General features: G+C 46.5%; 3 protein-coding genes across 6 annotated transcripts; 2 read left to right on the forward strand and 1 right to left on the reverse strand.

The window, feature by feature from the left end:
- The first annotated feature begins 23,165 nt into the window (after positions 1 to 23,165).
- Positions 23,166 to 967,891, forward strand: TBC1D14 (TBC1 domain family member 14). 3 transcript variants are annotated; one of them, XM_086964121.1, is made up of 15 exons: positions 23,247 to 23,276; positions 132,499 to 132,649; positions 214,815 to 215,523; positions 395,582 to 395,699; positions 596,677 to 596,795; positions 709,626 to 709,708; positions 750,983 to 751,100; positions 797,424 to 797,530; positions 797,653 to 797,733; positions 839,311 to 839,405; positions 850,209 to 850,280; positions 850,726 to 850,854; positions 886,927 to 887,036; positions 919,389 to 919,647; positions 964,668 to 967,891. In XM_086964121.1, exons 2-15 carry the CDS (start codon positions 132,601 to 132,603, stop codon positions 964,731 to 964,733), a joined length of 2,115 nt encoding a protein of 704 aa, XP_086820247.1. In that variant the 5' UTR covers positions 23,247 to 23,276; positions 132,499 to 132,600; the 3' UTR covers positions 964,734 to 967,891. The 3 variants fall into 3 exon arrangements, with proteins under 3 accessions (XP_086820248.1, XP_086820247.1, XP_086820249.1); XM_086964122.1 differs by lacking the exon at positions 132,499 to 132,649 and having other exon boundaries at positions 23,166 to 23,276; XM_086964123.1 differs by lacking the exon at positions 132,499 to 132,649 and having other exon boundaries at positions 23,275 to 23,459.
- On the forward strand, positions 427,609 to 430,250 carry LOC147725454 (uncharacterized). 2 transcript variants are annotated; one of them, XM_086964535.1, is made up of 2 exons: positions 427,609 to 428,702; positions 428,755 to 430,250. In XM_086964535.1, exon 2 carries the CDS (start codon positions 429,272 to 429,274, stop codon positions 430,238 to 430,240), a length of 969 nt encoding a protein of 322 aa, XP_086820661.1. In that variant the 5' UTR covers positions 427,609 to 428,702; positions 428,755 to 429,271; the 3' UTR covers positions 430,241 to 430,250. The 2 variants fall into 2 exon arrangements, with proteins under 2 accessions (XP_086820661.1, XP_086820660.1); XM_086964534.1 differs by having other exon boundaries at positions 427,609 to 428,679; positions 428,725 to 430,250.
- Positions 967,892 to 1,049,635: 81,744 nt separating the features above from the next.
- CFAP184 (cilia and flagella associated protein 184) lies at positions 1,049,636 to 1,051,993 on the reverse strand. Its single transcript, XM_086964125.1, has one exon. The coding sequence runs from the start codon at positions 1,051,931 to 1,051,933 to the stop codon at positions 1,049,969 to 1,049,971; it is 1,965 nt and encodes a 654-aa protein (XP_086820251.1). The 5' UTR covers positions 1,051,934 to 1,051,993; the 3' UTR covers positions 1,049,636 to 1,049,968.
- Between the last annotated feature and the right edge of the window lie 101,440 nt (positions 1,051,994 to 1,153,433).

Here is a 1,153,433-nt window from a genome sequence, read left to right on the forward strand (position 1 = left end):
GATTAGGGCCGATTTTTGGAGTCTGACCATTCAGAGTGCAGAGTAGAGCTTCAGGGTGGAGCTTCAGAGTGCAGAGTGGAGCTTCAGAGTGGAGCTTCAGAGTGGAGCTTCAGAGTGCAGAGTGGAGCTTCAGAGTGGAGCTTCAGAGTGCAGAGTGGAGCTTCCGAGTGGAGCTTCAGAGTGGAGCTTCAGAGTGCAGAGTGGAGCTTCCGAGTGGAGCTTCAGAGTGGAGCTTCAGAGTGCAGAGTGGAGCTTCAGAGTGGAGCTTCAGAGTGGAGCTTCAGAGTGGAGCTTCAGAGTGGAGCTTCAGAGTGCAGAGTGGAGCTTCAGAGTAGAGCTTCAGAGTGGAGCTTCAGAGTACAGAGTGGAGCTTCAGAGTAGAGCTTCAGAGTGGAGCTTCAGAGTGCAGAGTGGAGCTTCAGAGTAGAGCTTCAGAGTGGAGCTTCAGAGTGCAGAGTGGAGCTTCAGAGTGGAGCTTCAGAGTGCAGAGTGGAGCTTCAGAGTAGAGCTTCAGAGTGGAGCTTCAGAGTGCAGAGTGGAGCTTCAGAGTGGAGCTTCAGAGTGGAGCTTCAGAGTGCAGCTTCAGAGTGCAGCTTCAGAGTGGAGCTTCAGAGTGGAGCTTCAGAGTGCAGCTTCAGAGTGGAGCTTCAGAGTGGAGCTTCAGAGTGGAGCTTCAGAGTGGAGCTTCAGAGTGCAGAGTGCAGCTTCAGAGTGGAGCTTCAGAGTGGAGCTTCAGAGTGCAGCTTCAGAGTGGAGCTTCAGAGTGGAGCTTCAGAGTGGAGCTTCAGAGTGGAGCTTCAGAGTGCAGAGTGGAGCTTCCGAGTGGAGCTTCCGAGTGCAGAGTGGAGCTTCAGAGTGGAGCTTCCGAGTGGAGCTTCAGAGTGGAGCTTCAGAGTGCAGAGGGGAGCTTCCGAGTGGAGCTTCCGAGTGGAGCTTCCGAGTGGAGCTTCAGAGTGCAGAGTGGAGCTTCAGAGTGCAGAGTGGAGCTTCAGAGTAGAGCTTCAGAGTGGAGCTTCAGAGTGCAGAGTGGAGCTTCAGAGTAGAGCTTCAGAGTGGAGCTTCAGAGTGCAGAGTGGAGCTTCAGAGTAGAGCTTCAGAGTGGAGCTTCAGAGTGGAGCTTCAGAGTGGAGCTTCAGAGTGCAGAGTGGAGCTTCAGAGTGCAGAGTGGAGCTTCAGAGTGGAGCTTCAGAGTGGAGCTTCAGAGTGGAGCTTCAGAGTGCAGAGTGGAGCTTCAGAGTGGAGCTTCAGAGTGCAGAGTGGAGCTTCAGAGTGCAGAATGGAGCTTCAGAGTGGAGCTTCCGAGTGGAGCTTCCGAGTGGAGCTTCAGAGTGCAGAGTGGAGCTTCAGAGTGGAGCTTCCGAGTGGAGCTTCAGAGTGCAGAGTGGAGCTTCCGAGTGGAGCTTCTGAGTGGAGCTTCCGAGTGGAGCTTCCGAGTGCAGAGTGGAGCTTCAGAGTGGAGCTTCCGAGTGGAGCTTCAGAGTGCAGAGTGGAGCTTCAGAGTGGAGCTTCAGAGTGCAGAGTGTAGCTTCAAAGTAGAGCTTCAGAGTGGAGCTTCAGAGTGCAGAGTGGAGCTTCAGAGTGGAGCTTCAGAGTGCAGAGTGGAGCTTCAGAGTGGAGCTTCAGAGTGCAGAGTGGAGCTTCAGAGTGGAGCTTCAGAGTGCAGAGTGGAGCTTCAGAGTAGAGCTTCAGAGTGCAGAGTGGAGCTTCAGAGTGGAGCTTCAGAGTGGAGCTTCAGAGTGGAGCTTCAGAGTGGAGCTTCAGAGTGGAGCTTCAGAGTAGAGCTTCAGGGTGGAGCTTCAGAGTGGAGCTTCAGAGTAGAGCTTCAGAGTGGAGCTTCAGAGTGGAGCTTCAGAGTGGAGCTTCAGAGTGCAGAGTGGAGCTTCAGAGTGGAGCTTCAGAGTGCAGAGTGGAGCTTCCGAGTGGAGCTTCCGAGTGGAGCTTCAGAGTGCAGCTTCAGAGTGGAGCTTCAGAGTGCAGAGTGGAGCTTCCGAGTGGAGCTCCCGAGTGGAGCTTCCGAGTGGAGCTTCAGAGTGGAGCTTCCGAGTGGAGCTTCCGAGTGGAGCTTCCGAGTGGAGCTTCAGAGTGGAGCTTCAGAGTGGAGCTTCAGAGTGGAGAGTGGAGATTCAGAGTGGAGATTCAGAGTGGAGAGTGGAGCTTCAGAGTAGAGCTTCAGAGTGGAGCTTCAGAGTGCAGAGTGGAGCTTCAGAGTGCAGCTTCAGAGTGCAGAGTGGAGCTTCAGAGTAGAGCTTCAGAGTGCAGAGTGGAGCTTCAGAGTGCAGAGTGGAGCTTCAGAGTGGAGCTTCAGAGTGCAGAGTGGAGCTTCAGAGTGGAGCTTCAGAGTGGAGCTTCAGAGTGGAGCTTCAGAGTGGAGCTTCAGAGTGGAGCTTCAGAGTGCAGAGTGGAGCTTCAGAGTGGAGCTTCAGAGTGCAGAGTGGAGCTTCAGAGTGGAGCTTCAGAGTGCAGAGTGGAGCTTCAGAGTGGAGCTTCAGAGTGCAGAGTGGAGCTTCAGAGTGGAGCTTCAGAGTGCAGAGTGGAGCTTCCGAGTGGAGCTTCAGAGTGCAGAGTGGAGCTTCAGAGTGGAGCTTCAGAGTGGAGCTTCAGAGTGGAGCTTCAGAGTGCAGAGTGGAGCTTCAGAGTGGAGCTTCAGAGTGCAGAGTGGAGCTTCAGAGTGGAGCTTCAGAGTGCAGAGTGGAGCTTCAGAGTGGAGCTTCCGAGTGGAGCTTCAGAGTGCAGCTTCAGAGTGGAGCTTCAGAGTGCAGAGTGGAGCTTCCGAGTGGAGCTTCCGAGTGGAGCTTCCGAGTGGAGCTTCCGAGTGGAGCTTCCGAGTGGAGCTTCAGAGTGGAGCTTCAGAGTGGAGCTTCAGAGTGGAGAGTGGAGATTCAGAGTGGAGATTCAGAGTGGAGAGTGGAGCTTCAGAGTAGAGCTTCAGAGTGGAGCTTCAGAGTGCAGAGTGGAGCTTCAGAGTGCAGCTTCAGAGTGCAGAGTGGAGCTTCAGAGTAGAGCTTCAGAGTGCAGAGTGGAGCTTCAGAGTGCAGAGTGGAGCTTCAGAGTGGAGCTTCAGAGTGCAGAGTGGAGCTTCAGAGTGGAGCTTCAGAGTGGAGCTTCAGAGTGGAGCTTCAGAGTGCAGAGTGGAGCTTCAGAGTGGAGCTTCAGAGTGCAGAGTGGAGCTTCAGAGTGGAGCTTCAGAGTGCAGAGTGGAGCTTCAGAGTGGAGCTTCAGAGTGCAGAGTGGAGCTTCAGAGTGGAGCTTCAGAGTGCAGAGTGGAGCTTCCGAGTGGAGCTTCAGAGTGCAGAGTGGAGCTTCAGAGTGGAGCTTCAGAGTGGAGCTTCAGAGTGCAGAGTGGAGCTTCAGAGTGGAGCTTCAGAGTGGAGCTTCAGAGTGGAGCTTCAGAGTGGAGCTTCAGAGTGGAGCTTCAGAGTGCAGAGTGGAGCTTCAGAGTGGAGCTTCAGAGTGGAGCTTCAGAGTGGAGCTTCAGAGTGGAGAGTGGAGATTCAGAGTGGAGAGTGGAGCTTCAGAGTGGAGATTCAGAGTGGAGAGTGGAGCTTCAGAGTAGAGCTTCAGAGTGGAGCTTCAGAGTGCAGAGTGCAGCTTCAGAGTGCAGCTTCAGAGTGCAGCTTCAGAGTGCAGCTTCAGAGTGCAGCTTCAGAGTGGAGCTTCAGAGTGGAGCTTCAGAGTGGAGCTTCAGAGTGGAGCTTCAGAGTGCAGAGTGGAGCTTCAGAGTGGAGCTTCAGAGTGGAGCTTCAGAGTGGAGCTTCAGAGTGGAGCTTCAGAGTGGAGCTTCTGAGTGGAGCTTCAGAGTGGAGCTTCAGAGTGGAGCTTCAGAGTGCAGAGTGGAGCTTCAGAGTGGAGCTTCAGAGTGCAGAGTGGAGCTTCAGAGTGGAGCTTCAGAGTGCAGAGTGGAGCTTCCGAGTGGAGCTTCAGAGTGCAGAGTGGAGCTTCAGAGTGGAGCTTCAGAGTGCAGAGTGGAGCTTCAGAGTGGAGCTTCAGAGTGCAGAGTGGAGCTTCCGAGTGGAGCTTCAGAGTGCAGAGTGGAGCTTCAGAGTGGAGCTTCAGAGTGCAGAGTGGAGCTTCAGAGTGGAGCTTCAGAGTGGAGCTTCAGAGTGGAGCTTCAGAGTGGAGCTTCAGAGTGCAGAGTAGAGCTTCAGAGTAGAGCTTCTGAGTGCAGAGTGGAGCTTCAGAGTGGAGCTTCAGAGTGGAGCTTCAGAGTGGAGCTTCAGAGTGGAGCTTCAGAGTGCAGAGTGGAGCTTCAGAGTGCAGAGTGGAGCTTCAGAGTGCAGAGTGGAGCTTCAGAGTGCAGAGTGGAGCTTCAGAGTGCAGAGTGGAGCTTCAGAGTGCAGAGTGCAGATTCAGAGTGGAGCTTCAGAGTTCAGATTCAGAGTGGAGCTTCAGAGTGCAGAGTGGAGCTTCAGAGTGCAGCTTCAGAGTGGAGCTTCAGAGTGCAGCTTCAGAGTGGAGCTTCAGAGTGCAGAGTGGAGCTTCAGAGTGCAGAGTGGAGCTTCAGAGTGGAGCTTCAGAGTGCAGAGTGGAGCTTCAGAGTGCAGAGTGGAGCTTCAGAGTGCAGCTTCAGAGTGCAGCTTCAGAGTGCAGCTTCAGAGTGGAGCTTCAGAGTGGAGCTTCAGAGTGGAGCTTCAGAGTGGAGCTTCAGAGTGCAGAGTGGAGCTTCAGAGTGGAGCTTCAGAGTGCAGAGTGGAGCTTCAGAATGCAGAGTGGAGCTTCAGAGTGTCAAGAGCAATGCCAATAGCTCTAACTTTAACAAAGGCAAAACCATTGCATTGTAAATGCTTGTTATTTTACCGAATCACATGCTCATGCTGCTGCCTGGTTTGTCTACATGCACACAGGCAGAATCACTCGGTACAAAATGGCTCCTGTTCACTCGTCAGTACGGTCTTGCGCCGCCCCACCTTCCCCCTGCCAAATGCATTCATTCCAAATACTGCTTATTTTCATATCAGACTGACTTCTCACATCTGGGATAGCAGGGGCACCTTCCACAGTGATTAGTGCTTCACAAAAAATAATTCTCGGCTAGCGCTCAGAAGCCTTGAAGCTTTGATTGAATGACACTGCAGTTTGATGCCCCGCTCGTTTTTTGATGCTATGCGTTCCAGACACTGATTTTATTAAGACTCACTTGGAGCTCTAAACTGTCACTTGATCTTTCTTTGGGTCATTTCGTTTGCCCGGAAGGACTAACATATCTGTGAAACCCTCTTCTTTTATAGTTTGAGCATCGTCTTCGTTTAGCAGGATAACATTATACATTTGAAAATACAAATATCCGGGAAGAGCAGAGAGCAAATCTCCGCGATGTTGGGCATTCTCCTATCATAAAGGAAGCGTGTTGGTGGGACCTGTGGCATCTAACGCATCATTTAACCCTATATGCGTGGGCACCTACCACAATAATGTATAGGATGAGTTTGTTCCGTTCCCGTTTTTAATTTGATGTAAAACTCAAATCACTGCACACTCTCTACTACACACTCTCTACTACACACTCTCTACTACAGTCACTACTCTCTAATACAGTCACTACTCTCTAATACACACTCCCTACTACAGTCACTACTCTCTACTACACATTCTGCTACACACTCTCTACTACAGTCACTACTCTCTGCTACGCACTCTACTCTCTACTACACTCTACTACACACTCTCTACTACACACTCTCTACTACAGTCACTACTCTCTGCTACGCACTCTACTCTCTACTACACACTCTACTACACACTCTCTACTACACACTCTACTACACACTCTCTACTACAGTCGCTACTCTCTACTACACACTGTACTACACACTCTACTACAGTCACTACTCTCTACTACACACTACTACACACTCTCTACTACAGTCACTACTCTCTACTACACACTCACTACACACTCACTACTACAGCCACTACTCTCTTCGACACACTCTATACTAGACACTCTCTACTACACACTATCTACTACAGTCACTACTCTCTACTACACACTCTACTACAGTCACTACTCTCTACTACACACTACTACACACTCTCTACTACAGTCACTACTCTCTACTACACACTCTACTACACACTCACTACACACTCACTACTACAGCCACTACTCTCTTCGACACACTCTATACTAGACACTCTCTACTACACACTATCTACTACAGTCACTACTTACTACACTCTCTAATACACACTCTACTACACACACTCTACTACACACACTCTACTACACACACTCTACTACACACACTCTACTACACACACTCTACATTACACTCTCTACTACACACTCTCTACATTACACTCTCTACTACACACTCTCTACTACACACTCTCTACTACACACTCTCTACTACACACTCTCTACTACACACTCTACATTACACACTCTACATTACACACTCTACATTACACACTACATTACACACTCTACATTACACACTCTCTACTACACACTCTACACTACACACTCTACACTACACACTCTACACTACACACTCTACACTACACACTCTACTACACTCTACTAACACTCTGCTACACACACGCTCTACTACACACTCTACTACACACCCTCTACTACTCTCTACTACTCTACTACACATTCTCTACTACTCTACTACACACTCACTACTTTCTACTACACTCTACTACAGACTCTCCACTCTCTACTCCACACTCTCTACTTCAATCTCTCTACCTCAATCTCTCTAATTCAATCTCTCTACTTCAATCTCTCTACTTCAATCTCTCTACTTCAATCTCTCTACTTCACATTCTGTATTACACACTCTCTACTACACACTCACTACTCTCTAGTACACACTCTCTACTACACACTCTACTACACTCCCTACTACACATTCTCCTACACACTCTACTACACACTCTACTACACACTCACCACTCTACTACACACTCACCACTCTACTACACACTCACTAGTCTCTACTGCTCACTCTCTACTACACACTCTCTACTACACACTCTCTACTACACACTCTCTACTACACACTCACTACTCTCTACTACACACTCACTACTCTCTACTACACACTCACTACTCTCTACTACACACTCTACTACTCACTTACTACTCTCTACTCACTCTCTACTACTCACTACTACTCTCTCTACTACTCTCTCTACTACTCACTCTCTACTACTCACTCTCTACTACTCACTCTCTACTGCTCATGACAATGCCATTTATTTATCTGTTTCCAAAACCAACACATAAATAAAACATTTGTCATTTACAATGCCAAAAGCGCTAACTTTTGCAAAGGCGAGACCGTTGCATTGTAAATGCTTGTTATACATTGGATGCAGTATTGAGCCCTGCCATGTAGATGGAATGGTGGCAGTGAGAAAGGCATTATTAAAGAGCTGTGTGAGGATCCCTGCCTAGAAGGTTTGGTTTGATTTAAAAACTGCTGCAGGTATTCCGTTGGGTCCTGGTGCCCTGTCTCCCCTCATTTGTTTCATGGTTTTGATTACTTCAGCTACTAGAATTTCTGGGTCCTGAGTATTTAGGGGATTTCATATCTGAGTAAAGTGGGGGGCTTGTGTTGCACCCATCTTGGTTGCTAAGTTGGTTGATGTAGTTCCATAGTGAAGCAGAGTTGTTTCCCTTAAAAAGGGAGAAGATTTTGAGCCAGGCGGCTTCTATTCATTTGCTCGTTGCTCCCATACGCATTTCTTGTAAGCAGCTTGGAGGGAACCAATAATACTTTATATAAATCACATTATTAAACACACAACAAATGAGTTATTGATGCACCATCAATATATAGCACAGCATCTCCCAATGAAATGAATATAAGCAATAAAATAATGACCAAAATCATGCATTGTTAGTTAATATTGTTATTGTGGGCTCAAAAACAGAAAAAAACATAATATAGTAAGACAATACCAGGAACCATAAAAATACTTTATTCCACTACAGCAGTTTTACAAGATATTTCTGAAAGTGACGTGGAATGCCCCAAAATTTCTTGGAGGTTTCAAGATCCTTTCAAAGATGAATCTGGTACGCAGGTAAGTCCAAATTTAGTTCTCAAGATGGAAAATAAAGATATCTAGTCTCCTATTGAGTGATTCCTCCTCTTGGCTTGTTTCCTTGGCGTATTTGTTTTCATTATGTCTATGTGCTTCCATGATATATTTGTTTTGGTTGACAGGGGGGTACAACTTTATATGTGCGATCCCGTATCACTGCCATAATGAAGGAGACCGTTTCCACTGTGTTAGAAATCTACTAGCCATAGTACACATTGTCAGAAATATTATCATTGATTTGAAAGCTTCACTGACAGATGCCTTTGTTGTACTGTCTCTTCTGGACTGCCTGATTGACGGTTTTACATATTTGCTTGAACCAGGGTGTGCTTTTGTGAAGCCAGTTTAGTCGCAGCATAATTAACTGTAATCATACTGTAAATTCCTTTAAAGTGGAGGCGGGTGGGGAGGAGATCAAAAGGGCTGAATGACCAGGCTTTTCAAATTGTGTTGAAATTATATCGTAGAAAATCCTCCAAATGTTGGAGGATTTTTTTGTGAATAGTTTTAAAGGTAGAGCGACCTTTGACCCTGTCACCAGGCAGGTCGCACCCCTCACCGCCACGCAGCCCCCTGTGTGACCCGTGAGCCCTGCCTGTATCGCTGCTAAGTACTGTTCTGTTTCCTTTGTCCATCTTGCTTCTGTGCCCATTTTTTGCCCCTGTTGTTGTTGCTCTGCCCATCTTGCTTTCTGTGCCCTTTTTTGCCCCTGTTGTTGTTGTTCTGCCCATCTTGCTTTCTGTGCCCGTTTTTTGCCCCTGATTGTTGTTGTTCTGCCCATCCTACTTTCTGATCACCTGTGCCTGTATTGCATTTCTCCCTGCTCTCTTGCCCCTCGCCCTCCATACCCCCCAGCTTCCGTTTTCCCGCCGCTGCGTCCCCGCCCCCTTGCCTCCCATTGGCCGCCCCGCTCCCACCTGCTCCTCCCTCCCTCTGCCCCTCTTATGGAGCCGCGCAGCGGTAGAGAGAGCGACCTTTGACCCTGTCACCAGGCAGGTCGCTCCCCTCACTGCCACGCAGCCCCCTGTGTGACCAGTGAGCCCCACCTGTATCGCTGCTAAGTACTGTTCTGTTTCCTCGATCCATCTTGCTTCTGTGGCCGTTTTTTGCCTCTGTTGTTGTTGCTCTGCCCATCTTGCTTTCTGCGCCCTTTTTTGCCCCTGTTGTTGTTCTTCTGCTAATCTTGCTTTCTGTGCCCGTTTTTTGCCCCTGATTGTTGCTGTTCTGCCCATCCTGCTTTCTGATCACCTGTGCCCGTAATGCCTTTCTCCCTGCTCCCTCACCCTCCGTGCCCCCCGCTTCCATTTTCCCGCCGCTGCGTCCCTGCCCCCTTGCCTCCCATTGGCCGCCCCGCTCCCACCTCCCAGCTGCTCCTCCCTCCCTCTGCCCCTCCTATGGAGGCCGCGCAGCGGCCGCACCGCTAGCGTGCCGAAGGCAAGCCTGTCTGCGCCTGGACCGCGCCCAGAGCCAGAACCTCTGGGCCCCGCAACACCAGACTGCACTACGACTCCAGAACCTCCACGCACTCAACCCCGAACGAAACTACACCTGCTACCGGGCCATCCCGAAGCGCACCCAAGGGCCTTTCACCTGCCGGAATTGCAGATTCACCAGCATCCAGCCCACCAAACCATTAACCAGAGAACCCAACTACCTCTGCTGCATCCTCCTCAACACCCGCTCCGCCCACAAACACGACATCGAACTCTGGGACTTCCTAGACTCTACCGCCCCCGATTTCACCTTCTTGACGGAGACCTGGCTGAACGCCACCTCAACACCAGACATCGCCATAGCCATCCCACAGGGCTGCAAGATCTCCCGCAGAGACCGCATGTGAGGAAGTGGCCGTTTTAGAGGACAATCGTACCTTGCCATGGACTAAAAGTGGACTGCAACACCCACGATCCTTTACTGTCTCTCCTCAGGAAGACGGGAACGCTGAGTACCGTAACCCGGAAGAGGAGGAGGAACTACCCGGATGCGGTACGGCAGAACGAATGACAGAACGCCATAAAGAGGCAAGGGCGGAGACAACGGTCGTCCACGCCGAAGACGGAGAAAGGAGTACAGAGAAGGAGACCGAAGACGCGGGACCCGAGGAGACCCAGTTCAGCCCCGAACAGGACGTTGAAGACGACAGCTGGTGCGAGGACTGGTAGTGTCCGGTGGATGCTGGAGAGCGGCCGTGACTCTAGGAAGAGTTGCGGCAGGGTTGGTGAGTAAAACCGACTCGAGGGAATTGTATCGGGAAGCGGGAGGAAAGAGACACTGGGAGGGAGATTGAGCGTTCATGACCGTTGTTTGTTAAGGGCGTTGTGCAATAGTGTAAAAAGCCACACCACGAGTATTCACACGGGGTATTTTAAAGTGCATGGCGTTACGTTTAATCTTGACGGCATTTACTTCTATCGGCACTGTACACTATTGGCGAATCACGCCCTGACTCTATGAAGGATCTTACGTATGAGCACTCACTACCTTCCTAGGCACTATAAAGCTTCCGCAAATATCCTGAACTTCCCCTATCCTGTTTTCTCCCACTTTCCCTTCCCCCACACGTTACCCCGTTCATTTTTCCAGACCCTAGTCACGAAAGGTGTGGTGACGGTATTGCTGATATACCAGGAACTTTATTTAGAGTTCTCACGATACCCTCCTTTATTTCCCTTCTCTTATGAGCCACCGGGGCAAGCCACCACGTCCTGAAGATCTGACGAAAACCACCCGGGCCCTTTCATCGCCTGACACCTCCCCGGAGACCTCAGAGGAAGAAGAAGACGACAAGTTTGAAGATTCCCTACCAACTCCCGTTACCTCATCCGTTGTATTCAATAAACCTGTTACCTTTAAACCACCACTACCGCCTCCACGCCTGTTTATCAGACCCGCCCTCTTACACCGCACCAACGGAGTTGGAGGGGGGATCGCCATGATCCACAAGGACACCATCAGAGTCTCGACCAACACCGACGACACCCTCACCACTGCCGAGCACATGCACTTCCAGATCCACACCGACCCCAACACGACCCTCAGAGGAACCCTCGTCTACAGACCACCTGGACCACGACCACAGTTCAGTGACACCATCGCCGACCTCGTCAGCACCCATGCCCTCGCCTCCACGGACTACATCCTACTTGGGGACATGAACTTCCACCTCGAGAACAACAATGACGCCTACTCCACCACCCTGATGGACAATCTCACCAACCTCGGACTCAAACAGCTCGTGACGACCCACCCTCGCCGCCGGACACACGTTGGACCCCATCTTCTCCGCAAGCCCCCACGTCTCCTTAAACCACACCACCGAACCACACTGGACCGACCACAGATGCGTCCATTTCACTTTCAGGAAACCCACCACACACCACTGCAATCAACAGCTGCCACGCTGCTGCTGGGGCAAGGTCACCAAGGACCAACTGACTACCACCCTCGCCCTGAGACCACCCGCCGACCCCATCGACCCCGACACCGCCGCCACAAACCTCAAACAGTGGATCAACGACTGCGCCAACACCCTCGCCCCTCTCAAGATTTCCACAACCAACCACACCAACAAGAAAGCCGCCTGGTTCACCGAAGATCTCTGGACCTCCAAGCACACCTGTCGGAAGCTGGAGAAGAAATGGCTCCGCGACCGTTCACCAGACAGCCACACAGCCCACAAGAACGCCACCCGCAACACCATCAACTCATCAAGGACCGCCTAGACGACAACGCACACAACACCAAAGAGCTCTTCAGCATCGTGAAAGAACTCTCCAACACCAACGACATCCCACCATCACAAGACCTGTGCGACTCCCTGGCCACCTTCTTTCACTGCAAGTTCACCGACATCCACGACAGCTTCAACACCGACACCCCCGCACCCACCACCAAGACTACCACCCCTGCGACCTCCACCCGCACCAGTCGCCTGACTGCCTGGTCCAACGTCAGCGACGAAGACACCATCAAAACCATGAACTCCATCCACTCCGGATCCACATCCGACCCCTGCCCTCACCACGTTTTCAACAAAGCCACCACAACCATCGCGCCCCACCTCCGGAACACAATCAACATCTCCTTCGAGATAGCAACCTTGACGGAAAGCTGGAAGCACGCCAAGATCAACGCGCTACTGAAGAAACCCAAAGCGGACCCCAAGGACCTCAAGAACTTCCGGCCCATCTCCCTGCTCCCGTTCCCGGCAAATGTAACAGAGAAGATTGTAAACAAACAGCTTACCCGCTACCTGAAGACAACGACATCCTGGACCCTTCCCAATCCAGCTTCCACAGCAACCACAGCTCCGAGACCGCCCTCATCGCCACCACCGACGACATCAGGATACTGATGGACAAAGGAGAAACAGCCCCCCTCATCCTCCTGGACCTATCAGCAGCCTTCGACATGGTCTGCCACCGCACCCTATCAGCACGCCTCCAGGACGCCGGATTCCAAGAGAAGACCCTGGCCTGGATCACATCCTTCCTCTCCGGCAGAACCCAGAGCGTCCGCCTCCCACCCTTTCGTTCAAAAACCACCGAAATTATCTGCGGTGTCCCACAGGGATCCTCCCTCAGTCCGACGCTGTTCAATATCTACATGGCACCGCTCGCCACGCCGCACGACAACACAACCTCAACATCATCTCCTACGCTGACGACACCCAGCTGGGATCATATCCCTCACCGAAGACCCCCACACCGCCAAAGCCAACCTCCACAGAGGAATGAAGGCCGTCGCCGACTGGATGAAACACAGCAGACTGAAGCTGAACTCAGACAAGACGGAGGTCCTCATCCTCGGACCCACCCCATCAGCCTGGGACAACACCTGGTGGCCCACATCGCTAGGCACAGCCCCGGAACCCACCAACCACGCACGCAACCTGGGGTTCTTCCTCGACTCCGCCCTCTCCATGACCTAGCAAGTCAACGCCGTCTCCACTTCCTGCGTAAACACCCTCCGAATGCTCCGTAAGATCTTCAAATGGATCCCTCCCGACACGAAAAACGTCACCCATGCCCTCATCACCAGCAGACTTGACTACGGGAACACCCTCTACTCAGGAAGAACAACCAAGCTCCTGAAACGACTACAACAAATCCAGAAGGCCTTGGCACGACTGATCCTCAACGTCCCCCGACGCAGCCACATCACACCCCACCTGAGAGGACTTCACTTGCTCCCCGTCAACAGGAGAATCACCTTCAAGCTCCTCATCCACGCAAATAAAGCCTACACAACACCGGACCCACATACCTCAACGACCGACTCAGCTTCCACACCCCCACCCGCAGCCTCCGCTCCGCCAACCTCACCCTCGCCACAGTTCCTCGTATCCGGAAAACCACCGCCGGCGGCAGATCATTCTCCTACCTCGCCGCCAAGACCTGCAACGCTCTCCCTACGAGCCTACGACAGACCCAGGACCTGCCAACCTTCAGAAGACTTCTCAAGACCTGGCTCTTCGATCAGTAGCAGCCCCCACCCCTTCAGCGCCTTGAGACCCTCACAGGTATGTAGCGCGCTTTACAAATACAGTGATTGATTGATTGATAATGGAATCTTTCCATCAACCAGTCTAATTGGGTCTGATCGGGATTCACCCTGAGAGCCTTGATAAGAAGCACCTTCTCAATTTTGCTTCATGGTCTTTTATTGAAATGAAAGAGGGTCTTTCATCTATAAGAATCTCTTTTGAAAACTCAGTCTTGGGTAACAGAGCTAACAGTGTGATGAAGTTAGAGGCCATTGTGATGGATTGAAGAAAAATTGCTTAGCAAAATTTGGTGACCTAATCCAAAATTGGTATGATGCCTTCATAACCCTCAATGTGGCAATATAGAAGTCCTAAACAACCTGTGACCAACATTACTCAACAGTTTTAGGTGCACGGCTGCTGAAGGGGGGCCATAGGCCCATGTAACTTGAAGGACGAATAAAGTAATCGTTTTTATCAATTGTGTCAATTCAATATTTTTATTAAAGTTTGGATCTCCAATGAGGTCCGCATAAAATATACGTACGATTATTACATAATAAATATAGAAAAATATAAGCTCAGTTCATTTCACAGTCCATTGTAAAAAATATTGAAACCCTTCATAGCCAGTCTTAAGTTCTCCCTTTCATGGCATAGATGAAAAAATGTCCACAAGCAGATGGATGTAATCGATTACCCCAATAAGCGAGGTGTAAATAAAGGTTATCATCATTAAGACAGATAAGCAGGCTACAATACCCTTAATAAATCCTCTACCAAAACAAATAGCTCAAGGTTAGATCCATACTATACAATAGCAGCTTCATAATAGATTCAATGTTAAATAAAGTGCATCACAACAGCTACAATTTAAAACAGGAAAATATTCTATAACAACCAACATATTTGTATAAACAATACATTTTCCTTTACCAACAAGACGTAAAAGCTAAATATATTCTACTTTTGTGAAAAAATGCTTTGAAATAGCAGCAACTATATGTGCAAAATTCTAAAATATTATTCAGCATTGTACCGTAGTAGCTTCTTAAGAAAATCAAATTTTAAATAGCAGCAAAAGTTTAGGAGCACAATATATTCCAGTTGTGCAAAAAACAGTTGAATGGCAGCTCTCGCATGTGCAAAATACAATCTAAAAATAGTGCTAAAACTCCTTTGACCTTAAAGATACCGAGGCCCAAAACTTAAAAGCATGATTGGAGGAAGAGACATGAATCTAAATAGAGAACCTGCTTAAATAAGATATAATGGAGGTTAAAATATGTTCATAAACTCCTTAAAAAAATTTTTATAACTTTATACACAATGTTTTATTCTTCGGACAAAAGACATTTATGGGCTGATGTTAAATTTTTGATACAGTGTTGTAAAAACATCTGTTGATGCCAACGATGACGACACAAAAGCAATCATGTCTCCTTCAGCCACACTACGGATCTCCTCTGGACTGACCACAGCTGCGTTCACTTCACCTACAACAAACCAAAACCCACCAACCACCTCCAACCAACTCTGCAAAGAAACTGGAACAAAATCACCACGGACCAGATCTCCGCATCGCTCCTTCTAAACACCCCAGCCCACTCTTCTAACGCAAACGAAGCCGCCGCCAACCTCACCCTATGGTTATCCAACACCGCCGACACCTTAGCACCACTGAAGAAACGTCAAAACAAACCTGCCAGCAAAAAGGCCTCATGGTTCAACGATGATCTTAAGAAGTCCAAGAAACTCTGCCGCTCCCTCGAAAAGGCCTGGAAAAAAGACCCAACCACTAGCACCAAGGACGCCTTCAAAAACGCCACCCGCACTCACCATCAACTAATCCGAAAGGCCAAGAAAACAGCATTCAAGGACCGACTTGACAACAACGCCCACAACAGCAAGGAACTCTTCAACATCGTCAAGGAATTTTCCAATCCCTCGGCCAACTCCAACGACATCACCACTTCTCAAGCCCTCTGCGACTCCCTGGCTTTATTCTTCCACAACAAAATTGCAGACATCCACAACAGCTTCGACAACCAACCCGGAAACCAACCCACCCTACCATTTGCTCAACATTCTCCCCCCGTGAACACCCTTAACGACTGGAACCCAATCTCCACTTAGGACACAATCCGCCTGATGAATTCCATCCACTCAGGATCCCCCACAGACCCATGTCCCCACCACATCTTCAACAAAGCAGACTCCGTCATAGCACCGCACCTCCGAGACGTCATCAACAGCTCCCTCAACTCCGCCACCTTCCCGGAAGACTGGAAACACGCTGAACTCACCGCCCTTCTGAAGAAACCCACAGCGGACCCCACCGAACTCAAAAATTACCGCCCCATCTCGCTCCTTCCATTCCCGGCCAAAGTCATCGAGAAAGCTGTCAACAACCAGCTCGCCGCCTTCCTCGAAGCCAACAAATCCCTCGACTCCTCACAATCTGGCTTCCGAGCCAAACACAGCACTGAGACCGCCCTCATCGCAGCAACAGACGACATTCGAACTCTACTGGACAATGGAGACACAGTCGCCCTCATCCTCCTCGACCTCTCTGCAGCATTTGACACAGTCTGCCACAGCACCCTTTTACAACGCCTCAATAACATCGGAATCCAAGGAAAAGCACTTGAATGGATCACCTCGTTCCTCACCGGAAGAACTCAGAAAGTCCGCCTCCCACCATTCAAGTCCGAGGCCACTGAAGTCATCTGTGGCGTACCACAAGGATCCTCACTCAGCCCCACCCTCTTCAACGTATACATGAGCCCCCTCGCGGCCATCGCCCGCCAACACAACCTCAACATCATCTCTTACGCGGATGACACTCAACTAATCCTTTCTCTCACCAATGACCCCAGCACCGCCAAAACTAACCTACACGAAGGAATGAAAGAAGTTGCCGAATGGATGAAACAAAGCCGTCTGAACCTGAACTCAGACAAAACAGAAGTCCTCATCTTAGGTACATCCCCCTCTGCATGGGACGACTCCTGGTGGCCGGAAGCCCTCGGAAAAGCACCCATCCCGACAGACCACGCACGGAACTTAGGCGTCATCCTGGATTCTTCACTCTCAATGAATAGACAAGTCAGCGCCGTATCCTCTTCATGCTTCAACATTCTTCGCATGCTTAGAAAAACATTTCGCTGGATCCCCACCGAAACAAGGAAAACAGTCACCCATGCTCTGGTCACGAGCCGACTGGACTACGGAAACACCCTCTACGCAGGCACTACCGCTAAACTCCAGAAGAAACTACAACGAATCCAAAACGCCTCAGCCAGGATCATATTAGACATCCCACGCAACGAACACATCTCTGGTCACCTTAAAGACCTCCACTGGCTACCCGTCAATAAGAGGATCACTTTCCGACTGCTAACCCACGCACACAAATCACTCTACGACATCGGACCAGAATGCCTCAACTCACGACTGTCCTTCTACACCCCCTCCCGCCAACTACGTTCTTCCAGCCAAGCCCTCGCCACCGTACCTCGCATCAACAAGACCACCATGGGAGGCAGATCCTTCTCATACCTGGCTGCTAAAACATGGAACTCACTCCCCGCCTACCTTCGCCTTACCCAGAACCACCTAGCATTCAGAAAGCAACTTAAAACGTGGATATTTGACAAGTAATCCTCCTCCCCTTTCTAAGCGCCTTGGGACCCTCTGGGTATGTAGTGCGCTATATAAATTCTCTGACTTGACTTGACTTGACTTGTTCTGAACGCCCAAATGACATAAATTGCAATTTTTTCAATTTTTTGTGGAGTGGGACCAATTTGCTGTCATTTAGGGGACTATCATATAAACTGGTCTAAGTCTCAAATCTTCCCCCTTTACAGCATCAATCCCGGAGTTTGCTCTGGACTTTCCCTTTGTATGGTGTGCTGAGGAGGTTAAGTATCTCGGCATATACGTCTCCGCAAACCGCAACGAATTGATGCGGCTCAACTATGGTTGTGCTCTGGATGGGATAAGGGTCAGTGTCACACGATGGATCGCCCTTCCGCTGTCAGTGTCACACGATGGATCGCCCTTCCGCTGTCCATTGCAGGACACATATCCCTGATCAAAATGGTGATCCTTCCTAAACTCCTTTTTTTATTCCTGAACATACCCTATAATCCAGGTAGAGCCTTTTTCACGTTGCTCGGGACAGAGCTGATTCGCCTTACTTGGGGTGGTAAACAGCCCAGAATACAATGGGACATTCCCACTCTGCCATACTCGCAAGGGGGGTTTGACATAACCACTTTCGAACTCTATTACACATGCGCACAGGCACATTATACACACTTCTGGTTCCACTCCCTCCTCCCCCCGATACATGCCTCAGGTGGCTGCCGAACACCGGTTATCCGATCCATTCCATTAGAGGGTGCCATATTCACCGACACTGCACAGCGCGCTACTGACCCCTCTCCAATCATCAGTACTGCGAAGGCATGGCACCACATTGTTGCCAGCACACAGGCCCCCATGCTCTACTCACCTTGACTTCCCCTGGTGTATCACCCGAAAATGCCTGTCCCACAGGAGAGCGTGTTTAGGAAAACTCAAGTCAAATATGGCATTAAAACCTGGGGGGACCTCTACCTTCATGGTAAATTCCGAACCTCGCAACAACTTTTCTCCACACAACTACCTTCCGCCATGGATGTTTTTTTATATATCTGATTGCGCCAGGGACTTAAGGTACATACCCCCACTTTACCTCGGGAACCCCCTGGAAGTTACTCCTTTGCGCCTTATATTAGATAAAGATGCGGTGCCCCACCTGGTTTCTTCCCTTTACCACACTCTGTACACCACTCAGAGCATCACGCAGACTACTGCTAGGGACAAATGGTCAGTAGAATTGGGAATGGTCATTACCGAGGAGCAGTGGACCTATTGTTGCAAGCAGACGGAATACAGCACGTCCAGTTGCTGCCTCCGTATCCTTCATTACAAATTTCTACACCGCACATATTATACACCTGCTAGACTCCATTGCTTTAAATTGCGTGACAATGACAGATATGACCGGTGTGGGATCACAGGGGCGGACTTTCTTCACTTAGCCTGGGATTGCCATGCTGTGCAGGAGTATTGGTCTTGTGTGCTCGAAGCCCTGGAACAAATGACCTCGCTACACATTCCGCACACCCCTCTTTTCGCTCTCCTTGGATACACTGAGGCCCTAGCAGTAAAACACCGGAAATTTGTCTCATTTAGCCTCCTTCTCGCCAAACGGCGCATAGCATGCCGGTGGGGTCGGGGCAGAGCACCTAAATTCTAGGATTGGATCCAGGACATGGTATTCTGGCAGGGCCAAATGTACGCCTTTGCTGAACTGCTCCCTCTTACTTCCCGCCCTCGAGATAATTAGGGACCCCTCACGGCATACCTACTGACACACCCTATTGAGGGATCCGAAAATACACAGACTGATAATGTGGCACCTCCCTGAGCTCTCCATGTGGGTTATATGCCTTTGCCATCTCAAGACTGTACGCTGCCGCTGTGTGTACCAATAGTTATCCTCATTATGCCACCTCTTATGTTTCTTTTGTTAATGGATACATTGCTCAATGTGTTTTTTTAGCCTTAAATGCTGGATTCATTATTTAATTGTATCGGTTTAACCTGTACACATGTCATGATACATTGCCTGTATTTATGTCTGCCTTTTTTTCTGCTCTTGAAACTGCATAAATAAATAAATAACAAAATGTAAAGGTAAAAGATTCATGCGGCATAGAGTAAGCCATCGTCTAATACCATGTTCTAAGTTCCAAGATGAATATTTCTGAGAGATTTTCTGTGTATTCGACATAGCTTTTATCTTTAGCCTTTTTTTAGCTACAAAATGTAACATCCCTATTGTAGCTAATCATACAATTTGTGGTTTTTAAAAAGCATTTAAATTCTAGAAGCGGGAGGGAAATCATTGACTTTTCCTGTCTATTTTCTTCCAGTTCAAACCAGATGAAACATAGACATTCACGTTTTCAAGATTTTATTAAAGTTGTGATGTTTCCAATAAGTGACAATCCAAAAAGATTATTCAATTACTTATGACAGTGTGACTTAACCGCATAGTAAAAGTAAACGTGATGCATTGCACATTTCGAGAACACTCTCTTCTTCAGACGTAACTGTAACATAAGAATTAAAAAAGAAGAATCCCATTATAATAATCACTATAGAATCATGCATTGCCCCTAATAATTAACACCCGATGTGACTTCACCATACAGCGATACACATACGGTTACTAAATCTCTAACTCCCCCACCCCCCAGGAAAAATAATTTGTACCTTCTGTTGCTTCACGCTGAAGCTTATTACACACCATCACTTTTCGCACATTTCACCTCCTTCCATCATCTAGCCACACACTGTTACCCACCACCTTAGTGACTTGTTTGGATTTGGACCATTTAGAAAATCCCACTCCCTGACTTCTCGCCAGATATGTCCTTACCCAATCACCTACCGTGAACTTGTGCTCACAGCTCATTATCTTGTCGTTATGTCTGCATATATACTTTTCTTGATAATCTTGCACCCTGCGTACCAATTCATACCTCCTACACATGAGGAACCCACGCTGCACATCCATGCCGGTGTCTCCTTGGTACCTGCCAAATGGCCCTTAAGAAGACTAAACAGAGTTTTCTTTCTGGCTGTGTGTTGCGATAACTCCAGAACATCTCCTTCACAGCACTTTTACAATCCACACCACGCGAATCGGCCAATTGCACACACTCTATTAACATATGGTTAAATCACTCCACCAGGCCATTTTCCCTGAGATTATAGACTGCAGTGGTAAGGTCTGCCACCCCTGACCTTTCCATGTATTTCTAAAACTCACCAGCAACAAACTGTAGCTCATTGTCTGTTACGATACACTCGGGATATCCCTCCTTGCGAAACACATCCTCACAGAACTCTATCGCATTGGAAGATTTTGTCTCCCTCAAAAACACAACCTCAGGCCACTTGGTAAAATAATCCACCAGAACCATGGCATATTTATTGTCTAAGCACCTAGCATTGAAGTGCCCACAGATGTCCACTGCCACTTTTTGCCAGGGTTTGTCTGGCATAATGGTAGTTGATATAGTAGATTCCTATGACTTGTCACTGCACATGCATGCCACACAAATACGTACACATCTCTCTATCTCTTTGTCCATACCTGGCCACCAGAAATCACACCTAGCTCTCCTCTTCATTTCAGACAGGCCATTGGGTCCCTCATGTAACAACTCTTAACAATCATGCCTGCAGGTACCACTAACCTATCCACCCTCATGATGATGCCATCCGCAAACGATAATTCTGCCCACACCATCCTATAATCTGTGAGTTCCCATTTTATCAACGTATCTTGTCCCGTGTTGTTGGACAAACCGGTTATGATCTGTTGCATCACATCATCCTCCGAAACTGCCCGTTTCCACTCATCCTCACTCACAGCTCCTTTACACAATTCATCAACAGTTGCCACTAACCACTCCTCCTTTTCATCACTTTCCTCTTGACATGATAATGGCAAACAAGATAAACAATCAGCAATAATGTTTTAATGTCCTGGCACATACCTTAGTTGGAAGTCATATTCTTGCAACCGGTATATCCATTTTGCAATTCTATGTGTTGCTTTTTCACCACCCTTTATGGTGAAGATGTCAATTAAAGGTCTGTGATCAGTTCTTAGCTCAACGTTTGTTCCTCATACATATGTTTTGAAATAAGTGACACCCCTCCAGCAAGCTAATGCCTCTTTCTTGATAACAGAGTAAGTTGCTTCTGCCCCTTTGAGTGTCCATGAAGCAAAAGTTACTACCCGCTCCAGTTTTGAGGAAAGTATGAGTATGTATTCCTGTTCTGTAAATGTATTGATTTGAGGCTAAATCCTTTTTCTTGAGTGCAAAAGTGCCATTCAGACGTGAAAAATTGATTCCATTCTCATTAGTTTTTCCAAACAAATCCTTTATTGATTCAAGATTGAGCACAAACAGCCGAAACTTGTTTCGCCCTGTGTGGCGAGTGGCGCCAGGGCTTTCTCAAGGCTGTAAATGAAAATAAAGTGTGTTTTATCAAAAAATGTCTCTGTAGTTTGAGTGACCCCAAGAGAGCAGAAATAGAGAAACCAAAGAGTGCCAAGAAATGAGTGGAACAAGGGGAGTCTTCAAATTGCAGATTTAAAAAAAATATTTTTTCTTTATAATAATTAGATTAAAATACTAAGCAAAGCTTCTAAACTGAGTTCAGAGTTTCCTTGGAGAAGAATATAACTAAATAACATTTGTGTATATGTCAGAAAGGACGGAGGAAGGGGTGATAAGGAAGAAGAGAGTGAAAAGGAGTGAAAATTCCAATATAAAAATTGCTGTTTATTTGTAATACTTAATAATCAGATATTATAGATCATAGAGACAATTACATCATTTTGAGCTATTGTACTGCATTCCAGGTGATGCATGCAATCTGATAAGGGACCCTATTTTGCCTTACAAGAGTGGCTAGAGATGAGATTTTTAAAGAAGGGAATATGAAAACACCCACGATGTCTGTGCAAAGGATACCATTGAGCTTTTACCAAAACAATAACAATACCTATTTCAATTTCATTTGAACATTCTATGTATTTCTTCAGTTTTCGTCGTTGAATATAATCAAAAAAGATGGTTTTCCAAACTTAATTCTGTAGATAAAATAACTAATTTACAATTTGTTTTCTAATGCATGATTCACAAATTTCAACATTGATCCTTTCATACATTTAGTGGTATTTTGTAATTAATCATAGACATTCTCATTACGTTTTTGTTGGATTAGAAAGAAACATTGTTAATGCACAATAAAATGATGGCACGTATGTGTTTCCCCAAATACCTAAGCTCTAAGTCTGGTATTTATGTTTTCCACCCTTTTGTCAGCAGTATTTGTTATGTCTTCGTCATATATGAATCTTACAAGAGAACTTGGGTCGTTTTTTGGCTTTAGGAGAAGAGCTGAAGAGAAATTAAAATGTATAAGCCACGTGGAAATTTAGACTGTTCTTTTCAGTTTTATGGCGAGGTACTGGGAACATCATATTGTAAAAAAAGGACCAAGATATAACCACTTTAAAGAACTTTACACTCTTAAATAGTGAATAGCTCAAAATAGCACGCAAAAAGTGTAAGCGTAAACCATATATCCCAATATACCTGTTCAGGTCGGAGACTCCCGAATTTTGCAGCCAAAAAATAGCTTTATTTTGGCTGTCTGGAGTTTCACGAGAAAATGCCTCTGCTTTAATAGAAGTCAAAGAGGGAAATACATTCCCACTCCCGATTATTATTTTTAAATCTAAGACTTTCCTCTTCTAAGGCGCTGGCATGTGTGTATGCAAAGACGTGTGGATTTACTCTTGTGATTAGACATTAGTATATCCACTGAAGGATGTGGCTGGGTTGCTGACAACTATCACAGCAGGTGTTCCAATAGGTTAGGCAAGAACGGTGGTGTACCAGGCACAAAGTGCTACAGGCTCTCTCCCGCTGCCTCCGCTGCAGCGGCCAATCACCGCCCGGCTCTGGACGTGTAAGGTGAGTCCTGCTGTCAGGCACCTGCCGCTGTTGCCGCTCGATGCTCTCGGCTGCTCGATTACTCTTCCACCTCCCCGGGGACTCTCAAAATGGCTGCAGGTGACTGGGAGCAGGTAGGAGACGGTTTGAAAACTGGTGTGGGGTGGAACTGTAGTGCCGCCTGTGTAGCACACTGGGAAGGACGGCCAGAGGGGCGCGATGAGCGTGCCGCGAGCCCGTGACGACAGGAGCGGCTCTGTACGAAGCCGGTCACATGTTCCCTGGAGCCACTAAGTAGAGCAGGGAGCAACTCGCTGGTGGGTGGGTTGTATCCTTTAACTTCCGGGGGCGGGGGGATGCGGTTGTGCCAAGCAGTAAATAAGACTGCGGGTAGCGCTATTTCTCTTTGCTAATATGGCTGGTCCGCGTTTTGTGGAACCTCATGTTTTTATGTGTATTACGATCTTCCGTATTTTTGTGACACAAACTGTGTGCGCAGTTTTCTGTGCTCGCCTTGCTCCGTTTAGTCGCTGCCTGTCCCCGCTTTAAGTACAATGGTTCATGGCCCTCAGATGATTTATTCAAGTGTGTCGCCCATTTTTGGACTCGGGTGCCTGTTCTTTGTTTCCGGGAACAAACGCAAGCTTCGTGCACCCTTCTGTGAGCTCTGCTACTGTTGTGTTTGCACATCTGATCTTTAAAAAAAGTTTTTCCATTTACTGTAGTTTCTGGTTCGAGGTTGCTCCGACACGCCCCCCTCCTCTATTGTAGTTACGATGCCCCCGCACGCTTATCGCTGGTTTGTGTCCTGCATTTGAAAAAAATGTATTCCCTATCTCTCTAGGCACTTGTGACTATCCAATACTTGTGGAAAGAAGGGAACGGGGGTGCCCAAATAAATATTTCCAAAACGCGTGGCTTATGTAACAAAGAGCTTACCTTGAAACTTGTAAACTTAAAAATTGTCTTTCACGCAGCTAGACAACTGATCAGTGTTTGGGCCCCTCTCTATGTTTGAGCTTGTTGTTATTTCATCCAGACATGTCTCGCATGTACCCGGAAAAAGCCAAAACTATTAGCTCTGTCAGTGCTTTTACAAGATACATGAACAGTAAAGATTTTGTTGTGAATAATCAGAATTCTAAATGTTTAAATTCTGAAAATGAGACAATAAATTAAACATTTCCAAAGTCTGTGGCTGGGGTAGCAGTTTTTGGAGTGTCTGACAATCCTGTTGTCCACTTAATCAGCAGCCAAACAGGATATTGATTTCCTCACCGAATCCTGGGTACACCATCATTAGACATGATAGACCTAAAAGATTTGGTAGTGGTCTAGCCATAATTCACAAAATAGGAATACAACTTTCCACATTAAGTAAAGGCTCATCTCCTATCAAGTTCCACACCATCTACCATCTTCCTGGTGATTGCGCCCTCTATGTCGAAGAGTTATTTGACCTAATTACTCGGTTCTCCTTAACTGACGCAAAGGATGTGTTCCAATTAATGTTGAAATTGCCCAGGAACAGCTCAGAAGACACCTCAGTCCGGCTACTAACGAATTTTCTTGAAATTAACAAACTTAATCAACTCTGCAATGAACCAACACATATCGAAGTCTCCACTCTAGATGCGATTATCACTAAAATGACCTGGTCTCCCTCAGCTCCATCTCACCTATTCACTGGTCAGACCACTAATTAATTCTTTTCAGTATCAATACCCCAGTCAGACCCCTCCTAAATGTTACAAAGAAACCTAATCAAGTTGACCAGAAATATCAAACAAGTCCCAGTTCTTGAACTTGAACCCAAGATTTGTGAACTACAGCGTCACCACCTCGCGTACACTACTGGTGATCTCACTACAACACATCGATTTTGGATGTTATAGATCAAGTGGCACCTCCTAAACTAAAACAACTGAGATCGATCAAATCAAAATTGTGGTTTAATTCAGATCTTAACAGCGAAAGAAGACCACTCCGACAAGCAGGAATGACATGGGGACAAAACCCCTCGACAAAGCATTTAGCACTACTTAGAACTACATGCTTATCATACAAGAAACACATCTTTAGAGGAAAAAGACTCCTTCTTCCGCAACCAATTGGACCGTGCAAAGAATAGCTCTTTAAGATTGTCAAACGACAAACCACGTCTTCACCCCCTCATGATATAATTGCCATTAATAAATGATGTGAAGAAATTGCTAGCTTTTTCTCTGACAATGTTGCCAAAATTAAGTAATCATTCTTACAACTCTCCAGTCTTCCCTCCATCCTTACCACCTTCACCGAACCCCCTCCCCTCCCCCAACCCGGCAGCTCCTCTTCCAGATCCCATTATTGACCAAACGACCCCTGAAGGAACTAACGGCTACCTTAGTCACTCCAGACTGAAAAACAATGCCAACTGGTCTGACTTCAAAGACTTGACGGAAACAGAAGTCTTCAATATAATAACAAAATTAAAGCCATAGGCCCACACTGAGGATCCCCCTCCCATCCACAATGTCAAAAAATCTCAACCATATATTTGTCCCATTCTGGACTCTAATCTTCAATACATCTCTCACCTCGGGCTGTGTACCGGACTCTCTCCAACTAGGACAAATCACATCCATTCCCAAAAACCCCATGGCTGACCCTAATGATCTCAACAACTTCAGACCCATCTCCAACCTCCCGTTCCTAGCAAACTTTGGAAAAATGTGTCATACATCCACTTAATCATCATATACGAAAATTCACCTTCCTGGACATCTTCAATCCGGGTTCAGGAAAGGCTGTGGTACTGAAACTGCCATGCTCCATATCTCAAATGACATCCACAGATTCTTAGACGAGGGAGACACTTGACCCATCTGCAGCTTTTGATGCTGTTAATCACCCAGCCATACTTCAATCACTGAAGTTTCGCTTTGGTATCCATGGCACCATCTTAAAATGGTTCAGATTTAGATACAATACCGATCGCAACAAATCAAAATCAACTCGTGTCTATCAAAATCCATGCAGTTCACTCTTGAAAAGCCACAGGGCTCAATTCTCTCCCCATCCCTTTTCAATCTTCATGGAACCCCTTACGGTCCTCCCTTTTTTTTTTTTTTTTTTACCTTTATTGCAGCATTCATAAGGTACAAGTACGGGCCTACCTTACAGTCCTCTTGAAGCAGGCAGGGAACAAATATCACCTTTATGCTGATGATTCTCAACTCTATCACAAAATCAAATCATCCAGTGACATTCGACATCTCAACAGCACACTGAACAAGATAAAATCTTGATTTAACTCTAACCACTTAAAGCTAAACCCCAACAAAATAGAAATAATTCTATTCTCCCTCAAAAGCAACCACCTACCAGTCCACTATAGGCTCAGCGAGCTGAAAGCTTTAAATCGTTCTCTCATTCTATCCAAGACCGCAAAATCCCATGGCTTCTTCCTGGACAACATGTCAATGAAAGAGCACATAAAAAAATCAGCCAAAGGAGCGATTTACGCACTAAAACACCTCAAGAAAATTGAACCATTCATTCCCTCCAATGATTTCAAGACTGTGGTCCTCTCCAAACTGGACTATAGTAAGGCCATTCTCACAGGGACACCGGAAACTCACCTCTCCCCCTTAGATCTGTTCTGAACATGGCAGCTTGGCTCATTACAGATGTTAAATGGTTTATACACATCACTCCTGTTTTCAAGAGCCTCAACCGTCTTCCCATCGAAGGAAGATGTATTTACAATACTGCCTGCATCACCCACAAAGCCCTTCACACTCATACCCCCAACTACTTAGAAAACAAGCTTATGTAAACTGGGATTACCAGATCTATGAGAAGCTCCAACGCATTTTTGCTCCTGCCTCTCAAACTAAAAAAAATCAACCAAGTCTTGCTCTTTTTCTGGAAATGCACAGAGCATATGGAACTCTCTACCTAGCGATCTACTATGCAACACCTCCTTCCCTTTCTTCAAAAGAGACCCACAATTCCTCCTCCTCCTCAACAAATTCTTTAACTCTTAGCTCACTGAACCTGGTTAATTATCTCTTGTACAGGACTAGACTCTTGTCATAGTAATCTGTTTGTGTATGCTTTCTTTTAGATTCTCTCAAACTTTTTAGTTTTTTTCTTTGTGTACTATAATCTATTGAGTCTCCCTTCATATGTTAGAAAAAATACCCTATGCACACACATTCGAAAGTACAAGCAATTGTGATATCATTGGATAAGAACAAAAATCCAAAGGGTAAGGTAGCAAAGTGATGAAGGAGTCTTGTGTAGACTGAAATCCTCAGTTCTTTATTTTCTTGACATAAAAACAGCAGCCATCCGACACGTGTTTCATCACTCACGCGAATCTTCAGGGCTTGAACCCTACTGTATACACAAAGGAGGTCGCTCTGCAGGTGATACTTCCGACCCGGTAGGGCCCTTGACCAATAAAAGTATGAGTAGAACAGTGAAGAAGGTCACTTCCGACTAAGTTAGGTCGGACAGGACAGGTGAGAGATATTGTATGGAGACGGTAGAGATGCCAGAAAGCTTAAAAAGTGAACCCACTGTCAAGGTTGTGAGTCCGGTCCTTTTCAATTCATGTGCCAAGTTGGAGAATTCCCATAGAGTAGTGTAGTAAACGCGATCAAAAGAGGAAGACGCGAAGTGCGCGCCGGCATCTAGATCTCCCGGGTCACGGTGTTCCTGGTATAGGTCCGATACCAGGAACACCGTGACCCGGAAGCTCACTATCACGACCTTGATAGTGGGTTCACTTACGAAGCTTCCTGGCATCTCTACGGTCTCCGTACAATATCTCTCACCTGTCCTGTCCAACGTAACTTAGTCGGAAGTGACCTTCTTTTATTGGTCAAGGACCCCACCGTGTCTGAAGTATCGCCGGCAGAGCGACCTCCTTTGTGTATACAGTAGCGTTGAAGCCCTGAAGATTCGCGTGAGCGATGAAACACGTGTAGGCTGGCTGCTGTTTTTATGTCACGAAAATAAAGAACTGAGGATTTCAGTCTACACAAGACTCCTTCATCACTTTGCTACCTTACCATTTGGATTTTTGTTCTTATCCAATGATATCACAATTGCTTGTACTTTCGAATGTGTGTGCATAGGGTATTTTTTCTAATTGTTTAGGGTCTAACTGGCCTTCTGGTTAGACTATTGAGTGGTTTTAGAGGTTTTCCATTCACCCAGTTGCACCACCAATCTATGATTGCTTTTTGACTTACTTATGTGCGTTTAATTTCTGGCATTGCGCCCATCTTTTACTGACACTCAAACCTTTTGTTCTGTCGAATTCCCTTCATATGTTATTAAGTTTTTGATTTACTGTTTTCTTCACAATCTTGTAAAGTGCTCTGATACCGTCGGGTCTAGCTAGCGATATATAAAACTAAATAAATAAATTCCACTTTTTCTTGCAGTCTCACTTATGCCCTTTTACTCTCCATCTTTCCGAAATGCTCCATCTGCATATTTCCAACCATTACCATTGGCACTTATGCAACTATAGCTCAGTGTGCTGTACAGAGGTCCACCTCAAATTCAGAGCTTGCAATCCTACACAGTTATTAGCACCTAGCCACAGCCTGAATTCACTAGAACACCTAGAAGTGAATCCGTTCAAAATGTGCACTATGCAAGAGTCAAACAAAATGTGAAAACAGCAGAAATGAAACGCCTTGGAAAGTCAAATACTTTTTGGGATTGCAAGATGAAGTGAAATGTAAAGAGGGATTTCATTGCTGAAGCACAACACCTCAGGGGTTTTTATGGTCTGGTTTAACAGCGCAGCTGTGGCCAGATAATTATGTATAACCAGGGAAGGGACTTAGGCCCCACTCATATGTTGTGAGCCATCAGTGTGTGTTTTGATATTGCTGAAGGTGTGATTCCACAAAAAGTGCCACCCCTCCACACAGCTGTGATCAATTGTATTTATCCAGCTGTCTGAGCTTGAACTTTCAGGGTCACACACATGATTTTGCAATGTTAATACAGTGTCCTAGATAATTAGATATTTTAGGACGTTTCTCTCAGGCAGGAGCACAGATGGGAGGAGAGCAATCAACCACATAGATTTTTAGGTCTGGCTTGACCGTGTGCATTACTTTCCAGGAGAAACAGAACGAGAATTTCAGTATAGATTAACTGAACATAAGTCAGCAATCCGCTACAAGAAAACTTAGGCCCTATGATTCAGCATTGCATCAAATATGATCATCCTGCAAACAGTCTCAATTGGGTTATATTGGAGAAGATTATAACTATTAAGGGATTCTAGATTGTACCTCCTACCAAAGGAAAATAGTTATTTGTTTTTTTTTACAGTGGGCACACATAAACAAGGTCGTAATGACGAAAATACATTGTTAAAATGCCATTTAGAACATTCTTTAGTGACTGAGGTAGTTTCTACCTGTTCATTTTCCCTGGTTGTTTTTTACTTGAGACATAGGGTTGCTTCATGAGCATCTGGATGTAGACAGTTTTATTGTGTTTCCATCTGGATCTTGTATTATGCGTTGCTTTGTTCTGTGTTAGTAGACAATACTCCTATTTCAGTTTGGTATCATTGCGTTTAGATGGCGGCTGCAGTAGCATTGTGAAAAGGGCTAACTCCTATCTTGTAATACCCTGGGTGTGTATTTCATAATATTTATTTGTTCCCAGTGAATAGTATTCACTGTATAGCATAGGTTATGCATAGCAGTTTGGTTCTTAGTTAGATTCTGTACAATGAGGGGCTTCTTGTATTGGAAGTGAAAAAAAACTCTGTTTTTTAAATTTGCCTCTGCCAGTCCAAGATGTCCGGCAAATAACGTAAGTCTCAGGAAAGGCCTTATGGCTCATCCACTATGATGCAAAAGCGGTAACAGATATGCAAGGCACTCCAAAAGGAGAGGTCAAATCTTTTGCTTCTGGCATAGTGAGATTATTGTGAATCCACACCATGTCGTGACTCTGTGGTGGTAAGGCATATAGGGACTGACAAGTTGTTTGGGGTGGCTGCACTTGATCTTTTCATATCTTTTGTGATTATTTGGTAAAAGTTGGTACCAGTATTTCTTAAGGTGGCATGGCGGGTTTGCCCCTAGTCAGTAGTCGAAAAACATTTGTATTTTTCTTTGGTAGGAACATCGGTTTGTTCATAGGTAGTGATATACTATATGGTGAACAACTAGGCTGAAGCAAAGGAACTATATTTAGGACTTTAGATGCTTTTATTAGAGGCATGCATATTGGAGACACACTTTTTGAGGTAACTTGATCACTTTAGATAAAAAAAATCATTCTTTTTGTGTATGTATGATTGGGTGGCTATGAGGTATAATGGACTATGATTATTTAATAGGCAGGAAGCTTATACACGTAGGCCCTAGCGTGATGAGAGTAAAGCAAGGTCTGAATGAAGTGAGATTTCTCTAATGAGTAGGCGAGGTATTTATGTATGTGGTTGTTAATGGGTACAGATAGTTCTTTAAATATTAGTAATGTTTCATAAAATGGTATACACTTTGTTGCATGTATGTATGAGCACGCCATGAGGTGATATGGTGATTTGAAAAAAAACGCAAATTGGTGAAGGGAGTGTTTTAATTTTTTGCTTTGTTGTTAAATTGCAATTGGAGTCTTGTGAGTGAATTTATTTGGACTTATTATCTTTAGATGTAATTGTGAAATCTTACACATCAACCATGGTTTGTTTTTAGGTGGGTAGTTGTTGGTGCCCTGAAGGTTTACAGTGTCAGACGGGTTTCCCCAAAACATGCTTTGGCACGTGACTTGAACTACATCAAAAAGACATGAAGTTTTGATGTAACCTGCACAACACTATGTGGTTTATAGTAAAAAATAATGACAAAAGGATTTATATGTATTAGTGTAGATGTACAGGAAAAATACTTGATCTAAAGAGTCTATACTGATGTACAACCTTGAACAAATAATGAACATTATTGGTATTGGTAACCTGTATGTAAAGAGTTTTTAGATGTATTATGCAAAAGATATGTGAGTGGTGGTTATGTATTTTATGAGGGGACGAATGTATGTGCGGTTGGAGAAGTAGATGTAATCACTGTTCTAAATTGCACTGAATTATGATTACAAAAAATTAAGTATATTTTTTTACTTCAGAAATATGTCCTAATAAAGGAGCCTTTTGATAATAGCAGTTGAATCCAAATGAAATCAAGTTTGGTATAAGGAAATCTTTGGTATGAAGTAACTATATACTCATTTATAAGGATAATTTTTTTTTAAGTTAGGCGTTATGTTTTGTTTGTACTGACTTGACATGGCATTCACAAGGCAGATATATTTGGATTGTCAAAGCTTTTGATAGTCTTTGTTGAGAAATCAATTAGTCTTTTTGCCCATTAACTGAAGGACATGAAACAAATAGCCTAATTGGGACCTGCTTCAAAATTCAGGCCACTTAAAACCCTGTCTTTCTAGTATGGTCCCTTGAAGAGGAGACAATAGATTAGAGGAGTAGCCTGCATCAGGCAGGTGGCTATTGAATAGAGGGCAGAAAATACAGGTTGATGAGGAACAGTTTTAGTTTATTGTTTGAAGCAGGGAAGGAGGAGCTTGTGTGAATGGTAGGAGGATCTGAGTTCTAGACCGTAGGTCCGTTCCTGAGAAAGATTAAAGGTGTGTTTTTTTTGTTGAAAGCCGGCACTTATAGTAGTAAGGATTCAGACCTGTAGTGAGTGCCCCAGAGATCTTCAGTTTGTTGGTCAATTAGTGGAAGTATCGGAATGAATAAGTTTGTGAACTATGCAGGCCAATTTGTAGATTCATCACCTTTTGATGGGAAGCCAGCTAAGAGATTGCGGGACTGGGGGATATGATCTGAGCAACCAACCCCAGAGAAAAGTCTGACAGTAGTGTAAAGGGAGGGTCTGAGAGGAGCAATATGTGTTTCAGGATACCAGATAAGGTTGCATTCTGGTAGTCTAATCTAGATATGACTAGTGCTTTGGTTACTTCCTTGAACTCTTAGCCTAGGAGGAAAAGTTTGATCCCCTTGACTCGATCGTTATAATTTCTAGCTATTGTGTTGAGATTATTGTGACGGTTTAGTTTGTTATCAAGAATGAAGCGGAGCGATTTGGCATTCTTCATGATTGGCGATGTAAAATCTAGAATGTTGGTGGAATCAAGCCATTGCTGCACTGGGATGGAAGATGCTGCTGAGATGAGTAGGAAATCTGTTTTATTAGGGTTCAGTTAAGAGATTAAGGACGAACATTCAGTACTGTATTTTGACTATGGTAGGTGTAAGCTGGGCAAGATCATACAGAGTTGATATCATCCGGTGCAGCTGGGCATCGTCTGGGTATTGATGAAAGGAAATGCCGGATTTTGTAAGGATGTCACTCAGGTGCGCAACTAAGATTGCAGGGCTGATGCAAGTACAGAGCTTACATAAAGAGATTACCAGCATCAAATTAGAAAGTAAGTGGTTGGCTTTGACCATTTGTGACCATTGTCTGGATCGACAGGCAGGAGTTCCCATTATCAAGACCCTACAGAGCAGCATCAGAAATTTGCAGAAATGCTGCCCCTGACTCTGATTCCAGACTGGAAGCCATCAAGAAGATTGTAATTAATGAACTGTTCCATTTGAATATTCACACAGCTTTCCAAGATTTTGGAAAGAAATGATAGCCCCCCAATAGGTTGGAGTAAACTAAACACCTTCCAATCAGCAGAAAATGATTTTTTGGTTTACAAATGGAGACATTACAATAATTTTAAGTCAGTTTGGAAATAGTCTTTGAGTTAGGTAGAGATTGCAGGTAGCTGGGTTTCTGTTGCAGTAACCCCCCACCTTTTGCCTGATTTCGGATGCACTTTGACTTGATGTGCCCTGGGTCCCTGTCAATCAGATTCCCAGGGCGTGTGTTCTTACCCAAGACTGTACATTGGTACTCGCAGTCGGCACCTCTCTAGACACATGTAAGTCCCTTATAAAAGGTACCAGGGATACCAAAGGCACTGTGACCAGGGAAGGCCTCTAAGAGCTGTAGCCCATATTGTGCCACCCTTGTAGGTCCTGTACACACCCACAATGCCATTGGAGGCTGCTTGTTTTTGTGCACAGAAAAATTAAGTCGACATGTCACACATACTCGTGTGCCATGCCTGCAACCCACTGCCTATGGTATTGGTAAGACAACACTCTAGCTGGGTGCTCTCTAACACTGGTGAGGGTACAGTTGCATGAGCACTGTACCCCTATGGCGTCTAAGTCCATTCTTAAACATTGTAAGTGCAGTAAAGCCATAAAAGAGTATATGGTCTAGAAGGTTGTCATTACGAACTCCACAACACCGTACTGACTTTACTGAATTCTGGGATGTTTGGTAGCAAATTTCTCAGCATAATAAACCCACACTGATGCCAGTGTGGGATTTATTATAAAATGCACTCAGGGGGTATCTTAGAGATGCTCCTGAAAAACAACCAAACTCGGTGGGTTCCCTGACTGGAGAAGACTTCGTTCCCTGGGCCTAGAAACTAAGCCATTCCTGAGTGGAGGTGTTCATACCTCCACCACGTCAGGAAGAGCCATCTGTGACAGGGGAGCTTCAAAGGCTTTGCAGCCTTTGTAACATGACCCCCAACCTCTCCTGCTATCAGGAGCGGGCCCTCTTCCTGTCTCACCCCCTTTTTGGCGGGAAGACAGGCCAGAAAAAAAGGAGCAGCCCAGATGGTGTACCCACCTCTACTATCCCACCCCTCAACCCAGAAGGCAGATTCCTGCGACCGACTAAGAAGGATGAAAGAAGACTCCCAGCAGAAGAGATTACAGAGAAGAACTGACTTGGTCCCAGCCCTACCGGCTCTTCTGCAGTTTCCAGAGATCCTGCACCAAAGTCGCCTTTTCCTACAGCCAACGACCTCCAGAACCCTTGGGAGGACTGACTGCCTTCAACAAAGACCGGATCGCCTGTGAACAGCAGCTCTATTCAAAAGAATCACCAAATAAAAACTCAGAGCCTGCTGAGGACAAATAAACCCAACCCTGGAACCACCACTGCAGCCGACGGCTATGACCGAGTTCGAGTTGCCCACCAGTCCCAGGGAGGTCAACCAGCATTTCAGGGTCCGAGCCCACCATGGGTTGACCCCATCCAAGACTCCCCAATGTCACTTGTAGCTTCTGCATGGAGACCCCCCCTCTCTTCCCCCAACCGCGAGTGGCCCAGTAGGGTGAAATTCAACCTCAAAAGGCACCCCTGCAGCCGACCGCCCTGGAGAGGAGGACCTGAGGTGTACCTACGTCCCCCAGCCCTCCATCTTACCTGCCAGCTTTTGGTTTCTCCCGAAAGACTTCCTGGTCTGAGCCTGCAGCCAAATACCCAAACCTGCAACTCCCATTGAAAACATATGGGCCCCTGACGCCAAATCAGCACCCTGCCGCCCCTGTTCCGCTGTGGGTGCATCTTGTATGTTAAATTGGATGCCCCTTTGCCCGGATGCCCCTTTGCCCGGAGCTAAACCCTAGGAGCTTTGCTCCCACATCCAAGTGATGTGCCCGTGACCAGCCATCAACCAAAGGCCCCCCTATCCCCCGTTGGATAACATTAGGCCTCAGCACCCGGCCGTCCTAGTGCCCTTGAGGGTGCGCTTGGAGTGCATCCTTGACTCTGGGGGAACCCTTGTGCTAACCACAGAAACCAACTCCCAAAACCAAGTACTTACCTGCAAACCAATAACTTCATTTCCTTTCATAGGATTGGATTGACTGCTTTTCAGTGAAATTTTTTTTAAGTGTGGGGTTGGAAAACTGTGTGAAAACCTAAGAAACTGATTTACTTACCTTTTTATTTAGGAAATGTCAGTGTTATATCTAGGCATATCTCACTGAGTAAAAAAAGTAATCTGAAAAGTAATTAAACAGTAATTGCAAAGTAACTGAAAAGTAATTTAAACTGTTTCTGAATAATTGACCTACCTGTATCCAAACCAATTGCATACATCTGCCTTCAACGTATTATTACTGCTAAGTATTATTTCACTTACCTGCACCAGGCCTGGCTTGGTTCTAGAAATAAAATACAACTAAATAATATTTTTATACGAAACGAATTGGTCAGAGTTCAGTCTTTGAGTGTGTGACATAATTTCTTGCCTGAGTGTGTACAATAAATGCTTAACACTACTTTGATAAAGGCTTATTGCTCTTCCACACTACCACAAACAGACAGTAAGGTAGTATCTACTTTTACCTCTGTAAGCCTTTGGGAATCTACTAGACACTGTGCAGATTATACCTTACTTTGGTATAGATAATACAGAGCCAGCTTCATACAGAGATTGAGGGTCAGCCTGTAAGGGTAAAGAACAGGCTACATTTCTTTGGCTAGTTCGCAACAATATGGTCTGCAGAGGGGTTCGATTGATTGAGTTTGAAGATGAGGCTCAGAAGTTCAATTGGAGATATTTTTCTGAAGATGGACCAGGATTTTTGCGATTTTCTAGGGGGAAAAAAGCTGGATGAAAAAAATTTGCTAGGCGTGAAAGGGACACTTCAATCATGTTTTCCTTCATTTCATAGGGAAGGGCAAATTCTTGGCAGGATCAGTTATTTTAAGAATTGGTATAGGGTTTGCGATGCATTTGATAACCTCAAAAAAACTTCACGGGTATTCTTTTGGCAAGATGAATTTTAGATTTGAGGGTCTGTAATTTCACTACAAAAGTTTATTTTTTTATGTTGTACAGGCCGTGGAGAGGCTTACCAGATTTTCCCTGGTCGGGTGCTGTGTCCATTCATGTTCTGTTAATGTAAGACCTTTTTTCTGCATTAAGTTTATTAGTATACCCTGGAGTGGATCATTTATTCTTGATTCTTTTCTCCTTTATTCGAGTATAGTCAAACGGGATCTCTGCCATACTGTCATTAAAGTTTATAGCTTTATTTGCAATTTGATCAGCCACGGGAAGGTGTAAACAGGAAGCAAAACAATAGGTAAGAGTTTTGTGGCTGAGATTTGTATTCCTGATTGGACTGATGGCCTCTTCTATTGACCACAAGTCAATGTATTTGGGAAGGACATGAGAGAAGGAATTGCTAATAAAACCAGTCCACTGGGAGCAGGTCTTCTACCTGATATAAGTACTTATTCGGGATAATCAAGTCTAAGTTAGCCCCTTTAAATATGAGTGGCTTTAAGGGAATTTTGTGTCTGATCATTCTTCTACAGGAAAGAGGGGATTAGTTGGCAAAAAGAATCAGTAAGGTTACCCCAGGAGAGGGTGTAGCCTCCAACGATGCTGTTATTCTTGTACGGGCTTAGTGAAGCAGTTATATTTTCCTTACAATGTTCAACAAAGGCATGATTGTCTTCTGGGGAATTGTGGAAGATTTGATTTTAACTAAGACATTGAAGGGTGGGGAATGATTCAGTAGCCTCTTGTCGAGTTACTGTATATAATAGCTACTTTGTTTCTCATTCTAACTTCTCTATCAAGATGGATAATGGCAAAGTCAGGTGAATTAGCAGGATTTTGGGCTATGGGGTCTGATCGCCATATTACAGATTCTGGTGAAACGGACCTGTTATAATTATGGGCGACCCATTGATATAGTGGACGCCTTTCTAAAATTAGGGAAGACGCACCCCCATACTGCAGAGGGTGATGACTTGGTCTTTTAGATTTGTGGGATAGAAATCAGGAAGCAGAACTAATTGTGGGGTGCCTATACTGATGGTTAATTCATCCAGCTGGATAAAATGTCCGAGCATACACCGAGAATTTCCTTTAAGACTTTGTGCCCAGCACATCGTTATATTTATATTTTTGTGGCTGCCCGATCTAGATTTGGGCTGATATATAGAACATAAAGGCCTGGGGGAGACTGGACCCTGACAACGTGCTTTTTTTGAGGGTACACGTTTTCTCAGTACAAGTCACCAGTACTTGTGTGCCTTGTGAGTTAGCCCTGACGAAGTTCCCGTGGCACTAGGGGAACGAAACGCGTTGGCTGTGCCTTTTTTATGAAAAGACGTATATGAATAAAAATAAGAATTTTCAAAAACAGTTTTTACTCAATTGACTCTGCTTGGACTGCACCTTCCTTATCTGTGGTCAGGTGGATGAGTAATTCATGTGGAGTTGGGAATCTCATTAAGCATTGTTTCAGTTGGTATTGTGAGGCAAGTTCTAAGTCGACAATCATGTCTGCAATCTCAATTTGGAGCTTCACAGCCAATCTGTGATTGTGCAATGAACATCTTCGTGTTCACACATGTCACTGTACACTCTCTTTTAGGTACTTTGTTGTCCCTCTGTATCCAAGCTCTCACATGTAGACAGCAGTATCAATACACTTGATCTGTAGAGCTCTGGCCTTCTTTTCTTTGGGTATTCCTAACTTTTTTGTCTCTGTGTGGATACAGGTGTATAATTGGCGTCTGTTTTTGGGTACACATGTCTAGTTTCCTCTCATAAGGTGAACGTTTATTTGGTCCCCTCTCTAGATACCAGTCTCCATTTTCAATTTGCCTGTCTAGGTATAGAATTCTTAGGTAATGGTTGGGCACATTTTAGCCCCCTACCTGTGGATACAGGTCTCCATCTTCTATTGGCTAGTAAAAGTAATTTGTCTCCTATTTTGGGCTCCAATTCATTTCCCAGCTTTAGGCTTGTCTGTGTATCTGGAACGGCACAGCAATCATTTCAATTCTTTCTTTGAGCACAGCTTTGTCAAACTATGTTTGGAAGCAGGATGAGTCTCTTTTGGTATGCTTTGTAAACACATGCTACTAACCGTGATCTCCCTTTAGGCACTTTTCTTTGTCCAAATTGTTGAATTTAAAAAAAAAGTTTTTATTAAAACATGGCCATAGCGTCAAGAAACATGCATATTAACACAGGCATTTCTATTGCATTGTCCAGAAGTAAAAGGTTGACCATGCTTAATTTCCTCATTCGAAACCAGAAACAACTTATTTCCCCTTCCATTCCTTCCATAAACGAATCAATAAGAAATAACTTAAGATCAGAAAGAAAACATATTAGTATTTTAAGTGGGTGTGAAGCCCTGGGCTTATTCAAACGGGCGCAATGTAGCAAGCCTCAGAACACATTGATTCCAGTCTTCATACAATGCAAGACTAGTTCTGTACTGACATCTGACCTCAGACAAAGTTGAAAACCAACTTCTCTAATACTAGCATTGGACTTTTAGTCTGATCTTCACCTTCTGTTATGTCTTCACAACTTGTTTGTTGTCTTCATATTTCTAGGCTGTTTTATTGCTCTTAACCAACCACTTTGTTTTATTAAAAGTTTTTCTGTATCTTGTTTTATACTATTTTTTTAGAGTCTGAATGTGAAAGCTGGTTTCAGCCTTTGACATCTGCTTAGATTTTATACTGGCCCCTTTTTGGGTCTCGGCTAGAAGCACGCGAAGCGCGTTCTCGCCAGAGAACCATAGTAGTCGGCTCAGCCGACAAGACCCAACAAGGAATGGAGACAAGAGCTGTGCACGCACGCAGCATTGTCTATGGCGGAGGCGGATTCCGACGCGCGCCTTGGGATTGGGTCGCGCGTGTGAGCTTGTAATGTAGACGCGCGAGACCCAATCCCAAGGCGTGCATCGGAATGTCAGGCAGGCACGCACGGAGCGCACAGGGCGCAGGGGTTCACGGGGATGACAGAGGGATCCCAGCAGACTCGTTATCTTCCCCCAGCTCTTTTTTTTTTTTACGGCGGTCTGCAACATTAAAAGCAAGGGTCGAGCCTCACGCCCACATCCTGTGATTCTGGGCAAATCACGTAAACTCCCGTAACTGAATGTGTAATGTAAATACGGTGCTCATGTAATGTGCTCCAATACTTGTAAGTAGAGTTCGGGCTATATAAATATAAATATGCTTTTAGCACGGTGCTCAAGAGATGCTCCCATTTCAGGCGGTACGATTAAATAAGGTGGTGGGGGCCGCGGCGGACTGCGGCACAATGGTGAGGCTGCCATGCTGTGCAGGGGCCCGCCCGTTTTAGGTAGGGTCGCGGCTTCAACTACCTTAAGCAGAGAGGATGTGGTCCGTCGGCTAGACTGCCGAGTTTGGTGTTGGAAAAAGCAGGGTTCGAGCCTCACATTCACATCCTGTGATTCTGGGCAAATCACTTAAACTCCCGTAACTGAGTGTGTAATGTAAATACGGTGCTCATGTAAAGCACACTAATACTTGTAAGTCGAGTTTGTGCTATATAAATATGCCAAAAATAAAAACAGTTGTTGGAAATGGAAATCGTTATAATTGCTTTTAGAAGGAGTGGTCAATGTATTACAGCTGTAAACGTTACTGTTGTTGTTTTTGGATGCGCAATGCAGTCTGCTCAATGATAAGTTGGAAGCAATGCCCATAGCGTAGTGGTTCAAGCCAGGATTGCAGGAGTCTACAGTCATCGGTTCAATTCCTGCCATTGCTTAGGCGGGTGTTTTATAAAAACAAAACAATGGTATTTTAAACCCTGAAGTTAGTTTTATATTTATTAAGTAAATAAACAAGCATTTACAATGCAATGGTTTTGCCTTTGTTAAAGTTTGAGCTATTGGCAAAGCTTGTGACCATTTTTTTTTAACATAAATAAATGGCATTGTTATTTGCAATGCCACTAGCTTTATCTTTCGCAAATGTCCCCCAACACATACCCACACAGAGCCCCCCCACACACTGCGAGCCCCACCACACACTGCGAGCCCCCCACACACTGTGAGCTAACGCAAAAAAATGTCACTTAAAATAGCGTGGTCATAAAAAATTCCGAGCAATTCGCTGCATAACAAGTATTCAAACAGCTGATTGGTGTTTAAAATATTCTAGTGTTTTCAGGACAAAAAGTATCAAAACTCCTGAATTAGTCTTCAAAATTCATGGATTTCATGTGGGCAGGCTTCTTTCACGGGTTAAAACATAAATTATAATGCATACACAAATGCAGCCAGACTTAGTAGACCTCAAATCCTTTGCTGTTGTTTAAGGCAGGCTGTTGAGGATTGTTTAAACATCTGTCCTTTATTTCTTCTGTAAGAGGCGATGTATTTAATGTTGAGGACCTCTCGTTACAGTATCGGCTCGAAAATGCTTCCCGCACAGATACTGGAAAAACATACGCCGGTTCTACTTTTAGCTACCACGGGTACTTGTTGCACCGAACCCACACATCACTCCGTCGCTTTTCCAAGCTCCTCTATGCCCCGAGGTATCCCTCCGCCGTGTAATCTGCCTGCGTCTGCCAGCACTAGATCCTGCCACGGTAGCGGCTAGATCCCATCACCAGGAAACAAACACAGTGGCGTCTTGGATCACCTGACTGCAACGTCGCTGCTATGGATTTGCGCGTTCGTGGTGTGGCGTCTCAACTCCGCCCTTTCTGTGACAGATTTACTTTTCCACTGCTCTCAGGAGCTCAAACACGCATGCGCTCGATTGATGTTTAGAATGCGCTGTCATCTGCTCTCACACTTTTACTTCAGCTGACGCTGCCAGGTGGCCCCATCCACCTCTGGAAAATTCAACCAAACGTGGCTTTTCAACAGATGGCACCATGCATTTTGAGGCATGTAGTTCCGCATTTTCATGATTGCTGTGTGTCTCAGCACACAAAGTGCTGATGGCTGGTGCTCGTGTCAAGAGGCCACTTGGCAGAGACACTCTTAAGGGGCTCATTTGGCGCTGCTAAACTGTGTTGGCACTGCCACACTGGCTTTTCTGACACAACGGCTGGGCCTTGGAACTAAACAATGCAAGTGCAGCTCCAGGTGTAAGTACTGGGGACAGGGTTGTACCAATTATCAGTCGATAGTAACTTAAGCCTACGTTATACATAGTGTAATCGCCATGTTTCACGGGAGGTTAACTGTACTCACACCCAGTGGCCCTGCCCCTGTGTCATGGGCCCTGGTGCAAGGGAGGAAATAGGCCCACCGGCCGCTGTTTGAACTGTGAAATACAGCAGTGATCAGGGTTCCGAGGGCCCCGAGGGCCTCTGGGCCCCGTTGGCATTACACCTGCTGCACCTTTGAGGGAGGTGCCCCTGCCCACACCGGCACCTTCTCTCGAAATGAAGCTGCTGCACAGATGCAGGCGGTAATATGTCCCAAGAAATGTATGTAAGCTTTAACATAAAGTATTCGGGGACTGAAGCCTGCACACGCGCCTGAGAGGGCTGGGGGGCTTCCGAACTATACCCAGGAATAGCAATTGCTACACAACAGGTGGAGAATACAAGGAAGAGAATACATAAAGCAATCACTAACAACTGACAATCGTAGTTTTATATTAAATTTTTTTTTTTACTTTACACACTCTACTTCGCACAACGTACGTACCAGCCACATGCACGATCCTCAGAAAGATGAGAGAAAACAAAGATTTGGCAGTCAGGACCATGAAGCGACAGTGAGGAGCTATAAAACCAGCCCCATAAATGAGCAAGGCGCTTTACGCACGGGGTGGAAGCAGAGAAGCTCCCATCCGTCGCTGTGGTGTGGGGCAGATTGTTCGTTCGCCTTCCCCACACCCCCGACACGCCTTTGCGGGGAGCGCGATGGCCCTGCTCAGCTGGAACCCGCTGATGCACCCTCGCACCATTTGTCAGCTATCGAGAGGGAGGGCCGTGCGGGACCACCGGCCCAGCGTATCATCAGCCAGCAGCGACCAGAGCGGATTGCCAAAGCCCACGGGAGCTACGGCCAACCCCAGACTCCATTCACACCCCGCAAATGGGAAAACATGCCAAACCTGCCCCCCAACCCCCCAGAGTGTTGGGGTATTGTGCACAGCTTCACCAGTGCAAGAGCACAAACTGTCACTGTACTAGGGACCACCAGGGAAGGAGGCCAGACACGCAAACCAGCAAACACTGACACAACCAACAGCAGAGCAAGCATGTAATCCACCTGAAGCATGCACACACTGAATAATGATTTATCCGCTTCAGTTTATCAGGACTAGTGCCAAAACACTGCCACGCGGAGACAAGAAGCGCTACGCGCCAGTAAAGAAACTTTAAATAAATGAAACAGCGCGATCCATTTCCAGGTGGTTTAATTTTGAGAATCTATGACCGATGTCAACGTAGCATGGAATGTCTGCAGCGTTCATTTTTACAACGGTGTGCGCAATACACTGCAGGGCTCTCAGCGTGACGTGGCTGCGTCCACTTCGTTACTGGAAACAACTGGGGTTCTTAGGCATTTTATAATTTAGCAATAAGGGGTGCTCTGCTCTTATATACGTCCATTGTCTCTTAAATGCGGTAAATGCGGTTAAACACGTTTAATTTCAAGAGGGGGGGGGGAGGGGCACACGCATCCATTCTTCCCCTTCATGTTCCCAAGCCCTCACAGCTCACGCGGACTTATTGACACTCCACGTGCAGCCACGCGCCCACCGTGCCCTGGCACATGCCAGCGCGCGCAGCTCTGCCTCTTTTTACAGGTGCGTGCCCACGACTGTTGATTACAATTGGAAACTACAATGGGACTGGAAATGACATTTTTTCCGACGCCCCACACGATATACGTGAGAAATCCTTACATAAAGTCCATTATTGACGGACGTTGCTGTGTTCGCTTTAGAATGAATGACACGACGACCGCAGCATTGCAATATCTCATTAAAACCCCCAGGACACGTGTGTGTGTGTGGGGGGGGGGGGGGGGGTCTGCCGGTGCCAGGCCTGTGCCCCCTCCCGGTGTAATCGCCCAGCATGATTAGCTTATTGTTTTTGCATGTGCTACCCGGTACCCCTTATTGAGCTGGACGCGTGGCCGCCCCTCCCCCGAGAGAAGGGGGTGTTGTAGGGAGCGGGGGCGCAGGGAGGCCAGATGGGAATAAAACGGGTCCTCAAAAGCCCGCGCAGGATGTAGGTCAGGTAGTGATGCGATTAGAGGCCTGTGCGGCAGGCGTCGGGCCTGGTGGGGGCTGGGGGCACAATTATGGGGAATTATAGCCACGGCCCCGAGTGGGGCAGCTTTAGCAGCCCTAATTGTCTATTGTCCGGGCACCGCCCTGCCCGTGGCCGCTGCCAGCCCCTAATGCCTGCTAATGGACTCTCCATTGTCAGATTAGTGTCCAGAGAACAATGTCTGTCCAAAGTCGCCATGTTCGGCGGGGAGGGGGCTGTTTAGTGGTCTGGAGCCCTCTCGCCAAGGTGTGCTGCAGGAAGCCGCCCCTCTTCTGGCAGGGGTGAGGGGTACACCTATCACTCTCCTCGCCGCTTCTAGAGAGTGGTACCCCGAGAGCCCTCACTGCCCTAATGTTGTTCAGAGCTCCTCGGAGGCCCTCAGAGTAAACACTGGCCCTGCAAAGGGAGATATGGTGACAGCTCGAGCCTCGACGTGGCCAACCCTCAGTGCCACACCGCTCCCGGCCAGCAGGAGGGGGCAGACCAAGGTTTAAAATGAGGGTAGCAGGGAGCCCTGAGGTGAGCTGTAGGGCAGCTAGTGTTAGCAGCGAGAGTGACATGGGGCCTAATGCAAGCATGGTGAATGGACACCAGACACCACCCCCTTCAAATAGGTAGTGGAACAAAGCTATATTTGGAGCGCAATATGTGTCTTCCACAGCCCTTGTGCCACTGCACCTGCTGCACGAATGACAGCCATCGCCCAAAGGGCCGGAGGGTGGCACTGAAGAGGGGTTTCTAGGAAAGAATTCTCACGGACCCAGGCAGGTTTCATCTTCTTTCTGAGGCGCACGTGTGTGTACCCAGAACTGTGCAAGAGGCGTGTTTACAAATGACCCAGCTGTCACGTGAAGGACATGTGAAGCGTCAGCCACGCCGGGTTATGTCTTCGCATTCTAGAGTGCAGTCAGTCCATATGCCCAAGGAAAACCCGAATATGAAGAACACCATCATGAGGTGTGGGCATCAGGAGCTGGGACTTTGGGTATCCTGCGCTGCTCGGTATTCAGCTGCGCTCTGCCTACCTGAAATTCTAAGAACTGTGCTGGGTTTCCAAGTTCCCTGGTGTTTTATCTCCCCGCCCCCCACCCTCCTCCAAAACCCTTCCACGGTTCCAAACACCTTTGCTTCATGTAGTTGGAAAAGGGCCTGTGTTCTTCAGAGGGTGGGGAAGGGAAGGTGTCTGTGATGATCACGCCCAGGGTCGGACGAGCCTATATGGCAACCAGGCAGCGGCCAGCAGGCCAGTCTGAAAGGTCAACGTGCGAGACAGTTATATGGTCTGTAGAGTCGATGTCTACTGTTGTTTTCCTGACCTTGCAAAATAGGTAAACAGCTATCTTTAGAAGTTCAAAGCGGCCCCATTTTGAACAGGGACCACTTTTTAGCTCACTAGTTCACTGGAGGGGCACGTTTACCTTGCCGCCCGGGCCTATTTTCTCCTGCAGTCCGTCCCTGGCGATGATCCTCTCAGGGGGCCGCCCCCCACACGTAAATCCCAGTAACGGTCGCCTATGTAAAACCTATGCTGCGGCCTCCGTTAAAGCTGCAATCTCTTGTGCCTTGAAAGCAGTGCTTGTGGGCCGAGAGGCCTTCCATGAGGCCGGTGCCTCCTGTCTGGGGCTCCGGTTCTTGGGCTCGCACGGCCGGATCCCCTCCCCCTCTCCCGGTGCCCGCCCGCAGGAAGGGGAAGTCTGGGGCGGCAGTGATGTGGTTGTGGTAGGATCTGCCGTGCCCCGGGACAGGGCAGAGCTGCAGTGCCCGCTTTCAGATGTGCTACGGTGCCGTTTCATGCGGTGTTTACGCCGCACTTTCCTTCCTCCCTCCCCTCCCCCCTCCCCCTCCCCCTCCCTCCTGACTGTACACCCAGCTCTCATCTCACTCCCCCGCAGAGGCAGCAGCAGAGCCATGAAACAACCCACCGTCCTCCCCAAATACAGGACCTTTAACATGGTCCGTCCGCCCACAGCTCCTAAGCCACATTTACCAGAAATACGCTCTAGTTGTACAGGGTTTGCAAGTCAGAGATAGGGAGGGCGAATGCAACAGTGTAACTGAATATATACAAACCTCGGTCTGACCGCATGCCATGCTACCTTCCAAAGAGATCTCAGTCAGAGCTCTTCTCTTCGAAATACAATTCGGCTCAAACAAGTGCTTAATTTAAAAAAAAGTAAGTGCCATGGGGGAGAAGAGACGCTGACGACGGCCGACGACGGCCTTGGAGCAGGAAGGCGGCCATGAGGAAACAAGCGGGAGGGGGCGGGAAAGGCGGAGGAGAGACGCTGACGACGGCCGGAGCAGGAAGGCGGGTGCCGGCAATGCCGGAACAGATTCGGGGGCGTTCCCGGCTTTTGGCTGACGTCGCGTGACGTCGGCAAAAGCCAAAGAATCTCGGGAACGCCCCCGAATCTGGTCCGGCATTGACGGACAGGCCCCTCGTCCAATGGCTAGGCTCCATTTATGGAGCCAGCCAATAAATGACGAGGGCCGACCCAAACCCACACTACAGTTCTCATTAGGTTTTCGCCTGCGCGAAAAAGCTGCGCAGAGCGCAGCTTTCGCCAGGCAAAACCTAAAAAGGGGCGGTGATTAGGCAAAAACATTTCATTTTCGTTTTTAGGTTCATTACTCAATAATTCTCGATTGCAACAGAGAGGAGCTGGATCACCTTCTCCTCCTCACGGTTCCAGATTGATAGGCTGCAGGCCAATAAAACATTTTCTTTCAAATAGGAAGGCCAATAATACATTTTACGTTTCAGTCTCGAGAGTTGGGCTCCAAATGCTGGTGTCTTCTCTACCGCTCGGATTAAAACGTGATTTAAGCTTCGGGGGCCTGCAGGGAGGAATATACCATATGGGCATGCAATAAGGTACACCCTGGACGTTCCGATAGAAGGTATGCACCAGATGTGTCTGGGCCAAACAGGTATCTTGTCCTAGTCCTTTCGCATTAGGTGCCAGCAACTATAGAAGTTTGGGAGTTGTGTTGGTGATTTTATGGATTTTCTGAAGTATTCCCAAGTGACGTTTTACATTTGACAGGATATGATGCCTATTGTGCAGTGGTTAAGACGGGTGGCTGTGTCGGGAAGCTGTGCTGAGTGGTTCGATTCTTGACATATTCAAATGTGATGAGTAATGGTATACCCAGTTATTATTCACACAGCTCTGATGATGCACCTCAGGCACGGGGCTGACGCAGTTATTATTCACACAGCTCTGATGATGCACCTCAGGCACAGGCTCACAGCTGTTATTATTCACACAGCTCTGATGCGCTCTCTAATACTCTTTACTAATAACTCTCTCCTACTCACTATCAACTTCTCACTCTACTACTTACTCAGTGTGTGGGTGCTAATGCTATAGGTCTCGCAAATGCAAGCGATGAAGCTATTGGCAATGTAAATGACAATGCCATTTATTTATGATTTTAAAAAAATCATGAGCAATGCCAATAGCTCTACCTTTAATGCCGCCGAGACCGTTGCATTGTAAATGCTTGTTATTGCATTCAGCTGCTTGCGCAAAGTTGGAACTTCGTCATCTAGTTGTTTGCAGTTAGTCAGAGCATCTTAAGACCCAGGCAGACATAACAGTGCTCCAGTGGTGCATCAAGGGCAAGACAGTCTTTCCCTGTTGCCCAGTTATTCTGTTTCCCAACAGAGTCTACAGGCTATTACTAAAATGTAAATGGCACTCTGTCTGTTGCTTCAAGGATAATAAAACTACTTTGTCACAGTGTTTTGCAATGCGTCTAAAATAGTGATTAACGCACGCTAACTGTCCAAATATGCCACTGAGTTTCTCCGGTGGCATTGAGGGCCACGTATTCCACAAGGGTGGATATGACTACATCCACCACAACTGTGTCGCAGAGAAGAGTCGTTCAGATGCCAGGAGGCCCCCAGAGCACAAGGAGATTGGCTCCAGCGGGGCCGTAGTTGGTGAGTGTCATAGGAATGATGTCCATCTCGAGGAGGTCTCCCCCAACCCGCATGTCGATGAGCTGAAGGTCTATCCTGCCAGGTGGACCGCAAAGTAGTCAACTCGCAGTGGTCTGACATCGGGGTTCCCATCTCGAGACAAAGACGTGATCCCACAGTCTCTCACTTCAGGTAATGGTGTTGACTTTATCCTAGAGGGATTCTTGGCTTTACACCCACATACGTCCAAGGTACACTTAGGTACGTCTAGTTAGGGTCACATCATAGGAGCACACGTTTTATTGTCATGTTTTATATACTAGCCTATAATCATAGTTTTAGCATGATGGTAGAAATCTACCATCCTTTTACTCTGTTAGTGCTCATAATTTATATCTGTTACGGTCTAATGGTTGTTTCAGCACATCTATTTTACACTAGAATGATGCTGGTTCAATAAATGCTCATTGAAAAACGTCCCCACCTTTTATTCTGTGTATCTCTCTGAGACTAAGTGAGCACGAGTGACTGATCGAAAAGTAGTACACTGTTTCCACGATCTTTGATGGGACAGGGTTGTTATGTTGGATAGTTGCCAAGAACTATTCTCTCCTTGGCAAGAGGGTTTTCTAGTGGCACTGTGAGCTAGCTGGTATTTAGGCGAACATACCCAGTAGGGGTGTCTAGAATCAGTCTAACACCAATCCTATAGTGTATGTTGTCTAAACGTGCAGATCCTATATGAGACATTGGTCTATCCCACCCTCCTGAACCCTAACCAATAACTGCAATCTTGTCCACAATTCAGAGAACAAAGAGCAAAATGACAACACTTTCTGGAAGTCTAGTACTGAGAAAGCTCAACAGACCATGTCACTATCAAGAGAGAGACCGAAAAGTGTGTGTGTGTGGGGGGGTGGGGGGGGGAACAATGGCTGTGTCGACCAAGATCCTTGTCCTGGTCTCCCCGCCCGGCACAAGGATAGCAGGTGGATGTGTCTGGAGAGAGCTTACTAACCCCGCCAGACTCAGAGGAGCTAAGTTTCAGTCACCTGACTGGGCCACATCGTCTATGGAGTGGCCGAGCTGTTCCAGGAGCAGGGGTTAGGGCGAAGTCGTCCACCCCGGCTAGAGACCATTTGCCATCCAAAAGTCGACATCCAGAATTGAGACCCGACTGTAGGCGCCTACCCCTCCATCTGCATCCTAAGCACCCAAGTCACCTCTGCCATGGTGGTGCATGCAAGGGTCTGGACCTCCCAGGTGAAAAGGAGACTAAATGGATGGCACCTTCGGTATTTGGTTTGATGGGTCGTGAAAAAGTCCTTTGCAGGGTTGAGGGCATGCTGCCTGGCCAGCGTGGCTGGTGAAAGCTCTTGGAAAAGTAGGAACTGGACGCCATTGAATTAGATGACCTTACTGCGCCTTGGACATGATCGATTCCTTGTTGGTGAAGCAGTGGATACGGGCTAGAATGTCCGGTGTGCGCTTGTCTGTCCATGGGGATGAACTCCGTGCTCTGAAAAAAGCGTGAAAATGGGCAGAATGCAAATGGAGATGCTCCATTGAAACTCTCCTATAATTCTTCTTTGAAAAGAAAATACAGATCTAGACTTCAAAAATATAAAATGGCTATCGAAGATGCCAAGTACTGCTGTTATTCCAAGAGTATAGTCAACAAACAAAATGTTTTTGAGAGTCATCACTTAATAATCTACTATCATTGTTTTTTGTTTTAAAAAAAATATATTTTTATTTGCTTTTTCAACCAAACAACCAACGTGGTACAGATGGCCACTCTCACACCCAAACACCCTGCCTCCCCCCACCCGCCTCCCATAGCATAATTTCCATGACATATTACCCACCAAAGAATCAGGTCTACAACCAGCAATACATTTTAATGTCCCATCCCCTCCCTACCTGTCCTCCTCCAGGGTCTAATACTTATGCCCCCTAGTAATCTCGTGCCCAGCACACAGTAAGGGTCAAAGACGCCCATGTCCGACAATTCAGGGTCCACCCCCATCCAGACCATGATATTTCCTCCACTTCCCCCATACCTTATGGTACTTCCGGGGGCAACCTCTTGCCAGATCTACTGTCGTTGTTGATATAAATGACCACTTTTGCTCCCCACAATTCTGTGACAAATTGCCAACCTTTTTTTGTCCAGGCAATCAAGAAAATCTATAAATGCTATCCTAAAGAATCCTTTGTCAATTGTCCTTCTTGCTCAGATTCCTTATTTGCACAATATTGTCGTCTTTCTACTTTCCGTCTACATTACAGCATTTACTAGCTCATTGCAAGTCAGGCTTCCCTGTGGACCCTATGCCGGTTAAGTTCCTGCCTCTTATAAAAGACTACTTTACACACATTTGGGGAAATTCTTAACTTTTCTTGTTACAAAGGGTCTGTCCCCAGTGCACTGAAAATAGGGATGCTATTCTTCTATCAGCAAAACAAAGCTTGGACCCCCAGCTGCCATCTACTTCACATTCAAATACGCTTCTATAGTGGCTGTCAAACATTTTAAAGCATTTATTGCTAAACCTCTTTGCCCATTTTGTTTTTAATTTATCAAATCCAGGAGGATGTCCAGGCTGGATTTCTTTCCCAATGCAGCTCTGAGTAAACCATGTTTGCAGTTGGGGGATAATATTTGGCAGGTGGTAAACAATGACCGTACCAATGCTCTGATATTCATTCATTCATTCATTCATTCAATAAACTTTATTTCGGTTAGTTTTAACCATAAAAGTACATAAAATATAAATTTTAACTTTTCCACAGTTCATTTGTAAGTATAAGAATTAAAATACATTGTATGCAATCAGAGGGGATAAGACAAATTTATTAAAACGTTAAAAATGTAAATAAGTTAAGATAACATTTGTTGTTCCAAAATAGTTCTCGCGTCTCAGCAAATGAAAACATAAAGTGCCATATTATTTGAGTGATTTCCTTCGAATAGACCACATAGATAATAGAAATTTGGTTATAGCAGACACTATCAAGGGATTCGTGTCAGACTTCAAAATCCTAAAGAAGACTTGGTAGTCCCTTATGCCCAAATTATTACATAATTGTATTATCCACTTTCTTCTTATGAGTGAATAGGCTGGACAGAAAAGAGTAACATGCAGAGAGGTTTCAATTTCGATACTGCAACCGGGGCATACATTTTCTGGAACCCCCGTCCACCTGTCTATCATAGAGTAAAGGGGCAGCGTTCCAAATCTAAACTGTAAGTAGCTTCTTCGCTAAAGTAGGTTGGATTGCATCTATTTCTTGTTCAAAGCTGTATATGGACTGATGGCTCAGGAAGGCACCAGCCAGGCTCATTGATGGTACTGAGCTTCACAGCAACGGACAATGTTTTCTTAGAAATAGTTAAGGATGTGACCTCAGGATTTAGCCACAAATTTTTGTATCCAATTTGGGCAAGAGACTGTCTTACAAAATGTAGCCATGGAATTCTACCTGCTCCTGGGGAGGCTAGGAGCAGCTTTAATTCCCTTTTGTAGCTTTCCAGCTCGGGGGTGCTCCACAGCCTCCTCCAATAAAGAAGGGGGCGTGAGGCAATAGCTTCGGCTATAGGCCTAATATTCAGGTCTAGCCTGAGTGGGACTAGAGGAGTGCTTCTGGGCAGAGTTAGAATTTGCCTAATGTAATTCTGTAATTCTGTAATGGTTAGGTCGGTAGAAGGAACGTGTCCCCAAAGTTCCGCCCCATATAGGGAAGAAGATCTTGCTTGAACTTTGAAGATTTCCAGTGGGGCACTTATAGTTTTATACGCACAGTTTTTTTGAACTTTTAAAATTCCCCCAGTTGTCTGTACTAATTTTAGGTTTGCCTTAGCCATTTGAGCTCCCCATCCCATTTTGTCAGTTGGAGTCAACCCTAGATAGTCAAATGTTGGGACTCTTTCTAACGGTCTACTTTCCATCATGGGGTGAGGGCAGTTGGAAGTATTGGCATTAAATACCATATACTTAGTCTTGTCGATGTTAACTACTAAATTTCTATGTTTGCAGCATTTAATAAACTGGTTTAAAACCCTCTGCATGCCCATAGGGGATTTTGAGAGAAGCAGAGTATCATCTGCAGACATTAATGCAGAAAATCTCAGCGAGGCTAATTTTGGGGAATCGATATCTTAGGTTGATAGTAGGTCTTCAATGAGCCCATTAAGAAGAGGGTGGGGGCAAGGACACAGCCCTGCCTAACCCCTTTCTCAACCGGAAAGGGCCCTGTTAGCTGACCATACTTCCCGAAGCGCACTCTGGCATAGGTGCCATCGTGTAGGTGTTTGAATTGGTGGCACAAGTAGGCTGGCACCCCCATTGATGAGGTACAGAATTTTTTAAACGTACTTTCCAGTTTCTTCCAAAACAATGGGCCCATATCAGGTTGGACTTCTCCCCCCAGAACGTTTTTTGGTCCATTATGCTCTTCTAAGGCAATCGTTGGTAGATGGGGTGGACTAGATGGAAGTCTGACAGCTGGGACTTCATTGGTCACGTCCATTTTACCAGTTTTGCCTTTTTTGCCTCCTAGAGTGGTTTGTACGCCAGTGCGCTTCCTTTTAGCAGCTGCTCCCACATCTCGCTGAGGAAGACATGATTTTGCATTGGAGGCTGAGCGGGTTTTAATATTGGGGGAGAGTATAGCCTTGGTGGCATTATGGACAACCGTCCCTGTAGGGGAGTTTGAACTAATATCATGGATAGCAACCAGCTGCGATGTGTCACTTCGCTCTACAACTCCCGAGGGAGGCAGTGTATCCTGAGAGTTAGTTAGATGGCAAATTGGTGATCTTGCCCTCGCCAGGCTTCCCAATGAAGATCTTTTATCAAATGGGGTTTCCAAGGAAAGTCTCTGTTCGGTGAGTTCGATATCCTTGGCCAGGGCTGACGATACCCTAACTAGAAAGTTATCCAGGGTGCCTAATAATTAACCCCGGTTGATTTCCTAGAATTTGGGGCTTCAGATGGTACAGTTGTCATGATTGCTTTTAAAAGGCCTGTCAGTTAAACTCCTTGATAAGAAGGGCCAGTTACAGTAAAACAGATGGAAAGAAGACTGACCTTTATTCGCTGGGGCAAATGGAAGAGGGGTGGCCCGTCCCGTCCTTGTCCGGTCTTGAACGGGCTTAAATGGGCCCGGGCTCCGGTGTGGTTTTAAGCGCCTTCTGTTGCGGCGTCAGCTGAGCGCGCCGCCGCTGAGGCTGCCGGTATTCGTAGTCCCGGGGCGGCGGCGCAGCTTCGACACCCCCGTGACTCCTGGCGGTGGCGGCGTGGTCCCAAGCACAGTGGAGCAAGGTTGCGGCGTCCAAGGTAGGTCTGTATTAGCAGGTTGCTCTGATATTATAAGATCTGTTGTCCAAATTCAGCACTGTTTGCTGTGGGATCCTGGTAAAAGTGGTAAAGTGCTAGATTGGTCCACGTCCTTGTTTAAGTGAGAGAACCCAAGAGGTGTCATTGGGACAGTATCACTCCCCTCCCACCAAAAGAACATGTTCAGTCTCTTGGGGCTCAGTACCGTCGCCCAGAGGCGTCTATTCTTTATGTGAGACCTTTAGCAGTCAATATTTGATCTTTTGGTCTCTACCTATACACTTATGCCAATAATAATCAGCTTTCATTCAGGTTAAGGAATGCTTGCAAGGGCGTCCTTGCTTTACGTGTTTGCCTTTCAGCAATGCACAATTGGATGAGACTCCTTTGACTCAAAAGTAAACCTGATTAAAAAAAAAAAAACAATCTGATTCCTGGTTGCAACAGCTTGAACAGTTTTTTCTTTGGCAAACAGACTTTGGCTTGTGTCCTAAGCATTCAACACTGTAAAAAGCGGCGTGAGAGACAAAGCTGAGACTTTACTTCTGATCGGATCTTGAGTGCCTACAATCCTTGTTTGTCTTCCGTATGAGCTATCTTCTCTCCTTTCTAAATCTGGTTTCTCTTGAAAGCTGACACACTTGCCTTTAGACTGTTTGTTTTATTGCTTTGTCTCTTCTGTTTCAGTCTGCCTACATTTCTCCTGAGTCTGCCCACTGTCGCTTGTTTTTGTCCACTGCACTCTCACCGTGCCCTGTTCCCTAAACAACCCGTTCTCCCCTCTCAGGTATCCGCAGTTCCCCTCAGTCTGCTCGATTTAACCTAAGACTTCCCCTTCTCTGCAGCCTGCCCCTTTCCCCTTCTAGTCGGTATGTTACCACTTTCTTCTCAGCCTGCCTGCTTTGAACCAGACAGCCAGTCCGCTTACAGTCTGCCCACATTCCAGAGTCTGCCCACTTACCCCTCAGCTTGAATATATCGGTAAAATACTATCCACGGTTCAATTCACACTTTCTTCCATTGTCTGCACTATAACTGATCTCATTTTTAGAAAGTAAACGCCTGAGCAAAATCCTCGGTTGAAATACAGTTCCCAAAGAAAAAACAAAACTAGACCTGTCTTGCAAGCCAGTTACGGTTTATGAACCCTAGTTAAAAAATAAATAAAAAGCTTTGTATACAATTATTCACATAGGTTACATTTGGCACAGGTTGCTTCATCTCCGCTGTCTTGAAACACTGGTGTCTCCTTGTCTCCCTCTACAAATATGTCCGGTCTGAACCATCATTGTTACTTCCTGCAGGCCCCGTTGTGTGGTAAGATTCGCTTTCCTTTTTCAAGCTGCTTTAGTGTCCTGTTCCTTACTTTGGCATAGTTGCCACCTCTGGTGTCAAATGTGTCTCGTCTATTCCCAGCTCTCTCCTCACTATCGTGAGATGGCTCATTCTTCTCTTTATAAAGAGCTCTACTTCTTTTTTTATTAGGTATATGTGCTTCTTCTGTGCTACCCCTTTAAACTCTCCGTAGGCCTGTATTCGTCTTGCTACTCATTGTTCTGGGGTTTCCTTCAGTCTCTTGTCACATGTATTTCCTGCCCATCTTTGTGCATATGTGTGGCTTACCCCATTTGTTTGATAGTACTTGAGTTGTCACATCACAATGTTAGGACAACTTGATTCTGTTGCTTTATTTTAGCATATTTCTACAGTGCTTCTTCGCCCAGTGGTATTAGAGTGCTGTACATTACAATAGTTATATTTAATTTAATATACTATGTATAGAAATAACATCATATTCAACAACAGGATAATGGTGTGATGGGGAAGGGGTTAGGAGATAATGGGGAAGGTAGGAATAAGTATATCTATGAAGATGCAGTATACTGATTTGCTGTTTTACATCTGGGAAGTGTGTTGAACTCACAGTTTGAGGAAGGGGCAGTACATGAAAGTAATGGCATACAAATGTTTTTGAATAGGAAAGTCTCGAAATGTTTTCTGAAGGAGATGTCAGTAACCATTCTTAACTGCTGAGGCAAGGAGTTCCAGATTGTGGGCGCAGAACTGGGGGAAAATTACCTTTGACATAGTGAGGTTTTGAATTTTGGAGGTTTTAGTTGGTGTGAATCTTTGCTGCTGGATTTTCTGGTACCACCTCAAATTTTCAGCAATTCATTGAGGTAGCTGGGTCTTCCTGTGAGGGGCACTTTCAAGGTAATGCATCCGATTTGGAATTTGATTCTATGGCAGGACCGGAGGCTCAGATTATGCTTTTCTTTCTCCGCCATTTATTAAAACACAAAACGCACAGCAGCCAAGAAAAGCTCTTATTGGAACATCATCATCGGTTTCAATAAAAGGAAGAAAAACATCAAATAAAATCAACATAGTGCAAATGTCCCAGACTTTAACTTCAAGTCCCAGCACTCCAACTTGTAAGGATCTGAGGGTAGTCCTTTCACAGTGTCCATCATCCTTATATACGTTCAATTCAATTTATATAGCGCGCTACATACCCAGAGGGTCTCAAGGCGCTTGGAGAAGGGTGGGGAATTACTTGTCGAATATCCAGGTTTTAAGTTGCTTTCTGAATGCTAGATGGTTCTGAGTGAGGCGAAGGTGAATGGGAAGTGAGTTCCAGGTTTTAGCCGCCAGGTAGGAGAAGGATCTTCCTCCCATGGTGGTTTTGTTGATGCGAGGTATAGCAGCAAGGGCTTGGTTGGAGGAGCGTAGCTGGCGGGAGGGGGTGTAGAAGGAGAGTCGTGTTTTGAGGCATTCGGGTCCAAGTTCGTAAAGTGCTTTGTGTGGGTGGGTTAGGAGGCGGAATGTTATCCTCTTATTGACGGGGAGCCAGTGGAGGTTTTTCAGGTGACCGGAAATGTGGTCATTACGTGGGATGTCTAGTATGAGTCTGGCTGAAGCGTTCTGGATGCGTTGGAGTTTTTCTGAAGTTTTGCGGTGGTACCGGCGTATAGGGTGTTTCCGTAGTCCAGGCGGCTTGTAACCAGTGCATGGGTGACCGTTTTTCTGGTTTCGGTGGGGATCCAGCGAAATGTTTTTTTGAGCATGCGAAGAATGTTGAAGCAAGATGATGAAACGGCGTTGACTTGTCTGGTCATCGAGAGTGAGGAGTCAAGAATGACGCCCAGGTTCCGTGCGTGGTCTGTCGGGATGGGTGCTTTTCCAAGGGACTCTGGCCACCAAGAGATGTCCCAGGCAGAGGGGGAGGTACCTAAGATAAGGACTTCTGTTTTGTCGGAATTCAGTTTCAAGCGGCTGTGCTTCATCCACTCGGCTACTTCTTTCATTCCTTCATGTAGGGTGGTTTTGGCGGTGTTAGGGTCTTTGGTGAGTGAGAGGATCAGTTGAGTGTCATCAGCGTAGGAGATGATGTTGCGGTTGTGTTGGGTGCGATGGCCGCGAAGGGGCTCATGTATACGTTGAAGAGGGTGGGACTGAGTGAGGATCCTTGTGGCACGCCGCAAATGACTTCAGTGGCCTCTGACTTGAATGGTGGGAGGCGGACTCTCTGGGTTCTTCCGGCAAGGAACGAGGTGATCCATTCCAGGACTTTTCCTTGGATTCCGATGTTTCTGAGGCGTTGTAACAGGGTGCTATGACAGACTGTGTCGAAGGCTGCGGAGAGGTCGAGGAGGATGAGGGCGACTGTGTCTCCATTGTCCAGTAGAGTTCGAATGTCGTCTGTTGCTGCGATGAGTGCGGTCTCAGTGCTGTGTTTGGCTCGGAAGCCGGACTGTGAGGAGTCGAGGGATTTGTTGGTTTCGAGGAAGGCGGCGAGCTGGTTGTTGACAGCTTTCTCGATGACTTTGGCCCGGAATGGAAGGAGCGAGATGGGGCGGTAGTTTTTGAGTTCGGTGGGGTCCGCTGTGGGTTTTTTCAGAAGGGCGCTGAGTTCAGTGTGTTTCCAGCTTTCCGGGAAGGTGGCGGAGTTGAGGGAGCAGTTGATGACGTCTCGGAGATGTGGTGCTATGATGGAATCTGCTTTGTTGAAGATGTGGTGAGGGCATGGGTCTGTGGGGGATCCTAAGTGGATGGAGTTCATCAGGCGGATGGTGTCCTCAGTGGAGATTGGGTTCCAGTCATTAAGGATGTTCAAGGGGGGTGAAGGTACGGCAGAAGGTTGGGTGGGTTGGTCTCCGGGTTGGTTGTTGAAGCTGTTGTGGATGTCTGCGATTTTGTCGTGGAAGAACAAAGCTAGGGAGTCGCAAAGGGCTTGAGAGGGAGTGATGTCGTTGGAGGTGGCAGTGGGGTTGGTAAATTCTTTGACGATGTTTAATAATTCCTTGCTGTTGTGGGCGTTGTTGTCTAGTCGGTCTTTGAATGCGGCTTTCTTGGCAGTCCGGATCAGTTGGTGGTGTATGCGGGTGGCGTTTTTGAAGGCGTCCCTGGTGCTGGTGTTTGGGTCTTTTTTCCATGCCTTCTCAAGGGAGCGACAGAGTTTCTTGGATTTCTTAAGTTCATCGTTGAACCAGGGGGCGTTTTTGTTGCCTAGTTTTATTTGACGTTTTTTCAGGGGTGCTAGGTTGTCGGCGCTGTTGGTTAGCCATTGAGTGAGGTTAATGGCTGCTTGGTTGGGGTTCGAAGAGTGGGCAGGGGGGTTTTGAAGAAGCGATGAGGAGATCTGGTCGATGGTGATTTTGTTCCAGTATCTTCGCATAGTATTTTGTGGGTGGTTGTGGGTTGTGGTCTTTTTGTAGATAAAGTGAACGCAGCTGTGGTCCGTCCAATGGAGAGCTGTGGTGTGACTGAAGGAGATATGTTTGCTGGAGGTGAAGATAGGGTCGAGTGTGTGACCTGCGTAGTGAGTGGGGGTATTAACAAGTTGTTTGAGTCCGAGGTTGGCGAGATTGTCCAGAAGGGTGGTGGTGTTGCTGTCGTTGCTTTTTTCCAGGTGAAAATTGAGGTCTCCCAATAGAATGTAGTCCTCGGAGGGAAGGGCGTGTGGGGTGATAAAGTCAGTGATGTCTTCACAGAATTGTGCACGGGGTCCTGGTGGCCTGTAGAGGAGGGTGCCTCTGAGTGTGGTCTTGGGGTCGGTGTGGATCTGGAAGTGAAGGTGTCCGGCGCTAGCGAGGTTGACGTCTGAGCTGGTTGAGATGCGGATGGAATTCTTATGGACGATAGCGATGCCTCCTCCTGTTTGCTTGGTGCGGTCTTTTCGGATGATCTTGTAGCCTTCCGGGATGGCAATAGTGATGTCTGGGGCTGAGGAGGCGTTCATCCATGTTTCTGTTAGGAAGGCGACGTCCGGAGAGATGGTGTCTAGTAGATTCCAAAGGTCGATGGCGTGTCTGTGGACCGAGCGGGTGTTGAGCAGGATGCATTTTAGGTGGTTGGTGTCAGGTCTCTGTTTGGTGTTGGTGGATGAGGAGTTGGTGTTGGTGCCGTCAAACTTGCAGGAGTTGTATGTGAAGGGTCCATGGGTGTGTCCAGGGGCGGCTTGGGCGCAGTTGTGGAGTCGACCGGGGTTAAGGGCTAAGAGGGTGGAGGCGGTGTATGTAAAGCGGGAGGGGTGGATGGGACGAGGGACAAGGGGTCTGGCGCTGGGCGCGGGCTTGGCGCGGACGGGCGTAGACGGGCTTACCTTTGGCGCAACTGGGGCGCGACAGCTGCGCGCTAAAGCAGCTGTCATAAATGGATAGTGGAGGGGGCGGGGCGAGGGAGGGTCGGCTGGGAGGCGGGAGCGGGGAGGAGCCACTGGGCAGGGATCACAACAACAAGATGGCTGTAGTAAATAGAAAGCGAAAGAGGGGCACGGGATAGCGCTATACTCAGGTCACAATCAGGCACAAATGCAGGCAGTGCGAGCGCTTTTCAATTCCAAATGCACACGAGGCTAATACTGTAATCCAGCAATGTCAGGCAAATCGGCTGTTCAGCATAAAAATCAGGCGCTACTCTGCTAGGCGCTACAATAAGTAAATTAAGCCACCAAGTCAAACAGGCTCGTCTGGGATCACTGTAATTATGATAAAGCGCTACGCTGCTAGGCGCTACAGTCACTGAATAAATAAATAAATAAATCCACACAAAGCAAACAGGCTCGGCTGGGGTAACTGTGCTATGATCAAGCACTACGATGCTAGGCGCTACAGTGAGTGAATAGGTAAATCCACACAAATCAAACAGGCTCGGGAATTAGAAGTGCCGAGCGCAACGATACCAGGCTGCAGGAAGGCGTCTCGGGGAGCGTGGGGAGCAACCGCTTCAGTGGGGGCTTCGACGGTCACAGCGTTTGTGGAGTAGGGGTCGGCCTTTAGAGTCCGTGGGAGGGAGGGTCGGCTGGGAGCGGGGAGGAGCCACTGGGCAGGGATCACAACAACAAGATGGCTGTAGTAAATAGAAAGCAAAAGAGGGGCACGGGATAGCGCTATACTCAGGTCACAATCAGGCACAAATGCAGGCAGTGCGAGCGCTTTTCAATTCCAAATGCACACAAGGCTAATACTGTAATCCAGCAATGTCAGGCAAATCGGCTGTTCAGCATAAAAATCAGGCGCTAGGCGCTACAATAAGTAAATTAAGCCACCAAGGCAAACAGGCTTGTCTGGGATCACTGTAATTATGATCAAGCGCTACGCTGCTAGGCGCTACAGTCACTGAATAAATAAATCCACACAAAGCAAACGGGCTCGGCTGGGGTAACTGTGCTATGATCAAGCGCTACGATGCTAGGCGCTACAGTGAGTGAATAGGTAAATCCACACAAATCAAACAGGCTCGGGAATTAGAAGTGCTGAGCGCAACGATACCAGGCTGCAGGAAGGCGTCTCGGGGAGCGTGGGGAGCGACCGCTTCAGTGGGGGCTTCGACAGTCCCCTCTCTCTGTTCTTCCTCTTTCTTCGCTGCTCCCGCAGCCAGTTAAGTGTTTTCTCTTTGCTCTTGGGTTATTGTGGTGTTTACCTCACTTTTGGGGTTTTTCTTGATTACTCTTTCGGGGTCTGTGTCAGCGTTGTGGTTGTTTTTTCTTCACAGAGTCCCGAAAACGTCGCGGGGCGGTTTTTCCGCACCTTTCGTGACCTTTTTCCCGTTGTGGTTCCGCGGCGTGTATCAGCCGCTAGAGGGAACTGCGGCGTCTCGTTGGTCTTTCGCGCGGTTTCTCCTCAGAGGAGCCGCACTGAGGAATCCAGCGGACGCGGAGCCTTGCCCTGTTGCCCCCTCAGTGACGTTCGGTGAATCCGGGTCTGTAGTCCCATTTCAGTGCTTTTGTCACTCTAACGCCCTGTTGAGGGTCTGTATTGCGGTTTTACCGCGTTGCTGCCGGTGGTGCCGGTTCGAGCACTCCTTAGCCCCTGGTGTGGTAGCGCGCTGTGGGGGGGCAGACCTTGTCACTTGTGGTGGGTCGGCGCGCTGTGTGGGGTCCGAGTGCGCCCTAATTGCGGTCAGTTCCTGACGCCCAAAAGCTTTACGGGCCCTCCGGGCTGTTGGAATATCTTGTACCCCCTGGTGTCTGGGGCTGTGTTGTGGAGGCCGTTGGGAGTCTCTAAGTCTGGTGGTGGTCGTCTGTCAGAGTAGCTTTCATTATGGAGAATGAATACTACGAGGAGCCCCATTCCTACTTGAACGATGAAGAGTTCTATCAGGCGGTCGATAGTTCTATCTATAGGTGTGTGACTGTGGTAGTTGGCCCTATGGAAGACCGCCTTTCGGCTCGTATTGTTGAGGAATGCGCCAAGTTGGCGCGCGCTGATCTTCCAGGTCCTTCGGGGGAGGGTCCTCCAGCACCGAAGAAGCCTTGCAAGGAAGGGCCGTCGGAGCATGCCCATGGGGTGGACAAGGGCGCCTTCGAGCGTCTCCGGGATGCTTTCTTAGCGAAGGCGACCGCGCCCCCCGCGGAGCAGTCCGCCGCCCCGGTGGCGCCTTCGGAGGTTGCACCTTCTTCCCCTGATAGGGATTCCCCAGATACCGACGAGTCAGAGTGTTCCTGGCGTCCTTCGGGCTCGGTTGCAGAGTTGCCTCGGGATAGCTCTGGCATGCTGGACCCGGATGAAATTATTCATCCGCGGTCAGCGGCTTGGGCCCCGGGCGACAAAGTGGCCAAGTTCGTGGCGAGCAGGCTTTGCAAACCTCTGGAGAAGGAGGCCAGAGGCTGTCTGAGGGGGGAATGCCCTAGACCATCGTTGGAGGGCAAAGTTGCCATGACTCCTTACCTGGATGCCAAGATGGCGAAATTTCTGGCCAAATTCATGAAGGACCCGCGCAAGGGCATAGACCGTTCTTGGCGGTCCTGCCAGGATAAGTTGTTAGACGCGGTGGGTCCGATCACGAAGATCTTAGATATGGCGGAGGAAGCGAAGGTCACGGGTGCGTCCATTGACCCTGAGGTGCTGTCTAACTGGGCACAAAGGGTGATCATTTTCCTGTGCAACGCCAACTGCGCCCTGTCCACAGAGCGCCGTCGGTCCTTTCTAATTAAGTTGGACCCGAAACTTGGAGATCTGGCCTCTTCGGAGGCGGGGGCTGTGGCCCAAGGGGGTCTCTTTGGCGAGCCTTTCATTAAGGAGTTGGGCAAATTCGTATCTACCTTTACCTCACTGGACAAAGCCCAATCCAGCATCAAACGTGTTTTCCATCAGCGTTTTTCCTCCGGGGCTGGTCGCAGCAGGGGCCGTGCGACCGGCCGTACAGGGCAGACTGCCGGCAACAGAGGGCAAGGCTCCGGACGAGGGCAGTATAAAACATCTGCCAACTATACAAACTTCTATCCCACCAGAGGACAGCGTTTTGGAGGTCGCGGCTTCAAGAAAGGAGCAGGAAACAACTCCAATTCCTGTGAGTGTAATTCCTGCAGACCAAGTTTGTGTTGGCGGCCGTTTAGCGGCCTTCTGGGGGGAGTGGGCACTTCTCACCGCGGACGCGTGGGTGTTACAAACCGTCGGCGGTTTCCATATAGAATTCTACGACCAGCCCTTTCAGGTGAGTGCCCCTTCTCCGATGGTGTTCTCAGAGGCCGATGCGTTGTTGATAGACGAAGAGGTCGCAGACTTGCTTCGCAAAGGGGCCGTTCGTCGTTCAACTCGGCATCCCTCGGGGTTCATCAGCAACCTGTTTCTAGTGGACAAGCCGGGCGGCGGACGTCGCCCAGTCATCAATCTCAAGGAGTTCAATGGGTGGCTGGTGTATCGCCACTTCAAGATGGAGGGCATCCATCTGTTACGCGACATTCTTCTGTCACAGGACTGGTTGGTGCGATTGGATTTGAAGGACGCTTATCTGGTGGTTCCCATTCATCCCCCGCACTGTTGTTTCTTGCAGTTTATCTGGAAGGGTCAGGTGTTCGAGTTCATGGCCCTTCCTTTTGGTCTGTCTTCCGCTCCATGGTGCTTCACGAAAGTCCTGCACCCGGTGATAGAATTCTTGCGCGGTCAGGGCGTCCGGCTAATCGTCTACTTGGACAACATTTTGCTTTTGGACCAATGTCCTCGGAAGCTGCGCGAACACCTGCAGATGGCGGTGTCGCTTCTACAACGCTTGGGGTTTGATATAAACGAGACCAAGTCTGTTCTGGTTCCCTCTCAACGGATAGAGTTCCTGGGTTTCATCATAGACTCTGTCGAGTCCATCCTCAGTCTTCCGGCCCGCAAGTTGTCGAAGATCCGTCATGTGTTGCGGCAGACTGTGGGGAGGTCCCACACCTCGTTGAGGCAGATTGCCAGAGTGGTGGGCCTCTTGTCCTCTTCCATCCAGGCGATTTTCCCAGGGCCGCTGCATTACAGAGCCCTTCAACGCCTCAAAGCCTTTCATTTGCGCAGAGGTTTGTCTTACGATCAGATGGTTCCTCTCTCGGAGGAGGTGAAGGAGGAGATGACGTGGTGACTTTCTCACATGGAAGCCTGGAATGGTCGGGCGATCTTTGGGTCGGTCCCGGATTTAGTGATCGAGTCCGATGCCAGCAGGGCCGGTTGGGGCGCTCGCTGCAGAGAATTTTCCACGGGCGGCGTTTGGTCGCCGGAGGAGCAGAAGTTGCACATCAACTGTCTGGAGCTCTTGGCGGGGTCCTTTGCGGTTCGTTGCTGGACCAAGGACACAGTCAGTCGTGTGTACTTTTGAAGATGGACAACGTCTCAGCCGTTCGGTATGTGAACCATCTGGGAGGTTCTCGGTCCCGTGCGCTAGCGAACCTAGCGAAGGAGTTTTGGGCCTATTGCCTGGACAATCACGTGTCTGTGCAGGCGGAGTACCTGCCGGGCCAGTCCAATCAGGTAGCGGACTGGCATTCCAGGTATCTACGAGATTTCAGTCAGTGGAAACTGGATGTATCGGTTTTTCAGTGGTTGAACGACCTCTGGGGTCCTTTTTCGATCGTCCTCTTTGCCTCGCGGTTGGATCATCAACTTCCGAGGTTCTTCAGCTGGAGGCCGGATCCGGTGGCGGAAGCCACGGACGCGTTTCTTCAGGACTGGAGTCGGGAGTCGCCTTATGCGTTCCCTCCCTTCTCCATGATAACGAGATCGGCGGCTCAGCTGCGCCGGCAGAAAGGGGAGCTGGTCCTAGTGACTCCATTCTGGAGGTCGCAAGTGTGGTTTCCGGTTCTACTGGAACTTTCTTGGGATTTTCCAATCCTACTCCCCCAGTTTCCTCACCTGCTTCTCAGTCCAGATCAGGAGCCTCATCACCTCCTCGCGCAGGGTTCTCTCCACCTCATGGTATGGAGGCTTTCAGGGGACGCTGGTCGCTCCCAGGCCTTTCGCGACCGGCTGAATGTCTTTTGTCCAAAGCCTGGGCTCCCAGTACGTCGAAACGCTACAAGTCCGCTTGGGCCAGGTGGGTACGTTGGTGTCTTCGACATGACTTGGATACCTTGGTCGCTGGAGTGGTTACCATCCTGAACTTCCTAACAGAATTGGCTACGGCGGGTTTGGCGTACCGCACAATCAATGCCATGCGTTCAGCGATTTCTGCTGCGCACCTGCCGGTGAACGGTTCCCCAGTGGGGGAACATCCTTTCGTGTGCAGGCTATTGCGAGGTGTCCGGTTGTCCTTGCCGCCGGAACCTCGTTACTCCGTCCTCTGGGACGTGAATGTGGTTTTGAATTTATTTCTCTCCTGGCAGGCCAATAGATATTTGTCTTTGAAGGAGCTTTCGGCCAAATTAGCCATGCTGTTATGCTTGGTGTCGTGTCGCAGAGTGTCAGATGTTCGAGCTCTGGATGTGTCCGCACGGGTGTTTTCGCCTGAGGGCGTCACCTTTACGGTCGGCCGCCGTACAAAGTCTGGCTCCAGAACCATTACGTATCCTGCTTTTGTGGATGTCCCAAAATTATGTGTTGTGAACTGTTTGAAAGCGTATGAGGACATAACTTGGGAACTTCGCCCTCCGGGTGAACGTCAGTTGTTGATTGCCTTGCGAAAGCCACACCATGCAGTCTCTTCCCCCACAATTGCCAGGTGGGTGCGCTGGGTCATGCAGGAAGCAGGCATCGATACTAAACGTTTTGGGGCACATTCTGCCAGAGGGCCATGGCCTCTAAGGCGTTTGCAGTAGGTGCACGTTTGGAGGACTTGATGCGTGCAGCGGATTGGTCTTCAGAGTCCACTTTTAAGAAGTTTTACTTCAAACCAGTGGTGGACATTACCCGGGTGGTGGTGAGTAAGCTTTAAACTAGCATAATCTGAGCCTCCGGTCGTGCCATAGAATCGAAATTTGCCTAGCTAGTGTGACGGTAAGTTTCAATTCTATTAAGGACACGGAGGCGAGGATTATCCCACCCAGATCGTCCGCGTGAGACGTCCCGCCCGTATGCCAGTAAGTACGTAGGTTTCCAGTTGATGCTGTTCATTTCATGCCTGTTGATGTCCGTGTTATATTGCTGACATGCGTCTGGTTGTACAACTCTCACGCAGTTGTGTTTTGTCACTAGGTAATGATGGTGCCAAGCAGGACCAGTAAAGATGTTGCGTAATTCGCGAAGAAAGAGGAAGAACAGAGAGAGGGGACTGCTTATATAAGGATGATGGACACTGTGAAAGGACTACCCTCGGTTCCTTACAAGTTGGAGTGCTGGGACTTGAAGTTAAAGTCTGGGACATTTGCACTATGTTGATTTTATTTGATGTTTTTCTTCCTTTTATTGAAACCGATGATGATGTTCCAATAAGAGCTTTTCTTGGCTGCTGTGCGTTTTGTGTTTTAATAAATGGCGGAGAAAGAAAAGCATAATCCTCGCCTCCGTGTCCTTAATAGAATTGAAACTTACCGTCACACTAGCTAGGCAAATTTCGATTCATGCTTCTAAGGGAAGGCAGTGTAGGTCTTTCAATATGGGCATACTGTGGTCGAACTTATTTTGTCCGAGACTAGATGAGCTGTGGAGTGAAGAATCACTGAGTGGAAGGAGTGCACTCAAATGAATAACAAAATTCCAGTTGGAACATACAGAAACCTCACTAAGGAAAACATAAACTCCCTCCTTTTTCCGTGACTTGAAATACTGAAAGCTCACCTTGATTTAAGACCTTAACTAAAAGCTGTTCAAAGATTATAAAAAACATCATAGACAATGCTGCCCGATTATTTGGAAACAACCCAGAAACCTACAGCACACATCGTGGTTCAACTCCTGTTTCATGAGCGAATCCAACCCTGTCTCCCATATGCCACTGGGTCTAAGCCGAGAGCGGCGCCACCTCCTTTGGTCATCTAGCATAATTTAATTGATTCAGCACACAATGCCACCTGCACTGAAGACCAGTACCTCTGCTGATGCGGACACCGCTGCAGCCACTATATCCACCTCCGATTGCATCACATCTGCAGAAGAGTCTACTACTGATGCCCCACCACACCAGAACAGAGGTTCTGCGTCTCTTAGAAGGCAGGTATTTCTTTGGGGAAACAAAACTCTCAAGAAGACCTCGTGCAGTTGGGGAATGAGACTGCTCATTGGACCTAGACTTTGTGGAATTAACACTCCACCTCCCACACAGCAAAACCATTTGGTCCATTTAATGAGGTGCTAACAGAGCCCATAATAGTCATATGGGATAAACAGACTGTCAGAAGTATCAAAGCACCCTTACCTGTGTGGTCTTGAACCCTTACCTGTAAGGTGCTTGATGGGATTTTGCAGAGACGCTATGAGCCAAACTCCCAAGAACCCTACCCTACAACCTGTGATTTTAGATTTTACACTAAGGTTGATGATAAAAGTTAGGGAGGGAGGCCGGATTCTGAAGCTAATAAGTTATCTTGTAGTCGACCTGCGAAATTCCTTAGGAAATTCTCCTGATTTGTTGTTCTATCCGTTAATCTAAGGTTAAATCAATGTATTATTTTAAATCTAAAGATTCCTACCTGCGATCTACCAAGTTTAGGCTTCTAGTGGAAGTCGTTGTGTGTGAAGACTGGTCAGCAGGATGGTGTTAACTGTAGTGTTGTCCTGAGAGAGGCATGCGTCAAATGGTTGATACTCCCTGGAACATGCTCTTGACTATTCTATAAGAAACAACAATAAAATATTTGTATACATTCTCTAACTCAAGTTGTTCTCAGTTATGTCACCTTTCAAGTTTTACTCCTTTTAAACCTCCTGCTTGATGCTCATCACTACTTCCATTCTAAAAGAAAGTATAATAAAACTGCAAACCAAATGCACTAACATTTCTTTACACTGTGGATTGACACTGTGAATTCACAAAATGAAACTGTACAAGTCCTCTTCTTTAAACTGTTGAATATCGAGTTTGTTCTCTTTTAAAACAAAAGAGTGTCCAAAAATTAGTCTTCCTTTTCTCGGAACTGCAGTTTTGCTAGCGGTGGACGTCTTAAGAGAAAAAATAGTTTTTTGTTTACTTAGCTTTCTTTCCAAGATTCATCGTGCTCTGCAGACCGGATTAGAGACTCTGAAAGCTGATCAGGATTTAAGACTCTGGGGGCTCTGAAGAATCTCCGAAGTCCTGCGGCCAAACACGATGTTTCCTCGAAGCAAGCTGAAAGGCTAAGCGCCTTCTGAAAGTCTGGGTGTGGCTTTTATACTCCAGCCACACCCTTGCAAGTCCGCCTTGTCGTGCGCGTCTTTGCTCTCTCACGCTGTGTTCTGAATTACACAGCGTGAGAGACTCTGCTAATGCTCACATGAAACTTCTGTTAATGCGAGCATGAGTCTGAAACTCCTCAGTTCAGAAGGATAAGGCATTGTTCCAAGCATAGATTTCGAGCGATTTGTACCGCATTTACTGTACAAGCATAAGTCAAAGTCGGCACATCAAAATAAGCAATAAACATTGGCAAAAACAATCATTAGTGTTCTCTTATATTCATAACGTTGAAACACTCACATTAACACATACCAGGAGTGCAGGATGCACAGGATAAGGGTGGGCTTTTATAAGGGGTCAATATAAGGCCATGTAACTCTCCTTAAGTTGTCACTTAGGGGTTTACATAGTCAGACCTTTGTAAAGATTGGTGTAGGAACAGTGGATTCATGACAGTACCCCCTCCGTAGAATCCCCCCTAAGACCAAAGGGACAGGCTTTGGTTTATCAGGATATCTGGTCTGAATTTTTTTTAGAACCTTTGGGGCATTTTGTAAATTACCAAGTGGTTCCCATGAGCGATCTTCTGAGCTGTAACCCTTCCAGTCTACTAAGTAAAACAATTTGCCCCTAATTCTTTTTGAATCTAGGACTGCCTTAACTTCAAATTCTGGAACCCCATCAACTTGGATAGCCGGGGGACGATGTAGTAATCTAGTTTCTGGGTTAAATGGCTTTGTCAAAGAAATCTGAAATACCGGATGCAAACGATATTTTGATGGAAGAAGCAATTTTACACTGACAGGATTGATGAGTTTATCTATGGTAAAGGGACCTATGAATCGAGGACGAAATGTCTTATGGCTGGCTTTTTAGTCTTAAATTTTTAGTAGCTAACCAAACCTTGTCTTCTGCTGAATAAAGTGGTGGTTTAGAGCGATGTGTATCAGCAAAAGATTTCTGTGTTTCTTTTGCTTGAGCTAAATATTTTTGGGCTTTTTGTTGAACAGCTACCAAATGATTCACATAGACAGTAACAGCTGGGATTAAAGTTGACTTTATGTCTACTCCTAACATGTCTTTTGGATGAAAACCGCGTACACAAAGAAAAAGGAGACATACCTATGGAAGAATGATCAGAGTTGTTGTAAGCAAATTCTGTAGCCCATAAAATGTCAGACCATTCCTGATCACAATTGGCTAACATACAACGTAAGAATTGTTCAATAGTTTGATTTGTGCGTTCAGTTAAACCATCTGTTTGTGGATGATAACTGGATGAAGTTCGCACTTCCATGTTCAAAGACTTCCCTAAATTCTGCCAAAAATGCAAAATGAATTGGGGGCCTCTGACTGAAATCACCACTGATGGGATACCATGTAATTTCACAATTTCCTGTACAAAAATATGAGCCATCTCAATTGCTGAGGGAAGTTTTTTTAGGGGAATGAAATGAGCATAACATGAGAAATGATCTACAACTGTTAGAATCGTAGTGAACCCAGTTTTGGTACAAGGCCGCTCTACTATAATAATAGGGGGTCTTGTAAAGCGCTTGGTGACGCACAACGGCGTGTCCCCGTGCTAGGATGCGAGCGCTAGCAGGAGAAGGTACTAAGGTGGGAACCCACTACCGGGCATATAGAAATGTTTTTAGCTTGGCTCTCAAAATGGGCTCTGAGGGTTCCAGGCGCAACGCCACAGGAAGTTTGTTCCAGCTAGATGCAGCCAGATACCTGAAGGATCTGCCGCCCATCCGTGCTTTGGACACCTTAGGGATGGACAGGCGCCCCGAGCCAGAAGATCTGAGAGAACGAGAGAGCTCGTATTGTGTCAGCAGACCCTGCAGGGGAAGAGGTGCCCTGCCGTTGACGATCCGATGACAGGTGCATAATGCTTTAAATTTCACCCTGCTTCTCACTATGAAGTCAAGAGAAACTGTAAGCCATGGCTGTGGTGGTATAGGTAAGGGCAACAGTAATCCACTAGGAGCATGATGAATTGTTTTGTTTTGAATACAAATGCTACAAGTGTCAACATAACTTTGAATGTCTTTGAACATAGATGGCCACCAAAACCGTCTCTTAATTAGTTGATACATTTTAGAGATTCCAGGGTGGGCTGACAGAGGAGAATCAGGATATGTTTGTAATACAAGTTTTTGAATTGATTCATTTGGGACATACACTTGAAGTCCTCTTTCCATTGTAATAATGGATAACTTTTTTTTTTTTGGTCCTCATTAGCCATATAGTCGATCCAAATGTGCTCCTAGCCCAAAAACACGAGGACCGACCTCCCCTGTAGCACCGAGAAGCCTAGTACTAAGCTCCCAGTGCCCAGAGAGTCAGACCCGATGTCTCCAGCAAAGCTTGGACGGACATTCTCCCTTCAGGCCGGTTCGGCCAGTTATCCAATGACTGTACGGCCTGGGGTGCCTCCCTTTGGACAAGGAGATTTTGGGCCTAATCATCGGACCCGGGGAAAAAAAAAACCCGGGTTGGCTAACTGTCCCTTCTCCAATTAATCAAAAGGTCCCAAAATCTTGTTCTAGATATGTCGACCTTCGATGCTGCATATAGTGAAGACAGCCACTCTACATGCGTTGGAGGATTTGTGTTGACCCAGTTTTTGCAGATTTCTCTTCTTGCTAGTAAGATGGCATAGAATAAGAACTCTCTCTCTAATCCCTTGATGTTATTATTTAGGCCGAAGATGATTAAAGACCATGAGCACGGGATAGATAATCTGAGAATAGATTCGAGTGTTGTCCTGACTTCTTGCCAAAAGGTAGCGATGTTCGGGCACTCACAAAACATATGAAGATCTGAGGCTGCTGGAAAGGATAACTCTTACTCCAATCTTCTTTTGATTGTGTTTTAAGAGCAATCACAATAACAGATAGAACATCAGAATCAATAAGGCCTATAAGAAAGCGTCCTGCTGGAATAATTGGATGAATAGTCTCTTGTCTGATATTCATTTCATCACTAATACCAATCTTTGATAAAGCGTCCGCTTTATTGTTTCCTTTCCTGGACAATAAGTGATGATGAAATTGTAGTCATTAAAAAATAAAGTCCAGCGCAATTGACGAGTAGACAATGCTTTGACAGATCTTAAAGATTGTAGATTTCTGGGATCTGTGTAAACAGTTACAGGATGTCAAGCCCCTAGCAAATATTGTCGCCATTCTTTAAACGCAGCTTTTATAGCCAATAATTCCCTATCGCAATGGCATAATTTTGTTCTGTGGGAGACAATTTCTTTTGAAAAATATGCAATCGGATGCATTTGTCCAGTACTTTTAGTTCTTTGGGATAAAATACCTCCAATAGCAAATTGGGAGGCATCCGCTTCCACAATGAAAGGTTGAGTGGGATCTGGATGTTTAAGGATTGGGGCTGTGGAGAACTGATTTCTTAAATCTTGGAAAGCCGATTCTGCTTCTGAATTTCACTCAAATTTTGTATTCTTTCTCAACAGTTTTGTGATTGGAGTGATTATTTTTGAGAAGTTATTAATTAATCTCCTATAGAAATTCGCAAACCCTAAGAAACTTTGGATTTGTTTTACAGAGGTTGGACTAGGCCATTCTATAATTGCTTGGATCTTTTTTGGGTCCATTTCAATGCCAGATGAACTGAGGATATATCCCAAGAAGTCCACTGTGGTGACATGAAACAAACTTTTTTTCCAATTTTATAAACAAACCTGTTTGCGAAAGCTGTTGTAGAATGGCTCGTACTTGCTTTACATGCCCAGACTTAGATTTTCAGTAAATGAGAATATCTGCTGTATGATATCAAGAAAATCTCTTAACACTTCATTTATAAAAAACTGGAACGCAGCTGGAGCGTTGCAGAGTCACATTATTGATTGTGCGGTAGTCTATGCACGTACGCAATTCTCCCCCTTCTTTTCGGAATAAAAAAAAGAGGGGAGAAAACCGGGGACTTAGTCTTATAAAACCATTTGCTAAATATTCATCTAGATAAGTGCGTAAATGTTCATTCTCCTTCTCTGTCGGAGCATATATACGGCTGCAAGGTAACGTTGCCCCAGGAAGTAGATCAATCTGACAGTCATAGTCCCTATGAGGTTGTAAAGTGTTTGCTTTTTTTTTGTCGGATATATCCACTAAGTCATCATATTCCTCCGGAACTCCTTCAATAATCAGGACGCTTTTTGAATCTTTAGGAAAATCCTACCCTTGAATTAAAAGTTCTGACCCAGGATATTGTCGAAAAAATTTGGCATGACAGTAATCTGATTTAAATAGTATAGTCCTATTTGTCCAATATATGTAAGGGTTGTGAAGTACTAACCATGGTATGCCTAAAATTAATCGAAACTGAGGAGCATCAATTATATCAAAAGTTATTTCTTCAACATGTTTTGTAGCACTAGTCCTGGTCAAACATTCTGTATGATATTTTATAGGTCCAGAGGTTAATTCTTTCCCATCAACAGCTCGGAACTATTTCTGGAGAGTCTTTCACTATTTTTTGTAAACCCAACTCAACAAACAAGTGGGTATCTATGAAGTTGCCTGTAGCTCCAGAATAAATAAGAGCGTCAATAGACCAGGATTTAGTTTTATCATTCTGTGACTGAAGCAAGATTTTTATACTAAGATGACAATGAGAGGCAGTCAGAGTTATGGAGGCCAAACTAGTTTGCTCACTCTGTAAACTGACCCCTTTATTCACTGAGTGTTTTAGTTTTCCGACTGTTGTGTTGCAACAACATCAGCGGATTTAGTCTTTGCTTTTGTGGGTCGAGTTGGACAGTCCTTTACAAAATGTCCTGTTTTTCCACAGTACAAACATTGATTGAAGCAAGATTTTTATACTAAGATGACAATGAGAGGCAGCAAGAGTTATGGAGGCCAAACTAGTTTGCTCACTCGGTAAACTGACCTCTTTATTCACCGAGTGTTTTAGTTTTCCGACTGTTGTGTTGCAACAACATCAGCGGATTTAGTCTTTGCTTTTGTGGGTCGAGTTGGACAGTCCTTTACAAAAGGTCCTGTTTTTCCACAGTACAAACATTGATTTAATTTGCTACGCTTTTCTTTTTCATCCTTCGATAAAGGCCCTCTAATGGTCCCTATTTGCATTGGTTCAACAATGTCTAACTTAGCTGATGACGCGTTCCTATCTTTCAAGACTATCATTCTGTAGTCAGACTTCCCTCTCTCGCCCTTTCTGTCAGAAATACGGTGATTGAGTTTTACTACAAGATCAATAAATTCCTCACAGTCAGTCGGAGGATCTAAGATTTGTGTGACCATGTCTTTTAACTCTTCCCTTAGACCTCAATAGATTAAGGACACCCTTTTTTCTTCTGGCCATTCTGCCTCAATAATCAGCCTATTGAAGGTGAATATGTAGTGTAATAGATCAGAAGATCCTTGTTTTAAATTGAGTACTTCATGATCTGCTGATTGTACAAACACATGCTTTGCAAATAACTTTTTCATGGTGTTTTTAAATCGTCTGAGGTCATATAGAATGGGGTCGTCTCTATCTACATACGGTACTGACCACAAAGCCGCATCTCCTCCCAAATATGATAGAATAAAAGCGACTTTGGAAGAATCATCAGGAAACGTGGTGGGTTTTGCCACGAAATGTAAATGACATTGATTCAAGAATATTGTAAATGTATTACAATCTCCATAAAATCTCTCTGGGGTGCCAAGGGTACAGTAATTGGTATTACTACCTGTATCTGAGCATGAGCTTAGGTGGTAGGAGTAGTATTTCCACTATATAAAGTTTGCATGGCTGGTTGAAAGGCTGATGGTTTTAATATAGGTTTCTTTTCTGAAGGGAAACTCCAGTTGTAGGACTAGAAGCTTGCATACTGTTTTGTAATGCTGACACATCTCTCCGTAATTCTGCATTTTCTGATTTGATCTCAGTTAACATTGCAGCTATATCCTGCAAAGATACCTGCGAAGCTTGATTCATAGCGTCTGGGCAAAACAATGTTTGTGGGCTTAGCCTTCTGTCAGAAGTATCAAAGCACTCTTGGTATCGAACCCTTACCTGTAAGGTGCTTGATGGGATTTTGCAGAGACGCTATGAGCCAAACTCCCAGGAAATCTACCCTACAGCCTGTGATTTTAGATTTTACACTAAGGTTGATGATAGAAGTTAGGGAGGGAGGCCGGATTCTGACGCTAATAAGTTTTCTTGTAATCGAAGAAACAAGAAACTTTCTTAGGAAATTCTCCCGATTTGTTGTTCTATCCGTTTACCTAAGGTTAAATCAAGTTATTATAGCAGGATGGTGTTAACTGTAGTGTTGTCCTGAGAGGGGCGTGCGTCAAATGGTTGATACTCTCTGGAGCATGTTCTTGACTTTATTCTATAAGAAACAACAATAAAATATTTGTATACATTCTCTAACTCAAGTTGTTCTCAGTTATTTCACCTTTCAATTTTTGACTCACTTTTAAACCTCCTGCTTGATGCTCATCACGACTTCCATTCTAAAAGAAAGTAAAATAAAACTGCAAAACAAATACACTAACATTTCTTGACACTGTGGATTGACACTGTGAATTCACAAAATAACACAAAATAAAATGCATGTCCTCTTCTTTAAACTGTTGAATATCAAGGTGTTCTCTTTTAAAACAAGAGTGTCCAAAAATTAGTCTTCCTTTTCTCAGAATTGCAGTTTTGCTAGCGGTGGGCGCCTTAAGAGAAAAAAGTTTTTTGTTTAATAGCTTTCTTTCCAAGATTCATTGTGCACTGCAGACCAGCTTTCAGATTCTCTAATCCGATCAGGATTTAAGACTCTGGACTCCTGGGGGCTCTGAAGAATCTCCGCAGTCCTGCAGCCAAACACGATGTTTTCTCGAAGCAAGCTGGAAGGCTAAGCACCTTCTGGAAGCCTGGGTGTGGCTTTTATACTCCAGCCACACCCTTGCACGTCCGCCTTGTTGTGCGTGTCTTTGCGCTCTCACGCTGTGTTCTGAATCACACAGCGTGCAAGACTCTGCTAACGCTCACATGAAACTTCTGCTAATGCGAGCGCGAGTCTGAAACTCCTTCTCAGTTCAGAAAGAAAAGGCAGAAGTCAAAGTCGGCACATCAAAATAAGCAATAAACATTGGCAAAAACAATCATTAGTGTTTTCTTATATTCATAACGTTGAAACACTCACATTAACACATACCAGGAGTCCAAGATGCACGGGATAGGGATGGGCTTTCATAAGGGGCAATATAAGGTCATGTAACTCTCCTTAAGTTGTCACTTAGGGGTTTACATAGTCAGACCTTTGTAAAGATTGGTGTAGGAACAGTGGATTCATGACACTGACAACCTCTTGCGCTGTATCAATAGAAATTGCTGGCAATATAAAGCAGCATGGGAGATCCCACCTTCTTATCAACCAACCCATCTCTGGAGAGCTTGTTGGAGTAGGCCTCTTGTGCCTCTAAAATGGTAGTGAGCTCTTTTCCCTTTACACCAGCTGACAGGAAATCTAAAAAGCTTGAGCAATTGACAAAAAAAAGATTTCTGAAGAGAGTACGACTTTCAAATCAATTAATGCCTGCCACCTGCTGTCTTGGTAGATATGTGCATGCTGTTAGATTCCACAAAGGCGTTCATCCCCATTCTTTCTGATGATCTGCAAACACACTTCACAGAGATGGTCAGGCTGGCGCACAGCAGGTGATGGTGTTTGGCCTGGATATTGTGGATTCAGTGGCAAGAGTAATGGGGACCTCCATCTCCCTATGTCGTCATGCCTATTTAAGAAATTCATGCTTTTCACCAAACACACAGACCACTGTAATGGACCTTCCCTTCAAAGTATCTTGGCTCTTCGGTGCCAAAGCGTACTCTGCACTGGACAGGTTTAAGGGCAGTAAAGCAACGGTCAGATCCCTGGGTCTCCATACGCAAACTAGAGACTACTAGTTTCTGAATGTTTATGGCTTCAACAGGGGCTTTTCATTTTGAGACTAACGTAGGGAGCTATCCTGCACCCTACGACTCCTCTTCCCCAGCCACTGCAGGGAAGGAGACCTAGTTATTCCATACCCGTACACATTCGGGCCGTTGGGGGATGGGTATCCTCCCTTCCACAAACACGGAGTGCCATAACTTCTGACAATTGGGTCTCTCAAATTGTGGAATGGGTGGTATGCCCTACCCTTCCAACATCCACCACCTTGTTTACCCCCCCCCCCCGTCCAGATCCACTCCCACCAGACCATCAGCAGATACTTCAACACGGGTGCAGTAGAGTTGACCTCAGAGCAGGAATGCTACTCAGGGTACTTCCTGGTTTCCAAAAAAGGACAAAGGTCTACGCCTGACCTTAAGCCTCAGGCTTCTGAACTGGTTTCTCAAAAAGGAAAAGTTCACGACGTTGTTTCTAGATCAGGTTCTACTTGTGCTGAAAACTGAAGACAGGATAGTGTTTTTCAACCTGTAGAATGCATATTTCCTCATCCCTAATCTGAAGTAAAGCAGGAAGTTTCTTTGCTTTACGGTCTGGTCTGAGCAGTACCTGTTTGCGGTCCTACCGTTTGGCCTCTCTTCCGCTCCTCACGAAGGTGATGGCAGTCGCCCATCTCAAATGGGTGGAAATCTCTGTGTTCCCTTACCTGAACAACTGTCTCATCAAAGTCAGCTCTTTAGAGATGGTGTGTCACCAATTGCAGCTGACAGCCATGTTTATGTTTCTCCTGGACATTTTGATCAGCAAGCCAAAATCTCTCCTGTTGCCCTCGATGCATACTGTTCATGAGGGCAGCACTGGACACCACATTGAGTCAAGCCCTGTCTATATTATTCAAGATATTAAGGCTATGATTCTGATGTTTCAGAGTGGAGCGATCATTCCACTTATGACGGTCTTGCGCCTGTTTGGTCTGCTAGACTCCTGCATTCTGTTGGTTCCCAATGCATGCTGGCACAAGAGGGCTCTTCAGTGGTGCCTCTTCAATCAGTGGTTCCAACACAGTGGAGATCGGCAAAATCTATATCACAATCTCCAGAGACACTGCGGTCTGAGATCTCTGGTCTCCAGAAGAATAATTATTGCACATCAGTCTGTTGGAATTGTGGTTGATTCTTCTGACTCTCAAGGTCTTGCTCCTTTCCATTCGGTCCTCTGCTGAGAAACTCTGCTGCTGGGCTCAGCTTAGTAGCATATCACCTGACTTGAGTGCTCAAAGTGCCAGCGGATTGTCCCAGCCGGCATAATCTTGCGGCTATAGGAAACTCCTCAGCTAGACCCGTTTGCTGCTCATTTGAACAAAAGATTGCCAAAATCTACAATACATTTGACTGCCGAGATACTGATATTCACTCCGCTGACCAACCGGACATCTCCTTCATTGCCAAACAGCAGCTAAGCAACTGAATGCCCCTCTCGAATGAAGGAGCCCCCTGAGACCCATGCCCCCACTTCACATACATTCTTGGATGAACTATAATCTCCCCTGCACTTACCGCTATCATCAACAAGGCCACATTCCCCTGTTGCTGGAAAAATGCAGAAGTCACCACCCTATTGAAGAAGCCAACGGCTGACTCTGACATTCTCAACAGCTACAGTCCCATCTCGCTCCTGGCTTTTTGCAGCTAAAGTCATTGGGAAAGTCCTCAATATCCAACTCGCAGACCAGCTAGAACTCCATCAACTCCCAGCCTGCTCTTAATCAGGCTTTTGAATCCATCGCAGCACTCATTTCGGCCACTGATGACATCAGAAGCATCCACGACCAAGGAGAAATGGCCGTAATCAATCTTCTCGACCTCTCTACAGCTTTCAATACGGTCTCCTACCAGTCACTCATCACAAAGCTTCAGCACTTGGGATCAGCAGACTTGCCCTCAAGTGCCTATCTCCCTTCATGGACAGAACTCAACAAGTTAGACTCAGAACCACACCTCAGAACCCAACACGTTCATCTGCAGAGTCCATCAAGGATTATAGCTTACCCCAACACTTTTCAACAGCTATACGATGCCCCTTGTGGATATCGTCAGAGCACACTGCATCAACAAAGTATCCATTGCCGATGACACACAGCTCATCCTCTCCCTTACCGACTAAACCAGCACTGCCAGAGCAAACTTCGCCAAATGCATAAGCAATGTTGCTTCCTGGATGATAAACAACTGCCTTCATCTCAACACAGGCCCTCCAAACTTTGCCCCCCAACACCACTGCGGACTATGCCATAAACCTCTGGATCATCCTGGACACCAACCTCTTCATGAGCAGACAGTTCAATGCCGTCTCCTCATCATGCTTCCACATCCTGTGAATGGTACACAAGATTTTCAAGTGGATCCCACTGAACACCAGACGTATGGTCACCCAGGCTCCTATCACAAGTAGACTTGATTACTGAAACTCCTACATCGGAATCCCAGCCCATGTCCTACGCTGACTCCAAACTACCTAGAACGCCGCCGCCTGACTCATCCTGAACATCCCACAAAATAACCACATCTCTCCACAACTCAACAATCTCCACAGGCTACCAGTCTGGGAAAGATGTAAGTTCAAAATAGTCAACCACGCCTACAAAACTCTCCACAACACCGGTCCAGCTTACCTCAACCTCCTCCTCCACTTCTACCAAGCCACTAGACAACTTTGATCTGTGTCCCAGGCAAAAGCACACCTCCCTCGCATCAAGAAGACCAGATGCAGAGGATGTTCCTTCTCATACCTTGCAAGACCTGGAACAAACTTTCAAAACACCTCAGAACCTCTCCTTCTCTCATGGATGTCTGAAGGAACCTCAAAGACGTGGCTCTTCCAGACGAAGCAGTCATGATCTCCTACTCCTACTCCTCAAGGCCGGATTGGCCATACCGGGCATCTGGCATTTTTCCGGCAAGCTTGCAGGTTCGGTGGCTGGTTTTGTTACTGGGGGACCTGTTTTGCAGTGCTGCACAGTAAGCCCCCAGTAACAAAATCAGCAGACCACCATAACCAGCACAGCACTCACTTTCGTGTCCAAGATATCTCTGAATATTAATCTTCCTGCTAAAGTGAGCTGGAGTTTTGTCTTGTGGCAGTTTTAACTCATCAAAAAAGTAGCGCAAGTGGTTAAGATGCCTTCTGCACAGAATGTGTACCACACAGATCACATAAATGTATTTTATGTGCATAGCTCTGTGGGTTACTGCTTTTGTCACAAAAGATCCTTTTGTTACTGTGCAGTTCATATGTTACAATAGTAATGTAGTACAGTGATCTATGAACTGCCATCAAAGAGCTTCATGCAAACTACATGGTACAGGTTAGAAATGTATGTTTTTTCCAGTCTTTCGTTATCTTAATGTTGCAAAAAGGGTTTGTTTGGGTAGAAATAAATTCCTATTAGTAAATGTAACCCTAACCACTGTGTTAAGTTTTGAATCCAGAGTTTGTGCTTCTCCAGCCCAAGCATTATTAAAAAATGCCTACACCTCGTGGTGCCCTTGGCCTTATATAACATTTCCTATACATGGACTTACACCTATATTATTCATTGTCTCGAAGTGTGTTTGATGTAAAGTGCTCCGACACATTTGGTATGAGAAGCACTACAAAACAAATAAAATACATGAGAGAGAGGCTATAGAGAGATGAGGGGCACTGTTGAAGTGTGATAGTGAAGAAACCATTAAAGGGTCCAAATAAAGATTGTTGTATCCTGGTGCACTGTAACCCCTTAAGTGCTGCGCACGTTCACCGGCCGACGGCACCACTACCTCCGTAGTGCTGCGGTCGGCCGTTGAATGTTCGAACTGCACCTGCGCAATGGAACGTCCAGCACTGGAGCTGGACGTTCCATAGCAGTTATGAGGTTAAGCCTTTCATTTCCTATGCTTTAAAAGCTAATTCAATTGAATATATGTTGAAAAATGTGTTTTAGAATGGCAAAAATGGTGCATTTTCCCCAAGTTTCCTTGGGTGGGAGAACCCCCCCCCCCAACCCTACTTGTAGTGGTCGGGCTTGCTAGCTGCGCAACCTATGGGGGATAGTTTGACAAAATCTGCCAGGTCTGCTTTGGGTTTAAAGTCCATACCTGCTCCTCCTCCCTCAGACCTGCTTCTCCTCCCTCAGACCTGCCCTGTGCCTGAATACCCTCAAGGGTGATTAGCTGTGCTCTACAAATTCATATAACATGAGAATACTTAATGCCTGAAATTCTGTGCCCTCCAGTAGCCGACGTAAGGAGCACTGAGTGACACATTTCGCTTGATGTAGAACATTCTGCTTCACTATGCACTTCCTCCCATACCCTTGATTCCTCGTGTTTTGAAGATTATTCTCAACAAGGCACAAGTACTCCTAATTGCCCCAGACTGCCCATCCAAGGTATGGCATTGAGACCTCATTCAATATAAAAAACCTCAGGCAACTCTTAAATACTTTCTAGCAGATTGTACAATCTAAGAATAGAGATGAAAAAGTATATAATAACATATAGACCAGGCACAAGGTGTATGTGAGGAAACATAAAAGGTTTGTTGAACGGTTACGTTTTTTATTTATATATAAATGTATCAATATATTTCTGAGTGTAAAAAAACGTACATACTGTAATCATAATATCATTAGATGTGTCATTAGTAACCTTTCATTCATACTCCATTCATATCAGCCTCAGAAAAAACCCACACATACATGCTGAAACTAACTCGATCAGGTATGATGAAAGACAGTTTATGTAAAACAAATGATATGAGGTGTTCATTAGTCACTATTGATACAATATTATCGGCAACAGTAGATTCTTGTTGTGGCTAGTTGACAAATGTCTTCCAAATTCATCTACGCGCTTTTCAGTACAAGAGTTCCTTCTGCAGGAATACTATATATGATGGAAGTAATTCAATAAACTCCAAAGCTGAGGTATTCTTGGGCTTAATAAACAACCTGAGTAAATGGTACATGAATGTCCATGTATAATATACTGCACTGCAGGGATTACAGTAGGGATGATGGTGAAAAAAGCTGCAAGACTGATTATCTATCCGTTCCAGGATATCTGATATAAATTCCACAGCGCCACATGTATGAGAAAGAGGGAGAGGGACGCCAGATAGAGAAATATATTGATAATATTTTGTCATTATTTATATATACATTTATTATTCATCATATCTTTATCTCTTTCCTCACATACACTGTGTGCCTTGTACATCCGTTGGTATTATATACTTTTTATCTCTAGCCTTAGATTGTATAAACTGCTAGAAAGTATTTAAGAATTGCTCTAGGTTTTTCATATTGATATATTTTCACAGCTCTAGGTATGCATATTCTTTTGCAGGGGGTCCCTCCTCTTTAGCTTGCAGACCTCATCCAACTTTCCCTGAGTCCTCTGCTCCACCTCCCTTACAAGGTAGACATCCTCTTGCGATTGCATGTGCTGGGTCTACACTCTAGCCTTCAGAGCCTACACCTGCATGCTTAGAGATTGAACGTGGCAGCCAGAGTTATTTTTGCCCACCCCCTGAAGTGGTGAATGTTATGCTCACAAACACAATCCACCCAAATGGTCTGTTCAGGCAGCTGGAACAAAAATTTCATATTGTGTTCTGATAACGTCATAGATCTCTTCAGGCCCGCTTATCTGATATTATATGAATCATCCTCTTGCTGGCCCGACAGGACTGTGTGCTGGGCACTGTTAAAGGTTATTTATCTGTTTGATCGGCCTTTCAATGTTTGCCTGATCAGCTGTCCCTTGTTAAGTCACTTTTTGTTCTCAGATTTTTAAAGGGGCTTACTACCCAGTTTCACCATACTCCCTTTCTTTATACCCCGATGGGTCCTCCACCTTGTTCTAACATTTGTGTATCCCCCTTTTGAGCCATTGTACAGTTGTCCTTTAAGACTATTAATTTTTTTAATGTATTAATATTCGGGATCAGGTTGTGAGTGATCCTATGACGAGTAGAGCATTTGTTTTAACTGAATATTGTATTGTAAAAAAATGAAAGTGTTTCTATAAATAAAAGACCACTTTTAAGATGGGCTTTTTGATTACTACTGATCCAGCGCCCCTATAGAAATTCTGTCTCAACTACACTATTCACTACCTAATACTCGCCATACAATAATATCACAAAAGGCCCATGTGACTGAGACAGAAAATTGAGCAACTGAATCATGTGGCCTAATTAATCAAGCTATCTAAACTTTATATGTACATAATATACAACTGCAGTATAACATTCTGACCATTAGTAAATAATGAAAACAATTAATTAAGCCACTTTTGGCCAATGAATCCACTTATGGTAACAACTAAATTAATCAAGACCAGCTTGACGTTTTAAGTCTTTTATTTTTAAAAAGTTAAAGCTTTTTATTTCCAATCACTTTATTAGCTCATTTTATTATTTGCAAACATTTTTACTAAATCAGTATCATTTTATTCAGGTTAATGGCACAAAAGTCTGGCATTTCAAAATTGCTCAAAATCATGAATAAAAGCAAACATAAACCTAATTCCCTAAATTAAGCTTTCTGACCTGAAAAAGTAAAGACATTTAAATGCATTGATCAATCTTACGTGTCCCAAGAAATCGGACAGCACTTCGCCTACAGGAACAGTCAGCCCCGCTCCTCTCAAAGGGCTAAGTCTTTATACCTTTCTAACTCACTAATCTAACTAAAATATTATTATTTAATGTCTTTCAGCAACTTGATTGGTTGCTAGTCGTCAGACAATCGTGAGGCCACTTTTTCAAAACACCAAAACGTCATTGCCATTGTCCTTTCACGTGAAGCGCCACCAGCTCTCGAGGTTTGTAACATTTCACTGAAAACAGTTCACAGTTTCCTCCATAGCTCGACCGATCCGCCACTTGTCACTTCCTTAGCCTTGGAAAAATAACTTTTCAGAGCACATCTCGCACAATAGTTCTTGTTTAGACTTCAGTTTATTCAAAGAAATGTCTTTATGGAAATGCTTTCCATCATGGCTGTGCTTGGCTCATCTTAACCGTCATTCTCCATAAATCACAGGCCTCAAGCCTTTCACTTTGGCTAGTATTCAAACAAACACAAAAGAATAATTCATTTCAGGTTATGAAAGTCATTCTGTTACCCACCCACCATCGCTAATGTTAACCCATTAGTATATGTTACCTAGCAAAAGCACAAAGAAAAGCGGCATTTAATAAAAATCTACCATTCTTCATAATGTCCGGCAGGATTCTTCATATATCTGAAAAAGACAGACACAACATAGACGAAACCACATGCCATTAATTAATCAGCTGCATTAATGTTGACAAAGACAATAGAACAAACAAAACAACGTTAGTTATGTATTATAAAACATACTTGCAAATGCAACATAAAGCACATAACGTTAGTCCCATGTAATGATGTGAAATTTTACTCTAGGTTGATTTAGTAATACAAAACATACAAAAACCTATTAATATATTAATATAATTCATCAAGTTATGGGAGATTAACTTCACGAGCCAGAATAAAATCATTTCTGAAACTCGCTCCATCAACTCCCTCATCTGGTGATTTCAAAATCACCAAACAATACCCAACATTTAGAAAATTTTGAACCAAATTTAGAGACAACACATTTTGACTTCTTTCAGTATTAGTCTCCCTAAACCCCTGTCTCAGCAGTTTGTTCAATACTTTCATATTGAACCCTTCGCATCTCCTCCAATTCAATCTCCTTCTCCTGTTCCTTTCTAAGTTTATAAATCCTCCTCTTTTCTCTCTGATGCTTCTTTCTCTTGTGGATCATGCAACTAATTTTTAACAAAAGTATCACCATAATGATGACAATTACTGGACAGAGCACTTTGCCAATGATTAAACTACCAATCTCTGAAAACCAATCTTTAATTGCCTCAATCCTTTTAGCTAATCGTTCAGTAACATTTTCTTCTTCCAGGGGTTCTATTTCTGCGTGAAATTCAGTGATATTTTTAATAAGCGTCTCAATATTCCGACTCTTGTCAGGAATATATGTACAACAATGCTGGACATGTAAAACCCCACAGACTCCTCCCTCTTTTACGAGCAGAATGTCTAATGCAAGACGATTCTGCATAACCATGCTTCTAGTAGCAACAAGTACTGTGTTGACTAATTGAAAACCACTTGCAGTATCTGTTGACAATCTGTCTGCAATCGTGGAAACCTTTCTAATTTTAATTGAACTCATGGTAATTCCTACCATGGGAATGATTGCACCAAAAATGTCTCCCATGACTTCTGAAAAACTCTCCCTCTTAAACCTGTTCAGGTGTTCACCAAATTCAAAGGTACCCTTCGCATTTCTGTCACCATGAAAAATCTTTGGAAAAACTAATCCAAGATAGCACGTCCCATACCAATGGTCAGGGAGGCTAAAATACGCCTTGTTACCACAAATAGAATAAATTCCAGGAAAAATAGGATCTTTTCAACCTTTAAATCCCTATCCCCCTATGATACGATAAGTATCCTCACATTGACTAGCACCAACGAAAAAGTTATCATAAAGTATGTTATCTCTTCTAATGCAAAATTTACCACTAACTGGTTCATCAATGTGAATAGCTGCATTTGTATTAACACCATTAAGCTTGGCATCCTATATTTGCCAGAATTTGGACTTAGCATGTTTAAGCACCTCATTTCTTTTGTAAATTGCCCTTCTCTCCTCAACCATATTCAGGAAAGTCTTTTATTCTGCTCTAATCTTGCATGTTAACTTATTTCTATAAGCATATTCGTAATTAAGCTCATTAGTTACCAAAAAGAATTCCCTCATCTGCTTCGTAGGCTTAACTTTGTTTAAGCTATTTACAACTTTGAGGTTTGCAAAAACCTCATCAAAGTCTGAGTAATAGTACTCCAATCAACCTGTTTGATAAAACAAGCTAGCAATCACACTGCAAGTGATGCCATGTGTGAGGGTAACATGTTATAGGTAACCCCCTCTGAGACGGAAGCAGGAAGCTTCACACAGACATAGTAGTCCTTTACATTCATCACTTTAACATATTCAGATAAAAGCCTTGAAAATGAATTGCTAGAAAAACCTCCAACAGATCTATCTTGATGGATCTCTGGATTATGCTCAATAACTCTGTTAGACTTGCCAGTATGCTTTTCCTGTTTAGACTCTGCCCTACTTGTCATATTAGCCTTAAATTTCTGCTTATCAATACCAAAAGGGTAAACAACAGCTAAAATTAACCAAACCAGTATTAAAAGAACGACACAAATTGAAGACATTTTGCAACACCTTCTCAAAATAGAACACCTTGAAGTATCAGAACTAGGCATTTTTAAAATGAGTAAACCAAAATCAAAAACAAAAATTTTAAAATTTATGAATAATGTAAGTAATGTAAGTAATTAAACTATATCTCCCCTTTAAATTTTTTTTTAATTAAAGTAACCCTAAAACAGCTTTTCTTCGACCTTGCGTCATATGAACGTGTTTTACCAACTAACACAATTTCTTCGACCTTGTGTCACCTAACACATTTTCTTCAGCCTTATGCCAGGAAATTCAAATCTTAACCTAAAATTAAACAACTTCAATCATTGTCACTAGCTTCTTCTAAATCTTCTTAACTGCTACTCCCAACATCAACAATTGGCGGAATGATAATATATGTCCACCCTGGGGACTTATATTTTTGATTTGGCTTAATCACTCTTTTTGCTTTACCACGAATTACTTCAATTTTTCTTCCTTTCTCGTTTTTCTTTTCAGAGTCACCTCCCTGACTAGAAATCTCGTTTATTTGTTCTTTTGATTTCTTTACCAATTTGAATTTCAGATTTTCTTTCGGCCAAACATCTCCTTTCCTCAAGATTTTCTTCTTTGGCACAGTTTCATTGCATTCAGCTTTCCAAGCTCTCTTTCTGAATTTTCTTATTTCAGACTCTTCGTCACTCCCGTCTGTATCTGTTTCTGAGGCTTCAAATCTGTACCTAGGAACTTCTTTACTCGGCAGCTTCACTCCATTAGGAACATCCTCCTTCTAGCTGGTACTTGATAATTCTTCCTCAGGGATCACCTTAGCTTCCCAGTTTCAGAACTCTTGTTCCCGTATTCAGAGCTACTCTTCTGCTTTTCAATACTCTCCTGGACTAGATTATTGTCTTGCTCAGAATTTTCTGCTTCTGAATCCTCTTTCTCTGCTTGAGATTCTTTTCCTAACAGATTTTCACAATTTTCTTGATCTATAGTCACAATTTCCAGATCTTTTTCATCCAATGCCTGATTCGCATCTAAATTTTCTAGATGTCGATTTTCTTGCTGATCATCAGATTCTGGACCTTCAGGATCTGAATCAGTTGTTGTGTCACTTTTTTCATCAGAATTATCAGGAGGTGGTACACGAATGGTGTGACTTGGATGCACCCACCTTTTCAGACCCCTACACTTTATAGCATTTGTTGTTACAAGAATTACTTGTCTTGCCTTCTGCCATCTAGGTACTAAACAGTTTCTCCTTCGATGCACCTTTGTTCTGACCCAATCTCCAGGTAACAGATCATGTGCTTGTTCTTTCTCTTTTGTAATCGCATCTGTTCCCACCAGGTGAAATACAGAATAAACTACATCAGAGAGATTCTGACAGTACTCAATAATTAAAAGCTTGCCAACTGGAACAAATGCTTGCCTCATAGCTCTGCCCATTAAGATTTCATGGGGACTAAGGCCTGTCTTTTTCTCTGAAGTGCTTCTCAAAGACATCAAAACAAGTGGCAGAGCGTCTGTCCACTTCACTCCTGTAGCTAAACACATTTTTGAAATTCTATTTTTGATTGTTCCATTTATCTGCTCTACAACACCTGATGCTTCTGGTCTGTATGCACAGTGTAGCTTCTGCTCAATGCCTAAAGCTTCACAAATCAATTGTAACAATCTGTTTTCAAAATGCGTTCCACAATCACTTTCAATAGTTACCGGAAAACCATATCTAGGTATGATCTCCCTCAAGAGTAATTTTGCCACAGTAACTGAGTCATTGTGACGAGTTGGGAAAGCTTCCACCCATCTTGAAAACAGACAAACAAACACGAGCACATATTTGAACTTATTGTGCTGCGGCATGTCAATGAAATCCATCTGCAACCTGGTAAAAGGACCACCCTCCCGTCCTATGGTTCCCAAACTCACAACAGTTTTCCTGTTTGGATTCATTTATTGGCATGTCAAGCATCTTTGGCAAAGTGATTCTGCAATAATTCTGAATTTTGGACTAAACCATGTCTCTCTGAATAATCTGATCATGGAATCTCTTCCTACATGCCCTGGACCATGGTACATCCGTGCCATGTCAGCAATCATGCAATTGGGCATTACTGGTCTGTCATCTTTGTAAACCCAAACTCCACCTTCCTCTCGCTGTCTGCACTCTGCTTTTAACCATGTGTTTTTTCCTTCATCATCTGCCTCATCTTGTAATTCCTTTACTTCCTGCCATGTTTCAACTACAGATATTAGCATGAGAGAGTTCAAAATGTGACTTGTCCTTTTCCTGATTGATTGAATAATTATTCTTTGCACAATACCTTGCAATCTCATCTGCATAAGCATTACCATTGGTAATATAGTCCTCACCCTTTTTATGAGCTGCACATTTCACGACAGCAATTTTTTCTGGTAACTGAATGCCATCGATCAATCTTTTGATCAATTTTGCATTTGTTATGTTATGTTATGTTATGTTATACTGATTTATTATGATTTCATTTCTGATTGGCGTTCCCGCAGAAGTCAAATAACCCCTTTGAGACCAGAGCTGACCATAGTCATAAACTACGTCATACCCATATTGACTATCAGTCACTATGGTAACTTTTTTCCCTTTGCTCTTTCGCAAGCTCGAATGGGACCAACCAATTCTGCTATTTGGGATGAACGAATTCCATCAAGAGGTGAACCCTCTTCAACATCTGAGACTGTACATACTGAGTATGCTGCTCTCAGAATGCCCTCGTCTGTTCTTAGACAAGAACCATCAACAAAGTAAACCAAATCAGATTCGGGCAAAGGAACATCTTTTATATCCTGCCGGGGTTTGGTGCAGTAATCTACAACATCCAAGCATTCATGATCAACGTCAATTTCATTATTAACCTCAGTAACAACACCATCCGGCAATAATGTGGAAGGATTTAAATTCAAAATAACAAAGGGAGAGACAGGGAAACTCAGGAAGACTCTCTTGATCCCCGGTTTAATGCAAGTAAACAAGATAAGAGAGGTTGAAGTATCAAAAAAGCCACATAGATGGAGCGAAACAACTGGTGGAACTCACACTTTATTTGGGTGGAGAAGAAAGCCCTCACACACCGACCTAGTCAGTGTCATGCTTCATCATTGGGCCCCATCGAAGAGGCCGAGTGCCTCTTCGATGTGCTGCGATGCCAGAAGACTGCGGAGCTGGTTGTGTGAGATGGGCGTGTTGTGAAGTAAATTAAAGGTAAAAAGTGTCTAAAGGGTATCTACAAAAAAGTTTAATGGATGATCCCTAGGACACAGTTAAAAGGTTTGTGTCTGAATTTAGTGCCACAGGTAATGGATTGTTAATTCAGAACTTAATCAGTCAACATGTTTCAGCCTTAAGGGTGGTTTCAATTTACCTAGGCATTCGTCAGGACGGAAATAAACCCCGGCGGTATGGACTCTCTAATCGTCAACCCTGACCTGGGGACGTGAAAGTGAAAAATTAATAAAAAGTGATAAAGTGCATCAAAAAGGGTGGAAGAGCGGGATGCTCATTCCAAAAATACTCCTAGTTATGGAGTGTATCAGCACCTGCGGAGCGAAAAGACAAAAACAGACACAGAAGACATACAAACAATTAGTTGCAAATATGTGCCATTACGTTTTTGTCCATGGTGCTCCATAGTTGTGGCATCAATGTGTTCCCAAATATGCGCTAGAATTAACACCATCCACAAACCCTATAGGGATGATACCTCTAGCTCTGGGAAGTGAAGTGAAAAGGGTGTTTACATTAAAAAGCTCAAAGTAGCTATATAGGGGGTTAAAACACGATATATGTGCTCCAAGGGATCAATGGACCAAAGGTCTGAGACCCCACTGAAAAATTTCATGAATACAAAACAAATCTCACTTTAAAATATGGCGCTAACTGCACCATGGGTCTCGGGAGGGGGTTGGAGCGTCCCTGGCACATCCTAAAAATAGAAAGATGCTAGAAATGCACAGAAACGGGTTTGACTTAGCTCGATAATGTAGTTCTTGGCCGATCGTCCTAGTGAAGTTACTCACGCCCTCAGCACTCGCAACCCGCTTATACACCTGGTATTTCCTCAAACCGGACCCCGACGATGGAGAGCGGGGCCGGTGAGTGAGTTTAAAAGCTTGTTTCTCAGCCTCGGCACTCTTCCGGGTGGGCGTGGCCTCACGGAAACAAGGCCAGAGAGCGCGCTGCCCTGGTTAGAGGGGCGCGGCGTGTCTCCACAGTGAGGCTTGGATTTGGTAACCAATAGGAGAGCGGACTTCCGAAACATAAACAAAAACAATGCAGCAAACGAAGCCTATTTTGAAACCATTATGGAGGTGACGTTATAACTACAAATGTATTTCATTTGGTTTGAATGCAAATAGTGGAATAAACAGAGTGGGGTGCACTCAGTGCAGCCATGTAGTTCTATTGGAAAAAAGGGGGGATAGATCTGTTAGAAAAACGGATAAGTGTGACCCTGTCCTTACACATAATACTTACCAACCGATGGGTCGTTGGTGTTCAAGGTTGATATGCCAAATGGATGATGCCAAATGGATAGTGCCCTGTGAGCATTGTTAGGCACGATGTCTTCGCCAGTGTGCAGAGCAAGGAGATGGGAACGAGAACTCTGTTTAGCAACCACTGCTATGATGGTCCTGTTCTAAAGTATGCAAACCAGGTTCCCAGAGGGATTATGATGACACACACTTTACAGATCCATCTATGTGGCTTTTTTGATACTTCAACCTCTCATCTTGTTTACTAGGATTTAAATTCACACATCTTGCAATAGAAACATTATCTGATCACAGAATTGTTTTCTCGTATTTAGTCAGTCTGTTACTAGCTAAATGCTGAGTTTTGCTTCTGGTAAGAAGAATTTCAACCGAATGAGGTACATATACTTTTACAGGAAATCCCATAATGATTCCCTCACTCTGCTCAAGGCTTACACTTGTTGCAGCCACTGCTTTTAAGCAACCTGGCAAAGCTTTTGCAACGGGGTCCAAAACTGCTGAGCAATTGGCTTTCTCAGTTTTCCATGTCTCTGTATCAAGACTGACAGTGCACAACCTTCCCTTTCACTGAAGTACAACTCAAATTCCTTTTCATAGTCTGGCATTCCCAAGGCTGGAGCTTCACACAAACTTCTTTTTAATTGTTCAAAAGCCTCTAATTTAGTTTTTGTCAATCTAATTGGATCCTTTATGTCTGCTTTTGTCAGTCTTTGCAGTGGTTTTGCAATCACCAAAAATCCACTGACGACAGTAACCAACCATTCCCAGAAACATTCTGACCTGTCTTTGTGTTGTCGGGGGCTGTATTGCTCGAATCATTTTCTATAGTCACTTGTCTGATTCCTTTTGCAATCCTGTGACCAAGATATTTTACTTCGTGTTTTCAAAACTGCAATTTTGCAGGTGACACTTTATGTCCTTCATCTGCCAATCGATTTTAAAAGGGTAATGGTGTCAGTTACACAATTTTCTCGTGTCTTTGCAGCTACCAGTTGGTCATCAATATACTGGACCAATGTTGAATTTCCAGGTAAAATCAGATCTTCCAGGGATTTCTTTAATAACTGATTAAAAATAGATGGACTCTCAGTATTACCCCTGTGGATACGACACCATGATAAAATGCGGTTCTGGAACCTAAACGCAAAGATTTGTTGGCTTTCTGGATGCAGTGGAACTTGAAAGAAGGCATTACATAGGTCTATGACCGTAGACCATTCTGCATCATGCGGGATCTGATAAATAATTACTGCAGGGTTTGGGACAATTGGGCAACATGGAACAACAATCTGGTTAATTTTCCTTAAATCCTGAACAATTCTGTAAGTTCCGTTTGGCTTTTTGATACCCATAATCGGTGAATTAAATGGGCTGCTCTCAATCTCTTTTAAAACATCTTGACTTATGAATTTCTCAATCACTGGAATGACTCCTTCAATTGTTTCAGCTTTCATTTTATACTGAGGAACATTCGGGAAATCTATTCCTTGCTTTACAGTAGTTTTTACTGGATCCACATTTTTCATGAGACCCATATCATTTCCAGTTAAGTCCCAAATTTCTGGATTGACTGGCTTTTTAAGCTCTTCAGGCAAATTGTTTTTGTCAAAAGCAGGAAATAATTTACTTTCGACCATCAACATTGTCAATTTGTAAAGACCATCTACTTCTGAAGTTTGTAACTCAATACCATCCGGTGAGTAATTCATTCTACAGTTCATTTTGCACAGTATATCACGACCTAATAAATTTACAGGACTACTGTCACAAACTAGAAACCTGTGTTTATCTTTGTAATTCCCAATTTCAACTTTTACAGGCTCCGTTAGACTTGTTTTAATCTGCTGATTTGCTACACCTACAGCTTGGATGCACTCACCAGAGAGAGGAAGGTTTTCAATTTCTGCTGATCTAACAGTAGCACCTGTGTCCACAAGAAAAGTGACATCAACATCATTCACTTTACCATTAACAAATAGACCAGCCTGGTCTACCTCAAGAGTGGGTCCAAGCACACACTCTTCCTCCTCTCTCAGGCACAGTCATGAATAATCTTCTGATGAATCACTCACTTCATTATCTTTCAACCAAAATTGTTGCGAAACATTTGGCACATTTGTTTTTGACAAACTGTTTACCTGATTACCTCCACAGAAACCTGTTTTGGTGTATACCTTTGAGCATTTACACAGTTTGGAAATGGTGCTTGTGGAATCTGGCTCTGCTGATTCGCTACCTGTCGCTGTAGCTGTCGCTGCTGACTTAACTCGTTTAACTGCTGCTGTAGCTGTTGCTGCTGATTTATCTCACTCTGCATCTGTGAATTCAATGAGGTATTTTTAAAATTTCTGGGCAGATTTTTACACTCACGCTTCCAGTGTCCAATTTCGCCGCAATTAAAACATGGGAGCTTCTGTTTTAGCTCTTCAATATTCACATTAAATTTAGGTTTATTATTAAAATTATTTTTAAATTTGCCTTGATTCTGATGCACATTTTTATTTTCAAAAGCCATCTGCTGTTGCTCAGCTACCTTCACTTGTGCTCACATTGCCTTTTCCTTAAGGTTTTTCTGTTTGGCATCTATTTCATCACTGCAATATTTTGCTTTTCTCAGGATATCATCAACTGAAAGTGATTGCCAACCCACAATTCCATGTTTAATCATTTCACTTATTTCAGGTCTCAGACCAAAAACAAATCTGTAAATAAAGTGGCTCATGTCTTTTTCACTTAATTTTTCATAGCCACTGTATTGTTTGAAGACTAACAGTAACCTTTCATAGAATGAATGTACGGACTCTTTTGGCTCTTGGTTTGTTCTGTCAATTTGAACCCAATCTTCTTCTTTCGGGGGGATTTTTTCTTTCAGCCAATAAATTACTTTATTGTATATTTCCATGACATCCTTCGATGGGGCACCTGTAATTGTGTCTCGAGCAGGTTCTTCTTTGGGCCAACTCACAGAAATGTTACATTCTGTCCAAAGATCTGATGGGACAACAATGTCAAAGAATCCATCCAGATCGATCCACAGAACCTTTGACACTTTAATGAATCAGTCTACCTGACGATACCATTCCACAGGTTTCTCTCTCAGCCGAGGAAAATCATTAGTAAATAACAGAATATCCTGCCTTGACCAAGGGACATGCACATATCCTCCACCTGCTATTTCCCTCATTGGAAATTCAGAAACTGTTTCACCTCTGACTCTTTTGTCCTGTTCTTTATTCTTTGACCATTTTATTCTCCATTTACCTAATTCACCTAATCTTTTGAGAAAAGCTATCAATTCTTTAATATGTGTTATTCTTCCAGAAGTGTTGAGGTTATCAATATCTTTCTTAGAAAAATCCACTCTGTAATGTTTCTGCAAATGTTTCTGTTTGCCTAAGTCAATTTCTAATTCAGCAGCCATTTCTTCCAGTTGTTCATACCTGTTTTTCGTTTTCCACTGAATGCTTTTGCAAATAAAAAGTTCATCACCCTGATACAATCTTAAATTGTCAGTTCCAATTGTGCCAATTATTAATTCCTCCAAATCCGCTTCTAATTTTGCAACATCAAGCTTTTTAAATTCAGGAGCTTCTGGAGATAATGCACTTTGCGTTAAATCTATTTTATTTAGGCTTCTTTCTGAAGTAGCTGAATCGGATTCTGCAACAGATGGTGTCTGACAACCTGTCAAGCTTTGATTAAAAGTTAAATTTGGCATCATAGATTTTTCCCTATGAATTTCTGAAAGTTATGAATAAAATTCTTCAGCCACCTTTTGAATTTCTGCATTTAATGGAACCGTCAAAGTGGAGTGTCTATTTTCTCCCTGATCAAAAATTGGTACAACAGGACCAATTGTTACTGGTACTGTCACTGCTTCCATGCCTTTTGTTAATTGTTGAATTAAATCTTCTTTTGCTCTATTATAATTTGAAATTTCTGGCATATCAGCAAGTCTTTCTTGGTTTCTCAGAAAATCATTTCTCTGTTCAGGAATTCTGTTTTCTCTGGGTGTACTAGAATTGTTTATTGACCCTACTCTCTCAGGTAATTTGACAAATCTGGGTGAACCTTCATCAGCTTCCCTAGCAGGTGCACTTGGAGAATTTCCTGTAGAAACTCTATGGGTGGACTGAGAATCTGCTTGATAAGGTAGCGGTTTGCGTTTAGTAGAATAAATGTCTTCTAAAACTGCATCATCTAATTCTTCATCAAGTCTACTTTTCTTTTGGATTTTCTTTTGACCTGGTTCTTCAGTAATCATTATTCTCACTGGGTACAGACCATCATACATGTCTACTTTTCTCCAGCGTCTCACTTTGTCTTCATGTGTTTCTCTATTAACAATATATTTTGAGTTTCTAGGTGCTGAACACTTGCTTTTACGTTCTAGTTCCATCATCTCAACTTCCCATTCAACTAAAGCTTCAAATTGTGTAGGTCTAGGCTTTGGCATAAGAGCCATCATTTTTTCTCTCAGGTTTCTCAAAATTTTCATATTAAATGACCCATCTTACGGCCAGGCTAATACGCCATCATTTTTTGTATAATGCATCCAATTTTCAAACCAAATTACAGTATGATAACCATATTCGCCTTCCATATAGGCTGCGGGTGTTTTGTACTTATGAAGTCATTTTCCACCACGCATTTCAATTTTCTTGTCCGGCGTAAATACATTTTTCATTTTCTGAAACCATGCAGGCTTCGTTTTCTCTTTATCGTACCAATAACTCATGCCTTAAAGCAAAATTGCTTACTCTTAAAAGATCGTAATGTTTTCTTGATGTTCCGCTACTCTAGCCAATCCGTGCGCGAAAGACACCAACAAGCCAATCAGGTTAAGCTACGTCACCACCTTGCTCAACCAATAGAAATACTGTATTCAAAACAGACCAATCAGCTATCGGCTCGTCACTGTCACATGAACCAATCAGTGCGCTCGCTGTGACGTGTTAGCCAATCACAGTGCGAACCGAATGACGTACACTGCCGCTTCGCTGTGTGTTACTCCGTAAACTCACCCCTCCTTCACAAAAGATTTTTCACAGCGCCATTTTAAACAATTCTTTTCAATGAACTTCAGTTAGTAACTACAAATAAACAAACCATTTGTCTGTTTCTCTGAAAAGGATAGTTTTTAACAGTCATTGAGAATTCCTCTCACATGAAATAGACAACGCTATTTTCACAAAATCACGCATTCAAAACGGAAAATCCTGATCACACATACACGAAATCTTGGCAGGACTTTAACCAACCATAGAAATCCACAGACGCTAGTAAGAATAGACGACGCCTCCTTACCCTTCGCTCAAGCTCGAATAGTTCTATTACTCTTCACAGAAAGTTTTAAAACGGGCTCACCAGGTCCCTATACTTAATGCTACAATTTCATAGACCATCCTCACTATACATTTAACCAGTCACATCTAAGGTCCCTAAACTTGTGTTGTACGTCCGCAAAACTTGTGATATATTCTATACCACAATTTTGAAACAGATCAAATGCACTGTGTAACTTCCCCTGTCACACTACTCTTTTGCCGGCAATAACCAGGAATTTTTCACACTGCAGGAAAAATCCTTTTGACTACATACAACAAATGAACAAACTTAACAACATGTTTTAGACATGTATCCTATGTAGTTAACATGTAACATGTCAGTTACCATAGTAACCGAACTCTGCTACCAGAAGAATTGATCCAGCGCCCCTATAGAAATTCTGTCTCAGCTACACTATTCACTACCTAATACTCGCCATACTATAATATCACAAAAGGCCCATGTGACTGAGACAGAAAATTGAGCAACTGAATCATGTGGCCTAATTAATCAAGCTATCTAAACTTTATATATACATAATATACAACTGCAGTATAACATTCTGACCATTAGTAAATAATGAAAACAATTAATTAAGCCACTTTTGGCCAGTGAATCAACTGATGGTAACTACTAAATTAATCAAGACCAGCTTGACGTTTTAAGTCTTTTATTTTTAAAAAGTTAAAGCTTTTTATTTCCAATCACTTTATTAGCTCATTTTATTATTTGCAAACATTTTTATTAAATCAGTATCATTTTATTCAGGTTAATGGCACAAAAGTCTGGCATTTCAAAATTGCTCAAAATCATGAATAAAAGCAAACATAAACCTAATTCCCTAAAGTAAGCTTTCTGACCTGAAAAAGTAAAGACATTTAAATGCATTGATCAATCTTACGTGTCCCAAGAAATCGGACAGCACTTCGCCCTCAGGAACAGTCAGCCCTGCTCCTCTCAAAGGGCAAAGTCTTTATACCTTTCTAACTCACTAATCTAACTAAAATGTTATTATTTAATGTCTTTCAGCAACCTGATTGGTTGCTAGTCGTCAGACCATCGTGAGGCCACTTTTTCAAAACACCAAAACGTCACTGCCATTGTCCTTTCACGTGAAGCGACACCAGCTTCCGAGGTTTGTAACATTTTACTGAAAACAGTTCACAGTTTCCTCCATAGCTCGGCCGATCCGCCACTTGTCACTTCCTTAGCCTTGGAAAAATAACTTTTCAGAGCACATCTCGCACAATAGTTCCTGTTTAGACTTCAGTTTATTCAAAGAAATGTCTTTATGGAATTGCTTTCCATCATGGCTGTGCTTGGCTCATCTCGGTCAGGCTAACCAACATTCTCCATAAATCATAGGCCTCAAGCCTTTCACTCTGGCTAGTATTCAAACAAACACAAAAGAATAATTAATTTCAGGTTATGAAAGTCATTCTGTTACCCACCCACCATTGCTAATGTTACTATATTAGTATATGTTACCTAGCAAAAGCACAAAGAAAAGCGGCATTTAATAAAAATCTACCATTCTTCATAATGTCCAGCAGGATTCTTCATATATCTGAAAAAGATAAACAGACACAACATAGACAAAAGCACATATAAAATAAGCACATGCCATTAATTAATCAGCCGCATTAATGTTGACAAAGACAATAAAACAAACAAAACAACTTTAGTTATGTATTATAAAACATACTTGCAAATGCAACATAAAGCACATAACGTTAGTCCCATGTAATGGTGTGAAATTTTACTCTAGGTTGATGTAGTAATACAAAACATACAAAAACCTATTAAAATAATTAATCAAGTTATGGATGATTAACTTCACGAGCCAGAATAAAATCATTTCTGAAACTCGCTCCATCAACTCCCTCATCTGGTGGTTTCAAAATCACCAAACAATACCCAAAATTTAGAAAATTTTGAACCAAATTTAGAGCCATCACATTTTGACTTCTTTCAGTATTAGTCTCCCTAAACCCCTGTCTCAGCAGTTTGTTCAATACTTTCATAATGAACCCTTCGCATCTCCTCCAATTCAATTTCCTTCTTCTGTTCCTTTCTAAGTTTATAATTCCTCCTCTTTTATCTCTGATGCTTCTTTCTCTTGTGGATCATGCAACTAATTTTTAACTGAAGTATCACCATAATGATGACAATTACTGGACATAGCACTTTGCCAATTATTGAACTACCAATCTCTGAAAACCAATCTTTAATTGCCTCAATCCTTTTAGCTAATCGTTCAGTAAAATTTTCTTCTTCCAGGGGTTCTATTTCTGCGTGAAATTCAGTGATATTTTTAATAAGCGTCTCAATATTCCGACTCTTGTCAGGAATATATGTACAACAATGCTGGACATGTAAAACCCCACAGACTCCTCCCTCTTTTGCAAGCAGAATGTCTAATGCAAGACGATTCTGCATATCCATGCTTCTAGTAGCAACAAGTTCTGTGTTGACTAATTGAAAACCACTTGCAGTATCTGTTGACAATCTGTCTACAATCGTGGAAACCTTTCTAATTTTAATTGAATTCATGGTAATTCCTACCATGGGAATGATTGCACCAAAAATGTCTCCCATGACTTCTGAAAAACTCTCCCTCTTAAACCTGTTCAGGTGTTCACCAAATTCAAAGGTACCCTTCGCATTTCTGTCAACATGAAAAATCTTTGGAAAAACTAATCCAAGATAGCACCTCCCATACCAATGGTCAGGGAGGCTAAAATACGCCTTGTTACCACAAATAAAATAAATTCCAGGAAAAATAGGATCTTTTCCACCTTTAAATCCCCATCCCCCTATGATACGATAAGTATCCTCACATTGACTAGCACCAACAAAAAAGTTATCATAAAGTGTGTTATCTCTTCTAATGCAAAATTTACCACTAACTGGTTCATCAATGTGAATAGCTGCATTTGCATTAACACCATTAAGCTTGGCATCCTCTTTTTGCCAGAATTTGGACTTAGCATGTTTAAGCACCTCATTTCTTTTTTAAATTGCCCTTCTCTCCTCAACCATATTAAGGAAAGTCTTTTCTTCTGCTCTCATCTTGCATGTTAAATTATTTCTATAAGCATATTCGTAATTAAGCTCATTAGTTACCAAAAAGAATTCCCTCATCTGCTTCGTAGGCTTAACTTTGTTTAAGCTATTTACAACTTTGAGGTTTGCAAAAACCTCATCAAAGTCTGAGTAATAGTACTCCAATCGACCTGTTTGATAAAACAAGCTAGCAATCACACTGCAAGTGATGCCATATGTGAGGGGTAACATGTTATAGGTTACCCCCTCTGAGACAGAAGCAGTAAGCTTCACACAGACATAGAAGTCCTTTACATTCATCACTTTAACATATTCAGATAAAAGCCTTGAAAATGAATTGCTAGAAAAATCTCCAACAGATCTATCTTGATGGATCTCTGGATTATGCTCAATAACTCTGTTAGACTTGCCAGCATGCTTTTCCTGTTTAGACTCTGCCCTACTTGTCATATTAGCCTTAAATTTCTGCTTATCAATACCAAAAAGGTAAACAACAGTTAAAATTAACCAAACCAGTATTAAAAGACCCACACATATTGAAGACATTTTGCATCACTTTCTCAAAATAGAACACCTTGAAGTATCAGAACTAGGCATTTTTAAAATGAGTAAACAAAAATCAAAAACAAAAATTTTTAAATTTATGAATAATGTAAGTAATAATGTATGTAATTAAACTATATCTCCCCTTTTAATTTTTTTTTTATTAAAGTAACCCTAAAACAGCTTTTCTTCGACTTTGCGTCATATGAACGTGTTTTTCCAACTAACACAATTTCTTCGACCTTGTGTCACCTAACACATGTTCTTCAGCCTTATGCCAGGAAATTCAAATCTTAACCTAAAATTGAACAACTTCAATCCAATCCAATCCAAAAATTCTTTATTTCGGCCATTTAGGCTATAAAAGATACATGTAAAAACATACATACAAAAATACATATTGAATAAAACATTAAGTTAAAACATACTTTGAAAGGGTAAGTAAAAAGAACAACCACTTCCCAAATGGTAGTCAAGCGATACATTGGCAATAATGTTAATTTGGCAATACTATCCTTTGGTAATCAGACTTTAAGTAATTTCCTCCTAATGTGCCACATGGCCATTAGAAATTTTGCAACTGCAAATACTATATGAGAGAAAGAATCGTTTTTCAATATTCTGTACGAAATCACATAACTCCTTACGCCCAAGTTCCTACACAGAGGCACTAGGCAGTGTTTCCTAGGTCTGTCGTAGGCTGGGCAGAAGAACAGGACATGAATTGCCTCCTCATCACAGTGGCTACAGCCGGGGCATATTTTGTCCCCCCCCCTTGGCCCATTTACACGTGAAGGATTTGATGGGTAAAGTGCCAAGCCTCCATTGGATGAATAGCTTTCTTGCCAGGATCGGGAAAATAATGTCCATAAAACTTTCAAAGTAATAAGAATTTTTGGAGTCCAAGAAACGTTCAGTTAAAATCCCATTGTGGGGTGCAAGCACAAGGGAAGCAAGACTTTTTTCCTTATGAACTTCTACAAGTCTTTTCCGGGAAACCTTCTGATAGCCTAACTCAGGGGCCTCCCACAGCTCGTGGAGACTCAACCGATACAGTTCTTGCTTTACAAAAGATAACCACGGAATTTTGTCGCTATGGTTTAGGTTCATAACATGAATAAGATCTTGCCTATAGTGTTTTGAGCTCATTGGTAGTCCAAAGCCTGTGCCAGAATCTTAACGGTTTTAATTCAAGATCCTCCCCTATAGGAGAGAGGCCCATATCTAATCGTAAGGGAAGCAGAGGTGTGCCACGAGGAAGGGCCAAAAGGCGTCTCAAAAAACTGTTTTCTACACTCGTCAGCACTTTTCCAGCTTTATGCCCCCGCAACTCGCTGCCATATAATGCAGCCGCCTTGGCTTGTGTTTTATACATTTCAACTGCCGGGGCAATGGGTTTGAAAGTAGAAGTGTTCGTAACCTTCAAGATTGCCCCAGACAGTTGAGACAGCCTTAATCGAGAACTTGATATCTGTGGTTCCCAAGCTAAATTCTCTTGCAAAGTTACCCCCAAATACTGGAATGTTTTTACCCTCTCCAGACTTACGGAGCTCAATGAAGGGTTTGGTCTTGTCTTAGGGGAGGGGTTGAATATCATGAATTTGGTCTTCCCTGTATTGATCTCTAGACCATACTGTCTACAGAAAAGACCAAATCCATCCAGGATCCTCTGTATTCCCATCGGAGATTTGAAGAGCAGGAGGGTGTCGTCTGCAAACATAATGGCTGGCACCCTCCTGCCCGCCAAAAATGGGGCATCATTGTCCCTGACATTACTTAGATGGGTTAAAACGTTATTAACATAAAGGCAAAACAGGGTTGGCGCCAGAACGCAACCCTGCCTTACCCCCCTTAGGACTGGGAACCTTTTTGACAAAACTCCACCCCTCCCACACCGAACCGGAGCAAAATTACCTTCATGAAGTCTAATTATGGCCTGTAAGAGATGAGTGGGAACGCCCATCTCATTTAAAACCTCCCAAAGTTTTTTCCGGGGTACCAAATCAAATGCTGAGCTCAGGTCCACGAACACCATATACAACCTCCCCCCCTCAATCCTCACAGATTTCCAATAGAGGAGTACAAGGCAGAAGATCTGGTCCATGGTGGACGTGTTTTTCCTGAAGCCAGCCTGAAGGGGGCTTAGAATGTTTTTGAGGCACGTCTATAAGACTGATCGGCCTATAATTGGCTGGGAGGAGAGGACAGCCCTTCTTGAAGATGGGAACTATCTCCGCCCCCAGCCAAGTACAGGGGATCTCCATGCCTCGTGCAATGGAATTAAAAAGAATATGGAGGTATGGAGCCCAGATCTCAGGATGGGACCTAAAAAGGTCACCAGGCAGGTTGTCTAGTCCCGGTGCTTTACCCAGCGCCAGTCTATCTATTGCACTGACCACCTCCCCGAGACTGAATTCCAATCTGTCGCCAGATTGGGATAGAAAGGTAGCAGCCACATCATTGGTACCATCAAAACTATCTTCATAGAGTTTACCAAAGTGGGCTTCCAACACAGAAGCTGCAATATTGGGCTCTACTGCAGCTTTTGGTTCTCCTGACCCAATATTTACTAATGACCAGAATCTCCTAGAGTCCCTCGTTCCAAGGGCAAAAGAGATCCTGCCATCTGTCCCAGTCCCAATCTGACCTAGCCTGGGCCATTACACCCTTATATTCACGCCTAAGCTCGGCCACCCTAGTCCTATCTATACTTGCTTTTACTGCTGTTATTAATTCAGACTTAGCCTTTTTACAGGCTGAATTGTACCAGGAAGAAGTTCGGGTCTTTTGCTTGCACTGCGCTACCTCCGGGTAGAGGACCTCACCCAGAACACCCACTAGCTCTTCATGAATTAGAGCTAAACTCTTGTTAAAGTCTTGAGGTCTGGGTTGATTAATTAGATTGTCCAGATCCTCAAACTTGGGCAGTACTAGCTCATACAATTTCCTGGTGCTTTCTTTCGAGTTTGCCAGTTTCTCCCATCTTACCCTACGCCTGTTAGAGGTGAGTACCAGATTTCTTGGGCCATCCCTAGTCTCAGCAGGCTGAGGGCCAGGTACTATTGCACAATGCACCAGATGTAGTAGAAGTGCATTATGGTCGCTATCCGTACGTGCGACTACTTTAAAATCCTCGACCTTAGGCCACAAGCTAATATCTACAAAAATGTAGTCCAGCCGCGACTCATGGTCCTTCCTATTGAAGGTGCATTGTGAGGGGGTATCTGAGATTGTTCGTCCGTTGCATGCCCTTAGCGCAAAATTGAGCGTCAGGGACATGATTCTTACCGCGAGTGGGGACCAAGATTTGGGGTGAGGAGATTGGCACACCGAAACACCCCAGAAATCATCTTATGCAGTGAGTGCCCCTTCCCTCAACCCCTCCAATGGTTCAAAATGACAATTAAAGTCTCCACCCATCACTATCTTGCAGTCTTCCGGTAACTGACCCAGAAAGGACGAAAGGTCTTCAAGTGTGGGTGACTCCATAGTTGGGCCAACAGGACGGGAATACACATTTATGATTGCTAGCTTAGGGGCATTAGGCCACTTTAGTGTAACACACTGTAGGTCCTGGGAGGACGTGACTATATTCTCCGCAGTGCATCCAATGTGGCTAGCTACCCACACCGCCAAGCCACCCGAGGGCCTCCCCTTACCACTCCAGCTGGCCTTAATTTCAAAAATTGCATATCCAGTTCTAGACAGGGATTCCCTAGCCCAAGTCTCTTGAAAGAGACAAACATCGCTATTAGTTACTATGGAGTCCCAATGGTCAGTGTATATTTTGTTGGCGATACCTGCAACGTTCCATGACAAAACCTTCAAGGCTTCGGGTGGAGATTTAGATTTAAAGCCCGATGTCCCGGTTTTAACGTGGTCAATGACCGCATGCGAAGCAGGGGACCCAAATGGAGATGATGGATCCTGGTTAAGTGGGACAGGGGATGTTGGAGTCATGTCAGGCTGGTCACGGGAAGTCTGTGCATAGAGATATGCGCTGTCAGGAAGGATATTGTCTTGGGCCCGCACGCTACAGGAAGTTGGATTATCTGTCTGCAGCGTATTGTTTTCCCCGGTGGTACTGACTACATTACCTTCCGCGTTCCCCTGACCTCCCTGCACACTAATGGTTGGACAGGTCTGTTTGCAACGACTTAGCTTCGTATTATTACTGTTACCCCTCGGAAAAAGCGGTGGGTTGTTGAAAATACCCAACCGTCAGTCGTAATTTTCGAGGCCTGAAAAGGCTTCAAATCTATTTTTTACTGCTAGAGGAGTAAAGGGGAGCAGATGTTCCATCCCCCTTGTTTCAAGCGTATGAACCAGCCTCCCGGAATTACTGCCATAGCCTCTGTGGGGAACAGTTTCCCACCCAAATACATTCTTTGGGGCCATGGAACTGGGCATCGAGGGCAAATATTGGTTGTTAAATTTGGAACCTGGATTGCTCAATTGGGCAGGGGGTGGCCAGGGACATGACATGGGAGCCACTAGAGCTCTTGGGTAAAAGTAGGTGAGGTCACAGGGCATGATTGATTTACCTAAGTTCCCAGGCATCCAACTCAGGATGTGCCTAACCGCTTCAGGGTCTCTGAAATTAACCACAATAAGATCACCCTCGATGTCTTTTTCCCGACTCCCCAGCCATGGGAGTCGGCGTACATGTACAATCTCCCCATTGATATTACCAAGGAGCGGTCTATTCCGGGTCAGCCAGTGCATGGTTTTATTTTTAAGCTGTGGGGATCCTTCTCGCTTGTCAGCCTCCAGAGTAGGGACACCCGTAAGCACCACCACATAGGGAACTGCTTCCGGGGGAAGTTCAACCTGGTGGCCCCTGCGATGTTCAGCTCTATTTGGGGACGCCCTCCCTCTTACCGCCCGCGTACTTCTTGCAGCCGGACTATTTCTCCCCTTCGGGATGGCGCCTAAAGTATGCGTGGCTAATCGGGGAGCGGTGGTGGAGGATTTGGCCCCTTATGGGTTTCGGCTCGCTATTTTGCTAAGTGCATTTGACTCTTTAACCTTGTTAGATGTGGTAATGAGGGATGTAACTACACTGGCAGGAGCTGGAGTTGGGTTAGCAGGATCTTTCTGTTGGTCCACTTTATTGGAAATTGCCATTTCCAGTTGCCCCAATCGTTGCTCTATCCCCAGTAATCTTTCTAGGATTGGAAAAGTATACGTCCTAAATAGATGATCAAGAATGTCAGGAGAGGGGATAGACGACTGGGAGTCCGTCAATCTGCCACTCAGAGATTCTGAGCCAGTTGTTGGGGCAGACGACATGGGGGGGGTAATAATATTTCTTGGATTTTTTCAGATCTTGGATCCTCCTTTTGTTGGGGAACAGAAGCTGAATTCGCCCCTTTACCCTTACCAAAATCAGAATGACTAATCCTACCTTTTTGAAGAGAACCCCCCCTCCTCCGTCTTTTGTTTGGGGGTGGACCATGAACTTTTGGGACCTCCGTTTTTCTAGGTTTGTTTCTTGCAGTCATTTTAGCTGCACGCAAGGTAGCTGGTGAAACTTCTGGCCCTGCACCAGGATTACATGATGGTGTTGTAGTGTTTATAGGGGTGCTATTTGAGGCCACTATTGGGGAGGGTGAGGGAGAGGTGTCCCGTAAAAGTACCGGAATACCCTGGGTGGCAAAAGGATCCTCATTTACTGGGGCCACACCTGGACCAGGGGTTAGAGTATGCGGTGCTAATGATGAGGAAAGTCTGGCTTTGAAACCTTCAATGGAGCGACAACGCTCCACCCTTCTTTTGGCCAGTGCATTTTCCCTGTCTATTTCAGAGGTAGACTTTTTAAAGTAGTTGTCTAGGGTGCCCTTACTGCGCTGCTTAACAGAGATGAATCCATGGTAGTGGCTATTGGACAACTCTTCTAGTGCCAAAACAGGTAAAGCCTTAGAAAATATCTAAAAAACTAGAATACATTTACACATTAACCCTAGCAAAGGGAGTATTGAACTAATACAAAATACAAAAAACAAATAAATCCTGATTTAGCAGCACCACATCACAGGGGTATAAGTATTAGGAAGGGTAATATGACCAAACAGTATACCACATACAGGTGAAGGTCCAGCAGCGATGTAACCACAGCAAAGGGATGCAACAAATTGAAGTAGAATAGAAATGAAAGGGAAGGGCCCTAGCCCAGCCTCCCACAGCCACCTAACGGCCACACAACGGCCCGCCCTTTGCCCGGGCTTCGCCCTGTGCTCCGTCCCGCGCGCGGGAAGGGGGGGGGGTTAAGTACAAGAGGTCTATTACGTCAGAGGGAGAAGTGGGGCGGGAATAGTCGCAGGTGCGCTGGTGGCTGACGCGCAATTCCTGCTGGGACTCGCAGTCCCACAGTCCAAGCTGGAAAAAGGCTCTCCCCTAGGTCCTCGATACAGAATTCACTCTCCGTTAAAGGGCAGCAGCAAACAAAAGTCCAGCAGTACTGCTGCTCTCATCTTGCATGTTAAATTATTTCTATAAGCATATTCGTAATTAAGTTAATTAGTTACCAAAAAGAATTCAATCATCTGCTTCGTAGGCTTAACTTTGTTTAAGCTATTTACAACTTTGAGGTTTGCAAAAACCTCATCAAAGTCTGAGTAATAGTACTCCAATCGACCTGTTTGATAAAACAAGCTAGCAATCACACTGCAAGTGATGCCTTATGTGAGGGGTAACATGTTATAGGTTACCCCCTCTGAGACAGAAGCAGTAAGCTTCACACAGACATAGCAGTCCTTTACATTCATCACTTTAACATATTCAGATAAAAGCCTTGAAAATGAATTGCTAGAAAAACCTCCAACAGATCTATCTTGATGGATCTCTGGATTATGCTCAATACCTCTGTTAGACTTGCCAGCATGCTTTTCCTGTTTAGTCTCTGACCTACTTGTCATATTAGCCTTAAATTTCTGCTTATCAATACCAAAAGGATAAACAACAGTGAAAATTAACCAAACCAGTATTAAAAGACCCACACAAATTGAAGACATTTTGCAACACCTTCTCAAAATAGAACACCTTTAAGTATCAGAACTAGGCATTTTTAAAATGAGTAAACAAAAATCAAAAAAAAAATGTAAAAATTTACGAATAATGTAAGTAATTAAACTATATCTCCCCTTTTAATTTTTTTTAATTAAAGTAACCCTAAAACAGCTTTTCTTCGACCTTGCGTCATATGAACCTGTTTTTCCAACTAACACAATTTCTTCGACCTTGTGTCACCTAACACATTTTCTTCAGCCTTATGCCAGGAAATTCAAATCTTAACCTAAAATTAAACAACTTCAATCATTGTCACTAGCTTCTTCTAAATCTTCTTGACTGCTACTCCCAACATCAACAATTGGCAGAATGATAATATATGTCCACTCTGGTTTCTCGTTTTTTTTTTCAGAGTCACCTCCCTGACTAGAAATCTCGTTTATTTGTTCTTTTGATTTCTTTACCAATTTGAATTTCAGATTTTCTTTCGGCCAAACATCTCCTTTCCTCAAGATTTTCTTCTTTGGCACAGTTTTGTTGCATTCAGCTTTCCAAGCTCTTTTCCTGAATTTTCTTATTTTAGACTCTTCGTCACTCCCGTCTGTATCTGTTTCTGAGACTTCAAATCTGTACCTAGGAACTTCTTTACTCGGCAGCTTCACTCCATTAGGAACATCATCCTTATAGCTGGTACTTGGTAATTCTTCCTCTTCTTCAGGGATCACCTTTAGCTTCCCAGTTTCAGAACTCTTGTTCCTGTATTCAGAGCTACTCTTCTGCTTTTCAATACTCTCCTGAACGAGATTATTGTCTTGCTCAGAATTTTCAAACACCAAAACGTCATTGCCATTGTCCTTTCACTTGAAGCGACACCAGCTTACGAGGTTTGTAACATTTTACTGAAAACAGTTCACAGTTTCCTCCATAGCTCGGCCGATCCGCCACTTGTCACTTCCTTAGCCTTGGAAAAATAACTTTTCAGAGCACATCTCACACAATAGTTCTTGTTTAGACTTCAGTTTATTTAAAGAAATGTCTTTATGGAAATGCTTTCCATCATGGCTGTGCTTGGCTCATCTCGGTCAGGCTAACCAACATTCTCCATAAATCACAGGCCTCAAGCCTTTCACTCGGGCTAGTATTCAAACAAACACAAAAGAATAATTAATTTCTGGTTATGAAAGTCATTCTGTTACCCACCCACCATTGCTAATGTTAACCCATTAGTATATGTTACCTAGCAAAAGCACAAAGAAAAGCGGCATTTAATAAAAATCTACCATTCTTCATAATGTCCAGCAGGATTCTTCATATATCTGAAAAAGATAAACAGACACAACATAGACGAAAGCACATATAAAATAAGCACATATAAAATAAGCACATGCCATTAATTAATCAGCCGCATTAATGTTGACAAAGACAATAGAACAAACAAAACAACGTTAGTTATGTATTATAAAACATACTTGCAAATGCAACATAAAGCACATAACATTAGTCCCATGTAATGGTGTGAAATTTTACTCTAGGTTGATTTAGTAATACAAAACATACAAAAACCTATTAATATAATTAATCAAGTTATGGGAGATTAACTTCACGAGCCAGAATAAAATCATTTCTGAAACTCGCTCCATCGCTACTATTTCAGTCAGGCGTGTTAGTGAGTTAGGTCTTATCTCTGAAATCTTGATTTCTTTTTTCTTTCTTTTTTTTGGTGCCAAACAAGCAGGCATTGAGAACCAAGCCTGCCTTTCTGCCAAAGGTGGGTTACCTCATTCCACCTAGTCCAGTCCACTCCCCTTCCAGCGTTCTGTCCCCCTCCAGTGAAGGCGGAAGAAAGACTTCACCATCTTGACCCCAAGAGAGCAGTCGGCTTCTAGATGAACTGGACCTGTGAATTCAGGCTATACAGGCTGTGCATAAAATGGGATTATTTCATTGTCTCAACACCCACTACAATATCCCACAAACCACACACCCTTCTACCCCAGCTACCACACAACGGCACCTTCACTCGCATTCAAAATACCACTCTATCCTATACCATTAACAAATCCACTCATCACCAACACAACCCAAATCCACACCATATCCCATCTATCCCCAACTACATTCCATCCAGACACGCACACACTTGCTCTAATTACTCCTAACTGTCCCTTGTCTGTCACTAACAAACACATTCTCTGCCATTCTTCTTTTCATCCACCAACACCCTCCTCTTTTCAACAAAAAACAACCCTTACACTTTACTGCACCACACATTAACTCTTTTAGCAATCAAATCTCACAAAAACACTCTTAACTTTTGTTCATCCTCAATCACACACCACATACACTCTTTTCCAAAACACCTCACCACCCCCTTTACCTTGCAGCTTCCACTCGCCAACAATACTTAACATACAAATAATTCTCAGGAAAAACATACATCATTAACCCCTCCCATGCTGGTGACGAACCCCAGCCGTCACGCCCCGCGGTGTGCGTGTGCTGATGACGGCTGGGGTTCGTCACGGCCCCGCCCTGTTCTTTTGTTTACCGCACAGCGGTAAAATCGCAGCCGCAGCGAAGGGGTTAAACACTAACACAACAACTCTCATTCAACCGCCTCTCATCCATTGGACAATTTAGAACCTTACAACATGACCCTCATTGTATTCCACCACCCCTAATTCATACACCTTCCACCCTAAATAAACTCAAACAAAACAAGCATCATGCCGCTCCTCACAACTTTGTATCTCCATGTCTACTGCACAACGAGGCTACTCTACAAAAACATCGCTCACCAACTTGCTCTCAACCACCATCTTCACAAGTTAAATGAGCAGACCCATCAAAATGCCTTCTTAGCCTGCTGTATGAGGAATACGATAAAGAACAACTACACTATTGCTATCCTCATACAGCTTATACCAGCACTAAGAACACACCTGCTACAAGTTTACAAAATACTGCTCACTCTTCTACAAAACAATATCACACCATCACCAAAGCACAATCTCTAAACTGCGTACTAATAAATGCTCAATCGCTTTCTAAAAATAAGCATCACATATTCGACCTTCTCAATGACACACAGCCTGACTTACTCTTCATAACTGAATCATGGTTGGGAGAGGACATGGTTTCTTTGCATCGTAAGGTAAGTTCACTGTTACCTGTTTGAGGATCGAGGCCTATATGGTCTATCCCATAGAAGCAGATGCATGTATTTGCGCTTGTGCATTACGTTCTGCTGCATGTACTGCCATGGGTATCTGTGATCTCCTTGGTTGCGTTCTCTAAAGTGTTTACTCATTTTCTCTTTTAGTGCCCTGATTGTGCTTCCCACATAGATGTGTTTGCATTTATATTCAAAAATATAAACCACATATTTAATATTACAGTTAATATTCATACGTATATCAAATATCCTCCGATCTCCTCCATTAAATTTCTTTTTCTTGTCTCGTGCCCATATACACATGCCACAGTATCCACATTTGGGGAACCCCAATGTGTATTGGCTTATCCACTGTTGTTTGGGTCTTGTAAATTGGATCACTGGGGCTTAATAATGACCTCACCGTTCTGCCCCATCATAATGTAATGTCTGGGCTCCCTTATGTGAATTCTTCTAGGGATTTTTCAGCACGTAAAATGTGCCAGTGTTAACGCATACCTCCCAATTGAACCTTGGACAATCCATTGTAGTCTCTTACCAGGTGTACTGTACTTGGTGTACCCTGTTTCTGTGTTCTTTCCCTCAAAGTGCCTTGCCTCTTTATTTTGGAAATCTTATTTTCTGCTAGCCTTATAGTTAGTGTGTCGTATCCTCTAGCAGAGAAGCGTGCATTTAAGTCCTTAATGCTACATGCGCACTAGAGGCATGTAGGATAGAGTTACATGATGATGGTTTGAGGTATAACCCTGTTCTGTATTTGATTATTCTGTTTGAATAATTCCACATCCGAGAACATGATGTTCGTACAGCTAAGTTGATGGGTGAATCTTATATCCAAGTAGTTTGTGTTTAGGTAGTCACAAAATTGTTTACGTTTATCCATTGTCCCTGATCCTAAAGCAGTCATCTATATAGCGACCCGAGTATATGATGGAGTTACACCACTCTATTCCCTTCTGGCCCCTAAACCACTTCTCCAGCCACCCCATAAAGAGGTTAGTTTAATAGGGAGAAAATCTGGAGCCCATGGCGGCACCTTGAATTGGTCTATACCAATCTTTATTAAAGATGAACACATCGTTGTTCAAAATCAATTCCTATTGGGTGGCTGGTTTGGTGTTTGGAGCCCACCTTAGTGCTCTTAACCCTAGTTCAGATCTAATACTTGTATTGAGGGCCATGACACCTAATGTCCCCAATATCATGCTTTGTTCCCATGTCAAATCTGCTAGAATACTCGTAATATGTTTAGTGTCGCTAATAAATGATGGGAGGTTGCAAACTAAGGGTTTAAGGAAAAATGTCCTGATATTGTGATAATCTCTCAGTTTGACCCCTCAGGGCTGGACACAATAGGTCTCCCTGGTGGAAAGGACAAGTCCTTATGTTTTTGGGGAGAGTATATAGACATGGAAATGTATATAGACATGGAAATCTGGGTTGGTCCACCCTTAAGTACATGTATTCCTCATTGTTAATCAAACATTTCTCATGCCATTGTTTTAGGGCCCAATTGAATTTATACGTAAATTCCCATATAGGATTACCTTTTAGTTTTTCATAACACAACCTCAACATCATCTCCTACGCTGACGACACTTAACTGATCCTCTCACTCACCAATGACCCTTACACCACCAAAACCAACCTACATCAAGGAATGAAAGAAGTAGCAGAGTGGATGAAGCTCAGCCGTCTGAAACTGAACTCAGACAAAACAGAAGTCCTTATCTTAGGTACCTCCCCCTCCGCATGGGACGACTCTTGGTGGCCAGCGGCCCTTGGAAAAGCACGCATCCCGACTGACCACGCACGGAACCTGGGCGTCATCCTGGACTCCTCACTCTCGATGTTCAGACAAGTCAACGCCGTTTCATCATCTTGCTTCAACATTCTTCGCATGCTCAAAAAAACATTTCGCTGGATCCCCACCGAAACTAGAAAAACGGTCACCCACGCACTGGTCACAAGCCGCCTGGACTACGGAAACACCCTTTACGCCGGCACCACCGCAAAACTGCAGAAAAAACTCCAACGCATCAGCCAGACTCATACTAGACATCCCGCGTAAAGATCACATTTCTAATCACCTAAAAGACCTCCATTGGCTCCCTGTCAATAAGAGGATAACATTCCGCCTCCTCACCCACGCACACAAAGCACTTTACGAACTTGAACCCGAATGCCTCAACACGCGAGTCTCCTTCTACACCCCCTCACGCCAGCTATGCTCGTCCAACCAAGCCCCTGCTGCTGTTCCACGCATCAACAAAACCACCATGGGAGGAAGATCCTTCTCCTACCTGGCGGCTAAAACCTGGAATTCTCTCCCCACTCACCTCCGCCTCACTCAAAACCACCTAGCATTCAGAAAGCAACTTAAAACCTGGATATTCGCCAAGTAATTCCCCTCCCTCCTCTAGCGCCTTGAGACCCTCCGGGTATGTAGCGCGCTATACAAATTACTTGACTTGACTCGACTTGTGACATAATCTCTTGTTCATAATTATTTCGATTAATTATCACAATATCCCCCCCCTTGTCTACTTCCCTGATCATAATGTCGGTATCTTCTTTCAGCTATCTTAGTGCAAACCCTTCCCCTTTGTTAAGGTTGTCTCTATTCCTGGATTTGTGCGTAATCTGTTTATAGTTGTATTTATCCAGGTCCCCAGTGATCAGGTTATGACAAATATTTCTAGATTCCTGCCGAGCAGTCTAATTCAACTTCTTATATTCAGAAGAACTAACAGTGTGGTATATCAACAAAAATTATTAAATCACAGGTATAAGAGCAAAAGTCCCAATTCTCATCCAGTGAAGATTCAGACACCCGAATCTTGAAATGCGTTTGGTCTGTGTTTAATTTCCAAGTTTCAAAGTTCAATCCAAATCGTCCTTAGTTCAATCAAAAGTCTATTCGATTTCAATGTTCATTCCAAATATTTCACAAGGTTCAAAGAACATCCACTGCAGCCAACACGTGTTTCGTTGGGCATATATCTTATGCCTACCAACTTCCTCAGGGCTAAATCATGAACCAGTTTTCTTCAATCTCAAAAATCCTTTCAGCAAAGGTTTGTCCAAAGACTCTACAATATCTCTGCACTTCTTCACTCCCACGCTGACGTTATGAAATAATAGTATAATTATTCCTCTGTGAATCAATATCTTGATATGTGGGCGTCAGACTCTCTGATCCCGTGATGTTCGTTTTACTTCAATTATTATTTTCGGGTCTATATCCCAGCTCAGGTTACGGCGTGTATCTCCGCCTGTCACCAAGTATCGGCCGGCCGATACTTGGTGACAGGCGGAGATACACGCCGTAACCTGAGCTGGGATATAGACCCGAAAATAATAATTGAAGTAAAACGAACATCACGGGATCAGAGAGTCTGACGCCCACATATCAAGATATTGATTCACAGAGGAATAATTATACTATTATTTCATAACGTCAGCGTGGGAGTGAAGAAGTGCAGAGATATTGTAGAGTCTTTGGACAAACCTTTGCTGAAAGGATTTTTGAGATTGAAGAAAACTGGTTCATGATTTAGCCCTGAGGAAGTTGGTAGGCATAAGATATATGCCCAACGAAACACGTGTTGGCTGCAGTGGATGTTCTTTGAACCTTGTGAAATATTTGGAATGAACATTGAAATCGAATAGACTTTTGATTGAACTAAGGACGATTTGGATTGAACTTTGAAACTTGGAAATTAAACACAGACCAAACGCATTTCAAGATTCGGGTGTCTGAATCTTCACTGGATGAGAATTGGGACTTTTGCTCTTATACCTGTGATTTAATAATTTTTGTTGATATACCACACTGTTAGTTCTTCTGAATATAAGAAGTTGAATTAGACTGCTCGGCAGGAATCTAGAATTAGTTTACATCTTGGACTAGTCCAGGATACTTAAGGAAGTTTGGTAACCTTCCTTTTCTGCCTAGCAGCAGTCGTTAAGAAATACTCTGGAACCCTAACATTGCCATACTCGTAGCTGTGCGCCCCTTATCCATGTTACCAATTCAGTCAGTATATGACAAATATTTATAATGTTCCCACTTTAAAGATTCGTGGTCCATCTAGATTTTTTGGGGAGCCCACTGTAGATCAATAGATCTGTGTGTATATTTAGATCATACAAAACTTGCAAAGTCGTGATGTGATCACTTACCAGTTCAGTAATAGACAATAACATTTCTGTGCCATGTATGTCCCGGTATTAAGGTAGGAATATTATCATTAAGGGACTGCTTTTGCCAGGCATCATAGCCTAATATGGATTTTAAATACCACACATCGTACACCGTATTGAAACTATGCCTAAACGTAACAGCCGCCCAGGATGCGAGTTCCTGATATGAAACCTCTTCCCATATTATAGCCAGGCAGAGAGACAGAGCTTGACCTCAGTTTCTGTTCCAGTAGACTATACGAAATTCAAGGGGTTTCACTATTGCAGTATTCTGTTTGTAGCGCTGCTATGGCTTCTTCCAACCGGTGTACTGAAACAGCACCATGGTGAATGTCTAATAGTACTGTTGGTTTCCTTACAGAAATCTACCTGTGTTTAGGGAGTGAGGCATCATTTGGACTCTGTTGCGGTTCCTGTTGCTGGCTCTCTTAGCCCTCACCTTCACAACTCGCGGAACCCGCTCCGCGGGCCCCGCAGCGCCGTGCCTGCCTTCGTGGAGACCAGGACTGTTTCTGTGGGTGTTTGTGTGCACGCAGGGCTGCGAGTGTCGGGTACCGGACTTCACATCCCAGAACTCCCGGTAACCCGAGCCGCCTGACACCTGGCCGCTCTCCCTGCTGGCCCCGCCCCACCATCAGCCTGACAGCCCACCCATATATACAAGCGTCAATCCCCGCGGCGCGGGAGCGTCCCGGGAGAAGCCCGGGGCAAGGGCGGGGCCGTCTGTGTCCGTCCGTGGTCGGTCGTGGTTGGGTTGGGCCACCCCCTCTGGACCTCGGACATGGGACTTTTCTTCCTTTTTTCATTTGTTACTAGGTACAGTGGGTTGTTGGTTTACTCATCCATTTATTACTTTGCTAAATGTGCTGTGTTATTCACTGTTTGTATAGCCTGACCCGCCCTTAGTATGCCCTTACGCTCGGGTAAGGACCGCTCTGTTACCCTGCAGACTTCTAAGGGGGCGGTTTCTGGTCCTTTGGATGCTTTTATTATTAAGGCCACGGGAATTTTGGAGAAGGAGATAGCCTTTGTAGAGAAAAGGCTATCACTAGACCTTATTAGTGGGAAACGTTCTTCTCTGGGGCCTATTGCTTCTGTAACTAGCCCGTTACCCCCACCATCACTTTCTCCAAGTCCTAATATGGTTCCTGTCTTAGTGGATGTTCACTGCGAAGCTGAAGGTCCTTCCTTGTTGCATTGTAGTATCGACTCTGATAACGTCAATACAATAGGGAGTAGGGTGGAAGGTAGTGTGCTGTCAGACAGCCCTTCTTTGCTAGTCTCGTCCTCTGAAGGGGACTCCCCGAATAGTAATCTCCCTGGTAAAAGGAAGCTAAACAAGGGACGGCAGAGAGGGGGTGTGTCAAAAATACCAAAAACGGCTTGCCAATCTCTGCTCGCTAATAACCACGATACAACTTGTGGCTCTCAGTACCCCCTGCTTCCTAGTGATCATACCACTTCTCCCATTGCTCCATCAGGGGTTCCGAATCTTTGCCCAATAAGCATGAGTAGTAGTGATATTGACATACTTGCAAAAATGGAAGTCCTATTTAAGACACTCATGTTGCCGGTGCTAGAAAGAACCAGATTGATGAATTTAAAATTAGATGGTCTTGAGAATCTTGTAACTGTCAATTCCGGTTTACTTAAAAAATTGGTGAACGACCACGCAGTACCGCTGGCTCCTGCCATCTGTGGTAACACCAAGCCCCAGGGAAAAAGTCTTATTTTCGCTCAGGCCCCCCATCCGTCAGGCAGTCCCATACTAATCCCAATGGGTTGGGACCCAATGGCAGTAATTTAATATCAAATATTGCCCCCAATTCATCCTCGACCACCGTAGCCCATGCTCCATTACATAAGAAGGCTAGCTCCAAATCCAATGGCCTGCCACAGCCAAGCTCCTCTAAACCAGCAACTAATATGCAGGCCCAGATCTCCAAGAAGGGCGAGCCTAAACCTCCCTCCCAGCCCACAGGGAACTTTGGTGCTGCTGCTGGGCGTGTAAAGGCTAATATTACTCAACTTCCAAGGAAAGCTATTAAAAGGGGACCCCCGCCAGCGGACCTACCAATTGATGCTACGCCTATATACTATTGTCCTTACAGGTGTTGCACCCCTAAGGGAGGGTCATTCTGAATCCCATGGCGATCTTATGAATAAGGTCGCTTTTTGGTTAAATAAAAATCGTCCCCTCCCACCCTCCTCTTCAACCAAGATTCTGACTGTTCGCAGAGTTGACTGGGTGGGTTTTTGTATGAAGGATTTAGAAGGCGACTGCATTCTTATAAACTTTTGGGACCCCTGGGTGGTAGAATATATTCACAGGGAGGCCAGGTTTGGGAGGATGGGGGATGTGCAATCCTTGGGCTTGAATTATTTTTATCCCAAAAGACTTGGTGCACCTCGCCTTAATTGTTTTCCAATGCATAGACCTGTAGGGAGGAACATGGTAGAGAGGATACCCCACTCCCCCTTCTATCCCTGTCTGTCAAACCGGTTCGAATCTCTGTCCGGCCCAGAGGGTTTTGACTGACTGGAATCAGACAAAGGGTTAGAAAATATTTGTAGAGAAGCTGAAGGTACCAACTTGGTGGCATACAACCTAGAACAGTGTTTTAATGAGGGTTTCATAGGGAAAGAAAGCAATATCGCAAGCCCAATAGTTTTTAATCAGACATCTAGCTCCCTTTCTAGAATGGTTGTAACAACAGAGGAGGATTTGTGTGTATTAGAGTCTAATACATCTTTTAGTCAGGTTGGGTCGCTCAAGGTCGTTTCCTGGAATATTGCGGGATTAAAGGGTCGAATCGATTCAGAGGATTGGGCAGTTTTTATCGATACCTTTGATATTGTCATCCTTCAGGAGAGCTGGGCCCCTGACCCCATATATCGGGCAGGGTATCTTAATTTTTTCAAGCCAGCGATCCAGGGCCCTAAGGGCAGAGCCTCAGGAGTTCTAGTGGTCTGGGTGAGGCAGTCCACTGGGTATAGACCCACAGAGATTTCAGTGGCCAACCCTGACCTACTACGAATAAAGCTTAGTAGGGCCAATGAACAGGACATTGTAGTCATAAATATTTATGCCCGTGGACGTCCAGGTGGTCGTAGGCCGGCCATCATGGACGATCTAGATTTGCTTCTCGAGGCAATAGGTAGAGACAAATTTATCCTCGTAGCCGGGGATCTAAATTGCTCGTTTGAACCCTTGTTTAGTGTGGGTAAGGATCTGGGGGCAGAGGAAGACGCTGTTTGGGATATCCCGCCTTTATTTTTAAACAAGGGTGTAAAGGCTACTGAAGCAGCAATCCTCTGGCTAGGGCTGTGTTTGGAGTGGGGTCTGCGAGCAGTAAATGGGCGCACGACCTCCGACAAGGCAGGGCATCCCACCTTCAATAATGGGGTCAGCATGAGCCGAATAGACTACATCTTAGTTAAAATAGAATTTTGGTCTCTGGTGATTGACATGGAGGTTGTAGTTCACCCAGAGAGCGATCACAACCCCCTTTCGTTAGGTTTGAAGCTTCAAGGTGATAGTGGCGGGCCTCCTAAAACCCCTTGTCTAACGTCAGAGGCTATTTTGACAAATGACAGAAGAAGGGTTAGATGGTCCAGGATAGTCGAAGATCCTTCCTTAATAAATGACATAGAGAAGGAAGTCTCGGCAACATTGAATGCCATGAAAGCTCTCCCATCCGTCTCGGGGGTTATCCCTCAGATTAGTGACCTGCACGACCAGTACTTCTCGAAACTTAAAACCCTTTTAACGCAACCGTCAAACTCAAGGAAAGAAAAGGCACCAGGCTCCCAAAATAAATGGTATAACAAGAGTTGCAGGGCAGCGCACTGCAGTCTGATCAGGGCGATAAAATCTCGAGTCACTGGTGACATTAAAATGGCGCGGCAAACATATAAAAGAGCCCAATGGGCCGCGAAGAAAGAGTGGGATGAGCACCACTGGTCCGAACTCCTCTCGGCGTGTCAATCATCCAACCAAACCAAGTTTTGGGAAATTGTAAAGTGGGGTATGAACCCAGACTCCCGAATTCCAGTTAATCATGTCTCTCCTGATGACTGGGTGGCCTTTTACTCATCTCAGTTCAGGGCTTTCTTTAAATATAGATCATCATACAGAGCAGATGAAGGGAGTATTCTCGCCCTCCAACTCTAGCCTCACGCTTGTTTTTACTACTTCCGATACAGAGCAGGCCCTCAGTGTAGTACAATCAGGGAAAGCCCCAGGGATGGATGCAATACCGGCAGACCTTTTTAAAATTAACATACACATTTGGGTTCCCTACATAACCATGCTCGTTAATGCCATCGCTAAAGGGGCAAGGTTCCCGGACTCTTGAAAAGGGGCGGAAATTTTACCAATTTTTAAAAAAGGGGACCGATTGGCCCCGGGAAATTACCGCCCGATAAGTTTAATCGACTCAATTCAAAAAATAGCTGCTAGGATGGTCCTCGCAAGAATCCAGGGGTGGATGGAACAGGATAACATTCTCTCCCCAATGCAAGCCGGATTTAGATCAGGCACCAGTACAATAGATCAGGTTTTCAGACTAACCATACTGTACTGGAAGGTTGTTCTGTTGGGAGGAGGAGCAATCTATGCCGTCTTTGTGGATCTCAAGTCGGCTTTCGATCTTGTGCCAAGGGAGAAAATGTGGGATGTTTTTAGATCCATGGGCCTGCCGCCAGAACTCCTGGACATGGTGGTTAGGCTACACGAGGATAACTTTGCCAGGGTGAGATGGGGAAAACAAGGGCAGGTGACGGATAGCTTTCCAGTAACGCGCGGCGTCCGTCAGGGGTGTGTGCTGGCCCCTACCCTTTTCCTTTTGTTTATCAATCAGGTAGTTAAGTTTTTTGCTGACACCCCGACTGATGCCCCATCTCTGGGCGGGACAAAGTACCCGATGTTAATTTTTGCGGACGATACTTTGCTTCTCTCAAAAACTCGGAGGGGGCTACAGATAGCACTCAACAGGTTTGATGAGTTTTGCAGGGTAAACTATCTGCAAATTAATGTTGGTAAGACTAAATTTATGGTCTTTAGTAAAAACCGCCCCATTAAAAGCTCGGTTAGTTTAAATGGTGCCTGTATCGAACAAGTGGAGGTAATGACTTATTTGGGCGTGACATTAGACTCTCGCCTTTGCTGGAAACCCCAGGTTGAGGCATTATATCTTAAATTTGCACGCCTCACGGGTTGTTTAATCCAGGAGCATAAGAAGTCCTTCACCAAACGTATTGCTCCAGTACTTAAGATCTACGAAGCAAAAATAAATGCAGCCACTCTGTATGGTGCCGACCTTTGGGGTTTCAAAGATCTAACCTCTTTGGTCAAAGCCCAAAACAAATTCTTGCGGAATTTGGTAGGTCTCCCTCAATCTACACCTATTAAACCTCTGTTGTTAGATTTGGGCTGTAAGCCCATTAATGAGTTGGCTCGGTATCGTTTGGTGGCATTGTGGCGACGGCTCTGGACTTCTCCAGAGCTCAGCCTCTTTGCCAACGAACTAGCAGAGGTAAAATCATTATGGGGCGCTTCAAATATTGCATGGCTAGGGAAGTGAAACTGGTGCTGGAAGAGATGGGTCTAAACCAGCTTTGGGCCTCCCCGTGGACTTCCACGTTCCCCTCTAAACAGGATTTTAAAGATCTGTATTGGGCTTCTGTCAAGCATTCAGCTGTTGCTCAGTCTGATGCCACTAGCCTAACAGGTCTTTTTCTGGCCCATAAAGTGACCCCTTCCTTCGAGATCTACTGGGATGTGATTACTAAGACTCTCGACCGGAAATTATACCACCAGTTCCGAGTTGGGTCACTACCCATTAACTCTTTTACAAAAAAGTGGTCTGCCAACTCAAATGATACCTGCCCTTTCTGTTTAGACCATCCGGAGAGTGTAGGCCATTTTCTTTTTGCCTGCCCTGCATATCATGCCCCAAGATTGAAATGGATCAGGCCTGTTTGCTGTAGGCTAGAAATCAAAGGGAGCACCGAAGCCATGAAGATATTTCGTACCAACACTTCTGAGCTGGTAGTGGTTGGTGTTGCAAAATTCCTTGGGTGGGCATGGGTTATTCGAACCAGGAACCCAAATGTATTTTAATATGGAAAATGTTTTATGTGGTATTATATTTACAAAGTCCTACATCCTCCTGGGGGACCTCAACTTCCACCTGGAGAACAACAACGACCGCAACACCATCACCCTGCTCGACAACCTCGCCAACCTCTGACTCAAGCAGCGGGTGTCCACCCCCACCCACCTCACCGGACACACACTCTACGCCGTCTTCTCATCCAGCAAAGACATCGCCTTCAGCCACGCCACTGGACTCCACTGGACGGACCACAGCTGCGTCCACTTCACCTTCAGAAAAACGACGATCCACCACCACCAGCAACAAGTTGCTCGGAGAAGCTGGAACAAGATCACAGCCGACCAGCTCGCCGCTTCCCTGAGCCAGCACCCCCCCCCCGCCAGCTCAGCGAACCCCAGCCAGGCCGCCGACAACCTCACGAAGTGGATCAGCAACTGCGCGGACGAACTCGCCCCACTGAGGACCCCGCCCAGCAGACCCGGCAGCAAGAAGGCTCCTTGGTTCACCGACGAACTCAAGAGCTCCAAGAAGAATTGTCGAGCCCTCGAGAGCCTGGAGATGGGAACCAACACCGGACAACATGACCGTCCTCACGCTTGCCACCCGGAAGCACCACCAACTGATCCGCGCCACCAAGAAAACTGCATTCAAGGACCGGCTGGACAACAACGCACACAACTGCAAGGAACTCTTCAACATCGTGAAAGAGCTCTCCAACCCCAACGCTGGAAACAGCGACATCACCCCATCGCAAGACCTCTGCAATTCCCTCGCCTCCTACTTCCACAACAAGATCGCAGACATACACAACAGCTTCAGCACTCAACCGACGCACGCCAAGACCGAACCACCGCCCACCACCACCCTCCGCGCCTGGACTCCGATCAGCACCGAAGACACCGTCCACATGATGAACTCCATCCACTCCGGATCTCCGACCGACCCCTGCCCTCACCACGTCTTCAACAAGGCCGACGCTGTCATCGCACCCCACCTGCGGGACATCATCAACACCTCCTTCGACACCGCCACCTTCCCCGAGAGCTGGAAGCACGCCGAACTCCGCGCCCTACTAAAGAAACCTACAGCGGACCCCACCGAACTCAAGAATTACCGCCCCATCTCGCTCCTCCCGTTCCCAGCCAAAGTCATCGAGAAGACCGTCAACAAACAGCTGGCTGCCTTCCTCGAGACGAATGGATCCCTCGACCCCTCGCAGTCTGGCTTCCGAGCCAACCACAGCACCGAGACCGCCCTCATCGCTGCCACCGATGACATCCGAGCCCTGATGGACAACGGAGAAACAGCGGCCTTCATCCTCCTAGACCTCTCCGCGGCATTCGACACTGTCTGCCACCGCACCCTAGTGCAGCGCCTCAGCAACGTCGGAATCCAGGAGAAGGCACTGGATTGGATCATCTCCTTCCTCGACGGAAGAACACAGAGAGTCCGTCTACCACCGTACAAGTCAGAGGCCACCGAAGTCATCTGCGGCGTCCCTCAAGGATCCTCGCTGAGCCCCACCCTCTTCAACGTCTACATGAGCCCCCTCGCGGCCATCGCACGCCAACACGACCTCAACATCATTTCCTACGCTGACGACACCTAGCTGATCCTCTCCCTGACCAACGACCCCGCCGCCGCCAGAGCCAACCTTCACGAAGGGATGAAAGACATCGCCGACTGGATGACGACCAGCCGCCTGAAACTGAACTCAGACAAGACGGAAGTCCTCATCCTGGGTTCCTCGCCCTCCGCCTGGGACGACTCCTGGTGGCCCCCCGCCCTGGGCACCGCACCCAAACCGACAGACCACGCACGCAACCTGGGCTTCATCCTGGACTCCTCCCTCACCATGACCAGACAAGTCAACGCCGTATCCTCGTCGTGCTTCAACATCCTGCGCATGTTACGGAAGATCTTCCGGTGGATCCCCACCGAGACCAGGAAGACGGTCACCCAGGCCCTCGTCACCAGCCGACTGGACTACGGCAACGCCCTGTACACCGGAACCACCGCCAAGCTCCAGAAGAGACTCCAGCGGATCCAGAACGCCTCAGCCAGACTCATCCTCGACGTCCCACGACACAGCCACATCTCCGGACATCTGAGAGACCTGCATTGGCTCCCCGTCAACAAAAGAATCACCTTCCGTCTCCTCACCCACGCACACAAAGCCCTTCACGACCAAGGCCCGAGCTACCTCAACAACCGCATCAACTTCCACGCTCCCAAACGTCATCTCCGATCAGCCAGCCACGCCCTTGCCGCCGTCCCCCGCATCCGAAGAACGACAACAGGAGGAAGGTCCTTCTCCTACCTGGCCGCCAAGACCTAGAACTCCCTCCCGACCGACCTGCGCCTGACCCAAGACCACCTCTCCTTCAGGAAGAAGCTCAAGACCTGGCTATTCGAGCAGTAGCAGCACACCCCCCCCCCCCCCCCCCCTCCCCCCTAGCGCCTTGAGACCCTCCGGGTAAGTAGTGCGCTCTATAAATGTCTGTGATTGATTGATTGATATTATACTGTTTAGTACATTTTAAATTATGGTTGTAATGATGGTTTTTACCAAATTTTCTTCTTATCCTGTCTTTGATATTTCTGTCTTTTATGATTTGATAATCGAAATAAAGACTTATGAAACAGAAAATACCACACATCTATATTTGATTACAGGACTGAACCTACGAGCTAGTGACAGAAAAGACAGGTATGCAAGGGGTATAAGGGTGATGCCACACTTAATTTTCAAGACACAAGATGGATTTCTGTGCACTTGAGAGTGTACCAAGACGTGACTTTGAATTATTCACAAAAGCATTTTGCATCACTGTTAACTTACACATGTCTAAAATAGGTCTATAAAAATAATACAATAGTAATGGTTGATACAAAAAAGTAAATATGCAACTTAATTGGTGATAGTATGTGGAAACCCATGTTTAAGAAATTTCATAATAGAACTAAAACACAGGTGTGAATTGTGTGCTGGCCACACACTGCAATTAGTATGTTGTCTTCTATTATATTTTTTAGCTCTAAAGAAGTTGTGGGGTACACCCTTCACGACGAAACACGTGTTGGCTAAAAAGAAACTAGAAAATAAAGTAACTAAAAAAACAAACAAATGTTGTGCTTGTAATAGGATTTATAATTAAGCGTCTGCTTAGGGGATTGATACAATTGTCAATATTTTAGCCATGTTGGTCAGCAGTGCTGCTGCTATGCATCATGGATAAAAATGCATTTTTTAAAGAAGCACCATGACTACGTCTAGCACATTTTCTTTTTGTTGCTGGCGAGAGGCAGTTATACCCTCTCTGTACGGCACATCTTCCCTTCCTCTGAGATTCAACCCTTTAAAAAAAAAATGCTATGACCCGACCAGTTTCTAAAAATGTGATATTTTTCAGCAGTACTGGCAAAGTGAATAGCTTAAATAGGTGAGACCTATTGGCTTTGCCAGTGCTTGTTTACAGATGTATCTTTGTCCTCACCACTTCCTCTATTTATTCATCAGTGACTGTCTCAGTTTACAAGCCTTTCCATTTCTGTTTTAAGGATCCTTATTTCCCTCTACCCAGTTCATTGGTGGTGATTATTCCCTCTAGATCTGTTCACAGGTATGATACCCCTTTCTGTTTTTAGGTCTTCTCCTACTCTCATCATGCTTAGAATATGCCATCTTTTGTTTATTTATCTTCCGAATCCGCTCAAAGGCCTTTCTTGTATACTCAACCCGCGGTATCCTGCCAACAGTCTCCGAGATCTGCCTTTTTTCCATGCGTCTCTTATACCTTTTTCTGTTTCCAGTATCCTTCACCCCTACTTAAATCTGCAGATTACTTCTCTTCTTCTTGGCTGCCCTATGTCCCTTTCTCGGCTCAAGGTGTCTCATCTATCAGTACTTGTTATAACTAAAGGTGATTTTCCCCTACACCTTTAACTTGTCTCCTGATGTCCGCAACAGGCCTGGCTCCAGGCCCGTTGACCTTGGTGGGTGACGAAGAAGTATGGGTGGGCCAAGAAGTTGAAGGGGTGAAGCCAAAAAAATCTACAAAGGGTTTTAGGAATCCTTTTGGCATTACTGATAAAACAACCACCTCTCGACCAAACATATAATTTTCTTTCCCTTTTTCCAGTAGCCCAGCCTTGCAGTTAAGGCTTTGGGGAAGAGGAGGTATGCTGCTTGTTGAAACGGGCACAATGACGCAAGAGTGCAGCATGTGTCAGACTATGTGCTGCAGCAGAAAGGTTCCAATTGGCACACACAGACTTTTTTGCTGCTTTATATTTAAAAGAAAAACCTCATAGACCCGCATGTGACAAAGCTGTGGAGTTTAAAAATGTGAAGCACTAAGCTATGCAACTAGTGACGTACCCCAATTTAAAATCATAATATCCAGCTTTCTGTGTGTGTGTGTGTGTGTGTGTGTGTGTGTGGATTTTGTCTTGGCTTGATGTTAAAATACATTTTTCCAAGCTTCTGAAATTGCGTGGCTTCGTGTTTGGAGTGCATGGCGTACTTGGATGTACGGTGGAAATATAATGTTTGCAGGGCGACCTCGACCCCTGTTGAGACAGTACTTCCTATGACTTAATGGGCCATACCCTTCTGCATTGACAGCCTTCTCCTTATTTTATTTTCTCTTCTCTGTATCCACTCCCTGAAGGCATTCACAATTTATGCATGCCTCACAATTGCCCTTTAACCTCGGTAACTGCTGACAACATGTGTCATCCTTGTAACCCTAACCCATTCTGCTTTGACAGTTATCCCTTTATCCATCACCCAGAGGCATTTACAACTGTTGCATGCCTCCCTTCTGTTTTTTACTTAATCTCTAGCTGTTTAGCTAATACTACTGTTTGATGATCTCTTCGAGCAGTTAAAATTACACGTAAAGTGTGCTTGATACTGCGCATCACTAAAGCTGCATTTGAACTAGACCCAGAAAATGTACGGTCAAGTTTTTTCTGGCCGCAGGCTGATCATCGATTGGTGTACCTTTCTCAAAGCTCCAATACACTCCCCATGATTGGTCGCATCTGTTACAGCGTCTTACACGAAGATGCAATGACTCGCATTGACACGTCTATGGCCTCGCCGGGGCTGCCTCGCTTCTTTATTAGGCCGCGAGAGAACCGGACTGGTTATCATCGGGTTCCGGTTCCAAAGGGAAGAAGCAAGTACCGAGTGGGTGCCAGGCAGTGAAGACCTGAGTGAACATTGCGTGTCTACATGAGATAAGTAACCTTTTAGAGGGACACAGCTTTGAGTTTCTTGTTTTCCTTCTGCTTACAGGGTGGACTATTTCTGCCACCACACCCCTTCCAAGACCCATGGTGTGATAAAAGATTACACCGCATGTGAGATATTTTAAACATGGTGTTTTGTGTGTTGTATGTGGGACACTTGCAAAGCTAGTTAGATTAGCATAGTCCACAATTTAAATGATACCGCTAAACGCCCTAGTAGGCGTTCTGGTGAAATAACGCTATATCTGAAGTACCTATACAACTAAAGCTGGCTAGACTACTAACTATAATGCAAGGGCATGTTACCAGTCACCTCAATATACATTTGCACTCTGAGCGACGCAGTAAGTGCACTATGAAGAGCACCTGAACATGATGATCATGTGACAAGAAACGCCCATAATGACTAATAATTTTTCTCTCTGTGTGTTTGTCATGTTTCTTTTTTTCCTATTACATGTGCAATCTGGTTTCTCTAACTAGAGCAACCTTTTCTTTGATTGCAATTTTTTTCACTTTATTTTTCACTTTCACGTCCTATGGTGAGGGTGGGCCTTAGTGCGCTCATACCGCCGTAGTACAGGTCTTTGGTCCTGAAGAATGCCTGGTAAATAGCACCACTTAGGCCGAAACATGTTGACCTTACACAATGGGGCATAACTGAAAAGTCTATCCTGTTTTCGCACCCCACACTTTCTTTTTAGCGTGTCTGATTGTGTCCAGTTAAACCTTTTATTAGTTGGCCAATCTATACATTTTTAACCACCACATTTTAATCACTACACTTACACTGTCACCCAATCAATCAATCCTGCTCTGCAGTAATTCTGGCATTGAAGCAAACCGGGGAGGCACTCGGCCTCTCCTGGTGGGGCCCCATGATGAAGCATATCACCAACTAGGTTGGTGAGTGAGGGATTTGAAAAGAATCTAGTAAGATTATTCATGCTTGCTCTTATCATAGGAAGGCACACTCTTTCGTTGTTTTCATTACCTTGACTGGTGGACCAAGAGTGCTCCTTAAATAAATTTCCCTCTCTCTCCTGTTGATAACAAATGTCTTTGTAAGTAATCACTGTAATAACGACTCAAATAGCACTCAATAATTTGTCTGTTTAATTTCTTTTATAGGGCTACTCAATCCAATGTAGGATGTGTCAGAAAGCTTTATATCACTCATAATATAATGAGACAATGAATCATTCAAATATGTCAATGTACAGGAATTGTTACATAAAACAGTGAGTTGAAAGGTGTAGAAGTCGCATATTATCCGTAACAGTACGTGTTATAAGTGTGGTAGGTCTGGAGAAAAAAAGTCAGAATTTGAAAAGTAACTCAGTGGTTGATGTTGTCGATACAGATAAGATTATTATTACCCAAAGGAACCCGTTTAAACCTAAAAATAATGAAAGATTGAGTAAAAAAAATACTGTTCTAAACTTGTGCCTTGCAGCTTTCATGCCACTCCTTTATGACGGTTGATAGCTCACTGTGTCATATTTGGATTCGAACTTGTGCGTTGCAAGTAAAAAAAGAGGTTCTCAGTAAAAAAAAACAGTAACTCATTAAGCGATATATGTAAAATATACATATCTGCTCTCCATGTTATACTTTGTACTTTACAGCTGGCACATTAACCTTTTTTTTTAAAAAAAAAAGGTTTTTTTTTGGCTTCATACCACCATAGGTTGCAAAGTCTAGCCAGCCGACCTGTACCGCCACAGACTGTTTGGATTCATGGACCCTTCAGGTGGAGCCCTTGGAGGAGTTGGGAGTTGGGGAAGTAATGAATTTTTCCCTGGTCCTCTCTCCTCATCTCACCTTGGGGGGCTCGTTAATCTATAGGCCCCCAGGACATGCAGGAGCATTTCTGGCAGCACTGCTCGAGACTATGGTTCCTCGAGCTTTGAGATTCCCCCATTTCTTATTGCTTGGCGATTTTAATATCCACGCTGAGGTAGTGGCTCTCCCTGAATGCAAAATTCTGTATGATTTCTTGGATCTTGCACATCTCTCTCAGTGGGTTTCTCTTCCTACGCACTCAGGGGGTCACACTCTGGATGTCATTTGTTCCAACTTTCCCCTCCAAGTGAAAGCCCCTCAAGCTCTGACATGGTCGGACCATCAGCTGATCAGATTTGCGTGGTCAGCTCCGAAAACTGCCACTGGGGGGGCTAAAACTACCTGTGCCAAGAAAATTAACATACAGACTTTGGATACCACCCTGACCGAGTGCAGGCCCGTGTTAGGCTCTGATCTTGCTGAAGCGGTGCTGAATTTTAGAGAGTGGGTGGAAGCGGGGGTGACTGCGTCATCTAAAGGGGGGAGTAACGGTAGAACTAGATCCTCCCCTTCTAAGCCTTGGTTCTCCCCCGAACTACGCATTCACAAGTTGGCCTGTAAAAAGCTCGAACGGGCTTGGCATCATTCGTATTGCCCCTTAGCTAAGGCTGCTTTACGGAGGGAGCAGAGAATCTACTATGCCAGCATTAAAACAGCTAAGGGAGAATATTTTACTAGCCGGATTGACAAAGCTAACAACAGCAGTCGCGAGATCTTTGCGATTGTTAACAATTTCCTTTCTCCCTGTGCTGAGCAAAGGGCGGTTCCAGCTTCTGCAGTATGGTGTGAGAGCTTGTCCGGGTTCTTTGAAAAAAAAATAGCGGCTATTCAGGCGAGTTTTAGTTCTATAACCACAGAGATTCTATCAAAAAAGTGAAATGAGTGATACTATTTTTATAAAGTATTTGTCATAGGTGCTAGGCTCTCTCTTACACGTGGAAAGATGGGAGCACAATGTGCTTGTTAAAATACCCCTCACACTCTAAAAAACCAAGTAGAGTCATGCTTCATCATAGGGGTCTTCCCGCCCCTATAACGGGACGGGGCGTGCTGCGACCAAACGGAATACGCGGGAGCACTAAGATGTGACAGTGGCTATGTGTGGGTGTATGGGAATCAGTGAGGTGTAGGGACCTACCACTAGTGAGGGTGCAAAAAGTGCGAAAAATGGAAAAGAATGTTTAAAAATTCCCTGGCTTGGTAGAAAAAAACAATTTTATTAACTTCTCCAGCTGGGAATATTAAGAAGGGGTTGTGTGGTAGGGCATTAGCCACTACCTTGTCGACATGTTTCGTAAGCAGTCCCCCACTGCTTACTCATCAGGACCAAAAAGAGCAGTCCCTACTGTATTTACTCAGTTACTAACAAGTGATGCCTACTGTCCTATAAACAGCCAACAAAAATCAGTTGGCTGTTTAGGCCTCTGGGCATGAGTTGGCCCAAGTGAGGCAGAAAAATCGACCTATTGCGGTCTTTATCTCAGCAGTTATCTATGCCCCATGAGGTTTTGCAGGCGAAGGGTAATCTGCGCAGTTTTGAATTCTGCGGCAAAAGGAAAGCATTGTTCCTACCCCCGTGCACCACCTATGACAAATACTTTATAAAAATAGTATCACTCATTTCACTTTTTTGATAGAATCTCTGTGGTTATATAAGCTTACTTTGGAGGGTGATTCTATCAATACCTCTACGCTTCTCCTTTTGGTTTGAGTTTTAGTTCTAGCCACTTTCCGGATGGCTCTTCCCATCTTTCCCCTCCCTCTGAGGGCTCATCTCCCCGGATAGTGGAGCTCACGCCCCCCACTGCTACTGACACACTAGCCGTGATTAAATCCTTGAAATCTGGATCACCTTCTGACCCGTGTCCAGCGCGGGTGTTGGCAGGGGTTGCGGAAGTGGTGGTGCAGGAAGTGACGCATATCGTCAGCCTTTCATTTAAAACAGCCACAGTTCCTGCTGAGTGGAAACAAGCTAAGCTACTTCCCCTGCTGAAAAAGGCTGGAGCAGACCCTGAAATGCTGGCCAATTATCGCCCAATTTCCCTGCTCCCGGCTATGGCAAAAATAGGAGAAAAACTGGCTTTCCGGCAGCTCAATGAGTTTGTGGAATCATCTGGGGCTCTCCATCCTGCTCAATCTGGTTTCCGTGCTGCGCACAGCACGGACTCTGCTTTGGTGGTGATCTCTGAGGCAGTTAGGGAGTGTCTGGACGGTGGCGGCAGAGCAGCTCTAATTTTATTGGACCTCTCTGCCGCGTTCGACACGGTGCCGCACCAACGCCTCCTCACCAGACTTGCGGACATTGGGGTTGCTGACCTCGCTTTGGACTGGCTGCGCTCCTTTCTCTCATCTCGATCACAACAGGTTTGGCTCCCTCCTTTTTCATCTTCGGCTAAGCCCCTCATGACTGGGGTCCCGCAGGGCTCCACCTTGAGCCCTCTTCTCTTTAATGTATACCTGACCCCCCTGATTGAGCTTGCCGAACATTTGGGGGCTAAAATCATCGCATATGCCGATGATACGCAGCTGTTGTTCACCTGGCCTAGTGATGTCTTAGATACCGAGCGGATTCAGTTTTGTTTATACGCGGTTTTCAACTGGTTAGCCTCCGCGCAACTGAAGTGCAACGAGGATAAGACGGAAATACTGCTCTACGGTCAATTCCCCCCTAATTTTAGAGAAGCACTTTGGCCGGCCGGTTTCCCGATGCCAGTTCAGTCAATGTCCTCGCCAAGAATCTAGGGGTCTGGTTCGGGGAAGACCTCCGGTTTGAGGGGCATATCAAGAAGCTGGCAGGAGGCTGCTTAGGGACCCTTAAGGCGTTGCGGAAGTTTTTTCCCTATTTGCCTGCCTCAGCAAGAGAGTCAGTGGCTAGAGCATTAATTCTCTCGCGACTTGACTATGCCAATGGCCTGCTGAGTGGATCCCCGGCTTATATGGTGAGACATCTCCAGGTGATCCAAAACGCAACCGTCAGACTGTTGGGTAATATCCCCAGTCGGCTCAGCGCTAGAAATCACCTGCAGAGCCTGCACTGGCTGCCAGTCTCCCAGAGGATTACTTTTAAAATCTTGACCCTGGCCCACAAAGCCATTTATGGACAAGGCCCCGCCTACCTGATGAAACGATTTAGGCGCTACTCTCCTAAGCGACCTTTGCGCTCTGCCGCCCAACATCTGCTTCAGGTCCCGCGCTTCCGGCTTTCTCGGCTGGGAGGGCAATCAGTGGCGGTGAAGGCCGCTTTGGCTTGGAATGAGCTCCCTCTATCCTTGCGAGCTACGGTGAACTTTATCTCTTTTAAAAAAGGGTTGAAAACCCATTTGTTTCGACTAGCCTTTTAGTTTTTGTTCTGTGTAGGGTAGGCTGTTTATTCTGTTTTTTTCTTTTTCGCGCCAGGATACTCCGGCAGTAATAGAGCGCGTTATAAAACAGCATAATAATAATAATAATAATAATAATAATAATAGTAGTCCTGCGTACCAGCCCACCCAGTTTCCTGGTTGCTAGTTCCACGCAGGTGTAATCATAGGACTCCAAAACTTTTAAAGTTCTGATGGTACCATTCCAAATAAAAAAATCATCCCATAACTTAGAGTGTGCACTGTTTTGAAGTCCTATGTACATTTTGCAAATACATTTTACCACATGGAGCCATTCCATCCGTAGCGGCAGTACAGCGTCTGTCCATTTCTTACATATTTCTCTCCTGGCGAGAAGAATCAACTAAAATAATAAGGCCTGCCTTTTCATCGATAGGGGTAAAATGTGTTCTCCTCCATCCCCATCATAACCAACATTAAACTAATTTTTATGTTGGAGCAGAGAATTTCATTTATTACTTTCTCCACAAACATCCAATAATCCTGAATTGAGGGGCATTCAAAGAACATATGCTGATCATCCGTACTTAGCATTCCACGTCTATGGCATCTTGGGGCTACTGCTGTTATGAATTTAGCCAGTTTTTTTCAGTGTCCAATACAATCTATTAGCTGTAAAGAAGTGGTTTCTTTTCAGATTTGCTGGCTTAACCACTTTATACAGCAGATTAAAAGAAAGTTGCCACATTCGCTGTGGTTTTGTCAGCTGAATATCACCTGCCCATATCTCATATGGTGCTTTCAGCTTCTTTTCTTCTGATATCACCAAGGTCTGGTACCAGACAGATACTTCTTTTTGTTTTTGTTTTCGGGGCCTCATTCTATATTTCCTTTTCAAACTCCCAGGTGCCTCCTCCAATCTCTCCCCTGTTTGCCTCCCCCCAGGATAACAACTGCAAGTATTTAGCTGGCACATTAACCATCTAGAGGTGGGTGAACTTAAAAATTAACAGAGAGAGCTGAGCCAGAACAGGGGTCTGGCTCGGATCTTGGAGTCCGTTTACGAGCTAAACCCTAGAAATGTTTGCTATATAAATCATAAAATATGTATCACGTAAAAAATATGACCACGCCTTTTCAAGATTCCAAAAGTGTTTTGATGTGGAAACTTCAACATTAATCCATCACATTATAGGACTGCATCGAAAGTTCCAGTTACATTACACCAGATGACAATCATTTTTTTTTATCCCTGGAACATTAAGCGATTTGCCCAGAATCATAGTATGGTGAGCCGACGCCAAGACTCTAATCTGATTTCCCCAGATCCAAAGTCAGTAACTCTGGCTGTAATGTCACATTCTGGGTAGCCGTAGGTTGCAGCCTAAAGCCACTTGCAGGTCAGCTTGTTGTGGGTTTGAGGTTCCTTCAGCCTGAAACCACACTTCAGGCTCGAGCTTTTAGTGGCTCGCCCAACTCGATAATCATCTATAATACTTTATAATAACTCAAAACTGTGACTAGACAAACCTATCTCTCGTCAGCAAGTCCATTAAGTATCAGAGTTATGTTACTGTTATTCGCTGAAATTGCTATACACACGCAGTTCTCTACAGCAGGTGCCATAACCCTGTATGGTATTTTAAAATGCAGACTTTTTGTGACCAATTAAGTAAGCCAGAACATATTACTGTCACATTTTTGCTGCCAATTTCTTGGTGGCAGAGTTGTAAAAACATAAAGGTATAAGTTGACCTTCCCGTTCAGCGTTTCATGACTGGCTGCAACTACATAACCCCTAATATATGTGAACTCAGAGTAAATATTTGCTATTTCCTGCAGTGCCAGTTGTTATGACACAACAGTTCCTTTATTTATTTTATTTTTAGGTCTCGCTTACTAGGCAGCTCAAGCTGTTTTGGTTATGAGAGACCGTTTGTGAGCTTAGCAAAAACTTACAGTGGGCTTAGAGCTTGCCAGTTGCTGAACACTGATTCGCTTAGTCACTCCTATTTGGTTGCTTCTTATTTAACGGCCTGTCTTCCTCATCTTGTGTTATTCCCCCCCCCCCCCGCCCCCATACAACATGGAGTGGATTGGCTGACTTCCATTGCTCAATTTTAGGGAACTATTTTTTTTCTTTTTGGTGAAGAAGTCCGTGAGAGAGCATGTGTGTACCAGCTCTCTCGCTCATGGTCTTCTTCGTTAAGCCCTCCATGAGTGTGTGTTCCGGCTTCAGCCCTTCTGTGCTTTTCCTCCCTCCATACTATGTGCTGCATTCCACCTCGCGTCCTGCTCTCTCTATTTCTCGTGCTTTTCCCTCTCCCATCACCTTGTGCAGTGTTTTCTCTCTTGTGCTGCTTTTCACCTCCTCTCTCCACCTGGCTGTATTTTAAATTCATCCCAGCTCATCAGCTCCTCCTTTACTCCGCTAGCTACTCCAGTTTTGTTCCCCTACCCCTAACAGACATTTACATTCTTTATTTAAACTTGTATTTATTTGTTGTGGGTGTCTGGCAGCTGCCATTTGCTCTGGGCTGTTTGTTACACAAAAAGCGATTTCATGCTCTTAAACAATTTCATTTTTTAATTTTTACTGTAGTGGTGTATGCCATCTTAGATAGGCCAATTTGGAAATAAGAGTGTCTGCTTTACTCCATAGGGCTAGTCCGTGAATCATGCACGTGCATACTTCATAATGCATGTACTTGGCTAGAGAATAGTGCAGGCAGCAGCAGCATCGTCACCAAAATCCTTTTCTTTTTGTTAATGATGCACAGCACTGGCAAAAATTGAGACAGCCAATAGAGTTACAAGGCAAGGCCTATTGGCTTGGTCAATGGCACTTTGTGTAGTGCTGCAAATTATGAATGGCCTCATAGGAGTAATAAAATTAATCAAACCACTACTAACCCTTATATTGTAATTGTTTGTACATCCTTTAATAGGGAAGGCAAATACGCATTTGTTTGATTGTTTTCGAATCCAAAGTAACTTTTGTAGGTCTTGCTTAGGCAGTGCTTGTGCGGTCTCTGTTGTGACATGCTGTATTCAGAATATGGGCTTTAAAAGCTCCGCCCATTTTTAAGGACTGCCTGTTACATGTGAACTCAGAGTTTGTGAGCACTATTTCTTTAAGTTGAAGCACTGGAGATCAGTGCTTGTGGTTTACAGAGCTCTGTTGTAAACAGGGGTGTAAATCTTGCTCTTTTCTTGCCACATTTGCTGTGCATTCAAAGACCAAGGTCTGTTTAAGCTACTGCTGCCTCCTCCTTCCTCCTGCTTTTGAAAGACACGGCCTGGCCTCACGGTCCCTGTCTTCCTATGGCTCAATAAGCCTTTGCAAGGCAGGAAGTGTCGCAGTTGCAAGAGTATGAGCTATTGGCATTGTAAATGACAATGCCTTTTATATAAATGTTTGGAAAACCTGTAAACTGTGTGTAAACTTTGGTCTTCTAGTCCTTGCTTACGAGAAGCAAGGCTGGCAGTTACTGCGCCTTCTTTACTGCCAGCCTTGCTTCTCGTGAGAAAGGACTATGCACTTTCAGGTTTTCAATACGCATAAATAACAGGCGTGGTCATTTACAATGGCAATAGCTAAAACTCCGGCAAATGTGAGACCTATTGCATTGCAAATGCTTGTTATTATAGTGGAAGTTTCGCATGATACCCCTACTGTTCATTTGTGCACGATGGCAGCTTCCTTCCTAGTTGACTTAGTAGCCTAAGTGATTGGCGTTTATTATGAAAATGTAACGATTAGGCAGAGACAGCGGGACTGCAGGCTTTTCTGTGAAGCTTTAACAAAAGCTGGTTTACCTGTTGTTCACCTGCCAAAACTCTCCCCACCCCACACCACCCCACCCCACCCCACACCACACCACCCCACCCCACACCACACCACCCCTCCCTCTCTCACTTCGCAGCTGCTCCCGCTGTATATCGTTCTCTTGCACTTATGTCATAATTAGCAACCCCCCTTTAATTCGGGTCTCTCTGCATATCCCCTCGTTCTATCCCTGTTAAATGTTCAATTTCTCTCACTTCCGCCGGTATCACCTCCTTCATGTCTCTCAGTTCTTATTTCTTTGTTATTTTCGGAGCGGTCTCCTCGTGCCGCCGTGTTCCCCCGTGTCTTTAGTCTGTTAGCCCCTGCAGCCGCTCTCATCACGCCTGTACCCTCCTGTCAGCCGCTTCGCAGGTGTGTTTCGTGTACTCCTTCCTTAGGTGTCCGTTCTTATCGCAGGTATCTCGTCCTTTTTGTCTCTAACTCTCCACTTCTCCTTCACTCCACCCCACCACAGGTGCCCATTTCTCTCCCTGTTCACAGGTGTCGGCCATGGTCCTATCCTCTCACTGGTTTCTCTATAGCCCCTCCCTCTCGTCACAGGTGCTCGCCCTCTTCACGGCCGACCTCCCTCCCCGCCCCGCTGCACGGTGTGCCTCGGTACCCCCGCTGCTTCCTCGCTCATCTGCTTCCTCCTTCTGTCCGCAGGGTGCTCTGTGACCTGGAGGAGGCGGAGCGGGGGATGAGCCGGCAGCAGCCCCCGCCCCCCGGCGGCAGCGCCCGGTAGAAACCACGCTGCGGGGCCGGGCCATGGCGCAGCATGACCGAGAGCCGGAGGGCGGCGACCATCAGGGCCCAGGTGAGACACTCAGAGCGCCACCACCGTCCTTCCCACTGCCCCTTGGGCCAGGGTACCGCCTCACTTCGTGGACCGGAGGTCGAGGCTGTCGCTCTATCAGAGGCTCAAACATATCCTTTGTGGTAACTTCTTTAGGGATGGCCGTGTCACTCTGCTGCCTCGAGCAGGAAACCGGACGCTGCTGCCTACCACTGCACATCCCTGGGCTCGCATTACATCTTCCATTTGAGCGTTTTACTCCCCGTTTTCAGGACTGCTTCAGAAACCACAAAACATCGGATGTGCGTTGTTAATTCTAAACCTAGTAGTGGGGCGCATAGGCCTCAACTGGCATTCTCAAGTGATGTATTGAATCTGATGTGTGGCAATCCATATGTGGTTTGCAAACTCGCCCATGTCTGTCACATGCTCGGAAAAGGGTTTGTTTCTTCCTGTTCCTGAGTGAAGGGGGATAAGCGGCCCTAAGTTTCGCTTTTGCAACTTTATCATTTCCTTCACCATCTTAAAGAAGAAACGTGTCTCGGAGAGTAGGAACATTTTTGCCATTTGCAGCTAGTTGGTATACTAAAATGGGTTACTGTCCGATATCTGCATTGACTAGATGGGAATAAGCGTTGCTTGATGGAGGTTGATATTGTACTGTGAATTGTGAGGTAGGGAATTCACAGAATGGACATGTAACACACAGTAGTACATACCAGCACCGTTGTGCACCGATAACAGTTTTTAAATAAAAAAGTGGCACTGGCCCCCTAACTTCACCTTTAGGCATAACGTAAGTAAATGCATACATTAAGTAGTGAGGATTTCGCTGGTTAGGGCTAAATACATTATTTAAACTAAGATTAGACCTGTCAGTATGGTAATACCTTCATAATTTAGCCTACCTGCGCTTATAGTGGTTCAACTGATAACAGAGAAGGACAGCCTTGTATGTTAAGGTATTGAAAATCTTATCAACATGATGCAGGTTCATGTAGCAGTCTCGGAGAGCAATTACTGTACTTTGTTTTGGATGTCTTTTATATGTGCCTAATGTAAGCGTTGGATTTTACCAATACGTTTAACTTTAACTACATACACTATGAACAATACAACGTTTCTGATTTGTGGTGACCTGGGTTATTTGCATCCACGGAATCAAGCTGTTACTAACATTCAGCTGTTTTAGAGTAGAGAAAACAGGCATTTTGTTTACTGAGTGACTGAATTCTCTTGCGATCCTGTAATTTTGTTTGCCTTCTAAGTTACTTAGGTGGTCCAGCACATCACATTTGTAATGAGCCATCACAAACTTGGAGGTTTCATGCTCAATTCTAAGTTCCTAAATCTGCAGATAGTTGCAGCTTCTTCATGACATCCTTACTTAGTACTAGCATGTAAAGAAACTATACAGAATGTGCTTCTTCTGTTCACCAGTTTAAATCCTCCACCGAAGTATTGATCAGTAATCCTAGCACTGGTTCCCAGAATACCCTGTGAAGTCATTTGAGCTTTTTAAGGTGGTCCCCATGGCAATATGTATGTGTAAACGGCACCTAGAACAACTGGGTGTTGATCAATATCAGGCAAACGTTTTACAGCAAGCTCTTGCTGTACCCATCTTTAGGTGCTTAGTCCAATGTAAAGATATGTCTAGTTCTGACATGCCCCGGCAGTACTTCTCCCACTAGTGGCTATCCAGAACTAATTTATTTTTGCTTCTACTTAAAAATTCTTATACTTTAAGGGACAGTACACATGCAGGCTACACAGTTGCTTTGGCAGTCCGTTATTCCTATCCTTCTAGCAATAGTTAGACTGCACTTGGTTCTAGATGGGTAAAGGACCACCATGTATTCATAAAATGGAATCCTCAATAAATGGATAAGTAACTTAGACCAGAGAGTAGGTTTTTGCAACACTGTCAAATGCAGCAAGAAATTCTCAAAACCTGGTTCACCCTTTTATGGGATTATAGACAAAACCTGGAAATCCTACTTGTGGATTTCCAGGGTGCATTCAAGAGAGCAAAACAGTCACTCAGAGTCCCACCACCTGCCCTCTGCTCTACCTATACCAGGCTATAGAGGACAAAAATATTTGGCAGAGATTGACTATGACATGTCTAATAGCAAAGGCCAGTCCTTTTGGTACCCTTCTTTAATGTGAATACAGCTATTGCCTTATCACAATTATTGTCTTTATCATAGATTAGTTTGGTAAGTTAATTTGTGAATTCTCTGGGTGACCCTATGCTGTCTTCTCTCCAGCTATGTCATCCAGCAAGCAGGATGTGACATTTCTCAGGTGCTGTAGCTAAATATAAGGCGAGAACTTTAGTGAGCGAGAATTAGCCCCACATCTTTTGAAAGACTTGCATTAACTTTTATGGGAACATTGAAATGTTATGAAAGGTCCTTGCAACACTGGAGCAGGCTTTTAATAGCCAGTAAAGCCTGCTACGGCGGGCTCTTAGGCTGTATTAGTACACTGGAATGTTGAAACTCGCTTGAAGACCATGAAGTAGATCAGGGTTCATAATGGCTGGCTTTATAATTGCAGGTATAAACCTTCTGCTCCAACAATTCAATGTTTGTCTTCATGTTTCTTACTTTTTAATTTAGACCATTCTACCCATAGTGGGTGGAAAGTTCTAATAGCCTTATAGCCCTTCTTCAGGCTATACATGTTGTTAAAGGCCTCTACCTCATTATAGGCCCTCTCCTGCAACTTGGGCCTATAGCTCTGGCTAAGGGCCTTTAACAACTGATATAGCTCTCAGCAGTAGCTGTAAGGCTATATTAGAACATTGGAATGTTGAGAGCGCCATTGAAGACCATGGAGTAACAGCTGCCTATATAGAGTGGCATGGGCCCGCTGCTCTACACATTTCAGTGTCCTAATGCACAGCTTCTGCATCTCTTTCCCATGACCATCAAATATATTAACTAGGCAGAGACCATGCAGGAGGACACACAGCCTAAACAATTCTCACCTCCTGTAGCTTAGTTGTACTAGGGCTTCAGAAGGGGGGAGGAGGGGATGCTGGGGGTCACCATGGCTTGGCTGAACTACAAAAAGCAGTTCAGCCAAGTCTGGAAGAACCAGGGGCTAAATTCAGCCCCATTTCACAGCTGTTGCCATTAAAGGGGGGCCCTACCTTGCACGCTGCTCCACCAGGCTGATGCCACAGACCTCTGAGATCTGCTTGGGGGCACGCCTCATCTCTCCTGCTCATTCTTCTCCGTCGAGGACTTCCGCACTTTGCGCCACTGGGGCGCTGGACTACATCACCCAGAAGCGCTTACAGGAAGGGGAGGCACCCGGTAATGCTTTAAAGGCTGCGAGGGCATACGCGACGTGGGACGCGCGCAGGCGGCGCCGGGCAAAATCCGGGCCCGTTTGAGACCGGAAGAGGCCGGGAACCCCCTTTAACTCCAGCGGTCCAGCAGGTCTGTTTGAAATCCATCTTATGCAGTGTTTTTGGGATTCTAACATTTTGGGCTTTCTTGTGTTTACTGCACTTAACTTGAGATGAATTCTCACGAAAGAAAGAGTAGATTTGCACCTTCAGAGGGGAAGCGTCGCAGGGACTCTGGACCAAGTTTTAATTAGGGCCAGTTCTGTTCCTGCACATGAGAGCGCTCTGACCGAGCGTCGTCTATCCTTAGATGTTTTACAAACTAAACGCTCATCATTGGGTGCCCTGACATCTGCGCCTACACCTGAACGCTGCTTGGTCGCAGGCTCTGACTCTTGTGGCTTAGTCGAAGGTGTTAGTCAGTCTTCACATGCCTCGCTGGATTTATCGGCAATAGTGGAGGTCCCAAATACTGCCCCTGATTTGGCCTGTGAAGGTACATCTGCTGGCACCCTAACACGTGCTGCTACAAGGACTGTGCCCAAATCCAAACCTCAAACTAAGGAACCTACGATAACTATGCCGGAGCCATCCATAAAGAGAAGTGGGGAGGGGGGCCATAAAGGCAGAAAAGTGCAAAAGTGCAGAAGACCAACAAGAACGGCGGGACAGTGATTATGACATCTCCTCTGACCGCAGAACCGCAGTCTAAAACATCTATTAATGGTACTGTGAACCTTGACCCGTTGGGTGTTCCTTCTGAAGCTCTTGAGGTTCAATGGGTGAAAATGGGGGCCATAATTGAGTCATCTCTCTCTCCCATTTTTGACAGGTTAACTCGTATTGAAGAAAGATTGACTAATTTTGAATCGCATGTTGTGCCTAATCTTCGTTCTATTGAAGCCTCTTTGATAACAACTGGTCAGGCAATAGAAATTTCATCGAGTGTATTGTGCAATCCTGTAATCCCAAAACCCCCTTCGAAGACTACCTCAATATCCAATCCTAGGTTTCCATCTTCGAGTAGAATTGGCAGAGAAGGTTCAGCTCCTGTTGCGGGGCTGGTTGCTCCAGGCGGTCAGTTGGATGAGGATTGGAACATTTCTCGTGAATTTGCCCAGTTAATATCGAGTACACCAAGGGAGGTGGGTAATAGACCCCGGGGTAGTTCAGAAAGTAACATCGCACACAATCGCTCTAATCGTGGCTTAGGCACTCAATTAATGCTGACCAATGGACAGTCTGGCCGAAATCCCCATCCCATGCATAATGGTTCGGCCCATAGCTCTGTTGAGGATGGTTTTAGGGCACTACACCAGCCTCTGCCCCTCTGGTAGTGGTTTTGAGGAATGTACCGACCTTGCAAGCCGGGCAGCTGGAATCAACTGACCAACTAATGGCCAAAACTATGCACTGGCCTATATCACAACTGAAGCTAGTCGGGGTTTGGGGCTGGGACATCTGCAATCAATTGATAATGGCAAGACGGGCTCTGTGGGTTGGACACTATGAAGGATGGGGTGGCTGATGGTTTAATTGCCAACTTTAATAACAAGCAGGTTGTTAGATTTCTACTGGAGCACCTAGGGAGTAGAAGGCAAGGGTATCATCGTTGGGAAATCTCCCTCCTACCACTAGGGGTTTTCTATAGACCCGGCCATCCTTCTCTGCTGGTGGGGGTGGAGGTCGGGGTGTACCCCATAGACCCATAGGGAGATCTTCTGACCCCGAATTAGCTAAAAGATTTGCTCCTTTGTCAGGTCTAGATGCCTGCGATTGACTGCTACCAGTAGCTGCTTCAGAGATAAAGGAAGCTATCAGTCAACCCACTGTTTTTCCTCTGCCTGAGATAAGTCCACAGTTAGTGGTGAGTACAGGGACAGTAAGTCCCATTATACCTGAAGGTACTAACATTGGCAGTGTGGACTGCACTCCTGTCCCATGTCCTATTGATTTGGGTAGAGTTGAACATGATGGTGATTATACCCATAAATGCAGAATTCTGAGCTGGAATATTGCGGGTTTAAGATCTACAAGAGATGATCCCAACTGGCTATCTTATATAAAAACATTCAATATAATTGCCCTCGAGGAGACCCGGGACAGGGGGGATAATTTCTGGTTAGACGGTTTTAGCTCATACTTCTTACCTGCATGTCCAGCTTTAGCGGGCAGAGCAAAGGGTGGTCTTTTGTTTCTTCTTTCTTTGGACTTAAGGGGCTCTGTAAAAAGGTTAGAGATAGACTCTCCCCATTGTCTGATATTGGAGCTTAGTAAGCAAAACCATCCAAAGCTTCTATTAGTGAATATCTACAACTCGGGGGAATGTGACTATGTAAATCAGCACCGAAGTGCTTTGAATTATTTTCCTAATGAATATAAATTAAAGCAATCCACTTCTTATGTTTTATTAATGGGTGATTTTAATACTCACTTGTGTGACTCACATTTGTTTATTTGACGATCCGCATGGCTTTAATAAAGCCACGGCCCCACATTTTGAGCACACTACACGGGGCGAGGGCCTTGAGTCCCTTTCAACTGATGCCGATCTTTTCGAATTTAGTTTTGCTAACCCTCAAAATCGGTGCCCCAAGTTTAAAGCCAAGGTTAGAAACACCATTATAGATGATATGTTTATGTCCCCTGTGTTATTGAACAATGTCTTTTTTTTTATAATGCTCAGGAATCTCCTTTGAACAATCATAATCCGGTTATTTTAATCTTGGATATTACCTGTGGCATCCTGTGCAAAGGAGGTAAAAATTGGGTTCCAAATAAGGTGCTACCTTGTGATCAGGGGAGGAGGCTTAGATGGGCCAATGTAACCCCGGATACATTCCTCAAGGGCCTGAGGGAGAAATGTACAGATAGCATCACTATTTGCACTGAACCTCTAAGCACTAAGGATGCAGTACTTAGAGCTTGTGAGGGCATTTGTACTCAGATAGGCCGTGACCTGACTATAAAATCCAAACCGAGAACCACATGTGGCTCGAAGTGGTTTGATAAGACATGCTCACCGCTCCTTAATCTTAGCCCTGAAAAAGCAACCTCGGGATAGGGATCTGATAGCCGGGTGGAGGAAGGAGTATAAGCAAGTACTTCACAGTCGGAAAAAAGTGATCAAGGATGAGGCATGGAATTCATTATTGTCCGTGGAGGTGTTTAGGGATAGCTCCAGGTTTTTGGCCATTATAAGCACCCCTTTCTTTTCTGGGGAGGATAATGAAGCTCAGGGTTGTAATATCACAGAAGCCCAGTGGCTCTCATTTTGAGGCGATTTATGAGTCCAGGGGGGCTTTGGACTGCACCCCCTGGCCCTCGCTCCATCAAGCTAGCACCCCGATTAAGTTTAATGAGGAGGAAATAGAGAAAGCCATAAGAGATACTGCCAGTAATAAAGCGCCAGGCCCAGATGGTGTTCCTGCAGATCTCTATAAAAGTAACCCTCAATTCTGGGCTAAAATCTTTGCAAATGTTTTTAGTGCTGTGGGTTCAGCAGGGTTCCCGGCCTCTTGGATAAAATCAATTATTATTCCTATTTTTAAAAAGGGACAGTGAGGGGATCCTCGTTGTTACAGGCCGATATCCCTAATTGATTCCTCTGTGAAAATTTTAGGACAGGTAATCCTAACTAAAATTACAGACTGGGTAAGTGAGATGGGGATTTTGTCTAATATGCAATATGGATTTAGATGTTGGAGGAGCACTATGGACCAGTGTTTAAATCTGCATCTATTAATAGGCAAATACACTATGGCTAAGGAGAGTTGCCTGACAATGGCATTTATGGATTTATCCAGTGCGTTTGACCTGGTTAACAGGTTGAAGCTTTGGAACATTTTATTGGAAGATGGTCTTGACCCTTGTCTAGTTTATTTTTTAGATAATCTTCATCAAGACCTCACAGCTTCGGTTAGGATATCCCAGGCTGGTGACTGCACCAGATCTTTTAAATTCGGGCAGGGGTGTCCGGCAGGGATGCATTTTAGCGCCCCTGCTTTTTACTCTTTAGATTAATGATTTGGACAAATCACTGGTGGAGGCAGCTCTGGATATTCCGCATTGGGAGACTACCCAATCCCTGTTCTCCTATACGCGGACGATGCAGTACTTTTAGCCCGTACTGCGGTGGGCCTTCAGCGGCTCTTGGATGCCTTTGGGGCGTACATGCACTCACTGGACTTTATTGTGAATAATGGAAAGTCACACACTATGACAGTAGGTCACAGAGCTACAAAAACATTTTACTGTAATGGATTGGAAGTTTCCTCCGTGTCCTCCTTCACTTACCTGGGAGTCCTGTTTGATGATGGGTCATCCTGGGTTCTGCAACAAAAAGTTAAAAAGAACGCAGTCATACGAGCTTCCTCATCTCTTCTAGGGTTTGCACAGCGTTTGGGGGCTACACCGATAGAGGCTATCCTAAAGGTTTATAAAGCCAAGTGCCTGGCTATTGCGGCCTATGGATCCTCTATATGGGGCTATAAAGATCAGGCTGGGATACAGATAGCTGAAAATACATTTCTACTGAGTCTTTTGTCTGTACCACAATCCTCCCCATCGTATGCTATACATCAGGAGTTAGGGCTAGACTATGTCACTGACATTTTGAGTACAGCTCCGTTGCTTTGCTGGCTCAAAACTTGGCTGAATCCTGATTTAACCTTGAACCACATGATTTTATGGGACTGTGTTAAGTTAGACAAGTCCTCTAAAATTAAATGGCTGTCGTATGTTAAAAGCATTTTATCCAAAATAGGACGGCCAGAGCTTTATGAGGACCCTGATCAGATTCGGAAGCAGGATGTGATGTGGGTAAAATTGAATTGAATTTTAAGAATTTTTTGATGCTGGGCGAGAAGAACAGGAGCTATGTAAACCTTTAGTTAGGGCCCAATACTTGTTAAAAACATCTATTAACATGGAACCTTACTTGTCAATTGTTAACAAGCCTTATCATTGTTGGCTCCTAACTAGGGTCCGTTTTAATTTGATTCATCTAACATTGGGGGATTATCAGGGATGGTGTAATCCTGATGATGCCGAACCCTGCCAATGCGATAATTTCTCATCCCAGGATACTTTACATTTTATGATGATGTTCTGTGACTTTTATTCCAATATTCGTATGAGATTTCTGGTACCTATCCTGAGAGGAAGGGGTTTTTCTCAGGTTAGACAAGCATTAGTTTTTCTACAGTCTTTGTGTAACTGGTGATATTTTTAATATTGCATCTTTTCTGGTAGTGGCAGTGAGGATTAAGAATAAGAGAAATTTGTTGATGATTTCTTCCTAAATAAGAGTTTAAAGTTAACTATTATTTTTTAAGACAAGGGGTTTGACTCGGTGATAGTGTTTTTATCTAAATGAATTGAAATATTGTCTATGTATTTTAAATCTTATGTTAAATGATTTGTAATATTGTCTGTTTCGTTTTTTGAACTTTTATGATTTTAACTAATCGAATAAAGTGGATTGACTTACTGACATTAAATGCCCGCTCCCTTATTAATGGAGGAATGAAAACAGTGGTCCGTGACCAATAATAGAACCGTTTATGTTGCAAGAAACATTGCAAATGAGTTATTGAATAACCTGAAAGAGATAATGATGCATGTACACAATACTATTTCTGCATCTAAACAAGTATATAGACCACACATGAAACAAGAGCCACACTATGTAATACATTCCACAATATTTATTTTAGAACAAATCAAAATTGCTTATGTAATGACCATAGGTTACGCGCAAAAGGAGAGGTGTAAGGATAGAATAGTGGTGTTGGGTAGTGAGATTGTGAATCAAAGAATAATGTATAGACCATTCAATACATTTTCAAATACTGATAACAAAGATCAGTTACAGCAAGCCTGTCCATAAAGGGTTTAAAAGTAATCTGTAAATTTTCAGTGTGCATTTAATGCAGATTATAATTGTATGGTAAGGTAAGTAGTAGGTACAGGTCTTGATCAATGGAAGAGCGTCGACGTTTCGACTCGACTGTGCAATGCGGGATTTGAACCTTTGCTGCGAGTCATCAGGACTGTGTGTTTGCAACCTAGACCTGCAGCCAAGTCTGGCTAAACAGGTATGATTTATACAACGTGCCGGAAGGCTCAATGTCGCCACGGTACGATTATTCTGGTGTGCTGCAAGCACATCACCAGGTGTGTATTCCTTCAAGGATCAGAGAAAATGCCCCTTTCTTAGTTAGGAGGTCTCTGCTTCGTAGTCTGCCGTTCCCTCTGGAGGCTAGGTCTTATTAATGGACCTAGCCTTCAGCTCTGCCCTTTTTTAAAATTTTAAAACTTTTTTTATGGGTTTTAAACATTTCAAGAGCAATACAGTTTGTTGTTGAGTATGCTAACATATAAATAGAGTTGGAGATCGAATCGCACATGCCGTATCACAGTTACAAAGAGCAGCTTTGGGTACAGACATCGTGCTGGAGATGGGCGATGGCACACAGAAACTGATACTACCCACTGTGTGTCTCGGTCCTCTTGCAGTTATGCCCTCTAGTGGGATATATAAAGGAAGAGGATCGTTGCGGGGAATAACCGTAAGCGGGAGAGTATGACCAGCGAACTCGGGGACTCACTGGGGAGGGTTAACAGATAGAGGTGGTGTAAGCATTTTGCAAGTGTTCTTGTTCATGGGGTTGCGGGCGTAGATGAGGCGCGGTCTTGATAGGCCTCAGGGTGAGCTGGCTGTGGCAACCACTGGTGTTTGCTATATTGGAGACTTTAGGGGTGGGTGGGTCGGCTTGTGACCCTGAGAGGGGGTGTGCAATGTGGTGCTTCTGGCGATTGCAGTGTTGTAGGGTAGGACTTGGTATTTTAGATTGTGTGCCCAAAGCTCTGGAGGAGCGAGGCCCATTCAGTGGAGATGCGTTCTCAGGATGAAAGAAAATAAAACCTGTCTTTAGATTTAGCAGCAAAGCACAGAGTTTAATTATTCGATCGAGATGTAAGAATAGACCACTCTGCATAGCTGTAACCTAAAGCTTCTTGTGGTACATGAGTACTCAGTGAAGTATATACCGTTTCATTTCAAAGGTGAATGTCATGTGCATAATTATTGATAAAAACTTACAGCAGAAGTCTTTGTTAAAGGCAATCCTATTCTACACGAATCACAGAATTATAAAAGTTTGCACTTGGGGGTTGCTACATTTCTAAGCTGACTTTGTGTCATTTGCTTTTCTGGGTCTGAAGTGTTAGGTACTATTCCTACATGTCTGGGATTCTATGAAGCCTAACATCCTGGCTGCCTTGCACATCTATTCTACCCTTATCAACATATTTTATTAATCATGTGTTCCCTGCAAAGCAGGCCTGTGGCCTTCAACGCTACGGTAGCTGCCTAAATATATTTCTGTAGTCTACGAAAACATGGATTTACTTTTCTCCCTTCAAATCTTAACCCTATTGGTGCTGTTTTTCTTTCTTCTATTGTAGCAAGGCTAGCCCTGTACTGGCATTTCACTACATACATTAGTACACATTTTCCAGCTGAGGTTTGTATTGAAACATACACTCTTTCTCAATTATTTACACTTCTCTTGCTTTAGTTGAATTTTCAACTACTTCCTCACCTTCCTTTGGCATAATTAAAGTGTATACATTCTCCTCAACATTCTGCATTTTATTGACCACTCTATTAGTGACCATCCCTCCTATCTTCTGACTAACCCTCTTGTAACATCATATCACAACCTGGAGGACACAGACGATCCACAGCAAGATCACCACAATGGGCAACCAGACCTTAAATAGTCCTGACATCCAGGAAGGCACCCAAATAAACCACTTGGTGTACCATTCGCTGGGGGCACCCCCTCCATCCATCATCTTCTTTTGTAAGGTATGCAGAGCTTGTATGACCTCTGTCATAGTTCCATTCTCATATGTGCAGCAGGGAGTAAGGATTTTGGCACAGACTCTTCATTCCAAGGCCGTCATTAAGTCGAGGACATAGCGGTGCTGGATAAGCATCACTCTCACAGCTCGCAACTCTCCCTTGATAGCGTTAAAACCATTCTCTGTGGCATTAATAGCCTGCATTACTTCAAATCGGGTAATTTGCATCCAACGTGCAGTTGCTTTTGCGTTGTATGAATGAGTGGATGATTCCAAACCGTATTTGTACATCATTAAAGAGCCTGTATTCTTGTGGAACACCTTCCCAGGCTGTTGTGCCGTAATACTCGGCAGTTCTCTTTCTCCGATCGTGTAGCAAAGTCGTTAGACGGCCAAAAGGATGTGCATGCAATTGTGAAATGTCTACCTCTGTAATCACCAAGGAGGGTGTGTGCACAGAGGTAGCAAATACCTTGCCTTTCCGAAGGGAGTCGTGTATACAGCCACTCACCACAAATCCAGTAGTAGTCCTTTAGGCTGAAGGTGCCACACTGTAAGTCCGAATTGAAGGTGGTGACATTACAGTTGGCGCTCCGGCCCACCAGGGCTGTTCCATTTCCTCTGAAACACAAAGAAAAAAGAATGGGGTTTCTACCTGCTCGAATGGTTGTAGGAGTTTCTACCCAGGTTAGCCTAAAGATATTACCATCCCACACTCCCTGACACTTCTGACATGTACTATTATCAGTTTGATTTCCCTTCCATAGAGAGAGTGCCTTACATCCAAATGTAGCACATGGTGCCATTGTCCATGAACATAAACTGATCCATTTACCCTGAAATAAGGTCTTTTTTGACAATCATGGGGTTGGGGTGCAGCGGAATAATTTTTTCAGAAAAGCATTAGGCTAGCTACTCCTAAAAAGCCCTGTCTTAATATTTTTCTCCAATTCTGCTCCCTGTACATCATAATTCCTGTCTTCCTCATCTCATGCAATTAAATATCTTTTTATGATCTGTTATGACATCCATTACATCTGCTACCTCTTCTTCATGAAGTGTAGTGTTTACTAAATATGCTGCCTGTCCAATCCAGTGGTTGCATCTGTGCTCGCATTCTACAACGAAAAAGTTGTGACAGACACAGTAACATTTGGGGCTACCTCTCTAACGGAGTGTAATCTATCTGAATCAGTAGCATGTGGAATCGAAGAACAAGCAAAACAAACATTTGAAGTTTGCATACCTATTTCTGTCATATGCCTGCACCATAAGTTATCAAACAAGCCTACATTAATACAATGGGATACATTGTTTTGCTCATGCATTTCTTGTTGCAAGTGTCTAATACTTTTACACCCCCCCACCCACGGGGTATAATACAATAGTAGTGCTGCTGCAAACAAAATAATGGCATAGGAAGAACAGCAAAATAGCACTACATCACTGACCGTGAGTAGTCTCAACAAAGTAATCAATTTGTGCTTTAAAGGGGTACTTGGTCATCCTTGCACTTCTTTCTGTGCCTCTTGGTCCTCTGGGTTTGCAGGGGTGTCTGTGGTGACTGCAGGTTCAGGCGCACATGGCTTCGATGAATCCATGTTTTCCGACCAGCTAATTTCAGGGCAATGGAAGTTCTCATCATCACTGAGAAGGGCCCGTCGTAACGAGGATCCTTCCATTTCTGGGTGAAGTTACGGATGTACACCTCCTGGCCAACAGGGATTGGGCTAGTCTGCTGGACTGGAGCGGACTTCTCTGTTCCCATTTTGTGTTTAGAGAAGAACTTAGCAGTCTTCAGTAACTCAGACAAATAACAGTTCATCTCTTCCCCTAAAACTTCAGCTGTTTCATGGACATCTGTCTTTTGCCTTGTTAATGACAAAGGGGTAGGTATTGGGCGGCCTGTCATTATTTGGTGTGGTGTTAGATGATCACTTCCTTGCTGATTTCTAAGGGTGTATAAAGCCAGTGGTAAGCAGTACAGCTCCAGAGTGGCACTGTTCTGTATTGGAATTGCATTCTAATAGGAATATCCATTTGAAATACAGTTGTCTGCTGTGATGGACTGTGATCAAACATCTCTTCATCAGATATATCTTTTACCTTGATCCCTGGATAAGGAAACACCACTGATGCCCACTTTACCTGTCTCCTGGCAAATGCTATTAATAATACATATGGTGGTTTTATTTCTAGGGCCGTTATTTCAAACACCTTGTTAGGCTCTTCTATAGGATCTATAGGCCTCTCAGGTCTGAACAATAATTCTTTAGGTATCTGCACTGTTGTTACCAATATTGCTGGTGTATTGGCTATCAAAGCATATATGCCACGCAAAAAAGCCTCTGTCTCTACTGGAATTGCTCTGACTTGCTGTCCTAAATCCTCATAAGCTATGAGTGACAACATCCTACCTAGTGTGATACCTGCTGTGTAACATACCATTGAAAAACATCTGGTGGAGACACCACTAGTATACCAAACGCACAACATGTAATAAAGTATATCAATGATAAAGCATTTAACATTAACTTGGTTTAAATCCCAAATAATCAGTCAAAAATCGCACTTTTTGAAAAAATATTGATTCAATTTATATATTCATTTGCATTTTCTATAATCACACAAAAACATTTATTCTCGCGGTATTTGCTGTATCCGAAACCAAAAGCATTGTCATAAAGCTGTTATGCAGAGCTAAATAAACATAACTGTCAGTGAATTATATACTCTTTATAACTTAGTCACAACTTAAAATAGGCCCAATGCATTTCGGGAAGCTCCCTTCCTCAGGGGCACTGTGAAAGAGTGCCCCTGATATCTTTTTTTCGTTTTCTTTACATTCTTGTTTCACTTGACCTAGAAATAAGTCCATTAGGTCGTCATCTGAATGTAATTAATAACGCTTCCAGCACGTTTGAAGAACTGCTATTGAGTGATTTTATGCATTTACTTATCTCACTGTATTGAATAAGAACCTGGTTACATGACTTGAGCTACTTATATATAGTGTTGATTAAGTGTTTCATGTTTTTTTTCACAGTTTAAATAGTTTTACATCGGAGTACTTGGCACTTAGGAAGGGTGTGCGCAGGCACTTAATTTAATGTAACATACCATTGACCCATCTTCCAAAAAAGAGATTGTCATATTCAACTTACTCATCGGGCCTCTTCCAAGAATATTAACTGGAGCCTCAGGAGAGAATAATAACGGTTCCTTTAACTGTGTCTCCCACTGTCATGCTCACTGACTTGGTGAAAGGTACCCTCCTGACAGCCCCCAAAAAACCTTGTGTGTCCATTGTCTTGTTAGGAAGTGGTAGTGCTTCTTCCTTTACACAAGAGATTGTGTTCCCGGTTTCAATTAGAAAACTGTGGGGGCGACTTTCTATAGCTACCGCCACAGTGGGTTCCTCATCTGATCTGTGGGTCACTGATAGTATCGGACACACAATGGTTGTATGTGGGCTCTCTCATTGTGTATAACTATAGGTTGGCATTTCACAGGACAGTTGGACCGTGAAGAGAATACCATATTGTACTGTCACTCCTCTTCCTATCTGCATCTGTGTGGACCCTCCTGCTGTATTCCTAATAACTTGAGGTGCATTCTGCAACACCTATCCTTGCTGTGCCATCCACTGAACCTGAGGGGCTTGCTGTTGCGGTCCCTGTATCACTTGCTGTTGGGGGCTCCACTGCCCCTGCTGTTGCCCCATCTGCCTTTGAGGAATGAACCATCCTTGTGCTCGCTCATCCTTTTTTCTTGCTGTACACTCTCTTGCAATGTGACCTATATTATAGCAATAAATTGTACTTCTGCTCTGGGTCCTCCTTATTTTCTCCCTCTTGCTGACCTCTGACCTCCTGGAAAACTTCCTTGTTTCTTTCCTATATTGTTTACTGGTTGCCCTCCTGGGCCTGCACCTGCGTCTGCATTGGCACAGTAACTGCCATCTGTGGTGTTGCTAAGAGTGCCCCTTCTGTACTGGACTTTTAAAGCTATTGATGCACCAATTTAGCTGTAGCCCTTTCTACTTATGTCCTCTCCTTCTCCTTTTCTTTCTTTCGCTTGAAAGAATGTATTATGTGAGCCTGTATTTCTGCACAAACACAAAAGTTCCCTTTTACTGATATTAAATTTGTGATTTAAATGTCGCTGGTGCTATGGCCTGACTGATTTACCAGACATTCTCAATCAAACCGTGCTCTAAATGAAATTTCCAGGTCGCTAAATTACAAACTACTATAAACAGAACAATAAACCAACCGTATCAAGAAGTAATATCAAAACAAAATCATAAAATCTAAAAGGAAATATTGTATACATACATTTTTATTAATGTTAATAGAGACAATTCGATAAAAAATATATCATTAGCTCCATGCGTTTAGCCAATTTACATTTTGTATGTGTGTATTAAAAACATTGTCAATTCATGAACATTTTAATAAAATACATTGTTGTTAAAACAGAAGAACAAACTGTCAACAACAATGTGTTTATTAAACCCTTCAGTTCGGCGCAAATTTTCACGCTGTGCTGAAGGTTCTAAGAAACGGGCGTGGCCGTGACGGAACGGTTCCGTCATAAGCACAGCCCAACCGGCGCTCATGACGGAACCGTTCCGTCATGAGCACCGATGTGGTTAAAATGTTCATGAATTGACAATGTTGTATACAATATTTCCTGTTAGATTTTATGATTTTGTTTTGATATTACTTCTTGATATTGTTGGTTTATTGTTCTGTTTATAATAGTTCTTAATTTAGAGACCTGGAAATTTCATTTAGAGCACGGTTTGATTACGAATGTCTGGTAGGTCAGTCAGGCCATAGCACCAATGACATTTTACTCACAAATTTCATTTCAGGAAAAAATAACTTTTGTGTTTGTGTACGTATACCCATCCCTTTTCCATGAAGTAGTGTACCTCCTTTACATTTTGAGCCTGTATTTCTGGCCTTGGTTTAGCTTCTAGTCCCACTACTCCATCTAGCTTGCTTGCACCTCTGTGGGCAGGCCTCACTTTATCAGATTACAAAATAACATGACATTTTCTCCAGTGTTTTCCCAATTGCATCCTACTTCTTGGACCCACCGTTCTTTCATTCTAGTAATGAATACTGCAGTGCCTTCAGTTGGTTTCATACTTTCTGCCATAAGAGCTCCAATATCTGTTCTATCTGGATATGTTTGCCTTCGTGCATTCCACACATATTGTCTGATAATTGTTAAAAGATGATCCATCGTATTGTGTGTCTATCAAGGTTATTTGAGGAAAACTTGCTTTAATAAAAATGGTATTTACCTCATCTCCTCCTAAAGAACTTAACAAGCTTTTAGCATCGCCCAAAGCACGGTTAGCTCCAGCAGTGTTTCTCAAAACATCGTATTCACTTTCCTTCTCCATCACATAATGGAAGCAACGCCCTTTCACATTATCCTTAAATATTTGCGGCCATGGTTCATATGTGGGCACTGGCCCACCCTTAAAAATGAGGGGCAACTGAGTTATTGGTCGGTGACTTGTTGGTCTAGGGCCTAATCTTGAATCTGGCCTATTACTCCTGATCATTTCAATTGGTGGGTCTTTAACATACCTTTCCCATACTGAGATGCATTCTTGCATATAGGGATAATCTTACTGTGAGTTGGTGTCCCTGCCATATACAATCTTCGGCAGTTGCTAATTCAAAGACCCTTGTGGTGGCCATTGCTTCCTGCCATGTCTTTTAGTACATTTTACTAATTTCTTCGGCAGTTGCTAATTCAAAGACCCTTGTGGTGGCCATTGCTTCCTGCCATGTCTTTTAGTACATTTTACTAATTTATCAGAAATGGGCTGACAAAAATAACTATCCTCCTTGTATTCTATGACGTCTGTAGGTGTTCGGTCTGACCTTCTTTGATCCTTGTGATATGTCTCTTACTGTCATAAGTGTCCCTTGCACAGGGCGTGGACGAAAATTTCCTGTTGAGCTGTACCTCAGTTCGATCTGTCATCCCCTTCTCTATCTTCCTCTGCTCCTCCTACATCTTGTAACTCATCTGGAGGTTCATAATACTGTGGTGTCTCTGTGTCCCTCTCCCATCCTTCTTCATCTCGTATTCACTCTTCAGCTGCTGCTCTCAAAGTTTCTGCAGATGTGTTTCCCAGCCTGAGAATAACATGTCCCGTGGTCCACTGCCCTCTAAGGGGTGACAGAACTTTTCGCTCTGCTTGTCTAGCAGTGTAATGTAATTATTTTATAAATCTGTCTCTTCTTTCGGGGTTTTGGTTGGTCAGAGGAGTTGTAGGGTGGGGTAGGACTTTGTATCCCCTCCCTGTGAAGTTTGTCCCTTCTCCTCAGGCTCAACTCTAACAGGGTCTTGGTACCCCACAGCTGGCAGGACAGACCATAAGGTGGGGGCTGCTCGGGGGACTGCACCACTTCTGATGCTGTTGGTTTTGAATCTGTTTTTGCTCAATGGAACACCCTCCATAATGACAGGGTGGTTTCCCTTTTTTGTCTTTTCTTTCTACTATATTTAGAGTGAATGTAAGTCAATGTATGTTCAATTATGTCTTCATCAAATGTCCCATCCTTTGGACATTGTTTAGCCTGGCCCTTAGTAACATTATGCCATTGTTTACACTATTTCTGTATTTTCTTCTGATTTGAACGAACGGTTTTTATCATGTGTTCTAGAGGGGTCTCCATGGTACTCTGTGAAGATATGTCACCTTTTAATTCCTTATCCTATGTTTCTTTTTACCCTGTCTTCTTCTCTAATCTATCTGTGCCCTATAACTATCACTAACTTATAATCGTGAAAAACACGTGCTGATTTTATGGATGGTACCTGATCTCACATATATTACAGTGAGGCCAAAGCGATGAACATCAAGTGCGCTTATTGCTAACCTGTGTAACACTTCTTTCATAGTTATATCTGGAGCTAGGGCATTAAAGGGGGCTCTCAGTAGATTTGTGCCTGAAGCAATACATTTCACTACATTATCCTGAATATAAACCGCTATTTGCGATCCTGGTGAATGTGATGTCCCATTCATTTTCAAACTCCTGACTCATAAATAACAGTATGAAATGCATCAATGAGAGCCTCTAATATGATGGGAGACTCTGTTGCTATATGGATTCTAGGGCTATCACATGGATACATGGGTTGCCCATGGGCCCACTGAAAGGTTAACATTTAATTCAATCGCATCCGCTTGTTGCCACGGTAAATTATCAGCTTCACTCATAAGGAATTGTTTATTATTGTTTATCTGACTCTCTGTGATTTTATCTGAAATAATGTTTCCCCAGTTCCAGGATACCTTTGGGGTCTGAGTTTTGTTTTTGATTTTAGTAACTTTTATTGGTTTTGCAAAAGCAATACAAATAAAGAGACAAGACAAAGGAAACGAAACTGCAGTAGCACTTCAAAGGTCAGAGTGGATAGACGGAAGTAGATCTGGTAGTGCCCTTGGGCATAGGTTTTTACAAATGGTACAATAGTGATGGCTGAAATAGCAAACAAAACAGATAAGGGTACATATGTTTAGCTGTCTGTTGTAGTCGGGTTACAAATAGTGCAGTTGAGATGGCAGCGATTGTTTACCAAAACATATAGGTGTACTCATGCTGGCTTGTCTGTTGCAGTCCAGGGTCCATCAAGCCTTTTGGGTAGGCCAAAGTAGTGACCCTAGAGTCCGATGTACTAATAGTGAAAGCATGTAAGATAGTATTTACCATTCATGGTAGATATCCTCTATCCTCCTTTAACCCCTTGCGTGCGCGCGCCAACCAATGGCCGTCGCGAGCACTTCCTCGGTAGTGCTGCGCAAGTCAGATGCCGTCGCGGCCCCTCCCACTCAATTAAGCTCCCGCACCGCGGCGGAATTCGCGCCAAGGTTTAGGAGTTAAGCATACAAAGAGGATAAAAACAAAACTAAGTAAATAATTAATTAACTGAATAAAAGAACTAGCTCTGGGCCAAGGGGTACTCCTACTAACTGTGTATGGGCTGAACTCCATGTTCTAACAGTGTTTTGATAGGGTACCAATAGCTCAATCCTTGCTGGGAAGGCTTGCGTTTCTTTCTAGGAAATATGTAATTTTGCCAGTTTGCAAGCATATTTGGACCGGTTATTAAGCTGTACATCAGTGAGTTTCAATGGGGTTTAAAGACCATGGAGGCGGAATCCAGAGATTTCCATATTTTCCTATCTTTAGATTTCCATGGGGAGGTATGTAGGGCAATATTGTCCCCTCCTCTTATGAAGGTTAGCTATTCTTGATCCGTTTTGAATGAGATTTTTTCAAAACATGTCCTGTTACACATCACTATTTTACATGTCAAAGTAAGCATTAAATCCATCAGAAAGCGGTAAGCTCCTCCCTTTAGTTCCGGATCTTGGAAGCTGGCTAAGATATATGATAACTCTTTAACTGGGGAGATATTGCATGTCTGAGTGATGTATTTGAAGACTTTGTGCCAAAAGTTTTGTAGCATTGGACAACAGAGAAGCATGTGTGAAAAGTCACCTGGTTGAGAGTTGCAGTTCCAGTATTGTGGGGACCGGACTAGATTAAGCTTATAGAGTCTGACGGGGTCCAGTAATTCGTGTTTATGATCATAAACTTTGTTTGTGATAGAATAGGTGATATAGTGTGTTTGAAAGGCATCATGTGGATTCATACCCAATCTATTTTAATTGCCTTACCGTTCGGTTCAGCTTCCCATTTTGCTTCATTACTCATATGGTTCTTGCGGGGTTCAGGGAGTAATGACTTGTAAATTCTTGAGACCATTTGACGAGTGTTACAGTTTGGTCAATTTGGAAGGGAGCGAAGGGTTGAATGGATTATTATCCAGTTTAGAGATTTGTACTTTTAGTTTCTGGAAGTTATAAAAGTCTAATTCAGTTAAACCTGTCTCTCTTGAGGACAGAGAAGGGGGAGGGCAAAGTCCTATCATAAAGGTCTTTGATAAAATTGATGCCTTTTTGAGACCACTCTCTCCAGGTATTGTTTTCCTGTCTATTTTTATTAGGAGTTGTACCAAATCGTCATTGCATTTGAAGAGCCAATTTTTGTGTTGTATAATGTGTCAAGCCGTGCCAGAGCTTTCTCAATATTTAATATGATGTATTTAGAATGCGCTAACATATAGACCTGCATTGTCATGATTGCCGGGAGGGGGATATCCTTGATCAGATTTAATTCTACGTCTAGCCATTGGGGTCTGTACTCCAGCTTATCCATAAACCATGCTGCACCTTGTTTGCATAGGTACGCAGTTTAGTAAGTCTTGAAATTTGGTAGGCACACTCCTCCTTAGTTCTTGGCTAGTCTAAGTTTACCTAAGGAAATCCTTGCTTTTTGCCCCTTGCCATAAAAACGTACTGATAACTTTATCTCTTTTATTTAGAAAAGTGTCTGAGAGCATAATAGGTAGCATACTGATAAGGTAATTTATGAGGGGCGTTATCGTCCTCTTGACCGTTTCAACTCTACCCCACCATGTTAAGAGTTTAGGTGACCAACCGTCCAGTAGATCCAAGATTTTTTAAATGAATAATAGTTTTGTTTTCCTCAAGGGTAGAAATGAGGTCGCTAGAGAATTCTATACCTAGATATTTATTGTGCCTGTCTGCCACGTCAGTCCTGAGTCCCCCAAAACCTCTCTGGTAACGCATAAGTTAAGTAATTTTACTTCTGTTTTTTCCTTGTTGTGGGTGTAGCCCGATACTTCTGCGTAATCATGAATAGATTTCATAAGGGCTGGAATAGCTAGGGCAGCGTATTTTGATACCACCAATGTATCATCTGCATAGGCAGCAACCTTAAAAATGGTCTTGCCAAAGTCTATGCCGGTAATATCTTGATTCACCCCTAGATATTGGAGGAAGGGTTCAATAGCCAAGAGAAAAAGCAGAGGGGACAGGGCGCAGCCTTGTCTGGTACTGTGCTGTAACGGAAAGGAAGGGGAGAGTGCTCCGCCTGCTCTCACTCTAGCTTTTGGGCTATGGTATAGTGCTATGATCATTTGGATCAAGTTATCTTCTAGATTGAATTTCCTAAGCGTTGCATGTAAGAATTTCCAATCCACTTTATCAAACACTTTTTCTGCATCAAGCGTTATGGCAACAGTTGGGGAGCTAAGTAATTTGGCTTTTTCAATTGCATGGCAAAATTCTGGTTTATCACTGGCACTGGTTTGTTTTAGGAATCCAGTTTGGGAAGTATGAATAAGTTTAGCAATGTGTTTTTTGTATTTGATTGGATAAAATCATGGCATATATTTTACAGTCCAGATTAAGAGAGAAATTGGTCTGTAATTTTTACTCAGTAAACCGTCTTTGCCCTCCTTTGGGATAACAGTAATTATTGCTTTAGCTGGGGTACCAGTAATTTGTCCAGAAGAAGCAAATTGGTGGTAAAGAATTAACAGTTGTTCACACAAGCGTTCCCTGAACGTTTTTCAATACAGACAAAGCGCCGTCTGAGCCTGGCGCTTTGCCTGTTTTGAGCTTCTTAATGGCGGCCTCAAGTTCTACCTGCGAGATCGGGCAGTTAATAGAGTACCTTTCCTGGTCTCTTAGAGGATTATGTGATTCCTCCAAGATATTTCTGAACCTTGTGAAGTTTCACTTCGGGGTGGGGGCTATATAAGTTTTGGTAAAATTCTTTTAATGTGTCAGCGATTTTGTTTGGGTTTGTATGGATATTTCCTTTTTCATCCTTAATAGCATTGATCGTGTATCTCTGGCATTTGTACTTTAAGTAAGAAGCTAGCGCCTTATTGGCTTTATTAGGCCTCCCATAGACAAAGACTTTTTTGCTTTTTTTGCTTATTTATCCAGATACCTGCTCTTGTACTAATTATCGTGTTGTATTCATATTTTTTATTTAAGTTCTTTGTCAGATTTCTTGGGTAATTTTTATGGATATGCATTTTTTTCAGATTGGAGCTATCCTTCTCTAATTTCAGTAACTGTGAGTTTGTCTCTTTATTCACGTTAGCTTTAATTTTTATAACTACTCCTCTAACAGTGGATTTGAACGCCCCCCATCTTGTAAGGTGAGGGGGGTTATTCTCTTCTCAATTAAGTAGTTTTTAATCGTGTCTTCAATTACTTTTTTATTTTTAGGAGAGGCTAGTACCTAATCGTTGAATCTCCAAAGAAGTTCCTTGATCTGTGTGGTTGGGTCTGTGAGTGTTCGTGTGAGACAAGAGTGATCGGATACCACTCTTGGTTCTATTTTTGATTGATCGACCCTGCTTATATCGATCCCTGAAATTCAAAAAGTAATCTATACGGGAGTATGAGGTGTTAGGGAAAGAGTAAAATGTGTAATCCTTTTTCAGTCGGATTCTGCAATCTCCAGACATGTTGAATTTATTCCAGAGATGTTTAAGCTCTTTGTGTGATTTGTTTGGTTTGAATTTGCTGGAAGAGTTCCTATCACTCTGATCTAGTGGGAGGTTAAAGTCACCTGCAATAATCCATATCCATACTAATAATATAAAGAGAGAGCCCAAACCTTTGAGGCGGGTTAGCTCAGGAACCACAGCGCCAATCACAACATCCAATACAGCATTGGAAAGGACCGTATCAGCAGATAGACATAGGCTATACAGTAGCCCACCATATACATTACAAGGGTAAAAGCACGTTGTGTGACAAAGTAGTCAGTTGAAAGTAGCACCGGCTCTGAGGTGGGCGTGTGCGTACGATTGGAGCATGTGAATAGCGTTCTATCCCTGTGTACGCCGTCGGTTGACGTATGGAGCCTGTGAACAGTGTTCTATCGTGGCGGCTCAGTACGCCGTCAGGTGACGTAGACGCGGCGTGTGGCATCTCAGTGCATTACGCCGTGTTGTGGATGCAGAGCCCGGGCACGATGTGCACGGCAGGACGGCAAGAGGCGCATATCGCTGGGGCAGACTGTGAGGCCAGAACTTCAGAGCAGGTACACACGCGTCTGCGCCTGCACATATCGCTGGGGCGCATTCTAATTGCACACATGTCTGTCATACCCGGACAACGTCGGGACAGGCTGCTAGTTGAGAATAAAGAGACACTGAAAGAAAAATACGCCTCAACAAAACAGGACCAAGCAGTCAGACTTGTGACAAACTATAATGGCTTGACCAAAACACTCATGAGAATTATGAACAAACATTGGGGCTTACTGCGGGCAGACAAATCACTAGAGGTATGCACAAGAGCGAGACCAGAGATCACTTTCAGGAGGGACAGGACACTTCAATCCATCTTGAGTAAGAGCGTCCCCCAAGTTAAACATAAGACCAGTTGGCTTAACCAACACTCATTGGGATTCCATAAATGTGGTACATGTGGGGATTGCAGAAGGGCACTGGTTAAAAAGAAAGAAATCAGAGGGCATGATGACAAGGTCTGTACAATCAGACCTTGTCATTTGTATGTAGGGAGCATGATCAGATCCCTGAGGATAGAATCGGCGAACACATAAGAGCGTTAAAACAACAGAACACAAGATATCCCATGGCAATACCTGCCATGGAATGTGGGGCACAGGGACAATACAAACAGTTAACTTTCTACGGGCTAGATATACCAGTGCAAAACCCCGTAAATGTCAATAGAGAACTCCAACAGAGACGCACAGAGGCACCGGATCATGCACTAGAAATCTGTAGAGCTTGGACTGAACACGGACCAAAGAGTGCAATATTTTCTAGGAGAGTAGGGGTAGAGCTGACACAGGAAAAGTGGGGGATGGAATCCGGGGCGACAGTAGGTTTAAGAAAATGTGAATGAATCTGACAATTTATTGTATCCTAATTGTTCTGTACAAAGACTATAATCCAATGTAAACAGCACATAGAATTCTGAAATGTATCATAATGACCACCTTGAACATGTGATCAGTTCTCGTTGGTTGGGAAGGAGGGCTTCTTGCTGGGACTTTTATGATATCTGATATGATTTGATTTACTGTAAATGCATGAGCATGCGGTTGCTCTCACAGGTGTACAAAAGGACCAACACAAATGAGCAGTCTCACGAAGGGAATCACTTCAGTAGGAGTTGATGGAAGCATTTTGAATGGATTACGTGAATGGAGAATATATTAAAAAATCACACAGACCAAGCACACTTTCACATTGCTTTAGATATCACGTGGTGGTGCTGGACCTAGGAAAATTTTATAGTGATGAACATAGAAGAGACACTGTTGGAACATTGACGTCAGAGACCGTGACACACGGTGGTGCAAATTAGCATTCCAGTTGCTTTGGAAATATAGGGACGGTCTCACTAAAGGAATTACTTCAGTGGGAGTTGATGAAGTTCTTCTTAATGGATTAAATGAATGGGGAATGTGTTAAATATATTATATGGACGAGCAAATTTTCGCATCGATTTAGGGAGCACGTGTGGTGCCAGACATAAGTAAACATTATAGTGGTGGACATAGAAGATACATATTGAGAGTGTTCATGTCGAAGACTGTGTACTTGCGGTTGTGCAGGTCAGCGCTATTGCTGCTTTGCAATTATAGGAGCTAAATACTGAGGCTGAAGACGTCTCTTCCGGTCTTTCAGATTACCACACGATCGCGGTAGATATTGAATACAACAGCGTACTCGCTGACAGGTATGTGCAGTAAAGCGTCCTCGGCAGTCGGTTGGAGGCTAGGGGTTTGGTTGGAATACTACGGACATATCAAAATGTTGTTGTGGGTTGTGTTTAAACTTGCAAGAATGGACCCAAAACTTTGGATAACATCAATGACATTAGATCAAACGGAAGTCAGTATTTGCATTATCCTGATTGCGATAAGATAACATCAGCAGCATCGGATATAAATTGGCACGAAAGGGTACATTGTTAATCAGATAAATGATGAGTTTGGATTTTGATTAACAGGGGATAGCAATACTGGAGCGACAGGATAACGTACAAGAGGACTTCTTAATATTTGATCAGCCGGGTCGGAAGTAGAACCGACTGAGAGGTAAGATGAGCGGGATGTGATTGATGGTCTCATGACGGTAGTGTTGGGGGATTCCAACACTAGATGGGATTACAAAGTACATCGCAGATCATTTGGTGATGTCTGTTTGGATGTTGCTTAGCATCTATATTAGGTGAGAAGAAACCAGGCAATTGGCGAGCCAGACATGTAGGATTGAAGTTTGGACAGTGACGGGAGGGATCATCTCCAGGTCACATGGCCTTAGTTGAATACTGTGTTAAGCATGAAAGTTTGTTTGAAAAAAAGAGTCAAATCATGTTGCACCACACATCTGTATAGCTTTTACCTTGGGCATCACGAGCACCAGACAATTGGGAGATCACAGCACATGATACGAGATGTCAAGCACAAATACATATAATGCATGGGTTTCCACCTTACAGAGGAGATAGTATTTTCTCCTCTGTCAATATACATTATCAGAATGGGTGACTACACAGTGGTGAAATGCCAATTCGCCATGTTTTGAAATAATGTGAATTCAATCTTTTGTTGATCTAGGGATTATCATGTTTCTTTAGCGGGGTAATCTGTCGACGAAACACGTGTTGGCTGGACGTAGAAAATCAAGATCAACGCTTCTCTTTGTACAATTACTGTAAATTTTATGTAATGTTGATACATGCTTGTGCATCGGATTGAGAATTAGCTTGAGGGTCGGTACTGAAATACAAAAAATATTACACTGGTATAGCTGCCTTTCATCCTTGCGTATGCTAGACTGTATAGCTGCTGGCGGGGCCCCTTTTCTACAATTTGTCCCTCGTGACTGTGGAGCACTGTACTTTTTTATTCATGGAAAATATCTACTTCCCCTTGTGCTTTTGGATTCACAACTAAGGGTCTGCCTGTGCTCAGGGGAAAGCCAGTTGATAGCAGCAAATTGCTATCCCTTTGCCTAACTGTTAGATTCACCAACTGATGCCACATGTTTGGCTGCTCTTCCCTAGAGACACCTTCCAGAATTCTGGGGTTATAGGAGCTGAGCGTCTGACTCCATCAGAGTAGGGCTCGCCAGCACTGATAAAAAAAATTACTATGTCTTTACCACATCAGAACTCATACACTTGTGACCCAGTCCTGTCACCATTGCTGTACTGATTCTCTAGGGCAGCTAGGATTACCTGGACTAATGCCTGCTAGATCACCCCCCAAAGAGTGTCACTTCCAGAAGCTTCCTTCTGGGTAATGCACTGGAGACTGGTGGAGCACTTCTAACCGGTGAGTCCCTTCCAGGAGCTGTCTACTGCGTAATTCACTACTGCCAATGTTTCAGATCACGCCCCTCCCCAGGAGTGTCTCTTCCTTTCTATCTCTAAGGGAATTTCACACTACCTAGTCTTCCAGCAAATACTAGGAATCACCATACATCTATAATTGTCACTAGAAAGACAAAAGAAACCCATTCACATTAATATTTAGAAAGACAAATGTTGTACATGGAAGATGACTCCACAAGCAGGTAGGTGAAGTAGAAGCTTTATTGCAGCACAGGTATAGGTAGGTCAGCCCCCCGTCCAACAAGAGCTCCAACTGCCAACAGGGCGAAGGAGAGCTCCAGAACCCAGAACCCAGGGAGAGATCTAGAGTGCTGGCCAATGAAAGAAGCAAAGCACTGTACAACATATCTCCCCCCTTTGCAAGTAAAGAAAACACAGGAAAAGGAAAACACACTAATGCACATAGTCATTTAAGTACATGGGAGGGCGACGAGAGCGAGAGCTCCTTAAACCAGCGTCAACCAAGGAAGAGGAGGCAGGGACGGGAACAGAAGCAGAAACAAGCGAAGCAGGAGCGGAATTAACCACAGAGCCACTATATGTACATAAGGATGTAGAAGCATCGCCACCACCCACCTCCCCCCGTTCAGTTGGCAAGGGAATGGGTAGAGAAGGACTACCAGAAGACAGTAAATAACCGTTACAACCATCACTGTGAGCCGGAAGCAGATCATCAGAAGAAGAGTCTTTGTGTTTCTGGTAGAGGGCCACCCTCCGGTAATTCCAACTTTCACCATTGGCCAGGACAATGAAGTGAGGAAAAACCCTCTTGACTCTGTAGGGACCCCTGAACTTGCTGAGACCTTTTGCAAATCTTCCTGGCTTAACTTTAACCAGGTCACCCACAGAAATGGGCATGGGAGTACTGTCATGAATTAAAGGAACATCGCTATTCGAACTCTTCAACCATGCGGGGGTCAATTTGCTTACAGGCATGCGACCACGCATAAGTTCAAAGGGAGACTTTTCACCACTCTTATGGGGTGTGGAGCGGTAAGCCCAGACCAGTTCCTGGACACGCTCTGTTGAGAAACAGCCAGTTTCAACGAACATCTGAATTACACCCTTGACGAGGCGATTCACCCTTTCACATAGGCTGTTACCCTGTGGATTGTAAAGACTGGTCTTCTGATGTCTGATACCACACTCATTAACAAATGCATTCATCTTCAAAGACGTGAGTTGAGTCCCATTGTCTGAAATGAGAACAGAAGGGTACCCCTCGTTGATAAAAGTACCCTTCAAGAACTTAATGGTGGCCTCAGTGGTGATCTCCTTTACGAATTGTACACACAGCCATTTGGAAAAACAATCGATTAAAACAATTGCAAAACGGTAATCAATAGGTAGTTCATTCATAGGTCCTATGAAGTCAATACAGACACTATGCCAGGGAGTATTCTCAAAAACAATTTTTTGTGTAGGCCGAGAGCCCAAGACTTTGAGGCGCTTCTCCCCTTCCCTGCAGAAACTACACTTCGTAACACAATCAACTGCATCATTATCGATAGAGGGCCACCAAAAGTTCAGTTTGACACGGCGTTGAGTAAGACTTTGACCCAAGTGCCCCTCATGGGCCAAGTCTAAAATCCTTTTTCTTAAAGAAGAGGGAGGGACAAAACGGTCACCTCGCATCAAAACATCTTTACCCTCCAAAGAAAGTTCATCTAAGATCTTCAGGAAGGGTCTGACTGAAGGACTAACAGTACTTGCCCTCCTAGTACCATTGGAAACGAGACTGATGACAGCCTTCAAGGTCAAATCTTCAGCCATGCCTTTGGACCATTCATCATGAGAAAATGAACCACCACCCACCGACAAAACATCCTCCATCACAGCAACCGCAAGATCATCAGACGGGATCGGGGAACCAGAACAAGTGGAAGGAATGGGAAGCCTAGACAGGCAATCCGCTTGGACATTCTTCCACCCATGGACAAATTCGATCTCACACTGATAATCTTGCAAGCGAGAAGCCAGTCTCGCCAGCCTTGGAGAACCTTTACCAGCCCCACCAGGAGCTAAAACATTTAAAAGGGGTTTGTGGTCTGTACGTAAAATAAACTTGTAACCCCATAAGTAAGTACGAAAGTAACTCGTTCCCCAGACTGCGGCAAGAGCCTCACGCTCTATAACCGAGTAGTTTGACTCAGAGGTGGACAGAGGCCTAGACGCGAAAGCAATGGTTTTCTCTACACTACCATGTCTTTGTAAGAGAACTGCACCAAGGCCAATGGCACTGGTGTCGACCATGAGGATGGAGGACCGAGCAGTGTCAAAAGGGGTGAGGACATTAGCAGCTTTAGGTTCTCCTTTGATTAGACTAAAACAGGATTCATGTTCAGAGGACCAATTAAATTTGACACCTTTTTTGAGTAAGGATCTCAGAGAAGCAGTCTTGGATGAGAAATCTCTTACAAATTTCGAGTAAAACTCGATCAAACCCATAAAGGACCGAAGCTGATCCTTATCGACTGGGGAGGGCGCTAACTCAATAGCTTCAAGTAAGTTTTTCTTGGGTTTGATGCCTTCTTCTGATAAACAAAATCCTAAATACTCAATTTCTCTCAATAGAAAAGCACACTTCTCTTTTCTTAGTGTCAAACCAGCCTCATCCACTCTGACTAACACATCTTGTAAGATTTTGTTGTGTTCCTGTAGAGAATTGCCATAAATCAAGATATCGTCTTGAAAGTACAGCACCTTATCAAGACCCTTAAAGACTTCAGAGACAAGTCTCTGGAATACGCTAGCAGCTGAGACTAGCCCAAAGGGTAGCCTGGTGAATTGAAATGTACCCTCGCTGGTGATAAAGGCAGTTAAATGCTTTGAGCTTTTGTCCAAGCAAATTTGATGATAGGCGTGTTTGAGGTCTAACTTACTGAAGAACCTTGCTCCTTTAAGGGTTGATACTAATTCCCCTATGTTAGGTAGGGGGTACACATCTGCTACGACACATTCGTTAAGGGAACGAAGATCCACACAGAACCTGATCTTGTTGTCCGGTTTCTGCGAGATCACAACAGGCGAAACCCAAGGAGACGCTTCAATGGGTTCAATGATCCCCCCCCTTGGAGCATCTCTTCAAGGGTAGCTTTGACTTCATCTCGCAAAGCAAAGGGCACTCTCCTTACTTTGTGTTGCACAGGTGAACTGCCTTCCTTAAGGACTATACGATGTGAATGTCAGCGTCCTCTCTCCTCGCTGTCCACACGGGGTTCTTGGGGTTTCCTGAGCTCTACCGCACTGTAGTAGTTTCTGTGGCTGCAGCAACGAGCGGAGAAGAAATGGTTGGACACTCCTCTAGTCCAAGTCGCCAAGTGTTGTACATGGAAGATGACTCCACAAGCAGGTAGGTGAAGTAGAAGCTTTATTGCAGCACAGGTATAGGTAGGTCAGCCCCCCGTCCAACCAGAGCTCCAACTGCCAACAGGGCGAAGGAGAGCTCCAGAACCCAGAACCCAGGGAGAGATCTAGAGTGCTGGCCAATGAAAGAAGCAAAGCACTGTACAACAACAAAACAATCACATTCATATTTTTCATCCAAAAGAGAAAAGAAAACCCCATGCGTGCATTTTACATTTCTGAGATGCAGCTGCCAAAACCTCATGTATAATTTAAACTGCAAGGAACCAAGTTCGACCCCCCCTCCCCTTTGTGACAGCAACGTGGGATCTTACCTGCGCGTTTCTGAACAGACTGACTTAGCGTAATACTCCGTAGTTTCTTACCTGATATTGCGCATCCTCTATTCAATCAAACAGGGCGAGGAGAAAGGTTTGGGTCCTATCTCTGAACTGGCCTGGACCACTCAGACGTGCTAAACAAACAAAATAGCCAGACAGATATGTTTTTTAAGTTTTTTTGATCCCTCCCAGTCAATAAATTCTGGAGGGTCATCTATTTTATTTTAATATTTTTTGTAGTTTTAGAAAAACATTTAGACATTTACTTGAATATGTCATCAAACAGACAGTCAGCAAACAGTGGAAAACATACAAACAAATAAAGTGTGCATCAATGTACAAGTGCTATACAGTGGTAAAAATCAATTCTGTCATTTCATACAAGCAACACCAAAACAATGAATCAAATATCTGACAATGAATTCACATTGGGAACCAGTCCTTTACATTAAGTACAAAGAGACAGGCGGACGCACAGTTCAAAGAGCACTGCCTGCCTGTCTAACTAAACCGGGGATAGAAAAGTAAATTAGAGGGTTACAGAAACTAGGGATAGCACTGTATAGATTTGAACAGCCCTAGTTGCACCCTTTATTCGTTTTCCCAGGCTTAGGGTCAACGCGTTTCGAACCTCAGCGTAAGTAAGGGTTCTCCTCAGGACGTGGACTGGATGAAGCCAAAACTGAAAATAATATTGAGGGAAATGGTGTAAGGATTGTGTACAAGTGTTCCAATTAAAAATCAGACTCGAGACTATAGGGAAAAGTGTCAAAGAGTACCGGGGAATGACAGGTAATTGTCACTCGAAATTCGTTGCAGTGGAATGGAGTGCCTCACACAAACCGGAATTCTGTAACCGGATAGGAATAGTAATGAAAACCTATCCATGCAAGTTGATTTTTAGACAGCATTGTACTCTGTCAACTACACAAAGACGCGGGCATACCTGTGTAGGGATGCGTCATTTCGGCAAATACGGGGGAATCTATCGGAAGATCCGTGGTTTTGAAATCGATTCCTGCAGAGGCCAACCTAAGAGAAAGGTGGAAGGTCTTAATGGATGTCCCCATACGTAGTAAGAAGATATGGCGTATAGTGCCGCTCTTACCAACATTGCACTTACTTAGTTATGAGCGACCGGCGTCGTGGCTTTTGGGTTCTCTTGTGCGCGGTCGTGTACTTCTTTATTCCGCGAAAATAATCCTCACGGCCTCGCCTGAAAAATACGGTGATCTGTATTTTACAAACTTCTCCTCACCAATGTAGGTGAAATGAGGAGACACGTGTTCCCTGCAAAGCAGGCCTGTGGCTTCACGACTACGTTGGCTGCCTAAATATATTTCTCTAGTCTACGAAAATTTGCATTTACCTTTCTCCCTTCAAATCTTGACCCTATTGGTGCTGTTCTTCATTCTGCTATTGTAGCAAGGTTAGGCTTGTATTGGTCTTTTACTATATACATTTGTACTTGTTTTCCAACCGAGGTTTGCATTGAAACATACACACTTTCTCTGTTATTTACAGCATCTTTTGCACATTCTTCTTATCTCTTTTTGCCTGAGCGCAACCTCCTGGGCCGCTCCCCACTATGCCGCCAGAGGGTGCTCACCAATGCATGGCGATTCCTCATTTCACCAACAGGAGGGTCAGGGATGTGAATCATGTCTGGACGTAGCTGTGTTTTCGACATCGGAATACACCTAATGCGCAGGCTTCCCATCTGCGCAAGTCTGTGAGGCCTGTGTGGGCTAATACTTGCTACCCCGATGTAAACCTGCCAGCTGTAGTGGGGGTGTACAACAGAGTTTCTCGAGATAAGTGGTGGATCCGTATCATAAAGGACCGTGCCACTGTCATCTGTATCGGGTAAGTTGAGACAGGTGGAGTCCCTTGTAGGAGCAGATGTCGGGTCGCTGATATCAGTAACGCCCTACCATCCAGCACGAAAGCCACTGGAGCTGAGCCGCCGCAAAGTATGCTTCGAATTCTGGGGCTCCCAGTCTATCAATAATTACAATTTAGCCAGGGCGACCTGTTGGCCCAGATGAGGATGCAAAGCATTGTGTCTAGTTCCTGAAAGAAAAGGCGGAGGAATGGCCAGAAGGTTTGCTAAATGATAGATTAGGCGTGGGACCTAAACCATCTTTGCTAAAGTGAATTCTTTTCACCTAAGGGGGCTAATGGGAGGGTCTTCCAGAAGCTAATTGAGGCTTGAATGCCCGCCAATACCATAAGGTGATTACCTTCATACAGATCTTGTGGAGTATTTTAAAGCCGTACGCCTAGGTAGCGTGGAGCCTGAGCACTCCAGGAGAGACCGACACACACAATGCATACATCTCGTGGGGGGAGGTTGGGGCTAAGTGGGTATGTAGAGAATTTTTTCCAATTGACTCTTAGGCAGACTACTGTAGCGAAGTCTGCAAGAGTGGTCAGGATGGGTTTGAGATTCATTGTGGTTTCGTGCACGTAGAGTAGCAGGTCGTCTGTGTACAAAGATACTGTGGGTGATGGCCGCTATTGGGACATCCCATTCCATACCCTCCTCCCTAAGATGAACCACTAGGGTTTTATCGCCAGGACGAAAAGCAAGGGGGACAGCAGACAGCCCTGATGTGTACCCCTGGACACTGGAAGGGAGGTGAGATGCGGCGACCCAGTCGAACTATAGACGTGGGATTTTTGTATGGTAGTCTTGTGTAGGCTCGGAGTGTAGGGCCCACCCCCATGCGTTGGAGTACAGCAAAGAGATATGGCCAGGATAAGGTATCCAAGGCCTTCTCCAGGTCCATGATCAGGCAAGCGGCCCGGAGAAAGCGGCCCTGTACCTGATCCTGGACATGGAATAATCGGCAGATGTTCTAGGAGGTACACTTGCCTGGGACAAACCCACACTGGGCCTGATATACCAGTGTTGGGAGGACTTGGGCATAGCGGTCTGCCAGTATCTTATCGAAAATGTTACTCTGCCGACAACAGTGCAATTGGTCTGTAGGAGGTCAGCTGTTTCGGATCTCGGTCTGGTTTTAAAAATGACACTAACAGTGATTCGCAAAGTGATCCCAGGCGTTCCCCTTCTTTTTTGCACCGCCCCATACAAAACTGCTAAGCAAGTGAAGAAAGTACAATAGTATTCTAACGGTAGGCCATCTAGACCTGGGGCTTTCTTTCGGGCCAGCGCTTGGATCGCCTGTTTCACATCTGTTGATGTGATCACCGCATCCAGGGAGGTCCTGTTGGGCTTGGCTATTTGGGGCAGAGCAAGGATGGTGAGGAATTTGGTCTGCTTTTCCCAGGGCAGCCTGTCCTGGGGCCCTCTATGCTTCAATGTAATAGTCAAAAAGGCCTGGATGATGTCTGCTTGAAAGCAAACTGTTGCCGCAGTGGGAGTGATTATTTCCATTATGGGGCATGTGTCAGCGTCTTGCTGAATAAGCCAGGCCAACAGTGCTACCCCTCTGTCTCCCTAGCCATACGCCATACACCCTGGTGGCGTGAAGCCTAAAGTTATATTGTCTCAGACCCACTAATACTTCTGCATATGCAGTTTAAAAAAAAAATAAAAAAAAAAATTTAAACCTTTATTCGAAAAAAGTGCACACAGCTATTCAGCCTGACATCCCGGAGGCAAGGCAGCATAACAGATCAGGAGAGCAACAGTGCAAGAATCAATGCAGCAGCACAGTGAAGGTTGATTTTACTTTTTATAAAGGAACACAGAAAATGAAGAAGAAAAGGGAGCGCCAGGAAGGGCGCAAGGAGATAGGCAATGGAGTATAAGGAATCAGTGAGACGTTGTTGGGGGGCAGGGGGGAATATAGGGAACACAAGTATGAAACCAGGATAGAAGGTCAGGAGCAAAGAGGGGAGGGAGGAAAACACAGGATAAGATTCACAGCGTATCACAGTTGGTGTCGCAGGCTATGGCAACAGATGTTCCTCCAGTGAAACAGTTTCCGGGGGTATGCAAATGTCTCCCCTGTACGTATTCCAGGCACCCCACAACTTCTGCCACTTTTTGGGTTTACCCCTGGCAACATAGACCGTCTTCTCCCTAAACATACACCAATCCATGTTGGCTTTCCATTGCACCACCTTGGGAGCTACCGAGGCTCCCCACTTCTGAGCGATATCGCGTTTTGCCACCATGTTGCCAAGGGTCACCCATTGCGTCTGAGCTAGGTTGTGGTCCGTCGGGTCCCAGATGTTGAGGAGGCACCTCCTGGCCTCCGCATTCACCGCCACCCCAGTCACCTCACCCATAATCAGGTGCACACGTCTCCAGTAAGAGGCTATGGCGGGGCATTCCCATAGGATGTGCATAAAAGTGGCAAGGGCACCACAGCCGCGGCGACAAAGCCCATCGACCGAGTAGCCCATATGCACAAGTCGGGGGCCAGTTACATAAACCCTATGCAGGTTCTAAAGCTGCACCACTCTGAGACGGGAAGAGATGGCAACCTCCTTGGGGGAGGACACCGCACTCTGCCAGTCCTCGTCATCGATTTCCAACCCATCACGCACCCATTGATCCCTCACGCCCAGGAGGAGGTCGGTACGAGCATTGATAAGCTTCTTGTAGGACAGTGAAATGGCGCTGTCCGGCATATGGCCGTTCAGCACCCTATCTTCCAACGGGGAGCTTTCTGGAATCGCCCCCTCCTCCGGCCTAGCAGTAAGTAATGCGTGGCGTAGCTGGGCATACCGGAAAAATTCCGAGGCACCCAACTGGTATTCATCCTGTAGCTGGGGAAAGGTCTTAATCTCGCCTCCCGACAACATATCATCCACCCTGGAGATGCCTATGAGGTCCCATTTGTCGAAACCCTTGGTGTGCCACAACTTGCCCAGGATGTCCGAGTCGTATAGTGGGGTCAGCCTGGTCAGTTTACCTTTCCAGCCCTGCGCCTTGGTAATTGCCCTCCAAATATGGACCATCGTTTTCGTTGGACCCGACATCCGCCCATCTAGAGACCTCGAGTAGAGCGCCCTATAGTAATTTCCGCCACCCAGGAGCCACCTATCCATGGCATATCCAGGGTTGTCTTCTGGGCCATAGAGACCATGATTAATGGCCGCTAACTGGGAGGCCCAATAGTATCTACGCACCTCAGGTAGCGCTATTCCCCCATCGTACCACGGAAGCGTGAGCTTCGTGATAGCAATGCGGGGTCGGCCATCCCAAAGCAAAGCACGTTGAAGGCCCTCGATCTCCCGGAAGTACCGGGCGGGGACCGGATCCTGAGTATTCTGCAGGGCATAAAGGAACCTAGGCAAGGACATCATTTTAAATAGTGCCGCGCGCCCAAGCAGAGAGAGCGGAAGTTTGCGCCAACCCTCCACATCTCGCCGGAGGCGGAGAAGAGGGGGAAGCAAATTATGTTCATAGCGCGCCTTCGCATTACTGGAGATATAAATCCCCAAGTACCTGAAGCCCTGGCTGGCCACCTGGATGCCGCAGCCCCTAGGGAGGCGCGGTGTTCCCCCTTTCAGTACATACAGATAGGACTTGGCCCAGTTGATAACTAGGCCAGAGTACCGGCCAAAAAGCCTCAGTAAATCACAGGCCACGATAAGGGACGTGCAGGGGGAAGTGAGGTAAAGCAGAATATCGTCCGCATAGAGGGATACTCTGTCTTCGAAGCCAGGGGCCCACCGGATACCATGCAGGTCCGGATGAGTCCGCAACAAGGCCGCAAGCGGCTCGAGCGCGAGTGCGAACAGAAGAGGCGACAATGGACAACCCTGTCTGGTGCCCCTGTGAAGAGCAAAAGCCGCTGAAACACGGCCATTAACGGCAACATTAGCCAGCGGTTCAGCGTACAGGAGTTTAACCCATCCCACAAACACCGGGCCAAAACCGAGCTTCGCCAACACTGCCCACAGGTAACTCCACTCGAGGGAGTCAAAAGCCATTGTGGCGTCCAAAGACGCCAGGACAGCCGGCTCCTCAAGGGTATGGGCCCTGGCCAGGGCACCGTGTAGCCTACGCAAGTTAAGGGCAGTGTTGCGGTGTGGAATAAAGTCCGACTGGTCCGGGTGCACTAAGTCGCCGAGAACACCAACCAGACGATTGGCGAGCATCTTGGCGAGAATCTTAGGCTCAGCGTTCAGGAGGGAGATGGGACGGTACGACCGGCACAAATCCCTCGGCTTCCCTTCCTTATGGATGACCACAATGGTGGCCAACCTCTGGTCAAGGGGAAGTAGACCATTCTCCCGTGCCTCCAGGAACATTTTGCGCAGGTGTGGGGACACCACATCAGGCCTGATCTTGTACAATTCAACCGGGATACCGTTGGGACCAGGCGCTTTGCCCGATCGCAGTGAGCGGATCGCAAGTGCGACCTCATCTACGGAGACGTCCCTGTCCAGGTCATTACGTTCTTCATCCGACAAGCACGGGAGATCGATGTTGGAAAGAAATGCGGTCGAATCGGTCTCAGACCGGTCCGAGACAGAGGAGTAAACACCTCGAAAGTAATCCGCAAAGGACTCAGCAATGGCACTCGGGTCAGTGACCACCACTCCGTCCTCCCCCAATATCTCAGGTACGACACGGCTGGCCCTCTCCCTCCTGTCCAGCCAGGCCAGCAACTTCCCGGCCTTGTCGCCGATGTCGTAAATCCGACCCTGCTGTTCTTTAGCCAGGACGAGGGCGGCGTTAGTAGCGAGATCGCGGTACTCCAACTGTTTAAGGGAGAGATCATGTAAGAGAACAGGGTCGGGCTCTGCCTCCAACCGGGAGTCTATCTCCATGATCTTCGCCTCGATGCGCACCAAATCGGCATCTCTAACTCTACGGGCTTCCGCTATAAGAGCGAAGGCCTCGCCCCTCAAAACTGTCTTAAATGCCTCCCATAAAGTGGCGGCTGACGTAACCGACCCCTCATTTTCGGTGAAATAGAGATCGATGGCCTTGGCCAGGAGACTACGAGTTTTGGGGTTGCGGAAGTACCACGGGTTGACGACCACCGGTCGTTCCGACATAGCAATATCAAAGTCGAAAGAGACCCACAGCGGGGAATGATCAGAAATACCCCGTGCCAAAAAACGGGCCTCGGAAACCGCAAGCGCGTGAGCCGCCAGGGTCAGAACGTAGTCGATTCTGGAAAGACTACCGTGGGCGCCAGAGTGGAAGGAATAGTGACATTGAGTGGGATGCAGGAGTCGCCAACTGTCGACCAACCCCAGCGTCTCAAGGAAGGTGGGCAGCCACAATTGGGAGCTACGGAGGTCTCTAGGCGGATGTCGGTCCAAGGAACCGGAGCAAACCGAGTTAAAATCACCCCCCACAATCAACAACCCAGCGGGCAAATTCAAAATGGCGCCACCAAGGTCCTGGAAAGTGCTAGTCTGTAGGCCCGGGGGAACGTAAACTGAAAGTAATGTCAGGGCACGCCCTTCCCATCGACCCGCAACGGCGGCATACCGCCCCCTCTCATCAATCACAGTAGTGTCAATCTCAAACGGAAGGGACGTACGCACAAGAACACCCGCCCCCCGAGATCCCGAAGAGAACCCTGAATGTGCCACCATTTTAAACCCTTTACGGTTAAGCGCTTTACATGTATTGCCAACCAAGTGTGTCTCCTGCAAAAGAACAATATCTGGCATATGTCGTTTAAGCAACTGAAGCACAAACCCCTCTCTTAATACGGTCACCCAAGCCGTTGACATTCCAACTGAGAACTTGCAATTTCCTACCCCCCATCATCATGTCCCAGGTCCCACCCAACCCCGAAAAGCCTCAACAACAAGTGAAACAGAACATCACATATGACCCATTGCCTAAGAGTCAGAAAAAGAGAAGAACAAAGGAACAAACAAACATCCCCACCACCACCCCCCACCCTGCACCAGACTAAAAAGCCCCCCCAAAGAGCAGTGTGCCTGTCACCCCATAAACTAATCTACAAGAAAGACCCCGGAGGAGTGAGGAATCCGCGCGATCCCCTCCCGCCACCCTCCATGTAAAAAACCGGAGAAACAAAAATTGGAAAAGCCTTGGCATTAGCAGTCACAGACATCAGGAACACCAACCGCCAAAGTTGGAGCAACAAACTCTAGTCCTGGAGATCGAGGCCCCCAGTTGCGCCTCCGGAGTGTTCATCATGCTCTTCTCGACGTTGCGGCAAGGTATCCAGCCAGTCGCTTGCAGACTCGGGCATGTCGAAGAACAGGGCTCGGCCCTCATACTCGATCCGCAGTTTAGCAGGGAACAGCATAGAGTACTTGAAACCCATGTCTCTAAGGCGCCGTTTCACCCCCGCAAAGCTCTGACGCTGTCTCTGAACGGCCCTGGTGAAGTCCGGGTAGAAGTGCACTTCAGCGTTCTGGAATTTAAGTGGCCCATGTCTCCTGGAAGCCTGAAGGATCACATCCCGGTCTCTAAAATTGAAGAGCCGGGCGATGATGGGTCTAGGTGCGACACCCGACTTCGGAGGGCCGCCAGGTATTCTATGAGCCCGTTCCACCGAGAAAAAGTTACTCAGTCCGACTGGTGCAAGATGTGTCTGTATCAAGTCCTCCACAAAAAGGTCCACAGCCGCCTCTTCCGCTCCCTCCGGTACACCAATAATGCGGACGTTCTGTCGCCTTGCACGCCCTTCAAAATCCTCCAGCCGTCTAGAGAATTGGTCGTTAACCGATCGTAGGGTCCGGACCTCCGTTTGTAGGTTCGAGACATCGGTAGTCAGGCTGGAGGTCTTAATATCAAGGGATTTCACCCGATCATTGGTTTTGCCCAAATCGGCCCTGATCAGGTTGAGATCAATGGCCAGGGTGTCCACCTTCTGTGTCAGGACCTCATGTTGTTTCTGCATTTCAGACCTGACGCCCGCGATGGCCCCCATGATATCACTCAAAGTGGGTTCCGAGCCGTCAGGCGAGCCCGTGCGTAGAGAGTCTTTAGAAGGAGCCACCACAGAGGGCGATGTTCTTTGCTGGGCATAACGGTCGATCTTATTCGACTGTGGCTGAGTCGTCCTCCGAACGCCTCTGTTCGCCGTCCTGTCTGGTCCCCTCTGCCGGCCATGATGGGTTCGAGGAGAACAAAGGGCTACCCAGTCCAGACAATGTGGGCAGATGCGTAGGGCCGAGGCGAAGCCAGCACACAAGCCAGGCCAACAGCAGGCGACTCCGCAGCTATGTGCACTCCGCCAGTAGAGATCGAAGGTTCTCGCTTCGCATTCCAATCATGCGGAGCGTCGTCACGATCCTCAGTCACCTAGGAGACAATGGCGCATCCCTGGCACAAAGGTTAGCACGACGTAGCTTCGTCTAGGAACCACAGATTCGGAGGCGGAAAGCAGTTCCCGCGTCTGCGACCTTTCACCAATCGAAATCCAGTGGAACAGGATAAACTGCAGGATATTTGCGGAGGGTCGGAGGGTCCGCGGAGCTCCGAGCTTACGCGGCCATCTTGCTCGCCCGTGAAGCTCCTCCTCCTGCATATGCAGTTTTTGCATATGCAGTTTTTGCTTCCACTATCTGGGCTGATGTGCCATCAGCTTCCTCTGCCTGGGTCAGGGTTACCAATTTGCATTCCGGTTCTAGTATTAGTCACTCAAGTATAGCGTGGATCTCCGATATCTTCTGAATGCATGCCCCACTTATGACGACTTTGAAGGCTTCCCATTCTAGCATCCTTGTGGATGAAGTGTTGGGGTTTTTCTACAAAGTAGCTCCGAATGTTTTTGTTTTGCTCATGATGGAATACTTGGTATTCAAATCGCGCGTAAGTTGCCAAGTTGGGGAGTGGTGGGGGCAATTAACAGTGATATGGTGTGCATCATGGTCGGAGAGGACCTGTCCCAAATAATCTGCACACTGGATCATGGGAATAACTGCGGGCGAGCACATAAAGCGATCTAGTTGTACCTGGAGCTTGTATAGGATGAAATGGAATGCGTATAGTTTGTCCATGGAGAGATCAAGCACCCAGTTGTTGAGTCCTCCCAATATCCACAGCAATGTGGTGAACTGGGCTAGGATGCCCAAGAGGGAATCCCAGAATTTTCCTTGCTCGGAATTTGGTGCATAGATGCTGCCTATGACTATCTGCTGGCCATCCAAGAGTCCCCCAGGCGAGCAAACTGTCTATCTGTATCAACTACCCTACTAGTTTCCTGGGATGGGACCCCCGGCCGGAGCCATATTAGTGCCCCGCGTGCGTATGCTGAAAATGTTTGCACAGACGGTGCCTCGCCATGGCTATGTGGCTATCTGTGCTTGTTGTTGATTAATGTATGAGTAAACGGCCTAGCGATTGCACGCTGTGAAACTGGTATCCGCTATGGGCGTTATGATGGAGCTTTGGTAGAATTGAACGGAGGAGGCATGGGGGAAAATGCCTTACAAGCCTCACACGCTCCACAACTGTTGTGGATTTCTAAGAACTGTGGCACTTGCCCCCCTTGTGGGTAGGGTCGGTGTGTAGGGGAGGGTGGAGTGATAGGGTGTAAACTGGGTATGGAGGGGAATGCTCTTAATACTGGGGACCTAGTGTAACAGGCAGTACGTCCAAACCAAACATGATGCTAGCACTCTAGTGTAGTGTAAGGTGAACAGAATTTGCGCTCTAGCTAACAATGCAGTGGCCTATGGGGAATCCGGGAGTTTGGTGGGGCTGAAAGCTAGACTAAACTATACTACTTGTGGTGTAATTTTGTCTTGACATTTTCACAGCTAAGGTAGGACACTTGGTGGGGATGTTAGTTACTAAGGCTGACATTTTAAATGAGCATGTCCTCAGTTTGAGGGGTCACCAAAGGTGGAGTCATTGATTTTGCTTGAGAGTTGTTCGTGTCACTAAGGTCTTATCCTGATGTGAAAATGTGTGTGCGCCTCTCGTCGTCTGTGGCCACTGAGGTTGGGCCTATGTCCACCGTCGCCTGCAGGGCCTTTCTGCGTTCTGCGTTCTGTTCCAGATTGGGGAATCCTGTGACTGCGCGCTGGGGCAGGGATCTGGAGCGTTTCTTTATTTTCTTTCTACAACCACGCCTGTTCCTAGGTTCTCTCGCTTGTTCAGTTCGCCCTGGTTCCTGCTGTGGAAATTCCTAGAGCTGCTGCTCTATCAAGTCTAACGTCTCGGCAGGGTCTGTAAAGAAGGTGGCGGTTCCGTCATATATTATCTTGAGATGTGTTGGGAATAGCACTGAGTACTGTGTCCCTCTTCAGCGGAGGCGTCGCTTTACTTCCAAGAAAGATGATCGTTTGCGTTGCACTACTCTGAAGTAGTCTGGGAAGAACATGATATGTTTGTCTTCCACTCTTATGGGCCATTTTGCCTTGCTGCTCCTAGCACTGCATCTCTATCGTGGAAGTGAAGGAGCTTCACCAGTAGTGGTCGAGGTGAGGACCACAGGGGCACGGCAGCGTGGTGGCACATGGTGCGCTGGCACTACTGTAGAGAAAAAAAGTCCACCCAAATGAATTAGACGATGGCTCTAGGAGAGTCCACATACTTTAAAGTACAACCAGGAGCTCACCAGGGGGTGACAGAGGGGTCACAGAGGGCGAAGAATAACACTTATCGATATAAAAAAATCTTTATTTCATTTTTTTCTTTTCCTTATTTAGTTTATGTTTTTTGTTCAAAGCATTACATAGCATCATACAGAATAAATAATTACAAGGACATAACATCAATAAATATACATAAAATCGTATCCCCACACCAACCTCTCAGACACATACTCAAGGCTCGTTCAGTCACACACATACATCCACAGATATACCAAACCTCATACACATTCCTCAATATAATCCTCAGGGTGATATGAGAATGGGACCCTGTAGGATCTCGTGGCACACAGCCAGGAAATTCCAGATTGATAATCGATCTTGCAGGGTCTCCGCGCTCCTCCACTGAGTTGATCCCCGGACGCTGGGCACTTAGTCAGGTGTTGTGAGCTTTTGCCCCCAAAGCAACCTTGCGCAGTCAGGTCTGGCCTCTCCTTAGTCGGTGCTCTGTCGCTCCTCGTGTTGCCATCTGCATCCTTGCTCGGCTCAGGGTGCTTTGGTGAGCCAGGTCTCTGCAGCTTTGGTTTGCCTTAGGGCTGTGTTACTGTTCCTCCATCTTGGTGGAGTGTGGAGATCTGTGGCGGTTTGTCACTACGTGTCAGTATTGCCCCACAGTTAAGACCGTAGCATTCGGTCTGAATCTCTTTCCTCTTTGCCAGCCGGGGCTCACTGTGATGTGAGGGGAGAGAGGGTGGTGGGCTTGGGTGTCATCGTCGGCTGCCTCTTCTCTGGGTTTCTCACCAACCGCTGTCATGATGGTTAGGGCTGCTCTTTGGTAATTCCTTACTGATCACTGTATCAATATCCCCAGATCTCGGCGTGGACGAATATTCTGTGTTACAGTGGCTCTGTTTTGGGGCCCCACCAGTGCGGTTGGTGGATGATGGTCAGGCCGACCGCAGAGCTTCAGCCGTGATTGTCGGCCAGCTTGTCCACACCCCTACCATCAGCTCTGGCCTTTAACACTGGAGCGGGCCTTTCCTAGATAAGACCATTTGAATGTTTAGCACTTCATTGAACCCTCTGCTTCAACATTCTAATGTTTGTCTTTCCATTTCTCCCTTTTTAATTTAGAACATTTTGCCCTCAGTAGGTGGAATGTTCTTATGACCCTTCTTCCCCAGGCTACACTGGTGTTAAAAGCCAATTCCCTTGTTATAGGCCTGTGCCATAGGGTTTAGGGCCTGCAACAACCAATATAGTCCTCGGGAGTGGTCTATTAGGTTATAGTGGTCTGTTCTAACATTCTAATCTTCGAAGACCATTGAAAAGTTAAATGAAAATGCTCTGAAATGAGGATGATCCATTCCTTTTGTATCTCACGTTCTTCCTAATTAGTACTAATGCTAGGTAGTGCAACACACGTTTATCGCAAGACCTTCTTTCCCACTTAGATTGTTAGGCATGAGAGGTTGAATTCAGTGGAAAGTACATCTCCACCCCCATCAACCTTCTGTTGTCTTGGGGAAATCCACCATATTGATTGGAAACCTCCTTATTTTAATATGTATTGGATGGTCCCCTTTCTTGTGTTAAAATGTTTGGCAATAAGTACAGTGGTTAAAGCAACTATTGTAAATGTTTAGTGAAAGTAATAGTACTAATACATATAAGCATCCAGGGATGTGGAATTCCTACAGCCGAACCCCAGGACATATTGTTAAAGGTCAACGGCAACAAGTTTTCATGTGTATTTTGTCCTTGGAACAAGTAGGCCCGACCCTCCTGCAGCACAAACCTTTTGGCTGCCAGTTTGCCAGTTTGCAGATCAGGGAACGGCACTGTCTGCAGTTAAAGTAATATTTTTGTCCATATGTTAATGCTGTTCAAACTTGTATTTATGGTTCATTAATTGAAAGCCTTTATTATTTATTATTAGGGTGAGTGCTCCAAGTAAATATTGAAGCTCTGACTGCACTGCTGACAGTGGTTATAGTATAAAAATGAGTGAACACGTTTTCAAAGTTTAGCAATATGAGGCTATGTATAATGCTCCCAGAATGCTCTCTGATTTAATGCAAATATTTGCAGAAGCTTGAAAGCAAGATTGATGATTCTCTGCTTTCTAAATAAAATGTTCATAAAAAATGAAAGCAGGAAAATAACATTTAGTTAAACTACTGTAAAATATCAGGTACCATTTCTTTGCAGTATCATTTAGTAACATGTGGTGGTGCATGCTAGTATGTCCCAAAAATATTCTTAATGGAAAATCAGTGTAACCAGTTTCAATAAGATTATGGGAAGCAAAAATAAACTAGCATTGGCAAAGCCAGTAAGTCTGTTTTTTGTAAAACCTTATTGGTGTGGGAGCTGCTGGACCCTGAATGAATGAATGAATGAAATGAAATTTATAAATGCGCTACTAAGCCCGAAGGCATCAAGGCGCCTAACCAAAAAAGGAATCATAAAAGGCAAATCCAGAGCTAAGGGTAGGCTTTGGCAAATAGCCACGTCTTGAGGGCCCTCGTAAAAGCTTGCATTGAGGGTAGGGATTTAATTTCAGCCGGCACAGTGTTCCACAACTTTGGAGCCAGACTCGAAAAGGCTCTGCCACCCCACTTGGCTCTACGAACACGAGGGACTGATAACAGGGATTTATTGGCGGAGCGCAAAGTTCTGGAAGGGGTATAAGGAACCAACAGGTCCTTTAGGCCTCCAGATCTGTTTGTAGCCAAAGCCCCATAGATCAGACACAGGGACTTAAAGGAGATCCTGGCCTCAATCGGAAGCCAATGCAATGTCTTTCTTGCAGCAGTGGCTGAAGCCCGCTTAGGTAGATCCAGTACAAGCTTGGCCGCGGCGTTCTACACCATTTGAAGTCGCAGTAACAGACCCTTGTTTATGCATAAATATAAGGCATTACATTAGTCCAGTCTTGAGCCTATTCATGCTATTACAACTTGCTTTCTAGCTTGTGGGGACAGGTAGTGTTTAATCTTCCGCAAGATGTTTATTATGCCCCAGCATGTGGAAATAGTCCTGTTGACTTGCTGACCCATCCCCAGGGTTGGGTCAATCATGACTCCTAAGTTCCTGGCCAGGGCAGTGGGTGTCGGACACACGTCCAAAGATGTAGGCCACCATTCCGCTGACCAAATGTCCTCCTTTCCTCCGAACACCAGAATTTCTGTCTTCTAGCCAGTAAGCTTCAATGAATTGCAAATCATCCATTGAGCGACTGCCTCCATACAGTATCTAAAATTGGAGGCAGCGGAGATGACGGGTTGGGCGAGAGATCTCCGTATCTGAGTGTCGTCGGCATAGGAGACTACCTCCATCCCATATGATCTAATGAGCCTGGCAAGTGGGGTCACATAGATGTTGAAAAGGGTCGGACTTAATGCCGACCCCTGAGGGACCCCTCAATGCATAGGAAGGGATGGAGATAGGAACTCCCCCAGCTTAACTCTCTGTTCCCTCTGGCCCAGGAAAGAGGCCAGCAAACTGAGTGCGGGCCCCTCAACCCCTATCTCCCTCAGTCGAGATGTTAACACCAAGGGAGACAGAGTATCAAACACAGCTGTGAGATCTAACAGGATAAGGAGGGTATTCTGGCCCTTATCAACTCTAGTGCGGATGTTGTCAAGCACAATGGTAAGGGCCGACTCCGTACTATGCCCTCTCCGAAATCCATGCTGCGAGTGATCCAAAAGGCCAGAGGTTTCCAGAAAGGCTGCAAGATGTTGGTTGAGATGGGTTTCCAGCATCTTTGCAGGGGCTGGGAGCAGCGAAATGGGGCGGAAGTTTTTGAGAACCCCCGGGTCTAATGTGGGCTTTTTTAACAGTGGCTTAACCACCGCTCTTTTCCATTGTGAGGGGAAAGTCCCACCCCTCATTGCCCTGTTCATGATCTCTAATAACGGAGGCAGAAGAGTCTCCTTACATTGTTTAAGGAGTTTCAAGGGGCAAGGGTCTAGGGGAGACCCAGACCTAGTCTTGATCAAAAGGACTTCAAGTTCCTGGAGGGAAAGGGGTGGAAAACTGGTCAGACACCCTAAAGACACCTCCTCGGATGATGATAGCGGTGGGATAGGTAAACACGGAGAGGTAAATTGTGATGTCCTCTGTAGCTCTAACGCCGAATATATGTCCACACTTTTAGATTGGAAGAAATGTGCAACATCATTGCAGAGCTGCTGTGAGCTGACAACGGGATCTGGCACCTTCAGTGATGTAAGCGTGTCTACGATCTTAAACCGCTCTTTCCGCGAGGAGAGTGAGGTGGTAAGAGTCGTAAAATACTCTTGCTTAGTCCTTATCACCTCCGCCTTATAATTCCTCAGGAGGGTTTTATGACTATCCCTATCAGGCATATCCCAACTAGTCCTCCAGAGACGTTCCTGTTTCCGTACTCCCTGCCTAAGAAGTCTTAACGGTTCAGAGAACCATGGGGCCGATGGACTTTTCCTGGCAGAGTAGCGCAATGAAGATGGTGCAAGTTCATCAATAGCTGTTTTAATGGCACTATCCATCCTAAGTACTGCAGAACCTACATCCTCCTCTGGGGAGATCGCCAAACTGGGCAATCTGGGGGCGAGCACATCATTAGTTATGCTTTTGAGGTTACGCCTCAATTCCATTTTACTTGGCTCGTTCCCCTTGCTATTAACAGTGGCAATCATTAATTCTATAGGGACCGCATAATGGTCCGACCAAGAGAGAGGGATGGGAGTCTCAATGGTCAACCGGGTATCATTCGAGAAGACCCCATCCAACGTAAGGCCCGCCTGATGGGTGGGACCCTTGACTAGCTGTTGCATCCCGCAGCCAGAAAAAATATCCAATAGGGATAGGGTTTCATTTGACTCCAGATTTTCCAAATGGAAATTCAGGTCCCCCAGAACGGTAAAGTGCTCACAGCCAAAGTGTGGCTCTAGAATGTTGAGCATATGATGGCCAAAATCTGCTCTGGTCCCCGGAGGTCTATAGATGAGAGAGCCCGTAAACAGAACTACATATGATCCGTTAATCGAAAACTGAAGGGCCTGAAAAGCGTCTTGAGGTTCTGATAGTGGGGTAATATGGCAGGAAAAGCATTATACCATTATAACAAACATTGGCAAAAGCAAAAATCGTTTTTGGTCTTAAAAAGCACACACTGCCACAGTAGTTACCGGCACTGAACAAAACTACTTTGTGTGCCAATATGATCCTTGTGAAAGAGCAGAATGCTGTCACTCACAGTGAAGCCAGCCGATGGAGCAAGAGAATTTTAATAAACGTAAAAGGTCATGATCAACGGCAGACCAAATTAGGGGCCAGATTATTAATGAAAGTCTCAAAAGTGCACCCATGGTATATGTCCTTGCATTAAGTGCCGCTATATGGCTTTCGTTAAGTCCCAAGAATTTACAGAAGTAGGGCAAGAAATAGTACTCCCTAGAAAATATTTGTGAATTGCATGAGCAAATATGCATACGTAGATTTGGTCATGCAAAAATCTGAGTTTTCAATTTCCCTCCAGCAACTTATTTCCCAATTTTGGAAGAAGGTTTATGTCTGCCATGGTCAGGAGTAGATTTCCAACATTTCTCAGTGTCTCAGCCTTCATTAATCCCATAGAGGTTATTGAAGGTGCTGTAGAAGCTGAGAACAAGAGCATAGTTTCTGTAAATTCACACTCTTTCATCAGCCATATGAGAATGAAGTCTGACGGTCTCAGTAAAACATGTACTTCCAAAAGGAGCAGCCTGTCAATGTATTCCATTGTGTTCTACTGCAGCCTCCCAGAGTGTTCTAAAGAACAGCTATAGCGTTAACGGTATTACCTATATATACCTATCTGAATGATGCCCTGAAACTGACTGTTCAATGGATCGCCAACAACCAGCTCAAACTGAATGCCCAAAAACTGAGTTCCTTCTCATTCCTCCCCTCCTCCCCCCAAATAAAATCAAATGACATCCAGGAATGGACAACTCAATCACAGCACTCAACTGCACCCCTACCATAGTGGATTCTTCCAAATCTCTTGGGATTGCTTTGGACCGCAACATGAATATGCTTGAACACATCCACTCGATGGCCAAAACTGCCAGATTCTATCTGAGCTACTTGAGAAAACTAAAACCCTTCCTTGGAACTGCCGACCTAAAAACTGCAATGCAGGCTTTAGTTCTCTCCAGAATTGAATAAGGCTGCTCCACACTACCTTGCCTACATAAGACCTCGACGGCCCCCCAAAAGCTTGCCTCAACACAGCAGCTAGACTCTTATCTGGCTCAAGAAAATGTGACTACATCTTACGACATTGGATGGGCTCGAACTGGCTTCCCCTTGAAGGCAGAATCCAACTCAAGCTGGCCTGTATCACTCATAAAGCCTTGTACACGAATTCCCCGTCTTATCTCGCCCAGAAAATTGTGATATCTGGGAGATCCAGAAACTCCTGGTCTGCCAGAGACAGTGTGCTCCGGCCACCCCGCTTCTGCAATGTAAAAACATATAATCGAGCATTCTCTGGGGCTGCAGCAAGAATCTGGAACTCGCTTCCTTCCTCCATCAGAAGAAAACTTTCTCTGGCGCTCTTCAAAAAAGAAGCTAAAACCTTTCTAATGAGCAAATTCTTCCAATAGCGCTTCTTTATTGCGCATACCGCCTTTTTCTTGCTCTGTTTCTGTGCTTAATCTCCTTTATTGCTTGGCCTTCTCTTTGCACCAATTCTCACTCCTTTCAATGTTCTGCCGGTTCTCTCCGCCTTTCGCCATCTTCTGTCCCTTCGTATACATTTGCTGGTATTCTCTTTTGGTGCTGAAATGTCGCTCACTGATTTTGGAACTCTACTGTTTATTGTATATATTGCTTGCTTTTGTCCTATTGTAATCATGTCGCTCGCTGATTTTGGAACGGTATTGATTATTGTATATATATATATCTCTGGCTTTGTCCCAGTATTATCATTTTCCTAACCCCCATCCTTGTATTTTGCCTATGCTATCCTGTACATAACTTATTTTTTCCAGTAAAGCGCTCTGATACCCTAGGTCATGTTCGGGCTACATAAAACATCAAATAAATAAATAAAAATTACGTATGACAAAAGTATGGCACACCTGAAGCCATGTTGATTGAATCAATCAAACTGGTAAAACCTAAATGTTTAATTAAGAAAGAATCAAAATGAGAGGGTTCAGTCTGTCATAGAAAGTATAGTTAGTGCTGTAGAACCAGTGGTGATGCCCATCTGGAGACAAATAGGCTTCAACCACGCGTACCTGTGAAACTTATACTCTGGGCAAATAAACAAAATATGTGCTATACTTTCCTGCTGTGTTGGGCAGAACGGACAACTTGGGTTATTATTATTATGCCATTTAGCAGCAAAGAAATTTACAGGAAGCGTTCCCACCCTAAATTGGTGGTACTGTTTCCTGTCTCCGGGAAGCATAATAAAATCCTAGTATCCTTCATAGGCAGCTTCATGTTTGAGCTCCATAAAGTCTCTTGAGAGCGAAGGGCCTTTGTCCAATACAACTCTCTAAAAACCTTTCTTGGCGGGAAAGAATTAGCAGTAGGATTCTCCCACAAGTGACTCAAGCCCATGGCAGTGTAAACTGCCCTAGCCTCACTCATCCAGGGGATTTTGTGGGCACTATCTGTATCTCTAACGTCGAGGAATGCCCGGGCGTACTGGGAGAGCTCTGGGGTTACCCACAGTCTCCTCCAGTAAGCAACTGGTCTATAGCGAGCTATATCCTCAAGGCGTTGACATCCCAAATCATAGAAGAGGGGCAATAATGGCGTCGAGGATGGAAGACCAGTTATACCCCTCAAGAACTTGTTTTGGGCACTCGTTAGTGGTGCTAGATTACTGAACCCCCACAACTCGGCCCCATAAAGAACTGACACGCTGATCTTAGAACCATAGATTTTCAGCGCTAGGGCAATTGGTTGAGAGAAGTGGAGCACCTTTATTAGGGCTTCTGCGAGTTGTGCATGTTTGGTAACCAGCTGATTGGTGTGGGGTTTCCAATCCAATTTTGAGCCCAGAGTAATACCAAGGTATGAGAAGACTTGTGTCTGCTCTAGCAAAGTACCATTCATGACCACCCTCCCTCTTACAAGCTTGTGCTTATGGAGCACCATCAACTTAGTCTTACTCACATTAATGGAAAGACCATAATCCTTGCAGAATACCTCAAAACGCTCTATGGCCTTCTGAAGGCCTTGCTGAGTTTTTGAGATTAACAAGGTATCATCTGCAAACATTAGCAGAGGGATCAGTTTGCCGTCCAACTTAAGGGCATCAGTGGGATGGTTCTCAAAATACTGGATCACCCTTTTAATGTACAGTGAAAAGAGTTGGTGCTAATACGCATCCTTGGCGTACCCCCCTTGAGATGGGAAACCTGTCTGTTACAATCCCATGCTGTCCCCAACGAACTTGGATGAAGTTGGCTTCATGGAGTTTGATTTAAAAAGGCAAGTGCATCCAACGGCATAGCCTGACCTGCAAACACACCCCACTTTTTGCACGTGGCACTGAATCGAAAGCCGACTTAAGGTCGACAAATGCCGTTAAGAGCGTGCCTCCACTCAATATTACCACCCGCCAATAAATTAAAACAAATCTAAAAACTTGATCTATGGTACTCGTATGAGTACGGAACCCTGCCTGGACAGGTGTCAAAATACCTTCCTCCTCAATCCATGCTTGGATTCTAATCAAAACAAGTCTAGCTATTACCTTCTGGATGCAATCTAATAAACTTATTGGCCTATCATTTCCTGGATCAGAGCGATCCCCCTTCTTAGAGATCGGGATTATCTCCGCCCCCTTCCAGGTATCGGGTACAGGTGAACCATTGGTAGTGGCATTGGCAAGGGACTGTATGTATGGCACCCACACTCCCTTATCATGTAAAAACAAATCCGCTGGTACCTGGTCCAGCCGGGGCGCTCTACCCTTTTTGATGGTGTTCAGTGATCTTTCAACCTCTACTTTGCTGAAGTGTAGCGGTGTAATATCTTTAGGGATGTTCAAAGGGTCTTGGTCCGACTCAATATCGGGAACCGGTAGGGCGAACTGGGTCTTAAAATGCGACACCCAGAGATCAGGGGGAACATAATTGATGGGTTGTCCCCTTGGGAGCCCCTTACCCCATTTGACCAGATCCCAAAAAGTGCTCATATTCCTTTATCTACTAGCATGGTGTATCTCCCTCCAGTGCTCTTCATCCTAGGACTGTTTTGCAACCTCTTGTACTTTTTTGTACACCGTCCGTGCATTTTTAATACTGTCCCTATTTTTATATCTTATGGCCTTTGCCAGAGCTTTATACACATCCCTGCATGTTTTACCATACCAGGTTTCCACCCTAGTTGTAGGCCGCTTTTGCCGATTTGAAACCTTTGTAATAAAAAAAGCCCTAAGTTGATTAAAAAGGTTTGTATGGATAGGAATAACTTTAGCAACCATATCCTCCTGTGTGATAATTTCTGAAGATCCATTGTCGCCTCTACTCCCAGCTCCCTCATCGCTACTAAGTGATCCTCTTTCAGGAGACATCTTCCCCGTTTTACTCTTCTGGTGTAATTGGAAAGTAGAGTTTCAATCCCTTCTAAGCAAACTTCAGGGGGATCACATTTAGACAGCTGGAAGGTTAATACTAACGGATCATGGTCGCTTTCCACTCTTTCTACTACGACCATGTCCCTAATAGAAGACAAATTATCTTTGTTAGAAAGGATATAGTCTATACGACTCCTTCGCAGTCCATTATTAAATGTCGGAGCCCCCTGTTTGTCGGATTCAGTTCGACCATTTGCTGCCCTTAGCCCTTGTTAGAGGCATAGAACTTTAAGCTGGAGTGCAGCCTCTGACCACTTTTTGATTGGGGGCAGTGTGGTAAATTTAAATTACCTATACTTAATTTATGCGGTAAAGTTCAATAAGAATAACTCAGTCAAAATAAGAGGCAGAATCCGTGGTATTTGAGGTTTATAAGGGTTTTATTCCTTAAAAAGGAATTGGTTCGAACCAGGTGTCATCGGGTTCCATCACCACAAGGGCTCAGGAAGGGAATCACAATACTTTATTGACAAGACATCATATATATAGTCAATGCATTACATTAGTAATAGATGCAGAAGGCGTAACAGCTGAGAGAAGAGAGATAAGAATGCATGTACGTAATAGAAAGGGCGTAACAGAAGGTGTGCACAAAGGCGTGTACTTGAAACGTCACATAAAGGTGTTACAAGTGAGTGGATCCATGAGAGAATCCTGCAGAGTCAGCAGAAATACATGGCAGAGATGCGCGCGCAGCAGCATGACGTGTAATTGACGTGGAAACTGGAGGGTGAAGGGGACTTGACATTTAGCCTTACATGGGGAGACAGAAGTCTGGGGTGTCAGAACAACCTAATCCCAAATCATATCTAATATCTGGTGTTTGAGGAACTGTATTATCTGGAAGGAAAGGTCTCTCGGGCAAAAGGCTATTCTATACTGACTGCTAGTGCGTGCATAAGCGTCTACGTGTCTACATGTAGTGAAAGGGGGCATGGGCCTACCATGGTAACGGGAGCTATGAATTACTTGCATGGAGACAGTGAGGCCGGGCCCTTCGCTCTGCAGCTGGGAAGGATGTTTACCTAAACTACTAGACAGGAATGTATTTTCGAGGAGCGGAGCAGATAACTTGAAGGCTGAATACAGTCTTGGCAGGCAAGCAGGCCGGGCCAGGCTCCGCTAGCCGCGCAGGGAGTAAGACAAAGGTCAGGGATACGGATGCAGGTCCAGGCTGTAGCATCCAGAGACAGAAGGTAGAAAAAGGCTCGATGGCAGAAATCAGGGCCTAGCTCGCCCTGGCCAAGGAAAACGTGAAAAGTGCACCATGTAAAGACGTTGGCAAGGCATACTTAGGAACGGAATATTCGACCCATTCATGGTGGATCTGAAAGAGGACATGTTAACGTTGGACGCAAATGTATTTGCGTCATCATAACTGGTTGTGGAGGGAACATGCATGTACTTGAAGCACATACATGGAGCCGTTGGGGTACACGTTGGGGAACATTTCTGACCATAAAATTTTATATTTCCTCATTCCCTCCTTGTTACCTACGGACCCTTCATGATATATCAATCCTCATTATTCTATCAATCTGTTCATGTAACATCATTTGCTCTTCTTTCTTCTTACGGTGTTTTGAACGTGGACTTGAATGAGGAATACATGATGTGGCGCACAAGCCGCAAATTGCTGGCCCACATTGTAAACATAGGCAACAACTGAATACTATGAGAAGGGCAATACCTAGGAAGGATAGGACCTTCCATCCCCAGGCTGACAACACGCTCCAGAACCAACCGGACCAAGTCCAGGTGCCTGGATTCTGGTGTATCTGACTTGCAATTTTGTGAAGACGGGTTATGGCTCTATATACTGATGGCGCGTTTTCTGGAATGAAAACACAGCAACTCGATCCGATGACTCTACAAGCTCCGCCCCTATCGGCCAGGATGACGTCAAGAACAAGACGATTTTGAAGAACAACAATCCGCATCGCAGACTGCTCCTCCGTTAAGTTGCCTAGGGCGGAAGTAGTTTCATTCACTACTGCTTCGAGGGTTCTGGTTAATTTACGTATCAGTTTACTATTAAAGACAGCACCTAAGTAGGGAAAGAAACCTTTATTGAAGTCTGTATATTGCTCCCATGCCGTTTCAGTGTAGTCGACAATCGGGAGATCTCTCTGGGGCCTAGTGTGTACTAGATGGGAGTTCTTATGATAATCAGGAGGTGCTAGGAAAACAGGTGGCAGAAGGAATGCAATGTAACAGGTGCCATCCCAATCTGGAGGTAAGCGTATGTATGCGGTATGACCACAAATGAAGTAGGAATGACGGGAAGCTTTAAATGTAGACTGGCCCTTGTCACTGAATTCGATCACAGTAGTACATTTACTATGACCCAGGTGTACTGAACCATTCTTTCTGACACATAATTCACCTTTTACTGGCAATACTGACATAGCAGGCAAGACTGGTTCGGTTTCAGATTCAACGTTCAGGATCATGAGGTTAAGTGTGAAGTTACCTAATCCATACACTTCATTCTCTAGATCAGTTCCTGTCCTTTTTGGAAGACCCTCCTTGTCAGGGAAACATACTTTATGCAAAACGGTGTTCAGATTTCCCCATATCCAATTGCCCTGGTACACTACGGAATTGGAATCTAAGGAATTAATCAAACTAAACCATGCACCACAGGAACCATTGTGCGTGAACGGGTACGGAAAGAGGGGCAGAACTCCCTTGTATTTCTGATAGGGAGGGAGTCGGCCACATATCCAACAATTTGTAGCGTTGCTGGTCTGATGGGAATGGTGTAACATATTAATGAATGTATTGTTACGCAGCGCAAGTCGGTAAGACAATTCATGCGGAGGTAATTCGCTGAAAGAGTGCTCTGTAGTGACATTGAAGGGAGAATGTGCACGCTTGAAAATAGGGTAATAGATATGCAACAGTACACTTGCAGCAATAATCAAAAGACTCAGAAAAAACATAATCAATAGTGTCACAATGCAGTGACTGCGAAGTGATTTACAATATTCATGTTTCTTGAGCTGTTTCTGTCTATCTCTCTCTCTGTTTGGGTCTAGGGGGTACATGTCAGAAACTCGTCTAACCGATTCACCTAGGGGAGGACTTAAACAATTAAACTGTCTGACTTGCTAGACCTTAGCTTTAATTTATATTCCTGGGAAGACGTTTTCTCTACCAGGGGGAGTTTTGAATCAGTCTGTGGAGGAGGGCAGGGCTGAGAGTTCAAAGCTGGCGGCAGTCCATGAAACTTCTTTATGTGGCTCGAGTGAAGCCAGCCCTTGCGGCCCTCGACTTTTATGGCAGTCCTTGTAGTCAAAAGTACTAATTTCGGCGGTTGCCAACGGGGCTCCAGCGGACTCCTCCTGTCGAAATTTCTTATGTAGACGAAATCGCCTGGAACCACTTCATGGGGCTTCACCTTGGTGTTGTCGGGAAAGGCTGCAGCGACCTGTGAACGACATGATTGTAGTGCAGACATCAAGGAAGCAAGGTAATCTGTCAGCATATTACAGTCAACATCGGTAATTTTTCGAGGCAAAGGCGTCCCCCACATATTTGGTGGCCTACCAAAGACCACCTCGTACGGGGATAGCCCTGTTCTAGAATGTGCGACCATCCTCCTATAAAAGAGTGCAACTGGTAAAGCTACTATCCAGTCGACACCTTTCTCTCTGCAGATCTTGGCAAGACGAATTTTCAGAGTCTGATTATGACGCTCCACGAGACCTGCTGCCTCGGGATGTCGGACACAATGGAATTTCCACTGGTAGCCGAGCAGGAGTGTAACCTGTTTCATAAGCTCGGACGAGAATGGCTGACCGTTATCTGAGTATACGATACGGGGCAAGCCGTACCGTGGGAAGAATTCACGTACCAGCTGTTTGGCAGTGGTCGGAGCAGTGTAATCTGGGACTGGATATGCTTCTGTCCAACGGGAAAGTGCACATACAACTACGAGGACATATTTGAATCCTCGACAACGTTCCATCTGGATATAATCCATCTGGAGGACTTCAAAAGGGTGATCGGGAGGATGAAATCCACCTTGCTCTACGGGAATGCTTTTACCTGGGTTGAACTGACAACAAATCATGCAAGTACGCACTTTCTGTTTGGCTGCTGCTCGTAAATGTTTATTGAACCAGAGGTTTTGAATACTATCTAACATGGCTTTTTCTCCTAAATGTGCAGGACTATGTACTGTGTTAATGATAACTTGAACCATAGAGTCAGGGAGAAACCATATAGATTTTCCCTTCGTCATCCATCCCTGATCTGTTTGGATCCCTCCTAGTTCAGTCCATTTCTTGATTTCATCTGGTGTAGCATGTGTCTGTATGTCAATTACATCTAGGGCGGGATCCTTAACTGTCATGCAGTGTGTCGGAACTATTGTCTTTGTCAAGTCTGTTGCGTGAACCTGATTCTGAGCTGTCTGCTTGGCTGTTCGGTCTGCCAGGTCGTTACCCTGGGAAATGGTATCTGTGACTTTCATATGTGCCTTGCACTTCATGATGGATATGGCTGTAGGCAGATGTATTGCATCTAACAGAGCTTGAATGAGGGAACCGTGCTGAATTTTGGCACCGTGAGAAGTCAAAAAACCTCTCTCGCGCCAGAGCACTCCGAAGTCGTGTACAACTCCGAATGCATAACGTGAATCTGTGTATATGTTAACTCTCTTATTCTTGGCTCGAATACATGCTTGGGTTAGAGCGATGAGCTCTGCTGCTTGAGCTGACAGGGTGTCTATACAATTTGTTTCTATAACGTCAGTTTCTGTCGTGACTGCGTAGGCGGCCACTAACTCTCCTGTACTTGTTCTCATGCATGAACCATCCACATAAAGTGTCAGGTCTGGATCTGGTAATGCGGTGTCTGTCAAGTCTTGTCTGGGTTTCGTCGTAATAGTAATGACTTCAATACAATCATGTGCCAATGGGTCTGTCTCACTTAATGGCAGAAGTGTAGCCGGATTCAGTGTGTTACAGCGTCTGATATCTATGTGTGGCTGAAACAATGTCAATTCATAACCTGTCAGTCGTGCTATAGTCAAGTGCTGGGTCTGTGTTCGGTTTAAAAGAACTTCCACAGAATGTGGAACTTGTACTGTCAATCGATGTCCTAACACTATGGAATCACTTTGTCTGATTGCTAGAGCTGTCGCTTCTACAGATTTCAAGCAAGCAGGCAACGCCTGGGCTACTGGGTCTAATGTGCTAGAAAAGTAAGCACACGGTTTGTGTGAACCTGCTTGTTCCTGAGTGAGTACTGACAATGCAGTACCTTCACGTTCTGTGACAAAGTGTAAAAGGCTTGCTGTAACATGGTGTCGCTAAAACAGGTGCTTGACATAAGGCTTTCTTTAAGTCGTCAAAAGCTTGTGTATGTTCCTGAGTCCAAGGGAGGACAGTCGAAGACGCTGCCTCCTGAGTTGTCAACTGTATTAGTGGTTTCGCTAGAAATGCATACTGAGGGATCCATTGTCTACAGTAAGAAGTGAGGCCTATAAAAGCCCGCACCTCCTTTTGTGTCTTGGGTGGTGACATGTTTACAATTAACTGGATGCGGTCAGGTGTTAGCTGTCTCCCCCCTTTGGACAGCAAGTGCCCAAGGTAAACCACTTGCTGAACACAGAATTGCAGCTTCGAAGGGGACACCTTGTGCCCCTTGTCAGCCAGAAAATGTAAAACCGTCAGTGATGCTTGTTCGCATTCAGATTCGCTTCGGGCAGTGATTAGTAGATCATCAACATACTGAAGCAGGGCAGTGTTTTCGGGCATGTGGATACTGTCAAGTTGTCTTTTTAGTGCTTGGCTATAGATGCTGGGGCTTTCTGTGAATCCTTGAGGTGCGCGTGCAAATTTGAAGCTTCGTCCATTTAAACAGAATCCGAAAAGATATTGGCTTTCCGGATCGATCGGGACACTAAAGAAGGCGTTCTTGAGGTCAATTACAGTAAAGAACGTTGCTTCTGAATCAATAGCAGTCAATAGAGACGAAATATCTGGAACCACAGGGTATTGTGGTACAATGCATTTATTCAATTCGCGCAAATCGATGACTAATCGATACATTGGAGGTGAATTTGGATCAGTACGTTTAAGAATCGGAATGATAGGGGAATTACAGAGATTGGAGTCGGTTTCAACAACCACTCCTTGGGCAATGAGCTCGTCAATGATTTGCAGTAAAGCCACTACAGCATCTGGAGGTAACTTGTATTGTCGGATTCGTGGTAGTACTATTCCTGGCCGGAGTGTGACTCGATATGGTGTAATGTGCATACAACCTACATCAGTGGGGCCTTGTGCCCATAAATGTGCAGGAACATTCTGTAGTCTGGGATCAATATCTCTCAACACATAGTGACCCTTAAAGTCACGCAAAAACAATCTTACTCCTTCCGGAGAACAGCAAATTACAGCTCCTAGAGCTTTCAGTGTCTTTATACCTAACAAGTTTTCTGGACATGATTTTGTAAGTAATAAATCTGTAGTACGTGTCAATGGACCAACTGCAAGAGGAAGTGGTTGCGATACTTCATTAATAATAGGCTTTCCTGAAAATCCAAGGGAGACATTCTGTGAGCCTGAGAGGGGTGCCCCTGGAACCTCGTCGTGACTTATAGTCGTCCTGCTTGCCCCTGTATCAATTAAAAACTTTCTATCTTTCCCTAATACTTGACTATGTACATAAGGACCCTCTTTGATCTACAGGAACCTCAGTAAGAGGCAAGCCAACTTCCCTCTCTAGGCTGTTTCATGTGTATCGCTGATAATCGGGATAATCATTTTGTGCATACTGGTACATCTGTTGTGTCGTGTTTTGTGTTGCGGTAATGGACTGTGGCTGTGGTACTGCTACGGTCTGTACTGACTGTTGTGAAGCCTGCATAGGCTGGATATTCTGTGGTACTTGTTGTTGGGCCTGATCCTGTCTAGGTGGACGCGGTCTCTCTTTAGTTTTACCTGTCGAGATATTATGTTTCAAAACTGCACAATCATTTATATAGTGACCTGGCTGTTTACAATAGTTGCATGTCCCTTTAACGGGAGCTGCCGAATTACTGTGCTGGGTCATACCCTTTTTCTGACCGTCAGCTGGAACTGACTGGGCAACTAGCATTTTCATTTTCGTGTCTTTCATACGTCTTTGTTCGTGTTCATGTTCTTCTCTAATTCTATTCTGGTGGTACTGTAACATTTGTAACATTTGTGAAGGGGTATTAGCTTGCCAGGTGCTCTCGACTTTCAGTACTCTATTCTTAACCTGGGGCAGGGAATTCTCGACTAATTTGGATACAAAAAGATGTGGACATGACTCGCTACTTGCTTTCAGGCCACTGTTAATACCAAAACATTTTTCAAACCGGGAATAAAAATCACTAGTGTCTTCATCAGGTTTCTGTTTGCAGGCTGAGATTGCATCCCAGTCTTCCTTTTTCGTTGCTAGTAAACGTGGCAATACTTGTACTAACAATCCTGGTAATGCTTTAGTTTTGTCCCCAAGCCCTAGGCCTGGAGTTCGAGTATTTTCTTCGTTTTCTAACGCAGCCCACTCTATCTTTTGTTCTCCCACCTCCCACTCTTTTTCCTTGAGTTTCTCGTAAATACCGGCAGGCAATAATACTTTCAATATTTTCATAATGTCGGGATAGGTATAATCACCCATGAGTAACATGTCTTTTATTTCACGGTGGAAACCTGCTGGATCTTTGTCATGGCTGGGCACTAATTTCTTCATTTCCAATAGTTCTATTTTCGTTATAGGCGTGTATACAAACATGCGTCTAAAAGTATTATCTTCATTCCTGACTGGGTGTACTTCTCGTAAAGGATTCTGTCTGTCTATGTAATACGTTTTTCTTTCTATGGGTGGAGCTGGATCAAACTGTGGACACAGGAAGGCACTATATCTGTGCCGATGTTCTAGAATTACTTTAATTAAATCGGTACCTAGGCCTCTCCATTTATTCATGAGTAGTTCTATTAATATATCAGGTAGGGGACCAGGATCAGAGTGTTGACTTTTGTACAATATAAGGAGGTGTTGTATCATGTACATACCAGCTAGACGCTGTTCGTCTGGGGAAAGATTCAAAAACGTTTGTGCTAGCGCATCATCATTATATTTATCAGAACTGTCAGCCCATTGTACTGCTGACCTGGCTAATTCTTGTTCATCCATGGAATCGAGTACATGGTACCCCATTCGTTCTTGAAGTATTCTATCGGTAGCCTGAAACAGATGTTCAGGGGTCTTCGGATTTAACATGGCTGCTTGAAAAAGTCTTTTACTTTCTGGGCGTACCGGACGTATTGAATTATTAAAGGGTCTTCCCTTTCCTACATATGCTATCGTTTCTCTAGTTGGTAACTGCAATGTTCCTGTTGTCGTCTCTGGTTGTTCCTCCTCCTCTGAGGAGTCAATTTTGTCTGAATCTATTTCTCTTTCAGGCTGTCTTCTTTCATGTATTTGTTCTACTGCTTTTCGAATCCTTCGGTACATATTTTCTATACTACTCTGTTTATCATGTTTTCCGTCTGCTATATTCTGACCCCATTTGTTAAGCGCTTTCATTTCTTCCTGGTCTACACCAGGCCTATCTCGGTCTCTTATCAAGCAGTTTATGAAGAACCGTAATATCAATTTTTGGGTGTCAACTTTCTGGTGTGCCATAGCCTCGCCAATACTTTCAGGACCTACCCCTGTTTGAACAAAAAGATATAGTCTGTCAAGATGCTCAACCATTCCTGGTAATATCATTAAATAGTTTGCAACTCGTCGTAGACGTACTGATGATAGCATCATTCTGTCGTCTTTACCAGGTACCGGATCATATCTACAGTCTGTGAGAGGTTCTTTAAGCATGTTGGAACTCGCTGCTTGAGGTGTACGTTGTTGTGCTAGATCCCTATAAGTCAATCTATGTGTTTGTGGCGGGGTCTGGGAACCTCCTTGGGCGCCTCCTGGGGTGCCAGGCCCAAAAGGATTTAGTGGATTAAAGCCAGGAAGAATAGGTGCAGGAAGAGGTGGTGGAATCGGCGGAACGGGAGGAGGTGATTGTTGTTGCTGGAGTAGATGTTGATTATCTCGGGGTGGGGTGCCGTCAGCAGGAGGTGTGCGTGGCGGCGGAACATTGACATATTCGGGGGCTACATCGTCTAAATAAGAGGAAAGGAAAATGTCCTTTGCGGTCTTATGGTGTACCTTGGTCGGGAGTAATGGAGGTGGCAGATCTTTTGGTACTTCCGGGGTGGCCTTAGGTAAACCCTCGGCCAGAAGAGGATACATACCATTGATAAGAGTGTTTCGTTGTCTGTCTACTTGTTCTGCTTTAACTCGTATACCTTCCTCAACTAATACGTTTTCTCGGGCTTTGTCTGAATCCTCTCTACTTTTCTCTGCTTTTCTGAGTGCTATCTCTGTGCGTCTATGCGATTCTTTACGCCATAATTCAATGGCATCTTTCTGTGACTGTCTGGCTTTCTTTTTCCATAACGCTTCTTCTACTCTCATGATGCAGTCGGCATCCCATGTTCCCGTAGCGGGCCATTTCTGATTCTCTTCTAAATCTTTGGTATAGTCCACCCACAAGTCAAGATATAATACAGCATCTAAGCCGTGTTTGTGGTACATAAAGTAACCGGGAGTGTCCCTGGGTGGGATGGGAACAGCTTCCTCGAGTACCCCTTTTCTGGTTTTTATTTGTCTTAGTCTAGAAAACAAAGGCATCTTGAACCTTGCTACTTGATACTCACTTAGACTTGAACACAGTTAATACAATGAACACAGTAATGAAGATCGAACAATCACTCATACCACGACATTTAAAAACACACTAAAACATTTTTAAAAACTAACAATAATGATTAGAATGAAACTAGCTAACTGCATACTGGATATACTGCTAAACAGTACAGATACACCGCTAAAACAGTGCATACCGGGTCTGTGTACCCAAACCCGTCTTGACCAGCACAAATTAATGCGCTCGTCTAGATGCGTCCCCAGCAACGGTACTCACCGGGAAGCACGGAACAGAAGGCCTCGGAAACTCGACACTGGACTGGACCGGACTGGACTCGACTCGTGACGTAGGTACTTCGGAACTTCGGAACTTCGGAACTGGTGGGCCTCTGAATACCTCGGATCTTGCCCTCTCAGCTAGGCTCTGGTCGGGATCCTCCGCACTCCTCACCGCCTCGTCTGGGTGTCGATCGCAGCCTCAGTCACCTCCGTTGGCCTGAGGGAGATACAGGAAATCCTGCGGGTACGCGTAGTTGTCCGTCCGGCTGTGGCAGGGGACCGGGCCTGCAACGCACCGCCGGCGCGTAAGGTGGGGGAGGGGTCCCTATTCGGGCGCCAATTATGTGGTAAATTTAAATTACCTATACTTAATTTATGCTGTAAAGTTCAATAAGAATAACTCAGTCAAAATAGGAGGCAGAATCCGTGGTATTTGAGGTTTATAAGGGTTTTATTCCTTAAAAAGGAATTGGTTCGAACCAGGTGTCATCGGGTTCCATCACCACAAGGGCTCAGGAAGGGAATCACAATACTTTATTGACAAGACATCATATATATAGTCAATGCATTACATTAGTAATAGATGCAGAAGGCGTAACAGCTGAGAGAAGAGAGATAAGAATGCATGTACGTAATAGAAAGGGCGTAACAGAAGGTGTGCACAAAGGCGTGTACTTGAAACGTCACATAAAGGTGTTACAAGTGAGTGGATCCATGCGAGAATCCTGCAGAGTCAGCAGAAATACATGGCAGAGATGCGCGCGCAGCAGCATGACGTGTAATTGACGTGGAAACTGGAGGGTGAAGGGGACTTGACATTTAGCCTTACATGGGGAGACGGAAGTCTCGGGTGTCAGAACAACCTAATCCCAAATCATATCTAATATCTGGTGTTTGAGGAACTGTATTATCTGGAAGGAAAGGTCTCTCGGGCAAAAGGCTATTCTATACTGACTGCTAGTGCGTGCATAAGCGTCTACGTGTCTACATGTAGTGAAAGGGGGCATGGGCCTACCATGGTAACGGGAGCTATGAATTACTTGCATGGAGACAGTGAGGCCGGGCCCTTCGCTCTGCAGCTGGGAAGGATGTTTACCTAAACTACTAGACAGGAATGTATTTTCGAGGAGCGAAGCAGATAACTTGAAGGCTGAATACAGTCTTGGCAGGCAAGCAGGCCGGGCCAGGCTCCGCTAGCCGCGCAGGGAGTAAGACAAAGGTCAGGGATACGGATGCAGGTCCAGGCTGTAGCATCCAGAGACAGAAGGTAGAAAAAGGCTCGATGGCAGAAATCAGGGCCTAGCTCGCCCTGGCCAAGGAAAACGTGAAAAGTGCACCATGTAAAGACGTTGGCAAGGCATACTTAGGAACGGAATATTCGACCCATTCATGGTGGATCTGAAAGAGGACATGTTAACGTTGGACGGAAATGTATTTGCGTCATCATAACTGGTTGTGGAGGGAACATACATGTACTTGAAGCACATACATGGAGCCGTTGGGGTACACGTTAGGGAACATTTCTGACCATAAAATTTTATATTTCCTCAGGGGGTACGGACAATTGTGGAATATTCCAGGAGCGGTCTTCCTCTAGGGTTAAATTTATATCATTGCCATCTAGAAGTTCAAAACAACAATTCTAATTTCCAGCTACTAGAATGTTCCCCTTCCCATTATAAAAATCGAGGTGCAATTCTAACAAAGCAATGGTGTCCGAGGCTTTACCCCCCGGCTTACCTCTTGCATAAATGTTAAAAAATAAAAAGGTCCTTAAACTCTGCGCTCTGGATTCGGATTAATAGTATATCGCAACTCTTGGAATCCAGCTGTTTGACCTTATAGCTATCGTCCTGTCTAATCCAGGTTGTAAGACCCCCCTTTGGTCTACCCCGCAAGCTTGGAGTAGTTGGCCTAAAAAAGTTTAAGTAGCCTTGCCTATACTCTTGTTCGGTTGACCAAGTTTCCCGAAATAATATAAAGTTATTACTGTTGATAAAGGTAAGCCAATCGTAAGACATCAGTTTGTTTCTTAGCCCTGCAATGTTTCAAGAAACAAGGGATGTTATACTACAGCCATGGATAGAGGTAGAGCATACTAAGTGCCCACTAGCCCCTGGAATTGGATTTATTACAGTTTTCCCTATTTCAAGGGATACTAATGGGGGGACTTGAAACTATTTTTAGACTATTTACCGCCCCCAAATTGTCAGTTATCTTGTTACAATTAGTACTGCTTTGTAGATAATACTTTGTATGAGTCAGTCATTCCTGAACTCATAATGGGTTCTATGACTATATTCTCCTGACAGCTTTGGGGTATACTTAACCATGGGCTTTTCAAGTCTATTCTTGGGAGCAGTCAATCATTGACATCCAACCCACTCAGTGCCTCAAATCTATTAATCAGCGGGACTGGACTATTTGCGGAGCCTTGCCGGTTCCAATTTTGCCACCCTTCGTTACCCCTTTGGAGCATATCAGGTCGATAAAAGTAGCCTAGCGGTAAGACATTGATGCCCTCAGTACTGGTCCTGAGCGCACCTGCCTGGTCCAAAATACTACCGACCATGTTCGGGGACCTGAAGCTTAGCACAACACAATCTCCATCCCAGCCTTTACGAGAGTGGCCGACTCATGCAACCCTTCTCACCATTTTGAATTACCTAAATAGATGTTCCCCAAGCCCTGTTTTACCATTCAGGAAGTGCAGCGCCCTATTTTTAAGTGAGGACCAATGCGTCTCTTCTTGGCTTGGGAGTTTCGGTACATTTGCCAAAATAATGGTGTACGGGCTCGCCTCAGGTGGTAAATGAAGGAATACTCCCTTAGACGTATGATTTCCTAATCCCTGAATTTTTCCTGTTGGACCCTGGGGCCCTATTCTTCCACTATGGCCAGGATTTTGGAGGGGATTCGGGTATGCTGCCATTGGTGCTAATGGGGGGTGCGTTATATCTGTGTTGGATGTTCTAGGGACAGTATCCTACTCCTTCTGAACTTGCTCAGCTACAGGTCTGTCCCACATAAGGGTGGATCGTTCTTTACATAGGTGCTGTTCTAATTTATTTAATTTTTGGTCGATTGCTTCAAGTTTCACCAAGACCGGATTAATCGGAGCTAATAGTTTTTCTTCCAACTGTCTTATAAAATCAAATTTATCGCAGGGAATACAAATGTGTTTGTAGAGTGATTATCACTACACTCTGCCCCCTTATTGGTCTCGAGTAATCTGGGTATCCACAGCTGCTCCCGACCCATGTGCAGGGTTCTTATTCTTGGCCTATTTAGAGATTTCATAACTTGTTTTAGGAGCATCCGAGCTTTCCTTTTTGTTGGTTGTTCTCTCCTCTTGGGGGCTTGGGTGCCACTTAACTGCTTAGTGCATCTAATTGGTGGAACAATAGGGGGAACTTGGCAGGGTATATTGGCCATCAGTGAAGATAGTAAGGGGCTCTGTTGTGGAATAGATGTAGATGAAGTCCTATGAGAACTTAAAGGGCTTACTGGCACAATTGTGGTAGGCTCTGGGACAAATGCAGGATTTACAAACTGGTTTAGAGGGTCTAATGAAAGCCTCCGCTCGGTGAGCTCAATCTCGTGTATAAGCACGGATTCAGCCCGAGAGAGGAAGGCATCCAAAGTCCCCACCACCCCTGCCCCGGTTCCCCCGTGTATTCTTACTCATAACAGCAGATATGCGTGGTAATAGAATAAATTTACAGTACCACAGTGGGGTCCCACAAACTAAGACCACTATACTATAAACTGTGGTGCACTTTACCAGCAGGAGTGGTTCAAACAGACAGCAATACCCCCCTTGTATTCCTACACATATAGAAATAATTCCAGCTTACTTTTGAGTCTGCTTTAGTCCCAGTCCAGAGTCCACAATTGGAAAAAGTAAGAGGACTGGCCCAGCCCAGCCTCTACCAGCCGCTGACTGCGCAGACGGGCCCGCCCTTGGCCCGGGCACGCCCGCGCGGGTCCCGCGCTGCTTGGGGCCTAGTGGATTTTTATGCACCTACTGGCACAGGTCCGTGAAGCTTTGCGCCACTGGGGATTCTGGATGATGTAGTTCCCCCGATGCGGCGATATAGGAACTGGCGAAGGCTGGAACGAGCAACGGGCCCCGCAGGAGACAGGCAACAGTCCACGCAACAAAGCACTGGCCAGGTCCATCAGCAAAACCGGGTAGGCAGCAAGGAGCTTACAGGTAGCGCGTCCCCATTAGAACTCATTTTAAGTCTGTTCTCAAATATCTTCCTCTTCTATTTCATTTAAACATTTTGACTAAGCCTGGACGTAGTTTGTGGAGTTTTGTTACGCAGAACTCAGCTAAGTTCCGCAAGTGGCAGAGTGTAGTGCGAACTGCTGTTCGCGCTGGCCTTCTGCCGCTAGGGTAGAAATTCTACCCGAGCAGCAGCTCGCGCTTGCGAACTTACCATTCGCTGAGGCGAGCTGGGAAAAAACTCTGCTACACTATGCAAAGTGGAGTTTTCTGCACTCCGTGAGCTCCGCGGAGTGCAGAAAACTCTGCAAACTATGCGAACGGAGAGGAGTACACCGCCCAAGCCTAATTTTGACATGACTGAAACTTAATATTTGTTTTTTCTGCCGTTTTATATACTGCAGACTTAACACAAAGGTATAGGAGTGCTTTATATGTGCCTCAGTCAACAACCATAATTTCATGGAACAGATCAGGCACAACTACATTCAGATCCCGAATTCGAAAAATATCTGAGGAATTTTGACACTATATGCTTGCAAGAGACGTGGAATGAGGTGGACTAGCCATTAGGAGGTTATTCGGAAACTCTATTTAGCACAAAAAGCAAAGAAAAGTGGTCATCCAAAAGGGGGACTTTCAAGTGTGTCACTTGATAAAAGCTTCTCTTATACTTGCCTCTCAACTAACGTACGATTCATTCAAGGCATTATGATAAACAATTGGAAATTTGGAAGTACTATGGGTCCAATTATAATTTTAAACATACTTGTTCCCCCAGTCCATTTCACAAAAAAAGGAACATAAAATTCGTACAAAATCTTTTTATGGAACTGGGAACTTCGAATGGCGGCAGCTCACGTATAGTCACAGACGATTTTAACTTTAATCAGACTAATCACTTGGAAAGATGTGGGAACCTATGAGCAACAGATATGCATTGAGGAATCCCAATCCGAATCTCCAAATTTGGTTCAGTCAATAAACTAGACCATGAATTATTAAGAACTTGGGTGGCCCTTAGACTCCGGACACTAAATGGTCGCATTCAAGGCCACCCCCCCAATGACCTAGACAAGAAAATTTAGTAAGATGGAAACTGTCCTAGATTATACATTTGTATCTCTTGAGTTTTTTCATGCGATCTCGTCATATAAGATAACAGCAAGGTGTGAGAACGATCACTCCTCACGATCCATCAGGATTACAAATTACAATGTGAAGTGTCTGGTTTACAAACCAATTGGTATTCAAGATCCCGGCACAAACTGGAAAAAAGTTAGCTGGAATAAACTCTTGTCTGCCCGCTGTGATGCCTGGGAATGGTCAAGCCTCAATTACGGCATTGTGCAAGACGCAGGATGAACTCAAAGCTACTCTCACAACAACAAACATTCAACCTCCATTCCTGTCATGACAAAAGAATCAAACCTGCTACTCAAGTGCTCTTAAACAACAATGAAAAGCTCTGGATTAGGAAATGAAATCCATCAATCTCCATCCTGACCCCCATGCACAAATAACATTTCGAGAACTACAAAACTCTTAGGAAAAAAAGCAGTCACAGAAGCGAAAAGGACCCTTACCGATCACGACTGGTTTAACATAGTGCAAGCTTGCAAAAATAATTCTAAATCCCTATGCTCAATAATAAACCATTTAGACAGATACCCTACTGGTCAGTAGGTAATAATGCAATGGAAGAAGTCCTCTCACATACGCTCCCTATATGACATACAAGATGTTCATATACCTAAGATTACTAAAACTTGATGTGATATACCTTTTAACTTTTGCTCAAAGCGAAATCATAAAAAAGTTAGGGAAAACAGAGGCAATGGTGTGCCCGGCCCAAATGACCTCCTTGTTGCCATATTTAAAGAAGGCTGGGAGTTCTGAAGCAGCCGCATCCATACCTTGTTTAATTTTTTTTGGCAGCAGAAGCAATCCCTGAATCATGGTGTGGCTCCATTTTCCAGCCAGTATATAAGAAAGGCTCCTGTAATTCTCCAGATGGCTATTGGATTATCACTCTTATGGATACAGTTCCCAAAATATTTCTAGGCCTGATAGTGGCTGAATTGGAAGAAGGGTCTGACAGTAGTTTTTTTTTCTTCTCGAAACCACTTCTATATACATGCTTTGTGGGTTTCTCCAAAGCCTTCGATCATGTTAACCAAAATCTACTATGGAATTTTTTTTATTATTTGGAATATTCCTACACATCTATTGCATGCAATCCAGCTCTTATATTTTAATCACTGTGCTCAAGTCAAACTCGGTCAAAATAATGGCTGACAGGAAAAAATCCCAGTAAAGAGAGGCTTAAAGCAAGTCTGCATCTTGGAGTCCATTCTTTTTAATCTCTTCTTGGTGGATCTAAGTACACACCTATATGCAGCAAATTCTCATTCTCCAAGCCTGGGTTTTCGAAAAGTGACATCACTACAATATGCTGATGCCTTAGTCCTGATGAATCTGACTGGGATTGGACTCCAAAGTTTACTTAACCATCTTAATTTCTACTGTATTAAAAACAAAATGACGATCAACCTCACAAAAACTCAGGTTGTGTTCTTTTACAGAAAAATCAACAGGAAGGTAAGTTGATCTTTCGATGGGCAATCAATCCTTTGAGGCTTGTCCTATAAATTTCTTGCCATCTAGCTACAACATTGGCTATCGCAACAACGCCACCAAAACTCACTGAAACCATGAATTTCTTCCTTGATTTCAGCGTTTCAATTAATACATCGAAAATTACGAAGTCTGATTTTTTTTTTTTTCCCCCACTACTTACAGTAATAAATGCCCAGTTTGCTATGGTACAGAAGCCTTTCCAGGAAAGTTTGGGGGTTTTCTTAACTGCACACAATAAGGTTTTCTGTTTCTTGTTCCATCTTCCCCGGAATGCGTTGCTTTCTCAGATTTGACTTCAATTTAGCCTGAATAACCAAGATCTAACTCAAAAAGGCTCATTTCACAAATATATGTTTTGTTTAAGGTCTTCTGGCAAAGTCACACTATGCGCACTGTTGTTGAAAGATATCCCAACTGGCTTTCAGTCAAATTCACATAACGGGACACATGCCCTCAACGCTGCACTGAAAGATCTGAAGGCAAAAGAGCTGTGGGATCTGAAATTGCCTCTCAACTCCTCTAAGAACGCAATTAATAAACAAATAAGAAGATTGTCATGCCATAGAGACAGAGGACCATGGCCAATCATTGATTCTTAAGTACCGTCTCATCCACTGACCTCTTTAACAACATTACTTGGATCTTTATTTTTTCTGTTTTGTTTTAGTTGTCCTCATATTTGACAAAGGCTATGAGCAAGATCTTCCTGAAGGTTTGTGAGATCTGAGCGCCAGGTACCTTCTAAGATCTATGCTGAGGCCTTTTCTACAAACAGTTGATAAAGAAACTGGTCGTATCCACCACCGATCTCGTCAACTCATCGAGCTGGTCTTAATCCCTGGACAACAAAACGAGAAGAAAAACCAACAAACAAATAAATGTCATGTATGCTCATAACTACTTGGATCTTTCTACAAAAATAAGCTACTTCATCCGCGCTTTGATTTATGTCAAACACAGGAATACATCCCTAAATAGCAGCTGAATTTACAGAGCACCAAGTGTAGACTGTCATTTATACGAAGAAAGCTTGCCCCACACTTTGATTTGTCCCATTCTTCAAACAAATGCAAGATAATATTGAAAATAATTTTCAATCACAATGAAATTGGAACATGTCGGCATGCCTTACTTTTTTGTATGAAAGGAGAAACTCCACAAATAATAGCTGCCTTTATAAAATTCTTTCTCGAAGCGAATCTGTTATTGTCAGCAAATGGCCTGATGATCGCCACGTAGTTTGTCAGTCTCACTTGATTTGATATGTCTGCATTTTAGATGTACCTTGTGAATTGAATGACACAATGTTATTTCGAACAACTATTTAATCAGTATTGCTTACATCTGGCGGCGGGTTTAGGTAGTTTTAGGGGATTTTGCACGAACATGCTTGCACTTTAACCTGATCTTAACTCAAAACTCTCATATACCTTAGGTGATTTTGCTCGAACACGTCCTCACTTTAACCTGGAAAAGAGGTAGAAAAAGGATGGGCCCAGCGTCACTTTTAAACAAATCGATAATTCTGCTGACTTAAGGTGAATTTGAACAACATGCCAGTGCTATAACTGGAAAAAAAGCGGAAATGGATGGGCTCAGCGTCACTCTAAACATGCCCAGAACTCCGAATGTATCTGCTGTACTGTGTTATTGGCTCACGAGAATTGCTGCGGAGCAGTAAACAAAGCAAATGTAAGTTCGGTGATTCTAGTTTGCACCTGAAGCTTACTGCATTCAGATATGAATTCTGTTATATATTTTTTAATCTAAAGACATGAGGAAAAGTTGGCGCTCATGCTGGCACACTCGTTTATATACAATTTTTAGCCTCTTTATTTTAAATAGAAATGTGTTCAAAATTATACGTTCTAACGTTGAATTATTTTCAGTACCCAGTGATTTTTAGCCTTTCTTTGATAATCTGGTTGTGATTAACTGAAATAAATGTACTTTGACGTGAATGCTGCATTTAGGAAGTTTTATTCAGGATTACATTTGGCTTTTCGTACTGGAGTGTATGGAGCCTTCACAGCACAGTCCATGTTATCTGACACAATATGTATCAATACCTGCTACTGGAAACGTATGCATCGGATTGAAACTTTCGACAAAATTAACGGTTGAGCAGAAGTTCTCACAAGAAAGTGTGAGAAGGCCTTGAAGACTAGATACTAAAATATAAGCAAGCACAGACTCCATTACTTTTTGTAACTCATGTGTCATGATGCCAATCTGCAGGATAAGGCTGTACTAATTACACAGTGCAGAAAATGTGCAGTTGTAAAACTCCGAAAAACATAGCTTCTAGGAGGAATACATGAATCTTTACAGACATATTAGGTTTATTTGCACTTTAGGTTACAATGAGAACAATATTGTAATTAGTCATGAAACATATTGGTACATGTTAAAGAATACATGAGCATTGGTGTGTTCATAAAGTACTGGCTATAAAGCACGAAATGAATTATTCTGTTTTGTTAGGGACTTGACTTGTTTTATGGATCCTTGTTTGTTTTTCGTTTTTTAGGTCGAGCCTAGAGCAGCGCATCCGCTGATTTCTCGACTTTTAGTAAGGGGGTTTTCAAAGTGCTACCCGCAAGCTTTTCCTGGCCTCAAGCTTGCGTGCCCCTGTGCATGCATGCACGCTGCCGCCATGTGGGTTTCTGTCAAGGCTCATTAAGCCTTGCATGCCTCTCTCCACGCTTCAATTCCCTCCTCCAGCACAGATCGCGTCACTCTGCTGGCCTCCACTCATTTCCTGCCACTATTGGTCTGCATTCTGATACTTAATATTCCTGCTTATGAAGCAATATATAAATACTACTGATTATAACGTTTTTTCATTATTCTTCCTTTCTTATTTTTTTCATTCAAACCACGCTATAAATTGAATCTGGTTGAACTGCAGCGTGAAAATAAAAAAATCTGAGCTTAATCACGGCGTCTGTGTGATTTTGGGCAAATTCTTTTTCACTAAGCCGCTTTTGTGTACCACATATGACCGCTTTTGTGTACCACATATGACCGCACCTTCAAAAGCGCTAGTTCAGAAAGTGCGCTGTGAAAAAAAACTCTTGTATTTTATTTAATAGTTCAGTGTTAAATCGTAGAATAAATATTTAGGTCTAGGTAGACCGCAGGGCGAGTGACTGTCCTCTAAGGTCTAATTGCATTGTCATCCGGGCAAGGGCAGGAATGTTTCTCAGTTAATATTTATTTTAAAACTCACTTTTAATAAACCCTTTTCTGTCACAGAGGTAATCTGTAATGCTCTGAAATGCGCCAACATGTTCCAGAAATGCATTCTTTTAACTTTAAAGACATTTGATCATGTATTTGTTTTTTGTGTGATTTACATGCCGGAGACTCGGGCCGGAGCAGGCTCCTGCCTCAAAACTTCGCTTGCCTCGCCTCTTCGTGTTAATTTGTTGGGTCACCACCTCTCACCATCCCTCCTCGCTGTGCCACAGCTCGCCAACCTTCACCCCTTCCCTCGCTGACTCACTCTCTATTCCCCGCCTCCCCTTTGCTTTCTCCCTCCCCTCACTTCCCCTTCCATCGCCTCCTCCACCACCCCTCGCTCGTGCTCACTCTTGCCCTCCCCTCCTGGCAGAGAGGTATTACCACCACCTGCAGAGCCCGCACAGGGTGCAGCTAACGAGGAGAGATTGTTGTCATTGAGCTGTAATTACTTCATTGAGTTCGGTGCCTGCATTGGGGAAACAGGGCGGTGCTGCCCACTTGGGGTCCCTGGCATCTGTGACGCCTGCACGTCACTATTGTGGCATCGTTGGGTGTCTCTGCCGTTAACAACCTTAACGGCCCCTGTGGGGAGCCCACCCCCTTCTTCTGCATGTGGTCGCTGGCTATTATGACACACTGCTGCATCACAGCTCTGACGCCCGCGTGGGGCTACCAGAAACACCACACTGCGAGCCTGTGTGGGAGCTGGGCCTGCAGGCTCCTTGTCATGGCAGCTTGCAAGGGCCTAGCGAAGACGAGGGCTCTGCTGTGACCCTCGGTGAAATCTCTACCATTATCTCCTACGTTGTCCCCACTGTTGCACTGTGTGGCGGTTGCTTTCAGCCACGGCGCTCTACAGCGTCACAGCCTGAGAGCTCGTGAGCTCCCTGCCATGACACCTGGCGAGGTGCTAAGACGGCCATACTGCGAGATCTGCTGTGACACCAGTGCTGAAGCTAGTCCTGGGCCTGGGCGCTACCATCCATGACAGATTGTGAGGTCCCAGCCATAGTTATCATTGGGTCTCTGCAGTGACCCCCAGCAACTCGAGGTCTCTACCATGGTGCCTCACAAGGGTCTTGCTGTAACACAATGGTCGCCCGCAGTCCTAAACAATCATAGCAATGACACCTCGCAAATGCGCTGCTATAGCACCTGGTGGGGCTTTCTGTTAACAGCAGCAACACTGTAGGAGGTCCCTACCATTACAATTTGCAAGGTCGCAGCCATGAAACCCTACAAAAAACCTCTGTGACACCCTAGGAGGTCCCAGCCATAGCACCCAAGTGATCTCTGCCGTGCCGACAACCCTCCACTTCTTACTACGGTACCTTTGAAGTACTTCCCCCTGAGACCCTGCAAGATCCTAGCCATGACATCATAAGAGTTCCCTGCCATGTTGCTGGACTTCACTGGCGCCTTCTGGGGCCTGGGGTTGCACACGCCCTGAGCCTCCTAGTTCAACCTTTGCTAGTGGTGGTTGAAGGGCAAGACCAAGTATACAGATGGTTGTTGGGGTGCAGTAAGAGAGTCATTTGGTTAAAGCCGTTGTCACAATGTTTACACTCACTTAAAAGGCCTCGCAGTCCTAGCTTCTGTTTACTCTTACAATGTATATGTAACAGAGCATGCCGTGGTTGTAATTAAATGTAGCCTCGATGTTTACATAGTGCTGCTTCACCCTCTTCTCCTCTGTATGTATGCATTTATTTTAGCGCAATCTGGGATTACTACGCAAAAGTGTTGGAATTTGGATGTCATGTTGTGTACAGGAGGCTCACATAAAGCTGTTATCACGATGTTTACACACACTTAACCGTCCTCGTTTTCCTGGCTTCCGTTTACTTTTGCAATGTGTATAATACCAGAGCTCTTGACAACTTTGCGAACAGGGACGGCGTTACGATTAAAATTGTTGCAATTAGCTTTAAACTAGGATGTAATGTTATTGTCTACAGGAGGCTTACAAAAAGCCGTTGTCACAGGAACAGGAGGGACGGGGTTACGGCTGCAGTGTGCACTCCTTCGCCGCCATGCTTTTAGGGCAACTTTTATGGGCGCACAAGTCCCATCTGTTGTTAAAAAGTACTTTCAATTCAACAGAAAACTTCTACCAGGGCCTTAATGTAATGGCGTTCAGGGGCCTTACATGTTATTATGTGCTGTGGCATTATATTAAGCTACTGTTGAACACTGCCTACTCCTGCGTATTAACTTTGTGAGGGGGAACAGTGTTATCCAGTATTATGGGTATCTTTCATAGATCCACATGCCTGAATCATTCCCCGTCGTCGGGGTGGGAGTCCCCGGTATATAAAAAGAGTAATGTCATAAAGACAGCTACATAGCAATAGGCCAGAGGCCTCTCATTAGTAACATATCCATGTCCTTTTGTAAAAAGGACCAAACTTTGGCCAAGAGCTAATCCGATATCACCACCCTCTAGAACCTTCCTGGAAGGAGCCCTAGTCCCTCAGATTTTCTACCGCACGTCGTGCCAAGGGAGTCTCCTCTGAGCTCTGCTCAGTTTTCTTTGTATTCTGGATTTATTTCCACATATTTGTCTCAGAATTATCATTCTGTGAGGGATCTTGCGTTTAGCCATGGCTGATGCTCCAAAAAAGGGTCTTTTCAGACCTTGTGCCTCTTGTCACAAAAAGAGGCTTCATGTGGATGACTGGCATGAGGACTGCCTTTACTGTCTATACCCTGACCATTCAGCAAAGGATTGTAAATTCTGCCGTACTTTTTCAGCCAAAACTCTCAAGGATAGAGAGGGACGACTGCTGATATGGCTTCAGAGACTCAAGGACAAGGATCAACCAGTCTCTTCAGGTGAGAGTGAGTGTTCCATTAGGAGTATACATTCTTCTCCCAAAAGGCCTAGAACGTCATCCCCAGGACCATCTGTACAGCCACCTCAAAAGAAGACGCCCAAGTCTTCAGAGGTTCGTTCTAAGGCTATTGCTGTGAAGGTTTCTCCACAAGATCCCGCCTTCAAGAAACCTTTGGTAACATCTTCAGCTCTGCCTGTGACAATGTCGACAGCCACTATCTTCACGTCGGTGGCGTCATCTTTAACATCAACGTCGACGACTACTTCATTCCCATCGTACACTGGTAGGTCTGTTCCATCTCTGATTATTGTTAAAAAGTAGTCGATGGCGCCACCGTCGACGAGTGCCTCATCGTCGACGAAGTCTAAACCCTGGTCGTCGGCAAAATCATAGACGTCGACGAAAGCCTCATCATCGTCGACGAAATAGTCATCGGCGATGAAGGGCCCATAGTCGACGACAAGTTCATCGTCGATGAAGTCATCATCGTCGACACCAGCATTGACGAGACCGTCGACTGGCCCGTCGACGGCGAACCCAACGTCGACTAAGCCGTCGACGACCACACCAGCGTCGACGAAGCCGTCGAGAACGACACCAGCGTCGACAAAGCCGTCCACGAAGCAACCATCGTCGACGACTGAGTCTGAGTTACTTGTCAACGTTCCACCGTCGACGACCACTCCATCGACAGGTTCGACGACTGTAGGATCGCCTCCATTGAAGTGTACCTATACGCACTACAGGGTGACTACGCGTACTCTTACACCGAAGTTGACCTCTCCGAGCAGGGTCCAACCATTGCCCCCTGCTCATCTTCTGAATAATGAGGACTCGGATGAGGGCTCTATGTTCCAACAAGTGACAAGCCCATCTGAACTATGCGTAAAACTTCATGAAAGCTCAGATTATGAGGAACAAGGACCGGATGATTTGGAGTATCAAGAGGAATTCCAACCTCCACCACCTCCTCAACAGCCTATGGTGTGTCTCCCAGCTTCTATAGTGACAGACCTGCAGTTTCTCATTGCGGACTACAAACCGAGGTTCCCGTCCACTGCTCCGCCTCCGCCAGTGGTGACACCGCCAGTTGTGACACCGCCAGTTGTGACACCGCCACCTAGGCCTCGGCCTGCTCCTTTAGTCCTTTGACCAGATCCGGCTCCATCACGTCCTCTCCCATCCTCTGATGAGGAAGACGAAGAAGAGGAGCACCAACGTGAGGAAGGGGAGCTCCAGGACACACAAGACAAATGGGATGAGTATGTGATTCCTGGTCCAGCATCCCCTGTTCAGGCACAAGCGGAATCACCCCCGGAAGACATTGGGGGATTCCACAACATCCTAGAGAGAGCGGCGTTGCGCTTCAAACTCAAAGTAACGGCAACACCACAGGATTGCTTCCTTTATGATTTTTAAAGAGCCATTCCAAAAGGCGGTACGGTCCATTCCCATCATTGATTACATCTGGGAACAAGGGGAGAAAATAATGCAAAACCCTTCATCTCTGGCTCCAGTACTGCCCAGACTGGATAAAAAATATAAAGCTCCTGACACAGCCCCAGCTTGCCTTATTGGCCATCCAAAGCCGGACTCTGTGATCACCCAGGCAGCGCAACGCAGGTCAAAAAATCCTTCGGCTGCATTGGCTGCGCCGCCAGATAAGGAAGGCCGAAAGTTAGACAACATAGGGAAGAGGTTTTCATCCATGTCCATTTTAACGGTGCGTGCAGCAAACTCTTTAGCAATGTACAACCGTCAAATGTGGGCGGATATCGCTCCATACTTGGATTCGCTTCAAGAGGAGCAGAAAGAAGAGGCGAAGGAGATTCTCCTTGAAGGCGAGCGTTCCGCTTCGGAGATGATTGATGTGGCGATGGATATCGCATCCACAGGGTTCCGACAGCTGGCAGGAGCTGCAGTCCTGAGGCGCCAAGGTTGGCTTAAGGCAACCTCTTTCCGGCCTGAAATTCAGACCAAGGTATTGGACATGCCGTATGATGGTCAGCTTCTTTTTGGACAACACATCGATGAGATGCTACAGGGTATCAAGAAAGATGCTGATACGGCAAGAGCTCTAGGTACTCTCCAATACAAGAATCCTTCCTTTCGGGGCTCCAGGGGAAGAGGTCAGTCCTCTAGAGGCACCTATCAGGGGTAAAAATTCACGTACGGTTCAAGCCAACAATACAAACCCCAGTACCAGCAAAAGCAGCAGCAAAACCAGTCGTCCTACAACAAGTCTTCCTTTCGAGGACGAGGAGGAAAGAAGGACGCAGGCAGAAGGCAAGGACTTCTCTCTGCCACAGGTCTCCAGTTTCTCTCCACCTTGCAAAGTTGGCGGGAGAATTTCATCCTTCCTTCACAGTTGGCGACAAATTACAACGGATCGGTGGGTCCTCCAACTTGTTCAATTCGGACACTCTCTAGAGTTTGTGGAAACTCCTCCTCAAAAGCCACCAATCCCAATGCGGCACAAAAATCTGCAACTGCTGCAATTGGAACTCTCCCTAATGCTAAAAAAAGGAGCGATAGAAAGAGGCCCCCGGAATCAGAAAGGCAAGGGATTCTACTCCTGATTCTTCCTAATTCGAAAGGAGAAAAAAGGGAGACCTATATTGGACTTGAGAAACCTCAACCAATACCTCAAAAAAGTCATTCCGTATGGTGTCCATCCAGGAGGTGCTGCAACTCCTCAATGCGAACGACTTTATGGTGTCTTTAGACCTTCAAGACGCATATTTTCATATACCAATCCACAGGAACCACAAACAATTTCTCAGGTTCGAGGTGGCGGGCAAGCACTACCAGTTTCGAGTATTGCCTTTCGGCCTAAAGTCGGCACCACGCATTTTTACCAAATGTCTATCTCCAGTAGCAGCATACCTCCGCCAACATCATCACCAGGTCTTCCCGTACTTAGACAACTGGCTCGTCAAGGCACCTACTCGCGCAGGCGTGACCAAGTCCTCCAACGCCTGTCTTCAGCTCTTCAATGGTCTGGGCCCTACTCTCAACGAGGAAAAATCCGTCCTTCAGCCGTCCCAGTGTCTCACTTTCCTCTGAGCTGTCCTAGATACTGCTCAGAGAAAGGCTTTCCCTTCACAGGAACGTCAAGTGAAACTACGGACCTTGGCCGCCCGGATTCAATCCAAAAAGTCCATCACCATGCGCCTGTACAAGTCCTTCTTAGGGATGATGTCCTCGAACATCCTGTTGGTCCCACACTGCCGCCTTCGTATGCGTCTACTTCAGGAGGCGCTATCAGCTCAGTGGATTCAATGAAGGGGATCCTTTGACGTCATCCGGATAACTCCTACCATTGTCCAGGCTCTGAGCTGGTGGCTTCATCCACAAAATCTACGGCGAGGCCTTTCGTTCATACTTCCAATCTCGCCACAGGTGATAACTACAGATGCGTCCTTGGAAGGTTGGGGGGCGTTCTTTCAGGACCTTCAAATCAACGGGCAGAGAAGCAACTGCACATAAACCTCCTCGAGTTAAGGGCAGTTTACCTGGCATTAAAAGCATTCCTACCCAGGATCAGAGATTCCCCAGTGCTTGTGAGAACAGACAACACCACCACAATGCACTATCTGAACAAACAAGGGGGAACACGCTCTCTGTCGTTGTCTCAAGAATCTCAAAAAATTTGGAAATGGTTTCTTCAGCACAACATTTCCCTTTGGGCGGAGTACGTCCCAGGGACGGACATTGTCCTGGCGGACTCTCTGAGCAGGCAACGTTCCATGTGCCACGAGTGGGAGCTGGATCAACTTCTCAGCTCTGTATTCGCCCGATGGGGCAGGCCTCATCTGGATCTGTTTGTGACACAACACAACGCAAAATGCCAACATTACGCAAGCTGGCATCCCCAGAAGGGATCACTGGTTATTGCATTTTCGATCGGATGGTGCAACATCTTTGCGTACACATTTCCTCCAATTCCTCTGATTCCCAGGGTCCACCAGAAACTGAAGGCAGAGCATTGCACCCTGATTTTAATAGCACCAGTGTGGCCGCGCCAACACTGGTTTACGGAGCTTCATCTCCTGTCACTGGAACCGCCAATTCTATTCAAGCCTTGCCCGACTCTCCTTACAATGAACCAAGGGCAAGTCCAGCATCCGGATCCAGCATCTCTCAGATTGTCGGCTTGGCTCCTGAGTTCAGAGAGTTTCAACACCTAGACATTCCTCAAGAAAGCAGGGCAGTCGTAGCCCGGGCTCGGGCGGACAGTACCAACAAGACGTATTCTCTAAAGTGGAAAAGGTTTTGTGTATGGTGTAAAGCAAATAAGATACACTTTCTACCTTACCTGCTCCATTTGGCGCACTCAGGATTGGCCCGTGCTTCTATTAAGGTCCACCTGGCGGCAAGATCTCGCTTCAGGCGTTCGTCATCTGGTACTTCCCTCTGGTCCAATAGACTGGTTAAGCAATTTTTAAAAGGCCTGTTCAGGACATTCCCTCCGGTGCGAGCTTTACCACCCACCTGGCAATTAAACATTGTTCTTGCTCAACTGATGAAACATCCCTTTGAGCCAATACACAGAGCCGACATCAAATACCTGTCTTGGAAAACCGCTCTCTTGCTAGCGCTCACATCAGCAAGGCGTGTAAGTGAGCTGCAAGCCTTCTCTATTCAGGATCCTTTCTTGCAATTCAAACAGGACAGAGTTATCCTATGGACCAACCCTAAATTCATCCCAAAGGTTCCATCTAATTTTCACCTGAATGAACCTATAGTCTTTCGGACTTTCTTCCCAAATCCACTTTCCGCAGCAGAGAGGTCTCTCCACTCTTTAGACCTCGAGCGTTGTCTGAAGTTCTACTTTCACCGAACAGAACAGTTTCGGAAATCCAACCAACTTTTTGTCGCCTTCAGCAGGCCCAGAAAGGGTCTTCCTTTGACTAAGCAGAGCATTTCTCGTTGGATCTCTGCAGCCATTACTTTCTGCCATCAACAGGCAGGTCATCCTCTGCATTCTAAAGTTCGAGTTCATTCAACCAGAGCTGTCTCCATTTCCATGGTGCTCTTTGCAGGAGTGCCCATTATCGACATATGCAGAGCGGCGACGTGGAAGACACCACATACGTTCACCAGGCACTACTGCTTGGATTCTGAACTTATGAAAGATGCAGCAGTGGGTCAAGGTGTGCTCCATCATCTATTTCACTAGAGGTGAGCCTTCTTTCTTCATCCCACCTTCCTACTGCCTACTTGCACATTTCTCTATTATATTGTTTTTGGTACTTGTTATATTTCACAAATGGTATTCTTATATCGTGTGATTTTACATGTTGTACCATACGAAATGTGCTGGTTATTGCTTGCTACTCTGATTCAGGTATGTGAATCTATGAAAGATACCGATATTACTGGATAAGAAATGCGTTACTTACCTGTAACTGCAGTTATCCAGTATTGGTATCTTACATAGATTCGCATGCAACCCCCCCACCTCCCCTGGAAGGGCTCACCTGGTTCTCTCAGTAGGTACTACTTAGCACTGTGCTTACGAAAATCTGAGGGACTAGGGCTCCTTGTAGGAAGGTTCTAGAGGGTGGTGATATCTGATTGGCTCTTGGACAAAGTTTGGTCCTTTTTACAAAAGGACATGGATATGTTACTAATGAGAGGCCTCTGGCCTATTGCTATGTATATGTCTTTATGACATTACTCTTTTTATATACCGGGGACTCCCACCCCGACGACGGGGAATGATTCAGGCATGTGAATCTATGAAATATTCCAATACTGGATAACCGCAGTTACAGGTAAGTAACGCATTTCTTACAACTACAGTGTGCGCTCCTTTGATGCCATGCTTTTAGGCCAAATTTGTTGTCCTTTAGTTATCACTTGCTCCTGGCTCCCGTTTACTTTTACAAAATATATGTAACAGAGCACTGAATAACTTTGCGAGTAGGGACTGGGTACAACTGCAGTGTGGCTCGTTCGCTGCCATGCTTTTAGGGCAGCTTTGTTGTCCGTTACCTATAATATTTACAGAGCGGCGCTCAAGGCCCATCTGTTTTTAAAAACTTCTTTCAATTAAATAACAAGCATTGCCATAGCCAATAGGTCTCGCTTTTGGGAGCTTATAAGTATTCAGTTATGCAGCACAATATCCTTGGTGCAACAACATCATCTGTTCCATGGCTAAACACTTAAGGTCCCAAAAGCGAGACCTACTGGCTATGCCAATGCTTGTTTCTGTTTGCCACGTGCTAAATTCTTGATCAGCAATGTAGCTAGATGTTTTTTGATGGGGTGTTTTAAATAGGATCAATCCACATGTGACCCCCAAAAGGACTCTTTGTTACGCTTATTACGGTTTTCTTGTTACGTATCTCGGGTACCTGCTCATCCCGTCAAAACAAAGCCCCTCAGTGCAAAGCACGTGAAACTTCCTCATGAGGCTGGTTTGCATGCAAGGTTTTGGAGGTGCTACTAAAGGGACTACACTGAGAAACATAAAGTGGGATTAGACCACATGGCTGAAATAAGCCCCGAGCGCCGCTCTACACAGTACTTTATGTCCAAAATCTATTGCCTAGGTCTTTTGAGCTTTCCTAACTACTATGGAAAACGCATCAAAATGACCACTTCTGTGGTTCTCTCCGGTATCAAAAAAGGTAGTGGATAAATATAACAAAAAAGTCTAACTGATCTTTGAAAAGCACTCCTGAGCTTTACATGAAAAGTATAAAGAGAAAGGGGAGCTTAAGACCATGCAGTGGGATGAAGCAGGAGGGCAGCTACCACATCAGTCAGGGGGTTTAAAGCGCGTTACTCACCCGTGAGGGTCTCAAGGCGCTGGGTTTAATGGATTTAATTTATCACCTCTACCTAGACTATCCTCTCTCCCTCTTGCAACATTGCTTATGCTAATGTAGACAGGGGCATTTCAGTGATGCTTCCAGACGCTATTTAGGTGCTATCTGTGGTTGCTGGAGATGTTGTGGGGTGTATATGGGGATCCACCATTTATCATTTTCTCTCCCCATCTGTTAAAATGATGGCCCACACTGGTTACTGGTGGGGTAATTCAGAGTCCCTTCCCTGAGAGTTCTCTTCTTCTGCTAGAGGTTTGGAAAGGAGTGCAAACCTCTTTCTCCTGACAATATTTCCTTCTATACCTATCTTCCTTTGACCCGGACATTGCAGAATTTACTAGTAACAATAAATCTACGATTGAGTAGCAAAATAAGCATGCACTTTAACTTCATGGCGGTCCAAAACCACAAATCGCACATCACCTGTACCAAATGCCTGTTATAACGTACACATTTGAAAATAGATTACCCGTTTCCAAAATATGCTGATTCTTAGAGTTTGTGACAAAGATACTGGCCCAGTTTATTGTACATTCTACAGGTAGAGAGAGAGCTAATTACAAGCTTTGTAATGTTCTCAAAACGTAGGCATACATGAGCGAATGTCTACCTTTTCAAGATTTTCTTTTGGTGTAATTCAGGTCTGAAATGATTATATTGTTTTTCCAATATTTATTGAAAAATCTGAAAGGTTAGATTTCAAAAGGTCCTCTACACCAAAAACGAATAACAATTTGTATCTCTGAGCCTAGTTAGAACCTTTCATTTACATTTCACCAGTGCAATCTCTGAAATCTGAGCTAGATCAGATACTGAGAACGTATTTTTTCACACTGTATATGTATTTACAAAGTGAAAAGATCATGATTAAAGGGGTGTGAAATGTTTGCACTTAATTGTTACTTATAAACAACTTTGGTCGCTTATGGCATTTGAAATTCTTTATCACTTTTATGAATTTATAAATTAGTGTTTTATTAAATGTGAAAAGTTATACTTTCCAAATACACAGTAAAACGTTCTTATTTGTATTTTTTCTAGTTTCAACATTGTCCAGTATGAATGAAATAAATGCATCTAACCATGTTAAAAGATCAAACTTGAAGGCGATTCAGGCATCCAGTGTGGACAGCAACATTCGTTCTTTGGAGAATCTGAATTCAAAGTGTCCAAGATCACTGTCCTTGCCAGACTACCAACCCAACTATGATCGAACCAGTCTCAAGTCTGCAGATTCTGGCATTCCAACTCTTGAAATAGGCAATCCAGAGCCTGTGCAATGCAGTATTTTACCCAACAGGACCAACAGCCCCGAGATTGGCATGGTTGAGGACAAAACATTCCAGAGTGAAAGCACACTCCCGTCATCTGTTCCAACACTTCCTGTAAGCACAGAGTATGATAATGGTGTGCGCAAATCTTCAACTTTTCCACGAACTGGATATGACACTGTCAAATTGTACAGTCCATCCTCTAGAGTCCAGACCAGAAGTGATGATATTTCAGTCTGTAGTGTCTCCAGCCTTAGTACAGAACTATCAACAACATTGTCAATTAGCAATGAGGATATTGTGGATTTCATGGTTACAAGTAATTCCAGTGCAATCGTGACTCTTGAGAGCGACGAAGCACAATTTTCTGATGTTACATTGAATTCCACTATTGAGAGCAACGATCTGAGTTCCTGTCAGGAAAATTACCTGGATAGCAGAATGAAAATCTTGGGGCCGTTCTCTAGCTTCTTTACCAGGTAATATGATTTTAATTAAATAGCGGTGTACTATTAATGCATGTACATTATTTACTGGCTACTTCAAGCCCTCTGGTATGCCTGTTTCTATAGCCCAATGTCCTGTGCAAACGCAATTATTTCTCATTTTACAGTGTATAGGCAGAAAATCATTTAGGACTTCCTATAGTATAATAAATGGTATATTTACTTCTTTTCAGTTCAACGGCAAACAATCACAATAGATGTTGGAATGATAATGTTTCATATACCATTTCAGCCACCAAAACAATGACAAAAGACACAATTGATGGACGGAACCCACGTCGGGGCATACCCGGCGCACTTAGGGCGGGAAAGCAAAAGACACACAATTGATGGACGGAATGCAGAACAAATCAAAACATTCACCCCCAGTCAAGAGATCTGGATTAAATCCATCATTCTTTTGCTCACCATGCCACCCCAGTTTAGACCTGGCTATATGCAAATCAGTCTTGACCTTGTGTCTCATGGGAGCAGTCCAGTCCATACTGCTAAATGACAATGACGACAGATGTATATTTTGATGATGTTACATAGAATATTTCAGCTGATGCATATACTGGGTTTCCTGTATTCCAGAGTGCCTCTATCCTGTATTTTTTACTGGGTAAAGAAACCTCAAGGTCATAACTGCAGGAGTTTGCCCTTGGTAAACAAGACTGCAATCGCGAGATTACATGCAGCAATCAAAGCAGTAGCGGGGAGCCCACATGGTATTGCCAATTACACACTGAATTGTAGGAGATCAACTTGAGGTCCCTTGATAATATCGAGACACTAGTGTTACAGATACTCCTAGTATTGGTAACATCAGGTGGTGCGTTAACATCACTAATGTTAGGACCATTTGTAATAACTGCTTCCTGTGCAGACATAAACTTGTTGAAGTCATTGGCCATGTGGCAGCGATAAGGATGCAAAATTGGTAATGGTGGAGATTTAAACATGAAAGGAGTGGTACAAAGAGCTTTAGATGGAAAGAGCAATAAGGTGAGCTGGTAAGACTAAGGAAGGAGTAAAGAAAAAGATAAAAAGAGATCGATAATGTGAAAGCAAGTAGTATGGCTTCTCGTCATGGATAGAATAGGAGAAAAAATGGTTAAGAAGGGAGCGAGAATAAGAGGGAGCAAGGAAAGTGTGACGGGGACGAAGAGAGATTTAGTAACTGAGAAAATAGAAAGGGAAGACGACTGTGTAATTAAACTGTGCTAAATCTCATTGGAAAAAACAGGAGTGATGCCAAAGAGAAAGATTATTAAGAGGAAATGAGCAAAATAAAGCTGGTAGAGGAGAAGAGACAGAAAGATAACGTAGATAGATTGATAAATTTCAGTTTTTTATTGTTCAAAACATTAATGTTGTCACTGTCAAATTACCCTAACTATAACGTTCCTTTAACCTTTGTTTTTTTTTCAGTGAATATATAATGTATGTGTGTGTGTGTTTATATATGTGTGTGTGTGTGTATGTATGTATGTATGTATATATATATATATATATATATATATATATATATATGCAATACCAAGAAGTCGCTGCACACACCTTGATGATTTTGCAGTTTCTTTATTTTCAAACGTGACAAACACCCCTACGCGTTTCGAACCGTAGTTCCTGTTCACGGTAGCTTAGGTGATTAGTCCCTTCATTATTTCAATACATTCAGCCTGTAGGCACACCCTCTGTTTAACTAGGGCATGCTGGGACTTGTAGTTTAAATTAATGTTATTGCCAATTCAATTATACCTTTCGAGGTCGTGGGTTTTTGCAGCAGTCCATACAGTTACGCATTGCAATCAACCCTCAGGTAAACAGAGAGTTGATTATACACGCACGTGTAATCACGAGCGTCAGCAAAGCGATATTGTCCTTGTTAACTGCGGACACGCTTTCCACATGCAGTAACACAAATCAGCGCCCCAATGCTGCAAAAACCCACGACCTCGAAAGGTATAATTGAATTGGCAATAACATTAATTTAAACTACAAGTCCCAGCATGCCCTAGTTAAACAGAGGGTGTGCCTACAGGCTGAATGTATTGAAATAATGAAGGGACTAATCACCTAAGCTACCGTGAACAGGAACTACGGTTCGAAACGCGTAGGGGTGTTTGTCACGTTTGAAAATAAAGAAACTGTAAAATCATCAAGGTGTGTGCAGCGACTTCTTGGTATTGCACGTAATTGGGACACTGTCCTGGTCCCATCGCTGGCACCTACTGATCTGTGCTCCCGCTGCGACAGGACAACTCGTGAGATTGTATTCACTTACAGCGGGGAGCCCGTCTTCCTAAACACCGCGGATTGAAACGCCAAGCGGAGCTGTTTTGCAAAACGCCACGGAAATCAGCAGAACAGGAACGGCAGCGTGTGAACACCAGGTCGAGCGCCGAACGCGCAGAGTCGGAGGACCCTGCGCGATCCGGGAGTCTCCCAGGTAAGAGACACGTTTATGGCAAGCAAAAAGTAACGAAGACGCAGTGAAAGAGCTGTGCGCATAGCATCAACGCATTAGGCGGCTGAAATAAATTTATAGACTTACTCGCACAGCAACCTTCCCTTGATAGCAGTACATCGTAACGTGACAAGGGGTATACTACAAATTTACCCACCTTTCAAGAAAAGAACCATTAGCACAAGTGAGACAGATCCCTAAAACGCTTTTCAAAACAAATTACACACCGTTAACTCAGCACACTGTGACTGTGGTAGCAAGCACAGATAATGGAAGAAAGAAGAGTTAAAAGAGCAACTAAAGCAGAAAGCATTTTCCAAACAGACACAGTACGGGAAAACAAAGATGAAACAACCACAACACCACAATCGATCCCAACTACAAGTAAAACGCTATTCATACAACTGGAAAAACTAATGAGGAAAGAAATCTCTAGAGGATGGGAAATTCTGACATTAGAAAAATATGTGGAACTCAAGATGGTACCAAGAGGTCTTCGCATCTTTACCTTGCCGAACCATCCAGACACAAAGCCCGAAATGCTCGAAGAATGGGGCAATAATAACATGGGATGCTCCAACAATATGATGCTAATAATAATTAAATATGCAAGAAGAGGGGTCGAAGAACTACACACAAATTGCGGAATTGGAATCTAAAATAACGGCCTTAAATGAGGAATCTAGCATATTAAAGAAATTAAGAAGTGAAATGGAAAAATCCTAGATAACCATGAAGAGGATGTACAGAACCGCAAACAACGAAAATTTTGTAGGGATCAAGATGACTACAAATATGGCACCATTTTAACCTTTGCCAAAAAATGAAATTTACAAGCAACAATGGGTAACAGGAACATTGACACCTGGTGAACAAACAAGCGGATCTGAATCTGATTTCAGTGAGGGCGAACAGACGCCCTGGTCTTCGTAGAATGTCTTTTTTAGACGAGATGCAGTTGCTATACCATGTGCAACAAACACCACAAAGCAACAGCAGAGGCCGTGGACAGTATCGAAACCGATCGAGAGGAAGAGGAGCCCAAGCCCCAGGAAACCCAAGCGCAAAACAAGACGCAGCAAGCGTACAGGGAAGCAGATACAACCTAAGAGCCCGCACGAACAAGAGGAAATAGGACAACATCCCACAACAACCCCCAATTTAGTAATAAATCTATCCAAATACAGTCTAACACCCATGGAAATGAAATTGCTAAACAAGGGGCTTTCTTTCTGTCCGGAAACACATCATGACACAACTGAAACCAATATAGACCTCTACAAATATACCAGAAAACCTAAATTAAAGAAATTCTTTGCCAAGAAACCTACAAATAAGACCAAAACGCCAGAAGACAACGCATCATCAAATATGAATTCAATATACCGCACCTCGGAAGTTCCGCAAATAAGAGTTGCCTATGAACTGGCGAATGAAATTGAACAAACTGAAATTCCAGACACCCAGGTATTAGATGAAATGAACATTACATCTAATGAACGGCAACGAACAGATTTCAAACCGAAATCCAAATTTTGTCCGATTCTCTACCCAGGCAATAAAATCGACACCTTCTATGAACTCTTAACAAATGAAATTGAAGAAATGCCCAAAAACTACAATAAGAAAAGAAAATCTAACTAAAGGTGAACGCCAGGCGTTACTCCGCCTAAAAAATAACGCCCGAATCGAAATAAAACCCGCGGATAAGGGCGGAAATATTGTAGTTATGGACAAAGAACTTTATGTAGAGGAAGCTATGAGACAATTAAAAAATGTCAAAAACTACATCGTACTGACCAAAAATCCAACGGAAATGATGAAACACGAACTCGAAACCAAACTGAACGGTTGGTACGAAAAAGGCTTAATAACTGATGCAGAAAAGAAATTTTTAATGGTCGAGAATCCAATCACCCCGACCATTTACTTTTTACCTAAAGTACACAAGACTCTCAACAAGCCTCCTGGTCGGCCGATAATCTCCAGTTGTGGTGGCCTTTATGAGAACGTATCCAGTTATGTGGATTATTTCATAGCTCCGCTAGTACCTACATTAAGCTCTTACATAAAAGACACGGGCGATTTCCTACGAACTTTAATGGAAACAGAATGGCAAGCAGATTACTTGTTAGTGACCATCGATGTGATATCGTTGTATACATCGATAAACCATGACATTGGACTAACAGCGATCAAATATTTTCTGGATCAACAACCCATTACCCAGAGAGAGCATTCAAAAATGATCATGGAGATGATCTCACTGTGTTTGTTTAATAACATATTCCTATTCAACAAAACCATCTATAAACAATGCTGTGGCACAGCAATGGGAGTTTCTTTCTCTCCAAGCTACGCCAATCTCACCATGGGATGGTGGGAGAAGGGCGTGGCTTGGAGAGAGGAAAACGACCATCACATGGCCAAAGTGGCCCTTTGGCTACGTTTCATCGACGATCTCTTCCTTTTATGGAAGGGCACTGAAGCAGAATTCCAGATATTCTTCAACATCCTCAATGAGAACTCTTTTGGGTTGAAATTCACATATACTATCAGTGCGAAGGAAATAGTCTTCCTGGACACAAAGGTGTATATAGCAGATGGAAAAATCCAAACCACTGTCCATAGGAAAGAAACAGCGACTAACAGTATTCTCCACGGCCTGAGCTTTCACCCACAAAAATTGAAAAAGAGCATTCCGTACGGCGAGCTCCTGCGAATGAAAAGAAATTGCTCTGAGGAGGTAGAAATGGAAAAGAAATTCAAGGAAACAAAAGAACGCTTCAAACAGAGGGGTTATAAAACCACAGATCTCAACGCATGTGAAACAAAAGCAAGATGCAAATCAAGAGAAGACACCCTCATCAACAAACAAAGCATCGCAACTGTTGCCACAGAAGAAATCACAGAAAATAAGAAAGATGATCAACCCAGGATGATAATGACTTTCAGTAAAGAAAGCTACAAGATACAAAAAGCCATGATGAAATTCTGGCACGTACTACGCAAAGATCCAGATATTGGAACAACCATAGGAGATCATCCTCTAATCTCCTACAGAAGGGCACCGAATCTCGCGGACCAACTAACTAAAAGTCATTTCGAAATGAAAAAAACAGAATCTTGGCTTGATATAAGGAAACAAGGATTTAACAAATGTGCAATCTGCAAAGCATGCAAGATAGGACGGAACATCAAAAACTTAAAAGATGCTGCTGGTAAAAACTTTGTAATCAGAACCAACATTAACTGCGAATCGTCATTTGTTGTATATATGATCCAATGTTATTGTGGAAAATCTTACATTGGAAGTACGACATGCTCGATAAAAACACGAATACTTCAACACATACGAGCCATCCAGAACAGCGATCATTCCTATGCAATTGCAAAACATCTAGCAAATCATGAAAACAAAACTTGGTTAGATGTAAGATATTTTGGACTTGCAAGTGTACCACAGCATGAGAGAGGAGGCAATCGCATACAAAGACTAAGACGACTTGAATCCAAGTTAATCATGAGGTTCAAAACGAAACAGCCTGCTGGCCTCAACGGCGATGAAGAACTTTATGTTCATTTATGAGGACCAAGTAACAGACTATCCTGCATAAGGCATAAACGCTTGATCAATAATCACAGTAATGTGTTTTTAGAACCAATGCTTTAATAATCTTGCTAATAACAGTCACGACAACTGAGTTATCTTTGGTTATATAGGACTGCCAATCATTAATGAAGAAACAATATGTCGTGGGCAGCTGCACACATTGGGGACGTAGGGCACTCAGCCCTCTAATGTCAAAAGGACCTCAGTCCATACAGTTACGCATTGCAATCAACCCTCAGGTAAACAGAGTTGATTATACACGCACGTGTAATCACGAGCGTCAGCAAAGCGATATTGTCCTTGTTAACTGCGGACACGCTTTCCACATGCAGTAACACAAATCAGCGCCCCTATGCTGCAAAAACCCACGACCTCGAAAGGTATAATTGAATTGGCAATAACATTAATTTAAACTACAAGTCCCAGCATGCCCTAGTTAAACAGAGCCTACAGGCTGAATGTATTGAAATAATGAAGGGACTAATCACCTAAGCTACCGTGAACAGGAACTACGGTTCGAAACGCGTAGGGGTGTTTGTCACGTTTGAAAATAAAGAAACTGTAAAATCATCAAGGTGTGTGCAGCGACTTCTTGGTATTGCACGTAATTGGGACACTGTCCTGGTCCCATCGCTGGCACCTACTGATCTGTGCTCCCGCTGCGACAGGACAACTCGTGAGATTATATATATATATATATATCTATATCACTCAAAACCTGAAGGTTACAAGGACGTTTTAGTTCATAGAACCATAACAAATTCAGCAGTTATAGTTCTCAAGAAACTAACTTGTACCCTAAGGTAACTATAACTCACGCCCTCACCATGCACTGGTAATTACCCCACGTATTGCATCAGTCATGACATCTTCTATGACATTGCAGTGATATCACTTAAAACAAGCATTAGAAATGCAATAGGTCTCGCAGCATTAGAGTTAGTGCTTTTAGAATTGTTAATGGGTTTTTTTGTAAATCTTTAGCATGAGGTTGAGGGTGAGTGAGGGTGAGGCTGAGGGTGAGGGTGAGTGAGGGTGGGTGAGGGGTTGAGGGTGAGGGGTTGAGGGTGGGTGAGGGGTTGAGGGTGAGTGAGGGTGAGGGGTTGAGGGTGGGTGAGGGTGAGGGTGAGTGAGGGTGAGTGAGGGTGAGTGAGGGTGAGTGAGGGTGAGTGAGGGTGAGTGAGGGTGAGTGAGGGTGGGTGAGGGTGAGTGAGTGAGGGTGGGTGAGTGTGAGTGAGGGTGAGTGTGGGTGAGGGGTTGAGGGTGAGTGTGGGTGAGGGGTTGAGGGTGAGTGAGGGTGAGGGGTTGAGGGTGAGTGAGGGTGAGGGGTTGAGGGTGAGGGGTTGAGGGTGAATGAGGGTGAGGGAGGGTGAGGGTGAGGGGTTGAGGGTGAGGGGTTGAGGGTGAGTGGGGGTGAGTGAGGGTGAGGGGTTGAGGGTGAGTGAGGGTGAAGGTGAGTGAAGGTGAGTGAGGGTGAGTGAGGGTGAGTGAGGGTGAGTGAGGGTGAGTGAGGGTGAGTGAGGGTGAGTGAGGGTGAGGGGTTGAGGGTGAGGGGTTGAGGGTGAGGGGGGGTGAGTGAGGGTGAGGGGTTGAGGGTGAAGGTGAGTGAGGGTGAGGGTGAGTGAGGGTGGGTGAGTGTGAGTGGGGGTGAGTGTGGGTGAGTGTGGGTGAGGGATTGAGGGTGAGGGGTTGAGGGTGGGTGAGGGGTTGAGGGTGAGTGAGGGTGAGGGTGAGTGAGGGGTTGAGGGTGACCCATTTTCAGAACACACACTAACAACTAAAAATGTATCGCAACTACTTGCCAAGGCACCACAGTACATGCAAAACTCCACCTGCAATGCATTCTTCCAGATGTTTAAATGTACTGAACCCAAGATATTAAAGAAGCTTGTTCTGGGAGAAGTTGAGATACTTGCTCTACAAAATTGATAGTACTCAGGTTTGTAATATTAACTTCAGAACCACGTGAAAAGTGGGTGCTTCAGGGATACATCAAACACCGAAAGGGCACTACACCAATGCAAGCAAAAGGAAATTGCTATTATTTAGGCACACGTGCTATAACACCAAAATGTATCGAAATAAAAACTCACTACGTAATGTGCCAGCACAAACCACTGGTTTATTTACGGATACCTTTGTAACAAATTCTGGGTTGGCCTTAATGAAAACAATGTTGGGGTTGAACAGTAAACATTCACCACCTTACAATTTAGCAGAGGGAAAGGGCAAAATAGATTAATCTCAGTAAGCAGTAAAAAGAAGAATTACGCTGATGTACATCCGAATCGAGTTGGCCATTTCGCCAGAGCACTAAATGCAGTTAGTGGCATTGTAGAATGGAAGGACGGTCAATAAATAAGATGCCGACGCGAAAGATAGGGGCACTAACGGTGATTGGTACACAAAGTTAACACTGAACAAAATAACCTGTGGAGGCGTCAATACTTACGCGACAAGTACTTTGTAAAAACAAAAACAAACAAGTTTGTGGCCAGCGTCAGCGCCCTTTTGGCAGTCTTCCAAGGCAGCAGTAGCTGTGTGTGTTTTTCTCACGTTCAGTACAATTCCCACTTTCGGAGACACACAAAGGCACCGGAAACAGGATCGATAATTGAACCTCCGAGAGCAGGTCTGTGCAGGGGAAGCTGCCTTGGGCTGGGGGTGCTAGGGGGAGGGGGCGCGGGGCAGATGGCTTTCATCTGTAGTCTGCACACGTGTTCCTTCAGAACCGAAAGCAGCGTCAGGAGGAAGAGCCCGCGTGGTTTCAACGGAGGGTGCAACGCCCGGGAGATGCCCCGGGTTCGGTGAGGCGCAACCAGGAAGCCGGGAAAAGGGAGCCAGGAAGTAGGAAACCGTGGATCCGGCGAGGGCAGAGACAAGAGGAAATCAGGGGACGATCGGGGGTGCAAGGGAAATCGGAACCCCGGCAGGAGAAGATCAGGAGCTAGGAAAAGATCGGGAGGCGGAGAGTTGAGGCAGGCAGGCAGGCATGGGAGGAGAGGAGGAGGGGGGAGGAGAGTAGGGGAGGCACGGCCTAGCGGCCGTGCAATCAAGTAGTGAGGGGGCGGAGTTGTGGGAAGGCTGAGAGAGACAGTAGGCGGCTGGGGGCATGTGCACACGCATTTAAGCTCAATGCGCATGCGCATTGAGCTTAAATTTATCGTGCACTGCAAGGAATCGCCACGATTCCTTGCAGTGTGGATAAAGAGCGGATAAGTGCCAATACTCTCGCCTTGCTCGATGCGCATGCGCATCGACAGGCGAGACCTAAAAATGATTGCAGAGAAAACTGTGCATGGCAGAGGCACACATTATAGTTACCTTAGGGTATGAGTCAGGCGGTTTCTTAATAGGGGCGCGTGGCCAGCGCCCCTACCCCTTTTACCTCCATTATTTTTGTAATTAAATAAGTGGCTCCTACCTACTGCAGTAAGTATCATCCTGCATATTTTCTGACCCTCTCTGTGCGCGAGGGTCAGGCAGCTTCAACAGACAGGCACATGCTCTTACTGCTGATCCAGCGCCCCTATAGAAATTCTGTCTCAACTATACTATTCACTACCTAATACTCACCATACTATAAAATCACCAAAGGCCCATGAGACTGAGACAGAAAAATTGAGCAACTGAATCATGTGGCCTAATTGATCAAGCTATCTAAACTTCATATGTACATTATATACAACTGCAGTATAATATTCTGACCATTAGTAAATAATGAAACAATTAATTAAGCCACTTTTGGCCAATGAATCTACTGATGGTAACGACTAAAATAATCAAGACCAGCTTGACGTTTTAAGTCTTTTATTTTTAAAAGATAAAGCTTTTAATTTTCATTCTCTTTATTAGCTCATTTTAATATTTGAAAACACTTTTATTAAATCAGTATCTTTTTATTTCAGATTAATGGCACAAAAGTCTGACATTTCAAAATTGCTCAAAATCATGAATAAAGCAAACAAAACCCTAATTCCCTAGATTAAGCTTTCTGACCTGTAAAGGAAAAGACATTTAAATGTATTAGCAATCTTGCGTGTCTCAAGAAATCGGACAGCACTTCACCCTCAGGAACAGTCAGCCCCGCTCCTCTCAAAGGGCTTAGTCTTTATACCTTTCTAACTCACTAATCTAACTAAAATGTAATTATTTAATGTGTTTCATCAACCTGATTGGTTGCTAGTCGTGAGACCATCTTGAGGCCACTTTTTCAACACACGAGAACGTCATTGCCATTGTCCTTTCACGTGAAGCGACACCGGCTTCCGAAGTTTGAAACATTTTATTTGAAACAGTTCACAGTTTCCTCCATAGCTCGGCCGATCCGTCACTTGTCACTTCCTTAGCCTTGGAAAAATAACTTTTCAGAGCACATTTTGCACAATGGTTCTTGTTTAGACTTCAGTTTATTCAAAGAAATGTCTTTATGGAAGAGCTTTCCATTATGGCTGTGCTTGGCTCATCTCTGTCAGGCTAACCAACATTCTCCATAAATCACAGGCCTCAAGCCTTTCACTCGGGCTAGTATTCAAACAAACACAAAAGAATAATTAATTTCAGGTTATGAAAGTCATTCTGTTACCCACCCTCCATTGCTAATGTTAACCCATTAGTCTATGTCACCTAGCAAAAGCACAAAGAAAAGCGGCATTTTACAAAATATCTACCATTCTTCATAATGTCCAGCAGGATTCTTCATATATCTGAAAAAGATAAACAGACAAAACATAGACGAAAGCACGCATAAAATAAACACATGCCATTAATAAATCAGCCGCATTAATGTTGACAAAGACAAAAGGACAAACAAAACAACGTTAATTATGTATTATAAAACATACTTGCAAATGCAACATAAAGCACATAACGTTAGTCCCGTGTAATTATGTATGGAATTTTACTCTAAGTTGATTTAATAATACGAAACACACAAAAATCTATTAATATAGTTAATCAAGTTATGGGAGATTAACTTCACGAGCTAGAATAAAATCATTTCTGAAACTCGCTCCATCACTGCGCATGTGCCATGTCGCAGGTTTTTCAGGGCTAGGGTGGCTTCAGCCCTAGTTTGAATCGTCGGTCAGAATGTAATGCCACTCCTCCTGCCTCACGTATTCCACCCTCGCGGACTGACTGCATCTTGGGTGTTGCAGGCTGCAGCATGTGAATCCTAAGAGTGTGTGTCAATCAGCCAGGGTTCACCTTTCCCAGCTCGTCACATCATTGGGTGGATCAGCAAGCCTCGCTGACCCACCCTTCTGTGACGAGTTGGGAAAGTGCGGCAGCAGGAGACGCAGAAGTTAGTGATGGTACTGGAAACAATAGGGAGCAAACGATGTTTGCTGAATGAGATACGTTAGAGCGAGCCGAGTAACGCTACTGCATGTTCAGCTCTGGTCCGTGCAGCGAATTTGTCTTCAGTCCTCTGAGACAGGTGAGAAGTCTCCAAAACCTGAGGTTTTTAGTCATCCTTGGTGTCGGGTTGTGTTTATTTCGCCTGCAGCTAGAGGTGGCTTGGGAGGAGGGGCTTGAATGTTGTTGAGAACAGAGTTGGAAGTGGGAAAATTCTTCTGAATTGCCTAGAGTTATTTAGGTTTTTCTTACAGCAGCACAACGTGGAATACAGAATTGCTTCTGTATCATGATCTAATTTTTCATGTGCGTGTCATGAAAAGTGCATTGCCTGTTAGTACGTGACCCTTGCTTCCGACGGTTACGAATCAGACAAGGCGAACAGTATTCTATATTTACTGAGTGTCCCGAACCATTCACATTCCAATTCAACACTCACTTACTGACTTGATTTGTTTACGTTTTCGGCTTGAAAGCTGTAAATGTGAGGCCCATCTGAAGGACCTTTAGTTTTATGAAATGTGCCACCAGTAGCAGTTACCTAGACACAGATTTAGGCCTGGATTAGTAATATAAAACTGTTAAATACTGCCTTTTTGTTTTAGTCCTCACAAACCTTTATTTCCAAACGTTGGGCATGATCTTCCTAAATATTTTATTTAAGAGACATTGTTCCCCACATTTCTATGTTTTAATACTGTAAGTAGTTCAAGATGAATATTGTTTGCTTTATTAAACCTGGTTTCTTTGGTGACCAGAAACATTATACAGATTGTAACAGTGCTTTAACCCCTTGTGCTCTGATGACGGAACCGCTCCGTCATCAGCTGCGGTGGCGCTGTGCTGATGACGGAGCGGTTCCGCCATGGCCCGCTCATGCGCAGCGCGAATTCCGCGCCTGCGCTGAGCGTTCTATTGAGCGGGCGGGGCCATGATGGAACCGCTCCGTCATAAGCACAGCGCAACCGACGCTGGTAACGGAGCGGTTCCGTCACCAGCATGCGCCCGCCGCTCTTCCGCCCCGCCGCCTTAGCACTGCGGCGGAATAGCTGTCGCAGTGAAGGGGTTAATCTAAGAGGGGTGTAGAAATACAACTAGGGTTGTAGAAATACAACTATAAGACAACCTAATGTCCCCAAGAGTGTTGTGTTTGACTACTGACGGAGTTTAACACAGTAATGCTGAGGTGGATGGTTGGGTGTGGGTTGTCTTTGTGCACTTTGATGGATCATCCTGAACTGGATGCCTCGCTCTCACACTTAATCATAGAGATGCAGCGTGCACGTTTAATTTTCACAGAACCATGCCCACTGTATCAGTTTCATCTACATTTAATTACATACTCTTACGGGTGTTTACTTGATAGACTAGCCTGGAATAGCAGGTGGCGGACAGAGGCAACAAGCAAAGTGTTTCATCTCAGAGCAGTGGGATTGTTTTCATCCCCAAATTTAGCCAAAGAATTGGCAGCTCACTATCTGCAGCGGACATGTCCTTGAGGATGAATTAACTACATCTTTTAGGCTCAGATTAGGCAGAGGTATGGGTGTTAGAACATAAAGCAGAACATTGTTACCATTAGCTCAAGTAGAACAGCGCAAGAAACAGTTTATTTGCATGAATTACGATTCTGTTGCCAATCATATCAGGCATAGCCATTTTGGCTTACGTTTTAAATAGAACAATTTCAACATTAAAATGCAAACTGTGTCTGATATGTACAGCTTGCACATGAAATATTCGCATTAATCCATGTTGTAGATGAGGTAACTACATTTAACGTCTGTTCTCTAGAACATTGCTAAACCCAACTCAGCCTGATCCCATTATGCTAGTTTGGCACATGTGTTTTTTTGCTTGTGTAGCCATTTCAGGGTAGTTTTTTTCAGAGGCACTCATTCCCTGGAGCCTAGGTCTGCAAGTTCATCATGGAGAAGGAGCACCATGGTGAGAGAACCGTTGGGATATAGGTAAAGAGTTGGAGAAGTGGAAAGAGAGACTGATGGAGGTGTAAGGCAGATGCCTTGACATAGAAACAAGTGGACAGGAAAATATGGGAAAGGAGAGTAAGAAGTGGAAATAAGGATGAGAAGCGAGCTAGATAGAAAGAACTTTAAGGAAGCTTTGGACATCTGAGGATTACATAGGCGAATTTATAGCCAGTCACTGGTTCAAGTGATTTTTAGGTCTCCGCTGTCAAACAGCGCATGCGCTGATCTCGGCATTCAAGAGCTTCTTGGAAACAATCGAGATTCCAAAGCTCTCGGAGGCAGAGTTGAAGCCCCGCCCATCTACCTCATTGGTTGGCTTCATCCTGCATGCAAAACGCAGGATCAGGATTGAAAAGTCCTACCTCGTCTTCTTTTAGCCCCCGCCCACCGGGATTGGATCTCACTCGCGGCCTCACACACGCTCCTTCATTAGCTGCCACGGACTATGTTTTAATTTGGTGCCACAGCACAATGCAACGCTTTTTCCATTCTCGCTTCGCTCTTCTGCAACAGACTCATGCTGCACAATGCAACGCTTTGTCCACTCTCGCTTCGCTCTGCTGCAACAGACTCATACATATTTAATAACGAGCTGGCAGGTAATGTGACTAATGGAACAACTTCCATCACTCTACCACTCAGTGGATGCTGTAAGCGATGATCAGTGCGGTGGGAGTTGCAGTAGACTATTCACACGCCCAGTAAACAGACACACAGAGCCCCAGTCTTGGTGTATCAGACGTTGGCAGTGCCTGGACAGTGCAGTAGGTGCTGTGCGCTGCCGATGCAACAGGCGCTGTAGGTGCAGCGGAAGTTGCAGCAGTCATTGCTGTATATGGGCCGAGGGGCTGACAGTGGCATCTCTTTTAATGGTGTCTCGGGCCCAGGGCTCCTGGTTACTGGATCTACCAGGACTGGAGGGGAGGGGGGGGAGCTGGGAGCGCAGAGAGCTTAACTCTTTCCACGCTAAGATCATGAGTGGAATATCCAATATGCTGCAGGAAGCGGAGGGTGTGTGGGGGGGAGGGGCATGCCTTCTAGTCTCTGGGAGATGTCTGCCTCTTCCTCCCAAGGTCAAGTGCAGCCGTCAGAGACTGTGACATTATTTGGGGCTTTTTGGCTATTACTGATGGAAAGAGAACAGGCGGTTCTTCATACAATACGGCACTCCCAGCTTCTACATATCATGGTGCGGCGATTAATAACGCGGGGTAGGGGGGTGAGACTTGGGGAGGGGGGTCTCGTTGTGTGGTGGTGGCGGGTCACCACAGCGGACTGCGGTGGCGTATGTGGCTGGTTCACGGGGTTCCCCTATAGCCCACCCCTACGAATAGCTGCCAGGGAAGAGAACGCTGAGGAGGCTGCGTATGGGTTGTGGGGAGGGAGCACTGGACGTCTTGGCGCAATGCCCCAGACGCTGATAGCCGTACAGAGAGGGTGGGAGTCGGGGGCCACCACGTGAAACTCTCCGTGCCAAAGATGGGTTTGGGAAGGGGTTTCTGGAAGTGAGCCGTGCCCATGTATCATATCCCAAAACAAAAGAAGTGGGCAGCACCGCAGCCCTCCAGGCCCCTGCGCCGATCGCTCATCTGTAATGTGCCGTAGAACTGCCAGACAGGAATGATGCAGATGTGGAAAGCTCATAACTTGGGTTGCAGGCAACAGCGCTTTGCGGTGCCCTCCTATTGTCACACTGACAATGAGTGTGATCTTGGCAAAGTCGACGCCTCCCTCAGCGTGCAGGGGTTTAATCCAAATGGAATGTTTAACACCAGAAAGCAGCCTCACCTTCACTGACACTTCATTCATTTTAGGAGTCACAGAATGCTAATCTTATGGACAACACATGGTGGTAGGGCGGCAGCTGCCACATACTTAAGTGTTGGAAAAAAACACAACCAATCAGAAGAACCTGTAGGGTCACAGGTTCAAACCCCTGGTGGACCCACGATGTGTTCATCTTTTCCAGTGCTGTGGGTAGACGACTTGTTGCAACAGAAAGATAAGACCAAGCGTACGCAGTGTCTGCGGGGGGGTCGTGCGTGACGTCATGAATGATGTCATCAGCACAAATATCCGGGTTGAACCAATTTAATTTGTTTTTTGGTGACTTTACTTGTTGTTTAGGTACCATTTTCTCAGGTTGTCTTGGGGCGACAGGAGGGTTGTTACGAAGGCGCACAGCTGTGGATGTTAGCGGCACACCTCTGTAAGGAGATGCTGGTATGTAGAAGAGATTCTATATTATGAAATAACTATTTGCACTCCGTGCATTTCACTGCCTACTCTCTGGTATCCGTTATGATGTCATTAGTAGAGACAAAGGAGACTTTTGAAAGGATCCTAGTGCCCAATTATGTGCTCTCCGCATACTGTTCCACTGGGCAGCAGCGAATAGCGGACCCCGCATTAGTATTGACCGAGGTAGGTGCTATATTAAACCTGCTAATAAGGTAAGACATACCACCTTTGCTATGTGTGATATCACTCCCTGCTCCCCACTGCGAGATGGCCTCTGTTCTGGATCGTGAGTAACCTCATGTGCGGTGTCAGTTGTGATGCCATCAGAAGGCACGAAAGTGGAATGTGACGTTATGTGACTGTCATCTGTGGCATTAACAGTGTAAATAAGCCAAATGTCTAAAAGTCTCACGCTCCTGCCCAGGCTGATTCTATTGCCACGAGTTGCCGTCTCTGTTGTCCCCTTTCAGACCGCGCGTGAGGACAGGTGGTGATGTCACTGGTGATGTGATCAGTAAGATTGAAGGTAAATTCTTAAACTCCCCTGCCACTGCAGTTATGTTATGTGAGATGCCATGACTATAAACAAATATTTTAAAGATGTGTAGTGCTGCTGTTTCAGAATGTGGTGGTGACACAGTGGTCCATATTGTTATCCTATCTCCTCTGTCCACTTCAGTGCATGTGTGATGCCATGTGATTATGTATTTTGTGATGTCACCCTTGATACAATCTCTAAGAATAGAGGTACTTTGTAAAGTTGCCTGCTGCTAAGGCAGATTATGCTGGCATTCGAGTTGCTGCATTTGTGTTGCCTGTACTGTGTACAATAAGGGATGTGTGATGATGATGTCACCAGTACAGTGAACAAGCCTGGCTAGAATTTTTAAATGTCCACAAAAAGCCAACAATTAAAACCACAACAGCCACTTTTCATATATGCAGCGAACATCTTGATTTGACTCTGTTTTATGTGCTGTGGACACTGTGAGGGGTTTTGTCTCTTTCACTAATTGAGATATATGAGCGACGGCGGCAGCCATCTTTTCATGGAGGCAGACAAAAGCTGTTCGACTTTACAACCAGCATAAAAAATGCAATAGGTCATGTCTCTCATTAAGTTTAAGCCATTTGCTTTGCTATGCAATACCAGTAGCAAAGCAAATGGCTTTAACTTAATCAAAGGCGAGACATATTGCATTTTCAATGCTTGTTTGCTTTTACTTTGAGTATTGGTACTCCTGTTTTGCATTTAAATGTCAAATAATTGAATGCAAAGGAAGCCGGTCTGGATGAGCTACTTACTGCTCACATCGAGCAATTTGAGAGTGAAAAGGTTAGAGAGAAAGGGAAGGACTTTGAAGGAAGAGGCAGCATGAAGGAGAGGGAGAGTGATGGAGATCAAGCAGAAGGAGAGTAGAGAAGGAATAAAGAGAGATATAGAAAAAGGAGAAATTAATGCATTGAGGGAAGGGAGACAGAAAAACTAAATGGAACTAGATAGAGGCAATGTACAGCAGAATACAAGTGTTACAGGTGACACGGGATAACAAACTTTTAGGAAAGATGAAGGGAGGAACGAGAGAGGACATGAGGACGGGTTAGGAAATTATACAGATTAGGCAAACAAAGATGAGCAATTTCTTCAAACAGTATTCTGTTACCTATGGGTGTCTGCCTTATGCAACTCTAAGTAAAGTAAAGGAAGGTTGGTGAAGTGAAGGCTAGAGAGACTAAAGGATATGGAGGACGAGGAGATGGAATTAGATTACTATGTGTGGAGGGTTATAGAAAAAGGAAGAGAGTCATGAAGGGAAGAAAGGAAATAACAGCGCATAGAGGGCACGAAAGAAGGGATTTTATTTCTGAATACCATTCACAAAAATATTGCGCTCAAGAAATATCATAGCCGGAGGAGCTTAGCGCACATCCAAGATGGTCGCGTGAGCACAGGGCTCCCCGCACCCTTGCCACTCTTAGCAATCTATCCTGAATTCTTGGACGGATTCTTGAAGATGAACCTCGACTGAGTCCATAACTCTTTTCAGAATTTAAATCGGACTTGGGCAACTGAAACTACATCGCTCTGAACTTTTGGGGCCCACCTGGAGGCGAGCCGGGGATTGGGCGACTTGTGGATCCGGGACGAAGTTGAACAACAAAGGCAGTGGGGTCTCCTTGGTAGCCCTATCACAACTTTCGGTTTCGTTTCTGGATCCCGGCATGGTCTGATTTAGAGACCGTTTCGCTCGGTTGGGGGCCAATCCAGCCTCCATTTAATGCAAGCACTGCTTCATCGTCACAGCCTTTTGGGTCAATTTGTGACTTTGTCTTGGCCGTACGAGCCAGCTTTTGTGGTTTGTTGGTGCCCGGCCTGCCGGCGGCCATTTTCATGGGCCCCTCCGGGGTGCATCTTCCAATATGGCGGGCAGGGGTGAAGCCGAGAAGCGGAAGACTAAGACGCCTCTTCGTGGGGGACCGGTCCAGACAAATGTTATGGACCGGTACACTCTGGCCAAAGGATCCCCCAGGCTCTCCAGTCGTACCCCGAGGAACCCAAAGAGGACACGTCCACTCCTGTTGATCTGTCCCTGCAAGACATTATGGGCGCCATCACCAACATGAAGGAGACCATCGGCCAGCAATATGAGGCTCTGGCTCGTAAAATTGACACGGTCGCCATTGATGTCACGCTGATCAGGGCCGACCTGTCCAAGACCAATGAGAAAGTGAAGTCATTGGATCTGAAGACTTCCAGCCTCACGGCTGATGTGTCGGAACTCCAAACCGAACTTGGCAATTTGAAATCGGCCAATGACTTGATGTCCCATCGGCTGGAGGATTTTGAGAACAGGGCGAGACGCAACAACATTCGCGTCATAGGTGTTCCAGAAAATCCCGAGACTCACTCGGTAGACCTCCTGGTCGAGGATCTTGTCCTGAACCATCTTGCCCCCTCTGGACTCAGCAATTTTTCCGCAGTGCAGCGTGCACATCGTGTTCCGGGTGGTACGCCCAAGCCGGGCGCTCCTCCGAGGCCTAGCATCGCAAAACTTTTCCACTTCAGAGACCGGGATGCGATCCTGCAGGCATCGAGAGTGCACGGCCTGGTAAAATTTGAAAACTCTTCTGTCAATTTTTTCCCGGACTTCACTCAACTTGTCCAGAGACAAAGGATGGGCTTTCAGGGGTTTAAACGGCGTCTTCGGGACCTGGGACTAAAGTACACAATGCTTTTCCCTACTAGGCTTCGAGTGGAGTATGAGGAACGGACCTTCTTTTTCGATCGACCGGACAATGTGAGTGACTGGTTGGATTCCCTGCCTGGCCGAGGCGATCGGACGGAGCACCCTGGCGGTGCCGAGGGTGATGAGCCTACACAGAAGTGACTTTTCGGTCCCTGACCTCTGAACATTGGACATTTCTCAGCTGGGTGCTATTTCTTTTGTATAGTATGTCTTATTGTTGTCCACATCCGGGTGGCGGGTGGTGACGGGCCTCTTTCCTCCTCCGGGGTCTTTTTGGAGAATGGGATTGTTAGGGTGACAGGCTCACTGCATGTTGGGGTGGCTTCTTAGTCTACTGCAGGGGTGAAGGGAGGGGGGAGTTGTAACGGGTGTCGGTTGGGGGGTGGGATGGGGTGTTTGTGTGTGTGTTTTTCTCTCTCAAGGCGGCATATTGGTTCTTTCTTTGCTTCAGGTGTCCTGCTCTTCGTGGGGTGACTTATGCATCACTTGTGGGGATCGGGGGTAGTGGGTTGAGGTTGATATCTTGGAACGTCAATGGATTGGGTGATCATATAAAACGGGGTGTTGTACTGCAATATTTGCGTTGTTTGTCTCCTGATGTGGTACTCTTGCAGGAGACGCATTTGGTGGGAAATATGTGTCATGCTATGAATACGTGGAGTTACCGCTTGGTTGCTCACTCTGGGTTCACCACTGGTTCCAGAGGGGTTGGTATTTTGGTCCGGTCTTCTCTCCCCCTAGAGATTGATAATGTAATCCTTGACGACAGAGGGCGTTACGCCGCCCTCACTGGTAGGTGGGAGGGTAAGACTCTTTCATTGGTTACTGTTTACGTTCCCCTGGGTCTCCAGACCTCTACTTTCTCGGATGTTGGCCGGATGATGCTGGAGCTCCCTGATAGTCTTCTCCTCATGGGTGGGGATTTTAATTCTGTGCTTTCAGGCGGTTTGGATCGCCACCCCCCCCAGGTATCTTCCCACTTCCCAATCGTGGCTCAGTGGGTTCTTAGACACCTTTGGTCTGGTGGACTGCTGGAGGTTAATGCATCCGACGCAATGTCAATACACCTTTCACTCCGGGGCTCATGGGAGTCTCTCCAGGCTTGATTACATCCTTATGCCTGCTGTCCAGTCTTCCTACGTTAGGGAGATCAGACACTTGGCCCGAGGCATTTCAGATCATTCTCCTTTGTGGCTTAGTTTTGATACGGGGATACACGCTGCGGTTCAATCCTTGGTACCTGCGCATTCCCAAGACCCGTAACAGCCTGATAAAGTCCCTAGATCACTACTTCCTGGAAAACGAGGAGTCCGTTTTGTCCTCAGTGTCACTGTGGGAAGCCTTCAAAACTGTTATTCGTGGACAGGCCCTATCTTTAATAGCTGAGACCAAGAAGGCTAGAAATAAGGAGGTTGTGAGTCTGGAGGCTGAAATACTGGAGTTGGAGGCTGATCTAGACTTAGGCGTCATCCAGGATAGACTCCACGCCCTTAGTTTGAAGCAGTTTGACTATAAATCCCTTGTTACAGATGCTGCAAAGACAATGTACAGGGAACAGCAAGGTAGACTGTATGATGTTGAGGATAAGGCGGGTAAATTGATCACCTGGCTTGATAAAAAGGAAAGAGCGAATCGTGTGGTCCCTGTGATTCAGACTTCGGATGGTGTGAATGTGACTGACCCTGGCGAGATTGTGGAGTGTTTTGCCGACTATTTTCGTGTGGTCTACTCCCCGGTGTCCGATAGAGACGAGGATGACTCTCGTTTGCTGCTGAGGGACATCGCACTGCCCTGCCTGTCTGAGGAGGATCGAGAGTGCACGGAGGCCCTGTTGTCGGTCGACGAGATTGCTACCGCAATCCTTTCCCTCCGTTCTGGTAAGGCTATGGGCCCTAATGGCTTGCCTATCGAACTGTACAAACTGCGCCCGGACAAAGTCGCGTCTTATCTTCGCGCTATATTCATGGAGTCACGTGAGCTTGGCACCCTCCCTTGTGACCAGTGTCTGGCTACTATAGTTGTAATTCCTAAGGAGGGCAAGCCTCGTGATCGCTGTGCGTCGTATAGGCCTATCTCTTTATTGAATGCCGAGCCCAAGATTCTCGCCAAGGTCCCCGCTAATCGTCTACTCACTGTAGTTTGTGACCTGATCCACCCGGATCAATCCGGTTTTATTCCGCACCGGAACACTGCTCTTAATTTGCGGCGCTTACACGGCGTTCTCGCTAGGGCGGAGTCTCTTCCGGAGCCGGCCATCTTGGCTTCCTTGGACACCACGATGGCCTTTGACACAATTGAATGGCCATATCTTTGGGCCACTCTGGCGAAGTTTGGTTTCGGTGCGGAATTTATCAGTTGGGTTAGACTTTTATATACGGATCCGCTAGCTCAGGTCGTCATTAATGGTAGAGTGTCCCAGTCCTTTGCTCTCGGGAGGGGTACTAGGCTGGGATGCCCGCTGTCCCCCCTGCTCTTTGCTCTTGCTCTAGAACCGCTCGCAGCCTGGCTCCGATGGGAGCCATCGATAAAGGGCATTCAGTGGGCCCCCGATTTTGAAGATAGTGTCTCGTTGTACACCGACGATATCCTCCTGTACCTCACCTCCCCTCGTAAATCCCTTAATGTCCTATTCGACGTTCTCACTTCTTTCGGTAAGAACTCCGGCTTGATCATTAATTGGTCTAAATCGTGTGTGTATGTCCTCTCGGGCGTCCTTCCCACTTACCGAGTAGGTTTCCCATTCAAATTTCACAATCCGGCTTCAAGTATTTGGGAGTCTATATATCGTTAGACCCAGTTGCCCGCTACGAGCATAATCTCCTTCCTCCTCTCCGACGATTGAAGTTGGACGTGGCTCGGTGGCGTAGATTGCCGCTGTCGCCACTCGGTCGAGCGGCACTCTTTAAAATGATTTCTCTGCCTAGATTTTCTCTACGCACTTCAGAATTCTTTTGACGTTATACCGGCGGCCTACTTTGGGGAGGTGGAAGGTTTGCAGAGGAGGCTTGTTTGGGACGGTCGCGCACGCATCGCTCTTGCAAAACTAACTCTCCCCTGGTATGTAAATGTAAATGTACATGTATTTATATAGCGCAAATCGCCCACATCGCAGGCATCTATGCTCTTGCTTAGGGAACCCGTCCTGGTATTCCCCTGTGAGATAGCCCCGGCAGGGTATCCACAAGGTGAAAGCCAGGCATCCCGCCGCGAGGGGCCGTTGTGGAGATTAAGCAAGCTATTGCCCAGAGTCGCAGAGTGTGAACCCGTGAGTCGAGTAGGCACCGGAGCGAGAATTATCGAGTCCATGGAATTACTGAGCCCAACCCCCGTCGAGGCGGGGAATTGAACCCTGATCCAGGGCCGATCTCAGCTTCCGGGTCTGCCGCCTCTAACCCCTGAGCCACACTTCTCCACTGGTATGACGGGGGCATCGCGCTCCCGGACATCAGGAGGTATTATTGGGCCTCCCAGTTGTACGCCATCAACCATGCTATGTATGCACCCGGTCCGACTCCGGCTTTCGAGATGGATAAATATCAGTTGCCCGGCGGTAACTTCAATAGAGCGCTCTACTCTCGGACGGCGGGGAGGAACCTAATGGGACCCACTAAGATTGCAGTGCGTGTGTGGAAAGATGCCAATGCGGCCATGGGATGGAATGATCGATTGACGCAAGCGACCCCTTTGTATGCTTCTGAAAAATTGGGATGCCTCTGGACAACGAAAGGTTTTGAGAACTGGGATATGATTGGCATTAGCAGAGTGGGTGATCTCTGGGTGAAAGGCGCGGTGAAGACCTTCGCGATGCTTCAAAGTGAGTACGAGTTGGGGGATCGGGAGTTCTTCAGGTATGCGCAGGTTCGCCACGCTTTGCTGACTGTCTTCACAGCCGGTGTTACTGTTCCTGAATCTTCCCCACTCGAGGACCGTATACTTGACGGTCATCTGCCCGATAGTACGATCTCCTTGATCTATAAGAAACTAATTAACAATCGGGCAGATCTCCTTGTGCGTCTCAGGGAGGTCTGGACCGAAGACGGGTTGGAGTTGGATGACGAGGACTGGCAGTCCGCACTATCCTCCCCGAAAGAGGTCGCCATTCCTGCCAGTCTCCGTCTCGTCCAGCTCAAAATTCTTCATCGTGTGTATGTTACGGGTCCTCGTTTGGTTGCTATGGGTTTTTCCTCGGATGGGTTGTGTAAGCGCGGATGTGGAATGAGTGCCACCTTTCTTCATATCCTCTGGGAGTGTCGTGAGGTGGCAGCGTATTGGCAGCATGTGCATGCGGTAATGGAGTGTGTCACCGGGGTCGCTCTGCTGCCTGAGGCTCGTAGATGTTTGTTGAATGTGTGGGAGCCGAATGATTACAACGTTGCCCAGGCCCGGTGGGCGGCACTTGGGAACATGATCGCAAAAAGAGATATTGCGCAGCTGTGGGGTTCCCAACGGCCTCCCACCGTGTCGGTATGGAAGGAGAATATGGGCTGGTGCATGTTTAGAGAGAAGACAGTATATTTGGCTAGGGGCAAGCCTAGGGCATGGAGTAAAATTTGGGGTCAATGGAACGCCTACCGAGGGACCATCTGTACACCCCCCTTTGCAGACACTCCGGACATTTCTCTGTCCCCTTGATCCTGAGGTTCCTGAAACGATTTATTCCTTTTTCCTGATTGTCTAACTTCCCCACTGCCTCCCCCCCTGATTGTTTTTTTTTTTTAAATATATCTTTTATTGTTTTCACAAAAACATGAACTGTGCATCATTCATTAACTCACATTATAACAGTGTGTGGTATCTCCATGGGGTTGTTCATGAAATACAGTGTTACATCACATTTGGTACATCATCAGTTTCATGTCACATGCTGTCTAGCTGTTATGGCACCTGCGTAGTCCCAATAGTCTGGCAACGTGCGATGTACTGTGGTCCCCGCTCCTTCCGGCTGCCACCGGGTCGCGGCTACTGGGGGGACCGATCTTGTACTGCGTGTCTCTATTCTGGTGTCACGGTATTGTGTGTCTTTGCAGCGGCAGGCGCGGGGCCAGGAAATGAGACTGACGCGCCACTCGCATGTTTCGGGGTGGGCAGGAAGGCCTGCCGCCACCGCGTCTTAGTTCTAAACCTGGTTGTCAATTGCGATCAACGCCATGTCAGGTGTGTTAGTGTGTATCTCCCCCACTCAGGCGATCCGGTGCCTATCCATCGCCATGTGGTGGCGGTCGGGTGTGACGGCCACATCATATACACTTGTAGTCCGTTAATGCGGTCAAGAGGTCGGCTGGGAAATGAAGGGGAAATTCGTGACCGTGGTAGGAGAAATGGAGGAGGCGGGAGACTCGAGGAGAAGGGTAAGTTGGGATGCAATTGGGGAAGTGAGAAAAGGATGGGGGGGAAGAAGGAGGGGGGGGTTTAGTTAACTTGGAGTTGTGCCTCCCCCCCCCCCTGATCATCTTTATTGCCCTCCTGATTCGTTATCCGGTACTGCAGGTCCCCCCCAGCGGTGCTCGACATTGTCTAGAACGCTTTTCGCCTTGAGTTTTGTTTCCTTGTTTTTCTTTCTGTTCTTTTTCTAAAAATTAAAAACATCTATATCCTGACTACATCCTGTGTTGCCGAAAATGTATCCTGTACTCTGCTGGACCTCTAGGGATCGGTCGCTGCTTTGTGAGTCTATACAATTGCTTTACATGTCCTAGCGGCCGGCCCCTGTGGTTGTAGGCCCATACTTGTAATGATATTTTTTGCACAATAAAGTAAAAAAAAAAAAAAAGAAATATCATAGCCAGGCTATTACCTGCCAAAATATACTTCGGATAAGTATATATAGATGAGTATAAATTTACTACCCTTAATTCTAAACCTACATGCGTTGAGACACCCACACATAAAGTCCTATGGTGACAATTGCACCTGCATGCTGCATTCGCTCACACAGTCTAATTTTGGACTTGCTCTAAGCCTCACCACTTTCAAAATTCACCAGCCGCCACTGGCACGAGTTCTAGTTTCTTGAGATAACTACAACTGATGAATGTCTGTGGTTTTCTGTGTGTAAAATCTGAACCTAACTATAATGTTCTGAACCTAACTATAATGTCCTGAACCTAACTATAATGTCCCAGTAACCTTTTGGGTTTTTAGTAAAAAATATTTTTTTAGAAAAGGATATATATATATATATATATATATATATATATATATATATATCTCAATAAGTCTTTATCCAGAGCAGTAATGTCCAACATTTAAAAAAAGTATAATGGTCCAAAATCGTCTTCTTTATTTTCAAACGTTCACTCCATGTATCTTGACAGTCAAGTCCGACAGTACAGTTGTTTCACTATTGCTAGTACAATGGTTGTTATTGTCACAACCTAATGATGGACGTAGCTGCTAGACGTAGCTGTATGTAATACTAGGATGTCTAAGTACATGGTGTTCCAATGTTTTACCTGCATCTAGAAGGTGCCTCTCGTGACTTGACTCTTGTGATTAAGCAACACAACTCTCTTAACATGACAAAGTTCCAACTGTCCTCTAATTACCCCTCACTCATTCCACCGTCCCCCATGTACCAACATTTCGGGGTCTATTTATGACAACTATGTCCTGGATAAATCGGAAAGGTCTGTTGCCCTCCCCACCCAAACAAACTAACAAAAGATAACCAAAACTGTATCTGAGGTCAACGATTCTCCCTTAACTTTCACTCTGATTCAGAAGAACTATTCCTCTCACGTCAATCAATTGCTAACTTACTGTGTTCAGACACTCCTAAACACTTCACACTACCCCAATTATTACGGAGTTGGGGGGGGGGGTGGAAGGCCGACGAGCTACTCTCTAAAGCCTCCAAGGGAGTCCATCTCTTGGGAGAGGGGGGCACCCCCTGGACCATTTATCTGTTTGCCATGTTGCCAGAGTCTGTCGTGGATGTCCCCCTGTGCTCTCTCGTGGCCTTGTCTCCTCAGGATGTAGGATTCTCAGTTAAGTCTTGCTTGATCTCCAGTGGATTCGTTTCTCGTGTCACGATCTCAAGTTGTTGGCGTGTCTCTGCAATGTCCTTCTCTCTGGCATATTATCGGTCTTCTCCAGTATCACTTGTTTGCTGATGCCCCTTCGAAGGGTTTCCTTGTCTAAGGTGGAAGTTCTGCCTTCGCCTGGTCCGCCTTTAGGAAGTCTCTCCTGTGTTGACTCTCTCTCTTTCTTCAGTCGGGTTTGTTTTACGTTTAACCAAGGTCCACGTCTTGGGTCTGACATCCAGTCTGCATCTGGTCCAAGGAGAGTTGTCAAGTGTTTGCGGTGGCTTAAGTTGTGGTCTCTCCTCTACTAGCTCAATTACTCTTCAGGTGTACTGAAGAAGTGTGACCTGTCATTGTATAGTACCTTCAATTTCGCTGTAAGCATTTATTCAAGAAGCGTAGCTTGGGATTGACTGAATAAAAGGTTTGTCTCTGGACCTCCCAAGAGTAATGGGGAAATATCATGATAGTGGATGATTCATTAAGAAGTACCCATGTGTCTTGCTTCTCTAAGGAGCATGTCTATTTCTTGAAAGCTCAGCAGGCGGGCTGTGATGGCTCTTGGGGCGCTCCCCGATGGTGATTTTGCTGTCAGTGCTCTGTGTGCTCTCTGTCACAAAGCAACTAGACAATTTCCCTGCCGTGAAGGTGGACCTGTTCAGTGGCTGAGGAAACCCATTCTGTCCCTTATTTCCACCTCTTCTGGGAAGCCCAGCAATCTTATATTGTTGCGTCTTGCCATATTTTCTTCATCATCCACTCTCCAGAGGAGGTCTTTGGCCACTTTCTTCTGTAGCTCTTTGACATCATTGCCCACACTCTGTGCCATGTATTCAAGTTAATATACCCTTTCCTCTGCTTTTGAGATACGATCTGCCACAGTGTGAAGGTTTTGGCACATTAGAGAGACTTCTGATTGTACTGCTCGGATCTTAGTCTCCATTAGTGAGTGCCTTGATGCGGCTCACTGTTCTTCACCCCCCTCCTGCGCCGACACCCCTGTCAGCAACTCCTCTCCTCAACTGGGAATCAGGGGAGAGGGGCATTTACTGGGCACAAGATTCCAATCCCTAGCACACGTTTTGAAGTATAGTCCCGGTTTCCCTCTTAATGGTGTATAAGCACAATAGTACATTTAAAGAAGCAAAGAATTCTTTTCTCTTCTTTAGTTTGTTCACGTTTTATTCTGGTTCTCTCGGCCACAACCAACACGTGTTTCGTCGCTATAGGGTTTGATCCCGCGACTTCCTCAGGGCTAATTCGTACAAGTAAATGCTCTCCTTGTGAGGTGTTAATTCCAACCCACACCGGGGTTCTGATAGTTATCTTGCTTGTTTTCAAAGTGTTGTTTCTTTTGCTTCTATATCCAGGTAAATCAACCCAATTGTGTCCTCGTCTCAAGTGTAATTCATAGAATATTCATATTATCCTCTTTGTATGCGAAATCCATGTACAGTACGCTTGCTCCAGTTCGAACTGAAGTCGCGCGATCAAACCCTACAGCGACGAAACACGTGTTGATTGTGGCCGAGAGAACCAGAATAAAACGTGAACAAAAAAAAGAAAAGAGAAAGGAATTGTTTGCTTCTTTTATTGTACTATTGTGCTTATACACCATTAAGAGGGAAACCGTGACTATACTTCAAAAAGTGTGCTAGGGATTGGAATTTTGGTTAGAGCTTTTAGCTTGCTTTGTGGAGTTTTGTGGATCTCCACACCTTTTAGCACCGACTTTTTACTTCTCTAAAGATTTAATAATACAGTGCAACTCAAATCCTGTGGCGGCATAGACACCTATACAAACAACCACTGCATGAGCATTCCATTTACTGGGCACAGACTGCTCCCAGAGTCTCTGGTACAGCAGAACACCCAGTCCCACAACATCTCCACGTCACCTCGTGGGCCGCTGCCTCAGGCCTGGGTGGGTCCTCACTCTTTCGGATCTTCACTGGTGCAGCCCTTGCTTTCACCCACCGGGGTCACCACCATGGGGCTTCAATGCCTCCACACCGGTCAACAGTGGCCTCTGGTGCCACGTTCTCGGTCCTGACATCTGCCATGTTGGGACTAGGAAACTGCAGGACTCGTTCCGCTGAATTCTGCGGGTTATGTGTGGGTCGTTTCAGGAGTGCAGGACAATACCTTGTGACCTGGACAACTAAATTCGGGGTCAACAAGGCTCAGCAGGTGTATGTAAAAACAGGATAATCATTAGCCCATGGGGAGCTCTGAGACAGCAAGTCTATTCTGCCATGTAGCTGGCTCTGACCCCACTTGCACCTTTTTATATGCTATAGAGATTGATGGCACAGAAAGCCATAGTAAAACTTAGGGTGCACAAATATATGGCGCATATAGTCTCTGTGCTTCTGTGTGTCAGGACTATCCAGAACCTTGTACCATCTCTCTGCACCATAAGTACTAGAAGATCTCTAGCGACCAAAAGATTCAGAAGGACCTTGACTTGGAGAGAGGACTGGAAGATTAAGAATTCCAAGATGGCCAATGCTCCAACAGAAACTACGTTCTAGTCTTTCTGAGCTGACTCTGGAATCCTATGTGAAGCGCCCAACTTAGAACGTTGGCGCACTTCACCTGGATTCGTCCCTGTTCGGTTGTGTTTGCCATTGTCCCTAGCTAGTTTTAGTCAGGAAATTCCATAAGAGTTTGTATCACCAATTCCGTACCTTAACGTTTCTACGAAGTCAGCCGGAGTTCATGATACACTTGCGTTCATTGCGTGTTATGTTCCGATACCTTTTTTCCATGTATGAAAACGTCTTGTTAGAGCACATGCACATTAGGTAAAAGCTCGTAAAGATTCTAGACCGCTACGCGGCATCAGGAAAGGAACACATTTCCCTCCAGGAAAAAAGTCTTCTAGGAGCCCATGCGCAGTTGTGTGAAAGACCGTAAGGGCACGCAAGATTCTCCAGTATTGGGGTTTCTTTCATAGATTCACATGCTTGAATATTCCCCGTCGTCAAAGTGGGAGCCCCACAGTAAATAAAATAGCAATAACAAATATCATATATGTATATGAAAACATAATTACATACATCCCAAAACCATAAATACTCATAAGTATCATAGGTTAGCATAAACACATAGAACTTCATTAAAAGAAAAAGGCACTTCAAAAGTCTCAAACTCCAGCCAATCAGGAATCAGCACCCTCTGAACCTTCTCCCCAGAGGCTCAGGCCCTCAGGTTTTCTACCGCACGTCGTGTGAAGGGAGTATCCCTGAGCTCTGCTAAGTTTTCTCTACTTCTTTGGATTTCTCAGCTTTTAGGATGTCTTCAAGAAAGAAATCTCTTTTTCAACCATGTGCTTCTTGTGGGAAGTTGCGGCTCTTCTCTGAAGACCCTCACAAGAAGTGTATTTACTGCCTCTATCCAGAACAGGAGGTAGGCAAGTGTAAGATTTGCAGGACTTTTTCCACTAAGACTCTTAAGGACAGAGCAGGGCGTCTTCTGTGGCAACAGAGGCTGAAGGATAAGGAGGGCCCTCTTTCGGACGCAGAAAGTCTTGCATGTGGGATGTTTAGAGCCACTTCTAAGCTTAGCAGTGTGCAGGAATTGCCCTCTCCTTTCCTTAAAAAGAGGAAGCTTCAGCTCCAGGAGGCTCCTGCATTGTCTCCACCTCTTCCTGCTACGCCTACGCCCCCGAGATCTGACTCCCTGACTCCCTGACTTCAGAGCATGTTTCTGCCAGAAAACGTGCAAAATCGTCGACTGGATCGTCGACTATCTGTCCGACGACGAGATCTGCTGTTTCTGGCTCTTCGACGACTACAGTGACAACGACTTCTGCCAGCAGGTCGTCGACGTCTTCAGCGTCGACAATGGTATCTGTGAGGATCAAATCAGTCTTGTTGACGATTCCTATTTTCTCGTCATCATCTAAGAAGGGGGTCTCGTCGACGTCCAAGTCTTCGTCGACCTCTTCTGTGAAGAGAACCTCTTAGTTGGCGGGTGCTTCGTCGGCGGCGGCTCCGTCGGCGGGTGCTCCGTCGGCGGGGACTTCGTCGGCGGCAGCTCCGTCGACGTCGGCTCCTTAGACGGCGGCCTAGTCGTCGACTGCTTCGTCGGCAGCTTTGTTGGTTGTTCCGTCGAAGGCGGTGCTATCGTTGACGGCTACTTTTGCATCACTACCTCTGGTGCCAGTTTCCACGTCCGGCTCCGCGACACCTGCCGTTGACCCTCTGCACCAGCGCCGTCATGTGTCTTTGGATCTGCTTCCGCTTCCGCGACACTCTCAGCCTCCATCACCTCTATTTGCCACGGGTTCGGAGCATTACTCAGGTTCTGATGAGGAGGAAGATGCTAGGTTCCGGGCAGCTTGAAGTCCTTCAGAACTGGTCATCAAGTGTCAGGATTATGACGACTATCTGGAAGATCAGCACTTTCATGAGGAGGAACATTCTACACCGTTTCCCACAGCACATATCCCGCTTTCCGTCATTTCTAATCTCCAGTACATGTTGGAGGATTATAACAGACGTTTTTCCACCGTCTCACCACGGCTCTCCTCAGATTATGGTGCCTGCCACTACGGCTTCTCCTTCGTCTCCTGCGCCGCCGGGGCCATCTGCGCCTTCAGTTCAGATACAGGCAGCTGATGATGATGATGATGTTCTCTCGGCTCTGGAAGACGGCGAAGTGGACAATGATGATGGGACCATGGCGGATTGGGACAATTACCAAATCCAAACACCGTCGCCGCCTCCTTCGGCGCCTGTGGATTCCCCTCGCGTTGATATCGCCAGTTTTCACCAACTTATGGAAAGGGTGACACAACAATTCAAACTCCCTATGGTCCTAAAGGATGAGGATTGTTTTCTTTATGACTTCGAGTCAGCCTCTTAAACAAGTTTGTGCGGTGCCCATTATTGACTTCATCTGGAAGGAAGGCGTCAAACTGATTCAGACTCCAAATTCCATTCCGGCACATCTTTCACGAGAACTCTCCAGCTTGCCTTATAGAGCATCCTAAACCAGACTCCGTGATTACACAGGCTGTGCAGCGCCGTTCCAGAAATCCTTCTTCCCCTATTTCCGCACTACCTGACCGTGAGGGTCGTCGTCTTGATGCCATTGGGCGAAAATATGCCACTATGGCTTCTACCACCGTGAGACCTGCAAATTCATTGGCCATTCTGGGTCGTTACGACCCCCAAATGTGGTCGGACATGTCCTCCTTTATCGATCTCATTCCTGAGCCTTCCAGTTCGGATGCTCTCAAGATTCTTCAGGAGGGGGAAAGAGCGTCAGAGATCGACTGCTCTGTGGACATTGCGTGCACTGATTTTCATCAATTAGCTGGGGCAGCTGTTTTGCGTCGTCAGGGCTGGCTTCGTTCCACCTCTTTTCGCCAGGAGGTCCAGGTGAAAATCCTCAAAATGCCCTTTGACGGCAAATCGCTTTTTGGCCAGCATGTGGACGAAGCGCTTAAAACCATTAAGAAGGACCCTGAGACGGCTCGTGCCCTAGGCACTTTGCAGTTTTGCAAGCAGCCTTTTTGTGGTGCGCGCGGACGCGGCACCTCTTATTTTCGCGGCGGATACAGCCAGTACCGCTCCTATAATCAAGGAAACCAAAGATATTCCTCTCAATCTCAACAATCTTATCGACAACCGTCCACAAGGTCTTACAGAGGAAAGTCTTCCTACAGAGGCTCCACTTCTAAGAAGCAATGACTTGCCTTCCCCTCTCAAAGTTGGAGGTCGAATCTCTCTTTTCTTTTCGAATTGGTCTCTAATCACTTCGGACCGTTGGGTGCTAGACATTGTGTCAAAAGGCCATACCTTGAAATTTTGTCAAGTTCCCTCCAAACACTCCTCCAACTCGTCCACCTCCGGCTCACCTCAAGGAGCTCTTTCAACAGATTCGTCTCATGATTCAAAAAGGTGCCATCCAAGTGGTTCCCAAAACTCAGAAGGGGCTCTGATTTTATTCTCGTTTTTTCCTGGTCCTCAAGAAGTCCGGAGGGTAGCGCCCAATCCTCGACTTGCGGGCCTTAAACAAGTACCTGAAATGCCAATCTTTCCGCATGCTCACACTCTCGGAAATCCTCCGCCTTCTCTCGAAGGACGACTTCCTGACCACCATTGATCTCCAGGACGCCTATCTATTTCCACGTGCCGATAATTCCAAGGCACCGGAAGTTCCTGCGCTTCCGGGTGGGGAGCAGAGATTTTCAATTCAAGGTTCTACCTTTTGGCCTTTGTTCCGCCCCTTGCATTTTGACGAAAGTCCTGGCCCCAGTGGTGGCATATCTACCTTTGAGCGGCGTTCAAATCTTGCCCTACCTGGATGACTGTCTCATCTAGTCGCAATCTCGTCATCAAGCGCCTCTGGACACTCAATTCTGTCAGACTCTATTTAAATCCCTTGGTCTGTCCATCAACACCGAGAAGTCTGAGGTCAATCCAGCTCCCTGCAGAACCTTTCTAGGCGCCACTCTGAATACCTCGCTGGCGAAGGCATTCGTGTCTAACGAACGTCAACTGCAAATTCTATGCCTAGTGGCTCTACTCCGTTCAAAAGAGTCCGTTTCAGTTCGTGTGTTTAAATCTTTTCTCGGTATATCGTCCTCCTGCATATCCCTGATCCCAAATTGCAGGCTCAAGAGTCGTCCAATTCAGGAGGAACTAGACAACAGTGGCGTCAGATCGCCGGCTCCTTCAACGATCTGGTCCTGGTATCCGCTCGAATGCAGTCAGCTTTCCGTTGGTGGGCTCACCCTCCCAACCTTGCTGCTGGTGCTTCTTTCCTGACCATCACTCCAGAGCTAGTCCTTACCACGGATGCCTCCTTGGAAGTTTGGGGCGCTCATCTTCAGGGGTTGTCTGTCATAGGCAAGTGGACCCAGTCGCAACACTCCTGGCACATCAACAAACTGGAACTGATGGACATTTTTCTTGCGCTAAAGTCCTTCCACCTTCTGCTTCAGGGAGAATCAGTGCTCATTCAAACCAACAATACCACCAGTATGCACTATCTCAACAGACCAGGCTGCACCAAGTCACCGCTTCTCTCTCAGCTGGCGCAGAGAATCTGGGATTGAGCTCTCCGTCACCGCATTACCCTTATAGAGGTTCACCTCACAGGCATCTCCAACATACTGACTGATTCGCTCAGAAGGTCCGCGTCCTCGACCCACGAGTGGAAGTTGCATCAGCCGACTCTGGACTTCATATTCCGGCTGTGGGGTCGCCCAAACCTGGATCTTTTTGCGAGCCCTGTGAATCGGAAATGCCCGTCTTATGCAAGCTGGCTTACCCACTGCGGTTAGTGCGGAAATGCCCTTTTGATGGACTGGTGCAATCTTTTTACCTACGCCTTCCCGCCGATCCCACTGGTTCCTCGAGTGCTGTGGAAAATGCGGAGACAGCTGTGCCACATTCTCCTGATCGCTCCCAGATGGCCTCGTCAAGCGTGGTTCGCGGAACTGCGGCTCCTCTTACAGTGCGAGCCCATCCTCCTTCGTCCTCGAACGGATCTCCTCACAATGGACAAGGGTCAGATCTACCATCTGGACCCCTCCTCTCTCGAATTATCGGCCTGGAACCTGAGCATCTTGAATTTGCCCACTTGAATATTTCGCCAGCATGTAGAGACGTTCTTGCCAATGCGAGAGCTCCGTCCACAGTAAAGACTTACAAGCTAAAGTGGAAAAGGTTCTGTCACTGGTGCACATCGGCCAACATCCATCCAGTGCATTCTTCTCCTGCTCAGCTTTTGCAATTCTTTCTGCAATTGGCACGATCGGGACTTTCCCACTCCACTTTGAAGGGCTTCCTAGTGGCGATATCTCGTTTTCGACAGGACGGTTCTTCTTCTCTCTACTCTTCCAGGATCATTCTGCAGTTTTTCAAGGAGCTGTTCAGGATGTTTCCGCCCAATCAGCAGCGTCCTCCTACCTGGCATCTCAATATTGTTTTGGCCCAATTGATGAAGGCGCCTTTTTAGCCCATCTACAAAGCGGATTTGAAAATTTTGACCTGGAAGGTTTCCCTCCTTCTCTCCCTGTCCTCCTCGCGTCGCGTGAGTGATATCCACGCTTTCACCATTCAGCCTCCTTTCCTTCAGTTCAAATTCGACTGTGTTGTACTTCGCACCAACCTGGCATTCATGCCTAAGGTGCCAACTGATTTTCACCTCCATGAACCAGTGGTCTTAAAGACTTTCTTTGCTAATCCCCAATCTCCGGCGGAGTGAAGCTTACATTCATTGGATGTGAAAAGATGCCTTAAATTCTACATCAAAAGAACGGCACCCTTTATTAGATCTGATCAACTTTTCGTTGCTTACGGACGCATGCGCAAGGGGAGTTCTGTTACCAAGCCAACTATTGCACGTTGGATTTCCTCAGCAATCTCGTTTTGTCATCAGAAGACCGGCAAGCATTCAATACAATAAAATTTGTAACTCCAGAGTGTAGTAGAAACAAAGAATACATTTCTACAATATACAACTAATGCACCCAAATCACACGACCTTATAGCTGCGCTAATCAGCGTGGAATCTGCAATACTGGTAACTTCGTAGTAAACTAAAGTTGTGCAGATCAATGTGATAAATAGGGCTTATACTTTCAGAAGAAACTTATGTCTCACACAATGAAACCCGCGATCCTGCGGAATCAGTTAGTCTTGTTTTGCTCTATGTGATCACGCGGGATCAGTCAGCCTTGTCACATGCACAAGGGGAGTTCTGTTACCAAGCCAACTATTACACGTTGGATTTCCTCAGCAATCTCGTTTTGTCATCAGAAGGCCGGCAAGCATTCAATACAATAAAATGTGTAACTCCAGAGTGTAGTAGAAACAAAGAATACATTTCTACTATACAACTAATGCACCCAAATCACAGCAACCTTATAGCTGCGCTAATCAGCGTGGAATCTGCAATACATGTAACTTCGTAGTAAACGAAAGTTGTGCAGATCAATGTGATAAATAGGGCTTATACCTTCAGAAGAAACGTATGTCTCACACAATGAAACCTGCGATCCTGCGGGATCAGTTAGTCTAGTTTTCCTCGATGTGATCACGCAGGATCAGTCAGCCTTGTCTTTCGTCGTACTAACGTTGATTAAGACCACTTCAAAAGGGCTGTGCATGTAGACGTTGCGTTTTGACGTAGACGTCCCGCAACAAAGCGTGATGGTTGTCAAGGCTGCACTGCTAAAAGAATGATGAAGCCAAATCAAAATGGCCGCTCAACATCGCGTCCTGACGTAGGCCTGCGTGATGATAGTCAATCAGTGTCATAAGATCCAAATAGTAACGACAGGCATAGTAAGGCAAATCCGGTTGCTAGGCAACAGGAACCGGTAAGCCGATTTGCCTTTGTACCCAATCCACGAAGAGAAATGGAAACAGGAAGAAACTGCTTAGGCCGTGCAGGGAGATCCAATGAGAACTGCTAGACAGCAGAGAACAGCAACACCGACGGCCTCGAGCGGAAACCCATTCGTAGCACAGGAAATCTGCAGAAAACGACGGCCTTGCCGCGCCAAATGACCGGATCCTCTTGAGACCAGCAGGACTCCGCAGCAGTGCGAGGAAGCAGAAAACATGAAGGTTACAGGTAGAGTCTTAATATTCATAGTTAAAGTTGAAGTATAGATGATGCCAAAAGTGTTGAGTTGAGGTCTCCTAGAGCTGGTGGGTGAGTTTCCAATCGTCGCCAAAATGAAGAGGTGGACCCACATGAAGAAAGGCAAGTAGGCGTAATCTTAAGAAATAGGTCTTTAATATAGCTCCTTACAATGAGACCTCATCCTTCAAGCAACAACTCCAACTGACCATCAGTTCAAGTAGCAACATTCTATACAGATGGTATTCTAACTAGGAATGTGAGTCCATGGCAACAAGGGAGAATGGTATTGTAATGGTAAGAACACTGCATCATGCTAATGCACCCAACCCCAAAAATGTTTTTCTGCCTTGTCCAAAAGGCAGATCTGGGGCAATAGCCCCTTATCTGCCCCCCCCCCCTCCATGGAGGGCAGAAAGGCCTCTTGGCACCAGGGATATGGGTATGGCCATGTCGGGGAGAAGCCCCATAGGCAAGGGTCACTACCCTTTTTAGGTCTCGCCTGCGTTGCAGCGCATGCGCTGCTTCGCCTTTGAGAGATATATTGTTACTTTTGTGTCCGGCTTCTCTGGAAGCGGGGTTGGTGTCCTCCTTGTCTCCATTAGGCCCCGCCCACCCTGACTGGATATTTTGCTAGACTTGCTCACGATTTTCAGGAAGCATTCTCGGCGTTCGTTGGTGTCCGCCCTTTCTCCATTAGGCCCCGCCCTCCCTGACTGGATATTTTTTGCCGAGCGCTTGTGTTTAGGAGGGGAAGAAAACTATTTCAACCCGCCCACTATTTACCATTCTAATTCGGCAGCCTTGTAGACTTCACTTTCTTTTTAATCTGACACATGGAGTAAAGTAAGTAAAGAGAAATTTTTTAATGGGTCTCTCCGCTGCTCATTCTTTAATTTGAGATAGTATTTCTTCTTTTTGCGCATTTTTGTATTGCGCGAAGTTGACCCCTTGGTACTTTCCCAGAACCACATGATTTTAATGAGCTTAGGCCAGACTCAAAGCCAGTTCCAAAGTAAGCAGCCCCTGTTAATAGTTTAACCTGTAGGATTATGAAAGTGTAGCCCCTCCTGAGAGGCAGGGGAGGGGGCGTGTCCAGGGAGGGCTGCCACCAGCGCCGCAGCTGAGGCCCAGGCCTGACTGCAGAATTGCTACCTGGCCTGTAATTGCATCGGCGTGCGGGCTCTGCAGTGTGCGTGCGGGCTCTCGAGACACTGTGTCTGCAGCCTACCAGCGCATGCAGGGTGGCGGGCAGGCCAGCCACTGCAGGGCTACAAACATGTTCTACAACTGCGTGAAAAGTAAAATGTGAGTACCGATACCTGCAAGCCGTTCTGGGATTGGATGGGCTCAACCAAGTGGGGTTTGGTTTATTTAGAAGCGTTCTGCTAATGAGCATAAAAGTAAAGAGAGTGAGGCGTATCGGGTCTCCAAAAAGTTCACATAACTTCTTTCATTTGAAGCTGAATTGATAAACAATTGACTCTTGCTTAGCTTTGACTTTTAACCCATGTTTAAGAATGAGTTGCTTGTTTATAAAAATGTATATGGTAATCCGTCAACAGATAATATGCAAATTGTATATACTGATAATCCAGGTTAGTAAAACTATTTTGGGTCTCGAAGATCAGTTCAAAGTTTTGCCAATATGCCCTTGTGCTGTGTGCACAGTGTTTGTTTCTTTCTGTTAGCCTGATGTATCTGCAGCTTTGCCGTTAACTAGTGGATCAGAGTTTCATGTTCAAATGTAATGTTTTTTGTGTAGGCAGGCACAACTGTTAGCATAGAGGCTTTGGTATATATTGCTCATTGAATTTATTATGAAACATACTCGTCCCATATCAGATTCAGGGAGTTCATTCAGTCCCATGTTGATTTGTTCTTTGCATTCTGGAACTTGTAGTTTTCTTATGCAATTACATGCAGAGAATAACATTAACTTGGAAGAGTTACGCTGGCATGGTAGCGCTTGCTATCTGCTACACGCATTCATCTGGCATGTGGGAGCTTTTGGCTGTATAGAAGTGGAATGTACAGATGTATATTACCAGAAAGAGTGGTGTTTTGTCTCATTTGGTGTACAACTGATAAACATGGTTAATGCGAAAGTAGTGATGTCACAGTTGTGTATTTACAAGAGTTTAAGCTATTGGCATTGTAAACAACCATGCCTTTTATTTTTGTCTTAAAAAAAGCATTATTATTTACAATGTCAATAGCTCAAAATAATGTAAATGTGAGACCTATTGCATTACAAATGCTTGTTTTTTTTAGGCACACATATTGGATGTTGTGGTACGACTTTTGTGCAGGCACGGTGATCCCAGACAGCAATCTTAAGAAAATGTGAGTCTTCTTTTTAGCTAAATTTGAGGTTTGCAGGGAATTCTGAGTAGGAAAACGTTTGGGGATCCACACAAGCCACACATCCCTGGGCTCTTCTTGTTTCTTTTTACAAAGTTTAAGGTAACAGAACCTGGTTAGAGACCACACAAGTAACCACATCCTGGATTCCGCTGGGTGTCTAGTTTTAAAAAGAGTACAAGCTTGCTAGATTTCCCTAGGTGCCGGCTGAGCTAGGGTCCAAAATCCATAGCTAGGCACATTGTTAATAAAGGGTCAGTTTTCACTAGAGAAATGTGATTTATCCATGTTGCGTTTCAGGCTGCTTCTTGTCGCAGTCAGTAGGTCTAACCACACGTGAGGTACCATTTTTATCGTGAGACTTAGGAGAACACAGAATTGTAGAACAATGGTTATTAACTAATGACATTCTATGCATTTGTGCCTTCCAAATGTAAGATGTGTAAAAAAGAAATCACTTTGAAAAATTTACTCTAATTCACATGCTAGTATATGGGTACCCACAATTTCGGAGATGTGTAAATAAGTACTGCTTCTAAACTCTATATTTAGTTCCCATTTCGGAAATACATAGGTGTCCTTGATACCTATTTTTCACTCTTTATATTTTACTAAATTAATTGCTATATACATTGGTACAAAATGAAACCCCATTGCAAGGCACAGTTCAGTTATTGGCTCTGGGTACCTCGAGTTCTTGGTGAACCTACAGCATTTTGGTTGTCTGACATGTCTGCCTGACCCTGAAAGCTGGAAAGATGGTGTTTTCAGCACCACAACACCTTTGTTGAAACTATTTGCAGGGGAAAAAACACACTTTTTTCTGCAGCACTTTTCCCCCTTAAAAAAAAAAATTACTGTATTTTGGCTAAATTCTTAGTCCCCTCTAGAGGCATCCGCAAACCCTGGGTACCTCATCTTCAGGATGTTGGAAGAAAAGGAAACTAATTTGGCGTGGATCCCTTATGTGGACAAAAAGATACAGGGGCCTAAGTGCGACCTACCCCAAATAGCCAAAAAAGGCTTAGCAAGGGGCCGAGGCCCAGCAGCACAAGGGTTAAATAGATCCCATTGCATTTCGTTTTTTGCTGCTTGGTGAGCTACTGTGACCACTCTAGGAATCTGTTTGACCTCATGATCACAGGTTGAATCATATAACCTACCTTTCATCTTTCCGAGGAGGATAAAATGAGTACCATTTAGTTAGATAGCTATAAACATCTGTTATGCCCCAAGTGGTGACTGTGATTTACAGATGCACCTTAGTCATTTTATCTGAAAGAAACAGGTTAGTGTTAGATTCCTTACCTTAGAATATCCCCAGGCTTCAGACTGGATCCGGAAAGTTTTGCGTAGCAGTACCCCTGCGCGTCGGTAGGCGTCGTCTGCGGCTCCTCGTCTGCCGTCGGCGTCGGGATGACATCATCGGAGTACTTAGACGCTGCCCTCGTGCGCTGACGTCAGTTCTTCTTTTTTCCGCGCCAGCAAGCGCAGATCCGGAAAAAGCAGTACTCCTTAGTCACTTTTTTACTAACTTTTTCGATCTTTTTGATCCTGTTTCAAGTCGTAAGACTTATCGGTGCCGGTAGGGATGCCCGGGTTCAAGCCCTGTGCCGATTGCAACCGACTGATGTCAGTTACCGACCCTCATCGCCAGTGCCTGTATTGCCTTGGGGCCGACCATGACGACAAGTCGTGCCCCGACTGCCGGGCCTTGAAGTCAAAGACTAGGCGGGAGCGGTCCCGTAAGCGCCTCGAGCTCCGGCAGTCGGCCGCGCGCCGTTCACGGCCCAGGTCGAGGAGGAGGTCGAAGGACCGGTCGCGGGGCCACAGTCAACAAAGCTCGGCGAGTCAACACCATTCGTCGGGGCTCCAAGTCCTCCGGTAAGAGAGAGGCACAAGAAGTCGAAGAGACGACATCGCTCTTCCGACGCTCGTGCGATGCGGCCAGGGGTTTGAGCGACGCCGCTCACGCGCCCTGCCGGAGCCGCAGGGGGCGCCACCACCTCCATACCTTCCAGTCCCTGGGCTAAACGCGACGCCGGAGATTGATGCCTTCTTCATGGCCATGAGGTAGCTCTCTCCTCTGTCTGGTCCCGCTGTGGCGCCTTCGGGACACGCGGCCCCGGCGCCGTCGGGTGCTTAGCCCCGGTGCCGTCGATGACTCTGGTCTCGACGCCGCAGGGCCCCACCGGATCCGGGTTGCCGCTGGTCGACCTTACAACCCCTCCACTGGTGCCGACCCCCGACGCCGTCCCAGGACAACGTCGTCCCAGTCCCTCCCTTGGTCCGTTCCGGCGTCGGACCAGCGTCGCTCGATGCCGATAGAAGAGCAATTCTTCTATGATCCGGCCCCATCCTTTGAACCTGACTATCAGGAGATGGGAGGCGAGGGGAATTGGGGGGGGGGGGGTCTGGGGACCCTCTCGCACGAGAGTGCCAGTCGTTTGTGGACTGGGCAGTGTATCTAGGGGAGGCCAGTGGTTTGGACACTTCGCCCGACACTGGCTTTGCCTCCCCATCTACCGTGGCTACGGAGGAGGGGGCTGCTCACAGCGTGGTTCTGACGAGGGCGGCCAAGGCCTTAGGTCTTGAGCTCTCCGTCGCGGCCATGAGGACTAGCCTCCTCACTGAGGTCCTTAAACCGCAGGCAAGCTCTTAAGAGCCTCTACTGCCGTTTAATGAGGCCCTTACTGACGTTCTGTTGGGCACTTGGTCCAGGTCCGCTACAGGTCCCCCTGTAGATCGGAACGTGGCCAGGCACCACCCCCGGCCCGGGAGACCCTAGCTTCCTGTCCACCCACCTCACCCCGGAGAGCCTGGTTATCCAGGCCTCTAACTCCCAGACCGCATTCCCGACTGCACCACCTGATCTGGAATCCAAAAGGTATGAGCAGTTCTGTAAGAAGCTGTTCTCCTCACTTAGTTTGGGGTTGCGGTCGGTCAACACCGCTTGTCTTTTGGGCTGTTATACCTACTCTCTGTGGGACACGGTCGCGGACGTGCTGCCAGCTGCCCGGAGGACACCTGGGTCAAACTCGCTCAAGCACTTGCAGAAAGGCGGGATTCAGCATGGTATTCTCTCCGATGTGGGCTGGATACCAAGGACTCGCTGGGCAGGGTGATTTCCACAACGGTGGCGGTTCGCCGCCACATCTGGCTGAGGTCCGCCAACTTTTTGGCTGATGTCCAGAATTCCCTCATGGACATGCCGTTTGATGGCAGTCGCCTCTTTGGCGACAAGGCAGACAGTGCGCTTGAGCGTTTCAAGGACTCCAGGGCTACGGCCAAGTCTGTGGGCCTGTCAGGCCAGCGCCAGCAGACTTCTGCCTTTCGCTCCTTTCGTGGTCACGGAAAGGCACCCCCTCACGTCCTCTCAGCCACGGGCCGCAGACTAACATCCAGTGCGGCAGCGGACGTGGTAACCACTGTGGCGGTGCCAGGGGACAGCGGCGAGGCCAGTCCACATCCACCCCTGCAGCTTCCGCCTCAAAGCCTTCCTAGTCAGAGCTTTCAGGCCCATTCGACACCAGTGGCGGGCAGGGTTCGCCATCACCTCCTCCACTGGCGCCCCATCACATCAGACAGGTGGGTGCTGCAAATCGTCCGAAGGGGCTACTCCCTCCCCTTCGAGGCGACCCCTCCAGCCATGCCACCACAGTACCACCGGGTTTCCGGGGATCACTTGCAACTTCTGCAGGAAGAAGTTACTGCCCTCTTGGCCAAGGGGGCCATCGAGCGCGTTCCTGGGCCAGACGTAGGGTGTGGTTGTTACTCCCACTACTTTCTGGTTCCCAAGAAGGGCAAAGGGGGGCTACGCCCTATCTTGGACCTGAGGATCGTCAACGGCTTCCTCTGAAAGAAGAAGTTCAAGATGCTGACTTTGACTCAGGTCTTAGCTGCCCTAGACCCAGAAGACTGGATGGTAGCGTTGGACTTGCAGGACGAATATTTTCACATCCCCGTCCTGCCGGCCCACCGGTGTTACCTACCGCGTGCACTTTCAGTTTACTGTGCTCCCCTTTGGCCTTACCAGCGCCCCTCGGGTGTTCACAAAAGTGATGGCGGTGGTCGCAGCCCATCTGCGCAGATTAGGGGTGCCAGTCTTCCCCCCTATCTCGACGACTGGTTGTTGAAGGCAGGCTCGCCCCATACAGTCGTCGGCCACCTCCAAACTACGGCCGACCTCTTGCACCTGCTGGGGTTCTCCATCAATGTGCCGAAGTCACACCTGTGTCCCTCTCAGAAGCTCCTCTTCATCGGAGCTGTTCTGGATTAGGCGCAGTTTCGGGTTTATCCTCCCGAACAGCTGGTTCAGGATATTCAGGCTCTGATTCTGATCTTTTGGCTTTTATCCTGAGTCTCGGTCAGGTTGACGCTGCGGCTTCAGGGGCTGATGGCCTCCTGAATCCTTCTGGTGCATCACATTAGGTGGCGGATGAGGGCTCTGCAGTGGGACCTGAAGTTTCAGTGGGCCCAGCATCAGGGCAACCTGTCCGACCACGTCCTGATCTCGGAGGGCACTGCGAGACAGTTGCAGTGGTGGCTCACGGACCGCAATTGGGTCACTGGCGGATCCCTCTTCCTACCCCAACCGAAGCACATAGTAGTGACGGATGCGTCCCTGATGGGCTGGGGAGCCACATGTGAGAGGCGGAGATCAGAGCTCTCTGGTCTCCGGCGGAGTCCCGGCTCCATATCAACCTTCTGGAGCTGCGGGCGATCCGACTTGCACTGAAGGCATTCCTTCCCTCTGTCCGGGGAAGTGTAGTGCAGGTGTTCATGGACAACACCAACGCCATGTGGTACTGCAACAAACAGGGCGGGGTGGGGTCGTGGACCCTTTGTCAGGAGGCTCTGCGCCTGTGGCTGGAACACCAGGGCGTCACCCTGGTGGTACAACACCTGTCAGGTTTCCTGAACGCCAGGGCGGACGAACTCAGCCGCATGTGCATGATGGATCACGAATGGCATCTGAACTCGGATGTGGCGCAAGGTCTCTTTCAGCGATGGGGAGAGGCTTGGTTAGATCTATTCGCCACGGAAGAGAAAGCGCAATGTCATCAGTTCTGCGCGTTGGAATTTCCAAGGTGGCACTCGCTCTGAGACGCTTTTCGACGCAAGTGGAGCTGCCGTCTATTGTACGCCTTTCCGCCTATACCACTTCTGCCTAGAGTGCTGAAGATCAGGCGCGACTGGGCCCAAGTCATTCTTGTGGCTCCGGACTGGGCACGAAGATACTGGTATCCCGAGCTGCTCAGCATGTCAGTCGATCCCCCGATTTGTCTGCCTCTTCAGGAGGAGCTTCTGTCGTTGCAGCAGGGGACGGTCCTCCACCCGAACCTGTCCAGTCTCCACCTCCATGCGTGGAGATTCAGTGGCGACAGTTGAGGCCATTTGACTTGGCTCCTGAAGTCTGTGATGTGATTCTGGCAGCCAGGCGTCCCTCCACAAAATCGTTATACGCCTGCAGGTGGAACAAATTTGTGTCATGGTGCACAGCAAAGGCTGTGGATCCCCTTTCTGCCCCCCTTTCAGAGGTTCTCCTCTTTCTCTTGCCCAGCAGGGCTCTGCTCTGGGCACTATCAAAGGCTACCTCTCTGCCATTTCTAATGTACCTCTCGGCCTTTTTAAGACTTCCTGATCAGCCTTATCTTTTCAAGTCCCCTGTTGTAAGTCGCTTTTTGAAGGGCATCACTCACATGTTTCCTCCTGTTCCTTTTGTGATGCCTCAGTGGGACTTGAACCTTGTTCTGACTTATTTGATGTGCGCTCCTTTCGAGCCACTTCACAATTGCCCTCTTCGTCTTTTAACTCTTAAGACTGCATTCCTGGTTGCCATCACCTCTGCCAGGAGAGTGAGTGAGCTCCAGGCTCTATCTTCTCAACCTCCTTTCCTCTCTGTACATCCGGACAAAGTTGTCTTGAGAACGCATCGCTCTTTCCTGCCTCAGGTAGTCACAGCCTTCCACATCGGGCAGTCCATCACCTTGCCCACCTTCTTTCCGCCTCCGCATCCCTCGAAAGAGGAAGAGGGGCTCCACCGTCTGGACCCAAAAGGTGCGCGCTCATTCTATCCTGACCGCACACACCAGTTCCGGGTGGACGACCAGCTCTTTGTTGAGTATGTGGGCGCTAAGAAGGGACGGGCGGTGCATAAACGAACCATTTCTCGATGGGTCGTTTTGTGCATAAAGGCTTGTTATTCACTGGCTAAAAAGGAGACTACTGTGGGGCTGCGTGCCCATTCTACTCGGGCCACGGCGGCTACTACTGCCCTTGGTCTGGGAGTCCCCTTGCAGGACATCTGTCAGGCAGCTACGTGGGCCTCGCTGCGCACGTTCGCTAGACACTATTGCCTGGACAGCCAAGTCTGGAGAGATGGCTTTTTCGGCCGTTCTGTTCTCCAAGACTTTCTGGTGTGATCATTGGTTCGCAGACCCGCCACCAGGGTTGGTATTGCTGGGGTATCTATTCTAAGGTAAGGAATCTAACACTAACCTGTTTCTTTCAGATGCACAAGTTACTTACCTTCGGTAACGATATATCTGTAAGAAACAGAAGTTAGTGTTCGATTCCTTACCGCCCCACCCATCCTCCCCGTTCTGCGAACCGATATTTAGGGTTAAGGTTCTTCCCTTTGAGGGCCCTAGTTTCATGGCACCAGTGTCGGTTTTTATCATGGCTCTGCATTTCTGGCGCAGAAAAGCTGTGTAGAAGAACTGACGTCAGCGCGCGAGGGCGGCGTCTAAGTACTCCGACGTCATCCCGGCGCCGACGACTGACGCGGAGCCGCAGACGACGCCTACCGACGCGCAGGGGTAGTGCTACGCAAAACTTTCCGGATCCAGTCTGACGCCTGGGGATATTCTAAGGTAAGGAATCTAACACAAACTACTGTTTCTTACAGATATATCGTTACCGAAGGTAAGTAACTTGTGCCACTGGTTCATTCAGGGTTGAATGTGCTGTACTGTACTGTGCTGCTATGCTTGAAGCAGAAATATGGGAGATATATTGGAAGAGTAATTTAGATTCTCCTGTACTGGAGAGTCTGGCTGCGTGGTCCTGTTGGTGTGCAGTTGGGATGTTTCCTGCAGGGAGGAGCAGTCTCTAGTATGCTTTAGCTGGAGATACTACAGAGTCTGGTTACAGGTCCCTTATGTGCAGTTGGAATGTAATTCATCACTCATCACACCAGGAACAAGGTTAACAAATTTGCCACACGGGAATGACTTTCCACCTTTGTACTTTGTGTTATACTATTTACATGTAATGGCTGTTCGTTGGTAGTGCTTATATTACATTACGCATGATCTCACAATGGAAGCTTTGATTATTTTTTAAACTATTTGCTATTTCACTATCTCTTGCGGTGGTATCTGAATTTTATTTCTGTTACATCTTAGCTGGTTAATTTTAGCACTAATCGCGTTTGTGTTTTTTCTGTGTATGGCAATGCTAGCAATGATGCTGATAAGGGTTAATGACCACCTGGGAGGTGTTACTGTTATTGAAAACCTACGTATTGGTGTGCCAATTGCTTTACTACATTGTCAAATTATCCAGGGCAATGTGCACAACTCTACATAAGCCTAATGTGTTGGACAAAGTAGCAAGTGGTAGGAGGAATGGAGGTGTTATGTTTGTGAAAGTTTTTTGTTAGGTTTATATTTTTTCTGCATTATATTTAATATGGAGTATTAATGATGTTTGAGGAATCCTATATGTAAACAATGAAATAGTACATATGCACCCATACGTACACTACTTGACTTGTTAGGTGTACTCTAAACGTTACTTCTATTTTCTACAGGAACTGCATACCTTTGAGACTACTACCACACCTGATACCCATAATTGATTGGATGTTTGCACCGAGAACTCATTCAACCTACATATTAGAGAGGACCTGGCTACTGCCAAGCACTATATAGATGAGGGGACCGGTAGGAGCAATTAGCTGCCGGCTACACAGGTGACACTTAAATGCCGATAAGGCCATTGATTCAATGTCTAGGAGTCAATGCTGTGGAAAGGCGACTTGATGAAAGAACTAGGGAAATTACAAGGCTTTGAACCCTGGGATTTAATTGCATTTCTAAGGCAAGAGATGTATTGGAAGGTGGAAGCTTAATACCCTTCCCTTCTCAGCAAAGGGAATATCACCTTCATCAGAACCAATACTTAAAATTTGCACAGCTCCGGCATGCGTGGTTGGCCAAAGGGTTGTGGGTTAGACACTGAAGACATTCTGGAATATCTCTCCTTGACGGTTGGCTGCTCATGGGGCAGTTGGGGAGCAAGGCCATCTCATATACCTACAAAACTATGAATAGCCATATTCCTGACAAGCTTGGTAGGCTCTGACACTGATGGGTGGCGGACATTGGGAAGATTGAAGCTACAGATTGGGTGGTGGCCCTGATGCATCTTTGGGAAGTGGCAGTAAAATCACGGCTCAGCCTCATATACTTCAAGATACTTCACCGGGTCTACTATGGAAGAGCCAGGTTGCATTGGATGGGGAGGGCGGCCTCCCTGGGGTGTCTGCGCTGTGCAGGGACTAGAGGCGATTTCCTCCACACACTTTGGGGCTGCCAACACATACAGACTTACTGAACCAGAGTTATCCAAGAAATCCAGGAAGTCCTAGATGTAGATGTCCCAGTGGACCTGAAATGTATCCTTCTAGGGACAGCATAGGAGATAAATGTCCAGTGGACACCGCTCCTTTTCTAAAATCTGGGGTTGATAGTGGTGAAAAGAGGCATGGCCGAGTATTGGGAAGTAAGTGAGGTTCCCTCCTTGTGTAAATGGAAAGCTGGCATGGACATGCACATGGCTGCGGAACCAGTTACCTATAAGAGCAGGATGTGTCCCTGTAAATTTAGAACAATGTGGGATCTCTTGATGATCTACTATGGCTTGTGCCCTGAGGTAGATGGGGCAAGTGCAACAAAACCAGATGCTATGCGCACTCCTATGGTGATGTCTGGCTAGAATTCTATCTCGAGATGAGTGAATTCTGGTCTTTTTACTTTCTTTGCTGTTGGGGCATTGGTGGGTGTGGCTGCTGACACGGATGTCTTCGGGAGAGATACTGTTGATCCTCTTTCTCCTCCCCTCCCCCTCTAATGTTCTTTATGCCATTGGAGTTTTTGACATTATACGCTTGCTGTCTTGATAAAAATGTATCCTTTGACAGCACCACTTTGGGTCCTAAACGATGCCTCAGTTTGTTGGTTTTCAAAAGCAAATATAAATATTTCAAATCAAAAAAAGAGTGTGTGGGGTAATGACAACTTGACAGTCCGGTGGAATAAGTGTAGTATGGGGAAGAGAGGCCACGAGGGGACTCAGGTGCAGAATCCTCTAGCTGGCGGGCTGCTACCCATCGGGCCACCCATTGAGGTGTGGTGCAGCGGCCTGTGCAGCTGACTAGGGAGCACAGGGCTCACGGTTCGATCCCCAGCTCCGGCGACAGGTCAGCACCATGTGACTCTGGACAATAGCTCAATTAATTTCCACAATGGCCCCAGCGCCTTGAGACCCATAAGGGTGAGTAGTTTGCGCTTTACAAATATTGATTTTAAGCAGGGAGTCTAGATAACATTGTTCCAAATTTGGTACGCCCAGGCCGCCTTGTTCAGTAGGGAGGTAGAGCTAACTAGCGCCACCGTTCTCCGCTTGCTGTGCCATATGATTTTGCCGGTTGAGTATAGAAGGTATAGGGAGGTATAGGTTGGCAAAGTAGGATAGCAGTCACAGCAGCACTACCAATTTGGTGAGAGCTATGTGGCCTGCATATGATCGTGGTAGGGTCTGACAAAATATCATTTGTGAGCCCAGGGAGTTGACTGCCTGGCCAAGGTTACGTTCCAGGAGGTCCGCCGGGTCATGGTAGATGCATATTCCCAAGTATCAGCATGTGGTAGGCTACCATGGTAGTGGAGTCTATTGATCTGGTGACTGGTGTTAGACATGTTGGCAGTGAATGGGCAGAGTCTTGACGTGGTCCAATTGACTGAGACCTAAGCAGAGTAGTGTACTTGTTATTGTGTCCAGTACCTCTCAGATGTCTGCACAGCTTGTTAGTGGTTTTAGGTAAAGGGTTTTACGGTGCCACTTAGAGCTGTCTCACAATATTTTACTTAGCGCTAAATTTATAACGGTGCTATAAGGTAAAGAGAACCACAAATCTTCTTTAAATCAGGCTACTGCTTTCTAGAAAGAAACCGAGTGGGCTTCAAGCAGATTGGGAGACGTCCGACTTTAATATCGGAACACCGACAAAAGCAATTTCGACAATTTGAGAAGCCATATATAGGCCATCATCACTTAATAAGGAACCCAAAGATACAGACGCCTCCCAGTGAACCCCTATGCAGGTTGGAATTATCACTGCATATAATAACAACTGAATACAACTGAAAATAGCCTTGAGAAAGTCGTGGGAAGAATTCCCTTTGCGACGAAACACGTGTTGGCTGTGAAACAATCTCCTGAATAAAAGCACACAGGAATAAAAGTGGACAAGAAAGAAGAAAAGCATTACCCTTGTTTTTTATTACTTTAAAAATGTGTGGAAACACTTAATCACTTGAGTTTCAACATATGTATTACATGTGCTAAGGAGTGGTTTGTTTACCTCTCAGATGTCCTTACGGTAAAGAAGCATGTCGGCTACATAAAGTGACACTGCCTGGATGCTGTCGCTTATCTCCAGCATTGGCCGTGCTTGCATAGAATATGGTCCAGCTGCTCCATGGCGAACAAGGAGAAGTGGAGATAGTGGGTATTCCTGACTGGTGACACGTTGTATCTGTAGTGGGGTGGATGGAGTTGCCCTGTTTTGGTCCTGGTCGAGGTGTTGGTGTAGAGAAGTTTGGCCAGACGATGAAAGCGGGCCATAACCCATAGCAGGTGAGTAGATGAAATAGGTAGGTTCCTTACATGGAATCAAAGGCTTTTTCTAAATCGAATGCAAACCACATTTCATGAGGCCACTGAGTAGGGGTGTATTCAAGTACTCTAAAGAATCAGCTGAGCTTCAGGCAGGTGGTCCTGGCAAGCACAAATCAATTTTGGTCTGGGTGTACTAATTGTTGGACCATGGGGTCTAGACTATCCACCAGTTTTAAGCAATTATTTTGTAATCTGTATTGAGGAGTGCCAGTGGCATATAGGATGCCAACTCCGCCAATGCCTGTCTGGCTTAGGCAACAAAATGAGCAGTGCCTCTCGTCGGCCTGGTCCTATAATGTTGTCAATCTAGGGGCCATTAGTGTTGAGTAGGCCTTATAGAATTCAAGCAGTAGTCAGTCTGGGCTTGGTATCTTACCGGTGGCCATGGCCTTTATGGCTCCTTCCACCTCTGCTAGTGTGATGTCTCCGTTGAGTTCCTCCCTTGCCTCGGGTGGTACGCAACGGAGTTGCACAATTTGCAGAAAAGGCTCCAGATCCGTTGCTGTGGCAGTGGTTTCTGACCTGTCCTGGGAAGCGTAGTGTTCAGTGAATGCATCGCGGATGTCCCTTTATGGGCCATCTCCCTTCTAGTGGAGATTCTCTCACTCTCTACATGGTCCAGTTTTACCTGTTTTTACCGGCGTTGTTGTAGTACTGTCTCATAGCTAGAAAAAAAAACTCTTGCTACTACTCAAAAATAACATCACAAAGTGAGCGAAATGGTTGTTTGATCTTTGCCCTGCTCTCTGTAGGCTACCCCTTCTCTGCTTCACAGAAACGATGTTGCCTACTCGTTCATCCATCCAAACTTCGATTCATGGGCATATACAGCCACACAACCACAAAAAAACTTGCCTTTTAGAGAATAATCACTTTCACCTATAAAATTGCCAGGCACAGTTAACTTTGCATGGAAGAGAGGGTAAGACCCAATAAAAAAAGACTGGCAAAATTCCACTCTTTAAACGCATATCTAAAATAAACCGATTTCTATAATTATGGATTAAGTGCAATTATGGATCTGCGAAAAATCCATTATTGCCTACTTGTGTCAGTTATGGATTATTGGCTGAACCACAATTGCCAAGAAGGCCCATTGATTGGTGGGGTAGTAGCGTACCTATAAGAGCAAGATGTGTCCCTGTAAATTTAGAACAATGTGAGGTTTCTCGATAAACTACTATGGCGTGGGTCCTGAGGTAGTTGGGGCAAGTGCAACAAAACCAGATGCTAGGCTACCGTTTCTTTCTATGGTATTGAATCTGACAGATTATCTGTTTTAAGAGTTTATTTGAATGATTGCTGTGATTTTAATGCAGTTATTTTAGGTTTGCTGTGATTTCTGAGATCTAAAAAAAAAAGTATATTGCACCTGTTTGAAGGGGGGATCACCTTTTTTAATTGCCTGCATTCTGGGTCACAAGCACAAATCCCCGGTCCCTCACGGCTTTGGGTGCGCTGCTTGAACGGAGGTATGTGACTCCGACCCTCGTACTTCCTCACTTCCGGATCCGGCACCTCTATATTACACACATGGGCGCCCGGATGCGCAGTGGGCGCACCATAGGCTAGCCTGTCAGCGGCCAGACCGCTGCCAGCGCCAGCCATAATGCATGGCGGCCCAGTGGCCTGGTGACCTGTTGGTCTAGGGATGCTCTGCTGTCGCTGAGAGGCAGGTCATATACTCGGGCCCATACTATCAACCTTGCCGTAGATAGGCGGCTGTGCTCTTTTATGGACTGCTCATGGGAGCTTGGGGAGTACACAGGACTTGGTGGGAGTATTGATGAGGCAAGAGTTACTCAAGAGCAAGTCGGCAACTCTGCCAGGATCAAGGCATTCTTGATAACTTGTAGATCATTGTCTAAGCATGCCGAGGATATATGGCTTTTGCTAACAAATAATGTATGGGATGCCATGTTTTTAACAGAAACATGGCTGAACACAAGTTCTGTTGCAGCAGTGGCACTGGCCGTCCCTACTGGTTTTAAAATGTGCTAAGCTAATAGGGAGACTCCTGGGTCTTAGCAGCATCAGCACCCCTTAATCTGGCGGCGATAGAGGGGCTTAACTTTTGTTAGCATATTAACCCTTCAACCTCCTTCTCAGTCATCCTTATCTGTAGGCCAACGGACTGTGCTCCTAACATAATCCATGAGCTTTGCAATTATATTGCCCAGAAATCACTAATGTACTCAAATTCCACTGTTGGGTGATTTTAACCTACACGTTAATGACACTTCCTGCACGCAGGCAGCTCATTTAGTGTCGTCACTCGGGGTAACAATTTAACGCAACATGTTATGTCCCCAACGCACAAGACCGGACACACCCTGGACCTCATTTTCTCTAACTTGGCTACTGTGTGCTTAACAGTCCCTATCAAACTGGTCGGATCACTGTTTGATTCCATTTTTCTTTCGGGTGGACAGATCATATCAGTGTAGGGGTAACCAAGCTTATATCAAAAGTAGCTGGAAAAATATGACTGCAGTGTCCTTGGACCCTATCCTACAGGCGAGCCAACCCATACGATCCGAATGCGGACTCCTTGGCTCTAAATCAGTGGATTTTGACAGTGGTTGAATCCGCGGCCCTGGCCAAACCCGCTAGATCTTCTAGGCTCTCCCCCTCTGCCCCTTAGTTTTCAGAATCACTCCGGTCTGCCAAGAGCAGTTGTAAATGACTGGAATGGCAGTGGAGGGTAAATTACTATGAGGGGGCCAAGTCCACCTATATGCCTTGAAGGAGTTGCACGGCCTGATGAGGGTAGCTAGAAGGGATTACCTAGCTAGCCGCATTTACAAGTCTGACAACTCTACCAAGGGGGTGTTCAGGGTGGTCAACTCCTTTCTCAAACCTAGAGCAGCAGAGATCGATGTGCAGCCTTCCCTCTCCCTGTGCGAAAGTATCTGTCTTCTTCGACAATAAAATTAAGGAAGTGTATAAGGAATTCTCTGCTACACTGGAGACAGAGCAATCTGACAGCAGGGAAGGTTGCAGCCGAGAGCCAGCACTTACAGACTTTATCCCTATGTCCCAGCAGGATGCACTGGCAGAAATTTTGAGGTGTAAATCGGGGGCACCCGATGATCCCTGCTCCCCTAAACTTTGGAAAGTGATGTCACACTCTATAAAGCAGATGCTGACGCACATATGGAAATTTTCCCTCAGGTCCAGCATCTTCCCAGATATCTGGAAACATGCCACGCTACTCCCTTTGAGGAAAAAAACAAGTGTGGATCAGGGGATTTAAACAACTACAGACCTATCTCTCTGCTGCTAGCAGTAGCAAAGATGCTGGAAAAACGGGTGCAGTGTCAAGTGACCAACTTTATTGAGAGTAATGGCATTTTACATGATACTCCATCTGGCTTTAGCTCCGGCTTTAGCACCAAGGCGGCCCTTTTGGAGGTGGCTGAGTGGGTAAGACAGGCGGCGGATTCAGGGGCATCCGCAATGTTGGTGCTTCTGGATATATCAGCGGCATTTGACACAGTCGATCACACCTCGCTGTCAAGGAGATTGCAGGAGATGGGCATTGGGGGTATGGCACTGGCCTGGCTGAACTCCTACCTGAAAAATCGCTCCCAGAAGGTTGCACTGCAACCCTTTGTGTCTAAGCCGAAACAGCTCTGGTGTGGAGTCCCCCAGGGTCAGCACTGAGCCCGCTCATGTTCAATCTGTACCTGGTGCCTCTGTTCTCCTTGATAGCCAACTGGTGGGTAAAGGCAATTTCGTACGCAGATGACACCCAGTTGATCTTTGCTTTTAAGGAGCTGTTTGAGGTAGCCGTCGCGCTTTACAAGTATCTATATTATTATTATTATTAATATTATTGATCAGGTGTGGCTAAAAGATGCGTTGAGTAGCCCCGATTTGTGACTAGAATAACATTCCCTCTCCCATAAGTACACCCACTCTTCTCAACCCAGCTGTAGATTGATTGATTGACCAGCACTATAATTGTGAATTCCTGGAAGGACATATGATCAATGGCTATAGAGTTCGGTGCAGCTTTTTTTATTTGGAGAAGTCCCACCTAGTCCACGGAACCATGCTACACTTCACTGGTTTCAAGTAACTGCGGTGATATTTGGTGTGGAGTTGAGCATATATTCACGAGACTGAGAGTGACCTTCAATCCGCGAGGCTCTTACATGAGAAGTTTAGCAAGCAGGAATTTTATCTAGGAAACCTTGGCAGGGCGCTTACTGAATTTATCAAGTATTCTGGTATCGTTGCGGCCAATCCTCTTCGTAAGGCACGCGCAGTGCATGTGCAAAGAATGTAACCCGAGAGGTGTAGTACAAAGTTTTCAGAGGGCGTGTCAGTGTTGGTTCTTTGTAATTTATCCACTCCCTCCGACTAGTACAAAGTGCTGGTATGAGCCATTTCTTCCTTCCTTGTTGACTGAGCAACTGGAGTCGCCCAGAAGCGGCGTCTCTTTGCCTCCTGCACCTAACTTTAGTTGTGTTCTTGGTTGGCCCTGGGATCTCGCAATAGAGCAATAGCCATTTCAGCTAAAACACCTTTTGAAATGTAGTTGCGAACGAGCCCCTGACGACACCCGGCCGTGAAGCTCTTACCGCTCCTCAGTGAAGCCATGGCAGCTCCGTCCTTGCTTCTATTTACCGACAGGTCTGTACACACGACAACCTTGTTCTTTTATAAAAGCCAGCTTCCAATGCAGTATTTCATTTGTGCGTTTGCCTTATTTTTTTAGTAGTTCTCGTCATTCAACACATTTTCGAAAGCGTTTGGCAATCAATCGTATGTATCATATAACTGAATGTGTGAATGCCCTATACAAACTCACTGAGCACGACCTTACGTACAGGCAAAGTCGGGAAGCGATGATTTTTGTTGTTGCTTTTTTTAAATTAAGTTTGATAAAGTCTGTTAATGTTTTACGATGCCTCGACATTTTCACTTAGTACAAGTAATTTTAAAGGAGATTGCTCCAGAGACGTTATATGAACTGTTTGCTGTCAAGTAGTGGACTCACTATTTCTATAGTTTATTTTGCATGTAGCAACCGGTTTTAGATTACGAATACTAGAAATTCCAGCTGTTGACATTTGGTGCATAATACCGATTTCTCTGTTAACACAGTTTTTCTATATTGACATCTGATTGGTTTGTATTGCTGTGCTGTGCTTGCTGTACAAACGAATCCGTCTAGCACAGTACAGTGTTCGGCTGCTATAACACACGGTCCTGTTCAAACTTGTAAAAGGTTTCCTATGGCAGGAACGTCTGCCATGTTCTCTTTTGGTATTTCGATGTCCGTCGCTAACTCTTGGGTAAAGTTATTGCATTACAAATTTCCCCTTATGTTATATATAAAACCATAGTTAAGTATTTTTAGGCTGGTTTGATGCACAGTATACATTTAGTCAGTGCGTCAGCCGGTATCGATTTGCACTTTTAATTCTCCTGAATAATAGTTTAGATGGAGACAAAAAAACAACTAAGTCATATGGTATTATAATGTTTAAAGGGATGGCTCGTAATTGCTTGCCCATAACGTATGTGCAGTTTGTCTGATAGAAGCTTCTTTATGAGTGTCTTTGTTCACTATGTTATGACCTTTATGTGGATGTCATATTTTGCCTATGTTTTATATACCATTAATTAACATCTTCTGTGATGTATTTGTTAAATGTAATGTATTTGTTGTGGTTATTAAGCTGCTGTTATCGAAAACTGTTTATTAGGTCTGCTGTTGGCTAAGGCCTTTTGATTTTACTAACCTTGTGTGTGTATATGTGTTACTTTATTTCTTATTGGGGCTTTCACCCATTCATCTTCATCCATTAGTCTATCATATTCCCAATACCCCTACGACCCACACTACAGCATTGGGCCGAGGATCAGCCACTTGAGCCATTGGTTCCTTTGTGAGTGACCATACAATACTGTTTCACAGGTGCGCATCCAAAATATGGTTCCTTTTAGTGCTAGAGACTACTATGAGTGCTGTTGAAGACCAAAATAAGTTTTGCTTTTAGATTGTTATAAATTTATATATAGCTCCAAAGCGGAACTTCCCTCCCCTGTGATAAGGACGCGTTTCGTCGATCGAGTCGCCTTGTTCACAGGTGACATGAAACACATCGCGTGTTGCTGTTTCCATACCCAACACTTTCCGTGGTGATTGCAGTAAACCTTTTGATGCAAGCAGCTGAGAATGTGCGTATTCCTTTCCTTCAGGAAAAATTGGCCTTTGGATTTGCATTGGTCTCATTACTGTATGCTCACTACTGCTGCCCGGGGATCCTTTTGAGGAGGAGGCTTGAATAATATATATATCAACAATTCCGTTCCTCTCTACACTGTCTCCAGGACAACAAGCATTGGCATAGCCAATAGGTCTCGCCTTTGGGACCTTCTAAGCGTTTAGCAATGCAACTGTTGATGTTGTTGCACCAAGGATATTGTGCTGGATAACTAAACACTTATAAGGTCCCAAAGGCGAGACCTACTGGCTATGCCGATGCTTGTATATAAAGTCTTCTACAGCGCAACCTACATCAATGGCAACAACGGTGCTTTAAAATGAAGAGACCATACATATAAACAATCATTTTAAAACAAAATGTGTTACGGACAACTTGTATTAAAAATAATATGGTAGATATATGTTGCAGAGTGCATGTACAATTTTATGCGGTGTAATGCAGCACATTTCAAGTCTTAAAGAGCGCCATTGTGTTGTCTGTAGATTTTTGGCATTTGTTCAGGGAACTCTGCCTCACTACCACTAATATATGCGCGTTTGAAGGTTACATTTTTTATGTTTTATATATTTCAGCAGTTTTAGAGTAATGTCGTAAATGTTCTATAATTCAGTCTTTCAGTATGTCACAACTGTTCCGTAGTGTTTATTGGAACCAGCTCAGGGTAACTACAGAATGGGAGGGGCTGTATAATTGAGAGCACATTATCCATGAATGTGTTGGGATTTTTTGGTCAGTCTAAATAATTTTATTACACGTTCGTTGGACTGGAATCCCGCCACGCTGATATTTCTGAAGCTTTTTCAGTTAGTCTTGGTAGTTGCATTGTACATGTTTTAAACTACTGCTTATGTTGAAGTTGTCAAGGCCTTTTCCATGCATGCCTCTTAATCATATACAAGTAATAGTCGAAACCTAAATGCATTTACCAATGCTTATTGCATTCCATTCACTTAAAGCCCTGTCCGGGAACTCAGAAGAAATGCCCGACGGACACCTACAGAAGAAAGATAGAACTAAAAGAAACATCATATCCTAGCTGAAAGGAAAAAGAAATACCCATTCAGTGCATGCCGGATTTGGTGAAAAGACTACTCCTAACCCGCCGGGTTTGAGTTTCACAGGAAGCATGCAAACATTTGCTTACACATTTTTTGAAACTGCTGTGTTCGAAATGGGCTCGAAGTAAGGGGAAAAGGCAGACATAAGCAGATTCGGGCACTGTGTGCACAGCGCCGCTGTGCTGCCTTTTCTCTTTGTGCCTTTTCTTGAATGACAAAGGAAGAGTCTTAAAGAAGATCTTTGTATGGGAATGAAAAGGTCAGCCGCTTTGACCTTTACAGAACCCAGGCTTTAAAGCACAAATCTTGAGTTTAGCCCCTCCAGTACATATGTTGTGACTGAGCGGCGCCACCCGCACCCAGGGGCGTGGCGCCCTTAGTGGCATCTCGAGCGGGAGCCACCATGGAATTCTTTGAAGTGGAAAGGGGGCAGGGAGGAGACTGCAAAGTAGAAGGATAGGCGTGTCACATGCGAGCGCAACGTCATCAAAGGGTGCAGGGTCGACCTCCCCTCCTCGGAGGGTTATAAAAGCGATGGGATAGGCAGATTAATCCTCTTTGTTCTCCAAGCAGCTCCGGTGGCAGCAGACCAGCGACTAGTTACCCATCGCCGGAAGGCGGTTCGCGAGGCGTTAGGAGGAGGGGTCTTTTAAACGCTACAGTGGGAAAAAGAAACAGTTAGTAAACGGGCTGGTGTAGTAATGTGAGACACGTTCTAGTGTCTCAGTTCCTGTTTGTAATTTCACACCTAACACCGACCCACAACCAGGCGTCACAGGTGAGATGACCCTGGATAATAAAAGGGGCTGAGCGCACGTGCTCAGGGCCCATTACCCATCCCCAGTCACTGTGTCCGTGTCTGATTGTGTGATTGTTCACTAGAGCATGATGAGGGCCTAGCGCCCCCACCCCATTTACCATAGCTGGGTCGCTGCACACAGAGAAAAGGAGAGGGCCTCACAGCGTAGTCAGATCTTTGCGAGGCGGTAGAATATGTTGGTGCGTTTTCTGTGTAGCATATGTCGGAGTATTTTCCAAAGGAATTCTCGCCACCGCGCACCAGCCTTAAGGCAACGGCACGTAGGTCTCGTAGTTGCAGGGTTTAGGAGCATTAGGTTGAAGTGATCTTGGGTGCGGTAGAAGCGCAGGTGGGGGGAGGGGGGGGAATTCCAAGAGCTTAGCCGTGGATGTTTCTTCATCAATTACTAGAATATTTTTTGGCACTAAACTATTCAGTTATACTTTTTCCATCACTTCGAGGAATATTGCGCTAAAAGGCAGAAATGTGGTCTGACCAGTCATGGAGGAAAGTTCCTGGTTTGCAACTTTGCGCTGGCGGAAGACTCGGGGCTCCGGAGCAGAGCGGTTGCGCAGAGAGCGGCAACGTAGCCCCAATAGTATCGCCGATAGGAAGATTATCACAGCCCCTGCTGGGAGGGCAGAAGACTCATTGTTCCGGCATTGGCTGGGTATGTAGAACGTGAGTGACGGGTCTGCTGGGGGTTTTGAAGCAGCGGTTGCTGCCGTTATAATGCACAAAAATGGGAACAGGCAGGCGTTGGGGAGTTGGATCCCCTTTTTGCTATGGAGCCTACATAGAGTTCACAGGTGCGGGCAAGGCATAAGTGGGCCGGGTCCTGCTGGTGCTCTGCATGTGCAGTTCTTACGTGAACACAGAACATTTGTGTATCCCTTGTAAGATACCCCTCACCTTTTAAACTGTAGCTAAATATGGCTTAAATCGGTAGTCGGTATGAGTCATTTAATGGGTTAACTACTCCGTAACAAATACATTGATTTGCAACCGGTAAAATAACCGTTAGAAGTTATTTGGGCCTTTGTGATAATATCTAGTTGGTTATTGTTTGTGGGTAGTTCTATCACCTTCTTATGTACCTGGCTCGGTGGATTAATGCGTCAGGACATACAATTTTTTAAACGTTTTTAGGATCTCCGAGGCGTAGGGAAAGCGGTATATAATTGCCAATACAATACAATACAATCGAATTCAGAGTGCCTTGTATACTTTGGTGAATATGTGCATGGTTTTAGTTATTTTGTGTCTGTGCCATTTGATTGTTGCAGCCCTTTTCTGATCGCGTCGCCGATGACGTGTAAACACTAAATAAAATAACGAGCGACATAAATGCAGTGGTTGAAGTGGGCGGGATCCGAGGGGCACGGCGGGCCCATACTTTTGTAATTCGAGGAAAACCGTTCCCCTATTTTTCGTGAAAAGACACCCGTCCCGGGGCGGTTAATGCCGAATCGGATTGGGGAAGAGGCCATTCGACCGGTGTAGAGGCTAATTAGTTTAGGATAGCTGTGAGCCGTTTTTTCACACCTACTTTTCAGGATGTTAGAGCCTGTTAGAATGACAATGGACCCCCGGAGCAATGACAACATGCAGGTCGCCATCTCCCGCCCCTTCTGAAGGCACAAGGGGGTGGCTCTCCACGGGAGAGCAGCAGAGCTCTCTCTCTCTGCCTTAGGACGGGAGAGAGTCAAGGCGATACCAGCCTTCAAGAAAGTGACTTCGGTTCAGGATGACACAACACAGCATTTGTCCCCACTCCCTGGTCTCAGATGATGATTTCTTTAAAGTTTTTTTATATTCAGAAGAGATATGCATTACCCGAGCCATATCTCCACCCAGACTGATTATATGACCGAACTTACCTTTTCTTATTATTATTTTAGCCCAGCTTTTGGAATGCTTAACTAATAAATATTAGAGAAACAAGCATTTACAATGCAACGGTTTCGCCTTTGAAAAAGTTAGAGCTATTGGCATTGAATGACAACATTTTTATTTATGTGTTGGTTTTCAAAACAGATAAATAAATGGCACTGTCCTTTACAATGCCAATAGCTTAATCTCTCGCAAATGCCACACACAAACACACAGATCCACAGAGTCCCACACACATACATACCTGCAGAGCCACACACACACACAGCCACAGAGCCACAGACACACACAGCCCCCCCACCCCGTTGGGACGCACCCTCCAGGGCCAGCATGGACGGGAAGTCCGTGCAGTTTGCATAAAATGGAAAAACTGTGATGTTTCAATTTTGCTAAAAGCAGTGCAATTTCCACTCTTTCACTTATACACTGTGTTCCTCTGGCTGGAATTATGCCTGAAAAGCATATTATCGATCAGTTATCTTACAATCACTTTTCATTTGTAGGGATCGTTTTAAGCATGTTCTTATGTGAGGGTGTTGGTTATTGCGAACATCACACTTTGAAGCCTTTAATTTGCATCACAAATATTGCAGAGACCCCAGTTACATTTGTACAAATAAAAGTCCTAGGGCCAGAGGTCTGCCACTGCAGCTGGCATTAACCACAGCAGCTCCAAATGCCAGTGTCTGTATTACTGTGGCAGCATTACTTACAGAAGCTGACATTTTGCACAATTCCAGGTCGCTCCGAGCTTTAGGAAAGGCCCCAAAGTGCTATTTCTATTTATGTTTTTAGTACATAGCATTGGTTTGCTAAAAAATAGAGAGACCGCATCGCCATGTGGCTTACTGTTCTAAATAATTGTCGGTGTTTAGAAACAAGCAACAGTGCTGATCATTGGCAAACACTGGCACTATTTAACTAATGGCAGTGGCTCAAAACACGTCAGAGGATCCTAGAGCAACCTGTTGCATCCACCTCCACCAGTCGCTACTACCTCCAGTCTAAAGGACTGCTGCTGCTGGAGAAATTCCCTGCTGCTGCCATCCCCAGCCAAATGCTACAGGTGGAGCTACCCACAAAGATCAACAGCAGTGTCATAGCGTCATAGGATTCAGACGAAGATGTGAACCAGTTACACACAAATAAATCATGCACATATCATCAACCAATAAACAACAAAAGACACAAATGAATTTGCTATTGGCTTGGAAGGTGTTTTTTAGCCATATGAAGCAGTGTGGGTGCTGTGCAGCATGTGTGAAAATTTGGAGAAAGAAATGTCATGACACAGGCAACACTGGCTGCATCATATCTCCATCTGCGCTCCACGCCGACAGTGGCTGCCTTCAAAAAACATCTGAAAACTCACTTATTCAAGAGTGCAGTCTAGGAGGGTCCCTCGATGTTTTGCTTCCTGCCTTTCTGTTTTCCTCCCCGCGCCAGGATACTCCCCAGTAACAGAGCGCGTTACAAAATGGTTTATACTATACTATACCATATTGTTTTGTTTCTGGTGGGAAGGCAGGGGGCAAATAACAGAGCAGTACAAGCAACAATGCTATAGGGAGCATGAGGGACGAGGGCTAGTAACAAGGTGAGTAATGTAATGAGGGGCGTGGGAACGCAACAGGGTGTCTGTGGGGAAGATGGACAGGTAAGCCACAACAACAGGGGAGGGGTCGAAGTTACAAGGCAAGCAACAATAACGAACAGGGAGGCGGGAGGAGGAGGGAAAAGCAGCAACAATTGCAAAATGGAAAGGAAGAGGGACAGGAGCAATCAATAAAAACGCAGGAGGGACATAATAGGAATGGGGGCAGGAGTCTAAACTTTTAGCATTGAAGACAACTTGGACAGGTCGCAGTGCCGCAATGTCATGAGACAGAAATTGTAATAAAAAGTTGAAATTACGTCAAACAAAGAATAAGCCTAAAGATACCGGAAGAATCCACACTGTCCCTAAATAGAAAGGTAAACCACCAGTAGGAAATCAGATCAGCAAGCAAAAACAATGCAGACGGGCAAAGAAAGCAACAATGTGGGAGGAGTATGGGACGGACTGGGCAAGCAAGCAACAATGCAGGGGGGAGGGATAGTGCAACAATGTGTGGAGGGGGCAAGTACCAGGACTGGATGGGGAAAGCAATTGGATGGGAAAGGCAGGGGCGTGGCTTGGTCAGTAAGATTGCGGGGTGTGTCAGATTTCCCAACAATCACACTGACACTGGCTGTGCTGACCTGCATGAGAACTGGTGTGATGGCGAGAAGCTGCTCCCTTTAGGCTAGCGTGAGAAATGACAAGTTACCAAAGAAGCAGATGACTGGAAGGAAAGCCCATGTTGAGATATCGTAAAGGTGGAAGAGGTAGGAAGGAGGACCCCATACACAATGTAAACATGCAAAGCACTGATAAACTGTGAATTCTCACTACGGGAGCCTCTTCCTGAGGGTGTCCAGAGCTCTTGGCAGTCTGTGGTGGCTCCACACTGGAAAACTTAGTGATTTCACTATCTCAAGCACACATTGTGCCTGCACTTTCCTAGTGAGGCTTTTCTTCCTTTTACGTGCAGACAAATTGATCCCCAGATCTTTTCAGCTTATCCTCCGGTCCCTTGGAGGCTTCGCGCTACGAGCAACACTGGTGAGGGGAGAACTGTGGTGCTTGGCAAGCGGCTTGTCTTCCGGAGGCGGTGTGCTCTGAACTACGCTCAGAAGAAGGATCTATGCTGAGGAGATGGCTTGTCTTCCGGAGGCAGTGTGCGCTGAGCCATGCTGCTGTGTCTCTCCGGACACGGCAGCTTCCAGAGAAGGTGGGGTGGGCTCCCGGCCTCTTCCTGTGGTCCCGCAGTCCCGCCCTCGGCCTGCCTGACTTCCGGTTCGGGCACCGGGGATAATCTCAGTTAAACTAGGGGTAGGCACCCTCTCTAATTTAAATATAAAGCACTCGCTCTGGCAATAAACAATAAAAAAGAAATCGCTGCAAGGTCCCTGGTGGGGTGGTCACTCGCCAGGGATTAAAAACTAGGCAATTAACAATGAAAATGCCTGCGCTAAAGGCACAATAAAGCGCTTCCGCGACCCTCCCGCCCCAGCTCCATGAATAAATGGCAGCCGCAAACATAGTTAAGAAAAAAAAAAGTAAACGCCCACAATGTGCCCACCTCGTCATGACGGCAAAAAAGGGGTGGAGAGCGAAAAAATCGCCGGAACGCCCACAAATCTGCTCAGACAATGACGGACTGATCTCTCTTCCAATCGCTAGCCTCCATTTATGGAGCTAGCCAATGGAAGAGAAGGCGGGACAAAGCCCCGTACTGTAAAAACATAAGATTTCGCCTGCGCGAACACTGCTGTGCAGTGCTACGCGAGGCGAAACCTAAAAAGGATGTTTCTCTCATTTCATACAGAATGTTGGGGTAAACTTGAGGTGAGGAATTGGCTTAATAAATGTAAATGCTATTGTTGTCCTTGCCGATGCTGGGAAGACCTGGGGCAACAATAAATCACCTTGCTGCTACTCTCTTGGTTGGATTGCCAGCAGATATGCTTCTTATTCAGGGGCATAGATACAAATAGTGCAGCAGGTGCAGTAGCACCGATTGCCAGAGGGGTAAGGAGCCATTTGCACCCCAGGTATGTCCCTTTATGGTCAAGGTAAACGTACTGCTGACATAAAGGAGGTATTTTTTTGCAGCAGGTGTACAGTGCACTGGGATCACAGGCAACTTTAGTAAGAACTTTAGTGAGGCTGATTGGAAGTTGGAGAAAGGGCAATTTAACTGGGTGACACATAGTCACACACAGTGCCAATAAAGAGTTTAATGTGGGCGCACATTATTTTCTTCCTCTTTATTACAGGAGCAGAGGCCAAACGGAACACTCCCAATAACCAAATACCATTTCTTTCTGCTTAAAAAACCCATAAAGAACATATGAAAAGCCTGCTGTGTAATGCGTTTTATACAATTTGAAATGTACCTTGCCTTTATCCAGCACAATGGTACTAGTTTCAATAGTCTGGAAAAGATAAAAGGCTGAGTTGGCCCTGCCAGAGTCCACATTGTGCTCGAAGTGTGCACATGAGCTCCTGCAACCGGCATTTAAATAATTAAGTGATTTTACAGGCTTGTAAAATACCGCAATCAACTGGTTCTGGTCACCTGTTTTACTCACAGTTGGGAGTTTCTCAGCCTAGTATGTCTGATTGTGTGTAGTGGGTTTTTGTGCAACTTTCTAACTGCCCTAAGATCTTCACGTGGCAGGATGGCCACTCCCTCTGGCTTCATTGACTTACGTAGGAGTCTTGGGAAGCTTCCAACTGCAGCCGCCAAGTAGAAGAGGTGGACGCCCGAAGCTAGCATTTGGGGATGAGCAGAAATGTCTTTCAGTGGGGTTAATTGGTTGTTGTCTATGCACACCTTAACTTTACAACTAATCTGCACGTAATCGAAAAAAGCTCTCGATCAGTGTGCTGAGCCGGATGATGTGTACCTAATCACACCTGACGTAAACAAGAAAAAGGGGGGGCTAGCCTGAGGGTGTGTACCTAATCACACCTGACGTAAACAGGTGCGAGCTTGAGTCCAGCAGGCAGGCAGGCAAGCAGGCTGCCGCCCCCTCCCCCCCTTTTCTCATTCAGTCGGGGGGCATTTCAGTCAAGGCCTTGAAAATAAGTATAAGTAAACTTGGAGACCACGTAGAGTCTTTCAGCAAACAGGATAAGCAGGAGTTTGGGCATTCATATGCGACTAGGAAAGGCAGTGAGCCACAGGGTGAACAAGAAAATTAGAAACCTAGGAGTGAGAGGTCTTGGGCGAGTGAGGTTAAGAAGGGCGAGCAGGAGTCCCTTGAAAGTGAGGTTAACAGGAGCCTCTGCAAACTAAGATTGAGGCTGGACACTAAGATATCAGAGTGTAAGATCAAGCCTCAAGGAGCTAAATTGAGCAGGGCATTTGCTGGGAACCTAAAATTGAGAGGGAGCATGTTGAGATTAGGCTTTCACAGGAGTTTGAATATGTAGCAGTAAGTGGGGAAACTCAAGGCCATAGTTTGTACAGAGCATCAGTTGAACCTCAGAGAATTTCATAGTGAGCATGGTCTTCACTGACATGGGAGTCCGCAGGAGGTTTTGGTAAGAGTAAGCAAGAGATAGAGAGCCTATGGTTGAAGGGGGATAAAAGTGCACCTGAGGGTGAGCAGCATTGCAAGGGTATGTGGAAGTGTGCAGAAGACTCTTGTTATCTTAGTGTGAGCAGGAGTCGGAGGGATGTGACGCTGAGCAGTAGCAGCTGGGCCCATAGGTTTGAAATGAGCTTAAGGTTCCTGATGGCGAGTGGGTAGTCTTTGGACAATCTGATGATGAATAAGAGCCCCACTGTCTTCAAGTGATCAGGGCATCAGGTCCTCAAAAGTGAACAGACTTAAGGATGAGCATGACCTTCTTGTGACCTGTTGATTAATGGAAAGTGAGGATCCATACAAACAAATAGAAGCTTTAGTACCTAATGGCCTGGAAGAAGTCATGGACCTGAGAGGGGAGATTCATGGACCTGAAGATGAATGCCCAGAGATCAGTGGGTGAGATGCGGTGGAATAATTACGTTTTTAGTCCCGACCAATGTTACTCACCCTAGAAGCTATGGCAACTTTGTCTACCATAAAGTTACTCGAAAGTTAGCCCCATGATACTAAACATGCAAAAATTCATGAAAGGTTGTAATCCGCAAATGTGGGCCACTTTATGTTTTGGTTTAGGTGCCTGGGCCAATTTTTGGCCCCAATCCAACTCTGAAGGCAGGGAATCTCCTGTGCTGAGATACCTAGAGAGGGACAGGCAGCTAAACAAGCCTTCTTGTCAGAGTGGCTGCTGCTTGAAAGAAATGTAAATGTGCACAAATGGTTAACCTGCCCATGTAAAGGATGCTTGAATCCCTCAAAGTCTCCTGATGACACAAATGTATTCTTTTTGAGTGGTATTGCAAGGACAGTTATAAAATAAATGGCACTACGTACAGTCTGGGTATTATTCAAATCTATATTTATCTTAAACTTTTTTGCGCATTTCGTAGCAGCCTATCTTATACTTAGTATAATGCAAGTTAAAAATAAAGACTTTCATATTCAAAGTGCTTTCTGTTACAGACTGGACCTCGTAGCACTAATAATACACAAGTCACTATTCTCAACCAATGTTCAATTCTGTGGCCCTCTGGTTACAGACACAGACCTCTGCCAGTGGTGTAATGAAACATGAGCCCCCCCCCCCCCCCCCCCCAACAAAGTATATGGAGAGGGCCCCCTACACTCCAGGCCCAGTCAGGAGCTCTCAGGCCAGTGCCTGTGCACAGTGCCGGCGGGGGCAGGCTGGATCTCAGGCTCCTCAGCACAGCGGGGGCTCATGTTACATCACTGACCTATGTGGTGCATTAACTAATATGTTTCATAATGTCCAATGGTGCATTTCCCACTAATTAACTTGATTTGCACGTATGTTATTTTTCATTTGAGGTGTGTTTTTTTGTAAGTCGTGAAAGACCGGAAAACGTAACAGAATATTTTGCTTTTTTAGCCTCGCGTTGGACTCCGCCCCACACCCACTCAGCCAGCCCCCACGCAGCATCACAGTTCCCTTACTTTTTTTAATGCACTTCGACTTTTGCATAAATGTGTTTCTTCAGATCTTTCAAGAGACTTGGCCACCCGCGTTGTTTCTGTTACTGCAACTTGGTGATCTGAGGTAATGATGTACCCCGCTGAGGAGTAGACCTTGGCAGTCTAACCACGCATTCATGCATGATTCGCCCGGCGTTTGGCGTGGTTCGATGGTTTGAGCGGCTTGAGATATTACCAAAGGGCGCTCAAGGAGGAAGAAGTCGGACAAGCAAAGGGAGAGGAAACTGCCCAGTTATGCTGTAGAAAGCAAAATGTTATTTGATGCGTTCTGTGGTAGAAAAACACTGTTTGTTTTGAGATAACCTTACTTTGAGCTGAAAAATCCAGACAGCGATTGCCTGAAATTAGAAGAAAAATATGTAGCAGCAAGAGTATTTTGTTTATAAGGCGTGAATATAAAACTGCCTTTTAAGACGCTGAATCCAAAGTGTGTAACTGTTTGAAACGGAATTTAGTGTTACCCAGTTAAAGTTCCTAGTCATATTACTGAGCCAGGAAGGATGAAACGGTTAACTTCACTTTTCTAGGATTTGAATTTCCATGTCACAGCCCTGTCCAACAAATACATAGCTCAGTGTGCTATCTCACTAGCTTTCGGCATTACTCCTCCATGTTAAGTTGCAGAGTCCCCACCCACAGAAATCAAACACAGCAACCTTTGTTTAATACTCATAATGGCACTAACACATCCTCTCTGATATCCCTTAATTGATTGACTGTTTCTATGAGTTAATAGATCCGCTCCTTCGTGCCCCACTTGAAGACGTTGGCCAGGTATAACTCAGTTGGTTCACAAATCACCTGCAGAGATCTGTGCGCTAGCTGTACTGATGACTAGGAAGCTCATTGCACGGCATGGCTGACGACACGATTGCAGGGCATGGTCTTTCGGTTGGGCTGGGTAGGGCAATAGGATTTTAAACTTAGCTAAGAGGTATTTATCAGGCCGCTGCTTATGCTAAGGCTTTCTTGCCAACATTACATAGCAGCATTTGGATTGGGGGAGGGCTATAAAGCTTTATCTCGACACGCTCATACACGCAACTGATGTCACAGTGGGAGCCGGTCGGACGTGTATTACTCACCTGGGAATAGGTTCCCCTGCGTTCGGTACCCGAAAGTATCTAGGCAGGAGCAGTTTGGGTCCAGGGGGTCTAAGCAGAGCTTACCTATTCCTTAGGAATAGGTGATCTATTCTTGAGGTCAGCATCCTTCATATGGGGATGCCATTCCTGGAGTTGTCATAGTTCTATCCCCCCAGGCACGAATTGTGGCCCGCCCTAATACGGAGATGGCTGTTGGCCGCTGGCGAAATCTACTACTAGCACTTGCTTTTCTTTTGGAACCCTGGGCCAAACTAACTCATATTTCCCAGACTTGGAGTATCTTTCTAAAACAAATTATTTCCAAATAAGAAGCGGTGGAAGCGAATTACAATCTTATGTTTAGATGGCATGGGCATGCTATTGCAGAGAAGTTTGTGATGAAGGGCAAGGAAGATCCTTCGAATGGATGAAGAGGGTGATACTGGGAAACAAGTGTCAGCAGCAGCTTCTTCTAGCTTGGCAGATTATGTGCCATAGCAAGCCACCCAAAAAAGAAGCAGAGATAGGGTCTGTGCCAAGCAAAGGCAAAACACAGAAAAGCACTGATTGGAGAACTTGGAAAATGAGCAAGTAAGCTTGTTGAGAATGTGATGACATTGGGGAGCAACTTTTTGATGCCAAAATAAAGGTGTTAGATTCAGGAAGTCTGGGATGAAGATGGAGGAATGGGTGTGATATCATTAGCTGGTACATGACTAGTCTGGTAAGGTTGTGGGGGGCACATCTGTTGTCCTCATTTTAGTGTATTGGGCTGTGGACCTAATTTTTCTGTTCCTGTAATGTTTATCTGTCTACCTTAGAACACTTATTGACACTTGAAGACTGATGACCGTGTATAAGAGAAATGCTTGCCACAGAGTAGGCCAATGAATGTCTGTGACTGGCCGGCGTATACAATCGGTAGAAGTCAGGAGAGTTTTAAAAGACCATTTTATGATCTTTTTTCTTTTGTTCCCCTCTATAAAACTACATAGATATAAACAATACTGAGTCAAACAAGTAAATTCGTAATATATGGAGTAAAACTCCAATTACATTAAATGTTACAAAGCTAAGAAATTTCTGACTTAGCGCTGTTAAGGAAACAGGAAATTCCAGAAGCGATTAATTAGCAAATATTTGCAGATAAATAAAAGCTGGTCTAACTTGTCTAAAATTCAAAACCTATAACCGGTAATAAATAATTATGTAGATGGTTTAAAAAAAACAAAAAATGTAATGCAAGTTGATTGTACTCAAACAAAATCAGAAATGCTGGGGGACAATTCATCTTCTGATGCCCAACCGTTAGGGAAACTCTTCCGCAGAACATATTAATGTATTTTCGATTTCTGAAGGTCAGTTCCCTTCCATAGTTTAAGGTCATGAAAATCCGATTTTGCCCAGAACAGCTCGTATTAAGTCATAGGTCTGGTCAGGTTTTAAGATGCCTGAGTCAGGGAATCCAAAGTTCCCCATTAAGGGATAGACTGTCTGTTATTATTATTCTACTAGCAGCCCGTCCCGACGTCCGGTTATGAAATAGAATGTGTGCAATGTGTGTAATAGGCAAGGGAAATTTATTTTAAAATCTCGCTGTAGACAACATTTTTAGCATGAAGTGTCACAATAGTTAGGCATGTGTGTGCAGATACTGTGTGTACCTCGGAGTAAGAAGTATTAGCAGATTTCTCTAGTGTGTATGTACTCCACTTCCGTAGGTAAGTGTGTGTGAAAGTGCATTCAATTGTAAATTTTGTGTCCCCGCAGGCACGCTGAATCGCGTCATCCCCCGCTTGAGGCCTGGCTCCAGTTTTGTTTGATGTGATGCTTGTGGTGTAAAGTCATTGATGCAGAGAGTTGAGTGGGTGACAGCGCGCGCTGGAGACGCTGCACGTGTGGGAAAGTGCAGTTAGTTCAAAGGTTAGTGTCCCAGCAGGCGCGCTTAGTCGCGTCAACTGCCGCCTGCGCACGGCTCCAGCCCTGGTTGATGTTGTGCTCCTGGTGTCAATTTGTTTATGCAGAGAGTTGAGTGTGTGACAGCGTGCAGGAGACGTGCAGTTAGTGTCCCTGCAGGCAGGGTCCTTTATGCAGAGAGTTGACTGGCTGACAGCGTGCAGGATACTGTGCAGTTATTGTCCCCACAGGCACGATCAGTCGCGTCTGCCCCCGCCTAAGCCCCGGCAATTGCTGCGCCCATTGGCCACTCCCCTTGCTCCTGCGCAATGGCCGCACCCATTGGCCTTGGCCACGCCCCCGAGCAGACGTTTGTTTTCCACACGCCCTCAAGGCACGTTTTTTTTGAGGTACGGGATGAGCAGCGCGATTGTTGCCGTTTGTCGCGCCCATGGGCCATACCCCTTGGTGCCGCGCAATTGCAATTGCAGCGCCCATTGGCCTTGTTCACGCCCCCAGCACAACGCACACGTTTAAGGAACGCTTTTTTTTGTCGTCATGCCGCACCCCGCCCACAAGGGACTACTTTGCCGGGAAGGTTCTTTTACGTTACTAATGTATATGGTGGGCAGCTGTATAGCCTATGTCCATCTGCTGCAACTGTCCTTTCCAATGCTGTATTAGGTGTTGTGATTGGTGCTGTGGTTCCTGAGATTACCCGCCTCAAAGGTTTGGGCTCTCTCTTTATTATATTAGTATAGATTTAGCTCCGTTTTGGGCTTGGTCGTTTTGTACGGTTAAGTCTAGGGCAGTAGTACTCCAATCCCCATAAATGGGAGTATTGACCAACACCAGAAGACACTACTGTTAGTAGGCATGACCTCCAATGGCCTGAAGTGATGCAGTTAGATGGAGCCCTTTTTTGTGGACAGACAGTAAACCGGAATAGTAGGTTCCCTGATATTATAAAGCAAAAGGATAGGGTTATAGACCGCTCTCAACGTGATCACCCATATCAGTCTATTTGGGCTTTAGATGGATGCACCCAATCTGATAGGAAGTACACCTGTGCTCTGTGTGTCTAAAGAGGAGGAATTGTTAAAAAAGAAAAAAAGTACAAAATGAGTCTCACTCGCAGTTAAAGGCTTTACACCTACCATGGATAGAGCCAATAGTGCTCAAAGTTACTACACTTGTTAACTGCATAATCCAGAGGCAATCCTTCCACAAAAGAAAAAAAACTGTCCAACAGGGAATGTAAACCAACCAAAATCTGCCATGCTGAATCAGCTTCTCACTTCATTCCTCTGGTGCCTAAATAGCATGTCTGTTTTACGTATACACACACCACAGTCTGGTGAGCTGAGGCATCTAGTTGTCCATCATACTGTCTCACCTCGTCTTCCTGCCCATCTACTCTCACTACAGAGTGCTGGAGAGTGCACTCTTGTTTACCAGGTAGACATGGCTGACACAATGCTGTGACAGGGTAGTAAAAGATTACTGGTAAGTGCTGGGAGACGCAGTGACAACATTGAGGTCTGGGACTGCCATTGTTGCGATTGTTTCTCTTAGACATTATATTTTGTTATGGATCATAGTTGGCAGTCCTTTGGGGTGGACAGTTTGGAGAGGTGGTGGTAGTTCTCTCACTACCTTGGAGTAGGCTAGGGTTGTGCTTACAACCAGTAAGACATATCAACACATTGAAATACCGAAAACATTGCAATATTCAGTTGTACTTTAGATAGTCTGATATAATGTTTATATTCAGGTTTTGACCAAGAGAGTTTTTGTGGTACCTCTGATGATCCAGTACACATTAGTAATTGTTTGCCATTACTGCAATAGCATGTAATATCTTGTGCCTTAACACCGCCTAGCACATTTTTAAATGGACATGAGGTCTTCTAATAATATTTTATTGCCTACTTCTGCAAGTAACTATATGTAGGTGCTGTGCTGCAATAATGGGGCACATATCCGTTTTCTGCCACTCTGACTTTTTGTGACCATATAGTTATTGCTTTTGTTTAATGAAGTAAATGTTGCACAAACCAGCGTTGAAATGGCACTGAACTTTGGAACATAGTCAATATAGAAAACATTCATACTAAAGTCTGCATCCACTTCTATCTCAGTTTGTTGGATGTTTGCTGATCTTGTACTTTCTGTGCATGACATCTTAATATTCATGGCTGTTCTTCGAGATCCAGTATTGTAAGATAGCTCATCAAGTACTACTTTTCTGCTATTAAAACTCATTCAATGTATTAGTCATCAGATTAATTAAAAGCATAACCGAGCCACACTTGAATTCATGCTTCTAAGTTGCATAACATTTACCTCTCAGAAGCCCTCCTTCTCAAAATTCTATTCCCTATCCGGCAAGCCCAGCAGGGTTTGAAATCCACTATATGACAAAAAAATATATATTGCACCAGGTCAGACCAGTTCTGTGGCACTCTGCAACAACTGGGCAATCCTTGTGACACGTTTTACCGGTTAACCCTGAAGCAATGGGAACCGTATACAATTATGAGCTCAAATATTTGTTGGACTGTCGTAGAACACCAGTAATACATAGTTAACACTCATTATTATCCAGTCAGTGTTATTTTTTGTGTGAAATAGGCTTGTATTTCAGTTAGGTTCAATTGCTTAGAAATAATGGTGTTGTAGCTTATAGTAGGCAGTGTTTGGGGGAGCACTCTTAATACTCTATGCACATTAACAAATACCGTTAGAAGCGGGATTACATGTTTGATGCAGTCGAAGTGCAGTGTCTGTTCTGAGTAAGAAAGGCATAGCGTGAACCTGAGTGTTAGACAGTCTTCTTTAGTTCAGGCGCACATCCTAGTGCAACAAAGTTTCCAGTGGTAACCCCTGCTCAGTGTTGGCTTGTAGTAGATAGAGGATGCGGCTCCTGTCAACTCTCTCTGTGACAGGGGCATCTTCTGTTGCTAAATGGGCTACTTGGCACCTCATCAAGGAGATGCTTTGGCTACAGTGGTCACGTCCCACCAGGCTGGCAAAACTGGTCGTAAGCGGGGAAAGGTCAGCAGAGCATATAATATGCGGGAGCCAGGGACAGAGGAATGAAGAGTTGCCTCCATGTGTCTTTAATCATGGTCCTCCCTACAAGACTTCTTGAACTCCTCCGTCACTCACCAGGCAGGTGGGTATTAGATGTTTATATCTTCTCATGCAGAGAAGGACATTATGTTGAATGCTTTGCTTATGTTGATCAGTCAGCGACATCGGGTCTCTAGCAGCTTTTCAAAGGCAGACGTCAGGCAGCACTTTGAGCTGTCCCTGTAGTTGGGGGCTAAATAAAGAAGGTCCTCAGTCTGTCAGGTGGTCTCCCTTCTCTTTCCCGTCTCTGTAGCAGCCGGTCAAGTCTGCAGTCCTGGAAAAGGATGTTCCCTAGCCCTTGAGGGGACATAGTCAAGACTGCTGTCTCTTCTTAAGCCTTTTTGCCTGTGGTGGTGTGCAGCGCACGTTGAAATTCATAAGTGTTTCTGCACGCTTGGCTCCCAGGACAAGCCCATATGCGGAAACTTAGACAGTTTTGGACAAGACTAATATGTTAGGATAGGATGAGGATTTAAAAAGCACACTAACACCCGGAGGTACCAAGGCGCTGGGTGATAGAGAGGAAGAGAGGAGAAAGACAGGCTGCTGACTAAACTGAAAAAAGCCAAGTCTTCAGCACTTTTTTGAACACCGGAAGCAATTCAACCTGGGAAAATGAGGAAGGTAGGGTATTCCAAAGTTGTGCGGTCGCCCCTGAGAAGGAACGGCCGCACCATGTGGCTTTGCGGACTCTGGGGATGATGAATTTTCTCTAGTCACTCTAATTGACACCTAAACTTTACATTTGTAGGGATCCAATCATTGCCAATACCTCATTAGCCCAATATAGCTGCATTAGATGAACATTATCCCCATTTACAAAAGTCAGAAAACCAAATGGGGAGGCCATGTCTGATTACAGATTTTAGTGTTTAATCCAATCATTGTACAGATAATAGTCTGTAAATCAATGCATTAAGCATACTGTTGGTAAAATTGTATTAACCATTAACACAATACATTCATTAACTTTTATTTAATTGGGTACAAAAACTGTTCTTACCCAAATGCAAGATACAAAAATATATTTGAGCATTATATTTGAGCAAAGAAATGAAAAACTTCAGGATTAAGTGTTCAGTATTTGATTAAAAGAGTGGGGGCACAAATGCAGGTATCCCGGATTGGAGAATAAAGAACAGTACAATAACAAATTACATTGACCAAATGTTGCCCCCACTGTTCAAGACTTGGAGGTTGGATAGGACTAGTGAAATATTATTTATTTTACTTCAAGAGCAGAAGTAACTCTAACTGGGATTTCAACATCTAAGGCAGTTTCTGAGGAGACCAGCCTATGTCGTGGAAGTTTAGCAAACTTTCAAAGGCTGTTAACTTTATAAATCTTACTTTTTCTGTGTCTGTTTGTGTAATTGCCCTTAGTTCTTGGTCAGGGCTGACTTACAAACCAGGTTTAATATTTTTAGTAAAAATATTAAATGTTGTTTGTAAGTCAGCCCTGACCAAGAACTAAGGGCAAGTCCCTGCTCGAATAGCCTTTACCATAGTACTCCAGGGCAGATATCAAATGTAATTTAACACTTGCCCTAAGATAAAGTAGGTTTGTTAGTACATTCAGGCGAAGTGGCTTAGTGTTTTTCTTATCACCAAAAAGCAGAAATGTATTCTTCACTGTATTAACAATTGGATTATTCCCTACCCAATGGTTCTGCAGTAGATTGAATATCCCTTGTATCACCACCCAGATATAATTGTCTACAATCTTTGCTACACACGTCAAACATGCCCGCCAAATGGCGCATAATTATTATTATATTTTTAAAGTGAGTATTGAGTAATCATTGCGGTAAACGGACTAAAATGAAAGGGATGTCTTGTTTTAGATTGTTACACAAAATCTTTGTAACAAGTGACCAAAGGAACTGATCTCAAGTTACTCTCAATTATCACTATGTAAAGTGTGTAAAATAAATAAAGGCCAGGAAAAATCTTGGATGTCTACAACTCATTCCAAAGTGCCACTCGATCAACTGAACATAGGCCACCCAAAAGTTGATGAAACCACTTCATAAGTGATTAGGTGCGTCGTTGAATAAAGCCCACTTGATCCAGCTCGATGAGATGGGGCATGTGCACGCTAAGTCGTTTCGCAAGAATTTTGGTATATAATTTGAGATCTGTATTTAACAGGGCAATAGGGCGGAAGGAAAAGCAGAGTGTGTGGTCCTTCCCAGGCTTTGGGATAAGGGCAATTTCTGCCACTGCCATATCTGGGGATGGCCCGACAGCATTTGTAAAAGAGTTAAAAAGGCGTAGCAGATACATTTGGAGTTGCGGCAGGAAGGTGTGATAGAACAAAACTGGGAGCCCATCCGGGCCAGGCCAAGGCGGTCGATAGGAGTTCAAGGGCGGGCGGATCTCGCGCGTATAAAGATGCATAGTAATCTTGGAACGTTTGGAGTTTGTCGGATTCTGTGATGGCCCATGATCCATCCCCTAACTTTAGATGTGAGCTTTGGCTGCCCGCGTTCTGAGACAACGGGCTAAAACCGTACCCACCCTGTCCCCTCCGTCGTAGTAGCACTGACTCAACGCAAGTAAAGCGCGTTCCGCCTTGTTCGTCCGTGGCTGGCCTCTGAGGACAGCCAAGCTCCGTTTGTGCACCACCACAGGGCGTTCCTGATCCAATTTCTCCAACGTTTTGATTTCATGCGTGAGTTTGGTCTTTATAAGCGAGCTTCCCGCGACTTAGCGATAGCAATAGATGTAAGGGCACCGTGGATCGTAGCTTTAAACGCATCCCACAATACAGGGAGAGAGTTTCCGGAAGATCATTAGTTTCAAAATAGGATGAAATGGCAGTTTGGAGTTCTTCCCTATCCACCGGGACCCTGGGGATGAGGGGCGGTAATCGCCATCTTGTAGGCCGCTTGGGGTTGGCGAAGTACTTGTGAAGGAGACGTTCCACATGCGTATGGTCGGAGAGTGAGATATCAGAGATGTCTGTGGACAGGGTATCTTTAACCAGGTAATGCGACACAAAGAGAAAGTCAATGCGAGAATAAGAGCGGTGCGCGTGGGAGTAGTATGTGTAGTCGCCACTCTCAGGAGAGCGATAACGCCAGGCCTCTATAAGATTTAAGGCAGTAACAGATTTTTTTGATGCTGCCGACATTGCACCCACCCCATGAAACGCGCCCCCCACTGCAATCCAGCTCTGAGTCCCATACCAAGTGGAAGCTAGACATCCATCTGTAAGCCTGCCGAAGTGCTGGCGAGAGGGGTGAGTCGGTTACCCATTGACGGTTCAAAACCTATCCCCAAGCACAGAGTAAGTATCGAACATGGCAATTAGGGTTGGAGTAGTTCAAGTGGTAACAGATTTATGCAGAACTGAAGGCGATGGCCCGATATCGAGGGATCCTGCTAGTTGTAGTACATCCTGCTATTAATGGCGCAAGCTGCCACAGTCACTCGCGGGCGTTGGTCCGGCATGTCATGTTGCATGTCCTGTTAGTTGCAGTGAGGGACTCCGGGGGGTCCCCTGCAGGGCTCACTGAGGGAGCATTGGGGAAGTGTAACATCTGAGCTGACTTTCCGCCAGATCGCAGCACCCACCGAGCAGGAAGGGAAAGAACCTTGTGACTCCAACGTCATGAGTAAGAAACCCCCCAAAGACAAATAACGGGCATTCAGGATATCGTCACAAACTTCAGCTTAGGCACTAGGTGGTAGAATCTTGTGAACCTGCGGGGGACAGCACTCCAGCCAGATGCCATGTATATTGAGGTTTATCCGGCTTACGTTACGCAGCGTTGCTGCAGTAGTTTGCAGGTATATGTCTGGTATGGCGAGTTGCGGTCCGCCCCGGCTGGGCTCGGTCTTATGGGAGTATGTGCACAGGATTTGAGAGTGGGGCAGCCAAATAGTTGTAAAGTCGACGGTGGGGGGAATCTCCCGTATGGCAAGGAGTAGATCTTTTGAGATGAGCATCAATCATAGGGTCTAGTTACTTGATAGCAGCTATTTGCGAGTTTGTGGGTGAGTGGCCTCCTTCCAAGGATTTGATGTGTTATATTATGTCCTACTTCTCTTGGGAAGAGCTGCTGTGATCTTTGGAGGAGGGGTGTCTAGCATGGCGCACCAAGTTCCACTATGGCTTTAGTGTGACTTGGGCATTAGCAGGCATTCGTTGGGATTTGACGGAGGGGAGTCAGGAATCTGTAGCAGTTGAGCTGCCTCCCTGTAGGATCTCACCACTCGCCGCTTGAACTCCCACAGGAATATGAGGTCAAAGGGGTGACCCCATTGGAAGCGGATGTTAAGCTCCCGAAGCTTATCAGTGATGGGTATAAAGTCTCTGTGGCGTTGAAGCGTCGTGGGGGCCAAGTCCTAGTATAGCTGGATGGGCATACCATTAAACCGGATTTCGGATTTGTCCCAAGCTGCCTTGAGGATTGCTTCCTTCTCGGTAAAAAAGTGGACCGAGTCAAGATGTCAGGGACGAGGCCAGGCCTCCCCGAGGGTCCAGCTACTCGGTGTGCACCGTCCAGGGCTGGCGATGAGGCGTCATCCTACCCCCTGATGTAGCGGAGCAGATCTGCCACGAAAGTCATGATATCAGTACCTTCTGCTCCGATCGGAATTCCCTGTATGCGTATGTTTTTCCGGCACCCCCTTTTTTTTACAAATCTTCCTCTTTGATCTGTAATTCATTGTGCTGCTCCTCCAGGGTGGCCAACCGCTGCCATAAGTGCTCTTGATCCTCTGTAGGGTGTCCTGGGTTATTTCAATGTCATCCACCCGGTCGCCCAACTCTCCCACATCCTTCCGGAGGTCTTTGACGCAGGCCTGGACCTCATTTCGCAAGGACCCTATTTCAGATTTGAGTTCCTGCATAAAGAGTGTCATGAAAGCCTGTGTGACTGGCTTAGAGGTGCCCCCAGCCGCTAGCATCTCTTCAGAAGCAGGCGCTGGACCCAGCTTGTCCCACGTGGCCGTGATTGCAGTCTCTTTAGGGGTTGCTGAAGGGTCTTTCCCAGATCTTGACCGAGTCATGGTCGTGTAGGAGTAGTTCCTTGCTGCTGTGGACCCCACGGGGGGCGCCACCTTGTTAGAAGCTGCCACCAATCAACTATGTAAAGCCAATGCCGTAGGCGCCACAACCCTGCACTCAGGCGGCCAGGAGTGCAGTGTGAAGGTACCCAGGAGTGCAGCAGTTCAGCTTAAGCAGCGACGCTGGGAAAACAGAGCAGCAGGGTGGGGGGCTCCACCTCCAGGGAGTGTACTATGTCCCGTGAGGATTATAGGCAAAAGGGGTCACAGAAGGCGTAAGACTCAAAGGGACCCCCGACGGCGGTTTTAATACCCCTCCCGCTCGCATACCTGGCCGTACTGCAGATCTTCTCTGTCCGTGGCTGATCACTGGTCCAGTAAGGCAAACCCTTCACTCCTGCAAGAAGATGGTAGCTTCAGGCCCTCTCCTCAGTATCAGCACTCGCCTTACCCAACACCGGTATGGCGCTTTCACAGGTCCACTGGGCAAGGCTCACTAAGGGTGTCCCTCACTCGACCGCGGTGCTGGGAAGAGGTCTGGCGATGCGCAAGCAGTCCAGGGGGCCCCCGAATCAGGGCCCGCAACAGCCAAGATGGCGGACAAGTAGGGTGTAAGGAGGGATGCAACCGTGTTCAGGCAGTCCCGATTGGAGAAGCAGCGCTCCGTTTAGGACACAGTTCGGCCGGGTCCAATACTCCGATGTGCAGTTCTCCAGTATTAGGGGTGTCTTTCATAGATTCACATGCTTGAATATTCCCCGTCGTCGAAGTGGGAGTCCCACGGTAAATAAAATCGCAATAACGCTAAATATATATAAATATATATAAATATATATGTACACATAATACATGATAAAGAAGTGGAAAACATAATAGAAACCTCAAAAAACAATTCCTACATAGGAATGCATGGTAAAGAGAAAACTATTTGCAACACATCCATGTCATCATGTTAGTCCAAATTACAGCCAATCAGGCGCCAGCACCCTCTAGAACCTTCTCCTCAGAAGCTCAAGCCCTCCAGATGTTCTACTGCATGTCGTGTGAAGGGAGTCTCCCTGAGCTCTGCTCAGTTCTTCACCTCAAAACTTCAAGTTTTCCATTTTTTTTCCTCAAAATGTCAAGTAAGAAGTCTTTATTCAGACCTTGCTCTTCTTGTGGGAAGCTGCGCCTTTTTGAAAAGGATCCCCACCAGAAGTGTATTTATTGTTTATACCCTGAACATGAGGCTGGCAGCTGCAAGTTCTGTAGAACTTTTTCAACTAAGACCCTTCAGGACAAGGAAGGCCGTCTTCTCCTTTGGCTTCAACGTCTAAAGGACAAGGAGTCTGTCCTATCAGATGCAGAAAGTTTTCATTCTGGTCATTCTTCTGCCTCAAAGCGTGGTAGTGAACAGGATTTGCCATCTCCTTTCCTTCAAAAAAAAAAAATTAGCCCTGCCTCTGACTTCTGTGGTGTCTCCTACCACTTCCACTACCACTACACCCACGAGACCTGGCTCTCAGGCGTCTTCTACTTCTTCTCGGGGTGTTTCCACGCCCCTTAAAGTTCTGTCGTCGACGGGACCGTCGACGAGTATTCCGACGACGAGAACAGCATTGACTGCATCTTTTATGACGACGCTGACGACGGCGTCAGCTTTTGCTTTGTCGACGACGGTTTCGTCGACACCGTCCACAAGAGTTTCTCTGTCATCCAAACCAGTCCCGTCGACGATTCCTATCACCTCGTCGACCAAGAAGAAAGAATCCTAGTCGACGAAAGCCTCAAAGAAATCTTAGTCGTCGCCGACGACTCCGTCGACCAGAGTCTCGCCGACAAAGTCTCCGTCGACCAAAGCCCCATCGACGAGGACCCCGTCTACGGAGGTTTGCCTGCGTCAACGACTACAATGTCGACGACGGTACCGTCGACGAGCCCGCCGACGATGGATCGCCCGTCGACGGTGGCCCCGTCGACAACTCCGTCGACGGTGAGTTCTTCGAAGTCCTCCTCGTCGACAGCCAAATCGGTTCCGTCTACGGCGCCGTCGACAGTGGCACCGGCCTCATTTTCTTCATTGCCTTTGGTGCCGTTGAAGACTTCAGGATCCTCTACTGATGCCTACCATCGTCGCAGTAAGGCTCCGTGCCAACAAATCTCTGCTCCAGAGGCGCAACCACCTTCTCCAATGTTTGCCTCTACCTCGGAGCATGAGAGTGAGTCTGAAAATGAAGTTGACACGTTTGAGGCAGCCCATAGCCCCTCTGACTTGATTATCAAATGTCAGGATACGGACAGTGACGAAGATGGTGGAGACTAAGAGTATCAACCTGAAGAACAGTTGGTCCAAATACCTATGGCTACGATACCACTAACTTTGATCTCAAATCTCAAACATATGCTGGATGATTACAACCGTCGCTTTCCAGCAACGCCACAGGGCACTCCTGTACAATCTCCTGCTGCTATTGCACTGCCTCCACCATCTCTTCCGCCTACGTTGCCACCTATAACTACGTCTCAGGTTCAGACGTCAGTCAGAATCCATACTACAGTCTATCCGCACGATGCAGATGATGAGGCGGTCCCAGAACGTGAAGACTGAGAGGTCCCTGACAATTCGGATGATGATGAAGACGACCAAGATATGGCAGAGTGGGACAATTACTGAGGGCAGCCGCTCTCTCCTCAGCCAGGAAACTCTGGTGAATCACCTCCAGTAGATATCGCCAGTTTTCACCTACTAATGGTTAAAGCGGCACAGCGATTCAAATGACCTAAATCGCAACGTGAGGAGGACTGTTTCCTCTATGATTTTAAAGATAAGCCTTATAAGCAGGTCCACACGATTCCAATCATCGACTTTCTTTGGAAAGAAGGGATTAAACTCATGGAAGCTCCAAACTCCTTACCTGCTCAGATACCGCGCCTTGAGAAAAAATACAAAGCCCCAACTGGTTCTCATCCTAAGCCGGACTCAGTAGTCACTCAGGCTGCACAGCGTCAAGCCCGGAACCCAGCGTCTCAAATCACCGCACCTCCGGATAGAGAGGGTCGACGCCTAGACGCCATTGGCCGCAAGTTTTCAACCATGGCTTCTACTTCTGTCCGTGCAGCCAATGTCTTTGCCATTTTGGGAAGCTATGACCAGCAGATATGGTCAGACATATCTGCATTAATAGATCTTATACCTGATGCTTCCAAGGCGGACGCTCAGCAGATTCTTCTTGATGGGCAGAGAGCTTCAGAAGAAATTATCGATTGTGCAGTCGATATTGCGAATACAGGTTTCCGTCTGCTTGCAAGTGCAGCTGCCCTCCGACGCCAGGGTTGGTTGAAATCCACCTCTTTCCGGCAGGAAGTCCAATCAAAGATACTTGATATGCCGTATGATGGTGAATTGCTCTTCGGTTCTCACATCGATGACGCCCTGGAGTCCATTAAGAAGGACACTGATACGGCAAAGTCTTTGGGCACATTGCAATTCCAGAAGCAGTCCTTTCGAGGCGCGCACGGATACGGCACTTCTTCCAATTTTCGTGGAGGGCAACAGTACCGCTCCTACAATCAGGGCAACCAGCGTTACACATCCACTCAGCAGACTCGTCAGCAGCCCTCCAGACCCTACAGGGGAAAGTCCACCTATCGCGGCTTCACTCCTAAGCGTCAATGACTTTCGTCATCCCCAAAGTGTTGGAGGTCGAATCTCTGTTTTCTTTCCAGTGGTCCTCAATCACCTTCGACCGCTGGGTTTTGGACATTGTACGGCGGGGTCATACTTTGGAATTTGTCAAGATTCCACCTCGTACTCCACCTTTTGGCCCATCTCCTCCACACCTCGAGGAGCTTTACCAACAAGTCCGTCTTCTTGTTTTAAAGGGTGCAGTCGAAGTGGTCCTGAAACATCAGAGGGGAGAGGGGTTTTGCTTTCGATTCTTCCTCATACTCAAGAAGACCGGAGATTGGCGTCCCATTCTGGATTTGAGGGCTCTCAACCAGTTCCTAAAGTGCCAATCTTTCTGCATGCTGACATTACTGGAAATCCTGCGTCTTCTATCCAGCGAGGATTTCATGACCACCATAGACCTTCAAGACGCGTTCTTTCATGTCCCAATTATCCATCAACATCGCCAGTACCTGCGTTTCAAAGTGGGACAAATGCACTATCTGTTCAAGGTCCTGCCCTTCGGGCTGCGATCAGCTCCTCGTGTGTTCACGAAAGTACTGGCCCCCGTGGTGGCTCACCTGCGTCTCCAAGGTGTTCAAATCTTCCCATATTTGGACGATTGCCTCCTCAAGTCTCAATCCCACCGTCAGCTATGTCAGGACACTCGTCTTTGCCAACAAGTGTTTCAATCACTGGGGTTGACGATCAACGTTGAAAAGTCACAGTTTGCGCCTCTGCAAAAAAGAAACTTCTTCGGAGCGATCCTAGACACGAAGCTTTCAAAAGCGTTCGTCTCACAGGAGCGTCGACAGAAGATCCTTCGTCTAGTCTCCCTCATTCGAAGAAAACAGTCCGTTTCTGTTCGGACGTTAGTCATTTTTGGGAATGGCATCATCCTGTATCGCACTGATGCCAAATTTCAGATTGCGAACCCGTCCCATTCAGGAGGAACTGGACTTACAGTAGCGTCAGATCTCAGGGTCTTTCAACGACCTGGTCGCGGTCACGGCCGCATGAGAAAAGGCTTGCTTTGGTGGGCGCAGCCAACCAATTTGGAGACGGGAACGTCCTTCCTTGTTCACGCACCAAGTCTCACGCTCACGACGGACGCCTCTCTGGAGGGGTGGGGCGCTCATCTCCAAGGCCTATCCATCAAAGGCAAATGGACTCCGCCCCAATGCAAGTGGCATATCAACAGGCTAGAGTTGATGGCGATCTTCCATGCACTCAAATCATTCCTACCTGTAGTTCATGGGGAGTCAGTGCTTATCCAAACGGACAATACCACCAACATGCACTACATGAACAAACAGGGAGGAACCAAGTCTCCACATCTGTCTCGCTTGGCCCAGTTGATCTGGGATTGGACTCTTCAACATCAGATCACCTTGACAGCTGTCCATCTGCCGGGCGTGTCCAACATCCTAGCGGACTCTCTGAGCAGGTCCACATCCTCAACCCACGAATGGGAACTGCACCAACCGACTCTGGATCTTGTGTTCCACCGCTGGGGTCACCCAGCTCTAGACCTCTTTGCCACACCGGAGAATCGGAAATGCCTGTCTTACGCAAGTTGGCATCCCCACCCCGGGTCGTGCGGGAATGCCCTTTTGATCGATTGGTGCTATCTATTCGCTTACGCTTTTCCGCCGATTCCGCTAGTACTGCGGGTGCTGTGGAAGATGCGGAGGCAGCCTTGCCACATCATATTGATCGCACCTCGTTGGCCCAGACAGGCATGGTTTTCGGAATTGCTTCTGCTGTCCCAGTGCGAGCCCATTCCTCTGCGACCCCGTCCAGACCTTCTAACGATGGACAGGGGCCAAGTGTGCCATCCGGACCCCTCCACGCTATAGTTGTCGGCATGGAACCTGAGCACCTTGAATAACGCAAACATGAACATATCTCAGGAATGCAGAGACATCCTTGCTCAAGCTAGGGCTCTGTCTACCATCAAAACTTACAAACTCAAGTGGAAGAGATTTTGTCATTGGTGTGTGGCAGCGAATGTCCATCCCATCCATTCCACTCCGGAGCAGCTTCTTCCATTCTTCTTAAGTCTCGCTCAGTCAGGACTTTCACACGCTACCCTGAGAGTTTTCCTAGCTGCAATCTCTCGTTTTCGACACGATGGATCTTCTTCCCTCTGTTCATCCAGAATCATAAGGCAATTTTTCAAAGGGCTCTTCCGCAAGCTCCCACCTGTGCGGCGCCCTCCTCCATCTTGGCACCTCAATGTTGTCCTATCTCAACTTATGAAGTCACCATTTGAGCCTATCCATAAGGCGGATATCAAATTCCTTACTTGGAAAGTTGCGCTGCTTTTGGCTCTGACTTCCTCTCGTCGCGTGAGCGACCTTCACGCTTTTACTATCAAGCCGCCTTATCTACAGTTCAAACCTAATGGAGTGGCGCTTCGCACCAACCCCTCTTTCCTACCTAAAGTGGCTACGGATTTTCATCTGAATGAACCGGTGTTCCTACGAACATTCTTTCCGGACCCAAGCTCTCCGGCGGAACAGCGCTTACATTCTTTGTACATCAAACAATGCCTTAAATTCTACATTGCCAGAACTGCCTCCTTCCGCAAGTCTGATAAACTGTTCGTTGCTTACGGACGACTGCGTAAGGGGCATCCAGTTTCCCAACCAACAATTGCCCGTTGGCTTTCTTCAGCTATTACTTTCTGCCATTCACAAGCTGGCAAACGCTTGCAGTCTTCAGTGAGGGCTCATTCTACGAGGGCGATGTCGTCATCCACCGCCTTGTTTGCCGGTGTGCCACTTCATCAGATTTGCCGTGCAGGGACATGGTCCAGCAGGCACACTTTCACCAAACATTACCGTTTGGATGCCATCAATGAAGCGGATACCGCTGTGGGACAGGCAGTGCTTCATCATCTTTTCCATTAAGGTGAGCCTCTGTTTCCCCCCTCCTTGCTCTTTCTGCTTGATTGCTATGATGTTTTACATGACTGTATAATTATTACTGTCTTGCATTTGCCATATGTGTAGGAGGGTGGATACCGGACTATGGTTACCCCCAACTTTTTGCCTGGTGTTTTGCTGGTTTTCCGACTTAGTTGACCTGGGACCCTGCTATTCAGGGCCCCAGGCCTACTGCTCTCTCTGTAAAATTGATTCCATGTACCTTAGGTACATATCTAATTGGATACTGAGTCACCTTATCAGTCCCTGTACAGTGTACCTTAGGTATCCAAGGCATAGGTGTACCCAGGGCCTACCAGGGGCTGCAGCATGTATTATGCCACCCCTGGCTGGCCATCCAAATCTGACACAACTGGCTGCACGACAGCTGGGGCAAGGTGGTGTAATCACCCTTTGCTTTAGATATAGTATCCCTATATCTAACCCTAAAATGGACACATGTATTCCGATCAGTCACTCCTATGGCAGGCCTTATCAATCCTGAAGGCAGAGTGCTTGGAATTATGTGAGATGGTGCTCTGGCATGAGCTGAGCCCGTTTGCAGCTTGCGGAACCAAGTCCTAATAGCTGTTCCATGATAACACGTACCATATACTCTTAAGTGCATTATAATCCTTGCGGTTATTTGCCAACTCTGGTATCGCTTTATCAAAACATGTCGAGTAAGGTGTCATACGAATTGGAATACTAACCCCTCGCCAATTCTGGCGACGGGATTAGCATTCCACCCTTCTAGAGGGACACGACATGTATGTAACTGTGAACCCCGGTTAAAGTTAACTCAAGCCTCAGCATCACAAAATGGATGCTGCCACCACAGACACAAGTCTGACCTCCTGCTGCTGGGAGTCCTTCCAGCGAGGAGAGCTTGGACAAAGGGTTTCCTGTCAGGGGCGGTGCTAGCACCATCCCAGACAGGGTTTTGTGTATCCCAGGTAGGCAGGGCTGAGAGGAAGGTGACTGCAAGTGGCACCCCGGTGCTCACTGTGCATATGCCGGCTTGAACCAGTTCCAGGGGCACACCAGCCCCTGAGCTGGAGAAAGTCCGGACAGGGGAGAGGGGTGTAACCACCCCCCTTCCTGGTCCCACCCATGGGCAGGACCTAGTCGCGTGCCAGCCCCTTTCTTTAGTATAAAGGTAGGAGCGGGCCCCCTTCCCAAATTAGATAATTCTGAATCTTGACTACTTTCCACGAAATAACTCTTGAACATTTCTGAAGACTCTCCCTTGTGGCAAAGGAGTAGCCACCCTGCACCAGTGGGCACCATCTAAGCGCATGCGGTTTGCTGCAAGTCCATCCTCCGGATCAAGATTGCCCAGCTCGACGAGACCCGGATTCCCTGGCACCCCTGACCTCTACCTACATCATCAGCCCAGCTGAGATTTGTGGGAGTGACGAGACCTGAAGGGACCGTCCATCTTCAAAACTGCACGACGCTTATCCAGCACGACCGCCGAGGGATCCTCGAGTGAGTGCTTTGGGGTTTGAGAAGCCCTAACCCTGAGCAGCTCCAGCACCGAAGTCCAGCCCCCCAGCATCCACGAGATCTGCGTGGGGCCCTTCTGCTCTTTGCTGCTCACCGCGTTGTCCGGCTACTTGCCTGCTGGCTTGTGGCCCTCCTGACGATGAACCACGACACTTCCATCGCTGGTCGGGTTGCTCCAGACTGGCCCTTGCTCCCCTCCAACAGAGGAGCACCCCGGACCCTCCTGGTCCACTCCAGACGCCATCTTGAGTCCACCGCGTGGGCTTGCCTTTGCCAAGGGTTGTTGCCCCAATCCTGGGTCCAGCATCGCCGACAGCAGACACCTTCGTGGGACAGCTCGCACCTCCATCCTGGTCGCCGACAACGCCTCCTGGTCCGAGAGACTGCAGAGCCCAGCGTCGCCCACTCACCTGGTCGAGGTGACTTCATCCGGTGCCATCCTGGTGCCCATCTGATCACTGGCTAGTGATCAAGAACTGAGTCCCCTCTGATTTCAGGTCGTCTCCATCTCCGATCCAGGCTTGGATCACATCGAACTTCATCACTGGTCGCCTGCCAGCAACTTCCACTTCAGGCTCCTGGTTCGTCAACGAGGATTCCCGACGACACTTGAACCCTATGTAGCCGCAGCCCCTGGGCTAGGTAAACAGAGTACCACGGTGCTCCAGCGTAGAACCACTCTCTAAGTGTCTAGATCCACTTTCATTTTTGACCTACCTAGTCGGGTTCGCTCGAGAACACTAACTTTGCATTTACTAGCCTCCATAGACTTTGTCCCGCATTGCGCGTGAGAGTTTCCACTCTGCACACGACATCCCTAGACCTCCTGCTTCTAATCTAAGGGTTCAGCATTGTAGGCCTAGCAGTTCTAAAGCCTCTGAGAATAGTTACTTACCTGCTAGTAATTCGCATTCCACTTTTGTAGTATATGGTTTTTCGTGCCCCTCGGGCATTTGTGTAAATTGTTCGACTTTCAGTATTTCTTTAAGAGTTTTGTATTGTGCTTAGCACCCTGTCCTCATAAAGAGTCCAGGGTTGTTGTGTTATAAATAAATATCCTTTTATTTTCATAACAACTTGTGTGGTGTCTTTTCACTTGGTGTTCAAGGGGTATATGTGATGGTATAACAGCTGGCTTAACACGCCCTCTAGAGTTTAGCCTAAAGACTGCTCTTGTCCATGCTACTAGGATAGCTGGTCTATAAGGTTGACTTACAACCAATCATCAATAAGGGTCGTTTGGACTGATACATAGTGATCACTAGAATAGTGGGCATTGAATATCAGCCCAACCTCTCACAATATGTGCCTAGCAATCTCAGCTTTCGGAGATTACTGCTTTCTATTCTATTCAAGCATGTGAATCTATGAAAGACACCCCTAATACTGGAGAAGAACAATTGTTACTTACCTGTAAACAGGTGGTTCTCCAGTATTAGTGTCTTTCATAGATTCACATGCGACCCACCCTCCTCCCCTCAGAGGCTCTCTTCTCCTCATGCACTCTTGGTCACTGTGGTGCTACGAAAATCTGAGGGCTTGAGCTTCTGAGGAGAGGTTTCAAGAGGGTGCTGGCGCCTGGTTGGCTGTAATTTGGACTAACATAATGACACTGATGTGTTGCAAATAGTTTTTCTCTTTACCATGCATTCCTATGTAGGAATTGTTTTTTGAGGTTTCTATTATGTTTTCCTCTTCTTTATCATGTATTATGTGTACACATATATTTATATATATTTATATATATTTAGCATTATTGCTATTTTATTTACCGTGGGACTCCCACTTCGACGACGGGGAATATTCAAGCATGTGAATCTATGAAAGACACCAATACTGGAAAACCACCTTGTAAGAATGCAATTCAAGGATTTTAAGTAGTTTATTGAAGGAATCAGCACAGCATAAATCCAGTCTGGATGGTAGCAGGATACAACTGACCAACCAGTGCAGAATGATACATTAACAAAGCTCTGTTTGGAATGTAGAATGAATTGCAGAAGAAAACCAGTCTCATGCCTTAAAGTGATATAACTGAATACATGTACATAATACATTTAAACTATAATACAGAATGTAACACATCTCTCCTTTTAAATAAAAGACAATTACAAAAGAATAAACATAAAGGCTTATACAAAATCATGTAAAGAAATGGGCCTGTTCCTGACCCTAACATTACTCTTGATTCTAGAAGCCACAGAATCACAAATTGGTACATCAACACTCTTGTTTTCAAGCATGGAATCTTTTTGGTACCGTTTGATATTTTGAACAGGACACTTAGCCACCCTCCTTGAATTCCAAACCTTACCATCTTGGGTGATAACAGTATTACTAAAAACTTTTTTTATTTGAATAGGTCTACCATATTTACTCATTCCCTTACTCACAAGAAAAGGTTTGAGAATCCTCACCCAATCACCTACTGCCAAGTGATGTTCTTTAGTCTTCCATTTGTTATTGTACCATGACTTGGCTTTGTCCTGTTTGCAAACCACTTTATCAGCAACATCCTGAAGATCAACTTTGTTTTCCATTACTTCAGTAAACTTCTCTTTAAACCACCAAGGGCAAATAGCCGAAGCTGGTTCTCAACTCTTAAGTAGTCTAAAAGGACTAACCTCCGTGGTGGTATGTGGAGTGATGCGGTAAGTCCATAATTTTTCTCTAACCACATTCAACCAATCACCCTTTTCCTTAACTGCATCTGCTACAAACCCTTTCAAAACTCGGTTAAAGCGCTCAACCTGTCCATTCTAATGGGGTTCATACAAAGACGTGCGCACATGTTTAATCTGACAACCATTCAGAAAACTTTCCATCTCTGCGGAGACTAATTGCACACCATTATCCGATACCAAGGTAGGACAACCCTCCAGTGCAAAAACTTCTCTAAAAAATGGAAAAATGGTAACACATCTGAACTAATACAATTTTTGCTGGGCCAGCCCTCCATCATATATTTTTTAAGAAGAACAAAAACTTCATCTGTATCTTGTGAATCTTTCCACTTACTCTCAGTAATTTCCTGATAATGGGATGGAATAACATCCGTCACACTCAATGCAAAATCCATATCATTAACAACATTCACTTTGTCTGAACAAACACTACAAGGTAGGCGTGAAAGAAAATCCGCAGTTAAATTTTTCTTCCCAGGAATGTCCTCCACAGTAAAATTATACTCTTGCAACTTAGATGCCAAACGTGCAATCCTTGCCGTAGAATTCCATCCTCCACCAACTGTGTATAAGAGGTTTATGATCTGTCCTAAGTACAAAATTGCTGCCCCAAACATAAATTCTAAAGTGTTCTACTGCCCACACACATGCAAGTAATTCTTTCTCTATGACAGCATATCTTCGTTCAGTTTCGCTCAGAGTTCTGGATGAAAAAGCAACATTCCATTCAGTATTTCCATCGCGTTGAGATAGAAAACAACCAAGCCCATACAAACTAGCGTCAGTAGTTATGATGCATTTATGACCCATCCTAAATGGTTTCAATGTGGGTGCACTAACAATATCATTATTAATATCCTGAAAAGCCTTATCCTGTTCATCTTTCCACTCAAAATTTACCTTCTGCCTCAACAACTTCCTTAGTGGTTCCATTTTGGTTGCAAAGTTTTCTACAAATTTACTGTAGTACTCACACATGCCTGAAAAGGACAGTAATTGTTCTCTATTGATTGGAGCTGGTGCCTTGAGAATAGCTTCAACATTGGATTTATTGGGAACTAACCCTTCTCCTGATAACGTATGTCCTAGATACTCAAATGATTTACAAAACAGCTTACATTTGTGTGCCTTCAAAGTGAGGCCATAATCTTCAAGTCTTTTACAAACTTGATCCAAATGTGACACATGTTCTAGTTCATTTTTTGAAAATACTAAAATGTCATCTTGGAAACATTTTACAAAAGAATCCAAATCTCTGAAAATTTGAAACATTACTCTCTGAAATACAGAGGCCGCTGAGGCTAACCCAAAAGGCATTCTCGTATATATAAATATACCCCATCGGTGTGATAAATACAGTGTACTTTTTGGATTCCTCAGTTAACTCTATTTGATGGTACGCTGATCTGAGATCAAGTGTGGTAAAGATCTGCGCACCATCAAATAGAGAAACAAGCTCGTTGATGTTGGGTAAGGGATGACAATCTATTATGATATTTGAATTTAATGCTCTCAAATCAATGCATACGCGCAATTTTTGATCAGGTTTACACACTAAGACGATGGGAGAAACCCATTCTGAGGATTCGATGGGTTCTATTATACCCTCTTTCAGAAGATCATTTAGCATATCCTTCAACTCCTCTCTTACATTGAGAGGAACACCTCTCAACTTTTGTTTAACAGGAACTGCATCTTTTTTTAACACAATTTTGTGGGTGAAATGTTTTAATTTCCCCAACTCATCAGAAAACACTTTGCTATATTTGAGACTCCAACATTTCATGTCTTCTCTAATATCTTCTTTTCCAACTTTTCCAAAGACATCATGACTAGTAGAGTTTACCATGTCTTTTTCACTACATAGGGATACTGGATCTTTTGAACGAGGGTTAAGAATAATACCTAACTCATATTGGTCATGCCAACCTAAAACATTGACCCCCTTGACCGCAATATACAACTTAATCATAGCAATCCCATTCCTGAATGTAAGTGGTACCTTTAAGAAACCCTCAATGTCAATAATAGATCCATTGAAACTTTCAGCAATGATGTCAGATGGTAGTAAATCCCTAATATCACATACATTTACCAGTCTCTCACTAAAGTGGTCTTTAGTGATGATCGTCCATGGTGATCCTGAATCAACCATGAGGTTTATTTCCTTACTATACACATGAAAAGAACAAATGGGAGACTTCATGCTACCTATAATAACACAGCTCCTTTGTACAATAGAGACAACAAAACCTTTGTCAAGTTCTTGAATTTGATTATTTTCTGTACTTTCACTTATGTAAGACACTTTTGAGGGGTCTAATTTATTGGAAGACATGCGTGTTTGGTTAAAACGTCTGTCTCTACAAACATTGCTAAAATGTCCTAACTTTCCACAAATTTTGCATTCTTTGTTTATGGCTGGACATCCCTGAAAAGAAGCGATGTGTGACCTACTGCCACATCTATAACAAGAAAAGGAAGTATTAGAATTATCTTGTTTTCTATACAAAGGATTGTTAGAAATCCCTTTATTCTTTCCTTGCGCAAAGTAAGAACTTTTGTTATCAGGTTTAGGTTTAACAACACAAACTTCTTCTTCAGAAACGGATTTGTTAGAGTTAGAGTTTTGCTTAACAACATCCATCCATTTCTCAGACATTTCAGTGGATTTAGCTACAGAAATGGTTTCTTCTAGATTTGGATCTCCTATACACCATAGTTTCTCTTGGATCTTTTTGTTTTTAACATGGACAATGATTTGATCCCGTAACATTTCATCACACATTGCCCCAAAATTACAATGTAGGCTAAGTGATCTTAAAGCCGTGAGAAAGTCATCAAAGGATTCATCATTTTTTTGTGCGCTGGTGTAGAATTTAAATCTATTTAAAGCAATGCTAGCAGTTAGCTTAAATCTTTTCTCCAGTCTAGACAATGCTTCAACATATACATTCAAAGCATCACCTTCCCCCATACGTGAAACAGACTGAGGCAAAGTTCTGAAAATTTCTTGGCCTTCTGAACCAAGGCAATGAAGTAAAATGCTTTTCTTTCTTTCAGCACCCATACGTTCCCCATCAATAGCCTTCATATAGTTAAAGAATTCCTCCTTCCATCTGGACCATGGCATAGGAGGGTCACCTTTATTCTGTAAAAAAATTGGCTGGGGGATCAAATTGCATTTTTTTTTAAATAAAAAAAAATAAATAAATAAATAAATCTAAAATAAAATGACAAGGGATAAATAGATAATGAAATAACTAATTCATTAAAGTTAAATGTTACCGTGAGAGAGATTCAGCAGATCACAGCAAAGTCGATAAAGTATTTCAAAATAACCTTGGCTAAGCTTAAAACAATAGTTAACAACCTTTACGTGTTATTAATTTGCTGAAATAAAAATTGTAATAGAAAGAACAGCTTCTGTGTTGTTTGTTTGCCAAGTAAACACACGAAGAAAGGATGAAAAACGGAAGCTTCCGTAGAAATTGCTTCCGTGTTGTTGTTGCCCAGGTAACAGAGAGAAACAATGCGTCACCGCCGCCGCTTCCGTACTGTTTGTGGCGTTGCCAGGAAACGAAGACGTTCAATTGTAACACGCGTGTGTTACGTAGGATGCAGATGAGCGTCTTGTTGCTAAGCAGGACGGCGAAGAACGTTGCTGGAAGAGACGCGCAATCCTGTTTCTAGGCAGCAGCGCGAACAAACACGGAGGCCTCAAAGCTTCACGAGTCAAAGATTTAAATGATGCAGGTTTCGTGGCGCTGGGTTTAAGCGCTTGTTTTTGAAATAAATCTTCCAAGTTGCAGGTACATTTAAAGATTATTCCACAAGTAAAATAGAATGAAAATGAAATGACTGTGGAGAGAAAAAAAAAAATGTAGTCCACACGCTGGCAGCTTGAAAAAACGAAATCCAATGAAATTAGATAAATTGTAAGAAACAGCAGTCTCAGTATCAAGGTAGTACTATCCAGGGAAATAATGTAGAGAAACAGTACCTTGAATAAGGATGTACCTTAGTGAAAATCCATGAAAGTGAAAATTAGTTGAAAAATATCTGTGGGTTCAATTTATACTCCGCTCCTGTGCTGAGAAAGGCAGGAGTAATAGGTCCTCGTCGCCAAAATTTGTAAGAATGCAATTCAAGGATTTTAAGTAGTTTATTGAAGGAATCAGCACAGCATAAATCCAGTCTGGATGGTAGCAGGATACAACTGACCAACCAGTGCAGAATGCTACATTAACAAAGCTCTGTTTGGAATATAGAATGAATTGCAGAAGAAAACAAGTCTCATTCCTTAAAGTGATATAACTGAATACATGTACATAATACATTTATACTATAATACAGAATGTAACACACCTGTTTACAGGTAAGTAACAATTGTTCATCTCCCCACCCCTATCTGCAGCAGCAGGAGTGTCCCTAGGGCCAGCCAGCACCAGTGGGGCCTCGCCAAGGCAGTTCAGCTGAACGCCCGGAGCTACAAAAGCTTATGGCGAGGAGACGGTGAAGGGCACCCAAGGGCAAGCAGGCCCAGTCCAACAGGAGGAGGCCCCCAGCGAATTTCTCACTGCCTGCAATGCAGTTCCACTAGACTGAGGCGCGCAGGGAGCCCGGGCTTCTCACTGAAGGTAAAGCGCCCCAACCGGGGGCCAAACAGCTCAAGTCGGCCCGACAAGGACCCGGTGCACAAGGGCCCAAGATGGCAGCAGGACAGGCGCTCCTCAGATGAGGCTCTCCTCAGCCGGTGCTCCCCAATCCCCAGAATCAGACTGCTTACTTGGTCCTGCCGATTATCTATCAGTGAAGGGTTTAGATTATGAACAGGAAGTAATGGCGCTCAGACATGTGCGTTAAAAGTCCAGAATGAGGTTAAGAGTGCACGGTGCAAACAGGTCAGGGGGAACCAACCCAAACAAACAACCCCTGCAAGAGTGTAGGTCAAGACCCACACAGTAAATATAGAGCAAATTCCTGTGCACACGTATGTGGACAGTAGATTTTAGTGTAAAAACCTAATTACTACATACATTTTCTTGAGGAAATAAAAAAGGTCGACATCAGGAGTTTCATGTAGGAGGATTTATATATCAATCCAGGTCAGTACAGAAAGAAAACAAACCAGCTGACACGTGTTTCGTCACAAAGTGGTACAATTGTGACTCTTCAGGGCTGGGAAGGACACAAAATAAACAAATAAATGAAAGAAAAGAATAAGAAAAATGCTAAGGAGTGCATTGTTTTAAAGAACAAGGGATATGATATGAAGGATGATCACACTGAAAGCACCTGTCAACACGTGGAAACCCTATGGTGTATAAAGTACATTGACAAGGTGACTTCTTATCACATAGATAACCAATTTCGTGGGGTGCAACATAACAGGTTAAAATTAAAAAGTTGATGGTTGCTCACTAGTGTTCATCAATCTAAAAGAAGACAAAATAATTCAAACAGTGGCAAGCCTGAAATAAACAAGCATAAATGTGCAAAATGCATGTAAGCAGTACCTTAAGGTGATCATGGTAAACAATACGGCTTCAGGTAACCTTAATAAATACAAAAAGTGAACGAAAGTTCTGTAGCGATGACCATTTAACAAATATTTGATTATCACAATAACAGTGACAAAAGCAACACGATGATGGCTAAGGATCGAAAACATAACAAAAGATTGAAAAAAATGTCCACGAAGAACACCAAAAACGCAGACATTTTAATAGGCTTAATGTAGGTAATGTAAAGCGAGACTGTAACAGTACTTTTATCAAAAGGCAGAAACATAAAAAGCACTCGTGCAAGAATGTGCCCATTGACAATTGGAACAAATTGATATGCATTTAGGAAAATATATGTGTCTTTTTCGGCAAATGAAGACACTGTAAATGCTCGACATGTCCAAGAAAAATGGCGTGACATAGAGGGTGAGGGATCAAAATAATGGAGAAAGGAAAGCTAGATTTGTGAAAAGGGCAGAACAAAAGAGTACCACTGAGGCGGAAAAGCGGGAGTGTCTTGGAGAAATTGGTCCAATGGAGTAGCAGGGACCTACTGATAATCATGCGTGCAGGATGCTAGCTCACTGATAAAAAACCATAAAGTACTTGTAAGTTTGGAAGATGAGGTCAGGAAATTCTAACGAGAAAAGGCAAAATGGAGCTAGTTTAAGCAAAAGATAAACGGACAATAATGTAGTCACGTAAATACCCTAATATTTAAACTAAACAGTAATGTGTGCACGGGGATAATTCCAACCCGGTTGCGGCATGGGTATTGATTAAATGAAAGGATCGCGAAAGTAGAGGTAAACTTCCCCAGCGTCCCTAAGTTAAAACACGCGAGGGCAAACCAAGGATGGATACGTCTGTGGCGCTCGGAGATCTGTGGAGAAATGGACACGAAAAGTCTGGGAATACTATCCCTAAAATAAACATACAGTGGCAGTATGCGGGGGCCTCTTCTGTCGCTTACCTAGGCTCCGGAGATATGGCGGGTAGGGTTCTCGTTGTGATTTTCCAAGGTAATGGAAACAACACAAACCAAAACGGAAGTAATAAACCGAAAAAATACATCAAGGGATGGAACACTAGAGCGTGAACCGCTCTAATGTGTTGGGATGTGGAAGTGAGTATTGGAAGTCGAGAGAAGGGTCTGGCCACAGCCTCTCGGCAGGGTACAGCTTGTTCGAAGGGAAACAGAGTGAAGGCTAACTAATGCTGTTGGAATACAGCCAAAAGGAGCCTCAATGTGTGAAATGGCATGTAGTTGCCGAAAACATGGGAGTGTACTAGAATAAACTAAACCAAAAGTTTACAGAAAGAAACTAATTCAATCACCAGAGAGGACCTGAATTAAGGGATGCGAGGAAAAAAAGGGGGACAAAGGTATAATGTAAAACCCCGTAAAGCAGTGTGAAGTATAAAGAAAAGATATAAAGGAAAAGTACGTTGAATGTTTGCAAACATGCTTACAAAACCATACATATTGGGTGGACAATGTCACATCCTAAAGCTAGTGCCAAAAGGCATCATTTAAAGCAAAGTTGTACGATCATATATATCAGCTGCAGTTAAACAAAAACAGATTCACTGGGTGTATTTTCCGTGGTACTGTGTGTCAAGGAAAAAGCTCCAAATGACACACCAGTTGGCTTCAAAATAAATAAATGTGACAATGAGTACAATAAAGAAGAAAATAAGCAAAGAAAGCATACATTATTATAACACGTGAATACAAAGAAGGAAATATTAATCAGGACATGGTTAAAAGGTAATGGTAGCTCACGGCTAGATGGGTAGAGGCATGTGACATGAACTTAGTGAGTAAAAGTCGGAACATTGGGTGTTACAGATTTTCGTAGGTCTGTGAATCTGGATTATTCTAAGGTTCTGAATTTTCAAAATAAATGGAAAAGGGGAAACGTTAGGTTCCCAAGAAATATTGCAGTTTTTGGTCAATGTTCAGACCATGTTTCACTGACTGAAAACGCATTATCCGAGTAGCCTCTAGCCTTCTCAGTCTCAATTCACGATTGGCACCCCTAACATTAGGTTCGGTGACATCCATACCAAAAACAGGTCAAAGTTTTGTTTGGTCCTTGTATTACACATGTGGCTATATGAGAGGCCATCGGGTATCTGGCATCATCATTGCGCATGGCCTTGATATGTTCCTTGATGCGTTCTTTCAAATCCCTGATGATGCTGCCCACATAGTATTTCTTGCATGTGCATTCCAGTATGTACACAACATATTTGGGGTTACAGTTGATGTTACAAGTGATGTTGTACTTGTGTCCTTTCCAGTCTTTGAATTCCTTTGTTCCATTTAGAGCCCATTTGCAGACCCCACAGCATCCGCATTTGTGGAAGCCTACAGTGTGAGTGGTAAGCCAGGAGGGGACAGTACTAGAACGTGGAACCGTTGGGCTGAGTCTGTTTCTCAACGTCCTGTCTCTCCTGAAAGTGATCTGAGGTTGGGTAGTTATGCAATCGCAGAGTGTCTTATCTGCTAGTTTCCCTATGTTTGTTGAAACTTTGTCTCATTATGACACTTATCTCGTTGTAATCCGTAATGAGCCTCACAGGTTGTTTAGCTGGTGTGCCGTTGGTCTTGGATTGTTGAGTTGTCTTTTTTGGTTTTGCCTATTCTCTTTGCTGCTTTAGTTATGGGCTGTTTGTAACCACGCTTGGCAAATCTGTACTTCATGTCTAACAGGCACTTTTCAAATTCTGTGTCCTCACTGCAGTTCCTCTTTGCTCTTGTGTGTCTGCTAAGTGCCATCCACTCTCTGCAGTCTGGAAAAGCTGTGGTACCCAATGGAATAACCATCGAGCTTTATAAACGTACATCTGATTTAACTGCCCCACATCTCTTAACAATGTTCACAAATAGCTGGAATCGGGGGAGCTGCCACACGATCAACGAATGGCTACCATAGTTGCGGTGCCAGAACCTGACAGGCCCCCGGATGAATGTTCCTCGTACCGACCAATATCCCTGCTCAATGCTGAAGCTAAGATTCTTGCTAAGCTGATCGCCATCCGGCTGACCCCGCACCTTGAGACCCTGATTCACCCGGACCAGTCCTGTTCCACGCCTAATAGAAATACTGTGCTTAAACTTAGAAGGGTACAGACAGTACTGGTGTGCATGCCATGTCTTCAGGAACCTGCAGTTCTCCTCTCTTGATGCTCGAATGGCATTTGACATGGTGGAATGGCCTTACTTATTTACAGTCCTCGGGCATCTAGGCTTCCGCCCCAAATTCTGTGCTTGGGTGAATTTACTATATTTGCATCCTCTGGCACACGTGGTAGCGAAGGGCCATATGTCTAGAGACTTTCCGTTAGGACGAGGTAGGCGCCAGGGCTGCCCATTGTCTCCATTACTATTCGTATTGGCGCTGGAACCATTAGCAGCCTGGATTCGATGGGACCCCATGATTCGGGGACTTAATTGGACTGCGACATGGGGAGACCGCATCTCCCTATATGCGGATGATGGGCTTTCATACCGGACTTCCCCCAGACGCTCAATTTTAGTACTTTTGAATATTTGCAAAATCTTCGGTCGGGCATCGGGATATACCATCAACTGGTCCAAATCAGTCCTGTTCGTCCTTAAAGGCCCGCCCCCATTGCTCCCGGTGGACTGCCCACTTACGATCACGGACGACTTTTTTAAATATTTGGGGATATGGGTGACGCCCATGTCAGATGACTTCCTCCTTAAAAATTTGGCACCCCCCTTTAAGCGATTTCGGCGTGATGTGGAACACTGGCATGGCCTTCCGCTGACCCTCCTGGGCAAGGCAGCCCTTTTTAAAATGATGACGCTCCCACGACTTTTATATGCATTGAAGAATACCCCGTTCCCCGTCCTGTTAAAATATTTTTAAAATGTAGATGCGGTAGTTTCGGGCCTACTCTGGGGAAGTGGGCCGGCGCGCATATCGTGGGGTAAGTTGATTCGGGGCTAGTATGACGGTGGTATAGCCCTTCTCAGGGCTCAAAAATTCCACTCAACCTCTCGCACAGTCGAGCTAAATTTAACATGGTCGAGCTGTTTTTAGGTCCTACTCGCCCTTTCTGGCGAGTAGGAAAACGAAACAACTTTTGTCCTCTGTCTGTGAAAACAGTGCAAATGTGACAAGATAACAAGATTTAAAGGCATTTTTATTGCTCACAAAGTTAATGAGCAATAAAGATGCCTTTAAATCTGGTTATCTTGTCACATTTGCTCCGCTTTCAGAGACGGAGGTCAAGTAGGTTGCAGCTAGGTCGAGGACATTTTTTAAGGTACTAGTCCTGCAAGACTAGTACAATTTTTGGGATTTTACGAGCCCTGCTTCTGGATATTCAGTTATATTACTGGGCAGCCTAATTGAAAATAATTAACCAATGGTTACATACGCCCCAGACGGAACCAGCGTTCCAGGCAGACAGGTATGAGCTGGGAGAGGCAGGAAATCTCTCTGCACTATTTGATACAGGAAGGTCCTCCTCCCTCGTGGGACCGATGGCGCACACAGTTAGCATCTGGTATGTGGCACAGATCCGTCTTAAATGCAAAGACACCATCACTCAAAGGACTCCACTCTGGTCGGCAAGACAGCTGGGTAGATTTCGCAATGGCAAGGGATTCCGGGCGTGGGACCTGATAGGTATCTCCACGGTGGGAGATTTGTGGAAGAGAGGTGCCATAGTACCATTTGACCAGCTTCAGACCCAATACGAGTTGGCACCCACTGAGAAGTTTAGATATATACACAGATCTGTCATGCATTGGGATCGGTTCTCCCACCAGGCACCGATGTACCGGAGGCCACCCCTTTAGAGGACAGACTCCTTACTGAGCACATGCCCAAAAAGGCAACCTCATTTAAACTAGTTAATAACACTCTGGACCGGACACTGAAACTTAAGCACAGATGGTCCACTGACTTGGGTGAAATAGACGAGGCGGACTGGCAGACAGCGCTGTCATCCCCACGGGAGGTGGCTATACCCTCGAGACTCCGACTGGTGCAGCTAAAGATTCTTCATCACGTATACTACACTAGGGTCACCCTACACAGCATAGGGAGGGCCACACACCACTTTTGCGTTAGAGTTTGCGGAGAGGTGGGAACATTCTTTCACACTATATGGTAATGCCCCCAGATTGCAGCGTATTGGGCCAAAATCATGAGAACACTGTCACAGGTGGTGGAGGTGTTGGTTGTCCCGGAGCCGAAGTGTTGCCTATTGAATGTATGGGAGCCAAATGATCTTTCCCACTTTGCCCAAGACTGGGTGACGCTGGGTGCAATGTATGTCAAGCGTAATATTGCCAAACACTGGGGATCCGGGGAGGTACCAACACTTAAAGACTGGTGCATAGATTTGGATGCGGCTAGGATGGCAGAGAGAGTGGTGTATCTGCACCGTGGGTGCCCCAGAAAATGTGACAAAATATGAGGTGCCTGGATCAAATACAGAGGTTATCGATGTGATCCACCCATGCTAGATGGGGTGAGTGAATCTGACTGAGGGATGCGGGTGAGGGAGGGGCTCCAGAGATGTGCCAACAGGGCTAAATTTGTTACATCCGGCTTTGTTGATGTGCACAATGTCACTAACGTCTACTATAACCTGCAATGCTCAATGTGTGTGTGCCATTTGACTGTAATTTGCCCTGATAATGTTTTCAATAAAAACATTTAAAAAAAAAAAAGATGAACTAGAGGAGACAGAGGCCGTCTCAACTCTAGTCGTGTTGTCGGACTTGGAGGCGTTTTGTACTGGTCCGTCGTATTTTCTGGCAAATGTGAATACTCGTCCCTTTTTAATTCTCATTTTCCTTTCTTTTTTTTTTTATAAACTTTTTTTTCCAATTTTTGCAACATCCAACAGTCAAATACCCCCTCCCCCCACATAGGCATCAATTAACTCAGCATTGCACAGAGCGATGGACTCATTATGGGCACATCCATGCGACAGAGCAGTGTATTCATCAGCACATTACAAAACGTGAGGAATTCAGGCCGGGTCCATTAGCATGCACCCCACAATCAATCACTCATAAGTCTGCTTCACCTTCCCCCTCTAGGTCCGTTTCCGACAAGGAGAATAACTCGCCGCTGTTCCCTCTGAGTCAGAGATGGACTCCATGCCAAAACCTGCCATACACATTGTAGGCCATGCCAACAGGTCCTCATGCAATTTGTCATCTTTTCTGGTGTGTTGCATGTGCGTTTCCTCTGCGAGTACCCACTCGCATACATCTTTGAGCCAAGGGTCCACCTCAGGGGCCCTTTGTCCCATCCACGTAATAGCCACCCTGCGCCTTGCCAATACCAGCATCAACTGCAACAACCTGTACAGAAGTTTCCTTTTTCTGGGCTTGGGTACCAATCCCAGCATGCAGTGCAAGGGGGACAATTCAATTCGGAGACCGGTAGTAGCCGCTATGCGTCGCACGACCCCCACCCAGAAGCTCCCCACCTGCTAACACTCCCAGGCCATATGGAGAAAGCCCGCCCGTGTCACATCTAGGGCAGTTATCCCGCCTGTCTGTGCAATAACGGCTCATCGTTATCGGGGTAAGATAGGTGCGATGAAGGAAATTGTAATGAATGAGCTTGAAGCGGGCATTGCAGGACACTCGCTTTGTCAAGGCCCCTATACGCTTACGCCGTCCCTGGTCCAGGGGCATACCCAGGTCCTCCTCCCAGGCCGCCCATGACGGTGGAACCAGGGGGGGCTGAATCACGTTTCATTGCCGCGTACAATAAAGTAACCAATTTACGTCCCCTGCCACAGGACAATATGATATGAAGCGTGTGGGTCGTTTGGGGTGTCTCCGGACACTGCGGCCACACCGATCGCACAATGGCACGCAGGCCCTGGTATTGAAGAAATTGCCCACCGCTGAGACCAAAAGATTCCTCCGCTTGTTCATAAGTGAGGAAGCTCTCCGAGGGGTATAAGTCCGCAAGCAGCTCACAGCCCCCTGCCCTCCATTCACGGAAGGACATATGGTTCTCCACTTCCACCATAGGGGCCAAAATCCAAATTGGCAGTTCCCTGTGAAACGGCGCCGAACGCAGTACCCATTCCACAAACCGCTGCCACACGCTAGCTACGTGCCGTACCACATATGGAAGGTCCGCCGGAGCCCCCGACCCCCGCATCAATGCCAGCTGGAGCTCCTGCGTTGTGGCGCGTCCTGCTAATAGTAGCGTCTCCCATCCCTCAATGCCTGCAAACCATCTGGCTGCTGAGAGGAGCTGTGCCGCGTAATAGTAGAGGTCGAATCGCGGGGCCTCCAATCACCCCTCCTCAAAGGAGCGCACTGTGAAAGTTGGCCTGATATGATGCTCACTAGTTCTAGTGATCACCTTGTATCAGTCCAAACAACCCTTATGGTGATTGGTTGTAAAGTCAACCTTATAGACCAGTTATCCTAACGGTAGCATGGACAAAGCAGTCTTAGGCTAAACTCTTTTGGCATGTGAAGCCAGCTGTTTTACCACATATAACCCCTTGAATACCAAATGAAAGGACACCACACAGGTAGTTATGAAAATAAACAAGATATTTATTAACAACAAACACCTCTGAACTCTTTATGAGATCAGAGGGCTAAGCACATGACAAGACTCTTAAGAAAAATACAAGTACTTTGCACAAGTTACAATGTTGCCCTAGGGGCGCAACAAACCATATACTAAGTAAATGGTATAAGGAAGTCGATTAAAGGAATGGAGCTGTCCAGAGGCTGTAGGATTGCTGGGACTACACTACCCTGACTTTAGGTAAGTAATAGGAGGCCCACGGAACACGTGTGCAGAGTGTGAACTCACACGCGAGATGCGTAACAACGTCTATGGAGAGTACATTCAAGAAAAAGGTGAGTACAGACAATCCTGACTAGTCAGGACTACAACGACTGTGGAACTGGACACTAGGAGAGTCAATCTACCCTTGAGCACCGAAATGCTCTCGTTACCTCACCCACGGGCTGCGGGTGCATAGGTGCAAAGTCGTTTCGGGTTTCTGCGTTGAAGTCTATGGAGCCTGAAAGAAAAGATGCTGCAGGCGACCAGGAGGAAGATGTCCGGTGTGATCCAAGGGTGGATCTGTCAAGCTGAAGACCTTAAAGCAGAGGGGACAATGTTCAGTCACTAGCCAGTGACTGTAGTGGAACCAGGAAGGAAACAGAGGCTGTCGTCGCGATCAGGTGACGAGTGGACGCTTGACTCTGCAGCCAAGTGGACCAGGTGGTGTCTTCGACGACGAGGATGGAGGCTCTCGCTGTCGGCGGTGTCGGATCCGGATTTGGAGTTAACAGGCCTTGGCAAAGGCAACCCACGCGGTGAGTGGAAAAGACGTCTGGTGCGGACCAGGAGGGTCCGGGATGCCTCTCTTTTGGAAGGAAGCAAGGGCCAGTCTGGAGCAACCAGACCAGCGGTGACCAGCGGTGTTGGTGTCGTGGATCGTCGTCTAGGAGGCCACTAGCCAGCCGGCAAGTGACCAGACAACCCGTCGAGCAGCAAACCGGCAGAAGGGCCCCACGCTGATCTCGTGGATGCTGGAGGGCTGGTCTTCGGTGCAAGAGCTGCTCGGGGCTGGGGCTTCTCAATCCCCACAGCACTTCGTTGAGGTTACCTCAGAAGTCGTGCTGGAAGCGAAGTGCAGTTTCTTTAAGATGGCCGGTCCCACGTGTCTCGTCGCACCCACGGATCTCAGCTGTGCTGCAGAGGTAGGTAGAGGACGGAGAGGTCTGGGAATCCGGGTCTCTTCGGGCTCTGAAGTCTGGATCATCGAGGGAAGACGACAAAGTGAAGCCGCTGGACGCTGATGGTGCCTGCTTGTTCAGGGTGGACACTCCTTGCCCACAAGGGAGATTTATTCAGTCTTCTTAGCAGAATGTCGAAGTCCAGAGTTTCTTCTTGCAGAATTTCAGTTCAGGATTAATCTGATTTGGAATGGGACCAGCTCCTACCTTTATCCTGCTAAAGGGGGTTGTACTATCACTAGGTCCGTCCTATGGGTGGGACCAGGAAAGGGGCTGGTTACACCCCCTATCCTTTGTCCGGTGTCGGGCCAGAGCTGGGGCTGGAGTGCCCCAGCAACTGTATTGAACCGGTGTATGCACAGGGCACCTTGTGTGCCCAAGGCATGTCTCATTCCTTTCAGCCCGGTCCTACCTAATACACAAAATCCTATCTGGGGTGGTGCTAGCACCTCCCAAGGCAGGAAACCCTTTGTCCAAACCTCCCTCGCTGGAAGGACTCCCAGCAGCAGGAGGTCAGACTTGTGTCTGTGGTGGCAGCATCCATTTTCTGATGCTGAGGCTCGAGTTAACTTTAACCGGGGTTCACAGTTAGGTACATGTCATGTCCCTCTAGAAGGGTGGAATGCTACCCCCGTCGCCAGAATTGGCGAGGGGGTAGTATTCCAATTCGGATGACACCTTACTCGACATGTTTTGATAATGCTATGCCAAAGTTAGCAATAACCAAGGGGTTATAATGCACCTAAGAGTATATGGTATAGCGTTGTCATGGAAACAGCTAAAGGACTTGGTTCCGAAAGCTGTAGACAGGCTCAGCTCATGACAGAGCACTATCTCACATAATTCCAAGCACTCTGCCTCCAGGATTGTTAAGGCCTGCCATAGGAGTCACTTATAGGAGTATGTGTCCATTTTAGGTTTAGATATAGGTATACTATATCTAAAGCAAAGGGTAATTACACCACCTTGCCCCAGCTGATTGATCAGCCAGTTGTCAGATTTGGATGGCCAGCCAGGGGTGGTATAATACATGCTGCAGCCCATGGTAGGCCTTGGGTTCACTTATGCCCTGGGTACCTATGGTACACTGTACAAGGACCTACAAGAGTGACCCAATACCAATTGGTAGATGCTCCTAAGGTACGTGGGTGTCAATTTAGAGAGAGAACAGCTAGGCTGTGGGTCTGATTAGCAGGCCCACAGCCAGGGCAATTTGTAAACCAGTGAAGCAAAAAGCAAAAATCTGTGGTGACCATAGGATTGCAGACCCTACTCTCCTACATAACCCCCCCTCCCCCAAACTTAGAGACATTACACTAACTTTGACCAGGTGAGTCTTCTTGTTCTAAGTGGAACTACCTGGAGAGACCATCTGCATTGCCATGGTCAGTCCCTGATCTGTGCTCCACTGTAAAGTCCATCCCCTGTAGGGAAATGGACCACCTAAGAAGTTTGGGGTTTTCACCCTTCATCTGATTTAGCCACAAGAGGGGCTTATGGTCTGTCTGAATCTTGAAGTGAGTACCAAACAAGTATGGCCTCAACTTCTTCAGGGCCCAAACCACAGCAAAGGCCTCCCTTTCAATAGCTGACCAACGTTTCTCTCTAGGGGTCAGCCTTCTACTTATAAAAGCAATGGGCTGGTCATGACCATCAATATTCAGTTGAGATAGAACAGCTCCCACACCCAACTCAGAAGCATCTGTTTGGACAATGAAAGGTTTGGAGTAGTCTGGACTTTTGAGAATAGGTGCAGTGCACATGGCCTGCTTTTGGTCATCGAATGCCTTTTGACAGCTAACTGTCCAGTGAACTTTCTTTGGCATTTTCTTACTTGTCAGGCCATTAAGAGGGGTCACACTTGTCCCATAATTTTTGACAAATTTCCTGTAGTAACCAGACCGGCCCAAGAAAGCTCTGACCTGTGTCTGGGTGGTTGGAGGAGCTCAGTCCTTTATGGCCTGTATCTTGCTCTCCAAAGGTTGAACCTGGCCTCCACCCACAAGGTGGCCCAGGTACACAACCTGACTCTGCCCTATCTGGCAATTAGTAGCCTTGATAGTGAGGCCTGCCTTTTGCAGGGCCTCCAAAAATTTCCTCAGGTGGATCAGGTGATCCTCCCAGGTGGAGCTAAAGACAGCAATATACTCTAGATATGCTGCACAGAAGTCATCCAACCCAGTGAACTTGGTTCACCAACCTTTGAAAAGTCGCAGGTGCATTTTTCAAACCAAAGGGCATCACCACAAACTGGTAATGACCTCCTGGGGTAGAAAATGCTGTTTTGGCCTTGGCATCGTCAGCTAACCTGATTTGCCAATAACCAGCCGTCAGGTCAAATGTACTCAAGAATTTGGCAGAAGCCAATTTATCAATGAGTTCATCTGCTCTTGGTATTAGATGGGCATCGGTCTTAGTGACAGCATTGAGACCCCTGTAGTCTACACAAAACCTCATCTCTCTCTTACCATCCTGGGTGTGAGGTGTAGGCACTAGAACTAGCCCAAGGGCTCTCTGAGGGTTCAATGACTCCCAATTCCAACATCTTTTGTACTTCCTTCTTTATGCAGTCTCTGACGTGGTCAGGTTGCCTGTAGATTTTACTCTTTATAGTCAGACTGTCACCAGTGTCCACCTCATGGGTGCACCAGTTTGTCTGACTGGGTGTCAGAGAGAACATTTGTCTAAAGGACTGAATAACTTGTTTGCAATCCTTTTGCTGATGTTCAGAGAGGCTGTCAGAAAAGACTATACCATCTACTGACCCATCATCAGGATTCTGAGTGAGCAGGTCTGGGAGAGGGCCACTCTCTTCCTCCTGTCCCTCATCTGTGGCCATGAGCAAGCCCATGTCCTCCCTGTCGACAAATGACTTGAGCCTGTTCACATGAAGTACTCTGTGAGGGCTCCTGGGAGTCCCAAGGTCCACCAGGTAGGTGACCTCTCCCTTTTGTTCAATGATGGTATGGGGTCCAGACCATTTGTCTTGGAGAGCTGTTGGGGCCACTGGCTCCAACACCCACACCTTCTGTCCAGGCTGGTAAACAGCAAGGACAGCCTTTTGGTTATGCCAAGCTTTTTGCAGTTCTTGGATGGCCTCAAGGTTTTTAGATGCCTGCTCCATGTACTCTGCCATCCTAGAGCGGAGACCAAGTGCATAGTCCACTATGTCAAGCTTAGGCTTTTTGAGAGGTAACTCCCATCCTTCCTTCACAAGACATAGGGGTCCTCTTACAGGATGCCCAAATAGAAGCTCAAAAGGGCTGTAGCCAACCCCCTTCTGTGGGACCTCTCTGTAAGCAAACAGAAGACAGGGTAAAAGGATGTTCCATCTTCGCCTAAGCTTTTCTGGTAACCCTTTTATCATCCCTTTTAGGGTCTTGTTGAATCTCTCCACAAGCCCATTGCACTGTGGATGATAGGGGGTGGTGAATTTGTAATTGACACCACACTCGTTCCACATTGCAGTCAAGTATCCTGACATAAAGTTTGCACCTCGGTCAGAGACAACCTCCTTAGGAAACCCCACCAGTATAAATCTGTGCCCAGATGCTGTTGGGGGTCCATTGGTCCAACAATGTCAATCCCCACTCTTTCAGAGGGAACCCCCACCACAGGTAGTGGTATAAGGGGGGCCTTTGTGGTGCCACCTGATTTGCCACTGGCTTGGCAGGTGACACATGAGCGACAAAACTCTATTGTGTCATCAGACATATGAGGCCAGTGAAAGTGTGGTACAAGTCTTTCCCAAGTCTTGTTCTGGCCTAAGTGACCTGCAAGGGGAATCTCATGGGCCAAGGTAAGAAGGAAACCTCTCAGAGACAAGGGGATGACCAGCCTCCTGGTAGCACCAGGCTTGGGGTCTCTTGCCTCAGAGTATAGGAGTCCATCATCCCAGTACACCTTGTGGGTACCTGTGGCATTCCCTGCAGCCTCCGCAGCAGCCTGCTGTCTGAGGGGTTCAAGAGAGGAACAGTCTAACTGTGCCTGCCTCAAGTCTGCCCTGGAAGGTCCCCCTGTCACAAGAAACTCAACCTGTTCAGGTTCAAGCTCTTCTAGGACAGTATCTTCTGGGGTCTTTGGGTCAGCCTCCTGAGAGGGCTGATCCTCACCTTGAGGCAGGGGGGAAGGCACTGCCTTAACCCTACTGCTCTTTCTCTTGGGAAGTGTCTGGTCCATTGTTCCAGGATCCAGCACTTGCTCAGCTGGGCATTTCTTGGCCTGTGACCTGGTCACAGCAAGGACATGTGCTGACAAACCTAACATTTCAACATGAGTCCTATACTCCACATCTGACTATAAGGAGGATTCCAAATCTTTGCCCAACAGACAGTCCTCTGGGAGGTCTGAACTAACTACAACCCTTTTGAGGGCAGTTAACCCTCCCCAGGAGAAATTAACAACTGCCATACTGTGATTGGTAGTGACATTTCTAGCATTGGTCACTAGGTCGTCTGAACCTAGTATTACCTGTTCAGGGTCCACAAAGTTAGGTGTCACCATAGTGACACTGACACAAGTGTCCCTGCAGGCCTGAGCCATGTTTCCGTTGATCAAAGGCGTTTGCCTGTACTTGCCCAGAGTTCTGGGACTTATAGTAGGGGTCATATCCATGTCCCCAGTACAAACAAGAACAGCCTGAGTAGGTATTCTAACTAAGTCAGAATCCACCTCAGTACCCAGGGTTAACCCAACTATAGCCTTGGGGGGTGCACTACCACTACAAACTGTACTAGGGGGTGCAGGTGCCTTAGGGGCAGAAGTGGTAGGAGCTGTGCCTTTCTTGGTGCACTCACTAAACCAGTGAGTCTTACTTTTACAGTATTGGCACCATGGTTTTCTTTGACCATCATTCTTCTTTTGGGAATTCTCTTACCCACCCTCCTAAGATTGTTGGGGCCCTGTTGAAGACTTCTGGTCATTTTGCTTATTCTCTTGATTACCCTTTTGGTCTGCTTTCTTCTGGCCACCACCCTGGTTCTGGTTCTGCTGCTTGACCCTTGTCCTGACCCATCTGTCTGCCTTCTTTCCCAATTCTTGGGGAGAGGTCCGATCTGAGTCAATCAAGTGCTGATGCAACAACTGGTTCTGACAATTATTTAAGATTCGCTCTCTCATAATTAGATTATACAATCCTGTGTAATCAGTAACTTTACTTCCCAGTAACCAGCCCTCCAAAGCATTAGTGGCACAATCAACAAAGTCAGTCCAATACGAAGCCTGAGTTTTCTGGGTGTCTCTGAACATTAACCTGTACTGTTCAGTTGTTAAACCCATCAATCAAGGCACTTTTCAGGACTTGGTAATCATTAGCATCCTCATCTCTAACAGTGAGGAGCTTGTCTCTTCCTTTACCTTCAAAGGAGAGCCACAATATAGCTGCCCACTGACTCTGGGGTACCAGCTGTACTTTGCAGGCTCTCTCCAAAGCAGTCATCCATTTGTGGATGTCATCCCCTACCTTAAAGGGGGGCACTATCTTACTCAGGTTTCTGTTATCAAAACTCCTGTCTTTATCTCTAGGGATAATGCTGCCACCAGTGGGTTCTAACCCACTCAATTTCTGCTCTCTGGCAAAGGCAAGTTTCTCCTTGGCAAGGGCAAGTTCTTCCCTCTCAATCCTCAGATTCACTTCCCTCATCTTAGCTTCATGCTCTCTTCTGTGAGGGGATGTCATCCCTCTCTGAGAAGATGCCTGGGAGACATGGGTGTGAATAGATCTGTTAGAGCCTCTGGAGTGAGACCACACTCGTCTCATCCCAAGGTTAGGCCTGCCTGAGGATGGGCCCAGGGCTCCCCCAGTTCCATTCTCATGTAGGCTTAGGTTGGCCCTGGTAAGTCTGCTGGCTCCCTCCTGACCATTGTCTACCTCTCCATCAGATGAGTCTCCATTCTCCTCCTCCACTTCTTCAGTCTCAGGGAGATTAGAGTCACCTTCTACTGGGGGTATGCTTCCATCTGCTGGATTAGAGGGGCCTGTATTAGAAGCCCTTCTGACATCCTATGTCTCTAAGAGACCTAACAGAAAAGGAAGGGTAGGGTTAGAACCCTGTTTCAGTTGCCTGGAGGTACACAATTGTCTCATCTCCTGGAAGCTGAGTGCTGCATATCTGGAAAGGACCTGTGGAGGGTCACTAACCACAAGGGGAGTCACTGTGTTCTCTCCTGTGGTAGACATGCTTTCTAGTGAGGTGTAAGTGGTGCACTTACCTACACTATGGGTTTTCCTACTGATCCCTTGCTAATGGTTGTAGTCAGGGTGTGCTACTCCCTTTCTACTACAACAGCTGGTTCAGTAGAACTCCGAGTATTTCTAAGCTTTGTTATATGTACCTATGGTACCTTATATGATCTTTCAAATGATATCTCAAGATTATATTTGGTAAAAACAACAGCAAGCACAAAACCCAACCGCTGCACACCAATGTGAGAAGTTGGCCTGATATATGATGCTCACTAGTTCTAGTGATCACCTTGTAGCAGTCCAAACAACCCTTACGGTGATTGGTTGTAAAGTCAACCTTAAAGACCAGCTATCCTAATGGTGGCATGGACAAAGCAGTCTTAGGCTAAACTCTTTTGGCATGTGAAGCCAGCTGTTTTACCACATATAACCCCTTGAATACCAAATGAAAGGACACCCCACAGGTAGTTATGAAAATAAACAAGATATTTATTAACAACAAACACCTCTGAACTCTTTGAGATCAGAGGGCTAAGAACAGAAGACTCTTAAGAAAAATACAAGTACGTTGCACAAGTTACAATGTTGCCCTAGGGGCGCAACAAACCATATACTAAGTAAATGGTATAAGGAAGTAGATTAAAGGAATGGAGCTGTCCAGAGGCTGTAGGATCGCTGGGACTACGCTACCCTGACTTTGGGTAAGTAATAGGAGGCCCACGGAACGCGCGTGCAGAGTGTGAACTCACACGCGAGATGCGTAACAACGTCTATGGACAGTACAGTTCAAGAAAAAGGTGAGTACGGACAATCCTGAATAGTTAGGACTACAACAACTGTGGAACTGGACACTAGGAGAGTCAATATACCCTTGAGCACCAAAATGCTCTCGTTACCTCACCCACGGGCTGCGGGTGCATAGGTGCGAAGTCGTGTCGGGTTTCTTCGTTGAAGTCTATGGAGCCTGAAAGAAAAGATGCTGCAGGCGACCAGGAGGAAGATGTCCGGTGTGATCCAAGGGTGGATCAGTGAAGCTGAAGACCTGAAAGCAGAGGGGACAATCAATCAATCAATCAAGAAGTTTATATAGCGCGCTACTCACCCAGCGCTTAGGGGAGGGGGTGGGGCGTCTGCTACTGCTCGAATAGCCAGGTCTTGAGTTGCTTCCTGAAGGAGAGGTGGTCTTGGGTCTGGCGGAGGTGGATGGGGAGAGAGTTCCACGTCTTGGATGCCAGGTAGGAGAAGGATCTTCCTCCCATGGTCTTCCTTAGGATGCGTGGAACGGCTGCGAGGGCGTGGCTGGTGGAACGAAGCTGGCGGGTGGGAGTGTAGAAGGTCAGGCGGTTGTTGAGGTACCTGGGGCCCAGGTCGTGGAGGGCCTTGTGTGCGTGGGTGAGGAGTCGGAACGTGATTCTCTTGTTGACGGGGAGCCAGTTCAGGTGTCGGAGATGTGGCTGTGACGGGGGATGTCCAGGATGAGTCGTGCGGAGGCGTTCTGGATGCGTTGGAGTCTCTTCTGTAGTTTGGCTGTGGTTCCGGTGTAGAGGGTGTTTCCCTAGTCCAGTCGGCTGGTGACGAGTGCCTGGATGAACGTCTTCCTGGTTTCGGTGGGGATCCATCGGAAGATCCTCCGGAGCATGCGTAGGATGTTGAAGCACGAGGACGAGACGGCGTTGACTTGCCTGGTCAATCAATCAATCAATCAATGCATTTATATAGCGCACTACTCACCCGGAGGGTCTCAAGGCGCTAGGGGAGGGGGGGTCCGCTACTGCTCGAACAGCCAGGTCTTGAGCTGTTTCCTGAAGGCAAGATGGTCCTGGGTCAGGCAGAGGTTGGTCAGGAGGGAGTTCCAAGTCTTGGCCGCCAGGTAGGAGAAGGACCTTCCTCCTGTGGTGGCTCTTCGGATCCGGGGGACGGTGGCGAGGGCGTGGCTGGTCGATCGAAGCTGACGTGTGGGAGCGTAGAAGTTGAGGCGGCTGTTGAGGTATGCTGGTCCTTGGTTGTGCAGGGCTTTGTGTGCGTGGGTTAGGGGGCGTGGCTGGTCGATCGAAGCTGACGTGTGGGAGCGTAGAAGTTGAGGCGGCTGTTGAGGTATGCTGGTCCTTGGTTGTGCAGGGCTTTGTGTGCGTGGGTGAGGAGACGGAAGGTGATTCTCTTGTTGACCGGGAGCCAGTGCAGATCTCCCAGGTGTCCGGAGATGTGGCTGTGACTGGGGATGTCCAGGATGAGTCTTGCTGAGGCGTTCTGGATCCGCTGGAGTCTCTTCTGGAGTTTAGCGGTGGTTCCGGCGTAGAGGGAGTTGCCATAGTCCAGACGGCTGGTGACGAGGGCCTAGGTGACCATCTTCCTGGTCTTGGTGGGGACCACCGGAAGATCTTACGTAGCATGCGCAGGATGTTGAAGCACGATGAGGAGACGGCGTTGACTTGTCTGGACATGGAGAGGGAGGAGTCCAGGATGAAGCCCAGGTTGCGTGCGTGGTCTGTTGGTTTGGGTGCGCTGCCCAGGGCGGGGGGCCACCAGGAGTCGTCCCAGGCGGAGGGTGAGGATCCCAGGATGAGGACTTCCGTCTTGTCCGAGTTCAGTTTCAGGCGGCTGTTCATTATCCACTTGGCTACTTCTGTCATCCCTTCGTGCAGGTTGGCTCTGGCGGTTGCGGGGTCGTTGGTGAGGGAGAGGATCAGCTGGGTGTCGTCGGCGTAGGAGATGATGTTAAGGTTGTGTTGGCGTGCGATGGTCGCAAGGGGGCTCATGTAGACATTGAAGAGGGTTGGGCTGAGCGAGGAGCCTTGAGGAACGCCGCAGATGACTTCGGTGGCTTCTGATCTGAACGGGGGGAAGCGGACTCTCTGTGTCCTTCCGGCGAGGAACGAGATGATCTATTCCAGTGCCTTCTCCTGGATTCCGGCGTTACTGAGGCGCTGCACTAGGGTGCGGTGGCAGACAGTGTCGAAGGCCGCAGAGAAGTCTAGGAGGATGAGGGCCGCTGTTTCTCCGTTGTCGAGCAGGGCTCGGATGTCATCGGTGGCTGCGATCAGGGCGGTCTCGGTGCTGTGGTTGGCCCAGAAGCCAGACTGCGAGTGGTCGAGGGATCCGTTCGTCTCGAGGAAGGCGGCCAGCTGCTTGTTGACGGTCTTCTCGATGACTTTTGCAGGAAACGGGAGCAGCGAGATGGGGCGGTAGTTCTTGAGGTCGGTGGGGTCGGCTGATGGCTTCTTTAGTAGAGCGCTGAGTTCGGCATGCTTCCAGCTCTCAGGGAAGGTGGCGGTGTCGAAGGAGGTGTTGATGATGTCCTGCAGGTGGGGTGCGATGACAGCGTCGGCCTTGTTGAAGACGTGGTGAGGGCAGGGGTCGGTCGGAGATCCGGAGTGGATGGAGTTTATTGTGCGGATGGTGTCTTCGGTGCTGATCGGGGTCCAGGCGCGGAGGGTGGTGGTGGTTGGCGCTGGTTCAGTTGTGGCGTGCGACGGTTGGGTGCTGAAGCTGTTGTGTACGTCCGCAATCTTGTTGTGGAAGTAGGAGGCCAGGGAGTTGCACAGGTCTTGTGAAGGGGTGATGTCGTTGTTTCCGGCGTTGGGGTTGGAGAGCTCTTTGACGATGTTGAAGAGTTCCTTGCTGTTGTGTGCGTTGTTTTCCAGTCGTTCCTTGAATGCAGACTTCTTGGTGGCGTGGATCAGTTGGTGTTGTTTTCGGGTCGCGAGCTTGAGGGCAGCCATGTTGTTCGGTGTTGGGTCTCTGCGCCAGGCTTTCTCGAGGTCTCGGCAGTTCTTCTTGGAGCTCTTGAGTTCGTCGGTGAACCATGGAGCTTTCTTGCTGCAGGGTCTGCTAGGCGGGGTCTTCAGAGGGGCGAGGTCGTCTGCGCAGTCGCTGATCCACTTTGCGAGGTTGGTGGCCGCCTGGCTTGGGTTCGTTGTGCTGGTCGGAGGGTTCATGCTCAGGGAAGTCGCGAGCTGGTCGGCTGTGATCTTGTTCCAGCTTCTGCGTGCAACCTGTTGCTGGTGGTGGAGGATCGTGGTCCTTCTGAAGCTGAAGTGGACGCAGCTGTGGTCCGTCCAGTGGAGTCCGGTGGCTGAAGGTGATGTCCTTGCTGGATGAGAAGACAGGGTCGAGTGTGTGTCCGGCGTAGTGGGTGGAGGTGGTCACCAGCTGCTTGAGACTGAGGTTGGCGAGGTTGTCCAGCAGGGTGGTGGTGTTGCGGTCATTGTTGTTCTCCAGGTGGAAGTTGAGATCCCCGAGGAGGATGTAGTCAGCGGAGGGGAGGGCGTGCGGGCTGATGAAGTCGGCGATGTCTTCGCTGAATTGTGTGCGTGGTCCCGGGGGTCTGTAGATAAGGGTGCCTCTGAGGGTGGTCTTGGGGTTGATGTGGATCTGGAAGTGCAGGTGTTCGGTGGGTGCGAGGGTGTCGTCGGAGTTGGTCGTGATGCGGATGGTGCTTCTGTGGATGATGGCGATGCCTCCTCCTGTCTAGTTGACGCGGTCCCTCCGGATGATCTTGTAGCCGTCCGGGATGGCGATGGCGATGTCGGGCGCTGAGGAAGCGTTCATCCAGGTTTCCATGAGGAAGGCGACGTCTGGGGCTGTGGTGTCGAGCAGGTTCCAGAGCTCGACGGCGTGTCTGTGGATGGAGCGGGTGTTGAGCAGGATGCACTTGAGGTGGTTGCTGCTGTGGCTTGGCTTGATCGGTGCAGGGGTAGTGCAGGTCCTGATGCAGGTGAACTTGCAGGAATGGCAGCAGAACGGTCCGTGGGTGCATCTCGGGGTGGCCCGGTAGCAGGCCGGGCTTCGACCGGCGTTGAGTGCGTCGAGGTCGGTGGCGTTGTAGGTCCGGCGGGTGAGTTGGGGTCTGCGGGAACCAGGGGTCCTGGCACTGGGCGCGGTCCAGGCACGGACGGGAGCAGACGGGCTTACCTTTGGCGCACCTTCGGCGCTCAATCGGCGCTCCCGCTGCGTGCGTCCGCTGCGCGGTCGCTCTGGGGGCGTCATAAGTGAGGAGCCGGGAGGGCGGGTCAGCTGGGTGGCTGGAGCGGGGCGGCCAATGGGCAGGAGGGCGGCGGAGATGCCGGAGGCAGTGGCGGGAAAGGAGGGCCGAGGGCGGCTCAGCGGTGGCTGGGTCGTCCGGCGGCTGGGCAGGGAGCGCGCAGGAGAGCGCGCAGGAGGGATGTTGCAGAATGCGAAAGGGGAGGGGGGGAGAGGGGAACACAGGGGAACACTAGTACAGAACACTGGGCAACAGTACAAGGCGCAAAATAACGGCGGAGTGCAGAGGGGTGGTACAGAAGGCAAAAGGGGAGAGGGGAACACAGGGGAACACTAGTACAGAACACTGGGCAACAGTACAAGGCGAAAAATAACGGCGGAGTGCAGAGGGGGGAAAAGTTAAGTCAGCGGGCGAACGGCAACAGGGGACACACAGGAGAACAAACGGCGGGCTGCAGGGCAAGGGAAGGCAGCAGCAGGAAGAGCGCAGTCAGCAGGGCAAGGTGCTGGCAGACAGCGGGCAGGAGCAGCGGTGTGGGGGCGACCTCACCTGGAACAGGCTTAGCGGTCTGGTCATTGAGAGGGAGGAGTCCAAGATGAAGCCCAGGTTGCGAGCGTGGTCCGTTGGTTTGGGTGCGTTGCCCAGGGCCGGGGGCCACCAGGAGTCGTCCCAGGTGGAGGAAAATGTTCCCAGGATGAGGACTTTTGTCTTGTCTGAGTTGAGTTTCAAGCGGCTGTTCTTCATCCACACGGCTACTTCTTTCATCCCTTCGTGTAGGGTGGTTCTGGCGTTAGCTGGGTCGTTGGTGAGGGAGAGGATCAGCTGAGTGTCGTCAGCGTAGGAGATGATGTTGAGGTTGTGTTGGCGTGCGATGGCCGCGAGGGGGCTCATGTAGATGTTGAAGAGGGTGGGGCTGAGTGATGATCCTTGTGGTACGCCGCAGATGACTTCGGAGGCCTCGGATCTGAACGGGGGGAGGCGGACTCTCTGGGTTCTTCCGACGAGGAATGATATGATCCACTCCTGAGCCCTCTCTTGGATTCCGATGTTGCTGAGGCGTTGTACTAGGGTGCGGTGGCAGACGGTGTCGAACGCTGTGGAGAGGTCCAGGAGGATGAGGGCAGCTGTTTCCCCGTTGTCGAGCAGGGCTCGGATGTCGTCAGTGGCTGCGATGAGGGCTGTCTCGGTGCTGTGGTTGGCTCGGAAGCCGGACTGCGACAATGTTCACAGTCACTAGCCAGGGAAATTGTTCAGTCACTAGCCAGTGACTGGAGTGGAACCAGGAAGGAACCAGAGGCTGTCGTTGCGATCAGGTGAAGAGTGGACGCTTGACTCTGCAGCCACGTGGACCAGGTGGTGTCTTCGACGACCAGGATGGAGGCACGAGCTGTCCCAAGCAGGCTATCGCTGTCGGCGGTTTCAGATCCGGATTTGGAGTCAACAGGCCTTGGCAAAGGCAACCCACGCGGTGAGTGGAAAAGACGTCTGGTGCGGACCAGGAGGGTCCGGGATGCCTCTCTTTTGGAAGGAAGCAAGGGCCAGTCTGGAGCAACCAGACCAGCGGTGTTGATGTTGTGGATCGTCGTCTAGGAGGCCACTAGCCAGCCGGCAAGTGACCAGACAACACGTCGAGCAGCAAACAGGCAGAAGGGCCCCAAGCAGATCTCGTGGATGCTGGAGGTCTGGTCTTCGGTGCAGGAGCTTCTCGGGGCGGGGGCTTCTCAATCCCCACAGCACTTCGTCGAGGTTACCTCAGAAGTTGTGCTGGAAGCGAAGTGCAGTTTCTTCAAGATGGCCGGTCCCATGTGTCGCGTCGCACCCACGGATCTCAGCTGTGCTGCAGATGTAGGTAGAGGTCGGAGAGGTCTGGATCCTCGAGGGGAGACGAAAAAGTGAAGCCGCTGGACGCTGATGGTGCCTGCTTGTGCAGGGTGGACACTCCTTGGCCACAAGGGAGATTTCTTCAGTCTTCTTAGCAGAATGTCGAAGTCCAGAGTTTCGTCTTGCAGAATTTCAGTTCAGGATTAATCTGATTTGGAATGGGACCAGCTCCTACCTTTATCCTGCTAAAGGGGGCTGTACTATCACTAAGTCCCTCCTATGGGTGGGACCAGGAAGGGGGGTGGTTACACCCCCTATCCTTTGTCCGGTGTCTCGCCAGAGCTGGGGCTGGAGTGCCCCAGCAACTGGTTTAAACCGGTGTATGCACAGGGCACCTTGTGTGCCCCAGGCATGTCTCGTTCCTTTCAGCCCGGTCCTACCTAATACACAAAATCCTGTCTGGGGTGGTGCTAGCACCTCCCAAGGCAGGAAACCCTTTGTCCAAACCTCCCTCGCTGGAAGGACTCCCAGCAGCAGGAGGTCAGACTTGTGTCTGTGGTGGCAGCATCCATTTTGTGATGCTGAGGCTCGATTTAACTTTAACCGGGGTTCACAGTTAGGTACATGTCGTGTCCCTCTAGAAGGGTGGAGTGCTACCCCCGTCGCCAGAATTGGCGAGGGGGTAGTATTCCAATTCGTATGACACCTTACTCGACATGTTTTGATAATGCTATGCCTAAGTTAGCAATAACCGTGAGGTTATAATGCACTTAAGAGTAATATGGTATAGCGTTATCATGGAAACAGCTAAAGGACTTGGTTCCGAAAAGCTGTAGATAGGCTCCGCTCATGCCAGAGCACTATCTCACATAATTCCAAGCACTCTGCCTCCAGTATTGTTAAGGCCTGCCATAGGAGTGACTTATAGGAGTATATGTGTCCATTTTAGGTTTAGATATAGGTATACTATATCTGAAGCAAAGGGTGATTACACCACCTTGCCCCAGCTGATTGATCAGCCAGTTGTCAGATTTGGATGGCCAGCCAGGGGTGGCATAATACATGCTGCAGCCCCTGGTAGGCCTTATGCCCTGGGTACCTATGGTACACTGTACAAGGACTTACAAGAGTGACCCAATACCAATTGGTAGATGCACCTAAGGTACGTGGATGTCAATTTAGAGAGAGAACAGCTAGGCTGTGGGTCTGATTAGCAGGCCCACAGCCAGGGAAAGTCGTAAACCAGTGAAGCAAAAAGCAAAAATCTGGGGTGACCATAGGATTGCAGACCCTTACTCTCCTACACGCACAACGGTGCTAAGGGCCACTCTGCTGCCCCGTCCCGCCCACAAAATGGAAGTAAGAAGGGTGTTAAGGGTTCTAAAGACCCTCGGAGGGAGGGAGCACAACGAGTTCTGGAGAGTATATAGCATTCGTGGGAGCATCACCATTTTTGCGATGGCCAATCGCCCCATTAACGAGAGTGGCAACGTGTTCCAAAACGTCACCGAGTTGCGCAGCGACGTAAGCACTCTATCCACGTTGCAAACCAGGTATTGCTCCTCCGATGGGGTTACTTGAATGCCCAAGTAACGAAAACTAGTATGTTCCCATCTCAACCCCAAATGTAAATCCGGCAGGTCCTCCGTCTGTACAGAATCAAGGCCAGAGAGCCGGAAAATCAGGGATTTACTGCCATTGATCCGCAGTCCCGACGCCTCTCCAAAAGAATCCAGGAATTGTAGTAGCCGCGGGGGGCCTCACTAGGAGTTGACAGATAAAACAATGCGTCATCTGCGTAGAGCGACAAGACATTACAGGTGTCACCCACCTTGATACCCCACTGCCTCAGCTCCGTTCAGATCCGGACCGCGAACGGCTCTATAGCCAGAGCAAAAAGCAGCGGCGAGAGGGGCCACCCCTGTCGTGTTCCTTGTCCCAGCCGCCATTCTTCTGATCTCGCACCTCCCAGGCGCACTCGGGCACATGGGGATTTATACAAGAGCGCAACCCAACGAACAAAGTTGGGTCCGAAGCCCATCTTCCTGAGTACCTCCTGCAGATAGCCCCAGTCGACCGTGTCGAAGGCCTTGGCCAGGTCTATGGAGACCAACACCGTCTGCTCCTCTCTGTCGTTCACCTCGTGCTGTATGTTGTTGAGCCTTCTCAAGTTCATCGCTGTATTCCGACCCGGAATAAAACCGCACTGATCCTGGTGCACTAAGTGCTCCATGAGAGGCGCCAGGCGGGTAGCCAACAGCTTGGTCAGTATTTTGATGTCTGTGTTGATCATAGTAATGGGGCGGTATGAGGAAGGGTCGTGTTTGTCCCCCCCCCTGGCTTAAGTATCATGCAGATGTCTCCCTGATCCATGCTCCTCGGGAGAGCCCCACTCTCAAAGGCCTCTAGGTAGACCTGGAGCAGGAGAGGAGCCAATCTATCCCGTAACTCGTAATAGAACTCCGGGGGGAAGCCATCGCTCCCTGGCGATTTGTAAGGACAGGGCCTAGTCCAGGACGTCACAGCCCGAGTCCGAAAGGGTCGGAATGGGCAGCTCCTGCAAATAGGGGAGGTAGGAGTTGACAGACGGCTGGGTCCGCCTGGTACACTTGCTGCAAATGTGACTGGAGAACCCCAAGAAGTGCCCGCTCGGAGTAAACCACCGTACCCGTCTGGTCACGAAGGGCGACAATTCGCTTGGGTGTCTGTTCTCGTTACAGGATCAAGGCCAGAAGCCTCCCCAACTTATCGCCTCCTCGATAAATACGCTGCCGATACTGGCCCAGGGTGTACTTATCCAACCTATCAAGAACATCGTTGAACCGGGTCCGAGCCGACAGCTCCTCCCGCCTTTGTGGATCACTGGGATCGACCACGAGTTGGGCCCGCAGGAGAGCGTCATCCTCCCTCTGAAGGTCGTGGAGAAGCTGCTTCCGGACGCCATATGTAAGCCCCATACAGGCGCTGCGTACCACTGCCTTAAGGGCCTCCCACCTGATGGCCAGAGACACAGATCTCCCTCCCCAATTGATATCAATATAGTCAGCAAGTGCCTTATCCACATGCGCCCTGCCCACCTGATCAAGAAGGATATCCGCTGGGAACCTCCAGTTGTGAGGTCTAACCGCCCGTGACCCCCACCAAACCACACAGGACACTGGAGAATGGTCAGACAGGTACCGTGCCTGGTGCGTTATGGCAACCGACAGGCCTGGCCCGGCGTTAGCCACCAAAATCCTGTCCAATCGACTATACGTGTTATGCGTGGGTGAGAAACACGTATACAGCCTCTGATTCGGGTGCGTTAGGCGCCAAATATCTACTGCCCCCATGTTGTCCATTACCTCCCGAAGCCGCGCGGTCATACGGGGCTTAGTTCCCTCCTAGGAGGGGGACCTGTCTAGTACCGGATCAAGGATGCAATTAAAGTCCCCAAACCAAAGCATCGGGGTCTCCAGGTCATGTGTGAAAGTGCCTTGCACATCCCCGAAAAAAGTCGGGTCGTCAGTGTTAGGCGCATAGGAATTCATTATGACTAAATCCCTGCCATCCAACTTGGCCCCGAGAAGCAGGTACCGACCCTGAACGTCCGCCTCAATATATTGCATGACAAAAGGCACTCCGGGTGCCACCCAAATCAGGACCCCTCTGGCGTAGGTAGAGAAGGACGCATGGAACAACTGCCCCCGCCACTTTTTCTCTAAAATCTGTGCCTCGTCATCAAGCAAGTGAGTCTCCTGCAGGCAAGCTATGGAAATGTTATGCCTGCGGAGGATGGAGAGGACTCTATATCGCTTGGTGCATGTCCCCAGCCCCCTCACGTTCCAGATTAAAAACTTGTATTCCATAGGTCCCAATAACTCCTACCCTGCCCCCCCCTCCCCCACAGTGATGGGCCTGTCCGTTGCCCGATCTGCAACACAGCTGATGCCAAAACAACTATCCCACAACATCCCTCGAACTGTCCCCCCACCCACGAGCAAACTGTCTGCAACAATCACACGCGCCAATCTGCCCTTACCCTGCCGGTTCCAGGCCGTGCATAGCCACCCCATACGCCTAACAAAGCAAACCCACTGCAAAACAACAATGGAAAACTGTCCCCCACCCCGACTCCCTACCAGACCCATTGTTCAAGTGAAAAGTCCGGGTTCAACATTTCGACTCAGAACCACATATTTCCCTATCTGCAACCTCAAGCGCATTCACTCCCGCCACATGCATAGCTCCCAGCCATGGGCAAACCCCCACCCCCACTCTCCTCGGAGAGCCCATACCACTCTGTCTGGCCGAGCCAAAACCAAAGATCCCATTTATCCAGTCAAACATGCCGCTCACTGAAATTTGAAGTCTCTCACGAAAGAGTTCCAGTCTCTGGAGGTCCGCTCTCCGCAGTTTCTGGGACCACCAGAGCCGTAAGCAGTACATCCTCCGTCACGCCCAGAAGGGTGTCCGGGACCAGGATGTCAGGGTGTCCAAGAGGGAGCGAGGCCCCCGGGTCGCCAGCCGCCACCACCGGCTCCAAGTGTAAGGCACCATCCTCCCCGACCAGTACCCTACCGCGTTCCTGGCTATCCGCCGCCGCAGAACAACGTCTACGTCTGCTGTTGCGCCTCCTGTATGGTCGTGTTCCCCATTTCCCCCTGGGAACCCCACGCTCTCCCGGGGGAAGATCGTCTCCCCGGATCTCCAGCCATTCCCATACTTCCGCCGGGGACTCGAAGAAGTGAGCCTTTCCCTTTCCCTGTGACTGGACCTTAAGCTTGGCCGGATAGAGGAGCATGTACTGCAAATGCATCTCCCTGAGTTTCTGCTTAACACCCAGAAAGGACTTCCGCTGCTCCTGGACTTGCTGGGTGTAGTCCGGATAAATGGAGATCTTGCTGTTTTCGAATGTGAGGTTCGGCGATTCCCTTGCGGCTCGCAGGATACAATCCCTGTCGCGGTAATTCAGGATCTTCGCGATTAGTGCTCTTGGAGGTGCACCCGGCCACGGCAGTGGGACCAGCGCCCGGTGAGCCCTTTCAATCGTGAAGAACTCCGACAGACCCCTCGGGCAAAGTTGATTACGAATCCAGCCCTCAAGGAAGTGTTCTGCATTTCCCGCCTCCGCCCGTTCAGGCACGCCAATGACTCGAATGTTACTGCGACGCGCCCGTCCCTCCGCTCCCGTCGTGGCCGTAAGTTGGGAGACAGTCTTCCTGAGGGAGGTCACCTCACCTTGCAGCGATTCGATGTTACCCTCTGCCTCGGTCACCTTGTCTGCCACCTTGCGCAGGTCAGTCCGCAGCAGATTGACATCTATGGACACTGTCTCTATTTGGTGCTCCAGTGCAGAGTGGTAACCCTGGATCGCCTTCAGCAGCTCCGCTTGGGAGGGCTCCCCAGGGGCATCAGCCCCCCCCGTCCTGGTCCGACTGACTCGTAAGCCGTTGAGAGGGGAGTCTCTGGGTGGTGTATTGCATAATGGTGTTGGGCTGCGTGGACTTGGACATCCTGTCTTTGCGCATCGTTGGGTCCTGGAGCGGCCCGCACGGAATCGCCGGGGGTAACAGTGATCCTAAGCAGGAGCGTCTGTGGGCAGTAACTCAGACATGGAAGATCCGACTGGAGTGGATCCCAGAGCACAAGCTCAAGCACCTCAAGGATCGCGTTCCGAGGTGCTCAACGCGATGTCCCTCACTTCCGCTAGCAACGGGCAAGCCCTGAGATGTCAGGGCCCTTCCACTTCGTAGATCCACCGCCAGGGCGGAGCAACCCCAGAGCAACTACCCAGTCCACAGACAGGTGCACGATCCAGGCAAGCCCTCCGTCCGATATACAGGTTACAAGAGCCCTCTATTCCACGTGACCAGGCCGGGCGCCAAATGCCACAGACCACTGGCGTAGTGCAGTGCAGGGAGCGCTGATCCTGGTACACCTGGTATGCTGGGCAGCACGTGCTCCTCTCCAGCCGCCCACCCGAGCCGGGGGCGCACGGGGCGCAGAGATCAGGCACCCAAAAGCCGCACAATGGCTATTGCTCCCCCTCCGGTCCGCCGACAACTGCCGCAGGATCACAGAGCCTCACTCACCCGAGGGCGGGGCTCCGTCGCACGAATGGCACAGGCCACAGTCCTCCCGCAGTTTTGGGCCGCCGTTTGGGGGCCGCTCCCAGCCCAATCAGCTCACCTCAACCGCCGAAGCCCACACCAGGTCGGGGGCGTCTCCGGCAACTCAGCTGTGTCCCAGGGGAAGAGGGCCCAGGAGATCAGGCTGGAGGGTGGGGCCGTTGCACCCGCGACAGGAGCAGCGCGGGTTTCCGCCGGCACCAGGGTCGGATTGGGATCACAATTCGGCCCGGGCACTGACGAAAAAAGTGGCCCACATTCAAGAGGCGTGGCACATATTTAAGGGGAGTGGCCCACATTCAAGGGGCGTGCCCTTTCATGAAACACCATTTGCACAGACAAGGAATGAAAGTGGGAGGATACTGTTCTTGCACACGACACAGGGCCAAGGTGACAATGGTCTACATGCTGAGCAACTAAAAAAATAGCAAGGCCCCTTTTTGTCACAAAATTATTCCAGCCCTCCAGCACAGGAGCACCTGAAAAGCAGCAAAGCCCCTGCTATTACTAACCTACTCAGCCCTCCCCAGACCTTCAGCTCAGGAGCACATGAACAGAGGTAAGGCCCCTGCGATTAGTAAATTAATCAACCTTCCAGGCCTTGGGAAAATGTCCTGGCAGGGGAGCACAAAACACAGCTTTCTGGGTCATCCAAGGTAGCCAGGTAGCCAGGTAGCCAGGGGGGAGGCTGAGGTGAAGCTGGTGCATGGGAAGTGCCTTCCCAGTGTGTTCTGGCAGTTTGAGTGTTTACCATTTACTGTAGTATTACCCTTGTACCTGTGTACCAAGTGCAAAAAGTTGGAACGACTCTGGAGACAGCACTATGACCCGGAAGCCAAGGCCCTTTATCGTCAAAGCCTTAAAGAGTTTCGCAAACTCAAACGCCACTCCATGGGTACCTACTTCTCAGATACTATTACCAAGGCAAAAAACTCGACCAAGGCCATCTTAACATAGTAAAAGACTTCACTCATCCTAGTGCACTGTCCACCCCTGTTCCTATGTCCCAAGCCTTGAGTGAAAACCTTGCTAATTACTTTGAAGAAAAAATAGCCAATATTGCGGCAACTATCCTTCAGAATGGCTCCAACATTACTGAAGGCCCCACCATTAACTGCAAGCATGCATTCACAGCATTCCAACCTCTAACTAAGGATCTTGCCCTGAAGTTTTTCATGGAATGTAAATCAGGCTCTCCCCTGGACCCAGCCCCGGTATTAATCATGAATGAAATCGCCCCCCTAATCATCAACCCCCTTCTCGAAATCTAGAACTCCTCTTTAATCACTGGTGTCATGCCTTCCGCCTGGAAACATGCATTACTAATCCCTATCCAAAACAAGCATTAGAAATGCAATAGGTCTCGCAGCATTAGAGTTAGTGCTTTTAGAATTGTTAATGGGTTTTTTTGTAAATCTTTAGCATGAGGTTGAGGGTGAGTGAGGGTGAGTGAGGGTGAGGGGTTGAGGGTGAGTGAGGGTGAGGCTGAGGGGTTGAGGGTGAGGGTGAGTGAGGGTGAGTGAGGGGTTGAGGGTGAGGGGTTGAGGGTGAGTGAGGGTGAGGGGTTGAGGGTGAGTGAGGGTGAGGCTGAGGGGTTGAGGGTGAGGGTGAGTGAGGGTGAGTGAGGGGTTGAGGGTGAGGGGTTGAGGGTGAGTGAGGGTGAGGGGTTGAGGGTGAGTGAGGGTGAGGGTGAGTGAGGGTGAGTGAGGGTGAGGGTGAGTGAGGGTGAGTGAGGGTGAGTGAGGGTGAGTGGGGGTGAGTGTGGGTGAGGGTGGGTGAGGGTGAGGGATTGAGGGTGAGGGGTTGAGGGTGAGTGAGGGTGAGGGGTTGAGGGTGAGTGAGGGTGAGGGGTTGAGGGTGAATGAGGGTGAGGGAGGGTGAGGGGTTGAGGGTGAGGGGTTGAGGGTGAGTGGGGGTGAGTGAGGGTGAGGGGTTGAGGGTGAGTGAGGGTGAAGGTGAGTGAGGGTGAGGGTGAGTGAGGGTGGGTGAGGGTGAGTGTGGGTGAGTGTGGGTGAGTGAGGGTGAGGGATTGAGGGTGAGGGGTTGAGGGTGGGTGAGGGGTTGAGTGAGGGTGAGTGAGGGTGAGGGTGAGGGGTTGAGGGTGAGGGGTTGAGGGTGAGGGGTTGAGGGTGAGGGGTTGAGGGTGAGTGAGGGTGAGGGGTTGAGGGTGAGTGAGGATGAGGGGTTGAGGGTGGGTGAGGGTGAGTGTGAGTGAGGGAGAGTGAGGGTGAGTGAGGGTGAGGGTGAGTGAAGGTGGGTGAGGGTGAGGGGTTGAGGGTGATTGAGGGTGAGGCGTTGAGGGTGAGTGAGGGTGAGGGGTTGAGGGTGAGTGAAGGTGAGGGTGAGGGTGAGTGAGGGTGAGGGGTTGAGGGTGAGTGAGGGTGAGTGAGGGTGAGGGGTTGAGGGTGAGTGAGGATGAGTGAGAGTGAGGGTGAGTGAGGGGTTGAGGGTGAGGGGTTGAGGGTGAGGGGTTGAGGGTGAGTGAGGGTGAGGGGTTGAGGGTGAGTGAGGGTGAGGTGTTGAGGGTGAGTGAGGGTGAGGTGTTGAGGGTGAGTGAGGGTGAGGGTGAGGGGTTGAGGGTGAGTGTGGGTGAGGGTGAGTGTGGGTGAGGGTGAGTGTGGGTGAGGGTGGGTGAGTGTGGGTGAGGGTGAGTGTGGGTGAGGGTGAGTGAGGGTGAGGGGTTGAGGGTGAGTGGGGTGAGTGAGGGTGAGTGTGGGTGAGGGTGAGTGAGGGTGAGGGTGAGTGAGCTACATCTAATGACTTAAGAGGACTGCTTATAGACTGTTTAAATTACAACCACTGTCGATAGTAAGTACTATTGACCCTGATAACACCCTAATAGGATTCCTGCTTCCCTGCACGGGGGTCTCCTCTCTGCCTGCAGCTGAGGTCACATCCTGCCCTGCCCGCCGCTCCAGACATCCATACAACTCTGCCTCCTTTGTTGTGGTGCGAGCAGAGCAGGCGCGAGAGAGGCACGGAGAAACCCTGGCACTGCCAGCTGCAAGGGGCACGGGAGCAAGATCACACGGAGAGACGCAGCGGCGCCCGGGACTGAAGGGAACGGGTCCTTGTTGTTGAGCGGAAACCGAAAGAAGAGGTACCTCTGTCGGCCCCGCGGGCTGCAGAGCACCAAGAAAGGGTGGAGGGGGCAGGGGAGGAGGGGTCCGGGGAGGAGGGAAGGGCCAGAGGGACTTGATGGGAGTGGTGGGGGGGAGGGGGTGTGTTTGATTATCTTTTTATAAAATCTTGTATCGAACTTTGAGAGGAAAAAAATAGACTTGAAACTTGTTTAAATCAATAACCCCCTTTGCACGATTTCTAGTTTTGCACAACATTCTAAACATCTGTAAGGGCCTGGTCGGACCCGCCTGCGCCCCCCCTCCCTGTGCTCGAGACCTCGGCCTGTGCCATGGAAGGAGCAGGCGGGGGGAGGTCGGAATAACAAAAGCTCACACGACAGCGTTTAAAGAGAAAAATTCCACCAAGACCCCAAACCCCCAAGGACGCCACGAGCTGCTTTATGTTTAAAGAGAAAAAAGTGGAAGTATTTCGGGAATCCGAGCTGCTGCTGGCGCATCCTTGGACTGTGTGGTCCGGGGAGGAGGGAAGGGCCAGAGGGACTTGATGGGAGTGGTGGGGGGGAGGGGGAGGGTATAGAGAGGGAGAGGAGGAGAGACAGGACAGGGGCAAGCAGCAGAGACACGGCGGGTAAAATAAACAAACAAGCCTTTCACCGTAACACGGCGGGCAGGGGAGGGGGCGGAGAGGGGAGAGGTGCGACACGGCAGGCAGGCAGGGGAGGAGAGTAGGGGAGGCACGGCCTAGCGGCAGGCAGGCAGGGGAGGAGAGGAGGAGGGGGGAGGAGAGTAAGGGAGGCACGGCCTAGCAGCCGTGCAATCAAGTAGTGAGGGGGCGGAGCTGGGGGAGGCTGTGAGAGAGAGTAGGCAAGGCAGGCGGCTGGGGGCATGTGCACGCGCATTTAAGCTCAATGCGCATGCGCATTGAGCTTAAATGTCTCGTGCACTGCAAGGAATCGCCACGATTCCTTGCAAGTTAGATAAAGAGTCGATAAGCCCCCATAGTCTCGCAAGCTCGATGCGCATGCGCATCGACAGGCGAGACCTAAAAAACCAGGCTTGGATCCTTCCTGCCTAAACAACTACCGGCCGATCTCACTCTTACCCAAACCCGTTAAAGTACTTGAGAAAGCTGTTCAAACACAGCTATCACATTACCTAGAATCAAACGCTTTGTTCCATGATACCCAATCGGGTTTCAGACCGGACTACAGTACGGAGTCGGCACTTCTCGAGGTATCCGAGTCGATCCGAGAATGCACAGATAGGGGAGAGGAGGCCATGCTGGTCCTCCTCGACCTATCCGCGGCATTTGATACCATCTCTCATGACATACTACTGACTCGCCTACATGAGATAGGCATCAGTGGGCCCCCCCTCTCATGGGTAAAATCTTTTCTCACAAACAGAACCCAACAAGTTATGCTGGGACCCTTTCTTTCCTCCAAAAAATCACTGATTTGGGGCGTCCCGTAGGGCTCCGCCCTTAGCCCGCTCCTCTTGAATGTATACCTCATACCTCTAGCAAAAGTGGTGGAAACATGGGGCGTCAAAGTAACTTTCTACGCTGACGACACACAACTGGTGTTCTCTTTCAAAGAGCACTCTGAAAAATCATTCGACAACTTTCGCCACTGCATGCTGAACATCGCCTCCTGGATGTCCGCGAATAATTTAAAACTCAACACAGACAAGACAGAAGTCCTATTCTTCAATCAGAAATCTCCCTTACCCTCCAATTTCTGGTGGCCGTCCCAACTCAACCCTCCTCCTGAACCAGTCCAAGCCGCCCGAAACCTAGGTTTCCAATTCAACACCTCCCTCTCCTGCAAAACCCAAATCAACAAAGTAACATCAGCCTGTTTTGGGAAGCTACGAATGCTAAAAAAAATCATCCCCTTTCTACCTTTGGACTCTCGGAAAACAGTAGTCCATGCCCTTATCATCACCCACCTGGACTACGCTAACAGCTTGTATGCAGGTGCTCCTACCTACATAATCAACCAACTTCAGAGAGTCCAAAACGCAGCTGCCAGGCTGGTATGCAATATCCCTTACCGCCATTCCATCTCACCCCACTTGATCAAACTCCACTGGCTCCCAATCAGACTGCGCATCCAATTTAAAGCCTTAACTCTGGCTTTCAGAGCTCTCAATGATCGAGGCCCCACATACCTACGTCGCAGAATTAGGTTTTCACAAGCCCCACGAAACCTCAGATCCAACCACGTACGCCTCATGGTATGCCCCCGTTATCGTCTTGCACGCACGGGGGGAAGGGCTCTTGCAGTTGCTACATCCAAACTCTGGAACCAGCTGCCTACAGAGTTAAGATTTCTGACATCAGAATACCTATTCCGAAAAAAACTGAAAACCTGGTTTTTCTCCCAAATGTAATCCTAAATGCCCCCTCTCACACTCCACTGACTCTTCAGAGATAAGGTCTTCAGCGCCGGGACACCTCCGTCGGAGGTAGCTGTGCGCTCTACAAAATTCTAAATAAATAAATAAATATGGTACCCTTTTGTAACTTGCACAAGTCACTTTTCTCTTGTAACACACTGTTTGCTACCTCTCACTTTTGTTTGCTTTACATACTTGCGCAAGTGCCACCATTGCCTACGTAACGTTTGTTCTTGTGCTGGAGTGTCTGCCATTAATTGCAGTATTATACCTCTACTTGTATTTTGTATGCTTTTGTAACCTGCACACATATCTCTTTTTCCTCCTGTAATGTATTGTTTGCTCCTCTTGTATTTTGGTTGCTCACTATTTTCACTTTTGATTAATGTAACTTAACGTTTGCTTTTGTAATTTGTCCACTTATAATTTTCTCCTCATGTATTATTGCTGTTCCTAGTGTGAAGCGCTCTGACACCTTTGGGTAAAGTCCGCGCTATATAAAATCGCATAAATAAATAAATAAAACAAAAAAATTCCAAACATCACCAGGCCCCCCACAGCAAGACCCATTCTTCCTCGCCCACTATGCCCTGAATCTGAAGGGCTGTGGGCGAGGTGTTAAGACTAACACCGTTTCTGGGCTGCATGGGCGCCAGGGGCCGAGGTGCAAATGGCTCAAAGGTCTGAGAAACACCTGGCCCCCAGGGAGGCCGATTATTGCAAACAATCACCCCTCCCCAGCCCGGCCTCAGCTTGGTTGCTTGGCAGGGTAGGGGTGAAGGAGAGCCCACAGCTGGCAATCGCTGTCTGGCCGCACAGCGAGGCTGCTTTCATTTTCTCAGTCTCTGACTCCGTGCACTCTGTGGGCCATTTTTTTTTCTCCCCTTTCCTAGTCCACTCTCTGTGGACTGGGACAGGGGAGAAAAAAAACGGCCCACAGAGGGCACTGAGGCACCGGCCCTTCGGCCCATTCCCGAATGCCCGCCTTGCCAATCCGCCCCTGGCCGGCACACCAGTCTCCTCAAAGGCCCGCAGCAAGCAGGGTGCCTTATAGCAGCTGGCTCAGATACCCCACCGGGCCCACCGCAGGAACAGTCCGCGCCGATCTCCGACGGCCGTCCGGCCCAGGCCCCGGCCCCGTCTCCTTCCACCAGTCAGCAGGCCGCAAGCCTCCTGTGATCAGAGGCCCGGAGCACTGCTGGGACAGGATTCAAAGCGGTCATTCACTGGGTGTGCGCCTGCATTCCCCACCGCAAAAGCAGCCCCAGACAGTAAGGGGACTCTTCCGACTCACAAGGCAGGTCGGCTGGAACCCGAACAGGATGGATTAGAGGATATTAGGGGTCCGATGGACAGGAGCCAGTGGAGCTCACGTCCTGTTGGCCATGCTGCGTGGCCATACCCCCTCATTTTCCTTTCTTTAATGTCATTCTGGTGTTTCGCAAGGATCTCATTCAAAATAGTGTAATTTTTCTCTGTGTCTTCTTTTAAATCCAGTTCTTCTACCTCTTTCTATAGGTTTGAGATTTCTAATTGTAGTTTGATAATCCTTTGTTCGGCGTTTTCTATTAATATATGAATTGAAGTGTTGGAATTAAGTCAGTGTTTCCTCCCATTTGCCCACAAGGTAGTCGTCAAGGTCATCAAATGTAGGGAATATTTGCGAGCGGAGTCCCCTAAGGACTCTGTTAAGCCTTAGGTATTGCTTTAAGGTTGCGCTGCCCACCAACAAGAGTTTTCTGTTTTCTTTAAACTTTCTAACTTAATAAACTTCTCTTTGAGTCCTTCCTTACGTTGTATATTGCTACTAGTGGCTGTACTGGCCAATGGGATGCCTTTTCCCTAGATTTTCAAACAGATAGATGCAACCTTGTCCCTATCCATAACAAGGATGAAAATGAATTAAATGTGCGAAGTGATAAACGGTGCGGCTGCCCTTCCTGAGAAACACAAGTTTATGTATTGGTGAAGGGTTTAGATTATGAACAGGAAGGAATGGCGCTCTGACATGTGCGTTAAAAGTCGAGAATGAGCTTAAGAGTGCATGGTGCAAACAGACCAATGAAAATAGGGGCCCCCTGAATGCACAAATCAAGGGCAGACGTGCAGGGGAATCAAGAGCAATTCAATACAAAGAACAATCTGCCCCCACTGATATAAAAAAAAAGGTTTAAATAGAGTCCCAGAATTCTATCATTAGTAGTAAGCTCACTTGAACCAGCAAAAAATCATAACATCCACAATAGCGGAGTCATGAAAAACCATTCAATATTTATTCAATTTTATATATAGATATATATTTTTTTAAATATACCAAAACGTGATTACATAGACATAGTATAAAGTACCATCATACAACCTGAATCCCACACATCCCTTCAATCAATCATATCCACATCACACATACTCAAAAAAACTTCATACATCCAATACATATCACAGTTCAGTTGCCAGTCGTTAATGATGTGTCAAGTCCTACATAGTCTCACGAAGAAACAGAGACTAGATGACAAAATAGTAGGACAGACTTGAGACGCCAACGCGCGTTTCGGTACTCGGCCGGGTCAAGGGCCAGACCTTCATCAGGGCACACAGTAGAAGGGAGGGGGACAACAGCACAAATCTGCATTAATTAAAATATCAATGATTATCTATTTAGTTTTATTTACTTGTATATATCTAAATCCATCTCATCATTAATACACTTCTCATCGAAAAGGGAAGAATCTGGTCCAAAACAGTGAACCTAGTACTAAAGAATCACACAATATATCCAAGATTTCAATTAAAAGAAATGAACTGAACCGGGGCACAAAGGAAACATACTACAAAGAAATTAAATACAAATGGGTGACAATGCCACAAAAATAATATATATATATATAGAGAGACCCTGCACCAATCCCAAATGTGAGACAAGATCTTAAAGTCCACCTCTCGCAGTCATACCGGGGAACAAGGACTTTAATGGGTTCTTTTTGTTGAATCAAGAAAATTAACTCAACTAAATAACATTCATCAATAACAGAACCAATGATCCTAAAAATACCTACCTCACACTTCCAATCAGTCGAGTGTGGAACGTGATAATATAATCAGGATCAACCGTGTAGACTCCTACATGGATGAGGAGAGTACAACAGAACACAAACGTTTAGCGCGGAACACCCCGGAAGTCAATAGGAAGGCCTGAGGAGGGAGAGAGAATCACAAAATCTCCAGATGAGCTAAGGGTTCTCGTCCAAGTGGACCTATGATGGACCCTACAGAATAAGATTAAATTTCCCATACTTAGAAATACTCACCTCAAATATTGGGCACAAAAGATATACAGTATCCGCAGAAATGATGCCACACGCATCGGTAACAACTCAGTGAGTTGTACTCTGAACGGGTCAGAATATCCAAGCCAGAATCGCGGGGGTGGTTGGAGGAGGGATTCTGGTTCTAAAAAATTATATATAGGAACATAAATTAAGGTCAGGTCAGTGAGCTCTACACCGTCTTAGAAAGTCGGTTATAGTCCTTAATTCATAAAATGGTGGGGGTAATAAACAAGATCTGACCCTCAAAACTAGGGGTAGAATCAGAAAAAAGGTGCCTCCACCCACATCGCCCCAGGCCCAAACTAATAGCTCAACTGATTAATTCGCGAACCCCATAGTCCGTATACTCGGTAATGTCCTTTCAACTGCTCCGCTATCTTTTAGCGTTTTTATAAGATAACAACATTGTGCTCTAATTTCCTGGATTGTTTGATAAGAGATATGTATACTGCTCCAAACCTTCGGATCAACAGAAGATGCAACCTCCGTTCGAGGCTGCCGAAAGAAAATGAACAGGACATGAGATGTAAATGAATCAACAATAGGCGGCTCCATTAATTAGTACATATGGGTCTTTCAGAGCTAGCCAAAGAGGGCGAAAGCAACAGAGCAGGTAAGAAGTAGGTCCAATCAAACAAAATAGCAGCAAGATGGAGACATACGAAAGGAAATATCCACTTTTACAGGCGGTAGTTAATCGGCCTGGAGATCAACGCCGATGAAATAGAAAGTCATGGCTCACGCGGCACACACTCAAAACAGGAGGAGAATGTGTGGTCTAGAGCCGTCGTACCTGGAGATGGAACAGATATCATCAGATCAGGGTCCGCGTAGAGGTAACACAGAATGTCAGCAGATAAGCACCGGAAATGGATAATGACATTACCGGTTTATTTAAAGGTCCCGCAAGGCGAAGGCAGCCTATCACAGGACGGTGGAAAGCATCGCGTCACAACACAGATCCGAAAGACCTGGGTAGAAAAAATCATTTCAGCGAGGGAACAACGAAATCCAGGATGGATCCGAGGGACCCGGAATAAATAAAGGAGCAGAGAACACAAGCCCCTTCATCCCAGGGGCATAAATTTTCATCGACTAATGGGCGGCAGGAGATGACCCAGATACATAGATGCAGCACAATCAGCTTAAGAAATCTGCCTGCCAACTAATGCAGAAAACCATCCCAAAGAGGGGGCATAGATGGACAACCCTTCCCATGCAGTAAAAAACAGCAATCTCTAATGGACTCTCAGAGCATAGATCATAATAGTCAGAAAGGCTAGGATCCGAAAAAACGTGTCAGGGGGCCCTTACTAGACTCGAGGACTGAACAGAGCGAATCAAAACGAGGCCTCAGAGTGTATATATTAGCCCGGCAATCAAAGGCTGTGAGAAACACAGATGCGTCTGTGTATAAAAGGTCTCAACCGATAACTAGCCCGCCAGAGGCCATCAGCCAGGTCCACAACTTAAAGCACAGGCAAAAAAAAACTTTTTTAACCGGATTAGAAGCAAGTAAAAAACCTCATCCACTTTCTTCAGATGGGGCCATAAAGGGAGCTCAATGGACAATAATGTAGTAACGTAAATACCCTAATATTTAAACTAAACAGAAATGTGTGCACTTACCGCAAAACAGGTGATCATTCCAACCCGGTTGCGGCTCGGGTAATGATTAAATGAAAGGATCGGGAAAGTATAGGTCAACTTCCCCAGCGTCCCTAAGTTAAGATATGCGAGAGCAAACCAAGGACGGGTACGTCCGTGGCGCTTGGAGATTGTGGAGAAATGGACACAAAGTCCAAAGCCCGGACGTCGGAATCCCTGCGGCAGGAGACGAGACACAACAGCATGGCTAGCTTAGCGGAAAGCTCCTTCAAAGAAAGCTACCTATTCGGTTGCCAAGATAAGAACAGATTTAAGACCAAATTAACGTCCCAAAGGACAGAATATCGAGGTTCTGGGGGCAGCGACAGGCGGATACCCCGCAAAAGGCGGCAGACAAATGGATGCACCCCGATTGGGGCTCCGTCCACCGGACAATGAGCGGCCGAAATTGCTGAACGGATCGCATTAATGGAGCGGTAGGCCCGGCCCTCCGTAGCCAGATCCGCCAGGAAATTTAATTGGGGAACAACGCCTGCGACCACGGGATCCAAGTCCCGTTGAAGACACCAACGAAACCACTTGGTCCAAGCGGACCGATACCGCTTTGACGTACTGTCTGCCCAGGCCTTTGACAAGAGGCACTGAGCCGATCCCGAAAGGCCTGGGAGCGCCCAGCGTCTCCCGAAAGCCTCCATGCCATGAGGCGGAGAGCGCCTTGGCGAATGAGGTGATGATGCTCCCCGTCCTGGTTCAGCAGGAGATGAGGAAGCAGGGGGGGAGTAGGATTGGAAAATCCCAAGAAAGTTCCAGAAGAACCGGAAACCACACTTGAGACCTCCAAACCGGCGTCACCACCTCTGCCCCCAGAAGCCAGACCCGGGCTGCCAATCTCACCACCATCGAGAACGGAGGAAAGGCATAACCCTTCTCCTGACTCCAGTCCTGAAGGAAAGCATCCTTAGCCTCCGCCAGGGGGTCGGGTCTCCAGCTGAAGAAGCGCAGGAGCTGATGATCAAGACGGGACGCAAAGAGGTCCACCGAAAATGGACCCCAGTGACTGTCCAGCCATCTGAAGACCAGAACATCCAGCTTCCACAGACTGGAATCCCTTAGATGCCTCGAGTGCCAATCTGCCACTTGATTGGCTTGGCCCGGGAGGTATTCTGCCGTCACCGAGACCTGGTTTGCCAGACAATATTCCCAGAAGTCCTTGGCGAGGTCCGCCTAAGCCCGAGACCTCGTGCCCCCCAGGCGATTGACATAGCGTACTGCCGATATGTTGTCCATCTTCAGCAGGACGCATGAACTCGCTTACTGTCTGGTCCAGCAGCGTATAGCGAATGAACCCAAAAGGAGCTCTAGGCAATTGATTTGCAGCCCTTGCTCCTCTAATGACCAAACGCCGCCGGTGGAGAATTCCCCGCAACGGGCTCCCCATCCTGACCGTCTGGCATCCGATTCTATGACCAAGTCTGAAGTAGAACCGAAAATTGCACGCTCGTTCCAGGCCTCCATGTGTGACAACCACCAAGCCATCTCCTCCTTCGCCTCCTCCGACAGAGGCACCGTCTGATCGGAAGTCAACCCTTTCCTGAGATGGTGTGCCTTCAACCTCTGCAAGGCCCGATAATGCAACGGGCCTAGGAAGATTGCCTGAATGGAGGACGATAGGAGACCCGCCACCCGGACAATCTGCCGAAGGGAGGTCCGGGCCTGGAGATGGTCTGTCTCAGGATGTGACGGATTTTGGCCATCTTGGGGGATGGAAGACTCAAGGAAGACTTAACGGAGTCGACGACGAAACCGAGAAAAAACAGACTCTGAGTTGGGCATAGTATCAACTTTGACCCGTTGATGACAAATCCCAGGCTTTCTAAGAGGGACATAGTCTGTTGCAACTGAGCCATCCGCCTCTGCGGGCACTGTGCCATGAGAAGAATGTCGTCCAGGTACACAATCATCCTTATCCCCTGACCTCTCAAAAACTCGACCACCGGGTGAAGCACCAAGGTGCTGAAGAGAGATCGAAAGGAAGGGCGACAAAGAAATTGGAGAAAACGTCGATGGGGAGGATGGACCGGAACCACCAAGTACGCATCCTTGAGGTCCAACCGGACCATCCAATCGCGCGGCAGCAGGACATCCCGAAGGAGGTGTATGCCCTTCATTTTGAAGTGTTGGTAAACCAACCAACCAACCAACCAACCAACCATTGAACTCTCTCGGGTTGATTACTGGACGCCGACCCTCGTCTGTCTTTTCCACTAAAAAGACGTTGCTGAGGAAACCATTGGGATGCCGAGCGGATCGACAGATGGCTCCTTTCTCTAGAAGAGCGGACACCTCCTCGCCGATCAGCTGGGCGTCGAGAACTGAAAAAGAGATGGGTCATGGGGGGTTCTGCCTGAAAAGGCTGGTCGTAGAACTCTATGTGTAACCCCCCTCACCCGTTTGCAAGACCCACGCATCTGACGTAAGCTGAGCCCAAACGTCCTGAAAGGCCGCCAAACGACCCCAATAAGAACCTGCTCCGCAGGCATGATACTTACCACCTGTTTGACCGCTGCCGGCGTTGTTCTTGAAGCCGCCGCATCCACGGAACCGCTGCCCTCGGGTAGGGTAGAAGGTGTTGAAATTCGCCGAGGAATTATATTGTCCTCGACCGGAGCCTTGTTCTCTGTTGTCAGATTGCTGGCCTCCAGGAAGGTAGCCATCTTTGAATCTAACTCGGGCGTTGGGGCTACCTTCCCTTCCAGTGTGGGGCGGGGACACTCCGCTCGGAGACATCCCCGTGCCTCCTTTTCAAGGGGCTTCCTTAGGCGTCCCGCCACTAACTTGGCCACCTTGTCCCCAGGTGCCCAGGCAGCGGAGCGCGGATGCATAATTTCATCCGGGTCCAGCATGCCCGACTCATCCTGAGGCAACGTGCCCGCGGAACTGGAAGGACGCCAAGAACGCGAAGACCCCTCATCGTCGCTGTCCATCGGGGAACCCCCATCATGAGACTGGGAAGGAGGAGCCGTGGACCCCACCGGTTCCGGTAGCGCCGGGGGGGGGGGGTTGGGCAGCAGGAAGTGGCCTGGACTTCGCCAAGAAGGCACTTTTCAAGCGCTCAAAGGCGTCCTTATCCACCCCCTGCAACCCCTCCGTGCCACCCTCCCCACACAGTTTCTTAGGAGGGGGAGCACCCTCTTCTGACTGGGGCGTTGGAGCGGGGGGAATCGCACTTGAGCTGGCCTGCGCAATTTTTGAGCACTCTGCCACCATGCGACTTGCCAAACGCTCCTCCATAGGCCTACCACTTAATTTACACACCGGTATATAGAGCTATCTACAGCTTCAAAGAAGTCATCGTCTAAATGTAAATATTGGGTTGATTCCTCCTTCTCATAGTACTCCCCTTGCTCCATCACTACAAGGGCACCTACTCCACCGGGACACACACCAGGAGAAATAACCCCAGAAGAGCCAAGCTCCCCTCAAAACTAACTGCAGGTAGCAGTGCTTATTTATACACCTGACAGCCAAAGACTGTTGTAATGCTGGCTGTCTGCAGACCAACAGGCTGTTAACTTTTAGGGCAGGTCACGTGAGCTGCAAGGGTTAAACCGCGGATGGACCGCTGTGGGTAAATAGATTATACCCCCAAGTGCGCAGGCCTTCACGTTTGACAAGACCAGCCACCACCTGGCGCGCTAAACGTTCTCCTCAAGACTTAACTTTCCCTGCCCGTGGGCGATTCCGAAGCTTCAGTCTCCGTGTATTTACGGCCCCAGCGGGGCGTCAAGCACTAATGTGCGGGCAGATACAGACCCCTCAGGGCGTTCGCAGTGTGGCGGCAGGGGGACAGGCTCCGGCGTACTCGGCTCCCTCAGCGCGGTCTCCTCTGAAGAGACTTTCGCGCTGGGGGAAGCAGCGAGACGCGCTGGCGCCCCCTGGCGGGAAATACACTCTGCCGCAAATGTGGGCCAGCCGCGAAAGGAGCGAAAGCGCTCCCACGGTAAATAAAAGAAAGAAAGGAAATCTGCAGGAAATAAACTGGCAAAGGACAACAACTGAAAGCGATTCCCTTAAGAAAACGGCCCGCATACAAATACCATCATTAACAGGGCATACAAGTGTACTACATCACAGCAAGAAAAACAAGCATTTGCAATGCAATGGTCTCGGCATCATTAAAGGTAGAGCTTTTGGCATTGCTCATGACATTTTTTTTCTTTAAATCAAAAATAAATGGGCATTGTCATTAACATTGCCAATACACAGCACTCTGCACTCAACAGCACACAATGCTCTGCACTCACTGCTCTGCACACTCACTCTGCACACTCACTACTCTGCACACTCACTACTCTGCACACTCACCACTCTGCACACTCACCACTCTGCACACTCACCACTCTGCACACTCACCACTCTGCACACTCACCACTCTGCACACTCACCACTCTGCACACTCGCCACTCTGCCCTCACCACTCTGCCCTCACCACTCTGCCCTCACCACTCTGCCCTCACCACTCTGCACTCACCACCACTCTGCACTCACCACCACTCTGCACTCACCACCACTCTGCCCTCACCACCACTCTGCCCTCACCACCACTCTGCCCTCACCACCACTCTGCACTCACCACCACTCTGCACTCACCACCACTCTGCACTCACCACCACTCTGCACTCACCACCACTCTGCACTCACCACCACTCTGCACTCACCACCACTCTGCACTCACCACCACTCTGCACTCACCACCACTCTGCACTCACCACCACTCTGCACTCACCACCACTCTGCACTCACCACTCTGCACTCACCACCACTCTGCACTCACCACCACTCTGCACTCACCACCACTCTGCACTCACCACCACTCTGCACTCACCACCACTCTGCACTCACCACCACTCTGCACTCACCACCACTCTGCACTCACCACCACTCTGCCCTCACCACTCTGCCCTCACCACTCTGCACTCACCACTCTGCACTCACCACTCTGCACTCACCACCACTCTGCCCTCACCACTCTGCACTCACCACTCTGCACTCTGCACCACTCTGCCCTCACCACTCTGCCCTCACCACTCTGCCCTCACCACTCTGCCCTCACCACTCTGCACTCACCACTCTGCCCTCACCACTCTGCACTCACCACTCTGCACTCACCACTCTGCACTCACCACTCTGCACCACTCACCACTCTGCACCACTCACCACTCTGCACCACTCACCACTCTGCACCACTCACCACTCTGCACCACTCACCACTCTGCACCACTCACCACTCTGCACCACTCACCACTCTGCACTCACCACCACTCTGCACTCACCACCACTCTGCACTCACCACCACTCTGCACTCACCACCACTCTGCACTCACCACCACTCTGCACTCACCACCACTCTGCACTCACCACTCTGCACTCACCACTCTGCACTCACCACTCTGCACTCACCACTCTGCACTCACCACTCTGCCCTCACCACTCTGCCCTCACCACTCTGCCCTCACCACTCTGCCCTCACCACCACTCTGCCCTCACCACTCTGCCCTCACCACTCTGCCCTCACCACTCTGCCCTCACCACTCTGCACTCACCACTCTGCACTCACCACTCTGCACTCACCACTCTGCACTCACCACTCTGCACTCACCACTCTGCACCACTCACCACTCTGCACCACTCACCACTCTGCACCACTCACCACTCTGCACCACTCACCACTCTGCACCACTCACCACTCTGCACCACTCACCACTCTGCACCACTCACCACTCTGCACCACTCACCACTCTGCACCACTCACCACTCTGCACCACTCACCACTCACCACTCTGCACCACTCACCACTCTGCACCACTCACCACTCTGCACCACTCACCACTCTGCACCACTCACTCTGCACCACTCACTCTGCACCCACCACTCTGCACTCACCACTCTGCACTCACCACTCTGCACTCACCACTCTGCACTCACCACTCTGCACTCACCACTCTGCACTCTGCACTCTGCACCACTCTGCACTCTGCACCACTCTGCACTCTGCACCACTCTGCACTCTGCACCACTCTGCACTCTGCACCACTCTGCACTCTGCACCACTCACCACCACTCTGCCCTCACCACTCTGCACTCTGCACCACTCTGCACTCTGCACTCTGCACCACTCACCACCACTCTGCCCTCACCACTCTGCACTCTGCACCAATCACCACCACTCTGCCCTCACCACTCTGCACTCTGCACCACTCACCACCACTCTGCCCTCACCACTCTGCCCTCACCACTCTGCCCTCACCACTCTGCCCTCACCACTCTGCACTCACCACTCTGCACTCACCACTCTGCACTCACCACTCTGCACTCACCACTCTGCACTCACCACTCTGCACTCACCACTCTGCACTCACCACTCTGCACTCACCACTCTGCACCACTCACCACTCTGCACCACTCACCACTCTGCACCACTCACCACCACTCTGCACTCACCACCACTCTGCACTCACCACCACTCTGCACTCACCACCACTCTGCACTCACCACCACTCTGCACTCACCACCACTCTGCACTCACCACCACTCTGCACTCACCACCACTCTGCACTCACCACCACTCTGCACTCACCACCACTCACCACCACTCTGCACTCACCACCACTCTGCACTCACCACCACTCTGCACTCACCACCACTCTGCACTCACCACCACTCTGCACTCACCACCACTCTGCACTCACCACCACTCTGCACTCACCACCACTCTGCACTCACCACCACTCTGCACTCACCACCACTCTTCACCACTCACCACTCTGCACCACTCACCACTCTGCACCACTCACCACTCTGCACCACTCACCACTCTGCCCTCACCACTCTGCCCTCACCACTCTGCACTCACCACTCTGCACTCACCACTCTGCACTCACCACCACTCTGCACTCACCACCACTCTGCACTCACCACCACTCTGCACTCACCACCACTCTGCACTCACCACCACTCTGCACTCACCACCACTCTGCACTCACCACCACTCTGCACTCACCACCACTCTGCACTCACCACTCTGCACTCACCACCACTCTGCACTCACCACTCTGCACTCACCACTCTGCACTCACCACTCTGCACTCACCACTCTGCACTCACCACTCTGCCCTCACCACCACTCTGCCCTCACCACCACTCTGCCCTCACCACCACTCTGCCCTCACCACCACTCTGCCCTCACCACCACTCTGCCCTCACCACCACTCTGCCCTCACCACCACTCTGCCCTCACCACCACTCTGCCCTCACCACTCTGCCCTCACCACTCTGCCCTCGCCACTCTGCCCTCGCCACTCTGCACTCACCACTCTGCACTCACCACTCTGCACTCACCACTCTGCACTCACCACTCTGCACTCACCACTCTGCACTCACCACTCTGCACTCACCACTCTGCACTCACCACTCTGCACCACTCACCACTCTGCACCAGTCACCACTCTGCACCACTCACCACTCTGCACCACTCACCACTCTGCACCACTCACCACTCTGCACCACTCACCACTCTGCACCACTCACCACTCTGCACCACTCACCACTCTGCACCACTCACCACTCTGCACTCACCACTCTGCACTCACCACTCTGCACTCACCACTCTGCACTCACCACTCTGCACTCACCACTCTGCCCTCACCACCACTCTGCCCTCACCACCACTCTGCCCTCACCACCACTCTGCCCTCACCACCACTCTGCCCTCACCACCACTCTGCCCTCACCACCACTCTGCCCTCACCACCACTCTGCCCTCACCACTCTGCCCTCACCACTCTGCACTCACCACTCTGCACTCACCACTCTGCACTCACCACTCTGCACCACTCACCACTCTGCACTCACCACTCTGCACCACTCACCACTCTGCACCACTCACCACTCTGCACCACTCACCACTCTGCACCACTCAGCACTCACCACTCTGCACTCACCACTCTGCACTCACCACTCTGCACTCACCACTCTGCACTCACCACTCTGCACTCACCACTCTGCACTCACCACTCTGCACTCACCACTCTGCACCCACCACTCTGCACCACCCACCACTCTGCCCTCACCACTCTGCCCTCACCACTCTGCCCTCACCACTCTGCCCTCACCACTCTGCACTCACCACTCTGCACCACTCACCACTCTGCACTCACCACTCTGCACCACTCACCACTCTGCACCACTCACCACTCTGCACCACTCACCACTCTGCACCACTCACCACTCTGCACCACTCACCACTCTGCACCACTCACCACTCTGCACCACTCACCACTCTGCACTCACATCTCTGCACCACTCACCACTCTGCACCACTCACCACTCTGCACCACTCACCACTCTGCACCACTCACCACTCTGCACCACTCACCACTCTGCACCCACCACTCTGCACCCACCACTCTGCACCACTCACCACTCTGCACCACTCACCACTCTGCCCTCACCACTCTGCACCACTCACCACTCTGCCCTCACCACTCTGCCCTCACCACTCTGCCCTCACCACTCTGCCCTCACCACTCTGCCCTCACCACTCTGCCCTCACCACTCTGCCCTCACCACTCTGCCCTCACCACTCTGCACTCACCACTCTGCACTCACCACTCTGCACCACTCACCACTCTGCACTCACCACTCTGCCCTCACCACACTGCCCTCACCACTCTGCCCTCACCACTCTGCCCTCACCACTCTGCCCTCACCACTCTGCACCACTCACCACTCTGCACCACTCACCACTCTGCACTCACCACTCTGCACCCACCACTCTGCACTCACCACTCTGCACTCACCACTCTGCACCACTCACCACTCTGCCCTCACCACCACTCTGCCCTCACCACCACTCTGCCCTCACCACCACTCTGCCCTCACCACCACTCTGCCCTCACCACCACTCTGCCCTCACCACCACTCTGCCCTCACCACCACTCTGCCCTCACCACCACTCTGCCCTCACCACCACTCTGCCCTCACCACTCTGCCCTCACCACTCTGCCCTCACCACTCTGCACTCACCACTCTGCACTCACCACTCTGCACTCACCACTCTGCACTCACCACTCACCACCAGGTAGAGATAATACTAGCACCCTAGCCCGCTCACTGCCTTTTGTATCTGAAACCTGCAGGGACTTTTGTACAGGCTGCATGCAAAGCTTGACATACATACATCTTGGAGCACCTTGGAAGTGTTGCAGCAGAAAGAGCAGTCGTTTTAATTTAAGTAGACTTAGGTCATTTAATATTTTGAAAATGGTTGTACGTCCTGAAGTAGAAGCAAAGATGCTTTTCATTTGCATCAGTTAATGTAGTAGATTCTGCCTGTGCAATGTACCAGCGTGTTTGTGATTGGGTTATTTGCTGTTGTGGGTCTCCAATCACGCTCCTACATAGTTTCTGAAAAAGCTTTCTCAGTATCGCGGCCGCCCCGGAAGTCAGGCACGGTCGCCTGTGACGGGGCCACGTTCACACCGGAAGAGGAGGCAGGCGGAGTCGTAGCGTCTCGCGGCCCGGGGCTCCTGTGAGCGGTGTAGAGCCCCGGGGCCGCGCCAGCAGGAGGTTGGGCGCCGCGTGCTGAGGTAAGGTAAGTTCCAAAAGGCTGGAGCGCGATTGGTGCTCGTGTGTGTGTGTGTATGTATGTGTGAGATGGTGATGGCGGGGGAGGGGGAGGGGGAGGGGGAGGGGGGCCTCGGTGCACTTGTGTGTGTGCGCGCGTGTGTGTATGAGTCAGGGGTGGTGTCTCTGTATGTATGTATGTGCGTGCGTGCATGGGCGCTTGTGTGTGTGTGTATGCGCATGCGTGTGTGGTGCTTGCGCTTCCCAGGAGACAGCGCCTGGCCACAGCGCGCGTTCCAGTTACAAATCGCCTGGAAGGATGCGCGTGGCCTGGACTGTCTCCTGGGAAGCATAGTCCCTGACAAAAGATCTCCGGCGGAGACACGCTTCCGCGCGTTGACGCCGAGACCTAAAAACAGCATTTAACTGGCTGCGCAGCAGCGAAGAAAGAGGAAGGCTTCACAAAATGGAGGACCTTTCAGAGGATTGCATGAACAATGTAGAAGGACTATATTATGGTGTTCCCCCATGGATTGATGGGAGTTGATGTTCTTGGGATTATACTGTGTTTGTTTTGTATGACTAAATGATGTTTTTCTTGATTTGTAAGAGAAAAAATGCATCTTTATTGCTTTTCTGGCTGCTGTGGTTTGAGCATAGAGAATAAAGCGAAGGAAGAAAAGCATAATCGGAGCCTCCGGTCCTGACATAGAATTAAAGAGGCATAATGTGGATTCAAGACTCTGTATTTGGTAACCCGACCTTTGACACGGCTGTGGGCTTCTGAACAAAATTGTGGGCCCCTGCACTAATACTTTAGCTAATTAAGTACTGCTAACAAATGCAGTATTGAAGTGAGATCTGCGACATTATTTGTACATAGTATTCCTAAAGTTGGCATTTGACAAAAGCTACATACGCAAGAATAACAAGGTAATGAGTTATTTTCTTGAACTTGCGGGGTGTTAAGCGAAGTTCATAAACGATTTCCACCCTCTCAGGGAACTGATGAAGAAAGGTTGTAAATATTTACGATCCGATGAGCGTCAAGTTACTCTTGACTCAATAAAGACAGGAGTGATGAGGCACCATAACAGCGGTAGGATAGAAGTGGCTATGAAACTTTCAAAAACGTTTCTATGAAGAAAGGGCTAAGATTAGCCTGGTCATGGGTAGTGTATGGAAAAAAAAAACCGGTTGTAGCTTTTTTTCTTCAAGAGTTCTTAAGGGGGCAGAAAGCAGTAATTCTGTTATGGATCTGGAAGCATGATGAAATCCTTGCATTTTTCTGCTTATGTATTTCCTAACAACCTCGGCTGCATTTCTTATATATCGTATATTTATTGTGCATGCTTTTAATTTATGAACATATATCTAATTCAAGGCTGTCTGCACATGTATAACATATAAAATGTCTTCGTTTTAGGTTGATAGTTCCCTGCCCTTTTCAAAATAACTAGAAACGTGTATTTAACCTGGACACAGTCAAGTGCAAGGCAAAGAAGGTCTTCATTCTAGGAGACTGAGATTGAGCAACCAGAAGCAGTAAACACCCTTTGTGAAGGCATCAGGCAGGCAACTGTGAGCTACTCTGGCCTTATCGGGTTGCTAGGACGCCAAAGCTCCAGAGCTAGACAACGACCTTCTTCATACAGAACAACACTTCTGTTCCACTATCACAAATCATTTGATTAACTGCATGAAGCAACAACACCCCTAATTACTAGCGTACAAAATGTAAGCTGAAGTACCAGCACTGCTTCTCCTCAGGGGCGTAGCTAGAGCTTGTGGCGCCCGGGGCTATCCTTCAGATTGCCGCCCCCCTGGGGGATTGCTGGGGAAAAGGACAGTGAACACCTGAAAGAGGTCCAAGAGACACGTAGTATTGCCGCTTATAGTTATCTCGATCAATCAAGTTACATGTACATACATGACACGGCCCAGGGCTAGACAGCCCCGTCCCCAAAATAGTGCTGCCTAGGGCGGACCACCCCCACCTGGCTGCGCCGATTAAGGAAAAGCAGAAGGAAACCCAAAACTTACATCAGTTCTACCTACCCTATTTGTGACATCTCACTCATAACATCACAGCTTGTGCAGGACCCTCCTTTATCAAACATTATTCCAAGATTGCTAGCGTCATTAAAGCTCTCCCATGTGAAACTGGTTACATAGTCTATGGCGCTCAGAGCAACCAGCATGGAGAAGCTCAATATTATAGCTCATTGGATGGGAAATCTGTGCACTTCTGCCAATGTCAAATACTGGCTTAACTTGATTAGGCACTTCTGTGTGTAAATGTATTCTACTTGTATTTATTAGATTTCATCAATTGTGGTTGGCCTGTGCTTATTTACATTCTCCTTAGTCTACGTCTAGTATTTTATCCTAATCTTAAACCCATATAAATCTTGGTGAAAATGGTGGTATCATGTACAAAGTATCCTGTTGAGGAGTTGAAAACATAGCTGGCCTGCTAAATAAGGCCAGAAAATTCCTTCACTTGTGTCCTTCTACAGGACCAGGCAGGTTCAGACGGAAGCTCAGTCAGGACAACCTGACATGAGGATAGAAAACACTTAATGGTGAGGAAAATGAAGTGAGGCAAGTGAAGGCTGGACATTCTGGTACCTAACCCGCGTTACAGTTCAATTCTTACTCTAAATAACTACTTTTAAAGTGTGTTGATGCATGGGCAACCGAAAATTAGCTTGAAGCACTTGTTTTTTTTTACAGTTCTTAATATATAATGTGAACTTGATATTAAGGTATTGGATCGCTTTAAACAACACCAGTTACATTATAGTAGGAACTATCCATTTTTGTTTTGTCTTCCTGTCCACACCAACAGCAAAGGTGTGGTTCATATTGGAATCCAATGTACGTTCACTTAAAGGTAATATCTGATGCTTCTTGCAAGTGTAAAAGAGGACCTAGTATATAGTTTCAAATATCCCCTTTAAAGAGCAAGTATGGAAACAGACAAAAACGATGTTTGCATAGGCCATGATCTACTAAAAGCATCTCATTGCCATCAAAGCTCCTAAGTTTTCCAGGACCTGCCAGGCGTGAGTTTTTCATCTAATCCTTTGCAATCACGTTTTTTTCCTAATGAATTATAAACAGAACTACAAAGCTTAAATGCTAAGAAAAAATCGTTGGAATTTGGAAATTTTAGAGTGAGTGCCGACATCCGCAGTTAATTGTTATCTAAACATTAAATGCAAAGGTGGCATGAGTCATGACACACAGCCCCGGCATCTGTTCACCATTTAACATACCTTTTAAAATCTTCGCTTTGATTACAGCAGACTCCCTTGTCCTGCCACACTGCCGAATGTGACTGGCTGGCCCCATGATCTCCTGAATTCCGGGCTGCACATGTGGGCTGGGTGCTGTGCGCTAAAACGTGCCACTTAGGCAGGCAGCGACGGTATGGGCAAGGAAAATCAAAGCTGCCTGCTAGTTTTCCGTCTGTCTGCATCTGGCCAATAAGGGCACCACACGCGTGGTCACAGTGGGGCAGAGGCCTTTCCGAAAAAATTACAGGTAGGGCGCCAGATCCACGAAGGGGCACGCACTGTCTGCTGGATCGAAATTAATTAGTTTGACAACAACAGAAGAACACTGTGACACATGTCACGTGGAAGGCTCCTTATCTTTGGGGAGATCTCATCTGAATATACCAATCGGGCAGGGAGTTAATTTAGTCTGGCTGCAGCAGGCAGACTCAGGCTGTGAACCGCCGCGGAAATTTTGCCGCCCAGCCCGCCTCTGATGATGTTTGCCGAGGCAGGTGCTGTCTTGACTTCTGTGAGTCCCAGAGAAGGGGGTGGGCTCCGGTGACAGACAATTTTCATTGGCACACCACCTCGATGACGTACGGCTGACAGAGCCGTGCCCCGGGGAATCGGAAAAATATGGATTGTGCTACATTGTAGCAGTTAGAGTGAGTAGGCGCCAGCCAGCAGCCTGCCTTAACTCTGCTGGGAGCGCCATACTGGCTGCAAGAATTAAATATGCCCGGGACGTCGCACTGCCACACTTTTACAGTTTTGTAGTTGTAGCAGAAGCCCTAAATGGGAGCAGCGCTTGCAAAACGGCGGCCGCGGAGCCCTGGTCTATTGCGGCGGCCTTTACAACTTATTTGAGGACACTGACTGAGAGAAGTCAATGTCCCTAAATAAATTATGAAGGCCGCCGCAATGGGCCTGTGCTGCGCGGCCGCCGCCCTCATAATAGTGCCGCCTGGGGCGGACCGCCCCCCCCCCCCCAGCTACGCGGTGCTTCTCCTGATAGCTTCCGCCCGAGTGACCGCTGCAAAGGGCACACTTCAACCAGTACAGCGCTGAGCTGCTTCCACTCTGACAGGTAAAACACAGTGCGGAGAGTTTCTTGCTCTACAAAAACATTTTACAATGATCAATAGGTGCCTACAAACTCCATTGGAAGATGTGAACTTGAACTGACCTACAGGTTCCCGCTTGTTTACCAATAAGTGAACTCATACGTGAGTGGATTGTAGCCCTAACTTTTCCTGCATTACCCTGTCACTGTAGGAAGGTGGTAGCCAGAGTCACTATTTTACTCTACTCTAGATAACAGGAAATCCCACCATTGAACTAGGACACTGTGATGGGTGTGTAAACTTTAGGAATTGGTTTTAAAGGGACCTGTAGCTGAGCCCAGGTACTGTGTGTAATATTTTGTTTTCCTGTTCTCTTAAAGGACTTCTCTTTTTCTAAGATGAGCACTGAGCTGAACAGCTGAACAGCCTATCTGGCCCCTGGACTACATTCTTAAGAAGCCTTTGACTGCTTGTATTCGATAACCTGAGAGTGATGTGCGAAAAGGGTGCACTTAACCCAGTTTGCAGAGCCATAGTAGGATGGACCCCAGGACACCAGAGGCAAACAATCTCAGCCACCTGTTTGTAGCCTAGTAGCCCCTGGCTGCCCAATTCTCCCCCTCCCCACCCGAACAGGATTTGACCCCAATGTTTCTCTTTCTGTTCCTCCTTGTTTATTTTGGACTATTCTGCCATCTTTGTTTGAAATATCTAATAAAATTACAGCTCTTCTGCTTTAAACTATTCATGTTGTTAAATGTCCTCTCTCCCTTTAACTGCCTCACCTCCAACTCGGATCTATATTTCAGAGAGAGGGCCCTCTGCATTTGCATGTAACACCATAATTTGCAATGTCATTCACGTTTTCGAGATAATATGGTTGAATTCGCTTGGTATATACCTGTGCTTACAACTATGAACTGCAGAGGCACTGATCAGTCACTGCATGGGTTCTCGTCAGCTAGTTATTACTAAACCAACACGTTATTAGAGGATGTCAGACCTACTGCTGAATGTGTTATGGAAATGTGTGTACGGTCATCCCTGTGATTCCTGTACTTCAAGAACGTTGGTAGAATCTGTCGTGGAGTTATTAGCTTGTTGTCAGAATGGATTCTTTGCTTAATGTGCATCAACACTGTAACAGAATTCAATAAACCAACATTAAAAGAAAAATTAACAATGTGTGGTAAGAGAATAAAGTGAAAGTGGGACAAATTGCAGGGAAGATAACGTTTTCCCTAGTGGAGAAAACGTTAAGTGTCAAAGCTCGTTTTGTTTACTCTCACGTATATGGATTTTCCACAGGACTAAGTTTATTAGTAGAAATGTAACCATTGAAAAATTAATTCCCTTACATATTCTTGGAGATATGAGAGTCCTAAAAGTTAGAAAGCTCCTTAACTTGTAAACCAAAGTCTTCAAGCATTGTATGTCTTACTTTCTCAAAATTGAAAGTGAATTTTGATCTTTATTGTAGTGGCAGAGCCCTGATGCATATAAACAAAGAGTGACACTGAGGAACTCGTTCTGGGGGAACATCCAAACCAGGGAAAATACAAAGGACATGAGAGGAAGCGTCCACAGGATAAGTAAAAATTGGGCAGTAGCTCCAAAAACGAGTAAAGTTCACCCACAGATCAGTTCAAAAAAGTATTTATTTATAATCATTAGTTATTTTTAGAAAGGAAAATAGAAAAACTTTCTTTATATATAAAAAAGTAAACATACTTCCTACAAACAATATATATAGACTACATCAATACTCATCAGACAAAAAAACAACCCACAGAATCGATGAACAAAGGCAATACACACTACATGGACATCTAACTAATTAGCAAATAGATCAATCACATACATCATGGACATAATCATATACAACTACAAATAAATGACACAATGCAGAACAATATACAATAGAAGTACAATACATCTAAGACATACAAAGCAACAAAGGAGAAAGGCGCCGACGCGCGTTTCGGAAATTAGCTCTGCTTCAGTATTCCTTCATCAGGGCGCAAACTTCATAATTTTTATTTTCAAAGTAGACAAGGGTAGCCATCAGTCAAAGTAATACATAATCTAGTGTGTAAGCAGAGTTGAACGAACTGTCTGTGGAGGAAAAAAAGGTTCATAAGAAAATATTTACAAGGATAAAAATAGCAAAGGCTAAAAACGTCACATTTAGCAAGAAATTCCATGCTGAAAGGGATATGCGTGAAAGTGGAGAAAAATGATTCAGAACAACCTAGTAAAGAATTATTCTGAAGCACCAAAAAGATGATGTGAAAACATAACCTTATAGCCCAAAAGAGGCAAAAACAATCACATAAAAATATAAACTAAATATACTGAGCACAAATCTCAACAGTTGATATGGGATAATAATGAAGAAATAATCATCCAGTCAGCACTAAATGAAGCTTCAGAGGTTTAGGGCTCCACGGAGCCTAAAATATGGGGGCATATGAGGATATGAAACCCAAGGTGGGGTGTGCAGGCAAAGAGTAGTGTCTGTACACAGATGGCTAGAGGAAAAACCAGAGGATTATAAACATAGCTGCACTCTTATATTACTGACCTGCAATGGAGCGAAAAGAGAACAAGAAATGTGGGACACTACTCACAATTTAAGGTAATAAGTCCTGTTGTTTAAACATGTTCCGTAAGACAATAAATTCAGTCGATGAGATGTGGAGGGCAGAGCAGCGCCGCTAGCTTCCAAGGTGTGCCCAAAGGGTAGTGAAAACTAGGTAGGAGAGTAATCTGAGACTCCGAACCTCTGGCGAGTCAGGTAAGAAACCACAAACATAGCACGATAAGTGACTGCATGGCTGACAAGGATGCAGCCAACAGAATGCCGAGAAGCAGGCAGAAATACAACTTACCTCATAGAAAGCTTCCGCAAGGGTGTAACACCGGTAACACCGGTAACACAATGGCTCGAACCGAAACAGTAAATCACCAGGAAAACAAGCATTTGCAATGCAATAGGTCTCGCATTAGGAAAGTTTGAGCTATTGGTCTTGTAAATGACAATTCTTTTATTTATGTGTTGGTTTTGAAAATAGCTACATTAATAGCTTTGTTATTTACAATGCAAATAGTTATAACTTTCGCAAATGTGACACCTATAACCTGGGGTTGCGCTGAGTGATGCTGTGGTGTTGCTGAGTGATGCTGTGGTGTTGCTGAGTGATGCTGTGGTGTTGCTGTGGTGTTGCTGAGTGATGCTGCGGTGTTGCTGAGTGATGCTGTGGTGTTGCTGAGTGATGCTGTGGTGTTGCTGAGTGTTGCTGTGGTGTTGCTGAGTGGTGCTGTGGTGGTGCTGAGTGATGCTGTGGTGGTGCTGAGTGATGCTGTGGTGGTGCTGAGTGGTGCTGTGGTGGTGCTGAGTGGTTCTGTGGTGGTGCTGAGTGATGCTGGGGTAGCGCTGAGTGATGCTGGGGTGGTGCTGAGTGATGTGGTGGTGCTGAGTGATGCTGTGGTGGTGCTGAGGGGTGCTGGGGTGGCGCTGAGTGATGCTGGGGTGGTGCTGAGTGATGCTGTGGTGGTGCTGAGTGGTGCTGAGTGATGCTGTGGTGTTGCTGAGTGATGCTGTGGTGTTGCTGAGTGATGCTGTGGTGTTGCTGTGGTGTTGCTGAGTGATGCTGTGGTGTTGCTGAGTGATGCTGTGGTGTTGCTGAGTGATGCTGTGGTGTTGCTGAGTGATGCTGTGGTGTTGCTGAGTGATGCTGTGGTGTTGCTGAGTGTTGCTGTGGTGTTGCTGAGTGGTGCTGTGGTGGTGCTGAGTGATGATGTGGTGGTGCCGAGTGATGATGTGGTGGTGCCGAGTGATGATGTGGTGGTGCCGAGTGATGATGTGGCGGTGCAGAGTGATGATGTGGTGGTGCGGTGCTGTGGTGGTGCTGTGGTGGTGCTGTGGTGGTGCTGAGTGGTGCAAAGTGGTGCTGTGGTGGTGCTGAGTGATAATGTGGGGGTGCTGAGTGATAATGTGGGGGTGCTGAGTGATAATGTGGGGGTGCTGAGTGATGCTGTGGTGATGCTGAAAAAATGCGTCCAGCACTCGAGCTTAATGTCGTGTCTGCCGTCTTAAGTTATTTCAAAAATATTTGCTATTAAAATGGGATCATAGGCGGTGCAGTTCCAATGTTTATAAACATAAAACAATATCCTGTGTTGGACAACTGTAGGGTTTGCAGCGTCGTGCCAGAGGACAGAAATAATTACCCACAGTCAAAGTATAACAGATGAACAGTTGGCAAAGGTCCATCAGAGCTCACATAACTGTAGAATGACTCGAAGCTCCCAGGGCCGCTAAGGAATGAGTTGTTAGGACCAGCAAGTGAGAAAGGGTTTCGCAGGCTTTACTACACGGGGAGGCTGCACCACACCAGCATGAAATGAACAGGGAAAACATTTTCCAGAACAGCAAAAAACAAGTGTTGGACACATTATTTTACCTCGGTGGAAAAACTGAACTTACATATGATACTGTATGCAGTGGAAGATAATAGGAGCGAGCTTTTGTGCCACACAACATTTTAACTATATAGTCAAAAATAAGTCTAAAAGTGTATAACAATTCCAAATCGGAAACAACCTGGTCAAACTCGCTTCCTACATATGTACAGGTCGGACCATATTTAGCTTACATGGAGTACAGCCAACAGACACCAACCACGTGTGGCAGAGAATGAAGGCGAGAATGTGGTAGCATAACATGCTCTGGCATTGCTGTGGGGAGGGGGAGGGGAAATGCGAGACACGGCCGCCAAGACAGGATGTGGCATAACGGCTAGAGCGGTCGCTTTTGAAGCTGGGGAACAGAGTTTGAGTCTCGGCGGCAGGGTCAAGATCCTGTGAATCTGGGCAAATCACTTAATCTCTCCATGCATAAAAAAAAGAATCTGTGTGTGTGCACTGCAACTGGCTCATCATGTAAAGCGCTCCGATACGATCAAGCCGAGTTTGCGTTATATTAAAGTGAAGAAAAAACACAGGAGACTGAGTTCAAACACATGCACTTGTATTCAGTGTGGGGGCAAAAGGACGGCCGTATGTGCTAGCATAACATGCTCTTGGCATTGCTGTGGGGAGGGGGAGGGGGAAGGGAAATGCGAGATACAGCCGCCAAGACAGGATGCGGCATAACGACTAGAGCGGTCGCTTTTGAAGCTGGAGAACAGAGTTTGAGTCTCGGCGGGAGGGTCAAGATCCTGTGAATCTGGGTAAATCACAGAAAGGGCGCCAATTAGGTGACCATGGAGGAGGGATAATAGGGTCGGATTGCAGGGTAAAGGAGGGATGAGAAGAGTTGGGGGAGGGGTCCGTCCAGGACAATGAATGCAGAGGGATACACATATGGGTGCGGGCAATGGAGGGACTTTTTGTTACCATTCCGAGATTTGTTTATTTATGCGTTTTGATATAGTGCGGACTTTACCAGAAGGTGTCATGCCTCCAAAAGAAAGGGAACGGAAGTGAGATACAAAAGACTTGCCTGGGTGGGAACGGGTAATCAGTGGCAGGATGAAGCCTCGAGCCTGCTTAGAGGAGAAAAACAGATGGCCTGAGAAGCGTCCGTGAAGCAGGGGGCGGGGAGCCGAACCCTTTGATGTAGTGCGGCCGTGAAAACAAGCAATTAGGGGGAGGAGAAGGGAAGCCAGCGCGCAGTGCGCAGGCTGGGGAAGCCTGTGGGAGGGAGGCTGATGGCTTTGCGGAGGGAAATGCACGTGCTTGTGGTCACGTGATTTCACGTGAACTGTTGAAAATCCGCACTCTCAATCTGCCTGGTTTAACTTTCTGGTTTCACCCCAATAGGTCTCTCTACGAGACCTAAAACGGCTCCTATAATTACAAGGATGCCAAGTGCTAAATACCCGCAAATGAACAACACGTGTGTTGGTCCGGAGCTAGAGCGCATAATGCCAGTCAATGACGAGCATCGCTGTCGGCCATCTATTATATATATATATATATATAGCCGCTCTTACATTGTTTGATGGGACTGATAAACCCACAAGTCACGACAAAGTACCATTGCAGGGTGATCATAACATCACGCAAACAAGGGATTTAAAACATTTATTTAAAGAACTAGAGAAATTGCGCAAAGCAGAATGCACAAAATGGTGGGAACATAAATCCCTGAGTAAATATGAAGAAGTTGGTCGGGTCCCTCGGGGATTACGTATTTTATTGGCCCCCAGCTTTGATAAACCTGACCCGGCGATGTTGCAAGAATTGGGGGAAAGTAACCTGGCCGCGTCTATGAATCTTGTCTGCATACTAATCAAATATGCTGTCATCGATCGAGCAAAACTGTTGGATCAGATCAAGGCTGTAGAAATGGAAATAAATGCTTGCCCGGAACCTCTAGAAATCAAAAAATTGACAGACAACATGAACGAGCAATTACGTAAACATGAGGAAAAGATTAAAATCCGAAAGGCTTCTAAGTTTACTCGTGATGCGGATGATTATCGCTATGGCAGGATTTTCACGTTTTCACGAAAATACAATACAGCCAAAAGACAAGCATATGCCAAAAAGAAAAATGCTACGGGAGTCATTACTAACAACGCGACAGCAACCACCAGTGCTAGCACAGTAGTATCTGGTACTACTAACATCGAGGGGGCCGAACAGAACAATGAAGCCTCATCTGTAACAAGCGCATCTAGTGTGGAATCACTATCATCTGGCTCCACTAGCTCAGATTTAAACTTAATGGGACTGGAAACACTCAATCTCCAGCAAGAAATGGATTTTGTGGTAGAAGAGAGGCTCCAAACTCTGAGGTCTTGGCAACCCAACTCACAAGCAGGCAAAGGAGGAACCAACGCCGGTGCTCAGCAATAACAAAAGAAAAAGAAGAAAACATGGGGGAAACGTCGTTAATTGATAATACCATCATCAATCTCTCCAACGTCACCCTGAACAAAGCTGAGGAACAACTACTTTCGTTAGGTTTGAATTATTCTCCTATATGGAGTTTCAATTATGCCACAACCAGAGTGGATCTCTTTTGCTTTATACGAAAATTAAAACTAAAAAAACATTTTGCTTTACAATCTGCTAAAGACCTTAACAAATCAAATAATCTGAATGAGGAGACAGAATCCGATGAGATACATGCATTACGTGCATCAGATACCCATATCTTTCTGGATGCCAATGACTTACTCAATTCACCTGATATCTCGGAAGTAAACCCCGAAGAGGCAACACAGACCCGTTTAAGGCAAATATCCATCTCTCAAAAAGGTGCTGGTTTGAGTCCTTTTCGGAGCAAATCGAAGTTTATCCCTTTAATGCCTAAAGATACGATCGACATCTTTCACGACTGCGTCACTAATGATATCAAAAGACTTTATACTAAAGTAAACAACAAACATCGGAAAAAAGAGATACATATGAAATACGCTTACGATAAGTTGATGACGAAATTGGGTGATAATCCGGACATCGTGATCAAAAAATCAGATAAGGGGGGCAATTTGGTGATTTGGCCGAAACAGGACTACATCAATGAGGCCAAACGCCAACTTGAAGACCCTTTATGCTACGTTAAGGCCTCACAAAAAGAGTATGAGAAAGCTACATCTAAACTCCACAAGTTGTTAAGTCAATGGAAAAGAGAGGGTTTAATTTCATCTGAAGAGTACAAATTTATGTATATTAATTTTCCCATCCTGCCTTCTCTTTACCTTATCTCAAAGGTACACAAAGCCACGCAACCTACACCTGGCAGGCCAATTGTATCGGCCATAGGTAGTGTGGGCGAGAAAGTGGGGTAATATATTGACTTTTCCTTCAGGATTTTGTGAAACAACTCCCCAGCTTTACCCGAGATACCAGTGACTTTATAACGAAAATTTCTACCATCAAGTGGGAGAGTGATATGTGGCTTATCTCATTAGACGTTGAGTCGCTGTACACCAGCATAGATCACGAACAAGGGCTTTCCGCAGTACAACACTACCTCTCCAGCAGACCTATAATGTACTATGAACATAATAAGGTCATCTTGTGCCTCATGGAATGGTGTCTCCATAATAACTTTTTCAGACAACTCAGAGGAGTGGCGATGGGGTCCTGCTTCCGTAGTAGGGGATCTCTGTGTATAGTCATAATCTAGTGAATAGTCCCACCCATGTGTGTGGACCCCGGCAATCAAAAATAATCTCTTAAGTTGTCAAAATAATGCAGAAACTGCAAAGACACTTAAGAGAGAATTTAAAGACAAATAATGCAGCCTATATCCACAGGCTACACTGTCCAGTACTTCAACTAGAAATTTCACCAAAAAAACACCACACACAAAACAGCCTGCATTTTCTACCATAGAGAAACCTGCCTCCCCCAGTCAAAGACTCTGGAATGATAGAGAGGAAGGTAGGGACAGACAAGCCCCATAGGCTGCCATTATGTGGCTTAAATAGGATACTGTGCCTTTAAGAGAACTTTCCAGAACTTCTCCCAGTATCCCAGAATGCATAGCAGGTCCCTCTACTTTCAGTTCTTTTTTCCGGCTCCTGCTTACAGGACCCTGGCATTGAGCTCTCCCTTTTTCAAGGGTTTATTGGAATTGTTTTTGCACTTTTGATTTCTAAAAAGTGTTGCAGTTTACTTCTTGGTGTTCTCTTCTCCTTTTTGTGCTGTTTTAGGCGTTTTGGGGCTCCAAAATGCCTGGCCTTTTTGTTAAGTGCCCAGTATGTGAGAGGAAGAAGGCCAAGAGTGACCCCCATGATGTCTGCATCGTGTGCCTTCCAGAAGATCATGTCCCTGAGGATTGTGTCATCTGCCAGCAGCTTTCTGCTCGGACCCTGAGGGACAGATTGAAGATCAGGCTGGCTGGCCCGGAGGATAGGCGTCTGCGGGCTGCAGGTGGGTCTGGGCAGCCTGGGAAGGTTCCCTCTGCCTCTGCTGAGGCCCCTGGGGGGCTCCCCGGGGGCAGGAAGTCCAGCAAACGGTCCCATTCTCCGTCGACGTCGATGGCATCGACGACGGCGTGCTCCCCTTCTCCCCGGGGCTCCGGGTCGAGACGCCGTGGCGGCTCGACGTCGAAGGAGAAGCCGACGTCGAAGCCACCGTCGACGTCATCGTCTTCGTCGACGTCGAGATCTTCCTACCGACGCCGAAGGCAAAGTGACGTGCATCGGCGCTCGCCGTCGAAGCGCCCGACGTCGAGAGGGCGACGTGAGTCGTCGCGGAAGAGGAGGTCGACGTCGAGGAGGTCGACGTCGAGGAGGTCGACGGTCGATGCCGAGGAGAAGAGGGTCGACGCCGAGGAGACGGCGATCGACGCCGGAGTCCAGGAAGCATCGTTCGACGCCGGAGAAGCGTCGCTCTGCATCCAGCAGACAGCGGTCAGCGTCGAGGAGTCGGTCACCCTCTCCAAAACGGCGCAAAAGGGATTCTAGTCCCAGAAGTCACGCTGCTTCCAGTGGGGGACGCAAGAGGAAGCGGTCGCCTGCTGATGGGGCTGGCTCTCCGCGCCCTTCGCCTAAAGAGTCACCGGGCTCGGTGTACTCGGAAGTGTACACGCCATCTCGGCCCAGGACTCCGACTCCTCCCCCTGTTCCTAAGGAGGACCCTCCACCCAAACCGCCACTGCCTTCAGGAGATCCTCCTCCACCTCCGGTCCCTCCGCATGGGCCCACCCCGCAGCCGAAGGTTCCTCCTCCGAGGTCCACTTCCCTGCCGTCCCTGCCTGTTCCTCCTAAGGGGACTCCAAAACCGAAACCCCGGGAGGAACCGACGAAACCCCGTGAGGAACCAAGGAAGACCCCTCCACGTAAACCGAAGGAGCGCCCACGAGCTGGCAGGTCTCGCTCTCGCTCTGGGAGGAAGGAGAGATCGCGGCGCAGATCATCCACGAGATCGAGACACCGCCGTAGGAGGCGCGAATCTCGCTCACACACGAGGTCCTCTGGGACCAGGGATTATTCCCCTACCCTATCGGGGTCACCGGACACCAGAGTGTCCCCGATAGATGACCTGGTGGCGTTTCAGGACGTCCTGTTCAGGGGCGCTGCGAAGCTAGGCATATCCCTGACGGTGCCTACTCCGAAGACGTCAGTCATTTTCGAGACTCTACATCAAAAGCACCTGTCTCGTCCTCTCCTGCCTCTGGTGCCGGGCCTGGAAGAACCGGCTATGGCTCTGTTTCTCACCCCGGCGGTGACGAGGGCGGCTCCATCAAGATTACTAAAGAAGTACCGGGCTCCCGACTCGGATCCGGCCTTTTTGAGAACGGAGCCTCCGCCTGACTCTGTCATCGTCACGGCGGCCCGCAAGCAGCATGCCACCACTCCGTCCTCCACGGTTCCCCCGGACAAGGAGTCAAGGTGGATGGATTCGGCGGGGAGAAAAGTCTGTGGAACTTCCGCTACCTCCATGAAAGCGGCGAGTGCCACGGCTCTGTTGGGCAGATACGACCGCGCCCTCTGGGACTCCCTCGAGCGCTTTGCGGAGCATTTACCTCGGGAGCAGCGTGAAGACTTCATGGAAGTCCTGAGTGAGGGGATGCTGGTGGCCAACCAGATAATCAGCGCGGCAGCGGACTCTTCCCTGTTGGCGGCTCACGGATTTTGCCACGGAATCAACCAACGGCGCCACGCATGGCTCCGGCTTACGTCCCTGAAACCGGACGCACAGCAGAGGGTGGCCAATCTGCCGTTCTCCGTGAGACCCTCTTCGGGAAGCATGCGGATGATGAAATGGCCCGCATGAAGGCGGAGGCCGAAACGCTGACGGCTGTGGGCCTGGAGAAGCCCAAAGAGACCAAGAAGCAGGACCGCCCGTTCCAACGGCGGTTCGGCGGACAAGGCCGAGGACGAGGATAGGCTTCGGGGCACTCGCAACAGCAACAGCAGTTCCGTAAGCCGTTCCAGAAGCGCCAGAAGGGCAGGGGAGGCCAGCAGTCGGCTCCGGCGCCCAAGGGCCAGGCTGGGTCTAGGCCATAGGAACTTACTTCCCCCGGATCCGTTACCCACTCCGGTAGGGGGAAGCATCCAATTTTTTCTGGCAGAGTGGAGAAAAATTACTCAGGACAAGTGGGTGCTGAATATTGTTTGCAATGGATACAGTCTTCGGTTCACCAGCCCTCCTCCAGCTATTCCCCCGGTCAGCTCGCAGTTTCAACTGCGCGAGCTTCAGGCGGAAGCGGATGTCCTGTTGAGGAAAAGGGCGATAGAAGACGTACCTCGGTCTCAGAGAGGAAGAGGTCTGTACTCCCGGTTCTTTCTGGTTCGCAAGAAGGACAAGAACGAGTTCAGGCCCATTCTGGATTTGCGACAGGCAAACAAATGGATTCGCAGAGAAAAGTTCCGCATGCTGTCGTTGCATCAGATTTACCCTCAGTTGCAACAGGGAGACTGGCTATGCGCTATAGACCTACAGGATGCTTACTTCCATGTGCCCATTGCACACAAACACAGGAAGTTCCTGCGGTTCCAAGTCGGCACCAATCACTATCAATACACAGTACTCCCATTCGGACTGAAGTCTGCGCCGAGAACGTTCTCGAAGTGCATGGCGGTGGTAGCAGCGCACCTGAGGAAGCACAAGGTGTTCGTCTACCCGTACTTGGACGATTGGTTGATCAAGGCATCCTCCTTCTCGGAAGCGCGAGCACACTTCCAGAAGACGTGCGTTCTCTTGAACAAGCTGGGGCTGCACATCAACATGGCCAAGTCTGTCCCGACTCCGGTCCAATGCATACAGTACTTGGGAGCCTCCATCAATACGCTGTCAGCAAGCGTGTCTCCTTCGGAAGAGCGACGATTATCACTCCTTCGGAAGGCTCAGGCTCTTATGACGACTCCATCTACAACAGTGAGGACGGTGTCTTCTTTACTGGGATCGATGGCCTCTTGTATCTTCCTGACGCCACACGCACGGCTGCACATGAGACCGCTGCAGGAGTGCTTGGAGGACCAGTGGGATCAGAGGAAAGGATCTTGGGACGACAAGATTAGACTGTCGCTGCATGCTCTTCAGTCTCTGAAGTGGTGGTGTTCGGCGGAGAATCTCCTCAGAGGGGTTCCCTTTCACAAGGACATTCCCACACAGACTGTCGTGACGGATGCGTCTCTTCTGGGATGGGGAGCGCACTCCGGGACTCTACAGATTCAAGGCACGCGGTCACCGATGGAGGCCACGTATCACATCAATTTCCTGGAACTCAGGGCTGTTCACTTGGCGCTGAAGGCCTTTCTTCCGTCCTTCCGGACCAACTCTCTGCTTGTACAGACGGACAATACCACCACGATGTATTACCTCAACAAGCAGGGGGGCTCGAGATCGTGCACTCTGTCACAGGAGGCGCAGACGATCTGGCACTGGCTCCTGGCCAGAGGACTGACGATAACGGCCACCCATCTACCAGGTGTGCAGAATGTTCAGGCAGACGCACTGAGCAGACTGCTCCAGGAAAACCACGAATGGGTCATAAACGACGAAGTGCTAGGAGAAGTCTTCGCAAGGTGGGGAACTCCAGACGTAGATTTGTTCGCCACCGCCGAAAACAGCAAGTGCAGAGACTTCGCCTCCAGGTACTTCCAGCAAGGGACGCTGGGGAATGCGTTATGGATCAACTGGACGAACAGTTTTCTGTACGCTTTCCCCCCATTCCCCTGATTCCGGCGGTGCTCATCAAGCTGGCCCGGTCCAGAGCTCGGATGATTCTCATCGCCCCGGAGTGGCCCAGGCAGTGGTGGTTCACGGACCTATTTTACCGGTCTCTCCTTCCTCACATTCGGTTGCCGTGCAGGCCGGACCTTCTCACGAAGTTCGGGGGACGGATGTTGCACCCCAACCTCTCGTCTTTGAGTTTGGCGGCATGGCTCCTGAGATAGTGCAATATGGCCATCTGAATCTGCCCGATGATTGCATGGACATACTAAAGGAGTCTAAGAGACCTTCCACTCGGACGTCATACGCTTATAAGTGGAAAAGGTTTTGTATCTGGTGCCAGTCTAAGAACCATGATCCTACGACCTGCAAGGAAAATCTCATCCTTCCTTACGTTTTACATTTGGCGCAGTCTGGCCTTAATGTCCATTCCATTAAGGTGCATCTAGCTGCGTTGACTGCCTACAGGAAATTCCCTTCACAGACTTCCTTTTTCCAGATCCCTGTGATCAAAGATTTTCTGGAAGGTTTGACGAAAGTATTCCCTCCTGTCAGGCTTCCCTCGCCTTCATGGGAATTGAATGTGGTGCTGTCCAGATTGATGAAGGAGCCTTTTGAACCTATTCATAAGGCTTCGTTGCAGCACCTGTCCTGGAAGGCGGCGTTCCTCGTGGCCATTACATCGGCCCGCAGGGTGAGTGAAATTCAGGCGTTGTGTTGTGATGAACCTTATACTGTATTTCATGCTGCTAAGGTTGTTATGCGTACTCACCCTAAATTTCTTCCCAAGGTTATTTCTGATTTTCATGTCAACCAGACTATAACTTTGCCTACGTTTTTTCAGAACCCTTCATCCCCAGCGGAGAGGTCTCTCCATTCCCTGGATGTGAGGAGGGTGTTGAAATTTTATCTGGATAAAACCAAAGATATTCGTAGGTCTGACCAGTTGTTTATCAATTATGGATCGGTCAGGACGGGTCTTGCGACCTCTAAGCATCCATTTCTAGGTGGATTGTGTCCTGCATTCAATTGTGTTATCAGAAAGCTAATAAGACCTTAGGAGGTAAGCCTAAGGCTCATTCCACCAGGGGCAAAGCTGCCACGACGGCTCTGCTCCGTAACGTGCCGATTGCTGAAATATGCAAGGCAGCCACTTGGAAGTCGGTTCATACCTTTGCTAAGCATTACTGCCTGGACACTGACGCCAGAGCAGACGCTCAGGTTGGGCAGGCTTCGCTGCGGAATTTGTTCGCACAGTAGTGGCGTTATGTATTATTCTCCACCGCCTCTTTGGTGTGGGGATGGGCTTGCCATTCTATTCACTAGATTATGACTATACACAGAGATCCCCTACTACAGAAGGAGTAGTTTCTGTCCTGTAACTCCAGTTCTGTAGTAGGGGTATCTCTGTTATAGTCATAAGCGCCCGCCCTCCTCCCCGGTGGAGATTTTTCATCATGTAAAGAATGCGACAGGTCTGGCGTGCTTCGCCTTCAAAATGAACTGAAAGTAGAGGGACCTGCTATGCATTCTGGGATACTGGGAGAAGTTCTGTAAAGTTCTCTTAAAGGCACAGTATCCTATTTAAGCCACATAATGGCAGCCTATGGGGCTTGTCTGTCCCTACCTTCCTCTCTATCATTCCAGAGTCTTTGACTGGGGGAGGCAGGTTTCTCTATGGTAGAAACTGCAGGCTGTTTTATGTGTGGTGTTTTTTTGGTGGAATTTCTAGTTGAAGTACTGGACAGTGTAGCCTGTGGAAACAGGCTGCATTATTTGTCTTTAAATTCTCTCTTAAGTGTCTTTGCAGTTTCTGCATTATTTTGACAACTTAAGAGATTATTTTTGATTGCCGGGGTCCACGCACATGGGCGGGACTATTCACTAGATTATGACTATAACAGAGATACCCCTACTACAGAACTGGAGTTACAGGACAGAAACTACTCCTTCTCTCCCAGCTATGCGTGCTTGCACGTTGGCTGGTGGGAGGAGCAGGTCCTCAATGTGCGCCACAAGGCTTGGATGGAGGGCCATGTTAGTTGCTTTCTGAGGTACATTGACAACATTTTTATTGCTTGGAGAGGCAGTAAAGAGGAAGCCCTTTTATTTGTCCAGGATATCAATAATAATTCACTCAATCTCAACTTTACAGCGCATATTGATAAGAATAGAATTCAATTCCTTGATGTTGAGGTGTATGTCACTAACTGTACACTTAACACCACATTACACAGAAAACCCACAGCGGGCAATGCTACATTGCACGCAACTAGTATGCATCCAAAACATACCATTTCAGGAATCCCGTATGGTGAAATCTTAAGGTTAAAAAGGATCTGTAGCTCCCCTGTAGACTATAATATTTGTCTAGGGGAACTCATGATAAGATTAAAAGCGAGGGGCTATTCTGAGACCATCTTAAATGAAGCTATGAATAAATCCCTATCCAGGTCTAGGGAGAGTCTTTCTTACACCCATTTCTGAGACTGAACTCCCTAATAGTATTGAACCCCAGTTGGATTGCCCGCGTCTAATTACTACCTACAGTAGAGAGGATAGAAAAATTAGGTCCATCATGAATAAAAACTGGCCTATTGTACTGAGTGATCATATACTCAATACCAGATTGTCTGCTTCCCCTACTGTGACTTTTAGACGCGCTAAAACTATGGGTAATTCTTTGGATAAGGCAGCCCCTGAACTCAAAATGAAAAAACCTTGGTTACGTCCTACCAGAGGATTCTATAAATGCTCTAGTTGCCGAGCATGTAAATTCGGTACTACCACTACACACTATTCCACCCCTTTTAGCACAGTCGCCAAACCGATCACTGGTAACTATACTTGTAAGACAGACCATGCTGTTTACGTCCTGACGTGCACCTGTGGACTTAGATATGTTGGCAGTACGAAGCTCCAGGTGAACGTCCGGATACTACAGCATTTGCGGGCTATACTACACAGTGACCCGACTTACCCGGTCGCCCGGCATTTCAAACGGGTACACAACAATGATCTGAATTGCCTTAGTTACTTTGTTATTGGAGCAGCACCATGCTTGAAAAGAGGGGGTGACCGTGAATTACAGCTTAGAAAACTGGAGTCTAGATTTATTCTCGAGCTCGATAGCCGTTGGCCTAATGGGCTCAACAATATCGAAGAAATGCACCATTTTCTGTAAATACTCGTTAGGAAGCAGATTATCTGAGCTATCTGTCTTTATCCAGTCTTCTTATATGTGTGGTCCTTGTTCTCCTAGTTAGGTTCCCTATTAGGAGTTACACTATATCCCAGTCCCTACATAGCTTATAACATATATTTCACTTTGTACCGATTTACAAAATAGTGGTGTTTGAGTGTTTTTGTATCTGATATTTTATATCTCACATTCATTTTTTTATGCACATCTCCTTCTGTCATATTTGAACTGTATTATTCTGAAATCAGATGAAATATTTTCTACTTTTTGTATAGGTTTGGTACTGTACAGTAGTTTTTGATATGGGAGTGTGTATATATATATATATGAGATATGAAAACCAGATTAAATATTTTCTACTTTTTCTATAAGTTTCGTATTGTACAGTCGTTTTTGATATGAGTGTGTATATATATGAGATATGGTACTATTTTTACATATTCTCATTTTTAACCTTTTTGATATAGAATTTTACCATTTGTAATTTTTAGAGAACCTTCGATTTAACAATACAGTCTATTATGAATTCAATATATTAGGAGTGTAGATCAATATGAAGTATTAGGTATCTCTGTTCTGATGGTAATGCGGCTTATCCTCGCACTTTTGCACTTTTTTGTGACTCTTAAACTTATGCACTTTTTTATACACTTTTTGCACTTTAACTTTCGCTGCTATATTATATAGATTTGCATATGTAACATACAAGGTTTGACAGGGTCCATTGAGTCTATTTTTGATGGTATTTTGATTATTTACATTGAGTGCCATTTTGGCCTGTTTACAACCAGCTCCATTTTGTGGTCGGGTTATTACTTGGATTTAACTAGTAATTGTATTTTCTTTATGTATCGTGAGCAAATAGGAAATAGTACCAGCGATAGTATTTCTTCACTATTTGTTATAACACGTGACCTTGGTGAACACCACTAGGGGGTGGTGTTATCATCACTAAAAGTATAAAAAAGCAGTACTATCCTAAACATGTTGCAACGTGAACAAGGGCTTTTTTGCTCGAAACGCGTCACTGGTTCTGTTGGAAAAATAAAAACACCTTTTTGCTGACTTCGTTGGTCCGTTCCTCATTTCTGCTGGCGTGGAGGCGGTGTCTGCGAGCGCAGAGCGAGCTGAGGAGGAGCTTTTGTTTCTCATATATATATATATATATATATATATATATATATATATATATATATATATATATATATATATATATGACGAAAAGACCACTCATTGCTCAGTGATCCAAGGACACAGCAGGGATTGTTGAAGGAGCCCTTTATTCACTGAAGGTTGCGCAGCATAATGCATTTCGGCGTTTCCGCCTTCCTCAGACGCCGCTCACAACTGGTAAGGTGCCTTCTACCTCCTTGAAAGTTCTACGGTGCTCCCTATGTAGAAAGCACATATATATATATGTATATATGTATGTATTTGTATGTGTGTGTGTATATATATATATATATCCACAAAATCCTCTCGATTGGTCAAGGATGACGAGCCACACCATCAGGTACTTCAAAGGTTGTTTATTTAGGGCATAAACGACGCGTTTCGAGCTCACGGGCTCTTGGTCACATATATATATGTATATATTTATATGTGTGTGTGTATATATTGTGTGTGTATATATTGTGTGTGTATATATTGTGTATGTATATATATATATGTGTGTGTGTGTATATATATATGTGTGTGTGTATATATATATATGTGTGTGTGTGTGTGTGTATATATGTGTGTGTGTGTGTATATATGTGTGTGTGTGTGTGTATATGTGTGTGTGTGTATATATGTGTGTGTGTGTGTGTGTATATATATGTGTGTGTGTGTGTGTGTATATATATGTGTGTGTGTGTATATATGTGTGTGTGTGTGTATATATATGTGTGATATATGTATGTGTATGTATATATATGTATGTGTATGTATATATATGTATGTGTATGTATATATATGTATGTGTATGTATATATATGTATGTGTATGTATATATATGTATGTGTATGTATATATATGTATGTGTATGTATATATGTGTATGTGTATATATGTGTGTATGTGTATATATATGTGTGTATGTGTATATATATGTATGTGTATGTATATATATATGTATGTGTATGTATATATGTGTGTATGTATATATGTATGTGTATGTATATATGTGTGTATGCATATATGTGTGTATGTATATATGTGTGTATGTATATATGTGTGTATGTATATATATGTATGTGTATGTATATATATGTATGTGTATGTATATATATGTGTATGTGTGTATATATATATATATATATATATATATATATATATATATATATATATATATATATATATATATATACCGTTCCCAGAGACTGTAAGCCTCGATAGACACGCAGAAAAAAATAAACAGTATGAAAAATGGAAAGCAAAACAAAAACAAATGCCGAAGAGTATGGTAAGGGCATAATCAGTATACAACCTACTGGAAGGGCCAATGCGGACCGGGGAACTTCCCGGTGCTAGATGAAAGGAAAGCGCAACAGCCTGAGTAATAGGCAGCGCTAGAACTAGCAAGTGAAAAGCGAAAGGACCTGAGCGAAGGAATGGAGGGACCAACTGTGGGCCTGTTATAGAGACTGACCAAATAGATTAACACAACTCCCAACCAATATAAAGGAAAAATTAAAATATTATGTACAAAAGAAAGAAAAGAATATTATATGGATAGACCCAAGCAATGGAGAGAGAACACATCCTGAAATAAAGAAAAATGAATGAAGTATATACAAAGATGCCGAAAAATGGGAGAAAACTCCCATTGCTAAAGAGCACTGAGCAAAGCCTAGTGCAGGAACCATCAATGAAGGCACTAGAATAGGAAAGCAATGTGGTAAACAGTCCTGTACAGACCAAGGGGCCACTAACTCATGGACAGAGAGGCACCCCCACCAAAAACATTGGCGTTTCTGGTGGGGGTGCCAGGTATAGCTGGTATCAGGATGCCTTGGTCTTTATCTCGATGTGTTCCTTGAGGGAGAAGTTGGTGTTGAAGGTGAATACGAGCAGTTTGGTTTTGGTGGTAGGTGCGAGATAAAGCTGTACAGATTGAGGTTGTCAAGCAAGGTTTGGGCTAGCAATTTGGTGGTGAAAAGGAGGAATTTGGTCTTAGTGGAGCAGAAGTTCAGGAACATTCTACATATTGAGTACTGAATGAGCTACAGGCAGTTCATGAGTTGGTAAATGTATTTATATAGGTTATCTTTTAGCTGTTGTTTTGTAACGTGGACCAATCCCAGTGGGGTGGCAGCGCTTTACATAAGATTACTTTTATACGTAGGTTAAATAAACTTTCTCACTTGCCAGATAGTCCATAGAGGATTGAGGGCATCTATACATGTAGTGTGTGTCTGCCTGGGCAGAAATACAGCTCAGAGTGCAGCCACACTGGAGGAACTAGTGTGTCTCAGCGACGTTGCCCTAGTAGAAGGCAAGAAAAGATGTAGGCACGGCGCACAACCTAGCTGATAATGGAAGTTATATGTAGAACCCTTTTTAGTTCGGAAAATTTTCAGGTGCACCAGCAGGTGACGTAACTGTCCGGGTACGCCAAGTAGTTAATGAGGGGGTGAGTGCATTACCTCAAGTGTAAATGCATCCCTGCATGTGGGCACTCTGGAATGGTTCGTTTGTCAAAAGACAATCAATTCCAATGGATATTAATTCAAAGTTCAAAAAATCCACAGTTTATTTGACATATTCTTCAAACTGATATATTCTCAGTGATTCAGTAATCATATTAGTTTTCCAATTTCACCATCAATGGTAACATCCAAGTTAGACATACGAGCTCCGATGCATTTCGAGCCGATTGGCTCTTTGTCAAGGAGCACTATAAAGAAAAAGCAAAATAACGTACTCATCAGCGTATGCTACATCATGTCTGTAAATAACATCATGTCTGTAAATTACATGAAATCATAGGGGGACCTTAGGGTTTCATGCTAGTACCGGGGTGTTCTGTGCCCTAGTAGAAGGCTAATCATCCGTACTCAATGCAGGTAATACAGTGTTCATCTTAGTCTTTCCAGGCTAGACTAGTGGTTCATTGACCACCGGGAGTCACCCTAACACCTGCTCCATAGTTCCAGTTCAAGAGACCGTGCAGAACATAAAAGCAGCCTTTGTATACAAGGACTGATTCATTTCATGTAGTTTCCATTGCTCAAGAAAAAACAAAGAAAAGGGGAACCAAACTTGCACTATGTTCACGTACTGTGGAATACTGACTTGTATGCAAGTGATCACATACAAATACATTAAAAAGCACTGCCATTGATATCAAGCAGAAGTGTAATTAGAAAGCATTTAGGTAGAGGTGTGTGGTGTTGGAATATTGTCATTGATGAGTAGAGTTTCAAAGGGATCTGTGCATTCCCCTCTAGGCCCAGATCAGTCAGTCCAGCCTGAACTGTCAGGACAAGTCTTCAGATCAAGACCGGGATTTCAAGCCTATAAAGGACACATAACTTCATTGGCACACGCTTTGGAAAATTCACTTGCTAGGTAATAAATTCATATTTGTGCGTCATATAAAGTGGAACACAAAAGCAGCGCTGCCATAGCTTTTGAAACGAGCATTGGCATAGCCAATAGGTCTCACTTTTTGGACCTTATAAGTGTTTAGCCATGCAACAGTTGATGTTGTTGCACAAAGGATATTGCGCTGCATAACTAAATACTTATAAGGTCCAAAAAGTGAGATTTATTGCCTTTGCCAATGCTTGTTTCTCTCGGTCAATTCTCCTACCCTTTCAGGACACCTGCAGAGACTTCTGTGAGTTATTGGAAGTGTTGACAGGTGACTCAGGAGAGTGGGGGATGGGGTGGGGTTTGTACTAAGAACCATATAAAGAAGTGTGGTAGAGGGTCTTAAAGAAAGGGCCACCATCTGGAGAATGTTCTGTAGTATTTCAAGAGGCAAGGCACACGTGGTCGTCATCTTGGAACTAGAAAGAAGCTGGTTCTATTCTTTAATCCGCTCCAGCTGGCAGGGAGGAACTACAGGATCAAATCACCTTATAGAAAGGAAGCATGTAGGATCTGAGACCAGATTTTGAAAAACCAACAGCTCAGTGCATACTGTGAGCTGATGACTAGTAACGGCGGAGGGGCAGAGAATCAGAGACTGAAATGGATCAGTCAAGGATGGGGCTTCATGTCTCTATTGGAGTAGGGAGCAATGATGGCACAAGATGTTCTGCAAAACACCTTTGAATAGCGGTACCCCAGCACAACTGCCCGTTTCACCTTGAAGGTAGGAGGCAGTTCATAAAGGTAGACTTCATAAAGGAGCCCTGTGTGGCTTGGACAGCAGTATTGCCCTTGGTCGCAGAGTGGCTTGGCTTGTGGGAGGGAGTGCTGCGAGTAGAACAGTGCATAAATGTAGACCGAGCACATGGAGACATGATATCTGGAGAGGAGAGCTGCACACAGCGGGCGTTCCCGCCGGCACAAAAGGGGAGTGACAGTACAGACTAGGGGAAACACTGAATAGAGCAGCAGGGCCTCAGAATGTTCATGAGCAAATTACTAGAGTAGCTTAGGGGTACGACATCAGCAGAGCTGAACCATAAAAGACTAGCCGTTTTAGGTTACCTAAAAAGAAGTCTTAAACAAATGAGGGGCTCCGTAATAACCAAAAGGAAATAGAGCACCTAGTTACTATGGAGTAAAAAAAGAGATTTCCCTTTTGGGTGAATCAAATATCATCATCAAGCTTATTCACTCACTGCACTTAGTCAGAATCCCCTCATAGGATTCAAACCAGCTACTCCATCCTATGAAACACTTACAAAGAAAAACGCTAATTGTATCCAACAGACACGGACGAGGAACGCCGGGGAAGTTTGTCGTCAGATTGAATAGCCAAGGGCGGAGGGCCACAGGGGTCGGTCCAGGCGTCTGGGTTTGGACCCATGATGAGTACTTCTGTTTTGTTTGTGTTTTTGCGACGTCTTCTCGAAAGTTGTGTCTGGTGGTGTTGGGTTTGTTGGATAGGGAGAGGATGAGTTTGGTGTTTTCTGCATATGACATAATGTTGAGTCCTTAGGTTCTTACGATGGGGGCGAGCGGAGCCATGTAGACGTTGAAGAGCGTAGGGCTGAGGGGGGACCCCCCAGGTGGTAGTTGTAGGGTCTGAGAGGAAAGGGGGGAATCTGACCCTCTGCGTTATGCCGGAGAGGGAGTGGATCTAGTCGAGGGCCTTGTCCCGGATCACTGCTGTTGTGTGCATGAGTGGAGATTCTATCTTCAGTCGCTTTTTTCCTAATTTTTCTGATGAGTTGGTGGTGGGCGTTGGAGGTGGCTCTGAAATTGCTGTGGGCTGCTGTGGATTTGGTGTTCCTCCAGCACTTTCGAGTGGCGGCAAGTGCGTCTGGACTCTCAAAGTTCGGTGGTGAACCATCAAGCTTTGTTGTTGTTTTTCTTGAGGGGGGGCTATGGTGTTGGCGCTGTCTGAGATCCATTTGTGTAGGGTTAGGGCTGCGGTGTTGGCGTCGTCGTTTTCCGGAATGGTTGGGGTGGAGTTGCTGAGTGATGAGGTTAGCTGGTCGTCAGTGATTCTGGTCCAGTTTCTTCATGGGAGCAGGTGCTGGTGTCTGTGGATGGTGGGTGTTCTGAAGGTGAAGTGGATGCATCGATGGTCAGTCCATGGTAGTTCAGTGGTGTGGCTGAAGGTGATGGAGTGTCCGGTTGTGAAGAGGGGGTCGAGGGTGTGTCCTGCTGAGTGGGTGGGTTCGGTCACGATCTGGTGGCATCCAATGTTGTTGAGGTTGTCCAGGAGGGATGTGGTGCTGGGTCAAGTTGGTAGTCGAGGTGGAAGTTGAGGTTTCCCAGTATGGTGTAGTTGGTGGACGCAATGGCATTTGGGGGAGATTATGTCCATGATGGAGTTGGCGAAGAAAAGTTCTCAGGTTTATGGGTTTGGTAGATGAGGGTTCCACGGAGGGTGGAGGTAGGGCTGGCCAGTATCTTGAAGTGAAGGTGTTACATCAGGTCTGTGGGCTCGTCGGGGAGTGTGCTTAGGCGAAAAGTGGATTTGTGGACGATGGCGATTCCTCCTCCAGGGCGTGTGGGGTGGTCCTTCCTGGAGATCTTGTATCTTTGGGGAATGGTGATAGCGATGTCCGGTCCCAAGGTGGTGTTGAGCCAGGTTTTGGGAAAGAAAGCTACTACCGGGGTAGTGCTGTCGAGGAGGTTCCAGATTTCAGTGGCGTGTTTGTGGAGGGATCGGACGTTGAGGAGGATCTATTGCAGGGTCATCGGTTCGGTTGTGTTCTTGAGGGAGGATCTCTCTGGGTTAGTGGTCTTGGCGGTGCTGTAGGTGTGCCGGCAGCAGTGACAGCTGAAGGGTCCGTGGGTGTCAGCTGGCGATGCTACCTTGCAGTTGTTGTTGCGGCCTGGGTTGAGAGCGTGGAGTGTCGTTGGATCGTAGCGTTGGCGGTGCAGAGATCCAGGGTTCCTGGCGCTGGTTACAAACGGGCGCAGACAGGCTTGTCTTTGGCGCCCCGGCCGCCATTAAGTAGGTGTCGGGGAGGCCTGGACAGCGGGGAGGGGAGCTGGATTGGACTGGTCGTGCTGGGAAGGAGGGGCCGCGGGGGCAGCAGCAGCAGGAAAAAATGGGCTAAAAAGGGAAAAGGAAAAAGGCAAAAAGAGAGAGGGTGCAAATAAGGCAGCAACAGTGCAAGAAAGAGTGGAAGAAGGACACAGGAGAGTGAAAGGGGGAGATTTAGATGAGGGTAAAAAACAAGTGAAAAACGGAGGAAAGACACAGGCGAGTAAAGGGGGGAGCTTGAAATGAGGGGAAAATGACGGAAAATGGAGGTGAAGACCCAGAAGGAGAGTGTAGGGGGGAGATAGAAGTGAGGGAAAAAACAAGTAAAGAAGGAGAGAAAAAGCGGAGCAAGAGAATGGAGACAGAGGTCCACTGGACCACAAGGGTTGAGGCGCAGGTGAAACCTGCGGGTGGAGGAGGGCCTCGAACCCCAACACTCGAGAGTGCAGGGGCTCGGGGGAAGGCCTAACTTAATGGTGGAGCTGCGAGGGAGGGAGAGCGATTTCACTGACAATGAGTCAGTGGTCTTGCTCCTATGACTACATTTTAATCCAGCTCAAATGAAGGCTCGAAATAGAGTGAATTGAGAGAGAGAGCTGTAAGGTAGATTCGGAAAGGCTACTTTACTATGACAGAATAATTAACGAGAATATGGCTGATCCTGTGGCTAACATAACAAAGACTGAGATGATATATGAGAAGAGAAGGGACAGTGTCGTGCATATATCCCGAGTGACGTACCAAGCTAAAAGGCTCGTCCATTAATCCATCACTTAATACTTACTCTACAATAGTGTTAAAGGTGTGTTATGAGAATCTGGGGGAAATGTTCATACATAATCTCTGCTTGCCAATCGTAATCCTATGTCGGCACCAAAATCAACCAGGCAGCTACTTTTCTCTAAAGCACTGACGGGAAGTTAATAATCTGCACATTATTCAACACCGAAAATGTCTAAAGCTACTCTGGAGGCCATAATGAAGGAGCTGTCTGTTATCTGTACTAAATTGGGCTCCTCCAATGCAAACATACCTGAAGTTTCCTTAGAAATTAAATTGATAATAACAGAACTGGCATCTATGAACCAATGCGAAAATTGGGGGTGGAGAGAGCACACCTCTTTAGATCAATTACCAAATAATCCTACTTATAATAATCTAAGATACAATGGTGCTCCGGTGTGACACTTGCTGTCTAACAAGTGTGAATTAAACAGAAAAAAGAAATGCTACCGGCACTACCGGTGTAGCTTACGTTCTAGACTAACTGATATTTATGTCTCAACTCACCGAAGTAGGTGTAACACTGGGTTTAACCAGTGAAACCAAACCACTCGACCCTGGGATGTATTCTGCAGGAGTTAGTCAACTTGTATTTGAGCGTCCTGTGAAATAAAAAGGAGCATACTCTGTCACCCGCTTTAGTAACACAAACCAGCTGTAGCTGGTCACCTGAACATATCAAGCAAAGTACTTTAAAGTGTAGCTTACCTGAAAAACAGATATAGCACCTTAGAACCGCTATTCCGTATGTCTCCAACCGGGAGTTAACCGCCTCACAGGTGTTACACCTACTTCGGTGAGTTGAGACATAAATATCAGTTAGTCTAGAGCGTAAGCTACGCCGGAAGTGTCTTACACGAGGTTCCTGTGTTTTTCACAGTTCTTTTATACAGCTTTGCTTTATTGGATTTCAGGACCCACAAGAGGTTTTTGTTCATAAGGTGGGTGTACCGTTCTGATGCACGACTTTTGGTATTTGTAACATGGCGCATTGGTAATCATACTGAAGTTGTTGTGGTTTCTTTGTTTAGTACACGCCAGTGGCATTCAGCCAGGTATTTGATGATGATGATCCGTGTTTTCACTTTTTTATATTTTAACACACAGGGGTGTTTCTTTGGTCAATCAGCATGACTCTTATCACGTTTCTAAATATTTTGTACATGTTACACAGATTCTTTTTGTTACCATGGTGTGACCATTCTTTTACTCCACAATTTCCTGTGGTTTCACTTCATTTGGTCACTGCTTTCTCTTCGTTGCAACCGCTTTTCCTCTATGCTCCTTCAACTTTTTTTCATAATGAGCGGGTATTTCCCTCTAATGTGGAAGTCTGAAGTTTTTACTTTTGTATTAGTGAACAATTGCATTAGGACGAACTATGTGTGTCAAATTTTGTTCCCTCTATAGATTTCCCCTGAAGAAGGGACATCACTGTCCCGAAATGCATCGGGCTGTCAGCAAGAATTCGGTTTTTATTTCAAATTGATGTACACTGCAAGCATTGGTCATGATGCAATGACTATATATTGTAAAATTTAAGTTGATCATTTGATGTCTGTTTATTACACTTGTCATGTCGTATTTGAAATTACATTTTCATTGATGAATACAATTGATGAAAACAATTGATATATAATGCTTGTTTGATTTGTTTTGAACTACTATTAATTATTGATGATTGTTTGACAACCTCTTAAGGTCCCTAGGGACATCAGTGCACAGTGCCCAGTGTGTTGCTACCGTGCTCGGCAGAATTTATTTTATGTATGAACCAACCCATGGCCAGGATAGATCAGAGATTAGAGGAGGTAAAGAAACATTTGGACTCAAAACAACACTGTCATTTTAAACATTAAAAAAATATATATATCGAAGAGGTCTAGATGGGATAATACTGTTTATATGGCATATTGGAGCTGCTGGAGAAAGGAGACAGTGATGTGGTTAAAGAATTTATCACAAGTTTACCATACCTGCAGCGCACGCAACAACCTGAATTCCAAAGAACAGGCAGACTGACAACAAGGGACATCCATCAGTATGATAGGCAGAGAACCGTAACCAACATGTTAGGGTCATCAGGCAAGATGTCGAAAAGGGTGGCAATCCTTTCATTGATGGTCTTTATACCCTTGTCGGAGCATATAACTCCTATAACGTCAGTGAAGAAAAAGTTCCTTGCACTCCGTCGTAGACTACGACAAGGCAATGTCAAATTTGGGCTCCTTGAATCGGCTGTCCTTATTACCACTACTGACTGCAATACATCAAAAATGACAGAGCCAGATGATCTAGTTCTTTCAGCCTGCATTGAGAAAGAACCACCGGATTGGGTCTCCGAAGCAACCTGCCCCGCGAAGGGAGGGATTCACGAGACCGACAGACCCGCGGGGTTTGTCAACTCTACGTCCACCAGTCTGCTGACGTGTGCAAATGAAAACATGCACAGATCAATACACGGAAGCGCGCAGGGGACAAGTACGGCGGATGGGCTCGCCCTGCTGCGGAAGGATACATGTGTGAATAAACTTTATCTACTGGCACTGCGCTACAGGGTTATTACAAGGGGCTACAATTCAAGCATTCCATCCATCACGTTTGTGTTCTCTCAGGATTTTCAAAATGTCCCCAATTATGCAAATAATCTTTGCTGAAAATCTGAATTATTTTTTTCTCAAATACATTGATTGTCTAAAAACAAGCATTAGCCGCACGGCCGTGAAAGTGAAAGTGATCGCAATCAAGTGCGGTGAGCGATGCGCTTAATGAGCATGACGAGAAAAGCCACATGGCGCCTCCGCTCGTGTTAACGTGTGCCCGCGCGCGCAACAGCATGCTCTAGGCCATAGTGGGAGCATTTTCTGAAGCCCTTACTAAAAGTCTCGCCAGACAACGCATGCGCTGGCTCAGGCTAGACCTAAAAAAAGAGCAGCGTTACAAAAGGAGACCCAGACATCTGCCAAAATAATGTAATTATCAGATAGAACTTTTGCATTGCCAGACTGATTATGGCCTATGTAGATGTCATCCGTGAATAACAACTTGAATCTTGTAACACTGTGAACATGGGGATCCACTCCTGATAAGAATCAGAACAGTGCCGGATCCTTAACAGATATGAAGTATAGCAGAAGGCCAAATTGAACCAGAGTATGCTGAATCTTTATTGGACTAAAGATGTAAGTCCTAATCCCGACATATACGGAGATTGGTTATATGGTCCGGGATGCCCGCCACCCCTTCCACCACCAATCCCAATGGTAGGAGACAGACACAGTTTGAACTTTTGGAAGGCAGGGGGGCCTCGTGACCCCCCCGGCCGTATTTATTAAAATATGAAACAAAATTTAAAACTTTAAATTAAACGTTTCATGTATCATGTACAAAATTCAACTTTAATTACACTTGATGAAGACAGGTATCCAGGCTAACCTTGACAAATCTCTAATACAAAGATTTTCCTAACCGAGTCTAACATCATGACATAATGCATTGCATACGAATTTTGTACATCCCATCGTTAGGGGCCAACGGCAAGGTCTTAACCGGTGTCAGATCCCTATCACCAAATTTCCGCCCTCACGTGTGAGTGGCGCATGCGCAGAGGGCTTTACCCTCGTAGCCAACTTTAACTTCCCTTGTCATGGGGGCCCCCTTTCACTCGGCGCCATCTTAAGGTCGTCCGAGTTCCCGTGCGGGGTATTCGTAAGAAGGACAGCGTGGACTCCCCCCCACCCCCCTTCCCCCTTTCCCCGCACTCTCTTCCGCCGGAGCGGATATCCGGCCCCCGGGAAATTCGTGGGAGGGGCATATAGCCGTCTCCCCCTGGGAGGGGCCGATGGCAGTCTCCCCCTGGGCGATCCCATCCGTAATGGGTGCCGCCCCCAGTGGGAGGGGCCAATGGCCGCCTCCCCCGGGCGCTCCCATCCATAATGGGTGGCGCCCCCACTAGGGACCTTGAAATCACTGCTCACCGATCATGACCTTACCGCCCGACCGAAGACTAAATAAATACGACAGTTAAGTACCTACTAGGGGAAAAATCCTATGCTTAATCTTATATCACAGCTAGATATATCCCTCCCTGCTACCCCCGCCCTTGTCGAGTGGACGCCCCAGAATAGTACCAATAAACTATAAACATTGCTACAAAGGAAAAAAGGTCATATAACAGAGAAACGATTTTATTGCATACAGTTCATTACACTTCTACAAAGGAAAAAAAGGCCTATAGACAAGTATTCAGTTGCATGCACACTCTTGGCATCAATCTATAATGAGAAAAACGGCCTAAACAAGACGTTTATCCATCACAATCAAATTGCGAATTAGAACTTTGTTTACTCCCAAACTTCTGCAACAGGGGCTGGTGGGTGGGTCAAAAAACTGCAGCTTGTTCCCTTGAGGGCTCACGAGCGACGAGTGGTGTAGCCTTCAGAGCGCAGGAACTAGAGGACGCCTGCCTCGTTTCCCGCGCCTTTTATCTTGCAGCGGGAAGGCGGAGCAACATCCCCATCCCGCCCAAAAGTGCACGGACTTCCGGGCGGGTGTTAGGACAACCCTCTTAGGCGGCGGGGGCGTGCTCCAGCCACGCCACTAGGTCATACCGGCCGGGGACACGCCCCCCGCCCGCAAAGGTTTCCCGGGCGATTGGGGCACCCAGCCATACGTTCAGGGTGACCGACAGGTCTCCCCTTTCCATATGGTCCGGGATGCCCGCCACCCCTTCCACCACCAATCCCAATGGTAGGAGACAGACACAGTTTGAACTTTTGGAAGGCAGGGGGGCCTCGCGACCCCTGGCCGTATTTATTAAAATATGAAACAATTTAAAACTTTAAATTAAAACGTTTCATGTATCATGTACAAAATTCTACTTTCATTACACTTGATGAAGACCGGTATCCAGGCTAACCTTAACAAATCTCTAATTCAAAGATTTTCCTAACCGAGTCTAACATCATGACATAATGCATTGCATACAAATTTTGTACATCCCATCGTTAGGGGCCAACGGCAAGGTCTTAACTGGTGTCAGATCCCGATCGCCAATGGCCGCCTCCCCCCGGGCGATCCCATCCATAATGGGTGGCGCCCCCACTAGGGACCTTGAAATCACTGCTCACCGATCATGACCTTTACACCACAGGCCAGATAGTTGACCGACTATCTGGCCCCCCCACACCTCCTATAGGTCATATCTCCTCAATCCCACTAGCCAAGCTACCATGTCTCCTATCAATAAGTCATTCCCCACCCTGGACAGGTGTACCCCATCGTCTGAATAACAGTGGTCCCCCCAGATGCACCCGTGAGGTATGCTTTGAAGATGAGCCGAGAGAAACAATTTCTCCATTCTATTGTTGACCCTCTTTACCGAATGGTTCAACGCTGTTGTGGACCGCCCACCCCTCCAAACCCTCCTTGGAATCATGTGTGACCAAGCTAACGTGCACCCCGGGAGTGTCTTTGCTAACCAACTAACTGCTGAAAGTATGTGCTCGATTAAAGCCCGCCTACCCAACCTTACCAAGTCATTGCCCCCAATGTGCACTATGACTACTGATGGCGGTGACCTGTGCCGCCCTAACAATTCTTCCACCAAACTTTGCAGTCGATCAATACATAGGCCGCTCTTCCCATGGAAGGACACCCTGAAACCATATTCCTCAGATGTGTGGATCGCATCACCTGCCCTGAATATGTCCGCGGCACGTCTCACGTATGAGTGGCCCACGACCCAGACCACTCGTCTTCCATTCCTTGTTCCTGAAGTGGTGGTTAGCTGATACTGGGCCGGTCCCAATTTCCGCCCTGCGTCACAGGCTTGTGAAACTGTAATCCAAACAAAAGACAACAAGCGTGAGTGCACTTCTTCAGTAACTTACAACATGTGCAGCCGCACGTACCGTTTGAAACAATTCGAAGACCAGCGGCCTAATTGTTTAACAGCACAGACCCCCCTCGGTATCCCTTTTGTTGGCAGCCACTAGTTCGCTTACTCGCAGGGCCCCATAGAATGCCAACGCAAATGCTGCCCGGAATAGGACGACCTCACTAGGTGAGGAGCATGTCTCCTCTAGTTTGGCCAACAAAGCGATCAACCTGTCAAATCCTATTGGATGCCTGGTATCCTTTTTGCGACCCTCTATGCGCCGCCAGCCGCGCAGTGCCTTTCTGACTATAAAGGAGTCCGTCGGGTTACTGATCCCCTGGAGCTGAGCCATAAACGATATGGCGGCCTTATACCGACTGGCGGTTGCCACCGACCGGCCCTCCTCATCAAGTGCCACTAAAAATTGGGTAAAGGACCCCTCCTGACCCCATCTATGCTCCCATGCAGGGCCCAAAAAGGCGCAGTACGAGCGGAACGCCCCTTCATAAGCTTTTCTTGTCCTGGGCAGTAAACTGGCTGCCACGAGGTTTTGTAGTCCGGGGCGCCGATATGCCATAATGCTTCGGGAAATGGCGCTGCCACTAGCTCCGCTGAGGGTAAACAATCCCTGAAAGCCTGCATTTTGAAACGATAGAGCGCATCAGCTGCATTATTCAGTACTCCCGGCACATGTTTTGCCCTGAATTGTACATTTAGCTTCAAGCATTTCAACACAATTTCTTTCAACAATCGCAGTATCCACTTGCAGCGTGCTTCCTGCTGGTTAATGCACTCGACTACGGTCATGTTATCAGACCAAAATATCACCGAGCGGTTTCGGAACTCTTCTGGCCAGGCCGACAACCCTACACCATGCTGGCCATTTCTGGGACGACCATCGGTTACCAAGGATCGCGCCAAACCCCACACTGCCCGCAGAGTCGGTCCATAAACCTAATTCTGCTGACGAGGCCGGGGCTTTGCTCCAGACTACTCGGCCGTTGAAATCCGCCAAGAATGCCAGCCAACTGAGCATGTCTTGGCGAACCTCTGCCGACAGCCTCGTACGATGGTGCCCTTCCTTTAGGCCAACCATGGCCTGGGCAATGGATCGGGAGAGAAGGCCAGCCATCGGTATAACCCTCAATGCAAAATTCAGCTGTCCCACTGTTTGCTGTAGTTGGTGCAGTGTTACTTTGTCGTTCCGAAGACATTGCAACAAGGAGGCCCTGAATTTGGCGATCTTCTCCGCCGGCAGACGGAAGCAACCCTCCACGGAGTATAGTTCGATACCCAGAAACTCCAGGGAGGTAGTTGGACCCACCGTCTTACCTGGCGCCAACGGGACCCCGAAACCCCGCATGAGCACGCAGAAATCCTGCAATGCCCGTGCACAGTCCCGAGAGCCCGCCGGGCCGAGAAACAGGAAATCGAGATAATGCATCACATGTTGGTGCCCTGAGGCCTTCGAGAATGCCCACTCCAGAAATGAGCTAAACATTTCAAAGTAGGCACACGAAATTGAACAACCCATCGGCATGCACATATCCATGTAGTACTTACTCTGAAATGCAAAATCCAACAAGTGCTGATCCTGGGGATGCACCGGAAGCAACCTAAATGCGGATTCAATATCCGATTTCGCTAACAATGCACCGGGGCCTAAGCGATTCAACATTACAACTGCGTCATCGAATGATGTATACCTTACACTGCACATGTCTGCATCGATTGCCTCATTAACGGAAGCCCCCCCTTGGTGCAGATAGATTATGAATGAGCCTGAATTCTCCCGGCTCCTTCTTGGGAATTACCCCTAATGGGGAACACACAAAATTGGCTGTTGGAGGTTCACCGAACGGCCCTGCTACCCGCCCCAAGCGAACCTCTTTTGCGATTTTTGTGGCGGCCACCGTCGGGTTGTGCGTAACGGACAGTTGGTTTTTGCAGAAGGGAGCCCCCCGAAAATCACCCGCCGGGATCCTGAAACCATACGAGAAGCCATCTCGCAGGATCCCAGCGGACACATGATCAGGGTATTTGCTCAGCCAGGGAGTCAAAGCCAGAATATCCACGGGCGATTGCTTGGACCTCGGGGGCATCGTATCAGTCCTGCTTGGGACCCCCTTTTCCTCCAGTACTATTGCCTCTGGATCGCAGCTAATTTCGGGGTGGGAGGTGTTACCACAACCTGCGCAGGCATGCCTGAACCTGCATGTTCCCTACGGCCTGCTACACGTTCCCTTGTTAAAACCCCAACATACTCCCCGCTTATTCCCATTCCCGCCTGAACTAGACTGAGTATCTCCCCCGTGAGCTGGTCGAAAGAGCTGCGGATGTTTCTGCTGAAAAGCCCTGGAGCCGTTTGCACTCGACCCTGATCCACCGGCCGAGCCCGGCGTGAACTGCGCATGCCAAGATACAGTGTCCAAACAATCCCAAGTCAGTGATTCATTAAACTCTTTCGCTTTTCTAAATGATACGTCCTACACTTTCCATGCGTCCCCTCCATACTTCTCATGGAAGCCCGTGATCCTGCTCTGGTAGCAAGCAAGGTCTCCCAACAGTTCTGGTGTTCGCTCACCCATAATTGCTACAAAAACAGAAAAAGCCCTGATCCAGTTCATCATAGACTCTTCCACCCTGAATTCTGCCATTTTTGCCCTCCATTCACTGGGGTGCCATAAATCCTTCTGGGTCTTGGCATATTCTAACTCACGATTGTCTGTCAACAATGAAAACATATTAATGTACTTATTCGCCCACACCATTCCTTTTGTGGCCATAGGAACATGTTGCGCCAAGCATTCCCGCCTTGAAGGTACAGCGCCCTCCCTCATTATTGGGAGCGACCTCTTACCGTCTTCTGTCGTACCTCCGGTCGTGTCCGTCGACTTATTCCGATTTTCGACCGCGGCCAGGTTCGCCACCTGCAGAGAAATAGAAGGCACGTTTGCTGCCCCAGCGTCCCTTGTCTGCCTGAGCTGGTCGATAATCTGCCTAGCCTCTTCGGCTGGGTCTTCCATAGCCGCGGATCCCCACGCTCCCTTCTTCAACCAGGGCAACACAGCCGCCAAATGAATCGCTAGTTTGGGGGGTATTTGATCATTGTCCAGCGGTGTGATAACCACAGGGATTGGCAATCCCCCATCCGGTGTGGGTACCGGGCTAGACGCTGGTGCTACTGGGACCAGCGGGACCTCCATCGGGACTGGGGCCTCGCTAGGACCCACTTTCCCCTTATTCTTTTTCCCCTTATTCTTTTTCCCCTTATTCCCCCCTGGGGTAATGTTTGGCAAAGCAGGCCCCACGATCCTCTTGAGCCTCCACTTGTTTCCGGAGTGCCGCTAAGCCGCGACCCAGTTGGTCTACTTTACCGAATTTCCTGTCCATCACCAACACTTGGTTCACCAGTGTGCGCAGCATTCGTTCCATCTCGGAGCTATTTCCACTCTTCTTACCAGGCATATCTACGTTCTGTTTAATCTCTGCCTGTTTTCCAGTAGCCACTCGGACTCCAGATACGCCTCGACGACTGAAACAGAAAAAACAACGATTACACGTTAAAAAAACTGCAGCTTGTTCCCTTGAGGCTCACGAGCGACGAGTGGTGCAGCCTTCAGAGCGCAGGAACAAGAGGACGCCTGCCTCGATTCCCGCGCCTTTTATCTTGCAGCGGGAAGGCGGACCAGCATCCCCATCCCACCCAGAAGTGCACGGACTTCCGGGCGGGTGTTAGGACAACCCTCTTAGGAGGCGGGGGCGTGCTCCAGCCACGCCACTATGGGCATAACGGCCGGGGACACGCCCCCGCCCGCAAAGGTTTCCCAGGCGATCGGGCACCCAGCCATACGTTCGGGGTGACCTAGAGGTCTCCCCTTTCCACTTTTAGAGCAAGTTTCCTTCTGTTTACAACCGTCCACAACCAGGCCTGTCGGACTGTCCGGCAAGTATTTAGCAAGCAATGGGGGATTATACATTCTCATCAGTGACCTATAAATGATGAGGCTTTTGAATAAATTAGTACTGAATGCTAAGTGGTTCATTCAAAACTAAGCTCCTTCTGTGCATCCATTTTAAGTGAGCAACCAAATGGATTGCTTTTGGTAAGCAGCACATGTAACCGTAAAAGCACTTATTTAACACTTGAATAATCCATTGTCGGCTGCACATGGGCAAGTGTTACCTCACTCCCACTCCAAACATGACGATGACTGAAATAGTAAAGGACAACCAGCAGCATTTCTTCATAACTCTACTCGGAGTCATTGTTAACTCATATTAAACGTTACTTCATTTCAGGTTGTCATTTTCGATACCCGTCAAATTCCAGCCCGGATATTCATTGTGCTTGGCATGCCGCTGATGCCTAGGGGATGTATGTTCATGCGTGGATGTTCTCTGTTCATGTGTGCTCTTCGTTATGTGATTTATATCTTCTGCTTTTAGGGCTGTAATGTCTGTTACTCCAGGAGATCCAAATTGTTGTTAGATTTTTAGGATTACTATGATATAAATTAGCTCTATTAATGTTCATCATGTGAATGATTTTCTTAAGTATATGTGCTGGTCCTAGACTTCACAAACCCTATTTCGAAGGTCAACTTCTTTGATTAGAAAAAGGTTCAATCACTATTTGAAAATCGATTATTAAGTAGTATGTGCTTGCTAATACTATTAAAAAAACACAAATGTTTTGTTCTGCAGGAATGTGTTTGCTAGAAAGAAAAACTCGACAACTGAAAAACATGAATTGGGATGGAAGCTGTTCGGGAAAGTTCCCCCTCGAGAGGGACTCCAGAAAGACCCAAAGAAAATACAAAAGGTACAGTGAAGGTTACTTCTAGCGAGTAAACAGGCGCCGCTTCGATCTCTGGCGTCCTGGCTTGCTTGCAGTTTGCTTATCTACCCTGCTGCCTGACAGTTCTAACACGCAGAATGTTATCTTAATCTTTACAGTTCCGATTTTGCGGTTGCACTTTAACTGCGTTTCTAAAGTGGCCGGAGTTCGGTGTTTCCTTTCACTTGAAGCTATTTTATGGATACCATATTAGATTTTTAGATCAGTAATGGTAATTGTCCGAATTTTGGAGGGGGTGAATCAAGATTTATGAAAGCACAAGAGCAAGACGCAATTTCGTGTGACATTAATTGTTTTAGTTTGAATAAGCCCGGTTACCCTTTGCTGCCGAAATGTATCTTGCACACGTTAATATTATTTAGTGATAGTATGGGCTTTTCTGCAGCGATTCCGTTTGTAAAATCTGGCTTCCGCTTCAGAAAAGCAAGTTTCCAAGTATGCAGACGCAATTACTTGATGGTGCCAGTCTGATCTTTGCAGGTATCAAGGAACCACATCGTAGGAGTGGTCACAACTTGATACAAGGGTAGGCTGGCCTAAATTATTAACCAACATGATCAGGTTTTGGAGCTCTGTTAAGAATGCCATATCTGGTGTCGGGCAGAGCGCAGATGTGCGAAGATTTTACAGTAACAATGTAGGAGAGCCAGCCTTTGTTTGGAAAAGGCTTTATAGTGGGTAAAATTTAGTAAGCAGTTTTCATTCTTGCGACATACACATTTAGAAACTCTAGATTTCTGGAGAAATAAAAATCTGTGAGAAGTGTAGAGTTGAATGTCTCCTATTGATTGTTCAAGCTATCGTGTCCCCACCTCTTGACTCTCATAATGAAGTTACCCTCTATTTTAGGTCGCGCCTGGGGAGCACATGCGCTGCTCTGCGAGGCATGCTGTATTCAGGTAGGGACTTGAAGCTCCACCCACTCTTTCCCCATATTTTTCCATTGGCTTGTGTCATTGTCCACTGTAAACTGTGGCTGTTCATTGGTCAATAGGCTGAGTAGTGCGGCCATAGGGCACCTCATTTTGTAACCTCCCATGGTGACACCCACACCCTTGTTATGTGTGTTACTTGGTAGACTGTAACTACACCCTCGAGCACTATACACACTCTCTCCTATACCATGCAATAGGTCTCGCATTTGCGACAGTTTAAACTATTGGCATTGTAAATGACAATGCCTTTTATTTATCTGTTTTAAAAATGACACATAAATAAAAGGCACGGTCATTTACAGTGCCAATAGCTCAAACTCTAGGAAATGTGGGACCTTTTGCATCTCTAGGCTGCAAATCTGATGCACTCTTGGCCATAGCCTAAGATCGTGGCGATGCTAAATTGGTCTGCACACTCCGTAGTCTTGAAAAGGTGGTACTCGCACTTTTGCCCACAACAAACTACCTGTCTGGGGGCAGCATCTTTGTAGCTTTAGGCTGTGTTAGATCATACATTAGTGCCAGTTATCTAGTAATGGGTACACTTGATTTTGTTATTTATTGAGTGGCAAGGAGTGCAGTCTTTGCAATCCATATCTGGATTAAATTTGCAGTAACGAGTCAAAAAATCAGAACAGGTCCTTACAGAAGACTAATAGCTATCCCCCTTTGGGTACGCATATCCTTATAGTTACCATAAATGTTCAAGGACATCTGATTGATTGTACAATGAATAAGTGTTGTCCATATAGAGTTTGCACATCGCCCCCCTACTTCTTGCTCCATCTTGCTTCTTTTGCCCCCAGAATTTGTACGGAATGAATTCATAAGGGTCCCACCAGAGTTGACCAATTGAGAGCGTACCTATCTGGTGTTCTGTAGGGATCAGCCCTCCCAATGTTTGGTGAGAAAAATGGCAGGCTTTCTCTACCCAGCATCCTATTCTAGGAGGAAAAGTCTGTCCCAACCTGATTGGTTACATTTTCGAACTGAAGGAATGCAATATCCCTCATTGCCATTGTGATGTTTGCCAACGGCTGAGGGCTAAATAATTAAACTAAATCATTCTGCAAAAGAGAGATTTTTGTCTCCTGCCTGTGTGAAAGTCCCAGCCAGCACATGAAGGCGTAAAGCAGCAAGACAGCGTCAAGAAGCCCTCTCTGCCCCCTCACTAGAGCACAGAGGAGGGCTTCCCAATATACATAAAATGAAGGTGAGCGAAGTCCTGAATGCCGGCCCTCTCTGTGCCAAAGCTTTTCTCACAATTCTGAGGCCCCTTCACCCCATCTTGCCCTTTTGCTGGTAACCACTAACCTTCCAGTGCGAGATTGAGCTCAAGTCTATCGCAACCCTCATTGATGCCTGTGGCAGAGGAAGTGTCCAGAGCTACATTTGGGGATTCCCTAAGCCTACCAACTTGTCACCCAGCTGACTTTTGCACTAGCCTGAGGCCCAAACTTTGAGAGGCCGTATGCATTCCTTGTTGCGTGTTCTTTATGTAGGATGACCCACACTCCAATTTCCACTAAGGTGTAGACCCCCATGAGCACATATCTGTGCTAAGACCTCATCCTTCTGGATACTGATCTGATGCTGCAAGTACCTTTGTGTTGGTAGATAGCCATTTTCTCCATATACGATGTGCATGTGGTTATAGTTTTAAAAATCAGCATAAAATAATGGCCACAAACCATGTTTTTGATGTTCTATTTTTAGTGGAATGATAGTGATCCTTGTTCCCAAGGAATTATGAACACACCTTGTTCGTGATCAACTAGTGATTGTAGTGTAGTGTAGTTCCTAGTTTCCCACTAGGCCCTGCGCATTGGAATAACATAAACAGTAGTATCGACGTGGAACTGGCTATATTCCAGGCCTCCACTGACTATGCTAAACTTAATTGGGTTGTGTTACCAACTAGCTCAGAGGTCACTGGAAACTTTCTTCTCTGCATAGGAAGTGATCAGCTTCCTTGGCACAGACAAGAAGGGATTCAGTTTTCCAACAACCGTGCAACATGACAACTTTGCTCCTCAGATCAAGAGTCGATCTCTAGGGTCGTGTGAAACAATAGACATAGATTTCACTCAGTCAGTCTAGTGCAGTTTACTTTCACGGTATGTAGAGAATAGAGAGACGGGCGTGTATCAATAAAGGTTAACATTTATTGAACAGTCTTTCTTCTCATACAAGAGAAATGTATTGCCACAATTGCAATAACTGTTATTATAAAAAGTACGTACAGTAAGATAAGAATTGCGAAATAGAACTGTAAAAGCATTGATATGGTTTCTTAGCCATACAATGGTTTAAAAGTAATAAAACATATATACAGTCATATATACATTAGGCTAACATACTCAACTGGTGCTTCTAACTAAGCCTACCCCGGTGTGCCTGACCTAAGCCTAACACGTGAGAAGGGGGAGTAAGTAAGTAGCTTAAGTTAAGTTGGTTTTGCCAAGGTTTGTTTCAAGAATTCTCTTCTAAGGGTTTAGTCAACACCATACCTCTGAATAGAATGATGGAGGATTGGTATCTCCTTCAGGGGTCTCTCTCGATATCCCAGTCACCCGCGAGGGTAAACCGGAAGCGCCGGGACTGGATTTCTCTGCACGAGAAATGCAGCGGCTTCTCTCAGCGCGTCGAGGAAGGAGGGGTGACAGCGTCCGCGGGCAGCTGGGCTGGATGTCTTCGCAGAGGACGGCTGCACGGCTCCTCAAGCGTACTGAACCACAGTTCGCGCTGTAGCGGCGATAATGGTAATCAGTAGCTTCACCACCACAGGATAGCAGGCTGCAGCGACAGAGTGCTAGTTGTTACCAACACTGGTCATGCAGGCAGCTGGCATCAGCAACAGGCAACGCTCATTGCTTAAGGCAACGTTGGTAATATTTATACCTGACAGGTGCCGGGTTTGACGCAAGTTTGCTGGACATAAGACGTCAATTAAAGATGTCACTAGGAAGTGATAGTTATCAGTTGCTCATTAGAGTTCCATTACTAATCAAAACATAGCAAGCGGGGATTTCCAGGTTTGCTAAGTTTTTATCTTGTTGAAGAACTCGGAGTGTTATCTAGGAATATCAGATAGTGACTGCTGCTCTGTCATTGCACTAATTGGTCGCAAAGGAAGTAGCAGAGAGTCATGCTGGAATGTGGCTCTGTGGCTCTGCTCGTGTGAGGCCAGAGATGACTTTTCAGAAAATCGCACTTGAACGGTTATGCCAATATAGGGAATAAAGGGCTTTATAGCCGAATAGGGGCATAAGGTCACAGTATCGATCAGGCACCTAGATAAGCACATGACACCCACTCCACGAATTCATGTCCATCAAAATTACTAAAACTAAGCAATTAGATGCATGTGTAACATTGTGTAACATAGCCCACCCCAAAATACATAAATGCATTCGAAATAGGCGTACTTGTAATACATGGAATTTAGGTACTGTACGTAGTTTTAAAACATAGTAATCATTCAAAAATTATTGCATATGAAATCAATGAACGATTATGCATAAAGAATTACACATGAAGTATCTCTGACAGAAGAAATGCGAGATAAATCATCACATAAAAATGCATTGTAATTACATGTGTGCTAGAGGCTGGTGTTATGTTGTTATGTCTCTAGATGTGTTTAGAAATAGAAGTGAGAAGCTTCTGTTCTCTAAGAATAGTTTTTACGTTAAGCAAAGAATTGTTCGTGCCAAAAAGAAGAAAAAGGTCAATATTTTAAAAATGTCCAATTCAAAGAAAATAGATTTCCAAAGCTACTGGCAGTTTTTTGTTGATCAAAACTGAAGGCCGAATTCAGAGTTCATGGGAACGCTGTGTGTCGGAAAGCTTCTCAAAAGTTTAAAAAGTTATTGTTTCTCTATGGGAGAGAACATCGTATCAGACAGGCTCGCAAAGAATTGGTCTACAAAATCAGGTGATAGTTCAACCAAATTAGATAGCGCTGTAACTTGGCAGGTGTGAGAATGATTGCTGTCATCGTAGTCAGGACCAGCAATGCTCACAGAACGTTGTACCTGGATGATGTTGCTTTTGTCACTCGCTCCACTGTTACCACTTGGCTGTAGTACAGGAGTCTCCACGAATGCCGTCATCAGGATTGGTAGCCGCTGGGGACAACACAATGCGTGAGCCGTTATTGGACTGAGCAAAGTATCGACGTCCATTGGTACTGCTGATGGAAGTGAAAGACAGATGTCCAACACGCATTCCTCGCCGCAAAGCATACACCGTAGCACAGGTAAAATGCAATTTTGCCATATCGGTCTGAATGAAAGGAACCAGGTCATGTTTAGATCTCTCAGCCTGGCCAATCCGAGGACGTTAGTTATCCTGTCCCTGTAGCGCATTGCTAGGATTGTCTCTTCCATTCCCATGGGAGCTATGTCTGAGCCGAGGCTTGCCATATCGAAGCAGGAGGGTCAAAAATAGAATCCCTGCGATGAGTCCCAAAAATAGTGGAATACCACCAAAGATGGAGTGCACAAAATTAGGAAAGATTCCCAAAATTGCCTGGAAGGGTGTTAGCAGTCCCGTAAAGACTGTCTTAAATATGCCTGGGATGCTTGTAGCACTAGACATGTTAAGGAGTTGGTCGAGCATTTGTACGAAATGCACGGGGCAATTTGTTGATAAAAGGTCATGGACCTCAGTAGCCGTCCTTGCGACTAGAAGATCATACGTCTCTTTAGATGACGTTATAGGCACTGTTGTCTTTAAAAGCACAGATTTCATTTTGCTTAATGTATCAATTCGTATAGAATAGAGATTCAGACGAGGCCAGATGGGAGTCACTATGTCTGGAGGCCCGCTCGGGAACAATGCTTGCATACAGCATTTGACCATGGACGTTACTTCTACTAGATAACTTAGTCCGGGCGCGAGGCCACAGCACCTGTGATCCGTTCTTAGAATGTAACTCCCGTTTGCGAGTTGCATAAAGAAGGGCTCTATCTGAGTTGCAGGTGTGACTAGCTGGTGGCATGAGAGGTTGTTTGAATTTCCATCACATGCTCCGTGTAAATTAATACCCTGACACAAAAGTATACCGCTTAGTGAGTGTTTACAGTTGTCACCACTAAGAAATACATTTTTGTCGCTGTCACTATAGCAAGAATGAGTGTATGGTAATTTCCATTCGGATTTTATATATCCCTTACCCAATTGTTCATACTGGCCAGCAGGTATGTATTCAAGGCATTTATGAAATCGGAAAGTTGTTATCGGAATTGTGATAATCCCGTGTATTATCCATTCAATGACAGGACTCTCTGACATTGTCAATGGTAATCTCTCGAGTTTCTCGATGCTCAAGATTGTATAGTCTGCTCCTTTCTGTGCCAAACTGATCTGTTTATCAGTAAGGTTAAAAATGGAAAACAATGACGTTGTGTTAATTAAACGCCAAGGCACATAGCCTGAACGAAGATTTTGCAACGTCCAGCCTAGTTCTATAATAGAGCGTAATTGAGACTGGCCATGTTGTAACATTAGCAAATCTCTGTCTATCACATCAAAGGCAGAGGATACAATATTGTCCAAAGAATATATTCTGGAAGACAGAGTCATTAACCCATTGTCTACCACAGAAAGTGTTTTCTCCAAATTAATACGATCAATTTCTCGTATTTTTTCAGCAGTTTCAATTTGCTTTACTTTCCAAGCCTCGTTGTAAGCTGCATAGATACTGGTCGCTATGAAACGCTTTTGACGCTGTTTGCGTGGTCCAAGAATGAAATCGCGCAAATCAGCACCATCTTTTAATAAAGACAAGTGTTGCTTAATTTCAGCCATTGTGGATGTAGTTAGCCATTCTAGGCAGAGTTTCCCTACACTGTATGTGGTTACAATCCCTGGATGTTGTCTCTGGGAGTATCTAGGGTCTAATCTGGTCATTTTTAACCCCTGTGTTTTATTCAGGAACCTATCTTGACAGCTATTTGTGTCTGTAGGCCAGATTAACCACTTTTTCCAATCAGGATGTGTTCTGTTGAAATGTAAAATGTGTGACACGTCTAACTCATTATCTGCAGTTGCATTCTCAGCTATTGGCTTTGGTATAGACGGTGTTTTAAGGTCTTTGTTCTTAGCTAGGCCAAGACAAGATGTTTGGTGTACAGTGTCATTTAAAAATAACATTTGTTCTGGTATCATGCAGGTTCTAAACAGTGCTTCTAAGCCTTGCACCTGCCAATCTTTTGTACCCCAAATTGTTTTCGTTTCAATATTATTTTTCCAATAATCAAAACCAAATGTCATCATTTTGTCATAAAATGCTTCTGAATATATCAATTTAGAATTTGTCAGCATTGTTTTCATTCCTGTTTTATCTAACAGTTTATAATAAAACGTTTCTGCATCACTGGTGTTAAACCCTGAAAAATATTTGAATTTCTCAAAAAATGCTTTAGAACTGCTTTTAGGTGGTGTAGAACAATGTTCCCATTGATTATACATAAAAACATTTCTAGGCTGTGCAGATTTATGCAAGTAATGATCCCCATAGTGGGTGTAACAGAATAACTGCTCATAACTAGATGAACCTTGTAAATAATCATGATCTGTGAATCTAGCTGACATTACTAAATCAGACATCATGTCATTAATACTGTTAAAGTCCCAATCATCAGAGAATGTACTAGGTGTAACAAAGTCACTTAAGGAAACCTTTAGTTGATGAGGATACTTCAGGATTTCGACCGGACCATAGATCTCATAGTCTGTTTTCTCCCATACTACCCCACCAGGTATTGGAATTGCTGTGACATTTACTGTTGACAGTTCTCTTTTCTTCACGTGGGATGATCTGTGTGGTTTCAGGACTAGGTTGATGTTCTGACTTGCTGTGTCCATTGTAATATATTTTCCTTCAATGAATTTTCCCAAACACAGTACCATGATGAGCCAAAGCAGGAGGAAAAATACACCTAGACCGAACCAGAACTCTAGCCAAGGGGAAATAAAGTAGATTTGCTTCAGTTGATGAAAGAGTTCCGTTGCTTTTTCTTTAAAAGACTTTTTTTGTTTCTGGCATCACTTCGGGGTCGTTAAAATCTTCAGAGAAGTTGTCGAAGTTGATGAAATAACCAGAGGCAGTTCTGTCAATTCTTTCAATCTGTCTTTCGGTAGCACTTTCTGATGCCACATCATTGTAGACTGGTGTTGTTTCTTGACGAACTGTTTCAATCTGTGTTTCAAGAGGCACGAGTTCCATGGCATTATTGCATAGTCCTTCATTGTGCACTGCAGGCTGATCGAATGTGATGAGTCTTTCAGTTTGAACCTCTTGGATTGTTGCAAGTTTGGGTATTCTGTTGTTTCTTGGGAGTCCACTGGGCCTACTGTTGATTATAGGCCACATGCTTGTGGTTTTACCAGATCGATGGACACGACTCTGTTCTCCTTTTTACCAGCAAGGGGCGGTAGCACAACTGATCTTGTTCCGGTGACTGCTAAGACAGGTACTGCTTTTCTGTAAGAAGGCCCAAATTCCTTCTTAACCGCGATCTTTTCTCTGACTAGATCCCCAATCTTTGGAATCCAGACAGGCCTTGCTGGGGCTGTTGCGGGTGGTGCCTCGTCAGTGGTATTTGGCTGTTGCTTTAACTTTATGTTGCTTAATGATTTTCTTGTTTCATTCAGTTCCTGTAAAACAGCCAAACGGTCTTTTACTTCAAACTGCTTTGTTTCTTTTTGTACCACTGACATCTGACTATCGAGGTCCTGAACGTTCATTCTAATTCCGAACAATAGTTCGTATGGGCTGAAACCTTTTAGAGAATTTCTTGGCATGTTGTTAAGACTAGTCTGGACACTTATTAAATGTTTGACCCACCCAGCGCCTGAACCTAATACCTTCGCTGTTATAGATTGCTTTATATCCCGGTTTTTTCTTTCTACCACACTTATGCGACGGACAAGAATACCGCAACCCAATTCCCATGCTAGCCATGGCCTCCCCATAAGCTCGAGAGCTAAAAGCAGGACCCTGGTCAGAATGGAACGTGGTAATTGCGTATGTGCCGATATGGACTCGCTAATCTTTTATAACCGTTCTAGCGTCAGCCGAGCGCTGGGGGCCTCATTATTTAAGTGTATTTCGTCTTAAACGTTGTACACTGGGACGCGCTTCTCTTCTTTGATTGCGCAGATAGACCGCCTTATGCTGTCTAGAAGGGATCCTGAAACTACACTGGCCTTTTCATTTCTGCGATCTCTGTTGCAGTCTTCACAATTTTGAGCAAAACATTGAATATCTATACTCATTCCTGGCCACCAGTACTCTGATTGTAATTCTTTCAGAGAGGCTTTGATTGTTTGGTGTTTCAGACCCAACCCCATGTGTGCTTCCAGTAATAGGAAGCCCCTCCTGCTCCTGTTTGGAATTACTCTATCCCCCACTCCAGGGATTCGAGCAAAAGGAACGGAGTTTGCATCGATTATGTATGCATAATTGAGTGGATAGTTTACGGGTAGTGCTGCACAGTCGCCTTTTACGGTCGTTTTTACTGCCAGCATTGTTTCCCCGTCTATATACTTATCTGTACGCTTTTTTGTGGCTACGGAAGCCGGGTTAGTTGCTTCCGCTTTGGCTGTATTAGCCAATGAATTCCCTGCAACGTGAACGCCATCACGTTGAAGACTCTGTGCGTGAATCACGTGAGTCTTTTGTAGTTCTTTGTGTAAAAGAGCTACCTCGTTCCAGAGCTTTTTATGCTTTATTGTGGCACCTGTGTCATCTTTGTAGTCGTTTTCGATCCAACTCTGCAGTTTGTTATTGTAAGAATTGACGCAAAAATGAGAATCGCACACGATAAGTGTGGGGAATTCGCGTTCTGCGTTTTCGAGCGCCATCTTTAAAGATCTGATCTCAGTTCTTTGAACCGAACAGTTTCTTACAGATTCAGTTTTTGTTACTTTCGGTCTGAATTTACCGCACAGCCAACGACCTTTAATGATCGCACATGCTGCATTGTAGGATTTACTCTCTACATTAAAATGCTGTACAAAGCTATCTGTATAGATTATACATGCGTATTGTGGGAGAGGCAGGATTTCGATTGGCAGAGGATATTCTTCTTCATATTCTAAATCATTCAGTTCTTCGTATTGAGGGGCAAAATAGTATTTCACGTCTTCCGCTCCTAGAGAATCTATGCACTGTATCCATTTTGGATCCAGTGACACTGTAGGCAGGTTTACTGGGCTGAATAGCGCCTCGAAGGCGGATTCCGCTGTGAGGATATTAATCCGTTTGCCGTGTGCTAGTTCTCTTTCATTTGCTAATGCGATTTGCACTGCGTTCACAGTTTTTTCTGTGCAACTGAATGTTTTTTCTGCTTGTGTGTACAAGTGAGATTTAATTGAAATTGGTACCTTTTCTCCTTCATTAGAGGTTAGGTACGTGAATCCGCATCTTCCTGGGATGACTCGGATTACAAGATCACGTGTGTTGTCACGTGTGTCTAATTTTGTTTTTGCTAACATGTCTGTTTGCAGTGATCTAAAAATTTCTGTGTGTTTTTGAGTCCAATTGATTTGTTTTAAATCAGGTTTTATTAGTTCGTAGAGAGGTTTAACCCTCTCTGCGTAATTTAGAATGTAAGTTCTTCCGAAATTCAGAAAACCTAGTATTGATTGTAAATTCTTCAGCGTTTTTGGAGCTTGGAGTACAGCGCACTTCTCTAAGAAGTTGTCCGCTAGGCTTTTCCCTTCACTTGATAATTCGTACCCTAAAAATAGTACTGTCAGATGGGCAATTCGGGACTTTTTAAAGTTGAATTTGTAACCCTCTGCTGCGAACCCAAGTATAATGGTGTTCACTCTTTTCAAGTGAGTATCCAAGTCGTCGTCTGTGAGATAAATATCATCTACGTAAGATAATGCTTCATCATCATAGATTTGTAGTAACTCTGTTACTCTAGCTGAGAATAGTCCTGGGCTGTTCTTGAACCCCTGTGGGAGTCGACAGAATTTTTTCTGCGACCCAAATGCGGAGAAAGCGGTCAAGTATCTGCTTTCTGGTGCAATGTTTTGACAAAAGAAACCATTAGAAATGTCTAATGTCGTTTTATATTTTTTCCTAACTATGTTATTCATTAGGGCTGCACTATGCGAGTTCTGTACTGCAAAAGTTTTGCAACATGTATTAAGATGTCTGTAGTCCAAAACTAGACGATATGAATTGTCTGGCTTGGAGACAGGAAACAAAGGATTGTTCATTTGAGAGGTGCATGTTTCAATCACCCCCTGGTACTCAAGTTGATCTAAGATCTCCCTGACCTGTTTTTTAGCTTCTTGCTTTATGGGATACTGCCGTTGGGCAGTTGGTTCACTTTTTAGTTGGATTTTGTGAGGCGGAGAGTCCTCATCCCATCCTACATGATTTTTATACAATGCAGGTGCCTGGGCTACTGCCCATTTCCTTGCATATGTGTATTTTTTATGAATCGGTATGTGATTCGAGAAGGCAGGCATAATCACCTCTTCGCCACGAGGGCACTCCCTGACAAACTCCGGGGGCCAATCTTTTTCAGCTAACAGAATATCATAGCCTTTTGAGAGCTTATCCCAAAATAGACCCTTAATTTTCCTAGTCTTATCACCCTCCATACGCAATGTTATTTCGTATATTTTATGGGGCTCGGTAAGTCTGGCGTCGGCAGTTTCAACCTGAATGTATTCATTCGTGTCCACTGTCTCCAGATGACTCATCAAGTTCTTGCGCGCTATACTGATCTCTGCTGCACTGTCCAACATTGTCAATGCCCACTCCCCGTTTTTCAACTGTGTCCTCAGTATTCTCTGCATGGTTGATTACTCTAATACTGGCTACCTTCTTTTTCTGAAATTGAGATTTCTTATTTTGAGCAGGTTCCTTGTCTTTGGACTTGGTGTGCTCTCCTGGGTCTGACCGTCCTCTTCTTTCCGAATTCTGTGGAAGAGATCGAGAGGGACGTGTATCAATACTTTGATATCTATCAGGTCTTTTTATATTATCCCTATTTCTAAGGTTATATCTTTTCTCAGAGGGCTCCCGTTGGGGAGACTGGCGTTCTCGAGTCGGAGTTCTTTCCCTCCGTCGAGGAGACCTTCCTCTGGACTGGAAAACTTTTTCCTTGGGAGTGGATTGTTTATTTCCATCCCAGCTCTTTTTAGGAGTGTTTAAATTATTTTTAATAAATAATTTTTCAGGATTTTCGAGCAGTTGGGGTTTTACTGGTTTCCCACCCAAGCTGTCTCTACCTAATTCTTCATAGCATTTTTCTATGATTTTTGCAAGCTCAACAGGATCTTTTATATCGGTTTCCCTCAACTTCTGGCGAATCGCCACAGATGCTGCTTCTCCCTTTACATTGGCTAATAATATAGCCGTGACCTGCTTGAAGTCTTTCAGTAATTTCATACCTAGATTTAAAACTGGCTCTGGACCGAATTCATTTTGAATCTGTTTTAGCACGTCTGGTATTACCGCCATAGACGGAACACCGTGTGTTTTTGTGTAAATGGAAGCAAAGACTGTACCCCAAGTGTCGCAGTCCTCCACGTGTGGTGCGATTCCCATAGGAAGGCAGATGGTCAAGATTCTGTGTTTCTCAATAGGGGTAGTATCAGGAAATACTGCCTCTATTTGAGTGATTTTCTGGGCTAACCAGAAAGGAATTTGTTCCCGTTTTACGGGTGTTTTACCAAGACATGACTGTATGTTCTGTGGTGTAATTTTATTTGTGTTCCCCTGATGAGGGGTCAGCTGTGGTGAATTAACAGCTGGCTGGACTGTTGCAGTCCGTATTACATATTGGACTAATTGCCTATGTATTTTTATTAATGTGTTTAGCTGTGCTAACAGCTCTTCTCTAGACATTCTTGCAATGTCAGGATGTGGTGTGTAGCTGGCTAGAACCGGCCACGTGGCTCCTGGTCTACCTAGTGGACCGAGCCTGGTAATGTGATCATTGTGTTTTAGGGCGCCATTAAACCAGAGCAGGTGCTCTTGAAATTTAAGTGGGATTTCAATCTCCTCGAAAGGAGCATACTCTCCCGGAGGTTCCTCTATTTTGTAATAGTGAAACTCTTGTGTTATAGCGTTTACCGCTGGAAAGTTTATCCATGAATAGAATACCTCTGTCTGCCGATATTCGTGAGCCTCTATCACGAAAATTACTGTACCACCTTGAGGTGTCAGTCCGTTTTCTATAAGTTTTAAAGTTATAGATCTTCTTAACTGGACCGGGATGATAATAGCATCCGGGTCTGCTTGTTCGGGACCTTGCCGAGTCGCATCTACTGCGGCCCCAGAGGTGCCGTTTTCTGGCATTGTAAAAATGCGAGGTTTGCAGAGTAGGTCTCCAAGGAGACAAAGATTAGATGCACAATATTTTGGAACACTGTATCCTTCAACGTTGAATAAACCGGAGCTTTACATAGGAATCTCTTCCTACTAAGGTCGGGCGGATTTTAACCTTTCACCCACTCCAGACGTCTATTGGAGTATTTACGGGAGAAAGGGGTGTGAAATATGCACGACTGAGTTACTCTACAAGTCTTACGTTAGTTTATCGCCTTACCAAACGTTAGGGCGCCATGTAGTGTAGTTCCTAGTTTCCCACTAGGCCCTGCGCATTGGAATAACATAAACAGTAGTATCGACGTGGAACTGGCTATATTCCAGGCCTCCACTGACTATGCTAAACTTAATTGGGTTGTGTTACCAACTAGCTCAGAGGTCACTGGAAACTTTCTTCTCTGCATAGGAAGTGATCAGCTTCCTTGGCACAGACAAGAAGGGATTCAGTTTTCCAACAACCGTGCAACATGACAACTTTGCTCCTCAGATCAAGAGTCGATCTCTAGGGTCGTGTGAAACAATAGACATAGATTTCACTCAGTCAGTCTAGTGCAGTTTACTTTCACGGTATGTAGAGAATAGAGAGACGGGCGTGTATCAATAAAGGTTAACATTTATTGAACAGTCTTTCTTCTCATACAAGAGAAATGTATTGCCACAATTGCAATAACTGTTATTATAAAAAGTACGTACAGTAAGATAAGAATTGCGAAATAGAACTGTAAAAGCATTGATATGGTTTCTTAGCCATACAATGGTTTAAAAGTAATAAAACATATATACAGTCATATATACATTAGGCTAACATACTCAACTGGTGCTTCTAACTAAGCCTACCCCGGTGTGCCTGACCTAAGCCTAACACGTGAGAAGGGGGAGTAAGTAAGTAGCTTAAGTTAAGTTGGTTTTGCCAAGGTTTGTTTCAAGAATTCTCTTCTAAGGGTTTAGTCAACACCATACCTCTGAATAGAATGATGGAGGATTGGTATCTCCTTCAGGGGTCTCTCTCGATATCCCAGTCACCTGCGAGGGTAAACCGGAAGCGCCGGGACTGGATTTCTCTGCACGAGAAATGCAGCGGCTTCTCTCAGCGCGTCGAGGAAGGAGGGGTGACAGCATCCGCGGGCAGCTGGGCTGGATGTCTTCGCAGAGGACGGCTGCACGGCTCCTCAAGCGTACTGAACCACAGTTCGCGCTGTAGCGGCGATAATGGTAATCAGTAGCTTCACCACCACAGGATAGCAGGCTGCAGCGACAGAGTGCTAGTTGTTACCAACACTGGTCATGCAGGCAGCTGGCATCAGCAACAGGCAACGCTCATTGCTTAAGGCAACGTTGGTAATATTTATACCTGACAGGTGCCGGGTTTGACGCAAGTTTGCTGGACATAAGACGTCAATTAAAGATGTCACTAGGAAGTGATAGTTATCAGTTGCTCATTAGAGTTCCATTACTAATCAAAACATAGCAAGCGGGGATTTCCAGGTTTGCTAAGTTTTTATCTTGTTGAAGAACTCGGAGTGTTATCTAGGAATATCAGATAGTGACTGCTGCTCTGTCATTGCACTAATTGGTCGCAAAGGAAGTAGCAGAGAGTCATGCTGGAATGTGGCTCTGTGGCTCTGCTCGTGTGAGGCCAGAGATGACTTTTCAGAAAATCGCACTTGAACGGTTATGCCAATATAGGGAATAAAGGGCTTTATAGCCGAATAGGGGCATAAGGTCACAGTATCGATCAGGAACCTAGATAAGCACATGACAGTAGAGGGTTTATATGGAATGTGACCCAGTGTTTATATTATTGTTTCACTTGTGATGCTTTGTTTTAACTTGTTACCGACATTTCTATAGCACCTTCTACCATTATTTGTAGTGCTACAGCGGGACTCCAGAACTAAATTCTAAATCACCAATGGCCATTTCTCCAGAACCTCAGAAACACACAACATTCAACAGTGGGGCCCATTGCACTGCATACTTACTCTGTTCATTTAATTTAGCTCAAAGATTTGGCCATCCACTCAGGAGTCTCACTATAACATTTGGTGGAGTGTCTAAACCTATTTAACTATTTTTATTTACACCTGCAATGTAACACAGTTTACCATGGTTTCAATTTAAACACCATTTTATTCAGACACACCACCATAATGGCAATGGATCTGCTAGAACGAAAATCAGGCGTAGGAAGAATCAAAGACCCGCTTTTATATTCTTCATTAATCTAATTTTTATTCAAAGCAAACTTTAGTATGTCCGACATTTAGGCATTTACTTATTTCTTTATTCAATAAGAATCTTTAACTTTATTTTCAAAAATGATCATTTATTTTAAAAGCTCAGAAATAGACATTTATTTAGAAGTTTCGCAAAGAACAGATAGTTCCAAGTTAATTCTCTCCTAACATCCCTAGCTAACACCCTCATCTTATCCTAACAAACCTGCAAAGAAAAATAATCAGTCAGAAATTAAAGTCCTTTCATTCCAAGTAATCGATCTTCAGTCCGGCAGCATCTCCAGAGGAAATCGAAAAAGCGGCCCCTTCTAAGCAAAATCAGGGGGTTTTATACACCAAATCCCTAACTTAATCTATCTAAAAAGTAACTAACATCACCAATTCGAGTTCTGATTGGACAAATTTGTGGTAGATGAGCACTTCCTCATCATTACAGCATGTTTTTCACGGTGAATCAGCAGAAAAATAAAGGTTCTTTGTTTAAGGCAGTTCGTGGCCTAGGCACATCCTGCACTTGAAACATGCATCAGCTTTCCCAGGCTTTGGACATTACATCGTCCATGCTTGGCACTCATCCTAGGTTCCAGGGTAGGGTGGCCTTGAACTTCACATCAAGCACAGTCAGCTCACTCGCGCTGGCAGAAATCTTTGAAGCTCATGCGTAGACCAGCACTCACTCGCCGTAGCTCAGAGCGGCCATTTTCATGCTAGGGCTCACGGGCCACATTTGGAACTATTATAGAAACAAACACAAATTCATGTTAATTATAGTAATGAAACCCTTCCGTTTACCTCCCACATTCTAATATTTCCCTATTAGTTGTTGCCTAGCAATAAGCCACATAAATGCGGTTTATACTTGCATATCCAACGACCTTTTAACACAAAACGTTTACAATAAGCACATTTAAATTATATTTGTTTATAATTAAGCTGCGCATTAATTCACATCACAATAACCACATGTATTAATGAATTCTTTCACTCCATGCAAGCAAGATTAGTACTTCCCCTGTGTTTGTGAAAGCATATTACTCTAAAGTTGGTTATTTAAACACGTCACACCATTAGTAAATGTTAACGTTATGGAACATTAATTTCACGAGGGGTACACACAATTTTGCATTTACCACCTCGCTCCATCAATTCCCTCATCTGGTGATCCTATCACCAAATATTCTCTCAAAATTTTGGAAAATTTAGCAGAACATGTTTCAAGTTCTTCATATTAGTATAATCTATACTCTGGTATCCTTCTCCTTTATTTCTTTGAACATTTTCTCTGACTTCTTCCATCTTTATTTCATTCTTTTCTGTTTCTCTTGCTTTTCTTTCTTGAATTGTCTTCTTTATTGACTTTCTAAAATATCTTCTACTCTTGCATATACAACATAATCTTATCAGAAAAATCACTATTACTATTATTGTTATCGGTATTAGTATTTTCCCTACTATAGAACAACCTATTTCTTGAAACCAATGCTTAATTGCTGTAAGACGTCTACCTAATTTCTCAAGAACACCTTCAACCTCCAGTGGTTCAATCTCTTTATGTAAATTTGTAATATACCTTTCTAAATTTTGACTCTTATCTGGAATATAAGTACAACAATGTTGCACTTTCAATATCCCACAGACTCCTCCCTCTTTTGCTAAGAGTATATCAAGGGCAAGTCGATTTTGCATTACCATTGCTCTCATGGCAACCATTTCAGTATCAACCATCAGGAAACCTCCTGCTGTATCTGTTGACAATCGATCAACTATTGTAGACAATTTTCGGATTCTGTTTGCATTGAACGAAATCTCCACTGCAGGTATCAACGCTCCAAAAACATCACCTATTATTTCTAATACACTCTCTTTTATTTCTACTAAGAACTTTGCCTATCTCATGTTTACCATTAGTACCTCTATCTACATGGAAACTTTTAGGAAAGACCTGCCGCACATAACAAGTTCCATACCAATGGTCTGGTAGCTTATAATAAGCTCTATTCCCACAAATAATATAAACACCCGGGAAAACAGGATCTTTTCCTCCTTTAAATCCCCAACCCCTATAATTCTATAGGTGTCTTTACATTGACTTGCACCCGCAAAATAATTGTCATACACAGTATTGTCTCTTCTTATACAGAATTTCCCTTACATTGGCGTATCTATATTTATAGCTACATTCACATTTTTATCATCCTGATTTTCATCATTAAATGTCCAATATTTTGATTTGTCATGCTTTACTTTTTCACTTCTTTTATAAACAATTCTTCTCTCTTCAACCATATCTAGAAAAGTCCTTTTCTCCAACCTTAATTTACACGTCAAATTATGTTTAAAAGCAAACTCATGAAAATTCCTCCATTTGCAAAAAATATTCTCCCATAACTTTTCCAGGTCTCTTTTTGTTCAATGAATTATCGATCCTTAATTTAGCAAAAATCTCATCTGTGTTGGAATAATGGTATTCCAATCTTCCAAGCTGATAAAACAAACTTGCAATCACACTACAAGTTACTCCATATGTAAGAGGAAGGTGATGATACGTCACACCTTCTGACACTGATGCAGGTAATTTTACACAAACATAACAATCGTCAACATTCATAGTTTTAATATACTTAAGCAATAACTTTGAAAATGTGTTTTGTGAATAGTCACTGATGGACCTATCTTGATGCAACTCTGGTTTATACACATGAGTCTCATGAACCTCCATTTTCTCACTTGGCTTATTCAAACTCACATTTGATTTTAATTTTGTTAAATTATCCTGGAAAGGAATAACAATAGCTAAAATTATCCATAATATTATCAATAATCCCATACAAATGGAACAACATCTACACCATTTTCTATAAATAGAACACTTCGTTTTATGGTTATTTATCAGCATTTTTTTTTTCTAACAGTGTTTCCTCGACCTTGTGTCACCTATAGTTTCTACAATATCAGTTCACTAACAGTTCTTCGACCTTGTGTCAACTCTGACCTCTTCTATATTTACAATATTTGTCTCACAGAACTACAGACTTTTACTTAATATCATATACTTTGATTACCAATCAATTTTGTCTTAAGTTGACTTCTTTACTCACTTTTCTCAATTTCTTTTGGGCAGTACAGATTTTCCTGACTGCTATTAACTTCAGCAATGGGTGGTAGGACTATATAAGTCCACTCAGGTGATTTGTATTTCTGATTTGGTCGTCTTACTCTTTTTGGCCTTTCCACAACCTCTATTTTCTTTCCCAATGTTTCTTTCTGGCTGTTGATCTCATTCACCTGCTCTTCTGTCTCTTTTGCTTTATTACAAGCTTAAATCTCAGTCCACCAGTTTCTTTAGGCCAATTATCTCCCTTACAGATTCTCTTGGTCTTTGGCTCTATTGTATTATGCTCCACTCTCCAAGCTCTTTTCCTTGGACTTTTTCTTAACACAATTTCATCTGAACTGTCATCAGTTTCACTTTCTGTATCTTCAACTGTGTCATTGATTATGATTTGTACAATGTCCTTATCTTCATCAGATTCAGCTTTCTTTTCTGTCACTCTTTTAAGAACACCTTCATAACTGTTACTTGGAATCTCATCCTTTTCGTGAGTCACTTCCGCTTCCCCAGTTTCAGGATTTCCGTTCCTGCCTTCAAAGCTTTCAGATTTCTTTTCGGCTTTTTCCACTTCAATGACCTTATCGTCACCTGCTTTTGCGTCTTTTCTGGTGTCTGTCTTTACCGATTCTCGACCTTCAAGTTGATCTTCGGAATCTGGTATTTCCACAATCTCCCTTTCTCCTTCACCTTCAGACGCAGATCTGGCTTCTGATACTTCCAGATGTCGACATTCCTGTTGATCTTCAGTATCTGGATTCTCTTCTGATTCAGCTTCAGATTTAGAGTCAGTTGTACTTTCACCATCGTATGGGTATTCAGGTGAAGGCACACGGATGGTGTGGCTGGCATGTACCCACCTCTTCAATCCAGCACACTTGACTGCAGTAGTACTGACCAGGATTACCTGTCGTGGCTTCTGCCACCGAGGTACCAAACAGTTCCTTCTGCGATGTACTTTCACTCGAACCCAGTCTCCAGGGACTAGATCATGAGCTGGATTTTTCTCTTTAGAATTTGACTCAGTTCCCACCTGGTGGAGCACAGAAGTTACCACATCAGACAGATTTTTGCAGTAGTCCAATATGATATCATCATTTATGCTTAGCAATTTATTAACAGGTACATAAGCTTGTCTCATAACCCTGCCCATCAAGATTTCATGTGGAGTTAATCCAGTTTTCCTGTCAGGAATACTTCTCAATGTCATCAAAACAAGTGGCAAAGCATATGGCCACTTAAGTGGAGTGGTGTGGCTCACTAGTTAGAGGCGGCAGACCCGGAAGCAGAGAACGGCCCGGGACCAGGGTTCAATTCCAGGGTCAGCGGACTCGATAATTCTCGCCTCGGTGCTTACTCTAACGAGGGATCACACTCGGCAACTCTGGGCATTAGCTTGCCTCATCTCTACAACGGCCCCCCACATTCGCCGGGGATGCCTGGTTTCACCTTGGAGATACCCAGAAGGGACCATCTCACAGGGATAGCCAAGACGGGTTCCCCAGCGGTCTACAGCGCCACGACGCCTCAGGGCAGCAGTGCGCTTTACAAGACACATTACATTACATTACATTTTTGCAATTCTATTTTTAATGGTTCCATTTACCTGCTCTACCACCCCTGAAGCCTCAGGTCTGTAAGCACAATGCACCTTCTGGCGAATGTCCAGAGCTTCACACATCATTTGCATCAACTCATTTTGGAAATGTGGTCCGCGGTCTGATTCAATGGACACTGGGAAACCGAACCGCGGTATTATTTCTCTTAAAAACAATTTAGCAACAGTTATTCCATCATTCCTCCTTTTGGGGAATGCTTCAACCCATCTGGAGAACAAACAGAATATCACAAGAACATATCTAAGTCTGTTGCATGGAGGCAATTCCACAAAATCCATCTGAAATCTCGTAAATGTGTCGTAAATATTTAATTTACCATCTTAATTTCTATGCAGGTAAGTACTTAATCAATAATAACTCAATCGGAAAGAAAGAAAACAGAGTCCGTGGTGTTAGAGTTCTTAGGGGTTTTATTCCTTAAAAAGGAATCGTTCCGGAACTGGATATCATGTTCCTGCAACCACACAGGGTTCAGGAAGGGATAGAGCAATGTTTTATTGACAGTACATAGCTTATATACTTAATTTACATCATAGAAAGCAATATAGTAGGCGTAACAGCTGAGAGAAGACAAGATAACAGCATCCACGTGTTACTCGTACGTAATCAGAAGGCGTGGACTAGGCGTAAACTGGAGGTGTGCTCTAGAAACGTCACAGGTAGGTGTCACATGTGGGTGGCACTTAAACAGAAATGTTGCAATGTCCGCAGAAATCGGAGGCTTGGATGCGCGCGCAGCTGCATGACGTGTGATTAGCGTGAAACTGGAGGGTGCAGGGGGCTTGACGGAAAGAGACAGAAGTCTGGCATGTCAGATCAACTTGTGCTTCTATCATATCTGATATCTGATGTTTAGGAACTGAGCTATCTGGGCGGAAAGGTCTCTGGGGCAGAAGCTATTCTATACTGACTGTGAGTGCGTGTATAAGCGCCTGAGTGTCTGCATGAGAAGCGTGGGGGCATGGGCCTTCCATGGGAGCATGGTAACAGAGGCTATGAATTACTTGCACGGAGACAGGCCGGCCCTTCGGCTCTGCAGCTGGGGAATGTTTACTGAAACTAGAAGGCAGGAATGTATCTTCGAGGAGCGGAACAGATAACTCGAAGGTTGTAGTCAGTCTTGGCAGGCAGCAGGCTGAGCTAAGCGTGGTGGGCCGCGCTGGAAGTAAGGCAGAGTTCACAGGTACGGGGGCAGCCTGGGCAGCCTGGGCTGAGTCTTTCAGAGTCAGAAGGAAGAAAAAAGGCTTGATGGCAGAAATTCAGGGCCTACTTTGCCAGAGCTGAAAAAACATGTAAAGTACACTACAAAAAGACGTTGGCATAGCATACTTAGGAACGGACTATCCAACCCATTCAGGGTGGGTCTGAAAGAGGACATGTTAACGTTGGACGCAAATGTATTTGCGTCTTCATAGCTGGCACAGGAGGGAAGTTACATGCACTTTAACTCGTACATGGAGACGGTGGGGTACACGGTAGGGAACATAACTTGACCAAAAATTTATATTTCCTCAAATGGACCACCCTCCCGTCCTATGGTTCCCAAACTCACAACGGTTTTTCTGTTTAAATTGAATTGTTGGCACACTAGACATCTTTGGCACAAACTCTCAGCAATCATCCTAAATTTAGGATTATACCAAGTTTGTCTAAAAAGACTAATCATGGCATCTCTTCCAATATGGGCTTGACCATGGTACATTCGAGCCATATCTGAAATCATGCTATCGGGCATGGTCTTTCATCTTTCTAAACTCAAATTTCATCTTCTTCTCGCTGTCTACATCCTGCCTTTCGCCAAATATCCTTTTCTTCTGATTCTGCCTCTTCCTGTATCTGCTTAACTTCCTGCCATGTCTCAACTACAGTAGTTAGCATCAAAGGACTCGGAACATGTTCTTTTGATTTGTCTCGATTGATTGAAATTTGATTTTTCGCACAATGCTTAGCAATGGCATCCGCATAATTATTTCCTTTAGAAATATAATCCTCATTCTTTTTATGTGCTGTACACTTTACCACCGCTATTCTTGCAGGAAGCTGAATTACATCTATCAGGGTCTTTACAAATTCGGCATTCCGAATGGGTGTTTCCGCAGAAGTTAAATAACCTCTTTGAGACCAAAGCTGTCCATAATCATAAACAACTCCATAACCATATTGACTATCCGTCACTATGGTTACTTCCACCTCTTTTCCCAGTTCACATGCTCGTATCAAAGCAATCAACTCCGCTACTTGAGCAGAATGAATTCCTTTCAAACAAGATGCTTCCAACACTTCAGCTACTGTGCAAATGGCATAAGCAGCACTCAAAATGCCACTCTCTGTTCTCAGACACGATCCATCTACAAACATCACATAATCTGATTCAGGTAATGGTTCATCGTTAATGTCCGACCTGGGTTTTGTGCAAAACTCAAGAACATCCAGACCTTTATGATCAAGTTCACCTTTCTCTTCTGCTTCAATAGTGTCAGGTAACAATGTAGAAGGATTAACATTCACACATCTGACAATGGTCACATTTTCAGCTCCCAAAATTAACTTTTCATAACGGGTCATTCTGCTGTTAGTCATATATTGTGTCTTTGCTCTTGTAAGGAGAATCTCCACTGAGTGAGGTACATACACCCTTACAGGAAATCCCATCACAATTCCTTCACTCTGCTCCAGGCTTACACTGGTTGCTGCTACTGTTTTCAGACATACTGGCAAAGCCTTTGCAACAGGGTCCAAAACAGCTGAGAAATACGCAATTGGTTTTCTCATTTTTCCATGTCTCTGAATAAATACTGACAATGCACATCCTTCTCTCTCACTGCAGGACAGTTCAAACTCCTTTTCATAATCAGGCATTCCCAATGCTGGTGCTGCACACAATTTTGTTTTTAGTTGTTCAAATGCTTCCATTTCAGTTTTGGTCACAACTATTGGGTCTCTGTCTGCTTTTGTCAGTCTCTGCAATGGTTTTGAAATCAATGAAAATCCGCTTAATCCACTGTCTACAATAACCTACCATTCCCAGGAACATTCTTACCTGTCTTTGAGTTCTGGGCGGTTGCATTCCTTATATCATTCTGATTCTTTCTATTGTGACTTGTCTGGTTCCCTTTGCAATCTTATGGCCTAAATATTGTACTTCTTTCTGACAAAAGTGCAATTTTGACGGAGACACTTTAAGTCCTTCTTCTGCCAAATGATTCAACAATGCTACTGTGTCATTTACACATGCATCTTTGGTTTTTTATGCAATTAAACGATCTATGTACTGTACTAATACAGACTCTCCAGGCATGTTTAGACTTTCTAATGACTTCTTTAGCAACTGGTTAAAAATCGATTGACTCTCAGTGTACCCTTGTGGAATTCTACACCATGCTAGAATAAGATTCTGGAATCGGAACGCAAGAATTGGCTGACTTTCTGTATGTAATGGGACAGTAAAGAACACATTGCATAGATCAATCACTGTATACTATTCTGCATCATGAGGAATTTGGTACAAAATCACTGCTGGATTTGGAACAATCGGGCAACATGGGACAACAATTTTATTAACTTTTCTAAGGTCCTGAACGATTCTAAATGTTCCGTTTATCTTTTCCATGATCGGTGAGTTACAAGGGCTGCTTTCTATTTCTCTAAGAATTCCTTGCTCAATCATTTTGTCAATCACTGGAGTGATTCCCTCAATTATTTCTGCAGTCATCTTATACTGAGGTATATTTGGGTAACTTGCACCTTCTTTCACTGTAACTTTTACAGGATCAACACCTTTCATCAATCCTATATATTTTCCAGTAAAATCCCATACTTCCTCTTTCACTACTTCTTTCAATTCAACAGGAATCTTTTCTCAATCAAAAACAGGAAACAACTTACTCTGCTCTGCTTCAATCATGAGCATCGTCATTTTGTATAAACGGTCTTCATCTGGAGTTTGCAATTCTATGCCATCTGGTGAGCAATATATGGCACAGTTCATTTTACACAGTATATCCCTACCTAACAGATTAACAGGACTACTGTCACACACCACAAATCGATGCATATCTTTGTAACTTCCAATTTCTACTTCAACTGGTTCTGTCAAAGGGGTTTGTATCTGTCTATTTGCTACACCTACAACTTGGATGAATTCTCCCGAGAGAGGAAGATTTTGAATTTCCACTGATCTTACAGTAGAACTGGTAGCACCAGTGTCCACTAGGAAAGTTATTTCTACATCATTCACCTTTCCCTTCACAAATGGACCGGACTGATCTACCTCAAGAGTGGCTCCAAGCACACACTCTTCTCCCTCTCTCAGGCACCGTCATAAACTTTCATCCGACTCACTGCCACCCTCTTCTTGTAACCAATACTGAGGACACACATTCACTCTTTGCGGTCTTTTTACCTGTTCACCTCCGCTGAATCCTGTCTCTGCACTGTATCTCGGCTGGTTTACACTGTTTGGCAGTGGTGGTTGTGGCACCTGACTTTGCTGATTTGCTATCTGCTGTTGTTGTTGTTGTGGATTTATCTCAAACTGCACCTGCGAATTCAATGAATTATTTTCCGCATTAACTCTTGGCGGACATTTACACTCTTTCTTCCAGAGCCCTAACTTGCAGCAATTAAAACAAGGATGCTTCTTCAAATCCTACTAACTTTGGTTTACCCTTAAAGTTTCCTTGATTCCCTGCATTCTTACTTTCCAATTGTGCTACTTGCTGTTCCGCTACCTTTACTTGTTCCCACATGGCTTTCTCTTTTAGCTTTTTCTGTTTTGCATCAATCTCTTCACTGCAATATTTCGCTTTTCTCAAAACATCATCCAAAGTACCTGACTGCCGTCCTATCCTGTTGTGTCGAATAAGATCTCCAATCTCTGGTCTTAATCCAAACACAAATCTATTTATGAAATGGCTCATATCTTTCTCATTTAATTCCTCATAACCACTATATTGTTTAAAGACTAACAACAATCTTTCATAAAATGAATGCACTGATTATTTTGGTTCCTATGTGGTCCTGTCTATTTTTACCCAATCAGTTTCTTTCGGAGGTATTTTAGTTTTTCAACCATACTATTACATGTTCATATTTTCTCATCACATCTGGTGACGGAGCTCCTGTAACTTTGTCTCTGGCAAATTCTTCCCTTGGCCAATCTATAGCTATTTTGCATTCTGACCATAAATCTGCTGGCACCACTATGTCAAACAATCCATCTAAATCAATCCACAGAACTTTTGACACTTTCACAAATCCGTCTACTTGACGATACCATTCTACCAGTTTCTCTCTAAATCTTGGGAAATCATTAGTAAATGGCAATATATCATGTCTGCTCCAAGGAACTTGTACATATCCTCCGCCAGGTATTTCTCTCATAGGAAACTCAGTTGTTACTGCCTCTTTTTCCCTGACCGGAAAAGCTAATGTGGATTTATTACTATTTTCTTCCTTCTTCTTTGCCCACTTATGTCTCCATTTACTTACATCTCCCCATCTTCGCAACAGCACAATTATCTCTTTTATTTGCAACAATCTTCCTGCAGTATTCATGTTTTCAATGTCCCTTTCTGCAAAATCCACTCTGTATGATTTCTGCAATGATTTGAATTTTGAAAATTCCACTCCTAATTCATTTGCTAATTCTTCCAATTGATCCTATACTGATTTAGATCTCCATGTAATGCTTTTACACATAAACATAAGTTCATCATCCTGATACGTTTTCAGTCTATTTGTACCAATTGTTCCAATAATTAATTCTTCCATATAAACCTTTAGTTTTGCTACATCCAATATTTTCAGTTCATTCTCTTTTAATTGCAATGTTTTAATCCACTCACCCAACTCCCTATCTGACGGTCCTACAGGAGTTTGTATTAAATCTATTTTATCTAGACTTCTCTCCGGTGTTGCAGAGTCAGATTCTGCACCAGTCGGGTATTTGTACAATGAACTTTGGTTAAAAGTCAATTCAGGTGGATTCACATTAACAATCCGCTTTATTTCTGACAATTCTGGATAAATATTCTCTCTTGCTTTTTGCAAACTCTGTTGTAACTGGATTGTCAAGCTTGGTTCTTTTATTTTCTGATTCTCAAATACTGGTATTACTGGTCCTGGTTACAGGGACAGTCACTTCTTCCATATTTTTAGTAAGATTCTGAATTAATTCATGTGTAGAACGTTCATAATGAGAAATGTTTGGTTGCACATCATTTCTATTTTCACTACTTGGCACACTTCTGTGTGAATCATTCCTTGATACAGGAGTACCTGTAATTCTAGCTTCCGCAATAGGTGTATTTGGAGTATATCTAACCTCTACTCTGTCTGGCACATCTTTAAAACTTGAATATGGTCTTGGGGTTTCATCATTTCTTTCATCTATTGTTGGAGCATTCGGAGTAGTCCATAAAGAACTTGGCTGATATGGTGGCGGTCTCCTATTTAATATTTCTTCTAATAAAGCATCTTCTGATTCACGGTCACCATGACTTTGATTCACTGTCTCTATATTCTTTTTCTTTTCTGTACATTTCCGACCCTCACATTCATCCACTAATCTGACTGGATACATACCATCAAATATATTACTGTCTCTCCATCTACGCATCCTACCTTCATGAGTTTCACCCCATACATTTCGACCTCTACCTCTCGGTCTGATATGTCTGCATAGTCTCTTACTCTCTTGTTCATGCATCTCATTCAACTAAAGCCTCAAATTGTGTCAGTCTAGGTTTCGGCTCAAGCTTCATCATTTTGTCTCTCAAATTTCTCAAAACTGCCGCATCAAGCGATCCTTCCTCAGGAAAAGCTAACACACCATCTTCCTGAGTATATCTTGCCCAGTTTTCTAACCAAACACATGTGTGGTAACCATATTTTGATAACATATAAGAAGCTGGCGTTTTCGGTGGAGGAAGTAATTTTCCCTCTCTAGGCACAATTTCTTTGTCTTTTGAAAAGGCATTCTTTAATTTCTTAAACCATGAAGGTTTCTTCTTCTCTTCTTCATAATAAGACATCTCTCCGATAATTCTCTGTCTTACAAAAGATCGCGTACTCCCTGTTTACTGTTCCGTACACCAACCTATAGCAGCGCGGTTTACACTAACGCACCAATTAGAACAAGATACGTCTTTCTAGTGCTTAACCAATCACTTTGCTGCTATTTGGTGCTGAACCTATCAGCTCCTACTCTGTCTTGGTCACGTGAACCAATCCCAGCGCGGCTCTTTTGACGTCACCAGCGCTCCGGCTTCTGCAACGCCAACTGAGCCGTCCTTTACAGTTTTTTTTTTGAAGAAGCCGTATTTACAAGATATTTTTCAAAATCAGTTAGTAACTTACAGAAAACAATGCCATTTGATTGTTTCGCTAAAAAGTGATAGAATTTTCAATCTCAATGGTATTCTCTAACCGAAGTAGACAATGCTTATCTCCTCAGAATTTTAGACTCGCCGATAAAGCAACACCACTGGCCTTACCTTTTTATCAGGCAAGAACGAACTCTTTTCTCTAGGAAAGCACATACAGAGATCTTTTTCACCTCCTTAGAGACAATCCCAGAGTTTCACTTGAACGCGTATTGCAATTACATTTACACAAGTTCATACGGAAAACCCTATTCATATATACATGAACTCTGTATCACCAGTGGGCAGCGCTTCCAGCTAACTCACCACAGAATTCCTCTTATCGTTAGTAAAGTAGACGCCACTCCATTAGCCTTCTATCAAGCTCGGATTGAGTCCTACTACTTTCCTAAGCGACAAGTTTTAGTCAGGATATGCAATGATCCCTATACTTGAAAGCCAAGATTTCATAGACTGTCCTCACTATACATTTATCCTTTCACACCTAATGTGCCTAAACAGTGATATACGATGATACCACCGCAGTATACGACAATACTACTTTTTTTTTTTAAACAGACCAATGCACTGTGCGACTTTACTTGCCACACTTCCTCTGCCTGCAGACAGCGGCACTAGCTTCACACAACACTAGGAAGCTTTTTCTGAAATACATATAACGTAATACTAACTCAACAGATGTTAGTACATAAATCTGTACATTTTATACTCTTTATAATACTTTATACATAATCCTAGCTAATTTCCTTAGCAACCACTACTCTGCTACCAAGTAATAACTGCTACAGCGGGACTCCAGAAATAAATTCTAAATCACCAATGGCCATTTCTCCCGAACCTCAGAAACACACAACATTCAACAGTGGGGCCCATTGCACTGCATACTTAATCTGTTCATTTAATTTTAGCTCAAAGATTTGGCCATCAACTCTGGAGTCTCACTATAACATTTGGCGGAGTGTCTAAACTTATTTAACTATTTTATTTACACCTACAATATAACACAGTTTACCATGGTTTCAATTTAAACACCATTTTATTCAGACACTCCACCATAATGGCAATGGATCTGCTAGAACGAAAATCAGGCGTAGGAAGAATCAAAGACCCGCTTTTATATTCTTCATTTATCTAATTTTTATTCAAAGCAAACTTTAGTATGTCCGACATTTAGGCATTTATTTATTTCTTTATTCAATAATAATCTTTAACTTTATTTTCAAAAATGATCATTTATTTTAAAAGCTCAGAAATAGACATTTATTTAGAGGTTTAGCAAAAGTTTAGCAAAGAACAGATCGTTCCAAGTTAATTCTCTCCCAACATCCCTAGCTAACACCCTCATCTTATCCTAACAAACCTGCAAAGAAAAACAATCAGTCAGAAATTAAAGTCCTTACATTCCAAGTAATCGATCTTCAGTCCGGCAGCATCTCCGGAGGAAATCGAAAAGGCGACCCCTTCTAAGCAAAATCAGGGGTTCTTATACACTAAATCCCTAACTTAATCTATCTAAAAAGTAACTAACATCACCAATTCGAGTTCTGATTGGACAAATTTGTGGTAGATGAGCACTTCCTCATCATTACAGCATGTTTTTCACGGTGAATCAGCAGAAAAATAAAGGTTCTTTGTTTAAGACCGTTCGTGGCCTAGGCGCATCCTGAACTTGAAACATGCATCAGCTTTCCCAGGCTTTGGGCATTACATCGTCCATGCTTGGCACTAGGTTCCGGGGTAGGGTGGCCTTGAACTTCCCATTAAGCACACTTCGCTCACTCGCGCTGGTAGAAATCTTTGAAGCACATGCGTAGACCAGCACTCGCTCGCAGTAGCTCAGAGCGGCCCTTTTCATGCTAGGCCTCACGGGCCACATTTGGAACTATCATAGAAACAAACACAAATTCTTGTTAATTATAGTAATGAAACCCTTTTGTTTACCTCCCACCATTCTAATATTTCCCTACTAGTTGTTACCTAGCAATAAGCCACATAAATGCGGTTTATACTTACATATCCATCAACCTTTAGCACAAAACGTTTACAATAAGCACATTTAAATTGCATTTGTTTATAATTAAGCTGCACAATAATTCACATCACAATAACATATATTAATTAATTATTTCACTCCATGCAAGCAAGATTAGTACTTCCCCTGTGTTTGTGAATGCATATTACTCTAAAGTTGGTTATTTAAACACGTCACACCATTAGTAAATGTTAACGTTATGGAACTTTAAATTCACGAGGGGTACACAAAATGTTGCATTTACCACCACGCTCCATCAGTAGCACTTTGTTGATGTGTCACTGTTATGTTAGTTGCATTTGTAACCCCTTCTGACAGTGGTATATAACTGTAGTGCTTTCTTAATATAGGTACCGGTTTCGTATGGGTTTTGGATTTTCATTCGTCGATTTGTTTATGGGTATTTGATTGGCAGAGGCTTATTAACTTCCTAGCTAAGTATTGAGTCCTGTTAGTTAATGTGAAAGTAAAATAAGTTCAGTCTGCTACGAATTTTAGTAGTGTGATAACCGAATGGAAGGATGTGAGAGGACTTTTTTTTATTGCTACAGGTGGTTGTCCATTCGTTACTGTTTCCTGGACAGCATTATTAGCCATGTAAATAAGCTACTATGTCATGTGTGCTATGTTTAAAATCATTTTATGTGAATGTCCCTAAGATGTATGCCAGTCTTATGTGGGGTGCAGGTGTATTGCCAAACAGAAGCCATGTGCTCTAATTCTATTAATTGTTTCAACCGAAGCACATACTTAGTGCTCCCCATAGTATGCATTGTTTCTCCAGTACATAACAAACACCCACCTCAGATGGAGAGTTAATATTTTGAGGGGCAGTGTGTGTATACAATTTTGTTTTAAGATTTAAAGCGTTACTTCATATTGCAATAACCTGACGGCAGCACGCATATACTAGTTGCAATGTCTCAGCATTCAGTGTTAAATTTAAGTTGATCTAAATACACGGAGGGAGCAATGCTTTGCCTTCTATGTACTACATCAACTAATGTTACAGAAAAGGTGGATGCACTGGCTATTACACGAAATTGGTTGACCTCTAGCCCATTTCCAAACGGCTCTACAGTTTTTTTTTAAACTCTTTTTATTTTTTAAAGTTGCACACAGTTGATTACAACAGTATTATATACCACATCAACAGCATTAGATCATCTTTTCCACTGACAAGCAGGGGTACATTATTAGTTTACAGTTCGATACACCCTCCTGCTGGATGTCTATTGTCAGGTCTCCCCCTCCCGGGAACAGTTGGGGTACATAGTTGTCTTCTGCAAATGTACCATTTATTCCAGGTTTGTTCCCATTTCGTGGGACTGTTAAAACCTAGACTGCAGTGTCAACATTATCGGCGCCATCTTGCCCCCTTTTCGAGCACATTCGTGCGCGTAAGCGGCAGCCATTTTGAGTACCATGGCCTCTCTACCCATCGCCGACAGCCAGCGCGTCTCTCTCTCTCTCCTGACCTCGCAAGCATCCCCCCCCTGCGCTGACAGCCCCCCGCTCTCACATGCCTTGGGTCATAAACCCCTCTTCAGCACAGCTCTGCCTCGGAACCTCATCCTGTTCCCAGCGCGACACCTCCCTTCATTCCTTTCATGATCCCGGGTCCTTTGCTAAAACCCCCTTTCCTCTGTGCCCGTTTGTCTTGCTCGTTCCCAGGCCGCCACCTGGCCCTGCGGATACTGTTTATTGCCCCCTATACAGTAGGAAGCTTCCCCCATCAAAGGATCCACGAGTTGATCAAAGCCCCCACCCCATGAGATCCGATCAACCACATACATTCCGTGAATCGGCGGAATGTCCAGCTGCGCGATAATCATCACCTGTTGTGACCGGGGTGGGGACTTCAACTGTAAATGTGTGTGGGAACGGGCCTGAAGCGGGGATTCCGAGGATGTCTTTCCGTACATCAAAGTATTGACAGAGATGTGTTTAACGTAATAAAGCAATAAACTTGTGTATAAGAGGCGAGGCCTCAGAGATGCGGTTAGAGCACCTCGAGAAGATACCCTGTTGTCTGATTTGATGTGTTCTGCTCCGTCGGAACAAAACTTCTGTTTCCTGCCTTCCAGTCTCCAGCGCCTGCCTCTTTGTTTGGTAACTTGAGTGGGTATAGAGGCGGTTAACGCCGGGCAACTCTGAAAAAGGTCATCGGCCCTACCTTTTTCTACAATTGGCGCCCCAAACGTGGGGCCCATCAGCGACTCGTGGATCCAGTGGGAGAGGTCCTGACGACAGAGTGAACGACTGCAACGATCGGGAGAGCTCCTGTCCGATAGACCCTCGTCTGACAGCCGATCATCCGAACTTCACTGGTTCCGAACAGACCTCTCTCGAGTGATCTACGGTCCTGACTGGGAACCATCAGGAGTGCCGCGAAGATCACGAAGAATAGAGGACGATCGGGCGCTGGATTCGGAAGACAAGAAACTGTCCATGCGGTCCAGGTAAGGTTGTGTAAACGCGACAAATTGCGAAATGATTGTTTGATTGTTTGGAAAATACTAGTATTACTCTTTTGATTGATTTGTTTGGAGATTCACTGTCTGCAAACGGAGAAACAGGCTCTCCCTTTGCAAGCAGTGAAGGATAGGTAACGCAGACTTTTGTCCCCGTTGTAATCCGTTGTGCCTATCTTCCTCTCCCACTGATTGATTGTTTGGCCCGAACTATTGTTCGCGGATTGTTTTCTGGAGATTCTCTGTCTGCAAACAGGGAAGAACAGGTTCTCTCTTTGCAGGTAGTGAAAGGGTAGGTAACGCAGACTTTTGTCCCCGTTGTAACCCGTCGTGCCTACTTATTCTCCCCATTGATTGTTTGATTGACCGAACATTGACTGTTCGATATTGGTTCTTTTGAGATATTCACCGCCTGCAAACAACGAAGAATAGAAATATTCTGTCTAGTCTTTGCACGCAGTGATAAGATAGGTAGTGCAGACTTTTGTCCCCGTTGTAATCCGTCATGCCTATCTTCTCCCCACTGATTGGTAGCCTGTTTAGCCCGGACCGCTTATTACAGATGAACCATCCGGCTCCACTGGAAGGCACCCCTAATAAGGACATGTTCATGAAGCATGGATTGATCGCTATAGCTTATAGCAAGCTGTGGCAGAAATATACGAAAAAGGATCGAGAAAGTCAGTGGCCACTGATAGGATCCTTCGACGAGGATAAAATAAGCGCGCTAGAAACAGCCCTTGGGAAACACAAGACAACGCCCACTATGCTTGATAGTCTCGGCATGTGGCGCAAAGAAACCGAACAGCGTAAAAAGAGAAATGAGAGTAGGTTGGCATGTGGCGCAAAGAAACCGAACAGCGTAAAAAGAGAAATGAGAGTAGGTTGGGAAAAGAGCTGCGAAAGGCAGCCCACCTAGCTGCTAAGAAATTAGAAGAAGAGATTAAGGAAAGAGAGGAAGCCAAACAGAAACTAGAGGTAGAAACATCAAGCCAGTGTCCGGTTAGAACGCCCTCTACGCTCTATCCTGAATTACCCTTGAAACAGCGAACCAACGATGATCTTTTGTTAGTTCCTCCGATCATCTACATGCCCCCTCCATATGCCCCTTCCCAACCCTTAGCACAGCACCCACCACCCCCAAGCACAGACGAGAGTAGTACCAGAGCTTCGGCCCCCATGGCCTCTGTGCCGGCCGAACCCCTTGTACTAGATACAGCACAAGCAACAGTGTTAGATGACCCCGAGACCCGAAAGACAGATTCCACAAGAACGAACAGGTTAAGCAAAGATGAGCGAGCAGGGATCGACAAGGTAGTGAGGACATTGGTAGAAAGAAAGGAAAGTGAAGAGCACATCACGGATATGTTCAACTCATATGCAGGGAGCCACAGACGACATTTTGCCGTACAACTGTGTCTTGAATGCGTACAAGGACCGATATCGAGACAAAGGTCCCGAGAGCCTAACGACTCTGTATAGGAAGGTCGATATCGGGGATGAGGGCGAGTGTGATGTGACGGACCTCCTTACGCGTACGCTTGAGGTTTTCCGCCACCTCACTGAACAGGAATCGGAAGCTAAACCCACGACACCCGTAGCGACAGAACCACAAACTGAGCGAGCTAGCGCCATGATGCCAATAAGAGAGGCTGCCCCTTACTGGGTTCCTCCACGAGGTCTAGGAACTCACGATGAAGTCACCCATCAAGATGCAAAAGGGAGGGTTGTGTACAACTGGGTCTACCAGCCATGGGATCGGCAAGATATTCTGACATTTCGGAAATCTCTGCCTGATTTACGTAAAAACCCCACTGCCTTCTATACTGAATTAGGTACAGCCCTAGGTTCAACGATTATGACCCTGGCTGACATCGACTTGTTTTTCGGGTTATGTCTACCAGCTGATGTGTGGAAGCAAATCCGGAAAGTCGACCACCTTGAGCTGTTCAGACATACCTGGTCACAACTCAATGGCATAGATAAACAACGAGAGCCTGGACAGAAGCCTTTGAAATCCATTTTAGACCTCCCTGATAAAATTGTACAGAAATTGAAAACCCTGATTCCAGAAAAGAAAGTGGACTGGTCGATAGTAACGGCTTGTCGTCAGAAACCCCAGGAAGATGTATCGGACTACTTCTCCCGGTTTGAAACGGTGTTCTCCGATTACAGCGGCCAGGACCTGACCACTGCAACCGGACACCACTTGTTTGTCCAGAATTATGTTAAGGGTTTGTCACCAGAGGTCTCCCAGAAACTGCAGGCCAGCGAGAGTAGTTGGGCGGCCTCCAAACCTGCGGCTATCCTTCAGATGGCCCAATATTACGAACACCAAAAAAATTAAAACGATAGAGCAACAGAGAAAAAGAACAAAGACTTAAAAGAGAGGGTGATGATTGCACAACTGCAAGGGGTGACTATAGGGCGAGAGCAATACAAAGGAAACTATCAGACAAATGCCGCTAAGAACGTACCTCCTAAAGACCGCACCCCGACATCCCGCATTGGACGTACAGACATTAACGAGGACCAGTGTGCCTTCTGTAAAGGATTCGGCCATTGGAAATCCCAGTGCCCGGTCCTGTTGGAGAGGATCAGGAATAGGGACCCCAGGGACGTAGCGGGTGGACCGAGAAATAGAGGACAGCAACGAGGGCCCGCAAATGACACGACTAACGATAAATCACACAGACCAAATACATTTGACCGACCCAGATAGAATCAGTACCAACAGTCTGACTGTGACGATGCCCACGACTTCGCATAGGACTGCCAAGGGCAAGGGAGGGATCCAGTCGAGCTCTATGTTGACCAGCAAGGTCCTTATGTCACTGCTAAGGTCCTGGGTACAAAGTCTCCATTTCTGGTAGACACTGGCGCAACACGTAGTGCGTTATCTAAACGACTGATTCCAAGGGCACCCTTGTCTGGCTCACTTGTGACATCGATATGCTTCGATGGAACGCCCTCCACTAACCCTTTGTCCACTCCGATCCCCTTCGACTTAGAGAACAATATCACTGACACGACGTTTCTGCTTTCCGCCAATACTCCTGACCCCATTATGGGACTTGACTTACTGAAGCACTTCCGAGCGACTATTAGATGTTCCCAAGACGGAGTTCGAGTTTTCCTGTATGACAACCCCATTCTGCTCAGACATTGCCCTTCCCGACGCATGTTTTCTATCAATGACGCTGACATGTCTCTGCTTGACACTCTGCCAGACTAGTCCTCAACCTACCCTGCCATTGCCACATCAGCAAACACTTGCAGACTCTGCGCAGGCTCACAACGAGGAACGAGGTCTCTTCTGATGTCCAGACAGGCACAACAGATCTGGGAATGGGCGATTCACCATTGTGTCCAACTGATAGCAGTTAACGTGCCGGGTGTCTCCAACGCCCTTGCCGACTCTCTCAGCAGATCGGCTATAGACAATCACGAGCGGGAACTTAATCAACCGACTCTGGAGTATGTATTTCGCCTGTTGGGCCAGCCGGAGCAGGATCTCTTTGCAACTCCAATCAACCGCAAATGCCTACACTTGGCAAGTCAGCATCCCCACAGAGGGTCGAGCGGGAATGCGTTTTCGATCAACTGGTCGAGCAAATTCATTTACGCTTTTCGGCTGATCCCTCTGATTCCACGCCTGCTGCACAAGATGAGACTTCAGCTGTGTCACGTCATACTGATTGCGCCCAGGTGGCCGCGTCGCCCATGGTTCACGGATCTTCTTCGTTTTTCCCAGTGCGATCTGATTCTTCTTCGCCCTCTGCCTCATCTGCTCACCATGAGCCAGGGCCAGATTTGCCATCCGGATCCGGCGTCTCTCCAGTTGCATGCTTGGAACCTGAGCACAATGAGTTTGCACATTTGAATATTGCTCCCGAGTGCAGGGAGGTGCTTGCTCATGCACGCGCTCCTTCCACAGTGAAGACCTATAAGCTGAAATGGAAACTGTTTTGCATCTGGTGCCACAAGGAGAAACTCGATCCTATGCTCGCCACGCCTGAGCAAATCCTGCCTTTTTTCCTCCTTTTGGCAAGGTCGGGACTTTTGCATTCCACTCTTAAAGTCTTCCTGTCTGCGATTTCCCGCTTTTGCCATGATGGTTTCACGTCACTGTACTCCTCTCTGATCATTCCTCAGTTCTTTAAGGGCCTGTTCCGGATGTTTCCGCCCATCTGGCGTCCACCACCTGTTTGGCGCCTAAATCTGGTCTTATCACAGCTCCTCCGGCCTCCTTTTGAGCCCATTCATCCAGCGGAATTAAAATTCCTCACTTGGAAAGTTGCCCTCTTCCTCGCACTTACATCCTCCAGGCGAGTGAGCGACATCCAAGCTTTCACCATTCAGCCTCCTTTTCTTCAATTCTCCAGGGACGCTGTTAAACTATGTACGAATCCTAACTTTATTCGTAAGGTTCCTTCAGACTTCCACCTTAACGAACCTGTCATTCTCAGAACTTTTTTCCCGGACCCTCAGACTCCCGCTGAGCGCTCTCTTCATTCTTTGGACTTGAAGCACTGCCTCAAATTCCATATTCAACGCACTGCTGCTTTTCGTAAATCAGACCAGCTCTTTGTGGCCTAAGGACGGATGCGCAAAGGACATCCAGTCACTAAACAATCCATTGCTAGATGGATGTTCGAGACATGTGGACTGCTGAATTCATATCTATGCATAGATCGCCGCCTAGTGTTGGGTCCAGATGATTGCACATTGTTGTCCTAGAAGAGCCTTCGAAGTATCACGAGATAGGTGGCTCCTCCCTCGGACTACAGTGCGCATGGGCATCCTCTCCATCCCCAGATTGTTTTTTTCCGCCATTGGGTTCGGATGCACTTTCCAGCACTCCAAGTTCAGAATCAAAAGTAACTTTTCAACAAGGTCAAAAGGCCTTCGGATTCGTCGGTATTGTTTTCGATCGGTACCGAAAAGCCTTCGTCTCAATTTACTTGCACTCCGGTCGTCGAATCGGGCCGTTAGGCCTTCTCGACGCCACGTGGATTGACGGTCGATGGAACGAAGTCAATTCAAATATTGCCCGCAGTGCAACTCTAAGTTCCCGCATACAGATAAGCATCCTGTGTGCAACAAATGTTTATCACCAGATCATAACGAAAGTAATTGCCTAGCTTGTACCCAGTTCCGGTCCAAAAAGACGATCCAGAATCGATGGGCGGTGAGGCAAGAAATGCAGAGGTCGGTACCGGAGCCAGAGAATATCTTCGACGACGAGGAAGAACTAGTTGACGCTGATGACTCGGATCTATACTCTGAGCACGACTCTGAATATTATATCGACGAGGAAGAACAAATCGTCAATGTCGAAGACTACGACCAAGACCTCGTAGCTGTCAAAGACGACTCAGACGACAACGGGGGGGCGAACCGTGAGTACACCGCCCCACACAGACACTACACCAGTATCAGAGACTCAGGTCGAGGCATCGCCAACAGGCCTTAGCCAAGATCTACATACCGTTTCTATAGCCCCGCAAAACCGCCCGGCTAAGAACATACAAAAAAAGACCTCTGAGACACATAATCCGAGGCCGGTTCAATCGAAACCGAAAGTCATCGACACGGCAGTCTTTGGACCGAACGTCGTCGAACCGAAGGTGATAAACACAAAGGCGCCGAGCCGAAAGCCAGCGTTCCATATAAACCTTCGAAGCCAAGGCCCGTCGACTCGAACAAATCAAGTTCGACGCCCGAAAAGGGGCTGTCTACGAAAAGAAAAGGGCTACGCCCCAGGAGGTCCTCGACCCAAAAGCGAAACCAAAAGGAGACCAACCGAAAGCGGTCGAACCGAAGCCTGTCGATCCGAAAAAGGTCATCGAACCGAAGACGCAGGCTTCGAAGACACCGCTACAGCCACACAAGTCAGGACACCCAACGAAGGTTATCGAACCGACAAAACCGGTCGCTCCAAAAAAAGTGGTGCGCCATGTGAAAGACGTCAGACCGACAAAACCAGTCGGACAGACGCTAAAGCCTCAGAAGCAAATACAGCCACCAAAAGCGGTCGACCCGAATAAAGGCATCGAACCGAAGACGGTCAAACCTAATAAACGGTGCCAAGGCAAAAGACTGTGGAAGAGGAGATCATTCATCCAAACCCCTCTACTGAAGATCAGTCCAAACTATATACTGACCCAAATACTGGGAATGTGACTGTTTATTCAAGAAAGAAAAGATCAGTGCCTGCTGAAGACTTATCTCAAATTCCACTCAAAAAGACAAGAGACTGTGCAACCTCTCCTATTCTTTTCCAACCTATCTCCCCAGCTATGCCTACTCCATAATCGCCATACTCACCTACACGCTCTGACTACAACCTAGATGTAGATCATGACGCAGATGTGGATCAGGACGCAAATGTGAATTTTGGAGATACTCAAAACCCATATGTAGACCCCAACTCATAGCCATGGGGGGATGACCCAGACACTGATGGGGCTCAACCCCTTACAGACACAAATGTATACCCAGCTAAGCCATCACCTACAGAAGACACAGTGGCTTTCAACTTATTAATAGACAGAGCAGCGCTCTACCATAATGTAGATATGCATTCAGATGCTATAGAGGAAGACTTTCTCTTTGACACACTTGCAACATCAGAAAAAAGTGTCAAAACACCTTTAATGTTAACAGCGTTCCTAAAGCATACAAATGACATATTCAAAGACACTGCTAGGGCACGTGTCATCAACCCTAGAATTGAAAAGAAGTTTAGGGCCACACCAGTAGACCCTACTTACATCAGGGAACAACTGCCTTTAGACTCATTGGTGGTGTCCAACGCACGAAAGCGTGCTAATTCCCAAAGTAAGAGTAGCCGCTCAAGCAGCAAACTCATGGAGAATAGCCAATACTCAAGCCTTGCTGGCTCGATATGACAGAGTGCACTATGACACTTTAGAAGGACTTCTCCAACACTTACCTGAGCCTTTCAAAGAGCAGGCAGATGCACTTATACAGGAGGGAAAGCTCATCACCAATGCCTCTATTAAGTGTGCTCTAGACGCGGCAGATACAGCTGCCAGATCTATCAACACAAGCGTACTGCTTAGGAGACACGCATGGCTTCGCATATCTGGATTTAAAAGTGAAGTCCAGGCCACAATTCTTCACCAGCCAATAAACCCAGATTTTTTGTTTGGTCCAGCAGTTGACTCAATTCTGGACAAAATGAATAAGGACACAGTGACTGCGAAGTCAATGGGCGCTCTTCAGTCCCAACAACATAGAGGCTCCTTTCGTCGATCCAACTATAGAGGAGGAGCGCGAGGTAACACATCGCAGCAATCCTCTGCATACAAAACTAACACGCAATCCACATACAATAAAAGCACAAACCGAGGTGGATACAGAGGAAATAATACCTGGGGCAGAGGTCGTAGAGGCAATGCCAATAACATCAAACAGTGACTTCTTGGCACTACCCCCAGACCATATAACACCGGTCGGGGGAAGACTACAACAGTTCCTTCCAGTCTGGCTAAACATCACTACAGACAGGTGGGTCAGGCAAATTATCCAACATGGCTATTGCCTAGAACTCACATCAACACCATCCAACATACCACCCGTACACCGTCCAATGTCAAAGGAACATATCACGTGATTTCAGAAAAAGGTCGCCAGTATGCTGCAAAAAGGGGCCATAGAACCAGTCCCGTCCCAACATCAAGGGACAGGAGTATACTCGCTATACTTCCTCATTCCCAAAAAGGACGGTTCTCTCAGACCAATATTGGACCTCAGGCCCCTCAACCAGTACATCTTATCAGAGCATTTTCACATGTTCACTCTGCAACAAGTCTTACCACTGATGCAGCAGGGAGACTTCCTAGCAACTCTAGACCTCATAGACTCATACTTTCATATACCAATACACCCGGCTCACAGAAAGTATCTCAGGTTTACTATTCAAGGACAACCCTACCAGTTCAAAGTCCTACCATTCGGAGCAACAACAGCTCCACGGGTGTTCACCAAATTCCTAGCGACGGTGGCGGCGCATCTCAGAAGACAACACATTCATGTATACCCATATCTGGACGATTGGCTAATACAAGCGACATCAGCCCAGAAATGTGCCAGCCGCACGTCAAAGACCATTCATCTCCTGCACAGTCTAGGCTTCTCGCTGAACTACCCTAGGTCACACCTGCAACCCTCCCACGTCCAACAGTACCTAGGAGCAACAGTAGATACACTAGCAGCAAAAGCATATCCAAACGCAGCACGTAGCAACTGAATGCAAACGTTAATCCAAAGATTCAAACCACAACACTCATTGCCAGCTCGAGTGTTTATGCAACTAATAGGCATGATGGCATCATGCATATTCATAGTCCCTCATGCCAGACTACACATGTGTCCGCTGCAAGAGTGCCTAGCACGGCAGTGGAACTAGGCTCACGGACAATTAAAAGACCTAGTCTTGGTGACCAGTCGGGCATACAACTCTCTGCATTGGTGGAATCCCCAAAACCTTTGCAAAGGACGACTGTTCCAAGAGCCTGTCCCACAAATAGTGATGACGGCGGACGCATCCCTCCTAGGCTGGGGAGCCCATGTCCTGCATTACACAGTCCAAGGTTTATGGACAATACAACAAAAGAAGATGCACATCAATCTACTAGAGTTGATGGCTGTTTTTCTAGCACAAAAAGCGTTTGAGAACCACTTATGTAACAAGACAGTGTTGATCCGGACGGACAACATCACAGCTATGTATTATATTCAAAAACAGGAAGGAACACATTCCCACAGCTATCGCATCTAGCTCAACATGTGTGGAAATGGGCCATTCAAAGGAACATGTTCCTCATGGCGGAACACCTCCCAGGCAAGGACAATAAAATAGCCGACCTGCTCAGCAGACAGTCAACAGTTGCACGAATGGGAGATTCACCCCAACGTGCTCCAACCATTCTTCCGGCAGTGGGGACAACCAGAGATAGATCTGTTTGCCACACGCGAAAACGCAAAATGCCAGTTCTTTGCCGCCAGGTTCCCACATCCGCAGTCGCAGGGCAATGTGATATGGATGAATTGGTCAGGCAAATTTGCGTACGCTTTTCCCCCAGCTCCATTAATACCGCTAGTGGCACGCAAACTGCGCCAACACTCGCTGACGCTAATCCTAGTTGCTCCCACATGGGCAAGGCAACCATGGTACACAACGTTCTAGAACGGTCAGTGGTGCCTCATCAAAGACTGCGACTCACACCCAGTCTTTTAACTCAGAGCCAGGGAGAAATCCAACACCCAGATCCGCAACAGATGAACCTGGTGATCTGGCTCCTGAAATCCTAGAGTTTGGATACCTAAACTTGCCTCCAGACTGCATGAATATTATCAAAGAGGCAAGAAAACCTCCTACCAGGGCATGTTATGCGGCAAAGTGGAAACGTTTAGTCATCTACTGCAGAAACAACGATATAAACCCATTAGATGCTTCTACACAGAACATCATTTGCTATCTATTGCACCTACAACGTTGCAATTTAGCATACTCATCCATCAGGATACATTTTGCCGCACTAGCAGCATATCTTCAAAACAAGCAACACCTTTCACTATTTAGAGTGCCCGCAGTTAAAGCGTTTATAGAAGGACTTAAGCGAGTAATTCCTCCAACACACCCACCTTCACCAGTCTGGAATCTAAACATTGTTTTAACCAGACTTATGGGACCACCTTTTGAGCCACTACACTCATGCGAAATACAATTTCTTACTTGGAAGGTGGCTTTCCTTATTGCCATTACTTCACTTAGGAGAGTTAGTGAGCTGCAAGCCCTAACTAATCAAGAGCCATTCATTCAAATGCATGCAAATAGAGTAGTTCTAAGAACAAACCCTAAATTCATGCCAAAAGTGGTATCCCATTTTCATATAAATCAAACAATAGAACTGCCGGTGTTCTTTCAAAATCCACAAACAGTAGCTGAAAGGGTCTTGCACACTCTATATGTCAAGAGAGCTCTGCTATACTATATAGATAGAACTAATGCATTTCGAAAGACAAAACAGTTGTTTGTCGCTTTCTCACCGCAACACAAAGGTAACCCTATTTCAATATCGGGTATAGCCAGATGGATCGTTAAGTGCATTCAGATATGTTATTTGAAAGCAAAACGCACCTTAACAGTTCCCCCTAGGGCGCATTCAACACGCAAACTAGGGGCATCCATGGCTTTCCTTGGAAATATTCCTTTAAACGAAATTTGTAGAGCAGCCACATGGTCAACCATACATACATTTACCAGACACTATTGTGTAGATGTATATTCAAAACAGCAAGCTGCTGTAGGTCAGGCTGTTCTCAAAACTCTTTTTCAGACTGCTGCAGCTGGCACGGGCAACCACCGCTAGGGGAGATACTGCTATACATTCTATGCACAGATATGAATTCAGCAGCCCACATGCCTCGAACGGAATATGCTACTTACCAGTATGCATCTGTTCTTGGTATGTAGGGCTGCTGACATTCATATCGCCCACCCGTCTCTCCGGTGCCTGTCGCAGCTGTAGCATTCACTCTTTGCATGGACATCTCTTACTGTACTATACTCCATCTCTGCCACAATGGCGAAAAACAATCTGGGGATGGAGAGGATGCCCATGCGCACTGTAGTCCGAGGGAGGAGCCACCTATCTCGTGATACTTCAAAGACTCTTCCAGGACAACAATGTGCAATCATCCGGACCCAACACTAGGCGGCGATCTATGAACAGATATGAATGTCAGCAGCCCTACATGCCAAGAACAGATGCATACTGGTGAGTAGCATATTTCTTCTTCCGCCATCTCCTTCTGCCATCAACGGGCTGGCAAGCCTCTTTCTGCTCCGGTGCGAGCACACTCTACGAGGGCATTTGCATCCTCTACCGCCCTATTTGCTGGAGTACCTGTACATCAGATCTGCAGGGCGGCAATGTAGTCCATCAGGCACACGTTCACGAGGCACTACTGTCTGGAGATGGCTGACGCTGCAGACACTACTGTGGGTCAAGCGGTGCTACGAAATCTCTTCAGATGAAGGTGAGCCTCTGTTGCTTCCCGCCTCCTGTCATAAAAGGTTCTTTCATATATATGCAATGTTCTTATGTGCATTTATTGCTTTCATTTGTTCTTACTGCCTTTTATGACTCATTTGTTGGCTGACTACTTTCTATTCTCATTCAAGCATGTGAATCTATGAAAGACACCCTAATACTGGAGAAGAACAAAAGTTACTTACCTGTAAACTGTGGTTCTCCAGTAATGGTGTCTTTCATAGATTCACATGCAACCCACCCTTCCTCCTCTCAGAGGCTCTCTTCTCCTCATGCACTCTTGGTCACTTTGGTGCTACGTAAATCTGAGGGCTTGAGCTTCTGAGGAGAAGGTTCTAGAGGGTGCCACAGCCTGATTGGCTGGAATGTGGACTATTATAATGACATGAATATGTTACTAAAGTGAATTCTCCCGTTGGGCCTCTATGGCCCTATCTTGTTCTATGGTACTTTTTAAACTTTCTTTATGACTATTATATGTTATATTTATGATGTTTTTTATATATATATATATATATATATATATATATATATATATATATATATATATATATATATATATATATATATATACACACACTATTTTATGTACCGTGGGACTCCCACTTCGACGACGGGGAATTATTCAAGCATGTGAATCTATGAAAGACCCCAATACTGGAGAACCACAGTTTACACGTAAGTAACGTTTGTTCGTACTTTCTGGTCTCGAAGTACAGTGTTATGAGCAGTGGTGCTCAAATGTGCATTGTGTTGTATATTGAGATATGAAGTGTGTGATGCTATAGGCAGTGGTGCACAAATGTGCATTTTGTTTATCATTGGAAAGTATTATGAAGTTCTAAAGATTGACTTTGACATGGCCTCATGTCATCTTGAATCCTGACTCTGTCTTGCTAGCTCAAGTTGTTTGAGTTTTTCACAATCACGGTTGCTTTGTTTTTGGAGAGGAGATTGTTGAATGTACCCTTAAAGGCTTTCGTAAGCTTCGCTGATTATGTGTGGGAAGTGTGCTTGGTGCCTTTCAGAGCAGAGATTGTTGTTGCCAGAGAAATGTGTAGAATGTACAGCTCTGTCTCAGGAGTCAAAATACAGGGGGCTGGCCAGCTTCTGTCTTGACTTTGGCACAGACAAGGACGGTCAGCTCAGTTTTTCGTAACAGAAGAAAGGGGGCGAGGTTTCTAGAACCTTTGCCTTCAGTTGAGTAAAATGTATTAAATGTGGTGGATCTTGGCAGATATGACCTCTGGGATTTGAGTTCTGTTCGCGGGTCCCAGCCTGGCTGTCAACTGGTTCCTCCAGCTTGAGTTGGCAAGGACGTTCAGTGAACGATCAGGTGAAGTGATTTATTTCTGATTGTTGTCATTGTGAGGCGTGGTTGTTTTATCTGAGGTGGTTTCTTTGTGATGTGTGTGTGAGTCACAGTGCACATCCATAGTAATCATTTGATGTATATAGTGTATATATCTCTCTGATTTCTTGCCCGATGTCAGTATTTGCTGCTTGTTTATTCATATTATTTTTCATGCATTCAACAGTTGCATTTGCCAAGCGTTATTATTTTGTTATAGCGTGTGCGTTTGTATGTATATATATATATATATATATCTCACTCAGCAAGTTCCTACTTTACACAAGAACCACTCGGACACTCCAGATGCTTGCAGAAAAATGTATTCAGGCAAGAGAAAAACGACACGTTTCGGTAATAAACCTAGTTCACGCTCATAAATTCATGTGGTTACCTTGTTTAAATACAGTTCAAACATTACGTGGTAAAACTTTACACCCACGTGATTCTAAGAGCAACTTTAGCGGCCATCTTGTAATGTGCAAAAGTACATAGTAGAGTCTTATTCCGACCTACAAAACCCTGTTTATGTTGTAAAATACACATTTCATTGCTTAGAATTTGATCTTGTAATAATTATTATTATTATTATAATTGCATTTATTGAGCGCGCAGCTACCCGGAGGTTTCCCGGCGCTGAAGCAAACAGAAGGTGAGCTAAGTTTAAGAGGATATGAGCATGCATGTTAAGTATTAAAAAGCCAGGTCTTAATTCCTTTACGGAATGTCAGGTAACAGATTTCAGATCGCAAGGATTGAGGCATGGAGTTCCATAGGGAGGGTGCCAGTAAAGCGAACGAGCGACCGCCCATTTTGGCTCTGTTGACGCGGGGGATCTGAAACTTGTTTTGTGTGGAAGATCTCAACGTACGGGAGGGGACATAGTGCTGCACCAAAGAGGACAAATATTTCGGAGCTTTACCCGTTTTGATGTGGTGCATTATGCAGAGGGCTTTAAATTTTACTCGGCTCTCAATTCGCAGCCAATTCAGCGTGCGCAGATGGATGGCGGCCGAGGACCTGGCAGGTAAGTTACAGATGAGGCGAACTGCCATGTTCTGAACCACCTGAAATTTTTTTATTACCTCCTTACAGGCGCCCAGAAGTAGAATGTTCCCGTAGTCCATTCGTGAGGTGACAAGGGCCTGGACCACGGTCCTCAGGGTATCAGCTGGAAGCATCCACGTGATTTTTCTCAGCCACCTAATGATGGTGGTGCAGGTGGCAGAGACTTTTACAACATGTTGCTTCAGTGACAGCTGGTTGTCAAGAAGGACCCCGAGGTTGCGGGCTGTGGCTGAAGGGGTGGATAATTGTACAAATTATGAAACATTTTAGGTAAAAAATATGTACATTTGCCATTCCCACGAAAAAACATTGGTTAAATGCCTCGTCACATTGCCCAATAATTATCCCAATTATCAATCCAACATATGTTCTTATATACACTCATAATCTGGCAAGTCTCAATGTATAACTTTATTGAGACCAACATTAGCGTCACTGCGATGTTCCAAAATCTAGCCCAAGTGGGCAATGTAGAAGTAGTTAATGGATTATAATATTGTTTCTTTCTACATAAACTCTTAGATTGTTCAATGTTCCATCACTGTGCCGCAAGTTGCAAAAGTTGAAGTGCCCTAAATCTGAAATAAAAACACGATTAAAATACAGCTTAACTGAATACAGATATATATACCTATTCTATTCATATAAATGAATTACCAGTTCTTCGCTCACATTCAAGCCTTTTGGCACAAGACTTTCCAAGTCAATGATATAGCGTGATTCCAGTTTGCGCAAGGATAACTCCTGATTACCTCCTCTCGCTCCCAGGTTCACAGTGTCAAATACCACCATTCGTAGCAAGGTATCATCACTGAAATGGTTTTCAGCAAAGTGTCGGCTACAGGGTTCTTATTCCTAATCGCCTGTAGGTTTTCTAGTACCCGTTTCTTTGCTTCATGTTTGGTACTACCCACGTACCACTTGTTACATGGGCAGATCAAAACATAAACATTGTGTGTTGTGTTACAGGTGAGATTTTTCTTGATCACAAACTCCCTGTTGGAATTAGGTATTTGTAGTCTATCACAATCCCTACAGGCTTTACACCTTCTGCAACATTTAAACCCAGATGGTACAGAGGTTTCTCTAAGTGATTGCGTTCTGACATGATTATGGCTGAGTTCATCTCTCAGCATCCTGCTTTTCCTGAAAGTAATTTGTGGGTTACTTCCTAAGTTCTTACTCAGGTGTTCATTAGTCAGTGATATGTGCCAATGTTTTTTGAAAATCTGTCGCACTACATTCGCCTGTCCTGAGAATGTCGTGATAAATCTGATACATTCATCCTCATCTATCTTTTGCTTGAGATACAATAAGTCATCTCTGGTTTTAAGTTCTACTCTAGCCACAGCTTGTTTAATGGTCTTTTTGCTGTATCCTCGTTCACTGAACCTTTGACGCATGATGATTTTCTCGTGTTCAAAGGATGCCTCAGTACTACAGTTCCTCTTGGCACATAACAGCTTCCCATAAGGGATGCTCTGTACCATGTTAGAAGGATGGCTGCTGTTCTCATATAGTATGCTGTTTCCAGCAGGACATCTAGAAATTCCATGGTGCTGTTGTTTATATGTCCTGTGAACTGTAAATTTAAATTGTTCACATTTAATTTCTCAACAAAAGATTTCGCTGAGTCCTCATTCCCGCACCAAATGAAAAAAATATCATCTATATAGCGCAGCCACAGGGCAATGTTGGTAAATTCAGCCATTTCAGCGACAACCTGCTCCTCCCACTAGCCCATGAAAAGATTCCCGTAGCTGGGGGCGAAGCAGGTTCCCATGGCTGTGCCCTGTGACTGTCTATAGATGATGTCGTCAAAGAAAAAGAAATTATTGGTGAGGCAAATTTCGATCATTTTTATGATCATTTGAGAGTGGTGGAAGAGTGTTATGGATCTTGTTTTAAAGAAATGTTGGATAGCCTGTAGACCCAACTCATGTTGGATACACGTATACAAGCTACTAACATCAGGGGAGACCAAGATGTAATCCTTCTCCCAATGGATGCCATCGATCACGGTAAGGAAGTGTGTTGTATCCTTAAGATAAGAAGGCAAAGCCACGACATAGGGTCTTAAGTGGTAATCAATGAAACGTATATTTTCCAATAGTGATCCTATAGAGGAGACTATCGGTCTCCCAGGGGGATCAATCATGTTCTTGTGCAATTTAGGAAGCAGATCTAGGATGGGGATCCTGGGATGAGCACAATACAAATACTTGTACTCCTCCATTTCCATCAGCCCTTTATCCTGCCAGTCTGTAATCCGCTCTCTATAGTTGGTGTTAGATTTTAGAACTTCTGCCATATTGGATTTTGAGTAGCATTTTTTATCACTGAGTTGTTTCAAACCCTCTGCCAGATATGTATGTCTGTCTTAGACAACCACATTTCCTCCCTTATCTGATTGTCGAATGACAATACTTTGATCAGCTTTTAAATTTTCCAGGGCAGTGATTTGTGCAAGTGTTAGATTTTTGTTACTGCACGGAGTTTTGGTGTATCTGATTTTGTTTAAATCCTTCAGAACGCCCTTCTCAAAAACCTCAATGGCCTCACCTTGAACATTAGGGAGAAATACAGACTTAGGTTTAAACTTACTCCCCGGATTGCTGCTTAGGTCATACACCCAGCCTTCCCACTCAGGGGTTCCATTGTCTACATTGCCACTTACATCCATCATGGTATACATTTCATTCAACATTTCAATATCCCCCATGGCAATACTACTAATCAACCTAGGATTACTCACACTCGTTTGGTTGCGTGCTGCAGTGTTAAACCATTTTTTCAATTTCAATTTCCTCGCGAACATGAAGAGGTCAATTCTGGTTTGAGCATAGTTCAAATTGGACGAGGGGCTAAATGATAAGCCAAGTGCAAGAGTCTCAATTTCTTCTTGAGAAAGAGACCATTGGGATAGATTCACCACTGTCATACTTTCTGTGTTCTGCTCCTTATATCCATTTCAATTGGAGCTTTGGCTGCGTTTATTCCTCCTTTTTGGTTTGCTGTTCCTCCTGTTTTTCCTCTGCCTCCTCGTCCCCGACCTCTCTGGGCCCTGCCATCTTGTTGAAAATCTGTCCGATTTTGGCTCATCATTTGAAATTGTAATAAAAAATGATTCGGTTTCTTCTGCAAATCCTGTGTGAGTTTTTTATTCAAGTTTGATGATGAGGCATCTGATAAATTGCCATCCGAAACATCGCTTTCAGTTATTTCTCCTGTTTGATACACAATGCCAGTATTTAAAGTGTTTGATGCTCCTCTTTTCTCAAACAGGTGATCATATTTGCGTTGAAATGTCAAAGTTCTCCCAGATTGGTAGTCTTTATAATCGCGTAGAAACTTCCTTTGTGTCTTCGCAGTTATTTCTTCCTCCCATTTATCCATTTTGCCCATAAGATTTTTCAGATGTTCTTCCAGTGCTTCCTTCGTAATGATTTTCCCAATTTCTTCCAAGATTTTATCTATTTACAAAAGCAATTTAGCACGGTCTTTTAGAGCATATTTTACTAGGATTCGCATCATGGTCATTGAGCAATAGGAACAGTTGTTAGACCATTCTTCCAACATATCTACATCTGGGTCTCCATATGTAGGGATGGTAAAAATGCGAAGACCTCTTGGCATGCGTTTAACCTAGATGTACCGCTGGAGCGATTCTGCTTCCCACCATTTTGACAACTCTTTCTTGTGGAGTTTTTCCAAGGTGGTAAATAGGGTTTGCAGATTGATTTCATCTGTTATGGTTGGCGCTGGATTTGACGCATTAATACTCGTTCCACCCTGTGCAAAGAACAGCTTATCTGCAGTTTGCTTACGACGAGCTTCTAATCCCGTTGCCATCTTATAAATGTCTATAGAAGCATCTGGTGCATAAACTCAGATTTTGTGATAGAACTACTGAGTTAGGCTCCCAAGCCCCCGGGCATATACACGTCCTCCCAGTTGTGCTCCACTCCGGCTCCAACTGTTCAGGGTACAGAGTTTCAGAGCGTAACAACCACACCACTTGTACACGCTCCTTACCATCACCCTTGCAGCCTCCGCCTTCGTTGAAACACCGTCTGTCAGCGTGTTAAATGTTGCTGTATCCGCCGGTCTCCCAGCGCATGTTGGTACTCTCGCGCTTATCACCTTAATTCTCCGAACGGACCGGCGTTACTTCCTGGGGGGTCAACCCTCTCTCCAAGCACAAAACTCCACTCCACCAATACCGGAAAAGGATTGCGGGCTGTCACGGGCGGATCGAAACCCTGCACTTTCGAAATATTCACTCAGCAAGTTCCTACTTTCCACAAGAACCACTCGGACACTCCAGATGCTTGCAGAAAAATGGCAAGAGAAAAACGACGCATTTCGGTAATAAACCTTGTTCACGCTCGTAAATTCATGTGGTTACCTTGTTTAAATACACTTCAAACATTACGTGATAAAACGTTACACCCAACTTTAGCGGCCATCTTGTAATGTGCAAAAGTACATAGTAGAGTCTTATTCCGACCTACAAAACCCTGTTTATGTTGTAAAATACACATTTAATTACTTAGAATTTGATCTTGTAATAATTGTACAAAATATGAAACATTTTAGGTAAAAAATATGTACATTTGTCATTCCCACGAAAAAACATTAGTTGCGCACGTTATGGGCTATTCGATTTTTGGTTAAATGCCTCGCTCACATTGCCCAATAATTATCAATCCAACATATGTTCTTATATGCACTCGCAATCTGACAAGTCTCAATGTATAACTTTATTGAGACCAACATTAGCGTCATTGCGATGTTCCAAAATCTGTTTGAGAAAAGAGGAGCATCAAACACATTAAATACTGGCATTGTGTATCAAGCAGGAGAAATAACTGAAAGCGATGTTTCGGGTGGCAATTAGTGAGTGAGAGAGTGGTTTCTGGCATTCCAGCCGTCTTCAGCCCTTGTTTGAATCCAGTGGCAAAGTGTGGCAGGGTATGCTCCGATGTGAGTCCCTTGCTCACTTTGCCACTGGATTCAAGCAAGCCTGGCTGAAGATGGCTGGAATGCCAGAAACCAGTCCTCGGAAGCTTGTTTACGGTCCAGGGAAGACATGGCTTGGCAGTTCGGGCTGGACTGTTCCCATGAGGCACCGGGTCAGACTGATTTGCATATAGCCATGTCTGAACTGGGGTGGCAGAGTGGGCTAAAGAACGGTGATGGACTAAACCCAGATCTTTTGACTGGTTGTGAGTGTTTGATTGATTCAGATGCTCCGTCCATCACCACCCCCTTTTGTACCGCTGGTGGGCTTGCAGCACTGGTTGTGCCACCCACAGAAGCAGCTTGTAAAGTGTGCCTCAGGCCTGCCATTGCAAGGCCTGTGTGCAGTCTGTGACTGCCATGTTGACTTGGCTAAGTGCACCCACTTGCCAGTCCCTAAACCTTCCCTTTGCTTCATATCAGACACCCTTATGGTAGGCCCAAGGGCAGGGTGTAATGTAAGTATAAGGTAGGACATGCTCTGGTATGTGTAGCATGTCCTAATAATGAATTACAGCCATGTTCTTTTTTCACTATTGGAAGGCTACCTGTTCTCCCTAGGCTAGAATGGGCAGTTAGATAATTACATTCCTATAATCCTAACTTATTCAGGGAACATGGTAGAAATTCGATTTTAGTATGCCTGAAAAAATACATCTTTTAGTAAAGTTGAGTTTAACATTCTTTGTTTGAAAATACCACTTTTAGAAAGTAGGTATTTTCTTGCCTTATTTATTTGATTTAAAACACTTATTAAGCGCACTGTCACCTTGCAGGCATCCTTGCGCTGACTAGTTCAGAAAGAAGTGGACAGTGACCGAGGGGGGCGTGAGCTTTCAGGCAGTTACCTTGGGAAATAACCAGGTTTTAATCATTCTCCTGAACGGAAACAGTTCCGTAGTTTGCCTAATCTCCTCCGGGAGCGTATTCCAGAGTTTGACAGCTGCCACCTCGAAGGATCTGCCTCCAGCTCTGACTTTCCTGAATCTGGGTACCATTACCAGCTTGGCCGCAGAGGATCGAAGCTGCCTAGATGGAATATACCAGGCGAATATCGATTGTAAGTAGGCCGGGCCAATTCCATGGCGAGCCCTAAAAACTAAGACTAGGGCCTTAAATTGTATCCTCTGTCTCACCGGTAGCCAATGCAGGTTGCCAAGAGAGGACGGCCCGTGTGATCTTCTCGGAAGCCCCAAAGCCAACCTAGCAGCCGCTGATTGGACCCTTTGGAGCCTATCCAGCAGGAACCCAGGGGACCCTAGCAAAAGGGCATTGCAATAGTCCAGCCTAACTGTCCAGGCCTGCCTCTGCTAGATTTTGTATTCCTTGTCTGGAGTTTGTGAGTGACAGGGCTGGTGGATTCCAGGAGAAAGGTTGGGCAGCCCAGTGGTGAATAGAGAGAACTTCATCTGGGTGGGAGGGAGGAGTTGCACCTGGGACCTGAATAGGGCTGGGCCTTCCCTCTACAATGCTGGATCCACCCCCTGTGGTGTGTTTGATGTCTGCCCTGCACTGTGAAAGGAGAGAAGGAATCATGTCAACAAAGTGCTCCAGAGCTGTGCCTACCCTCCCCTGTGCTGGCTCCACCTCCTGTGACGCGGCTGATTTCTCTGCCCTACACAGTGAAAGGAAGGAAGGAGTCATGTAAACAAAGTGCTCAGGAACTCGTTTGGACTAGGCAGAGGCCTCTCTGCCTTCAGAGAACAAAGGAAAGGATTTTGGGGTATAAATATTGGTACCCAGTCCCAAGAACTTTAGATCACTTCTGGAGCAAGAAACCTTTTGCCAAAGAGAAGACCCAAGGAAGCTGCAGGAGTTTGGCTGCCCCTCTGCCAGTGTGCTGTTTGCTGGGTTGGCCTGCAGTGGTTGCTTCATTGCCATAGAAAGTAGAAGGAACTTTTTAAGGACTTTCATCATCTACAACAGTGATTCCCAAACTTTTGACTCCTGAGGACCCCTATTGAGTCACTATGGAAGCCAAGGACCCCAAACAATTTGTACGATTTTAAATTTCAAACATTAAAACAGTAGTTTGAAAAAAGTAAACACACACTTGTGCACACCAAACAAATACTCGAATCACTAAAGATTTTAATATTTTATATAGAAAAAATTATCAAAATCAAAATCTTTTAATGGGATAGTTAGTGCTGCATCTCGGCAACTAACTTTTCAATATTTGGTTCTATTTCGCAGTATGAGGCTCCTTGCAGGGCCAGACTGGAAACCTAAAGCCACCCTGGCAAATGTTGTCAGACCAGTCCCAGTACTAAGTGCAGTGAGTGAGCCTGGCCACTGCAAAGCAAACTTTGGGGAGCTCTCCCACCAAGGAAATTTGGGAAAAGTGGTGCATAATGCAACACATTTGTCATAATATATTTAATTGAACTTGCTTTTAAAGCATAGTAAATGATGACCTTACTATGCACCAATACAACAATCTTTTTGGAGCTCTTTCGTGAATCCCTCACTATCACTCTCCAACATTGCCTCTCTTCTCTCAATAGCCCCTCTGTCACATGTATTTCATTAGTTTTATAGCATCTCTCATACAAGTGTTGGGTGTCAGAGCCCTTTACATCATACACATACAGATACAATGAATCGTACGTGTGTAAATCAGTGTATAGAAAATGTTATGTTATAGAAGGCGAAGGGGACTTCAAGGTGTACGATTCTCATGTCATCCATACTGATGAGCATTTTTTAAGAGTGATTGGTCTGGAGAAGCACAACATCTTGACGGAGACTGTAACATAGGGGTTAGCTTTGACTTTAATTATAACAGTTTAATTCTACCCAAACACACCTTTTTTTGCAAAATGAGGATTATGAAAGACTGGGAAAAAAAGATAGCATACTAACTTGTACCATGCAGTTTGCATGCAGCTGTTTGATGGCAGGTCATAGCTTCAGGTGCTAGATTATGATTGTAACTCATAAACTGCACAATAACAAAATAATCTCTGTGACAAAAGCAGTAATCCACTGAGCTATGCACATAAACTACTGTTTTTTAATGCATGGCACACGTTCTTTGCAGCAGGCATATTAACCCTTTGTGCTACCTTAGATGAGTCAAACCTGCTACTGAACAAAACATACATCCCTCTCCAGCAGGTACATTAATCACTGGATGTTATCTTGACACTTTTATAGTTGCCCGAAAACTATAGATTATTCAAGGAACTTTGAAGTGCTTTTAAAACTGTTGCCTGCGGACACTTGGGAATGTGTCATGGACCCCTTGGGCTCCGCGGACCACAGTGTGGGAAACACTGATCTACAGAATATTCTCCAAGGGCTTGAACTGTGCTTGCCTCCTGCTGAAGTCTCAGGGACAAAAGACTTAATCTCCAGCTCCCCTCTGAATTTCGTTGCTGGGAATGCTATCTACAGACATTTGCGTGTCGCTGGGAGCTGAAAGCGCGATGCATTGAGCGGAAGTGTGTCGCCGCCGCAGCTGGGATCGTCGCATCGCCGGAGAAGCGAGCCTTCGCCGCAATCTCCCTGGAAGCGTGTCTTCGACAAAGCTGCCTGCTGTTGCATCACCGGAGAAGCGCGACTCCATCGATAGTCGCCATCGCATCACCAGAGAAGTTTGTTGCAGGGCTTGTCGCGGCTCCAAAGTATAGAGTCGTCGCAAGGCTGCCAGGGCATCTACGCATCGTCAATGCATAGTCTCTTCAAGGGCGCCATCTTCTTGCATCGCATTCGGATCATCACATCGCATCAAGGCGCCATCTTGTGCATCGCAACGGGCCCGCAGGCTGAGAATCTACGCATCAACCCTGCACCGGTAAGGATCCCGACGCATCCCCTACTCTGCGCAAGCATTGAGGTACGACGCATCCTTTCCCCCGGATCACGGAACCGATGCATCTCCCATTTTCGAGCCAACTAGAGACCCCTAGATCTAACACTGGTGGTCAGCGGTGAGGATTTGGACCTGTATTTGTGACTCATATACAGTGAATGGTGTACACTACTAGTGAGTGCAGATCAAACGCGACCACGTACTTTTTTTTTTGGTAGAATCTTTTTCCTTGGACTGTTGTTTTTTATTGAAAGCTCCCAATTCTTACTACCATGAGTAAACCAGCATCTGTTGCATCTATGGATCTTGAATTTGAGGAAGAGTTTGGAAACCTACACTTCGAAACAGCTCAAACATCTCTGCAGAAAATTGAAAGTTGCTACACCAGGCATTTCTAAAAAGGATGACTACCAAAAGGCACTGAGGGCATAGGTAGAAGCAAGAAATGCCTCATATCTTGTGATGGAGCCAATTGGGGATGCAGATGGGCAAATTGATAGGCCACTGTTTTCAGCCAGGTGAGGGGGACTTTATCCACCTGGCAGCAGTATCTTTTCCAAAGACCTGTCCCCCAGAGAGTTGGAAGACAGGGAGAGAAATGGGGCACACAAGCTGGAGTTGGCTACACTTAGGATGGAAAGTTAGAGGGAAGCAGAGAATAACAGGTTGTCTTTGGAAAGATAGAGAATGAGAATGGGACATGAGAGGATGTTGAGGGAGTTCGAAATCAAGGCCAAGGGCTTAGAAATCAACCCCCCTGGTGGCAGCTCACCATCTGTGCCTTCAGAAGACAGGCTATATATTCCCAAGGATGTCATCAAGGATTTCCCTAAAAGTGAAGATATTGGGCAGTGGTTTGCAGCTTATGAGATAGCAATGTTGGCCCACAGGGTCCCTGAGAAGGATTGGGGAGCTGGGTTGTGGGGCCGTTTTGTGACGGAGGGGAGGGACACTTTGTTAGACCTACCCAGTGAGAATAGGATGTCTTATGCCCACATGAAGGAATCCCTGATGACAAGGTATGGTTTGACCCCAGAACTCTGTAGACCGAGGTTCAGGAAAAGTAAGAAGCTGGAGGGAACCACTTGGGTAGAATATGTATCTTTCTTTTGCAGAGCTATGGATGGTTAGGTGAGGGGTAGCAATGTGGATACTTTTCAAGCGCTCTATGATTTGATTGCCAGGGAGCACTTGTCTGCTAATTGTTTTCCAGAGCTATTCCAGCACCTTATTGATAGCAAGTTGACTAACCCTAAGAAGCTTGCTGAGGAGGCGGACACGGGGTCAGTACCAGGGTCCACAAGTGTCTTGTGGGAGACTCCGCCAAAAGTGGGCAGGGTCCCCAGCAGAAGAGTGGGGTGACAAGGGTAAACAGAGGGAGTTCCAGAAAGGGCCCCGAAGTAATTCCCAAGGGAACCAAGGTAAGGGTTCCCAGCCTCCCCTTGAGAAGAAGTCTGGATCCCGACAGGTAAACCTGTTCATAGGGGGCCTGTTAGCTGCTTTCAGGGTAAGCAGGTGGGACACCGTTGGTATGATCCCCAGTGTCCCCAAAAGGGTCAGTATGTGCCACCCCGTGCACCACCCCGTTAGATGGCCTGTGTAGCCCTGGGTGGAGAGGAGATGGGTGCCCAAGGTGGGTGGGTCCTGCAGAAATGTCCCTTGTCTCATTAGGAGACTTTGAGATGGTCCCAAAAACTCAGCTGCTTGATAACACTAAAAAATACAGGCAGTGGGTGACCATCAAGGGCCATAGAGTGGAGGCTCTGAGAGACACCGGAGCCAGTGTGACAGCTGTCAAGAGTCACATAGTGTCTGAAGAGCAGGTGGTCCCTAATGCAATGCATTCTTCCCAGTTGTTGTCGCTGACAACAAAGATAGCCATTGCAAAGTGGCTCAAGTTCCCTTTGAGTGCGGGGGGGGTCTCTGGTACTCTTCAAGTAGCTGTGAGGCCAGCCATGCCTGTTGATTGTCTGTTAGATAATGATTTGGAAAGCACCCCTTGGGTTAAGGTGGAGTAGGTTCATTTAGAGATGTTGGGTCTGCTTGAGTGGGCGTGTGTGACCACTCGGTCTATGCAGCTAAGGGTGTTCAAGAGACCCTGGAGCCTGAAAGAATGGCCCAGGGACCTGCCTTAAAGAGAAGAGGTAGGGGGCACGGGAGAACCAGCCCCCATTGTTACCACGGTCCAGGAGGATGCAGACCTTGAGGGGGATGCCCTGGAACCTACTCGGGAGCAAGTTTCTGAACTGGGGAACCTACCTGAGCTGACCCATAGGCAGCAAGAAGGGGGTCCCTCCAGGGAGGAATTTTGTGAAGAGTAGCAGAAGTGCCCTTCTCTTGTGGGTTTGAGACATCAGGCCACAAACCAGGCCGCAGGTGATCAGTCTGGATCACATTAGATCCACTGGGAGAATGGCCTCCTGTATAGCGAGCCTAAGGTTATTGAGCCTGGGTCAGCCCGTGTGCTGGTGGTACCCCAGCGCTTCAGAGCCTTCCTACTGGATTTGGCTCATGACGTTCCTTTAGCTGGACATCTGGGGCAGAACAAGACCCTTAAAAGGCTTGTCCCCCCCCTTTATTGGCCCCCAGATGCGGAAGAGTTCAGATACTCATTGTAGAACTTGTCAAACTTGCCAGGCAAGTGGAAAAAGTGGAAGGAAGCACAAGGCTCCTCTCCAACCTTTCCCTGTAGTCAGTACCCCCTTTGAACAGGTGGGCATTGACATTGTGGGGCCTCACCCTCCGCCTGGGACGACTCCTGGTGGCCCCTAGGCAGCGCACCCAAACCAACAGACCACGCACGCAACCTGGGCTTCATCCTGGACTCCTCCCTCTCCATGACCAGACAAGTCAACGCCGTCTCCTCGTCGTGCTTCAACATCTGGCGCATGCTACGTAAGATCTTCCAGTGGATCTCCACCGAGACCAGGAAGACGGTCACCCAGGCCCTCGTCACCAGCCGTCTGGACTACGGCAACTCCCTCTACGCCGGAACCACCGCCAAACTCCAGAAGAGACTCCAGCCGATCCAGAACGCCTCAGCACGACTCATCCTGGACATCCCCCGTCGCAGCCACATCTCCGGACACCTGAGAGACCTGCACTGGCTTCCGGTCAACAAGAGGATCACCTTCCGTCTCCTCACCCATGCACACAAAGCCCTACACGGCCAAGGCCCAGGATACCTCAACAGCCGCCTCAACTTCTACGCCCCCAAACGCCAGCTTCGATCGACCGGCCACGCCCTCGCCGCCGTCCCCCGCATCCGGAGAGCCACCACAGGTGGACGGTCCTTCTCCTACCTCGCCGCCAAGACATGGAACTCCCTCCCGACCCACCTCCGCCTGACCCAGGACCACCTCACCTTCAGGAAGCAACTCAAGACCTGGCTGTTCGAGCAGTAGCGGACCCCCCTCCCCTAGCGCCTTGAGACCCTCTGGGTGAGTAGTGCGCTATATAAATGCTTGATTGATTGATTGATAGACAGCCATGGACAACAGGTTTATCCTGGTCTTGGTGGACCATGCTACCCCGTACCCGAAAGCCATCCCGCTCAGGACAGTGACGGCCCCCGTGATGGACGTTCACTGATGGGGATTTTCTCAAGTGGGGTTCTCCAGAGAGGTGGTATCGACCGAGGTACACACTTCATTTCCAATATATGAAGTCTCTGTGGAAGGAGTGTGGTGTTACCTATAAGTTCACCACTCCTTACCACCCACAAGGCAATGATCTGGTTGAAAGATTCAGCCATACCCTTAAGGGCACGCATGTTCATTGATCTTGAGGAACCAATGCGGCGAAAGTGGGACATCTTCTTGCCATGCCTTCTGCTTGCCTACCGTGAAGTGCCACAAAAGTCACTAGGGTTCAGCCCCTTTGACACCCGGTAGGAGGATCTTTGAGTCTGGTCAAAGAAGGCTGGAAGCAATCTCCCAGGAAACCTCCCAGGACGTATATAGTTACATACTGGCCTTCAGGAACCAGAGATCTCGCTCAGGCAAATCTGGAAGCTAGCCAGGAGGAATTGAAGCGGTGGTATGATCAGAATGCCACTCTGATTGAGCTTCAGCTTGGATAGAAAGTTTGGGTCATGGCCCCTGTAGAGCCATGTGCGCTCCATGTCAGGTGGACCGGTCCATTTAAGGTGGTGGAGCGCAAGAGTGATGTCACCTATCTGGTGAACTTGCAGACTTCCAGGAACCCTTTGAGGGTCCTGCATGTTAACCGCCTGAAGCCCCAGTTCGAAAGGTCCGAAGTGGGCATGCTCCTAGCGACAGATGATGGAATGCAGGAGGAGACAGAGCCTCTTCCTGACCTCCTGTCTGCAACCGAGCAAGATGGGTCAGTGGATTGGGTCAGCCTCTCTGCCACACTGACCCCTGATCAGCAGCAAGGTTGTCACCAACTGTTGGGGCAATTCTCTGATCCATTTACCTTGGTTCCTGGTGTCAGAGTGGTGCGTCCATGATGTGGACACTGGAGACAGTCCTCCTGTGAAGCACAAGGCTTACAGAGTGATTGACAAGGTCAGAGCTTACATTAAGGAGGAGGTCTCCAAGATGTTTGCTGTAGGGGTAGTTGAGTCCTCAAACAGCCCTTGGGCCAACTCAGTGGTTTTGGTCTCAAAGGCTGCCGCAACGGGTGCCACACCTGAACTCCGGTTCTGTGGGGACTACCGAGGGCTCAGTTCAGTCACCAGGACTGACTCCCACCCCATCCCCAGAACTGATGAGCTCATTGATCGGTTAGGTACTGCACGGTACCTCAGCACGTTTGATTTGATGTCTGGGTACCGGCAGATTGCCTTGACTGATGGGGCCGAAGAGAGGTCAGCATTCTTCACACCAGATGGGCACTACCAATTCCGGGTTATGCCTTTTGGGATGAAGAATGCCCCTGCCACCTTTCAGATGTTGGTCAATTAGGTGTTGCCGGGACTGGAGGATTTCAGTGACGCCTATCTGGATGACATTGCAGTGTTCAGCGCCAGTTGGGAAGAGCATCTGCACCACCTCTGGGAAGTGTTGATGGCACTGCGCAAGACAGGCCTCACGATTAAGGCGAGTAAGTGCCAGATCGTGCAGAGTTCCCTGATGTACTTTTTTAAAAAAAAATTGTTTATTAAGATTTTCCGTCAAAAAATACAGACAAACATTTGCAATAACCATAAGGGAGACAAAGCATATACAATTTGGACCTATCGGGTCATATACAAGTGGGAGGTCACATGAAGTATCTTGAGTTTGTACACACAACAGATGAAGTAAGGGCAGTCGAAAAAACAAAGCAACAAATTATAAATTTGCTGTCACCATTTGCACTAAGATTAGAACGCCAGGACTTATGACAATGCAGTAGGGTGCAATGTGGACAGGTAGGAAGTCCTGAAGTAATAATTCATTTGTATATGGGGGAACAGACGCTGACATATTTTGAGACGCAGCATTTTCTACATTAGGATGTTCTAATAAATATGTCTGAAGAGGTCTCCAGATGTTTTGGGGGCAAGAAGAGCATGGGAGGAGTTCAGCATACGTGTTGAGTTGATTTTGCCATAGTATCAAGTCCGATAGCCAGTCCTTAAATGTGGGTGCCCGTCCCCTACCCCATTGACAGGCTGTGCGCTGTTTAGCAAGAACCAGGTAGAATGACACAAAACGCCGATGCTTTGCAGGAAGTTGCTCAATATAGCCCAACAGAGCAAACAGTGGAGACCATGAAAGAGGTATAGGGGTTATGGAGTCAAGGGCCATAAGGACATCATCCCTATAAGTGTGGATATCTGGACAGTCCCATGCAAGGTGCAGGAAGTCGGCATGTTGTAGATTACATCTATCACACCTGTGTGTGTCTCTCAAGCCGAATCTGTGAAGAGAAGCTGGGGTATAATAGCTACGATGTAGGAACCTATAGTGTATGATGCGAAGTCTGCTATTAGCTAATATCTGCCCAGTCTGCCCACAGAAGTACAGCCATTGCGTGTCTGTGAAGTCCTGGCCCAAATCTGCTAACCACTTGGCACGCGCCAAACATGTGGGATAGTCAATGTCACTGTATAGGCCATGGTAGAGTGTGGATACCAAATGAGAAGCGGTGGGGGCGCGTAGGACATTATGAGCGGGGCAAATGTAGCGGGCTCGGAGGGGTACGTGTCAAAGCAAGCCTGTTTACCATGGCGGAGGCGAGCATACAGAAACGTTTCCATAGTGGAGGGTTGGGGGCCAGGGCACAGTTGGAGGAGAGAACGGCATTTGCAGTTACTATAGAGGTCTCCCCAACAGCGGAGGTGTCGTTTGCGTGGAGTGTTTTTGAAGAGTCCCTCCTGTAGGAGCGTTCGTTCAGGGTGATATGAAAGCAAAAGTGGTGGGGAATATAAAATAGGTGTATGCATGTGCTGCAATATGCGGGACCAGGCCAGGATCGTGCAATCCACAGAGGATGGGCAGCTATCCCGAGATGTTATGGGGGCTAAAATGACTCCATCTAGAGGAATGGGGACAGTGAGCCAATGTTCCGTGGCAACATGAGGCGTGTATCGGGGCGGGTGAAACCAGAAGTGGGCATAATGGGCTTGTGCACAAAGGTAAAAAAGCTTGAAGTTTGGAATGTCAAACCCCCCCCCCCCCCCGAGAGAGTATGGACGCATCATGAATTCCATTGTATACGTGGTTGCTTCCTGCCCCATACAAGGTGGATCAATTCGGATCAGAGTGTGGCAAAGAAGTGTCGCCCAGATTCGTATGGAATGTTTAGAAATAGATATAGAAAATTTGTGAGAATTACCATTCTTATAAGGGAAAGGCGACGAGCCATGGTCAACGGAAGGGCAATCCACCGGGTAATTCAGTCCGTGATGTGTTCCATTGAGCTTCCGTAATTGATGCGCATCAATTTGTCCGAATCAGTTGATATTTAGCATCATCAGTACACCACTCGAGCTGGTAATCAGTCGTAAAAGGAGTGACTGAGTTGGTCAAGGGGAATATCTGCGATTTGGACCAGTTTATGTGTATCCCGGAGAGGCCTCCGAATCTGACAAACTCTCGCAGCAGTGTATTAAGATTATGTTGGGGATCTTTAATATAGAGGGTCACGTCGTCCGCATTTAAAGAGATGAGTATCGGGCGAATAAAACCGCACAGGCCCTTGTGGTGATGATGCCTGATTCTCCCTGCAAGGGGCTCCATAAGCAGGATGAACAAGAGGGGGGAGAGTGGACACCCCTGACGGGTGCCTTCGGGTAGGGGGATGGATGTTGAGGTGTGTCCATTAATTAAAACCCTCGCAGTGGGAGAGATATACAGTGCATGGGCCTCCCTGTAGGTTTTCTCATATGGATTAGGCTTTTGTATAACAGTGAATAGGTAGTCCGACTACACTGAATCGAAAGCCTATGAGGCATTGAGGAACACAGCTATTAAATGTAATTTTGGGTCTACTGCTTGCAAGATGGAAAACAGGGTCCTAAGATTGTGGGATGTTGCTCTCCCTTTAATAAACCTGGCCTGGTCTGGGAGAACTAATTTGTCCATAAGAATACTAAGCCGGTTGGCCAATAGTTTAGCCAGAATTTTCGCATCAGTATTTATTAGTGAGAGAGGTCTATAGGACTCCCAACGAACCGCAGGTTTACCAGGTTTTAATAAAGACGTGATGAGTGCCTCTCTCATGGTGCCAGGGAGGATGAGTGTCTCATGTGCCTCTTTAATCACTGGGATCAACTGTTCCATGTACAATTTGTAAGAGTCAATAGGTAGCCCATCCAAGCCGGGCGCCTTCCCGATGCCATTTGCATTATGGCCACCTTATACTCATCGTCCTCAAACGTGCCGCCAGGAACTCGTGTTGGGAATCCCCTAGCAACCCAAAAGTTATGTCACAAAAATAAGGAGGGAAGTTGGGAAGGGACATGCGGTGTGAGCCGTAAAGTTCTGAGTAGTATGCAGTGAAAATACTGCGGATGTAAACTAAGCAAAGAGAGTACCTCTGATTAGACCTATATTGCTTTATCATTAGAATCTATCTAATATTGTGAGACTGGATGCTATAGAAAACAAGCATTTACAATGCAATGGTTTCGCCTTTGGAAAAGTTAGAGTTATTGGCATTGTATATGCCAAAATTTGTATTTATGTTTTTGTTTCGAAAACAGATAAGTAAATGGCATTGTCATTTACATTGCCATTACCTTTTTTTTGCAGTCACTTGGCACTCTCTAGCACTCCCTAGTACTCTTTTTGCACTCTGCATTTCATATGCACTCCCTGTGCACTCTGCACTCCCTATGCAGCACTCTGTATGCACTCTGTACTCTATATGCACCCTACACGCTCCACTTCCTATGCACTCCCTATGCACTCTGCACTTTTTATGCAGCACTCTGTATGCACTGTGCACTTTGTATGCACTCCACACTTCCTATGCACTCTGCACTTCCTATGCACTCTGCACTTATCATGCACTCCCTATGCACTCCCTATGCACTCTGCACTCCCTATGCAGCACTTTGCATAGAGAGTGCAGAGTGCATAGGGAGTGCATAGAGAGTGCAGAGTGCCTAAAGAGTGCAGAGTACACTCCCTATGCACTCTGCACTGTCTATGCACTCTACACTCCCTATGTACTCTGCACTCCCTATGCACTCTGCACTCCCTATGCACTCTGCACTCCCTATGCACTCTGTATGCATTCTGCATTACCTATGCACTGTGCACTGTCTATGCACTGTGCACTCTGCACTTCTTATGCACTCTGCACTCCCTATGCACTCTCTGCATTCCTTATGCACTCTGCATTCCTTATGCACTCTGCACTCTCTATACACTTTGCACTCCCTATGTACTCTCTCTGCACTTTGCACTGTCTATGCACTCCCTATGCACTCTGCATTACCTATGCACTCTCTATGCACTTTGCACTCCTTATGCACTCTGCACTCTTTATACATTCTGCAATTTGTATGCACTCTCTCTCTGCACTCTCTATGCACTCTGCACTCCTTATGCACTCTGCACTGTGTATGCACTCCCTATACACTCTGCATTCCCTATGCACTCTGCACTTTGTATACATTCCCTATGCACTTTGTATGCACTCTTTATGCACTCTCTCTGGACTCTGCATTCCCTATGTACTCTGCACTGCCTATGCACTTTGCACCCTCTATGCACTCTGCACGCACTCTGCACGCACTCTGCACTCTATGCACTCTGCACTCCCCCTGCTCTATGCACTCCCTACTCTGCACTCCCTTTGTTAAAGTTTGAGCTTTTGATAAATGGTGTTTTGTATCTTCATTGAATTATGTGTAAAACGTTGATGTGTTTTACTTTACACAGAAATCTGGAGTGCATTTATGATGCAATTATTTGCAGAGAGAGGGAAGGGATGAAAGAGGCCAGGAGTAAGAAAGCTCAAAAGGAAGCGAATGTAGGATAGAGAGGGAGAGCAGGAGGGAAGGAATAGACGCAGGAGAGAGGGAGGGCATAAAGGAGTGTGAGGGCATGAGGGAAGGTAGGAAAGTGTGAGAAAGGCAGAAAGGAGAGGGCGGCAGGTAAGAGAGGGAGGGCGGAAAGGAGAAGGAGGGCTAGAGGAGGAGAGAGAGGGAGAGTGGGCAGGAGAGGGTAAAGAAAGCACACGGGCAACAGAGGGTGGGCAGAAGAGGGTAGGGAGAACATGTGGACAACGGAGGGTGGGCAGGGGAGGGTAAAGAAAGCACACTGGCAACAGAGGGTAAGGAGAGCACATGGACAACGGAGGGTGGGCAGGAGATGGAGGGGAGAGCACATGGACAACGAAGGGTGGGCAGGAGAGGGTAAAGAAAGCACACTGGCAACAGGGTGGGCAGAAGAGGGCAGGGAGAGCACAAGGACAACGGAGGGTGGGCAGGGGAGGGTAAAGAAAGCACACTGGCAACAGAGGGTGGGCAGGAGAGGGTAAGGAGAGCACATCGACAACGAAGGGTGGGCAGGAGAGGGTGAGGAGAGCACATGGAAAATGAAGAGTGGGCAGGAGAGGGTAAAGAAAGCACACTGGCAACAGGGTGGGCAGAAGAGGGCAGAAGAGGGCAGGGAGAGCACAAGGACAACGGGGGGTGGGCAGGGGAGGGTAAAGAAAGCACACTGGCAACAGAGGGTGGGCAGGAGAGGGTAAGGAGAGCACATGGACAACGAAGGGTGGGCAGGAGAGGGTAAAGAAAGCACACTGGCAACAGAGGGTTGGCATGAGAGGGTAGGGAGAGCACATGGACAACGGAGGGTGGGGAGGAGAGGGTAAAGAAAGCACACGGGCAACAGAGGGTTGGCATGAGAGGGCGGGGAGAGCACACGGAAAATGGAGGGTGGGCAGGAGAGGTTAGGGAGAGCACAGGTCAACAGAGGGTGGGCAGGAGAGGGTATGGAGAGCACATGGACAATGGAGGGTGGGCAGGAGAGGGTAAAGAAAGCACACGGGCAATAGAGGGTGGTCAGGAGAGAGTGGGGAGAGCACACGGACATCGGAGGGTGGGCAGGAGAGGGTAAAAAAAGCACACGTCAACAGAGGGTGGGCAGGAGAGGGTGGGGAGAGCACAAGGACATCGGAGGGTGGGCAGGAGAGGGTAAAGAAAGCACACGGGCAATAGAGGGTGGGCAGGAGAGGGTGGGGAGAGCACAGGGACATCGGAGGGTGGGCAGGAGAGGGTAAAGAAAGCACACGGGCAATAGAGGGTGGGCAGAGCACACGTCAACAAAGGGTAGGCAGGAGAGGGTATGGAGAGCACATGGACAATGGAGGGTGGGCAGGAGAGGGTAGGGAGAGCACACTGACAACGAAGGATGGGTAGGAGATGCTGGGTCAAGCAAAATGACAAAGGATGAAAGGCAGGAACAGAATGAGTGAGAAACACAGAGGGGGAGAAGTACACAAGGGAGCCAGCTGGAGGAAACACGCACTCTCATAAAGTGGTGCTTAAATTAAAAGAACAAGGCGTAGCAGTGTGTTGGATGATGAAGCGTAAGAGGCAGACGTGCAGTTATTTGTTTTTTACCATGCTGGTACCTTGAAACTGCTCCATATGTCCCTTTAAAGCGTTTCATGTGATCTAGTGTGGCTATCAGATTAATGTGGCGCTGGCACTCCCCAGGCTTGCCCCTTCATGCACAGGTGGAATATGCGCAAGCAGCATGGCGTTCTGGGGATATACCTATAATCAAAATACACAAGAACTCATTATACAGTCACGCCCAACTGTACTGGTGCTATGCAGTGAGTCACACTAGTATATGCTTCTCTGGAGACATGTTTCCTCACCAAAATGGATCACTGCCCCAAGTCCTCTATAAACCAATATAAGCATTTCTCCAGGCTTACACAATCCAAGTACAGAGACCAAGCCTGAGCATCAGGTCCAGATCTGGGCATGAGTCACAGCATATTTTATAGTATTCATCTGGAGAATTGTGTGCGGTTCTAGATGGCACACATGGAGCATCATGACCAGTCCTGTGAAATACATCTCCAGGACGATAAAGAGAGACTGGAGACAGACAACAAAAACAAGACAACCATAAGGCCATAAAAGGGACATTCATACGCCAAAAGGAAATATAGAAGATAGGAAGGTACAAAACTGGCAGGCAAAGGCGTCAGAGAATAACACAGGACACTATGAGAGTCAAAGTTCAGATGTACAGGGGTGTGGAAATTTTCCAAAAATCTACTTGGCCAGGGGACAAAATGTTACACAAATCTACTTGTCCTGGGAAGGTAACAGCTTGCCCCGCCTATTCCATTAATTACTAAGAGAGGTCTGCACGAAGAGAACCTGTACTGCAATCAGTGCAACATACTATGCAATATACATTTCAAGTACTAGTCCAATTATGCAGTGCATGGTTAAGCACTCTTAAATGCATCTGTTGTAGTGGGTGGTTGTACAGCATGCAGGCAGATGTGTCAGTGTGTACTGCACCTAATTATCAACTAATTTGCATGTAACACATTTTCATGTGAAGAGAAATAGTACCTAAAGTCAGAGTGCGGACTGGTAACTGACTACATTTCTTGAAGTGTTTTTGGCACAGACAAGACTTTGTCGAAATATGAACCTGTAGAACAGAAGGGTGTTCATCATAGGGCAAACTGATAGCTGTGCAGCTTCAGATGTGATGCTCAGATAAACTTGTGAATGGAAATAACTGCACTTATTGGCAGAGCTTATGAACAGTTCATGGGGCTGCAAAATCACGTAGCAGATGTGGTGTGGCTCACTGAGGTAGTATCCACATGTACAAATACACAAGAGGCAGTAATAGGCTTACATCAATCTCTCCTTTTACACTTCTGGTCAGTTGTGGCGTGTTTATATTATTGTGCACTCACCGCTACATCTCTACATTCTTATCCCACACAAAGAGCATGTGCAGCACTGGCAGGAGCAGTACAGGGTTCTTTCTTGCTTATAGCAATGGCAGCAGCTGAGTAAGCTACCCTAACATGAAAAAGTGCAGCTCACCAATTGATCAAGTTTGTCTCTCTCCGATAAGAAGGAAATGTACCAGCAGTGAAATCTTTATACTCACACAGCTGGAAAGCACGCGTTAGACTCACAGCGAAGAGAGGGAGTGTTATGTTGAAAAGACAGTAAATCTAAAAGTGTAGAGCTGAGCATCCAGACGGAGGCTAGTGAGTAACTGCAACCACTCAAAATGTCATGTCACACCTAGCAAGGACGCCTTGGCTCAGTCACAGTAGAGTTGGAAACACAGTCCTGACCTCCTGGATAGTCAAATGCCATCTCATGAATGAAGTTGGTTTATTCTTCAGGGGGCTTTAGATAAAATAATAGCTCAACAAAGACCCAAAAGCGCCACTACTTTATTTTACTTTCCTCTCGTGAGATATCGGGTCTGGTGGCTTAGTGAACTAATGCGTCCACTGCAGTGCGCTGTGTTTGACCTTTGGTCACAGATTCAAATCCTGCTGGATCCACTCAGCCTTTAATCCTTCTGAGGTCGACAAAATGAGTACCATTGAGTTGGGTAACAATATAAACATCTGTTATTCAGCGCCAAGATAACCTGGGTGAACATGCGCTTTAAAGGTGGACATGTTAGATTATCAAGCCATGACACAGGCCTGAACACTGAAGCACTTTGCCTCCACCTCTTGCACTGATCATGGTAAAGTCGGATTTCAGGATTCTTTCCTTTCACCTTTAAAACTGGGAAAGTAACGCTTCAGAATTTGCTTCATCTGTAAAAGCAAAGCACCTTGCTTGTGAGCCTGGTGTGGACATTTATTTTTTGCAGTTTATTTTTATATAGCGCGATCACGACCCAAAGGTATTTGAGTCCTTCTCACGAGCACCAGTTACATTACACAAGGTCATGCTCATTTTCTTTTAGGTGTCCTCTGATCGGGGTTTGACCCACACAAGTCAAACAGTTAAGCAAGTAATTAGGTGCGAGAAACATCTTAGGAGGGTGCTTTGAGGAGGAAAAGGCAGGGCCGAGGCACTTGCAGCACTTGGCTGCAGGCAGCACTCAAGATCCTCATGAGCCAAGCAGTTATTTCAAAATGTGGTTAAACAGACACATGTTCCCAAAAATAGCAGCAAAGAGAGCATGAAATATGGGCCCCTGAGGGAAAAATAAGGCGAGGGGGAGCGAACGAGACCGATAGTGTTAACTCATGTCACCTTGTGTGCAATGTGAGAAGCGCACTCTATTAGCCCACCAATGAATGAGTGTCTGAGATATGTGAAGGATTTGGGACACTGGAATTTCAACATCTTTTCGTCTTTACATATATTATGTAACCGCATGCAGGACTCACTGTTCATAACCTCAATTCTCATCCAGGCAAAAAGTAGACGACTTCGGACAGGAACTTTTCAGGTAACGTATTGCAGCTTCTGTCCCTAAAGGAAATTAATATAAATCACCCATCTGCCTCACCCCTTTTAAAATCCACTAGCTGTTATGGGCAATACGAGGTAAAACAAACATTGCTCATTTGCTCTAATGCTGCCGTTTGTTGAAGCTGAGATACTGATCATGGGAATTTCAAATGTTTACTACCGGGTACAATTCTTTAACGCCACATTTAGTATAATATGAGCCATTGCATAGTGGAGCGCCACTTAAAGGACAGTCCGCTTCAAACCCCGAATTAGCGCGCTCTGTTTTCTCTTGTGGAATCTGAACTGAGCACTAGCGAAATGCCGTTTTTTTTTACCGCAGTGCTTTGAGCTCTTAGCAGGATGTTTGCCTCTCTTCTTCCCTTCTTGATGCAGAGAGGATAAAGTTAATTGTACTCCTATGCCCCACCCCCTGGTGCCGCAAGCTCACTTAGCATTAATCGCGTAACATTAATGCCACCCTTTCTCCTCACCTGTGTCTCAGGTCGCGCCACTAGCAGCAAGATATTACTGCGACCCTTTTGTGTTAAAATTGAGACCGCTTCCTCGTGGTTCATGTGCACTCCATTAAGCTTGAGATAGCAATACACCCGATTGCAGAGAATACCGCTTTTTCAGACTGACGTTTGTCACCCAGTAATTCACTGGCTAGAGCCCAGTCATGGGCTGCTAGCCAATCACAGGCCTCAAAAGCGTCTCCGGCTCGCGGTCAGGCTTTCTGATTGGCTGAGAGTCCCGGAGAGCCCACAGCCTGTATTATGTATGTAGTTTAATGTCTACTTGTCCGTCGGACACAATAGACATTAAATCTTCTTGCCAATGGTAAAAAACAACATGGCTCGGGCGTCGGGCGATATGATTCCCCCACCCCTGGATGTAACAGCACTAAAGGTCTGCATAGTTATGACACGAACACGATTCAGACAATAAAGATATGGTCACAGGGTCTAGGAAGGATGATGGAGGAACATAACAAGGAAAGGAAGAATAAAGTCGTAAACTACTTATGGTATACTTATAAAGCGAAGGCAGGAAACATGAAGACTTTATGGGGCACCGTACTCTTTTCGTCTACACACTGTGCTACACCGCTACACCTATTTCACTTCCCCTCTCTTTAAACACTACCTCGCCGCTCCAGTGACATCGCCCATTACCTTCTAGTCCACCCACACTGCTCGAGATACCGCTCACTTCTCATGCCCTCTCCTACTACAGCTCCATTCTTGCCTTTCCTCTCCACTCCTCATTCTAATGCCTTCACGAGTCCCCCCACCCATTATGTCATCAACTCGGTGCTAACGCTTTACATGCCCATTTCCTGGACGCTGCCATCTCCTGCACCTTCGCCTCATCCTGATCATAAATGCCTCCACCGCAGCCCTCTAACCAAGTGCAGCACAGAGTTATGACCCCAGTGTTGTTCACCCACCCTGCTGCCCCTCCAGCCAGTGCTGGCCACAATCCCCCCCGTGCCACGTATCCCTCCTCCACCTGGACTGCACCCACGGGGCTCCACTCCCTCCTCTGCTCTCCCCCTCACCTCCTTCTCGGTCGCTGTTACTTCAGACTGCAAACACTTCCGGCACCCACCGCCCTCCCGGCATCCCCGGCGTGGCTTACTAGAGGGTGGGGCAAGAGGGGTGGGTGACAGGAGGGTGGGCGACAGGAGGGTGGGCTAGGCGCGCAGGGTAATGTGGGGCCGGAGGGGAATAGGAGGTGTGGAACAAGCGAGGGCGTGTAGGAGGAGGAGTTACTGAAATATCATGGGTTGGTTTTATGGTCGGTGTTGGACAGGCCACATGAAGAGCCGCTCTCCCCCGGCCCAACCAGGCCTGGGTACCGTCACGCAGGTACCACACACCACCATTGCACGTCTTCTGTTCCCCCCAGGGCCCCGGCCCTCGAGCACGTTAACCTCATGGGGCCGATCCACTGCCGGCCCACGCGCCCAGCCTGGGCCGCCATCTTGGACACTCCACCACGAGGCCGCCTGGCCCCCGATCGACCTCAACCCTGGGCCTGGCCCGGCCTCAGACATTCCGGCACCACCCTCCACCCAGGAGGTGAGCGGGCTACTTGGCAAGTCAATGGGAGAAAGAGGTGCCGATGGCTCTCCCCCGCCAAGTGCCGCTCGCCCATCGCCTCCCCGGGCGCTGGCTCCACCCCCCTGCTGGGTGTCTGGACTCCCTCATCCCGGACCTCCCGACCTCCAAGTGCGAGGGTCCGGACATCAAAGCACGCCAGCCCTATAACTGGGGCAGCGCCAGAGCAGGAAGGCAGTTGTATCTTGGAGTCGAGAGACGTAAAGAGGAACTCATCCTAGACGGACTACTGGCGCTGCCGTAGCTCTGTCTTGTGCACCATCGTCCTGCCTCTTGGCGCTGCCACAGCCTTCGTAACCTTCATCCTTCATCGTCGTCGGGATCTGCTGGCGTGGCCGCAGACCGTTGTAACCGTCATCTTCACCGGGACCTGCAGGCTCCGCCGCGGACCGTCGTTTTCCTTCGTCCATCTCGGGACCTGCTGGCTCCGCCGCGGCCCGATCATCTAGAACGCCGAGCTCGAGGATTGAGAGCTATATCCACCTTCTGGTAACAAGACTGTCCCGCTACCCCTTTCCTAAACCAGAGACTAGAACCGAGGGGACCCCTGAGTCCAGACCTCCTTGTATCATCTTATCGTACCTAAGAATTGCATATAAAGTCTCGTTATAAGTCGATCTTGTGTGGTGTCCGTCTGTGGGGGGGAAGTTGCTTGTCTGTACAGTCGTTGGAGACGGCTCTCCCCGGAGACCTCTCCCCGTAACCTCGGCCGACCCTCCCGGTCCGTCTAACATTGGTGGCCAGCGGCGCGATCCGAATCACCGCATAACGTACAGAGAGTAGCTCACCCCACAACGAAATCACAATGACAACTAAAGAAAGCGGATCAACCGAGAAGTTCCAAATGGAGAAACTAGAGGAGTACAGCCACCGTGAACTAAAACAGTTCTGCATCGAACTGGGTATCGCTACCACCGGGCTAAGCACCAAAGACGATTTTAAGCATGCCCTAGAATCTTGGGCAGAGACCGGGGCTGCCGGAACCCCTGATCAAAGCACCGCGGAAAAAACCACCACGGCCCCTGAAGGGCAAAGAACGGGTCTCTCGCAAGACGAGATCCAGGAAAGAGAAAGAAACCGACTACACGAGCTAGAAATGGCCCGACTCAAGATGGACGTGGAACTCAAATTGGCCGAACAAAAAATCAACTTAGAGCACCTGCGTCTCCGAGAAGAGAGAGAGGAGAAACAGAGACAAAGGGAGCTCGAGGAAAAGAAACTGGCGTACGAACACGAACGAAACCTAGCCGAAATCAACCTGCGCAAGCAGAATAAAGAGTTAGGGGTGCCCGAGCGACCCCACACCGCAGGGACCACGGAGAAAAAGGTACACATCCCCAAGGATGTTGTCCGAGAATATTTCCGAGAAGACGACATCCAGCAATGGTTCAAGGCCTATGAAATCGCTATGACTGCACACCGGATCGATAGGAGCGATTGGGGAGCCGGTCTATGGGGGAGATTCCTCAATGAGGGCCGCGATACACTGCTACAGCTCCCGGACCACCAGATGACCTCCTACGACCATATGAAAGCGGCACTCCTCACCCGCTATGGCCTCACACCCGAGATGTACCGTCAGAGGTTCCGAGACTGCACCCGCATCCCGGGTACAACTTGGGTGGACTATGTAACGTACTTTAGCCGAGCTTTCGAAGGCTGGATCAGAGGAAGTAACGTCACGACCTACGAACAACTGTTCAATCTGATGGTGTGGGAGCATCTGTCGAACAATTGCTTCATTGAACTACGCCAGCACCTCCTCGACAGCAAGTTAACGGATCCACGGCAGCTCGCAGCCGAAGCTGACCGGTGGGAGATCACCAGAGTGGGCCGGAATGGGTCCTACGAACAGAACCGGAACAACCATGGTCAGCACCGACCAAGAGGAGGAGGAGGGGGCCAAGGACGAGGAAGAGACAACGCTCCGGTCGCCCCCGCGACCAGCACCACCCCCCCGGCCAACAGGGGCAACACCCCGGCGCGACCGGGGTACAGAGCCAATGTCACGTGTCACTGATGCCAACGAATCGGTCACTATGCAAACGACCCAAGCTGCCCGCAGTACCAGAGTCCAAGACCCCGCCAAGTGGCCGCTGCGGCCCTAGGGGAAGAGCAGATCTCCGAGGAACAGGAAACATACGAACAAGAGCATCAAGAATGGGAGCCAGCCGCCATGACTCTCGCATGCTTAGGGGGAAAAGACATGGTCCCGCGGGTCCCCCTACCCGCTAACACCCAGAAGTACAGCCAATGGGTGAGCATCAATGGACACCGGGCCGAAGCCCTTCGTGACACCGGGGCCAGTGTAACAGCCGTCCGCTGTCACCTGGTGACCCCAGAACAGTACCTACCGAACATTCTCTGCCCTGTACGATCAGCCGATAACTCGGAAAGTCTGTGTCGGATGGCCTGCGTCCCCTTCGAATGGGGAGGGGTCTCCGGCATGTTGAAGGTGACGGTCCGAGACGATGCCCCCGTAGACTGCCTCCTCGGAAATGACCTTGAGAGCTCCCCGTGGGCAGCCGTGGAGCGAAGAGAACACCTGGGAATGTTAGGCGTCCCGGACTGGGCGTGCGTCACCACCCGGTCCATGGCCGCCCGTGCCAACCATCGCCCAGAAGAACCAGAATGGCCGGCGCCACCGCCTTCGGTCGCCCCAGCCGAAACCACCGACCATGACATCCCCCTCGAACCAGCTCAACCTTCCGACCTCGCTAACCTCGACCAGTGGGCCCAAGAGGGGGGGCCCACGCAAGAACAATTTCGCCAAGAACAGAAGACCTGTCCCTCCCTCGAGGGACTCCGCCAGCAAGCGCTCGCCCAAAGCGCAGGGGATACCTCCGGAACTCATTGGGTCTACTGGGACAATGATCTGCTGTACAGCGAGCAAAGAATCGCCGAGCTGGGGGCCAACCGAGTACTAGTAGTGCCCCACCGCTTTAGAGACTTTCTGCTGAACCTGGCCCACGATGTCCCCCTGGCAGGGCACCTGGGACAAGATAAAACTTACAGTCGCCTAGTGACCCACTTCTTCTGGCCCAAAATGAGGAACGATGTGCACCAGCATTGCCGATCTTGCCCCACGTGTCAAGCCAGTGGAAAGAGCGGCCGCAAGCTAAAGGCCCCCTTGCAACCTTTTCCTGTAGTCACTACTCCATTTGAGAGGGTCGGAATAGACATTGTGGGGCCCCTGGACCCACGCACCAAACAAGGCCATCGATTCATCTTGGTGCTAGTGGACCACGCCACCCGCTACCCTGAGGCTGTTCCTCTGCGGACTGTGACAGCACCGGTAGTCGGCCGGGCTCTGATGGGGATCTTCTCCCGTGTGGGTTTCCCCCGGGAAGTCGTCAGCGACAGAGGCACGAACTTTATCTCTAAATACATGAAATCCCTCTGGCAACAGTGCGGGGTCACCTACCGATTCACGACCCCCTATCACCCCCAGGGGAACGGACTTGTTGAGCGGTTCAACCGCACGCTAAAGGGGATGATCGGGGGGTTGGAAGAGCCCCTCCGTCGCCAGTGGGATGTGCTGCTGCCGTGCCTCCTCTTCGCCTACCGAGAGGTCCCTCAGAAATCCCTAGGCTTCAGCCCATTTGAACTGCTATATGGACACCCAGTGCGGGGACCGCTCAGCCTAGTCAAAGAGGGCTGGGAAATGCCCCCGTTAAAGAACCCTCCAGATGTCTTCCGGTACCTCCTCACCCTCCGCAACCAGACCCGGCGGTTCAGAGAACTAGCGAAAGCCAACCTAGAGGCCAGTCAAGAGGACATGAAAAAATGGTATGACCAGAATGCCTCATCCATTGAATTCGAACCTGGCCAACAGGTATGGGTAATGTCCCCCACGGAGCCATGCGCTCTACAAGACAAATGGACGGGGCCCTTCAAAGTAATCGAGCGCAAGGGTCCTGCCACCTATCTCATCGACATGGAATCCCCCCGGAACCCTCTCCGGGTCCTCCACGCTAACAGACTAAAACCCCACTTTGTACGAACAGAGCTCAGCCTCCTGATGGCCACAGACAATGGGGTTGAAGAAGACTCCGAGCCTCTCCCCGACCTCCTGCGGACGCAGGAGCAAGACGGCTCCGTGGATGGGGTCCGACTCTCGGAGACCCTCACCAGAGAACAACGCCAAGAGTGTCAAGCCCTCCTGTCACAGTTCGCCAGTCTGTTCTCCCTCACCCCAGGTGTCACTTCCTGGTGTGTGCACGATGTGGACACCGGGGACAGCCCTCCTATCCGCCACCGGGCCTACCGCGTGCCAGATCGGGTACGGGCCTGCATCCAGGCAGAAGTAGCCAAGATGCTCACGCTCGGGGTCATCGAGCCCTCCGACAGCCCCTGGGCCAGCCCTGTCGTACTGGTCCCCAAAGCAGCTGCCCCCGGCACCACACCAGAACTCCGGTTCTGCGTCGACTACCGGGGCTTGAATGCGGTCACCAGAACGGACGCACATCCCATCCCCCGGGCAGATGAACTGGTCGACCGAATGGGAGCTGCCCGCTACCTCAGCATCTTCGACCTGACAGCAGGCTATTGGCAGATCGGCCTCACACCCCGAGCACAAGAACGTTCTGCCTTCTCCACCCCCGATGGCCATTACCATTTCACGGTCATGCCCTTCGGCATGAAGAATGCCCCAGCAACATTCCAACGGCTCGTCAATCAGGTCCTGGCGGGGCTCGAAGGATTCAGCGCCGCCTACCTAGACGACATCGCTGTATACAGCCACCATTGGACCGAGCACCTCCACCACCTCCGAGCAGTGCTGCAAGCCCTCCAGCGAGCTGGCCTCACGATCAAGGCCAGCAAGTGTCAAATTGGACAAGGGTCTGTAACCTACCTCGGACACCAGGTGGGAAGCGGCCTAGTGGCCCCTCTACAGCTGAAAATTGCCGCCATCCAGGACTGGCAGCCCCCCATCACCCAGACCGAGGTACGAGCCTTCCTGGGCCTCACGGGCTATTACCGAAGGTTCGTGAAAGACTATGGTACCATCGTGGGGCCCCTCACGGAACTCACGTCAAAGAATCAGCCCAAGAAAGTCAACTGGACCCCAGAGTGTCAAACTGCATTCGAACAATTGAAGGCCGCCATGTGTTCCGCTCCTGTGCTCCAGGCCCCAGACTACAGCCGGGAGTTTGTCGTCCAGACGGACGCCTCCGACCAGGGCATTGGGGCGGTCCTGTCTCAAATGAACACCGAAGGCCTTGATCAACCGGTGGCCTTCATCAGCCGGAGGCTCCTACCACGGGAGCAACGCTGGAGCACCATAGAGAGGGAAGCCTTCGCTGTGGTATGGGCCCTCAAGAAGCTCCGGCCCTACCTTTTTGGCACCCACTTTCGGGTGCAGACCGACCATCGACCCCTGCAGTGGCTGATGCATATGCGGGGAGAAAACCCAAAGTTGCTACGCTGGTCCATCTCCTTGCAAGGTATGGACTTCACCGTCGAACACCGGCCTGGGCCAGATCACGCCAACGCGGATGGCCTGTCCCGGTTTTTCCGCATCGACGAGGAGAGTCCCCAAGAGGATGGGTAACTCTCCCCGCCTTCAGCTGGGGGGGACGCATGTTGGACAGGCCACATGAAGAGCCGCTCTCCCCCGGCCCAACCAGGCCTGGGTACCGTCACGCAGGTACCACACACCACCATTGCACGTCTTCTGTTCCCCCCAGGGCCCCGGCCCTCGAGCACGTTAACCTCATGGGGCCGATCCACTGCCGGCCCACGCGCCCAGCCTGGGCCGCCATCTTGGACACTCCACCACGAGGCCGCCTGGCCCCCGATCGACCTCAACCCTGGGCCTGGCCCGGCCTCAGACATTCCGGCACCACCCTCCACCCAGGAGGTGAGCGGGCTACTTGGCAAGTCAATGGGAGAAAGAGGTGCCGATGGCTCTCCCCCGCCAAGTGCCGCTCGCCCATCGCCTCCCCGGGCGCTGGCTCCACCCCCCTGCTGGTTGTCTGGACTCCCTCATCCCGGACCTCCCGACCTCCAAGTGCGAGGGTCCGGACATCAAAGCACGCCAGCCCTATAACTGGGGCAGCGCCAGAGCAGGAAGGCAGTTGTATCTTGGAGTCGAGAGACGTAAAGAGGAACTCATCCTAGACGGACTACTGGCGCTGCCGTAGCTCTGTCTTGTGCACCATCGTCCTGCCTGTTGGCGCTGCCACAGCCTTCGTAACCTTCATCCTTCATCGTCGTCGGGATCTGCTGGCGTGGCCGCAGACCGTTGTAACCGTCATCTTCACCGGGACCTGCAGGCTCCGCCGCGGACCGTCGTTTTCCTTCGTCCATCTCGGGACCTGCTGGCTCCGCCGCGGCCCGATCATCTAGAACGCCGAGCTCGAGGATTGAGAGCTATATCCACCTTCTGGTAACAAGACGACTGTCCCGCTACCCCTTTCCTAAACCAGAGACTAGAACCGAGGGGACCCCTGAGTCCAGACCTCCTTGTATCATCTTATCGTACCTAAGAATTGCATATAAAGTCTCGTTATAAGTCGATCTTGTGTGGTGTCCGTCTGTGGGGGGGAAGTTGCTTGTCTGTACAGTCGTTGGAGACGGCTCTCCCCGGAGACCTCTCCCCGTAACCTCGGCCGACCCTCCCGGTCCGTCTAACAGTCGGGATATGATACTTTTTCAATAAGAGGGCAAGTGTTGTGCATCAATAACTGAGTGGTGTGGACTGCCTGAAGTTACTACGGAATCTAGCATTGTAGACCGAGAGACAGGGTCTGATTAGAGGATTAGAATTTCGCGCTTTGTAATAATCTGCCTATATTGGAAAAATACTGAATAATTATTATCAAAATGCTAAAACATGTTCTTCCCACCAAAGATGGCCGCTTCCAGATCACAGCGACGCTTGTCCCTTTTCCATTCGTACCCTTTAGCGAAGGCGGGATCTCAGACAAGCTCCTCGGCCCTTATAAGGTCTCAAACAGCACTTCAGAACGAAGGGTTTGGCCATCGAAATTACGATTTATTTAGTCACTATGCTGGTACCATCTTGGGAGGGGATCACTTTTCTGTTCCTCCCTCACCAAGGGTGTTAGGTAGTTATTGCGGTTGCGCGCCCGCCATTAAAGATTGGGTTTAAAAAAAATTGTTTCTGATGTCTATTTGCAACATTTCGGCAGAACGGGCGAGCCTCCAAAGCACCCGGGAGTCAGCCTATGGCAGTGCGGCTCCCGGGTCAGCACCTACGAGGACACGGGGGGGGCGGGAGAGGAACGGACGGCGGGAGGGGGCGGGAGAGGACACAGGGGGCGTGAGGGGGGAGGGGGGCGGGAGAGAACACGAACGGCGGGAGGGAGGCGGGAAACGTGCCGGGGAAAAACACTCACGATGCCCAGGACAGCAGCAAGCACGGCCCGGCCGGACCAGACTCGGGGGCGTTCCCGGCGTCGCGTGACGTCGGCAAAAGCCAAAGAATCTCGGGAACGCCCCCGTGTCTGGTCCGGCATTGATGGACAGGCCCCTCGTCCAATGGCTAGGCTCCATTTATGGAGCTAGCCAATGGGACGGGGGGGCGTGTTCCATAGTGCTTACTGTACTCAATAGATTTCTCTGGAGGAGGAGTCTAACGGCTCCGCCCCCCAGCGAAACCTAAAGAGATAGGATTGTAACTACTTTAAAGACATTATTTTATTATTTTTATTTTCTATTTTTGTTTTTTCCATTTAGCTGTTTATACATAGGTACAGTTTATTTTGTCACACAAAAACATAATCATAAATAACAAGCTTTCAAAAAAAGTGTAGATTTCATAGATTTTTCAAAGATTTCATTTCAAAGATTTTTCATCCCATAAAGCCTGTAACCAATCTCTACCTGAATCTCAGGATCTATGCAACTCCCTGGCAACCTATTTCCAGCATAAGATATCCAGAATCTACGATAACTTCCCTCAGATAACCCCCTCAGCCTTCGAAATTCTGTCCAATCTCAGACCGGGAAGGGTAACAAACAGCTCCTTGGAGAGCTTTGAACTAACAACCATCAAAGAGGTCTAACAAGGCCTTTCAAATGCAAAATCTGGGTCACCGAATGACTTGTGTCCTCCAAAAATCATGGCTCTCCTAGCGACGAGCTGTGCTCCTGCAATCTGTGATATCTTTAACAGCTCTATAACAACTGGAATCATTCCCCTTGCATGGAAAGAGGCGTCTGTTCGCCCTATGTTAAAGAAGCCCACAGCCGACCCTTCAATCCTTAGCAACTACCGACCTATTTCCCTGTTGCCACTCATGGGAAAAATGCTAGAAAGCATCATTAACAGACAGCTAAGTTCCTATTTGGAACTAAATGAAATCCTGGACCCATCTCAATCGGGTTTTTCGACCGGGTTTCCGCACGGAAACTGCCATATTGGCAGTGACAGATTTGCTCAGACAGACGATAGATTTGGGGGGCTCATCGATACTGATTCTCCTAGATCTCTCTGCAGCTTTTGATACCATCTCTCATATAAAGCTAGCGAAGAGACTATCTGATTGTGGTGTCGGGGGGACAGCCCTGAAGTGGTTACAGCATTTTCTGTCTGAGAGAACTCAAACTGTCAGTCTAGGTCCCTATTCCTCAGCGAAAATGTCTCTGGAGAAAGGTGTCCCTCAGGTCTCCTGTCTGAGCCCTACCCTTTTTAATACATACATGGCTGCCCTGGCAAGGATAGTGAAGCAGTTGGGCTTCGATATCATCTCGTACGCAGATGACACGCAGCTTATGTTCATCATCGGAAAAAATCTTGAGCAAGAAAAAATCAGTTTTGCCATTGGCATGAATGCGATCTCTGACTGGATGACTGGAAGTTGCCTTCAATTGAATCCAGAAAAAACAGAGATCATGCTGATTGGGAAAGCCTCGGACATCTGGTCAGATGAGTGGTGGCCCATCCAACTTGGCTCAGCTCCTACCCCCAAACTGTCAGTGGAAAACTTGGGTATAAAAGTAGATCGACAGCTGTCCATGAAGGACCACATTGCGGCCACGACCAGCGCATGCTATTATAGCATACGACTTTTGCGGAAAATTCTTTTATTCATGCCTACCCTTCATCGAAGAACATTAGTGCAGGCGATGGTAATCAGCCGCCTGGACTACGGTAATGCTCTGCTGGCAGAAGTAGGGGAAACATATCTGGCCAAACTGCAAGTGGTTCAAAACACAGCAGCTAGAATGATCCTAAACCGCCCTGCTGGCACCACTTCTATTCCGTTGCTCCGAGAATTACACTGGTTATCGGTAAAAAATAATTCTGTTTTTAAAATCTGCTGCCTAACCTTCAATGCCCTGAATAACAGAGGCCCCCTTTACTTACAAAGAAAACTCCTCAAATACTGCCCCTCTAGGTGACTTGGATCTAGCTCGCGGGGTCTTCTTCAGGTTCCCCGAATTCGCCTTACTCAGACTGGCGGCAGAGCCTTCTCATTTCTTGCTCCAAAATATTGGAACCAGCTCCCCCAAACCCTACGAAAAATCCCTACTTACGGTGTCTTTAGGAAACAATTGAAAGCCTTTTTGTTTGAACCAACTCTTCATCCTCTCTGTGCTCCCTTCGCAGGATCCTATTCTTCTAGACAGCGCCGAGATGCCCCAGGGTGAGTTGAGAGCTTTATAAACCAATTAACATAACATAAGGGCACGTAGCACCCCAACACTCTTTTTTTTTTTTTTTTTTTAATCTTTTTATTGAAACAAAACAGCTCCATCAAAAGACACATCAGGTAGTAGTGAGAAAGTAGTGGCATTCACACATTAGATGAGTATAGTACAGCAGCCAATAATGGGCAATAAAACAATCTACCCCCGGGTCATGCCCCAACAGAATATAAGCGGGTCAACTAATCCGCTCCTCCCTCTCCTCCAATCCTCCCCTCCTTGGCCATGACCCACACCCCTACCTCCCTCCTCCCCCTTCCCCCGGTGATGTGATCAGACCCTGCTACCAGCCGAGGGCACCCCAACATCCTTAGACATACAGGCACCTCTAATTGTAACTTTAAAGGCTTTCCGGAGCAAGCCAACATTGTCGACAGAGCCTTTGTTCCTATGAAAGAAGTCTTCCATCTCTTCCCCCAATTCAGTTTGGAACACAGTATCCAGAAGAATCTCCGGGACAAGCCGCCAGCAGCGGGGAACAGCCACAGAATCGAGCGGTGTTAATTCAAGGCGCACTGGAGTGTGGTCAGAGTATGTTCGCGCCATATGAGTGGCCATTTGGATCCATGGTACGACCCCTCTGGAACACAACCAATGGTCTAATCTCGACCAGGCAGCATGCCCAGCCGTATAAAAAGTACCATCCGTGGTGGTGGGGTGTACATGTCGCCAAGCATCAACAAGACCATGTTCCACAAGCAACCCTGAGAGTGGCATTCGGCTACTTGGGTGGGCCCGATGATGAAGCATGTCACCGACCAGGTCGGTGAGTGAGGGGTATCTTATAAAAGAAAAGAGTCCTTTTTTCTTTTTTCTTCTCTCTTCTCCATTCTGGATTGCTAGTATTTTCTGTCCTGGTGACTACTCCTGCATTTGTTTTTGCAAGATAATTTATGTGTCCAAGGAGTAGGTACCTTAAAGAATATCCTTACTCTCTCTCTGGTATAAAAATATAAAAGTAGATCGACAGCTGTCCATGAAGGACCACATTGCGGCCACGACCAGCGCATGCTATTATAGCATAGACTTTTGCAGAAAATTCTTCCATTCATGCCTACCCTTCATCGAAGAACATTAGTGCAGGCGATGGTAATCAGCTGCCTGGACTACGGTAATGCTCTGCTGGCAGAAGTTGGGGAAACACATCTGGCCAAACTGCAAGTGGTTCAAAACACAGCAGCTAGAATGATCCTTAACCGCCCTGCTGGCACCACTTCTATTCCGTTGCTCTGAGAATTACACTGGTTATCGGTAAAAAAAAAATCTGGTTTTAAAATCTGCTACCTAACCTTCAATGCCCTGAATAACAGAGGCCCCCTTTACTTACAAACAAAACTCCTCAAATACTGCCCCTCTAGGAGACTTGGATCTAGCTCGCGGGGTCGTGGAGAAGTGTGGCTCAATGGTTAGAGCAGGCAGACCTCGATGCAGAGCTCTGGCCAGGGACCAGGGTTCGATTGCTGCCCTGGCGGGTCTCGGGCTCATTAATTCCCCATACCAGATATTCTCGCCTCAGTGCCTATTCTGATCATGGGTCCCACGCTGCAATTCTGGGCAATAGCTTGCTTAGTCTCCACATCGGTCTCCACAACGGTCTCCACAACGCGAGGGATGCCTGGTCTGCACTATGGGGGTGCCCAGGAGTGGACACTTCACAGGGAAAGTCAGGAAGGGTTCCCTTGCGGTATTCGTACAAGCGCCGGGAAACCCACTGAGGGTAGCTGTGCGCTATACAAGTACAAAAACATTTACAACAACAAAAACATTTTCTTCAGGTTCCCCGAATTCGCCTTACTCAGACTGGCGGCAGAGCCTTCTCATTTCTTGCTCCAAAATATTGGAACCAGCTCCCCCAAACCCTACGAAAAATCCCTACTTACGGTGTCTTTAGGAAACAATTGAAAGCCTTTTTGTTTGAACCAACTCTTCATCCTCCGTGCTCCCTTCGCAGGATCCTATTCTTCTAGACAGCGCTGAGATGCCCCAGGGTGAGTTGAGCACTCTATAAACCAATTAACATAACATAACATAAGGGCACGAAGCACCCCAACACTCTTAGACATACAGGCACCTCTAATTGTAACTTTAAAGGCTTCCCGAAGCAAGCCAACATTGTCGACAGAGCCTTTGTTCCTATGAAAGAAGCGTTCTATCTCTACCCCCAATTCAGTTTGGAACACAGTATCCAGAAGAATCTCCTGGACAAGCCGCCAGCAGCGGGGAACATCCACAGATTCGAGCGGTGTTAATTCAAGGCGCACTGGAGCGTGGTCAGAGTATGTTCGGGCCATGTGAGTGGCCATTTGGATCCATGGTACGACCCCCCGGGAACACAACCAATAGTCTAATCTCGACCAGGCAGCATGCCCAGCCATATAAAAAGTACCATCCATGGTGGTGGGGTGTACATGTCGCCAAGCATCGACAAGACCATGTTCCACAAGCAACCCCGAGAGGACTTCATGTGTTCTTATGTAGTGATGTGGAAGAGGGTTAGAGCGGTCCATAGAAGGACGCAGGCCAGTGTTAAGATCCCCGCCCCATAAAACATGTGAGGAACATATCTTCAGCACGTGCCCCCAGAGTGTTGTGAAATAGTCCGGATCATCTGTATTAGGGCCGTAGCTACAGACCAGCGTGACCGATTACGTGGCTAAGGTACCCCAGATGAGACTACTACAGCCAGAGGGGTCAACTTGCGTACCTCCCAAGCTTAACTGTGTGTTTTTCTTGATTAAAATAAGTGTGATCCGTGAGTAGCAGGAAAATATTCGCACAGAGGCCCAGCGGGAGCCAAAACATGAAGTCCGCGCAGGGTCAGGGTGCGTCTCCTGGAGCATAGCAATTTGTATATGGTGTCTGTCCAAATATGACTGTATCTGCTGACGTTTGCGGGGATCACGGAAGCCCCTAACATTCCACGTAAGTAACTTATTATATGGGTGTGTACATGTCGCCAAGCATCGACGAAACCATGTTCCCCAAGCAACACTGAGAGGACTTCATGTGTTCTTGTATAGTGATGTGGAAGAGGGTTAGAGCGGTCCATAGAAATACACAGGACAGTGTTGGGATCCCCGCCCCATATACCATGTGCATGTGGCCCCTAACATTCCACGTAAGTAACTTAATACATTGGGGGGTCTATCTGTGTTATAGGGGCAGGGAAGATGGCGTTTTACAATAATACTCCTGAGGCAGTACATCGGAAGTTTCCAACGTGTAATAATGTTGATGATGAGCATTGTGACGCAAGGGCTTGTGTAAGTGATGTAACCAGTAATTGTCCCAGTCGGGCCCTGTGAACGAACATAACATAGGTGCATTGTCTCTGGTAGGAATTACCAGTCCCCCCCACTCCCACCCTCAACATCGGCACCCCAATTGTGCCGGTATACTTCTTCCCACTCTCTTTCTCAATTAGAAAAACAGGCCAGTCCATTTTAACAGGACTAGGCTTTGGTAGCAAAAAATGCGTAAACCAATACAAGGCAACAGAGTAACTTTGCAATGGGGGATTTCCCATGTAGGAAGCACCAGATGGCAGTCGTCCCTTCCCGCGGCTAGCCTCCAAACAACTGCAATGCAGTCCCTGCGTGACGACCCATGTAGGGGAGGAAGCGGCCTAAGGGGGGGAGAAAGGGTGCTTGGCACAGTGTCAAGTTTCTACTCCTTAGGAATCAATATATGCCAGCATCAGGCAGGGACAAAAAAGGGAAAAACATTACAGGATATAACGAGCAAAGCCTAGTTGGCACTTATCTGAGTTTAATCTGGACGTGACGTCAAGATCATAGCTGCAAGCTGAAAATGGCAATTGTTCCACCTCAAATGCGAGTCGGTAGCGGGCGTCACTCTGCAGCCCGCATTAGCGGAGGTCTCGTAGATAGCTAACCCTGATTAGTGAGTAACATGAGGCTCCACTGTAGGCTGGACTATTCATCGGCCGAGGAGGGCGGGCTGGAGTCGTGATCAGGACTGGGTGAGCGTCGTGCAATGGTCTTCAGGAAGTCTTCCACTTGCTGCGGGTTGGTACAGAATACATGCTTGACATTGTGCGTGATATGAAGCCTCGTCTGGTAAAGCAGGCCGTACTCCAGTTGGGCTTTACGGGGGGTTTCTGCTTTATCGTGAGGAATTTCCAGTGTGCCTACTGGACCCCAAGCTTACAGTCCGGGTAGATTGTGAAAGCATTCCTTTCAAATTTTAGTGGCTTTGGTTCCCTGGATTTCTGGAGTGCAATGTCGCGATCCCTGTAATTAAGAAGGGGCGTAATGATGGGCCGAGGGGTCTCTCCAGGGGGTGGTTTCTGGCCCAAGGATCAATGCGCGCTCTCCACCACCAAATGCGGCGAGAACGAGTCCGCGCCAAAGGAGCTTTTTAGGAGGCGTGCGACCTAGTCCTCCATCCGACCGGTGTTTGTGCTCTCTGGTATACCTAAATACGGACATTGTTGCAGCGGCTCCTGGCTTCGATGTCCTCATTCTTAGCCCCAATCACTTTCAGCAGTTTGTCCATCTGTGTCACCTGTGCTTGCATTCAGGTGGTAATGTCTTCGGTCTCGGAAATGCGGCGCTCTGCCTTCTTCAACTGCCCGTCATGCTTATCAACTTTTGCACAAGGAAATTAAAATGGTTATTCATAGTGTCCATTTTCCCTGACAAGTCAGATAGGCCGTGCTGCACTGCGAGGAGCATGGACTTGACGTCGTCCCCAGTGGCCTGCAGCAAGGATTGCGTTTGTTCCATGTTGGCGGGTGCATGGTCGGCCGAATTCGATCTCGTCGCCGCCTTTTTTTTGTGTATCAAATGTGAGACATGATTGGTGACCATTTAAACTTCCTCATTGAGTCCCTTTACACGAGACAGATATGCCTCTCTGCAATAAAAACAAGCATTAGAAATGCAATCGGGCTCGGATTTATTTGAGTTTGAGCTAATGGCATTGTAAATGCCAATGTCTTTTTGCCATGTGTTATGGAGTGTGTGCATGTGGTGTGTAGTGGAAGTATCTTGGTTGAATTGTAATTTTACCAATGGTGGCATGCTGTGCTTTATATGAATATGTTTAAAAGTAAAGTGTACCATACTGCGATTGCTTGGTGGAAAAGTGCACTGCCGGCTGGAGGTGTGTGTGCCTGGTGGAAGGGTGCACTGACGGCTGGTGGGTGTGTGCTTGGTAAAAGCGTGCACAGATGGATGATGGTTGTTGGTGTTTGTGCATGGTGAAAGCATTCATTGACGGCTGGGGGTGTGTTGTTGTGTGTGTTGTTTTCTGTGTGCTGGTGAGTGTGTGGTGGTGAGTCTGTGGGGGTGAGCCTGGGGAGTGAGTGTGGTGGTGAGTGTGTTGTGTTGAGTGGTGACAAGTGTGTGGTGTTGAGAGACTGAGGTGTATGGTTTGAGTGTGCGTTATGTGTGTGTGGTGTATGTGTGTGGGGTGTTTTCTGCACACTCACACACTGCCCCTACACATTCACACACTGCTCACCCGCACACTCCCAATGTCACCCTGCATAGTCACACACTGTTTACCCTGCACACTCATTCTGCACACTCACACAATGTGCACCCTGACACACTGTCTCTGCAGTCACTCTGCACTCACTGTCACTCTGCACTCACTGTCACTCTGCACTCACTGTCACTCTGCACTCACTGTCACTCTGCACTCACTGTCACTCTGCACTCACTGTCACTCTGCACTCACTGTCACTCTGCACTCACTGTCACTCTGCTGTCACTCTGCACTCTACTGTCACTCTGCACTCTACTGTCACTCTGCACTCACTGTCACTCCACTCACTGTCACTCTGCACTCACTGTCACTCTGCACTCACTCTGCACTCACTCTACAGTCACTCTGCACTCACTGCCACTCTGCACTCACTGCCACTCTGCACTCACTGCCACTCTGCACTCACTGCCACTCTGCACTCACTGCCACTCTGCACTCACTGCCACTCTGCACTCACTGTCACTCTGCACTCACTGTCACTCTGCACTCACTGTCACTCTGCACTCACTGTCACCCTGCACTCACTGTCACCCTGCACTCACTGTCACTCTGCACTCACTGTCACTCTGCACTCACTGTCACTCTGCACTAACTGTCACTCTGCACTCACTCTGCACTCACTCTGCACTCACTCTGCACTCACTCTGCACTCACTCTGCACTCACTCTGCACTCACTCTGCACTCACTCTACAGTCACTCTGCACTCACTGTCAGTCTGCACTCACTGTCAGTCTGCACTCACTGCCACTCTGCACTCCTGCCACTCTGCACTCACTGCCACTCTGCACTCACTGCCACTCTGCACTCACTGCCACTCTGCACTCACTGCCACTCTGCACTCACTGCCACTCTGCACTCACTGCCACTCAGCACTCTCAAACTGCACTCTAAAAATGCACTCTCAATCTGCACTCTCAATCTGCACTCTCAATCTGCACTCTCAATCTGCACTCTGCACTCTCAAACTGCACTCTCAAACTGCAATCTGCACTCTGCACCCTGATTCTGCACTCTGATTCTGCACTCTCAAACTGCACTCTCAATCTGCACTCTCAAACTGCACTCTCAAACTGCACTCTCAAACTGCACTCTCAAACTGCACTCTCAAACTGCACTCTCAAACTGCACTCTCAATCTGCACTCTCAATCTGCACTCTCAAACTGCACTCTCAAACTGCACTCTCAAACTGCACTCTCAAACTGCACTCTCAACTCTCAATCTCCACTCTGCACTCTCAAACTGCACTCTGCACTCTCAAACACCACTCTCAAACTGCACTCTCAAACTGCACTCTCAACCTGCACTCTCAAACTGCACTCTCAACCTGCACTCTCAACTCTCAAACTGCACTCTGCACTCTCAAACTGCACTCTGCACTCTCAAACTGCACTCTCAAACTGCACTCTCAAACTGCACTCTCAAACTGCACTCTCAAACTGCACTCTCAAACTGCACTCTCAAACTGCACTCTCAACCTGCACTCTCAAACTGCACTCTCAACTCTCAAACTGCACTCTGCACTCTCAAACTGCACTCTGCACTCTCAAACACCACTCTCAAACTGCACTCTCAAACTGCACTCTCAAACTGCCCTCTCAAACTGCACTCTGAACTCTCAAACTGCACTCACAACTCTCATGCTGCACTCTGTAACTGCACTCTCAACTCTCAAACTGCACTCTCAACTCTCAAACTGCACTCTCAACCTGCACTCTCAAACTGCACTCTCAACTCTCAAACTGCACTCTGCACTCTCAAACTGCACTCTGCACTCTCAAACTGCACTCTGCACTCTCAAACTGCACTCTGCACTCTCAAACTGCACTCTCAAACTGCACTCTCAAACTGCACTCTCAAACTGCACTCTCAAACTGCACTCTCAAACTGCACTCTCAAACTGCACTCTCAAACTGCACTCTCAAACTGCACTCTGAACTCTCAAACTGCACTCACAACTCTCATGCTGCACTCTGAAACTGCACTCTCAACTCTCAAACTGCACTCTCAACTCTCAAACTGCACTCTCAACTCTCAAACTGCACTCTCAACTCTCAAACTGCACTCTCAACTCTCAATGTGCACTCTCAACGTGCACTCTCAACTCTCAATCTGCAATCTGCACTCTCAAACAGCACTCTCAAACTGCACTCTGCACTCTCAAACTGCACTCAAACTGCACTCTCAAACTGCTCTCAAACTGCACTTTTACTTGTACCAGAGGACTCGTTTACCATAGCTTTCTAGGGCTTACAAATAAAGGGTATTTTTCCCATCACATGCAAAGCGAACATTACGATATTTGTAATAACACTACAACATGGCAAGAATGTAAATCTGCTGAAACGTCATCATGTCGTGTACATGTTTCAATTCCCCTACTGTGTGTGTTCCTTCTCTCGAAGCGATTTCAAATATAATCAAACAAGGGTCAGGGGCTTAGTCGGGGAAGGTCGCCAGACATCTATGTAGGTCTGCAACTCCTTAATATGTTTAGCTGATTCATTGCTGTCTGCATCAATACCACGCCTGGGCAGCAGCAAATGGCTACACGGCTGCATTAACTGAGGGCAACTAGGCACACGTGTTAAAACACCCACACGCCTCCCCTTTAGCAGCCGACAACAGACATCATCCTTTAACTCTACAAAAGTTACCAGTCGGTACCAAACCAGAATAACCGAGAAACGCATGCAAAATAGCCATTTTCAAGAAAACAAAAACATGGCTTACCACTGGCAACTTGTGTAAGATACCTCGCACCTAGTAACAACCAGCGACCACTAAAAAGAAAGGTTTGCGCCGCGGATGCTGCAGTGTGGTAAAGGTGGGCTGGGTGTGTGCAGGCTGGACATTTCAACTACACCAGCTGGCCTCTCATTTTTCCCGAGGCACACTCATTCGACATTTTTTCGGCCCCTTCATACTGTGATCTGACTCTTTGAAGCAAGTTTGGCAGTTTAATCAGGCCTCCTGTCAGCAAACCCGCTTATTAGGACAGTGTGACTGAACAAGGCTGCTCCTATCTCTTCCCCCCAAGCGTGAATGCCCATTCCCTGGCGGCTGCTGCAGGGCGCCCTTTCCATGATCACTGTGAGGCCCTCTCTGCCTCGCCTTCTCCACTAATGGCAAGGAAAACAGCTTCGTAATCGCTCCCTATTCGCACCTCTCTTCAGCCGAACACAGGGTACAGAAAAGCTCCACCAAACTATGCTACAACGAGGGGTGAATCAGCTACTCTTTGCACGGTACAAGAAAGTGAACAATTATTTCGGATGGCCGCTCGCAGTACAACACTGAACATTGGCGTTTTCTTTTCTTCATTGGCGCTGTTACAAACCCTCTGCTTTTTCCCTGCCACGGACGCTGGGACCCTGTGAGCTTGTCGAGTTATCGAAATACGAGGAGTTCCCTGACTACGAGGATAATTAGCGGCAGCCCGGGACTGGAGCAGCTGCGCGCTGAGCGCTGCTGAATGGTGAACGCGCCCGGCCTTCTGGATTCACTTACGGAGGCACCCTGACAGCTCCTAATTATAATTAATGTACTTCTTTGCGCGAGCACGAACGAAATATGCCCAAAATGGCGGAACAAAACTACATTTACCCTATCACTTCAAGCCTATTAAAACGACAACACAACGAACACGAATCACTGGCCAGATGACAGAACACGCAAAGGAATGTGTGGAATTTGTCTCGGCCAAAGCCCTAGGAGATACTTCTTTTTTTTCTTCTTTAACATTAGTTCTCGAAACTCCTCCCACTTTCAGTGGGGAGGAGTCCGAGCCCTAAAAAGGGGGGGAGTAGATGCAGCCTCAGTTGGAGATCACAGCAGAAGAGGGTTTTTTTTCACTTTTTTTCACGGTGATGGAGCGAGGTGGGACTGGTTTACAGCAGAAGATGCTGGCCAAGTCGCTCAGCGGGGGAAGGGTGACCGTTCAGCAGCAGTTCGGTACAAATTGCAACGTTCAAAGGTGAATGTTGGGAAAAGTGTACTAGGCTGTAGGCACCTGTACCCAGGACTTATTCAATCGATATGCAGCAGCAGTTCGTGCATGTAGAGTGGAGGCGTAGTATAGCTTCCACAGACGCCCAGTACCAAGGATGGCGTGCCTCCACAGCTCCCAACAGTCCCTGCAGCGATGTATGCAGTTGACAGAGCAATGGAGTGGGGCAGCCCCGGCAAAGAGCAGGGGTTACACAGCTATGCAGCAGCAGCAGGCGGGCACAGAACGCCAGAGGGTCGACAGCGGGGCTGAAGGGATGCAGCGGGGCCTCGGTCTCAAAACAGACTCAGTAATGGTGTGTATTGTCCGGGAGTCTGAAGAGACATTTCAGGGAGATAGGCGTCTAACAAGGGTAGTAATATAGTCCCCAGAGGTATATTCTAGGGTCGCTGCACAGCAGGGAGGCGTAGTCATTACCTGGTGGCACGCCCGCTGGTCAAGCAGAGAGGCGCTGCTTTACTTTAGGTCTGGATCTGCACCGCAACTCCGCAGCTCCTCATGCGGGCAGAACACACGCGGCTCGAGTCACACGGGGGCAGTGCTCCGGGATACTCGTGGCAGGATCCAATGTCGTCAGCGGGCCCCACAGAGTCCAATCACACGTTACAGGCCCCCAAAACAGAGACATGATGAATCAGCGTACGGTGCGTACCGCAACCTCGCAATTACATTTGCGGGCGGACCTCTCGTGGCTCAGGACGCAGGCCGCCAGCGGGAGGACGCCGGCGGCCTGAGCGGCGGCCGCCGGCAGGAGGGCTGAGCTGCAGGAAGATCGCGTTGGGGTCCAGCGCCGCTGAGGAGTCCCCCGGAGCCTGAACACGCATCACAGGCAAGGAGGCAGCCAGCAGTGGGTTGGGTAATATGGGGCAGAGGTGCGTGGAAAGGCTGCTGAAGGATAAGGGCCCCCGCAGTCCTACCTCTGGAGAACGCAGCACTTCACTGTAGACGAGGGTCCGCACCGCCGATCCACTGCCCTACGTGCGGTCGGACCCTATGCCCGCAGATTGTAAATCACAGGGCAGAAGCAGGGAGTGACAGGTGGCCGATGTGCAGCAGTCAGCTCAGCGGGGCACGACACCACGTGTAGAGCCGCGGGCTCGAGTAGCCACAGCTCCCAGACAGGCTTCTAGCGGGACAGGGCAGGTCAGCCCGCACAACAGTTAGCTCCCTGCAGCTGGGCCCACAGAGGCACGTCTGTCGGGTAGAAATCAGGATAATTGCCGCATTTTGTTGCCAAGCTTCCAGAGCCTCACAGGTGTGTGGCCATCTTGGATGTGCGCCACCTAGCGCTCCCCCCACCCCCATGGTTCCGTGGTGTACTTGGGTCAGCAGGTAGGGAGCGGACAGGTGGCGCCCCTACGACCCACGATTGATACCATCCTGGCATGGGAACCCCCAAAGACTCACACACAGGTGAGAGCCTTTTTAGGACTGATGGGGTACTACAGGAGGTTTGTCAAGGGGTATGGCAACATTGTTGCACCCTTGACTGAGCTGACTTTCAGGAAGCAACCCAAGAAAGTGAACTGTACTGACACCTGTCAGAAGGCTTTTGACACCCTGAAGACTGCCATGTGCACGGCACCCGTGCTTCAGGTGCCCAACTTCTCAAAATAATTCATTGTTCAGACAGACGCTTCAGAGCATGGTGTGGGGGCTGTTCTATCACCGATTAATGAAGAGGGCCTAGACCAACCTGTAGCCTTCATCAGTAGGAGGTTACTTCCACGGGAACAGAGATGGAGTGCAAATGAGCTTGAGGCATTTGCTGTGGTCTGGGCACAGAAGAAGTTGGGACCATACTTGTTTGGGACTCACTTCCTGGTTCAAACCGACCACAGGCCCCTCAGATGGTTAATGCAGATGAGGGGTGAGAACCCAAAGCTGTTGAGGTGGTCCATTTCCCTACAGGGTATGGACTTTACGGTGAAACACCGGCCTGGTACAGAACACGCCAACGCTGATGGTCTGTCCAGATTTTTCCGCCTTAGTGAAGAGAACTCAAAAGGAGAAGGGTAGTTATCCCGACATTTCAGCTGGAGGGGACACGTGTTAGGCCTGGCATCATTGGCATGAGTCTCCCTTCCATTTTTTGACAGATTGCCTCCTCTGTTTTGATATGTTTTTCTGGTTATATGCCTTGGGCACTGTGCCACTGCTATTCAGTGTCACAGTGCAAGTACTTCCTATGTTAAATTGATGTACTAATTAGTGATTCCATGATTGGGTTATTTGATTTACTCATCAGACCCTAGTACAGTGCACCATGTGTGCCCAGGGCTTGTAAATCAAATGCTGCTGGTGGGCTTGCAGCACTGGTTGTGCCACCCACAGAAGCAGTTTGTAAAGTGTGCCTCACGCCAACCATTGCAAGGCCTGTGTGCAGTCTGTGACTGCCATGTCGACTTGGCCAAGTGCACCCACTTGCTAGTCCCTAAACCTTCCCTTTGCTTCATATCAGACTCTCCTATGGCAGGCCCAAGGACAGGGTGCGTTGTAAGTATAAGGTAGGACATGCTCTGGTATCTGTAGCTTGTCCTAATAGTGAAATACAGGCATTTTCGTTTTTCACTATTGCAAGGCTACCTGTTCTCCATCGGCTAGAATGGGCAGTTAGATTATTACATTCTTATAATCCTAACTGACTCAGGGAACATGATAGAAGTTCGAATTTAGTATGCCTGAACTCAGAATGATAAAATACATCTTTTAGTAAAGTTGGGTTTAACATTCTGTGTTTGAAAATACTACTTTTTGAAAGTAGGTATTTTCTTGTTTAACTATCCAGGCCTGCCTATACTGGGTTGTGTGTTCCTTGTCTGGAGTTTGTGAGTGACAGGGCTGGGGAATTCCAGGAGACAGGCTGGGGCAGCCTAGTGGTGAATAGAGATCTGTATCTGGATGAGAGGGAAGAGTTGCACCTGGGACCTGAATAGGACTGGGCCTTCCCTCTACAATGCTGGTTCCACCTCCTGTGGTGTCTTATGTCTCTGCCCTGCACTGTGAAAGGAGAGAAGGAATCAAGTCAACAAAGTGCTCCAGAGCTGTGCCTTCGCTCCCCAGTGCTGGCTCCACCTCCTGTGGGGCAGCTGATGTCTCTGCCCTGCACATTGGAAGGAAGGAGTCATGTAAACAAAGTGCTCAGCAACTGGTTTGGACTAGGCAGAGGCCTCTCTGCCTTCAGAGAACAGAGGATTCTGGGGTATAAATATTGAGACCCAGTTCCAAGAACTTCAGATCACTTCTGGAGCAAGAAACCTTTTGCCAAGGAGAAGAACCAAGGAAGCTGCAGGAGTTTGACTGCCCCTCTGCCTGTGTGCTGTTTGCTGGGTTGGCCTCCAGTGGTTGCTTCATTGCCAAGGAAAGGAGAAGGACCTTTTTTTTTTTTTCTTTTTCTAAACCTTTATTGTTCATTTAAATAACGTTACAGGCATAGGCCTACAACCACAGGAGCCGGCCGCGTATCAAACTAGAAGCAAGTATAGTACGGTATAACACAGCTCTTCAGCTGACATCCCTGAGGTCCGGCAGCGATTCAGGATAAAGTTCGTATTGATCGCAGAATTTATGCACAGGATGAAATACAGGTTTTATTTTATTTTTTACATGTATATATATGTTTATTAACTATAAATAAACAACAAAAAACAAGGCAAAATAGGCAATATCAATGGGTACCCGCTCTAGGGGGGAAGAAACCACGCCACAAGTCAATACACATCTCTGATGTTAAATGAAAAGGAAAGGGGAGAGGGGAGCAGGGGGGAAGCAGACTCATATGTTTTCAAAGATCTAAACAATACTAGGAATGTCCGGTTAAGGAGACTGCAACATTTCGGGACTATCTATGAGGGGAGGAGTACACACCTCACCCCGGTATGAATTTCATTGGTCCCAAATTCTACCCCATTTCCTCGGTCTGCCACGGGCCACATACATCGTTTTTCCCCGAAATATGCACTCGTCCATATTTTCCTTCCACGCTGTGACAGTGGGTGCCCTATGGGACCCCCACAATTGTGCTATATCTCTCTTGGCTATCATGTTCCCAAGGGTCGCCCATTGAGTCTGCGCTACATTATAATCAGTCGGTTCGAAGACATTCAGCAGACAGCGCCAGGCCTCGGGCAACAGCGAAACTCCCGTGACCTCCTCCATAACTGCATGCACTCGATTCCAGAACACTACCACCTCTGGGCATTCCCAAATTATGAGAAGGAAGGTACCCGTTAAGCCACATCCACGCTTACACAATCCATCCACAGAATAACCCATACGGATTAAACGGGGGCCAGTTATATAAATCCGGTGTAAAATTTTGAGTTGCACCAGCCGGAGACGGGCTGGAATCGCGACTTCCTTAGGAGAGGATATCGCAGCTTGCCAATCCTCGTCATCCAACTCTAGCCCATCGCTGGTCCAGACCTCTCGGAGGTGCAACAGTAGATCCGTATGATCGTTAATCAGTTTCTTATATATCAAAGAAATGGTACTGTCCGGAACATGTCCGTCCAGCACCCGATCTTCGAGAGGGGATGATTCCGGAATTGCTACCCCGGCCGGAAAAACTGAACTCCGTGCATGGCAGATCTGCATATAGCGAAAATACTCCCTGTCACTAAGTTCGTACTCCACCTTCAACTCCTCAAAGGTCTTAATCCTAGCTTTATTCCAGAGATCTCCGACCCTACAAAATTCCGATCAGATCCCACTTCTCAAAGCCCTTCGTCTTTCATAAGCTACCCAGTCTTTCAGTTACGTAGAGCGGGGTCGCCCGGGTCAAGCGATCTGACCACCCCATTGCCGCATTCGCACTCTGCCACACTCGCACTACAATCTTAGTGGGTCCTGATAGTTTCCCTCCGACCGACTTGGAGTAAAGCGCCCTATTGTAATCTCCACCCGGCAACTGCCACTTATCCATTTCAAACGCAGGATTTGGCATAGGGCCATACATTGCGTGATTAATTGCACCCAGTTGAGAGGCCCAGTAGTAACGCTTGATATCCGGTAGTGCGATACCCCGTCATACCAAGGCAATTTCAATTTAGCAAGGGCGATAAGCAGATGTCCGCCCCATATCAACTGCCTCTGTAGACTCTCCCGGATGTAACTCGCCGGTATGAGATCAAGCGTGTTCTGAAGCGCGTATAAAAACCGTGGTAGAGACATCATCTTGAAAAGGGCTGCCCGTCCGAGAAGGGACAGTGGCAAGCCACACCAGGCCGCTACGTCAGACTTCAACCGCCGAAGCGGGGGAAGCAAATTACGCTCAAACGGACAGCGGGTTCCAGTGAAATGAAGACCCCAGATATTTGAAACCAATCTGCGTTACCTGTATCGGGCAAACACGTGGCAAGGGGGGTGCGTCTCCAGTAAGTACATAAATACAGGACTTAGTCCAGTTGATCACCAGACCGGAGTTCTTCCCGAACGAGTTAAGCACGTCAAACAGTACTATCAACAACTTCCGAGGTGATGAGATACAGCAAGATATCATCTTCGTAGAGTGATATTCGATCCTCGAAATCAGGGGTCCATCGAATACCCTTAAGCGATGGCTCCCACCGCAACCAAGCGGCTAGGGGTTCCAAGGCAAGAGCGAAAAGCAGTGGGGACAATGGGCACCCCTGTCGCGTGCCCCTCCCGAGAGCAAAAGACCTAGAGACCCTACCATTAGCCAAACCCTGGGCCCGTGGTTCCTCATATAGGAGTTTAACCCAACCAATGAAACCAGGGCCGAAACCAAACTTTGCAAGAGCAGCCCAAAGATATGGCCATTCCACTGTATCGAAGGCCATCGTGGCATCCAAGGAAACCAAGATGGCCGGCTCATGCAGCGACTGCGCTCTCGCCAGGACGCCATTAAGATGACGCAGGTTTAAAGCGGTATTGCGATGTGGAATGAAACCTGACTGATCCGGATGTATCAAGTCGCTAATCACCTTTATCAGTCGGTTTGCCAACAATTTTGCTAGAATCTTGGGTTCTGCATTCAGAAGAGATATAGGCATGTCATGTGCAGCGATCCCGTGGTTTCCCTTCCTTATGAATCACAACAATGGTTGCAAGTCGTTGATCACGGGGAAGGGAACCGACGTCTCGCGATTCCAAGAACATTTCACGGAGATACGGCACCATTTTGTCCGGACGCAGCTTGGAAAGCTCGATGGGGATACCATTTGGGCCCATAGCCTTTCCCGAGAGGATAGAACGGATAGCGATTGCTACCTCATCGTCAGTAAACTCCGCATCCATCAGATCTCTGTCCGAATCCGATAAACGAGGTAACGCAATGTCTTGTAACAACAAGTGCGAGTCTTCTTCCGGTCTGTCTGAGACTGGTGAATATACCTTACAAAAGTGTTCAGCAAAACACTCCACTATCTCCACCGGGTCTGAAACACACACTCCATCCACTCTCTCAATCACGGGAACCATATGACTCGCCCTGTCCTTTCTATCCAAGCAGGCAATCAGTTTCCCGGCTTTGTCTCCAGCATCATAAAGCCGTCCCTGCTGCTCTTGACTCATAGCTTTAGCCGCATCCGTTACCAGGGCCCAATAGTCAAGCTGTTTGAGACTAAGAACGTGTAACTTATCATGTGTAATATCCGACTCCAATTCCCCCTCCAGCTCAGTTATCTCGGCTTCCAGCCGCACCACCTCCTCATTCTTACTTTTCTTTGCGCAAGCAATTAACGACAGTGCCTGACCACGGATAACAGTCTTGAAGGCCTCCCACAGAGAAATTGAGGAGGACACTGACCCCACGTTTTCAGCAAAATAATGGTCTAAAGACTTAACCAATTCGGCCGGGTCATAGGGTTACGAAGATGCCAGGGATTGATCGGAGCCACTCGGCCCTCGGAGCCCATCTGCATGTCCATCGAAAGCCACAGTGTTAGTGGTCCGAAATACCCCTAGCCAAGTGTCTAACTTCCCTCACCGAGGTGGCCTGTGCAGCCGGAATCAGGACATAGTCAAGCCTGGCGAGGCTACCCTGTGCACCGGAGTGAAAAAGTGTATTGTGTCTGTCCCGGGTGCATCAGCCTCCAACAATCAACCAGACCCAGTGTCTCCAAGAAGCCACCCAACCAAGACTGTGATCTCGTGAGGTCCCTGGGGGGGCTGCGGTCCTCCCTACCGGAGACAACTGAATTGAAATCCCCGCCCATAACAAAAATATTCTCCGGGAGCCCCAACACTATTCTTCCCAAATCAGTGAAGGGCATTGTTTGTAAACCCGGTGGAACATACACAGAAAGTAATGAGGTCGTCCTCCCCTCCCACCTACCCGTGATGGCGGCATAGCGCCCCCTGTCGTCTAGAATCGTGTCATCTAACTCCAGGGGGAGGGAACTCCTAACTAGGATACCCGCCCCCCTAGTGTGCGATTAGACGATAACCTCGCCGATTCATGCCATGGCACGTATTGCCGCCCAATACGTCAGGGGAAAGACGTCTCAGAAGCTGTAATACAACTCCTCGTTTTATCCTGTCCCCCAGACCATTAACATTCCAACATAGTACCTTCAACCCCCTACCCCCCATCTCAAACGGAAGGGCAGAATCCACCCCACAGAGAACAGAACACCCGGATCAAAATACACAACAATACATTGCCTTGAAACAAAAGAAAACTGAACCAAACCCCCCCCTCTCCACTCCCCCAAGGAATCCCCAGAACACATCCCCCCACCCTGCACCCCTGCGTTAGACTCGAAAGCCACCCCAACTTGCAGTGTGCCTGTCGCCCTAACATTAAACTAGTCTACAAGAAGAAAACCCCCGGAGGAGGGAGAGTCCCGTCCCAATCGCCACCTCTGGGTATTACTTCAGTCGCATTACAAATACAAAAGTAATCTAACTACAGCTGCAAGTTCTGTGTACTGTTCGGGAACCGGTTACCACTCCTCATTCTTGTTCCAGCGGGCCACCTTCCGCGCCTCCAGAATGTTCCGAGCGATCTCGCTGCGAAGGCAATGTATCAAGCCAGTCACTAACGCTCTCGGGTCGATCAAAGAAGAACGTCCGTTCGATGTATTCAACGCGAAGCCGAGCTGGAAAAAGCATTGCATACTTCAAGCCTATGTCTCTCAGTCTCCGCTTCACCCCTTGGAACCCCATCCTTTGTTTCTGAACGGACCGGGTGAAATCCGGGTAGAAGCTAACCGTAGTGTTCTCAAACTTAGTGGGGCCACCTGCCCACAATGCCTGCAGGATAGCGTCTCTATCCCTAAAGTTAAAGATTCTGGCAATTATAGGCCGTGGGGGGGCGCCCGGTTTCTGCTTCCCACCCGGTATTCTGTGCGCACGTTCCACGGCAAAAAAATTGCTGAGGCCCTTGGGGGCAAGGTGGTTCAAAATGAAATCTTCCACGAGAAGGTCTGTAGTCAACTCGGTCGACTTCTCAGGGACTCCGATGATACGAACGTTGTTGCGCCTTGCCCGACTTTCAAAATCTTCCAGTCGGCGGGCAAAAAGGTCGTTGGAGGACTGTAGAGTATGAACTTCTGCTTGCAAGTCTGACACATCGGTCGTGAGGCTGGCGGTCTTTAGATCTAGAGACTTGACCTTTTCGTTGGTCTTCGCCAGATCTGTCCTGATCAGGTTGACGTCAATCGCCACTGTGTCGAGCTTTAGAGCCAATGTCTCATACTGTTGGCCTATGGAGGTCTTCATGCTAGCAATGGCGCCCATGACATCACGTAAGGTCAAATCATCCATTGAAGCCGAGCCATCTCCGGCCTCTTCCAGAGACCTACTCGCACCACTGGGGGTCCCTTTCGGCTGGGTATAGCGGTCCATAATGTTCGATTGGATGGTGCCCCCTCGGTGTGTGGTTTTGGTCTTCCGCTTCTCGCTGTCTTGTCTGCCTGTCATGTTGAGCGATGTGCCCCGGAGGGGCCTCTGGGACCTGGTAAAAATGGCCCAAGGGAAGTCTGAATATGGGTCTTGACAGGCAACCACACTACCAGGCGAGCTAGACAGCCTGCGCCGAGTGTGATCGCGAAGTTTAGACCGTGGGCCGCCGAAGTTGAGCGGTGGTAGGCTTAGGTAAAAAAATCCAAAAACGAAACCGAAAGTCCACCCAGGGGCGCAAGCCAGTTCCCACTGGCCGTTGTTGTTCAACTACCACCTGGGCACCACGGTGACTCGAGTCCCTGGCTGTACCTCGGAGCAGGCCACTAAAATTCGGAGTGGCGTAAGTTTGGCTCCCGGCGTCTAAATCGATTTCTGAAAACAACTATTATGTCAGCTGTTTAGTGTCCTTAATAACCCGTAGTCTTCATCAGGATTAGTGACAGGATATATGCGGGAGGCGGCGAGGGTCTCGGGAGCCCTGTGCTCACGCGACCATCTTAGTTGCGCGCAAAGCTCCTCCTCAGAGAAGGAACTTTTTAAGGACTCATTATCTACAGAATATTCTCCAAAGGCTTGAACTGTGCTTGCCTCCTGCTGAAGTCACAGGGACAAAAGACTTCATCTCTAGCTCCCCTCTGAATTTCCTTGCTGGGAATTCTATCTAAAGACATTTGCGTGTCACATCGAGAGGAAACATGTCGCCTCTGCAGCGAAAATCGACGCATTGCCATAAAAGCGAGCCTTCGCCGCAATCTCCCTGAAAGCTTGTTTTCGTCAAAGCTACCTGCTGTCGCATCACCGGAGAAGCGGGACTCCATCGAGAGAGTCGCCATCACATCACCAGAGAAGCGTGTCGCAGGGCCTGTCGCGGCTCCAAAGTACAGTTGTTGCAAGGCTGCCAGGGCGTCTACGCATCGTCATCGCATCGTCGCTTCAAGGGCGCCATCTTCTCGCATCGCAACTGGATCATCGCATCAAGGCACCATCTTGCGCATCGCAACGGGCCCACAGGCCGAGAATCTACACATATACCCCACACCGGTAAGGATCCCGACGCATCCCCTACTCTGCCCAAGCAATAAGGTACGACGCATCCTTTCCCCCGGATCACGGAACCAACCCATCTCCCCTTTTGCGAGCCTTTTGTTCACTTTGCGTTACTTTGTTGAGAACTTTGTTAAATTTATCATCCACTTGAACTAAGCAACTTTTATCATCCTTAAGTCATCTTTAAGTATAGTATTGTGGATTTTTGTTGTTTGTGGTCTAGTGTTCAGTCTATATAAAGAATACTTATTTTTTTATAAAACCTGTGTTGTGTTCATCTGTAGTGTTTTCACTGTATTACTGTGTATATTCACAAATGCTTAACACACTGCCTGTGAGGTAAGCCTGTGTGCTCGTGCCAAGCTACCAAGGGGGTGAGCAGGGGTTATTTAGGAGGGTAATCCCCTTATCCTGACTTAAAAGTAAGGGTCCCTATTTGGGCAAAGGTGAATACCATTGCCAACTAGAGACCCACAGATCTAACACACGCCCTCCACCACAAGTCTCACTCCTCTAAGGAAGGTGAGAAGTATCTATAACAAACACATCCACATTGCTAAAACAGACCACTTTGGGGCTCCGCTGGATGGTGCTAAAAATAGACCTAAGAAGCTCTTTGAAATCCAGCAACAAGCTTACCACTCTTCCAAACCGATCTCTACTCACTTTTCCCTGCTCCCTAATGGGGAGGATTTCACATTTCACTTCTCTGAAAAAACAAGGAAAATTGAACTGGAGCTACTACCTGCCACCCCTAGTTTGAGGTCTCTGAATCTCACCGCATCATCCATTGAGTTGGTGGAACCCTCTGCAATATCCTCACCCATTGGTTGTTATCTCAAAAATTATGCATGTTGGAATTTCTTTCTCCTTCCAGACGTCTGAGAGCTTGTAGACAACATGGCATCCCTTAAAGCCTTCGACCATTTCAGTGATACTCTACCTGCTAAGTTTTTAAAGCTCTCAATTCAACTATTCTCTCTCTGTGGTCCAGAATCATTCATGAATCTCTCATACAGGGAAGGATCCCTGATTGCCTCCAGGCAGGGCAAGTTACTCGCATTCCTAAGAAGTCCAACTCAGATTTATCTGACTCTAACAACTTACGACCTCTCACCAGCATCATGACTGTAGCTAAATTGCTCTAAAAATGCGTCCACTCGCAGCTATGCAACCACATAGAGAAATATCAACTCCTTGACCCTTACCAGTTGGGTTTCAGAACAGGGTATAGTACTGAAACAGCACTAACGCACATTTTGGTTGACGCTTTAAGATCCATTGATCATTATGTCCCTTGCCTCCTGATCCTTCTTGACCTGTCCTCAGCATTTGATACCATCAAACCTGAAAACCTGATTGATCTTCTTCAACATAGGATGGGTCTCACTGGCAGAGACTTAAATTGGGTTGCTTCTTTCCTACGTAACAGCACACAAAGTTAACCACTCCCTTGCAACCAGTACTCTGATTACGATCGGAGTTCCACAAGGATCCGCAACTGTACTTGACGATCTCCTCTCAAGAGGACATAAACTCTCTAAATGCTGCACTTTCACAAACGCAGCAATGGTTAGCCCAGAACCATCTTCTGTTAAACACTCTCAAAATGAATTCCTTCTGATTGCCCCTCTCCCCCCCAACCTCTACTCTGCACCTACCCTGGACTGGCTTAAACAATTCACTGCTCTTAACTGCACCCCTCATGTGTTAGACTCTGCTAAATCTTTAGGCATCACTTTGGACAAACACATAAATATTCAAGTTCACATCATGCTACTATTAGGGGAGCCAACTTTCAACTAAATACCCTAAAGAAAATCAAGTCTTGCCCCCCCCCCCCCCTCCTCCCCCTCCCGACTCCCCAAAGACATCAGGCTGGCTGTACTATCCCTGGTTACCTCAAGACTGGAATATGGATTGGTGACCCTTGCTGGACTTCCCAAAGTTAGCCTTGCCCCGTTCAGAGCTACTTTAAATGCATCGTCCAGGCTCATCACAGGCTAAAGAAAGAAATGACCACATCTCCCAAGTCCTTTTACAACTAAATTGGCTATCTATTGAAGCTAGGATACGTTTCAAGATAGTCTGCTTGACACATAAGGCCATACACTACAATACCCCGGTCTACTTGGCAAATAACCTTGAACTTTCTGGCTCAGGTCGAAACCTAAGAAGTATGTCCACCCTACTTTTGAAACCTCCCAAAATCAAAAAGAAAAGATCTTTGCAATCATACTTTCACCGGTCTTGCTCCTAGAATCTGGAACGCCTTGCGTCCCGAAATCAGATCCAATTCTTTCACTGCATCCTTTAAGAAACTTGTCAAATGGCTATTCTTGAATGAACATTAACAGCATCAACCTGTTCTCATGCTTTGTCTACACAATTGATTCTTAATGTTCTCCTTTGTGATTTATTTTCTGCTTGTCTGTTAAATTGTTAGCACGCTCCGGGGCTCTTCTGATCCAGTTCTGGTTTAGCCAACTCCCCTGACCGTGTTTGTTTCCCCCCTTTGCTTGACAAATGTATGACTTACTTAGCTACACCCTTTGTAACATTGTGTTCTGGTTACTCTTGCTTTCCCCACTTCTGTACAGCTCTCCGATACATGTAAGAGTCTTGTACGCGCTCTATTAATCTTTTCAAATACATAAATAAAAATAGGGTGTAGGGATGGGTAGTGATTTCAGGGTTTAGAATGAGTAATGGTTACGGTAACTTTAGCTCTTAGGGGTGATAAGTGTATTTTTGATGTTTAGGGGAGTAGAAGTGGTAAAGGATGGCTAGAAGTAACCTTAAAAATAATAGGATATTTTGGGGGTTTGTCCCACTTCGCCGGAAAAAAAAATCCCCGCCCCCAAAAAAGATTGTAATTATTCAGTAGTGGAGGAGGAGCTACGACGGCAAACAAGATGGCTGCTTAGGTTCCCGGCTCCGCCGACCTCCGTATTCCGCCACAAGATCCTGTACAACATCCTGATCTTACGCCCAGCCTCTGCTTGGATGAAGTGTTCCTCATTCCGATGGTGAAATCCCCAAATTTTTATCAGTTGATTTCACAAACTTACACCGAGTTAAAGATCGTGGCCTGTACCAGCGGTGAAGCAAGGGCCTCTAGTAACTGCACGGCCAGGCTGCAGTGCAACAACATCGGCTGAGAGACCCTGGCAGGGTCCGGTCAATCGTAGTGGAGACTTTGTCTACGCCCGAATTTGGTGGCGATTGTTTTCTTTGCCCAGCGTTGAGAGAGAGGTGACCTGCTGTTGCTGATTGTGGGTGGGGATCCCCGTCCCGCGGACCCGGTATAGATTCCTGCCGGGGTTCGGCGGGTCGGGACCCCGGCCTGCGGTGTTGCGCCGGGTTCACCCGGCTGTGGATAACGACGGGTCGCCGTCCACGTTTGCCCTTTCGTTATCCTGTTCGTCCCCCCCGAAAATGCCAGATTCACCCGGGGAGTTGATTGTGACTGGTACCGAACTTGATACCATGGATCGAACGGCGTCTGGGCTAACGCTGAGATCAATATTGGCAGAGCTTTGGGCGTTTCACTCGCAAGTGGATGTGTTAATGACTAAAATGGATGCACGTCTGACTGGGATCCTTTTCGAGGTACCGGACCCTGCCCCACGGTTGAACCAGCAAACTACAGCCATTCAAGCTGCGGCCATTTTGACTTTGTGCGAGAACCCTGTGAGGGAACGAGTATTGAAGCTAATATCGAAACCAACGGATGGCGCCCTGGAAGATGGTGTCCCCGAGGCCATCAGTGTATCACCGTACCTTTCATCACCATTGACTTTGGAGGTATCGAATGGCCCCCCCGGAAACCTGTGTTGTAAACTCTTCTCTCATCTTGTGGTTGTATCTCCCTTTTCTGGAGATTTTACGATCCCAGGTCAGAAACATCGGGACAGTCCAGCTAGGAGAGGGAAACTTTCCGCGCTTGAAGTTCTCGTGGAGTTATTAGCTACATGGGGTAATGAATTGACTTTCGATGCTTTCCCTCTCATCTATGACTTGTTTGTGTGCTCGGTAGGGAGGGTTCGTGTGCTGGTTCTAAAGGGTCAAGGTTAAGTCAATTGAATCGGGATGGTTTGGAACAATTGTTATAGATGCTTGAACTGTAACTGTTTAATTATAGAGGCTGGGCGGGTATCACGGTGCCCCCTATTGTCTTTTGAAAGAGTAGCTTTACATCCGTCTTTTGCGACAGGGGGTGTCTGTTTTTGGCAGGAGGGCCAAGGGGCCGGGAACATCGTATGACTATGCCCTCCTCCATTCTTCTTCTTCTTCCTTCCTTTAGGGTTTAGGTTAATGGGGCGACAGGCACGCTGCTAGTGGGGTTAGGCTATAGCCATCGGCAGGGGTGCAGGGTGGGGGGGTTGGAGGGGGGGGGGTTTATTTTGCCTTTTTTATTTTATATGGCCTTTTTCTCCCTTCCCTTTCTTCCATTAGGATCAGTATGGTCTGTGCTTTATTTTGATTTCATTGTGATCTGAAATTTAGTGCCCATGCTTCTTACGTTAGTCGAACTTATGGGTAGGCAGGCCCTGAGAACTGGCGTTTACGAAAATGTATATTATCTTGTTGTTTATTCTGATTCATAAGCATTAACGCCAGAGTCCCACGAATTACTGTTTCTATATGCATATCCTGTTTTCTTAGCCTGTCCCCCGTATCCTATTGTTAGATTGTATGGCACCTGATCCGCTCATTTAAATAATATAAAAAAGAAGACCTTTATTATATCCTGTGATCTATCAATGCGTTCTAATACAAGATCCATCCTGAATCGCTGCCGGACCTCAGGGTTGTCGGCTGTAGAGCTGTGTTGTATCATGATAAATCGAGTTTTACTTCTGTTTAGCGGACGGCCCCTGCGGTTATAGGCCCATACTTGTACTTTATGAACGCTGCAATAAAGGTTTTTAAAAAAATATATATATTATTCAGCAGTGGTCACCACTCAGTTATAGTTTGGTCTGCATTTCCATAGGAAGAGTGTGTAAAAATAGGGGAGGAGGGCATGTGACCTCCTCCCCGAGCCTAAGTGAGGCACCAGAGATGCTATCTCCCGGGGCAATCATCTTTAAAAATGGGAAGGGACGCACAGCTTAAGTTTGACTTAAGCTTCTGTGGTTGTTTCTCCTCACCCTGCTGATCTGCTGGCACAGATATGTCTTGCTGTATGAATCTGGATGTGGCAGAGTTTAAATCAGTCACTGACTAAGATGTACTAAATAAAATGAATGGAACTGGTAATGCACTGTGCACTCTGGGACTTCGCTACATAATAAGGAAGAAAGACTCCTAATCAATTGCAAGTAAAATCTGATTTATAATTGTAGATTTGAAGACACCCCTAAACGAATGTTTACTGTAAATGGGGCTCCACTAGAAAATCATGGACTTTGACTACTTATGCTTAAGGTTCAACACTAAACTATCTTGGGTACAACAAAAAGAGAAAATTGTTTGCTCTATGAAGCAGAACATGGGAGCATTACTATGTGGCAAACAATATATTGGGGTAGTCTGTTGCATACATTAAGGCTCTGGCTTGTGACTGGATGACAGGGCACTAGGACCCTCAGGACACCACATCCGGTCAGGGATGTGGGGAAGGGCATTCTGGCCTGGACTGTTAGCATGGGCAGATGTGTGTGGGCATGGGTACAACAATATGTAATAAATAAAGGAACGGGAATCACTCCCTGTCTCCTGTCCCTCTCTGATGTAAGGACATGACAACTGGCGAACGAAGGTGGGATCCTATGTGCAGAAGTGGATCCAAATTGCTTGTCCCCGGAAAAGAGGAGCGGATGAGCCAGGAGCCCACCCTGGTCCACCAGCAAATTCAAGAAACTCCGGTGCGACGTGGCGTTAAAAAAGAAAAAAGCGGAGCCAGGAGCCCACCCTGGTCCGAGCACCAGCCAGAAACGACGCGACGCGGGAGCCCACCTTGATCGTTGGCATCGGTAAGAGCGCTGTGATGGCTGGCAACATAACAAATAACAGAGCCTTCGCCGGAGAGCGGATTGACAAAGAGCGCCTGAAAGCAAGGAAGCGCGTAGAGAGATAAAAGCTTAAAACGAGAAAGGCGTGCATTAGTTAAAAGGAACTATTGTGAGAGCGCAACAGCCATCTTATTCAGGCAGACCGGGCCAATCAGAAACCAGGGACATGCGGTGGCCATTTTGAAGTCCGGCCAGGCGAGAGACAGAAGGAAACCTCGCAAGAAGACGGTGGCCATGTTGAAGTCAGGCGTCTGAACCAATCAGAAGCCAGAATCCAGAGGTGGCCATTTTAAAGTCAGGCGGCCATTGGAAATCACAGGAGATATAGAAAAATTGTGAAAAAAAGCCAAAAAGAGGCACAATAAGTGAAAATAAAGCAAAAGGAAACTAAAGGAAATAAAAGAAATAAGTAGAAGAAGAGCAGAAGTGTGATAAGAAAGGAAAATGAGCGACTATGAGGAGAAGCACAGCACGAAAGTCATCTTCCGCAGGCCGCTACCGTTCAGCCTATCAGAGCCGCAAGCAAGCATCAGGTGGGAAAGATGGGTCCAAAGTTTGAGCGCTACATGGTAGCGACGGACATCCCAGAATAAAAACAACTGCACCTACTGCTAAATCTTGCAGAGGATGAAATAGAAGACCTCTTATTAACATTCCCCGCCGACCAGACCGCAGAGTACAAGGGAGTGATGCAGTGTCTCACACAGAAATTTGACCTTGCAACAAGACTAAGGAAGCTAGTTGCCTACTGTGGGTTGACAAGTTCGACAATGAGCAAGCGATAAGACCATCATTGAAGGTTGTAATTCAGTGGAGTTCCGAGAGCGTGTTCTTAAAGAACCAACAACGCTGGAAAAGATCTTGACAATGGCTCGCACAAAAGCACGAGCCACGGAACAAGCAAAGCAAATGGAGATGGGAAAAGAGAAGAAAGCGGAAGTAGTGCATCTTGTCACAGGGAAGTTCAGGAAGAAAGAATCTCAAGGAGCGGTCTTGCAAAAGAAAGACGAACAAAGATGCTATCGATGTGGCCTCGAATTGGTGCCTGCCCTGCAATGGGTCAAAAGTGCAGGAAGTGTAACAGAGACCATCACTTCTCGAGCACATGTATGACCTGACAATTCAGAAATGAAAGAGGCAGAAAGATGAGACGACGGATGACAAGCAACAGGTACGCGTGACACATGGAAACTGCCAATCGCAGCTCCTCAGATGAGTCGGAGGAGACAGCAGCACCAGTGAAGGAGGAAAGACTGTATCTGATGTCAGATGCACCAAGAGAAGACACAGAGACGGAGCACGTTCACCTTGTGGAAAAGAGACCAATAAAGAAAACCGCCACTGTAGACATTGGAGTAGGAACCCACTAAGCAAATTTCGTGCTTGACAGTGGAGCAACATGCAATATCATGTGCACATCAGGGCAACGAAAACATGCGTGAAACCACCACTATCACCGCCGACTGTGGATGTGTTCCTCTGGGGTTCCCGACGGCCGGTAGAAAACCTGGGGAAGTTCAAAGAAACTCTCACGTACAAAGGCAAAGTATACCATGAAGGAATACATGTGCTCAAGGGTGACATCCCAGCATCATGGCTGCTCAGCAACATGACCCCCCAGGTAATGGGGCTACTGGCCATGACATATCACATGTCGGAGACTGAAAACATCCTACACGAGTACCCAAAAGTATTGAAGGATCTTCGGAAGCTAAAAAGAAAACAAATACCGCTACACATTAATGAAGCGACCAAACCGGTGGCCCAGCATCATAGAAGAGTACCAATTCACCTACAGTCACAAGTGGAAGAAGAAATAACAAATCTAGTAGCACAGGACATAATTGAACCTGCGAAAGTCCAACGCCATGGGTGTCTCCAATCGTGGCAGTGCCTAAAAAGAACACCTCAAAAATCCGCATCTGTGTGGACATGAAGATCCCAAATACCGCAATCGCAAGGGAACGACACCCAGAACCGCATTTAAACGACATGATCAGCTGCCTCACAGGGGCCTGCCAGTTCTCAAAGCTGGACCTATGCAAAGGATATCATCAACTTGAGCTGGACCACCAATCGAGGTACATCACGTTTTTCACACATCTGGGCTTGTTCAGGTACAAGCGCCTGAGCTTTGGAATCTCGTCGGCAGCAGAGATATTCCAAGAGACAATAAGGCAAGTGATAGGACCAATACGAAATAGCTTTAATTACAGTGATGATATTCTGGTGTTTGGAAAGACAGACAAAGAACATGATGTAGCTCTACATCAAGTGTGCCCACAACTAGAGCGAGCCGGCCTAACGCTAAATGAAGGGAAATGTGAGCTGGCAAAAGGAGAACTAGTGTTCTTCGGTCATATCTTCTCGAAGCAAGGGATGAGGCCAGACCCCAGCAAAGTCAAAACACTTAAGAACGCGAATGCGCCGATGGACATTGCAGAAATACGAACGTTTCTAAGCCTCACCAGCTATTGTGCGCAATACATACAAAACTTTGCCACAGTGAGCACACCACTAAGAGAACTAACAAAACAAGGACAGAAATGTATCTGGTTTCAGGAATGCAACAAGGCATTCAAAGAAATAAGAGCAGTGGTGACTGTGGAACATATAGCATACTTTGACCCCCTACTGTGCACTGAATTGACTGTTGACGAAGCCCGGTAGGGCTAGGGCCCATACTAGCGCAGCACATGCCAGGAAGAGACTCACAAAGGAAGATTGTTGCATATGCAAGAAAAAGCTTAACCAACATTGAAAGGGCCTACTCAGAACCAGAGAAAGAGAGCCTAGCGGTGGTGGTATGAGCATGTGAACACTACCACATGTTTGTCTACGGGAAGCCTTTCACCCTCATAACTGACCACCAGGCGCTAGTGACAATTTATGGCAGCCAGTCAGCCAAAATGCCACCCAGGATTGAACGCTGGGACATAAGGCTAATGGATTATGACTTCACGATTGTGCACAAGCCAGGGAAAGAACACAACTCGGCAGACTACATGTCGAGACACCCACTACCGCTGGCGCAAGAGACTACATCGATGGTAGAGGAATACCTCAATTTCGTATTGAAACAGAGAACCCCGACGCAAATAACACTAACAGAGCTAGCCAGAGAGACGCCACAATGCAAGCAGCCTTGGAGATGATAAGAAGGCAGCGATGGAAGCATGTCAACAACAATTGCACCTGGGGAACAGGAGTATGCAAGGAAGAAATGCTAGCTCTCAAGAAGATCCACGAGGAACTGTCAGAAGCTGACACCGGGATCATGATGAGAGGCACAAGAAAAGTGATGCTCAACTCACTCAGGAAGCAATTAGTGAACCTGGCTCATGAGTCTCACAGAGGCATAGTAGCAACAAATAAACTGATAAGGGAAAAAGTGTGGTTCTCTGGCCTAAGTCGCATGCTAGAAGACACAATAACAACCTGTCATCTCTGTCAGGTAACAGGATTACTGGCAAGAAATGAACCTCTACAAATATCGGAGCTTCCAAGAGGGGTGTGGACAACGCTAGCAGCTGATTTCTTTGGGCCCCTGGACACAGGCAACTACCTGCTTGTGGTCATAGATGAATACTCACGTTTCCAATAGTACACCACGTCTCGTCGACATTAGCAACAGCAACACTACCGATATTGGATGACATCTTTGCAGCATGGGGTTCACCAGAAACACTAAAAACAGACAATGGTCCTCCATTCTCAGGGGAAGAGTTCCTCAGATTTATGACCTACCTGGGGATAAACCACAGGAAGATAACACTGCTGTGGCCTCAAGCAAATGGAATGGTGGAGAGATTCATGGGGAACATAAAAAGGCAGTTCAAAGGGCAAGGCTAGCACAAATATCACTTTGGCAAGCACTGTGCCAAGTACTACGAGACTACATAAACACACCTCACAACTCCACAGGAAGATCCCCAGCAGAGCTAGTACTGGGAAGAACAAGCAGAACGAGGCTACCACAAATCAAAGCAACCATGGCACTGGGTCGCAGCGAAATTGCAGAAAAGGACAAAGAGGCGAAAGAGAAAATGAAAAGATATGAAGACGCCAAGCGACACGCCAGCGTGCCAGATCCCAAAGATGGAGCCAGTGGTATTAGAGGCAACAAAGGAAATCCGACAGCATGTTCTCAAAAGACCCGTTAGTAGTGACGAAAGTAACGGGACCAATGATCACAGCAGAGTCAGAACATCAGCGGATAACATGGAACAGTTCACATTTCAAAGAACTAAAAGAGGAGAAAAGGGAAGACCAGGACAAGGAAACAGCAGAACAAGAAGAGCAAGGGGGAACAGAAGAACAGACAGAAGCAAGCACAAGAAGAGTTTGCAAACGTCCAAAAAGACTAACAGAAGAAATGTGATGAGGAGAGGCACACTAACCTGTATCAAGAAAAACTCGTACACATCCTATCTCTACCAACACATCTGTGTCTCAACTTTCTCGTCATGTCTGTGTGACAAAAGGGGGAGATGTAGTGATTGGATGACAGGGCACTAGGACCATGCAGGCCATCAGTATGGGCAAGTGTGTGTGGGCATGGGTGCAACGATATGTAATAAATAAAGGAACGGCGATCACTACCTGTCTCCTGTCCCTCTCTGATGTAAGGACATGACATGGCTTAATTCTACAAGGTTTGCGTTTACCACCAATGGATGCCTCAACTCAGTTCATTGCAGCAACGATTGAGTGTGAAAGTCCGAATTTTTATAACTCCCACACAACCCCACTCAACATATTCGTTGCTGTAGTGTCTGTGCTTTCTGGGTTTCTAATAGTCCCTCAAAAGGTTCAGGGAGGCAGTGGTAATTCAAACACAATTGTATGCTTTAGAATATCACACACAAGTACTGCACTAAGAAAATACACTTTATTTTTAAAGGTGTTAATTTCAATAGCCTTGTCCTGTTGCTTAGTACATGAGTAATAACCACACAGAATATATTTGAAACCGCAGTTATGCCTGTCATTAACAGCGATAATAATACTAACATTTCTAACATGGTTGGAATGTCATTAGCAACGTTCTAAAGACTATTTCTATGTGCCTTCGTATGATAGCATGGAGTAACTAACTTGCCTCTAGAGTTTCTTTGGACTCAGTAAACTGCATAGCTGATTGCATTAAAAACAAGCATTGGCATAGCCAATAGGTCTCGCTTTTGGTATTTTGTAAGTGGTTAGTTGTCCGGTAGATATTCTTATGTGCAGTAATATAAAGTGTTGCATGTCTAAAGATTTATAAGGTCTTGAAGGTGATATCTATTGTTTTTTTTTTGTTATCGCAAATACATGTTAAGCAAAAAGTTTATAAGTGTAGGCGTACATGTTTGTAAATGCAATCTACTGTTTTTGTAATAGCATTTTAGCATTTTGTTGCATTACCTTGTTAAACCATTGTTTATATTTACTTAGCACTATCATTTACTAAATGTGTATGCGAAAGAATAGTTTTATAACACAGTTTATTGTTGTTCACTTTTGAAAGTATATGTGCTAGATATGAACAATAATATGATTAGGAAAAATGGACCAATTTGTTCATTCTGTAAAATTTAAATTTGCTGATTTAGTGGTAACATCGCTATCCTATCTAATGGTATGACATCTACAGACTTATTCAATGAGGGACCAAGGCCCACCAATCCCAATAATCACGTCTCTCATTAAATAATAAAAAACAAACATGTGATTTGCTGACATCAATAGTTTCCAGAAAAATCGGAGCTAATGTGAAAACACGCCTTTGCATGCTAAACTAACCGCATGGAGTCATACATACGCAATATTCACCACAAAAGACATGCTTCAACATAGGCTGCACTATTGGAAAAAAATCTATGCATCCAATGTTTTCATCAACCTGAACAGAAAGGAACTCGCCATAACCCTGCTATGAATCAATGGGGCATTAGAGCAGTAGCAACTGGACCAGGTGCCAAGCAACAACAACCAAACTGCAAGTCCAGAGTGTGCAGGTACCCACAGACAGCCTGGGAGAGCTTTATAACTAGGTATTGGACTGCACAACCTGATGGAGCTGCACACAACCTGCGCGCACCAGCCCTTCGCACCCGCACGAACATAGCAATGGTTGCAAGCAGGGCCCTGCCTTCACTACACCCTCCCTTGATCGAAACAGGCACAAGGAGAGAGCCGATTTTGAAACGCAGAGTTTAAGTTCGAGTGAGGCAGAACCGAGTTAAAAATTTGCCAGACTGGATAATTGGGAGTAAAAAATTCCGAAGTAGTAATCCAAAAAAAAACCCAAGGTGGTGCTGTATACTGCCCATCATAAAGCACAATCAGAAGACAACTCGGATATTCTTCAATGAAGCTGCGTGCCAGTAAGTCATGTGCCGCCGCACATATATTCCAGTTCCCTAGTACTCCATGTGCCGCTGTACAGACCATAATCCCAATGCCAGAACATACCAACTCATGAGCAACTAAGGGAGTCATCCGCTGATCATAATCCGAGTTAGGAGATACCATATTGCAGAGACACAAATCCAGAGCCCATTCAAAACAGCAATCCATGCAATGGAAGACAGGCTGCACTCGTGTAAAGTACGAAAACCGGAAAGATAATCCATACGCCACACTCAAGGTAGCCAGAGGCAGCATTCCATAGTATTAAAGCATCGGTTGCAAAGCTGAAGCAGCCGGAGCAGATTGTCTTGTGACACAGACTGTGCAGCCCTTTTTAAGCAAGCTAATTAACAGCAGTACACTGGCAGCCAAGGCGAGAATTAACGGTAAACCGCCGAAGAGGCTGGAAAAAATGGAATGAAAAAATGCCGGTATCACACCAAATATAGTTTGGAATGAGGTCACAAGGCCAGAACTTACTACTTTAAAAAAGTGTGCCAAGCCGTGATCAACGAGGCATTGAATATAGTGTGAATCAAAGCACCGAAATGCAGGGGAAGATCAGTATTCAAAAGGGCATGTACCTCGGTGTGTGTGCTTGCCACGTAAAGGACAAATGTTTCAGGGGAAGAAGTAAGGGCAACTTCTTTCTGGGACAATAGAGCCCTTATTCGACTCATCTTGTTGAACTCTGCTTTCAAGGTCGGGATGGAAGGCCAGATGGAAACATCGAGCTTCCCATGCGGAGGTGGGAAAAGCACATTCTTACAGCAGACTACACATTGGGACGGAATCCCTGCTAGCATACCGGAGTAATCTTCATTATTTGAATGCAAATAGCTACCGTTAGCAAGCAACCTGAAAGTTGATATTATTGCTGGGACTGGATTACCCTTTAATATGCAGGCTAAATTCGGAGCGTTCATGTTACATGAGCTATGCAATTGTATGTTCCTGCAAACCAACGAGTGATCAGGCGTTGAAATGCTATCTTCACCCTTTAAATAAACTTCTTTAACCTCCCTCAGGCATCTATAGGTGAATGGCAAAGACCAAACTTCATGGAGGTAGGCGCTTCCCAAAGGTTCAGACCTGCCTATGGCATAGTTTTTCATACATGAATCGAATTTTAAGAAAGGGAAGGGCAGCGTTATTAACCCATGAATGAGCCAAACTGCTGAAATGGATTCGGCAACAGAAAATGGTAAAGGTTCTAACTTTTCAATATGCAAAAGTGAATATGCTGCATCCTTCATAGACATAAATGGTTGTTTTACAGTCAAATTACATGGTCAAAATAGAGAAGAGGTATTCATGTAGTCCCAAGGTACTTTACCAGCCTTTAAAGTTTGAGTGTCCAAGCAAACTGCATAATGGAACGTAATTGATTTTGACCGTGGTAGAAAACAGACAATTCATCTTGTACTATATCAAAAACAGATGAAACAATATTATCTCATGTGTAAATCTGGGAACAAAGGGTATTAATGCTATTATCCACAACTGCAAGCACATTTTCTAAATTAGCTTGATCAATAGCACGTAATCTAGAAGCCGCTTCCAAACTTCATTGTAAATAGCATATATATATCTTTTTGACCTGCCTGCTGCAGGACCTTTAACAAAGTCATTCAAATCAACATCGGCAGTCAATTTGGACAAATGGAGTTTAACTGATGCTAAAGTGGAATGTTTGAGCCAGTTCTGACATAATTTCCCTACTGAATAGGTAGTAACAGAATGGTCGCTTTCAAAACGGAGATTAAGCATAACCTGTGTATATTCAGGGGCCAGACCCAGAAAACGATGTTGGCATGAATCTGAACTTTTTCGGCCATAATAAACAACCTTGGGGATCCAAGCTGGAAATATTAAAAGATGAATTTAGTAACAGGGACTGCAATGCATCGATGGACCTATTGGTGTGATCGTACCATGTAGGATATTTTCCCAAAGCAGGAATGGAAGGAGCATTTAATTTTTTAGACGTAGCCAATCCAAAGCAAGTAGTTTGAGAAACAGTGGAATTCAAAAACAACATATGGTTCGGGATGAGACATGCACAATGCAGAGCTTCAGTGCCTTGCACTTGCCAGCTTTTAAAACCCCAAACAGATTTAAGATTAATAGTATCTTTCCATAGCTCATAGCCCCCTATAGCCATTTGATCAATAAAGGACTTCTAATACAGTAATTTTGTGTGGGTGAGCCTAACTTTGGAAGAAGACTTTGCAGTCATCTTAAAATAAAATGCGTTGGGATTGGATTGATTAAAATCAGTAAAATAAGTAAACTTTTGCAAAAGAGTTTTCGAGCTGCCTTCAATGGGAGCTGGATAATGTTCCCACTGTGTGTAATTAACCACATTTCTAAAGGTGTTGGCCTTATGTAGGAAATTATTGCCATAGTTCTGGTAGCAGAATAAGTCTGCATAATTAGCGGAATCTAAGTACAAATCTTCAGCATCAAAAGCAGAATAATATTTCCAGTCCGAAAACAGAGCCTCTACGGCTTGGACATCCCAATCAACAGAGAGTATATTTTGTTTTACAACAGCCCCCTCTGACACACGAAAAACATTGGGGACATTTATAACCTCTAAAGGTCCGTAGATTTGAAATTTGACAGTATCCCATACGGGCCAAGCTGTGATGTTCACAAAAGTCTGCTCCCTTTTAATTCTGTGAGATGAGGAGTGTGGTGCCAAAGTTCCATCAATTAACCTAATTAAACCTAATTAAACCTAATTAAAGTTCTTCCTTTAACATAATGTTAATTTACTAGACGAAAAAACATAACTCCAAATCCAATGGACATGAATAAAAAATCAAAAAATGCGCCAGCCAAATGTAAGTCCAAGGGGGTATAAAAAATTTTTTTTTAAACCAAACAGCAAAAATAGAAACTTTCAAAGGAGACTTAGATGTTGTAGAGTCAGTGTCAAATGAAAAACGTGACTGATTAACAGCGTCTGTGAGTACCCCCGGTAACAACACGTCTGGAGGGTAAGTATCATCAAGGAGATCACCAGCCGGTGGATTCAATAAAGGATTAGTAACTGTATGCATCTTGATGGCTACGTCAGGCGTGTTGGTATTTTCAGGAGCCAAAACTGAATTTCTCAGCAGCGCTGGACAAGATACCGCAGGTGTCATACTAAGAAGAATCGGCCACTCAGTGTAGTTTGGCACTGTCAAAAGAGATGTACCGGTTTTCCTTGCGACCAGGAAGTGGAGGTAAAATGACTGTTCTTGTATCCTGCACGCCAAGCACAGGAACTGGTGAACGATATTAAAGGGCCGAACTCCTTCTTGTTCTCCACCTTCTCACGGACTAGGTCACCGACTCTGGATAGCCAGCCAGCTACCGGAATCTGAAGTGTAGCATCAAAGGGTGCTGCAGATGTGGCCAGGTCTAGACCCTTAAGGTCCGAAAGAAACATTTTGATACCAAAGAGCATTTTGTATGGGGTCCGCCCATCTAGATACCTTCTAGGGAGATCATTAAGTGCATATTAAAGGCTATACAGATGGGCCTAAAACCCTAGCTGTCAAGTATTGCTTTAAGTCAGGGTTCATACGCTCCACAACTGAATTACCCTCAGGCCTGTATGGAGACGAAAATTTGACCTGCACCCCCAATGCCCTCATGGCATCCTTGTACGCCTTAGAGGCGAACACCGGACCATGGTCCGAATGAAGGGTGCCACATGAAAAATTCCCACAAAGACACGCAAATCGCTTATGACAGTTCGAGCATCAGCACTACGTTGTGGCCAGAGCCAATGAAAGCGTGTGCACGAATCCACTGCAACTAAGATGTACTCATACACAGTATCTGAGGAGAAAGTACCGCAGTGATCTAAAAAACACACCCAAGTGGTTTCTTAGATATGTACAACTGTGTCTGGCGCGCAGCAGTTGAAGGTTTTATCTGCTGGCAAATGTCACAATGAAGGACCTAATCACGCGTCGGTTTGTACAATCCACGCCACCAGTAACGCTGCTGTAAGAGATATACAGTCGCTGAAACGCCGCCATGTGCTGAGGCCATGCCCTCGTGAGCTGCTGTTATCAAGGTTTGCTTGTGGTCCGCGTTGGGAATTAATCTGTCACCAACGTTGTTAATTCTCACATAGGGAACGGTACGGACTAAGGACGCTATGTAAGTCTAGGTATGTTGAAAACAAGCCATTCTCATGTGAAGAAATTCAAGCGTACAACAACCGTTACATGCAGTGTTGTGTGAAAAGCCGCAAAAAGATAAAATGATGTTTAAACTTCTAATAAACCTATGCTAACATAGCAATGGTTGCAAGCAGGGCCCTGCCTTCACTACAAGTACACGCTCCAGCCTGTGTGGTCAGATTTCTGAAAGCCCTTACAGTTGAGCAGAGCAGCGCATGAGCGCTCTGCTAGGCTCAACCTAAAAATTGTTTTTGGTGTGCTTTAGCCAGGTGAGAGTTCTTTCGAAAGGAAAAGACACATCAGCTGAGCTCAGCTCCTCCTGTCTCCAAATTCTCTGCATCCCCTCTCTACATACGAATGGATTCTGCAACAGTCTGGCAGGACCTCGTACGATAATCTGGGCCAAAGAGCTATATAAATTAGCGGCCACTTCATAGGGGATTTTACAGTATTAGCCACTGACCTTTACCCTACGTATGGTAATTTCTACTTGATTCCGGACATAACCGGTTTGAACCAATGTGAGAGTTCACGATAAACAAGTGTAAACTAGTATGACAAAAATACATCAATTCAGACTACATTGTTTATATCATATATTCACAGCCTGAGCTTTAAATATAGATATCTGGGAGCTTGTATCAGACTTGTGTCACCTTATGTAATTGTCAAGGTCATTGTCTGGATGATTTTACATTTTCACAGCTTCTTCGGATGATAAAGACAGAAGTTATCTACGTTAAAGGTAGACATGCTAACCCGACAGCACTTAGTAAAAGCCATTCCAGACACCTTGAGGATTAAGGCTTTTGTGGCAGCCACATACGCCACAGAAATGTAAGGGTTATCAAATAATGTACAAGATACAAAAGATAGATTTTTTTGGAAGGGGGAGATAACACTTTCTTCTGGGCTCTTAAAGTTAGACATTGAGCTTAATCCCATTGGATACATGATCTATGTGACAAGTCTTAATGTGGGTAAGGACGTATGCAGAACCTCTTGCCGACATATACCTAAAAGCCCTGCATGTACGCATGAGTATGGAAGCTTCTAAGAACATTCCTTGGATTAAGCAAGTAGAGAAAATCTTAAGTGTTGAGCTAGAGCTAATTGTGTGGAAATCTTTACCATACGTGGATTTACTCCTTTACTACTTACTGGGCGTTTCTTTTTTGTATCTTGAGCATTTTTCAATGTATTTCTTGGACTGCCCCACGTAAAATCCAATTAATCATATTTAGGTCTCACCTACGCAGCGCACATGCGCTGCATAGGAAAGACCTTTAGCCATCGGCACAGCTTTGCGGGCAAAAACGTGCACGCGTTGCATTGCTTCCAATGGCAACGCTTGCACGTCTGGCGATTCCCTTGCGGGAGCGAGCTGCGACACCATATGGTAGCAATTATCGCGGATTGCCGCTCGCTCCTGCAGGGGAATCGCACAGGCCCCCTCCTCCTGCTCTGTATCCTCTTGGCAACTATCTGTAAGGTGAGCTTTGTTCAATCTTGCTTAGTGTCGTTTTTTTGCATGTGTTTCACCACGAAGCGCAATTAGTGTAACACAGCAGGTCACGCTCACTTATTTTGCGTGTTTCACCACGAAGCGCAATTGGCGTAACACAGCGGGTCACACTCATTATCAGAAGTTTGAATGCACGCCACCAGCACGTATGACTTGTGTAATACAGCATGTTTACATTTACTTTTAAAATCTTCAATTCCTGCCACCAGCACGGTTATATGGTCACTGCCCAGTCGGTCTTCACTAGTTCAACGATTAGTGTTTGGAAATGCAGCACAGTCATATTTAGCGTATAGCGGTATTAACCGCTTGGCGTATTAGATAGTACTGTGATTCAGAATCAGTGGAACTGCCCGTCACCATCAGTGACTTAGCTTTTGAAGGGCATGCCACATGTGTCACTAACACGTTTTATATTAGTATCATCCTTCTAGAGACATCACTCGCCGTTTTCTCTACTGCATCACTTCATACTTCAACCTCCCTTTGCATGCATGGGAGGCGTTTTCCATTCCTACTTCACTTTCTTGGTTTAGTTACTTGCTTATAATTTCATTGTGCATATGTTAGCATGAATGTCAGTTCACGCTTGTTTTAAAGAGCTTTGTCAGTCACCTATAAACCTTGTTAACTACATTAAAACATGTTTGTTCTAGATGTATATAGGCTTCCCATGCATCTAAGATATAGGGGTAAGAATCCCCACAGCGATTAGCTAACAATAGCCTACATCTGTGTCTCAAAGCCGGGAGCACCGACTCGGAGAGCGCAGGGCACCGCTTTGACGTCACCGAGGGCTGGATGTAGAAACACACGGCTGCTGAGTGCACGAGGCCTGCTCACGCAGCTCACGCCTCAGGCTTTCCCAGCCCTGCTATTGGAAAGCAGCGCTGCTCCCAGCGGACCACTTCCAGCCTGGCAACGGGCAGCAGCAGAACACAGTGCTGCGCCTTCATAGGTAATGGCTGAACTTGCCTTCGAGTATTTTTCTCAAACCTCTGCACAAATGCGGACACATGCTTAACCCCCCACCAATGTATGTGAACATGACAGGTTGGTTGTGACGGAAGGGTTGGTTAGGGGACAGCAATTTAGGCTGAGCTAAACTCTCACGTTTTCCAAGTCTTTATGTAAAAAAATCACCCGGGCCTCGATTTTGCTTTGCATTCTGGGAATTGTTTTCCACATTTAATAATTGGATAAAAGGGGACTACAAATTCCAGAATGTATCCCGACTCGATGACCAGGACAACTTGAGATCTGTACTTGTTTTCCACATTTAATGATTGGATAAAAGGGGACTAAAAATTCCAGAATGTATCCAGACTCAATGACCAGGACAACTTGAGATCTGTATTTTTTTCAAATCACTGTACAAATAAATTGAGTACCATTGCATTGAACATTTGTAACACGTTATTTCTAGCTCTTAGAACTGTTAATATTGAGACACAAGGCAAGAAACGCAATTTAAAAACATGTTATTAGTGGTATTCGTATTGATAACAATGATGTCTCCACTGATCTCCACATTCTTGTGTTGCAGGTTCCTTAAACACATTTCTGCAGTGTTGCATAATGTCCTCTTTTTAACAATGTTGTTTACAAAAACAAAACTTGGTAAATTTAAAAGATATAGTTGTAAAAACTGTGCTTTTTGTAGTGGCAGCAGCTATTTTCACGATCTCAAATGGGCAATTTTGTGGTACTCAAAAGGGCCAGCTTCAGATCGCATAGCTCTCTCGTGTTACTATACCAATTGGAATCACAGTTAAGCATCAAAACAGGGTGGGCAGGTGAAATCATTGCACACCTGAGCAGTGGCTGATAGGGATGGGAGTGAGATGGAGTGATTCAGACCCTCAGCCAAGGAGTCTTTGAAAAAAGAGGATTTTGATTCCCTTTTTAGGTTTTGGCTGGCGATGCGCTTTGCGCATGCGCCAAAAAACCTCTTGAGTTGTGTGTGTGGGTCGGGTATACGCCCCCTCCTCCAATTGGCTAACTCCATAAATGGAGGCTAGCCATTGGGAGAGGGCTCCGTCCGTCAATCTCGGACCAGATTCGGGGGCGTTCCCGAGAATTTTTGGCGTTTGGCTACGTCACGCGACGTCAGCCAAAAGCCGGGAACGCCCCCGAATCTGGTCCGACATGGACGAGTCACCGAAAAGGCTTCTGTTTTGGTGAGTGCTTTGTTTACTGGGGCTAGGGGAGGCTCCCTCCCGCTACCCGTGTGTCCGTTCCCGCCCCGCCCCCCCCTCTCCGTGTGTCTGTTCGGAAGCCGACGTTGAGAGTGTCTGCTGGTTTCGTTTCCGCCCTCCCCTTCTCTCCGTGTGCACGTTTGACCTGTGCTGTGAGTGCCCGTTCCCACGGACTGTGTGCCGTTCCCTTTCCTTGTGATGCAGAGAGGAAGGTGCAAAGTAAATAAGCAGCGCAGCTGTGCACGCAAGACCCAGCAACACAGCTGCTCCGGCAAGCAGCTACTGCCGGCCCGCCCGCACGCTGTGTGTAGAGACAGGGTGCTGTGGCATAGAGCCGGACAGGCAGGGGGTACCGGAAGCACGTGGTGAGGGTGGGCAGGGATTAGAGACAGGGAGCAGGGGCGAACGCATGGAGTGGGGAGGGAGAGGGCACTAGAAGCACTGGGTGAGAGCAGGTGGGGGGGGTGGAGGGGGAGGTGCAGAGGCAGGGACGGGCGCCCGTGAGGTTAGAGCTGAGGAAGGTAACGGGCAGTGAGCATCCGTGCCAGTTAGTCGGAGCAACGGGCAGGCTGGCACGGAGGTGGAACCTGGACAGGGAGCAGAGAGGGGTGTCTGGCGGCAGACGGGGGCACGCTGCCAGGGCAGAGAGCAAGCATAGTCAGTAGGCAGTATAGAGCTTGTAACTGCGCTGGGACAGTGCACATGGACAGGGAGCAGAGAGGGTGTATGGGGGCAGACGGGGGCATGATGCCAGGGCAGAGAGCAAGCCTAGTCAGGGGGCAGTATGGAGCTTGTACCTGCGCTGGGACAGTGCACAAGGAGAGCTGGGGTTGGGGGCGGGGGTCAGCCTGACGTCCTCGAGGGCACAGGTGCAATTAAAGGGCTTTCCACAAAGCCGAAGGAAGCAGCCGTCCGCCTCCAGCCAGGGCCGCGCTGGGATTGGCCCAGCCGGTCGAGCCTCTGCTGCGTCATCGTTATCAGGAGGAGGAGTGGAGAGCAGGAAGCAAGAGATCTGCTGGAAGATGTCCAGGTGAGTGTTTTTTTTGTTTTGTTTTTTGCCTTCTTGTGGCCGTTTCCGCCCTCCCCTTCTGTCCGTGTGCACGTTTGACCTGTGCTGTGAGTGCCCGTTCCCACTGACTGGGTGCCGTTCCCTTTCCTTGTGTTGCAGAGAGGAAGGTGCAAAGTAAATAAGCAGCGCAGCTGTGCACGCAGGACACAGCAACACAGCTGCTCCGGCAAGCAGCTACTGCCGGCCCGCCCGCACGCTGTGTGTAGAGACAGGGTGCTGTGGCATAGAGCCGGACAGGCAGGGGGTACCGGAAGCACGTGGTGAGGGTGGGCAGGGATTAGAGACAGGGAGCAGGGGCGAACGCATGGAGTGGGGAGGGAGAGGGCACCAGAAGCACTGGGTGAGAGCAGGTGGGGGTGGAGGGGAAGGCGCAGAGGCAGAGACGGGCGCCCGTAAGGTTAGAGCTGAGGAAGGTAACGGGCAGTGAGCATCCGTGCCAGTTAGTCGGAGCAACGGGCAGGCTGGCACGGAGGTGGAACCTGGACAGGGAGCAGAGAGGGGTGTCTGGCGGCAGACGGGGGCACGCTGCCAGGGCAGAGAGCAAGCATAGTCAGGGGGCAGTATGGAGCTTGTACCTGCGCTGGGACAGTGCACAAGGAAAGCTGGGGTTGGGGGCGGGGGTCAGCCTGACGTCCTCGAGGGCACAGGTGCAATTAAAGGGCCTTTCACAAATTCCACTCTCTATTTTACTCCCACGCTAGTTGTGTGTCCAAGTGGCAAAGCCGTTGCATCATTTGTGAAAAAATAAGTGAGTGGGTGAATTCTTTATTGTTCGATTCATTAACATCATTACAATAGTTTAAAGCATAATAAATGTACAATTTCATAAAAGGATCATACTCTAAAGAACAGTTCAGTATAAAAAAAGATTAAAACAAAAAGCACAGTAACTCTTATCCCATAGCTCGCCCCAGACGAGCAGGTGTGGGGGGGAGGGGGAGGCGCAGAGGCAGGGACGGGCGCCCGTGAGGTTAGAGCTGAGGAAGGTAACGGGCAGTGAGCATCCGTGCCAGTTAGTCGGAGCAACGGGCAGGCTGGCACGGAGGTGGAACCTGGACAGGGAGCAGAGAGGGGTGTCTGGCGGCAGACGGGGGCACGCTGCCAGGGCAGAGAGCAAGCATAGTCAGTAGGCAGTATAGAGCTTGTAACTGCGCTGGGACAGTGCACATGGACAGGGAGCTGAGAGGGTGTATGGGGGGCAGACGGGGGCATGATGCCAGGGCAGAGAGCAAGCCTAGTCAGGGGGCAGTATGGAGCTTGTACCTGCGCTGGGACAGTGCACAAGGAGAGCTGGGGTTGGGGGCGGGGGTCAGCCTGACATCCTCGAGGGCACAGGTGCAATTAAAGGGCTTTCCACAAATTCCACTCTCTATTTTACTTCCACGCTGGTTGTGTGTCCAAGTGGCAAAGCCGGTGCACTATTTGTGAAAAAATAAGTGAGTGGGTGAATTCTTTATTGTTCGATTCATTAACATCATTACAATAGTTTAAAGCATAATAAATGTACAATTTCATAAAAGGATCATACTCTAAAGAACAGTTCAGTATAAAAAAAGATTAAAACAAAAAGCACAGTAACTCTTATCCCATAGCTCGCCCCAGACGAGGGTGCAGTAAAGGGAGTCTCTTGAAAGTGCAGGGTGTTTTGTGATGGGAGGTTTGTCACATGATCAGATTTCTGCACTATTTTTGGTGGGTGGTTTTCGGCATGGTCAGATCTCTGCACTAGTTTTGAGGTGGGTGGTTTTGTGGCATGGTCACATCCCTGCACTAGTTTTGGTGGGTGGTTGTTGGCATGGTCAGATCTCTGCATTAGTTTTGAGGTGGGAGGTTTGTCACATGATCAGATCTCTGCACTATTTTTGGTGGGTGGTTTTTGGCATGGTCAGATCTCTGTACTAGTTTTGGTGGGTGGTTTTTGGCATGGTCAGGTCTCTGCACTAGTTTTGAGGTGGGTGGTGTTGTGGCATAGTCAGATCTCTGCACTAGTTTTGAGGTGGATGGTTTTGTGGCATGGTCAGATCTCGGCACTCGTTTTGGTGGGTGGTTTTTGGCATGGTCAGATCTCGGCACTCGTTTTGGTGGGTGCTTTGTGGCATGGTCAGATCTCTGCACTAGGTTTGAGGTAGGTGGTTTTGTGGCATGGTCAGATCTCTGCACTAGGTTTGAGGTGGTTAGGCTTGTGGCATGATCAGATCGCTGCCTTAGGTTTAATGTGTGGGTTTGTGGTAAGGTCAGACCTCTGCCCTAGTATTGAGGTGGGTGGGTTTGTGTTCTCACTCTGCTGGGATCTATCGCTGTCACGTGCTTGGCTTAAGGTATTTCATGGTGTTTTGCATTTTTGTTGATTTGATACCATTCTATATGCACCCGCCATCCGCATATGAATACTGTATTTATTGGTATTGCTCTGACGCATTCTCATCTGCACTTTTTTTTTTTTGAGCGAATGAGTGACTTAGCATGTTTATGACAGTACTACAAGATGGTGCAAGCACTGCTGCTAAAGGCATTACATGTTCAGTATTATCAATGGAGACTCGGCAAGAGATTTTTCTGGCAAACGGTTTAATTTGTGGTTGCGGGTGATGGGCACCAGCGTTTTTGAGCACCAAGAATATATAATTTTAATAATCAATCTATGACCTTCAACAGGTGCTTTACTTCAGGTATTGCAATGAGTTTTTCCCCCCTTATGTGGATTTGTGTGATGACTTGGTGGTATTTGGTGAAGTGCTATTGTAAAGGTATCGCTTGTACTTTTTCGTGTTTTGTGCCGTTCTGCCCTCTGTTACAATCATCCCCCCCTCGTTTTTGTGTCCTTCTGCCCTCTGTCTGCCTAGTGTTTGGTGCCAATCTGCCCTCGGTTATAATTGTTTCCCCTCGTTTTTGTGTCCTTCTGCCCTCTGTCTGCCTGGTGTTTTGTGCCGTTCCTCCACCTGAACTGAGCCCTTTGAAATAAGGCCATGCTCCAAAAAGTACCGCAGCCCCCTGCCCTGAACCATAAAAAACTGCCCCCTACCTCCGTGAAGTACTCTGACTCTGCTCCCTACCCTCCCTTGGAGCCTAAATCTGTCCCCTGCCATGCACCCTACAAAGCCTCGACTTAGTAAACTGTCCCTTCTCTGTGTGCTTCGAGGCCGTAAAAAATGTAAGCCTAGGCACAAATGGATGGTTGGATTTGTGGGGTAAAGTTTTATTTAATGTGATTTTATGTAGCGCGAACTTTACCCGAAGGTGTCAGAGCGCTTTACATAAGAACCAGTTGCCAAACCTAAGGACTTTGATGTACATGCTTTAAGTAAAAGATACAAACAGGAAAACAATTGAAATGTACTAGATGTAGTCACACAAAGAAGAGACTGTTGATTCTCGTTAGATTTCTATATACATATGGAAGGGATATGAATAGATGTACTGCAAGAGTCACATAGGAATGTTAGAGTAGAAATGTCTACTGCATATACTAGTGAATACAGTCATCTCTATATACAGAAAAAATGAGTTATATTTAGAGGGGTCGGAGTGGGACGCAGTGGGTGGATGGATGCATGATGGATGGATGTATGCATGATGCATGGATGTATGGATGGGTTGTTGGTTGGATAGGTTGGTGGATTGCATAAATTGTTAAGGGATTGGCTGTATATATGCATCTATCCATCCACCCATCCATGCATCTATCCTTACACCCATCCATACACCCATCCATGCATGCACCCATCCATGCATCCACCAACTCATCCATGCAAGCATTACAACAAGAGCCCGCAGCTCTCCTTTGTCTCTCCTCGCCCCCCTTCCCTGAGCTCGCAGCTCTCCTTCGTCTCCCCTCGCCCCCCCTTCCCTGAGCCCGCAGCTCTCCTTCGTCTCTCCTCGCCCCCCCTTCCCTGTGCCCTGCCCTGCTATTGTAAATGATAATGCCATTTATTTATGTTAAAAAAAACATAAATAAAAATAATGTCAAGAGCAATGCCAATAGCTCTAACTTTAACAAAGGCAAAACCATTGCATTGTAAATGCTTGTTAAAGGTGGTGACACTGGAGGGCATGCAACATGCTAGTGTAGTGAGAAAGTTACAGATCCTTGCAGCACTTCTTGTGATGGCCTATTTCATTCAATGCTCTTTCTTGGAAGTAAAAGGCTCCAAGAGAAGGGGCTGTGCCTTCCTCGTTGTTTAGGTTATTGGCTCCATAATGGCTTTTAGCTCATACAATCAACAGAAAAAATAAAGCTTGTCCTAGCTGGAGGAGAAGACGCTGGAAATCCACTCTTAAGCAAATAAGTACCACATTATGTACTGACTGAGTAGCACTTTAAAGTAAATGAACCCTCTCTGACTGAGATATAGGTTTAACAAACTGCCAACATACAGCATGTCGTGGCCTACCTACCATTTGGAAAAAATAACCAAAAAAAGTAAAACTCAATTTGTACACACAGACACACACACTTTTCTCAACAAGCTTCTTAAAATAAGTCAACTAAAAATGAAAATGTGTTTATCGTTTTCTTGTTTAACAAGTTCAAATGATATACACTCAAATGTGCATTAGCACCTGTTTGTAAAAGTTTCTCAATTTAAAGAAGCAGTCATGTTACTAATTTTTACATAATTCTATAACCAGTACGGAAAAAACAATGCAATAATTAAAAAACTTTAAGATAAAGGGCGTGTTTACGCAGCGCTTGCAGGTTTTTAAAACGCATAAATAAAAGGTTGAGGTTGTCCTTTGCAATGCCAAGCACTCGTCCTATTGCATTGCAAGTTATTCTTGACTTAGAGGTGTTTTAGTGATGGATTTGCTCTCTCTCTGCCTAATTATTTCCCTCCCTCTCTCCTTTGCAATTTGCTCAGTGAAACTAAAAGGTGAGCCTGTGGGGGGATGAGCAAGTTTGGAAGAAAATCAGGCCCTGTGGCTGTGCCTGAGCCTTTTGTATCTGGAAGAATAAGACTTGTATCTGTGTGTTGTTGTGTACTTGTACTTTTCCTTGCAGTCCACTACTTGAGCAGGTCCAGGAGAAATGCACTGTGTGTTTTAGATATATTCTGTGACATTTCCTGTTGATGATTGTGCTTGCCGTTTGCAGCATGAGCAACCAATCCATTACCTCTATAGTGCTATTGCTGTATAAGGTTAGGGAGCTGCACGTCTTGCGTTATAGTGCATTCATCTTGCACTGGTTTTGTCCATACTGTTCCTGTTCATTGTGTGGAAAGGATGCTCAGCTAGAACTGTGTTTTGTGTGAGAGCGGCACCTAGCTGCTACCTTTGCCGTGCAGGTGAGGAGTGTTGCTATGTGTGTCGTTCACAGCCCTGCCAAGTATCATGCACCAGGCGTGATACTAACGCATTTCAGTCTGGTGGTCCGCATCACCGCACTGAAATACAAAGTCACGCTTCATAGCGCCTGCCCAGCTGTAAAACTGGAGCGCTAGTTCACGCACTATACTGAGACTGAAATTAAGCTGGAGCTCAACAGCAGCGATATTCCCGGCATGTTTGAGAGCTGGCTCGAGTCCGCAGAGCTAGCTGGTACTTTCACAATGTAACAATATTCAACCACGACAACCTGGCACGTCTTTGACACACCGGTGAGCCCATGTCGCTCGCTTTAGTAGCCAAGACGGGATGTCCTGCTGCTGCCGCCCGCGGCTGCCTCCAGGAGAATAAAGTTGCAGGCTTCAGAGGCAATGGCAGCGCTGCTCGCACCACGTGTGCCAAGGTACATTATTTAACAAGCATTGGAAATGCAATAGGTCTCGCATGAGGAAAGTTTGAGCAATTGGTATTGTAAAGGACACTTTTTTTTATTTATGTGTTGGTTTTGAAAATAGCAAAAGTAATAGCTTTGTCAGTTACAATGTCAATAGTTTTAACTTTTGCAAATGTGACACCTATAGCATTTGTAATGCAATGTGTGTTGTCTTTACGTGACTTGGATGTATTGATATTGCAAATAACAATGGCTTTTAATTTTGTAAATAATTAATACTTAAATAAAATTTATTGTAATTTATAATGGCAATAGCTTAAACCTTTGTAAATTAATTTTGTGAAGATTATGTTCAGTGTATTTTATTGTGACGAAAATCCAAGAACATTGCATTTGCACCTGGTGGTGGATGTGGTGGTGGTGGGTGTGGTGGATGTGGTGGTGGATGTGGTGGATGTGGTGGTGGATGTGGTGGATGTGGGTGTGGTGGATGTGGGTGTGGTGGATGTGGGTGTGGTGGATGTGGGTGTGGTGGATGTGGGTGTGGTGGATGTGGGTGTGGTGGATGTGGTGGTGGATGTGGTGGTGGATGTGGTGGTGGATGCGTTGGACATAGGGGGTGAGGTGAAACCCAGGGATAGGGCAGGGATGAAAGAAACATCAGTATGCACATGCGTGCACGGTCCACTCGCGCGAGCCACCTTCTGTGTGCACGGAGGTGACGTGCGCATGAACGCGCCTCAGAGAAATAGGAGGCCTCTCGGCTCCTGTACTTTGACGTCATTTATCGCATCCTTGCATATTTAGAGTGGAGGTAAGAAACCCCCTGCAGTGGCGCAGAAAGCTATTATTTCGCATATAAACGTGATCTGAAACAGGCCACACGGCGACCTGATTCAAATACGCAGTGGTTCCCACCAGGGAAGAAACCAAAGAGGGCTCCAGCTGGAAAATGTTTATTAAATGATGAGTTAACTCAGAGGGTTGAGTGTCTGCAGCAGAGAACTGTGTGCAATAGTAAACACTATGGGAGTTTGGGGAAGCATCGAGCCAGCTCGTAGCTACCGCGGCAATAAAATACAGCAGCCGAAAGGGCAACAACTTTTAGTGTCATACCAAGCATGTCAGTTTTACATATGACCGAACACATTAAGGTCTAAGCTGGGCATATACCCTCAACAGAGGGCAGGAAAAGGTGCAGAATCGAGTAAATGGCGCATGGGGACACAGCACACAAACCTTACAACGAGCACTAACACACCACATCCATCTGCAGAGCCGAATGGGCGCGTTGTGATTTTATGCATATGTGTGTGAAGGAAGTACATAGTTGTCAAAATATTGACAAGGCGAAAGTAAAATAAAATGCAGTTTTTACACATGAGTGAGTGTGTTGTGTTAGGGTGGGGGTGAAGGGAAGGAGATGCCAGAAGGTGTATTCAGGATAGAATGAAAAGAGGGGGCTGAAGAGGAAAGAGATGAGTTGTAAGATATGCAAATGCAAACGGAGGAGATATGGAGAGGAAAAGGGCATACATGTAACAGAGTGAACATAACCAGAGTGAGTGAGACACTCTGAAGTCCACACCCCCTTCCACTGGCCTCAGTAATATTGAACTCTCAATGTCACTATTTCAGAATTGAAACATTTTTGATATTAATTACTGCCAACAAAATTATTGCTGTTACTCAACAGCAAACGACCATTGAGAAAGCCAAACTCCGCACCTGGCACATACCCCCTCATTTCAGGTCATGACCCCGATTGTTACATGACACTCAGGAGAGCTACTAGGACCCTCTGTCTCAATTTTATAAATATATATTATGTACCTGTGCAGCCTTGATCGCTCCAATTTTACTTAATATGTAATCTTGAGTGAATATGTAATTTGTTAATCTGTAACTCACGTCACGAGTAACTGCTGTACATATAAGTAGTGTTGTCTACTACCATGTCACTTTTTCCTCATGTAATTTACTTCGCTCTAGTCTAAAGCGCTCTGACAACTCTGGGTAAAGTACGCGCTATGTTAAAAACACATAAATAAATAAATTGCAATAGTCCTGTTAGGTTTTTGGTGCACGTCAATTTTTGTTTTCTATAACTGGATGCAATAAAGGAAAGCTGGGAGAGGAACCAAAAGTCAGGTTGGGTGGCACATACTATGGAAATCACAGAAAATGTCCGAAACTAAATAACTTACAGACAATGATCGAAGGATTCTGGATTCAAGTTTTTGGACGGAACCTCAGATCCTCCACCACTTTATATCTTTTGGGCCACGATGAATCTTTAGGTTATAGCGTAGAGGAACAGAGAATTGTATTTCTGGGTACTGCCGTTTTCCGCATTCTTCTAGCGGCATGTTGGAAAGATTCTAATGTTCCCACTTTTCAGATGTGGCTCGGCCGATTTCTTGCCATCTACAAGCAGGAGATGGCTATATATTGCACAAGGGGTAGGAAAACAAGAGCTAGGGGTACTCAGATCTGGGCCCCAATTTCGAACTGGTATCACAATGTAAGATCCTCCACCTGATATGATAAGGGCTGACAAGGAACTACATGCTAAGAAAATGGGGGAAAAATGTATTATTTATTATTGACCCCTCTTTTCATTTTCCTCTGTCTCTTCTGTTACCTTCTTTCTTTTTATTTTCTTTTCCGTTTTCCCTTTTTTTTTTTTACTTTCTTTTTCTTTTTTTCTGTATCTTTTTCGTTACAATTTTACGGATGCTGTATTGTATTATTAAGAATTTATTCTCTACTGTAAAAAAAAAAAAAAAAAAAAAGGAAATCACAGAAAATGAGTTTACATATTTAAGCCACACCCTTAATTAAATAGGCCAAACACCTTTTGGAGACCCCCTCCCCCAAACACCTTTGCATCCCACTTATAGCCCAGTGACGAACAGTATTGGGAGGGGTGATCTGTTGGAATTGGAAAGGAGGGGGAATTTGTGAGGGAGAGCGAAAAAGAGCTGTAAAGGGAAGTGATGGGAAATTAGGGGGAGAGTAATTGAGCAGGGAGAAGTTCAAAGGGAGGCGAAAGAAGTGTGCGAGAAAGAGAGGAGGGGGAGGAGGGAGGGGGCCGTCTGAGGCGAGGTAGCGTCGGTGCGGTGAGAGGCGGATGTGGGGCGACACAACAACAAAGAAGCAGCGAAAACAAAGCAACATATGGCTGGGGAGTTGCAAAGACCGTAAATTAATTATAAAGGGAGGTGAGATAATGAGAGCACGTGCTCAGTCCCCTTGAAGGGGAGGGGGCAATGGCGGGCGCGAGGCAGAGACTGCAGAGTGATGCGAGGCTCCGGCGGGGTGGAGTGTGCGCGAGAGAGATTGAAGGGGAGGGGGCAATGGCGGGCGCGAGGCAGAGACTGCAGAGTGATGCGAGGCTCCGGCGGGGTGGAGTGTGCGCGAGAGAGATTGAAGGGGAGGGGGCAATGGCGGGCGCGAGGCAGAGACTGCAGAGTGATGCGAGGCTCCGGCGGGGTGGAGAGTGCGCGAGAGAGGAGGGGGGCTAAAGAGATTGATGTGTGTACATATAGGCTGGTAAGACCACCGGCCTAGAAAAGGACCAGAGATGCTCAAGCAGGTGGACAAACAGACAGGCAAGGAGCTCTTCGGCAGCCATTTTGTGACCACCGGAAAATTAGAAAGCCTTGGGAGGGGAGAAGAAGTCGCAATCGCACCACTGGCGCCCTGCTTGTTCCTTTTGATGCCTGAGGCGTTGAACTGTTATAAGAGTCCTGATAATGTTTTGCTGCATCTCTGTGCACTCGTCACAGAGTGCTCTGAAGGTGTGGTTGGCCGTCATCTTGGCACTATAAACACGTAAACAGGCGATACTGCGTGGACATAGGACATAGGTCACAGAGTGCTCTGAAGCTGTGGTTGGCCGTCATCTTGGCACTATAAACACGTAAACAGGCGATACTGCGTGGACATAGGACATAGGTTAAACAAGCTTCTGTGTTCTGCGACACGGCGGGCAGGGGAGGGGGCGGAGCGGGGAGAGGGGAGAGGTGCGACACGGCAGGCAGGGGAGGAGAGTAGGAGGAGGAGGGGGGAGGAGAGTAGGGGAGGCACGGCCTAGCGGCCGTGCAATCAAGAAGTGAGGGGGCGGAGCTGGGGGAGGCTGTGAGAGAGAGAGTGGGCAAGGCAGGCGGCTGGGGGCATGTGCACGCGCTTTTAAGCTCAATGCGCATGCGCATTGAGCTTAAATTTCTCGTGCACTGCAAGAATTCGCCACGATTCCTTGCAAGTTGGTTAAAGAGTGTTTAAGCCCCCATAGTCTCGCAAGCTCGATGCGCATGCGCATCGACAGGCGAGACCTAAAAATGGGGATATCGCGACACCCGATAACTCACCGGCGGCTGAGAGCACCGCAGGGACCGCTGTGGCTGCTGGAGTGGTTCCCCAGCAGCACCAGCCCAGAGAACACACCACCAGTCCACTTACCTATGAAGAACTGCGAACCTGTCTCCGAATCATGCCCAGCGCGGTGTTTACCGTGGGATAAACTACGGCCACGGGGCGGCACGTAAAATTGCTTGGAGTTGCCGTCCTGACAAAATAATTGAAGTGCGCAATATGACAACTCAGAAATTGGCTGACTGTGGCATTCAGGAATACTGGGTTCCTAAGAAGAAAAAACGGGACACCTGCACTTTTTTCTTAATTAACGCTGCTGCTGGGCAGAAATGGTTGGAATTAAGAGTCCATGGAAGAACAAAGCTAAAAATGCCACTACCCAAATCGAAACAAGGTTGGTGCAAACATGTCTTTATATAACTTAATTCTGTGTCCCACATGGAACAAAACCACTTCCTCCACATGAGGACTTTGCACAGCGTCTGGTGGGTTTAACTAGCAATTGAGCTGGAATTCAGGCCCATTAATATATTGGATGCGCCTTTTGGTGGGAGAGGTGGGGGCAGAAGTTATGTGCTGGAGGTAAACTTCTGCCTCTAATCCTTTAAATTAAGTAGCGCACGGGCATGATGATCAGCTGCAGCTGCCTGCTGCTATGTTTCAAGCAGGCACGCTTTCAGGCAGTGATGCGTGATAATATTGTTTCCAAGCAGGTTTGCACGAAGTTATAAAGGGATTTTTTGAAGCCTTTGTGTAGGTCTCTTGAAAACCTTACATCTTAGCACGAATTGCAAACATTTCCACATTGTTATTTCTGTTAGAAAGACTTTTCTGACAATTTGTTTCACATTTCCATGACGTTAACAAATCGAACTGTCGAAGATAAACTTTACAGGAAAGAGGTTGGGCCTGATGTTCATTCAATGTTTGCATGGTGTGTGTGAGCCATCTCTCATTGAGTGGTAAGTTGTGCTCAAAGCTTCACCACCCCCCACCTCCAGCGCAGCATTTGTTACTGTGGCTTGTTTGTGCAGGGGCTTCTCAGCACAGCATGATCAGTTCATGCTGAGGGAGGCACATGGTTCTGTGTATGTCCACCCTTGAAAGATCTACTCTCTTTTTTTGGGGGTCGGGGGCGCTGTGGAACATGAGACTCATTTACAGGCATTATGGCCTCTCACGTCCTGTTCTATTGCTTGTGCTTTGCAGCAGTTTTAAGATGACCTTGGAGTTTCTCGTTGCTTAAGCGATAGTTATTGCTGACATTTATGTTTCCCTCTTTTTCGCTGCTGGATTTTGCTTGCGAGAAAGTGTCACTCATAGTCGTTGAATGTCACTCATAATTTCACTGAAATTATGAAAATGTCACACATAAGCAATCTGAAACCTTGGCAGCTATGCGTTCCTAGAGCTATGTGTGTAGTTTTCTGTATGTATCCTCTTCGTGGAGGGAAGCATGGAAATCTATCAATGGAAGATGGCATGCATTTGTTTTTGTGCGGGTAGCCTTCACTTCTGCGGTCTCTACTGCACTGTTGCAGTGAAAGGAAGCACACACTGCTGCTGTCTTCGGTAAGCTAGATCTGTTTTTGTAGGAGATCCGATGATTTGGTTAATAGCTAGCTAAGCTCCGTGAAATAGGTAGGTTTGAGGTTCATGCTAAATCAGTGGTAGTTTAGATTATCGAATTGGTATGAAAAACTTTCCTGTCCTTTTAGAGAATATAGATAAAGTCACACTTTAAGTTTGCCGGTTAAGCCTCTGTAATTATCTGATTCGACATTTGAATCGTATAATGTGCAAGTTAAACTCTTGTGGCGTCTACAGCAGGTTTTGCGACTAACTAAAAAGCAGTGTTACTATGAGGCATTTTTGTTTTAAATGTAAAATCACTGCTGTGATGTCTTCTGGTATTTTCCATTTTCAAAAAGATTGGCTTTACTTCTGTTTAAGGAACATGTTGTACCTAATTGTAAGCACATTCTTTAATATTTATGTTGGGGTGGACACACTAAAAATTGTTCTGCTTTGTACTGCAACTTATTTTTGTACATGCACCATACCGTTTAATAAGACTCCTGTTAGAAATGGGATTTCTGGCTAACTGAAACTTGCGCCAGAGCGAGGCAGAAACCACCACTCTAGTCAGGCTAAGGGAATTTCACTCCTAAAATAACCCCTGCTCCCCCCCCCCCCTTGGTAGCTTGGCACGAGCAGCTAGACTTATCCTAGAGGCAGTGTGTAAAGCGTTTGCACATAACCTACAGTAATATGGTGTACGCACTACAAAAGGACACCACACCAGTTTAGAAAAATAGCCAATATTTTATATACTTTAAGACAAGACCAAATACGATAAAAATCCACAATCCTATACTTAAAAATCTGCTGTTATCAAAATAAGTTTCAAACGCAGTTCCTTGATGTCGATAGCTCCATCCGGGGTTATCACGGCGTCGTGAACAACAAATCCAACAGTTCTGGCTGGTCTCGGGCCAGCTACGGTGTCGGGAAGACCCACCAACAGTACCTGTGAGAAATGCAGGGCAGTGGGGCCCTTGAAGTCACTTGCGTTGCAGGTCGAGCTCCTCTCTGATGGAATCAGGAGAGCTAGCGCTGACAGGCATCGGGTGCTGCGGTGCTAAGTGCAGCAGTGCTGCGCCCTCAGGTGGTGGCGTTTGTGGTGGCGTCGTCGGTGAGACCAGGGTCGCGGTGCGAGATGGAGGAGGTGCTAGTCACGGTGCTAGCAGGTCCCAGTGCAAGCAGGTCACGGTGCAAGTAGCGCTTCATCGTCGCGGAAGCGTTGTCTGCTGACGAACGGGAGTCAATGGCATTGGTAGGCCATGGCTGCAGTGCAGGATTAGGGTGGTGCGTTTTGTGCCTTACATGTGGTGCCCTCGAGCAACAGGACAAGCATCGGCGTAGACTTTGGCTTGCAGCGGCGTGGTCAGGCAGGCCAAGGCGTCCTCGTAGAGCCAGGCGGTGCAGAGTGTGGTGCCCACTGTTCATGGTGCGAGCAGCAGATCATTGGCGGCATCAACAGACGCCGTCGGTGAGACCAGGGGTCATTGCGGCGGTGCCAAAGCTTCGGCGTGAAGTGCGCTGCCCACAGGTTGTGGTGCGAGCAGTGGCTCTTTGGCGGCGTCAACAGGCGTCATTGGTGAGACCAAGGTTGCGCTGCGGCGTTGCAGCAGTGCCCTCTGCGATGCCTTCAGGACATGGAGTCGGCAGCGGCGTCGTAGACGTCGTCGAGATGCGTTTCCTCTGTTTGCAGCACAAAGCACACAGTTCCCAGTGCTGCCGGCAGAAGTGTCTGAAGTCTTTGAGGTTTCTGAGGCTTCGTGAACAGGGGGCAAGTTCTACTTCAAGCCCTTGGAGTGACTCACATATTAGGTTGCAGAAAGTCCAGTCCAGCCCTTTCACTGCCCAAGACAAAAGCAACCACTGCAGGTCAGCCCAGCAAAGCACCCAGCAAAGCAGTCGTTCCTTTTCGCAGCTTCTCCTGCTCTTCTTCTTGGTATCTTCTTGTTCCAGAGGAGTTCTAAAGTTCAGGGGTCTGGTCCCCAGTATTTGTACACAAAAATCCTTTGATCTTTCAGGCAGAGGGTGTCTGTCTTCGGCCAGAACCAGTCCAGCATACTCTGGTGTAATTTCCTGGCAGGAGGAGACTGCTTTGACAGAGGCCAACCAGGCCCGTTGAGGTGCAAGGAAATCTCCCCCCTTCTTCCCCCATCGCAGCCCAGGTCTATTCAGCCGCTTCTTGCCCTACCTAGACTATCTGGAGCCACACCCGCTCCCCAGCCTTCTTTCATCCAAAACCCAGAAAGGCAATCCACATTCCAGCAGAGGCACACTGGACGGGTGAGCAAAATAATACCCACTTTCTAAAAGTGGCCTCTATGAATTCAGAAGGAAAAGGGCACCCTTGCTAAAAGCTGCGTCTTTAGATTCAGGCATGCTAAACTTCATTTCCTTACCTCCTTCTCCGGGCCAGTTGAATTTATAAGATGCTATAAACAAACAGCCTGATTCATCCTACGGGGGAAGGGGTGACCTTACAATAGTTCAGAGTGAATTTGGCTGTATTCACTATCGGGAAACGCCACACACACTCTGGCATGTCCTGCCTTTCACATACAATGCACCCTGCCCATAGGGGTACCTTGGGCCTATCTGACATGTAAGAAAAGGGAAGCTTCAGTGAGGGGCCTGTGTGGGCACCGGCAGCGTCAGCATGGCAGTCGTAACTGCGCGCAGACTCTGCAATGGCAGGTCTTGGATACCTTTTTCCGGGCAACGTACGTGGGTGGCACAATCCGTGCTGCAGGCCCACGGGTAGCATTTGATTCGCCGACCTCTGCACCCATAGTGCCCTATACTGGGGACTGACATGTAAATCAAATATCCAATCATGAAAATATCAATCCATAACATACTTTACCACAGGAGCACCTGCACTTTACCTCTGATCAGCAGTGCGAAAAGTGTGCAGAAATGCAACGCCAGCAAAAACAGAGTCAAAACTGGGAGGTTAGAAAGCAAAAACTCAGGGGAAACACGCCAAAAGATGCCAAGTCTAACAACTCCTATTTGTCTTGTATGAGCTTTTTGTTTTCTAATCAGTTTTTAACAGCTAAGCTAACTTCACAAGACTATGTTGCAGAATTTCTCAATGAACTGAGCATCGCACTATGTCTTACACTTTTTTCCCTTACAATATTGACTTTTGCAACTTTCTTCAAAAAAGTCAATGCTATGTGGGAAAGAATTGTTTTCATAAGAAAGTCAAGACCCTGAGACTTCATTTTATTGACCATCCGCTGAGGCCAACTCTGAAAATGTAGGCTTATCCTTTACAAGGTCAAGTCCACAGCGCTATAGGGCATAATTGAGATTATTAATCCTATCCATTGCCTGTATGACTCTTCCTTTTTTGGTAAAATAAACAGTTCAATATAATGTCTGGATTTGGGACATCTGAAATAGTCTTGATTTAGGTCCCTGTTCCAGAAACCCTCCTTGAGCCCAGTGGATCCAGCAAGTTCTAGATGGTGTTGAAAAAGCAGCTTTTAAGTGTGAGATCATTCAAAAAGTGGTCAAAAGACAACCATCTTTACACCTACAGGCCAGAAATCTGCTAGGTGATTAAGTAAAACTGTAATCTCCATTGCAGTACCTGGTCTGCTTTGATGGATGTTTAGGAGAGGCTGTTTCAGATCGAGGAGAAGAGTTGGCATAGCGGCCTTTTCTTTGCTTCCATAGGTCATGACACGTATCTAAAAACGGTGCAGTAGATTAGTGAATTTTCTGCCCCTTTGCTCAGTTAATTCAAGTACGTGCTTTGTCACAGAACCAGGAAGCATTACCAGTGCCAGTATCAGCATTTTGTTGTAGAGTGTCTGAAGATTCTCCCAATAGCCAGTGTATTTTTCAAAGTGTATAGCAAATCTCTACATAACATCCGGGAAGTATGAAGGGGTAGGTTTTTACTGAAGAGCTGATGGTAGACAGCTGGTGATAGTCATGATTTCCCAGTCTCTCTTCCTGTTAAGCCTGGTGGATGAGATTTGTAATTTGGGTTCATTAGAGAGCAGGTTCTAATGTAACAAAAATAACTAGGGTATTCTTCGTAGTTTGTGTGCAGCTATTATAAATGAGACTTCATTGAGTTCCAGTTGCGGAGTCAAATTTCATGCATTGCTCATGGTGCACAAAACCATCCATCAGAATGGAATTAACTATTGTGAAAAGCAGGTCAAACCACTATCTTTTGGCATGCTCACTGCAATCACAAGATGGATAGTTGGAGGTTCCCTGAATTCAAAAGAAAAACTCGAGGGGGGGATAAGATTTTACAAGTCTTCCTGATGAGATAATGGAATGGCCTCCCATCTGTATGAGAAAGATAATGACTAAAGTTTTCAAAGCACAACATTTCACAATTTTTCCAAACCGCATCAGATCAGTGGGTTACTTACAAGCCATCTTATTTGTAGTTGCTCAGTTGATGATGGGGTCAAGAGCTATGAACATGTGATACCCACATTTTGTTATCACAGAAAATGAGAAGATTCGTATGGGCTTGCTTCTAATCAACCCAAAATGACTACCATACCTTCCAGTTACACCATATGGGAAGTTGGGTAACTGGTTGAAGGGGTTGAAACTCTGCTCAAGCAGCAACCACATTTCTTGTCAGGGTGAGACACTAGGAAACCCCAAATTAACCTGTGCTTTCCCCTCTGGTAGCTTGACACAAAATCAGGTAAGCTTAACTTAGAAGCAATGTGTAAAGTATTTATGCAGCACACAGACCGTAACAGTGACAAAACACAGTAAAAGAAAAATTCCACAACAATTTAGAACAATAGGGTAAAAGTTTATAAATTATATGACACCAAAATGACAAAAATCCAATCACTAAAAACGGAGATATGCAATTTTAAAGGTTTTGGTAAAAATAGTCCTTAAAAGCTCAAGTTCCAACAGTGGTTATCTGGTCGCACTGGACCAGGCCCGATAGAGGGACCAAGTTAGTCCTGCTGAGAATTGTACCTTAATTCCTGGTTGCAGGGTATTGCTCAGCACAGCGACTGACCCAAGGAGCGATGCCAAGCCTGCATCGCAGCGGTTACGATGAGCTGCTAGCACTGCAATGTGGGCTTGCATTAAGGATGTGTCTGTTCCAATGAGGAGGTGCGAGGTCTGCATCGAGGATGCATAGCTCAGTAGCAGATCTGAGGAGCTGCAAGGGCTGCAATGCGGGCTTGCATCAGGGCTGCGAGTCCGTTCCAATGAAGCACTGCGAAGAGCTGCGTCGGGGTCACGGTTGTGATCTGTTGGTTCTGGTAGAGACTACAGTTGGCTGGCAGAGCATCTTGAGCACCACTTTCATGTGTTCAGGGCTGCAAGTGTCCCACTTGGGGGGGGGGGGGGTTAGAACTTATGGGAGGCAGAGGGCAGGTATAGGGGTAAAGATGGCTAAAGCCTTTCTTTCCCTGAGACTCTGATCAGGAGGCAAACCAACTAGGCCTTGGAGTCACTCTGGTGGTCCTGGGGTCAAGATGCAGGTCCAGTCCTCACTCGGACAGCAGGGTTCCTCCTCTCCACACCTCCTACAGAGGGGTCTAGAATTTCCTGCCTCCCTGCCCTGGCCTCCGCTTATCTGAATATATTTAAAGCAACAAGGGTACCCAAACAAGTCAGCACAGGACCTTGGGCAGCATACTTATTGAAAACAATATTAGTCCTATGCAAAAGGAAATACGAGAGCAATAAATATAGACACAATGGATTCTATATTGGTTAGACTTGTCCAGCCGGACAGAGGTCTCAATGTTTTACTTCAAGAAAAATATACAAAGGATTTCCTTCGACAATTCAACTCTGTGGGTCACAAGCCTGTACCCTACTTAAGCACATCCAGATTAGTACATAAGGAAAACAGTGAACACAAACCGTGCTTTTAGGCAAAAGGTTCAAGGTTCTGTAATAGCAATTAGAACAGAAAATCAAGAATGCACCTTTACATATACATGTCACATGGTATACTTTATGTATAAGGTACATATAAGGTCGACGGCGTTTTGATCCCACTACTTAATCATGGGGATCATCATCAGGACATTAATTAATGCCTAATTGATTCAAGCCTCTATTGCCTAGGGTTTGCTAGGATGGATAGGGCGATAAGGATTGAGGGCGGCCTCACAGAATCGGTAGCCGGGGGGAGCATCAAAAGGGTACTTTGATCGCTTTGGGAGAAGGCGGTTCAGTCGGTTTTTCAGTCTTCCATCCCCTTTTGTTTCGCTTTGTTCGCCCTAAGTTGGCAGGTACGTGAGTCCCTTGCTCACTTGGCCTCTGGATTCAAGATAGCCTGGCTGATGAGGATTATGAATCCGAAACCGGTCCCAGGAAGCTTGTTTCCGGTCCAGGGAAGACATGGCTTGGCAGTTCGGGCTGGACTGTTCCCTTGAGGCACAGGGTCAGACTGATTTGCATATGGCCATGTCTGAACTGGGGTGGCTGAGTGAGCTAAAGAATGGTGATGGATTAAACCCAGATCAGTTGACTGGGGGTGAGTGTTTGATTTGCTCAAACGCTCCGTCCATCATCTCCTTTTGTTTCGCTTTGTTCGCCCTAAGTTGGCAGGGTATGCTCAGACGTGAGTCACTTGCTCACTTGGCCACTGGATTCAAGATAGCCTGGCTGATGAGGATTATAAATCCGAAACCGGTCCCAAGATGCTTGTTTCCGGTCCAGGGAAGACATGGCTTGGCAGTTCGGGCTGGACTTTCCCATGAGGCACATGGTCAGACTGATTTGCATATGGCCATGTCTGAACTGGGGTGGCTGAGTTAGCTAAAGAATGGTGATGGATTAAACCCAGATCAGTTGACTGGGGGTGAGTGTTTGATTTGCTCAAACGCTCCGTCCATTATCCCCTTTTGTTTCACTTTAATAATTATTACATAAAATCTGAGTTAACCATTAATGAGGGTTTTAAAATACAATTCTGAGACCCCAAACTCTATATTCCTATCTGGTCTCAATTGAAATATATCATTTATGAACTATAATAAAGTAACCCAATGGTATCCTATGGGTGAGGTAACCCTTGCAGTAGTGAAAAACAAGCATTTGCAATGCAATAGGTCTTCCAGTTGCGAGATTATGAGCTATTGGCATTGTAAATGACAATGCCTTTTATTTGTGTGCTTTAAAAAAAATCTGTATTAATAAAAGGCATTGTCATTTACAATACCAATGGGTCAAAGCTTCAAAAATGCGAGACCTATTGCATTCCAAATGCTTTTTGTTTACAAACACCCCATGCTGCGCTTTCGTGCTAAGTGACCACACCTCTTTCTTTAGACAAGCTGTATCCAAAGAAAGGTCTTTGGCTGCTATTAAAGCATGGTATGGGGCTGCCTGTGCTGCCGACCCCGGGACCAAAAACGCAGATGTCCCCTATCTATCAGAAAACAACCTGGTTTTGCAAGAGTGGTACCTGCGATTTTTGTCCCACGCTCGACAGCCATCTAGGGGAAACCTACCAAACCCACACATTTCTGAAAACTAGACAACCGGTGGAGTCCAGGGAGGTGTGGCTAGCATTGATCTCCCTACGTTTTCCTACCCAGAATCCCCTGCAAACCTCAAATTAAGCTGAAAAAAATCACTTTTTTCTCACATTTCTGTGTGGGAAAGTTGTCGGATAACTGCTGACACAAATTTCCTACCACCCAGTATTCCCCCAGGTCTCCCGATAGAAATGGTGCCTCACTTGGGTGGCGCGCCAAGTACCCATGGCAGGGAAGGGGATCCAAAACCTATTTCGGAGACATCTAAAAATTATCTATCACACAATTAACTGGTTTTGCAAGGGAACCCACCTGCGTTTTTGGTCCCAAGGCTCGATGACCATCTAGGAAAATCTACCAACCGAGACATTTTTGAAAACTAGGCACCTGGGGAAGTTCAGGGAGGTATGGCTTGCGGGAATTTCCCCAGAATCCCCAGCAAACCCCAAATTTTGTGTTCCCTTGGTCTAAGGTGAAACATTATGCCTCAACTGTGTGGGTGGGCTAAGGCCTGTGACTTGGAAGGGCCAAAAACATAGTGATTAGGGGTATAGCGCCGCAACTTCTAAGCGCTACATTTAAAAAAAAATAGTTTTTTGCTGATTCTGCATTGGACAGCTACACAAGTGAGGTATCATTTTACTCTGGAGACCAAAGGAAACGCTAGGTGGTAGGACATTTGTTTTTTTTATAATTCTTTTTATTGAACAAGGCATCAACAAAAGACACAATACGGAAGAATCACATTACTTACAGCATTACATTTACAGAAAGGACGGGGGGAGGTGAGAGTTGCCAAGAAGCTTCACGGGAATGAAAGAGCATCAATGACAGAATCTTTAGGTGGTACACAAATCGCCCCTCTGTACTCGTTCCACTGACTCCAGATTAATGTCCATTTTCGAGGACGGCCCCTCGCCACATACACTGTTTTTTAGCGAAACATACTCCAATCCATGTGTGTTTTCCATTCCCCAAGGGTGGGTAGAGAAACCGAGCCCCACTTCTGTGCAATATTTCTTTCAGCCACCATACATCCCAATGTGACCCATTGCATTTGCGCAGTAGTAAGATCAGTGGGTTCCCATATATTAAGGAGACATCTACGCGCCTCCGGCAGCAAGGCTACACCCGTAACTACATAAATAATATTGTGAATTCCCCCCCAATACTGGGCTATTTCTCGACACTCCCAAATAATGAGAGAATGTACCCGTGAAACCGCACTAGCGTCTACACAGTCCTTCATCCGCCAACCCCATCTGAACCAATCGGGGGCCGGTGACATACACCCTGTGTAAAATTTTCAATTATACAAGCCGTAATCTTGCAGGGCTAGCAACAACCTTCGGAAAAGAGACGGCCGATTGCCAGTCTTCATCGTCTAATTCTATTCCATCTCCTATCCACTTATCTCTCAGATCCCAGAGCAAATCAGCTCTGCTATTAATTAATTTTTTATAAATCAGGGAAATTGTTCTTTCAGGGAGATGGCTGTCTAGGATTCTATCTTCGAGGGGTGACGCCTCCGGCAACTCCACCTCCACAGGCAGGGCCTTTAGCAATGAGTGTCGAACTTGTGCATAGCGGAAATATTCTGAGCTAGATAATTCAAATGCATCCTGCATTTCAGCAAATGTTTTAATCCGCCCCCTGTTCCACACATCCTTAATAGTCAAAATACCGATCAGTTCCCACTTGTAGAAGCCCTTTGTGTTCCACAATTGCCCAATTTTTCAGAGTCAAACAGAGGGGTAGCCAGTGTCAGCCTGTCCCTCCATCCCAAGGAGTTTGTGGCATCATGCCAGATCTTCACTGCATGCTTGGTTGGTCCTGTCAATTTTAGCTTAGCTGGCTTGGAGTAGAGCGCCCTATTCTAACTGCCCCCCCCCCGGAAGAATCCACCTATCCATTGCGTACCCTGGATCACGTGCAGACCCGTATGTCGCATGATTAACTGCGGCCAGCTGGGAGGACCAATAGTACTGCTTGATATCTGGGAGGGAAATACCTCCATCATACCATGGGAGGGTTAACTTAGCCAAAGCAATACGGGGTTTTCCCTCCCATAACAGGCTACGTTGTAATGTCTCTATCTCGCGGAAGTAACTGGCAGGCACTGCATCCATAGTATTCTGAAGGACATACAGAAAGCGGGGTAGGGCCATCATCTTAGAGGGCCGCTCAGCCCAACAAAGAGATCGGAAGTCCCCGCCAGTGAGCGGAATCGCTTCTGAGCCTCTGCAAGGGGTGAAGAAGATTTTCACCATATCTAGCTGCCGGATCCAGTGATATAAAAATGCCCAAATACCTAAATACAGTCGTATTGATCTGAATAGGGCAGTTACTGGGGGGAACTGGTGTTTCCCCTCGAAGGACATATAGCAAAGATTTCCCCCAGTTTATGGAGAGGCCGGAGTTTTTCCCAGAGGACGCCAGGACATCGCACACCACCATGAGAGATTTTCGCGGAGAGGTCAGGTAGAGCAGGATGTCATCTGCATACAAGTAAATCCTATCTTCCCACTCAGGGGACCACCGTATTCCCCGGATCGATGGTTCCCAGTGAATCAAAGCCGCCAGGGGTTCCAACGCAAGTGAAAATAGAAGGGGGGGGAAAGGGGACAGTCCTGCCGAGTGCCCAGATTCAAACAAAACGGCGCCGTGACCTGACCATTAACCACTACTTGAGCGAGTGGTTCAGCGTACAATAGACGTACCCATCCGATAAAATCAGATCCAAATCCAAATTTAGCCAGCACCGCCCATAAATAAGACCATTCTATGGTATCAGAGGCCATGGTCGTGTCAAGGGAAACGACCACTTCTGGTTCATGCAAAGTGTGTGCTTTGGCTATTACGCCATGCTATCTGCGCAAATTCAGGGCCGTAATTCTATGGGGAATAAAGCCCGATTGGTCCGGGGGGACAAGTCCACTAATCACTTTTACCAACCTATTTGAAAAAACCTTAGCCAATATTTTAGGTTCAGCATTCAATAAGGAAATAGGCCTATATGAGGCACATTTAGTCTTCGGTTTGCCCTCCTTATGGATTACTACTATCGACGCCACTCTCTGATCCTTGGGTAGAATTCTCCTTTCCCGGGCTTCTTCGAACATATTCTTCAGGTGCCGAGCCAATTTATCCAGTCTGAGCTTATAAAGCTCGGTCGGAAGCCTGTTGGGTCCCAATGCCTTACTTGAGTTCAAAGTACGGATTGCTTGGGCTATTTCATCCACTGTCAGGGCGCTATTCATAAATTCACAATCCTCTTTGGACAAACAGGGGAGTCGTATGTCTCGAAGCAGCAAATGGGAGTCCTCCTCGGGTCTATCCGAGATTGAGGCATAAACCGTCTGAAAATACCCTGCAAAGACATCAACAATGCTCTGGGGGTCGGTAATTAACTCTCCTGCATCTGAGACAAGTTCTGGAATGATACGCCTGGCACTATCCCTTTTGTCCAGCCAAGCAAGAAGTTTCCCTGCCTTATCACCTGTGGTAGGACATTTGTGACTGCATAGTCATCCCACACAAAAAATGTGTGGAAAATGTATTTTTTTCAGCGAAATTTGAGGTCTGAAGTGGATTTTGGTTATGAAAGCATTGGGGGATCCACGCAAGCCCTACCTCACTGGACTCCCCAGGGTGTCTAGTTTTCAGAAATGTATAGGTTTGGCAGGTTTTCCTAGATGGCAGCGAGCCCGGGGCCAAATAAACAGGCGACCCCCCGCAAAACCAGGTTGTTTTATGATGGGTAATATTGAAGTCTCTACAGTACGATTTGGGCCATTTTCTGTTGCAGCCACTAAGTCTACCCAAACAAGGGAGGTACCAGTTTTATTGGGAGATCTGAGGGAACGCTAGGCGGTAGGAAATATGTGTCAGCCTGGTGATCCGACAACTTTGCCACACAGAAAAGTGAGGACAATAACCCATACCTCACTGGACTTCCCAAGGTGTCTAGTTTTAAGAAATGTGTGCGTTTTGTAGGTTTCCCTAGATGGCCACTGAGTCCGGGGCCAAAAAGCCAGGTGGTAAGCCCACCCCCCCTCCCCATCATTTGCAAAACCAGGTAGTTTTGTGACAGGTAATTTTGATGTCTCAATAATACGTCTTGGGCCCTTGCCTGTGGCAGGTACTTGACCCACTCACATGAGTGAGGTACCATTTTTATCGAGAGGCGTTGGAGAATGCGGGGTGGGTGGAAGTTTGTGGACCCACGCAGATTCCAGAACTTTCCATCAGAGAAATGTGGGGAACATTTTTATTTTTTTACAGAGTTTTAGGTTTGCAGGGGATTCTGGGTTGCAGAACCTGGTGAGACCCAGACAAGTCACCCGATCCTGGATTCCCCTGGGTGTCTAGTTCTCAAGAATGGATAGGTTTGCTTGGTTTCTCTAGGTGCCAGCAGAGCTAGGGTTCAAAATCCACAGCTAGGCACTTTGAAAAAAAGGGTCTGGTTTCACTGTAAAAATGTGGTGTGTCCATGTTGTGTTTTGGGCCATTTCCTGTCGCGGGCACTAGGCCTACCCACACAAGGGAGGTATCATTTTTATCAGGAGACTTAGGGAAACACAGAATTGTAGAGCAACTATTAACTTTCCATGCATTTCTGCCTTCCAAATGTAAGACACTGTGTAAAAAAAATGTCCTATAATTCACATGCTAGTATGGGTACCCATAATTTCGGAGATGTGCAAACAGTTCCTGTTTCTAAACTCTATATTTTGTTCCCATTTCGGAAACACATAGGTGTCTGTCATACCGATTTTTTCCACTGTTTTTCTTTTCCCAAATGAATTGCTATATACCCGATACACAATAAAAAACCATTGCAAGACGCTGCTCAGTTACAGGCTCTGGGTTCCTTGGGTTCTTGGTGAACCTACAAGTGCTATATATATCCCCACAGCCAGAAGGGTCCAGTGAATGTAATGGTATATTGCTTTAAAAAATCTGTCATACTTAAAGGTACAGATGAAAACGTGGCACAAATGGCTGTTTTTTTCAACACCTTTTCAGTTTTTCCTATTTTCAGCTGTTTGTTTCTATAAAAAAACCTTGAAGGATCTACACAAATGACCCCTTGCGGAATTCAGAATGTATCTACTTGTCTGAAATGTATAGCTTTCCAGGATCCATTATTGCTTTCATACCCATTTCTACCATTAACTGGAAGAAGGTTGAAAGATAAAAAAAATAGGCTAAAATGCCAAAACTGTGTCAAATATTTTGGTTTTCTGACCAAAGTCTGTCAGTCCCTGAAAGCTTGGAAGATGGTGATTTCAGCACCACAACCCCTTCCTTTGTTGATACCATTTGCAGGGAAAACGACCAGATGCTTTCTTTTGCAGTACTTTCTTCCCATTTAAAAAACAAATGTAGCTGTATTTTGGCTAATTTCTGGGTCTCCTCCAGGGGAATTAACAAACCCTGGGTACCTTTAAAATGCCCATCACGATGGAAGAAACTGATGCTAATTCGGCAAGGATACCTTATTTGGTCAAAGTTACAGGGACCTAAGTGTGAACTACTCCAAATAGCCAACAAAAAAAGCTTAGCGCAGGGGGAAAAGGCCTGACCGAGAAGGGGTTCATATATTTTGTAAAGTCTGCCAAAGCATGAGTTCTTGAGTAACTTTGCATTCCATGTGGATTTCCTCCAACACTTTTCTTGCACTTCTGTGCCCCTCACTAGTAGGTAAACTCACTGTGTGATGGATGAAAGTATGGAAGTTGGTTCGGATTTGTTGTTTTCTTTAAAAAAAAAATGCTTTTCGTTATACTATTCACATCAGACCTTCATGCGCATTACTGATATCTTCCCTGGAACTCGTGAGTGAAGTGAGTCTAGTTTTCCTCAACACACCGCTTCGGACCAGTCCTCTGAGGTCGTTATGTATTAAATCTGTGCAGTGGACTCATTGTTTGCTGTTATTCAGTTCAGAATATCAAAACGAAGGGACTCCTCAAGGCTTACAAATAATTGCCACAAAAACGAATGTTCGTTTCATGCATTTCTTCTGAACGCTTAAGGGAAAGATGGAGATGGGAAGCCATCCAGTACAGAATGCTGACATTGATTATTAATTGCATGTGAGCTTAATGATACTCAATGTATAACTTCCTGCAGCGGTTGTCTCAGGTTTGATGTGTTAAACTGGGCCCCGTCAATATCGCAGGTTATTGCTGGTGCTTTACTACGCTCATCCCTTATTTTACCGGAACGTTTACCTACCCAGCTGTACTTTTATGCCACCGCTGTGTAGCGCAATCAAGAGAAGATCTCTGAGGCAGGCGCTTTGCTGAAGACTAGGGGAGCATAGCCACAGAACCTCGAACACTGCTCTAGTAAACGTCAGGACACTACCTTTGCTGACCAGAAGCAGCGCCCCCGACACGTGCTCTTCACTCATTGCCCCTTGCCCTGCACGCCATCCAGGTAGTCTCGATCCGCTTAAGTTCTAAAATGACAACCTGTGGGCATGAATTCAAATGAGGAGTTGGCTGTTCACCTGGTGTGATATATGTGCAACTGGAGTAGATGGATAATGTTTATAAATCTTTTCTGTAACTTAAAAAATAATGGTATTTGTTATTATATGTACATACGAATACGTTTTACTTTCACATAACACACCTTTTCTTTTTATTTGTTTGTTCATTTTTTTGAAAATAGGATGTCAATCTCACAGGGGAGGATAATTTGCACGCATCGATAAACACATGGGTGTATCAAGAGAGAGTTGGTATTTGGGATTCTTTGGTCCAATTGGAGTAAAAAGACCATAATCAATGACATTTGCCCACTTGGGCGGGATGTAGTAGAACTAAAAGAATTGAGATCAACAACTAAGATGTCAGAAAATTTGACTCGCTTGTGTCAACAATCTAATACGGCAGATTGACTTCATGCAAATAAAGCATTTCCGATTTTGATCGCAAAAAATTAAATTGCGCTATTAATATACTGTATATATTTTGTATATCCATAAATTGAATTTTAAGTGTTTTTCGAGAACGGAAGAATGCTTTTCTTTTTCGATTTATTGTAATCACACGTACTTTGGCTTTAACCAGCCTAAGATGTCTACCATTGTAATGTAGGATTGTTTTGGCTGAAGTCCTGTTTTCATGTCTATGAAACTGTATGTAAATAACACTCACGTTTGTAGCTTCACCGAGACCAAGCCGTAGCTGTCGAAACGCGTCGGTTGGCAGCTCACATTTATTTGCCTTAAATAAATCAACTTAAGCATCCAGTGGTGTCCTGCGCTGTTATTTTCCTTGCAGGAGGATTAAACGCTGTTATATATATATATATATATATATATATATATATATATATATATATATATATATATATATATATATATATAATACAAACATATTTAATTACCTACTGGCGGTTGCCAATAGGTAGTTATAGTTAGGAGCTTGTTTCTATTCAACAAGCATTTTTTCTTCTCCCAATAACTTTGGTGCTGGTTGACGAATCTTCGCAACGTTTTGAAAACTAGTGGGGCGCTCCGGTCCGCTCCTATCTTGAACATTTCGGAGTGATTCGACAAGCGGGGGCCGAGAAAAAGGGGGGGTCCCAAAACGTGTTTTCTCCATGGTAATTCCTATAGGAAACTTTAGACACGGCTACAGCCTGGACTGCTGAACGGAATTACATCAAATTTGGCAAACCGGTATTCCTTGGTTCAGAAATAACTCTTTTTGTTAAATGCTGTAAATCCATTCGGTAGTTACTAAGAATTTTTTTAAAAAGAGGTCAAAAATGCATTTCCCATAGCAAATTTTAGACAAGGCTATAGCTCAAACTGCTGAACGGAATTACACCAAATTTGGCATAAAGGTAGCCCTTGCCTCAGAAAGAACTCTTTTTCTTAAATTGTGTAAATCCGTTCAGGAGTTGCTGAGAAAATCCAAAAATAAAAATCTTGATATATAGAGTTCCAGTGGATCCGTGCACCCTGCCGATTACGAGCTGCAGTCTAATTGTCAACACTTCAAACCAGGAAGTGTTGGCATCCATCTTGTGCCTCGGTAACCGAGGCACAAGAAAGTAGAAAAACAAAGGCGTAAAACAAGAAAAGGGGACAGGGTAGAAACGCCCTGTCCCCCTGGGCCTGCTCAGGGGGTCCCACAAGAACCCCCAAGTCCAAAAAAAGCATTTTTGTTTTTCAATAAGCGCCAAAGATCTGTGTTGCAGAGAGGTGTAAAAAGGGGCGTGGCCCCTGAACACCTCTCTGCATACTCTTCCCTGGCGCATAATGGAGGTACCTGGCGGGCTAGTTGGCCCACAGGGATCCTGATTATTCAAGGGGAATTAATCCCCCAACTTACAACGCACCAGGGGGTGCGTTTGCACAGTGGTAAAGGGAGGGGGCGTGGCCTGATGTGACCAGTGTGCAAACATGAACTGTGACATGTTTTAAGTTGGGGAATTTAATCCCCTTGAATCCTGAGGGTCCCTGGGGGCCAACTAGCCCACCAGGTACATCCAGTTAGTGCCACAGTTGCGTTGCAGAGATGTAAAAACAGACGTGGCCTCGGACCACCTCTCTGCAACGCAGCTCTGTGGCGCTTACTGGAGGTACATGGTGGGCTAGTTGGATCCCATGGACCCTCAGGATTCAAGGGGACTTAATCCCCCAAGTTAAAACGCGCTTCGGGTGTGTTTGCACAGTGGTAAACGGAGGGGGCGGACCTAAGGTCACATGTGAAAACACGCCCCGCAGCGCGTTTTAAGTTGGGGAATTAATTCCCTTTCAATCCTAAGGGCCCCTGGGGGCCAACTAGCCCACCAGGTGCTTCCAGTAAGCGCCACAGCGCTGCTGAGAGGTGGTCCAGGCCATCCCCCTTTTTACACCTCTCTGCAACGCAGCTCTGTGGCGCTTACTGGAGGCACCTGGTTGGCCAGTTGGACCCCAGGGACCGTTAGGATTCAAGGGGAGTTAATCCCCAACTTAAAAAAAGTCCAAAAATACCTTGAATCTCCATGGTCCCACCAAAGTAAGCGATCATTTATAAGAGTACGCTTTGGACTCTGGCCAGGCTTGTGCCATCTTCCACCATGGAAAGCCATTGAGGGCAATATGACATGTAGGTTATGTAAACTGGGACAAGAAGATATTTTGCACTTGGTATGTCTGTGTTCTGCAATGGATACAGAAAGGAAAGTAATCCTCAGAAGGTTATTTAATGCCCGAGGTATAAGTACTTGTAGACAAGCAGTAATGGCTTGCCTAAACCCGAAAGATCTACCAATGAACTCTGCTTTTGTAAAACTTTTATCTTTGATCGTGAAAAATCTTAAGGAAAATTTTAATTAGATTTCGTTTTTATGAAATATGAGCATAATTATGTGCATGACTTTTTTTTAAACTTCTGATTACTTAAAGATATTTTTAAAATGTATTTGTTTTGTAAGATTTTAATTAATCAAACAAACATGAAACTGAAATTGAACCCTTTAAATACCCCTGCACCCCATAATCATAACCCACACTTACTCCTTAAAATACCCCAACACCCTTAAACACTAACCCATCTTAACCTTATAAATACCCCTGTACCTCAAAACCCAAACCTACCCCATAACCCTAAAAATACCCCTGTACCCCCAAAACCCAAACCTAGCCCTGAACCCAAAAAATACCCCTGTAACCCAAAACCCAAACCTACCCCTGAACCCTAAAATACCCCTGTACCCCAAAACCCAAACCTAGCCCTGAACCCAATACCCCTGTACCTCAAACCCCAAACCTACCATTGAACCCTAAAAATATCCCTGTACCCCAAAACCCAAACCTACCCCTTAAACCCTAAAATACCACTGTACCCCAAAACCCAAACCTAGCCCTGAACCCTTAAAATACCCCTGTACCCCCAAAACCCAAACCTATCCCTGAACCCTAAAAATACCCCTATACCCCAAAAACCAAACCCTAGCCCTGGACCGGACCATAAAAATAACCCTGTACCTCAAAACCCAAACCTACCCCTGAACCCTAAAATACCCCTGTACCCCAAAACCCAAACCTAGCCCTGAACCCTAAAAATACCCCTGTACCCCAAAACCAAACCTAGCCTGGAACCCTTAAAATACCCCTGTACTCCAAAACCCAAACCTAGCCCTGAACCCTAAAAATACCCCTGTACCCCAAAACCCAAACCTAGCCCGGAACCCTTAACATACCCCTGTAACCCAAAACCCAAACCTACCCCTGAACCCTAAAAATACCCCTATACCCCAAAACCCAAACCTAGCCCGGAACCCTTAAAATACCCCTGTACCCCAAAACCCAAACCTACCCCTGAACCCTAAAAATACCCTTATACCCCAAAACCCAAACCTAGCCCGGAACCCTTAAAGTACCCCTGTTCCCCAAAACCCAAACCTACCCCTGAACCCTAAAAATACCCCTATACCCCAAAACCCAAACCTAGCCCTGAACCCTTAAAATACCCCTGTACCCCAAAACCCATACCTATTCCTAAACCCTAAAACTACCCCTGTACCCCATAACCCAAAACTATATCTGAACCCTTAAAATACCCAAACATCCCAAAACACATACCTCAGTACCCCAAAACATATACCCCTATACCCATACTTACCTTATCCAAACATTAAATAAAAACATGCTTTTACCATTCATGCATTTACAACGAATTTCGTTGTAAATGTATGCGTGGTAAAAGCATATAAAATGTAATGCCATGTGTTATAATGGCATTGCGGAGTCATGGTACTTTCGTAATGAATGAAAGTATGCGGAGTGATGGTATGCGGAAAGAAAGTTGTGGAATAATGGGTGTTTACCCTCCCCCGGTAAGTACATTGGTGGTACGGCGGCCCACATCTCCAGCAACATACTCATATTTTTTCACCACCGATTTGAAAAATGCACAGGTCTCTCTCATTGATGGCCAGCACCGAAAAACACTTTTAGACACACCTCCCGCCACAACTTCTAGAATTCCGAACTTTAGAGCTGGGGAGCTACATTCGAATCTCGGCATCAGCTCAACATCCTGTGATTCCAGGCAAATCGCTTTGTCTCCCCGTGCCTACCACAAATGAATGTGTTCTTCTGCAATGTAAATTGTGCTCATGCCATGTTGTCGAGTTCGCTCTATATAATATTGCAGGGAAAAATAAAGTAAGGAAACTCGAGTTCACACACTGCTGATGCACTTAAGAGTGCGGGTTCAGTAGTGCACTGTAAATCGGAGCGTTTCACAGGCCTGTCACAGATAAGAAATGCTATCTAAACGAAATCCTACAAAACAATATACTACTGGCTGGCAGCAATTCATACCCGGACATCGGGACGGGCTGCTAGTATATATATAGGCGGCGGGAAAAGCAGGCAGAGGAAAAGCAAGAACCTCCCGATGGACGAGCCGCCAGACAAACAAAAAGTAAAAACTGTGAATCCACAAGAAAACATCGATCAAACCAGCCTAACTGTAGTGAACCTAACAAACAAACAATTGACAGAAGCTGAATTGGAAGTCCTAAGTCTGGGTCTCACGTTTTGCCCCTCAAATGACCTCGAATACACACAAACTAGGATCGACTTGTTTCGATTCACTAGGAAGCTGAAGCTTCACAAACATTTTAAGATGCGCCCACACTTGAACACCAAGAAGGGCCCTAAAATGAATGAAATGGACATACTTAGTGCCAAAGATCTGCCAGCTATCGAGGCATTAGAGGACCTACGACTGGAGCAGGACTCAGACCAACAACAGGATAACCTGTCTATTGCCCTAAGGGCGAACCTCCAAGGGGTTGAGCAAGAGAGAGAGGAGAGTGCATTTAAGCCTGCATCGACCTTTATACCCCAAACACCTTGGGATGCAATTGACGTCTTCACGGAGGCAATGAAAAGAGACCTGACTGCATACAGAAAATCACAACCGTCAATTTCAACTAATAACATCATTGAGTACCAACGCCAAGCTTTGAAGGGCCTGATGAGTGACGAATCTATAGTGATCAAGCCCTCTGACAAGGGGGGCAACGTAGTTCTTATGAGTCGAGACCTATACCGGACTGAAGCCTTGAGGCAACTTGCGGATAACAATTTCTACAAGGAATGCACAAATGCTGTGTACCAAACGAGCATAATCAGTTACGATGCACTAGTGCAAAAATGGTATAACCATAACATGCTCGGAAAGGACGAAAATCTTTCTCAGAAACCACACCCCCATGTTACCAACTTTTTATCATCTCCCCAAACTTCACAAAGACATGGAAAACCCTCCCGGACGCCCAATATCATCCATTGGTAGTCTGACCGACAGCATGTCACGCTTCGTTGACAACATCTTGTTTCCCTTAGTAATCAAGTTGAAATCCTACATAAGGGACACAAAAGACTTTTTGACTAAGATCCAGGAATTAACTTGGGACTCTGGATACCTGCTTATGGTTCTAGACATTACCAGTCTCTACACCCGTATAGACCATAGGCAGGGTCTCGAAGCCATCAAGCATGCTCTGGGTCAACGTCCAATGAAGTATGCATGTCATAATGAAATGATTTTGGAGTTCAGAGTTCTGCCTGACCAATAATATTTTCCTCTTTGAGGACCAGATGTACATACAAACATCAGGGACGGCGATGGGTACCTGCTTCGCTCCCAGCTATGCGAACCTCTTCGTTGGCTGGTGGGAGGAGCAGGTACCCAGGAGCTGTACGGCAGGAACAGAGACAGGGCAGGTCAAATGCTGGTATCGTTATATTGACGATTTGTTTATTGTTTGGGATGGAGGAATGGATTCAGCAGAAGAATTTATTAAAATTCTCAATAACAACGATCTCAATCTGCACTTTTCAGGCTCGGTCATTCCGGTGAGAGCGGAGTACCTGGACCTGAGGGTGTACATTGAAGATAACCAGATGCATACCACCCTGCACAGAAAGGACACTGCTGGCAACTCAACACTCTTTGCCAGCAGTAGCCATCCCACCCAGTTAAAGAACAGCATTCCCTACGGAGAGCTGCTAAGGATCCGTAGGAACTGCTCAAAGGACTCCGATTTTGAGGCGGCCGCTTCAGAATGCATCAATAGATTTTCCATGAGGGGGTATGGCACCACCTTACTAACAAACACCCTAAAAAAAGTAAGGAAGATGCAAAGATCTCAACTCTTGGCAACTGAGAATCCTGTAGTTGGAAGGAACAGAAACTCGAACAAGACTGAGGGCAAATTCAGACTCATTACTCCTTATTCAAAAGGAGCAGGGGATCTGAAAGACATGCTCAAAAAAAACTGGAACATTTTGAAAACGGACAGTGTAATTGCAGACGACCTACCTGCTTACCCTCTAATCACCTTTAGCAGAGCAAGGTCACTTAGTGATATACTTGTCTCAAGTCACCTAGCTAAATTACCACGAAGACTAATTCCTTGAAGCACATGGCGGGCTTCTTTCCCTGCGGCCACTGCAAGGCCTGCAGTGGGAGCAAACGGGTGCTATCATTTGATATACCTGATACCAGTAAAAAGGTGCCGATCAAGCACTTTATTACATGCAGCTCCCAGTTTGTGGTCTATTGCTTAGTCTGCCCGTGTGGCTTACGCTACATAGGCAGTACTATCAAGGAACTCAAGCTGAGGATCCTGGAGCACCAACGGGCGATCGAGAAAGTAGACACCTCCTATCCGGTCGCCCGGCACTTTGCGGAGGAGCATAGCAAAGATCGCAAATAACTCCGATTCTTTGGATTGGACATCGTCCCACCCAATGTAAGAGGAGGTGATAAGTTAAGGAGACTCCGCAGACTTGAGTCCAGATATATTGTAGATCTTTCAACGAAACAACCTGGTGGGCTCAATAGCGGGGAGGAATTAGCATACCATCTGGGAAGATAATACCACAGGAGGAGTAGATCTCTTTCCCTTTAGGAAGTCTGATACACTCCAATGTCAATCCAACTAGAAAGTGTACATTCCTTGAGGGTTATAGTAATTCTAACACTGCAAGACCACCATATATACTCTTTCAAATACTTTCCTTCAGTATGTCTTTGCTACATACGTCCATGATCTGGATCTATGAATTTCTGTATCCTGAATCTGAACCCTGATTTTGATAACAATGTCAACTGAGAAAATCTTTCCCCCCCCCCCTGCAGTTGATGACAGACTACCATAGACGTGTAAATATGTAAATATATATATAATCCAGCTTGAACATATATGTATAGAATATGATATGCATTTAGTCTATCATGTACATGTGTGGCACGCAACATTACTTAGTGCGTGAGGGACGCCGCGAACAATAATATTTTTGAACTAATATCTTTGAACTAGGTGTGTCTATATCATCATGGATGATACTGTATTACAGTGGAACCAGGACTTTGATGTAGATATTGGAATTTAGATATTTACAATAATTTATGTCCTGGAAGTATCCGTCTTGACATCCAAGTTTTATTGTCTATTCTAATACACACCAGATGGTAGCTCAGTTTCATCTGACTTTTTTTGAACATTGTACATACATTTTTCCTTTGTGGGTTCCTTGAACTAAATGAGTATCCTTCTGCTATATATCCCATGAAATAGCAATGTATACTGATTATGACAAATTATGACGAAACATTTTGGTTCATCTTTGAAGGATAGGAACACCTTTTTCATGTGCCTGATGATCTCTTCTAACTTCCTATGTTTTTTGCACTATTTTGATTATGTTAGCATTGCACATAATGCCATAGGACACTAGCCGATCCACGGCTTTATTTCTTGACGTGAAAACTTCACGTATAAATCAGACAAAGATAGAACACCATTCCAAGATGGCGCCCACAGTGGCCAAAAGGGGTATAGTCATATGTCGATGACAATGCTCACAAATTGTTTGTTTATTTAATGGGTCGCATGATATTGATGAATGACACACTGACGAAGGCTCACGCCGAAACGCGTCTGTGCTTTTCTGTTCCCTTTGATTAAAACTCTGGTTCAACCTTGGTCTACGAGTGCTGCCTCTTTCTTGTGCAAGTGAAGGAGAGTTTGAGCGACTATATATATATATATATATATATATATATATATAATACATATTTAAATTTCAAACAAAAGCACATTTGCTGGATGATGTCATCAGTGATGCCATTTGAGATGTCATCAGTGATGTCACTGACCATTTCATGAATGATGTAATGTGACGACATCAGCAGTGCATTGCGGGCGCTCGAGTTAACTATAACGGAGGAATTTCTATGGTTTTGTACGAGTGAAATGTCCAGCTAACTATAACACCCCTGAAACCTATGGTTTTTTCAGTGAATATGTGTATGTATATATATATACATATATATATCGCTTTCAGGAACTGCACCTCAGACACATCAAAATATTAAATGGTATTCAATTTACTTGGAAGCCTTACCTGCTATGAATTTAGCGTGAGCCCCTACAACATTTTTAGGGATGGGCCACACCACCCTAGGAGATCTGTGCCTCAAAAGGGGGTTATAAATGTACTCTGGGAGCCTACCAACCCTCCTCATTCGTTTTTTGTTGAGCCCAGCCACCACACCTTATATCTATTTTTGTAACCTAGTCTAAGAGTCTGTCGAACATAATCCTGTACTGCAGGCTAAGTTTTGAATTTGTGGGCTATACTTTTTTAGGTCGAGCCTGGGCAGCGCTTGCGCTGCTCTGCGGCATGTTGTATTGGAGTACGGAATTGAAGCCCAGCCCACTCTCCCCCATATTTGTCATTGGCTTGTGTCATTGTCCTTTTCTAAATGCTGGCTTCTGCTTTGTTATTAGGCTGGATAGTCCCGCCTTAATACCGCATGGTCTTCATTTGTAACCTCCGATGATTACTGGTCCTTTTACTTCCGTTGTTACACGATATGGCTTTTTTTTTTAGTGTGTAAGCACTATTTTCTTTAAAGAGTTTCTCCTACTCAGGCACAACATGCTTTCCTGCAACATTCAGTGCACCATGATAGCTTTCACTTTCCAAGCAGCCCGGGACAATGGTGGCTGCTTCTTTGAATAGTTGACCGCGCGATATGTACGCCAGGACAGACCAGAAAACAGATCGCTAAGAGGACCGTTTTTAAGCAAGATCAATCGCATTAACGTGCAAGCTTTACGTTCCGTCCGGACCCATTTCCTGCATTCGGGAACGTTTTTTACTGAAGCGAGTTAGAACTATACAATGCATAGTGCTACATACAGGATCTGAGGTGGGCACCCCTTTTTTCACACCGATCCTAACTATTTTAAGAACCCCAACCCAAATATCTTTTATCAAAAAGCTAATATTGTGCTTTGATCAAGATGTGCCGAAAATAACGATCCCTATTAAAAAAAGTACGCATATGCGACCTTTCCATCAAGTTTCAAGGTCTCTGTTGTGAAAGTTTACACACACATCATTAATTTTGTGAAATAAATCACAAGTATTTGGTTGGCTATTCCAGACGAAGACACCCTTTTGTGTCGAAACACGTGTCGAAGAATTAACCTTTGCCACCTATGTATTTTTAACAGATGAAATGTTTGTTATTGAAATGTTTTTTTATCACAATGAATTTTATTGAAGATTGTTAAATATTTTATTCCTTTTTTGAACTCATTCGTTTGTTTATAGTTACTTTGTCTTTTGTGCTTATTAAGTTGCTAGGGAAAGATATTTTCTACTGTGGTTTTTTGAATAGGTCTCACATTTACAAGAGTTTGCGCTATTGGCATTATAAATGACAATGCCTTTTATCTGTGTTAGTTCGCAAAACAGATAAATAAAAGGCATTGTCATTTACTAATTTATGCCAATAGCTCAAACTCTCGCAAATCCGATACCAATTGCATTGCAACTGCTTGTTTCTTTTAGAAACGGAAGCAATTTTCACGCTACAGCGCGTCATCTCTAGGTAGTATTTTAACTAATTAACATAATCACTATTGCTACTTAAAAAACTTAGAAGCATAAACCTTAACTATTGAGCTCAATGCATGCGACAGAAACAGTTTCGAAGCGAAGCGGCAATGCTGTCGTGCCTTACTGCTCTTTATCAAGGCATTACAAGATGAGCCCGAGAAGCTGATCGGGTGCATTCCATCTGAAGGCGATTACCGTGCCTGTTACAGGCTGCTTCCTCCGAATAGGAGCATCTTGCTGCTGACAGTCCTGGATCTGGGATGAAGAGGAAGGAAGGTGGAGCAAATGATAACCAGCTAGTGATACTCGTATCCGGTGTCCTTGCTGCATCGGGGGCCAGGGAAGACCGTTCACTGACAGCGCGCTGTGGAGCTCAGTCCCTCATCCCACCTCCCCTGCTGCTGATACTGCGAGGCCTGAATGATGCACGGCAAGCTAGGCTTTCAGTGTAATGGTTTCTGAGAAACTGCAGCTTTCATGGTGAGTGGGCATCGCACAGTGTGAATCGAATGTCATCACCGCTTGCCTGTTGGCTCTCAACATATGTCCCTACATTTCTTCTACTTCAAGCAGACACCGGTAGCTGCATGGCATGTTCTCTTCGGCTGAGAAAGGACTAGAATCGCATTTCAAGGACCTACCGACATTGCCGGTTTAAGAAATAGGATACGGGAACGAGCTGCATTCTGTTCAAAATCTTGTTTTCACTCCAGCGGGGGTTTTCATGTTGTATTTTAATCCAGTGTAAGTGGTATTGTAGGCTCAAGAAAACATTGAAAACGTGTCTGGGAGATTTAAATAATACTACCTGGGACAATATGTGAGTGGTAGACAAAAGACCTTCCTTCAGTAAATCTGACTAAAAAGCACACTACCGACAGATAAGGGTTGTGCTAAAAAATATGCATTCGGTAAATCAAAGCTGCCTGATTCACTCTTTAAGAATCAATCAAGCACATGTATAGTGCAGCCGTAGTGAACTAGGTGGTTGCTGTGGAAGGCAGAATAGTAAAATGATTACGTTTTCGGTGCTGAACGCGGGTTTAGTTTAGCCAACTAGGGAAAACCACACGGTAATTAATCGCTGTAACCTCCCCAATTGTGGGCGTTCAGTTAATTTACAGATGTTCGTTAAGTATGACAGGGAAAAGGCTGGGGTATGAGTCATACTGCAGAGTTGAGACACGTTGCCACACCCATCGTGATGGATGTGACTTTAATCCTCTTTTATGCTCCCTTTACAGCGCTGTGGTGTTGGTTAGTAAAAGTTTACGATTATTCACTAGAGCGCTATCCGTAATCTGGTCTTTTAAACAGCACATCTCTCTCACTTTACCACCTTTCTAATTGTCATCAGTGCGCATCAGAACTTCACTCCTGCGTGTCATGACTTTCCCTATGGTGGTAAATGGCACTGTCTAAGCTAACCAGCGATTTCAATTATAACTTGTGATGGCTGAATATAGCAGAAACTTTCAGAAGTGCAAAACATGGGCTGAAGTGTAAATCTTAACCCTCTAAATCAAATGTATACTACCTAATGTGAAGTCACTCACAATTTTTTTAAGTATATTTTGATTTCACAAAATTTAGAATGCAAGTCTGTTTGTGGACAGATTCCAAATCGACATAAAAGCAGCTCGTTATCATTCCAGCTTCCCTTCATAAAGGCAGTTTCGTAGTTATCTTGTACATCGGCATCTTACTAACTAGTTTCTTGGTTCATCATATTCTGAGAAACCTCAGTGAAAAATGTTATCAAAATATGTACATGTTGATTAATTCGTGTGATACTTATGTCCTGCTTTTCAGGTGTCCGTTATGCCTTGCAGTGTAAGGCTGCTCTAAAGTATGATGCTAATGCAATATGAATTGTAGTTTTGTCATAGGACGCTCATGTCTTCTCTATTCTTTTTATCGCCTGCTGAGTCTTTCTTTCATACGTCTTTCAGTGGTCTGCTGAGCTTTCTTATTTGACTTATTCATGAAATGGTTTTACCTTCAACATTTAGCATATCACGCCAGTTCCTGCTTTCACTTCCTCTTAACCAGCCCTGTTTATTTATCAGCACGTTTACTCAATTAGCTCTAGTAAGCAACCCAGGGCAGATTTCGCCCATGTTATGTTACCAGCCAGGTATAAGTTAGTTCCTGTGACAGTGTGCACAGGAACCACGTCTGGGCATAACAGTCCCACTTAGGGCATCATACAAAAATCTACAAAAGCGGGTATGCCTCAATGTGGGTCTGGTTCAAGAAAGACCTGTCTTGGAAGTTTGGGCTGGATTGCTCCCATTGGAGCAGGGTCAAGACTGATGGGCCAATAACTGGGTCCAAACTGAGGTGGCATGGTGTGCAAATTAACAATTGATTGGGATTCAACCCGAATAATTACCTGTGGATGAGATTAATTCAACTATTCTATCCATCCCTTTTATTATACTTTGCCCTAAGCGGAATAGGTGTGCTTGGATTGGGGCACAGGGTGCTGCTGGAATGTCTTACATCAAGTTTTTCGGGAACAGGTGAGTTTTGAGCTTCTTTCTGAATGCCATGTAGTCAACAGTGAGACGTAGTTCCTTGGATAGTTTTTTCCAATGCATGGCAGCCAGATATGAAAAAATTCGCCCACCTGCCCTTGCCTTTATTATACGTTTTGTCTCAGCTTGAGCCTAATAGCGTGACCTCGGGCACCTGGTCGGGGCATAGAATTGAATTTTGTTCTGAACAATTGTGGGACCTCATTGATGTAGTGCCTTGTGTGCATAGCACAGAAGCCTAAATCTCGCTCTTTGACGTATGAGCAGCCAGTGGAGCTGTCTCATGCAGTCAGAGGCTGAACTGTGTCTGCTTTTGTTGCACACCAGTTTGTCCGCTGCATTTTGTATTACCTGCAGGCGTGCGAAGAAGTAGTCCGCCATGCCCACGAACAGTGCGTTTCCGTAATCTAACTTCTTGATAAGTAGAGCTTATGTGATAGTTCTTCTGCATTCTAATGGAATCCAGGGGAAGTGCCATTTTAGGAGCTTCAGAGTGGCAAAACTTCTTAAACACAGGGTTCGCACATGGTCCTGCATGGATAGGGTGTTATCAAGAAGGACACCCACGTTTTTTGCACACTTCTTGGGTGCCGGGGCCTCTTTCAACAATTGGGGCCACCATGATGCATCCCAGATTAAGTTGGCTCCTCCAAAGAGCAGGATTTCAGATTTTTCAGCGTTCTGCTTTAAACAATGTTATGACATCCAGGTCGGGATCTCGGAGAACTTAGAAACAAAGTTAATTTGTACGTTTTTTTGCCACCAGCAAATACTGGTATGGGGAAATGGATCACAATAAATCCTTTCTAACAGTTAGAAAGGATTTATTGTGATCCATTTCCCCATGCCAGTATTTGCTGGTGGCAAAAAAACTTACAAATTAACTTTGTTTCTTTTCTATCTTCCCCTTCCTTTTTTCACCATTCTTTGTGCTTTAATCGCTCCCCACAGTTGTAGACAATGTACTATTGTATGTTGCACATGTTGGAAATGTTCTGTTTGCTTTAGATTTATCACCTATTATGTGTTTGACTGTTTTCCAAGCGTAATTAGAAACACATTTGTACAGTTTAAGAGTATGACACTCATGGTGTAAATATGTAATGCAGAAATGTGTCTTTGTATGTCTTTAATTCATTTTTGTCGAATCTTGATTAATTGAAAAGTCATTCTGGTATAAATAAAAATACCTTGTTGAATACGACAGCTAGCATGGTCAGCTTTCCTTAAGTGTGGATATAAATGTAGGTGACGAGGCAATTTTTGGTACAATTACTATCTTCCCAGCTTTCGGGAACAAACCGACTTAACGCAAGCAACACATTTTTTAACACAGTTTTGGCATTTTACTGAGAGTTAGTTCATTTTATCTATTTTCTGTGCTTTCATCCTCCTTTCAGTTTGTGGTGGAAACTGGTGTAAAACCCAAGGTGGATCCTTGAAAGCTATACATTTCTGAAAACTAGACAACATAGTGAATTCAGCAAGAGATCATTTGTGGAGGTCCTTCAAGGTTTTCCAATAAAAAGTAACAGTGAAAATAAAAATTGAAATAATTGAAAAAACACAGCCGTTTTTACCTGTAACAACTTCTTACTATGGCAGAATTTCAAAAGTAATATACCTCTACATCCGCTGGGCCCTTCTGGTTGTGGGGATATATGTGACTTGTGGGTTCTTCAAGAGCTTGAGGTACCCAGAGCCAACTATTGAGCTGCACCTTAAAATGTTTTTTATTGTGCGCCTATTACATAGCAATTCATATGGTAAATCATAAATAATGGAAAAAGGATTTGAAGGAAAACTCTGTATTTCTGAATTGTATACCAGATACTGAGTTTAGGAGCAGTGATTGTTTGTACAGCTCTGAATTATTGGGTGGCCATGCTGGTTTGTGTTTCTGAAGTCATTTTGTAAAATGTCTTCTTTGTTAGGCACTAGTTTTTGAATGACCCAAACAAAGAGATATCCAAATGGTAATAGCAAATATTCTGTATTCCCACATGTCTCCCAAAAAAATGGTGCACCACTTGTGTGGCTAGGCCTTGCGCCTGCGACACAAAACACACCAAAATGTGACAGAGTAGACTTCATATTTCCCCCAGCAGAATGCATGTTTTGTTTGCAAAGTGGCTAGCTGTGGATTTTGGGCCCCAACTCAGCCGGCACCTAGGAAAATCTAACAAAACCACACTTTCTTGAAAACTAGACAACCGGGGACTCCAGGCTCTCAACAGTTTTTTTTTTACCCAGAATCCCCTGCAAAGGTCAACTTTGTTTAAAAAACGACATTTTCCTTGCAAACGCACGTAGGCACATTACATTTTCCACTGAAAAACAATGTGTTTTGCAATGTGAGTAGCTGTGGATTTCGGGCCCCAGATCAGCCAGCACCTAGGTAAATTTAGCAAACCAGCACATTTTTTAAAACTAGACACCTGGGCAAAATTCTGAAGGGTCGCCAAATTTTAAAAGAAAATTTGTGTGGTAGTCCACTGCCAAAAACGTGTCTGCAGCGCGCGGTCCATGCAGTCTGCAGCAGTCTCGGGGGCAACTGGTTCAGCTTGATCTGGGCTGGTGTAGGCAGGCTCTGACTACAATGTAACAAGTAACACCCCCCTCCCAGAGTCATTTCAGTTTACTGAAGTGAGGTACATCACGGAGTGACTCAGTTTGCAAATGCATCCCAATGCCTACTGCCGAGACAGCCAAAAGACAGACATTACACAGATAGGTGGGTGGCTGGCCAGCGCAGCAGACAGCTGCTCGCACCATGCCTTGTTTGTTGTGCCAACTGTGCCGTAAATGACACTGTGACAACCCGCGGGCGGCCTGACCTTGTACGAAGCAGCCATAATTTCAGAATGGCACAGTAATTGTGCGACTCAGTCCTGGACAGTGCAGTGGGGAGGAGTCACGCTGCCTGGCCTTTACTGTGACGTCAATGCTCGCTACAAAGAAAGTAAGTATCCGTTAGTACCTTGAATCTGCGTTGGGGCCTCACATCCTCTCGCCAGGTTTTTTTACCCAGAATCCCCTGAAAAACGTAAACTATGCCTAAAAAAACACATTTCCTAGCAGTTTTGTGAAGATAAGTTCTGGAATCTGCAGGCAGCCACAGATTCCTACTACCCAGCATTTCCCCAAGTCTCCTGAGAAAAAAGATGCCTCACTTGTGTGGGTAGGCCAAGTGTCTGTGACACAATAAGGTGCCGAAACGCAACATAGACACATCACATTATTACGCTGAAAAACAATGTGGGTACCTGTGGCTTTTGGGCCCCAGCTCAGCCAGCATCTAGGGAAACCTACTAACCAGCACACTTTTGAAAACTTTACACCTGATAGAGTCAATGGAAGGTGTGGCTTATGTGATCTCTCAGCGTTTTCTTACCCTGAATCCCCTGCAAAGCTCAATCTTTGTCTAAAAGTACATTTTCCTTCGATTTCTGTTAGGAAAAGTCTTGGAATCTGCAGGCAACCACAAATTTCCTACCACCCAGCATTCTCCAAGATATGCTGATAAAAATGCTACCTTTGTAATGTAGGTGGGTCAAGTGCCCACAGCAGGGACGGGCCTACACTGTGTTATGGTGATAATGATAACTATGGTAGGTGTACTAATTAGTAATGGGGTCGGCAACCATATAGGGTGTTGTTTATAAGAAAACATTGGTGGATCCAAGTCTCCCTGTACTCCTCTAGGTGCTACGTTTTCAGGTATGTCTGGGTTTGGTGGGTTTCCATAGATGGCTTCCGAGCCTGGGATCAAAAACGCAATTGGCCCCCTTGCAAAACCAGGTTGTGGTAAATAATTTTGATGTCTCCACAATACGTTTTGGGCCCTTCTCTGTCGTGGGCAGTTGTCCCACCCACACAAGTGAGGTAGCATTTGTATCTGGAGACCTGGGAGAACGCTGGCTGGTAGAATTTGTGTGCTGGCCCAGTGATCCCACAACTGTCCCACAGAAATGTAAAGAATTTTTTTTGTCAATGAATATAATTTACAAGGGTTTCTGGTTAAGTAAACCTGGAAGGATCAACATATTATTGACATATTATTCCCTTATTGACCAGTTTACAAAAAGATGTGAGGGAAGAAGTTGTTCAGTATAGAGAGAGTATGCACTGACGGTAAAAAGCAAAACAACACCAAAACATTCTCACACCCATCCACTAGTAGTCACAGGCATACTGGTTGGATTTAGCACGAGGGTAAGTAAAGGGTTTATAATAAAAAAAACTGTATCCACCAATGACTTCTGCAAAACCAATTTATATTAATTTAAACATTAAATCAGAGAACCAGTGACTTATGGCTCGTTAGCTGTAAAGTCACGGCAATGCACCATCTGCTGTACAGGCCAATCACATCCCTTTCATGTGTTACACACAGAAAGCAAGATGCGACCCCAACTCAGTACAACACTTACATTTATAAACAACGCCATTAAAAGTCCCTTCACTCTCATTCACCAACATGACTAACACACTAGTCACAGTACCAAGCCTCAAACATCAGACAACTGACAGACACCTCAAACAAGTCAATGCACATCCTGGCTGCCAGCCACCAGCACGCCAGTCCACGCACACTGCCAGCCAAACACCCCTCCACACACACCGCCAGCCAAGCACCAGTCGAGACACACCGCCAGCCAGACACACCGCCAGCCAAATGCAAGTACACACACAGCCTGTAATTGTCAGTGCATGCAGACCATCAGACGAACTCTTTCTCTCTCTTTCTCTCGATCTCCCTCTCGGAGGTAGCGGCCACCATTGGGCTGGAAACTGGACAACAGGTAGGGATGCGGGAGCAAAGCAACAACAAAAAAAAATTAAGCACGGCCGCGAAAGTGAAAGCGACCGCGCTGTGTTTAATTAGTAACATGATCCACGTCAAGGTAGGAATGCAGCAGCCACCCTGCGCGCTGTTGCTCGCTCGACAGCAAAACACCCTGGGAGGGAACCTTTAGAGAAGAGGTGGGACATAAACCTGCCTTTGGCCATTTGCGTGCTTTCATTATTGAAAGCCACAAGCAAATGCCAATCGAATGTGTGGGAGTTGCCAGACCCTTGGAGAAGTTTCTGGGAAGTTTTGAGTACTCACAAGAAGCCTCCCATAGAGCAACGCATGCGCGCTGCGCAAGGCTCAACCTAAAAATCCCTGGTGCTAGTGTGTGCATTCCTGCTGCACGATTGCAGACCCAACTGCGATCGCGCAGCAAGAATGCACTGCAAAGAGACACCGGGGAGAGGAAAAACTCTTTCCTATCCCCCCAGTGCCTCTTTGCACTTCCCAACCCCGCTCAGGAGGAAAACTCCCCTCCTTTGCACGGCACTGAAAGCAAATGGCTTACAGCTCCTCCAGCCTACTCTGATGCGGGCATGCTAACGTAGTCAGCCGGGGGGAGGGGTAAAGGTGGCAGCGGAAGCACTTCTCTACCATCCCTGGTGGGGGCCTGTAAAGGGCTTCCCGCGGTGGTGGGTGCGAGGGCCATTTGGAGCCATCGTCAGCACATGCCCACTGTGGCTAAAGACAGTTCCAGGCCTTCCTCCACATGGAAAGGATTAAACAATTATGTCAAGTGAATTTGAGTGGGCAGGTTTTTGCATAGTTGGTTGGTGCAAATTACCTGTCTGCAAAAAACACAGACCAGTAAAGCCAACATAATTAAGCGCAAATGCAGAGATCTTTTTTTAGCACGTTAGTTACAGCATACATTCCAGGGATTTGGCAATTTGGCTGGCTCCAAATGTGCCCTTATAAAGTCATACGAGACGGAGTGACGAGCTATTACATGGGACATTGAATAGAAGGGATTTAACCAGTGTGAGTATATGCCTTCAACATAGATGACACACGTTTTTTTTGTTGTTTTTTTAAGTAAATCTCAGCTGAAAAGCTGTCCCTTTTATAATTTGGATGGGAGATTTTAAGTGTGTCTTAAACAATTAAGACCGAACACTTCAGTGTCCTATTTTAAACGGAAAATGTCTAGGGTGTAGCAACAGGTCATTTTTTTAATCGATCTGGTGAATATATTCAGGAATCATCGTCCCAGAGACAGGGAATATTAAACCTATACACAGACACACAATAACTGTTCTAGGGTAGATTTTAAGTGGCTCTGTAAACCACATGCAAAAAACATACAGACATCCAGTGTTCGAGGCATGTGGGCTGCTGAATTCATATCTGTGCATAGATCGCCGCCTAGTGTTGGGTCCGGATGATTGCACATTGTTGTCCTGGAAGAGTTCGAAGTATCACGAGATAGGTGGCTCCTCCCCTGGACTACAGTGCGCATGGGCATCGACTCCATCCCCAGATTGTTTTTTTCCGCCATTGGGTTCGGATGTGTTTCGGTTCCCTCTGTCGGAATCGATAGTTGTTTAACTTACTTTACTTGAGACCAAAAGGTCTTTAGGACTTGCGTCGGTATTGTCTATCGTTCGGGTTAGTTTGTTCATCGGCTCCGAACCATTACTACCCTTCCACGTGCTTTCGGCGCGGACGGGCCTACACGACGCTCCAACCCACTTCATCATGGAACAAAGTCCATTTAAGAGGTGCCTGGTGTGTGCCTCAAAGTACCCACATATCGACGTGCACCCAGTGTGCAATAAGTGCTTGTCGCCGTACCACGACGAGGCCAAGTGTATGGCCTGCTCCAAGTTCCGGTCGAAGAAGACTCTCAAACTCCACCGGGCCGCAAGACTGCAGGCCCAGAGTTCGGCACCCCCTCCAGCGAACATCTTCGAGGAGGATGTAGACGACGACACTATCCAGAATATCACAGACTCTAACCCGGCGTCGGAGGTCGAGGAAGACTACGACGCGGAAGACTAGGAGTTCGAGGAAGTCGTCGAGGAGGTATGGGACGACGACGGGGCCATTGCCACCGTAGAGGATAGCTCGAAGGAGGAGCTTCCTCACACTGACTCCGGGGCCAGCCCCCATTCTAAGGCCCAGGCCGAGGGATCGCCTTCGGGCCTTACCCAAAGCCTTGATTCCCGTCCCACGGCTCTGCCTTCCGGCCCGGCCACGGACATTGGTACGGCACCACTCACGGTGCAGAAACCGAAAGTGAAACCATCGGTATCGACGCCAGCCGTATCGAAACCGAAAGCGCAAGTCGCACTGGTTGGGTCGAAGACTTCGGAGGCCTCGGCGCCGAAGAAATCCAAGATGGCCGTCGAGCTCAAGAGCCACGCCAAAATGGCAGACCCGAAGACTACGGTGTCGAAGCCGAAGGTGAAAACGGCCGACGCGGCTGCGTCGGATCCGAAGTTGGTCGACGCTCTGAAGAGTCGCATCGATACCAAGAAGGTCGACGACCATAAGAAGGCCCCGAAGAAACGGCAGGACGACCCCAAGTCTCTCACTGCCCCGCTTCCACTCGACAAGGCCAAGGGGGGAGCTGCGTCGGCTCCGAAGACTGCGTCCTTGGTTGCCGTCCCAAAACCGGCTTCGGAAGACTCTCTCGAGCCGGTCCGTCCCTCCGCCTCGTTCACCAAGAAGGTCACGGAGTCCCTTCAGCGTATTAGGGAGGGGGCCGCGGCAATCGAGCCGAAGGACACTGTGCCGCCCAAGCCTCTACAAAAACCGGCGAAGGCGCCAACGCCGATTCTGTTCACGTTGCCGCCAAAGACGGCGCCGAAGGCTTTCACTGCAAAACCTGGGGCCGGAGTGCCCTTGAAGTTATCTTCGACGCCGAAGGCATCGTTGGTGGTTCCAAGCCCGCGCCACCAACCACTGGCAGAAGAGGAGCGTCGAGAAGTGATCATCGACGCCAACACAGGCAAGCTCTCTCTCCTTAAACGGAAGATCACCCCTGAGCCAGCTTTGGAACATTTCCAAATCCCACTTAAGAAGAAGTTGGACTCTGCGGGTGCATCTGCCCCTATGGAGCCTGCATCTCCACAAAGTCATGAACTCTCACCCACTCATTCTAATGTTGAGGAGGGTGATGGAAACGATGAGGATGAGTATGCCTATCCAGTTTACTCAGACCCAGAGGATGTGACTGAGCCATGGTCTGCCGGGGGCGACCCTGGGGACCCTCATTCGGGACAGGAGCCTCAGCTTTTTTCAGCGAAGACTTCCCCAACAGAAAACTCTGCGGCCTTCAACGCTCTGATTGAAAGAGCTGCAGCCAATCATGACGTCGATCTCCATGCAGACCCAGTAGACGTCGATTTTCTTTTTGACACATTTTCAGTAGCTGAAAAAACTGTTAAGACATTGCCAATGCTCAAAGGGGTGTTAAAACATGCGCCAGAGGTTTTCAAGGAGCCCACCCGAGCAAGAGTCATTAACCCTCGTATCGACAAGAAGTACAAGGCAGCGCCCACTGATCCAACATACATCAAAGGACAGTTGCCTCTGGATTCCTTGGTTGTCTCCAATGCACGCAAAAGAGCCAACTCACAGACTACGGGTGATGCTCCTCCCCCAGACAAGGAATCAAAAGTATTTGAGGCTTCGGGGAAACATATTGCTGCGCAGGCAGCCAATATGTGGCGCATATCCAACACACAGGCGCTACTTGCGCGTTACGACAGGGCACACTACGACACTCTAGAGACCCTTCTACAGCACTTGCCAGATCAATGTAAGGAGGCAGCTGAAATGTTGATTCAGGAGGGGAAGCTTATCACCAATATTTCAATTAAGTGCGCTCTGGATGTGGCTGACACCGCCTCAAGAGCAATAAACACTAGCGTTCTACTGCGTAGACATGCATGACTCAGAATATCCGGTTTCAAACCAGACATTCAAACTACCATCCTAAACCAAACTGTCAATCCAGACCACCTGTTTGGCCCAGAAGTGGATACCACCCTCTAAAAAATGAAAAAAGACACCGACACTGCTAAATCTATGGGTGCCCTGCAGTCCCAGCAGTTTCGGGGTGGTTCCTTTCGCCGCTCCAGTAATAGAGGCACCTCAAGGGGTCAAGCGTCACAGTCCACGCAATTCTATAAGAGTAACACCCAATCCTCATATACCAACAAGGGTCGGGGTGGATACCGTGGCAACAACGTCAAAGGCAGAGGACGTGGTAATAACAGCTCCAGGTCCTCCACCGCCAGCAAACAGTGACGCCTTGTCACTGCCCCCCCAACCACGCAACACCGGTCGGGGGGAGACTCCAGCAGTTCCTGCCCGTGTGGAAGTCCATCACCACAGTGGGTCAGATCTCTTATCCAATATGGTTATTGTCTGGAGCTCACATCCACTCCACCCAACATACCCCCAAAAAGCCGTCCTATGTCCGGCGAGCATTTGCACTTGTTGCAGCAGGAAGTCAACGTCATGCTGCAAAAAGGCGGAATAGAGCTCGTGCCCCTGCAGGAAAGGGGTACAGGAGTTTACTCCCTGTACTTTATGATTCCAAAGAAGGACGGATCCCTCAGGCCCATCCTAGAACTCAGACCTCTCAACTTTTACATTCTGTCAGAACATTTCCATATGCTCACTCTGCAGCAGGTTCTCCCACTGCTTCAGCAAGGGGACTTCCTGGCGACTCTGGACCTCAAGGATGCGTATTTTCACATTCCCCTGCATCCTTCACACAGAAAGTACCTAAGGTTCACCATTCAAAACCAGCACTACCAGTTCAAGGTTCTGCCTTTTGGGGTCACCACAGCGCCCAGGGTCTTCACAAAGTGCCTAGCCACGGTGGCGGCGCATCTGAGACGTCAGAACATCCACGTCTACCCCTACTTGGACGACTGGCTCATTCAAGCCAAGTCGGCCCAGCAGTGCGCCGACCACGTGTCCCACACCATTCACCTTCTGCACGATCTGGGGTTCTCACTGAATTACCCAAAATCCCATCTCCAACCCGCCCACATACGGCAGTATCTGGGTGCGACCATAGACACTCTGGCGGCCACTGCGCAGCCCAATTCGGTGAGAGTCGACATCATTCAGTCGCTGATCCAAAGATTCAGACCTCAACACTCACTTCCAGCAAGAGTGTTCATGCAGTTGATAGGCATGATGGCCTCCTGCATCTCCATAGTCCCACACGCGAGACTACATATGCGTCCGCTTCAGGAGTGCTTAGCACGTCAGTGGACTCAGGCTCACGGGCAGTTGAAAGACCTAGTGTTGGTGAGCGGTCGGGCATACAACTCTCTGCATTGGTGGAATCCACAAAACCTTTGCAAGGGCCGACCGTTTCAAGAGCCTGTGCCGCAGATCATCCTGACGACGGACGCTTCTCTCCAGGGATGGGGAGCGCATGTACTCCAATACACAGTGCAGGGACTATGGACACTACAGCAAAAGAAGATGCACATCAATGTACTAGAACTGATGGCGATCTTCATGGCCTTAAAGGCATTCAAAGTACATCTGTGCAACAAGGTCGTGTTGATCCGGACGGACAACATGACGGCCATGTACTACATTCAGAAACAGGGGGGAACACACTCTCCGCAGCTGTCTCATCTGGCTCAGAGCATGTGGAAGTGGGCCATTCAAAGGAACATCTTCCTCATGGCAGAACACCTCCCAGGCAAGGACAATCAGATGGCGGACCTGCTCAGCAGGCACAGCCACCAAATGCACGAGTGGGAGATACATCCATCAGTACTCCAGCCGTACTTCCAAAGATGGGGTCATCCAGAGATAGACCTGTTCGCCACAAGGGAGAACGCAAAATGCTAAAGCTTCGCCGCCAGGTTCCCACACCCGCAATCGCAGGGCAATGCGATATGGATGAACTGGTCAGGCAGATTTGCGTACGCTTTTCCCCCAGCACCTCTGATACCGCTGGTGGCGCGCAAGCTCAGGCAGCACTCGATGACTCTCATCCTAGTTGCTCCAACGTGGGCTCGCCAACCATGGTACACCACGTTTCTGGAACTTTCCGTGGTACCGCATCAAAGGCTTCATCTCACACCCAGCCTTCTGACGCAGAGCCATGGCGACATTCAGCACCCAGATCCGCAACAGCTCAACCTGGCGATCTGGCTCCTGAGGTCCTAGAGTTTGGCTACCTTAACCTTCCTCCCAATTGCATGGACATCATTCGGGAGGCAAGAAAGCCCACTACTAGAGCATGTTATGCGGCTAAATGGAAGCGGTTTGTCATTTATTGCGCAAAGCACAACATTAATCCACTAGATGCTTCCATTCAGAACATCATCTGTTACCTGTTCCATCTGTACCAGTGTAATTTGGCATATACTTCCATCCGCATTCACCTGTCTGCGATGGCCGCATACCTCCAGAATAGACTGCACCTTTCACTTTTCAAGGTGCCTGCTATCAAAGCATTTCTGGAAGGACTCAAAAGGGTCATTCCACCACGGACTCCACCAGCTCCAGAATGGAACCTCAATGTGGTTCTTACAAGACTGATGGGTCCTCCCTTTGAGCCACTACATTCTTGCGAACTTCAGTTCTTGACTTGGAAAGTGGCTTTCTTAGTAGCAATTACATCGCTACGGAGGGTTAGTGAGCTGCAGGCCCTCACAATCCAAGAGCCTTTCTTCCAGGTTCATGCAAATAGGGTAGTGCTCCGCACTAACCCTAAATTTCTACCCAAGGTTGTGTCTCAGTTCCACATAAACCAAACAATTGAGTTGCCGGTGTTCTTTCAAAATCCAGAGTCGCTGGCGGATCGGATGCTCCACACCCTTGACGTTAAAAGGGGCCTAATGTATTACATTGATAGGACCAAGTATTTTAGAAAGACTAAGCAACTTTTCGTTGCCTTTGCGCCACATCACAAAGGTAACGCTATTTCCAAGGCTGGTATTGCTAGGTGGATCGTGAAATGTATTCAGATCTGCTATGCAAAGGCAAAACGCACTCTTACAATTCCACCAAGAGCCCACTCCACCAGAAAGTTGGGGGACTCTATGGCTTTCCTTGGAAACATTCCCTTAGAGGACATATGTAGAGCAGCCACATGGTCTACCACACATACATTTACTAAACATTACTGTGTAGACGTGCACTCTAAACAGCAGGCAGCTGTAGGGCAGGCTGTTCTCAAGACACTTTTCCAAACTGCTGCAGCTGGCAAGGGCGGCCGCCGCTAATGGAGGGACTGCTATGTATTCTATGCACAGATATGAATTCAGCAGCCCACATGACTCGAACTGCAAATGCTACTTACTAGTATGCATCTGTTCTTGGCATGTTGGGCTGCTGACATTCATATCGCCCGCCCTCCTCCCCGGCGCCTGTAGCAGCTGCAGTGTTTACATATCATTTCATGGCATGGTCATCATTCACTGAGTTCACTCATCTCGGCCACAATGGCTAAAAACAATCTGGGGATGGACTCGATGCCCATGCGCACTGTAGTCCAGGGAAGGAGCCACCTATCTCGTGATACTTCGAAGACTCTTCCAGGACAACAATGTGCAATCATCTGGACCCAACACTAGGCGGCGATCAATGCACAGATATGAATGTCAGCAGCCCTACATGCCAAGAACAGATGCATACTGGTAAGTAGCATTTGCAATCTGGGTAGAGCACTATCTGATTACTCCTCCCTACGCTTTCAATGTAATACAGGATACCACAAAGCTATAAAGGTCGTAATGCAAGGGTTGACAATCACGAGATCCTCCAACATAGTTAAAAAAAAAACAACTTTATTTGTATAATTTTTGCAAAGAAAAAACATACAGAGGTGTCTTCTCATGTGGTCCATAATATACAACAAGTGTCATTCAGAGAGGAGCAACGGTAATACATCATGCAGGGCATCAATATCAATAATAATGTACATTTACAGGGGATCATTTCCATCAAGGGCCTATTAAATCCGACATAGCTCCCAGTATAGGTTGAACATATATTCTCTCTGGAAAGAAAAAGGCAGCATTTCAAACTAAGTACAAAGCAGCAGATTGAAAATTCGTACATAGACACTGTCCATAAAAAAAGATGTAAGCCGTCCCACAGCCCTCCGTTCAGCATCCCCACAATTTCATGATGGAGACCAAGGAATACAGGCTAGGACATCTCCAGTCTCTGGGGCAGTATCATGCAAGGATCCCTCAGAATCCGTCTCCGCAGTGCTTATCAGGTATGTCTTTAGTGGTCCCCATATGTTTTTAGGCCTACTTGCCATCAGTTGCGTTTCAGCGTAGATGGCAGTTTGCTCTTGACAATAGGGGATATCATTGAGCCAGTCCTTAAACTTTGAGGCTCTCCCCCGTCCCCACCAACACGCCACTCGCCTTTTAGCCAGAAGGAGAGTTAGATCCAGGAACTTTCTGTATTGCTTAGGTGCTTGCATAGTATAACCTAACAGCAAAATCAATGGATCCCTTTCCAAAGCAATCCCCACCCTGGCCTCCAAGGTATTATGCACCTGCGTCCAGTACACCCATACAGAAGGACACTCCCACGCCAAATGCTGAAAACCAGCTCCTGCCCCGTTACAGCGTTCGCATCTATCATTATCAGATAGTTTAAATCGATATTTCTTAGCCGGCGTATAATACATCCTTTGCAGAAAACGATAATGAATAATCTTGAGTCTGCAACTAGCAGGTATATTGGCTGTAATTCCACAACAGTAGCTCCACTGCGCATCAGTAACCTCCCTACCCAGATCTTCGCCCCAACAGGACCGAGCAGATCCTTCAAACATCTGTCTCCGCGCCCGCACACTGCCATAAATGCCAGATACCAAGTGCAGCCCACCCGCGGAGCCCAGCATAAAGTGCAGCGATGATAAGCTCTCAGGCTCATGCTGAAAGTCTGGCAAGATATCCCTCAGTCCCTGGCGCAACCGTACATAATAAAAAATCTCAAGCGGGGTGGGACTAATATCTCTAAAAATCAAGGCCATGGTACGGAATTGCCCCCTAAGGAATAAGTCCCCCCAGGTAGCTATCTGGAGGCGCCGACATAAGCTCTGGACTCCTTTTCCCGTAGCAGCACCAGTCTGGGATGATAGGTCAGTGGCAGTCGCGCCGAGTAGAGCAGTGTGGACTGTAATAAGTTTGCTATCCGTCTCCAGGTATCGATCATGCATGTGACTTTCATGAGCGGAGTCTCCACAGCCATAACTGGGCCATGTATGAGGCCACTTAAGGGGAGGGGGTGTGCCACCCAGTCCTCCGCTGCCAATTGAGGCATAAAAGGCGTGGGCACCATCCAATGATGGGCATAATGGGCCTGCGCACTCATATAGTAAACTTCAAAATCTGGGATGTCAAAGCCACCTTTCTCATAAGACTGCGCCAGGATCGACCATTTGAGCCGCGGCTGTTTACCACCCCAAAATAGCAGAATCCACTCCGTTCGCAAGGTCTTGAAAAAAAAGGCACCCAGATAGTAGGGGACATTTAAAAATAGATATAAAAAACAAGGCAATATCAGAATTTTGATGAGCGATGCCCTACCAGCCATAGATGAAGGAAGGGATATCCAACGGGTAACCGTGGAGGTCAACTTAGTGATTGCAGTGCCGTAGTTAAGCCTAAGCGTCTCGTCCCTGTCTAGACACCTGGATTCCAAGGTAGCGAAGGTCAGAATGGCACCATTCTAGGGGGAAATCCAGGGGAAATTCCGGAACTCCAGGTGTAAAAGGGAAGAATTGCGATTTAACCCAATTGATGTGCACCACGGATAATCTACCGAACACCACAAACATAAAGCGTCAGATCATCGGCATAGAGGAAAATCGCAATTTGACGCTGAAAGCATTTAAACGCACCAGCGGGATGAAGCTGACGTAGCCGACACGTGCGGGGTTCTATTGCAATAGCAACAAGCATTTACAATGCAATGGTCTCGGCATTATTAAAGGTAGAGCTATTGGCATTGCTCATGACTTTTTTTTTTTTTAAAACCATAAATAAATGGCATTGTCATTTACACTGCCTATAGCTTAATCGTTAAATAAATGGCATTGTGATTTACAATGTCAATAGCTTAATCTTTCGCATATGCATGACCTATTGCATTTACACCCACACAGAGCCACACGCATACAGTGCCACCCTCACACAGACAGAGCCACCCACACATAGAGCCACCTACAAAACAAGAAAAACTAGTGCAATCAGGGGGCAGAAGGCAAGAAAAACGAGTGCAATCAGGGGAGCAAAGGCAAGAAAAACGAGTGCAATCATGGGGCAGAAGGCAAGAAAACGATAGCTTAATCGCTCGCAAATGCAAGACCTATTGCATTTGCACCCACACAGAGCCACACACACAAAGCCACCCACACACACATACAGAGCCAGGCACACATAGTCATTCACATAGAGCCACCCACACAATCAATCAATCAATCAAAGATCTATATACACCAATATCTATATGGGTATGCAGTTTCGTCCTCTACATATTTGCCCATCAGAAAGAATCACTGCAGCTTTATTTAAAAACATGCCATGTTTTTGGCTTTTCAAATATTAATAACTATAAGACATATTTACAGTGTGAGCATCACAAACTGAATTATAGCTAGGTCCTTGAATGGGAGACTTTTACACTATGATACTTGTTGAATCGACCTCAGAAAGATGAGAGGCTGACACAGCCCTTTATTGACTCAGAACTATGCAGTTCACAAGGCTGGGCCTCTGCCCACAGATTGATCCTGCGGCTGCTTCCTTCTTCTGTGTCCAAATGGCACGGGGACACTGCCTTAATGTGTCACTAGCAACCGGAAATGCACTCCTCAGAGGATTATTACATAGGCAGACTACGTTACTCAGTTTATTTATGGGGCATATCTGAACCCAGCACTGGAATAAGGTACCAGGAACTTCCCTGTCTGAATTAATACTAAAGTGCTTATAACTCATTAACTTTATTATTGTGACTCAGATTAGCTTCTTTTTACCACTTAAGTAGTAATTTATGGCTTCAAATTCCTGAAAACATACTTACACATTTAATCTAAATTACCACAAACAACAACAATTCCGCTTAAAGTAAAATCAGGAAATTCACTATAAAAACACAGATTGTAAGTGACACAGAAAATACATAATATAACTATTCCCAAAGCAATCACTTCCTTTACTCGCAGAACCCACCTTAAGAAACATTGAGGGGATCGGGCGTGATCGAACACACCTCTTATCTGGTCCTACTGGCCCATACCATTCCTAGGCTGCCTATGGGCTGGTGCTGACCAAAATAACATGTCCAAAGTTCGTATGAGGAGCCTCCAACATGTGAAAGAATTTCAACAACTCAGTCTTCAAGTGCAACTCTTCTTCACCTGGATTGACAAATTTCGAAAACCAGAACATAAACCCTCGTCTAATATTTATATTATAATATGTCTTTAGTATGGCACTCCGGCTGCCAAGGTCGTATTTCAGAGGACTAAGGGTCAAACACAGAGGAGAATTGGAGAGTGAGCAGGTGGCCGGGAAAAAAAATACGTCAATTAGTTTACGATTGATGATTCCTACGCAGAGCAGAACAATTTGGTCTTCAGTACTCTTCAGAACTTCCTACATCCATGTTCAAACAGGGTGCAGCGTAAGAGCCTTTGCAGCAAAGGACTCTGACCCTAAAACTGTGGAGCGCCGGGGGATGGGGCAGCGCCCGGGGGGCATGGGGGTGACAAGAATGAGTGCCAGGTGACGGGGCAGGACCCAGGGGGTCCTGGGGGTGTCAAGGAGTGCCGGGTGACGGAGCAGGGCCCGGGGGGTGGGGGGCCTGGGGGTGACAAGAAGGAGTGCCGGGTGATGGGGCCGGGAATGGCTCCGGAGGGGGCCTGGGTGGCAGAGGTCTGGCCGGGCAGTATGGCTGGCACAATAGCGCGGTGTAAGCTCAAGAGAGAGGGTGGGGGGTGCTGAGAGGGGGCCGCTAAGCTGATACATTATTATTAAAAACAAACACGGCCCCCAGTCCCCCCGACCCTCGAATGCTGCAGCGGGGTGAAGCCTGCGCTGAGATCACAAGTAAACATTGTAAACTTACTGTGTGTAAAGCAAAGGCGGTGGAGCTTTGAGCGTCGCTGCTGTCCAGGTGTGGCGTCGTGTCAAGAAGAGCTGCCAAATGCTAGTTTGGGGGCATTTAAGTAGCAAACCAGTTTGGGGGGAAAAAGGGGCGTGTTTGTTAAATAAAAAAGGTTTCGCACTTGCCTTCAGTCTCGCCAAGAAATGCACGTGAGCGAGAGATGCTTTGCTAATGTGCACTCATCTGACGAGGAGGTGCGAACCTTACAGGTCTCCGTAAATCCCTAGACTAGCTCTGTGTGGGTGTGGCATTTAATGCAAATAAAAAAAAGACGCTACACCGCTTCCCATAGCGCCTCAGCTCTGTACACTAGGTGAGGAAGTAAGATTTGCGAAATGCCCCCCTGTAAGTTGGCTCCGGTATCAGACGCCTGTAATGGCGTGCATGTGAGCCGGCCAACCCAGTTCCCAAATCATCAGGACACGGCCCACCGGCAGCGCACCCCTCCGCAATGGTCTCAGGCTCAGGTTCCGACTTCACGCCTGCTGAAGACAGTATTACAGGCTTAGTGCTGTCTGTGGACCGCATGAGACACTGAGGGCGCTGCATGGGAGCCCGGAGACGGGGGGAGCTGAGCCAGGAGTGGAGGAGGTAGACAGGGGGTAATGTATGTTGACAGAGCTCCGTATACCAGCTGCTACCCGCATTCCAGTCTAGCGCCCCCCTCCCTGACGCTGAGATCCTGTGCGGGCGGGCTGCAGACACCAGACTATCAGCAGCTCAGACGTGTTCAAGAGCTCTATTGAGTGCCGGGAGGGGGCGTGAAAAAGACACGGCGGGGAGGACAGCAAGACGATCTCATCAGCGGGAGGGGAACAAAGACACGGACACCGGGAAGGGGCGGGAAAAAAGATGGCGAGGGCGAGAGCAGCCTACCTCAACCTTACCAGCAGCAAAATGGCGGCCTCAAGCATCCTAAATTTTTCGGATTCGGGGGCGTGTTTTGCTGTCCTGAGTGACGGACGACGTCACGAGCTAAAGAACAGCAAAACCTACGCCCCCGAATCCGAAAGAGACGGGTCTTGTTTGGAGTGACGCCCTTCTCTTCCAATGGCTGGCCTCCGTTTAGGAAGCCAGCCAATGGAAGCGAACGGAGCAGAGAGGCGGGTTTAAACTGCCCTACTCCAAAACATAAGATCTCCGGACCGGAAGCTATGCTTTGCGCAACTTATAGGTCCCTCGACCTAAAAAGGAGAGGAGAAAGCGGGAACCCCTGCCTGGTGCCTCAAGTTATAGTGAGCGAGGTGGACAGGTGACCATTGATAAGAACTCTAGCGATAGGTTGTGTATATAATAGTTGCACCCATGATATAAAAAGTTTTGGGAACCCCATGCTCTGCAGAACGGTAAATAAATATTTCCATTCAACCGAATCGTATGCCTTTGAGGCATCAAATAAAAACGCAGCAACTGGAAACTCAGGCGCCACTGTCTGGATCAAGGAGAATAAAGTACTCAAATTATTTGTAGTAGACCTACCAGGGACAAATCCAGCTTGATCCGGGAATATGATTTTTGTCATCAGGAGGGATAGTAGAGTGACCAGTACTTTGGCTAAGATCTTCGCGTCGCAGTTTATTAACGAGAGTGGCCGGTATGACTCGCAGGCCATGGGGTCCTTCCCGGGCTTTAAAAGAGAAGTAATCACTACTTCTCGCATTGAGCGAGGCAGGATCCCCATCTCCAGCGACTCCTCAAACACCTCCCGGAGCACCAAAGCCATAATATCGATGTAGCACTTGTCAAATTCAGCGGGGAGACCGTTCAACCCCGAAGCCTTCCCATTTTTGAGTGACATGATCGCCTCCCTGATCTCGTCGAGTTCGAACGGGGCGCTGAGGAATGTCCTGTGCACATCACTCAGCCAGCATAGGGCAACATCCCCCAGGAAGTCCTCAAACCTCGCCTCTCCCACACTCTTCGTGGTGTACAGTTGACTATAATGCGACACAAAGATATTGAGGATTCCAGCAGTATCTTGACACGTCCCCCCTTCTGGCGTATTAATTTTTAAGATAGAATTACTAAACTGCGGATTCCTAGTGACCTCTGCCAATGCTTTCCCCGGTCTTTCACCTTCACAGTATCTACGTGCCTTCCATTGGCGCCCCCGAAACTTAGCCTATCTCGCCCCCTCTTCCTCATACTCTGACAGCTTGTCCCTAAAATCCATGCGTACCTGCCCGTCCTCCCCACGCACAATGAGGGCCTCCAATCCCTTCAGTTCTCGGTCCAGGGCCCGTATCCTGCTTTGTATATCTCTTAAAACTCCAAAGCTCTTGGAGATACAATATCCTCTAACCGTAACTTTAAACGCCTTCCACACAACTTCGACACTGTCAACAGACCCCTTATTGGAGGGAAAGAACACCGCAATCTCCTCCCCTAGCTCCGTCTTAAACACCTCATCCAGCAGTGCATTAGGTTGCAGCCGCCACTGTGGTCGAGGTCTGTCCCACCCTGGCAAACGCAACTGTATCAGCACAGGACTATGATCAGAATATGTTCTGGGTAGATGTTCGGCCCTCATGAGACCCGTATTTAACCCCCGTGATATCAGACAGTAATCAAGGCGTGCCCAGGTGCCAGTGTAAGACGTGAAATGCGTGCCCTCCTTACGAAGTGGATAAAGAAAGCGCCAGCTATCAATCAGCCCTCCCTCTTCAACAATACTCTGCAGAGCTTCTCTAGACCGGCTTTTGTAGTGTGCAGCCCCATCCGCCCTATCCTGAGCAGGTACCATAGCAACATTAAAATCTCCCCCCCAAATAATGTGCATAGAGCCAATGTTTACAATCCTACCCCACAATGTCGTAAAAAATTCAGGCGTATCAACTTAGGGGCATAACAATTCACAATGGTCACAGTGTCAGACCCCAGGCGTCCCCACACAATGATGTATCGCCCAGCAGAATCTAGGATTTCGCCCAGAACACTAAATGGCATTGATTTTTTAATCAATATGGCAGTGCCCCTCGCGTAAGAAGAGTAGGATGAGAATAACCTAATTCCAGCCCACCTACTAGCAAATGTATTGTGGGAGCAGGGAGGCATATGCGTCTCCTGTAACAGCACAATATTAACCTGAATATGCTATGATCTTCCTGCCCTTCTTTGCATCATTGAGCCCTCGTATATTCCAGGTCAAGATCCTTAAATGTGAGTCATTCCCATCCCCTGCCATCCTGTATCACACACTGTATAAATTTGCCCTGTAGTATATTCAAGTACCTCTGTCTCTCCACATCATGAGTTGCAACTGGACCACACTCAGTGACTGCCTCCCCTGCATGAAAAACCCTGGCCCAACACCACCACCACCCCCCACCCACTGAAGCATCCCAATCATGCCAGCTACACACCATCCCAACCCCCTCCCCTCCCCCCCCCAACATAGCCAAACCATGGTGCAATAGGGGTACTCCCATCGGGGTGTCTCTCCAGGTGACGCACATAAACCTTGCTTTTAGCCAGGGAACCTCTAGCTCTTATCAGTCACCAGTGCTAGCAAGGGCGTCCGGTATAAGGATATGAAATAGACTACTTATCCCATTTCAAGCTGAACAAATGAAACATCAATAACAGGCAATATACATTTGTAAAGCATCAAACTCTGTTATACATTACAGTCTTGAAGTGCCAGAAGACCATCTACTGTTGCCACACCAGTCTACGTGTATCCACACCAGACAAGTTCCATCATTTCAATACTACATGTGATCATTCGACATCCGAGAGTGGCGCCTCTTCCGAACCCTCTTGATCGTCCGGGACAGTTTTATGCCTTCTCAGCGCCTTCAGAAATTTCTCCACCGATTGTGGCGTGGTGTGAATAGTTTGTGTTCCGTGGTGGGTGATACGTAGTCGTGCAGGATATAATAGGGCATAATCCACCTGCTCCTGGCGTAACTTCTGCTTCACCCCATTGAATCTGCGTCTCTCCTCTTGCACCGGAGCCGTAAAGTCCGGGAATATAGCAAAAGAGACTCCGTCGTGGTTAAGCTGTCTCTTTTCTCTCGCCACCTTCAAGACCACGTCTCGGTCCCGATAATTGAGAAGGCATGCTATAATGGGACGAGGGGCGGCTCCTGGAGGCGGCCGCGGGCCAAGCAATCTATGCGCCCTCTCTACAATGAATTGGGCTGAGAGGCAGACCCTCCAGGATATAGCGGCATGGATTAGCAAATTTAGCGGCACAAATATGGAAATTTAGCGGCACAAATATGGAAATTTAGCGGCAGTTTTGCGGCACATTATTTCACTCATAATCATTCATTTTCAGCCTCAAATCCTGGAGGGTCTGTACAGTGCATTACACAAGCGGGGGAGGGGATAGGCAGCGCCTAGGACTGGACTACCAGCGTGTCATCCCCTGTGAGGGTGCTCTAGCAATGTCGCCTTGTGGTACCCGCCAGTGACGCCACCCACAGCATTGTTTAGACTGCGTGTGCTGTCTATCATAGAATTTTTATTCGAACCCCTAACCTGCCAATATATAATTCTGTAGCACCAGACTCCCCAAGCTTTTTTTTGGGGGGGGGAGGAGGATTGGGGGCTGGTTGGGGTTCAAAAGTGCCTCCTAGGTACTTCTCGGCGTGTCCTTGCACATACAGTGCCATGATCTGTGCTACTGGTCTGCTTATAACAAGCATTTGCAATGCAATAGATCTCGCATTTGTAAGAGTTTGAGCTAATTCGCATTATAAATGACAATGCCTTTTATTTATGTGTTCTGAAAACCTGCAAGCGGTGCGTTGTACTTATAGTGTTTGTTACGAGAAGTTTTTTTTCTCTGGCAATTATAGTGCTCCCAGAGAAACTTTCTAAAGCTGCATGATGTGCAGTGCTATTTTGAGAACACCCCAGAAACAGGGCCGGACTGTCTACGGGGCGTTTTGGTGGGCCTAGAAGCTGGGGGCCGATTTCACTGCGGTGGGGGCTGATTTTATGAATGGAGACCTGTATGTACTTCTAAATAAAGAAAGCAAAACAAATGGTTTTAAAGCATTCTTTAAAACCATTTGGTTTTTCATTGTTTACTTAGAAATGCCCGGTAACCAGTCAACCAGTGAGCCCTTTGGCACTGTTACCTCCCTGCAAGCTGCCGACGAGGGAGATGGGGCCTCATGTTCGAGCTTCGGTGTCAGCACGATATTTTGTAATTATTTAAAATTACTTATTGTCCCCCTTGCCCACACAAATATAATTGAAAGAAAAAAAACAGCAATCCTAGCAATTTTGTAGGGGTGGTGGGGGGCGCATATTTGCAAATAGCTCATTAGGTGCATTTTTAGTCTGCAAGCTGTTACTTGTAGTCCCGTTTAACCCTTTATAAATTCACAGCTTCAAGTAGAAAACACCTGTACCAGGTGAGCTATTCAGACATAGACCTGGGAAACTTGACAGCTCTGTAGCAGTCAGAGGACCCACATGTCTGTTTCCTACTGGATAGTTTTGGAACTACTTGAAACAATTCCTGGGCTTGGATTTGCTTTTATAAATTTTAGGTGACAATGCTAGGTATTTCTAGAAGCTTTTCCACTTCTTCAGATGAATGCCGTTGGGAAGTGTCACACAAAGTTTCACACATAAGACATGAGAATATCACAGAGAAGACTATTGCAATTGTAGAAATATTATGCATAAGAAGCTGAAAATGTGGCAGCCCTGTACTATGGGCATCTCATCACGCCACAAAGCCCTCCGCTGCTCCAAATGTGAAAGTAGAAGAATGTAAGGCTAGATCCCAGATTCAGGGACAGGACCCAGATAACGACAAGCAAACAGCGACATGCAGGGACATCTGACTTATGCTGGTTTTGTTTAAGGTTATTCTAATCTCCTAATAAATCTAAAGGAGGAGGGCCAAGAAGTCAGATATCCTGGGCATAGGAGTAGTGGAATAGGATGGGGGCCTGAGATCACCAGGTATTATTAATTTGAAGTCATTTTTTAAACAAAACTAATTTATTGATTTATTCTTTTAGGCGTGATCATTACTTATTAAGTGATCCGCAGTGCTCCATCAATGTAACACAATTACAGCAAATATGAATGACCATTAAAATATACAATCGACAGCCAGAAGAAACTAAATTACAACAAATCATGTCATGATTTCACAAAAGGAAAGCCTCCCTAAAACATCCCCAGAAGCATAACTATGCTCACTCTTTGCAGAGCTGTACATTGGTGTAGCGCTAGTTGGCGGTTACCTTTACACCATTAGACTAGCTTGAATACAACATCTATGGTAAGTAAAATAGCAAGAGTGACACTGGCCATAATGACAGAAATACCTGAAATAACCTGAAATAACAGGGGAGCACAAGTCCAAGTAGGATGATGGAGCCCCTAGCTAAAATGCAGGTTGTACTAATGCCAGCTAGGATAGGCCAAACACCTCTGCACCCGTGCTGCTTTATGACGGACTTAGGAGCGGGAAAGCTCTGTTCTCCAGGATTAGGGGTGTCTTTCATAGATTCACATGCCTGAATCATTCCCCGTCGTCGGAGTGGGAGTCCCACGGTATATAAAAAAGTAATAAAATGCCATAAAACATATAGCAAATATCAGAAATACCTAACCAGGAAGTAAAGTAACCCCAGTTACTGTAGAAAAAACCTTCACAATCGTGACTATCCTAGTCATTATGTCTTAGTCCAAACTGCAGCCAATCAGGCGACAGCACCCACCAGAATGTTCTCCCCAGAGGCTCAGGCTCTCAGATTTTCTACCGCACGTCGTGTGAAGGGAGTCTCCCTGAGCTCTGCTCAGTTTTTTCTTCTACAGTTAGTTTCTTCAAGTTTCACAGATGTCTTCTTCAAAATCCCTGTTCAGGGCCTGTGATTCTTGTGGGAAGCAAAGACTTTTCAAGGAAGATCCCCACAAAAAATGTTTATATTGCCTTTACCCAGACCATAAGGCAAAGGAGTGCAAGATCTGCCGGACCTTCCCCCCTAAGACCATCAGGGATAGAGAAGGACGACTGCTATTGTGGCTTAACAGACTCAAGGACAAGGAGGATCCTTTGTCTGAGGTAGGATGCTTGGCCTCTGGGTCTTCATTTCTTTCTACTAAGAGGAAGGCTGAAACAGGAGTTTCATCTCCAAGGGCGAAGGTGGCTAAGAAGGCTCAATCCTCTCAGGATGCTCCTGGGCCTAGTACTTCGAGTAAGACTCTCCCACCTACTAAAGGAGATAGTACGCCCTCTAAGAAGTCTGGGAAATCTACAGTTCCCAAGAAATCTTCTAAATCTGCGCCTCCTCAGTTGCCACCATTGACAATTTCAACGTCAAAAAAGGACTGTTTCCTCTCATGTGGCCACGTCTACCACCTGCACTATGACTTTCTCCTCTCCAAAGCCTACTCTTGTCATGTCTTCAACTTCATCACCTACACTGGTTCATGTTCAGATCAGGCCTATCTCGTCGTCGACAATAGTCCCGTCGACGACGGCCAAGGTACCGTCGACGAGTTCCTCGTCTACGACTATGATGTCGACGGTTGGATCCCCGTCGACGATGAAGTTGGTACCGTCGACGAAGCCCTCGACGTCGACGGCCTTTCCGTCGACGACGAAATCCTCGTCGACGATGAAGTCCACGTCGACGAAGCCACCGTCGACGACCTCAACGGCGTCCCCGTCGCCGATGCTATCGTCGACGGCCTCGTCGACGAAGAGATCCTAGTCGACGGCGAAAACCACGTCGACGAAGCTACCCTCGACGACGACCCCGTCGACGACGATACCGTCGACGAGACAACAGTTTCAACAGCAAACGGAGGTACCGTTGACACCGCCTCTATCAAGCTGCACTACTATGCAAGTTTGGTCAGCGCAGACAGCAGGGATTCCGTCACCATCACCTGCAACTACGGCTAAGCTGTTGAAGAAAAGGGCTAACTACTGAGACGATTTCTTCTACGCTAGTAGTACCAGATAAACTCTTGGATTCCGATGAGGAAGGATCCTATGAGGATGAAAATTTTGGAGCAGCTAGAAGTCCATCTGACCTCCGAATTAAGGTTCAACAGGATATAGAGGAAGAGATGAAAGAAACTGAACCTACTTCACATGCAGACAGGCCTGCTCCTGGTATGCAGATGCCTGACGATTTGTTTCTCAATCTGCAGTATATGCTCAGTGATTATTACAGACGTTTCCCACCTTCTGAGTCTGGCGAATCTCTACTATCTACACCAAGACCTAAGACAGCGACACCACTTTCGAAGCAGACGCAGCCAGTGGCTACTGTGACGTTGGAGGAAGGACGTCCAACATTACCTGCGTCGGAAGTTTCAGCTCCTCAGGCAGGGGAGGAAGAGTCCTCAGACCATGAGGAACAAGAAGAAGGAGAACTGGACAATGTGTCAGAATCGTCGGAGTATGAGGATTATAATGCAAACACGCCTTCTCCGGCAGAACACACTACATCTGAGTCACCACCCGTAGACATTGCCTCATTCCACAAGATCATGGATAGAGCAACAAAGCGGTTCATGATCACCATGGAATCAAAGCAAGGACAATGCTTCCTGTATGATTTCAAGTCTTCACCGCAGAAACAGAGTTGGACCATTCCGATTATAGAATTCATCTGGAAGGAAGGCCTAAAGATCTTGTCCAAGCCAAATTCTTTACCGGCAGTGCTCCCAAGAGTAGATAAGAAATATAGGGCACCAAATTCTTCTCCAGCGTGCCTTATCGGACAAGCTAAAGCAGACTCTGTGGTAACGCAGGCAGCGCAAAAGAGATCTTCTAATCCAACATCTCAAGTCTTTGTTCCGCCTGACAAGGATGGAAGACGCCTAGATTCTATCGGGAAGAAGGTTTCGACTATTGCAGCTACGACCATCAGGGCCGCAAACTCCCTAGCCATTTTAGGAAGATACGATAGGCAGATGTGGTCGGACATCTCGCCATATATGGACAAGCTTCCCGAGCCAGATCGAACTGAGGCGAAGAAGATCCTTCAAGAAGGAGAGTGTGTCTCCTCTGAAATAATTGACGCTGCGGTGGACGTTGCTGCCACTGGATTTCGGCAGCTAGCGGGTGCAGCTGTTCTCAGGAGGCAAGGATGGTTGAAGGCAACATCCTTTCGGCAGGAGGTCCAAACAAGGATTATAGACATGGCATTCGATGGAGAATTCTTATTTGGAAAGCATGTTGATGATGCTCTGGAGGCCATCAAAAAAGATACTGAGACAGCACGTTCGCTGGGTACTCTACAATACCGCAAGTCTTCCTTTCGTGGAGCAAAGAGGGAATTTCTCTAATAGAGGAGGTTACGACCAGCAACGCTCCTATTCTTCCGCCCAGGGAAACCAAAGATTCCAGCCATATCAGCAGCAAACATATTGGCAGAGGAAAGGAAATTTCTCTCAACCTCGAGGAAGATCTAATTATCGAGGAAGAGACAATAAAAAATGAGGTACGCATCCTGCCACCACTTTCTGCCAACCCGAACCAAATTGGAGGAAAAATATCCCCAAATTACTTAAATTGGTCCAAAATTACCACAGACAAATGGGTTCTGGATGTGGTAGCCAGAGGTCCCATTTTGGAATAAGTAAAAACTCCCCCAAAAGGACCGCCTCCAGCGCACCTCAAGGAGCTGTTCACCCAGATCAACACCATGATTCGGAAGGGAGCAATAGAAAGGGTACCTCATCATCAGGAAGGAAAAGGCTTCTACTCAAGATTTTTCCTTATTCGCAAGAAGTCGGGAGAATGGCGTCCCATCCTCGACCTGCGTGCCCTAAACAAGTTCCTAAAAAAGCTGACATTCAGGATGCTAACACTTCAAGAAATCCTCCAATTTCTTTCGGCGGGAGAGTTTATGGCAACACTCGACCTTCAGGATGCATACTTCCACGTACCGATTTTTCCCAGGCATCGGAAGTTTCTGAGGTTCAGAGTGGCTGGCAGGGACTTCCAGTTCAAAGTTCTTCCATTTGGACTGCGTTCAGCCCCCAGAGTGTTTACGAAGATACTGGCCCCGGTGGCTGCCCATCTTCGGTTGCAATCAATACAGATATATCCATATCTGGACGATTGCCTTATCAAGGCCAGTTCTTTCGACATGGCGCAAGATCACATTCAAACAACTCTATCACTGATGCAAGACCTGGGTTTCTCAGTAAACTTCGAAAAGTCACACCTCACGCCAGCAACAAGAAAGACTTTCTTGGGAGCGACACTGGACACCAAGCTCGCCCAAGTATTCATCTCAAGGGAAAGACAGGAAAAGATTCAACGATTTGGCTGCGGCACGGTTATTAAAAAAGTGTGTTTCAGTGCGCATGTTCAAGTCCTTCATCGGGATGATTTCTTCCTGCATTCTTCTCACCCCCCAACTGTCGTCTTCGGATGAGGCCCTTGCAAGAAGAGCTCAGTCGCCAGTGGATCCAGGTATCGGGATCCTTCGAGGATATCCTCCAAATTACGCCTCGAATGCGAAAAGCAATAAAATGGTGGACCCACCGATCCAACATACAAGAGGGATGCTCTTTCCTCACGGAAGTGCCCAGGGTCATAGTAACGACCGACGCTTCAATGACAGGCTGGGGTGCACACCTCCAAGGCATGACGGTCAGCGGGAAATGGAACCAGATCCAAATGAAATGGCACATAAACAGGCTAGAGTTGCACGCCATATTTCTAGCCCTGAAGTCCTTTCAAGCGACTCTGGAAGGTGCCGCAGTTTTGATTTGGACAGACAACACCACCTGCATGCATTATCTGAACAAGCAGGGCGGCACGAGATCAGCCCGGTTGTCGCAACAAGCACAAGAGATCTGGAATTGGGCCCTGACTCACAACATCCATCTCTCAGCGGTCCATGTTCCGGGAATCGCAAATGTGTTAGCGGACTCTCTCAGCAGGTCCGGGGGCTGCACTCACAAGTGGGAACTGCAGCTACCATCTCTAAACCGCATCTTTCAGATATGGGGGCATCCGGATTTGGACTTGTTTGCGACATACCAGAACCGGAATTGCCCATACTTTGCAAGCTGGGTTCCCCACAAGGACTCGTGCGGGGATGCCCTTTCGCTGAATTGGAATCAAATCTTCGCATACGCTTTTCCACCGATACCTCTGATCCCGAAAGTCATCAGGAAGATGAAGAAGCAGCCATGCCGGTTGATACTTATTGCTCCACGATGGCCCAGGCAATACTGGTTCACCGAGCTACTCCTCCTCTCGGAATGCAACCCTATCCAACTTACACGCATTCCGAATCTTCTCTCCACCCAGCAGGGCAGAGTGTACCATCCGGACCCGAACTCGCTGAAATTGTCAGCTTGGCTCCTCAACACATGGAATTTGCACACCTAAACATTCCACAAGATTGCCAGGAGGTGCTGGCGAAGGCCAGAGCTCCATCCACGATCAAAACCTACAAACTTAAGTGGAAACGTTTCTGTGCATGGTGCCAATCTAATGGTCTACATCCCATTCATGCAAAACCGGAGCAAATCCTTCCTTTCTTTTTACATTTGGCCAGATTTGGTTTGGCACATTCTACTCTTAAAGTCTTCCTAGCTGCCATTTCTAGATTTCGTCAAGATGGATCAAACTCTTTGTTTTCTGTACGGATCATACAACAATTTTTCAAGGGATTATTTCGTATGTTTCCGCCTGTCCGGAAACCTCCTCCTGCATGGCATCTGAATGTCGTACTAACTCAGCTCATGCGTCACCCTTTCGAGCCGATACATAATGTGGACCTGAAATTTCTGACATGGAAAGTATCTTTGTTATTGGCCTTAACATCTGCTAGAAGGGTTAGCGATATTCAGACATTTACATCTAAAGCGCCTTTCATCCAATTCACCTCGGACTCAGTAGTGCTGCGGACTAATCCAACGTACATGCCTAAAGTGCCTTTGGATTTTCATCTGAATGAGCCGGTTGTCCTAAAAACATTCTTTCCAACCCCACAGTCTACAGCTGAAAGAGCACTACATTCGTTAGACATAAGAAGATGTCTTAAGTTTTACTTATCAAGAACTTCAGCCATCCGCAAGACAGATCAACTGTTTGTGGCTTATGGTCGACAGCGCCAGGGCTGTGCAGTTTTGAAGCAGACCATTGCTAGATGGGTCTCCTCTACTATTGGACTTTGTCATCAGCAGGCCGGTAGACCCTTACAGGCCTTACCAACAGCCCATTCTACAAGGGCCGTTAGCTCTTCCACTGCCCTTTTTCCTGGTGTGCCTCTTCGACAGATCTGCAGAGCTGCTACATGGTCTAGCAGACACACCTTTACTAGACACTACTGTCTAGATTCAGCAGACGACGCAGATGCTTCGGTTGGAAGAGCAGTGCTGCGTAATCTTTTCAAATAAGGTGAGCCTCTGTTCCACCTCCTCCTATATGCTCTTTAGACGTTATTTCAGATTTTGATGATTATTGTTATAACTGGTATACTGTTATATGTGTGTATATATATATATATATATATATATATATATATATATATATATATATATATATATACACACACATTTGATACTCTGATACACAGGTGGTTCTCCAGTATTGGTGTCTTTCATAGATTCACATGCAACCCGCTCGCCTCCCCCCAGAGACTCACTCAGGCATTATAGGGTTTCACTCCCGTGCGAGAAAATCTGAGAGCCTGAGCCTCTGGGGAGAACATTCTGGTGGGTGCTGTCGCCTGATTGGCTGCAGTTTGGACTAGGACATAATGACTAGGATAGTCACGATTGTGAAGGTTTTTTCTACTGTAACTGGTGTTACTTTACTTCCTGATTAGGTATTTCTGATATTTGCTATATGTTTTATGGCATTTTATTACTTTTTTATATACCGTGGGACTCCCACTCTGACGACGGGGAATGATTCAGGCATGTGAATCTATGAAAGACACCTATACTGGAGAACCACCTGTTTACAGGTAAGTAACTATTGTTCCTCTTCACTCCCCCACCAACAGTACTGTAGAGGAAAAAAATAGATAGTGGTGCCAATTATATCTCATGCACCTCCTAAGTTCCCCACTTAAGGTGTAGTAGGTTTTCAAGTCGCCGCCCAATAGCAGTCAGAACGTAGCTATCCATGCACCTCAGGGCAATATGGCTGCAATGGTACGCCAAGCAGCCTCCCCCTCCGGCCCACTCAGGCAAGCCAACCAGGAAGCGCCGCAGATCATCAGGGACCGCCTGCACCTCCAGCTCCGTGTGTTATGGCCCCGATTGCAGATGCGACAGGCACACTGATCGTCAGGCTCCTTGGACTCACTGGGCTGCCGGTGTAATGCTCAGTCTAGTCAGCCGCCATGACCACCGCCATTTTGTGAATCTCCCAGGGACACGAGCCCTACATCTAGGCTCCAATGCTATCAAGCAGCCTTCCACTGTAGTGTCACTGTGCTGCCGCCTACCAGGCAGGGGCTATCTCGTCTTCTGCTTCGACCGCTGCTAGCATCTGTCCAATACCAGGCGGCAAGACAGTCGTGTGAAGTCCGTATGTGCTCTATAGAGGCATCACATCAATCACGTAATGGCTTCCCCTCACTCCCGGCACCGAAGCAACCCACTGTGTACACTGCTATCACGCTATCAGGTCACGCTGAACGCAACCAGTCACCAGTGTGGGAAATTAGTTCTGTTTCGCCGCAGCAGCATTCGCCTCATATGCAGAATCAGTGTCCCCCAGTTATCGCTGTCGAGCTCAGGCGCGATATGCTCAAGCTGCCACAATGGCTACCGCCATTTTAGCACAGCAGGCTCTGCCCAGTACTATTCCCAATCCGTCACCTTACTTCCTTATCAAATGGCATTCGCACCTCGCAATGAGGCCTGCCAATGCTACCCTCCGCCTCCACAGTCGTCCGTTGCTCGTGTCTCTCGGCCAAGCAATCCGTTCACCGCCTCGCGGCCTGTTCACCACAGGGAGGCCGCGGCGCTCACATACTTATCGCCGCCATCTCTGATCTCCACAGCAGCGCCGAGTTCTTCCCGCAGGTCCGTTGCATTCAACAGGAGCCGCCCCGATCGCCACATCACCTCCGATTTATGCAGTCCGTGGGCAGCACAATTGTTTAGGCAAACCAACACCACCGTCTTTGCCTGCACATAGGGACGTAGAACAGGATAATTTCAGGATAATTAAACCGGACAGCGGGAGCCTCAGAGATTGGCGGCCATTCCGCTTGTGCGTCACCTAGCGCCCCCAGATCCTCCAACATCGTTAAGATATTAGGTGAACATTTATGAACTGAGTGTGTGCTGGCCGCTCAAAAAAGTCAAAATCTATAATATGTAGGGAAGCAATGGAGAAATTGCCTGCAGAAAGAAAAAAAAAATTATAGCACAAGTCACTTAAGAATAAATCGTACCATCAAGTACTGTACAGGGAAGGAGACACAAAGACCAGAGTAACATTGGCTATGCATAAGAAGAAATAAAATATTTTATACATACTGTAATTTACTGACACACAACACACACAGGACTCTGAGATATGCCCATATGCCCATACTGTCCACTAGGGCATTGAAACATTTAAATCACGACTAGAGAGTAGTTAGATCGGAAACGGCTGGAACAACATGAGCTCAGCCACGCATTTCCCAACAGCGCAAACGCTTCCATAACATATGCCTTACAGTGTATGCTTGGTTAAGGCAGTGCCGGATCTAGTTGCTGGAATGGGCTGGCTGAAGAAGAAGCAGGAAGAGGAAGGATCGAGAGGAACATGGTGACGTTAGTGGGCTTGCTTTTTATGGGTTGGGGCAGTTTTCCGGGCTGAGTGGGTCGGAGTCGTTTTTAGGGCTTGGGATAGTTTTTAGGGCTCAGGAGTCGAGGTAACTTTTAGGGTTTGGGGGGCTTAGATAGTCTTTAGGGCTGGGGGGTCGAGATAGTTTTTAGGGTTTGGGAGGCTCGGGTACTTAGGGCTTGGGGTAGTTTTTTAGAGCTGGGAGGGTGAGGTCGTTTTTAGGGTTTGGGAGGAGGGTTTGGGTCGTTTTTACTGCTCCGGGGTAGTTTTAGGGCTCATGGCATGGGGGGTAGGTGGTTACTCTTACCTGATAAGTCTTAAACATGCCTATGTCTTTGCCATTCATGCCTTAAAACCACCTATTTATGTGTAAAGGCATGCCTGGTGAAGGCATATGCATGTTTAAGACCACATGGAACTGGCATGCGTTGTAATCGCATGTATGGTTCCGTCACACAACCCAGTTATATAGCCCATTTACATTAGAGGAAGCAATAACTGCATTAAAAGAGCTGAATACACAAGGAATGGATGGTCTTCCGACAAAATGGTAAGAGACCTACAATAGGAACCAGGTGAACAAACTCCTCTAGGTCTCTCAGGAGGCCATAGCGCAGGGTATCCTACCAACATGTATGAAAGGGGCCTTAATGATTGTTCTGCTGAAGTCTGTAAAAGATCCATTGGACTTTAAGGCATACATTGCTGTTGTCCATAAGCAAGACTGATATAAACATAAAACTTGACATTTGGTCCATAAAGACCAATGCTGGTTTATACCTGGCAGGAGGACAGTGTTGACAATAGGAAGGTTAAGACGTACAATGTGTAAAACTAAAGGAAGTGACTAAGGAATGGCACTGGTATCTTTATACACCAAATAAGAATGCCTTCAGTACAGTGCCATCGGGGCAATCTGTTGGCTGTTTTGGGGGCTGTGAACTTTCGTCCACTGTTCAGGAAAATGGATAGGCAACTATATTCGAACCCAGTGGTATGGGTGAAAACTAATGGGGTATTCGCCGAAGAATGGAGACTGGTGCAGGGAACAAGACAGGGATGCCTACTTGTCCCCACAACTGTTTGCTTTGGCAGTGGAGGTGCTGGTATGATAGTTGAGTGGTACAAAAGGGGGTGGTGATGGACGGAGCATCTGAGCCAATCAAACACTCACACCCAGTCAACAGATCTGGGTTTAATCCATCACCGTTCTTTAGCCCACTCTGCCACCCCAGTTCAGACATGGCCATATGCAAATCAGTCTGACCCTGTGCCTCATGGGAACAGTCCAGCCCGAACTGCCAAGCCATGCCTTCCCTGGACCAGAACAAGCTTCTGAGGACTGGTTTTTGGGATTTCAGCCGTCTTCAGCCCGGCTTGCTTGAATCCAGTGGCAAAGTGAGCAAGGGACTCACGTCTGAGCATACCCTGCCAACTTATGGCAAACAAAGCGGTAAAAAAGGGGGTGGTGATGGACGGAGCATCTGAACCAATCAAACACTCACACCCAGTCAACAGATCTGGGTTTAATCCATCACCGTTCTTTAGCCCACTCTGCCACCCCAGTTCAGACATGGCCATACGCAAATCAGTCTGACCCTGACGCTGTGACAGTTGAGGCATTCACTTAGATATGCTATAGAGGTTGCGATCCACAAGTATATAATGTATATGCAGATTATTTGCTTGTTTACTTGACACAGCCCTCTGAATCAGAACTGCTACTTACGAGCAGTCTGGATCAATTTGGTGAGTAATTATTTAGTGACAAAGTATTGATGTTCCCATTAGGTGGATTAGTGAATATGCCGCATTACGCGCTACCACGGATGGTAATGCCTTGCTCCCAGGGTAAATTTACATATTTGGTAAATATTGTGATGCATACAAAAATCAAATTTCACACTTAACAGACTAATTGATGGTCTCTAGAACTCCTTCCTGTATCTCTTTCCCCCTCTGTATAAAGTGCAGAATACCCATTGCAAAAATATTAGTACTCCTTAGGTGCTGCAATTCCATTTGAGAGACATCTAGCCGCAGATTCCTTTCCTTTGAATTCTCCACAGGCACCAGACTGGATCTGGAAAGTTTTCTACAGCAGTGCCTCTCCGTGTCGGAAGAGGGCATGAGCGGCTCCGCAGTGATGTTGTCTACCGGGTAGGACTTTGACAGTCCATATAAGCCCTCCCCGACCTGCTGACATCCGTTTCTTCCTTTCTGCGCGTACAACGTGGATCCGGAGAGCGGTGCATATGGCTGTTTTTTGCCTATCTCGACATTTTGTTGACAAAACAGTGTGCTTTTTTATGGATGTCCTCAAGGTTCAAACCCTGTGGGTCCTGTGGACAGCAGAAGTTGGCCACAGACTCTCAGAGTATTTGTATGTGGTGTCTTGGCGAACACTATGACTCGAGAGAATTAGTGTAATATATTGTACAGCATAATTTTATGATTTTAATTAATCAAATAAAGTGATTTGACTTGACTTGACTCCGAGGAATGTGACCCCTGTCACCAACTTCAGCCAAAGGCGTTGTGGGAGTGCCACATGAAAGTCTTGGTGTGGCGGTTGTTGCAGTCTCCACATCGTTCATAGTCACCTGTTCGTCCCAAGGGCCACTCGAGAGCGTGCTCCAGAAGTCCTTCCTGTAAGCGTCCTTCGACATCAAAGGGTAAGGTGCTCCATAAGCTGTCGAAGTCGCCTTCGCCACATATGCACAGCGTCTCTGGCACCCCTCCCCATCCTCCGGGTGAGAAGTCTGAGCGAGAGTCTACCCCATGCCTTCCGGTATTCCCTGGAGCCACGGCGACTTGGGATTTTGGAATATTATCCTCCCTGTTGGAAAGTGCCCAATTTTTCATGGTTGCCCCCCACTTTTTGCCTAATGTTGATGCACTTTGAGTGAGTATGCCCTGGGTTCTTGCCAAACAGGTACCCAGGGCCTATGTTTTTTCCCTAATCTGTACTGTTGCAAAACCCAATTGGCAACTTTCTGGCCACGTGCAAGCCTCTTGTAAAAGGTACCATAGGTACCAAGGGCACTGTGACAAGGTAAGGCCTCTAAGGGCTACAGCACGTTTTGTGCCACCCTTAGAGGCCCTGTAACGTTACACACCCACACTACACTTTGCTCTGCACCAAAACACACAGCCTGCAATGGCAAAGTCGACATGGCACACATCCCTGTATGCCATGCCTACAAACCACTGCCCTGGCATAGGTAAGCCACCCCTCAAGCTTGGTGCATTATACCAGTGGTGAGGGTATTGGTGCATGAGCCCTGTACATGTACAGTGTCTGAGTCCAGTCTTAGACATTGTAAGTATATGGTTTGGGAGTTGGTCATTACAAACGTGACAGCACCATAATGGCTTTACTGACAAATGGGAAGTTTGACCAGTGTGGGATTTAATGAAAAATGCGCTCAGCTGGCAGCTTAGAGATGCCCCCTGAAAAATTACCTAATCTATTCCTGGCTGAGTGGCTGCTCGCCAGCTGCCACCACCAAACATCTTTCACGACCCCTGGGTCGAGAACCTGCTGCTCTCTGGGTCCTGAAACAAAGCACATCCTGGGTTAAGGTGCCAAACCTCAAACCTCCTCCCCCAGGATAGGGAGGGTTCCACGAAGGGGAAGCTTCAAAGGCTTGCCGCCTTTGTAAGCTGCCCCTGCCATTTGCTGCTCCCAGCAACTGGCCACCACTGGTTCTGACCAACACTTTGTGCCGGAGAATCAGTGGGAAAACCAAGTAAGGAGGAGAGTTGTACCCACCTTTGCCAACCCTACCCCTCAGGGGGAGGGGAGGGTGAAGCACAACTTAGTCTCTACCATCTTGAAGATGGGGTGGACCCAGCCAACAAGAGTGAGGATAATGTCCCCCTCCCCCTGGAGGGTGGCATAATAGGGGAAGGAAGGGACCCATTGGTCCCAACCTTTACCTACCTTAAACACCCCTACATTTAGCATTTAGGGGCAACCCTGAACCTTACCTCCTCAGACAAGAAGATATAAAAAGAAGGACAGAAGGAGCCGTGCTAAAAGCAAAAGAGTACGACACCAACTGACTTGGCCCAAGCCCTACCGGCCTGGCCCCACCTTAAACCTGCTCCGGCGAAATCCCAGCGTGTTCTACACCCAGCAGCCCCCAAGAACCCAGAGGACCTGCCCTTCCAAACCAAGACTTTGTCTCCTGTGAGCACCGTATTTGCTCATCAACAGACTCTGGCTCCGGCCAAATCTGCAAGTCTGCACCCGACACCCACGGCCCGAGTTCGAGTGGTTCAACACCACAAAGAGGTCTCGGGGATTTTGACTTGGGATCTGGTGATGCCTCACATACCTCAAGTCTCCATCCGACGCCTGCAGCCCCTTTCTGGAAGATCCCCGCGACATCGGCCAGTAAGAAAAACCAGACACCAAAAGACACCCTTGCACCCAACACCTCATGGCCTTGGGTGACGCAACCGATAGTGTTTTGGCATCCCTTAACATCCCAACTTACCTCTCCAACTATTGGTTGCCTCGAAGATTTTTATCCCCGAGCCTGCAGTGATTGTTGCAACCAGAGAATTCCCATCGAAAAGAACTGGGCACCCAACGCCATAACAGCACCCTGCACCCAGCTGCCCCTGTGCCATTGTGGGTGCACCTTGTGTGCTACAACGGATCCCCCTTTGCCATGCGTTTAAGTCCAGGATCTTTGCTCCCACAACTTTGTGGCCTGCTCATTAGCAGCCATCAACTGGAGGCCCCTTGTTCCCCATTGGATAACATTGAGTCTCAACATTCTGCACTCGGCCGCCCTAGTGCCGCTCACGGTGCTTGGAGAGTGCCTCATTGACCCTAGGGGAACCCTTGTTCTAACCCCAGAAACCCAACTCCCAAAACAAAGTACTTACCTTGAAACCGATAACTGCATTTTCTACCATAGTATTGCTTTGACTGTTTTTCTGTAAAAAGTGTGGAGTTGGAAATTCTATGAAAAAGCATACATGTGTTGTGATAACAAATTGCATTACTTACCTTTAACCAGGAAATGTACCAGTGTGGCATCTAGGTATACCACACTGAGTAAGAAAAGTAATCTGAAAAGTAACTAAAAATAAATCCCAATAGTAACTGTAAAGCAATTGCAATAGTAACTGAAAAGTAATTTTCAATGTTGGCTAACCTGTAAACAAACTAATTGCATTCTACTGTATTTCAACTGTGTTGAACTGCATTATTCTTGCACAGTGTTACTTTACGTATCTACGCCAGGCCTGGCCTGGTTCTAGAAATAAAATACAACCAAATACTATTTTTATACAAACAAATTAGTCTGAGTTCAGTCTTTGAGTGTGTGACATTATTTCTTGCCTGGGTATGTACAATGAATGCTTAACACTACCCTCTTATAAAGCCTTACTGCTCTCCCAGACTACAACAAATAGAGAGTTAGGTATTATCTACCTTTACCTCTGCCTACCTTTGGGGATCCACTGGACTCTGTGCACACTACACCTTACTTTGGTATAGTATACACAGACCCAGCTTTCTACACTCCCTTCATGCTATCTTTGATTCTCTGCCTTCTCTGGTGAGCGTCTTAGCCCCAAGGAGGCCAAAGTAGCCTTGACTGAATCCACGTCCTCCGCATCAGTCAAGCCCACTGGATCCGTTGTCTGATCCTTGTTGGCTCCGGTGCACAGTCCTCCGGGGTTCCTACCTGCAACACCAGTGTCTAATCAGCTGGCTACGACATAGACTTCGGTGCCAGTCTACGGTACTATATCTCTGTTCTCCGACATCGAGGTGTTGCCACATCGACACAGACAGCCTGAGGTCGGCGGGGAGGTTAATCTCTGGCTACTTTCTTCGGAGGAGCCCCCTACTGTTCCTCCTTCAGGAGACCAGTGTTTTGGTGTAGATGGAGATGAAATTGGGTTTCTTCTAAACATAACTGACACTACTCTGCCTCCTCTGGAGGTTAACTGGATATCTGAACTGGGTGGGGTTAGTGGCCTGGAGTCTTCCCCTTCCTCAGCCTTGTTTTCTCCTCCCAGCCTCGCTACTGAGGATATCTCTCTGCTTTCGCTGATCTTCTGCGGAGGGTGGCTGTGGATCTGGAGATGCAGTTCCCTTCTGTGAAGGTGGCCAATGACCCCTTTATTGGGGTGCTTCATCAGGACCAAACGGGTTGTGCCTGTGCTCCCCCTCATTGAAGCCTTATTTGATATTTTGTTGGGTCTTGGGCTAAACCCGTTTAGGGGGCCCTAGTGGACCGTTCTATAGCTCATAGGCGCCATCCTGCCTCTGAAGAACCGATCTGCGTCCACCGGCAGCCTACTCCACGCTTTGTGGTTCAGACTGCTACAGCATCCCCGACATCAGCACCCTTCCTGATGTCCCTGCAGACAGGCAGTTTAGGGGTCTTGCTTTTTCTGGCCCATATATCTCTTCTGCCACTGAGTTCCGTCACTTAATTCTGCTTGTGTTATAAGTCGGTTTTCTCATGTGTTGGGTTTGGTCTCGATCCTTCTCCCCTTGCTCCCAGATTAATCTTACTCAGTTACTTCATGGTGGCTGACAGGCAGCTAGATTGCTTATTCAATGTGCCATGGATACCACAGAGTTTGTCCGGTGAGCCATGGCTCTTTCAGTGACACTTTATTGGCCTGCTTGGCTACGCACTCCTGGTTTTTCGGAGGCTGTTCAGTCCGCCTTGGTGACTGTCTTTTGATAGTCAACATCTGTTAGTTACTCAACCCGACTCTGCTTTATGCCATTTTCAGGACAGTCGGAGTAGAACAGACTCTTAGACCCGGTTTACTGTACTTCTGTTCCTCTTCTTCCTCCCATACTGAGCTTGTACGGGGTACAGTCTCTTTGATTCCCTTAATATGTCAGCCATTCTAGGGCAGTGCCCATTTGCTTTTCCTTTCAGCCTTCACCTATAGGTGGCACCCAGTGAGGTGCTCCTGCAGGTATTTTATTACTTCTTTAACTGTCAATAACAGGTTATGGTCCCAGTTATTTTGGATGCTTATTGTTTTATGGGCATATTGATTGTCAGCGCCTGTTGATGCAAGGTGTTCTTTTGCTTTTATACCCAGGTTCTAGTTGGGATATTTTGCTGTAATGTGCGGATGCACTGTAGATTGTTTCTTGTCCTACAGGGTACTTCATCTGTATGCATTCCTACCTAGGTTTCTGGCACTTTAGTAACCCTTATAAGGGACTTCAAGTTGTGTGCTTTGGTAAGATGGTGCAAGAGGTTTCTCCTTGCTTCTACCCCTTCCCCAGTTTTGTTGAGTTTATTCTCCTCACTAGCCAGGGGTATTTTCCTTACAAACTACCTGGTGCCATTTCTTTCCAAGAAGACTCAAACGAAAAGGGTATAGTTCTTAGCCTATAATATACTGTCTGATCCTGTCCTAGACGGTATTCCTTCTTTAGTCTATTTCAGGCGTTGGTACTCCTTGTGCTAGCTCTCGCTATCCACTGGCAAGAAGAACTATAATCTTTTCTATTACTCTCAAGGCTTCATGTGGTTGTATCTTGTCCACATCTTAACATTGGTGGAGTACTCTGACAACTCCTTCCCTTCTATGCCACTGCATAGACCATTTTTCATCTACTTCGGCCATGTGCAATGCTGTTGTTGCTTTTTCTCTTTTGGGAAATGTTTTTGTGCTTTTTTGGAAACCTTTCCATGACCATTCGAACCCCAAATTAGTTACTGTACTGGTTGTTCTTCAGATGTTGCCTTCTACCCCTCTTAGGGGTTTATGGCTGTTTTTGTCTTACGTTTCTTATTGAACATGTGTTCCTTGACTACCCTCTCTTGGGTTTGTTTCATAAGGAGGTTTGGTGATCATTTCGGAATCATTTTCCTGACTGTTTCCTTCACTTCTCGTGAGCACAGATAGGGTTCAAACCCTGGGGGTTCGTTATCTCATGAACTAATGGGAATGTAAAGGGACGTAAATCCAAATTGGTTTTGGTACTCTGTGTAGTGTCCTGGAATGCAGTACGTTTTTTCAAAATAACATCCAGTGTTCGATTTTGGTAAGCTATCTCCTTTAGTTGATAGGTGTTGGTGGATCTCGCTTTGTGTGCTCAGTCAGTCTTGAGATCCTTGTCCTTAGATTCTTTAATTTCTACAATCTTGCCACAGACTTTTGGCAAGAACCAGGAAGCAAGCTGTCCTGGGAGAGGGCAAGTTATTACCTGATGAGTTAATTGCCACTGTACATTGTATAATTGCATTGCCACTATACAGAGCCACAGTTAATGTTCACATTAAGAAGAGCTTGTGCCTTAGTTGGGAGGAGTTAGATGCAGACCGGTGTGACTGTATTTTTTACACACCATGGTAATTGCACTCAGTGGTACTTGCCCTCAAGTGTATTTGCACTACACTGTGGCTCTTCCGGACCCACTCACCTTAACAGCTTGGACATCCCTTCCGTGTTCACAGGATTCCACACCTAACAACTCCTCAACCTGAGAATTAGAATCTGCTGGTTTGAAGGTGGTCGGGCAACAGTGCTGCCACCAGCATCATAAGTTGTAGACTGCACCCTCCCACAGTCCTGAATGGAGAAGCCCCCTGATGTGAGTCATTCTGTGAAGTAGCTGGGCCTGTGGAGCTAGCCTGCGGCTGACAGCTGTAGGCAGAAGCAAGCAGAGGGTATCTAAAGGACCAGGACTCCCCTGCCCCCATCTACAGCAGCAGACAGCGCTGACAATCGTGTTAGTAAGTGGGATGGCGAGGAGCAATTCACAGAAACTGTTGCTTAATTTTAGGCCAACAGTCAAGTGCACAGGCTGCCGCTAGTAGCCGAGGTGTGTGTTGGCGGATTACTGAGGCTGCAGTTATAAGGTGTTGAAGGGTCACAGAAGACAGATTGCGGCAATGCATTTTAGGGAAAGCGACCAACAGCAGACTGTGAGGGCTACATAAGCATGTCATCAAGGTGCCGACATGATTGTGGCTGGAAATATGTACATGTAAGGGTGAGCTTGTAAATGCAAAGATTTGTAAGTGCAGTGCACCCCATCTCATTTTTAGCCAAAGCACACTCACAAGTTCACAATTCTAGGTCCAGAACGTCCACAGTCAACCTTTGTTACGGATCCTTGGTCAAGTCAGTTGTGCATACATAAAAGCCATTGGGGACCACAACATCTCTCATTACTTATACTGGACAAATGGAAACGAGCTATTGCAGACTCAATACTCTTTTTGGTACATTGAGCTTGTTCACAGTATCTTCCTAGTAATCTAGCATTCCAATTTGCCATAGAAATATATTATGTGTCCGTATAGTTGTTTCTGATTTATAATTTTACTTTAAATTAATTTAAAAAGAAAGTGGAAAATCCTAGATTGACTAAATGTAATCTAATTCTAGATTCTGTTTTTGTAGCGTACATTATAGCTACAATTCGTATGGTGTCTCGCCAAAGACGGATTTAGTTTGGTTCAGGTATGTAATGTTAATCCAACTTAAGACCAATGTAATCTCTCTGGTTTCACAGGAATATGAAGAAAGAACTGGGCGAGCTCAGAAGTCCCCACCTCCCAGGCAAAGCGTGAGGAAGAATCTGGACTTTGAGCCTCTTTCTACAACTGCACTTATCTTGGAGGACAGACCTCCGTAAGTCCTATCTGATTGTCTGTGATTCTAGTGAAAAGTAAATATGAATATAGAATACAACTTGCCCGTTGGTAATTGTGCATATTCTTTGTTTTTTTCTCAATATACTACGTAATGTGTGCTGGGAAGAACAACACACAGTTGAGCAACTGGGTCTTAAAGTTAATTTCCTCGGACCTATTGGGAATGTCCTCTACTAATACATGGGTATTCAGCTTCCCCACCTCACTACACATACTGTGCTCTCTACCATACCATGGGAATTCTACTTCGCCCTACAATATTATTGTCACTCCAGTTCCTGTTCAACACGATTGGTATGCCTCTTCCAGACTTCGGTTTTTCACTTCTCTGATTTTCCCATTTTTATCAATTGCATCTGACTGTACATCAAGTGGCGGTTGTGCAAATCTTGTACACAAGTTGCTCGTAAATATTTATTTATCCCAAGCAATGTAATTATTCCAAATTGTGCTCTTGAAAAGTACCAGATGTTGTATTACCAATTCATTTGCATCAATGCTTAATATGTAAATACAACCCAGATAATTAATGGAGTTTAACTCCACAATCCGAATGTATATCTGCTCATAAGATGCTACACTTAATTCCCTGTCATTATTCAAATGCACACCTAAATAGTACACTTCAGCTTATTGTTTGAAAGTAAGCATTTAATGTAGGACGGACCCGAATGCCCTCTCGTCTTTGTGCATTCCTGCTTGCCACTTGGATACGATATAAGCATGCCTTATAGTCCGACAAGGCCGCCGAAAACATCCTCTTGATAAGCTGCATAAGACAATATAAATTCCACACGTTCTCGAATGTCTTCTGCTAGCAAGCACAGCTTGTGCTGTTGCTTAGCTAGGTAACTGTTACTTCCACAGCACAGCTCATAACAAATGTAAGAGGTCCTCCTCAATTAACACATGCATCTGAAATCAAGGTAGCGTCTCATCTCAGTGGTTGTTAAATTGCATGTACAACTCAGAACAAATGATAGTTCCAGCCAACGTTTACCACCCTTAAAAATCTGTAAAAAATCATTAAGGGAAATAATCCATGATCATAAAGGCTGGTCAGGGACTTGTAACCCTCACTTGTGCTATATTTTTGACCCCACCCGTTTTAAACATTTGAATGGGTGCAGCCTTATATTAAAGGCCACTGGATTTAATCATCCAAGGAGGACCAAATTATGAAATAGTGCTGACTAAATTATACCTGATGAAACTGCTTACATGTTTTGCATTCTTTTGCAGTACTAACTTGCTATTTTGTTGTTTTAAAACCCATTGATACAAAATGGGTTCCAGTGCTTTGCAAAATTCAAATGTTTATTATGAAAGAAAAGTATACATGTTAACCAGATCATGTTTATGGTTCAAATATCTTTATTGAATTTAAACACGCAAGCATTTCCATGTACAGTTAGCTGTCTTCAAACAATATCGAAACAGTACAGCCGGGCAGTGCCAGCTGAGAGCGTGAATTCAGCGCTCGAGACAGTATCTGCTCATTGCTTGTGCATAGAATAAAACTATAAGAATAAACAAAGGGAAAAGAAAACAAAGGGAACCCCTTTTTCCCAGGTACCCCCCTCCCGTCCAGTGCTCCCTGTCTCTCGCTGACCCCCCGTTCCTTCCCCCACCCATGCTAGGCCCTCAGTGACCTGCTTAACAATCTGTCTTCCAAGGGTCTGTGAGGCGCAGCAGCCTAAGATATCGGGGACATGTGACTTCTCGGAAATCGGTGGCCAAGAGTGATAGAAATGGTTGCTACAGGTTATCATATGCGGATCCCTCTCCCGCCATTTTAAGTGACAGTTTCTCCATCCTGAGCACGTGCCATAATCGGTGAAGCCATCCTACAAAGGAGGGTATAGTGGGAGTACGCCAATGTGTAAGTAGAACCGCTGAGCCTAGTGAGATAGCCATCTGTCTGCCCCTGTGGGATTTTAGAGGGAAGGTCAGTGGATTAGGTAGACCTAGTAGCACATCAGCTGGAAAGCGCGGGATTTCCGTCTCGAAGTGCTTATATATTTCATCTAACAATTGAGCCCAATAGGACTGAATGTGTATGCATTCCCACAACAAGTGCACCAGGTTGCCAGTCTGGCCACAGCCACGCCAACAAGTCTCCTCTCGGCTGCGGTCCATCACATGTAGTCTGTCTGGGGTATATTAACAATACGTCACAACTTTTGTGAATGTCTCCGTGACCCCCTTGTGGTATGCAGAGCCATCTTTCGTATGAGGATAAGCGTCTACCTGCGCTAGCGCGGACCTGCGGGTGTAATGCCCCAAGGCCGCACCTGCAGATACCTTAGTCGTTCCGTCTCCGGAAAGCCGTACTCCTGCCTAAATTGGGAAAATGGAACAACCCCCTCAGCTCCATACATGTGAAACAGAAACCGGCAACCAGCAGGCTTCCAATGTGCAAAAGACGCCGCTTCTGCGCCCGGAGTGAAGTCTGGGTTATCGACCAACGGGGTGATGGGAGACGGGAAGGTTGAAGGTCGTGTGCGATAGTAGTGGCATCCCACACCTCAAGAGGAACCCGGGTTATGTGCGAGACATACAAGTTAGGGGGCCTGTGGGGCTTGCGCAGGAAAGAAATTTCCTGCAATGGTCGTGCCGCCACCACCTGATCATGAAACAACCAATGTTTCTCTGATTCCCATCTGCTACATTCAACTAGGTATCGCAATTGTGCCGCTTGAAAGTACAGTTGGAGGTCAGGAACGCCCAGTTCTCCCATCTCTGGGACAAGCGTCACCAGTGATCTCTGCATTCGCGGCTTCCGGCCAGTCCAGATAAACTGGGCCAAGTAGGATTGCATCTGATGAATCCAGCCAACAGGCGGTTGGAGAGGGAGGGTGCCGAATAGGTAGAGGAGCTGGGGCAAAATAGTCATTTTAACCGCCACAATCCTGCCTAACCAAGAGAGAGGGTAGTGCTTCCACCGGCCAACCTCGCGTCGGATTTTCCCGCGAAGGATGTCATAGTTGGTGGCAACCATAGCAGGGAGTGAGGTGGTCAACTTTATCCCCAGATATGGGACGGTATCCACCGCCCATTGGATGGTGAACAGCCTCTGCAGATATTCCCGGGCGGTAGGGGGCAGCGAGAGATCCAAGGCAATCAACTTGTCTGTGTTTATATTAAATCCGGCCACCCGATCAAGGCGTCCAAGTCTGCCATGCACACAGGTAAGGCTGTCTTCGAGGTAAGCAGTGAGATCGGCATATCGTCAGCATGTAAACTGATGCGGCGACAGGAGCACTCTGGCACGGGGATCCTGGCTTGAGAGGCCTAGTGCCTGGTTGTGGGGCCTGGGCCTCCCCCGCGCCATCAATTTGAGCATTGGCTGAATGTGGGAGCCCATATGTGGAGTAGAGAGCTCCGTGTGCTGCTCTGGAGCCTGCTGGACATACCGGTATAGCGCATTGCAGTCCCCCGAGGGTAGAGGCCGCGTGGAGTGGTCTGTGGCCTAGTGTGGCCTTGGAGGGATTGCTGGAACCGAGGGAGGATCGGCCCTGCCGGCGGAGACTGCGCGCGGAGGGGGTCCACATCAACTACGAGTGGGCCTTGCGATCGGTGTTGGGTGATTGGCCGGTGCTTGCCTACTGCCTGTCGTGTCGGTTGCCCTCTACTGCACATCCGGCCTGGAACAGTCCGCAGGGCCTAGCGGAGCGGGAGACGTGGTGAGCGGCGAGCAACCCAGTCCCTGCTTCCCCCCCCACCTCCCCCCCTGAATTGCTTCCCCCCCCCCCCTTAAATTGCCGGACCGGCTGGGAGTGATAGTGAGAACTGGAGCGGAAGGCCTGCAGCGGATTGCGGTCCCCTTGCATTTGTCGGCCCGGCGCTGGTAGCAGCAGAATTCAGCCAGTGCTACGTCGAGGAGGGCCTGGGCATACCCAATGAAATATTCGAAAGGGGGAGCTGGGGCTGCGACCGGCAGCTTTGACCTGCGGATTAGACGTTGGCACCCTACCCGAGGCCTACGCCCTGTCTGAACTTTTGGGTTGGCGTGGTGGACGGCGATGGCCAAGATCTGAGACCCGGCGGACCTACTCCCCGGTGCCCCTGGTGAAGCGGCGGAAGAAGAGGTCTTGGGCTCCAGGGTTCAGGATCAGATACGCCTGAGAGGGACACGTCAAGGGACCCTGATAAAGGGACAAAGAGGAGAGGAAGGGGCTGAGGTGAAGTGTCTGCCAAAGCCGGTTCTACAACCCGGGCGTGCAACGTCGTGGGAGGTGCTCTGGCCTGCCCTTCAGGTGCTCTGGTGGGTCTCTGAACTAGCAACATGACGACCAGACCCCGTAAGAACAAACCGGGCAAGGATGGAGTACCGAAAGGACCACCGCCTGTGTCGTCCCCGGGTGCCAGCAAATCGCCCCCACGAGGAGATGATGATGTACCCGCAACCAAGGCCTTCATGATCGAACTTTTCTCAGCCATCAAGGAGGACATCTCTGAGCGCCGCTCTCAGCTAGCATCGGACTTGCGTGAGGTGAGGAGAGATGTGGATAGTATCGAAGACCGGGTGGCGACCTTGGAGGAGCATGACCTGGGGCTGGCAGGAGATGTGCATCAGCTCCAACAAGACGTGCTTAGACTAACGGAACCGAATCTGGACCTCCAGGCCCATGCCGAGGACTTGGAAAACAGGTCGCGCCGCAACATCATCAGGATCCGGGCGGTGCCCTGGGAAGGAGAAGGGGGGGACCTACGAGGCTATGTGAAAGCCCTCTTCCTACAGATTTTGGCGGAGGAAGATCTCAAGGAGATTCGCATGGACAGGGTCCACCGGGTTGGTCTACCGCGGGGCTCGAGGGCTCCACCCCCTGATATCTTGGTCTGCGTCCACGACTTCCAGCTGAAGGAGCGAACACTCAGGAAGGCAAGAGGAATTAACCCCTGCAATTTCGAGGCCACAGTCCTCCGTTATTTCAGGACCTGGCAGCTTCAACTCTGCAGAAGCGACAGGACTTCTGACCGGTGATAGCGTTCCTGCGGGACCGAGGCGTGGCCTACTCTTGGGGCCACATCTTTGGTCTCATCTTTCTTTGGTAGAATAGACTAGTTCAGGTCAGATCCTTATCAGCGGCCAGGGAGCTCCTTGGCCTAGATGACACTGCCACGATCCCCGGGGAGGGGGGCTCCCCATCAAGACGTTAGTCACTCTCCCCGGCCTGGCAGAGAGTGGGTCGCTCTGCGGCGGTGGGGGGCCGGACCCATCGGCACGCCTGCACGAGAGAGGAGCGGCGGTTGCCTCGGTTGCGCTGGTGACAGAGGCGGCACAGACTGGCAGCTCATCAGCGGCATGAGACCCCAGGATGGAGCTTCGTGGTAGCCGGAGGGACACATCTATTTCAGGTACCACAAGTGAACTATGTACTCTCTGATGAGACACCCCAGCCTTGAGTTCTGGGTGGACACTGCCTGGTTTCACAACCCCCGACCCTTACGGTCGTTGTCAAAAACCCCTTTTGCGGGCTCTTTCATTGTTTTATTTTGCATTGCCTCTTCTGGCCTGAGTTTTCATGGGGTCTGGGGAGGGATGGGGGGATGGGGGATGGTGGGAGGACAGTGGTGGTAGCAGGGGGACATGTATGAGTGATCATGTATGGATGGAATGCGTCAGGTATGATGGACTGCAGGACCCGGGGGGAGGGATGGGGGGGGGAGGTTGGACAATGTAAGAGGAGAGGGACTCTGAGGATTGGTTTATCATGCGATGCTTACACTTACGGAGGAGGGGGGGTGTGAGGTGGCGGTTCTGACTGGGGAGAGATGGGTCTGCCAGTATGATACCGGTTGTTGAGCTGGGGGAGGTACCATATCCCTGATGCCTCTCACCTTGGGAACGTGGAATGTAAAGGGTTTGAATTCCGACCAGAAACGCCAGAAGGTTTGGAATTATATCCTTGATCATCTGTTAAACGTGGTGGGTCTTCAAGAAACCCACCTGGCTCGGAAAGACGAAACCCGCCTCAAGCATAAGCAATTTCCCCTGATTTATAGATCCTCGGCTCCCACGAAACATAGGGGAGTGGCCCTTATGTTTCGCTCCACCCTGCATTTCCAACCCCTGGGGGTGCGTAGCGACAAGGAGGGCCGCTGGATCATGGTCAAGGGTATGCTCCTTGGCAAGATGTGCACGTTTTTGGTCCTGTATGCTTCCAATGTGGGTCAAAATGGGTTTGTTCAAGGCCTGCTGCGGAGTGTTGAGGACTTTATTGAGGGGGCCTTGATTGTGCTGGGGGATTTTAATTTGGTATGGCATAGGGACTTAGACAGCTCCCATCACCAGAGATCCCACGCCGGTCTCTACTCCGTCGAGACGCAACAAATGATGGAGCACATGGGTCTTATAGACAGTTGGCGCTCTCTCTACCCCCAGTGTAGGGACTTTATCTTCTTCTCTCATGTTCATCGCTCTTACTCTCGCTTAGACCATATTTTTCTAAGTCAATCTCCTAAATATTCCCTCTTTCTGTCTCTGATCACAGTTTGCTTGCGGTCTGCCTAACGCAAGTGGTACTTTCCGGCCTCCCTGGTCCGGGATGAGGCATCCTGTAAGGAATTGCGGAAGGCTATTCATGAATTTTTCGAACTCAACCACGAGAACGACACGTCGGTTTTTATTAGATGGGACGCCTTTAAGGCGTCGATATGGGGCAGTTGTTTGACTCTTAATGCGGCCCTTAACAGGTTGAGGCGGACGGAACGAGAGGAGCTAGAGAGGGATCTCTCTGCTCTTGAACTGGCGCAAAAACAGAACCCCTCTAGGCAGACGCTAAGACCCTTGACGGCTGTCAGGGGCAAACTCAGGGCCCATTATAATAACAGAGCGGAATTTACGGCGCATCACCTATTCACAAGGGAACAAGGTAGGGAAACACCTGGTCCGACAACTCCGGGACAAGAGAGAGAAGGAATATATAGGGGGCATCCAGGACGCGGCAGGAACCCTGACACACTGTGATGAGGCCAAGGCTGGCCTCTTCGGTGATTTCTACGCAGCACTGTACTCAGGGGATGCCCTTGACCGCGGGGAGCAAAGAGATTACTTAAACGCGCTCCCGCTTCCTCAAGTTTCCGCGGAGTGAAACGAGCTGCTCACTGCCCCCTTCACCAGAGACGAGGTATTGATTGCCATTAAAGCCCTGAAGCCCCACAAGGCACCTGGAGCGGACGCGTTTACAGCTCTCTTTTATCAAACCTTCGCCTCTGAAGTGGTTGACTTTTTGGTACAACTTTTTAACAGCATGGCGGAGACGGGCATGACTTAAAGCTCCATGGCAGAGGCTGTCATATCGGTCATCCCCATACCTGGGAAGGACCCGTCTAAGTGCTCATCGTATAGACCAATAGCCCTACTTTATATAGATGCCAAATTGTACTCCTCCATCATCGCGAACAGGCTCCAGGACTTGATGCCGGCACTCATTCACCCGGGCCAGTCTGGGTTCATTAATGGGCGCCAGACTCACGACAACAACAGGCGAGTGGTCCATCTGATCGAGAAGGCCAACAGATTCAAGATTCCAGCGGTCCTCGTGGGCCTTGTTGCCGAGAAGGCCTTTAACCTCTTCGCCGCTAATGACAAGGGTAACTCGTCATGGAGTTTCCATTGATTTCAATGGAAATTACATGGAAGATCCAGAGGAGCCATAGCATCCAAGTGGTTAACCGGGTGGATTGGAACTTCTTGTTCCAAACTTTGATGGCGTTTGGCTTCTCGGCTAAATTCCCGTAGATGCTTAAGGCAAACTACAGCAGCCCCCGGTCTAGGGTGGCGGTTAACGGACATCTATCGGCGTTCTTTCCACACTCGCGAGGCACTAGGCAGGGATGCCCTCTTTCCCCCCTGCTTTTCGCCTTGAGCATCGAACCTCTAGCGCTAGCTGTGAGGGAGAACCCGGATATTCGGGGACTGCCCTTCAAGGGGAAGCAGCACAAGATCACCCTGTTCGCTGATGACGTCCTACTTTCCCTTTCGATTCCCGCCCACTCTCTCCCCCACATCCGGGAAGCCCTGTCGCGCTTTGAGGAGGTGGCCAGTTTTAAGATCAACTACGACAAGTCCTACATTCTCAACCTCACGCTCTCGTCGGTGGAGGTGGACCGCCTTCGGCCACTCACGCCTCTGCCGTGGACCCTCTCCTCCATACTGTACCTGCGGGTCCATTTGACTCCCTCGATTGGGAAGCTGTACTCTGCCATCTACCTCCCCCCCCTCCCCCCCTCCCTATTAGCGAGTATCCAGGGCGACCTGGCACGTTGGAGACCGCTGTACATATCTTGGTTGGGGAGGATCCATGCGCTCAAAATGTCCCTTCTTCCTAAACTCTTATACCTCTTCCAAGCGCTCCCTATTGTTCTTGAGGGAGACTTATTCCGGTGCATTAAAACACTGACGCTCCGCTTCATCTGGCAGGGGGGCCGTGCGTGTTTTTCATTTGCCACACTCCGGCGTCCGAGGGAGGGGTGGGCCTTCCCGACATGCCTTATACTACAAAGCGGCGCAACTACGGGTACTGGTGGAGTGGTCCCAGCCTACGTCTGAGAAACATTGGTTGCATATGGACAGGATTGTAGAGGGGAGAACGATCTGGGACTTAGTAAGTAGGCCGAGGGGAGATAGGCCCAAAAACGCACCCCCACCAGCACTACTTTGAAAGTCTGGGACTCGGTCTCTGGTGATGAGCGGTGGACGTCATTCCCGTCCCCCTTTACGCCTATACACTTTAACCCTGCCTTTCCACTCGCCGCACGGGAAGGTCCCTTTGATGCCTGGAGGGAGGGAGGCTGCCTAGCCCTCACGCACTTGTTTCATGGTTCTGCCCGCTCACTTTTGACAACTGCATGCAGGATTATGGGGTCCAACGGTCGGAGAGGTTCCGCCATGCCCAATTACTCCACTGGGCGCTGTCCTCCACTATGCGGGGTGTCATTTCCTTCATCTATGGCCTCCTTCTCTCTACGGCTACTTCCCCTAGACCGCACTACATGGGCCTTTGGGAGGAGCTCATAGGCCGCGATATCTCGGACGGAGAGTGGTCCCATCTGTGGCACGACCTAGCTAAACACAACCATTCGGTGGAGCTTCGGGAATCCCATCTTAAAACGATGATGGACTGGTACTTGTATCCGGCTAAGTTAAAGCAGATATTTCCGGGCTCCTCGGATAGATGTTGGAGGGGCTGTGGCCTGTTGAAAGACTTCCGCCATATATGGTGGGACTGCCCTGTCATCCGTCCTTATTGGGAGGAGATCCGGTCCCATATCAAGGAGATACTGGGCTACCCGATCGCGGAATCGTTGGCCCATATTCTGCTGGGCCTTCGAGATCCGGAGCTTGAACACCAAACCAGGGCGGACAAAAAGATACTTTGGCTCTGTATAGGAGCGGCCAAGCTAACTTTAGCAGCGGTCTGGAAGAAAAAGGAAGCCCTAGCGATTTCCCTGTGGCATGCGAGATTGTGGAAGCTGTTGAGCATGGAACGCATGGCTGATATCTTCCTAGGCGATTTAAAAAACTTCACGTTCCGCTAGGGCCCCCTGGTCCGCTTTCTCTCCAAAGGATTACCATCCGCAGTTTGCCCACCTACGGTGCGAACGCTCCATTTGTTTCAAGTATGAGTGCTGTCCATCCAGAGGATTGTGTGTGTTCAGATATTCCTACCACCACTGGGGAGGGGGGAGGGAGTGGGGTGGGTGTGGGAGTTCTTAGTTCATGTTCCGGTGACGCCCCGTAACATAGCTGAGGCGGAGAAATGGACGAGGCGAGGGGGAGAACACTACGCCAAAGATCGTGTTGGCCCAAGTCATGCAGCCGCCCGAGTCCCTCTGCCGACAGTGCACCTACTTGGTGAGTGCGTTGACTGGATCTGTCTAAAAGGTTGTCAAACACAAGGTTTAAGTTTCCCCCTAGGATAATATTACGGTCCGTAGTGACTGTGGCTTCAATAAGAGCAGTCTGTAGGAACTTCTCCTGGCCTTCATTGGGAGCATACAGGGAGTCAACAGTGAACGTTAGACCGCCTAAGGCGAAGCGGTAGGTCAGAAGCCTCCCCTAAATCGTAGCACCTTTCTGCAGTACCTCCCCCTTAAACTGCTGGGCCACCAAAATCGCCATCCTAGCCGTCTTGGTAGAGCAGGAGGAGAACAACTGAGTGGGGAACCTGTGGGACCGCAGCCTATAACAATCGCGCACCAGCAAATGGGTCTCCTGATGTAAACATAGGTCAGCTTGTGTGTTCTCTAAGCATGACCGTACCGCCCTGCGATTTACTGGATTGTAAGTAACCTCACATTGAGGGTAAGAATCCTAAGGGTGGAAACAGGCATACTCAATAATCAGCAGGGTCAGGTTTGAACCTGAGGAGCTTTGCTTGGTGCTGCTAATGCAGGCAATCCCTAGATATGGGAAGGCAGCCCTTGCACTCGGATCTACGCTAGAACTAGATAAAAAGCGAACGTGGAGCACTGGACACCCTCCCAACAATTCCCAAACTGCAAAACATGTAAAGGAAACGAAAAAAAGACAAAACCACTTAGTCCATCAACCATGGTTGATCAGTAAAAGGCTATCGGTGTGGTTCTCCAACAGGAATGTCCCTCCCTCCAACGGCCTGGGCCTTAGGAAATCAAACAATCGGCCAGGTATAGAGTCTAGAGTCAGCCGGGCTGGGTGCTGGAAAGATCAGTAGAAACCTCCTCCAAAGCCGACCTCCTGCCCTCCATAACTTCTGCGGCTCGGGGTTTCCTAAGACGGCGCCTGCGGCCCTGTTGACGCCAACGGGGTCTGGAGTCTCCTCCTTAGAATCCCCGTCTCCACCTTCCTTCTCTGGCAGTTCCACACCCAGCAACCTGCTAGCCTCCGACAAAGAACGCAGTTGGTACATCTTATTTTCCATGCGGAACACCAGCCGGAATGGATGGCCCCAGCTATAGGTGATGTTGCGTTGCTGGAGGTGTATAGTGATAGGTTTCACGGTTCTCCTCCTCTGTAGGGTGAGGGGGGATAGATCTTGATAAAGTACAGAGGACTGTCCCCGAAACTGCAGAGACTGCAGCTGCTGCGCCTTTTGGAGGATGGCCTCTTTGGTACGAAAGTCTTGGACACAGACTAGTATGTCTGGCGGCGGGCCCGACGGTGCTCTTGGGGGCCCCACTCTGTGTGCTCGTTCCACTCTCAGCTCTGTCTCCAGTGGCCTGCCCAGGGTGTGATTGAAAAGTTCTCTGGAGTAGGAGAAGAGATCTTTCGTGTCCTCATCCACCCTCACCCCTCTGATGCGTATATTGTGGCGCTGGGACCTGTTTTCCAGGTCAGCGACATGTGTTTGGAGGTCCACCTGTTGATCATGGATCCGGAGAATCTCCTGTTGCAGAGCCGCTATCTCCACGTCTTTCCCGTTGCTTTTACCTTCCAGATCAGCGACCTTCTCTCCAATGCCATCCATCTCTCGTCTGACCTCTCGAATCTCTGATGCAAACTCTTGCTTGAGGGTGTGAATGTCCTCCCTTAGAGCGACAAACATTGATTCGAGGAATGCCTTAGTGATGGGTTCCGTCCCATCCTCCTTCCCTGGCTTCGGGCCCTGGGATCCCGCTGCTGTGGTGGAGGCCATTGTATCTGCTTGCACTTTAAAAACAAGTCTTTAATGGTCTTTTCTTTCCTGTTTCTGGAGGAGGACATGGCACTCTCTGGATAATTTGAAGTGAATCTTGGAGGGCCCACCTTGTCGCCGTTGCAAACACCCACTCGTCAGCTGACGTCGGTTGAGTACTCCTCCGGCACCCGAAGAAGGCCGTACGCCTGTGTGGACCAGAGATGAAGGGGAGTCGTCGCCGGTCAAGACCCATAGCACCCCTGCTCCTCAAGGCTATGCCATCTCCCGTGCCTCCTGTTAACCAGCAGTCTCACCCCCCAAGCTCAGGCTTCAAGAAGGGCACGTCACCAGAGGGCCGCACCCAGCACCGGCTCCTCAAGCCCTTCAGGTACGATCCTCAAGCTGCGGCCGGGACTCACCAGGTTGTGCCAACTCTCCTTCACCTTCAACGCTACCTCAGAGCCGCACTGTTGGCCACCAAACAGTCCTCCAGCCCCTAGCTAGGACTAAGTGGAGCCCCCCACCTCCGCTCCTCCACTGCTCTGTCCTGTAGGTCAGTGGGAAGCGGCACGCCAATCTGTGCTGCAGCTCAGCACCGCTCCGCCATCCGTAGCCCCACTCACCAGCAGCGTCGGCAGGTTCTCGTTAATGGGCTCCCTCACCGTCCTTTCCTGCCGACCGACAGGCTCGTCGATAGGCCCGACCCCAGGCTCGCTGCTCAAAAGCGCTCCGGTGGGCCTCCACTTCTGCAGACTTGAGGTGCCTTCCCTGCCGCACGAAGGGCTCCAGGCCCCCCAGCCAAGCACCGCTCTGTAGGCCCTCTGCCCAGCGACGTCCCCAGCGGGCTCGCTCCTGCGCTCGCACCGGGCCAGTCCCGGCAGTTTCCTCACATAATGGTGACCCTGCCCCGTCTCTCCAGCACCGAGGGGGCCACCAAGCACCGCCACCAGGACAACACGGAGGGGACCAAGGCTCCGCCAGCGATCCTCTCTGTCCCAGAGCACACCAGGGGCAGTGCGTCTCCGCACCTGGCCACCTCCAGCACTCCGGGCCGTTCACAAGATGGCGGCCCGCCCTGATGACCCGTGGAGCCGCAGGCCCTCACCTCGGGGGACACCGGACCTCCTTCGTCAGCACCCCCGCATAGCGGATCCTCCGCGCCAGCCGCGTCCCGCGGTCTCGCCCTCTCAAGCAGGGCAAGAAGCAGCGTCCCAGGCCCTCCGTTCCTCGGTCGCGGCCCCCGGCCACTCCACTCTGCTGGTCTCCGTTTCTGCAAGCGGTTCCCGGCTCGGAGCCAGAATGCCACTCCGGCCACTCTGGCCGCTTCCTTTCGCCACCAAACGCTGGACTCCAAGCCCGGGGTCAAGTCCCCCGCAAGTTTTGGGCCGACTGTAGCTGGTACGGCCAATATGCTGGTGCTGATGTAGGCTGTCGGCGGGAGCTCCGGAGCAGTAAGACCGCTTACTCCGCCATCTTGGCTACGCCCCCCCAGATCAGGTTTAAACGTTATTCCCGACAAATAATGAATTTGCTTTGCATGGAAGAACTGAAACACTTTTCTAGTAACACGGGCACATGTAACTCACAAAGTAAATAGTTTGTGTGAAATATACAGTGTTGCACTTGGCCGAACACAAGATTGAATGTAGACTCTTAGTAAAAATGAAAGCACTGCCTCTTCTATTCTCCGTATCCGAGTTAAGTTTTAAAGCTATTGTTTGTTTTGTGTTTTACTCTGTCCATACTGTGGGTCTTTAGAAGCAGTACATTATTCGTACCAGAAGGCACTGTGAGAGTCGAGAAATGAGACCTTAAAAATTAAGTAAACAGTACTTGGAGAACCTCAATATAGAACGGTTTTGTTATGTAATATACATTTAAATGAATAATAAAGCAAATATTTTCCTGACAAATGAGACCATTTTTCCACCCTGTTTAAATCAGATTTAAATATTTGTGTATGTTTTTCATGCTGCTGATAAAAGCGCTTTCCCTGTACGTCAGTCGGGGATAATACTGCTTAGTAAATGTCTCACCTCATCAGTACCAGTTTAACACTTGAATACACCAGTCAACAACTGAAAGCTTACTAGTTATACTTTGCAAAGTGTTTAAATGTACAAATTAAACAGGTGGTGGAATGTGTCACAGTTGCAGTATGTCCATAACTAAGCAGCCTCATAATGGCATAAATCTAGTGGCCTTTCTCATAGTTAACTAGCATCCTCCCAGGTATTCTGTTGTATTAAATTCCACCTTTTCGGCTCTTTTCTTCACTCTGGCCCTGACTAATTTCGTAACCTATATAAAAAAAAATTAAAATCCCTAGTTTCTCCACAAAAAAAAGACTAAATGTAAAAGACATTGTCAAATAAAGGTTATATAATAATCTGGGAAGCGTAACCATCTTAATTTCAATCTATTCTGTATTTTGAAAGAATGTCTGACATAATATCGACAGACAGAATATCGACATGCAAAAATATCGGAGCAAAAATATCGATAGCAAAAATATCGGAATCCTATCTACATTAAGGTAAGTACAAAAATATCGAAATCAAAAATATCGTTTTTTTAAATGTATTAATAATAATGTAAAAATAATTTTAAAATACATATAATTTTACAAATATTAAATAAAAATATTAAAACAAAATTAAAACTAATACATATACATTTAAAATAAATAAAACACTTAATAATTTAATGTAATTTTAATTTTTATCATGTAATTTATTTGATTTAATGTAATAATTGTTTGTTTTTACCCTGTACGCCTGTACCCCAAAAACCCAAAACTGACCCTGAACCCTAAAAATATCCCTGTACCCCAAAAACCCAAAACTGACCCTGAAACCTAAAAATACCCCTTTACCCAAAAACTGAAAACTGACCCTTATCCCTAAAAATACCCCTTTACCCAAAAACTGAAAACTGACCCTGAACCCTAAAAATACCCCTTTACCCAAAAACTGAAAACTGACCCAGAACTCTAAAAATACCCCTTTACCCAAAAACTGAAAACTGACCCTGAACCCTAAAAATACCCCTTTACCCATGAACTGAAAACTGACCCAGAACCCTAAAAATACCCCTTTACCCAAAAACTGAAAACTGACCCAGAACCCTAAAAATACCCCTTTACCCAAAAACTGAAAACTGACCCTGAACCCTAAAAATACCCCTTTACCCAAAAACTGAAAACTGACCCTGAACCCTAAAAATACCCCTTTACCCAAAATTAATTAATATTATTTAATTACCAATTAATTATTAACAATAACAATAAAGTAAATATATTAGCACATTTGCTGTAATTAATTTAATAATTAATATTATTTTTCCCAATTAATTAATAATAACAATAAATTATATATAAAGAAAAATTACTATAATTAATGTAATTAAATAATTAATATTAATTATTTACCAACTAATTAATAATTATAAATATGTACAAAATTATATTAATTATTTAACTAATTAATAGAAATTAATTACCAATTAATTATTAATTAAAATATGTACAAACATATATCAATTAATTAAATATTATTAAATTACTTCCCACCCTATTCCCCTATAAACCCATAACCCGCTACAGAACATATTTATCAATTAATCAATTAATTAAAAATAATTAAACATTATTTCTCAATTAATTAATAATTCCTACTAATTAAAAATTAATTTAACAAAATTAAATTACTTCCCACCCTATTCCCCTATAAACCCACAACCCGCTACAGTACTAAAAGACAATATTTAATTAAATTACATTAAAAATAAATAATAAAACATAATAAATACAAATATAATATACACTAAATGTATTTAAAAATTGATATTAGTAACATCGAAGTTATTAATTTCGATATTATTGACATCGATATTTACAACTTCGATATTACTGATATCATACCAATATCGATATTAAGACTGTCGATATTACTTACCTTCGATATTTTGTCCCATCGATATTTAAACTTCGATATTTTTGTATATCGATATTTAAAAATCGATATTTTGTCTGTGTACCATTTTGAAATAATCATATCTTTTCAGCACCTTTTAGTCCATGTCATGATTGAGTGTGGCTCTGGATCTCTAATCTTATTAGATCTCTCTGCTGTGTTTGATATGGTGTTTAAACTCTACTCATGCACACGGGATATTGGCATTCATGGCAATGTCCTGAGCTGGATTGCATCTTATCTCACCAGTAGGCGACAGGCTAAACACCCTCCCAACTTTTTGCTCAGAGTGCAGAGATCTGGAGCATGGAGACACTCTGGAATCCTTTAGTCTCACCCTATTTGTATTCTTGTGTCCCATCTTGCCGAACTCATTCTCTTATTTTTTTATCCATCACTACTGATGCATGTGATACTCAAATTATCATTTATATAGGTAGTGATACATCTAGGACCAGAATTCGGCTCTATCACTATACGTCTCATGGATGGAAGCTAATTCCCCAGAAAAGCCATACTGACAAGACTGAGCTACTCGATGTAGTCATAGACCCCTTGATGTTTATGTGATGGTGACCTACTGATGTAGATGACCATACAATCCCTTAATCTCCCTTTCAGTCCTTGGATTCCGTTTGATCTACACAAATCAATAAAGTTACTGTTTCTTGCTTTTTTCTGTCTTGAGTTCTGTGAAAAACATCACTCTTTTACCTTTGGGCTTCTGTAAGATGGTGATTCAAGCTGCATCCCAATTTCACCAGGACTTTTGCAATTCCCTGGATCTTGGTTTATCATCTTCTTCTTATTCATCTTCAAACAAATATGATCTTGTCATCTAGACTCTTATTTGGTGTCCTCCTCATTCACAAATTTCTTTACTCATGGCCTTACATTACACCTGTATTTGAATGCATCATGTTTACGAGTCTTTGGGGTGGATTTAAATTTCACCAAATTGGCAGTCATTTCTAAAGCATTGTCTGGAACTGCAGGCACAGCAATTACTGTTGATGCTTTCTTTTCAGTTTGGGGCAAGGCTCCATCAATGTGACAGAGCATTGTACCACAATGGCTTTCTTTGTTTTCATAAAGAATCACAAAGCTGTTTTTTTGTGTGAATATTAAAAAGAGAATCCCCTCCTCCATGGGAGGCATCGGATTGGGGGACATTTTTTAATTTTACTATCTTTTACTGCCAGGGCTTCCCTGGTGGTTATTGACAGTAAAAAAAACTGCTATATCTTAACCCTTCCTAATCGGACAGACATATAGCCAATTCTCCAATGGCCATTACTCTGTCGGGCCGTCAGAGAAAATTGGCTATGGCGGTGATGTAGCCACACCTATGGTCCGCCCTTATATAAATTTGGTGTGTGACCACAGTGCTGGCGGGGAGGGAAATAGGTCGCAGTGGAGTTCCTCTCCACCAATAATTTAATTGGTCGCTTTGTTTTGTGCTTCTGCCATTTATTGAGGTCTGCCTCGCATTTGCTTCTCAGCCTCCCCTGGATCCAGAAAACCAGGTCAAGTGGTCACTGGTTCCCTCATTTGGGAGCCAAACACTGTAATTAAGCTCCCTGTGGTGCCCACGCATTGATCATTTGACCTTTTGCAAGGCTCCTAAAAACTGGCTTTTCTTCTTTATAATCTTGCTTCTGACTGTTAAGCTTAAATTTGTTCAGTATGACGTCAGTGTTTTGAGAGCTCCAGGATATCCTTCTGGGTGCTAGTTTTTGTGCTTTATAAACTTCCAAATCAATCAAGTTATAGATCTGACTGTATGCTTAAAAATATTTTGTAGCATTATTATGAGTAATTGTAAAACCTGGATAACAAGCTGTGAATCGCAATTTGGACATCAGTTATCCTACTGTTTGTACTTCTCGCCCTTTATCTTCTCCTATGTTTTTTCTTTTGATTGTCTGTATGGAGTTCAAGCTTTTTGGCGTTTTGGAAACACAAAAAGTAAATGCATTTACCTTAATGTAATTTGGCATTTGTCGAGCGGAAAAAGAGCGTGCACGAGGCGTGTTTTTCTGCAAAATTTGGGCGCATTGAACATTAGCTAGTTTGTCATTTTGTATTTAGGCAAAGCCTGGTCAAAAGATGATTTAATTTTAATTTTAATTTAATAACGATTTGTAAAGCGCCTGGTGACCCAAGGGCATCCCCGCGCTATAGGAGTTGTAGTCCAGTTGAGGGAGAGGAAGAGAGGAGAGACAGTTAATTAGGGAATAGGTGTGTTTTCAACTTTTTGCGAAATGTCAAGTAGTTGGGTTCAAGTCTGAGGGAGCGTGGAAGGGCGTTCCATCCAGTAGCTGCTTAGACAGAGAAGCGTCGTCCTCCTGTACGTGCCTTTTTAAATCTGGGAATGTTGGCCAGGTGCTCATTCTCAGATCGTAAGGATCTGGGTGCTTTGTAGGGAGTGATCATGCTGCTGAGGATCGCGGGACCAGATCCGTTGATCAGCTTATGTGACAAGCACATGGCTTTGAACTGCACCCTTTGGCGCACAGGGAGCCAGTGCAAGGCCTTAAGGGCAGGTCTGGCAGACTCCCTAGGGGGAAGGTTGGTGATCAGACGTGCTGCAGCGTTCTGTGTCCGCTGCAGTTTCGTCAGGGTGGCCTCAGGGGCTCCCAGGTAGACCATATTGCTATAGTCCAGGCGGGACAGTACTAGTCCCTGGATAAGTAGTTTCCTGGAAGCAGGGGGCAGTAGGGGGAGAATTTTGCGAGTCGTGCGCATGAGCCCGAAACAGGTGCCCGAGGTTTTGGTTGCTTGCGTTTTCATGGTGAGCTCTGGTTCGAGCCATACACCGAGGGTCTTGATTTCACGCTTCGGGAGGGGGATTTCTCCGAATACGTCGGGCCAGATTGCTGGGGGGATGGTCGTCCATTGTTTCCCCAGGAGCATCACTTCCGTCTTTGACCCATTTAATTTTAGTGATGAGTCACTCATCCAACTGTGGATTTCTGTGAGGCAGTTGGTCAAATTCTCTGGGTGGTTGATTAGTTGTGATAAGGAGACGACCAGTTGAGTGTCATCAGCGTAGCTTACCATTTTTATATCAAATGGTGTCACCACGTCCTCAAGGGGGGCCATATAAGCATTAAAAAGCGTCGGGCTCAGGGAGGAACCCTGAGGGACCCCTCTTGTGAGGGGGAGGGTGGACGAGTGGTGATTGCCGTCCCATACTTGGAACGTACGTCCAGTGAGAAAGGATTCAATCCAGCTGAGAGCCGTCCCGGAGAGCCCTGCTGCCTCGAGTCGGTGAAGGACACGGTGGTTGACTGTGTCGAAGGCTGCGCTGAGATCCAGGAGGATCACTGCCACTGACCCTCCTGAATCCAGGATGCGCCTTGCCTCCTCGATAACGGCAAGAAGGGCGGTATCTGTGCCATGGCCCGGGCGGAATCCAGTCTGGGATTGCCGTAGTACGTTATTGGTCTCAAAGAACTGAGATAATTGTTCGTTGACCAATTTCTCGGCTACCTTGCTGATTCCGGGGAGTAGTGATATTGGTCGATAGTTTGACATGTCTGATGGGTCGAGCTGGGTTTTTTTTAGAAGTGCCTTTACCACCGCACTTTTCCAGCTGTCAGGGACAGATCCCTGAGCAAGCGAGCTGTTGATAAGCTCCGTGACCGTGGGAACGATGACAGGGGCCACGGTTTTCAAGAATCTGATGGGTGCCGGGTCCAGAGGGGATCCGCTTTTCATTTTAGTCAGGGTTCGTTCTACCTCTGTGCTGGTTACTGGCCGGAAAGTAGCAAGTGTGGAGGGGCGAGGGTTGCTTTTGATCAGTCCGGGGGATGGGCGGCTGGCCAGGTGGCTGGAAGGGCCGGGCGGGGGAAGGGAAGCCAGGATGCGGGAGATTTTGTCATTGAAGTATGAGGCAAGTTCATTACTTCGGTCGACCCAGGGGGTGATGGAGAGAGGGGTATTGGGTACTTTGAGCAGCTCCTTTACTATTAAGACGGATTCCCTGGCGGAGTTGGAGGATTCTTTTATCCGTGCGTCGTAGTGGGAAGCTTTAGCGTGCTTAATGGCCTCTTTGTAGAGTCTGATGGTGTTATGGTATGCTTCCTTGCTGGCGTGCTGCCAGTCTTTCCTCCAAAGCCTTTCGGCTTTTTTGCAGTTTTTGCGAAGTAGACGGAGGTCCGAGGTGTACCACGGGGCAGAACCGGGTTTACCGTTTTTGTCCTCCCTAGTTTTAATAGGGAGCACTGTGTTCAGGGAGGTGGTGATCCACTCTCTAAATTTTATGTCGGCGACAGTCAGGTCTTCCGCGCCTGCAGGGGTGGTTGTTTTTAGGATCCTTGCCCATTCTTCGGTGGGGAGTCTGGACCAGGTCCTGTCCCTGATGTAGGTAGGTGGTTTTTGTGGTTTCCTGAATGTTCCTGGAAGTTGGAAGGGGACCAGGAAGTGATCTGTCCAAGGGAGGGGGAGGGCCTCCTTCACTTGTACCGAAGGGGAACTGGTGAACACTGGGTCCAGGAGGTGACCCTTGATGTGGGTCGCTCCGGAGTTGAGGAGGCGAATGTCGAGTGCCGCCAGATCGGAGATCAGGTCAGTAGCTACCAGGTCTGCAGGGTCATCGAGATGGATATTCAGGTCACCTACTATCATGAAATTTGATAGGGAGTGGGCCTGATTTGTTACAGTGTCCAGGAGGGAGCTTGCGAAAGGGCCTGGTGGGCCGGGGGGACGGTACACAAGGACTCCTGTGAGTGAGTTGGTCGGGTCAAGATTAATAGTGAACTGAAAGCTTTCAGAGTCGGGGATCTGCGCATCGCTGGTTTTACAGTAAAGATAGTCCCGATGAATAATGGCGACACCACCACCTCTGCCTAGAGGGCGGGGTAAGGACTGGATGAGGAAGCCCGGTGGGGTTGCTAGTGCCATATCTGATTGCGAATGTATGGCGAGCCAAGTTTCCGTGAGGAAGAGGATGTCTATCTCCAGGTCCTCTATAAGATGGTTGATCTGTGTCGCATGTTTGGGGAGCGAGCGACAGTTTAGCGAGGCGAGTTTGAGGGAGGCGGGTTTGTGGGGTTTTGTGGGAAGTTTGAGTTGGACTGGTTTACAAAGGGAGCAGTGAATGAAAGGTCCATTTAAATCATGGATATATTCACAGGAGGGAGCTGGGGGTCTGAGACTTAGTAGCTCTCGACGTGAGTAGCTTACCTTAGGGTCAGTTGTGTTCGGCAGGGGTTCTGGCCCTAGGCCCGGCCATGCGTGGACGGGCGCAGACGGGCTTGCCTTAGGCGTGCCTTCGGCGCGCAAACGGCGCTCCCGCTGCGCTCGTCTGCTGCGCTGGTATGGCCGGCACATTTGTACTGGTTGAGAGTGGCCGTGGCCTCGCAGTGGGCGTGGCTACCGCCTTGGGCGTTTCCCTGTCTCAGCGCGGGTAGCTGTCTCAGGGAAGGTCGAGGAGGGCTGTGTCAGCGCGTGAGGTGAGCGCTTCAAACAGGTGAGCTCCAGGTATTAAAATCACAAAGAAAGAGCACAGAATGACAATTTTAAAAGCGAATTGTGGTCACAGTCCTCCGGCTTCCGCCTCAGAGGAAACAAACAAACAAAGTAATAACCGCTGATAGTTTGATGTGTTGGATTACACCTAACAAGAAAGCATTAAAGAAGCTTGGACAAGTACCTTATATTTTATTGATATGTTGGGCTGATGGCAAATGATGTTACAGTTTGGTTCTAAATTGTTCAGTCTGATTTGTGTTTTTTATGAGTAATGTGAATTTATCTGTTACTGAATAGCAGTATAATCTGAGGCAGGAAGGAATGAGAACTACATTTGCAATATAAAGCTCTACAGGTTATATTTTCTATTAAGGCAGAAAACACTCATCTGAATTAATGGTATAAACTATTTTTAAAAATGAGGACTAGGGAAGTAATCCGCAGAACTCAGCTGGCCCATACCAGTAGACAAAGGTTGTAGTAGATTTTAGGGGCGTGGCTAGCCAGCCATCATGACGGATGCGCTTGTGTAGAGCTCCGCACTACGGCCCCTGATTATCCTGCAAATCTACCTGCCAGAGGTGTTCCCCGGGACCGTGCTGTCGGGGACCGGTGCGGGGAAGTGGGGAGGAGCCTCGGGAGCCCAGCGGACTCCGAGCCGGGACCGCATGACAGTAGGTGCCCGGCGGACGATGGTGACTGGCCTGTGGCGGAGTGGAGCACGGGGTGCCGGCGGCTGGTGTGCAGTGGCCGTGAGAGGCTGGCGCCTGAGCTGATCTGACGAGGCGAGAAGGCTTCAGCGCTGCAGCCGCGGAGAAAGACGGAGCGGCATCCTGCGACGGCCGGCGAGGTGCTCCGGGCGCCGCGGTGGGGCTTGCGGCCGCAGCGAGACTGAGCTGGCGCCGCAATTTGCTGCCTGGAGCTGGCCGGGCCTTCAAGGCGCGAATCCACTGTGGGAGTGCCGACCCTGGAGATTACCCGATAAGGAGCGAGTACCGGGGACAGAGAGGAGCCCTAAGAAGCCCTGATCAGGGGGATCAAACGACGCCCTACAAGAACTCTGTGGCCTACAGGCCCCCTGCGGGACCTTTACCGAGCGTGGAACGAGCAGAGGAGGCGGCCCCAGGGGCCCGAAGTGCTGCGCTGTTTCTGGCCTGACGGAGGGGGGGGGACCGGCCCTTGGGGTCTAGCCCGACACAGGTGGCGACAGACTTGGGGAAAGGTGGAGGAGAGGACTGAGGAGCGGGCCCCGAGGTGCCTGGGAGCGCCGAGCTAGCTGGGGCTGGGCACGAACACTGGGCCGGACTGCTTGCCTGACGCCCGGCGCAGTGGGCCCAGGGCGCCATTTTGGAGAGGACGTTGGCGCCATTCCTGCAACCGCCGATACCGAGGCAGCCATTAACGGATGCACGCTAGACAGTGCGCCTGAGGACAGCACCTGAGGACATGGCTGCCGGAGGTGAGCCAGGAGAGCCCGGCTGGGGGAGCAGGCGGCAGGCATAGGCAAGCCAGGGCTGCGGTGGCCATTGTGGTTGGCACGGGAAGGGGCCCACCGCCGACCCCTGAAGACAGTGTGCTAAGACCTGGGGTGGTGGCCAGACGAACAGTGTTGCCCCCGTGCTGGTGCGAGAAGCGAGAGGGAACATCAGCGGTGAATACCCGTTGGGATCATATCGACAGGGGGACTTCGACCACTGGAGGCGCCTGGAGGAGGGAGCTTGGCCACTGGAGGGCCGGACAGGTGCCCCCCACTGAACAGCGGCGCGCCGACTGACCTGGCGCTGCGGGCATCTGAGCGGTGTGTGCGGACTGTTACGCGCTGAACCGCCCTGTGCTGCCACTCTGCTCGAACCGGAGGATCCCTCAGCGGGGGCGAATAGCGAGGAACCGGTGAGGCGCACATCCCACGGAGGTTCTTGTGAGGGCAGAACGCCCGGTGGCGGAAGGCCGTGGGCTGGAGTGAATGCCTTCCGCGCAGCAGCTTGCGATGGGCAAACTACGAGATAGGTCCCAGTCGCGACAGCAGGTCGCGGCGTGCCTGGGTTCGCCACATGGATCTCATGGTGGAGGACAGGGTCTGGCGACGGCCCTGGAGGCCAAGATGGACGATCTTGATGCAGGCGGCAATGGAGCGCATAGGTAACACGCTGGAACAGAGGAAGACCGCCCTCGAGGCCCGCATAGACAAGGTGACGTCTTGACTTCACACTACTCCACGCTGATCATCGCAAGTTGGCGAAGTCGGTCGTTGAGCAGCGCCAGTCGTTCTAGGAGCTACAGCCGGTGGTGCAACAACACACTGCGGTACTCCAAGATGTTCTTGACAGGGTCCAGGTGCTGGAGAACCGCGTGGAGGACGCGGAAGGGCGCTCTCGGCGCAACAACGTCCGCGTGGTTGGAGTGCTGGAAGGGGAAGAGGGAAAAGACCCAGAGCGCTACATGGAATTCAGGCTGAGAACTCATGCCTCCAGAGGGGTTGTCCTCCCATTTCGTCGTGGAACGGGCCCACGGGGTACCAGCGCAGAAGCCTCGACCAGGAGCCCGACCTCGCCCGTTCCTCTTCAAATTGCTCAACTATCGAGACAGGGACGTGGTGTTGCGCGAAACCAGAAAATTGGACAAACCTGACGGTGGGGAACAGCCAGGTGATGTTTTTCCCTGATTACACGGCAACGGTGCAGCGACGGAGGAGCACGTTTCTAAAGGTTAACAAACAGCTACGGGAGTTGGGCCTGCCATACTCCTTGCTGTTCCCGTCCCGGCTCCGAGTGATCACAAAGGACGGGGCTCGCTTCTTTGACGCAGCTTCAGATGTATGGGACTGGTTGGAGGACACGGGGCAGTGGAAGGGTACCCGACCCGACGCTTCGGAGGGAGGGGGTGAATGGCACAAGCAAAGGTCGAGGAAGCGCAGGAGGAGGGGAGCCAAGCGTGGCCCGAGCGCTGGCCCAGCTGCACCCAGCCCGGAGAACATGCGGCGTGAGAGACGAGAAGCACTCAAAGCGGTTGTCAACTTGGGAACACCACAGGGGGTGGGCCGGCCGCCCTCAGACACGCAGCAAACCGGACACAAGCAACCAGTCATCCCCACTAACTGTGAACTCTGACGATGTGATTATGCCTGTAGTAACTCACTACTGCATAGGGTGCTGCGATAGGTAGCGTTTATTACACGCACACTGTCCACTCTGTGCGGCTCCTGGGGGCTACCTGATGGCGGTACAACTTACAAGACCGCGCCTGGTAGGCGCTGTGTGACTTCCTCCCTGGCAGGCTTCCTGTAGGCGTCTCGTGCCGGCCTACGCGGCAGTGGGCTCTAGCCACTGGCATCACCTACCGCGCAGTTAGGCCCATCATGCTAAGAGGACCGATCAATGACTACTGGCCAACACACACACCCAGACAGCGACCACGCTGAGTTAAGCTCACACTTGCAAGGTGGATCTAGTTACAGTTTGGACGCATGCCCCGGTTGGGACGCGCCCTTCATGTTCCATTATTTGTGTTAGTTCACAGGTTTTCTATGCGGCACACTGACCTCCCCCTTCTCGCTTGCACCCGAGAGGCCCCTCTTGCGGCGCTCCCCTGCCCCCGCGCGCGAACACGCCAGACTCATGATGCACACTAATATACTGACATGGAATTTTAGAGGCACGCACACCCCGTCTCACCGTTACGCAGTGTTCTCCTACCTCCAACGGCATGGGGTAGGCATTGCCCTACTCCAGGAGACTCACATGGCCATGGTCGAACTGGACAAACTGCGCAGGCACTGGAGGGGACAGTTATTCGGGACCACCCTCTCTGCCCACGCGCGTGGTACACTAATTTGGGTACGGGCGGGTGTCCCTTTCAAATGTACGGAAACGTTGGTAGATCCTGCAGGCAGGTATACTCTGGCATGGGGGCGGTTGAATGGGCAGGAACTCTTGCTGGGCTCCCTCTATGCACCAAATACAGACCAGCCTGCTTACTTAGAGAGTCTAAATCACATACTACACCCATACGCTGGGCTCCCCTGGTTGGTGGGGATTTCAACATGGTGCTAGAACCTCACCTGGACCGGTCTTTCCCCCCACTTAGAGCCACAACAGTAGCGTCCACGGCGCATGCGTTCAGGGATTGGCTCACGCACTGGGGGGTGTGTGACCTGTGGCGAGTGCAACATCCTGCTGACAGAATCTATTCCTACTATTCCCCAGTTCACGATTCGCATGTCCGCTTAGATAGTATAATAGGCACCCAGTAGTTGCTCCCACTCCTGGCGCAGTCGGGCTACTTTGGGCGGACACATTCTGATCACAATCCCCTGAGGCTCGAGATCAGTTGGGAGGCAGACAGGCAGCCTGTACATACGTGGAGGCTGCAGCCTGCTGCACTCGAGGATGCCAAATGTAGGTCCTCGCTGGGCACAGCCACCCTAGCCTACTTCGAGGCCAATGCAGGAACGGCAAGCAACACACTGGTGGAGTGGGAGGCACACAAGGCAGCCATACGGGGACAATGCATGGGGGCCACGTGGAGCATGCGCAAAACTTTGGAGGCTTCCCTGACAGGGCTAGAATTGGAACTTCTCCGTTATGAACGGGAGGGAGAGGGGATGGGGGAGCACGCTAACACACTAAATACCTTGTGAGATAAACATGCTACACTCATGGAACAATTGCGATGCCACAACTACGCAGCACATACGGCCAGAACGCATGCTCGTGCGGATAGAGCGGGCCGGCTGCTCGCCTGGCTGTTACAAAGGGAAGGGCGTGTAACCCCCATAGGAGCGCTGCAGACAACGGGAGGGGTCATGGTATACACGCAACGTGAAATTCATTGCGCCCTAACAGACCATTACAGGCAACTCTACTGATCTTGCGAAAGAGGCACACGGCAAGCGCTGGATGCGTTCCTAGATGCAGTTACCCTGCCTGTGGTTTCTGAGGAGCACGGAGGTGCATTGAACGCCCCGCTCCCGATAAAAGAGGTGGGGGATGCAATCAGGGACATAGCGGCTGGGAAGACACCTGGGCCGGATGGCCTGCCCGCCGAATACTATAAGGCACACCGAGACATACTGGCGCCCTTTATGCTTCAGCTGTACAACGCCGCCATCGATGACTGCTCGTTCCCCCCATCCTTACGGGAGGCGTTCCTGGTCTCCCTCCCCAAACCAGGCAGAGACCCTACGGCCTAAGGCTCATACAGGCCACTAGCAATGCTCAACATGGACTATAAAATCTTTGCGAAAATCCTCGCGGAGCGTCTTGCGGTGGTGGTCCCCCACCTAGTACACCCTGATCAGAATGTGTTCGTGCCGGCACGATCCACGTCTTTAAACCTTAGGAGGTTCTTCAGGGTGGCGGCTGGAGTTGCAGCGGAGTGGCCTAGGGCGGGATGCCTGATTATAGACCTAGAAAAGGCCTTTGGTTGCCTAGAGTGGGGGTACTTAGCGGTGCTCTCGCAATACGACCTGGGTGAGGGGTTCCTGCAAATGGTACAGCTCCTATACACAAATCCCGTGGCCAGGGTACGACTAGGCCCATACATTTCTGAGTCGGTGGCGGTGGGCCGGGGCACCCTCCAGGGTTACCCCATGTCCCCGTTATTGTTTGCGTTTGCTGTGGAACCGCTAGCGGCGGCCATGCGGCAGACGCTGGGGGCGGGTATACTCCTGGGGGACGCGACTCATCAGGTCTGGCTCTACGCGGACGACCTGCTGGTGTTTGTCCGGGACGTGGCGTGCATTCCAGAGCGCCTCGCACAGTTGTTGGAACAATTCGCAGTTGTTTCGGGGCTCTGGGCGAATGCGAGCTAATCCGGCCTCTACGCCTTCAACGCGGCCGTCGAAGACCCAGGGTACTGCTTGGGTGGCACGAGGGTCCAATGGCAGGCTAACACCTTCAAGTACCTGGGCATTCAAATCTACCGACAGCCAGCAGATCTCCTGGATGGCAATTTGGGCAAGGCTGTGACGGCCCTTAGGGCCCAAATACGTTTCTGGAACTCTCTTCCATTGACCACAACAGGTCGTGTGGCCCTCGCCAAAATGATCATGCTTCCCCGACTCCTGTACTACTTTGTTAACCTGCCTCTCTATGTGCCGCCATCCTTCTTCTCGCCGTTGCATGCGATGCTGCAAGACATTATCTGGGGTGGGTCCTGGCATAGACTGGCGCTTGCAAAGCTGTATCTACCGACAGACAGTGGAGGGCTGGCCGCCCCAAGCTTCGAGCACTATTACCTAGCCGCGCAGCTACAATGGATTGCTCGCTGGTTGGCAGATATGGGCAGAGAGGATACCGCCACGGCGGAGCCACAGTACTCCCTGGAAAGGGTCACTAAGCTCTTTCATCCCTTGGAGGCGCCCGCGAGGCCTGCTCCGTTGCTGCTGGCAGTAGCGTACAAATGCTATTGCAGGACCTTATTCCTCACCCGACGGGTTCATGTATATGCGCCTGCGGTGTCTCTGGAGGCTGTCATGGGCGGAGACTGAGTCCTCGCTCGGCCGATGCTGGAGTACTGGAAGGAGGCGGATATCCAGACAATGGGGGACCTCTTCAGAGACGGGGCACTGGTGGCGTATGAGACACTGGTTACTGAGGATGGACTCCCGCCTGGGGGGTTCCTCCTGCACCGAGCCATAGTGGCTAAAATGACGGCCCGGCATCGCTCAGCCATGTCGTCACACAAACACTGACGCTGGAGGCAGTCACAGAGTTGGAGGCAGGCATTACGATCGAAGAAGTCAGACAAGCCATACATGCATTGAAGTCAGGGAAAACGCTGGGACCTAATTGCTTCCCAATAGATTGGTACCAATCTATGTCCGACCATCTTAGTGGGCCCCTACTGGCTATGTTTACTGAGAGTCTGAGCACAGCGGAACTCCCGTTAGATTAACGGACTGCCACTATCGTAGCGATCCCCAAACCCGGAAAGCCACCGGCGGAATGTGCATCCTACCGCCCCATCTCCCTTCTCAATGTGGAGATAAAAATTTTGGCGAAACTCCTAGCCGCTAGGCTCCTCTCCCACCTCCCACAGCTGATACACCCAGACCAGTCGGGCTTTATGCCCCACTGAAACACAGCCCTTAATCTGCGACGGGTGCATGGGGTGTTAGCCAAAGCACAGTCAAACACCTACCCAGCGGTCATATTGGCACTCGACGCGAAGATGGCCTTTGACTTGGTGGAATGGCATTACCTCTTCGAGGTTCTGTCACATATGGGGTTTGGTCCTAACTTCATAGCATGGGTCCGGCTATTGTATACCAACCCGGTGGCACAGGTCGTGGCGAAAGGTCACCTTTCCCCTGTATTTCCCTTAGCTCGGGGCACCATGCAGGGGTGTCCCCTGTCTCCGCTACTCTTCGCGATAGCGCTGGAACCACTGGCAACACTAATACGCTCGACTCCATGGCTGAGAGGGATCACCTGGGCGGAGGGGTGGGAGGACCACCTCTCGCTCTACGCAGATGACATGCTCGTCTACCTTGCAGATCCGGACCGTAGCATCCCGGAACTTCTGGCACTGTGTGACACACATGGGGAGGTCTCAGGCTACACTATAAAATGGGCAAAGTCCGAACTGTATATATCACAAGGACCGCCCCCCTTACTTGCTGCCGGTCTCACCTTGCGGATCGCGGGGTCCACCTTCAAATACCTTGGCATACATGTTTCGGGCGACCCAGCGGAATTCTTTGATAAAAACTTGAAACCACCGTTGGATCGACTGAAACATGATGTTAAATATTGGGCGACTCTACCTTTGACACTATTGGGCAGGGCGGCGCACTACAAAATGATGTTGCTGCCAACATTTCTCTATGTCCTTGATAACACGCCATATCCAGTGCCACCCGGATACTTTCGGTGGGAATCAGCGCTGGTGTCCAACCTGCTATGGAGTGATCTCCCAGCACGCATAGCGCAGCCCATATTGAATAGGAGCTGGTACGATGGGGGGATAGCGCTGCCGAACCTGCAGTTATACTACTGGGTGGCCCAATTGAGACCCATCAATCAGTGGCTGCATGTCCCCCAGGACGACCCAGCCTATAAGGCCGACAGAATGCAGTTAGGTACCAACAGTATGCTAGCACCCCTTTACGATAAAAGCCTTGTCAACAAGATGGTGGGGCCCACCAGGCTTACGACCACATTGTGGCACACAGCACAGTCTAAACTAGGGTGGAAAGGGAAAATCACTAAGCTCACCCCACTGTGGGACACCAAAGCATTGGGGAGCCTGAGACACTGTAAGGGCTTCACACAGTGGGACAACATTGGGATATCGACGGTGGGAGATCTATGGGACAAATGCACAGTGATTCCCTTCACTCAGTTGCGACAGCAGTATTAGTTAGGGGTGACAGAATCGTACCGATATGTGCAGATTCGGCACGCACTGCTTACAGCCATACCACCGGACTCACTTATCGTAAGTTGCTTAACAACCTACCGGACCCTACCGCAAAACTGAGAGGAAAATGGGAGGCGAAGGTGGGGGATATGGACGTGTCTGAATGGAATGAGGCATTGGCATCGCCGAAGGAGGTGGGCATATCAGCTAAATTCTGTCTAGTGCAGCTTAAAATCCTCCAAAGGGTATACTACACAAGAACGACATTACATACCATACAGCGGGCTCAACATCCCTACTGTTTGCGTGGCTGTGGAGAGGAGGGTACATTTCTGCACACCATTTGGGAGTGTCCCCATGTAGTGGAATTTTGGAGACGAATAATGCGCACCATTTCGCAGACACTGGGGCAGTCCCTCGTCCCTGAGCCACGTAATGCCTGTTGAATGAGTGGGAACCGAACGATCTAACCAGACCTGGGCAAACGTGGGCCACAATAGGTATGCTAATACCGAAACGAGATATAGCTCAGAAATGGGGTGCGGCAAAGGCCCCCACGCTGGCACACTGGTGTACGAACATGGATAGAGTGATGATCACGGAGAGGGCGGTATACACAGCGAGGGCCTGCCCCCGCAAATGAAACAAAATATGGACTCACTGGAACGTGTTTAGGGGGGAGATACGTGAACCCCTGCAGGAGGACGAGCCATTACGTCAGGGGATGAGGAGGAAGAGTGGACTTGAGTGGGTAGAACAGGCGGGTACTAAGCGATTGCAAGCCTCCACAGACATGTTACACAGTTGGGGGGGCGGGGGGGTTTGCGGGGCATGTCTCTTTGTCTCCACACTGTACTCGAGGGGAGTCGCCCCCTTGGGTGTGTCAGATGCAATTTAATAACTCCTGTTCGCCCACAGAGACTTTTCATTACAAGTAAGACAGGACGGGTGATGTGCCATAATCAATGTGTCTGCCTTATGGTTTGCTTTTTGTTAGTTTGTTTCTTTGTTTTCGCAAATTCATCACATTAGTAAATATGGACCTATGAGAATTGCGGCGCATGGTGCAAGATATGTACGCTAACTACTATGCACTGCCGCCGGACCCCCGGGTTGTCGACTGATGGGCTGTGTTAATTCAAGGTGATGAACAATTAAAAAAAAATAATAATAAATAAATAAATAAATAAAAAATAAAAAAAGACGGCCCAATGGGGGGGACGTATCTTCAGAACCCACACAACATTTAACCATGCAATACCTGCATGTCAGGGGGAAGGGCAGGCACCTGATACACTGGTTTGCGGGGTCGTTGAGGGTGCACACAGCGGTCAGCCTGGTTCCGTTACGGGGTAAATGGGAGAATGACCTGGACAGGGAGTTGTCTGATAGGGAATGGGACAGGGTCCTTCGGAGTCCGGTGCGAATCGCCAGAAACCTGCGCTTCCGCCAGATACAACTTTGTTGTTTACAGGGCCTACCTCACGCCAGCGCTCATTAACCGATAGTTCCAGCACGCAGATGCGTCTTGTCCCAGATGCGACGAGCTTGATGCGGGGGTCCTTCACATGCTGTGGAGCTGCCCCAGGCTAGGCTCCACACTGGAGTGTGATTGGTGAGCGGCTGCGCGACTGTACTAATCGCGTTATACCCCTGGATTGGCCGGAGTATTTTCTGCATTTATTTAGAAGGCCACCTAAGGATAAAGTGATGTCTAGATTCCTGGACCTAGGGTTGGTGGTAGCTACTCGCCTGCACACAAGGCGCGCGACCCGCAACATGTACAGGCATGGACCTCCTCCTTTCTGGCGTGGGCCCGAGCGGAGAGGACGGCCTTGCGTAGGGAGGAAACAGTGGGGCTCCGTCTGACACCAATGGCTGACAGTTGGGAAGTCCTGCTTAGAGCCTTGCGTCCGGTAGGCGAGACTGGTGACACAGGAGGGGGTGGAACCTAATCAGTGCCCGTAGAGGGCGGGGTGTGCAAGGTGGCGAGTTTCTACCTAGTAGTTCTACAGAGCGTCGTCACTCTGCATCAGAGATATGCAGGTCCGAGGAGAGGACCTAGCAATATCCGGGGGGACGCTGTGCGCATGGGGGGGTGGAGCTCGGGTTCGGAGAGATAGGAAAGGAACTGTATGCTACCATTATCAGTGCTTATGCCGCTTCTGTTCATTACGTGCTTACTTTCCTTTACTGTTGATTTGTAGTTCTTGTATAAGTGTCAAAGTTGTGCATAACACTGGTGTAGAGGAGATCCACCCTGTATATTTTGGTAACATGCATCTGCTTGGCGTGTGGGCGGTCACAGACTTATCTCGTGGCAGATACCCGGCAACCTCTGATTTGTCAGCAGTATGCGGGACAATCCTCTCCCACTTCGATCAGAGACTTGAATGCCTAAACGGGAGGTGTATGGACTCTTGAACAGTGCCTGGCATACCTGCTTACTGTTTGCTTATTGTTGAACATCTACTACAATGTGTTGTCTTTATACGAAAATGCCAATAAACAGATTTCACAAAAAAAAGGTTGTAGTAGATTTTTACATACATGGGTTTTTCATGTTTGAAATGAGTAGTATCAAACCCATATTTCACAAAAAACTAGAGAAAATGTTTCGTTGTTCCCTGTGAAATAGGTGTTTCACAATAATGACTCCGTCCAAACCACTCTACAACTGTGTACTATTGTTAAGGCTGCAAGGATTATGCTGCATGGAAGATCAAATAAAGTGCCAAGATTAGCTAATTTATGCGAGAAAAAGTGGCAAATTATGCGTCACTTTCTTTGGCAGTCGTACTCAATTTGAGCTAGCAGGATTTTTTTTTTAAATCTGCAAATGACATGGCAAATCTACAGTTATGCACTAAATGATGCAGCCAAAGATCTGCATGCACCCGAAGATCTGCATGCACCCACTGACCTCACAAGTATCAACAATATATTAATATACAATGTATTCATGAAAGGTTAGCAGCACATGAACAATGTTTTTCTAATTGGTACCATGTGGTTTTCTGTACCCAGCGGGGGTAGGAGGGGGGTTTAAGGGAGGGGGTGTGTGCTTTATCAAGGCAACTACCCCCAAATAAAATGTAGCCTACAAAGGGGTAACCTGTGTTATGGTACTGTATTGCTAATTCAGAGCCCTGAAGACATTTAATTCCATGGTTTGTGTTATCAGAACCCTATATTACACAGGGCCTCATTAAGAGTCTAGTGGTCCATGTACTCATGGGGGCACGGCGGTGATGGTCACCCGACTGCCCTATTATGACCAGGGCGGTCAGGCCGCCCTGGGATCGCCGCAACCGCAAGAGATCAGAGATACCCGGCAGTGACGTGGCAATCTTTAGGCTGCAATATGCTTAGCTGGTCCGCCGCGGTCCCATCAAGCATATTACAAGTTTCCTCTCTGCCACAGTTTTCATGGCGGTGAGCCTGCCATGAAATTCGTGGCAGAGGGGAAATAAAGAGGGCCCTTGAGGATCCCTGTTGCCTCAGGGCCATGGGGTGCATATAGGGGAACACATATTGTGCACTGCAAGAACCGCAGGGAATGGACTGCAGCCGTCCATGCTGTGCAGGTACTGATTTTGGCGTTCCCATTAAGGTGCCTATTTCATAGGTCCAGCCATGGGAATGCCATAGAACCGCCTGGCAGACAGGAGGAAACTCCTAATCTGGCAGGCTGTTCAGCCACAGTTTTGGCGGGACGGTCCCACCACAGGGTTGGCGGGACTCTCCCACCACAGGACTGGCGGGGCGGTCCCGTTCCTGCACCGCCAAACTCTTAATGAGGCCCACAGTTAACTGCTTTGTTTTTTCTAATTCTCTATCTGCATATTTGTTGTTTTATCAGTATACAGTAACAACTTACTTTTAAAATGTTTGTTTTTACCATTGCAAATTTTTTGTAAGGCGCAACAAATCATTCCCTGGGGGATCTCTCGGCGCCCAGGAGACAGACAGTAGATGATGCTGAGGTTAACCACTGCTCCCTAGAATAGCCAGGTTTTTAGCGGCTTCTTAAATTGTGCCAGATTAGTACAGGCCCGGATGTCTTCTGGCAGACCATTCCAGTGTTTCGGGGCTAGGTGGGAGAAAGCGCCCACCCCCATCCCCCGATTTTGCCTTTTTTGATTCTTCGAGGACAGAGCAACTTTTGGCTGCTGGATCTCAGCTGACGTCCTGGTATATACCATTCTAGTTTTTTTTTTTTAATATGCCGGGCCTAACCTGTGGAGAGATTTGAATGCCAGACATAGGAGATAAAAAATTGACATTTTCCTGCTAGGGAGTCAGTGCAATTTTCGTAGCAAAGGCAGTGATGGGGTGCGTGCCGGTGTGTTGAGGGCCATTCAGGTTGCTGTATTCTGGACAACCTGCAGTCTTGATAGCAGATCTTCCCTAATCCTTACCAGTAAAGAGTTCCCATAGTCTAGTCTACTGACTAGAAGCGCCTGGATAAGAACCTTTCTAGAAGAGAGGGGGATCCATGGGAAGATTTTGCTAAGCATGCGCATCAGGCCGAAACATTTGCCTGAAAAGCATTTTGACATGCTCCTCTATTGACAGTCTGTCGTCTATTATGATGCCTAGGTTTTGGCCCAATTTCTGGGTGTAGGGGCCGCCCCCAGTTCTGTAGGCTACCACTCCGAGGACCATACCTCCTTGTCTTCCCCCAAAAGTAAGATTTCAGTTTTATTGGAGTTCAGCTGTAGGAAGTTCTTCCTCATCTAGGTGGCAATCTTTAGCACGCAGCTTTTAAATTTTTTCCTTGTCACAGAGGGGTCCTTTTCTATGGGGACTATCACCTGGGTTTCGTCCGCATAGGAGATTGTCTGTAACCCGCAAGATCTAATAATGGTGGCCAGAGAGGACACATAGATATTGAATAGAGTAGGGTTTAAAATAGAGCCCTGTGGTACCCCCTTATCAACCTCTATTGATTGGGATACAAATGTGTCCAGCTGTGTGCATTGTGATCAGTCTGACAGAAAGCTTTGCATCCATTTTAAACCCTGTCCTTTGACACCAATCTCTCGCAGCTTGTCCAATAGGATTCTGTGAGAGATGGTGTCAAAAGCTGCCAATAGATCCAACAGGACCAGCATCGTCGGAGTGCTCTCGTCCAGCAGCATTCTTATTGAGTCCGTCACTTCTGACAGAGCAGATTCCGTGCTGTAGCAGGCACAGAAACCGGATTGTGAGGGATCGAGCAGGTTCTGCTGTTCAAGATAGCCCGATAGCTGTCTGTTGACCAGGGTTTCTAGGATTTTTGAACAGCACGGAAGAAGTGACATAGGTCTATCATTTTGAAGGTCAGTGGGGTCCGCTAGAGCTTTCTTAACGTTGGGTTGATAAAAGCCTGTTTCCATTGCTTAGGGAACGAAGAAGTGTCCAATGACAGGTTACAATTTTCCGTGATAGGGCCAGACAGGGCACATGCTAGGTCAGAAATAATATGGGGGGTGCTACATGTTATGTTATGTTATGTTATTATTATACTTCTATAGCGCACGGCCACTCCACGGAGTATCCCGGCGCTTTATCGAAGGAAACCCAACCGAAGAAGGGAGAACATAACACTGAAAGGACAGGCAGATACAGGAAGCAACACCAAATTAAGGAAAAAGCCATGTCTTAAGGGCTTTTCGGAAGGACAGAAGGCTAGAGGCCTGTCTCAAAGAAATTGGGAGGTCATTCCAAGCATGAGGAGCTAAGTAGCGAAAGGACCGTCTTCCTGCTCTAGCGCGCTTGATAAAGGGAACACTCTTTTTAGATAGGGACGAAGATCTGAGAGATCTGGAGGGGTGATACCAGGACAATCTTTTGGAAATATATTTGGGGCCTATACCATGTAGGGCCTTAAAAGTCGTGGTCAAAGTTTTAAACAGAATCCTTTTAACAATAGGTAGCCAGTGTAGGGTTGAAAGAAGATCAGTGGCTCTGGCTTTTCTTGGAAGACCAAAGATGGCTCGGGCCGCAGAATTCTGGGCGATTTGTAGACGCCTAACCAGATATTTGGGAAGTCCTAGATACAAAACATTCGCATAATCCAGCCTAGAGCCGACCAGTGCCTGGACAATGATTTTTCTGTGCTGGATGGAGACTAAAGGGAGAAATTTACGAAGCATCCGAAGGATGCCGAAACATTTCCCAGTAAGAGATGGAATATGTGGTCTGAAGGATAACTCATTGTCAATAATAACTCCCAAATTTTTGGCCTTCAAGGATGAGCTAGTGGGAGGGAACATATCCTGCGGCCACCAGGGTTTCCAATCAGGCTCAGAGGTACAACCAAAGAAGAGCAACTCCAACTTGTCGGAGTTGCACTTCAGTCCATGACGTCCAAACCACTCAAAAACCGCGCTCAAACAGCCCCTAACCTGGGCATCGTCAAACAGGCCATCCTTGTTGCTTACAAAGAGGAGCTGAGTGTCGTCAGCATAGGTGACAATCCGGGTGCCGAAAGACTCCGCCGTCACCGCCAGGGGGGCCATAAAGATGTTAAAAAGGAGGGGGCTCAGGATGGAACCTTGGGGAACCCCGACTTCTAGAGGTGACATCTCGGCGGAGTAGGGAGGCGCCCAGATTGTCTGTCGGCGTTCGGCTAAGAAGGATTTGAGCCAATTCCACACCGTTCCCCGCAGACCAAAGTCCCAGAGTCTGGAAAGGAGAAGTGCGTGGGGAACGGTGTCGAAAGCCGCCGACAGGTCAAGCATAATCAGTACAACTTTTCTTCCAACATCCAACTCCTCCCTGATGGCGTCTGTGACTTCAAGGAGCGCAGTCTCCGTGCTGAAATTTGCACGGAAGCCAGATTGAGTACTATGCAACAGACCCTTTTCCTCGATGAAATTAGAGATAGATCTGTGAACAAACCTCTCAGTCACTTTCGCCAGAGCAGGGAGTAGGGAAATGGGTCTGTAATTGGCATGGACTGAAGGGTCGAGTGCTGGTTTTTTAATGAGTGGCAGGATCATGGCGCTCTTCCAAGCCTTAGGAACTACCCCGGAAGAGAGCGACAGATTAAGGATGGGATTAACCAGGTCATTTAGAACAGGTGCCATATTTGCTAGACACTTGGCAGGGCAAGGATCCTGTGGAGATCCGGATTTAAGACTTGCCAAGATGTCAAGAGAACTCTCATGATCTAATAGGGGAAAGCCACACAAGAAGGGACCATGGTCTGGCAAGGGACACCCCAGACTCACCGTATGCTGCTGAAAAGTGGACTGGAGAGATTCTTGAATAGTGGTAATTTTCTGTACAAAAAAGACAGCCAATTCCTTCAGCCGAGCTTCTGAATGAGCATGGATCGGAGTATAAGCAGATGAAGAAGTGAAATCTTTTACCACCCTGAAAATTTCCTTGCAAGAATGCTCCGCCTCATTTATTCTAAATTCCAAATAGGATTTTTTACCTGCCCAAATTAATTTATGGTAGGTTCGGGTCAGCGCCTTAAAATTCAGCCTCTCAGAATGATCATAAGATCGCCTCCATGCTCTTTCAGCTTTCTTAAGATCTTGTCGTGCTTTTTTTAGATGAGGAGTAAACCAAGGGGCAGATGTCCTCTTATCGGCAAAATTTTGTTTCTTGGTCGGAACCAAGCTCTCCAGGCGATCTGTGAGCCAATTATGAAAGAGAGCAATATAATCCTCTACATTGTCAGAGGTAGGACAGGGAAAATTTGTTAAAGCATTTGATAGCATCTCTCTAGTAAGAAGATGGAAAGATTTAGAGAGATGCTTTAACGACCCAGCAGGTTTGGACCGTGATGAAGCCATAGCAGGGAAGGAGAAAGTAATGAGAAAATGGTCTGACCACAAAACTGGCATGGGAGGGTCAACACAGATGGGAAGAGTAGAAAAAATCTGATCCAACGTGTGGCCTTTATTATGAGACGGTCCTACCACATACGGAGATAGTCCGAGCACGGAAGTAATATCCAGCAGTTTTTGAGTGTCCGGATCTAAACTATTATCCATATGAATATTTAGATCACCCAATAGAAGGCAATGATTGGACCTAAGGCATGGAGTCGATAGGGCTGCCTGCAGTTCTTCTAGAAACGGCCCCACCGAGCCTGGTGGTCTGTATACAAGAATACCTGTACAAGCCTGGGAAGACGAGAGCTGGAGAGTGAAGCCAAGGGCTTCACTGCCCTGTATATTATCTACAGGGAACGTGCGACATGCTATGTTCTTATTTACTATGATAGCCACTCCACCGCCTCTGCCAGATGGCCTATCTTTCCTAAATATATTGTAAGCGGAGGGTACAGCGTTTGCCAAATCGGGGGCAGAAGAGTCAGACAACCAAGTTTCCGTCAGGAACAAACAGGATACCTTCGAATCCTGCAACATATTCCAAATGTCTAAAGCGTGGCCAGGTAGGGATCTGGTATTAAGTAGTGAACATTGATGGTGGATGGGTGGGCTAACCTGTGTAAGGTATTTCCGACCAGGAAGGCGCCAACCACATGCGCTACACCCTTTCTTCAGAGCCCGCCCTCCTGGGAATACGTGATGGCAGCGACCACACGGAGGACGGAGAGAACGCAGCTCGGGGCTGGAATACGTGAGCATACTAAGTCGCAGTTTGCCACTAGCCCAGAAATAGGAAAAGTAGATAGCCGTCTGGCCCTGTCCGCTTCCGTGCCGCTGACTGGCGCAGACTGGCTACTCTTTGGCGCCTCTACGGCGCGTATACGGCGCTACCGCTGCGCGTCACCGCTGCGCTAGGTAGGGAGAGGTCATATAGATTAGGTGAGGGTGGAGACTAGCCCGTCAACCTCCCCAAGATGGCTGGCCAGGATGGAACAACCAGGAAGTGGTGTCGCTTCAACCTCCCTCCACAACAAACAGCACAGAAGCTGTGGTGGACCGGGGAGTAGCGACCAAAATGCAAGTAAGAGCTCAGGAATAGTTTTAAAAACACGTATTATCACACTCAATAGGTTTTAAAAAATCAGTAAAACAGAGTAGATGCTTGCAGTAATCCTAGTCACAGACAAGCGCTAGCGCTACGATCTTTGTTGGTCAATGATGACGGGGATCCTGACCTGATCTCTGCTAACAGGGGGGATACTTGTTCAACGGCAATATTTGAGAAAGATTTGAGACTGGGAGAGTGAGTCTCCCTGGGTGAGTGACCTTACCCCCGCCTCCTCTTCACGATCAAAAGAGTTGTACATTTTGTCAATCTTCTGTGTGAAGTGGGCAGCTAACTCATCACACAGCTCTTGAGTGGGTGGGGGCGAGAGGTTGGTCACTCTGGGATTGGTGATTACTTTAAGAATCTTGAAGAGTTCTTTCGAGGAATGTTTTGCCTCTGTGATTCGGGTACCTTAATATGATCTTCTTGCGGTGTTGCAGTTTTTTAGGTATGTTCTGTGTATTGTTTTGTATGCCCGCTTGTCCACCTCCAACTGATTTCCTCCATTTCCGTTCTCTAATTCTACAGAAGGCTTTTTCTGCCTTCAGACTTTCTGTGTACCAAGGTGCTGGGAAATTCTATCCTGCACTCTAACTGACCTCATCGGGGCAATGATGTCAAAGGCATCTTTTATCGACATCTCTAGCCACTGCAAAGCTGTGTTACTGTCAGAGAGGTTGCCTAGCGATGGTGTAGAGAATACCGCACTGAAGGCTGTTGAATTCGCCTTCCTCCATGCTCTTCGGGAGCTCCTGCGCCCTTGAGGTTTGCCTGCTGGTTTCAGGATGGCCAAGGAGAAGCCCTGAGCAAAATGGTCTGTCAAACTTAGATCTAGAGGGTGTTCTGCTCTAATTTCCTTAATGTCGGTAAACATGTTATCCAGCGTGTGGCCAGCTGAGTGTATAGAACTGCTTATTTTCTGAAGGAGTCCTAAAGATTCCATAGCCGCTAAAAGGTTAGCGGAATCTAAATTATCTATCATTTCTAAATGATGATTAAAATTTCCTAGGAGTAAGAAGTAGTCGACCTGCATAGTGTGCGGAGCAAGATTTAATTTTGTATAGTTTGTTTTTCCAGAGAAACAGAATTGTTCACATGGTTACACAAGATTGGTGGTTGATTCTTTCCATATATCCCCCTTGACAGAGCTTAAATCTTCAAAAGAAAGTCATCCCAAAATGTGGGTCCTTTAGAACCTGTCATCAACACAAGCATTTCTCTAGAATCACCTCCAAATCTATCCTCTGGCAGTAATCTAGCTTTGTACATGTAAACTGGTTTCTACAAGGTGAAACCTAATTCCCTTGCAGATGTTGTCCAAAATGAGGGCCAAGAGATGGTTCATAATTCTAATGCGTGATTCTCAATCAAGCATTTTTTTGTTTAAAGGAATATAATTATCTGTTTTTGAAACCTAGCTGTTAATTATCATTACATATCCCTCACTTTCTTCTGAGAGCATATTTAACACAGATTATTTTAGTTTTTTATGTTAGGATAAAAAACGGAATTAATGCTGTTGTCACTCTGCATTGGTTCCTTAAACCAATGTCGAGTAAAATGTGATCACTTTTTCTGAATGACACTGACTGTTATCTAACCTGTCATCTTCGTACACTATTTTTTTTGCATTTGTATTTCAGCCTAAAATAAACTGTATAAAAGAAAGTTTAGGTCCGATTGAACAGGATAAAACAACTTATGAGTAAATCCATTAGCACTATACTTTTAGTTGCTGTGCATATTTAATTAAGAAGCCATTTTGAGGGCCTAATACAGCATCCCAGGGAACAGCCTCTTTCCCATAATGTTTGTTTTGGAGGGTCTTCTGATGTTTAGTCCCTGATGCGCCGTAATGGCCACTAATGGGCGTGCCTTTTCTGGCCAGTGTGACCTTTCTTTTGCCAGTTCATTTGGTCTTCCTTTAGCATTAAGGTTGGATTTTTTTTGCCTTTTCCAGAAGGTGATAAGTTTCTGGTCATGTTTTTCTAGTGGTTGCTGAGAAGCAATGCTGTTCATTGATTATTTGTTGTGATCATTCTGATTTATGTTTCCAGCGAATGTATTCAGGCAGGCACAACATTTCCACCTATTTGTATGTTTTACCATTATCTGATATTCCAGAGATAAAACGTAATACTTTATGAAGTAGTTCCAATAGATATTTTTAATCTTCTCCCAGTATTGCAGACATGACCAATGGTTATTTTTGGGATATTTCTTTCTTAAGCGCCTGTTCTTGTGAATGTGAAGCATCTAGGTCGCATCTGATAACTTAACATTCTTTAAAGAGCTTCCTGATATTTATTCTCAGTGTGAGGTGACTACAGCATATCATATTACTTACTCTTGGCAATGTTTGGATTACGAGCAGTTTACATTTTAGTTTGTCCTGGCACTTCATTCTATCATTTGAGACCCCGAAGACGAGTCCATGGTCTTCCTCAAGCTCCACCCTACTACATTGGCCACATTGAGGAGGATCCATTACTGTTGTATAAAGCAGCATTGATAAACATCACACAACATCCACACGTTTAAGAAATATATAAATTCTCTTATTAGTTCTGCTGCATACTTGCTGCTAACTGCAATCTAGTTTTATTCACCACTTTCCTTGTTTCTTTGAAGGTTTCCCTTAGTGTTTTACTCATTTAGACTGCTTAAGTTGAAACTATATCTTGGCTTAAGCTTCTGCACAGTCACCTCAGGTGTGGGAGGACCTATAGTTAGTAAATCTTGAAAAATGTTATGGACTCATTTAAATGATGGGCCTATAATAACAGTATTAAAGTTAATCCATTGAAGGCCACAGAGCTGTTTTGAATTACCATGCCTGTACTGTTCAAGGCTGTCTGTTTTGCTAGAAATATTAAAATCCTAAGAGACCAAAAATACCCCATGTTAATTATTTCTTCATAATCCTATAAACTAAAACGCACATCTTAGTGATATCAGCAAACACTTGCCTCTAGGTACTAGGTGGGATGTCAAATTTCTAAAAAAAAATGTATTAGTATAAATACCTGCATTTTAAAGCAGTATCTGCAGTGCCCAGGACAGAACCTAGAATTAGGACCCGTATAGCATCCTTCTTCAACATTTTCTAGCCTCTGCACTGAATACAGATTATGTTCTTCATGTGTGTTTGACTAGAAATGAATTGTTGCCAGCTGTGCCTATCTGCGTACTTTGTGTACACAACGTTTTCTTTTTCATTTTTAACCTCTAATGGTTGGCCTAGGCATGAATACTGAACCACCAGGCTGACATTGAGAATGACAAGGGTTACAATAGTATGCCGAATGGGTCAGAAAGATGAATTGTACAGACTCGTTGGACTAGTGTGTGGCTATAGAGTTAAATCTGTATTCTAGCAGGATGAAAGCTGTGTTTAGCTCTCTTCTCAACGCTTCTCTGTCATAAGAACCAGGAGAGACGAGCCTAAATCGGATACCTGGTTTAAATGGCAGCAGATAAAGAGCATCCAAATATAGAGGCCTGAGCCAACTAAATTTGTTCTTGGATTGGCCACGTTTTTATTCCTTGCTATCTGGCTATGTGATTGATGATGATATTGCATTCACAATGGTATGAAACATTTTAACTATTGAAGGGGCCAACGGGAAAGCTCTTACGTCATCTCTAATTGATCCCCTCGTAGAATTCCAAAGATATTCCATTTTAGGCCCAAGAATTGGCAGAGGGCTAATTAACAGGATGTATCTACCACCCCTGATGGATGGGTGGTCAGCTCCAACCTTGAGGCACATTGGTTACAGATTTTATGTTTGTAGAGACACACACAGAATGGTACAGGAATGTTTTTGGAGGGAATAGAGCTGTGAGTTAGTAGGGGAAGGAGAAGAACAACAATAAAGTAGTCTGCCTCCCTTGCAAAACTTGAGTGGCACACGCATCGGGGGTACACGTTTTAGAAACCGAGCAGGGGGTTGCACTGCTGAGGGCCCCCTGAACAATCTGTGAGTCCAAGAATTGTGCAGAATGTGTCTAGGATATTTCACTGTGCAACATTCCCCCTAATCTCTTTTACACCATTGTTTATTTATGCTGTGTTTCCAGCCTAACTTTTTTTCTGTGTACCTTTTTTTTTTTTTTACATTTGTGTGCTGCTTTGCCGCTTTTCTCTCTAGGACTACAGCTGCATGATTAGCAGCACAGCATTATGGGAAGGAAGTGGGCTGTGTCTGAATTCCTTTCCCCCTCTCAGTGGTCAGCCTCGCCGTGATGATTTTGTTTTTTGTTGTTGTTGCATTTAGTTACAAGTGTCTTGTGCCCTTTTTAGGTCGAGCATTCGAGGCCTCTTCAATATAATTATTTGTGTATGTACTTTCTGGGCTCTGGAGATCAGCCCTAGGACTTGTCTGCTTCCGCTTAGGGACTTTTTTTCTGTTCAGCTGCCTCTATTTAACTTTCTTGATAGAAAACGACCAGCAGAGATCAGTAAAATACCAAAATCACTTTAGCATTCTCTAGATCCCAGTCCATAGAAATTGTCTTCCACGAGCACCAGTAGACAATATTTTTTTCAAATCTTGTATTTTCAGTGATATGACCACCGAAGGCCTTGATTTTATATTAAAAACTTTGGACTATACCATTTCCCGGAAAGGCAATATTTCTCTCCATTTGTTCCCATACCTGGCGTGTCACGCAGTTTGGAGCTTACTTTCGCTCCATGTTAAAGAACAGTAGATGTTTCAGCACCCAGGCTAATGTGCTGCATAGCTAAATAAATATAAGGTCCCAAAGGCGAGACCAATTACAAATGTTTATTAGGTTGAAGCATACCATACAGCAGAGCTGTCTGGTTTCCTTAAGACGTCTTGGGGACATTCAGAAAGCTTCCATGAGAATGCATTCCACCCATTTCATACCATTGGCTTTGTGGTTCTCAAAACATATTTTCTTGCTTTCTATTTGTTGGTTTTATTTGTTTTAGGTTGTCCAGGTTCAGTTTGTCCCTCCCAAGGAGCAAAGCTTTTCCACACTACATCTCCTTGTTTATTCCACAAATGCTCCTTACTGTAAACAGGTCTGTAAATCTTGTTCTTGCCAGATTTGCTGTGCATTCAAAGACGGCTGTCAAATCTCAGGCTCTGTCTGCCAGAGAGCTTGGTGTTTACTTTTCTTTCTCTGACTTCAAATTGATCGGATTTATGTGACTATCTTGCTTGATGCTGGGGGTAGAGTAAAGTTTTTTTCCTAGCACACAACATTTAAATGAACTGTGCTAATATTTCAGAATATATCAAAATGAGCAAAGCGTAAATGTAGCACATTTTTGTTAATTCTGCAGTGTGTTGGAATAAAATACTTAAATATGATCAACGCTAGTCAATATACTAGGTGATGTCATTTCACTCATTATTTTTTGTGTGCTTTATAGTTTTATTAGTACAACTGTATGTTTGTGAAAATGTAATGGTCATTTCAATTGAAAATGTGTAATGGCATTGTGCTACCACACTATGCATACTGCACTCTACTCTACTCTACACCACACCACACCACTGCACTCTACTCTACTCCACTTTATGCCAATTAACTCTGCACCAATGCACTCTACTCTGCACCACCATGCTCTGCATCACTGCATCTTCACTCTACGGCAGTGCACTCAACCCTGCTCTTCGCCACCCTGCTCTTCACCTGTGCACTCTGCTCTGTGCCCCTGCAATCCACTGTATGCCACTTTAATCTACTGTGCACCACTGCACTCTATGCCACAGCACTCTACACTACTTAAACCATTACTTGGGAGAGGAGTTGGCCTAACGGCTAGGGCGGTCGACCTTGAAGCTGGGGAACCGGGTTTGAGTCTCGGAAATGACGCTGAACATTCTGTGATTCTGTGCAAATCACTTAATCTCCCCGTGCCTAACAAAAATGAATGTGTCCTCATGTAACAGAACTGATGCTATGTAATGCTCTCTGATACACGATACTGGGTCAAGTTTGCGCTATATAAAACTGTTAAAAAACACAAAAAAACTCTCTGCCAATGTACTCTACCCTGCACCACTCCACTTCACTATGCCCTGCACCCCTCCACTCACTTTACTATGCCCTGCACCACTCCACTTTACTTCACTATGCCCTGCACCACTCCACTCTGACAGATCCACTCTGCGCCACGGTAGGCTTCGCTACTGCTCTGTATGTCAGTGCACTCTACACCACTAACTCTACACCACTGGACTCTATGCCACTCTACCCTACACTACTGCACTTGCCACTGCACCACTCTGCACTACTTCAACCTGTGCCACTCTACACCACTGTATTATACACCACTGCACTCTACTATGCACCACTCTAACCTAGACCACTGTATTCTACAACACTTCATTGTACAACAAGTTGTTTCTCCATTGAAATCCTGTGACTGTCACCTTATGTCAGTATTGTTACTGTGGTTATGAAAATCCCAATAATAGACTATACATTAAAAACACTGCATTGTATTCTGTTAAATTCTATGCTGCTACACTACGCTACTACCCTGCAACACTATACGCCAGTCCTCTCTACACCACTCTGCGTCACTGTACTCCATGCCACTGCACCCTGTGCCACTCTGCTCTACACTGCTCTGCCGCTGCACCACTATACTCTACAACACTCTACTCTGTAACACTGCATTCTTTGCCAGTGCACTCTGCAGCACGCCACCACACTCCAGTCCACTATAATTTACTCAGCACCAGTCTATGCCACTCTTCTGTGCCAGTGGCGGCTGGTGACATTTAAATGTAGTGAGGCGTAACATGATTGTCGCACTGCACTGTGTTTCATAAAGCAATTATTTGGGTGTCACACCTTAACACCCGCGCCCACCCGAAGCTACACCTCTGTACACAGCAGACACACCAAATATTGCATGTAATTTGCAACCTGACACACTCTACAGACTGTCCATGTGGCATCCTTCCAATCAGAGATGCTGATGCATGGGCAAAGTGGGCAAGCTTAGAGCTCCCTTCTTCCAGGGGCCCCTCTTAAAGTGACTGGAACTGTCAGGCGTTGTGCTATAATAAAGCTTTTGACCTCGGTCTACCTCACCTTCTTCTCTCTCGACCTAACCTCTTTCTTCATACCACAGCTTTCTAACACATGTGCACACCTATCCTCACAAGTGTGCATAATGGAGCACGCCTCGTCTCACACGTGGGCACACTGGAAGGTTGCCTGTCCTCATGTTTGTGCACACCTAAGCTTGCAACGCACAAAGCGAGAGAAAACATGCTCACGCTCAAACACAAACTTCCCGAGGTGGCGTATCCTGACCTCCACAGCACAGGACAAGCATACATTTCACAACAAGACAGAGCTTGTATTAAAGCAGGCGTCAAGGGAGCGGCGCTAAAATGCGTTCCCAGACAGGCGAGCCTGATGTTTTGGGAAACCACAAACGCCAAAGTCAAATTGTTTTTAGTTGCAAAATGTTCTTACTGTGCCCTCGTGAGCCATAGGCGCCTAACCTATCAGGAAGCCCGCAGAATGATGAGCATGGCACAAATGCAGTGCATGAGATGGCGGCCCCTGTTCCTTTCTCGTGTTTGCGATTGAAGATGGATTAGCGAAGACTCTTAGCAAATTAACAGAAGGAATGTTACTGAACAACCAGGAGATTGTATACGGGATATCCCGTATTACATTCATAATGCCACTGTTCACCGTCTCCCCACCCCATGTGCCAGAAACGAAGGACATACATTTTAGAACAAACAGGCTACTAGTACAAATATATATCAAATAAATAAAAACAAATAAACTTACCGTCCGGAGACTCGTCCCGTCTCCCGCCTTCCTCGTTTACAACTTCTTCAATGTCCTGCAGCACGTCATCAGGAAGGCGGCGCAGCAGGCAGCCTCCCTCCCCTCCACTCCACTGAAGTGCTTTTCATTGGTGCGGCTGGCTGCCCCAGGCTACGTAATTTTTTTCTCTGGCAGCATACAGAGAACAGGGAGAGTGAGTGGGTGGGTGCACTACTCGAGGGCAGGGGGGAGTGGCTTGGAGGAGTGGCTTTGCCACTGTTGTTAATACTGTCTGTTTGGGCAGCCTCAGGCTGTCCAAACAGTCAGTATTAACAACAGTGGCAAAGCCACTCCCCCCTGCCCTCGATTAACACACCCACTCACTCTAAACCAGGAAGTGTTCTGCTTTCTCGCCGTGCAGAAGGCAGAAACAAATCACAAATGGTAGTTAAATAACTACCATTTGTTTCTGCCTTCACGCATGGCGAGAAAGCAGGGGGGGCGGCGCCCAAATGCCTCCATGGAGGAACCGCCACTGTTCTGTGCACTATTCTAAGCCACTCTACTCTGCACCAGTCTACGCCCCTCTACTCTGCGTCACTACGCTACTACACACTTATGCCACTATGGCACTCTGCACCACATCACTCTACTACGCAGCACTTTAATGCACATCACTGCATTTTACGACACTAAATGCTATGCTGCTGCACTCTACACCACTCCACTCTATGCTACTCCACTTTGTCACTCTAATAAACAACACTCTATGCCACTCTACGACACTGAACGCAACTCTCCTCTATGCCACTAACTTTTAGCTATGCTGAACTGCAGCCACGCTGGTGTAAAACCTGGCTAAAACACATTGGGAATGTCAGTTGCTCTTGCATAGGTGAGACCTATTGGCTTTGCCAATGCTTGCTTCGTAACTCCTGCTGCTGGCATTTCAGCACCTGCTGTGTTTTTTGTTTTCCTCATTGGTGTGCTTGTGGTGAGGTGTCCAATTCCAAGTCCACTATGACGACTAGTAGTGCGTCAGAACAATCGTACAACAAAAAATGCAGCAGAAGGAATGATTTTCTAAGAATAAGCAAGAAATTTGATTTGATTTGTTTGGTGTCAAACAATGTAACCAATTAAAGTGAATAGATTACGTAAGCAAGTAAAGAAATTTGTGAAAGCATACTGTGTGGAGCTACATAAGGTTTATAAAAATACAATTTTTTCAATATTAAATCAAGGTAAAAGGGAGTATATAGGCATAAAGGGTCAGATCAATAGCACACACTGAAGAATGCCGCACATTGATGACATTTATAGTCCATCTACAAGAAAGTGTCGCAAAATAGTGTAGCTCCACTTGCCAAAGGAGTGTTTAAAGAGTCTCTAATTTCAATTCAAGATGGCACCTAAAAAACGTTCCCAAATCAGTATAGAATACACTGCGACTTTTAAGTTAAATTTTTTGCCAGTATGTGAGGTCCTCCTCAGTACCTTCTGTTGAAATACCAAAATGACCAACCCCTGTGAACCAGAAATGCATGAACCAGAAATGCACGTCTCAAAAAGTATATGAAAGTTGGTGGCCAAAATGCAGAGCAGTGGGCAAAAGATAACCTCATAAGTATACACAGAACCTGTAATTTTCAGGGCTGCCAGGCAAATTAAACCTTGCATAACCAAAACAGCCAGAAGCAATCGGTCATACAAACGTGGTAAACAGAAGCACCGGCAGGCCTCCGCCATTATATATGACCATATATGTTGTATGTAGTCTCGTTCTGAACCGAGTGCTTTGTGACAAATGTATTTGTTTATTTGCCTGTGTAACTTATTCCTTCCATTTGGTTGTGTTTTTTTGAAACCAGCCTCCTGCAATTTCTTGATTATTCCTAGTAAATGATTCCTTCGGGAGAGTGTTTTGTGTTGAAGGTGGTGAAATTTCCTAAACAGAGTGGTACCCGGCCGAATTAGTTACACCAGTCTCTGTAGCCAGTTCACTTGAACTATTAAAGCGTATGACGGGTAGGACACCTGTTTCTATATGTCTAGTAGCCGAGAAAAGCCTGCTGCAGGGGATTGCTGGAAGCATCATGTGAGCTAGTTCCAAGGAATGTACCGCATTGGAAACTTTGTGCCATTGGTCTCTTTAGAATCTGTTCTGGAGGAAATCATCTCTAGTAATACAGTGAGGAAATCCTGTGCACAGTTGGACTGGTAAACCGTTTTCAGTGTGACAATTGGGCAAAATCTCTCGCATAAGGGTTTCCTTAATGGTAAATTAGGGCGAACGCAACTTCCATGTTTCACACACCCATATCCATTTATATGAGTCGTAATCCTAGTGTGTATGCCCCCCCCCCCTCCCCTATACAAAGCTTACTGAACTTGCTTTTCTTGTAAAGCAAGCCACATTCTTTGCTTTCATATGATGACTTTTCTGTCGATGGTGTTTTATACTCTTCTAGGACGACAAGATCAAGAGTTCCTTGTATGTTTGTTACTTATTTATTTATAGACCTGTGGCCCCTTAGGCTTGCCCATCCATCACCAATAACTCCATTAAGTAATTATAATAATGACTACTTGATGCCGAACTGAAAGGTGTAAAGAAGTGAATATAGTGGGCAGCAGCTGTTAAGGTCACATTGGGAGACAATTTAAATGAAAAGGTGATGTTTCTAATAATATTGTAATGTAACAGTTTGATGTTAGTGACTGCATTTAGTGGAAGTGCAAGAAAGGAGCACTTACTCCTTGAAAAGCGAAATAGACGAGATGTACATGGTACATGAGTTGCTCTGTCTGTCTTACAGTACCACACTATAGAACATAAGGGTGCTATTTCTGAGATGACTGCCTAAACAAGCCAGCAAGGTCACTGTGTCCTGGCTGCTCAGCAGATGTCAGATTACCATAAATAATGGAGGGCATTGACTATGCACAGCACTTTGCTTGAAGACACTCAATTCCCTCGGTCAGGCACTGTCAAGTGTTTCTCTTTTAAATAAGCCCTGCAAGATGTACAAATCCTGTAACTTTTGATCTTTCGAATTATTTTGGTCGTTAATGGTAGACTTTTGGTGAGCAGTCAGTCAGTAGTCTCGCTTCTTCATAATCCTACGTCAATGGCGATTGGAAGCCTTTGTTTTTAATGCATTGGTTGTTTTTTTAATAAATTAATACACAGTAGTTAGACCAGCAGTTTATTATAGTTGGAATGGAAGGACTAGAACCAATGTGTTTTCATGGAAAACAAATGCATGGTTCCCAATATACTAGTTGTATATGGTTTTGGTTTCAACCCCTCTGGTGCCTGTAACAGCCTTGTCCACGCTTAATGGATATAGCGACTCGCAAATTGGGATGTGTAACAGTGTCTCAGACACTTTTTGCTATTCGTAATGGGGTTTACAAATTGTATGCCTCATGAATATTAATAAGGCAGACGCAATTTGCGATCCCATTGGGAATGGCTAGCACTCCCAGGGATGGTGGCCTGCTGGGGTCAGCAGACGACCATGTCTTATGCTGTTTTTCAATAAAGCATCTTTTTTTTAATGTAGCCTGTTTTCCGTAAGGAAAACGGGATACATTGACTAAAGAAAAACAAGCATAGCCAATAGGTCTCGCCTTTAAGACCTTATAAGTATTTAGTTAAGCAGCACAATATCATTGGTGCAACAACATCAACTGTTGCATGACTAAACACTTATACGGTCCCAAAAGCGAGACCTTTTGGCTTTGCCAATGCTTGTTTTTCAAAGGAAGCTAAACCCCCACTGCACACTCATCACATATATGGCTATTCATTCTATGTCCAAAGGGAACATAACATTCTGTAACCCAAGGAGAGTCTGGACGTATGGGGGCAACTGGGACAATTCAAGTTAGACAGCATAGAGTATGTGCACCAAATTCAACAAACCGATTCCGGTCCAATAGAGTTTGTGTGGTAAGTATCCCAATAAATATTGAAATGAGAGAGACAGAAAGACAGAAATTGGGAGTAAGAGAATTAGTGAGCGGGATAGAAAGACAGAGGGAGCGATAGAGAATGAATGACAAAGAAACTGAAACAAAAATATAGAGATGGAATTACGAAATTAGGAGAGAATATGGGGGGCGGAGGGAGAGAAAGGAAAACTGCGGGGTAAAGAGGGAAGGCTGGAGGGGAGGAACAGCAAGATGAAATAATGTAAGAGACAGAGGTGGGTAAGTATTGAAGAGATAATGCTGTGAGAGAGAGAAAGAGACCTAGAGAATGCAAGAAAGTGAACCAAACCGATAGTGGAGAAGACAGATAAAAATGGGAAGTTGGATAGAGAGGAAGGGATGGTGAGGTGGGAGAGGTTGAAGGGGAGAGATCAAATGAGGGAAATAAGAGAGAAAAGCATGTCAGAGGAATATAGAGCTTGGAGAGAGGTTTCGGCTAGTGCGGAATAAGGAGATGTGGAAGTAGTAGGAGAAGGAGAGATCAGTGGGGATGGATATAGAAATAGGAAACCTGGAGGTGGTGGAAGAAAAAGAGTGAAAGAAAGCGAAGTGAAGTAGAAACAGTTATACAGTGGAAGAGGGAGTAGAAGAGGAAGTAGGGACTTAGGGAGGAAGCAATACATGGAGAAGGACTTAGAGATATGAGAGTGCAAGATAGTGAATAATATAGAGACGGGAGAGAGATAGTGGAGGTGAAAGAATGAAAGAAGGAGTGTTCTCAGGTGGAGTTTGGGTCGAAAGAAAGACCAAAAGAAGGAAACGGAGAGTATAAAATACAGAGGGATGTGTGGGCTGAGTGAGAGAGAGTAATGCTTATAGAGATGTGCAGACAGTTGGCAGAGGTAAAGAGTCCTTAGCTGTGAGACGCTTCAAGTCATATAATCCTGAACTGTGAGAAACTGTGGGTCTCATGTACAAGCCCATTGCGCCACTGGTGCATAACTTTTTTTACGCAGCGCAGTGTGCTTGCCCATATTTCCAAGGCCACGTAAAGTCCCCAGCGTGACTTTTCATGGCCTTGTAAATATGGGCCCCTTTTACGCATTACTTTGCATGAAAGGGGTGTTCCATGGGTGTTGCTGTGGGAGTTCCCACGCAACCTCCATGAAACCTGACAAATTCCTAGATTTACAACATTTTGTAAAGCTGGGAATGGGTTAGAACCCATGCACCATGGAAGGCAGAGGAGTGGAACAACAAGGAGTAATACTTTTATTTCTCCTCGTTTTTTTCCTCTTTCTATGCATGCTGCATTCTGCAGCACGCATAGAGAGAGTAAATTGCCATCAATAATTGTTTATGTGCAGGATGGTATCCTGCTAAAAGGCATAATATGTCAGAGTGGGCAGGAAATTCCGCTCCTCCGGTGGTGTTTACAGAGTATTGCCACTCAGCTCTCAGTTTGACAAAAACTCAGCCAACCGCTGTGTGGCAGAGTTAACCAGCACCCACCCCTACTTTTGATCCATCTGTAATGTCCTGTGATGCAGCTGACATTCTTATGGAGGCGCACACAGAGAGGGGATAGTCAACATCGCAGCTGTAGGAGATCGTCCGGAGCCGTGGCAAGACGCGGTGAGGATTCTAGTCACATCTGCCCCTGGCCTTGGCCCCAGCAGTAGTGGTATTGTGCAGTTGTTGTGCTGCTGAGCAGACTGCAAGTTGCAAGAAGCAATAAAAGCAGGCTGTGGCCTGCACGCGTGCCAATCGTGGCACCGGCAGTAAGTATTCTCCACCTGCTAGCACCTTCATCTCAACCGGCGCTCACCACTAAGCACCCCTCCCCGCATGTCTACCCATCTGTCTGCCACTTGCAGCCCACCTGACATCCATCAATTTGCCACTGCTCACCACCTCGCCCCATCTTCCGTCTCTCTAGTGTATCTATCCAGGACAGAGCTGCTGAGCTTAGTAAAAATGCGTAATAAGCAGTATGAGGCTGGCAACTGCTTGAAAAAAATATATGCTTTTCAGAAAATACCTGATGAAGTCAGATGCAAAATGAGGAAAAACTGGTTTCCACCAGTGCTTTTCATTTTTGCATATGTTGGGCTCTTCTTCCGGTGAATTTAATGATGCCTACATGCGAGTTGAAATCGCAGGTAAGGCAAGCTATACAGCAAGCTGTGAGGTGAGAGGTTGGGGCACTTTCTTGGGCTGAGGGGTATGGTGGGTGTGAGAAAGGTGTTGAGATGAGATATGGGGCATATGCTGAGGTTGAGTTGTGGGTGAATGAGTTGCGAAGAGAATCCGACATTAGGTGCCACAAAGCATGAAGTGGGGTGTGAGGCATAATGTGAATTTCGTTGCGAGCTTACATTTGATGCACCTTTGATGGAGATGTCTCAGACAACGAGGCACTGATCAACAAGAGATGTTATTTACATCACACACAGTAATGGTTTCCCATAAAACAGAGCCACTGTTTTACAATGTAACATGGCATATAGGTCTATGCAGGTGCTGGGTTATGATGAGGTAAAGTGTTAGGCATGATGGAAAACGGGCTCTCTGATGAGGCATGAGGCACGTTGCAAGCAGTGGCATAGTAAGGGCGCTTCTGCTCTAATGCGAGCAGTGATAACGGTGCCCTGGGTCATGAGTAAAGAAGAGGTCTTTCACTTTTGAAGCATTCACACTCGTGCTTGTGGCGGCATCGACTTTGCGGGAGCTAGCAGCGGCCATATGTTTGTAAGTAATGTGGCCGCGCCGCTGCTCGCTCCCGCAAGGTGGATGTCGCCACAAGCACGAGTGCAGTGCTTGAAAAGTGAAGACCGATGGCTAAAGGCCCTCCTAGTGTAGCGCATACGCGCTGCCTAGGCGAGACCTAATGTAACTTTTCAGTTTCATATTTTAAAGGGCAGGCAGTGGTTCCTGGAACCGCTGCCTGCTCTTAAATATTTTCTCTCATACTCACAAAGGGGAATAGGTTCCTTGGGGACCCCTTCCCGTTTGCGAGTGGTTTACCACCTATTTGAAGTAGGTGGTAAACTGCTAGTGTGTTTACCGGCCGCAAATGCGGTCGCAAAAACAATTGTACATGACATGGTGATTTGCTATTAGGAAGGGACGCCCCTTCCTAATAGCGGGAGTCGCAAGTGCTATTTTGTGAGTCAGTGACTCGCAATATAGCTTTTGTACATGCCATTACCCTTTTTTGCGGTCCTAAACAGGAGGATGTTTTGTTTGCGTCCTCAAAAAAGGGTCGTACATCTGACCCAAAGTGGAAAAACTGTGAATTCATATGCCGTCTTATAAACCAGCAGTATTAATTGGCCAACATCTGGCTGTGATTTTATATATATGAGACAGATATGAGCATATGTTAGATTAGATGTCTCTTTAATATCAATAGGCGCAGCATCCATCAGCAGAACTCACATTTTTGTTATTCATAAACACATACCCATAAGGCCAATGTTTTAGCACAAAATTATGATAATGTTTGGGCTTCCTTCTCCTCTTCAAAGATATAGAAATGCTTTGGGCTGAGCTGCGGGCTTATCACCTCAGTGACCTTTAAACTAATGCACCCCATGGTGCATTAATTTAAAGGTCACTAGTCCTTAGGTCATTAGTCCTTCGCTGACATTGCAGGTTTTAATAGCTTTGAGACATCAGTCATTTCTTTCTGATAAAAACTTTTACTTCGAGAAGCCTGCACAAAACTATATCTTCACTCAGCTTGCTCAAGACAATTGGACTGCTGAAAAGTTCTCTCAGTGCCAATTTTAATCTATAGAGAACCGAAAACTGAGCCCCCAGCACTTTTATTTTTTCAAACATATTTTTATTGGCATTTGTTTCAGTAACCATCAGGAGCTCATGCACTCAGTGGTAATTATTATACCATATCACATCACTTCTGTAGCGTGTATAAACATGCCTTAAATTATCTCCAGTTGCAATTTTTTTTAAAAGTCACGAAAGAAGTTGTCAATAAGCATATATGCATTTTGTTCGTATTTTTGTATAGCATATTCTTATTTTGCTTATTGCTTTTTTTTAGGGAAAGACTTGTCCTATATTGTATGAGGTCATATATAATGTGCTATCATATAAATATCTCGCAATTTAAGAAAAACTATGTAATTTGTATAATATACTAAGTGTCTAGCTATGCAGCGGGGTCAAGGACCAGTGTGTAAAGCAGTGGTGTAAGCAGATTGTCCGGAGTGTGTGGGGGTGTAAGGTGTGCCGGGTAGTCAGGAAGCTGATTGCCCCTTGCTGGGCTGCAGGCTCTCACCGGCCTCAGGCCATGCATTATCAGAGCTATAAAAAAATATGTAGTGTGAGGGGGCAGTACCTACATCTGATCATTGCCTTGAAATATGTCAGTCAGTGTGTGCTGGTAGTTTTTATTAAGGTCATCTCAGCTGTTAACATTTATGTGGTTTCCCATTGGTCTCGCTCGTCGGTATATTGTCGTCACTCCCCCCTCTTTTGCTCCTAACTCTGTATAGATTTTCCCATGCCTCTAGTATCTCTCTCCAGAATTCTGCGATAGGGCGTTGTCTCAGTCCTCTCGACTCCTTTCTTGCCAACACCCTGCCCTCTGCCCCAACCCAAAGAGTTATTTCAACAGCTGGGCTTGGACCAATAATAGATCCAGGAATCTGTGCCTACCTTCCGTTTAGGTGGGCGAGGGAAGAGCCCCAGCAAGAGTACCCTGACAGTTGGCTCCAACGTGCGTCCCACTGCGGCTCCCATTAGTTGCAATATTTCCTCCCAGAATTTACGGAGTGGGGCACAGTCCTAGGTCATGTGTACAGAGTCTTCATCTACATAGTCTCATCTCTGGCATTTGCGCATATCGCCTCATCTGAAGTTTAGGAGTTATGTATGTCGTGTGTGTAGTTGAATCGTGTGTATTTCAGTCTGGTATTACGTGAGACTTTTTTAGGTTATGCCAGGATTTTAGACCATTGTGGGTCTGAGATGTCCCTACGCAGGGCGGCCCCCCAGCGCTTACGCAGGTTCGTCAGGGGGGTGTGCAGGCTATCTCCAGTTGTGAGGCATAAAACCATTTTACCTGATGCCTCACAGTGCCTAACGTGAGAATCAAGTGTAGTACCGCATGCGGTTTAGGCTCTTCCAGGCTCCCTCAACACCGCTCCCTGAAGGTGTGCAGCATGATCTCATAGGTTAAGAATTAGCTCCCACCATCTTTAGTCCAGCCTCAGTGCAGGGTTTCATCAGTACTAGGGTTAATATCTTCTTATGGTTCCCATGGAGGGGGGGGGGCTACCAGGGGCAGAAGAGAGTTGTACAAAGGAAGCTTCCCTGCTTTAAATGGACAGAGTTTCTAACAGCGTAGAGCTGTGGTTTGTAGCAGCGATAAATCCGGAGTGGTCATTACAGGGTTAAGCATCTTGGCCAGGATAAGGTCTGTACGGGTTACAAGGTCGGTTCCTTCTGGACCCGTTCCTGCCCACCACTGCGCCAGCCACTGTAAGTGAGAGGCTAAGAAGTAAACCTTGAAGGTTGGCACTCCAAGTCCACCCTCTTCAGATGGGTGTTGTAAAGTCGTCAGGGCCACTCGCCTGCTCCCCCTTTCCCATATCCGGTCTCTCAGCATGGGGTCTAGTTGTCTAAACCATGATGGGGGGGATTGTGATGGGGAGATTAGTGAAGAAGTGTAACAGACGCGGCAGCATAACCGTTTTAGAGAGGGCAATCCAGGCCATAATCATAGTTGTAACGAGCACCAAAAGGAGATGTTCGATCTCAGGGATCTGAGAGCTCTTCCGAGGTTGCTTTCACGTAAATCGTCCAGCGAGTGGAAGACTTGTTTCCCCAAGTATTGGAAAGTTGTGGGAGCCCAGTTGATGCCCTCCACATGGTCCAATGGGTGGGTCATACTGGCAGAGACCGGAAAGAGAGAAGTCTTGTTGCGGTTAACTTTACGGCTGGATATTAACTCAAACTGCCCCATCAAACTTATGGCAGCCCCGATTCCCACTGTTGCATCGCTAAGATAGATCAATAGTTCTCCAGTATTAGGGTGTCTTTCATAGATTCACATGCTTGAATAATTCCCACCAGTCGTCGAAGTGTGAGTCCCACGGTACATAAAATAGTAGTTATATAACAGCTGCAGCCTCCCAGAGCTCCGTTTCACACGACCATGGAAAACCACACGAATCCAGCGTAATTGAAGGCACAAAGGTTTATTTAAAAGCTGAGTCTAACAAAATCTGACGCGTTTCGGGCATCCGCCCTTGCTCACAGACAGTCAGTAAGTAAAACAACCACAGTTAAATACCCAGTGCTCCACAGTTTTTTTCAAGTTACATTTTTTTCTTCTTTCTCTTGCATTACACCATGTGATCATATAGGGTGAGGACATACTACATTTATAGTACTTCGTAGTCTGTTTTCCAAACAATTTCTGCCAGGGTCTGTTTCAAACAGTGCAAAATTGTTAAAATGCACATTTTGATGGTCTTTACATTCATCCTTATAAGATACATTGTATAACCAATATATATTGAAGTGGATACTTGACACTCCAAACTAGGCAAAGTGACTGCATATAATGCTAACATAGTCCGTCTTTGTTGTATTTTGCTGAAGTTGACATTAATCCAATGCAATATTTTGGATTAAACCTTACCCATGTGCAAATGAGCAATAAAGTGCAATTTGCGCTAATCTATAGAAAATGTGGGTTACCAAGTTTAAGCAAATGATAAGAATCATGCATAAATATATATACACACATTTTTACAGTGAAGTGCTGATGTAATTTGTGCAAATTCTTGCCATTGTGCAGGCAATATCTTAAAAATGAACCCAAGTAATAGAATTTAGATAAATGAGATTAAGTTTTGATTTTAAATACCTGTGTAAAGAGCCAATGCAAAGTGCTAATTACGCGACTATATATATAGTCAAATAAAGTGACAAATGCATTTTGGTGCAAATTACGCAATAATGTAAATAGTTAAATGCAATGCAGCAAAATAAAAGGGGAAGGATCTTTAGTAATCAAACGTAGTACAGCAACAACATTGTTTGTGCCTACAATGCAAGTAAGGACAGTAGTTAAAAGCCAATTTGAAATAACGAACTAATTGTGGAGGGAGACCACTGTTTAATCTTGTCAAAGCAGTTGTAGGTAAGGAAACAGAAATTCACATATAGTACCCAATGTCTATGTCCAAAGATTAAATAAGATAAAGTGCTACCCAAATTATAATTAGAATAAGGGTAAGCTTGTATGGTAACAACCATGAAGCCATAAGTGATAGGGAAAAAGGAAAATGGTAAGTAAATGAAATTCTTTTAAAAATCAACATGGAGGTGCTTAGAGGCTCGCACTTCATCTAACCTGAAATAGTAAGTGAAAATGTCTACAGGAAAACATGCAAATCATCTGTGGTATTAAGCCCATTAGGGAATCTGCTATCTAGTTCTAAGATAAATTGAGACTCCAGTCTCCTCAGCATCCTGTCTCTATCGCCACCCCTCAGAGGCTTATCCACTGAGGCGATGACTAAATAGTTTAGGCATTGTAGATCATTTTTGTGATTGGTTTTAAAATGCCTGGCCACCGGGTATGAAGAATCGTTGTTTACGATGGCTCGCAGGTGCTGGAGGATCCTGACATGCACCGGCTGTCGTGTACTCCCGACATATCTAAGACCACATGTGCATGTCAGGACGTAGATAGCGAATTCAGTCTTGCAGGTGAACTGACCCTTGATGTTAACTGGGTCTGGGCTAAAAGGTGTATAATACTGGGTGGTAGTTTTACCAAATTTGCACGTAGTTATATATAGATATAGATATAGATATAGATATAAATATAAATATATAATAAATATAAAAGATATAAATAAGAAATGTAAAAGTACCATAGAACAACATAGGCCCATTGAAGCCTAAAGGGAGAATTCACTTTAGTAACATATCCATGTCATTATAATGGTCCGCATTCCAGCCAACCAGGTTGCAGCACCCTCTAGAACCTTCTCCTCAGAAGCTCAAGCCCTCAGATTTTGTACAAAACAGATCACGTATGCACACTCTCGTAGATAAATTGAATATAACAGATCTTGTCCTCGGAGTAGGTTGTTCCAACAGTAGTGTCTTTAATTTTCAACAGAGACCAGCTGACACGTTTTTCGTCGCACAGAGGATTGTTTCCCGCGAATCCTCAGGGCTCAAAATACAAAGAGTGTCGTTGTGTGAGTCGCTTTGTCTGTGATAATTCCGATCCGACAGGGCCCAGGACTTGTAGGAGGGTAATGGAAGTCGTTTCGGAATTCTCAATCTCCCAGGATCCAAAGATGCTGGGGAAAGGTTATCGAATGAGTATCAGAGAAAAACTCCAGAGAGAGGTATGACAATTCCGGGATGTGTTCCGTAAGAACACTAATGTTAAATTTCAAGCCGCTGTTGTGTGGGACGACGATGTAGATAAAAAACACCTTCTAAATTCGAAGGTTTTTGGAACGCAGACGGGTGCATCTGCAACCGGTTACTCGTACTCTGAGTCTGGCAGGGTCACCTCAGATTTTCTACCGCACGTCATGTGAAGGGAGTCTCCCTGAGCTCTGCTCAGTTTCTTCAATCTACAAACCTATTATCTTCTTCTACAATATCTTCTACAAAGAAATCTTTATTCAGGCCTTGTTCTGCTTGTGGAAAACTTCGCCTGTTCCATGAGGACCCTCCTAAAAAGTGCATCTATTGCCTGTACCCGGACCATGAGGTGAGGAATTGCAAGTTTTGCAGAACTTTTTTGTCTAAGACCCTAAAGGATAGAGAGGCCCGTCTCCTTCTGTGGCTACAGAAGTTGAAGACTTCAGACATCCCTGTGTCTGATGTAGAGAGTGTCTTCCTGCCATTCCAAGACCTCTCTGAAACGTGGGTCGGAGACAGAGATGCCTTCTCCTTTTCTTAAAAAGAAGAAGCTTGTGGACACTCCAAAGTCTGTCTCCCCACGGGATCTGCCGGCCTCTACGCCTACGGGACCTGGTTCTCTGGCGTCGCAGTCATAATCTGTGCCCTTGTCGTCTAAAACGAGTGCTAGCTCGTCGACGTGCCCGTTGACGACGTCAAGATCCGTCGACGTTGTGCCTACGATGACGACATGCTCTGTGTCGACGACGTCCACATCGTCTACGATGAACCAAGCGGTTATGCCTATAACCTCCATTGTGAAGATCTTGTCGACGGCGAAGAAATCTGTCTCGTCGACTACCTTACCAAAGAAGCATTCGTCGACGCTACCACCATCGTCGACAGTAGCCTCGTCGACGTAGAATTCCTCGTCGACGACCACCTCATCGTCGACAGATCCGTCGACAACGAAGACCTCGTCGAGGACGGATGCACCGTCGACGAGGAAAGTCCTGGCTTCGAATCCCTTGACGACAGTTACGACCACGAGCTCGTCGACGGAACACTATTCTCTGGCAACAGCAACGGCAACAACCTTTACTGTGGTGACAGCTTCTATTGTAAAACGTCCCGCTCCGCTGGATTTGAGTCCTCTTCAAGATGGTTCTGGCCCCCCTGCTCAACTCTTTGCGTCTGCAGAGGAGGAATCTTCTGAGGGGTCTTATGCTGATGACACCTTTCGTCCTCCAAGCAATCCTTCGGAGCTCAATATAAAATATCAGGACTATGAGGATGAGGACAATGATGACAGGGGGTCACTCTTTCCAGTTCATGATGACCAGCTGGATGTTGACCACGAGGTTCCTATGGCACAGATACTGGTGTCTTTGATTGCAAACCTTCAGCACATATTGGACGATTACAATCGTCGATTCCCACCTTCTTCGCAGGCCTCTCCTCCTCCGCCTCCTCCAGCACGAGAGCCACTTCCTGTTGCTCAGGCAAGATCACCAGTTCTTCCAGATCCTGGTACTGATGATGATGTCCGCAGTGATATGGACCAGGACGACGACGCAGTTCTTGCAGATTGGGACAATTATCGGGCCCAGACCCCCTCTCCTCCTCCTGCTTCTCCCCTGGCTTCTCCCCCAGTAGACATTAGGGGTTTCCACAACTTAATGATGAGAGCCGCGAAGCGTTTACATTTGCCCATGGTCGTCAAACAACAACACTGTTTCCTTTATGACTTCAAGGATCAACCTCTAAAGCATGTGCATGCCATTACAATTATTGAGTTTATATGGAAGGAGGGACTTAAACTAAAGGAACGGCCTAACTCCATCCCGGCCATGCTTCCGCGCCTTGACAAGAAGTATAAGGCCCCTGAGGATTCGCCTGCATGCCTTGTGTCACAACCAAAGGCTGACTCGGTCATTACGCAAACTGCTCAAAAAAGGTTGCGTAACCCGGCAACTCCGTTAACTTTGCCAGCGGATCAGGAAGGTCGCCGCCTGGATACCATTGGGAAGAAATTCACCACTATGGCTACCACGACGGTCAAGGCGGCAAACTCCTTTGCCATCCTTGGGCGATACGACCGTCAGATGTGGTCAGAGATCGCAGCTTTGGTTGACCTACTTCCGGAATCCTCCAGGGCAGAAGCCCATAAGATCGTGCAAGAGGGAGAGAAAATATCCTCTGAAATTATAGACTGTGCCATTGATATTTCCTCTACGGGTTTCAGACAGCTCGCAGGTGTTCCAGTCTTAAGGAGGCAGGGCTGGCTTAAGGTGACGGCTTTTCGGCCTGAAGTGCTGGCAAGAGTGCTCGATTTGCCTTTTGATGGAGAGTCCCTTTTGGGCAAGCATGTGGACGACGCTTTAGAGTCCATCAAGAAAGACCCTTACACTGCTCGTGCCCTGGGATTTCTCCAGTACCGGAAGCGGCCCTTTCGTGGAGCACGTGGCAGAGGTACTTCCTCCAATTTTCATGGCTCCTCCCATTACCGCTCCTATGGTGAAAACAAGCAGCGCTACTCCTATCAAACTCAGAATAGGCAATCCGATTCCAGGCCTTATAGAAGGAAAACCACCTACGGAGGAGGTGCTACCTCTAAAAAAAAAAAAACTGACTTTCCACGGATCAAGTGTTCTCCTGCTCTAAAAATTGGAGGTCGAATCTCCCAACACTTCTACAATTGGTCAAAAATAACTTCAGATCGTTGGGTCTTGGATGTCATTTTAAAGGGCCACGTTCTCGAATTTCTAAAATTTCCTCCGACCCGCCCACCCTCTGGCCCTCCCCCAGCACATTTGTAGGAACTGTTTGCGCAAGTCGCAGTTATGATAAAAAAGGGGGCTGTTGAAGTGGTTTCTCGATTACAACAAGGCAAGGGCTTTTATTCCCGCTTTTTCCTTATCAGGAAAAAATCAGGAGAGTGGCGCCCTATCTTAGACCTCCGAGCCCTCAACAAGTTCATCAAGTCCCAAACATTTCGGATGCTGACCTTGCTGGAAATTTTACAGTTCCTGAATCCCAGAGAGTTCCTCTCCACAATCGACCTCCAAGATGCATACTTTCATGTGCCAATACATCACAGACACAGGAAGTACCTTCGTTTCACAGTGGGATCGAAACACTTCCAATTCAAAGTTTTACCTTTCGGCCTTCCTTCCGCTCCGCTCCGAGAGTCTTCACAAAGATCATGGCTCCGGTTGCGGCTTTTCTACGCCTACAGAGCATACAGTTATACCCTTATTTAGACGACTGCTTTATAAAGGCCCAAACCTTCCTTGCAGCAAGACAACACACTCAGACTTGCCTATCCGTCTTTCAAGCCTTGGGTCTTTCCATCAACCACGAGAAATCGCATGTTCGTCCAGCACAACAAAGGATCTTTCTAGGAGAATTAATAGACTCTCGTCTGGCGAAGGTGTTTGTTTCGCAGAAGCGCCAAGATCGCATTATCAAAATGGTGGCTCTTCTACGCTCAAGAAGGTCCGCTTCTGTCCGGATGTTAAAATCTTTTCTGGGCATGGCATCGTCCTGCATACAGCTGATCCCCAATTGCAGGCTACATATGTGAGTCCTCCAAGAGGAGTTGGACAAACAATGGCGGTAAGGGTCGTTCAACGACAAAGTCTGCCTGACCCTCCGCATTCAGGGGGCATTGGTATGGTGGGCTCACCTTCCAAACTCGCAACTGGACGGCCGTTCCAGGACACAGACCCCATGCTTACCCTTACGATGGACACTTCCTTAGAGGGTTGGGGTGCACACCTCGAAGGGTTGTCAGTCAAAGGCAAATGGACGGCAGATCAATGCAAATGGCACATAAATCGCCTGTAACTCTTGGCTATCTTTCTCGCCCTAAAATCTGTCAGGCTGCTGGTGGAAGCGGAGTCACTGCTGGTGCGTACGGACAACACAACCAATATACACTACCTCAACAAGCAAGGGGGTACGAGATCTCTTCTGCTATCCAGACAGGAACAACAGATCTGGGAATGGGCGATTCACCATCGAGTCCAGCTAACAGCAGTTCACGTACAGGGTGCCTCCAACGCCCTTGCAGACTCTCTCCGCAGATGGGCTACGGACAATCACGAGTGGGAACTCCATCAACCGACTCTGAAGTATGTGTTTCGCTTGTGGGGCCAGCCGGAGCGGGATCTGTTTGCGACTCCACTCAACCACAAATGCCTACGCTTCGCAAGTCGGCATCTCCACAACGAATCGAGCGGGAATGCGGTTTCGATCATCTGGTCGAACCAATTTGCTTACGCTTTTCCACTGATCCCTCTGATACCATGCCTACTGAACAAGATGAGACTTCAACCGAGTCACATCCTATTGATTGAGCCCAGGTGGCCGCGTCGCCCGTGGTTCACGGATCTTCTTCTGTTTTCCAAGTGCGATCCGATTCTTCTTTGTTCCCTGCCTCATCTTCTCACCATGACCCAGGGCCAGATTTGCCACCCGGATCCAGCGTCTCTCCAGCTTCACGCTTGCAACTTGGGCACAATGAGTGTGCACATCTGAATATTGCTCCAGAGTGCAGAGAGGTGCTTGCTCATGCACGCGCTCCTTCCACAGTCAAAACCTATAAACTGAAATGGAAACGGTTTTGTGTTTGGTGCCACAAGGAGAAGGTCGATCCTCTGCTCGCCACACCTGAGCAAATCCTGCCTTTTTTCCCTCCTTTTGGCTAAGTCGGGCCTTTCGTATTCCACTCTTAAAGTCTTCCTGGTCGTGATTTCCCGCTTTCGCCACGATGGTTCCACATCCCTGTACTCCTCTCAGATCATTTGTCAGTTCTTTAAGGGCCTGTTCCGATGTTTCCACCTATCCGGCATTCACTACCTGCTTGGCGTTTGAATCTGGTCTTATCACAACTCCTTAAATCTCCTTTCAAACCTATTCATTCAGCGGAATTAAAATTCCTTACTTGGAAAGTTTCCCTCCTTCTCGCACTTACATCCTCCAGGCGAGTTAGCGACATCCAAGCTTTCACCATTCAGCCTCCTTTTCTTCAATTCTCAAGGGATGCTGTTACACTTCGTACGAATCCTAAATTTATTCCTAAGGGTCCTTCTGACTTCCACCTTAATAAACCTGTCATTCTCAAGACTTTTTTCCCAGACCCTCAGTCTCCTGCTGAGCGCTCTCTTCATTCTTTGGACTTGAAGCGCTGCCTCAAATTCTACATCCAACACACTGCTGCCGTTTGTAAATAAGACCAGCTCTTTGTGGCCTATGGACGGATGCGCAAGGGACAACCGGTCACTAAACAATCCATTACTCGATGGATCTCTTCTGCCATCAACGGGCTGGCAAGCCTCTTTCTGCTCCGGTGCGAGCACACTCGACGAGAGCAGTTGCATCCTCTACCGCCCTATTTGCTGGAGTGCCTCTACATCAGATTTGCAGGGCGGCAACGTGGTCCAACAGGCACACGTTCACGAGGCACTACTGTCTGGAGACAGCTGAGGCTGCAGACACTGCTGTGGGTCAAGCGGTGCTACGAAATCTCTTCAGATGAAGGTGAGCCTCTGTTGCTTCCTGCCTCCGGTCATAAAAGGTTCTTTCCTATATATGCAATGTTCATATGTGCATTTATTTGCTTTCATTTGTTCTTATTGCCTTTTATGACTCATGTGTTGGCGTACTGCTTTCTATTCTTATTCAAGCATGTGAATCTATGAAAGACACCCTAATACTGGAGAAGAACAAAAGTTACTTACCTGTAAGCTGTGGTTCTCCAGTATTGGTGTCTTTCATAGATTCACATGCGACCCACCCTTCCTCCCCTCAGAGGCTTTCTTCTCCTCATGCACTCTTGGTCACTTTGGTGCTACGAAAATCTGAGGGCTTGAGCTTCTGAGGAGAAGGTTCTAGAGGGTGCTGCAGCCTGATTGGCTGGAATGGGCGGCTGGAATGTGGACCATTATAATGACATGGATATGTTACTAAAGTGAATTCTCCCTTTAGGCTTCTATGGGCCTATGTTGTTCTATGGTACTTTTACATTTCTTATTTATATCTTTTATATTTATTATATATTTATATGTATATGTTTATTTATGATGTTTTATATATATTACTACTATTTTATGTACCGTCGGACACTTCGACGACGGGGAATTATTCAAGCATGTGAATCTATGAAAGACACCAATACTGGAGAACCACAGTTTACAGGTAAGTAACTTCTGTTCATCCTTATCGTACAGAGAGATAATATGAGAGTTCCCCCCTAGTGTTATACCCATCCCCTTGCTGCTTCGTCGACACTGCGCTGCCAGTGGTTCCAGGAGCGACAAGAGGCAGCTCTGATGTGTATCTCGGAAGATCCCTTATTGTGTGGACACCGTTTTACCCGTTCTTACTCTGGCTGTAGGAGGTTCGTAGAGTAGCCTTACCCATTTTACCCAGCCCTCCCCAGGCCCATGTGCTTCATGGTTTCGAACAAATAGTCGCATTGCACAGTATCAAAGGCCTTTTCAAGGTTTATTGACAAGGGGGCTGCTTACGTCAGGTGTTGGGCATCTGAGTGGTAAAGCACTGAGTACATCCTTCGCAACTTGTACAAGGTGCTCCGGGTTGTGAGTAATCCATTCTGATCCATATGGACCATGTCTGGCATGTAGGGCATTAAGTGGTGCTACAGGAGCTTACTTAGGATTTTAAAATCCATGTTTAACATGGAAAGTGGTCGGTAATCTGTGACCTTCGCCTCTGGTGTCGGTTTCTTGGGGAGGGGGATAATTAATGCATCTATTTTTTTGGGGCATTGTCAAGAAGAATGTAATTATGCTATACAGTACAGCATTTGTGAACAGGAGACCATGATCTACGCAGGCACATCTAGAATTGGCCATAGTTGTAGCAAGATATCCATGAAGTATGGGAAAACCTAAGACCACCTGCGCAGGACTGCATTTGAGGAAACAATGTAGTCATAAAAATATTAACAAAAGCACTTGGGGGCAGAGAAACGTTATACATATTATACAAAGCGTCCACAGGACAACTTGCACCATACTTGAAGGTTAGGTCCATCGGAGTGTCCCATGCGTGACATGTGCCTGGTGTATAAAAAGTTGTTACTGTTCTTATATCTCCAACTCGTCAGGCGTGGATTCGGAAGATCGTGCAAGAAGGTAGCTCTCTAGGTGACCCCATATATTTTGTGGTTTCGAGGTCCTGGGCAATGTTTCAGCATACAAAATTAATTGATCTGACAATTAATGCATCTTGTGTTCTCTCTGGTAGGTGCCCCAGTTTCAGGAATTCTACGTAAAGCTTCTCCATTTGTGGAGCAAGCTTTGAAATATAAGTTAGATGAACTTCAACAGGGAGACCGTCAGGTCCTGGAGTCTTCCTTATAGCCATGCTTTTAATTGCAGCTTGAATCCCATGGATTATCACCGGCCCTCCAAGCATGTCTCCCATCTGTTCGTCAAGGGTCCGAGGGGGCAGCACTTTCAGGAATTCTCTGAGTTCTAAGGATAACGGGGGGGCCTTAAACACTGATGTATAGTATTCACAAAACACGCCATTGATAGCCGCAGGGTCGTAAAATAGGTCCCTTACAGTAGGCCACGCCAGCTCCCCTCTTCTTCCTGCACTTTAGTAAGGTAACTTCTAAAGTCGTGACATCTTAGCAGATTGAGGGATTGATAATATAATGTGCACGTTTGCTTCTGGGTGTCTGATGCATCTGGTCTGGTTCCCTGCTCGTTATCTAGCCTATGTAGGTCACCCTCTAAGGTTTCCAATTCTTAATGGAGTTCCCTCTGGGCTCCCAATGACTCCCCATGCATTTCCCCCATAGGACCACCATGAATGCCTCTCACACAATCAGTACGTTGGAGGCTGTTGTGCATTATTGTCAAAGTAAGTGTCTATGGCTGTGCCTGTGGTCTCTCTGAAGCAGGTATCCTCAAGTGCCTTTCTGTTTTCAGCTGCCTTAGTGGTATCAGTGGGCGATTTTACCATAGGCTGGAGTGTCAGCAAGAGTGGACTATTATCAGAAAGTGTATGTCCTAGATATTCTATATGTGTAGCTAAGCAACCCAGGCCTGGTGTGCTCCAAAATATGTCCAACCGAGTGTGTATTTGGTGCAGGTGAATAGTATGAGCAATCTCAGTCTCTTGCATGTTGTGTCCTCCAGGTATCCACCAGCCCACAGTGCCCCCGCCCATTCTCAGAATCCCGCTGTTGTAGGGTGTGTTTGGGCGCTTGGCAGTGGGGGGTGTGAACAATTCAGATCAGTATCAGTAACGCAATTAAAATCTCCCTCCAGAGGTATGCTTGAGGTTAGTACTGCAGCCAAGGGGCCCGAAAGCCCCTAGAGGAACAGCACTTGGTCCTGATTTGTGGCATATACACTACTCAATGTGTTTTCCTGGCCAAAAAGTCTGCCCTTCAACAACACATATCCACCCTCTTGTCTATAAGTACCTGCAGAGGTTCAAGTGGTATGCTAGCCTAGGAGGTCGCAAATACTTACCTCTCCATCTCTCCATGAGTAAGGTGTGTTTCCTGAAGGAGTGCTATCTGCACCCCCCTCCTCTGCAGATATCTGTGTGTATTGTGGTGCTTGGCGGCTGAATCTATTCTTCTAATTCTCCATGTCAGCAGTTTTAATGTATGTCGCTCTGTGTGTTTTTAAGAAGGTCCGGCGTCTACTCACTTCGGAGGCAATCACCCAGGTTGTGATCGCCACCGTTCTGTCCCATCTGGACTACGCGAATTCCATTTATCTAGGTCTCCCCAACTACCTATCTAAACGTCTCCAGATGGTACAGAACTATGTTGCGAGGTTGATTTTGAATCAACCGAGGTGGCATGCAGCCACCCCCCTACTGCACTGGCTTCCTGTCACCCAACGCTGTGCCTTTAAAACAGGATGTATGATTTTCAAATCCTTGTACTGGAAAAGCCTCAAATTCATTGACCAACTAATCACTGAGTACGTACCATCTCTAAACCTCCGCTCACTCCACCAGGGCCTCCTCCAGGCGCTCCCTTTCAAACTTAAGCACTCTGGAGGCCGTAGGTTTGCAACACTTGCCCCCTGTTTGTGGAACTCCTTCCCTCTTGAGATCCGGACCTGCCAAGACCTCCTCTCATTTCGGAAAGCCTTGAAGACCTGGCTCTACAGACAAGCATTTCAATAACTCTCCACCCCTCATCCACGTTTATGTTACTATTGATCTCAGCGCCAAGAAACTAATCGGTGATAGTGCGCTTAACAAATGCCTTATTAACATAACATAACATAGGCCAAGACACCACCTGCATAAGAAGAAAAAATATTAAGCACAAACGTGTGAAAATGAAAAACTCCCACAAACCAAACTCCCTCTTCGCCAGAGCAGCCTGGCTGCGGCCAGCCGCCCAAACTACAGGTAAATCGCTGGTACGCCTCCGCCAAGGGTAAGTGGGGCCTTCCATGGGGGCCGGCTATCGTAGCCATACAGCCGTCTGCTTTCTGAGGTTCCTGTGGACAGTGCAGATGGCGCCGGCCAATGAATTCAGTACCTCCAGTTCCATCTTCCATGGCCACAACTAGATGTTTCATAGCGTCTTTCTATATGATTGTGTACCAAAGAATCTCTGTTCGACTAGAGGTCGCCTGCCAATCTGGGGTTAACAATCAGCATTGTGACACTGGTTGTTTGCGAGCTGTCCAAATCTGAGCCCCCAGTGCCCTTAGTTGATCTAGATCCAGGCTATGAGGCGCAGTCGGTGGGTTTCACGATTTCAGCCACCGCTTGCAGGGCTTCAGCTCTCTCCTTCGCAGTTTGGGAGGGACTAGGTTTTTTAGGCAGTTTTTGCTTCAGTCTAGTTCATATTCTTTTCCCCGACTTCGCTGTAACACGTGGGAGCTCAGCGCTGACGTTCCCAGGGTCTCTACCAGCTTTATAGGATCCGAGCCTTTCCCAAACTGTTTCCGGATGTTCACATAAGTGTGTTTTTCCATCCAGCATTATATGAAGTCTGTCAGGGAACATCAAGGAGTATTGTAGGTTTTCTTCTCTTTGTGCTTTCTAAATCGCCAGGTATGAGGCACATAGCCTCTGTACTTCAGCCATGTAATCAGGTCAAATGAGCACCTTAGAGTTACCCACAGTGAAAGGGCCTTCTGTACGTGGCGGACAGCCCGGAGTCTGGGTGGGAGGGTGCGAGCCGAAGCCCTGTGTGCAATTTCCAATGTGTAAAAAGTAGAAAGTCCTTCAGATGCAACAACTGTACGAAGCCAGGGTTCTAGGAAGGTCATCATGTCGCCGCCCTCTGTTCCCTTTGGTAGGCCACTATCCTCATGTTATTTCTTCTATTGCGTCCTTCTGTATCCTCTGCCCTTCTTTCCAGCATGCCGACTCTTTTTAAAAAAAAAATTTTTTTACATTTTTATTTGGTATAAGACTTGCAATAGCGACATTTGCGACATGACAAATAAACATGACAGTTTGTTTTTCAATATACATCTTTTTCAATCGTAGATTAACATTATATCTTATATACAGCGCAGGCCAGTTAGTGAATGCATAGTATTCTGGTTCAGTCATCATAGTCTGATAGTGGTTCTATAACTGGTGAGGTACAGATACCTCCCCTGAATGTATTCCATTTTCCCCACATCTGCTCCCATTTTTTGAGTCCCCCTCTGTGAATATACATGGCCTTTTTGGCCGCCAAGGCCATATCCTTGCACCATTCTCCCAGTATTGGGGCAGTTTGTGCTCCCCAAAGTCTAGCAATGTTTCTCTTCGCTATTACCATACCTAGTGTGGCCTAAGCTCAGGCCGTGTGGATCAGGTCTGTTGCCTCCCAGATATTCGGGAGACAACGTTTGGGGTCAGGTGGTACAGGTGCTTCACTAACCTGGGTGATTGCGCTCATAATTGTCGCCCAATACGTTCTAATTGGAAGGCAGTCCCATAGTATGTGATAGAAGGTGCCAATTTTGCCACATTGTCGCAGGCAGAGTTGGTCGTAGGCCCTTCCTATCCTGCATAATGTCTCTCTTGTGAAAGAGGTCTTGTGGAGCACTCTCAATTGTATCAAGACGCAACCGTGAGGATACCGCCACCTCTCTTGGGTACTCGAGCGCTTCCTGCCAGTCAGAGTCGTCGAGGTTGCCAACATTGGCCATTTTTCCTGTCGTGTTTGTGTAGGGTTCGCCTGATTCTTAATGATTTTACGATACGTTAGAAATATGGCTTTTCAATCCATGTATTCCGCGAGGAGCCTATCCTCCAAGGGGGAGGCCTCCAGAAGAACAGTGTCAGGCGGTATGACTGCTTCTAGTGCATGCTTAACCTGCAGGTAACGGAACATTTCCATGGGCGCCATCTCGTATTGGTCTTGTAGTTGTGCAAAGGTAATGACTTTCCCAGTTTTCTAGAGGTTACCCCACCCATGAAATTCCTATAGCGTCCCATTGTCTAAATCCCTTGCTCTTGCCCAGTGTGCCGGTTTCCCACAGTGGAGTGTGTTGTGTCAATTTATCTTTCCAGCCCAGGTTTCTAAGTACTGCTTACCATAATTGGATGGTATTTGCGGTTGGCCCCAAGAGGTCAGATTTCTGCTTTTTATCATAGAGACTGCGATTGATTCCCTCCCTGTTCCCAGGGCATGACTATCTAGCCGATAAGCAGGGTTAGTTTGGGGTGAAGGGAGCCATTGGCTATTGACGGCCGATTGAGAGGCCCAATAATAGGTCTGGACGTTTGGGAGAGCAATGCCAACGTCGTACTAGCTTTTGACCAGTTTGGCCATGGCTATCCTGGCGGGCTTGCCTTCCCAAATGAGATTATTCACCTCTGAGTCTATTGCTCTAAAATGACGCAGGAACCGGGAAGGGGGTGTTATGGAGGGCATAGAGAAATCTGGGGAGTGCCATCATTTTAAAGAGGACTGCCCTTCCCAGCAGTGTGAGGGGCAGTGACTGCCAATGCTTGGCATCTCGACGCAGTCTTTGGAGGGGTCCCATTCGATTTTTGGTCATAAATTCGTCCTGGTCTGGTGTGACGTGAATTCCCATATTTAAAAAACAAAAAACAATGAAACTGTTTACTATTTTAACATCACACCCTTTAGGGAGCGGAGCACTGGAGTGGGGCCATTAAGGATCTAGAGTACCGATTTACCCCAATTGATGGTGTAACCAGAAAATGTTACTTGTATTTCGCATATGTTTAGTAGTCTATGCAGAGAACGTTTTGGGGATGCCATGTATAATAGGATATCGTCTGCATATAGGGATATGCGGTCCTCCCATCCCTCCGGCCAACGAAGCCCACGGAAAGTTGGTTCTTTTTTTTATCCAGGCTGCCAACGGCTCTAGTATGAGGGCAAAGAGAAGCGGTGATAGGGGGCAACCTTACCTCATTCCACATCTTAGGGGAAATTAATTGGAGATATGCCTGTTGGCTCCTACATGTGCCATCGGTTTGGTGTATAATAGTTGAACCCAGGAGCAGAATTTTGGCCTGAACCCCAGATGTTGTGAAGGACTGCAAAAAGCAAGGGCCATTCAGCCGAGTCAAAAGCCATGCGTGCGTCAAGCGACAATATGCCGGCTTCCTCTTGGATAGTGGGTTTACGGTTCAGGACATTATGTAAGCGTCTGAGATTTAGCGGTGTATTTCTGCCCAGCATGAATCCGGATTGATCCGGATGTACCAGCTTCAATAGATGGGGTGTTAGTCTATTTGCTAGTGTTTTGGCCAGTATCTTGGCCTCTGCATTAATCAAAGAGATGGAACGGTAGGAGGTGCTCTCTAGGGACGGTTTACTAGGTTTGTGAATGGCTAGTATGGTCGCTATGCATTGGTCTTAGGGGAGTTCTCCCACCTCTACATTTTCAACAGGTGGGGGACGAGTGTGGTGGTTGGTCGCTTGTAGAGTGCAATGAGGATTCCATTAGGGCCTAGCATCTTCCCATAAATACTCTGTGTATACTTGTTGCTTTACATGCAGTTGATGTGTATTTGTGTCTGTTGGGTCTTGGTAATGTATTGCCTCCAGTTGGCCCACCTATTGCTCTAGTGCCGCTACTATTGTCCCCTTCTCTCTTTTATGACCTGGAAAAAAGGGATATGGCCTGCCCTCGAAGAACAGGTTTATATGCTTCCCATAGGATCAGTTGGAAGGAGACTGAGGGTTCATTTTCTGTAAAGTAGTGTTCTGTTGTAGTGAGTAATCCTTTCCAGATCTTGGGGCTCTCTAAATAGCCAGGACATATAGGGAATATGCGTTGATGTGTCGGGAATATAGAGCATATTGAGCGAAAACAGGGGAATGGTCCGAGATACCCCAGGGTAAGTGGGTTACCTCCTGGAGTCTTCCCACACCATCTGCTGATACAAGCATGTAGTCAATTCTGGAGGGACTATTGTGTGCATTGATGTATCTGTGGGGATTTGAAACGCCAAGCATCTACCAGGTCTAATGCTTCCAGAAAGTCTGCAAGGTTAGAGTGTGTACAGTGTTGCCTTCTAGGGGGTGTTCGGTCCAAAATAGCGTCAAGAGTAGTGTTGAAGTCTCTTCCTATCAACAACTCTCCCTCTGGGAGTGCTAGTAGGAATGCGCCCAGCGCTGGGAAGGCCAGTGGGTGGAGTAAGGGGGGAATGTACACAGTGAATAGATTAAGTGTGCGTCCGTCCCATTGGCATGAGACTGCTGCAAAGCGACAATGTTCATCCGTGTAGGTGTGTTTTATGATCAGTGGGAAGTGCTTTCTAATCAGAATCCCTACACCTCGGGACCCAGATGTGAACTCGGAATTAACCTCTAATTTGAACCCCTACCTGTCTAGGGCCTTGCATGTCGATCCCACCAAGTTGGTTTCTTGTATCATGGCTACTGCTGGTGCCCTGCGTTTAAGATATTGCAGTAGGAGCCCTCTTTTTAACTTGTCTCTCTACCCTTTTACGAGGTGATAGGTAATTGTGGAGTATGCGTAGGATGCTTCAGGGGGGTAGGAATACTACAGGTATCCTGTGTGGCTATTTGTGTCATGAGAGCAAATCTTGTAGGATGTCTCTATCAGATAGTGAGGCGGAGGCATCGCTCAAAAACTAGCAAGTCGCATCAGAAACCATTTTAAATCCTGTGAAACGAAGAAAATAAGAACTAACAAACCCTGTTATTCAACCCTCCCCCTTCCCCCTTCCCCATCCCTGCCTCCCTGCATGACAGACTTAAACTATGCAAAGTGCCTAATTCCCATTTCCTGTTACCTTCGTGGGGGAGAACAACGCCGGCATCTGACCATGGTAATTTTCACTCCAGTACATAAATGAACATGCACACGGTGAGTGTGAAGTATTTGGCTTCAGACATCGAGTTTTAGGTGTCTCTTGTTTGTACGGGAACTGTAATAGATATAGTTTATCCTTTAATTACATGCTTGGCAATATCTATAAACCTCTTTACTTAGATGGATAATCTGCAGAGCACACACGCGTCACAGTGCAGTATACAAGATAGCCAATGATGCAGTTTCCAGTCTTTGGAGGGGAGACACTTTACCTTTCTCAGCGCCTCTCGAGCAATTCACCATTGGCGGAGGTCGCTTCTTCCGATGTAGATTGTGTGATTTCAGGCGGGTGGAGAGACTATTTGTTGCCCGCCTTCCCAGGTTTAGCCAGCCAGCCAGTTTTGGCAGCATTCGAGCCATTCTCGGGCCGCCTCTGGTGTATAAAAGAACAACGCTTTCCCTTCCGCCTCTACCCTCAACTTAGCCGGGAAGAGCTTGGAGCATTTCAATTCTCTATTCCTCAGTTCTTTTTTGATGTCAAAGAAGCTATGCCTTTGCTTTGTTACTAAAGCCGTATAGTCCGAAAAAAGGTTATTGTGTTGTGTTCAAAACGCACCGGTGGTACCACTCGCCGTTTGTAAAATGAGATTGTGATCTTGGAAGTTAAAAATGCGGGCCAGAATGGCCCTGGAGGGGGGGCACCTGGTCTGGGTCTACCTCTCTGGACGCAGTGCGCTACTTTAAATCAATCAATCAATCAGAAAATTTATAGAGCGCACTAATTACCTGCGAGGGCCTCAAGGCGCTTGGGGTGGAGGGGGGCTGCAACTGTTCGAAGAGCCAGGTCTTGAGGAGTCTTCTGAAGGTGAGTAGGTCCTGGGTTTGCCGAAGGTGGGTAGGAAGGGCGTTCCAGGTCTTGACGGCGAGGTAGGAGAAGGATCTGCCGCCGGAGGTTGTTCGTTGGATGCGGGGAACGGTGGCGAGGTAGAGGGTGGCGGAACGGAGCTGGCGGGTTGGTGTGTAGAAGTTGAGTCTGTTGTTCAGGAAGGCTGGTCCAGCGTTGTGGGGTGCTTTGTGTGCGTGGGTGAGGAGCTTGAAGGTGATCCTCTTCTCGACGGGGAGCCAGTGTAGGTCTCTCAGGTGGGGGGAGATGTGGTTGTGGCAGGGGATGTTGAGGATCAGACTGGCGGAGGCGTTTTGAATGCGTTGTAGTCGGCGCAGGTGCTTGGCTGGGATTCCTGCGTAGAGTGCGTTGCCGTAGTCCAGTCTGCTGCTGACGAGGGCCTTTGTCACCATTCTTCTTGTTTCAGTTGGGATCCACTTGTAGATCCTGCAATCCTACTTTCCACTGTTAAGTGGTGGGATGCGCCTCTAGGCTGTAGATGCTGTTTGATAAGCTCTTTCATGAAGAGGTCTATTGCCGGTCCTCACACCCCCTCTGGTACACGTATTATTCGGACGTTGCTGTGCCTCGATCGGCCTTATTAATCGTCCAATTTCGCAGCCATTGCTTTGCTTTCGGTCTATATCTGGCGCACTTGACGTTTGAGTTCAGTGGTATCATCATCGCGCAAAGTCCTTGTTTTTGTTTCGACTTCTGCTTTCTACTACACGTGCGCTCATGTTCTTGAAGTCGGCTCGGATCAATAAGTTCCACCGATATTGTGCCAATCCATGTATCCAGGGCTGTGTGTACTTTATTCAAGCTAGATAGTATATCTTGGAATGTGACCTTTGACCTTTCTGGTGAGGCATCATCCAGTACGGGCGTTGCAGGCTGACCCCCTCGTTTCTGGTTGGGTTTTGGCACAATTTCGTCTGGTGCGCTGCGCATTGGCCCGTCCTCCCATCTCAGAGATCCTCGAGCCGCGTTGTCCTGCAACAAATACGAGGGTGCTGGTCCTCGCCGCCGCCTGCCTGTGTGGCACAGCGTCACATGCGGCCTTTCGGGTTTCCCACCGCTAGGTAGAGGCGCTGTTGTTTGAGCGCAGCCGGCCGAGGACCGCACTAAGGTCTCTTGGGAGGCTCAAATTGCAGGTGTGGGTAAATGAGTGATTTTCTTCATTAGAGGTGACTGGTCTGCATGTTTCCCTCTCAAGTACACCTCTCTGGTTGCAGGTTCTTTTCTCCTGGTGTAGGAGTCTGTAAACCCCTGTGGGTGGCAGTTCATAGATGTAGTCTAGCCCCCCTCTTACCCACTATTGTGCCAAACGTGGTTGGTGTGTGAAGCTGGCTGCGTGCTCTATTACTGCTCCTTTACCTTACTGTGATACTGCCTCATCAATTCCAGGGTGGCAGATAGCAATGGGGGTAGGGGGGAAAATGAGGCAGGACTGCAGTGTCTCCCGTTTTGTGTCTCATCATGCTGCGACGTCTCTCCTACCTAAGGTGGCTGTGGCGTGATCGTTCCTGCCTGCGGTTCGCCCCTGCAGTGGATCGCTGTGGCTTGCGACTAGCGTGCTGCCGAGAATGTAGGGCCGTGTGGACCACAAGTCATATCAGGTCAAGGGGAGCAGTGGTGTATGCCTCTGGATTCATGTGCAATGTAAGCCAAACTGTCACATCCCCCGTCTCGCTGGACTGAGAAACTTCTCTGGCCTCAGGCAGTTAAAGGATGGCCGTTCGCGCCTGCAGAAGCGCCAACTCGCTGCTTCTATGCTGCTGCTCCTGTGTAGATTGCACGTCGGGTGAGCTCAGGTCAGGGGAGAAAGCGTTGGTGTATACCACCAGACTTCCCCGCGCAGAATCACGACCTGCGGCGCTGTGGAAGAACCTTCATTTACCACTGTTCCGACTGCAGGGGTAGGGCCCTCTGTGAACAAGGCTGCGGGTCTCAGGATTACTCCAGGTCCCTCTTCTATTTGGTGCAGAGACTGCTACCACCTTTCTTGATGCGTCCGCCTTTGGGGAAGCTAGTTTCACGCCGCCGGCCGCTCTGTATATGCCCGGGTTCTTCAGACGTCCATTTCACGGCCTGGGAGATTGAGTCACAGATTATTGCACGGATATGCTGGGATGTCTGCGTGGGTTCGGAGCAGCTCTCGGTGGAGGTCATTTCGTTCGGCTGCTCCATGCCGACTCTTTTGGTAAGCTTGTATACTTACAAGTTAATTTCTGTTGTGTTCGGTGTAGTTCCGTGATCGAGACATAGGCCATATTCACTCTTATTTCTTTATTTTATTCATTTACTTTTGTATAACAGCGCACAGCTACCCCAAGGGGTTTCCCAGCACTGATAGCGAACAACAAAGGGGCGGATAGGCCTATTGGCTGAAAAGCCATGTTTTAAGGGATCTGCGGAAAGACAGAAGGTCAGATTGTAGGCGGAGGGGCAATGGAAGTGCATTTCACAAAGTGGGGCCAAAGTGAGAAAAGGAGCGCCCTCCCATACGAGATAGTCTAACTCTTGGGACTCGGAATTTCTCTTGAGTAGAGGATCTAAGAGTATGGGGTGGACGTTGGGGCAGGCCAGCTGTTGTACATAGTTGTACATAGTCTCGGCCTTCGCATGCTTAATGCAGAACATGTACGTGAGGGCCTTGAACTTGACTCGTTTCTCCACTGAAAGCCAGTGGAGATCGATCAGCGACCTCGACGTTGAGACAGTTTTGGGAACTCTGCAAAGTAGTCTGGCGGCAGAGTTTTGTACTCCCTGCAGTTTACATGTTATTTCTTTGTTAACACCCAAATAGAGAATATTCCCGTAGTTTAGCCTGGGGGTCACCAGGGCCTGGACTACGGTACGCTGGTTATGAGATGGAAGCATCCACACAATCTTCCATAAGCATATCAGAATGGTAAAACAGGTGGCAGCAACCTCGGTTGCTTGCTGCCGCATGGAAAGAGTCATCCATAATGAAACTAAGGTTGCGCACCTGAGTGGAAGGCTGTGGTAGCGTACCCATTTCTGGAGGTCAATGTTGAGGGCCCCAGAGACCGCGGTCCTTGCCAAAGATCAGAACCTCAGTTTTATCTCCGTTGAGTTTCAAAAAGTTGGCGTTCATCCAAGCCATAACTTTACTGAGGCCGGATCTGCGTGCCGAGGGCTCGGATTGTTTGTCAGCTGACAGAGAGAAGAGGATCTGGGTGTCATCAGCGTCAAACTGACAACCCGATTCCTCCACTAAAGCTGCCAGAGGTCTGATATAAATATTAAACAGTAGAGGACTGAGAGTTGAACCCTGGGGACCCCATAGGGCAAAGGATGAGATTTGGATTTAGAGGTAGATGAAAAAACCTGAAAGGCGCGATCGGAGAGGAACGAGCTCAGCCAACTCAAGGCGGTCCTCGTAACACCTGAGAGTTGGAGGGCCTTCAAGAGTGCGGTATGAGAGACCGTATCAAAGGCCGCACTCAGGTCAAGTAGCACTAAGGCCATGGTCTTGCCCTCATCGATGTTGTGTCGGAGCGCTTCTGTAACCCCGAGCAGAGTAGACTCGGTAGAATAACCGGCCATGAAGCCGGATTGGGTAGGATGTAGCGGCCCATTTATCTCAATAAATTTGGACAAGTGTCCATTAGTGTGTCTCTCTCGAGGATATTTGAGAGGTAAAAGAGAAATAGGGCGAAAATTGGAGAGAAGGGCAAGATCAGCATTAGTTTTTTTTAACAATGGGACCACTATTGCGTCCTTCCAGCTTAAAGGAGTGGTGGAAGTTGTTAGACAGGTGTTAAGCAATCTGAGAACGTAAGTGAGAGAGGGTGGGTCAATTTGTCGCAAAACTGAGATGGGCAGTAAATCACAGGGAATCCGATTTAATATGGCTAAGATTATGTGTGAGTGCCACCATGTCCAAAAGTGGCCAAGATTCAAGGGTGGGCACATTTGTCAAGTCAGTGCAATTTACAGATGACATGACAGGGCAATCGGCAGATATAGTGGGTAGAAGAGATGAGTCGGGTGGAGCTAACCAGTGAAGAATAAATAATCTCCACTTTATTTACAAAGAATTGTGCGAGATCTACGCATTGTGTAGAATTAAGTTTGGGAGAGGATTGTATGGTGAATGAACCGGATACGTCATTGACCATATTTCTTTCTGTGAACTTATGGTGTTTGGCCTGAAGCAGGCCCAGCCACACCGACACTGTTCTGATATCTTGATGTAAGGTGGCTTTGGTGTCTGCTATTGCATCCAGGATCTTAGTTAATTGCTGTTGCACTAGGTCAGTCATTGTTGACAAGTCCACTGTATCTTCTCCTCTGTCTAAGGAGGCCCCCGCTGTCTTCGTTCTGGGTTTCCCCATGTTCGGTTCGTTTTGTTCTCCCTTGGTGCAGAACCACAGGTTGTCAGTGGATTTATCCTGATCAGTGTCCCCTTAGGGCCAGGGAGGTGGACCAACCCCCAATCGCTGAGGTGATGGTTAACCTCTGGGAGGAGTGGTACTGGACTAGTGCTGCAAGATATTGCTTACCAGGGTGTATGTGGGCAGGCAACAGGCTGTCTTTGATGATCCAGTCCGCCTCTCCTGTCCTATGTTTTGCACGAGGCGAATACTGGGACACACTCCGGGCTGTAACCCGCCTCCCAGCCAATCTGGAGGTTGCCCTGCTTTAATATGTCCCACTCAGTGGCCGGGCCGTCGGGGATCCTCCCAGCCCACTTATATTCAATGCGGCTTACCTCACACGTCTCCACCCGGGCCTCTACGACTCAGTCTCCCTCAGTGTGGCAATATTGCATACATCTCCAGGCCACTATTCCACGGTCTCTGGGAAAAGTCATCTGGGACGTGCTATAAAGTCCAGGCAGGCTCTCTCGGACAGCGCAGTCCCACCACTCCGGGCAATGTGGGAAGTCAGGACAGAATTCACCCGCTCGGACCCCCAGCTCTGTCAAGGCATGCCTCAGCAGTTCGCTGCCGCATTCCGTGCCACCCAGGAGCACGCACAGTCCACAGGCTCAAGCTCTCCACTCTGCCTGGGTCCACGGCGAACATAGAGGCCCCGCCCTCACCGCAAATCTAGTCACCAATGGAGTGGGTAAATCTCAGGCCTACTTTGTAAAGGCGGCCTGCCCACCTCCGCGGGCCCATTGCATCTCCACCTGTCTTCCCTTTCTTTTCCCCCAAGCCTGAGGTGTTTGCTGGGGCTTGGCGTGAGCTTAGAGTGTTGCGGAAGTCGAGGCTGGGGTCCCAAGCCAGTTTAGATCCCTCACCTCTGTTGACTTGAGCAGGTTGGACCGATATCTTTTCGCTCCGTCCCGCTGGATATGTCACAGCAGTCCACTGCTACGGTCGGTATCTTATGGGTTGCCCGGGGCGGCGGGCCTCGTCTCCACTCCTGTCGCACACCCCGGGGCACACCCAGTCCGTAGGCTCTGGCTCTCTGTTTTCTGCTAGGCCCATGGCCGGCACAGAACCCGATGCCTCACACCTCCGGCTGGATCACTCACAGAGCTAACAAGTCCCGAGCTCTCAGCATGTAGCTCGCCTGCTGTTGTGGGTCTCAAGGGATCTCGACTCCACACATCTGGCGAGAGGGAAGAGCTACGTCTTACCACCCTCCAGTTGCAGCCGCCATCTTGCTGTCCAGAGCGCCAGGTCTTTTCAGAGCCCAGCAGCATCTCTCGCCCCTCCTTTGCGCTTAAAACAGCTTGGCCGATCCTCCAGGCTTTTTCTCTTCTGCTCCGTCATCCTGATCTCGAGTAGGTCAGGCCAGGACTGGAAATATGGTAGAATATATGTTGGACTGGCGCGGAGCTGCAGGCTCACGAATTCTCCCTGCCCCCCCCCCCTCCCCCTCCCCCCCCCCCCCACACACACACACACACACACACACTCTCTACGGACTGTTGGGGGAGGAAGATGAAATGAATAGGTGGTGGTACAGGCCTATCTATTTAACTGTTGCTCCATGTTGCCAAGCAGTCTTGGTCACACTTAGTAGATTTCCCAAGGCCCCATGCAATGCAGGTATTCCATCTTACTCCATTTGGAGTTGAGAAACGGATAGGGTGACCCTTGACCTCTCTTATAACTTTCCTGTAATAGATCCATGATATGAAAAGACTAACCTGCTAGAAACTGCGAGTCATATTTTCCTGGGTTTCCTGCTACCTTGTTCGTCTGAGATAAAGAACACACACATACATATACGCTCCACCCCCATCTGGTCAAGTGCTGTTTTATTTTAAGCCAACCTAGGAAAAAAACATATGTAAAAAAAAAGGTAGAAGTAGCACGCCTACATAGAAAATGTAAAAAACGCGAAAATTATTGAGAGATAACATGGTATATTTTGATATTTTACATTCATATTGAGTCCGTTTGCAATCAGCAGCTAAAAGATCAGAAATTGTGAAAGGTAGAATAGCAGTCACATATGTGGAGTAGTAATGCAGTGTCTCTCAGTGGGGCAATACAAGCAGGCTCAAGATCCTGCACATCAAGTAGGGGATCGAGGAATTGACATACATGCTTTACACAATATTTACTTTTTTTTTTAACAAGTCATTTTTCCAAAATCTCATAATTATTCTTGTCAAGTACAAAAATTGGAATTAGGTCAGAAGCTTAGTTGAAAGAGAGCACCTTGTACTATGCTTCAGCTTTTAAGAGAAGGGATTGGTTTTCTCTTTCCTCTATCAACCCCATATCTGCTGCCCCCGAAATCGCGGACCCCTTGTTATTAGTTATTTGGGGTAGTTCGCGCTTAGGGCTCCGTAACATTTTTCCACATAACATATCCATGCCAAATGTGCGTCCTTTTTTCCCCCAACATCTTGGGGATTCTAAAGGTACTCCGAGTTTGTGGATTGCTATTTAGGAGACTAAGAAAATTGACAAACTATAGCTAAAGTTTGAACGTTTTTTTTTGGGGGGGGGAGAGAACACAGGAAAAAAGTAGTCTGGATTAAAGCATCTGTGTTTTTTCCTAAATACGGCATAAATGAACAGTTCGCTGTGTCAAAGTCATCATCTTTCCAGCCTTCTTAAAAACACCTATTGTTTTTACCACAGTTTGACATTTTTCAAAGAGGTAGCTCATTTTTTCTATTTTTTGTTCTCTCAGCCTACTTCCATTTGCGGAGGGAAACCAGTGTGAAATCCATGGGTGATCCAGAAAAGCTATAGTCTTCTGTAAAGTAAACAAAATTCTGAATTCAGCAAAGGGTCATATATGTTGATCCCTCAAGTGTTTCCCAAAGAAACTAACTGTTAAAATAAAGAAATATTGAAAATAAGTAGGAACCAGTCATTTGTGAGAATGTTTTTGTCTGTAACTTTGTTAAAATGACCAGTTTACAAAGCAATATACCATTACATCCGCTAAAACCTTCTGTTTCTGGGAATATATAGGGTTTGTAAGTTCTCCGGGAACCCACAGTACCCAGAGCCAACAACTGGGCTGCACTGTACAAGGTTTTTCATTGTGTACATATGGTAAAATGTGTTGAGTAAAAAATGGGTATCGAGAAAACATGCATTTCTGAAATGGGCACAAGGTGTGGCGTTTAGGAGCAATGTTTATTTGTACATCTCTGAATTTGTGAGTACCCATACTAGCATATGAGTTACAGGGTGTTTTTTTAAATGCCTTCTTTCTTACACACTAGCTTACATTTGGATGGCACACATGCAGCAAAATCCAATTGGGAATGACAAATGTTCTACTATTCTGCTCCCACATGTCTTCCGATGAAAATGGTACCTCACTTGTATGGATAGGCCTAGTAGAGGTAGTGCAGATGTCTGGCATTGGCTGGCACCTGCACTTAACTTAAATTAAATCTTGGGTAAGTATACCGTTGGTACAACAGACCTACATTAAGGTAGAGTTTTCTACACAAAGTAGTCAGTCATAAAAGGGTTGTAAACACTGAACCATTCTCTAGGGGTATTGGAAAACTGTGGCCAGTCACATAGGGAAAGTGTGCAATAAACTAATGATTAGGCACCTAAATAAACTAGTTAAATCAATTTATAGTGATAGTTTCCTCAACTGATGTGTTGCTGTTGTGGTTTAATCCCAGAAGGTCCTGCATAGTCGTGGTGGTGGTGGTGGTGGTGGCATAGAGCTACGTAGAGTATTGTATTGCAGAATTTGTATACCGTTTCATACCCTTGAAGAGGCCACTGAGAGCCCTGGCATGGTATACCAAGTATGCCATAAAATACACAATATACAAAACAGGAGAGTACCAGAGTGCCTCGCTCCAAAATGACTGCACTTCGCTAAGGCTCGTTGTGCTAGGTCCGCTGTGTGCTGAAATGAGATCCTCCTTGAGGCCCTGGGATGCCATTGTGCTGAGACCCTGGGATGCCATTGTGCTGAGACCCTGGGATGCCATTGTGCTGCACGAGATGATGGCTTAAACATGCAGGGATCTGTCAGCATTGCCAAAAAATCCAGTTGTGTTGCTGGTAAAATCTGCTGGGTTGATTGTCTCTGCATACGGTCCAGACAAGATGACTGCGTACATGCTGCGGGCCACGTAAGGAGTATGCTAATGCAGCGCCTAGTTTCTGGTGCCAGGTATGGAGCACTCCTGACTGCGGAGGGCAGAGCGGTGGATTCCATGCCCGGTAGAGGCGTGTTGTCAACTGCCTGCCTGAGAACTGCTGACACTGGAGGCTGGGAGCACCCCACAAGGGGAATGTGAGACTTCCTTGAGGTGCTGCGTAGCAGTTATCTCCCTGCGGCTCAAGATGGTGAAAGGCAGTCAACAACTAGCCAAGCTGGCATTTGACACCAAGGGTTCTAAATGGGCCCTCTTCCCAGAGCTAATGGCCACTTTTAGCCAAGCTGTTGATGGCACATTTGACCCAGATGTGAAATTGCTACTGCTCTACATACAACTCAGTCTCACTACTGTTAACAGTAAGCTAGATACCCTAACATCAAGGGTCAACAAACTGGCAGTCACACTGGTGAAACATGACAAATGCATGCATGCTGTGGAATCCCACATCTCCACCCTAGATGGAGCAAAAACCCACAAGACCCAAGTGGAGATGCCAAAAGTACTCCACGTTATACAGGCCAAGAATGAGGACCCGGAGGCCAAGTCGTGATGAAATGCCCTGCACCTAGTAGGCATGCCAGAGTCAACCAACAAAGGCCCCATGGCAATCTACATCAAAAACCTGCTGAAGTTTCTTTGACCAAAGTGTCTTCTCCCCTCTGTTGTCAGCAGTGAGGACTCACAGGTCGCTCTAGAAAGGGAAACAACCTTTGCCACGACTCCGGAACCACGAGTTCCAAAATCACGCAAGCCGAACAACGACTTGCCCAAACAACGACTCAACCTTTACCACACATGTGCGCGCTTAAGGCAGATTCTGTCCAGTGTTCGAGCAGGGTGAAATTCGGATGAGCGTCGCACAGATAAGAGGGGTTTGTGGTTCGTTTCAGGGGTTAGTTTTCAGGGAGTGGGGGGTTGGGGTTAGTTTTCAGGGAGGGGGAGGGTTTGGAGTTCGTTTGTAGGGGTACAGGGTTTGGGGTTAGTTTTAAGGGAGTGGGAGGGAATTGGGGTTAGTTTTTAGGAGTTTGAGGGGTTTGAGGTTCGTTTTTAGGGGTTGGGGGCTTGGGGTTAGTTTTTAGGGTGTGTGGGAGACTTTGTTTATTTTTAGGGTGTGGGGAATTAGTTTTTAGGGAGTTGGGGGAGGATCGGGTAGTAGTTGGTAAGCATTTTTTTTAACACTCATTCCTTTACCACGAAAATCACAGTAAAGGAATACGTCAGAAAAAAAAAAATCGTGGTTTAGACGAGATCTTGGTAACGTCCATGTTGTTAGGGAAGTCGTGGTGGAACTCGTTGCTCCAACATACAACCCTCTAGAAATGCTCCTACAGTAATGATAATAAAGCAGGCTTGAAATCGGCCCGATAATTGTGACAAAAACGTGAAGAAAACTATATTGAGAATGTCGTGCCGTCCTCCGACAAGAGAACAATTAAATGTACAGCCTTTCACGATTCCTATAAAACTCTGTGCATGAAAGATCATTGCCTCTGATCCAGTTGGTTAAACTCAGTATTTGCTAAGCAAAGGGAGGAATTGCAGATGCTTTTTATGGCAGATGAGATCCTAGAGATAAGGAAGTTTTCCAAACTGCAGAACGCTCCTGGGCCTGATGGCTTTAAGACCATTTTCTATAAAACGTTTATAAGTACATTAGTGCTGCATGCTGTAGTTCATTTCAATATCAGGTAGAAGCAATAACCTTAACTATGTCAGAGACCCACAGTTCTCTCACTTGAAAAACCAGGGAAAAATATGCCACAGTGCTCCTCGTACATACATACCTATTGTACTCTTCAACTTGGACGCTAAACTTTTTGTACACAAATTGGCAGAGCCGAGAACCCCTGTTGCCCTTATGTATGCATCCTGACCAGTCTGGGTTTATCTTGGGTAAGCTGGTAAGCAAACTCATGATAATATGGGGAGGATAGTCCATCTGGTTGAGAAGATGAAAGTGAAAGTGATTTCAGTGCTGCTTCTAAATTTAGATGCAGGAAAAACATTCGGCCTGGACAACTGGGGCTTCTCGTTTTAAACTTTGAGACACTTTGGATTCAGCACCACATGCATTAAGATGATAATGATGGGATATGAATCTCCTACTTCTCAAATGAAAGTAAATCTAACTCAATTACATCCTATGGGATTGAGCAGAGGAATGCAAAGAAGTCTGCTCTAGTAGCCACTTCTCTTCGCTCAGTATAGCGCTTATAATGAGGTAAAAGGTATCCAGTTAGCCTGCTACGAACATAAAATAACTTTTTGCAGATGATCTCCTGTTGTCACTGACCTCATCGGAGACCTTCCTGGCTCACTTTCAGCAGCAGCTCAAACAGTTTGAAGAGGTATATAGCTTCAACATTAATACAGATAAACCTGAAATCCTTACCCTCCCCCTACCCCAGGAGGTGGTTTATGTAATAACCATACAAACCTATTTCACTGGGCAAGTACTTCCTTAAAAAAATACTTGGAGCTATACATCACCGCTGACACAACCAGTCTCTTTACAGTGCCAATTATTCATGATAAATTAACTCACTGAGGGATGATATACTCAGGTAGCCACCACTTTATTTCTTGACTGGGGAGAAATAATACTATTAAGATGAATGTGATGTCCCAAGTCCTCTATCCTTTTCGGGCGCTCCCAACATCAGTCAGAAGATATTTCTTTATGAACCTAAAGAAATTGATATTACAGTGTATCTAATAAAGCAGAAGGCAATGAATGGGATATCACATTCTGAGGAAAGCAAAATAAAAAGGATGCATCTCCATTCCAGATTTCCTTATGTGCTACAAGGCAGCTTAAAATAGTAATTCGACTTGTCCCTGTGGATAAACACTGAGTTAACGTGGATAGGGTAGTAGTGGTTGGGAGGCCTATCTGAGATTTTCTCTGGAAGCAAACACCGGATGAGCCCCCAAATGTCTACCTAAGCATCCCAACCTGCACCACATTTGAAATTTGGGATGGTTTACCCTGGTGAAACACAACAGAGATCTTCCCTTCACCGCAGACATATATCCATGTTAACCCAGACCTGATGCTACAGCTGTACCGTGGCCCATTCCAGAAGTGGCTGCAGGGGGAGTGCCGCACCATATAAGACTTGTTTGAAAGGGAGTTAAATCCTTTCATTTCAGGTCTGTAAACAAAAGTTACACATAGAGGAAGAAGAGCTTTTTCACTACATCCAGCTACGCCACTGAGTGATGCACCCCTATATAAAACTTGCTGCCACTCAAGATTTAACTAATATTAAGAAGTTTGTTTAGGGCAAAGGTGGAACTAAAGGCTGCATCACTACATTATACAGTATGCTTCAATATTCTAGAACGCCATCACCACACACAGCTCATATGCAATGAGTTAGGATGCTGGAAGAGAAAGTGAGGAGAAGACCTAGGTTACTCCTTGGAGAGATCTAAACAAAAAAGGTGGTGGGACTTCCCACACATTAGGCCCTATTGGAATAGGATCGCGGAGACGATGAACCATATTTTGGGCTTCTTGATTCCTTGTGAAATATAATCAGCACTGCTAAGTTTGGGAACGCCACTGCTAAGCCTTAAAGCAAAAGCAGATCGACTAATACTTTGGAGCTGCCTAGCAGCAACCAAGGTCACACTAGCGGTATACTTGAAGAAAAAAGACTGTTTATCCTCAGCTCATTGGTATTTGAGGCTGTGGAACCTTTTAGCAATGGAGAGGCTTTTGAGTGCCCGATCGCCAGACTCTAAAGAATTTGAGACCATTTGGTAATTGGTACTGGATTATGTATCTCAAGGTATTCCACTGTCTACCTGTCCTCCTAGGTTATGGGCCCTGAATTTGTTCCTGATCAGCCCAGTGTAAGTTGACTCCTGGCATTAAAACAACTTGTATTTTGTACTATCCTATCACAAGGGACATGACCTGAAAACGTCCTTATCCTCACTTAGGATGTGTCCTACTCAGAGTGGTGTTCTCCGTGCCCTCTGCTTGGGAAATGGGGGATGAAGAGGAGAGTAACAAATTGAGGAATAAGTAAAGTAACACTGAGAGCATTTGTTAAAAAATTTGGATGGAAAAATGCTTGACAAATTGTTGCTAAAATATTCGGAAGACAGAAAGACTGACGTCTTTAAGAAAAATGTATAAAACAGTTCGGGGTTAATCTTTGGCTGAAAAATATCATGTGTTATCCCCAAACTTATTAGAAAAATTATGGCCCATTAATAAAAAAAAAACAACAATCAACGTTTTGGCTTTTTGCCTATCAGCAACCTGGGAGGAAGCGCCCGTATTCGTGCTGCCACTGCTGCCATCATGAAGGGGGGTTTTATCAAAAAACAAAGGCTCATGTGGACACTTAATGAAGTATTATCAATTTATATGGGCACAATGGCAATGTAATGAGTTAAGTGATATTAGAAAGAGAAGGAAGTGAATACACCTCAAGTTTACGTTCAAAACATAATTGTTTATATAATCATTGAAAATAGTTATTCATACATAGAAATTAGCTTATAGTTCTGAGTGGGTGGTGTCCAAGTGAAAAAAATGGAACCAAGAAAAGTGGTGACAAAAATGTGACACATATATATATATATATATATACAGGTTTCTATGCTACATATAAACGACCATTAACAGATATATATATATATATATATATATATATATATATATATATCCAAGAAAACCTCCTACACCTGTAGAGAGTGGAGACCACACCAGGGGAACGAGATGGAAGCTCTTTATTCACACCAGCTTTAGCGAATGCATTTCGGCATTTGTCTGCCTTCATCAGCGCCACAAGTGTCCGGTGAAATGCCCATCATGCAGCGATACTGTCCTGCTGCTTGAAGTAGCCATGTGACCTTTCCTTCGCCTCCGATGTAGAAGACCCACCCGTTGTAGTTCCAGGCGTCATCAGGAACTGCAACTCCCAGAATGCAGCCATGTGCTTCCAGGTAGGTAGTGTGCTGGAATAATAACCTTGTGGTCAGGCGGAAAGCAGGATTGCATGAATGGGACCCCAGACCCTGCCTGGTATACAGTGAACAGTGCTTGATACAATGAGCAGTGCTAGTATACAATGGTTCGTTTATGCAAATTGTTGATGGCGTTTCGACCCTGTGTGCAATGTAGGGTCTCTTCAGGACCTATGATTCTAGGGACACCTACGGGAAGATAAGGGATAAGATCAGTATGGAGTGCAATGCAAGAGCTGCGATAAAAGCATGTCTTGTTAGAGTAGTACCTGAAGGGTATTGGCGCAGCTTGTGTGAAGGGTATGGCACTGTGAAATAGGTAAGTAAAAAGTACTCACATTGGTCCCAGCCGGGTGCTGCGCATGTGAGATAATTACACGTAAGGTTAGCATTCAAATACTGGATGTTGGAGGCATGACATAGCGATGCGACATGGATTATGATCAAAAACTTACCCCAAGTGTGAGGTGAGTGTAGAGCACGCAAATAAAGTGAATGAGCACAGTTATTGAATCCCTTTTGCGGGAAATGGCCAGGATAATGCGCTGTCCAGGGTAGTCTGTGGCTAGGGGAGCAGGTGCACCGGTGTTAATCATTTCAGCGCTGTGGTGGGGTAGACATTTAATTAAGATGTAGCTCAAGCGCTTACCTAATTTCGATTCTAAGCGCATTTACGGAAGCAGACTTCTTCCTTCTGTCGTAAATCACGACGTGGCCTTAATTATCTCTTAAGTAGAGTGAGTACATTCTCACTGCGATATCTGAAGGCAGATATCAAAGCGTGAGTTACTTGGCCATTTCCTGTCGTGAAGGGGCGGGACCAGGACTGCAAGTCCCAAGCTCATTCGCAGCTTGCGTCCTCCACCACTGACGCCTGTATCCCATGCCTGGAGGTGCTACAAAATACCCGGCGGGCTCCCGCAGCACAGGACGTAAGCGGGCGTGCCCGGATGAAGCCTGGACCCTTCTGTGCCCGTCAGCGCCTAGCAGAGACTGGGCTGGGCCAGCCCCCTTTTCATCTGTAATTCATCATGGGTGAGCAAAAACTACCCTCTAATTGTGATGGGGACAAGTGAAAGCCAAGATCCCTAGAAATTGTGCCTCCATCATTTCATATTTAACGACAGCTGTTGAGGCGTCAAGTCAGGATATTCATGTTGTGAAGGAGCAGCTGGGAATAGGGGGAGGATCTCGAACCGATAACAACTCACATAACCCCCTGAACCCCTGTGAAACTGCACAATCTGAAATACTTGGTGTTATCATTAAAACAGACTCTTAGGTGGAGGAGGGTGTGTCTTCCTGGGTACTACAAGACATTTTGACTACTGTTCAGGATCCTGTGACAGACATCGGGGGAAGGCTGGGTGGATATGTATCTGCTGCCTCGATGGTAGCCCCAAACAAGAAGAAACAGAGAAAAGGCATGAAGCCGGTGTCTAATACAGCTGCCCCTCAGCCCGGGGCGTGGAGCAAAGGAGTCTCGGGCATAGAAGCCTGGGTCCAAGCTCATCTCGCTACTGTTGTTGCCGATTCGATTCAAACGTTCCTTGAGACTTTTTGGGGGACTCTCAAAGAGGACTTGACTAGAGTCACATTTAAGCAAATTGAGGGAACATAAGTTTGGGCTGAATGAGGATATCGTACTGAGTAATGTTTCACTGGGTGCTCAAGTTGGTATATGTTATAAACAGGCAGAACCATCTAGGGGGTTCAACATACTGCCCATTACCCTGCAAATCCAAAACCTGCCCACAATAAAATAGCTAACAATAAGCCTCAACAGCTGGGCGGTAAATCGATTCATATGAGGTCCAACCTACTGCCTGAACAGTTAGAAACTTCTGTTCATAGAGAGCAGAGCACTCCGTCTTGGTACAGGTAAGGAAATAAATGCGGTCTCCCCTTATCCCCGGAGGCAACCCCACTGACAGCCGTGCTAGTAGGGGTTCCTCACTTCAAAGATAACACTGAGACCCCTGACAAATTGATTCGTAAAGTAAAATTTTGGTGCACAAGGCTGTTTGATGGTGGGGCCAAAGCAGCATCACACATTATTGTGGCTAGTCAAGTGTGGTAGGGTTGGTCAGGGCATGAAGATGGATGATGGAGAGTGCGTTGTTGTCAACTTTAATCAGGCAGATGTAGCCTGTTTCCTTTTTAAAGAGTGCTGCAATCTAGGTCCAGGGGAGATTAGAGCGGTTCCCCTGGGCTTTTTCTATCGCCCACCTGCGAGAAACCAAACCGGTAATTCCAAATCTCTGCTTGGTTACTCCGAAGAAAAGTCATATAAAGGGCCAGGCCCCAGGCGTATTAACAGAGAGTCATCTGCTCACTCTGAACCCAAACCCACAACCTTTAAATCTGTTAACATCTGAGGCTGTCCCAGGTCAAAAGGTCAAAGAGAAGAGCAACAGGGAATACTTTAGAATTGGCTAACACTTAGCCCCCCCCCCCCCTCCCGAGCCAGTTAAATTCCAATGATTGACTATCAAATCACCCCTCTTCACCTGGTTTGACCCACCCGAATCAGGCCACCCTTAACATGAGTATACCAACAAGGGAAGTAGAAAGACCAACAGAAACTTTGAAAATACTTAGCTGGAATATAGCGGGTCAAATGCGATGTTCCCAGGTGGCTTGGCCTGGTAAGGGAATATGATGTAGTGGATTTTCAAGAAATATGAGAGACTGAAAACACATTTTGTCTTGATGGTTACACAACTTACATGGAGGCCGCGCGACCGTCGGTAGCAGGCCGTTCGAGGGGCGGAATATTAACACTGATTTCCTTAAATGTGAGTGGCAGTCATAGTAAATTGGATACATTGTCTACAAATTCTTTAGCAGTCAAGATTAATCCAGAAGAAGCACCGAAGACACTTGTTCTTAATTTTTACAATTCTTTTGAAAAGTTATTTACAAATGAACATTTATGCAGTCTAAATCACTTTTTAGATTGGTTAAGGAGAAGCAAGTTACCCAGTTCTCTATTATTTTACTTGGAGATTTCAATATTCATTCAAGAAAAGTGAAGAAGTCCTATTTAAAATTGAGGATGGGAATCCTACCTGAAAATCAGCATCTGCCGCCTTGGGAACGTATAAAAACAAAAATAAACTGCACAACCTGTGGCGATTTTAAAAAGGACGTCTTGCATACATTGTGCAGTTGTACAGCTTTAACTAATGAGCGAAGACTTTTATTAAAAACCACTGTGGAGCCAAAGAGGACTACGAACACGCAGGCAAGCACCAATAGCCAGCTTTAATGGAAACGATACTCAGCTAGCATGTAGGCTAGTCCGATTTATGAATATAGCAAAAACCAGGTTAAATTTAACTGCTAACTGACGATACGCTCAAAGTAGGCTTTTATCGAAAAGCAGATCAAGCTGCATAAACTAGAATTCTGAAGCTCTGCCTAAAGTTTTAGATGCAGTCTATTGTAACGATAGAGCAAACCAGCCTTATGCTTTAAGGTACTGAGAGCGGATTTCGACAACCGCTAATCAGGAATGTTCTGGTTCATTTATTGTACTTTTAATATTGCACAGAAATAGAATTTCATATGTACTTTTAAGACTTTTTACCCTGTCTAATTGTAATTCATGAGTATTTTTAACAAAGACTGCTGTGAATGTGTTTTTTCTATTGCAAGGATTTTAATTAATCTCGCAATAAAGATTTTTGTACCTAAAAAAAAAAAATATATTCATTTGTGTAATAAAATTTGTCAGGTCTTTTACGAACTTAGTACAGGTTGTAACCTAGAGACCCACTTTGAACATACCACTCAAAGGGGATACTTAGAGGACCTTCTAGCTGATTTTGGGATGGCTCACCCAAACTCGGCTGAAGATGGTGTGGGTAGTCCCTCCTTTAAGGGCAGGGGTATGTTCTCTACAATTGATTTATATATTTGTCAACACAACTGTAATTCCCTTTGTCCTGGATTATACTGTGTGTAGGTCACATTTCAGTGACCAAAATCCTATTCACATTAGTTTATCAGGGTGTCTGATGGCCACAGATACACTGGAGATTATGGCCCCAGCCCTTATAAACATTTCAGTGGATCAAGGTCGTAGATTGAAATGGGTCAAGGTTGTTGCTGATCTTTTTTTAATGATTTACTAAACATTGTAGGGACTGAGATTGCCATATGTAAAAATGGTACCCAAGGTCGTTGTTGGGCTAACAGTTTAAGCATCTGTGCTCGCAGGCCTTTCGGCAGGGCAGAGCAGCTTACTCTGACACGCGAATGTTATCAGTACGACCAGCTTTCAGTGAACACACAATTTCTAACTTAGAAAGTCCTCGTAAAAACACAAAATGGGGCTAGCAAGCAAAATGAAGCAGATCAGAGGCTAAGTTAACAGAATACAATAATTTGTATCGCTTAACACTTTTTAAGGCAGATATTATTCTATGGTCAAAGATATTGGCCAAGGTTTTAAACACGGTATGCCAACAGGGTCTGCCAAAATCCTGGTTTAAGTCGATCATTGTTCCAGTCTTCAAGAAAGGTGAGAGAGGTGATCCTAGGTGCTATAGGCCAATATCTCTAATTGAGTCTATGGTTAAGGTGTTGGGCAGAGTGGTTCTCAGTAAATTAACAGGATGGATACGACTTTAGGAAAGGCAGAGGCACCGTGGAGCAGTGTTTTAACCTTTATCTCTTAGAGAAATACACAATTGCAAAGAAAGGGACACTTCATCTCGCTTTCATGGACCTATCCTCTGCTTTTGACCAAGTGAATAGATCCAAGCTTTGGGACCTGTTGCTTGCAATGGGTATGAATAAAAACATTGTGTATTTCTTGGCAGACCTGCACAGGGATTTCTTGGCAACAGTAAGGTTTGACCAAAAGGGTAACCTTACGCAAAAGATTGATATTATAAGATGAGTCAGACAGGGCCGTATTTTGGCCCCTTTGTTATTCACCCTTTATATTAATAATCTAGATTCGGCCCTGTGTGGAGCCAGTAAGGATATTCCTTGTATGGGGAATAGATTGATTCCGGCACTACTTTATGCAGATGACGCTGCTTTACTGGCACGCACAGCAGTGGGGCTCCAGCACCTACTGAACTCCTTTGCTGATTTAATGGGCTCACTGGATCTGAATTTAAACTTTTCAAAATCTCATACCATGATTATGGGAGTGAAGTCAAGAAAACTCAAAACACATTATTGCGATGGAAATGAAATTACTAGGGTTACCACATTCCCGTATTTAGGCGTTTTATTTGATGACGGGTGCTCATGGGCCTCGTAAAGGAGGGCGAAGAGAAACGCCATGGTAAGATCCACAGGTGCGGTGCTTGATTTTTTAATTTTTTTATTTTTTTTTTATTTTCAAAAACCTTGATTGTATTATATAGATACGGTACATCAGTGCAATAAGCACATCTAATCTGTAAATGAATAGTAGTAAAAGCATTTAGTACCTTCCCGTACAGGACAGTTTATATCAACAGGATTGGAAAATCATAAATGCAAATAAAGTAAACAACATCACCCCCTCCCTCCATGAGTCGTGTGCATGCTTGTACCTAGGTGTCATGTATAGTAAGTCATCAGCTGGTGGGTGACAATGTGACAGATGTAGCAATGCCTAGTAGTAGAGGTGGCGGCATACGGTTCTGCAGGTACTTTGTCCGATCCGGCCCTTCATCCCGGTATGTGGGACAAAGTCTATGTTGTGGCTAGTCAGCGTCCATTACGCCTGATATGCGAAGTTGGACGTGTGAATGAGGCCTAGGAGGATCCGTGGGTCGTCTGGGTACCTAGTGTAGGCGCATCATTTGCCCTTCCCTGTCCGGAATCCTCATCTGCTTGCTGTTTGAGAAGGTAGGTTGTAAGGGGGGCCCAGATATCCTTCGGGCGTGATTTGTGTGGCAGCACCTCTGCATAGTTATGTAATTGTTCTTGCCATGTAGTCATGGTAGATATCCACGTCTTGAATTTGGGGGCACGGCCTCGACCCCATCTGCACACCACCTGGCGTTTGGCCAAGAGTAGGCTCATTGCCAGGAATTTTTTGTGTGTGGTCGAGATGGTATGCACCAGGCCCAACAGTATTGTATATTTGTATAGCGCCACCATTGGGCACGGTGCTAGCACCGCGCCCAGCATGGCAGATAAACCTGTAAAGACCTCAGTCCAGTATCTGGCCACCGCAGGGCACGTCCAGGCCAAGTGAAAAAAATCTGCTCCCTCCCTCCTACAGCGATAGCAACGGTCATTATCTCCTAAGTGAAAGAGATACAACTTAGCCGGGGTGTAATACAGATGGTGCAGAAACTTAAAATGAACTAAGCGTCGGCGAGCGTTACCTGTCACTGCGTTTGTCTGGTTGCAGCTGGTCTCCCATTGCTAGTCTGTCAGAGGCTCGCCGAGGTCACCATCCCAGTCTGTACGCGCTCGTAACATAGTAGGCAGCTTCGCAGTCTGTACGTATTTGTAAAGGAGTGATACCGCGTGCCCCGGGGCATCTTTCTATAGGAAAGCGTGTAGGGGTGTAAATGTGTCCGGCTCAGAAGGGATGTCGCGGTGGCGGACCGTATGCTCTGGTGGAGTAGAGTGTATAGAGAAGGGATCCACTATGGTAGGTGTTTGCTCCCCAAAGAATTGGTTAGCCGTGCGGAATTGGCCTTGGACATACAGATCCCCCCAGGTGTGATATGCTAACTTAGTTAACATCTTGCGCCCAATCTCCTCACGGGTGATTTGCAATCGGGGGTCTTTTGTCAGTGTCATGAGGGGTGAGTATAGGAACGACCCGCCCATGGCGCTGGCCAGGCGTTTCCACGTCAGTACCGTACAATCCACAGTGGATGGATTACGTTCTCTCTCCCGCACAGTCGTGTGGATATATCCGGAGCTTATCTCCGGTCTCATGTAGCCATCTTTAACCGCCGAGTGTGCCATATACGGAGGTAGGTGGAACCAGTAGGTAGCAAAGTGACACTGAGCACAGTCATAATACCGCTCAAAGTTAGGAACCTCAATTCCACCTTGATGGTACGGAAGCATCAGTGTAGCCAGGCTAATTCTGGCCTGCTGTCCTCCCCATATGAGCCTTGTGAGTTGAGCTCTCAGAGCGCGAAAAAAGTGCTGCCCCGGGTTATACGGGATATTAGTAAACAAGTATAAAAATGTTGGTAATATCATTTTAATGAGGGAGATTCGGCCGGCCATGGAGAACGGGAGGCGTATCCACCTGGTAATATTATCCGTTATTTTATCAAGGGCCGTTCCGTAGTTGGCCCTGATCTCTTTGTCTGGTAATTCGGATACCAAGGTATTTTAGCTCATCTGTTTCCCAAACCAGTGGGTAGTCCAGCGTATACGGTTGTGTTTTGTCTGTGAGGGGGAATACCGCCGACTTGGACCAGTTTATTTGTACCCCTGCTATTCCGCCAAATCTCGTGATTTCGCGCAATATTGGGTTACGGTTATCGTGAGGCTTCGTAACATATAGCTTAATGTCATCTGCGTATAGTGAGATGAGTAATTGCCTTTACGGGTAGATGAGTGCCCGGTGGTTATGATGCTGGCGGAGTTTGGCAGCTAGTGGTTTTATTGCCAGTGCAAAGAGGGCTGGGGATAGTGGGCATCCCTGCTGGGGGCCTCTGCAAATGTTAAACTAGGTAGAGCGTGTCCCATTCAGTAATACGGTAGCAGTGGGTTGATAGTATAGTAGTCGAACCCAGTCTAGAAAGCTGAAGGGCATCCCCATACGTTCCATCAGGGCCAACAGGTAGTCCCACTCGAGGGAGTCGAACGCCTTAGTGGCGTCTAGCAATATGGCGGCAGCTTCGCAATTGGGGATAATATCTTGTAAGACTGCGTGTAGCGTACGCAGGTTATGGGATGTCGCGCAATTAGGGACAAACCCTGCCTGGTCCGGGAGTACAAGTCTTTCCATCAATAAATTAAGGCGCGTAGCGAGGACTTTCGCGAGAATTTTGATATCGGAGTTCAGTAAGAACCAGGGCCGGTAGGAATCGCACTGTTCAGGAGGCTTGCCATGCCAAGCGTAAGTATGGATGTGATCAGGGCCTCGTGCATGGTGCCGGGCAGTCTACCCTCCTCAAGAGCTGCAAAATAGACTTGCTTAAGAATGGGGGCAAATATGTAGGCGTACGTTTTATAAAAGTCAATCGGAAGGCCGTCCGACCCAGGGGCTCGTCCGGATTTTGTTGCCATGATAGCTTTGGTAATCTCATCGAGCTCTAGTTCCAGATTGAGACATTTCTGTTGGGTAGGGCCCAGCCAGGCAATGGCGGTGTCAACTAGGTAACTGTCTAGGTCAAGCGGCATGTGCCTATGGGAGGTGTAGAGAGCGGCATAGTAATCTTTGAAAACCTGGAGCTGGTCCACTGAGTTCCTATGCGCGGTGTCCCACTCGTCATGCACCACAGCTACATAGCTGGCAAACCGAGGGGTTCTAACTGAGGATGCCAAGGCTTTTCCCGGCCGGTCTCCTTCCCCATATGTGCGTGCAGTGTATGGCTTCCCCCGGAACTTACACTCCCTATCAGCTACAGTTTCATACTCAGTCAACTTATCCCTAATTTGAGCTTTGATGTCGTGGCTCCGTGCGTTATGTCCAAGTGCATGCTCCAGGTCACGCAGTTCGGTTTCCAGCTTCCTAAGGTCCCCCTAAGGGATTTGAGAATTCCCCCCCATTTTGCAATGCACTAACCCCATACGGTGACTTTGAATGCCTCCCACACTGTTGTGACGCTAGCCACCGAATCCAAGTTGCGTTCAAAGAATTCCTGAATGTCTCGCTCTAGTTCGGCCTTAAAGGCCGAGTCATGGAGGTGTGAGGGGTTGAGCCGCCAACTCAGAAAGGGGGAACAGTCCACAGGGATACGGAGTTCTACAAGGACTGGAGAGTGATCCGAGAATGTGCGGGCCAGATGTGTTGTCTTTGCTAGCCAGCCAGTCAGCCCAGCAGTCAAGAAAACATAATCTAGGCGCGCCAGGTGGAGTGCACCGCTGAGTGTTGAGTGCCTTGCCTAACTGTGTTTGTGCCTCCAAGTGTCCAGTAAGTGGTGTTCTTCCACTATGTCTCTAAGCGTTCTTTGTGTGGTCGTGTAGTGCGCCGGGAGGGGGTGGGACCTATCTGCAGAAGGGTACAGCGCTGTATTGAAATCTCCCCCAAATATGACATGTGTAATGTCCAGGGCTTGTATTTTCCCCCATAGTACCAAGAGGGCGTTTGGATTGTCAATGTTAGGCCCGTAATAACATGCAAAGAGGACCATATGCGATAACCGTCTCCCCCAAACCATGCAAAATCTGCCATCCGTGTCAGTGTCTGTTCCCATTGGCGTGAACTCCACTCCCTTTTTGATTAAAATTTTCACCCCTCTGGAGTAAGTGGAGTAGGAGGAAAACACACGGCATGAGGCCCAGCGTGTTGCAAATTGTGGGTTAGCTCTTGGCGCTAAGTGTGTCTCTTGCAACATAGCAACATTTATCTTGTGTCTGTCCTGGTACCCCAATACTTGTCTCCTCTTCCTTGGATCATTGAGCCCTCGGACATTCCACGAGACCGCCCTAATGTGTCGGAGTGCCTGTGCGTCACCTGTCATTTCCATGGTAATATGTAGTGGTCGGTATGTCATGACATCTGTGAGTCTTATCCTTGGTGTTTAACAATGCGATAATGAAGGTTAAGCATCCCCCCACCCCTCCGGCGTCCCCAACTTGCTGGGTACATAATGCCCACCCAACATAAGGGACAACTTTGCGAGAAAACAGATATCCCCCGCCCAGAAGGGGGAGGGGTACCAGGGGTTCGCCCTCAGGGGGATCAAGTCACTAGAGGCGCCCGACCTGCCCTTCCACCTCCCTACTTGCACCCACAGGCACCTGCGCAAGAAGCCAGGTAGCCTAACCGTGGGACGGAGGTGGGTGGCCGAGCAACATGTAGTTCATAGACCGTAGATCTAATGTCCCCTTGTATACATCACCAGTAATGGAGTAGTCAGCCACCGTCTGAGTGTTCGTGATAATGTCCTATCTTGGAAGCTGCAAGCTTGTAAGTCAATCCTGCTGCGACATGGGTGACTGTGATCTTGAGCGGCGTTGGTCTGCCCGGTTCATAGACCCTGCCTTTTTGTGTCGTTTGAGGTAGTCTTCCGCCTGCTGCGGGGTGGTAAAGAAAAACTGTTTCCCTTGGTGGTTAATTTTTATCTTGGAAGGATAGAGCATTGCATAGGGGATTTCCTCGGTCTGAAGTTTCTTTTTGACACCTGCAAACTTGCGTCTCGTCTCCTGCAACAATGGAGTGAAGTCCGGGAAGAATGGTAGCGTCATGTTTTCATACTGGACTTGTCCTTTCTCACTTGCCAGGCTTAGCACGGTGTCCCGGTCGCGGTAGTTGAGGAATCTGGCTATAATGGGCCTCGGAGTCGCTCCAGGCTGAGGGCGGGCCGCAAGGGGCCTATGTGCGCAATCTACAATGAGGTGGGGCGAGAAGGATTCTCTCCCAAAGAGTCTCACCACCAGGTTTTCCACAAAGTCCTCCATTTTGCCAGTATTGGTGGACTCCGCCAGGCCTAAAATGCGTACATTTCTTCGAGATCTGGCTTCCAAGTCCTCGTTCTTGTCTGCTATAACTTTGAGTAGTTTGTCCATTTGCGTGACATGTTGTCCGGTGGAGGTGGCGCCATCTTCCAATTCCGAAATTCTGCTGTCCGCCTCTTTAATGCGTGTCTCGTGTTGTCCGAGTTTGGAGACCACAGTGTCCATTTACATGTTGAGAGAGTCTATCTTCGAGTCTATAGATGTTAGGCTTTGTCCCATGCCGAGCAGAAGTGCTTTCCAATCTTCCTCCGGGGGTGCGTCCGCCGTAGATTCCCCATTGTCCACAGATTGGGATCTGGCGGTCTTTCGAGCCTCGAAGGGGATCCTTGATTTTTTGGCCTCGCTTCGGCCCATCTTTAGTAGAGGTGGAAGGATCGCAGTGCGGAAGAGTCTCCGGGACCCAGGGAGAGGGGCCTGTTTGTGAAGGTGTGTTTGAAGTGGGTACCTTTTACCCCTCCGCAGCTGGGCTCCGGTATACAGTCCCTGATGGAATCGGAGGGCAGGAATGGCGGTGTCTGTAGGGGCGCGGCAGGCTCACCCCTGGGGGGGTGGTGAAAACACGAAGGGTCCCGATGTCAGCAGCCCGCTGCGATCCAAAGATGCTCCCGTTGAGACAAGGGGTGGCGTGCAAGGCGGCAGCTGAGGGGTAGTCGCCTAGGTTGTGGGTGGCGGGCAGCACGTTATTCCTGGGGTTACCGGCAGCGAGCCCCAACCCCCCCCCCCATTCCCCCCTCCCGGAAGTCGCACTACAGGGGTGCAGCTTATCGTGGCCTGTAACACATGGACCTCACCAGCGTCTAGTAGGCAATGGGGGTGGGGGAGCGTTTTGGCGACTCAATAAGCCAGCGTCTGCATTCCTACCGGTAGTCAGTGTGGTGTCTTCTTATATAAATAAATAATCAGGAACATATATATAGCTAAGGAGATGCTTTAAATAAAACCTCAGCCACAGGAGAAATCTTCAACTGACAGCTGGAACTCCCATGTATTCCAGAATCTCACATGAGATCAGAATACAAGCATAGGAAGTTCCAGCATATTAAAGGTACAAGCATGAAGATGGATAAACAACATCACACATCTCCCTCCCAAAGAAAAGTATAAAACGACAAGTTATAGCAAGGATAAAGCTTCAAATAGACAGGAGGCAAAGAGGGAAAATCTATATTGAATAATCTCTTAAATAAGTAGGGGGTCTACGTACTCTTTGACTTCTAAGAGAAGATGAGGATGAATTCGAACCATTAGCAAAATTAGAAGTTGAAAGATGCAAACCTTGTCTTCCACACGAGAAATCACGTACAGGAATTCTTGACCTAACCACAACCACTCTGCTCCTATTCCAAATTCTTCCGTCCTCTGTTTTGATAGCATTCTTAAATACTTTCACTACAGCTCTTACATCAGTATATTTTGACCAGGATCTGCAACCAACAGGAGCTTTTATCCGAACAAGATCACCCACTAAAACCTTCTGTACATTCACACAATTTCTTTTATCAAAATAAGTCTTCCTTTCATCCAGTTTCCTTTCTTCCTTCTTACGCCACTCACCAATTCCATTATCAATCAAACCCTTGTTGAGATCCATCCAACCAGGACACAACCAAGTGTTGGGAGCCCTCTAAACAATACAAATGGGGATCTTCCAGTTGTCGAATGGGGTGCAAAGCGATAAGCACTTATTCTTTCTTGTAGAACAGATTTCCAATTCAAACCAGATGACCTTGCTAACTGTATAGCCTCTTTCAAGGTTTTATTAACTCTCTCAACTGCACCGTTAGTTTCAGGATGATATAATGAACACTTCTTATGTAGTATATCAGACTTCTTCATGTATTCCTCAAAAACCCTTCAACAAAATTGTGGCCCATTATCTGAAAGAAGACTATTAGGAAAACTCTCTTTCTTAAAAAGAGTATCAAGGAACTTTATCACCTCCTCCGAAGTAATCTCCCTCACAGCACACACCTCAATCCACCTAGAGTACAAATCCATCAGAACTAAAAGATAAGGTGTATCACTTACACCTGACAGAGGACCAACTATATCTATAGCCAATTCATCCCAAGGATGACTTGGTAGTGATCTCTTAACCATGGGCATCTGCTTAGTCTTTAGTATCTTATCACTAGCACAGCACTCTGGACAATCTCTCACTAACCTCTCAATCTCTAGATCCATGCCTGGCCACCAAAACTGCATACGTAAAATTTCTTTAGTTTTAACAATACCAAGATGTCCAGAGTGTGCATGGGACAAAAGTTTCTTCCTAATTCCCAGAGGTGGCACCATTTTTGTACCACAAGTTAAAAATCCAGAATTTGTAGAAAGCTCATCAGAAACCAATGTCCAGGGTTTCTCTAACCGTGAGTTATTACTCAAAGAAAGCATCACCCTTTTTATCTCTTCATCCTTCTCAAGCTCATCTCTCCATTCTTTCTCTTCAATTGCTCCTTCTGTAATCTCACATACATTTATAGAATCATCAGAAAAACCACAATCATCTTCTTCATCAAAATTTTCCTTTCCTACCATTCTCGAGAGACAATCAGCAGATTTGTTTGACACCCCCGGAATATAATCAACAGAGAAGTCAAACTCTTGTAAAGATACAATCCATTTTCTAATTCTGGAGGAAATCGCATCTAATCCCTTTTTATCAAAAATCTCTTTCAAAGGTTTATGATCCGAGAAGATAAGTATCTTTGTCCCCCAAATTAGATTCTTCAATTTTCTCAGAGCCCAATAGATGGCAAGAGACTCTTTTTCTATAACAGAATAATTCAATTCTGAACCTCTTAAACACCTTGAAGAACAAAAATTAAATCTTTTCCATTTCTTTTCTGTACCAAGACAGCACCAAGACCTTTTTCACTCGCATCAGTGAATAAAATAGTAGGTAACGCTGGTACGAATGCCTGAAGAGAGGGAGCCTTATTCAATTCAGATTTAATACCATCAAATTCTTTCTTACATTCATTTGTCCATACATACTCTACGTTTCTTGATGTCAACTTTCTCAAAGACTCGGTTTTATCCGCAAAATTACAAATGAATTTACCGTGAAACTCCACCATACCAAGAAAGGAAATTAGTTCTTCCTTATTCTCAGGCTCCTTTACCTTGTTGATGGTGTCCACCAACTCTTTTTTTGGAAAGATTCCTTGATCAGTTATTCTATGGCCCAAGTAATTTACTTCTTTTACACCAAACTTACACTTATTTTTTTTAAGTGTCATACCCGCATCCTCCAAATGTCTGAGAACTGCACAAACACGACTATAATGTTCTTTTATGCTGTTTCCATAAATAAGCAAATCATCTTGATAGCATCTGACACCAGGCAACCCTCTCAAAATCCTTGCCATAATTCTTTGGAAAACCGAAGCTGCAGACACAAGGCCAAACTGCATTCTCTTATATCTGTAGGTGCCCATAGGGGTGATAAATGCTGTTAAGTCCTGGGAAAAATCATCTAATACAACCTGATGGTACGCTGAAGCAAGATCTAAAGTGGTGAAAAACTTAGCCCCTTCCAACGTACTCACCATCTCATCAATATTTGAAAGAGGAAACCTGTCAACTACCACTTCCTTATTTAATGCTCTGAGATCAACACAGAGTCTAATTTCACCATTTGGTTTCTTAACAACTACGGGAGCTAACCATTCAGTAGCTTCTACCTGTTCAATCACACCATTCTTCAACAACTTATCTATTTCTTCTTTCACCTTCTCTTGTTCCATTAATGGTATTCTTCTTACTTTTGCCACTATGGGCATAGCACTCTCTCTTAATCTGATGTGATGCTTATAGCCTTTCAAGCAGCCCAAACCTTCCCTGAATACATTAGGAAACTTATTTGCCAATTCCTCACACAAATCTTTTCCTATATCTTTCATGTCAACTGTGTCTATTTGTTGAATTTGTACCTGGGGATTAGCATTCGGATTCAAAGTTACACCAAGTTGACCCTGATGTACCCAACCTAGTAATGTATCTCCCTTCTTTGCAACATAGATTTTACCCACAATTATCCTACTCCCAAGTTCTATCTCAGCCATAAAACAACCAACCATTTTAATCGGTTTATCTGAATACCCAAGAGGTCTCACATCTGATCTCATCATTCTTACTTTTCCAGCAAAATGTGTGTTAAATAGCTCTTCATCAATTAATGTTATGCGAGAACATGAATCAAATTTGAAGTTAATCATGACATTTCCCACTTTTACGACATGTTTTGGATGATCAGACACCTCACATTTTATCTCAAAAGTAATGGTTCTAACTTGTGGCTGTGACTGACTCCTACGTTTCCTTGTCAAGTCAGGTCTAAATACTTTTGTTCTACAAAACTTTCCATAATGACCTTTCTTCCCACACACATTACATGAAATTCTTAACGCTGGACAATTTGGAGAGTTGGCCAAATGACCTATTTGTCCACATCTAAAACATGCAAATTTATTACTCTGTCCTGTAAAATTGTTCTGACTCGCTGAATTTGATCCTAAATTTTCTTTTTCAGAACCACTTTGTGTTTCATTTTTTTCATACTTCTTAACTTGACAACTTCTTCAATTTTTGTTTCTTCTTTTTTTTCATTTAAGGATCCTTTTTCTTTTTCTTTTTTTAACTCTCCAACACACTTCGTCATATGCTCCCCCTTTTTTGCTATAGCCAATACTTCCTCAAGAGGTGGTTCATCTTTCAACCAAAGTTCTTTTCTGATCTCATCATGTGCACACCTAAGTACAAATTGATCTCTAATTCTTTCATCAAGAGTCAAACCAAAGTTACAAGAGGACGCCAACTTTCTCAGTGAAGAAACATATTCTTCTACAGTCTCATCTCTTTTTTGTTCTCTTAGGCCAAAATGATAACGCTCCATAATGGTACTGACTCTCGGGAGGTAATGTTTGTCAAGTTGTGCAATCGCAATTTCATATTCATTTAAATTACGTTGTTCTCCAGCAGATAAGTCAGGAAGATGTTCTAACACATCCTGTCCTTCCCCCCCCAAGCAATGGAGAAGAAGAGCAAGCTTCCTTTCTGCACTCAAGTTAGTTCCACATACCCTCGCATAGTTAGCAAAAAATGTCTTCCACTTTTTCCATTTTATGTTTGGTTCTCCTGGGGTATTTAAAAAGAAAGCAGGCTGGGTTACGTTTTGCATTTTATCTTCTCTTTAAATTGTAATAAAAAAAAAAAATGTTTCTTCTTTTAAAAATATATGTATTTCCTCTGAATTTCTCTTATTCCTTATTTCCTCTGAATTTCTCTTATTCCTTATTCTTTTCTTTTAAGAGACTGACACCATAAACTTTCTTTTTAACTCTGTATTCTTGTTTATAATAAAGAATAACATCTTTTCCTTTGTGTCATGTAGGATAGATTGCAGTGCCTAAATTCTATTTATTCCTGTAGAGCAGCATATCATTAATCCCTTTGTAATGTTTGTGATGTAATTTCTGCTTTGTTTTGCTTTATGATGTAAAATAGAATGTTCAAGTTGTGCAGAAGAATTTTACAAAAGAATTCTTCTTCTTGGAAGCGTTCCTTTAACTCTGTGCGCACCTCAATATCAGCTGATTGTTACGTAAAGGAACATTCAAGGCAATGGCAGACTTGCGCGAGGAGAACGCGTTCTCTTTGCACGCGACTTAGTGTCAGCAGGTCACGCGTTTCACTAATCGCGCGTCTCCTTCTCATATGCGCGCAAGCCCAGCCTCAACGCGAGAGAGAAAACGTCACGTCTCTTCTCGAGGCAAAGCGCGAGAGGCACACGTTATTTAACTCGATCCTTTTAGCTCTGTTATTTCAAGTTTTAACAATATTTTCTAACCAATCCGCCCACCAAACTCCTCACCGCACATATTCTTATGTTTAACACAGCCGCTGGGAAGACTCCGCTTCCTTTCTCGTTCTTTTAATTTATACTGCCGCAGGAGGAGTAGACGAGTCGTCTTTTCTGCTTTTCCTGTGTTGAGGTGAAGTCCTGGGTTCACCCGATCGTCGCCAAAATAATGTGGTGTCTTATATAAATAAATAAGCAGGAACATATATATAGCTAAGGAGATGCTTTAATTAAAACCTCAGCCACAGGAGAAATCTTCAACTGACAGCTGGAACTCCCATGTATTCCAGAATCTCACATGAGATCAGAATACAAGCATAGGAAGTTCCAGCATATTAAAGGTACAAGCATGAAGATGGATAAACAACATCACAGTCAGTATGAGCAAGAAGCAAGATGGCGGCCGTCTCTGGTCTGGTATGCTGCAATGGCTTGCTTGCTGCGTTCCACCTCCCCCTCCGAAGTAAGATCGTCTGCAGTGGTCAGGGCCAAAGGTACTGTGTCTCCACACGTCCGTTTTGCATGCAGCGAGGTAATTGGCACTGAGTGCGGCGTAGTGGGGCCCGCTGCAGGGGCATCGTCCCTCCGCTTCGTTGTGCGGCAATTCGTGCGCCCAGCGCGGTATGTGGCAGGGGCGGGGGGAAGAGTCCTGGCAGCGGGGCAATACCTCCGGGTCCGGTGTGTGGTGTGGTAGCACTTCGGTGGTACCTCAGCAGCGCGAGGGAGCTCCACTCGGGCATGCCGCAGATCCCCGGTATGTCCTGGCGAGTCTCCTCCAGCAGGCAGTCCCCTCAGCCCAGCATCAAAGTTCGCAGGTAGGATTCGGCGTCAGCGACTCTGGGTCAGGGTACAGCAGGCAGGCGAATTTGGCATCGCCGTGTACCTCGCAGCTTAGCGGTGACAGCTAGGTCGTTTTTGAGGGGTTTTATCGAGTCAGGATGTCATTTAAGGATAGTGAAATGCTCGGCCAGGCGGCAGCTTCGCTAAAGGTCGGCCATCTCGGTCTGGCGCCACCTAGCGCCCCCGCGGTGCTTGATTTTGCTTGGAGCCCGGGTGCTAAGCCAGTGCAGGGAATGTTAAATATATATAAATATTAGGCGAAAAAGATCTGGTGTGGGCTAAGACCTAATTTTTACATGTAGCGTCCGTAGAAAGTGAGGCTATTGAGCTATTGAATAAACCCACTGTCCCTGCTCACCAGATTATAAAAACGACTTATTTTATGGAGCATTATCTGGATATAGTTACTAAGCCCCAAGATAGTATTCTTTTAACGAGATTGAGGTTTAACAATCTGCATTTCTTATTGGCCGAACCCCTGGTCTGGAGAAAGGTAGAGGATCTGGGGCCCTGCTCTTGTGATAGTTTTTTAAGGCAGGATACTTTGCACTTTGTCCTGTATTGTGACCATTATTTGCACATTCGCAAGCGTTTTATTTTTCCAATTCTAAAGGACAAAGGTTTTGTGCAGGTTAGACCGGCCCTAACATATATGCAGATGTTGAGTATTGCTAGATTTTTAGTAGCGGCAGTCAGAACAAGGAAAAAAAAGAGACAGAGGGCCCATGTGACTTGACCTATTAAATGTATATCTTTTTCTTTTTAATGTGAAATGTTCTTCTCTCATACAATATGCACTTTATATTACATTGCTTGAATTTTTTAGAGAGATATTCCATTATCATGTGTATATCCCTCCCTCCCTTTTTAATGTGAAACTGTCTTCTCTCATACAACATGCACTTTATATTTCACTGCTTGAATTTTTAGAGAGTTTTGTTATCGTGTGTATTTTGACATGGAATTGTATTTTAATCATGATTGATTTCTGCTTTATGATTGGGTAATATTTGGCTTTTAAGTGATGAATATTTTAACATGCTTTTATGGTTTTAAATAACCGAATAAAGTGATTTTGACTGACTGACAGATACCCAAAGCTGGCTCCCCAGAACTACCCCTAGCCCCTCCCCTTTTCTTTAATATTACCCATATCCTGGCCCTAAACTGAAAACTTGCTTTACTGTAACTCCAGTTCTACTTCGAACTGTTTCCCTTACCCTCACAGGTCCCCCAACCTGAAACACTAACCCACACACTAACCCAAACATTAACCCTATTCTTATCCAACACAAAATTTAACACTAAACCCGGCATTTTCTTTATCCAAACAGTCAATGCAGTGCTTTTTAAAAAGTATTTTTCTTGCTACTTTAGTGTATGTTTGATGTACTATTGGAAATTCGCAGGAAAACGTGGTGTGACCTGTGTGGTGGAGCACTTCAACCTTTCAGATCTTAAAACATATAAGCGCTCCTTCACAGGAATGGCGCCTAGGATCTGGAATTCACTACCTCCCGAAACCAGGCTTATCTCTTCCACTACTCTCTTTAAAAATGAAGTAAAAGCTACCCTCATGGCTAAATACACTTGAACTATTATCTCGAAGTCTGTTAATACTCTGCATCGACCTTTACTACATGTCTGACCCCCTCTGATTATTTGTATTACTGTTTTTATTACTCACATGACTGGCTTTGCAGCCACTTATTTGTACTGTTTGATCTATTGATTTATCTGTCTGACTATGCTACCTCATGTACCCATTCTATGTAAAGCGCTCTGATAACTGCAAAGATCTTGTTCGCGCTATATAAAACTTTCAAAATAAATAATAAATAAATATCATAAACATTTGACATTTGCTGAATAATTGGATCTTTTGAAGGTGACTTTAAATAGTACTTGTACATTCCTGTTAACTCTTCTGATTTGATTTGTATTCGTGAAGTGCGCCATTACCAGGGGCTGGGTGTCCTTCTGCTATTTTTAGTAATAGGTTCAAATCTAAAAGACCAATTAACCTCTTAAACATGGCCACCTCGGCTTCATAATACTGGCATTACATCTCAGCTCAGCCTTTAGACTTTCCGATATGGTCTGTTATTTTCCCCTCTCTGTATGCACCCGACAGCTGGCATTTCTCTGAAGTAACCTTCGTGCTTTTTAAAAACATTTTAAGCATTTCTCCACAGCTTGTATCCTTGATGCTTAATACTATTGACGTTGCACAATTATTTATTCCAACTGGATCCAGTATCTAAAAGTCAGGAAGTAACTCCCTGCTGTGAAATCCTCACCAGCTATACTCTGACGTTGTACTGTTATCACCTGCTCAGTCACCACCCAACGCACGCTTTTGGAGAAATTGTTTCACCGGTCCAGTGAACTTTGTAGAGCTCTCATTGACCCGAGAGACCCCCCTCGTGTCGATAACACACAGGTTAGGTCTGTCCTCCTCCAGACTACTCTTCCTCTCCAGTCATTTCATGCTAACTCAGCTGGACTTGAGGAATTTTTAGGCTGAAGTGCAGTGTCTGCTTTTTTTGTAGGAAAGCAATTCTGAAACAGAGGCATGTGTTCATCTCGTAGGCACATTCCTGATTTGTTGCTGTACATAAATAATGCTGTGGGGTACTGCTAGCACTGAAGTATTGGAATATTTTCCCAGTTCCATTACGGTACTACCTGTAATTTATATAGCTTGTAGCCAATATGTTTAAAAAATGTGCTGAGTCCTGTAGCCTGATGTAAATTAGAAAACAAGTTTCGAGTGGAGGCATTTTCACCTGCTTCTTCACTCTTACGTCCCTAAGAAGGATGTTGCATCTTATCTCAGTGGATTTTTGAAAGACGATTGTCAAAACCTGGATTACCACTAGGTTGGATTATGCTAAGAGCTTGTACCTGGAGCTCCCGGCCTTTGATTCGGTGTATCCAGATCATTCACAACGCTTCACCTCCCCGGGTGACTGTGTCAAAACACCTACTTCATCTACACTGGCTTCTAGTGAATAAAAATATTCAGTTCAAGGCACTCACCCTTGCTTTTAGGGTCTACAACCACAAAGGCCATCTCTATCTCAGGAGCCACTACAAGCCTTACGTCCATGAGAGATCTTTGTGATCCAACAAGCTAAAACTCCTCTAACTCCCTCTCATTTACAAGGCCAGAAGAGGAGGTAGATATTTTATTTAGCTGGCAACTAGGTTGTTGAATGCACTACTGCTTGGTTTGAGAAGCAGCCCATCTGAAACTGAGATTATAAACCTAACTCGTTGACTCCTGCTTAAACGTCATTTAACATCAATGCTGTTAGGTTTCCTGTGGGTGATCCGCTAGCGCCGGGACGCCTACTTGGAGGTAACTGTGCGCTTTACAAATGCATTGTATTGTAAGCGAGTCAAAAACCTCCCAGAGAAGCGCAGGCTGTGTATGCTTGCTGTTTGCACATTCCATGCAATATGAGGCCTGCTTTAAACGAATTTTCACGGGCTCCTGTGGGTTTTTAGTCGAGTCTTGATTGGAGTAATGATCTCTGCCTGTTCAGTAAGTGACAGAGAACACTGAAGTGGCCATGGTCCACTGGGCTTTTGCAACTCAGGTGCTTATGAATTTTAGGAAGACTAATAGCTCTCATAGGCTTATAAGTTCATGTTCGTATCTTTGTTCTCTCTCCCGGCAAAACCTGAAGGGAGACAATGCAGTCATGGCAATATGCAGATTATCACTGTTGGCCATTTAAGTTTTTTTTTTAAACCTTTATTTTTCCATTTTGCATAAAGGAGAAAAAGAATGAAATCAAAACAAATAACAATCATGAGACTACAATGTGTGTACATACAATGACAAAATTAAAGTTTTCGGATAAAGGAGAACTGCGCAATTATACACTATTATAAATTAGCCAATAAACCTCAGTGAGGACAAGGAGACGTGATACCCTTGCACCAACAATAATAATAAATATACAACGTGAAATGATCATGTGGAAAAGCTGGCCTATACATCCAGAAACAAAGACAGAAACAAAAAATCGAAAAAAAACAATTAAATGTACCGCATACACCATTATCCTAATCATTATATGAGACAGAATGAGACTATCCTACTCCTGAGGGGGTTATGCCGGATTGTGTCGGGAATTCACTTGTTAGCTGGCATCGGGATATGTAATCTCTGTATGGGCCCCAAATGAGGTAGGAAGTAAAGTGCTATATTCCTCGCTATTTACGCTACAAAACGCCATACTGTTTAACCAGGTGCGGCGAGTATGGGCCCGTTTACTACCCCATAGCAGTGCAATCTCACGTTTAGCCAAAAGGAAGCCCAAGGCCGCCTTAGGGAAATTTAGTACAAACCCCAAAAGTGCGATTTCAGGTAAAGGAGAAGAGGGTATGGATAATATGCCACCTAAGGTGGAGTGAATATCAAGCCAATAGTCGTGTATTTTATGACATGTCCAGGTTAAGTGTGCAAAATCCGCGAATGGGGCAAGACATTTGCAGCAATGGTGAGGCCTAGAATTGTTAATCCGGTATGCATGGGCCGGGGTGAAATCCACCCGTCGAAGGAATTTGAAATGGAGCAGCTTGTGACGGCTGTTTAGAGAAATGTCAGATGTGGCCCTGCAGCAGAAAGCCCACTGATCGTCAGAGATGGGCCCACCCAGGTCACTCTTGCAAGCAGCACGGAGCCTGGAGTCAAGCATCGGTTTGAGCGCGCCACACTGTTTATACAGTTTAGAAATCAAATGTGCGTTATTCGGGCTTTGAATCAATAAGGAGAGGAGAGGGAGCTCCGAAGGCGCCAATGGGAAGGAGGAATACGTAGCCCGCAATGCCGAACGCAACCGGGTAAGTATGAAAGTGTCCATAAAGGACCGATCACTAAATCTGGCCTCCTCCGATAAAGAGATGTGTCCATCTGGGAACAAGCCGCCAGTGGTGCTAATATTGAATTTCGTCAGCGTGCGCATTACCAAAGTTTCGCCAGTAATAGGAAACGGGGAGGAGTTGGGCAGAGGTAGAGCTGGGGAATATAACAGATCCAAACCCAGCAGTCTACGCAATCGAATCCAAGCCCAGTAGGTTGTGGAAACCGTCTGATTGTCCCGGGTTCCCTAAGGAAGCCCGTTGGAAGAATCGTGAGAAGTTGTCTAGGTAAGACCAGATCAGCCTGTGTTATTAGAATACAGTGGTCCAAGACCTCTATAGTTATCAAAGCTGAATTCATCAGTAAATATTAATTAATTCAAAACATTTACGAGTGTATACACATTGATCAGCTCTATCCAATAATGTATATGTTCAAAAGACAATATAATAATCTGGGCATAAAGATAAGCAACAGTATCAATAAAGCAATATTTTTATTTCATCGATTCTCGGTCAAACGAATTCCAAAAATTCCAAGCTGCAAAGCAGTAAAACTCATAAAAGTTGCCCCATGTGGAGCGTGGAACATAGCAAAGAAGTGCAGAAAGAGTGTATATCGTGATTAAGAAAGAAAAAGAATTCGAAATAGATGGTGACATAAAATGTTCAAGTTAATAAACAACACAGTAACGGATCCTCATTAACCCATCCTGCGATACCTGACCACCCAATTGTTTAGAGGAGATTTCCCATACATTTTTAGGATGAATATATCATACATTTTTGCACATAAATACAAAAAATATTAGCAGGGTCCAGGTTATTTATATATACAGCGTCGACGTTTCGACTCGTCTTAGGGCCATGCGGTCATTTTATGCCTGGGCAATGCGAGTCTTCATCAGGACAATAAAAAGGGCAACCAGGGGATTATAGATGTCCCCTGAGCGGTGAAAAGTGGTGAAAATCCCACGTAAAAGACAGGCGGTTCTCTATCCTTGTAAACTCCAGAACGAGGTAGGTGCTCCAACCTTCCAGCAAGGAACTCAAGCAACGTATGCGTCTGCTTGAAAGGGAACCAGTCACGGAGGCTTCCTTGCTGGAAGGTTGGAGCACCTACTACAAATTCGATATGGGCTTATAAAATAAACCGTTGAAGAGGACATTTTCTAATTTGACTGAACCCATTCACAGGGCAACATCCATCAACCTCTAATCAATTTAACTCTGATTCGTTCTGGAGTTTACAAGGATAGAGAACTGCCTGTCTTTTACATGGGATTTTCACCACTTTACTTTCACCAGCAGAGCAATGGCAGGATATCCAGGAGGAGCTCACATAGCAGCTCGCGGTGGAAGAAGGTGGTCAGCAGGCCCCCGGGCACCAAACGACCAAGTCTTGCAGCGTCCAGGTCGGGAAGGCAAGAGGAGCATGTAGGCCCATCAATCTGGAAGAGATGGGACACACACAGCGAAGGCAGTTGTCAGCTTAGCTGGGCGGGCAAGGCCTCAGGTGAACCTAGCGAGGCCCCAGACCGGAAGGGAGGGGGGCCCGGAGACCCCTCACCGTTCAGCTGGCCACGGAGCACCCACCAGACGCCATGGGGAGGCGGAGCCCAATCACCCACCACCACCGAACCCCAACCCCACCCCACCCCACCCAACCCCAACCCCACCCACACCACCTCTCACGACCCGCAACACTACCCCCGGGACCGGAGAGTGAGGCCGGCCAGCCCACCCACTCGAGGCCCCGGCTTGTGGCAGTGCGGTAGGCCCAAGAACCAAAATACCCGGGCCTGCCGTGGGGGCCGGGCTGGGGAGCGGCAGCCAACGAGCGGGACACCGGAGATGGCAACAGGCTGGGCGGGGGCGGGGAGGAAGATCGGAAAGGGGGCGGCTAGGGGCGCGGACTCACCTCAGCCTTGGCAACACCGAAATGGCGGATGGTAGACCCGAGCCGGGCCCAGATGGTATCGGGCACCGGCGGCGGCTGGAGATGGACCCAGCGGCTATGGAGCATTCAGTCGCTGCAGCAGGGCTTTGCAGTCTTTGGGAACTGGAAGGCACCCCAGAAACGGCTATCACATCGCGGGATCGGGCCGGTGTAATCGCCCGATCGGCAGAGCTCTAAGCGGATGCGGCCTTCTTAGTCACTTCCGTAGTGACGCCCCTCCATTGGCCGCTTAAGTTGACCAACAAGTGGATAACCTCACTATAAAGAGATTAAAAATATGTGATTCCTTCGAAACTGCTAATGTGGTATTTATTAGGTAAGTGAACCTTTTAGATACCTCTGGGGCTTGTATACAGCCACTAAAGATACATAGTTGTGTTTTTAGAGCAGACATTATGAACCATGTGGGATTTGTGTTTCGAGGATAATGAGTGAGACGGGTAGTAATTCCTCTTAGAAACCATGGTAAGTGCATGAAATTAACTTCCATTAGCTGGGACGATATAAAAATCAATAACCTATTTCAAAAAGACTTATGACAGTGTGTGTAGCTGATACATTGAAATAACTTCATGATAACTGAACAGTTAATTTGGTCTTTGGTTCCTGTGCCAATTAGAATGCGGTTTTTAAAAAGAGATCTAGGTAATTATGTCCTGTATGTTATCAGACAAGTCAATAGTTTAAGGTCATCCCTTAGCTGCTGTTTGAGACTGTTTGAGATCAGCTGTATTAATTGCTTTGAAGGCTGGTTGCCAAACTTCCGCTAAGAATTAGATTTTACTTTACCTAGCTCTTTATGCTGCATATCTAAGCGCAGTAAATTATTACCCAATTTTTCTCACCTCAAAAGGATAGAAAGCGGAGTTAGCCTTGCCAAGATTAACAATTCTGACTGTGGATCACAGCAGATGCCTACACTGAGCATTTTACTCATTGAGCCATTTTACATCAGTCAATGGACCAGAATTTCAAATATGTAGGCATGACTTAGCATTTACCCTCACAATACAGTTATTAATGCTTAATACTTTGTGCAATTTTTATTTATTGCTGTTGTTCTCTTTATAGTCAGATGTGAGTCATACTATTCTCCCATCATGAGACAGAGAACACCAGTAAACATGTTACTTCTTTGCTAAGAAGGAATCTAAGAAAGATTGACTGCATTAGGACAAATATTATTTTATGCATCAGTATAATGGCCCTTACAGTAGCCATTCCAGCCTCACAGGCCTATTAGACTACAAAACTCATTGTTTTGAAAGTCAAAACATCTTCGTGGTACCAAGAGCTATGTTCACAACATAAGTTCTCAAGTGACAACAGATTTGACTTGTAGGTAAGCTATCCCTATATAGCAATTGTGCGATATCATGGCAGTTACTCTTAACATACAATAACTATTTTTGAAATTTATTTTTTGTCTTTGTACAGTAATCTTCCAGCAAAGCCAGTGGAGGAATCACAAAAACACAGACAAGAATACGAAGAAATGGTGGCTCAAGCCAAGAAAAAGGGTAAACATACCCCCTTTTGACTATACCCAATATCAGACATTTTTGGCTGCTTAACTTATTGAATAAATACCTTTGAAATGAATATCTCACTGTAAAAATGAGCTCTGTGATTTTGTTATTTTTACTTATTATTAGGCATTTAATTAATCGTTGTCATAGAAAGAGTAATTGTAGATGGAGATTGTTATTTATGTGCATATGTTAAACTGATTAACCAACCTACCATAGGCTGGGTGCACACACCTGCTCAGTGCCAGGATTCCCATGCAGGTGCACTTTACAAATACACATAACAAATACATTGAAATGTATATGGTCTGGCTAAATAAACCAACGTTACAGCATGGAAAAATGAAAGGCTTCCCCTATTTACCAATAATGGGAGCTGATAGGGTATTTTGATGATCATGAGATAAGCGGTCTAGTGTTGAAAAGATCGTGCTGTCTTAAACTTTCTCAGTGCCTCAGCTAATACGTTAAGGTTTTTAGAGTGGTCTTTCAGGACCGAAAGAACCAGTGTATCCATTAAGGAGTGGGGAGAACCTCAAACAGGGGCAGATGAGCAAGTTAAATTATTACATACATTTAGCAGACATCCAAAATAGGAAATTGACATAGCTGGTGTTAATACTAATGTTGTATGACGTTAAAAGCAATGATCGACGTACTGAAAACATGCTGAACTACGTAATGTGATAAATGGCCCAATCATTATTTTTTTTATGTACTCGCATGGTCACATTTTACAGCTTTTTAACTTTTCTAGTTTCCTCTCCCCGCCCTCCCTCCTTAACTCCCTCTCCCAAAATAAAAGGTTTCTAGTAGGTTAATTTAATCTACCAAATAAAAATTTCAGCTCATCAACAGTCACTAAAACATGAGTAAGATGGAGTCTCGGTCCGCAATAGGAAAATGTATCCAATATTTGACTCAACCACTTAAGGGAAAGAAGGATATCCCTATCCGGGTGCTGTTAAGATTAATCCTGATGGTACTATGGGTCACCAATCATTTGGGAGGGGTGAGGCTATTTTGCCATCAGAGGAAGCCTCCAACAATGCCAAAAGGTGTGTAGAAGCAGATCTCCAAAGATGTGCAAGTTATATTTATCATTTATTTAAGCGTTCCTAATGCAAATTGGCATGGAAGTGATCTAGCCACGTGCTGGAAGAGGCAAGAGCCATAAGTCACTCTCTAGTGGACAACAGGCAGGCAATCGAGATATAAAGGGCCAGAGAGAAGATGAATTATAGGAGCTGCACCAAAACTCGTACAAAATACAGGAGGTGAAAGGCTGCATATTTGACTGAAAGGAATTTAAATGTTTGCAACGAAGAGAAAGATTAGAACTAGTTGAAAAGGCAGGCTACTGATGCCTTTGGCAGTTAGGCAGGTAGTAACGGTGCTGACTCAAAATCAAAGAAATGGGTTTGAAGGGGCAAGGCATGGAAATCAATATGCCAAAGAGATTGGAGCTTCCTGAGGAAGTGATGTCGAATACATTTCTGGTTTCCTTAATACCATCATAGAAAGACATATTCTACTGCAAGGGACTACAACTGTATGAGGTGGCTAAAGCAAGTTGTGATTAAAAGTAGCATTTACAGGGTAGATTTTGGTTCACCCTGTGGGAGTCGATAATTCTGATTTTAATATGAGTAACTGCCTTCTCAGTGATGTTTGAGCAGTTCAAAGAGTGAGGGAGATAAGATACTGGACTTAATACAGCGGCACATAACTAAGAGGCATTACCTAACTCCCCTTCCCCAATCTCCCTGGCAGGCAGGTTCATATCCTCAAATTTCAGTCAGTCATGTTTGCACAGTTTGTCATGCATGCCCAAACCCATTTGCACCATCCCACTGAAACTGTATGCAAGGGAGCATGTAACGTGTATTGTAACCTAAAACACTCATTTACATGCGGACCCTGTGCTGGTGTGTAGACCACTGTATTTGTACTGAAGGCTGTGTCTCCAGTACAGTCCCAAGGTAGACAGAGCAGAGTCTACTTCAGTGCAGGGTCTACTTAGGGCCATAGCTCAGGGCTCTGCATGGCATTGAACAGCCATATTTAGAAGGAAAGGACAGACAAATTAACTAAAGGGGCTAGCTATATATACACGGTAAACAACCTTTACAACAAAACTTTTACAACGCACTACCATTACGACGCAACTTTTACAACGCAAACCATTACACCGCTTTGCGCTGGGGGGCGCTCTAGGATAGGGAATAGGTTTAATGTACTATCCAACACCTTCCCTACTATCCACGGGGACTGGAGTTGGAATAGTAAATTAAACTATTCACTATCCAGCGCCCCAAAGCACTATGCTTTGTAAAGGCATGCGTTGTAAAAAACGCATTGTAAAGGCATGCGTGGTAAAAGCATGCGTTGTAACGTCATACATCCTATATACACCAATGCGTAAACGACTATTACCCAATGTGAGCTAACCCTGTAACAGTGGTTGTGGTTCTCTGTAAAAGCAAATAATTTAAAAAAAAGACCAGCCACAAGGCTGGTTGTTCACACAATGCTGCACAGCCTTGCATGAAGGAAAGGAAATCTAGACTAATGCGTTTTAGTTTCTTGAACAGTGTGTTTTTAAATCACAAATTTCTTTTTAAAAAGCCATGTCTTTAGTAAGTTGAATTTAATTTACTATTGCAGTAAAACACTATTACAGGCATTAAAGGCCATAGAACGCTGTTCATTTACAAGCATATTCACCTCATTTGCTGAAGTTTGGGCGTTTTTATCGATCAGGTGAGTGTTATAAACTGCCCCCCAAAAGGCTGCCGAAGCTCAATTTCCTTGAAATCTTGGCTTTCCATCTCAAATATGTGCTTAGTTTTCTTACATTTCCTTAAATTATTCCCTGCTGTATCTTCCACCATACCCTCTGACAGCCTCTCCAATTGGGGAGAGATGTTTTTGGAGTTTTGATCCAGATGAATTCCTAATGGTGGTTGAATCCTCCAATTAAAGGAAAGCCTCGTTCAGGCCCTGTGTTTCATGTGGGCTGATATTGGTCTGTTATGATGAGCCCCACAAGGACTGTATCTATTGCCTCTGTCTGTTTTCACAAACCAAGAGATTGCAAAACCTTCGACTTCCATTCAGAAAAGATTGTGATAGTTAGGAAAAGCAACTCCCATGAGTCACTAAAAAGTCAGCAACTGAGGATGACCCCTTGTACGGGACAGAGTTTAAGAAGGGTTTCCCTCAAAAAATAAATTAATTTGACTCTTTTAAAAGCGAAGTGGTGAAAAAGTGACTTCTGCATAAGGTCTGCTGTCACCTCATGTGAACCACCTGCTAAAATGAGGAAAAAGCAAAAATCTTCTGTAGACTACAAGGGATAATTAGTGTATTTTCTGTCAAAATGATTTCATAGCTCTGTCTGTCAAGAGCAAGTCTTCTAAGACCAACTTGACACCGTCATCCAGGCCCTCGCCCGGACTCACTTAATTGTTATAGAAATCGCGATCTTCTCCCTCTCAGAGAGCACTTTGTCGCCAGTTGTACATCAGTGGTGACCTCCTCTGGACAAACCTTGTTGAAGACTGTTTCTCCTTTGACAACGAATGGGGGCATAGATTGTCTCATTGACAACTCAAAGCTTGTTTTAACCTCCTACACAGACGACTGCCTATTTCAGGAGGATCACTATAGGATTTTTTCCAATTCATACCTTGCCAAGCAAAATACTGCTACTCTTCTACACTGTTTATAGAGCAGAAAGCGATGGAGTGAGACCGGCCCTTACAGGACAGTTTACATGACTAGGTAGTTTAGTGTAAAGTGCCTACAAGAAGATGGTAGTGTTAAATTAGTGTTGCATTACCACTTCCTCACCAAGATCAAGGAAATGAAAACTAACAGTATGGGGTTCTCGTTATCTCTATTTTCAGGAAGAAGTTTATCAAAGCAAGAGCTATGACAATCCATTGTTCAAAACCCTACTTTGACGAGAGGAGTACTTTTGAAGAGGCCTCTTTTGTACAGGTTCTGAGCAACCTTATCAGATACATGTTAGTGATTATGCAGGATTCATACACTATATTATTGAATCCTTCTCAGCCTGGCACGTCTCCACTACAACAAACTGTGCCTCCAGTACTGCCATAATTCCTTAGTAGTTTGTAAGCATAAATGGTGCATAAAGTATCTTGAGGCTGTGACCATTGTGATCAGCTGCTGTCATGTGGCATTACCAGTTGTACTGATGATGTGCGTAACAGCAGCCCTCTAACTCCCAGCCCTCTCATTCCCAGGTATATTACAGATCTCTGCAGAGAGGTCTCCTATTCCAGACAGCCTTCTCAATACAAATGAGACTTTCAGTTCACATCACAGTATACAATTAAGAGCCTAACTTATCTCCTGTGCCAGCCCCTGTTTCTCAAGCCACATCCTTGTACTATCTAGTAGGAGGAGAGTCAGAAATACCTTCAGCAATGGCAAACAATGACATCAGACTGGTGGATCCTAGGTTGTAACCAGTTGGAACACACACTGAAATTTGCTGAGAGACCACCTGCTGTGGAAGAGGGCCATCAAAATCTCAATCTCTTCCATGCCAAAATTCTTCCTTTGCAGCTGAAAGGGACAGTGTAGCCCATACCCAGTTTGCATCAAGACAAGGACTTTTATTCAAGATTTTTCTCTGGGGTCGTTAAGGAGGGGCGAAATGTTTGTGTGATTGGTCACAGCCCTCCCCCTCCGCCTCCTCATCTTAGAGACTATCAGCAAGATCTAGAAAGAACCATTTGGATCATTCTCATTGTTCCAGTTTCGCAAAGACCATGTTCTTTCACAGACTTCCTACACCTGTCAGACATACCATAGATCCCATTTGGCGCACTCCAGCATTTTCTCCACAGACACCAAGGGTCCAATTCAATATCGCAATCCAGTTCGTCTCACTTTGAAGGTCTGGCTCCTGGTACCGTCGAAATCTCTTAAGACATCCCTGATGAATGTCAGCATATCCTGGCACAAACTAGAGCCCTCTCTATCCTGAAAATATATGTGTTCGAGGCATATGGGCTGCAGATGGTACATTATGAATAGATCGCCATCTGGTGTTGGGCTCGGATGATTGCACTTTGTTTTTCTCTTGGAGAGTCTTTTGTATCTTGGTGACTCCTCCCTTGGTTGGTAGTGCGCATGGGCATCGGCTCCATCCTTAGATTGTTTTTTTCCGCCATCGGGTTCGGATGAGGATCGAGACGCTCCAGATCAACTTCAGAGAAAAGTGATTTATCGGCGCGTATTCCCTTTCCAATTCGACGGTATTGTTATCGAACGCGTTTCATTTCCATTCCGACGCGTTGCAAATTCAAAATCGAAGAGAAAAAACTTGGATCTACGTCGACGAACAGGAGGCCTTTCTCGACGCAGTCAAGCCCGGAGTCCATGGAAAGGACTCCATTCAAAAAATGTCCAACGTGTGGTGCTAAGTTCCCACACAAGGACCTACACGAGGTGTGCAACCTCTGTCTATCGCCTGAACACGAATCCAGGGACTGCGAAGCCTGCGCAGCATTCTCCTCCAAGCTAACGATTAGAAATCGTCGAGCTCGAAGACACGAGGTTTCTAGAATGCAGTCGGAGGCGATCCCGGAGCTGTTCGGAGACGAGCAAATTGAGGAAGAAGAGGATCAGTCGGGGTCGGAAGGGGACCAGTCGGAGGTTGAAGAACTCATCGAGCAACAAACCGTGAGTGACGACGTCCCCTTACCGAAAAACCGACCCCGTGCGGTAACGACCCCGCCTTCGGGCCCGGTCAAACCGCAGAAAAAAGTTTCCGACGCCCCGCCCTCGGGCCCGGCAACGAAACCGAAACTGAAACCAAAACACTCGGACTCCCACCATGTCGGATCCGAGAAAAGGGCAACATCAACTTCGGCACCGAGGCTACATACAAGGGAAAGCTCGGTATCGAAACATTCCATGTCGAAACATAAATATGATTCGTCGTCCAAGATTCACTCGATACCCAGGAAGTCGGAATCGAGTAGACATTCGGTGCCGAAAACACCAAACACTGACGATCGAAAACATAAGCACCTTTCGGAACCAGGACCTTCGGTACCGATTCAGGAGCAACAGACAGATCCCAAACAAAAGATCTTGTTTATCGATCCGCAAACTGGCAAAGTGGTCACGAAGAAGAGAAAGAATGAACAGACAGAAGATAAATCTCTTCCTTTAAAAAAGAGAACAATGGGGACAAATATAACTCCTCCTGCTTCTCCTCGACCTAAAGTCACACCCTCTTCTCCTATTCCTCACACTAGGCCAAATATTCCTACACCTTCCACACCAAGACCATCTACACCTCAGTCTGATGTAGACAGTGATCTAGGGGAGGGAGAACCTCAAGATGAGGATGACCCATGGGAAAATTATGACGTAGGGTCAGATGAGGAAAACGACCCAGAGTTATATCCCTCAAAGCCTTCACCACCTGATGATAACACAGGGTTTGTGCAGCTCATTAATAGGGCAGCAAAATATATATACATACAGAACCTCAAATAGAGGATTTCCTGTTAGAGACGCTACCTAATGCTACCTAATGCACAAAGAACATCAGGTACTCTTCCTATGTTGAAGGGTCTTCTCAGTCACACAGAAGAAATATTCAAAGACCCAGTGAGGGCTAGGGTGTTAAACCCAAGAATTGATAAAATATATAAGGTGGCTCCAAAGGATCCAATATTTATTAAAGGGCATGTACCTCTAGACTCGCTGGTGGTCTCAAACGCTCGTAAAAGAGCAAACTCATTATCTACAGGAGAGGCTCCTCCACCTGATAAAGAGTCAAAATTAATAGATGCATCAGGCAAAAGAGTAGCATCACAGGCGGCAAATAGCTGGCGTATAGCCAATACACAGGCACTACTCGCACGTTATGATAGGGCACATTATGATGAATTAGAAAAACTCATCACACATCTCCCCAAAGAACATCAGAAAAAGGCAGATCAGTTAATACAAGAAGGTAAAATAATAACTAATACTTCCATTAAGTGCGCCCTAGACGCAGCAGACACTGCAGCAAGATCTATCAACACCAGTGTCATGTTAAGGAGACACGCATGGCTTAGAATCTCAGGATTCAAACAGGAAGTACAAACGGCCCTACTGAACAAACCATTTGATCAAAAGACACTGTTTGGTTCAAGCACAGATGAGACCTTAGAAAAAATGAAAAAAGATACAGAAACGGCTAAGTCAATGGGAGCATTGCAACAGCCAACACAAAGAGGTTCCTTTCGTAGATCCACCTATAGAGGGGGCTCAAAGAATACAGGAACAAATCAGCAATCCACCTCTTTCACACCAACATCACCCAGAGGTAATTCAAGAGGCAGTTACAGAGGTAACAACAACAATGGTAGAGGCCGCGGAAATAATAACAACCGCAACGCCTCAACCCCAAAACAGTGACTTCATAGAACTCCCCCCAGACCACATAACACCGGTCGGGGGACGTCTATCACAGTTCCTACCTGTCTGGGAGAACATCACATCAGACAAGTGGGTGAGACAAATTATCCAACATGGTTATTGCCTGGAACTCACAGCTACCCCACCAAACATCCCCCCCAAACAGCGTCCAATGAGTCAAGACCATCTGACATTGTTAAGAGAAGAAGTACTAGCACTTCTACAAAAGCATGCAATAGAGAAGGTCCCAAAAGATCAACAAGGAACAGGAGTATACTCTCTATACTTCCTGATCCCCAAAAAGGACGGGTCCCTAAGACCAATATTAGACCTCAGACCTCTCAATGCTTACATAAATTCGGAGCATTTCCACATGGTCACGCTCCAACAAGTACTCCCTTTACTGAAGAAAGGGGACTTTCTTTCTACACTGGATCTAAAAGACGCTTACTTTCATATCCCAATTCACAAAGCCCACAGAAAATACCTAAGGTTTGTATTAGAAGGACAACACTATCAGTTCAAAGTCCTTCCGTTCGGTGTTACAACAGCACCAAGAGTTTTCACAAAATGCCTAGCTGTGGTGGCAGCACACCTAAGAAGACAACAAATACATGTCTTCCCATACTTGGACGACTGGCTAATAAAGGCCAAGTCAAAAGAAGAATGTCTTCACAACACACAGAAGACAATTCAATTGCTGCACCACCTAGGGTTCACGGTGAACTACAAAAAATCACACCTGCAACCAAACCAGATTCAGCAATACCTGGGGGCTACGATAAACACAGAAAAGGCAATAGCATACCCCAACCCAATCAGGATACAAACAATGGTCGGGTTAATACAAAGATTTCAACCACAACACTCACTACCAGCACGAGTGTTTATGCAACTATTAGGCATGATGTCCTCCTGCATACTGATAATACCACATGCCAGACTACAAATGCGTCCACTACAGGAGTGTCTAGCGACACAGTGGAATCAGGCTCAAGGTCAGATTACAGATCTGGTGTTGGTAAACGACCGGACGTATCGCTCTCTGAAGTGGTGGAACACGGAAAACATTTCCAAGGGACGGTCGTTCCTAGAGCCAATTCCACAAGTGATAATAACAGCGGACGCATCGCTCTCAGGATGGGGAGCGCATATGGACAAATACACAGTGCAGGGGAAGTGGAGTGTGCAGCAAAAGAAACTGCACATCAACTACCTAGAACTATTAGCAGTATTTCTAGCACTAAAAGCTTTCCAAATGCAAATTACAGGCAAGGCAGTCCTGATCAGAACAGACAACATGACTGCAATGTATTATATTCAAAAACAGGGGGGGACACACTCTCTCCAACTATCCAAACTAGCACAGGACATTTGGAGATGGGCCATTCCTCAAAAGATCTATCTGTTAGCAGAACACCTACCAGGAGTTCAAAATCAGATAGCAGACATCCTAAGCAGACAGTCAGAACAAGTACACGAATGGGAGCTGCACGACCAAATACTGCAGCCATTCTTCCAAAAATGGGGGCAACCAGAGATAGATCTGTTTGCCAATCATCAGAACGCAAAATGCAAAAACTTCGCATCCAGGTACCCACACCAACGGTCCCAGGGCAATGCACTATGGATAAATTGGTCAAACAAATTTGCTTACGCGTTCCCTCCTCTACCACTAATTCCGTTACTGGTTCGGAAGCTGCAGCAACACTCAATGACAATGATACTAGTGGCACCCACGTGGGCAAGGCAGCCGTGGTTCACCACACTGCTACAACTCTCACAAGTACCACATCAAAAGCTAAGATTATTACCCATGCATCTTACACAGAACCATGGAGAAATAATGCACCCAGATCCCAAACAACTGAACCTAGCGATCTGGCTCCTGAGGTCATAGAGTTTGGATATTTAGATTTACCACCAGAATGTATGGAAATCATTAAACAAGCAAGACGTCCTACCACCAGAGCATGCTATGCAGCAAAATGGAAAAGGTTTGCTATACACTGTAACAGTGAGCACATCAACCCTCTGGACGCATCCACTAAACAAATCATTTGCTATTTACTACACTTGCAGCAATGTAACTTAGCATACACCTCTATAAGAGTTCATCTCGCAGCTATAGCGGCGTACCTACAAAACAGGCAACATCTTTCCCTGTTTAAAGTACCAGCAATTAAAGCTTTCATGGAAGGACTCAAAAGAGTCATTCCACCAAGAAGACCACCTTCCCCAGTCTGGAATCTCAACATAGTACTTACCAGACTAATGGGGCCACCCTTTGAACCTATGCATAGGTGTGAAATACAATTCCTCACATGGAAGGTGGCCTTCCTCATAGCTATCACGTCACTTAGAAGAGTAAGTGAGTTGCAGGCTTTTACAATTCAAGAACCATTTATGCAGTTACACCAAAATAAGGTGGTTCTTAGAACAAACCCAAAATTCTTACCAAAGGTAATTTCAGCATTCCACATCAATCAGTTAGTGGAATTACCGGTTTTCTTTCCAAAACCACAAACAGTAGCAGAAAGAGCCCTGCATACACTAGATGTTAGAAGGGCCATATTGTACTACATAGAAAGAACACAAACTTTCAGAAAGACAAAACAGCTATTTGTTGCGTTTTCTCCAACACACAAAGGCAATCCCATCTCTAAAGCGGGCATTGCCAGATGGATTGTAAAATGCATTCAAATATGCTACTTAAAAGCAAAGAGAACATTAACTGTTCCTCCTAGAGCTCACTCTACACGTAAACTAGGAGCATCTATGGCATTTTTGGGAAACATTCCACTAGAGACATATGCAAAGCAGCTACCTGGGTTACACCGCACACCTTCACAAAACACTATTGTGTAGATGTGCACACAACACAACAAGCTAGAGTGGGACAAGCAGTATTAAAAACTTTATTTCAGACAGTTGCAACAGACACGGGCGACCACCGCTAGGGAGAGAACTGCTGTATAGTCTATTCATAATGTACCATCTGCAGCCCATATGCCTCGAACGGAATATGCTACTTACCAGTATGCATCTGTTCTTGGCATAGAGGGCTGCAGAGTGGTACATGCCCTCCCAGCCTCCCCGGAAACTTGTGTCTGTTCCAACATTATCTTATTTAGATACACTTACATGGGCATTCTTATCTGTATTCTACTGCACTACTCCATCTAACCCTACTATGGCAAAACAATCTAAGGATGGATCCGATGCCCATGCGCACTACCAACCAAGGGAGGAGTCACCAAGATACAAAAGACTCTCCAAGAGAAAAACAAAGTGCAATCATCCGAGCCCAACACCAGATGGCGATCTATTCATAATGTACCACTCTGCAGCCCTCTATGCCAAGAACAGATGCATACTGGTAAGTAGCATATTCCTTACTCAACCATAACTTGAATAACAGCATTTATTGATTTATTAAAAACTACACTCTAACTGTGCATGTAATCCCTTCTGAATGGTAGGTTGATGAGTGATGTGTGCGTAAGCGTAATTGTCATGGTCCTGTGGGGTCCATTATACATTCCTAGATATGGAGGTAATTTTTTTTTCACAACATAGTTTTATTGTTGACAGCCAAGACACAGAGAATGCCTCACAGGGTACCCAAACTACGCATAGAAGATGACATATATGGATATCAACATTTTCAACAATGACATGATATTGGTCATACAAAGAATAAATTGCGAAGAAAGATGGTAACAGAAAAACAAACTGTGCCACATTGCCTCTGTTTGACAAGTAGAAATGTCTCATATGTAAGGAGAGTTTTTGCCACCCGTAGCCACATCCAGCATGTGCACTACGCATATTCTAGTCCGCAGGATTCATAGCAATGGTTCTTCAGTATCAGACTGGGGGGGAGCTCCTGATATAGACCCTTATAATCAGCCTACTTTTTCCAAATTTTGTAGTGTTTCGGAGGGCACCCCCTTGCTTCGAAGACAGGGATTTCCAGGCCCATACAAAATTCCAGACCCCTCTTCCATACCCCGATCAACGGTGGGATTCATCTTTCCAGGCCCGGGCAATGTATCTTTTCACCAACGTGGGGCCTAGAAATAAGAGGTGCCGCTTGTACCTGTTTCCACCTAGATCCCCTGTAATATGTAGCATGACCAGCCTCGGAGAGGATGGAACGTCCCACCCCAAAACCTCAGATAGACATGCAAACACCCCCCCTCCAGAACCTTGATTGTGTAGGGCAGGACCACACAGAGTGCAGGAAGGTACCCTCCATAGACCCACAGCGCAAACAATGCAGGATGCAATTAGCCCAGCACGCCACAGTCTGTGCCTGGTATAATAGGCTCTATGTAGATACTCAAACTGGATAAGATGCAGGCGGGCTGCGATTACTGCACTGCGTGGGCACTCCAGGGCCTCCACCCAGTCATCTTCCTCTAAGGGACCCAGATCCTACTGCCATGCCTCTCTAGTTTTATGTAATGTGGTAGGCCTGTTATTAATAAGTGTACAGTATATTTTGTGGAATTTCCCTGTTGAGTCCCCCCCCCCCACCAACCCATCAGACGGAGCGCATTCTTCCAGATCTTGAAGATTGTGACTGTAGCGGGTGGTAGCCCCTTAAGCAGCGCCGCTAAATAGAGAACCATGTGGAAGGCATCGTCGTGGAGCCAACGCTCCACGGCATACACCGGGTCTCCGCAGTCGCTGTACCACCAGTCATTGAGGACGAGGAGGTGTGAGGCCATGTAGTACGCTTGGACATCTGGGGTGGTCACTCCACTGGAGTATGTAGACTGGAAGCCAGTCATCGGGGCTACTCTCGATGCAACCTCCCCTCAAAGAAAATGGGCGAGAATAGCGTTTAATGGGCGAAACCACATCAGCTTTATTGGATAGGGGGGATTATCCAATTGATTAGAAAGACATGGTAGGGAAATCATTTTAAAAATGGCAGACCTGCCAAAAAGAGATCGGGCATGTGAGACCACAGGCTCATCTGCTCGCTCACCTGTATCCACAAGGGGGCGAGGTTCTTCTTCCACGCCAATGTCTGAGATGCTGGGAGAAATACGGCTAAATACTTAAAGCCGTCTGGGACTATCACTACCTCCCGCGACCAGTCTCCCAGCCGATCCCCGCCCTGCAGCGGCCACAGAAAGGATTTTTCTCAATTCATGTAGAGGCTGGTGTTCTCATCAAAGATCTGCATCATGCGAATAAGGCACGGCCCAACCGAGATTCGTGAGACGTTGTCCGCATAGAGTGCTATGCAATTGGAAACTCCCGAGGCCCATTCGAAACAGAGCGTCTATTCGAATCCAAGCCACAATCTACTCCATGGCGAGCGCAAAAAGATAAGGGGAGAGTGCGAAGCCCTGGCGCGTCCCCTGCCCGATAGGAAAGTGTCTGGAAGCTGAGTCGGCCACTCGGATCGAGGCGGTTATGTCTGTATACAGCAGGTGAATAAGATTCCCGTAGAGGTAATTTTCATTAATGAAAGATATCTCCTCTGTTGCTGTTGGAGAACAGGTTTGTACCCAGGTCATCCAGACTTTTTTACATTTGTATGGGGGATGGCAAACAAAGTAGAATACTTAATGACGGATTAGTCTCTAAATGGAGAAAGGTTTTGGAGACCAACATTAAATGGATTAGTAGGCCTACTCAGGATATAGTTTGATTGCTAACATTTTGCGCAGAATCCAGAGGCCTTACCCGGGAGATTTCTTGTAATTTCACTCTCTTGAAAATGTGGCATAATGGATATGCATATTATTCTCCTGTTGGAGGCATGCAGGAGAATAAACACCCAGCGTGAATTCAGCAGCATTTTTCTGGTTAAAGCGTTGAGACAATGGCTTTTTGCAAGTGTGCCCCCACTTACCTGTAAGGTACCGGTGTAATGACTCTGTGGTGCAATGTGCCCTGTTGTGCAGGACTCTGCATACACTATAACTCTTAAAAGTATATGTTTAATTGGTTTAACCCCACTTGGCATAAGTTTACTAATAAATCTCTGATATATGCTACTGAGGTGCCTCGGGCCTGCCTGTAAGTTAAGTGTCCCTCATGGACTACTGCCCTGGTTTTGCCACCTTGAGTATGAAGACAAAGTAAAGCATGTTTCAGAGTCTGCCACTTTTTAAACTGCTAACTCGATGAGCCATTAAAACCAACAGCAAAGCCAACACCTTCCTTTACATGTCCTGACCGTAAAACCCCCTTGTTTTTACTGTGAAAAGGCTAGTAGTCCCATAAGAGTTTGGAGTTACATGCTGACACCTCAACAGTGGTAATTTCCAAATGGGACTGCTAAATATGGTACATCAAGATATTGATTTAATCTTTTTTACTAAACCCAACTTGTTGTCAAGTTGAATTTCATTTAAATGTTGCATATATGAGAACTTTAGAAAGTTGCTACTTTGTTGCCCAAAGTTTGCAGTAGTTTCCAGTGGCACACAAGCTGCTTTCCTCGAGACAGCCTTCTGCCCTCCAGGGGAGCGGTGAGAATGACTCTCAGTAAGAGGAACAAAGGACCTTCCAGGGGAAGAGGTGTGACCTGCTCTTGGGAGGATGGACAGACTGGGTGTGAGCCCAAAAGGCGAACTTTATAGTGGAGGCCGCCTTTGAAAGGAAAATGATAGTCACACATGGGAAGGAATTTATAGCGGACAGACTGGCATCTCTGGTAGGGAGGGAGAATCTGTTGTCTAACATTTTTCAAAGCAAGTGTAGCCACACCTCCGGGTTGGGCTAGATAGCTACACACACCGAGAGACGGTTTCTACCTTGTTGGGAGTGGTTAGAATAGTGCATTCTGGGATAGCTAGATACCACACTGCACAAAGTATTAATCACGGTACCTGATAGACCATTGTCCACTTAGTCACCACATTCCATTTGGCTCATGGTGGTCATAATAGTAGCACCCCTAGTACTCAGACCAAAGATAACATCTGGACGGGAGATAGGACCGAAGAAGGACTGTCCAGCAAAGAGCGGATGCACTGAAGGCTGAATTGCACCTGCTGTGCCTTGGGCTAACAAAAAAAGGACTGTACCTTTAGTTTCATGCCCGATGAAAAGTCATCCCCGAGCCCCAGAGAGAGAAGGTGACTCCAAGATTCAATTGGCTAACTCCCTGATACAGAGACCGGGCCATATAAGCTTAGAAACCTGCACTCTTGAGAGCCCAGGGCCAAGACCCTGATAGCTGATGGATGCCGAGGTGCAGCCTGGGAGAACAAATTCCGATAATCGAAGTCGCACCCTAGTCTTCTGGACTTGGTATAGTCATCTGAGTGCAGTTTGGTCACCAAACACATAGTACTGCAAATTAAAGGGATCCACTGGTTTACTGTAACCGGAAACCAGTAGACTAGTGGCAGCTGGTTTTGTGCTGGATGTCCTTCATACTTTGTGTGACATCGACCTCTGAAGCCAAAGTTGGGCATCTGTGTTTACAGACCAGTGGGTGGTCATAGGAAGAGCTGTACATCGGCTTAGCATCCTACAGCATATTCAGTATCTTGCATCAGGACCACTCTATTGACTATTATGGTTGTTCACCCATAGGGGTATCAAACAGAAGGCCCCTTGTAGAAGGTAGAGGAGTACGGGGGACAAGGAGCTAGTTGAAGAGGTCCAAAAGCCTGTGCTCCTATCAAGAATTCGAAAATCAAGAATAGGGCTAATGTTCCTGAGAGAAAAGGAGAGAGGGGAGAGGCATGGTCTCTCAGAAAGTGGAGAGTGTCTCGGCCAGATTACTGGAACGGGACAGTTAGCAGGACTGTTCCACCAGTATTGAATCTTTCATAGATTCACATAGATTCTTCCCCGTCATCATGGTGGGAGTTTCACTGTAAAAGAATAACCATAGCAGTAAATGAAAAAACTGCATAGAAAACCCATAGGGAAGTACAGAGTTTGGTAGCTTATCATCATTATTATGTGGTCCAAATACCAACCAATCAGCTGCCAGCCGTGAGATCACAATCCCCAGCAGAGCCACCTTACCTCAGATTTCCAACCGCAGTCGTGTGAGAAGGAGTCTCCCTGAGCACTGATCAGTTTTTGGTTACTTGGTGAACTTATGACCTATCTACAGTTTTGGATTGAGGTACTGTTTTTCCTCTATTTCTTCACCATGTCCGACAGCTCTAAGAAGAGGCTTTTCAGACCTTGCAGATCCTGTGGGAAGGCCAGATTATATTCTGAGGATCTTCACAAAGAATGCTTATACTGCCTTTACCCAAGCACGTCCCCAAGGAGTACAAACACTGTCGCACCTTCTCATCTAAAACCCTGAAAGATAGAGAAGCTCGCTTGTTATGGCTTCAGAAAAAGACCACCATCTCAAAATCTGAGTCTGATGAAGGATCTAAAGGCCACTCCTCTAAAAAACATTAAAGGGAGTTGTCTGACGAAAAAGCTGAGGTGAAGAAACAGAAAACAGAAAAATCTAAAGTCAAAGAATCATCGTCATCTTATTTGCCTAATACACCCCTCAAAAAGCCTTCAGAGACGAAGGCTCCGTAGTCGCTCCAGTCGACGAAGACCGGCGTATCTTCAGTCATGACGCGGACGACACCGACTATCATCTCGCCGACTACTGCATTGTCGACATCATCTACGATGACAACATAGTCGATGACAGGACCGTCAACGACACCGTCGATGACGAGTGGACAAACCTAGTCGACGCCCGTTCTAATACCATTGTTGTCTCTCTCGTTGACGGGCGCTCCATCGACGGCGAATTACAAATCACTGATAACAAGATCAACCATAACAATAAAGAGATTTCCTCAGTCGACGGGCTCGTCGACAGACAAGAAAATAGAATTCACTACATGGACCAAGATCTCGCCGCTTCCCCCTTCCAAACTCCTGGATTTACAGTAGTCAGAAGATTATGGTCCGTGCGGAGTGGCTTATAGTCCCTTGCAACTCCAAATTAAAAGCCAGGAGACAGATGAGGAGGAAGACCAGGAAGAACTGTCATTTAAATATCGCCCAGTACAAGGATCCAAAAGGTACGAATCGTTCCGGCAAGCCTACGATTATGACTTAGAAGAGGATGATAATGTCATGGAAGACGCAATATCCATGCCTATCTCCCTAGTCTCCGACTTAAGGCACATGATTAACGACTACCATTGCCGTTTCCCAGATGACAATGCCCCTCCCTCCAACACCACAAGTGTATTACAGAAGGTGGTTTAGACCCCCGTGATTCAACCTTTGCCTCAGGTGCAGCAAGTGCTTACCCCTAAAATAATAACGATTAGGGATGACTTTGTGGAAAGTGAGTAGGAGGAGCAGCCAGAGGAAGGGGAATTACTGCAAGACGACCCCGTGGTTGATGAATGGGATCAATGTGTTAATCCTTCATCACCATCGCGATCTCCGGCAAACTCACCGCCGGAAGACATCAGTGGCTTTCATGACTTAATGGAGAAAGCTTCCAAGAGGTTCGAACTTCCTTTGCCGGTAAAGGAAAATGATTGTTTCCTCTATGCCTTTAAGGAAACTTCAAGAAAATCTATAAGGACAATACCAATAATCAACCACATCTGGGAAGAAGGGCTGAAGATTATGAAAAATCCGGCCTCTGTTGCAGCCTCAGTTCCTGGGATTGAGAAAAAGTATTTTGCCCCCGAAACATGATCAGCATGCCTTGTTAAAGACTGCAGGAATCTGTTAGCATGAGCTGAAAGCCATTTTGTACTTGGCAGCCATCTTAGTTAGCCATGTGCTTTTTCCCTCTTCCAGAGCCTTGCACATGCTCAGAAAGGACTAGCTGATAGAATGCACCTGCTCCTAGTATGCAACTGTCAGGCTATTCTTGCTGATGTAAGGAGAAATATCTCTCCTCCCGCTTTGTTGAGCAAGAAAATTTTGAATACCTATGTTAGCCATTTTGCATGCTGGTATGGGCCAGGACCTCCCCTTGGTTTTATGCTGACTAATGTAACCTATGCATATATAAGGCCCCTGTTCTCTGTACTCCTTAGAATGCCTCCTACAGTGGCCTTAGGGTACTGTGTGAAGCAATCTCCCTCATCTGAGGTTAATAACATGTTATTTTTATATTACAGCTTCTTGGCCAATTTCTTCTTTGTTGGTTAAAAGACCAGGTTTATATTTCTTCAGCCTGATTAGTCATCCCCTACCTGAATCAGTAGTTATGCAGGCGGCGCAGAGACACTCCAAGAACCCGGCCTCTACTTTGTCAGCTCCTCCTAACAAGGAGGGCAAAAAGATGGATGACGCAGGGAAGTGCTTTGCAGTGTTGGCAGTAGCTTCTGTCAAAGCACAAATGCATTGGCTCTTGTCAGCCGATTTAACCAACAGATGTGGTCGGACATCGCTCTACTTTTGTCTCATCTTCCTGAAGACAAAAAAGAAGAGGCGGCAATGATCCTACAAGATGGAACTAGAGCAGCTTCTGAGTCCATCAACATAACCCTGGACATCTCATTGATTGGATTCAGACAGATGGCTAGAGCTGTAGCGCTTCGAAGACCAGGGTGGCTGAAGGCTACATCTTTTAGGCCTGAAGTCCAGACAAAGATCGTGGACATGCCCTTTGATTGGGAGAACCATTTCGAAAGACATAGATGATGCGTTGCAAGAAATAAAAGCTGACACAGACACCGCAAAAGCCTTAGGTTCCCTACAACAAGGAAGATTTCAGTCATTGGTGGAAGAGGATCAAGAGGCCAGTTCAATCAAAGATCCTCCTACCTACCTTATCACCAACAGTGGTACAGTCAATTCTCCAACAACCAGCAGTTTCGCCCCCTCTAACACCTCTTACCAACAGCAGTCTATAAGAAAGCCTGCTGCGAGGGGAAAGGCACAGGACTCCAATAGGCGACAGTGACGATATCAAGGCGTCATCCACCTTGTCACGCCAATGAGATCCATTACCTCGCTCGCTATTATCATCAGTGGCTGTCAAGAACATCGGACAGATGGGTGTTGGATATTATACACCAAGGCCACACCCTGGAGTTTATACAAAAACCTCCAGCTCGACCTCCCATTCACAGGAATCAAAACCATCTCTCAGCACTCAAGGAAGAAGTCTTGGCCCTCATTGTGAAAGGAGCAATAGAGGAGGTTCCACCTCAACAGCGAGGAAAAGGATTCTACTCACATTTTTTCCTCATAAGTCCACCAAATGGAGGCAGGTAATGGATCTCAGAGGCCTGAACAAATCTATCAAGAACATTTTGTTTTGTATGCTGTCGCTACTGTAGCTACAAGAGATTCTCCTAATGTTACATGGCATCATTAGATCTCTTGGATGCCTATTTTCATATTCCGATTCACATCAGACACAGACAGTATCTACGATTCGCCACTACCAATTCAAGGTGTTATCTTTCAATCTCAGATCCGCACCAAGGCTATTCACGAAATGCATGGCACCTGTTGCGGCGCACTTGAGACAGCAAGCCCACCTTATATATCCGTATCTGGACGACTGGCAATCCCTAGAATGCCGCATGGATTTGTTCCAAAGTTTAGGACTGTAGATCAACATGGAAAAGTCTTCCCTTGTTCCAGCACAGTTGCTTCAGTTCCTAGGAGCCAAATTACAAACTCAGGAAGCAAAAGTGTAGCCCTCGGAAGAGGGCATGCCAAAAATAATGGAGCCGATAGCACGATTAAAATCAAAAAGGTTCACTTCAATAAGAATCTTCAAATCATTGCTCGGAATGATATCATCCTGCATTCCCTTAGTACCCAATTGTCGACTACGCATGCGGGCACTGGAAGAACTTCTCGACAAGCAATGGGTGCAAGCCCTAGGATCCTTCGTGGACCGAATCACTATCAACCCTCAAATCAACGATGCACTGTAATGGTGGGGCATCAGGAGTAACTTATCAAAAGGTCTGCTTTTCGTGCCCCAATTCAAGCTATGTCATGACGACAGACTCCTCATTACAAGAATGGGAAGCACACCTTCTGAAACTGGAAATACAGGGCCATGGACCGATCAAGAGGCCCGATTACACATCAACCTGCTCGAGTTAAAGGCGGTGTTCCTGGGCCTTCAAGCTTTCCTAACCAGAATCCCAAAATCGCCTGTTCTAGTCGCAGAGGGTAATAAAGGAGTTCCTACAAGGACTGTTCAGAGTGTTTCCACCTATTAAGCAGTTGTCCATTCCATACAGTTTTGTCACATCTCATGAAACCCCCGTTCAAACCGATTCACAAAGCTGAGTTACAATTTGTCTCTTTAAAAGTGGCCTTTTTACTTACCCTCACTTCAGCCAGGAGAGTCAGTGAGATCCGGGCGTTCTCTGTCTCAGAGCCACTTCTTCAATAAAGGCAGACAGTCATTCTCAGGACAAATCCTAAATTTATCCCAAAAGTCCCTAGGGCATTTCATCTCAATGAACCAATTGTATTACCCGCAGCGGAAAAATCTCTGCACACTTTGGACAGGAGATGCCTCAAATTTTATATTGACAAAACAAAATCCTTTCGGAAAACAGACCAGTTGCTTGTCACTTTTGCTGGGCCTAGGAAAGGGTTAGCTCTTTCAAGATCTACCATTTCAAGAAGGATATCCTTTGTCATGAGGGCAGGAAAGTCTTTGCACTCCAGAGTTCGCGCTCATTCGGCACGAAAAATGGCAACATCATCATTGTTCGCGGGAGTATCGCTCCCGGACATCTGCAGAGCAGCATCATGGACAAATGCACACATGTTTACCAGGCATTACTGTCTGGACACAGCATGGAAAGCGGACTCCGCAGTGGGGCATGCAGTTCTACGGCACCTGTTTCACTAAGGTACCTCTCTTTCTGCGTATTTGTATGTTTACATATATACACATGTTCAAGATTCTAGTTGTGTTTGTTCATTCCTTTACTCTGACTGTTTGTTCAATTAGATTTAATTTTAAATGCATTGTCGATATTTTGTTTCATGTGCAATATTACCAGGGTGATATGCACTGAGACGCATACCTTTGTTTTTGGGTCAGTATAGACCATATGATATTCTAGTACTAAGGAAGCAGAGCCCTAGGATAAGGGGGTCTATCCTAGAATCGCTACATGGTATATGGCCTGCTGACTATTCTGATACTGAACTGGGGTGGCAGAGTGGGCTAAAGAACGGTGATGGATTAAACCCAGATCTTTTGACTCGGTGTGAGTGTTTGATTGATTCAGATGCTCCGTCCATCACCACCCCCTTTTGTACCGACTAGTCTGATACAAGCATGTGAATCTATGAAAGATTCTGTATTGTAGAAAAAACTAGTTACTTACATGTACACTATGGCTCTCCAGTACTGATATCTTTCATAGATTCACATGCGGGCCACCCGCCTCCCCGTTTTTCTTAGATACACCACTTTTATCTTTGGATATACATCCTTGGCTCACGCTATGAGCTGGAAATCTGAGGTATGGTGGCACTGCTGGGGATTGTGATCTCAGGGTTGGCAGCTGATTGGTTGGTGTTTGGACCACATAATGATAAGCTACCAAATTCTATACTTCCCTATGGGTTTTCTATGCAGTATTTTCTCTTACTGATATGGTTATTCTTTTACCGTGAGACTCCCACCATGACGACGGGGAAGATATAAGCATATGAATCTATGAAAGATATCAATACTGGAGAACCATAGTGTACAGGTAAGTAACTCGTTTTTTATGTTGCCCTCACACATCTCCTATAGGATGTCATGCTTCGTCATAGGGCAGTGCTCCTCGTTGGCCAAGTGCTGCAATGCCCAATGGGTCGCTTTGGCGGAGATCTTTTTTAAGGCTGCCGTATGATGAGTGCGGATGAGGAGGCTCGTGAAGTGGGGTGTGGAATAAAGGATAAAACTGGTGAGGGAGATCCAACACTATACTTTAATGAGAGGACTGCCCTTTCAGGGATAAAAACCTATGGTAGATGAGTGCTACCTCTGGGTTTGAAAGGAACCCAGGTAGCCTGAATGCTTAGATTAAGTAGGAGACAATTCTACCATGCGAGAGAAGGACCTAACTTTGGTCACTCCTTCACAAGTGTGTCCTTCACAAGTGTGTCGACATGTTTTGCGCCTCAACTGGTCATAAGGATCCGGGGCGCTTCATCAGGAAAAAAACAACTTGTGAATAAACAACCCCACACTAAGAATGGCTCCCTTTGGTGCTACCTACTTTGTGTGTGTGTGTTTTTCTGGGTTCGAGCTGTAGGGATGAGAGTGCACAGTGATGGAGACCTTAAAAATTCTAGTAGACCGGTTCCTGATCCACCAGGGGATTCCCTTAGTCATGAACCCATACACTGGTATCCCAATCGTGTATAACGGTGAAAAAGAGGTGTTAAAAAGCATGTAAAGGCATGTGAGGATGCATGCTTAAATAAAAAAAAGTAAGACTCAAGGTAAGTACCGTTGTGGGGCACCCGCTGAGGTGAGATGACAGTGATGTCCGCAGAAGACCTGGTCACTGCATCCCGATACTCCTAATCCACATACATCATACTCCTTAGTATGCGGAATATGTATCTCCGCCATGGCCTTGTGAATGTGATAGAGCGCGCAGGTCACCCGACTAACTTTGCTTACCAATGTATGCACACTTGGGCCCATGGAAACATATTTTCACTATACTTTAATCAGGTAACCTACACACTGCTAGCAGCAATTCTATTTCCTTTCGAAATTATTCCTGTGTACCTGATTTACCAATCCTCGAAACAGGTACCTATGATCACAATGGATCAGGGAGCTAGCTGTGGGAGTAAGTAGACAACACAATACCATATACAATTGAATAATGTTTGTACTCTTTATAATGAGCACAGACTCAAGAAGTTTTAAACACCTTTATCTAATCATCATCATCATCATCATCATATGCCATGAGCCAAAGATTTACACAGATCAAACTATCTATAACTAGAATTAGAAATATCGTATAGCTATGAATGAGAGTAAGAATCATTTAGAAATCGAAAATAACAGGGAGGGGAAAATAAGGAACACGCTAATTTAGATTAACAGACTTTCACAATTTCACTAAAGGCAGGTAAAGAAAGGGAACATACTAATCAAAGTAGACTTTCGAAACTCACTAATGGTTCAGAGGAAATGAAACTTATGCAATTTGATTTATCCAGATGTACTTATTATCTATAGGCAGGGAAAAATGGAACATAAACTATGAAAGACGATTTAGCATTTGACTAAAGGCAGGGAGAAAAGTGGAACATGCTAATAGACAAAATGCACGAAAATGTCATTTATAGGACATCAAGGGAGAGAGTAAGGAACGTATGCAAGTATACTTTATTCGGGACGTTAGGAAGGAGGTTTAGGAAAGACAAACACCCACATAGATTATAATTACCTAGGATAGATTGAAGACTAACCCTGGCCACGGGTCAGTTTGAAAATGCGGGAAAGGACCCTCAAGGACTTAGGTTGCCAGTAGGCGAACAGGTACAGCTCATGGACAGTCAGGACAGGATTTGGATCAGGATTTGGATCAGGACCGGGTTCACCAAAGGGTCTGACCAACACCCGCAGCTTCGGTTGCAACGCCTGCGCTACTCCCTCTCTGCAAGGAATCTGCCAGTAACCCCAATTGGGTTCTCGAATCGCCCAGCAAAGTGCTTCGCCAGCACTTAAAGTTCCCCAAAACCCCGACTGGGTCTGTGGAAAATACGGACAGAGTGCTCCGCAGCTCTCTGTATCAGTCACCTATAGAGTACGTTGGGTCAGTGACAGGTCAGCTATTCGGACAAGTCGGACAATTTCCCTAGCTAAATCTAGGCTAGTTATACTGTTTTTCGGGTCAGTGTACCACCCCCCAATGTTGCAAGTGCAAAGATCCCCAAGTTCTGATTGGAGGTTAAGTCGTCACACCACCTAAATTTTAGACTTTCTCAGGCTTAATATTCATTTTTGAACCCACTCCTTGCATTCTAGTTTCCCATGGCATATATTTTTACAGAGGACAATGGGGTACACAGCAGTTTAATACAATTGTTGAAATTGCAGGTACAGTTCGGCTTCGTCCTGCTGGGTTACAGGTCGGTTCTCAAGAGCATCTTGGCTTCAGCTGGCTGAGTTCCACTGCTGCATGGCTTTCCTTTCCCCCATCATGTGACTGGGACCATATGAGCTTCAAATATGGAGTAGTAAGCATCTCCCAGGCCCAAAGAATACGATACATGAAAAGCAGGCGAAAACAATTTCGAAACACAGAATAAAAGGTTACACTGTATACCATGAAATGGCTATACTGTATCCCTTACTTTATAATAACTATTGCATTAGGGTAAGTGCAGAACAAACAGCTTTGCAAAAGCGGCAATGCAAGCTCGGAGCATATGAGAAAACAAAGCAGCCATCTTTAAGTGCATTGCGCATGAGCAACAAATTCCCACCAGAACTACGAGTGCGTCACATCACATGGGTATAACCGACGCATGCGCAGACTAAATTCCCACAAAGCAGCTGCCATTTTAAAGGCAAGCGTATTACGTTTTAGAAAACACATAGGCAAGCGTCTCTGGGACACCCCATGTAGTTTAAAATGTGCAATATTAGTAACACAAACAGGTTGATTTAGTCTATTAAGGTTATTTGAGTTTCTTGATACAAGCAAGTCGCTTAACGTGCAAATAGTTGCTCCATCAAATGTAATTAGTCACAGGGAATCAGAAAGATACCACTGCCTAACCACTGCCTCACCGAAACTGGCAGGAGCCTATCTCAGTTGGTACATAGCATACAATGTACTTTACTGCCAATAATTGTTTTCACGTTTCCCATCACAAACATTTTTTGAGGCATGAATACTCTGGGCACCATTATCTGTAACCTATATGTTTGTCTGTACCATGAGTGTTCACGATGTTGGTCTTATTTCCATGCTAATAATGGCGATTTCTTCCCCATAGTACAGTTTTTTATGGGGCATGATAATTTGTGATAGTGATCTGCTTTGAGACCCGGGGTATATACAATGTGAAAGTAGTGTGTGCCAGCACCGGCTGCTTCATGAGAAACTCTTGACTTTCAGTAACCATTTCTATTTCTCATGTTTAAGTGCTGTTGTGTGCTATGTACCAACTGAGAAACGCTCCAGCCAGTTTCGGCGGGGCAGTGGTATCTTTCTGATTCCATGTCATTAATTACATTCACAAGTCTATGCCTGAGATGCGTATCTCGGATACTACGGAGTATGATGTATGTGTATTATGAGTACCAGGGTCTCAGTGACCATGTCTTTTGCGTACATCACTGTGACGGCTCACCTCGGTGGGTGCCCCACAACAGTACTCACCTCGGTGGGTGCCCCACAACAGTACTTAGCTGAAGTCTTACGATATTTCATTTAAGCATGCATTCTCACATGCATTTAACATGCTTTTTAACCCCTCTTTTTCACCATTATACATGATTGGGGTACCAATGTATGGGACCATGACTAAGGGAATCCACTGGTTGATCACGAATCGCTCTACCAGTATTTTTAATGCTCACTATGCTTCTGATCTCTACAGGCCAGACCAGGAACAACACGCACACAGTAGGTAGTACCAAGGGGCATCAACTTAGTGTGTGGTAGTTTATTCACTATATGTTTTTTGTTTTTGTCTTGATGAAGCGCCCCGGATCCTTGTGACCAAGTCAGGCAATTTTTGAACATGACATGAACATATGTTTATCTTCTGCCTCTACCTGCATACACCTGGGACACGTATAAGCATTGCCGGTGACCTTCGAGAGTTTTGCGTGAGACCAATACACCCTATAAGTGGCAAACAAATGGTTTTGCTTTAATGGGGCTGATTTTACTACATTTCTTAATATGGCGTATGATTTATTCCACATTAGCCTCAGATCCCAATTTTCAAACTCCTCTCCCCACAGTTTTAGGATTTCATTCTCTGGTTCCATCTGGTTCACATAGGTCCAGTACCAATATGATGTTTCCTTGCGCCACTTATCAGTTCTCATTATTTGATCCAATGTATCTTCTTCAATCTCAGCCCAATCCTGCGTTGCCCACCATGAACTAAGTTGATAATATTTAAACCTTGTAAGCCGACCATTAGCGCAATTGCTCAGTGCCTCCCAGCTCATCAAGTAGCTGCCAGCCCTAAGATCTGCCCAACGGCAAATGCCTCCTGCTCTCAAAGGTCGGCTCAGTTGGTCCCTCAAACACTCCGGTGTACCCAGAAAGTCCCAAATTGGTGCCCATGATGAGAAATATGGGATTCTTAAGATTTTTGCCACATGCATCCATGTGTTCAATGCAGCCCTTGGAATCTTAAGTCGTACATTAAAAAAAAAAAATTTGGGTCCCCAAACTTAAAAAGAATACTACTTTGACCTTGGGATACATCCATCAGTAATGCTTCAAATAATGCGCCTATTGCTGAGTTATCAACTTTGTTAGCTAGTATACGGATATTTTTAAATTGAAAAGCGTAGCAGTTTGCCAATATACACGGTAATGCAAGTCCCCTGATGTCTAATCTCCTGCGTAATTTTTTCCAGGAAATCCTGCAATCTTTCGATGCCCAAATAAAACTCCCTATTCTTCCCTCAAGTTTTGCTGCGTTTTTCTTAAGAAAAGTTAATGGAATGGAATTGAACAAAAAGGTCACCTTGGGCAAAATAATCATTTTTATGAGGTTAACCCTTCCGTAAATATTTAGTGGTAAATTCGCCCATTTGGAAAGCAAACCACACACTTCGCAACTGACTTTCTTCCAATTTACTTTTATACAGTCCTCAATATTTTGAGGTATTTGGACTCCTAAGTATCTTATCTGGTTCTTCACCCCGCTACTTACTATTCCCTGATTCCAATCCATTATTTCAGTTTTTTCTGTGTTTACTTTATACCCCAAGATGTGTCCAAAAACCTGCCTTTCTCATCAGATTTGGAATAGCTTCTTGTGGAGAAGTGTGGCTCAATGATTGGAGCGGCAGACCCTGATGCAGACGTCTAGCCCGGGACCAGGGTTCAATTCCCCGCCTCGGCGGGTCTTGGGCTCAAAATTCCACGGACCTGATAATTCTCGCCTCTGTGCCTATTCCAATCATGGAGTCCCACTCTGCAACTCTGGGCAATAGCTTGCTTAATCTCCACAACGGCCCCCACAACGCTAAGGATGCCCGGCCTCCACCTTGGGGGTGCCCAGAAGTGGACGCCTCACAGGGAAAGCCAGGATGGGTTCCACAGCGGTATTCGTACATCATCATCATCTGCATAGAGCCCTAACTTGACTTCAAAGATACCCAATTTAAATGGAAAAATAGCCATATCTGCCCTGATCAAATTAGCTAAAGGTTCGATATATATATTGAAAAGAAGTGGAGAAAGGGGACAGCCCTTCCTCATCCCTTTATGAATTTCAAACCAATCTGACAATCTCCCATTTAATAAAACTCTAGCTTTGTGGCCTAGATATAGAGTCTGAATCGCCTTTACCATGTTTAATGGCAGACCGAAAATTCAGAAATACTCCCATAAATCTGGCCAGTGTACCTGGTCGAATGTTTTAGCGGCATCCACTGCCACTATTGTCAAGGGTAATTTCTGAGTCTTGGCCAGATCTGTTGCCCCTAATAATAGAAAGGTCAACTCGTTCAGTTGGCGCCCAGGGATAAAGCCCTTTTAGTTAGGGTGGATAATCTTGTGTATTGCTTTAGCCACCCGAGATGCTATAATACCTGAAAAAATCTTGTAGTCCGTATTCAGTAACGAGATTGTCCTATAGGATTCTATCTTACGTGGGTCTTTGTGTTCCGGTATCATAGTGACTGTAGCTTCTAGCCAGGATTTAAGAACCTTTTTCCCGCCCGTGTATTTCTTATTAAATAAAGTTAATAAAACAGGGGTTATGATCTCTATAATACACAGAAAAACTTAACTGGGAGGTCAACTGGCCCGCTGCCTTCCCCTTAACCATTTTGTTGCATTGGGCCCTTATCTCGCTCTCCTTAATCTCTCCTTCAAAAATTTTGGACTGCACCACAGATAGTTGAGGGTGGGCTATTAACACAAGCCACTCCTTTATGTCCACTTGACTATGTGCTATGTCCTCCTCGTACAATTCCTTCATATATCTACAGGCCTCCTTACACATCTCTGAATTAATATTCAGGAGGTTCCCTGATTCGCCACAGATCAATTCCGATATTGTATTTCTAGCCTTATCTGTCTTTACTATCCAGGCTAATAGTGATCCACACTTCTCACCATAGGCGAAGTGTTAGTTTGCTCGCCTTCCAGCTATCGAGTGCTTTTTTATCTATTTTGCCCTTAAATACAGCTTGAAGCCCCTCTAGCTCCTTGCTTAGTGCCCCCACTGTATTGGAATCTTCCATAGATGCCTTTTGTAGCTCATACTCTTAATTTTTTATATCTTTGATCGCCCCTTCTCTAGCTTGTTTCTCTACTCGATGTTTCCCTACCATGATAGATTTTAAGGTCCCCCTTTGATAAGCTCTGAAAGCGTCCCTAACTATATCCTCTTCTGCTGAGCCATTATTTATAACAAAGAAATTATCCGCTTTCTCCTTTAAATCCTCGATTACCCCTGCATCTAAAAGAATGACCCTGTCCAATGTCCATCTTCTACGCTCCTCCGCTTGATGGTACTTTAGAGATAGTGCTACGGCCGAGTGTTCTGATATTATTGCGGGGACATGTCACCTCAATCACTTCTCCGCATAGCTCCTGATCTACTAAAAAATAATCAATACGAGAATGGTGTCTACATTTTTTACTGTAAAAAGTAAATGTTCTCGTATCTTTCTTTGTAATGCGCCATATCTACTAAATTGAGTTCTCTCATTATGCTAATTAGTCTATAGAAGGTTTTAGGAGGGCTGTTATATTTAGATTTAAACATCCTATCTAATTCCTTAGTTAGAACCAAATTAAAATCTCCTCCCAGCACAATAGGGCTTTTGTCTCCAGTAAGCAAGACTCAAGTTTTTCTAGCGAATCTGGGTAATGGTTGTTTGGTCCATAATAAACTGTGCATACCAAGGGCCTACCATAAACTAAAAAGGTTGCCCCTATCCACCTTCCCGACTGATCTGACTCATATTCAAGCAATCTTATTTCTTGATTAGTTTTAACAATTATGGCAACTCCCCTCGAATTTCCTCTCTGATCCGAACAGAATACCTCCTGTACCCATCTGAATTTCCCAAAGCATTGCTTATGTTCTATTCTTTCTAAATGAGTTTCCTGTAATAATACTGCACTAACCATCCAGTGACCCTTACCCCTCATCCCACCCACCCGGAAACCCCCTTTCTACCCCTTGGGCGATGCATTCGGCCCTTCATGAGCCCCCATCTTGAGAGGACATGGTCAGAGGGGACATCCAAACAAAACAAAAATAGTGAAGAGCAAAACATGGTGGCTGGCTGAACGCTGGTCGCGGGAGCTCCCGGACTGAGAGGAGAGGAGGCGGACAAAGGCACAGCGAAAAGAAAAGTGTGGATATAAAGTTATGAAGTCATAAGGACACAAACCTAAGATTTCTGTACGGTGCTCCGGTTCTATGAGTCTGATAGCAGCGGCGGAGAGAGGCTACGGAATCTGGCAACGGGCGGCTCTGCTTCTAAGGAAGGCTAGAGCGGTAACCTCAGCAATTGGCTTCCGGGTCAACTGGAGAAATGTAGCTGGACTTTGGCGCGAGGGAAAAGGTGTCGGCGGAAAACAGCAGCGAAGGCAGTGGAGGTAGCAGAGACAAACCTAAGTGTACCCCAATACCCACAAGTTGTGCATATAATTTCCCAACAACAGCAAATTAAGGGCTGTAGTGGGGTGAGGGTAAAGAATATACAGGCGCAGTGGCAGGATCCAAGTGTGAAGAAACAGATGGAAGAGCCCCCCCAATAAAGCCATCAAATCCGGTTACGATCTCTGCCACAAGGGGGGAGGAACTGCCCTTTCCAGCGACTTTGAAAAGAGTATGAGAGAGGAAACCAGCCTCACTATATCAGCACCCGTAAGTGTACCTGCACAAGGTTTACCGCAGGAGCGAGAGAGAAGTCGATACCAGTTAAGATCACTTCTAGAGGGGAGAAAGAAAGACAAAGGCGCTAAAGGAGGGGTAACTTGGGAACAGTCACCAAAGGAGGCCATAGTTGTAGCCCCAGCATCCTCAAGAAAGAAGAAAGTTCCAAAGGGCGTAGGAAAACCCCGGCGCTGTGGGCAGAAGGAGGCACGAGCTCCGGTAACTCCACCCCCCTCTTTAAAGTCGTATTTTAAAATTATGGAACAAGTAACAAAAGCACAAACTTAAGGATAGAAAACCCTGACGCAATTGAACCCCGTTTCTCTTTCCGTAGAGAACAGATTCTCGGCTTTAGCTGGATTGCTTCCCGATGATCAAGGGCAACAGAATGGAAATTAAAAAGTCTCCGCTAGTGTTTTTGCGGATTCAAATCTTAATTTAAATCCTGACCTTTGTGTATTTAGCACACCTTTTAGCCTAAATAACAGCCCCAACACTAGTTCTATCCTGGGTACCACCTCTGGCCCTACCAGTATGGCACAGACATCTCTAGAATCCCTGTATAGTGAGATAGAATGTTCCAATCAAGGGTAGAAAGCTGAGAAGCACACTACTGACCAAAGAGGGGGGAGGATGGCCAAAAATCCATGGAATAATTGTTACTGAGCCTGGGGCAAGACCTTTTTGAAAAAGTTGATATATCGGAGTCTAACCAAAGGGGGATTCATGACAAATCTTAAGCCTTAGAGGAGAACATTTATGATATTGTAAGTCACACCTGTACTGTAGAGGGGGAAGTAAAAACGCTGTCAGTAACTGTCTCGGAAAACGCAAAAGAGATTGAATGTCTAAGGAAACAGAATAAAGTACTACAAGACAATTTAGAAAGGCTTAAAACACAATCACGCCGTAATAACCTGAGGTTTTTAAAAATCCCAACGGGGGCAGAGAAGGGGGATGTTAAATTCTTCATTTGTACTCTATTAAGAGAGATCTTACCTGACAGACTGGACATTGAGTGTGAAACTGAGATACAGAGGGCGCATCGGGATCCCTTTAGGTTAAAAGAGGAAAACCGCAAGAAAAATGTTGATCAACTTTGAGTTTCACTTTGAAAGAGTTGATATTAGGAAAGGCATTCAAAGAAGGTTCTCTTAAACACGAAGGTTTTATTTACCAGATAAAGTCCGATTTAAGTAAGAGGACAGCCCAGAGACTGTGCGAGTTAGGCACGAGGATGATGGAACTTAGAGAAAAGGGAGCACAGGTGCAAATAAAATTTCCAGCTAAGTTAAAAATAATGTGGCAGAAAAAAATGCATACTATTAGTGATCCAGATGAAGTTGACACATTTAGACAACAGATGAACAAATGGGTTATTGAACGTTGGTTAAAAGAGTTATCAATGCAAGTTGCAGCGTGATATTTAACTGTTGACACACTTGTGAAGGAGTGACCAAAGTTAGGTCAGTCTATCGAGATGATAGGAGTGTCTCTACTTAATCTCAACATTCAGACTACTTGGGTTCCTTTCAAACCCAGAGGTAGCACTCCCCTATTATAGGTTTTTATCCCTTGAAGGGCAATCCTCTCATTAAAGTACAGTGTCGGATCTCCCTCACCAGTTTTATCCTTTAATCCACACCGCGCTTCACGTCACGAGCCACCTCACCCACTCATCATACGCCAGCCTCAAAAAAGATCTCAGCCAAAGTGGCCCTTCAGGCAACCCGTTGGGCATTGCAGCGCCGGCCCAACGAGTAGCACTGCCCTATGATGAAGCATGACTTCCTCTAGGGGATGTGTGAGGGAAACATAAACAGTCCTGCTGACTGTCCTGTTCCAATAATCTGGCCCAGGCACTCTCCACTTTCTAAAAAGCTGTGCCCCTCCCCTCGTTTCTTTTCTCTCAGGAACATTAGCCCCATTTTTGATTTTCTGGTTCACCTATAGGACCTGGAACTGAACTGGAGACTGCTCAAACTACAAGGTAACTGTTCAAATGGACCTGACTGGTTCCATTTACTGGCTCCCTGTTGGAGTTGGTTCCCACAGGATTCCCTCTATATCAGTTTCCAAGTTACTTGTTGTGGCTAACTCTAAACCTCAAATTACAGTAAATTACAAAGATTTATTGCATTCAGTGATAAGCAGTGGTTTGTTTTCTGGAAACCTCTCGTGGATTTTTGTCATTGAGGTGTCTAAAGATAAAAATGCAATCTATTTTTATTAAAGTGTCATATTTTGATAGTTATTTTTTTCTTTTTAAACTGTTTTGTTACTTTTTAATGCTTTACACCTTGTTTCTTTAATGAAGCCAGACTACTCTGAGCCACAGCTACCTAGGATTGAGCTTGGGTTTTACAAACAAAACTGACTGGACCTGATATACGGAATTGCGCCTTTATTACACAGTAAGGTTGCACAACCAAACCATACAATACACCACTTTCCTCACGCTCATGAATGTAGAGAAGAGAAAAAACTCATTCAATGAGGCTAGGCTTACCTAAAACCAGATCTGAAGAAATGTTGCAGTTATGTATTGCGTGACCAGAGTACAGAGTCTTGACTTAAAATGTATTCTGTTGCCTCTTTGTCTTTGGAGTTAACTTGCATCATTTAATGTAGTACATCGGGGGACAGAGAAATGTCTCGCATTACAGCTCTTTAAAGTAATGGAATATCTATTTGGTGGTAGCATCAGTGGTTACATGGGGAGTGCCTCATCAAAGGTCCAAATCTTCAAGGATTGCCAGATCAGCCAGAGCCAAACCTCAGAACATACCGGATGGAGTAATTGTGTAAGAAAATCCGAACGTGTCATCGTAAAATTGCAATACGAGAAGTCTCTAGAAAGATCCCTTCAAGTGTGTGCAAGAAAACCAGACAGTCGGCAACATGAGTGACGCTTTTGCCACCGAAATAAAAGATGCTTTAAACCATACATACAGCAGATTTTATCTAGTCTTAGCCCTGAAGAAAATCCCAAGAATCAGATTGGGATTTGAAACGCGTCTGCACGCTTTACCACTGGGGAAACAATTGCATGGAAATATGATTTGCTCAAAGGGGATTCTTTTGAAGTTTTGTAAACCCCTTAAGCTTGAACTATTGTTCCCGTTGTTCAGCAACCCCCGGATTAACCATTATAAAAATTACAAACCAAGAAGAGTGTTGCTGTGAAAATATGGACTGGTTTAATACTGGAACTCACTTGTAATTGATTCGTCATATTTTGTAATGTTTTTTATTATTTTGTTAGTTTGTCTTTATTTTCACTGTTGAAATAAAGTGTTTCCTATCTTTGTTCTCCAAAACCTAATGAAATGGTTTTCCTTAAAACAGGTCTGAATGGTCAACATAATAAATTATGGAGACCAAGAGACCTTGAGTTTGGTCTCAGTCTGTTGAAGTAGAAAACAGCATTGTAAGCAGTCAGCTAGACAATTTGTTATTTTGTAATTAACGGCCCGTTCTGGCTGTGTGAATTAGGGCCAACCCCCTCTTTTGGAGTAAACGTTTATGCAGAGCTGGCTCGTGATGGTAACTGGAATTTTAAGGGTTTTGATATTGACTGTTTGAGTCATATTTTGACATTTTCTCTCTATAAAAGATTTTATCAGTATGTATACCAGCATGATTTGTGTCCATACAGTTCTATATCCGGCCATTCTTGGAATGAAAGTACCACATTTGAATGTACATTTTCAATCTGGTGAGTCTCCTAGATGCCTAGAGGGAGATGCACGATTGGGGTTCGGGAAGGCTCCATAATATGTGACAGAGCAGCAGCAGACAGCATAGGGGAAACATGGCGGCAGCTAGCTGAGCTGATGCAGAAATCCTTTTCCATGCTCCCACTGTTAGCTGTTGCTGAGTGTTGCGAAGTCTGGTGAGGATTGAGGCGCTGTGGCCAGACCATGAGAGGACCCACTTAGGCTATTACACACTAGTTTATGGAACCTCTTGGGCGTTATCGCCTGCTTGGGCACCTTGGTGATTCCTTCGGACCCGATTCCCCAAGGGTTACCGGCTTACCGGTTTCGGTCGGCGTCATCGGTTTTCTTCTGTTTTCTATGTGTCTGTCTCCCCCTACCCTCCCTCCTGGATCCTGGCAGGCGGCTGGAGTGTCTGTTCTGCCGCTTTCGTCTCGTTCTCCTTATCTGCCTCAAACGCATCCGGGTTTGCGGCTTTGGTCCTGGGCTGCCCTGGAGCTCAGGAGATGGCGGCGGCTCCGGAGCCTTTTGCACGCTTCTTGCGTGATTAACAGTAGTGTCGGCCCTGGTGGAGTTAGCGAGGAGACACTGGCTGATGCTGACGACAAGACAGGAACGGATCCACCACAGGAGATTAAGGGTCTGTTGAGAGGTCCAGGGGACCCTGCAGGGAAGGGGAGTGGGGAGGCAGTTAATTCCTCTAAGGGGGCACAATCATCAACACCAAGAAAAAGAGGTAAGCGGGCATCTAAGAAGAAGGGCACTGGGGTTAAGAGCCCCTGCTGAGAGAGATTTAAATTTAATATCCGCATCATCTGTTGACTCGCTCTTTAAACCCCTTTCTCTGAAGCTAAATACGCCTATAAGTCCAGACTCTGGAAACACAAGAATAAAGAAGACCTCTTCATACCTAAGTACGGAAATTAAAGCTATGCGGGCAAAAATCTGCAAAACGATGAAAGGCCAAAACCTGGTTATTAGTGCTGGGTCTAAAATCACCCCATCACTGCGCTCTTATTTTAAGGCTATTCCTCAGATATTACACCTCTCAGAAGATCTAGCCTTGGCTCAATCTGCTCCGCCGGAGTGTCATTTGTTGGACTTAGTGGGGCCGGTAGGACTGGCGTTATGGAGGCAGTTCCTTTGCCTCCCCCTTTCTCTATCCCTGAGGTTGGTCTTAAGATACACACAGTGGTCATAGAGAGAGGCCCGTCTCCTCAGGCAGATGGTAAACTACAATGTCTAGAAGAGATACATACAGAACCAGAGGGAACGGAGGCAGAAAAGATATATTTGGGGGCTGCCATGCAGGAGGGGCCTTTGCAACTAATTAGTGCCGACTCTATGGCCACCTCTTTGCAGTCCATGTTCTTGGCTCTGTACACAGACATTAAGAATGGGTTTGATGCCTCAAAAGCAAACCAATTAGAGAAAAGGAATTTCTGTGAATCCCTAGATAACAAGATTTATGGCCTTAATGCTAGAACAACAGCACTTGAAGAGACTGTTGCGGGTCTACCGCTACATCTAGACCAGGCCAAAGGTGACATTATCAAGCTTAAGAGAGAAGATCTTCTAATGGCCGAAAGGATGGAAACCTTGGAGAACAACGCCAGGCGTAGTAATATCCGTATTTTAAATGTTCCAGAGGGGAGAGGGGGGTCCGACATTAAACAGTATGTGGTCTCCCTTCTAATAGAATCACTGAGTCTGGCGGAATTACCCGAGGATCTGGCCAAAGACATCCAACGCATCCATAGGGATCCTTTTAGGAAAAATCCTCAAAGAGATAAGCCCCGTAAAATCCTTGTAAATTTCCATACTTACACACTTAAGGAAAGTATTCTTAATTCCGCTTTAAAGCACAAATCTTTGGTCGGGAAAGGTTTCAACTTTCAAATTAGAAAATTAGATCAGACCTATCTATCTATCTTGAGAAACAGTGGGAGCTTGGCAGGCGTTTTGAGGCATTTAGAAGTGCAGGTGCATCGGCTCAACTTAAGTTTCCTGCCTCATTGAGAATAATGCACAACAATAAAATGTTTAACATTAGGTCTGTGCAAGAGGCAGATGAGCTATTACTCACTCTTGGGGGGTCTAAGGGAAATGTTAAGGGATCCTTTGGCTGAGTATACTGTTTTGTATTATCTTGATAAGCATCTTAGTATATATCCCCCCTTTAGAAAATGAAGAAGAAAGAAAGGCTTAATTAAGGATGGAAACTAAATAAAATAAAAAAAAGGAGCAAGGGAAATCACAAAAGAGAAAAAAAAAAGAATCTCAATGTAAAAAAAAAAGAGAGAGGGAAAGGGAATATGAGACAACTTAGAAAAGAATGTAAAATAGAGTAAGAATATTTCTCATTCTTATACTAGGGTCTGGCCCGATAGAGGCTTAGTAATTTAGTCTTTTGTATTTTTTTATTCATCCTTATTAATTTCTGTTTTTTGAAGACAGCACAGTGGGAGTGTTTGGTTGGGGCACTATCTTCTGGACTAGTTTCCGGATAGATAGGGCAAGGGTTTCCCGTGGGGTGGGAGGGTAGTTCAGGGCACAGGGGTGAGGGGAGGCTGGGGAGAAGTAAAAAAAACTCATTTTCTGCTTGGAGTACTTTTGTTCTAGAGTTATTGATTGTGGCAAGGCAATTGTACAAATAGGGCTGAGTTTTTGGTACTTAGCCGCTATGATTGATCTTGGTGATCTGTGGGTCGTTCAATCGAGCCATTATGAGTAGTGTGAAAATTCTCTCCTGGAACGTGAATGGCCTCCGCACCAGACCCAGGGCTGATAAGATCTTGCAATATTTACGGGACTCTGATGCGCAGGTCATCATTCTCCAGGAGACACACTTAATGGAGGCGGAAGTATTGTCATTAGTTGAGAAAAATAGATGGATTGATTTTTCCATATCAACTTCGCAAACTACTAATACTAGAGGCGTGTCCATTATTTTTAAAAGACCACTCAAAGTAAGATTAGTTTCGAAAATGGTGGACCCAGGTGGCAGATGGGTCATCCCAACAGTACTAATTGCCGGAGAACGAACCACGATAGCGGCCTATTATGGGCCTAATATAGATCATCCCTCCATATTAAAATCCATATTTTCCCATCTACTGTCTTTCCCGGAACCTACGATTCTGGCGCTGGATTACAATATAGTTTTGGGTCCGGTTTTAGACAAATTCCCTAATAGTCGACCTCTAGCTCTCTCTAAGACTACTTTCTACTTAGGTCTATGAAGCAGTATGGGCTTGTTGATATTTGGAGGGAAAAAAACGGCAAAAAGCAGGGGGTTTTCTATCGTAACCAGAAATATCATCATCAGTCCAGAATTGATTTTGTTTTAATTAATCATAGATTGGTCGAATTTGTGAAAGGTATTTGCTACCTACCATCCCATCTGTCAGATCATTCTGCAGTATTCATGGAACTTGAGGGATTCCCTAAGGTTCTTAGATCTTGGACATTTGACCGTTCACTCCTCTCAGCTGCTGATGACATAACTTTCCTAATTACGGAAACCCAGTACTTTATACAAATCAATCTGGGGTCAGCTACTTCTGGAATTTTGTGGGACTCTTATAAAGCCTTTTTAAGAGGCCTTATTACCAATAAGGTCTCATTTCGAAGGAAGCGACACAGGGCGGAAATAGTTTCCATAGAAACTGAGATGCTGAAACCCAAAGCGAGATTGACCAAGCTATACCTGGGATTACTACACAAGCACTTTACAACAAATTAGTATCCTTAAAAGGTCAGCTGGGTTCGGTGCTTAATCAACGTCTCTTGGAGAAATGGGTAGCTAGTAAGATAGCCCATTTCCAATATGGAGAGGGAGCTGGAAAACTTATGGCCTGGAAAGCTAAAACCGACCAGGTCCGCAATAACATCGAGTCTATAGCTCACAATAATCTACTGTATTCGTCAGATTGTGATATGAGGAGAATGTTTAGAGATTTCTTCCAAACAATTTATCAGTAAGATAAAATCTTAGACCAGCAACACATTGTAAACTGCCTGGAAAAGGTGTCTCTCCCTTTTTATCCGCGGAGCAACGAGCTTCTCTGGATAACATCATTATGGAAGATGAGGTTAGAGCAGCTATGCTAAACAGCAAGAAGGGGAAGGCGGCTGGTCCAGACTGCCTCCCAGCCGAGATCTATAGGGCCCTAAAACAAGTAATTGTACCCTTTCTAACTACGCTTTTCGATCAAATCCTGCTGGATGGATTAGCCCCTCCTGTTTCCTGGGATAGTGCCTCAATTACTTTAATTTTAAAGCCAGGGAAGTCAGCACTGTCCTGTGGGTCATATCTGCCCATATCCATCCTGAACGTGGATTATAAGATCTTTGCCTCGGTTCTGGAAAAGAGGTTATGTCAGTAGCGTCGGGCATTTTACATCATGACCAGAAGGGGTTTGTGAAAGGCCGTCAATTATAGGAACTGACGTATGATCTGATAGGGGCCATAGATATGGCGACAACTCATTTACTTCCACTAGCAGTTCGAATGCTTGATGCTACCAAGGCCTTCGACAGGGTGAATTGGGCATACCTGTCGGGGGTCTTGGATAAGTTTAATATTGGGGAGAGCTTTCGTCGAGCAGTTAGACTCTTATATTCTAATCCATCAGCCAGAGTGTTAGTGAATGGCGAATTATCTGACCCCTTTCCTATCACAAGGGGAACGCGTCAGGGCTGTCCTCTTTCCCTCTTATTATTCGACCTATATATAGAGCCCTTCGCCCAGTTGTTAAGGGAGGAGGAGTCTATCAAGCCATTTATTTACGAATGGTGGTAAAGAAAAGTGGCTTAATACGCCGACGATATCTTGTTATTTTCCTCAGACATACGTACAGCCTTCCCAGCAGCTATCAATCTGGCGCTAGAGTTTGGGGAAATATCGGGATATGAGGTTAATGCCTCAAAGACCGAGGTAATGGTTTGGAATGATAGGGACTGCGGTACGGAATTTCAGCTCACTCCAAGTTTACTTTACCTGGGTCTGACCATCACTAAAAACATCAATAATATTGTTAAAACCAATTTTGCCGCCGTCGCAAGGGAATGCCGTAAACTCATGCAATCATGGTCCCATCTTCCTTTATCTTTGTTGGGACGAGTCAATTTAATTAAAATGTCGATCCTGCCTAAGGTCTCATTTCTTTTTAATACTATTCCCCTTCTTTTTGACTCGTCAGCTATATCCAAGTTGCAGGGGGATATAACATCTTTTATTGGGGACAAACATATTCCAAGGATTGCATGGAAAAAGCTCAGGCGCCGCAGGGAGAAGGGTGGCTTAGCAGCTCCTGATCTACAAATCTACGCGTGGGCGTTCCAACTTTGTCATGCCCGAATGTTGTTGAAGATGCCCGTAGATCATGGGGTTGGTAGCATGTTTTCAGCTATGCTGAAGGGGGAAGCAGTAGCTCAGTCAGGTTTTTTGTTCAAATTTGGAGACCCAACGTTTTTTAAGAAAATCAAATTGAAGGTATTACAGGGGATGGCAAAAATGTGGTATAAGGTGAGGAACTCGATAAAGCTTGGATATTTCTCTAGCAGGGCCCCGCTGTGGGGTTCTCCTGGAAACCCTGGGTGGGTAGAAGATAGTCTGGCTGCTCCTTTGCGGGATGGCGGGCTTGAGACATGGGGAGATATCTTTGTGGAAGGAAATTTGCTGCCATGGGGCACAGGAACCACCTTTATACACTTCACAGAGCATATTACTCGCCACAAAGGTTGTCAAAATTTGTCCAAGGTTCCTCGGTAGCCTGTGCAAGATGTGGGTTAATAAATGCTACCGATGCCCTTCTGTTTCTGCCTTCTGGGACTCCATCAGCAATTTGCTTACAGTATCTTTGGGCCTTCAAATTTCGATTGATCTCCCTTTGGCAATCCTTGGAGTAACTGATGGAAAAAATCTTCTTTTGTATTCGATCTTATTAGCCAGAAGGGAGATCTGTAAAAAGTGGAAAGACCATCATCCTCCGACATTGTTAGACTGGCAAGTTTCGTCCTACAAGTGTCTAAACTTGATTTGGTAAGATCTGGGAACCGTAACAAAAGATCCTTTTGGCATTTACTTAAATGGAATTAATCATCTGGGTTTTTTGTTTTTTTCCCCGGTCCAATGATTAGGCTGCTGTGGCTCACTCCTTTTGTGTGCTTGTCCAAAAATTGGATCCCCACGCATGTTGGCGGCATTGTCCACGATGAGATGGTTTCGATTTGCAGGTTTTGAAAAGACCCTTGCTTGCTGAAGGGTGACGGAACAGAATATCATATAACCCTTGCCAGTTACATACTGAGACAGCGCAAAGGATTAAACTAACCTGTCATATATCAAACCATGGTGGAAAAAACAAACAAAAAAATATGTGACAGAGCTAAGAAAGAAAATATAGCGTCGTCTGTGTGTGCTTAGATATCGCAGATAGATATAGCAAACAACTGTTTTGAATGTATATATTTCAACTGTAAGTAGGGGATGCAGGGGTGTGGAACTGAATAAAATATATACTTGTTGATTGGACAGGTTGCTTTATAAATCTACTTGTCCTGTGAAAAAAACCTACTTATCCCTTTGGTACCATGTAGTGTCGCGACAAATTATGACAGCAATCACATTATATGAGCGCTCTGATAATAACCTCTGATTATGCCAGTGCTAATACTATAGAAGGAATTAAGTACTAGTAATTTCCTTATTTTGCTACCTTTCTGCAAATTTACTTACTGGGGCTAGAGGTTTTGGTAAGCAATAGTTTCAGCGTTGGAATGCACTCTTGAGTCTGTGCAAACCTACTAACTTGCTTGTTTTAAGGGTTTTTACCAGCTCTTCCTCTCTAATCTTTTCCCATACTGATAGTTTGGAAATCTGCTCCTAACAAGGGTCAGAAATAAAACTTCTTTCCGGTTTGGGGAAAAATGTGGTTGGAGGGAAAGTGAACTTGTAAACCCTCAACACGTTAACTCTCAACACATTTCCCATGAACAAATCTCCACATGCATATTTGCTCGTACTAAAATATAGTTCACATATATTTTCTAGGAGTAAGATTTCCTGGTCATACCATGAGTGCACTTTTGAAACTTTCATAAGGAGCATAACGGCACACAAAGTAGTTTCGTTCAGTACTACGAACTACTATGATAATGTGTGCTTTTTGAGACCCAAAAATATTTTTGCTGTTTGCCAATGTTTGTTACAATAGTAACGGCCCAACAGCTCCCAAACAAAGTTTTACAAAAGCCATGACAAAACAAGAGTTGCATTCACAAAACTAAAAGACCGGCCACCAGTGTCGATTTATTGGCTTTGCCAATGCTGGTTTATTTACATGTTTCTCATACTCTTGTTGAAATTGGGCCCACTGACTTTCCATTGTGAATATTTTTGGGAAATACTAGCATACATCTACACATTTTACTAAAAGATGCTTTAAAAAATGGTTCCTAAAACTTCACAGTAGTTTAGCAAAACTTTTTTTTTCATAGTTGCATTGTTTTTGTGAACATTTTACTTTGAAAGCAAAGATTCATCAATATTGCTTTCAAACTTCTGGAAATATTTCATTCCAACCACAAAGCATTCTGGAAGCATTATACGTAGCCTCATAATATTAAACTTTGCAAATGTGTGTACACTTTTTTTAATGGAACCACTGTCAGTAGTGCAGTTTTAGCTTACATTTAGAACGCTTACCCTAATAATAAAGGCTTTGCATTAATGAACCATAAATACAAGTTAGAACAACATGCAATATTTATTTAGAATGCTCACTCTAATAATAAAGGCTTTGCATTAATGAACCGTAAATGCAAGTTGGAACAGCGTCAACATATGGATACAAATATTACATCAACTGCAAACAATTCCTAGGGTTTGTGCTGCAACGGGTTGGGCCTACTTGTCTCAAGGACAAATTAAACTTGAAAACTTGTTGTCCTTGTTCGAAAACAATATGTCCTTATGGAATGCTAATACTGCTAATGCATATCACAGGCTTTATAATGTATTGTGGCCTTTACAAATTTGAACATGTCCTTTATTGTGCAGAACAAAAAGAAGCTCAAAGGAGGAAAAAACAACTTGAAGAAAGATGTAAACTGGAAGAAAGTATTGGGAATGCTGCATTGACATGGAACAATGACATATTACCCAACTGGGATACAATGTAAGATTTCACATTTTACTTGCGTTTACAGATGTAATACAACTTTTGCTTTTAAACTTTTTTGCTAAAGTATAGTCTTTGCCTGTATGTTAAACTGCACAAAAAATATGTTGGTACTTTGCGCATGAGAAAGCATGAAGGTGAGGTTTACTGCTCAGTTTCTTAACAAAGTTTTTTAAAAGCGAATAGATGTCAAGTACCCCTCAAAAATTGGATTTTCATTTTTTTTGTATTGTGGTTTGGGGTTTGATACTTGGTATATGTAAGCTTTATTTTTGGCAATTTATTTCCTCTTTCCTTCCAGACTTTGTGTTCTGTGCATCAACAAGCTTTCTTATGAAATGCTGATCAATAAACCAATATTCTAAATGTGATCTGACTCTGCCTTGTGTTGTGCCAACATGTGTGGTACTGATATATGTTTTGCCATGTGTTTCCTGCATTGTCCAGTGAAGTTTTCCCTATGTTAACCTAATTGTGCACTTTGTAGGCCTCATTTTCTTTTGCCCACGTTACTGTATAAACAGAACCTACGTATATTTTCGTGTTCTGTTCTTTTCCTGGGATATAGTCTGAACACCACAGACTAAGACAAACAACAATGCCCCTTGTTATTCACTCTGGTCAGGCACTTGCACTAGACAAAACACGAGAATGAAGTTGCTGCTTATGAGCATACGTCTTGTCATATAGCCGTACAAAAGGGGGTGGTGATGGACGGAGCATCTGAACCAATCAAACACTCGCACCCAGTCAACAGATCTAGGTTTAATCCATCACCGTTCTTTAGCCCATTCTGCCACCCCAGTTCAGACATGGCCATATGCAAATCAGTCTGACCTTGTGCCTCATGGAAACAGTCCAACCCGAACTGCCAAGCCATGCCTTCCCTGGACCGGTGGTGATGGACGGAGCATCTGAACCAATCAAACACTCACACCCAGTCAACAGATCTGTTTTTCACCCTATGTGATAAGGGTATGCCCAGACGTGGGTCCTTTGCTCACTAAGCCACTGAAGTAAAGCTATCCTGGCTGAAGACGGCTGATAGCCAGAAACCGGTCCTAGGATGCTTGATTCCGGTCCACGAAAGACATGAATTGGCAGTTTGGGCTGGACTGTTCCCATGAGGCACAGGGTCAAGACTGATTAGCATATTGCCATGTCTGAATTGGGGTGGCTTGGTGAGCAAAATAACGATGGATTAAACCCAGATCTGTGACTCGGGGTGAATGTTTTGCCATTGTGGAACATTCCGTCCATCATCTTGTGTGTTTTGCCATATAGCCGAGCACAGGAGTTTTGAGAAGACTGAGCGAGGGTCAGAGACAAGATTGCTACGTCACCTGAGATGTGAAACATCCATCTGTGTATGCTAATTTACAGGGTCCGCCACTAATCCCAGAGATCTTTGATATAAAATCATCTGGGTTCAGTAGAAGGGAGGCGGGTTTAGGATGTTCTGTCTTATAACATGACATGACTTTTTATAATGTATGGTTTATTGTCCAGTATAGCAGTATTTTTAGTATGCCTTTGTTTTCTAATTGTGGCATGAATACACATTTAAGGACACAATAGTTTGATTAAATATTCTAAACCTTCTTTGTGTCTCTAGTTTGTTTTATTGTGGTAAGAGTGAGAGAGCAAAAGGGCGTGTCCTGTTACCACGATCCCTGAGAGGATCGAGAGTGTTGTGTTCTGGGCTTCTAATTCACTTGTTTCTCTGGTAAAGTTAGGAGAGCAAGTGAGGCGCTACAGCTAGTCTGACTCGGGCTCATAGATACTGAGGTGGTATGATCACTCCGTCCCTACATGGCCATGGTCTACGATCCCAAAAATAATTCTGTTCCTGAGTAGAATTCCTGCAACACAGCGCCACCAACATTTTTGTCAGGAACTTACTTGCGGAAACCCTGAGCAGTGCGTGTGTTTGTCCACAATACTTTTGCCCCTTTCATCAGAGATATCCATGATGTTGGGGATTTGTCCTCAACAGTTTTTAGGGAACACCTAGTTGTGTTGGTTATTCATGCTTTAATATTAAAAGATTTTACACCCTTTTTGCGCTACTCTTTAAATCCATTACAAATGAGTTATGGCGCAACGCATTGCTATTGCAGTTAACTGTTACCCAGCGGTAACTCGACATTTAACACATCATAGTGTGCCTGCAGCAGGTGCTCCTGTGATTTTTGTTGTTGAAGTGGATGAAGCTTTTCACTTTGAAGTTTTTTATTTCTGGGTCACATTTCTAGCTGTGAACACCAATGCTAATACTTTTCATGAATACACAACGCCCCAGGCACCTGCTGCATTTCACCCTTATGCACTTGTTGAAATTCCTCTTACCGTCTGGGAGCACCAGACTTGGTATAATAACGCCCTACCTTATGCGTCAGGTTATTTTTTAATGGACCCCCTAAGTAACGAAGGGACCATGTGGCCGGCACTAGTGGGTTATATCCTGTATCCTGATTTAGGTTAATTTGAGTTTGGTACAAACTTGTGCTTGTATACTGTTCGGTCATCCTATATGGACTTCTTACTCAATATATTTCATGTACTTTGCTATCTGGTCCGGGTAGAATTGGCTTGCAAGCTCAAGCTCAGTTTCCTGCAGCCCCTGTTATTAGTCCTGTAATTGTTCATTTAGTTATGGGCAAGAGGCCCCCTATTCTTGAAGAGATCCCGTTCTGGATTGCCCAAAGAATACATATCAACTTGAAGCTCTGTTTCCCCTTACGGGACCACAAGCACAGAATTCTCACCATGTGCTTACACACTGGGCTGGTTCCCACTCTAGTGGACTGCAATACGTTGGGGGACTATTTTTGCCATAGTCTACACTTTGTTATGGCACTCCCTCAATGGCTGTTCTACTGAACGTCCTCAAACAAATACAGAATGAACATGCAGCAAGTCCTGCCTTGGATTTGGGAATGAAACTTGTGGGTAATTTTCCAGTGGTGTCTGGAGTGATTCTTTCTAATGTTAAAGGTGAAGCAGCGTCTTTGGCTATACGGCCACGACTTGTGGCGGTAGTGGACCGCGAACGCAAGTTGTCTGTCATAATTGCTAATGTATTTACGTCTTTAGGACATAATAGTTTGGGAACCAGACCTTCAGTATCGCCACTTGACAAGCCTAGCTCTGACAAGGATGCCAGACCTAAACGCAAGTTTACCCCAAAAAATGGGATAAATGTAAACCGGAACAGGAAGGTAAACCGCGTGGAGGTTCCCCACCCCCGGAGCCCTATGAAAGACCGTATGATTTTCGTGATCTGTCTGTCTCCTAGTTTTTATTAAAGCGCCGGGACACTCCCCGGAGAAGCCGTGCGCTATATAAAATCTTTTGGTTTAAATCTTTTATTGAAAATACAACACAGAAGACTCAGGTTACATCAACATCTCGGGCGAGCATGCGGTCGCCTTATCAGGAATCAATACCTCACCCCTCACCTCGGCAGGGTCTCAAGTGTTTGCAGGGTGCATGTCCAGTCGCCCCGATTGGCTTGCGCGTAGAAGTGATCGACGATCCTGTCTTACAAACATCCAACTCCCACCCCACCCTCCCCGCTTCCCCCTAACTCACCCCCCAATCCACCTCCCCGGCGTGGTGAATTCGATGTTGGCCGTGTGGCATAGGGGGCGTGGTTAAGGCGCCTAGGTAGGTGAGCAGGGCTCCCCCTGGAAATCTCTCGGAAGCCTAAGTACCCTGAGATACTTCGGGCAAGTAATTTCGTGGAATTCCCCCGACAGGAGGGAGACAAAGGGCTGCCAGATGTCTAGAAAGGTGTCCCTTGTTTGAGTGAGGGAGGCTTGTATTTTCTCCATTCCCAAAACGTACCATAGGCGGTGGAGCCATCCCGTGTGTGTGGGTTTCCTGGGGGTGCCCCATATTGACAAGATATGGTGAGTGGCTGCTCCCATCGCCAGCCCCATCTGCCGGCCCCTGACCGATTTCAGGGGGAACGTGATGGCATTGGGAAGGCCAAGGAGTGTGTAGGCCGGGAATCGGGGGATTTCTGTGTCAAAGTGCTTATCAAAGCTGTGGAGCACCTCCTCCCAGTACGCCCGAACCTCAGGGCAGTCCGATAAAATGTGAGTTAGTGTCCCTCTGTGCCCGCACCCCCTCCAGCACCCGGGGTCCCTGCGTGGGTTGCCTTGGTGTAAACGGGCCGGCGTGAGATGCCAGTAATATGCAATTTTCACCGCTGCCTCTTTACTGGCGACATTGCGGGAGGTGTGGTGAGCTCTGAAGTATATGTCCTGCCATTCCCTGTCAGTGAAGGTACGCCCTACCTCTATTTCCCACCTGTTCTGTCCCGCTGATCGGGCTGCGGGGGGAGGGGGGGCGAGCATCGCGTACAATTCTGTGATTGCATGTCTGTCGTTCTTTTTCGTGTGAAGCCAGCGTTCATAGGCTGTGAGGGGTCTGCTCACCTGAGGAAGCACATCTTTCTCCAAAAGCCAGTGTCTAATCTGGAAGTACTGAAAGCGTTGTATGTGTGGGAGTGTGTAATAGTCCTGCAGAGTGCTGATAGTCATAAAGCCCTCAGGGTTGAAGAGGTCGCCTGCCGCCTTGCATTCTGAGCCGCGCCATTGCGGGAATGACCGAGGGGCCATACCCGGGGGGAACTCTGGGTTCCCAAAAAGGGGGGACATCGGGTACGGGAATGTGGTGGGACCCTTCGGCACTGCCACCTTGTCCCAGACCTGCATCACAGATGATGGGGGACTTCCGGAGATATGAGGGCCTGTCCCGGCGGCGCAGGAACGGGACCTTCCATAAGGACATTTGGCCCATGGCGCGATCTTGGAACAGCCATCGTTTTTCAGATTCGGGTCTGTTCCACTCCAAGAGGTAGCGGAGCTGTGTCGCCTGGAAATAGCGCAGGAGGTCCGGCACCCCAAGGCCGCCCTCCGCCGTGGTTCGTGTGTTGAGATCCCTACGGAGTCGGGGACGTTTACCGGCCCACACAAATTGCGTGATGGCGTCCTGCAGTTGCTTAAGCACTCCGATCGGAGGCGTGACCGGGATAGTCTGAAAGAGATATAACATTTTGGGGAGCAAGGTAATTTTCACCGCCGCCACTCGCCCCAGCCAGGAGAGCGGTTGCCGACGCCATCTCGCAAGGTCGCCCTTGAGAGCTAGGACCAGCGACGCGTAGTTCTCCTCACCGTCTGAGCCGTGCTCGGGGTTAGAGAGATGCCTAGGTAGGGTATGGACATTTGCACAGACAGGTCCCCATATGCGCATTGTTCGCGACGCGCTGCTTTCGCGTTCCGCCCCAAGGGGAGGACTAAGGATTTCTCCAGGTTCAGCTTGAACCCCGACACCTCCCCGAAGCGCTCCACCTCCGAAAGGAAAGCCGGTACCGATGTCGAGGGGTCCTCTAAGGCCACCAAGATATCATCCGCATATAAGCTTATAGTTTGTGGTTCCCCGCCAAAATGAACGCCTGAGATGGACCTGTTGTCTCGGATTCGCTGGGCCATGGGCTCGATGTACAGAGCAAAGAGAAGGGGTGAGAGGGGGCACCCCTGTCTAGTGCCCCTTCTGATGTCTAGGGGGTCCGAGCGTATCCCGTTAACCGAGATCCTGGCCTGCGGGGTAGCGTAGCAGCTGGCCATCCACGTGCGGAACCGGTCGCCAAACCCATAGCGTTGCAGGACGGCGTCCAGGTAGCCCCAGTCCACCCTGTCAAACGCCTTCTCGGCATCCACGGATAGGAGGACCGCGTCGGAGCTATTGTAGTGAGCTTTATCAATGACGTGGAGCAGTCTCTTAGTGTTATCCGCGCATTGTCGGGTGGGTACAAATCCCGACTGGTCCGGTTCAATGATCCCCGGTAGACACGGGCCCAAGCGAGCCGCCAGCACGCTCGTGAACAGTTTGAGGTCAATATTGAGAAGGGAGATAGGTCTGTATGCCTTGCACTGGGACGGGTCCTTCCCCGGTTTAGGGATAACCACAATGTCCGCGTCCAGCATGTCCTGGGGGATGGAACCTCTACCCTGGAATGATTTGAATAACCTGGTTAACAATGGGGCGACTTGGGGACAGAAGGTTTTATAAAAGGTGGCCGAGAAGCCGTCCGGGCCAGGGGCCTTCAGAGGCTTAAGACGCGTGATCGCGGAGATAACCTCCTCCGTCCTGATAGGAGCATCAAGGGAGGCCTTGGCGTGGTCGTTCAGGGGTGTTATGGCTGCGTCGCGGAGGTAGGCGTCAGTGAGTGTCTGTTCGGGTGGCGGATCCGCGGTGTACAACGAGGCATAGAACCCTCGAAAGCTTCAGCGATGTGGGCATCATCCCGGGCGATCGTTCCGTCCAGGGCATGGACCGGGGGCACTCTCGCCTTCAGGGTTTTAGCCTTGAGACAGCTCGCCAGTAGGCATCCTGTTCTGTTCCCCCCCACGTAATACGTGTGGCGCAGTCGTAGAGCTGCGTATTCCGCTCTGTCCAGGTCTAAACTGGCCAGTTGAGCTCTGGCCGCTTTAAGTTGACGCCACATCCTGGGTGCTCCTGTCCGGCTGTGTGCTTGTTCGAGTTCCAGCACCTGCGCCAATAGTGAGAGCCTTTTATCTTTTCGAATCTTCTCCTCCGCTGCGGCCACCGAGATCAGCTCACCTCTCACCACCACCGTAAGCGCTCCCCATACCGCCGTCAGGGAGACCTCCGGCGTGTCGTTAGACTGTAGGTAGTCCGAAATGCGGTCCTGGAGGTTCTGCGTGACCCCCTCGTGTTGCAGGAGGGCGTCATTGAGACGCCATCTGCCTTTGCATGTGTGAAGCGGGGGGGTTCGCAGGTGCAGCAGGAGCGCGTCATGATCGGACAGTGCCGCCGGAAGCACCTCTACGTCCTCCATCAAGTCGGTCACCTCAGCGCTGCCGAAGAAATGATCTATGCGTGCGTATGTGTGCTGTACATGGCAGTAGAACATGTATCCCGGAGAATTCGGACGGTGCGCACGCCACAGGTCCGTGAACCCCTCCTCTAACAACCAGCGGCCCCCTGCTCGTGTGATTGCCCCCCGCGAACCCTTGTCGGTGGCCTGACCGGTCCAGGTCCGGATTCATCACTAGGTTCGCATCTCCACCCACCAGGACAGCCTTAACATTGGGTTGCAGCGCCTCTGCTAGTGCTCATTTGAGAAATGACTCCTGTTTGGAATTTGGGGCATATAAGGACCCGACCACCATGTCCAGCCCCCCTATGTGTAGTGTGTAGGCTAGGAACCTCCCTTTAATGTCAGCCACCTTATCTCCTACAGTCCCTTTGAAGTGCTGTGCGACCAAGAGAGCCACCCCCGCTTTCTTTTCTAGGGTCGAGGAGTAGTGTTGTGTCGGGAATGCCCTGGAGCGCATCCTGTGCCAATCTCTAGAGAGTAAGTGCGTTTCCTGCAGCAGACAAACATCGGCCCCCGAGTGCTCCAGAAAGGACAGGACGGCTCTGCGCTTTATGGGGTTATTAAGCCCCTTCACATTTAGAGTGAGGATTTTCAGCGGAGGGTTAGCCATACCTAGGGGAAATGAGTACTTGGCTTTGTATGCAGTGTGCCTTATGTGCGCCCGGCGTCCATGTCAGTGTGCGTTGAGCCAGACGAACCGCCGGGAGGGGACCAGAAACTCCCACCCCAGCCCACCGAGACCTTGACCTCCCGCTCTCCCGAGTCCCTTCCCTCCCCAGTGCCCCTGAACCCCCTAGCCCAACACCCGGTCCCCCCTCTACCCACCCTAACCCCAACAAGGAACTCCCGACCCCCAGTCTCAGTCCCAGGCCTATCCAGGGTCAACTCAGGCCTGTAGGTAAAGTGGATGAAGAGGAGTGTGGCAGTGGCAGCCCCAGCCACCCCTCGTCCCCCCCCATTACGGAGTAGCAGTATAAAGATGGCCCCCCACCAATGCATAAATCAGGGTACAACAGTGGTGTCCTTGACCACCTCCTCGATGGCTGCAGCCTTGTCTCTCTCAATTGTTCCCGGGTCTGGGCGATGGGAACGCCTGGAGCCTCAGCGTCTCCTCACCTGTTGCCAGGCACCCTCGGACGAGCGGGGGCCCGGTGTTTGCGACTGCCCCTGAGAGGAGGTTTGGTCCGGGTCGTCGTCTGGGAGGTCGACACCTAGTAAGGTGCAAGTGTCCTGAAGTGAGCGGAGTTGGTGCAGGGAACCCTCCCACTTGAAAATCAACCGGAACGGGTGACCCCTGGAGTAGGGCACCCCCTTGTCCCTCAGGAACGTGGTGACCACTCGGAAATCGTTGCGTTTCTGGAGGGTGATCGCCGAGAGGTCCTGGTACAGTTCGACGGGGTGGTCCCGGAAACGGATGGGTCGTGCCCTGCGTGCTTCCCGCAGGATCCTCTCTTTCAGGGGGAAGTCCGGGAGGAACGCCAATATGTCCGGAGGGGGGGGCAGGGGCCAGGCGGGGCAACCCTACCCGATGAGCACGGTCAATACGGATGGGGAAGTCGGCCGCCTCACCGAGAACTTCCCGAAAGAGGTCTTGGAGATATTCTGTAACGCTGTTCCCCTCCGCTTTCAAAGGCACGCCCCGGACCCTTATGTTGTTCCTCCGAGAGCGGTTTTCGAGGTCCTCCGCGTGGACCTGGAGGCCCACCTGTTGTTCCTGAAGGCGGATGACTTCCTGCTGGAGGAGCACCAGATCGTCCCCCCGGGTTTGGTTTGATTCTTCCACCGCCATGACCCCGAGGCCCTCCAGATCTCGGCGCAGTTCCCGTTGTTCGCTCATCATGTCCTGCTTCAGAGTCTGGAAGTCCTCGCGCAGCGTGTTGAACAGGGACTCCAGGAATGATTTCGTGATGGGGCCTCCGCAGGTTCCTTGGTCGGAGTGGCAGTTTGAGTCGCAGGCATCGTAGGCGAGTGAGTTTTCCCCGATTTGGAGGAAGATTTCTGGAAGAGTTCGCTTATTGGGCGGCCCCCTCTGCGCGTGGAGCTCGACATAGGCCACTCTGCGCGTGGAGCTCGACATAGGTGGGTCGGGATCCGGCCGACCACGTTCTAGAGCAGTGAAGGAGCCCTGTCAGGGGTAGTCCACTAGCGCCTGTACCAACGCAGCTCCGGGTGCTGGGAAGAGAGGAGCGGGCCCTCGTAGCGAGAGGATGGCCGCCGCCGCGAGCTCCTACCCGGAGGCCAGGGTGCACTATAAGTCTCTGGGTGCGGCGCGTGTACAGAGTGTGACTCAAGGTCTCCAACCGGGGGAAGTCCCGGCCTCCAAGCTCCCCTCCTCCCGCCGGGGGCACGACCACCGGCCCCCCGAGTGTCCAGCCCCCCACCTAAGTCGACGGTGGGTCGTGCGTGGCCCCCGCCGTAGTCTGCGGGGCCCTGTGATGCAGCTCGGTCGGGCCTCCTCTGCACCGCTCAAGCCGGGGTTCGGCGCGAGGCGCCCCACGGGCACAGGCCGCTCCAGTCGCGGAGTTTGCGTCGGCTCAGGGGTCTCCCAGGCCCCGCCGCCCGCCCTGTCGCTGGGGGGCCGGCCGCATACAGCGTTGTCGGCGGGCCCAGGGCTCGCGTAAGCCCAAGCCGGGGGGGGGGCAGAGCAGCAGCGCACCCGGGAGCAGTTTACGTGCAAGCTGAGTCACAAGGTGCAAGCTGAGTCACAGGGTCGACCACCTGGGGGGGGGTCTCTGGCGTCACACCCCGCTCCCCTCGCCGGGGGCACGATCACAGGCCCCCTGAGTGCCCAGCTCCTCACCTCTGTCTTTGTCGGAGCGTGTGCGGCCCCCTCAGGCGTCTGCAGGGCCCCGTTGTGCAGCCCAGCCGGGTCTCCGCCCGCCCGCAGGGTCCGGAGCGGGGAGGGCCAGGCCGGGCACCAGGTCTGCCGTGCGCTGCTTGTCCTCTTCCAGAAGGCCGATGTCCCACTGGTGCGGGGCGCCCTCCAACGTCGGGCGCCCAGGGATTCTTGAGGCAGAGTGCGAGGGCCGCCCCGGGTCCGCCGTCCGCCCGGTTGCTGCAGGAGGCCGGCCGCACACAGCGCCGCGGAAAGGCCCAAGCCGGGGGGTAAAGTAGCAGCCCTCCCGGGCTGCGCCGCAGAAAGGTCCAGGGGATCTCCGTTCACCGGAGGCAGAAGACGGCGCGTGTGGTCACCGGAGGGGGAGTCTCCCTCAATTGGCAGTCTCCGACTCCCCACCGGCCCTCCGCCACTACTCCTGGTCCCCCGAGAGCGGGGGGAAAGCTGTTGCGCGCCGGGCTCGGTGCTCGGTGTCTTCCCGCCTCGTCTTCCCGCCTTGCCAAGCGGCGGCGATGCGGTCCGCTTCAGACGCCCTCCGCGGCAGACACCAGGGTCCTCGGGAGCTCCCCACACTGTGTCGTGATTATAGCGACGTGTGGGGGGCCAGATGCGCCTGAATTTAGGGCTACAGGGGGGTTCTCAGGGGATCGGGGCGAGGAGCTCCGCTGCTACACGTCTGCTCCGGCCGCCATCTTGGCCTATAAAATCTTTTAACATTAACATTAACATCGCATTAAAATCAAAACCACTGAGATATCAGATTCCTGATCTATGTTCACCCCCCGATCCTTTCAGGTCTCGACTGACCAATAGTACAACAGAGGAGTGTGATCTAACTACAAACCAGAAGAGTACGTGAAACCAACAAGGGAGACAACACTCTCTTTGATGTGAAGATCAAGAAGGAGGACAGGCCTCCTCCACATAAACCCCCTTTAAAAAAAAGAAAGTTGCAGTTTTAACTGCAAAATGTGACTCCGACAGTGAAAATCCTCTTCATGATCATGATCATGAGTTGGGGAGTGACTCTCCTTGACAGCATGTCAGAAGTCACCATAGTATGCCGGAATCTCCACCAATTTCTGGTGGCAAAAGCAATGGAAACATTTATTACGGTTGAAACCATAGACCCCCACATAGCCTTTCTGGACAGACTATATCTTTTAAATATTCAAATTGAAGTTGATGTGAAACACACAATAAAAGCAATATACTGGGATAATTTAACTACATCTTATGATATTCTCTTGGCAGAGGTCGATAGTCCCCCAATTTTTGCTCTTGCATTCCCCCAGGGTGAAGATCTCATTCTCCCTTCTATCTCTCATCTCGTCCCAGACGAAGTCAAGCAGGCTTATGCATCTGAATGTGCCCTTGCTTTGGCCCCTGCTCTTTATCATAACCATACTGGTTGGGATAAGGATTCCCCTCATGTTAGTCCTATTCGATCCACACCTCGGGTACAACCACACTATCCTATTAAACAGGATGCTAAAGTATTCTTTAAAGAAGTCATTGAACCCGGTGTCTCTCAACTGAATAATCCTCTTTTTTTCTATTCCGATACTGGATCATTCCTATCACATAGCCTTAGACTATAGTACGTAGTCTCTAAAAAATGCAAAACCACTTTGGATATTTCCAATTTTCCAGTCACAATTTGGCTCCTGAGAGCAGTGAATGGTCTGCCTTTAGCGCCTTAGACTTTTGAATGCGCTATGCACAATTTCCTATGGGCTATAAGAACAGCCTGGGAGTTTTTGCTGCACAAATTGTGCCAATTCTTCATGAAATTGACCCTGATGCACTGTCCTACATAAATGATATCTACCTGATGGGCAATTAATTAAACACCGATCTAGCAAGAATGGATCGCCTGATATTGCAATTTGCTCAACTTGGCTGCAAGTTTTTTAAATTAAATAAATCGAACCTGGCTTTTTTGAGTGTCCTTGTCTTAGGATATGAACTTATCAATGAGTGAAAAGTCTTGCCCCTCAATTTCTGGAGAAATGTGCACAATTGCAGCCTCCGAATACAGTTAAAAAAATTACAATCCCTTCTAGAATTTTTGAATTTTGGCTGAACATCTATACCTGTTAATGCACAACGTATGAAACCACTTTATGCCTTATTATGCCCTGAGTTTTCCGCTGCCTACTGGACATCGGAACACACTGAAACACTCAGATCTGACTTACTTGAAACACGCCACTTACATAACATGTCAATATCACAAATGTAGTCATCCACATTTTGCCGAATGCAATTGGATTTGCATATATCACCTTTAATGAATGCAAAACAGTACCAATGGTGCATAAATCACATTTCTATACCACTGCAGAACTTCTTTTTGTTTCTACTGAAAAAATACTGACTGCTGTGCGGATGGCCATGCTTAAAGAACCACAACTTGCTCAGGGAAAACGCATTGTCATTTCTCCAGTGCAGTCTTAAAGGATGTCACGAAAGCTAAGTCAAAAGCCCTCTATCCTCGTTGTATACAGTGTGAAACATCCTTAACAGCTGTGGATGAAGTCTTCGTCTTTGACCCTTACAAGCACAAGAATTGTTGCAATATGAGCATGTTTAAATTTTGCCTTCTTCATTTCTGCCTTTTGATCAAGACTCTCATTTATACTGATGGTTCAGCACAACCTGCTATAGATTTCAAGCAGCAGTATTCTGCTGCATGCAGCATTGTTATTGGAACTATATTCAATGGCGTGTTTCACCCCCCCAAACAACACTCTGAGACTGCACTGCAAAGTTTACTGTACTCAAGGCTTTACTTCTTTCACTTGAAAATACAGATCCTAAATTCCCTACACCTATTGTGATATTCATATTATTGTGTGCAATCTTTTAATGATGATTTTTTTAATCTTTTTTTTGTTTGAAAAATATTTTTATTGCGGAAAGCATAAAACACATAGGCAAGTAAGTCTACTGATAGGCACTGATAGACGAGAAGTACTAAAGTGGTCACAGAGGATTATACACAGCCATATAGCCCACAGCCCGGAGGCCGGGCGGCGTAGGGGCAAAGCCTGCCAAAATATAAACACATAAACATTGGCTTGAACTAAATGCGTATTGCTCGTATCCGCTGTTTTTGTTGTGACCCTCTGTCTACCATTGATCCTGTCACTCATCGTCTTTTACATTCCGTTTTCTTGATAAACCCACAGTCTAACATGTAACAATAAAACATACCCCTATCGCTAATAAAGTACTTGTAAATACATCGGTTACCTCCTTACGGCCCATTTGGGGGCAGATATCAGTCACATGCAAATCTCAGGGGATCAGAGCAAATCACGTTCTAATACAATAGGGAGCAATTGTGTGCGTCCAACTGGGCTCTACCCCGAAACAGGTCCCTCCTCCCCGCCTCCCACTACATCCTCCTCGGATCCAGACTCATCAGGGGTAAACAGTTCAGCGCTGGTGGCATCCGAATCATCGCTAGGAAACGCCTCCGAACACATCATCCTCCATGCTAGTAAATCCTCCTGAAGTTTCTCATCTCGGCGCGTGCGCCGCATGTCTGTTTCCTCAGCCAGGGACCATTCCCTAACATCCCTAAGCCACAGGGAGAACTTAGGGGCCCTCTGCCCCATCCAAGTGATAGCCACGTGCCGCCTCGCCAGCACCAGTAGCAACTGCAGCAACTTATAGGACAAATTCCTCTTTTTGGGCTTGGGGACCAGGGCCAGGAGACAATGAAGCGGAGTCAGGGCAATCCGGAGGCCCGTGACACGACCAATGTGCTCCACCACCTCCGTCCAGAAGCCACCGACCCGCGGGCACTCCCAGGCCAAATACAAGAATCCAGCTCTATCCGCCCGCACCTAGGGCAGTTGTCCCGCCTATCGGCAGAAATACGATTCAGGGAGACTGGGATCATGTAGGTGCGATGCACAAAGTTAAAGTGGATCAATTTAAACCGCGCATTGCACAACACTTTTCGAGTCAGGAGTCCAATGCATTTACGCTGGTCCGGCTCTAGAGCATTCCCCAGGTCCACCTCCCAGGCAGCCCAGAACGGCGCTATAGGCGGGGCGGAATCCCGTCGCATGGCCGAGTACAGTAACGTGATCAGCCGCTTCCCCCTGCCACAGGAGAGAAGGATGTTAAGAGTGTGGGTCAACGGGGGGGCCTCTGGAAACTGGGGCCAGGTCGCCCTGGCCATCTTCTGGAGTCCCTATAGTGCAGGTACTGTCCCCTGTTTAGGTCAAAGGCTTCCGTAGCCCGTTCAAAAGACACAAAGGAATCATCCGGGTAAAGGTCCGCCAGAGTCTCGCATCCACTGTTTCTCCAGTCCCGGAAGGACATGTTCTCCTCCATAAGTGTTACCGGGGACAAAATCCAGACCGGCAGCTCCCTGTGAAAGGGGGCCCGCCGCAAGATCTTCTCAACAAAGCGCTGCCAGACCCCCGCAGCATGGCGCACGACATAGGGCAGGGCCTTGTCTACTCCCCGTCCCTTCATCAGAGCCACCTGCAGTGTTGCCTTGTCTGCCCTACCCGCCAGGAGCCGTAGTTCCCAATTGGCCGTGCCCGCGAACCTCCTCGCGGCCGGCAGGAGCTTTGCCGTGTAAAAATAGAGGTCAAACCTCAGAGCCTCTAGGCCCCCTTCCACCCAGCTCCGGACTACAGTATGCAGGGCGACCCTACTGCGTCCGCCTGCCCAGAGCAAAGATGTGAGCAGTGTGTTGAGCATACAAAATATTCGCCTGGGAGCGGGCAGAGCGTATTTTGCAGGACATAGAGCATTCTAGGCAACATCACCATTTTAGCAACCGCTAAACGCCCCATAAGGTAAAGAGGGAGTGTGTTCCAGAAGGACACAGATTGGTGCAGGGAGCGGAGCACCCTTTCAGCGTTGCGGGCCAGCAATTGTTCATCAGACAAGGCTACCTGGATCCCCAGATAACGGAAGGCCTCCAACTCCCATCTCAGCCCCAGACATGGAAGGCTCACTCCCGGACCGACCTCACGGCCCGCTAGTGGAAAGATCAGGGACTTGCCAGGGTTTATACGCAGTCCTGAGGCCGCACCAAAGCGGTCCAGCAAATCACGTTCACAGTATCTCCCACCATGATACCCCACTGCTCCATCTCCGTCCGAACCGAGACCGCCAGTGGTTCTTTCGCCAGGGCGAAGAGGAGCAGCGACAGTGCCCCTTTCCAAAGACCATTCCTTGGAACGGGCCGACCCAAGCCGGATCCTAGCCCGGGGGGGCACTATACAGGATCCGGATCCAGTTGCAGAACACTCGCCCCAGCCCCGCCATTCGGAGCACCTCCAAGAGATACCCCCAGCTGACAGTGTCGAAGGCCTTGGCCATGTCGATCGACACCAGGACCTGGGAATCCTCCCCACCACGCACCTCGTAGAGGACATGGTTCAGGCCTCGCAGGTTCATTGCGGTATTACGACCAGGGATGAAGCCACACTGGTCCTCATGAACTAAGTGCGCCATGTGTGGTGCCAGCCGAGTGACCAGCAGTCTGGTAAGGATTTTCACGTCCGTATTGATCAGAGTTATAGGCCGAAACGCCGCAGGGTCGCAACCATCGCCTCCCGGTATTAGAACTATACAAACCTCCCCCCGATTCATGGTGGGCGGGAGGGTGCCACACTCCAGGGCCTCATTTCAGACCTGCAAACGATTGGTAGAATTCAGGCAGGAAGCCATCGCCGCCCGGTGCCTTAGCCCGCGGAAGGGCGGCTAACGCTACCCTGACCTCCCGGAGCCTAAAGGCTGCGTCCAGCTCCTCCGCTGCCTTCGTCGAGAGGGCCTGAAGAGTCAATCCCTGGAGGTAAGGCCGATAGGAGGCCTCTGTGATTGAGGGATCAGCAGTATACACCGCCTCCAAGTGAGACCGGAGGACTCAGATTACATCAAACTCCGAGTGTACCATGTCCCCAGCGGGATCCCGTAAGGCAACTATTCGTTCTGGGGCAAATTCCCGCCTAAGAATCCAGGCCAGCAGTCGACCAGACTTATCCCCCTCACGGTGGAGACGCTGCCGATATTGACCCAGTGTATACTTATCCAGATGCGTAAGAATATCATGAAGGGACTCTGGGCCTCCCTTTCTGTCTCTCGGTCTGAGTCGACGGGATCCGATAGAGACTGACAGCGCCGGAGTCGATCCTCCGAGTCCCGCAGTTCACAGAGCAATTGCCTCCGGACCCCATAAGTGAGGCCCATACAGGCTCCACGCACCACCACTTTCAGGGCCTCCCATTTAGTGGAGTAGGGAAGATCACCGTCCCCCCCAGTTTAGATCTACATAATTACTCAGGGTCGTCGCCACATGGTCTCTTCCCACCTGGTCCTGCAAAAGGTCCATCGGCATCCTCCAGGTTCGAGGACGGGAAGCCTGGTCAACCCACTGTGCTCTGCACGTCACCGGGGCATGATCCGACAGAAACCGGGCCTGGTGGGTGACGGTCAAGGAGAGGGACACGGCAACATTAGCAGCAAGGATACGAGCCAGCCTACTATGGGTGTTATGCATCGGGGTGTAACAGGTATATATTTTCTGAGCGGGGTGGCCCATACGCCACACATCTACGACTCCCAAATTATGCATCACTTCCCAGAGTCGCGTCGTCATACGCGGCTTCGTGCCAGAACCGGGGGGAGGGGGTGCCTGTCCAAATCTGAATCCAAAACGCAGTTAAAATCCCCAAACCAAAGGAAGGGGGCGTCCAGGTCCGGGACAAGGAGGTCCTGGAGACGGGAAAATAAGTCAGGGTCATCTGTGTTAGGTGCATACGAATTTAGGATCAGGAAGTCCCTTCCATCTAGCTTCACCCTCAGCAGCAGGTACCTGCCCTCTATGTCCGCCTCAACATATTGGACAGCACAGGGAACCCCGGGCGCCACCCAGATCAGGACCCCCCGGGCATACGTGGAAAAGGAGGAGTGGAATACCTTGCCCCTCCACTCTTTGGACAGCTTCTGAGCACGCTCCTCATTCAAATGAGTCTCCTGGAAACACGCAATGGAGATCCCATGGCGCCGGAGGAAGGAGAGGACCCTGTGTCTTTCAGTACAAGTGCCCAGTCCGCGCACGTTCCATGTTAAGAATTTATAACCCATAATCGGTAAGTCCGGGCTGCTAGGTACATTATCTGCGATCCGCCACCCACGGGCCCGAACAATAGTTCACTTGATGCCATAAACAATGCCCCCCAAAACAACCCCCCACTCTGCCAACCAATTCAACAGGGCAAACCCCAAAAAATACAATACCCCAAAAGTGCCCATCCCCCCACCCCCACCCACGAGCAAGATGACAACAACAACAACCACACAAGTCACCCCGCCCTCCCCCTGCTGGTGTCCGGACGTACACAGCCACCCCATACACACCACACAACACACACTCTCAATCAACCAACCCAACCCCACTCCCCCCCCCCCCAGCCAACTCCCCATAGGACCCAAGCCTTACATGAAAGTCACTAGGCCCGACTAGACAAGTCCGCCCCCTATTGGGCAAGGTCCCACAACACGTATCTCCCGCTCACCCCACAATCTTAACCCCTCTGAATATAAGTTTGGCACACCATCCAGCCCCACAAGGCAGACTGTACAGATCATGGCCAATAATAATACAGTCAGGACACCACAAGGCCACTCGTGCTAGATGGAAACAAAAAGAAGGCCAGATATCACCTCAGTTCTGCAGCGGCTCCACATGGGACGCGGTCCCTCCAGTCTCCGTGACCGCCGGCGCCGTGAAGATCGTGTCTTGCACAGTATCAGGCAAAGTGTTCCCGGACTTCCCCTCTTTTAATGATAATTTACATTTTTTGTCAACAAAATGAGTTCAGAGATTCCAAGGGTAGCACAATCAAGCATAAACTGCTGTGAGTTAAAGTGGCAAATCTTAAGGATAGGTTGCCACAAACTCATGTTATACATGCATTGAGTCCTCATCGTATGGGGGCACATGGGGTAGGGAATTCTCTTGATGAAGCAGCCAAATTTGCAGTAGCCACACCTACATTTGCAGCGGTAATATACTCTAAAACTCGTATCAACAATGACATTTTGGCTGCTGTGAACGCATTCAAGAATGCCACCCCTTTACCGAAGGGCTTTCCTTCTAAATATTCTTATCATTTAAAAGTCCGGAATGTTCCTTTTGTCAGTATTCCAGCTGTTGGCGATTGTGTGATACCCAATGTAAACCTCAATCATGATCTGATTGTAGCCGCACATCAAGGTATAGCGTCCACTCACACGGGATGTGGTTGCCACTATTTTGCTCTTACAGCGACGTCATTGGTGGCAGGGTTTATACCAGCATACTAGAAAATGTTTTCTGTCATGAAATCGGCCACCAGATGAAGAGTTCTACTGTGTCTTGTCCACCGCAAACACGTCCTTTTATTTCTAATAAACATTTTGGCTGCATTTACCTGGATCATTGTTGTCCATTTATTTCAAATATTGCCTTCTAATTTATCTTGGTTTGCAGTTGATTCTTGCTCCCGATTCCTCTGGGTTTGGCCACAGCACTCTGCTGAGGCTTGCGCCATTATTAACGACTAGCAAGTCTTTATCAGGACTTATGCCATCTGTGCATTCCATTCGGACCAAGGTCCGGCTATCGCAGCTAAAGCGTACTGGGATTCAATTAAGTCCATGGGTGTATAAGTGCATTATTCTTCACCATATAGGCCCGAGAGTAATTCTGTTGTGGAAAGAATGAACTTGACTTAAACAGTCCTTAATGGCAAGGGTATTTAGGTACAGGACGTGGTTGGGTGAACCATCTCTGTGGGGTTCAACAAGCATTAAATAATCTCCCCAAACGATCTCTGGATGGGTTGACCCCATACAAAGTGCTTTTTGGCATCAAGATGGTCCAGACATTGTAATGGCTGCAGCAGCCTTTGACATAGATACCCATTGTGGGGTCCTACAGGGCCCAGAAAAGTTCAGTGAGACTCAATCTCACAGATACTTGCCTGCAACTCTCTCTTCGAATACTAAAGATCAACTTCCAGCTGGCTTCCGAGATTTAGGGATCTTGTTCGAGAATAGGTGGCAATCAGAAAGGAATTTGGCTCGACGTACCAAGCTCTTTTTCAAGTTCTTAGCATACAAGGTACACAAACTGTGATTTTGCCACTACTTACTGGATACAAAGACAAAAGCTTTGTATCCTTTGAACATGTCAAACTACACCATGTTGCTGATTCTTCATAGTTATGTTATGTTAACAATGGTTTGTATAGCGCACTGACACCGGTTGGTTTCCTGGCGCTGTAGAGACAGAGAACAGTCAGAGTTGGAAGCCTGCGGAATTAGTAGTATGCTTGTTGGTAAAGCCAGGTCTTTAGGGATTTCCTGAATGATATGAGGTTGGGGCATAGCCGGATCTCAAGGAGGAGGGTATTCCACAGACGAGTGCCAAAGTGCCAAATCAGCACCCGCCGAGCGTTTACGTTTAAAGGAAGGAGTTTGTAAAAGGCATTGTTGGGCCGAGCGAAGGCTACAGGACGGGGCATACTTTATAATGAGTTTTGTAATGAAAGTAGGGCTTTTGCAGTGGAGCGCTTTAAAGATCATGCAACTGACTTTGAAGGTACAACGTTGGGCGACCGGGAGCCAGTGAAGTGTTTTCATTAGGGGGGTGGCAGAATGCCATCTAGGCTGGTTCAAAATCAGTCTTGCTGCCTGATTCTGCACCATCTGAAGTCGTTTCAGAAGGAACTGAGGGAGGCCCAGATATATCGAGTTAGCGTAGTCTATGTGAGAGATCACAGTTGCTATCACCACCTGTATCAGGGCTTCTTGGGTCAAAAGGCGGCGAACCTTCCGGATTTTTCTCATTTGAAAGAGGCACTTGGAGACCACCTGGCCTACTTGCGTTTTAAGAGAGAGGTCGCTGTTAAGGGTGATGCCAAGCGTCTTTGCCGAAGATGAAGGGATCGGAGCTTGACCCATTTCTGTTGGCCAATAATGTGGGCCCCAGTATTTAGCGCTGTCCCCAGTCAGGACCAGCCCGGTTTTTCCTGGGTTCAATTTCAAATGATTTTGGTTTATCCAAGCTTGGATGAACCTCATTGTTGATTGGAAGAAGGAGATGGACGTGTCTGAGTTGTCAATTGTGAATAGGAGCTGTAGGTCGTCCGGGTAGTTCAGCACCGTTACCTGTTTGTCTCTAAGAGCTTGGATTAAAGGGAAGATATAGAGGTTAAACAGGCGGGGTGACAGGGACGAGCCCTGGGTTACACCACATGTGGTGGCTTGCTTGGTGCCCGCTAAGTTACCCAGGTGAACTGTCTGGGATTGGTCTGCTAGAAAGGACTTCAGCCAGCCGGCTGCCGTGCCACGGATGCCAGCCTGAGAGACCCGGTCGATCAAAATGATTTGGTTGACCGTGTCAAATGCGGCTGACAAATCCAGGAGCACTAGAGCCTGTGGAATGCGATTATCTGCGCAGTCCCTAAGGGTGTCCATTACTGCCACTACCACCGCCTCTGTTGAATGGGCTGGACGAAAGCCCGCCTGATGTGGATCAAGGCAGTTTGATGTCTCTATGAAGCTGGACAGGCAGTTGGCGACATGAGCCTCCAACACCTTTGCAAGGAAGGGAAGAAGGGAGATTGGACGATAATTTGCATTGCAGGTCGGGTCTGCACCCGGTTTCTTCAGGAGGGGTATTACAATAGCTTCTTTGAATGCGAAGGGGACTAGTCCAGTGGCCAAAGAGTTGTTTAGAAGGGTACAGGCGGGAGCCGGAATAACTGATAGGCAGTCTTTCAAGATATAAGGAGGACATCTGTCAGATGGGGCGCCAGATTTTACTCTTACCAGTAATTCCTGGAATAATTCTGGGGTGATGGGGGGGGAAACTGCTGAGTAAGTCGATAGTGTTGGGGCTTGGAAAAGAAAGGAGAGGACTTGAGATTTGTGGAATACTGGCTTTGATGGCCGTGATTTTCTCTGTAAAAAAAACGTTCAGTGAATTGCAGAGAACCTGGGTCGGGGGCAAACTGGGCCGAACATTGTCAAGGTTGGTTAATTCATTAAGAATAGAAAAGATGTCCTTAGATTTGTTGGTTGAGTTGGTTATACGGGTGGAAAAGTAAGCAGTTTTAGTAACTAGAATAGATTTCATGTAGTCCTTTCTGGCAGAGATGTATCGAGTTTTAGCGTCAGGGGCATAGTTGCGACGCCAACAGCGCTCAAGTTGTCTAAGGGCCAGTTTTTTTGCTTTTAAGTCAGGAGAGAACCATTTTTGGGCATCGGCGCGTCGGGCCAATTTGAAAGTCTTGTATGGAGCATGGGCGTCGCTGGCTGATTTCAGCCAGAGAGAAAGATTGTTTTCTGCTATATTGATATCAGGGTTGTGGAAGGGAATGGAAGTAGCAAGAGTTTGTAGGAATTCCGGCCTGTCTAGGGAATTCCAGTTCCTAGCTCTTCCACCCATAGCTGTAGCGGTGGACTTTTTAGGGGGATGGATGAGATTAAATTTGATAAGCAGATGATCCGACCATAGTCACGGAAAGGTGACTGGGGTCGTAACTAGAAGAGAGTTGGTCCAGACCTGGTCCAGAATGTGGCCTTTACAGTGAGTTGGTGATCGTACATGTTGTTCGAAGTTTAGATTTGTAAGAAGCTCAGTGAGTTCACGCGACTGAGGACCTTCCAGAGGATCGTTGAACCAGTAGTTAAGGTCCCCAACCAGTAGAATCCTGGCATGATCAATGGCTAGGTTGGCAATTTGTTCACTGAGCGCTAAGGGGAAGGACGGCATGTTGTTAGGGGGTCTGTAAAGGACGCAAGCCATAGTTGTGTAGGAAGTATCAATTTTTAGAACCAAGTTTTCAGTGTCTGAGAGGTTTAGGCAGGTCAAGGCGGAACGCTCAGGTCGTGTAGGAAGATTGCTGCCACTCCCCCGCCAGGTTTGCCGGATCCACTATCAGTGTGAATAATACGGTAGTTGGGTGGCAGTGCTGCTATGATATCTGGGGCAGAGTCTTGGGTGAGCCAAGTCTCGGTAAGTAGGAGAATGTCGACATTATCCTCGCCTAGTAAAAGAAAGAGGTCCAGGTTGTGTTTCACCATGGAGCGGGTGTTTAGATAAGCTATAGACATGGAATGGGGACAAGAGTCGGACGCTGTATGAGTAATGGGGCCGACAGAAGTCATAGTGGCGTTATCAAGAATGGTAGAACGGTTGACTAGGAGCCCCAGTCTCTGGGCTCGATTGCGTGATGACTCATACAGGTGGCCCTGGCCGTTGTTAGTGGCCAGCAGCTCTTCACGGGAGTAGGTGATCCGCCCTGTAGCATGGCGTGCCCTGGGGCCCATCAGGGCGCGGACGGGCGCAGACGGGCTCGCCTTAGGCGATCCCGCTGCGCTCGTCCGCTGCGCGTCCGGAATATACACATTCTTATAGGATGCGGAGAAAGGGGCGTGGCCTCACGTCCGTGGGCGTGGCCTGTGGGCTGTTCGAAGAATGGCGGCAATGAGTGAGATCCCAACCCGCGACAGCGCTTGCATCCGCTGTGCGGGATTAGACAGATGGGAATTAAAGTGCCCAGAAAGCTACAAGCATACAGGTAAAAACATAAGATTAAAATTTTGCAGTGTTTTAAAATTCGAGTGTCTCTCTCCCGGCTTCCGCCTCAGGAGTGTCGGTAGTCTCAGCCGGAGCTTGTACTCAGCGCAGCTTTAAGGGGAAAGGGGCGTGGCCTCACATCCGTGGGCGTGGCCTGTGGGCTGTTCGAATAATGGCGGCAATGAGTGAGATCCCAACCCGCGACAGCGCTTGCATCCGCTGTGCGGGATTAGCCAGATGGGAATTAAAGTGCCCAGAAAGTTACAAGCATACATAGTATGATGCGAACTGTGCATACCCTTCCACAAAACTTTCCTTTACAGCATGTGAGCACCACCAATGCTGATTCTCTCCTGCTGGGGAGGGGGAAGGCTGAGACCTTTGCTGACAATTTCACCTACACAATTCCTGTTTCTAGTATTATGTCTTTTACAATGGATTTAGTATATACAGTTCCACCATTGGCGAATCCTTCTATTTTGCATTTTTCCAGCCTTACTTCTGAGTCACAGCCTCCTGTTTTCCAACTGAGTACCTCCTAGGTACTATATAGATCAAGATGACTTTTCTTCTGACAGTTCCTCTGTGTTACACCCGCCTCCATCACAGATTTTTGTTTTTATTTCAAGGTTAAAGCACACTCATATAGTCCTGCCTGTCTTGGTTTTTCTGTTCATGTGGATTGGATTTGTGACTTTCTTTCTTGTTAATCAATGACCATTGCCTTCCAGAACGTTCTGCTACTGAACTGGTCAATGGGGTTTTGGCCCCTCATTTTTCATCGCATGAACTGAAAAGAGGTTTGTGCCTCGTTAACATTTCAGCCATTCCAGTGACTAATGGATTTTTCTGGGATAAGGTTTCTTTTGACCTATTTGGCTCTATGGAGATCCTGCAAATTCCATATGTGCTCAAAGTTTCTATGGGTGATGTAAGAGTAACAGGATTTTCATTCAGGTGACGGGATGTTGACACTGTAAATTCTATGCTTACTTAACTAAAGTATTATTCTGATTTTGAATCAGAAGATCTATATCTTAATTCAGCTAATTATTCTGATATGTTCTGTTATCATTATGGACATCATTTTCTGCACAGAGCCAGTGGACAGCGTCCCCATTTTAATTATACACAATTGGAACATTGTCCAACTCCCTCACAAGGGAGTTCTAGAAAGCAAAAACACAAATTCATGTATTTTACGCAATATGACACTTCAGACCATGTGTCATATTATTTCAAATTAGTTCCAACCCCACCAAAATAATATATGCTAAGCTCATATATACAGCTACCTTTTGTCAACCTGTTAGCCCACAAAGTTTGATTACTGGAGGTACAACATCGCTTTCAAATCGATTTGGGGTACAAAGTCCTTGCCGGTTCAGGAAACGGAAACCTTATTTCGAGCCTGTTTAATTCACACACAGATGATTTTCCTGAAATTAATGATCCAACAGACTACTTGTCTGGGATTTGCAAAAATTAAACAAAGAAACACCAGAGCATTCCCTCTATAGCCCACTTCCATAATTGGCAAAATTTGACAAACTACACCGAAGACCAATTAAATAGCATGGTGCAGAATTGTACATTTAATTCTTCATTTGCGAGTCCTGGCGGGTGAGTGTTGTCGCCAGTGGACATAAATGATTGTCACGCTCGTTTTCTTAATTCCACACCTGGATTCAAATCGAGTCACATTCCGTTATAATTACCACCTATTTGGTGGAAAAATTATGTCAACAATGGTTGGATCATCCCACACTGTCTGCAGGTAAACACCAACATTTGCTCCTGTCTGAAGACATGCATTTATCAGATTTTCTTTAAGGACCGAAATCTCAATTTTCTGAAAGATTTATATATGCCAATTATTATGAAATTTGGAAATTGTCCAAGATAGAAGCTGCTGTGTGTTTAAGACAAATTGACCATTTAACTATTGACCATTCAACTATTGTTGATAATAGTATTAATACATTGTCATCTCGTATTTACATTTTTAAACAATATTGTGTTGTCTGTTATGGATATTGTGCAAAATGACATGTCCATGTTTTCATGGGCAAAGTCAGCTTAGATCTAATATGCAGTTTAGCTGCATGCTCCAAACACTCACAAAAATTATGGTAACTTGCCATTGCTTATCGTTGTGAATGTACTAATAAGGACATTTTTAATACTGTAGAAGAATACGACTGTACTGTCAGACATCCACTTGTTTGTAAACAAGGTAAAATTCATGGACCGTGTAACACTTCAGCGCCTAATTTAGCTTATTTTTAAGGAATTCTGGTTCCCGCAATTTTCCCTTTCATTACAGTACTCTCTAATGGAAGTTATCTTATCAGTCAAGACTGTTGAGTGATGCGGGCTGGAGTCCCATATATTTTTTCCATTTCCCAGTTAGTCACTGGTTGCAACAATGTCTTGTTTCCCCCTCCGTATGGAATTGTAGATAGCTCATTGTAGCCTTCCATTCCAAATTTGAAGGCAGATTTCAGCATCCACATCAGACTTAAAGCATTATTGTTCCAACAATAAGTAGCTCTTACATCTGCTTTGAGACCTTCGAATTGCAGGTGGCTAGAACTTCTAGTGCAATGCAGTTTGTCAAATACAAACATTCCGCTGCATTTCAGAGAATTAGTGCATCACATCTTTAATGCCTCTGGTATGGCCGGCGTTGGCCACTTTTTTAGTATGTAGGCTCCGCCCTTGTTAGTTATTTTCAAACCACATTTGGAGTAATACCAGCTTTTTCCACTCCATTTTTTCTAGTGTATTTGGATAATTCCCATTGCTGCTGCTCCTCATTTGTGACATTCTCATCCTTTTCCTGCTTCTCCGCGATGGATGCTCCTTCTGCAGGCGCTTTGGAGCTGGCACTGCTCCAACACTACCGTGAGCATAGGCTTCAGATCTTTAGAATGTTTCTACTACAGGAACTGGATCTTGATTGGTCCCTGGCATTTTGATCTGCCTGATTTACCTGTGTGCAGCCTGTATTGCACTGTATCTGGTTCCCCTATGAATGGGCACTGTAAATGTGCCTGATTTTGCAGACACCCGCCACCTTGGACATTAGACTGCTAATGAGTTCCTTAGCAATCCATTTTCAGGACTGTCCTTTGGGGTTTCGACTTCTTCACAATGCAAGGTTTAAGCCACTAGCCTATGAGGATACATGTGCATCGCCACATGGATCACAGGATATAGGCTTTGCTAACATGGGTGCAGGTTGCCTGGTAACTGTCTCAGCATCGGCTTTGAATGGATATCGGGTCTATTCGTTGGAGCTTGTGACTTTGGCAGTTGACCAATCATCATGTGCGGAATCAGACTCCTTTATTTAGTCTTTAGACTTTGGGAGGGTGAGTCACTCAATGGATGTCTTCAAAGCACCATAATTTGATTATTTTTCCCAATTGACATTTTCTTCTTTGTTTTAAGTAACTCTCAGTTCTAAATTATGCTTTGAGTATGTTTATCTTCTGATTACATTTATTACATTTAGTATTCTCTTTAGTTCTATTATCCTGACCAAAGGGAGGGTGTCATGTGTTTCCTGCATGGCCCATTGAAGTTTTCACTATGTTCGCCTAATTGTGCACGCTGTAGGCAGCATTTTCTTTTGCACACCTTACTATATATTCATGCTTGCTTTCTTGCCACATTGTACTTTCGCATGGAACCTGCATATGATTTTGTTTTATGTTATTTTCCTGGGATATCGTATGAAAACCACAGATAAGGTCAAACAACAATTCCCCTTGTTATTATCTTTAGTCAGGCACTAGCACCTAGACATAATACGAGAATACCGCTGCTGTTTATGAGCACACGTCTTGTCATGGTTCGGTCTGGTAGCTCAGTGGACTAATGCGTCCACTGCAGGGGCGTGTGTTCGACCTTTCACAGGTTCAAATCCCATCATGTCCGCTCAGTCTTTCACCCATCTGAGGTCGATAAAATGAGTACCATTGAGTTGGGTAAAAAGAAACATCTGTTATTCAGCCCCAAGATGCGTATGGGGGAACGTGCGCTTTACAAATACATATGTCATATAGCCAAGCACAGGAGTTTTGAGGAGAGACTAAGCGAGGGTTCGGAGTCAAGATTGCCACATCAGCTGAGAGGTAGAACTTCCATCTACGTATGCTAAGGTACGGGGTCTGCCGCTAATCCCAGAGATCTTTGATATATAATCATCTAGCTTCAGTAGAGGGAAGGGAGGGCGGGGGGGGGGTTAGTATATTTTGTCTTATACATGACAGGGTTTTTTTTTTTATAAATCTTTTTATTATTTTAAACAAGAAAAAAGGAACAGACATATCCGGTGCCATACATACATGTGTTGATAATAGGGTGAACAGGATTGATAGCAGGATAAACATGGAGCAACAGAAGAATCCCTGAGAGGCCAACGGTAATGAATACGAAATAAGACTTGCAACCTTACAATCAATAGACAATTTAAATGTGGACCCTCAAGACCCTCCCACCCATAAAATCAAAACAGCAGAAGAATCATGGCAACCAGACACTGGAATTCGAAAAACAGAATCCGGATATTCGACAATATTGCTGGTAAAGGAAAAACTTAAAAAGAGATTGAAAAAAAGGGAAACCATATGAGCGGTAACAGAAAGAAAACAAAAAACCCAACCCTGCACCCCTGCAACGGCTAATGCCTAACCCCCACTAGCAGTGTGCCTGTCGCCCCAACTAACTAAATTGTAAAAGTAGAAGAGAGAAACTGTGGGGGAGGGCATTTCCATATGAGCTCCCGGTCCCCTTTCCCCCTGCCAGAGACCAGCACCCCCTATGATGAAAAGTCAATATCTATAATCGACAAAAGAGAAATTAGGGGGAGACGTGATGCACCGCCCAACCTCCCGCGAGACCAACAGCCACAAAATCTACATCCATTAAGCCCGTAATACCAACTACAGTCGATCACTCTCAGCCCTGGCCCTTCCGAACCATTATGTGAACCCCTCCCATTACTTCGGCAGGAGAATCAAAGCGAAAAGAGAGTCTGAATAAATGCAGTACAATACAATTTAAAGTCAGCAAGTTTCCAAGAACTTCAGCAGCACAGGAATACTCCGTCATGGACAGATAGTCCCAATGTAACTTTCTCCAAGATCGGAAAGTCACCAAAGTGGGAAAGGATGGAACAGAAGTCCAAGGACAATCACCCACAAGATTCTCCGGGAAGGGAACGCAAATCGATTCTCTTACAGTCAGCGATGATGGTAGGTATGCCAATGTGTTCAAAACACTGGGTTTAGGATTTTCCGGGAGACCAACCAAGGGCTGCTGCTCCTCTTGTCGCACGGGGCTCTCGTTCAGATTCAAGATGGTTGTAGCTGAAGTCATAGCTTGCGGTAATACTTGAGATGTACTCCATCACCAATAAGCCCGTCATCATTTTGTGAATCAGGGCATCCACATGGGAATGAAATGCCCCGATGGCTGCCAATATAGTCTTTAGCGATGGCTCACTCCCCGTCCGGTCCATTTCTCCACGCTCGGCAACGATCATGTTCACTTCCCCCAGGGAGCTGGCTTTTTTGGGGGGAACAGACCGGAGCGGAACGGACGGCGTCAGAGGGGACTGGTCAGTTTCTGCGGCAACAATATGTATCTCGCTTCGAGAGCGAAGACCCGGACCCACCGAACACCAGCCGGGTCACACCGGGTCCACGGATCAGGGACCTCCACCCCCGAACACCTCAATGTTGGTCAGGCAAGATGAGCACCGTCGAGATCGGGTAAAGAAAAAACCTCCACCTCTGTGGACCAGACCCTGACTGCCACTCACGGCCGATGTTGTTACACTTAGACACGGCCAGGTCAAAACTCGAGGCCCTGGCTCTCCTGCTGGATTAGGCCGCAAACGTCAACTCGAAGCAGCTCCGTCACCCAAGCGAATAAAGTTTTCGGAATTGCACCATCGGAGTGAGCATCGGTTCATCTACACGGAGGTCGGGCGTAAAATCAGGATTATCGACAGGATCTTCTGGCAGGATACGGAGGTTGGCGGAGCCGGGAGCCTAAGCGGCCATCTTGGTTGCTAGAGTAGCTCCTCCCCCCTACAGGGTTTTTTATGAAATATTATTTATAGACCATCCTAGCAGTATTTTTTAATATGCATTTATTTTCCAATTGTGGCACCAATACTGCATTTTAGAACACAATAGTTTGAGTAATGATTCTAAACTTCCTTTGTGTCACTTGTTTCCTTTATGGTGGGCAAGTATGAATGTCAGAGCGAGAGGGTGTGTCCTGTTACCACGATCTCTAAGAGGATCGAGAATGTTGTGCTGTGGGGTGCCAATTCTCTAGCAAGGTTAGGAGGGCAAGTGATGCACTATAGCTAGTCGGACTCCTGCTCATAGATACTGAGGTGGTATGACAACTCAGACCTTACATGTCGATGGTCTGTGATCCCAAGCATAGTTCTGTTCCTGAGCAGAATCCCTGCAACACTTTTAATCAGCTGTAATGCATCCAGTCCTTCCATCCCACTGATCTACGAGCACCTCAGGATCCTTGTTATATGTCGTACTGTTAAACATAGTCTCCTCTACTTTGTAATGGGATAAATATTATTGTTATCTAGGTGAATGAAAATTTTCCTAACTATCGTAAAGAAAAGTTTCAATTCTATTAAAGTCGCGGATGCGAGGATTAGGCTGATCTTTTTCCACTTTATTCATTACAGCAGCCATCATTAATAACAACATAACCAAACTACATTTCCCATGATGTCAAGGGGAATGGAGAGCGAAAAAGTCCAACAATTATTATTTTTGTGGATATATAAAGCGCATGGCTGCCCTAAGGCTTCCTAACGCTAAGAGACAACTAGTTGGGTGGTACTTGGAGGTCCTAAAGAAGTTGTTTAAACAACCATGTTTTAATTGCTTTACGGAACTGTGGTTCTTTGTCCATCATCCGAAGCTTGCGTGGCAGGGAGTTCCAGAGTTTGGGGACTTGGTGGGAGAAAGATCTTCCTGCCCACCTCTCCCTTAGGTCCTGGTGGTTTTAGGAATCCTACTGAACCTGATCTCAAGGGCCTATTTGGAGTGTGAAGGGATAAAAGACTCTTTATTTTCATTGGGCCTTTGTTGTATAGGGCTCTGTGCGCCATGACTAGCACCTTTAATTTTACTCTGGCTTCTACTGGGAGCCAGTGAAAAACTTTTAAGTGTGTTTTTACGGACTCTTGAGCGGGAACATTGCACAGTAGTCTTGCTCTCGCATTCTGTGCCACCTGCGGTTTGGGGTCACATACTTCGGAGCCCCCAGGAATAGCGCATTTCCATAATGTAGCCGCAAGGTGACCAGAGAGTGGACTTCTGTCTTCCTGTGCTGCGTAGGAATTAGTTCTAAGACTTTCGGAGACTTCTTAGGAGTCCAATGAAGGTCGCCACAACTTTTTTGGCTTGAGTTGCCATAGAAAGATCTTTGTCTAGCCTGAAACCCAGATTGTTAATAGTTTCTTTAGGCACAGAGGGGCTACCTAGACAGTCCGGCCAGCTTATGGGATACCTTGGGATTTGTTTGTTTCCCAAGACCATTAACTCGGTTTTGTCTCAGTTTAGCTTTAAGCAGCTTTTAGTCATCCACTCTTTAATTCTTTCCATACAAGGTGCTAGTCTTTCGAGGTCCCTACTGCTTCTTGGATCCAGGGAGATTACCATTGGGTGTCGTCCGTATAGGACGTCATAAAGATGTCAAATTCTTGGACAATCTCCACCAGTGGCTCCATGTACACATTAAAACGTGTCTGGCTCAGCGAGGAGCCCTGTGAAACCTCACAATTCATAGACATTGCCTTCAAGAAGGTTGTGTTCTCTACGACTTGGAACGTTCGTCCCTCCAGGAATTATGTCAGCCATTTGAGCGCCGTTCCCTGTATCCCGATGTCCAAGAGTCTCCTTCGTAGAATATGGTGGTCTATGGTATCGAAGGCTGCACTCAAGTCCAAAAGGAGTAAGGCCGCTGACTTCCCCTGATCTAATGATGCCCTAAGTTCCTCCACTAATAGCACCAGGGCGGACTCCATGCTGTGTTGTGCCTGGAATCCCATCTGGGTTGGGTGGAGGCATTGATTTGTTTCTAAGAACTCTGCCAATGATCTATTAACATTCTTTTCCACCATCTTGCCCGCAAATGGCAGCAGGGAGATGGGGCGGTAATTAGCTAGTTCTGATGGATCTGCATTGGCTGTTTTTTAAAAATGGTTTTATAATCGCATGTTTCCGTCCCACTGGGTCATTGCCCTTCTTCAGGGACTGGTTCATGACATTGATCAGGGATGGTAGGATGGCAGATGTGACTTTCTTGATATGGGGCAGAGCTGGGTCTAAAGGTGAGCCAAACTTCACTTTATTCATTAGGGATTCTGCTTCCATTAGTGTAAGACTAGTGAAAGTTTTTGGCCGACGGGCTTCTTCCTGATCCTTCTCCCCCCCCCCCTGAGGTTGTTTCCCTAAGAAAGAAGGAGGCTAGATCATTACACCTCTCCTCAGATGTCTTAATGGATGGGGGTCCTGCTTGGGATTAGTGAGTTCCTTAACTACCTCAAACAATTCCTTTGCGGAGTTCTGAGCCAGTCAGATTTTTTTTCTTCGTAGAACTTGGCCTGCATACTTTTTAGATTGTTGTGGTAACTTCGTATGGCAGTTATGTACTTAATTTTCAAGAGAAGATCGTAGTTTTTCCTCCACTCCCTTTCGATTCTCTTAGTCTTTCTTCAGCTCTAACAATTGGTAGTTGTACCATCCGGCCGCTCTGTGCCTGGGTTTTGATTTGGTGAGGACTTTGAGGGCAGTTTCATCCAGAGACTGGGTGATAAGCTTCTTCTACCTTTGCTGGTTTGTTGTGTCCAATAGTGTCCAATCTTGAGCCAGGACCACCGATGACTTCCCCTTGAGGACGCTCTACCCTCCTCTTTCTTTGTGCGACCTCAGCATGCAAGTCTTTGAGTTATTCTTGTTTGCTGGCGTCCGAACCGAAGTCAAATAAGGATAGGTTGTAAGACCGGAATATGAGAGAACATGTTCATCGTCAAACAGCAGTGATGTTCACAACCAGAGCAAATCAAAATTACAAACAGGTTAACCAAGAATAACCATAGAAATCAAAAACAAGTTACTCACCACGTGTAAGTAGGCGTTCTGGGAGGGATTCTAATTGGGTGGGCTAATCCTCGCCTCCACATCCTTAATCGAATTGAAACCATCCTTTACGATAGCTAGGACATTTTTCATTCAATGTCAAGACCGGATGCTTCGGATTAGGCTAGTTTAAAGCTTGTCCACCACCAGAGAGGCCAGTGATAGCATTGGCTTGAAAATAGAATCTCTTGAAGGTGGAGTCTGAAGACCAGTTATGGCATTAAGGAAATCCTCCAACCGTACCCCGAGAGAAAAAGCTTTCGATGCCATTGCACCCCGGACAGAATGAGCCCCGAAATGAGAAGTGGCTATCCCTGCTTCCTGCATAGCCCAGTGAACCCATCTCCGATCGTAGGAGAAAAAGCTTCCCCGTGTGGTTTAGTAAGAGCTGTAAACAATTGCCTTGCACCCTGAGGACATATGTCGACTCGACTGTTGCCACTTCATAGGCTTTAAGTGCTCTGATTACACATAATTTGGGGACATCCGGAAAAGCTGGATAGTACACTGACTTTGAATGGCATTTGGGTCTTCTGGAAATATGAAAGGTAACTCCCTCTGGAGTAAAGACTCGACCTGTGAGATCCAAGGCCTGCACCCTGTGGGGGATATCAAACATAGGAGAGTCGCCAGTTTCGCTGACATTTGCTTTCTGGAGAGATACTTATTCGATGGCCAAGATTGGAACAAGTTTAAAACCTTGTTAACATCCCAAAAGGCGGTGTACCGAGATTCCAGAGGAATGGATAGCCTGATACAATTCTGCAAAAAAATTAAGGACGTAGACAACCTTGGTCCCTATTTGATCCACCTGTTTTCGAAGACACCAGCTCCCCCATCTAGATCAAGCCCGAGCGGTATCTCTTGTTAGTTCTCTCTGCCCAAGACTTCGCAAGTAGTGAGGCAGCGTCCAACAAAAGACCTGGCACCTTCCAACGTTACCTGTAACCCGCCAGGCCATCATGTGAAGACCGCCTTTGAGAAGGAGGTGATGGGAATTCCCTTGAGGATCCCTCAGAAGACCCTGAAACTGGGGTAGACAGATTGGAAAATTCCCAAGAAAGTTCAATCAGAACTGGAAACCATGCTTGCGACCTCGAGATTTGGGTGATCACCACTGGTTCCATCGTCTGTCTCCTCAGCTGAGTGGACACCCTCATTATCATCGTGAAGGGGGGCAATGCGTAACCCTGTTCCGCACTCCAGTCCTGCAGGAACGTATCCACCGCCAATGCCTCCGGGCGCCAACAGTAATACCGCTGCAACTGGGTATCCGGTTGGGAGTCAAAGAGGTCTATCAAGAAGGGGCCCCAAAGAGATTGCAGTTCTTGGAAAACCCTGGGGTGTAATTTCTTTAGGCTGGTGTCCTTCCGATGGTGGGAACACCAGTCCGCAACTTGACTGCGCGTTCTCGAAAGATGTTCAGCCAAAAGTAAAATCTGGTTGGACAGGCAGTATTCCCAGAGGTCTTGTGCCAGATCCAATAATACTCTGGATCTCGTTCCCACTAGTTGATTGATATAACTTAACTGTGCCACATTGTCCATCTTGAGTAGGACACAGCATTGGGCCTTGTCCCCGGTCCATCATTTCACCGGGAAGGACCCTGCCATCCGCTCCAAGCAATTTATGTGAAGTCCCTGCTCTGTGGAGGACCATTTTCTGCCGGTAGAAATAGCTCCACACCGGGGACGCCAGCCTGAGCCGCTGATGTTGGATTCTATCACTAGGTTGGGTTGAGATCCGAAAATTGCCCGACCGTTCAATGCCTCCATGTGGGAGATCCACCACCACAACTCGGTTCTGGCCTCCTCTGAGAGGGGAACTAGGTACGTAAGGCTCTTGCGAAGGTGACAGCATTTGAGACGATGAAGGGCCCTGTAGTGAAGGGGACCCGGGAATATGGCATGTATTGATGATAGGAGGCCCACCACTCTGGCTAGTTGGCGAAGAGATATTGTGGACTTGGCTAGAGTTGGACTCAGTTTGTGCCTGATTTTGGACAGTTTGCAATCAGGGAGGCTAAGAGTTGCCGCGACCGAGTCTACCAAGAAAGTCCGGTATTGCATTCTTTGTGAGCAGTTGAGATCTGACTTGGATCCGTTGATCACAAACCCCAGGGACTCTAACAGATTTACTGCTTGCTGTAGCTGGACGAGCAAACGTTGAAGACACTGATTCATTATGAGGATATCGTCCAGGTAAACTATCAGCCGGACACCCTCCAATCTGTGAGGTGCTCCACCACCGGCCTCATCACTTTGGTTAAACACCACGGAGCAGAAATAGTCGGAAAGGGAGGTATGAAAACTCAAATATCTGCGAATTCCACTGGAATGGAGGAAAACGTCTGTGAAGGAGAAAGATTGGGATAGTAAGATACGCATCTTTGAGGTCTAGGTGGACCATCCAATCCTGACTCTGGAGAAGGTCCCTGAGGAGGTCGATACCCTCCATTTTGAAGTGGCTACAGATGCGCCAATCGTTTAATTCCTTGAGCTTTATTACTCGGAGGTAGCCCCCTATCGCGCTCCTCCATCAAGAAGATGTTGCTGAGGTAACCCCGCGGGTGAAGTGTTTCCTTCTATTTATTAACCCATCTACCTCCCACAGGTCCAATATCTATTGGTTATTCACTTATAGCCCTCCTAGCCGGTGGTTCTATTCCTTGTCTGTTCTTTACATCCCGTCAGCCTCATAGCCATGTGGCTCGTTCTCAGTTACAGTCTCATCGCTGTCCTCCATAGCCTGTGTCGGGAACTCCCAATTGGATAACATTTCCCTCCATTGTTCTGCTAAGGGGTGTTGCTTTGGAATTATGGTCTCCTTTCGACCCACAGCCCTGTACCCTGCCCAATGAGTGACGTCCCGTCTACAAAGTCCTCCCGAGGGTCTATTGCATGACTTCCAAGGCATGGCTATCTGCCCCTTTGCCAGTATCAAGGCAAGGTCTATGAATCGGTCACCCACTTTTCTCTTAGGGTTATTTTAAATAAGGGGGTTTTCCCCAATAGAGTCACTCAGGACCTGGGTGCTGTATGATACAAAATAGGGGGTCCCAGTGAAAAAGTATCAAGTACACAAACAAACAGTTTGGAACACACAATTTCAAAGAAATCACAGACTAATAATTCAGCACACTGTTATTTATTCACAATGTGCTGATTCATATTACTTATGACAAATTAATAACACAACTATCATAGTGCCCCAGGGAAGGAAAAGGTAAGGGACGGTGTTTGTGTGGGGAAGGGATGTGCAAGGTAGGTCATAGTGACAATGATATCAATATATGATTCATAAACGATCAATACAACTGGCTTCAGACCACTGAGCCAGCACAATGGAGGAGCTACTAATGCTCACAATTAAAAAGAAACCATGACAACGATGCTAATTAATAATTGGAGTGATGGTTGCATCGACTGGTGAATGGTAATAGCTGTCGATGTTTCGACCCCAAGATTATACTGGTAGGTATACGTCACACCTTAAAGCGGGGTCTTCCATCAGGACAAAAGAGCCCAGGGGAACACTGGTTTCTCTATGAAAAATGGAATAAAAATGTGTATTATATATTTATAGTGGTAAGAAAATTAAAACTAGCGCACAAAGGCACCACAACACAATCTAAAAGAACAGGATTTTATTCACCATGGAAAGTTGGACTGTTAAGCTCTCAACATGAACAGGAGAAGGAAGAGCGTCACTTGATCCAAATAAGATTGCCGGGATCGATATGTATCAGATCCAATAAATTCTCTTATGAATACTCAATTCCGGGAGATGTCAAAATGATCATCAGTTTGCTATAGAGGAAAACAAGGAACATAAGGGACATATCAATATTGTGTCCCTCTGATTCAATACTGAAGCAAATAAATGCAAAGTAACTGATCAGCCACTCATCTGAGCTATTACTTAAATTCATTCACATGTGGCTCAGATAATAACCAAATTGGAGGTGATTATTCCCTCACTGATATTACATCACTACAGAGGAAATCGTATACAACGAAAAGGGTCCAGGACTGGCTCATAATAGCATAGTACAGATGTCACCATACTCAAGACTTGCGTAAACGTGCCAAAAAGGGAAAAATTGCCGTGCCGCAGCAATGTACGAATGTAACCGTAATTAGATCATTGTAGGATTCATCGATATAGCAGGGCGTATATTGCTCACTATACTGAGGATGCGTACCTAAATATGTCAACACTGGCGCATTTCCGCTGTGTTTGAAGCCCTCTAAAAACATTGACCCTCCGCGTGACTGTAACTCTCGTTGTGACGGTAATTTTCAATAAAAATGAATGGATAATCCAATTAAAACCACGTGTATGGATATCAAAATCATTGCTGCCCAATATCAGTAGCCACTACATACCTATTTGCGCTAACCACAGCCTTCACTCAGTACTGGCGGGGATATCCATTCCTCAACCGAGGCGTATTTAATCTGAAAACGGTAAGGGGGACAATAAGGGGATTGCTCCACGATATACATATTGTAAGTTCAACAGCCGCAATGCTACTCCAAAGTTGACAAATTCTGACCTTAAACACGGCAAACGTCGTTATTAATCCAATTTCTTCGGTCACCCGATCCGCGTCTCAAACCATCGACCGGCATTCATTTAGCCGGAAAAAGACGTGCGCACTGACGTCAGGATGGTAAAAAGGAAAGACGGATTCTGGGAAAACCCGAAAGTTTTGATTAAACTTCGATCGTCATGACAACCAACCCGGCTTGCCACTGAACGGGTCCTTGGCAGCAAGCTAAAGACATACGGAAACCGCGAGTTATGACATAACACCGAATCTCAAAGTAAACATAAATTCCCATCATGACATCTCGACTAGTCACTTTGAAACCACCTTGTTAGAGTGTGTCATGATTAAAAATATACCCATGGCGACATGGTTATTAAGCGTAGTCGCAGTAATGGTATTTCTCCTGAAGTACTGAGGTGTGTACCAAGCGATATATGATGGACCTTATTACAAAGTGTGGTCAAATATAAATACCACATACTGTGACTGAGAGGTGTGCCAAGGTGTGTACCTAACAATTTTTGATGGACCTTATCACAAATAGTGTGGTCAGATGTAGATACCACATCATAGCGTACCTCTCGTACAAAAGGGTGTAGGCAATCCATTTCTGCGTAAAACAATTTTTTAACCATCAATTAGGATTATTTGTATAATATCCCTGCAAACATACATTGTCTAAAAGCGTCGCGCACCTCCTACACCGAGGGGTGTAAGCGACTGCATCCATCCATTAATCTAGAGCATCACGCACCTCCTACGCAGAGGGGTGTACATGACTTGACATATCAGGTCACATCCTTTATTTGTGATTAAAGCTTCAAACTTTCGTGCACCTCTCACACAGGAGGGTGAAAACGGGAGTTTGCAGCTATAAACCATGACATAATACCGATGATTCAGACCCAGGAATTTAGCGACCTAGTCTTGCTAGCTGGGCATGACTACTATCTGCGTCATTGAGTCCATTATTAATCGAATCCAGGAAAGCCATCCATTTGGATTCTCGTGTGTTGAGGATAGTGGATATATCCTACCTCTAGGGCCCAGAGTCACCTTTTCCAAAACCAACCATTTCAAAGCTTCAGGGGTATGTTCATGTCTCTTGCAATGGTCCACCCAGGGGGCACCCAGGACATTACATCTGATTCTACTCCCATGCTATAGTATTCTGACCTTCACTTTTTTGCTGCGTTTTGCAAACGACTCTATACAGGAAACCAGAAGAGAGGAACTCTCTTTTGCAATATGGGAGCATCACCCTAGGGGTCTGAAGGATAACTTACCGGTGGGTATTCATAAGAGAATTTATTGGATCTGATGCATATCGATCTTTTTCGGATCAAATGACGCTCTGCGTTCTCCTGTTCATGTTGAGAGCTTAATATCCCAACTTTCCATGGTGAATAAAATCCTGTTCTATTCAATTGTGTTGTGACGCCTTTGTGCGCTGGTTTTAATTTTCTTACCACTGTAAATATATAATACACATTTTTATTCCATTTTTCATAGAGAAACCAGTGTTCCCCTGGGCTCTTTTGTCCTGATGAAGACCCCGCTTTAAGGTGTGACGTATACCTACCAGTATAATCTTGGGGTCGAAACGTCGACGGCTATTACCATTCCCCAGTCGATACAACCATCACTCCAATTATTAATTATTAGCATCGTTATCATGGTTTCTTTTTAATTGTGAGCATTAGTAGCTCCTCCATTTTGCTGGCTCAGTGGTCTGAAGCCAGTTGTATTGACCTTGCACATCCCTTCCCCACACAAACTCCGTCCCTTACCTTTTCCTTCCCTGGGGCACTATGACAGTTGTGTTATTAATCTGTCATAAGTAATATGAATAAGCACATTGTGAATAAATAACAGTGTGCTGAATTATTAGTCTGTGATTTCTTTGAAATTGTGTGTTCCAAAGTGTTTGTTTATGTACTTGTGATACCTTTTCACTGGGACCCCCTATTTTGTATCACTTTTCTCTTAGGAGGCCTGGGAAACAGTCCCTTCAGGCAAACTTCTATTGTGCGCCCTTCTGCTGTATTTATCTTTAGTAAGACCTCGTCCCCGAAGGGGCGCAGTCCTGCACAGTCCCAGGTCATATGTATAAAATCTGCATCGTCCTGATTGCATCTTGGGCATTTACCTGCCCCCCCCCCCGTCACCTGTATCCTGTGTGGAGTCATGTATGTCATGTGCACACAATTAAACGGAACATATTTTAGCCTAGTGTTACAGGAGACCCCTTTGTGGGAGGACAGAGTTCTGCGCAATTCCCAGTCAGTTAGTTCCCTCCTCAGAGCCATCTCCCAGCATCTCCGTAGCTTCTGAAAGGGAGTAAGTGTGTCCCCTATCAGTGATACATAAATCCAATTCATTTGGTGGCCGGCCGAACCCAATATGAGTAATTAGTGTAGTACCAAATGCGTCTCAGGTTCCTCCCGGCCCCTTTCCCACATCGTCCCAAAAGTGCGAACTAAGGCTTCATACTGCAAGAATTGCCCGGGTGGTAGGCCGTTTCCCCCAACAAGTTCCTCAAAAGGTGCTAGGACCTTCTCTTGATAACAGTCCCCCACTGTCTCCACCCCTACCTCCACTCACTCTCCGAATTGCTCTGTGTAAAAACTGTCTGAGGGTTAACATGAGGCAGGCCTACCAGTGGTATCGTCGGTGTGTATTGTGGCGTCCAAGACGTTTTAGCTATGCGTCTTTTCTAACATTGCAGGGCCACTGCTTGTAATACCGATCTATACGGGTCAGAAACTGTTGCGACAAGTATTTTAGCCAATAGGAGGGTGGATTGTGCTTCAGCTGGCAATGTAAAAGTCCCCTCCGGATTCACCCCTCCCAGCCATTGTGCTAGCCATTGCATCTGAGCTGCCAGAAAAGATAATTCAACATTCGGTACCCCTAATCTGCCTTCCGGCATGGGGCTCTGCATTGTCTATAATGAGACATTTCATCGCCCCTCCTCCCAAATCAGGTCCCAGAACAGTGAGTCCAGCTGGCGGAACCAACCCACCAGTACTGATATCAGGAGGTTAATGAAATAATAGAGAAGACGCTGCAACATTACAATCTTGGTCAGAGAAATTGTGGCCATAAGGGTCTTTGAGATCGGAAAGCACTAACTAAATTTCCTTCCCTGAGGTTGTCCAGGGAGGGAAAGATATGGATCCTAAAATATTTAAAGGTGTTACGTGTCCAATTAAGTTCTGCAGGGAGGTCCTGGGGGGAAGGGGGAGGGGGCCAAGTAGGTCTTGTCTTTATTGACCCGTAGGCCCAACAATTGCTCGAATCGTTCTTGAAGAGATAGCGCTATGCCTGAGCCCTTCACCGCATCTTCCAGGTCTATCAGCAGGTCATCTTCATATAGGGGTATTATGTTGTGTCTCATCCCCCCTATTCTCAGCCCGTCACCACCCTCCCCCCTTCGGAACACGAAGCTAGTGGTTCAATAGCCAGGGCAAAGAGGAGAGGTGACAAGGTGCAACCCTGCCTCGTACCCCAAAAGATTTCATATTGGGTAGATACCACTTTTCCAGTCCTGACCCGTGCAGTTGGACCATCTTGCAGCAGTTCGACCCATTTGACCCAGCCTTCTTCAAAGCCCATGTGCTTCATCACTGCGAATAGGTATTCCAATCCAATAGAATCAAAGGCTTTTTCTAGGTCAATGGACAGAATAGCGCTCGTGGAAGAGCGTACGCTTCCAGATGATATAATACGAAGTACAGCCTGCGCAGGTTGAATGACGTGTTCTGGAATGGGATGACCCCATTTTGGTCTGTGTGGATTACAGCCGACATATAAGGCTGCCAGCGCAGTGCCAGGACTTTACTAAGCATCTTAAAGTCCATGTTGAGCATAGAAAGGGGCCAGAAATTTTTAACTCTACCGCCTGAAGTGGTGTCTTAGGGAGCGAGATCACAAGTGCATCCTGTGTGGATGAAGGAGATGGCCTAGAGGATTCAGCTTATAGGGTCACCAGATGAGGAGCCAATCTGGGAGCATACATTTTGCAAACTTCCACAGGGAGTCCATCCGGTCCCGGTGTTTTCCCTGTGGCCATTCCCTTAATAGCTCCCTGTATCTCCTGCAATATCATTTCCTCTCAGGGCCTATAGGATTTGTCCATCCAGTCCCTTTATCCAAAAAAAGGATAGGAAACTCCCCACCTCCTTAGGCCAGACAAAAGAGCTTATCTCCCCGGGCTCATGGCCGGACATGTGTGATCGAAGCCCGATTGGCTTCAGGCCTGATCAACCAGGATAACAAACGCCCTGGTTTCCCCTCCTCCTCTTGCACTTTTGTGAGATGTGCCCTGTAGTCATAGCATCTGAACCGTTCCAGCCCCTCATCGTAAAGGGCACGGGTAGGGTTGTCCGAGGCAGGGTCCGCCACTGGAACATTATCTAATCTGTGCAACTTGCTCTCCAGATCCTCAAATTCTCTATGCAATACTCTCTGTACTCATATTGAGCATCCAAACAGTACACCCTCACTACCACCTTAAATGCTTCCCACTCAACCACTACCGAGTTAATAAAAGCACGAAGATATTCGGTGTGTGTAATTGAGCCAACAAGACTGGTAGAGCAGAATAAGACCAGAGTCATGTATGTAGATGATGCATAGGGACTATTTTTAATTTCCCATCTGTGTATTGTGTTCTCCAAATGTCTATTAGCCACTAGTGTTTCCACCAATCCCGGAACCCCACCGCAGTGCGGTGAGCCTGGGCACCAAGTAAGGGTGGGGGTGAGCGGTCTAAAGTAGTGTCTGATACGCAGTTGAAATGTCCTCCCAAAAGCATAGACTTGATGGTCAAGTTAGTCGTACAGGCCGATAGATCTTGGAAAAAGGTCACCTGCTCCTGAGTGTGAGCATAAATACTACCAAGCGTTATGTTTCTACCATATAATTTCCCACTAACCAGGACGTATCTTCCCTCCCGGTCCACCAGTAGTTGCGCTGGCTCAAATGGGACCCCACTTTCACCCAAATCAACACCTCCCTGGCATTTGCTGAATAGGAAGTAGCAAAAAGCTGCCCCCTCCACCGTCTAGGAAGGTTCTCCACTTCCCCCTGCAATAGATGTCTCTTGTAACAGAGCAATCTGTATACCTCTGCATCTCAAAAATCTATGGATATTGTGCCTTTTCGTCATTGAACCCATCCCCCTTGTATTCCATGTCAAGAGCTTTAGGGCAAGATGTATGACCAGTTTTTGCATGTACCAACCCTATTTTGCGAGTCGCAAACCATTTGCGACTCACAAAATAGGGTTTAACTACTCGCTATTAGGAAGGTGCGTTCCCTTCCTAATAGCGACACCAAAAGCTATGTAAGTATGTTTTTCAACCACAATTGCAGTTGCAAAACACTCGCAGTTTACCACCCTTCTGAGAAGGGTAGTAAAGCGCTCACAAACTAAAAGGACCCCTTCCCCTTAGGGAATGCATGCGCAAACATTTTTTAAGGGCAGGCAGTGGTCCCAGGGACCACTGCCTTCCATATAAAAATGAAATTTTACATGTTTATTTTTTAAATGCATCCCATTTTCCTTTAAGGGACACAGGCTGCATTAAAAAAAAAAGACTGATTTATTTAAAAGCAGTCCCACACATGAAGGTTTGCTGACCCCAACAGGCCACAATCCCTGGGAGTGCCAGCCATTCCCAATAGGGTTGCAAATTGTGACAGCCTCATTAATATGCATGAGGCATCCCTTTGGGAATCGCTAACATTGTCTCTGACACTGTTGTACATTGATGTTTGCTACTTGCAAATTGCGACTCGCAATTCAATGCTTTTTGCGAGGCACAAACATCAATGGTCGTACATCTGGCCCCGAATGGGTTACGTGTTGTGGATGTCTTGGTAAATCATAATCAATCAGATCACGCACCCCCACCGCCCCACCCCCTAGTGGTAAGCAATGCCACCCTTGGTAGAACAACAACCAAGACCAAACATAGAACCCCCTTTAACAACAACTCCCTGTCCCCAGAGAGGAGTAGCAATGGCCCTCTGCCCAGACTGTGGTTAAAACATCATTGTTCGTAAGAGGGATCACACCCTGCCAGGGGGTGAACCTGGTATGGAAGGGAAGCTTGGCTCTTGGGGTACCAAACTCTCACCTAGACTGTGCTGGCCAGCCCGGTATAAAATGTTAACAGGTCACATCACAAAGTTCTCCAGGCACTTACCGGTCCAGGGGAAAGGCACACGGATCTCTGTGCGTCCTGTTCTCTCATATGATGTCATGCTGTTCCTATTGGGAGGATAACACTATCATTACGGAAAGAGTCGGAGTCCGAGCCCTCCATCCCCTTCCGCGAGTTGGAGCCAGCCTCCTATATCGCATCCAACCGACTGCATGATCTCTGCTACTGCCCGGAGTGCTGCCTCTCTCTCTGTCTGTGATGGGCTTGGTTTCTTCAGTGGGACCCTCTTGTGCCTCCGTCTCAGTCTCTTCTGTGACCGTGGGGATCGATGTTCTCCCAAGGGACCAGCCCTGGGGAATTTTCTTCCAGACTTATATGCTTCCAGACATTCCCAAGTCTTTTCAGGGTCTATGCGCAGTCGTGCCGGGAACATCAAGAAGTACTGGAGGCCTTCCTCCCTCAATGCCTTTTTGACCTCGAGAAAGGAGGCGCGCCGCCATTTAGTCTCCATAGTATAGTTGGGAAATATAGAGACATTGCAATTGTCTACGACGAACGAGCCTTCCGTCCGAGCATCAGTACATCCCTGTCTCAGTAGTGCTTCAACCTGGCTATAATCACCTGTGGAGGGCAACCCGATGCCGGTGGGAGCGCTGGTACCCAATGTGCCCTCTCAAGGGTATTGTAGCAGGGATTCCGTTCTCTTACAGAACTGTGCATAGAGATCTGGAACCTCAGTGAATTAGGGTGATCCAAAACTCACCTCAGTATCCAAAATCCCCTTACCGAGCTAGCTACAGTGTCTCATTGGTCATACCAATCTCCCAATGACTTAGACAAACCAGAACATGAACTTAGGTTACCTCGGGTATCGTGGAACACATGAACACTCTTTCGCTCTATAATCTTTTCAGACCAGAACGTGGAGTAAAAGAGGACACGTGCACTTTTGAAATATTTATTATTCAATGCAAGGTTCTCAAACGCAGTATCTTATATAATACAAGAAGACATATTATAAGACTCAGCGTTATCAGCATAGTCACTAGTCCATAATAAGCAAACTGTGAAAGCATATTATAATGCAAAAATCAATAGAAATTGATATCACCTATTTCTCGCACTCCCTATGTAGCATACTATATTATATCTAAGAAGGTCTCATTTGGGTTTTAGCAGGGCGGGCCCATACCTCTAAATGTCAGGAGGAGAGGATCAAATCATCTGCTACCAGCTCTCTGCATGCGAAGCATCATCAAGTGTGTTTTTGCATTCTCAGTAACTCTATCTTAAACCCGCTTAGAGCCCAATGTTGGCATCAACTGTATTTGTGTTATGTCTAGTGGTGCGAGGATCAGACCTCCCAGCAACCTTGTGTTAGGTTATTCTTAGAGGGTTCAGCACTCACTGTTCAGACAGTGTACCAAGCACGACTGATATCAGAGTAATAACATATTATTCTCAAATAAATCACATCTTTCGTCTAGGTTGAAAGCTACAATAACAAGTATGTGTCGTGTGCAAACTGAAGCCAAAGGAAAATATGTTGTTTAAACACTTAATAAACTCATGCTAACTTAACACAGTATATAGAAAAGCAGCATCTATATGACAGTATAGAATGTGGATAGTCCTTCCGGTGGGATGACTGAGCACAGCAATGGCTTGAGGAACGCCACCATATCACCATCTTCCGTTCCCTCTGGCAGGCCCACCACACGTATACTGTTCCTCCTATTGCAGCCTTCCGCATCTTCGCCCCTTTGTTCCAAGGCGCGGACTCTGTCAGTGAGCTCGGCGACCTGGTGGGTCAGTGTCTGCTGTGCAGGGTGGAGATCCACAATTGAGGTTTCTGCAGTTTTGACCCTCTCCTGTAATTTCGGCTGTTCCGCCTGTAATAGCCCGAGCCCCACCAACACTGAACTAATGTCTTGATGAAGTGTTGCTTTAGTGTCGGCGATAGCTTCAAATATTTTCGAGAACTGCAATTGTACTGGGTCCGCCTCAGGCAGCTGGTTGAGTTTCCCCTGGCTTTGATCCGTTATGTCACCCTCTTGGTATGGCGGAGTCCACCCCGCCTTTGCACCCGTTTTGTCCATTGTGGCTACAAGAATAACCAGGTGGGGGTAGCCAAGGTTCTTCTTCGGTATGTCGACCCAAAGGGGGCAAGTTCAGAAGTGGGGGCTAGAGGTGAAAAGGAGGCGCCAGAATCCCCCCTTTGCCTTGGATCACAGGATTACTGTGGGCCTGCTGGTCTCCCAGCTAGCGGCTCTGAACAGCGTCTACGCCAGTTGCCCAACAGGGGAGGGCGTAGCACCAGGGAGGGAACCCCCACAGGGCCACTGCACTGGTAGCCTAACTGTCACCATTATTCCAGCGCGCCCCCAGGGGCTATTGTTAGTGAGGGGTTGCAGTTCCTCACAGTGAGCTGGGTATAGGTGTTTGCGGGGGTGTGAAGATAGGCCTGATTATTCTAAAAGGGGGGGGTGCTCTCCCCCTCTCCTCTCCGGCTCCCTGGGCCCGAGTAATTCCTGCTGTATTTACCGCTCCCACTCTCGGCGTCTCTCTCACCTCTTAAGCTCCCCGGCTGGGCCCAATCCCTCCCCAGGAGCCTCTGCAGGTCAGGACGCCCCCATGCGTCACTCCCTGTTCACCTATCTGTTTCTCACCCGGATCAGCTCTAGTGTGTGAGACGTCCTCCGGACTGCAGCAGTTCAGCAGCCCAGACTTCCAGGGCCCTCATGTCTCGTCGCAATATCTCAATGCCTCAACAGCGGGGCCGGCAGCACTCGTTCTCTGCCGCAGTATCTTCCTGCCCAAGCCACCCTGCGACGCCCTTTGGTGTCCACCGAGGGTGACTGGATCAGCTTCACTCCGTCCTCTGAAGTCCTTCCTATACTGTGGCTCAGACCTCAGCCACCATCTTGGCATGTCTTCGGTCTGGGTCTCGCTTCTCCAGGGCTTCAAAGTCTCCTGCAGTTCCTGGGAGCCACCCACCATGCTCCCAGCCTCCCCGATTGAGGACCGGATCGTTTGACAGCAGGTGACTCTGCCTGTCCGTGATTTTGCAGGATTTCTTTCGGGCCAGCATGGAGCAGCTCACTCCCACGTCCACCATTACAAGCGGTCAAGCCACGAACCCCTTCCTCCTCCTCATAAAGTAACTCAAAACGTTTCTCATCTGTCATTCTGGATAATGTTTAATTAGGCTGCTGGCCTCCTTATATAAGTCTTTTGCATGTACATCCTTTCAGCTAATAATTCTCGTTGATCAGCACACTACTAGTACCTTTGTAGATCTTATTAACTGCAGGTGGTTGCCAAAAATGATTAGGCCACAGTTCTTTAAAGCTCCATTTTGAAAAGACCGATTTTAGTTTTCAAAAGAAAGTAGTGATCCTGGTACTTTGAGTGGAGAAGTAAATAACTCGGAATGAATAAATTCGAATTAACATTAATTTGAAAACATTCATCATAATTTTTCGATTTATTGTTCAGCAGAATCATTTTTATCTTTATCTTTTTGTAAGTCTTGTACCCCAGTTTTCCTCTTCCACCACTTCACACCCCAGTCTACCACTCTCTGCCTATACACATGTTGTACTCTTAACGATCCCCACTGTACTATTTACTTTTTGGGGACACCCATTTTCCTTTCCAGCTGTCACTGGATCACCAGTATGTTTGCAAAACACATGATCCCACCACATTGTTGCCCGTGTATCATATTGTTTCCCTATACACATCTTCTGTGCAGCTTAATCATCTTGAGCAGACTTCACCTATCAAAATTTGAAGCTCCATTTAATTGACACCCATATCCTTGTTCACTTTTCTCATTACTTATCCTATCTAAATTGCTTTGTAACTCCACATTTCTGTTTGAATTTTTAAATGAATTCTGTTTAGGCAGAGAACATCGCACATTGTTTTCATTATATTGTATTCGGTACCCTTTAGTAATTTGTTGCTCTTACCTCAATTGGTACACGCAAGTGTGATCAGTTTGTCAATTTATCCATCCACTTTACTTTACCAGGTGCTGTTCTCGAAGAGTTCGTGATTTGTGGTGGCAAGGAATTCCTCCCAGTGTACGAGGGAAAGTGTGGAGTTTAGCAATAGGCAATGAATTAAATATCACTGCTGGTGAGTTTGCAGAATAAATAGATGTAATTGAATAAAGAAAGTTTTTTGTTTTTTTCTATTTTGCAGTTTTTTTAATGTTACTATAAAGCAAGTAGTTGAATAATAGTTTACTTATTTTTCAGAACTCTTTGATATTTGTCTATCCAGAGCCAAAGATAGGTGGAAATCCTTAAGTACAGGAAGCTCAGAATTGGAGAATGAGGGTGAGTATGCTTGTTTTCTAAAGATTTTAACCCACTGCATATTTTTCTAATACTATTGGATTTCAGTCAGCCGACTAGTTATGTTGAGGTTCTGTATATTACTTGACTTTTTGTAAGCGTCTGCTTAAATGAAAGGTCTTTCTGTGCTGCATTCATTTTGGATTAAACATTTCTAAGTTACTGCACTTTTATCAAGATTGTCTTCAGTAATTTTCACGTATAGAAAATGAGAGAATAATTTTAGTATTACTCGTAAGCGATGTTGCTTTTAGAGCAAATTTATTGGGGCATCTTCATGTAATTCACCACATTGCTCTGATGATATGTAATATTTTGTGTATTATTTTTTGCATCATCTTTTGTTCCTGAAGCATGAGACCCATTATCAAGCTCATGATTGCATTCTTGCATTTTACTGGAAGTTGCAGAGTGTAATGTCCTGTATACCCTCTTCTCCTCTTAGCCACTAATGAATGGAAGGTGGACCAAACACAGTCATATCCTAATGGAAATTTGATTCTTACTTAAGGCACACATGCTGCATCCAGATGTTTAGGTCTCGGCCTGCGTAGGCTGCGCTTGCGCAGTCTCGTTGGCAAGATTTTATGTTTTCCAGAGTGGGGCTTGAACCCGCCCCTCTTCGCCATTGGATGCCTTCCTAAACGGAGGCCAGCAATTGGAGAAGAGGGGCTTCTGTCCATTTAAGCCCTATTTTTTTCGGATTCAGGGGTGTGTTTTTTAGTTTTTTTTCTCTCCTCTTCCCATTGGCTGGAATTTTACATTCCAGCCAATGGGAAGAGGAGAGGAAGAAAAACACGCCCCCCCAGTCTGAAAATGACAGGCGTTTCTCAGATCCATTTCTGCTGGACCTCGGAGACAGAGAAGGCTTCACCCGGTTGCCTGCTCCTAGCACCGGTGCCCTTATACGATGTCCACTTAGTAGAACCCAAACTTGACTCCATGGTCGTTTGTAGATCAAATTCCTCCCATTGCTCGAATATCCTGATTGTGTCCACAGAAGTGAAAGCGTCTGAAACCTGCCTGGTTCCCTAGCGCCTGTGCCCGACTCTGGAAGCAGCCAGGCCTGACGCTTGTGATGCGAGGGTGAGGGGCCCGCCCTGGGAGGGGCGAGTTGCTGCACTGACCCGCCCCGGGACTGGAGGGCAGCCGAAAGGTAGGGACCGAGAGCCGCCACCGTCTCCCTCCTGCTCCGGAGACACACGCACTAAACACACCCCGAAGCGCGGCCCAATCAGGCCCGGAACACGGCTCAAGTAGCGCGAGAGGCCCACGAGAAGCGCGCAGAGCCGGGCTAGGACCTACTTGAGGCCGGGGATCGAGTGCGACATAGAGGCCTCAGGTAGGATGGCCCGGCTGTAGCGCCCAGAACCCGTGAAGGCTGAGGGGGACCTCTGCTTTCAGCTGCCGGACGGCTTCCGAGACTTCCCGGTGAGTGACCCGCTGGGGAAGGGTCCACCAGGAGATGAGGGTAGAGCCCCCGCGGTGAGGAGCGTCTCTAGGGGAGAGGAGGTGGAGTGGCGAAGGGGAGCGCAGGCCTCTGACAGGACGCCGAGAGGCCTGGCGGTGGAGGGCAGGGAGCGGAGGCGAGCTGGGGTCCAAGAGGGGAGAGGCCGGAGGACACGGAGGGAGAAGGGGTGCGAGGCGCAGCCGCCCAGGGACCCCCCCTACCCTCTCCGTGACATTAGGGCCTTAGCTACTCCTAACTGTTAACCAGCAAAACTCCCAGCGCTGGGACCGAGGCTGCAGCTTACGGTGAGAAAACTACAAGTCCCAGTATGCATTTTTCTTTTGGCTAAAATACCAGACTGGTAAGTCGTTGATGTTCAAAAAGTTAGAAGGCTAAACATGCTCATGAGTGTGGGAGATAGTCGATTGGGTGAGACTGACTCAAATGTTAAATTGGGCCTTAGCAGGTTCAATTGGTTTGCACTACTGGCCACCCCGGGCCTGAATGACGGGCGAAGAAGGAAAGCTCAACAAGGAGTGCATTGGGGCGAGGTGTACACCGGGTAGGCGAAGAGAGGGCACGGCCAGTGTGAATGGGCGACTGTGGCGTTACTGGGCAGAGCTGGGCGTGTGGTATGGGGCAGTGGGTGCCCAATGCATGGACGCCAGCGCACCGGCTTACCTGGACTGAGGGAAGCAACGGGTGAGCTCTGGGAGTTGGTGGGGGCCTCGAATGACCCATTTGTAAATAAGGAGAGTTCCCGGGGTGAGGGTGTGTGTGTGTCTCTTTGGCTTTGTGTGTGTGTGTCTCTTTGGCTTTGTGTGTGTGTGGCTCTGTGTGTGTGTTTGGCTCTGTGTGTGTGTGTGTGTGTGGCTCTCTGTGTGTGGGTGTGGTGAAAATGCATTAGGTCTCGTATTTGCGAGAGATTAAGCTATTGGGATTGTAAATGACAATGCTATTTATTTTTCTGTTTTCAAAACCAACACATAAATAAAAAGTTTGTCATTTACAATGCCAATAGCTCTAACTTTTCGAAAAGCGAGACCGTTGCATTGTAAATGCTTGTTTTTTTCTTTTTTTTATTAAGAACAGAAGAAACTCCTCATTTGAGAAGATTAAGGACCGTATTTGTAACAAATGGTGACTAATTGTAGGCGAATAATTTTTGTAGAAACCCTATATGTTAGCCTGGGATGCCATATTCTTCGGTGATGCTTACTTTCTACAGTCCAGTGCTGACCTATGTCCGCACAGGGGTACTATTAACTGCACATAGTCCGTGTGTGTGTGCTCCAAGAAAGCAAATATACAGCAAGCTCCACAAGATGCTAATGAGGGCATTTTAGAAATAAAAACTGGGAAACCGTTATTAGTCCCACAATTTGAGGGGAGCAGATAACTTAAGTTTAGGTGAAGGAAATCCTACGTGCACACGTGTCACACATTTAATTATTCTAATTTATACTTTATAAAGGGATGACCAAGGATGGGGCTGAGTGGGACAGTCTTCTGTGTACAGTCGGTTTGTTTGGGATTGGCCTAAGAACAGTATAGCCTATCTATCAAATTAATGTTAGTTTATAAAATCTTAGATATGCCTTTAAAACCTCAATAGAGAGGATGCTATGGTTATCATGCACGCCATGATACCCTTCACAAATTGTAACTCATGCCCAGTATTCGCTGCTTACAACTTTGCATAGGACATCATTGATATCTCAAATGACATGTTAAGTATCTTTTCTGGGTGCAAAGTGTGGCCAAAAGCCACACCTTTTTTTCAGGTGCACACTACCGCCAAAGGACAGCTTTGTTTGGTCCGTAGCGCTGCAATTATGGTGAATAATGACCATTATTGAACTGTTACATGATCTTGCAGCATGTGCAACTGGTTTGGGTGGGATGGAGGCTCCACACCGAGTCCATCCCTGTGGCGTCCTGCTAAAGCCTGTGCTCAACTTGAATGAATGGTCACTGTGCACGGTCACGGCTACTTTGGATGAGGCAGAGGCTGAGTGCCAGAATGGCTAAACTCTGTGCCCAGATGCTGTTGTACCCTTCTAAAGGCAGTGCACCGTTAAATGGTCATAGGTATGTGATGTAGTGGAGTATATCATTAAAAAACTTTGCTAAAGGTAAGTTATGGGTTATGTTTCTGCTTATGGTTACAATGCAAAATCTAAAATGCACTGTAATTACCAAGGTATGGTAAGCTGCGCAAACCAATTCTGGAACCCTGTCACAAGCTGCTCATGTCCTTCACACATAACATCATGGATTACATCTAAGATTACGTTATTGTCACTACAACTGGCAGACATTTTTTTTTTAAGCCTGAGCCTGCACCTAGTCCTCGCTGCGCACCAGAAGAACATGCATTTGGTTTGTGGACTTGCGATTTTGCTGCTTAATAGAAATATTATTTGATGGCTGGACGTGTGCAACTGCTCCAGAAATTCACCATACCAAACTAGTTCTGTTCACCCAAAGTCTGGGTGCAGGGTGCGCCCCAAAGCCACTGTTTGTGCCCACTTCACTCTTTGCTTGCCTAACGTCTGTGTGTGGTATTTGTATTTATTTAAAGTTTTATATAGCGCGAACAAGATCTTTGCAGATATCAGAGCGCTTTACAGAAACAGTAGGTAGGATAAACAAGATTCTTAAATCAATATGAGATTCCGTAGACAGTGAGTTGCAAAAATAGGGTATCAATCATACAAGAGTATACAGAGTAATAACAATCAAGAAACAATAATATGGATACAGTACAATGTCTAAACGGATAAGATTATAGCACCCCAGAGGGTGAATAAACACAATGTTGAAGGCAGAGCAGTAGTCAGTAGTGGGTGCATTGCAGGTTATTGAGGCACTCAAGTCCTAGTGTACAAAGGTAAGTATTCAGACAGCCGATAATGCGGGAGCCAAATTCTGTCATTGTTCGAGTATCAATAGTGTTCAGGTGTATTTAGCTATAAGGATGGCCTTCACCTCTTTCTTGAAGAGTATAGTGGACGGGATAAGCCTGGTTTCTGGCGGGAGTGCATTCCAGATCCTAGGTGCCATTCCAGAGAAGGAGCGTTTGTATGTTTTTTCCTTCCGGAATCTCCGTGGTTTCAGGAGGAGAGTGTTTGTGCTTCTGTTGGATCTTGAGCCTCCTGATATGGTCAGCTTATGAGAGAGGTAGTTGGGTGCCTTGTGGTGTACAGCCGAGTGTGTCATAAGGCAATTTTCAACTGAATTCTGGCTTCAATAGGCAGCCAGTTCAGGGCTTTTAAGTCAGGGGATATATGCAAGTGTTTTCTTGAGCCGGTGATGAGTCTCGCGGCCGCGTTCAGGGAGGCTCTTAGGGGAGCCGTTGTTGTCAGGGGGAGCCCGCTGAGAGCCACAATTCCGTAGTCTATGCGAGGAATGACTAAGGCTTGTACCACAGTTTGGAAGTCCTTGGGTGGTAGGAAGGGTTTGAGTTTTCTCAGCGTGTTGATTTGGAAGTTGGCTCCTTTAGTTGCTATGCTAATATGCTGCTGCATGTCGAGATTGCAGTCCAGTGTGATGCCAAGGGATTTCGCTGAGTCCACGATGGTGGGTTGGACATTGAGTGCGGTTAGATGATTGAGCCAGGTTTGGGTGATCGCCTTTTTCGCAGGAGGAGAGATCAGAAGGAACTCAGTTTTCAGAGCATTTAGTTTGAGGTGATTGTCGGCCAGCCAAGCTTGGGTGTTTCTTAGTGTGGCATTCAACAGTTTGATATCTTCAGGGGATTGAAGCTTGAGGTAGAGCTGAGTGTCATCGGTGTACATATGGAAATGTACCTTAGAGGATTGAAGCAAGGTGGTGAGTGGTTCCATGACGAGGTTGAACAATGTGGGGGATAGGGAGGAACCTTGCGGAACGCCCAGTGTTACTGGCACAGGCGAGGACAGTGCGTTGTTGATCTTGAACCTCTGAGAACGGTTGTGCAGAAAGGACGTGAACCATTTGAGAACTGTCCCGGATATGCCCATTCTGGTATTTAGGAGCTCCAGTAGATTCTCGTGTTTGACCGTATCAAATGCTGAAGAGAGGTCAAGAAGGATGAGGAGGCAAGACTCATTGTGATCAAGGATTTGGAGGGCATCATCTATTATGTGTGTCATGGCCGTTTCCGTGCTATGCTTTGCTCTGAATCCGGATTGGTGGGAGTTGAGGAGGTCAAACTGCTCAATGTGTTTTGTCAGTTGGAGTTGTACGCATTTTTCTAACAGTTTTGCTAGAGTGGTGATATTGGTGATAGGACGATAGTTGTTTAGGTCGGCCGGGTCAGCTGTGGGTTTCTTGAGTATAGGCGTGACTTGCCCAATCTTGAGGGAATCTGGGATGAGCCCTTGTTGCAGGGAACAGTTGATGATTTTAGTCCAGAGTGGGAGGAACAGGGGGGTGAGGACTTTAACAGCATTGGCAGGTAGGGGATCTGTGTGATGATTGGCGGGTTTCAAGGTGACCAGCAGCTTGTGGATTGATTCTTCGGAATAGGTGTCGAAGGACGTCCATGAAGCGTTGTTTTTAGCATGAGTGTTAGTTATGCATATGGAGCCGGCGAATCGACTTACATCCTTGATGAGATCGCTTCTTATAGTGTCGTTCTTTTGCTTGAAGAAAGCAGAGAAGTCTTCGCAACTTGGGATAGCCTTTGTTAAGTTGTTGGGTTGTGGAGGTTGCGTTTTGGTTTGGGTTTTGACTAACTCGAACAGTTTTTTTGGTCGGTTTTTAGCTTAATCCAGCTGTTGGCTAAAGAATATTGATTTCGAGCGTTTGATTTTTCTGAAGTAAGCGTTTCTCTTACTCTTAAGCGTTCCAAGGTTCAGTGCTGAGGGGTCCGATCTCCACGCGCGCTCAGCTAAGCGCATCACACGTCTGTCTTCATTGAGTCTGCCATCGTACCATGGGTTCGAGTTCTTGGTGGAGACTCTCTTCAATTGCAAGGGTGCGGCTTCATTGATTATTGTAGACATGGAGTCTAGGTAGAGGTTGGTCTATGAATGCACATCAGAGACGTCCGTCGGGGGAAGAAGGAGACTGCCTGTGTGGGCAGGCAAGGACTTTGGGTTAAGGTTCTTCAGGTCCCTCTTCCAAATCTTGGTTTTGGCAGGTTGCGCTGGGTTAAGTTTGACTTTTTCGTTGATGTCGAATTTGTAATTTTAGGATATTACACCTTCAGTTTCACCCTTTTCTTAGCATCAACTACATATAGCGCTGGGTTATTGTTCAGTTACTTGATATGTATATATCTAAACGGGTCATGCTAGATGAAGCCACAGACACCTCTACTGCCGAGCTGGTCATTAAGTTGCAGACCAAGAATAATAAACTAAGACACCACTGTGAAACTGGAGCTACAGGCCAAGGAAACAGAGAGAAGCTCCTGCCACAATAACCTGCAAATGTTGGAGCTTTCACAGAAAGCGGAGAGCAGGATTACAGCAGATTTATTTGAAGACTGGATTAATTACTATCTTAAATTGTGGGACCTCTGAAGCTTCAGTTCAGTGTGAAACTAAGCTCCTGTGCACGATCCTATGTCCCAATTCATAAAGAATTAATGCTACATCTTCTGACCTACTAGACCGAAGCAGTCCTGCAGTCTGTCAAATAATCTGTCTTCATGTGTTGTAAAAACACGGGTATGTTATTGCCAGACCGTTTTGATGCATTGAAAAGGAAGCTTGGAGCAAGGAAGCGAGACTTGCTAGTCTTCCACCGAAATTAAAACTAAATGACAGCTAATACTTGTTTTATTGGTCCTGAAAAAGCCCTAGAACATGGACAAAGACTAGCATCAAGTTGATGCGAAAAGGAAGGTTTTGGAGTAGTTTGTAGAGTTGTGCCTATGGCTGAAGGGGAGCTCATGGCAGTCTGTTTCTACTAATACCCATGAGCAATCCAAATATTCTTGGAGACATTGTCCGGCTTGGTGACAATAGAATATCAATGCATGGGTCTAGTGACATCCTGACTCATCTAATGTAGACCACGCTCAACTATGATGTCGTATTTATTACAGATCTTTGCATAGCACCACCTAGTGCTTTAGAGGTAAAAGTACACATTAAATCAGCATAACAGAACAAAGGAAAGTGGAACTTGGAAAACTGTTCAATCTTTAGGCGAAGGTTTAGGCCACGGTGTGAGCTTAGCAAATTCTAGTGCGATTTTACGGTCATTTCAGATTTATAGAGCCTGACATGAGAAGGCCTGGATTAGAATTTCTTTGACAAAGTGTGCTGTACCGTGAATAATATAGGTATCCATACAGGTGAGAATGTTTAAAAGGTGTTCTGTTGCTATATAAATGTAGGCTTCTATTTGAGGTGCCATTAAAGTGATATGCACCTATTTGCAGCCAGTTGGTATGGATATGGATTGCTTTGCTCATTGTATTATTTGACCAGCAGAAATGTTCTACTGGCAGACAATCTAGATTGCTCTGACATTTGTATGCTTAATGTCTATCTCCCAAATAATGAGATATTTTACTCTTTCCCGACCTAGTTTAATAATGCACGCCCTATGCTTGCATACTGACTACCCTGCAGAAATACTGTTTGTACTGCTGGCGAAATCTCAAAGTAGAGGCTGAACTCAGACACTTTTCAAGCTTTACAAGTCCCACCCTCTCTGGAACAGTATCATCAGGGGGGATTGATACAATGTGTACAGACTCACTCAAGGCCTTAAACAAAGTGCAAGAAGCTGATCAGTGTGTGGCTGGAGTGCAAGTTAAATTGGAAGAATTACATACAAGGATAGCAAGTGGGATTGTCATGTGTTTCCTGCATGGCCTTTTGTAGTTTTCCCTATGTTAGCCTTAGTGTGTAAGTTGTAGGTCACATTTTTGTTTGCAGACTTTGCTATATAAAGTCAGTTGCTTTGTGCCACATTGTACTTTCAAACATAACCTGCATATGTTTGTGCGTTCTTTTCTTTTCCTGATATTTAGTCTGAACACGCTAGACCAGGTCAAACAACAATGCCCCTTATCATTCTCTTTGATCAGAAACGAGACCCCAGACATATCACGAGAACGCAGCTGCTGTTTTTGAGCATACGTTTTGTCATATAGCCGAGCACCAGAGTTGGAAAAAAAACACTGAGCGAGGGTGCTGAAACGAGTTTGCTAGGTCAGCTGAGATATGAACGTCCATTTGTGTGTGCTAAGGTACAGGCTCTGCCACTAATCCCAGAGACTTTTGATATATAATCATTTATCTTCAGTAGAAGGGAGTTGGGGTTTAGGTATTCTGTCTTCAAATATGACTGGGCATTTTAGGATATATATGGATTATTAACCATGCTAAAAGCATTTTTAGTATGTATTTATTTTATAATTGTGGAACGAATACTGCATTTTAGGACACAATAGTTTGAATAAATATTCTAAACTACTTTCGTGTCTCCTGTTTATGTTCTTGTGCACGAGTAAGAGCGCAAAAGGGTGTGTCCTGTCACTGCGATCCCTGAGCTGGTAGAGAGTATTTTGTTCTGGGATGCCAACTCACTTGCTTCTCTGGTAAGGTTAGGAGGGCAACTGAGGCAATATAACTAGTCGGACTCGAGCTCGAAGATACTGAGGTCGTGTGGTGACTCTGCCCCCTACATGTCGTTGTCTTATGGTCCAAGCATAGTTCTGTTTATTTTATTTATTTATTTATGTCATTTCTAAAGCGCGCTGCAACCCTACGGGCATCCTGGCGCTGAAAAAAGTGCAACTAAAGAAACTGAACAGCAAAGGGACAAGTGAGTGGAACAGCTCTAGGGAAGTGTAATTTTGGGGAAAAGCCAAGTCTTTATCCTTTTGCGAAAAAGCAACAGTTTGTTGGTTTTCCAATTGCCAAGGGAAGACTATTCCAGAGATGAGCTGCAGCTATGCTAAAAGCTCTGCCACCATGAGTAGCTTTCCTAATCCTAGGTACACTAAGGAGGTTAGTGGATGAGGAACGGAGGGTCCGTGTGGGTTCATACCACTTGAATTTGGCCTGAAGGGGCTTAGGACCCAAACCATGCGCTGCCTTGAAGACGGTGCACAGGGATTTGAACCGGATCCTCTGATGAACGGGCAGCCAGTGCAACTCAGCTAGAGCAAGGGAGGTGGAGGACCGACGTCCTCGAGTAAGCACCATCTTTGCAGCTGCCGCCTGGATGCTCTGGAGTCTGGAAATCAGATAGGCAGGAGATTCCAGTAACAGAGCGTTGCAGTAATCCAGGCGGCTGAGGATGGTACTTCTGACCACGGTTGCTCTGGTGTGTGCTGGAAGTAAAGGCAGCAGCTTTCGAAGGCCCCGCATTAGGGCAAAGCAGCTGCTCACCTGTCTGTTGACGTTGGTCTCCAGACTCAGGTTGTCATTGAGACTGGCCCCCAGATTCCGCACCGTTTTTACTGGTGCCAATGGCTCACATGAGTCTAGAGGCCAAAAGCCAACAGGCAGGTTTCTGGCTATTCTTCCCACTTTGCATTGCATTATCTCAGTTTTGCTGCTGTTAAACTGTAGTGAATTTCTTTTTAGTCAGGTTGCCATTTTCATTATGCAGGTGTGGAAGGTCTCAAGAGATTCTGCATGGGCACCATCCAGGGAAATCACCAGCTGCGTGTCATCCGCATAGTTGATCACGCTAATGCCGTGAGCCTTGATGATGGCCATCAGGGGCTGCATATAAACATTAAAAAGGATCGGGCTAATCGCAGACCCCTGAGGGACCCCATGTGGGACCATAGCGAACTCAGACTGATACGGGGGCAATGCCACTGCCTGCCATCTATCTGACAGGTAAGAGCGGAGCCAATCAAGTGCCGTACCCTGTACTCCAAAGGTTTTCAACCTAGTCAGCAGGATGTCGTGGCTCACCGTATCGAATGCGGCGGACAGGTCAAGCAGAATCAGAATTGCTGATTCTCCCCTGTCCGCCCTCATTCTTAGGTCATCCTGTACCATCAGTAATGCTGACTCGGTTCCATGGGCTGGTCTGAAACCGAATTGCTCCTCTTCAAGGATGTTATTTGTTTCCAGGAAGAGGGACAAAGACCTACTGATCAGCCGTTCCATGGTCTTAACTGGGTACGGCAGGAGTGAGATAGGTCGGTAGTTCTTATGGCAATTGGGGTCCAGATTAGATTTCTTTAGCAGGGGTGTGACAACTGCCTGTTTCCACTTCCTCGGCACAATGCCTATGCCGACGGATTGGACACATAGTTGGCGGAGTACAGGAAAGAATTCAACCCCAAATTCTTTAACTATTTTATGGGGTAGAGGATCCAATGGGGATCCAGATGTTACATTGAGGGCTAATTGCGCGAACTCTTGTTCTGCCGGGGTAACAAATTTATCCAGGATAGCCCCTGGTACTAGGTGTTCATCCATTTCTTCATTCTTCTTTCCATTCTCCATGCTGCTTTGGTGCTGCACTATGGAGGGGGGGGGGGGGGGCATCCTCCATGCTTTCTATGAGTTTGGAAATTTTTTCCTGAAAGAAGGAAGCCAAACCATCACATAATTCCTGTGAAGGCTTGATATTGCTGTTGGTGCAAGCAGGGTGGGACAGGTCTTTCACAATTTTAAAGATATCGCGTGATTTGTTAGAGCTTTTTAGGATAAAGGCAGCAAAGTATTCTGCTTTGGCTGTGGCAATCTCTTTCTTATATCGGGTTATTGTCAGCCTCCAAAGCAGTCTATTCTGTTCTTCATAGCCTCTTCTCCATTGTCTTTCTCCCCTTTTACAGACATTTTTCAGATCTTTCAATGTTTCTGTGTACCAGGGCGCGGAGGGGTTACCTCTTTTCCTGATTACTTTCAGCGGAGCTATGTAATTAAGTTTCTTGGTTACATGGTCACAGAGTAAGCAATAATTCGTGGCAATGTCATTTTCTGGTTTAAAGATGGTCTGCATCTGAAAGAGGTCAGTCTCCTTTTCTCCTTTCCTCTTTAGTAATTCTTTCCAGTTGCGGCTGATAAAAGTTCTCACCTGTGTATTCACTGGACCTATATTACCCAGGGTGTGGATATCAAACATTATGAGATGGTGGTCTGACCATCCCACTGGTTGGATTTTTCCCATGGCTATAAGATCTTCTTCAGCGAAGATTAGATCTAGGATGTTTCCTTCCCTGTGAGTGGGAGTAGTTACCCATTGTTTTAGTCCTAAGTTAGCGCAGGATTGTATGATGTTGTAATAGGCTGTATCTAAAGTGCCATTAGTCCATAGGTTGAAATCCCCCAGTACTAGTACTCTGCTATGGGTGAGTGTCAGGTTGTTAATGACTGTGATTAGTTCCTGTTGTTGCATAGCATTGATGAACCCTGGTGGCCTATAACAGATTAGGCCAGTGAGACAGTGACCTGAGTCGAGTTTGATTGATATCCCAGACAGTTCTGCGCAGGAGGTTTTGTCTATGTCCAACAAGGCAATGTTCAATTCCTCCCTGAAGATGATTCCCGTTCCTCCCCCTCGTTCCTTCGGCCTTGGGTTATGGAGAATCTTGTACCCCTCTGGGCATGCCGGGCCTAGTTCAAGCTCTAGACCAGCCCCATCCAAGTTTCTGTTAAGAACAGGATATCCAAATTACTGGATTCGATCAGGAGCTGTATCTCGGTGGCATGTTTTGGAAGAGACCTAACATTTAGTAACCCACTTCTCAGCTCTTCTCTAGATTTGCGCCCTAATATTGGATGTAATGTCTCGCCAGATGGTGTATGGCTGTTAGCAGAGTCTTGGTCTACTTTTGTTGCTTGACCGATTGGGAGTGGATTTATATACGGCAGATAGGTTAGACAATTTGGGCAGGGATTGTTAACCTTAGATTTCATGTAAGGTGCTAGTCGTGGGCAGGTTGCCTTAGCTGCCAAAGGGTCAAGCGTTATAAGTGTGTCCCTGCTGTATCTATGAACCGCCTTGTCTGGAGTAAATTGGCCAGGGGGGGTAGCCCTGAGCCCGGGCCGAGCGCGGACGGGCTCAGACGGGCTTTCCTTTGGCGCGCCTTCGGTGTCCCGCATTCGCGCCCGCTGCGCGGACGTGGCGTGTTGTTCTTTTATGGAAGCCGGAGGTTGCCGAAGACTAGAGCGCTACCCTCAAAATGGCCGCCAAACTCGGGCCACAGGAAGTGAGGGTGCACTGGTATTACGCCTGCCTGGAACTCCCTCCACACAAACAGCACAGGCTGCGGTGGACCGGGGAGGGGCGGCGTCGAATACCGAGAAGAAATGAAGGTGAGTAGAATCCCTGCAACAGGATGACAAGACAAAAAAATGGATGCTTCACTGGCAATCTTATTACTAAATGCAATTGAGGCTCAGAAATGTAAACCAGACTACCACTTACTGGACACAATTAAAGACTTGCTAATTTGGAGGGGTCTGGGACCTCAGTATTATATTTGGTTCCTCTCACTTGAAGTGATTCTATACCTTCAAAAAGAGCCTTGAAACTACTAACTATGAAAACAGACTTGTAAGGTGGAGGCTGAAAAGAAATAGGTTTACTTTAGAGGATAGAGTTCTAAATCTGACTAACACAATGAAGAAAAACAGTTAACAACGGAAGTCAAGAGAAGTCATTCATGGAGTTGCATGAAACAGTGTGACAAACTGCCTGGTTCATATACATTACGAGCGGAAATACACTTTAAATTAGTTACTCTTGAAGCCACTGTGGTTTCTTTTGCTAACGGTTGCAAAAATGGGACCCCTGTGTCGCTAATCAATTCTGCCGGGCGGCGAAAATATCAACCATCAACACTGCCTCAAGGTAAGCATGTATGGGCAAGTCTGCATTTTCTATTCTTGTCTCCACATCAACTTATTTTGGAGGCATTCGGAACTTGCCATTTTAGCACCACAGTATATGCTTAATATTGAGCTACCTTATATCTGTAGTTAACTTCCAGGGCATTTCTTCTATACTGTCTTTACATGAAGGAGTTTATAATTGTAAATATATGTGTATTTGGTTTACCTTTGGATGTAAGTGGAAGTCCTGGTTATTTTTAACAGTTAAGCTCCCTTCATCAGGCTTGCGAGTTCTCGGACTGGGCACCATTTTGCCTGTACTCAAAACAGCAATCTAATGCTTCTATTCCTGTTATGAGCAATGAGCAGTATTTATTCTGACCCAGTGCATGTGCACACCACAGCTAAGCCCACCTGCTCAGCCTTGGCAGTGCAGGACATGCTAGTTTGAATGTCCAAATGTTTGAAAAAAGAAGAGACCTGAGTTTATCCTACCACTATTCAGCCAATGGTGACTCGATTTCCAGTTAAATAAGATACCTTTTCTAAAGTCAACGGGTCTTCTAAATAGGTTAAGACTGTTCCTTACCCCAATCTCTGACACCAACCATGAGATCTCCATTAGAGATCTTATGTGCCCGGATTCATTCGAGAACCGTGATCAAATGCACAGTTGCGGGCATGACCTCACCAAGCACAAATTGGAATTACTTTGTTTAACAGGATCATGAGTCACATCAAAATCAGGTTCTGAATTTGAGGCAGCTATTCCAGCTGAATGTAAACTTATTCATGCACTGTCAACATTGACAAGGGCGCTCGGGGGCGGAGGGGTGGGTTTACTTTACCCTGCCCCAAACACTACAGTATCTCCAAACTGGTCATCAACCTTATACCTTCGGCTGAAGCTCTTGCTTGGCACCATGGTGAACTATTAAGCTACACTGATTTATGTGCCTTCTCAGTCTCTAAAATTCTATGTTAAGCGTTTGATTGATGACATTATACCACTGGTTCTTTTCAACAATAAAATACTCAGACGACCCTTCTGTGAACAGTACTCTGAATCTAATAGACTCTTGTAATGCTATGGATCTGATGCAGTTATTGAATGGTCCACCCCTCCCCTCCACACCACTCCTTCCCCCGCCCCCAATCACACACAGACCCAGCAACACCCTTGATTTAATTTTAACAAACTCTGATGAATGTAATTTTATTTACACTTTGTATTTTCTTTGGACAGATCATAAGGTAATATTTATTTTAACTGCACCCCTATTTATGGCACCTGTAAATCTGAATACTTGGTCAAGTGAAAGCACAGATACAAACTATACAGGAAGACTCTTCTCCAGTTCTCTGTAACTGTATTGTTTGTAAATAATAGGATGGTAGTCGATAATTGGATCATCTCTAAACTTTATGCCACTGTTACATTAACTAGACCCCCTAACCAAAAGAGTTTACCATCGAAGCCCTAGTGTGCTTCTGAACTTAGAGCAGACATGTGGCACTTTAAAAAATTTTTTTACAAAAATGTAAAACTGACTTGTAGAGATGATGTACCCAGATTGAAATACAGAGAAGCCATTAACTCTTGTTTAAAGAAAAAAAAATCTGATAGACTTAAGACGTGTTATTTTAATAAGATCACTTTAAATGTTTACCTACTTTTGAGCCTGATCGCTATATCATTACACCCACCCAATCTTTTTACAGTCTCTTTGATTTCTTTCATCCCAAAATTTAAGATGTCTTGACAATATTAGAAATTAAGCAAGAAATGCATAAGCTCATTTTGTCACAGTCATCCACTGTTCTCTTTCTTTGTAACAAGTTCTGAGAAAATATTCTAAAATTCAGAGGGATTCCTCTGACGCGCCTTTGGACACATGCCTGTCAATAGTGAACAATTACTTTCAGATTTTCTTACACTTTAACTTACTACTTGTTGCAATCTTTCATTCGAAGCAGGATTGCCTAATTTGCTGCAAGCTGGCTTCAGTTTCCCCATTAACTTCAAACAATAAATATACGGACCCAACTACATCATCTAATTATCGTCCTATACATCAACTACTGTTACAAGAGAAAATTGCAGAAAGCTGTGTCAATGTTCGGCTGACTAGGGTTTTCAAATATAATCATATTTTAAATTCCCATCAGTCGGGCGTCCGTGACTCACATAGCAATGAAACTGTATTAGTCATCGTAACAAATGACAATAGGTAGATTTTGAATAAAAATGGAACTCTGTAGGGCCCAGATGGTTTGCCACTAAGCCCAGCCCTGTTAATATTTGTGTAGGAAATCAGGAGTCCAAGGGTTGATGATCTCTCATCTGGACTACCGTAATTCGCTTTTGTCAGAAGCCCTTTTAGAGGGCCTTGTGGGAAGCAGGAGCTAATGAGCCGAGCTGTGAATGTGGAGGTCTTTTACTCCTGATGTCCTGGGGCCCAGCCTACTATGGGTCTTGAGCAACTGGGCTAAGTACCCCTTCAGCACTTGACTCTCAGTAGTAGTATGTGTCGAGTAGCCCAGAACTTCTTGAGGGGATAGAGAAGAGAGGTAGACACAGAGGGGTGAACACAGGCTCACAACTGAAAAATAACCATCTACAAATGAATGCCCATTCAAATATTTGCTTTTATGACTAAAGGAGTGTTTATATACGGCTAACGCCACAAAGGAGAATCCAACAACTTGCTGTCCCCTAAGATCAGGGGTCAAATGTTTACAAGATGGTTCCTGATCCTGGAGTCCCTCTCTTTCTCCATTATAGCCATAGTAGTCCTTCCCCATTCACTATAGGCAACATTCAGGTGAAATCCCATTAGTCTGAATCTCAGGAGTCCGGTACTCTGTACTAAAGTCTAAAGTGTTTCAACGTTGAATTGCCATCTGACAAGCAAGTTCCCATGGGGCCAAATGATTCAAAGTCAGTCTTATCTGAGCCACCAGGTTCCCTGATCGCACACAATCTGCTGGTGATGGAGCTGCAGGGGCTGTCTCTGATATGTTCCTTGCATGCAACCAGGTGGGTTGCACTCAGCGGTCCTAGAGTCCCTCACACATGGTTGTGTGGCCACAGTGACCGAAGGTTCTTTGTTGCTGATCTATCCTTGGTCAGTTCTTTGTCTCTCTCCACGGTTGGTGGCGGGGTAAGGAGAGATGCGAAAGTCTTGATGTTGGTCTTCAATCAAGGTGCAAGCCCGCTAGTCACCACAGCAGCCTCTCTCCTCTGATGATGATCCTGACCAGGTCAATCTTTTTGCTTAGTCCCTGTGGTACCCGCTGGCATTTGGGAGGTCACCATCTTGCCACTGAGCATGGGCTCTCATCCGATCGGAACAACAGATTTCTTCACAGCTGCCCCCTCCCCTCCTGAAATATGGCGTCATCAGTTTTCCACTGCAAATGGGCTACAGCCCTCTCAGCAAGGCAGTCTCTTCGCGGTGGCTCCTCCTGGCACGCAGGGTCACCAGCTTACCATTACACATGGTTATGAAGCCCACTTGGCATGGCAATCTCTTCACAGCAGCCCCTCCTAGCTTACGGGGTGGCCGGTTTATAAATGCAGAAGGACGATGAACTGTACAGTGCAGCAACCTTCACAGCTCGCTTGACAGTGGTCCTCCTCTGTCATATAAAGGTTGCTGACTTTGCCTGCACATGGGCAAAGACCCAATTGGTGCAACAGCTGGAACCTCACACCTGGCGTAAGGAGATCTTCTCGCTGGAATTCAACCTTGGACCTTGCTTTCTTCTTCCTCACAGAGCAGACTGGTCTGGGAAGCAGGCGTGCTCTGGTGCTCCAGGGCAGGTGGTCTTGGACTGGGGGATGTCCCCTCACCCAGCGGGGAAACTAGGAGACCTTGAACCCCAGTCCTGGTCAAATGTAAAATTCTTGCAGATCTTCTCTTCCTCGCACATCCTGACTGGCTGCTCGACAGTTGACAATTTTTGGGGTCTCAAGCGCCTATTCTTACAGTCCATTTCCAGACACCAAATGCAATTTAGACTGAAAGCAGTCAGTCACGGCAGAGGCGACCCAAATCTGCTAGCCCTCAACACGGGCCATGGAATTGAGTAGAAGTTCACACAGGATGTCGGCCATAGTGATATGTGCATTAAAAGGTTAGCTCCAGTCTTTGTTTCTCTTATCAGCCCCATTGCCTTCCAGAGCTCTTCCCTGGCCCGTCCTTCTGACATCTCTCTAAATCAGAGAGCACCCTTGAAGTGTATTGGAGGGCCTGGCTCTCCCTTTCCCCTGTTTCACCCAAGTTACAGAATTGCAGCAATACACAAATATGTCTGGGGAATTTCTCTACCTTCTCTCCTCACGTTTCACCATGCATCCATGGTTCTCCCCAAGTGGAACCCACGGATTGCATGCATTGTACCGTTCACATGCACACAACATACATGCACTACACAGCACTAAATCCTTCAACACTGCATCCTTCATGTATTGTACCACTCGTAGGCTCACATGCACATTACACATGTACACCACACATGCACTACACATCTCTATATACTATACTAATATAGTACAAGGGTGTGCAGAACACACCACAGTGAGCCTCACTCCATTGATGCAGGTAAAAAGGTCCTATTCACTCCTACTGATCACTACACTGTATGCTGCCACCACCACACTTGTGCTGCCAAAGTGATGGATGGAATGCTTCAATTGATTTCAGCTGCAGGTGAACGCTCTGGGTCGCATCCCAATCAATATTTTTTAGCCATTGTGCCACCTCAGTTTGGGCCCAGTCATTTGCAAATCTGCAAATCTGCCTTGACACTACTCTAATGGGAAAAGTCTAGCCCAGACAGGTCTTCCTGGTAAAAGTGGTATAGCCTTTCACCGCTATGAGGGTGCCGCTTTGGGCGCCCATCCCGGTCCAACAAAACTGCTATCCATGAGACATGTCTATGTTATGGCGCACACATCTGATCCATATTCATGTAGGACTACAACAAAAATCAGCATTAGGGATCTAGACTTCAGTAGTTAGGGACCTCGGGCAGGGGTGCATGTCCATTATCATGTGGAGGACTTTTCTGGCCCCACAGCTGTTTGGGACTTCTCTCCTAATTGCAGTACATCCAAATTGTCATCGCATTTTAAGACTTAATAATCACACATCATCTCATTTTAAGTCTCTTCGCTGCCTACTTGTCAATGACAGTTGCTTTTTAAGGCTATAGTTTTTCTTTCATAAAGCTATCACCTGCCCTCTCCTGTTTGTACATTTCAGAATCAGTTAAAACAATACATTTTAGGGGCATGGCAGGGTACCGATGGTAGGTGTCTAAGAATCAAACCTAGACTGGTATATTAGGGCAGATAAACTGGTCTACCAGGCACTGGAGTGTCCAAGAAAGTTTGAGAAAATATGAGGTCCCTGGAGAGCTATACAAAAGATGTTGTTCCATAAAGAAAGTCTGCGATGTCGGCTCTAGTCGCAGCCACAGATGATATCCAAATGCTACTAGACCAGGGAGAAACAGTGGCCCTCTTCCTCCTTGACCTCTCAGCAGCTTTCAAGGCTGTATCTCACCACACATTGATCAACAGGCTCATTCAGATCAGCCCTCAAGTGTTATTGTGTCATACCAATCAGGAAGAATGCAGAAAAACCTCCTCCCTTCCTACTCCTTGCTCCCTAAGAACATCACCTGCGGGGTCCTCCAGGCTCATCCCTCAGCCAAAACCTCTTCAAAGCATACATAGCCCCCTTGGCCAACATCGTCAGAAGACACGGACTCCCCATCCTCTCCTATGCCAACGCCAGCCAACTCTTCTTCTATGACTAACAATCAGAGAACCATCAAAGACGAGCTCCAAAGATGCATGAAAGATGTTGCCAACTGGTTGAACAACAACTGTCCCAATCTCAACACCAACAAGACAGAAGTACACTTCTTCGAGAAAGGCAAGAACCCACACTGGAACAACAAACTGTGCCCCCCGGAGCTGGGCCCAACCCCAATACCCACCGAACACACCCAGAACCTCGACATCATTCTTGACAGACCGCTATCCATGAAGAAGCAATTCCGCACCATCTCCACCACCTGCTGTCTCACGCTTCCTATGCTCAGGAAGGTTTTCAGATGGCTCCCGACCAACACCAGGTGACCAGTCGAGCAGGCTCTCGTCACCAACAGACAAGACTACGGCAACTCCCTCTACGTAGGAAGAAGCTCCAGACTATCCAAAACACAGCGGCCAGACTAATTCTCGACCTCCGCAGATGGGTGCACATATCCCCTCCCCTCACCTCAGGAAACTCCACAGGCTACCAGTCATTAAGAGCTGCCAGTACAAGCTACTCACTCATGCGTATAAGACATTGCACAATGAAGGACCAGCGTACCTCAACCATCGTGTGACCTTTCACTAGCCCACCAGGAAACCAATCCGGATCCCTTCTCCTCAGCTGCCACCCATCACATCCGCTGGACAAACAGCTCCTTCTCTTATCTGGTGGCTAAGACCTGGAACAACCTCTCCCTGCACTTCAGAACCTCACCATCGTTCCAACAATCAGGAAGGACCTCAAGACAGATGTTTAAACGATAGGGAGAGCAAGCAGAATTATGAGACAGCGCCTCGAGATCCTCACAGGGGAAGCAGCCGCGCTCTACAAATCCTGATTGTTTGATTGAGAGGTGGAGGTCCAGGTGGAGGGTAGAAACCACGGCCTCGTTGACTAATCGGGGTAAATGTCATTGTATAATTACGATGGCATGATGGATGGATGGCTCACCCTCAAGCCAATTAGTAGCACAGGACTGCTATTCAACACTATAACTACTGTAACTGGCAAACTTGTTTCTGGATAATTGGATGTTCTGTAGTAGGGGATCTCTGTGTATAGTCATAATCCAGTGAATAGTCCCGCCCATGTGCGTGGACCCCGGCAATCAAAAATAATCTCTTAAGTTGTCAAAATAATGCAGAAACTGCAAAGACACTTAAGAGAGAATTTAAAGACAAATAATGCAGCCTATATCCACAGGCTACACTGTCCAGTACTTCAACTAGAAATTCCACCAAAAATCACCACACACAGCCCAGCCTGCTAGTTTCTACCATAGAGAAACCTGCCTCCCCCAGTCAAAGACTCAGGAATGATAGAGAGGAAGGTAGGGACAGACAAGCCCCATAGGCTGCCATTATGTGGCTTAAATAGGATACTGTGCCTTTAAGAGAACTTTCCAGAACTTCTCCCAGTATCCCAGAATGCATAGCAGGTCCCTCTACTTTCAGTTCTTTTTTCCGGCTCCTGCTTACAGGACCCTGGCATTGAGCTCTCCCTTTTTCAAGGGTTTATTGGAATTGTTTTTGCACTTTTGCTTTCTAAAAAGTGTTGCAGTTTACTTCTTGGTGTTCTCTTCTCCTTTTTGTGCTGTTTTAGGCGTTTTGGGGCTCCAAAATGCCTGGCCTTTTTGTTAAGTGCCCAGCATGTGAGAGGAAGAAGGCCAAGAGTGACCCCCATGATGTCTGCATCGTGTGCCTTCCAGAAGATCATGTCCCTGAGGATTGTGTCATCTGCCAGCAGCTTACTGCTCGGACCCTGAGGGACAGATTGAAGATCAGGCTGGCTGGCCTGGAGGATAGGCGTCTGCGGGCTGCAGGTGGGTCTAGGCAGCCTGGGAAGGTTCCCTCTGCCTCTGCTGAGGCCCCTGGGGGGCTCCCCGGGGGCAGGAAGTCCAGCAAACGGTCCCATTCTCCGTCGATGTCGATGGCATTGACAACGGCGTCGAGAGGGATGACGACGGCGTGCTCCCCTTCTCCCCGGGGCTCCGGGTCGAGACGCCGTGGCGGCTCGCCGTCGAAGGAGAAGCCGACGTCGAAGCCACCGTCGACGTCATCGTCTTCGTCGACGTCGAGATCTTCCTACCGGCGCCGAAGGCAAAGTGACGTGTATCGGCGCTCGCCGTCGACGCGGCACCGACGCTCGCCGTCGAGGCGACACAGTCGGTCGCCGTCGAGGCAACACCATCGATCGCCGTCGAGGCGACACCGTCGATCGCCGTCGAGGGGCTCCTCGACGTCGGGAACATCAAGACGACGGCGGCGTTCGTCGTCGAAGACGGAACGCCCGACGTCGAGAGGGCGACGTGAGAAGTCGCGGAAGAGGAGGTCGACGTCGAGGAGTCGACGTCGAGGAGTCGACGGTCGACGTCGAGGAGTCGACGGTCGACGCCGAGGAGAAGAGGGTCGACGCCGAGGGGACGGCGATCGACGCCGGAGTCCAGGAGGCGCATTCGACGCCGGAGAAGCGTCGCTCTGCGTCCAGCAGACAGCGGTCAGCGTCGAGGAGTAGGTCACCCTCTCCAAAACGGCGAAAAAGGGACTCTAGTCCCAGGAGTCACGCTGCTTCCAGTGGGGGGCACAAGAGGAAGCGGTCGCCTGCGGATGGGGATGGCTCTCCGCGCCCTTCGCCTAAAGGGTCACCGGGCTCGGTGTACTCCGAAGTGTACACCCCATCTCGGCCAAGGACTCCGACTCCTCCCCCTGTTCCTAAGGAGGACCCTCCACCCAAACCGCCACTGCCTTCAGGAGACCCTCTTTCACCTCCGGTCCCTCCACATGGGCCTACCCCGCAGCCGAAGGTTCCTCCTCCGAGGTCCACTTCCCTGCCGTCCCTGCCTGTTCCTCCTAAGGGGACTCCGAAACCGAAACCCAGGGAGGATCCGACAAAACCCCGTGAGGAACCACGGAAGACCCCTCCACGTAGACCGAAGGAACGCCCGCGAGCTGGCAGGTCTCGCTCTCGCTCTGGGAGGAAGGAGAGATCGCGGCGCAGATCATCCACGAGATCGAGACACCGCCATAGGAGGCGCGAATCTCGCTCCCACACGAGGTCCTCTGGAACCAGGGATTATTCCCCTACCCTATCGGGGTCACCGGACACCAGAGTGTCCCCGATAGATGACCTGGTGGCGTTTCAGGACGTCCTGTTGAGGGGCGCTGCGAAGCTAGGCATATCCCTGACGGTGCCTACTCCAAAGACATCGGTCATTTTCGAGACTCTACATCAGAAGCATTTGGCCCGTCCTCTCCTGCCTCTGGTGCCGGGCCTGGAAGAACCGGCTATGGCTCTGTTTCTCACCCCGGCGGTGACGAGAGCGGCTCCGTCAAGATTACTAAAGAAATACCGGGCTCCCGAATCGGATCCGGCCTTTTTGAGAGCGGAGCCTCCGCCTGACTCTGTCATTGTCACGGCGGCCCGCAAGCAGCATGCCACTACTCCGTCCTCCACGGTTCCCCCGGACAAGGAGTCAAGGTGGATGGATTCGGCGGGGAGAAAGGTCTGTGGAACCTCAGCCACATCCATGAAAGCGGCGAGTGCCACGGCTCTGTTGGGCCGCTACGACCGCGGCCTCTGAGACTCCCTCGAGCGCTTTGCGGAGCATTTGCCTCGGGAGCAGCGTGAAGACTTCATGGAAGTCCTGAGTGAGGGGATGCTGGTGGCCAAACAGATAATCAGCGCGGCAGCGGACTCTTCCCTGTTGGCGGCTCACGGATTCTGCCACGGAATCAACCAACGGCGCCACGCATGGCTCCGGCTTACGTCCCTGAAACCGGACGCGCAGCAGAGGGTGGCCAATCTGCCGTTCTCCGGAGAGACCCTCTTCGGAAAGCATGCGGATGATGAAATGGCCAGCATGAAGGCGGAGGCAGAAACACTTACGGCTGTGGGCCTGGAGAAGCCCAAGGAGACCAAGAAGCAGTACCGCCCCTTCCAGCGGCGGTTCGGCGGACAGGGCCGAGGAAGAGGACAGGCTTCGGGGCACTCGCAACAGCAGCAGCAGTTCCGTAAGCCGTTCCAGAAGCGGCAGAAGGGCAGGGGAGGCCAGCAGTCGGCTCCGGCGCCCAAGGGCCAGGCTGGGTCTAGGCCCTAGGAATTTACTTCCCCCGGATCCGTTACCCACTCCGGTAGGGGGAAGCATACAACTTTTTCTGGCAGAGTGGAGAAAAATTACTCAGGACAAGTGGGTGCTGAATATTGTTTGCAATGGATACAGTCTTCGGTTCACCAGCCCTCCTCCAGCGATTTCCCCCGGTCAGCTCGCAGTTTCAACTGCGCGAGCTTCAGGCGGAAGCGGATGTCCTGTTAAGGAAAAGGGCGATAGAAGACGTACCTCGGTCTCAGAGAGGAAGAGGTCTGTACTCCCGGTTCTTTCTGGTTCGCAAGAAGGACAAGAACGAGTTCAGGCCCATTCTGGATTTGCGACAAGCAAACAAATGGATTCGCAGGGAAAAGTTCCGCATGCTGTCGTTGCATCAGATTTACCCTCAGTTGCAACAGGGAGACTAGCTATGCGCTATAGACCTACAGGATGCTTACTTCCATGTGCACATTGCACACAAACACAGGAAGTTCCTGCGGTTCCAAGTCGGCACCAATCACTATCAATACACAGTACTCCCATTCGGACTGAAGTCTGCGCCAAGAACGTTCTCGAAGTGCATGGCGGTGGTAGCAGCACACCTGAGGAAGACCAAGGTGTTCGTCTACCCTTACTTGGACGATTGGTTGATCAAGGCATCCTCCTTCTCGGAAGCGCGAGCACACTTCCAGAAGACGTGCGTTCTCCTGAACAAGCTGGGGCTGCACATCAACATGGCCAAGTCTGTCCCGACTCCGGTCCAATGCATACAGTACTTGGGAGCCTCCATCAATACGCTGTCAGCAAGCGTGTCTCCTTCGGAAGAGCGACGATTATCACTCCTTCGGAAGGCTCAGGCTCTTATGACGACTCCATCTACAACAGTGAGGACGGTGTCTTCTCTACTGGGATCGATGGCCTCTTGTATCTTCCTGACGCCACACGCACGGCTGCACATGAGCAGGAGTGCTTGGAGGACCAGTGGGATCAGAGGACAGGATCTTGGGACGACAAGATTCGACTGTCGCTGCATGCTCTTCAGTCTCTGAAGTGGTGGTGTTCGGCGGAGAATCTCCTCAGAGGGGTTCCCTTTCACAAGGACATTCCCACGCAGACTGTCGTGACGGATGCGTCTCTTCTGGGATGGGGAGCGCACTCCGGGACTCTACAGATTCAAGGCACGTGGTCGCCGATGGAGGCCACGTATCACATCAATTTCCTGGAACTCAGAGCTGTTCACTTGGCACTGAAGGCCTTTCTTCCGTTTTTCCGGACCAACTCTCTGCTTGTACAGACGGACAATACCACCACGATGTATTACCTCAACAAGCAGGGGGGCTCGAGATCGCGCACTCTGTCGCAGGAGGCGCAGACGATCTGGCACTGGCTCCTGGCCAGAGGACTGACGATAACGGCCGCCCATCTACCAGGTGTGCAGAATGTTCAGGCAGACGCACTGAGCAGACTGCTTCAGGAAAACCACGAATGGGTCATAAACGACGAAGTACTAGGAGAAGTCTTCGCAAGGTGGGGAACTCCAGACGTAGATTTGTTCGCCACCGCCGAAAACAGCAAGTGCAGAGACTTCGCCTCCAGGTACTTCCACCAAGGGACGCTGGGGAATGCGTTATGGATCGACTGGACGAACAGCTTTCTGTACGCCTTTCCTCCCATTCCCCTGATTCTGGCGGTGCTCATCAAGCTGGCCCGGTCCAGAGCTCAGATGATACACATCGCCCCTGAGTGGCCCAGGCAGTGGTGGTTCACGGACCTACTTCACCGGTCTCTCCTTCCTCACATTCGGTTGCCGTGCAGGCCGGACCTTCTCACGAAGTTCGGGGGACGGATGTTACACCCCAACCTCTCGTCTTTGAGTTTGGCGGCATCGCTCCTGAGATAGTGCAATATGGCCATCTGAATCTGCCCGATGATTGCATGGACATACTGAAGGAGTCCAAGAGACCTTCCACTAGGACTTCATATGCTTACAAGTGGAAGAGGTTTTGTATCTGGTGCCAGTCTAAGAACCATGATCCTACGACCTGTAAGGAGGATGTCATCCTTCCTTACCTTTTACATTTGGCGCAGTCTGGCCTTAATGTGCATTCCATTAAGGTTCATCTGGCTGCATTGACTGCCTACAGGAAATGCCCTTCACAGACTTCCTTTTTCCAGATCCCCGTGATCAAAGATTTTCTGGAAGGATTGAAGAAAGTATTCCCTCCTGTCAGGCTTCCCTCGCCTTCATGGGAATTGAATGTGGTGCTGTCCAGATTGATGAAGGAACCTTTTGAACCTATTCATAAGGCTTCGTTGCAGCACCTGTCCTGGAAGGCGGCGTTCCTCGTGGCCATTACATCGGCCCGCAGGGTGAGTGAAATTCAGGCGTTGTGTTGTAATGAACCTTATACTGTATTTCATGCTGCTAAGGTTGTTATGCGTACTCACCCTAAATTTCTTCCCAAGGTTATTTCTGATTTTCATGTCAATCAGACTATAACTTTGCCTACGTTCTTTCAGAACCCTTCATCCCCAGCGGAGAGGTCTCTCCATTCTCTGGATGTTAGGAGGGTGTTGAAATTTTATCTGGATAAAACCAAAGATATTCGTAGGTCTGACCAGTTGTTTATCAATTATGGATCGGTCAGGACAGGTCTTGCGACCTCTAAGCAGTCCATCTCTAGGTGGATTGTGTCCTGCATACAATTATGTTACCAAAAGGCTAATAAGACCTTAGGAGGTAAGCCTAAGGCTCATTCCACCAGGGGCAAAGCTGCCACGACGGCTCTGCTCCGTAACGTGCCGATTGCTGAAATCTGCAAGGCAGCCACTTGGAAGTCGGTTCATACCTTTGCTCAGCATTACTGCCTGGACACTGACGCCAGGGCAGACGCTCAGGTTGGACAGGCTTCGCTGCGGAATTTGTTCGCGCAATAGTGGCATTGTGTATTTATTCTCCACCGCCGCTTAGTTGTGGGGATGGGCTTGCCATTCTATTCACTAGATTATGACTATACACAGAGATCCCCTACTACAGAAGGAGTAGTTTCTGTCCTGTAACTCCAGTTCTGTAGTAGGGGTATCTCTGTTATAGTCATAAGCGCCCGCCCTCCTCCCCGGTGGAGATTTTTCTTCATGTAAAGAATGCGACAGGTCTGGCGTGCTTCGCCTTCAAAAAGAACTGAAAGTAGAGGGACCTGCTATGCATTCTGGGATACTGGGAGAAGTTCTGGAAAGTTCTCTTAAAGGCACAGTATCCTATTTAAGCCACATAATGGCAGCCTATGGGGCTTGTCTGTCCCTACCTTCCTCTCTATCATTCCTGAGTCTTTGACTGGGGGAGGCAGGTTTCTCTATGGTAGAAACTAGCAGGCTGGGCTGTGTGTGGTGATTTTTGGTGGAATTTCTAGTTGAAGTACTGGACAGTGTAGCCTGTGGGTATAGGCTGCATTATTTGTCTTTAAATTCTCTCTTAAGTGTCTTTGCAGTTTCTGCATTATTTTGACAACTTAAGAGATTATTTTTGATTGCCGGGGTCCACGCACATGGGCGGGACTATTCACTAGATTATGACTATAACAGAACTGGAGTTACAGGACAGAAACTACTCCTTCCATCACCTGTTTTTTGTATCAAAACTCAATAAAATGTTTTGAGAAAAAAACATTCCACAGGAATCTTGAGATCACAATACGCCAATCTACCAGTGATTCCGCTCTTTACAAGGTCCCATTGTAATGGTCGTGTTTTCGCTGTGTTTACTACACAGGCCTGGGATTTTCAGCCTCTAGCCTAAAACCACAGCAAATCTTTTTTATATTCCCTAGTAATCCTTGAAGCTTTCCTAATGGCAGATTTCAGCAGCAGCACCAAGATGCAGTTGAAGGTAATTATCTTTCTCCACAAATCCAATTCAATAGAGAAATGATGGTAGTCAATATTGAGGAGCTATTATAAATATAGATTCATATTAAAAACGCAATATTCTAGTAGAATGAGAGGAGATAGAAGTGGTTAGTGTGGTATCTTCTCCTTTCATTGAGTGGAGACCAGGTATGACATAATGGAATGGATGACATTTAGAAGGTTGTGATGTCATAGTGTTTTGATGTGAAGAAAGGCAGTTGAAGTAGCTCTGTCAAACAGGTAGGATGGGATCTTCAATGGAGTATAACGTTCTTTGAAATTACTACTTATATGAGCCTGCATCTTAAATTTCACACTGGCGTAGTCGGCAAGTTTATTCCAGGAAGAAGATCCTAACACCTTTCAAGTCTGCGGTGAGATCTACACCTTTCAATCTGTTTTGGACTTGTCTGTGCACTTTTGTTCTCAGAAAACTCTATAATTTTAACAAGATTCCTGCGCTATATAATTAATTGGATTTATTTAATTGAACTTTCAAAATTTAAAGTATGAATTTTTCGACACACAAATGCTCGCTAAATGTGTAAATTTAGCTGGGAGCAATCGGTGTGTAACATTGCTGTTGGCCTGTTTCACTTTTACTGCCATCGTGACATGTTTTTCTTTTTTTGGAGCGGTTGATGAGAGCGTTAAGTTACATCTGCTCTCTTGTGTGTATCCGGTGTTACGGTTGGGCTTAAAGTGACTTGTGGCACCGATGATTTTTGTGTACAGCTGGTGATACACTTGGTTAAGCGTTATATGACTGGTGTAAAATCTGTGATACAGATAATCTTAAATTTCTCAACTTGCGGAGCGCATTAATTTTGGGTTTCATTAAGCGCAGTACATTGCTATTTTTTAAAACCTCGGTTAACGGAAAAAGGATTCACTCATGTGCTTACAAATTGTTTCTTCGTAAGCTTCCAGACCGCGTCACAACAAAACGTCGCTCTGTGGAAGAACGCTTGTACGTAATTCCACCTCTTCACTCTAAGCTGACGTGGGAAAATTCCTGTTTCCTAGTGAGCATCACGCTTTCACGTCGCAGCACGCAGTCACAATGGAAGTCTTGACGTTGAGTCCGGAAGTTTCTGGTTGCCTAGCGACGTTCAGTGTGGAAGCTGTTAAGGAAGCTACGAAGTGTATACTTTCATCTACGTGTGTAACTTGCATACTACAGCGATACGCACGCTGCACTTGAAGGAAGTTGGTGCGTATTGGTTTTTTCAGCGATGTGCATGCTTTAATACAAAGTGAGTACTTTAATTGATGTGCATCGCTTACAATTTACAGTGATACGCACGCTGCACTTGAAAGAAGTTTGTGCGTGTTATTTTATTCAGCGATGCGCACGCTTTAAATTAAACAGAAATCCCATTTCGGCGTACTCCGTGTAAATTACAGCGATACGCACGCTAATCTTAAAAGGTGTTGGTGCGTGCGTCCAGCTTTATTCAGCGATACGCACACTTTGGTGAAACAATAATTCTTGTGTATGCGTATCTCTTAAAAACCACAGCGATACGGACGCTGCTGCTTCACATCTGCTTCTTTATTTCAGTGTTACACATGATGCAATTAAATTTCTATTTTGACAATATTTGAAAGCTATTTATAGCTTTAGATAGTAATTTGTTATTTAAGTTATCAAATACTAGTAGTTTTGGTAAATGCATTATTGTATGATATATATATATATATATATATATATGTATGTATGTATATATATATATATATATATAGACCTTAAAGTGAGTAGGTCCTTGGTAACAAGTTGTAATTTATTTTGAAATTAATTCTAAAGTTTAACAGCAAAGGGAGTATTCTTTACACATTAGATTTTATAATAGTATCTTACTTCATATTTTTTTTTTATGTTTGGCGCAATGCAGAATGTTACTGCAGCGCCATTTTTTTTAGCTTCTCCTTGCGAGCCCCCAATAAAATAGAAAAAGTGGATGAAAGTTTTTTAAAGATATGCAAGGGTGTGTGGTGCTTCATTAAGCGCTGAAAGAAAAACATCTTTGTTACTTCACTGCTTGGTTCGGAGGGCCAAGATGTTTTTGACCACTTACCAGAGTTGTCTACTGCTGAAGCTGACCGTCTTAATGATTACGAGATTTGTATATGCAAATTAGATAAACACTATCTTCCTAAAATAAGCACCATTTTAGAGAGGTATCCTTTTGGTAAAAGAATGCAACATGAGGAAGAAACTGTTGAGGGTTATTTAACTGACTTGAGGAAGCTAGCTTCATCATGTAAATTTGAAGGCTTAACCGATGAACATATAAGAGATCAATTCATGCTGGGATGCAATATGGATAAGGTTAGGGAAGAGTTGTGGCTTAGAGATGAGCCCACTCTGGATGAGGTGATAGCTGTGGCAAAAAGAATGGAAGACTCATTGAAATGTGTTGCTAATATCAATAAAGATAAAATGGGAGATGCAAAAGTTCAAAGTATAAATGAAAAGAAATTTGTGGTGAAAACTAAGGATAAAGAGAAGTTTTCTGATTATAACAAGAGAAAGCCTGAGAAGGCTTATGTATCCTTGAAATGGTTCAGGTGTGATAAAAGTGGACACTTTGCCAATGAAAAAAAGGTGTCCGGCACTTGGTAACTTTTGTAGCAAGTGTAAAAAAAAAGTCACTATCCTTTAGTTAGTAAAACTAAACCTCCTCTGAGGGTCAAGAAGATAGACATTCATGAGGATGAAGGGGTGAATTCTAGTTCGGATGAGGTTGAATGTGGTCAGATAATGTCTGAGATAAACAGTGTTTCGGTAAAGAAGTCATGTCCTTTTGACGAAATTGTAGTTGAGGGTGCTTCCACTTGTGTCTTATTTGACTCAGGAGCTAAGATAACTATAGCTTTCAATGATGTTTATATGAATACATTAAAACATAAGGTAAAGTTGTTGAAACCCGATATCACTCCATTAGCATATAGTGGAGAACCTATAAAATTGCATGGGTATTTTTTGGGTTTGATAGAATTCCGAGGCAGAATGATTTCGGGGAAATTGTATGTGTCGAAAAAAGGGGACAGTTTGATCAAGGTGAACTGGGTGTTTACTTGGATCCGAATTCCAAACCTCAGATTTTATTAAGAGAGTCTTTATGCGTTGTAAAAAATGATGATGATGGTGATTTTACCAAAAGTTTGAAAGCAGAATTTCCAAAAGTGTTTAGAGATGGCCATGGCTGTTTGAAGGAGTATCAGCATAGAATTAAAACTAAGAACAGCTGTGTCCCTATTTCTTGTAAGGTCAAAGGTGTACCCCTAGCTATCAAAGATGAGATGGAGAAGGAAATCAATAAACTTCTAAGTCATGGAATAATTGAGGTTGTTGAAGGAACTGAATGGCTTTCTACTGTGGTCGCTGCTAGAAAAGCCAATGGGGATTTACGTCTATGTATAGATTTACGCCAAGTAAATAAAAATGTGATTGTGGTGCGAAAGTCTATAGCACCATCGATTTGACTTTGGCATATCACCAGATTGAGCTTGATCCTTCTTGCAGAGACTTTACGGCTTTTATTACTCAGTTTGGTACTTTTCGTTTCATAAGGATGCCTTTTGTGCTTGTTTCTGCTTCTTCGTTTTTCCAAAGGGTGATAGAAAATTTGCTCAGGGGCATTGAGGGCATGTGCATATATCAGGATGACATACTTGTCTTTGGTGATGACTTAAATCAAAATGATTCTCAACTAAGATCTGTGCTTACTAAGTTAAGTAATGGTAACTTAACTGTGAAAATTGAAAAGTCTAAATTCAGGTCAGAGTCTTTGAACTATCTTGGTCACAGTATCTCGGGTAATGGTGTTAGGCGAAGGATGATTTGGTGAGTACCATTCGTAATTTGTCTTCTCCTAAGGAAGAGTTGATGAGTTTTCTTGGCATGATAGAGTATTATGCAATATTTATCAAAGGGTTTGCTAACTTGACTTCAAACATGAGAACTCTCTTAAAGAAGGGTTGTAACTTTGTCTGGTCTAATTCATGTGAAGAAGAATTTCCCATTATTAAGGAAAGGTTATCTAATGCTCCAGTTTCGATACCAATCTCAAATCTATCTTAAATACTGATGCAAGCTTAGAAGGCCTTGGGGCGGTTTTGCAACAGGTTGGTCCTAAGGGATTGAGGACTGGCACGTTTCTTTCTCACAGTTTGAGAGAGCCTGAGAGTATGTATTCCGTTGTGGAGCGAGAATCATTGGCTATTTTTTGGGCATTGAAGACATTTCTGTGGGGCGTCGATTTTGAGATAAGATCAGATCATAAGCCATTGGTTGAGATCTTTGAAAATAAAGGTTTAGATATGATGTCAGGTCGTATAACTAAGTGCATCATTGCTCTTCAAGAGTATTCTTTCTCACTCAAGTACATTCCCGGGGTGGATAACATGGTTGCTGAAGTGTTGTCAAGGTTAGTTTCAGGAAAATGTGCTGAAGGTGAGGATGTGGAAAGTGATGAGGCTTGTGAGTGGGTGTGTGCAGTTGAGTTTAATCACATCTCAGAAGAGAGATGGTGTTGTGAGGTAGCTAAAGATGATACTCTCAAAGAAGCAATATCTTTGATTAAAGATAAATGGTCTAGTTCTATATGTGGATCTGAAGCAACTAAACCCTTCTAGTGTGTGAGGGATGAACTTTGTTGATAGACATTTTATTTCGTGGGTGCAAACTTATCCCTTCAATGAGTCTCAGAAAGGAATTGTTTGATTTAGCGCTTGTTAGTCATCCTGGCATTACCAAGACTAAAGAAAGGTTACGATCATCTTGTTGGTGGCCAGGAATGGATACTGGAAAGACAAATCCGTGAATGTATGATGTGTAATCTTAGTGATAATACACCCATCGGATTGCATAGTTACTATTATAGGTGGGAAGAGCTTTCCTCCATCATCTATACCTTCACCTGAAAGAAAATACTAAACATGGAGTCTGTAAAGCAAAGTCATCCTTCATTGAGAAAAACCTAAAGGGGGTAAGAAACCATTTTAATAAACTGTGAGATCCTTCATGAAAGAAATTCACAGAACCCCATTCCGTCAATCTCGATGAGTTGAGATGCACCAGATTTAATAATCTCACCTGCACAAAGATTTGTCACATGAATGGAGTTGATTCTCTCCCACCTCCTTATTATATTGAGAATCTCACCTTAAGCGGCAAAAAATATCTTCTCCACCCATCCATAAATTACATTAAATATACTAAGCTGATAGCGAACTGTCAAACTAAATTTGCTCCACTTACACATTCTCTTGTTAAATCGCATTCCTCATTGCCTTGAATCCATGCAGACCATGAATTTGTTGAAAATCACCAGCCTATTACTGGCATCAATATCTAGCCAAGAGCCTTGAAATGCATTACAAAATAATTGTATTATTTACTGAAAAAGATGATGAGCTTGGTGATTTTCAGTCATGCTTCCGGTCTGTCTTCAGTGCAAACACTACTCTCCATAGAATTGTTGCCTTTTGATGAAAGATACAGCCGGCTCCTAGTTCTTTCTTATATGACGTCTGCTCTTTACACTGTGGACTAAAACATAATCTAAAACCCATAATGAAAGATATCCCTGTGTGCTAAGAATGGAAATCCTCACACCCCACCACAATCCCTTTGGGGGTCCCCCATTGCTCTGTCCTCTCTTCTCCACACTTTCATTCACATAATGAACTGCAGTGCGATGTTTTACTGTAAACTATTTTCATCAATATGGAGATGTTACATCGACCTATTGAAGGATCGACTGCTCAGTCGTTCTTCACACACTGATTAGCCATCTTCCTGAGATTCAGTTTTGAACATCGCAAATAAAACTCAATTCACAGACGTCTAAATGTCTTCTCTCTAATGCAACATCCTTTATATTCACTTTAGATACATTGTTACGTCTGTGTTAGATCAATGGCTGTTGGTTCTAGGCACCATTTAAGGCTGCTGTGTGGCATGAAATCTTTAGTATCAAAGACTTACCTTAAAGCGTAATATTCAAACAAACCGTATTTAACTCTTATATTGGTTATGGCCATTATGTGAATGCCCTGCTCACTGGTCTTCACAAAATACATTCAGCAACCCCCTTAAAGCTGTTTTACACTTTGATGCCTGGCTTTTTCTTAACATCAAAAGGTTCCACTGCATTACTCCTGTCCTCATATTCCTTATTTGGCCGTGCATTTCACTGTATTGTTTAATTGCTATTTGTTAACACCCCTGGGGGACTAAATATCTTCAGTGGTAGCAGATGTCTAAGAAATCAATTACGCCTGCATATCGAGACCCCACATTCAAGAAAAGAAATACCCTCAACTGCTTTCAATGGAAATGCCTCTAAAATGTGAAATCCGGGGGGCGTGGCCAAGATGGCGGCGGAGTAGGATGTGTCTCTAAGTCCCTCCAGCGCCACGAGTTCTAAAGCTTTGTTTCGCACCCTCTTGGGATCCCCCTCCATCAGGGATTTCTGGCCTCCCGACACCCTGCTGCAGCGGCGGGCCGGCTGGGGGTCCTGTCTTGCCCATCGGAGCAGCATTTTGCCGCGGTGGTAGGAGAGGCCTAAACTGCGCCGGAAGCCAGGCGCTGGAGTGTGCCCTAGCTGCGGGAGTGCACGGGGCGAAAGAGACGGCGCAGCGGAGCAGCTGCCGGGCGAGAGAGGGCGAAGTCGGAGCCTCGGCATGCCTCGAACGGCTGGAGGAGGCACCGGGAAGCGGGACTACGGTGACACCTGGGGCCCACCGTTGTGAGGCGCGGAAACCGGGCAAGGTGAGCGGAGACCCGGCTGAGCCGCCTGCTAGAGACCGGGGCTTTGGGGCCTAGGCGGGCCTGGTGTCCCGGTAAGACGGTAGAAGCCCCCTCAGCTCTGTTACTGCTGACGGCTAAGGTGAGCCCCGGTAGAGGGAGGGAAGGCCTATGACTCGTGAAGCCAGCGACGTGGGAGTGGTGAAACCCCGTGATTGCAGTGCGGGAGCCCCTAACTGCCTGGAGCTCCCTGGCATAGCCGAGGGGCGGGCGGCAGCAGGGCCCAGCTGAAGTACCGACTGAGGCGCGCGCTGTGCCCCCGTCCTGCACTGTTTCGCCCTGCGCTCCGGCACTGCCCATTGCCTGATCGGGTGGCGGTTTGTTTTGCGAACTGCCCCTTTCCAGCGAGGGGCTGACTGTACTGCTCCCCGGCCCTGTGGGATCGAGCTCAGGGCCTCAGCCTGAAGTAAAGCACACGTGGCCGGTGTGGGGCCTGATTGAGCACGCGAACACCTAGGCCCGGACGTGAGAGCGGCGCAGCGGCCTTACCGACCTCGGAGGCGCATTGAGGAAGAAGGGCCCACTGTAGTCGGCTATGGCGGCGGCTAGGATGAAGAAAGAAAAGCCGGGCAAGGACGGAGTACCGAAGAGTTCAGGGCAGGCCGTGTCCCCAGTGGCTGACAAGTCCCTGGGTCGGAGTCAGGCGTAGGAACCTGCGACCAAGGCCTTTATGTTGGAGCTTTTCACAGCAATCAAAGAGGACATTGCAGGACTGCGCACCCAGCTGGCCGCGGACTTGAGGGAGGTCCGGAGAGACGTGGACGGAGTAGGAGAGCGTGTGGCCACGCTGGAGGAACATAAGCTTGAGACGGGGGCGACATACACCGGCTTCAGCAGGACGTTATCAGGCTTACCGAGCAGAACCTCGACCTTCAGGCACATGCAGAGGATTTGGAGAACCAGTCCCGTTGATAACAATCAGAGCGGTGCCATGGAAGGGTGAGGGAGCGGATCTCCGTGAGTACGTAGAGGCCCTCTTTAAGCAGATCCTGCAAGACTAGGAGGTCACGGACATTCGCATGGACAGTGCATCGTGAGGGCTTACCCAAGGGTACGAAGGCACCGCTGCTGGACATCCTCATCTGCGTGCATGATTTTCAATTGAAGGAACGTATCCTTAAGATGGCGCGTGACGACGTCCCTCTGCAGTTCCGTGGACATAATCCAGTGCTCTACCAGGATTTGGCGGCATCTACACTGCAGAAGCGCAGGGACTTCAAGCCGATCACGTCGTTCCTGCGCGATCGCAACGTCGCATACATGTGGGGTCATCCTTTCCGGCTCATTTTCCGCTGGCAAAACAATTTGGTTCAGGTACGTTCGCTCACAGCTTCCATGGACCTCCTGGGTATCGAACGTATCGAACTCACCGAAGCGGAGTCAGCGGGCGGTAGCGATACCTTCAGGCGAAGACGACGATCGACGGATTGGCAGAAAGTGGGCCGCTCTGCACCCAAGAAGGGTCCTGATCCCTCGGCGTGTCTCCAGGAGAGGGGCGCAGCTGTAGCCTCCGTGGCTCTGGTTACGGAGGTGGCTCCGGATGATGTCTCGGAGGTGATGTGAGGCCTGAGAGGGTACACTGCTGGCGTCAGAGGGGGGTCATCCCCTGAAGGTACTCTAGTATGTCCTGTTGGTTGAGTGAGTCCCGTATCGGGAAGTGGAAGACTGTGGACTGGTACCTATTCCCCTTGCCTTTGTGGCCTGTATTATGGACTTGCGTACTTCACTCTGTCTTTTTCTACTTCAGTTTGGCTCTGTTATGGGGGGGTTCGGTGTGTGTTGGGGGAGGGTGGGTGTAGGGGGGGGACTCCGCATCAGATCTTTGTCGCTCGTGCATACGTGTGCATTTCTGCTCCTTTCCTTCATGCTGATTGGTGAGTGCTCTGAACACTTGCGCAGGCTATGCTAGGCCCTGGATTTGCCTCGGAGCACATGCGATGCAGATCTAGTTAGACTGGGATGGCTAGGGAGCTGAAAGTGGTGAGCCTTTGTCCGGGGACTAAACAATCCAGTGAAACTCTCTAATGTCCTGTCTTTCCTTGAGCAGTCTGGGGGTGATATAAGCCTCCTACAGTAGACTCACCTCCTGCACAAGGACGAGCGTCGAATGCGAGATAAGAGATTCCCCCTTCAGTTGTGGTAGTCGGGCCCGGCTAAGAAAAATGGAGTTGCCCTCCTCTTCAGGTCCCGGATGCGCTGTAAGGTCTTGACTCATCTGGTAGATATACTGGGGAGATTCCTGGCAGTGCGGGTACAGTGGGGGGACACGATGTTTACCATTGGGTCCATGTACGCACCAAACACACAGCAGGAGCCCTTTCTGCGCACAGCTTTGGCCCAGGTCCTTGCTTCCCCTGACGCTTTCCTCTTGGTGGGGGGGGACTTTAATCTTGTAATGGATGAGACTCTTGATAGGTTGGTGAATAGGCTGCACAGCTCGGGGTCCTGGTCAGTAGAGGGGAAGCAGTGGTTGGCAGATGGTGGCTTGCATGATGTTTGGCGGCTGCAACACCCCCAGGAGCGCGACTATACATATTACTCGGCGGCAAACCAGACATACACGCGTCTTGACCACTTTCTGGCTTCCTCCGCCCTGTTGCCCCACCTTCACAACGTGCATAATGCCCCCGATCCCTCTCAGATCATGCGCCCCTGACGGTCATGTTCACCCTATGCGGCGCGCGCCCTCCCGCAGCTGGCTGGCGGTTGCGAGACTCCATGCTTCGCGCTGACACTGTAGTAGAGAAGATTAGGGACACTATCACGCGTTACTTCGCCGAGAACCCCATCGGAGAAACGGCGATAGCATCTATTTGGGAGGCGCTGAAGCTGGTGGTTAGAGGGGACTTTATTGCTTTGGCAGCCACATACTCCAAGCTTCGAAGAGATAAGAGGGAGGAGCTGGAGAGGGAGGTCCGAGGCTTGGAGGCTGTCCACAAACGTACTGGGGCCCGCAGGGTTTGGAAAGAGCTTGAAACTAAGAGGCGCATGCTGAAACATCTGGATCTCGATAGGGCGGAATATGCGTTACTGCGCCTGCGTCATAAGTTCTATCTGAGCGGGGACAAGGGGGGTAAAATGCTCGCACATTGCTTGCGGGCCCAGGCCCAGTCTCGTGCCATCACCGACATCCGGGATCACCAATCTGTGTCGCGTACCACTGACACTGAGATCGCCGCGGCCTTTCGCCATTTCTACCAAACCTTGTACACAAAGGAGGGTTCACCGCCCGTAGATTATGACCGGTACATCGCGGCGGCTGGCGTTACCCCCTTGTTGGAGAGTTCTGTCGAAGATCTGAACATGGAGATCCACGTGGAGGAGGTTATCTCTGCCATTGCCCGAATAAAGTTAGCTAAATCCCCCGGGCCCGATGGTTTCTCGGCACTATTTTATAAAACCTTTTGCCGGGAATTGGCTCCGTTTCTGACCCGCCTTTTTAATTCATTCCTGGAGACGGGCTCGGTCACCCCCTCTATGTCGGATGCTGCCATAACGGTCATACTTAAACCTGGCAAGGACCCCGCTAATTGTAGTTCCTACCGGCCAATCTCTCTCCTCAACATTGATGCCAAGCTTTTTGCGGGTATTCTCGCGGCGCGGCTTAGCCCCCTTATGGATGGAGTGGTTGAACCGGACCAGTCGGGCTTTGTTCCCACCCACCAAGGCAGTGACAACTCCAAGAGATTTCTGCACCTGCTGGATGGAATCCACCGCGCAAAGACCCAGGCCTTCCTTCTATCCATCGATGCGGAGAAGGCCTTTGACAGGGTCGAGTGGGGGTTCCTTTTCCGAGTGCTACGGGCTTTTGGGCTAAAGGGCAATTTCCTGCGCTGGATTCAGGCCCTGTATGCATCTCCAAAAGCGGTCGTGCGGGTCAATGGCTGTAGATGGGCGCCATTCTCTATCACCAGGGGGACACAGCAGGGGTGCCCTCTCTCGCCGCTCCTGTTTGCGTTTTATATGGAGCCCTTTGCTCAGCCTGTCAGATCCCATCCCGACATTGCGGGCATTCGTTTCGGAGCCGACTAGCATAAAATAAGTCTGTACGCTGATGATGTTATCCTGGCGCTACAGAACCCTGCTGCCTCTCTGCGGAGATTCGGGCTTTCCATGCTGCGGCTGGTTTTAAGGTCAACTTTACTAAATCTGAAATCCTTCACATCTCGGTCCCGCCGGAGGATGTCGCTGACCTGCAGCGGGATTTTGACTTCCACTGGACACAATCTGACATCAAGTACCTGGGCTTCCGCCTTGCGTCGACCGTGCCCCAGACGCTTTCCTTGAATTATACCAATCTGGTGGAACAGACTACCAAACTATCTCCGATTGGTCGCGCCTTAACCTGTCGTGGTTTGGCAGGTTAGCGGCTATCAAAATGACTCTTCTGCTCAGAATACTTTACGTCTTTCAAATGCTCCCCCTCACACCACCAAGGGGGGCTCTGAAAAAACTCCAGGGCTTGCTGAATAGATTCTTCTGGGGCAACAAGTGCCCACGTGCGGCCTTCGCGGCGACCACACTCCCTAAAGCCAATGACGGTTTGGGCTTACCTCATCTCGCGGCCTATTTTCAGGCCACCTGTCTACGCTTCGTGGTCGAATGGAATAGGCCGGAATCGAGTAAACATTGGTTATTCATGGACCAGACTGTGGCGGGTTGCAACATTTGGCGGGAACTCTGGTTGCCTCGCAAGGATAGGGCATGGGGATTATACTCCTCGCCAGTGACGTTACCAACACTTAAGGCATGGGATCAATTGGCAATTCGTAAAGCTTGGACTACCATCCCCTCACCCATGACACCGATTGTGGACAATCCCGCCTTCCCCCCTGGCCTTGCATCACCGGTCTTTCATCGCTGGCGAGAGAAGGATTGTAAAAGAGTGGGTATGCTCTTTGATCTTGAGGGGCTTGTCCCCTTTTCGGAGCTCCGGTCTGAACATTCCCTATGGATGTGTCAGATAGTTTTGCCTATGCACAAGTAACTCATTGGGTGTCACACCCGGCCAATGTGGCTTTTATGTCGCGCTCCCTCACAACCTTCGAGCAATGGCTCCTACGTAAAAAGAATGACCAGAGCCTTATCTCTGAACTATATGCCATGATCTTGCGTGATCCACAGCGGTGACGTACAAAGGCGCAGGTGCGTTGGGAGGTGGAGCTGGGGCGTCCGCTCTCGCAGAAGGAGTGGGAGCAGGTATTCTACCACATACATCACACGACCGCTAACACAGCGGGTACGGAGTCAGCCTACAAGCTTGCGACGTACTGGTACTATACACTGCCGCGCGTTGCATCCTGGGACAGGGCTAAATCCAGTCTTTGATTGAGAGGGTGCGGTATGTCGGGCAATCTCCTGCATTTGTTATGGCACTGCCCTAAGCTAGTACGATATTGGATAACAGCTCTTGATGAACTAGACGCTGCATTTCAGATCACATTGCCTGGGCTACCCGAGCATACACTGCTAGGCCTCCCACACCCTACTTGTTTACCTCTTTGCACGCCGCTAGGGTGACAAATTGCACTAGGATTGCTGACTGCACGACAGGTCCTGCTGGCACGCTGGGGCTCCCCGGACGTCCCGGATGTGCGTGACTGGTTGATGCGCCTGTGGCATGTCTTGGCGATGGAACGGCTCTTCTTGAATATGGATGGTAGAGGGTCCGAATATGCTTCCCTGTGGGCTTCGTTTCTGAGTCTTCTATCTAGGGAATTCAGAGAAGTTACATTCCCAAAGTACCTACAAATCCTACAGCTTATTCCTCTGGATCCGATGGGGGCTGTTCCAGGGCCCTAACTTCTGGGGTCGGGTCTGCTTGGATCGGAGCGGTGGGTGTGATGCACGTACCTGAGCGGATGGTTGATGCGGAGTGGGGAGGGAGGGTGGGGGGGAACGGGGGTATCGTCTAGGAGAGGAGAGGTGGTGGGGGGGGGGAGGATGTGTGTTCTTTGTTTTCTTTCTTTGTTCTGGCTGGTTTTCTTTTCTATGAAAATTGCGGACTCTGCTATGCCGGTTTGAAATGCCTATTGTTTTTACTACGCAGGACCGCCCTCTGGGTTGTAGGTCCGAATGCCGTGTTAAATTACTGCTTGTTTACGCCCTGCCGGCGAGTCGATGTAGGCAGCTGGGCTGTGTATGATGCTAACTTGCCGCATAATAAAATGTTTGATTTGAAAATGTGAAATCCACCGTCTTCTGTGTTAAAATGAAAACGTAAAATGTACCTCTCTGTAAACGTACCTCGCCTACAAATGTTAAAGAACCATTCTGCTGAAGCTTTCCTTCTGCAGCTGAAAGTGCTTTCACCTTGCAGTGTATACGATATGTGGATTTCTAGCTACATGCATATGTTCCAGAGCTAATTGTATTACCTGCAGTTGTACTGATACGCACAGCTGGTAAAGCTAAAATAAACAGAAAAAATCTCAACATTCCTGAATATGCCTAGCTTTTTTTAATTTAAAGTACTAATCAGTTAGATGACTTTGCGACTAGCATGTGATTGCTTCATAATGGTCAATTGCTGCTAAATGTATCCCTTCTAGAACCAGGACCTAGGCATTCACACAGTTTTTAATTGTTACTCTTTAGGAAACTGACACACACATCAACTTTGTCTGCTGCTCAGATCAAGGAGCATGCTTGAGCATTGATTTCGATGTTATTCAAGAGATCAAGCAGATGTTACCCTAGATCAGCATTGTCCATGTTTTGTACCCAAGTACAAGAACCATAACAGACATCTAGTATATCCACATTTGCAAGGTTTACATGTAATATATGAAACCTTTAATCAAAGTTGCTGGTTAGCTTGACTGTTGCACGGATCACAGTGGTGGACACTTGTGGCCTAGAAACATTTATGGATCCAAGTGAAATTCTTAAACGTTCCGCAATTAGTGATAGGCAACTAATTCAGAGGTTTATACTTAGAGGAACTGGGTGTCATCTTTCAGATGTTAGCAGGTTGCCTCCGTTTTTCTTTCTGAAGTTCTCATTATACCAGTACTTTGTTGTTTGTCATAAAGGAAACTATGATATGAAATTGTTAGCAATAGATGGTTCCATTTGAAATGGTTTTCATTTTAGGAGCAAAGTGTTGGTTGGGTTCAAAAAAGGCTTCTCAAAGATTATGAAATGCTTTTTTTTTTTAGAGTTGCATTGCGATAGAAATATTTAAAAACAGTAGTATGGTGGAAGAGAATGTCCTTTCTTGGAATAGAACCTCAGTTAACTTGGTTAGGTGATCAACAGCCATCTGCTATCCCGGATTAATCCACAATCTGCCATACAACATTTAGTGGAGTATACGGCAGAGGTTGTGAAAACTAGCAAGGCAGGTTCCAGAGATTAATGTAAAGCCGAGTGGCATAAATGACTGTCCTCTACATCAGTAAAACAGGAATGACTAATCAGAATGCATTTATTGTATGTGAATATTGTATTGTGGGTGTCATGCAATAAAATGAAACGTAGATATATTTTTTGCATCAATTACTATATAAAGTATTTTAAGGAATAAAAACTTCAGCAACAAGTTTTAGACGTAAATAAAGGTGTTTTTTAAAATGTCCTATCATTTAGATTCCATTTTGTAAGGGCAAAACTTAATCCCTACAGTGTTTGGGAAATCAATTTATTTATTTTACAATATACTTGGGACCCATTTGTTGAGATTTTAAACGTGCAATAATTGTTTTTATTTCTAGATTCTGGATTATCTGCTGGGGACAGAGAAGCAAGTTTGGAATTAATTAAATTGGATATTTCTAGAACATTTCCGAACCTCTGTATTTTCCAGAAAGTATGTATTTGGATTGAATAATATTTTGCCAACTCTTTTATTAAATAACTGCATATTTTTAAATTGTCTAGCAAGTATCTGTGCTTAGTGCTGCCCCATGTATTGTTACCGAACACATCCACCTTCAGACCGATGTCAAAAGATCAAGATAGGCACTGTGTGCTTCAGCGTGCCAGCGGGCAAATCTAATCGATGTGATGGATTCAATAATTGCTGAATAAAGGAATATTTGTACTGAATGGCGCATGTTTGTGAAGATAGTCAAAAGTGAGCTATTACGAAAGGTTTCAGGTGTGGCTTCTTTCACTTAAGTCCATCGGGTTAACCTCAAATAGGTCAGTTGCACTCCTCTCATGTAATGAGGACTGATAATGGAGTCCAGGAAGAAATATGATGTCTGAGTGGTATGTGGCCTGATTTGGCTACAGATTAGAAGGGAGTTATGATGTATCAAAGAAAGGAAGGGAAAGGCAGGACACAGGAAGTGCGGTGTTCCATGCTTAAACTCCAGAAATAAACAATGCCCATCTTACATCAGAGAGCATGAAGTATTTGATGCGGGTACACTTGGAAGGGGAAAAAGATATGCTTCTGTGGTGGCCCCTTCCAAAACTTTAAGAGGTGATGTGGGTAAGTGAAGATTGTCCAGTTTGATCAGACAGTCTTTTATAAAGTGGAGGATTCAAAAGTAACAGGGAGCCAGTATAACCTTACATTGTATTGTGATAGTTTTTGTGAGTACCAGCTAGTCCTAGTGTGCAAGGGCTAATCATCTTTCTTTTGGTATTGGATGCTAAAGTCAGATGGAAGATTGCGATATGACATCTGGATTTGCAAGTATGATGAGGACTCTGTGTGTTTGTGCACAAACGCAAAGGACAGTGTCAGTAGACATCGGTGTCAGAGGTAACTTTGACTTGTCCATGTCTTTTAAAGTCCATGTTCCTCTGTATTCTCAATATGCCAGTGATAACTTAATGCAACTAATTCTGCTGTATTTACCAACACCTCCCTTTGCATGTTTGCTGAGTTGGAAGTGACCAGTGACTTAAGAAGCATTCGAATTCTGAGGGTTTGTAAAATTGTTTTGTTTTTCCATCAAAAATTATTACTATTGTGGCCAGTTCCAGCTAGTGAAACTGGACAGCCCACTACTTTATCACAGGTCATAGACTCACAAACTCTCCTATTCCAGTTTGTTTCTCTGAAGAAAATGTCTGAAATGTGGATGCTACTGCTCTATGGAAGGGACAGCGTGTTGAATGTGGCTATGTCACAGTGTGTGGCCTAAGTCGATGGAGGACTTGATTTACAAAAGCCCTGCTTTTTAAGGTGTCCATAGAATGGTGCACGTCTGCATCTACTAGTTTTGCGGTCTTATGTTTACAGTGATCACTTTGAGACAATAAGTTGTTTACTAACGTGGTAGGAGTGAAAATGATGAGCAGTCTCTTGGCCAAGCACCCTCTGTATGAGTGATGTTTGAGCGTCCAGACTACTGCCTGGAAACATTAATAACATTAATGATTTGGTCTCTGATCACTTCCAGCAGCCATTGGTTTTCTTCACCTAAAATGTGCATTCAGTCTACTCGCAAATGCTCTCCACCTACAATGTGTCATTCAGTCCACTCACCATATAGAGATTCAGCATTATGCGCATATACCACAAGTCTTCCCAGAGATCCTGCAGGGGAAGAGGTGTCTATCTTCTGTCATGAAGATGAGAGGCAATGGAGACCACTGCCTGCGTGATGCACTGCTTAGGACACCTAGTGTCTTCAATAATTTTCAACAGTCTGTGTGATTTATAATCATAAGTTTATAATTATTCTGTTCTTTTTCAAAACAAGTTTCCTAATTTACATGATTAAGTCTATAAATCAACAGTTAAGTGAGTAACCAAATTACAGTTCATTCGATGTTCAATAAAAGCATCTGAATAATGAATTCAGTCTCAACAAATTGTACATGTTGTAACACAAAAAGCAAATTAGAATTTTAACATAAACTCCCAATGCATTTCGGGTTCCTCTGAACCCTTCTTCAGGGGATTAATAAAGATTTAATAACAATTTTCAATGTTCAACTTCACGAGCTTGTGCTGAACCTACAACGCAATAATAGAAGCCATGACTCAAAAGCAGTCAGTTAGTTAGCAATCAATGAAATACATAAGCATCTAATGGGATTTGCACTGAGAAAATAACTAAAGAATGTTCTGAAAAAAGGAAAGTGTTTAAGTAACTGTCAGTGATGTGTTAGTTTGTGAAAACCCTTGTTTTTCATACCCTATGTTGTAACTACTTTGCAACTTACTCATGCTATTTGTTAACCTTATAGCCCGATTTCCCTCTCGTGGCCTTCAGAAAAATCTAATCCAAAATCCACTGTTAATTATCACTGGAAAAACCACAACCACCATGTCTGTGCACTATATGTAGTTCTCGCCCTTACCGTAGTTGTGCTGTCAGCTTTAAACCGTGTATAATCTGAAAGGATAAACCATCCATCAAATGTGTTTGTTCACCACCATTTGCTAGCTCATACTGTGCTTCTCTGTACCACTGTTCTTAGTCTTACCCAAGCTTAGCCGTCAAACGTAACTCCAGATGCCAAAAACGCTGTCCTCACGCTCGTGTTTGCCTTCACAAGTTCTATCACAACAACGTAAAAACCTGGTTTAATACATAAACCCCATTATCCATCTAGAAACATCCTTCACATGCGGCGTATAAACTGCGCCCAAGCTCACCTATTTCGCATTCTACCGGGGTCTAGTATCGGGCTTGCAACGTTAGTCTCGTGCCATCAATGCACACAAGTGCTGCGGTTACTTCCGCGTTCAGATTTAAAGGGGCCCGCCCCTAATGTTCATGTCGTCTGGTTAATTGAATATTTAGAAACTTTATTTAGGCTTAGGCTACGTTTGCTTGACAATCCCTACTCAATGTAAACAAACGTCCTTCACAACACAAGAATACTCCAGATGCCGCTCGCATCATCTGTCTATGCTTATCTTACTTATAATATGAACCCTGGTGATTCTTAACGTGTTATCCTTGTTCTACTCATTCTCATAAAATGTCCAAAATATGTTACGTCACCTACTTCATGCCGACCACTATAGCACTAATCATCTATGTGATGTGACTATTACAAACTCTCCCGCTTTACTCTTGATGTGTATCGTAAAGAGACTCTCCAATCCGTGTGTGTTATGATATGTGAAAAGTATCCCATATGTACAATAAAAGTATGAAAGAAAAAAGTAATAGAAAACCATACAGTGCAAATCCCTTACAGTAGTCAATTTGAAATACACCACCTGTAGTTAATTAGGAGACATCGCGCAGCATGTAACCTATGTTAAATGTCATCATCATTATAAAAAGCATAACAGTTCATAATGGTCGTTTAAACCTCCTGGTTGTACTGTCCCCAGCATTTTTATCCAGTTTTTTCCCTTCGTGCCAAGGAAGTATTTACATCCCAACCTGATTCACATTGTATTTTTTCCAAAATAGTGTATCTCATTTGGGGAATTGTAGGAGCTGCTTCTAGCCAGTGTGCTACTAGCGGAGATGTGGTGGTTTGATTCCGAATCCTACTCTTATGTTCCACAATTCTCATTTTGATTTTTCTACTTGTCCTACCCACGTACACCAAACCACAGGGGCATTTGATGGCGTAGATAACCCCCTCTGTGTTGCAATCTGTACATAAAGGATACTTTTCACATATCATAACACACGGATTGGAGAAAGTCTGTATACGATACACATCAAGAGTAAAGCGGGAGAGTTTGTAATAGTCACATCACATAGATGATTAGTGCTATAGTGGTCGGCACGAAGTAGGTGACGTAACATATTTTGGACATTTTCTGAAAATCAGTAGAACACGGATAACACGTTAAGAATCACCAGGGTTCATATTATAAGTAAGATAAGCATAGACCGATGATGCGAGCGGTATCTAGAATATTCTTGTGTTGTGAAGGATGGTTTTTTACATTGAGTAGTGATTGTCAAGCAAACGTTGCCTAAGCCTGAATAAAGTTTCTAAATATTCAATTAACCAGACAACATGAACATTAGAAGCAGGCCCCTTTAAATCTGAACGCGGAAGTAACCGCAGCACTCGCGTGCATTGATGGCACGAAACTAACGTTGCAAGCCCGATACGAGGTCCCGGTATATACGCCGCATGTGAAGGATGTTTCTAGATGGATAATGGGGTTGATCAGGTTTTTACGTTGTTTCGATAGAACTTGAGAAGGCGAACAGAAGCGTGAGGACAGCGTTTTTGGCATCTGGAGTTACGTTTTACGGCTAAGCTTGGGTAAGACTAAGAACAGTGGTACAGAGAAGCACAGTATGAGCTAGCAAAAGGTGGTGAACAGATACATTTGATGGATGGTTTATCCTTTCAGATTATACACGGTTTAAAGCTGACAGTACAACTACGGTAAGGGCGAGAACTACATATAGTGCACATGTAGTGGAGAAGTGTGGCTCACTGGTTAGAAGCGGCAGACCCTGAAGCAGAGATCAGGCCCGGGACCAGGGTTCAATTCCTGACGTGGGAGGGTCTTGGGCTTAAAGTCCGCGGACTCGATAATTCTCTCGCCTCTGCGCCTACTCTAATCATGGGTCCCACGCTGCAACTCTGGGCAATAGCTTGCTTAATCTCCACAACGGCCCCTACAATGCTGGGATGCCTGGCTTCACCTTGGGGGTGCCCCGGAGGGGCATCTCAGAGGGCGAGCCAGGAAGGGTTCCACAGCGTTATACAGCGCCGGGGCGCCCCGTTGCTGGGGCAGCTGTGCGCTTTACAAGTAGACTACATTTACATTTACATGGTGGTTGTGATTTTTCCAGTGGTAATTAACAGTGGATTTTGGATTAGATTTATCTGAAGGCCACGAGTGGGAAATCGGGCTATAAGGTTAACAAATAGCATGAGTAAATTGAAAAGTAGTTACAACATAGGGTGTGAAAAACAAGGGTTTTTACAAACTAACACATCACTGACAGTTACTTAAACACTTTCCTTTTTTCAGAACATTCTTTAGTTGTTTTCTGAGGGCAAATCCCATTAGATGCGTAAGTATTTTATTGATTGCTAACTAACTGACTGCTTCTGAGTCATGGCTTCTATTATTGCGTTGTTGGTCCAGCACAAGCTTGTGAAGTTGAACATTGAAAATTGTTATTAAATCTTTATTAAACCCCTGAAGAAGGGTTCAGAGGAACCCAAAATGCATTGGGAGTTTGTTAAAATTCTAATTTGCTTTTTGTGTTACAACATGTACAATTTGTTGGGATTGAATTCATTATTCAGATGCTTTTATTGAACATCGAATGAACTGTAATTTGGTTACTCACTTAACTGTTGATTTATAGACTTAATCATGTAAATTGTATTGTATTGTATTGGATATTGGATTTGTAGAGCGCCTTATCACCCAGGGGTCTCTAAGCGCTAAGCAGAGGGTGGACACAGTACTGTTAGGGGAGCGAGTTAGACAGTACCCCATGCCTCCTGAAACAGCACCGTTTTTAGCTTTTTCCTGAAGGGTAGTTGGTAATTAGGATACTTGTTTTGAAAAAGAACAGAATAATTATAAACGTATGATTTATAAATCACACAGCCTGTTGAAAATTATTGAAGACGCTAGGTGCCCTAAGCAGTGCATCACGCAGGCAGTGGTCTCCATTGCCTCTCATCTTCGTATAGCTTCAGGGTTTCAGGGCTAAAACCCCTCACATGTAGTAGCACGCATATTGAGATACGGTTATTTCAAATAGTTACACAACAGATTCAGAGGAGCACACAGGTGTGCAGGCCCACCACTTTCATTAGTTTATCTTCTGTCATGGGTATTGTAGACATTTCTTCTTGGGTTTACAGGTCTACCCTCTACCGGTATGAGGGAAAATCCACATTCCCTAGGTCTAACATTTCGCCTGATACCATAGTGCATTGTGGTCCAGATGGAGTTACCGTGCTGCATTGCGGAAGCATCTGGACATGCTAATGACTACTCCCAAATTTTTGTTGCCTGACTGCCTACTTCCCTGCAAGACTCCCAACCTTTGCTTTTTCCAGATGTGAGCCTACAATGCAGGCGGTGATGATGATGAGCACTTGAAGACTACATTGTAGCTTGAGGAGTCAAGAAAGTAAAGGTCCTTTACCTTTCTTACTGCTACATAATAAAGCCATAGTAAGGCATAGATAAAGGCACTGACCACCCCCTCCCCCCCCCCCCACAAGGCAACCAGTGACCATCAATAGCCAACAGGTTACCAACAAAGGACCAGTTGTCTTAAGCTGCTGATGACAACAGCATGTGTACATACTACCACAGGCATTGCACTTGTCACTGTTTACAGATTGCTACTGTATACCATCATATTGAACCTTATGCATGTTTGTTTAAGGACTGTTCATCTCTTATCAGGGCCCTTAACAGGAAGTGAAGTAATTCAAAGCACAGTACTTAGAACTTCGGTATTCTGTGTACTCAATCAATTGGTATATTATGAAAATTATTCAACAGATCCACTGCCAGAGTGATTGACGGAAAACAGTTTTTGGCTTTGATTGGTCTTTCTCAAATGTAGCAATACATGGAAAAAAACGGATAAGACCCACCAGTGAAACAAACGAATCAGTAAACTAATAAGAACTAGCCTGCAATAAAGGAAGAATCGGATACGGAGTTGCCTCTCTTCCCAATGGCACATGGTCAAAATTGAGATCAGCACACGCATTTTCATTCCCTCTGAATGCCCTTTGCGGAAACATATTTAATAAAAAATAAAACAAATTCTATGAATAACTGTGAGCTTCCTAAGGCAAATCACATGGTAAACGGCGTAAAACTGTTTATCATAGAAGTCCCTAGCAAGATAGTTACCACCAAAGATGCCCAATATATCAAGGCTCACTCTTGGGACAACACCCCACTGCCAAGCTCTACTCACCAAATGCAAATGACCCTAAGTGGTAATCCTGTATGGTAATGTAGAGTATTGAGATAGTGAAAGTGTACTTGCTAAGGTGATATTTCTTTTGCTATTGGTGCTGACAATACTCGTTAAAACCCGACCAATCGTCTTCCGATTGAATTTTGGTAGCAAGCTCTCCGCTTGAGACTGATTTTATTCTTCCTGACATACCTTCTAAGGCTCTGAATAACATTTGTACTACCTAAACTGTAGAAGCTTTAGCGCACCCCGGGACTGAAAATCACCTATAGCATTGACAGTGGATGTTGTCTCAGGGCTACAGCTGGGAGACTCAATTTTGGAGAAATCGCCTTACCAAAACCAATGTCATAGACTCACCTAAGAGCTTGAACAAACAGGACTTCATCCCTTAAATTCCAATAAGAAGAAAAAAACTTTTAAAAAGAAATTAAACTGTGATTGTATAATCTCTAAAAAAGTTCTTCTATGAAACTACAACTAGACCGAAGATAAGAAAGAGTAAGGCTGATGCATTAAAGGGAAATAATCTTGAAACCAATGAGGTGGAAAATTCCAGAACTGCTGATGGCAAAAACTCCCTATTTGTGTATCCGATCTTCTCCAGGGGTGGTAAGAAGGCAGCTAGTACAGGCAGAAGTATACAAATGGACCAAGTGTGAAATCAGCTGCCAAAAAAGAGAGAGTTTGGTATGATCATTAAAACAAATGTATGCACAAATTCAGATGGCGCAATTCTTGTCTATTATACTCCCTTCCATCATGAAGGGCCCCTAAAAGTAGTGGCTATAGAAGCTAGTGAACAATCATTAAATCCACTAGATGAACCCTTTTCTGTGGGGAAGGAAGATGTGGGAAGCAAATTGCTAAATGATACAGCACAATTTGATCCTATGTCTAGTGTCAGTGCTGACACGTAATTATGAGTTCATTGATTCATACCCAGTTGTCAGTATACCAAGATGACTTAATAAATCAAGCCTTCTAACTTTATTTTATGCAATTCTCTTCTACTCTGACTACTGCTTCACCAGTTCAGAAGGGTTGTTGAAGAGGGTAGAAAGTGACCATGACCCCTTAATAGTAAGTCTTGCTATAAGTGGTAACCGGCAGAGAACACATAGAATGTAACTAGGTAGCACTTCATCAAGAGATCATCCCGACCAATAGGAACACATGCGATCGACTATGAAAAGTAGCTCAAAGAAGCTCCGCACCTGTCTGCCATACTATCCAGGTTTTTCTATATAATCCTGGATAATCTAGAGGAAATAATATAATCTTCGACTCCTTCCAGCTAAAGCTCTTTGAAATAAAATTCTAATGGGCTTGCCCTGACAAGTCACCCAAGAACTGATATTCTTAATAATTATGGATGGTATGATTTAGAGTAGTTTAATATAAAATGCACAGTTTAAAAGCGTTAGTACCACCTTCATCTATCTAACTAATTGTATTTCCAGCAAATTAGAAGAGTATAAAAATCAAATTAAGATTAAAAAAAGGAAAGTCCAATATAATTTATGTATCAAGCTAAAAGACGCCAAATAGAGGAAGGTTTGAAAAAGGTTTGGGGAAATTGTTACTTATGCTGGGGTGATTGAGGTCAATTGACAGGAATGCCATATTGAGGCTAGCAAGTGAGTTAGCTGCTTTAGTAACCTGTACAAGGGAGAGAGTTATGGCATCAAAATAGAGAGAATTCGTAGATCGGAATAGAATGGGAGGTGATCTTTCGAAAATCTTTCTCTGACTCTATTGGCTCGAAAGTAGAAAGAGCATTGTTAAGTATGAAAATTATAAAGCTCCTGGTCCTGATTTAATTCCCTTAGACTTGTACTATCCTGAATCCAAATAGTTATTCATGTGTGTTATTTCTTTTTTTTAATTTTGTTGTAGCTCCCAACGCTGTACCTCCCCCCTGTTTGGGCTCTGCGAACCTGGTCCCTTTTCTTAAGGCAGCTGCAGTAGCCTATCTAATTATCAAGCCAATCTCAATACTGGACTGGACTGGCAAGATAATTGGGAAGGTCTTGTTAAATTGACTGCAAGGTTGGTCAAATGGCAAGAATATATTGCCTGATGCACAGTCCGGGTTTAGGGCATGGACTGGACTGACTGGCCAAGCAGAGCTACGTGGTCTGTTTGAAATGCACTGTAGCCAAATAGACTTCAGTGTAACTGACCTTTTTTTGACCAAAAGTCAGCCTCTGACCTTGTCGGTTGTGGAAAATTATGGAGTTTGAGGATTCACATTTGGTTGCAATAAAGGGATTACATTTGAATAATACTGCTGAAGTCTGCTATAGCCCCCATGGAGAATGCAGAAACAGGTTTTTGGTGGGCAAAAGAGTGAGTGAGGGTTGTGTACTAACTCTGGTTTTATTTAGCTTATTTTGAAACAACGGTGTAAGTTATTTCATGGAGGCTGATCTAGATGTCCTAAAAATAGCTGTCAGTAAGTCCGGAGTCCTCTTGTTAACAGACAATGCAGTCTTGCTGCCTAGAACTGAAACTACAATGTATAGGCTGCTAGAAAGATTTGCAGTCTACTGTGTGGAGAGGAACTTGGCAACAATTACTAGTAAATCTAAGTCTATGGTTTCGAAACTGCCTCCCAGGTTAAAAAGACAATTTAGGGTACAGTGAGCTGATCGAATGTGTGGCCGATATTATTATTTAGGTATTGGATTCAAAGGGAACTAAAATGTAAGGGGTACACTGGAAAGGCTAGTGCTGTACTATCGCAAACTAAGAAAGCTTTTCTTGAATTTAAAAATAAGGCAGGTAGACAATTTATAAAACACAATCCTCCAGATTTATAAGCAGAAGATAGTGGCTGCTGCAGTTTATGGAGTGTTCTAGCAATATAATCATGCTACAAGTGGGGGGAGAATATATTGCTCCGCTCCTTGTTGAATTTGTGCCTGGGTACACCTCTAACGTCTTTGTTTGTGGAGTTGGGTATCACTCCCAATTTTTATATGATTGCCCTCGGACCTGTATTGTACTGGATACGCTTGCATAGGAATCCCTGTGCATCCATTATTGAAACTACTGTATATTGTACAATAGATGTCAAAATATGGAGGCATGGGGGAAAAGTAATTGGATATCCTAAATCAAGACATTTTTGGTAGCTTCATAGACCAGTCATTTTAGGAATTATCTTACTCCAGTTTCTACCGGTACTATAGCAGTTGTTAAGAAATGGTACTGGTGTCTCAAATTTTTGGAAAATATTTCTAGGGCTAAGGTAGGTAGCATTGTGGGAAGCTATCTTGAGAACAAGGCTGCAATTGAATTTGAACAATACTTTGATTTAATTGATCCTGAAAAGCAGCGTTCCTTATTTGAACTCTATTTGTCTTTTATGCAAATTGATCGTTTGTGCTTAGGAATTGAATTGTTTTCATTTTGATCATTTCATCCATGCATTGTAAGGCTATTGCTGATGACCATAAACTGTAAGCAGTGGCAGATCACTGAACCAATCTTTAAGAACAGGTACATTTTCAAACGGAAGAGAATATTGAATTGGAATTTTCAGTTCGCTTTGATTGTTTTAATATTATATCTATAGTTACTATTTTTGAGAACTGTTAACAGTTTTGTAGAACTGCATAGAATCTTTCCTGTACGCTGGACCTACATAGAAAACGCAATAAAATAGGGAAACCCATATTGAAGAATCAATTGTGTAACCATTTTCTAAAGCAACTTAACAAGCTGCAATACAACTTTTCCTTTCCTGTTACAGGCTTTTAAGTGAGATAATTCATTTTACTTCTTACTTTCTGTCTTAGGGTGGTCCTTACCATGACATGTTGCACAGTATTTTAGGAGCCTATACTTGTTACAGACCGGACGTTGGCTATGTAAGTCGAGTGCTGTTATTTACAGTTTGATTACTTTTGTTAAACAATTGGTTTTGCATGATGTCAATTGTGAAAGACAATCCATTTTCTTTTTGTTTACTTCTATTCTGTAAGTAGAAATATCATGCTGATGAGCTGTGTCTGATAATTTTACATAGTTCCTCTTTCTTCTGTAGATCCTTTAATGAATGGAGTAGAAATGCATTGCCTTTTGTGGTTGCTCAGCTGTACTCAGCTTCCAGTGTGTGGGCAGCTGTCTCTCAGATCGAGATCCAGGATTCTATTATTTCTAAGCTGTTTGATTGTCGAATTGGTTTCATGCTATGTTAAACCACACGTTTTAGTGATTAAGTACAATAGTTTTAAAGTGGTAAATGCAGATGTGTGCCCACAAAACTGCCCAACTCAAATCTGCTGTCTGTCTTGTGTTTCTCTTTTTTAACAGGTTCAGGGCATGTCGTTTATTGCGGCTGTATTGATTTTAAACCTGGACACTGCAGATGCCTTTATTGCTTTCTCTAATCTTTTAAATAAACCGTGTCAGATGGCATTTTTTCGAGTGGATCATGGTCTGGTGAGTATGCAGTGCATTTTTCTTCCTTTTACTTTAGTACGTTATGTCTTGGTTGTTTTTTCAGAATCTTTTGTGTGTATTTTTTGTTCTTCAGCCTACTGGAATACCAGATATCTTGACTTTCTCCTCTAAAATGCTGTCATAACTTTTTGTTTCCTCAATGATCAAACTAACTCTACTCTCTTATGGCTTCAATGTTTTTTTCCGACCCCACAATGGTTACTCTGTGCATTCTCATTAAGTTAATTTTCTCCTTGTTATAGCAATGGGTCTGTAAAATATTGGGTTGGCTCACGAACCAAGAGTGGGCAGATTCCTTTGAAGACATGAAGAATTCTAACTGTAGGCTGAATATTATATACTTTTCTATTATAGAGTGGCTCTCTAGTCTGAATAAAAGGCTTCTGCAATATTAAAACACCAAATTGCTTGGGCATGCGGCTTAATCACTGTCTAGATCAAGACTTTTTGTAAAGGCCAAGGCCCAATTTTTGACATGTTTAACATCCGAACAAACAAGAAAATCATGCAGTTTATTTTACAGCAAGAATAGAATTTAGCGGAACCCAGTGCTCTGTGTTCGAGACTGGTACTACTGCAGCACAGCAACAGTTGAATTGAGAAGGTTTTTTGTTTGGCTAGTGATGTTTCAAGAAACGTGGGAGTGGATACCGCACCCTCTCCTTTCAAATTTGTAAAAACACGTGCAAAAGCTGGTATTGCTTCTCTAATAGACACATATGCACTTCGGCATAGCCATACCTTCAGAGGAGATCCACCTGTAGCAGTGATTTGTTAAAGCAGATGGTTCTCCAAGTCTTAGGAAGCTTCTGGACTACTGAATTGATCTATGATGTGTACATGTTATGGAATGGAGGAGTGGGAACGGCAGTATAATGTTCGTCCTCTGCTCACAGGTCGACAGCTTAATTTAATTGATATCTGCAAAAGCCTAGATCCCAAAGAAAGAAATGTCGCAGTAAGATTTTCTGTGCTTTGCACAACTTCCAAGAGTTCACCCGTATTTATAGTCTTGTAACAGTTGCTTAACTGACTGCTGCAGCTGAGTGACACATTTTTAATATAAAGTAAGTTATAACAGAAATTGGATTGTTGTTCCACCATCCCTAGCAGTGCCAGTCTTCTATCCCCTTGTGCACTAAAATGAAATGAAAAATAGCTTTAAAGCGCTCACATGCCCGATTTCCTAAATAAAAGATAATTGTTTAGAAAGACAGTGGAGAACGGCAGAGTATTCCAAAGCTTCGCAGTATCATAAGAAAAAGATTTACCACCCCATCTGGCATGCTGAATTCTGGCCACCACAAGTAATTTACTGAAGGAAGAACATAGTTCCCTCCTTGAAGGGTACCAGTGTAACTTGTCTCTAAAAAGATTTAGGGCCACGATTATGCAGTGCCTTATGTGCAAGACACAGTAACTTTAACTTAATGTTTATCCGGGAGGCAGTGAAGTCTCTTGATCTCCTGTGAAATCTGCTAAAAGGTATGGATATCCAAAATCGGCCTAGCTGCAGCATTCTGCACTGTTTGTAGCCTATTCAGCGAAAATTGTTTGGCATTAAGATAGAGTAAGTTGCAGTAGTCAAGACCAGAGGAGACCAGGGTACGTACCACCTCTTTCCGGGAGAAGGTAAGGCTATAAGGGAAGATCTTCCTCTGAAAGCGGATGATGTTGAAGTACGCTGAGACTGCCCTATAATTTGAGAATCGAAAGACCATTTATTATCAAACATCACCCCCTAGTTCTTGACTGAGCTAATTGAGGAAGGGGGCAAGCCCAAAGCATCAGGCCAGGAGTGAATCACAACTAATGCTGAGCACCAAAGAACAAAACATCTGACCTGTCGGCATTTAATTTGAGGCAATTCTTCCTCCAACAGCAAATCTCCTGCATGCAGTTTTTAAAATTATTAGCCACAGAATGAACATCATTAGTGTTAGTAAAGGTGACAGCATATGACCGCATACGCCAAGGCGCCCTTGGCTAGTAGAGTGCTTTACAAAACTTAAAATCAAATCATACGAATACCAAAGGATGGAATCAGTTGGGCCAAAGGCATGACATAGAGATCAAATAGTGTGGAGCTAAGGGACTACCCCTGAGAAATCCCACACAATAGAGATAAGGATTTAGAGAAGATCAGAACACACATGACCGAATGCAACCTTTCAGAAAAAAGGGATCCAAACAGGCTCAGAGCCTTCCCAGTAAGACCTACGCCAGACAGACGTTCGATCAGATGAATGGGAGAGACTGTATCGAAAGCTGGGGACAGATCTGTGGATGTAGATCACGCAGAATTTTCAACAGTTATCTGTGGTTAGGGGCTGCAGCCTCCCCTGTCAAGCACAAATCTTATACAGTCTGCTGCCACAACTAACGCAAATTCTGTGCAATGTTAACTATGGAACCCAGTTTTAAGAACGATCAAGTAGCTGATGAGTCTCGTTCAAATTTGTCAGTTCTTTATACAGTTTTTCTAGCATTTTCGCCGGGAGGGAAGCGGTGAGATGGGACACTACTTTTTAAAGCCTTTGGGTCAAGATTGGGTTTTTTCAGCAGAGGAATTCCAATTGCTTTTTTCCACTGCTTCAGAAAATAACCTGAGTCAATCACAAAATTAAAAATAGGCGTTCGATGTTTGGCCACACATTCCGGTGGCAGGTGCAATATCTTGGGAGGACAAGGATCTAATGAGGAGCCAGAACTATTACAAAGAAGAGCTTCCACCTAAAAGAAGGAAAGTGGACAAAAGGATAACCACAAATACTGGTGAAAATATCCTAACCAGGACGGTACCACACCATCAGCGCATATGGTGAACTTGATGGCAAGGTTGATACATGGCAGAGAAGAGCGTTGTATGCCCACCTTAACCTTTGTGTGAATAGTCTTCTTTGATACCACATTATGTGTGCATGCATTGCTAGCCAACCATGGTATTAAAATTTCTGACCACATACAATTCAGATTCAATTCTCCCCAAGCAATGGCACTTTGTTGGGTACCTATAAATTGCAAGCTTATCCATGTATTTTCTTCTCCCTGCATCCTCCTTGCCACCCATCCCCAATTAGATGCTTGAGTGGGTGGTTAATGCTTTAGAGTCTGGTGTAAAGGTACTTTTGATTAACTCGTTTTGGTCTGCAGTCACATAAGATGGTACGAAATATCAAATTCTTCTGTATGGGCTGCTCGACCTTGCCAATGGTGACCTCTAGATATATTCTCCCATTTCCTATGGGATCAGCATCAGATCTGTACTTATCAACATCTATAGAAGTATCTTTAGAATGAACACACTATTGTCTCCTCTGATTTGAGCTCATCCGCATCTTCAGAACTTGTTCTTGACTCCTCCTCTTAGCTGGAAGACAGTGTGTCTTAGTCCTAAATGCACAAGCCTTTATGGCTACAATCATTTGTTGCAGGCCATCTTGGAACAGTTAGAACATCTTTTGGGGGTACCTGTTTGTCTAACAAGATAATCGAGCCTTCTATCAAACAGCAGTTGCATTTGATGTTATTTGCAGCAGTAATTTCCTGGGGTCATGATGATTGCCACTCTGCTGTGTTATCATACCTCATGATGAACTCGAGCCCATTTTAAGGAGGACCCAGCAACCTGTACTCGGAACTGTTCTATTTAGATTGGTTGCTGCTCAAGACATGGTTTTCCTTCTGAACAAATGTAGAAATATGTTCGAGGCATATGAGCTGTAGATTATTTACTTGCATAGATCGCCATCTGGTGTTGGGCTTGGATGTTTGCACTTTGTTTTTGTCTTTGTAGAAGTCTTTGTAGTCACAAGATAGCTGACTCCGCCTTAGGGTGATAGTACGCATGGGCATCAACTTCATCTCCAGATTGTTTTTTTCCGCCATCAGGTTCGGATGTGATTTGCTGCCCTCCGGGTCGGTGTCGTTCTCGAACCCCTCTTCGACTCACAATTCCTCACCACTCAACGGTATTGTTTCGATCGTGTTTCCCTTTCGACGTGCATCTTCGGAAACTATAAAATCCTCGACCTAGATCTTTGACGTGGGCCTTTGGGCCTATCGGCGCCGACCACGCCAGCAGTCAATGAAAAGGACTCCATTTAAAAAATGCCGTAGTGGGAGGTGGGAGGGTAAACAGGTAGTGTTTGTTGTTGTCTATATCCCCCCGGGACTGCAGGCTACCACTTATGCTGATTTAGGCAGGACTCTCCTTGGGCTGCCAGATGGCTTGTTGGTCCTGGGCGGGGACTTTAATTCTGTCATGTCCGGCGACTGCGACCGACTACCCCCCAGAGTATTGCCACAGTCCCAGATGTGGCTCAGTGAAATGGCTGACACTTTTGGTTTAGTGGATGTCTGGCGCTCACTGCATCCCGCTCTCCAACAATACACCTTTCACTCTGGAGCGCACGGCAGCCTCTCCCGTATCGATTATTTTCTTATGTTAGCCTCCACTTTGTCCACTGTTCGTGAGATTCGGCATCTTCCCCGGGGTATCTCGGACCACTCCCCCCTGCTGATTACGATTTCTGTGGGTAGTCTGCCTGGCAATAGAGTTCCCCCGATCCCGCCCTGGCATTTTAAAAACCCCCGGCTCCGCTCCGATGTGATTAAGGCAATAGATTGCTATTTTTCTGATAATCTGGGCTCAGTCACCTCCCCCACTGTTCTCTGGGAGGCCTTCAAGACGGTTATTCGGGGCTCCGCCTTGTCACTCATTGCCACTGAGCGTAGGGTCAAGAGGGAGGCTGTTGTGGCTCTTGAAACCGAAATCACTGCGCTTGAAAGTGAGTTGGGTGGGAATGACACGCCTGCACTGTTGCATGAATTGGAATTGAAACAAGCTGACTATAAGGCCTGTGTCACGGACGCTGCTAAATTGATGCGGTCCAATCAACTTGGTCGACTGTATGATGTGGGTGACAAGGCTAGTAAGCTTCTTGCGTGGCTGGATAAGACTGAGCGTGCGAGTCGTGTTGTTCCCTCCATTGTTCGTGATTCTGGTGTGAATGTCTCTGATCCGGGTGAGGTTGTTGAGTGTTTTGTTGACCACTTCCGTATGGTTTACACGCCTGTTAGTGATCGAGATGAGGCCGATTCCAGGCTACTCCTGCGTGACATAGCCTTGCCTACTGTGTCTGAAGCGGATTACCTCGCTCTGGAGGCCCCCTTTACTGTCGACGAGATTGCCCTCGCAATTCGTTCCCTTCGCTCGGGTAAGGCCATGGGCCCTAACGGACTCCCCATTGAACTTTACAAACTTTGTCCCGACAAGATGGCCGCCCACCTGCGTCACATGTTTCTCGAGGCGGTTGAGGCTGGATGCCTCCCCCTTGAGCAGCGCCTCGCTACCATAGTGGTCATTCATAAGGATGGCAAACCTCGTGACCAATGTGCCTCGTACCGCCCCATCTCCCTCCTTAATGCGGAACCCAAAATCCTCGCTAAGGTGCTGGCCAATCGGATGCTTGCTGTGATTTGTGACCTGATCCACCCGGATCAATCCGGTTTCATCCCTCACAGGAACACTGCTCTTAATTTGCGTAGGCTCCACAGTGTTCTCACGAGAGCTTCTATTCTCGCCGAGCCAGCAGTGATCGCCTCCCTTGACGCCACGATGGCATTTGACACCATTGAATGGCCCTACCTATGGGCAGCCCTCGCCAAATTTGGCTTTGGCCCTAACTTCATCGCATGGGTCAAGCTTCTTTATGAACAGCCGCTAGCTCAGGTCGCGGTGAATGGAAGGTGCTCGGACCCCTTCCCCTTGGGCCGTGGCACGCGTCAAGGATGTCCTCTTTCTCCGCTTTTGTTCGCTTTGGCACTCGAACCTCTTGCCGCGTGGCTCCGGTGGGAACCCTCGATCAAAGGGATCCGATGGTCCCCTGACCTCGAGGACCGTGTTTCCTTGTATGCGGATGACATCCTCCTTTATCTTACTTCCCCTCAGAAGTCACTCAATGTTCTATTCGACGTCCTCACGTCCTTCGGTAAAAATTCGGGATTGGTCATTAATTGGACCAAGTCCTGTGTCTATGCCATAGCTGGTACTCTACCGCCTCTCCCGCGCAGATTTCCCATCCTGGTAGCGACTGACGGATTTAAATATCTGGGGGTCCATGTATCCATGATCTCTTCGGTCCGCTATGAGCGGAACTTGTATGCCCCGCTCCGCAGACTGAAGCAGGATGTTCGGCGATGGCGCGATCTGCCCTTATCTCCATTGGGCCGGGCGGCGCTCTTCAAAATGATGTCGCTTCCCCGCTTCCTCTATGCCCTGCAGAATTTCTTCGACCCCGTTCCAGCCCGCTATTTCCATGAAGTGGAGAGTTTGCAGCGGCAACTTATCTGGGATGGCCGTGCCCGCATTGCCTTATCTAAGCTCACGCTCTCCTGGTACGACGGAGGTATTGCGCTGCCGGATATTAGACGATACTACTGGGCCTCGCACCTGAGCGCCATCAACCATGCCACATACTCGCCGGAGCCCGCCCCTGCCTTTGCTTTAGATAAACTACTGCTGCCCGGTGGTAACTTTAATAGGCGCTATATTCTAAGGCCCCCTTTCGACTCCTTACGGGCCCGACGAAATGTGCAGTGCGGGCGTGGCGAGACGCTACGGTGGCCACAGGCTGGGGTGGTATACTGACACGGATGACGCCACTATATGAATCGGAACGACTGGGCAACCTGTGGAAGACGAAAGGGTTTGAGAAATGGGACATGATTGGGATAAGTACCGTAGGGGACCTTTGGAAGCGTGGCGCTGTTAAGTCCTTTGAATCATTAAAGCTGGAATACCGGCTCGATGATAGGGAGCACTTCCGATATATGCAGGTGAGACATGCCTTGTCTTCTGTCTTCCCCTCCGGTACAGACGTTCCACAGTCCTCCCCCTTGGAGGATCGAGTTCTAGATGGCCACGTCCCAGATAGTACCATCTCCCTGATTTATAAGAAGCTTATTAACAACAGAGCTGACCAGCTCGAGAAGCTCCGGGCTGCCTGGACTGCTGACGGACTCGAATTGGACGACGAGGACTGGCAGTCCGCTGTGTCCTCCCCTAAGGAGGTGGCTATTCCAGCACGATTTCGCTTTGTCCAACTGAAAATTCTCCATCGCGTGTATCTCACTGGAATGCGTCTGGTGCGAATGGGTCTGGTTACTGATGGACGCTGCAAGCGTGGGTGTGGGATGGATGGTACCTTTCTTCATGTTCTGTGGGAATGTCCAATGATTGTAGCGTACTGGTCTAGGGTGCATGACGTTATGAGTCGTGTCATGGGGGTCCCATTGCTTCCTGAGGCGCGTCGTTGTCTGTTGAATGTGTGGGAACCGACTGACTGCACTGCTGCTCAGACACTTTGGGTCACCCTAGGCAATATGATTGCGAAGAGGGATATTGCGCAGCTCTGGGGCTCCCCTAGACCGCCGGTGTTAAGTGCCTGGAAAGAGAACATGGACTGGTCCATGTTCCGAGAGAAGACGGTATATGAGGCCCGGGGGCGTCCGGGGAAGTGGTCCAGAGTTTGGGCCCCCTGGAATACTTACCGTGGAGACATTTGTTCCCCTCCACTTGACTACGAAGTCCCTCTCCCCTCCTCTCCGTGATTTACGTTCCTTTCCTCTACTCATCACATTCTTTGCTCTCTTGTGCGCGCCACCCCCCCCATGCCCTCGTTGTTTCTCCAGCATCCATTCCCCCCCTCCCACCTCCAGCAACCCTTGCCACCATGATACCATGTGTTTGTTGTTTGTGTTCTCTTCGACAAAAACATAAAATTAAACCTTTCTTATCCTAATTGTATGATATTACGCTCTTGCCGATAATGTCGATGTGATAGATTGCTCCAGCAACGTACTGCCTCGTATTGCATTTTTCGCTCAGCCTGTTTTTGTCATAGCGGCCGGCCCTGCGGGGTTGTAGGCAGACGCTGTGTATTGTGCATTTGTAAATAAAGGTTTAAAAAAAAAAAAAAAAATAGTTTAACACAAACACCCTACACCCTATGTGGTGGAGACCTGTAAGACAAAGTGATATATTTTATTGTGATCTATTTTTCTTATTCCTTGCATGTTGTAACAGGTGCTGTTATACCGGCGGGATAGACAATACAAGACAAAAACGAACATTGAGCATAAACCACGCACTCTATAGTTAGGGACCGCTTAAATAGCGAGCCAGTGTTGAATGCATTAATTAGGTGCAAATTCACAAGAAATATCAGGCGTTATTTAGGCTTCTTACGTACTTTTAATTAGCCCATTTCGTGCCCCATGAGCCTGTAGAACAGGAGGGAAGGAGCACTGTTAAAAGAAAGCGACAAATGCCGCTGTTGGTTATTTAAAACTGTACCTATTTAAACAAGCAGCCATTCTCTGCTCGTATGCGGCTCTGCCGTACTCACGTCATCAAGGTTGCTACCTCACCTGGATACTACCTCACCGCGGCTCCATGGAACACTGAGCCTGCGTGAGGAGTTCCGTTTTAAGCTCTGTTCAATTGGTAGTTATGCGCGGAAAACACTAATTGATTGCAACACTAGACTGTTACAAAATAAAAATGGCTCCCTCAATACGAAACCGTGTAGGTGGAGATCTCGTCACCACTTCCTGTTTGAGCCCGTCCGGTGTGTCCTCAAAATAGCCCCCGAGAATGGGTCCTCTCCAGTGGGGGAGAGTTCTACTCCTGGTTCCAGTGCGAGACTGTATATGGGAATACAGATGCCCAAGGATTATGATAGTTGTCTTAACTGTGTGACCTTTAGTGAAATTCTAAAGGAAGGGTTTTTTAAATTAACCTCAGTACGGCTTTTAGAAATACGGAACCCCAAACGGGAATGTATGGCCGCCGTCGCTTGGTTTCAGAATCCCATCAGACTTGTGCGAGTCTGAAAAAGAAGAAATGGCCTTACTGCAGGATATAATACCCTGTCCTATTCACATCTTTACTAATACAAATGCGGAAAGAATAACAAGCATTGGCATAGCCAATAGGTCTCGCTTTTGGGAATGTAAGTGAATTTTCATAAGATTTTATTTTTGTAGTGAGTTGTATTGTGTAGTGTCCGTGGTATTTATTGTTTTATTAATATGTGTTATGTAATTATATGGTTGTGGTAGAAGGGTAGAGGGGTAGTATAGGGGTAGAAGAGAGTAGAATAGTAGAGGGTTATAGCGTTAGTAGAGGGGTAGAAGAGGGATAGTAGAGGGCTATAGGGTTAGTAGAGGGGTAGTAAAGAGGTAGATGGGTAGATGAGGGGTATAAGATGGGTACAGCAATAGTAGAGTGTTTGAGGAGAGGTAGTAGAGTGTTAGAGTGGTAGAGGGGTATTAAAGGAGTAGATTTGTAGAAGATGTGTAGAAGTGGGGTAGTATAGGTGTAGAAGAGGGCCAGGGCTATCAAATTACTGTCTGTGATGGTACTAGCTGTTGTATGTTCTCTATTACTGGTGGAGATTGGTTATCATCCTGTACACAAGGGGGGATACATTACCTTAAATATAAGCAATGGGCTTCAATGACTTCTCATGCATAAACATCAGGTCACACCCTCAGGTTGATTCTTCCTGGTGCCCACAACTTAATTTAGTGTGTCAATTAGTACACTTGTAAAAATACACTTTAAACTTAAAAATAGAATTATGTCTACCAAGATACGGGTGATCTCTCGATCAATGGTGATAGCTATTGAATGTGTAAGGTCAAAACTTGGGACATTCCTTACATCCATGGGACAGCAGGAAGATGTATGATTTCAGCCAGAGACGATCATAGAGCCCAAGAAGTCAATGTTCTCCTTTTAGGGAGCACAATACATGCCTGGATACTCATTCTGTAAAATGTAGTATGAAGTATGATTAAATTGTATTTATAAAGTGTATTTATATATCATATTTTGTTTTTGAAAATGTATGTTTTAAAGACTGTCTAAACATTAATAAAGTATGAACTGTACTGTAAAATTCAATAGATGGGCAGAGTGGAATAGAGCTTCAAACGCACTGTCCTCTTAATCTGAAAGTTACTGCTAGTATACGTTCGCTCACCTCATTTTTTTTGTCAGTCTGACCGTGTTCCAGAATTATTTGTTTTTTTTATTTTGAAGGAACAGCAAACTCGACAGTAGTATGGCTTACTGCATGATGGCATGCAATTCTCTTGCCTGTCATGGACCACTATATTTTGCTAGCATAGCTTGACTGGTGGTTTCTCTATATCCCTCATTCTGTGATCCTGATTTGTGCCAAAGAGGAGCTTGTGCACAGACCAGTATTCCAAATTGTGCAATAATTAGCACAAATTGTAATTTTTTTAGTGATGGTTATTACGAGCAATTTTCCCCAGGTTAAGAATGATTCGCAAAACAATAATGTAGATATGTCCTGCCTTCTTCCAACCTTCAGTAACGACCACATCTGATAAATAATCAGTGGGAAAATGTAGTAATGTTTGATTCCAGCAAACAACAAAATTCACATGTAATTCCTACCTTTCAGCAGTAAAACCTTTAATGGAGTTATAGAGAGGGTGACCAGACGTCCCGGATATCTCCTGATACTCCCGGTTTTCAGAGGGCTGTCCTGGTGTCCCAAAGCTTTTCTTAATTTTGAATACATGTCCTGGTTTTTGGGACAAAAGTCAATTCATTCTACAAGCAAGAACTGGTCTTGTTCAGGCTGCGCAGAAAGGAGTCAGTGGCATAACAAAACTTAAGGGGGGGGCCCATCAATCAATCAATCAATCATCAAATTTATATAGCGCACTACTTACCCAGAGGGTCTCAAGGCGCTGGGGGGGAGGGGGGGGGGGTGTCTGTTACTGCTCGAACACCCAGGTCTTGAGTTGCTTCCTGAAGGCGAGGTGGTCCTGGGTCAGGCGAAGGTGGGTGGGGAGGGAGTTCCAAGTCTTGGCAGCGAGGTAGGAGAAGGACCGTCCCCCTGTGGTGGTTCTACGGATGCGGGGGACGGCGGCGAGGGCGTGGCTGGTCGAGCGAAGCTGGCGTTTGGGAGTGTAGAAGTTGAGGCGGCTGTTGAGATATCCTGGGCCTTGGCTGTGTAGGGCTTTGTGTGCGTGGGTGAGGAGACGGTCGGTGATTCTCTTGTTGACCGGGAGCCAATGCAGGTCTTTCATGTGTCCGGAGATGTGGCTGCGACGGGGGATGTCCAGGATGAGTCGTGCTGAGGCGTTCTGGATCCGCTGGAGTCTCTTCTGGAGTTTGGCGGTGGTTCCGGCGTAGAGGGTGTTGCCGTAGTCCAGACGGCTGGTGACGAGGGCCTGGGTGACCGTCTTCCTGGTCTCGGTGGGGATCCACCGGAAGATCTTGCGTAGCATGCGCAGGATGTTGAAGCACGACAAGGAGACGGCGTTGACTTGTCTGGTCATGGAGAGGGAGGAGTCCAGGATGAAGCCCAGGTTTCGTGCGTGTTCTGTTGGTTTGGGTGCGCTGCCTAGGGCGGGGGGCCACCAGGAGTCGTCCCAGGCGGAGGGTGAGGATCCCAGGATGAGGACTTCCGTCTTGTCCGAGTTCAGTTTCAGGCGGCTGTTCTTCATCCATTCGGCTACCTCTTTCATCCCTTCGTGAAGGTTGGCTCTGGCGGTGGCGGGGTCGTTGGTAAGGGAGAGGATCAGCTGGGTGTCGTCGGCGTAGGAGATGATGTTGAGGGTGTGCTGGTGTGCGATGTCTGCGAGTGGGCTCATGTAGATGTTGAAGAGGGTTGGGCTGAGCGAGGAGTCTTGAGGGACGCCGCAGATGACTTCGGTGGCTTCAGATCTGAACGGGGGGAGGCGGACTCTCTGTGTCCTCCCGGCGAGGAAGGAGATGATCCACTCCAGTGCCTTCTCCTGGACTCCGACGTTGCTGAGGCGTTGTACTAGGGTACGATGGCAGACAGTGTCGAAGGCCGCGGAGAGGTCTAGGAGGATGAGGGCCGCTGTTTCTCCGTTGTCGAGCAGCGCTCGGATGTCATCGGTGACTGCGATCAGGGCGGTCTCGGTGCTGTGGTTGGCCCGGAAGCCAGACTGCGAGGGGTCGAGGGATCCGTTCGTCTCGAGGAAGGCGGTCAGCTGCTTGTTGACGGTCTTCTTGATGACTTTTGCAGGAAACGGGAGCAGCGAGATGGGGCGGTAGTTCTTGAGGTCGGTGGGGTCAGCCGATGGTTTCTTGAGTAGAGCGCTGAGTTCGGCGTGCTTCCAGCTCTCCGGGAAGGCAGCAGTATCGAAGGAGGTGTTGATGATGTCCCGCAGGTGGGGTGCGATGACCGCGTCGGCCTTGTTGAAGACGTGGTGAGGGCAGGGGTCGGTCGGAGATCCGGAGTGGATGGAGTTCATCGTGCGGACGGTGTCTTCGGTGCTGATCGGAGTCCAGGCGCGGAGGGTGGTGGTGGGGGGCGGTGGTTCGGTCGTGGTGTTCGTCGGTTGGGTGCTGAAGCTGTTGTGTATGTCCGCGATCTTGTTGTGGAAGAAGGAGGCGAGGGAGTTGCAGAGGTCTTGCGAAGGGGTGATGTCGTTGTTTCCAGCGTTGGGGTTGGAGAGCTCTTTGACGATGTTGAAGAGTTCTTTGCTGTTGTGTGCGTTGTTGTCCAGTCGTTCCTTGAATGCAGTTTTCTTGGTGGCGCGGATGAGTTGGTGGTGTTTTCGGGTGGCAAGCTTGAGGGCAGTCATGTTGTCCGGAGTTGGGTCTCTGCGCCAGGTTCTCTCGAGGGCTCGGCAGTTCTCCTTGGAGCTCTTGAGTTCGTCGGTGAACCATGGGGCTTTCTTGCTGCCGGGTCTGCTAGGCGGGGTCCTCAGGGGGGCGAGCACGTCTGCGCAGTCGCTGATCCACTTCGTGAGGTTGGTGGCCGCCTGGCTAGGGTTTGTTGTGCTGGTGGGAGGGTTCATGCTCAGGGAGGACGCGAGCTGGTCGGCTGTGATCTTGTTCCAGTTCCTGCGTGCAACCTGTTGCTGGTGGTGGTGGATCGTGGTCCTTGCGAAGCTGAAGTGGATGCAGCTGTGGTCCGTCCAGTGGAGTCCGGTGGCGTGGCTGAAGGCGATGTCCTTGCTGGATGCGAAGACGGGGTCGAGTGTGTGTCCGGCGTAGTGGGTGGGGGTTGTCACCAGTTGCTTGAGTCCCAGGTTGGCGAGGTTGTCCAGCAGGGTGGTGGTGTTGCGGTCGTTGTTGTTCTCCAGGTGGAAGTTGAGGTCCCCGAGGAGGATGTAGTCAGCGGAGCAGAGGGCGTGTGGGCTGATGAAGTCGGCGATGTCTTCGCTGAACTGTGTGCGTTGTCCAGGGGGTCTGTAGATGAGGGTGCCTCTGAGGGTGGTCTTCGGGTTGATGTGGACTTGGAAGTGCAGGTGCTCGGCGGTTGTGAGGGTGTCGTCGGTGTTGGTCGTGATGCGGATGGAGTTCCTGTGGACGATGGCGATGCCTCCTCCGGTGTGGTTGATGCGGTCCCGTCGGATGATCTTGTAGCCGTCTGGGATGGCGATGGCGATGTCAGGCGCAGAGGAGGCGTTCATCCAGGTTTCCGTGAAGAAGGCGACGTCTGGGGCTGTGGTGTCGAGCAGGTTCCAGATCTCGATGGCGTGCCTGTGGACTGAGCGGGTGTTGAGCAGGATGCATCTCAGGTGGCTGCTGCTGCTGTTGCTCGTCGAGGTCTTGGGCACTGCTGGAGTGGTGCAGGTCCGGATGCAGGTGAACTTGCAGGAGTTGCAGCAGAAGGGTCCGTGGGTGCGTCTCGGGGTGGCTCGGTAGCATCCTGGGCTTCGGCCGGCGTTGAGTGCGTTGAGGGTGGCGGCGGCGTACGTCCGGCGGGTGGGCTGGGATCTGCGGGGGCCAGGGGTCCTGGCGCTGGGCGCGGTCCAGGCGCGGACGGGCGTAGACGGGCTTACCTTTGGCGCACCTTCGGCGCTCAATCGGTGCTCCCGCTGCGCGCGTCCGCTGCGCGGTCGCTCTGGGGACGTCATAAGAAGGGAGCCGGTCGGGAGGGTCTGCGGGGAGGCGGGAGCGCGAGCCAATCGGCTGTCGGAGGGGCGGGGCCACGGGCTGGGGCGGCGGGAAAAGCTGGAGCCGGCTTGGCGGCCCTCGGGTGGCTGGGGCTGCGGGAGGCTGGTGTGGGCTCGGCGGCCCTCGGGTGGCTGGGGCTGCGGGAGCGGGAGAAGGCACGGGCACAGGAACGTGGGGGTGACCAGGCCGAAGGCGCAGTGGTCACTCCCTGGATCTTGGTCTGGCTCCCCTTAAGAAGGAGGGGAGGGTCTGCGGGGAGGCGGGAGCGCGAGCCAATCGGCCTTGCAACGCCTATGGAACCCCCCCCCCCCCCCAAACTCTCAGGACATGCAGCAGCAGGGGGAGACAGAGTGGGGAGGAGGGCAGGGGGGCTCGGGTTAGAGGTCCTGCCATTGCTAATGTTATGCAAGCTCAGCGGTTAAATGTGTGAAAATACAAATATATAAATATAATATTGGGACAGGCCAGACACCGTTTTTTGCTTCTCTAAAGGTGGTCACCCTAGTTCTAGATCGCATCCTGTGGTATCAGTGTTTACAGGTGCAGCAAAACCCTCACTCAAAATCAAAGCTTAAGAAGTGTTAACATCCAAACAATACTACTTGTTTCCCTTCCTGCAGTGCGATGAAGGAAATATTTGCAGCGGATAATAATGAATCAAGAATCACGAGGAATAATGCTGTTAGTGACAACATATCTGCATAGTGAACGCCGCAGTAAAACCTTCACAACCTCTTCTTAACACAGCGACAGATACTTGCGCCAAATGATGATTGGCTGTTTTTCCATTTTCAATGGTAGTACAGACCATAGCCAGCAGGTGGCAGACTATATACATATACAAATCTTTGGGCGCCTAGGGCTGCCGAATATTGATGTTACTGAATGACGTTCAGTTTATGTATGTATGTTTTTGTTTTTGTAAAAGCTTTCGCTGCAATCTGCAGACGAGATTGTGGAAACTTGCTTTACGTCTCCTTCAACTTCCCATTTAATACGCATTGAAGCACTTTAGTAACCAACCTGTGAGAGTGATGTCATCGTCGATGATCTGCTCCTCGACCACATCCAGGGAGCTCTCGGTAATCATGTCATTAGGGTCATCGGAGCAGGTTAACCCCGAGTAACTGTGCAGGATGTCAGCGCTGGGGACATGCTCCACGATGACAGCCGGGAAAATAGATGGGTTGCCCAGCTGCAAGACAAAACAAGCGTGTTACACGCGCTAAAAGGAGGCAGGAGGCGGAGGGGCGAGTAAGTTTCACTTACTAGAGCGATAATTGCTCCCATATGGCGTCGCGCGCTCCCTCAAGTGAATCTCCACACGTGCACGCGTTGCCATTGAAGGCAATGGAATGCGTGCACGTTTTTGGCTGAAAAGCCGTAGCGATCGCAAAATGTCTTTTCGCCTATGCAATGCATATGCGCTGCATAGGCGAGACTTAAAAAAACAACATGTTAAAAAGATCTATAAGTATTAGGTGTGCAAGGAGATGCACAGAGGTGTCTCCTAGTATAGGTGCGTTTTGCTGGGTGATGCAGTGTTCGGGATACCATAGGAGACACACTGGGCATTGGGATTGTTCTGATTTCTGGCGGCAGAGCATTCCATATTCTCAGAGTAGGACCGGAGATCGTTGTAAGTTTTTCTTTTTGAACTTTGGAGGTTTCAGCAGTAGAGTGTTTAAACTTCTTAGTGTCAGATTCCCACCAGATAGTTCAAGTTTATTTGCTAGGTACATGGGCGTGTTCTGATGCAGTGCGTTGTGAGTCAGGCAAGCTATCTTATACTTGATCCTTACGTCAATGGAAAGCCAGTTCAGTTGGCATAGAGCAGGTGTGATGTGCTTACGCTTTCTTCAGCCGGTGATTAGTCTGGCAGCAGAGTTCAGAGTGGCTCTTAAATGGGCCAGGTTAGTTTTGGGGAGTCCAGCCAAGTTTTGGGGAATCCATCCAAGGTCGCAATTCCGTAGTCTAAGCGGCAGATCACAAGGGACTGGACAGCTTGTTGCTGGTCAGAGGGCAGACGGAACTATATAATTTTCCTTAATGTGCAGAGTTGGTGATTGGCTCCTCATGTTGTAGCACTGATGTGAACCTGCATATTTAGGCATTTGTCCAGGATTAGGCCTAGTGATCTAGTGGAGATAACTACGTGTGGGGAGCAGTTGAGGGCTGTTAGCTGTTTGAGACAATCCTGAATGGGCGAAGTATGATTGTGTGGGGCGAGCAAGAGGAATTCTGTTTTGATTGAATTTAGCAAAAGGTGGTTTTTCGATAAGCATTTTCGGGTTTTTATGAATGCAAGGTTGCGAGTAGTAATGTCTTCCAGTGAAGAAATTTTCATACACAGTTGGGTATCTTCAGCATACATATGATATTGAATGTATTGTTTCAGAATTTCAGTGAGAGGCTCCAGATACAAGTTGAAAAGAGTAGGTGATAGTGCGGATCCTTGTGGGACTCCACTTGAAACAGGAATACTGTTGGAAAGGTGATTATTTACTTTGAATCTTTGAGTTCTACCTTGAAGGAACAAAATAAACCAATTCCAACACTATACCTGATAGCCCCATCCTTGTTTCAAGTAGGTTAATTAATTTTTTGTGTTTTACCGTATCAAATGCTGAGGAGAGATCCAACAGTTTAAGTAGGCAAGGTTCATTCTGGTCTTGTAGTGTTAGGACATCGTCCACAATGTGTGTTCAGGCGGTTTCTGTATTGTGACCCGATCTAAAGCCAGATGGTATTGGTCAAGGAGTTGAAAATGATCAATGTGATTACAGAGTCGAGTATGTACATATTTCTCGAGTAGTTTGGATAGAGTCAAGATAGTAGAAATAGGTCTGTAGTTGTTAGAGGTAGTAGGCAGAGGTAAAGTCTCAGAAGGTGACAGACGAATACTGGGTATAACCAATCTAACTGACAAGTGTACTCCTTTGACGGCAGCTGTCGCTGCGGCGGCAGACGGGCTTAGGGAGTCTTGGTCAAAGAAAAACAGTATACGAGCCGGAAGGAAAAAACATCCCTGAAAATTGTAGCTGGAAGATGAGGTCAGGAAAAATTCGACAGCCTCGAACACAGAAAGCAAAAAGAAGGTTGGCCACAAAGGGGAAAAAAGAACAAGGGAACAAAAGCAATTCAGAAGAGACAACCGGGAGCGACCAACCTGATCAGGCACATATCCCCATGACAGAGCCTTTCAAGTTCGGGGGGGACAAAGTGAAGTATAATTTTCAGTTCACAAAAGAACAAGGGGCGGTAATATCAAGCAATGGTGAGGGTGCAAAACCTCAAAATAACCCGAAAAAATTAACCCATTCGACGCCATCAAGTAAAAAACGCAAGATGAGAAATGACTCGAAAAAAAGTATGAGTCCCAATCTCAAAGAAAAATCAACAATAAAGAATTGGCTGGTCAAAACCATGGCACAAGTCCATGCAACCTGCAATCAAACAAAGCTAACTTCAAATTTAACCCCTAATGAGATTAACAAAAATAGTCCAGCAAACTTTAATCAGAGCACCTCAGGATCCCGAATAAATCTACAGAAAAGCGCACAAAAGATAGAGTGGTCCAAATCATTCTCTATCTTCGAAGAATCAGAACTGCGGAGAATGCTTGAAGAAAATACACACAAGGAGGCCGACCCAATGCAACTGAGTCTCGAAAATTTGAGTAAACTGGAAAAACTCGAAAACACCGATAAAAGGAAGGATAATGGAGAAAAAAGGAAGCCAAGGAAGCCAACATCCCCACCAATAATCCTAACATCAAGCCCAATTAGACAACCGGCCGATAAGAGCCAGGTCTCCGACATAGGAAAGCATATAACAAAAGAAGATCAGCATATAACGATTTCTTCCTCAGAAAGCCCAACCAGATCAACAGGGGCACAGCCGCTACAAACAAAAGAAAAATCTATACTCTGGGGGGACGTGCTCCTAAAAAGTCTACAACAATCAATCACTGCGCTGAATTTCCAATCGAACAAACTCGATGTGCAGGTAGATCTGATGAATCTAATGGCATCACATATATCGGGAATAAATCTAAAATTGGAAAAAATTTCGTTATACCTTATAAAAGAAAAGGAAGAAGAAAAACAAAGGAAAGGGAAACTAATAGAACAAAACTGCGTCTGCAAGGAAATAATAGATAAATTGGTTTCACTACCAGACATTTTGAAAGAAATATTAGCAGCAACTCGCGGGAAAACCAACAAAAGTGATAACCCCAACACAGAGGCCAGTAAAATTGAAATAAATAGAACTATTCACAACATAGAAGTAGTAAAAACTTCAGATGACAACAAACCATTAAAGCGACGTACGGAAGAAAACAAAACATTGGGTTCATCGGGCATGTCAGAACCCCTGACCAAAAGACAGCGGAAACGGGCAAGGAAGGCAAGGAAAAATGCTATAAAAAATAAACAGGCAAAATAATTCTTTGCCATTTTTGAACAAAAGACAAAAGAGGCCTCAAATAATCAAATTACAGATACCAGTATCAAAGAAGACGGAAACAAAGGAAGCATTAAAGGAATTACTTCATACGAAGTAGGAGACCAAACACAATCCCCAGACCAGATCAAAATAATGCCAAGTGAACAGGGAAACCAGAACATGAGGAAAAATCAAGCACAAACAAATTTAACGACAAAAGCGAAATACTAAAATCAAATCAAAGAGAGGCCATAGAACAACAAAAAACACATGAAAATAAGTCACGAAGGGAATGTGAAACTTTGACCCGTAAAGGTTTAAATTGGCAGGCGGGAGGAAACCTTCCATCTATCAAGGAAAGAATGGTAAAAGATCAGAGCCATAAAGCGGAGGCAGACCTAGTGAGGGAACCAAATATTGGTCTGATAATTACAGCAGGAAATAAAGGAAGAATTTGCAGAGACCTTCATGAACTTGAGCCAAATGAAAAGACAATACAAAATGTAAGCAATACACAAATAAATCAAGGCGAAAAGCCCTCCATAAAAGAAGCATCTATGGCAGACCACATTCGAGTAGACCAGATAACCACGGTCCACCAATTTGACAACATACCTCACATTCATCTTGACCCAGCAGAGGGAAAAAGGAGAGTTTACCAAACACGATATCTCGAAACAGCAAGCATGGTAACAGAATGTAAACTACTATTTAAACCGGAATTTCAAACAAAAGGGAATTCAGATACGCTGAACAGGGGAAACATCCTGCGACTAATCGAAGAGATACCAAAACTAAGGGGAATTACAACAAGCGACCTAAAGGCTGTAGAATTAATTCAAGGACACAAAAATATGAATTCAGAAATAAGCAGTACCACCTGGGCATCTAAAGAAATAGCAGAACTTATTTACTCAACCAGGTCACACTTTTCAGAATGGGGAATAACTGTAGAGCATCACACCGCAACAAAATATCCGTTCCCCCTATTAAAAAGCAAGATTTCTCAACCGAACAATATAAAAGAAACATCACAAACAATCTTGAGGGGAGCAAGAAGTAAATCAATCTCCGAACAAGATCTGAGTAGCACTAAAACAAATCAGCAATATCAGGGCTCGAAGGAAAATAAAGACTGGTCTTGGTTGGCACAGGCACTAAACACCCATCGATCCTGATGTGGCCAAAGTGGCGGAAAGAACTCAAAAACAAAACACCAATCAATTTGCAAAATCAGAAACAAAAATAAAGATTTGCTCATGGAACGTACACGGTTTTAAAGAAATGTCCCAAGATCAAGAGACAATAGAATACCTAAGCAAATTCGAAATAATACTACTCCAAGAAACATGGAACGTAACCCCGAGGCAAATATTGGGATATGAGGAACATCACACAATGGCAGAAAAAGTTGCAAAATACGGACATCCAAGGGGTGGCCTGTCCATTTTCATCACAAACAACTTAGACTGGAAAACTGAACGGATAGAATCAGGGGAGAACTGGATACAAGTGATCAAAGTAGAGTCTAAAGTAAGCAAAAAAAGCCCCGGATGGAAGTTATTAATTATAAATCTATATATCCACCCAGACAAGGCCACAAAAGGGAAAAAAGCCCAAACTGTAGTAAATTTGATAAAAACTCTAAATAGAACTTATCAAGGCCATGAGATATTTGTCTCGGGCGACTTCAATTGTAACCTAATAAAAACCAACCGGACCAAGGACAACGTTCAGAAAATTTGGAGTGATCTGGAACCTCTAGGCTTATCAATTCTAAATGGCAATACGGAAGGAGACATACCCGCCAAGACCACTTTCACCAGTGGCAAAAGGAACTCCACAATTGACTTCACCTTAATAAGTAAGGAATTAAGAAAGAACATAGACCACTTTGGTATTCACAGCCGACCAGAGAGTGATCACTCCCCACAAGAGACAATAATGAGGAAAAAGATTGAGGAGAAAACACAACTAGAATATCTGACTGTAATGCCGGAAATATATAAACTGAATAAAATTAAAAGTAAGGGCCCAGTAAAAAAGGAGATAATGAACGCAGTGTTGGAACACGAAAAATTGACGAAGGCCATCGAAAACCAATCACCCATAACTAAATGGGAAAATTTACATAAATTTGTGCTGGGAAAATTCGCGATAAATACATCAGCAACTCATGGCCTCAACGCAAACACTGAGCCATGGTATAACACTAAACTAAGAGATATGAAAAGGGAAATTGCGAAAAAACAAAGAAAAAAGGCAGCAGAAAACAGGTCAGGAAAAAAAGTAGACAACAACGACATACAAAAAATGAGGAAAGAATACAAAGAGGAGTGCAGAAAAGCAAAAAAATCCCACACAGAGGAAATCTGAAGAGCTGTTAAGGACCAGTAAATTACCACATAGTGGAGAATTCTGGAATACAATAAATAAACTTTCGAAAGGAGCTGGTGGTCAACCGAATATAGGAATAAGTGAAACAACATGGGCCGCGTATATTGATAACCTGTATAACATCCAGAGTTTCCCAACAAAAAGAGAAGTAATCAAAAATTCAAAAAACGGCATAGAACAAAAAGAATTAGTCCTTGGACAAAGAAATAATGACGGACAGGACAACATTGACAAAGATGAACAAATGCCGCTGACAACAATCAAACAGCTAACTGACCTAATAAAGAAAATAAAAGCAGAAGGAGCAGCTGGGCCGAACGGAATGCCAAATGCCTTATTCAAATATGACACCGACTTCTGGGCAACACCTTTATTCAATTACATTCATAAAGAAAAAAAGATCCCACCGTCCTGGCAAGGAAACATCTTCCATCCAATATACTAAGGTGGATGTAGAATGGAACCAGGGAACTACAGATTAATAGCTCTAATCGACGTGGAGGCAAAGCTCTTTTCATCTTGTATTTTGTCCCTTCTACGACAATGGACAAAGGACAACAAAATAATACCCATATTCCAAACCGGTTTCAGAGAAGGCATGGGCTGTTTAACCAATCTGTCTGCTCTGTCACTATTAATCGAAGGTGCAGTGAAAAGGAAAACCGGATTAATAGCCTGCTATATAGACTTGAAATCCGCTTTCGACCGAGTGCCCAGAAGTCGCCTATGGAAAAAACTGGAACAGTTGGGTCTTCCGAAAGTATTATTGGAAACAATAATGGCACTATACAGCGGAACATGGGCAAAAGTAAAACTGGGAGACGGAAGAAGAATATCGGCAGAACAAAAAATAACCAACGGCCTAAAACAGGGCTGCGTGCTCTCCCCAACCCTTTTTAACATATACTTGGCCGATTTGAAAGATCAACTTAAGAACGTGAATGGTCACCCGCCTAAATTGGCAAACAAAAGTATTCAATTCCTCCAATATGCGGACGACATTGCAATCTTAAGTCAAACACCAATAGGCCTACAAAGAACAATAGTGGAATTAACAGATTATTTTGAGAGAGAAGGCTTGGAACTAAACATCAAAAAAACCAAAGTGGTGAGATTGGCGGGCACCAGTAAAAGATCTTTCAAGTGGTTCACTAATGGCAGACACATAGAGGAAGTAACAGCGTATAAATATCTTGGGGTCACAATAAGCAAAAACATGTCACTTGCAACTCAAAAAAGAATAATCGCGGCAAAAGCACAATCACTGAGCTTTGCGTACAAAGTTCTCCAAAAGAAACTGCAATGCCCTTCATGCGACCACCTGCTAAAAGTAATGGCAGCCCAAGTTCTACCCACTCTCTCATACGGACTGGAAATATGGCACGGAAAAGAATCAGACATTTTAAATACCCTACAGACAAAAATATATAAATCTGTGTTTCTCCTACACAAAGGAACGGCCCCGGCCCAAATCAGGCTGGAATTTGGTTTGCAAAATCAAACATACCAAAGGAAAGCAGCACTAGTGAAATGGTGCTGGAAACTGAGAATGGCAGAGACAGGATCCTTAAATAATTTATGTTGGCAAGAAATCAAAAAACAACACGACCAACAGGAACCTAACTCATGGGGCTATGACCTGCGAGCATCATTAGAAACCCTCAAAATGGTGGAGATCTGGAAGAACCCACCAGAAGAAGCCGCCTTTAAAAAGATCTGCAAGCTAAATACAAAAGCCCTCTTTTGGGTTGAAGATAAAAAGACCCTGGCCAAACGACGACACGCATGGACTATCCTAAATTCGTACAAAAGTTTAAAACCACAACCGTACCTCATGGCTCACTTTAGGCTATCTTTAAAAAGAAAATACATGGCCCTCAGAATGGGTGACCATTCCTCCAAAGACTTGATTCCATCTTGGAAGGACACATATCAGGGACAAAGATGCAGACTATGTGATTATCACAGTGAGACTCTGTGCCATCTCCTGTGTACATGTGTTCCCTTAAAAGAAAAGAGAAAAATTTTATTGAAACCAATTTTTAACAGGCTACAGATTCGCACCTGCAGGCAAGCTGTGATTAGCTGGTTGGGAGGAGGTTCAAACATTTTAGCATGCCGTGGGGTAAAATTTATGAATTTTGTAGAGTCTCAGTTTTAAAAAGCAGAAACAGATCATAGATAAGGCCTGAGACAAAGTGGTTAATTTAATGAACAATAAGATACATTTTATTTAAATGAACTTTTAACTTGCTACTATTTTTTATGGAAGTCTTTTTTGTATATGTATGCTTTATGGTTATGATTAACCAAATAAAGTAAATGTTTGACTGACTGTGTTTTAAGAGTCTTATTGGTACAGTTTTCCTGAAATAGTTTTCCTCTTTTCTAACTAATCTTTGTCACAGCTGATAAAATATGGCACTTGTTTTTCCAGTTCAGTTGCTATATCTCAGTGAACCCTCAGGACTTCATTCTGGACCATTTTTTCCGTGGTATATCAAACAACTTAGTCTTACATAAGAATTCTGGGGTCCTTTATCAGTATGAGAAGGAGACACTGGTCAATCTCAAGATATCGTCTCCCGGTGATCTCTCTCACCTTGCCCAAACTTTACAATCTGTTCAAAAGTGAATGACTGCTCTCTATTGAAAACCCAATTCTTCAAAAACTTAGTTGTCCCAGTAGCCTTTACCAGTACAATACTGGAATGATTCAGTTGGCGCCGTCTAATGCAAACCTACCATCTTTAACTGCACTAAATCTCTGGGTAGTAGCGAGGGATACCACATAAGGCAATCAGTGACCATGGGCAATTAAATGAGGCACAGAAAAAGGTGGTATACTGCAGACCTATTTTTGGAAAAGCAGAATTAAATATAGTGGTTGTCTGATTCATCCACAAAGTACTGTGTATCACATACAAAAACAAGCAAGGCCAACAGTGGCGTAATCGATACATTCACTACAATATATGTATTTATGATACTAAGTCATTCATTGTTAACAACAGCTTGCTGAATAAGTAGTGATCATGAAGTGCAGCAATCGTGGTAAAGTGACTTGTGTGTATGCAAATAAAATAAGACTGTATACTCAAGAAGATCTGAGTCAGAGTTGGTCATTTGAGTCTAATTTTATCTCACTTGACTGTGTTTCGACCTCTGTATGCATTTGGAGTTCATCATCAGAACTAGTGGTCAGTTGAATGATAGAGGTAGTACATGGGTATCAATTTTAAGTTGCGTCCAAGCCACAGTAATCTTCCATTGTACAATCATTTTGAGCAATAAATTTGTTAAGCAGTATCTTCAACACCATTGAAAAGTTCTCCTTTTTTTATTGAATATATATCCCCACAGATGCAATTAATTTACTGCTAATCAACAGCCTGGGTTGGCCAATTTTGTTGTTCCCAGATTTCAAAATAGTTACCTTCTCAGCTGTACCCTATTTGAAAAGTCACGGTTGCAGATAGGCCAACAAATGTTAATCTTGGATGGCATGGAGTTGGCTCTCTGTTCCCGTTCTAAGGTGGGATAGCAATATCCTGACAAAAACGTATCAAGTGTCACAAATTCGGGGGGGGGAAGGGGGGGCAAGCGAGCCCGAAGCAAGCTGGACGCACCCTAGTGCAGCTCTGCTGGTCGGGGCTATTATCCTGCATTTATCCTGCTCCTACCCTGTCATCCACGACCAGTACTATGTACGTCCGATGCAGCTTGTCTCCAGCTCCTTATTGCTGTGGTTCGTTCCCCTGGATTTGGCTGCCTTCAGTGTGACACAAAGAGATAGCGGCCGTGGACTGTGTAATGGCGCAGCCTGTGCCCTGAAGGCTCTGCCCATCGGACTGGTAGGCGTCGGGACGCTCTGCTGACCCTGCCTGTGTACCGCTGCGGTTGGTGTGCGGTGCGGGGGGCTTTCGGCGGCCGGAGAACATTGCTGAGGTGAGTCCCTGCATGGGGGGGGATGAGGCGGGATACGGCGCTGGACGCTGCCGCATACATGAGGAGCGGGCCGGGGGGGGGGGCCGTGAGGCCGCTGGGTGAGGTCTGCGGCACTCGGCGGGTCCTTGGCGGCTCTGTTATACCAGAGGGTGCGTGCCTCACAGCACCCTCTGGTATAACAGGAGGTGGCGGGGCGGGGGCCGTATATGCCTACAAGTGATCTGTGCTTTAGAGCCTGCATACCGGGTTTGCTGAAGCTCCCCCCCCGCATCCGTGGTGGTACCGCTCTGTGTGCCGTGTCTTTGCTCGCCTGCTGGAAGCATTGTGGAGAGTGCCCTGGGCATTTTGTTGGCCACCATTTTACGCTGCTGACTGGGGCCTGTACATTGCGCAGACTTCGCTGGGGAGGGTCCATTGCATTTGGATTGTAGCTGCCTCTGCCCCCTGCTGGAACGTACTTGTTGATACAAGGAGAAATTAATTGATGCCGACAATGGCCTAATTCTGTCTCACATTGTGGCACTTACATGATGAGCTGAGTGGAGGAGTGGGGCTCATGTAATCTTGGTGCTGAATGCAGCCATTGTTGGAACCTGCGCTGCACTGAGACAGGCTTTGAAGGTGTTGGTGATTTCCTTGCGCTGTGAAGCTCCTGCGCTGCGGTGTTGCACTTTGCAATGGGGTGCAGTACAATTGACATGTGGCTTATAGAACGACACTGTGCTGTTTTGCGCTGTTGCACGACTGCGATGGGTAAGCCTGATTGCCAATTGCAGTCTAAATTGACATTTGAATCCAAGCGCCACAGAAATGCCACTACGCCTCCGGCGTCTGACACCGAACAGGAGATGGAAGCGAGCAGTAATTGTAAATTGGAACGTATGTTGCTGGCTATGCAACAAAGTCTGCACACCATAGATAGTAAAATTGACAACCTTAATTTGCGCATGGACGCTATGGCCTCTAAATTGGATAAGCATGGTCTACGTATAGCGGAGGCAGAACAGCGCATCTCAAATACGGCGGACAAGGTGGAGCGGGTCACGAAGTCCTGCACGCAAATCGGCAAGCGAAGGGCGCTGATCCAATCGAAGAGTGAGGATTTGGAGGCCAGATTGCGCTGTAAAACCTTGCGCATCACTGGGGTTGCGGAGTCCACCAACGTTGGGAAAATGGAGCTTTACGTGGAAGACATGCTCAAAACAATGCTTGGTGCGGAGCACTTTTAGTCTTTGATGGTGGTGGAGAGGGCACACCGTTCTCTTGCTCAGCGCCCGATCCCAGGGGCTCCTCCCAGGCCCATAATCGCCAGGATCCTCAATAATCGCGATAGAGATACGGCGCTACGGTTTGCACGCGAGTTGGGCACTGTTAAATATCAAGGCATGGAGGTGGAATTGTATCCAGATTTCCCTACCCCGGTACAGCAGGCAAGGCGGGAGTTCCAACAAGTCAAGAAGAAGTTGCAGGCCCTACAGATCCAGTATGCAATGCTTTACCCGGCGAAATTGCGGATCCACCATGGTAGCCACCCAAAGTTGTTTACCAATCCTAAAGACGCTTTGCAGTTCGTGCGGCAGTTGGAGCGGAAACAGATATCTAGAGATGCGGGAACTTATGCAGATGCTGAGGACTGGTGGACTGGAAGACTGCCTTCCTGCTCAATTTGATATCCTTTGATTATATGATTGATAATGTATAAGAACTTTCTCTCTTTAGGTATACCCCTCTCTCATTGAATGTTATGCGGGGCTCGGACATACATTGACACTCTGTTGGACGCATTGTTTTAGCGCCTTCTGAGCAGTATGGTCCTGCTAAGAGGGGAGGTGATTACATGCTACACTCTTGGTGGTGTGCTGTGACTACTATTGTGCAGTAATAGTACTATGCTGATGGGCTGTGGGGGCATGGGGACAGGCCCTTTCTTTGAGGGACTGATGACATTTTCAAAATTGCCTGCTGGACAATAGACTGTTTTCAATATGTGACTTTTTTGTGATAGTTTACAGCCGGCATGAATATGTCTGCCATATAGGATGTCTACGGGTAGGACATTGTCATTTAACCTGTCCTCCCTTCCTTCCACCGAGGGGATAGATGGGCCACTGGTGTCCTCCATGAGGGTACACCCCAAGCTGATCTTTCTTGCCTTAATGTTTAGTGAGTGCTTTTATTACTCCTGATGGCTGGGTTTGTTTTTTGTTTTTTCTTTTATGTGCCTTGTTCTGGGTTTCCTCAGCATGATTGGGGTGCTGGGGTGGGTGGGATTTTTTTTTGCAGGGGGTTTGTGTGTGCAGCTGTGCCGTTTGGGCTACATTATTGGTGCCTTGGTCCCTATCGTTTCATAAGATTTAATTGTACAGTATTTTCTTATACCACAGCAGAGTAGGGAATGATGGAGACCGGGATGATTACTTGGCTTACGTGGAATGTCAGAGGGCTGAACAATCCGAAGAAAATTAGACTGTTTGTGGTGTATTTGGACCGACATAAGGTCCAAGTGGCTCTATTGCAAGAGACCCATCTTAATGTCCATGCCGCCTCCACTCTAGCCAAGAAATGGGCTTGGGGACGATTTGCCTCATCTTACTCTTCGTATGCTCGTGGGGTGATGGTGTTAGTCAAAAAGAATATCCCCTTTGTTAGTAGCCATATCAATCAATCAAAGCATTTGTATAGCTCGCTACTCACCCGGAGGGTCTCAAGGCGCTTGGGGTAGGGGGGTCCGCTACTGCTCGAACAGCCAGGTCTTGAGTTGCTTCCTGAAGGCGAGGTGGTCTTGGGTCAGGCGGAGGTGGGTGGGGAGGGAGTTCCACGTCTTGGCGGCCAGGTAGGAGAAGGATCTTCCTCCCGTTGTGGCTCTTCGGATACGGGGGACGGCCGCGAGGGCGTGGGTGGTCGATCGGAGCTGGCGGGTGGGAGTGTAGAAGTTCAGGCGGTCATTGAGGTATCTTGGGCCCTGGTTGTGGAGAGCTTTGTGTGTGTGGGCGAGGAGTCGGAACGTGATTCTCTTGCTGACGGGGAGCCAGTGCAGGTTTCTCAAGTGTGCGGAGATGTGGCTGTGTCTGGGGATGTCCAGGATGAGTTGTACTGAGGCGTTCTGAATGCGCTGGAGCCTTTTCTGGAGTTTTGCAGTGGTTCCGGCGTAGAGGGAGTTGCCGTAGTCCAGTCGGCTGGTGACGAGGGCCTGAGTGACCGTCTTCCTGGTTTCGGTGGGGGTCCACCGGAAGATCTTACGTAGCATGCGTAGGATGTTGAAGCATGACGAGGAGACGGCGTTGACTTGTCTGGTCCTGGAGAGGGAGGAGTCCAGGATGAAGCCCAGGTTGCGTGCGTGGTCTGTAGGTTTGGGTGCGCTGCCCAGGGCAGGGGGCCACCAGGAGTCATCCCAGGCGGAGGGCGTAGATCCCAGGATGAGGACTTCCGTCTTATCTGAGTTCAGTTTCAGGCGGCTGTTCATCATCCACTCGGCTACGTCTTTCATACCTTCGTGTAGGTTGGTTCTGGCGGTGGCGGGGTCATTGGTGAGGGAGAGGATCAGCTGGGTGTCGTTGGCGTAGGAGATGATGTTGAGGTTGTGTTGGGGTGCGATGGCTGCGAGGGGGCTCATGTAGATGTTGAACAGCGTGGGGCTGAGTGATGATCCTTGTGGCACGCCGCAGATGACTTTGGTGGCTTCTGATCTGAACGGGGGGAGGCGGACTCTCTGTGTCCTTCCGGTGAGGAAGGAGATGATCCATTCCAGTGCCTTCTCCTGGATTCCGATGTTGTTGAGGCGCTGCACTAGGGTGCGGTGGCAGACCGTGTCGAACGCTGCGGAGAGGTCCAGGAGGATGAGGGCCGCTGTTTCCCCTTTGTCAAGCAGGATTCGGATGTCGTCGGTAGCTGCGATGAGGGTGGTTTCGGTACTGTGGTTGGCCCGGAAGCCGGACTGCGAGTGGTCGAGGGATCCATTTGTCTCGAGGAAGGCGGCCAGCTGTCTGTTGACTGTCTTCTCGATGACTTTGGCAGGAAACGGGAGGAGCGAGATGGGGCGGTAGTTTTTGAGGTCCGTGGGGTCTGCTGATGGTTTCTTCAGTAAGGCGCTGAGTTCGGCATGCTTCCAGCTCTCAGGGAAGGTTGCGGTGTCGAAGGAGGCGTTGATGATGTCCCGTAGGTGGGGTGCGATGACGGAGTCGGCCTTGTTGAAGATGTGGTGGGGGAAGGGATCGGTTGGTGATCTGGAGTGGATGGAGTTAATCGTGCGGATGGTGTCTTCGGTGTTGATCGGGGTCCAGGCGCGGAGGGTGGTGGTGGGGGGGCGTTGGTGTGGTCGTAGGATGTGTCGGTTGTGTGCTGAAGCTTTTGTGTATGTCTGCGATCTTGCTGTGGAAGAACGAGGCGAGCAAGTTGCAGAGGTCTTGCGATGGGGTGATGTCGTTGTTTCCGGCGCTGGGATTGGATAGCTCTTTGACGATGTTAAAGAGTTCCTTGCTGTTGTGGGCGTTGATGTCCAGTCGTTCCTTGAATGCGGTTTTCTTGGTGGCGTGGATCAGTTGGTGGTGTTTTCGAGTGGCGAGCTTGAGGGTGGTCATGTTGTCTGGTGTCGGGTCTCTGCGCCAGGTTTTCTCGAGGGCTCGGCAGTTCTTCTTGGAGTTCTTGAGTTCGTCGGTGAACCAGGATGCTTTCTTGCTGCCGGGTCTGCTGGGAGGGGTCTTCAGTGGGGCGAGGTCGTCTGCGCAGTTGCTGATCCACCTCGTGAGGTTGTTGGCGGCTTGGTTTGGGTTTGCTGAGCCGGCGGGAGGGTTCTGGCTCAGCGATGCGGCGAGCTGGTCGACTGTGATCTTGTTCCAGCTTCTGCGGGGGACCTGTTGCTGTTGGTGGTGGAGCGTGGTCCTGAAGCTGAAGTGGACGCAGCTGTGGTCCGTCCAGTGGAGTCCGGTGGCGGGCTGAAGGAGATGTCCTTGCTGGAGGAGAAGACTGGGTCAAGCGTGTGGCCGGCGTAGTGGGTGGGGGTGGTCACCAGTTGCTTGAGTCCGAGGTTGGCGAGGTTGTCCAGCAGGGTGGTGGTGTTGCGGTCGTTGTTGTTCTCCAGGTGGAAGTTGAGGTCCCCGAGGAGGATGTAGTCAGCGGAGGGGAGGGCGTGCGGGCTGATGAAGTCGGCGATGTCTTCGCTGAATTGTGTGCGTGGTCCCGGGGGTCTGTAGAGGAGGGTGCCTCTGAGGGTGGTCTTGGGGTCGGTGTGGATCTGGTATTGTAGGTGTTCGGCGGCTGTGAGGGTGTCGTCGGAGTCGGTCGTGATGCGGATGGTGTTCTTGTGTCGATGGCGATGCCTCCTCCAGTCTGATTGACGCGATCTCTTCGGGTGATCTTGTATCCGTCCAGGATGGCGATGTCTGGCGCTGAGGAGGCGTTTATCCAGGTTTCTTGTGAGGAAGGCGACGTCTGGAGCTGTGGTGTGGAGCAGGTTCCAGAGTTCCACGGCGTGTCTGTGGACGGAGCGAGTGTTGAGCAGGATGCACTTCAGGTGGTTGCTGCTGGTGCTCGGCTTGGCGGGTGCAGGTCCGGATGCAGGAGAAGTTGCAGGAATGGCAGCTGAAGGGTCCGTGGGTGCGTCTCGGGGTGGCTCGGTAGCATCCGGGGATCCGGCCGGTGTTGAGTGCGTTGAGGGAAGCGGCGTCGTAGGTCCGGCGGGTGGGAAGGCATCTGCGGGGCCAGGGGGTCTGGCGCTGGGCGCGGTCCAGGCGCGGACGGGTTTGCCTTTGGCGCGCCTTCGGCGCACCATCGGCGCGCCCGCTACGCGTACGCGTGCACTCCGCCATAAATGGCCAAGTGGGAGGGAGGAGCAGCTGGGAGGCGGGATCGGGTCGGCGAATGGTAAGGGACCCAGAGAGGGAAGGGGGCGGGGCCGCAGGGGAGCAGCAGCGGGTAGATGGCGGGAAACGCGGCGGGTTGATGATAATGGCCGTTATGTCATTGTCCAGGGTAGGATGTGCAGTACATTAATTACGATTGTGAATGTTTATGGACCGAATATAGATGATCCCGAATTTTTTTAAGTACTATGGAACAAAGTCTATGTGCTCCCACCGTCTGGCATCCTGTCCGGGGGGGAATTTAATGTTGTGCTATATCATATGGTTGATAAACATTCTCAAGGGAACCCTGCTATTAAAAAAGCTGCGCAGGCGGTGCATGATGGTATGCATGATTTAGGTCTCACTGATGTTTGGAGGTTGCAGCACCCTGGGGTGCGGGAGGGAACTTGCTATTTACATACACATAACTCGTGGCCACGCATAGATTTTTGGCTTGCTACCAAGGACGTTAATGCATGGATCTCCCGGGTGGTGCACTTACCACGTACTTTATCAGACCATGCTACGGTGTTGCTTCTCATGCAGGTGCTTACATACGCTTCACCCCCTTTTCAGTGGAAGTTACAACACTCCGCACTGCAAGATCCCGTTTTTAAAGAGGGCATTAGGGAGGCCATAGAAAACTACTTTTCGGACAATCTGGGCTCAGTACAGAGTCTGGGTACTCTATGGGAAGCATTCAAAAATACTTTCCGTGGGGTTCGTATAGGTCTAAAGGCGGGTGCGTTTAAATCCTTACGGGGTTCTATGAAAAAGATAGAGCAGGATCTGGTACGGTTAGAAAGACAATATAAGGAAACACCAGATAATGCTACATTGGCCGTCATAAGAACTAAAATCACAGAGTATAACAAGCTGGCAGAACAGAAAGTAAGATACCTGTCCTGGAGATGTAAAGCCAGGTATTATGGTGAGGGTGGCAGACCGGGGCGTGCATTGGCTACCAAGATAACAGAACCATGGGCTAGGTACTGCACTGTAGAGGCGATCTCAGATGGGGGCAATGTTTATTCTGACACTGCTGGTATCCTGGGGCAATTTGTCTCACACTATAAAGATATATATGTGAGCAAAGCCACAGCAAGTGAAGAGGAGATAGCACAATATTTGGACGATGTGGCTTTGGTCTGGTTGTCGAAGGGGCAGCAAGATTTTCTTATGCATGTACTGACGGCCCAAGAGCTCAGGGATGCCATCGCTGCTCTGCCCAACGGTAAAGCGACCAGTACGGATGGGCTTCCATCTGAGTTTTATAAGGAGTACGTAGATATACTGTTGCCCCATTTAAAGGCCATGTATGATGAGGGTTTTGAACAACAGAAGCTTCCTGGCATGCTCAGAGAGGCATTGCTTGTCACGTTATTAAAGCCGGGTAAACCGCTGGATCGCTGTGATTCATATAGGCCTCTGTCACTTATGAATACTGATATAAAGATCCTTGCGAAAGTCTTGTCGATGAGGCTGCGATTATTGTTACCAGTGATGGTCTTCCCAGACCAGTCTGGGTTCATTCCCACTCGTTCGACAGAGCATAACCTGCGTACACTATTTTCTGTCATGCATCTTTTGAATCCAAACTACCAGCTGCTGCGGTTCTCTTTGATGCCTCAAAGGCGTTTGATTCAATAGCCTGGACGTATATATTTGCGGTGCTGCTTTGAATGGGTGTGCCGTACTTTTTTTACCAATTGGATTAAACTCCTTTATACTGACCCTGTAGCCCGAGTGCGGCTCAATGGACATACTTCTGATGTCTTCATTTAAACGTATGTATAGCAAACAATGTCCCACTAGGTAACAGTAGCAAAGACAGTTAGAAAATTGCATACAATATGTATTACAAGGAAGGAATGCAAGGAGTCTCAGTACATTTTGTGAAAAGGTTATTAATCACCAGTTTTCATGGGAATGGGAAGCACAGTTAGGTAGCAGCACTGTACATGAAAAACATTCATGGAGCAACCCAATAGGCACTTGGTGACAACGTGATAACAAAGTGAGGGTGACGACGCAAGTGAACGTGGTGAACAGCGTGGTCGGCGCAAAGTGATAAAAAGCAATGACACATAGGCTTTACATTGAGTGTATAGAATTAAAATGTTCAAATTCGGCACAGTTCTGAGCCTATTAATAGTGCGCCGTGAAATCGCGCTGTGTTTGTCGACGGCGTTTCGATCCTCTGTGAATCGGGATCCTCTTCAGGACAGGGTTGCCGTTGATTTGAAGTGCTGCATGGGGAAAGAATCGAGTTCAGGAGATCGGGCATGAAAGGCGGGTGGCTTAATTAAGGGTACGAGTGTGAGCCGGGTGATCGGGCCGTTCACGTTGAAAGAAAGCCAGATTAATCAAAGGATCTAACAGTGTTGGCGGTGTTGGGGCACATGCATTTACGGTTCGTGAGTAGGATGATGGGTCTAGGGTGGGGGGTAGGGACAGGGGAGACATGTGGACGCAATGGCATACCTTAGGTCCGGGAACGCTGACAGGGAGGGGAGGTCAGTCGTTCAGCGGTGATGGGCCCAGGCGATCAAGGATGAAGCAGTGGTCCTAGGCTGGGGGGTTCATTTAAACGTGGCACCAGGCAGGGTTGTGCATTATCCCCCCTGCTGTTCGCGTTTGTATTGGAAGCCCTGGCCTATGTATTAAAACAGAGACATGCAGGGATGGCGCTGCGTTTTTGGCAACGTCCATTAGCAATTTCCACGTATGCTGATGACATGGTTTTGTATGCAAGGGAACCAGCACAACATCTGAAACAGGTGATTCGTGAATATATACGATTCGAGTGGTACTCTGGTCTGGCCATTAACTGGAATAAGTCCATAGTATTTTCACTCACGGATTGTACTGAGCACTTTGAACTTAATTATCCCCTAGAGTGGTCTACTGAGCCTGTCAAGTACTTGGGTGTTTGGATACATAGGGAACCGCAAGTTGTCCTTAGATCTAATTTTGGTACAGCGATATCTAAACTCAAAGAACAGGTGTCTCGCTGGATAAGGTTGCCTTTGACTTTTGCTGACAGGGTTGCATTGATTAAGATGATTGTGCTGCAAAAATTTCTATATTTGTTCGTGAATGTGCCTGTCCTTCTTACGTCGCATTTTTTTGCCACACTGCGGTCTCTGTTGATCACTTTCGTATGGGCGGGGTAAGAAGTCACGGGTCAGTTGGGACACTTTAACAAAGTCGTGTGGGTTGGGTGGTTTCACGGTTCCTGATATGCACCTGTACTATTTGTGTGCGCAGGCGCAGTACGCCTATTATTGGCGGAATGCACCACCATTCACACCGCATGTTGCGGTTGAAGCTGGGGCGGTTCACCCAATACCATTGAAGGCCATGATTGTGAACAATCTTACCGTGTTTGAGCGTAAGGAAATTGACACAGTGCAGTGCAGACTTCCACTGTATGCTCCAGCCATGCCCTTGCTGCATCATACAGCACTTTCTGTAACTAGCGAGACGGGCTCCCCTAATATATTCCAGGATGTTGGGATGCAACTGGTTTGGGACGTATTTCATGGTGGGAAGTTTATCCGCCTTACAGGATTTTATAAATGAAGGGGTGAATGTCGTTATGTCAACGTTTGTTTCCACTAGGCTTCGATCGTGCTTCCCGAAGAGCCCTCAGCGTTGGCTGCTTTGCAGCTTATTTACACAACACAAACCAAAGGTAAACTGGTTTCCCGCTTATACACTGCCTCACAGCTAGATGAAGGTGTGACTGTACAGAGCTCTAGAGATAAATGGAATGCTATTCTCCCGCAACCCCTTACAGATTTGAATGGGAAGAATGTTGTGTGAGGACTGGTCGTTTTGCGATCAATGGGAATTTCAAACGTACTCATTATAAATACGTTCACCAAATGTATTATACGCCAGCGCAACTTTTTGAATATGGTTTGAGGGATTCGCATTGTTGCAGACGCTGTGGAGCTGACAACGCAGATTTTTTACATTTATCATGGGCCTTTCCAAGAGTGGCGGTCTTTTGGGAAGATGTGGTGGAAGCCCTAACTGAAATGGTGGGTGAAGTAATTGTATGTGATATGAAGCTGTGTCTGTTGGGCTATGTTACTAGACTTACTGCTGGTACTCGAATGTTTGTGGCAATGTCTTTACAACTGGCCAAACGTAGAGTTGTATTGCATTGGGATGGCAGGCCGGCGCCCAAATTGGCCCAGTGGGTGCATCATGTTACATATTGCCGTGATCAGCTCATGTGTTATGCAGAAGAGCTGCCAGCTGCCTCCGGGCCACGTAATGTATGGGATCCATTCACTGCCTATTTGCTGAATCATTCTGCTGAACGTTGATCCTCTTTATATGTATGCTGTGGACATTATCGGATTGTTCTGGCTTTATGATATTCTGATGTATTTGCTTATGTACTGTTTTTTGTTTCTTTATACTAGCAGACCTGTATGGGGCACCAAGTGTACTTGTAATGTCTGGCTGCACTTTTGTTTCTGTTTGAAAATTCAAAAATAAAATTTATTTTATAAACATTTTTTTTTTAAAGTGTCACTAATTCTGTGAGAATTACAGTGCTTTCATGCATTTTACCAATTCAGTTGCATTGTTATCAACTAGGCCCTCATCTCCCCTGTGAGCATGCCATTTCTCCACCTCTACCACAAGTGGCAGTTGCCCTAGATTGCAGGCACAGGAGACTGAAGTGGCAGTGTAAAAAAAATAAGTTGGGTTATGCATGCAAGCTTTCAACCTTGACCACTTGGCATGCAATACAAACCATTTGAGAGATCAGGGCACTAGGTAAGTGGTTAGATAGAAACTTGAACATGTCTCTGCCTGTTTACTCGTATCTGCAGATATAGTTGTTTTTGGTTTCACTGCCTTTGGTTAGAGCCAAATTTCATCCTAGGCCTCCTTTGAGAGTAAGAGGGTAAATACATACGTATAATTCATCATTGCAACTCCTCAAAGCCTGTGAGTGTGCTATCTTTAATCACAAGTATTAGAGATGCATTTGCAACCCTCTTCCTCTCTGGAAGGTTGGTGCAGTGTTCTTTTTCACTCACTTCATATTATCATGTGACATTCTTGACTCAAACATGGAGATTGCTGTGACGACAAAGGGCCATTTGTCATAAGGGTGGAATTAGTAGGGTTCTGATGGGTTCAGATAGGTTTCAAGGAGTATGGAGAGAGAAAGGATTCAGTTATAGAAGATATGTTCTAGATGGGCAGGGTTATTAGGTTGACACATAGCTGAGGTGAGTTTGATGCAGTTTTCTGTTTGTTTGGATGTGAAGTGTCAGGCACGTTGCTAATTGGATTTGAAGGAAAATAGATTTCACATGCCAATGAGGTGGTAAAGATTAATATTTTTCTTTTCATCACTAAAGATAACATATTCATGGTGTTTTAATGTTTGATCCACAGATGCTGACATATTTTGCTGCCTTTGAAGTGTTTTTTGAAGAAAATCTTCCCAGGTTATTTGCCCACTTCAAGAAAAATAATTTGACTCCTGACATATATTTAATTGATTGGTAAGTGTGATAATAAAATATTTTGGTGCAGTGTGTGTGTGTCTGTGTGTCTGTGTGTCTGTGTTATTTATTCTGGAGTGTTAATTTTAACTACTTGTACAGTACCGTCAAATCTCAGTCAACCAGTTACTCAAAAGGTCAGTAATCGAGACGTCTATACTCTACATGTACTGCTCTGTCTTCTTTCTCCAAAATCCATGCATGGCCTGTCTTTAATAAATCCGAATTGGCCAAATGCCCTCCACAGACTCCTCTTACTCATGTCACCAACCTGCTGACTGTGGCACACCAGAACTATCTAACCTCCTTTGTCAACTTTGATTTTGTTGTCCACAACATATTACCAACAATCATGCTCTATCTTGGTACCACATTTACTTAGTTATGCAGCTGACCGAGATGGCTGTTCCTTTTGCATGGTATGTGATACTTTTGCACCTAAAAGTCATCTGGGAAAGGCGGGTTATTTCTGTTCTGTTTTACCAGATGGGTAGATTGGACAATCCCCAAAAATGAACAGCTTTGAGAAAAAAAATCACCTGTCCATGGGAAGAAGCACGAAACAGTGTAAGGAAGCAAATCATCTGTGTCATTAACTTTGCTCTCTTATTCTGGGGAGTCCGATTACTTATATGAGCCCAGAACTGGCTTCCTAAAAGTATGGCTGTTTGCAGATAGATTAGAAAAATTATAATCTTTGTTTGATTCTGTCATCAGTATCCTCAGGTACAGCTTCAAAGGCGGTCATAGTGAAGATTTCAAAAGCAAAAGAATCTGCTCTGTACCCAACCACTAGATGTCGGAATAAAGCACAGCCTGCAAATGCAGAAAAGTGTTACGCTACAAAACATATTCTTCTAATGCATCCTCTGCCCTCAGTTTTCTAGTCCATGATACCCACATCAAAAGGGATCTAGTGACTTCCAAGACACCATTCAGTATTAAAACGTGATGCATCACTATAAGAATTCAAGCAGTAATGTGTAGTGTTAGATTTGGGGGTCTAGTTGGCAGAGGTAGGTACCTTTGACCAGATAGGGACCCTTGCTTCTAGTCAGGGTAAGGGGGTACGCTCCTAAAATAACCCTGCTCACCCTCTTGGTAGCTTGGCACGAGCAGACAGGCTTATCTCAGAGGCAGTGTGTAAAGCATTTGTGAACACATGCAGTAACACTGTGACAACACTACAGATGGACACCACACAAGTTGTAGTATAAAAATAAGTATTTTTATATAGACTTAACACAAGACCACAAACGACAAAAATCCACCCACAATGCTGTACTTAAAAATGGTAGAATTAGCTCAGTTCTCTTAAGATGTAAAATGCGACACTTTGAGTTCAATGTACCTTACGATGAGTAACGCTATACAACTAAAGTGTTGCAGGGAAGGTGATGCATTGGTTCCTTACACGCAAGAACGGTGATGCATCGGGGCCCTACTGATGCGTAGGGGATGCGTCGGTTCTTCTCTGCGAGGGGAGGTGATGCGTCGGTTTCTTACTGCGTTTCCGTGGTGATGCGACCAGCAGCGCCGTGATGTGATGAAGATCCGGTGCAATGAACAAAAATGGTGTTCTCTCTTGGATGCGACACGATGCGTGCACGCATCGCGTCGCATCCGACTCAATTACTTTTTTTGAGCCGCAACAGGCCCTGCGACACGCTTCCCAGTGATGCGGCGGCGTCTGATGCAACATCGATCCTCTTCTCCGGCGATGCGAGGCGCTTCGGTAACGATGCGACAGCTTGCTGCGGCGACACGCTTTCCCAGCTATGCGAAGGCTGTGATGGCGACACGCTTCTCCGATGATGCGGCAGCATCAGGTGCCACATCGATACTCTTCTACTGCGAGGCGCTTTCGCATTGTGAAGTGGCAGTTCAGCTACACGCTTCTCCTTCGTGAGTCGCGCTTCCAGGTCCTTGCAACACGCAGTCCCTCAGAAAGCCCTACATAACTGCAGGTACTTCTAAAGAACTCTTGGGGAGCTGGTGGCTGAAGTCTGTTGTCCCTGAGACTTCAGCAGGAGGCAAGCTCTATCTCAAGCCCTTGGAGCTACTTCACAAGTTGAATGAAAGTAGCACAAAGTCCTTTCTCTTCTCTTTGGCAGTCAGGCAACTACTGCAGGTCAATCTCTCACGCTTAGAAATAGTCTCCTCAGTCCTCATGTTTCCTAAAAGTGATCTAAAGTTCTGGGGTCTGGGCCACCCCTTTTTATCCTTAATTTCTCTTTGTTCTCTGAAGGCAGAGAGGCCTTTGCCTAGTCCAAACCAGGTCTGGTCAGTCCTGGAGCACTTTGTTGAAGAGACTCCTTCTTTTCTTTCACAGAGCAGGGACATCAGACGCACGACAGGAGGTGGAGCTAGCATTGTGGAGGGAAGGCACAGCCCTATTCAGGTCCCAGGTGCAACTCCTTCCTCCCATCTGCATGCAGATCTCTCCATTCAGCCCTGTGCTGACTCACCCTGTCTCCTGGAATCACTCAGCCCCTGTCACTCAAACTCCAGACAAGGAATACACCCTAGCAGGCGCAGACTTGGATGGTTAGACAAGAAAATACCTACTTTCTAAAAGTGGTATTTTCAGACAGTGTGTTAAAATGAACTTCACTATAATATGCATTTTATCATTCTGAGTTCAGGCATACTAAACTCGAATGTCTACCCAGTCCCCTGAGTCAGTTAGGGATCAGGTAGCCTTGCAATAGTGCAAAACGAAAATGGCTGTAATTCACTATTAGGACATGCCACACACACCAGGGCATGTCCTACCTTTTACCTACAATGCACCCTGCCCTTGGGCCTACCAAGGGGGTGACTAATATGCAGAAAAGGGAAGGTTTAGGACTGGCAAGTGGGTGCACCTGCCCAGTCAACATGGCAGTGCCAGACTGCACACAGACTCTGCAATGGCAGACCTGAGACACACTTTTAAAGGCTGCTTCTGTGGGTGGCACAACCAGTGCTGCAAGCCCACCAGCAGTATTTTGTTTACAAGCCCTGGGCACACTCAGTGCACTGTACTAGGGTCTGAAAAGTAAACCAAACCAACTGATCATGGAATCACTAATCCATACATCAATTTACCATAGGGAGCCCTTGCACTGGACATCAGTGGCACAGTGCCCAATGCATTTATAACCAGCAAAAACACGAGGCAACAGCAATAAAATGGAAGGGAGACCCACACCAAGGTGCCAGGTCTAACATGCACTAAACTAAAATACCCCATGGTAATGTAGATGAAGTTATATTCTCTCATGAAATAGTATCTGCTGATTTCAGGTGGTTCTTAGGGTTGTGTCTGATTCACCCCTGTCATGCTTGAGGTATCAAACATAAGACATTGATGCAGACATGCCCTATCTTGAAATAGAGCCTGCTAACTCAATCATTTTTTGCTTCTCAAAGTCATTCTTTCAGCTCTATACTTAGTCCTACACTCGATGTAGAAGCGCAAACCCTTCAACAGGTCAAGCTTTTATAACCACATTACATCCTTAAAGGTTGTGAAGGAAGAAAGAAGTACATACAACATCATCTCATCTGTAAGTAGGATACATTTTTATGACGAATTAGTTGGGAAACCTCAAGAATTACCTTTTTTGGAGAACTAGAGTAATGGTTGTTTCAAATAAAATACTTGTAGTACTCCGTAAGCACATAGCCAATATTCAAGCTATCAGTAATGGTTGATCGAATGGTTATTGTCTTTGAATATATGCACTGGCTTTTCACACTGCTAGAAGGATTGCCCTTGTTCAATGAAAGTGACACAAAAATGAGATTTGAAATAATACTATAGACCATTATAGGAATGATCTTCCAGGTAAGCTCAACCACCCATTAGAGAAGCTTTTATAACTACTGTTAATAATTGAGTGTATGGTTAAAGGTCTGCAACACTTTCAGAGTCTCCATTTTTTTAACAGCACTGCATATCTGTATGTGAGGGCAGAGGCACCGCAGTCTTGTTGGATAGGTCTTTAAAGTTGTTGGAATGGGTAAATACGATTTCACTAAGTACCACTACGACAATACCAACAAATGTAATGTCAACGTATGCCATAACCAGTGCCCATATGACAACTGCAGTGTTTATAAATACAATTCAATGCATGTCATAATCTAGGTCTGCACAAAAACAATGATACCAGCAGTAGCAATGTCAATGTATACCATAATCCATGTACAAATGTAGCAATGTCAATGTATTTAAGATCTAGGAATGTATAACTATCTCAATATCGGTAAAAAAATAATACCAATGTATGTCTATGATAACTGTGCACAAGTTATTGAGAATGTCCATAAGACTGACCATATTATTACCATATTATTCTTAGGAGTTTCATTGAATTCTTACAAATGCTGTCGGATTTACCCAAGGTGACATCCCCATCAACCCAGAGTCAGCTACGTGGTCAGACAACCCCTGCGACCTGCAATCACACCTATTGAATAACAGGTCACTGGTGGAGTCTCTCCTAACTCAAAGATAAATGCATGCTCAGGGAATACCTTGATAAAATATGTTTGGCCAAAGGCTCACTCTCCCCAAACATACCACAAAGCTAGATACCACATGTAAATAGAAACACTCAGCCAGTCAGGACATCACATGAGCACCTCAAGTAGTGATCATGCATCTCTCAAGTCTGACATCTGGAATCATACACATAGGCCCACACTAGCTCTCCTGGAGGTCAAGAGCCATCTGTGTCCTTATCAGATGCCCAACCTAGTTATTTTACGAATGTAATGCCTTTAAGAATGCAGAAATCGGTTATGTGTATGTAGATGTGTCTAAAACCAGCCAAATCTTTGTACACAAATACTTTCCTAAGAGGCATTCTTTCAAGACTCCCGGCTGCTGTGTTTAATTAAACCAACTTGTTCCTGTTTTACTAAACGCCTCTTGTCTTCATTCTCTAAGGTAAATTCATATCCAAACAACAAAGTATTGATTCTACTTCTCCCAGAAAGCAATATCTGAAAGAGGTGATCTCATCCTAAAGTTCATTGGATTCAGTTTGGTGGTCAGGAGAAAAAAAGACACTAAGCACCCTTTTCACCGCGCGGAACAGGTTCCCTAAACCCGGATTGCATGGAGTGAAGGAGATTATGTTCCTCCATGTACTCCGTTAACCTGTTTCTCTACTACCTTGGCAAAAGCAGGGAGAAGCGAAATTGGTCTATAGTTAGATGGATTATTGGGGTCTGCATTAGGTTTCTTCAGGAGAGGCAAGATTTTCGCCTGCTTCCAGACAGATGGCATGACGCCCGTTACCAATGAGGAGTTGAAAACCTTATTGACTGGTGTTTAAGGTGGCTGCCAGTGCCGATATAATTTTAGTAGGACATGCATCAGTAGGTGATCCCGACTTGAGACCTGAGAGATAAATGAGTGAATCTTCGTTTGATGACTGGGAATTGTGACAGTGACGACCTTTGTAAAAGCACCTTCGAGGAAGAGATCGGAAAGACACATTCCACCTGTGAGTGGTGGGAGGGTGAGATTTCTACCATCTCCGAGGGGAATGACTGTTGGATCGCCTTAATTTTATCATGCAGTTACCATGCCACCTGCCTTGCCCAATCGGCTGAAGGTGGTGCTACTTTGATCTCTGCTTTAGGGTTTGTGAAAGATTTAACAAATTAAAAATGTCCTTGCCTCTCTTAGTATTAGCAATTCTACCTTCAAAATAAATCATTTTGGCCCGCCTTAATAGTTTGTGGTGTGCTTTTAGCGCTGCCTTATAGATATTACTGTCCTCTACCAGATACTGCCGGCGCCATTCCCTCTCTAATCTTTTACAATTACTTTTGCTGGGTCTCAGCGATTCATTGAACCACTGTGCCGAGTGACCAGTTCGCTGAGAGTTGCGTTTGGCCAAAGGAGTATCTGCCTCAGTGTCCCTCTTTCCTCCATGTCACTCTTCAGTACCGCTAAGGCAATGCGACTGTGCCTCACTGCCCATACCCGTGCAATCACTAAACCATCCTGGCACTGAAAAAAGCCTCTCCTGAGGGGAAAAATTAATTCTGGATAAAATATAAACAGGGGGGAGAACCTGTAAGTACTCTGTCCACGTTGAGGCGTCTGTATGTGTCCTCTCTGAGTGCAACCCACCGCCCCAAATAGCGAAAGCCTGTTCTCTCCCAACAGATCCCGAGGTCAGGCAAGTGCTCGGGTTGCACTGCAAACAATTTCCCCAATGGAACAATAATGTCTTATTAATATTGACTCTCAGAACGGAGACACAACCATACTACCTCATAAGTTGAAACAGGCGCAGAACCAATTCCACGGGCATGTGTAGATAAATCAGTGCATCATCTCATTATGTGTTTACGTCCGCCCACCTGTATACCCCGATGCTCCAGGTCCCTGTGAAGTAAAATCGACAAGAGCTCCTCTGCCAAGGCAAACAAGAGTGGTGAGAGGGCAACCCCGCCTGGTGCCCCTCCCAACCACCCAGGCCTCGAAAAGCTTGCCACCCTCCCACAGACTCACCACGGGTCGGTATAACAGTTGCATCCAACCCAGGAATATTCGGCCAAATCCTACCTCCCCTAGCGCTGCCATAAGGTAAAGCCAATTAAGAGTATTGAAAGCCTTCTCTAGGTCTATCAACACTAAGGCCATATCCTGATCACTGCCATCGGTTTTATGCAAGGCATGCATCAGTCTCCGCAGATTATAGGTTGTACTACCAGCTGGCATAAAGCCACATTGGTCTTTGTGAACCAATCCAGTTGCGACCTCATGCAACCGGTTAGCAAGTATTTTACAGAGTTGACCATAGTCAAGGGATGATAAGACGACAGATTCTCTGGGGTACCCCCGGCCTCAACATAATACAGATGACACCCTCATGCATAGTAGGAGGCAGTGTCCCAACCGCCCAGCCTGCAAGACCACCTCCAGCAATTTCTCTGTAAGTTCTATGGAAAAACTCTGTAGGAAGGCCGAAGCCCCTGACCACCCACTAGCCCCTGGGTGCCTTTGACGCATTAAGCTCCTTGAGTGTAAGCCTTAGTTCCTCCAGAGAAACAGCTGCCTCGTAGGTCAGTGTCTGCAGTCCTGATATATGATGAAGAGTTAGTTCAGAAAGGAACCGTTCTGTCAACTCCAGACTGTCATCCCCCCGGCATGGTATACCTTTTTTAAGTGGTCTACCAGGACCACCAAGTACCTCCCAACGCCTTGTCATGTATCGGCCACCAGGAGCCTGCAAACACAAAATAGGTGGGAACTCACATTATCATTTCAATATCCAGGCAAGTAACCGACTAGCCTCGTCTCCCTCCCTATGCAAACGCCTATGATAGTCAGTGTGCGACAATCTAGGAATTCCCAGTTTTCACCCAAAATACGTTGGATAGCCACTATGTTCGTCCGTAACACCTCTGAAAGTGCTTCCCCAGCGCAAGCAATTGTGGACGCATCCTGCTTGTAATGCCTATACAGGCACCTCGTACTACCGCCTTAAGTGCATCCCCTTCCATGCCACTGGACGCATGGGTGCCCAAATTGCCCTCCAAACCGTTGCCAAAGTCTCCCAACTGGTACAATCAGTCAGTAGATCAGAGGGCATGTGCCAACTCTGCACCACACGTGCACCTCTGCCCCAGAAAAAAGGCGCACCAGTACTGATGCATGACAAAATTCTCCCCAGGTGTTCCACCGTATGAATCATCTCTGAATCCACTCCCGCCAATAAGTTGATTCAGTTGACTGTAGGTGTCGTGTCATTGACCGACATGTAAATTCATTTGAACTCTGATGTGTGTGCTAGCTCTCTATCAGGCCTAGATTATCCAAAACCCTAAGGGTGTGACCCCGTCAAGGGAGGTTTCGTGCCCAACTGAGGAGGGTGCCTATCTCTCTCCATCTAGGATACAGTTGAAGCCCCCTGCACAGATTATGGGGGCCCAAACACTGCCCTCTAACAAGGGCTGCATGTTGTCAAAATAATGAGCATCATCATTGTTCGGGCCATATGTGTTCAGTATGGTATTGTCCTCCCTGTCGAGTTTACCCTGGAGCAATAGATAACACCCTTCTACATCTGCTAAGCTGTAGGTGTGATGAAACGGAACCCCAGGAGACACCCATATGGCTACCCCGTGCATAGGATGAATGCGTTGCCGTGAAGAGCTATCCCTCAATTTTTTTGCCAAATTGTGTATCTTGTCCCCAATGAGATTTGTCTCCTGTAAACAGACTTAACGGATTCAGTGACATTTCTGAAATGAATTAACTCTATAGCACTTAGTATAAATTCTGAGCCGTGTGCCATTCCAGGTTACAATACAAACATAGTCAGCCATTGGACACAACTATTTCACCTTTCCTACCCCATCTATTTGAACCCCTGAAACAACGTAGGGCAACCATAGCGAAAGACTGCAGTAGCCTGTAGAGTCCCTGCATATGCACTGCAATGAACCAAAAATCTCCCATCGGAACTCAGGAACTAAAGTGAACATTCAATTGGTTAACATCCCCCTTCCCAGACAAACCTACAGCTTAAACTCTCCCTCCCCAACCAAAGCCTACCACTAAACATGGGATATCCCCTGACAAATCATGCATGCAATCTGTTACATACAATAAGCAATAACTCCTCAGATTCAGTCATGTTATCAGAGACCACCACTTTGGGCGTTGCAGATGCTTCAGTGTCCAGAGCATCAGTCTCAGGATTCTTCAGCGCCCTGGTGCCATCCCCTCAGACAATGACCCTCGTAGGATCCCCTCCTCCTCATTCCCCCCCCCCCATCCATCTGGCTGTTCCCAGTTCCCGGTTAGACTCTTCAGTTGGATTGCTTAGATGCTGCCCTCCCCTGCGACAGACTTCCAGGATGCATGTCGTTCCTTCAACACTTTGACCTATATCTCCAGCCACCTTCATACATCCTCCGCTGTATCAAAAAAAGTGTGACTTGCCCTCTGAAATTGCTCTCAGACGAACCGGAATCAGGAGTATATACTGAAAAAACCATGCTCCTAAGCTGTCTGTTAGCCTCCAAGAAGAACCTACGCTGGGCCTGTATTTGTTTTGCTTATAATCAGGGTAAATGAAGATCTTATGATTCTCGTACAAGAGGTCAGTACCTTGCGAGCTGTCCAAAAAGATAATCCCTATCTCTATAGTTCAGGATGTGCACTATAATAGTGAGTGGGGCCCCTGGTCATGGGGGGCTACCCTTGCATCATCCCGCAAACTCTCATGACGGGTCCTGCCTGGGGAGCGGGTGTGTGCATGGTGTATAGTCCTATGATGTTCCCCTGAGGAGGTGCACGCAGTTTGCTCCTGCCTATGTCGAGGACCAGTTGGCAGAGAATGTGCAAAAAGACAGGCAAGGTAAGAAAAGAAGTGCCATTTCAAATGAGCGTCTCCCTGCGCCTCAACACTACCTGGGCAATTCTCCCCAAGTCCAGCCTCAGGCCTAACAGCACAGGGGGGAATCAGTGGCGCCCCCCACTCGTCGTCTCAGCCCCAATCCAACAGGGTATTGTTGGTATGCCTCAAAGGCCAGCAATCTTAGTTTTCCATTGTAATGCAGAGCTAGCTGGGTATCATCAGAGTTGGCTCCATGGCCGTACACCAGTAGCCCGAGCACCACCGACATGAACCCACCAGGCCTCTTAACACTGTCCACTAGTGGAATCACTCAGAGGGGTCACCCAGGGGTTCCGAACAGGATAGCACTGCCCCATGCTCAGCAGTATGGCACTGATGCCGCCCCAGCTGCCTCCATACCCAGTAGCGCAGCAGGGCTTCTGTGCTGGCTCCCACTACCTCACCTCCTCGCTGTAATTCAGAAGAGATCCACAGTGGCACCTCCAGGGCAGGCAAACACGTTTGCATCAGAGTTTGAGGCGGGCCTCACAAGCAACTGCTGACACTCCTGTGTCTCTGGGACTTCCGCGAGGCAGGATCCGTCGAGTCACTACCCTCCGATCAGGAGGTCCAGGAGGGGCTGCTCCACTGCCAACATCTGCTCTCCGGCATGACATGATATCCAGGCTTCACTGCTCCTCTTCGCTGCCCCCAACAAGGAGCAGCTCACAGACGGTGCCATCCCACATTCAAGACCAACACAGCCCGCGGACCCAGGCCTGCCCACCACAGGCCCAAGCCCCGACCGGGTCCCCCAAGGCACGCGAGCAGTCCCGCGGAGGCTGGTCCCACCTTCAAGACCCAGCGGTGTTCCTCTGATGTCTTCTGGCTGGAGAGCCCTGGCAGGGATGGGAGGGGACACTTTTCAACTGGTCAGCTTCGCTACCCTCTGCTCTCAGTGACATTTGGGGCTATGTATGTTCCTATAAGGCATAGGATATTGCAGGATAAGAGAGGGGTGGTAGGGAGTCTCTCAGAGACTCGTCCTGTTGAGCATGTTGCTTGGCCACTTCCACACCAGACACTACAGTGGTCATGCATCCGGTGCATTTGCCAGAAAAACAACTTTCCAAATGCCTTAAGGTGCACTTGATGGCTTTAGTGGCTTATACAAGGGGAGTAATAGGCAGAATTGTCTTCTTCATATCAGCCAAAAAACTATTCTAGGAAGGAGCAAAAAGAATAGCGCCCGCATCTTAGTGCAGACCCAACTTATAAAAGCAATTTTTGAACCCAGGTATGATGCTTAACTCAAATATCTAACATTGAAAACAGCTTTCCTAGTTACTTCTGTGCCATTAAGGAGAGTTGGGGAAATCCTGGAGCCATATGAACTAATAAATAAGGATAAAGTAGTGATGAGGACAAACCCATAGTTTATCTCAAAAGTGGTATCACATTTTCATATTAAAGCAGCTATACATCTACCTGCATTCTTCCAACAACCTAAAAAGCAGGCTGGGAGAGCCCTACATACACTGAATGTGAAAAAGGTATGTATTAGTTACATAAAACTAAATCAGGAAGGGGGATCAATTTTTTTATCTCCTCTGCACAATCAAGCCAAGGCTTCCTAGTTGTAAAGGGTTCTATTGCAAGATGGATATTCCAAACGATTCAAGACAGCCAAAAAACAGCAGGAGTAACACTCTGAGAGAGACCAAGAGCCTATTCAACAAGGAAGGAGGCAACAATATTAGTCTTTTTAGTAAATGTGTTTTCAAATGTCTGCTTGGCAGTCACATGGTCTTTCATACACTCTGTCACAAAACATTGCTTTGTGGACATTCAAGCCAATAAGGAAGCTGAAGTGGGACAAAATGTTAAAACACCTGCTTGTAAATGCATAATCGGATAGCCTCTGTGATTACCTGGACACAAAGTCAATGGCCAGCATGTAACTCCAGAAAAGATTTTTGCTACAAAACTAAAACGTTGCTTACCTGTAGGAGTAGTTTTGCAGCTTGATGAATTTTCAGGATTCTCCTGAGACACACCCACCTTCCCAGATGAAGCAAATCTGCAGAAAAGGTTAAAATAAATAAACCATATGAGAAGGAAACCATACAAAGTGGAATAGAACCTAAAGATGGCAACTAGGTTGGGGTTTACAGGGGAATATGTTCGATGTGATTCAAGGCGGGACAAGGGACCAACTGGTCAATGACGCCTAAAATAAAAACAAAAAAAGAGAAAAAATCTACACTAACAAACAACAATTCTAGACCCAGTCACTAGATGGCAAGGAAGTGCTGTTTTAGAAAAGTAGAGTGAGGTCAAATGTCGGACTCTGGATTTGGAAGGATGAGCTTACTGACTTAGCAAGGCGGAAGTGGAGAGCAGAGCATGGGGAGCGCGGAGGAGGTGCCTCACAAGCCACGCAAAAGCGGGTGCCCCTACAACCAACGTGCCCTACTCAAGTTCCCTGGCCCCCGGCATCCCGAGCTGAGGTCCTCCGCAGCTTCTTGGCCATGGCAGGGGACCGGGTATTACGGCTTCATAGCGTCATAGACTCCAGCATTGCCGTACACCAGAATTAGACATCAGGTACGCCAGACGAGGGGCTTGACGGCACATCAGCCGCCCAGCCACATGGCGGTAAGAGGCTGTCCTGGTCCTGGCCCGACTAATACCATAAGGATTTAGGGCCTAAATAACAGCAAAGGCTTAGCGCGCAGTACCTGCTCCTTCAGCACTTTTCATTACATCCTACTCCCATTATACTACCACCACTGAGGACCCGTGCCGCACCACTGAACACAATGAAGGCAATCCTGAAAGAAATTTTTGGGAAAGGCAACAATTCGTGGGCCAATTGCCTCCTTACTGCCTGCATTGAATTGCACTTTGACTTGTCCAATTAAGACTTTATCTACCAACCTGGAATGTTAAAATACATTTTAAAACACAAGTCGGACTATTATCTAAGGAAGAGGATATGAAGGAAATAGTCTTCCAGTAGCAACATCAGATTATTAGCTAGTTCCTTCTATGATAAACTGAGACAGCCATACCTTGACTCTGCCTTGAGAAAGACAATTCTAAAGCAAATTTTGTCAGTGAGACTGATGGTATTGCCGATAAAAGCTATTAATACTCGCTGGAAAACAGAGGCAGTCACTTCCTTGTAGAATGTGCCACCAGCATGAGGAATCCATGGTTCACTTGGTTTGCATATGCCACCATTTGAATTATGCACGTCGCACGTTATTGAAACCTTCACAGATGCCATGAAACTTCTCTTTATTTGGAGACTCCAATGGAACTGTCCAGATTAGTGAAATTTTCACATCAGGTGAAAGAACTTCTAAGTAAAGACTCAGTCAAGGACTAGAGGCAGATTATAGTTTTAATCTACTGTTTTCACCTTTTTACTTGTTGCTCATAGTCTAGTGTTGCGACTATCCGATTTGTTTACCAAAATGATTGTTTTATATATGATTAATAGATTTTCTAAATAAAATGACTGTTTTATCTATGATTGAAGAAAGCGCGTGGGTGGAGAGATTCCCGCCCAGTTCCTTTTTGTAACCATTTTAACTAATTGAAAAAATAAACACATTCATTCATTCATTCACTAGATGGCAGAATAATGCTCAGCATTTGAATCCAGAAAATTCGTAAAGCTACAAACTACTCCTACTGATAAGTAACCTTATACTGGACTCTGTATTTCCTGCTTCTAAGAAAGTGATTATTTCAAAATGCTTTTCTGTTGGTTAGTTCGATCTTATTAATCCTTGCCTCTATGTGGTGCAGCAGGTGGAAGCATCCTCACTACTGCAGGTTGTTCCATTGACCCATGATCTGCATCTGAAATTGACATGATGCAGCTTAATTCCTATTTAGAGGTATTAATTTGTGAGCCTGAGGAAACAGTTAGCATGAGCATAAATAGACCATGCTCCCACCTCAAAAGGTCTCTCCTGCTAACTCTTTTAACCTTTGATTACTGGGCTTTCCTGCTGGGATCTGTGGAATGTTGAACTATGAATGATAATTCATGTGGGCCTGAGTCTGTAGCAGTGTGGCACTCTGACCTCAAGAGTCAAGTCAAGTCAGAGAATTTGTATAGCGCACTACATACCCAGAGGGTCTCAAGGCGCTTGAGGGGCGGTGGGGAATTACTTGTCGAAAATCCACGTTTTAAGTTGCTTTCTGAATGCTAGGTGGTTTTGGGTAAGGCGAAGGTAAGTGGGAAGTGAGTTCCAGGTTTTAGCTGCCAGGTAGGAGAAGGATCTACCTCCCATGGTGGTTTTGTTGATGCGAGGTACAGTGGCAAGGGCTTGGTTGGATGATCGTAGCTGGCGGGAGGGGGTGTAGAAGGACAGTCGTGTGTTGAGGCATTCTGGTCCGATTTCGTAGAGTGCTTTGTGTGCGTGGGTTAGGAGCCGGAAAGTGATCCTCTTATTGACGGGAAGCCAATGGAGGTTTTTCAGGTGACCAGAGATATGTTCTTTACGCGGGATGTCTAATATGAGCCTGGCTGAGGCGTTTTGTATTCGTTGGAGTCTTTTCTGGAGTTTAGCGGTAGTCCCGGCGTAGAGGGTGTTTCCATAGTCCAGTCGGCTCGTGACCAGAGCGTGGGTGACCGTTTTCCTAGTTTCGGTGGGGATCCAACGAAATGTTTTTTTGAGCATGCGAAGAATGTTGAAGCAGGATGAGGAGACGGCGTTGACTTGTCTGTTCATTGAAAGTGAGGAATCCAGGATGACGCCCAGGTTCCGTGCGTGGTCTGTCGGGATGGGTGCTTTTCCAAGGGCTTCTGGCCACCAAGAGTCGTCCCATGTGGAGGGGGAGGTACCTAAGATGAGGACTTCTGTTTTATCTGAGTTCAGTTTCAGACGGCTGTGTTTCATCCATTCGGCTACTTCTTTCATTCCTTCGTGTAGGTTAGTTTTGGCGGTGCTAGGGTCATTGGTGAGTGATAGGATCAGTTGAGTGTCATCCGCGTAGGAGATGATGTTGAGGTTGTGTTGGCGTGCAATGACCGCGAGGGGGCTCATGTACACGTTGAAGAGGGTGGGGCTGAGTGAAGATCCTTGTGGTACGCCGCAGATGACTTCAGTGGCCTCTGACTTGAATGGTGGAAGGCGGACTCTCTGGGTTCTTCCGGTGAGGAACGAGGTGATCCATTCTAGTGCTTTTCCTTGGATTCCGATGTTTCTGAGGCGCTGTAGAAGGGTGCTATGGCAGACTGTGTCGAAGGCTGCGGAGAGGTCGAGGAGGATGAGGGCGACTGTGTCTCCATTGTCCAGTAGAGTTCGAATGTCGTCTGTTGCTGCGATGAGGGCGGTCTCAGTGCTGTGTTTTGCTCGGAAGCCGGACTGTGAGGAGTCGAGGGATTTGTTGGCTTCGAGGAAGGCGGCGAGCTGGTTGTTGACAGCTTTTTCGATGACTTTAGCCGGGAATGGAAGGAGCGAGATGGGGCGGTAATTTTTGAGTTCAGTGGGGTCCGCTGTGGGTTTTTTCAGAAGGGCGCTGAGTTCAGCGTGTTTCCAGCTTTCCGGGAAGGTGGCAGAGTTGAAGGAGCAGTTGATGACGTCTCGGAGGTGCGGTGCTATGATGGAGTCTGCTTTGTTGAAGATGTGGTGAGGGCAACGGTCTGTGGGGGATCCTGAGTGGATGGAGTTCATCAGGCGGATTGTGTCCTCAGTGGAGATTGGATTCCAGTCATTAAGGATGTTCGAGGGGGGTGAAGGTCCAGCAGATGGTTGGGTGGGTTGGTCTCCGGGTTGGTTGTCGAAGCTGTTGTGGATGTCTGCAATTTTGTTGTGGAAGAATGAAGCTAGGGAGTCGCAGAGGGCTTGAGAGGGGGTGATGTCGTTAGAGTTGGCCGAGGGATTGGTAAATTCCTTGACGATGTTGAAAAGTTCCTTGCTGTTGTGGGCGTTGTTATCTAGTCGGTACTTGAAGGCGGTTTTCTTGGCCTTTCGGATCAGTTGGTGGTGTATGCGGGTGGCGTTTTTGAAGGCGTCCTTGGTGCTGGTGGTTGGGTCTTTTTTCCAGGCCTTCTCAAGGGAGCGGCAGAGTTTCTTGGATTTCTTAAGATCATCGTTGAACCATGAGGCCTTCTTGCTGCCAAGTTTGCTTTGTCGTTTTTTCAGTGGTGCTAGGATGTCGGCGCTGTTGGATAACCATAGGGTGAGGTTGGTGGCGGCTTGGTCGGGGTTTGAGGAGTGAGTTGGGGGGTTTAGAAGAAGCGATGAGGAGATCTGGTCGATGGTGATTTTGTACCAGTTTCTTTGCAGAGTTGGTAGGGGGTGGTTGTTGGGTTTGGGCTTGTTGTAGGTGAAGTGAACGCAGCTGTGGTCAGTCCAGAGGAGAGCCGTAGTGTGGCTGAAGGAGACATGATTGCTGGAGGTGAAGATGGGGTCGAGTGTGTGGCCTGCGATGTGGGTGGGGGAACTGACCAGTTGTTTAAGTCCGAGGTTGTCCAAAAGGGTGGTGGAGTTGCGGTTGTTGTTCTTTTCAAGGTGAAAATTGAGGTCTCCCAGAAGGATGTAATCTTTGGAGGGGAGCGCGTGTGGAGTGATGAAGTCCGTGATGTCCTCACTAAATTGTGCGCGGGGCCTGTAAAGGAGGGTGCCTCTGAGTGTGGTCTTGGGGTCGATGTGGATCTGGAAGTGAAGGTGTTCAGAGTTGGCGAGATTGACGTCTGAGCTGGTTGAGATGTGGATGGATTTCTTATGGACGATAGCGATTCCTCCTCCTGTGTGGCCGGTACGGTCCTTGCGTATGATCTTATAATCTTCTGGGATGGCAATGGTGATGTCTGGGGCGGAGGAGGCGTTCATCCATGTTTCTGTTAGGAAGGCGACGTCCGGGGAGATGGTGTCTAGTAGATTCCATAGTTCAATGGCGTGCCTGTGGACCGATCGGTGTTGAGCAAGATGCATTGTAGGTGGTTGGGGTCGGGAATCTGTGGTGTGGTCGTAGCGGAGTTGTTGACGGTGCCGATGAATTTGCAGGAGTAGCATGAGAAAGGTCCATGGGTGTGTCCAGGAGCGGCTTGGACGCAGTTGGGGGAGCGGCCGGGTTTAAGGGCTAGGAGGGTGGTGGCATCGTAGGTAATGCGGGAGGGCTGGGCAATGCGGGGGTCTGGCGCTGGGCGCGGTCCAGGCGCGGACGGGCGTAGACGGGCTTACCTTTGGCGCACCTTCGGCGTGGCCGTAGCGCGTGGACGCTGCGCGTGGGGACATTGGCCATAAATGGATGGTGGAGGGGGCGGAGCGTGGGAGGGTCAGCTGGGAGGCGGGATCGTGGAGGCGGGTCAGGGGATATCACAACACCAAAATGGAGGGCAGAAACGAAAGTGAAAACTGCGAGGGCACAGCACAATGCACGCCAGCAAGCAGTCTAAGGCTCCTAGGTACAGCAGACTAATTCTCCACTAGAAGCGCTATTAACCAAGCAAAGCACAAAGCGCGATGTAAATGATTGATATAAAAGTATCCTAAGCAGCTACAATACTCGCTGTTGTAATCACAGCGCTACAAGCACAAAGCGCGGTAAAATGAGTGACACAAAGTATCCAATGCAGCTACAATACTCGCTGTTGAAATCACAGCGCTACAAGCACAAAGCGCGGTAAAATGAGTGACACAAAGTATCCAATGCAGCTACAATACTCGCTGTTGTAATCACAGCGCTACAAGCACAAAGCGCGGTAAAATGAGTGACACAAAGTATCCAATGCAGCTACAATACTCGCTGTTGAAATCACAGCGCTACAAGCACAAAGCGCGGTAAAATGAGTGACACAAAGTATCCAAAACGCTACACCAGCAATATCTTCAAAGCGCGGTTAATCTGTTTGGCGCTACAATACCAGGCACAGTACAGTCTGTAGGTCTGTAGGTGCAAGGGGCTTCAGCTGCGTTGTAGGTGCTGCAAATCTATTGAGCAAGGGAGCGTGGGGGAGCGACCGAGGGGCCATTTCACCAGTCTGTGCAAACTCATTTAATTCAATCAATCAATCAATCAATCAATCCCAGGCATTTATATAGCGCACTACTTACCCGGAGGGTCTCAAGGCGCTAGGGGTGGGGGCGGGGGGGGGGGAGTGCTGCTACTGCTCGAATAGCCAGGTCTTGAGCTTCTTCCTGAAGGAGAGGTGGTCTTGGGTCAGGCGCAGGTCGGTCGGTAGGGAGTTCGAGGAGACGGCGTTGACTTGTCTGGTCATGGTGAGGGAGGAGTCCAAGATGAAGCCCAGGTTGCGTGCGTGGTCTGTCGGTTTGGGTGCGCTGCCCAGGGCGGGGGGCCACCAGGAGTCGTCCCAGGCGGAGGGTGAGGAGCCCAGGATGAGGACCTCCGTCTTGTCTGAGTTCAGTTTCAGGCGGCTGGGCGTCATCCACTCGGCTACGTCTTTCATCCCTTCTTGAAGGTTGGCTCTGGCGGCGGCGGGGTCGTTGGTCCTCACATCGTTACCGTGCATAAGGGAGTGCATTTCCTCTCCACTAAATTCTATGTGAGATTAAAGCTAAACATGCAATGACTACTAAGAAATGTAAAACATTAGCCTTACAGATTTAAAGTATCTTAACTCTGTAGTAGATGACAAATAGGGAGTCTAACAACAGGAAATCTGCTGTTGAGGTTCAGGTTACAAAAATAAACAACCTTACAAAGTATGTTGAAAGGTAGCTCCAGTAGTTAGAATCTGTATATTAAATAACATTCATATTATCATCATTCGGGTAAAATTAACAAGTGATTCATTCCTATAATCTTAAACATGTCTGGCTTTCATCGTCATCTCTGTTGTGGAAAAGGCTTAGAAGGTATTTTGATGGGACTCAAAGGGTCTTGAGAGCATGGGAAATAGCATACACGGTTTCCTGCCAAGTTACAGATTGCAACGTTTGTTTTTGGTGTCAGGACACACTTTTAGATGTTCCTAAAATGAAATCTACCCATTTAAAACACCCTTGTTCCTTCTCTGAGATTGGATGTACAGTCATCACAACTGATGTCAGACTCAAGTCTGGTATAAACAATTATATTCATTTTTCAGAGCTTTATATGATTTTGCCAGCATTCCTTAGGTGCCTGCTGACATCTTGTTATTGTGTTTTATTCTTAATGCTAAATTCTTACTTTGGTTGGTAATGGGTTCTTGATTTCATTGGAAAACTTTTTTAGGGTTAAATTCAGTACAGGGTACCTAAAGGTCTCTTTCTGTTTTTGAGATCACACATAATATTTGATGATTGGTGGCCAAGATGGTGGACGAGATGGACGTGCAGTCAGCAAGCTCCGCAGGCCTCGTCTGCCCTTTACTATCCTGCCTCATCTGAGATCCCCACAGATTGGCTGAAACTGCCTCAACACCTACCCTCAGTGGGACAGTGCCGGAGCTGGATCGGCGGGGTGAGACTTAATTGGACCACGGAGGTGGCTTTGCCAGTGGTGGGGGACTGGGGCCTGCATTGTTCATGCGGCGCAAGCGCCTGCCAGAGGAACATAGCTCTGTCTTTTGAGTCCAGGAGCAGCAGTGCAGGGGGACCTAATGCCCTGCAGTGCAGCTGCATCCAGGCCCTGGGACACCGGGTCATCGCCCCACTGGGGGCAGAAAATTTAACTGGATCGGGCACTCCTGCCCAAGGTGAGGGATGATGTTCCCCCTGCAAGTGATGCCCTATCACGGCCTGCACTGGCCCCATACTGATGCAGAGCATCTGCTACGAGGCTCCCCTTCCCCCTGGGCCCACTTTCTAAGAACCCCAATCTGTTCAGCTGCTCTGACTGCAGTGGGCAGTTGAGGTCCTGCTGGGCTGACTGTGAGTCTGACCCCTGAGGGATCACTGCCTACCCCTACATAGGTGAACTGGGAGCCATGCTGCAGACCTGGAGAAGGACTGGACTGTGATCAGGAAGAGGTGGTTGATTGCCCACTTCAGGGAGCCAGCAGAACAGTGCCTGGGCGGAAGAGCTAAGACTAGGCGGAAGAGATCCGCCGCTCTACAGAGCGGGAGTGGGATTGGGAATTACCTTCTGAACAGCCCAGGAATCACAGTGATGTGGTATGTGAGGCAGGCTTGCAAACAGACTGGGCTCCCTGTCCTGGAGAATGGCCATAGTTGCTCCACCTGGATCTCAGCAGTCCCTGCTGACTCTTGCCTGGGCTAGTAGAGGCCTTTGCACATATTCTTGGGGACATGAGTACTTGCTGGCTTGAGAGTTGCAAGGTGCTGGAGGTTGCGGTGATCCCTGTACTTATCCCGCGATATGGCTCACATGCGGATCACCCTATCACTGTTGGTGATTTGACCTGGCAGGCAGGATCGCCACCCCTGGCCCCTGCTGACTTCTTGGCCCACACAGCCTTCCTGTGCCGAGCACTTGCCCTGCCATCATAGTCAAGCAACTTGGCCCGAAGGATGGTTCAGAGATTGAAGGAGGTGGTGGGGGGCTCGCTGCAAGTCATGATGTCCCAGGAAGCCAGGCCTGAGTAAACCGAAACCTGGGCCCTCCCCCCCCCCCCACACACTCATGGGCAGGTTTGATGAGCTCCTGGGGGAACCCAAGATGATAAGGCTGCGTTAGACCCCAGGCTGGATTCATTGATGGTCGAGATGAGTTTACTGTGGGCAAATCAGGCCAGACTGAGGCATAGGGTGGAATCCATCAAATTTGCATGGGCTGGCCTATGCCCCTTAGTGTTGGACAGGCAGTCTCTACTGAATGCCCTTCAAGCAGAGGTGACCTCACTGCACAACCGAGCGAACGACGTAGATGGCAGACTGCGGCACAACAGTTTTCCTATGGTGGGGCTCCCTGAGGGGGCAGAGGCCCCCAACACAGAACTTTTCCTTGAGGATTGGCTGTTCAACAGGGTACTAGATGGGGTAGGGCAACTTTCTTCTTTGTGGAGCCTGCACAGAGGCTACCTGGCAGGCCACCTCTATCTGGGTCGTCCCCCAACCCCCTGTGGCTCGCTAGCCCAGCTCCTCAATTATCGCGATAGGGACCACATCCTACAAGTTGAGTGCACAAAGGGTCAGTGGTGCATGGGGATCTCATGTAGCTTTGACGGGGCTAGTGGGCTATGTAATACACACTTTCGGTACATCTGGAACCATTGCCTCTTCAACCTTGGTGGACCTTGTTTGACTTACACTTTTTTGATGTTTTGTTCTCAGTCAGGGTCTTGTGCCTGCTTCGACATGGGGAGGGGAGTTGGGGCTCATGTTGTATTTAATGTTGTTGTTTCTTTCAATTTTATGTCTGTGGGCTATCGCAACCAAGGTGGTGGCGGTGGTGAGTTAAGGAACCGCAGGTGGATAGAGGGTGGGCGAGCATGTAGGCGACACACATGTGGCAATACGAAATACTGATTCTCCTCCAGTTTATAACTTTTTCTCCTGGAACATTAGGGCAATGGGGAATCCCAGGTGGCGACACAGGGTACAGTCATACATGAGAGGCAGACACATCCACATTGCTTACCTTTAAAGGAAACCCACATGATGTTGGTTGAGTTGTCACGCTTCCAGCGCCTCTGGAGGAGTCAGGAGGTGTGAATATGCTTGAGGGTTGATGATCTGGGTGGTACAGGCAGTACTCTTACAAATCGTGTGCCAGAAAGTGGACTCAGAGGGGCGTTAGATGGTGGCAGAGGCCATTGCACTGGATTTACTCTATGCACCTAATTTAAACCAATCCCACTTATGGAGTCCCTCTGGCCCACATTAATTCTAGACCTACACGCCCTCGCCTCGGGGACTTTAATCGCATATGTAACATGCACATTGATATGTCCATTCTCCCACTTAGAGGCACGCAGGCAATCAGCATGGTGGCCTCCCTAGTGGAATGGCTACGGAACGTTAGACTCCCCCTACTGGTTGCATTGAACTGGGGGCAGGCATTGGGCCCCGATCCCCACCTGAAAAACTACCTACACACACACTTCAAGACACAGTGTTATGAGAGACTGTCTGCACATGTCACACAATACTTTGAGCACAATGCAGATATCATGTCTGACAGACTGATAGAAAGGCAAGCTTTTAACGAGGTCACTGCATCAAGACTGAATTTGGTATAAAGGAAACCCTGTAGCGTGAGTTGACTATGGGGAAAGGCAGTGATTCGGGACGCCGAGATTCGATCGGGGGAGAACAAGGTGACTTTTCTGGCCACCAGCTGTGGTACCATACAGAGGTGTTCTTCCCGAAGATCAGTTTTTCTGATTTGTTGGAGTTTGAAGTTGAGGGAGCTGTCACTTATCCATTAGGTTATGTCAGTCATGTTTCTGCAGAACGCTTTGGTAGGGTCCTCGGTGAGTGAGAAGATTTGAGGGTCTGGCTGTAGTTTTTTAGGTTGCTTGGGTCGGCCAAGTTCTTTTTCAGGACGGGTCAGACCTCTGCGTGCTGCCATACATCAGTAAAGGTTGCTGTGGAGATTGAAAATACTGGTGAGCTCTGTGCTGATAGGGTTGGGTTCAAGTTTGTAAAGATGTTTGGGCCAGGGGTCAGTGGGCACCCCTGAGTGGATAGATAACATGATGCTAGAGGTGTTCTACGCAGTCAGTGGGGACCAGGTGATTAGTGTTCGGCTGGTTGCTTGAGGTTTTCTAAGCTGGGGGTGGTGGGTTAAGGGTCGAAGTGCTAGATCGTAGCTGCATTGCTATGGAAGTAGTCTGAGAGGGAGTCGCAGACTTCTTGGGAGGGGTTGATGGTGGACTCTGTGGCTGGAGGGTTGGCGAATTACTTGACATTCTCGAATCGTTCCTACACTTGATTGCCCACGGTATTGATGCAGTCTGTGATGGCTGCATCAACTTGGCTTCCTTGATGCACCAACTCTGCTTTGTAAGCAACTGTCGCCGGACCCCTTGGAAGCTCGCCATCGCTTCTCGAGTCAGTAGCATTTGTGCTTGGTAATTCTGAGCTTCAGGGTGTACCATTTGTCTTGTTTCGAGCCTTTGTTGGTTTTAGCTGGTTTCAGTGGTGCAACTTTGTAGTCAAATCTGTTATCCAGGTGGTGAAGTTCCAGACAGCCTGGTTGAAATTTGTTGAGGTTTCGGGTTGTGTGGTGCTTGGGGATTGAGTCTGCTATGGCAGGGGAGGAGTGGTTTGCCCACTCCTGAGTGCACAAAGATTGTTTGGTCGGCCCTCTCAGTCCGCCCAGACCAGTCATGCACACTTTTCCCTACTCCATGTAAACTGTTTGGAGAACATGCCCACCCCATAAGCCCCTGGCTGAGCGCTGTTACGGCATTCCAGACCAATCACAACGCTGCTTAGAGCGTTGTGATTGGCTTAGGAGAGGGAGTTCGGCTGTCTGTTTTCTGTTCCTGTCGGGGCCAGTAGAGTAGGAGCCGAGAAGACGCGGGACCCAGCCTCAAGGTAAATTTAAATTATATATATATTTTTTAATTAATCAACCCCTTTCCCCCCAGCGTGACCTCCCTTGCACCCCCTCCTGCCCACGCCCCCCCTCCCCGCGTAACCCTCCCCTGTGATTTCCCCCCATGCCGGCCGCAACTGCTTGTTGACTCCCCCCCCCCCCCCTCCCACCCCCCCCCCCCCCCTCCCACCCCCCCCCCCAACTGTGGTGGGTAGCACTGTCATGCTTGGTGGTTGTCTGCTGAGCTCTGCCGGTGATAGTAAAGTGGATGATGGTGTCGTCAGTCCAGGTGACCTCTGTCACATGGGTGAATTTAAGTCTGTCCCTGGAAAGGAAGATGGCTTCAATTGTGTGTCAGACTTTGTGTGTGGGTTCAGTGACTAGTTGTGGGAGGCCAATGTGTTGAGGTTCTCTAGGAGGGAGGTGGTGTTTGTGTCGGAGTCATCAATGTGAAAATTGAAATCGCAGAGCAAGAAATAGTGATGGGAGTTGTTGGCCAGGGAAGCAATGAGGTTAGAGATGGCGTTGCAGAAGGCTGGTCAGGGTCCCGGTGGTCTGTAATCGAAAGTGGCCTTTATCTTGATCATGGCATCGATTTGGAGTTGGAAGTTGAGGTGTTCCATGAGGATTGTGGGTTAGTCATTGTTGATGGTGCATCAGATGGTTTCCTTAAAGATTATGGCAATACCTCCACCTTGTCTGTTTGTGCGATCTCTATGTATCAACTTGTAGCTGATGGGTGTGGCGATGTCGGGGCTCACAATGTGGTTGAGCCACATTTCGGTTATGAAGGCCACGTCAGGGGAGAGCATGGTGATAGTGTCCCAAATTTCTGTTGCATGTTTGCACAGGGAACAAGCATTGAGCAGCATGCAGTGGAGTGGTGCCAGGTGCCTCATTGATGAACAACTCCCTGAGTCAGCCCGGGCATGGCCCTTTCATTAATTAATGAAAAGGCCTTCGACACTGGAAGTTGGCTTTACCTTCATGAGTTGTTGTGAAGCATGGGGCTGGGCCCAGGAATAAGATAGTAGCTAGACCTTTTGCATACAAACCTAGTCGCTCGAATACTTACTGGTAAGGACATCTCTGCATAGTTTCTAGTTTGTCGGGGTATCCACCAGGGATGTCCACTCTCCCCTCTTTTTTGATCTACCCTTGGTGCCATTGGTGGGCCCCTTCCGAACAGCGGGGCCATAGTGATTTCACTTTATGTAGAAGATGCGTTGATTTCTTCAGGACATCTGTCTAAACCTCCTCGGTGAAAGAGGCAATTTAAGATTTTAGTAGGCCCTGCAGCTGAACTGGTCGAAGTCCTGTCTTTTACCACTTCGTGGTATCCCTATGGCAGAACGTGGGGGCTCCCACCAATCCGGACTGTTAAGGCAATTTGACTCATTTTGCTGCATCGGTGTCTACATCTATTTGGCAGAACGTGACTTGGTGGATGGTAACCTGGTTAGAGTACTGGCTGGTGTACGCCTCTCTCTGACTTTTTGGAATTCTTTGCCCCTCTCCGCCATGGGCAAGGTGTTCATCGCCAAGATGCTGGTTTTGCCTCTTCTGCTTTACCACTTCCTGGCACTGCATATATCACTCCCCCAGCGTTTCTTTACGGATCTGAGCTCGTTCCTTATCGACTTGATGTGGGGCCATAGGAGGAAAAGAGAGGCACTAAGAAAGTTGTTCACCCCCAGCAAAAGAGCTTAGGTTTACCACAATATGAATTGTACGACGTGGCTGCCCAGCTGCAGTGGCCCATGCGCTGGCTTGGCCAGGGCCATACACTAGAAAGGGCATGCGCTGCCAGAGATATCCTTGATTGCATATGGGCCCCAGATGCTGTGCGAGAGGGATATGGTGCCTAACCAAAGAGGTCCAATACTGCTGAGTCCAATATGTAACTCCGCACCTTGGCCCTGTCCTATATGTCCCCTCCCTGCCATTATAGATGCTCCTGGCGTTTGAGGATAGCTGATAATTAGACAGGCACATGGATAGAGAGGGGGTTGACAAGTTTGGGGATAATTACGAGCACAACCGACTCATGCCTTTCCGAGATCTATGGGGAAAGTACAACATCCACGAGGGCAAGTTCCTGATCTATTATGCACTGGTGGCAGCAGCTGCCGCTGCTTGAGGGCCAGATCGTTTAGTGTCCCCCACATTCTTGGCCCTACAGACCTTACTAGAATATGGTTCAGGCAGACGCACAATCTTGCTCCTTTGCAGCAGACATTTGGAGCCCTGCATGCACATACATCAGGTATTGCGGGACATGACAGACAAACAATGGGGCCAAGTGTTGGAAGAGGGAAAGGATGTCTCCTGTAACTCCCACCTGCAGTACACCCAATTTAATTGTCTACCAAACATACCTGATGCTGGCGCATCTCCATCATGTCTTCCCGGGCATCTCTCTGAGCTGCCCCTGCTGCACCTCTGCAGAGGCGGATTTCTACCATTGGGTCTGCGACTGCCCAGTGATCGCTTCTGGGGAGAGGCACTTCATGCCCTCTCTGAGGTGATGGTCCATCCCCCGTGCAGTGTGAGCTGCTTCAATGTTTGTTGGGCCTGACCACTAGGACATCCAAAAATAAGTATGCAGCTTAATTCATTAATCTGGCATCAGTCCTTTTGAGGCACCGGATTGCCATGACCTGGAAGGCGGCTGTGACACCGCTGCTGTCTCTTTCATTGAAGGATCTCCTTAATGGGCAGCTGCCGAGATAGTGATATGGAGATTACTGCCAGTGACACTGGGGACAGTGCCTAATCCTGGACGCCTGAGATACCTACATGGTTAAGCTGTTGGCCAAAGAGACAAGTGACGTCCCTGAGAAGGGGGTGGGGTAGGGTAAGGGTTACCCCACTCGAATACGCTAGTCTACAATGTTGCAGGTGGACTCTGGCTTCTGGTAGCCCTCTCACCACCCCCCCCCCCCCCCTCCCCCCCACCCGCCCCAGACACTTACGAGTTACATGGTATGATAACTGCCCACCCCATTATTGTTATTTCTGCGTAGCTCCTGTGAGCAGCTGCTGATCCATTTTTTCTTCTTTCGGTTACTGCATTGCCATAGTGACACTGCTAACAGCCGCATATTGTCAGTACTGTATCTATTGTTGATGTTTTTTCTTATCGCATGTCTACATCCTTCCCTTTGGTTGCACTAACTGATTGTTTATTTCCAGGACATTGACTCATATTACACTTGTCTGCGTGCATTGCCAACATGATGCTCATTGTTATGAAGAAGGCTATATCGTGGGTGTATGTTACAATATTGTTTACTCTGTATGTATCTATCAACAACTGACTCAAAAATGAAAAATAAAGAGCTACTTGTGGGAATAAAAGGATAATATTTGATAGGTGGAGGAGGGAAATGGCTAATGAAAGAACTTTATCAGGTCTCTATTTCGAAATAGAACACCAAAGGCAACAGTGACCCTGCAAAGGTGAGGTAGAAGCCGTCTTGCACAAACAGACTTTGTCAAAGTAATAATTCGAGAGACCCTAAACAGACTACCCATTTATTTATGGCGGTCTCCTCATATGCTTTCAGGGATATGTGGCTGGCTTTTGCTGCTACTCTTAAAGAGCTCTCATGACGAACACAAGCATGTTCTACTCAATTGTCTAGTTGTGATTGCAGACCCAGAATGGCACTATTCTATTTTGGGATGTTAGTAGTGCAGCTCTTTTGATGAACACATTTCAGACTCCTCTCCATTTGAATATTCCCCAGGTATCAGACTTGGTCTAGAAACCTTTCAGTAGTACATTTGTGTACTGGTTGCAGGCTCTGTTAGACTCCGAAACCATGCCGTTCTGTTCCAGAAATGAAGTGCAGAGCCTATATAGGTGCAACTCTTGCATGCTAATGTCAGTACATTACTTTCCCTGCCACCAGACGTGGAGCCGAAGGTATCTCTTTTTCTCCTTGAGATCTTTACCGTGATTAAAATTTCTATTTTCAGTCCGAAAGGGAATGTCACTTCCCAAAACTACAGGTTTTATGCCCTGTATGACTTTCACGAACAAATGTCTGTGACAGGTAATCATCAGATTTGCATGTGATGCCTGAGATAGTCACAACTTTAAAGGCTGCTGTGACTGCGTCTCAATTATTCTGAAGGCCATACTAGACTGTGAGGTGAAAAAAGTCATCTTCAAGAACCGAAAGACTCCGCAGCTAGACTAATCCATGTCAAAAGTTCAAACCTAGTACCGTTCAAGATCCAGAAGTTGCAGTTGTTGTTCCAGAGGTCATACTTCGTCTTGGGCCAAGTAGTCTGGTAAGTTGAAGAAAGAAAATTCGAAATCTAAGCCGGGCTCAGGCCCTTCACGCCACTCACACAATCCTGAGAAGGCGCAGGGCGGCCTCGTACATCTCGATCGCATGCCCTAATTAGGTCAACATCTGAGGCTATCCTGCAACTTCAACCGGCTCAATCCTAGTTTCCAGGGCCATCCATCGCTCTGAAACAGATTGAAGAGTTTCACAAGGCCATGCTCCGATTCTTTGGACCCTTGCTAGCCCTCAGGCATGCCTGCGGGCCCCACGGAGTGGAGAGGTTCTCCATTTCAAATACTGTAAGCTAATTCACTCTTGGTGCCAGTTGGTCCCTTCAAGACCTTCTCTGGCTCCAGTTTCTACTCTGGTGCCCAAACATGTTCCGGTACTTTAACACTGATGAAGACTCCATCGATGCCACAGGATGAGGTTTTACGTAGAGTCAGTGTTGTTTGACCTTCACCGAGGCTGGGCTGGGCCATTATGGCATCCCCTTTCCTTCCACTCAATCTGACGCTTCCACAAATAAGAACACACACCGCATTCTCTTGTCCACACTGATTCAGAAAATGATAACAATGCCTGTAATTCGATTGGCCAGCCATACTGTGAGGAGAATTGGTATGATGACCTTCAGGAGGCTAGTGGCCTTGATACTTCCCATGAGTCAGGGTTCCTCTCACCCCGTGATCCTGCCACTGAGGAGAGTGCTTCTTACGCCGTGGTAATGTGCAGGGCGTCTGAAGTCCTTGACCTCAATGTCCCCACATTGGTGGTACAGACCAATTTTCTGACTGAAATGCACCAGCCGAGGCAAATGTCCACTTAGCCCTACTGCCCATTCAATGAGGCACTTATGACTACCTTATTGGGGCATGGACCAAACCTTGCTCTAGCCCTCTGGTCAACCAAGAGATTTCTAAACACCACTGCCATGCCCTGGGTTACCTTGTGTTTGGTGGTGCAGGCGTCTACAAGTAGGACTAGCGCAAACAGTTTCAACTACTTCTACCTTTGGAAAGCGAGTCTTGTCATCCATGAGCTTGGTGATTGGATTTGTAAATGCATCTGCTTCCTTGGGTACTATACCCACAGCCTCTGGTCTCCAAGAGTCCTGGATCCATATCGACCTTCAGGAGCTGAGGGCCTTCCACTTGCCATTGAAAGCCTTCCTTCCGTCTGTCAAGCAGAGGCTGGTGCTCATGGACAATACCAATGCCATGTAGTACTGCAGCAAACAGGGAGGGGCGTGGTCACGGACCCTGTGCAAGGAGGCCCTGCACCTTTGGAAATGGCTGGACCAACAAATGTTTTTCCTGGTGGTGAGCCATCTGGCAGGATTGTTTAATGAGAGGGCAGACGAGCTCAGCAGTTGGCGCCTAGCGGATATTGGATGGCAGTTACACCCGGAGGAGGCGCATGGTCTGTTCCTTGAATGGGGAAACCTTGGCTCAATCTATTCACTACTGCTGAGCATGCATACAATTCAATACTTCTGTATATTCGAGTTTCCAATGTGTCTCTCACTCTGAGATGCGTCCTGCCTCAAACGGAACTCAGGACTCCTTTCCTCCAATACAACTCCTGCCTGAGTTCTCAAGAAAATCGGGGCCAACTGTGCCCAAGTTTTCCTGTTAATCTGCCGCACACCACCGTCTTCCTAGACAACCTGGCTTTGAGCACACAGGCATCTTTCTTGCCTCAAGTTATGGTGGCATGCCACATCGGTCAAAACATCCCTTGCCGGGTTGCTATTCTCCGCCTCACCCGTCTGAGGAGGAGAGAGACCACTGTTTGAACCCCAAGCGAGCTGTAAGCTTTTATATTGACCGTACCAAAGAACCCAAAGTGGACGGTCAGCTTCTTGTGGGGTTCTCTGGAGTGAAAAAAGGTAAGGCTGCACAAAATAGAATCATCTACAGCTGGATTGTGCCTTGCATTGAGATCTGCTACGAATTGGTAGAAAAGCAGCTTCTGATCATTATTCCAGGGCCAAAGTTGCTACCTATGCTATGCAGAGTCCTTGCCTTGGACATTTACCAGGCGGCTACATTGGCGTCCCGCCATACATTAACAAAGCACCATTATCTGGACAGTCAGCATAGGCATATTTTGTTCACTTGTTCCTTCAGGACTTTGTGGTTTGTGTCCATTCACAGACCCACAACCGAATAGACCCTATGGTATCTATTCAAAAGGCAGGGAACCAACAGGTAGAAGTCTCTATCAGAAGAACAAATTACTTACCTTGCGTAAGTTCTGCTAGAGAACTTACTCTCCCATCCTCCCTTTTCTGTGATTGCACTTTATTCATTAATAAGGTCCCAAGTCTAGGAATCTGCACACTGGTCACAACCAGTTTGCTGTTGAGGCTCTGCCTCTTTAAAACAACTGACATCAGTGTGCAGGAGTGGTGCCTGCTCCGTGTGTCATTTCTAGAGTGGAATGGTGCCACCTACTGGTGTGCAAATTTACTGCTGAAAAGTTTCCAGATCCAATCTGACGCCTGGAGAATATTCAAAAGGGGAGGAATCTGCAGTTTGTTACTTTCTACCAGCAAGAATGTTACAGAAGGTAAGTAACTTGTTCATTCCCATCATTGACTCTTTCGATTGAAATATTATGAAAGTATTGGGGAAAGGTTTATTGCTCATCCTAATGTTGCCAGAATATTGAGGTCGTTTTAGAGAAGCCTGGTGCAGTTACAAGATTACCTAATTTAATGCAATAATGGCAGTTTGACACCTAGTGGTTCAGACACTAGCTGTTACAGCAGTGTATTTGTCATCCAGCTGTGCACCATAAATGAACTGACTTTGGAATTTACCAGTAGGATTGAGAGTTGTTAACCCCTTCACTGTGGCGGCTATTCCGCCGCAGTGCTAAGGGGGCGGGGCGGCCGCGCGGTGGCCGCATGCTGGTGACGGAACCGCTCCGTCACCAGCGTCGGTTGCGCTGTGCTTATGACGGAGCGGTTCCGTCATGGCCCGCCCCGCTCAATGGAACGCTCAGCACAGGCGCGAAATTCGCGCCGCGCAGGAGCGCCGAGCGGGCCATGACGGAACCGCTCCGCCACCGCAGCTGATGACGGAGCGGTTCCGTCATAAGCAGGCAAGGGGTTAAAGCAACTAGCTGAACAGCATTCTCAGGTAAGGTAAGTAGGTAACCCTAGAATGGTTTGCGAGAGATACTGGTTCTGTGGACAATGAAGTGATGTCACCAGGGCCCCTGTGTGGGTCGGAATGGCAAAAGAGGAAGGGATTCTAAAGTTGCTTGGATTGGCACTTTCACACCTTAAATGTGAGATTAATCTCTGTCAGCACATCACATCCTACTGTTATTTTTATATATATTTTTTTATTGAGCGTAAAGGCCATACATAGTACAGACAAATTTGCAGACTCTCCACTCACATATAATAAATAGACAATAAGTTTAACAAATTTCATAATCCACTAGTGCATAATAAATATGATCCACAGTGTATACTAAGTGGAAGAAAAGATAAAACCCTATTTCATATTAGTCCCATATTTAAAGTGCATAGTAAAAGAAAACATGAGTTTATGCTCCTTTTTACATGATGTATAAAACCAGCATTCTGGACTTCAAATCTATGATGGCATGTGACCCCAACCTTAAAACCTATATAATTACAATCTGCGCCTTAAATTCCACAGAAATAAATTACATAGTGCCAGATGTATCAAGATACACTATTGCGATTCTCAAATAGCGATTTTTAAGGAATCGCTATTTGAGAATTGCAAAATGGTATGTATGTAGAAATTCTCTATTTTTTAGCGATTTCTTAAAATTCCTTAATTGCGATTAGCAAATTGCTAATCGCAATTAAGGAATAATTTCCCATTCATTTCTATGGGCCAGGAGAGGAGGCCCATAGGAATGAATGTGAAATGATTCTCAATTTGCGATTCGCAATTTGCAAATCGCAAATTGAGAATAATTTCAAGGGTGCAAGGGTGTCCAATTTCCGCACCGCCTCTATCCTCTTTGCGTAGACCTCCTCGAATTTGTAAGTCCACTGCATCTTTTGTAGCCACAAAGTCAGTATAGGTAGTTTCTGAGATCTCCAATTTTGTCAAATTAAAGATCTGGCTACTGCTATAGCAAGGGACACAAAAAATTGCTCATATAGTGAGAGATGATTAACTATATAGGAGAAGCCAAATAGCGCCAGCGATGCTGATGGAAGGATATCGAATAAAACACATTTACTGATCAACCCAAAAACCTCTTCCCAAAAGTGTTGTAGTTTCAAACAAGTGAAAAATGTGTGTCCAGTCCCCCCTGCCTCCGGCAGATTACATCTAAAACAGTCATTTGGTAGCGTAGGAAACCATTTATGAAGCCTAGACGGAGTGTAATAGGCCACCCATCTAGACAAGAAGGACATTCTTTGAAAGTTAGCTGCTCTCAGTGCCCTGTGGCCTAGCTACCAGACTCTTATCTATTCCTGTCTACTAAACCTGCAGTTATTTTCCTGAGCGATTTTTGTGAGCATGAAATCATTAAGGTTCTTGTTCCATCATGCGTGGCATGATGGAATATTGTAATTTTTATGACATTGCAGAATGCAGTTTAATAGTGCATTTACCACCTTATATCTTGTTTTGTTTGGTAACTTTGCCGGTCGCAAGATTACTGGTAATTTAATGGCACTCTTCCTTAGCATGTGATTAATTAAAAAACTATCAAACTTCGAGAGAGGGGACAAAAGCTGAGTTGTAAGGTTAAGTAATGCAGCTTGGTAATAAGTGGCTAAGTGAGGTACTGCAAGACCTCCCTGTTCTACATCTAATTGTAAAATAGATAAAATTGTTCGAGATTTTTTCTTAGCTCAAATAAACTCCAGAAACACCTTATCGACTTCATTAAAATTTGAGAATAGAATCTTTAAAGAAAGATTTGAAAATAAAAATAACTACAAAGAAAGAATCAACATTTTCATCAGAGAGACTCGACCTATTATTGACAAGGGCAATAATGCCCATCTATCTACAGACTTTTTATTTATTCACGCCCTACTCGTGAATCCCTTGTAAAGTTCCGTGAGGCTCTGCAGGAGAGAACCTAAGTTCCAAAACACAGCTTCTCAATCAGACACCATGCAGTCCTAAAATCAATAGCCTGTCAAAACTAACTCAACGCTAATGCAGCACCAAAACATGTAGTCTATGCAAAAGCCAGAACAATTGTTTTTATCAGTGATACAGTTGCTCGGTAACATGCTTTAACCTTTCATTTTTTTTCTCCAGGATTTTCACTTTGTATAGCAAATCTTTACCACTAGACTTGGCATGTCGAGTGTGGGATGTTTTCTGTCGTGATGGAGAAGAGTTCCTTTTTCGCACAGCTCTGGGAATCTTAAAACTTTTTGAAGACATTGTGACCAAAATGGATTTTATTCACATAGCCCAGTTCCTAACTAAACTACCAGAGGATTTGTCTTCAGAAGACTTGTTTATATGCATTGCTGCAATTCAAATGCAAAGTCGGAATAAAAAATGGGCTCAGGTAATCTTTCTTAAAGCTTCCTAAGCTCGAAGATGTATATATGTGTTTTCATTAGTAAAACCTGAATTGGAGGGTAATGTAACTTGTACAAATATTAATATAATATTAACAATAATTTGGGTAATAAGAATAGGGGCTAAATGTACACTCAGAAATACTCTGTTACGGAAATTACTTAGTTTCAAGCACCCATTGTTTTAATATTTTATCAGATTTTATGTTAACGTTATGGCATTCTAAACGTAGACTAAAATCCCTAGTCCTTGTTCTCTGGCAGTCGTGTTGCATGCATTGCCACCCAGCAAATCCAATTATGTTTTCAGTTTCTGGGCATTCTGTACAAGTAGTTTCCAATATAACTTTCGACACGGAGAACAAAATAATAAAGCTCCACTGTACTTGAATGAAAGGAAAGGGCGGAGAGATCAAGGTAACATTCTGAATGTGTTTCAGATTTTAAAATTCATTAATCTGTAACTATAAAAAATCTGATATGAAAAAATATAGTTGCACGATTTAATAGAAGTTTAAGTCCATCGATAATACTGCAGATAGTTGTATGTCTTGTAACCTAGCAGTAATTATCTTGTGGCAAATGTAGTTTGTATATTCTTTTAAATATTTTCCTGAAGTTATATAGATTGTGACGTTTATAAACTGGCCAGTACTGGGATTCAGTATGTGGATTGGGAAAACATACTCTTGTTCAGTTTGGCCAGTTTATTTACGATGACTGCAAAAAATACTGAATTGCTGCTGGAGTAAATCTGATGACTTATGGATGTGACTAGAAAAAAACACTATGAAGAAACACCAACACTAATGCCAACTTTAGAAATGTATAAGTAACTCGGTGATATTGTTTGAAATATTTTTCAGTACACGTTTTTATTTGCATCTGTTTATTGCTTACAAGCATGCATTTTTTTTGATCCTTCTACTTACATAAAATATGAAAGCCTCACTTGTGCTTCTCAGGCATACAAGGAAGCCATTTGTTTAAAGCTATTTTGCCATCCGTTTATTTTTATTTTACTAAAAGGGGCACGCTTCTAAGACCTAGAAATTCACAACCTGCTGTTTCTCTTAGATTAACCCCATAACATATTGATGGGTACAAACGTGGCATCTGATGTAGAAATTTCTAAGTTAATATAAAATGTTATTGTGGATGTAAACTAAATCTTAAAAACAAATCTTTTCTTTTTTTAAGAAATGACAAGAGAGGCCCAAATCCATCACCCTTCAGCTGAAAACATAGTGCAAGACCTAATAGGAAAAAACCTTTTAATGCAATTTGCTTTTGCTACTTTTGTAGGAATTACCAGATTTCATCTCCTTTCGACATGTTTCAGGTTTTAGGAAACTCTGTATTCTGTCTGGTCATATAACATTTAAAAGATTACCTGTGTATTAAGTTTAAGAGTAATATTTTCTTTCTTCTGGGTTCTCTTATAATCTTGAATGATCGTCTCTCTTAATGTTGCTATTGGTACCCATCGTCCAAGTGTACGTTGAAATATCATAATTAGGGTACTCTTATGTTCTGTCTTTGAACTAATCCCAACTTGTGTCCCCTGCACCTACTGGCAATACTGGAACAGAAAGTACTTAAAAATACAAGTGCATGAAGGAAAAGGCCACCTACAAATGTGTATCCTTGATAGGGCCTTGTTTGATATTAATGTCACGGAGTACCTCTGCTATTATGCAGTATCATTGAGTAAAAATATTTGTAATCACTAAAAACGTCTGTCTATGGGCATATCCTGACCACTTTTCTTTATTTTTGTGATGGAAGACATGGTTTAGAAGATTGTTGTTAAAAAGAGCTATGTGCTTTTAAAACTCTCTCGCTTCTTTTATTTTAGAAAATCAATAAAAGGTGAAAAAGAAATGGGCAAATGGACAATATCACCATGAATGTTAAAAACAAAGTTGAACATTGGGGATGAGGCGGAGTGTTTAAAGAAACATTAACATACATACTGATGGATAAGCTAACACTAGAATGAGGACTACCACAGCCTCTCTCACTAATCTAATCCTTCGAATACTTCAGTCTCTGCCCCACTTTAGGAGAAGACATAACAGATTTTTGATTGCTCTTTGCCACACTCATTACCTTGATGAGCCAAAAAATACACTCAAAATCATCATTATTGCCAGCCTTTCTTGTCCCCAGTCTTTGGCAATCAAATGTACTCCTGGTTTTTGGCATTAACTCTTCTATCTCTGTTCAGTGGCACTCTTGTATTGGTAGTTCTGCTAGCCCATAACATGTTTTTCTTTTTTTTTTAATTTCAAAAACCTTTATTGATTGTATGCACAGTGTTACAATGTAAGGAAGAGACATATCACATTCCAATTATAAATGTCTTTGACGCATACAGTACAATTTCCCGCATTATCATGTATACAATCCAAACTTACTCCCACCCCATTTATCCCATGAGTCAATTCTATTCAAAGAACTCATAAAACAAAGTCGTCCATTCCCAGGTCTTTCCAGTCATATATGCCAATGTAAGCATAGCAAAGTGTTACACTGTGTTTGAAGTCACCACAGTCCTTTGGAACCAAGCAATATAAATATTGAGTACACCCTATCCCGCCACTCCCCTTCTCCTACGCCCCCCCCCCCCCCCCCCCCCCCCCGGTAGGTGCAGCACTGAGGATCTTAACGGTCCCAGCTCTCCGCCAGGACACCTCAGCATTCCGCTGTGTTATCACTCTCCTCTTAAGGATGCTCCTGTGAGGTTTGGGAGCATGATCCCGGCCCCAGTGCATCTCCCTCCTCCTCCCTAGCTGCCTCTTGCGCAAATAGGTACGTTGTGAGTGGGCTCCAAATGTCCTTGGGGCGTGATTTGACGGGAAGCATATTTACGTAGTGTTGCATGTGATCCTGCCATGTGGACATGGTGTGTATCCAGTCCTTAAATTTCGGAGCCCTGCCTCTCCCCCACCGACATGCCACCTGACGTTTTGCTAACAGTAATCTCATCGCTAGAAACTTCTTATGGATCGTCTGGATTTCCTGGGTCAAGCCCAGGAGAGCCATGAGGGGACACAGCTCTATCTGGGTACCTAACATGGTAGATAATCCCTGAAACGTTTGTATCCAGTAGGCCATCACCTGGGGGCAGCTCCACGCGAAGTGGAGAAATCCTGCGCCTTGTTGGCCGCAACAAGTGCATGCATCACTGTCCCGAAAGCGGAACCTGTAAAGCCTAGCCGGGGTGTGGTACAGGCGGTGCAGAAACTTAAAGTGAATGAGGCGTAACCTATTACTGCTAGTCACTGCCTCCGTTTGTGCACAACTAAATTAGCCCATAACATGTTTTTCACCGTCTCTTCACTTCAAGGCATTCACCAAGGATAACTGCAACTGTTACTGGACTCAATTCTGGCATTCCACCAAGCCATTACTCCTTATTTGATGTAAGGCAGTCTTAATGTACTTGATACAAATTGTTTTGATATAGTACTCAATTTCTACTGACACTGTTGGGAGCCATTGTCTGGCACAAATTAATTTGTGCATCCTTCCGTCTTGAACCTGCTCCCGGCGCACCGCAAGGCCCATTACCCCAGACCCGGGGTGGCCAGCGAGGTGTGGTGCAGCGGGGGGAGCGGAAACGGGAGGGGTGGCCGGCACATCAACCCACATCGACCCCTGAGCCCGGAGAGGGTCCGTGTCTGGGGCCTCGACTTGGAAGCCCCAGGGCGGTTGGAGGCACCCACACCCAGCCCAGAGATAGAGGACACACCATCAGCCCGGACTGGCAACACCCCCATTTTGAGCGAGGGCCTAGATTCGGCAACCCTGGTGGGGATAAAGAGGCACGGATGACTTGATGACCCGACGCCCAGAACAGTGCCCCACAGTCCCCGGGGGCAGCACACCGCCGCTGTAGTGGGCATGGTTGGGGAACAGCCTTAAACGCAGCAGACATAGGCACCGGTACACCCAGCAGCGGTACACCCAGATACCCAACGGGAATAGGCGCAGAGTGTCCCAGCAGAGACCGAACATGGTGACCTAAACGATCCTGTCACACATGACACAGAGACGGGCAAGCACAGAGACCTACGCGGAGTGAGGGGTCCTTCTTTCAGCCTCTCACTGCGTGGAGTGGCGCAGTTCCAGCACTGACGGCAGGAGAGGGGGCCACTTGGAGAGGAGTAGAAGCGGCTCAGCGGAGGCCCACGTGGGAGGCACCATGGCGGGCCAGAGGAAGAAGGGAGACCGCAACCTTCCAGAAATGCTAGCCAAGGGCCAGCCGAAGGGAGAGAAAGGTCATTCATCCCTGGGAGCGCCCAAACGACCCGAACGAGGGGGAGGTCCCTATCACGAAATTCTTCCTGGAATCCTTATTTAATTCACTTCGAGATGACTTTCACACCCTGAAGCAGGAGGTGTCGGGGGAAGTCCGAGAAATCAGGAGGGAGGTTGATGGACTCGGAGAATGCGTAACCTGCATGGAAGAAGCGGATCGAACAAGGTACGAGGAAGTGGAATAGCTACAACAGGACATATTGCGCTTGAAGGAGCAGCAAGTCGATCGCCAGGCCCACGCGGAGGACTTGGAAAACAGATCCCGAAGGAGCAACATACGGGTCCGGGGGGGTCCCGTCCAAGGAAGATGTGGCGGATATCACAAGTTATTTGAAGGCCCTGTTTCGAGACATACTTGGGGAGCCAGCAGACTTTGAGATAAGGATCGATAGAGCGCACAGAGTTGGGCTGGCTCGCAATTTATCCGCCCCCCCACCAGACATCTTAGCATTTCTGCCAGACTTTCCTCTCAAGGAACTCATCCTCAGGGAAGCGCGACGGCAGCAACCCTTGCGGTTTCGGGACCGTCCAGTGGCCCTCTTCCAGGACTTGTCGGCGATCACCCTACAGAAACATAAGGCCTTTAGGGTTGCGAGTGATTACCTACGATACAAAGAAATCCCATACTCCTGGGGGCACCCCTCTGCCTGATCTTTAAATGGAACGGTGCGCTGCACCAGCTATCCTTCCTACAGGAGACATGCTCACTGCTGGGCATCACACAGGCGGAGGAGGAGGCCTCACCAACACTGGAGAGTCGACCCTCCAAGGATGGGTGGCAGCAAATTGCACGACGCCGCAAATTACTGGTGGGCCTGAGGCCGGATGCTCACACTATCCAGAAAGAGATTAACGAGGCCGTCCAAGAGGTGGCTAAAGACACCACATCCTCAGTCTGAATTTACTCCGGGGGGAGTTCTTAACTGCATTGACACTTACGCACGGTTCCGGGGGAGGGAGGGGGGGGACATGGGATGCGACATGGCTGCACGACCACACAGGTACTTTTCCACAGCCCTGCGCCGAGTGAGGGAAGGTCTGGGACAATGATTGGTTTCTTGGGACGGACTGGAGTTCAAGAACTTGGGGGAGGGGGTGTGGGAGGCAGGGGGTGGAGGAGTGGGAGAGGTGTGGGGGGTGAGGGAGTTGGGGGATGTTGGGGTGAGCGGCTGGAGGGGTTTGGGGGGAAGGCCTGGGGGAGAGGGGTTGTTAGGGTGGTTGTTTTGTGGGGAGGGGCTCTCCTTTGTCCAACTTCTATTCTGTTTTTATTTTTTGCGCTCTTATCAGAGGTCCGGAGACCACCGTGATCAACAATAACACATTCCAGACTCAAGGTACTTACCCTTAATGTGAGGCGGCTCAACAACCCTATTAAGCGCTGAGCATTCCTATCCCTCTTGGAGCATTCTTCAGCCGAAATCGGTCTTCTCCAAGAGACCCACCTATTACCCAAAGACCAACACCGCCTCAAAACACGTGCCTTTACCACGCAGCTTTTCTCCTCTTCCCCCAAAAAAACGGCAGGGGTGGCAATATTGGTATCTAAATCTTTTAAGGGCAAGGTTCTCCAATGGGAGGCGGAGATAAGAGGGCGACTATTAGTCGCTTCCTGGTGGCGGGACTCACTGTACTGGTGGGCTCAGTATACGCACCCAATGACGGTCAAGAAAATTTCCTTCAGACAGCGCTGGCGGCAGCTACGGCCAATACTGAATGACATCTGGTGCTTGGGGGCGACCTTAATCTGGTTTTCCATAATGTAGCGGATCGCTCTTGCCAGAGAATGGGCCAGGTGGGGGCTCTCTCCAAGGCTGGACACACCCATCTTCGTGATCTAGGCCTTACTGACCTATGGAGACACCTCCACCCACGTAGTACTGCTTACACCTACCATTCTGGGGCCCATAAATCTTACGCCAGGCTTGATTACTTCCTCTGCGCCTCCCCATTGGTACAACGCACACACAAAGTAGATATTTTGCCAGCCTCCCTGTCGGACCACTCCCCGGTGGTGGCCACGTTTCTCTTGCCAGCCACCCCGAACCCACAATGACACTGGCGCCTTAGAGACGCCCTTCTCCACACCCCCTCGACAGTAGAACGGATCAAAGCCACTATTACACAATTTTTGATCCACAACAACAACACCGACACCACACGGGCCACTCGGAGGGCTGCCCTTAAGGCTGTCCTGCGAGGGGAATTCATATTGATCGCTACAGCCAACAATAAGGAGCGGGCACTGAAGAGAGCCGAAATTGCGCAACACGTAGAAGAGCTAGAGCGAATGCACCAACGCACGGGAGCGGCTCGAGTATGGCGTCAGCTCTTCACCGAGAGGAAGATGTTAGCCGCCTTAGATCAAGACACTGCAGAATATGCAGCACTTTGGCTCAAGCTGGCCTATTATGCAGGAGGGGATCGGTGCGGACGGCTACTGGCGAACAAACTGCGGGAGCAGCGCCAGCAGCAGGGAGTACAGGCCATAAGGGCAGACGGCGGCGACTTAGTCTCGGACGACGCTGCGATAACAGAAACCTTTGGGGCGTTTTATCAGTCTCTCTACGCAGGCGACGCTCTTGACCTGCAGGTGGGTCAGACTTACCTACAAGGTGCACGTCTCCCATCTCTGACCCCGGCCCAGGCAGACTTTCTGGACAGGCCGATAGGTCTGGTGGAGGTAGTGTCAGCGATTTCGCGCCTGAAACTCGGGAAGTCGCCTGGCCCAGATGGGCACCCAGCAATTTTTTACAAAGCATTATGTCACCAGGTGGCCCCCGTCCTTCGGGACCTTTTTAACTCCTTTGCCGAGCCTGGCGCGATCCCCCAGAGCTCCTGGAGGCTGCAATTTCGGTCATACCGAAACCTGGCAGAGATACGACCCGCTGCGGCTCGTATCGGCCGATTTCACTTTTGAACATTGACTTCAAACTATATTCGGGAATCCTAGCAAGTCGCTTGGCGCCTTACATGCAACAACTAGTGGAGACGGACCAGGCAGGTTTTATACCTCAGCGGCAGACAAGTGACAACACCAAAAGAGTCCTCCATCTCATTGAAGCCGAGTCACGCACGAGGCCGGACTGCATGCTCCTCACTATCGACGCTGAAAAGGCCTTCGATAGGGAAAATTGGCCCTACTTGGAACAGGTCCTGCACCTTTTCGGCTTAGGAGAGGTACTCCGCACTCTGATACTAAATTGCTACATGCAGCCTAACGCCACGGTGCGAGTCAATGGACATACCTCCTCCCGCTTCTCGATCGGCAGGGGGACCAGACAGGGCTGTCTGCTCTCTCCTATTTTGTTTGCCCTTTTTTTGGAACCGCTGGCGCAGAGGATCCGGCAACACGCCCTCATCAGAGGCATTCCGTTCGGAGGGGATACCCACAAAATCAGCCCTTACGCTGATGACATTTTACTCTCCCTCACCGACCCGGTCCAGTCTCTATTTATTGAGCTGCACAGCTTTGCACTCGCATCCGGGTTCAAGATCAACTCTGACAAATCAATAGCCCTTAATGTTTCTCTGTCGCCGGAGACGCTAGCCAAGGTTCAGGAGGAGCATGACATACAGGTCTGCAGGACCCACGGAACCTTACCACTGAGGAGGGAGCTCCGGAGGAAATGGCCAGTCGACCCCTGCAGAGGGCTACCATTCTCTGTCAGGAAGCTCCGGTCTCGCCCTCCAGTCGACCCCGACCAGCTGAGCAGCCCTCCAGCCCGGGAGCTCCGGCGGCGGAAGCCAGTCGACCCCAGCTGAGTAGCCCTCCTTTGCTTTTGTTGGATCAGGCCCTCAGCTTGGGAGCTCCGGCGACTGCGGCCAGTCGACCCCATCTGAACTGCTCTCCCCTCGCGGCCCTTGATTCGGCTCCCTGCTTGGGAGCTCCGGCAATTGTAGCCAGTCGACCTCAGCAGGGTAGCCTTCTCCCTTTTCCGGTGGAGCCAGCTCTCAGTTTGGGAGCTCCGGCGAGCGAGGCCAGTCGACCCCAGCTGAGCGGCTCCTCTACCCCCACTTTGGATCAGGCTCTCTGCTTGGGAGCTCCGGAGATTGCTGCCAGTCGACCCCAGCAGAGAAGTCATCTTTCTCCTTCCTTGGAGTCGGCCCTCAGTTTGGGAGCTCCGGCGTGCGAGGCCAGTCGACCCCAGCTGAGTAGTTTTCCCCTTCCATCCTTGAAGGAGTTCGGCGACCTAGCCCTAACGATTTCCTCTGGCTCGCCTTTGGACCCTCTCCCCCCTAGACTCTGGAGGGTGTTTCAAGAGGACCTCTTCCAGCCCCTGCACGCCATCTGCTGTCAGTCATTCGAGACAGCTACTGTTCCAAGCTGCTGGAAGAAGGCAGTGGTATCCCCGCTTTTAAAAAAACCTACGCTCGACCCTGCCTGCCTTTCTAACTACCGGCCAATCTCCCTGCTCCCTTTTCCGGTTAAAATTATGGAAAAGCTGGTCACCCGTGCTCTGTCCAGTTTCCTAGAAGGGAACAGCTGGTTGGATGAGACGCAATTCGGCTTCCGCCCAGCACATGGGACGGAATCCGCGTTGGTGACCGTGTTAGACAACCTGCGGGCGCGAGTCGACAGTGGTCGGGCAGCATTCTTGGTGCTGCTCGACATGTCGGCCGCGTTCGACACGGTCAGCCATCCCACCCTGATTTCTAGGCTGGAGGAATGCGGGGTCAGGGACAAGGCCAGGGATTGGTTAATCTCCTACTTGGACTGCCGTCAGCAACGGGTTTCATTACCCCCCTTCAGTTCGGAGGAACGGAGAGTGGGACAAGGAGTACCTCAGGGCTCGGCCATCAGCCCCATACTCTTCAATGTCTACCTCCGCCCCCTGGTCCAGCTCATTAAAACCTTCGGTATCTCTGCATTTAATTATGCAGATGATACCCAGCTGGTCTTCTCTCTGGAGGGACAGGACGCAGTCACACTGGAGACTTTTCATCGGTGCATGCAGGCGACAGCGGAATGGCTCCGGCTGAACTCGTTACAGTTCAACGGAACTAAGACGGAGGTTTTACATTGCTCCACTGATCGAATTCCTCGCGACCTCCCAGTGGACTTCTGGCCTCCGTCCTTCTCAGAGACGGTGTCTGCGGCACAATCAGCGCGCAATTTAGGCGTCACTTTTGGGCCTAACCTGCAGTTGGATCTACATGTGAATAAGATCTCGTCAACATGTATGATGCTGATTCGTATGCTGCGCAAGGTCCTTCCTCTCCTCCCTGTGCAAGCCAGACCAGAAGTAGTGCGTTGTACCATCCTAAGTCGACTTGACTATTGTAACGCACTACTTCTGGAGGCCCCGGTAACACTCTTGGGCAAGTTGCAAAGGGTGCAAAACATCGCTGCTAAACTCGCCCTTTCTCGCCCTTACCATAGTTCTTCTACGGCAGCACTGCGAGAACTTCATTGGCTGCCAGTTCATCTTCGGGTGCGCTACAAAGCAGCATGTATTGTGTTCAGGGCTATTCACGATCTGGGCCCCATTCCTTTGCGGCGAATGTTTGCCTGGTACTGTCCATCGAGAGCCTTACGCTCTTCGTCATCCAGGCTATTGGTAGTCCCACGATTCCAGAGAGTGAGGATGGGGGGCCGCTCTTTCAGAGTAGCGGCAGCCAAACTCTGGAACTCTCTGCCTATATCCTTGAGAAGCCTTGGAGATCTCCTATCCTTTAGAAAGGCTTTAAAGACTCATCTTTTTCCTAGGATAGGCTGAGCTACTGTTTTCATTGAGTACGGGTCAAAGCGCCAGGATGCCCTTGGTGGTGACAGGTTGCGCTATATAAGTATGCCACAATACAATACAGTGGTCAGACACCTCTTGGGCCCCCCTCTCCCAGCTACCACCGAAGCAAACTATGCCAAACTGCGCACACAACTCCGAGGGGAACTTCGGAGATGGAAACGCCATTCCCTCTCCTGGCTGGGGAGGCTAGCTGCTACCAAAATGACTCTTCTGCCTCAGATTCTAAATCTGTTTCAGACCCTTGCCCTACGGCCACCGAAGAATTGGATACAACAGACGCAGTCCGAACTGGCATGCTTTATTTGGCAGGGCCGTCGACCACGCTTCAAACATGATATTGCGGTCCTTCCACCGGGCCACGGCGGAGTGGGGGTACTGGATCTCCAGCTTTATTTTTACGCTGCGCAGCTCAGGAGCCTGGTGGTATGACATTAATTAGAATCTGGCAAGCATTGGCTCTTCCAGGACCAAGCTGTGGCGGGTATGCTTCTACAGGGGGTGCCCTTTCTCCCCAGACGACACCGGCTGCCGAACCTATACGCATCTCAGATTAAGGGCATGGTCATGGAGGTGTGGGATCGGGTCGCCACCAAACACGATTTGACTTCCTTCCCCTCCCCTTGACACCAATACTCGCCAACCCCGACTTCCCTCCGGGTCTCGACCCGAAAGCATTCACTGCCTGGCGGCACTCTCCTTGCAAATCCCTAGGTCACCTTTTTAATTTAAACGGTGTTCTCGCCTTTCAACAAGTAAAGTAGGACTATGGCATCACAGAGGATGACCGGCTAACCTATCTGCAGGTTCGTCACTGGGTGCTTCACCCTGAAGTCAGGCCCGGGGCACAACGATACCTCACCCCATATGAGAAGTGGCTGGTCACCCGCACGTCCGAGAAAAAACTGATCTCCGATTTGTACCAACACCTCCTCCTCACGAACATTTACACATATAACGCTGGCTGGTGCAGATGGGAGTGGGAATTAGGAAGGGCCCTCACACACAAAGAATGGAGTGGCATCTACCATAGAGCACGCCATTCCGCTTTCCACGCTGGACTGACCGAAACTCTGACTAAAGTGGCCACCTATTGGTACCATACGCCAGAACGTTTCCACCAATTTGATCCACAAATTAGCGACCGATGCTGGAGGGGGTGTGGGGAGCTGGGCACATTGGAACATCTGCTGTGGAGCTGTGACCGCCTACAGGGGTACTGGGGTACGATATTAGATGACATAGATGACCACCTGGATACCCAACTCCCCCGATTCCCCGCTTACATCTTGCTGGGACTGCCCAATACCCTGATGTATCCCTTGAAATCCCGGAGGGGTCGTATCATTGCTATAGCGTTAGGGGCAGCCACACAAAATATTTTAGCACACTGTAGGACACCACAGGCCCCCCCCCCGGACACAGGCTGGCTACATAGGTTATGGATGGTGCTCGGCATGGAGAAACTGTCTCTGGTGCAGGCTGGGCAGGGTGACGAATTCCCGGAATTATGGCGCCCCTTTTTGACATTACTCACTAAGAAATTTCGTGAATTGAGCTGCCCTAGATACTTGCGCCTTCTCCGACTGGCAGACACACCAATGCCGGAACAGAAGGCACCCAAGCGCAAACAGAAACCCACGCGCTGATGACTATCTCATTTCCTTCTCTTTTGCGCTATACGGGGGTTATCTTTTTATTTAGTGGACAAAGGGGAGAGGGAGGGGGGAGGGCAGGGTGGTTGTGTTTCAGGGTGTTACAGGAGACCCATATCACTGACCAGCTCCGTTCTGCATTAGAAATGTATATCTGTATTGCATTGGAGCCTACTTTGCTTTGCTTGAATGACCGCTCGAGGTCCCTGTATCTTGTTCTTTTTGAAATCTCAATAAAAGATTTAAACCATAAAGTGACCAACATTTCTTTTATGTTCGGAAGTGGCTGGTTATTCACCAAATAGTTTTTTGGGGGGGAGAAGGGGAGGGGGGTTGTCCTCATTCACCTCCCGTTATAGTTCTAAGATCTTAATCTGTTTTCACAGTTGTCTTAGAGGAGCTACCGCACCTATGGCATAGTTTGCTTTTTCTTCTTTATACTATCGCTATCCACCAGGTAACGAAGTGCAAGAGAAGTGGGTAGGTGCAATCATGGGACAGATCTATAAACTTCCACCTTTTGTACATATTATGACAATGACCTCTCTCGTTCTAACCACCTTGCCAGGGATGCTCAGAACGTATTCCTTTTACTTTTCAGGTCTGCAGTATCCATTTTTAAATTATATTCAAAGATCTTGGCCAATCAACATAAGTTGGTGGAGGATTAGTTAGCAGCCATTTCCTACATATCTCCCTTCTGGCCAAGAGGATCATATAGAATAGCAATTTCACTCCATCCTTATTAATTTTGGCCTGCCTTTCCTGGGTACCAAACATAACAAGAGATAGGCTTATCTGAACTTTTAGTCAAGAATGTCAATTAGAGCATTACTCACAATATTCCGGAAATTTCGGATCCCCATGCAGTCCTCAAACATATGAATGTTGTCATCTTTTTCTAGCCCACATTTCGTGCAGCTCATATTTACACCTTTCCCCAACTTCGATAGCCTGTAGGGGGTCCAATATGTCCAAAGGAAGGAGAAAAATTGGTTCCTCCTTATATAGGCAGGCTTGACTGTGCTGTAAAAAAGATTCATAGATACTTGCCATAAATAATCTAACTGAAACTCCGGCGAGTGGTTTCTCCACAACTCCTCTGGCAATGTGAAATCTTCGTCTGCCAAGTCGATAGTCAGCCAATACCATCTTGAGACTTCCTTCTTCTTTGGCGTTCCTTGGTTTATTGTCTCTTCCAACTCATTTGAACCTCCTATCTCTATATTTGACATCTGAGACCAGCTTTTTAATTGGAGGTAGTTAAACTTTAAAACTGCATTATTCGTCATTTCACATAGTGCGTCCCATGATACTAGCCTACCTTCGTGAAACAATTGGCCCCTCATTTAAATACCTGCCTCTTTTCAGGGGAGTGCCAGTTTATCTTTGATCCACTTGGGGGAGCCTGGAGAATCCCAAAGAGGTGTGAATTTGCTGCAATATTTGAGTTTGGTGGCCTTCTTAATGCCATACCATAATTCGGCCATGCCTTGTAATTTTATAGGTTAAATACCTTTAATTTTACAAAGTTCTTTGAATACTTGTGGATAGTTGTTTATCCACTTCATTCCTTTGTCATTTCCTCCCCTATCTGGTTGATAAAATACATGAATAATCTAGATGGCACTTTATAGCATTGCCTGTCCCTCAACACACTTTCTACACTTTCTTTAAATGCAAGTTCCGTCTCAAATTCTTCCTACATTTTCTCATGCTTTCCCCTCATAAGCCAATTTCTTAATGCACACAACTTCAGTGTGATTTTTGGGATCTTTTTGAACTTGTTTCTTATCAAAGTATAGGGGGAACTCCAGACTACTATAATCCTTATTTTTATAATTTATTATTATGTAACGATTAGTTGTTTACTTAGTACTAACACCTATTTCCTTTACTTATTCTTGTTCTTCATCTTCTAATAACAGCACAATTGTAACTCCATGACTAAATGTTACTTCTAAAATATTACTCACGCTGACTTTTAGATTTCATGTGTATTAGGTTACTGGTTGACTGAGGTATGAGCTATGGTCAAGCACACAACCACAATCCTAGTCAGGGTAAGGTACAAGCAAACCCCAAATTAACCTGTGCTCACCACCTGGTAGCTTGTCACTGAGCATTCCGGCTTAACTTGGAGGCAATATGTAAAGTACTTGTGCAACACTTCAAACAGTTTAACAGTGAAAACAGCACACAAAAGAATCCCACTCCTGTTTAGAAACATAGCTTGATTTAATAAATAAAACAAGACCAAAACAACATAAATCCAATCGGTAGAACCAGAGTTATGAATTTTTAAAGAATAAGGTGCAATATAACACCTAATAGCATAAAGTAACAACCGCGGCTATCTGGTCACGCTGGACTGGGTCAAAATCAAAAGTTCAGGCAGACAGTGATGAAACACGCGCTGGATACTGTCCCAGGTTAGTCCTGCTAAAGTTTTACCTTTTTAACTTTTGTACCAAGTGTTCCCTTTGCGTTGGAGAGGGTCGGGGGAGCAGAGAGTTTCGCAGGCGGTAGTCCGCGTTGTGCGGAAATGGGTGAGCTGGTGTTGAATTGTCGGTCCCCGGCGGACTGTCTGCTGCTGAGCGAAGAAATGGGCTGGTAGCTGCTGGCGCTCGGGATGATGTCATCAGTGATGTCACCAATCATGTCATCAGTGATTTAATATAGGAGGTCATAACACTGCATTGCTGATGCATATATTATAGTTAGCTCAGGTAGCTATAACTGCTGAATTTCACTGGTTTTGTACAAGTGATAACTGAGCCCAACTATAACGTCCCTGTAGCCTTTGGTTTATTAAGTTAATTTCCAAGTTTTTTTCTGTTTACATTTTAGACCCTAACTGTAACCTCTAACCTTTCAGAGTGGGTTTGTAAATTACTTACTGAGTGTGTGAGTGGTTATGTGGGTGTCTGAGTGGCTGTATGGGTCCGTACAGTGAGTGGATAAAGTGGACAGGGTCTCTGAAGTCCTTACACCAATCGCGCTCTGTGGAACTTACTGGATGTAACAGGAGGATTTCTTGGTCACCAGGGACTATCACCATACAAGTTGACTTTATCTCCCAACCAGTAGTGCACCAGGAGGTGCGTTTGCAGAGTGGTGGAGAAAGGGGCGAGACCTTTGAGCCGAGTCAGGATTTGCGGTTCCACAGGGGATGTGGGTCACTTTGAGCTCTGCAGGGGATCCGTGGATTCCTGCGTGTTGAGACAAAAAACACTATATGGCAATTTATTGGCCTTTGAGTCCGTCTGGGATCTCTCTAACACACTCATGTGGTCAGAGTACCTCTACCCTGACCACTTGATTCACTTTGTACAGAGATTTTCAGCCCTAGGGACTGTTTCTTGCTAAATAAAATTGACCGCAACTTCCAAGTCAGTTCACGGGCAGCCAATCGGGGCCCTGCTGTAGTGTGTAGATCAGTGCCCCTAGTTATACAAATTTGGACTTCGGTCAATATCTCTGAAACTACTGAACAGATTTACACATACTACCAAAAGGCACTTATCTGGACCAAAATCTACCTTTTTGCCAGATTTGATGTAATTCCGTTCAGGGGTTCGGGTGTAGTCCTGTTAACAACTCCTATGGGAATTACATGTGGAAAACGTGTTTTGGGACCCTCTTTTTCTCTTTCCCTGCATGACGAATCGCCCCGAAACTTTCAAGACAGCAGCTGAAGTGACTAGCAAATTAGTTTTGAAAATGTTGAAGATTAATCAAATGTATTAACAAAACAAAAAATGCTTTTCCTGTGGAAACTAGTTCCTAACTATAACTACCTACGTATGTGTCTGTGGTGTGTCTGTGTGTGTCTGAGTTACCTTGTTAACCCATAGGCACCTAACCCCACATCCATCCTACACATTTCTTTCACACCTAAAAACCCATACCAACCCTAAAAATATTCTTTCCACCCAAAAATCTGTATATATTCCCTAAAAATACCAGTGCCACCGAAAAACCCATACCCACCCTAACCCCTAAAAATATCCTTGCTTCCCAAAAGCCCATATTCACCATAAACCCTAAAAACACCTTACCACCAAAACGCCCACTCCCACCCTAAACCTAAGAAACCCTTGCCACCCAAAAATATATTCCCACCTTAAACCCTAAGAATACCCTTGCCACCCAATAAAATACTATTGCATATATTTCACTAAAAAACAAAGGTTACAGGGACGTTACAGTTGGGTTCAGATTTTTCAAGGACAAAATCCTAGAAATTCATCTGTTCTAGTTATTTCAAGGAACTATAACTTGTGCTCTAAGGTAACTATAACTTGGGCCGTCGCCATGCACAGTTTTATCATCAATAATTTTACTGCAAATGTTATAGCGATTTTATCAATGATGTCATAGAAGATGTCATGGGTGATGTAATATCTTGGGTAATGGGCTGTGGATGGCGAGGGTGCGAGTTGTAGTTACCTTATGGCACAATTTAAAGTTACATATAATAACTTCTACTATAACAGCTGAATTTCTGATTTTGTGCGTGCAAAATCTGAACCCAACTAAAACGTCCTTCGGACCTTTGTTTTTTTAAGTAGATGTGTATGCTTTTTTTAAATTTGGTCTCCAAACTATAACGTCTGTGTAACCTTTAGTTTTATTCAGTGAATTTCTTGTTCTTTTTTTATGCTAAGTAAGATGCCCATCACAGTGCACAATGGTGGTGGGCGGGGGTGGGTGGGGGATTGGATGGTGGACCCAGGCCCTGGCCTGGCCAGGAGTTGTGATGCCTTCACCCAAGCTTGCTGCTCCTGCCCCCCCCCTCTCCTTGCCATCGTCCAGTCCAAGTCCATGCCCCTGCTCCCTCATTACAGCCCTGTGTGGCCATTGTTCTGCCCTTCCTGCCTGCCCTGAAGTTAGCTCCTCCCTCCCCCTCCTCCATCTCTTTTGTCCGAGTCTATGCACCTGCCCTCTTACTTCTGCCCTGCATGGTCTGATGTGCTGCCACTGCCCTCCATTTAGGTTGATATCCCTATACACTCTTCCTCCCCTTTATTTCCCGAATCTATGCCCTATCATTGCCCTCCTGCTTAGCCTCTGGTGCTCAGCTTGCTGCCCCTACCCTCAGCTCTCCGATGTCTGCGTGCATGCCCGTGCTCCATCCTTTTAGCCCACCATGTTCCATGGGCCTGCTACTGCCCCTGGGCCTACTCTGCGTATTCTGTTGTGCTGCCACTGCCCCTCCCACCTGCCTAGCATGGTCAGATGGCTGCCTGTCCGAGTTCCATGCCCCTATCCCCTCGCTCCTGTCCTCCATAGTCCAGTTTGCTGCTACTCCCTTCTGCTTCTACTCCCTTCTGCCATCCATGATCTGTTGTGCTGCAACTGCTCCTCCTGCCTGCTCATCGTGGTCTGTTGTGAAGCCTCTTCCCCTGCTCTCTTGTCTGTGTCCAGCCTCTTCCCCTCCTGTCTGTCCCTCGGGTCCTTTGTGCATGCTGCTGCCTTCTCCCTCTTGCCTCCATGGTCGTTGTGCTGACACTTACCCTCTCACTTGCCATGCATGGTCTTCTGCGCTGCCACAGCCAGCCCTTCCCACCTGCCCTGTGTGGTCAGCTTGCTACCACTCTCTCACCTTCCGTCTGTTGTCAGTGTGCATGCAATTATAGTCTCACTGTTGCCCTGAATGATATGTTGTGCTTCCAGTGCCCATCTCGCCTGCCCTCCATGAACAAATTGCTGCTCCTACCCTGCCCCTTTGCCCCCACTCCCAGTTTTCCTTGTGCAGGCCCCTATCCACTCCCTCCTGCCTGGTCTGGCCCTTTGTCATCATGCCCCTGCCCCATCCCTCCTGCCCTTCACGGTCTGCTATGATGCAACTCCCCCTCCTGTCTGATATGGTCAGGTTGCTTCCCTTGCCTCTTCCCCTCTCCTCTCCTCTCTGTTGTCCATGTGCATGGCCCTGACCCCTCTCTATTGCTTTTCATTTTCTGTTATGCTGCACTGCTGTCTTGCTTGCCCTGTGTGGTGTATTGTGCTGCTGCAACCCCTGACGCCAACCCTGTGAGTTCTGTTTGGTGCCCCGGACCATCTCCCTCCTGTCCTCTGTTATCAGAGTCCATGTCCCTACCCCTTTCCTTTTGCACTCCGTTATCCAATGTACCAAAGGTGCCAACATTTTGAGCTTGGTAAGAGGGAGAGTTTGGAAAAAACAACCTGGGGAATTGATTCCCCCCTTGACTTACATTGCAAAAGAGAAGATGTTTGGCAGGAGACAGATAATGTAAAGCCCTTTTTTTGGCTTAAAACTTCAGAAGTCTCTTGCCTGAATCGGGTCTGTTGGCATGTATGGTTGTACAGCCACTGCCTCTACCTTCTGTCCTCAATGGTCTATTATATTGCAGCAGCCTCTCTTGCCTGTCCTGCGTGGTTGGTTTGTTGCTCCTGCCCCCTTTTTCTCTGCCCTCCTTGGTACGTTGTGCTGCCACTGCCCCTCCCGCCTACCCAACTTGGTCAACTTGTTGCCTCTGCACCGCCCTCCCTGCTCTCAATTATCTGAGTATGTTCCCCCGACCTATGCCTCCCCACAGTATTTTATTGAACAACTAGACTGCTAACATTCTATATGTAATACAAAAGTGTGGCATGCCAGACGTCATCTTGTTATAATCAAAACTGTAATACCCAAAGCATTTCCTTTAGAAATTATAACAAGCATTTGCAATGCAATAGGCCTTGCATTTGCTAGAGTTAAAGCTATTGGCAGCGTAAATGACAATGTCTTTTACCTATGTGCTTTCTTTTACAATGCAGTGGCCTTTGGGACCTTATAAATGTTTAGCAATGTAGTATATTATCCTGGGTGCTGTGCCACCAGGGATTGAATAGCTATACAATTAATACACACTGGGTCATGCCGTCTGATTCAGGAATATGAGTTGTTCGCTGAATGAAGTCAAGTGATTGAGTTTATTTAGCTAGGTCACTGATACTCAAAATATAGCCTGTGTGCCGCTGGTAGCCGTCATGACCTTTACATGCGGACCCACTCAGGTTCCTTGGTGCTGAATAATATTTAACTGCTAAAAGAATTGACAATCTCCATATTGTAAGGGGAAAATGAGAAAACATGGAGTTTTCAAACTTTGGACAGAAAAAAGTGCATAGTGATCATTATCAGTGTTCTAAAATCAGGAGCTCGAAAAAATAATCATGAAAGAGGATACAGTAGCTACCACCTACTGCTGAGTACTTGGTGGGGAGTTTGGTCTGATGTGCAGAACACATCTTAAGCTGCCCCTCTGGGTGCTACTCTATGGCAACCTGAACTTATAGTAACAAGTAGGGCCTGATCACAAAGGCAAACTTACACTCTTGTGTAAGTTTACGATTATTTGCTATTCACTAAGCTATTTTACAAATAGTGTTTTTACAACTGCAGGGTCTCTGCACATAAACAAATAGGACATTCCTATCTTATGTGCGGAGACTTCACTGTCATAAAGATACTACTGTTAAAATAATTTTGTGAATAGCAAACAATTAAGAACTTACACTAAAGAATACATTTACCTTAGTGAATCAGGCCCCTAGAATCTACTAGTTTCATAGTATGCACTAGATAAGAGTCACATGATGATGGAATAAAACAACAGAAACTCAGGGCCTGATTCACACAGGGACTTACATGTACTAAAGTTACGAGGATGGAGTCTCCGCACTCATGATGGAATGTCGATATGCCGCACCATGATTTGTGAATCAGGCCCTTACTATTTGAAAAAAGGCAAATGGGCCTTAATCCATCCTTCTCCTGAAGGGAGTTTTGGCTCAACAGGCCTCAGCTTTGTGCATTTAGCTCGTGGGTGTAAAGGAAATTCATCCCTGTCAGTTAAAGATAGAAGATATGCCTACCTTTAAAGGCAGCCTTTGGGGGCCATCAACTGTACCAAGCAGCGACAAAGATTAGGGAGCAAGGCCAATGTGCCTGCACCGGTACTGAAATACCACAAATATAAGTTTCAAAAGAAGGTGCTAGTAACCAGGAACGCAATCCCTATACATTCCTAAAGGGGAAAGGTGAGAAGACCCCTATTCCCTCAACAACATTCATGAAAGATGGCTATCCATTTTAAACAGAAAATTGCATAAAGAATTGATCTCAACTGAAAAGCCTCCTTTCACTTTTTCTTGGGAAAACTTTCAACTATTGATTAATTGAAAATAATATGATCATTGTCCAGAATACTTAAGCAAAATGTTGAACATCTGAAGGGTGCAGGGCCATCTTTTGTGAAACTGTGCTAGGCAGTCCTGGAAGAGACAGGAGTCCTGCCAGGAATCCATACGTGATGCAGCAGCGCTGCCAAAAAATCATGGGAGAGTTTCAGAAAGTTGCTTAAAACATCGCTATTTAAACAAGCACATGATTAATACTTCTTTTTGGCTTCGGCCAGTTACAGAGTAGCACCATGAAACCTCTCGCTGTACGCGTGCTTTATAAGTCCCTTATAACATTAATATCAGTTCTGCCAGACCTCCACCAGAAGGGCATATTTGTGCCAAGCAGTCACTGGAGATATACCACCTTCTGTCCTAGGAAGCCAATCATAACTGGACCTTATTGTTTTTCGCAGCTGTGCCAAGCGTTCTAAAGACAATCACTGTGTGCAATGGGCTGGTAAGGATAGAAGCTCAGCAGCCAGCTCTATCTTTCATTGCAGGGAAACTACCAACTCTTTCAGGCAGGTTTCCTAGATGCCTACTGTCTCATCTCAGAAAACTGTCCTCCGCATGGCGTTTCTTCCTTTCGCAAGGCTTTTAATGGGTGGACTGACTCAGCTATTTATCATTCCTGGCTGCAAGTATTTGCCTTTATGCATCCTGAAATGCTAGTCAGTTTTAACTTTCATGATAAGAGGTAATACTTATACTCTTGGCTATGTGTTTGTTTATTTCTCTTTGAAAAATAAGTGGGGACGTATCTCAGAATATTGACACTGGTTGGAAAAATAACAACCAATGCAAAGCATTGGTACTATGTTTAGTACTTGACTAAGTTAGGAATGGAGAAAATAGATTTTGCTTCTGTATATATCAGAGAAAGAATTTTCCTTTAGGGAAAAAATTGTGAAAAGTGATTAGAAAACATTAAAGCAGCGTATTGAGTGTCATGTTTGCCGTTTGCCTTGGCGCAAGTCTTATTTTCTGCCTGCTTCGGTACTACACAAAAAACATAAGTGGTACAAATGAATGTGCTATGTTGTTTTTTCGACCGGTGTAGAGTTAGTGAAGTACAGTCCTGGGTCTCCTCCCATTGGATAAACCTCACCCTTATCCGTAATAGTAATATAATTTCAATTTCAAGCTTTGCTGGAGTAAATCATACTTACTGCAGCAACTTAGAATCCCTACTCTCCTTCGGAGACCAATGTTGCCATCTTTTCACACCCCTCCCTTCCCATTTCTCCCGACTGACACTTCCTTGGTGGTTTTTAAATAACCCTATTTGTGATTTAGTGTCATTTACTAGAAGTGTGTGGAAAATGCTGGAAGACTCCTTTTGTCGAAGAAGCAAATTGCCGATATTACTGTCAGACTAAAGCCCAGGCCATGTATGGAACAGTGAAAGCTGCTGTGAGAATAAACAGAGATTCAATACGAAGTTAAGTATGAAATGTAAACGGAACTGCCCCTCAAATAGATTACCTCCAGGGACTACACTAGCCCACTGACTTTTTGGGCTGCCGGCTCGGATGCAGTTGTGTGAGTCAACCAAATAAATCTTTTCACCAGGAAGAAAGAGCTCGCATCACTACACATCGTATGTCGCATTTCAGGTGGTTCTGAGTCTAGGCCGGGCTCCGACCGGTCCTGCAGGGTTCACCTACAAATCTCTATCTCCTGAGTAGTGGTGCATGCTCCTCAAAGGACTGTTGTGATTTGCTGGGAAGATCACGTTTCCTTCCAGGGGTCATATAGCGCCACCCTGTCAGGACAGGAAAGGTAACCATTGCATGCGCAGTGTGACCTAATTACAGCAAGGTGTCAAAAGTGCAAATTGTAAGAAGCTGGGCTTGCAATGCCCAGAACGCACAAGATCGGCAGTGGCCAGAGGTCTTCGCATAGCGCCTAGTGCAGTAAAGGGTGATCAGTGGTCCACATAGAGCGCAGAGTGTGGTGCAAGTATAATGATTTCGTCAATTATCAGTGTACAGGGCGAGCGCAACGCCCGCTGTGCAGTGAAAGTAGTATGATTGGTGAGCGCAGCTATCCAGACCGACTTTGAAACTGGGTCTGGCTGGAGATTCAAGTATCCTGTGACTATCTCCCCGGGTCCAAAAATAAATGTGTCCCTCTGTAACGCAGGTGGTACACCTGTAAAGCGCTTTGATAGCTTCGGGTCAAGTTGACGCTACATAGAACTGTAGGGACAGCACGGACAGGGTAAAAAGGAGGAAGGAAGATTTGCCTTGCAGTTCCCGTGCCCAGTGCATTTATCATCCGCCTGTACAGCCTCCAACCTAGAACACAATTACTATGTGAGGGAGTAGAGAATGGGAGTGCCATCAGGTGCCAGGAAGGGAATCCGGGGTTGCTCTTTAAAGGAGGTAGCTACGGATGCAAAAAAATAAAACTAGCAACAGCCGAAGGAAACGAGTGGTGCGCGCGAGCAGCCCACCTCTTTCCTGCTTTCATTTAGTTGCTTCCCTGTGAAATGGATCCAAAAAAGAAGCCTGAGAGTGGTGCTTGCGCGCCACAGCGAGACATGTGGTTTCAATTTTCGCACCCGTGTCTGGGCACGATAATTGAAACCACATGGCAGCGGTGCGCGTAACAGACACCAATAGGCCATGGGCGGAGCAATGCGCCCGCCTTTGGCCAATTGCGTGCTGTCTTTTATAAAAAGACGCACGCAAAGGCCAATAGCGTGGCCCAAAAGGAAAAGCACACGCACGAGCTTGTGAGATTCCTAGCTTTGTTTTCAAACCCCCTACATGAGGTCTCTCACTGCGCGAGCAGTGCTGCGCAGTGCTGTGCGCTGCGCAGTGCTGTGCACTGCAGCACACTGCAACGCAGACGCGAGACCTAAAAATGAGAGGGTCATATGCCCATAGAAATTCCTGTTAGCCATAGAAATTCTTGTCAGTGCCCTAAATAACTAGTTCTCAAATAGCGACAGAGCACTTACACTTTTAAATGATTTGCTATTTTTTTTTACCTTGTTGATCACTTAATTATATGTTACACAGAGGATATTGCATTACAGCCAAATCTGCAGACTTTGAAACTGGGGAATCAGGTTCATGTTTCGGTGTCAGCTTGACATCCTGTGATTTGGGGGAAGTCACTTAATCTTCCCAGTCATAAAACCAAAATGTGTCCTAGTGTAACGTAACTGATGCTCATGAAAAGAACTCCAATACCTTTGGGTTAAGTCTGTGCTATTAAAAAACTGCAAAAAACCTAAAGAAATTGAGTGCTTTGCACATTTGTCATTGTGTATACTTGTTATACATGTGGATGATTTTTTTCTTGGAAGACTTATTTCTTATGAAGTTCCCTAATTTCCTGTTTTACTGCTGTATCCTCACTAGAAAATCCTTTCAGTTTTTCACTTCGATTCCATCAAGTTATCATTCAGATGTGCCACACTTTTGGCATGAATTCAGAATGTTAGCATTCTAGTTGCTCATTAAAACACTGTCGTAAAGCTGCTGATCACCTGGGATTTAACTAACAATCTGCTGCTGGTGTTGAAAGTGCATTTTTCAGTCTGTATGTCAAAATTGTTTAAAGAAATATAAGAGGAAGATATTTGACAACTCACTTATAATGTTTCCTTATTTTTCTTTCTACAGCACTACCTTAAATTCTCGTGACTACTAAATTAACCCCCTATTTGTGTTCCTTTCTGAATTAAATATTTTAAGATTTACCAGTTTGATTTAATTAAGATGGCGTCAGGTGTGCCATACTTTAGTCATAAGTAAAGCTGTTAGCGCTCTAGTTGTTCTTTTGAACTCTGGTAGGCTACGGTAGTACACAATGGAATCAACTGACAGGCTGCTCCTGTTGGAAGTACATTTTTTACTGTGAAAGTCAAACTTCATTCTCGTATGGCTGAATGTACAGAATATATGCTTGCGTTTTAGCTTCTGCAGCACCTTCTAGACCTTCTTTTTTTTTAAAAATCTTTTTATTTACAGTTTTTACATAATAAATGCATTCCCACCCACCCACCATCTCCCCAACCTAGATCATGTCAAAAAGAAACTTATTACATTCACAAATCCGAAATTAATCCAATATAATTCGCATTTCCTGAAAACAAAAAAAGAAATACATTCATGTATGTCTCTGAATCCACAGTAAGAGCGGTGCCCAGATCCGCATGCCCCTCAATCTTTTTTTAGGACCTTTGTTTCTATAGATTGCCACTTCCAGGCTACAGGTCGCTAATAGCCTAGCCCTCCATTGTTGGAATACAGGTGGGTTAGGATCTAGCCAGGCTGAGGCAATACTAAGTCGGAGTATTGCCATTGCCACAAATATCAATCCCTGTGTGTTTGTCTGCTGTTCACCGTTCGCTACCCCCAGCATGATTTCCTCTGTTGAAATTTCTACTCTTATTTGGCATACTTCTGATAGAAATTCCGAAATATCTTTGATCAGGCCAGTAAGCGTGTTACATGTAGCAAACATATGTATAATATCAGCCCCATAGAGTGCACAACGAGGACATGTAGTTCCCTTCCCTGTTCTCCATTTGGCGATTTTCTTAGGAGTGTAATACAGGGAGAAAAATGTTTTATAAAATTGTGCTTGTAACTTTATCGACATTAGCGAATTTAGGGCTAAATCATAGGCCAGGCAGGGGATTGTAGTATGAACTCCCAGCTGGACCTGCCAAACAGCGCATTGTGTATCCATATCATCTGGGGAGGCTAGATTCAGTATTTCATACATTTCCCCAATCCTGGGAGTCATTTTTTTACACAGATTATCAATCAATTGATTATTCTGGAAATTCTCCCGCCCGCAAGTTTTCTCTGTTAAGAAATCTCTGACCTGCAAAAACTTAAAGAAGTCCCTATGGCTAATATTATATTCCTCGTGTAGATCTTCAAACATCTGAAGGCAGCCTTGTTTATAAATTAATTAATTAATTAATTGCAGGTTTATATAGCGCTAGGATCGACTCCCGGAGGAGTATCTCCGCGCTTCGACCGCTGCGAAACCCTTCCTGGCTTCCCTGAGAGATGGTCCCTTAGTGGGTATCTCCAGGGTGAGACCAGGCATCCCCGGCAGTCTGGTGGGGCTGTTTGTGAAGATGAGGCAAGCTAATGCCCAGAGTTGCCGAGTGTGATCGCTGATCAGAGTGGGCACCGAGGCGAGAGAATTATCGAGTCCGCTGACCCTGGTCCAGAAACCTGCCGCGTCGGGAATCGAACCCTGGTCCCGGGCCGTCCTCTGCTCTCGGGTCTGCCGCCTCTAACCAGTGAGCCACACTACTTCACAGCCCAGCTGCACCACCCCTACCGAGACCCATCTGTTTATACAGCTATCATGAAATATTGGTGGTAGATCATTATTACTGCTCACTGGCGTATAAAATGAAAATTGCCCAAACCCCAAAATCTTACTAACACTACTCCACACTTCATAAACCCCTACAATAGTTTTAAACTTGACTTTCTTAAAGTAGCTATCGTTGGTATGTCGCCAAAAACAACCAGCACAATCTTCTTCTAGTATAAGTTCTTGGGGGGACGGGATCTCTTGGTTAATACCATCATGCGAAATAAGTTTGGCGCAATATTTCAGGACAGTGGCCCAATAATACAATTTGAAGTTAGGTAGAGATAAACCTCCCTTTTCCTTTGGTAGAACCAACCGTTTAAGGGCCCGTCGAGGCTTCTTATATCCCCAATTAAAGCTTAAGAGCATAGAGTCAATAATCCTAAAGATTTTGGGGGAGAACTCAAGGCAAATGGTCCTAAAGAAATATAAATATCGGGGCAAAAAAGCATCTTAATCAGATTACAGCGGCCCCCTATAGTCAGATGTAAATTATCCAGTCGGGCCAACTCCTTCTTAGTTCGAGAAATTAATGGGTTTAGGTTGATATCAACAATATTTTGTATTTTTGCACTTATTGTAACGCCTAGGTATACGGCCACCTCCGTCACTCTTGAGTCTCCCATCACAATCTTATTGTTAAGCACAATCTGTTTTGTTGGAGTTCAATTTATATCCAGATACTAATCCAAATAGGTGTGCCTCTTCTTCTATCACCGGCATGGATAGATTGGGGTCTTTAGTGACAAGCACGATATCATCGCCCTATGCCAAAATGTTGGTGTTATAACTACGTATTTGAATCGGTTGTATAGATACACACTTGTCCAATCATCGAATAAATGGATCGATATATATCGCGAACAAAAGAGGTGAGCAGGGACATCCCTGCTTGGTTCCTCTCGTGATCGCAAAGTTCTCTGACTGGAGCCTATTAACCAATACTCTAGCGCTCGGCTTATTATATAGCTCTTGAGTAGCCATGATGAATCTGTTATTAATCCCACAATGAGACATTGCAGTCGATAGAAATCTCCAGGAGACCCGATCAAACGCTTTCTCCGCGTCAAGGAGGATAAGCGCCATAGGGTCTCCTGTTGACTCCGTATAATAGAATAGCGAGATCACCCGTTGAACATGGTCAGTTGTAGACCGTCCTGGTATAAACCCATGTTGATATTTTGATACTATTGTATTTATTATTGGTGCCAGTCTAGCTGCTAGAAGTTTCGAGTAAATTTTTGAGTCCCCGTTGATCAGGGTAATTGGGCGATATGAACCTAAATCGAGCGGATTTTTTTTTTCTTTTCAGGAAGACCACAATCTTAGCTTCTGACCATGAGGTGGGGGGGGGGTCCCTCCCTGAAATATATGAGCAAATAAAACCATCATTATTGTTTTTAATTGATCAGCAAATTTCAAATAGAACTCTGATGGAATCCCGTCCAGTCCTGCCGCTTTCCCAAAGAGCAGGATCTCATCCCAGTTAGGTAACTCATCCAGCATTTCCTGATCTTTCTTCTCGAATCTAGGCCCTGGATTTACATCCAAATATAAATATGGGTCCCCCAGCCCCACTATGGGTTCTGTAAAGAGGTCTTGATAGAATCTCTGAAATGAGGCCCTTACTTTGGCTGGTTCAGATTTTAAGCCTAGTCCGGGGTCCTGAATTTCTTTAATAGTACTTGCTGATGCCTCTTTTCTAGTACGCACCGCCAGCTGGTGCCCAACCAGTTCGCTCAGCTCATACACTTCTGTAGTAGGGGATCTCTGTGTATAGTCATAATCTAGTGAATAGTCCTGCCCATGTGCGTGGACCCCGGCAATCAAAAATAATCTCTTAAGTTGTCAAAATAATGCAGAAACTGCAAAGACACTTAAGAGAGAATTTAAAGACAAATAATGCAGCCTATATCCACAGGCTACACTGTCCAGTACTTCAACTAGAAATTCCACCAAAAGAACACCACACACAGTGCAGCCTGCTAGTTTCTACCATAGAGAAACCTGCCTCCCCCAGTCAAAGACTCAGGAATGATAGAGAGGAAGGTAGGGACAGACAAGCCCCATAGGCTGCCATTATGTGGCTTAAATAGGATACTGTGCCTTTAAGAAAACTTTCCAGAACTTCTCCCAGTATCCCAGAATGCATAGCAGATCCCTCTACTTTCAGTTCTTTTTTCCGGCTCCTGCTTACAGGACCCTGGCATTGAGCTCTCCCTTTTTGAAGGGTTTATTGGAATTTTTTGGCACTTTTGACTTCTAAAAGTGTTGCAGTTTACTTCTTGGTGTTCTCTTCTCCTGTTTTGTGCTGTTTTAGGCGTTTTAGGGCTCTAAAATGCCTGGCCTTTTTGTTAAGTGCCCAGCATGTGAGAGGAAGAAGGCCAAGACTGACCCCCATGATGTCTGCATCGTGTGCCTCCCAGAAGATCATGTCCCTGAGGATTGCGTCATCTGCCAGCAGCTTTCTGCTCGGACTCTGAGGGACAGATTGAAGATCAGGCTGGCTGGCCTGGAGGAGAGGCGTCTGCAGGCTGCAAGTGGGTCTGGGCAGGCTGGGAAGGTTCCCTCTGCCTCTGCCGAGGCCCCTGGGGGGTTCCCCAGGGGCAGGAAGTCCGGCAAACGGTCCCGGTCTCCGTCGATGTCGATTGCATCGACGACGACGTCGAGAGGGATGACGGCGGTGTGCTCCCCTTCTCCCCGGGGCTCCGGGTCGAGACGACTCGACGTCGAAGGAGAAGCCGCCGTCGACGTCATCGTCTTCGTCGACGTCGAGGTCTTCATTCTGACGCCGAAGGCAAAGTGACAGGCATCGGCGCTCGCCGTCGAAGCGGCACCGACGCTCGCCGTCAAAGCGGCACCGACGCTTGCCGTCGAGGCGACACCGTCGATCGACGTCAAGGCACCGGTCGACGTCGAGGGGCTCCTCGACGTCGAGAGCATCGAGAAGACGGCGACGTTCGTCGTCGAAGACGGCACGCTCGACGTCGAAGACGGCGTACGACGTCACGGAAGAGGAGGTCGACGTCGAGGAGTCGACGGTCGACGCCGAGGACGGGAGGGTCGACGCCGAGGAGACGGCGATCGACGCCGGAGTCAAGGAAGCGTCGTTCGACGCCGGAGAAGCGTCGCTCTGCGCACAGCAGACAGCGGTCAGCGTCTAGGAGTCGGTCAGCCTCTCCAAAAGGGCGCAAGAGGGATTCTAGTCTCAGGAGTCACGCTGCTTCGAGCGGAGGACGCAAGAGGAAGCGGTCACCTGCTGATGGGATTGGCTCTCCGCACCCTTCGCCGAAAGGGTCACCGGGCTCGGTGTACTCAGAGGTATACACACCTTCTCGGCCCAGGACTCCGCCTCCTCCTCCTGTTCCTAAGGAGGATCCTCCGCCCAATCCACCACTGCCTTCAGGAGACCCTCCTCCGCCTCCGGTCCCTCCGCATGGGCCCACCCTGCAGCCGAAGGTTCCTCCTCCGAGGTCCACTTCCCTGCCGTCCCTACCTGTTCCTCCTAAGGGGAAACCGAAACCCCGTGAGGAACCGACGAAACCCCGTGAGGAACCGAGGAAGACCCCTCCACGTAAACCGAAGGAGCGTCCACGTGCAGGCAGATCTCGTTCTCGCTTTGGGAGGAAGGAGAGATCGCGACGCAGATCATCCACGAGGTCGAGACACCGCCGTAGGAGGCGCGAGTCTCGCTCACAAACGAGGTCCTCGGGGACCAGGGACTATTCTCCCACCCTATCGGGGTCACCGGACACGAGAGTGTCCCCGATAGATGACCTGGTGGCGTTCCATGACGTCCTTTTACGGGGCGCGGCGAAGTTGGGCATATCCCTGACGGTGCCCACTCCGAAGACATCAGTCATTTTTGAGACTTTACATCAGAAACATCTGTCTCGTCCTCTCCTGCCCCTGGTGCCGGGCCTGGAAGAACCGGCGATGGCCCTGTTTCTCACCCCTGCGGTGACGAAGGCGGCCCCTTCAAGATTACTGAAGAAGTACCAGGCCCCCGATTCGGATCCGGCCTTTTTAAGAACGGAACCTCCTCCTGACTCGGTCATTGTGACGGCGGCCCGCAAGCAGCATGCCACCACTCCGTCCTCCACGGTTCCCCCGGATAAGGAATCAAGGTGGATGGATTCGGCGGGGAGGAAAGTCTGTGGCACTTCCGCTACCTCCATAAAAGCGGCGAGTGCCACGGCACTGTTGGGCCGATACGACCGTGCCCTCTGGGACTCCCTCGAGCGCTTTGCGGAGCACTTACCTCGGGAGCAGCGGGAAGACTTCGTGGAAGTACTGAGTGAGGGGATGCTGGTGGCAAACCAGATTATCAGCGCGGCAGCGGACTCTTCCCTGTTGGCTGCTCACGGATTTTGCCACGGAGTCAACCAACGGCGCCACGCATGGCTCCGGCTTACGTCCCTGAAGCCGGATGCTCAGCAGAGGGTAGCCAATCTACCGTTCTCCGGTGAGACCCTCTTCGGGAAGCATGCGGACGACGAGATGGCCCGCATGAAGGCGGAGGCCGAGACGCTGACGGCTGTAGGCCTGGAGAAGCCTAAGGAGACCAAGAAGCAGTACCGCCCATTCCAACGGCGGTTCGGCGGACAAGGCCGAGGACGGGGACAGGCTTCGGGTCAATCGCAACAGCAACACCAGTTCCGTAAGCCGTTCCAGAAGCGCCAGCAGGGCAGGGGAGGCCAGCAGTCGGCCCCAGCGCCCAAGGGCCAGGCGGGGTCTAGGCCCTAGGAACCTACTTCCCCCGGATCTGTTACCCACTCCGGTAGGGGGAAGCATTGAATTTTTTCTGGCAGAGTGGAGAAAAATTACTCAGGACAAGTGGGTGCTGAATATTGTTTGCAATGGATACAGTCTTCGGTTCACCAGCCCTCCTCCAGCTATTCCCCCGGTCAGCTCGCAGTTTCAGCTGCGCGAGCTTCAGGCGGAAGCCAATTTGACCAACTTCAGGCCAATCTCGCTTCTGCCGGGGTTTTCGAAAATCGCAGAGAAGCTGGTTAACCGTCAGCTTTCTTACTATCTTGAGTCCAACCACCTGTTGGGAGACTCCCAGACTGGTTTTCGTCCCGGCCAGGGAACGGACACAGCCCTGCTGGCGGTGGTGGAGGAAGCAAGGAGCACTCTTGATACTGGAGGATCAGTGGCAGTGATCCTCCTGGACTTGAGTGTTGCCTTTGACACCGTGAGTCATCAGGTGCTCCTCCAACGCCTGTCAGAGGTAGGTGTCTCAGGGACGGCCCTGAAATGGTTGGGATCCTTCCTCTCCAACCGTTTCTACCAAGTCTGGGAAGGGGCAGAACAGTCTTCCCTATTCCCTCTTCAATGTGGAGTCCCGCAGGGCTCATCGTTGAGCCCTACTTTGTTCAATGCATATATGACTCCACTTGAAAGAGTGGTAGCCCCTTCGGGGTTGAAGATCATCAGCTATGCTGATGATACTCAGCTGGTGGTGGGCCTCACTCAGCTGGCGGAACAACCCAACGTGTTACATGACTGCCTGGCCAATGTCTACCAATGGATGTCCAACTCGGCTCTAAAGCTCAATGGAGGAAAAACTGAGCTGATGCTCTTGGGCAACTCCAGTCCCTCCATTATTGCCAGCTGTTGGCCCCGGTCTCTTGGCGATCCACCATCTCCCAAGAAGGAGATCAAGTCCTTGGGAGTATGGTTGGAGGAAGATCTGTCCTTTAGGACCCACGCCAGGAAGACCGCGGGGGTTTGCTTCGGTCTACTGAAGTCAGCCCGAAAGGTGCTACCACTGCTTCCGGATCCAGCTAAGAAGCTTTTGATGCGTGGTTTAATCCTGTCGAGGCTCGACTTTGGAAATGCCCTGTTTCTTGGTGCCCCTGAAGCGACCTTTAAAACTCTCCAACAGGTGCAAAACGCAGCTGCCAGAGTCTTGATGGAGATCCCTAGAAGGCAGTCCGCTGCCCCGGCCCTCAAAGCGCTTCACTGGCTCCCTGTTAAGGAGCGGGTGAAATTCAAGGCGCTGTGTACGGCCCATAAAATTCTACATGGCAAAGGCCCCCCCATCCTTTTTAATATGGCCCGTCCTTATAAACCTCCACGCCTTCTGCGCTCGGACCAGCAACATCTTTTGCAATCTGCGAGAGTTAGGAGAGCTCGGACTGGGGGCAGGCGTTTCTCGGTACAGGTGGCATCTCTGTGGAACTCTCTGCCCCTTAAGATTCGCTCAGAGCCCAAGATCCTACTATTCAGGAAACTCCTTAAAACCTATTTGTTTCCACAGTAGTGAGTAATCGAGTCTCTCCTTCTTTGGTCTGTCGCGCCGGGATGCCCCCGGGTAAGCTGAGCGTGTTACAAGTTTCATATAATAATAATAATAATAATAAGCGGATATCCTATTGAGGAAAAGGGCGATAGAAGACGTACCTCGGTCTCAGAGAGGAAGAGGTCTGTACTCCCGGTTCTTTCTGGTTCGCAAGAAGGACAAGAACGAGTTCAGGCCCATTCTGGACTTGCGACAGGCAAACAAGTGGATTCGCAGAGAAAAGTTTTGCATGCTGTCGTTGCATCAGATTTACCCTCAGTTGCAACAGGGAGACTAGCTATGCGCTATAGACCTACAGGATGCTTACTTCCATGTGCACATTGCACACAAACACAGGAAGTTCCTGCGGTTCCAAGTCGGCACCAATCACTATCAATACACAGTACTCCCATTCGGACTGAAGTCTGCGCCGAGAACATTCTCGAAATGCATGGCGGTGGTAGAGGCACACCTGAGGAAGAACAAGGTGTTCGTCTACCCGTACTTGGACGATTGGTTGATCAAGGCATCCTCCTTCTCGGAAGCGCGAGCACACTTCCAGAAGACGTGCGTTCTCTTGAACAAGCTGGGGCTGCACATCAACATGGCCAAGTCTGTTCCGACTCCGGTCCAATGCATACAGTACTTGGGAGCCTCCATCAATACGCTGTCAGCAAGCGTGTCTCCTTCGGAAGAGCGACGATTATCACTCCTTCGGAAGGCTCAGGCTCTTATGACGACTCCATCTACAACAGTGAGGACGGTGTCTTCTCTACTGGGATCGATGGCCTCTTGTATCTTCCTGACGCCACACGCACGGCTGCACATGAGACCGCTGCAGGAGTGCTTGGAGGATCAGAGGAGAGGATCTTGGGACGACAAGATTCGCCTGTCACTGCATGCTCTTCAGTCTCTGAAGTGGTGGTGTTCGGCGGAGAATCTCCTCAAAGGGGTTCCCTTTCACAAGGACATTCCCACGCAGACTGTCGTGACGGATGCGTCTCTTCTGGGATGGGGAGCGCACTCTGGGACTCTACAGATTCAAGGCACGTGGTCACCGATGGAGGCCACGTATCACATCAATTTCCTGGAACTCAGGGCTGTTCACTTGGCGCTGAAGGCCTTTCTCCTGTCCTTCCAGACCAACTCCCTGCTTGTACAGACGGACAATACCACCACGATGTATTACCTCAACAAGCAGGGGGGCTCGAGATCACGCACTCTGTCACAGGATGCGCAGACGATCTGGCACTGGCTCCTGGCCAGAGGACTGACGATAACGGCCACCCATCTACCAGGTGTGCAGAATGTTCAGGCAGACGCACTGAGCAGACTGCTCCAGGAAAACCACGAATGGGTCATGAGCGACGAAGTACTAGGAGAAGTCTTCGCAAGGTGGGGAACTCCAGACGTAGATTTGTTCGCCACCGCCGAAAACAGCAAGTGCAGAGACTTCGCCTCCTGATACTTCCAACAAGGGACTCTGGGGAATGCGTTATGGATCAACTGGACGAACAGCTTTCTGTACGCCTTTCCTCCCATTCCCCTGATACCGGCGGTGCTCATCAAGCTGGCCCGGTCCAGAGCTCGGATGATACTCATCGCCCCGGAGTGGCCCAGGCAGTGGTGGTTCACGGACCTACTTCACCGGTCTCTCCTTCCTCACATTCGGTGCCGTGCAGGCCGGACCTTCTCACGAAGTTCGGGGGACGGATGTTACACCCCAACCTCTCGTCTTTGAGTTTGGCGGCATGGCTCCTGAGATAGTGCAATATGGCCATCTGAATCTGCCCGATGATTGCATGGACATACTGAAGGAGTCTAAGAGACCTTCCACTCGGACTTCATATGCTTACAAGTGGAAGCGGTTTTGTATCTGGTGCCAGTCTAAGAACCATGATCCTACGACCTGCAAGGAAGACGTCATCCTTCCTTACCTTTTACATTTGGCGCAGTCTGGCCTTAATGTCCATTCCATTAAGGTACATCTTGCTGCGTTGACTGCCTACAGGAAATGCCCTTCACAGACTTCCTTTTTCCAGATCCCTGTGATCAAAGATTTTCTGGAAGGTTTGAAGAAAGTATTCCCTCCTGTCAGGCTTCCCTCGCCTTCCTGGGAGTTGAATGTGGTGCTGTCCAGATTGATGAAGGAGCCTTTTGAGCCTATTCATAAGGCTTCGTTGCAGCACCTGTCCTGGAAGGCGGCGTTCCTCGTGGCCTTTACATCGGCCCGCAGGGTGAGTGAAATTCAGGCGTTGTGTTGTAATGAACCTTATACTGTATTTCATGCTGCTAAGGTTGTTATGCGTACTCACCCTAAATTTCTTCCCAAGGTTATTTCTGATTTTCATGTCAACCAGACTATAACTTTGCCTACGTTTTTTCAGAACACTTCGTCCCCAGCGGAGAGGTCTCTCCATTCCCTGGATGTTAGGAGGGTGTTGAAATTTTATCTGGATAAAACCAAGGATATTCGTAGGTCTGACCAGTTGTTCATCAATTATGGGTCGGTCAGGACGGGCCTTGCGACCTCGAAGCAGTCCATCTCTAGGTGGATTGTGTCCTGCAAACAATTGTGTTGTCAGAAGGCTAATAAGACCTTAGGAGGTAAGCCTAAGGCTCATTCCACCAGGGGCAAAGCTGCCACGACGGCTCTGCTCCGTAACGTGCCGATTGCTGAGATCTGCAAGGCAGCCACTTGGAAGTCGGTTCATACCTTTGCTAAGCATTACTGCCTGGACACTGACGCCAGGGCAGACGCTCAGGTTGGACAGGCTTGCTGCGGAATTTGTTCGCACAATAGTGGGATTATGTATTTATTCTCCACCGCCACTTTGTTGTGGGGATGGGCTTGCCATTCTATTCACTAGATTATGACTATACACAGAGATCCCCTACTACAGAAGGAGTAGTTTCTGTCCTGTAACTCCAGTTCTGTAGTAGGGGTATCTCTGTTATAGTCATAAGCGCCCGCCCTCCTCCCCGGTGGAGATTTCTCATCATGTAAGGAATGCGACAGGTCTGGCGTGCTTCGCCTTCAAAAAGAACTGAAAGTAGAGGGACCTGCTATGCATTCTGGGATACTGGGAGAAGTTCTGGAAAGTTCTCTTAAAGGCACAGTATCCTATTTAAGCCACATAATGGCAGCCTATGGGGCTTGTCTGTCCCTACCTTCCTCTCTATCATTCCTGAGTCTTTGACTGGGGGAGGCAGGTTTCTCTATGGTAGAAACTAGCAGGCTGTACTGTGTGTGGTGTTTTTTTGGTGGAATTTCTAGTTGAAGTACTAGACAGTGTAGCCTGTGGATATAGGCTGCATTATTTGTCTTTAAATTCTCTCTTAAGTGTCTTTGCAGTTTCTGCATTATTTTGACAACTTAAGAGATTATTTTTGATTGCCGGGGTCCACGCACATGGGCGGGACTATTCACTAGATTATGACTATAACAGAGATACCCCTACTACAGAACTGGAGTTACAGGACAGAAACTACTCCTTTCTCCTTATTAACTGATGATTTAATGATGGCTTTTTCAACTATTATTTCTGTGATGAGATTTCTCGCGACGGCTACCTGAGCCAATGCATTATCCAGCACCTGGCCCTGTTGAGCTGCAGCGATCAGATCCTCCTCGGCTTTACCCAAGTTATGATGTAGTATAGCTAGGTGGCGTTTCCCTTCCTTATTAGACCTAAGCGAGAATTGTAGTGTCTCGCCTCTTATGTACGCTTAAGAGCATCCCACACTATTGCTACGGGTGCACTTCCAAGGTTATCTGCTATAAAACCCGGGATCCACCCCCTCAAGTGTTGACAGTAGTTTTCATTCTTTAACAGAGCCCTTTCAAACGTCCAAGTCGTGATTGGATGATTATTCAAAGTATAAGTTCAAAATTAAAGGATTATGGTCCGACAATAAACGCGGTAATTTATCTGCCGTACATGCAGCTTTCAATGAATTTGACATAAGCATGTAATCTAATCTTGCATGTCGCGAGTGTGGATATGAATAGAACGTGAAGCCAGGATCTCCCCTATGATTATGTTGCCACCCATCTATTAGGCCATGTACCATACACAAATCTTTTAGCGCCCGAAAAACTCTAGGTTTCCTACCATGATATTTAAATTCCGGCCCCATTGTCCAGTCCCCAGGGAGATGTAAATTTAGATCCCCGCAAACTATGAGAGGTAGGGGCCAATGAGTTAGCTCATTGGAAACATATGTGAGCGTCTCTGATTCATCACAGACACTCCTTATAAATGGTGCAGATTGTCATTTTATTTAGCCCCTTATTATACTTGCATTCGGCGATTGCCCATCTACCGAATTTATCAGAAAGTTCTCTGTCCAATTGGAGACCCTCACCTTTTGCTAAAATTGCCACCCCCTTAGTTCGGACTCCCTGTGTCGAAGCGGTGATAAGGTTATACCCCAATGATTGCAATAAGTAATGCTGAGAACCTTCAATATGAGTCTCTTGTATACAGACGATATTAGCTTCCATTAATTGTAGCCCCGCTGCCACCTTCTGCCTTTTTTTGATATCGTTGAGGCCACAGATATTTAGTGAAGCAATTTTTAACTTAGCCATAATGTAATGAATGTTGTTGCCATTTGCCTTGCGTCATATCCATGTCCTAGTTTCCTAGTCATTACAAAATTCTGACACCACAGTAACAAAGTCTTTTCTACCCTTCATGTGCTTGAAATTTCTTGGTCCTATACACCCCCCCCCCCACTTCTCCCTCATCCCACCCTTGGTTCCCCCCACCACCCCCCCACCCCCTTACCATTCCATGAGGCATCCTAGGTCCCGGGTCCTAGTTGTGGGCGCCCGTATGGTCAGATCGCCACAGCGGACACCGCGGCCTGGGCAGGTTTATGGAATATGGTGTTTCCCAAAGCCTTTATACATGTTCAAATATCATTTCCAAATATGCTTTGTAAGCTTGTTATTTTCCACCCCGCTCGTCCCTTCTAGTAATTCCCCATACTTCCACACAATGACCATTTCCTTCTACTGTTCCTTTATGTGTTTGTTAGTTATTTCCCCGAGTTTCGTGTTCCCGTCTCTGAAATTTCTCTTACGTAGTCCTCGGCCTGTACTTCACTAGTAAAGCTTCTTGTTGAGCCTTTCAATATAATTTTCAGCCATGCCGGGTTTTGTAGAAGAACTTTAGCTCCAATTTTTTCAAAGGGCGCGAATAGTTGGCGCATTTTCCACCTTCTCTCTACGGTGGTGTGGGCAAAGTCTGGTCTGACAAAAAACTTATTCCCTTTGGCTTGTGGGCCTGGCAAGATCATAGATTGTTTCACGAAGTAGGAAGTTCCCAAAGTGAACCAACATAGCCCTGGGTATTGGCGTGGCTTGTGAGCGTGTTTCGGTAGCGTCAAAGGGAAGCAATGAACACGCTGGATGTCTCTATCCATATTCCAGGCCTCCAATTCCGGGAATGCTGTTTTGAGTAGGTAGAGTAATCATTGACCCTCTAGCGTCATTTCCTTCAAAATTTTCTGGGATACCAAGAAACCTTAAATTATTCCTTCTGGATCTGTTCTCGTGATCTTCAACTTTCGGCATAAAGTCTTTTATTATTCCATCATGCTCCTTTTCTGTTTTTTGCAGTTTGGTGACGTCAGTTTCCAAATTTTCCGTGCGAGTTTCTGCTGCGGCCATTCTCTCCGAGATCTCAGTACATATGTTGCCGACTTTTTTAACTGCACCTTGCAATTTTTCAATGGCAGCACGGTTCATTTGGCTATCTTTTGTGACATCCTTATGGAAATTCTTTATTGAGCTCAACACCTCACTCAATGAGGGCTCTACTGTCATTCCAGAGCCACATCTGTTTCCCGTTGTTTTTTGGCTTCCCTCTTCTATCTCAACCAAGCTGCGGTTTTGACGTGGTGTTTCTCCCAATGATTTTGAAATCTGGCTTTTTCGAGCGAGATTCGTTCTAGCTTTTGCGTGATCCGTATTAGTACCTGGATCTGTTGTCTCTTCGTTAATACCTTGGCTGCTGTGACTTTTCCCCTCCTGTGCTGACATTCTATGAATACCATTGCTCACGACAAGCTCAGCTCGTCATGAGCATCGAAGGCGTTCATAAGATTACATTCTCTTTTGCGTCTTGTCCTCTTTTTTTCCCCGTTTTTTTCCTGGAATTTGTTTTGCTGAGGTTTCTCGATTCGTGAGAGCCAGAGACCTCCGAGGCTATAGTCCCCATTTGTAAGCCTGGGCTTGCTTTGCTTGTGTCACTTAATTTACTTGACTCACTTGAAATGGACATCCCTGTTTCATATATGTCTGAATCAGAATCTTCCTCGGAGAATGGATTGTTTCCTAGGTGTAGATCTTTGCCCAGTGAAAGCATTTGCGTACTAGGAGAAGAAGAGAGGTGCTCGATATTCAAAGCTCCCATAGGATACATCTTACTTTGATCCAATTGCTCCCTTTGATTAGGTATCATTGTTTTTACCGTTGTGGGTGCCCTAGTCCCTTCAATGCTCACACTAGGATCTACGATCTGGTTTCTTAGGTCCGGATCTAGAGTGCCATTTTCCTCTACATCGATGTTCTCTAGGGGCACACCTGGGCTATCCATACAAGTTCCGCTCAGATCGCTTGGATGTTTGCTCTGTGATTTTTCATTCTTTAAAGCGTTGGTCATGCCATCCGTAGGTAGGGGGCTAAAGATATTAGAAATTCTAGGCTGAGAAGTAGCCGGGGAACCTGTGTTTTTTGCGGCGGCCTTTAGATTTTTTATTGTTTGTAGCCTCTGTACTTTCTTGGCCATTAGCTCCAATTTGGCGTTATCCTCTATATCTCTCCCCTTCTCTTTCTCATTATCGAGCTCTTTCTCTCTCTTTTTCTTTCTCTTTCACTTTCCGTTTTGCTTTTTCATTCTCTAGTTTTTTTTCCGCATTTTTATTTTTAGTTCCCCCACTCTCATGAGATTCATTTCTTTCCAAATCATTTTCCTTTGCTTTGGATCCTCTAGTTTCATTGACTCTCTGTCTACCATTGGTTATTTGTGAAGCATATACCGTTTCCATTTCGGTGTTTTGTGGGGGTTGATTGCTTTCCAGTTTCTGTGCGTTTTCCGAGTGTTCCAGTCCTTCTAGGATTCGTGCCTGGACCTCACATGTGCTTTGCAGGGCCGTAGCTTCCTTTTCCCCCTTTCCTCCGGTAAGTTCTGTAGTGTTCAGCACAGTTGTCTGCATCCCCGTTCCGACATCTCTGGCAGCAGCATCTCTTTTCTCTCTTCCCTCCATATCCTGCGTTTGGTTCGGAGTCAGAGTCAGAGCCTGTTTCTTTTTCTGGTACTGTGCCTGTGCCTGGAATTGGCACCAGTTTTGGAGTTGTTCCGGTATTTTTTTTTTACCTTCTCTGCCCCTTTTGGTACACCAATAGATTTGCCTTCTTGGCGCTTTTGGCGCTGCTTTAATGGCTGACCAGGCTCCTCCTTTAAGTGTACTGTATTGTTTACTCAAGGGTCCTGCAATGTGCCAGTCTGTATTGGAAACACAAATTTTCACTGATATTGTAATACAAATCTTAGCTGCTGATTCAGATTCAGATTGCTTTTTAGTTTCTCCAAGACAATCTTGAGGGTCCCCCCGCTTTTCTTGCCACGCTGGCCTTTTGAATTGCCTTTTAATTTGCATTGGCGACCTTTTACTGCCCCTCTTACTCCTCTACTTTCTGCTTGTTCCTCTCTTTGCGAGCACAGGCTGTCAACGTCTCCCCGGCAACGGGATACGCGATGTGCGTGAGATTTACGGTGCCTGTCCTCGTGTTAGTAGATGACGCCTAGCAATAGTGTCGATGATAGAGTATGGCGTCCGCAGCAGTTGGGAAGCACCAGGTGAGGTTGAAGGGTGGATGAGGGGTTGCGGGGTATGAGCGAACAGAGCGGAATAAGAACGGGCAGGCGGGCAGGTCATGCGGAGAAAGTCAGAGAAAGATGGAAAGTTCGCCAGGAAAAAAACAGAAGATGCGCGGGCTCTTCTCGTAACGCTTTCTAGCCTCCATTCTCCATTTCCCCCCTGCTGATGAGCTCAAAAACTCCAGCTCCGATCCAGTTCCTTTGAAGGCGGTGTACTCATTCCATATATAGCGCAGTCCACCCTTGGGGGTGATTAGGTTACACACAAGCTGAACTTTAAAAAATCCATCAATCATCAGAAAGAGCTCAAGAAAAATATATATGTGTATATAAATAAGGAAAATTTTGTACAGGCAACTCACGGTTTTCTCAGCCAGAACCCCCGCTTTTTTTTTTTTTTTGGCACACAGGCACAGAACCATAGCTACGAGCCACGTGCACCGAAAAGAAAAGAAAAAAGCATCTCCAGTCTCAAACACTAGTGCAAGCTCCGGTATCAGGTATCAGGTCCTTGCGACGGTTGTGGCAAAGGTTGTGGCCTGTCTCAGGCTTTTTTTTTCCTCTATGTCTCTGTGTCTCTCCTTAATGATACAGCTTCGATAGCACCAGAGCCGGCATCTCATTCAGGCTCAACCTCATGCTTTTCCGGCATCTGGCTTTTCTGGGGGCATAGAGCACGGTGTTTCAATACTTGGTGCCCTCTAAAGACATGCCCTCGATCTCGGGTGAAGGTGAAGGTTAGCATTATCGCTTACTCTCCCCGTCCTGCACCACAGATTTTCTCTCGCAAGGTTGAGGTTTGAGTTTTGACGAAGCCTGCCCAGGCTCACAGAGGGCTGCTGATGCGACCGCTCACTCAGGCGCCATCTTGCCTCCTAGGACTATCTGATGGGTGTAGACCTTCAAGACCTTCTATGGGATTAATGAAAACACAGCAGAAGGCTTTTTCACAGGGTAAAATCACCTTAGAAGACACCACAATTCCTAAAATGTATATGGCACCAACAACAAATTATTTATGTTGCAACTTAAGTCTGTTATCACCCTTTATACATTTTCCTTTTTGTGACCCTCAAAACCTGCCATTCACCACAATGCATTTCAGTGGGGTGCTGTCATGGATATTGATCACAAGATGGCTGCCAGCACTTCTCTCGTTTTAGCTTACGGAGCACCGTCCATAACATTTATGGGGAAATCGTGAGAAAACAGTTTTCTCTCAAACATGATTCTTAAAAATCCAAGCAGAAGGCTTTTCCACATGGTAAAATACCTTGGAATACATCACAATTCCTAAAATGAGTATGGACCATCCACAATTGATTTATATTGTAGCTAAAATCTGTTATCACCTTTTATACAGTCTCCTTGTTGTGACCCTCAAAACCTGCCATTCACTACAATGCATTTCAATAGGGTGCTATCATGTATATTGGTCCCAAGATGGCTTCCAACACTTCTTGGTTGAAGTGTTGGCAGCCAATCAAATTTCAATGGGATTTTGGGCTCCCAGATATCTATATTTTTTAAACCTACATATCTCTGAAACTAATGAACAGATTTGCACCAAATCACAAAAATCACATGTAGTATGGCCTGAGGCCTGCGTTGCGCGCTTGTTATGTTAGCATGGCTTATTAGAAGTTTAAACGCCATTTTACCTTTTGCTGCTTTTGCACACGCTACTGCATGGCTGTTTTTGTATTTTAACCTTCACGAAGGTCTGTACATGACAAAAGGTTTGTTTTCTGCATCTCTAGACTTACATCGTGCCCCTAGTCTGAACAGCGAGTGCTGAGCCGTCAGGGTTATCGAAACATGTTAGCTGTTTTTCGACATGTCCATGTAACGCTCTCTAGAGACAACAGTTTGGTAGCTGTGAGCCAAGTAAGATTCTCCAGTATTAGGGGTGTCTTTCATAGATTCACATGCTTGAATATTTCCCGTCGTCGAAGTGGGAGTCCCGCGGTACATAAAATAGCAGTAATATATGCATATATAAATAAAAAATTACCATAATTATAGGTCGTGAGGTCGTGGATGAGGTGGACGTCGTCGACGTAGTTCTCGAAGATATTGAACAAGTCGACGTGGAGTCGTCGACGTGGAGACAGCATCCACGGATTTCGTCGTCGTCGACGGACGTGTCGACGAGCCCGTTGACGAGCCAGTGCCCGTTTTTGAGGAAGAAGGCATGGCTTTGGACAATGACGCCAGATAGCCAGGTCTCGTAGGCGCAATTGGAGGCAAATCCTGTGGGGAGACAACTTTAGTGATTTCAACAAGTCTTTTTCTTAAGAAAAGGAGAAGGCATCTCTGACTCAGACCCACGCTTTTGAGAGGTCTTTGACTGGAAAGAAGAGACACTCTCATCCTCCGAGACCACAGTGTCCGTTGTCTTCAACTTCTGAAGCCACAGAAGGAGACGGGCCTCTCTGTCCCTTAAAGTTTTAGGTGGAAAAGTACGGCAGTACTTACAGGTCTTCACTTCATGGTCCGGGTAGAGGCAGTAAATACATTTACTGTGTGGATCTTCATGAAAGAGACGCAATTTTCCACAGGATGGACAAGGTCTGATCAAAGATTTTCTTGAAGAAGACATTTTGAGAAGAAAAAACAGCTAAGTAAGTTGAAAAGTGAGCAGAGCTCAGGGAGACTCTCTTCACACGACGTGCGGTAGAAAATCTGAGGACTTGGGCTTCTGAGGAGAAGGTTCTAGAGGGAACTACAGCCTAATTGGCTGGAATGTGGACCAAAACATAATGACACTGATATGTTACTAAGTTGAGTTTCTCCCTTAGGCTTTCTATGGGCCTATTCTGTTCTATGGTACTTTTGAGTTTTTTGGATACTTTACTGTATTTTATGTATGTTATGTATGTATATATATATAATTATGGTCATTTTTTATTTATATATGCATATATTACTGCTATTTTATGTACCTTGGGACTCCCACTTCGGCGACGGGAATATTCAGGCATGTGAATCTATGAAAGACACCAATACTGGAGAACCACAGTTTACAGGTAAGTAACTTATGTTCTTCTGGCGTCCTTATTATCACACACTCACCATGATTTCACACACTTGGAAGATTCTCGTTACCAGGGATGCAGAGAGACTATGCTGATCCAGATGTAATTTACTCTTACTGAGCGGAAAGGTAATGGGGTCCCCCAAAACAAGCCCAAGAGGCCTTCTTTAGTTTATAATACATAGTTCCTATATAGGGAGGATGTTAAAACTAGGCGCTATAGGACCTGTTTTTCACTATAATTGTAAAATGATTCGTCCTTTTGTATTTTATGGAATTGTCACCATGCTGACCATATTATTCTTAATCATATGTCTGCTTATGTTGGCTAAAATACTGCACATGAGATCATGTTGTTTAAATAAATATTTTAACCTTACAGTGTCTCTTTTTTACTCCTATTGTGGACTGGTATGAGAGTATAACCAAAGAGTGTTCTCACTTCCCACCATTCCTGAGATGGTCCTAAGTCGCATGTTCTAGGTTGTCTAATCATTGGTTACTTTGCTATAGGACGAAGAGCTAATGTGACACTGATGCTAGCTGGTTGGGGGTTTTCTAGGTACGAAGGTGAGTTTCTGGTACACCACAATTCACAGATGTCCTAGATCTCGGTGCACAGTTCTGGGTATGCGCAGGATCCTTGCAACACACGCTTTCTGAACCAACAGCTTTCTGCCAATTTTCGTGTACTTCCATTCAGCTGTTCGTGCTGTAATTGTGTTAAAAAATGTAAGCCCCCCCATAGACATAACATGGGGAAACGCGTTTTGGGACACCCTTTTTCCCGGCCGTCACTTGACAAATCACCCCGAAACTTTCAACGCAGCAGCTGAACCAAAAAAGGAAACTTTTGTAAAAATGTTGTGAATATTCGTCAAGCAGCGCAAATGTTATTGGCAAAACAAAAGAAAGCTGCCTATCAACATACCTTTAATGTTTTTTGAAAATTGGTTACTGTGTCATAGCATCACAATTAAAGGTGGTTTTGGAAAGGATGGAGAAAGCTGTAAGAAAATACTGACATTTTGCCTCACTAGGTAATCTTTGGTTGTCAGGCAAACATAGCAATCAATCTGTAGAGGCACTGACCGCTATAAACACCACCTTATAGTCAGCCACTGGAATTATGCGATTTGGTGTTTTTAACATATTTGTGAATTTGCTGTGCAATTCATCATCTGCTGCATAATCTGCAGATTTCCTCTTCTTTCTATCTTAAACGGATTAAAATTTTCTAAGAATGCAGCTACACGTGTAGCAGCATAGTGGAAGGTCCTTCGCAAAGGTTGAGTGGTCACTTTCAGTTGCTTTTAGGGTGTTTGGGTGTTAACCTGGTACTAATGAGGTGAACCATTTGCTCATACAGTGTTAACAGGAGTTAAAAATAATCAAGAAATAGTATCACATGTTTTGCATCATTTGCTTTTTCTTGGTGCAAAATTCCAGTGGCCCTGTCTATAGTACTGAACCAAAAAAGTACACTCTATTGTGTAATTTCATTTCAATCCCTCCATACCCAAATAATCAAGACTTCACGCCAACTTAAATAGCTCAGGCTGTTGACACTTCGAACACAATAGGATATAGAACCTGAAGAGACTTTGTGTTGATGGCTTATCCTTGGGTCTAATTTCTTGTAAACAAGATTTCAACTTGAAGGTGAGGTAGAGCGAAAGGGATTCACAATTGCACAATCTCACAAATTAAACATTTTTATCAAGGGCATCACTGGGAGAGTCACATTAGTTTTATATAAAACTCTAGCTATTGTTAACTCCTTTCCTCAAACCTGATCTGAACAAAGACATCTCAGACACAGAAAAGGGTATTTAAGAGGAGGGCTGCTAATTCCTCGACATGCTCCCAGCTCAAAGGAAGTGTCTATGTGCTATGCTTTCCAGTGTAGGTCCACAGGGAAACTTGGCTCCATATATTAGAACACAACATGCTGAAGTGCATGCCAACAACCATGATTCTTAGAAATCCCAGCAGAAGGCTTTTCCAAAGGGTAAAATCACCTTAGAATACATCGCAATTCCTAAAATGATTATGGTACCATCCACAATTGATTTATATTGTAACTAAAATCTGTTATCACACTGTGTACAGTCTCCTTTTTGTGACCCTCAAAACCTCTTCCTAGTAATACAAATCTAATGTAATCCTTTTTGCCCAATAGCGCCTCTTAAGGCAAGACATCATTTGATCATCCTCTTGCTGTGGTATGCACAGGATGCCACGTCCTTGAAAAGTGAAAGTAGCACCGTAAACCAGAGATATTGCTCTTTATTTTTGGTGGGTTGTTGGAAGAGTACTGGCTCGATTGCGAAGGACCCATTGTTGGAAGCCCTAAATTTACCATAAATTAGTCACAGCTGTTGTGTTTTGTACTTCAAGTGGAATGAAAATATGGTACAATTTTAAATTTATGGAGACTTCTGATAATATCATCTGTAGAAGTTAAAAAGTTAAACTTCGCTAATACTTTTGTATTTTTGTTGAAATTTTAGGTACTAGCTGCTTTACAGAAAGACAACCGGGAAATGGAAAGAGGAAGTCCTTCTCTGAAGCGCTGAAATGGCATTGGCATGAAAGTGTTCTGGGACATTATGTAAGAAATAGCAAAGCTATTTCTTCAACTGACTTTTATGCAGTGATGAACAACTTTATTTCGGAGGTTTTGTTTTCACACTGGAGTTGGCCTTAAAAAAAGACATGTTCTGAATAATTAACCCAAGGCTAAGCCTTAAGAAACTCAGTGGATTGACCTATTGTACTGTATTCTCTATACCTTTGTGCACCATTACAACATCTCACTTTATACCGTCTTAAAAGGGTAAGGAAGACTCGTACCCTTTTTCCGTTTTTTCCCATGCTGGTTCATTTGTGGGAGGCCAGTCTGCAATTAAGGTGACCAGTGTTCTTTCACAACCTAAGAGGAAGCTTGCAAGGGGTTGTCTGACCAAATTAAGAACTAGGCGTCCTTTATAAAGCTTGATTCAGATTAATCTTTCTTATACAATACTGGTTTTGTTTTCAAATAAATAGCAGTGCATTCAAAACTTTCGTGAAACACGGTGTGACCGAGAACTCAATCCGAATACCAAAGAAAACATCAAATGTTAAACCTTAAATTATCAGTGGACTGAGAAGAAGCAAATATTCATTGAGGCAAGAAACCAATTGATGGAATATAACCAAACTGTATAAGGGTATCAACACCTTGGGATAGTGTTGCCTGTGTGGTAGGTGTGTTGTTCACAATAAGATAAACTTCAAGAGACTTGTGTTCACCGGGTCTATCTATTACTTTCACAGTAAAGAAAAAGAATGGATAAGTCTGAAAGACGTACTGAAGAACTGTTACACTAAACACAAAAAAAGTTATAAATATCCACATTTACGAGTAGTTCTATAGAGTCAAAAGAAAATGACAGGCAAGAGTTGAGGAACCATTTTATGAACCATCGTTCACCATTCTGCCATAGATTAAAGTGACTATGGTGCAATTTATAAAGTGTCTTTGGACCATAGATTATGTGAGGCCACAATAGAAAAAGAATGACATCTAACAGGAGTGCTATAGTATTTTCAGAGGTGTTGTTCGGTTTTATACCAGATAGTTATATAAGATGGAACCTACATTAGAAATCTAACATTGCTGAGCTGCTAAGAAAAATGGTTTGTATCGGAGTCCTGTAAAAGCTTCTTATAAAGTTTACTAATAATCTATTATGGTTATCTGATTGTTTTCCCCATTATTAACTTCATGAAAGATCAATATGCTTGGTAAATCAAGAAACGAAATGATTGTGTTAACAAGTAGCTGCAAATAGAACTACATGGTAAATCCGTGTAGAGTGATCTTTTTTTGTATTTTGACACTAATGGTTTAAAATGTAATATACAGAAATGCCAAGAAGCGCAGTGGTTCTTTTCACTGCCTGCGTGCAAGGTAATACTTGAAGCTTATGGCCTTAAGTGCTTCATAACTTGAGCAGCTCAGGCAAAGTCACATGCTACTTATTTCTGGTAATAATTAGATCTGATCGGAAAACCAACACACAAGATGGCAGACTTCTTGGTTTAAATGAAATGGTCGTGTTTCTTTAGCTTTGCTTGGTTTAGCTTATCTCAGAACGCAGGTTGTGTGATTCAGTAACAGATGAAATAAAGGCCTGAGTGGTGTGGTGTTAGTTTATTATGAGCCCCTTGCAACGAAAGCGTGCAGGGAAAACATCCAAACTATTTGCACTTTATCAGAACAGTTCTTTCCCATTGAAACTGTATCGTCCAATAAAATGAAGATTATTTTCCGTTGTTTGTCTAATAAAAAAAACGTACATATGTGCTTCTACCATAAGGCAGATCTTCATAGACATCAGCTTCCCAGGTATCTTGCTACTACGGCCCTCTTCAGTTACAGCATTTTGGGTGTTTCTTTGGCGAGGGTGGCGTGTAGTTAAGAGGCATTAGATGATGATAGCGGTGGGGATCCCCCAAAAAAGTGACCAAATTCACTTATTACTTCAGTGCTGCTGAAAAAGTCACATAGACAATGTGCTCTGATTTAACATAATTTGTTCAGTGTTGAGTTCAATTCCTATTCTTTCAGCACTTAAATTATGGCTATGGAAGTAGGCGGTCCGTCCATTGCTTCATTTGATTTCAGTGACATCTTTTTGATTGTTTAGCAGGACAACGCTGAATGCCAATCAGTGTTCACTGATAATGTAATGAAGAATAAAATGTATATTGTGTAACATGCTGAGGTGACCTGGCAGAACGTGCCTGATCATAAGATACGAACTGGTTTTCTTGCACTGTGACTTTTTTTAGAAAGTGTAAACATTCTTAAACCGTCCATACATTCATGTTTTCAAAGTAAAGGCACTTTTTGACCACTGTAGAGTTTTCTTTCACATCATTAAAACATTGAATGTAATAAATTGAGAATATTTCAAAAGTGAAAAAGTTCCTACTGGCACATATGCACTGTTAATGTATAAATGTAATGGCTTGTTGTTTTTGATTTGGGTTTGATGTGTATATATTTTTTACCTTTATTTCTTTTAGAGTACAGCTGTGTTCTTATAATGAAGAATAACAATGCAATAATGACTTTTGCACAATCTTTGTTTTTAAACGTAGATCTGGGATGTTTTACCCGGGGAACAGTGCTGGTATAGCTACTCAGTCAAATGAAGTGAAAAGTTACTGCTATGATCAGAATGAGATGGGACTCATTTTTGTGACCTAGGTCAACTGTTTTTTTTACAGTGAAGTCAAAAGGTTCTTGATTTCCAGTTAATCATGATGCCAATATGGGTACTTGTTCCCGTGTACAAAGGCAGAATGTTATATTAAACAAGTTTCCTCAAACTCTTAGTATGCGTGGCTCAAAAATAAGAGGTGTTTTGGTTTCTTTATGATGCGATTTCAGTACATAAGATCTAATACGGAGCTTAGTACTCGAACACCATTTTATTCTTCATGGAAAAAGTTTAATCTTAAATCGATAATAAACTTTGTATTTCAGTTAAATAAATCATATAAAGGGTACTTTGTTTTTCTACAATAGTAGATTGGATTATCAGCGCTGCCTCGCTGCTTTTCCCTTTTACTTTTTTAATGTACAGTTTAACATTTTTGTTTTATTGAGCTAAATGGGTGTATCAAACTGAAATTGTACATTTTTTGGACTGTAATGTTTTTATTAAAGTCATGCAAATAATGTTGACGTTCATGGACTTTTTTCAAAATTAATTATAAATAGACTCCACTAGTATATGACTTTAATTGCTGTGAAGTAAAAATAACTATCTTTAGCGACGGTCCACTTTTCCATGGTTTCTTTGAGGAGTGGGTAACGACTTTGTGCTTATCCTGGACCAGACTTCTCCAGCTGATTAGGTTTTCTCCTTCAGTTGGTCGTTTAGCATATAGATGTGCCTGTAATAAAGTGATATATTAATTAATATTGCATTCCAAATATAGTGCAGTTTACATTTCTGAAAACCCCCAAAATAGCTGCTTCCAAACGGTCATAATGTTTTTCCAAAGGATTCCAGTATTACTAATTATTGTGAAAGGGTGGATATGTGATTTTGGAAATGTTTTGTCAGTCACGAATGTAGAACTGAGAGCTTTGTCAAAAAACTCCGAATTATAGGTAGCCAATATAGAATGTAGTTACATTTATGCAATTAAAACTGCGCTACATATGGGACCTAGTAGTGGCCAGTCTATGTCCTCTATGCTGCAAACCCTCAACTGATTTCTCCTTTATTCTTGTTGGTGCTTCCGATATCGTACATTGTTTTGCATGCACCTTTTGCTCAGGGAGCGAGAGGCCTAATGACATCCAGACAACGTACTCTCAGGGCTTTGTGACCATGCCTGTTGCTATGGACCATGAAATTCCCTGTCTTGTCTACCAGAGCCCAGTTAAAGAAACTGAGTTTCCAATAATAGCTGCCAATAGATCGTAAAGAAGCACAGTGTATTGCAGGTATGGATGAGGGAGGTTGTGACATCCATGTTCTTTTCAATCTATTTATTTTGAAATGTTTCTAGATAAAATGTCTGCACAGCGAGGGAACCCGGAGACCAGAACATACTCTACCTGCTGCCTATGGGTGTAAAGGCTTGATTGCATTCTCAGTGTTTCACTTCCCTCATCCTCATTCCTACCTTGCTTCTGGCTCTTGGAGACTTCTGCAGGACATCACCCATGAACCTAGACGAAAGTAGATTTCTACACCTCCCTATATGCTGTATATATGCTTCTTGGACCGTTTATATTCAAAGCATGTCCTTTCTGTCTTACCAAACAGATAAGCAGTTCACATGGTGGCCTGGGGAACAAAATGTAATTGGTTAGATTAGAATTAATCAGTGACTTTGGTGTGGAGGGGTGTGAAAGAAAATGCATAATACATTGGTATTGAAATGAAGAGGAGCAGTCCTACTTCGAAGTTCAGTTTATTACAACTGATTTCAATGCACGAAGTTGTGAAAAGAGTAAGACTCCACTTACTATAAGGATCTTCATTCAAAGGGATGCAGCACTTGTGTTGTTTCTGATTGTCAGTGACATCTTTTGACTTATTTCGGGCATTATGATTTTTTTATACAATTTTTATAATTTTACACCAACCTTCTCTTCATTTTTGCTCCAACAGGGTTAAGCTTTGCCAATATTTTGCAGCTCACAAGTCACTAACGTGTGCAGTTTTTCGTTTTATGGTTACTAAGCTTACCCCTTTCCTTTTTTATTTCGGATGTGGTGCTGTGTAACAGATTAATTTGAAAGACATCCTCTTGAACTGGAAAACATTGTCTGAATTTATGAAGACAGAAGGATAGCTTGCTTTTGGCTGTGATGCCTTCTTGAAGGTTCACAGTACACTGATGTTTATTATTGGTTAACCCTATAAGATAAGTGAGCCCTCAAAGCTATGCAGTGTTTGACTTTCATCTTTTGGTTTCTTTGCCTAGACAAACTACACCCGGCTCTTCAGTTCTGTTGTGTTTAATCCACATTGGTGCCACTGGATGACACTAGTTGGGTCACGGTGTGTAGTGTCTTTGATTTATTGATTACAGACCGAGCTCTCAAGTTTCCCAGGTCTGTGCAAGAGTTGCCCATCCAGCTAAGGTTTTTTTATTTGCGTGCTGGAACTTTTGATGTCATTATGAAATGCCAAGTACCAGTGTGCATAATACAAACGTGATGACTTCTCTGACAATCGGATCTCTATTTCTTTCCCAAGGGGACTCTGAAAGAGCATTTAGATTCTTAACATCCTGTTTCAGCTGAGGTAAATAGAAACTCTGAGAGATGTTTTCCCCGGACAAGACAACACTGATGTATGCAGTCTTGATCGTTGCAAGAGATTGAGCCAACATCAATGTGGTCTGACTCCAATCAGTGGTCCACACCTGTTCCATGTGACCTCTTTGACTGCAGTCTGAACTTGCATAAACCATGTGGTGTGCAGAAGCCAGAGTTCTTTTATTTTTTTAATTTCTTTCGCCTACTTCAGAAATTGGTTAATTTTATGTCAACGAGATTTAATAAATGGAGTGCAATGTATGCAAAGCTTATTTTCTGTATTGTTTGCAATCTCAGGCTGTTGTTGAATCCCAACTTTTAGAATATAAATCCAATCATGTGTGATGCGCAGCACGTCTGCAAGATTTTCTCTGCATGCTGTAATTGAATGTTTGATTGCACACTATTCTTGATGTGTACAGTTGCATTGCTAGCTGGAGCCCTAAACCCACTAACGATGTCAGTTTGTGTTGACCGAGATAGGATATTGCATGCAACATTGAAAGGACTATCTTCTAGAGCATATACACAATCAATTAGGGTTTATAAAGCACAACTACTTACCAGTAAGGGTCTCAAGGTGCTGAGGGGACTGCTGGTCTATTGAAGGCTCTGTGGTTCAGTCGAAGAGCCAGGTCTGGAGGTGTTTCCTGAATTTTGGTAGTGATGGTGAGTGCCTAAGATGGAGAGGCAGGGTGTTCCAGGTCTTTTCTGCGAGGTAGGAGAAGGATCTTCCTCCGGCTGTGGTCTTGCGGATTAGTGGAATGATAGCCAGGGGTAGTTGAGCGGAGGTCTCTGATGGATGCGTGGAATGTGAGGATGGTGGTTTAGGTACGCAGGTCCTGCGTCATGTAGGACTTTGTAGGTATGTGTGTGGAGCTTAACGGTGATCCTTTTTTGACTGGGAGCCAGTGGAGTTCTCAGGTGGCCGGTGATGTGGCTGCGACGGAGAATGTTGAGGATGAGTCTGGCGAGGCGTTCTGTAAGTTCCACCGTTTTCTGAGTAGTGTCTGGCTAATGCCGGCATAGAGTGCATTGCTGTAGTCGATTCTGCTGATGATGAGTGCATGCGTATCCGTCTTTCTGGACTCAGTGGGAATCCACTTGAAGATCTTTCGAAGCAGGCATGGCACAAGGAAGCAGAATGATGAGACTGTGTTGATCTGGTGGCTCATGGTGAGCAAGGAGTCCAGGATGATGCTGAGGTTTTGTGTGTGATCTGTGGGGGCGGGCGGGGGATTCCAACGGATGTGGGCCACCAGGAGTCATCCTAGGCAGCGGGGGTGAAGCCAATATGAGGACTTTGGTCTTCTCAGAGTTGAGCTTGAGTCAGATTTTCGTCATCCAGGTGGTGACCGCCTTAATCCCTCGTGAAATTTGTGCTTGGAGACTGTGGGTTCGTTGGTGACGACTTGTTGAGTCTGTGGTGCCTGACAAGGCTGCAAGCGGGGCTATGTAGATGTTGAAGAGAGTGGGGCTCAGGGAGGAGCCCTGAGGCACTCCGCAGCTGATCTCTGTGGGTTCAGAGAGGAATGGTGGTAGTCTGACTCTTTGTGTTCGACCGGTGTGGAAGGAGAGAATCCATTCCAGGTCTTTGTCATGGATGCCGACATTGTGAATTCTTGTGCATACAGTGCGCTGAGAAACTGTATTGAACATGGCCGAGAGTTTCAGGAGGATGAGAGCTGCAGTTTCTCCTCTGACAAAGAGGGTAGTCTTGGTGCTGTGGTTGCTTTGGAGGAGGGATTGGAAGAGATCCAGGATGTGGTTCGCTTTGATGAACTCAGAAAGTTGTGTGTTGATGGCCTTCTCGATGACGTTGGCTGGAATGGGGAGGAGAGAGATGGTCTGAAGTTCTTGAGGTCCGTCGGATTGGCAGAGGGATTCTTCAGCAAGGGGTTGATCTCTGCGTGTTTCCACTCTTCCGGGAAGGTGATGAAGTTGATGGAGAAGCTGATGTTGTGACATAATTCGGGAACAATGGTTGTCCCGGCTCTGTTGAAGATACGGTGCGGGCAGGGTTTCAAGGGTGCTCCGAAGTGAATGCTCTTCATGATTTTGAGGGTGTTCTCAGTAGTGAGGGTAGTCCAGATGAGTAGGGTCTGCTGTGGTCCGGTGTCGTTGGGTGCTGTGGTTGCAGGTGGGCTAGGAGGGTCTTGGGTATCGCAGCTGTTGAAGCTGTAGTATATCCCCTTAAACTTGTGAAGGAAAAAGGTGCAGAGGTTGTTGCAGAGGTCTTGGAAGGGTGCAATGCCTGCTGTGTCTGCGCTGGGTCTGGTGAATTCTTTGACCAAGGCGAAACGTTCTTTCTGTTGAGTACGTTGGCATTGATACTTTCTTGTAGGGCCGCTTTCTTTGTTGTTCTAATGAGGTGGTGGTGTGCGGTGACATCTGTCTTGAAGGCTGAAGTGTCTTTCGGTGTCTTGCAGCTTCTCCATCTCTTCATGAGCCGTCTACTGGTGCATCTGACTCATGAGGGGCGGGAGAGAACCAGCTCGCTTTCTTAGAGTGTAGCTTACTTGGTGCTTTCTTCAGGGCAGCCAGAGTGTCGGCGCAGTTGAGATCCAATGTTGGAGGTTCTGTGCTGCGGTGTTAGCGTCTGTGGAAGTCGGTGGGGGAGGTTGCTGAGAGAGGTGGTGAGCTGCTCTTTAGTGAGCTTGCCCCAACTTCTTTGAGGGTAACAGTGGGTGTGGTAGTGTACGGTGGGTTTGGTGAAGTGTATATAGAAGTTGTCGGTCCAGAGGAGCTCAGTGGTGTGGCTGAAGGTGATGTTGTCTCTGGCGGAGAAGATCATGTCAAGCGTGTGTCCTGCTGAGTGGGCTAGGGAGGTGATAGGTTATTTGAATCCAACTGTGGCGAGGTTCTCCAGCAGGGATGTGGTGTTTTTGTTGTTGGGATTGTCCAGGTGAAAGTTGAGGTTGCAGACTAGGATGTAGTCTTTGGGGGCGAGAGAGTGTGGTGCGATGAAGTCATGATGGAGTCACTGAAGGGTGGGTGGAGTCCGGTGGGGGTTTGTAAATGAGGGTGCAGCGGAGGGTGTTGTTCGGGTTGGTCTGGACCTAGAGGTGGCGGTGGTGCCCCATGTTAGTTGGGTGATCGTCCGCGTGTGTGGTGAAGTGGAGGGTGCTTTTGTGTACGATGGTGATGCCTTCCCCTGGTTTGTTGATGCAGTCCTTGTGAGTGATCTTGTACCCGTCTGAGATGGTGGAGGCGATGTCCGGGGCGGAGGTGGGGTTCAGCCAGGTTTCCGTGAAGAAGGCGATGTCTGGGTCGACTGAGTCGAGCAGGTCCCAGATCTCTGCTGCGTGTTTGTGAAGGGAGTGTGTGTTGAGCAGGATGCAGTGTGGTGGTTGGATCAGGTAATTGTCAATTGTGCTGTGGGTGGGATAGTTGTGCGGTGGCAGGCGAAGGTGCAGCTGCAGTTCCGGCAGGAGAAAGAGCCCGGAGTGTCTTTCAGCGATGCCTGGCGGCAGGTGGTATGGTGTCCTGTGTCAAGGGTGTAAAGGTGCTGGCATAGCGGTGGATGGTCCGCGAACCAGGGTCTGTGGCGCTGGGCATGGTCCAGATGGGCTTACCTTTGGCGTGCTATTTGTTAGGCCGCACAGCAGCTGTCATAAGTAGTGTGTGGAGGAGGACTGAACAGTTGAGTTGGATGCTGCCTAATGCTACCCAAAACACCGTAGTTCAGGCACTTGTAAAAACTAGACTGGACTATGGGAACATACTTCATTTGGGAGCAAATAGGGATGTGTTACGGAGGCTTCAGGTGGTACAGAACTCTGCTGCCAGATTGCTTTGCAAGATCCCAAGACTGTCTTCCACCTCTAGTGCCTTGAGAAATCTGCATTATCTTAGAGTTGAAAATTGTGGCAAATTCAAAGCTTTGAACTATATGTACAAGATCAAGGCGGGCACTGCTCCTTTGCAAAATCTAGTCCATCCTTACCAGCCCTCTCGCCTGTTGCGTTCCGCGACTCAGGAAAAATGTGTGGTTCCCAGGATCAAACTTACAAGAATGGGTGGTCGCTCTTTCTCTTATCTTGGCCCATCCTTGTGGAATTCTCTAACCATAGCGATTTGCAGAGAAACGCTACATATGAATTTCCGTAAACTCCTAAAAACCTGGATGTTTAATCGATAATTTCTTACTTTTTTCTTTTCTGTTCTTTCAGGCTTGCACTGGGAAACCCTTGTTGGGTAGCTGTGCGCATTATAAAATTAATTTAATATAACTTCAGCCCTCGTTTCATGGCATACGTCCGATTACTCTACACTAACCTTACAGTTTCAGTCTGAATAGCTGGGCATCACTCAGATCCTTTCTCTATTCATAGGGACACGAGACAGGGCTGTCTGTTATCCCCGCTGCTGTGCGCTTTGGCGGTAGAACCCTTGGCGGCTTGGGTCCGCGGGGACCCGGTACTTGGAGGCTTTGAGTGGTCCCGATCACATATTTAGACTGTATCGCACTATACGCGGACGACGTCCTCTTCTTCATGATAGACCCTTGGTTTTCAGGACCGCGCATCCTGGAAATCCTAAGAGTGTTCGGGGACACTACTCTTCCCAGTCCGTGGCAACCAGGGTCGTGGCACCTGGGCGACGCAGCTATCACAAGCAACTGAGTGTTTCAAGTACCTGGGAATCTTTATATCGCCATGCCCCAAAATTTCTTGGACGTTCAATATCAGTCCACTTCTAGCGCGTCTTATTAATGAAACCGAAGTCTGGTTTTCCCTTCCGCTATCATTATACGGCTGGTCCGCCATTTTTAAGATGGTTTTTTTGCCCCGAGTTTTATATAAATTGCAAAACTTCCCTTATAAGATTCCCTAATCCTGGTTCGCGCAAGTGAACGCCGTCCTCAATAAATTCCTCTGGAACGGTGGTGCGATTAGAGTGGTGCTCCACACCTGCACACAGTCCTCGTGTGCAGGTGTGGAATTGCTGCAGCTGACATCTATGCATATTATGTTGCCGCGCACGTCCTAATAAGTAATGAATGGTGGTACAACACCCCATCTGATCCGGCATTCACACTTGAACATGCCGCCATGGACAAGACCCCTCTCCTCCAACTCCTATACAGTTCTCATTCCCTGAAGTCGCTGCCCTCAGCAAGGCAAGTAGTGATCCAGCTTTGGCGGTCTACCGTCCGGCGGATGGGTTGCAGCGGGACCCTAACTCACACGACCCCCTTGTGGCAAGGTACATACCTTAGTCCTGTGGCCACCCTACCCGGATTCCGGGGGTGGGACATGGTGGGTAATCTCGACCCTAGGGAATGTAATGAGGGGCACCACATTGAAATCATTTGAGCAACTCCAAAGCGACTTCCAACTGCATAAGTCCAGGTTCTTTAAATACCTTCAATTCCGCCATGCCATGACACCCTTGATCCATCCCCGCAAAGGACGCCTCCTAATGGGCGACCTAGGCCTACATAACATCAGACAAACATATCAAACACTGACGGCGCACACACAGACCACCCTAGACAGAACCAGGCGTGGATGGCAAGAAGATATTCCAGATCTAACGGACGATGGCTGGGCGGAGGTCATGGCTAGTCCCCGAGGTGCGGCAGTTTCTACACGGTATCGACTTACACTATTTAAATACCTACACAGCGCATACTATACCCGAATCAGAATATGGGCGATTGGCGTAATGTAATCCCCTACATGCCTGATATGTGAACAAGAAGAGGGGACATTTCTCCATACAGTCTTGGGGTGTTCCGAACTGCAGCCCTTCTTGCTTAGGGTCTCCTCGTGCCTCAGCACTGTGTTGGCATGGAAACTCCCACACGACCCACGTCTTTTTCTTATAAATAGCAATGACGAGATTGGGGGCAATAGATATAAGCAGCACCTACTCTTTCTGGCCGTCATCGCTAAACGTGATATAGCACAGCTATGGAAAGGGACCCCCTCCCAACTCTGTGTTAGTGGAAGGCAGAGCTAGATAGATGCATGGGTGTGGAAATAACTGTGTTTTTGGCACGCCGCTCCCCCCAGAAGCACCGTAAAATTTGGACCCGCTGGGCAACGTACCGTGTGATTGAGCTCCCCGCCTTACCATCAGAACACCCTTGAATGGCATACCTCAGTAGGCGCACGTGCCTGGTTCTCCTTTGCTCTACGTTGGGCTTCGCTGTCTCCCTATATTTTTATCCTGGGGTTTTGTTTGGCTGAATCTGGATCTGTCTGCATTCTGTTGTTGTTGATTTTCCTGCATGTTTGCAGGCTTTGCATGAAACGTGCAATGACGGTGTCTCTGTTAAATAATGCTTTCTTACAGATATATGTAGGGCTCACGCCCACAAGTTACAGGAAATACCAAATAAAATTTGTTTTGGGAAAAAACAGGAAGAGAGAAGAAAAGTGAAAACTGTGAAAAAACAGAAGGTCAGAGAGACAGAGGGCAGAAGAGAGAAGCTCCCCACTGGACCACCAGGGATGAGGTGCAGGTGGAGGAGGGCCTCGAACACAGACCATCGAGGGTCAGGGGCATCCGCTACCTGGTGGGCCTGTGGGGCATGGGAAGCAGTTCACTGACCAGGTTAGTGAGATAGTAAGGCGGTTGGTAACTTGAAGGCCACCTCCAATCAAGGTTCAGGACATGGAAGCCAGGAACAAGTCAGTTACTTGCAGGGCAGACATCATACACATTTTGTTAAAAAGGAATTGAGACAAGGTGCCAGGGTACAGAGTAAAGAATGTATGCTCTGATTCCACCACATAGCGGGAATTTGTAAGTGTATTGTGACAGTGTTACTTTTACTTTCCTTCGCATCCCCAATCAGTGACTTTACTACAACATACCTGTGTAGCAAGCAAGTGCTGATAACTACCTTTGCACTTGACTTGAAGGGGTCTCCTGCATGAATGAAAGGGTCAAGTCTTTTGAGAATGTCACTTCTTGCAAAACAAGCAGCCTCTTGGAAACTACGAAGTCTGAGAGCCACGACCTCGTGAGTGCACCTTGCTAGTCAACAGTACATTCATGACCTCGTAGTTCTGGCATGCTTCATTATCCAGTGCCAAGGATTCCTGTGGGTTCCTCTTCGAGGCAGGGCGAATATGACCATTATACCAGGATTGGCATCTAGGCAGATAATAAAGGAGATTGGATGAAATTAATTTGTGATCTAAAAGAGACATTGTGTGAGAACGATATTGGAGGCCGCAGGCAATTAATGGGAGTCACTCGTGTGCACCAAGTGAAAGTTGATTAGTATTACCTATTGAGGGTCCCCACTTCCTTAGGAAACCCCCTCAACTGTCCATAAAGCCATGATACTGGAGATACTCTAACTCAACTCGATTGTCTCCAAGCCTCCATTTATCCCAAACTGACATGTTGGAGCCGACGGTAGCCTTACTCATAACATGCTAGGACTTCTGCTATGTTACCTTTAAGTGCCTCTCCAAGGACTTCAGCTGCAGTCTATAAGGCCGCTCGGCCAGGTTTTGTCATCCTATGTAAACACAGCCATAGCAAGCCTTCCTGAAAGCTCTCAGTAAAAACCAGCTTCTGATTTGAAGTCTGTTGCACCGTCAAGAAGGTATACTGCAGAATTTGCACCTGGACCAGAAACCTCCGATTGTCTGATCCATCAACAAACTTTCAAGGGGTCAAAAGTTGGAGACCGATCCTTATTATTTCAAGGTACCAGACAATCACTGACAAGGAAAACGAGGTGGCAGATCGTTTTAACACCTGTATGTCAAAGGTATATAGCTGGATGCAGGCAAACTGTTTGAAATTGAACGGCAGCAAGACAGGTTTTATTCTTGGGAACTAACCCTCTGGGCTGGTCATCGACTTGGTGGCCCTCTGAGTTGGGCGAATGTCCCCAAACTGTTTCTAAAGTCAGAAACCTTGGGGTGATTTTCGATGATCAGCTAACATTCAACTGTCAGATCAATGTCCTCACAGCAAGGTTCTGGGCTACCCTCAAGCTGATCAGAAAGATCTGAGCTTTTATCCCTCCAGAGTCACTGAAAACAGTGGTAATTGCCCTTGCAATATCCAAATTGGATTATAGCAACGCGCTATACCTTGGAATCCAAAAGCAATATCTAAGCAAGCTTCAACGCTTGCAGAATGCGGCAGCAAGATTAATTTTGGACATTCCTAGACACAAATCAGTTGCTCAGCGACTGGTGGCACTTCACTGGCTGCCTGTTAGAAAAAGAATAGCTTTTAAGGCATTATGCATTACATTTAATGCAATTCATGGCAGAGGTCCACTCTATCTGACTTCTAGAGTAAAATACTATGCCCCCACGAGGAATATTAGATCTGCTAGTCATAAGTTGTTGCAAGCACCTAGATTCAGGCTAGTTTGATGAGGTGGCAGATGTTTTTTGGTAAGAGCGACCAAGCTCTGGAAAAGTCTACCCATCTTGATCCTTTCACTAGGCCTACTCCTCTCATAACCTAAAATTGGGAATTCCTTAAAATACCTTTAAGCTGTAAATTGTGATCAGAAAAGAGAAGCTTTTTCATGTTTCCTAGATTTGGAATAGTCATGATAAATCCTATTTACTGGTAAGGCCGGATTTAACATTGTTATTTTAGAAATGCTGCTTTTAGAAAGTGGAAATTTTTCTGCTTGTACTGTTCTGTGTGCCTTACAGCCTGTCTCTAATATACATTTGGGCTAGGTGACAGATCCCTTTGTGCATTCCTTCTAGACAGCCACAGCCACATGAAAGGGCTGGGTGTGATTTAGCATCCATCTGCATTCCGATGGGTCTTCCTGGGCAGATGGGAGGAAGGGGCTCTTACAAAGAATTGATAACCCACCCACTGGTAGCTTGGAGTGAGGGCCAGGAAAGAAAGGGATACTGGTGCTTTTCAAAACCACTCTTTGTAGTTTCTCTCACATCAAAGACCCATTTGGGTATAAATACCGGGTCTCTGGACCCATCAAATCAGACACTTCTGGACCTACAGACAATCTCTGTGGGAAGAACTGCAGTACTATGCAAAAGATTCAACTTGACTGTTCTTCTGGAAGGAGTTTGTTCCTGCTTGTTGCCTTGCACCCTTCTGCTCTCGGACTCTGCTGGAAGGAGAGCCGGACTCTGGCTTCCATCCAAAGTGATCTCCAAAGACTTGTTAGCCTTCCTCCTGCTTCTGAAGTCTCAGGGACGCAAAAGACTTCCTGCAGTTCTGCTGGTGCTGCCGGGCTCTGGCTCCTGTAAGTCCTACCCTTGCCTGAAGTGCCTATTCAAAGTTCTGGCCCTCAGAAGTGGTTCTGCAACCGGGTTTCTGCACAATTTAGCGCCTAGCAGTGTGAAGCCCTGTAAAACCTCGCCACACAGCTGGCAGCTTTCGGAACCGATGCCGGACGATGCAAAGCATCACAAAGCCTCGCCGCCCAACCTCTCTGAACCAACGTCGGTGACGCAAAGCCTCACCACGATGACTGTGCCTCAGGTACTGTGTTCAGCCGACCCACGTGGGTCCCCTTAGCCGGTCCGTGCTCCATCGCTGTCAGCCTGAACTTTGAATTTACACCGGATCCTCACAACCTGAAGTAACCTTTTTAGTGCTATCTGCTTCTACGGGCTTTTTTGCATTTATTTCTTCAACATTCAATAACTCAACTTCTACTTGATGAATTTTGATAATTTTGGACTTGTCTTACTTACTGTTACGGAGCCTTTTGTGGTATATTCACTGTGTTGTTGTATAAGTTATTGCACAAATACTTTACACATTGCCTTCTAGGTTAAGCCTGCCTGCTCTGTGCAAGCTACCAGGGTAAGAGCACAGGATAATTTTGGATTGTGTTGCTGCTTACCTTGACTAGGACTGTGGTGCTTACTTAGACAGGGTGCATACCTCTGCCAACTAGAGACCCGATTTCTAACAATTAAAACATGGTTTACTGCCTTTTTGAGGGCATGTAAAATGGGGAGGTTACCCCAGAGATACTGGGACTCTACTCTGGGAGTTGATTTCAGGAAAATGCAGGGATAGACTCCGGACACTGGGTGAGGCAGATGCTGAGTCTCATGACCTCATGAAAGATACCCTGATTGAGGGCTTTGGACTCACCACTGAGGAGTGTAAAATTAAGTTCAGGGAGACTCACAAAGCCAGTCCTGGGTGGATTGTGCTGAAAAAGTCACATGAAGGGGGTGCCCAAATGAAAGGGGTTGCACCCCCATCCTCCCCCCTCCCCCAGGAAAGATGTGGGACAGTCTAAAGAAAAAGGTAAAGAGTCTTCTAAAGGCCGCAAAAACCTGTTCAGGAGGGTGGGCCCAGAGACACTTTTTAATTCAAGGGTGGATACCAAGGTAAGTACTGGGATAACAAAAAGGCTCAGTTTTTTAATTTTAAAGCCAATGGACATCGAACTGGAGACTCATCTTGTCCCAGAAAGGCTTCCTGTAGTGCACCCCCAGTTACCACTGAGGTGGTGAGTCTTCAAAAGGAATCCTTGGTGGGCCGTGGCCAGCTCGGAGAGCACACTGGAGCTACCTTAATCTCAGAGGGTGGGGTGGATGTAGCTACCCTGGTTATCTGGCCCAGTAATCCTGAGAAGTACTGATAACATCCACATATCAATAGGGTTAGGGTAGAAGTACTGAGGGATACAGTTGCAAAGGTTACCATGGTGATCTTAAGACGGATATCCCCATAGCAGTATTTGGCTGGACAACTTATCCAGTCATCAATGCGGACAACCACACTAAGGTACATTACATGGCTATGGTGTCCTTAGAGTGAGGACAAGTTACTGGCCAAAAGAAGGTGGTCATGTCCTATGCAATTCCTGTTGAATATCTGCTAAGGAATGATCTGGAGACCTCAACATGGGCTGAAGGGAGCTACGATCCTATGGATCCCGCTTCGCCGTTCCACCGGACACCGTGAGTTTCATCGGGGAGTCCCACTGCAGCAGGGGACCGCGGCAGGAAGAGCCGCTTCCTTGTCTCACCGGCTGGAGGTTGTTTTGGGGACACCAGAGGCACGCCAGCACGGGACTCCATTTCCCAGGAGTCCGTGCACCATCCACCTGTGCCTGAGGCCCGCCCACCCTCCTACCTGTCTCCATAAACTGCTTGCGGAACCCGCTGGAGCGGGTCCCGCTTCGCCGTTCCACCGGACACTGTGAGTTTCATCGGGGAGTCCCACTGCAGCAGGAGACCGCGGCGGTAAGAGCCGCTTCCTTGTCTCACCGGCTGGAGGTTTTTGTGGGGACACCAGAGGCACGCCTGCACGGGAGTCCATTTCCCAGGAGTCCGTGCACCATCCACCTGTGACTGAGGCCCGCCCACCCCCCAATTGAACAACTATTTGACAACGACCCGTGACCGCTACGCTGAACGCGAGCGGGAGAAGCCCGGGACAAGGGCGGGACAGACAAGGGCAGGGCTGGGCCACCCCCCGTTCATCTGGACTAGCGGACTTCTGTGCAAAGTGACTATACGCTACTAAGGTATTGCTGGTTTGTTTGACGGTTCCCTGGTTTCTTGTGGTTACTCAGCGAAGTGATAGGAAGCGGAGGGCTCTATTTCACCATATTTAAAGACAGAGGGTGCATAGCAGAATGGGCAAAAGAAAAATAGCGGATGGGGGCCATGACTCTGCAAACCCGAAAAAGGCAAAAAATTCTAAAGCACACCACGCTGCATCCAACTGTGTTCTCTCAAGTATTGAACTAATTGCTGAATAATGTGAGGTGATATTGAAAGGAGCCCCGAGTGCAGAAGAATTAGGTTGACTAGATACCATAATAAAGGGCACATCCCAGAAGAAGAATAAAGTAATTCCGGATATATTTTTAAAGAAACCGCACTCTACTAGTCCCGTTGTTGGGATCCATTCCCCTCCATCAACTCCCCCAACGCCCAAGCCCACTCAAACAGCACAGGGTTGCAACTCGTCTAGCAAAGGGGAGGTCCCGTTTGGAACAACAGAGCTCCCTGACACAGGTGGGGATAGGATTGCGGGAGTTGAGGGGATTTTCTGTACCAATAGATATGCCGTGTTGGAAGGGGAGTCCAGGGAGCTGTGTGAGGTATTGCAAAAAGATACTGGTTTAAGGAAGGCAATCCCAGACAACACCTCAGAATGTCCCAGCTGCCAGAATTTCAAAGGCAGTATTTTAAAGAAAATGGGATCCCTAGGAGCAGAACTAGCACAAATAAAGAAAATGCTGACAGCTCTAATCAATCAAGGGGGAAAGCAGGTTGTCTCTCAGCCATTAGCTTTAGCTACAACCACAAAAGCAACTAATGCACGATTATTACCATCGATTGGCCCCAAAACTACTGGATTGCGGGGCGCCCAATGCGCTCAACAAACAGTGGCGATGCCCAAATTGACAAAACCTGTTACCAAGCAAGTTGCCCCAGCATCAGGCCTTACCAAAGCAAGAGGGCAGGCTCCTAAAAATACACCACAAATTGAGGCTAATGGGGGGGCAATGGGGCGAAATAGCACTCACAACACCTATGTAGAGGCAGTTAAGCAACAGGGTCTAATAAGCTCAACAATGACCCACCTGGAGGGTAAAAAAACCAGAGAGATTCAACGGAGGTAGAAAAACTGTCAACTGGGGGGGGGGGGCTAAAAGATTTAACGTCCAGAGTACTACACCCTATATTTCCAGAAACACTACCAGCTACATGACAGGGGTTCCGAAACTTAACCCGAATGTATACGAAAGCAGGGATTCTATCTGCAACAAAGCTATTCACTGGCTGCGCCATGTGAGAGGGTGTAGGTCAGTTATCAGGGAAGATATGGTCCACGTTACAAGACTGTCCCTGTTTAGCTCTGTTACAGATTGTATTGAAATCCAATTGGGTAATACGGCACTGGCAGAAAGCTTAGTGACCCTGGAGTACAGAACTTCACCCCGGCGCATTCAAATATACAAATCAGACAGTCCCCATTATGGTCAAAAGACAGATCTTGTGATGACTCTGACCTTAATAAAATTGACTGACTAGGGAAAGGCACACAACCAAACAAAGTATCACATACATATCCAATAGGAAAAACCGAATATCGACCTAAGACCATTGTAAGTGATATTGAACCAGGGGAGGAGACGCTATCTAGTATAGAGTCTTCGGAGTTGATAGGGAAGTACAGAGGCCCAGAGTATGCTCTACAAAGCACAATGAAAGAGGGTCGTGAACTCCAAGTCTCTGCCAATGGCATAGTTGAGAACTTAAAAATAATTAACCTAGTCTCTTGGAACATAGCGGGTCTCTCCAAAAAAATTGGATAGTCCAGAATGGAACCAATTCATTGGGAGGTTCGAGATTTGCTTGTTCCAAGAGACATGGAGCTTGAGCCCACTTCATAACAAGCATTGGAAATGCAATAGGTCTCGCATTAGGAAAGTTTGAGCTATTGGTATTGTAAATGACACTTTTTTTATTTATGTGTTGGTTTTGAAAGTAGCAAAATTAATAGCTTTGTCAGTTACAATGTCAATAGTTTTAACTTTTGCAAATGTGACACCTATAGCATTTGTAATGCAATGTGTGTTGTATTTACGTGACTTAGATGTATTGATATTACAAATAACAATGGCTTTTAATTTTGTAAATAATTAATACTTAAATAAAAGTTATTGTAATTTATAATGGCAATAGCTTAAACGTTTGTAAATAACTTTTGTGAAGATTATGTTCAGTGTATTTTATTGTGACGACAATCCAAGAACATTGCATTTGCACCTACACACACACACACAGAGCCACACACATGTAGATGTGGTGGTGGTGGATCTGGGGGATATGGTGGTGGTGGATGTGGTGGTGGATGTGGTGGTGGTGGATGTGGTGGTGGTGGTGGTGGTGGATGTGGTGGTGATGGTGGTGGATGTGGGGGTGGATGTGGTGGTGGATGTGGGGGTGGTGGTGGATGTGGTGGAGGTGGTGGTGGAGGTGGTGGTGGTGGTGGTGGTGGTGGAGAAGGTCGATGTGGTGTTGATGTGGTGGATGTGGTGGTGGTGGATGTGGTGGTGGTGGTGGTGGTGGTGGAGAAGGTCGATGTGGTGTTGATGTGGTGGATGTGGTGGTGGTGGATGTGGTGGTTGTGGATGTGGTGAAAGTGGTGGTGGATGTGGTGGTGGAAGTGATGGTGGTGGGTGTGGTGGATGCGGTGGTGGATGCGGTGGTGGATGTGGTGGTGGTGGATGCTGTGGTGGATGATGTGGTGGTGGATGTGGTGGTGGTGGTGGATGTGGTGGTGGTGGTGGATGCGGTGGTGGTGGATGCGGTGGAAGTGGTGTATGTGGTGGTGGATGTGGTGGTGGATGTCATGGTGGATGTGAAGGTGATGGTGGATGTGGTGGATGTGGTGGTGGATGTGATGGTGGATGTGGTGGTGATGGTGGATGTGGTGGTGTTGTGGTGGATGTGGTGGTGGTGGATGTGGTGGTTGTGGATGTGGTGGATGCGTTGGTGGATGAGGTGGTGGATGAGGTGGTGGATGAGGTGGTGGATGTGGTGGTGGTGGTGGATGTGGTGGTGGTGGATGTGGTGGTGGATGTGGTGGTGGTGGTGGATGTGGTGGTGGTGGTGGATGTGGTGGTGGTGGTGGATGCGGTGGTGGTGGATGCGGTGGAAGTGGTGTATGTGGTGGTGTATGTGGTGGTGGATGAGGTGGTGGATGAGGTGGTGGATGAGGTGGTGGATGAGGTGGTGGATGTGGTGGTGGTGGTGGATGTGGTGGTGGTGGATGTGGTGGTGGATGTGGTGGTGGTGGTGGATGTGGTGGTGGTGGTGGATGCGGTGGTGGTGAATGCGGTGGAAGTGGTGTATGTGGTGGTGTATGTGGTGGTGGATGTGGTGGTGGATGTGATGGTGGATGTGGTGGTGATGGTGGATGTGGTGGTTCTGTGGTGGATGTGGTGGTGGTGGTGGTGGATGTGGTGGTTGTGGATGTGGTGGATGAGGTGGTGGATGAGGTGGTGGATGAGGTGGTGGTGGATGCGGTGGTGGATGTGGTGGTGGATGTGGTGGTGGATGCGGTGGTGGATGTGGTGGTGGATGTGGTGGTGGATGTGGTGGTGGATGTGGTGGTGGTGGATGTGGTGGTGGTGGATGTGGTGGTGGATGTGGCGGTGGATATGATGGTGGATGTGGTGGTGGTGGTGGATTTGATGGTGGATGTGTTGGTGGATGTGGTGGTGATGGTGGATGTGGTGGTGGTGGATGTGGTGGATGCGGCGGTGGTTGTAGTGGATGTGGTGGTGGGTGTGGTGGTGGTGGGTGTGGTGGTGGGTGTGGTGGTGGTGGTGGGTGTGGTGGTGGTGGTGGGTGTGGTGGTGGTGGTGGTGGTGGTGGATGCGGTGGTGGTGGATGTGTTGGTGGTGGATGTGGTGGTGGCTGTGGCGGTGGATGTCATGGTGGATGTGGAGGTGATGGTGGATGTGGTGGTGGTGGTGGATGTGATGGTGGATGTGGTGTTGATGGTGGATGTGGTGGTGGTGGTGGTGGATGTGATGGTGGATGTGGTGTTGATGGTGGATGTGGTGGTGGATGCGGTGGTGGTGGATGTGGTGGTGGATGTAGTGGTGGTGGTGGATGTGGTGGTGGTGGATGCGGTGGGCCAGCCTGGTCAAATTCACGGTATTTGAAGGAGACTCTCTGATGTGCGTCAGTGCCTCTTAAATTGGAACATCCATGAGATTCCGAGTAGCAAAAGCGCAGAGATGAAAGCAGAACTTTTAAAATACCCAGTAACTCCCTGGATAAACCAGATTTCACAAAAAAAAGCAAGCAGAAGTAAAGAATCTACGGGATGCACGAGACATGCGACCTTTGTTTTTGTTTTCCTCCCCCAGTGCACATGGGCCGGGACTGGATTATTTTCAAAGGGGCCGGTTTTATTCCAGCCCTTATTTGGTCTCATTAAGAAAGTCTCCCGGCCGCCAGACTGGCTCCAGTAGGGGAGCGCACGTGCGCCCCCTAGTGGACGCTGCACGCGCCCGTCCAAGCAAGGGAAAACTCGTGAAAAAAAGGTGTTTGTTTACACGACTGATAACAGCGTCGCCGTGAGATTATATTCAATGTCACTCAAGCGCCAGTTAGGGTGCCGTTCTTTTCCCTGCGCTAATAAAAGAGTTAACAAACAGTTCCCGGGGAGGATCTGGTCTCTCCAGAAGCTCCTTCTCACCAGTAAAAAATCCGGCACGGAAACTGCTTCTTAAACCTTCAGGGATCGTTAAACACAGAATTTCGTGGATGTTGTCGTTATAGACTCACCGTACGTGTCTGTGTGTTAACGCTTTCTAGGTGCATTCTTTTGAAAATGTTTGCGGCTGTATTTGAAAATTTTGCAGTCTTACTTCATGTTGATAGAAAAAACGCTATGTTGTCAAAAAAGCTTAAAGGGGGAAAAAAAAGTTTACGCCCTGCCCACGTGACCATAACAGCACCTAGGCCTTTGCGGCGGGCAGGGGAGGGGGCGGAGCGGGAAGAGGTGCGACACGGCAGGCAGGGGAGGAGAGTAGGAGGAGGAGGGGGGAGGAGAGTAGGGGAGGCACGGCCTAGCGGCCGTGCAACCAAGAAGTGAGGGGGCGGAGCTGGGGGAGGCTGTGAGAGAGAGAGTGGGCAAGGCAGGCGGCTGGGGGTACGTGTCTGTGTGTTAACGCTTTCTAGGTGCATTCTTTTGAAAATGTTTGAGGCTGTATTTGTAAATTTTGCAGCCTTACTTCATGTTGATAGAAAAAACGCTATGTTGTCAAAAAAGCTTAAAGGGGGAAAAAAAAGTTTACGCCCTGCCCACGTGACCATAACAGCACCTAGGCCTTTGCGGCGGGCAGGGGAGGGGGCGGAGCGGGGAGAGGTGCGACACGGCAGGCAGGGGAGGAGAGTAGGAGGAGGAGGGGGGAGGAGAGTAGGAGGAGGAGGGGGGAGGAGAGTAGGGGAGGCACGGCCTAGCAGCTGTGCAACCAAGAAGTGAGGGGGCGGAGCTGGGGGAGGCTGTGAGCGAGAGAGTGGGCAAGGCAGGCGGCTGGGGGCATGTGCACGCGCTTTTAAGCTCAATGCGCATGCGCATTGAGCTTAAATTTCACGGGCACTGCAAGGAATCGCCACGATTCCTTGCAAGTTGGTTAAAGAGTGTTTAAGCCCCCATAGTCTCGCAAGCTCGATGCGCATGCGCATCGACAGGCGAGACCTAAAAATGGCTACGCTACCTATTTTATTCCGGCAACTACAGTAGAGAGAGGCCGCCCATCGGACGGTCTCCATATATGGGTCAGTGTGGCCTTAAATTGGACTGTTTTGGTGCATAAGTTACCAACAGATGATATACTACATATCTCTCCTAAAGGTCCTCATACTGCAACATCTATAGAATTGTTTTGTGTATATGCTAGAGGCACTCCGGGTGGGCAATCTTCCTCTACGATAGCAGTACTTGATACAGCTTTAGCAGGTGTCCCCCGTTGTCAAACATCATTGTAGTTGGAGACTTGCATTGCACATTTGAACCCCTAGCTACAGAAGATTTGGTGGGATCCAGTGCAGAGGACACAAGACAGTCTATTCCCTTATTAAATCTGGAACCCATTAAGAAATGGTCTGCAAGAGCGATAAAACTAAACGCCCTAACATTAGAACAGTCTCTCTGATGAAAAGGGGGCAATGACGTATAATAGACTTAGGTGCCCGTCGCGCATTGACTACATCTTCCTGGACACCAGATCCTGGGGATTACTAGTGGACATGGAGGTTATACAATCCCAGGATAGCGACCATAACCCGCTCTGAATGAAAATTAAAGGGGGGCAGGAGGTTATAGTGACGAATGGCCCATTAATGATTGCTAAAGAAGTAATTCCTTCGCATTGCAATCGCAAGTTCAAATGGAACAGAGTTATGTGTCAAGAGGACAAACTGACCAGTATCAAGGAGTTTGTCCAAATAGAAACCAGAGTTCTGGCGTCCTCCATGTCTCTGCAGGTGAATGATCCAAGTTTTAATCTAGTTGACGCGTATAAAAACTTTATAGTGAAGATCGGTGCCTTCTTCATCATGGGGGAGACCAGAGGGCCCACAAAAAATAAATTTTACAACAAGGGAACCCCCTGGTATACGGCAGGCTGCTGGGCAAAGAGAAAGGCCATCCCGTCTTCTATTAGGAGTAATGATCCAATAGCAGTGAAGTTAGCCTGAAAGGACTATCAAAACTGTATCAAACTATCCAAAAAGGAATACGAGGAAGAGCACTGGCAGCAACTCAAACAAGCTGCTGTCTTAAAAGACTCAACCATTTTCTGGAATTTGGTAAACAATTTTGAGAGAAGGGGTGCAGAGCCCATACCAAATCATATTACCGAAGACCAGTGGCACATCCATTTTGCAAAACTGTATTGTGATCCAGTAATTTCGGGGCATCATATAGAGCTACCAACCACAATCACATCTGAGACCCATAGCGATGCCGAAACCTTTCTCTCCAGGGAAGTATATGACACTATTGTAAATATATCTCCTGGTAAGGCGGCAGGCCCGGATGAGCTTCCTGGCGACTTATTGTATACACCTGAATTATGGTCAGACTTCATCGCCCTCCTAATGAATTTGATTCTCCAGGGACATTCTGTACCTGAGTCATGGAAGGGTGCTGAAGTAGTGACCATATACAAGAAAGGCAACAGGGAGGACACTGCCAACTACAGACCAATAAGCCTAATTGACACTATCCAGAAAGTAGTTGGCAGGGTCATCGTCACCAGAATAGGGTCCTGGATAGAGGAAGGCAATATACTTACCCATTTCCAGGCAGGCTTAAGACGAAATGTGGGAACAATAGATCAAGTCTTTCGGCTATACGCTATTTATTGGAAGTCGGTGTCTGTGGCAAAGGGTAGTCTATATCTGGCCTTCATAGATTTAAAAATGGCTTTCGATTTGGTCCCCCGAGATAAACTCTGGAAGGTGCTGCTGGATATGGGGTTCCCGAGTTATCTTCTAGAGATGATTGTAAGGCTCCATCAGGGAAACTACGCCAGCATTAGGTGGGGGGCTCAGGGACAATTAACTGGGAGGGTGCCTGTACAGAGGGGGGTCCGCCAGGGATGTGCGATGGCTCCGACATTGTTCTCCCTCTTTATTAATGGGGTGGTAGACCATTTGAGGGAGGACTCTGTGTATGCCCCTTCCCTGGTGGGTGAGAAAACACCTACCTTCCTCTTCGCAGACAATACTCTCTTACTGTCCAAAACCCCATCGGGTCTCCAGAAGCTACTAGACAGATTCAGTCTATTCTGTGACGAGAGGGGGCTCACTGTAAACACGGCCAAAACCAAACTGATGGTGTTGTCCGCAAGGAGGATTTGTATGAATCTGAATGGGTCCCTACTAGAGGTGGTGGAGGAGTTTGACTACTTGGGTGTCAGGATTAATAATAGAATGAAATGTGACTCCCATGTGGCCAAAATGCTCTTAAACCTCAAAAGAGCTTCAGGAGCAATCCTGAGAAATCAGCGTTTGTCCATTAGCAGACCGGTAGCTCCAGCTCTGGCCGTCTATGACGGCAAGGCCTTGGCCTCTGCTGTCTATGGCTCGGAGCTGTGGGGATGTGAGAATACCACGGACCTGGTAAGAGCGGAGAATAGGTTTATGAGGGACCTAGTCGCCCTTCCGCCCTCCACCCCTTTAAAACCCCTTTTTATAGATATGGGTAAGCACTCGATTGCAGACGTAGTACACCTTCGTCCTTTGCTGTTCTGGGTGCACCTGCGAAGGACGCCAGAACTAGCAAACTATGCCTTGGTGTTGGATGAGCTGATTAACTTGAACAGTTCAAATAATATCCACTGGCTAAACAAACTGAAGCAGTTGGTTTTGAATTTAGGCTGGGAGAATTTTGGAACTCCCAATCCTCTCCCCATAAGCAAATTATTTAAAAAAATCTACTGGGAATGGGTACAGGCGGAGGAAGCAAAAAGTACAAAATGGGGGGTTTTAACCACCAAATGTATGGAACATAAATCCATTAAGAAGATTGAACCCTTCCTAGATTTCATCCAAATCCCAAGAGATAGGTCTCTCTTCCTGAAAATGAGATACGGGGTACTCCCCCTGAATAAATTCATGGAGGGATGGAAAGGATTGAGGACTCATTCTAATACCTGCCCTGGGTGCCCTTGCACGAGTGAATCTCTACCCCATTTCTTGTTCGCTTGTATAGCATATAAAAAACCCAGAACAAGATGGTTAAAACCTGTGTGTAGAGAGTTAGGAGTGAGAGACTTTGGGATCGCTCTGCGTACTCTTTCAACAGACACAACATCTCTGTCTGTCGTATGTGGGATTGCTAAGTACCTAACAAACGTGTGGTTTATACGTACAAGGCTGTTAAACACTGTCAAAAGCTAGGCTATGGCACCCAACTTGATATTTAAATCGTCCACTGTATATGCATCACATGACTTTCATTATATAACTATGTGTTTTAAATGTAAATACTTTTTTATCTTTTTATATTATGAAATGAATTGAATATGATATTTTTTAATTATGAGTTTTATGTCTGAATTGTTTGTACTTTTATGATATGTATATATCGAATAAAGTATTACAACAACAACTATGCAGTCATGATGGAAATACCTGAATTGGTGTGCATAAAAACAAGAGCACAGAGCAAAGCTCAGGGTGAAAAAGAGGAGTTAGAGTGTGGAATAATGGCCCAACCCTCCAAGAGAAAAGGTAGGAAGCCTGGGAAACCAACGTCTAAACAGCCACAATCTCAGGTTCCTCATGGAGAAGACCTGTCAGCCCCAGATGGAACTGAGTCCCAGGAACTTGTGACTTTTCAGGCAGAGCTACTAGGCCCAGGGGGGCCCTCTAGAGAAAATCTGTGCCAGAGACAAAGAACCTGTCCCCCACTTGAGAGCCTGTGACTGTAAGCTATTGCACAAGAAAAGGGAAATGTCAGTGGCTCCCACAGTACCTATTGGGAGATGGGCTTCTGTATACTGAGGCCAGAGATCCCAAAAATGGTGCCACAAGGAGAGTAGTAGGGCCTTGGCAGTAGAGCTAGTTCTTACTCTCATTGGCCCATGACATCCCCTTAGCTGGGCATCTTGGGCAGACTAAGGCTTGGAGTAGGTTAGTATCTCACTTCTACTGGCCAAACATGTCCCAGAAGGTGGAGGAGTTTTGTAGCTCCTGTGTTACCTGTCGAGCCAGTGGCAATACAGGGAGCCATCAAAGGTCCCCTTAATTCCACTTCCAGTGATTAGGGTTCCATTTGAGAGGGTAGGGCTTGAAATAGTGGTCCCCTTGACCCTCCAACAGCATCAGGAAACAGATTTGTACTGGTGGTAATGGATCATGACACCAGGTATCCTGAAGCAATTCCCCTAAAGACTGTCACTGTTCCTGCAGTTGCTGTGGACCTCATCAGTTTCTTTACTACAGTGGTGTCTGACAAGGGTACAAATGTCATGTCTGGCTACCTAAAAGTCATGTGGGTGAAGTGGGGGGTGACTAACAAGTTTACAACCCCATATCACACACAAACCAATGGTCTAGTCGAGAGATTTAACAAGACCACGAAAGGCATGATCATGGGACTCTCTGGAAAACGCAGAAGGAGATGGGATGTCATTTTGCCATGCCTCCTTTTCGCCTACAGAGAAGTGCCACAGAAGAGAGTGGGCTTTAGTCCCTTTGAACTTCTGATTTGGTCACACTGTGATGGGGCCATTATGTCTAGTGAAGGAAGGCTGGGAGAGACCTTTTAAAGAGCATAAACAAGATATTGTGGACTATGTGCTTGGCCTGCATTCAAGGATGGCAGAGTACATGGGTAAAGCAACCAAAAACCTTGAGGCCAGCCAAAACCTCCAGAAGCTCAATCAATCAATCAAGAAATTTATAGAGCGCACTACTTACCCGGAGGGTCTCAAGGCGCTGGGGGGGGCGGGGGTGGGGGGGGTGCTGCTTCAGCTTCTTCAGCTTTTTCCTGAAGGAGAGGTGGTCCTGGGTCAGGCGCAGGTCGGTCGGGAGGGAGTTCCAGGTCTTGGCGGCCAGGTAGGAGAAGGACCTTCCTCCTGTTGTCGTTCTTCGGATGCGGGGGACGGCGGCGAGGGCGTGACTGGCTGATCGGAGATGGCGTTTGGGAGCGTAGAAGTTGACGCGGTTGTTGAGGTAGCTCGGGCCTTGATCGTGTAGGGCTTTGTGTGCGTGGGTGAGGAGACGGAAGGTGATTCTTTTGTTGACGGGGAGCCAATGCAGGTCTCTCAGATGTCCGGAGATGTGGCTGTGTCGTGGGATGTCGAGGATGAGTCTGGCTGAGGCGTTCTGGATCCGCTGGAGTCTCTTCTGGAGCTTCTTCTGGAGCTTGGCGGTGGTTCCGGGTCTGGGTGACCGTCTTCCTGGTCTCGGTGGGGATACACCGGAAGATCTTCCGTAGCATGCGCAGGATGTTGAAGCATGACGAGGAGACGGCGTTGACTTGTCTGGTCATGGTGAGGGAGGAGTCCAAGACGAAGCCCAGGTTGCGTGCATGGTCTGTCGGTTTGGGTGCGTTGCCCAGGGCGGGGGGCCACCAGGAGTCGTCCCAGGCGGAGGGTGAGGATCCCAGGATGAGGACTTCCGTCTTGTCTGAGTTCAGTTTCAGGCGGCTGGTCGTCATCCACTCGGCTACGTCTTTCATCCCTTCGTGGAGGTTGGCTCTGGCGGCGGCGGGGTCGTTGGTCAGAGAGAGGATCAGCTGGGTGTCGTCAACGTCGGAGATGATGTTGAGGTTGTGTTGGCGTGCGATGGCCGCGAGGGGGCTCATGTAGACGTTGAAGAGGGTGGGGCTCAGTGATGATCCTTGAGGGACGCCGCAGATGACTTTGGTGGCCTCTGACTTGTACGGTGGTAGGCGGACTCTCTGTGTTCTTCCGTCGAGGAAGGAGACGATCCATTCCAGAGCCTTCTCCTGGATTCCGACGTTGCTGAGGCGCTGCACTAGGGTGCGGTGGCAGACAGTGTCGAATGCCGCGGAGAGGTCTAGGAGGATGAGGGCCGCTGTTTCTCCGTTGTCCATCAGGGCTCGGATGTCGCCGGTGGCAGCGATGAGGGCGGTCTCGGTGCTGTGGTTGGCTCGGAATCCAGACTGTGAGGGGTCGAGGGATCCATTCGTCTCGAGGAAGGCGGCCAGCTGTTTGTTGACGGTCTTCTCGATGACTTTGGCTGGGAACGGGAGGAGCGAGATGGGGCGGTAATTCTTGAGTTCGGTGGGGTCCGCTGTAGGTTTCTTTAGCAGGGCGCTGAGTTCTGCGTGCTTCCAGCTCTCAGGGAAGGTGGCGGGGTCGAAGGAGGTGTTGATGATGTCCCGTAGGTGGGGTGCGATGACAGCGTCGGCCTTGTTGAAGACGTGGTGAGGGCAGGGGTCGGTTGGGGATCCGGAATGGATGGAGTTCATCATGCGGACGGTGTCTGCGGTGCTGATCGGAGTCCAGGCGTGGATGGTGGTGGTGGGGGGCGGTGGTTCGGTTGTGGCGAGCGTCGGATGAGCGCTGAAGCTGTTGTGTATGTCCCCGATCTTGTTGTGGAAGTAGGAGGCGAGGGAGTTGCAGAGGTCTTGCGAAGGTCGTTGTTTCCAGCGTTGGGGTTGGAGAGCTCTTTCACGATGTTGAAGAGTTCCTTGCAATTGTGTGCGTTGTTGTCCAGCCGGTCCTTGAATGCAGTTTTCTTGGTGGCGCGGATCAGTTGGTGGTGTTTCCGGGTGGCAAGCTTGAGGGTGGTCATGTTGTCCGGTGTTGGCTCCCTTCTCCAGGCTTTCTCGAGGGCTCGGCAGTTCTTCTTGGAGCTCTTGAGTTCGTCGGTGAACCATGGGGCCTTCTTGCTGCCGGGTCTGCTAGGCGGGGTCCTCAGTGGGGCGAGTTCGTCCGCGCAGTTGTTGATCCACTTCGTGAGGTTGTCGGCGGCCTGGCTGGGGTTCGCTGAGCTGGCGGGGGGGTGCTGGCTCAGGGAGGCGGTGAGCTGCTCGGCTGTGATCTTGTTCCAGCTTCTTCGAGCAACTGGTTGCTGGTGGTGGTGGATCGTCGTTCTTCTGAAGGTGAAGTGGACGCAGCTGTGGTCCGTCCAGTGGAGTCCAGTGGCGTGGCTGAAGGCGATGTCTTTGCTGGATGAGAAGACGGCGTCGAGTGTGTGTCCGGCGAGGTGCGTGGGGGTGGACACCAGCTGCTTGAGTCCGAGGTTGGCGAGGTTGTCGAGCAGGGTGATGGTGTTGCGGTCGTTGTTGTTCTCCAGGTGGAAGTTGAGGTCCCCCAGGAGGATGTAGTCAGCGGAGGGGAGGGCATGCGGGCTGACTAAGTCGGCGATGTCTTCGCTGAATTGTGTGCGTGGTCCCGGTGGTCGGTAGATCAGGGTGCCTCTGAGGGTGGTGTTTGGGTTGGTCCGGATCTGGAAGTGCAGGTGTTCGGCGGTTGTCAGGGTGTCGTCGGTGTTGGTCGTGATGTGGATGGTGTCCCTGTGGATGATGGCGATGCCTCCTCCTATCTGGTTGGCGGTGCGGTCCCTCCGGGTGATCTTGTAGCCTTCCGGGATGGCGATGGCGATGTCGGGCGCTGAGGAGTCGTTCATCCAGGTTTCCATGAGGAAGGCAACGTCAGGTGCTGTGGTGTCGAGGAGGTTCCAGAGTTCGATGGCGTGTCTGTGGACGGAGCGGGTGTTGAGCAGGATGCACTTGAGGTGGTTGCTGCTGGTGTTCGGCTTGGCGGGTGCTGGTGCGAGGCAGGTCCGGATGCAGGTGAACTTGCAGGCGAGACAGCTGAAGGGTCCGTGGGTGTGCTTCGGAGTGGCTCGGCAGCATCCATGGGTCCCGCCGGTGTTGAGTGCGATGAGTGTTGCGGCGTCGTAGGTCCGGCGGTCCGTGGGTGTGCTTCGGAGTGGCTCGGCAGCATCCATGGGTCCCGCCGGTGTTGAGTGCGATGAGTGTTGCGGCGTCGTAGGTCCGGCGGGTCGTCTTGCTTCGGCGGGGGCCAGAGGTCCTGGCGCTGGGCGCGGTCCAGTCGCGGACGGGCGCAGACGGGCTTACCTTTGGCGTGCATTCGGTGCACAATCGGCGCGCCCGCTGCGCGTTCGCACGGTCGCCATATATGGCGAAGTGCGAGGGAGGGCGGGGCAGCTGGGAGGCGGGAGCGGGGAGGGTACACAAAGAAAGGGGGCGTGGTTAGCGGCGAAGGCGGGGAGCGGGGAGGGAGGAGACCGGGGGGAGCAAGAAAACAGGGGACAGGCGAAAAAATACACAAATACAGTCTGAAGTCCTAAAATTACACTCAAGAGGCAGAGGCAATACATAACAAATAGGCACAAATACACCACAGCGCTAGACCGTAGGGGACCACGCCACTCGGTGGCAGGGGGCGTGGTCTCACGGCGGCGGCAGCAGGGGCAGCAAGGCAGGCGGGAGGCACACGCAGCAGCTGGTGGCCGTGCGGCGCGGGGGGTGTCCTAAGCTAGGTCACACTCACCTGCGTCGCACGGTCGCCATATATGGCCAAGTGCGAGGGAGGGCGGGGCAGCTGGGAGGCGGGAGCGGGGAGGGTACACAAAGAAAGGGGGCGTGGTTAGCGGCGAAGGCGGGGAGCGGGGAGGGAGGAGACCGGGGGGAGCAAGAAAACAGGGGACAGGCGAAAAAATACACAAATACAGTCTAAAGTCCCAAAATTACACTCAAGAGGCAGAGGCAATACAAAACAAATAGGCACAAATACACCACAGCGCTAGACCGTAGGGGACCACGCCGCTCAGTGGCAGGGGGCGTGGTCTCACGGCAGCGGCAGCAGGGGCAGCAAGGCAGGCGGGAGGCACACGCAGCAGCAGGTGGCCGTGCGGCGGGGGGGTTCCTCTAAGCTCTGGTATGACCAAACGGCTGCATTGGTGGAGCTCAAACCAGGGCAGAAGGTATGGGTGTTGGAGCTTGTGGCACCTAGGGCCCTCCAGGACAAATCGAGTGGTCCCTACGCATACTTGAGAGGAAAGGTTCACATGGGCACTTGCAGGAACCCTTACAGGGTCATCCATGTAGACCCCCTGAAACCTTTCTATGGAAGGGCTGATGTCGGGGGCTCAGGCAAGATAGCGGCCGCGTGAAGAGTGCGGGCGTTACTCCTTGGAAAGTAATGCGCCGATACTCGAGGAGGAAATGGTGAAGGATTGAAAAAAGCAAGGGTTTTTTTGGACGCTTTAAACTTCCAAAAGCTGGAAATATTGAAACGGACTTACGGGCCATATGCTGGTTGATCTGGAGCGACAAAGACCCTGGCTGCGGGCCGCTGAATCGCTCGGAGCTCTGAGCGGGACTATGCCACCTCGGAAAAATAGAATCCTGCCGGCGCCTGTAAGCAAAGTGCCCGGAGCCCAGGGGTCGGCTGCGACGACGGGGACCAAAAAACTGGCTTTGACTGAGGAGAAGTCTAGTATTCCAGATAAGGCAGTGGATAAGCCCTTGGGAAAGGGTGCAGTGGTGAGTGCCAAGAAATGGGTCTCTGCTTAAAGGGAAAGGTACTGAGAAAATACTGGCAGCATCGCAAGGCGCTGGGGCTAGAAATGAGGGGGCACCCTCCACCCAGGCTCTTCAACCTGGCCATCCCCGTGGCAAAGTACCTGTAGTTCCGGGGATGTTTTCCTCTAAGCCCACAAGTACCAAAGCAATGGCAAATCCACCCTTACATATTACAGGCTCTCCTGCCGCCCCTAATGTTGTACCCTTGCAGGAAGAGGGCAGCGAAAAGGGTAGCGACTCCACTAAGCTTATTATGAAGGAAATTCTCGAGCGGCTCAACACCAGAGGTGTTGAGCCGCTCGAGATCCCTGCTCCCCCTGATGTTACTGTGGCAGATAACACCGGTATCTCTGGGGATTTGACTCAACCACCGGCCATTAATATTGAGTCTGCCTCTTTTTTTCAAACTCCAGCTGGAGGCCGGTCGGATACGGATCTTGGCACAGGCAGCATTCCAGACGCGCATGATGGGGACAGTTTTTTCTCTCTGGCGGAGGAATCAGAAATTGAGGGCTCCACTGATTCTGAGAATTTGGAGGACATCTCGGGAGAAGATAGTGGGAGTGCACCTATTACTGCAGACACGCTAAGAAGGGCTATTCCTCACCATCGCAAAGTTAAGAGAACCCCCTCTGACAGTCAAAGGTGACGTGGGAGTAACTACTCGGAAGCCAGTAACAATCTACAGTGGGATTACTCTGTGGCCACAACAAGCTTAGCGGGCACTGGAGGACATTGTGACTCAGGGCAGCAATCTGCAGAACTGGGAAATGAGCCTATCCAATCTCCTTCAAATGCTCAGATCTATGCGATGCTTAAATCAATACAATCTGAAGCACGACAAGAGCATAAAAGAGCACAGTTGGCAACAATGAAAATCCAGGGGGCTATCCGCAAAAACACAAAAGCCTGCACAGAGTTGATCGTCAGGACCACTGCTCTGGAAGAACGAATTGTTGGTTTGGAAGCAGGGCTCGAGACTGTAGAAGCCAAGACGTCCGCTAATGATGAAAGATATACAGACGTATTATGGAAACTGGAAGATTCTGAAAATCGGCTCCGGAGAAACAATTTGCGTCTTCTGGGGATCGAAGACTAAGCTGAAGGGAAAGATATAAGGGGGTTTGTCTTAAAACTGTTTAAAACATCTTTCCCGGAGCTTGCCCACTGGTCTTGGGAGACCGAGATACAAAGAGTCCACATATTTCCATTATTTTTAAAAAAGAACGCTGGCCCTGACACTAAACATCGTGCAATATTAATTTTTTGGGGTAATTTTTTGTTGCGCCAAGCTATTTTCGAAAAGGCAAGACCAGATTTCATAAAATTGGTGGAAGGACATACCTTTTTTGTACGCCCTGATTTCTGCCACGCTACGGTAGAGAGGAGGTGGCGGCTGCGAATGCGGATTACCCCGTTTAAAAAAAAAAAAGTGTGAGGTCTACTTGATGAAACCTGCAAAACTGAAGGTGATTCATCAAGGGAAGACCAGGGTTTTTGTTTCAGAAATTCAAGCGGAGAACTATTTAAAGGAACTTACTGATGGTTAATTGAAATAGCGGTCTATTCGCTTGCTTTGACATATAGTTTGCCTATATACTCACGACTTTTTCACAAAAGTGTTGGCCCAGAATGCATTATGTATTTGCTGCTCCTTTCTCTTGCTGGGGTATAATGGGGTATTGTGTATCAGATGTTTGAGTTTTTTGTTTTTGTTTTTTTTAATCTGAATCTTTTTTAGGGCCGAATTTGCCTTTCTTCTTTTTTTTATTTCCTTCTTTTTTGGTATAGAGAAATCCAGGGAGTGACCAGGTGGCACTGGATACGGGGGAGGCATCACAAGGGTCTGAGGACCTTTCTTGCCTGTTTGTTGGGGGTGAGGGCTAAGGGGGGTGGGTTGTAGGTGGGGGGGTCCGGTGCGGGGGGGCGACAGGAGGTTATGAATGAAAGTTTTATTGGGGAGAGGATTGAGTGGGCTTCTTTTTTTTCTTGCTTATTTTCTGTTCCTGGAGTAACATTGCTGGAATACTTCTTTGAGGATGGTTAATATTAGGATAGCATCCTGTAGCGGGGAGAGCATACCCTCGGAAGAAGGGACCCCTGTAGTGGACTGGTGGGTCTCTGACGTGGATGCCCCTCCCTCTTGTTCTCAACATCAGGACAACTCGCAACCCGACTCTATGACCAGCTGGGCACACAACAACGATGCGGAAGGTGAAGGCTCCTTTAACTGGGAGAATTACCAGGACGAAGCCACACCCCTGACCGACGTCTTCATTGTCGGATTGGTAAAAAGCAAGGAAGTGGAGAGAACGGTATGTGACATCACCGTACCATGACCGGAGGAGTGCGAGCAGGTCGTGAGGAAGCAGAGACACGTACCGGAGTACAGAGAAGAGACATCCCAAAGAACGGAGGCGGGAGAAGGAGAGGAGACCCAGTCGGAGGCCCAGCCAGAGGAAAAGGGAAAGCCAGGAGGCCACCGTCAATGCGAGCCGCCCAGCCACACTCACCAGGGAGTGTGGCTCCACCAGGTATGGCAGCGCGTTACTGGGAGGTTTGGGAAGCGGAGAGACACCGCGTACCACCCGGAGAGACTGCCTGTTGTGCCGCTTGCTGCCCCTAGTGTAAATAGTCGACTGTCCTTGTTTATGAACTTCACGGAGCACTAGCCAGTCTTAGATGCATGAAACACGGTGACCCTTACACACCCCGGGCATCCCCATGGGTATACTTTATTAAAGGACCCTTCCTAATGTTAGTCCTCATTTTTATTTTTACGCATGTATTTCGGTTGAGCAACTGAGAAAGCGCTGGACCCTGGAAGAGAGAGCAGTAAACCCCACACAAAGCCAGGAGGAGGATTCAATCCTGCCATACTAGCAAGAGAAAGAACTTCACAAAGGAAAAAAAAGACCTTTATAAAAATAAAACCCTATATACCACGGTCCAGTCTCCGTGCCTCTCATTCTCCCCCATCACCCCCGCAACACATCCATAAACATTTGTGAACTCAATGACCCAGTTAAGCAACGTAGGTTTAGATAGGATGTCCGCTTCTTGAAGGCAGATATAATCTGCCTACAGGAGATGCATATCGAGGCAAGTTGCCATAAACGTCTTGAGTTTGAAGGGTTCCAATTGGACAAAACTGGAGGATAAGACCAAAGGGGTTGCTATCCTTGTTCGTAGGGGGGCTGTGAGTATAACCCGCTCTTTGGCTGATGAGTTCGGACGATGGGTTATTATACATGTGGAATTTCAAAACAGAGCTTTTACACTCTGCTCTGTATATGGCCCGGTGCTTGATGACCATTGAACATATACGTCGCACTATCACGTTGTTCGATTATACTAAGGTTACAGGAGACCCTATGGCTGTAATTCTGCTAGATGCGGAAAAAGCTTTTGATAGGGTCTCCTGGCCTTTTTTATGGAATACACTACAGCATTACGGCATTGGAGACAAATATATTAGGGCTATTAAAAGTATGTATGTTCAGCCTACTGCTCAGGCATCTGTGTTGGGAAGTTCATCAGCGACAATTAATATACGAAGAGGAACTAGACAGGGATGTCCTTGCTCCCCCTTATTGTTCGCTATTTATATAGACTCATTCATTCGGAAGATCTGCGATGATGTTTTAATCCAACCTGTGTTGATTAAAGGTGGAGCTACCAAAATGTTGGAATATGCTGATGATCTCGCTATTTTGACGGACTCTCCCCAGGTCGCTTTACAACAAATTGGCATCCTAACATCTCAGTTCAGTTCAATATCGGGTAATCTTCTTAATGAAACTAAAACTCAAATTATATGTAACTACAAGGTTAATTTGACAGACCCCCGAATTATCAATAGAGCTAAATACCTGGGGATAGAGATTAGTGCGGAAATTGAGTAGATTGTCGAGATTAATCTCAAACCGCTAGTTAAGCAATTAGATCTAGATGCGCGCCGGATTAATAACTTGCCTTTAACTTTGATGGGCAGATGTAATGTGGTGAAAATTACTTTCTTACCAAATATTCTAAACTGCCTTAGAGCTATTCCTATACTGATCGACCCCATTTGGTTTAAAAAGTTAGATCAGATTATTTCATGGTTTCTCTGGGCTGGTAAACGTCCCAGATGGGGTTTGAAATATATGACTTTGCCCAGAGAAAGGGGGGGGGCTGGTCAGTACCAAATTTTCAGATGTACTATTCGTCCATATAACTTAGAAATATAGCATCAATGTTGGATATTGGCTCTGCTGACTGCTCAGATAGCTCGATTTATCATTTAATTTTGGGGGAGGAGGCACCGGGGTTTTATTTAGACATATTGATTTTGCTTATTTTAAAAGGCTAGGTTTGAAACTCTCCTAGCCGCATTTAAAGTGTGGACGTCGGTTCGAAAAATATTTGATATTGGGAGATTTCATGTATATACACCTTTTTCTAAGAACCCTCTTCTTGGAATCTTTACGGATGCTTATTTTAATGAATGGCTGCTCAGGGGGGTTACCGTTGTCAGGGACATAATGGCGGATGAGCGGCTTATGTCCTTCGAAGGGGTAAAATATAAATATGGACTAGGGAACAGACACAGTTCTATAAATATTTACAGGTCAGATTTTTTGTCTAAAAGGACTGTCTCTTGGGAACGTATCCCATTAGTAGAAGCTATCAATGAGAATCAATCAACTATATCTTCCATCTATAAACTTTTGAATGCTAAGAGACCCGATGATTTGATTAAGCATTTTGTTTATTGACAGACAGGGGTTCAAGCCAGCCAAGGGGCCTGCGAGGATTCACTTTTTTTTAGTCAATCTGTATTTATTTCTGCCAATCTTCAGGTCCAATGCTATAAAACCTGGTTTAATTTGTATATAACACTGTCTCGAATTTAAAAATGGGGAGGGACTGCGGGGGATTAATTGTTCTCGTTGTGGTGAATTAGCTGTAGATAGTGTACATATGTTTGCATCCTGTCCTTCTTTGAGTCAACTGCTGCATAAAATTGAACAGCGTTTAAGCCAAATTCTTTGTTTTACAGTTTAAATGTCATCTCAGTTAATACTGTTAGGTATCTCTGAGCAAAATATGTTAGAACCGGAGCGCAAATTTTTATTTGTTGCAATGACTGCTTGGAGATTGTGCTTAGCGACAGTGTGGTTAGATCCTGTACCACCAACGATTCGTATATGGCTCAGTAAATTGTTAAATATTTATAAATGGGAAAAATCTGTATATAAGAGGAGAGGACTCAGGGCCAGGAGAGATGGTGAGCGGATATGGAAACCTTTAAGAAATTGGTTACATTCTAAGCAATGAGAATCCTATTTTTTCTTTTTTTTCTTTGTTCTCCCAGGCATATATTTTATGTATTTATCGGCATACATGTTTAATCCTGTTTTTCCTTTATTTTTTTTTTAACTTCTCCGGTTTCCCTGTTCGGACCCTCTGTGGGGGGGTTCTCTGTTTAGTATTAATACTTTTCTAAAATGTGGATACATGACATGTACTGAATTTAAGGTTATTCTTAGTTTTGTATGACTGTTTTACATGCCATGTCTCCCAATACAAATATTTAAAATAAATAAAAGGAAGGGCTGATGTGGCCATACTGATGGTTACTGGTGAGTATCAGAAAGAAGAGAGCAAACCTCTCCCTGACCTCCTTTCCCACAGCCAGATGGGTAAGTTGAAGGAATTATCTTCTCAGACACCCTCTCTACCCAACAGCAAGCTGACTGCAGACAAGTTCTGAGGCAGTTGCTGGCCCCTTTTTCCTAAACACTGGTCAAATAACCTGTTATACCCATGATGTGGACACTGGAGACAGCCAACCTATCAAATACAAAATATATAGACAGTATGATCAAATTAAGGAAAGCATCAGGACTGAAGTCAACAAGATGCTGGAGTTAGGGGTGATTGAGTTCTCTGAAAGTCTCTGGGCTTGCCCAGTGGTCTTAGTGCCCAAACTTCATTTCAAGTGTGGTAAACCAGAGATGAGGAATTGTTTGGACTATATACGTCTCACTGCTATCACCAAGACAGATGCATACCCTATCCAAAGAGCTGATGAGCTAATTGACAGGTTAGGGGCAGCTGCTATTCTTAGTACTTTTGATTCAACATCAGGGTACTGACAGTTTGGTCTGACCCCAGGAGTTAAAAAAAAAAGTCAGCATTCTCGACCCCAGATGGGCATCAGCAGTTCACTGTAATGGCATTTAGATTAAAGAATGGCACTGCCACCTTCCAAAGGTTGGTAAATAAAGTCCTTGCCGGGTTGGAGACCTTTAGTGCATCATATCTTGATGATATTGCTGCGTATAGGCCTACCTGGCAGGATCACCTGTTCCATCTTGCAAAGTCCGTGAGGCTCTGCAGAGTGCAGGCCTGGCTATCAAGGCAATGATTCAGAAAAGGGGGTGAGGGGGTGGTGATGAACAAAGTGTCTGAATTACGCAGACCACTCTTACCCAGTCCAGAGATCAGGGCTTGATCCATCACCGTTTTTTAGCTCACTGCACCATCCCAGCTCAGGACCTGGCTACATGCAAATTAGTCTGTTCCTGTCCCAGTGCATGATGGGAACAGGGCAAACCCAACTACCAAGCCAATTCTTATACTGGGAAGGAAACAAGCTTACGGGGACCGGTTTCTGGCATTTCAGCCGTCTTCGGCCCGGCTTGCTTGAATCCTGATGGTGCAATGAGCAAGGGACTCACATCTGAGTATACCCTTCCACACTTATGGTGGACAAAAAGATTCAGAAAAGGGGGTGGTGATGAACAGAGTGTCTGAATTAAGCAGACCACTCTTACCCAGTCCAAAGATCAGGGCTTGATCCATCACCGTTTTTAAGCTCACTGCTCCATCCTAGCTCAGGACCTGGCTACATGCAAATTAGTCTGTTCCTGTCCCAGTGCATGATGGGAACAGGGCAAACCAAACTACCAAGCCAATTCTTATACTGGGAAGGAAACAAGCTTCCGGGGGCCGGTTTCTGGCATTTCAGCCGTCTTTGTGAGGTAATAGAAATTTTCAGGTAGTATAATATTGGTCATAGTATTCAGTTGTTGTCTATGTCTGCAATGTGGGCCAGCGATTTGTGGCTTGTGCGCCACAGCCTGTATTCCAGGTCCAAGTTCCCGTTACCGAATGATAAAAGATGAAAAAAATGATGTTATATTAACAGATAGATGGTCTCATGAATATAGATATATCCTAAGGGGTGAAGTAGGGGCCAAGGAGGGAATGAGGTAATAGAAATTTTCAGGTAGCCAAAGTGTCCCCCTACCCGCACCCTATCCATGCACCCAGGTTCCTTGTATGTCATGTATCTTCTCTCCTGTTCATGCTAGAGAGACGCAAATACATTTGCGTCTAACGTTAACATGTCAGCTATCCAGCCATGCATAAATATCCTGTTAATTAGGTTTCTAGACCTACGGTGCCAACGTCTTTACATGGTACACTTTCACGTTTTCGTCCACGTTTTCTGGCCCAGCCGAGTTAGGCCCTTAAACGAGGCCCCGAGTCTCATCTCTCCTGTCTCTGAAAGCTGTATGCATCCCTGACCCTTGCCTTACTTCCTGCCTCAGACGAGCGGTGCCCGGCTCGGCCTGGTTCGCTTGCCAAGATGATGTTTTACCTACAAGTTATCTGTCCAGCCTCCTCAAACACATTCCAGTCTAGTGAAATAGGTAAACATATTCCCGGCTGCAGAGCAAAGGGTCCTGCCTTCCTGCCTCCATGCAAGTAATTTACTGCTCCCGTTACCATGGTAGGCCCATGGCCCCCGCACTCTACGTGAAGATCCCTTTGCACGCACTCGCATTCAGTGTTGAACGGCCCTTGCCCGAGAGACCTTTTACTCCAGACACTACATCCTCAAAACATACGATATCAGATATGCTATAGGTACAGGTCGTTTTGACACCCCAGACACCAGTCTCCTCTACTCGTGCAAAAGTCAAAACCCCCAGTTCTCCCCGGTTGCACGTCATGCTCAGCTGCGCGCGCATATAGGCTATAGGTTTCTGCTGATTCTGCAACTTTCTCTATGCATCCACCCACTTGTGACGTTTTATGTTACGTTTCTCTGACATATCCAGTGCACGCCCATGCGTACGCCTTCTTACACGCCTCCTGTTACGCACATGTGTTCTTATCTCTCTCTTTTCACCTGTTACGCCTACTGTATTGGCTCCAATTGTACCGTTTTACTATATATAATGTGTACTGTTAATAAAAAGTTGAATGTCCCTTCCTGAACCTGAGTGGTGATGGAACCCGATGTCCCATGCTTCGAAGCATTATATTAAAGCCCGTATGACTCAGATTCCACGGACTCTGCCTCTCATTTGAATGAGCTGTCTTGTATTGATAATTATATGGAAAAATGATTAGGTAAAATTTATTTACCACATAATTTGGTGCCCGAACAGGGACCCCCCCCCTTCCCCACTCGCCGGTGAAGTCACGCGGCCTTTGACCCCTTCTACAGCCCCGACGGAAACCGTGCACATTTGCGGGTTTTCCTGCTATCTTCCCTCGGGCCCACGAGGGAGATGGAGACTGCGGTCCGGCGTCCAGACGAGGCGGTGAGGAATGCGGAGGATACCGACCAGAGCCCCTAGCCGAGAGAGCAAAGTCCAAGGTGTCCAGAGGCCCACCTGTTCCGAAGCGCATGCGTAGGAGAATCGTCACCTGACGCAGTCCAGTCCAGTCCAGTTTCCGAGGCCTTCAGTGTCTGCTTCCCGGTGTGTACCGTTATTGGGAACGCATCTAGACGGGTTCATTAATTTGTTCCCGGTCAGGACAGGTCTGGGTACACAGTCCTGGTCCGTACGTTTTCACTTAGGTGGATACGGTCTGACGTGTCTCTTTATGGGACCGGTCTGTACTGTTTCAGCAGTGCATCTAGTAATCCAGTGATTCAGTATTCTAGTGATGCAACTAGAGTTTCAGTCTCACTTTTATGTGTTTTCTATGTATCAGGTAACATGTTTTTAATGTGTTTTAATGTTGTGGTATGAATGACTGTTTTGCTATTCATTACTGTGTTTTACTGTGTCCACGTTTAAAGTAATCCGACCATGCCGCTGTTCTCAAAATTACGTCAGATAGGTACTAGGAAAGGGATATTAGAAGAAGCAGTTCCTGTCCCGCCTAGGGACACTCCTGGTCATTTTATGTATAATAAACATGGCTTAGATACCATACTGTACCTAGAATTATGGGCAGACTACACTAAGGGTCTGGAAGAAAAGTATAGATGGCCTGTCTCAGGGACATGGGATGCAGATTGCATCATGAGAGTAGAAGAAGCATTGTGGAAAAAGAAAGCCAGACAATCCCAGAAAGATGCCATAGAATTATGGCGTAAAGAAGCTCATAGACGAAATGAAAAGGAAATCAGAAAAGCAGAAAGAAGTAGAGAAGAATCCGAAAAAGCTAGAGAGAAAGTTACTAGAAGAAGGAGAACGAGTCAGAATAGAACAACAAGACAGACAGAGAAATGCCCTTATTACAGGACTGTATCCAGTTCTAGCCGAGGGCCTGCCCAAGGCGACCCCGGAAGTACCACGTAACTTGCCACCACCATTGGTCCCGACTAAACTCCGTCACAAACAGACCGCATCAGACATTTTCCTTTCTTCCTACTTAGATGATGTAGCTCCAGCATATACCAATGTACCCGTACCACCCATTAATAATGCACAGCAGCCTGTTCCGGCTGTTCAAGCCACGACCCCTCCACGCCAAGACTCGCTTCCCGCGCCTGTTGTCACTTCCCCTTCTGCTGCTACTGCTGCTACTGGCCCCCCTACTATTGGTCCTCACAATCCTTTTTCGACAGATGCAACCCAGAGTCCAACCCCATCACATGTACCTTTTCCACCCACCATGACGTCAGGTCATGCCCATGCTTCTGCTTCAGGAGGTGCCGTAGGAGGCCACCTTCACACCCCGCCACAATTACAACGAATGACAATCAGAGAATTAGCAACGCAGCGTACTCCGAAAGCGATGCCACATGAAAAGCTTAAACAGTATATTACGGATTGTAGATATGATCCAGTACCTGGCAAGAAAGGAGACATGATGTTAGCTTCGTTACGTCTACGACGTGTTACAGATTATTTGTTGCTATTACCAGAAATGCCAGACCATCTAGACAAAATATAACATTTTATTAGAACTGGGGAGAGACCAGAATGTATTCGTGAGGCCATGGCATATCAGAAAGTTGAGACACAAGGGTTAATATTAAGATTCTTAATTAATGGTTTGATAAGATAACAAGATCGGCCAGGTGTTGTTCAAGAAGAGATGGATGTACTGACCAAATGGAGTCAAAATATTGCAGATTGTAAACATGATAAACAAACTTGTATAGATGCCATGTCCAGAAAGATCCGTAAAGAAATAGTAGCAATACATAACAGACAGAAGGCTGAACAGGAAGCCGAGTCAGACAAGAATGAATCCTCGGAGGAGGAAGAAATAGAGACTCCAGTAGAGAATCCAGACAGGATAGCGTATGTAGGTAGAGTGAAACTCCCTAAACAGTATTCTTTGGATAGATTTGACAGACCCATTCGTCTAGAAAACAAGAAACGTTTCCTTTCCCCGATACCAGAGCAATGTTCTCTTGAACATTTGTTCCAAGCCACTGATAAAATCCTAAAAGACAGAATAGGTTACAACGAACTTAGTACAATGCGTGAACAAGAACTAGCACGGTCCGCAGTACAGTGGGCTGATAATAGCAGTGTATATAAAGATGATTCAGTAGCGCAAACATTTTTGAGTCTTACTCCAACTGAACAACGTTTAGCTGGTATATACATGATCCAGCATATCATTATGCTATATGAGAGTCAGCATTCTGATCCAGGTCCCCTATACAACATATTGGATTAATTACTCCTGAATAGATGGAGAGGCCTAGGTACCGATTTGATTAATGTGATTCTTGAACAACGTCATAAATACAGAACATTTTTGACTCCACATTTTGTTCCCGTTCCACCTCCAGTAAACCATCCTTTTCACATAGACAGACAGAATCCCTTACGAGAAGTTCATCCCGTACAGACGACTCCAGGGGGTGCGCTTCAACGCGTATTTGTATACACGCCCTTAAGTAAAATGGAATTATTGGAAATGAAGAAAATAGTGCCCTGTCATGATAAAGATCCAGCAGGGTTTCACCGTGAATTAAAGGACATGTTACTCATGGGAGATTACACATATCCCGATATTATGAAAATGTTAAAAGTATTGTTACCGGCAGGTATTTACGAGAAACTCAAAGAAAAAGAATGGGAGGTGGGAGATAAAAAGATTAACTGGACTGAATTAGAAGACGAAGAAACGAGACGTACCCCAGGTTTAGGTCTTGGGGACAAAACCAAAGAATTACCAGGATTATTAGTACAGGTTTTGCCGAGGTTATTGACAACCAAAAAGGAAGACTGGGATGCAATCTCAGCCTGCAAACAGAAACAAGACGAAGATACTAGTGATTTTTATTCCAGATTCGAGAAATGTTTTATCATTAATAGTGGCCTGAAAACAAGTAGCGAGTCATATCCACATCTTTTTGTGACCAAATTAGTTGAGAATTCCTTACCCCAGGTTAAGAATAGAGTCCTGAAAGTCGAGAGCACATGGCAAGCAAATACACCTTCCCAAATGTTACAAATGTTACAGTACCACCAGAACCGAATTAGAGAGGAACACGAACATGAACAGAGACGTATGAAAGACACGAAAATGAAAGTACTAGTAGCCCAGACTGTTCCAGCAGACGCTCAAAGAAAGGGTACAGCACCTCCAGGTCAGTCTGCAGCTCCCGTTAAAGGGAATTGCAATTACTGCAAACAGCCAGGTCACTATATTAATGAATGTTTGGTTTTGAAGCACAATATTGCTACCGGTAAAACGAAAGAGAGACCGCGTCCTCCTAGACAGGAACACGTCCCACAGCATGTCGCACAGAATACACAACAGTCATCACAGCAAGCTTCACAGACAGTAGCTGTACGTCAACCCCAACCGCAACCACAACCTATTGCTGCCACTCAACATGTCACGCAACAAATGTACCAGTATGCGCAGTCAGATTATCCCGATTACCAGCAGTACACATGAAACAGCCTAGAGAGGGAGGTTGGCTTGCCTCTTATTGAGGTTCCTGTAGATCAAGATGGTCCCTATGTACATAGTCAGGTATTAGGGAAAGACAGAAAATTTTTGATTGACACAGGGGCAAGCAGAACTACCATTAGTCATGACGAGGTTACAGGGGCTCCCCTCTCAGGCTCACAGAATGTTTCCCTGGGTTTTTCAGGAAAGCCTATTGTTAATGAAGTGTCAAAGCCAGTTTCTCTTGAAGTTGGTCCATTGTCCCGAACTACTGACCTGTTACTTACGAAAGCATGTCCTGAAAATCTGCTTGGTATTAAAACGTTGAAAGCTCTAGGAGCTGTAATATGTTGTTCTCCGGAAGGAGTGAGATTGTTTTTACGTGACTTTAAGGGTCACTATGTGTTACGTGATTTTGATCCAAGATTGAAAAATGTACCAGCACATTTATGGGCAAAAGGTCCAACTGATGTAGGATGTATGCACATCACACCTTATCGTGTCACTCTAAAGCAAGGTGTTGTACTGCCCCGAATCCGACAATACAAATTGCCCCCCGAGGCTGTAGTGGCCTTATTGAAAATCATTGACGAATTGATTGCCCAAGGAGTAGTTATAGAAACTGACTCCAATGTATGTAATTCTCCAATCATCCCGATTCTTAAACGAACAGACCTAAATGCACCTCCAGTCTACAGACTGGTGATCGATCTTCGCGAGCTAAATAAATGCATTGTTCCCCAGTACCCAGTAGTACCAGACATATCCTCTTTGTTGACTGCCATTGATTCCGAAGCTGCGTTCTTTACTGTAATTGATCTTAAGAATGCCTTCTTTAGTGTCCCCATTCACCCGGAAAGCCAATTTTTGTTCGGATTCTCATTAAAAGGCCGAAGTTTTAAATTTGCACGTGCACCTCAAGGGTTCACGGAAAGTCCCAGTATTTACAGTCAAGCCCTGAAAAGACAACTAGACAATATTCACATGCCTGCTGACACTGCTCTGCTCCAATATGTAGATGACTTATTGATAACTGCACGGACCGAACGTGATAGCGAGCACGCGTCACTGATTGTCCTATGTTTCTTGGCCGAAAAGGGGCATAAAGTGTCCCCTTCGAAGCTACAATTCTGTGCCCAGCAAGTGGTATACCTTGGGCACTTGCTGTCCAAATGGGGGAGACAACTGACACCAGAACGTATCCAGTTAGTTGCACATCTGCCACAACCCAAGACACAAAAGGAGGTACGGGCCTTCATTGGCCTCACCTCGTACTGCAGACAATGGATTGCCCAGTATGCATTTCTAGCTAAACCACTCATACAGTTGACAACACAGGAGGCAGCGACTTCGACTGTCCTCCCTTGGACTCAGGAACACACACAAGCTTTTGACAAGTTAAAGAAAGCCTTATGTCAAGCACCTGTTTTAGCGACACCATGTTACAGCAAGCCTTTTACACTTTTTGTTACAGAACGCGATGGCACAGCATTATCTGTTCTCACACAAGATCAAGCAGGACACCATAAGCCTTGTGCTTATTTTTCGAGTACATTGGATCCAGTAGCCCAGGCTCTGCCTGCGTGCCTCAAATCAGTTGCAGCGACAGCTCTAGCAATCAGACAAAGCGATTCAATAGTATTAGGACATCCCCTGACAGTACAAGTTCCACATTCTGTGGAAGTTCTTTTGAACCGAACTCAGACTCAGCATCTGACCATAGCAAGACTGACTGGATACGAATTGACATTGTTTCAGCCACACATAGAAATCAGACGCTGCAACATACTAAATCCTGCCACATTGTTACCCTCGAGCACGATTGACCCGACACCACATGACTGCGTAGAAGTCATCAATACAGTAACGAAGCCCAGACAAGACTTGACAGACATTGCATTACCCGATCCCGACCTGACACTTTACGTGGATGGTTCATGTATGAGAACAAGTACAGGAGAGTTAGTGGCCGCCTATGCGGTGACCACTGAAACTGAAGTCTTAGAAACACATCGCATTGACACACTGTCTGCTCAAGCAGCAGAGCTCATCGCTCTGACCCAAGCCTGTATACTAGCCAAGAACAAGAAAGTAAACATATACACAGATTCACAGTATGCATTCGGAGTCGTTCACGACTTTGGTGTTCTTTGGGAAGAAAGAGGTTTTTTAACTTCTCACGGTACCAAGATCCAACATGGTCCCCTTATTCAAGCTCTGTTAGAAGCAATACACTTGCCTACAGCCATAGCCGTTATGAAATGCAAAGCACATACAAAAGTCACCGACACTATTTCCCAGGGTAACGACCTGGCGGACCGAACAGCCAAACTCACAGCTCAGACAGACATTCCAACGGACATGACAAAGACTGACGTAATATCACAGACACATTGTATGACAGTGAAGGATCCCATTCTAGACGTGCTTGACATACAGACACATGCTACTCCCGATGAAATCAAGAAATGGACTGAACAAGGAGGGATCCACACAGATCAGGGATGGATGACGAAGGGAAGAGCCACATGGTTCCTCCCCGACTCTATGGTTCAAGTAATCATTAATACAGCACATAGTCCAGCACACTTAGGAGAAAAAGCCATGTTAGACAGCATTCAAAACCTCTGGTTCAACAAACATTTACGGGCAGCAGCAAAACAGAAAGTGCGTACTTGCATGATCTGTTGTCAGTTCAATCCAGGCAAAGGTGTTCCCGTGGAACAAGGTGGTTTCCACCCTCCCGATCATCCTTTTGAAGTCCTCCAGATGGATTATATCCAGATGGACCGATGTAGAGGATTCAAATATGTCCTCGTAGTTGTATGTGCCCTTTCCCGATGGACAGAAGCATATCCAGTCCCAGATTACACTGCCGCGACCACTGCCAAGCAGTTGGTTCGTGAATTTTTCCCGCGATACGGCTTGCCCCGTGTCGTGTACTCAGATAATGGACAGCCATTCTCGTCCGAGCTCATGAAGCAGGTTTCACTCCTGTTAGGTTACCAGTGGAAGTTCCACTGTGTACGACATCCCGAAGCAGCTGGCTTGGTCGAGAGACACAATCAGACCCTGAAAACACGATTAGCCAAAATATGTGCAGAGAAAGGTGTAGATTGGATAGTAGCGTTGCCAGTTGCACTCTTTTATATGCGTATGGTAGCCCATTCTAGGACAGGATTGTCTCCTTATGAAATCATTTTTGGGCGGCCTCCCAATATGTGGGGTACGCCTATGCCAAAGAAAATCACAGATGTTGATAGTACTATGCTGACAGATTACTTGGCCTCCTTGATGTCTGCACTACAATCTTGTCGTTCACAGGTCGCCGCTGCCTTTCCAGACAACACCCAAGTGAAACCGCATGAAGTGGTCCCCGGCGAGCACGTCCTCGTGAGGAATTTTGATAGGAGAAGTCCGCTGGAGCCGAGGTGGAGACAGCCTAAGTTGGTTTTGATGACGACGAGGACTGCGGTCAAGCTGGAAGGAAGAAAAGGCTGGGTGCATTCCAGCCACATAAAGAAGATTCATGGACTGTGTCCAGATACTGTGATTAAGGAGTGCCCCCTCCCGGACATTGACTCTAAACTTCCCCTGCTAGAGAAAACTCCTCAAGAGGAGTATCGTTTAAAGCTAAGGTCTAGTAAGATACAGCGTTTAATTGTTTGTCCCCCCCCTGGGTGAAGCGGTTAGACAGGTTTCTGACATGAACAAGATAGACCCAAGTAGTCAGAGAGATAGGCGAAACGAGAAAAGAAAAAAGCACTGTAAAGTTTTGCACAGCGGATGCATAATCGCCTTATTTTCCATGTTTCTTCTGAGTCTTACGATAATATGCATAGGTTTTATGTTACATGTCTTTTCCCTCTTGATTCACATGTACATGCTTCCTCTAATGACACTGTGGAGCACACTTTCAGCGACCTGCCTCCCCACGAGCTTTCCTATCGATTAGCGATGCGCAACAATACATTCATTCGTATGTTACATCATACTCACCAGACCAGCAATGCCACTAATTGTTGGGTATGTGGCCGACTCCCACCTTACCAGAAATACAAGGGAGCTCTGCCTCTCTTTCCTTACCCGTTCACACATAATGGTTCATGTGGTGCATGGATTGCTTTAATGTCTTCCCTAGATAGTAAGTCCAAGGTTTCCCAAGGTAATTGGATATGGGGGAACCTGAATACAGTCATGAATAAAATATGTTTCCCAGACCAAGACGGCCTTCCCCAAAGGACAGGGACCGATCTAGAAAATGAAGTGTATGGATTAGGTAATTTTACACTTAACCTCATGATCCTGAATGTGCAGTCTGAGACTAATTCGGACTTGCCGTCTATTTCAGTTTTACCAGTGAAAGGTGAATTATGCGTCAGAAAGAATGGTTCAGTACATCTAGGACACAGTGATTGTAATACTGTGGTCGAATTCAGTGACAAAGGAAAGTCTACTTTCAAAGCCTCACGCCATTCTTATTTTATTTGTGGACATACAGCTTATGTTCATCTGCCCCCTGATTGGGATGGGACGTGTTATATTGCGTTCCTCCTGCCACCTGTTTTCCTAGCCCCGCCTGATTATCATCGAAATTCACGTCTTGTGAATATTAGACATCGAAGAGACCTACCTCCTGTTATTGATGATTCTGGTTCCACATGGGATTATGTTAAAGGATATTTCTGGTTCATAGGTCCTGTCCAGAACAGTAACACAATACGCAGGTTAACGAGAACACTTGAAGTGGTAGTGAACGAAACTACTTTTGCTTTAGGTAACTTGACCGAAGAGCAATCTGCTATGAGACTCGTAGTTCTTCAAAATCGCCTTGTCCTTGACGTCATCCTGGCAGATAGGGGTGGGGCTTGTAGAGTCATCGGATCCAGTTGTTGCGTGTTTATTCCTAATAACGCGCCATCCATGTATAAGGCTATTACTAGGCTTCATGAAATAGCTCACCTGATCCACCAGAATCCAGGCACCTGGACTTGGTCCGGTTGGCTCTGGAGTGTGATATCCGCTTGGGGATGGAAATCGTTATCATTCCTAGGTATAATATTGGTCATAGTATTCAGTTGTTGTCTATGTCTGCAATGTGGGCCAGCGATTTGCGGCTTGTGCGCCACAGCCTGTATTCCAGGTCCAAGTTCCCGTTCCCGAATGATAAAAGATGAAAAAAATGATGTTATATTAACAGATAGATGGTCTCATGAATATAGATATATTCTAAGGGGTGAAGTAGGGGCCAAGGAGGGAATGAGGTAATAGAAATTTTCAGGTAGCCAAAGTGTCCCCCCTACCCGCACCCTATCCATGCACCCAGGTTCCTTGTATGTCGTGTAACTTCTCTCCTGTTCATGCTAGAGAGACGCAAATACATTTGCGTCTAACGTTAACATGTCAGCTATCCAGCCATGCATAAATATCCTGTTAATTAGGTTTCTAGACCTACGGTGCCAACATCTTTACATGGTACACTTTCACGTTTTCGTCCACGTTTTCTGGCCCAGCCGAGTTAGGCCCTTAAACGAGGCCCCGAGTCTCATCTCTCCTGTCTCTGAAAGCTGTATGCATCCCTGACCCTTGCCTTACTTCCTGCCTCAGACGAGCGGTGCCCGGCTCGGCCTGGTTCGCTTGCCAAGATGATGTTTTACCTACAAGTTATCTGTCCAGCCTCCTCAAACACATTCCAGTCTAGTGAAATAGGTAAACATATTCCCGGCTGCAGAGCAAAGGGTCCTGCCTTCCTGTCTCCATGCAAGTAATTTACTGCTCCCGTTACCATGGTAGGCCCATGGCCCCCGCACTCTACGTGAAGATCCCTTTGCACGCACTCACATTCAGTGTTGAACGGCCCTTGCCAGAGAGACCTTTTACTCCAGACACTACATCCTCAAAACATACGATATCAGATATGCTATAGGTACAGGTCGTTTTGACACCCCAGACACCAGTCTCCTCTACTCGTGCAAAAGTCAAAGCCCCCAGTTCTCCCCGGTTGCACGTCATGCTCAGCTGCGCGCGCATATAGGCTATAGGTTTCTGCTGATTCTGCCATTTTCTCTATGCATCCACCCACTTGTGACGTTTTATGTTCCGTTTCTCTGACATATCCAGTGCACGCCCATGCGTACGCCTTCTTACACGCCTCCTGTTACGCACATGTGTTCTTGTCTCTCTCTTTTCACCTGTTACACCTACTGTATTGGCTCCAATTGTACCGTTTTACTATATATAATGTGTACTGTTAATAAAAAGTTGAATGTCCCTTCCTGAACCTGAGTGGTGATGGAACCCGATGTCCCATGCTTCGAAGCATTATATTAAAGCCTGTATGACTCAGATTCCACGGACTCTGCCTCTCATTTGAATGAGCTGTCTTGTATTGATAATTATATGGAAAAATGATTAGGTAAAATTTATTTACCACATTTGGCCCGGCTTGCTTGCATCTTGATGGTGCAATGAGCAAGGGACTCACATCTGAGTATACCCTTCCACACTTATGGTGGACAAAACGATTCAGAAAAGGGGGTGGTGATGAACAGAGTGTCTGAATTAAGCAGACCACTCTTACCCAGTCCAAAGATCAGGGCTTGATCCATCACCGTTTTTTAGCTCACTGCACCATCCCAGCTCAGAACCTGGCTACATGCAAATTAGTCTGTTCCTGTCCCAGTGCATGATGGGAACAGGGCAAACCAAACTACCAAGCCAATTCTTATACTGGGAAGGAAACAAGCTTCCGGGGACCGGTTTCTGGCATTTCAGCCGTCTTCGACCCGGCTTGCTTGAATCCTGATGGTGCAATGAGCAAGGGACTCACATCTGAGTATACCCTTCCACAGTTATGGTGGACAAAATGATTCAGAAAAGGGGGTGGTGATGAACAGAGTGTCTGAATTAAGCAGGCCACTCTTACCCAGTCCAAAGATCAGGACTTGATCCATCACCGTTTTTTAGCTCACTGCACCATCCCAGCTCAGAACCTGGCTACATGCAAATTAGTCTGTTCCTGTCCCAGTGCATGATGGGAACAGGGCAAACCAAACTACCAAGCCAATTCTTATACTGGGAAGGAAACAAGCTTCCGGGGACCGGTTTCTGGCATTTCAGCCGTCTTCGGCCCGGCTTGCTTGAATCCTGATGGTGCAATGAGCAAGGGACTCACATCTGAGTATACCCTTCCACACTTATGGTGGACAAAACGATTCAGAAAAGGGGGTGGTGATGAACAGAGTGTCTGAATTAAGCAGACCACTCTTACCCAGTCCAAAGATCAGGGCTTGATCCATCACTGTTTTTTAGCTCACTGCACCATCCCAGCTCAGAACCTGGCTACATGCAAATTAGTCTGTTCCTGTCCCAGTGCACGATGGGAACAGGGCAAACCAAACTACCAAGCCAATTCTTATACTGGGAAGGAAACAAGCTTCCGGGGACCTGTTTCTGGCATTTCAGCCGTCTTCGGCCCGGCTTGCTTGAATCCTGATGGTGCAATGAGCAAGGGACTCACATCTGAGTATACCCTTCCACACTTATGGTGGACAAAACGATTCAGAAAAGGGGGTGGTGATGAACAGAGTGTCTGAATTAAGCAGACCACTCTTACCCAGTCCAAAGATCAGGGCTTGATCCATCACCGTTTTTTAGCTCACTGCACCATCCCAGCTCAGAACCTGGCTACATGCAAATTAGTCTGTTCCTGTCCCAGTGCATGATGGGAACAGGGCAAACCAAACTACCAAGCCAATTCTTATACTGGGAAGGAAACAAGCTTCCGGGGACCGGTTTCTGGCATTTCAGCCGTCTTTGGCCCGGCTTGCTTGAATCCTGATGGTGCAATGAGCAAGGAACTCACATCTGAGTATACCCTTCCACACTTATGGTGGACAAAACGATTCAGAAAAGGGGGTGGTGATGAACAGAGTGTCTGAATTAAGCAGACCACTCTTACCCAGTCCAAAGATCAGGGCTTGATCCATCACCGTTTTTTAGCTCACTGCACCATCCCAGCTAAGGACCTGGCTACATGCAAATTAGTCTGTTCCTGTCCCAGTGCATGATGGGAACAGGGCAAACCCAACTACCAAGCCAATTCTTATACTGGGAAGGAAACAAGCTTCCGGGGGCCGGTTTCTGGCATTTCAGCCGTCTTTGTGAGGTAATAGAAATTTTCAGGTAGTATAATATTGGTCATAGTATTCAGTTGTTGTCTATGTCTGCAATGTGGGCCAGCGATTTGCGGCTTGTGCGCCACAGCCTGTATTCCAGGTCCAAGTTCCCGTTACCGAATGATAAAAGATGAAAAAAATGATGTTATATTAACAGATAGATGGTCTCATGAATATAGATATATCCTAAGGGGTGAAGTAGGGGCCAAGGAGGGAATGAGGTAATAGAAATTTTCAGGTAGCCAAAGTGTCCCCCTACCCGCACCCTATCCATGCACCCAGGTTCCTTGTATGTCGTGTATCTTCTCTCCTGTTCATGCTAGAGAGACGCAAATACATTTGCGTCTAACGTTAACATGTCAGCTATCCAGCCATGCATAAATATCCTGTTAATTAGGTTTCTAGACCTACGGTGCCAACGTCTTTACATGGTACACTTTCACGTTTTCGTCCACGTTTTCTGGCCCAGCCGAGTTAGGCCCTTAAACGAGGCCCCGAGTCTCATCTCTCCTGTCTCTGAAAGCTGTATGCATCCCTGACCCTTGCCTTACTTCCTGCCTCAGACGAGCGGTGCCCGGCTCGGCCTGGTTCGCTTGCCAAGATGATGTTTTACCTACAAGTTATCTGTCCAGCCTCCTCAAACACATTCCAGTCTAGTGAAATAGGTAAACATATTCCCGGCTGCAGAGCAAAGGGTCCTGCCTTCCTGTCTCCATGCAAGTAATTTACTGCTCCCGTTACCATGGTAGGCCCATGGCCCCCGCACTCTACGTGAAGATCCCTTTGCACGCACTCTCATTCAGTGTTGAACGGCCCTTGCCCGAGAGACCTTTTACTCCAGACACTACATCCTCAAAACATACGATATCAGATATGCTATAGGTACAGGTCGTTTTGACACCCCAGACACCAGTCTCCTCTACTCGTGCAAAAGTCAAAACCCCCAGTTCTCCCCGGTTGCACGTCATGCTCAGCTGCGCGCGCATATAGGCTATAGGTTTCTGCTGATTCTGCAACTTTCTCTATGCATCCACCCACTTGTGACGTTTTATGTTACGTTTCTCTGACATATCCAGTGCACGCCCATGCGTACGCCTTCTTACACGCCTCCTGTTACGCACATGTGTTCTTATCTCTCTCTTTTCACCTGTTACGCCTACTGTATTGGCTCCAATTGTACCGTTTTACTATATATAATGTGTACTGTTAATAAAAAGTTGAATGTCCCTTCCTGAACCTGAGTGGTGATGGAACCCGATGTCCCATGCTTCGAAGCATTATATTAAAGCCCGTATGACTCAGATTCCACGGACTCTGCCTCTCATTTGAATGAGCTGTCTTGTATTGATAATTATATGGAAAAATGATTAGGTAAAATTTATTTACCACATAATTTGGCGCCCGAACAGGGACCCCCCCCCCTTCCCCACTCGCCGGTGAAGTCACGCGGCCTTTGACCCCTTCTACAGCCCCGACGGAAACCGTGCACATTTGCGGGTTTTCCTGCTATCTTCCCTCGGGCCCACGAGGGAGATGGAGACTGCGGTCCGGCGTCCAGACGAGGCGGTGAGGAATGCGGAGGATACCGACCAGAGCCCCTAGCCGAGAGAGCAAAGTCCGAGGTGTCCAGAGGCCCACCTGTTCCGAAGCGCATGCGTAGGAGAATCGTCACCTGACGCAGTCCAGTCCAGTCCAGTTTCCGAGGCCTTCAGTGTCTGCTTCCCGGTGTGTACCGTTATTGGGAACGCATCTAGACGGGTTCATTAATTTGTTCCCGGTCAGGACAGGTCTGGGTACACAGTCCTGGTCCGTACGTTTTCACTTAGGTGGATACGGTCCGACGTGTCTCTTTATGGGACCGGTCTGTACTGTTTCAGCAGTGCATCTAGTAATCCAGTGATTCAGTATTCTAGTGATGCAACTCGAGTTTCAGTCTCACTTTTATGTGTTTTCTATGTATCAGGTAACATGTTTTTAATGTGTTTTAATGTTGTGGTATGAATGACTGTTTTGCTATTCATTACTGTGTTTTACTGTGTCCACGTTTAAAGTAATCCGACCATGCCGCTGTTCTCAAAATTACGTCAGATAGGTACTAGGAAAGGGATATTAGAAGAAGCAGTTCCTGTCCCGCCTAGGGACACTCCTGGTCATTTTATGTATAATAAACATGGCTTAGATACCATACTGTACCTAGAATTATGGGCAGACTACACTAAGGGTCTGGAAGAAAAGTATAGATGGCCTGTCTCAGGGACATGGGATGCAGATTGCATCATGAGAGTAGAAGAAGCATTGTGGAAAAAGAAAGCCAGACAATCCCAGAAAGATGCCATAGAATTATGGCGTAAAGAAGCTCATAGACGAAATGAAAAGGAAATCAGAAAAGCAGAAAGAAGTAGAGAAGAATCCGAAAAAGCTAGAGAGAAAGAGTTACTAGAAGGAGGAGAACGAGTCAGAATAGAACAACAAGACAGACAGAGAAATGCCCTTATTACAGGACTGTATCCAGTTCTAGCCGAGGGCCTGCCCAAGGCGACCCCGGAAGTACCACGTAACTTGCCACCACCATTGGTCCCGACTAAACTCCGTCACAAACAGACCGCATCAGACATTTTCCTTTCTTCCTACTTAGATGATGTAGCTCCAGCATATACCAATGTACCCGTACCACCCATTAATAATGCACAGCAGCCTGTTCCGGCTGTTCAAGCCACGACCCCTCCACGCCAAGACTCGCTTCCCGCGCCTGTTGTCACTTCCCCTTCTGCTGCTACTGCTGCTACTGGCCCCCCTACTATTGGTCCTCACAATCCTTTTTCGACAGATGCAACCCAGAGTCCAACCCCATCACATGTACCTTTTCCACCCACCATGACGTCAGGTCATGCCCATGCTTCTGCTTCAGGAGGTGCCGTAGGAGGCCACCTTCACACCCCGCCACAATTACAACGAATGACAATCAGAGAATTAGCAACGCAGCGTACTCCGAAAGCGATGCCACATGAAAAGCTTAAACAGTATATTACGGATTGTAGATATGATCCAGTACCTGGCAAGAAAGGAGACATGATGTTAGCCTCGTTACGTCTACGACGTGTTACAGATTATTTGTTGCTATTACCAGAAATGCCAGACCATCTAGACAAAATATAACATTTTATTAGAACTGGGGAGAGACCAGAATGTATTCGTGAGGCCATGGCATATCAGAAAGTTGAGACACAAGGGTTAATATTAAGATTCTTAATTAATGGTTTGATAAGGGAACAAGATCGGCCAGGTGTTGTTCAAGAAGAGATGGATGTACTGACCAAATGGAGTCAAAATATTGCAGATTGTAAACATGATAAACAAACTTGTATAGATGCCATGTCCAGAAAGATCCGTAAAGAAATAGTAGCAATACATAACAGACAGAAGGCTGAACAGGAAGCCGAGTCAGACAAGAATGAATCCTCGGAGGAGGAAGAAATAGAGACTCCAGTAGAGAATCCAGACAGGATAGCGTATGTAGGTAGAGTGAAACTCCCTAAACAGTATTCTTTGGATAGATTTGACAGACCCATTCGTCTAGAAAACAAGAAACGTTTCCTTTCCCCGATACCAGAGCAATGTTCTCTTGAACATTTGTTCCAAGCCACTGATAAAATCCTAAAAGACAGAATAGGTTACAACGAACTTAGTACAATGCGTGAACAAGAACTAGCACGGTCCGCAGTACAGTGGGCTGATAATAGCAGTGTATATAAAGATGATTCAGTAGCGCAAACATTTTTGAGTCTTACTCCAACTGAACAACGTTTAGCTGGTATATACATGATCCAGCATATCATTATGCTATATGAGAGTCAGCATTCTGATCCAGGTCCCCTATACAACATATTGGATTAATTACTCCTGAATAGATGGAGAGGCCTAGGTACCGATTTGATTAATGTGATTCTTGAACAACGTCATAAATACAGAACATTTTTGACTCCACATTTTGTTCCCGTTCCACCTCCAGTAAACCATCCTTTTCACATAGACAGACAGAATCCCTTACGAGAAGTTCATCCCGTACAGACGACTCCAGGGGGTGCGCTTCAACGCGTATTTGTATACACGCCCTTAAGTAAAATGGAATTATTGGAAATGAAGAAAATAGTGCCCTGTCATGATAAAGATCCAGCAGGGTTTCACCGTGAATTAAAGGACATGTTACTCATGGGAGATTACACATATCCCGATATTATGAAAATGTTAAAAGTATTGTTACCGGCAGGTATTTACGAGAAACTCAAAGAAAAAGAATGGGAGGTGGGAGATAAAAAGATTAACTGGACTGAATTAGAAGACGAAGAAACGAGACGTACCCCAGGTTTAGGTCTTGGGGACAAAACCAAAGAATTACCAGGATTATTAGTACAGGTTTTGCCGAGGTTATTGACAACCAAAAAGGAAGACTGGGATGCAATCTCAGCCTGCAAACAGAAACAAGACGAAGATACTAGTGATTTTTATTCCAGATTCGAGAAATGTTTTATCATTAATAGTGGCCTGAAAACAAGTAGCGAGTCATATGCCACATCTTTTTGTGACCAAATTAGTTGAGAATTCCTTACCCCAGGTTAAGAATAGAGTCCTGAAAGTCGAGAGCACATGGCAAGCAAATACACCTTCCCAAATGTTACAAATGTTACAGTACCACCAGAACCGAATTAGAGAGGAACACGAACATGAACAGAGACGTATGAAAGACACGAAAATGAAAGTACTAGTAGCCCAGACTGTTCCAGCAGACGCTCAAAGAAAGGGTACAGCACCTCCAGGTCAGTCTGCAGCTCCCGTTAAAGGGAATTGCAATTACTGCAAACAGCCAGGTCACTATATTAATGAATGTTTGGTTTTGAAGCACAATATTGCTACCGGTAAAACGAAAGAGAGACCGCGTCCTCCTAGACAGGAACACGTCCCACAGCATGTCGCACAGAATACACAACAGTCATCACAGCAAGCTTCACAGACAGTAGCTGTACGTCAACCCCAACCGCAACCACAACCTATTGCTGCCACTCAACATGTCACGCAACAAATGTACCAGTATGCGCAGTCAGATTATCCCGATTACCAGCAGTACACATGAAACAGCCTAGAGAGGGAGGTTGGCTTGCCTCTTATTGAGGTTCCTGTAGATCAAGATGGTCCCTATGTACATAGTCAGGTATTAGGGAAAGACAGAAAATTTTTGATTGACACAGGGGCAAGCAGAACTACCATTAGTCATGACGAGGTTCCAGGGGCTCCCCTCTCAGGCTCACAGAATGTTTCCCTGGGTTTTTCAGGAAAGCCTATTGTTAATGAAGTGTCAAAGCCAGTTTCTCTTGAAGTTGGTCCATTGTCCCGAACTACTGACCTGTTACTTACGAAAGCATGTCCTGAAAATCTGCTTGGTATTAAAACGTTGAAAGCTCTAGGAGCTGTAATATGTTGTTCTCCGGAAGGAGTGAGATTGTTTTTACGTGACTTTAAGGGTCACTATGTGTTACGTGATTTTGATCCAAGATTGAAAAATGTACCAGCACATTTATGGGCAAAAGGTCCAACTGATGTAGGATGTATGCACATCACACCTTATCGTGTCACTCTAAAGCAAGGTGTTGTACTGCCCCGAATCCGACAATACAAATTGCCCCCCGAGGCTGTAGTGGCCTTATTGAAAATCATTGACGAATTGATTGCCCAAGGAGTAGTTATAGAAACTGACTCCAATGTATGTAATTCTCCAATCATCCCGATTCTTAAACGAACAGACCCAAATGCACCTCCAGTCTACAGACTGGTGATCGATCTTCGCGAGCTAAATAAATGCATTGTTCCCCAGTACCCAGTAGTACCAGACATATCCTCTTTGTTGACTGCCATTGATTCCGAAGCTGCGTTCTTTACTGTAATTGATCTTAAGAATGCCTTCTTTAGTGTCCCCATTCACCCGGAAAGCCAATTTTTGTTCGGATTCTCATTAAATGGCCGAAGTTTTAAATTTGCACGTGCACCTCAAGGGTTCACGGAAAGTCCCAGTATTTACAGTCAAGCCCTGAAAAGACAACTAGACAATATTCACATGCCTGCTGACACTGCTCTGCTCCAATATGTAGATGACTTATTGATAACTGCACGGACCGAACGTGATTGCGAGCACGCGTCACTGATTGTCCTATGTTTCTTGGCCGAAAAGGGGCATAAAGTGTCCCCTTCGAAGCTACAATTCTGTGCCCAGCAAGTGGTATACCTTGGGCACTTGCTGTCCAAATGGGGGAGACAACTGACACCAGAACGTATCCAGTTAGTTGCACATCTGCCACAACCCAAGACACAAAAGGAGGTACGGGCCTTCAGTGGCCTCACCTCGTACTGCAGACAATGGATTGCCCAGTATGCATTTCTAGCTAAACCACTCATACAGTTGACAACACAGGAGGCAGCGACTTCGACTGTCCTCCCTTGGACTCAGGAACACACACAAGCTTTTGACGAGTTAAAGAAAGCCTTATGCCAAGCACCTGTTTTAGCGACACCATGTTACAGCAAGCCTTTTACACTTTTTGTTACAGAACGCGATGGCACAGCATTATCTGTTCTCACACAAGATCAAGCAGGACACCATAAGCCTTGTGCTTATTTTTCGAGTACATTGGATCCAGTAGCCCAGGCTCTGCCTGCGTGCCTCAAATCAGTTGCAGCGACAGCTCTAGCAATCAGACAAAGCGATTCAATAGTATTAGGACATCCCCTGACAGTACAAGTTCCACATTCTGTGGAAGTTCTTTTGAACCGAACTCAGACTCAGCATCTGACCATAGCAAGACTGACTGGATACGAATTGACATTGTTTCAGCCACACATAGAAATCAGACGCTGCAACATACTAAATCCTGCCACATTGTTACCCTCGAGCACGATTGACCCGACACCACATGACTGCGTAGAAGTCATCAATACAGTAACGAAGCCCAGACAAGACTTGACAGACATTGCATTACCCGATCCCGACCTGACACTTTACGTGGATGGTTCATGTATGAGAACAAGTACAGGAGAGTTAGTGGCCGCCTATGCGGTGACCACTGAAACTGAAGTCTTAGAAACACATCGCATTGACACACTGTCTGCTCAAGCAGCAGAGCTCATCGCTCTGACCCAAGCCTGTATACTAGCCAAGAACAAGAAAGTAAACATATACACAGATTCACAGTATGCATTCGGAGTCGTTCACGACTTTGGTGTTCTTTGGGAAGAAAGAGGTTTTTTAACTTCTCACGGTACCAAGATCCAACATGGTCCCCTTATTCAAGCTCTGTTAGAAGCAATACACTTGCCTACAGCCATAGCCGTTATGAAATGCAAAGCACATACAAAAGTCACCGACACTATTTCCCAGGGTAACGACCTGGCGGACCGAACAGCCAAACTCACAGCTCAGACAGACATTCCAACGGACATGACAAAGACTGACGTAATATCACAGACACATTGTATGACAGTGAAGGATCCCATTCTAGACGTGCTCGACATACAGACACATGCTACTCCCGATGAAATCAAGACATGGACTGAACAAGGAGGGATCCACACAGATCAGGGATGGATGACGAAGGGAAGAGCCACATGGTTCCTCCCCGACTCTATGGTTCAAGTAATCATTAATACAGCACATAGTCCAGCACACTTAGGAGAAAAAGCCATGTTAGACAGCATTCAAAACCTCTGGTTCAACAAACATTTACGGGCAGCAGCAAAACAGAAAGTGCGTACTTGCATGATCTGTTGTCAGTTCAATCCAGGCAAAGGTGTTCCCGTGGAACAAGGTGGTTTCCACCCTCCCGATCATCCTTTTGAAGTCCTCCAGATGGATTATATCCAGATGGACCGATGTAGAGGATTCAAATATGTCCTCGTAGTTGTATGTGCCCTTTGCCGATGGACAGAAGCATATCCAGTCCCAGATTACACTGCCGCGACCACTGCCAAGCAGTTGGTTCGTGAATTTTTCCCGCGATACGGCTTGCCCCGTGTCGTGTACTCAGATAATGGACAGCCATTCTCGTCCGAGCTCATGAAGCAGGTTTCACTCCTGTTAGGTTACCAGTGGAAGTTCCACTGTGTACGACATCCCGAAGCAGCTGGCTTGGTCGAGAGACACAATCAGACCCTGAAAACACGATTAGCCAAAATATGTGCAGAGAAAGGTGTAGATTGGATAGTAGCGTTGCCAGTTGCACTCTTTTATATGCGTATGGTAGCCCATTCTAGGACAGGATTGTCTCCTTATGAAATCATTTTTGGGCGGCCTCCCAATATGTGGGGTACGCCTATGCCAAAGAAAATCACAGATGTTGATAGTACTATGCTGACAGATTACTTGGCCTCCTTGATGTCTGCACTACAATCTTGTCGTTCACAGGTCGCTGCTGCCTTTCCAGACAACACCCAAGTGAAACCGCATGAAGTGGTCCCCGGCGAGCACGTCCTCGTGAGGAATTTTGATAGGAGAAGTCCGCTGGAGCCGAGGTGGAAACAGCCTAAGTTGGTTTTGATGACGACGAGGACTGCGGTCAAGCTGGAAGGAAGAAAAGGCTGGGTGCATTCCAGCCACATAAAGAAGATTCATGGACTGTGTCCAGATACTGTGATTAAGGAGTGCCCCCTCCCAGACATTGACTCTAAACTTCCCCTGCTAGAGAAAACTCCTCAAGAGGAGTATCGTTTAAAGCTAAGGTCTAGTAAGATACAGCGTTTAATTGTTTGTCCCCCCCTGGGTGAAGCGGTTAGACAGGTTTCTGCCATGAACAAGATAGACCCAAGTAGTCAGAGAGATAGGCGAAACGAGAAAAGAAAAAAGCACTGTAAAGTTTTGCACAGCGGATGCATAATCGCCTTATTTTCCATGTTTCTTCTGAGTCTTACGATAATATGCATAGGTTTTATGTTACATGTCTTTTCCCTCTTGATTCACATGTACATGCTTCCTCTAATGACACTGTGGAGCACACTTTCAGCGACCTGCCTCCCCACGAGCTTTCCTATCGATTAGCGATGCGCAACAATACATTCATTCGTATGTTACATCATACTCACCAGACCAGCAATGCCACTAATTGTTGGGTATGTGGCCGACTCCCACCTTACCAGAAATACAAGGGAGCTCTGCCTCTCTTTCCTTACCCGTTCACACATAATGGTTCATGTGGTGCATGGATTGCTTTAATGTCTTCCCTAGATAGTAAGTCCAAGGTTTCCCAAGGTAATTGGATATGGGGGAACCTGAATACAGTCATGAATAAAATATGTTTCCCAGACCAAGACGGCCTTCCCCAAAGGACAGGGACCGATCTAGAAAATGAAGTGTATGGATTAGGTAATTTTACACTTAACCTCATGATCCTGAATGTGCAGTCTGAGACTAATTCGGACTTGCCGTCTATTTCAGTTTTACCAGTGAAAGGTGAATTATGCGTCAGAAAGAATGGTTCAGTACATCTAGGACACAGTGATTGTAATACTGTGGTCGAATTCAGTGACAAAGGAAAGTCTACTTTCAAAGCCTCACGCCATTCTTATTTTATTTGTGGACATACAGCTTATGTTCATCTGCCCCCTGATTGGGATGGGACGTGTTATATTGCGTTCCTCCTGCCACCTGTTTTCCTAGCCCCGCCTGATTATCATCGAAATTCACGTCTTGTGAATATTAGACATCGAAGAGACCTACCTCCTGTTATTGATGATTCTGGTTCCACATGGGATTATGTTAAAGGATATTTCTGGTTCATAGGTCCTGTCCAGAACAGTAACACAATACGCAGGTTAACGAGAACACTTGAAGTGGTAGTGAACGAAACTACTTTTGCTTTAGGTAACTTGACCGAAGAGCAATCTGCTATGAGACTCGTAGTTCTTCAAAATCGCCTTGTCCTTGACGTCATCCTGGCAGATAGGGGTGGGGCTTGTAGAGTCATCGGATCCAGTTGTTGCGTGTTTATTCCTAATAACGCGCCATCCGTGTATAAGGCTATTACTAGGCTTCATGAAATAGCTCACCTGATCCACCAGAATCCAGGCACCTGGACTTGGTCCGGTTGGCTCTGGAGTGTGATATCCGCTTGGGGATGGAAATCGTTATCATTCCTAGGTATAATATTGGTCATAGTATTCAGTTGTTGTCTATGTCTGCAATGTGGGCCAGCGATTTGCGGCTTGTGCGCCACAGCCTGTATTCCAGGTCCAAGTTCCCGTTCCCGAATGATAAAAGATGAAAAAAATGATGTTATATTAACAGATAGATGGTCTCATGAATATAGATATATTCTAAGGGGTGAAGTAGGGGCCAAGGAGGGAATGAGGTAATAGAAATTTTCAGGTAGCCAAAGTGTCCCCCTACCCGCACCCTATCCATGCACCCAGGTTCCTTGTATGTCGTGTAACTTCTCTCCTGTTCATGCTAGAGAGACGCAAATACATTTGCGTCTAACGTTAACATGTCAGCTATCCAGCCATGCATAAATATCCTGTTAATTAGGTTTCTAGACCTACGGTGCCAACATCTTTACATGGTACACTTTCACGTTTTCGTCCACGTTTTCTGGCCCAGCCGAGTTAGGCCCTTAAACGAGGCCCCGAGTCTCATCTCTCCTGTCTCTGAAAGCTGTATGCATCCCTGACCCTTGCCTTACTTCCTGCCTCAGATGAGCGGTGCCCGGCTCGGCCTAGTTCGCTTGCCAAGATGATGTTTTACCTACAAGTTATCTGTCCAGCCTCCTCAAACACATTCCAGTCTAGTGAAATAGGTAAACATATTCCCGGCTGCAGAGCAAAGGGTCCTGCCTTCCTGTCTCCATGCAAGTAATTTACTGCTCCCGTTACCATGGTAGGCCCATGGCCCCCGCACTCTACGTGAAGATCCCTTTGCACGCACTCACATTCAGTGTTGAACGGCCCTTGCCAGAGAGACCTTTTACTCCAGACACTACATCCTCAAAACATACGATATCAGATATGCTATAGGTACAGGTCGTTTTGACACCCCAGACACCAGTCTCCTCTACTCGTGCAAAAGTCAAAGCCCCCAGTTCTCCCCGGTTGCACGTCATGCTCAGCTGCGCGCGCATATAGGCTATAGGTTTCTGCTGATTCTGCCATTTTCTCTATGCATCCACCCACTTGTGACGTTTTATGTTCCGTTTCTCTGACATATCCAGTGCACGCCCATGCGTACGCCTTCTTACACGCCTCCTGTTACGCACATGTGTTCTTGTCTCTCTCTTTTCACCTGTTACACCTACTGTATTGGCTCCAATTGTACCGTTTTACTATATATAATGTGTACTGTTAATAAAAAGTTGAATGTCCCTTCCTGAACCTGAGTGGTGATGGAACCCGATGTCCCATGCTTCGAAGCATTATATTAAAGCCTGTATGACTCAGATTCCACGGACTCTGCCTCTCATTTGAATGAGCTGTCTTGTATTGATAATTATATGGAAAAATGATTAGGTAAAATTTATTTACCACATTTGGCCCGGCTTGCTTGAATCTTGATGGTGCAATGAGCAAGGGACTCACATCTGAGTATACCCTTCCACACTTATGGTGGACAAAACGATTCAAAAAAGGGGGTGGTGATGAACAGAGTGTCTGAATTAAGCAGACCACTCTTACCCAGTCCAAAGATCAGGGCTTGATCCATCACCGTTTTTTAGCTCACTGCACCATCCCAGCTCAGAACCTGGCTACATGCAAATTAGTCTGTTCCTGTCCCAGTGCATGATGGGAACAGGGCAAACCAAACTACCAAGCCAATTCTTATACTGGGAAGGAAACAAGCTTCCGGGGACCGGTTTCTGGCATTTCAGCCGTCTTCGACCCGGCTTGCTTGAATCCTGATGGTGCAATGAGCAAGGGACTCACATCTGAGTATACCCTTCCACAGTTATGGTGGACAAAATGATTCAGAAAAGGGGGTGGTGATGAACAGAGTGTCTGAATTAAGCAGACCACTCTTACCCAGTCCAAAGATCAGGACTTGATCCATCACCGTTTTTTAGCTCACTGCACCATCCCAGCTCAGAACCTGGCTACATGCAAATTAGTCTGTTCCTGTCCCAGTGCATGATGGGAACAGGGCAAACCAAACTACCAAGCCAATTCTTATACTGGGAAGGAAACAAGCTTCCGGGGACCGGTTTCTGGCATTTCAGCCGTCTTCGGCCCGGCTTGCTTGAATCCTGATGGTGCAATGAGCAAGGGACTCACATCTGAGTATACCCTTCCACACTTATGGTGGACAAAACGATTCAGAAAAGGGGGTGGTGATGAACAGAGTGTCTGAATTAAGCAGACCACTCTTACCCAGTCCAAAGATCAGGGCTTGATCCATCACTGTTTTTTAGCTCACTGCACCATCCCAGCTCAGAACCTGGCTACATGCAAATTAGTCTGTTCCTGTTCCAGTGCACGATGGGAACAGGGCAAACCAAACTACCAAGCCAATTCTTATACTGGGAAGGAAACAAGCTTCCGGGGACCGGTTTCTGGCATTTCAGCCGTCTTCGGCCCGGCTTGCTTGAATCCTGATGGTGCAATGAGCAAGGGACTCACATCTGAGTATACCCTTCCACACTTATGGTGGACAAAACGATTCAGAAAAGGGGGTGGTGATGAACAGAGTGTCTGAATTAAGCAGACCACTCTTACCCAGTCCAAAGATCAGGGCTTGATCCATCACCGTTTTTTAGCTCACTGCACCATCCCAGCTCAGAACCTGGCTACATGCAAATTAGTCTGTTCCTGTCCCAGTGCATGATGGGAACAGGGCAAACCAAACTACCAAGCCAATTCTTATACTGGGAAGGAAACAAGCTTCCGGGGACCGGTTTCTGGCATTTCAGCCGTCTTTGGCCCGGCTTGCTTGAATCCTGATGGTGCAATGAGCAAGGAACTCACATCTGAGTATACCCTTCCACACTTATGGTGGACAAAACGATTCAGAAAAGGGGGTGGTGATGAACAGAGTGTCTGAATTAAGCAGACCACTCTTACCCAGTCCAAAGATCAGGGCTTGATCCATCACCGTTTTTTAGCTCACTGCACCATCCCAGCTCAGAACCTGGCTACATGCAAATTAGTCTGTTCCTGTCCCAGTGCATGATGGGAACAGGGCAAACCAAACTACCAAGCCAATTCTTATACTGGGAAGGAAACAAGCTTCCGGGGACCGGTTTCTGGCATTTCAGCCGTCTTCGGCCCGGCTTGCTTGAATCCTGATGGTGCAATGAGCAAGGGACTCACATCTGAGTATACCCTTCCACACTTATGGTGGACAAAACGATTCAGAAAAGGGGGTGGTGATGAACAGAGTGTCTGAATTAAGCAGACCACTCTTACCCAGTCCAAAGATCAGGGCTTGATCCATCACCGTTTTTTAGCTCCCTGCACCATCCCAGCTCAGAACCTGGCTACATGCAAATTAGTCTGTTCCTGTCCCAGTGCATGATGGGAACAGGGCAAACCAAACTACCAAGCCAATTCTTATACTGGGAAGGAAACAAGCTTCAGGGGACCGGTTTCTGGCATTTCAGCCGTCTTCGGCCCGGCTTGCTTGAATCCTGATGGTGCAATGAGCAAGGGACTCACATCTGAGTATACCCTTCCACACTTATGGTGGACAAAACGATTCAGAAAAGGGGGTGGTGATGAACAGAGTGTCTGAATTAAGCAGACCACTCTTACCCAGTCCAAAGATCAGGGCTTGATCCATCACCGTTTTTTAGCTCACTGCACCATCCCAGCTCAGAACCTGGCTACATGCAAATTAGTCTGTTCCTGTCCCAGTGCATGATGGGAACAGGGCAAACCAAACTACCAAGCCAATTCTTATACTGGGAAGGAAACAAGCTTCCGGGGACCGGTTTCTGGCATTTCAGCCGTCTTTGGCCCGGCTTGCTTGAATCCTGATGGTGCAATGAGCAAGGAACTCACATCTGAGTATACCCTTCCACACTTATGGTGGACAAAACGATTCAGAAAAGGGGGTGGTGATGAACAGAGTGTCTGAATTAAGCAGACCACTCTTACCCAGTCCAAAGATCAGGGCTTGATCCATCACCGTTTTTTAGCTCACTGCACCATCCCAGCTCAGAACCTGGCCACATGCAAATTAGTCTGTTCCTGTCCCAGTGCATGATGGGAACAGGGCAAACCAAACTACCAAGCCAATTCTTATACTGGGAAGGAAACAAGCTTCCGGGGACCGGTTTCTGGCATTTCAGCCGTCTTCGGCCCGGCTTGCTTGAATCCTGATGGTGCAATGAGCAAGGGACTCACATCTGAGTATACCCTTCCACACTTATGGTGGACAAAACGATTCAGAAAAGGGGGTGGTGATGAACAGAGTGTCTGAATTAAGCAGACCACTCTTACCCAGTCCAAAGATCAGGGCTTGATCCATCACCGTTTTTTAGCTCCCTGCACCATCCCAGCTCAGAACCTGGCTACATGCAAATTAGTCTGTTCCTGTCCCAGTGCATGATGGGAACAGGGCAAACCAAACTACCAAGCCAATTCTTATACTGGGAAGGAAACAAGCTTCAGGGGACCGGTTTCTGGCATTTCAGCCGTCTTCGGCCCGGCTTGCTTGAATCCTGATGGTGCAATGAGCAAGGGACTCACATCTGAGTATACCCTTCCACACTTATGGTGGACAAAACGATTCAGAAAAGGGGGTGGTGATGAACAGAGTGTCTTAATTAAGCAGACCACTCTTACCCAGTCCAAAGATCAGGGCTTGATCCATCACTGTTTTTTAGCTCACTGCACCATCCCAGCTCAGAACCTGGCTACATGCAAATTAGTCTGTTCCTGTCCCAGTGCATGATGGGAACAGGGCAAACCAAACTACCAAGCCAATTCTTATACTGGGAAGGATACAAGCTTCCGGGGACCGGTTTCTGGCATTTCAGCCGTCTTCGGCCCGGCTTGCTTGAATTCTGATGGTGCAATGAGCAAGGGACTCACATCTGAGTATACCCTTCCACACTTATGGTGGACAAAACGATTCAGAAAAGGGGGTGGTGATGAACAGAGTGTCTGAGTTAAGCAGACCACTCTTACCCAGTCCAAAGATCAGGGCTTGATCCATCACCGTTTTTTAGCTCACTGCACCATCCCAGCTCAGAACCTGGCTACATGGAAATTAGTCTGTTCCTGTCCCAGTGCATGATGGGAACAGGGCAAACCAAACTACCAAGCCAATTCTTATACTGGGAAGGAAACAAGCTTCCCGGGACCGGTTTCTGGCATTTCAGCCGTCTTCGACCCGGCTTGCTTGAATCCTGATGGTGCAATGAGCAAGGGACTCACATCTGAGTATACCCTTCCACACTTATGGTGGACAAAACGATTCAGAAAAGTGAAGAATTGGCTTGGTAGTTTGGTCTGCCCTGTTCCCATGAGTCACTGGGTCAGACTAATTTGCATATAGCCAGGTTCTGAACTGGGGTGATGCAGTGAGCTAAATAACGGTGATGGATCAAGCCCTGATCTCTTGACTGGGTAAGAGTGGTCTGCTTAATTCAGACACTCTGTTCATCACCACCCCCTTTTTTTTGAAGCTTGTCTCCTTTCCGGTGAAGAATTGGCTTGGTAGTTTGGTCTGCCCTGTTCCCATGAGGCACTGGTTCAGACTAATTTGCATATAGCCAGGTTCTGAACTGGGGTGATGCAGAGAGCTAAATAACGGTGATGGATCAAGCCCTGATCTCTTGACTGGGTAAGAGTGGTCTGCTTAATTCAGACACTCTGTTCATCACCACCCCCTTTTTTGAATCGTTTTTGGCCACCACAAGTGTGGCAGGGTATACTCAGACATGAGTCCCTTGCTCACTGCACCACCAGGATTCAAGCAAGCCGGGCCGACGACGGCTGAAATGCCAGAAACCGGTCCCCGGAAGCTTGTCTCCTTTCCGGTGAAGAATTGGCTTGGTAGTTTGGTCTGCCCTGTTCCCATGAGGCACTGGGTCAGACTAATTTGCATATAGCCAGGTTTTGAACTGGGGTGATGCAGTGAGCTAAATAACGGTGATGGATCAAGCCCTGATCTCTTGACTGGGTAAGAGTGGTCTGCTTAATTCAGACACTCTGTTCATCACCCCCCCTTTTTTTAATCGTTCCTGGCTATCAAGGCAAGCAAGTGCCAGATGGGGCAGGGATCTGATATATACCTGAGCCACTTTGAATGTGGAGACCAAGTTCAACCCTTACAGTCCAAGATCCAAACAAATTGTGGACTGGGTAACTCCAACAACCCAGACTCAAGTCAGGGAATTCATTGCTGGGATTGCATATTAAGGGTGGCAGTGGCATTGTAGTCTCTGGCCTTGGTATGCAGATTCACTAGCCGGAGGAGGTGCGAATACCTTCTTCCACAACAGGCATTGTTTCTGGCATCAGAGAGCATGGGCTCTCACCTGCAGTTGGTCAGAAACATGCCTGTGGTGGCAGGCTGGATGTTACCAGTTAGCCAGCATACTAAGAGGTTGATAGGAGTTCAGGGGCCACCTCTTAGGTGCCCTCTGAGTGCATAATAATTATAATAATGCTCAGATTTGTATAAACCGGCTTATCACCCATGAGGATATCCAGGCGCTGTCCATAAGCATGGGGAGATTAAGTGATTTTGTCAAGAATCAGAGGATGATGAGCTAGCGCTGACACTCGAACGTGGATACCCAGCTCCAAAATCGACAGCCGTGTTCAATGATCTGTGTGCCCGTTCCACCTTGAGGAGATGCGACAGCTTCGGAGTTGGTATTGACATTTTGATTCAGTCTTCCAGAAATATTTCTGGGGCACCTCTCTTGGCCCCCTATGGAAATCCCAAGAAACGCTTCTACTGGGCTGGCCTTCAGCACCTTCTGCATGAGCCTCTACCATATATGTGATCGGAACTCAAGAGAGGCGACCAGGCCCTCATGGCTGCGAGCTCCTCCCGCATCATGGAGACATATTGTAAAGTTTTGACTGCTCTCTCTACGGGATCTTTGCCCAAAATCTGTGGTTGTCATGTGATTAGACTCTTGCATGCTGCGAGAACAGCAAAGAGGAGGGGTAAGGAGTAACTCAAAATTGGCAGACTTACTATTAGCAGTAAGTGGATTATCGCCTAATTGTAGTACTGTACCACATTTGCATATCTTGAAGTGGGGACCATTATTTCATTTATTTGTCTTTCAAATCTGATACCAATGTGACGGGAGGTATTCATTCTTGTACTTGTAAATTACGTATTTGGCCATTAATGTCTTAAATAGCTTTCCTAAAGATTTGTACTTGGGCTATAGCCTGTTCGGAATGACACTATTTTTGATAAATCCTGTGTATACAACTGGATTGCAGTAAAATGAAACACATTAGAAGACAAGAAGTACTTATCAGGCATGTACTGGTCTCTAAGGCTACCTTTTTATAACACACCCGATACTCTAATGTAGTGGTCATAGAGACCATGGAAAAGAGAAGAGCCTTCGTCTGCGCAGTCACACGCGAGGAGCAACAATTCAGCTAGCTGGTCTTGGAAACCCACAGACCATTGCAAAATGTCTAATTTTAAATCATTTAATTTAACTAAGAGTTCTGCACATTGATGTGTGGCTTTACTGACAAGCATTTGTATAGGGAGAGGTTTTGCAATCTCATTCTGGTCACTTTTATTATAGCAAACCTCTTTCATCTGCTGGAATAAATTATACTGATGCATTCAGCACTCTTGCACTTTAGTAGCCATTTCCAAAATGAGACAATTAAGTGCCTAGGCCATCATTGTAGTTAGGAAATAAGGATTGACATATGTCTTAGGCCAGACACGACCACGTGTCATACAGGAAGGAACTCCTACACTTTCCTGGGGATAATATTGCATATAGCTTGGTGAGCATTTGTCAAGCCTCTATACGAAGTCTGAAATATGTTGTACAATGTACTCTCATGCATTATAAGTAAGGCTCCCTGTTTTCCGATTTTACGGATTTTTACAGATAAATACAGACGGAAAACAATGAGTTTTCTGTCTGCATTTATTTGCAAAAATGGATAGATACAGAAAATCTGCTTCTTTTCAATGATTCTTCGTGCTTTCTTTCCTGAATTTAGCCCAACAGCTGAGCAGATGGACAGCGTGGGAAATAGAGAAACAGGATGACATTTCTTTAAATAACTGCATTTGTCAACTAACATTTATGGTATAATGCTAATATTTGCCAGTCGATGGACTGTTATGTAATATTTGGCAACTTAAATAGCTAATACACGTCAAAGTATGACTGCGCGTCTATCATTTAAATAAATATGGAAATGTACAGTTTTACAACTACATTTATACGCATAACCCAAAATAAATATGGATGAATACAGATAACATGGCCCGAAAATAAATATGGATAAATACAGACGGAAATGTGAAAAAAATAAATACCATAAAACTGGGAGCCCTAATTATAAGCTGGAAATCACGTAACAAACGTTTTATGCACAAATTGAGGAAACACAATTGCTAGATTCAATACTGGCACCCTATCATAGGCTGGTGGTCTCATTGGTGCCATCAAATTACCTCCATTCTTGTCTTCCGAATACTGTGCACAGGAAATCGCGAGAGAAGAGCAGGTCAGTGTAGCAATTTCCTCTTTCATAATGAAGACAGATAGAAGGCTTGAAATATTGCCAAGATCTACCCTGTTAAGTTCCTCATTTAGGAGCTCGTGCAGCTGTGCTCGGCTCCAGGCATCCTCAGGTGAAGACAGCAGAGAGGGGTTGTCATTTTCGGGGGAGTTTTGATCTGCAGGAGTCTTTACAACCGGTGCATAGGGAGGGGGTTTAAGCATCCAGTAATGATGCCCTCTAGCAGAGGATCTGTGCCCTCCCTGTCTTCCATTGGCAGTTTTCATGGCAGTGGAAGACAAGGGTACACTCCAATGACCAACAGAACTGTGGGTCTGATATCAGGAATGCCAACTAATGCCTCAGCCTACTCCAAAAAGTGAGCCAACCAAAGAGTCACACAAGGAAAGCAAAAAGACAGGAGTGAACAGAAAGAAATCATTGAGCAACAGCTTGGATTCCCATTATCGCTGTGATCAATCTTATCATTTGGTTATCCACCCATATGGATGATATGTCTCTTGATCATAGAGACGAACTTCCAAACCAGGGGAAATTCGCTCAATGGGAACAAAACAGGAGCCCCAAAGAAAAAAGTACAGGTTGTACGTTCCTTAATTCAAGACCACATAGGAATTGCGTGCAGTGCAAATGAAACAGAGGATATGGTGATTAAAATAGGGTTGTGAGGAGAAGAAAAAGGATTTTATTAGGAGTATCACCCCACACCCTAGTTTAAAAACAGAACAGTGCAAGAAGCAGGGTCAACAAATAACTGCAATTAATAAGGCCAACATGTTTCAGCCAATAGGGTAACAATGCCCTCGGCTTGCTCCAGGGCCTCTGTTCTTAAGAGTTTGCTACTGCAAAAAATAATAATATACAAAAAAATACAAGAATGTCGTGAATAATTACAGTGAAGAAATTAACATCATTAAGAGGTTGGAATAAATACAACCTACTTGTACCGATCCTCTGCTTCAAGGGATGCAGATGGCATCCATCTTGAACGGGGACTGGACCTCACCTCACCTGGACCTAGCTCAGGATATCGAGGCCCCGCTCTGTCCGTCGTTACCTCAGACGTGTACTGAGTATTTGGCAATCACAAACTATTACCTTTGTATGTGTAGCCCTAAAAACCTCTGTGTGAATTAGCGACTGCAAACTAATGAATAAGTAGGGGAACCACAATCTGAATTACAGATTCTTCCAGTACATCATCAACCTCAGGGTCCCCTTAGAGAGGAGGAACTACCCAGGAAATCCCTGTTGATTCAAAACCAATGCACAAAGTATCGATAAATCAGTGGTGGGCGAGAGGCTGGCAGAGTTTGAGTCCCAGAGTGACTATGGTAGAGAGGGCGAGAAGGTGCTAAACCAGAGCAAAACGAGGAAAAGGCTATGAACAAGAAGATAAGCTCTAAGTAAAAGCACTCTTGAGAACAGCAAAATGAAACAGACCTTCATGGTCCCCTACAAAGAGGAATGGTTAGGAATTCACAGGAAGGCATAGGCAACACAGAATGATTTTAAACAGTCTCTCTAATGAGCTGACACGAGATGTTGCATTGCAAGAGTGCTGACTGAAGTGCAGCCCATTTATTAAGTGGTGCCTTGGATGACCAGTAAGTAAAGGATCACCATTTTAGAAATAAAAAATAAGTCTTCTTGGAATGGATGGGCATCAATTCAATTCCAGGTTGAAGGTCCACAGAACAACAAAGCCCTATTATTCATAAGTGAGTAATAGGCTATGACTGGTAAGACCTTGGTTCTGGGCGATTGCACTGAGAAAGGCAGGGCAAGAACATTGGGAGGGGACCGCCCTAGAGCTTAAACATGCCATAAGCTGAGCAGAACTGGGATGTCCTGTGTGAAGGGCTGGTAATTGGTGTACAATGACCTATTACACCCATGTGGGAGTGCTTGCAGGCGAGGGCGGCCGCACTAGGACATGATACACAGGGTCTTAAGAATGTTAGGCTGAAATAGGCCATAGTGATAAGGGGGCCGTGGCACACTGGGATCGTTTGATAAGGTCCACTTGCTCATTTGCACCAAATAGGACTCAATCTTTTAGCCGGGACACTGCCTTATGAACATTGAGACCTCTCTGCCGCCAAATGCTAAGTTTTTACTGCTGTAATAATTTTTATCCATCACTGTATTTTATACTGTAATGCTTTTAATCTAACAACAAAGTTTACTTGACTCGACTTGACAGGGTTAAGTTTACATCCGGTACTCCGAGGACAAAATACTGTTCCTATGATGAAAGGTATAACAAGTTAGTAAAAGAAGTACCAGGTGTGCATGATTATTTTCTATTTGTAGGTGATTTTACAATACTTAAGATCAATGTAGAGAAATCCTGCATTCTCAAATCTTAGATTTTATAATATACTAGCTTACCCGTCGCGCGTTGATGCGATCTCAGAAGAAAGGAAATTTAAGGAAACTAATTATGATAACATTTAATTTACATTGTGACATTTGTATTGAAACTTATTCATTTTAATATGGAAAATATTTTAAAGTGTTGTTTTAATTCTGTTTATTTATTTGAGTGCTTGTGGATACACAGTATTTTTTGTTTTTCTGTCTGGTGCGTACACGAATAAATCAGAAGGTTTTCCGACGTGTGAGCTGGCCACATACAGTTGTCCATGTGAGAAGCATGTATTCTCCAAATGTAGTCCACACACTTGCAGCGATTGTTCTTGTGCTTTGTCGATGGTCATTGCAAAAGCGAGTCGCACTGGAAACTGTAAACGTTCAGTATTGGAAAGATTATGAGGGCCCTGGGGGACCGGGGGGACGACATTTAACCAATTTCTTTTTTCTTTTGGCAGAAACCTTCGCGGTAGTGTACTCAACAACTTTTACCAAATTATTATTATTATTTTTTTTTTTGCCAGAAACCTTCGCGGGAGTGTACTCAACAACTTCCAAAAGTTTCATGCCGATCCGATGAATGGTGTAGTAATGCATAAAGGACAAACAGACATACTTTTGTTTATATATATATATATATATATATATATATATATATATATATATATATATGTATATATATATATAAAAAAATCTTGTTCATAAAAACATAACTTATATGAACAGACTCAGGAAGCAACATATATAATCATTTCACAAGAGAAGCAAGAAATTATATTTGGTAGGACAAAACTAGCAAACAAATGCAGAACAGCATTTGCAACTAAATGGTGGACATTAATAAACCTCTAGAACCTGATCCTACTACAGAAGATATAAGGAAGTTGATTAACAATATGAGAGCACCATTAGGACCATGGGACATATTTACATGCCCCTATCGACAAAGGAACGTCACTTTTTCCGACGTTCCTGTGGTGATAGGGGCTTCACCATATTCACAAGGATGCGTTAAGCCACTTAAAGTGGCTTAACACTGCCTTGTGAATAAGGCCCCCTTTCAAGCTACACTTAGCGTGAAAGGGGAGGGCAATGGGTGTTGCGGTGGGCGCTCCGCCAGAACATCCATTGATTATGACGCTGCCCCATATTTACAAGGGTGGCTTAAACCTGGGGCAGCACCAAAATTAAGAGCAGGGAAAATCTGGTTGTAACCTGGTGAAATGTATTTCTCCTCGTTGTTGCAGTTTCTATGTGTGCTGCATTGTGCAGCCCACATAGAAACAGCAAAACGACAATGGCTGTTTATGTGCAGGAAGGTGTCCCTTCGTGCAGATAAACAATCACTATAAAAATGACCAGTTGAAACTGCTAAGTGGGCTGTATTCTGCAGCACACATAACAGTTACAAAACGCCATTACTGATTGTTTATGTGCAGGAAGGGGCACCTTCCTGTACATAAACAATATTTCCCTGCAACGCGTGGTGCAAGAATGCCTGCGTTGGCGCTAGGCAGCTACATTTAGTGCCAGCCCTAAGGAAAAGGCAGGGGGGCACCGTATTCTTGTGAATATGGCACATTCCTGCCTATGGAAACAGTCAGAGCACGGCGTTAGCCTTCTTGGCTTAACGCTGCGTTCCAACAGTTTTCTAGAAAATATGTCCCCAAATGCATCGAGTCAGGGCGAGGCGTCTGCTGGCCTCTCTCATCCCCGCTGGAGTCAAGAGGAGCAGGGACAGCAGAGGCATGGAGTGTTGTGGGTGGTCATGGAGCTGTCACAGTGGTGCCGTTCCCCCAGAGGTTTCAGAGAAGCCTTCATAGGGACACAAAGGTGCCATGAAGCTCAATGCAGTCACAGGCCTATTGATTTGTTGTGCCAGTCCTTGACTGGCTTTGCTGCTATGTGTCGCATATACAACACTGCAGATCGTCATTTTTTCCTTCTTTAAGTCCCATCAAGCTAGGTACTTATATAGACTATATGGCCATCAGGATTTTTACCTACTTTTTTAATACATTCTGAACCGGTTATAATATAGTACAAGTGCTCTTCAACAACCTTGATTTAATTTATCAATATGCTTGTTTTGCAGATTCTTTTTAGAAAGTCACATAATCACTACCTGTTGGTTACAAGTTTAAAATTGCTTCAACAGTATGGTGTTCACCATAGGTTGTATGTTATTTTGGTGAAACCCACTGTTACAGTTCCACATTCTCGTCTCTAGACCTAGTACTTTTTAATTGGACCACCAAGTTTGAGGTACAGTGAACACCCAGATTTCTTAGGGGCATACTTACAAGGGGAATGTCCCTTTTAGCGGGTTCCTGGGGTGGAATGCCCTTCTCCATATTTACAAAGTAGTGTTAAACCACTTTTTGTGGCTTAACACCGCCTTGAAAATAAGGCCCCTTTACACCCATCACTTGGCGTGAAAGGGGCATGCAATGGGTGTTGCTGTGGGCGTTCCACTACAACACCCATTACTGTAAGATGCTACCCCAGATTTACAAGGAGGTGTACATCTGAGGCAGCATCAAAAACTAATGCCATGCAAGAGCAGGCGTTAGAATGGCGAAACAAGGACAAAACTTTAAATTCTCCTCGTTTTTACTTTTATAGGTCGAGCTCTGGGGTTGATCTGGGGTCGTTGAGTACGGGACAGAAGCCACGCTCACTCCCCGCCCATCTTTTTTATTGGCTTGTGTCTTTGTCCGTTACTAAATGCTGCCTTTCATTGATTTGTAGGCCTCTGAGTTCCCTCCGTATGATGGCCATGTCGTCATTTGTGTCCTTACATGGCTACTGGCCCCTTTACTTCGAGTACTATTTTCCCCCGTACCTTCTCCCCCCTGCCCCCCACTGTACGTGCCTTTTTGCCCCTCTCAGCACTCCTGGTGTTCTTGCCTTTGTGCCCCGCTGCCCCCGCCCGCCCTTTTGCAATGCAATAGGTCTCGTGTAAATGCGTGTCCTATTGCATTGCAAATGCTTGTTTTCTTTAAAATCGCCCTACGGTTTACCATTGTAGTTGGAAGCCTGCACATACCAGACATATCTGATAATGATTGATTGTACCTTCATAAGCCATTCCAAGATTGCATTCCAATGCTCAAATTTCTTCTCATCATCCTTACCTAGGGTGACCAACCGTCCGTAAATTTCACGGACAGTCCGTAATTTCGGCCGTCTGTCCGTTGTCCGTGAAGGATTCTTTAACGGACGCCATTTGTCCGTAATTTTAACCAGGCACCGGTCACACCTCCCTAAAGCCGACACAGCTTCCACCCACCTCCCTTCTTGACTTGACATGACGCATTCAGGGCTGTTTGCATCTGAATAGATGCCCCTGCTCTTGAAGCTGCAGCCCCCACCCCTCACACCTCCAACCTTTGATGAGCTGTTAAGCGGTGCTTGAAGGTGGCTGAGAGGGAGGGGCTGCAGTTTCAGGAGCAGGGGCATCTATTCAGATGCAAACAGCCTTGAATGCGTCTTGTATCTGCAATATGTGTGAGACATTCACTTTCTGCCCAGGGCCCCAAACATCCTACAACCGGTCTGGATTACACCGAGGCAGCACGTGGTTCTCATCACAGCACAGAGCTTAATAACTGTCACTAAATTGTAAACAAACCTCGATTCTTCAAACATGCAGTCTTTAATGTAATACAATTAAGAAATGGCACAATCGCACCCACACTGATTAACAAAGTAAGGAGGACAATCAGTTAAATCAGTTCTCTCGAAGTATCTCCTTTAAGTACTGTACATCACAGTGGGGGCTGGTAAAAGTAACATTTTGGAAATAGAGACTGACTTCTCATTGTCTTGTCCAGGAGGGGGTGAGGAGCCCTACTCCACCCTGGAAGAGACCAAGATGATACTAGGATACTGCATGCCCACCCCTGTGCCCACCCTGGTGGATCCTGGTCCCCCTCCTTCCCACGCCCTCCCCCCAGTGATGGCTCCTGTCCCTTCCCCTCCCACCCCCCCAACTGTGGTGGATCCTGTGTCTGCCCTGGGTGGCTTCTGTCCCAGTCCAGGAATGGCTTCTGCAGCTCAAAAAGGCTCAGCTCAAAATGAATATGAAAAGGTGGGCGAGTGAGTAAGTGAAGGGATGGGTGGATGGCTGGATGAATTAGTGAAAGGGTGCATGGATGAATGAAAGATTGAATAGATGGATAATAAAAGAGGATGGATGGATTGATGAGTGAGTGGTGGAAGGATGGAAGTGAGAAAAGGTAAATAGCTGGATGTATGGGTGGAAGGGTAGCTGGATGGGTAAAAGGGTGGATGGATGAGTGAAAGGATGGATGAGTGAAAAGGTGGATGAGTGAGTGGGTGGGTGGATGGATGAGTGAAATGATGGATGGATTGATGAATTGATAAGTGCAAGGGTGAGTGGATGGACAGATGAGTGAAAGGGTGGATGTAAGGATGGATGAGTGAGTGAAAGGGAGGGTAGATGGACTAAAGGATGAATAAATGAGTGAAGGAGTAAAAGGATAAATGGATGAGAGAAAGGTTGGATGAGTGATAGGGTCAATGGATGGATTCATGAGTGGATGAGTAGATGGATGGATGGGTGGGTGGATGGATGGATGGAAGGAAGGATTGCTAAGTGAAAGGGACGATGGAGAGAGAAAGGGAGGATGGTGGATGACTGAAAGGGTGGATGGTTGGAAGGATGAGTGACTGGGTGGATGGGTAGAAGAGTGGATGGATGAGTATACAGATGGCTAGGATGAAAGGGTGGATGGATGGATAATGGGATGGATGAATGAAAGGATAGATGGAAGGATACATGATGGATAGGTTTGCAAATGGTTGAATATGTTTGGATATGGCTGGGCTTACTTATATACCATTGCGCGACCTCTGATGTGTCTGTAAAACGTATCCAATTGTCCTGAAGTTTTGTCCTGAATTTTGACCTCCTGTCCTGAATTTGTGTCCTGAATTTTGACCCTTTGTCCTGAATTTTTACACTCACCGTCCTGAATTTGCACCAATGCCAGTTGGTCACCCTATCCTTACCCATATTGTGATCGTGAGGCCCGCGCCCGTAGTTCCTACTAGTTGACCCAGGCAGTAGTTCTAGAACATATATTTATGTCTGACGGCAGTCTAACTGTTTGAAATATTACCCACATTATTCTGTATGAGTCGTCCGTACTGGGTGGAGTATATATTTAACCATCATAAGATGGTGCCCGATATTCTATCAGCGGATGCTCGGAACCTTGGGATAGATCACGTGACTAGTGCTCGTTTTTGTCCTTAAAAAAATGCCCAGCATTTTATCCTTGCAGGCGGAAGCGTGTATGATGGTGGAATGATCCTGACGCTATGCATGATGGACAATAGCGGACACAGTAAGCAGCTACCAGCGACAGGCATTATAGGTAGAGACTCTCAGTGAACTTTGTTATTTACGGGGCTCAGTTGATGAGAAAATCCCAGCCTTTCAATGATAACCATAGATTTGGGGAGGTTTCTTCTGAAGTCGTTTTTTTCTAATCGGTATACAACATAGGCCCACGAATGCAGAACATGTTTTTAGAACATCGCGGGCTTTCCGCATTGTTCCCACTTCCTTTCTGAGTGCCCATGAGTAGATGAGTTTTCTACTCTTTGCCAGTTGAGCATGTCGAAAACATCTAAATCAGAAAATATGATTACAACATGTGTAAATCGAGCATAACACATCTTTAATAGGCATGTGCTACTGTTGTTAAATGCCCTATTATGTCTTAGTCAATCTTCTTTCTTTTACTTATCCCTAGCATTGAGATCATGTTAATGCTAACTTAGGGGCATATACTTCCAGCTATTATGACCTGACCTTATTAGCGGCCTCACCAGAACGTAACAAATCCCAGGAGGCACCTTTTGGAACATCCATTTTCCTAGAACTTGACATTAGTGGAGGCTGTGTGGGCAGCTTCATGGTAAATCAAATTTAATACGTTAGTAACCAATGCATATTTCCTCTATTTTTATAGAGCAGCCCTAATTAGACTCATTTTTTGTACTCAAAGCTAGGCAAGAATTGAAGTTGTTTCTGGATCCAGATGCACAGACATATTATCAAGATGGCATTCAGTTTAATGCATTCACATATGCAAAGATTGAACATGTAGATGCTACGTATCCTCTTTTATGGTCAGTCGTTGATACACGCTGGCGGCCTTACATCTTGTATAATGGTAGCACATATTAAGTTTTCACTCATAATCAGACGGCTATGAGGTTCATGCACAGTCACTTTTCATATGGATCGCGCAATTACGTTGGTCACTTTGAATACTTTGCCTAACATGTGAGATCTCTCTCTATATCCATTCAATAGTGTTAAGGGTGATGGTCTCTATTCTTTCTTTTCTCACCACAAAGACATACGAGTAGTATTCACCGCTTATAGGAAAATGATAAATTACATTTTGAAATTGGGGTGCCCTTAATGATGCTATGCATTTTATTCTTAGATCCCCTGCCGCTTACCTCTGTAAAAGTATTCAGAAAGAGTGGTCCTGAAGAAGGTGGACACTATTGGCTATCTCCACTGAACCGTACGTCAACCAGAATTTATTGAATCCCAGCTGGCAACACAATCATGGATATCAATGAAGGGTTCTCTACGTGATCTCATTAGTGTATTCCGGCCATAGCTGGCCAAGGTTTGAATGTGGGTATGGTCACAGTATGAGGACATGATTTTATGTTTATGCATGCTATTAGAAAAGATTTACTTCATGTATGTCATATATGTAGAAATTGCTCATTTATGTTTGCTTGAAATTTTGCAAATTGTCTTATTTAATTTCATTATTATGCCTTTTTATTTATTTTTTTACAATTGATGAATTTTTGGATTCAATTTAAAGTTGCTTTGCATGTATAGCTGAAAAAGAATTGAAAAATAAAAATGGATTACAAATATAAATGGTGAACCAATTGATTTGTATAGCAATGGGTAGCCCAAAGAGCTACGAGTAGCCATAAGTAAATAGGTATGGGTCGGATGGGAGTTCCGCTCTATTTTATAGTATTGCATATTCCCCCTTGCTCCCAGGCCTACAAACTAACCTCAGGGGGGTACCTCCTTTTTTTGAATGGGAAGACATGTGCGGAGCCCTGAGGAGCACGGACCCCTGGGCAGAGTCGGTGTACAAGAGTACAGGCCTGCGGCACTACCCCATTGACTGCTGGAGAATAATTGGCAGGATCGGAGGAGCTGCGGCTTGCCCCCTTTCTCCTGGACACTCCTGGACACTAAGAGCTGCATTGAGCGGAGTTCCCTTGTTTGCGAACACGCAGATATGGTGAAGGACAAACCCCCTAGAGGGAGACAGGCCTACAAGATTGTACAGTACACTGCCTCTGGGGGGGGGGGGGGGGGGGGGATACTGGGACTGGGGAGTGGCGTCACACCCGAGGCTTGGAGAACAAGCACCGGGCATGGCTGAAATACTGGGAGCAATAAGGGATTCCAGAGTAGCACTTGAGGCCAAAATAGATTCAATGGCAATGGACATCAATCATCTCCGACTAGATCTGCGCAAAGTGGCAGACAGGGTCACAACAACGTAAGAGCACGTGGCTACTTTAAAACAAGCATTTGCAATGCAATAGGTCTCGTGTTTGCGAGAGTTTTAGCTTTTGGCAATGTAAATGACCACAACTTTTATTTATGTGTTGGTTTTTAAAACAAATAAATACAAGGCATTGTCATTTACAATGCCAACAGTTTAAACTCTCGCAAATGCGAGACCTATTGCATTGCGAATACTTGTTTTAAGTGTGCTGCGTTCTGCAGCACACATAGAAAGAGCAAAGCACCAATAACGATTGTTTATGTGCAGGAAGGTGTCTGTTCCTGCACATAAACAATCATTAAATAAAGATGATTTGCGACTTCTAGGTGTGCTGCATTCTGACGCACACATAGAAGTAACAAATCACAAGTAGTTATTGTTTATGGACAAGAAGGGAGACCTTCCTGCACATTAATAATCATTCCCTGCACTGCCTCCCTGCAGGCACCCTTGAACTATGGTACAAGGGTGCCTTTATTGGGGCTGGGCAGCTAAATTAAGTGCCAACGCTAGGGAACACACAAGGGTGCACCGTATTCTTGTGAATATGGCGCATCCCAACATTTTTGAAATGTCGGAGCACGGTGCTGCCAAGTTTGGCACAGCTCTGTGCTCTGACATTTTCTCGGAAGTATGCTCCTAAAGGAGGTTAATTTACCTGTTTTATATTATGGGCGAGAAAGGTTATGGGCCTGAGAACATGCTGCATACAAAATGTTTTCTGACGGAGGGATGGTGAAGAAAGGCACAGCATAAGAAAATATCCCCCTTCATATTTTCATGTGATAAGAGATTTATGTTGTGGTGAGAAGAAGCTCTCAATGCTAAGGAGTGGTAAAGAATTTCGACTTAGAATTATAGCGTTTCTCAAGGGCAAGCTGAGGAGGCGTCATGAATGTATTCTTGAATGGTGGGATGAGGGAACAGAGTTATTGACAGACACAAGTGACCAAAGAGGAACTACTGGGAGGTGTGCGAAGGCTGAACGCAAACACACCTGAAGGGGTGACTACTTGCTAGATTTTATTTCACCTCTAATAAGGTTGTATGCACATTTCTACTGTTATTACTGGAGGCTATGCCTTTTTCACCACTCCCACGATTAATGTAGAAGCCACCAAGCTTGTGGAATCCTGTTTAAGGTCACTCAGGTAGTACGAAATTCGTATAAAGTTGTTTAACAATGCCAAACTGTTAGCCATGAAAATATCCAACCTTGATAATTCCTTATTTGTATTGAAAGGCATCAATTATTCGTATCAGGAATGTGGTCTCTTGGCTTCATAAAGTTTTGCACAGGAGAAACGTGTTTCATCAGAACCGAAACCGGTCATAGAATGCTTGAGGAAGGTCCTGGCCTGCCACTTCGGGCTGGACTGTTCCAATAGTGAGTAGTGTAACAAAAGGAAGGTTCCTTTCTGTGGTTTTTTACATTTAGTTGTCTTTATGTAAATGCAACTTGTAGAGTCAAACACCTGTCCAGAAACTCAAATAACCTCAGTAACACATATGCCAACAGACCATAAATTTATGTAAAAAAATGTCACATTTATTTAGAAAAAAGAGAATATTTCTTATATCAAATAATTAGACATAAACAGTTTCTTGCTATAAGATTACATACAATTAAGCAACAAATAAAAACAATTTAAAAAGCCAGTGTTGTCGATGCGTTTCGGTGCTTGAATGGATAGAACACCTTCCTCAGGACTATGATTAAAAACTTCATGGATCTAAAAAAGTATATAGGACATACATACATTATTATACAGTACATGAGGTTTTTACAGACAGAGTTTTTTAACTGAAATCACACAGGGTTATGGCTAAACGAATTCATAAATTCTTACTAGAGCATTTTCAATTTGCGGTACCAGTCTTGATCCTGGAGTGTGGTATTCTTTGGAGTATTTTAATTCCTCCGCTTGATCGTCTAGAGGATCTACATATGGAGTAACAACCATGTTTACATTTATAATCCAACTAGCATTGTGTTGTTAAATCCTAGTGCTCTTAATATATCGAATTAATGGCTTACTTTTATGGTGGTACGGAGTATCTCTTGTATTAAAGGAGACTCTTCCAGGCGCTTTGTATGTAGCAAGTTCGGTCACTTTAGAGAAGGCATATTAGTTCCTCAAAGCTCATCAGGTATTTTCTGGCCGTTACTTCTTGATAAACTTTTGAAGTCGACCTGTACACCTTTTAACTGTGTGATTTCAGTTAAAAAACTCTGTCTGTAAAAACCTCATGTACTGTATAATAATGTATGTCCTATATACTTTTTTAGATCCATGAAGTTTTTAATCATAGTTCTGAGGAAGGTGTTCTATCCATTCAAGCACCGAATCGCGTCGACAACACTGGCTTTTTAAATTGTTTTTATTTGTTGCTTAATTGTATGTAATCTTATAGCAAGAAACTGTTTATGTCTAATTATTTGATATAAGAAATATTCTCTTTTTTCTAAATAAATGTGACATTTTTTTACATAAATTTATGGTCTGTTGGCATATGTGTTACTGAGGTTATTTGAGTTTGTGGACAGGTGTTTGGCTCTACGAGTTGCATTTACATAAAGACAACTAAATGTAAAAAACCACAGAAAGGAACCTTCCTTTTGTTACACTTTTCCCAGTCCTTTCTGGGTAGATTAGGGAAGGCTCTCTCCTTTTCCGACCGACCCAATAGGGAGTAGTGTCAAGACTGATTTGCCTACGTCTGGGTTCAAACTGGACATTGTTCTTCATTCTGCCCATCAATTGCTCTTTTTGCATTCATCAGAACTTAGGCAGGTAGCCTTAACAGAAACTTGCTTCACTTTTATTGACTTACCCACTACCAGTGGGTTAAGGTTTATAACGTTTGTCTACCAACACTCCTTATATTTAGGTAGGCTAGCATTCTACCCTGCCTGGTCCAAATGATGGAATGTGCACTACTGAATATCAGGAAGAAAACCTCCTTGATAGCGTTCTTAAAGATACTCACCTACTTGGTTTCACAAAATGTTTCTTTACATTTCCTATTGGTGCCACCTATGTGTAGCTATCCAAGCCTTGGCTGTCAAAAGGCCCCATTTAGTCTAGAACAATATAAAACTACAACAGAACAACATAAAATATATTTGCATTCCCCGATCTAAGCTATGCATGTCCTATTCATTTTTGATAACAGAATGTGTTTTTTTTCCAGAAATGGAATTCAGTATCCTGGGATACATGCCAAACTGTGTATAATGTCTAAAAATATCAATAACAAATGGACAAAATGAACCATGATTTAAATGCACCAGAAAGCTGCATTAACGAACAGATATTGTGAAGATATGAAGATTGGAAGGATGACTGATCTTGGCGGTTATGGCGCTTAACAGTATATAGGCTGATTTTATCACCTACACTAGTAGTTTTATGTGTTGTTGGGTGCCTAGGCATGGGTTGTCATCCTTACCCACCAGTAATCCACAGATTTTAGTGTATATGTACAAAACCTATCACACCAACAAAAATTATTCAGCAGAAAAATTATTGCAGTATTTCAATTCACAAAAGTAATACAAGTCAGGTAGAAATTGTGATTCATTTAATCTTTGAGGCTTTCCCTAAGTCCAGCCAACACGTGTTTCGTCGATTGGGCAGGAACCCACGACTTCATCAGGGCTGATATTAGAAGCTTGCAAACTTTTTATGCCTTCTGGCTGGTTATACTTCCGACCCATTCTCACGTGGCATGGGTGATTAGTTCTTATTCGATCTTGGTCTTAATATCTTTAGGACTCTTCTAATAGGTAAATGTTTGATCTCCGTCGTGATCTGAGAATATTGTCAAGATCCAGTAGTTATAAATAGTGGTATTGTCGTTCCTCCAGTAGTATTATTGAAGGGAAGTTCGCCCCCGCTCCCAATATTTTGGAGTCCTGGGGCAGCGTTTTTCGCTCAGTATGTAGCGCGTTCTTCCGTCAATAATACTACTGGAGGAACGACAATACCACTATGGGTATTTACTTGTATTACTTTTGTGAATTGAAATACTGCAATAATTTTTCTGCTGAATAATTTTTGTTGGTGTGATAGGTTTTGTACAGATATTGTGAAGACACCATCTCTTGACAAGGACCTTTTAATAATTGAGATCTACAGCTTTTTGACATGTGTGATATTTCCTCATATTTATATGTTTTTTTATTGAATGTGTACCCAGTTATGACTCATTTTCTCCAACTGTGCTGAATGTTCCAAGCACAGCTTTCCTAAGTGAGTTCAACCATACTTTTATCCAACAGAAGGTTGTCGCTGTACAGAAAGAGCTGACCGTAATGAATGTTGAAATTATCCTTTTTTAATTTATAGAAACCTTAATACATACAATGCAATCATTGTTGCATTGGGAGTCTACACAAATAAAATGTTTTTTTGTTTTGTTTTACAAGAGAGCCTTTATGGTTGCACAAAGGATTTGGTCACCTCAATCTTTTTCTTGAGCCCGTTGCCGCTGAGGACCAGCTCTGCGTGGCGTCGTTTCAAGGTCTCTAACTTCTGACTGAGCTCCTCTGTGGCATCCACGTTGCCCTCAAAGTCCCTCAGCAGCATCTCATTCCCCAGCAGACCACACTTGTTCTGCAGCTTGACGTTACTGATCCGCAGGCTGTCCCTGGCCTGCTTCGTCTTGGTGAGCACGTCCCTCTTCTGGGCCACCACGGCTTCCGTCTCCATCAGCTGCTCCTTCTTGACCTGGTTCTCGGCCTGCACGAACTGCAGCTTCTCTTTCAGGTGGGACAGCACCTGCACGGTGCCCGTGATCTTCTTGCGCAGTTTCAGCAGCTCCTCGTTGCGTTCCTCGATCTTCTCGTTGAAGTTTTGGTTCTCAATTTTCAGCTGCTCGAAATCAATGAGGTGCAGCCCGTCAGCAAGCTCCTCCTTGGCCTTCAGGGTCGCCTCGAGGCGGTTGATCTTGTTCTTGAGTTTGATGTTCTCCAGGCGCACCTGGATCAACGCGTCTTCCTTTTGCTGCTCCTTGGCCTGGAGCTCCTCCAGCTCCTTGGCGGCCACGTGTCGCCCCTTCTTCCCGGTCATGACGGACAGGACCACGTCTTTTTTCCGCTTCTGGAATAGCCTCCACTCCTCGTTTACCTGGCCGACTTTCTCCTGGCACTGAGCACGCACCTCTTCCATTTGTCCCTGGTAAAACTCGGACTCATTTGCATACTGCTGTCGAAGCTCCCCCAGGACGGAGAGGTGGCGGATGTACCGCTGCTCCTGGTCCGTCACTGGCTTCTCCTGCTCCACCAGAGTGATCCGGCGCGCGGTTTCCTCGCTCTTTTTCCGGCGGAAGTAGTAGTACAATTTCTGTTGAAGCTGCCCATTTTGCTGCTGGATTAGCTCCCGCTCCAGCAACAGAGATTGGCAGTGTTCCAACAACTCGGCGTGCACTTCCTCTTCTGTGAGGAGCTCTTCCTCCTCTTCCTCCTCCTCCTCTGCCTCCTCCTCTGCTTCCTCCTCTCCCTCCTCCTCTGCTTCCTCCTCTGCTTCCTCTTCTCCTGCTTCCTCCTCTGCTTCCTCTTCTCCCACTCCTTCCTCTTCCTCGCGTATTGAGGCGATGGCACGTGGGGATGGCTTCTGCTCCTCGGACAAATCGCCTTCTTCTGCTTTGACCTCGGGTTCTGCCTCTTCAGGAATAGCACCATCCTTGGCTGGGGGCTCTAATATTTTACTGGATGCAGACGTCACTAGTAGCGCCTTTCCTGTTTCCGGGGTCTCTCCTGGTGTTGGGATGTCACTTGGCTCTGCTGTGCCAGGCAAAGGAGTGTCCACATCTGGTGCGCCAGTCGCCGAGGTGTCACTGGGCGCTGTTGGTGCGCCAGGCGCAAGGGTGTCACTGGGCGCTGCTGGTGGTGCGCCAGGCGCAAGGGTGTCACTGGGCGCTGCTGGTACGCCAGGCCCAAGAGGGTCACTGGGCGCTGGTGGTGCGCCAGGCGCCGGGGTGTCACTGGGCTCTGGTGTGCCAACAGGAGCTGGTGCGCCATGCGCCGGCGAGTCACTGGGCTCTGGTGTGCCAAAGGGGGCTGGTGCGCCATGCTCCGGGGTGTCACTGGGCGCTGGTGCGCCATGCTCCGGGGTGTCACCGGGCGCTGGTGCGCCAGGCGCCGGGGTGTCAGGAGTTGGGGTGTCAATGGGTGCCGGGACGTCTGGCGCTGGGGAGGGGATGGATGTTGGCGTGCCAGGAACGACTGAATGTGCGGCGTCTGCTGATGCGCCCTGCTCCGAGGCCTCGACGGGTGCTGCGTGAGGTTGAGTTGCACTCATGGCTGCATGGGCTTCACCCTCCTTCCCGGATTCTGTCACCGAGGACTCTCGGGGTGTCTCCTTGAGATCCCCTTGCTCTGCAGCGCCGTCCGATGCCATCTTACCCTTGGGATCAGCGTGCCGACGGGTGCGCTCTACCGATGTAGCTAGATGCCTTTCTCTTCGCAGGTTTGTTTATGTTTCAGCTGTTTCCAAGGCAACCGATAGTGTAGCCTTGCCGTGCGCAGTCGCGATGGAGTTGAGAGAGTTCTTACTGCCGAGACTGGCAATAGCGGCTCGCCTCGTAGCATCACCAGCGCGCGCAGCGTCCTCGCTGTGCAAATTGTGGCCTTGCTTACAGAATTTTTATTGATTTTTTAAATTTCTTTAACGGCTTGTAGAATTGAAGAATGACACTTCAATGTAGGTTGAAATTGGTTTAATCTTAAAGCAAGCAGGTACACAGCTGACAGGTAGTCAGTCAGCGTAGAACACATAGAGGAAAGTGGAACACAGTACACGCCATTCTAAAGAATGTGGAATGTGCAAAGTTAAAGGTACATTACTGTTGTGGGGGCGATAGATGACACCAGAAGAGGTTCCCGAATAAAAGTATTTTATTCAGTTAACAGGGCCCACAGGGAGCCAGGGAACAGCAGTTCGCTAACAAGGGAAGCGATAAGGGAAGATAACAGTGACAGGTGTGACGTCACATATATCATCTCCGAACATTCGGAGGTGACGTATGTCTCGCGCTACAATGGACATGGAAAACACATTTCAGCATAACCAAGTGCAATTCACAACATCTCCCTTTTTTCCCCAACAAAACGAAAAGAGGATAAAATGCAAAGCAAACTCTACCCTACAACATAATCATCAAAACGTTTGGGCATTCTAACTAATCTTCCAGATTTGCACTTGGTACACACAGAATCATAGTTGTCAGCATTAACGACCTCCGCCCTTGAGGGTGCGTTATGCCCACTGGACGGAACTGAATCTGAACTTCTCAGGTCCGTCTCATTCAAACTGTCTTCACCTCTGGAGCCATTTAGCCATCCACTGTTACTTCTAATTGTCCCCCAGACATTCCTCATTGCCTGCTGGACTTCGCACCTCGTAGGCATCTTCCCATTCCAGTATGCTTTCATCTAGACAGGATTCTTTCCCTTCCTTGCCTTTCATTATAATCTTCTCTTGTCCTTTCTTTAATTTGATGACATCATCTTTACTTCTCCAACCTTTTCCCTCTATGCACACTGACCCTCTTGATGCTTCACAAACCCTTACCGGGTCACCATACATAGATTCTCCTTTTGCACTTTGCAAGGTTTCTTCACTAGGATCCAATCTCCTTTTTCTATTTCCTTGTCTTTTGCTCTGTTTGTCATATCTGCATACTTCTTAGTTTTTTCCTGCTTACACACAATTTTCTCTCTTACTTTGAGTTCATTTTCATCTATTTCATGAGTTGTGCTACCCCCCCCCCCCCTTGTACCAATCACCGAATTTTGGGGTAAGCATATCATTGCATTTCCTGCCCCTCATCAAATAGAAAGGCGTGTTTTTAGTTGTCTCTTTGGGTGTGTTGTTGTATGTGTTTATTTTTTCTCAAATGTACTCTTTTACGTTCAGGTTTGATGCTATAGCTAATTGGATTCCTTCTTTAATGAACTTGTTCATACTTTCCACCTGTCCATTGTTTTTTGGACTATACAAAGGTGTCTTCTCTTGTTTGATTCCTGCTGTGTTCAAAAACTCTGACATTTGTGAAGACACTAGCTGGGTATCGTTATCTGATACAATAATTTTAGGCTGGCCTTCCAAAGCAAACACTTTCTTCAGAAACTTAATCACCACACTTGTAGTCACATTGTTCACAAACCTAAAGTGCACCCACTTGGAGTAGTAGTCTGTTACGACAATTCTGTTTTAACACTCATCTTGTAACAGACTGAAAGGCCCCGCAAAGTCTATTGCCACCTTTGTCCATGGGCCGTTGGGTATTTCTACCATTTGCAATTCTCCTTTTCGGACTTTCCAGTGTTTGTCTGCTTTGAGGCATTTCTCGCAATTGTCTATGTCATCCTTTACGTCGTTATCTAGTCCTGGCCAACAGTAATGCATTCTAACAATGTTCTTTGTGGCTGTGTTGCCTGGGTGTCCTTTGTGTGCGAGTGTCACAATTTTGCGTCTCAACCCCGCTGGTGGTATGAATAGATCCCTTCTTTTTAGAAATCCGCATTCAATGGTCAGTTCCTCTTCGATTTGCTGATAACTTTTTAATTCGTTTAGAAGGTTCCTGATGGGTGGCCATTTTGTTCTGACATGTTCCATCACTTTTTTCAAGAATGTGTCATTTTCTAGATTTTGTGTCCATTCCTCCTCAGTGACTGAACCATCACACATGATTGTCGCATCTACCCATGCTACTACGCACTAATTATCGTCTAGTGTGTCTTCTGATTGGTCGCACAGAGGCAACCTTGACATACAGTCAGCCCTGCAGTTCTTTCCGCCTTTTATGTGTCTTATGCTGAAGTTGTATTCCTGAAGCTTAGACAACAATCTCATTAGTCTGGAACTCGCTTTGCCATTTCCACGCCCCTCGCCGTCCATCATATAGACTAAAGGCTTGTGGTCAGTTACTATTGTGAATCTTTTGCCCCACAGATAATCTTTTAGTTTATGCACTGCCCAGACACATGCAAGGGTTTCGCGCTCAATTGTGCTGTAGTTTCGTTCCGTTTCGTTCAGTCTTCTTGATATGAACGCGATTGTATTCTTATTTTTCCCTTCTTGCTGGCAGAATATTGCTCCTAACCCGCTTGCATCCACTGTGATCACATTTTCCAGTTGTGGATCATAAGGCTTTAGTGCTGGTGCAACTGCAATGTTCTTTTTTACGTTGTTGAAAGCCTGGCTTTGTTCATGAGACCACTTGTAACTCACATTTTTCCTCAACAATTTCCTCAATGGCTCAACCATGTCAGCATATCCTTTTATGAATTTCGAATAGTATTCGCTGAGCCCCAGGAACGATTTTAGTGTCTCCTTGTCGTTGGGTTCTGGGGCATCTCTTATCGCTCTGACTAAGTCATCCTTTGGTGTGATACCTTCAGATGTCAACACATGTCCCAAGTATTCTATCTTGTTGACCATGAACTTGCATTTTTCTTTGGAGACCGTCATCCCTCTGTTTTTCAGTATGTTCAATACTTTTTTCAGGATTTCAAGATGCTCCTTCTCAGTTCTAGAGTGTACCAGGATATCGTCCTGGAATGCCTCTACCCCTAACACTTCACTGAATAGCATATCCATCAGTTTTTGGAAGACTCCAGATGATGAGGCCAAACCAAAAGGCAAACGTACATATCTGTATGCCCCAAATGGAGTTATAAAAGTGGTTAGTTTCTTGCTGTTCTCTGTCAGGACCACCTGATGATAAGCCGCCTTTAGATCTATTAATGTGAAATATTTGGCTCCTGAGACTGATTGCAGTATCTCCTGGATCTTCGGAAGAGGGTGGCAATTCAATAGGATATTTTTTATTTAGAGACCTGAGGTCAACGCACAGTCTTAAGTCTCCCGTTTTCTTCTTCTTTGAAACTACAATAGCAGACACCCATTCAGATTCATCCGTTTCCTCAATGACACCTTCTTTTATTAGTTTTTCCAATACCTGTTTTACTTCAGTCTTAATTGACAGAGGCACTGTTCTTACTTTATGCTTCATGGGTACTGCGCTTTCTTTTAATTTTCTATCGTGGATGAATCCTTTCACACATCCTATCTCATTTTTGAAAATGTCTTTGTACTTCTCCAGAACATTTCCCAATTCCTTATTTTCCTCATCCATAGCTATGTTATTTATATAATCTTCTCTCAGCATTATTGGCTCCTTGGCACCAGGTTGCAAGACTACACCTAGCTTTGCTAAGTCTCTCCATCCGATCAGAAACCTTCCTTTCACTGCCACGTAAATTTTGGTTTTGATTATTCTCCCTCTAAAGGTAACAGTATCCCAAAAATAACCTACCATGTCAATGTCTTATTCCCCAAAAGCCTTTGGGTTAATATCAGTTTCTTGTAACGTTACATCTTTCCATTTTTCCTCAAATAAAGTGTCAGATATTGTGGTAATTGGTGACCCTGAATCAGCGGTAAACTGTAATTCAACATCACCAATTTTAACCTCGCCAATAGGTCCTTTAATTTTACCATCAATCACTTCTACATACAGCACAATGTTGGCACACATTTCTTCATTGAATTCACCAATAGCATTTACTTTTACATTTCTATAAGACATTCTGGTTTTACATAAAGCAGTGTAGTGTCTGTCTTTTTACATTTAGAGCATTTTTTAGTAAGAGCTGGGAACGACTTACTGTCAGCTAGGTGCTCGTGTGAACCACATCTGAAACAATTTAAGTTTTTGCCTCCCACCTTCTTACCGCTCCAATTTTTCTCATTTCCTTTGTATTCGCCTTTTCTTTTGTCCTGCAAATAAAATACATTAGTATTACTACTAGTACTAGAGAGCTCTTTTGTGGATATCATTGACCTTTCTATTCCTTTGGCGATATCCACAACCTCTTGCAATGACGGTTTCTTACATGCCAGCAGTCTTTCTTGCACCTTTTTTGAGTAGCAATAAAACACCACTTGGTACCTAATGTAGGTTTCAGTCATATCCTCGAATTCACACTCTCTAGCTAGTACTCTCAAACATGCGATATACTCCTCAATTTTCTCTCCTGCCTCTTGCTTGCGTAGAGCAAATGTATGCCTTCCCACCATTATATGTGGTTCCTCTTCGAATCGTTTCTCAAGCCTTTTTACCGCTTCATTATATTCATCTAGAGGTATGAAAACCCCAGGTGGACTTTCGTATTCAGGCAAACTGTCGAATACATCTTGACCTGCCTTCCCTAGTAAACCAAATAAAATTGATGTTTTCCTTTCTGCATCGTATTTCTTCCCATTAATAGATATAATGTAGTTTTCAAATGCCCTTTCAAATACCATTTTCTCCATCTCATTACTGGCTTTCCTGGCTCATCAAGAAATAATGGTGGTACACAAATATTATTACTTTGTGCCATGTTCCTGTTCAGTACAATTCTCTTTCCACTATGTTATAGCACAAACTTACGTTGAGGTTGTGACCCTTTATTTCCTTTTATACACAGGTTTTTTATGTTAGTTTCACTTAATGGTTATTCCTTCCACCTTTACTTATACAGTGTTTTTTATGCTATTTTTATTGGAAATGCTTCCTTTTGTTACTCTTATTTTCCCTGTTATATTCACATCCATTTATATGCATTCAGTTAAGTTTCCTGATTTTATTCCTTACGTTTTTACTAAGTAGGAATCTGTAATCAGTTCACATTGTCATTTATGCACTGTTCGATCGTGAAAGTTTCATTTCCAGTCAAAACGCCAAAAATGGCCGCTTGTTTATCTTAATAGTGACGTTTAACATCCAGCAGCCAATCATACGCTTGTTCTTGATAGCGCACCTCCCGGCATGCCTCACGCGTACCTCTGACAGGAAACCTCAAATGCGCATATGCGGAGTCTCCTCAGCTTGATGCCAAACACGCTTCGCGCGCTGCTGGTAATTTCGACTTACTTTTCTGCCGATGCTGCTTTTTTCTCCTGTTCAGAAATCGAGATGAGGTTGGACAAGTATTACTCACTCGCACCTCGTAGATCTATATTTCTGCACCCGTGGGCCCTCTCCTTTTGACCCTCGTCGCCAATTGTTGTGGGGGCGATAGATGACACCAGAAGAGGTTCCCGAATAAAAGTATTTTATTCAGTTAACAGGGCCCACAGGGAGCCAGGGAACAGCAGTTCGCTAACAAGGGAAGTTGATAAGGGAAGATAACAGTGACAGGTGTGACGTCACATATATCATCTCCGAACATTCGGAGATCGCGTATGTCTCGTGCTACAATGGACATGGAAAACACATTTCAGCATAACCAAGTGCAATTCACAACAATTACATATTACAGGACATAACACATCCCCTTCGGAACGCAAAAACAAAAAACATAAAATGATTATAACACGCATCATCCCTCTTATTTGAACAATAATAAAAAAAACCGAAAAATTATAAAAAAGAATATATAAATATATATCTTGCTTTACAATGGAAAACTTTCAGATATATAATCAGCCAACCAAACAGGAGGCCTTTTTTCACGTCTAGAATTCCTGTTAGTGTTGAATGATTCCTGACAGGCACTACTCGAAACAGGAACACTGGGAACAGTCAGACTTGTCAAAACATCTTGATCAACTAAACCTGATACACTTGGAACAGCCAAATCAGAGCTAACAACAACCTCATTGGAGACATTTACATTAGATGATTCAGAAGAAGTTGAGCACATCAAATCCTCCAAGTCAAACAAATTAGAGGATTTGCTAAAAGAGTGCAGGGAAACGGAATCAGAAGAATTGTTTTTGTTAAGAGAATCCAATGGATCACAACATTTAGCAATCCTTTTAAGATTCCACACCCGTCCATCAGTAAGACGAACAGAACTATTCATGACCTCCACCACTTGCATAGGCTCATTAAAAGGACTTTCCTCCTTCGGAGATTTGCAAGGTTTTTTAACTCTTACCCACTGACCAACAACAATGTCAACATTTTTAACATTATGCTTTGAATCATACTAAAGTTTACTCTTTAGGTGTGAAGCCTGAGTTTTTTCTTTTACAAAATCTTCAGACCAATTAACAACATTAGATTTGAACAACCACCCAGGAGTGAATTTTGTTCGTGGATTTCTACCATGCATAAGAACAAAATGAGGAAACCCCATGGCTTCACAAATAGAAGTTCTGTAAGACCAAACCATTTTTAATACCTGAGTTTCCCAATCCTTGTTACTAGCAGACATCTGAATGGTGTTTTTGATGACTTGGTTGAAGAGCTCAACCTTACCGTTGCTGTTTGGATTATACAAAGCAGTGGTTTTGTGCTTGATACTTAATCTATCAAAGTACTCTTTAGCCTTACTGGACATAAACTGAACGCCATTGTCACTTAATAAAACAGAAGGAATGCCCTCTAAAGGGAAAGAATTATCTTGGAACTGTAAAACAGTATCAGTATCTGCCCTATTAACAATCTTTACAAAAGGCCATCTTGAGAAAAGATCCATCAACACCAAAATATACTTCTGGTCATTACCAATGGGACCCATAATGTCAAAAGCTGTGTGCTCCCATGGTGAATTAGGTTCCACCATAGTGCTCATAGGAAGCTTACACAAGACCAAAGATTTATCAGCAGCCTGACATGATTTACAATTCCTCACAAATGTATCTATATCTGCATCCATTCCAGGCCACCAAAATGTGTTATGCTGTGTAATATGTAATGTACCTTTAACTTTGCACATTCCACATTCTTTAGAATGGAGTGTACTGTGTTCCACTTTCCTCTATGTGTTCTACATTTATCCAGTTGACGCTGACTGACTACCTGTCAGCTGTGTACCTGCTTGCTTTAAGATTAAACCAATTTCAACCTACATTGAAGTGTCATTCTTCAATTCTGCAAGTGGCGACGATCGGGATATTCTATTCTTCATTTTTTTTTATAAAAAAGAAGATCTTTGTGGATCTGCAAGCAGAGACGACGTTACGGTGTATTTTGAGACGCTTTAAGAGAAATCGGAAAAGACTTCAAGTTGCTGAGCGGCCGTGAGCACGTTTCTTGTGTTTTGTGGAGCTCTAAACATCTATTTATTTGGATATTTCACGTGTTAGAGCAAACGCGCATATGAACCAATTCGGTCAACAAAATTGCTACGCCAAACATCCTCATTGATAATAGTGTAAGGCGAGCCAGAGTCCGCGTACACTTTTACATGCACACCTCCTATGTGCATCCAACATTCAGGCTTATTGTCAACCAATAAACACCCATCCCGAATATTGAGAAGGAGTTTCTTTTTTAGGACTACAGCACATTCAGAAGCTTGATCATCACCACTGGAAGAGTTATCATCAGAGTATAGATCCTCTTGAATGCATTTGACAGTCCTAGTCCTCCTTCTACATGCTTTGGTATAATGGCCATACAGACCACAAGCACCACATTTACTCTTCTTAGCCGGACACGACTTAGCAAAAGCCAAATGCTCAGAACTCCCACACCTGTAACATTTAGGAGTCTCACCACTTATTTTAGGTTTTACCCAAGTTTCATTCTTTTGTTTGAAATTGCTGCTCTTTTTATAATTGGAGCTAACTTTAGCAACAATATCTTTTGTAGTGCTATCAGATTTCAAGGCACTAGCACACCTGCTAGAAGTTTCAGCTTTACGAACTAGGGCTAAAATGTCATCTAGACAAGCGTCACCATTCATCCATAAACGTTCCTGAATAGCAGGATTGTTTGCATGCATGACAACCTGATCACAAATCAAATCATCCAGTAACACACCAAATGCACAATCATTCCCCATCTTTTTTAACACCCCACATAGTCATCAACACTCTCATTCTTGGATTGCTGGTGGAATTGTTCAGTGAAAAAGAAAATAATAAATATTTACTTGAGATATAAGAGAAAAGAATAGTCTTTCCTTCACTGTCCTTTCTTCACCACCAATGAATTTAAAATCGAGGAATGTTGAAGTTCGTTAAAGCAACAAAAAAAAAAGCCAAATCGTAGAGTTCCCTAAATAGTATAGGAAAAGACTGTAAATACCTTGAAAACGCTTTAAATAGTCACTTCTCTGTGAGATTGAATGAGCAGAATTCACTCGTGTCAGTTGAATGGTTTTCCGACTACGAGTAGGCTAGACCAATCCAAAATGGCCGCCGCGTATGACGCACACGTTCACGTTGAACGTTTGATGTTGCGAGCGTGCAGATGAGAAGAGCATCAGAGGCAGTCCCGGGTGAAGACTCCAAATGGCATTGTTTAAACTGTAATGGTAAGAGCTGCGAGTGACTGTAGGAAGGTGGATATCTGACTATGGTTACCCCCAACTTTTTGCCTGGTGTTTTGCTGGTTTTTCGACTTAGTTGACCTGGGACCCTGCTATTCAGGGCCCCAGGCCTACTGCTCTCTCTGTAAAATGGATCACATGTACCTTAGGTGCATTTACCAATTGGTACTGGGCCACCTTATCAGTCCCTATACAGCATACCTTAGGTATCCAGGGCATAGGTGTACCCAGGGCCTACCAGGGGCTGCAGCATGTATTATGCCACCCCTGGCTGGCCATCCAAATCTGACACAACTGGCTGCACGACAGCTGGGGCAAAGTGGTGTAATCACCCTTTGCTTTAGATGTAGTATACCTATATTTAACCCTAAAATGGACACATGTATTCCTATCAGTCACTCCTATGGCAGGCCTTAACAATCCTGAAGGCAGAGTGCTTGGAATTATGTGAGATGGTGCTCTGGCATGAGCTTAGCCCGTTTGCAGCTTGCGGAACCAAGTCCTAATAGCTGTTCCATGATAACGCGTACCATATACTCTTAAGTGCATTATAATCCTCGCGGTTATTTGCCAACTTTGGTATCGCTTTATCAAAACATGTCGAGTAAGGTGTCATACGAATTGGAATACTAACCCCTCGCCAATTCTGATGACGGGGTTAGCATTCCACCCTTCTAGAGGGACACGACATGTATGTAACTGTGAACCCCGGCTAAAGTTAACTCGAGCCTTAGCATCACAAAATGGATGCTGCCACCACAGACACAAGTCTGACATCCTGCTGCTGGGAGTCCTTCCAGCGAGGAGAGCTTGGACAAAGGGTTTCCTGTCAGGGGCGGTGCTAGCACCATCCCAGACAGGGTTTTGTGTATCCCAGGTAGGCAGGGCTGAGAGGAAGGTGACTGCAAGTGGCACCCCGGTGCTCACTGTGCATATGCCGGCTCAAACCAGTTCCAGGGGCACACCAGCCCCTGAGCTGGGGAAAGTCTGGACAAGGGAGAGGGGTGTAACCACCCCCCTCCTGGTCCCACCCATGGGCAGGACCTAGTCGCGTGCAAGCCCCTTTTCTTAGAATAAAGGTAGGAGCGGGCCCCCTTCCCAAATTAGATAATTCTGAATCTTGACTACTTTCCACGAAAGAACTCTTGAACATTTCTGAAGACTCTCCCTCGTGGCTAAGGAGTAGCCACCCTGCACCAGCGGGCACCATCTAAGCGCATGCGCTTTGCTGCAAGTCCATCCTCCGGATCAAGACTGCCCAGCTCGACGAGACCCGGATTCCCTGGCACCTCTGACCTCTACCTACATCATCAGCCCAGCTGAGATTCGTGGGTGTGACGAGACCTAAAGGGACCGGCCATCTTCAAAACTGCACGACGCTTATCCAGCACGACCGCCGAGGGATCCTCGAGTGAGTGCTTTGGAGTTTGAGAAGCAATAACCCTGAGCAGCTCCAGCATCGAAGTCCAGCCCCCCAGCATCCACGAGATCTGCGTGGGGCCCTTCTGCTCTTTGCTGCTCACCGCGTTGTCCGGCCACTTGCCTGCTGGCTTGTAGCCCTCCTGACGACGAACCACGACGATTGCATCGCTAGTCTGGTTGCTCCAGACTGGCCCTAGCTCCCCTCCAACAGAGGAGCACTCCGGACCCTCCTGGTCCACTCCAGACGCCATCTTGAGTCCACCGCGTGGGCTTGACTTTGCCAAGGTTTGTTGCCCCAATCCTGGGTCCAGCATCGCCGACAGCAGACACCTTTGTGGGACAGCTCGCACCTCCATCCTGGTCGCCGACAACGCCTCCTGGTCCGAGAGACTGCAGAGCCCAGCGTCGCCCACTCACCTAGTCGAGGTGACTTCATCCGGTGCCATCCTGGTGCCCACCTAATCACTGGCCAGTGATTAAGAACTGAGTCCCCTCTGCTTTCAGGTCGTCTCCATCACCGATCCAGGCTTGGATCGCTCCGGACATCATCACTGGTCGCCTGCCAGCAACTTCTTCTTTCAGACTCCATAGACTGTAACGAGGATTCCCGACGTCTTTTGAACCCTATGCAGCCGCAGCCCCTGGGCTAGGTAACCTGAGCATTTCGGTGCTCCAACGTAGGTTCACTATCTAAGTGTCCAGATCCTTTTTCGTTTTCAGCCTATCTAGTCGGATTCGTCCGATAACTGTAACTTTACGAGATACTAGTATCCATAGACTTTGTCCCGCATCCCGCGTGAGAGTGCACACTCTGCACCCGATCTCCCTAGGCCTCCTGCTCCTAACCTGAAGGTTCAGTAGTGTAGTCCTAGCGATCCTGAAGCCTCTGGATCTAGTTACTTACCTGCTAGTATTTCGCATTCCACTTTTGTAGTATATGGTTTTTCGTGCCCCTCGGGTATTTGTGTAAATTGTGCAACTTAAAGTATTTTCTTAAGAGTTTTGTTATGTACTTAGCTCCCTGACTCATAAAGAGATCAGGGTAGACTTGTTATAAATAAATATCCTTTTATTTTCATAACAACTTGTGTGGTGTCCTTTCACTTGGTGTTCAAGGGGTATATGTGATGGTCTAACAGCTGGCTTAACACGCCCTCTAGAGTTTAGCCTAAAGACTGCTCTTGTCCATGCTACTAGGATAGCTGGTCTATAAGGTTGACTTACAACCAATCATCAATAAGGGTCGTTTGGTATGATACACAGTGATTACTAGAATAGTGAGCACTACATATCAGGCCAACTTCTCACTGTGACAATGCACGTTTGCTCTAACACGTGAAATATCCAAATAAATAGATGTTTAGAGCTCCACAAAACACAAGAAACGTGCTCACCGCTGCTCAGCAACTTGAAGTCTTTTCCGATTTCTCTTAAAGCATCTCAAAATACTCCGTAACGTCGTCTCTGCTTGCAGATCCACAAAGATCTTCTTTTTTTTTTTTAAATGAAGAGTAGAATATCCTGATTGTCGCCACTTGTAGAATTGAAGAATGACACTTCAATGTAGGTTGAAATTGGTTTAATCTTAAAGCAAGCAGGTACACAGCTGACAGGTAGTCAGTCAGCGTCAACTGGATAAATGTAGAACACATAGAGGAAAGTGGAACACAGTACACTCCATTCTAAAGAATGTGGAATGTGCAAAGTTAAAGGTACATTACATATTACACAACATAACACGGCTTGATAAATAAACTAGCATTGGTAAAGGCATTATGTCTCGCGTCTTAGTTGCTCAGACCGACTGATTGGCTTTGCCAATGCTTTTCAGCAAAAAGAGGACAAAAGTGCATTTTGCTAATGCAACACCTTAAAAAACCAGTTGACTGAGGGTGAGTGCTTGTATTGTCAACGCTCCGTCCATCATTTCCTTTGGTTTTTCTTTGTTCGCCGTAAGCTGGCAGTGTATGCTCAGACGTGAGTCCCTTGCTCACTTTGCCACTGGATTCAAGCACGCCGGGCTGAAGAAGGCTGAAATGCCAGAAACCGGTCCTCGGTAGCTTGTTTCTGGTCCAGGGAAGGCATGGCTTGGCAGTTCGGGCTGGACTGTTCCCATGAGGCACAGGGTCATACTGATTTGCATATGGCCATGTCTGAACTGGGGTGGCAGAGTGGGCTAAAGAACGGTGATGGATTAAACCCAGATCAGTTGACTGGGGGTGAGTGTTTGTATTGTCAAAGCTCCGTCCATCATTTCCTTTAACTTAATTAGACACCCAAAGTGTACATTACCTATTACTATGACTTTCATAGAAGGTACTGGGAATTTGTCACACTGTGTTTTCTCTCCTACTTAGATAACAACTGGTACACTGCACGTATGTAGGGCACAATTCCTAAAAAAAGAAGTGGGGGGGTGCTGACGTCACGACAGGAAGTGACGTCACCAAAGGTGGCTTGCACCATCAGAATCATTGCCTCCCCTCGCTCACCCCTTAGATGCGATTGCATCAGATGCGATTGCATCAGAGAAGCCAGCGCGTGAGCAGCGTTCTGAATGAGATCCGATGTCGCCCCAGAGAGGCCAAAGAGTGAATGTATGTGTATAGGCATTTATATAGCGCACTACTTACCCAGAGGGTCCCAAGGCGCTTCGACCGCTGCGAAACCCTTCCTGGCTTCCCTGAGAGATGGTCCCTTAATGGGTATCTCCAGGGTGAGACCAGGCATCCCCGGCAGTCTGGTGGGGCCGTTAGTGAAGATGAGGCAAGCTAATGCCCAGAGTTGCCGAATGTGATTGCTGATCAGAGTGGGCACCGAGGCGAGAGAATTATCGAGTCCGCTGACCCTGGTCCAGAAAGCTGCCGCACCGGGAATCGAACCCTGGTCCCGGGCCGTCCTCTGCTCTCGGGTCTGCCGCCTCTAACCAGTGAGCCACACTACTTCACAATGTGTGGCTCCATTTGCTCCAGTTATGGCGCTCCTGGTAAAATAAGTGGGGGGACGCCGTCCACCCACGTGGTGCCCCGACTCGAGCTCTGCACATATGCATCAAAAGCGGCACTGTCTCAACCAGATGACAATTCACTAGTGTGTTTTTCGTTATATGTTTTGTAATGTCTTGTATGTACAATGAACAACAAAAGGGCAGCACAACATGCACGTGAAAATAACAATGAGCAGTCGTGCACTAAGTGAAAAATATATCACTACTTGACCTTTCACTAGTGTGGTGAAGTGGTTTTAGTATATTAGAGTGTGTACTACGAATAATAACTATGTTCTTACTCTATCCTAATCAGTGGCGGTGTGCCATTAGTGCGCTAGGGCGTTGCCCCCATTAATGCCACGGCCCCATTCATCCTTTAAATAAATTAAAATAACACATTATTTGTTCCACTTCTGATGCTAATTTCAACCAAGACTCCTGATTGGAATTAGTGTCAGAAGTAGAACAAGGGATGCTGTAGGGGTAGAGATGCGGCAGCACTGAGGGTTTGAGTGACAGCGCACTACAGCAATAGTGCGCATGTTCGGTTTTGGGCTGCCCATTTTCACGATCAGCCCGAACATGCGCACTACCTTCCCCTCAGGAGAGCAAGGGTTGCTTCATGCCGTGCCCCGGTCTCCTAATGGGTGGAGAGCATCCCTGCTCAAGCTAATCCTGGCACTGCTGGGGCAGCGTTTGGATTGGCTGAGAAAGGTTACCAGCCACTCCAGTAGCAGAGAAGACGTCGTTGAAGGCGCCAACGTAGGACCCCCTCCCAGCAGCAGAGGGGGCGCAGACCCGGGCGGTCAGGTACGTTTTCTTTTTTTAAACTTTATTTTTAACCCCCCCCACGCGACTATCCGCGAGTATTGCGAGCCATGACTGCATTATTGTAGTGCTATGTTACACTCCGGGGACCGGGCTTTTGCTGGAGATGGCTTCGCAGGCACTTTGCTCGCCCTTTTGTGCACATCAGGGTCCAGGGTAATCTGCTTAAAAAAGTATGTACACCATATGTCGTCCGCGTGCCCCTCAGATTCCCCCTATTCGACCCCCCTGGGCCTGGCCTTGATTGTTAAACTGTTTTAAAGGAAGCACAGTCACTCTTGCTTCCAAAACGAGATGTAATTCACATTCCGTTTTGGAAGCAAGAGTGATTGTGCTTTTCAAACAGTTTTTTATGTTCATCACCAAAATAGCAGTTTATCTCACACAGCAAGGCCTTGTACGGAATTGTTTGCTGTTGGTAGTTCTTTGCTGTGACTTGTGCTTGTCTGATAGCAGCGCTGAGCCCCAGTGATGCGATTACTGTAAGGGGGTGCTACTCACACTTCCCTGCCCTTCTGAGGATGACAAAAAGGCTGCTGGTGGTGCAGCGATGCTAATGTGCCCACTGCACGTACAGACAGATGGGGAGTTCAGGATGGAAACACAGAGCATGATAGATGGGTGGGCAGGCCTTCAGGACGGACGGATCGAAGGACAGACAGCAGCCGGATTTCAAGATGGGAAGGCAGGCTGCTATAGAAACCAATTGAGGCACAGAGAGGACAACCACGTGAAAGAGACCCCGTTCTAGGCACAGCCCGCCCGAACTGAGGGGCCGGATTGGGTGGCAGTGTCAGTGTTTATCATTTCTCGCCAATGGACGGCCTAAGCGGCCATCTGACAAGCTCAATGAGGGTGCCCACCAATGTGTCTTTTGTGACATTCTCTTTGATGTAACTATATTGCAATTGTACATAAAGGACGTAGCTGCGACGTTCGCAATCATTATTTATTTTAAAATAACACACCAGAAATAAGGAATGCAAAAGGAAAATAAAATTTGTAATCAAGTCCCAAATGTTTATAGTGAGAGAAAATTAGCATGGCAGAGGCTGGTTCTCCTATCGGCGATCTGTATTTCAATGGGCAGTAAAACTTCACGAAGGCCGACTGAATGTTTTAATTTGAATTAAATGCATTTTTTTTTGTTGAAGAAGAGTTTTGCAAAGCCGGATTGCTTGTAGATTTCTTCCAGCTACATTTCAAAATTTGGTGTGGGCCTACCAGTGCATTTATTTTGGGGAGGATGGCAATAAAAATCAGATTAGGGGTCATAGATTAAGAGAGAAATTAGAGTTGGAAGTTTGGACTCCGCAGTCACAGCGGCAAAGGCACCTAGGATTTATTGATGGAGCCAAAATAGAAGGAGAATCTAGGCACAAGGGAGTGCACACAAGATGGAACCATAAAAGGTGCTTAATGGGGCACAGATATAAGCCTTATAAGGGGGTGGTTAATTGGAGGACGGAGAGATGTGGCATCAGAAACTGAAGGATGGTTTATCAGGGTGCACTTAAAGGAAATGTTTGATGTTCAGGTTGGAGATATTACACAGCATCAGCATCGGCATCTGAATTCTGATTGGCCACGGTTAGCTGAGCTCTGGAGATTGCCAGAGTGAATACAAAAATGGTGAGGAGGACCACCGAGCTCCCCTTATGGCAGTCAGGCTCGCTCGCTAGGCTCACTCACCCTGAACTTTTGCGCCTCACCACTTTCAAATGTCCCCAGTAGCCATTGCTATCCTTTCAGATCATTTTTTTAAAAGGGGAATACTAAGTAGGTATTTGATGAATGTATGTTGACATTGACCAGGCTGACCATATGAGGTATATAGTTAGAGTGCTACAAGGGCTCAACACCCTTGGTCCTGAAGAGATGCGTAGGGGTAGGCTTCGAAATATGTAGGCCTGAGAGGAAACTGCCCATTATAGCACCCCATCCTCCGTTTCCCCATTTTCTATTAATACCAGCTATAGGGAGTATTTAAGTTTAGTTTTCCAGGCAGCCAGGTATTTTTTAAATCATAATTTCCTGACCCTTCCATTCTCACATCTCCGTTGGTCATAGCACGCCCCATCCTGCAGTGGGTGGAAGAACCCAATGATGAAGCATGCCACCAAGGGACCTTTTGGTGGGTGAGGGTTATTTTAGAACGCATATTGTTTTTCCTATTTAGGAAACCCAATAGTTCTTCTTGGTTTAGTCACTTTTGTAAGGATAGTATTGTTTTCAAATTAGAGTGGACTTTCTTTGTTTTTTCATAACTTGTAGAGGAGGCAGAGTCCACGACTAATTGCACCTCTTCACTCCCTCTTTTGTTTTTGGTAGTTTTTTTTAAAGACAAGAAGGCAAGTATTATGCTATAAAACTTTTCTTGCATTTATTATAGCAGCCAAGATGAAAAATGGGAAAATGAACTACTAAATGACATTACAATGGTGTAACCAATAAGACATCAAGTACAACAATAACTATCTGGACTGTAGGCGCGGCCGGTGCAGGTAAGAGCGGTGAGGCGGGGCAGGGCGGTGTGACGGGACAGGGCGGGGGATAGTCGACAGACGAAGAAATAGGGAAACATTTATAAATAAATAAAAAACACTTACCTTGCACTGACCACATCACCGATGCCGCGAGCGCAAGGTAGGTGGGTTTCTTTTTTTCATTTTATTTTCCCTATTCCGTCATCTGTCGACTTCCCTCCCGCCCCACCACTCTTACCTGAACCGGCCATGCCTGCTTGATTGAGAGCAACAAGCTCTCTTTTCTTGCGAGAATCAATCAAGATGAGATTCAGAAAACAACATTATAACCCCACATAAAGTTAAAATCACAGTAATCAAATCCTTAAAGATGTCCATAAGGAAAAAAGTGCTACATCCGATAATGCAGAAGAAGGGAGGGAAATCCGCCAAGAGGAATCCAGAGGAGGAGATGCTTCAGTTGAGTTAAGTGGACGAAGTCGAACTTGTTGAAGGCAATGGGACTACAGATAAACAAGAACCGGGAGGGTTAATCAAACTGTGGTGGGATAAAACTTGCCTCCATGTCTTTATTTAAATCTAGTCTTTCAGACACTATGGCTAGGAAAATCAGAATTTTATTGCAAGACCGGATGCTTATAATGTGCTTGTTCAAAGCAATGATATAACAGAGTCAGACAGATGAAAAATTGGTTTACAGTAACAATTTCTAAATGTATTAATGTTTGACCAATTTGCAGATCTGAGAATATCACGTAAACATTCCCACTGCCCAGAAAGCCCTAAGGCCATAGCCCCCTGGCTGAATGGGCGCTAAAAGAAACTGTGGAAATGCCAGCCAAGGACAAGACCCATCTATTCCAATGGGACAAATAGGAGCTGAGATGGGTTTATGGGGTTTCTGAAAGGAATTAAGGAACTATGGGGAGGAACTTCTGAGATATGCAGCTCGTGAAACTTACGTTTTTTAACAATTACCAACACCTTATTTAGGTTGGAAGGTGAAAAAGGGATAATGAACTGATGATACATTAGTTTTGGTATTGATCCAGCTACTTATATTTCTCTCTGCTCGCTATATTATCTCTAGTATGCTAGCGTGGAAATTTGTCTCTTCAACTTTTTGTCGATAGTTCTTATTTAGCAGCATGAGAGGTAAGGAACTTCAAAACTCGTTAACCCCAAGACAGACATTTTTCAGAAAACTCAGGTTCACAACTGGATTCTGGTTAGTCCGTTTATTGTAAATTTTGAAACAGATTCAGATATATCAATCTTAGCAGGAAAGTATAAAAATACGAATAGGATGAAGCCAAATCTCCGGAACTGATTCACCCAATAGAACAAAAAGAAAACTACCAATTAGGTTAATGCCACATAGGTTATTAAAAGACAAAAAGATAAGCTATATTAGATTGATCACTTTAAAGGGGAAATAAAATCCCCAAAGTTCCCTAACTATCCCTACCCTACACGTAAAGTGGAAATCTAGACTAAGCAAGGTTGAAAAGGAAAGCATGAAAGGTGTCAGTCATCAGAGTCCTCCTAAGAGGAAACTCGGTCATGTAGCCTAATGCCAAAATCACCAAGAGAGGTCTGTACCTTGAAGCGTCTCCAAGAGACGTTTCAGATGTCCCTATCGTCATTAGTACAAAACCAACGTCCAAAATAGAGGCACTTCCTACAAAGTTTGGGTAACTTTCCATCATCCCAGCAGCCTTCAGTGACTCCTTTCTCCACCTCCTGCTTCTCACTGTAAACTTCCCACACGTCATTGGTGCCATCTTTGTCTCCCAGGAGGATACATCCCTCCTTCGTTATCACATTCCTTTCCAGGCCTAACTATCGACTGAACAATAGACTCTTCTCCACACTAACAAACTAATTCTACCCCAGTTCAGAAAGAACCTCAAGACCTGGCTCTTTAAATGACCCCAGTACTTAGACAGATCTGCTCCCCACCTCCCCCCAGCGCCTTGAGACCCTCACAAGTGAGTAGTTGCGCTTTACCAATTCTTGAATGATTGATTGATTGATTAATTGAACGATGTCTTGTCCACCTGCGGTGGGAACACAAATGCAATATTTCACTGTACAGGCAAAAAGCAAAGTTAAATGCAAGTCAGGGAAGTGAAATAAAACACAATTCAGGCCTACCATAGGGCTAAATTAACATCACACATGTTACAATACATCTTCTTTGTGACTCATAAATCACGTTATGTCAACATTTTCTTCTTGAATAACCAATTCTACTTAGTTATTATTACAGTGGTAATGTTAGATCATTTCACAAACGCGTTTTAAAGGACACGTTATACTTAGGTGCCAATATGAGATTCAAAGTATTCAGTTACATTTCTTGCACACATGAGAAATACTTTGACATCTTGAACTTTCACTCTTTTAGTCCTAAATTAGTCTCCCAGAATTCTAAATGACTGGTTGCCTAAATTTGTACTTCTTTCACTTGGGCCTAGATATTTTTTATAAACTCATAGGCAAAATTCACAAAGTTCATTCAACATCCCTTATAAGTTCGGACCCTAACTCATGTATGAGAAACAGCAACAAATTAGCTCTTAATTCTGCAATCTTCTCTAGGAACTGTTCTGGATTCAAATGGAGAAAAACAATGTCATTCAATATTAGGTTTTGCAAGCCACCCAATCTTGGTGGATAAGGAACAGCAAATGAGAGAAGAATATGCAAATCAATCTTCCGAATGATTAGCAAAATGTCAATGATCAGCACTGATATTCTAGAGTTCGTTCTCGTCGGCATTGGCATCTAGGTAGGTCCAGTCAGGAGAAAAGTACCACTGACAAGGCACCCTTTGTCTCTTGGACCTCTGTGAACCAGATTCTTCTACTTCACTTACACTTTGCTCAGATTCGGAGATCTCTTTCACAGATGCGAGCTCGGCATCAGGGGACATTCGCAAGCCTCTCCTTGGCAGCACATATGGGCAGCTTTCTTCTGCCTCCTGTCGGCCCACAGCACTAGTTCCCTTTTCAGAGGTAGAACCTGACTCTCATACCACCTCGGTACCATCTGTCCCTGAACCACTCACCACACTTTGCTTTTCTGGTCCCACCTCCGTTTGCACTAGTGCACTTTTGGAGCCAGGGTGTTCCTTCACCGCTTGGCTGACCCTCTCCCACGGCCTCTCAACCACTGCTGGCTGTCTTCTGGAAGAGGAGCTGTTTCATCGAAGGGACATGGAACCCTGCATGAATGAGAGGTGTGCACCCAGTTCGGAAGGCCGCCACGGTTCACAGCTGCTGTTGTCACCAGAATCACCGGTAATAGCCCACGGCAGCGAGGTTTCACACAGCTCTTCCTCACATGCTTTTTGACAATCATCCAGTCCCCAGGGGCAAGATCGTGACACTCCTCCTGGTGAGGTGGTGCAACCGCGGCGTCGACCTGGTGAGACACAGAACGAACCACGTCAGCTAGTCCTTTGCAATAGTCGAGCACTAGATCGTTTGAGATATTTACAAGTATGTTGCCATGCACAGCAGGTAGCCTCATAGCATGCCCCATAAGGATCTCATGCGGCAAAAGGCCAGTCTTTCTGTCCGGAATGCTACAGAGGCTTATCAATACAAGCAGCAAGGCATTAGGCCATTTCAGGGAGGTTGAAGGACACACCTTGGCAAACCTGGATTTCAAGGTACCGTTAATCTGTCCCACAATGCCAGAAACCTCTGGCTGGTAACTGCAATGTAACATCCACTCGACTTGTAAAGATGCACACAGTAGTTTCATTATTTCATTATTAAAATGAGATCCTTGGTCTGATTCCGCAGTAGTCAGAAACCCGAATCTTGGAATGAGCTCCCTCAACAATATCTTTGCCACTGTCAGACTATCACCACTCCTAGTAGGGTAGGCCTCCACCCAACAAGAGAATATGCACACCACCACTAGAATGTATCTCAGCCCATTACAGACAAGCATTTCTACAAAAACCAGTTGCACTCAATTAAAAGGTCCCCCTGACTTTCCAATATGACTCAGGGTAACGGCTGTCCCTTTTCCAACATGTGTCTGCTGACACCAGGCACCAGTCGCACAGAGCTTCCAAAAGCATTCAAAATCTGGGATTAAACCAAGTATGCCTCAACACTTTCATCATAGCATCTCTCCCTACATGTGTCAGCCCATGGATATGTCTCGCCATTGGGTGTAACAAGCTATTTAGTAACACCGGTCTTCCATCACCAGAAACCTATATGTCATCTTCTCTTTTCACACATCCGGCCCTGACCCATCCAGCTTGCTCTTCCTCAGACACCTCCTCTTGCAACCGTTTCACCTCACCCCAGGTATCCAAAACTGTCAACAACAGGTTGAGATCGTTCTATTAACTTGCTCATTAATGTATTCCCCAGTGAAGGTACAGGCGGTCAGAGAACAGTAATGTGCAACCGCATCGGAATATCTGTTGCCAATGGTAACAAAGTCATTCCCTTTACAATGAGCAGGACATTTCACCACAGCCACTTATTGAGGCAATTGGAGAGCCTCTAACAGTCTTCTTACCACTTTCCCATTCCTAATGGGTGATCCCGACGAAGTCATGAAACCCCTTTGTGGCTGTCAGTGAAGAAGGTCACCTTCAATTGGTCAGACACACAGCATGCGCATGTTAATGCAATCAACTCAGCCACCTGTGCGGAGAATGCTCCTTGTAAACAGGCAGCCTTCACCACACCTGTGACAGTACAGACAGCATAGGCAGCCCTCAAATTCCCTTTGTGATCTCTTAAGCATGACCCATCTATGAACAAGGTTTGGCCAGCCTCGAGTAGAGGCTCCTCAACAATGTCAGGATGGTGCATAATTCTGTGACATCAAGGCAGTCATGTTCTCTGTTGGGCTCACCATCATCTCCTTCTGGCACTGGCAACAAAGTATCATGGTTCAGTGTAGACCAGCGCTTCAAGGTGACATTCTCAGCAGCCAATATAACCTGCTTGTAACGAGCAAGCCTACTGTTTGTGAGATGTTGCATGCGTGTTCTAGTAAGCAACAACTCTACTGAATGAGGAATATACACTGTGAGTGGATGACCCATGCCACTGCTTTTATACCTGTCCAAACTGACAGCTGTTGCAGCAACGGACTTGAGACATCCGGGCAATGCAGACGCTACTGGATCTAGAGTAGCATAAAAGTAGGCAACTGGTCTATGGGCTCTTCCATGAGTCTGGGTTAACACTGAGAGAGTGCAGCCTCCTTTCATAACAAAAGAGCGCAAGTGCTTTGTTGTAATCTGCCATTCCCAGCGCTGGAGCACAGTAAAGGCTCTCTCTCAGCTCCGGAAATGCACTCAAGCAGTCATTATCTCAAGGTACCGGATCAGACACATCCTTGTGTGTGAGGCTCTCTAACGGCTTATCCATTAGGGAGAAGCAAGGTATCCACTGGCGACAGTAGCCCACCATTCCCAGGAACACCCTAGTCACTTTCTGCATGATTGAAACCTTTTATACACCTTTCACAATCTTGTGCCTTAAATATAGAACTTTCGTCAGACAGTACTGTAGCTTATTTGGGGACACCTTACATCCATTCTCAACCAGATGGTTCAACAAGGTAATGGTATTGGTGCGGCACTCGTCCTGAGTATTCGATGCAACCAATAGGTCTTTGATATACTGTATCAGGACTAAGTTGCAGGGCATAACTAGGGATTTTAGATTTTTCTTCAAGATCTGATTGAAGATAGAAGTACTTTCTGTATACCCTTGTGGGACCCAATACCACGTTAAGACGTAATCTTCTAGCTTAAATGCGAATAAAAATTGGCTAGTTTCATGCAATGGGCCAGAGAAAAATGCTTGGTGAACCATTCGGCCTCACATGGAATCTGAAACAATATGACAGATAGATTCAGTACCACGGGACACCAAGGGACTACAATATTGTTGATTTTTCAGACATCCTGTACATTACGGTACTTGCCATTGGGATTCTGCAGGCCAAAATGGTAGATTTACATGACCTCCCCAGAATCTCATTCAAAATCCCCTGCTCGAACATGGACTCGATCACAGTTGTGATCCCAGCAATTGTATCCAGAGTCAAGTTGTATGGTGGCATTCTGGGATACTTCGCATCAGGCTTAATCTGTATATGAGCAGGCTCGACTCCTTTAATGAGACCGATGTCCTTTCCTGAGAAATCCCAGACTTCTTCCGACACTGTCTCTATGAGATCAATTGGTAGATCGTCTATGGTTAACAAAGGGAACAATGAAACCCTTCCTTCTGATTTGCCAATTTGTACACTACATCCTCATCTTTCGTTTGGATCTCAATGTCCGTACCTGGGGACTCTATATAGTACAATTAGGATTACACAGCAAGTCCCATCCCAACAAACTTATAGGACTTGAGTCACACACTACAAACTGGTGACTGTCCTCGAAGGTCCATGGGGTATATTAGCAAGAACCCCGTTAAAATTATTGCCATTTTAACGGCAGGAAACTGGAGCTAAAACGGCGATATGGGCTTGCAAATATGCGTTATAGAATTCCGATAGAAGCCCAGGTTAGATGTCCTACAAATCTACCCTGGGCATCTATTAGAATTCTATAACGCATATTAGTAAGTACATTATCGCAGCACCAGCTTCCTGCGCTAAAACAGCGATAATTTTTCTGAGGTTCTTGCTAATATGCCCCCATATTTTTACCGGGACCTCTTTGGTCAAAGGGTTTGATATTCTCTCATTAGCTACGCCTACAACTTGGATTGATTTTTCAAGAAGGGTAGGTTGGGAGCCTCTGCTGTTCTCACAGTACAGCGGCTAGCACCTTTATCGACCAGAAAGATAACGTTGCGACTATCAAATATGAGTGATGTGGTGGTGTCCCTGAGTGATGTAGTTGTGTCCCTGAGTGATGTGGTGTTGTCCCGGAGTGATGTGGCGGTGCCCCGGAGTGATGTGGAGAAGTGTGGCTCAAGGTGGAGAAGTGTGGCTCAATGGTTAGAGTGGCACACCCTGATGCAGAAGTCTGGCCTGGGACCAGGGTTCAATTCCCGCCTCGGTGGGTCTTGGGCTCAATTTCCTCGGACCTGTTAATTCTCGCCTCAGTGCCTATTCTAATCATGGGTCCCACTCTGCAACTCTGGGCAATAGCTTCCTTAATCTCCACAACGGCCCCAACAACGCTAGGATGCCTGGCTTCACCTTGGGGGTGCCCAGGAGTGGGCACTTCACAGGGAAAGGCCAGGAAGGGTTCCTCAGCGGTATTCGTACAAGCGCCAAGAGGCCTCCGGGTAGTCGTGTGCTATACAAGTACCTCTACATTTTACATTTTATTTTACATGTGGTGGTGTTCCTGAGTGATGTGGTAGTGTCCCTGAGTGATGTGATGGTGCCCCTGAGTGATGTGGTGGTGCCCCTGAGTGATGTGGTGGTGCCCCTGAGTGATGTGGTGGTGCCCCTGAGTGATGTGGTGGTGTCCCTGAGTGATGAGGTGGTGCCCTGAGTGATGTGGTGGTGTTCCTGAGTGATGTGGTGGTGTTCCTGAGTGATGTGGTGGTGTCCCTGAATGATGTGGTGGTGCCCGTGAGTGGTGCCTCTGAGTAATGTGGTGGTGCCCCTGGGTGATGTGGTGGTGTCCCTGAGTGATGTGGTGGTGTCCCCGAGTGATGTGATGGTGCCCCCGAGTGATGTGGTGGTGTCTGTGAGTCATGTGGTGGTGCCTTTGAGTGATGTGGTGGTGTCCCTGAGTGATGTGGTGGTGTCCCTGAGTGATGTTGTGGTGCCCGTGAGTGGTGCCCTTGAGTCATGTGGTGGTTCACCTGAGTCATGTGGTGGTGTCCCTGAGTGATGTGGTGGTGCCCCTGAGTGATGTGGTGGTGTCCCTGAGTGATGTGGTGCAGCAGCACAGAGATTGAAGCTAAGAACACACAGGGTTGAGTGCTACAAAGCGCGTTCCCTTTAGCAAAGCACAGAATGATAAAGCCGGGAAAAAGCCAACGGAAACAGGAAAACACAGGGAGAGTGTGTAATAATAGAGGCAGCGAGGGCTGGGGCTTAGACTGCAATCAAGTACGGGGTCGAGAAGGCACTGAATGGGAGAACACGGAAAAAACCCAGGGCCAAGGAAGGAAGATGCAAGCACATGGGAGAGCAGGCGGAGACCAGAGGGGAAGGAGTAGCAAGCAAAACAAGCTCTCGGCATTGCTGTGGCAGGGGGGCGGGGTAGTGGGAGCGCATTCCTTTGAAGTCTGATGCGGGGGCGGGGGAGCGGCAGCCTGTGAAGTCTGATGCGATGCACAGACAAATGGTGGTTTGTGACGTGGCTGGAGCTGTGCACGCGCATAGATCACATGAACTGTGTCTAATCCGCCGTTTTGGTAGACTGTTCTTTTACCCTTACTATAATCTCGCCGAAACAATGCGCAAACGCATTGGCTCAGGCGAGACCTAAAAAGGGCCTCTCTTTGTTAAGCTCTTTAGCCTCCCTATATCTCCCTGGGAGAGCCCTCGGATCTTCGTCAGCCCACCTACTGAAGGTCCCCAGGATTCACAGATACGGCTGGGGTGGCCGATCCACTTCCTTTTTGGTCCACAGACTTTGGAACACTGTATCTCTGGAAATGCACCTACTAGAGCACGAGCTTCCTTTCTGCAAGGCTTTGAAGACCTGACTTTTTGGCATTTGAAACTCTCCGTCACTTCTATTTTCGACCATGCACAGTGTCTACGGCAGGGCTGGGAGGCCTTCGGGTAGCCATGCGCTATACAAGACCTAAAGAATAGAATAGATATTAATGTGTGTTTTCAATATTATATTACAGAAGCAGCTCACTAATATATTTGCAAATAATCTTTGTGATGCCCTCCCATTTCTCATATGTGAGGTCCTGTTTTGATCTAAATCAACTGTTTATGGGTGTTGGATTGGCTGGAAAATCTAAAATGTCTCTGCAAACTGTTTGTAATAGACTCCCATACATGACCCAAATTAAAATGAATTAAAGGAAAACTGTATTGCACTGGGGTGGCAGAGTGGGCTAAAGAACGGTGATGGATTAAACCCAGATCTGTTGACTGGATGTGAGTATTTGATTGGTTCAGATGCTCCGTCCATCACCACCCCCTTTTGTACCGCTTTGTTCGCCATAAGTTGGCAGGGTATGCTCAGACGTGAAATCCTTGCTCACTTTGCCACTGGATTCAAGCAAAGCCTGGCTGAAGACGGCTGGAATGCCAGAAACCGGTCCTAGGAAGCTTGTTTCCGGTCCAGGGAAGGCATGGCTTGTCAGTTCTGGCTGGACAGTTCCCATGAGGCACAGGGCCAGACTGATTTGTATATGGCCATGTCTGAACTGGGGTGGCAGAGTGGGCTAAAGAACGGTGATGGATTAAACCCAGATCTGTTGACTGGGTGTGAGTGTTTGATTGGTTCAGATGCTCCGTCCATCACTTTTATTGGCCCCGGATGAAGACCGCTTCAGGTACATTCTGTAGGTCCTATGCCACCTGCCAGACCAGTGGGAAGTCATGGAAAAAGCTTAAAGCTCCCCAGACCCCATTACCTATCATTGGCACTCTCTTTGACAGGGTAGGCATCAACATCATTGGACCCTTGGGACCTAAGACATCCTTAGGCAACAGGTCTGTCCGGGTCTTGGTGGACCATGCCACCCGCTACCCAGAGACCATCCCTCTGAGGTCAGTGACTGCACCTGTGGTGGCCTGAGCTCTGATAGGAATTTTCATCTGTATGGGGTTCCCCAAGGAGGTAGTGTTTGCCCAAGGCATTATCTTTATATGAGCATACATGAAGTCCATCATGAGTGTGGGGTAACCTACAAGTTTATCACATCCTATCACCCCCAAACATATGGGTTGTGGAAATATTCAACAAGACATTGAAAGACAGGATAATGGGCCTTCTAGAGCCCATGAGGTGTGAGTGTGACATCTTCCTTCTATGCCTTTTCTTTGCCTACAGGAAGAAGACATAGAAAGGAGTAAAGTTTAGCCCCTTCAAACTCTTCTATGGCCACCCTGTTAGGGGACCTCCGAGCCTTGTAAGGGAAGGTGGGAGCAAGCTCCCGGGAAACCTCCTCAGGATGTGATCAGCTACATCCTGGCTCTCCGCAATCAGATGCACTGCTTCGAGAAAAAGGCAAAAAGCAACCTTGAGGCCTGCCAAGAGATTATGTTGCTCTTGTACGACCACAAGGTCACTCTGGTGGAGTTTCAACCTTACCAGAAAGTATGGAACATGGAGCCTGTTGAGTCCAGTGCTCTTTAGGATTACTGGTCGGGCCCGTACAAGGTGAAGAAGCAAAAAAAAGGGAGTCCAGCTACCTGGTGGATCTCCAGACCCTTAGGAACTCCTTAAGGGTGCTCCACATGAATCTCCTCAAATCTCATTTCAAGTGGTCCAAGGTGAGCATGCTCCTGGTGACAGGGAGTGGAAAAGGAGAGCAAGCCTCTCCCTAACCTCCTATCTTCCCAGGAACATGATGGGTCACTGGAAGGTGTCAACCTCTCTCCTACCCTGACCCCAGAGCAGCAGACCGACTGCTGTCAGTTACTGGGACAGTGTGCCTCTGTTTTCCCTCACCCCTGGACTCACACACCTGTGTGTCCACGACATGGACACTGGAGCCAGCCCACCTGTGAAGAACAGAATTTACAAGTTGTCAGATAAGGTGAGGGCCAATTTCAAGGAGGAAGTCTTCAAGAAGCTGGTGTTAGGGGTGACTGAGCCCACAAACAGTTCCTTGTCCAGCCCTGTGGTGCTGGTACCAAAGGATGCCCCAAGGGCATCACTCCAAAACTGAGACTCTAGGTGGACTACTGAGGTCTCAATTCTTCATGAAAACCGATGTGCACCCCATCCCCCAAGCTGATGAGCTCATTGACTTGCTCAGCACTGCCAAGTTCTTCAGTACTTTTGATTTGACACCAAGGTACTGACAGATCACTCTTACTTAGGGGGCAAAAGAGAGGTCAGCATTCTCAACCCCAGAGGGCCACTTCCAATTTCGGGTGACACCCTTTAGCTTGAAGATTGCCCCTGACACCTTTCAGAGGTTGGTTAACAGGGTTCAAGCTATAAAGGAGACCTTCTGTACCACATACCCAGATGACATAGCTGACTATAGCACCAACTGGGAGGAACAATTGCACCACCTCCAGGAGGTGCATAAGGCCCTGCAGCAGGCCGGCCTGACTATCAAGGCAAGTAAGTGCCAGATAGGGCAAGGTTCTGTGGTGTATCTGGGCTACCTGTTGGGCGGGGGCAAGGTGCAGCCCCTCCAGGCCAAGATTGAGATATCATGGCCTCACAACTACCTAGAACACATACCTAGCTGAGAGCCTTCCTGGACCTCACACAACACTACAGGAGGTTTGTTAAGGGATATGGCAACATTGTTGCCCTCTTAACAGAACTGACTTTAAAGAAGCAGCCCAGATTGGTAATTTGGACAGAGGCCTGTTAGAAAGCCTTTGATACTCTCATGGAGGAAATGTGTACAGCACATGTATGCAAGGCTCCTGACTTATCAAAAGAATTCATTGTACAGACGAGCGCTTCAGAGCATGGCATAGGGGTATTCTTAGCACAGTTGAATGAAAAGGTCTTGGCTCAATCAGTAGCCTTTCTTTGCAGGAGGTTACTTCCACAGTAAAAGAGGTGGAGTGCGATTGAAAGAGACACTTTTGATGTGGTCTGTGCACTGAAGAACATGAAACCATACCTGTTTGGGACTCACTTCCTGGTTCAGACAGACCACAGCCTCCTCAGATGGCTCATGCAGATGAGGGGTGAAAGGCCCAAACTGTTGAGGTTGTTCATCTCCCTACAGGGAATGGATTTTATGGTGGAGCACCGTCTGGGCTCAGACCAAGCAAATGCAGATGGTCTCTCTAGGTTCCTCCGCCTTAGTGAAGAAAAAGAGGTTGGGTATCTTTCTCCACTTTCATCTTGGGGACATGTGTTAGACCTGACAGCCTTGGGGTGGTCTTCCACCCAACTCTTTGCTGTCCTGCTCCACTTTTCTGACCTTGTTTTTGCTGGTATTAGGACTCTGCGCACTTTAACACTACTATCCAGTGCTAAAGTGTTTGTGCTCTTTCGTCTAAACATGGTAATATTGATTCATGCCCCATTGGCATATTTAATTTACTTATAAGTCCCTAGTTCACTACATGGGCCAGGGCCTGTAAATTAAATACTACTAGTGGGCCTGCAACACTGATTGTGCCACCCACTTAAGTTGCCCTTTAACCATGTCCCACTCAGGCTCGCCATTGCAGAGCCTATGTACGCAGTTTACACTGCCATCTCGACCAGGCAAAATAAACCTTTTGCTAGGCCCAAACCTTCCCTTTTTTCTATGTAAGATATGTTCATGTTTTTTTTTCAACAGAAATTAAACATAGTAAACATAACAGGCAGGGCACAACAACCAGCATGACCCCATGTTCACATGTCAACACCACGATGTTCAAATTAATCCTGGAGCATAAAGTAGTCCCACCAAATGCTCCATATCTTGCGATGTTTGTGCGGGAAACTGTGCACTGCATACACTGGCTCCTTCATCTTAGCACACCAATCCACAGCCGCATTGCCAGGCCTGCAGGTCTGGTGCGGTAGCCAAGATCGAATTACAGGCTAGATCTCGTTTTGGCAAACAAAGTCCGCAGACCCACCTAAAACCTCTCAGAGTGCTTTTCACCCAGGTCGCTTTTGTTATAGATGTCAAATTCACAGAACCAGTTCCTAAAATTGACCGATTGGATTGTGGACACTCTGTGATTCCTCTGGATTGACATACCGATGATTATTGTCTCTTTCTGGTTTTTTTAACTATTTTCTTTTACTTTGATAAAACTGTGGTTTTTGGTTTATGTTTTTATGACTATGTGATATTTGATGGTTTTTAATTGAATTGTTAACAATAAAATATATAGATTGTCACAACATCTTGTTTAGGTGCCTTTATAAGTCCCGAGGTAGGGAGGTTAGTAACCAAACACTACAATCAGTTTGAGAAAATACATCGGCAGTGCTTAAGTGAATGGTGTATGGATGGATGGTTGAATGAATTGTACCTTTGACCCCAAGGGAAATTGTATTTTACTTCACCCAGGTCCTCCAGCAATCCCAGGATAGCAACCCAGGATGAGTAATTCAAAAGCCTCCCCAATACCCCTGACACCAACACCCAGGAGTCGGGCCAGCACCTGTGTATGAGGGGGAATGCCCAGACAACATGATAAAAGTCTGCCTCTTCAGTACCGCACTGATGGCAGGGTTTACCTGCCTTCCAAAACCACTCTGGCGTCAGACATGTAGCATGTAGGGCATTTACCTGGTTCAGCCGAAGCTGAGAAGCTATGGACAGTTTCCTCTGTGCCTCCCTCGATTCTCTATCCTCTAAAGCACCTACCTAGGGATCCCAACAGTGCTGGGGAGTTGATGAACAATGAATGATAAATTTAGAGACCCCGTCTTGCCCAGGGGAGTCACTAGAACCTTAGCCTCCATGGGACTGAATTCCACCCCCTCCCCGAAAGGGGTCTAGTGGGATAGGAGGGCATGTCTGAGTTGCTGGAATTTGAAGAACTGGGAGCGGTGTAACTGGAAGTCAGCTTGTAAGTCTGAGAAGGACTGCATGTGTGACCCCTGCCAGACATCGCCTAAACATGAAATACCAATCAGGGCCCACTTCCCAAACCCCACCAAGTGGGCCACTTAGCAGTGCTGTGTGCCCCTCCAAAGGAGAGGTCTGCAGAGTGACCCTGGGTCCCCATCCAGTCCCTCTCACGGTCGACTGCCACATCCAAAATACAATTTTAGTCTGATCCAGGATAGAACGGGGGATCGTTGACCTGCAGAAGCGGTCTACAATTGTACCTCATGCTATGAACGACAATTCCACATTGTATGTTGGGTCATCTCGTTCACTGCGTAGCCAATTGTCAAAACCACAAGTTGGAATGACCAATAATAGAGTTGTGGGTCTGCTGCCGCCAGGCCGCCATTGAAGGTTGGCTGAACACATTCGCCAAAGGAGATACGTGGAACCCGATGGACCCACAAAAAGTGGCACACAAAGGCCTGAATGGAACAAACCCAAAACCAGGAGAGGGTATAGGGGAGGTTTTGCTGGACATACAAAAAATTTGGCAGCACTATAATTTTAAACAGAGTGATTCTCCCCAAAATATTGAAAGGTAGAGAAGACCACCACTCCAAATCTTTCCGCAAATGAGCAACTAGGGGCGTCAGATTCAGGGACCAGGTGAGAAAGGGGAGGGTTGAAATATAAGTAACAAGATAAAGGGAGCTAAATCTACGGAAGGGTATTCGACCTTGTCAGCCAGGGTCCTTCATGGTGCCCATAAGCAGGATCAATAAGGACTTGCAATAATTAACCAGCAAGCCGGAAGCCTGGCCGTAGAGATTGAGCATGTGTAGCACTTCCTCCTCCACTCCATATCCCTATTGTATTCGCTGCCATTGAGCATCGCAGCTCACCCATGTCTCCAGAGGGTCGACCGCAAGAGCGAAAAGAAGGAGAGGTAAAGGACATCCTTGCCCTGTGCCCCGCTGAATCAGGAATGCCTGTGAAAGGACCCTGTTTACCCGAATCCTAGCCGTGAGCCCGACATAAAGAGTTCGCACATAGGAGATTAAACGAGGGCCAAAGCTGAAACAAGCAAGTGTGTCCCAGAGAAATTCCCAATCAAGGTAGTCAAAAGCCTTTTCGTAGTCTTAGCGGAGGAAATCGCTAGACTCCGACAGCAGGTGACGGTATGCCAACGCTGCCTGTATTCTGTGGATACAGTGGCGTGTGCCGCACTTAGCATAAACCCACATTGATCGGGATAGACCAGTGTGTGGATGGTTAGCCAGAACTTTGGTGAAAATTTTAAGTTCAGTATTAATAAGAGCGATCGGGTGATAAGTTGCACGATTAACCAGGTATGTCCCTGGGGACTCCAATTTTGCCTACCTACTGGTCGATTGAGGACTGGTTTGTTGCTGCTGCCTGGGTGTTGTCCTTGAAAGCCCACATCTTTCCGGACCTGCTTCGCGGGTCCCGCTTCGCGGCTCCTCTCGCTGAGACATTGTGTTCTGCATTGGGCTGTGTGGCTGGTGCAGCAGGGCTGCGAGCGGTGTGTTCAGGGACTCCATCTCCCAGGAGCCCCTGACGGCCTGACCCGTAACACCTGGGCCGCTCTCCCTGCTTGCCCCGCCCACCACCTACTCCTTCAAATGTCCACGTTTCCAAGCCCTCCCTGGGACTCCAATTTTGCCTACCTGCTGGTCGATTGAGGACTGGTTTGTTGCTGCTGCCTGGGTGTTGTCCTTGAAAGCCCACATCTCGCCGGACCCGCTTCGTGGGTCCCGCTTCGCGGCTCCTCTCGTGAGCTGGGACTGAGGAGGAGGGGCTGAGACATTGTGTTCTGAATTGGGCTGTGTGGCTGGTGCAGCAGGGCTGCGAGCGGTGTGTTCAGGGACTCCATCTCCCAGTAGCCCCTGACGGCCTGACCCGTAACACCTGGGCCGCTCTCCCTGCTTTCCCCGCCCACCACCTACTCCTTCAAATATCCACGTTTCCAAGCCCTCCCTGGGACTCCAATTTTGCCTACCTGCTGGTCGATTGAGGACTGGTTTGTTGCTGCTGCCTGGGTGATGTCCTTGAAAGCCCACATCTCGCCGGACCCGCTTCGCGGGTTCCGCTTCGCGGCTCTTCTCGTGAGCTGGGACTGAGAAGGAGGGGCTGAGACATTGTGTTCTGCATTGGGCTGTGTGGCTGGTGCAGCAGGGCTGCGAGCGGTGTGTTCAGGGACTCCATCTCCCAGGAGCCCCTGACAGCCTGACCTGTAACACCTGGGCCGCTCTCCCTGCTTGCCCCACCCACCTCCTGTCACCTCCACCTATATCTTACAGGCCTTAATCTCCGCTGCGCTGGAGCGTCCCGGGAGAAGCCCGGGACAAGGGCGGGACCGCCTGTGGCCGTCCGTTGTCGGGCGAGGTTGGGTTGGGCCACCCCCCCTGGATCTGTTGTATCATACCACTTTGCCGTTGGTTTAATTAATCATGTCTTTACGCTCTGGCAAGGTACGAACTGTTCAGTTGCAGACGTCCAAGGGGGTGGTATCCGGGCCCTTGGACGCCTTCATCACTAGGGCAACAGGCATACTGGAAAAAGAGATAGCTATGGTTGAAAAAAGGCTCTCAATTGATCTAGTTAGTGGGAAACGTTCTTCGTTAGGCTTAATTGCTACAATACCAAGTCCCGAGGCACAGGCACCGAGTGCTAGTCATCACTTGGTCATAGCACCGGTGGATGTGCAATGTGAGGAGGGGGGGGGCTTGTCCCTGATCTCCTTCGATATTGATACAAACCCTGGCAATTCACACGGTAGTGGGGCTGAGGATAGTGTGCCTCTGGTTAGTCAATCTCTGCCAGACTCATCCTTTGATGAGGTCCCCATGAGAAACTCATCGCGCAAGAGGAAAAGATGTAAGAGACGCCAGAGGGGAGGTGTCACCAAGATCCCAAAAATAAATGGCTTACCCCATCCAACCATTACTCCCGAAGAAACTACTAATCCACTCCCTGTTTTGGTTATAAACGATTCCCTGCGTCCTCCCAACATCCCTTTTGGGTCCTCAGATCCCTGTCCCACGTGTCTTAATAGTGATGATGGCTTGTTGGGTAAAATAGAAGCTTTATTCAAATCCCTTTTACTGCCCGTTCTGGAAAGAGCCAGAGCGATGACCACAAAATTGGATGCTCTCGAGAATCTTGTTAATATCAATACTGGGCTTCTAAAAAAACTAGTCAATCCACAAAGTGTTCTGGCGAATCATATCCATTCTAGTAATCTTAAATCACGGGGAGCAGTGGCTACAGGTGAATAAATTTCCATAGCTTCTGCTAAGCCAGCACCCATCAGGCCAGCCTTGAATAAACCTGAAGGGACGGGGGTAGGGGGAAGAATTGTAAATAATGACAACACACCCATAGTGGCCACGACTTCACAGGTCCCAAAGAAGGCTAGCACCAAATCTAACCTCATGCGTCAGCCGAGTATCTCTAAGCTGCTTGTGGTTAAGTCAGCCCAAACTCAAGCGAGGGGTGACTCCAACACATCCATACAACCCAAAATAAATAATGGAGTTTTGGGGAGTAGAATTACCAATCCCTCCATTCCCTCCGCGAAGGTCAATAAACAGGGACCCCCCCGCACAGATTTACCAGTTGAAGCCACCCCATACACGATTGTCCTAACAGGTGTCGCACCCATCAGGGAGGGCCAAACTGAACACTATCGGGATCTCAAAAATAAAGTCGTATTTTGGCTAAACAAACATCGTACCCTCCCTCCCCCCTCTTCCACAGATATATTGAATGTGAGAAGAGTTGACTGGGTGGGCCACTCTACTAAGGACTTCGAAGGGGACTGTATCATCATATCCTTTAAGGACCCATGGGTAGTGGATTTTATACGCAGGGAAGCGAGGTTTGGTAGGCTGGGTGATGTGCAGACATTGGGTCTTGGGTACTTTTATCCCAAACGATCTTGTGAGTTCCCCCCAACCATATGATTCCAAGAAGACCCTTCAGAGGATTCCAAGCAGATAGAATTCCTTCTACCCCGTACTATCTTATATTGTTTAACCGCTTCGAATCCCTTTCTGGTCTGGAGGGTATCGACTGACTCTACTCTGTGGTTGGGAGCGGGAGTGTTTGGAGTAATTATGTTGGTGGGGCTAACGAAGTCTGTAACACGGCATCGATTGTGGGGCGAGGTACCCAGGATTATGAGATGGGGACAGCCCCCATTTCTAATAAGAATGTTACTTTGGAGGTGGATCCTCAAACCAGCAAGTGTGACTTTTCGGGAGTGGTTCAATGTGTTCAGAATGTCACCGTACCCCCCAGTCAGGCTGTGTCGCTCAAACTAGCCTCATGGAATATAGCGGGATTAAAGGGGCGCATGGGTTCAGAGGATTGGGTAGACTTTATTGACACCTTTGACATTTTATTGTTTCAAGAGAGTTGGGCTCCTGATCCAATCCACAGGGTTGGGTTTTTAAATTTTTTCAAACCAGCAGTGAAGGGTCATAAAGGTAGAGCCTCAGGGGGCTTAGTTATCTGGGTCAAACAGTGTATTGGCTATAGACCAGTGGAAATTGTAGTGGATAACCCGAACCTCCTGGGAATTAAATTATGCAAGGAAAATTGTCAAGAGGTTGTAGTTATTAACGTCTATGCCCGAGGCCGCCCCGGAGGGCGTTGTCCAGCCATATTAAATATATTAGATTCCTAACTTGAAGGGATTGGGAGGGATAAGTTCTTCCTCTTAGCAGGGGATCTTAACTGCACTTTTGAAACTTTGCTCAGTGCAGGGGAGGACCTGGGGTTAGAGGATGACATCGTGTGGAATATCCTGATGCTGTCCCTGAATAATATCAAAAGGGGCACAGAGGCGGCCTTACATTGGGCGGGGTTGTGTTTGGATTGAGGTCTGCGAGCAGCCAATGGGAGCACGGCCTCTGATAAGGCCGGCAAACCCACTTTTGACAATGGGGTTAGCAAAAGCAGAATAGATTATATTTTGTTAAAAATGGAATATTGGTCTCTTCTGGTCGACATGGAAGTCATGGTTCACCCAGAAAGCGATCATAACCCATTGTCCCTTAGTTTAAGACTCCCAGATGTCCCCGGTGGGTCTAAATCCACTGCATATCTAACGGGTGATGCCATCTTGACTAATGACAAAAGAAGGCTCAAATGGTCTAGGGTTGTGGAGGATCCCTCCATCCTAGACGGTATAACCGAGGTAGTTTTGTCGACCCTGAGCGACATCTTGAAATTATCCTCCACCACGGCTGCCACTGACCAGATCTGTGACCTTCACGAACAGTGTTTTAACAAACTTAAGGCCCTTTTAACCCTTCCATTAACTCAAGGAAAGGCGAAGGCACAGGGTTGTCAAGAAAAATGGTATAATAAAACCTGCAGAGTCGCACATAGCGAATTAATTAAAGCAGTTAAATCTAGGATTACAAGCGACATAAAAGAGGCACGATTAAGGTACAAAAAAGTACAGTGGGTGGCGAAAAAAGAGTGGGACAAACGCCATTGGTCTGACCTTTTAGAGGCCTGTAGCTCCCCTTATCAAATTAAAATTTGGGAAATAGTGAAGTAGGGCAGGAACCCCGATTCACAAATTCCTGTTAATCATGTGTCTGTGGAAGCATGGGTTGAATTTTATGCTAGCCAGTTTTTGGATCCTGATTTGGAATCTTGTAATGGCCAAGTCAAGTGGGAAATTTCCCACCCCACTCATAACTAAGTGCTAACCTTTACCTCTTTAGAAACTGAGTCTGCACTTCGCCTGGTTCAGTGTGGGAAAGCGCCAGGGATGGATTCCATCCCAGCCGACCTATTTAAAACTAGCCTTCAACTCTGGGTTCCCTACATAACCTCGGTAGCCAATGCCATTGCTAAGGGGGCACGGATCCCAGTGTCCTGGAAGGGGCGGAAATTCTCCCCATTTTTAAAAAAGGGGATCGTTCTGTCCCGGGCAATTATCGCCCCACAAGCCTAATCGATTCCCTACAAAAAATCACTGCCAGGATGGTCCTTGCCAGAGTCCAGGGTTGGATGGAGATGGAAAGTATCCTTTCCCCTCTACAGGCCGGCTTTAGATCAGGCACCAGCACCATCGACCAGGTCTTCAGATTTACTCTGATTTACTGGAAGGTGGTTCTGTTGGGCGGCGGATCCATCTATGCCGCCTTTGTAGATCTAAAGTCGGCCTTCGACCTTGTGCCTAGGGCCAAACTGTTGGCTGTCCTGAAAAACCTCGGACTGTCGCCGAAATTGCTTGACCTGGTAGTGAGACTACACGAGGGCAACTTTGCCAGGGTGAGGTGGGGAGGCCAAGGGCAGGTGACGGATTGCTTCCCCGTAACTCGAGGCGTCCGTCAGGGTTGTGTGTTGGCACCCACGCACTTTTTGTTGTTTATTGACCAGGTGGTGAAGTTCTTTGCTGACACTCCCTCTGATGCTCCCTCACTGGGTGGGACTAAGTTCCCCATGCTCATCTTCGCCGATGACACCCTGCTCCTCTCAAAGACCCGTAGTGGCCTGCAAACCGTATTAAACAGATTCGACGAGTTTTGCAAGGTCAACGACATGAAAATAAATGTGAGCAAAACCAAATTTATGGTCTTAACTAAAAGCCGCCCCATTAAAAGTTCAGTGAGCATGAATGGCGAAAGTCTTGAACAAGTAGGGGTCATGACCTATCTAGGAGTAACCTTGGATCACCGCCTTAGCTGGAAACCACAGGTTGACACACTTGTTATGTTATGTTAAAAAATTTGTATAGCGCAACTAACACCTGAAGGTTTCTTGGCGCTTGTGCTGAGGGAGCAGAGAAAAAGTGAGGGACAAAGCTAATTGTAGGCCTCAGTAAGCAGAAAGGTTTTGAGGAGGGATCTGAACCTAGTATAAGAGGAGGACAACCTTAGAGGGAGGGGGAGGGCGTTCCAGAGAGAGGGAGCTAAAAAAGAAAACCTAAGGCCACCGTGTTTCTTCCTCTTGAATCTCGGGACTGATAGCAAAGCCAGCTGAGACGAGCGAAAGTTGCGTGAAGGGACATATGGGTGAAGGAGAGAAGAGATGAAAGAGGGGCCTCCGCCTGCAAGGGATTTGAAAATTATGCAGCCTAATTTAAACTTGCAGCGTGCGGTGACCGGAAGCCAATGAAGACTTTTTAGAAGAGGGCGGACATGTTGATGTCTGGGTTGGCAGAAGATGAGACGGGTGGCCTGATTTTGAATCAGCTGGAGTCTCTTGGCTTGGTAGTCAGGGATGCCTACGTAAAGCGCGTTTTCGTAGTCAAGTCTTGAAATGACTAACGCTAACAAGGCTAGTGAGGAAATATAAATTTTTGGTCAAGTTATGTTCCCTATCGTGTACCCCACCGTCTCCATGTACGAGTTAAAGTGCATGTAACTTCCCTCCTGTGCCAGCTATGAAGACGCAAATACATTTGCGTCCAACGTTAACATGTCCTCTTTCAGACCCACCCTGAATGGGTTGGATAGTCCGTTCCTAAGTATGCTATGCCAACGTCTTTTTGTAGTGTACTCTACATGTTTTTCAGCTCTGGCAAAGTAGGCCCAGAATTTCTGCCATCGAGCCTTTTTCTTCCTTCTGACTCTGAAAGCCTCAGCCCAGGCTGCCCAGGCTGCCCCCGTACCTGTGAACTCTGCCTTACTCCCAGCGCGGCCTGCCACGCTTAGCTCAGCCTGCTGCCTGCCAAGACTGACTACAACCTTCGAGTTATCTGTTCCGCTCCTCGAAGATACATTCCTGCCTTCTAGTTTCAGTAAACATTCCCCAGCTGCAGAGCCAAAGGGCCGGCCTGTCTCCGTACAAGTAATTCATAGCCTCTGTTACCATGCTCCCATGGAAGGCCCATGCCCCCACGCTTCTCATGCAGACACTCAGGCGCTTATACACGCACTCACAGTCAGTATAGAATAGCTTCTGCCCCAGAGACCTTTCCGCCCAGATAGCTCAGTTCCTAAACATCAGATATCAGATATGATAGAAGCACAAGTTGATCTGACATGCCAGACTTCTGTCTCTTTCCGTCAGTGTAAATGTCAAGCCCCCTGCACCCTCCAGTTTCACGCCAATCACACGTCATGCAGCTGCGCGCGCATCCAAGCCTCTGATTTCTGCTGACATTGCAACATTTCTGTTTTAGTGCCACCCACATGTGACACCTACCTGTGACGTTTCTAGAGCACACCTCCAGTTACGCCTAGTCCACGCCTTCTGATTACGTACTAGTAATACGTGGATGCTGTTATCTTGTCTACTCTCAGCTGTTACGCCTACTATATTGCTTTCTATGATGTAAATTAAGTATATAAGCTATGTATTGTCAATAAAACATTGCTCTATCCCTTCCTGAACCCTGTGTGGTTGCAGGAACATGATATCCAATTCCGGAACGATTCCTTTTTAAGGAATAAAACCCCTAAGAACTCTAACACCACGGACTCTGTTTTCTTTCTTTCCGATTGAGTTATTATTGATTAAGTACTTACCTGCATAGAAATTAAGATGGTAAATTAAATATTTACGACATTTTGGCGCCCGAATAGGGACCCCTCCCCCACCTCACGCGCCGGTTGGTGCGTTGCAAGCTCTGTCCCCTGCCATCAGTTAGAAGGAAACTACGCGTACCGGCAGGATTTCCTGTATCTCCCTCTGGCCCACGGAGGTGACGAAGATTGCGATCAGTACCCAGACGAGGCGGTGAGGAGTGCGGAGGATCCCGACCAGAGCCTAGCCGAAAGAAGCAAGGTCCGAGGTGTCAAGAGGCCCACCAGTTTTCCGAAGTATTCACGTGTCGAGTCGAGTCGAGTCCGGTCCAGTCCAGTCCAGTCGAGTTTTCCGAGGCCTTCTGTTTTCCGTGCTTCCCGGTGAGTACCATTGCTGGGACGTATCTAGACGGGTTTGGGTACACAAGTCCGGTCTGCACTGTTTTAGGCAGTGTATCTGTACTGTTTAGCAGTACATCCGATGATTCAAGTTCTTGCACTGTTTTCAGCAGTGTATCTGTGCTGTTTAGCAGTACATCTGATATAGGGGGTAGTCATATATGTCGCAAATGTCTTTTTATGTGATTAATGTCGTGGTATGAGTGTGACTGTTTTAATGTGCATTATTGTGTTCCTGTATAACTAGCCGTATCTAGTATTAAGTAGCAAGGATTGAGCGTTCAGTACTGAGTAAACAAGATGCCGTTTTTCAACAAGTTAAAGCAGATAGGAACTAGGAAAGGGATACTAAAGGAAGAAATTCCTATCCCCCCTAGGGACACTCCTGGAAACTTTATGTACCACAAGCATGGCATAGATGCCATAGTGTATCTAGATTTATGGGCCGATTATACTAAGCATCTAGACGAGAGACACAGATGGCCAGTTACTGGAACATGGGATGCCGAGTGCATCATGAAGGTAGAAGAAGCATTATGGAAAAAGAAAGCCAGACAATCTCAGAAAGACGCCATAGAGTTGTGGCGTAAGGAATCACATAAGCGTACTGAAAAAGAACTACGTAGAGAGGACAGACTTAAAGAATCAGATAAAGCCCAAGAAAACGAATTAATTACTGAGGGGATCCGAGTAAAATCAGAGCAAATAGACCGTGCACGAAATAACCTCGTAAACGGTATGTATCTTGCGGCCGAGGGTTCGCCTGAGGCCATTTCAGAAATACCGAAAAATCTACCGTCACCATTAGTTCCAACTAAAGTAACTCACAGGACTACTAAAGACATATTCCTGAATTCCTATCTAGAGGATGTAGCACCCGCTTACACCAATCTGCCTGTCCGCGCCCTGCCTAACGACAGGGACGGGGGTGGTAACCCGCCCCAAGATCATATTCCGCCAGTACCACAACAGATCCCCCCTGTTCCACCCCCTCCACCGCTTCCCATACCTAAAGTTAATCTACCGAAGCCACGTCTACCTGACCCTACTAAAGGACAAATTCAAGTACAGATACAGACTCCACAGAGAGATAATGTCCAAGCTTCCGCCTCAGGAGGTGCGATGGGGGGTCTCCAGACCCCGCCATTAACACGCAGGTTACAGCTCGGGGACTTACAGAGTCCCTACACGTTCAAATCACCCCGTCTCGATATATTCAAAGGACAACTTACAGTTTGCAGATATGATCCAGTACCCGGCAAAGACGATAGAATGATAATGGCATCACTACGGTTACGATCTGCTACTGATTTCCTACTGATGTATCCAGGAATGAAAGAGTATCTAGATAGAATATATCAGTTTATTCAGACTGGGAAAGACCCCGACAGTATTAAGGATGCCATGGAGCATCAGAAAGTTGACGTTCAAGGACAGATACTACGTTTTTTCATAAATTGCCTAATAAGAGAACGAGACAGGCCCGAGACAAATCAGGGTGAATTAGATGCCCTCAGCAAGTGGGGTCAAAATATATCCGAAGGAAAACACGACAAGGGGACTTGTATAGCCAGTATGTATAGGAAAATAAGAAAAGCAGTGATAGACGTACACAAAGAAGAGAAAGAAAAGGCTTCCTCCGAGGGGGAAGAAGAACCTGAAGAACCAGAAAAGACTACAGACACTATAGCGTATGTAGGTAAGGGAACTTACCTTAGGAAAGGCATCCGTCCAGAAAGCAAGAGAGTTTTTCTCTCTGCCTTAACAAACCCAAATTCTGCTGAACATCAGTTCCAGGAGACTGATAAAAGGCTTCGAGACCGAGTAGGGTACCATGTACTCAACTCTATGGATGAACAAGAACTAGCCCGGTCAGCCATATTATGGACTGACAATCCGGATATATACAATGATGACACCGTAGCACAGACATTCCTGAACCTTTCCCCAGACGAGCAGAAATTAGCAGGTGTATACATGATTCAGCACCTCCTCACGAAATACAGAAATCAACATTCTGATCCAGGTCCCTTACACGAAACATTAGAAGAACTACTCATGGACAGATGGAGAGGTTTAAGTACCAAATTAATTCAAATAATTCTAGAACAACGCCATAGATATGACACTTTCATAAGCCCCGAATATGTTCCCGCCCCGCCCCCAGAAAGGAAAATGTATCATATAGAACGTCGGCATGGCATTGAAAGTCAGAACCCCTTACGAGAAGTGCATCCAGTTATGGGTGACGATCATAACTTGAAACGAGTGTATGTACACACGCCTCTGACTAAGTTAGAACTGTTAGAAATGAAGAAACTAGTCCCGTGCCATGATAAAGACCCTGCAGGTTTTCATAGAGAGCTTAAAGACATGTTACTGATGGGGGATTATACGTACGAAGATATCACGAAAATGTTAAAGGTACTGCTGCCCACGGGCATCTACGAGAAACTAAAAGAAAAAGAATGGGAGGTGGGAGAGAAAAAGATTGTATGGACAGAAATAGAAGACGAAGAGAACAAACGTGTCCCAGGGGTAGGCCTTGGGGAGAAAACTAAAGCATTACCAGGTCTGATAGTACAGGTTCTGCCAAGATTATTGACAACTAGAAAGGAAGACTGGTATGCAATATCAGCCTGTAAACAGAAACCCGACGAAGATACTAGTGACTTCTATTCAAGATTCGAGAAATGTTTCATTATTAATAGTGGTCTTTCACCAAGTAGCGAGTCGTACCCGCATCTTTTTGTATCAAAGTTAGTCGAGAATTCCCTGTTAGCAGTTAAAAACCGTGTATACAATGTCGAGAGTACATGGCAAGCCAATACGCCATCACAGATGTTACAAATGTTACAATATCATCAGAACAGAATTAGAGAAGAGTAGGATCAGGAACAGAAACGTATGAAAGACACGAAAATGAAAATGCTAGTAGCCCAATCGGTCCCAACCGACGGCCACAGAAAGGGTACGACCCAGACAGGTCACACCGCAGCTCCCGTTAAAGGGACATGCAATTATTGCAAGCAGCCAGGTCACTACGTACATGAATGCCCAGTTCTGAAGCATAACATAGCAACAGGTAAAACTAAAGAAAGACCGCATCCGCCTAGACAAGACCATAACCAGCATCAGTCTTCACAGAATATACAGCCCATGCAGAATGCACAGCCTACGCATGCTTCATCACATACAGCACAGACAGTAGCGGTATCACAGCCACAGCCCATTGCCGCAACTCAGCAAGTTTCACAACAGATGTACCAGTATGCCCAGTCCGCTTACCCCGACTATCCACGATATACATGAAACAGCCTAGAGAGGGAGGGTGGCTTGCCTCTTATTGAGATTCCTGTAGATCAAGAGGGTCCTTATGTACATAGTCAAGTATTGGGAAAAGACAGAAAGTTTTTAATTGACACAGGGGCAAGTCGCACCACGATCAGTCATGATGAAGTTCCAGGGGCACCCCTCTCAGGCTCACAGAATGTTTCCCTTGGTTTTTCAGGACAGCCCATTGTAAATGAGGTCTCAGAACCAGTTCCCCGGCTGTGGGTCCATTATCACGTGTTACAGACTTGTTACTTACGAAATCATGTCCAGAAAATCTGTTAGGAATAAAAACATTGAAGGCTCTAGGAGCTATAATATGCTGTTCCCCGGAGGGAGTTAGACTCTTTCTGCGGGATTTCAAGGGTCATTATATGTTGCGTGAGTTTGATGTCAGATTGAAAAATGTACCAGATCACTTGTGGGCAAAAGGCCCAACTGATGTAGGTTGTATGCACATTACCCCATACCGTGTTACACTCAAACAAGGTGTAGTTTTACCCAGAATCAGACAATACAAGTTACCACCCGATGCTGTAGTGGCTTTACTGGAAATCATTGAAGAGCTCATCACCCAGGGAGTGGTCGTAGAGACCGACTCCAATATCTGTAATTCACCCATCATTCCGATTCTTAAACGTACTGATCCCAATGCACCGCCAGTATATCGGCTGGTGATTGATCTAAGAGAACTGAATAAATGCATTATTCCACAGTACCCTGTGGTTCCAGACATCTCATCCTTATTGACTGCTATTGATTCAGAAGCGACGTTCTTTACTGTAATTGACCTCAAGAACGCCTTCTTCAGCGTACCTATTGATCCAGAGAGCCAATATCTCTTCGGATTCAGTTTAAATGGACGCAGTTTCAAATTTTCACGCGCACCTCAAGGATTCACAGAAAGCCCCAGCATCTATAGCCAAGCACTGAAAAGACAACTTGATTGTATCACAATGCCAGTTAACACCGCTTTACTGCAATACGTCGATGATCTGCTGATCACCGCACGAAGTGAGCCCGAATGTGAACAAGCATCACTGACAGTTTTACATTTTCTGGCCGACAAGGGACACAAGGTGTCTCCTTCGAAGCTACAATTCTGTGTTCAGCAAGTTGTGTACTTGGGTCACTTGCTGTCCAAAGTGGGGAGACAGCTCACTCCCGATCACATTCAGTTAATTGTAAATATGCCACAACCCCAGACACAAAAGGAAGTGCGGGCCTTCATAGGCCTCACCTCGTACTGCAGACAATGGATTCCTCAGTATGCATTTCTAGCCAAACCACTCATTCAGTTAACAACACAGGAGGCAGCGACTTCGACTGTCCTTCCCTGGACTCAGGAACATACACAAGCCTTTGAGGAATTAAAGAAAGCATTATGCCAAGCACCAGTTCTAGCGACACCATGTTACAGCAAACCTTTTACACTTTTTGTTACAGAACGTGAGGGTACAGCACTGTCTGTCCTCACTCAAGACCAAGCAGGTTCATATAAGCCTTGCGCTTATTTTTCAAGTACATTGGATTCAGTAGCCCAGGCACTCCCTGCGTGCTTAAAGTCAGTAGCAGCAACAGCATTAGCAATCAGACAGAGCGATTCAATTGTTTTAGGACATCCATTAACAGTTCAAGTTCCACATTCTGTAGAGGTTCTTTTAAACAGAACCCAGACTCAACACTTGACTATAGCACGATTGACAGGTTATGAATTGACACTATTCCAGCCACACATAGAAATCAGACGCTGTAGCATCCTGAACCCCGCAACATTGTTACCTGCAATTATGACAGATCCAACACCGCATGATTGCATAGAGATCATTAATACAGTAACAAAACCTCGACGAGACCTAACAGATGTTCCACTGACAAACCCAGACCTGACACTTTATGTGGACGGTTCATGCATGAGAACAAGTACAGGAGAATTAGTGGCCGCGTATGCAGTGACCACTGAAACTGAAGTTAGAGAAACACACTGTATCGACACATTGTCTGCTCAAGCGGCGGAGCTCATCGCTCTGACCCGAGCTTGCATTCTAGCCAAGAACAGAAACGTTAACATATACACTGATTCCCGCTATGCGTTCGGAGTCGTACACGACTTCGGCATGTTATGGCAAGAAAGAGGTTTTTTGACCTCTCATGGTGCCAAGATCCAACACGGTCCCCTCATTCAAGCATTATTAGAGGCAATACATTTGCCCTCGGGCATATCAGTCATGAAGTGTAAAGCACATACTAAGGTTACAGATTCTGTTTCCCAGGGTAACGACCTGGCAGACCAGACAGCAAAACATACAGCATTGACTCACACCCAGACTACTGATGTGACAAAGACAATAGTACCAACTCAGTGTATGTCAGTCAGGGATCCCACCCTAGACGTAATCGATATTCAGACACATGCCACTTCAGATGAAATAAAGAAATGGACTGAACTAGGAGGGATCCAGACAGATCAAGGATGGGTCACAAAGGGAAAACCTACATGGTTCCTCCCCGACTCCATGGTTCAAATCATGATAAATACAGCACATAGTCCTGCACATCTAGGAGAAAAAGCTATGTTAGACAGTTTACAGAATCTCTGGTACAACAAACACTTACGAGCGGCAGCAAAACAGAAAGTGCGTACTTGCATGATCTGTTGTCAGTTCAATCCAGGTAAAAGCGTCCCTGTAGAGCAAGGTGGATTTCATCCTTCCGATCACCCTTTTGAAGTCCTCCAGATGGATTATATCCAGATGGACCGTTGTCGAGGATTCAAATATGTCCTCGTAGTTGTTTGTGCACTTTCCCGTTGGACCGAAGCATACCCAGTCTCAGATTACACTGCCCCGACCACTGCCAAGCAGCTGGTTCGAGAATTCTTCCCACGATACGGCCTGCCTCGTGTCGTGTACTCAGATAACGGACAGCCGTTCTCATCCGAACTCATGAAGCATGTCTCCCTCTTGCTAGGATATCAGTGGAAATTCCATTGTGTCCGACATCCCGAAGCCGCAGGCCTTGTAGAGAGGCATAACCAGACACTTAAGATCCGCCTTGCCAAAATATGCCAGGAGAAAGGGGTCGACTGGATAGTCGCCCTGCCAGTTGCACTGTTCTATATGAGAATGGTTGCACATTCGAGATCAGGACTATCCCCGTATGAAGTGATCTTTGGCAGACCACCGAATATGTGGGGGACGCCCATTCCTAAGAAAATTACCGATGTTGATTGTAACATGTTGACAGATTACCTTGCCTCCTTGATGTCTGCACTCCAATCATGTCGTTCACAGGTTGCCGCAGCCTTTCCTGACAACACTGATGTAAAGCCGCATGATGTCCGTCCTGGCGACATGGTCCTAGTGAGGAATTTTGACAGGAAAAGCCCGCTGGAGCCCCGCTGGAAAGCACCGAAGACCGTCCTTCTTACTACGAGGACCGCAGTGAAGTTGGAGGGCAGAAAGGGGTGGGTCCACACGAGTCATATTAAACTATGCAACGAACTGAAACCAGACCTTGACTCGCCCACCCCCACCAAAGACTGTATTAAACCTAGTGACTTTAAAATACCTGAACGAGAGAAAACTCCCCAAGAGGAGTACCGACTAAAGCTTCGATCTAGCAAGTCAGACAGTTTAATTGTTTAAGTCCTCCCCTAGGTGAATCGGTTAAATAGTTTCTGACATGTATCCCCTAGATCGAGATAGAGAGAGAGAGAGACAATTCAAGAAACGTACATACTGCAAATCACTGCGTAGTCACTGTATAGTGACATTATTAATTATGTTTTTTCTAAGTATTCTGATTATTGTTGCAAGTATACTTCTTCCAATCTATTGCCCTATTTTCAAGCGTGAACAATCTGCTTACAATGTTTCTGCTGAACATTCTTTTAGTGAGTTACCTCCACATGAACTTTCTTATAGACTTGCGCTGCGCAACAACACATTCATTAGTATGTTACATCACTCCCATCAGACTAATAACGCTACAAACTGCTGGATATGTGGCCGACTCCCTCCCTACCAGAATTACAAGGGAGCTCTGCCCCTCTTTCCGTACCCGTTCACTCACAACGGCTCCTGTGGTGCATGGTTTAAAATAATTAATTCCTTAGATCCTGATATTGCTGTTCTCGACGGGAGCTGGGTTTGGGGAAACCTGAACTTAGTCCTGCTCGACGTCTGTTACCCTGATAAGGAGGGACTCCCCATTAGAATAGGAACTGATCTAGAAAATGAAGTATATGGATTAAGTAATTACACAATTAACCTTATGATTCTTACTGTTGAATCCGAAGCTGCATCAGCTCTGCCCGCTATGTCAGTATTACCAGTCACTGGTGAATTATGTGTCAGGAAGAAAGGTTCAGTACACTTAGGTCATAGTAAATGTACTACTGTGGTCGAATTCAGTGATCATGGTAAATCGTCCTTTAAAGCTACCCGTCATTCTTATTTTGTTTGTGGTCATACCGCATACATACGTCTGCCTCCAGATTGGGATGGTACCTGTTATATTGCATTCCTTCTGCCACCTGTTTTTCTAGCCCCCCCTGATTATCACAGAAACAGAAATCTAGTAAAGAATAGACTCCAAGAGATCTCCCGCTTGTCGACTATACAGAAACGGCATGGGAACAATACACCGATTTTAATAAAGGATTCTTTTTCTTTTTAGGCCCCGTTCAAAACAGTAAATTAATACGTAGATTAACTAGAACCCTTGAAGCAGTAGTACATGAAACTGCCTCCGCCTTAGGTAACCTAACAGAGGAGCAGTCCGCCATGCGGGTTGTTGTCCTTCAGAATCGTCTTGTTATTGACGTCATCTTGGCAGATAGAGGTGGAGCCTGTAAGGTCATCGGGTCAAGTTGCTGTGTTTTCATTCCAGAAAACGCGCCATCTGTATACAAAGCTATTACACGTCTTCACAAAATTGCAAGTTTAATACATCAGAATCCAGGCACCTGGACTTGGTCCGGTTGGTTCTGGACAACGTTGTCCGCTTGGGGATGGAAGATCCTATCCTTCCTAGGCGTTGGCCTTGTCATAGTATTCAGTTGCTGCCTGTGCCTACAGTGTGGGCCGGCGATATGTGGACTGTGTGCCACATCGTGTATTGAACATTCCAGTTTTCTCTCAAACAGACAACGGAAGAAAGACGAGCAAATTATGTTACAAGAACAAACTGATCAATTCATGAGGATCGATATATTGTGAAGGGTCCGTAGGGAACAAGGAGGGAATGAGGAAATATAAATTTTTGGTCAAGTTATGTTCCCTATCGTGTACCCCACCGTCTCCATGTACGAGTTAAAGTGCATGTAACTTTCCTCCTGTGCCAGCTATGAAGACGCAAATACATTTGCGTCCAACGTTAACATGTCCTCTTTCAGACCCACCCTGAATGGGTTGGATAGTCCGTTCCTAAGTATGCTATGCCAACGTCTTTTTGTAGTGTACTCTACATGTTTTTCAGCTCTGGCAAAGTAGGCCCAGAATTTCTGCCATCGAGCCTTTTTCTTCCTTCTGACTCTGAAAGCCTCAGCCCAGGCTGCCCAGGCTGCCCCCGTACCTGTGAACTCTGCCTTACTCCCAGCGCGGCCTGCCACGCTTAGCTCAGCCTGCTGCCTGCCAAGACTGACTACAACCTTCGAGTTATCTGTTCCGCTCCTCGAAGATACATTCCTGCCTTCTAGTTTCAGTAAACATTCCCCAGCTGCAGAGCCAAAGGGCCGGCCTGTCTCCGTACAAGTAATTCATAGCCTCTGTTACCATGCTCCCATGGAAGGCCCATGCCCCCACGCTTCTCATGCAGACACTCAGGCGCTTATACACGCACTCACAGTCAGTATAGAATAGCTTCTGCCCCAGAGACCTTTCCGCCCAGATAGCTCAGTTCCTAAACATCAGATATCAGATATGATAGAAGCACAAGTTGATCTGACATGCCAGACTTCTGTCTCTTTCCGTCAGTGTAAATGTCAAGCCCCCTGCACCCTCCAGTTTCACGCCAATCACACGTCATGCAGCTGCGCGCGCATCCAGGCCTCTGATTTCTGCTGACATTGCAACATTTCTGTTTTAGTGCCACCCACATGTGACACCTACCTGTGACGTTTCTAGAGCACACCTCCAGTTACGCCTAGTCCACGCCTTCTGATTACGTACTAGTAACACGTGGATGCTGTTATCTTGTCTACTCTCAGCTGTTACGCCTACTATATTGCTTTCTATGATGTAAATTAAGTATATAAGCTATGTATTGTCAATAAAACATTGCTCTATCCCTTCCTGAACCCTGTGTGGTTGCAGGAACATGATATCCAATTCCGGAACGATTCCTTTTTAAGGAATAAAACCCCTAAGAACTCTAACACCACGGACTCTGTTTTCTTTCTTTCCGATTGAGTTATTATTGATTAAGTACTTACCTGCATAGAAATTAAGATGGTAAATTAAATATTTACGACACTAGGGTGAGGGCCTCGGTGGTTTCCTTAGCTGAAAGTGGCTGGAAGACACTACCGCGCTAGTCTGGGGTTTCATAGAAAGATCGCTACTTATGATAACCCCCAAGCTTTTAGCTGAGTTCACTGGGCAAGGGGGGCTGCCTAGACTTGGCGGCCAGAAAGAGGGTTGTCAGGGATTGGAGGGCCCCCCGACAAGAACCAGCTCGGTCTTGTCGGGGTTGAGCTTAAGGTGGTTTGAGCTCATCCAGTCACTGATGAAGCAGAGGATGGTTTGAAAAGTGGAGATTGATTCATCCGAGGGGTCGATGGTAAAGACCAATTGAATGTCATCCGCGTAATTGAACGCGGTGACATTCAACTTACGGAGAGAGCGGATCAAGGGAGCCAAGTACAAATTAAAGTACAAATTAAAAAGGAGTGGGGACAAGGAGGAACCCTGCGGAACACCGCAGGTCAACCCGACCTGGTCTGCTGAGAATTGGGACAGTCTGACTGCTTGTTGGCGGTCAGACAGAAAAGAGTGGATCCAGTCAAGAGCGGTGCCCTGGATGCCGGCCTCTCTGACACGGTCGACAAGGATACCATGGTCGACCATGTCGAAGGCGGCCGACAAGTCCAGAAGCACCAGGGCCTGACAGATGTTGGCGTCGGCCCCTCTGCGCAATTCCTCCATAACAGAGAGTATAACTGCCTCTGTGGAGTGCGCAGGTCTAAACCCAGCTTGCTGGGAGTCCAGAAAGCAAGATTCCTCAATGAAAGAGCTGAGAGTCTGGGTAACATGTGACTCCAGACCCTTACTGAGGAAAGGGAGGAGAGATATGGGTCGAAAGTTGCTCATGGTGGAAGGGTCTGCCGAGGGTTTCTTTAAAATGGCCACCACCTCTGCCTGCTTAAAAGAGCGAGGGACCTCGCCCATGGCGAGAGAGTTGTTCAAGAGGGCCAGGGGGGGTTCGGGGCAGACAGTGAAGGCTTCGCGGAGAACTATGGGAGGGCAGCAATCGCTGGGGGAACCAGAGGAGACTTTGTGTAGGAGGGCAAGAAAGCCTTCCTTCAGGATGGGGGGGATCTGGGTTAAAGTGTGGGAGTCTGGTGAGGGACAAAGAACAACAGGCTGAGGGAGGGCAAGCGAGGCTTGAGCAGGGATACTATTTTTAATCTTGATTATTTTATCAACAAAGAATTGATTAAGAGAGTCACAAAGTGACTGGGAAGGGAGAGGTGCAATAGTTACTCTCTCAGGGTTGGATAGTTCCTCACCTATTGAAAAGATGTCCCTGGATTTGTTGGCTGAATCCGAGATTTTATTAGAGAAGTAAATAGACTTTGCTGAGAATATGGCTAACTTATACTTTTTAAGCAAAGAAGAGAATGTCAGTTTGGTTTCAGGAGAGTAGCCCCGGCGCCAATGCCGTTCGGCCTGTCGGAGCCCGAGTTTCAGGGCTTTAAGATCTTCAGTAAACCACCTTTGGGCATCATGGCGGCGCCTGGCTTTGACCAGTTTTAAAGGTGCCACGGAGTCGGAGGCAGAAGTGAGCCAGCAGGTCAGGCCCTGGGCTTGAGAGTCAATAGATCCAATGCTAGGGGGGACAGATGTACTAAGAAGGGAGGTGAATTTGCTCAGGTCAGCCCTGTTCCAGTTGCGAGCGGGAAAATTGGTTTCTAAAACATTGGTAACAGGCAAGGGCATGGCTAAAGTGAAAGTGATCATGGAGTGGTCTGACCAGAGACATGGGAGGATGAGGGGAGTGGAGATGTCCAGAAAGGAGGTCCAGACCTGGTCCAAAATATGGCCCTTGGTATGAGTGGGTGAATATATGTTTTCTTGGTGCAATTCAGACCCAACATAAGGTCAGAGAAAGCAAAAGAACAAGGGGATTCATAAGCATCGGAAGGCCAATAGTTGAAGTCACCTAGGACCAAGAGGTTAGTGTTGTTAATGGCAAGTTGGGAGATAAGATCACCAAACTGGGCAGAGAAGCTGGGCATAGGCTGGGGGGGACGATAAACCAGAACGCATATAAGAGAGGAACCTGGCTGCTCCAACCTAAGCAACAAGCAGTCGGTCATAGGAATACTAGTAGTGACCACTGGGGAAAAACGGATCGGGTGCCTAATGATGGCTGCAACACCACCGCCTGATTTGCCAGAAGGGCGATTTACCTAAAGTATGTAATAGCCCGCCAAAATGTCGGGAGAAGAGTCTTCAGTGAGCCAGGTCTCGGTAAGAAATAAAATATCAGGTTGCTCGGACCCCAAAAGGTGGAGAACATCCAGCTGATGGCTAACCAGGGAGCGAGTGTTGAGATAAATAACTGAGAATTTAGGTAGGCGGGCCCTTACAGATGGTGGGGGGCTAGACCTGGAGACCAGGTCAGCCGGTCTGGAGGCGCCCGAGAGAGGAGTTATCTCAGGAAAGACCTTTCTAGCTGTAAGCAAACCCAATGAAGCAAGCCTGGGGAAGGACTCAGGGGGAGGAAGCGTGGAATCATGGAGATTTGCACGCCTCACTGGATGTCTCCTGCAGGAGCAAAAAAGGTCTCTAACAAAAAGGGTTAAACACGCTCTTAGGATCTATGATACTAAGGTCAGCTCTGCTATTTTATACGGGGCTGATCTATGGGGGTATATGGACCTATCATCTTTGGTAAAAGTCCAAAACAAATTTATGCGCAAACTGGTAGGACTTCCCCAATCCGCCCCGACCAAACCACTCTGTCTGGACCTGGGTTGTAAACCTATCAACGAGATGGCTCGATATCGGCTAGTAGCTCTGTGGAGACGCATTTGAACGTCCCCAGATTTAAGCCTCTTTGCCAGGGAATTAGAGGAAGTAAGATCAGCTTGGGGGTCCAGTAGTATACCCTGGCTGCGCGAAGTCAAACTAATCTTGGAAGACATGGGTTGTAACCAGCTGTGGGCTTCCCCAGGGTCCACTATCTTGCCCTCCAAGCAAGACTTCAAAGCACTATATTGGGCCTTCGTTCGACGAGAGTCTGTTATTAGCTCAGATGCTACTAGCTTAACAGGTAGATTCCTGTCTCACAAACTGAATCCCTCTTATGAGATTTACTGGGACGTCATAACTAAGTCACTTGATAAAAAACTGTACCACCAGTTTCGAGTTGGGTCTCTGCCTTTAAGGTCTTTTACCAAGAAGTGGTCCCCCCCCTCAACTGATTCTTGCCCATGGTGTACTCTCCACAAGGAGAGTGCTGGTCATTTTTTATTTGCATACCCTGCCTATCACGCACCAAGAAACAAATGGATTAGGCCTATTTGCCGCCAGTTTAAAGTTCGTGGGAGTGCTAAGGCTTTGTGGGCGCTACGTACCACCACCTCAGAAGTGGTAGTCGGAGGTGTTGCCAAATACCTGGGGTAGGCATGGGTTATAAGAGCCAGACATTTGCAGGCTTCTTGATCCTATCTTTTTTTAAATGGTTTTAAAATATGAGGTCTTTGTTATACTGTTTAATCCTTTATTAACGATGAAATGTTCTATGTAATTACGATGATCTTAATTTATTACTTTTTATTGTATGTTTTATACTCTTTTGCCATAAGATGTCTTTTATGATGTAAAAATCGCAATAAAGACTTCAAAACCTGAAAAAAACCTGAGGTATGTCCCTGACTTGTGCAGTCTGTCTATAGTTGCCTCGTGCAACTCTGTTGGGAAATGGCCTGTGGCTATAGCCTCGTTACAGAGTGCTAATAAATAGCACAATAGTGAATCCCAGAATTTCTTGTAATATTTGATGGGAAGCCATCTGGTCCTGGAGGCTTGCCGGAGTTCAGATCCGAGAGGGGTGTGTCAACCTCTGCGAGGGTAATCGGTTCATCTAGATCGACTGCATCCACTGCTGCAAGTGTGTGCAACAGCAAGTCTGCGATCAGAGTTGAAGAGCTTTTGCGTGCCAGCTGCCGACTACGAGCATATAATGTACAATAACAGCAAATGCTGAAGTGATGTACAGAAACTCAGCATCCAGTCCCCGCTTGGGAACCTGGAAACTAGGCACTACTCTGTATGCCAGACCACTAGTTGCCAGCCTGTACCAAAGCTTGTTTAATTCATCGCCCCAGCCATAGACCCCCCTCTGAGAGGCCACCCAGCACAATCTCACTTTATTGATGGGATCTGTCGCAGGGAAATCCTATCCAGCACCAATTGATGCGGTTTAGCCATTGCTGCAGAGGAGCGCTCTTCTGCCAGCGCTATGCAGGCCTGCAGCCCCTCAATCTGAGATCATCTTTGTCAATCCGGGGCTCACCAATATGTGCAAGGCACCTCCCGCATGAATTCCTTGCCTGCGGCCCAAAGGGTGCCACAGGGACTCCACTGAATCTATATTGAGCTGCAGAAAGGCACTGAGTTCCTGCAACAGAAACTCTGTTGCATCACTGTCTACAAGGCACCAATCGGGCGCTCCCCTCGGATACCTCCACCCAAGTAAGTAGTAACTGCAGCATGGTCTGAAATACATCTAGCGCAGATGTCTGACCCCGTGGTATGAAGCAGGTAAAGGGGCCAGCATGAAAACATAATCGATGCGCGACCTGGTCTTGTGTGGTGCAGAAGTGTGAGTATAAGAGTGTGTATAGGACTCCAGGTGCACCAAAGCAGGAAGCCCAGTCCGCGAGGTGGGAAGCTCCGTGAATTGTAACCTCCCTGCAAACTAAAGAATGGCCTAAAGTGTTCTTGCAGTTTGTACTACTAAAAAACGTCAGCTCCTCTATTTCTTCACCTGTGAGTGAAAGATAGGTCCCATGCCTCATGTACAAATCTCTCCCCTAATGCTTCATATCTGTGCAGCAAACATAGAAGTTGCAAATTGTCATTTTTTTAATGATTGTTTATGTGCAACACTGGGATCCAAGGAAAAGCGCTGGACTGGATCACCTCGTTCCTCTCCAACAGAACCCAGAAAGTCAGCCTCCCGCCGTTCCGCTCCACGGCCACCAAGTTCATCTGCGGCTTACCCCAAGGCTCCTCGCTCAGCCCAACCCTCTTCAATATCTACATGAGCCCCCTCACCGCCATCGCACAGAAACACAAGCTCAACATCATCTCCTACGCCGACGACACTCAGCTGATACTCTCCCTCACCAAAGACCCAACCACCGCCAAAACCAACCTCCAGGAAGGAATGAAAGACGTAGCGGAATGGATGAAGCTCGGTCGGCTGAAACTGAACTCAGACAAAACGGAGGTCCTCATCCTCAAACAATCCCCATCCACCTGGGATGACTCCTGGTGGCCCACAGCGCTGGGCACCGCACCGTCACCCACGGGCCATGCACGCAACCTGGGAATCATCCTGGACTCCTCGCTCACGATGACCAAACAAGTCAACGCCATCTCATCCTCCTGCTTCAACACCCTGCGCATGCTCCGAAATATCTTCCAGTGGATCCCCACAGAAAACAGTCACGCAGGCCCTCGTCACCAGCCGACTGGACTACGGGAATGCCCTCTACGCAGGAACCACAGCCAAACTTCAGAAACGACTTCAGCGCATACAGAACGCCTCCACACGACTCATCCTCGCCACAGCCACATATCGGCCCACCTGAGAAACCTGCACTGGCTCCCCGTCAGCAAGAGGATCACGTTCAGGCTCCTCACCCACGCACACAAAGCGCTCCACGACATGGTTATGTTCTGTTATGTTAACTGGTGTTTTGTTAATTGCTCAGCTACTCAAGCAGAGTGTCCCGGCGCTATCAGTCCCAGCACAGCATAACCCCGGCGGAGAGGGAGATTATTAGCGGAACAGCCACGTTTTGAGCTCTTTTCTAAAGGACAGTAAGTTCTCACTCTTTCTTAATGACAGATGCAGGGCATTCCAGGCCCAGGGCGCCAGACATTTAAAAGATCGACCACCGGTCCGAGCACGCCTAATGGCCGGGACCGTGGTCAGTGACAATGACGCCGAGCGTAAGGCTCTAGACGGATGGTGAAAACCAATTCTCTTCCTTAGGTAAAGTGCACCGGTGCCGTGGAGTGCCTTAAACGCGGTGGTGAGAGCCTTAAACTCAATGCGTTTCCGAATTGGTAACCAGTGGAGAGACTTCAGCAAACCCGCAGCATGGCAACTATGGCTGAGGCCAAAAATTGCCATTGCTGCCGACTTCTGCACCACCTGCAAACGCGGTAGAAGGTACTCGGGAAGACCAAGGTATAGCACGTTAGCATAGTCAAGCCTTGATCCCACCAAGGCTTGTACCGTGGTTTTCCTGTGGGCAATGGAAAGAAAAGGGAGGAATTTCCTTAGCGTTTTTAGTATCCCAAAGCACTGTCCAACCAGGCCCAGAATCTGTGGTTTAAGAGTAAGACAGTTGTCCATCTTAACTCCCAGATTCTTAGCCGCCATGGTGTCGGCGGAAGGTGGAAACATACCCGCCGGCCACCAGGACTTCCAACCGGGGTCCAGAGGACAACCAAAGAAAAGAACCTCGGATTTTTCTGAGTTGCATTTTAGCTGGTTAAGTTAAAACCAGGCAAAAACCGCACCCAGACAGCTCTTAATGCGATCGCCATCAAAGTCCATGTTCTTTCCGCAGGTGAAGAGAAGCTGGGTGTCATCAGCGTAAGAGACAATCTGGGCGCCAAATGACTCGACCAGTGCCGCCAAAGGGGACATATAAATGTGGAAGAGAGTGGGGCTTAAAATCGACCCTTGGGGGACTCCCACCTCCAGAGGCGGCACTACAGCCGAGTACGGAGGGGCCCAGACTGTCTGTTGTCGGTTGGAAAGAAAAGACTCAAACCATCTGAACACCGTTCCCATGACACCAATCTCCAAGTGTCTTGCCAGGAGTCGGTCATGGGGAACGGTGTCAAATGCCGCCGAAAGATCTAACAGCACCAGCAGTGCTTTCCCTCCAATGTCCGGGACCTCCTTGATAGCCTCCGACACCTCCAGCAGTGCCGATTCAGTACTCATATTCACCCGGAAGCCGGATTGAGTATGATGCAGAACACCATGTGACTCTACAAAGTCAGAGAGAACGGCCTGCACATGCTTTTCCGCAACCTTAGCCAGGACCGGGAGCAGAGAGATAGGCCGACAATTGGCATGGATGCTAGGGTCCAGAGACGGCTTTTTTAAAAGAGGGAGAACCAACGCCTGTTTCCATACTGGCGGCACTACCCCTGTCTCCAAGGAGCGATTTAAAATCGGGTTGATCATAGGGTTGATGACATATGCCATTTTAGCTAGAAACTTAGCGGGACAGGGGTCCAGCGGGGATCCAGATCTCTTTTTCGATAAAAATTCTAAAGAAGCTTGCGGCTCGATGGGAGGAAAATTCGACAGACTAGGCTGTCCAGCAGCAGACACAGAGGACAGGGGTCCTGGATTAGACACTCCCACTATCACTGCAGGTGGAAAAGTTGCCTGAATGCTTTTGATCTTATTAGCAAAAAAACTTGCCAGTTGGGTAACCCAAGGTTCCGAAAATGAGCACTAAGGAGTAATGGAGGCCGGCGATGTCAATTCTTTTACAATCACGAAGATTTCTTTGCTGGTGTTGGTGGCCTCCTCAATCCTCCTGGCAAAGTAGGCTTTCTTTTCCAAGTAGATTGCCTTGTGATAGGCCTTAATGCAACGCCTGCAGGCCTCCTTCAGTGGTTCCAGATAGTTTGATCGCCATGCTCTTTCGGCCTTCTTAAAAAGCCTACGACTGGTATTGAGCGCTGCCGTAAAACACGGTGCCGAAGCACGAGTAGAGATCTTAAGAGCCCGCTCAGGCGGTGCCAATTCCCTCAAGCAACGCGTAAGCCACGTTTGGAAGAGATCAAGATCCTCCTCTATGTCGCCTGACGACGAGCAAGGGTGTATCGACAGATACTGTGTAATCATATCCGGTGACACTCGATGGAAGGCGCGGGGTATCTGGGGCTGACGCCCATTGTCTCTGATGGTAGAGCTGGTTTTGTACTGGATATCAAAGGTCACCAGCATATGTCATCTCCTACGCTGATGACACTCAACTAATCCTCTCACTCACCAAAGACCCCAACACCGCCAAAACCAACCTACATGTTGAGTTCATGAAGCACAGCCGTCTGAAACTGAACTCAGACAAAACAGAAGTCCTTATCCTAGGCACCTCCCCCTCCGCCTGGGACGACGCTTGGTGGCCAGCGGCCCTTGGAAAAGCACCCATCCCGACGGACCACGCTCGGAACCTGGGCGTCATCCTGGACTCCTCACTCTCGATGACCAGACAAGTCAACGCCGTTTCATCACCTTGCTTCAACATTCTCCGCATGCTCAAAAAAACATTTCGCTGGATCCCCACCGAAACTAGAAAAACGGTCACCCACACGGTTACAAGCCGACTGGACTACGGAAACACCCTATACGCCGGCACCACAGCAAAACTTCAGAAAAAACTCCAACGCATCCAGAACGCAGCAGCCAGACTCATACTAGACATCCCACGCAAAGACCACCTGAAAGACCTCCACTGGCTCCCCGTCAATAAACGGATAACATTCCGCCTCCTAACCCACGCACACAAAGCACTTTACGAACTCGGACCAGATTGCCTCAACACACGACTCTCCTTCTACACCCCCTCCCGCCAGCTGCGCTCTTCCAATCAAGCCCTTGCTGCTGTACCTCGCATCAACAAAACCACCATGGGAGGAAGATCCTTCTCCTACCTGGCTGCTAAAACATGGAACTCACTTCCCATTCACCTTCGCCTCTCTCAGAACCACCTAGCATTCAGAAAGCTACTTAAAACGTGGATATTCGACCAGTAATTCCCCACCCCTCTTCAAGCGCCTTGAGACCCTCTGGGTATGTAGCGCGCTATATAAATGCATTGACTTGACTTGACTTGACTTGGTTAGACCACAGCACTGGTTGAGGGGGCCCCGAATACCTCAACAACCGCCTCTCGTTCTACTCTCCTACCCGCCAGCTCCGCTCCGCCAGCCTCGCCCTCTCAACCGTCCCACGGATCCGCCGAGCCACCACCGGAGGAAGATCGTTCTCCTACCTGGCCGCCAAGACATGGAACTCCCTCCCCGCACACCTACGACTAACCCAGGACCATCTCACCTTCAGGAAACACCTCAAGACCTGGCTATTCGAGCAGTAGCGCCCCCCCCCCTCTCCCTTCAGTGCCTTGAAACCCTCGTGGGCGAGTAGCGTGCTCTATAAATGGACTGATTGATTGATTGCAAGAAGGGACACCTTCCAGGACATAAACAATCAGTCATGGCAATTTGCTCCTCGTTTTGACAGGTTAAAACCAAGTTTTTCCTGGTCTACATTTTGGTGCTGCCCCAGATTTATGCCACCCTTGTAAATAGGGGGCAGCATCAATATCAAAGTGTGTTCCGGCGGAATGCCACCCGCAACACCTATTACCCGCCCTTTCACCTTACGTATAGTGTGAACGGGGGCCTTATTTAACAGCCAGCGCTAAGCCCCGTTAAGTAGCTTAATGCCACCTTGTCAGTAAGGCAAAGGGATTATCGCCACGGGAACATCACAAAAAGTGATGTTCCTGTGGCGATAATCCTGTGTAAATATGCCCCTTTGTTGCTTAGAGAATAAATTCTAGTGGATAATGTAGTCATACCATTGTCAACCACTGCTGGAGCCTTTCCTAAATTTACTCTGCTAATTTCACGTATCTGCTCAGCAGTTTCCTGCTGTGAAATCTTCCACAATTTGTTGTACATAGCATACAAAAAGTGCTTTTGATGTGGCTTTCTAGGACCTAAGAACAAAAACCTGTAATTCCATGTCATCTGAAATGAGAGATAAGTGTTCTTTCACCTCATCTAACGTGGAATGTTTTAGCCATACGAGGCATAATTTCCCCCTGGTATATGTTATTACCACCCTGAGTGTTGTGTCTGCGTGTAATATGGGTCTGGCCTATTTGTCCTAAAACCCTTTGTGTTGAGGAACATGCATGACAATCATTAATGTCTAATGGCCACACTAGCCACCCCTCTGTACTGGAATGTGAAGAATTATATGTACCATTCTTGAGCAAGTTGTTGAACATTTCTTCTGTGTAATTTGTGAATTGCTGCACATTCGGAAAACGTGCAAATGAGGGAACATTTGGTGTGTACAGATCCATTATCTTGGCCAGGTTGAGGCAGGATGTTTGCTGCACAGTTCTGTTGAGAAAAATAATTTTCTTGATATAAAACATGCTCTAAACAAAGCCTCATTGCCCAGAACTTGCCAGTCTTTAGTTCCCCAAATGGATTTTAAATTACTATTGTGTTTCCAAAAGTCGTACCCTTGAATTGACAACAGGGAAATGAAGAGAGCTGAATAAGTTAACTTTGTAGTATTAGCATATTTTTCTTTGCCGGGGAATGGAGAAGTTTATAATAATAAGACTCTGGGTCTATGGGGTAGTTACCAGATAAATATGCAATTTCAGTGTTTATGTTTTGCAGCTACCCAATGATGGTGTAGGGCAGTGTTCCAATTGTGTGTAATTGAATACTGCACAAGGAGTACTAGTTCCGTGTAAGCAATGGTGCGCATAATGGTGAAAACAAAACATTTCATCACCATTAGATGTTCGCCTGTACATATCTACACTTTCAAATACAGTATAATGTTGTAATTCACAAAGCATAGACGTGACTGTACGAATCTCCCAATCATTAGAGATGTGGCCAGGAGTAATAACATCATTCAAAGATTTATTTATTTTTATTTTCTTTATTAGCATTTCAAAAAATACATAGCACAGTGAATTCTAAAACATCAGGCACGGGGAGAAATGGGGAAAAGGGGGGAGGGCGAAGAGGAGAAGACCTCGCACATAAAGTGTGCTGAGAGAGAGTCAGCACACTGTACATAACGTATTATACAGGTACATTTCCATTATTATCCACAAGTTCCACACATGACAACACCATCGAAACACAGGACATCACGAGCTAAGACATTACAGATTGTACATTGGAACATAGTGACATACATTAATGATTCGAAGGTTGATGGTGCGACACTGCTGGCGTTCGGGGTGGGGGCTCGTGAACGCATGAATTATAAGAATGGATCCCAAATGTCTTTCGGGCCAGACTGTAGGCATGATTTCCCAGAAGTAGGCCAGCTGATCCTGGCAATAAGTGGCATCCCGCAGCCATGTCAACACAAAGGGAGCCGCCCTCCTACCCCAATGCTTGGCCAAGTTACGCTTAGAGAGTATTATGCGCCTGCCCGAGGCCACGCAGTGGCCATAGAGAGGGCGGGCTCCTAGTCTCGGAGGGCTGTCCCGCCCCCAGCAGGATGTTCAGCTTTTCCTCCTCACTGGTTGGAGGAGGCGGCTGGCGGTGAGTCTCGTCCGGGGCGGCGGGGAGGGGCCTCCATGGGTACTTAAGCTCCTGTACCCCGTTGGAGGGCCTCTTTGCCGCTCCGGACGCCGTCGCGAGCTCTTCGGGACACTCTTTTCCCTCCCTTCCTCGAACCCAGAGTGTCAGTATGAGGGGGTTGTGGGGGGTTTTAATATGTTTATTTCTCGTTGCAGGCGGAGTTACTGGGCGATCCGGAAGAAGAGAGGTGCAAGCGATGTACTTCAGCGGGCACATAGGGGTGCCAGAGCCTAACCTGTAACCTCATGGGAGGTACAGGAATTCGTGTCGGCGCCCCAGTAGTCCTTCGGGCGGTTGTGGGCCTGTGCAACCGGGGGTTTGCCTAGTCACGCCCCGCAATGGGCGTGTCAGTATTTATATGTTAATTGTACAGCAGTTGGGTGGTTCGCCACTGTGCTGTTTGGCTCAACAGGCGGGCAGGTGGCGAGAATGCAGCCTGCCCGGGATCGCCCGTAAGTTAACCCACCATCATTACATATGTTGTATGTAATAAACCTGCAGCAATTTTTTCCCAAACATAACACGGTGTCTGTGTATCATTTGCGGGTTTGGGCATGTGGGGGCGGGGGACTTCCTGTGGCCCTGATGTGACTAAGAGCATTGGGAGGAGACGGCGCGAGGCGGGCGGGCCCTCCCCCTCTCTTATGTATCCAAGGAGGAAAACCAAAGAATGAAGGGAACTGAATGTTCCAGATTTTGCTGGAGTGTTCAGTGCACTCCGTGCAAGTAGTCCATGTTGAAGGGGCACCCCAAGCCAGGTGCAAACATCAGGCCTGAGGCGCATGGCAGTGCAAACAGCTAGCCTCGCCACGCCGTCCCAGCCGCTTAAGATGTAAGGGAGTGTGATACAGCCTGTTTAGAAACTTTAAAATGTATAAGACGCAGTCTGTAGGTGGGCGACAGGGCTGCAGTCTGTGTGCAACAGTAGGACCATTGCTCGTCTGTCACAGGGGGTCCGCGTCTCGTCTCCACTGAACCTGAGCGGCAGGGGTGCATGCTTTGTCTTGCATTATTGTGTAAAGTCTGGTGGCAAGACTGCAGTGTGAAGTATGCAAAAGAATATGTTCTAGTGCATGTAGCGTCGGGGGAGGAGCCGGGAAGGTGGCATGGAGTGCACGGCACACAGCCCTAAGTTGAGTGTAAAGCAGAGTGTCCATTATGCTGGGTTGGGAAGTATCAGGCGGTACTGCTAAGAACTGATCATTCAGGTACAGGTCTGCAAATGTATAAAGGAGTTTTTTCTCGGCTCGTTTATACATTCCGTCATCCATCATTGTGGGTAGTGTGGGGTTAGGTGCTATAGGTATAGAAGGAGCATGTAGACAGTCTAGGGCCACTTATCGCCGCAGGCATCCCACGCCCATCTCACGCAGTCCACCGTGTCCAATGACATTCGTGTACATATCTAGGTCTGATAAAGTGCTGTTGCTATCGGGACCGGGACAGCCAAGTCTGTCTCTACCGCAACATGTGGCTGAAACTTGTCCGGATACAACCAGAAATGCAAATATTCAGTCTGGGCGCATAGAGCGTATAGCTGCATGTCAGGTGCATTTAACCCACACTAAGAAAGGGGCAGCATGAGGGTTTCCCACGCTATTGTGGGCAGTTTTCCTGCCTATGCCAAGGATATCAAATTGGACCTTCATTATTTAAAGAATTGCTGTGTAAGCTGCATGGGAAGATTGAGCAATAAATATAAGAATTTGGGTAACACAACCATTTTGGCAATAGCAAGTCGGCCCGTCAGTGACAGTGGGAGGCGTGTCCAGGCTGGGATCCTCTCTAGTAGCCAGGACATTGTTCTGCCATAATCGGCCTGCCAAAGTTCGCTCATGTCGCGACTGATCCAGACTAGATCTCACAGGCTGTGTTATTCACTGTAGATGAAACTCTGATTGAAGTGGTGATGTACTCTCAGAGGAAATATAACAGACTTAGCCCAACAACCGCCCCAAATGCAACAACTTACCCGATGGTTGGGTCTAAATTGTCTTGCCGGTGTCTGATGATATATAGTGCAACGTCATCCACATACATGGAGATTAGAATTCCATGCTCATGAAATTGTATTCCTAGCTGAGCATGGAGCTGACGTAGTCAAGCAGTTAGTGGTTCCATGGCAAGCGCAAATAGGAGGGGTGACAGAGGACACCCCAGCCTCATGCCATGGGAGATTGGGAAGGTATTCGGCCAATAGCCCGTTCATGCGCAGCCTAGCTGTAGGGGAAGTATATAGTAGCTTGATGAGGTTCTTGAATTTACGACTAAGACTCATGTGTTGAAGCAGTTAAAATAGGAAGGGCCATTCCAAGGAATTGAACGTCTTGGTTGCGTCGAGCAAGGCGGCAACTGCCGGCAGGCTCGGATCCATACATGATAATAATAATAATAATAATACGGAATTTTATAAAGCGCGAACAGCTACCTCGCAAGGAGGTGTCCCGGCGCTAGAAGAACAGGTTTTGACTGCGAGGGCTGAGGGTATTTGGGCCTAGCGCGGTTGGGAGAAAAGCCAGGTTTTCAGCATCCGCTCAAAACATAGCTTGGAGGGGGCCTTCTGAAGAGCTGGGAGCAGGGTGTTCCAAAGTGTCACCACATTGGCAGAGAAAGTACGTCCTCCTAGCCGAGCCCTTTTAACACGAGGGACTGCAAGCTGTACGCGTCCATTGGAACGGAGGGAGCGTGCTTGGGTGTATCTTGGCAGCCGAGATTTCAGATAATTTGGGCAGGTGCCATACAGAGATCTGAAGGCCAGCGTGAGTGCCTTGAATTTAATTCTGCTGGCTACAGGTAGCCAATGAAGTGAAGAAAGGTGCGGAGAGACCGAATGCTTGAAAGGGATCTGCATTAATAGTCTCGCAGCCGCATTTTGGACCAGTTGCAGCCGCTGTATAAGGTACTTTGGTAAGCCCAGATACAGGCTGTTTGCGTAATCCAGCCTAGATGTTACTGTGGCATGGATTACTGTTTTTCGGCAGCTTTCTGGTAGAAGTCGCAGAATCTTACGGAGATTCCTCAGCTTACACAGACAGCAGCTAACTACTTGCTGGATGTGCGAGGCAAAGGACAAATTGTCATCCCAGCGCACCCCCAGATTTTTTGCCGTATGGCTTGGCGAAGGGGCCTGTCCCATCTCCGCCGGCCACCAGAGATCAGAGGGAGAAGGGGGACCTCTGCCAAGAAAGATCACTTCCGTTTTGTTAGCGTTGAGTTTTAATTTATTTGTGTTCATCCAGCATGCCACGTCTTGGAGACAGCCCTTGAAACTTGAAAAGGATGTCTCTAATACTTCAGAATACGGAAACACCAGTTGAGTGTTTTTGGCGTATGAGATTGCCCTGACCCCCCAGTTGGTAATCAGCGAGAAGAGTGGAACCAGGTAAATATTGAATAATAGTGAGCTAAGTGCCGATCCCTGAGGGATGCCACAGCTGAGGGCCTTAGGTGTAGAAGAAACGGTCCCCAGCGCCACTTTCTGAGTTCTTTGAGTCAGATACGACTGTATCCACCCCAGTGCCTGGTCCTGGATGCCTATCTCAGCCAGCCGCGACAGCAGTCTAACGTGGTCGACCGTATCAAAAGCGGCCGACAGATCCAGGAGCACCAGCATCGCTGAGTCTCCTGAATCCATCAACCACCTTACTGACTCTGCCACCTCAATTAGAGCTGTCTCCGTGCTGAAGCCGGGTCTAAAGCCCGATTGCGTCTCATGTAATATTTTATTTTCTTCAATAAATGTATTCAGTTGGCGCTGGATAACTTTCTCAAGCATTTTGCCTGGTGCTGCCAACAGAGAGATCGGACGAAGGTTGCTAAGGTCCTTGGGGTCCCCGTTTGGTTTTTTCTTAAACCCCTTTGGTGCTCATGACGGAACGGTTCCGTCATGAGCGTCGGTTGGCCTGTGCTCATGACGGAACCGTTCCGTCATGAGCCCGTTGGCTCATTAGAACCTAGAGCACAGCACGAAAATTCGCGCCGCGCTGAAGGGGTTAATGGGAGGAGAGTGGCATGTTTCCATATGTTCTGGAACACTCCCGTGGAGATGGACATATTCCATATCTGCTGTATTGTGGGAGCCACAAAATCAGCTATGGTGCTCCAAAGTTTAGGGGGGCAGGGGTCGTCCGGTGACCCTGACTTACAGCGACTGAGTTCTTGCATAACCACGCTCAGAGCTATCGGCTGGAATTGGGCCAGAGTATTCCCCTCCACTCTCTTAACAGCCCAATCCGTTTTTACCGTTTTCTTCTCCGGGCCGAAGGATTCATAGACTTGTTTAATTTTAGAGTAAAAAAAGTCTGAGATGCTGTTGCACAGCGTGATCGACGGGGGAACCTCCCTCTCAACACACCTAGGTTTGAAGAAGGACTGTACCACTTTAAAGGTTTCTTTGCTCGAATGTTTTGCCTGCAGAATTGATTCTGCATAAAACTGTTTTTTTGCCTTTCTGATAGCCTTATGCAGTTTATTGGATGCTTCCTTGTAACAGACTTTTTCTAGGGGTCCGTAGTTTATTCTCCAAAGCCTCTCCAACCTCGTACATTCAGCCTTCTGTATTCTGAGGTCCTGAGAGAACCAGGGAGCGGAAGGGGAGTCCCACTTAGATATTGCGTGTGTAGCTGGTGCAATGGATGACACCATATTCCCGACCCAGTCGTTAAGTGACTGTGCATCCGTGTTGACATTAGAGGTAAGAGTGGGTATGTTCTGGGCCAGAACTGGGCCCATAGTAGCAGGGACTAGCTTCTTCCATTGTCTCTTCATAAAGGAGCACTTGCTTGTCACAGGTCTGTCAGCCGCTATATTTAGTTGAAATGGAATCAATGAGTGGTCTGACCATATTAACGGTAATGGCACCTCTGCCGCCACATTGTTAATATTGGAGAATATTATATCGAGCGTATGGCCTGCTCTGTGCGTGGGGCCCTCGTTGATGAGTCTTAGATTGGCTGCATTTAATGTGGACCTCAATAATTCAGCAGGGACCCAATCCTCCCTGTCCATATAGATATTAAAATCCCCTACAACGAGAAATTGAGGATAAAGGAGGGAGCTCTGAACAGTATCCATGAGAGTGGTCAGGTTGGGAGCCTCCTCACTGGGAGGGCGGTATATAACTAATCCTGCTAGGGATAGCTGAGGTCCCACCTGAAAACAGAAGTGTAACCTCTCTAGCCCCTGAATAGAAGTAGGGGCGGACGAGGTCAGTGTAAGCTGCTCTTTAAATATGACAGCCACACCTCCACCTCTTTTTGCGCCTGTCCGGTTGGAGAAACATATTTTATATCCGGAGGGTACTGCCAGCGCTGTCCCGGGGAATGGCGGCAACCCGGGAAAATATCCCGCGGCAGCGTTCTCAACTGCTGCGTTGTGGTGCCCAAGGGAGAGTGAAGGTAAATCTTGTTTTAAAATCACAACAAATACACAGCTAATACACTCAAAGTTTTAAAAATTGTGCGATGCGGCTCTCCCGGCTTCCGCCTCAGGAGGTCAAAGGTGTTCTGGGTCACGCTAGTGTTCAGTGCGCTCTAAATACCCTGAATAAGGGGGCGTGGCCTGATGATGGTGGGCGTGGCCTGTGTGTCCCGGGGAATGGCGGCAACACGAGAAAGTATCCCGCGGCAGCGTTCTCAACCGCTGTGCGGTGGTGAACAAGGGAGAGTGAAGGTAAATCTTGTTTTAAAATCACAACAAATACACAGCTAATACACTCAAAGTTTTAAAAATTGTGCGATGCGGCTCTACCGGCTTCCGCCTCAGGAGGTCAAAGGTGTTCTGGGTCGCGCTAGTGTTCAGCACGCTTTAAATACCCTGAATAAGGGGGGCGTGGCCTGATGAAGGTGGGCGTGGCCTGTGTGTCCCGGGGAATGGCGGCAACACGGGAAAGTATCCCGCGGCAGCGTTCTCAACCGCTGCGCGGTGGTGCCCAAGGGAGAGTGAAGGTAAATCTTGTTTTAAAATCACAACAAATACACAGCTAATACACTCAAAGTTTTAAAAATTGTGCGATGCGGCTCTCCCGGCTTCCGCCTCAGGAGGTCAAAGGTGTTCATGATTGCGAACAGAGTCTGAAGATTATGGGCCCTGGAGTGGTCCGGCACAAATCCCGACTGATCTGGGCGAATCATGACAGGGAGTAGCGGGTCAGACGTTTCGCGATTTGTTTGGATAAAATGTTGGTATCTACATTTATCATCGAGAGCGGTCGGTAGGACCCACAAGATGTGGCTGTTTTTCCAGGCTTAAGAATAGTGACAATGACCGCCTCTCGAAGCAAAGCAGGGAGCACTCCTGTCTCCACAGACTCCTGATACATGGCAAGAAGTTGTGGAATCAGTACGGGAGCAAATTTTTTGTAAAAGGATGCTGTGTGGCCATCCAAACTGGGTGCCTTATTGTTCATGAGACTGCAGATAACTTGCTGGACCTCTTCTTCTGTGAACGGAGAGTCTAGATATTGATGGTGTGCATCGTCTAACCATACCAGTTCTATAGTTTCCAGATACTCTTTAGTGAGATCAGTGTGTAATTGTGATTAGGTTGAGTAAAGGTCAGAATAGAAAGCAGTAATGGTGTTCAGAATTTCTATGGGGTTAGTGTGATGTCTGAACTGCTCGTCCACTAAATCTAATATGTAGTTGTGCTTTTTATGTGGTCTGATGTGTTGTGCTAAAGGCTTGCCCGGCGGCTCTCCCTCGCTGTACCTACTGGCTCTTGCCTCTCTGCCCATATAATGCACCATAAGATCTGCCTCCTCATTGTATTCAGAGAACATGTCCCGTATTTTCTCCAGGATGCCCCTATCATTAGTTTTGCATAGAGCAAGCTCCAGTGCTCTCAGGTCTGACTCCTGGCAAGGAAGAAGCGCACTAATGTCTTTCAGGACTCCTGCTTGTTTCGCAATGCAGATCCCCCGAATGACAGCCTTGAAAGCCTCCCAAAGCATAGTTTGGGACTCGACTGAGCCAGCATTCAGCACAGAGTAATCAATGATTGCGGCCCATATCTCAGATCGGAATACATGATCCCATAGCACGCCGGCCGGCAGGCACCAAGAGCAGGCTTACGGGATCGCAAAGGGCAGCACCAGCTCTAGTACTACCGGGGAATTGTCTGAGAGCATGCGAGAGAGTGTCGAGATACTAGTGGTCCATGTCAGGATTTCCCTAGTGATGATCCAATAGTCAATATGCGACCACGCTCCCATAACAGAAGCGATGCATGTGCCCTCCCTGAGCGTGCCGTGTAGAAATCGCCAAGCGTCGAACAGATTTTGGTCTTGTATTAGAGAGTGAAGCTCTGTCGCCGCCCTAGGGTGCGAACAGCTAGGCGCTCCAGACCTATCCATATCTGGATCCAGAACAACATTAAAATCTCTGCCCCAGATTATTACTCCTGGTACTAGGTTTACGATGTGCCGCCATACTTCACTGAAAAACTCAGGACAATCACTGTTGAGACCATATATGCAGGCAAGTATGATTGGGTATTGATGTAGTGTGCCTGCTAGGAGTACAAAGCGACCTTCTGGGTCCAACTTGGCTTGTGTGAGTTTCCATGGCAAGCTTTGGCGTATTAATATGGCAACTCCACGAGCATAGCAAGAGTAGCAAGAGACATGTGTCTCTGCGCACCATCAAGCCCGTAAGTGAGTACCAGCGTAGGGAGTGAGGTGAATCTCCTGCAAAAAACATATGTCTACTTGCTGTCTTATTAGGTGTGCATGCACGAGGCTGGCCTTTCTAGCGTTGTTTAGCCCACATATGGTCCAGGTGAGGCATTTAATGCCTGTGGTCATGCTGTGATTCATGGAAGTAGATAGTCTGAAGGCGCCTATTGTCTAAGTGCTTCGGTGCATGTTGGGATAGCTGCATGATGAGGTGGTTGTCAGGTGTGCTTTTACAGTGTGCTGACATTAGCAAAAGCTGTTCCTCATTCTTCCACTGGGGAGGATTGAGGGGAGGAGACCAGGAAAATGACCTGTGTATGGATATGCGCATTTACAAACAGAACGGCAACACACTGTGAAACAGTGACCCAGCCCCACCCACTCCAACCCCAGAACTCGTTTGAGATACCCTTATCCACCAGAAACCCACTCCAAACCCACCAGCTGCAACAAAAAGTGCATACTAGGTTGCAAACAATTTAAGTTCAAACCCACAGATATAGGACTCATCCCAGAGGGTCAGGCGAAAGCCAAACGTACACCCCAGCCAAGTCTAGGCTGGGTGGCTGAATCAACAGTTTTCGCGTATAGTGTGAAAACATCAGGGGAGAGAATAAATTACAGTCTACTTGCTATAATTCTTAATCACATAAGCCCGCCAATGATGACACGGGATGCCATGTAGCAGGGACGCAGTTCAGGTAGGATCCAGCATAAACTACATATATGAGTGGTACTACTCATTGTCATTCTGCGACGCCTCTTCCTCACAGCCAGGTTCTTAGTAAATTTATGGGCTGTCTTTGCACTGGTTTTCTCTGCATGCTCAATTCTCAATTTGGCGGGATACAGGAGGGCATATTTAATTTCCGCTTTTTGAAAGAGTCTTTTAGTGGGCAGGAATTCCTTCCGAGCTGTCTGGACTGCAATACTAAAATCTGGATAGAAGGAAATCACGGCCTAGATGTATCAAGATTCCATTTTGCGAATCTTAAATAGCGATTTTTTGCGAATCGCTATTTAGAATTCGCAAAATGGAATGTATGTAAGAAATTGCATTTTTTTTGCGATTCCTTATTTATCTTTATTTGCGAATTTGCATTTTGCGAATTCGCAAATAAGGAATAATTCCCCATGCATTCCTATGGGCCAGGAGGCCCATAGGAATGATTGTGCAGTAATTCTCAAATTGCGAATTCGCAATTTGCTAATCGCAATTTGAGAATTATTTCAAGGGTGCAGGGGTGTCTCATGGACACCCTGCTGCACCCCTAAAACTTACATGTGTGTGCATATGGCACACATACATGCCCTATGGGCATGTATGTGTGTCACATGCCACCTTCAAAATAGTCATATTTTGTTTTTTAAAAGGATTTCGCAAATTAACACGAATCTCAAATTGGTGTTAATTTGCGATTCCTTAACCCGAATTCGCAATTTTAAAAAGTTTCATACATGCCATTTAAGGAATCGCAAAATTGCGATTCCTTAAATGCATAAGCAAAATAAGGAATCGCAATTTTTTGCGATTCCTTATTTTGCTAATTTCTAATACATCCCAAAAGATGCTAAATGTCCGTTTGCGATTCCTTAAGGCCGAACTTCTGCGAATTTCGGCCTTAACGAATCGCAAAAGGCTTGATACATCTAGGCCCACATTACCTCGGAACTGCACCTCTCCACGATCCCTTGAGAGGCACAGCACTACATCCCTGTCCTTGTAGTTTAGGATGCACACTATTATAGGGCGCGCTGGAGCTTCCACAGGCGACCTCGGCGCCAGAGACCTGTGCGCTCGTTTCACGACAAACACAGGGAACAGGGCAGCAACAAAGAGTTCCTAGTGCATTGTCGCTACATAGTCCTTTATGTTGTTGATGGCTGTGGACTCTGGAAGACCCACTATAAGCAATTTATTGCGCCAGGACTGGGCCTCCAAATCCTAATTTTTAGCTTTAAGGATGACTAGGACCCTGTCCATGCGAAGCAGCTGCTCGCTAGTCACAGTTTGATTATCATCGATGTCTGAGACTCTGGTTTCGAGTGTATCTAGGCGGTCCATATTCTTGTCAACCTCACACATTCTGTCCAGATGCTGTGCCATTTCTTCCAGTTTAGCGTCAATTGCTTTTAGGCTAGTTTTTACATCCACCAAAATCTCCTTTAGTTCATCGTCTCTACCTGCCACCCCAAAGAGGTGTCCCGGTCATGAATCCCAAGCTGCTCCAGCTCTGCTCAGCGCAAATAGTTTGTGCCTTCAAACAGGTGTTTGTCTGGCGGGTGTCAGGCTTGCCCATCTTGAGAGAGTCGGGTATCCCTCAGTTGGCACTCCGCTGTGTATGGGCTCGGACAGCCCAGTGCAGAGGCAGGGACCGCCTTGGCCAAGATCGCCAAGCTGATCTACCTCACGGTCCGGAGCTTGTGAAATCAGGATGTTTAGGCCGCACAGACAAACAGTTACAGGTTGGTTCGCCCATCACTTTGGGTTCAAGGGGGAGGGGGAAGGCCTCACCGGTGCTTGATCACTCTGGGCGGTCGCACTAAAAGGATATTCACAGGGGGCAGCTCCGGGACAACCTCGATCGCCGAGGTCTATGACCCACACAGTCAGCCAGGGAGCAGCAGGTGCCCAGATCAAGGGCTAGGCAGCGGCCCATGGCCAGCAGGCCAGCTGCCCAGAGATTAATCCCAGCCACAGGGCCCAGCAAGCTGCACCGCCCACAGTCTCCACTGGCCCGCCTGATCGTCCTCACCTCTGGGTGCAGGTCGCGGGTCCTGGCCCTCGGCCCGACTCTATCGCCTCGCGGTGCAACACAAAGTGCGGCAAGCGCCACAGCGCCGGCAGTCCACGGGGCCCCAATGCACCCGAGATATTAGGCAGACCGCAAGTACTAGGCTCAGTATCACATCAGTAGGGCCCCTGAGCGGAGGTCACCACAACCGGAAGGGGGAGGGGCAGCAGCACGAGACCCACCAGCCAAAGTTTGTGCTGTCCTCATCGGTCTGCACCAGTGCATGGGCAGGATACTAGTACGGGGTGCAGGCAGCAACCCACAGCTCAAGACGCGTTCCGGGGTCTCGTTGCGGGTCCAAGAATCCGGCAACCAAGTGATTAGTGGTAGGCCGGTAGGCAACGGGGCTTCCACCCGACCCCGCAAGCTTGACCACAGCGCCAAGATATCGCCGCGCAGGTCCGGCGTCACACGCCGCAGTCAGGCCCAGCCACTCTCACTGACGTCACCACCACAACCCCGGGCCCATCATCTTGGCAATCTCGCCAGGGTGCCCCCGTATCAGCCACATTCATGCCAGGATGGATGAGTAATTCAGCTGGCGGAGCCCATCTATCGAGTGGCCATCTCGCTGCTCGGCTAAGCTCTGCCCCATTTCAAAGAAATGTTAATCAGATATGATAGCTGCAAAGTTTCTGTAGGTCCAAGAATATCATTTGGTACTTGTAAGAAATGGGGTTACTAAATCTCCAAGGGGGTAGCATGGAACCAAGCGGGCAGGCCAAACTTCGGAGGACATGTGAAGCACTCACTCAGTACCCACAGACAACACACCAGGCACACCACAAAAGAGGCAGGACACCAGTTTGAGTTGGAAAATTAGTAAGTAGTTTAGTATCTCCAACCTGCAAGGCAAAAATGCATCAACAGTGGTATCACAACACGGCGCCAACTGGCACCAGAGCCAAGTGTATCAAGGGGGATTATTTACATGGGAAGTAAGGGCTGAGTCTTTAAGTCCGTGGCTGACATAAAGAAGGTGATTAAACTTGTCATTATGATGGAGCAAGGATTCGCACGTAAAGCGCCTTGTTCCAGTGCAAGAACCTCGCCTAATGTATAATCCTATTAAAATAGTTGTTTGTCATTTATTATACGTTTTCCCATACACACGGGTGTCCCCAGGATGCTTGCTCGTATGTCTTTTCCATATTAACGAAGCTTGCACTAAAGAATCGGCTGCTTCGCTGAAATTCAGTCTGCGCATGCGTCGGTCATACCCATGTGATGTGACGCACTCGCATTCTGGAGGGAATTTGTGCTCATGCGCACTGTTGCAAACATGGCCGCTTGACTCTCACCACGCTCTCCGCTTGCTACTGCTGCTTCAGCCTATCTGTCTTTTCGCACTAAAACAGTAACGCTATAGTCATTATAAAATAAGGGATGTTTAGAATTTCATCATGGTATACAGTATGATCATTTTATGTGTGATATTAATTTGTTCTCGCTTACTTTTCATGTACCGCGTCTTTGTGGGCTGGGGCATACATGAGCAACGCCATGCTGAGGCTCCTCTGAACCCTGTCATGTGACTGGGGAAAATCCTAACTGCCCAGAAGCTAAAACCAGCCAGCTGGCTCCTGAAGCCCGATGCGCCTGGGAACCCATCCCGAAGATGCAGTATTGCACCTTGAACTGTCATACACTGTTGCTATATGCTGGACTCTTGTATTGTATTATGTATTCCTATGCCTGGGAACGTGAACCCGAGGGGCGGGTGTGCAAAATTGAATAATAATGATGAGAAAGCCGAACTCTAGGAGGTGGTAATGACCGCACCACCTCTCCTGACCAATCATAATGTGGGAAACTGTCACTTGCAACATTAGTGGGTGGTCTGAGGGACCCCAAAATAGTATAATTGCCCTAGTTTAGCTTAGGAAAATTGTCCGACTTGTCCGAGTAGCAGACCTGTCACTGACCCTACGATCTCAATAGGTGCTCAATCTGAAAGTGCTGCGGAGCACTCTGTCCATACTTTCCACAAACTCCTAAGGGGTGGAAAAATCCTAAGTGCTGGCGAAGCATTTTGCTGGGGAATTCGAAAACCCAATCGGGGTTACTGGCGGATTACTTGCAGGAGGGGGTAACGCAGGCGTTGCTGTCCGAAGCTGTGGGTGTTGGTCGTACCCTGGGAGGCCCAGTCCTTTGATCCGAACCTGAGGGGTATCCTGTCCTGATCTGTCCGTGGGCTGTACCTGCTCGCATTCTGGCATTCCTTTTCTGAGGGTCCTTATCCCCGTCTTCCCATCTGACCCGTGGCCAGGGTTAGTCTTCAATCTAAATTAGGTAATTATCAGTCCGTGGGTTCGCACCTCACTCTCTCTCTCCCTGTCTCTCTCTCTCTATTCTTCTATTGAAGCATTCTTGCCAATGATACTGCTCTATCACCTTTAAAAGCAAATTGAATGTGATTGTTTAGTAGGATTGTTCCACTTCTCTCCCCACCTTTAGAAAATTGCCAAACTGTCATATTTTGTTAGTATGTTCCAGTTTTCCCTTTTCCTTTAGTTGATTGCAGTGAATTTAGTAAGAACAGTTTAAAACACTTAGGATAAGTACATGTTTTAGGTCCCAATCATAAACCCATGCCCTAGTATAAAAAATTGCAGTGACTAGTTCTGTTCTAAATTCCTACCTTTAGTCTTCCCATATATTCTAATGGTTATAATTTTAGTACAAAGTTACTTATTGGTGTTGATTTTGATGTTTGATATATTATTCTGCATATCGCTTATTGTCTTGGCATCTTCCCTTTGAACTCTTATATAAAGTTTTAAACTCCATCAGGTGTCTGTGGTCATTTTACAGAAATTGTGGATAAGTATGTACTGAAGTATAAAGAGTATATTTTTCCTAGGTTCCCTGTCTACTATTTTCCCTATTAGCTCCAGATCTGTCGTATGTAGTTGTGCCTGGGGTAAGTCAGGTACGTGGTAAGCAGAGGTGAAACCCAAACCTTAATTGCTCATAGAAGCGTGCAGCAAAAGCCATCACCCAGTTCACCCGTAATGTCAATGGTGTATTAAATCTTATGCACGCCAGGGCCCAGTGCGTGTATGTAATTGGTGAACTCGGTGACCCGGGTGAACTGCGCGCTCTATCAGTAATTTTCTGGTAACCAGAGGATGGTTTGGACTAGTTAGATTAGGTAGACAGGGTAATTGATAAACAAACCGTGAAAATAAAATGTGCTGCTGATTTTCTACTGTATTGGTTCAAATAATTTTGAAATGTTTTAAGGATTTATATGTAAATGTATATGATTTTGCATTGCTGCTATAGATATTACATGTTGAATTAACCCAGAAATTGTTTGTAAGTGTTCAGTGTAGTCCGAATCCCCGGGGAAGTATTTAGCTAACGGTGAGCAGAATCCGGTTAGCTGTTGAAGTCACTAGGTTTGAGTTATTAGTGCAGGGTTAGGAATAACTGGAAGCACTAATTAGGACCTTTTGTTGCATCTGAATAAATGATAGCTACGAGTCCGGTATAAAACTTTCATTGCGATATCACCTAGTAAGGGTCGCATACGGAAGGAGTAGTAGGGTCTCCGAGGCTTGACTGGTAAGTAAAATAGTTCACTGGTGAAATCCCGGCTCAGTACATATCCCTGACGAAAGTGGATGAGTCGGAAGAATAACGGGTTCTATATTACTCGCGTGTGAGGTTAGGCAAAGAAGTCTATCCAGAGTGAATGAGAAGTAGACAGAAGTGGTTTACTTGCAGTGAAAGGAAGTTTTTCTATCTCTTTAGAACACTCAGACATAGTGGCAGACGTTGTGTGTTAGTAACTAAGTTTTACATTCGCACTTTAGGAAAAGTAAAAAGTTTCCGTTACCTTGTGAAGGAGGGAGTCGGTCGGAAGGCTGCTCTGACGTCACTCCGTGCCGCGCTGGTATTGGTCGAGTGTGTAGTGAAGCTGAATTTGTGAAGGAGGGGTGAGTGCCGAAGAGTGAGACTCTGTCTTACCAAAAGGCCGCGCACCCATTGGTTAAAGATTTTTGTATTCTCTGATCTGATTGGGTAGTGCGAAATAAAAGTCGCACTAGCATTGGAAGTACAAAGGTAAACAAAATTAATCAAGCAGAGTTAGAAGAGAGTCTGGAAAATTATATGTGGTATCCAGATTTTATACCAAATCCAAAGTACCTAGGATTTCATAAGGATCAGATATTGCGAGGTAGACCGCACATGATGTATGGAATAAAAAGGAAACTGTCATTTACTGACAAAATAAAGAATTTTTTCAAAACCGACAAGCCCATTAGAACGAGGGAAGGTGTGCTCATTCCCCCGCCAAATACCCCTGCCTCTTTCATGATGTTTGACAAAGGGTATCATACCTGTGTATGGTTGGAAAATTGGGCAAAGTATACTGCTGAGGACGGAGTTTTAGCATTCCCTGTTGAAGGTACATTTAATGGTCGGGTTCTGTTTAACTTAAGGACCCGCATGAATGAATTACACCCCAGACCTAGATTGACCCAGTACGAAGCCCTGGAAGAATGGGAGATTGAGGCTCTAGAAAGGGATAGACCCAGGATGGATAAGGGAGTAAGTAAATGGTATCCCAGGCTTCCAACGCCAACCAAAGAGCAGAAAATGAAACAGTGGAGGCAAAACATGATGACAGAAGGATTGTTTCCTATGATGGGAGTATTAGAAGAAAAGAAAGGAAAATGTAAAGAAAAGACCCATCACCTAATGCCTGTAGGAGACTCAGAAGATGAGCACCTGGAAGATTTGTTAATGAAAAATCCCCCTCCCTATGTTGCAGAGTCAGAACCTGTGCATTCTCCAAACCCTTTTTCAAAATATCCCAGATGTAGGAGGGATAGTGATACAGATGGAACGGGTACAGACAGTAAAGTCAGTGACGGGGATGGGTTTTGCAGACCTAAATCTACGGTCCCAAATTATCAGCCGTTCGGGGAAGGACCACCCCGATTGGTCACTCCGACTGCTCCAAGTATTTATCCTCCCTTGGTACCTCAGGTATTGCACGACAATTCTGCGGAAAAGGCTCTACGAGAAAAAGAAAAGGAGGCCCTGGCTAGGCAGCGAGAGGATTTGGTTCGAACCATTGCCCAGATACATCCCCATCCTGATTCCCTGACTATTCCAGTAACTATTGGTCCAGCTATTCCACTGTATAGAGATAACCTGGCTAGTCCCCGTCCTCCTGTTATCTCCCCAATAATGCCCACTCCTAGTATCCCACCCTCGAGAAAGGAAGTATACATAGATGAGGATCAAGAGAGTGAGTGTGAGTCAGTAGTTCTGATGGATTTGCCTATTAGGGAACCTAGGACTAGCATGTCGGGGGCAAGAAGTCAGAGTAGGCCAAAAGAGGTGTTGATTGAAGGTGCATCTGGGGTTAGGAGTGCCACAGTAGTGTCCCCAGAAGAATTAGACAGATGGACCAAAGAGCTGGAAAAAGATACCACTCCCCAACCCAAAGCGTTAAAATATATAAATTAAGAATAGAAATAGAAGAAATGATGGCTGGAAATGTGGGGGTGGAACGCCTGAGCTCCTACAGTGAAGAAGAATTGCTGTTCATCAGTAAAAATCTTACCCGAAACGCTAGAATGCTCCACGAAAGGTTAATGGACACTGCCACAGAAATGGGAATAGATGTCAGTCACTCCAAAATTCTTCAGAAACCCTACAGAGTAGATTTTGCAGACAAAGACTTAGAAAGTCTGAATGTGATGGGAAAACAGATCCAGATAAAAGAATTATTAAAACTTTTGCAGAAATGGGGGGATGTGGGAAAATGGAGAACCCGATGGGCAAAGAAAAAGGAGGACAGTAGAGCGAAATCACAAGCGTCAGAATATATGCTGAAAGAAGTAACTCCCGCAGAAAAATTGTGTCCCATGAGAGAGGTTCCGGGAGGGAAATATGTCCATGTCCCTTGGTCCCGACAGGATATTGTGTCATTTACAAATGACTTCCCGAAATTACGGGAGAAGCCTGTTGATTGGTACAGGCAGGTAGAACGCTTTATAAAAGTTCAAAAATGCCTCTTGAAAGACCTGGATGGGTTTTTCGACATTGTGGTCCCTGTAGATCTGTGGACCGAATGTAAAATAGAAATTAATTGGCCCAATGATGAGTATCCCAGAGATGAGAAAACTGGAGCCCCCTCACCGGAGGTAATGAGGAAATATGACCAGGTCATACAGTACCTTAAGAAAAAGGTGCCAGCAAAGGAGACAGATTGGACCCGAATAGATAGAACCACCCAAGAACGTGATGAAACTGTCCATTCCTATTATGAAAGGTTACTGCAAGTGTTTAAAACATACAGCGGTATCGATAATGTGGACATGAAAGACATGACCCATTTCAGTTACAGATTTGTGCTAGGATTAAGGCCCGAAATCTCCCAATGGATTAGAGATAATAAAATCAGTTGGCAGGGAAAGCCAATAGATGATGTCTTGAAATACGCAAAATACTGCGAAGATGAAATCGAAAACAAAAGGAAGGCTCTGAAGGAGAAAGTAATGTGGGCACAGGTGAAGTTGGCTGAACAACAAGAACAGCAGTTAAGTAACTTGAATTCTAATAAGAACTCACAGAATACCACTGGTGGGGGAGGAGGAAAGCCCCGAACTAAGATGAGTAGAGAAGCTATGAAAAAGTTCCCTTGCCACGGGTGCGGCCAGATAGGGCATTGGAGAGACGAGTGTCCACACCTGCAGGCCGGTAATGCCCCTGTAAATGGTTTGAACCCACAGGTGCAGAAAGAGGGGACGAGGAAGAACCAGCAACAGGTAAAGCTACCTCCAGTACCTCGCGCTCCTAGACAAAATTTTAAGAGTCAGGGTCAGCAGAATGAGAGGGCGGAAGTATGGGAAGTCGAGAATGAAAGAGATGCAGTCATTCCACAGTACTTGTTAAATGACACCTTCCTCTATGAAAATCAAGATTGACGGGGCCTGAGAGGGGAGGATGAGGAGTGCGTGCTTGGCGCCTCCTTACCGGTAGACCAGACTGGACCATACATTGAAGGAAAGGTTGAGGGAAAAGACGTCACCTTTCTGTTGGACACTGGTGCTACCAGATCTACTGTAAGAACAGTGGATGTTCCTAACCTACCCCTCTCGGGAGAAGCGATCCAAGTAGTGGGCGTCTCAAATCAAATAATAAGTACCCCAGTAACTGAACCAATGGAAATCTCCATAGGTAATTTCAAGGAAATGCACAGATTTGTGGTCTGTGATTCTAGTCCTGTGAATCTGCTAGGACGTGATTTGTTGTGCAAGATGCATTGTACCATCTATTGCACACCAAAAGGCGTCGAAATTCAGACCCCCGATGAAGATGGCCTGTACAAATTGATGTTGGTCAGACAAGATGCAGATATCAAACCGTTAACAGTTGAGGATTTACCTGAAGAACTCCAGTTAAGAGTAGTTCCAGAAGTGTGGGATTTCACAGGAAAAGATGTAGGCTTGATGGCGAATGTAGACCCAGTTAAAATAACGATAAAAACGAATGCTTTATACCCCAAAACAAGACAGTACAAAATGAGTGCAGAAGTGAAAGCAGGAGTAGCGACTGAAATTACCAGGCTGCTCGAAGCAGAAATAATAGAGGAAGTGATGAGCAGCCCCTGTAATTCGCCTATCATTGGGATCAAAAAGCCTAGTGGAAAGTACCGGGTAGTGCAAGATTTGCGCAAGGTAAACCAGATTGTCGTGCCTTGCTGTCCTATTGTGCCCAACCCTGCAGTGATACTATATCAGATTCCCTGGAATGCAGAATGGTTCACTGTCATCGATCTGTGCCATGCATTCTTTTCCATCCCATTGCATCCAGAAAGCAAGTTCCTTTTCAGTTTTGAATTCGACAGCCATATCTATGTCTGGAATCGTGTCCCCCAGGGGTACACCGAAAGTCCATCGATTTTCAACCAGATACTAAAGAAGTGCCTTGAAACTCTGGTGCTGCCGAGAGAATCTGTTCTGGTGCAGTACATAGATGACCTATTGGTGGCATCTAAAACCCAGACAGACTGTGTCACCGACACCATTGCCTTGCTGAATCACCTAGGAAAGGGAGGACATAAAGTGTCTCCTGACAAGTTACAATTTTGCAAAAATTCAGTGAAGTATCTGGGGCACCAGATAGAAAAAGGAATCAGGAAAGTCACTACCGAAAGAATCAAAATAATTAAAGCCATGGAACTGCCCAGAACTCAGAAAGAAGTGAGAATGTTCTTAGGGGTTGTGGGTTACTGCAGACAATGGATTGTAGGATTTGCCGCGCTAGCAAGACCCCTGATAAAATTGACCAAGAAAGGAGTAGAAGACCCCGTCAGCTGGGACAATGAAAGCATGAACGCTTGGGTAACATTGAGGAACTGTCTATGTACCGCTCCTGCATTGGGTATGCCTGACTACTCAAAGTCTTTTGAGCTTTTCTGTGACACAAGAGAGAATTGTGCTCTTTCAGTCCTGACCCAGGAGCACGGATTAATTAGGAGACCGGTGGCCTATTTTTCAGCCACCCTAGATCCGGTGGCTGCTGGATTACCGGGGTGTCTGAAAGCAGTTGCTGCTACTTGCGTCAGTCTGGAACAGAGTGAGAACATTGTCATGGGACATCACGTCACTGTATATGTTCCTCATTCTGTTGTAATCCTGCTGACTAGAACTAAGACCCAGTACCTCACACCTAGTCGGCTGACTAAGTATGAAAGAATTTTGATTGGTGCTGAAAACGTAACCATTTCCCGGTGCAATGTCTTAAACCCAGCGACACTGTTACCTGTCCCTCTGGATGTAGAACTAGAAGAGGAAAGGGAACATAATTGCATCGATTTAACTGAGTTCAGTACAAAGCCCCGTCCAGACATCCGTGAAATAGCGTTACTTGATGGGGATAAGACAATGTTCGTGGATGGCTCGTGTTTGAGACATGAGAGTGGGAGCCTGAGTGCTGCCTATGCTGTGGTTACGTTGACAGAAACCATAGAAGCATCTTACCTGAGCGAGGTGAAATCTGCACAAGTGGCAGAGCTCATCGCGTTAACTAGAGCATGTAAGAGGGGTAAGAACAAGAGAATAACTGTTTACACAGACAGCCAGTATTGTTTCGGGGTTGTTCATGACTTCGGCCAATTATGGCTGCAAAGAGAATTCATGACTTCCTCAGGCACACCTATCAGAAACGGAAAGGTGGTGCATAACTTACTGGAAGCTATCCAATTGCCCAAAGAATTGGCTGTGGTCAAATGCGCGGCTCACAGATCTGGAAACGATGATGTGACTGCCGGTAATAGGTACGCTGACCAAATTGCCCAGTTCTGTGCCCGATACCATATGTCACTCCAAATTGCGTTGTGGGGTGGAACCAGCTGCCAACTTATGTTGTTTGAGAATGTGTCAACGTGGGAAGAATTAAAGGATTTGCAACAGGCAACAGACAGGCAAGAAAAAGGAAGGTGGGCCGCAAATGGATGCAAGTTGAGAGATGATGGTGTGGTGGTAAATTCGACTGGGGTGCCTGTACTGCCTGATAGCTTGGTCGACCCCATGATTAGAATGATACATGAACCAACACATATGGGAAGAGACGCAATGTGTCGAGTGTTTGACAAGGTGTTCTGTAATTCAAAGTTCAGGAACCAGGCGGAAAGGCTTTGCCAGAGGTGCCTAGTGTGTCAGCAGTTCAATGCAGGGAAAAAGACTGTGGTAGAACAAAGTACGGTTGGAAAGGCAGTAGGTCCCTTTGTCAGAATGCAGGCAGACTTTGTAACCATGCCTAGGTGCAAAGGGTATAGACACATCTTAGTCATAGTTTGCCTATTTTCCCGGTGGGTGGAAGCTTATCCCGCTAAGAAAAATGATGCCATAACTACTGCAAAATTGTTGCTCAGGGAGTTGATACCTAGGTATGAAATCCCAGAGACAATCGAAACGGACCAAGGTGGGCATTTTGCCAATGATGTCCTAGAAGAGCTCTGTAAAGCATTCCAAATGAAGCAAAGACTGCATTGTGCCTACCGTCCAGAGGCTTCTGGGGTAGTGGAACAAATAAATGGCACCCTGAAATCCAGATTGGCCAAAATGTGTGATTCCACAAAAATGAACTGGATAGAGGCTTTACCCCTTGTGCTGATGAGTTTGAGAAGTATCCCAAACAGAAAAACTGGCCTGAGCCCCCATGAAGTGTTGATGGGAAGAGTGATGCGACAGGCATGGGTACCCGGACACAAACTGCTAAGCATTTCTGATGATATGGTACTAGAATACTGCAAGCAGCTGGGTGACCAAGTGCGTTCTCTCTCTCAGCAGATTGGAGAGACAGAAGACGAGTGGCCAAAGACTCCAGCACACAAACTGCAACCAGGAGATTGGGTGGCGTTAAAGAAACACACCCGGAGCAGTTGCCTGAAACCAAGGTGGGGAAAGCCACGACAAGTGATCCTCGTCACTACAACTGCTGTAAAGTGTGCGGGCGTACCGAAGTGGATCCACGCCAGCCACACAAAGCGGGTAACTGGAGAAAACGCGACTGAAGCTGAAGGCAGCGCAGCTGAGGAAGCTCCCGAGGAGGAGAGTCCGGAGCTAGCTGACATCGAACTGCCGAGCACAAGTCGAGACGTTGAGTGGTTCCCTGCCGACGACCAGGTTCATGATCCAATACGAACCAGGAAATATTCCTACTTAGACAGTGAGTGGGATAGTCCAGGTGAGCTAGAAATAGACGAAGAAGATCAGGTCAACGAGAATCACATCACACCTGATCAGGAAGTAGGCCAAGTAGAGTCAGATAAAGACACCGAAACTCCTCCTGAAACTCCAGAGACTGGAGAGGGTCAGATAGTAATTAGAGCTGACGTTCATGCAGAAGAAGACGAAGAGATTGAAGAGCATGAACAGGAACAGATAGAAATAGATCAACGTGCTCAGACAACAGAAGTAAAGCCAAAGAAAATTAAAAAGCAAGTACGATTTGAATCTGAGCAAGGTCAGACTAGGGACCAGGCAGAAGACATAGATGAAAGACCTGGAACAAGTCAGACAGGTACGGAAACAGAAGTGCCACAACCAAAAGTAAAGAGAGTACACGAAGAAGGCCAAGTTTCCTCTACCACTGGGAGGCACGGAGGCAGAAGTGCACCCCGATACGTCAAAAGACTAAGACTCAGACTAAAGACAGTCGAAGAGAAACTGAAAGACCGAAAAAGGGCTGAAAGTGAAAGAAAGGCAGCCCAAGGAAAATCGCTGAGAAAAAGCGACAGACTAAAGAAACAGAACCGACTGTATCGGAGCCCTGAGTGGACTTACTTTGTGTTGGAGGAAATAGACGAACCACACCACAGTGGCAACAGTGACGAAGAGTCCATCGCTGATCGGAGTTCTGACGAAGACCCTCCTTGAGAGAGCCCCGAAGTTAGCCTTTGGTGCCAAGAAACGAAGAGGGGTAGCAAAAGCCACCTGTAAGCTAAAAATGTCTGATCCGAGTGTCTCTGGAAGGTCCCGATGTGGGTGTCTTAAAACCTGCTGTAAAATATGCTTGTGTAGTATAGCAATGCTAATAATAATGTGGATAGCACTAACAGTTTTTCTACCTTTTATGATAAGCAAAAATCCTAATTTGTCCCCTACTGAACCAGAAGCAGTAGACGTAGGGGGTGTACAGACTGTAGAAACACCACGAAACTTAGAAAGACGCGACAAACAAGTAGGCTTGACACACACACAACCTAATTTAGAAGCATCAGATGAGGATGGACTACACTTTCACAAAATGAAAAACAGGACACATTTGAATGTTTTTGCTAACTTGTTGGTGCATTACGTAGAAGCTATGGAAATAGAGGACTGTTATGTCTGCATGAAGCTACCTACCTCAGTGGCTGAAGGCGTGACATATCACCATCTACCTTTAACATATGGAATTTCCTGCAGTATTTTAGCTAGCTTGTTTTATAGGAGCACTTTACAGTACTATTATTCAAATGCTGACGTAGTATTTTCTGAACTTCCTATTAGAGGACACCTGAACCTTGTACATACCAAAAGTGACGTGACTCGTTATATGGGAGAATATTTTCTGACTATAGGCAACATAGATTTAGATGAAGCAAGACAAGAAAATCTGACCTGTTCTCTGCAAGAGCAGGAAAAGATGTTCATTAAGATGGCAGACAGAAGGAGAGAAAAGTTTCAAAAGAAGGCAAATGACGAAAAGGATAGAGTCCCTAAGTGGGCTGAGCACATGGATAACACCTCGCAAGGCGAAGCTAATCCTGCCTTGTTGCTGGATTTTGAACGAAAAGGGAAACTTTGTATCCATAGGGAAAAGACAGAGTACTATAACAATGTATTCATCGGTTCCAGCGAGTGTGAACATAATTACAAGGTAATTGGAGGTTGGGGTTTCAAAAATGGGTCAGAACCTGTGTTTCCCGGAATATATTATATATGTGGGAACAAGGCTTATTTCAAATTGCCGGATCACTGGTATGGAAGCTGCTACTTTGGCATTGTTTTCCCGAAAATATACCATGTGAATAATGCTGCTGGAAGCGATGAAGAAACTAATGGCTTAGTGCGTAGTAAACGTGAAAGTGTAGGTGAAATTATAGGTGATATTTTTAGTGCACTGATACCTGGAATGGGGGTAGTTCTGAACACGCATAGAATCTGCAAATTGTCTACAGTAGTGGACCGGCTATCAACGGACACTGCTGCTGGATTACTGATGGTCAATACTGAAATGGTTGCGATCAGATCAATGGTTTTACAAAACCGTCTTGCCCTTGACACCCTATTAGCAAAAGAGGGCGGAGTCTGTAGAATGCTGAAGGCGCAACATTGTTGCACTTACATTCCAGATAAAAGTATCGAATTAAAACAATATGTGAAGAACATAACTAATTTGGAAAAAGAACTCAAACCATTGGAGGTTGACAGTGCCTGGACGAGACTGACTGGAGGTCTCTCCTCTATAGGTAGTTGGTTTTCTAACCTAGGTAGAAATATTTTGTGGAAAATACTGATGCCAATAGTCGTGATAGGTGTGGTCGTATTGATTATATTTATCTGTTGCAAATGCCAAAAATGCAAAAAGAAGTCTCTGGAACCTAAGAGGGGGGTGAAGAGAAATATTGATGAACTAGAATTAGAGGAATTAAGAAATGAAGTCTACAAGAAGGTGAAAAATCACCACTCTCATAGAGAAGCTGAAAGAAAACTCAACAATAAATTTGTTGAAATTCAAATGAGTGATGTGGATGAATGAGAAGTTGGCATCTGTTTCCTTTATGTGGTGATGATAGTAAATATCATCAAAGAGGGGATTGATGGAGCAAGGATTCGCACGTAAAGCGCCTTGTTCCAGTGCAAGAACCTCGCCTAATGTATAATCCTATTAAAATAGTTGTTTGTCATTTATTATACGTTTTCCCATACACGCGGGTGTCCCCAGGATGCTTGCTCGTATGTCTTTTCCATATTAACGAAGCTTGCACTAAAGAATCGGCTGCTTCGCTGAAATTCAGTCTGCGCATGCGTCGGTCATACCCATGTGATGTGACGCACTCGCATTCTGGAGGGAATTTGTGCTCATGCGCACTGTTGCAAACATGGAAAGGGGCGACCACTCGGTCCCCCCGAACTTATGGCAGAGTACCTCGATCCCCCCGGGAAGCCATTTTGGGCGGGAGGCGCGTCTCGGCTGGTATGCCCGAAGCGGCGTAGCCGGGGCGCGCTCTTTCCCGCCCTGGAGTGGGCTGGCCTAGACACTGACGCAGCGGGCCACGCCCTCGGGGCAGGCAGGGGCGGGTTTACGCCCGCCCTGAAGACGGATAAAAAGGGACGCAAGACCGGAAGACATCCTCTTGTTCCTGTGCTCTGAAGCTGCACCTCCTCGCTGCACGTGAGCTCGAGACGGAACGAAGAGCCAATTTTGAGCGTTTTGATCTTTCTTTTTGTCTTCTAGATACTTGGTCGGAAAGATGCCCAAAAAAGGCGCGAAGAGAATGACGACGGATCAGATGGTGCGGGTCCTCATGAAGGAGATGTCCGAACTGAGAAAGCAGGTGGCGGAGCGAGATGGGGAGGGGGGATCGGGGCGTCCATCGGCTGGAGCAGCCCCTGGAGGGAGAGCCAAGAGGCCTAGAAGGGGACCAGCCGGGGGAGACGTCCCGGTTCCCTGTACCCCACTCGAGGCGCCAACCCCGGTACCGGTGGAGGGGAATCCGATTCCCGTCGTGGTCACCCCGACATCCACTGAGGATATGCCTCCCGAGTTGGCGGCACAGCTAGCAGCGTGGTTGGGCGACAGTAGCGAGGGCGCCACGGCTGCCGAGGCACAAGTACTGATGAAACAGTTGCGCGAGAGGCGAGATGCAGCCAAGGTGCCCGCGCCGGCTGCAGTGATAGACAAGCCGCAGGCCTCGGTTGCGACCACAGAAGCAGCGTCCGGTGCAGGTAAGCGGCCATTGCCGATCGCGAGGGATGAGTCAGCACCCTCTCGTAGAGAAAAGTTGGGGCAACATGTTCCTTTGGCAATAAAGGAAAAGATTTGGGCGGGGGAATATGTGAACATTTTCTCCTTGCTTGTCGATCATTATGAGGTGGAGCATGTTAAAGGTCAGAAGGATCTGATGCATCCGAGTGTTTGGCGCGCAAAAATGGCCGCCTTTAAAGTGAATGAGAATATTGGCAATTGGGGCAATGCATGGGGAATTTTTACGTCGATCTTAGGGGAACGTAGGCCCGAATTGCTTTCTGAGTTACCGATCTATCAGTCACGAATTATGGGGTACTCGACGTCTCACCAGGGTAACCATTGGTTCTGTTATGATAATCTCTTTAGGAAGGCGAAGGAGCATAACAAAAGTTTAACCTGGGACTGTTATGATTCTTTGACATGGGATAAAATGAAAGAGTCAGGAATGTTGAAAATGCCGTTGGTGGGGAGCAACGTTGGTGAGTCCTCCCGCCAATATGCGGGGACGCCCTTTCGGTCAGGTACGAGTACCGACGATTACTCGAGATCTGCCAGTAATACAGGGAAAAGGGGTTTCTGCTTCAATTTCAACAAAGGTAAATGTACTAGGCCACAGGGATCGTGTAAATTCAAGCACGAATGTAGTGGTTGCGGTTCGTCCCATCCTGAGTCCTCGTGCAGAGCCAGAACGGGTGAGAATGGGGGTAGGGGAGGCGCCAAACAGGTCTAATATAGTCCGAGGGGCGCCTTTACCAACCCCGATTGATACCTTGGCGATGATTCCCTGGCTCAGTGAATACCCAGATCGTACTTCTGCTGGATTGCTGCGAAACGGTTTTTCATATGGTTTCCGCATTCCGGTGGGGGACTTTCAGGGTGTCGGGATATGCAAAAATCAACTTTCCGTCCTGCAGCATACGACTGTAGTGCAGGATAAGATCCGGAAAGAGGTTATCCGAGGTCGTGTCGCCGGCCCGTTTACTGCACCTCCGGTACAGAATTTGGTTTGTTCTCCTTTAGGGGTGGTCCCCAAGAAGGACCCGGGTGAGTTTCGATTGATTCATAATTTGTCAGCTCCACGTGGTCTTTCTGCAAACGATGCAATAGACCCAGAAGTGTGTTCGGTGCGGTACGCATCCTTCGATGAGGCCGTAGCCATTTTGAATCGCCTGGGGCCCGGGGCACTGATGGCGAAGTCAGATATCGAGTCAGCGTTCCGGTTGCTCCCGGTACACCCGGACGATCAGCGTCTCCTAGGATTTAATTTTCAGGGTTGTTATTACATGGATAAGTGTATGCCGATGGGGTGCTCTATATCTTGTGCCTATTTCGAGAAATTCAGTAGTTTTCTGCAATGGGTCTTCACAAAGAAGACGGGTTTCCAACATGTAATGCATTACCTTGATGATTTTCTGTTCCTTGGGGCAGCCGGGGATCTTGAATGTGGCCGGGCCTTGGCCGAATTTTGTGTATTAATGAAACAGTTTGGTGTGCCATTGGCACCAGGTAAGACAGTCGGTCCTGCGACTTGCCTCGAGTTTCTGGGGATCGAGTTAGACTCCAGAGAAGGTTGTTTTCGTTTGCCAGCTGACAAAGTGTTAAAGTTCAGGGCAACCCTGCAAGAGTGTCTAAATGGATCTAAAATTACGCTGCATCAATTACAGCAGTTGGTGGGACAGTTGAATTTTGCCCTTAGAGTTATACCGATGGCCCGCCCCTTTTCTCGTTCAATTGCCCAAGCTATGGTCGGCCTGAAGGAGGGCCATCACCGCACGAGACTATCGGCTGAGGTCCGCCAGGACGTGCGTATTTGGTTAGCATTTCTGGCGGACTTTAATGGTCGAGTCATATGGAACAAACCAGCTGTATCCTCTGAAGAGCTGGGGCTATGGACAGATTCTGCAGGTAGCATAGGTTTTGGTGCCATCTTCGGCACAAAATGGTCGGCACAAAGGTGGCCGACATGGTGGCACGACAATGGTCTGACAAGTAATATTGCTTTCTTGGAACTTTTTCCCATTTTGGTGGCCTTGAGAACCTGGCCAGAAGGGTTCAAGGATCACTCTGTGATATTTTGGTCCGACAATATGACTGTGGTCGAGTGCATCAATAGTCAGGCAGCACGATGTAAACTGATTTTAAGACTGCTCAAAGAGATTGTTTTGTTGTGTATGCAACTGAATGTGCTGTTCAGAGCAAAACATGTCCCAGGGGAACAGAATCAGGCGGCTGATGCACTGTCTCGTTTTCATATGCAGGCTTTCTCGGGCTTCCTTCCCTCAGCGGACCCAGGGCCGGCACCCTTCCCCGAGGCTCTCTGGTCTCTCGGTGCCCCGAACTTCGTCACCTCGTGGGAGAGAGTCTAGCAACACGGACGAGGAAGGCATACGAAGGGGCGTTTAGGTCCTATTTAGCCTTTTTGGGGTCTGATAGAGAGAGACTTTGGGGCCACGAGGAATGGGTAGTGAATTTCCTGATGTCCTTACGTAGGGCTGGGAAATCTGTGGCTACGGCTCAGAGGCATCGTGCTGCTATTTCCTTTGTTGCCAGGGCTCATAGTATCCAGGACCCAACGGCGTCTTTCGTTGTACAGAGAGCGCTGCGTGGGTGGCAACGCCTTGAGGGTCGCAGAGTAGATGAGAGGCGCCCGATAGGTTTGGATAGGTTGGCCCAGTTGTTGGCTACACTCCCTGCCACATGTTCATCGCCGTTTGAGGCGGTGTTGTTCCGAGCCGCTTTTACGCTAGCATTTCACGGGGCGATGCAAGTAAGCGAACTGGTGGCAAGGAACAAACAGGATGTGGCGGGGGGTTTGTGCCAAGAACACGTTCAGATCAGAGGGGAGGCAATGACGGTCTCCTTTGTCAAGTCCAAGACCGATCAAGATGGGATGGGTGACTGCATAATCATACGCAGGATTCCCGGGTCCTCCATATGCCCGGTAAAGTGTTTAGAAGATTACCTAGCACGAAGGGTGGCAGTATGGGGGTGGACCTTGTTGAGACACGCGGACGCCACCCCACTGACGAGGTTTCAGTTTCAGCGGGTGCTTGCGATGTCAATTGCCGCTGCGGGCTTGAACCCGGGCGAGTTTGGGACCCATTCCTTTCGGATAGGGGCTGCTACAGAAGCTACAGCCAGGGGTCTTAATGTTGAACAAGTGAAACGAGTGGGGCGTTGGTCCTCCAATTGTTATAAGAGGTATGTGCGGTTACACATGTTGTAAAGCTGTAATGATGTACTCACGCCTCTTGTTTTTGTTTGGTTTTCAGTTGCGCAAGCCTACGAGGCGGGGCGGACTTTGCAGTCGACCCAACACCGGGCCAGCGGTCAGACATCACCGGCTGTGAAAAAGGAGGTGTGGGTCGTGGGCCACTCATACGTGAGGCGTGCCGCGGACGTATTCAGAGCAGGTGACATGATTCACGTAGCTGGGGAATACGGGTACAGGGTGTCCTTCTACGGAAGAGGCGGTCTCTGTATTGACCAGTTTCATGCATATTTTGAGGATTTGTTAGGGCGGACGAGGTCACCGCCGTCTATAGTCATAGTGCATTTAGGGGGCAATGATTTGGTCACCACCGGTAGACGACTTCTCCTGGAGGCAATGCTTTCCACTGTAAGTTGGTTGGCGAGGAGAGTTCCGGGGTGCACAATTGCGTGGTCCCATATGATCCCACGAAAGGTGTGGCGGGGGGCTATTTCTATTCCTGCTTTGAATCACTCTGTTAGGAAGCTTAATAACAAAGTGAGTAGGTTGTTCCGTTCCGGGACATTGCATTCTATTTCGCATGGATGTATTAATGATGACAGTGTGTATTCGGGGGATGGTGTGCATTTGTCTCGGGTGGGGAATGAGTTACTCATAGGAGACTTCTTAGCGTGGTTAAAAACGTTGAAGCATGACCTATAGGTAGGAGCTTTGTGGGGGGTCCGGATAGCCGGTCAACTATCCGGACCTGTGGCGGTAAGGTCATGATCGGTGAGCAGTAATTGGAAGATCCCTATGAGTGGGCGTCACCCAACACGGATGGGAGCGCTCGGGAGAGGTGGCCATTGGCCCCTCAACGGGGAGGCGGTCCTGTCTAAGGAGAGGCCGCCGGAAGGAAAGGAAAGGCGGTCAAGGCCCCTTCCTGTGTAGGAGGGGTTACAGCCCCCTCCTGGGGAATTTCCCGGGGCCAGTGACGTCTGCGACGGCAGATGTGGTAAGTTGTGTGGGGTTTGGGGGGAGGTCTACGCTACCTTCTAGATACTCACACGAGTCCTCGAACGACCTTTAAGTGGCGTCGAGTTTATTGGGGCCCCCGACAAGTCAAAGGGAAATTGGTAGTTGCACGTGGGGTACGCCTCAGTGCTGTCGCCCCTCCCAAGTGGGGGGGGGGTATTTCTGGTTAGGGATCTTGACACCGGTTACGACCTTGCCGTTGGCCCTTAAACGTTAGGATGTACAATTTCATTATTTCAAGAAAATGTTTTGCAGGTTGATAGTTCGGCTAGGAGAACCTCTGTATTAGAGAATCTGTTAAGGTTAGCCAAACATCGCAATGTGGTTATGAAATTGTACATTAATATGAACTGTTTAACGTTTAATTTTGTTTTAATAAATACGGCCGGGGAGGGTCACTCCCTCCCTCTTCCAAAAACTTCAAGAACTGTTTCCGGTTTCCCTCCTTGGGGATTGTGTTGAGAGGGGGTGGCGGGTATCTCAGCCATATGGAAAGGGGCGACCACTCGGTCCCCCCGAACTTATGGCAGAGTACCTCGATCCCCCCGGGAAGCCATTTTGGGCGGGAGGCGCGTCTCGGCTGGTATGCCCGAAGCGGCGTAGCCGGGGCGCGCTCTTTCCCGCCCTGGAGTGGGCTGGCCTAGACACTGACGCAGCGGGCCACGCCCTCGGGGCAGGCAGGGGCGGGTTTACGCCCGCCCTGAAGACGGATAAAAAGGGACGCAAGACCGGAAGACATCCTCTTGTTCCTGTGCTCTGAAGCTGCACCTCCTCGCTGCACGTGAGCTCGAGACGGAACGAAGAGCCAATTTTGACCCACCCACCAGCCCCTGAGGACAGCTAGTTGTTTTTAAAATGGTTCGATAATTCTAATTTTCGTTTACAGGTTGTGGTATTATCATGTTGATATTGAGTGTGTAATAAAGTTGGCCGATTTTATGTATGTTCTGTGATTAAAGATATTCTGTTTTTGTGTCCGTTATAAGCATGCTTATTCGGGTCATAGTGGCCAATGGATTGTTGGTTTAGGTAGCATTGTCGTATTTATTTGGTAGGCGGTAAGGTCATGATCGGTGAGCAGTAATTGGAAGATCCCTATGAGTGGGCGTCACCCAACACGGATGGGAGCGCTCGGGAGAGGTGGCCATTGGCCCCTCAACGGGGAGGCGGTCCTGTCTAAGGAGAGGCCGCCGGAAGGAAAGGAAAGGCGGTCAAGGCCCCTTCCTGTGTAGGAGGGGTTACAGCCCCCTCCTGGGGAATTTCCCGGGGCCAGTGACGTCTGCGACGGCAGATGTGGTAAGTTGTGTGGGGTTTGGGGGGAGGTCTACGCTACCTTCTAGATACTCACACGAGTCCTCGAACGACCTTTAAGTGGCGTCGAGTTTATTGGGGCCCCCGACAAGTCAAAGGGAAATTGGTAGTTGCACGTGGGGTACGCCTCAGTGCTGTCGCCCCTCCCAAGTGGGGGGGGTATTTCTGGTTAGGGATCTTGACACCGGTTACGACCTTGCCGTTGGCCCTTAAACGTTAGGATGTACAATTTCATTATTTCAAGAAAATGTTTTGCAGGTTGATAGTTCGGCTAGGAGAACCTCTGTATTAGAGAATCTGTTAAGGTTAGCCAAACATCGCAATGTGGTTATGAAATTGTACATTAATATGAACTGTTTAACGTTTAATTTTGTTTTAATAAATACGGCCGGGGAGGGTCACTCCCTCCCTCTTCCAAAAACTTCAAGAACTGTTTCCGGTTTCCCTCCTTGGGGATTGTGTTGAGAGGGGGTGGCGGGTATCTCAGCCATATGGCCGCTTGACTCTCACCACGCTCTCCGCTTGCTACTGCTGCTTCAGCCTATCTGTCTTTTCGCACTAAAACAGTAACGCTATAGTCATTATAAAATAAGGGATGTTTAGAATTTCATCATGGTATACAGTATGATCATTTTATGTGTGATATTAATTTGTTCTCGCTTACTTTTCATGTACCGCGTCTTTGTGGGCTGGGGCATACATGAGCAACGCCATGCTGAGGCTCCTCTGAACCCTGTCATGTGACTGGGGAAAATCCTAACTGCGCAGAAGCTAAAACCAGCCAGCTGGCTCCTGAAGCCCGATGCGCCTGGGAACCCATCCCGAAGATGCAGTATTGCACCTTGAACTGTCATACACTGTTGCTATATGCTGGACTCTTGTATTGTATTATGTATTCCTATGCCTGGGAACGTGAACCCGAGGGGCGGGTGTGCAAAATTGAATAATAATGATGAGAAAGCCGAACTCTAGGAGGTGGTAATGACCGCACCACCTCTCCTGACCAATCATAATGTGGGAAACTGTCACTTGCAACATTAGTGGGTGGTCTGAGGGACCCCAAAATAGTATAATTGCCCTAGTTTAGCTTAGGAAAATTGTCCGACTTGTCCGAGTAGCAGACCTGTCACTGACCCTACGATCTCAATAGGTGCTCAATCTGAAAGTGCTGAGGAGCACTCTGTCCATACTTTCCACAAACTCCTAAGGGGTGGAAAAATCCTAAGTGCTGGCGAAGCATTTTGCTGGGGAATTCGAAAACCCAATCGGGGTTACTGGCGGATTACTTGCAGGAGGGGGTAACGCAGGCGTTGCTGTCCGAAGCTGTGGGTGTTGGTCGTACCCTGGGAGGCCCAGTCCTTTGATCCGAACCTGAGGGGTATCCTGTCCTGATCTGTCCGTGGGCTGTACCTGCTCGCATTCTGGCATTCCTTTTCTGAGGGTCCTTATCCCCGTCTTCCCATCTGACCCGTGGCCAGGGTTAGTCTTCAATCTAAATTAGGTAATTATCAGTCCGTGGGTTCGCACCTCACTCTCTCTCTCCCTGTCTCTCTCTCTCTATTCTTCTATTGAAGCATTCTTGCCAATGATACTGCTCTATCACCTTTAAAAGCAAATTGAATGTGATTGTTTAGTAGGATTGTTCCACTTCTCTCCCCACCTTTAGAAAATTGCCAAACTGTCATATTTTGTTAGTATGTTCCAGTTTTCCCTTTTCCTTTAGTTGATTGCAGTGAATTTAGTAAGAACAGTTTAAAACACTTAGGATAAGTACATGTTTTAGGTCCCAATCATAAACCCATGCCCTAGTATAAAAAATTGCAGTGACTAGTTCTGTTCTAAATTCCTACCTTTAGTCTTCCCATATATTCTAATGGTTATAATTTTAGTACAAAGTTACTTATTGGTGTTGATTTTGATGTTTGATATATTATTCTGCATATCGCTTATTGTCTTGGCATCTTCCCTTTGAACTCTTATATAAAGTTTTAAACTCCATCAGGTGTCTGTGGTCATTTTACAGAAATTGTGGATAAGTATGTACTGAAGTATAAAGAGTATATTTTTCCTAGGTTCCCTGTCTACTATTTTCCCTATTAGCTCCAGATCTGTCGTATGTAGTTGTGCCTGGGGTAAGTCAGGTACGTGGTAAGCAGAGGTGAAACCCAAACCTTAATTGCTCATAGAAGCGTGCAGCAAAAGCCATCACCCAGTTCACCCGTAATGTCAATGGTGTATTAAATCTTATGCACGCCAGGGCCCAGTGCGTGTAAGTAATTGGTGAACTCGGTGACCCGGGTGAACTGCGCGCTCTATCAATTAAACCTGGGGTCACTATGGCGGGGCCAACACAGGCTCGCATCCTTAGCAGTAGACTGTAACTACAAAGTACAACATTAGCATCAGGATACCCCATGCAGAATAACTCCAACATGACCCCTGTAAAGGAAAACTTCATGGCATCACAGTAGACAGGAACACCTGTAATAATTCAGCAATGGGATATAACCAGGGGCCTGGAATGACACGTCAGGCCAGCACCGGGGCAGAACACCTGCAGTAAAAAGGCACATTAACATCAGACATCGGTCTCATCACCTTAGGCCAGGGAGATGACCATCTCATCAGGGTAGTAGGCACCTTGTATGCAATAGAACCTTAGGCATACACATTACGCTGTGACATTAGGCATTTAACCATAAGCATATCAGCACTGGCGCATTATTCCTGAGCAATACCCTGGGCATCCAACACATTGCGCACCTCACCAGTGCGTACATTCGGCTCACTTAAGCAGGTAAATAACATCCGCAGGGGCCCACAACCTTATTTGTATAATCGCCTGAAATCAGCGTAGGATCACCTAGCAGGCGTGAAACATCAACATACATTGGCATCAGTAACGGAAATAACCGGTCACAACCAATCAAACGTTTCCTATGACCTGGTCACTGGGCAGGAATAAACATTTCATAAGGGCAACCCTAAATATCTTCTCGGGCGACTAACACTTCCCTAGAGGGGCAGTCGGCCTCAGCAGTAAAACGCACGGGGATGCCCACCATTGACAGGGGCATTAACACTAGGCCATAAGCACACAGGGCGCGAAACCATCGGCCTGAACATCAACCCAGCATTAACCTAAGTCCTGGCCTTAGCTCTAGGGGCTTTAATAACTCCTTGGGGGACCCAGGGGCAAAGCATTGACATCCAGCCTACACCAGTTCGCACTTCAGGCCGTCGCCCAGTTCAGGGTATGTTTACCATCCAAGCAGGGCCAACTGGGGGGAGGGGCCCTCACACTTTGGGCTCTATCCCAAGGTCTCTAATATTCCAAGTCATGGGTGGGGCATGGGCGGGGGGGACACCGACCCTGTGCCCCGTTGCCCTCTACCCTCCTCACAGTCTGACCAAGGCCCCACTCACCGGCTGCACTTGGTTCTCAGCTCCTCAATCCTGCGCAGGCCACTCAGGCCACACAGCTTTCAGGGCCCTGGGGCTCAAAGAGCCAGCAGCACTTCTCCAGCGCTTTGAAATTATAGCGCTTAACAGGCAGCTCCTCACAGCACAGCTCCTTGGGGGTACAATCCTCCCCATACAGCGCTTCTACTGCACAGCGCTTTCCAGATTATAGCGCTTGGCAGACAATCAGCAGGGCAGTCTTGGTCACAGCACTCTGGGGACACAAGCAGTCTTCTGCAGGCCAGAGCTTCCAGGCACAAAGCGCAAGGGGGGGCGGACAGTCCCAGTAACACCTCCAGGGGTCCCAGGGTAACTCCTCACCTCCTGGGGGGTCCAGTCCACAACACTCCTTCCCTTTTCGGCGCTTCTTGGTGCAGCGCTTGCGTAGCGCAGGGTCTCGGCAGCTCCAGGGACCTAGGAGGGCCCTCCTTCCTCAGGGGCCCGGGGGACAGAGCAGTAGCACTACTGGGCCAGGTCAACAGGTAGTGGGGGCATCATCAAAGCAGGGTGGTAGGCTTTCACCATCCCCACTGCAGCGTGGCCTTCCTCCCACACGGCAGCCTGAATTCCTGAAGTGGGGCGTTACAAGCCCTGGGGACAGTAGAGGGGTTTTAGATGGGTGCAGGGTCCAGCACACAGGCCCAAGTGGCGGTATCCCCTTGCAGGAGGTCCCCTCACATTCCTGTCCCAGCTCTGTCTCTGCACATCACATCTCTACCGCTCTCCCTGTACCAGAAAGGCTGGAAGCTTCTAGAAGGTCCCTTCAAATTCTGGGATTGCTGGGTACCAGACAACTAGACCGCTAACCCACCTCAGACAGGCAAACTAGTTCTAACTGGCTCAGAGGGAGGAGTAGAGCACCCTGGGTGCCAGGCTTTCCCTCCAAATGCAGGGGTGGCTGGGTACCTAACAACTAGACTGCTAACCTCCTGCAGTCATCAAAGCAGGGTGGTAGGCTTTCACCATCCCCACTGCAGCATGGCCTTCCTCCCATACGGCAGCCTGAATTCCTGAAGTGGGGCTTTACAAGCCCTGGGGACAGTAGAGGGGTTTTAGATGGGTGCAGGGTCCAGCACACAGGCCCAAGTGGCGGTATCCCCTTGCAGCAGGTCCCCTCACATTCCTGTCCCAGCTTTGTCTCTGCACATCACATCTCTACCGCTCTCCCTGTACCAGAAAGGCTAGAAGCTTCTAGAAGGTCCCTCCAAATTCTGGGATTGCTGGGTACCAGACAACTAGACCGCTAACCCACCTCAGACAGGCAAACTAGTTCTAACTGGCTCAGAGGGAGGAGTAGAGCAACCTGGGTGGCAGGCTTTCCCTCCAAATGCAGGGGTGGCTGGGTACCTAACAACTAGACTGCTAACCTCCTGCAGTCAGGTGGCACAACGCACAGCCATGCCAGCCATTTTAAAAACACAACATTTTACCAGGGTGCATTTTACAATGGGGGGAATTGACAAGTGCTCACACCATTGCATGACATTACATTTTTAAAACAGGGTAACTCCTACCACACTTGGCCTATACAGGTTTATTACCATGGGGGAGACATCCTAGACAAGGGGTCAAAAGCGAAAAATTTCGGGGGAAAAGGCCAAGTCCAACAGTACTGTATCCCAAACAATTCCATTAATGACTGGAACAGCCAAAATGTTTACCAGGGGCAGGTCTCTTCGCACTTTGTGTGATGAAGAATGAGGCTCCAATATTTTGGTTACCAGTTCAACAGCAGATAGTTCTGGGAGATAGTGTCCATTCAGAAGCAAAAAGGATACTGTCACAAAACCAATTCAAAGGAAAAGGAAAAGCAACGAAGTGTAAATCCAAATGTAGATCCAAGGTGGAATAAGATATGTCTCTTTAGGCCCAATTATAAATGCATGAGTTTCATATGGTTGTGGGTCTGATGAATCAGAGGAAAAGTCATCAATGTCAATAAAATAGCCTGAGTAAGTATATGCAAAGGAAGGGACCTCGTGGGGTTGTATAGAACTGGCAATTTACTCCAATGGTTGATCATAAAAACCACTATTTTGTTGGCATGTGGTGTCAAAACCTTTGCATTTCCATCCGGGGATTGTTTAGTGTTATAAGATGTGACTAGAAGTAGCATAACTTCTGTGACAGATGTCCCCAGCGGGGGAGAAGAAACCTCATTGATGGTTAAAGCTTGTAATGAGATTTTCTGTATGCTAGTGAAAGGACAAAGGTAACTACCCAGGAGCCCTCGTGGTCTACTATGAAGGACTGGCCACATGGGGCCAGATGTAGGTAAATGAGATTACCGATTTTTAATTACCGAATTTTACCGATTCGGTAATTAAAAATCGGTAAATCTGAGGGGTGGATATGTAGGAACATCCAGATGTTCCTTTTACCAAATCGGTAAATATCTGTATTTACCGATTCGGTAAATACCGACCGGTAATGCCCCATTCATTCCTATGGGCTTTGAAGCCCATAGGAATGAATGGGGCATTACCGGTCAGTATTTACCGAATCGGTAAATACCGATTCTGACAAGGGTGCAGGGGGTGTCACTTTGACACCCTCTAGCACCCCCAAAAAAGGTTCGGGGGCCATGTGGCAGGCATACCTGCCCTAAGGGCAGGTCTGCCTGTCATATGGCACAGGTGTGCATGCACACATGTGCATGCACACCAGAATCGGTATTTTACCATCAAATAGTATTTGATGGTAAAATACCGATTCTGTAATGCTTGTGGGACTCAGAAGAGTCCCACCTACATATCAATTTTACCGAATTGGAAAAAATACCGATTCGGTATTTTACAGAATCGGTAAATTTACCGATCGGTAAATTTATCGTTTCTGTAAAATACAGGGCCCTACATCTCAAATTGCATTTACCGGTCGGTAACGGCAGAATTCGGCCGTTACCGACCGGTAAATGCCTACCTACATCTGGCCCATGGTGTGGTTTGATAAGGTCAATCGACACAAATCTCATATGTTTACAACCATCAAGGGGACATAAAAGTACAGTTCTGGTACCTTAAGCAGCCAGGTGCTCTGTAAGATGGGCCACATTCTTTCTTGTCCACATTCTTCTCTTGAACCAGATCTCTGATCATTAAAATCCAGCTAGGAGTTGCTGGTTGTACCTTTACTTCGCTAGTGCAGAATGTTTCTTAACCTCATTGTTTGGCTCTTCCTGGAAGTGTTTCAGTTCCTAAAAAACATCCAAAAGTTCACTGATATCAAAAGGCATTTCTGCTGCCACTGTATTAGGATTGTCAAGGTCTGGAATCCACATCTTGACCCGAAACAGGACATCATAGTGAGTCTGACCACCCAAGGATCTTCATGGCAGATTACTTAAGGGTCTCTGTACTCCATACAAGTGGTGGACCCTACTGTGACCTGACCTAATACTTTAGCTGTTACAGACTGCTTTAAGCCACGGACCTCACTTACAACAAAATGACACAGTGCTGCACTGCAAGCCATTTTTCTGTGCCAAGCTCTATCACTAAAAAGAACAGGGATGCGTTGTATTAATAACAATACAACGCATCCCTGTGCTTTCCCCTGCGCAGGCACACAATTGGCTGCCATGTCCCAGCACAGCACCCTTGTGTCATGTTGCAAAGGTGCCAGAGTTGTGGGGATGACTGTTTTTGTGCAGGAAGGGTAACCTTCCTGCACAAAAACAATCATTGATGGCATTTTCCTCTTTCTATGCATGCTGCAGAATGTGGCATTCCTAGAAAGAGGAAAAAACGAGGAGAGATAAAAGTATTTCCCCTTTTTGTGACACTCCTACACCTCCTCTGGAGAGACGTAGGATTTGGATGCATTTCCAGCTTTAAAAAATATTGTAATTCTGGGAATGTGTCAGGCTCCATTTATCTTACATGGGAACACCCACAGCAACACTCATGGAACGCCCCTTTCTTGCAGAGTAATGCGTGAAAGGGGCCCATATTTACAATGCCCTGAAAAGTCACGCAGGGTGTCTTTACATGGCCTTGTAAATATGGGCAAGTCCATTTGACCATGAGTTAAAAATCAAAAAGTGATGCACTGGCGGCGCAATGGACTTGTAAATGAGGCCCATGGATTTTCCTTTCCAAAATCGAATTTCTCTCTGAATCATAAGCGGAGTAATAGCGAACAGTCACACCCAATGTTCCCATGGTACCCAGGTAAGCCTTACAGGCAAACACTGTGCCCTGGTCCGAATGTAATGCAGTTACTGCATGTATGCCAATGAAAACATGCACATCTTTTATAATAGTTCGAGCATCAGCCGATTGCTGTGGCCATACCCATCGGAATCGAGAACAGGAATCCCATGCTAACATAATGTATTTAAAAGAGCCAGGAGTGTGAAGGGGCCAGCAGTGGTACAGGTAAACGCAGGCCATAAGCTTGTTTGAAATTAAGAGACGTGACTGTGGTGGACGCGCTGTAGTGAAAACCTTTATTTGTTGACAAATGTTACATTTAAGAGCATAGATCCTGATTTAGATCTTGGTGGGACTCCCATCTTCCCACCGGGGCAGAGCTTACAAGTAATCCTTCGAGCTGATGGATTCCCGCCGGCCTTATTTTGATGTGGGCTACCTGATTCGTAGTCCACATTTAACAGAGTGCTTCAGTTGAATAAACGTTTCACTGCTGTCGATGCCATGGACTCCTCTGCAGGCTGTTACTCCGTCACTGAACCTATTTAGATTTCACAGTTGTGCTACCATTGTCCTAGCGTCAGAATGCCAACAGATGGATTCCGTTGCAGGACGTGTTCAACATCCCTGTGGCTTTTGGATGGATGCAGGCATCACACAACTGATGTGTTTTGGCTAATAGTGTAGACCTGCAAACACCACTATCAAACACACTCTATTTCAGACCATGATCCTTTGCCATTCCACTGCAGGCAGCAGAGCATTGTACCTGTGTACTTTTTCAGTGAAGTAAGGTGATTTGTTGGCCTTCTCTGCTTTTTGTTCATTTTTTTATGATTAACTTGTGGGTCATTAAATTAATTTAAGTAATTTTTTTCTCATGAACCTCACCCCCAGCCCCTGTTGCCCAGCTGCACTGAAGGAGGAAGCTATTGATCGCTTACACAGTATCTCTGTAGGCCAGATTGTGATAGTCAATGGCATCCAGGACCTTATATCCCAATTACAACAAATGGTTGCATTTCTGGAATGCATTCACAGTTCAATGTCTAGCTTGGAAAAATGAATTGCCAAAATAGTGGCCTCCTCACTCACCTCAGCCTCCCAACTAGCCCAACCGTCCACCCTAATGCAGGTCCCTTCCTCAACCCCAATCAAAACTCCCACCCCAATCCCACTCACTTCTTTGCACGCACCCAATACAACAAACATAAGCTGCAAAATCACACACACACATTAACACAAACATACACAAACAACAAATACACACACTACTGAAACTACACCCACAGGCACCACAAGCACAACACACATAACCACCAGCCCACCTACACCTGCCAGCACACCCACAAGCACCATAACCACACCAACGACCACAACAACACAATCATCAAAGCCAACACTAACATTATTATTCATTCACAGTTCATTAATTATTGAAAATGTTAATGTGGAATATGTTAAGATTTTAGTGCAAGCATTCATGATGATAATGGACATTCACATTAAAAATAAAATTGTATTTTTTTAAGTGTTAATACAGTTGTATTTTAACTTAATAAGTGACAAAAATAAACACATATCCATTACACCTTGAAGAAAATTAAATTAAATTTAATAAAATACAGAAAATGCACTAGACAAGAGGAAATGGTGCATAAATAAATATAGACAATGATTTAAGTTGAGAATTAACATTGAATTTACATTTATTTTTACATAAACATTTTAACTTGTCTAGTGCAATTACTAAATTAAATCAAATTTAACTTATCCAAAATGCATATAATGCATGTTTAGAATAGTTTACAAGAAATAAGTCAACACACCTGTATGAACACATCATGAATATTGATTGTCAAATTTTGTGTAAGTGTCCTTATCATGAAGACATCTTGCACCAAATTTGGAAAATAAAAAAAATATGAATACAGGTGTGTTTCTTTACACTCTTCAACTACAACATTACACACACATATGCATTACACATTATAAACATATTTCTTGACAGAGAGGCTTAAAAATGAACGAGTTCAGAGGTAATGTATATACACAATTAAAAAAGAAACAAGTAAAAAGAAGCTTACATTCGATCAATGACCAGGTTGATTTGATTCAAAGTCAAGTTGCAGCAGCAAAGGAAGGGCTTGGATGATCAAGTTGAGAGTGGAAAAGGAAGTGGAAAAAGTAAAAAGGTAGGTTTTTACCTTATATCTGTTCAAAACTGCCAACTGAGGTGTGGAGGTTTATCCGCTGCAGTTACATTGGTGGGAAGGCACATCGTGATTGGCGCAGTGGAAATATTGGCTATACTCCCTCTGACAGGTGCTTTTGCCTAAAATGCTGTTGACGTAGGAGTCGGAGGAACTTGGAAGGACTATTGTCCAATCTGATGGAAAAGTTATGTTATGTTATGTTATTTTATTTTGTATAGCGCGCGGATGCCGCAGCCAAGTGGCGTCCCGGCGCTTTGGAGCATTGAGAACACAACACATCGGAAAAAGATAAGTAAACAGAATCTAAACTGTAGAGAAGAGGAAGATCTTTAAAGCCTTCCTAAAAGGGAGCAAGTCAGGGATTGAACGAAGAGGAGCCGGCAGAGAGTTCCAGAGGGCAGCCGCCAGCACTGAGAAAGAGCGTCCACCCATTCTAGCTTTTTTAAACCGCGGCACAATGGCAAGGTTTAATCCAGCAGAGCGGAGGGTTCTAGCAGGGACATAGTGCAGGATAGTCTGTGAAAGAATAGGAGGAGAGGCTAATTTAAGAATTTTAAAAGTTAAGCATAAGGCTTTAAACTTAATTCTTTGCTCTATCGGTAGCCAGTGGAGATCCTGGATGGTTCGACGAGCCGAGACAAACTTCGGGAGGCCGACAAGCATCCTGGCCGCCGCATTTTGGACCCTCTGAAGGCGGGATAGCTCGGCCTGATTTAGACCCAAAAACAGAGAGCTGGCATAGTCCAATCTGGTAAGAACCAGAGCTTGGACTATAATCTGTCTGGTCTCCGCATCAAAAAACTTAAAAATTGGTCGAAGACACTGCTGAGTCCCTAGACATGTGCCCGC

Source organism: Lissotriton vulgaris, chromosome 3_2 (assembly GCF_964263255.1).
Source record: "Lissotriton vulgaris chromosome 3_2, aLisVul1.2, whole genome shotgun sequence".
Classification (NCBI taxonomy): Eukaryota; Metazoa; Chordata; class Amphibia; order Caudata; family Salamandridae; genus Lissotriton; species Lissotriton vulgaris.

Excerpts from the sequence above, each read along its gene's own strand:
- TBC1D14 (XM_086964121.1), top strand. The coding sequence starts at position 132,601 with ATGGCGCAGCATGACCGAGAGCCGGAGGGCGGCGACCATCAGGGCCCA. Across the intron at positions 850,855-886,926 it reads TTCGAGTGGATCATGGTCTG|ATGCTGACATATTTTGCTGC; the intron begins GTGAGTATGCAG and ends TTTGATCCACAG. Across the intron at positions 919,648-964,667 it reads GGAATAAAAAATGGGCTCAG|GTACTAGCTGCTTTACAGAA; the intron begins GTAATCTTTCTT and ends TTGAAATTTTAG.
- LOC147725454 (XM_086964535.1), top strand. The coding sequence starts at position 429,272 with ATGCAGGGAGCCACAGACGACATTTTGCCGTACAACTGTGTCTTGAAT.
- CFAP184 (XM_086964125.1), bottom strand. The coding sequence starts at position 1,051,933 with ATGGCATCGGACGGCGCTGCAGAGCAAGGGGATCTCAAGGAGACACCC.